General features: G+C 47.2%; 3 protein-coding genes across 5 annotated transcripts in view; 2 read left to right on the top strand and 1 right to left on the bottom strand.

Moving 5' to 3' along the window:
• The window catches only part of LOC147729766 (caspase-1-like), a 793,050-nt gene extending 370,297 nt beyond the window's left edge, over positions 1–422,753 (top strand). Inside the window, exons 5-9 of the mRNA XM_086954652.1 lie at positions 109,786–110,020; positions 145,153–145,299; positions 236,658–236,767; positions 390,756–390,862; positions 421,855–422,753. Of these exons, the coding sequence (XP_086810778.1) occupies positions 109,786–110,020; positions 145,153–145,299; positions 236,658–236,767; positions 390,756–390,848 (585 nt within the window). The 3' untranslated portion in view covers positions 390,849–390,862; positions 421,855–422,753. The remainder of the gene's footprint in view (positions 1–109,785; positions 110,021–145,152; positions 145,300–236,657; positions 236,768–390,755; positions 390,863–421,854) is intronic.
• Positions 19,703–21,196, bottom strand: LOC147729767 (uncharacterized). Its single transcript, XM_086954654.1, has one exon. The coding sequence runs from the start codon at positions 21,182–21,184 to the stop codon at positions 19,703–19,705; it is 1,482 nt and encodes a 493-aa protein (XP_086810780.1). The 5' UTR covers positions 21,185–21,196.
• A 138,962-nt stretch (positions 422,754–561,715) lies between the features above and the next one.
• On the top strand, positions 561,716–1,055,865 carry LOC147729765 (caspase-1-like). 3 transcript variants are annotated; one of them, XM_086954650.1, is made up of 9 exons: positions 561,769–561,833; positions 704,685–704,963; positions 738,651–738,793; positions 842,862–843,035; positions 895,434–895,677; positions 911,370–911,516; positions 980,811–980,920; positions 1,047,163–1,047,269; positions 1,055,494–1,055,865. In XM_086954650.1, the coding sequence occupies exons 1-8, from the start codon at positions 561,827–561,829 to the stop codon at positions 1,047,253–1,047,255; spliced, it is 1,197 nt and encodes a 398-aa protein (XP_086810776.1). In that variant the 5' UTR covers positions 561,769–561,826; the 3' UTR covers positions 1,047,256–1,047,269; positions 1,055,494–1,055,865. The 3 variants fall into 3 exon arrangements, with proteins under 3 accessions (XP_086810775.1, XP_086810777.1, XP_086810776.1); XM_086954649.1 differs by lacking the exon at positions 1,055,494–1,055,865 and having other exon boundaries at positions 561,716–561,833; positions 1,047,163–1,048,534; XM_086954651.1 differs by lacking the exons at positions 980,811–980,920; positions 1,055,494–1,055,865 and having other exon boundaries at positions 561,748–561,833; positions 1,047,163–1,048,534.
• Positions 1,055,866–1,153,433: the final 97,568 nt, after the last annotated feature.

Raw genomic sequence — 1,153,433 nt, 5'->3', positions numbered from 1 at the left:
TAATTAGAATAAACCTTTGCTCTCCGTATACAAGAAGTTTTCCACAGTTCTTGCATTTCATGTGCACGTTCGCCAGATATGGTTTCAAGTCCATTTCAGCACTCGATGGAGATACAGGTCGTCCACCGGAAGATGTGCTGATTACTTCTGATGGTAATAGCGTGGCCTTCGTTTTTCTTGTCAAAGGTGGTCGCTCATTTCCTTCAGATTCGGAAGATGAATGCGGAACGGTAGCCATTGCAGCGAAGTCTTCGGGAAGATGTTCGACGTTGTTCTCTCTTGAGAGTAGAAAAGAAAGTGATGGAAGTGGGTGGAGTGCTGCGTGTAAATTCCAGAATAGAAACTACCAAGAACCAATTAGAAGTGTTGTTTTGAAGTCACATGACTTCACATGCAAGTGTCAGGTCCTGTACGCGATAGGAGGGTGCGCGCACCCGGTCTCGCACTAAAATAAAGCGGCGAAAACACATTTTATAATATGCTCTTGGAGCATGTTTTGGTGGAAAGAGTTAGTTCTGAAAAGAACTTTTTTTTTTTTTTTTTTTTTGGAAACAAGTGTTATGATGCTTTCGATTTCTTAAAGTTGCTACTACATTTTTCAGTATGTAATACTATGAAACTGAAGTGAAGAAATTTATCTTTTCTTGGGGCATTTATGACTTTCAATTTTGAGTTTAATAAGAACGAGGCTCTGCTCTCCATACAAAAGAATTTTTCCACACTCGTTGCATTTCATGTGCACCTTCGCAAGATATGGTCTCAAGTCCATCTCAGCACTCGATGGAGATACAGGTCGTCTACCAGAAGATGTGCTGGCCACCTCTGATGGTAATAGCGTGGCCAGGGCTCTTGTCGATGCTTTTGCATAATGCTCAGGGTGCCTTTGTTTAACATGCCGCAGCATGGTGTGTATAGAAAAGGAATATTTTCTATTTGGATTTCCCCTTGAGAGCTCCGAATTGCATATCGTGCAGGTTACTTTTGGCGCATTCACTTTCTTTTGATCTTCAGGATAAGTGAAAAATTGCCAAATGAAAGATTCCTTTTTTCTTCTTAACGGTGGTCGCTCATTTCCTTCAGATTCGGAAGATGAATGCGAAAGGGCAGCCATTTCAGCAAAGTTTTCTGGAAGATGCTCGACGTTGTTGTCTCTTGAGAGTAGAAAAGATTGTGAGGAAAGTGGGTGGAGTGCTTCGTGTAAATTCCAGAACAGAAACTACTAAGAACCAATTGGAAGTCTTGTTTTCAAGTCACATGACTTTACATGCGCTTCTCAGGACGTGTAGGCGGTGACACTATCTAGTTACGAACGTGATTTCATACTTAGGAACTAGCATTCAAAAAAACCTATGAAATTCACTGAAAAAACCATAGGTTTTACACACGTTATAGTTAGGAAATAGCATTTGAAAAACCTATGAAATTCACTGAAAAAACCCTAGGTTTTACACACGTTATAGTTAGGAAGTAGCATTTAAAAAACCTATGAAATTCACTGAAAAAACCATAAGTTTGACACCAGTTATAGTTAGCTGGAAATTTTACTGACATAAAACCAATGAAATTCCACGTTATAGTTAGTTGGACTCACTATAACTTGCGCGTGTAATGCACAGCTGATGAAATTACATATTACATCACTCATGACACTACAAACCAGCAACCATGTAAATATTCTGGACAATGGTCTATCTGTCATCAACCTGACCAACACTACTTTTTCTGATGCTGAGATCAGCATCCTGTCTAAAGGATTGTCATATTGCCCACCGAGCAGTTTCAATTATGCTGACACGAGAATAGATCTCTTTAAATTCACGCGCAAATTGAAACTGAAAAAACATTTTGCCAACAGCAAGTCAAGGGGGACTGCTAAAAGGCCGGGTATGGAGTCCACGGCCCAAGGCCTGGTAGTTCATGATATCCCGTTGATGCAGGACTTGGCGGGTTTGCGAGCAGAGGCGTCAAACACACAAAACACGCAGGAAGAAGTGAATTTCCAAACTGGCGGCCTAAGTAATTTAAAGCCAAGGTCTACCTTCACTCCTGTAACTCCACATGACAACATCGATATTTTTTAGGATGCTGCTGTCAAACAGATAAAGGCACTACATGTGAAGACTTTGAAAGCAAATCATTGTAAACATTATGACAACAGTGAGTATTGGAAATTGATCAACAAAATGAAATCAGATGGAAATATAATTGTCAGACAATCAGAAAAGGGCGGCAACATTGTGCTTTGGCCCAGATCATTATATATGGAGGAAGCTTACCTGCAGCTCAATGACCCGAACTGCTACAGGCATTGTGATCTTAATGCACTGAGGAAGGCACAATCAGACTTTCATTCTCTCCTATTGGGATGGCGATCCAGCGGACTTATCAGTATGGATGAGTTGAAGTGTTTAAAAAATGACCATCCTGTAACCCCCGTATTGTACCTGATTCCGAAGGTGCACAAGGATGCGACCAAGCCGCCAGGTAGACCCATCATATCGGCGTGCGGGGGGTTGTTGGAAAAAGCCACATTGATTTGTTCCTCCAAGAGCATGTTTTTTATTCACTTGAATCATATATTCAAGATTCTAGTGATTTGATGAGGAAACTTGAGGAGTTTGAATGGAATGATGATTTCTGGTTGATTACGCTAGATGTATCATCGTTATACACAAGTATAGTGCATGCAGATGGACTAAGGGCTGTTGAGTTTTTTCTGGGTAGGCGACCCATAGAACTGGTGGAGCACAACAAAATGTTGCTAACTATGATCAGTTTTTGTCTGCACCATAATTATTTCATGTTCCTAAATCGATACTACCAACAAGTCAGGGGTGTTGCCATGGGGGCCTGTTTTTCTCCCAGTTACGCCTGTCTCCACATGGGGTACTGGGAGAGACAGGTCCTCAGAGGCATTCACCACGATACCTGTACCCGTCATATCATCAGATGGTACAGGTATATCGATGATATTCTGATGATTTGGCGCGGGACACATGAAGAAGCAGCTAATTTCATTGAGATTTTGAATTCCAACTCATTTAATCTGTCATTCACGTCTCACATCAGTCAGCAGGTAGCACACTTTCTTGATGTTACATTGGAGGTCAGTCAGGGTAGGCTTGAAACTAAGCTGTACAGGAAGCCTACAGCGGGCAATACCATTTTGCACGCGGGAAGTCATCACCCCCCACATTTGATTAGAAGCATCCCCTATGGGGAGATGCTTAGAATCCGTATGGTGTGTAGCACGGACTCCCACTGCAAAAGTGCGCAGGCTGCTAGCAAACTAAGGTTCCTTGTCCGCGGCTATAGAGAGCAGCTAATAGACACAGCCATTAGAAAAGCTAATGCTTTGTCACGCACTCAAGCACTGACCCACAAGAAAGTACATAAAAACACTGATGCTAACATTGAGCAGCCTATCAGGCTCATTTGGACCTACAGTAGTCAGCACGGGGCACTTAGAAAGATCATCAACCAATACTGGAATCTGATTAAATTAGATCCAGTAATTGGCGAACACATGCCTAATAAACCAGCTATTACGTACAGGAAGGCGTTCTCTTTACAGGATGCACTAGTGAAGTCTAGTCCTGAGGTAATACCCCCCAAAAATTGGCTAGCTGCCAGCCGAGGGTTTAGGAAGTGTTCCAGCTGCAAAGCTTGCTCTCAGGGGCTAAATAAATCTGAGTTCCTCACAGCATTCTCAGCAGTGCCCCGAAAGATCAATAAGCAACTTACGTGCAAATCGGAGTATGTGGTATATGTGCTGGAGTGCCCATGTGGCCTGCAATATATTGGTAGCACCAAATTGCAGGTCCACAAAAGGGTACTCCAGCACATTAGGGCAATCAACACCAATGACGCCACATACCCGGTCGCCCGACATTTTAAGGAGTTCCATGGTAACAACAGCAGTCTCCTTAAATATTATGCTATTGACTCTGTAGGCCCTTTGAGGAGAGGTGGTAACCGGGATGGTATCTTAAGGGCACTTGAGACCAGATATATCCTGGAGATGGACAGCAAGAGTCCAAATGGCCTTAACTCCACGGAGGACTTTTACACCTGTTTGTAAAAAGTAAAAAATACAATTACTGAAAGCTTCTTGTTGTATCCTTACCCCTTTCCTATTCACAAGATGTTAGCAATCTCTGTGGTATTAGTCACCTGCACCTTTGTCAGTAGTGTTGATCTTCTTGGTAACCAAATATGACTGTTTAAAGTTAAAATAACATTAGGTCATTAAGAGTATGTTGAAGTAAATGGTTGCTGTTAACATCAGAAACTTCACGCTATCAATCTTTAAGCTTCATCTTTTGAAAAAAATGTGTGTAACACACTGTTTTTTAAACTGCACTTGTTTATTCAGCTCACACAACAGCGATGGCTCTGTGGTTTTGTAAAAATATTTAAAGTTGGAAAAGGTATGGGGAGATGTACGCAAAACTGTGCCCTGCAATTCCGACTTTGACACTACTGCACTGTATTTAAGTAGTTTTTGGTAGTAGTCTTAATTCTCATGATGTATATAGATGTAAATATATGAAATTTGGTGTATATATTTTATATATGAGGTACTACCGGTATATTGTGCATTGCTTTGGTGCATTTATAGCATTTATGCTGTTAGCCTGAAGATACTCAATCTAAATGAGAACCAATTGAGGGTTTCACTTTGCACTTTATGTAAATACATGTAATTTTGTATGATCTTTGGTACACACCATGCATGCCTATTAATTAATCTAAATAATTTAGTCAAACTGTCGGAATCCACAAAATGTATTTATACAGGTATCAATGCTAAGGGCTATCATGTTATGACATCTGATTCCCCGCCCTTATAATTGCAATTGCAAAAACTTTTTCCATCGCAGTTGAACACTCCCACTGCCTACAAAGTAACCAATCAAATGTGTCCATCAATTGTTGAATGAGCCCTTTAAATTTCTTGTAACTCTCTCAGCGCGCCATGTGACCAAGGCCTCTGAGCAGGCCGAAACGTTATGCTGCCGTGGTGTGCTGTTGAATAAAAGAAACTCACCTGCACTCTGCGTTTTCCGTGTTTTTTCCTGGCTGATGGTCGTATATTTGAGCTTGTCGCAGAAAAAAGTGCAAGTGCGGAAATATATATATATATATATACATATATATATACATATATACATATATATATGCCATTTATATTCAAATACACATGGGAAGTGGCCATGCGTGATTGGGAGGGAAGAGGGAGCAAGCCACACCGACAACCATTTGTGTGTAAAAGGCCGCTTTATTGAAACAGGTGCATATCACAATTTTATTGACACTGGCACATTGCCTTACAAAACTAAAACCTCTCTAAACATAAATGTACCTGACCCCTTATCTTTCCTCCCCCCACCCCTACGATCCTCACATCATAAACCCCCACCCTGCAACATACAATGCATTAATTTCAATAACAATAAATATTACACAATCTTATAACATAGCATTTAAAACTCCTACCCTCCCATGACCTACAATCCTAATTGTCTTCCTGCAACTGTAACTAACGAACCTCTAATGTAAACTTCCAACCTGCTTACCCTTTCACCGCTCCTGGTCACAAACTCCCCAAACTTAACCATAAACTACCAAACTCCAGCCAAACTTGGCTAACTTCAAAAACAACCCCGCCACCCAGGATAAGGCGGGAGGGTAGGCGAATACGCCACCTCCACCTTTTTCTGCTCCCCGCTCTCTAGCCCTAACTCCCTGCCCTCCCCAGGCCCCCTGTCTAACCTAACCCCCCACCGGATCCCCAGAAGATGCCCTGCTCAACCACTGCACACTCACAGCGGCCTGGCCAGCACTTCCCGCAACTCCTAAAAGTAGAGATCCATTCCAAGCCGTGAAAGGTGCACCCCTTTGCCCCTGAACAATTCCTGCGCATCATAATGAATGTAATGTCATGTGATTTGAGAAAAACCCAAAAAACCCAAATGGCGATAAAACCTTACCATCTCAACATTCACCTTCCTCCTGGCCTTATCCACCACACCGGGGTTCACTGCGCCCCTCCACACCTGATGCTGAACAAACTCTGTCCAGACCACCGTGCACCCTGACCACCGCCTCTTAATTTCCTCCAAATCCTTCCTCATGGCCCTCATGAACACTAACCCCGTCTCTCTGACCATGTCATTCTCCCCCACGTGGAGGACCAGGACATCAGGGCACCTACCAGCCACCAACATCCTGTTCAGCACTTCCAACAGTTCCCTCCAGAGCATACCCCCCTTTCCCTTCCAACAAACAATAAACAAATCTGGGTTAAATCCAAGGTTCTCCCCAAAATAACTGGTGCGGGCCTGAACCTGGACCCATTTGACAAACAAGTGGCCCACGATCCATATTGACATATCCCTGGGGAGGGGACCAGTCACCGAACCTGAAACGAAAAACATTTGTGAGTACAGGAGAAAACATACACAACCACGCTACAACTGGCTAGGAGCGCTGCGCACGTAACGCTGATAGCAGTTGGACCAACCCGCCCAAACTCATAATGTCCCCTCGCCCCCATCCCCGGTTATTCGCCTCCGATGCTGATCCAGAAAGAATGTGTGCCATAGCGTTTGCCATCCAAACCAAACCAAGAATGGCCAAGGCCTTCCTTAAAATGGCCAATAGCTGCAAGCCTTTTGCCGCCCGCCCATCCGTGTGCCGAAGAACTGCCCCTTCCGTGCCCGATGTCAAGGCTCTCAATCTCAACCCCAACCCTACAGGACATATCCAACCAAATCTGTCACCTGCAGAGAGACCCAACGGCCCACACCTCTCTGGTCTGTCTTCGATTTCTGCAGCCAAAGACATACCTTGTTCCCTTTAAGAGAAACCTCGGACCACAAAACGCTGTCTCCACCTTTGGCCCCCAGCAATTCGGACACCCGGAAGGCCCCTACAAACATCCACAACATTATTGAGGAAAACAAGCATAGATCCCCATCGTCCCTGCAAACCAGAGGCGAGGTTTGCAACACCTACTCCAGCAGATCCCAAGACAAAGGTTGCCTAACCCGGCACGCCCGGCACTCCCGGACCCACCCTTCGAGTATGCGAGAGCCGAGCTCCCCAGCCGACGGCGCGTAACCCCACAGGAGCTTACCCATGAAGGTGATCCCTGCCAATTTACCCGCTGTCGTGACCCGTGTGAGCCCTTTCTCAATTAAGGACAGTATAAACTGGATGACATCCTCCTGGTGCCCCGGCCCTAAAGCCCCGGCCCTGAAGCCCGCCGTCTCGCACCAGAAAACACAAACTCCTCCCATGCTGTCATGTAAGTCACCTTAGTAGAGTTCACCAGGGACCCTAAAACCAGCTGCAACATCCTGTGTTGCCTACGTAGCACAAATGTGGCGACATGCTGGTCGGGTTCTGATCCGCGTCTTTGGCTAACCCACCGAATCTCCCCCACTGCGAACGAGACAAAGCATCGGCTATGTCATTTTCAACCCCGGGCACATGCACCGCGTGAAAGGCAATATCATGCCGCAAGCAGCCCAGCACAAACACTCTCAGCAACTTCAGGACCTGCGCGTCTCTAGCAGACTGCCTATTCACCACCTCCAGCACCGCCATGTTATCTATATTGAATATCACCCTCTGTGAGCCAGCAATTTCCCCCAAAGTGAGATTGCCACCACGAAGGGGAAGAATTCCAGAAAGGCAATACTCCCCCCACCCCCACACAGTCGGGGGGCCACTTCTCCGCACACCATTTGCCCTGCCAGTACAGCCCGAAGCCCTCACTCCCCGCTGCATCAGAAAAGATTGTACATCCCAGGCCATGTCATCGCCCCGTATCATAGGGACCCCGTTGAAGTTCTTCAAAAAGAACTGCCACATCCTCAGATCCTCCCGAAGACCCGCGGACAGCAGCACGTGGTGATGCAGCTGCAGCGGCCTTCGCCCGGCCAAAGCCCTGCCCAGTCTCCTACAGAAAGTCCGTCCCACTTGCACCACCCCACAAGCGAAATTGAGGTGACCCAACAGCACCTGTATTTCAAATCCCGTGACCTGGTGTCGTGCCAACATATTCTCCAGCAGCTCCAACATTTGCTGCTGCTTATCCACTGGTAAACGGGCCTCTATTGCCCCAGAATCCAGTTCAGTTCCCAAGAATGACAGCGTCGTACATGGCCCCACTGTCTTCTCCGGTGCCAATGGCACACCCAAATCTCCCATGATCTCCTGGAACCTGTCCAACGCATCCTGGCAGTCCGTGGAGCCTGGGGTGCCCACCAAGAAAAAGTAATCCAGGTAGTGCGTTACTCCTTGGTGACCCGTCCATTCAGTGAACAACCATTGTAGGAATGTACTAAAACATTCGAACTGTGCGCAAGACATTAAGCAGCCCATCGACAGTGCTTTGTCCACGTACCAGCGGCCGTTAAACTGGATCCCCAGTAAGCCCCAATCGTCTGGGTGGACTGGAAGCAGCCGGAAAGCCGACTTGATGTTGCACTTTGCCATCATCGCTGTTGCACCCGCGGTCACCACAAGGGACATGGCTGCATCAACAGAGGAATAAGACACCGTGGTCTCTAGCTCATCAATAAAGTCATTTACAGAGCCACCTTCGGGTCACGACAGATGTTGAATGAGGCGAAACCGCTCCTTCTCCTTTTTTGGCACTACCCCAATGGGGGACACTATCAAATCCTCCAAAGGCCAATACTCAAAGGGTCCGACCATTCGGCCCTCCCCAACTTACTTATCCAACTTATCTTGCACCACCTCACGAGCCTCCTTCGCCGACTTCAAATTGTCAACCCATCTCCGAACCCTTGGTCCATCGGATCCCAGCCGAAACCCTTCCAGAAACACCGCCCGCAAGCGGTCTGCAGCCCCCTTGTCTGGATAATCCTGTAGAGCTGCCGTGGCCAGCCTGACTCCTGCAGACGTGGTCGCTCCTCCCTGCCTCCCTGCATCCTGGTATTGTAGCACTTGCACTGCTGGCAAAATCGTCCCTGTACTTTGCTCGCACTGACTCTGAACTTAATAACCTGCCTAATTTGTGCATCTGTTATCATAGCGCTTTCAGAAATATTTTGCCTGCTTAATTAGTGCCTCTTGTGATCGTAGCACTTGCACTGCTGGCAAAATCGTCCCTGCACTTTGCTTGCACTGACTCTGAACTTAATAACCTGCCTAATTTGTGCTTCTGTTATCATAGCGCTTTCAGAAATATTTTGCCTGCCTAATTAGTGCCTCTTGGGATCGTAGCGCTAGCACTGCTGCCAAAATCGACCCTGTGCTTGCTCGCAGTGACTTTGTATTTATTTGCCTGCTTATATTTGTACCTGCCTAGCTGCTGTAGCGCTCATTGAACATTGTGCCCCAATCTCGTCCTATTTGCCTGTTGTTGTTGTCTGCTGCCATTTTGTATTGTGCCTCCAGCCCATCCCCCACGCTCCCGCCTCCCAGCTGACCCTCCCACGCTCCGCTCCCTCCACTATCCATTTATGACCAATGTCCCAACGCGCAGCGTCCACGCGCTGCGGCCGCGCCGAAGGTGCGCCAAAGGTAAGCTCGCCTACGCCCGTCCGCGCCTGTCCCGCGCCCAGTGCCTGTCCCCCTGGACCCCGTACCATCCACCCCACCCGCATTACATACGACGCCTCCACCCTCTTAGCCCTAAACCCCGGCCGACTCCCCAACTGCGCCCAAGCCGCACCTGGACAAACCCATGGACCCTTCACATGCAACTCCTGCAAGTTTGACGGCACCAAAACCAACTCCCCATCCACGAACACCAAGCAGAGATCTGATACCAACCACCTAAAATGCATCCTGCTCAACACCCGCTCAGTCCACAGACACGCCATCGATCTTTGGAATCTACTAGACACCATCTCTCCGGACGTCGCCTTCCTAACTGAAACATGGATGAACGCCTCCTCAGCCCCAGACATCACCATTGCCATTCCGGAAGGCTACAAGATCATCCGAAAAGACCGCACCTACCAAACAGGAGGAGGCATCGCTATCGTCCATAAGTATTCCATCCGCATCTCAACCAGCTCAGACGTCAACCTCGCTAGCGCCGAACACCTCCACTTCCAGATCCACACCGACCCCAAAACCACACTCAGAGGCACCATCCTCTACAGGCCACCAGGACCCCGTACACATTTCAGTGAAGACATCACTGACTTTATCACCCCACACGCCCTCCCCTCCGAGGACTACATTCTATTGGGAGACCTCAATTTTCACCTGGAAAAGAGCAACAACAGCAACGGCACCACCCTCCTGGACAATCTCGCCAACCTCGGACTCAAACAAATTGTTAATACCCCCACTCACTACGCAGGTCACACACTCGACCCAATCTTCACCTCCAGCAAACATATCTCCTTCAGTCACACCACAGTTCTCCACTGGACGGACCACAGCTGCGTTCACTTTGTCTACAAAAAGACCACAACCCACAACCATCCTCAACCTACTCTGCGAAGAAACTGGAACAAAATCACCTTCGACCAGATCTCCTCATCGCTTCTTCAAAACCCCCCGGCCCACTCTTCGAACCCCAACCAAACAGCCATTAACCTCACTCAATGGCTAACCAACAGCGCAGACAACCTAGCACCTTTGAAAAAACGTCAAATCAAACTAGCCAGCAAAAAAGCCTCCTGGTTCAACGATGACCTTCAGAAATCCAAGAAACTCTGTCGTTCCCTTGAGAAAGCCTGGAAAAAAGACCCAAACACCAGCACCAGGGACGCCTTCAAAAACGCCACCCGCATACACCACCAACTGATCCGGACTGCCAAGAAAGCCGCATTCAAAGACCGGCTAGACAACAACGCCCACAACAGCAAGGAATTATTCAACATCGTCAAAGAGTTTACCAACCCTACTGCCAACTCCAATGACATCACTCCCTCTCAAACCCTTTGTGACTCCCTAGCTTCGTTCTTCCACAACAAAATCGCTGACATCCACAACAGCTTCGACAACCAACCCGGAGACCAACCCACCCAACCTTCTGCCGTACCTTCACCCCCCTTGAACATCCTTAATGACTGGAACCCAATCTCCACTGAGGACACCATCTGCCTGATGAACTCCATCCACTCAGGATCCCCCACAGACCCATGCCCTCACCACATCTTCAACAAAGCAGACTCCATCATAGCACCACACCTCCGAGACATCATCAACTGCTCCCTCAACTCCGCTACCTTCCCGGAAAGCTGGAAACACGCCGAACTCAGCGCCCTTCTGAAGAAACCCACAGCTGACCCCACCGAACTCAAAAACTACCGCCCCATCTCGCTCCTTCCATTCCCTGCCAAAGTCATCGAGAAAGCTGTCAACAACCAGCTCGCCGCCTTCCTCGAAACCAACAAATCCCTCGACTCCTCACAGTCCGGCTTCCGAGCAAAACACAGCACTGAGACCGCACTCATCGCAGCAACAGACGACATTCGAACTCTACTGGACAATGGAGACACAGTCGCCCTCATCCTCCTCGACCTCTCCGCAGCCTTCGACACAGTTTGCCATAGCACCCTGATACACCGCCTCAGAAACATCGGAATCCAAGGAAAAGCTCTAGAATGGATCACCTCGTTCCTTGCCGGAAGAACTCAGAGAGTCCACCTCCCGCCATTCAAGTCAGAGGCCACTGAAGTCATTTGCGGCGTGCCACAAGGATCTTCACTCAGCCCCACCCTCTTTAACGTATACATGAGCCCCCTCGCTGCCATCGCACGCCAACACAACCTCAACATCATCTCCTACGCTGATGATACTCAACTGATCCTCTCACTCACCAAAGACCCCAACACCGCCAAAACTAACCTACATGAAGGAATGAAAGAAGTAGCCGAGTGGATAAAGCACAGCCGTCTGAAACTGAATTCAGACAAAACAGAAGTCCTAATCTTAGGTACCTCCCCCTCCGCCTGGGATGACTCTTGGTGGCCAGAGGCACTTGGAAAAGCACCCATCCCGACGGACCACGCACGGAACCTGGGCGTCATCCTGGACTCCTCACTCTCGATGATCAGACAAGTCAACGCCGTCTCATCATCTTGCTTCAACATTCTTCGCATGCTCAAAAAAACATTTCGCTGGATCCCCACCGAAACTAGAAAAACGGTCACCCACGCACTGGTTACAAGCCGCCTGGACTACGGAAACACCCTATACGCCGGTACCACCGCAAAAGTTCAGAAAAAACTCCAACGTATCCAGAACGCATCAGCCAGACTCATACTAGACATCCCGCGTAAAGACCACATTTCTGATCACCTGAAAAACCTCCACTGGCTCCCCGTCAATAAGAGGATAACATTCCGCCTCCTAACCCACGCACACAAAGCACTTTCCGATCTCGGACCCGATTGCCTCAACACACGCCTTTCCTTCTACGCCCCCTCCCGCCAGCTACGCTCCTCCAACCAAGCCCTTGCTGCCGTACCTCGCATCAACAAAACCACCATGGGAGGAAGATCCTTCTCCTACCTGGCAGCTAAAACCTGGAACTCACTTCCTATTCACCTTCGCCTCACTCAGAACCACCTAGCATTCAGAAACCAACTTAAAACCTGGATATTCGACAAGTAGCTCCCCACCCTTCCTCAAGCGCCTTGAAACCCTCTGGGTATGTAGCGCGCTATATAAATTATTTGACTTGACTTGACCAATCTGTCAACCCTATCTGGTGTACGAGCCCTTCGGCCCAGGCTCCTTGGCCCCCCTACCACTCCCTGACTGCTGCCGAGTCGCAGGCCGAAAAGCTCCTGCCTGTCCCTGCTGGCCCCCCTGTTGCTGACCCTGAGCCCCCCAGCATTTAACCAGGGCATATCCACTCTTCCCGCAGCCTGAACACTCATGTTGGAACTGGCAATACTCCCGAGTGCATGCCCCTTTATTGTAGTCCCAACATGCCCCTTTGAAACCTGACTGGCCCTTGGCCCCGGGCCCCCACCCCTCCTCGGGTGGGGCGACCCTGAAAGGGCTGGTAAACGATGGGCAGCCACTTGCCGTTAATATAGTCTTACCCGACCCTGCCAGACTCATCGTGTGGTGCCACAATTCTGTGTCCAGCTCGCCCCACTTGGCCTTGGGGTCCCACGCCATACGGGCCCTGAACTCCTTGTCGTACTGGGCCCACACATAACCCCCCTCCCCAATTTCCCCCCCCGTAATCTGGGCCTTCCTAATAACGTCCATATATTTAAACATGGACACCGACCGCTCTGAATACTTCTCGCAATACAAGCTGGTGTAAATGAGGAAAACCGCCATCCAATTCTCTATCGTAAGAGGCACGCCGACCTCTTCTGGAGCTCATACTATTCCTCTTTCTAACCTTCCTTCGCCCTCACTTCCCGGTGCAGGAGTTTCAATATCCCCACAATCTCTCCCTTCCATATGCGCTCCTTAGTAGTCAACATCAAATGTGCCCCTAACGGCTTCGTGACCCCCATATACGGCAGCCGCTTGACCTTCAACTCATTACTCTCCACCTTCACACCTTCCTCCCCGTTGCACCAACACCCGCCATGGCAGCCCCGCCCGCGGCACCTGCGTCTCCGTATCCTTTGCTTCCGTCAACTCCTGTTCCCGAGGGCCCTGCACCCATGCCCTTCTTGTCCTCCGGCACCTTACCAGCTGGCCCTGCCATCACCTCATCCTGGCCTACCCCTTTGTCAGACACATACATCCCCTTCCGTGGCCTTTCCCCCTCAACCCATTCTCCACCCACCACCACCACCGAGACCATCCGAGAGGCCGCACCCGCCGCTTTTTTACCTGGAGCCAAGGAAGCTGAACGACGCTCTCCACTCCTCCATTCCAGGGGGGCCGATCTCGCCTCCTAGCATGATGCCCGGCAGGTACTCGTCGCCTGGCGCCGTGACACCTGCAACACACTATCAACAGCATTACTCGCCCCCCTCAACATCTCTCAACTCCTCTTCCTCCATACTTTTTCATCATCATCCTCAATTACTTCCACATCCCTAGAACCACTATCCCTTCCTGCAGGCAGCGCCGGCTGCACCCTTCTAGAAACATTAAAAACAACATGTGCGTCTCTTCTCTTCTGATGTTGCCCCCCAAGCCGTAGCGGCCCTGTGGGTGTAGGGGTCAGAGAGGCCGCAGTGGGCCTTCTTCTGTCGGCCGCGACGAGACCCCACGCCAGTACCGGGCATGCCGCTGGAGGCTCAGCCCTCCCTTTGCCTTGGCGCCATTGGGCTGTCCCTAGCCCTGCCAAGTCACCGCTGATGACATGGCAGCTGGAAAAAGAAGTATGGTGTCCCATAGAGGACACCTAAAAGCATTAAATACGACAGTCAGTAATGCAAAAGAGTGTATAAATTCAAAACAGATCATTTTAGGAGGCAGGCCCTAATTTGTCTGGCAATTGTCTTGGCAGGTGAATAAATGGATTTTTAACATAATCCATCAGTTTATGTTCCAAATTGTTAAGAGAGATTCAGTACATTCGCACCCATGCCTTGGGACACTAACTGAAAGAATGGTATTGTATTTTAGTCGCATAAGTTCATTAGTCAATTAGGAAATGTTCACATTTTACTATAAAAAGATTCCCATTGCAACATTTCTTTGTGCTGCTGTATAGTTTGCACTGAACAATTCACAAATTACAACGAAAAGCAAACCCTAACCCCTGTTAGCCCCGGGACACAGGTTTGGTTTCCAATCAAGTGCAATATTCTCAATCTTTTTTTTTTGTGCCAAAGTCTCCTGCACTTCAACAATCTCTTTATGACTGCTTTCAGCTGCCTTTCCACCTTAGGCCTGTGGACGACATTTATATTAGCAAGATTGTGTTTCGTTTTAGGATCTTGTGATACTGTCAGTATGTCTTATAGAGTTTGACATTCTGATACACCCTTATGAGAGTCCATAGAATTCTTCAAATATCGTGACCCCCTCATAGCAGTTGGTTGTTTAGTATTCGTTTGTTTGTTTTGTCACTTTGCGAATATTCTAGAGAAGAGGGAGTACAGGCATGATGAGGTATTTCAATTATCAAACAAGTCAGGATATCTCAGTGTATCACTTGAGAGGAGGAGAGGGCAGGTTCTCTCAAGCCCTTGGCAGTTTATTCCAGGACCTCTGTCTTAATGTACTTACCCTTGTTTCTACTGCTCCTTCGTCCTCTGCCACAAATTACTTGCTGGGTTTATCTCTACGTTGTGCTCGCAGTGAGGCTCTTTCCAGGGAGGGCAGCTGTTGGAAGCTTCTGTTTTTAAAGCATATTTTATTGGCATTTGAATCACATACAGTTCCTGTGGGTTCACATTAAGAGAATTACATATTCATATAATTACATTGCAGTGTTCTTCCTCCCCCCTGCTTTGGTATCCTTTAAGACTGAAAAACATCTCAACAAAATTAACAGGTTTCAACTCCCATTCCTACCTCCCCCTAACGAGTCGCTATCTTCTTAGTTTTTATTTGCCAACGTTGTGCATTGACTTCTTGCTCCATATGTGCTAGTGCTAGTGCTGTTGGACCTGTCCGCAGCCTTTGATACCGTGTCCCATAACATCCTTCTCAGCCGTTTGCAGGGAGTAGGAATTGGAGGCTTAGCACTATCATGGTTGGAGAGTTTCCTTTCCGGGAGATCACAATCCATCAGCCTGGGCCCCTTTCGTTCCACCTCAAGGCTGCTCACGAAGGGGGTGCCACAGGGCTCATGCCTTAGCCCTACATTGTTCAATGTATATGTGGCCCCCCTTGCTGAGATTGTGCGGAAATATGGGTTCATACCGGTTTCCTACGCTGATGACACCCAGCTCCTCTACCCTTTCAGCTCCCTTGGCCCCAAAGTCAAGGAGAACTTTGCTGAGGGTATGAGGGCAGTGTCACATTGGATGGCTGTGAACTGCCTCCAATGTAACGTGACAAAAACAGAGGTCATCCTCTTTGGCAAGGCGAGTATCCTTTGGTCCCCAGACTGGTGGCCAATAGATCTTGGCCCAGTACCTACATCCAAACCTCATGTAAAGAATCTAGGGGTGAAGTTGGACCAAAAGCTGACCCTGAAGGAACACACCAACTACATCGCAGGGTTGTGTTTCCACACCATCGGCCTACTTAGACGTGTCTTCCCGTATCTCGCTGCCACCTATAGGAAGACACTTGTACAGGCCTTGGTGACCAGTCGCCTGGACTACTGTAACGGCCTGCTGACATTAGCAAACGCAGATGCAGTAGGTCGTTTGCAGGTAGTCCAGAACACAGCAGCAAGATTGGTCATGAGTGCACCAGCCAGGACCCCCTCTAAGCCCTTGTTGAAAGAGCTACATTGGCTTCCCATACGGCAGCGCATCAACTTCAAGATTTGTTGCACGGTTCACAAATGCCTTTATGGAGCAAGTCCTAAATATCTATCTCAATCCCTGGAGTTGTATCAGCCCAGCAGGTCTCTCCGCTCAAGCAACCAAGCCCTTCTAAAACCCCCTGCCACAAAGAAATCTAGACAAGGAGACCGCGCTTTCTCCTCAGTTGGACCTGCCTTATGGAACAAACTTCCTATCGATGTTAGAACGACCATCAACCACTTCTCCTTCAGAAAGACATTAAAAACCCTTCTCTATCAAGAAGCATTTCTGCCATTTTAATTTCTCATGATGCACTATCTGATGATTCCATAGCTGGCAAAGCGCGGAGATACCCTTACGGGATTGATTCCAGCGCTATAGAAGAAATTAAAATAAAATAAAAATAAAATATGCGCTATCTGTGTCTGCGTCTGCGCGTGGTGGGGGGGTCTTACAACCCTCGTTCTACCTTATTCCCACTGTGCCTCCAACTCATTGACCATTTCCGGTATTGGCAAGTCGGCTAGGGCTTCCTCTGTCTCATCTAAGTCCAGAGCCCTCATGTCATCCAATAGTCTCTCCCATGCTCTCGCAGATTCCAGGATCCCCATGGCTCGATTAGCTGCTCTCTGCAAAATTCTATTGTTTGCATCTGCCCACTTCGCCATCTCTCTCTTCCAACATTCTATTCTTGGACCCCTTACAGCTTTCCAGTTCCTCGCGATTTCCCTTTTGACTAGTACATATGTTAAATCTTGAAACCTCCCGGTGACCTTTGTCTTGAAGGTGTGCGGGAACCAGTGTAGTATACAGTGGCCTGTGTATGTGGTACCTCTTTGTCTATAGTGTTCTCAATTATCGTTAGTACCTCGTTCCAAAATCCCCTCAAGACAATCCCACAGCTTGTGGAAAATAAGTGCCTCTCTCTCCCCACATCCTGGGCAGGCCGCTTCCTCCGCATGCACGTACCGCCTGCTTCTGACTGCCGTACGGTACGCCCTATGGCGGACATAGTAATTTATAAGTTTTATACCTGGCATTTCTGGATACCTTAAGGGTGTGTTTAACAATGGTGTCCCAGTCTTTTTCTATGATCGGCATCCCTAAATCCTCTTTCCATTGTGTTCTCAATTGCTCCAGTGGTTTCTGGAAGTGTCGCCGGATTGCTCTGTAAATACAGGATACTGTCTTTATCCTACATGCAGAAAGGACCACATATCTGCAACAGTCCAGCGCTCTGGGTTCTGTCACTCCCGTGGCCCAATGTTTCCTGAATGCCGCTGTAATGGCTCTATGTAGTAGGAAATTTCACTTGTGGTAGATCTAACCCCTCTCAGAGCTCCTCAAATGGAAGCATCTGTGAGTCCCTAGAGCGGTCCCCGACCACTGTTACCCCTGCCTCTTTCCAGACATCTAGTCCTGCCCAGTTCCCTCTGTGCTGTAAAAATCGAAGCATGTCTATGGGTATATCTGGGGAATAGGGGACTCTGCCTCCTGCTCGCTGCAACCATCTCGACCAGCATCTTGTTACTATGGTCTCCTCCTCCGTTCCCCTATACGGCCTCTGCTTTAGCCTTTGTAGGATTCTTGCCAGAACTTGGGGCGAATGGGGACTGCACTCAGTCTGGATTTCTACTGTCTGCCAACCATCCCACGAACCACTGCAGCTGTGCTGCCAGATAGTATGCCTCGAGGTCGGGGACTGCCAGACCCCCTTTGGATGTGGAGCTTTGCAACTTAGCCAGGGCTACCGGTCTCCGGCCTTTCCCCCATATAAATGTTATTATCTGAGAGTTTAGAGCCCGGAATGTCCTGCTCGGGACCCATATTGGGAGTGTCCCAAAATGTACAGCAGGCATGGCAACGCCACCATTTTCAGAAATGTTGGTGGGAAAATTAATTGTGGGCAGGAGGGGGTCAAGGGGCTTGGCACAGCAGCTCAGAAGCCGCGCTGGGGAGACCGTGAGAGAGAACTAAGGGAAATGGGACAGCTTAATTTGTACCGGGGTAGTCCTGGAACGCTTGCTCTAAAAACAGGAAAAAAACGGATATATGAGCCTTGGAGACTGTTTCTGAAAGTTTGTACACGTTTTATTAGAAGACACAGCTTCTAGAAATATTCAATGATATCATAAAAACCACATAGTACTTGGTCCTGCTCCTAGCATTCTCTTGAAAGTCGCATGGACCAGTTTGAATTTACAGAATACAGTTTACTGCTATTATGAGAGAGAGAGACTATACTTTAAGAACACTTGTGAGCTTTGAGGCAGATTGCATAGAAAAGGTTAAGCACATATTATTTGGAACTTTCACCACTGTGTACAAGCTAGATATCCTGCAATTACAAGTTAAACACCTTAAATGCAGTGAAGATAAAACAAGGTCAGAGAAAACATAACATTTCAAATGGCGAAATATAACTTTGAATGCAAAAAGGAAAAAGCATTTCATACAGCAGAATATACAATAGAGCAGCAGATCCTAAGTACATGTAACAAGGGCTTCTCGAGTAACCCCTGGGAAAAACTCCTGTGCGACACCCAAGTGCAGACGAGGAGTAGTTCAACGATATTCCTGTTGACCTCCTTTTTATATTGTTCAGGGGTGAGAAGCCTATGGTCACGCCATCTCACGTCACCTCGAACCACATACCCTTCCATCGTCACTTACTGGCCCGCCCGGTACCTTTCCCATCCATAAGTGCAAATGTGGCCTTTTCTCGTAATTGTGGCACGTACGCCAGTCTAGACTGAGTTCCTGCCATTTTGACTGGAAGTTTGTCATTAATTTATCATGGACAACAGAAATGTGTTATTATTACTTCGAAGGATTCTATTCATGCGTTTATGTGCCAGTCTGTGCTACTAATTTGTCACATTTATCTTCATTTATCGGACAGCTTAGCTGTGGTGGGAACTTCCCTTTTCCCCGTTCACAGCTATTAGGTGGGGTGCTTGGGGTGTGTTGCAAGATTAAGGAGGAACTTGAACTTTACTGTTCGTGAACTTAGCATAGCATACAGTGGGGTGGGGGCCTAGAAGGAGTGCGAGGCCTTGCAAAGAAGTGGAGCTGGGAGAAGCTTGGGTCAGACCTGCTTTCTGCTTCTGCTTTAAGCTGAAAGAAAATGGCAGTGCTCAGGCCAACGTAACGTAGGCCTATAACACTCAAGCAGCAGGGCCTACACAGGGGTCATGCTGAGCAAGTGATAAGAGTGTTCTTGGATAACTATGCAGTGAAATTTTCTCTCTCCGCCATTCCCCCCTCTGGTTCATATTTGAACCAATCAAACATCATTAAACATCATACAAACTGCATCCTTAGCTGGAGATGGGGAAGTGGTCAGGGCGAGTTTATAAAGAAGTAGTACCTAAATCCTCACCTGGTCCCCCTAATCTCTTACACATTGTCTCATAGGGATGTACCAAGTCTCTCCCTGAGAGAAGTGGTGGGCCACTATGTACCGGGGCCTGGTACTGACTTTCAGAAGGGACCTGCGCTAAGTGAGAGTCGGGGATGGTACGCTCTATGTTCAACACTGCTATCTCTACATCTTCCCCTTGTCCCCTGTGTATACCTGTGTACACATCTATGTAGTTCATCTCAACTTTCTTAGACCTTAATGTTCTAACATAATGCAACATAATCTGTGTTCCAAAATACAACAGCAACAATACACATAGGGTCGGCATTACAAATGTTAGTACTGCAGACAGCCATGAAGGCATCCAGTCCAAGTTGGACCAATTAGCAATAAGGTCTGCTTTTGCACCTCCATCCTCATGCATCTCTTGTCCCAAATTGTCCAAGTCCTTAACGGCCTTTGTAAGTGTTACATTGTCCGCATCTTCGGCCAAAATGAAGACACAGCAGGACGACTTTCCCACTTTTGCGCATCCACCACTATTCATCGCAGTTAACTGGTCTAGAACATAGCGTTGTTCCAGAACCATGAGTCTCAAGGGACGTAGTACTTTTTTCACGGCGTTGAACCCATCACGGGTGTTGTTAACAAGCTGCATCAGTTCATATCTCGTTACTTGGAGCCATCGAGCATTGGCTTTGGTCTGGAACATGGGGATAACTCCCCCAAAGTAAAGTTCAGCATCGTTGAAATCTTCTGGAATCTCATGAAATGTGTCATCTGAGGAGTCCTTTTTGACTTCACTTTTCCGGTGGTGGAGCAGGGTGACATCACTTGCCATTGGGTGTGCATGGAGGTGGGAAATGTTCGCTGCTGGGACGACGAGATGCAATTCATGCATCGTCACGATGGAACAAAGTCCTTGCCAGTGGGGAGGCAACTGCAGATAGAAGTTTTTTCCGCAGATCCAATAGATGTCCATGAGGATGGAGGTGCCATACTTCAGGCTCAAATTAAAACTAGTGCTGTTGCAATTAGTATTCCGACCCACAGGAACTGTTCCATTACCTAGGAAGCAAAGGAGAGGAGACTTTAGCTTGTATGCTCTTTTCTCTTTGTATGGTGTACCCTCATTGAAAGTGTATCTTCTAATTTCCTTACCCCATATCTTAGCACACTCCCTCTCTATATCCTCATTTAAATAATGTTTGTGCTCTTGTCCTACAATTGTGCTACCTAAGGAGGCTGCCTTACATATTAAGTCATGTGGACCATTCCACTTGTTGTTAAAATAAATATTGGCCTTCAGGTGCAGAATTGGTCTCCACTGACAAGGGCATTTTTCATGGGTATAGTTACATCGGTGATGTTCGGGTGAGTGGCATTTCGATGGGGGTGTTGGGAAGGTGAAGTACCCTAGTTTCTTATAGTGACGTTCCCAACCCTGCATTATGTCGGCAGGTACTTTCATATCACGGTAAACCTCCAATCTCCTTTCAATTTCCAATGGATTAGTAATGACCGTAAATGTTACATACTTGTCATCCCACTCTGTGGTATTTACAAATGCATCATCCATTTTGGCTGAGTGGAGCTGTATCTGACCATGTATGCGGCAAAGAAACAAGTGTAAAAGACATTTGGCTGCGGGTGGTGGGACTTCTTTAGGAAAGATCAATTTATCTGCGCCTACAGCGTGTGGAGTGTGAGAACATACAAAGCAGGACTCATTTGTGACCTTTCTTCCAACCTACCTCATGTCTCTGTACCACATGTTGTCTAATAGTACGTTGTGAATCTCATTATCCTCTGCTCTCTCACTAGGGCGCTGGGAGTGGAAATCAGGCATAGAGTGCTGGTTGAAGGTGTACACAACTGTCTTTTGGAGATCACTGACTCAGTCTGGAATTTGCAAAGCCTGTTCTTCCTTGCGTTGGGTACACAATGTATATCTAACTGGCACTTCCTCATGAGTTATTTCATTTCTGATACTTCGTTTATATTGGCGGGCACGTTTAGGTGTACCTGTCATAGGGGGATTCAGGGTGAGATCAGGTACCAGGTCCCAATCTGTGGGGTCTGCTTGGGGTGAGGAAGGTGTCAAGGTGGGTGGTGCATAGGTGTCATAGCTACTGCTGGTGCTTATCCCAGTTTGCTCGTTACCAGGAAGTGTCTTGGGCATAGGGAGCTCTGTGGTCGTGACAAATTTAATATTGCTAGTAGCTCCTCTCTCTCTCTCTGATCGCACTGCTAACCAGTGGAATGCTGCTACTGAAACTACAAACATAACAAAGAATATTATTGCAATTGTACATATCTTTTTCATTGAAAGCTTGACATGGAGGGTGGTTCTGTTGCTGCGTCTCAGTCCGTAGGCCATCATACGATCCCCACATTCTTGATCTTGGATAGTTAGTTGGTACATGATGCCCTTCTCTCGGTCAATGTTCAAATCTGTGATGGTGCCGGGTGAATCCATTCCTTTCTGGCTATTCAGACAGCTGTGGGTGAAAAGTCAATTTGCAAGTGTTCGCTGAATTTGAGGTCTCTCCTCTTCCGGGCTGCTTCTTTTAAAAAGATATGTGTCCCAAAGCAGATAGGCGGAAGTTCATCAGAGATAGGACCCTTGTTCTTTGTCTTTGATATCTGAATGGAAAGGAACTTTGGTGCACGCATTAGTGCACATAAACTAACAACAATTCATCGCTTACAATATCAGAAGAGGGCCCAGTGTCTTGTTTTAAGTCTGGTGGAGAGAACAACCACATTCATTGATCTGTCAGTGACAAGCCGGTGAGATGTGATGTGATGATCAGAGCTGGGAGTGTTTCTAAGTGTAAACAGAGCAACGGAAAGGTAATATAGCCATTTCTTTCCAATTGGGCACTATCTTACTGATCTTGGCTTTGAACAGGCCGTTGAGGCACTCAGCCTAACATTGTCGCAGTTGTGTCAAAAAATGATGTTTGAAAAACGACTGCCACTGTCACTGCGAGTCACTGCGAATGGCATCCAGTAATCCTCAGTGACATATGACCTCACAAAGCAGGAATGTAGCTCTGGCTACAATGGACACATGGTCCAACTTTAATTCGTTGTGAAAAGGGCACACCACTACAATGTGGTATCGGTAATTCTGGCATCTGTCACTCATGTCTACATAGTCAATGTGGAGCTCTCTAAAGGACCCTTGGGCCTTGGTATTGTTGATGCAACTGTTTTCATGGCTGGATTAGTTGAATACTGTTGACAAATGAGGCATTGATGAACAAAGAGTTGTATCTGTTCATATGTATTGGGGATGAACCACTCTGTCTGCAGAGTTGTGGACATGATATCACGAGGGACGTGTATAGGAAGGTGCAACTGACTGAGTGCTAATTGAAAAAGGGCCTGTGGCATGACAGGTTTCCCTGTCAATGTCTGTCTCTAAAATAAAATCTGATCCCTGTCCCTTTATTAATGGGAGAAGTACTGTCTGTTAATGAGTCCACTTTAACTGTTCCTGACTCATCTGGGCAGTATGTGGCACAAAAGGACTTGAAAAAGAAAAATATATACAACCACCTCTAAAGTCTGCAACTCTACTTTCGACCAAGCAGAACAATGGTAAGTCCTATTTGTACGTTTGAGGCTACCCAGCTTTTAATATACTTGATTTTTTAATCAAACATGTTTCTAGTAATTTAGGAAGCTGATGGTGTTAATCATGACCATTTAATTGCGAGGTTGACATTTAAAGATGATGGTATACATCCCTCACTTATGAACGGTGCCTGCATGCCTTGAAGTGAGTGGACATTTTGCTGTATTGGCTGTTGCTTGTTGCCTGCATATACGGTACGGGTCCAAAAAGGGCTGTTAACGGCAGCTGCTGTATGATATGCCAACATTGTCACGGATTATAAAAAGTGCACTTTTAATGGATACATCTTCAAGCAGTTTCCTCGCTATATAGATATTCCTCCAGGTGCCTGTTCTCTGGTACCGGCAGGTGTCGCCATGCTGCATCTGATTCTGTCAATATTATCAACAGTTGGTTCATGCGGGTGCAACATATTTCTTTCACTATCTCAGTGATATCTGTACATTCAATTGACACTTTACCAAATAAAGGTGTTTCAACAAAAGATTCTTCCTAAAAGACATTTTCTTGAAAAACACAGAATCCAAACCATCTATATCTTCATGTAACGTTTTATGAATTATATTAATTCATGTATACTTCAAATATTCAATTTACAAAAGGCTGACAGGTGAATAATTAGTGCAATTGGTGACATTAAGTGCTCTGTGCTCACGGCGCAAGTGTGACCAACAAGATATACAAGTATTATATACAAATGGGACATAAAAAGAGGATTTAACAAGGCCTATATACTTCAATATTCAAATGTATACTGCTTTTGTCAATATTCAATACAGGAATTTGCCATTATAGGTCTAACATATTGTATGTCGACGTTTCGACCCTCTGGAAGCGCCCTTTTAGCGTCAAGGCGGGTCTTCCTCAGGACTGTGTGGGGCGGGGGGGAACAGCCTAAGTGAAATGATTAACAAAGGATGGCATTATTGTGGATTCTGGTATTAGGGTGTATGCCAATATTGGCCTCTAATGATTAAAACGACTCACCTTCTACCTTTATGCCCAGCCGGGCATCTGGTGGTGAGGGAGCTGAAGGAATCGGCTCTATCAGAAAAAGAGCCCAATTAGTGCCTTATTCTTGGTATTACTTTCAAGGGCGACCATAACTGCTAAAATCCATTTACGAGCTTTCCACATTTTCTCACGCTTACCTGTCGGTGTGACAGCAACTTCTGTCCCCGAAGGTAACTTCATAAGAAAGTGCGTGTTCAATTATACCAGCATTTACTCCTTTCTGAATGGGAGGTAGAGGATCATGTAGTTAATAATGGAGTCCCTACCCTTTGTGGTATGTATACTCTACCAATGATCAATTACGTGGGCTCACCTCAATTCTGGTGTGGTGCGCATACCCAGCGATGATCCTTTGTAAGTATTATCCCCTCTGACTTGGGAATTCCATAGTTAGAAAAAGGTACTCTTTCCACTGTAAATGAAAGAGTCATAGGTGTGTTATGGGGTTAATGGTCAATCACCCAAAGTTAAAACTAAATTAAAACTAAGCAAATGTCCTTACTGATCCTCAAGGACAAGCGGGTCACCTCTGCACAGATCTTTTCTACCTGTTCGACCTTTTTGCTTATTTGTATTATCTGTTTTATTGCCTTACACCTATTTGTACTGTTAGCTCTACCGACTTACCTGTTTGGCTATGATCATGTACCCTCTCTTTGTAAAGCGCTCTGATATCTGCAAAGATCTTGTTCGCGCTATATAAAACTTTCAAATAAATAAATAAAGAAAAGGCCTCCCATTCTGACAACATTGTAATACTGAGCATTGCTTACTCCCTGCATACGTCCTTTAACATTGAAATCTACTTCATATCCGTATTCATTTGCATTTTCCTAGCACTGGGCATGTGTGACGTAATAACTGTACACATTGGTGCATATCCGAAAACGCATTCCTTATATCTTCTTATCCATCTGCACATACATATTCCTTACTAACTATTTTACCAAACTGTGTGGTCTTTGGCCACTCATTTCTCTTGCTCATTTCCACAGACCAACGTATTTTTACACAAGACTTTTTTCCTTCTTATCAATCTTATTGTTCGCTGCCAACTACAGGAAGCCTGATTCCTGTTTGGCTCTACGTCCAGAAAATGCAGTCGGCCAGGAATGCTACTTATGAATGTGGCCCGAAAATAAAAAGAAACCCTCAATTATCTTTTCAGTACTTTTTAATATCTGAAAAAATGTGTTGTCTCTAATTGCAATATGCAAAATATACGTATTGTATTATAAAATAAAGATAGCTTATTTGTAATGCACATGTTCGCTCAGAATGGTATATTGATGATAAACAGCAGATCTTTATTGCCCCCAACTCAAGGTATTCCTTGAATCCACCTTAGAAGGATGAAATGCTCAATAGACCTAGCAGCACATGATCTCGTGACTATCAAGTCAAGGCTCTCACAACCCCAACCCATGTTAATTATGTGTCATGCATGTTGTGTAAACGCGGCATATTCTAGTATTGGACCTATATTTATCTGAAAAGAAATGTGATGCAACTAGTGTGCATTCCATTCCATCGTTTTATCTCTGGCTTGTGCCTGTGTCAGCTGCTGCTGAATTTTGGGAGGCAGGAGTAAATCATTCTATTCAGTTGCTTAGTCTTGCAATATTTGGTGAAGTTTACAGTGTGAATTATAATTGACCATCCACATAACATAACTGTTTCTGAATGAAAATGCAAACATAGAACTGACAGTCTGCGTGCACTTGGGAACCGAGAAGGGCATTCTTCAGGCCTATGATCTAAAAATACTGTGTATCTTGAGGAATTTTTTGTCTGACAGCCATCATTCTAGTCGGTTGTGCCGTTTTCATTGAAATATATTCTCATATTTAATTTGGCCATCAGATCATGTCCCAAGAGATTTACTGGGGACTGTGGTGTAAAAAGTAGACGGTCCTCAATACATTTACCTCCTATCTCTATTCGTATTTGTTCGGTGAAAGGGACCCTTGTTATTGCCCCAGAGAAACCCTGTGTGTCCCTTCCTAGTATATTCAGGGCACTTTGTGGAATATTAGTGACAGCAGTCATTTGACTCACTGGTGTAGCTACCATAGCTGCATCAAGAGCCTCTCTTTCCTTCAATTTTTGCCATATTAATTTAGCAGCTTCTTTTTTAATTTCTAATTGCCTTGTTTGTGGCATTAAAGATCCAATGTCTGGGACATCTGGGAACTTGTGGCGCAGTTCATTCCATAGGATCACCCATCTAATTTTGTATTAGTGCTGGAAAATCTTGTGTCGATGCGTGTAAACATATTCTCTGCATCCTGTCCAATCAGGGAGGTGAGCAAACTTCTCACATCCCTAATAGCCAATGGCACACCAGCAGTGTGCTTTTCAAAGGCTTGTATCCATTTTCCCGCACCCTCTGTGAGGGGTTAGAGTTCCTTCTTCAAATTTTCTTTGTCCATTTGGGACCAAGAGTCATAGGTGGGGCGTGTCCTTGACATTTTTAAACAGCAGGGGCAGGTGGTTTGTTTCCCCTGTAGGTCCTGTGCGACCGTACCTGCGTGCGTATTTCTTCCAGACCCTTAGGCCTTGGCGCATGTACTCATAGCTCCAATCGCTGTCTCCTGCTTTTTGCAAGATACATTCTTCAGCAGTGGCCATTTCATCTGGCTCAAAGGACCCTTCCTGGGGCCAAACCTTCATTTGAGATGCATTAGCTTCTGTCCAGTCTGCCAATTTATCTGAGAATGGATTGACATAAAGGTCACTCCCTTCTCCAAGTATTACTATCTCATTTGGCGTCAGACCATTGATCAGTGGCGGTCTTGGCCTGTTAAGGGTCATGTGGTGCAGTACTCCAGATCTGGTGGTGTGCAGACGTGCTGTACCTGATGCATCATATTCCTCTTGGACGTCATCCAGTCGCCCATAGTTACCTAACACTGCAATACTTTCTATCTCTCTTCTTCTCTGCCTTCTCCTCTTTTCTGTCTGTTTGAACATTTTTGTCAGATCCAAATTATCCTTGTCTAGCTATGGTGTTACTGGTCTACGTGGTATAACCACTGGAGGTGATGTCTGTGTGTTGTAATTAGCGTCTGATGGTGGAGCTTGGGGTACACCTAAGTTAGCTGTGAGGGAGGCTGCTGTGTTGCTCTGTGGTGTGGCTACACTTTGTGCTTCCTGATGTAAGTCTACCCATGGCCCTTGCTGTGGCATGATAGTTGGGACCCCACCACTGTGTAGCCCTACCTCCTTCGCACCACTAGCTACTTCATTTGGTGCTTGTTGTTTCTTTTTACTAAATTGGCCCAAGTCACCCATCAGCTCAGTCATTCTATCCCCTATACTGGCTAGGTATAATGACAGTCGCTGGGGTGTTGCTGTATTTCCTGTGGGGCTTCTTGAGTACTGTTTGTTTGACATGTCCCCTTCTTCTTTACCTGTTCTTTGGCATAGGTCACTTTCTGCCCTCCACCTGCTGATATCTTCTTCAGTGACTACTTCAGAGTGACATTGTTCGCTGGCCCTCTTTTCTTCACTGAACTGTAGTTGGTGCTTTTCCTCTCTATTAGGACCTGTGTTAAGGGGCTGCCACTCATTATACTGACTCTTTGTATTGTAATGCTGGTGGCTCGGGAATCGGAATGGGCCATAATGTCTAGTTCTTGTTCTTGTGGCATTGTGATCCCTAGTGATGGATGCGAGAACTTGGCAGTTAAGTCTGGGGAGTGGCATGTGGGAGCTGTGCTGCGAATCACCAGAGGCCTCATGGCTCTCTTTGTTTTCTTCCTGCTGGGAACTGCAGAGTTGGACACGTGTCATTTTTATTGTCAATAGCGTGTCAATTTAACCTGGCATTCCTGATGCTGCGCCCTGCAGTACTGGGCTTTGGGAGCTTAGGGATTGCTGGCCTAATGTACTCTCTGGTCTACTGTCTTGTGAATTATCTGAGATGTCTCGGGCTGAGGCATCGTCATGGCCTATGGCTGCCTGGACATTTGATAAGAATTCCAAGTCAGCCTTGATACTCTGTCCTGGATAAATTTCATCTGCGTCATAGGCTGGTGGATGTGCTGTGGATGTTGACATTATTCTTCTGTGTTGTGTGTAGGCAGGAGTAAAGTTGTAACGCCACCGGGTGTTATTGTCAGCCTTACCTGCTGCAAGTATGTTATGTCAATTCCTAGGGCTGAGATTAGTGTCAAAATGACTGTACATGTCAGGGGTGAGACAGACTCACGGGATGGTGCTGTATCTTCAGAAAGGGCAACAACACAGCCATTCACTATGTGTACCGTGATCTGTAGTCTTGGGTCTTGTGTGGGCTGTCTGTTCATATCCTAGAGTTGTCTTCGGGGGTGGGCAATCTGTGGCAGTGAATGTGGCAATACTAATCTCCTTTTATCATGCGGCTTTGTAAATATGCCCACATTTCTGGATAATGCGTTGTGGATGGGTGTCTTTGTAATAGTTCTGTGAGACTTGGTGATGGCTGCTGCTGCAGCTGGTCATGCAACTCGTGGGTGTGATGCTCACAAACCAGGGGTAAGGTGGGGTCGTGCAGTGCCTGTAGAACTAATGCGTGATGCTCACAGTCTAGTGGTGTGAGGGTATCCTGTGAATCTCCCTGCCCCTCCGGGCAGTTGGTGCTTGGAGGAGGCGGTGTGAGTGAATGCTGGTGGGCGATATCAGGCCTTTTTCTATTTACTACACTACCTACTGACTGAAGTGTGAGTTGTGTGTTATCAGTGAGGGATGTATACATTGGCACTGGGAGGCACAGTCTCACTAAATGCAATGTAGATGCCCTTATCTCAGTACCCTGTGTGAGTGGGATTCCCAATAAGTCCCACGCTCTAGATATTAAGGAGATTTCTTTTTTGTTAAAGCTCATCTGTACTTTCTTTGGTTATATGTGCCTATATGTACTGGAAATCTGGCTGACCTCCTGTCAGTTGTTTTCGGGGGTGGGGCAGTTTACCACAACCTCATGACCTAATGCTTCTATAATGACTGAATAAAACGCTGATCTGATCTCTTCCTTATCTGGGCCGTTGTAAATACCTTCTGGGGATTTGTCAGGGAATTGCAGGGCAGTAGAACGGTTACCAAAACAAGCCTCAAGGACCTTGCTCTGCAAGGGGTTGTGATGTCCTATAATCATGTAACCTGTTCGTTTGTGTAGAATGCAGTTAAAAAGAAACATTTCATGCTATACTAAATGACACCCAGTCATCCAGAAAGCGCAGAGTACTTCTCTGTGTCCTCCCTCGTGAAGCCTGCAGTGCTCGTGGAGGGAGGGGGCGATCCTGAATGCCAAGTGTGCACACAGGAGAGTAGCAGTGTTAAAAAAGCAATATATCTGTGATGATTGTGGTGCTCGATATGCTGTATCTTTTACAGAAACTCCTCAGTTCTGTAGTAGGGGATCTCTGTGTATAGTCATAATCTAGTGAATAGTCCCGCCCATGTGCGTGGACCCCAGAGCAATCAAAAATAATCTCTTAAAGTGTCGAAAAAATGCAGAACTGCACAGACACTGAAGAGATAATTTAAAGACATATAATGCAGCCTAAAAACAGGCTACACTGTCCAGTACTTCAACTAGAAATTCCACCAAAAATCCACAAAACAGCAAAGCCTGTCAAGATTTCCCTTGCCTTCAGCAAAAACCCCTCTGGAATGATAGAGAGGAAGACATGGACAGACAAGCCCCATAGGCTGCCATTATGTGGCTCAGAATAGGATACTGTGCCTTTAAGAGAACTTTCCAGACCTTCACAGTATCCCAGAATGCCCTGCAGGTCCCTCTTACTTTCAGTTCTTTTTTCCGGCTCCTGCTAGCAGGACCCTGGAGCATTGAGCTCTCCCTTTTTGGGACTTATTTGGTGTTTTTTCACTAATTTTCGAAGTTTTTGTACTTTATTGTGCTGTGGGGCTTTTCTTCTTGGTTTTCTCACTCTGTTTTTGTCGAATATGCCTGCCTTATTCGACAAATGCCCGAAGTGCTCCAGGAAAAAGGCCAGGTCGGACCACCATGAGGTGTGTATCCTCTGCCTTCCAGCTTCTCATGTTCCAGAGGAGTGTGTCATCTGCCAAGGCATCTCTGGAAGGACCCTGAAGGAAAGGAAGAAGATCAGACTTCAGGGTCTCGAGGAAAGAAGACTTAAGGCTCAAGGTGGGTCTGGAGGGGCTTCTTCTGCCCATGCTGAGGCTCCTGGGGGGCTCCTGGGGGGCAGGAAGACCAGCAAACGTCACCATTCTCCGCCTGGGTCCGTTGCGCCCACTACGGCGTCGAGAGGAATGACTGCGGTCTGTTCCTCTTCGTCGGAGATGAAACAACCTCAAGGCACGGCGTCGAGGGATGTGACTAGACCTTCGAAGTCTCCGGTGGTTGTTTCATCGTCATCCTCGTCGGCGTAGACGTCGAGCGATCGGCGTCGACGCGCCAGGCCTCGGCGCTCGCCGTCGAGGCGATACCGCCGTTCGCCGTCGGCGAAGAGGAGGCGGGCGTCGTCGGTGAGTTCCTCCCCGTCAAGGTCGCCGTCGAGGCCCAGGTCGCCGTCGAAGCACAGGAAGTCGCCGTCGAGGCACAGGAGGTCGCCGTCGAGGCACATGAGGTCGCCATCAAGGCGCCGAGGATCGCCGTCGAGGCGCCGAGGTTCGACGTCGAGGCGCAAGAGGTATCCGTCGAGGCACAGAAGGTCGCCGTCGAGGCGCCGGAGGGGTTCGACGCCGAGGAAGAGACGCTCGACGTCCAGGGGCCGACGCTCGGCGTATGGTCGCCATTCTTCGACGCCGAAAAGAGGTGGAAGTAGACCTGACGCCGTGGGAGGTTCACCTACGTCCCAGGCTGGAAATTAAGGGGGTTCGCCACACTCGGTGTATTCCGAAGTATATACCCCGTCGGAGAAGGTGTCTCCCCCTCCTCCGTTGCCGAGAGGTCGCCCTCCGAGGACACCAACTCCGCCTCCGTTGCCTCCACCGCAGCCTGGATCAGGGTTGCCTGAGAAGCCACCTCCGGTTCCGCCGAGGTTGACTTCGTTGCCTAACCTTCCAACGCCTCCGAAAGGTACGCCTAGGCCAAAGGCTCCGTCCAAACCCAAGTCACCCGTTCCGGTGGACCCGGTTGATCGTCCTCGGCCGAGGAGGTCCCGTTCACGCTCTGGACGGAGAGGAAGATCAAGGAATCATAGATCCTCCACCAGATCAAGGCGTCGCCATAGGAGGAGGGGGTCCAGGTCCCGCACGGACTCTTACAGGTCCCATACTTCCTACTCGCCAACCTTATCGGATTCTCCTGAGACCAGGATCTCTCCAGTGGACGACATTGCCACGTTCCAGGAAGTGCTCCTGAGGGGGGCTACGAAGTTAGGTATCACGGTGACGGCTCCAACAACTACGACGTCCGTGATATTCGAGACGCTTCACAAGAAGCACTTGTCTCGCCCTCTTCTGCCTCTGGTGCCTGGATTGAAGGAACCTGCGGAGGAGCTGTTCCTCACACCAGCGGTGGTGAAGGCCGCTCCGTCCCGGCTTCTGAAGAAGTACAGGGCCCCAGATTCGGACCCTGCTTTTCTGAGAATGGATCCGGTACCGGACTCGGTGATTGTGACGGCGGCCACGAAATTGCATTCTACCTCCCCGTCATCCACTGTGCCGCCAGATAAGGAGAGTCGATGGATCGACTCAGTGGGACGGAAAGCGTGTGGGACCGCTTCCGCGGCCATGAAAGCTGCCAGTGATACAGCTCTGCTAGGCCGTTACGACCGGGCGCTGTGGGACTCCCTTCAACAGTTCGTAGAACTGCTACCGAGAGACAAGAGGGAGGACTTCCAGGAGATCCTCAAGGAAGGGATGCTGGTTTCGAACCAGGTGATCAGTGCAGCGGCGGACACCTCCCTGTTGGCCGCACATGGTTACTGCCATGGAATCAATCAGCGGCGGCATGCCTGGCTACGGCTGACGTCACTCAAGCCGGAGGCTCAGCAGCGGGTGGCCAATCTGCCCTTTTCCGGAGAGACTCTATTCGGCAAACACGCAGATGATGAGATGGCCCGCATGAAGGCGGAGGCAGAGACCCTGACGGCTGTGGGCTTGGAGAAGCCCAAAGAGAAGAAATCCTTCAGGCCTTTCCAGAGGCGCTACGGCGCACAGGGAAGAGGACGGGGACAGTCTTCGGGACAGCAGCAGCAACAACAGCAGCAGTTCCGGAGACCCTTCCAGAAACGTCAGAAGGGTAGAGGGGGACAGCAGTCCTCTACCGCGAACAAGGGCCCGGCCGGGTCTCGACCCTGAGCGGTTACTTCCCCTTCATCCGTTACCCGCTCCGGTGGGGGGAAGCGTTCAATTTTTTCTGGCAGAGTGGAGAAAAATTACTCAGGACAAGTGGGTGCTGAATATTGTTTGCAATGGATATAGTCTTCGGTTCATCAGCCCTCCTCCAGCGATCCCTCCGGTCAGCTCGCAGTATCAACTGCGCGAGCTCCAGGCAGAGGCTGATATCCTGTTAAGGAAAAGGGCGATAGAAGACGTACCTCTGTCTCAAAGAGGAAGAGGTCTGTACTCCCGGTGCTTTCTGGTTCGCAAGAAGGACAAGAACGAGTTCAGGCCCATTCTGGACTTGCGGCAGGCAAACAAGTGGATTTGCAGAGAAAAGTTTCGCATGCTGTCGTTGCATCAGATTTATCCTCAGTTGCAACAGGGGGACTGGCTTTGTGCCATAGACCTACAGGATGCGTACTTCCACGTGCCCATCGTGTACAAACACAGGAAGTTTCTGCGATTTCAAGTCGGCACCAACCATTATCAATACACAGTGCTGCCATTCGGCTGAAATCTGCGCCCAGGACATTCTCAAAGTGCATGGCAGTGGTGGCGGCACACCTCAGGAAGAACAAGGTGTTTGTCTACCCGTACCTGGACGATTGGTTGATCAAGGCCTCCTCCTTCTCGGAAGCTCAGGCAGACTTCCAGAAGACGTGCGTTCTCTTAAACAAGTTGGGGTTGCACATCAACATGTCCAAGTCTGTCCCGATCCCGGTCCAGTGCATTCAATACTTGGGAGCCACCATCAATACGCTGTCTGCAAGCGTGTCTCCTTCGGAGGAGCGACGGCGATCGATCCTTCGGAAGGCTCAGGCTCTTATGACCGATCCATCTACAACAGTGAGGACGGTGTCTTCTCTACTGGGGTTGATGGCCTCTTGTATCTTCCTCACTCCTCATGCACGACTACACATGAGACCTCTGCAGGAGTGCTTGGAGGCCCAATGGGACCAGAGGAAAGGATCTTGGGACGACAAGATACGACTGTCTCTGCATGCTCTTCAGTCTCTGAAGTGGTGGTGTTCAGCGGAGAATCTCCTCAGAGGGGTTCCCTTCCACAAGGACATTCCTACTCAGACTATCGTGACGGATGCTTCTCTCCAAGGCTGGGGAGCGCATTCGGGAGACTTACAGATTCAGGGAACGTGGTCTCAGACGGAGTCCACGTATCGCATCAATTTCCTGGAACTCAGAGCTGTTCACTTGGCACTGAAGGCCTTTCATCCGTCCTTCCAGACCAACTCTCTGCTTGTACAGACGGACAATACGACCACGATGTTTTACCTCAACAAGCAGGGGGGGTCGAGATCGCGCACCCTGTCTCGGGAGGTGCAGGAGGTGCAGACGATCTGGCGCTGGCTTCTGGCCTGAGGATTGGCGATAACGGCTACCCATCTACCAGGTGTGCAGAATGTTCAGGCAGACGCACTGAGCAGACTGATTCAGGAAAACCACGAATGGGTCATTAACAACGACTTACTAGGAGAAGTCTTCGAAAGGTGGGGGACTCCAGACGTGGATCTGTTCGCCACCGCCGAAAACAGCAAATGCCGAGACTTCGCCTCCAGGTATTTCCAGCAAGGGACGCTGGGGAATGCACACTGGATCAACTGGTCGAACAGCTTTGTTTACGCTTTTCCGCCCATTCCCCTATTTCCAGCGGTGCTCATCAAGCTGTCCCGGTCCAGGGCACGGATGATCCTGATTGCCCCGGAATGGCCCAGACAGTGGTGGTTCACGGACCTTCTACACCGGTCTCTCCTTCCACACATACGACTGCCGTGCAGGCCGGACCTTCTCACAAAGTTCGGGGGGCAGATGTTGCACCCCAACCTCTCGTCCTTGAGTTTGGTGGCATGGCTCCTGAGATGGCCATTTGAATCTGCCCGAAGATTGCATGGACATACTGAAGGAGTCTAAGAGACCTTCCACTCGGACTTCTTATGCTTACAAGTGGAAGAGGTTTTGTATCTGGTGCGTGTCCAAGAACTTTGACCCAACGACGTGCAAGGAAGATGTCATCCTTCCTTACCTTCTGCATTTGGCGCGGTCTGGCCTTAATGTTCATTCCATTAAGGTTCATCTTGCTGCATTGACTGCCTACAGGAAAAGCTCTTCACAGTCTTCCTTCTTCCAGATCCCTGTGATCAAGGATTTTTTGGAAGGCTTGAAGAAAGTGTTCCCTCCTGTCAGGCTTCCTTCACCTTCATGGGAATTGAATGTGGTGCTGTCCAGTGTGATGAAGGAGCCTTTTGAACCCATTCATAAGGCTTCGCTGCAGCACCTGTCCTGGAAGGCGGCGTTCCTCGTGGCCATTACATCGGCCCGCAGGGTGAGTGAAATTCAGGCGTTGTGTTGTAATGAACCTTATACTGTATTTCATGCTGCTAAGGTTGTTATGCGTACTCACCCTAAATTTCTTCCCAAGGTTATTTCTGATTTTCATGTCAACCAGACTATAACTTTGCCTCCGTTTTTTCAGAACCCTTCATCTCCAGCGGAAAGGTCTTTACATTCCCTGGATGTTAGGAGGGTGTTGACATTTTATCTGGATAAGACCAAAGGTATTCGTAGGTCAGACCAATTGTTTATCAATTATTGATCGGTCAGGACGGGTCTTGCGACCTCTAAGCAGTCCATTTCTAGGTGGATTGTATCCTGCATACAACTGTGTTACCAGAAAGCTAATAAGATCTTAGGAGGTAAGCCTAAGGCTCATTCCACCAGGGGCAAAGCTGCCACGATAGCCTTGCTCCGTAATGTGCCGATTGCAGAAATTTGCAAGGCCGCCACTTGGAAGTCGGTTCATACCTTTGCTAAGCATTACTGTCTGGACACTGATCCCAGAGCGGATGCTCAGGTTGGACAGGCTTCGCTGCGGAATTTGTTCGCGCAATAGTGGTGTTAGTTTCTTTTCTCCACCGCCGCTTTGGTGTGGGGATGGGCTTGCCATTCTATTCACTAGATTATGACTATACACAGAGATCCCCTACTACAGAAGGAGTAGTTTCTTTTCTGTAACTCCAGTTCTGTAGTAGGGGTATCTCTGTTATAGTCATAAGCGCCCGCCCTCCTCCCCGGTGGAGACAGATATTCATGTAAGGAATGCTACAGGTCTGGCGTGTTACGCCTTCAAAAAGAACTGAAAGTAAGAGGGACCTGCAGGGCATTCTGGGATACTGTGAAGTTCTGGAAAGTTCTCTTAAAGGCACAGTATCCTATTCTGAGCCACATAATGGCAGCCTATGGGGCTTGTCTGTCCATGTCTTCCTCTCTATCATTCCAGAGGGGTTTTTGCTGAAGGCAAGGGAAATCTGGACAGGCTTTGCTGTTTTGTGGATTTTTGGTTGAATTTCTAGTTGAAGTACTGGACAGTGTAGCCTGTTTTTAGGCTGCATTATATGTCTTTAAATTATCTCTTCAGTGTCTGTGCAGTTCTGCATTTTTTCGACACTTTAAGAGATTATTTTTGATTGCTCCGGGGTCCACGCACATGGGCGGGACTATTTACTAGATTATGACTATAACAGAGATACCCCTACTACAGAACTGGAGTTACAGAAAAGAAACTACTCCTTATCAGTGGCAGATCAACACACATGGGGATACATAAAAATGCATGTACAATCTCCTTAGTTATTGAATCTCACTAACAACCCAGTCTTCAAATGATGTTCACAAAATATTTGCAGCAGTATCTACGTAGCGGGCCCTTACTCTTAAGTGGTAGTATTGGTTTGGGGCCAGGCACCACAATGCACCACAATATTATACAAAAATCAATCTACACAGTGTATAATCAATCAAAGAATCAAAATAAACAATCACGGTGAACGTAAATATCATTGGTATCTGTGTTTCAAAAAGAGAGAGCAATGTACACAGCGCACGCAAAAAAGGAAAAATGCAGAGGGTACTTTTAACTGGTGAAAATACACGATTCACTGTTATACGTATAAACACTCAATCTTCCCGGGGTGCCACTTAAACTTAAAACAACACAGGCGCCATCCAAAATGCCGTTAGCTACTCGTATTTCAGAATTTGCCTCATCCCTATTGACTAATGAAATAGAGGGTTACCTTCTCTGTCACCGTATACCAGACAGAGGCTTTCTCACTTGATAAATATTGAAAAGACGACGGCTCCAATCTCTCCCTTCTCTGTCACCCTATCTCTACAGAGGATCTCTTACTTGATAAATACTGAAAAGATGACGGCTCCAATCTTTTCCTTCCCTGTGTACCTATATCTACAGAGGATCTCCTTACACGATAAATGTTGAAAGGATGCCAGGTGCAATCCTTTCCTTCCCTGCTTTTCAGAGGATTCCTTAAAGAGCAAAAAATAAGCGCTTGAAAGATGCAAATTCCACCTTTCCTTCCTTGACAATCTGTAGATGCGTCAAAGGTCCTCTCTTCAGAGAGGTACCGCAATAAAAATAAATGTTGAAAGAACTGCCACATGCATTCTCTCCTTCCCTGTATTTTATATGCAACAGGGGATTCCTTATTAAAAGCTAAATTAAACGCTGAAAGACACCAACTGCGATCTCTCCTTCCCTGAATATAACAGGGGATCCCTTTAACCGCTAAATAAATGCTGAATAAAAAAGCAAAATGTAAAAATTTGCTTTACAAGATGACAGATACAATCTTTCTTTGTAACTACACGAGGCTTAGCAATAACATGCGGCTATTTATAGAAGGAGAAGCACGTAAATCACAGTAATGACCTAACTGTCAGGCTCAGTCTCCACTTAGCACACAATCCCTCCCTCTGCGCAAGATCAAATGGCGAGGCTAACAGACAGGGAGCACGGAGTACTGGCAGGACTACTGCTGCGCCACAATAATACACACCTTTCCTCCGCACCCAAGAGAGAGAGAACAATAGCAGCGACGGGCAGTCAAATGATATGATGCTTACCCATGCGCTGTGTTCTTCCCAATGGACCGCCAGAGAGCAGTGCAGAATCGCTTAGCAGTTTTGTACTTCCTCCTCTCCAATCCAGATGCGTCCTGTTCAGTTAGTTTCTGCCATCACGTCGAGGTCACCAAAATGTTGGAGGGAAAATTAATTGTGGGCAGGAGGGGTCAGGGGGCTTGGCCCATTCAGAGACTCCGCCGGGCGTCCATTGTCAGCACTTTAGCGACAGGCTTAACTCAGCCCCCAAGCAATTCTCACACCTTCATTCCAAAATGTACTGTGCTTGGGGTGGCTGAGAGGTAGAGCTGTGGCCCTGGTGGAGTCTGCACAAAGCCGCTTGCACATTCCCTTTTGCCCAGGGCCTCGAAAATCCGAAGGACCGGCCCTGTGAGAGATGATGCATCTCCAAGGATCCACAACACCTACCAGGTGGAGACCATAACAGTAACACTAGAGTCAGTCTGTCAGCAAGGGGAAGCCTTCTCATTAGTAAGGCATCCGAGGAGTAAAAAAAGGAAGGAGGCAATCGGTTGTTAACAATTTATGGCATCACGTTGATCAGTGCTCAGAGACTTTAAAGACCGATGGACACACACATTTAAATAAATAGGTCTGCTACTCTGCCTTTAAAAATAAGACTAACTAGTTGCTGAAAAAAACAGAATAAATGTTGCTCTGGTTCATCATAAGAATTCATTTATTGACTGGCTGCAGGTTACAAGTTGACCGCTCTCATCTGGTGTTCAATCCTCGTTGTGATGCCAGTCCGCCGACCGCCCTGGTTACTAGATACGAGCAAGTCTCAAGATGTGCGGGAATTTTGTTTTTAATTAACCCACTTTGCAGAGACTCTACATCCTAGATGAAGCTAAAAATCCGAGGCTATTTTTACAAAAATGAGTTTAATCTGGAAACCTTTATTAGGACCTCCTTTTTCAAATACTATCATTTACACACGTTTAGGCACCAAGCCACAATATTACGCATCATTCTTTTCGGCAAATGATACCTCTTGAAATATACAGGGCTGAGGAGCAGATTTGCGAACCTGTATTTAGTAGTTGAGTTACAGTAATACAGCGAATTCTGTTATTTAACTGTTAATAATATATTATTAATAGGCAAAAACAACCGCTTGGTGATAGAAAAAAAATCGTACATTGATAGTGAGGATATAACCTCGTAGTTTGTTCTTTTGCTATTTCAATATAATGCATACACCAACACTAGCATAGCCGGACTCTTGCTTGCAGGCACAGGTATGCCAGGCAGCCTGCTGCCTGAGCCAGCCACCACTACCTCGCTCCGGACCGGCAGCAGTCAGCACGGCCGGGTTGACACCCCTGGCCCCTGCTCACCAACAGCCAGGAGCCTGCTCAGTGCTTACAATTAAATAAATCCACACTGCAGGGGCAGCCCCAGGGCCCTAGTGCGCTGTGAACCGGGCCTTGGATTAAACAAAAAAGTATCGGCGGGCGTAGCCGTAGGCCATTACTTAGGCCAAGCTATAACCTTTGTTTAATCCCGGCCCGGCCCACAGTGCCAACTCATGATTAATCTGATGATAATTTGCAAAATACAAACAACACATCACAGTGACTCACCTGCGGGCGGCGGGCGACAGTCAGTCAGCAGTGAAGGAGGGACAGGCAGGCAGGGGCTGGAAATAATTAGGTCTCGGCTCAACGCGCGGAAGCGCGTCTCGCCGAGATCTTTTGTTAGCGAGTGTGCTTCCCAGGAGACAGTTTCGGCCACGCGCATCCTTTGAGCCGATTTGAAACGTGACCGCGCGCTGTGGCCAGGCGCTGTCTCCTGGGAAGCTCAAGCACCACACACGCATGCGCATACACACACACAAGCGCCCATGCACGCACGCACATACATACATACAGAGACACCCCCCCTGACACATACACACACATGCGCACACACACAAGTGCACCGAGGCCCCCCCTCCCTCCCCCGCCGTCACCGTCGCACACATACATACACACACGAGCATACACGCACACACACACACACAAGTGCACCAAGCCCCCCAGCCTTTTGGAACTTACCTGGCCAATGTCGGGGACTCTGCTCTCAGCACGCGGCGCCCAACCTCCTGCTGGCGCGGCCCCGGGGCTCCACACCGCTCACAGGAGCCCCGGGCGCGAGACGCATTTGACTCCGCCTGCCTCCTCTTCCGGTCTGGACGTGGCCCTGCCCACGTCACAGGCGACCGTGCCTGACTTCCGGGGCACAGTGTTCATTAATACAAATGTTTACAAATGTTTTTATACCACGTGTGACATTCGTGTTCTATTTTTTGCTCGTTCTGCTTTTCCATTGACGGAATATTTATATAAACGAGTAAGGGAATGCAGTATGTACTTTCACAGTGACACGGTCGCTCCCACGCTCCCTGGCTCCTGGTGGTATCGTTACTCTTACCTCCGACCATCTGTGTGCCTGTAATTCAATTGTGCATCTGCATTAGCGCTTCTGGTTGTGCATTTGTTTTAGCGCTTGTGGTGTATTCCTCAATCTGCTCAGTTTTTGGCACTTTATAACGCTACAGCGTTTCAGGTATTCTGCAGCGCAGCACAGCACAATTTAGGCAATTTAATCAGCGCAACGGTAACGGAGCTGCGCTCTACCTGTTAACATTAATCTGCATGTTGCCTATCTCACTCAGTTGCTATCACGCGAGGTACACGCCAGGGGTGTCCTCTGTCCCCCCTCCTTTTTGCGATTGCGGTCGAGCCTCTGGCTTGTCGGCTCCGTCAACTGCACCGGGAGGGTGCCATACAGTGCCTGCAACGCCAAATAGATGTCTCTCTCTACGCGGACGACATTACGCTTTATGTCAAGCACCCCCATCTTCACCTCAACCCTTTATTGAGAGAATTTGTGGCCTTCGGGGGTATGTCGGGGATACACATAAATTGGTCCATGTCGCAGTTCTTTCCCCTCACTGACTCAGTAATCGACTTTCCCCTTGACTACCCACTAGAATGGTGTCGCTCTGATCTCCGATACCTAGGCATACAAATCTCGCGGGATCGGGAGGAGACAATTCGCTCCAATTACGGGGTAGCAATCACAACCCTTACAGCCATGGTTGACCGCTGGATTGCATTACCGCTTTCCATGGCTGGTAGAGCTTCCCTTATTAAGATGGTAGTGTTGCCCCGCTTCCTCTACCTCTTTCTCAACATCCCGTATTACCCGGGTACCTTTTTTTTTAAAACACTGAAGTCGGAGCTCTGTCGCCTGTTCTGGGGGGGCAAGGCCCCACGACTGAAATGGTCCACACTCATATTGCCTTACGAAGCTGGAGGCTTCGACGTCCCCGACCTTGAAGCCTACTATCTTTGCGCGCAGGCCCACTATGCATTCCATTGGATGGCTCCCACGCCATTCATGCCGCAGCTCGCTGTGGAAGACTGGATAGTACACCCTATACCGCTCAATGGCTTAATTCACTGTCCGGAGTCGGTAATCCAGACTTCGAACACGTCTGTTTCTTGCACCTTGGATGCATGGCGCCGCCTAGCTAGGAGGCTCTCTTGCTCCTTCCCTTACTCCCCCCTTCTCCCCCTGACATACCACCCCTCACTCGCACTATTGCAGGAACGGGGATTTCGGCTGCTTTGCGACCGGTTGCATATTGTCACCTGGGGGGATCTGTTCGTAAACAAAGTTTTCAAATCCATGGAAGTACTCTTTGCCACTTATGACCGTTCCCCACTCGATGTATTCTATTACCTTCGCCTCCGACAGGGGATGAAAGATATCCTACCTGATTATCCTAATGAACCAGAACTCCTATGCCCATTGCACTTTCTGCTCAGCTCGCAAGATGGGGCCCACTTGGTCTCTGGCCTGTACCGCCGCCTTCGTTCAGACATCGACCCTCTTGTGACTGGCGCTAGGGCATCCTGGAGTGCAGATCTATCCTCCGCGCTCACTGATGAACAATGGCAGTATTGCTGCACCCTCACAGCTAGGATATCGGCCAGTAGCAGGCTCAAGATGATCCACTATAAGTTCCTTCAACGTCTATATTACACCCCGGTCAAAAAATTCAGGTTCCGTCTGGCTGATACCGACAAATGCAAGCGCTGCCGAGCCGACCATGCGGGCTTCTTACACCTTGCCTGGGAATGCCCGGCCGTTCGGATGTACTGGCAACAGGTGACCGATGCTCTCACAGCCATGACCAAGGTCCCTATTGAGGCGGAGCCGCGTATCACACTTCTGGGACACACACCGCATATTCCAAAAACCAGCAGGAAATTCATTGATACTGCCCTGCTCTTGGCTAAACGGCGTGTGGCATGTCGCTGGGGACGAGGCAGGGCACCAAAAATTTAAGGACTGGCTCTCGGATTTGACTTACTGTCAGGCCCAACACATCACTTATTCCGAATTGTTGCCGCTCTCAAACAGGCCTAAAGACATCTGGGAGCCACTGGTTTCCTACCTGCTGGCTCAGGAGGACGATGACGCGGCCTCGGAACATCAGCGGGAGTAGGACTGATCAGGCTACCGGCCCTGGAGACTAAGAAGCGCTGGTTCCTGGCGCATGCATATACTGTGCTTCCGACCTGACTCATGACCCCTACTGACCACGCTACTAACATAGACATGACGCTTAACGCGAGCGGCTGCTATTCCACCATCCGATACGCATCATATCCCCACATTTCCTTCTACTAACACTTCCTGGGGACACAGCATAAGTCCACTACCCTATTTCTATGCAGGCCCAACCGATGCCACGACCACTACCACAATGCCATGTAGCAACCTATGATCTTTATTCCATGAGCAAGCGCATAGAACTGGAATCTCTTCCTCATTCAGACGTGTGTATAAGACCTTCTTTTTTATTGTTTATTGTTGCGGGTTGATAAGAATTGGGGTGGGGGGGGCGGGGGGGAAAAATGTAAAACCTGTTCTGCTGCTGCAAATCCTGCAATGTACATACTCCTCCTCCCCTTCTCCCTCCCCTCCCCCCTTTCTCCTCCTTTTTTTCTGTTTTATTCCCCCCCCCCACTCCTACCCGCCCCTTTGCTTTCCTCTCCTTCTTTTCTACTCCCTTCCTCTTATTGTGCTCACCACCAGGCGCTCCCTTATCGATATGGTTTGTCGCCACCGGGCCTCCGGGATGCCGGTAACAAGGCTGTGTTTATCTTTGCTTGCTTTCGTTTCATATCACTATGGACATGACGCTGCCAGCCTCCGGGTTGTAGGCGAGCACAGCAGTGTACTTTCCTTATTATGCAATAAAGCAGTTTGAATACCAAAAAAAAAAAAAAACATTAATCTGCATGTTTAAAGCGCTTGTGAACTTTTATCTGTGCCCCAGCCTCACTCGACTTTTCTCTACCTCCATTTTGTTTGTTGTTGTTTCCCTGAGCCCGTCCTCCTCGCACCGCTCCCGCCTCCCTGCTGCCCCTCCCATGCCCCTCCCCCTCAAAGTGTTTTAATGACTGATGCGCCCACGCGCAGCGTCCACGCACTACGGCCTCGCCGAAGGTGCGCCAAAGGTAAGCCCGTCTACGCCCGTCCGCACCAAGACCGCGCCCAGCGCCAGACCCCCTGGCCCTCGCAATGCCCATCCCCCCGCATTACTTACGACGCCTCCACCCTCCTAGCCCTTAACCCCAGCCATTCCCCCAACTGCGTCCAAGCCGCTCCTGGACTCACCCATGGACCCTTCTCTTGCAACTCCTGCAAGTTCGACAGTACCAAAACCAGCTCCCCATCCACCAACACCAAACAGAGATCCGACACCAACCACCTAAAATGCATCCTGCTCAACACCCGCTCGATCCACAGACACGCCATCGACCTCTGGAATCTACTTGACACCATCTCACCGGACGTCGCCTTCCTAACAGAAACATGGATGAATGCCTCTTCAGCCCCAGACATCACCATTGCCATCCCGGAAGGATACAAGATCATCCGTAAGGACCGCATCGAGCAAACAGGAGGAGGCATCGCCATCGTCCATAAGAACTCCATCCGCATCTCAACCAGCTCAGATGTCAACCTTGCAAGCGCCGAACACCTCCACTTCCAGATCCACACCGACCCCAAGACCACACTCAGAGGTACCCTCCTCTACCGGCCTCCAGGACCCCGCGCACAATTCAAAGACGACATCACTGACTTTATCACTCCACACGCCCTCCCCTCCGAGGACTACATTCTATTGGGAGACCTCAACTTTCACCTGGAAAAGTACAATGACAACAGCACAGCACCACCACCCTTCTGGACAATCTCGCCAACCTCGGACTCAAACAACTGGTCACTACCCCCACCCACATTGCTGGTCACACACTCGACCCTATCTTCACTTCCAGCAAACATGTCTCCTTCAGTCACACCACAGCTCTTCACTGGACGGACCACAGCTGCGTTCACTTCACATACAATAAGACCACAACCCACAACCATCCTCAACCCACCATGCGAAGAAACTGGAACAAAATCACCATCGACCAGATCTCCTCTTCGCTTCTTCAAAACCCTCCTATCCACTCCTCTAACCCCGACCAAGCAGCCATTAACCTCACCCAATGGATATCCAACAGCGCCGACATCCTAGCACCGCTGAAAAAACGTCAAAGCAAACCAGTCAACAAAAACGCCTCCTGGTTCAACGATGATCTTAAGAAATCGAAGAAACACTGTCGCTCCCTCGAGAAGGCCTGGAAGAAAGACCCAAACACCAGCACCAGGGACGCCTTCAAAAACGCCACCTGCATACACCACCAACTAATCCGGTCTGCCAAGAAAGCCGCATTCAAAGACCGTCTAGATAACAACGCCCACAACAGCAAGGAATTATTCAACATCGTCAAAGAATTTACTAACCCTTCAGCCAACTCCAACGACATCACTCCCTCTCAAACCCTCTGCGACTCCCTAGCTTCCTTCTTCCACAACAAAATCGCAGACATCCACAACAGCTTCGACTACCAACCCGGAGCCCAACCCACCCAACCTTCTGCCGCACCCTCGTCCCCCTTGAACATCCTCAATGACTGGAACCCCATCTCCACTGAGGACACCATCCGCCTGATGAACTCCATCCACTCAGGATCCCCAACGGACCCATGCCCTCACCACATCTTCAACAAAGCAGACTCCATCATAGCTCCACACCTCCGAGACGTCATCAACTGCTCCCTCTACTCCGCCACCTTCCCGGAAAGCTGGAAACACGCAGAACTCAGCGCCCTTCTGAAAAAACCCACAGCTGACCCCACCGAACTCAAAAACTACCGGCCCATCTCGCTTCTTCCATTCCCGGCCAAAGTCATCGAGAAAGCTGTCAACAACCAACTCGCCTCCTTCCTCGAAACCAACAAATCCCTCGACCCCTCACAGTCCGGCTTCAGAGCCAAACACAGCACTGAGACCGCACTTATCGCAGCTACAGACGACATTCGAACTCTCCTGGACAATGGAGACACAGTCGCCCTCATCCTCCTCGACCTCTCCGCTGCCTTCGACACAGTCTGCCATAGCACCCTCCTACAGCGCCTCAGAAACGTAGGAGTCCAAGGAAAAGCACTGGAATGGATCACCTCCTTCCTCACCGGAAGAACCCAGAGAGTCCGCCTCCCACCATTCAAGTCAGAGGCCTCTGAAGTCATCTGCGGCGTGCCACAAGGATCGTCACTCAGCCCCACCCTCTTCAACGTATACATGAGCCCCCTCGCGGCCATCGCTCGCCAACACAATCTCAACATCATCTCCTACGCGGATGACACTCAACTGATCCTATCACTCACCAAAGACCCTAACACCGCCAAAACCAACTTACATGAAGGAATGAAAGAAGTAGCCGAGTGGATGAAGCACAGCCCTCTGAAACTGAACTCAGACAAAACAGAAGTCCTCATCCTAGGCACCTCCCCCTCCGCCTGGGATGACTCTTGGTGGCCAGAAGCCCTTGGAAAAGCACCCATCCCGACGGACCACGCACGGAACCTGGGCGTCATCTTGGACTCCTCACTCTCTATGAACAGACAAGTCAACGCCGTTTCATCATCATGCTTCAACATTCTTCGCATGCTCAAAAAAACATTTCGCTGGATCCCCACCGAAACTAGAAAAACGGTCACCCACGCACTGGTCACGAGCCGACTGGACTACGGAAACACACTATACGCCGGTACCACCGCAAAACTCCAGAAAAAACTCCAACGCATCCAGAACGCTTCAGCCAGGCTCATACTAGACATCCCGCGTAAAGAACACATCTCTGGTCACCTGAAAAACCTCCACTGGCTCCCCGTAAATAAGAGGATTACCTTCCGCCTCCTAACCCACGCACACAAAGCACTTTACGAACTCGGACCCGAATGCCTCAACACACGACTGTCCTTCTACACCCCCTCCCGTCAGCTACGATCCTCCAACCAAGCCCTTGCCACTGTACCTCGCATCAACAAAACCACCATGGGAGGTAAATCCTTCTCCTACCTGTCAGCTAAAACTTGGAACTCACTTCCCACTCACCTTCGCCTTACTCAGAACCACCTAGCTTTCAGAAAACAACTTAAAACTTGGATATTCGACAAGTAATTCCCCACCCTTCCTCTAGCGCCTTGAGACCCTATGGGTATGTAGCGCGCTATATAAATCTCTTGACTTGACTTGACTTGAGTCATTCGAATAGGGTCCCATGTCTGCCAAAGGGAACAATGCCGTTTCTGTAGGTTATCTTAAACTAGTTATGACATGTTGGCCTTTGTACGCTAGGTATTTTAGTGTTAAGCCATACCCATAACAGCATAGTTATAATATGCCTCTCAGTCTAACGTGCTGTAAGCTCGGGGCTCGCTGGCTCGCCACGTGCCTGTCTGGCAGCTCTGCTGTGCCTGTATTGGCAGCGACGTAAAAGATTTTTTGAAAACTTTCACAGATGGGTGGTGGTCTAGAACATATCTTGACGAATCCATTTCGCGGCCCATCGAAAAATACTGCACGTGCCACCCAACTGCATTTATCCAAGAGCCCCTCTCGGAGGAGCGCGTGTGCCTGGGTACTTCTTATGCTGTTTCTGGACACGGGGCACTTTTTACGGTTGACCCGATGCGCTGGAGATGATGCTGATGCGGCGGGTTGCTTTGCAGAATGTGCAGTAAAGCACTGCTGCCGCCGACCCTTTCTTGTGAGGAGACATGCGTCCCTTCCCTGTCACAGCGCCAGGCGCGCTGCCCGAAGCCCCCTTCTTAATAAGTGATGTGTTTAATCAAATGGAGAAGAGAGGATAAAAGCACAGTGCTAGTGCAATGAGTGAAACAAAACTGCTATATATGTCCTCCTACATCCAACACACAGTCTTACATCGTAGGTGCCAAGAAATATATGAGAGTACCTACATACTGCATCCGGCCGTGAAGGGCATTTACACTACGGAAGGGAGAATGCAGAGTAGTGTGTGCAGAGTAGTGTGTGCAGAGTAGTGTGTGCAGAGTAGTGTGTGCAGAGTAGTGAGTGCAGAGTAGTGAGTGCAGAGTAGTGAGTGCAGAGTAGCGAGTGCAGAGTAGTGAGTGCAGAGCAGAGTAGTGAGTAGTGAGTAGTGAGTGCAGAGTAGTGAGTGCAGAGTAGTGAGTGCAGAGTAGTGAGCACAGATTAGTGAGTGCAGAGTAGTGAGTGCAGATTAGTGAGTGCAGAGTAGTGAGTAGTGAGTGCAGAGTGGTGAGTGCAGAGTGGTGAGTGCAGAGTGGTGAGTGCAGAGTGGTGAGTGCAGAGTAGTGAGTGCAGAGTAGTGAGTGCAGAGTAGTGAGTGAGTGCAGAGTAGTGAGTGCAGAGTGCAGAGTAGTGAGTGCAGAGTGCAGAGTAGTGAGTGCAGAGTGCAGAGTAGTGAGTGCAGAGTGCAGAGTAGTGAGTGCAGAGTGCAGAGTAGTGAGTGCAGAGTGCAGAGTAGTGAGTGCAGAGTAGTGAGTGCAGAGTGAGTGTGCAGAATGCAGAATAGTGAGTGCAGAGTGCAGAGTAGTGAGTGCAGAGTGAGTGTGCAGAATGCAGAATAGTGAGTGCAGAGTAGTGAGTGCAGAGTGAGTGTGCAGAATGCAGAGTAGTGAGTGCAGAGTGAGTGTGCAGAATGCAGAATAGTGAGTGCAGAGTAGTGAGTGCAGAGTGAGTGTGCAGAATGCAGAATAGTGAGTGCAGAGTAGTAAGTGCAGAGTGAGTGTGCAGAGTGAGTGTGCAGAGCAGTGAGTGCAGGTGCAGAGTGGTGTGTGCTGTTGAGTGCAGAGTGCTGTGTATTGGCAATGTAAATGACAATGCCATTTATTTATGATTTAAAGAAAAAAAAGAAATGTCATGAGCAATGCCAATAGCTCTACCGTTAATGATGCAGAGACCATTGCATTGCAAATGCTTGTTAAATTATGTGGTGGCTTAGTTGTTCTGGAATGCTGCAGGTCCTCTCGACCTGGCCTCATGGCGGCAGCGGTCACGCACACTTTAATACGCATGCCCCCAATGCGCATGTCACTACCACCACGGCAGCCTCAACCTAAGTTGGGTGAACTAAGGTCGCGCAGACATGGCGGCGCCGGCGAGACATCTGCGCGCTGCGCAGGAGCGCGACCCGACCCACCACCTATTAAATGTGCGCGGATTCCAATGCATTGTTTATACAGATGATGAAGATTGCAGCAGTGTAGATAATCCAGAGAGAGTGATGATATAGTTGTGCAGTGCTTTTTTTTGCCCATGCACGGAGCGAGGAGAGATGAAGTCAGTGAAGCAGGGTAGGGAGTTCTCTGATTTATTTTCTGACTAACGCTACAGTCGGACCTAAGAATCGGCCCCAGCAGCAACAAAACCGACCCCCTGCCAAAAAAACGGCCCCCACACCTGGCAGCCTACCGGGGATTGCCCGTTGCCCGGCATTGCCAGTCCGGCCCTGGTTGCAGCAATGTCTTCCTGTTGTAATAAGTCTTGTGTGGGTCCCCTCATAAAGGGCGCACAGTCGAATAAAGAGTGTAGTGTGGGAAGCTCTGTTAAGTAGGTACCCTAGTGAGATTTAATTGCATGCCTAAGCCTGTAAAACGTGAATCGAAACAGCAGCACTGGGTTACTGATATATTGTGGGGTTTCCTCAGTGTGAAACGTTCTGTTGGGATACAGATCTTGCAGCAGTTGTATGCCTGCCTCATGCAATAGGCGCAACGTGCCCGCCTCATGTGTCACCTATAGTGCCGCATGATGCTCCAGGGGCAGCGCCGGGGAATAAATAGGTAACTTATCGGTCAGTTTGGCTATCGCCTGCCCCACAGCTACAGTGGTATCCATGGTATTTATTTCCTATTTTGGGACCCTACGCTTCCTATGTGTGAACAAACTGTGCAGTGGATGGGGAAGGCATCCCCCTCCTCCACCACGACGTGAGGTGTGAATGCATGTGATCGGACTCAGAAGTATGCGTATTGTGCCTGCGCACTCCGGTAGTAAATTTAGAGGACCGGAGCCCCGAAACCTCCTTCGCCATATTCTAAAGTAAGAGTAGCCCAACTCACCCGAGCTTGCTTGCCCCCACCATATTAATCCAAGCAGAGTCGTCCGTAGAGTGTCAAAAAATTCGCCATATTCTAATGTAAGAGTAGCCCAACTCACCCGAGCTTGCTTGCCCCCACCATATCAATCCAAGCAGAGTCGTCCGTAGAGTGTCAAAAAATGTCTTCATCAATAAAATTGGGATATAAGAAAACAAATACAAAAAGCGCGGCAGAACCACCATTTTCGTGAGTGCAATGCGGTCGGCAAGAGACGGAGCATAGCTATCCATTTTTCGACCTGTTGACCTAATGTGCTGCGTGCCCGCCAATAGTTTTCGCATATAACTACCTCTGGGTACCAAAGGATCCAGACTCCAATATGTTTCACCGGGTTCACCGTCCATACCAACGGATACTCCATTGTTGGTTGAGTCGTGGATTCTGTCAATGGGATAATAGTAGACTTGTCCCAGTTTACCGTTAGGCCTGACATCAATCCAACTTTGATATACTCTTGCAGCAGCTGGGATAGATACCGAGAAGGCTCTCGAACAAAAAGCACCACGTCATCGGCGTATAAGGAGATAACAACCAGACGATAGGTAACATTTAGTGCTGCCTCTCTGTGTTTCTGCCATATCGCACACGCCAGGGGCTCCACAGCAAACAGAAGAGGTGACAGTGGGCAGCCCTGGCGGATGCCACACCGAATAGGAAAGGTAGCTGAATTCAGGCCACCCACTCGCACGCGCTCCGTCGGGTCAGCGTATAATATCATAACCCATTTTGTGTACATTGGTAGGAACCCCATACGGCCTAAGATATAGAACAAATACTTCCATTCGATTGAATCGAAAGCCTTGGCCGCATCCAGCATTACTGCTGCCGCTGGCAGGCTCGGTTATAAAACGTCGAGCATTGCTAATATAGTCCTCAGATTATACGATGTGGAACGCTCCGGTATAAAACCCGACTGATCCGGTAGGGCCAGACATGACATCAGAGGTTGTAGTTTACCAGCAAGAATTTTGGCGAGTATTTTCGCATCTATATTAATCAGAGATAACGGCCTGTAGGAGTCACAGAAATCGGGGGACTTATCCTTTTTAGGTCTCGGCCTGCGTAGGCTGCACTTGCGCCGTCTCGCTGGTGAGATTTTATGTTTTCCAGAGTGGGGCTTGAACCCGCCCCTCTTCTCCATTGGCTGGCTTCCTAAATGGAGGCCAGCCATTGGAGAAGACGGGTGTCTGTCCATTTAAGCCCCGTCTTTTTCGGATTGAGGGGCGTGTTTTTTTAGGTTCTTTCTTTTTCCCATTGGCTGGAATTGTACATTCCAGCCAATGGGAACAGGAGATAAAGAAAAACACGCCCCCCCAAGTCCGAAAATGACGGGGCGTTTCTCTGAGGCATTTCTGTTTGACCTCGGAGAAACATGGTAGTGTCATGGCGTGGTCCGCTTTCCAGCCGGAGTTCGCTTGTTCAGGTAAACTCGTGGTTTTTGGTGTTCAACAGCGAGTGTGTAGAAGATCATAAAGCAGCTGGAGGCTTTTTCTAGTATATTTGTTTTAGGCCGCCGTGGAGCAATAATTTGCATTTGATCCGAATGGAAAACAATGACGCAGCGTTGTCTGCTTTCCAGTCGGAGCTCACTTGTTCAGGTAAACTCGTGGTTTTCGGTGTCAACAGCGAGTGTGTAGAAGATCATACCTTCACGTCATTGCGTGCAACCAAACCGTATTCACCTCACACGGGGGGAGGAGTCTCGCTGTTAGTTCCTTATGGTTTTTACTCCACAGGCGCAGAAGCCACACAACAATGACAAAAGCAGCTGGAGGATTTTTCCAGTATATTTGTTTTAGGCCGTCGTGGAGCAATAATGCGCGTTTGATCTGAATGGAAAACGATGTCGCAGCTGTGGTCGGCTCGCTAAAAGTAGTAATTGACATCTTTCGGTGTATTTTGTTGGTTTCCGAAATTACTGTGTGCACAAGATGAATGAATGTGCATGTCTGTGCAAGTACTTTACTACAGACTGCGGTTCTTTGATGTTTGCGTAGCCCACGTGCCATCGTGGGCTTCAGGGCGGGTCTCAAACTCATTCAGAGCAACTAATGATTCAGGAAAACATTTCTTTTTTCATTTAGTGGATTTTTAAGCATATGTGATTTAATTTATTTTAACTTCTTTTCATTATTTTAGTAGAGGAAATGTTCGTTTTTACTATTAAAACAGCTTTACTGCTGTTATGCGTACTTATTAGTACTCCCAGCAGCACTTCTTGTTCTGCCTGACTGTAAATGTAGTACTCCCGGCAGCACCTCTCATTCGGCCTCACTGACTGTGCATGTAGTTCTCCCGGCAGCACATCTCGTTCGGCCTCAGTAACTGTACATGTAGTACTCCCAGCAGCACCTCTCGTTCGGCCTCACTGATTGTACATGTAGAACACACACAGTGTTCAACGCGTTTTCAGTCCATCACTTGCTAGGGTACTGATTTATTATGCTATCTAAGTTAAGTGGAGCACTATCTGTTCTGGGCTAGAGGATCCTTCTAGATATGCCACAGGTAACTAGACAAAGAGATCGTTGGTTGGCCGTATAGGTAGTGATGGCCATTCAAACGTGAAGTCACGTTTTTTTCTGCAACATATGTTCGAGATTCTTCCTCCATTTTTATCGACACAATGGGTTTGTTTTTAGCCAGCATATTTAGCTTTCCTTTGTAGGTAAATAAATCCCCTTTGGTATCCTCATTGTTCTACGACCTAATCCATCATTTTCTTTACTTACCTTTTTCCTCAGGAAATTGGTTGCTGCACGTAATGCATCACCATTCAAAATTCTGTCTTGTCTTAAGGCAATCCATATTAGCCAGGCAGCTCGTTCATTAAGCAATGCTTCCTCAGTACGGCTGTTTTTACTCTGACACGTACACTTGCATTTTTTCCTACTTTTTTGCAGTCATATTTTTTATTTTTTGCTTTGAATTCGTCTGTTCCATTACTGGTGTGAAAGGTGAGATTGCTGCCCTAATACAGAAACCTTGTTAAATTATGCATAAAGAGGTGAAAGTTGTTTTCAATAGCGCGAATTTGACCCAAAGGGATCGGAGCGCTTTACATGAGCATCACTTGCATTGCAGACGGACACATTCATTTTTTCTATTAGCACGGGGAGATTAAGTGATTTGCCCATTATCCCAGGATGTTGAGTATCCCGGTCGACCGCTCTAGCCGTTAGGCCACAGGATTGCCCTTGTCTGTTTTTGTTATGCCTCACCCCTTCTTTGCTACACTTTGCCAATAAAGTAAGACAGAGGTATAATGCGTTGATTTAATAAATAAACGATTAGGTGTTCCATTTTTCTTACTATTTTCTTTAAATGATTGCCTAACCTCACTGTGTGTTTGGCTCTGTGTGTGTGTGTGGGGCTCTGTGTGTGTGTGTGGTGCTCTGTGTGTGTGTGTGGGGCTCTGTGTGTGTGTGGGGCTCTGTGTGTGTGTGGGGCTCTGTGTGTGTGTGGGGCTCTGTGTGTGTGTGGGGCTCTGTGTGTGTGTGGGGCTCTGTGTGTGTGTGTGCGTGGCTCTGTGTGTGTGTGTGTGGCTCTGGCTCTGTGTGTGTGGGGCTCTATGTGTGTGGGGCTCTCTGTGTGTGGGGCTCTCTGTGTGTGTGTGTGTGTGTGTGTGGGTGCAAATGCAACAGATCTCACATTTGCGAGAAATTAAGCTATTGGCATTGTAAATGACAATGCCATTTATTTATCTGTTTTCAAAACCAACACATAAATAGAAATGTTGTATTTTACAATGCCAATAGGTCTAACTTTTGCAAAGGCGAGACGTTGCATTGTAAATGCTTGTTAAGCAGAGTTATTAACAATGCCTGCCATAAGGCTCGTGTGCCTCAGCATACATCTCGAGCAAGTGAGAAGTGAGCAGATCCGCGTAAGCTTTATAAAATTCGATAGTAAGGCCGTCGGGCCAAGGCGCCTCAGCGTTCGATAGGGCACAGATCGCCGCCTTTATATCCTCCTCAGCTATTGGCTGATTCAGATAGTCCCTGTGGGCATCAGACAGCCAGTCCCGGTCCAGAAGGAATAACGTGGTATTTTGGGCCTGGCGGAGTCCACCAACACAGGCCGAATGGAGGATTTCATAGAACGGCTGCTGATTGATCTTTTTTCAGGGAGTCTTTATCAGCTCATCTTATAATAGAAAGGGTGAACAGGTCCCTAGCTGCACGTCCGCCTCCGGGGCACCACAACGTCCCGTGATTGTGCGGTTTCTAAACTATGGGGCCTGTGATGCCATCCTGCGCCTGGCCAGAGAGAAGGGGCATCTATATATTCCTCCATCTCAGAACAAGTAGCCCCATCCCTAGAGGTGTAAAGGTCAGTATAGAATTTGCGAAATTGCTCAGTTATGTCCAACGGGTGGTAACGTTCCTCACTTTGAGTGTCCGTTATCTTATCTATGTTTTGCTGCGCTGTACGAGTTTTAACTTTATCTGCAAGGCCAGTGTGTCGTATTCCAATATTGAATCATGTGTTCGGGAGAGAGTGCCGGTCGTAAGGTCATCAGTATACACGCGCTCCATGGTCTGTAGCTCGGTCTCTATTTTGGCAAGTTGGGTTCTAAGATCTTTCAATATACCAGCAGTTGTACTTATGCATACTTTGCAACTGGAAGGTTGAGAATCGGGTGGAGATGTATCTCAAGCTTGAAGTTTTTGAGGCATCCAAGTTCATCCTTAAAAAACTTTAGGAAATGTTTGCTTGACAGTAGTCTCAACATCAAGATCAGAACCCACAACAACTGTGTTCACATCATCCTTAACTTTGATGGAGCAATTGCTACTTGGGTCAAGCATAACACCCAGCCCCCCTTGATGGAACCAACTGATGATGCTGTCACCTTTTTTGGAGACATAAATCTTTCCAGAGGTGTAGTGGTCCTTGTACTGTATGAGACCTACAAAGTACTCACATAGTGGAATGGGCTCACCACCATAAGCCAAAGGACGAATGTCTTGTGTGCCAGCTTATTTTGATAAAAGACTCTAGAAATTATGGTGAATTTGGCACCCGAGTCGAATAGAACTTTAGTGGATTCACCATGAACTAAAATGGCATCCACTGGGGAAGGTCTCTGTTCATTTCCAGAGTCCACTTGAACAACAATCTGACCACAGACAAAGTCCTCCTCAGGAATCTCTGCCTCAACACATTTGATATTAGAAGAAGAACTTTTGGACTTACAGGCAGTGGAGAGATGGACCTTCTTACATTTTTGAGCAAATGACATTTAATGCTGGATATTTTTTGTCATCAGCTAAATGGCCCAACTTGTCACATCTATAATATTTGAACCACTTGAACTGCCGTTTGCTTATAATTTTTCAAAGTGTCAACACACTTGAGAGAGTGTTCCACCCTCTTTGCTATCTGAATAACCTCATTAACAGCAGGTTCATCCCTTAATCAAATTTCCTCACGGATCTTGTCATTATTGCACCCATACATGAACTGATCCCTAATTCTTTCATCAAGCAATCCGGCAAACTTGCAAGATGAAGCAAGTTTTCTGAGTTGGGTGGTGTAACTCTCAACACTCACATCATCATTTTTGCATCCTTTTTGCGAATTGGTACCTTTCAAGTATGGTGCTAACTCTAGGAGGGAGCTAGGTGGCGCGCAACTAAGATGGCCGCACACCAATGAGGCTCGAGCCAGTCGGGCGGGATAAATATGACAGTCCCATCCTGAGATGTCTCTCAGACCTATAAATGCAGTTAAACTGGTGGCGGATCAGCAGAGTAGTGTGCAGGAGAAGAGTGGCCCGCAACTGACTTTAACGGGCTCAGATACAGAGCCTAACATCACGGTGCCCGTAACTACCCTTGCACCCGGTGGTGGGAGATAGGCGGCGGAACCTGAGCGAGGTTGCAGGAGTGGGCACGGGCCGACCGGGAGCGGCGGAGCTGCAGAGGAACAAAACGGTGGGGGACGGACTTCCTCTAACTGGCAAGAGACCGAGACTAAGAACACACAGTGAGGCGCAGACAGCAGTGCAAGCAGCAGACTCATTGCCTGCATTGAGAAGCCGAAGTGGTGGTCAGTTTGGAAACGCGGGCGGCTCTTCAGATGGCGCCTACTTAAAATGGCGGTCAGAGTGTTGTAAAAGAGGGGAAGCGCCGGCGCTTGCACATGGTCACATAAGCGCTCACCGAGTCACAGTGCCAGGGAATTTTGATCAGGGCAGGACAGCAGGTCCCCAGAGAGATGTAGAGAACGTTTGGATTTGCTGGCTTCCAATGATGGTGCGGGTGAAGACTCGCGCAGCTCCCAGACTGAGCGTGTCTAATAAGGCAGCCAGATCAGTCTAAGAGGGGAAAAGCGCCGGAGATTGCCTGAGGACGTACAAGCACATACCCAGCCCCAGTACAGGAGTGAATTGGCAGGTGAATGCACATAGACCCCCAGTGTGGGACAAAGTGCGCATGACGGCACTCGCCTCGGTCGATGGGCAGGATTACCCCGAAGGGCCCGTGATGAGGCGAGTATTGATACACAGGGAGCATCATCTTATTCACTGCGGGCAGGAGTGCCCTCATAGCTCAGACGATCTATTGCAGAGAGCTGAGCAGGAGAGAACTATCTGGCCTGCACGAGGGGTGGCTGAGCTAACTGTCTGAGGGCTCCAGACGTTGGCCTCAGGGCGGAATAACACTCTTAGCCTGCACAGTTTATAAATCACGCCCTGCCCCTCGCGCGCACTACTGACAATCTGCTACCTAAACTCCTGAGGCGGAAAGCCGGGAGCAACGCTCTTCTTTTTAAAATAGTGCTATCTTTTATCGTTTTATTCTGCTACTGTTTTAAATATTGCACTCGTACTTTGGCTTATACCTTTCTGCCGCACTGTCCTTGCCGCTCATTCCAGAACAGCCGATTAGGTGCTGTCTTCGGGTGCGACAGGGGGTCCGCCATCTTGGGGATAGCCCAGGGTTGGCGTTGCAGCTTCCTCACTCCCGACACTGAGCACATCATAAATGTGCATCCCCTTCCGGCCGCGCAGGGGACGTGCGCAGCGGGCGCGCCAAAGGCAAGCCCGTCTGTGCCCGTCCGCGACGGGCCGGGACCAGGGGACACCCCCCTAACTTCCTCCCTGATCTACTCCTCGAAGGACCTGTTGCACCTTCGTAGCACCGCCAGTCCTCTTAGTCCTTCCATGGCCAAACATCTTACTCTACTAAGTATCTATAAGCCGACTATTCCTTGTGAGCCTTCTCCATCCAGCCGACCTAAAGCCAACACTGTACAACACTTATTCATCTGCTATCTCAACACAAGATCGCTCGTAAAACATCAACTGGATATTTTCCTTTTCCTAGCTGATCAGAAACCTGACATTCTCCTTCTTACAGAGACGTGGCTCAACAAGGACTCCTCACCTGACATTTTGGCAGCACTCCCTGAGAACTTCTATCTTTTTCAGGTGGACCGCGTCCCGGGTAAAATGGGTGGTGGAGTTGCGGCCATTATAAACAAACCGCTAGTATTCACCAAATTGACGTCTCTCGACCTTTCAGCAGTCGACAATTTGGTGATTAGGTTTGATTCTGGGCCAGATACTTTTCTATGTATTTTAATGTATAGACCCTCCAAAGTATGCCCTCCTTCCCACTTTCTTTTTTCCATCAGTTGGCTATGTTGGTTACTGATTACACCAAGATTCTGTTGGTTGGTGACTTCAATTATTGGTTGGATAAGGGGTCCGGAGACCCGGCAGCAAACGAATTTGGGGACCTCCTTACAGGACTTAATTTCAGCCACCATATTGATGTTGCCACACATATTAAAGGGCACACGCTGGATCAGATTTGGAGCTCCAGTCTCAGCGTTTCATCTCCTACGATCTCTTCGTGTATATGGTCAGATCATTTTGTGATCCAATTCCATATATCCATCCCTAAGCTCTCCATTAACACTGCAATTAAAAGAGGCATGATTAGGAAGTGGGGTTCTTTGGATACTTCAGCTTTCCTTGACAGTGTGCAGAATACTATTCCTGTCAAGCATGATAACCTTAATCAATCTGCAGCTGACATCTCTGAATGGCTTGGTAAAGCCAGCAATACACACGCCCCTTTAAAAATGTTGAAAACTCTGCATCATGCTGACGCCCACAAATCGTTCTCCCCAAATCTCAGGGCCAAAAAACTCATTGTTCGCCAGAAAGAACGCAAGTGGAGACGGCATTATGATCCTTCTGTGAAAACCCAATACTTGGCTGCCCGTTCCACCTATATGAAGGCCATTCTCTCAGCCAAAGCAGAATTCTTCTCTAAAATCATCGAAAGTTCCACCAATAGGTCGAAGGACATTTTCGCTATTGTCAATAAACTTACCAACCCGGCAAGAACCCTGTCCAAGCCTAAAGTTACACAAGAATTTTGTGACACCCTCAATAAATACTTTCAAGACAAAATTAGGCTTATCAAGTCTAGCATTCATGTTACCCTCCCCATTCCCCATGATGCCATCTTCTTCTCCAACACTTCCTTCCTTGACTCCTTCCCTCTGCTGGATGTCACGTCCTTGCTCGCTCTGACAGCTAGGATCAAGTCAGGTTCCCCTCATGACTGTTGTCCCCCTCAGATCCTAAAAAAGGTGATCACTGCCCTTCCTCTGCCCATATTGAGTCTTCTTAACAACTCTTTAGCATCAGGAGTGGTGCCAAGCTCTTTTAAAAAGGCTGTGGTGGTAACCCTGCAAAAGCAGCCAGGCTGGGATACTCTCAAATTATAGGCCTATTTCTCTTTTACCTTATTTAGCGAAAGTCTTGGAAACTCATGTCACCACTCATCTCTCTAACTTCATCGAGCAGTCGGATTTTCTGGACCCTGCTCAGGCGTGATTTCGTCCAGCCCACTCTACTGAAGCGGTTATTACAGCAGTCCTGGACTCTCTACGTTACAATGCTGACCTAGGCATTCCCCAGGGCCTGGTTCTGCTTGACTTGTCGGCCGCATTTGACACGGTCGACCATGACATCCTTCTCGACCGTGTCAAACTGGCCGGCATACGTGGCCTCGCCCATGACTGGGTTAGGTCTTTCCTTGGCTCTCGCTCTCAATCAGTAGGTCTCCCTCCCTATTCTTCGTCAAAATTGTACACTACCTGTGGAGTTCCACAAGGCTCCTTGTTGTCACCGATTCTGTTCAACATTTACATGTTCCCTCTGTTGAAACTGCTAAAATCTTTCAAAGTTAACACCTTTAACTACGCAGACGATCTGGAACTCACCTTTACCATCGACGATTCCCCTGAATCTGTTCTTCAATTTCAATCCACCATGCTTTTTATAGGTCAGTGGATGGACAGTAACCAGCTTAAGCTGAACCCCGGAAAGACAGAATTGGTCCTTTTCGGCAAGAGTAAGCTTTTCTGAGGACCACATTATTGGCCTTCTAAACTTGGTCTCCCCCCTACTCCATCTAAATCTGTATAAAGCTTGGGGGTATTGATTGACGATGAGCTCTCACTGAGACCTCAGGTTAATGCTGTGGTCTCCTCATGCTTTTTTCAGCTTTGGAAAATAAAGAAGATAAGCCGTCTGTTCACCCAACCCGCCCTGACCCAGGTTGTAATGGCCCTGGTGCTGTCGCACTTGGATTACTCCAATGCTATTCACCTCGGCCTCCCGGTTTCTCTTAGCAAGCGTCTGCAGCTGGCTCAGAACCAAGCCGCCAGACTCATCTATCGTCTCCCTCGCTGGCAGTCTGCTAGACCGCTACTTAAGCAACTCCATTGGCTTCCTGTTGCACAACGCACTCGTTTTAAAGCTGCCTGCATGACGTTTAAGGCTCTTAATGCTCGCAGCCTCAAGTTCATTCAGGATCTTTTACCCAAATACATTCCCTCGCGCAATCTCCGGTCTGCCTCTCAAACTCTTTTGATTGTCCCCCGCTTTAAATTCCAACGTAAGGGAGGACGCAGGTTTGCCACGCTTGCTGCCAAGCTATGGAATACTCTCACCCTGGAGATTCGCTCATCTACCTCTCTTCTCCAGTTCAGGCAGCAGCTCAAGGCGTGGCTTTTTGTGCAGACATCGGCGTAATTCCTTTGTCTTCTTTCTTCCCTAGATTTAGTTTCCAGCATTGTTGGTTAGCGCCATGAAACCTTTGGGTGTACGTGCGCTGTACAAATTCTGGATAAGATAAGATAAGATAAACTGGATGGTAAAAACGCGGTGGTTGTTGCAGGGTTCTACCAAGCATTAAGGAGCCTCTGTGCTGACTGAAGCTATATACCATTTGCATGAGCGTTAGCCCAGTGGATGCTCCAGCAAAACCATGGGCAGCAGACACAAAACAGACAAAGATCCCATTCGAGGCACGCAAAGCGCACAAAACAAATGCGGCAGACGATACGGATTCGGATGCCGCAGAGGGCCAGGAGGAAGATTGGAAGGCGCTCCTGCTGAGCATGAAGATCAGCTTAACTTCAATAGACACAAAGATGGACACGATGAATTCCAGATTAGATTCAGTAGTATACAAGCTGGATCAACACGACCAGAGGATAAAAGAGGCGGAGACACGTGTTTCGGACCCGGAAGACGGGGCCTCCGGGACCAAAGAGCAGATTTTGCAAATGGACAAGCTTCTTAAAATCATTGCTGACAAGAACGAAGACTTGGAGTCCCGGTCCAGAAGGAATAACGTGGTATTTTGGGCCTGGCGGAGTCCACCAACACAGGCCAAATGGAGGATTTCATAGAACGGCTGCTGATTGATCTTTTTGGCAGGGAGTCTTTTTCAGCTCATCTTATAATAGAAAGGGTGCACAGGTCTCTAGCTGCATGTCCGCCTCCGGGGCACCCCAATGTCCAGTGATTGTGCGGTTTCTAAACTATGGGGCCAGTGATGCCATCCTGCGCCTGGCCAGAGAGAAGGGGCAAGTCCAATACGAGAACGCCGCACTTGCTTTCTACCCTGATTTCACACAGAGCGTACAGGATGCGAGAAGAAGCTCCAAGCACAGGGCATCAAATACGTGATGCTCTACCCAGCCAAACTCCGCAATACACAACTTGGCAAGCAACATCACTTTCTGACCCCAAAACTAGCCGAGGTGTCAACAGAAACGACCGCCAGGGTGAGATCTAGATACATGTCGCCCACCTCAGTTCCGGACTGAACAATATGCCAACTACTGAAGGGACAGATTGACAGGTGAAACCAAGACTTTTAACAGCTGGGAAACTGGATGCGTCGCTAGATGAAAAGTGACTGAACCAATGAGACTTTCAATGTGCCCGCCTGGCCACTCACCCTCCTCCCACGAGTGTTACGGGATCGTAAGGACCAAGTACCATGTGGACGTGAAATCAGAGGGGAGACGGCAGGTCAAGGGCCCCTTGAGAAGGCCCCAAAAGAGAGATCCCCGGTAAAGTTTTCTGTTGGATATTTAGAGGAAGTGGGGATACCTCCTTTAAACTAGAAGAGGGAGGGAACTAATGCCCGACAAGTTGGGGTTGTCAGTGTGGGAAGGGGTGGGGGATTTCTGCCTTTCAATGTCAGTGAAGATGACGTTAGTCCTAGTACATACTATAGCACCATTGACAGTATCTCGAACAGAGGCACCAGGATAGGCAACCCAGATAAAACAACTGCACCCACTAGTATATCCGTTCTGTCTTGGAATGTCCGAGGGTTAAACAATCCAAGGAAGAAAAGACAGATCATAAGCTATCTGGAGAGACACCACATAGACTTTACCCTGCTGCAGGAAACACACCTGGACCCTGCAGTGGAGCCCCTTTTTGCTGCACGATGGGCCACACACCGCTGTTTTTCATCCTATTCATCGTATTCCAGAGGGGTGGCCATCCTTGTTAATCGCTCCACGGCCTTTTTGCTGGGAGGGACAGAGGTGGACCAGGAAGGCAGGTATTGCTTACTATGGGATAGATTGGCATCACACTATATCACAATAGCAGACTACTATGGCCCCAATGTGGACGATCCGCAAGTCATGCCCGTACTCTGGGGTAAGATACAGGCTATTGGCTCCACATATGTGCTATGGGGAGGGTATTTCAATACCATACTGGACCCACAGATGGATAGATCCCACACCATGAGGCAACACTACACAACATCACACAAATCCCTGGCGTACCTGATCACCTCCAAGTATCTACTTGACGCATGGCGTTAAAGGCACCCAACCTAAAAAGCGGGAACCGCACTACTCTGCGGTTCACTCTACGTGGGCTAGACTGGACTATATATTAGTTTCAGTGGGAATGGCACACTGGGTGGAAGAGGTCCCTCATCAGGCACGCACACATTCGGACCATTCACCAGTCAAGCTAGTACTATGACTGACAATTGCCCGCATACCTCCTGAGGCGGAAGCCGGGAGCACCAATTATCTGCTGTTTTTTTAATTATCACTTGTTTGTGCAACTTGCGTGTGTTTGTGTTTTTTAAATTACCGCTCTGCCTTGCACTCATCAAGCGTCACTACCTCTATCTCGCTGCTCGCTCCTCCGCACAGTCGATTAGGCGCTGCAGCGGGGACCGGTGAGTTTCGACGCCATCTTGAGGGTACTCTGGGGTTGCCGGTGCAGCTTCTCGGCCACTCCCCCCTCTGGCTAGTACTTCTGGCGCGATTCCAGCGCAGCACGCTTGACTGACAATTGCCCGCATACCTCCTGAGGCGGAAGCCGGGAGCACCAATAATCTGCTGTTTTTTAATTATCACTTGTTTGTGCAACTTGTGTGTGTTTGTGTTTTATAAATTACCGCTCTGCCTTGCACTCATCAAGCGTCACTTCCTCCATCTCGATGCTCGCTTCTCCGCACAGCCGATTAGGCGCTGCATCGGGGACCAGCTAGTTTCTACGCCATCTTAAGGGTACTCTGGGGTTGCCGGTGCAGCTTCTCGGCCACTCCCACCTCTGGCCAGCATATTAGGACACCTGCTCCTTTTTTTACGTATTCCCTCGCACAGCTCCTTGATTACCAAGGTAACTGGCCCCTTAGCTCTCCCACGCTTCAACGCATCCATGGTTTTGGCATCCTTGCCCTCAATTTCCCCCCCGCCCTCCCCCCCTACTCGGTTCCACCCCCCAAGCCTCAGTTGCCCGTTCCTTCTGCTCCTTCCTCATTCCTCCCTCTCCCCCCTTCCTGCCTTCCTGTTGTAGCTTCCGCTACCTCCTTAATAGCCGTTCGGCGGCCAGGCACCACCTGGAACTCTACAACCTTCTGGATACTGAGACACCTGACCTTTTGTTCCTCACGGAAACCTGGTTTTCTGCAGACTCTCTGCCCGATATATTAGCAATACTTCCCGACCTCTACTATGTCCTCGGTACCGACCGCCCTGACGGGAAAGTCGGTGGAGGAGTGGCCATGATCATCCGGTCAAACCTCCAATTCCAGCCCCTTTCTTATTCTTCTATCCTGAATGTGGACTTCATAGTTGCCCGGTTGGTCAACCTCTCGGCTCCTCTTACTGTTGTTCTTCTCTACCGCCCCCCTCAAATCATGTCCCATTTCGTGCCAGCCTCACAGGAACTCCTGGCCACTCTTGTGGTTAACAATTCCTCCATTCTTTTACTGGGTGATTTTAACTATTGGCCGGGAGATCCTAGGGAAGATCAGACATCCAAAGACTTTTCTGACACCCTTTGTTGCCTTAACTTTATTTCTCATATTCACGCTCCCACCCACGTGCACGGTCACACTCTCGACCAGATTCGGTCAGTTAGTCGGACTATTTCTTCTCCTATTATCCTCCCTTGCACCTGGTCGGACCATTCATTAATTTCTTTCTCTATTGATCTTGGAGTTATTGATAAGCCCCCCTTGCCCAAGAACGTATTGGCCCGCAACTGGAATCAGGTGGACCTTAATACTCTTTGCACTTCTCTGGAGTCTTCTTCCCCCGACCTACCTGGCCTTCCCCTTGATCTCCAAGTGGACTCCATTAACAGCTGGCTATCCACCTCTTGCGACTTGGTCTCCCCCCTCAGGAGGGTCAGGTCTTGCCGCCTCCACGAAGCCAATAAATGATTCTCCAGCGACCTTAAAATTCTTAAACTGGCTCTCAGACAGTCAGAGCGCCAGTGGGGGCGCAATTACTGTCCCTCCTTGAAGGCTCGATACAGGTCTCTTCTCCACAACCACAAGAAAGCTATTCTCTTAGCCAAAACGGAATATTTCACTGGAAAGATCATATCGGCGGCTAATAAACCCAAGGAGATCTTTTCCATTGTCCATAACTTAGCCGCATCTGATCGAGCTAATCCCAGCCCTGTCCCCTCCCAAGCTCTCTGCCACTCTCTCAACGACTTTTTCCTTGAGAAAATCGCTAATATCAAACAAAACATTCCCCTGTCACTTCCCCCCTTCCCTCTCCTCTTCCTCTCCCCTCCCTTGATCATTTTTCACCTATCTCCAAGGAATCTTTCCTTGTGCTGCTCAGAAAGGTCAAGGCACATATCTTGAGGGAGTTATTCTCTGGCTGCCCGGACCCCCCTCTGTGTCTGCTTAACGCTTCTATTTCTCAGGGCACAGTCCCGGCCTCCTTCAAATCGGCGATAGTCATCCCCATTCTAAAAAACCCGGTTCCGACCCCACTCTCCCGCCCAATTTTAGGCCTATATCTTTGCTCCCTTATCTGGGCAAGATTTTGGAAAGTCATATTTCTTCCTGTCTTTCGGCATACATTGAGGACAACCATCTACTGGCCTCCCACCAAGCGGGCTTTCGTCCGGCTCATTCAACAGAATCTGTGGTCCTTTCTGTCCTGGACGAGCTGAAGAGCAAGGCAGATTCCAACTCTCCCCAAGCCTTGGTGCTTCTTGATCTGTCCGCTGCTTTTGACACGGTCGACCAATCCATACTTCTCGACCGTGTCAGAGCAGCGGGCATTCGGGGGACTGCTCTCTCTTGGCTCGCCTCATCTCTGACGCTGGCGGTCCAACTTTCGGGCTTTACCGCCCCCACCCGTGTGGTGCCCTGCGGGGTTCCCCAAGGCTCTTCCCTTTCCCCTCTTCTATTCAATCTTTACATCTACCCCCTTATTCTTTCTCTGCTCAAAATGGAGGTCTCCGTATTTAATTATGCGGACGATCTCCAGCTTGTTTTTGATCTTTCTTCCTCCCCCGATTCTGTTCTTAAATTTCTAACTACCCTTATCTTTATTTCTGATTGGATGAATCAATATCATCTTAAACTTAATCCGGACAAAACGGAGTTGGTCCTGACCGGCAGCTCCACCAGCCCATGGACCACCGCCTTTTGGCCCTCCATCCTTGGTTCCCCCCCTGTCCCATCTGTTTCAGTTAAAACCTTGGGAATTAAAATCAGTCAGGACCTCTCTATGCGTCCTCAGATTAGCTCTGTTGTCTCGTCCTGTTTTTTGTCCCTCAGAGTTATCCGTAAGATCTCTTGTTTTTTTCCCTAGATGCCCTTAAACTTATTGTTCTAGCAATGATTCTCTCCCGTTTGGACTATGGGACCTGCCTGTACGTGGGCATTCCTGCATACGAACTGCGGCGCCTCCAGTCCATCCAAAACCAGGCCGTTCGTCTTATCTACCGGCTCCCCAAGTTCTCTTCAAGATGGGCTGCATGGTATTCATGGCTCGCGCTCGCACAGCCCCAGTCTACATTAACTCCTTGATTACCCCCTATCTTCCTTGCCGTAACCTCCGCTCTTCAACCCAGTCTCTACTCAGTGTCCCCCGCTTTCGAAAGTCCAGAGTGGGTGTCACTAGATTTTCCATTCTTGCCCCCCGCTTCGGGAACAGTCTCCCTTTGACCATTAGGTCCATCACCGAATACTTCCACTTTCGTAAAGCACTCAAAACCCATCTGTTTGCCCAAGCCTTCTCCCCACAGTAGTTTCCTGGTGCTCTCCCCTTCCACGTTATTCTTGTCAATCCCTCAGCGCCAGGAAACCGCTAGGTAACAGAGCGCTTTACAAAACCTTTCAACTTACAACTTTCAACTTTCAACTATGCCCTCCAGTGGAGCAGGCACCGTATGCCTGCTGGTGGCTCAACCCGTCTAATTTATTAGATATGGTCTTCAAGACGGATCTAAAACAGGAATTACGTGACTTTTTACGCGAAACGTAGACTCCGTCCAGAGCCTCACCACGGTCTGGGAAGCACTCAAAGTTATGGTCCGAGGGTGGTGCATTGCTAAGGGGGGGAGGAATACTAAGAGCAATCAGGGGGGAGCTAACCCAGTTAGAGAAAGACATTAAGGGATTGGAGAGTTCCATGGCATGGGGGAGGATGAGGGGCACACCAGTGCGGCCCTACGGGCCAAATTATCAGAATACGTGGAAGCGGCTGATCGTGAATGTAAGTTCGGGGGGAAATACCAGATACTGCCACGTAATTCAAAATGTAAACACACTGGCAGCTATTGCTGTATTGAGGTATGTTTTAAAAACAATGAAGGTATTAATTTTAAAAAAAAACTGGAAAAAAGGTATGGTGCTGACTCTAGGCAAATAGTGTTTATCCAGTCTCTTCATGCATATTTCAAATTCATTTAAACCTGTGCTCTCTGCATCAGTGAGATCGGGAAGATGATCAAAGATATCGTGCCCTTCTGACCCTAAACAATGACGCAGAAGAGAAGATCATGGCTCGGCACTAAGGCTAACTCCACAAACCCTAGCATAGCGCTCAAACATCTTCTTTCATTTTTGCCACTTAATAGGTGGTTCACCAGGTGACATGAGAAAGAAAGGAGGTTGTAGTGAGCCAGCTTGCCTCGCGCTGTGTACACTGTGAGCGCGAGGCACTGGTCTCGTGCTGCCCGCTGACGTAGTGCTTGCCTGACAGTTGGTGGCGGAGTTAACGGCCATTATTCTCCTGTATGCCTCAGTTGTATGTCGCGCTAGCGGGAGCTTGAAATAAATACTGAGTTCAATTTACTCTTGTCACTTGAGTTATTACACTCTTGATTGGCGACGAGGTGCTCAAGCTCCCGCAACGAACCCGTGCAGTTTGAAGAAAAAAAATATGGCTTACCCGGCACGAAGACAGGAAATGAAAGGCGAAGATGATGAAAGCTGACCGCGTTTCACAGCGCCGTCACCCTGCATGTTAGATCGGCTCTGCTGACGATCGGCGGTGACCCCCTTTCTCTCCGATTCAGTCTGATGTAAGACGCTGAAGTTGTGACTGCGCAGACTCAAGTAAGTCACGCGTAAGGACGCCTACCTCATTAGCTTCCCGGCACAGGCTGCTGTCTTTCATCGCTGCTTAAAGGGGAAGTAACCCGGTTGGTTGTGAGCTCACTTCAGTGGGAAAGACTTTTTTAAAAGCGTTTTGCTGCACGAAACTAGTGTAGTTTCTCAGAAAAAGTATCGCTGGGCCCCACACAACTCATCTGTGGGAACAAAAGTATAGCACGACATACTGATCCTGTTTATTAGGGAAAGGAAATACAAAGGGAACAAACACCCGATGATTTGATTTTCTCCACATGATAAAGGATATTGACACGGTCAGGTCCTGGGACAATCGTTTGTGTTCATCCAGCTTATCGTGAACCACTTTTGTTCTATCTGACTGTAATATATATATATGCTGTTTGACTACAAAGGAAACTGCTGTGGCATACATTTTACATCTTGCTCTCTTCACAAAATAGGCAATGATGCAGTCAATTCACCCTCCGCCTCCTTTCTTAGATACCCCAGGTGAACCACCCGTGGCATGGAGAAAATGGTTTGACGCATTTGAGAATTATTTGGGTGCCATTGGAGCGCACAGGTTTAGAGCAGAAAGAAAACGATTTATACTTCTTCACTCATTGGGGTTTGAAGGTAGAGAAACACTTAAACATTTACCCGAGGTGGTTAATGAAGGAGGTGAAGAAACTGATGAGTATCAGAAAACAGTTAATAAACTCAAGACAAGGTACGACAAGCAACCCAGTGTTGTAGTTTTAAGGCATAAATTCTTCAAGAGAGCACAAAAAACAGAGGAGGATGTTGACACGTACATTACTGCTTTGAGGAAAATGGTGGCAGAATGTGAATTTGAGAATTTTAGTGAGCAACTAGTGCGTGATCAATTCATCAGTAAATGCCTGGACAAATCCATCAGACAAAAGTTGCTGTCCTTAGAAAATCCGTCTTTAGATGAATCAATCCGCATAGCTAAAAGCATTGAAACTTCACAATCCTCAATCAGAGAACTTGAAAGTAAAAATGCTGAAGTGGTGACCCCAGTTCGCTTTAAAAATGTAGTGAGGAAAAAAGAATTGCAACTGAACAATTTTTTCAAAAGGACAGATATCTGCTTCAGGTGCGGTTATCCTTCACATAACAGAAGCGGAAGGCCATGTCCGGCAAGGAATGCTACATGTCGTAAGTGTGGAAAGTTGGGGCATTTTGACAAAGTGTGCCAGACAGACAAGAAAAATCACAACCAAGTGGCGTGTATTAAAGACTCGAGTGACAGTGACAGCGAAGACGCCCTCTGTGAACTTAAAGACATGGTTCTAGTGGTGAGTGAAAAAGATATAATAACTGGTGATCCGAATGACTGTGTTGACCCGTATGCTATCATAAGTGTTGGAGATAAAAGTCTGAGACTTTTAGTAGATTCAGGCGCAAGGATCACACTTATCAGTGAATCTTTATTCCGAGAAAAATGGGGTAAAAGATCCCTGGAACCTCCTGATCGTGAACCGGTATCCTACAATGGGAAGAGCATTGAACTTCTTGGGTATTTTGAAGATGTCCTGGTGTTCAAAAACAGGCACATATATGGGAAAATTTATGTGGCCGTCGATGGATTAGACATTCTGGGATGGTTCCATCAAGGTTTGTTCAGTATGATGTTATGTCCTGGAGCAAAAGAACAAGTTTTGGTTATTCGCGACCAAACACATGTGGAAGAGCTTCTCAATAAATTTCCCAAAGTGTTTTCTGGTGAACTTGGAAAGATCAAGGGGTTCAAGCACAAGATAAAGATAAAGAGTGATGCCGTGCCTGTCAAGCACAAAATAAGGAGTATACCTTTCAGCATCCGCAACGACTTGGAAAAGGAGCTCTTGTCTATGCAAAAAAGAGGTGTAATTGAACCGATTGAATCGTCGGATTGGTCTTCTGCATTAGTTGTAGCAAGAAAGAAGAACAATGATCTCAGGATATGCATTGACCTGCGCAGCCTGAACAAAGTGATCTGGGTGGACTCGCACCCACTACCGAACATCGCAGAAATGCTAGGTGTTGTGGCAGGAGCTAAAGTTTTCACTAAACTCGACTTGGCCTCTGCATACCACCAGATTGAGCTTGACAAAGATTCTCGCCACTTCACTGCGTTTAACACTCCATCTGGATTATATCAGTTCTGCCGTATGCCATTTGGCCTGGCGTCGGCAGCCTCTGTCTTTCAGAGAGTCATGGTCAATCTACTCAAAGGAATAAAAAATGTTGCTATATTTCAAGATGATGTCCTGTATATGCAAAGGATCAACAGGAGCATGACATTGTTTTGTCCAAGATTTTGTCCATTTTCCAAGAGCACGGTGTTGTTCTTAAAAGAGATAAGTGTGTATTCTCCAAAGACAGTGTGGAATATCTGGGCCACACTATTTCTAGTCAAGGCGTCACACCTAAACCGAGTTTGGTTCAAGCCATAGTTGATGCATCTGCTCCGAAAGACAAAGCAGGAGTTAAATCGCTTTTAGGACTCACAGAATTCTATTCCCGTTTTATCCAAGACTATGCCACCAATATTCGCCCCATTTCTAGATTGTTACAAGATAAATGTGAATTTGTGTGGGATGAAGAATGCAAATTGGCGTTTGAATGGATCAAAGATAAGTTGTGCACTGTTAGTGCCTTGAAGCCCTTTGTTCAGGAAGTGCCTTGCACTTTGACTGTTGATGCCAGCAACTATGGGTTGGGCGCTGTTTTGACACAACAACTTGGTCCTAATGAACATACAGTAGGGTTTGCTTCCAGAGTACTTAGAGAGGCAGAAACACATTACTCTGTGATTGAGAAGGAACTCCTAGCATGTTGGTGGGGCATTGAAAAGTTTAAAAACTATCTGTGGGGGCGCAAATTTACTCTCCAAACAGACCATAAACCACTAGTGTCTATTCTGGGTAACACCAAAGGTCGCAGTGCCACTCCCCGCATTGCACGTCTAGCTTCCAAGTTATTACAGTACAATTTTGATGTTGTCCATATTGCTGGAGGGAAAAATGTGAGAGCAGACGCTTTGTCACGCCTACCTCCCTCCCCGAACATAACCATGCAAAGTAATGATGAGTGCTGTTGTGATGATAATGAAGATTGTATTATTGCCAGTGTTGAACTGTTACATGTATGCTCAGTAGGACAAGAAAGTTGGAGGGAAGCGCTAGAATGTGATCAAGTTTTAAAGGAAGTGAAAAAGTACATCATCCAAGGGTGGCCGAGGGAAAGGAACGTGGGTGTGGACTTACAACCCTATGTGAAGGTGAATGATGAACTCACCATTGAAGATGGTTTAGTTTTCAGAATTGAGAAACTGGTACCCCCCGAGAAAATTAGAACCACGTTGTTAGCCAAGGCCCATGAAGGACACCTAGGAGCCACACTCACCAAACGTAGAGTAAGAGAGTACTTCTGGTGGCCCCAGATGGATAAAGATATTGATGCGATGGTGCAAGAATGTACAGTTTGTTCATCCTGTGACAAAAGCTTTCGTACATCCTGTCCACCACTCACGCCCATACCCCTTCCAGGTGCCCCATGGGAGAAACTGGGTATAGATGTGCTAGGACCCTTCCATAGCTTACCCCATCAATGCAAATTTGCCATCGTTATGATGGACTACTATACTAAGTGGCCAGAAGCCAAGTTTGTGTCCAAGGTCGACTCCAAAGAGATCATCGACTTCATGAAAGAAACTTTCATGAGAGAAGGGTTTCCCCTTTCCATCATATCCGACAATGGGGTGCAGTTTGTGTCCACTGAGGTGGAAGAATTCCTTAAAGAATCAGCCATCACACACTATAGAAGTTCCCTTTACCATCCCCAAACCAATGGGCTGGTGGAAAGACTCAACAGAGTCATTGGTGATTGCGTTAAATGGGCTATTGTACACCACAAAGCTGTTCCCCAGAGTGTGAGAGCCATGCTATGGTTCTACAGGACCACCCCGCATTCATCTACGGGAGTGTCTCCCTTTGAACTTCTTAGGGGGAGGAAACCTTGCACTGAATTTAGACCAGCATGGATGTCCAAATGGTTCAAATCTCATTCTTCTCCCCAAGATATTGATGAACAGGTCAGAAAGAGGAATGAAAAAGTTCAATCTAAACAGAAAGAATATTTTGATGAAAGAAAACATGTTAAAAACAGAGCATTTGTTGTGGGGGACTGTGTAAGGATAAAGAAACAAGGTTTTGTAATAAAAGGTGAAACCAAGTTTGGTGATATCGTTGTAGTTGACAAAGTCTGTGGTAGTGCTGTTCGTGTCAATGGACAGCACTGGTGGAACGTCAACAAGGTGGTAAAAGTTAAAAATGCCGAGAACAATCTGTTGAACTCAAATGATGCAAAAAATGCTTCAAGTGACAATGCCTCATGTGAGTTAAGTGTTCAGTCTTCCTCTCCTCAATCCTCTTTGGTGAGAAGAAGCGCCAGAACTATCAGAGTTCCTATTAGGTTCCGTCGTTGATTTTGATTTTCTCTTCTCTCCCTGTGCTTACCTTTTATCTTCTTGTCTTCTTCCTTTTCTTCCTCTCTGTCTGTTTAAGGAAAGGAGATATGTAGTGAGCCAGCTTGCCTCGCGCTGTGTACACTGTGAGCGCGAGGCACTGGTCTCGTGCTGCCCGCTGACGTAGTGCTTGCCTGACAGTTGGTGGCGGAGTTAACGGCCATTATTCTCCTGTATGCCTCAGTTGTATGTCGCGCTAGCGGGAGCTTGAAATAAATACTGAGTTCAATTTACTCTTGTCACTTGAGTTATTACAGAGGTGCAATTACATTTTGCATGGTAATTTCTCTAAAAGCAGGTTTCCGAAGGTAAGAAATGAAGAGAAAGGTATAGTCTGGAGAAAAATGTAGCTAATCATGCAGACAATTTCAAAGTATCGGTTTGTCATCACTGCAAATAAACCGTTTTAGACAATATTGTATAACAAGTAATAGTATGTGTGCATATCACAGATGTGAAACGCAGATAAGGAGTGCTCAGAGTAACATGCAATTGAAATAATCAGCTGAAAATGTGTGCGTGTCACTGTGATAAAAGAATATAACACGCATAGGAATGTAGGTTTGTGAAACAATATTACACACTTGTGTGCGTGTCACAGAAGTGGCACCAAAGTACAATAAATATCTGTAAATGTGTGTGTGTCACAGAGGTGGCGCGCATAGAGGAATATAAATATTTCTAGGAAGTGTGTGCGTGTCACAGAGGTGGCACGCAAAGCAAAAGCAGGAACTCCCACAATGAAATAAAGATGGCGGCACGTTGTGTGAAATACGTGCCGCTGCAGCCCAAGGTTCAGGAGAATGCAGCGCAGAAGGCAAACACCGTCAAGAGAAGACTCCGAATGCCACGGTTGCTGGTGCTCGAAGAATGGCGAAGGTCGTGGATCCGAAGGTGGAGGCCAGGGAGATTCGAGAGAACTGCTAGACTTGCGGTGATGCACGAGGTGAGAGCAGTCAGCAGTCAGTTAGAATATTTTAAAAACGAACAACAAGACTCGCTGTACACAAGAGTCTCACTTACCCACAGAACATAAGAAAATAGTCAAATTAGCCAAAAATCAACAAAATGTGAAGGAAGATGAACTGATCGGAAATGCCGCCTGACGTGTGAAGATCAGTACACTGTGATATGTCCACAGTTTGTGACCAAAGCACAATCACAGCAAAGCTGTGCTACAATGCACCAAAAAAGCAAAGGAACTCCAGCAATAGTTAGGGAGGCACGATTGTCACCCAGATAGACACAAAGATGAGAAGCGCGGCAATAGCTCCCAGTCCTAATGATGAAAATGCAGAGAATAGGAAGGGAAATACTCCTTCATGAAAGTAGGATCCTGGGAATTTAACAGGAAATGAAAACACAATACCTGAGGTAGGAATGTCCATTCACTACGTATAACAGGAAAGTTGAAGAAAATATTTGAGGTGTGTTGGGTTCTTCTTGCCTTTCAGCTGCTGACTACGCCAGTGTATGATCCCAGTAGCAGCTGAAAGGATCACACTCACACTGAGACAGGTATGATGAAGAACACTCAGGTTTATTGTTCAGCAAGAAGTAACCCATCCAGGTCCCAGCCAGCTCAGCAGAAACTCCAGTACTTTTCAAAGAAAAACTATTCTATCGCTAGGGAGTTCTCTGAGATTCTCTGGTAACCAAGACAGCGTGACATCAGTAGTAAGCATGCCTCAGATGCCACATGGCCTCTGTCCAGAATTGACCATCGCTCTTGGTGTGGGTGCTGTACTGAGCCTCCGGAGTCAGGGGGCTTTCGGCCACAGACGGTGACAAACGGGCCTCTCCGTATCGGGCCCTCCGGTGCGTGTGGCGGAAGCAGGTGACGGCGATCCTGGTGCCCCGGGCACTGGTGGCGGTGAGTGGGGTGAGGCCTGGTTTGGGTCCGTTTCTGCGGAGGCGGGCCCGAGCCTGGCAAGTGGCGCGACCTGTGTGCTGTCGCTGGGGTGCGTGGGAGGCCTTGCGTCGCACTGCCTAGGCCCCAATTCCCAATGTCCAAGATTTGGCCGCCTCTGCTGCCAATGCTGAGCCCGGAGTCCCAGAGGGGCTGCACCGGTATGTCTTGCATCCTGATTTGACTGCTGACATGTGGGCCCGGCCTGACTGGCGCCTGAGGCCCTGACGCTGCATAAGTGCCACAGTGAGGATCCTTAGCCTGCTTCATCCTCAACTCACAACGTGCTGAACCCTGCAGTGGGACCAGATTATTAGGGTTGACATCTCCCTCCCTGCCTGCCTACCTTGGTCGGTCTTTCCTACCTATGCGCTGTAGGTGGGTGCTCAGTGTCTCCTGTTTGCCCTGACTGACTGCTCATACTTCCTAAGCCCTTCTCCCGCACTATCACTCTATTGCCCAGGCTATATAGTACGCAGAGAAGGGCCCCGCAGCTGCACTATCTCCTGATATTACTGCACCCCGCCTATTGTGCCCAGCGGTGAGTTCAAGTTGGCCCGGCCTGGTACTCACTGCCGATTCATACCAGGTTCCTCTGGCGTACAACATGGGGAGAACTGATAAGTCCCAACCTCGCCTTACGTTTGAGGCGTGCAAGTCTTCCAAGACCCCACAAAAGGCCGCTTCAGACTCTGATGCGGACGACCAAGCTTGGGGCCTTTCCACGATAGACACAACTTTGTAGGCCAAGCAGCGCAGCCTCCAATCCATAGAGGGTACAATGGCGGTTCATCAACGCCTCGAGCACATTTCGTCACAACTTGAAAAGCAAAATACCCGCGTGGGCGAGGTTGAGCAACGAGTGTCTGTAACCAAGGAGGGCCTGAGTGAGGTCACAGGGAAAACAATCAATATGGGAAAGGTTCTCTCCCTCATCCAGGCCAAGAATGAGGATTTGGAAGCCCCCTCCCGCCGAAATAATATTCGAATCACAGGGCTGCCAGAATCTACAAATGGGGGAAAGATGGAGACCTTTATTGAGAACTTGATTGAGGATATTTTTGGTACTGAATCCCTCTGCACCATGTTCGTTATTGAGCGGGCCCCCCGCCCTCTCGCAACCCGACCTGTCCCTGGTGCCCCACCTCGCCCCGTTATTGTGCGTGTACTGAACTACGGAACCGAGATGCCATTTTGCGCATGGCCAGGGACAAGGTCACTATTGAACACCAGGGCAACACACACTCATTTTTCCCTGATTTTACTGTGCCTGTACAGGCTGCACGTAGAGAGTTCGGGGATTTGAAAAAGTTCCATCAATCTGAAGGTGTCCCGTACGCCATGCTATACCCCGCAGCTTGAAGGTAGGCTCGGACGGGGACTCAAAGATTTTTAACAATCCTAAAGCAGCTCTGGAACATGCTAAACTTCTCAAGAGATGGCGACACGAATCCCAGACACCATCCGAAACCAAAGAGCAGTAGGGGAGTGAGGGACACCTTGCTACTGTACCCTGCCATGTAGCCCCTCTGAATGGCACTAACTTCCAGTTGTTAAAATTTTGTGATTTGTATGCATTTCATGATGATTTTCCATGCACAGGTTGCCATTGTACTGTTCTTTTTATCACTGTACGGCTTCTTCACCATGTGGTTGTTTACGGTAGCTGTTACTAGGCACGGATGCTAGTATGCTCAGCCACCTCCTCCTTGTTAGGGGGCTCGTAGCACTCTGACGCCCCCCAATGGGAATGCCCCTATCACAAGCTATTCTGGTTTTCCTTAATTGGGGTTGGGTTTGGGAGGGTAGGGAAGACTTTGACGAGTTGGGGACGCTGAAGTGGATGGGGAGTCGTGGGGTGGAAGGTGTTTGGATGGGACACCAGCACCTTCAGTTTCTTGGTTTTGGTGTATTCACCTTTGTATTTACACGTTTGTATTTACACGAGCAGATATGTGGGTTTTTTGCCAATTGACAGGCCCATTAGGACTCCATTGACGCAATGAGTGGCAAAGTGCAATTGTTAACCTGGAATGTCCGAGGCTTAAACTCCCCCAAAAAGATCCGATCTGTGTTTGCTTACATGGACAGAATAGATGTCCAGATAGCCTATTTGCAGGAAACCCACCTCCCGAAACTGTCCGAAAAAAATGTTGGGAGTCGGGGGGCGGGGGTGCGAGTGATGTCCTCATATTCTAGCTTTGCTACAGGGATAAAGATTCTAGTCAAATATGGGATCCCTTTTTCAGTACTTAGAGCAGAAACGGATGACTCAGGCCGGATTGCGCTAGTGCATGGACAGTTGGGAGGAACAAATGTGCTGTTAGTGAATGTGTACAGCCCCAATATTGATGACCCAGCTTTCTTCTCGGATGTATGGCACCACATTACTAGCTTCCCGGGCGGCGGGGATTCTCAGTGGTGGAGACTTCAATGTCTTCCTGGAAGTAGCTATTGACCATATGGATGGTAAATTGTTGCGGCCTAAGCAGGCCTCGGAGTTGCTGCTGGGACTGATGGATGCTGGCCGTTTGAAGGATGTGTGACGGTTACATCACCCCGGTGTGCGCGAGAGCACTTTTGTTTCCTCTGTACATGGGACCAGGTCCCGCCTGGATTTCTGGCTCGCCACTGAGGCTGCGTGCACCTGGCATATGGCAGTCCGCCATATGCCCCGGACACATTCATACCATTCCCCTGTGCTCTTGGAGCTGCAGGTTCCTGCAAGCTAGCGGCCTCAGTTCAATTGGGGTCTGCAGCCATCCTCTCTATCTGACCCCGTCTTTAAACAGACTATAGGGGAGGCGATCCATAAGGAAAACAAGGGTTCTGTTGACAGCGCAGGCGTCCCCTGGGAAGCGTTTAAGGTGACTATTAAGGGTGTGTGCATGGGGCACAAGCAGGCGTCTTGAGGGACTTGAGTCGTAGGATCAGTAAATTAGCGATAGAAATTTTCACTTTAGAATGATCCTACGAATTGGACTCCGCCCCATCTCCACTCTTGGCGATCCGGGAGCTGGTCACTGAGCACAACGATACTGTTGGTCAAGAGATAATCCATAGATTGCGACGCAGTAAGGTTCTGTATTACGGCGAGGGAGGCCGACCTGGTTGCTCCCTAACCCAGAAGCTGGCTGCCCCACGTTGCCAGGACTACATTACGTAGATGCTCGACGAGGCGGGGGAGGCACACCACTCTACAACTGAAATTAGTGGGACCATACTCTACTTTTATACCAAATTATATGAAAATAGGACTGTGGCACAGCAGGACAATATACACACTAATTTAGACAACGTTGCCCTTGGGTGGCTGTCTTCCAATCACAGGGAATATCTCACGCAACCTTTTGACAAGGAGGACTTGAAACTGGCTATTATGTCCCTTCCCACTTGTAAGGCTACAGGATTGGATGGGCTCCCCAGTGAGTTTTACAAGGCAAATGCGGATTTGCACTATTTTGAATCTGATTTTCGGGCCGTAGCGAGCGGTGCTGCTTGGCGCCTGCAAAGGCATTTAATTCCTTTCTATGGGATGACATGTTTACTGTTCTTAGGAGAATGGGTCACCCCCCCCCCCCTTTCTTCCTGCAGTGGATCAGTGTCCTCTATACCAAGCCGGTAGCCAGGGTTTGTGTAAATGGCTGGGTGTCCTCGGTCTTTCCCATTGACAGGGGTAGGCGGCAGGGCTGCCCCCTGACACCGATGCTATTTGCACTGGCTTTAGAACCTCTAGCTTGCAAGCTACGCCAGTTGCATGCATCATCAGCATTGTGTTTCCGACAGCTTGTAGTCTCACTTCATGCAGACAACATGCTTTTGTATGTTTGCAAACCTGCCACCTACCTCCCAGGATTTCTACGCGAATATGTGAAATTTGAACATATCTTTTCACTGGCCTTTTTGGCTAAGACCAAGGGAACTAACCATTCTGCTGATTCCACAGGCTCAATTAAGGTAGCTTTCTGTAACTTGAAGTTCTACCTCAACTTCCCCTTTAATCAAAAAAGGGATATTTCTGACCTTGTGCACATACGGCACAGCACCAGGTTAAAGCTGCATTTTATGTTGGAAACCCCTAAGTTTCCAGATTTTACCTGAAAAAACCTTTGGATATCTTTTAGGTTCAGGACAATTGAGATCTAGCACGTTCCACAATTCCCCCCGATCTATCCCACCTAAAAGAGATGGACCCATAGCAGACATACAACTTTCCACATGTCTCTCTACAATTGAATCTGAACCACCGCTTTCTTTTTTTCAAAACAGATTTTATTGACAGATCATATGAATAGCCACAGATCTCTGTACCCCAGAGGTATCTGCCAGGTATCAATAAAGTTGTACAATAACGCAATCCGTCATTACTTTCATGATCAAAACAATGGGAATAATCACAAGAAACAAGTCCCCCCACCCGTTCCCCCTAACCCCACCCCCAACTACCCCCCCTCCTATCCCACCCAGGACCCTCCCCCCGCATGGCATTCGGTCGATCAAGCCATTCACACACATCCATCCGGTCATCACGCACACTCATATGTCTGGATCCGGATCCTGCTCTCCCGGGGGCTCTAGCCAAAGTCCCCTGTATTCGGCCCACCTCTTCCATATCTTGTAGTGTTTGCTGGGGCAGCCGCGGGCCAGAAATATGGGCCTCTCCATCCCCATACAGAAGTCCAGGCCTCTCTTCCAAGCGAGAGGTGATGGGGGCTGCGGGTCCTTCCAGGCCCTAGCTATATCGCGCTTGGCTATCGTTAGTCCCAGAAGTAATAAGTGTCTCTTGTACAGATTGCCCCCCACTCCCTCCAGCACATGCAGTAAACCCAAGTGCGGTGTGCGCGGGAGCACCCAGCCCAGCGCCTCATCCAGACCATTCCAGACACCACGCCAGAACCTCTCCAGGCGCCCACAACTCCACACTGTATGAAGGAACGTACCTTCCTCGATCCCACACCGAGTACACACAGGGGATAAAATGAGTCCTGCCCTCCATAGCCTCTGTCGTGTGTAGTACACTCTGTGGAAGTATTTAAATTGAATCAGCCGAAGGCGAATCGACATGGCCGCTCCTCGAGGACTCGCCAGCGCTTCGTTCCAATCCTCTTCCTCCAGTAGCCCAACGTCCTCCTCCCATTTCTCCTTAAGGGAGCATAAGTCAGAGGAGCAATGTATGATCAGGGATTGATAAATGCGAGACATTTTTTTGGTATCTAACTCCCCCATAAAGACTCGGGCCTCCAGAGGGCTAAACTCAGGGAGTGACGTCAGACCCTCCAGATCCGGAGTCAGGGCATGGCGAAATTGCAAGTAGCGGAAAAATTGCGTGCTGGGTATGTCAAACTCCACTCTCAGCTCCTGAAACGATTTAAGCGTTGTCCCTGCCATAACATCACCCAACCTAGAAATGCCGATGGCATCCCATCCCGCGAATCCCGCCAGGGTAGCCAGGCCCGGGAGGCGGCCGTTGTGCCAGAGGGGAGTCTCCTCAGTCAAGGTTCGCCACCAACCCATCCGCCTCAGCGCCCGCCGCCAGACGTCGAACACAACCTGCGTCACCGTCGGCAAGGCCCTGCGTACATTTGGCGCGTGGAGCAGCGTGTGTAATGTGTGTGGCTCCACTAGTAGTCTCTCCAGCGCATAGTGAACCACAGCTTTCTATAACCAATCATGTTGATAAATTCTTAGTAAACATTTTGGGAGCAATGTCTGGTTTTTCTAAAATATTTCCCACCACCTGAACAAATTTCTCTTGCCAAATCTCCTTGTTGACTATAGTATGGAACATTTCTGCTTGTGTGCAGGACAGTTTTTGTCATTTGCCAAATGGTATATGCTCCCACATCTAAAGTATTTTTCCCCGACCAATATCTTGTCTATTTCACTAGGAATAGCTTACACTCTGGAATATGTGGGAACTGATTTTAGCATTTTTGACTCTGGTGACAACTGAACTCTCATCTTTGATATTTTTCGCCTATTCTTCCTATGAGACAGTTTTTGCACACCTCCCCATTAACTGTGCACTTTTAACAATACCAATGACCTCTTAAAGGCAGGATTCCCCTTTGGCCCTAAAGTTTGTCCTGTATATTGGGATTAGCTGCCTGCATAACAATTTGATTGCAAATTAACTCATCATGTATTGTACCAAAACGCCAAGTAAGTCCTAAATTGTTAAGTGCAGCAACAAAATCCTCAATGGACTCTTCTTTATTTTGCTTCCCATGGGTAAACCGCGACACAAACAGTGGGCTTGAAATAGTTGGTCAGATTCTTCAAGGTGTTCCGACACATTACCGTGACCAGCTTGTCTAGTTTTTTTTTTATACGATTAATAACTTTTGCACCTAAATAATGTAGCAGAGTGTTCGAGGCATGCGGGCTGCTGAATTCATATCTGTGCATAGATCGCCGCCTAGTGTTGGGTCCGGATGATTGCACATTGTTGTCCTGGAAGAGTATTCGAAGTATCACAAGATAGGTGGCTCCTCCTCTGGACTACAGTGCGCATGGGCATCCTCTCCATCCTCAGATTGTTTTTTTCCGCCATTCGGTTCGGATGTACTTTGGTTACTCGGAGTTCGGAAATATATTTATAACTTTCTAAAGGCCAAAAGGCCTTCGGGCGTCGGTATTGTATCTTTGATCGGTACCTACAACTTATTCCTGTTCTTTCTACTCAGGAAGTCGAATCGGGCCACGTGGCCTCTGGACACCAGGGCCAATCGTCGATGGAACGAAGTCCTTTCAAGCAATGCCCCAACTGTAACTCTAAATACCCACACATTGATAAACACCCAGTCTGTAATAAGTGTTTATCTCCTGAACACAACGAAGCCGACTGCTTAGCTTGTGCTCAATTTCGGTCAAAAAAGACTCTTCGGGTTCGACGTGCGGCAAGGCAGACGATGCAGAAGCCAGCGCCTGAGCCAGAGAACCTCTTTAAAGATGACGAAGAGGTAGTCGAGCCGGAAGACTCGGATCAGCAGTCAGAGCATGGCTCTGAACACGACTCCAACTACTACGTCGATGACGAAGAAGACATCAACGAGGTAGGAGACGACGATCCAGGCATAGGAGCCTTCTAGGACGACTCAGGCGAGGACACTGGGCCGCCCGTGAGTACGGAGCCCAATATATTAGCAGGTTCAGATCCAGAGGCTCAGGTCGAGGCATCGCCGGAAGGCCTTAGCCAAGATCAGAACGACTATTCTATAGCCCCGCAGTTAAGCCCGGCTACGAATATAATACAAGAGCCATCGGTACGACATTACCAAAATCTGGAAAAATCGAAACCAAAAGTGATAGCTACCAAACAGAAACAGAAACTGATCGACATCCCATTCTTTGGACCGAAAATGGCAGATCTGTCGAAGCCGACCAAACAAAAACAGGTCGTCGACCCATCGAGGTCGCTGGCAAAGGTTGTCGAGGCCAGAGCCACTACTCCCACGTCCGCGATTAAGCTGAAGGCCGTCCACCCGACGACATCGAGGTCGACGCCTGGCAACACAAAGAAAGTACTCAAACGGACAACGGTTATCGATCCCAAGTTACGCGTCGAACAACCGAAGCAAGTGCACACAAAGGCACTTAAGCCAAAATCGAAACTCGAGCCGAAGAGCTCCGTTGAACCGGGGGAACAAAGCATCGCTCCGAAGCAACAAGCTCCGAAGTCGACACCGGGCCAAAGGATGGTTATCGAACAACCAAAAACAGTCGGATCGATAACCACGGCTCCAAAAAAGATCATACAGTCTACTAAAACGGTCCAACAACCAAAACCTCTCGGACCGATAAAATTCGGACTTCCTCCGCACATCAAGCCAAGGGTGGTCTAAAAAGATAGCAAACATGCAAGCCCTGTTAGCCAGGTGTGACAGGGCGCACTACGACACACTGGAACAAATCTTCCAACATCTACCTGACCTTTATAAGGAACAGGCAGAATTCCTGATACAAGAGGGAAAGCTCATATCTAATGCATCCAGAAAATGTGCCTTAGATGCAGCAGACACAGCAGCCAGGGCTATCAACACCAGCGTCCTGCTCAGATGACATGCGTGGCTACGCATCTTCGGGTTTAAAAATGAACCACTTTACTTAATCAACCTGTTAACCCTGACTATTTATTTGGTCCGGATGTGGACACCATACTGGACAAAATGAAAAAGGACACAGAGACAGCCAAGTCTATGGGTGCCCTGCAGTCACAGCAATATAGAAACGGTTCCTTTCGTCGCTCCGGCAACAGAGGGGCTGTTAGAGGAGCCTCAACACAGCAAACCTCTTACAATAAAGGCAACACGCAAAACACCTACAACAAGAACAGTAGAGGTGGATACCGTGGCAATAGCACCAAGGGTAGAGGACGAAGAAATAACAGCTCCAGATCCGCCACCAACACCAAACAGTGACTTCTTGTCACTGCCCCCAGACCATGTAACACCGGTCGGGGGAAGACTACAGCAGTTCCTGCCAGTCTGGGAAACCATAACTACAGACAGGTGGGTGAGGCAAATTATACAGCATGGGTATTGCCTAGAGTTAATGTCCACACCGCCCAACATACCCCCAAGACAACGTCCTATGTCCGCTGAACACCTACACTTATTGCAGCAGGGAGTCATCAACATGCTACAAAAAGGGGCCATAGAACTAGTACCCTTAGAACACCAAGGTACAGGGGTGTACTCTCTAATCCCCAAAAAGTGACGGGTCTCTCAGACCAATTTTAGACCTCAGGCCTCTAAACCAATGTGTGTGTCTTGTAAAGCGCACTGCTACCCGGAGGTGTCCTGGCGCTATAGACCGCTGGGGAACCCGTCTGGCTTTCCCTGTGAGATATTCCCTCCTGGGTATCTCCAAGGTGAAACCAGGCTTCCCCGGCATTTGTGAGGGGCCGTTGTGGAGATGAGGCAAGCTAATGCCCAGAGTTGCCGAGTGTGATCCCTGGTTAGAGTAGGCACCGAGGCGAGAATTATCGAGTCCGCTGACCCTGGTTCACGACCCTGCCGCGTCGGGAATTGAACCCTGGTCCCGGGCCGTCCTCTGCTTCCGGGTCTGCCTCCTCTAACCAGTGAGCCACACCACTCCATAATACATCTTATCAGAGCATTTCCACATGATCACTCTACAGCAGGTGTTGCCACTGTTGCGTCAAGGCGACTTCCTCGAAACATTGAACCTCAAAGACGCATATTTCCATATACCTATACACCCCGCACACAGGAAATCTCAGGTTCACAATTCTAAACCGGCACTACCAATTCAAGGTCCTCCCTTTTGGGGTAACAACAGCCCCAAGGGTGTTCACCAAGTAAATGTAAATTGATACTTGTATAGCGCACTACTCACCCGCAAGGGTCTCAAGGCGCTTGTACGAATACCGCTGTGGAACCTATCCTCGCTTTCGATGTGAGGCGTCCACTCCTGGGCACCCCCAAGGTGGAGGCCAGGCATCCTTAGCGTTGTGGGGGCCGTTGTGGAGATTAAGCAAGCTATTGCCCAGAGTTGCAGAGTGGGACTCCATGATTGGAATAGGCACCGAGGCGAGAATTATCAGGTACGTGGAATTTTGAGCCCAAGAACCGCCGAGGCGGGTGCTTAGCAACAGTAGCTGCACACCTCAGAAGACAGCATATACATGTCTATCAATATCTGGACGAGTGGCTAATACAAGCACAGTCAGCCCAGCAGTGTGCCAGCCACATGTTGCGCACTATTCACCTCCTGCACGATCTAGGTTTCTTGCTAAACTACAACAAATCCCATCTCCAGCCTGCCCACGTCCAGCAGTATCTGGGAGCAGCAATAGACACTATGGCAGCAAAAGCACAACCGAATCCTGACAGAATAAACAGCATCCAAACGCTCATCCAAAAGTTCAGGCCACAACACTCACTCCCAGTCCGAGTGTTTATGCAACTGATTGGCATGATGGCCTCATGCATCTTCATAGTCCCTCATGCAAGACTTCACATGCGTCCGCTGCAAGAGTGCCTAGCACGGCAGTGGAACCAGGCTCAGGGATAATTAAACGACCTAGTGTTGGTGACCAGTCGTGCATACAACTCTCTGCATTGGTGGAAACCACAAAACCTTTGCAAGGGACGACTGTTCCAGGATCCTGTACCACAAATTGTGCTAACAATGGACGCATCCCTGATAGGGTGGGGAGCCCATGTTCTCCACCACACAGGACAGGGCCTATGGACGACGCAGCAGAAAAAACTGCACATCAACCTGCTAGAGCTGATGGCAATTTTCATGGCAATGAAAGCTTTCAAAGTACATCTCTGCAACAAGACCGTGTTGATCTGGACGGACAACATGACTGCGATGTACTACCTACAGAAACAGGGAGGAACACACTCTCCACAGCTGTCACATCTGGCAGTAAGAGTGTGGAAGTGGGCCATCCAGAGAAACATTTTTCTCCTGGCGGAACACCTCCCAGGCAAGGACAATCAGATAGCGGATCTGCTCAGCAGACACAGCCAGCAAGTGCACGAGTGGGAGATTCATCCCTCAGTACTTCAACCATACTTCCAACCGTGGGGACAGCCAGAAATAGACCTGTTCGCCACAAAAGAAAACGCAAAATGCCGGTCCTTCGCCGCAAGGTTCCCACACCCGCAATCTCAGGGGAATGCGATATGGATGAACTGGTCAGGCAAATTTGCATACACTTTTCCACCAGCACCGTTGATACCGCTGGTGGCACGCAAACTGCGCCAGCATTCCATGACGCTAATCCTAGTTGCTCCACATGGGCGAGGCAACCGTGGTACTCCACGTTCCTAGAACTTTCCGTGGTGCCCCATCAAAGGCTACGTCTAACACCCAGCCTCTTAACCCAGAGCCATGGAGACATTCAGCACCCAGATCCGCAGCAGCTGAACCTTGCAATCTGGCTCCTGAGGTCTTAGAGTTCGGCTACCTCAACTTACCTCCTGACTGCATGAACATTATCAAGGAGGCAAGAAAGCCTACAACAAGAGCAAGCTATGCGACAAAGTGGAAACGTTTTGTCATTTATTGTAACAACAACGACATAAACCCACTGGACGCATCCATTCAAAATATCATATGCTATCTTTTGCACTTACACCGCTGCAATCTAGCCTATACGTACATATGGATACACTTAGAAACCATAGCTGCTTACCTTCAGAACAGACAGCACCTTTCGCTGTTCAGAGTGCCTGCAATTAAGCCATTCATGGAAGGCCTCAAACGAGTGATTCCACCAAGACACCCACCTTCCCCTGTCTGGAACCTAAACGTCGTTTTAACCAGACTAATGGGACCACCTTTTGAGCCATTACACTCCTGTGAGATACAATTTTTAACATGGAAGGTGGCTTTTCTCGTAGCCATTACTTCGCTTAGAAGAGTTAGCGAGCTGCAAGCCCTAACTATTCAAGAGCCATTCATTCAATTTCACGCAAATAGGGTCGTGCTTCGGACAAACCCTAAATTCATGCCCAAAGTGGTATCACAATTCCACATAAATCAAACAATAGAACTGCCAGTGTTCTTCCCAAATCCACAGTCAGTACCTGAAAGAGCCCTGCACACACTAGGATGTTAAAAGAGCTCTGCTATATTACATAGACAGGACAAAAGATTTTAGGAAGACAAAACAGTTGTTCGTTGCCTTTTCACCACAGCACAAAGGTAACCCTATTTCAAAAAATGGCTTAGCTAGATGGATAGTTAAGTGCATTCAAATATGTTACATTAAAGCTAAACGTACTTTAACAGTGCCCCCAAGAGCGCATTCCACACGCAAGATGGGAGCATCTATGGCTCTCCTAGAGAACATTCCTCTAGAGGAAATATGTAGAGCAGCCACATGGACAACCATACATACATTTACCAAACACTACTGCGTAGATGTACACTCCAAGCAGCTGTAGGACAGGCTGTTCTCAAAACTCTTCCGACTGCTGCAGCTGGCACAGGCAACCACCGCTAAGGGAGAGACTGCTATACATTCTATGCACAGATATGAATTCAGCAGCCCACATGCCTCAAACGGAATATGCTACTTACCAGTATGCATCTGTTCTTGGCATGTAGGGCTGCTGACATTCATATCGCCCACCCTCCTCCGCGGTGCCTGTCGCAGCTGTAGCATTCATTCTTACTCTTACTTTCTTGCATGGACATCTCTTACTGTATCACACTCCATCTCTGCCACAATGGCGAAAAACAATCTGAGGATGGAGAGGATGCCCATGCGCACTGTAGTCCAGAGGAGGAGCCACCTATCTCGTGATACTTCGAAGGCTCTTCCAGGATAACAATGTGCAATCATCGGGACCCAACACTAGGCGGCGATCTATGCACAGATATGAATGTCAGCAGCCCTACATGCCAAGAACAGATGCATACTGGTAAGTAGCATATTCCTTTCTTTTTCCTATCCGGTGTAAGATCGTCTTCATCCTCAAAAGTAGAAATGTAATTTTCAAAATACTTACTCCACTCCTCCCACTTGAATGATGATTCCCCTGAAGTTGGTATGAATAGTTGTGGAGGGGAAAGATTCTAAATATTACCAGATGCCATACCTGTCCATTATTTCACATGAACAAATCCAAAGATAGGAAACAATGTTTAAAATAATCGGTCCACCAATATGAATGAGCACAGGAAGTAGGAAAATAAACGAAATAATTGAAAATATATCTAAACTTTCTACCCACAGCTACAATAGTGCATGTATCTGTGAAAACAATATGCGCTGGATAATCATAAAAGTGTGCGTATTAAAGTGCTTGGAGATCAGAATGATATGCTGGATAATGTCTAAGTGTACGCATCACTGTCTCAAAAAATATGCTATAGGGATTCTTTTTACATAAAACAGAAGAAAGAACATGAACTGTGAATTTGGAACAGAGAAAATTAAAAAGCATTGTTATTTGCAATGTCAATAACTCAGACTCACGAAAATACGAGACCTATCGCATTGCAAATGCTTGTTTATTTTACTGAAGGACATTAAAATATGTTGAGTTGAGCCAAAGCAATGTATCTGCCTAATTTAAATAAAAGCTATAAATGTACTTGTTGCGGGGTAGTAAGAACGGTACGGAAACCAAGTCGGGTTAATGAGGATTTTATTGCTCCCAACACATGCTTTCTCCTAGAAGCCAGTCCCACAGGGAGGAGAGGGGTTTGTTCTGTCTTGCGGCTTGGGGTCTATCCTCTCCGGGGCACCGTCCGGTCTTCTTCCCACTGGCGAGGCTGTCCGGTTCCTGGGGACTCCGTGGTGCTGAAGAGAAAAGAGGAAAGGAGAATGGGTATGAGGGTATGGATGATCACAAAATCATGGGAAGTGAAGAGACACTGTGAGACACATCTAAAGGAAAGTGATGGTGTTCGGGGTAGAATGAAAATGGGCAGAATAGAGAGAGACCCAGCTAGTAATCTGTATGCCTATCCCTCCTCCCAATCCAGCCTGTGAATCGCTCCTGTTACCTTATTAAGCCACGCTCCTTCTGGAGCGTGGCTGGGTGAGTCGCGTTGCCGTTGGCCTCCTGGCACTCCCGGGGCTCCTGATGGTATGCCGCACTGTTTGGTTTCTCCTCGGTTGCTTCTCTCCCTCCGTAACACTCAACGTTCTGCTCACCAACTCCTTCCTCTTCTCCGGTGTTAGCGCACACTGATTTCCTGGAAGCGTCTCTCCTTATCGCGCTGAACGTGGTGACGTCATCTGGGGGCGGAGTCTTGTAGTGTGGGATTCCCCAGTTTAAGGAGCACTCCCCGTATTCCTCTGAGGCATCCAGCAGTGGGAGGGATGGTGAACTCCACGTGTCCTGTTGGGGCGAGACAAGAGGGGGAGAGAGGGATGTTGCAGAACACCAGTCAACATCATTGGGGCATTCCTCTGCTGTTGACCCCACCTTGTCACCCCACCACCCAGGAATCTCCTGATAGGGGAGAGGGAACACCCTGGACAGGTAGATGGGGTTCCTATTGTCCTTCCCCTTTTGGTGCCGCACCTCAAATGAAAAGGGCTGCAGAGCCAAAAACCAAAGCAGGACTCTGGGATTTTGTGACTTATTCCTACCCATCCACTGCAAAGGTGCATGATCAGTGTACAGAGTGAATGGTTGGCCCTCAAGATAGTATCTGAGCTTGCAATAGGTCTTTCGTTTACGCGAGTTTAAGCTATTGGCATTGTAAATTACAATGCCTTTTACTTATGTTTTAAAAACAAAAACAAAATTAAAAGGCATTGTAATTTGTAATGTCAATAACTCAGACTCCCGAAAATGCGAGACCTATCGCATTGCAAATGCTTGTTTATTTTACTGAAGGACATTGAAATATATTGATTGGAGCCAAAGCAATGTATCTGCCTAATTTAAATAAAAGCTATAAATGTACTTGTTGCGGGGTAGTAAGAATGTGACGGAAACCAAGTCGGGGTAATGAGGATTTTATTGTTCATTTTACCGCTAAACACTCTTTTTCAATTGTGGGATATTTTGCCTCCCTTGGGAACAGTTTCCGGCTTATATATAGGATGGGATGTTTTACTCCCTCGCCTGACTTCTGAGACAGAACAGCCCCTAACCCATAATTGGAGGCAACGGTGTGTAGTATGAATGGTTTGTTGAAGTCAGGGGATGACAGTGCCAGACTAATTGTGATGGTCCTTTTAAGGGTTTGGAATGCCTCTATCATCTCTTTGGTTGGTTGGAGCAACTGCTGAGGCCGGATGTCTTTGCGGAGTTCATCGGTTAGGGGGAGGCCACTTCCGAGAACTGAGGTATAAAGCATTGATAGTACCCTAGTAAGCCTAAAACAGCACGCAGGTCCCTTTTGTTAGTGGGAAAGGGTGTTTTTGCTGTAGCTTGTACTTTTTTTGGCCTGGGGTGCTATCATACCATGGCCCAGAATGTACCCCAGGTACTTCACCTTCTGAAATGCCGCCCTGGACTTTCTGGAGTTGATATGGAGGCTTGCTTGCTTCAGGGTTTGGAGGACTATCCGGAGGTGTATTAGGGGTTCCTCCCAGGTCCTACTAAAGACCACAATGTCATCCAGGTAGGCTGAACAGAATGGATGGTAGTTTTGGAGCTCCGTATTCATTTAACACTGGAATGTCGCAGGTGCTCCGTGTAGTCCGAAGGGCAGGACATTGAACTCGTAGAGTCCCTCAGCAGTAGAAAACGTGGTTTTCCTACGGTCTTCCTCCCTCAGGGGCACCTGCCAATATCTTTTAGTCAGATCTAGCGTGATTATGTACCGGACGTCCCCTAGCTTCTCAATAAGTTTGTCGATCTGTGGGGTAGGGTAAGCGTCGAAGATAGAGATGACGTTTAAGGCCCTAAAGTCCATACAAAACCGTGTTGACCCATCATGCTTTGGTCCCATCACTATCGGTGAAGACCAGTCACTCACTGATGGACGTATCACCCCTAGTCGTAACATGTCCTGTATCTCGATCCAGTCGCTGTTTTACTTTCCCTGGCAGAGTCACTATACAGTGTTTGGCCAGAGTCGTCCTGCCAGGGATATCTGAAAATATAGGCGAAAACGGAAGCAGTGTTTTGTGAAGTTCGGTTCTTGCTTCTTCTGGGAGATCCTCATTGACGGCGAGTTGCCAGAGAGTGGTTCCTTCCACTGCAGTTGTAGGTAGAGTTAGGTGTGCTGTTTTTGGTACGGGTCCCATCCATTTCTTCAATGGGTTTATGTGGTAGTTTTGCTTCCGACTCAGAGTTATCTGACCTGGATATATTGTATTTCCGGTGACCCCCACAACCTTGTAGGGACCCAGCCATCCAGACTGGAATTTTTTTGCAGAAGAGGGAAGCAACACCAGGACCCAATCTCCTACGGATAATCTTCTCCACTTCTTCCCGCGATAATAGCAGTTTTTTTGTCTGTCTTTACTCCTTTCGAGATGTGTGAGTAGGCTAGGTCTATCAGTTTCCATATCTTGGACTTCAGCTGCTGTGTGTATTCCAGCACACCTTTGTTTTCTTCTTCCACTTCCTATCCCCACGCTTCTTTTGTCATTTCCAGTAATGACCTGGGCTGTCGCCCATACAGTAGCTCAAAAGATTACCAGCCCAGACTACTTTGGTCTTGGGCTCTGATTACGTAGAGCGCCAGTGTAGCAGACGGTCCCATTCCTTGCCCTCAACAGCTAGCATCTTCTTCATGGTGGTCTTCAGCGTTCTGTTGTACCCCTCCACGAGCCCATCCGTTTGAGGGTGATAAACGGAGGTTCTTATGTGGCGTAGATCGAAAGTGCGACAGACCTCTTTCATCAGACATGATACGAAAGGTGTTCCTTGGTCCGTCAGGATTTCCTGCGGGAACCCCACCCTAAAAAATAGCTCCAGCAGCATGTCTGCGATGTTCAGAGAGGTTGGGGCTCTGAGGGGAAAGGCCTCCGGAAAAATAATCCACGACCACCAGGGTGTATTGGTTCCCTTTATCTGTCTGAGGCAGGGGCCCGATCAGGTCTATACTGATCCTCTCAAACGGGTTTCCCACCAATGGCAACGGCTGCAGGGGAACTGCTGGGTGTTTTTGGGTGTTTTCCTTCCGACAATCTTCACAGGTTTGGCAATGGGTCTTGATATCCTTATAGACTCCGGGACAAAAGAAATGCCGCAATAGGTTTTGAGTCGTTTTCTCTGCACCCGTGTGTCCCGCAGTGAGGTGAGAGTGGGAAAAGAAGAGTACTTGTTCCCTGAATCGCAAAGGTACAAGCAGCTATTCTGGATCTTCTGCGTTGTGTTTTCGGTACAATAGACGGTCCTTGATCAGGAACTGGGTATATGTGGGTGACGGGTTGTCCTGAGTAACACGTGCAGCTTCCCATGCATTGAACAGGGTGGCGTCAATGGCCTTCGCAAATCGAAAACTTTTGTCCAATAACCAGAGTTCAGGGGTCGTGAGGGCGGATAGCGAGTGGTTGGTAACCCCCTTTTTAGTCAGGATGGTACCCCCCTTTTGTATGCTACGGTGAAATAACTGCATGAAATCAGGGTTGTCTGTTCCCAAAAGTAGCTCTTCGGGTAGTCCCTCTACCACCCCCACCCGGACAGTACATGGAATCCCATTTGGGGGGGTGAGGGTTATAGAGGCCAGAGGGTAGGGTCTCACATCCACATGGATGCACCTAATGTGCACCAGGGTGTCAGGGACGTACTGGGAGGGTGTTATGACTGCCTGCACCCTGAATCTAATAGCGCTTTCATTTTCCTTCCAATCACCTGTACACTCACATAAAAGGCTGTCCCCATCACGGCTGTGTAGAGGATAGACTTCGGGAGGTAGCCTACTTCCATTGGTTCTTCGGTGGGTTTACGTTTGGGGCACAGTCGGGCGATGTGGCCCCAGTCGCCACACTCGAAACACTGCCGTCCTCGGAATGAGGGTATGTCTGTTCTACTCGGCTTGAGCTGTGGTAAATCTATCCCCTTTCGCTTTTTCTTTTCTATTTTCCCGGGGTTGATCCTAGTGGGTTTCTCACTGTCCCATACTGAATTGCGTGGTTGGGCTCGAGAAAATGTTGTGGCCATTTCGATGGCCAAATCCGGGGTGAGGTGAGGGTGTTGCTTCAGCCACCTCTGTGTACCATATGGTAACGCCTCAAGGAATTGCTCCAAATACATGCGGTTCATTAATTCTTCTTTAGTACTGGTGGCCAGTCTCAGCCATTTGTTGGCTGCCATCTTCAGACCAAAAAATAAAGTCTTGTTGTTCTCTCCAGGCAGGCCCCTCTCCTTCCTGAATCGTACCCGGTATGCCTCAGCGGTCCAGTATGACATCTTTAATTCCATGGTAGGGAGTGTCCCCATTTGCATTGGCCACTTGATAAGCTGACTGGGCTTCCTCGGTCAGCAGGGGAGCCAGGAAGAAGGGCCACTTGTCCTCAGGCCAGCCACAGGCTCTGGAGGCACGTTCAAAGTTTAACAGAAATGCATCCGGGTCCTCACCGTCCACATATTTTTGCAGGGAGATACCCAAGGGTCCATGCAACGTACTCCTGACTTCTCTTTGAGGAGGTGCCGCAGGCTCCTTTATGAGTTGCTGAATCCCCTCCATTTGAGCGGCTATGGAGTCCTTAAACGTGTCTCAGTGGGCCTGAGCTGATGACATTTGCCTTTCAACGGCCCATTCTAAGTTCTCCCGGCCTTTTACCAGATGCTGGATGAGCGCGTCCATTATGGGAATACTGATGGATTGGGTTGATTATCCCACTTCTGACACCAATTGTTGCGGGGTAGTAAGAACGGGACGGAAACCAAGTCAGGGTTTATTGTTCCTAACACACGCCTCCTCCTAGAAGCCAGTCCCACAGGGAGGAGAGGTGTTTGTTCTGTCTTGCAGTTTGGGGTCTGTCCTCTCTGGGGCACCGACCGTTCTTCTTCCCACCGTCGAAGTCGTCGGGTTCCTGGGGACTTCATTGTGTTGAAGAGAAAAGAGGAAAGGAGAATGGGTATGAGGGTATGACTGATCACAATATCGGGGGTGGGAAGTGAAGGGATACTGCACAACTTGAGACACGTCTAAATGAAAGTGATGGTTTTCGGGGTAGGGTGAAGATGGGCAGAATAGAGAAGGACCCGGCTAGTAATCCGTATGCCTATCCCTCCTCCCAATCCAGCCCGTGAATCGCTCCCTAACCTTAGTAAGCCACGCTCCTCCTCGAATCGCGGTGCAGTTGGCCTCCGTAACACACAACGTTCTACTCCCCAACGCCTTCCTCTTCTCTTCTCCGGTGTTAGCACACACCGACTTCCTGGAAGCGTCTCTCCTTACCCCGCTGAATGTGGTAATGTCATCCGGGGGCGGAGTCTCGTAGTGTGGGATTCCCCAGTTAAAGGAGCCCTCTCCGTATTCCTCTGAGGCGTCCAGCAGTGAGAGGGAAGGTGAACTCCACTCATCCTGTTGGGCAGAGACAAGACGGGGAGAGAGGAATGTTGCAGTCCACCAGTTCTCATCATTGGGGCATTCCTCTACTGTTGACCCCACCTTGCCACCGTACTGTAAAGCTGGAGTATAAGTTTAAAGTTACATAGGTGCAGCTCAAAAATGTTGTTTTTACACTGCCTTGTGTAGCGGTGTGAATAAATCCTAGCGTATGGGCATTTGTTCCTGGAAAAATAAAAAGGAGCCTAAAAGTCTGCTGTTGTGTGAAAACTTAGCATGTGTCCTACAGTAGCGAAAGGAGGAGGAGCTATTGAAGTGAAAAGGAGCCTTGTAGTAAAGATCGTAATCTTTTCGTCTACAGCATCTGTGGGATGCAGATCAGTAACCTACAGAAACAACAGGATGATAAACTCAAGGGGAAAAAAAGCATGTGGCTAAAGCTGCTTCTTTTTTTGCTTTAAATATATTTACATGTATTTGGGTGTTTGTCACAAGCTTACAAAAGTATATTACGTTAAGCCACAACAATGCATTTAACTTAGTAAAATAAAAACCATGAACCTACCATAAAGTTAAAGCAGGACTTTAATTTAAAAAGTAAGTTCCGTAGCCCATTAAAGATGCAATGTGTGTGGGGCGTGGCCACAGAGGCGTCCAAGATGGCCGCCTTAGCTTGAAGCTCTGCCGGTCGGGCTTGGCAAACTTCATATTTCACGATGTTTCGATATCCCTAGCTGCAGCAGACACCCTCCATTTGCTTCTATTAACTGCTGTGGTGACCTGATGCCTGATAGGGATGATACCGGCAAGCTGACCTGGCGTGGAGCGGACTGGGGCTAGAGGCAGGCGCGACCCCTGCGGCCTTCCACTGACGAAGATCCGGCAGTCTACTGGGGAGGTGAGTGCGGCCCGGGTAGGTGTCCGGCGTTGCCCTGCGCTCCTTCCGCGCTACCACTGCCGGCTCTCCTTCCCCCCCGCCCCTCCCGCTGCGGCTCCCGACTGGGTCCCACCGTTTGCGGAGCGCTTCTGGGTCCTCCCTAGTCTGAATGGTTGTCTCTGTGCCGGGCCTCGCTTGTTGGTTGCGGCGGAAGGTGGGGCGGGCTAGTGCGGGTGCCCCTACACTCCAACCTGGGGCAGTGGCGGCACTGGGCCTTGCCGGGCTTGCTTGCTCCCTCCCCCCATCCTCCCCGCGGACCAGCTGCCTGCTGTGAATTGCGACTGCCGGCTCGGGGGAGACTAGTGTGGAGGTGTGGATGACGGTCTACCATTTCCACCCCAATGATGATCCACTGAAGAAGCCTGCTGCCCCTGGGTGCTTGGTGCTCCCCTGCTTGCTGACTCAAGCTTTGACCCTACCTGCGTGCTCCGGGGGGTACTGCTGACTTTGCTTCTTGCCAGTTCCACAGAGGTGTTCTCTTTAATCCTTGGCCTAATATACCAGCCTGCCTGGCTCGAGGTGGGCCGTGGACATGATGCTGCGGGGACGGCTGGCATACTCCTATGTGTTCTGCCTGAGCCCTGCCTCTGGTCCGATTGCTCCACGCCAGCGGTTTCTTCTGTTTGCACGTCCGCCATCCTTGAGCTGACTGTCACTGTTGTGATGGCTCTTACTGCCATCCACCGTGTGTTCATCCTGATACTTACCACGTTGACGGAGCCTTCCTCCTGCGAGCGTCTAGCGCCTCACTGCCCTCTGGTTGTCCCGCGACTGCAACCCTGCCTGTCCTCCAGCAACCCTTCCTCCACCTCCTGCGACATGGGGAAGAAAGACCCCAACCAACGCAAGTTACAATTCGACAAGGCTCCTGGCCCCACCTCGGACGTCCCCCCTGGCCCGGTTGACGGGCCAATGGGATCAAACGACTCGGAGCACTCTACCTCGCTTACTATGGCCATGCTTAACAAAATGAGGGCCAGTTTCAAGTCACTCGATAACCGATTTGACGACCTTGACCAGAAATTGGCTGATATGGGGTCTAAGATTCAGGGGCACGATCGAAGGCTAGATGTGGTGGAGGCAAGAGTATCGGGCATTGAAGATGGCGCCTCGTCCTCACTGAAGCGACTAGACAGGCTGGAAAAGATCCTCAAAGACGTGGCCATCAAGAATGAGGACTCGGAGGCCCGCAGCTGCCGCAATAATATTCGAATCATTGGTGTTGCGGAGACAACCTCCACTGGGCGTATGGACATCTTTGTGGAGAAACTTCTCACAGAACTGTTCGGTAGGGACGAGTTCACACAGGGCTTCGTGGTTTAGCGCGCTCACAGATCGTTGGGGCCCTGTCCTGGACCGGGTCTGCCCCCACGTCCCAATTTTGCTCGCCTCATGAACTTTAGAGATAGAGATGCTGCTCTCCGTTCAGCTCGGGACAAGGGTGACATCCAATGGCAAGGGAACAAATTGGGTTTCTTTCCTGACTTTACCATCATGGTTCAGGAGGCGTGGCGCAAATTCAACGGTGTCAAAGCCACCCTGAAAAACCTGGGCCTCCGGTACGGCATGCTGTACCCAGCACAACTGAGGGTCGATGTGGATGGCAGGTTTCGTATCTTTGAAAACCCCACAGAGGCGCAGGAATTTTGACAGGACTACAGGAAAAGCAGCTCAGGCGCGAATGGCATGCCGCGAACGGGCTCCCTGTCTCAAGGAGGTTCACTAGACAGCTTTGAACTATTCTCCGATCCCGTGACTGGTTGACTGGTTATTACATTTATCACTGTGCTCTGCTGTGTTTTATACATTCATGTCTTTCTTTTCCATCTTTTGAAGTCATATTGCTCTCCGCCCGACCGGCGTGGAGTCGCCACGCCCTAAGGTGAATACTAAAGTTTCTCTATTTTGTATGGTATTTTTGCGATGTGCCCATTTGTTTCCTACAGTAATGGGTTTGTTCACACTGCACTCGTGTTTGGCTAAGACGGTTGGGGTTTGCCTCTTTGGGGTCCAAAATAGGCTGGGTGGCGGGTGAGATATTTGTTTAATTTCATTGCTCATTTTAGAGCCATTGCTCAGTGTGTTCGTTTGTGGCGGAGGATTTGCATACATTGCGACTTTCATGTGCTTACGATTTTTTAATGGTTAATCTAGGGCATCATCCTGGTACCTCCGGGCTCTCCCTGATGTCGTGGAACGTTAGGTGTCTAAACAACACTAAGAAGCGTAGACAAGTCCTCAACTATATTATTCGACACAACATCGATATTGTATTTTTACAGGAGACCCATTTGTCCGATTCTGACCACACCTCCATTGCCAAGAGCTGGGGTTCCCATTTATTTTTCTCCAACTACAGTTGTTTTACACTAGGGGGGTTACCATATTCATACACAAACGTGTTCCCTTTGCACTGCACAAGACCGTGACCGATTTAGAGGGTCAAACTCTGATTGATTGCTACAGGTTCCCTTCTGGGTCACAAGATTTCATTTATTGGGGTTTATGGTCCAAATATAGACTCCCCCTCTTTTTCCCACAAACTACATGTGTAGCTCCTCACACTTGATCCTGGACTATTGATAATGGGGGGCAATTTCAATTTATTGCTGGACCCGGCCAGGGACGTTACTTCCTCTTCTCCGGTTACTAAAACTCGCTCCCGGCAGGCCCTACACGACATATGCACTCATTTTTCCTTGATAGACATTGAAAGCAAACTGCACCCACATTGCCCGGACTTCACCCACTATTCTGGGTTTCATAATACATGGACCAGGATAGACTACTGGTTAGTCTCCCTGGGAATTGCAGGCTGGGTGGGTGGGCTACTTACTTTATACCGTACACTTTCGGACCACTCTCAGGTTCTCCAATTAAATGTTCCCAGGCCTGGTGGCTATGAGCGGCAATGGCGCTTTCCTGGAAGGGCGCTTGCGGACCCGGTTTTTCACGAGGAAGTTCGGAGCTCCATTGAGGACTATTTTGAAATTAATACTGGGTCAATGGACACCTGGGAAGTTCTCTGGGAGGGGTTCAAAGCCTACATCAGAGGCGTATGTATTGCGAAACATGCTGGTGTGTTACGTGATTTGCGTTCTACTTTGACTTGCATTGCAACAGACATCGCCGCTCTGGACCGAGAATTAATGGTTGCCACCTCCAGTACAGATGAGGCTAGACGGCTGGCACTGCTGCTCGAAATTAGGGAAACAGCAGAACTTGAGTTATTGTTCCTAAATAAGCAAAATACCGCGCGGCGTTATGGTGAAGGCGAACGTCCTGGTAGATTATTGGCTCAGACCCTGCGTCCCCCTCTGGACTCATCTTACATCACGGAGATCATGGGCCCACATGACACTTTGCTACACTCTACCCCAGATATATGTGATTCCTTTCTTTCATATTATAAGGCAATATATATACGTTCAGAATCTCTGGAGATTTGCATGATCAAGGGGACTACTTGGCAGAGATTGCCATGGTCTATTTAGAAAGATATATGCAGGATTTTTTGGCGGTTCCTATTGCCCAGGACAGCCTTCTGGAGGCCATAGAGGCACTGTGGAACTCCACAGCTCCTGGCCTTGACTGCTTCTCCACCAAGTTTTATAAAGCATACATAGATATCTTGGTTTCACGGTTGGTAGAGGTGTATGCTGAAGCGCTGGAGGTAGGTCGCCTTCCCCCAACATTCAGGGAGGCAGTCATTATTCTCCTTCCTAAGCCCGGCAGAGACCCTAAACTGTGTAGCTCTTATTGGTCGCTGTCTTTATTGAACCTTGATTACAAAATACTTGCCAAGGTGATCGCAATACGACTGTTCTTATTAATGGAATCCATCATCTCACCGTCAGTCGGGTTTTGTGCCACATAGGTCCACTTCCCTAAATTTGAGGACCTTGTTTACTGTCTTGCATAGGATCGACCCCACCTCGCCAGCCTCCGCCATCCTCCTTGATGCGTAGAAGGCATTTGATTCCCTTGAGTGACCTTTTTTCCTGTCCGTCATGAGTCGCATGAGCATTCCCAAGTGCTTTTTCTCCACAGTTGCTTTACTCTACACCGAGCCAACTGCTAGATTGCGTCTGAACGGTACGATTTCTGGCCCTTTCACCTTATCCCGGGGTACGCGACAGGGCTGCCCCCTGTCCCCATTGCTTTTTATTTTGGCAATGGATCCCCTGGTTCGCCATTTTCAAGAAAAGCACCTACATTGTGGCCTTCAGTTCTGCACTGGCCCACTTTTGATCTCGCTTTATGCAGATGACACTATATTATATGTTAGAATGCCCCAGCTCAACCTCGAACCGCTCATTTTGGAAACAATACGCTTCGGTAAATTCTCCGGGCTCAACATTAACTGGCACAAGTCAGTCATCTTTCCACTCAAGACTAGCACGTCTGCCTGGACTTGTGCATTTCCGCTTGAATGGTTCCAAGACTCGGTCAAATATCTTGGTATCCATGTCCACATAGATACAACTACCATGATTAGACTGAACTATGGTAGGGCGATCAGTTCTCTCCAATCTCAGATCGTGAGATGGCTACGTCTGTCATTGTCAATGGCTGGTAGAGTCGTCATTATTAAAATGGTAGTCCTTCCGCCGTTCTTATATCTTTTTAAAAGTATGCCCATCCCACTCACCAAAACCTTCTTTTCGCAGTTACATACATTACTATTACTTCTTGTCTGGGGGAATAAGACACCTCGGGTTAGCTGGCGGATTCTGACCCTACCATACATTAGGGGGGGCTTCGGTCTCCCGGACTTTTATTTATATTATCTGACAGCACAATGCTGCTATGCGCATGGCTGGTTCCACCCAGATGCCCGCATCCCATATTTGAAGCCAGAAGCCGACCTGGTGCTCCCTCGTCACCTTTCCACTATTTTGCCTACTGGATTTCCTCGGGATCCCCAAGACATTCAAACAGGATCGACCACATGCTGGGCATGGGACAGACTGCGCAGACTGGTGAGATACTGATTCAACGCACGCTGGAAAAATTTCACATTCGCACGATAGGAGACTTGTTCCCCGAAGACCGCGCCTTCTCGTGTTGGAGGATGTCAGATTTTTGGAACGCTCTTTTATGGACACCTTTGTTCTGTCACGTGTACAGTCCATGCTTCAGGCCACATTTCCTTCATTCCCGATTGCCACTGAACCAACCCCTCCATTGACGCTGCTCATTATGGACCCTACAGGTGCACATCTAGTCTCTAAACTGTACAAGCAATGTAGTACATCCATTCCTAATTCTGACACTAAGGTGCGTGGGAGGTGGATCTCGGTAAGCCCATTACTGATGACCAATGGGAACAGTGCTGTAGGGCAACAAAGGAGATCTCTTTAAACAGTAGGCATAAACTTCTCCATTTTAAGTTTTTTCGCAGAATGTATCATACACCGGCACATTCACATAGAATTGACCTCAGTAGGCCCCACCACTGTCAGAAATGTGGTGCTCCTTTTGCGGACTTTGCTCACCTCTCTTGGTCATGCCCCAAAATACACCTATTCTGGTCCTCGATACATACCACACTCGGCGACATTCTCTCCATGCAGCTAGTACCCATCCCTGAGATCGCATTACTTGGATGTGTGGCCAATTTCCCTCGGACAGTAAGGAAATTTGCTGCGTTGGGCTTTCTGTTGGTCAAAAGGGAGGTTGCTTTGCGTCTCCGGACGCAGCGGTTGCTCCCCCTTGCCTCCTGCAGCCTCTGGGTATCGTAGTGCTGCTCTCCTCCACAAGCGCCTCGCACTGCTGTACTTTCATTGATTGTGCCGTGTGTCTGCCTATGTAATCTCTTGACTCGCAATTGGTGCCTGTGTGCTGAAAAGTGCTTTAAATAGCATTTACATAAGCTTTAACCTTTATTTACTCTTCCTGTGCCCTAATATCGGCGTGTTAGCCTTTGCACTTTGTTTTTCCACGTATTGCCATTTGGTTGTGCCTTCAGCCCGTCCCTCCCCCCACGCTCCCGCCTCCCAGCCGCCCCGCCCACCCACTGACTATTTGCATCGTCCGGTCCGACATTTCCCTGTGACCAGCCTGTCTCTGGACGCAGCGGTTGCTCCCCCTTGCCTCCTGCAGCCTCTGGGTATCGTAGCGCTGCTCTCCTCCACAAGCGCCTCGCACTGCTGTACTTTCATGGATTGTGCCGTGTGTCTGCCTATGTAATCGCTTGACTCGCAATTGGTGCCTGTGTGCTGAAAAGTGCTTTAAATAGTATTTACATAAGCTTTAACCTTTATTTACTCTTCCTGTGCCCTAATATCGGCGTGTTAGCCTTTGCGCTTTGTTTTTCCACGTATTGCCATTTGGTTGTGCCTTCAGCCCGTCCCTCCCCCCACGCTCCCGCCTCCCAGCCGCCCCGCCCACCCACTGACTATTTGCATCGTCCGGTCCGACATTTCCCTGTGACCAGCCTGTCTCCGGACGCAGCGGTTGCTCCCCCTTGCCTCCTGCAGCCTCTGGGTATCGTAGCGCTGCTCTCCTCCACAAGCGCCTCGCACTGCTGTACTTTCATTGATTGTGCCGTGTGTCTGCCTATGTAATCTCTTGGCTCGCAATTGGTGCCTGTGTGCTGAAAAGTGCTTTAAATAGCATTTACATAAGCTTTAACCTTTATTTACTCTTCCTGTGCCCTAATATCGGCGTGTTAGCCTTTGCGCTTTGTTTTTCCACGTATTGCCATTTGGTTGTGCCTTCAGCCCGTCCCTCCCCCCACGCTCCCGCCTCCCAGCCGCCCCGCCCACCCACTGACTATTTGCATCGTCCGGTCCGAGATTTCCCTGTGACCAGCCTGTCTCCGGACGCAGCGGTTGCTCCCCCTTGCCTCCTGCAGCCTCTGGTTATCGTAGCGCTGCTCTCCTCCACAAGCGCCTCGCACTGCTGTACTTTCATTGATTGTGCCGTGTGTCTGCCTATGTAATCTCTTGACTCGCAATTGGTGCCTGTGTGCTGAAAAGTGCTTTAAATAGCATTTACATAAGCTTTTACCTTTATTTACTCTTCCTGTGCCCTAATATCGGCGTGTTAGCCTTTGCGCTTTGTTTTTCCACGTATTGCCATTTGGTTGTGCCTTCAGCCCGTCCCTCCCCCCACGCTCCCGCCTCCCAGCCGCCCCGCCCACCCACTGACTAATTGCATCGTCCGGTCCGACATTTCCCTGTGACCAGCCTGTCTCCGGACGCAGCGGTTGCTCCCCCTTGCCTCCTGCAGCCTATGGGTATCGTAGCGCTGCTCTCCTCCACAAGCGCCTCGCACTGCTGTACTTTCGTTGATTGTGCCGTGTGTCTGCCTATGTAATCTCTTGACTCGCAATTGGTGCCTGTGTGCTGAAAAGTGCTTTAAATAGCATTTACATAAGCTTTAACCTTTATTTACTCTTCCTGTGCCCTAATATCGGCGTGTTAGCCTTTGCACTTTGTTTTTCCTCGTATTGCCATTTGGTTGTGCCTTCAGCCCGTCCCTCCCCCCACGCTCCCGCCTCCCAGCCGCCCCGCCCACCCACTGACTATTTGCATCGTCCGGTCCGACATTTCCCTGTGACCCGCCTGTCTCCGGACGCAGCGGTTGCTCCCCCTTGCCTCCTGCAGCCTCTGGGTATCGTAGCTCTGCTCTCCTCCACAAGCGCCTCGCACTGCTGTACTTTCATTGATTGTGCCGTGTGTCTGCCTATGTAATCTCTTGACTCGCAATTGGTGCCTATGTGCTGAAAAGTGCTTTAAATAGCATTTACATAAGCTTTAACCTTTATTTACTCTTCCTGTGCCCTAATATCAGCGTGTTAGCCTTTGCGCTTTGTTTTTCCACGTATTGCCATTTGGTTGTGCCTTCAGCCCATCCCTCCCCCCACGCTCCCGCCTCCCAGCCGCCCCGCCCACCCACTGACTATTTGCATCGTCCGGTCCGACATTTCCCTGTGACCAGCCTGTCTCCGGACGCAGCGGTTGCTCCCCCTTGCCTCCTGCAGCCTCTGGTTATCGTAGCGCTGCTCTCCTCCACAAGCGCCTCGCACTGCTGTACTTTCATTGATTGTGCTGTGTGTCTGCCTGTGTAATCTCTTGACTCGCAATTGGTGCCTGTGTGCTGAAAAGTGCTTTAAATAGCATTTACATAAGCTTTAACCTTTATTTACTCTTCCTGTGCCCTAATATCGGCGTGTTAGCCTTTGCGCTTTGTTTTTCCACGTATTGCCATTTGGTTGTGCCTTCAGCCCGTCCCTCCCCCCGCGCTCCCGCCTCCCAGCCGCCCCGCCCACCCACTGACTATTTGCATCGTCCGGTCCGACATTTCCCTGTGACCAGCCTGTCTCCGGACGCAGCGGTTGCTCCCCCTTGCCTCCTGCAGCCTCTGGGTATCGTAGCGCTGCTCTCCTCCACAAGCGCCTCGCACTGCTGTACTTTCGTTGATTGTGCCGTGTGTCTGCCTATGTAATCTCTTGACTCGCAATTGGTGCCTGTGTGCTGAAAAGTGCTTTAAATAGCATTTACATAAGCTTTAACCTTTATTTACTCTTCCTGTGCCCTAATATCGGCGTGTTAGCCTTTGCGCTTTGTTTTTCCACGTATTGCCATTTGGTTGTGCCTTCAGCGCGTCCCTCCCCCCACGCTCCCGCCTCCCAGCCGCCCCGCCCACCCACTGACTATTTGCATCGTCCGGTCCGACATTTCCCTGTGACCAGCCTGTCTCCGGACGCAGCGGTTGCTCCCCCTTGCCTCCTGCAGCCTCTGGGTATCGTAGCGCTGCTCTCCTCCACAAGCGCCTCGCACTGCTGTACTTTCATTGGTTGTGCCGTGTGTCTGCCTATGTAATCTCTTGACTCGCAATTGGTGCCTGTGTGCTGAAAAGTGCTTTAAATAGCATTTACATAAGCTTTAACCTTTAATTTACTCTTCCTGTGCCCTAATATCGGCGTGTTAGCCTTTGCGCTTTGTTTTTCCACGTATTGCCATTTGGTTGTGCCTTCAGCACGTCCCTCCCCCCACGCTCCCGCCTCCCAGCCACCCCGCCCACGCTCCGCCCCCCTCCACTCTCCATTAATGACAGCTGCACAATCGTGCAGCGTTTACGCGCAGCGATCGTGCCCCAGTCGCGCCGAAGGTGCGCCAAAGGTAAGCCCGTCTACGCCCGTCCGCGCCTGGCCCGCGCCTAGCGCCAGTCCCCCTGACCCCCGCTCCACCCATCCCTCCCGCATTACATACGACGCCTCCACCCTCTTAGCCCTAAATCCCGGCCGCCTCCCTAACTGCGCCCAAGCCGCTCCTGGACACACCCATGGACCCTTCACATGCAACTCCTGCAAGTACGACAGCACCAAGACCAACTCCACATCCACGAACACCAAACAGAGATCTGACACCAACCACCTAAAATGCATCCTACTCAACACCCGCTCAGTCCATAGACACGCCATCGAACTTTGGAATCTACTAGACACCATCTCTCCGGACGTCGCCTTCCTAACAGAAACATGGATGAACGCCTCCTCAGCCCCAGACATCACCATTGCCATCCCGGAAGGCTACAAGATCATCCGTAAGGACCGCACCAAGCAAACAGGAGGAGGCATCGCCATTGTCCATAAGAATTCCATTCGAATCTCAACCAGCTCAGATGTCAACCTCGCTAGCGCCGAACACCTCCACTTCCAGATCCACACCGACCCCAAGACCACACTCAGAGGCACCCTCCTCTACAGGCCACCGGGACCCCGTGCACAATTCAGTGATGACATCACTGACTTTATCACACCACACGCCCTCCCCTCCGAGGACTACATTCTACTGGGAGACCTCAATTTTCACCTGGAAAAGAGCAACAACAGCAACGCCACCACCCTTCTGGACAATCTCGCCAACCTTGGACTCAAACAATTTGTTAACACCCCCACTCACTACGCAGGTCACACACTCGACCCCATCTTCACCTCAAGCAAACATATCTCCTTCAGTCACACCACAGCTCTCCATTGGACGGACCACAGCTGCGTTCACTTTGTCTACAAAAAGACCACATCCCACAACCATCCTCAACCTACTCTGCGAAGAAACTGGAACAAAATCACCATCGACCAGATCTCCTCATCGCTTCTTCAAAACCCCCCTGCCCTCTCTTCGAACCCCAACCAAGCAGCCATTAACCTCACCCAATGGATAACCAACAGCGCCGACAACCTAGCACCTTTGAAAAAACGTCAAATTAAACGAGACTACAAAAACGCTTCCTGGTTCAACGATGATCTTAAGAAATCCAAGAAACTCTGTCGCTCCCTCGAGAAGGCCTGGAAAAGAGACCCAAACACCAGCACCAAGGACGCCTTCAAAAACGCCACCCGCACACACCACCAACTGATCCGGACTGCCAAGAAAGCCGCACTTAAAGAACGACTAGACAACAACGCCCACAACAGCAAGGAATTATTCAACATCGTCAAAGAGTTTACCAACCCCTCTACCAACTCCAACGACATCACTCCCTCTCAAACCCTTTGCGACTCCCTAGCTTCGTTCTTCCACAACAAAATCGCAGACATCCACAACAGCTTCGACAACCAACCCGGAGACCAACCCTCCCAACCTTCTGCCATACCCTCACCCCCCTTGAACATCCTCAATGACTGGAACCCTATCTCCACTGAGGACACCATCCGCCTGATGAATTCCATTTACTCGGGATCCCCTACAGACCCATGCCCTCACCATATCTTCAGCAAAGCAGACTCCATCATAGCACCACACCTCCGAGACGTCATCAACTGCTCCCTTAACTCCGCCACCTTCCCGGAAAGCTGGAAACACGCCAAACTCAGCGCCCTTCTGAAAAAACCCACAGCTGACCCCACCGAACTCAAAAACTACCGCCCCATCTCGCTCCTTCCATTCCCGGCCAAAGTCATCGAGAAAGCTGTCAACAACCAGCTCGCCGCCTTCCTCGAAACAAACAAATCCCTCGACTCCTCACAGTCCGGCTTCCGAGCCAAACACAGCACTGAAACCGCACTCATCGCAGCAACAGACGACATTCGAACTCTACTGGACAATGGAGACACAGTCGCCCTCATCCTCCTTGACCTCTCCGCAGCCTTCGACACAGTCTGTCATAACACCCTCCTACAACGCCTCAGAAACATAGGAATACAAGTTAAAGCACTGGAATGGATCACCTCGTTCCTTATCGGAAGAACTCAGAGAGTCCGCCTTCCACCATTCAAATCAGAGGCCACTGAAGTCATCTGCGGCGTGCCACAAGGATCCTCACTCAGCCCACCCTCTTCAACGTATACATGAGCCCCCTCGCAACCATCGCACGCCAACACAACCTAAACATCATCTCCTACGCTGATGACACTCAACTGATCCTCTCACTCACCAAAGACCCGAACACCGCAAAAACCAACCTACATGAAGGGATGAAAGAAGTAGCCGAATGGATGAAGCACAGCCGTCTGAAACTGAACTCTGACAAAACAGAAGTCCTTATCTTAGGTACCTCCCCCTCCGCCTGGGATGACTCTTGGTGGCCAGAGGCCCTTGGAAAAGCACCCATCCCGACGGACCACGCACGGAACCTGGGCGTCATCCTGGACTCCACACTCTCGATGAACAGACAAGTCAACGCCGTTTCATCATCTTGCTTCAACATTCTTCGCATGCTCAAAAAAACATTTCGCTGGATCCCCACCGAAACTAGAAAAACGGTCACCCAGGCACTGGTCACAAGCCGCCTGGACTACGGCAACACCCAATACGCCGGTACCACCGCAAAACTTCAGAAAAAACTCCAACGCATCCAGAACGCATCAGCTAGACTCATACTAGATATCCTGCGTAAAGACCACATTTCTAGTCACCTGAAAAACCTCCACTGGCTCCCCGTCAATAAGAGGATAACATTCCGCCTCCTAACCCACGCACACAAAGCTCTCTACGAACTCGGACCCGAATGCCTCAACACACGACTTTCCTTCTACACCCCTCCCGCCAGCTACGCTCCTCCAACCAAGCCCTTGCTGCTGTACCTCGCATCAACAAAACCACCATGGGAGGAAGATCCTTCTCCTACCTGGCAGCTAAAACCTGGAACTCACTTCCCACTCACCTTCGCCTCACTCAAAACCACCTAGCATTCAGAAAGCAACTTAAAACTTGGATATTCGACAAGTAATTCCCCACCCTTCCTCAAGCGCCTTGAGACCCTCTGGGTATGTAGCGCGCTATATAAATTATTTGACTTTGACTTTGACTATGGGGCAGCAAGAGATCCCCAACACGAAGAGCTTGGCTGAGTAGTTGGGTATTCTGTAACGTAAACTGCGAAGAATACTCCACTCTGATTCCTAGCTCGTCTCGACCAGTGGACATTTGGGGCCCATATAGGGAATACATTGCCAAGAAACGATCCGATCAAATCTCACAGACAGCAAATGGTATTGTTCCTGAGGGGGTCGGCTAGATGAGAGTTCTGGTACTTGTGTTAGTATTAACGATCATCCTTCGATGGCTACCACTTGCGCGGTTGTGTTGCATATGACATATCCGTTTCTCCTAGAGAAATGGTCCTCTAATACTGCCAATCTATGTTTTGATTGCATTTTAACTTATCATTATGAAATGCCCGAAATGCATTGTCCATTTCCATCATTATCTACTATTATGTACGCTTGGTCTGATGTGCATGTTCTTCCTGCTGCTACTGATATTCTACTCTGCAATGTACTGATCGTTTTATTCCTGTATGCACATTTTTGGAAAAATAAAGTAAAAAAAAAAAAAAAGATGCAATGTGTGCTGTTCACTCGATGCGCCAAAAAAAATACACCGACCACCTAATTCAGCCTTCTACACAACATTGTTATGTTCCACTTGAAAAAAATCTAGTAAGATTAAGTGCTTTGTAGAAAATCACACGCTATTGCGCAAAATATGACAGTAAAACCGTGCTTTACACATGTAGTGGTATTTTAAACATAGGGAAAGTGCTTTGCTAAATATGAGCTGGTGGTTTCTGATGCTCAACAGCAGCACCTAATAATCAACAGAAATACTATATCTGCAGTCCAGGACACCTGTATTTTTACTGCGTGTAGGGAAATTAAATGCTTTGTCCCAAATCACACTCTAATGAGCAACATTTGAGAACAGAACCTGGTTTCCGAGCTCGTACAGGTAGAAGTTTTGTCCTTGAAAGCACATTCACTTCCCATTAACATAAGTTGTATGCTGCTTGTTAAGCAAGCTAAAAAAAGAAGTTTGTTGTCTGAAGCTGCTGCCTAATAAAAGCCCCGGTAGTAGTAAGGTTACAAATTAAGCATTGGGAGTGCAACTGGAGCCAGACGTTTTGTCCTTTAAAGCACATCCCCTTCATATTTACACAAGTTATATGCTGCTTGGTAGGTAGGCAAAAAAATATATATATATAACATTGTTTAAAACTGCTGCCTAATGACAGCCCCGGCAGTTGCTTGGTTACAAATTAACCATTAGGGGTGCAGCTGGAACCAGAAGTTTCGTCCTTTAAAGCACATTCCCTTCATATTTACACAGGTTGTGCAGTGCCTGTTAGGCAGACTATAAAATGAAGTTTGTAGTCTGAAGCTGCTGCCTAATAAAAGCCACAGCAGTTGCTTGATTACAAAATAACCATTGGGAGTGCAGCTGGAGCCAGGGGTTTTGTCATTTTAAGCATGTTCCCTTCATATTTACACGGGTTTTGTGTCGTGTCTTAATAACGAAACCAATATTCAATGAAGGTTGCCGTGCTTTATATTATGTAGTGGTGTTTTAAACATAGGGAAAGTGCAGTGCTGAATATGAGCTGGTGGTTTCTGGTGCTCAACAGCAGCACCTAAAAATCAACAGAAATACTTCAGCTGCAGTCCAGGACACCTGTATTGTTAAATGCGTGTAGGGAAATCAAATGTTTTTTTCCAAAATCAAACCCTATTGAGCAACATTTGAGAATGGAACCTGGCTTCCGAGCTCATACAGTTAGAAGTTTTGTCCTTGAAAGCACATTCACTTCCCATTAACACAAGTTGTGTGCTGCCTGTTAAGCAGGCTAAAAAAAGAAGTATGTTGTCTTAAGCTGCTGCCTAATAAAAGCCCTGGCAGTTGTAATGCAGCTGTCACCCTGCGCGCCGCTGCTCGCTCCCGCAGGCAAAACGCTGTGGGATTGAACATTACAGAAGAGGTGGGACATGCACCTGCCTTTAGCCATTTGCATGCTTTCATTATTGAAAGACACACGCAAAAGCCAATCCAATGTGTGGGAGGAGTCAGACCCAGACGGAGTAGACACAAGAAGCCATTATGGGATTTAATGTAGTATGCACACAGAGGGCATCTTAAAGATACCTCCTGAAAAACGACCAACTACTAGTATCCAGACTCAGTGGCTGCTTTTAGCTGCCACCATCAGACATGTTTCTGGACCCCTGGTTTGAGAGCCTGTTGCTCTCGGGGTCTGAAACCATGTACGTCCTGGGACAAGGGGCTAAGCCGCCTCTCCCAGGATGGGCAGGGTCCATGAAGGGGAAGCTTCAAAGGCCTGCCGCTTTTGTGAGCTTCCCCAAGCCACTTGTTGCTCCCAACAAACTGGTCCCCACTAGTTCTGACCTCCACTTTGGGCAGGAGAACCGGCGGGAAAACCAAGTGAGGGAGAGAGGTGTGCTCACCCCTGCCAACTCCACCCCTCAGATGGGGGAGGCGAGGCACAGCTTTCAGTCCCTGCCATTTTGCCTACTGGAGGGTGGCATACTAGGGGGTATACTCACCTGAAGGAAGGGACCCATTGGACCCTACCTTTACCCTTTACTCTAAGGCCCCTAAATCTAGTATTTAGGGGGCACCCGCACCTTGCTTCCTCAGATCCAGGCAAGAAGAACAGCTGTGCAGAAGCTAACAAGAGGAAGACGCCCAGTGACTTGGCCCCAGCCTTACCGGCCTGTCTCCCCCTTGAACTTGCTGCTGCGAAATCCCAGTGTGTCCTGCAGCCAGCAACCTCAAGAACCCTGGAGCACCTGCCTGCCTTCACTTCCACAGACTGCATCTCCCATGAAAACCGGATTTGTTCACTTGCAACCTCTGGCCCCAGCCAGAAACCGCGATCCGCCCCACTCTGCACCTGCCGTCCAAGGCCCGAGCTCAAGTGGGCAAACACCATGAGGAGGTCTCCCTGGCGATCCTGACCCGAGAACCGGCGATCCCAGACCAGCCGATGCCTGCAGCCTCAATCCAGAGGATCCCTCCAACCGCAACCAGGAGCTGGTAAACCGATCCGACCCTAAAAGGCACCCCTGCAACCGACGCCCCAAGGCCTTGGGTGGCCCAGCCGACGATGCCTAACCAACCCCCAGCATCACAACTTACCTCTCGAAGTGGTGGTTGCACCCAGGAGTCCCTCGTCCCGAGCCTGCAGGGCTTTTGAAAACTGGAGGTCCCCCATTGAAAACGGAGCGTCTGACTTCGAAACAGCACTCTGCACCTGGCCGCCCCATTGCCGCTGAGGGCGCACCTTTTGTGCTACTTTGTTTCCCCATTTGCCCTGAGCTAAAGTCCAGGAGCTTTGCTCCACACTGCCAAGTTGCCTGCTCGTCAGTAAGCCTGGATGTAGTTCGCAGAGTTTTGCTACGCAAACCCTGTGAAGTTAACAAAAAACTCTGCGAAGTTACGAGAGAAGTGGAGTGCAGTGCGAACTGCAGTTTGTGCTGGTATTCCTGCAGCTCACGTTGAAATTTTACCCAAACGTCAGCTCGTACTCTCGAACTTACTATTTGCGATCGCAAGCGGGGAAAAAACTCCGCTGCAAATCACGAGGCGGAGTTTTCTGCACTCCGTGGAGTGCGGAATGCAGAAAACTCCGCAAACGGAGCGAAGTTCGCTGTCCAGGCCTACTCGTCAGCAGCCACCAACCGGAGGCCCCTTAACCCCCATTGGATAACATTGGGCATCAACACTCTGCACTCGGCCGCCCTAGTGTATCACTGACCCAGGGGACCCCTGAGTCTACCCCCAGAACCTCAACTCCCACTTCCAAATACTTAAACCAAAACCGATTACCGTATTTTCCTCCATAGGAAAAAATTGACTGTTTTTCTTGGAAAAGTTTAGAAGTGTGGAGTTTGAGAACCTAAAGAAATTCTTTAAAATTACACAATTTAAGTAAAAAACGCTTTTACTCACCTGTTTTCAGGAAATGCCTTAGTGTGGTATCCAGGTATACTACGCTGTGTAAGAGAAGTAGTCCAAAGTAACTTACCTGCTATTTTACTGAAAATCCCATTCAAGTCTATGTGCTGTATTTACAAGTGATTGCATTTCTCTGAAACAATACTGTAAGTCAAACCAAAGTAAATTTACAATTGCAATTCAAAAGTGTTACAATCAGCATTTACTACTGTAAAGTATTTATTACTTACCTGTGCCAGGCTTGCTTGGTTCTAGAAATAAATAACTAAAAGAATATTTTTATACAAAAACAATTGGTCTGAAGTTCAGTCTTTGAGTGTGTGAATTCATTTGCTAACTGAGTGTGTACAACAAATGCTTAACACTGTCTTCTGATGCTGCCTTACTGCATGACCACACTACCACAAATAGAGAGTAAGGTTCTATCTAACTTCTACCTCCGCCTACCTTTGGGGTTCCACTGGACCCTGTGCATACTATACCTTACTTTGGTATAGTATATACACAGCCAGCTTCCTACAGCTACCTACAGTAGGTCTGTACTACTGTGTTTCGCTAAGGTCTTTGTCTTCTAAATGGTGCTTTTCTTTCGGTTCACTCACTTCACATTCTCCTTCTTTCTTTACACCTTACTCACTTCCTGATAGTGCTGCTTGCTCATTTTCTACTAACCAACTTCTGGAACAATCCCTCATATTTGATGATAAAGTTTGTGTACTGCTTCAACTCTAGGCTTGCGCTGGATCACTCTCAAAGATCACAGCAAGCAACACAGTTAGTTATATTCATGCAGTTTTGATTTTTTCAGCTTGTCGCTGTTTTTATTGATTTCCTAGACTGGTAGGTGGAAGTACTGTATACAGACAGATAAATGCAGTACAAATGACATGCCCTTTTGTAAACTCTTGTTTTTGTTTCTGTTTCAGGACATGGAGACTTCACTTACAAATTTTTCTAAGCGTTCAGAGCACGAAAATTCAGACAGTACTTTTATAACCATCATGTCTCATGGTCTTAGGGATAGGATCTGTGGCACAGCCTATCAAGATGAGAATAAGGGTGTCCTCCATGTTGACACCATCTTTAAAATATTCAACAACAAGAACTGTAAGGGACTACGAAATAAACCCAAAGTCATAATCATCCAGGCCTGCCGTGGAGGTATGTCAAGTAGATGTGATGCACACATATGTATTATAATGTGCTAGTTGTTTGAGAAATACTTCTTCAGGTATTTGTGGGATGAATGCTCTGCGTTTTTCAAATAGCCATAGTCTACATGTTTAGACCATACTGGCAATGACAAAAATACTAGTTTCCAGCAGCTACAAACACATTTCAGGCTAGGAGTTAAACTGTGTTCCTGCTTAGTGTACCAAAAACCAGGACACATAGTGCCACAGGTCCAGGAGCTTAGTAGGGTATCTGTGTTTCGGTTTCATCTTGGATCATCAGCATAAAAGACAAATGTGAATGTACAATACACCTTTAGGTGTTACTTTGATCAGTTCCCCCGCCACCTCTCACTTACCCCAGGGCAGGAGAAACAAAGGTAGAAATTAAGATATATTAACACCTTGCTAATGGTTTATTGGCAAGCTACTTAGGTGGAGCGTTTCAGATTTGAAAACTGATTCTTGTACTGCCTGCCTTGACGTTTTTATTTTTTGATCAGTTATTTGGTGGTTCACAATTAAAAATACCTTTGTCTTTATTAGAAGGGTTTGGGTATTGGGATTACCAGTGGTCCTCTGTGTATACCACAGTTCTAGTGTTTTTAGAAATACAGATACCTTAGATATTGAATATCATGATAACTGAGATGCTGTGTTGATTTGTTAGTGTCACAGATGCTGATGTAATATGTTTGTCAGGTTCAGCTGCCCTCTGTGTTGCATATGTCGATACACTAGGTGCTACAGATATTACATACTAATATACCTAAAACAATTTTGTTCAAGCACTCTGTCTGATCTTCAAAGCTGTTCATCAAATTGGACCCTTCAACCTCCAGCCTAAATTTCATCAATATATTTTAAGGAGTTTGCGGCACTAGGCTGATGCCAATTTACTTCTTTAATCAACCCTGCTTGCGGACAGGTCGCTCCCCACGCTGCTGCAAGACTCTGCCTGCATTGCTTTTGCCTAATCTTGTATTTTTCCCCTGTGCCTAACTTACTTTCTTGCCCAGACTTGTTTTTATTCCTCTGTGTCTGTACTTGCTTGCTTGCCCAGACTTGTTTTTATTCCTCTGTGCCTGTACTTGCCCAGACTTGTTTTTATTCCTCTGTGCCTGTACTTGCTTTCTTGCCCAGACTTGATTTTATTCCTCTGTGCCTAACTTTCTTTCTTGCCCAGACTTGTTTTTATTTCTATGTGCCTGTACTTGCTTTCTTGCCCAGACTTGTTTTAATTCCTCTGTGCCTGTACTTGTTTTCTTGCCTAAACTTGTTTTTCCTTCCTGCGCCCAGTTCTCCCGCGGACCCCGTCTGTTTACCCGCCGCTGCGTCTCTGCTGCCCTGCCCCCTTGCAATCCCATTCACCGCCCCACTCTCGCCTCCCAGCTGCTCCTCCCTCCCACATCCCCTCATATGGAGACCGCGCAGCGGCCGCACCAAATGCACACCTAAGGCAAGCCCGTCTGTGCCCATATGCGCCTGGACCGTGTCCAGCGCCAGGACCCCTGGATCCGGTGAACACCACGACGCCCGACACTGCTACGATGCCAGAACACTCCATGCACTCAACACCGGGCGATCACAAACCTGCTTCCTGGCTACCTCGAAGCACACCCACGCAGCTTTCACCTGCCGGAACTGCAGCTTCATAAGCATCCGCCCCCACCATGCTGCCGACCAAGAAAGAACCCCACCACCTCATATGCATCATTCTCAACACCCGCTCCGCCCGCAAACACGCTGTTGAACTCTGGGACCTACTCAACCCAACCTCCCCAGACATCGCCTTCCTGACAGAGACCTGGATGAACACTGCCTCGGCACCCTCACATAGCCATAGCCGTCCTGGAAGGCTACAAGATCGCCCACAGGGACGCACCAACTGAGGAGGAATCGCCATCGTCCACAGGAACACTCTCAGAGTCTCGACCAACACCCACGACACCCTCAGCAATGCCAAACACCTGCCTTTCCAGATCCACACTGACCCCCCCAACACCACCCTCATCTACGGACCCGACCACAGTTCAGCGACTCCATCGCCGACTTCGTCAGCACACACGCCCTTGCCTCCATGGACTACATATTCCTTGAGGACCTGAACTTCCACCTCAAGAACAACAACGACACCAACTCCACTACCCTGATCGACAACCTAGCCAACCTCGGACTCAGACAACGCGCCACAACACCCACCCACTCCGCCGGTCACACGCTTGACCCCATCTTCTCCGCAAGCCTCCATGTCTCCTTCAACCACACCACTGAACTCTACTGGACCGACCATCGCTGCATCCACCTCACCTTCAAGAAACCCACCACGCACCACCGCACTCAACAGATGCCTCGCCGCTGCTGGAGAAGTCACCGAAGACCAGCTAACCACCACCCTGGCCCAGAGCCGACCCATTGACCCCGACAATGCCGCCCGCAACCTGAGACAGTGAATCAACGACTGCGCCAACACCCTTGCCCCGATCAAGAAACCCTTCAACAGTCACACCAACAAGAAAGCCAGCTGGTCCACTGAAGACCTCCGGGCCTCCAAGCAAACTTGCCGAAAGCTGGAGAAGATCTGGCTCTGTGAACGAACACCGGACAGCCACGCAGCCCACAAGAACGCCACCCGCAGACACCATCACCTAATTAGATCCGCCCAAAGGGCCTCCTTCAATGACCGCCTAGACAACAACGCGCCAACAGCAAAGAGCTCTTCAACATTGTGAAGTAACTCTCCAACCCCAGCTCCAACACCAATGACATCCCACCCTCGCAAGACCTGTGCGACTCGCTGGCCACCTTCTTCCACTGCAAGATCGCAAACATCCACGACAGCTTCAACGCCACGACCACCCCGATAACCACTGAGACCTCCGCCCCCACGACCACCATCGGCACCAACCGCCTGCTCTCCTGGACCAACATAGATGACGCCAACACCATCAAGATCATGAACACCATCCACTCCGGATCTCCGTCATACCCATGCCCACACCACATCTTCAACAAAGCCAGCACAGCATCCCATCTCCGGAAAGTCGTCAACACCTCCTTTGAGACAGCAACCTGGAAGCACGCCAAGATCAACGCCTTATTCAAGAAACCCAAGGCGGACACCAAGGACCTCAATAACTTCCGGCCCATCTCCCTGCTCCCGTTCCCACCAAAGGTCATTGAGAAGACCGTCAACGAACAACTGACCCGCTACCTCGAGGAGAACAACTTCCTGGACCCTTCCCAGTCCGGGTTCCACAGCAACTACAGCACCGAGACTGCCCTCATCGCCACCACCGATGACATGAAGTCCCTGCTGGACAACGGAGAAACGGTGGCCCTCATTCTCCTGGACCTGTCTTCGACATGGTCTGCCACTGCACAGTACGAACACGCCTCCACAATGCCGGGATCCAAGAGAAAGCCCTGGATGGGACCACCTCCCTCCTCTCCAGCAGAACACAGAGCGCCGCCTTCCCCCCCACCCTCCCCCTTCCGCTCCGAAGCCACCGAGATCTGCGGCATACCCCAGGGGTCATCCCTCAGCCCAACTCTGTTTAACATCTACATGGCACTGCTCGCCCATGTCGCCCATCGGCACGACCTCAACATCCTCTCCTACGCTGATGACACCCAGCTGATCCTCTCCCTCACCAAGGACCCCCACACCGCCAAAACCAACCTTCACGAAGGAATGAAAGCCGTCGCTTAATGGATGAGGAACAGCTGACTGAAGCTGAACTCGGACAAGACGGATGTCCTCATCCCCGGATCCACCCGTTTCGGCCTGGGACGACTCCTCGTGGCCGACCCCACTGGGAACCGCCCCAACACCCACCGACCAAGTACGCAACCTAGGGGTCATCCTTGACTCCACCCTCTCCATGACTAAACTGGTCCCGCCTTCTCCTCCTCCTGCTTCAACACCCTTCACATGCTCCGCAGGATCTACAAGTGGATCCCCACTGAAACGCCCAGGCCCAGGTTGGACTACGGAAACGCACTCTACGCAGGAGCCTCAGCCAAACTCCTGAGACGGCTCCAATGCATCCAGAACGCCTCTACATGCCTGATCGTCGACATCCCTCGCCGCAGTCACATCACACCCCACCTGAGAGACCTGCACTGGCTCCCAGTCAACAAGAGGATAACCTTCAAGCTCCTCACAGACCCACACAAGGCACTCCACAACACCGGACCACGTACTTCAACAGACGGCTCAGCTTCTACATCCCCACCCGCCAGCTCCGCTTCGCCAACCTCGCCACAGTCCCCCGCTTCTGACGAGTGACCTCCAGCGGCAGATCGTTCTCCCACCTGGCCGCCAAGACCTGGAACACCCTCCCCATCCACCTACGGCAGACCCAAGACCTGCTGACCTTTAGAAAACTCCTCAAGACCTGGCTTTTCAAGCACTAGGAGCATTCCCCATCCCAGCGCCTTGAGTCCCTCACGGGTGAGTAGTACGCTTACAAATGATATGATTGATTGCAAATTCAGACGATCATGTTCTGGAGGCAGAGCCTTTTCTTTTCAAGCTGCTGGCCTTTGAGGCAGTCTCCCTCTGCCACTCCGATCTATTGATGAACTTCTTATATTTAAGAAGCCTTAAAAAACACAATTTACAAGTGTTAAGTTGCTCATATATCCGTTCTGCATCATCCTTGTGCAGGTACAAGCGCCACAACACCTTTCAGTTATCTGTTGCGCTTTATAAGTCTGAAAAAAGAATGTCATGATGTCTTCGTCAGAGGAAAATGTGATAGTTGTAATATTTAAATGAATTTCAAACAGTGGAAATTACTCTGGACTGCAATCTGTTGTTTTTAGCCCAGTGTTCCACTCCAGACAGAAAACTGAAATATGTATGTTACCTCTGGTCATGCCCCAGTAGGAACAGCCCAGGCTCAACTGGAATTCCAAGCAGGTTGTGGGAGGGAGCAAAAGAAACCCAGATTGTATTTATCCTTGTTGGGTCTCATTAGAGAGCATCTCACTAAAAACAGCAAAAAAGTGATGGGTGGACAAGTAAAGACTTGGGGCCAGATGTAGGTAAATCCCATTTACCGATTTTGAAATACCGAATTTTACCGATTCGGTATTTCAAAATCGGTAAATGGGATGTAGGTCCCAACATCTGGATTCGTTACCGAATCCTTAACAATTCTTTAATTACCGATTCGGTAAATACCGAATCGGTAATGCCCATTCATTCCTATGGGCTTTGAAGCCCATAGGAATGATTAGGCATTACCGATTCGGAATTTACCGAATTGGTAATTAAAGAATTCACAAGGGTGCAGGGGGTGTCACTTTGACACCCTCTAGCACCCCCAAAACGGGCATGTGTGCAATGTGGCACACAGACATGCCCTAAGGGCACGTCTGTCTGTCACATGGCACATGTGTACATGCACAGATGTGCATGTACACAGGAATCGGTATTTTACCATGGATTTGTATTCCATGGTAAAATACCGATTCTGTAAGCCATGTGCTGATGGAACATTGGCTACCTACATTGCATTTTCGGTAATTTTACAGAATCGGTATCATTACCGAATCGGTAAATATTACCGATTCGGTAAATTTACCGATTCGGTAATGATAACGATTCGGTAAAATTACCAAAAATGTGCCCCTACATCTCGATAGCCCTTTACCGATCGGAAACGGCCGAAAATCGGTATTTTCGGCCGATTCCGATCGGTAAAGGGCTACCTACATCGGGCCCTTGGTGTTGCCAGTCGCGACTGGCATGACTCGCCGGTGGGAGGGGGGGTAGTTTAAACAATAAAATAAAATTAAACATGGCTTCACCTCCTGTCCCTTGTCGTGTCTCCTCTCTCTGCGCCTTACAGGAAGCAGGCACCCTCCCTCTCCTCCCCTAAGCCAATCAGAATGCAGGCATCTGTGGGGAGGCTATTTTCTCTATGTAGGCTGCATGCAACATGAGTGTGCATGACTGGTTTTTGTCGGCCCTGGGGCCGACCAAACAGTCAGCACCCACAACAGTAGGCAAGCCACTCCTCTCCTGCCTGGAGCAGGAAGGCCCCAACCAAACCCTGCCTTCTGCTTTCTCGCAGTGCAAGAAGCAGAAACAGAAAATTGTATTTAAAATACCATTTAATGTTTCTGCTTCTGGCACTGCGAGAAAGCAGTGGGGCGACATTCCTCCACCCACTTGGAGGAGCCGCCCCTGGGTGTAGCTCTGAGAGTGCTAGTCCATTGGAGAGCAACTATGCTTCTGCTTTGATTTCTTAAGCCCAGCCCAGGCACCTACTGGTGCTGAAAAGCCAAGAGTTTGCATCACAATAAGAGTGCCAGATAATGAGACTGTGTGATCCTATGTGGACCGCTCCTAATCCCCAGAGACCACGCTGCAATCTCCAGCACCACCATGCACAAGGAATGAACAAACTCATATGTTGGGACGGAAAAGTCCTCTGCATGGTAAAAACGTGTTCCTCTGCCCTGAGTACCCAACTGTAGTGTTGTCTGGATCCCTAATACGGATTTATTTTTTGGTTGTAGGTGCACACACATCATGTGTGTGCATCATGACATAGACGGATTGCGGTCTTCCTGACCTGGAGGAGTGCCCAAAGCACTACCCTCTGGTTAGTCGATGCCTATCGCTTTCACCAGGAGTTTAGCAACACCGGTGCAGTGGTGGCATCATACCATGTAGTGAAAAGGACTTTTTTACGCTGTGTCAATGGAGTGACGCCTACAAGCCCACTCACCTTTTAAAAAATCCCGCTGCTGTGTGCTTAGCTCACCCTTGGCCTACATCAGGTAGATGTGGAGTGCTGCGAAGAGAATGAGTAGGGTCTGGTCGTTTGTTGTATGTGTGCTGGGATGAGTTTAGTTCTAGGATGGAGCAGTGCTGTACAGTGCATGGCATGTGTTAGTACATGTACTGGATGTATGTATGCCTCAAAGGAATAAATTACATGTGTGATGTAGTGCTGTGCAGTGCGTGCGCAGGGAAAGCATGTGCTGAACGTATATGTGCTTGCTTGAAGTACAATATATGAAGGGTGAATTGTTGTGCAGTGCACATAGTGAGCCTGTGTGCTGGCAATGTGTGTGTTTGTAAATAACACACCCTGGTTATAGATGGAATAACTTCAGTTCTGAACAGTGCTCTCAGACTGAGTGTGTCTGCTGAATGCATGTGTACATGTAAGGATACAATGCACAGAGGTAGCAGTGCTGAACTCAAACGGTGCAGTGAATGTACACAGAGTGAGTGTGCCTGCAATGGTACATTTTGTAGAGGACCATGGGTTCCATTGTGGGAAGCCCCAGACTACTTGGTGAAGATATAAGGAGGAGTGGAACCTTTCCAGACAGATTTGTGTATCGTATTCCTGGAGGAAAATCTAAGAGACTTCCTTTATATTAAAAGACTGCTCTTTGATTCAGTGTTGGATAACACAAGGATTGGGCCTGGATGCCTCTTAGGAAGGAGGATGGGGGCTGATAAGGTAATCAAAAAGAGTAAGACTGAGTCTGGGATTAATCTTTTGCTGCATATATTACTGTGGCTAACAGTCAGGTGTGAATTCTGGTCAATTCTATGAATTGTGTTGTGAGTCAGTCAGCTTTGTAGTCGCGCCTACTGTGACAAACATCTTACATAAAGAAAGATGGAAAGGAGAAGTGCTCACTTCAAAAGAAGTAAAACGCCAACATAATACTTCAAAGACTTAGACCCTAAATCACATTTGGTGTCTGGAAAGCGACTATAAGAAGGAGAGGTTGAGTTCCCAAACATGTGTTATCTGCCAAGCAGGCTGTGTGAGAAGGAGAAGTCCTGCAAGACTTCTGCCTGTGACCAGCCCTGGGGGCGAAGTCCTATTAGCCTCCCTGCGGGGCGAAGGAACATCATCAAGCGAAACCAAGACCACCTACCTTGGAGCCTGGCACACCAGCGCCTTCCTTCTCCCAAGACCACTGTGTGCCCTGTGAGGAAGAGGAGAGTATTGAAGGGAGCAAGGTCCAGTAGGAAGCACTACCATGACGCCACTCTGTGCAAGGTGTGAGAACTCAGCTGTCACCAATCAGGTCATTGCCAGTGTGCAGGATTATTTACTGTGACCCCTGTATGCCAGGACAGGATCACAGTAGATTGTGCCGTATGTTGAGCACCATGCGGGTCATCCTATACCTGTCCTGTTGCGCTTATGGTGACCCCCAAATGCCAGAGGAGGCGACCAATAAAGTACCATTTTAAGGAGAACCAAGACTTGTAACCATCTGGGCTGGGGCTGTGACCTTATAACCTCGTCCAACAGCAACCCCATATAGCAGAAGGGGCTGCCAGCACCAATGTTGTCAAAGGATTCGGACTGAACTGTCCTTGACTCACCGATGAGGACTGCTGGGGATGCCGTGGACGACGTCATATCCTCGCTGGCTCCAGTCTGGTGCCCATGAAAAGATTCCCCTGTCAAATCAAATCAAATACCATATATAAATCACCTGGTTAACAATATGTCCCCGCGCTAGGATCATGGCAACAAAGGAGGAGCAGTTTAATTCAAATAGAAGTGGACACTGAAAGGGAGAAATTACCGGGATTTAAGATGCAAATAGCCAGGTTGTCAGCTGTTCGCGGAAGGTGTGTTCTACGAAATCCGATCTCCGTTTTATAGGCAGGGTGTTCCATATTTTAGCTGCAAGATAGCTAAACGACCATGCTGCCATTCTGGCCTTTTGAATTTTAGGGATCTTGGCAAGAAGGGTTCCTCTTGAACTTAGATTCTGAATGGGAGTGTAGGCAGTTAACAAGGCTCGAAAATAGCTAGTGCTCTTATTGCATTAAATTCAGCACATAGCCTTGAAGATGATTCTCTTCTCTATGGGCAGCCAGTGAAGGGAGGTCAAAGCCTTAGTGGCAGAGGATCTTTTGGGAAGGCTGAGCACTAAACGCTGAGCTGCATTCTGAATACGTTGAAGTTTCGTAAAACTGTCTTTGGATGCTCCTAATTATAAAATATTGCTGTAGTCCAATTGTGATACGACCTTGGCATGGACGATAGTCTTCCTAGCTGTTATTGGTAAGATGTTGATGAGTTTCCTTAGAACTTTGAGTTCCAAAGCATTTGCCAGCAACTTTCCTAATTTGGTTATCGAAAGATAGTTTCAAATCAAACCAAACCCCCAGATTTTTGGCTTCTGTTTTGGGGGTAGAGGTTTGCCCCAAGGACTTAAGACACCACGCTGAAGACCAGAGAGAGGGCGCTTTCCCAACTACCCGTACCTCCGTTTTATTGCCGTTAGGTTTAAGGCAGTGGTTGGACATCCAAGATGCTAGCTCTTCAAGACATCTGGGAAAAGCAGTGGGCCGTCGCCTCAGTGTCCTGAGAGAGGGTAACAATTTGTTGCCTGTCGTCTGCATAAGACACACTTGTCACATTGTGTCTTTCTACAATGTACGCCAAGGGACCAATATATAGATCGAACAAGTAAGAGCTCAAGGTAGAGCCCCATGGAACCCTTTTCATTAGGGTTATGCTTTCTAATAGGAAGAGATTCATTTGTACTGCAGTGCTTGAAGGCAGCACATCCAGTGCTACAACAAATCAGTGTTCTAAAGAAATTGATCTGTAAAAAACAAATTAAAGAGAAATGCCTTTTGAATTGGTTATGTTTTTGAGTGTATACTTTAGAAATTGTTTTCTTTTGAAACCATATGCATGAGATGAACAGGGGTCAGGATGGCAGATCTGACCCCTGTCCATCGTGAGAAGGTCCACCCGAGGACAAAGACGGATGGGCTTGCATTGGGATAGAAGAAGTAGCTCTGAAAACCACGCCTGACGAGGCCATCTGGGGGTGATCAGAAGAATGTGGCAAGGCTGTCTCCGCATTTTCCACAATACCCGAGGCACCAGAGGTATTGGAGGAAAAGCGTAAGCAAAGCGATTGCACCTTTTCATCAAAAGGGCATTGCCCTGTGATCCTCGGTGGGGATGTCAGCTTGCACAGGGGCATTTCCGGTTCTGTGGTGTGGCAAAGAGATCCAGCGGTGGATTTCCCCATCTCCGAAAAATCATTTTGAGTGATTGCTGGTGCAACTCCCCCTCGTGGGTCAATGACGTGGACCTGCTGAGGGAATCCGCTAGGATGTTGGAAACCCCTGGTAGATGGACTGCAGTGAGAGTGACTTAACCCCTTCGATGCTGATGACGAGCTCAGCTCGTCATCAGCCACGGGGGGCGTGTGCGGATGACGAGCTGAGCTCGTCATCTAACGCGACTTTTAGAAAAAAGCCGCGTAGCGCGAAAATAACCGCGCAGCGATGCGGTTAATGACTTAGAGCCCAGTCCCAGATTGACTGCGCCAAATGCGACAAGATTGGAGACTTTGTTCCGCCCTGCTTGTTTATATAATGCATGCTGGTTGTGTTGTCCGTCTGTATAAGGACTGACTCTCCTTGAATCAAGAGATGAAAGGACTTGAGCGCCAGAAAAATGGCCATCAGCACCAGCCTGTTGAGTGCCAGGCTCTCTGAGGCAAAGTCCACTTGCCCTTTATCGACAGGCCTTGAAGATGAGCACCCCATCCTTCCAACGAGGCGTCCGTCGTCAGAGTAAGTTCCGGAGTGATGGAAAGAAACGACGGCCCTGTCGAAAGATTGGATGGCTGCGCCCACCATTTGAGGGCCGCTCTCATGCGGGTGGTGACACAGACTATGTCGTTGAAGGAACCGGTGACCTGGCGCCACTGTCCGTCCAGTTCCTCTTGAATGGGACGTGTCCGTAATCTGCAATTTGGGATCAATGCAATGCACGGAGACGCCATTCCTAGAAATAATTTTAGTAGTCGGACAGAAACGGACTGTCTTGCTCGACAGAGAGAGACACCAACTGAAGAATCTTTTGTTGTCGCTCCTGAGATACAAATGCTTTTGCAAGAGCCGTATTCAACGTGGCTCCCAAAAAGTTCTTGCAGGTTGCTGGATGTAATTGGGACTTGGCCACGTTGATGGATAGACCAAGGGAGCGAAACACCTCCTGACAAAGGTGAGTGTCCTGGAGCAGCTGTGTACAAGACTGAGATTTTAGGAGACAGTCGTCCAGGTATGGAAAAATCTGTACACCCTGAAGACGTAAATAAGCTACCACAGGAGCCAACACCTTCGTAAATACGCGAGGGGCTGAACGTAGGCCGAAAGGCAGTACTTCGAACTGGAAATCCCTCCGTCCCACACGGAAGCGTAAATACTTCCGATGTCGCGGTAGAATATGGACATGGAAGTAGGCGTCTTGGAGGTCGATAGTTGCCATGAAATCCCCCACTGAGAGTAGTCGTAAGATCTCCACCAGCGTTAACATGCGGAAGGATTGGCACTTGAGATATTTGTTGAGCGCTCGTAAATCCAATATCGGCCTCCAATCCAGCGTCTTCTTTATGACCAGGAAAAAGCGGGAATAAAATCCCATTCCCCTTTGAGACTTTGGTACCACTTCGACGGCACCCTTCTGTATCATAAGACGAACTTGATGTAATAGTTTCCTGATGTGTGCTGGTGGTGGGCCGGAAGGTGGATGGGCGGAGGAAGTTTGACGAACTCCAGAGCATGGCCCTTCTCTACGATGTCCAGAACCCAATGGTCCGACGTGATGGAGGACCATTGAGAACAAAACAGGGAGATTCGACCTCCAACTTTTTGGGGTAAAGGCAAGTCATTGTCGCTTGGGAGCAGATCCTCTGTAAGAAGATTTCCCCCTATAGGTTTTAGAAGACTGTTGTCTGGAAGACTGCTGCTGGTCGCTTGAATAGCGTTGGTTGCCTTGGTTGTAGGAACGGTATTGAGAGTTTCCTCCTCGAAAAGTGGACGAGGTGCCGCTTCCACGTGCACCCCGAAAGGGCTGTTTCCGAAACTGCAAGGTTCCTAGAGAGCGAGCAGTGTCCGTATCTTTTTTAATGGACTGTAAAGCTTCATCAACATGAGCCCCAAACAAAGACTCGCCGTCATATGGCATATTGAGGATCTTTCCTGCCGGAAAGATGTGGAACGCAACCAACCTTCTCTACGGAGAACTGCCGCTCCAGCGAGTTGCCGAAAACCAGTGCAGGCGATGTCAACAGCACAATCAATAATCTCCTCTGATGTCCTCTCCCCTTCTTGGAGATGTTACAAAGCCTCCGCCTTTGAAGCATTCGGATTTAAGGCCACATAAGCTGTCATGTCCGCCCACATTTGGCGGTTGTAACGTCCCAAAATGGCCAAAGCATTAGCCGCTCTCACTGTGGTGGAAGCCATCGTAGAAAACTTGCGGCCTATAGCATCCATGCGACGACCTTCGCGATCTGGTGGGGCAGTAATAGCCGATGCAGGATTCTGTGAACGACGTTGAGCTGCTTGTGTAACCACAGAATCGGGCTTTGGCTGTCCAATGAGGCACGCTGGAGTGCCAACAGATGCCTTATACTTCTTTTCCAGCCTGGGCATCTGAGCCGGAAGTGTACTAGGGGTCTGCATCAATTTTACTCCTTTGGCCCAAATAAAGTAAATTATAGGCACAGTATGGACTTGTTTGAAAGGCTGGTTTTTAAAGTCATAGAGAAAACAATCTTCCTCTCTTTGGACTCTAGGCAATTTGAAGCGTTGGGCTGCCCTGTCCATCAACTGATGGAAACTCGCAATATCTACAGGAGGAGGATCCCCTGGTGCGGCCGGAGATGGGACGGTGTTTGAACTTGGTAATTATCCCACTCTGCCATATTGTCATGATCATCACGAACCTCATCATCTTCGCGGTCAGGAGAAACCTCATCCTCATCGTCGGCATACACAGTCGTGTGTATTCGGACAGATGTTTGAACTTGAGGAGCAGAAGTAGGCAGAGGTGCCAAAGGAGCCGGAGCCGGCGTAGCAACTGGTGGCAGAATAGCAGGGGGCTGCAGGCACTTGTGGAGATGACGGAAAACGTCTGTTGTAGTCGTCCAACATATGTTGTAGATTAGAGATAAGCGACAAGGGTAGCGCCTCCATAGGAGCTTGAACCGGTGTAGTTTCCTGCTGGAAATACTGGTCCTCATCATCGTTACTGTAATCTTGGTATTTGATGACCAAATCAGATGGACTACGTGCTGCTCTAAATGATTCGTGAACATCTTCTTCTGAGTCCTGCTCCGAGTCTGTGGCAAACAAAGGTGAGGGAGGCTGTGGATCACTGTATATGGAAATCTGGTCCACAGGCACCTTGCGGCGTTGGTGAAGAGATTCAACCTCGGCAGATCCAGTGGACGACAACGGCAGCATTGGTAGTGAGGCAAACGTAGAAACAGTCGTCGATGGAGGCACACTGGCAGCATCCGGTATAGTCGACGGTACCGTCGTCGACAGTAATGGCGTCAACGCAGCCTTCGTCGACGAAGTCGACGACGAAGATGACTTCTTTTTCGTCGCGTCGTCGGAGCGGTCGTCGACGGAGCGGTCGTCGACGGAGCGGTCGTCGACGGAGCGGTCGTCGACGGAGCGGTCGTCGACGGTGTGGTCGTCGACGGTGTGGTCGTCGACTGTGTGGAATTCGACAGTGCGGACGTCGACGAGGCTGTCGACGAATGTGATTTCTTCACACTCTTCGTCGACGATGACTTGGTCGTCGACGGGGAAGGTTTCTTCGTCGACGACGATGCAATCGGAATGATAGACTATTTTCAGAAAACAAAGGTCCTAAGCCTAGAACATTATTTCAACGCAATGTCATATAGACCACAATCGGACACTATATGCACTTTTCTTATACCCAGCCGGGCAAAGAATGTATTAAGAAAATAGAACAAATATTCAAATGATAAGTTACAATTAGACCACAAACATTTGGCGTTTGAAGTGAGGCTCAAGCCTGTGCCGTACTGGGAGATAGAGGAAAGTTGTGAGAGAGGGTGCAGAGGAAAGGACAGTTTACATCAGGCAAAGAGAAAGTTTGAGCAAAGCCAGATACTGCTTAAAATTCAAATTGGCAGTATTCCCCAGAGTAGTACATACATGTATAAATATTCATAAATCAACTGTATGTCTACTGAGCAAAGTCGACGGCGTTACGATCCCGCGCTCAAAATAATGGGATCATCATCAGGACTTAATTGTTGCCTGGTATAACAAGGAAAATGCCTGTAAGGAAAACAGGAGAAACAGAAAAGCAAATATATATTTAAGTCGCTATTCTGTGGTTGAAAAATCGAAGTCAACTGAGTCACACTCTAGACTTAACAAGATTCGGAATCGCAGTGCAGTGAATTGTGCCAATTAGTGTTTGGTTTAACGCATCCACGATGGCAAAGGTGGTCTTGGTATTAATAGTTAGTGACTGGCCTAGCGAGAATATTTGAAATGTCACTAAGCTAGGAGAGGCGCTTGAGTGTGCATATTTTTGTGAAAAGTAGCCATCTCTGAGTGTGAGGAAATGGCACTGTGTGCATTTATCCGCTATGTCAGGGTTGGGCTGGTGAAAAATTCGAGCTTCAAGTGTCGATATTAGATTGCTAGGAAGTGGTTATGGTGAAGGGGAGGTCGTGAACCATCTAGTGGTTGAGGTATGCGAATATGGCGTACCCTCGGCGCTGGAATGATCTGAGTTGCGCGTAAAATGGCTCAGAGGAATCGAGTGATTGGTGGCTGGATCCTGGTAGCTGTGAGGGGAAAGGCAATAGTTATTTAAAATATCCTTGGCGTATTAGGGAGAGCAGGCCGCCTCTGTAGCCGCAACTTACCAATTCGGAAATTAAATAATGGCGGAGTGGTTTGAGGGTCGAGGCAAGCCCCGTGTGGGTGCCCCGTCTAGTTGATTTAGATCAGCGTTCGATATGATATTCGATCCGCTGAAAGGAATTAAGGACAGAAATAACATCAGTGAAAGATTGTTATTTACTGGCCTCGGTGAGGGCTATGGGTGGGGGCATTCTCACCGTTTTGAGGGAAGCTTGTCCGTTGGTGCGGTCGGTGTATTACGTGATCCGCTGTGGGAAAGTAAGGAATTAAGGTTAAGGAATTATCCTGGCACTGTGAGGGAATTCACAGGGTGGCCAAGATGGTGTGAGGCTAAGAGGGTTCTTACCTATAGAAGGATGGTCGGACATTGTGCCGATACACAGGTTCCTTGTAGGTAACGCTGCTTCCTAGTGAGATAGCGCGCTAGCGAGGTTTAAGGCAGTGCGGTCATGTGACAGAGGTCATGTGATCGCGGGTCAACCACGGCGGCCATCTTGGAGTGGGTTGGGTAGGCTACAGGGGTGGTGATAAAACGGCGCAGACGCAGTGAAATGGTGCTTTCCATTCACTTTGTGTGCCGGAATGGTGCCAAGGTGAGAGATTGGTGACATAATTTGCGTGCAACATTTATAGTTCGGATAAATAACAGTGAGCAGGTTACTTTAAAAACACAGTATGCTTTGAAGCCATAGAAGTTGGATAGGTTCTCAAGGACGATATTTACACTTTCTGAGTACATTTTCAAGCATAAATCATAAGACTGGTGCAAGAATGCAAGTTAGTGCCCAGTGTACATACTTGAGGTGGTGGCATGCAAAAAAAGTTTTTGTTTTAAGTTCAGAGCAGGTTTGTCCAGCCCTCGCTTCTGTTTAAACCAGTCCGGATAGTATTAAACTGGATTATGGACTTAAGTACTTCTCTGTTCAACAGTTGGGAAAGATTTCCACCTCTTTGTGAAAGTTTGATAGCTTTAAGAATTGTCCATTGTCACTGTTTTTGATGATACACAGGAGGGGGAGTGACGAATTGGGTTTGATTGGCGGGTGGTGATTCGGGATGGGACACTTTTTCAATGCGTGCTGCTGGGATACATGAGGTCTCTCCCTATTTTACTCCGTACTGTATGTGGTCTACTTTTGTTACTGTATATGGGGTAGAAGGTGTTGTATGACTGGGGAGCCCGGGAGACCTAGTATTAGTTGGGCTCCTCCCCACTTTTCTTCTTATATGGGAGTTATAGATTAGAATAATCTTTTCTTACTCTCTATATTTCAGATGTTATAATTATTCCTTCTTTTCTCTTCTCTCTTCTTGATCTATATTTCGGGTTTATTGGGCGACAGACACACTGCTGGGGGCGGGGGGGTAGGCCGTAGCCTCTGCATGCGTGTAGGGTGGGGGGTTGGGGGATGGGATTTTAGTTTCTCGGTTTCGGTTTCTATGGTGCCTTGTTTTTTCCTTTTTTTTTTTTCTCTTTGCCTTAGTTTCTTTTTCCTACTACTATCTTGGGTCCATGTTTGGGACAGCTGATGGGTGGGTGGCGGTGGACACTGTCTATGACCCTAGAAATGGTGATCCTGTTGTACAAATTCGGAGCCGCTCTGCCGCCGGGCGGGATTTGAATTTTGGGTAGATGATTGTGTGGTAATATTGTTGCTACTGTCACGTCATGCCTGCACGGACTCCGCTCTCTTAGTTTCTTTGTTTATGCTAAAATCACGAATGTTGAACTTAATAGCTGCAAGAAAAAATATAAAACAAACCTTTATTACTCCTGAGACACGGTATCATTATGACCTACAGTGTAACTTTCAAATGCCTGCTTTTCGTAACAAGATGTTACTGTGTCGCCGTATTGCATGCTTTGGTGCTTCAGACGTATCCGTGGCCGGCCTGATGGTTGTGGGCCCGTATTTGTTCTTTTCTTGATGCACAATAAAGGTTTTCAAAAATAAAAAAATAAAAAAGAATTGTCCATTGGATGTCATCAGCTGTGTGGTTCATCTCTGTGAAGTGTTCCTGCATGGGAGCATTGGGCGTTCTGCATCTGATTCTGCTCCGATGCTGGCTGATGCGTGTCTTAGCCTTTTGGCTAGTTTGTCCTATATACATTTTCTGGCATGGACACAATATCGCATAAATGACATTACAGGTGTTGCCATTCGTGAATGCTTTCATCTCGAAGTTAATGCCATTATGACAAATATTCCGTGCTTCAATTGTGAATTCACAAACAATACAATGCCCACATTTCACATGACCTGATAGTGGTGGTAACCCCCAGTTAGAGTCAAGAGTGGTTCTGAGAACGGGGTGGGTAGGGCTGCCCTGACCAAATGATCTTTCAAGTTCTTATTTTTTCGAAATGCAAAGAGGGGTCTCTCTAGATTGAGAGCACCAGCATTTACGATAGACCAGTGTTTAAGAATTGATTTGCGGATTCTTTTGGATACTGGACAGAATGTAGTCACACACGCTATTCTGTCTTTGTTGTCCCTTGGCTTGGGTGTAAGTAGGACATCACGTGGGCAATACCACGCCCTTTTTAACGCTGCCTTGACTATTCTTTTGGGGTAGCCACGCATTTTAAGTTTTTCTGACAAAATACTGGCTTCCTTGAAGTAGTCCGTTTTATTCGAGCAATTACGCCTTATTCTGAGGAACTGGGAATAGGGTAATGAATCTTTCAGAGCTCTGGGGTGACAGCTATTATAGCTAAGCAGAGTATTTCGCTCCGTCGGCTTTCTGTAAAGGCGTATTAGTAATTCGCCTTCATGACTGTAGATTGTCAAATCAAGGAAAGCAATTTGGGTTTTATTGTGGGACAAGGTGAAGGTTAGATCCGCACAATTATTGTTCAGCCAGTGAAGAAACAGGTTCAGTGTTGCAATGTCATGGTTCCAAACTAAAAAAATGTCGTCTATGTAGCGACGCCACAGGGAAATTCCTGCGAAAAATGGGTTGCTATCAGTTAAGATGACGCCGGTTTCCAGTGTATCCATGAATAGAATAGCTAAGTTGGGGGCAAAAATAGCCAGAATAATCTGCTTAGCTATAATAGCTGTCACCCCAGAGTCCTGAAAGATTCATTACCCTATTCCCAGTTCTTCAGAATAAGGCGTAATTGCTCGAATAAAACGGACTACTTCAAGGAAGCCAGTATTTTGTCAGATAAACTTAAAATGCGTGGCTACCCCTAAAGAATAGTCAAGGCAGCGTTAAAAAGGGCGTGGTATTGCCCACGTGATGTCCTACTTACACCCAAGCCAAGGGACAACAAAGACAGAATAGCGTGTGTGACTACATTCTGTCCAGTATCCAAAAGAATCCGAAAATCAATTCTTAAACACTGGTCTATCGTAAATGCTGGTGCTCTCAATCTAGAGAGACCCCTCTTTGCATTTCGAAAAAATAAGAACTTGAAAGATCATTTGGTCAGGGCAGCTCTACCCACCCCCGATCTAAGAACCACTCTTGACTCTAACTGGGGGTTACCACCACTATCCGGTCATGTGAAATGTGGGCATTGTATTGTTTGTGAATTCACAATTGAAGCACGGAATATTTGTCATAATGGCATTAACTTCGAGATGAAAGCATTCACGAATTGCAACACCTGTAATGTCATTTATGCGATATTGTGTCCATGCCAGAAAATGTATATAGGACAAACTAGCCAAAAGGCTAAGACACGCATCAGCCAGCATCGGAGCAGAATCAGATGCACAATGCCCAATGCTCCCATGGTGGAACACTTCACAGAGATGAACCACACAGCTGATGACATCCAATGGACAATTCTTAAAGCTATCAAACTTCCACAAAGAGGTGGAAATCTTTCCCAACTGTTGAACAGAAAAGAACTTAAGTCCATAATCCAGTTCAATATTATCCGGACTGGTTTAAACAGAAGCGAGGACTGGACAAACCTGCTCTGAACTTAAAACAAAAACTTTTTCTGCATGCCACCACCTCAAGTATGTACACTGGGCACTAACTTGCATTCTTGCACCAGCCCAGTGTCTTATGATTTATGCTTCAAAATGTACTCAGAAAGTGTAAATATTGTCCTTGAGAACCTATCTAACTTCTATGGCTTCAAAGCATACTATGTTTTTGTAGGAAGGGGGAGGCTCTAGTTGGCGCAGTGTAGCACTAGCGACAAGCAGGGACTCTCTCTTCCTCGTCAGGGCTGAGGGTTACCTTCCAGACAACCTCTGCTTACCCTCTAGGTAGTGTGGCTTAAGCAGTCGTAGGCTAATCTTTGGGGCACATAGGGTTAAACACTTGCAATATTACACCATCACCACCAACCCACCACACGACACCAAACTGTATTCTGTAAAAATATATATCTTTATATAAATCTCAAGCAGGCTTGTGAATACAGTCGTCAAACTTTCAAATAGCGGTTCCAGGTTACTTAGTTCAAGTTGCCACAGTTCTTTCAAGCAATAAGCGATCTTTAGGGCCTTCGGCCCAGTTCAACAAAGTTCTTGTGGAGCAGGTGGCTTCCAGGGGGAGCTGTCCCACGTCGCGTTGCCTTCCCGGGGTCGCTGGTCGTTGTGGCTCTCAGCCGAGCAGTTTCACGGGTCATCCGGGGCAGCGGTGTTCTGTGGCAGGGTCCTTCCTTCGGCGTTCTCTCCAACCCTGGAGGCGGCGGCTGTTGTGGTGGCGGCCAGTGGCAGTACGGTCCCCAAGTGCAGGACGTACCCAGCCAAGGGCCGGTTGCAGCTGCGCGCTCACAGCTGGGCTGTCGGGCGGGATACCGACCAGAGGGGGGTTCTCACAGGGCGGCTGTCCGTCTTTGCAGGTGGGCTGACGGCTCGAAGCACAGTCAGCTCGGGAGCTTGGACCGGACAGGTCCTCCTTTGCTTTGCTCTCGGTTCCCGGTGCAGGTGCGGTCACGGTGTTCAGGCCAGCGGCGGCTGGACCTCACTTTGCTCTCGCTGTTGCCTTGGGTCCCGGTCACGGTGTTCGGGAGGATATCGGTGCCTTGGATTACGGGGAGCGTGGCAGGCTTGCCCAGCGCTCCTAGACCCCTCTGTCAGTACTGCAGCGATAAGCAGCACACACAGTCGCTTTCTTCAGGGTGTAGCGCCCACTGGTCCCGGGGCGCTGGTCAGGGGGCAAGTTCAGTAGCAAGCCCTTGGAGATCTTTTAGCAGAGTTTGGCACAAAGTCTTGTAAAGCAAAAGTCTTCTCGCAGTCTTTCCTTTTTCCTCTCCTTCGGCAGCAAGGCACCAGACACAGGCAAGAGACAGCACTCTTCCTTGTCCTTCACGGTCCTTCTCGTCGGGCAGAGTTCCTTCTGTAGCCCAAACAGGATCTAATTTTCAAGGAGCAGGGCTCCTTCTCTTATACTGCATTTCTTTTGTTCTTGCAGGCCAGGGGGGCCTTTGCATAGCCACTTTCAGTCCTTGAGTACTCCGGTGGGTGTACTCCGGCTTCTGCTTTCAGTGTGAGGGGCAGGCGCATCAGACGCCCCACAGGAGGTGGAGCCAGCATTGTGTGGACAGGGGCAGCCAGAGTACCTTGTTGATGGGGCTTCGCCCTTCCTGGGTCAGGTGTCGGCTGAGTCATCAGTCGCTCCCCAGGAGGGTGGAGCCAGCATTGTGGTGGCAGAGCACAGCAAGATTCAGAGTCAAGAGCCACTCCTACCTCCCACTAAGGTGTAATCTGCGCATTCACCACCTGTCATCCCCCAGCCCTGTCACTCACACATCACAGACAGTCAGATACACATACCAGCAGAGGCGGGCTGAAATGGCTAGGCAAGCAAAGGCTAACTTTCTAAAAGTAGCATTTGCAAACACAGGATATTAAAATAAACTTTACTAAAAGAAATATTTTATTATTCTGAGTTCAGGCATACTAAACATGACTCTCTACCATGCTCCCTGAGCCTGCTGGGATTATAGGATGTAATAATTCCGGCAGCTCAGTCTGGCCTAACGGGAGCAGGTAGCCTTCAATAGTGAAATACGAATTTAGGTGTAATTCACTACTAGGACATGCCACACACATCAGGGCTTGTCCTACCTTATACTTACAATGCACCCTGCCCTCAGGCCTACCATAGGGGTGACTAATATGAAGTCAAGGGAAGGTTCAGGGGCTGGCAAGCGGGTGCACTTGCCCAGCCGGCATGACAGTACGAGACTGCACGCGGGGTCTGCGGTGGCAGATCCCAGACACATCTTAAGGCTGCTTCTGTGGGTGGCGCAACCAGCGCTGCAGGCCCACTAGCAGTATTGGCATTCACAAGCCCTGGCACTCCTAGTGCACTTTACTAGGGACTAACAGTAAATCCAATGAACCAATCATGGACATCAATCACATGTACAATTTTCAGTAGGGAGAGCATTATGCACTTTAGCACTGGTCAGCAGTGGTAAAGTGCCCAGAGTCATTAAACCAAACAAAATAGGTCAGAGAGAGTATTGGAGGAAGGCAAAAAGTTTAGGGATGACCCTGCCAAGAGGCCCAGGTCCAACACAACCCCCTTCCAGCCAAAACGCAGGGTAGACCAATCACCACTGTGATGGGCTTCCCTGCTTGGGGCGATAGAACATGGACCTGGCCCGCAACAGCAGGGGCACATTCCAGTTCTACGCCAATCAGAACCTATGTTAAATCCTCTGTACATACTCTCAGGGTCCACCCAACTACTCCATGGGGCACCCTTCTCTTCCTCTGTGGACACCACCTTGGCAGCACCTAGTCTTAATTCGCTCCTAGGTGTGTCCCAACAGACAGTCATCAAATCATAGTGGCCACTGACAGTAGTCAAGGCTGAGACCCAGGCCTCATGCCTCTCAGGGCTCCCAAACCTCGGTGGCCTCAGAGAGCGGGGGGCAGTAGCCCCAGGTGCTTGGCACCCTTTGTCCACCCTCCCTCCTGTCAGGTCAGGTATGTCATCCTGGCACTGACCCACCAGCTCCAGGCCTGTACCTGGCAGCTGAACCAAAAACTGGGGTGGGCTCTCCCACACCCGGTCCTCCTCCTTGGGTCTCTGTACCCTCCCACCTGGAGTGGTACCCCCTTCCAGAATTGTCAGGGCACCTGTGGCAGGTGATCTGCACAATTCGCCCACCAGTTCAGGGGTGCTATCCTGCAACTGGGGGACCAGGTCAGAGGGGACACCCTGCACCTGGCCCTTAAACCTAGGGTCTAGACCCTCTAGTTGAACCGGGGTCAGAGGCGAGGACTTCCTCCCTCTGCACCCCCTTCCAGAGTACTGCCCACTCCCAACTGGAGTGGTACCCCTAGAAGTGAAATGGGCCAGGACACTGATTACAGTGGTCCTGCCCTCCAGGTCAGACAACACCTGAACCTGGCTCTCCAACTCAGGGACCCAACCCTGCAGTTGAACTCTTGCCTGGCGCACCAGGACTTCCCGGGGAGCACACATGCCCCCCCTGAGGGTGGCACATAGCTCATGTGCCGTGCGACAGTCTGCCTGGCGCAGATCTCCCAACCCCTGGCCATCTGACTGTGCGGGAAGATCCCCCAGGACAGAAGTGGTGTCCCCATGGTCATTCACTGGGGACGCAGCCCTGCTGGCTGGCCCCTGACCCACTGGTTCTTCCACTGGGGACTCCTTCCCCCTCTCGCCCCTCCTTCTGGACTTCTGCACTCTCCCAACTGGAGTGGTACTGCCAGACACCAGAACTACTGGAGCTCTGTTTACAGAGTCTCCACGTTCTCTAGACACTGGGGGATCCTTCTCAGCGGGTGACTCATCCGGACAGCCTAGGCTCCCCACCTGGTGTTCCCTTAAATAACCATCCAGGCTCTGAGACTGAGGTTGGGCACTACCAGGACAAAACCCATTCTCACTCCTTCCCCTCAAGGACAGGACGTGAGGCCCTACACCCCTCTCACTACTACAGGACCTAGCTGGGCTACTCTGCTCCACTTCCACCACTCTGGGCTGGAAGATACCTGAGCCACTCCCCACAGGATCACACCCCAATGCCTCTCCAGACCCTCTGGAATCCACCACAAGGTCTGCCTCCAATGTGAGCTCCCTGGGGTCAGAGAACTCACTCTCAAACAGGTGTTGGCATAGCTCTGGAAAACTGGGACTTAAAGTATGCTCTCCCACAATTGGATTACACAGCCCCCTAGCAAGGTTAACCAAACTATCCTTCACCTCACTATCCAGCGCCTCACACACATACTCCACACCATCCTTCTGAGACTGGCCAGACAGTAGCGAACTGTCTCTGTCACACAACCCACACTCTTCTGGGCGGTCCGTACACTCACCCACCAGGACCTCAACCATGGGGGAATCCCTCCCACCACTAGGACCATGAACTCCTACGCCAGTCACCCTATTCCCTTCAGGGTCGCTGCACACTACTGGAGCTACCTCATGCCCTTGAATCTCCTGGTGTAAGTTAACCCCCTCCAAGTCAGGTGCCATATCTCTAGGTGCGCGCACTATGCTGTCAGCACTAGATACCTTAATGTTGCTGCCACCATCTGAGCTGGACTCCACCTCCAACTCAGCAAAGCTCAATCTCTGAGCTACACACATTTCTTGTTGCTGGGCTGAAGCCCTCCTGGCCTCAAGCCCCTCGAGCTCCATGTCAAGTTTCCTCATTCTTAAGTCATGCGCGAGCTCCATTTTCATTTCTTCCAGGGCCAACTTCTTGGTTTCAAGTTCCAGTTGGATTTTTAATTCTGCCAGCTTCCTTTCATGATCTCGGGCGGCCTGTCTGTCCGCCAGCTCCTCTGGTGACAGACCTCGGCCAAAAACACTGCTACCCAATGGGGAGGTTGCAACCCTCCACTCTGGAGTTAGGGGTCCCTCCAGCTGCTGTTCTGCATCCTCAAATTCGAAATCCTTCCCAGGGGCATTCCTTGCCTTGACCCAGGCCCTCAGCGCCTTTTGGAACTGCTCCCTTCTGGAGAGTCCGGTCATGGAAATGTTCAAATTTTTGCAGAAGCTCTTGAGCTGTTTCCCGGTATAGTTTTCTAGTTTCTCCCAATCACAGTCAATAGAAGAAATGGATGGTGCCTTTTCCATTTTCACTGACACAGGCATGACTTCAAAAACACATGGATATCTCTTCTAGCACAACATAAATCAAAAAAAGTCTGTGGCTTTACTGGACTGCAATCACTGTGCAATGGTCAGAAGCTCAGGTATAAACACTGCAAATGTAAATTCGAAAATCCTCACCGCTGCGTCCAATGTAGGAAGGGGGAGGCTCTAGTTGGCGCAGTGTAGCACTAGCGACAAGCAGGGACTCTCTCTTCCTCGTCAGGGCTGAGGGTTACCTTCCAGACAACCTCTGCTTACCCTCTAGGTAGTGTGGCTTAAGCAGTCGTAGGCTAATCTTTGGGGCACATAGGGTTAAACACTTGCAATATTACACCATCACCACCAACCCACCACACAATGACACCAAACTGTATTCTGTAAAAATATATATCTTTATATAAATCTCAAGCAGGCTTGTGAATACAGTCGTCAAACTTTCAAATAGCGGTTCCAGGTTACTTAGTTCAAGTTGCCACAGTTCTTTCTAGCAATAAGCGATCTTTAGGGCCTTCGGCCCAGTTCAACAAAGTTCTTGTGGAGCAGGTGGCTTCCAGGGGGAGCTGTCCCACGTCGCGTTGCCTTCCCGGGGTCGCTGGTCGTTGCGGCTCTCAGCCGAGCAGTTTCACGGGTCATCCGGGGCAGCGGTGTTCTGTGGCAGGGCCCTTCCTTCGGCGTTCTCTCCAACCCTGGAGGCGGCGGCTGTTGTGGTGGCGGCCAGTGGCAGTACGGTCCCCAAGTGCAGGACGTACCCAGCCAAGGGCCGGTTGCAGCTGCGCGCTCACAGCTGGGCTGTCGGGCGGGATACCGACCAGAGGGGGGTTCTCACAGGGCGGCTGTCCGTCTTTGCAGGTGGGCTGACGGCTCGAAGCACAGTCAGCTCGGGAGCTTGGACCGGACAGGTCCTCCTTTGCTTTGCTCTCGGTTCCCGGTGCAGGTGCGGTCACGGTGTTCAGGCCAGCGGCGGCTGAACCTCACTTTGCTCTCGCTGTTGCCTTGGGTCCCGGTCACGGTGTTCGGGAGGATATCGGTGCCTTGGATTACGGGGAGCGTGGCAGGCTTGCCCAGCGCTCCTAGACCCCTCTGTCAGTACTGCAGCGATAAGCAGCACACACAGTCGCTTTCTTCAGGGTGTAGCGCCCACTGGTCTCGGGGCGCTGGTCAGGGGGCAAGTTCAGTAGCAAGCCCTTGGAGATCTTTTAGCAGAGTTTGGCACAAAGTCTTGTAAAGCAAAAGTCTTCTCGCAGTCTTTCCTTTTTCCTCTCCTTCGGCAGCAAGGCACCAGACACAGGCAAGAGACAGCACTCTTCCTTGTCCTTCACGGTCCTTCTTGTCGGGCAGAGTTCCTTCTGTAGCCCAAACAGGATCTAATTTTCAAGGAGCAGGGCTCCTTCTCTTATACTGCATTTCTTTTGTTCTTGCAGGCCAGGGGGGCCTTTGCATAGCCACTTTCAGTCCTTGAGTACTCCGGTGGGTGTACTCCGGCTTCTGCTTTCAGTGTGAGGGGCAGGCGCATCAGACGCCCCACAGGAGGTGGAGCCAGCATTGTGTGGACAGGGGCAGCCAGAGTACCTTGTTGATGGGGCTTCGCCCTTCCTGGGCCAGGTGTTGGCTGAGTCATCAGTCGCTCCCTAGGAGGGTGGAGCCAGCATTGTGGTGGCAGAGCACAGCAAGATTCAGAGTCAAGAGCCACTCCTACCTCCCACTAAGGTGTAATCTGCGCATTCACCACCTGTCATCCCCCAGCCCTGTCACTCACACATCCCAGACAGTCAGATACACATACCAGCAGAGGCGGGCTGAAATGGCTAGGCAAGCAAAGGCTAACTTTCTAAAAGTAGCATTTGCAAACACAGGATATTAAAATAAACTTTACTAAAAGAAATATTTTATTATTCTGAGTTCAGGCATACTAAACATGACTCTCTACCATGCTCCCTGAGCCTGCTGGGATTATAGGATGTAATAATTCCGGCAGCTCAGTCTGGCCTAACGGGAGCAGGTAGCCTTCAATAGTGAAATACGAATTTAGGTGTAATTCACTACTAGGACATGCCACACACATCAGGGCTTGTCCTACCTTATACTTACAATGCACCCTGCCCTCAGGCCTACCATAGGGGTGACTAATATGAAGTCAAGGGAAGGTTCAGGGGCTGGCAAGCGGGTGCACTTGCCCAGCCGGCATGACAGTACGAGACTGCACGCGGGGTCTGCGGTGGCAGATCCCAGACACATCTTAAGGCTGCTTCTGTGGGTGGCGCAACCAGCGCTGCAGGCCCACTAGCAGTATTGGCATTCACAAGCCCTGGCACTCCTAGTGCACTTTACTAGGGACTAACAGTAAATCCAATGAACCAATCATGGACATCAATCACATGCACAATTTTCAGTAGGGAGAGCATTATGCACTTTAGCACTGGTCAGCAGTGGTAAAGTGCCCAGAGTCATTAAACCAAACAAAATAGGTCAGAGAGAGTATTGGAGGAAGGCAAAAAGTTTAGGGATGACCCTGCCAAGAGGCCCAGGTCCAACAGTTTTTAAAGTAACCTGCTCACTGTTATTTATCCGAACTGTAAATGTTGCACGCAAATTATGTCACCAATCTCTCACCTTGGCACCATTCCGGCACACAAAGTGAATGGAAAGCACCATTTCACTGCGTCTGCGCCGTTTTATCACTACCCCTGTAGCCTACCCAACCCACTCCAAGATGGCCGCCGTGGTTGACCCGCGATCACCTGACCTCTGTCACATGACCGCACTGCCTTAAACCTCGCTAGCGCGCTATCTCACTAGGAAGCAGCGTTACCTACGAGGAACCTGTGTATCGGCACACTGTCCGACCATCCTTCTATAGGTAAGAACCCTCTTAGCCTCACACCATCTTGGCCACCCTGTGAAATCCCTCACAGTGCCAGGATAATTCCTTAACCTTAATTCCTTACTTTCCCACAGCGGATCGCGTAATACACCGACCGCACCAACGGACAAGCTTCCCTCAAAACGGTGAGAATGCCCCCACCCATAGCCCTCACCGAGGCCAGTAAATAACAACCTTTCACTGATGTTATTTCCGTCCTTAATTCCTTTCAGCGGATCGAATATCATATCGAACGCTGATCTAAATCAACTAGACGGGGCACCCACACGGGGCTTGCCTCGACCCTCAAACCACTCCGCCATTATTTAATTTCCGAATTGGTAAGTTGCGGCTACAGAGGCACCCTGCTCTCCCTAATCCGCCAAGGATATTTTAAATAACTATTGCTTTTCCCCTCACAGCTACCAGGATCCAGCCACCAATCACTCGATTCCTCGGAGCCATTTTACGCGCAACTCGGATCATTCCAGCGCCGAGGGTACGCCCTATTCGCATACCTCAACCACTAGATGGTTCACGACCTCCCCTTCACCATAACCACTTCCTAGCAATCTAATATCGACACTTGAAGCTCGAATCTTTCACCAGCCCAACCCTGACATAGCGGATAAATGCACACAGTGCCATTTCCTCACACTCACAGAGATGGCTACTTTTCACAAAAATATGCACACTCAAGCGCCTCTCCTAGCTTAGTGACATTTCAAATATTCTCGCTAGGCCAGTCACTAACTATTAATACCAAGACCACCTTTGCCATCGTGGATGCGTTAAACCAAACACTAATTGGCACAATTCACTGCACTGCGATTCCGAATCTTGTTAAGTCTAGAGTGTGACTCAGTTGACTTCGATTTTTCTACCCCAGAATAGCAACTTAAATATATATTTGCTTTTCTGTTTCTCCTGTTTTCCTTACAGGCATTTTCCTTGTTATACCAGGCAACAATTAAGTCCTGATGATGATCCCATTATTTTGAGCGCGGGATCGAAACGCCGTCGACTTTGCTCAGTAGACATACAGTTGATTTATGAATATTTATACATGTATGTATTACTCTGGGGAATACTGCCAATTTGAATTTTAAGCAGTATCCGGCTTTGCTCAAACTTTCTCTTTGCCTGATGTAAACTGTCCTTTCCTCTGCACCCTCTCTCACAACTTTCCTCTATCTCCCAGTACGGCACAGGCTTGTGCCTTACTTCAAACGCCAAATGTTTGTGGTCTAATTGTAACTTATATTTTGAATATTTGTTCTATTTTCTTAATAAATTCTTTGCCCGGCTGGGTATAAGAAAAGTGAATATAGTGTCCGATTGTGGTCTATATGACATTGCGTTGAAATAATGTTCTAGGCTTAGGACCTTTGTGTTCTGAAAATAATTGATACCCATGGTCCCGAGCCATTTAGTGGGCCCCCTTGTTTTTTGACAAAACTTGAGCGCAATCGCTGGATTGCAGGGGTTTCTTCAAACCTTTCACCTCGTCTCACGAGGACGGCCACCCTAGTGCCCTCAGTACTCTTATCTTTCTTTCTTTGCTACTTAATCTTTTATTTTCTAATCTCTTAAGTAATGTCAACCCATGTCCCACTCTACACTGCGAATTACATAAAACACTTATGCTCCAAACCGTCTCTACTATCTGAGACCCCTGATGTCCCGACAACGACTAATAGTTCCTTGCCTGACCAACTTGAAAAGCTTAAGAAGAAACAGGTTCGCTTGCAATTAATGGTGCTTATGTTGACAGACTATCTAAAAGCAGAGGTTATACCCCTAGGTCTTCAGGTCCGTAACATTCCAGGCATCTTTACGGACAATCCAAAGTATACAACAAATTTTAGCTATAACGGAACCACATGCTCAAGGCACTGGCTCGCACTAGGGATAGATATAGCTTCAGAAACATTGGAATCTCTTGAAAAAGAAATAGCAGAGGTTCTCAAACAAATAAATGATTCTGACCCCACTGAAGAGTGTAAAAAACTACTGGAGCAAGTAGAAAAAACTGTGGCCGATTTTCACAGGATTGAACAGAATAAAAAGTCTAATAAAGTCAAGAAAGATATAAAATCTTACAATATTGAAAACACCTATCCTTATCTACAGAAAGACTTTTATACGAATAAACCACACTTTAACCCTAACGCTAGACCCTGGGGGAGATACAATAAACGACAAAACTTGGTAGGTTTCTCGAAGACATCGGGAGACTCCTCCGACAGCTCAGATCCTGGGGAGGGGGGAAGTAATTCTAGAAGAGGAGGTGGGGCCCAGCCTAATTTTTTATCCAGAGTCCAACCGAACACCCCATAACGAGGGCGGGTGAAGAAACCACAGCGTTGGTTCAATGCTACTGGCGAACGCAAGACCCGCAACAACTTCTACCAATGGTAGAACACATGAGTAATACTGAACCACCCTCTGAGGTAATTCCTATTTTCAACCTATCCCAGCACATTTTACGTGGCCCTGAACTTGAACTCCTTAAGAAAGGACTCTCATTTGTACCCTCTGTCCGCCCGAACTTTATGGACCTACAGGCTGAATTATTGAAATTTTTCATATTAATTCGCCTCAAAGCCTTTTTTCAGTTGCATCCTTCCCCTTCCATTAGCTCAAACACTCCATTCCGCCCACCATCCAACTTTCTACCCACCGCTAACATGATCCCATCGGAAATTGTAACCTTTGAGAAATTAGTCATAAAAGATCTGGCTGAATTAGAAAAGAAAAAACTATATATACCATACAATATCTCAAAACCTGAGAAAGATGCTATCAGTACACTGAAAGCGATTTCTTCGCTCATAATCGAAAGCACGGATAATTGCGTGGGAATTTTACTCCAGGAGTTTAAGACCTATAGAATGGAGGTTCTCCGTCAACTCGGGAATACTGATCATTATCAGCGTCTCCCAGGGAACCCCACCAAAGAGATTCAAGCCACCATAATGGAACTCACCACTAACGCTAAGACCGAAGGTTTCTTAAGCAAAAAAGAACATTGTTTTCTTAATGTGAAGAGTCCAAGCATACCCGTGATTTACACCTTACCCAAAGTCCATAAGAACATCAATCAACCGCCAGGCAGACCCATTGTGTCAGCCTGCGGTTCTATCTTAGAACCTTTAGGGTCTTATGTGGACTTCTTTATGAAAGAATTTGTACCCACCACTGCTTGCTATGTTAGGGACAGCATGGCGATGATAAATTTGATAGAACACTACCCCTTTGATCCCGCCATCAACACACTATGCACTATGGATGTAGAGTCCCTCTACACGAATATCCCACAAACAGCGGCCTTACTGGTGATCCAAAGAATCTTAGACACACGACCCCGTCCACACAGGGTCCCAAGTATTTTTATCCTTCAATTACTTGAACTGTGTCTCTCAAAGAACTTCTTTTCTTTTGAAGGCACGTGTTACCAACAAATCAAGGGGACTTCCATGGGGGCTATTTTTGCCCCCAACTTAGCTATTCTATTCATGGATGCACTGGAAACCGGCGTCATCTTAACTGATAGCAACCCATTTTTCGCAGGAATTTCCCTGTGGCGTCGCTACATAGACGACATTTTTTTAGTTTGGAACCATGACATTGTAACACTGAACCTGTTTCTTCACTGGCTGAACAATAATTGTGCGGATCTAACCTTCACCTTGACCCACAATAAAACCCAAATTGCTTTCCTTGATTTGACAATCTACAGTCATGAAGGCGAATTACTAACACGCCTTTACAGAAAGCCGACGGAGCGAAATACTCTGCTTAGCTATAATAGCTGTCACCCCAGAGCTCTGAAAGATTCATTACCCTATTCCCAGTTCCTCAGAATAAGGCGTAATTGCTCGAATAAAACGGACTACTTCAAGGAAGCCAGTATTTTGTCAGATAAACTTAAAATGCATGGCTACCCCAAAAGAATAGTCAAGGCAGCGTTAAAAAGGGCGTGGTATTGCCCACGTGATGTCCTACTTACACCCAAGCCAAGGGGCAACAAAGACAGAATAGCGTGTGTGACTACATTCTGTCCAGTATCCAACAGAATCCGAAAATCAATTCTTAAACAATGGTCTATCGTAAATGCTGGTGCTCTCAATCTAGAGAGACCCCTCTTTGCATTTCGAAAAAATAAGAACTTGAAAGATCATTTGGTCAGGGCAGCCCTACCCACAGCCGTTCTCAGAACCACTCTTGACTCTAACTGGGGGTTACCACCACTATCAGGTCATGTGAAATGTGGGCATTGTATTGTTTGTGAATTCACAATTGAAGCACGGAATATTTGTCATAATGGCATTAACTTTGAGATGAAAGCATTCACGAATTGCAACACCTGTAATGTCATTTATGCGATATTGTGTCCATGCCAGAAAATGTATATAGGACAAACTAGCCAAAAGGCTAAGACACGCATCAGCCAGCATCGGAGCAGAATCAGATGCAGAACGCCCAATGCTCCCATGGTGGAACACTTCACAGAGATGAACCACACAGCTGATGACATCCAATGGACAATTCTTAAAGCTATCAAACTTCCACAAAGAGGTGGAAATCTTTCCCAACTGTTGAACAGAGAAGTACTTCAGTACATAATCCAGTTTAATACTATCTGGACTGGTTTAAACAGAAGCGAGGACTGGACAAACCTGCTCTGAACTTAAAACAAAAACTTTTTCTGCATGCCACCGCCTCAAGTATGTACACTGGGCACTAACTTGCATTCTTGCACCAGCCCAGTGTCTTATGATTTATGCTTGAAAATGTACTCAGAAAGTGTAAATATCGTCCTTGAGAACCTATCCAACTTCTATGGCTTCAAAGCATACTGTGTTTTTAAAGTAACCTGCTCACTGTTATTTATCCGAACTGTAAATGTTGCACGCAAATTATGTCACCAATCTCTCACCTTGGCACCATTCCGGCACACAAAGTGAATGGAAAGCACCATTTCACTGCATCTGCGCCGTTTTATCACCACCCCTGTAGCCTACCCAACCCACTCCAAGATGGCCGCCGTGGTTGACCCGCGATCACATGACCTCTGTCACATGACCGCACTGCCTTAAACCTCGCTAGCGCGCTATCTCACTAGGAAGCAGCGTTACCTACGAGGAACCTGTGTATCGGCACACTGTCCGACCATCCTTCTGTAGGTAAGAACCCTCTTAGCCTCACACCATCTTGGCCACCCTGTGAATTCCCTCACAGTGCCAGGATAATTCCTTAACCTTAATTCCTTACTTTCCCACAGAGGATCGCGTAATACACCGACATCACCAACGGACAAGCTTCCCTCAAAACGGTGAGAATGCCCCCACCCATAGCCCTCACCGAGGCCAGTAAATAACAACCTTTCACTGATGTTATTTCCGTCCTTAATTCCTTTCAGCAGATCGAATATCATATCGAACGCTGATCTAAATCAACTAGACGGGGCACCCACACAGGGCTTGCCTCGACCCTCAAACCACTCCGCCATTATTTAATTTCCGAATTGGTAAGTTGCGGCTACAGAGGCGGCCTGCTCTCCCTAATCCGCCAAGGATATTTTAAATAACTATTGCCTTTCCCCTCACAGCTACCAGGATCCAGCCACCAATCACTCGATTCCTCTGAGCCATTTTACGCGCAACTCGGATCATTCCAGCGCCGAGGGTACGCCATATTCGCATACCTCAACCACTAGATGGTTCACGACCTCCCCTTCACCATAACCACTCCCTAGCAATCTAATATCGACACTTGAAGCTCGAATCTTTCACCAGCCCAACCCTGACATAGCGGATAAATGCACACGGTGCCATTTCCTCACACTCACAGAGATAGCTACTTTTCACAAAAATATGCACACTCAAGCGCCTCTCCTAGCTTAGTGACATTTCAAATATGCTCGCTAGGCCAGTCACTAACTATTAATACCAAGACCACCTTTGTCATCGTGGATGCGTTAAACCAAACACTAATTGGCACAATTCACTGCACTGCGATTCCGAATCTTGTTAAGTCTAGAGTGTGACTCAGTTGACTTCGATTTTTCTACCACAGAATAGCGACTTAAATATATAATTGCTTTTCTGTTTCTCCTGTTTTCCTTACAGGCATTTTTCTTGTTATACCAGGCAACAATTAAGTCCTGATGATGATCCCATTATTTTGAGCGCGGGATCGAAACGCCGTCGACTTTGCTCAGTAGACATACAGTTGATTTATGAATATTTATACATGTATGTACTACTCTGGGGAATACTGCCAATTTGAATTTTAAGCAGTATCCGGCTTTGCTCAAACTTTCTCTTTGCCTGATGTAAACTGTCCTTTCCTCTGCACCCTCTCTCACAACTTTCCTCTATCTCCCAGTACGACACAGGCTTGTGCCTTACTTCAAACGCCAAATGTTTGCGGTCTAATTGTAACTTATATTTTGAATATTTGTTCTATTTTCTTAATAAATTCTTTGCCCGGCTGGGTATAAGAAAAGTGCATATAGTGTCCGATTGTGTTCTATATGACATTGCGTTGAAATAATGTTCTAGGCTTAGGACCTTTGTTTTCTGAAAATAATTGATACCCATGGTCCCGAGCCATTTAGTGGGTCCCCTTGTTTTTTGACAAAAATCGGAATGATAGACGGCACAGTCTTGAAACTAAGCGTAACCTTCGTTGACGATGATGAAGTCGACGAGACAGTCGTCGACGATCCGGAAGCAAGCGTCGTCGTCTATGATCCGGAGACGGCAGATTTCGTCGTCGGAACGACTGTCAACGGTCCCGTCGACGCAGAAGCATGTTTCTTCACAAAAACATGAGCAGAAGATGCCGTAGACGCCTGAGAGCCAGGTCTCGTGGACGTAGTAGGAAGAGGTGAAGACACCGCAGTGGCCAAAGAAAGGGACATTTTCTTTTTCTTTATTAAAGGTGATGGCAACTCCTGCACACTACTACGTTTAGATACTGTTCGGGAACGACCAGAAGTGAAACGTTCGGCATCAGGAAGTACACCATCTTTGTCCTTGAGTCTCTGAAGCCATAACAGAAGTCGGCCTTCCCTATCCTTTAGAGTTTTTGTGGAGAAAGTTCTACAGAACTTAAACTTTACCACTTCATGGTCGGGATAAAGACAGTAAATACACTTACTGTGTGGATCCTCTGAATAAAGACGCAGCTTTCCACAAGAAGAGCAGAGTCTGAAGAGAGATTTCTTACTTGTAGACATTCTGAAAAGCAAAGGAAAACCTGAAGAAAACTGAGAAAACTGAGCAGAGCTCAGGGAGACTCCCTTGCACACGACGTGCGGTAGAAAATCTGAGGTGTGGAGCTCTGAGAAGGTTCTGGAGGACTGCTGGCGCCTGATTGGCTACAGTGTGGACCAACATAATGACAGGAATAGGCTACAAGTGTTTTTTCTCTATTCATTGATTCCTATTAGGAATTATGTCTAGGCATTTACTGCCTATGTTTCTAATGTGTATTTCATATGTTATGTTTTACATTTACATATTATTGGTATGTTATTGCTATTTTATTTACCGTGGGACTCCCACTCCGACGACGGGGAATATTCAAGCATATGAATCTATGAAAGACACCCTAATTCTGGAGAAGAATACTGCCTCTGTTGTGCTCCAGCAGTATACATGCCCGCTTCCTGCCACATGCCTAAAATGTGTCTTACAAAATTGTATCATTTTCTAGCCATGTTTTAACTGCACCGATCTGACCAGCACTGCACACGACACCAGCATTTATTTTGAATGAAATAATATTGGACTCCAGCACTTATTGCGTTTACAAATTAAGAAGCGGAGCAAATCACCTTAAGTTGGCTCTTGGTCGTTGCAGTGCAGATCATCTGTAGGGGAAGAGCTAGGTCTTTCGGGCCTTCAAAACGTCAAGTGGTCTTGTATGTTTGCTGCCTTTTCCGGGAGGGAGTTCCATTTTGTTTGCTGTCTGGCTTCTTGAAATGCTGGGCATCGGGATGTGTGTCAATGTAGAGCAAAAGCAGGTCCTTGTTGCTGCTGTTGAGGTGTAAATGTGTTGACCCTGTTGTTACACATAATGCGATCCTAGTGTAAAAGCACCTAATGATCTAGGTGTTTAAAACAAGGATGTCTTAGTTGTCATTTATTTGAGGGAACATGCAAATAATAAAGAAGTGTGGGGCCAGCTGGGAGTCCTGGGGCCTCAGAAGAGACAAATAGCTCTACTTGCCCATGTGTCTCTAGTCTGAGCTCATAAAGCCTGGTACATGTGGATTCTTACAGGAGAACTGCAGACCACCAGTAGTAGAACATTGCTAAGTTGCATCTGCTGTCCGACATCGAATAAACCTCCACTACTTGCCAGTGTGTCAGCAAAGGTGAAGCGTAGGGGCGTTTCATACATTGGTGTCATACCTGTTCTGATAAGCCATCTTCTATTTCTGTGTATTTTCCAGAAAATAAAGCATTTGTGTTAGTGAGTGACTCCATTCATGAAGCTGATGACGCATGCCCAGTGCCCTCTGATATGGATTTGGAGGATGACGCCTTGAAAAAAATCCTGATTGAAAGTGACTTCTACTGTTTGTGCTCCTCAACCCCAGGTGAGTCCGTCAGTATTACTTTCACTGCACCACTCACACAACCTGATGTTTGTCATGGAAGCCCCTCCAACCTGTCTCTCTCCTCGTTGACTCACTTGCTTTATGTACATGGTCATGTCTGCTTGTGACTGTGCTCTTTCCTTTTTAACTTGTCGTACAGCTGTTATTCTTACATGTGACACTTTTTCTACTACCTTGCACTGTACACATCTCATGCCTACCTGTGGCTCTATCCTCTTCCGTTTCTTTTATTTTTATTGTACTCCTACCAAGCACACCTGTGACTGTCCTCTTACTTCTTTGCATCATTTACCTGTCACCTTAGCTTTGTTTTCTTTCGCTTCCCTCCAGTATACACAGGTCATTCCCATCTGTGACTGGCCTCATTCATTTATCATGTTACTGTAGTAAACATATTGTTCCTACCCAGGACTTTCCTTTTTCATGTCCTTCCATCATAAATCAGCCAGTCCTGCCTATGGCTGTGTCCTTTTTTACTTCCTCACTGTTTTGTTGCTTGCATTCACACAACTTGTAGTGTTTCTTTTATGTTCACTCACTTTACAAAACAACGATTGTTCTGTAACCATGTTCTCATGGGTGGCGGTGCCAACAATAACGTTTATAATAAAATGTGTGACTTGTGGGATAGTTCCTTCTCAAGGAGGTCTGAATGCATCTGCAGCCAGATGCACTCTGATCTTCGTTGGTAAATGATGCACTACCTTGCATTCTGCTTTATATTGGAATAAACTACTCCTATTACACAAAAGGAATCTTCAGTGGATTTACTTAAATTGTGCACTTTACATCTGGCGACGAGGATGGGTTTCGAACTCGCTTGTTGCGCCTTCCTGTAACTGACCTCTTGCACTTCATCGCATTGCACACCTGTGGTTGCAACCTATGACGCTGTCCTTCATTTCTTTGTGTTGTGCACTTGGAATTTCTGCCTTCGAATCTATCTTTCATTTCTTTGCCTTGTACACCTGCTGTTCCTACCGTTGAATTAAATTCCAGAGGTTCTGTCTGGGAATGTATATACACCCACCATCCACCAAGAGAAAAATGGCAGCACTATAAATAGAAAAGCAGCATAAACAAGTCTATATTTTTTGTTTGGTGGAACAAAAAATAGCGGGGACGGCCAGAGCAGGGGACACTGGGGAAAAATCCAGTAGGAGACCTGGAAAGAGGATGCTTCCATAGCCCAGCTGCAGTGTGGGGCCCTGGCCAGTTGGCAGCTAAGAACAGTAGGAGCATGCGGCTGTTGGACTGATGCCTTTTCCGGAGTGAGAGCTCACAGTATGAGCTTTCCTCTGGGGTATTGCAGTAGGAGCAGGTGGTTCGGACCCCCACCACATGCTAGACTATAGACCAATGGATTTCTGCAGTTCTTGCCTTTGTGCCGCTCTGACTTTATGGTGTAGACTACAAGCTTGAAGGCTGCCTCCAGAGCAGGGTGGACTGCCAAGATCAATGGTGCCCCAATACTTGCCTACTAGTGACTGGTTCCTGAAATGTGGGTTGGTTTGAACAGTTTTGCAAGATCCTATTTTGGTTTCCAGTCTGGCCCAGTTTGCTGATAGAGTACTAGCTGTGAAGTCATCGGAAATGTTCAATGCAGGAGAGGGCGAACAGCCCCAGAAAAGTTTAATTTGTTTAACAGAAAGTTTGGCCGGCTTCATCCATGCTGCTTCCATCTTTCTAGCAAACCTTTTTCATTAGCGGTGGCTTGTCTTCAGTCCAACCACCACAAAATTGTGATGAGCGTGCACCACAATGCTTTCCTTATCCAGTATTGGATCTTTCATAGATTCACATGCTTAAATCATTCCTTGTAGTCGAAGTGGGAGTCCCACAGTACCATAGAAAGCAGTATGTATTGGACCATAGTCCATAAAGGCAATGCAAAGTAACATTTATAGCCTGTCTATGTACTTTTATTTTATTAAAAGGACCAAACTTGAAACCTAACCAATCAGCCAACAGCACCCTCTACAATAATCCAGACAGATGCTGAATCCCTCAGATTTTCTATTACATGTCATTTGAAGGGAGTCTCCCTGAGCTCTGCTCAGTTTTTTCTTTAGATTACTTCTTTACTCATTGTGTCTTTACAATGTCTAAATCTTCAAGAACAAGTGTCTTCAGATCCTGCAAATCCTGCAGCAAAACGACTGCATGTGGACGACCCACATAAGAACTGCCTGTACTGTCTTTACCCTCCAAATCAGGTAAAGAAGTGCAGGATCTGTTGTACTTTTTCATCAAAGTCCCTGCAAGATAGAGAGGGACGACTACTTTTATGACTAAAGAAATCCAAGTTCCGGACATCCAGCACTTCTGGTGAAGACAGCGATTCGTCCCACAAAACCCAGAAAAGGTCAAGATCTTCTGACCATGGTGCTTCTGAAGGAAGAAGAAAGGCTTTACAAATGCATAAAGATCCTTTCAATTACTTTATTTCAACATTAAGTAATAAAAGTTTGCTTACAAAATGATACAGTAAAATACGAGTCTTAGAAGTGTGGTAGATTACTATTATAGGGGACCACCTCTTTGGTTAGCCTCAAGGGAGCACGTAACTTTCCCGTCTTGACATTGCCCCACCTAAGCTTTGTACAGAGGGGGTTATGGTCACTATCCTGTGTAGCCACCACCTCCATGTCTAGAAGGTATTTCCATAATCTAACGTCTAACAGGATATAATCTATTCTAGATGGGCCGCTGAGCCGATTAAATGTCATTGCACCATCCTTATCCGAGTTGGTCCTACCATTAAGGGCTCTTAAGTTGTGTTCCCTGGTTAGGGCATTGATTTGAATTGCCCTTGCTGACCATTTTCGGATAGGGGGCAACGACAATCTAATAATCCGTACAATTTATGTAACAACCTAATAAGATCCAGTAAAATAAATGACGATATTCGATTGATAGCCTCGAATAAATTGTGCAATCGTGCGATAAAATTAATTACCCTTGAATGCAGTCAGTAGTTGTTAGCATTTGCCTTTTTCTCCAGTACCATCAGGTAGTTCACATTGTAAAGACAAGAATAATACATACAGTATAAAGATAATAAGACCTTATTAAAGTGCATCAATGTATAAAGTTCATCAGGTGCAATAAAACAATCATAAAACCATAATTAAAACATCAGAGTGCAGATGGTACAGAATACGTCTTATGAAGCCACTAACATCGCCCTCTTTAGAAGTTTGAAAAACTGAAGCCTAGGTAATATGATTGGGGCTTCACTTAATGTTTGGCCTCAGGACGCTGCCTCTAATGCCCGACTTTTGGGCCCAAAATGTTGCCACCACACAAGCAAACCTGGCGTCAGACTTCGAGATCTTCAGTGCGACTCTGTAATAATCTGTTCCCAGTAGCTTGCAGATTGGAGTAAACCAGTTTTTCCTTAGCATCCTCAGTTTTTCCTCCGCAATAGGAAGGCAAACATTACGTGGCTAGGGTCTTTGATGATATCCATAGGCAGGACAGCTGAGAGCAACGTCATTCTTGCAGGTCCATTTACGTGTAAAATCATTCAAGGGCAGTGTGCCAAAGATGAACTGGATATACAATTTTCTATCCCCCGGTTGTTCTATGAAATCAAGATAGCCTAACGATCTAATTTGTGGGCCATGAAGTCTAGAGTGAACTTCCCCTGAGCCCCACTACTCATTTCCAACTGAGTTAACCACCCCCAGTTGGCATTCTTCACATCGCATTTTTGGGGGAGCAAAGTGGAATCATTAGCCTCCCATATATCTCCCATCCCAATAGCTGCAAGTAGGTTCTTGACACCTCTCAGCCAGCTGATTTTATTGGCTGTGTCCCTACATTTTGCATCGTCCAAAGCATGTGCACACGGCAAACGTTCAGGAGTCGTCTTGACCCTCAGCCAAAACAGCAAAGGGCACAATCTAGCTTTGGAGGTAAACGTCTGCCCATGTCTAGCATGAGCAGAACAAGGGGAGTACTCTGAGGTAGCCTCCTTAGGCTTAGAAATTTAGCATCTAGGCTACTGAGCTCCTCTACATTTTCCAAGCCCCATATTCTGCACCATACATTGTAGAGCTCGTCACTTTGGCATTATAAGCCTGCAAGACTGGCCTGATCGGTTTGGTGTATGATAATCTGTGTTCTCTCCCTAAAACCTCAGCCAACTGTTTGTGCTTCAGGACCATCTTATTAATATGTGGTTTCCATGACCGGTTATACGCTAGCTTTAAGGCTAGGTAATCAAAGGCACTTACCTTATTGAGCTGTGTGCCTCCAAGCCTGGGGCATCCCCAATAGGATTTGTGATGGTTCAGGGCCATGAATTTGGTTTTATTTGTATTAATTATTAAACCATTAGTGTCACAGAAGGATTAGTTACTTACCTGTAATCCTAGTTCTCTTCCAGGGGTATCCTCATCAAAGTCATAAGCATTAGAATATTCCCGCCCATGCGCGGGACCTCGGAAACAATATATTATATGTGCCCCACATATATATACTCATAAATATATACATGTATAAAAATAAGCAATTTCAGATAAATAAGCAGTAGAGCTGAATTATGCTGTAAAGAATTTCCACCATACATGAACATCTGCATTAGAAACATGAGAAACAACACCAAAGATTGTTTAGAAACTGTTTTAATGCTTAGAAAGCAGTAGAAATTCTTATAACTCCCTGAAAGCATAGAAAGCTCCCAGGCTGCATTGCAAACACACAGTCTAAAAAGACTGAAAAGCTAACCTGTAGCTGCATGTAATACAAAAACTGACACCGTGCCTTTAAGGCACTCATGACCCCCAGTATCCCATCATGCCTCAGGGGTGACAGTTAGGTCAGTTGTTCTTTTCGGAGACTGAAAAAACCAAGTAACAAATAGGTTAACAATATCTCCTTATTAACGAATGTCCTTTGCCCGGGGCGGCGGGAGGGTTGCTTATGACTTTGATGAGGATACCCCTGGAAGAGAACTAGGATTACAGGTTAGTAACTAATCTGTCCCTTCCAGGGGATCCTCATCAATAGTCATAAGCATTAGAATAGAATAGCGAGCCTCTCCTTATCCCTGCGGGCAAAGGAATAACAAGATAGTAATCTCATCAATAAGCCTGAGCAGGCCATAGGCTACCCAAATAGATAGATATCGTCCCTGGAATCAGATTCTAGACCGTAATGCCTCGTAAAGGTATGAACTGATTTCCAGGTTGCAGCCTTGCCTCCGATATTGGGATGTCATGTAAGAAAGCTACTGTGGCCGCTTTCCCTCTGGTAGAATGCGCTTTGGGTGACACCAATAAAGGCTTGCCTGCAAGCTGATAGGCCAATTTAATGCAGGAGACAATCCACCTGGAGATGGATCTCTTGGCCGATGGAAAGACCGTTCTCATTGAACCATAGTTCACAAACAGCTGATCCGTCTTCCTGATCCCCTTGGTCTTTTCCAAATAGAACTTGAGCACTCTCTTAAGATCCAAGGAGTGCAGTGACCGCTCGGCTGGGGTCGTAGGATTTGGAAAAAACGAAGGGAGGGAAATGGACTGATTTATATGAAAATCAGAAACCACTTTAGGCAAGAAGGATGGATGAGCTCTCAGGACTACTCTATTGTGGTGGAAAACAGTATATGGTTCCTTTCTACAGAGTGCTTGTATCTCACTTACTCTGCGCGCTGACGTAATCGCCACTAAAAAGGCTGCTTTCCAAGAGAGATGTTGCAAAGAGGCCTTGTGGATGGGTTCAAAAGGAGGTGACATTAACCTGGATAGAACCAGGTTCAATTCCCAAGGAGGAGAAGGATTTCGCACAGGGGGATGGACTTTTTTCAACCCCTGGAGGAAGTCCTTAACCACCGGAATCTGAAAGAAAGAAATCTGATTAGGTGATTTCCTGTACGCTACTATGGCTGACAGATGCACTGTAATGGAAGCATATTTCAACCCAGAAGTTGCCAAGGAAAGGAGGTATGGAAGGATTACTTCCTTCTGCCCTTTAGTAGGATCTAGGTGATGATCCCTACACCATATGTAAAACCTTTTCCACTTGAACGCATAAGACGCTCTCGTGGAAGGTCTCTTCGCCTCTTTTAAAATGTGCATACATTCGGGAGGCAGGTTCAGATGCCCATATTGCAGGACCTCAGGTGCCATGCTGTTAGGTTCAGTGATGGGAGGTTGGGATGCAGTATCCAGCCGTTCATCTTGCTCAACAGGTCCGGCCTGCAAGGAAGTAGTCTGTGTGGACACACAGACAGATGCAGAAGGTCCGGGTACCACCACTGTCGTGGCCAATCCGGAGCTATCAAGATCATCTCCATGTCCGACCTGAGGGGCTTGGACACTACCTTCGGAATCCGAGCCAGGGGAGGAAACTCGTAAGCAAATGTTCCCGACCAATCCATCAGGAGAGCATTCCCCTGCGTCCCTGGCCGGTGGAATCTGGACGCGAAGGCATGGCATTTTGCGTTTTCGTTGTCTGCAAACAAGTCTATGGCTGGACGACCCCAATAACTAAATAGTTCTTCTACCACTTTGTCGTTTAGCACCCAGCCTGGCTGATCTTCGAAGTGCCTGCTGAGTGCGTCTGCCTTGGTGTTTAATTCGCCTGGAAGGTGCACTGCCACTACTGATAGGCCCCGAGCCAGAAGCGAGTGCCAGATCGCCTGAGCCTCCAGGGAGAGAGGACGAGATTGTGTGCCTCCTTCTTTGTTCGGATAGACCATGGTGGTGGTATTGTCTGTCTGAACTAGGACTGAGTCTGTGTTTATAGCTGGAAGAAAAGCCTTGAGAGCCAGATGAACTGCACGAAGCTCCAGCATGTTGATGTGGTAGGTTTGGTGCTGAGTTGACCACCGACCTTGAATTTGAAGGCACCCCATGTGTGCCCCCCAGCCTTCTAGAGAAGCGTCTGTGACCACAGACAGTGTCCGAAGAGGCTGGTGAAACGGCACTCCAAGCTACACATTCTGCGGGAGAGTCCACCACAGGATGGAAGACCTCGCTGCCTGGGACAGACTGATCCGATCCTCCCAATTCCCTGTCACTTGGTCCCACTGGTCCTCTAGAGCTTGCTGCAGAGGCGGCATTCTCAGTCTGGCGTTTGGTATCAGAAAAATGCAGGAAGCCATGGAGCCCAGCAGGGAAACTACCTGTCTGACTGTTGGATTCCGAGACTGGAGGAGAGTCCTGCACTTCTGCTTCATAGATGATAGTCTCTCCTCCAAAGGAAACGCTTTTCCCAAACTTGTGTCCAGAACTGCCCCCAGGTAGTGGATGCTCTGGGTTGGTTGTTGGACAGACTTCTCCATGTTCACATGGAGGCCTAGCTTGTGTAACTGCTGAAGGCACAGTTGGAAGTCGCTGAGTACCTGTCGGGGAGATGGGCCTTTTAGGAGCCAGTCGTCCAGGTATGGATAGACGAAGAGCCCCTTCTTGTGTAGATAAGCTGCAACCACTGCCATGCATTTGGTGAAGACTCGTGGTGCTGATTTTGATGTGTTTTATCTAGGACCCCGGTCAATATTGTGACCTCATGCCCCTATACGGCTATAACCAATACATATCCCTATAACGGCATAAAAATCAGAGCCATATTTCAGTAACTCGCCTCTGCAGTCCATGACAGTCCATGACACAGCAGAAGCCACTTCCTTAGATTCCTAGATAGCACACCGAGTTCTTTCGACATACCAAACCCCCAGCAACCTGGGAAAGCCCAGCTTGCTTTGTTTTGATTAGTAATAGAACTCCTACAAGCACTGTAAGAACGACCAGTTCTTAGTGACATCTTTATTTACGTCTTATGTCCAAAAACTTACGTCAAACTCGGCACCTTTCCGGTATAAATATACCAACATTGCCTTAAGCAAGCACACGGTGGTGGTGAATACTGGAGCAGAACAGCTGTCCCCTTGCAGAGAGCCCAGCAGATGCGAGAAGCCCACGGACGCTGCCCCTCCTCCTTTACGCGCTGAGAAAGACGCTGACTTTTCTCCTGCCGAGAAAATCCAGCTCCGGCGTTTCCAGCCTACCCTTGCGGGTGACTGGGATATCGGGTCCTGAGAGGAGATACCAGACCTCCTACATTCTATTCCAGAGGTACGGTGCTGACTAAACCCTTAGAGAGAATTCTTGAAACAAACTCTTGGCAAAACCAACTTAACTTAAATTGCTACTTACTTACTCCCTCCCATGTGTTAGGCTTAGGTCCGGTATACTGGGGTAGGCGTAGTTAGAAGCACCAGTTGAGGTTGTTAGCCAATATATATATGAATGTATATATTTTATTCATTTTAACTATCTTATGGCAAAGAAACCATATCAATGCTTTTACAGTATTATTTCGTAATACTCCTTTTACTGTACGCACTTTTCATAATAACAAGTCTTGCAATTGTGGCAATTCATTTCTCTTGCATGAGAAGGAAGACTGCTCAATAAATAATATCTTTTATTGAAAACGCCCGTCTCTCTATTCTCTGCATTCTGGTGAAAGTAAATCTGCACAACTGACTGAGTGAAATAGCTGTCTATTGTTTCACACGACTCTAGAGATTGACTCTTATTCTGAGGAGCAAAGTTGTCATGTTTATGCGGTTGTCGGAAGCTGAATCCCTTCTTGTCTGAGCCAGGGAAGCTGATCACTTCCTATTCAGTCAAGAAAGTTTCCAGTGACCTCTGAGCTAGCTTGCGCAAACTAAATTAAGTCTAACATAGTCAGTAGAGACCTAGAAGACCGCAGTCCTACGTCTACACTGCTGTTTGTTATTCCAATGCGCAGGGCCTATAGGGAAAATAGGAACTACACTACATGGCGCCCAACGTTTGGTGAAGCGATAAAACTAACGCAAGACGTTAGAGTAACTCAGTCGTGCTTTTTCACACAGACCCTTTCTCCCGTAAATACTCCAAAAGCGTCTGGAGTGGGTGAAAGGTTAAAATCCGCCGGAACTTAGTAGGAAGAGATTCCTATGTAAAGTTTCTGGTTTAGTCAACTTTGAAGGATACAGTGTTCCAAAATATTGTGCACCTAATCTTTGTTTCCGTGAAAACCTGATCTGCAACAAGAAAAAACCTTTCTGACAGTAAAATGGGTGATGAAGAAAGGGATGCTACTATATTAGCAAATGAACTAATGGAGGACGATACGAGTCTCCTACAGAATGACCGGGATGCAATCCTCATTCCGGTCAACATAAGAAAAACGATAACTTTAAAACTTACAGAAAACGGACTGACATCGCGAGGTGGTAGTCATTTTCGTGATAGAGGCACACGAATATCGGCAGACAGAGGTATTCTATTCTTGGATAAACTTTCCAGCGGCAAACGCTACAACACACGAGTTCTACTATTACAAAATAGTGGAACCACCAGAAGAGTACGCTCCTTTCGAGGAGATTGAAATCCCATTAAAATACCAAGAGCACCTGCTCTGGTTTAAAGGCGCCCTAAAACATAATGATCACATTACCAGGCTCGGTCCACTAGGTAGACCAGGAGCAACATGGCCGGTTCTAGCTAGCTACACACCACATCCAGACATTGAAAAAATGTCAAGAGAAGAACTTTTAGCACAGCTAAAATTATTAATTAAAATACACAGACAGTTAGTCCAATATGTAATGTGGACTGCAACAGTCCAAACAGCTGTTAATATTCCACAGCTAACCCCCCATCAGGGGAACACAAATAAAATTTAACCACAGAACATACAATCATGTCTTGGAAAAACTCCCGCAAAACGGTAACAAATTCCTTTCTGGTTAGCACAGAAAATTACTCAAATAGAGGCAGTATTCCCGAATACTACCCCTATTGAGAAACACAGAATTCTGACTATCTGCCCTCCAAGGGGGGTCGCACCACATGTGGAGGACTGTGACACTTGGGGTACAGTCTTTGCTTCCATTTACACAAAAACGCATGGTGTTCCGTCCATGGCGGTAATACCAGATGTGCTAAAACAAATTCAGAATGAATATGGTCCAGAACCTGCTTTAACTCTTGGTATAAAATTACTGAAAGACTTCAAGCAGGTCTCGGCTATATTACTAGCCAACATAAAAGGAGAAGCAGCATCTGTGGCGATCCGCCAGAAATTGAAAGAAACCGATATAACAGATCAACCAATTGAGCTTGCCAGAATAATAGAAAAATGCTATGAAGAATTAGGTAGAGATACTTTGGGTGGGAAACCAGTAAAACCCCAACTACTCGAAAATCCTGAAAAATTATTTATTAAAAATAATATAAACACTCCTAAAAAGAGCTGGGATGGAAATAAACAATCCACTCCCAAAGAAAAAGTTTTCCAGTCCAGAGGAAGGTCTCCTCGGCGGAGGGAAAGAACTCCGAATCGAGAACACCAGTCTCCCCAGAGGGAGCACTCTGAAAAAAGATACAACCTTAGAAATAGGGATAACTTGAAAAAGCCTGATAGATATCAAAGTATTGATACACGTCCCTCTCGATCTTTTTCGCAGAAATCAGAAAGAAGAGGACGGTCAGACCCAAGGGAAGAGCACACCAAGTCCAAAGACAAGGAACCTGCTCAAAGTAAAAAATTACAATTTCCAAGGATGAAGGTAGCCAGTATTAGAGTAATCAAACATGCCGAGAATACTGAGGACACAGCTGAAAAAAGGAGAGTGGGCACAGACAATGCTAGACAGTGCAGCAGAAATCAGCATAGCTCGCAAGATCCTGATGAGTCATCTGGAGACAGTGGACATGGATGAATACATTTAAGTAGAAACTGCAGACACCAGAGTTAGTGAACCTCATAAGATATACGAAATAACACTGCATATAGAGGGAGATAAGACTAGGAAAATAAGGGGTCTATTTTGGAATAACCTCTCAAAAGGCTATGACATCCTGTTAGCCGAGAAAGATTGGCCCCCAGAGTTCGTCAGGGAGTGCCCTCATGGCGAAGAAATGATTATACGTGCCTTCTAAAATCACATTCCAATTCACACTAAATATATATATGCAAGGAAATGGGCAGTAGCCCAGGCACCAGCATTATATAAAAATCATGTAGGATGGGATGAGGACTCTCCTCCTCACAAAATCCAGTTAAAATGTCAACCACCTGCTCAAAGGCAGTACCCAATTAAGCAGGAAGCTAAAAAACAGGTCAGGGAGATTTTAGATCAACTTGAATACCAAGGGGTAATTGAAACATGCACTTATCAAATGAACAATCCTTTGTTTTCTGTCTCCAAACCGGACAAATCGTATCGTCTAGTCTTGGACTACAGACACCTTAACTCATGTTGCAAAACATTTGCAGTACAAAATTCGCATAGTGCTGCACTAATGAATACCATAGTTCGCAAAAAATACAAAACAACATTAGACATATCTAATGGGTTCTTTTGTCAAAATATTGCACCAGAAAGCAGGTACTTGACCGCTTTCTCAATAATGGGGTCACAGAAAAATTTGTGTAGGCTCCCACAGGGATTCAAGAACAGCCCAGGACTATTCTCAGCCAGAGTAACAGAGTTACTACAAATGTATGATGATGAGGCATTATCTTATGTCGATGACATCTATCTCACAGACGACGACTTGGATACTCACTTGAAAAGAGTGAACACCATAATACTTGGGTTCGCAGCAGAGGGTTACAAATTCAACTTTAAAAAGTCAGGAATTGCCCATCTAACAGTCTTATTTTTAGGATACGAATTATCAAGTGAAGGGAAATGCCTAGCGGACAACTTCTTAGAGAATTGCGCTGTACTCCAAGCACCGAAAACGCTGAAGAACTTACAATCGATTCTAGGCTTCCTGAATTTCGGAAGAACTTACATTCTAAACTATGCAGAGAGGGTTAAACCTCTCTACGAATTACTAAAACCCGATTTTAAACCATTCAACTGGACTCGAAAACACACAGAAATTTTGAGATCACTGCCAACAGACATGTTAGCTAAAACAAAATTAGAAATACGTGACAATACACGCAACCTTGTAATCCGGGTCATCCCAGGAAGATGCGGATTCACGTACCTGACCTCTAATGAAGGAGAAACGGTACCAATAGCTTACAAATCACACTTGTACACACAAGCAGAAAAAACATTCAGTCTCACAGAAAATACTGTAAAGGCAGTGCAAACTGCTGTAGCGAAAGAACGAGCACTAGCGGAAGGCAAAAGAATCACTGTTTTCACAGCAGAATCAGCCTTCGAGGCGCTATTCAGCCCAGTAAACCTGCCTACCGTGGCACTAGATCCGAAATGGATACAGTGGGAAAATTCTCTTGCTGCAGAAGACGTGAAATACTATTTCGTACCGAACATGAAAAAACTGAATGATTTAAAATATGAAAAAGAATATCCTCTGCCAATCGAAATTCTGCCCCTTGAACAGTACTCCTGTATAATCTATACAGACAGATTTGTACAGCATTACAATGTAGAAGATAAATCCTAAGATGCAGCCTGCGCGATTGTTAAAGGTCGCTGGCTCTGTGGTAAATTCAGACCGAAAATAAAAAAAACTAAATCACTGAGAAAATGCTCGGCTCAGCGAGCTGAAATCAGATCTTTAAAGATGGCGCTTGAAAATGCCGAACGTGAATTCCCGACACTAATCGTGTGCGATTTCGCATTTTTGCGTCAATTCTTACAATAATGATTTGCAGAGCTGTGTTCAAAATGATTACAAAGACGACACAGGTGCCACAATCAAGCATAAAATGCTTTGGAAACAAGTAGTTCTTTTACAGAAAGAACTACAAAAGACTCAAGTGATACACACTCTGAGTCATCAAGGTGATGGCGAATCACGTTGCAGGGAATTCGTTGGCTAATACAGCCACAGGGAAGCAACTAAACCGGCTTCCGTAGCCACAAAAAAGCGTTCAGAAAAATACATAGACGGGGAAACCATGCTGGCGGTAAAACCGTCTTCAAAAGGCTACTATGCAGCACTACCTGTGAACTATCCACTCAATTATACATACGTAATTGATGTAAACTCCGTTCCTTTTGCTCGAATCCCTGGAGTGGGGGATAGGGTAATTCCAAACACGAACCGGAGAATCTTATTAATAGCAGACGCACACATGGGTGAAGGTCCAAGGCACAAACAGATGAAGGAATCTCTGACTGAATTACAATCAGAATACTGGTGGCCGGGGATGAGCCTGCACCATTATAAATTTGTAAAGAGCTGTCCAGACTGCGACAGAGACCGCAGTAACGAGTCAAGCGGAGTAATGCCATGGACATTTCTGAAGGCAGCATAGGGCTATCTACACATGAAACCCAGCGTCCTGTTAATTATTTAAGACTACACATTCACTTAAAAATGTGGCCCCAGCGCTCGGCTGACGCCAGAACTGTTATAAAAGATTTGCGAGTCTTTATCAGCACATACGCAATTGCCATGCTTCATTCTGACCAAGGTCCTGCTTTTAGCTCTCGAGCTTATAGGGAGGCCATGACCAGTATGGGCATTGGATTGTGATTCTCTTGTCCCTTCCATCCTGAGGGAAATGGGGTAGTGGAAAGAAGAAACCGAGACATAAAGCAATCTATAACCGCGAGGGTATTAGGTTCGGGTGATGGGTGGGTCCAGCATTTAACAAGTGTCCAACGTAGTCTTAACAACTTGCCAAGAAATTCTCTAAAAGGTTTCAGCCCGTACGAACTATTGTTCGGAACTAGAATGTATGTTCAGGACTTAGATAGTCTTGCTTCAGTGGTAGAAGATAAGAATAAAGACTTTGACATCAAAGATCGTTTGGCTGTTTTACAGGACTTAAATGAAACAAGAAAAGCCCTGAGCAACATAAAGTTAAAGCAACAGCCAACCACCACTGAAGACAAACCACCTGTCCCAGCAAGACCTGTCTGGATTCCAAAGATTGGGGTTCTGGTCAGAGAAAAAATAGCGGTGAAGAAAAGCAGTACCTGTCTTAGCAATCAACGGAACAAGATCAGTAGTACTACCGCCCCTTGCTGGTAAAAAGGAGAACCGAGTTGTATCCATCGACCTAGTAAAACCGCAATCATGTGGCCTATAATAAATAGCAGGCCCAGTGGACTCCCAAGAAGTAACAGAATACCCAAATGTGCTAGTATCCAAGAGGTTCAAACTGAAAGACTAATCACATTTGATAAACCTGCAGTGAATAAAAAAGGACTATGCAGAAATGCCATGGAACTTGTGCCTCTTGAAACCCAAATTGAAACAGTTCGTCATGAAACACCAGTCTACAATGATGTAGCATCCAAATGGCCCTAATGAAAGGCAAATTGAGAAAACAATTCCAACAAACGACAGAACTGCATCTGGCTACTTCATCAATTTCGACAACTTTTCTGAAGATCAAAGCGAACCTGAAGTAACGCCAGTAACAAAGACTTTTAAAGAAAAAGCAACAGAACTCTTTCATCAACTCAAAGAAACCTATCTTATTTCTGCATGGTTAGAATTTTGGATTGAGCATTGGATTGTATCAGGGGTACTTATACTCCTACTATGCCTAATTTTAGTTTTAATTTTAGGAAAATTTATAACAGTTCAATGGAAACAGCAAGTCAGAACATCAACTTAGCTCTGAAGCCTCACAAATCATCTCACATCGAGAAAAGAGAACTATCATCAGTAAATGTCACAGCCATTCCAATACCCGGCGAGGTAGTTTGGGACAAGACAGACTATGAAATATATGGCCCGGTCGAGCTCTTGAAATATCCTCACCAATTTAAGGTTTCATTAAGTGACTTTGTAAAACCAAGTACATTCTCTGATGATTGGGATTTGGAAAGTATAAACAATATGATGTCTGATTTAGTGTTGTCAGCAAAATTTACAGAACATGATATTTTACAAGGTTCATCTAATTATGAACAGATGTACTGTTTTACACATTACGCAGACCACTATTTACATAATTCTGCTCAACCTAGAAATGTTTTTAAATATAACCAATGGGAACATTGTGCTACTCCACCTAAAAGCAGTTCAAAAACATTCTATGAGAAATTCCAATACTTCTCAGGGTTTAACACAAGTAATGCAGAAACATTTTATTATAAACTGTTGGATAAAACAGGGACAAAAACCATGCTGACAAATACTAAATTGATATACTCAGAAGCATTTTATGAAAAAATGATTACATTTGGTTATGATTTCTGGAAAAATAACATTGAAACAAAAACCATCTGGGGTACAAAAGATTGGCAGGTACAAGGCCTAGAAGCATTATTTCGAGCCTGCATGATCCCAGAACAAATAATGTTCTTGAATGACACAATTCAACAAACAACCCGTCTTGGTCTAGCCAAGATTAAAGACCTTAACAAACCGTCTATTCCAAAGCCAATACCTGATAATGCAACCACAGATATTGAATTAGACGTATCCAAAATTTTAAATAAAAACAACACATCCTGATTGGAAAAAGTGGTTAATCTGGCCTACAGACACGAATAACTGTCAAGATAGATTCCTGAACAAAATACAGGGGTTAAAAATGACCAGACCAGACCCTAGATACTCCCAGAGACAACATCCAGGGATAGTAACAACTTACAGTGTAGGGAAACCATGCCTTGAATGGCTACAAACATCCATACTGGCACAAATTAAGCAACATTTGTCTTTACTTAAAGATGGTGCTGATTTGCGAGATTTCATAATGGGACCACGCAAACAGCGTCAAACACGTTTCATAGCGGCCAGCATATATGCTGCATACAACCAGGCATGGAAAGAAACTCAAATTGAAACAGCCTAGAAAATACGAGAAATTGATCGTATTAATTTGGAAAAATCACTTTCTGTTGTGGACAATGGGTTAATGACTCTGTCCTCCAGAATATATTCACTGGACAGTATTGTATCATCTGCTATTGATATAATAGACCAGGACCTGCTAATGTTACAACATGGCCAGTCCCAATTACGTTCTATTGTACAACTAGGCTGGACATTGCAAAATCTTCGTTCAGGCTATGTGCCATGGTGCTTAATAAACACAACGTCATTGTTTTCTATCTTTAACCTTACTGATAAACAAATCAGTTTGGCACAGAAAGGAGCAGACTATACAATCCTGAGCATCGAAAAACTTGAGAGATTACCATTGACAATGTCAGAAAGACCTGTCATTGAATGGATAATACACAGGATTATCACAATTCCAATAAGAACTTTCCAGTTTAAAAATTACCTTGAGTATATACCGGCAGGCCAGTATGAAAAGTTGGGTAAAGGATACATTAAGTCATCATGGAAATTACCTTATACACACACATGTTATAGTGACAACAACAAAAGTGTATTTCTTAGTGGTGATAAGTGTAAACATTCACTAAGCGGTATACTTTTGTGCCAAGGTATTAACTTGCATGGGGCCTGTGAGGGTACTTCGAATAACCTTTCATGCCACCAGCATGGCACACCTGCAGCACAAATAGAGCCATTCTTTAGGCAACTTTCTAACGGGAGTTGCGTTCTAATAACGGATCACAGCTGTTGTGGCTTGGTGCCAGGGAAAGCATATCTCTTAAGCGTGAGTTCCATGGCCACTTGCTGTATGCAAGCATTGTATCCAAATGGCCCTGGCTCCGATTGGCCTCCTTTGAATATCTCTTCTATACGAATTGATACTTTAAGCAGAATGAAGTCTGTGCTTTTGCAGACAACAGTGCCCATCACGTCATCAAAAGAGACGTATGATCTCCAAGTTGCAAGGACAGCTGCAGAGATACATACACTTTTATCAACAAATTGCCCCGTGCATTTCACAGAAATGCTCAGCCAAATCCTAAATATGTCGAATGCCAGTGGTATCTCGAATGTATTGAAGACAATTTTTTCGGGACTGTTAACACCATTTGAAGCAGTCCTGGGCATCTTTCCCAATTTTGTCCATTCGATCTTTGGTGGCCTACCACTACTTTTGGGATTCGTAGCAGGTATTCTATTTTTGACCCTCCTGCTCCGATATGGCAAACCAAAATGCAGACATGACTCCGGCAAGGATGTAAGAAACGATCCTAGCAATACGCTACCGGGACTGCATAACTAAAGTCCTTGGGATGGCCTGGCTAAGAGATCTGAATATGACCTGGTTTCTTTCATTCAGACCTATATGGCAGACCTGCATCTTACCTGTGCTTCGATGTATGCTATGCGGAGAGGAATGTGTGTTAGACACCTGTCTTGCACTACAATCAGCAGTACCTATGGACGTCGATACTTTGCTAAGTCCAGTTACGGCTTACGCATCGTGTTGTCCCCAGCGGTTACCAATCCTGATGACGGTATTCGTTGAGACTCCTGCGCTACGACTAGGTGGTGGCAGTGAAGCAAGAAATGAAAGCAACATCACCCAGGTACGACCTTCTGTGAGCATTGCTGATCCTGAAATCGATGATAGCAATCATTCTCACAACTGCCAAGTTACAGCATTATCAAACATGGTTGACTGTCACCTGAATATGTAGACCAATTCTTTGCGAGCCTGTCTGAAATGATGTTCTCCCCTGAACAGAAACAATAACTTTTGGAAAAGAATCCGGCTCACAGCGTTCCCATGAACTCTGAATTCGGCCTTCAGCTTTGATAAACAAAAGCTACTGAATAGCGTTTTGAACAATTTTTTTCCCCGCTCACCATGAAATTATTTTTTTTCCAAAATATTTACCTTTTTTCTGGCACACGTACTTTGCTTAAAGTAGAACTATTCATAAAGAACAGAGCTTCTATTTTTAGTAGATCTAGAGACAAAACTTTACCTCAGCCTCTAGCACATTTTACAGCAAATGTATTTATATGTGATGAAATAGTCTCGCCCTTCTTTTCTGTATTAAGAGACATTTCATGTGTAATTTTTCGCAAAATCGTTCAACTGATGACATATGCAATATTTTTTGAATGATTACTATGCTTGAAAACGTACAGTACCTATTATCCTTTTCATGTATTTCATATACACCATTTCAAATGCAAAAATGTATTTTGGGGTGGGTAGAAATACACGTGCATCCTATTGCTTTAGTTTTTAGTAATTTGATGGACATAAGTTCGTGGAGTGGGTGATGTGTTTTATCTAGGACCCCGATCAATATTGTGACCTCATGCCCCTATACGGCTATAATCAATACATATCCCTATAACGGCATAAAAATCAGAGCCATATTTCAGTAACTCGCCTCTGCAGTCCATGACAGTCCATGACACAGCAGAAGCCACTTCCTTAGATTCCTAGATAGCACACCGAGTTCTTTCGACATACCAAACCCCCAGCAACCTGGGAAAGCCCCGCTTGCTTTGTTTTGATTAGTAATAGAACTCCTGCGAGCACTGTAAGAACGACCAGTTCTTAGTGACATCTTTATTGACGTCTTATGTCCAAAAACTTACGTCAAACTCGGCACCTTTCAGGTATAAATATACCAATGTTGCCTTAAGCAAGCACACGGTGGTGGTGAATACTGGAGCAGAACACCTTTCCCCTTGCAGAGAGCCCAGCAGATGCGAGAAGCCCACGGACGCTGCCCCTCCTCCTTGACGCGCTGAGAAAGACGCTGTCTTTTCTCCTGCCGAGAAAATCCAGCTCCGGCGTTTCCAGCCTACCCTTGCGGGTGACTGGGATATCGGGTCCTGAGAGGAGATACCAGACCTCCTACATTCTATTCCAGAGGTACGGTGCTGACAAAACCCTTAGAGAGAATTCTTGAAACAAACTCTTGGCAAAACCAACTTAACTTAAATTGCTACTTACTTACTCCCTCCCATGTGTTAGGCTTAGGTCAGGTACACTGGGGTAGGCATAGTTAGAAGCACCAGTTGAGGTCGTTAGCCAATGTATACATGAATGTATATATTTTATTCATTTTAACTATCTTATGGCTAAGAAACCATATCAATGCTTTTACAGTATTATTTCGTAATACTCCTTTTACTGTACGCACTTTTCATAATAACAAGTCTTGCAATTGTGGCAATTAATTTCTCTTGCATGAGAAGGAAGACTGCTCAATAAATAATATCATTTATTGAAAACACCCGTCTCTCTATTCTCTGCATTCTGGTGAAAGTAAATCTGCACAACTGACTGAGTGAAATAGCTGTTTATTGTTTCACACGACTCTAGAGATTGACTCTTATTCTGAGGAGCAAAGTTGTCATGTTTATGCGGTTGTCGGAAGCTGAATCCCTTCTTGTCTGAGCCAGGGAGCTGATCACTTCCTATTCAGTCAAGAAAGTTTCCAGTGACCTCTGAGCTAGCTGGCGCAAACCTAAATTAAGTCTAACATAGTCAGTAGAGACCTAGAAGACCGCAGTCCTACGTCTACACTGCTGTTTGTTATTCCAATGCGCAGGGCCTATAGGGAAAATAGAAACTACACTACAATTTGAGTCGGAAGGGCAGCACTTTGTACTGGTAGTGCTTGCTTCCTACCACAAACCTCAAGTACTTCCCATGGCGAAGGGCGATTGGAATATGAAAGTACGCATCTTGCAAATCCACCGAACACATCCAATCCCCTAATTGAAGATGTGGACATATTTGGTGAAGAGCCAACATGCAGAACTTTTCTTTGACCACCACCTTGTTCCGAAGGTCCAAGATGGGTCTGTACTTGTCCTCCTGATCTTTTTTGGGGACAAGAAAGTATCTGGAGTAGACTCCTATTCCCCTTTGAGAGGGAGGCACCTCCTCAATGGCTCTTTTTTTTTTTTTCACAACCAATTTTATTGAGCAAATGAGCAATAAAAATGTAGCACCCCCCAGACCTGAGATCACCACAACAATATCAGTACAATAAATCACATAGGCAGTAAATGTCCAAGCAGGTCTTAAGAATAGGCTCAGTATGAAAAACCCCCAACCCACCCCACCCCCCAACCCCGACCCCCCCCCAACACCCAAACTCCCCCCCTCCACCCCCAACCACACGTGTACTCATAACAATAGAATAAAAGGTGTAGGTGCAGCGCGACTAGAGCGTCGCAGACTCGGGCCTCAATGGCTCTTTTTTGAAGAAGAGACTCGACCTCTCTTTGGAGAAGGTTTAGTTGGTAAAGGCGAGACTTTTTCAGAGGTATGGACTTTGGGATCGCACGGAAACGTAGTGCATATCCATTGCGCAGTATATTCAGCACCCAACGATCTTTTGTGATGCTGACCCACTCTGCCAGATGTTGTGAAGCACTTCCTCCCACTGGCGTGGGTAACGGTGCCAGAGAAAGCCACTGCTCAAGCTTTCCCTCCTCTCGTCGTGGACGAGGACTGCTGATGACCTCCTCTACCCCTGCTGGATTTGCCTCCTCGAAAGTGGGTTTTTCCCTGATTTTTGCTCTGGGACCACTGAGGGGTTTGAACCCTCTGTTGAGCCCCTCTGCCGCTCTTTCGCCTTGGCCTGCAGACACCATTCTACCCAGGGGGGGACTGACCGTGCAGCATTGAGGATCTTGGCTGAGGCGGGCCTGGCCCTGTGTTACCCTGGGGCGTTTGGGCCTGACACTTGCCCATTGAGGGTTTAAGAGCCGCCAGTATCAAGGAGCGGATTGACATATTGCTGGTGGACCTGGCCTATGAACTTGTTCGCCCCTTGCGCTCTCCACAGCGTGCCCACACATTAAGGCGCAGAGGTTTTGTCTGCGGCGTGCGAGGGGGGTAACTGCATTGCCCCCATTCCCTGACTGTGTACCCTCTCGTCCCTCCTAGACTGCCCGATGATCACTCTGGGAGGAAGCATAACGGAGACCTTCTCAGTCTGATGTCGTCCTTGTGATACCCCTGAGGACATTGCTGAGGGGGGAAAATTGCTCCACAGCCCAGCGACCACATGGACGAGAGGCCCACTTCCCTGGACACGCTGACTAGCTGCCGCCCTGGTCGCACCCTTGTGGGACATGGGCCTGCAAAGTAACCCTGTTGTTGCCGATGGGGTCACCTCCCCTCCGCGGTCACATGCCTTACAGACTTGTCCCTCTACAAGCAACTACAGTAAGTTCTATGTGCGATTGCGGCCCTACCTGCTTGGACCGGCTGCGCCTGCCGTTGTCCCGGAATACAGACTGCTGATTGCAGACCCGGCCCCGCTGCTTGATCATCATCACCCGACTCGGAGAACATACAAGAAAGATGGGGGGAGAGCTCCAGGTGCCACTTGGGACCCCACGCAGGCTATTGAATGGGCCCTTCTTGCTCCTAGACAATGACGCGTACTTACAGAGGTAAAGACGCCCCACCAACGACCTCCAAGGATACCACTGTGGCAGCAATGTTGGGCAAGACGGGCTCGTCCACTACTGCTGTTGCGACTCCACAGGCCGTGTGCGACTACCCCCACGGTAACGCAAGCATTCATGGCTTTCTTCATGTCCGAGTTGAAGACCGAAATCGGCTCTCTGCGTACTGAATTTTTACGGGAGCTCCGGAAAGAGGTTATGGATCTGGGCAAGCGAGTGGACGGGCTTGAAAAGACACTGGATGCTCGCATGGAGGATCAGGAACAACTCTGGCAGTGCCTGGCCGCCCTGGAGGATCAGAATATAGAGCTACAGATGAAGCAGGAGAACCTGGAAAATCGAAGTCGCCGAAACAACCTCCGCATCCAGGGTGTTCCTCGGGGGGCCGAAGGGAAGGATATCATGACCTATGTGGCACAGCTTGTAGTGTAGTTCACTACACCACACCATCGTTATCGTCGACGTCGCATTTGCTTAAGGCAACGTTGGTAATATTTATACCTGAAAGGTGCCTTGTTTAACGTACGTTTTTGGACATAAGACGTCAATAAAGATGTCACTAGGAAGTGATCGTCCTTTCAGTGCTCATTAGAGTTCTATTACTAATCAAAACATAGCAAGCGGGGCTTTCCCAGGTTGCTGAGTTTTATCTTGTTGAAGAACTCGGAGTGTAATCTAGGAATCTAAGATAGTGGCTTCTGCTGTGTCATCTACTGTAATGAGCTGCAGAGGCGAGTTTCAGAAATATGGCTGAAATATGGCTCTGATCGTTTCTGCCATTATAGTGGTATGAATGGATTATAGCCGTATAGGGGCATAAGGTCACAGTATTGATCGGGGTCCTAGATTAGAACACGATAAGCTACTCCACGAGGTTTGGGGGGACGAAGACGCCCCCGTCGGCTTCGGGCCGGGCTCACCGGGTGTCCGGGCCCGCGGGTCGACCGTGCCTCCTCCCTTTAACCAGAGTCCACTTTTTCACAGAAAAGGAGGCAATTCTTCGCGCAGCAAGGGCCAAGCCGGACCTCACATATGATGGGAACAAGATACAAATCTTTCAGGACCTAGCGCCTAATACTTTAAAACGTTGTGGCGCTTTTTTAAAACTGTCACGGACAAGCTGCGAAGCCTGGGAGTTACGTATCAGTGTGGGCATCCGTTCGCTCTTATTTTTTCATGGGAATCTAAACGACGAGTGATGAGAGCATACCAACAGGCGGCCCAACTGCTCTGTCTCCCTGCATCAAGGTCTACTAGTCCTACTCACCCTCCACCCCTACACGGGAGCGTGCAAAGCCGTCCTGGTCCACTGTGCGTAGGCGCAGACTCTCTCCACCCCTGGATGAAAGAAAGTCCTTGCAGGTTAAACAGGATATTATCGAACACATCAAATCCTTAGAAGGGGATACCTCAGAACTAAACCCCAACCTCATGATGAACAGCTCAAGGGCTTGGAAGACCCCATGAATCTTGTTTCAGAGTCTATGGCTCACACCTGATCTCGATCACTGACTACCGCTGTGATATGGATCACACCCCACTCCCCACATTGCAGGGTAGCTGGGGCCGGAGCGTCCCCGCCGGAGAGAGCTTGAACACAGCGGAAGACCTATCCCCATCTGTTCCTGAGAGAGTGACGTCTCTGGGTTCACCCAAACACCAGGGTGTAGGATGGCCCGCGACTGGAACAGAACAATGTAGCCCGGTTGGCCACTGTTGCTTGTTTATCTTTCTCTTTTCTCCTTTCTTGCTTTCCTGTCTTTTCCTCCTTCTTCCTCTCTGTCGACTGTGTATGGTGGGCGGGAGACTGCAAGGCCAAGGTGGGTTTCTGTTCCTGGGGAGGATACGCCTAGGGGCCCTTTTCCTCTTCTCCTGCTGAGTCATTTATGGCGGCGTACTAGTGCAACCTGTGATTAGATACACATATGGCTTCTCCTGTTCCTTCGAAGGTACTATCTCTTGATGTAAAGGGGCTTAACTCCCCCAACAAGAGACAACAACTGTGGCGCTACATCCTACAACATACCCCTGACATCATCTTTCTCCAAGAAACCCACCTGTTGAAAGTAGATATCCCCCGAATGGCGCACCCCAAATATCCCCTCCAATTCTGGGCCGCAGCTAACACCAAAACTGCTGGAGTAGCTATTCTCTGCAGAAATGGTATCAGGCAGGAGAACAGAGAGTCTTCCGGAGACCGGAGGGGCGTTTTGTCAGAGCGGGGTGGAGGTTGGAAGACGCTCCTACACACAGTGCAATGTTTATGCGCCAAACCAGATGCATGACCTCCAAACACTAATACGGGAACAAGTGCCACAGGGCGACCCCTCTTTAATATTGGGAGGTGACTTTAACCTGGTGTGGGATCCTGCGCTGGACAGTAGTGAAGCTTTCTCAAACGGGTCAGGGGCCATGTCCTCCGCTCTACGGAAACAAATATCAGATTTAGACTTGATAGATTCCTGGCGCTACCACTCCCCTGATGTGCGGATTACTCGTACTATTCCCATGTACATTGCTCGTATTCGCGTATCGATTATTTATTTGTATCGCATGCCCTCATTGGGGACACATTGGCGGCATCTATGTCCAATATTTTGATATCAGATCATGCCCATGTGGTGCTACTCTTGCAGGATCCGGCTGCCTGCGCCCCCGTTTGCCGCGATGGCGCCTGCCGCCGCACAGCAAAATACACAAGATGATGGACGGAATGTTGCACAATGGCAAAACATTCACCCCCAGTCACAGATCTGGGTTTAATCCATCGTTATTTTGCTCACCAAGCCACCTCAGTTCAAACATGGCCATATGTAAATTAGTCTTGACTCTGTTCCTCATGGGAACAGTCCAGCCCGAACTGCCAAGCCATGTCTTCTCTGGACCGGAATCAAGAATCCTAGGACCGGTTTCAGGCTATCAGCTGTCTTCAGTCAGGATAGCTTGACTCCAGTGGCTTAGTGAGCACGGGATCCACGTCTGGGCATACCCTTCCCACATAGGGTGAAGAGCAAAACGCACAAGATGATGGACGGAATTTTGCACAATGGCAAAACATTCACCCCCAGTCACTGATCTGGGTTTAATCCATCGTTATTTTGCTAACCAAGCCACCTCAGTTCAGACATGGCCATATGCAAAACAGTCTTGCCGCTGTTCCTCATGGGAACAGTCCAGCCCGATCTGCCAAGCCATGTCTTCCCTGGGCCGTAATCAAGCATCCTAGGACCGGTTTCTGTCGCTGCACATTCTGCGGGACCTAGCCAGCGTGGAGGCTTTACAAACTGCCATTGACTCTTATTTTGCGAGTAATGATCTACCGAGACGCCCTTTACTGTGGTCTGGGATGCCTTCAAGACTACGATTCGCGGCCACATCACGTCGATAGCGATTGCGAGGGCACATGAGGTCCGTCCCCTGGAGGACGACCTCTTCAAGGACATTAAGAAACTTGAAAGACAGGAGCAGGAACGTCCATCACTGGCCTGCCGGCGGAGGCTTGTTAATCTCCGGGGTCTGTGGTACTGAAAATCCTGGACCCATATTATAAACATCGTCGTATCATGACGATTTTGGTATCAGCAGACCGAGAATGATCGGAATACTATGCCCAAGCATTTCCGTCATATTCGGGTGACGAAATCACCCTGAAATCAGCATTTCCATCCTGAACCCTCGGGTTCCATTTTGTGAACGGCAGCCATTTTGTGATTGCCCTCACATAGGCAAAATGACTAAAGCCAACTTCGATCTGAAGGACACGTACACCTTTGCTGACTCCTCTGTGACCTGGGCAAGCTGACTCCACTGCCTGAAGCCAAACCTGTTCGGCCAGTTCCTTTCCCAGTGGCCGAGTGAGATTAGTATCAAGGCACAACATGTCATAAACCCTTCATCGCACACAAACCATGCCTAATCTTACACACACCTGTCCCTTTTTTATGACTTGCTTTACGAGGAGGAGGTGCCCATTTTTATTGGGGATCCGTCGATATCTGATAAAAATTCTGGGCCTTGCCGGGTAATTGATTGTGGGCTGGACAAACTGAAATATGGGCTTGTCATCATGACTCTGCTTTTTCTTTGTAGTGAAAATATGTGAATGGTCAACTGTAAAATAAGGAATGTTTGCCTGAAGCATATTATTTTGTATAAAAAGAGAAGGCTGGCTTTGTAAGATTGAGCAGTCTCCTGAGAATATACACCGTGTTGTACTTCTAGGATACCTGTTACTGGCTGCAGCCAATAAATACGATCTTTGACTTCACCAAGAAGACTCTGTGTTTCTGTAGTCTGAAACAGGAAGGACTCGAAGTCTTTGGGTGTGTTCCCTGGCACCGCTGGGTTCTTAAAAACCCAGTACTTCAGTAGGCGCCCAACGTAGGGCGATTTCAGCGGTACCGGTCCAAGCCAGAGGTTCGTGAGGAGCTTCGTGTGAAAATTCTGGAGGAAGGCCGCCACTTCATCGACCCCTGCATGTCGACGTGGTCCGAAAGTCTTTGCTGCGAGGTTCCCCGCTTCCCGACGGCTACGAAGGACTGGTGCCCTGACTATCGCCCTGTTTTGGACCCTTGATGATTGGTAGTGCGAAATGATAGACGAGTCTTCTGGTGACGTCATCGATACCTCAGTTAAGTATGAGTGGAGCGTCTCCCAGCCCTTAGTTTGGTTCTTAGTTTTTGGTATCCCCTTGGGATCGCTTTGATTTGGAACTTGCAAGTGCCAAAGCCGAGGGACTCGTGTATTCACAAGACTATCGTATTCAATAATCCTTTGAAGTTTGAAGCTAGACTAGAGAGCGAAGATGCCTGGTCTTAGCAGACTTGGAAATCTGTTTTGTCTTGGTTGTGAGGCACAACATGATTCCCAATTGGAGGACTCGTGTCCGGTTCCTGCGATTGGAACTCCAACCTACGAACTTTATGTGAAACATGGCGTAGGCCCCATCACATATAATGAAGTATGGATCCGATACACCAGAAAAGATGGTGTTTTAAAATGGCCCCAATATGGTAGTTTTGACACAGAGATTTTGTATATTCTGGAAGTTAAACTTTTTAAGAAGAAAGCCCGGCCGGCAATGTTTGACTCTTTTCGCATATGGCGCAAAGAAGCCAAACAGAGAGAAATGAAGTTAGCGAAGAAAAATAAACGAGAACGAGGTATGTCAATGGTACAAGCAGCTGTTGCGTTTAGGGATAATGAGGAAGAGCAAGAGAGTGAACAGATGCTAAGAGTGAAGAAGTTAGCGGTAGATAGATGCTACCCAGTTTTGCCGCGTAATGAACAGAAAGCAAAGAAAAATCTTGAGAAAGATTCTCTAATGTCGCATCTCTTGAGTTCGCCACCCCCTTATGCACAAAATGCTACGGCACCACCGCCACCAGCTGTGGTTGTGCAACCTCCGATTGTTGTGCCACCTGTAATTCCACCACAGCCAGCTCCTCTTCCGTTGGCTCCTGTTCCTTTGGCGCAGCCTCCTCAGGGGCCGCCAACTTTGCCTTCTTCTTTGTCTGTTACTCCTACGCCTGTTCTTAATACTCCCTCTGGTCCGACTTTGGATTTTTCTGCTATTGCTCCATCTTCTCTTGCTTTTCCATCTTCTCCTTCTACTAGACAGCGAATGACTGCTGCTGTTTCTGGTTTCTTTTCTCCTTTGTTGGAACAATTGGGTATGTCCCCTGCTACTGAGCATAGACAGTCACGTAGTCAGTTGCTGAATATGGATGAGCGTACGATTTTGGACCACATGGCGCGTAAATGGATTATGTACGATACGCAGTATGATCTTGAGGGTGTTATGCATGTTTTCCTTCAATGGGAAGCACCGAAGCAACGATATGTTTTCGATACGATGTGTGCTTTTCTTGTTGAAAAATGGGATGAGGAAGTGGGAAAAGCTCCTAACGAGTTGTACTGCATACGTTCCGAATTTGCGAAGGGAACTATTGTAAGTCCATCTGATGTAGGGAAAGCGGTCGCGATGTTGTTGTCATTTAGGAGTGAGTCTCCTTCTCAACAATTGTTCGGCCCTGATTCTTCAGTTGGGAGAAAGGCACGACAATATTCAATGAGAGAGGTTCCTCCGGTGTGGAAAGAAGCAGTGGCTGCTGGTCCAGGTAATGTTCCGCCACCAGTACCGGCTCATCTCCAGCGTGTCTGGGTACATGTTCCTTGGAAACGTGCTGAGGTTTTAGCTATTAAGCAGTCTTTGCCTGATCCACGCAAAAATCCAGCAGGGTACTATAAAGAGTTGACTCAGACCGTGGGTTCGTGTATTATGAATTTGGCGGACATCGACATGTTGTTTGGCAATGTCGTTCCACAACCTATTTGGAGTAAGATTCGTCATACGGATCATGCGGTTGAATTGGGTGATACATGGGTTAATCTTAGAGATGCCGACAATAGGCAAGTAGGCGGTGCTAAGCCTGAGGATTTGATTACTGAACTTCCTGATAAGATTATTACGTATAATGAAGACTTTAATGCCCGAATTGCGTGTCAATTGGGACAAGTTGTCTGCATGTAAACAGAAGAAAGACGAGACTGTGTCTGATTTCTTCACGCGGTTTGAAGAGACCTTTGTAGATCATAGTGGTCAGGATATGGCTACAGAGGGTGGTCAGAGATTGTTCGTTGACAAATTTGTACATAATTTGCTTCCTGAACTGTGCAATAAGTTGAAGGATTCTGAAAGTGCTTGGGCCGTCTCCACGTCAGCACAGATTTTGGCTACTGCCCAGCACTATGAAAATAGGCGCAAAGATGAATTAGAAAAAGCGGATAAGAAGACTAAGGAATTGAAGACTAAGGTTCTTCTACAGTAAGCTTATCCACCCCGTAGTAATAGCCAGCGCGACTATCAGCAACCTCAGCAATATTCGAGAAACTCGCAAAACAACGAGTCTTCTCAACAGCGTTTTCCGTACAGTCCTAATCAGTGTGCGTATTGCAAAGAAGAGGGTCATTACAAGAATAGTTGTCCGGTTTTGTTGCAGCGTACGAATGGTGCTTCTGGTGCAAGAGGTCGAGGTGATCAACAAGCTCCTAGAGGTAGGGGACGTGGAACTTTCCCCCAGAACGCGCGCTCTTTTCCGCCTCAGAATTCAATGAATGGTTTTGACCAGCAGAATAACGCGTCTGGTAGGACGGCTCAGTACTATGCTGACAACTACCATGCGGAAGATGAGAATATGAATGGTAATGATTGCTAGGACAGCCATAGACAAAGAGAGGGAGTTGTTTCAGTTCCAGTAGATCAGAGTGGACCTTATGTTGAGGTGATTACATCAGGTGTGTCAGAGCCTTTTCTGTTGGATACTGGTGCTAAGAAGAGTTCTATTATGCACTCAAAACTTCCTGGCGCACCTTTGTCTGGCGAAATGAATGTTTCAGTAGGTTTTTCTGGTGCCCCAGTTAGGAACTCGATTTCTAGTCCTATGTCTCTTTCTGTTGGACCTTATGAATTTGAAGCACCCCTTATTGTGACGACAGGTTGTGGGGAGAACCTTTTAGGATTGGATCTGTTGAAAAGACTATATGCGACGTTGTATTGTTCTCCTTCCGGAGTACAACTTACACTGGGCAAGAGAGTGGTCTCCCTGATGTATTTGTCGAAGGATACACTTCCGACAGAATTGTCTTCTCTTCCGGATGTTCTTTGGGCTAGAGGTCCTAATGATGTGGGTCTTTTGGAAATCCCGCCATATATTGTAACATTGAGAGCCAATGTTAGAATGCTGCGCATTCCCCAATACAAGATCTCTAGTGAAGGTGAAAAGGCGTTGTTAGCGATCATTTATGATCTGATCGAAAAAGATGTAATTGAAGAGACAAGAGGCAACGTTTGTAATAGTCCTGTTCTGCCTGTTTTGAAACGTACTGACCCTTCCCAGCCACCTGTTTACAGGTTTGTGATTGATCTTAGAGAGGTAAATAAAATAGCTGTGCCACAGTTTCCAGTTGTCCTTGATATCACTGCCCTATTGACTACGATTCCAGCTTCCGCCACTTGGTTCTCGTTGATTGACTTGAAGAATGCTTTCTTCAGCATCCCGATTGCCGAGGAGAGCAGGGATATTTTTGGCTTCAGTTTAGGAGGCCGAAGCTTCCGCTTCAAACGTGCTCCTCAAGGCTACTGTGAAAGTCCATCGATATACAGTCAGGCTTTAAAGACACAGCTTGATACGATTGTTTTACCTGATGGCGCTACCCTTATTCAGTACGTCGACGTTTTGCTAATAGCAGCAGATACTGAGGAAATTTGTAAAGAAGCCACGTTGTCGTTGTTGCGTCATTTGTCTGATCTGCATCACAAAGTGTCTCTTTCAAAATTGCAATATTGTCGACAAGAAGTGACCTACGTAGGTCATCTCTTATCGAAGGAGGGAAGGAAACTGACCCCAGAAAGAATTCATGCAATTGCAAAATTGAGTGTGCCAAGGACACAGAGAGAAGTGCATGCTTTCTTGGGCATTACATCATATTGCAGACAATGGATACCGAATTTTTCCTTGTTGGCCAAACCTTTGGTGGCATTAACTTGTAAAGATACACCGTATACCATTCCGTGGTCTGAAGATTGTCAGAAAAGTTTTTCCGAATTGCGTGATGCATCGTGTTCGGCTCCTGTGTTGGGTACCCCCGACTACAGTAAGCCCTTTACACTGTATGTCCACGAGAAATAAGGTTGTGCATTGTCAGTGTTGACAGTCTTTCGGAGACAAACAGCGTCCATGCGCGTATTTTTCGTCGACTTTGGATCCGGTAGCTAAGGCGTTGCCGAGTTGCTTGAGAGCCACAGCGGCAGCAGCTGTTTCTATTCGACAGTCCGCTGGGTTAGTGATGAACAACATGTTGATTGTGTTGGTCCCACATGCGGTGGACACTTTGTTAAACAGGACCAAGACACAGCACTTAACTAGTGCTCAATTGTCAGGTTATGAGTTGACACTGTTAGCAAGTCATGTACACATAAAGAGATGCAACACGTTGAATCCAGCTACGTTGTTGCCGATTGTAGCAGAGACAGATGCTTCTGAAAAGCATGATTGCTTTCTCAGGACAGAAGAAGAAACGAAAGGGAGAATAGATCTGAAAGATACTCCTCTTGTGAAGTGTGATGGAACCTTATGGGTGGATGGTTCATGCTTCAAGCTTCCGAATGGTGATACGACTGCGGCATATGCTGTCACGACTTTGCGTACGATTGTTGAAACTGCACGTATTCCACATAATTCACCTCAAGCAGCAGAATTGATTGCACTTACGAGAGCGTGTGTGTTGTCGAAAGGAATGAGAGTGACCATATATACCAACAGCTAGTATGCATTTGGTGTGGTTCACAGTTTTGGACGATTGTGGAAAGAACGTGGGTTCCTGACTTCGGATGGAGCTAAGATTCAGCATGGTTAATTGGTGAATGAGCTTCTTGAGTCACTGACCTTGCCGTTACAAGTTGCGATTGTAAAGTGCAGTGCACACAAAAAGGTTACGGATGATGTTGGTCGTGGGAATGCATTTGCTGACGAAACGGCAAAAGAAACAGCAAAAGATGTAATGAATCGAATGTATGTTGCAGGCCCTGAAAGATGGATTGGTGACGTTGGAATGTGTGAAGATACGATAGAGAGTGTGAAGTCTATTCAAGCCAAAGCGTCAGAGAAAGAGTTGAGTGTGTGAAGAGAGAGTACGGGTAAATTGGATGCAAATGGTTGTTGGGTTGAATTGTCAGAGCATCAGAGATGGTTGTTACCCGATGCGTATGTGCTTGCAGTGGTGACAATGGCTCATGGAATGGCACATATTAGCGTGAAAGGGATTTGCAAGTTGTTGGCTCCGGTTTGGCAGAATGCGGGAATTCCAAAATGTGCAGAGAACTTGGTGAAGAACTGTATGTTGTGTCTGAAATACAATCCTGGTAGGGGAACCCCAACTCCAGCTGGTCATTTTGCGCCTCCAACGTATCCGTTCGCGGTTTTGCAGCTAGATTTCATCCAAATGGAAAGGTGCAACAATTTGAAATACATACTCGTTGTTGTTTGTGCCTTTTCAAGATGGGTAGAAGCATATCCCTTAAAGGACAACACTGCCTTATCCACAGCTAAAGCCCTTATCAAAGAATTCTTCCCTAGGTTTGGAATGCCGAGAATGGTCTGGAGTGATAATGGGAGTGAATTTGTGGGTCGAGTGATGAAGAAAGTATGTGAAGGGCTAGGCATCCACCAAAAATTCCACGCTGCAAATCACCCCCAATCAGCTGGACTAGTAGAGTGCTATAATGGCACACTAAAACTGAAATTGGCCAAGATCCAAGCGAGTTCTGGTCTTAAATGGCCTGACGCTCTGCCTTTAGCACTCCTATCAACAAGAATGACTGTGCATTCACGAGTGGGACTTAGTCCATATGAAATTGTGTTCGGCCGCCCGGCCAACATATGGGGAGTGCCAAGGCCGACAAGATTCAGTGAAATCGAACACCCTGTACTGCTTGATTATTTGTATGAATTGACGGCTAAATTGCGTGTTTTACACCAACAGGTTCACAATACCCTGCCTCAGGTCTCTGAAGCTCCAGGACATCCTATCGATCCTGGATCGTAGGTGCTGATTAAGAACTTCCAACGGACAAAGAATGACCAGCCCCGTTGAACCGGCCCCCACCTTTTCCTTCTCTCAACAAGATCAGCTGTTCGAGTAGAAGGGGAAAAGCACTGGATCCACGGCGTACACTGTAAGAGGGTCCCTCTGCCTCTTCCGTACGACCGTAGGGTCCAGGAGGGGATCGCTGACTCTGAAAATGAGACTGTGCCTCGTTTTCTGCCTTTTAGCGATGCACGTGTAAAAGGAACAATTTCTGAACAAGAAAGCGACAATATCTTGCAAGAAGCTGTGCCACCGTCAATTCGATTGAACACTACAGAGCCTGAACTCTTGTTTCAGAACCAGACAGTACCTGGAAAAAGCCGTTATAATCTGAGGCCGAAAACTATGGACAAATAAAAATTCTTTTTCTTTGCTATTTTTGAAAGTGCAGCTCTCTCATCTGAGAAACTTTCTCATTTTTGTTTTTCGAACTGCCATCCGGTTCAGCTGCTAGGGTCGCAGTTGCCCAAGTCTTTGGAGTGCAGCTGAAGACGTTAGGTCGACAGTTCTGGTCGGTCTAAGGGAGTTGCCCTGTACTGACAGAAGCATTCCTTAGCATAGAACACCCTACCGCCGCGGGCAGCAATTAGAGAGGATGGAGTTTTTCAAGATGGAGAGACCTGCCAAACAGAGGAACTTTAAAGCCAGAATGTGTATATTGATGACAAAGAAACGATTTTTGATATTATGCATTTTTATGTTGCTTAGTGTAATTACGTTTTTAATAGGATATGTTTTATTCACTTTTCAAGTGAACTTTGTACCCACTACACAGCCCATACCTCCTTCTACTGTTTCCTCGCATTCTTTCCACCCTCTGCCTGAACATGAGTCCACTAGAAGATTAGAGTTTATCAATAACTCCTTCATTCAGCTTTTACACCAACACCAATTGGTAGTGAACACAACAAATTGTTGGGTGTGTGGTCTAATGCCACATACGACAGATAAGGGTATCCCATACTTGGTCTTACCATTTAGCTACAATGGTTCTCTGTGGGCGTTTCAGACGGTGTTCATATATGCCATTGAACCATATCCCCCACGTTCCACGAGAAGTAACTCGAGCAACAAGGCATTGGTAGTGGGAATCACAAATATGAGCAGAAACATTGACTCCTATAGAACGATTCCCAGAGATGAGATGCAAGCTTACGATGGAATGTAACAAGATATGGAGTTACTCTAAGTGAGAACAAGCGAGCAAAGAGATCCTCCCCGATTTGGATTGTACCCCATCAAGGTCACCTATGTCTGCATGGTTAATGGCAAGAATCCCAGAGACGGTGCAAGCCGGCTTTTAAATAAGAGAAGTAGTTCTGTGTTGGCAGTGAATGCAGGAGTTCGCATGGTTCGGAACCGGTTCATGGCTTTGAAAGAGACCCCCGAGGAAGGGTCACCATAGACCCGAAATGCATTGGGTAATGGGAGATGTTAATATGAAATGTCCTGGAAACAAAAGGATTCGCATTAATTAAAAAGATGAAATAAACACGAAAGTTTGAAACAAGAATAATCTCATTGAATGGACTATTATTGTTTATGAATATACCAGAAGAGAACCAAGGTGGTTCTAGTAAAAGTGTGCATAACATTACCATCTAGACAACGGGATTGCCCGCTGACTCCCAATTTCATATGTTTACAAAGTGTTTCCAGACTAAACACTGGGTTAATGTTGCACAACAACGAATGGATTAAACAAGAAGAGAATATATAAAAAACCAGAGTGCTAGATGGACTCAATAAAGAATCCCAGAGCTCATCTAGGAAAAAGTGTCTGCACTGAAACATAAGTTTTTTCGTCTCAGACTTCCCCTCCGTTTCTAGCAGCTAAGGGTACCTATTTCATCTGGCATGATAGAGCCTATGCATGGTTGCCCCCTGACTTCTCGGGCACATGTTTTGTTTCGTTCCTGTTGCCTCCCACCTACACGGCCGCGGCAGATTACCATAAGACGAGGATAGTTAGAGGTGTCATTAGTGAAGAAGACACTGCAGGACAAGAATTTGGAGATTTCATAAAGGGTTTTCTGCCGTTTTGGGGACCTATGGTGAACAGCAGGAACATAAGGCAATTGACAAGGGTGGTTGAATCCACCGTAGTTGAAACCGCCAGTGCCCTTAGTAATTTGACTGCTGAGCTCCAGTCGGATCGCCTTATGACTCTTCAGAACAGGGTCGCATTAGACGTCATACTTGCAGACCGAGCTGGGGTATGTAAAGTGATCCAATCAAGTTGTTGTATTTTCATCCCAGATAACGCTCCGACAGTCTACCAGGCCATTTCCAAACTGCATAAGATCTCGGAATCTATTCACGTGGATAAAGGAGACTGGTCACTGATGGGGTGGTTCTGGGAACTGATATCCGCCTGGGGATGGAAGATTCTGATAGTCATTGGGATGATCTTAGCCATTCTTTTCCTGTTCTGTCTGTGTGTACAGTGTGCTCTTGCAATATGTGGCCTCTGTGCTACATCGTGTGTAAGGAATCCTGTATCAAGAAACGAGCTAAGTAATAGGATGATGCTACAGCAACATCTCAATGACTTTATGAATATAGACCTGGACTCAGATTAGCGTGAGTATAGGTTGTTGCCTATGTAAGGGCAAAAGGAGGGTCTGTGGTACTGAAAATTCTGGACCCGTATTATAAACATCGTCGTATCATGACGATTTTGGTATCAGCAGACCGAGAATGATCGGAATACTATGCACAAGCATTTCCGTCATATTCGGGTGACGAAATCACCCTGAAATCAGCATTTCCGTCCTGAACCCTCGGGTTCCATTTTGTGAACGGCAGCCATTTTGTGATTGCCCTCACATAGGCAAAATGACTAAGGCCAAATTCGATCTGAAGGACACGTACACCTTTGCTGACTCCTCTGTGACCTGGGCAAGCTGACTCCACTGCCTGAAGCCAAACCTGTTCGGCCAGTTCCTTTCCCAGTGGCCGAGTGAAATTAGTATCAAGGCACAACATGTCATAAACCCTTCATTGCACACAAACCATGCCTAATCTTACACACACCTGTCCCTGTTTCTTTCTTTATGACTTGCTTTACGAGGAGGAGGTGCCCGTTTTTATTGGGGATCCGTTGATATCTGATAAAAATACTGGGCCTAGCAGGGTAATTGATTGCGGGCTGGACAAACTGAAATAGGGGCTTGTCATCATGACTCTGCTTTTTCTTTGTAGTGAAAATATGTGTATGGTCAACTGTAAAATAAGGAATGTTTGCCTGAAGCATATTATTTTGTATAAAAAGAGAATGCTGGCTATGTAAGATTGAGCAGTCTCCTGAGAATATACACCGTATTGTACTTCTAGGATACCTGTTACTGGCTGCAGCCAATAAATACGATCTTTGACTTCACCAAGAAGACTCTGTGTTTCTGTAGTCTGAAACAGGAAGGACTCGAAGTCTTTGGGTGTGTTCCCTGGCACCACTGGGTTCTTAAAAACCCAGTACTTCAGGTCAGCTTCGATCTCTGCGCACTAATAAAGCGGAGCGATCTTTGTTAGCACTAATACAGCGATACTTTGAAGCGGGGACAAAGTGGGTAGTCTGTTGGCAAAGTGGCTGTGGGCGCGAGCGGCAAAAGCCCACAGAGCGAACATTCAGCTTCCGGGTGGAGAAAGGGTCACTACAGAGCGAGCCAAATGCAAATAGGAACTATTACGCCGCCCTCTATGCGGCGGACGCACCTTCCCCAACCCATATTGACGAGGTTCTGAACCAGTATCCCTGGACCCCAGTGCACCCACATCACGCTGACCAATTGGACGGCCCTCTCCGGGCAGAGGAGCTGACGGCAGCGTTAAAAGACCTTCCCCTTGAGAAGACACCAGGCCCTGATTGCTTGCCGCTGGTCTTCTACCGCATGTTCATCACAGAACTTCGGCCGTACCTGCTGAGATTATAAAATTCCTTTTCGGACACGGAGGGGCCGACGTCCTCCATGGGTATGGCGGAAATAGCCCGTATCCCCAAGCCAGGGAAAGATCCCACGTTGTGTGCCTCCTACCGCCCCATAGTACTCCTCAACACTGACCTCAAAATGTATACCAAAAGGTTGGCCAGGCGCCTGGATCCTCTCATGCCTGACCTGGTGGAGCCGGATCAAGTTGGCTTCATCCGCAACAGACAGGGGGTGGACAATGTGCGCCGGATTGCACACCTGGTGGGGAAAGCACAGCACTGGAATATACCATCTTGCCTTTTATCGCTGGACGCGGAGAAGGAGTTTGACCCAGTGGATTGGAACTTTTTGCGCACGGTCCTGCAAAAGGCCGGACTGGGAAGGAACATGATTGCTATGATCATGGCCCCCTATATCTCTCCTCAAACGCGGGTCCGGGTCAACAGGCAGCTCACAGAACCCTTTCCTATCCATAGGGGTACGAGGCAGGGCTGCCCCCTGTCTCCTTTGTTGTTTGCCCTGGCCATAGAGCCTTTAGCTGGACTGATCAGACAGAATGCAGACATCCACGACCTCCATCTGGGGGGACAACAAAACAATGTGGCGCTTTTTGCAGATGACCTCATCCTTACGCTATCGCGCCCACATACGTCCCTCCCGGCACTCCATGCTCTACTACAGTCCTTCGAAAGAGCTTCAGGACTTAAAATTAACCATGACAAGTCTTGGGCCTTAAACCTTACAATCCCGAACGAAGAAATGCTAACCCTGAAGACGATCGCCCCTTATAAATGGGCCACGGAACATATCCGGTACTTAGGGCTTCTGTTAACCCCATCTTTGGACACGTGGACTCAGGTAAAGTGGCAGGAATGCAAGAACGCGGTTTTGGAAGAACTGAGAAGATGGAAGGTAGGCTTAATGCTGTCAAGATGTCCATCCTCCCTAAAATCTTATATCTATTTCAGTGTCTCCCTACTCCTATTCCACAACACCAGATACAGGGCCTCCAGAAGGAGATTGTTAACTTTATATGGGGTGGACGCCGAACGCGATTCTCCCATAAAATTCTCATGTTACCACGTGACAGAGGGGGGCTGGCGTGCCCTATCCTTCTGGAATACTATTCGGCCTCGCACATCCGCATCGTCTCGGAATGGACGACTACTGAAAGCAAAAAAGGGGGTTCCATATGGATAGGATGGTAACGGGGCGCACCATCTGGGACCTCACATGGCTCCACAGAGTGGCACAATCCCGTAGTGCCTACATGGCAGTGCCAACTAAAACGGTCTTAGATATATGGGATAGGTTGGCCGTGCATAAGGGTCTGACGACTTTCCCCTCTCCTCACATTCCCATAGCAGGCAACCCGCTATTCCCTCCGGCCCTTCATCCACAAACATTAGCCAAGTGGCTTCAGGGTGGTTGCAGAGTGAGCGGAGATCTATACGAAGGAGGCATCCTTAAGTCATTTTCCCAAATGCAGGGAGAAATTTAGCCTCCCACTGGAAGCGAGGCTACAATACGCGCAACTGCGCCACTGGGTATCTACACCAGAAATGCGGCAGGTTGCTATCTGACCATTCACTCCATTTGAGCGGCTGGTCTGCTCATTCGATGACTCGAGAGGCCTTATCTCCCGGACATATCAGATCCTGCAACACCACCCGGCTCTCGCACACCCATACCAACGCCAATGGCAGCTGGCCTCTGATTCTGAGATCACAGCTACACAGTGGACTCGCCTATTGCGAGACATTCCTAGGGTCTATCGTAGCATCCCACAGAGGGAAAATGCATACAAAATTATGACACAATGGTATTATACGCCCGTTCGACTACACACAATGTTCCGCGCGGTGCCCCTTCTGTGTTGGAGGTGTCTAAATGCAACTGGCGACTTCATTCACGTTTGGTGGAGTTGTCCACTTCTGACCCTGCTCTGAAAAGAGGCACTTAGTCATAAAGGAGGTACTGGGATTCCCTCTGCCTGATTCTGTTGACATAATCCTGTTGGGCCTTAAGCCTGATAATCTAAAAGCACTCACCCGCAGTGACTGAACTATAGCACTCCACATGCGTGGGGTGGCAAAACAACTTATAGCGCTGTATTGGAAAAAAGCTGAGACTCCCCTGATTACGGCTTGGTTTGTGCACCTATGGCATGTAATAACTATGGAGCTTCTCACAGCGCGATTGCACCTACAAGATACCCATTTTAACGCTGTTTGGCGACCCTTAGTCCAATACCATATGCCATGCGCCCCATTTGCTTAGAGCGCTGCGACTGTTTGAGGATGCCATATTCCCACCAGACCCTAACAGGCGCCTTACACTATTGGAGCAGTGATCCCCGACTACCTCTTCCTCAAGCTTGACATCGTCCCACACCACCTCCTGTCTGCCCATCCAGCCGCCTACGTAGTTATAACTTTGCCTCTTTTAACACCTTTCCTTCCTTCGATCCTTTCCTGTCCTTCTGTTGCTGTCCCCTTTTTATGGGCCTCTAGCCTGTGTTCTCAACGTTAGTGTTTTTTACACAGGTCCCATGAAAACCTACAACAAGTTATTCATGCTGCATATACTAGATCACGCGGCCGGCCCAACAAGGGTTGTAGGCGACATGCTGTGTCTCAGGGAAATGCTTGTAAATCAACGCGGCCGGCCCTAAATGGGTTGTAGGCTTAACGCTGTGTACACTTGGACCTTTATCTGTTTCTTGTTTTAGAAAATAAAACGGAGTTCACACTAAAATTTCGGGCCAGAATTTTGTGCTACGTCACTACATTATTTAAACAAGATTTGTTACGACAAATTAATACGGCACCCAGAGTCTCTTACAGACTTAGACAGTTAAATCTTAGAATATTATCCTACTCTGATCTTCTCCTTAGCGTCTCTTACAGACTTAGTCAGTTAAATCTTAGAATAATATCCTACTCTGATCTTCTCCTTATTTAGCCTACACTAGGAGTAATGTTTCTGTGTCATTCAATTACATTCGCCAATATGAGCTTTATTTACGTGAGACTAATTTTTGTTGAGCTGCCGCCATCCCTACTATATTTTTTCATTTATGGCATCACGCGGAGCGACCGCTGAGCCTGTGTTCAGGCCTGGTCGCCCCCACGCTCCTCTGCCGCTTTTGCCTTCTGCTTGACTCCTGGTTCCTGTGTCGGGCGACCCAGCCGCCGCTGAGCTGCCCGCCCTCACCAGCTGCTTCCCGCCGCTGCCTCCATGCGGCCCGCCCCCCGCCAGCCCATTCGCCTCCCCGCTCCCGCCAACCAGCTGAACCGCCCACCCGGCTCCTCACTTAAGGGGACCGTGTCCACCTGTTCGGGAGCGACCGCTGAGCCTGTGTTCAGGCCTGGTCGCCCCCACGCTCCTCTGCCGCGTCTGCCTTCTGCTTGACTCCTGCTTCCTGGTTCCTGTGTCGGGCGACCCAGCCGCCGCTGAGCCGCCCACCCGCTTCAGCTTCTTCCCGCCGCTGCCTCCCTGCGGCCCCGCCCCCCACCAGCCCATTCGCCACCCGCTCCCGCCAACCAGCTGATCCGCCCACCCGGCTCCTCACTTAAGGGGACCGCGTCCACCTGTTCGGGAGCGACGGCTGAGCCTGTGTTCAGGCCTGGTCGCCCCCACGCTCCTCTGCCGCTTCTGCCTTCTGCTTGACTCCTGCTTCCTGGTTCCTGTGTCGGGCGACCCAGCCGCCGCTGAGCCGCCCGCCCGCACCAGCCGCTTCCCGCCGCTGCCTCCCTGTGGCCCCGCGCCCATTCGCCGCCCCGCTCCCGCCAACCAGCTGATCCGCCCACCCGGCTCCTCACTTAAGGGGACCGCGTCCACCTGTTCGGGAGCGACCTCTGAGCCTGTGTTCAGGCCTGGTCGCCCCCACGCTCCTCTGCCGCTTCTGCCTTCTGCTCGACTCCTGCTTCCTGGTTCTTGTGTCGGGCGACCCAGCCGCCGCTGAGCCGCCCGCCCGCACCAGCCGCTTCCCGCCGCTGCCTCCCTGCGGCCCAGGCCCATTCTCCGCCCCGCTCCCGGCAACCAGCTGATCCGCCCACCCGGCTCCTCACTTAAGGGGACCGCGTCCACCTGTTCAGGAGCGACCGCTGAGCCTGTGTTCAGGCCTGTTCGCCCCCACGCTCCTCTGCCGCTTCTGCCTTCTGCTTGACTCCTGCTTCCTGGTTCCTGTGTCGGGCGACCCAGCCGCCGCTGAGCCGCCCGCCCGCACCAGCTGCTTCCCGCCGCTGCCTCCCTGTGGCCCCGCGTCCATTCGCCGCCCCGCTCCTGCCAACCAGCTGATCCGCCCACCCGGCTCCTCACTTAAGGGGACCGCGTCCACCTGTTCGGGAGCGACCGCTGAGCCTGTGTTCAGGCCTGGTCGCCCCCACGCTCCTCTGCCGCTTCTGCCTTCTGCTCGACTCCTGCTTCCTGGTTCTTGTGTCGGGCGACCCAGCCGCCGCTGAGCCGTCCGCCCGCACCAGCCGCTTCCCGCCGCTGCCTCCCTGCGGCCCAGGCCCATTCTCCGCCCCGCTCCCGGCAACCAGCTGATCCGCCCACCCGGCTCCTCACTTAAGGGGACCGGGTCCACCTGTTCGGGAGCGACCGCTGAGCCTGTGTTCAGACCTGGTCGCCCCCACGCTCCTCTGCCGCTTCTGCCTTCTGCTTGGCTCCTGCCTCCTGGTTCTTGTGTCGGGCGACCCAGCCACCGCTGTGCCGCCGCTGTGCCGCCTGCCCGCACCAGCCGCTTCCCGCTGCTGCCTCCCTGCGGCCCGCCCCCCGCCAGCCCATTCGCCGCCCCGCTCCCTCCAACCAGCTGATCCACCTACCCGGCTCCTCACTTATAATGCCCACGCGTACGCGCAGCGTTGCCTGCGCCCAGCGCCAGGACCCCTGGCCCCCGAGAACGCCAGCCCACACGACGGACTTACGACCCCACAACCCTCAACGCACTCAACGCTGGCCGGAACCCCGCCTGCTACCGAGCTACCCCGAGACGCACCCACGGACCCTTCGTCTGCCAAGCCTGCCGATTCACCTGCCTCCGGACCTGCACCACCCCCGCCAAGCCAGACACCAGCAACAACCACCTCAAGTGCATCCTGCTCAACACCCGCTCCGTCCACAGGCACGCCGTGGAACTCTGAGACCTGCCCGACGCGACAGCACCAGATGTCGCCTTCCTCACCGACCCTGGATGAACGCCTCCTCAGTGCCCGACATCGCCATAGCCATCCCGGACGGATACAAGATCACCCGGAGGGACCGTGTCAACCAGACGGGAGGAGGCATCGCCATCGTACACAAGAACACCATCCGTATCTCGACTATCTCCGACGAAACCTTCACCGCCGCCGAACACCTCCACTTCCAGATACACACCGACCCCAAGACCACCCTCCGAGGCACCCTCATCTACAGACCCCCGGGAACACGCACACAATTCAGCGAAGACATCGCAGACTTCATCAGCCGGCACGCCCTTCCCTCCGTCGAATACATCCTCCTAGGGGACCTCAACTTCCACCTGGAGAACAACAATGACAGAAGCACCACCACCCTGCTGGACAACCTCGCCAACCTCGGACTCAAGCAACTGGTGAACACCTCCACCCACTACGCCGGCCACACGCTTGACCCCGTCTTCTAATCCAGCAAGCATATCTCCTTCAGCCACTCCCCGGACTCCACTGGACCGACCACAGCTGCGTCCACTTCAGCTTCAGAAGAACTACGACCCTCCACCACCCGCAACAGGTTCCCCGCCGAAGCTGGAGCAAGTTCACCGCCGAGCAGCTCACCGCCTCCCTCAGCCAGAACACTCCCATCAGCACAACGGACCCAGACGAAGCAGCCAGCAACCTCACCAAGTGGCTGACCGCCTGCGCCGATGACCTTGCACCACTAAAGAACCCTCCCAGCAGACCCGGCAGCAAGAAAACCCCCTGGTTCACCAACAAACTCAAGGACTCCAAGAAGAACTGCCGCACCCTCGAGATAGCCTGGCGGCTCGACCAGACCACAGACAACAGGACCGCCCTCAAGCACGCCACCCGCAAACACCACCAGCAGATCCGCGCCACCAAGAAGACGGCACTCAAAGAACGACTGGAAAACAACGCCACGACTGCAAGGAACTCTTCGGCATCGTCAAAGAGTTCTCCAACCCCAGCGCCGTTAACTACGTCATCAATCCCTCGCAAGACCTCTGCAACTCACTCGCCTCGTTCTTCCACCGCAAGATTGCCGACATACACAACAGCTTCGACGCACAGACCACGCGCCCTACCACCGAACCAACGCCTGCCACCACCACCCTCTGCAACTGGACCCCGATCAGCACCGAAGACACCACCCGGCACAATGAACTCTATCCACTCCGGATCACCAACCGACCCCTGCCCACACCACGTCTTCAACAAAGCCGACGCCATCATCGCACCCCATCTCCGGGACATCATCAACTCCTCCTTCCACAGCGCCACCTTCCCGGAGAGCCGGAAGTACGCCGAGCTTACCGCCCTCCTGAAGAAACCAACGGCGGACCCCACCGACCTCAAGAACTACCGTCCCATCTCGCTCCTTCCTTTTCCTGCCAAAGTCATCGAGAAGACCGTCAACAGACAGCTCGCCGCCTTCCTCAAGACGAACGGATCCCTCGACCCCTCGCAGTCCGGGTTTCGGGCCAACGACAGCACCGAGACCGCCCTGATCGCAGCCACCGACGACATCAGAGCCCTGATCGACAACGGGGAAACAGCGGCCCTCATCCTCCTGGACCTCTCTGCGGCGTTCGACACTGTCTGCCACCACACCCTAGCGCAGCGCCTCAGCAACATCGGAATCCAAGAGAAAGCACTGGAGTGGATCATCTCGTTCCTCGCCGGAAGAAGCCAGAGAGTCCGCCTCGCCCCGTTCAGATCCGAGGCCGCCGAAGTCATCTGCGGCGTACCACAAGGATCTTCACTAAGCCCAACCCTCTTCAACTTCTACATGAGCCCCCTCGCACCCATCGCACGCCAACACAACCTCAACATCATCTCATACGCCGACGACACCCAATTGATCCTCTCCCTCACCAACGACCCCGCCACCGCCAGAGCCAGCCTACACGAAGGGATGAAAGACGTCGCCGACTGGATGAAGAACAGCCGCCTGAAACTGAACTCAGACAAGACGGAAGTCCTCATCCTGGGATCATCACCCTCCGCCTGGGACGACTCCTGGTGGCCCCCTTCCCTGGGCACCGCTCCCAAGCCAACGGACCACGCACGCAACCTGGGCTTCATCCTGGACTCCTCCCTCTCGATGACTAGACAAGTCAATGCCGTTTCCTCATCATGCTTCAACACCCTGCGCATGCTCCGCAAGATCTTCAGATGGATCCCCACTGAAACCAGGAAGACCGTTACCCAGGCACTCGTCACCAGCCGACTGGACTACGGGAACATCCTCTACGCCGGAACCACAGCCAAACTTCAAAAAAGACTCCAACGCAGCCAGAACGCCTCCGCACGACACATCCTGGACATCCCCCGACAAAGCCACATCACCGGACACCTGAGAGACCTGCACTGGCTCCCCGTCAGCAAGAGAATCACGTTCAGACTCCTCACCCACGCACACAAGGCTCTCCACGACCTGGGTCCCAAATACCTCAACAACCGCATGACCTTCTACACGCCCACCCGCCAGCTACGATCGACCAGCCACGCCCTTGCCACCGTACCACGCATCCGCAGAGCCACCGCCGGAGGAAGATCCTTCTCCTACCTGGCAGCCAAGACTTGGAACTCCCTCCCCACCCACCTTCGGCGAACCCAAGACCATCTCTCCTTCAGGAAGCAGCTCAAGACCTGGCTGTTCGAGCAGTAACTTACCCCTCTCCCAGCGCCTTGAGACCCTCCCGGGTGAGTAGCGCGCTTTACAAATGCCGTGATTGATTGATTGATTGATTGATTGATTAAGTGTTAATACAGCTACCTTGTCCGAGGCATGTGCCCTGACACTTAAACCCTTCTTCGACAGGGTATTTTTAGATGTAGTTCCCCCTTTTTCATTTTTTATTATTTCGTCCCAAAGGAGTTACAGCATATATTTATTTTTTCGTTTACATTGTTCTACTCCCGGCTGTAGTCTTTTCTTCCCCTCTACTACACTTTGCTACTGTGATGCCGCGTGAGTCAGCATCCAGTGGCTGCACACGTGTTCAATGCACACGCTTATAAAGTCCACATTACTGCCGGCGGCTTGTCAGTTTCCCTGATTGATGCGTGAGGTCGGATGTCTTTTGCAAGCGGTAAGCCCCTTTGGCCCATGGTATTAATCATACAAATACTAGTGACACTGAATATATGTGACCCTGCCCTGCGTCATTGTGATGGCGTGTTGTTTTATCCTTCAACGGATTTAATCCTTGTTTGTGAGCGGTTTTACCTGGATCCTTTTATTCACCACTAGCAGCCCGCCCCAGCGTTGCCTGGGGCAGAAAGGGGCTGGGGCAGCATTTGAGGCTTGCGTGCACTTCTGCCCCCGGTCCCCTCCCTCCCCGGCCCGGCCCGTCCCAGCCCCCTCCCGTCTCGGCTCCCCCTCCCGCCTGATCCTTACCTCAGCCGCCGGTCCCGCTCCAGGCGCCCTGCCCGCACAGGCCGCCACTCTCAAGGCGCCCCTACCCGCACAGGCCGCCACTCTCGAGGTGCCCTGCCCGCACAGGCCGCCACTCTCCAGGCGCCCCGCCCGCACAGGCCGCCACTCTCCATGCGCCCCGCCCGCACAGGCCGCCACTTCGCCCAGCAGCAAGCAGGGCCGCGGCAGTCCTCTCAGCAGGTCGCGATCTTCTGCGCCATTTCTGGAAGTGTTGCCAGGGAGCGCAAACGCAAATGATGTCATCACGCAGACGTCGCGACCGGCGCTACTTGCAAGGGACTACTTTATTTCGAAATTTTTTAAACAACGTATATTTTTTATTTTTAATAGCCTATGTCCTTCTGCTTGCCCTGAGGTTTTCAAAGATGTCTTAGGTGTTTTGATTGGTGGTGTACTTTTCGAGTTTACCTGGCTCAAAGGTTTGTGTTCTCTCTTTATAATAGTAGTATAGATAGAGAGATCTTTGAGACATCTATTGTCAATCAGGTATTTTTCTGATTGGAACCTCAGCGGGTTGCGCTGGTTTAGTTAAATCAATTTTAAGAACGTCACCTCTGTGGCCACTAGGCTCCTACCGTATGTGCACTTTGCCCAATGGTTAATTGTTAATCTTTTTTTGACATAACATGGCCTTTTAGGTCGTGTTCTCCAGTTGACATTTCTGTTTCTACCGTATATTTAGTTAACTTGGTGTATAACCAGTGGTTTGTAGAATTTATGACCCGTTTTGCCTGTCAGATTAAATAAGGAACGATAGATGGTAATACTGATATATGCTGATTTCGGTTTTGCTCAGTTCCTTTATGTGGCCTTATCAATTGTATTTTGGAGTGTAAGGCCACTCATGATGACACCTTACTTTTCAGGTGTTATTACGCTCTCTCGCAACAGGAGCCTACGGGCCCACCGCCTTGGCAACACCGCCTTGGCAATTCACTCAGCCCCAGACCCTTGGAGGCTCTCTTGGTAACTATATGCCCCACTCATAGTTTACTACCCATTAGATGCCAGTATGTTAGTTTACTAATTTCTCTTATCAATCCTAGGTGCCTTCCCCACCCCACTACACGCTCTAGTCCTGAGGAAGACCCCAGAGTAAGGTGGAACATTAACTACATCATTTCGGGGTTGAAACGTCGACTTTTTATGCCATTACCTACCCATGAACAACCGTTTATTGATTACTGTGTCAGACTTAATGGGATAGATTACTGAATATTTTGTATGTGGCCCAAACATGCTTTTGTGATGTCAGCTATTTACATTTGTGACCACATTGTTTTTTTAAACTATTCACCTAACCTTTAACCCTCACCAAACCACTTACCCACTCAACTCTTTTCACTGGGCACAGTGTTTATTTTTTTTAATACATTTTGTATATATAGATATATATATATATATGCATGCATGAAGATGTGAATAAACAATAGCCCTCAGAAACTGTGTAATAGTTTCTTGCAGAAAAATACAAAATGATGTTCTTTTTCTTAATATACATGTACTAGGACCCTCTTTCTCACAACATATCAATACCCAGGTCCTCGTACATATTGGGTTAACCCTTATATGTAATGGAGACTGCTTTACTGTCAAGCAGTGTAACAATTAAGCACATTCTGTTACATTTAATTACAATGAGAACACCTCAGAGAGCCTGTTTAAATACCTACTAAGCAGAATATTTAATACTGTAAAGAGTTGTTTTGGTTTATGCAACTCATATGTACATATATTAACTTTACGTACTATATGAAACTTGTTTTGTAAACAACCATCACCTTAAAAATATAACGAGGCAATAGATAAACATATTGCAGCTATCAGTAGTATAATAAGTCTATGTTTGTGACTCATTCAATACCTCGCTCAGAAGGTATTGCCCACATTCACCTGAAGAGCACCTCCACAAAACACACAACAGGTCTACGAAAGTGGATGTCCCCGAGGTCACCTTCCAGCATGCACCCTGCCTCTTAGTGTAATATCTGTAAGTTACACCTGCAGCAGGCCTTAGAGCCCTAAGGCATGGTGCATCTTATTACATGTGAGGACACATCTGCATGAGCAGATATACCACTGTGATGCCTAGTTCAATTACTAGATATTGCAAGGGATCAGATCAGGAAAGCCAGCTTAAGGGATATGTACTGGGCAGTAGTGATTACGAGATACCCAGCTACATGATGACACTCCTGAAACTAATGGTGTTTGGTATGAAACACCTTGTCTTAATAAATCTACTGTTGGCAGAACTAGAGTTATTATAACATGCACCCAGAGGGCACTTTAGAGGTGCTCCCTGAAAAACCTACCAATATCTAGTGTACTGGCTGACTAGTATCTTCCAGCCTGCCACCACAGACTAGTTTCATACCCCCTCTCAGGGATAGAATGTGCTCTCAGAGGTTAGTAACAACACCTGCTCTAGATGTTTACACCCTTTCCAGCAGGATGGCTAGTGATTTAGCATATCAAGGTCAGGTATGTGACCCGGCTTACCCCAGACCTGGAAAGTGCCACCCCCTGCCCTGGGGCAAATTTGGCACCAGAGCAGGCAGGAAAATTAGCAAGTCAGAAGATGTGTCACACTTTCAGGCCAGGCTAAAGTGGACCATTAAATAAGGGTTTCACCATTTTGAATTTGGTGAAACCAGGTACTGGTGGACAGGGTTATGCTCCCTCCTAACAGGAAGTAGTCATATAGGGGGTGTAGTCATCCATGGGGAAGTAGCCCATTGGCTACTTACCTTATATTCCTCTTAACACCCCTACATTCAGTGTTTAGGAGTCCCCTTGACACCATGAAATCAAAATTGTTGGGAACCGAAGAAGGACTCAAGAGAGCAGATACCCCAAAAACAGATGACAACCACAGCTTGGCGCCAAATCATGCCTTGCTGCTGGAACCTCGACAATTGTGCTGACCTGACTTGTCCAAAAGCTGTGTATCCTCCCAAAGCAGTGAAGGACCATCCAGAAACATCAACAACCAAGCAGCGTCTCCCTTGGGGTGTAGGAGCCATCCCCTGCATCTGCAGGCACCAAAAGCATCTGTCCAGTAACTCATGCTGTTGGCCATCGGGCCCACTGCAAGAGCAGCGTGACAGGAGGAGTTTCCCTGAGGCTCTAGGAGGTCAGCCCGTTTCTACGGAGAGTTTCAAGACACTAGACCCTTCAGGAGTCCCCCTACACCAATGCCAAGACTACATGGGCACTTGTGCCTACCATTGCTTATTTGTGTCCAGTCTGAACACCACCACAGCCAAACTTACCTTCACATCAAGAGACTTCATAGAGACACAAGCTCCACATCGAAAGTGGCCCTGCTGTGTTTCTTTTCCCTCCTCTGCAGGTGTACAGAGAGCCGTGAGATCCCCGTTTGGATTCCCCAAGACTTGTCCTCAAGTACCCCTTTGCAGACTGTTGTTTTGACCGGTCCCTTGAAACTTTGACAGCTAACTGCATTTGAAGCTACCATCACGACCAGCACCTCTGCATCCGAACACACCAGGGCAGGTAAACCCAAACTGCTGGTGGTACTTTGGACCCCAGTCCCCAAGCACTTAAAATCTCAAAGGGTACTATCTACAACTGTTTGCAAATACCTGTATGCACTACATGTCTTTTCTTTCCATAGGATAACATTTGAGACTCATGCCTCAAATCTGACACCTCTATCTTTTTCACTGTATTACTTGTAAAAACAACAATACCTAAAATACTTACCTGATCCCAAAGATCTTGGTGTCTAAAACAATATAAAGTATTGTTTTATTTTTCTAAATTGGTTTCGGAGTTCTTACGGAGTGTGTGTCTTATTTATTGACTGTGTTTTCAACAAATGCTCCCTACTCCCTTCTGATAAGCCTAAAATTCTCAACCACACTACCACAAATAGAGCACTTTGAGATTGTTAAAGCAAGCCCCTGTAAGCAAATAAGGGTCACCTCGACTTTCTGCATATTTTATCTCGTTTTGGTACACTAAATAGAAAGCCAGCTTCCTACACATAGTATGAGAAAAATTCATTTGAGAGTGAGGAGCAAAGTTAGAAGTGTGCTTGAAGATATATATGTATAGAGAGAGAGGAATCATTGAAGCAGCTGAAGCATCCCTATGGCTTTATTAGAGTATTAATCCAAGTCCATGAGAGTTACTGAGTAACAGTAAAGAGTTTGAGTGGTCAGAAAGGCAGATGGGGAAATGTTAGAGAATTAAAAATACAACAATACTAAGTCATCTTGATGTGAAATATTTCTACAACTGTTTGTGGGAAGTCCATTTCCGACTAAGCACTGATCATATATAATTGCAGAAGGTTCCGCAACCATGGGGGCACGCAAAGCAAAGGTTCAACTAGGCTGGCGAGGTTCACCTCAAGGTTACAAAAAATGACATGATATGGAGCATGGGGTGGGATGAAAAAATATGTAAGCAGACTTGCTGTCAAGAATACAATTGAAATGGGGGGGCGTCGCATGGCTGGCGAAGATGGCGGTCGCGGCCTAATCGCGCTCCGACTGGCCCCGGAATATCCTGGTTAATAATCCTGCTATCTGGGAGCTGTTTTGGGGCACCCTGCGCCGGAGAACCATACAACATCCCAGCGGTTCTCTGACATGAGCGGGGGAGCTGGAGGAGGCGCGGAGGTGGAGAACGGAGTGCCACGAGCAGTAGCGGCCTGGCAGAGCGACGTCCCATGGGGAGCCGGGGACTCCCGTGATTGGTCCGGCCCAGGAACGGGCCTGAGAGACGGCGCAGCTGGCGGGCACGCCGCGGGAGGGTCCGCGCCCGGATTCCCTCTCTGGCGCCGGACCCCCCTGGCATTGCAGCGCTGGGAAACATCGGGCGAAGTAGCTGGTGGTGCCCGCACTCTGCAGTGGAAAGAGGTGAGAGCCGGAGGCACACAGCGGTGGCATCCCCAGGCGAAGAAATCAGAGGGGAGCAGGCAGCCATTTTATAGAGCCCTGGGACGGCGGTGTGAGGCCTAACAGATTCAGGTGTGCGACGGCGGCTCTTCTGTCGCCTGTGTAGCCCCTCTTCATCATAATATTGCCGGCCCCCAGTGGGCTTTCTCTACTCGGCGGTCTCATCGGGCCGTGGCGGTGGTGGGGGAGGGGTGGCGCCCGGATCCCTCGAATGTAAGGACTCTCGCACTGCAATAGCTGAAATCCTGCGGCCGCCTGGAGTGAGTGGAGTGGTCAAGGCGCTGGACATCCTAGGACGCACAGTCAGGCGGTGCACCAGGCGCAGGGCATAGCTGCACAGGAACAGCGCAGCAGGCATACCTTTGACAGCGGGTACGGCCGAGCCCTGGGCATTGCCAAAGACAGTGGTGCATATCGGTGGCTGGATCGGGCCCTAGATGTGAGGCCCACTATCGTGGGGGCGAAGGAGTATTGGCGACTGTAGGAAGGTACATCCTGACTATGGTTGCCCCCAACTTTTTGCCCTGTGTTTTAGCTGGTTTTGGACATAGTCGACCTGGGATCCTGCCAATCAGGACCCCAGGCCTACTGCTCTCTCTTTAAAATGGATTCCATGTACCCTAGGTACATTTCCAATTGGTACTGGGCCACCCTATCAGACCCTGTAACTCAGGGCATGGGTGTACCCAGGGCTGCCAGGGGCTGCAGCATGTATTATGCCACCCCTGGCTGGCCTCCTAAAATTGACACAACTGGCTGCTTGACAGCTGGGGCAAAGTCGTGTAATCACCCTTTGCTGTAGATATAGTATACCTATATCTAACCCTAAAATGGACACACAGATTCCTATCAGTCACTCCTATGGCAGGCCTTGACAATCCTGAAGGCAGAGTGCTTGGAATCGTGTGAGATGGTGCTCTGGCATGAGCTGAGCCTGTCTGCAGCTTGCGGAATCAAGTCCTAATAGCTGTTCCATGATATCGCATACCATATACTCTTAAGTGCATTATAATCCTCGCGGTTAAATGCTAACTTTGGTATTGCTTTATCAAAACATGTCGAGTAAGGTGTCATACGAATTGGAATACTAACCCCTCGCCAATTCTGGCGACGGGGTTAGCATTCCACCCTTCTAGAGGGACACGACATGTATGTAACTGTGAACCCCGGTTAAAGTTAACTGAAGCCTCAGATCCACAAAATGGATGCTGCCACCACAGACACGAGTCTGACCCCCTGCAGCTGGGAGTCCTCCCAGTGAGGGGAGCCTGGACAAAGGGTTTCCTGTCAGGGGCGGTGCTAGCACCGTCCCAGACATGGTTTTGTGTATCCTGGGTAGGCAGGGCTTTTCAGGAAGGTGACTGCTGAGTGGCACCCCGGTGCTCACTACGCATAGGCCAGTCAGAACCAGTTCCAGGGGCACACCAGCCCCTGGCCTGGGGAAGTCCGGCAGGGGAGAGGGGTGTAACCACCCCCCTCCTGGTCCCACCCATAGGCAGGACCTAGTCACCGGGTCAGCCCCCTTTTTTAGTATAAAGATAGGAGCGGGCCCCCTGTTCAAATTAGATCATCTTTGGAATCAAGATACCACTTTCTTCGAAAGGACTTCACGATTTCTTCTTCAAGATTCTCCCTTGTGGCTAAGGAGTAGTCACCCTGCATCAAGCAGGCACCATCCTAAAGAACACTGCGGTCTGCTGCAAGTCCTTCATCACGAATCCGACGACCCAGCTCGACGAGACCCGGCTTCCCTGGCACCTCTGACCTCTACTCACCTCTACAGCCAAGCTGAGAACCGTGAGTGCGACGAGACCTCAAGGGACCGACGATCGCCAAGACTGCACGACATCTTTACTGCAAGCCCACCGTGTCCTCCACTGGTGAGTGCTTTGGGGTCCGAGAAGCCCCGACCCTGCGCAGCTCCAGCACCCAAGATCAGCCTCCCTGCATCTCCACGATCGGCGTGGGGCCCTTCTGCTGTTTGCTGTGCACCGCGTTGTTTGGCTACTAGCCGGCTGGCTTGTGGCCTTCCGAACGACGCCCAACGACTTCACGACTGCTGGTCTGGTTGCCCCAGGCTGGCCCTTGCTTCCTTTTTCAAGAGAGGCACCCCGGACCCTCCTGGTCCACTCCAGACGCCATTTTAGGTCCACCGCGTGGGCTTGAATTTGCCAAGGCTTTGTTGCCCAATCCTGGGTCCAGCGACGCCGACAGCTTCCATCTTCGTGGGACAGCTCGATCCTCCATCCTGGTCGCCGACAACGCCTCCTGGTCCGTGAGATCTTCGAGTCAAGCGTCACCCACTCACCTTGTCGAGGTGGCTACCATCCGGTGCCCTCCTGGTGCCCACTGACTACTGGCTAGTAGTCTCGAACTTGGTCCCCTCTGCTTTCAGGTGTCATCTATCTTCGAGATCCAGGCTTGGATCCAACTGAACTTTCTTCACTGGTCACCGGCCAGCATCTTTTCTTCCGGCTCCTGGTCCGTCTACGAGGATTCCCGACGTCTTTTCAGACCTATGCAGCTGCAGCCCCTGGGCTAGGTAACTTCGGCATTTCGGTGCCCCAGCATAGCCTCACTATCCAAGGGTCAGAATCTACTTTCGTTTTCTCCCTACCAGGTCGGGTTCGCCCGAGAACACTAACTTTCTAATTCCTAGCTACCATAGACTTTTGTCCCGCATCTCGCGTGAGAGTGCACACACTGCACCCGAGTCCCCTAGGCCTCCTAGAAGTAATCTAACGATTCCCTAGTCAAGTCCTAGCGATTCCAAAAGCTATTAGTACTGTACTTACCTGTTAGGAATTTCGCATTCCACTTCCAGAGTATATGGTTTTCCGTGCCCCTCGGGCATTTGTATATACTGTGCTAACTTAAGTATTTTGTAAGAGTTTTTGGTTTGTGCTTAGTACCCTGTCCTCATAAAGAGTACAGGGCTGTTGTGATCTTTAAATAAATAACTGTTTATTTTCATAACACTTGTGTGGTGTCCTTTCACTTGGTATTCAAGGGGTATATGTGTGGTAAACAGCTGGCTTAACACGCCCTCTCGAGTCTTTAGCCTTAGACTGCTCGTATCCACGCTACTAGGATAGCTGGTCTATAAGGTTGACTTACAACCAATCATCAATAAGGGTTGCTGGACTGATACATAGTGTTCACTAGAATAGTGAGCACTGCATATCAGGCCACCTTCTCACATTGGTGAGCAGCGGTTGGGATTTGAGCTTGCTGTTGTTTTACCACACGTATCCTAAGAATATCTTGTTGAAAGATCACATAAGTACTGTTAGGTACATATAACTAAAGCTTAGAATACTCTGAGTTCTACTGAACCAGCTGTTGTAGCTCCTCAAGGCTTAGCACACCTTGGCTGCAACTCTAGCAAGGGATCAGTAGGTAACACATAGTGTAGGTAGGTGCATCACTTACACCACACTAGAATCAGCATGTCAGACAAAGGAGGAAACTCTGAGTATCCCCTTGTGTCAGTGGACCCTCCACAGGTCCTTACTTCAAAATATGCTGCTCTTAGCTTCCATGAGATGAGACAAGTGTGTACTCTCAGGAAACTAAAACAGGGGTCTAACCCCACCACTTCCTTTCTGATTGGTCTCTTAGAGGCTTATGATGCCAGTAGGGCTGGTAACCCAGACCCTTCTAATCCAGAAGGAAGTTTGCCCTCCTTACAGGGTCCCTTTGATATCCATCCCCTCCATGAGGCAGATGATGCTGAGGAGGAGGATGAGTTGTCTGGGGATGAGGCAGATAAGGGACAGGTAGAAGTCAGAAGACTAACCAGGTCCAACTTAAGCAGACATGAGATTGGTACTGGGGGACCCCTGGGCCCACTCTCAGGTCAGCTTAACATTGGGAATGGACGAGTTAGGTCTCTATCAAGAGGCTCTAACAGATCCTTTCGAACCAATGGCTCTCTCAACTCTTCTCACAGAGGAATGTCTTCCCCTAAGAGGAGAGTGTATGAAGCTGAAGAAAGGGCAATCAAACTGAGGATTGAAAGGGAAGAACTTGCCCTGGCCAAAGAGAGACTTGCCCTTGCTAGAGAGCAAGAATTATGTGGGCTACAGCCCACTGGTGGCAGCAATAATCCTAGCAATAGGGAAAGGAGTTTTGATAAAAAGCACCTGAATAAGATAGTGCCCCCCTTTAAAGAAGGGGATGACATCCACAAATGGATTACTGCTTTGGAGAGAGCCTGCACTGTGCAGGGTGTTCCCCAAAGTCAGTGGGCAGCTATCTTGTGGCTCTCCTTTGATGGTAAAGGTAGAGATAAGCTCCTCACCACAAGGGTGGAGGATGCTAACAATTACAAAATCTTGAAGAATGTACTGGTTGATGGGTTTGGTTTAACCACTGAACAATACAGGATGCTGTTCAGAGACACCCAGAAAACTCAGTCTCAAGATTGGACTGACTTTGTTGATTGTGCCACTAAGGCTTTTGAAGGCTGGCTACTGGGTAGTAAGGTTACTGATTTTAAAGGATTGTATAATCTAATTATGAGGGAGCAAATCTTAAATAATTGTCAGAACCAGTTATTACATCAGCACCTGGTAGACTCTGATCTGACCTCTCCACAGGAATTGGGTAAGAGGGCAGACAAATGGGTCAGAACCAGGGTTAGGCCTAAAAACCAGGGTGGTGACCAGAAAAAGGAATCAACCAAGCCTCAAGAGAAGGGTGGGGATAAATCCTCAGAGAAGACTTCCCAAGGGCCCCAAAACTCCAACAAGGGTGGTGGGTCCCAGAACACTCCTTCAGAACAAAAGAAACCTTATTGCCATACCTGTAAACAGGTGGGTCATTACAAAAGTGATGTCAGTTGCCCTAAAAATGGTAATAAGGGAAACATACCCCCAGGTAATACTCCTAAACCTCCTGTTACCACTAGTGGTAATCCCCCAGGTGGTGGGAGTGCCCCCAAGAATGTGGTGGGCATTACTTTGGGCAATCAGGAGGACTATGGCCTAGCCAGGTTCCCTGACCACACTCTTGTCTGTGAGACTGGCATGGGGTTTGCCAACTTCACTACTGGACCCCACATTTTGGGAAAGTATAGACAAGAAGTTTTAGTGAATGGTCAGAAAGTTGAGGCATTCAGAGACACAGGGGCCAGCCTCACCATGGTGAGTGACCATCTGGTCCCCTCTGCTCAACTGACCCCTGGTTTTACTTATCAGGTGACAGACATTCATGGAGTGAAGAGAAGGCATCCCATGGCAGTAGTCAAGCTCAGCTGGGGTAATGTCACAGGGCCCATGAGAGTGGCAGTGACAGATAACCTACCTGTAGATTGCTTACTGGGGAATGACCTGGAACTCTCAGCATGGGCTAAGGTGGAGCAAGAAACTCACTCCAGGATGATAGGCCTATCCAGACAGGTTAGTGGGGCAGTAATAGCTACAGCCCCAGTCCAAGCACCATTCCTCCCTGAAAAGGTTGGAAGGGCAGTGGTAGCCACTGCCCAGGCTCAGACAGACTTTCCAGAACAGGATAGGAGGGCTGTGACAGTCACAACCCAAACACAAACTGAGTGCCCTCCTGAAAAGGTTGGCAAGGTTGAAATGGTCTCAGCCTCTACTCAAACAGATAGTGAGGTTGTGAAGCCTGAAACAATGGATCACTCCACTCAAACAGAGAGCATTGAGGAGGAAGAAGAGTCTTCCCCCTCCCAGACACTAGGTGAGAGCCAGCCTCCTCAGGGAACTGACTCTACCCCTGTTGAAGGAACTGCCCCAGAGGTAGTCAGGCCTAGCCTGGCAGAGCCCCTGATGGTAGTGGAACCTTCCCAGGTGGGACCCAGTCTGGAGCAGGTAACCTGCACCTCTCTACCCTGTCTCAGTCAGCCCAGGGCTGAAGAGATCAGGGAGGCCAGTGGTGGACCCCAAAGGGCCCCCTGTCCAAAAGAACCCCTTAATCAGCAGATTAGGATCACTGAAGCTGGTAAACCTAGCCAAGTGAAAATAGAACAGACTCCTGAGGGATCCCCCTTAAAAGTAGTTAGGGAACTCCCACAGCTGGACACTGTTGGGCACAGCCAAACATGGGGCCTAAAAACCCCAGACCTGACCTGTCCCTCCAGTAAGCCAAACAGAGGGACTCAGCCTCCAGCTTTAGGTAGCCAGAGGCTGACCCTGAGAGCTCAGTGCATCTCAGCTAAAGAAAGAAAGGCACACATGATGGATGGTGATTGGAGGAAGTTGAGCCCAAAGGTAGAGGAGCCTCACTTCAGTACTCCATCCCAGCATCAGCCTTCTTCTTTCCCAAGACACACCAGAGACAGAGATTCCCTATGGTGGAGACCCTCAGATACCCTTAGGGTGAGGGGTTGCCTAGTGGACCATGGCACAGGGGGAAACCAAGCCAGAGCTGGTCCTTCCTTATATGGCCACTTAGGTAATAGAGGCTTACCTGGACAAGGATAGCCTTATCTCCTTTCGTTTGGGGGGGGGTTGTGTAGGAAGGTACATCCTGACTATGGTTGCCCCCAACTTTTTGCCCTGTGTTTTAGCTGGTTTTGGACATAGTCGACCTGGGATCCTGCCAATCAGGACCCCAGGCCTACTGCTCTCTCTTTAAAATGGATTCCATGTACCCTAGGTACATTTCCAATTGGTACTGGGCCACCCTATCAGACCCTGTAACTCAGGGCATGGGTGTACCCAGGGCTGCCAGGGGCTGCAGCATGTATTATGCCACCCCTGGCTGGCCTCCTAAAATTGACACAACTGGCTGCTTGACAGCTGGGGCAAAGTCGTGTAATCACCCTTTGCTGTAGATATAGTATACCTATATCTAACCCTAAAATGGACACACAGATTCCTATCAGTCACTCCTATGGCAGGCCTTGACAATCCTGAAGGCAGAGTGCTTGGAATCGTGTGAGATGGTGCTCTGGCATGAGCTGAGCCTGTCTGCAGCTTGCGGAATCAAGTCCTAATAGCTGTTCCATGATATCGCATACCATATACTCTTAAGTGCATTATAATCCTCGCGGTTAAATGCTAACTTTGGTATTGCTTTATCAAAACATGTCGAGTAAGGTGTCATACGAATTGGAATACTAACCCCTCGCCAATTCTGGCGACGGGGTTAGCATTCCACCCTTCTAGAGGGACACGACATGTATGTAACTGTGAACCCCGGTTAAAGTTAACTGAAGCCTCAGATCCACAAAATGGATGCTGCCACCACAGACACGAGTCTGACCCCCTGCAGCTGGGAGTCCTCCCAGTGAGGGGAGCCTGGACAAAGGGTTTCCTGTCAGGGGCGGTGCTAGCACCGTCCCAGACATGGTTTTGTGTATCCTGGGTAGGCAGGGCTTTTCAGGAAGGTGACTGCTGAGTGGCACCCCGGTGCTCACTACGCATAGGCCAGTCAGAACCAGTTCCAGGGGCACACCAGCCCCTGGCCTGGGGAAGTCCGGCAGGGGAGAGGGGTGTAACCACCCCCCTCCTGGTCCCACCCATAGGCAGGACCTAGTCACCGGGTCAGCCCCCTTTTTTAGTATAAAGATAGGAGCGGGCCCCCTGTTCAAATTAGATCATCTTTGGAATCAAGATACCACTTTCTTCGAAAGGACTTCACGATTTCTTCTTCAAGATTCTCCCTTGTGGCTAAGGAGTAGTCACCCTGCATCAAGCAGGCACCATCCTAAAGAACACTGCGGTCTGCTGCAAGTCCTTCATCACGAATCCGACGACCCAGCTCGACGAGACCCGGCTTCCCTGGCACCTCTGACCTCTACTCACCTCTACAGCCAAGCTGAGAACCGTGAGTGCGACGAGACCTCAAGGGACCGACGATCGCCAAGACTGCACGACATCTTTACTGCAAGCCCACCGTGTCCTCCACTGGTGAGTGCTTTGGGGTCCGAGAAGCCCCGACCCTGCGCAGCTCCAGCACCCAAGATCAGCCTCCCTGCATCTCCACGATCGGCGTGGGGCCCTTCTGCTGTTTGCTGTGCACCGCGTTGTTTGGCTACTAGCCGGCTGGCTTGTGGCCTTCCGAACGACGCCCAACGACTTCACGACTGCTGGTCTGGTTGCCCCAGGCTGGCCCTTGCTTCCTTTTTCAAGAGAGGCACCCCGGACCCTCCTGGTCCACTCCAGACGCCATTTTAGGTCCACCGCGTGGGCTTGAATTTGCCAAGGCTTTGTTGCCCAATCCTGGGTCCAGCGACGCCGACAGCTTCCATCTTCGTGGGACAGCTCGATCCTCCATCCTGGTCGCCGACAACGCCTCCTGGTCCGTGAGATCTTCGAGTCAAGCGTCACCCACTCACCTTGTCGAGGTGGCTACCATCCGGTGCCCTCCTGGTGCCCACTGACTACTGGCTAGTAGTCTCGAACTTGGTCCCCTCTGCTTTCAGGTGTCATCTATCTTCGAGATCCAGGCTTGGATCCAACTGAACTTTCTTCACTGGTCACCGGCCAGCATCTTTTCTTCCGGCTCCTGGTCCGTCTACGAGGATTCCCGACGTCTTTTCAGACCTATGCAGCTGCAGCCCCTGGGCTAGGTAACTTCGGCATTTCGGTGCCCCAGCATAGCCTCACTATCCAAGGGTCAGAATCTACTTTCGTTTTCTCCCTACCAGGTCGGGTTCGCCCGAGAACACTAACTTTCTAATTCCTAGCTACCATAGACTTTTGTCCCGCATCTCGCGTGAGAGTGCACACACTGCACCCGAGTCCCCTAGGCCTCCTAGAAGTAATCTAACGATTCCCTAGTCAAGTCCTAGCGATTCCAAAAGCTATTAGTACTGTACTTACCTGTTAGGAATTTCGCATTCCACTTCCAGAGTATATGGTTTTCCGTGCCCCTCGGGCATTTGTATATACTGTGCTAACTTAAGTATTTTGTAAGAGTTTTTGGTTTGTGCTTAGTACCCTGTCCTCATAAAGAGTACAGGGCTGTTGTGATCTTTAAATAAATAACTGTTTATTTTCATAACACTTGTGTGGTGTCCTTTCACTTGGTATTCAAGGGGTATATGTGTGGTAAACAGCTGGCTTAACACGCCCTCTCGAGTCTTTAGCCTTAGACTGCTCGTATCCACGCTACTAGGATAGCTGGTCTATAAGGTTGACTTACAACCAATCATCAATAAGGGTTGCTGGACTGATACATAGTGTTCACTAGAATAGTGAGCACTGCATATCAGGCCACCTTCTCACAGCGACCATCTTGCGCGGCCTCTGGGCGGCTACGACGGGCTGAGTGGCCTGGAGGGAGGCTGTTGGACTGGGGCTACGCTTCCTGGCTGCTGGGCTGACTCGACGCTTCGCCCCCTGAGTGATCAATCAATCAAGTCCAGTCATAGTTTATTGTTTGATTAATTAAAATCTTTACATTTCCCCCCAAATATAAATAAAAAACATATCAAAGAAATGTCGTTACATTCACAATTAAAATACAAATTAAATTAACGCAATCCCATTAATTATTTGACAAAAGTGCAAGTGCTTGTCTTTCGATTCAAAACGTTTCGATTCAAAACGTTAAAAACTCGTTTGTTGGGATTCCTGATTACAAAATCATTTTCCTAGCTAAAACCCTGATAGCACTTTAACTTATTTGGTATAGTCTCTCCCACTCTACTAAATGAAAAGCACAAAAGACGGACTATCAGTTAGGCGGCACGTTATGACATCATAATAGGTGCTACAATTTAAAACTAGAACAGCCTAATTAAAAAGAATGGAGAACCCTAAAAGGAGGCAATTCTTTTTGATAATGCACAAGTTTTCAGAAGTGTAATATTGTAGTCCATCTTTTAGAAGCCTACAACTAAACAGGGTCTCTTAATGATTTTACATTCTGTCCATTAGTTACGGTGATGGGTCAACTGTAGCCTTACAGCACGGATCATACTTGTTTAGTTTACTCCCCATCGCTTGCCATAAGTGTCTACTGACCTTTGTCATGTATTTGACCCCCCGGCAGGCCAAGATAATGGAAGTACCCTCCAAACAGCATATCACCGTTTGCCTGCACGAACGAATGTTCAGATCATTAAAGATGTGTTTTAAGTACGGTCTCCTCTGGTCCATGACTGCTGGGCAAACACATAATAAGTGGGTTAAAGATTCTGCTTTAAAACCACATAATCAGCAGTTCGCGGTTTGGAAGGACTTTTTCCACGATGGATGCAGGTCTTTTGAATCATGCAAACCCATTCGGTAATGTATGAAGCTCTTTTTTAACTGCAAGCTGAAGTGAGCGGATAGATATGCTTGTGGCTTTAAGGATCTGTAAGAGTTGATAACGGTCCACCCGTGCCGGCGCTTGGTAATTGTTTTTTTGTCTACCAGCAGAGATTTCTTTTTAGCTGCATCATTAGCAGCTTTACCGAAGCTTGCTCTATCGACCCTGTTTTCCCATGCTTTTTGTAGTTCCAGCTCTGCCAGTCAGATTCTCAGGTAACTTCCCCAGGAATTCGGTATTTCGAGGTTCATCTGGTGCTTGAGTCCATCCCAGCATAATCTGTTCATGGTATCTGGATTAGAAAAGTGGAATTCGTGGCAAAGTTTAACAAAGCCACTCATGCCCAGAAATTTCTGATTCTGGAGGCCGAATTCGAACCTGAGCTGGGGAGGCAGACTTTGGCAGGTCGAAGACAGCCTTATAAATCCTTGTCTGAAGTTCATTTAATAAATCAGCTTCCGGGGAGGAGCCAAGATGGCGACCTGAACGGACGCGCAGTCCTCGGCTCCGCCGGCCCCGGATTCCCGCACCACGATCCTGTATGCCCGGCTATCCTATTTTGGTTCCAGAAGGTGCGGGATACGGAGCTGCAGCTGCTGGTGTGCCGCCGACCTCTCCACCCGCCCCGGGTCCAACGCTGTGGACGGACGCGCCCCGGCCCGGGATCCAGCTTCTTCCTCAGCGCCCTGCTGCCCTCGCGCCCCCTCCCGCAGCTGCTCCGTGACCGGGGGAATTCGGCTGGACGGCGCTCCCCTCTGCATTCGCGACCGGTGCACTGCCGGCCGGCGGGAACCGCTGCATACCCCCAGGGCTGCGGGGTGCCGGACGGCTTGGGCGACTCGCTAGCGGGACCTTTGTTTTTGGCCGCCATGTTTCTGCTTTGTGCTTTGAGTCCCTCCGCCTAGTGACGGCTGCCCTGCCCTAATCCGTGAGCCTCCCCACGCACTTGTAGACCCCCGGATGGTCCACCGAGACGGGCGGATCCTTGCCGGCCGGTGGGTGCCCGGTACCCGCCTGATCACGTCCCGCTGGTTTCCCCTGCCTCTCCCCGCACTGTGTCGGATGGGGAACAAGATGGCGCAGCAGACGGCTGGCCGCTGACTCGCAGGCTACACGGCTCCCCCACCACAACAGCGAGCTTCCCAGCGTTGTAGGGATCGGAATAACTCCTTCCCACGGGACCGCGACCATGGGGCCTCTCCAGCCCACACTCACCCTTGCTGACGTTGTTACAGCCCTGGGCGAGTTGCGAATGGAAATAAGGGACAGCTGCGACGCACTGGGGGCGCGACTTGACGCCTGTACCCGAGACCCCAGCTTGAAACAGGGGCATTACTCTCAACAAGACTCAGGACGGGAGTTGCTACAGTCTGACGCCGCAACACTGTATCGGGGGATCGCAGAGGAGGATACTGTAGCCATCGTGGGAGCCGGTAAGGGTCTGTTGCCTCTTACTATTATCATCGAGGAAACAGTGTATCCCCCTTGCTCCACGCCGGACTGTGTGATGTGCGAGAGCTCATGGCCTGGGATCCCCGTGTGTTGCCCTCCTGCCTCACCGCCGGCATGCTTGCCTTGGACTTGGATTGCTTTGCTTTGTGATCTGCACTGCTGGACCATGATGGAGCGGACTGTGGCCGAGGTGGATTCTTCTCCCGGGACCGGTCACCATTCTTCCCTCGATTGTGCACCTCCCCCCCCGCTTGAGCGGCCATCTTCCTTTGTCCTCCTGTACTACATTGGACTAGTGAGCGGTGGGGGTGAGAGACTGAGTCCCAGGACTGGCCAGGGGTAGGGGACCCCCTTTTTCCTTGCTTGGTACCCGGGCGGGTGTGAGAGGGTGAGGTGGACTCTGAACTTCGTTGGTCTTATGGAAGTTTGCGCATTGACTCACTCCCCACTGTATTGCTTGCTGTAGTTCCATTGCTGTTACTGTTGGGGTGGGGATTGCTTATTGGACCGGCGGAGCTTGCGCGCATGTTTCATTGCTCCTCCTCCCAGATCTTTTCTTAGGGGCGTTTCGGGACAGGGGTCCTGTTTCCACTCCCTATGTCTTTGGAATTTGCTCTTATTTTTCCTTTTACTTTCACTTTTTCTTCTACCCCTCTTTTCTTCTCTTTCTAAATTTCGGGTTTACGGGGCGACAGACACTCTGCTAGGGGGGGATAGGCCATAGCCTCTGCATGTGTGTAGGGTGGGGGGTTAACTGTTAGTTGAGTTTTTATTTCTATGGTTCTTCTTTTTTGCCTTTTTATGATTTTCCCCTCTTTCTTAGGCCGTGTTAGGTATGCTGGGGGATGGGTGGTGGTGTCATCTAAGGTGGGTTGTTGATTCAGCTTCCCGTGGTCTAACTATTTTGTGGCCATCCTCTGGTTGGGACTGGCATATTGCGAATTGCTTTGCCGGACCTTGATATCCTTGTTTTGTCGAGTCCCGCCTACATGGTCCTTGCCTTTTACTCTTAGTTGTATTAAATGTGGTGTAGTATGACCTGATCTCGATATTTGCACAGAAAAAAGACTTTGAAAATTAACCTGCATTGCTCCTTTGCCTAGGTATGACGGCGCTTTTCAGTCTGTTCCTGTATTGTAATTCTTGTCGTACCGCATTACCCTGGCACCGTATTGCATCCACCAGTGCTAACTGTGTGACCGTGGCCGGCCGGATGGTTGTGGCCCGTATTTGTACTGTCTCTGTGCACAATAAAGGTTTTCAAAAAAAAAAAAAATAAAAAAAAAAAAATCAGCTTCCTTGCCGCACCAGGAAACTAAACCATATGACAGGCTGGGCTGAATTTGTCTGGCCATAACTTCTAACAGATGAGTATAGTTCAGACAGTCCAGTTTTTTGCGTAGTAGTCTATATGCATAAATTAACGATTGAGCTTTAGCTTTTATGGCCAGTTTATGTTCCTTATGTGTTGCGCCCTGCCCTATTGTTACGCCGAGCTATTTGGAGGAGCCTTGCTCTTCCACGATTGCCCCTTTCACCGACCATTCAAACTTAGTTGTTTTGGACTCCACTAAACGAACAATTTTTGTTTTTTCTTTCTTTAGTTCCAATTTTTCCTGATCCATGTAGGTTACTAGGTTGTTTATTGATCTTTGTAATCCAATAGGGGTTTGGCTCAACAAAACAATTTCATTAGCATACTGTAAAACGGAAACCGACTCGTTGGCCATGTTCGGCGGGTGGCAATCGACTTTTTCCGTATCGGATGTAATGTCTGAAAGGAACAAATTAAATAGGCTAGGTGCTAAAACGCAGTCTTGTTTCAAGCCTTGATGCATATGGATGCTTGAGGTTGTACTGCACCCGTCCCTCATCTTCACTCTTGCCCAAGTATCAGTGTATAAGACGGTTATAGCGTTGAGCATTGTACTAGGCAATCCCCATGTATTGAGTTTCTTCCAAAGACGCCTCCAACTTACTCAGTCGAAGGCGGATTTTATATCCACAAAACATGCAAATAGCCGGGTTTTCTTTTTAGTGCTTTTTCAGTTAAGAGTGCTAGAATTGCCAAGTTTGTTATGGTGCCCATGCCTTACCTAAAGCCCGTCTGGAACTTGGGAATTATATTCTTCTCATCCAGCCAATCTTGGAGCTGAACTAACGGACAAGAAGCATAAAGCTTGGCCTCTTCATCTACCAGGGAGATCAGTCTGTGGTTTCCCTGCTTGTTTTGATCTCCCTTTTTAGGGCTCGCAGCGCGAGGCATTTTGTAATGAAAAAAATGGGGTTTGTAAGGTGCCCTAGGAATCACACACACTCGTGTGTGTGCTTTTCCTTCGGTGGGCAGCTATTGGTCTCTGCGTGTGTCTTTTAATGAAAGACTGCACGCAATAGGCCAAAGGCGGGCGCATTGCTCCGCCCATGGCCTATTGGTGTCTATTACGCGCTTGGTGCGCGTAATAGACACCAATAGGCCGTCCCGTGTGTCGCAGTGGCGCGTGCGCACCACTCGCACTGTTTGGGGGCTTGTTTAAAGGTAGAGTGCATTCCGAGTCTGTGGTTTTAATTGTTGGGCCTGGTGTTGTTTTGTTTCGTTTAGTTTAGTTGTATCGCTTTATTGTTCCTTGTTGTTGTTATTTTATAGTGTGGCGTTTAATTTCAGTTACGAGCACCACGCTTTATCACAGCATGCGCACCTTTATTTCTGCACGGCGCCCGCAGCCTTCACCTCATCCCAGCAAGCAGGCGCGGCGCAAACAGAGCAGGTTGCCTAAAACAGTTTCCTTCGTCTTGGAGCCCACAGCCTCTTCCACCTTTCTCCACCACCACAAAAACTGCAGCACAGTGCCCACAGTCTCTCCCACCTCTTCCCACTGCTACGAATCCCACTGCAGACAGGCAGGGCGTAACCAGAGCAGGCTGCCTCAGATAGCTTCCGCCCGCTGCCAGCAAACGCGTTCAATTTAAATTATTGAGCCTCGGAGCAGCAGTTTGTTTGTAGGTATTAGACTACAAACAATTGGGGGATATATTATGTGACGTCAAACTAATTAATTGGGTTTATGCTACTTTAGGCGCAATTAGTCAAGTCAAGTCATAATTTATATAGCGCACTACATACCCAGAGGGTCTCAAGGCGCTTGAGGAAGGGGGGGAGGTTTACTTATCGAATATATCCAGGTTTTAAGCTGTTTTCTGAAGGCTAGGTGGTTTTGAGTGAGGCGGAGGTGGGTGGGGAGGGAATTCCAGGTTTTGGCTGCTAAGTAGGAGAAGGATCTTCCCCCCATGGTGGCTTTGTGGATGCGCGGGACGGCGGCGAGGGCTTGGTTGGACGAACGCAGCTGGCGGGTGGGGGTGTAGAAGGAAAGGCGCGTGTTGAGGCAATCCGGTCCGAGTTCGTAGAGGGCTTTGTGTGAGTGGGTGAGGAGACGGAAAGTTATCCTTTTGTTGACGGGGAGCCAGTGCAGGTCTTTCAGGTGACCGGAGATGTGGTCTTTGCGAGGGATGTCTAGTATGAGTCTGGCTGAAGCATTTTGGATGCGTTGGAGTTTTTTCTGCAGTTTTGCGGTGGTACCGGCGTAAAGGGTGTTTCCGTAGTCCAGACGGCTAGTAATCAGAGCGTGGGTGACCGTTTTTCTTGTTTCGGTGGGGATCCAGCGAAATGGTTTTTTGAGCATGCGTAGGATATTGAAGCATGATGATGAGACGGCGTTGACTTGTCTGGTCATCGATAGTGAGGAGTCCAGGATGATGCCCAGGTTCCGTGCGTGGTCCGTCGGTATGGGTGCTGTTCCTAGGGCCGTTGGCCACCAAGAGTCGTCCCATGCGGAAGGGGAAGTACCTAAGATGAGGACTTCCGTTTTGTCCGAGTTCAGTTTCAGACGGCTGTGCTTCATCCCTCGGCTACTTCTTTCATCCCTTCATGTAGGTTGGTTTTGGCGGTGATTGGGTCTTTGGTGAGTGAGAGGATCAGCTGAGTGTCATCAGCGTAGGAAATGATGTTGAGGTTGTGTTTCCGTGCGATGGTTCCGAGGGGGCTCATGTAGACGTTGAAGAGGGTGGGGCTGAGTGATTATCCTTGCGGGACGCCGCAGATGACTTCGGAGGTCTTTGACTTGAAAGGGGGGAGGCGGACTCTCTGAGTTCTTCCAGCGAGGAACGAGATGATCCAGTCCAATGCTTTTCCTTGAATTCCGATGTTTTTAACGCGTTGTATCAGGGTGCTATGGCAGACTGTGTCGAAGGCTGCAGAGAGGTCAAGGAGGATGAGGGCGACTGTGTCTCCGTTGTCCAGTAGAGTTCGGATGTCGTCTGTAGCTGCGATGAGGGCGGTTTCGGTGCTGTGTTTGGCTCGGAAGCCAGACTGTGAGGAGTCGAGTGATTTGTTGGTTTCGAGGAAGGCGGCGAGTTGATTGTTGACGGCTTTCTCAATGACTTTGGCAGGAAATGGGAGGAGCGAGATGGGGCGGTAGTTTTTGAGTTCGGAGGGGTCAGCTGTAGGTTTCTTCAGAAGGGCGCTGAGTTCGGCATGTTTCCAGCTTTCTGGGAATGTGGCGGAGTTGAAGGAGCAGTTGATGACATCTCGGAGATGGGGTGCGATAACGGAGTTTGCTTTATTGAAGATGTGATGGGAGCATGGGTCTGTCGGGGATCCTGAGTGGATGGAGTTCATCAGGTGAATGGTGTCTTCTGTGGTGATTAGGTTCCAGTCGAAAAGGTTGTTCGGAGGACGTACAGGTTCGGAGGTGAGTGGGGTGGACTGGTTTACAGGTTGGTTGTCAAAGCTGTTATGAATGTCGGCGATTTTGTCATGGAAGAATGAGGCGAGGGAGTCACAGAGGACTTGAGAGGGGGTGATGTCGTTTGAGCTGGCGGTGGGGTTGGTGAATTCTTTGATGATGTTGAAAAGTTCCTTGCTGTTGCGAGTGTTGTTGTCTAGTCGGTCTTTGAGTGCTGATTTCTTGGCTGTTCGGATTAGTTGGTGGTGTTTGCGGGTGGCGTTTTTGAAGGCGGTTTGGGTGATATTGTTTGGGTCTTTTTTCCAAGTTTTTTCAAGGGAGCGACATAGCTTCTTGGATTTCTTGAGGTCATCGTTGAACCAGGGGGCAATCTTGCTTCCTTGCTTGATTTGATGTTTTTTCAGGGGTGCTAGTTTGTCGGCGGTTTGGGTTAGCCATTGTGTGAGGTTGATAGCGGCTTGGTTAGGGTTCGTTGAATAGGCAGGTGGTTTTTGAAGAAGCGATGAGGAGATCTGGTCGATGGTGATTTTGTTCCAATTTCTTCGCAAAGTTGGTTGAGGGTGGTTGTGGATCGTGGTCTTGTTGTAAGTGAAGTGGACGCAACTGTGGTCCGTCCAGTGGACGGGTGTGGTGTGAGTGAAGGAGATGTGCTTGCTGGAAGTGAAGATAGGGTCGAGTGTGTGTCCTCCGCAATGAGTGGGGATGTTGACAAGTTGTTTGAGTCCGAGGTTGGCGAGATTGTCCAGAAGGGTGGCAGTGTTACTGTCGTTGCTCTTTTCCAGATGGAAATTGAGGTCTCCCAGTAGAATGTATTCTTCCGAGGGGAGGGCGTGTGGGGTGATGAAGTCAGTGATGATGTCGCTGAATTGTAATCATGAGCATTTTACATTTGCAAGTAAATCGCCATGGATCCCGCTCAGATGATATCACTTTCATTTAGACAGTGTTTTTATACTGCGTCGGGCTATCAATCACCACTGTTTTGAGCACTTCCCACAACTGATCGAGTTTCGCTGGAGGGCGCAGGGTAGAGCCGGGCAGCTCTGTGGGCTTGTTTTCCTCCTACCATGCTCAGCTTTTACAAAACAGTAAAACGTAAACAAATAGCTGTATTTAGTTCTATCTTTTATTTGAATGCCTTCAAGCTGTGTGTTAATCCGTTGCTACCCGGTGTCCAGTCGAGACCCTCCACCCTTCCCCCAGAGGGCCCCTGTTGAAGCTGATTCAGATTGGTAAAACTTCTTGTAAGTTATTTGTTGCAAGAACAACAGTCTTCTGTGTGCTCCCATTCATTTGTTTCCAAACCAAGAAATGTCAAGGCGGCAATCAGTTCCCTTAACTACCCACGGCTTAGAAGATGCTCTCTGTTTGGTTCCATGGCAGAGGGAAACAGTGGTTGAGGGCATGTGACATGCCAGACCTCTGTGCTATGGCAGCGCTACCAGTTAATTCTGTAAACATCCTCGCGTTTCCTACGTGACTTAATGTCACAGCTAAGCAGAATCGCCCTCCTTTGAAAGAAATGATTATTTATTGACTGGAGGAACACCTCATAGACCCTTGGATGATTCTAAATCTCAAACTAATGCATACGTTATTCCACACTTCACAACTTTATTTGCAAACAATATAACAACAAAAAAAGGTTTTGTGCAATAGGTCTGGCATTTGTGAGATTTTGATCTATTGGCATTGTAAATGACAATGCCTTTTATTTGTGTTTAAAAAACCTGCAATATTAAAAGGCATTGTCGTTTACAATACAAATAGGTCAAAGTTTTGAAAATGCGAGACCTATTGCATTGCAAATGCTGGTGTTTTTTGGAACCACTGTTGTTAACGCTAGCTAATGTTACAAGGCACTGTATTCCTTCAAGCGCTCACCCTAACAGTAAAGGCTTTGGCTTAATAAACCATTTACACAAATTTTAATGTAATGATGCATAACCTGCCTCAGCAGCAGAGGAGTCTCCTTCCTGCATTCCACACTGTGACACTAAACTGGCAGTCACACAGGCTACTCTGCAGGCTGAGTCTACTTTCTACATGGATTATATGCAGACTTGTTGTCCTTAACATCAAAATAAAATTTCGCACCTCCTGCCCAAGTCTCAGTTTTTAGGTCGAGCCTAGGACATTTCTTCCTAACATCGGTATTTGTAACTATGATTCCGTTTCGACTCGCCATTGTTTCTTTAATTGTATTCATTCCAATTTGTATTTTTTGTAGGCAGGCCATTGTTTGTTTAATTTTATTGGATTTGATTAACTTTTAGGCACGGGAGAGCCAACACCAGGACTGACAGTTCCAAGTCCCAAAATTGGCACCTCTATACTTTACACCATGCCCTCTCAGGCCTCTTACTTGTTTATCTTTCCATGTGGCTGGGAATACCTGTTAAAATGAGATGTGCTATGCGAATTATACGCATTTAATGTAATGTCCAAAATAAGAAAAAACAAAGTTTGTGTACTGAAAATGTTTTCAGTGTACACCAAATGAGCATTATTTAATTTGAGACTGTAACATATACGTGCCACACATAGGACTTATATGTTCAAAGTATATTCATAATAAACTATCCCCTTCTCTTCTCTAATCGCACCAGTGGAATACCGTTCTCTGTGCTGTATGGTGTCCATATCGACATCCTGCAAAGCTGTGCAGGTCAACTGAACAGGGTGGCGCAGCCAGGAGGTGAGCACTGTGCAGTATTCAGGAAGAGACCTATATCGGGGCTGCTTGGCCCACCCTGGTGTAGAGCAATATGCTGTGTCAACCCATGCAGTCTTCCCAATGATGTGTTTCGCCCTCCTCTGATGAGCTGACCGTGAGCGCATTGCTCCTAGAGTTAAGCGGGTCCTACTGAGTGGTGCACGTGGGAACCAGGCTATTCCCTGCTTGGTACATTTACAGTAGGCAATGACTGTAAATGTATTGCTTTCTATTGGCATTTCTCGTGGTGTGACTTGGTCCTTGCTACATCCAGAGACCTTCCTTAATATGCTGTCTATAATAACCCCACCATAAAGAGACCAAGCATTTGCAATGCAATAGGTCTTGCATTACTGGAGCTATTTTCGTTGCAAATGTTAATGTTTGTCAGTTTTTCTTTTGTTTGTTAACAAATATCCCAGCAGTAGCAGCAGTAAGGGTGCGGTACCTTGTATGACTAATAGATGTCCCTTTACAACTCCACAGGGACACCTAGTAACAGCCTGAAGTACTGCACTCTTGCTTTTTTATTATTTATGCTACTGCTTAGATATTTTTTAACAAAAAAGCTAACAAACATTAACATTTGCAACGCCAATATCTCAAACTTTCAGTAATGCGAGACCTGTTGCATTGCAAATGCTTGTTATATATAGGATGGATTATGTTCCCTTTCCAGGAAACTGGAACGTTGGACTCTGTGTAGATCTCGTTAAAGAGGGGCGTGAGCTGGGAGGACCAGAAGTCTGGGTCATTTTTTAAAATAGCGTTGGGAAGTCCATTTGGACCTGCCGCTCCCTCGGTCTTGAGTTTTAATATTATACCTCTTAATTGCTTTATGTTGGTCAGGCTATTTAGCTCATTACTGCCTGTCTCTGATCCTATTGCTCTGCCTTCCACATGTTCCTGGTCGGATGATGATTGTGTATCTTCTTGCTTGAGAAGTGTCCCGCAAGACCCTTCTGCGAGACCTGCTACTATATTACTGTACAGGTTTCGCATATGTTGAATACACGTTTCTTCTCCAATTCCCGCTTCTTGTTGCAGTCTTGGGCCTATTGACAATTTATTTATTATGCCCCAAAAATCACTGCTGTTGGGCTTTTTACTTGCGCTCAATAATTTTGTCCAGATGGTATCCTTGTACACTATTTTTGCACTCCTCAGGTTCCTCCTGTAGTTGTTCCTTAGTTCCTTCAACTTATGTTTCTCAATTTTTCTGCCCATTATTGCCGCCTGTGATTGTAGTCGCACCTCTTTTGCAATCCCTGTTTTTTGTTCTCTTAACTCATTATTGAACCATGGTTCTCTTTTGGTCACTGTCCTTGATGTACTACCCGGGATGGCTGGGAGTCTTTGAACTAGTAAGTGGGCCACCTGTTCCCAAGTTTTTACACACCCATCTTCTAATTGCGGGACCAATTTGCCCAAGAATTCCCTAGCTGTCTCCTGTATGGTTTTCGAGGCCACTCCCCGCCATTTTAATTTTCGTAAATTGTATTTTTCTGGGTATTGCATGATGGAATACATTTTTTGTGCAGGCTTTAACTTAATATTCATTCTCAAGATGTGGGGTAAGTGATCGCTTTCAACTCGTGGGGTAATTTAAAAAGTGTCGATTTGTGGGAGCAATTTTGAGCTGATGATAGTAAAGTCTATGATTGAACAAACTTTTCCGCTCAAGTATGTGGCTGCTGCTGGTATATCTCCGGGTGTGTTGCCGTTCAAGATTGTCAGACCAAGGGTTTCAAGTTTGTTCACTAATATGCGAACCCCCTGGTTATCTTGCCTTTTACTTTCATACTGAATTTTGGCTATGAGGTTACAGTTCAAGTCACCTGAGATGACCATTTGGCAATGCTGGTGACTTCTCTGCATTGATTTTATTAGATTCATTAGAGTAGTGTATTTTCCTTTCTGCTTCTTTCAGGATGAATGTAAACGTTGACTAATAAAAGTTGCCACTTTGATTCATCAGGCGAGTGTTTGCCGCTTAGTTTGGTCACTTGACACCCAGTTAGTCCCTGTATCCAATTCTTCGGTTGACCAGTCCTGTTTTTGTGCAACGTAGATTGATAGGCCCCCTCTAGAGTGCCCGAACATTGAAAATCTTTCTGCCAGGGTATGGTATTCTATAAATCCTGGAATTGACGTTGGAGTCAATTTCCAGGTGTCCTGGAGCAGGATTATGTCAATCAATCAATCATAGCATTTGTAAAGCGCACTACATACCCGGGAGGGTCTCAAGGCGCTGGGGGAGGTGGGAGAAGGATCTGCCGCCGGCGGTCACTCTTCGGATGCGTGGGACGGTGGCGAGGGCATGGTCTGCAGAGCGCAGCTGGCGGGCGGGGGGGTAGAGGCTGAGTCGTCTGTTGAGGTAAGCTGGTCCGGTGTCGTGGAGTGCCTTGTGTGCGTGGGTGAGGAGCTTGAAGGTTATCCTCTTGTTGATGGGGAGCTAGTGGAGGTCTTTCAGGTGGGGTGTGATGTGGCTGTGGTGGGGGATGTCGAGGACCAGGCGTGCAGAGGTGTTCTGGATGCATTGGTCATTTCAGGAGTTTGTCGGGGCTCCTGCGTAGAGCGCGTTGCTGTAGTCCAGTCTGCTGCTGACAAGGGCCTGGGTGAACTGTCCTTTTAGTTTCGGTAGGGATCCACTTGAAGATCCTGCGAAGCATGCGGAGGGTGTTGAAGCAGGAGGAGGAGACGGCGTTGAGCTGCTTTGTCATGGAGAGTGTGGAGTCGAGAATGAACCCTAGGTTTCGTGCGTGGTTGGTGGGTGTAGGGTGTGCTCCTAGTGCCGTCGGCCACCAGGAGCCGTCCCAGGCCGAGGGGGTGGAGCCGAGGATGAGGACCTCCATCTTGTCCGAGTTCAGCTTCAGTTGGCTGTTCCTCATCCAGTCTGCGATGGCCTTCATTCCTTCGTGGAGGTTGGTTTTGGCGGTGTGGAGGTCCTTGGTGAGCGAGAGGGTCAGCTGGGTGTCGTCGGCATAGGAGATGTTTAGGTCGTGCTTTCGGGCGACATGGGTGAGTGGTGCCATGTAGACGTTGAACAACGTTGGGCTGAGAGATTAGCCTTGGGGTACACCGCAGATGATCTTGGCGGCTTCGGAGCGGAAGGGGTGGAGGCGGGCGCTCTGGGTTCTCCCAGAGAGGAAGGAGGTGGTCCAGTCCAGGGCCTTCTCTTGGATTCCGGCGTCGTGGAGGCGTGCTCTTAGTGTGCGGTGGCAGACTGTGTTGAAAGCCGCTGACAGGTCCAGGAGGATGAGGGCCGCGGTTTCTCCGTTGTCGAGCATGTTCCTGATGTCGTCGGTGGCGGCGATGAGGGCGGTTTCGGTGCTGTGGTTGCTGCGGAACCCTGACTGGGATGGGTCCAGGATGTTGTTCTCTTCAAAGAAGCTGGTCAGTTGTTTGTTGACGGCCTTTTTGATGGCCTTCGCCGGGAACGGGAGCAGGGAGATGGGTTGGAAGTTCTTGAGGTCCTTAGGGTCCGCCTTGGGTTTATTTAGTAAGGCAGTGATCTCTTGGTGCTTCCAGCTCTCCGGAAAGATCGCTGTCTTGAAGGAGATGTTGATTGTTTTCCGGAGGTGGGGTGCGATAGTGCTACTGGCTTTGTTGTAGATGTGGTGCGGGCAGGGGTCTTCCGGGGAATCGGAGGGGACGGTGTTCATGATCTTGATGGTGTTGGTGTTGTTGATGTTGGTCCAGGCGTGCAGAGGTTTGGTGCGGGTGGTGGTCATGGGAGGGGGGGTGTGGGCTGTTGCCAGGGTTGTGACGCCGTCGAAGGTGTTGTGGATGTCTGTGATCTTGCGAAAAAAGAAGGTTGCCAGCGAGTCGCACAGGTCTTGTGATGGTAGGATGTCGTTGGTGTTGGAGCTGGGGTTGGAGAGTTCCTTCACGATGCTGAAGAGCTCTTTGCTGTTGTGATCTTTGAAGGCGGTCTTTTTGGCAGATCTGGTGAGTTGGTGGTGTCGGCGGGTGGCATTCCTGTGGGCTGTGTAGCTTTCCGGTATTTTTTCGCGGGTCAAGTTTTTTTCTAGTTTTCGGCAGGTTCGCTTGTAGGCCTGGAGGTCTTCGGTGAACCAGCTGGCTCTCTTGCTGGTGTGGGTGTTTGGGGGTTTCTTGAGTGGGGCAAGAGTGTTGGCGCAGTCGTTGATGACCCTTGAGTGCTTGTGGGAAGCACCTAGTACTCTACTATGAAGCGCGATAAGGGCGGAGGAGGCCACACCAATCAGGGCACCATCAACAAATTCACTGGGGCGGGTGCTGCGGCGGGGTCTGCGGGATCTCAGAGCCAGGTGCCGGACAACGCAGCACTTATGGCAGCCATTACCCAGTCCAGGGATATGCTCGACGCCAAGATTGGGGCCGTGGGCTCTGATGTCATGCTGCTGAGGCAGGACTTGCGCAATGCAGTGGAACGCATCACGGTGACCGAGACCCACATATCGGAGGTGGAAGACGATGTCACTGCTTTAAAGAGGAAGGTGGCAGACATGGAGAAGATTCAAAAAGGGATGGCGATGCGGGTTGAGGACGCCGAAGGGCGCGCTCAGCGCAGCAACCTTCGCTTCGTGTGATTTCCAGAGGGTTGCGAGGGTGACAGCATGGAGCGCTTTTTGACACAGTGGCTGGAGGGCTGGCTCCCCTCGGATGCACTCTCTCCCTGCTTTGTGGTGGAGCAGGCTCACAGGCCCTTATGCAGAAGCCCCCACAAGGGGCCCGCCCATGACCGATCATCGCTAAATTCCTGAACTATCTGGCCCAAGACACTATCTTGAAGTAGGCCAGAGCTAAGGAATCCCTCACTTGCAACAATGCATGCATCCTCATATCCCCGAACTACACGTGCCTGGTGCAGCAGCAGCGGTAATCCTTTCCAGCGGCCAAGACTTGCCTCAGGGATCTTAAGCTCCCCTACGCACTGTTGTTTCCGGCCTGTCTGAGAGTTGTCTATCGCACCCGCACGCATTTCTTCGACTCGCCAAAGGAAGTCTTTTGATGGACAGATGAGACTGTGTGGGTGCGAGTCCACACACCGTCGGGCAGGGACTCTGATTCATCGTCGAGTGAGATGGCCCGGAGGGGCCCCCGGGGCCAACAGAGAAATAACAGGAGATCGAGGTCCAGGCGTCGTTCTCTGTCCAGCTCTGCCATCCGGGAGAGGAAATTGACTCTGGAAAGACAGGATTTGGGGGACTGATCAGAGGGCCTAGCGGGGCTGGGAGATCAGTGATTGCGCTTTAATGTTCAGATAGGCACGTTTATTGGGCTGGAACCCTGGCCACACAGGGGTGGGCGGGAACGGGTATGGCCCGAGGGTCATGGGTGGCCATTTGGGGCTCCATTTGAAGGTATGGTTCCTGTCCCCCGGTTGGGGACTTGACTCCTATCCGACCGCAACAGATACTTCCATGTTCGTGAGGTATGGGGTGGGGGGGTTGTTGGGGAGAGGGGTTTGTTCTGTTTGTTTGATTGCGCATCCATGCTGGTTGCTTGTAATTCATTGTACACACTGGGAAGCTCATACACAGCCCTCGAGGGCTTACATTACTTGCTATGTCTGACACACACAAGAACCGGCAGATAACCCCTGGTTCCTTGCACATAGTTAGCTGGAAAGTCCGCGGGGCCCTAGACAAGCTAAAGCGGGGGGGAAATACTTCATTATGCCAAACGGGCCGGGCCGACGTGCTTCTGCTACAAGAAACACACTTGATGGGTTCTAAGGCACTAAGTTTGCAGAGGTACGGGTACCAGCACATATTTCATTCAGGCTTCACACGGGCTCGAGGGGTGTGGCGATACTCTATCGCAGGGTCCCAAATGCACATGAGAGGCTCTGGTCGGACACACAGGAAAGGTACATTGTTATACAGGGCAAAATTGGGGAGATACTTTGACGCTGGGCAGCGTCTACGCTCCACCGCCATTACAGTGGTCTTTAGTGGAACGACTTCTGAACCTCTGGGGGGACATGCCGGATACACTCTCTGTTGTGGGGGGGGGATTGGAATGACGTGATGGAGTTGGGCCGGGATAGATCGAAGGGCGGGGACGCGGTTGAAGTGGGTGGTTCCCCCACCAAATTACACTCCCTGGTGACGGGGTTAGGCTGGGCGGATGTTTGGAGGCACCTGCCTGGCCTCCCCCGGGAATACACTTACTTCTCCACGACACATGACTCCTTCTGAAGGTTGGACTACCTATTTGTTCCTAGGGGGCTAGTGCACAGAGTGTTGTGTGCAGATAATATGTCCAGAGACCTATCGGATCACTCACCAGTTGTTCTTACATTCCTGATCGGCCCGGGGAGGCACCCACTTAGATGACGAATGTCGTGGTGGCAGTTGCAGAAAAAGGAGTACAGGGAACACTTGACCAAGGAGATTGATAATTATCTGGTGGTAAACGTGGGGTTGGTCAGTCTCCAGCTGTACTTTGGGAGGCATTGAAACCCACGCTGCGAGGGGTGGATATCTTGTGGTGTGTGACTGTGCGGAGGGAACGGCAGAGGGACCTGTTGTGCCAGGAAGCAGAAGTGGAGGCATTGGAACGTAGGGGTCAGAGGGCAGACGGCGGTACAGCCGGACGACAGTTGGTGTTAGCCCAGCAACAATATGCAGCCCTACCGATGGACGAGGCCCATCAGGCTTGGCTAGCGATGGGTAGTTGGGTCTATCAGTGGGGGGGACAAATCCAGTAAGATGCTCCATCGTCTGTGTCAAGGTGCTTTACATGCCCAGCTCCTGCCGAGCGTCTTGGACTCTGCGGGAGCACCGATTCTTGAGACCTCAGCTCTTACAGAAAGCTTTGCGGTATATTATAAAGACTTATATGCGCCCAAAGGATGCCTCACAGCTGCCGTCATTGCGAAGTTCATAGATGATCTTCCCCCTAGATTTTTTCGGATGAGGTGCAGGACCTACTGGATAGGCCACTGTCAGACAACGAGTTGGGTACGGCCTTGGGGGAGTTGAATCCCGGGAAGGCTCCAGATCCAAACGGTTCCCCCAGTGAGTTTTTTAAACAGTTGGTCCCACATTTTCGGCCGGTGGTGGAGGAGGCGCGGGAGCGCGGTTCACTTCCCCCGGAATGGAGGCACGAGGAGGTGGTAGTGTTTCTTAAGCCGGGTAGACCCCAGAGCAGCATACATTGTATCGCCCCATATCCCTTCTCAATGTGGAGGCAAAGGTATTAGCCAAGGCATTGGCCAATCGGCTCTGGCTACACATAACCACACTGGTTCACCCGAACCAGGCCGGGTTCATGCCTCAGAGGCGACTGGTCACAATATCAGGCGCGTTTTTTTTTTTTTTAAGGAACTAGTCAGGTTATTTACATTTATACTTTATGAGTAAACTAGACGCTGTTTATATTTAAATCAAAATACTACCAAATCATCTCTTCAGTATGTTTATTTATATTTCATCTTTTTGTTCTTTTCTCCTTTTTTCTCTTATTTCATTTCTATTGATTATACATATATTCACACTTTTTTGTTTTTTTTGTACACACACTTTTTACATATAATACATTATAATCACTGCACATTAGAAAATCTTTAAAACATTCAACAATACGCAGAGAGTATTCCTTTCAACGCGTTTCGGCCGTTCGCCTTCCTCAGGAATTCTGCATTTTTCTTTTTTAAATCAATAGTAGCTTAACTTTCCAGATTTGGTTGTGTTTGAACTGGACCAGTAGTGTGTCCCGTGAGCGTGATTCAAAGCCAAAATGTAACTCCCTGATTGTTAGCGTGGCTGCCCAAGGTATTTTCTGCTACAGTTCGTGGCCGATAGCATTAAGAGAGATAAATTTTAGACGTCTTCTGGATAATACTTCTGTATATAGGAAACAGCTCCGAGTATGGTTCTTCTCATCAAGTTATTAATATCACAGTCGCTGTTATTAGGGCTGGGTATCGACTTGTATTGTGCCTCTTAAGATTCTGTTCTTTTGGCTTCAGCTTTTTTGGTTGGGCATTACGTCGTGTACCTCATCTGGATGCGGTGGATATCAATGGCGCGCGCACACGTGGCAGCTGCTCTACACTGATTTAACAGCATTGGTGCGTGTAGGAGGGGCAATTTCTCGCCCCTTCTCCATCCAGTGGGGCACGCTACAGGGCTGCCCCATTTCCCCTTATCTTTTTGAGCTCGCCATGGAGCCCCTGGCAGCTTAGGTGCGCATTGATGCCCAACTTCGGGGGGTTTGAATGAGCGCCGGGTCTCACAGATAAAATAGCACTGTATGCGGACAATGTCCTTTTCTTTCTTACTGATCTGGATAGGTCGGAACCATGGCCGCTGCGCATCCTGCAGTTCTTCGGAGAGACCTCTGGATTATATATGAATCCATGCAAATCCACGCTGTGGGTCCTGGGGGATCGACCAAGGGTGGGAGCTTGGGTCTCATCCCTTCAACTGGCGATGGGGGGGCTGAAGTATTTGGGGGTCTTCTTGTCAGACGTGCCGGCGGTGTCCAGGGAACGCAATCTAGTCCCGGTGTGGGACCGAACCCGAGAGGACCTTAAGATATGGTCCTGTATGTCCTTAACTATATACGGCAGATCGGCCATCTTCAAGATGGTGGCGCTTCCCTGTCTCCTCCGTCAATTACAGAATCATCCATACCAGCTTTCACCCCGATGGTTCAGACAAGTGAACTCAGCGCTGGGAGGGTTCTTATGGGGAAGGGGTGCGGTGAGGGTGACCTGTTTCTTATCTACCTACACTGGGAGTCTTGCTACTTCTGACGTCCTCTCCTGTTATCAGGCCTCCTACCTGCTGGTCCTCAACGAGAAGTGGTACGGGGACAGGGGGACCCAGCCTACGCAGTTGAACGACCGCTTATGGGCCACAAATCACTACACACGCTATTATACTCTGCACCACTCGGCGGCCACACATGTAGTGTTTCAAATCTGCAGGCAAGTTCAGGGCAGGATGGGGTGGTGGAATGTCTTGACCCGGGAGACTCCTCTTTGGGGCAACTGGCGTTTGCCTCAGTTGGCAGCATTGCAGGGCTTCCAGGGATGGCACTCCATGGACGTTATGACATATCTGACACTTAGATCGTTTCAAGATCTGCAGGACGAATATGGGATGCCACGATCCCAGTTCCTCAGGTACCTGCAGTTCCGGCACGCTCTAGTACCTAGCTTGGAGGGTCTGGAGTCTCACCCCAAATTCAGCCCCATAGAAGTGAAGGTCTTTATGGGAGAGCTACCAGATCACAAGATCGCCTGCATATATCAAACACTGATCATCCACTGCTCCACAAACCTGCAGAGGCTTAAGACAGTATAGGAGGTGGATGTGGGTGAACTAGAAGAGGAGGATTGGGCAGAGGGTTTAGCGAGCCCGCGGGGGTGGCAATAGCTACGTGCCTGTGATTGATACAATTCAAATACCTACACAGAGAATATTTCACTAGAGTGCGTTTGTGAAGGGCAGGAATGATTGATTCCCCTGGGTGTCTCCGCTGTCGGCGGGAGGAGGGCTCGCTTCTGCACAAAGTCTGGAGTTGCCTTTCATTACATTGCTTTTGGGGGGGGGGTGTTATCCTGTCTCTGAGGTATTGGGTTGGGAGCTTCCCTACACGCCACGCCTGGCCTTGCTACATGTTATGGAGGGAGTGGGGGGCAATAGATATAAACGTCACGTCATGTTACTGGTTCTCATATTGGCGAAGAGGGATATTGCAGGGCCTGGAAGGCGCCCCGGGCTCCGTCACTGGCAGCATAGAGAAATGGGATGGATTTTTATATGGGGCTCGAGCAGCCAGTCTTCATTGCCAGGGGGTGCCCATGCAAGCACTATAAGATATGGAAAAGGTGGGCCGATTACCGGGGACTGGATTTGGACCCGCCACCGGAGAGAGCTGCCTGTTTGCTGGACTGATGGGTATGTGAACTCTAGGATTAGCTGCGTGGCCGATGGTATGATGTTTCGCACCAGGTGTGTTGTACTTCTTTATTTCTGACATGGGCGCAATCAGGGGGGAGAGTTGGGGGGGGGTGTTTTAATGCGGTTTGGTCACCCTTAAAAGTCAGCGTCATTCTTATCGTACAATTGATGTGTGCAGGAGTCTCTGGATTTCAGAGCTATGCAATATATGTGAACTGTGACAAATTAAAATTTGTTTAAAAAAAAAAGAATACAATTGAAATGGGAGAATGTTATGTTAGGGGGGTACTTTTAGAGCGCACTGACACCGTGAGTTTCCTGGCGCTGATTGGGAAATCAGTGAGATAGCAGAGAGAGATTAGCCGGGTTGGGGGGAAAGCCAAGTTTTAAGAGATTTACGGAAAAGAATAAGAGAGTTAGCAGATTTAAGAGAAAGGGGAAAGGAATTCCAGAGTGTGGGGGCAAGATGTGAAAAACTCCGACCTCCCATCCTCGCAAGTTTGAAAGAAGGAGTGACAAGAAGATGAAGGTGGGAAGATCTGAGATTGCGAGTGGGGCGATATGGAGTGATGAGGGATTTCAGGAACCTAGGAGAGGGGCCGGTCAGGGATTTAAATACTATGCAGCCGATCTTGAAGGCTGCCCTGAGATTGACCGGGAGCCAGTGCAGTTTGGCAAGAAGAGGCTTGGCCGACTGCCATTTAGGAATCCTGAAGACCAGCCGTGCCGCTTGGTTCTGAGTGATCTGCAGCCTGTAGAGCAGAGTTTTTGGCAGACCGTGATATAGAGAGTTGGAAAAGTCCAAGCGGGAAAGGACCAGGGCCATGGTGACTTGAAGCAAAACTTCGGGGGACAGGAGATAAGCAACCTTCCTAATCCTGCGAAGCTGATGCATATAGGAGGAGACCACCGCCCCCACCTGGGCTTTGAGTGAGAGCTCGGAGTCAATAATAACTCCCAAACTCTTTACAGATGCCACAGGGGCGGGAGGGGGGCCAAACCCTGAGGGCCAGAAGTGGGGACCCCAATGGATGGAGCTCTTGCCTGGAAGAAGGAGCTCCGTCTTTCCAGGATTTAGTTTGAGCTGATTTTGACTCATCCAGAGGAGAATGTGGGACATGACAGCATGAAAGTTAGAAACAGCAGAGGGGGTAGAAAGAGGAAAGATGAGTTGTAGGTCGTCAGCGTAGTTAAAGACGGTGACGTCCCACTGCCTCAGAGAGAGAAGAAGGGGGCGAAGATAAAGATTGAAAAGAAGGGGGGACAGAGAGGAGCCTTGAGGGACACCGCAAGTGGAAGGTACTTTGGGTCCGCGGAAGGGGCCCAAACTGACCGACTGAGACCTACCAGACAGGAAGGAGTGGACCCAGGCCAACGCCGGGCCCTGGAGGCCGGCTTGTTCGACACGGCGAAGGAGGATGTTATGGTCCACCGTGTCGAACGCGGCCGACAGATCTAGTAATACCAGGGCCTGGGGGGTGCCCCTGTCCGCGTTGCCTCTCAGAGTGTCGAGCACAGCCAAGATGACTGCCTCCGTGGAGTGGCCGGGCCTAAAGCCGGCCTGATTACCCTCCAGGAAGTTCGAGCTTTCGACAAACTGCGAGAGGCTAGCAGTGACATGGGCTTCTAGAATTTTAGAGAAGTAAGGGAGGAGAGAGATGGGTCGGTAATTAGCTGGGACCGAAGGATCAGCCCCAGGCTTCTTCAGAAGGGGCACAAGAACGGCCTCCTTAAAAGAGTCAGGTACCACGCCCGAAGAAAGAGAAGAGTTTAGCAAAGGGAGGATACAGTCAGGGAGGGACAAGCAGATGTTACGTAACATCGAAGGGGGACAGCAATCATCCGGGGAGCCAGACTTGACTCGGGTGGCAAGTTTTGCTAGAGTGGCGGAGTCAAGAATAGGAAAGTTTGAAAGAGAGGAAATATTGTGAGGGACGGGAGTGGTGTCAGCGTCAGGAAGGGGGGCAGAGATGGAATCCTTAATCATGGCGATTTTATCCACAAAGAAAGAACTAAGGGTGTTGCAGGATTTCTGAGTGGGGGCTTGAGTGGGAAGGGTCCTGGTGTCAGTGGTAAGTTCCCCCATAACTCTAAAAATCTCTTTAGATTTAATAGGTGCGGAGAGGATTCTATCGGTGATGTGTGCAGATTTGGCCGCAATAATTGCTTTCTTGTACTTCTTGCGCGCAATCAAGTAGGTATCTCTGCTCGTGGCGCAGTAATCTCTTCTCCACCTGCGCTCGAGTTGGCGGAGTTCGAGATGTTGCTGTTTCAGGCTAGAATTATACCATTTGTGGGAGTGACTGTGCCGGGACCGAGGGAGTTTTGTTAAGGGGGCCAGGGCATCAGTGGCTGATAGCAGCCAGTGGGAGATGTCATTGGCCAGCTTGCCAGCGCTGAGGTCAGGCGTGAGGGGGGGACGCGATTTTGAGAGGAGATCGAGAAAGCCCTGGGTGTCAACGGTCTTCCATTTTCGCGCCATGCCACCCTCTGAAGGGGGGACCTTGATATGGCCAATGATGGTGAGAGTGGTCTCGACCAAGAAATGGTCGGACCAGATGCAGGGGGTAATCACTGGGTGCGAGAGCTTAATCCCGAGGGTCCATATGTGGTCAAGGATGTGACCTCCGGTGTGAGTGGGGGCATCTATGTGTTGTTGCAGATTGAGGGATGATAAGGTCTCGAAAAGCTCAGTGACCTGGGGGCCAGCATCCTCATGCTGGAACCAGTAATTAAAGTCCCCGAAGATGGCCACACGGGTGGAGGAGGTAGTGAGGTTGGCCAGTTGTTCAGAGAAAGACGAGGGAAAGAGAGGCATGGAATATGGAGGACGATATAGTACCACGAGCGAGATGGCACCCTCGTTCGTGCCCAGGTTGATCACAATGTTGTCGACTGCTGGGAGGGTGAGCGAGGAGGAGGAAATGAGTTGTAGGTTTTTCCTAATTACTGCTGCCACGCCCCCTCCATGACGACCGTCCGATCTATTGACGTTCAGCATGTTTACCTCTCACCATTAATTACCAAATGGACTACATAATGGCCATGGGTGATTTTCTGGAATGTGTAGTTGCGAATTAAAAGGATGCCGTAGAGGGTGAGCCTGGAGCCTAATCGAGGGAAGAATGGGAGAGGGCTGCAAGAAGTGGTAAAGTGCATAAAAGTAGGGTGAAAAGAGAGGGGACTTTGAAGACACGTTTATGGCATTTTGGTAAGTTGAAAAACAAACTGGATGGTTATGATGATTTGGTAATTAATGGTGAGAGGTAAATTGCTCCACATGAATTCTGAGAGATGGTAGGGTTGGCTCACGGGTGATATTTGAGCCAGAATTGAACAAAAAGGCATCTTAAAGAAAAGTTTAGTCGCCAAATGTGGAGCAAGTAGTGAAAGAATTGGTTGTAAGACACTGATTGTGTTCTCAAAGTGAGAAAAGATTGAGTGTATGTGGTGAAACACCAAGTCATCATGAATCAGTACTATTTTCATGGTGGAAAGTGTGCATGTATTTCATCTGCCTGATGGACTATCATATGATTCTGAATGGTATGCAGTAGTTCTCGTGAATGTTTTCTCCAAGTAGATGGAGGTTGAATTTGTAAGAAGTATTGCGACTGAATCGGGCAAAGTAGTTTTTCATAGGGTTTTCAGGAGGCAATGTTGTCTTTTTTAGATGGCACGGTGTAGTAGTCAGAATATTGTGGAAGCTATGCAGGAGATGATGTAGTCAAATCAACACCCTTTCAACTCATGAGGGTAATGAGAACCAAAAACAACGTTGGTGGTAAGGATGTGGAAGCAGAAACCAACAAAATTCCCTACTCGAAGAGTGGTAGGATAAGGTCCAGGGATTAGGCTATGGTGAACCTAGGAATTAAAGGAAAGGATTTTAATATGTTTATGGAACCACTAAAGGTGAAAAGTGTTCATGTCTGGCAAGTGGTTTTACGTAATGGCCAGAATTGGAATAAGAAGAGAGTTGCTTAGTATTGTTGGACAGGTGAGACGCTTAGAAAAGGTGTGTGGTGAGGAAGTGACAGAAAGGGAGTGATGCTAATGAAAGCATATAATGCTTTCATGAGGCCAACATATCCTTGTCATGATGATGATGACAAGGATATGTTGTGGGTTGCAAGGAGCCCGGTTAGGCAAAATGTGATCATGAGAGGGTGTTGGAGCAAGACTGGTACATAGGAGAGGAGTTTCTGCACCATCCAAACTCCACACCAAGCAAGCGAGAGGGAGGTAGGGCATGCTGATTACCTGTGAGATTACATAATTGTATCCTGTAGTAGTGAAGCAACTTGGTTCGTATCCTGGTCTTTTGTTCTATATTCAGTGTTCACAGGGATTTCATGTTCAGATGCGGTTGTAGAGGAAGACTGTTTTTTTTCAGTGCGGCTGCAGGTCTTGTTGCTCATCCTGGAATGTATTCATGTAAGCACTATGGCATGGGCTGTGAGGTCACTAGGTTCAGACTGTGGCAGCTGCGTCTGGGCAGGCTTGGTGGCTCCATGGCATTGTTGTATATTAATGCATTTCTTCAATCAGTTTCTCACTAAAATAACTAATAGCAGAAAGTGTGAAGGAAGATACATAGAGGAGAATCGCAGCCAGAAGAGAAGCATGTGATAGGTAAAAGGAGACACCACATGCTGATGTGGTATTCTGGTTTGGATGCCATTGTCCTTCCCCGCTTACCTGTCTTGCTGCTCAGCCTGTGTGGTGAATAGTGGAATGTTGTGTGTGATGTAATGATAGAATGTGTGGGATGCCTGGTGGATGGATAACAGTTGGGAGAGAGGGCTGAGCAGCAAGAGAGCTGCTCCTGGTGGAGCTTTAATAATTCTATGATTCAAACTTGTAATCTTCAATAAACCTACTTAAATCATCACATCTCGGCTACAGCTTATCCTATTACATTTGGCGACGTTTGGACTGAACCTACACTGCAAAAAACATCAAGAAACTTCATGATCAAGATTAACAAGTGAGAGAAAAGTATTTATCAATGGCTACTCAAGTTTACTGGCACCCCAACTAAGCCCCACCAGTGACCTACCACTGGTCGCCCACAAATTTCGGATGTGCCAGTTACTACCTGCATACAGTTCAAGTATGCCAGTTCCTACCTGTTCACAGGGTCACGCTGCTTCCTTCCTGCCTCTACTCGTCATTGAGGGCACTGCCTGGTCAATACAGAAGAGCGTCAGGGACTACTGCAATTTTCACACTGCCCTTCAGCCTTTAGAGAGTAAAAACGGGAGAAGGAAATTAAAAACGGTACAAGGAAGGTCATCCGGTTTAGTAATTCCTAATTTGCATCAGAGAGACGAAACCGGAGAAAAAGACACAACGGAAACAAGTGGTTATGTACTGCCACCTGGTGGAGGTATGTTTGACTTTTGTTTGTCTTATCTACATCTTTGTATGGGATTAACCCCTTCGATGCTGTTGACGGAACGGTTCCGTCATGCACGTCGGTTGAGCTGTGCGGATGACGGAACCGTTCCGTCATGACTCCGCCCGCGCAAGGCGGAGTCAGCATGGGCGGGGAATTCGCGCCGCAGCGATGCGGTTAAAAGAATACCTGTTTTTGCGGCTCGTTTTTTGCGTGACAGATGGAAATCTCCAGCTCTGCTACTTGCACTCTTTGTCAATTGTTATTGGGGCAGTTTGGGACTTTTTCCTAATATCGGCAATTAATCCGCCTCAGTTTATGGCGCTCATGCTACATTTAACTTGTGCATGTGGTGACAGTTGACCATTACTGGTCATTCCTTCCCGTCATTGCCACGAGCTGCCTTCAACGCACGCACTCTTACATATGTATTCCATTGCTACCATACCACGCGTGCACTTCCTCGCATGGTTATCTGCCATCTCGATCTCTTTACAGCATGGTGACGCCAAGAGCCATCCGGCACGGCGTCACCCTCCGTGCCTCCATCTTGTGAACGTCATTCTATCAATTATTCAGACAGCTTCCTAACGCGCGCTGCTAATCATGTTATGTACTTAGCGCTGCCAACCATGTTCTGTACTTTCCAATACAACATTTTCTAGCTATGGCGACAAGAATTTTAGATTCTATTAAGGACACGGAGGCGAGGATTATGCTTTCTCATTTCTTTACTGCAAAACACAGCAGCCAATGAAAGTAAAACTACACATGTAAAAATCTACAAGGCTTTGAACCACGCCTCCAATGTAACGTCCAATCACATCATGAACAAGCATACAAAGTAGAGAGACACTAATCCTGCCTCCTCTTTCTTTGCACGAAGAAGTCCCATAAGAACAAACAAAGTCTTTGAATTCTCAACTGAGAAATTAACAGTTCCTGTAATAGGTTCTCAACGGAGAACAATCCAACACCAGCGAAAGCGTCTGTTTCCATCCGGAAGACACGTCCACTCCATCCGGAGAAGGCACTCAACTTTTGTTGGAGTCATTTCCTACAATAGAAAAATAAGTTTGAGAAAGGGAGCCCATAACTACATTTGTCTTTGGGCGGACATAAAAGTTGTTAAACAGTATGATATCAACACAACTTTACAGTTGAATAACTGTCCCACCGGGTGGGATAATCCTCTCCTCCGTGTCCTTAATAGAATCTAAAATTCTTGTTGCGATAGCTAGAAAATGTTGTATTCTATGGCAGGACCGCTACCTGATTGAATTTCCCGGCCAGGTATTCTGCCACCACCGAGATCTTGCGATCCAGGCAAAATTGCCAAAATTCTTTAACAATGTGCACCAGCATGCGGGACCTCGCCCCCCCAAGGCGGTTGATGTATCTCACCGCTGAGACATTGTCCATTCGCAGCAGAATGCAGCAGTTGCTCCTCAGTGGTGAGATAGACTTGATGGCAAAGGACCCTGCTAGCAGCTCCAGGCAATTTATATGTAAGCTGAGTTCGTCTGCGGACCATCTTCCTCCTGTGGTAAATTCTCCCCAGCGAGCGCCCCAACTCCACAGACTAGCGTCGGATTCGATCACCACGTCCGGGGCGGATCCGAAGATTGCTCTCCCATTCCAAGCTGTCATGTGCTCCAACCACCACAGAAGCTCCTCTCGAGCTTCCTGGGATAAGGGAATGAGATGGTCGTAATGATAGTTCTTCCTCAGATAAAGGATTTTTAGCCTTTGCAGGGCTCTGTAATGTAAAGGTCCTGGGAAGACAGCTTGGATCGAGGAGCCAGGAGGCCCACAATTCTCGCGGGCACTCTCAACGAAATCATCTCCTAGTCTAAGGTGGATCTGATTTCCCTCTTTATGGACCTGACTTTGCTCATAGGAAGAAGGAGTTGAGTGGATACTGAGTCTATCATAAAGCCCAGAAATTCCATCTGTTGGCTTGGTAACATCACAGACTTCTTGACATTGATAATGAACCCCAGATTCTGTAGCAGGGTCGTCGTCCACTCCAGATGAGAGAGGAGGAGATCCCGATCCTGCGCCAGAATCAGCATGTCGTCGAGATATATAATGAGGCGCACCCCCATCTCGCGAAGGCGAGAGACCACCGGTTTGAGTAGCTTGGTGAACACCCATGGTGCTGAGGAGAGGCCGAAGGGGAGTGAACGATATCGGTACCATACCCCCCTTTCCAAGGAAACTGTAAGAATTTTTGATGAGAGGGGCAAATGGGGACCGTGAGGTAAGCATCTTTTAGATCCAGGCGGACCTTCCAGTCCTTCTCCAGCAGGAGATCTCGCAAGAGGTGAATACCCTCAATCTTGAAGTGACGATATACTACAAAAGGGTTGAAATCTCTCAAATTTAGAACTAGGCGCTGGCCGCCACCCCTTTCCTGGACCAAAAAGACATTGCTGCAAAAACATCCTGGAATGAAGGGTCCTACAGCATTGGCTTGTTTGGCTAGCAAGTCTTCCAGCTCTGAGTCTATAAAACCTTGCTCTAGATGGGAAAAAAGGAGACGGTGAGGAGGGACGGTTTGACGAGGACACTCTATCATCTCTTTGCAATACCCTTAAACCGTCTGAAGGATCCAAACGTCTGACGTAAGGCTTCCCAAGACCTCACAAAATGTCTCAATCTGCCTCCCAGAGGCATCACAGGGCTCACCGGACTTACCAGAGGACTGATTATCAAAGTTCTTGTAGCCTCGGTTGACCCCTCGATTGTAGCGACCTCTGAATCCGCGGGATCTGGACGGGTAGAATCCCGCCTGGTCAGGCTCTTGGGTGTATCCCCCTCTGCCACGTCGAGGGGTGTATCCTCTCTGGGGACTGTTATTAGAGAAGCGGCCGGTCGATTGTCCCCTGCCATGCCCGGCCCTTCCGGAGACCTGATGCAGAACTCTCTTCAGAGACGCTTGTGACTTGTCAAGGGACGCAAACTTCGCAATGTCTTTAACAAATTTGTCACCAAATAGTTGCCCCTCGGCCAGGGGGCCTGGCTCTGAAGAGACCAACTCAACCAGCTGTGGATCAATACGCAATAGGACAGACTTCCTTCTCTCAGATGCAAGGGCGCAGTTAGCGTTCCCAAGCATGCAGATAGCTCGCTGCGCCCAGCCAGCAAGAACTTCAGGATGGATTGCGGCACCCGTTTCTTGAGCCTGGAGGGCCAATTCCAGTATTTATGCCAAGGGGCCCGAAAGGTCGAGGACCTTGTCCTGGCACGCTCTAAGCACGCGATCAATCCCCTTCTGTGGGTCCTTCTTATATTTCTTCAGGAAGGTTGTCATGGAGGTGTCAATGTCAGGGGTCATGGCCACTTTGTGGGCAAGGTCTGGACGTGGGCACTCTGATTTCAGGCAAGCCCTCACTTCCTTGTCAAAGGCTTTGCGCAGATGAGATTATAGGTATTCTGCCACAGGAGGATCTGGGGTGGACTATGTCCGAGGGGTCGAAGGAGAAGGGAGAAGGAGTGACCGGGGAAGAGGAATGTTTGCGCTTCTTGGTGCGTTTACGGTGCTTGGAGGCCTGTGAGGAATCAGTATCGGTGTCCGTGTCAGTCGTGGTATCTACGATCATGACGGGAGAGGACTGGGACCGGGACGGGTCGGGTTCTGCGTCTGTGAAGGCCTCTTTAGATTTACACAATTTAGAGTAGGAATGAACATGAGGCCAGGAGGGGTCTGGGCCCTTCTTTGGAGGGGGGGGACTTATCCTGGCTAGGGCTAGGAAGGGGTTTGGGCTTGTCGGGGACTAGCAACTCTAATTTTTTGGCTAGGGGAAGCAGGGCTGATGAAAGGGCCTTGTCAAGTTTAGCATCAAGTTTTCTGTCAATGAGGTCCTCCATGGACGCGTCATTATATTATTCCTCATCGCCCTGTTCTGTATACGCAGGGATAGGCCAAGTCCCTCCCTAGCGCGGGACGCGCTGAAATGCAGCCGCGGCTGCCGGCAGCTTCACGGGGGAGAGGGACCTAAAGCGCAACACGCGCTAAAACTAAGGGGCCTGAAAGGAAGGAAAACGGAGCGTGGCAGGGGTGCCGCGCTATGATCTAAAACACAAATAACTCGGTGCGAGTGCAATTCAGCAATACAACACAATGTAAGTTCAAATATGGCAATTACCATAATAATATCAATCAATACTATTTGATATGAACATTAAGCACACAAGTAAAGCATGACAGAGTAGAGAGGCACTTATCTGGGCTGCGGAGCAGCAAAGAAAGAGGAGGCAGGATTAGTGTCTCTCTACTTTGTATGCTTGTTCATGATGTGATTGGACGTTACATTGGAGGCGTGGTTCAAAGCCTCATGGAGATTTTAGTTTTTTACATGTGTAGTTTTACTTTAATTTGCTGCTGTGTTTTGCAGTAAAGAAATGAGAAAGCATAATCAGAAGCCTCCGGTCCTGTCATAGCATTACCTTTGATTGGGACGATTTCGGCAGATTTCTGAGCATTTAATCCAGCGTGTCAAGTTCTACAGTTCTACAGCGACGCGCACGCTTATGACTTATTGCGGTCATAGTCTACATTAATCCCTTACAACAATGGCATTATCATACTAACGTCCGACTTTTCAGTGTTGCACACGCTAAACAGAGTCCTTATTTAATTCAGCACATCTAAGTCCAGCGATGCGCACGCTATAATTATATGCTTATTTTGTTCGGCAGTTCGAGTCCTTACGTTTGGCAACCTTTCCGTGTAAATTCTTCTATGTATTGTTGTGCTCCTATTGCTGCAGGTCATGGATCATTTCCGTTGCAATGGAACAGTTGCATTTAACAAGGAGTTAAGTCAGCCTCCGAATTATGAACACAGTCCTTCATCTGTTCCTGACAATGGTGTCTACTTCATTTGTTTTAATGTATTGTTTTATGGGGGACTGTATTTAGATTTTCATATGTTTTGTACATCATTATAGAAGAGGTCTTATTACTTTTATGCCTAATTGTACATGGGATTAAGAATGCTTTCTGTGGTATGCGTTTTTAATTCGTTGAATATTTAATATTTACAGTTAATTTTTTATTTGGGCATACTAAAGGTAACTTCTATTGTTTTAGTGGTTTTATTCCATTGCTATCAATATGATTCATTTTTTTTGGAAAGCTTCATGAATTGAAGTATACGTTTAATAATCCGCCTTCTTCCATTTTGGAATGAATGCATATCTTACTATTAATTAAGATGTTGCCTATTGGATTTCTGACCTTTAGTACATGATATTCATTTAATTTATTTTAATTTACAGTGCTATGCATTAGCATATTAGCATGTGACTTTCCACCATTTAGTGCCTGTGGATTTATCACCCATTTGTTTTCTACCTGTTATTTTTTCTATAGTATTTCGCACGTGACTTTCCACCTTTACTTAAAACTTTTGCCCGTGAAATCGTCACCTACACATTTTAGTGTATGATGTTTTATTTTAAATTATAATACTTTGCATGTGACTTTCCACTTTTACTGAAATTACTGCAGTGGATTAGTCACCTACATATTCAAAAATTTACAGCACGTTGTGTACACATTACTTAGTAGGAATTGTAATTAAGTTAAGTATGTCTTGCAGTAGCTATTAGCTATGATTTTCTATGGGTGTTTTTCATTTTCGCAAGGTTCTTGTGAGTGACTTGCTACCAATTTATTTATTTGAATTAGAGTACCCCTTGTGCTTTACATTTTCGCTATTCTTTTTAAATTGTTGACATCTCTGTTACCTTCACCATGCTAGTCTGGCCAACTAGTGTGTTCCGTTGGTGGCATAGAATTCAATCTCTTGCATTTTTTAAAAAAAACTTTAGTGCCAAAGTATGTAGTGAAACAATCCCATTTTTTTTTATTTGAAAGGGGTGAAGAGGTGATCATATTGGATTCATTTATGCATTTATTGAAAGTTTCAATTTTACAATGTGAGTTTCAATTTTAGAATGACCATGCTCTATGTTTACATTATTCATTTGTTTGCGTCCCTTTAAGGGGGAAGTTGGTGTGTTATTCTTGTTTGGATGCCATGTACCTTCCCCGTTTACCTGTCTTGCAGCTCAGCCTGTGTGGATGAATGGTTGGAATGTTGGAGTGTGTGATGTAATGAAAGAATGTGTGGGATGCCTGGTGGATGGATGACAGTTGGGGGAGAGGGCTGAGCATCAAGAGAGCTGCTCCTGGTGGGGCTTTATTAATTCTATGATTCAAACTTATAATCTTCAATAAACCTACTTAAATCATCACATCTCGGCTACAGCCTATCTTATTACAGCTGAGTTTCCACGTCTTTATTGTAATCCACAAAAGTGGGTAGAAACATGACTGACCAGGCGGGGAATTTAAACTCAAAATCCAGTGTCAACACATCTTCCCCTTTATATTGATTATAACAAACCTAATTAAAAACATATAAAACGTAAAAGCAATCTGCAAAATAAAAACACACAATGGAACACCCACATTAGTAATGAGACAGAAGTTCGTGAAATGAGAGAAACTACTGAAATAGAAGTACATGTTAACAACTGCACACAGTCCTAACGTTCAGGAAGGACACGTGTAGAACACACTACACATAGTCCTGGAACCTTGTAAGTATAACCGTAACACATCCGTACTCTCGGCACACAACACACTCCCATCACCACTCGCAATTACATCCTCACTCCACTGAGTTAATAACCTGTACTTGTTACACCATTTGTTATCGTCCTGCATAATGAGACGGTTCTTGACTCTAGGCACTCTTTTGGATTTCGAAAACCTGTAACGACCTTTCACCCCAATACCAGGAAGCTGAACCCTGACACAATATCCAGGTTTGATGTACGAGGTTTGAACCCTTTCCTGCCTCACACCATCCGAATACTTCTTTTGAGAAGCTTCACGTCTCACTTTTACAGATTCATGGTTCCTTTCCTTTACCCAATCCCCCATCCCAGGACCAGCCGATTTAGTCACAGGTTTGTACCCCTTGAGGAAAGCCAATGGAAGGAGGCACCACACACCTAGGAGGAGTTTCCTTTTCCTTATTGTGATCTACGCAAGTGGATGGAAACATGACCGACCAGTCAGGCAAAACCCTACAACTGCTGTTCAGTTCTAACTATCACATTCCAACATCACTGGATTCTAAACCCAGAATCCAGATCCAACACCAGGCCTGAGGGTTTGAAAGGGAGCAGAAAAAACACAGTAAGTGTGTTCCAGGTAGCAGAGTTGCAGCAATTGGATGTTATTCAGAGCAGAGCATGACCGGGCAAGTCAGTGCACATGAACAGTCAAAGGAGCACTTTTTGGGGAATATAGAGTGAAAGGCACTAAGAAAAGTAGGTGACTCTAATCAACGTGTTTGCATTGCTTGTTCCATAATTCTCTATTTATCTCTGAATGTGTTAGGGTTGTCTGTATGATGGGATGACCCCTCTATCACTTTTGTGCCTCCATCCATCCTCTCTCCCATACAGCAAGATGACTTCTGTCCATTTTCCCAACAGACACTAAATCGTGGAGAGATCGTAGTACTGGCTCCTTCTTTATACAGCAGCTTGTAGAGATCATACGAAAAGAAGCCTGCACCGACTCCGTGGACGAGCTTTTCCGTAAGGTGGGGACAATAATGACTAAAATTATTGAAGCAAGAGGGACATGGTTAAATGGTCAAACAGCTATTTTAAAGGTTTTATGATGCATGGCATAAACCTATTTAGGACTACCTTTTGGAATATTTATATGTAAATAGTGTTAGAAACAGCATATCTCCATTACTTCGCTGTCATCCCATATGTGATGTACTCTCTAGGACCCTCTAACAGTTACCTTTTTATAACTCCCAATGATCACTTCCCCTCTGAGAATACCACCTTTCACCTGTTCTGCAGACCTGACTGAAGCAAAACCTCCTTCAAGGAAATCACATGCCCCCTCCTTTTAGCCAATCATTTCTTTATATTTGGCTTCAAACATCCAGGCAGTTCCTCCAGCGAATGTAACTAGGTTGGTCAGACTATGCTATCATTGCGGTCATCATTTCTCCACACGCCCCCTGCGATATAAACTACGCAGCTTTTGAGTACACAGGACACGCCAATTATAGAAAGGTATCTTTAATTGTAAGCCGGAACGGCCCCTGGAGCTGCCGGAGATCCTCTGCAACTCCTTTAGCTCTAAGATTCTCCCAGGAGTTCAAGATGCAGTTTGCATCAGAACTAAACAACTATCACCAGAAGAAAAGTGTTTTACAATTCTAAAACATAACATATCTCCTTTTCTTAATAAACAAAAAAGAGGGACACACATTAGAACATTAAACCTTGCATCATCATAACAGCAGTTGAACATATTGTTACCATCACTAAATAACTACATAATCCTTATACCACACTGGTGTTTGACTGAATCGTCCACTTAGTCTCCTCTCACCAATGCCAAGTCCACATTCTCTGTCACCCCTTTTTCTCAGGCATTCACACTCTTAAGCCTCAGAACACGACACCCCTCTCCTGGCATTCCACCATCTTCCATCAGACAACAACAGTACATTTCCCCATGCATTCACTACCTTCCTAGGATCCGACAAGTTGAAAAATACCTTCTTCACTAGATTTCCTGAACACACCCTCACCAACATGCCTTCAGTAAAATTTCTACCCATTTTGGATCACTTTTTCATTGTGCCTTTGAGGATATTGTGATTGATAAATGTCCTCCTTTTCATGCAAGGCTTCCTTCTGTATCCTCTTTTGCCATTATATTGTACAAAGCACTCTTCCCTTCAACAAACAGAAAGGTGTCTCCCCAGTCACTGTATGTGGGGATGTTCTGTAATTCCACAACATTTATTTAATGTGTTTTCTCCAACAAATGTTATTTGTCGTAGCCAATTGCAAACTTTCCCCCAATATGCAGTTGAAGCCCTCAATAATACCATTTCCCTTTGGATGATAAACTGGGGTCCTGCTTTGCTTGATACCTCACTTCATCTGATAGCAACTTCTAGCTGCAGATTCCTTACCTTTGAATAGATATCCAAGCCATCGTTCCAGGCAGTGGGCGGACAAATTATTAGATGGGAAAGTTGTGAATAGAACTGACGTCAGCGAGCATAATCTTATGCTCAAATTTACTCGAGCAAAATCCAGCCATTTGGAATGATAATCCATTAGTACAATGGCCAACCTATCAATCAATCAATCCCAAGCAATCAAAAGGACCACAGATTTCCATACCAACTTTCTCCCATGCTTTTTTTGGCCATTCCACGGGACTAATTGTGGTTTCCTTAAGTGAATGCGTTTGTCACTGCACATGCATGAAATGCAATCTCTAACCTATCTTTTAATTTGCCTGTCCATTCCTGGTCACCAGAACTCCATTCTGATCTTCCTTTTCATTGCTGACATGCCACCATGTCCCTCATGCATTATACCCAACCAGAACCACTAATTTGTCATTCCTCCTCACAATATCGTTTACTAACGACAACCACTCCCCATGCATTTTTCTAGAGAATCAAGTCATCATCAAATTTCCAGCCGGACACCTTAGGCAACATATCCATCACCTTCTTTAATGCAGAATCGGCTACCACACCTTTCTTCCATTCCTTCTCCTCAATGGCTTGACAGATTTCAGATATGTCTGCAACTGTCCATTTATCATCACCCACATCACTGTCACCCTCAGGAGGCAACCTGGACATGCAATCATAATTTGATTCTTATACCTAGAACGTATTTCACAGACAAATGATATTCCTGTAAGCGATGCAGCCATTTTGCAATGCATTGTGTGACTTTCGTACCACCTGCAATAGAGTTCAAGTCAAATGACGGTTTGTGATCTGTCCGAAGTTCAAATTGGATTCCCCAAACAAAAATCTGAAAATGTTGTACTCCCCACCATCATGCCAGCGTTTCTTTCTCTGTAACAGAGTACCTTTTCTATGCCCCTTTCAGTGTCCTTGACGCAAATGCGACAACCCTCTCTTTACCATCGTGTTCTTGCATTAAAACCGCACCCAGTAACAACAGTAGTATTATCAGTAGGGTCAATGGCTTAAGTGTTACCGCCTTTCCAATTTCTTTTTTTATGGTATCAAACTCTTTCCGACATTCCTCCGACCAAGAATAGGTTACACCTTTGTACATCAATTCATGCAAAGTATGCACTCTCTCAGCAAAATTATGTACACATTTGGAGTAATACTACACCAGCCCAAATAATTACCTTAATTGGACCTTATCTTGCAGAGCAGGAGCCTTCTCTATAGCTTATACCGAATTGTGTTTTGGCTTGATCCCACTAAATTTCAAGGCATGTCCGAAGTAAAAATCAGCATTTTTCCAAACCAATCGTAACACCAGCTTTTTCCAATCTCAACAGTACATTCTTTTGTATTGCATCATGTTGTTCCATACCTACGCCCCACACCAAGACATCATCCTGAAACACCAAAATGTTACTCATGTCCCCTACAATCTTTGCATCACTCTTTGAAATACTGCTGACGCGAATGCTAGACCAAATGGCATGCGGACACATTGAAATCCCCCTTCAGGGGAATGTTGTTAAATGTTTCGACTTCGCATGCAAACATACTTGGTGGTAGGCATTGAACAGATCCAAGGTAGAAAAATATCTACCTCTAGAGACTCTTGCTAACATTTCATTAATACGAGGTAAAGGATGGCAATCCCCCCATATGCATTTGTTTAGATCTCCTAAGTCCACACACATGCGGATGTGGCCATTGTTTTTTTTTGTTGCAATAACTATGGGACAGCTATTCTGAAGCCTCAATGGGGTATATGACTCCATTTTCATACAATCTCTGCAGCTCATCCTTAATTGCACCCCTCCATACCAATGGATTATTCCGCACCTTATGCACCATAGGTTTAGCAATCTCCTTGAGCATAATCTTATGCTCAAATTTACTCGAGCAGCCTAAATCCCCACTAAATAGCTTGGGAAACTTAACCCATTTGCAATTATCTTGAGTTAACAATACCTGTCGAGGATAATTTGGGTCTTGAATAATCCCTAATGCCTGTTTTATCCTTCCAGCCCAGAAGTGATATCCCTTTCTCCACCATATACACTTTAGCTGATGTGTTTCAGCCCTGAAACTTTAAATCTTTGATAAGATATCCAAGTATGGATAACTTCTCGCCACAATAACCTTCTGGCTCCATGTCTTTAGGAGTTAGTTTAGGGAATTTAGTTTATCCCTGGTAGGTTTGTCAATAATGGTAAAAGGCGAACAAGTATCCGTCCAAAAGAATACTTCCACACCACTTACACCCACTCAACACTTTGGTAGATGAACTTTCACCAGACATTGCAGCAACTTTTTCAGGGTTTTGTTTACCATCAACAATTCTACCACTTCTATGTAGAGTCACTATTGTTTGACTCTACATAAATATAATCTGACCCCATGCCTCTCAACATATTTACTCCCTCTTCTAGTTGTGCTCATTCTGCATACTCTTGGAAATGACCTTATTTGTTGCACTTAAAGCACTTCCTCCTAATAGCAGGACAATTGTTTGCTTCTCAGTATGTCAGTCTTTGCTACATCTAAAAGACAAACTTTTTTTGGAACAGGTTTTGCTTTCCCCTAGAACTTATTTTCTCGTTTAGTACCCCGAGTTTGACTTGCCCCATCTCCACTCTTTAATTCACTCGAAGTATTTTCCATGTGTTTCACCACATCAATTGTTTTATCTAATGTGGGCTCCTTCAAGTCCAAGATCTCTCAAATCGTTAAACTTGCATGTACCAGCCAACCTCAGTAGAGTCGCTACATATTGTCCAATTGACTCCCCAGATTCCTGACCACGTGAAACAAACTTGTGTCTTACTACTACAACACTTAATTTTTTTCTATAGTTCGCTTCCAGAGCTAACAGAACATCCTGATACACGTCTGCACCATCATGGTCTGACCCATTAGCATCTCTATTTACTGGAGTAGGCAATGTATTTAAAACTTTCCTGCCTTCCACACCTAAACAGTTTTTTAAGATGGGCAATTTTCTTTGTAGCAATATACACATCTCCCCCAATTGCTTAAATGTACGTCAAGAATGTTTCCTTCCAGGTATGTGGCTAGCGGCCGAACATGGAGAACGTGAGCTAGAGGAGCTTTGTAGCCCAAGCCGCTCTGCCCATCTATCTGGCCATCATCCGTCACCACTCAACAAAGGAGACAACTCTCCTGACTACCCCCACCTATTCTGCTCCTGCGGTCCAAGTGTGCAGAAGATTGTGCCAGGGAATTAGCGAGGAGCTGAGGTTATCCGGAAGGTGGAGGAGACGCCAGACCGAGGCAGTAAGAGAGGTCTGTGAGCTGTAAGGCCGAACGGCCGAACTGCGGAACGAGGGACAGAGCCATGGCGGGGCTAAGATCACTGGTAAAGAAATGGAGTTTGGTCCTTGGACGGGGGGCAGCTGGACCCAATATAACAGTACAAAAGACAATTTGCTAGCCCACCCACTTATTTCGTCTCGCTACAAGCTAATGAGACTAACAAACAAAAGGCCGGGTCAATTTGTTTGTATGGGTAATATTATTTAACCCTTTTATTCATATATTTTTACTTGGAATGTAACAATTTCATGGGCAAGAAGAACACTTTATAATCACTTGCAGAGAAAATATTTACAAAAGAATTCACGAAAGAATACAAAAACATTTACACATATTTACGCCAACTGGACATGTATTACATATACTATACACAACAAACTTCTCATGAAAATGGTATTTCTTGACTCTATAAACAATAGTTGATTTTTGAGAGCTAGTCAGGGCACTGTTAACCAGAAAATTGGTAAACAAAGGATGTAAAAGGCAGTAATCAAAAAACCAATCAAATTATTTCAAACCAACGAATGTTTAAACCCAACACCAAGGGGGTACTGATATTGGAATTTGTCTGCCGTCTTGCCGACGCGTTTCGAATCTGTAAATAATTGCAGATTCTCCTCAGGGCTCTCTCAGTGTTATGATTCTGCACAAAAAATATAAGAAACGAAGTTTGTTTTAAGATTTTGTATTTCTAAAAGATTCCCCACTGTTGCTGTGTTAAGGTGGGTTGATTTACCTTTGTGTCCGGAGCGGAGGGCTCTCGTGGATTAGATTGGGCACATGGCACTGTGCGTCGCGAATTGATTGGAGTAAAGTTTAAATCTGTAAGACATTAGTTCACGGGCTTAGAAGGCCATCTCGAGTGGAACAGAGTGACTACTACAGACCCCAAGGCAGCATGTTCATACCTTATCTTGAGTCAAGCGTAGTTATCTACTTCAATTCCTCATTTGGCTCGTCCTACTTAGTTTGTGCGACCTAAGGAAAAATTGAGGTCGCGTTCAGTTTTGGTCATAATTCTAGTTCAGAACACTAGGACATTATTGGGACAAAGTGAAATTATTTGAAAGGCACATACCTAGAGTCTCGGGTTTTGGCACAAGGCGGCGGTCGCCATGCCGTGTGTTTCTTTGTTGGACCCGGTCTCTGTTTGTAGCGGGAATGAGTTTTCCCAGTCCTTTTCAGCAGCGCTGTTTACTCGCGCTGTAAAGCAAGAGTGGGAGGGTGGGGGTTAACTCAGTTATGGTTGCGAGTGTAGAGCAGAGTTAACTCGTCGGAGCATGAATTACACTAACCTTCCTCTCGCACAGGCGAACCAGGGACTGCTTACGTTGGAGACGCCTGGTGGCTGTAGCGGGCGCTTACATCATGGCGAGCCGGGTACGTGGCATTCTGGGAGTTGTAGTTCAACGGGGATACATTATAGCCTCGAAATTTCGGAGAGTGAATTTAACCCCGTTTGGGTAGTGTTGAATTTTAATATTAGGTAAGCTTCTTTTTTCAGTAGTATTTGGTCAACATTTACTCCTTTTTTAAGTTGATTAATACTAAAGAGCACGGTCCATTTGAACTCATTGTCGCCATGCTGTTTGTCAACATAGTGTTGCACAAGGGGCGCGTTTAATACCTTGTTTTTGACCCGTGATTTGTGTTGTGTCATACGGGTATTAACCTGCTGCGTGGTCTTGCCAATATAGATTTTATTGCAAGGACAAATTATAGCGTAAACGACATTTTTTGTTTTACAATTGGTCAAATTGGTGTGCGACCAAGATATGTTGTGGTGTTGGAAGACCGTGCCCTCAATGGTTGTATCACAAGCGATACAATTCCCGCACCTGCGATGTCCCTCGATCGGTTTTAAGCCCCATTTAGATATCAGGTCACTTTTCGGTGTTTCTAGTCTGATGTCTGCACGGACTAGTTGTTGACCAATATTTTGATTCCTTCTGAAGGCGAATATTGGGCGGGGGATAGGTGTCTCCAGTTGTTCCAACAAGTGCCAATTTTTTAGTATCACTTGGCGAATGTTGTGGGTTTCGGCACAGAATGTCGTTACGCATACCAAGTTCTCAAGGTCGCGTTTAACCTTTGTTGCCCAGTTTGAAAGGGATTCCAAATCCTTCACATTGGAAAGAGCTTATCCATTCCTCAAAGAGGACTACTATTCTCAAACAGAATCCCGAGGGGCCTTGACAAATTTCCAAGGAAGGTCGAGAAATAGATTTAAAACATTCTCTGAAACATCATCTTCAGAGTCCTCTGGCTCAGAAGCAAGAGGGACCAGGAATAAGAAACAAACTCCTTTTTTAGAGAAGGACCAACAACAAAAAGTAAGATTCAAACCAGCATGGGAGATGCGAACCAGGAGAAACTACTACAAAACGTAGTGGGCGCTTCCACCATAGTGAACTTATCTTCCAAAATTCTGACAAAGGAGGAAGAATCTGTCCTCAACTTAGGACTCAAATTTGTACCATCTAAACAGACTGACTTCACCAAAATCAAACTAGAGGCAATAGAATTTTGCCGCAAAATTCGACTGAAAGTCTTTTTTGCTAGCCAACCCCCCAACATCAGTATGGAAACAACAGGCCTTAGGAATAAGTCCACCTTTGTCCCTAACCAAAACATCCCGAAACAGGTACATGCGTTTGAACAAGTTGTGTTGTCCTCAATTACTAAATTAGAGAACAGACACAAATTTGTCAAACAAAATATTACCAAAGGACAGCGTTTGGCCCTTAAAAATCTTAAAGATGATCACTCTTTAATCATCAAACAAGCCGATAAGGGCGGAGCAGTAGTGATATGGCCCAGAGAACAATATCTGACTGAAGGGGCACTGCAAGTGAATAACCAGGAATGGTACAGGAAACTACAGGGGGACCCCTTGCAGGAGATTCAAGCTTTAATCGCAGAGACTGTCCAAACAGGCAAAGAAAGTGGCTTCCTAGGCCCAAAAGAAAGTGAGTTTTTGGTTAAGAAATGTCCACGGACCCCGGTGGCATACTTCTTACCAAAGATCCACAAGAACTTGTCGAATCCACCGGGGAGACCAATAGTCTCGGGCTGTGATTCATGCCTCGAGCCCCTGTCTAAGTTTATAGACTTCTTTTTGAAGCCCTTTGTTACAAATGTGAAGTCCTACTTGAGAGACACCACTGACTTCCTGGTTAAGGTAGAAGGGACCCCGTTTGACCGGGAGTCACAACTTATGGTCACCATGGACGTAACGTCCCTTTACACCCAGATACCGCAAGAGTGGGCGTTGGAGGTCCTGGAACTCTATTTAGACCTAAGGGAGAGACCACACAGGGTCCCAACATCGTTCATTGTACGACTGGCCGAAATAACTCTCAAAAAAAACTATTTCCGTTTCAACAACGATTTCTTTATGCAAATCAAGGGCACCGCGATGGGGTGCCCTTATGCCCCCGAAATGGCCGTACTCTATATGGCAGAGTACGAGAAAAAGTATGTGGAGGCCGATAACCCTTTCTTCAATCAAATTGTGCACTGGTACCGTTACATCGACGACGTGTGGCTCCTGTGGCAGGGGAGCCACTCTGAGTTGAGTGACTTCCACCAGTGGCTCAATAATAGACACATGGACATCAAATTTTCATTGACTTCAAGTAATGTCAAAATGACATTCTTGGATGTGGAGGTAGGAGATGTGGGCGGTTCCCTTAAGTCTTGTCTTTTCAAAAAAGCGACAGACCGGAATACTATGCTCCACTACGGGAGCTCACACCCCAGGAACTTGAGGGCAAACTTGCCCTATGGGCAACTCCTTCGAATCAGGAGGAATTGTTCAGAGCTGGATAAATTTGATCATCATGGATCTAAATTCTGCGATGAATTGATACAACGAGGATACCCCAAAAAGCTCCTTAAACACTCTTTTAAAAGAGCACGTTGCACTCCAAGAGAAAGCCTCCTGGAAACAAAGGTTAAACGCGACCTTGAGAACTTGGTATGCGTAACGACATTCTGTGCCGAAACCCACAACATTCGCCAAGTGATACTAAAAAATTGGCACTTGTTGGAACAACTGGAGACACCTATCCCCCGCCCAATATTCGCCTTCAGAAGGAATCAAAATATTGGTCAACAACTAGTCCGTGCAGACATCAGACTAGAAACACCGAAAAGTGACCTGATATCTAAATGGGGCTTAAAACCGATCGAGGGACATCGCAGGTGCGGGAATTGTATCGCTTGTGATACAACCATTGAGGGCACGGTCTTCCAACACCACAACATATCTTGGTCGCACACCAATTTGACCAATTGTAAAACAAAAAATGTCGTTTACGCTATAATTTGTCCTTGCAATAAAATCTATATTGGCAAGACCACGCAGCAGGTTAATACCCGTATGACACAACACAAATCACGGGTCAAAAACAAGGTATTAAACGCGCCCCTTGTGCAACACTATGTTGACAAACAGCATGGCGACAATGAGTTCAAATGGACCGTGCTCTTTAGTATTAATCAACTTAAAAAAGGAGTAAATGTTGACCAAATACTACTGAAAAAAGAAGCTTACCTAATATTAAAATTCAACACTACCCAAACGGGGTTAAATTCACTCTCCGAAATTTCGAGGCTATAATGTATCCCCGTTGAACTACAACTCCCAGAATGCCACGTACCCGGCTCGCCATGATGTAAGCGCCCGCTACAGCCACCAGGCGTCTCCAACGTAAGCAGTCCCTGGTTCGCCTGTGCGAGAGGAAGGTTAGTGTAATTCATGCTCCGACGAGTTAACTCTGCTCTACACTCGCAACCATAACTGAGTTAACCCCCACCCTCCCACTCTTGCTTTACAGCGCGAGTAAACAGCGCTGCTGAAAAGGACTGGGAAAACTCATTCCCGCTACAAACAGAGACCGGGTCCAACAAAGAAACACACGGCATGGCGACCGCCGCCTTGTGCCAAAACCCGAGACTCTAGGTATGTGCCTTTCAAATAATTTCACTTTGTCCCAATAATGTCCTAGTGTTCTGAACTAGAATTATGACCAAAACTGAACGCGACCTCAATTTTTCCTTAGGTCGCACAAACTAAGTAGGACGAGCCAAATGAGGAATTGAAGTAGATATCTACGCTTGACTCAAGATAAGGTATGAACATGCTGCCTTGGGGTCTGTAGTAGTCACTCTGTTCCACTCGAGATGGCCTTCTAAGCCCGTGAACTAATGTCTTACAGATTTAAACTTTACTCCAATCAATTCGCGACGCACAGTGCCATGTGCCCAATCTAATCCACGAGAGCCCTCCGCTCCGGACACAAAGGTAAATCAACCCACCTTAACACAGCAACAGTGGGGAATCTTTTAGAAATACAAAATCTTAAAACAAACTTCGTTTCTTATATTTTTTGTGCAGAATCATAACACTGAGAGAGCCCTGAGGAGAATCTGCAATTATTTACAGATTCGAAACGCGTCGGCAAGACGGCAGACAAATTCCAATATCAGTACCCCCTTGGTGTTGGGTTTAAACATTCGTTGGTTTGAAATAATTTGATTGGTTTTTTGATTACTGCCTTTTACATCCTTTGTTTACCAATTTTCTGGTTAACAGTGCCCTGACTAGCTCTCAAAAATCAACTATTGTTTATAGAGTCAAGAAATACCATTTTCATGAGAAGTTTGTTGTGTATAGTATATGTAATACATGTCCAGTTGGCGTAAATATGTGTAAATGTTTTTGTATTCTTTCGTGAATTCTTTTGTAAATATTTTCTCTGCAAGTGATTATAAAGTGTTCTTCTTGCCCATGAAATTGTTACATTCCAAGTAAAAATATATGAATAAAAGGGTTAAATAATATTACCCATACAAACAAATTGACCCGGCCTTTTGTTTGTTAGTCTCATTAGCTTGTAGCGAGACGAAATAAGTGGGTGGGCTAGCAAATTGTCTTTTGTACTGTTATATTGGGGCTGAGATCACAGCTCTCCTCAAACACTCCACCCCACCCCCGCCCCAAAATGGGAGAAAACGCTGCACTACTCGGCGGCCTGGCTGGGACATTCCAGTCGGAGATTGGGGCCTACAGAGTAGCAATCTGAGGTTGGAAGACTCGCGGCCCCTGGCCCGACTGGGAGGCAGATGTGAAGTGCAGAGACACACCTGTCAGTGAACGCCCAAACTTAAGGCTGTAGATGGAGGTCAGGCGGTTGCGGGGGTGGAGCCACAGGGCCTGGTAGCCAGATTAAGGCTGTGTGGTGGTGTGGGCCTTGAACCCCCGCATCCCCCATTCCTCTGAAGTAGCAGGACACTGCCAAGAAGCCATCCAGACATGGACCTGGAACCCCCGGCTAGACGACGCATACAGACTGGAACCGGATACTGAGACCTCCGCGCTGACAGGCCGAGCAAGGGGAACCCAGGAGTGGAGACTTGGACCTCAGCTCCTACAGGCCTTGCTCCCGGGGTTCCCATTGCGGCAAGTGATTGTGCGGAGGGTGGCGGAGTGGTTCCGGAAGCTGAATGGCGTCGAAGGTGCCTCAGAATTTTGTCCTCTCAACATGGCGGGGTGGGAAGTCCCTGCAGAGCAAGATGGAGCGATATGTCCTCTCCTGCGTGCACAGGCTGAAAACGGGACCGAGGAGAACACACATCAATCAGGTGAGGAGGCCCAAGAACCGTCACTGAGGGACCCTATGGTGGCCATTAAAAGATATAAAGGAACCCTAGAGCCTAAACTCGACTCAGTAGTTGTTGAGATGCCATTGATGAGAGCGAAGCTTAATAAAGAGAAAGAGAGGTTCTATGAGAAATAACAACAGGTCACAGTCATTAATGAGACTACCACCTAACTAAAGCAGTAAGCCGCCTCACTACTGAAGGATAACTTCACTATGCAGGCGCGACTGGAGGACATGGAGGGCAGATCGAGGCACAAAACCCACGCCTAGTGGGGATACCTGAAAAAGCGGACATACCCTGTACTGACCTTTTTGTGGAACAATTTATCAATAAGGTGCTCCAGCCCAAGGGACTCTCGAAGTTCTTTGCGGTTGAGAGAGCACATAGGGTGCCGGCCATCCTGCCAAACCAGGCATGCCTCATCATACCATTGTAGCTCACATTTTTTGCTACAGGGAAGTGATCCTATTGGCAGCAAGGAAAGCCCCGAATTTGAAATGTGAAGCAATACCTGTTGCCCTGTTTCTAGACTGTACCCTCAGGGTCCAACAACAACGGAGAAGCTTCACTGAAGTAAAACGGGAAATAAGGAGGTGCAAACTCAAATATATGATGATTTTCCCTGCCAGGCTCCGTGTAATAGCAGACTGAAAGACATGTTTCTTTTACTCTCCCAATATAGCAATGGACTGGCTAGAGGGCTGGCGGGTGGTGGGAGAAGGTCGACAACACGGTATGCCACTTTAAGACAGCGAGAAAGCACAAACAAGTCTGAAAATAAAGAAGGGGGTGCTGATAAGGGGGGGGAGATGGCTGAATCCCTAAATGGGGTCCAAGGTGGCCCCTTGGCCCACCGCCAATACAAATGTAAAGCAGGCGTGGGGCCCGATGATCAGGTTTTATGACCCACAAAGGGGGATGGGGGAGGGGGGGGGGAGTCTTCTCCATTCGCAACAAGAGAGCAACACAGAATATGATAGAACAGGATAAGTGACAACAATACACTCATAAGCATTCTACATCAGCTACACCTTTATGCGGGTACTATTACCTCTTGAAATTCAGTTGTTGCTGGGGCAGAGAGGAGCAATTTGGTCGTAGCCTTCTTGATACCCCCTCTCCCACCCCAGTTGTTAATTAACTAACGTGTTCTCTTTTTCGGGGCGACAAGCACCTTGTCAGTTGGGGTAAGGGTAGGTAGCTCAGTTACCACTGGGCAGGGCAGCAGGGTGGGAGGAGTTTTTGAGACCACAGGGTTAATTATAGGAGATACAGTCACTTGCAGACCAACAGCAGCAACACCACATTGGGGCGATATGCATACCCGGGCAGCCCCCAAAACTCAGTTTATCTTGCAAGATGGCGATCCCCCTTAAAACCAGGTCTCGCCTGTCGATCTTCTGGTGGAATGTAAATGGCCCCGGGAAACAAGATTAAAGTAAGTATAGTCCACCAATTCATCCTTAAACACTCCCCTGATGTTGTATGAACGCAGGAAACTCACTTGCTAGGCAATGCTTACAAAGCAATGAATTAGGGAGACTATACAATGGTGGCACACTCAGGATACACCACTGACTCTAGGGGAGTGGGCATCCTCATAAAAAATCTCCACACACTTTATCCGACACTAAACTTGGGTTGACCCACAGGGAATCTATGTTGTCCAAACTGGAACATGGGAGGGCATCCCAATAAATCTATTCTCGGCCTACATTCCCCTGTGTTTATATTACGTCACACTCCAGAGGCTGAGAAGGACACTAGTTAATCTGCCTGAGGGGATTCTAATGCTAGGGGGAGATTTCAATGCATTACTTTCACCAGATTTAGACAGACATGCTAAAACCCATATCACCCACTGGGACCCAACACTGTCACTCACGACACCAGCCAGATCGCATGAATACCTTCCATTCCAGGGCGCATTTAAGCCTCTCTAGACTGGACTACATTTTCACACAGGTCGCTGACCTGGCTAAGGTAGCTGAGGTACGACACTGGGCCCTGGTAATCTCGGACCATTCCCCGGTTTGAATAGAAGTATGGGGATGGGCCAACACAACTCGGGGACCACGGCCCATCAATGCCTGGCATCTGCACATGCCAAGTTAATGGAAAAGTTAGATGAGGCTACAGTCACCTACTTCGAAATTAATGGAGAGTCGGTGACCTTCAACTTAATACTCTGGGAGGCCCTTAATGCATTTATAAGAGGGGCCGCCTATTCACAGCTGATGGAGCTATGCAGAGACCGAAAGTAAGCACTTCTCACATTGGAGACAAAAATACAGTCCCTAGAAAGAGAGGGAGTCGACACCCTGAATGTAGGTCAGATCCAAAACCTTCGTCTTCGACAAAAAGAATAGAGATTTAACAGAACAGAAGGCGAAAAACTTGCACATCTTGTCCCAATTGGGTATTGATGAGGTAGGAAATAAAACGGCGAAGGTACTCACGTGGCTCAATAAAGGGGACCATGTAAGAGGATGGGTACCCCAAATAGTAACAGGGTCGGGCAAAAACAGATCTCTGAGCATTTGCACAACATTATGATCAATTATATTCACCCAATACCCAATGGTCCAGTAAAGAGATCCATGGCTTCCTTAGAGACATTAAGTTCCCAACCCTCTCGAAGCAACACCAAGACTATTTAGAGGCAGAGCTCGAACCATGTGAAATAGAACTGGCAATACGAGCACTGAACTTGTGAAAAGCGATATGACCTAATAGTCTTCCTATCGAACATTACAAATGGTTAGCGTCCAGATTCATCCCCCACCTGCTCCATAGGTGGAGGGAGGCGAGAGAAAAAAATATACTTCCATCAGATCAACGCCTAGCCACAATAGTTGTTATTCATAAAGCGGGGAAACTGCAGGAGAAGTGCAAGTCCTATTGTCCAGTTTCTCTCCTCAATGTGGAGATCATGGTTCTCGACAGAATTCTAGCTACTAGAGTGCGCAGGGTTATAACCACCCTTTTGCATCCAGACCAGTTGGGCTTTATGCCTAACAGAGGAACATGCTTCAATTTGCATAGGCTGTATGGGGTGATGGTCACCTCCAGAAACGACAAAATCTCCACCATGGTTTTATCAATGGATGCCTCAATTGTGTTTGACACTCTCAAGTGGACATATATGTTTGGAACAGTGGAATGGAGTAGTATGGAGTTCGGCACAAATTTCCTAGGTTGGATGTGACTACTATACACAGCCCCCACGGCCCAGGTTAGGGTAAATGGCATAACATTGCGCAGCTTTCCTCTGGGTAGAGGAACCAGACAGGGATGCCCACTTTCTCCTTTAAAATTCGCTCTGGCCTTGGCACCCTTGGCGACATGGGTACGGCAAGACCCGATTGTGATGGGAGTCATGTGGGGAGAATCATGGGAAGAACGCATTTCTCTGTATGCAGATGATATTCTTTTCCTTTCCTGATATGGTTGCTCTGGAGCCCCAACATTAACATGCTGTATAAAAAATAAATTGATACTAAAGTCACTGAATGGTGCTCTTTGATTTGTTTGTATGTTATATATAAACTCAATAAAAATTATTTTAGAAAAAGAATGTTTACTTCCAATCATCCCAATTCATGGAAGGTAAACCTGGATCCTGTAAGAAATATGGTGGAGGAGGAATACTTTGTACAGCCATCATTAGCAAACAATTGAAAAAGCTCTGTAATACACACACACACTACTAATTGTTAATATACAGTATGCAGTTAGCGTTCATGAAACTGACTAGTATACCTGTCCTGCACTGTAGACTGACCAATTAGCACTTATTCTTTTCCAGCCGATATTCCGTGCACAGAAGACAACAGTTTATGAAGTTTAAATCACTCCCTGTTTTTTCTTCGGGAGTCCATCCATCTTCTTTTCTGTGCAATATAGGAGTCTCGGCAGCTGGAGCGGAACTGAAGTAACACGAAGAGAACAAGTTTAATTGTGAAGCAACTTCTTTATTCTGGCAACCCCTGAGCATGGCCCAGACAAGCACAATAAACACCAGCATCAAGCATCTGGCAGAAGATTCTACAACATGGCAATAAGTACAAGGAACACTCTGATTGTTCTGATTCTTAATTCCTAAGAATCAGAACAATTCCAACAAGGAATACATATAAACACATGAGGAAGAACCCAATTACCACACATCCTTCTTCTTACAGAAACAAAACAAATAAAACCAATAAGAATAAACGGGAGCAACTGTACAAAATAGATGATATTTATGATTCACATACATAGTCTTAAGGTCGCTTAGGTTTAACTATGCTTCTACCAAAAGCACAAACTCTCTTAGAAAATTCACAATGCCTAGAGTCAACTCTAGACTCTGAGAGAATTCCAGTCGGAAGACCTTCAGTAGAAAGGCCACTCAGACCATCCCAACTCTGAAAACAACATTTTGACATGGGATCTGAAAAGGATGAATTCTTAGGATGAATATCCATCCACCAGTAGTTGCGTGGACGAACAGACTGTTTAGAGTCTTTTTGTGTGATACGATGAATATTTTTAACTAACTATAAACGGCTCATGTGATGCACATTACCATCTGACAATTTCACTGTGTTGTTCATAACTTTTACAATTTGAAAAGGAGAACTAAACTTGCTTTGACCTTTAACAATCTTCTTGCTTGATTTAACACAAACCCATTGACCTGCAGTCAACTTAACATCTCAAACACCGTGTTTCTTATCAAAAAACTCTTTGTTCTTACATTGAGAAGCTAAAATACAGTTCCTGTTTTTTTTTTTGCATCCCACTCCACCCGTTTACTCCTATCCATCCAGCCAGGATTTACCTTAGAATAAGAAATGCGACCTCTCATCACACCAAAAGGACTCTCACCAATAGAATCATGACTGGTGACTCTGTAGGTCCAAAGCATTTTTTTAAGTTCACAATCTAAATGTTTCCTACCTTGAATAGCCAATTGCAATATACCCTTAATGACAGGGTTAACTCTTTCCACAGCACCATTTCCCCTAGGGTGTTAGAGTGCATAAAATCTATGCGAAATTTCAGCCATATCAAGTAACTCCTTCATCTAAACAGACTTAAATTGGACACCATTATCAGTGAGAATGTTTTTGGGAAAACCTTCATGAATAAAAACATTGCCCAAGAAGTCAATGACTTTAGTGGAATCAGCTTTACTAACAACTAAACTTTAAGTTCAAACCATTTAGAAAACAATTCTACTAGTACCAGAATATACTTAGAAGAACCATCACTCCATACAATTGGACCCATGATGTCCAATGCCAAATCATCCCAGGGAAGAAAAGAAAGGACAACCTAAGGAGCTCAAAGGAGGATCAAAAGTTTTCTGTGACTTGTCAGCAAACTCGCATTCACTACAAGACCTTACAAACCTTTCAGTTTCTATGTCAATTTTTTGCCTCCAAAACAATGTGTGGACTTGGGGAACGTGCGGACCGGAATAACAGGCGGGGAGGCCGAATATAGTGAGCTATGTCTGTGGTATTTATTCAACAGATGAATGGAAATACAAAGTCACAATGCAGATAGGGATGGTGGACTTGGCTGATGACCCGGCTCGGTGAGGTGGATTCTGGATCAAGTGCTGCTTCCCGCTTTCACCAGTAGTCTCCTCGGTATGGTACTGGGGCTCCACGGAGGCTTGAAGAAAGGGAGAGAAGCGTAAGGGCTTTAGTCCGAGCAACACAGTCGGAATGCTTCCACCTACACCCGGGCGTGAGAGGGTATGAAAGAGGACGGTGAGGGAGGGACGGTAAGGGGGTTGGAAGAGGCAAGGAAGAGATGGGAAGGAAGAGAGGTGCCAGGTGCTGGGCAGTGATCGGGCTCTATACAGTGTGCGTGAAAAAAGGGGGATTAATATACAGTGTCTCGGTGCTCGTGAATCCTATGATATTTACACTCTATATATACAACTCTATGTACAGGGGCACTGAGAAAGGGTGACGTGTACTGACGTGCCCCGCCGCAACTCTCGTCCGAGTTGCGGCCGCTCTCCAGCCTCCTCCTGAGGACGCCACCAGTCCTCCGTCCAGACGTCCTCGTCCTCTTCCTCGCTCCGGTCTAGCCGTGCTGCGCCGCTCTCTGTCGGGGGTCCGTCGCTCTCCGCTGCCTCCTGCCACGAGTCGGTTGCTCCGAACGCCTTTCCTTTCTCCTCGGGGCTTTTTCTATCTTCCGGCTGGTTGACAGCCCGACCACTTCCGGGGTCAGGGGCGGGTACTTCCGGGTTGATAGAGGTCGTCCTGTTTCCGCTTCCGGGATCGCTGGCGAGTGTTTCCGGTTCTCCGTGTTCAGGGGTCGGCACCTGCAGGGGACGAGAAAGAGAGGGTGTCCTGGGTGACCGGGACGTTAATCGACCGAGCGTGGGGGACAGGATTCCCACGCTCGGACACCGCTGTAAAGAGGTAGGTGCAGCCTCCGTTCCACATCCCCTTTCCCTAGCTGTCTTTCTTGTAGGGGGGTTGGGAGGTGGATACCGGGACAGATAATCAGCGTTGCCCTGTTGTAGTCCTTTCCTGTGTAAGGTTCTAAACCTGAAGGGTTGTAGGGAGAGAAACCACCGAAGGACTCGGTCATTGTGGCCCCTATTGCGGGCCATCCATTCCAGAGGGGCATGATCGGTGTATAGTATAAATTCACGCCCCTCGAGGTAGTACCAAAGGCTTTCTACTGCCCACTTAATGGCAAGGGCCTCTTTCTCTACCACTGCATAATTGACTTCTCGGGGAAAGAGTTTTCTGCTGAGGTATAGGATTGGCCGTTCGACCCCTGTCGAGTCCTTTTGTGAGAGCACAGCCCCCAAGCCTTGATCAGAGGCATCGGTCTGCAATATGAATGTTTGTGTATAGTCCGGGCTGACTAACACTGGTTCCGAAACCAGGGACTGTTTCAGTTGCTCAAAGGAGTGTACTACTACGGTTGAGGGATGTCTGAGCGCTTCTTCAGTTTTTGTGGTTTTCTTCAACAAATCAGTCAATGGGGCTGCGGTTTGTGAGAAATTCGGGATAAACCTCCGATAGTACCCCAATAATCCAAGAAAGGCACGAAGTTCCTTCCGTGTTTGAGGGAAGGGGATGGTCTGAATGGCCTTGATCTTATTGTTCTGAGGCCGTATGAGTCCTTCCCCCAACAGGTATCCGAGGTATTTCACACTCTGGGCTGCTAGGGTGGTCTTGGAGGGGTTGATGGTAAAACCGTTGTTCCCTAAAGAGGTCACTACGGCTCGTAAATGATGTAAGTGCTGCTCCCAACTGTCACTGTAAATGACGATGTCGTCCAGGTATGCCCCGGCGTACCTCACGTGTGGCTGTAGTACCAAGTTCATGGCTCTTTGAAAGGTAGCCGGGGCACCGTGAAGCCCAAAGGGCATCACCTTGAACTGAAATAAACCCTCAGGGGTGGAAAAGGCAGTCTTGGGTTTGTCTGTTTCTTTAAGAGGGATCTGCCAGTAGCCCTTGCAGAGGTCAAGGGTGCTTATGTACTTGGCTTTGCCTATGCGCTCCACCATTTCATCTACGCGGGGCAAGGGGTAGGTACCGAAGGCCGATATTTTGTTTACTTCTCTAAAGTCTATACAAAATCTGGCGGAGCCGTCTGGCTTGGGTACTAGAACAATCGGGGAATTCCAGCTGCTGTTGGAGGGTTCTATGATGCCCATTTTCAGCATTTGATTGGTCTCCTCTTTGATGATGGCTCTACGAGCTTCGGGGATGCGGTAGGGCCTTTGTCTTACGGTTTTTCCTGGTTCCGTATTGATGGCATGTTCAACCACGGTGGAGTGTCCTGGAAGGGAGGAGAATACTGTTTGTACCGAGGATAGGGCTCGCCTGAGATCCTGTCTGTTGGGTTCTGGGAGGTCAGCGTCAATGCATCCTTCAAAGGGGGGGGGCTATTGCATTGGACATGACAGGACGGGCTCCCTCCCACTTCTTCAAGAGGTTCACGTGATAGATCTGCGTGATACCTCGGGTGGGGTCTGTTTCCACTTCATAGGTAACAGGAGTTACGGCTCGTAGTACAGGGAAGGGGCCCTGCCACTGTCCCAGTAACTTGTGGTCGGAAGAAGGCAATAGTAATAATACCAGATCTCCAGGATTGAATTTCCGGGCTTTGGTTCCCTTATCGTATTGGTGTTTTTGGGTGTCTTGAGCGGCTACCAGATTCTGCCTCACAATGACCCTTATCTGTTCCAAGTGGGTCTTTAGGTTGTCTACATATTCGGGTAGGGGTCGGGTTCTGTCTGGTTCGGCTTCCCAGGCTTCCTTAGCCATATCTAAGAGTGTCCGTGGGGCTCGCCCATACAACAACTCGTACGGTGAATAACCTGTGCTGCTTTGAGGCTTACACCTGATGGCAAACAGCGCCAGGGGAAGCATCTCCTCCCATCTTTTACTTTCGAGGCCTAAAAGTTTCTTAAGGGTCGTTTTGAGTGTAGCATTGTATCGCTCTACCAACCCATCTGTCTGGGGGTGGTAGGCAGCGGTTCGTATTTGTTTGATGCCTAGGTGGGAGCATACCTGGCGCATAAGGGAGGATACAAAGGGTGTCCCCTGGTCAGTTAATATCTCGCGGGGAAAACCTACTCTCGAGAATATGGATATGAGGGCCTTGGCTATGTTTTGAGTGGTGGGTTGGCGTAAGGGTACTGCTTCAGGGAAGCGGGTGGCATAGTCCACCAGTACAAGAGCATATCTACATCCAGATCTCGAGGGAAGCAAGGGTCCTATAATGTCCATGCCCACTCTTGTGAAAGGATTTACAACAAGGGGTGGTGAGGGACAGAGTCTCTGAATTAAACAGAATACTCTCACCCAGTCAAGAGATCAGGGCTAGATCCAACACCGTTTTTTAGCTCACTGCACCATCCCAGTTTCAGAACCTGGCTGTATGCAAATTAGTCTGTTCCTGTCCCAGTGCATGATGGGAACAGGGCAAACCAAACTACATAAGCCAATTCTTACACTGGGAAGGAAACAAGCTACCGGGGACCGGTTTCTGGCATTTCAGCCTCTTCGGCCCGGCTTGCTTGAATCCCTTTCTCACTGCTCCATCAGGATTCAAGCAAGCCGGGCCGAAGAGGCTGAAATGCCAGAAACCGGTCCCCGGTAGCTTGTCTCCTTTCTGGTAAAGAATTGGCTTGGTAGTTTAGTCTGCCCTGTTCCCATGATGCACTGGGCCAGGGACAGACTGATTTGCATATAGCCAGATTCTGAGCTGGGATGGGGCAGTGAGATAAATAACGGTGATGGATCAAGCCCTGATCTTTGGACTGGGTAAGAGTGGTCTGCTCAATTCAGACACTCTGTTCATCACCACCCCCTTTTGTAAATCACTCTTGTGAAAGGGACATCGATGATGGGAAGGGGCTGGAGAGGAACCCGGGGAGGACGGTATCGACTGTTCCGTTGGCAGACTGGGCATTCTCGACAATACCGTTTGATTTGTCCGTGTACCCCTGGCCAATAAAACTTATCTAGGATCGTGTGTCCGGTTTTTTCATCACTGAAATGACCTCCCAGTAAATGGCTGTGGGCTAGGAACAGTACTTTCTCACGAAACAACCCGGGGATGACCAGCTGGGTAGGCTGTTGGGGTCCTCCCTTTCTGTAAAGGAGTCAGTTTTTCCGAAAAAAATAAGGACCTACATGTAGGGGATCCTCAGCATCCAGAGCACGGGCCCAAGCCTCCTGCAACACCGGGTCTTCCTGTTGCGTGGCGCGGAACTCCCTGTTGGTTTCCCACGGATGGATATCGACTTGGGCAGGAAAGGCCATAGCAAAGTCTTTTCTTTCGTTCCTTTTCTGTCTTTTGGTCTTGGATGGTTTGACCGCTGGATGCCCCGGAGGGGGTTCAAGGGAAAACGGGGCATCGGCCCACCACTTCTTCAGAGACTCGGTGGTGTCTTGAAGGAGATGGGGTAGTCCACTATAGTCACTCCCCAATATCGCTTGTTCGGGGAGAGTGGGTATGAGGCCCACTGTCAGTAGACTACCCATATCCGTGGGGTGTTGGACATGGACCTGTGTGGTCGGATAGTGCTTGGTGTCGCCATGGACACATTTGATAGCTACGGTACCTGTGACCGGACCGACAGGGTGAGGTAGTTCTTGGGGTCTTAGGACACTTTGTCTGCATCCAGTGTCGGCCAGTGCCATCATTCTGTGTCCTTCAATCCGCACTGGGCATCGAAACGGGGGAGGAGTGGTCTCAGCGGTGAGGCACACATAGTTTCTCGCCATCCCTATCTCCATGGGCTCCTCCTTTTGCGGACAGACGCGAGCAATATGTCCGTACCCACCACAATGATAACATTGGGGTCCAGGTGGGTGGGGGCGAGGCAAGACAGGGTAAGGCATAAGGGGAGCGGGCTCGGGTTTCCTGACCACCGGAGGGGGTCGTGGGAGCCGAGCATGGGTCCCCGGAGGTATACGGGGATGATGTTCCTCCTTGGGTCGCTGGGATTCCTGGGCTCTGCTATAGGCGCTGGCTATTTCTACAGCACTGTCGAGCGTTAGACGCGCATGTTGGCGTACCCACTTCTGGGTGGCAGGGTGCAGGGAAGCCAGATATTGCTCTAGATATATTTTGGACAGAATGTCTTCCTTGGTGGCTGTAGCCGGTTTTAACCACCGATTGGCCAGATCTTGAATACGGAAGGCTAGAGCCCTAGGAGTTTCCTGGGGTCCTTCCTTTGCTTGCCGTAGCCGAACCCTGTATGCCTCGTCACCAATCCCCAGTCGTTCCAGGATGCAGGTCTTGATGTCGGCGTACGGTGTTTGTCCCTGGATATTGGCTTGCTGGTAGGCGGCCTGCAGTTCTCCGGTCAATAGGGGTCCTAAGTAGTGGCCCCACCGGTCTTCTGGCCAGGCAGCCGCCTGAGCTAGGCGCTCGAAGTTCGTGAAGAAGTAATCGGGGTCTTCTCCGGGTACGTACTTCTGTAACACGACTGAGGGCAGGGAGGTGACGGGTCTTTGTTGCCCCATAACAGTTGTGAGCTTCTCGAGGGCTTGGTCCTGCGCGGTACCCTGGCCCTTCAGCACGTCGTGCAGCTGACCGCGATCGTCTTCAGCCGTCTTGAGGAATCTCTCCATCATCTTCCCCAGTTGCTCCTGGCATTCCGCCAGTTGTTTGACTGCGGCCTCCATGCCTCCGGGATATCCCACTTCTGACACCAATTGTGGACTTGGGGAACGTGCGGACCGGAATAACAGGCGGGGAGGCCGAATATAGTGAGCTATGTCTGTGGTATTTATTCAACAGATGAATGGAAATACAAAGTCACAATGCAGATAGGGATGGTGGACTTGGCTGATGACCCGGCTCGGTGAGGTGGATTCTGGATCAAGTGCTGCTTCCCGCTTTCACCAGTAGTCTCCTCGGTATGGTACTGGGGCTCCACGGAGGCTTGAAGAAAGGGAGAGAAGCGTAAGGGCTTTAGTCCGAGCAACACAGTCGGAATGCTTCCACCTACACCCGGGCGTGAGAGGGTATGAAAGAGGACGGTGAGGGAGGGACGGTAAGGGGGTTGGAAGAGGCAAGGAAGAGATGGGAAGGAAGAGAGGTGCCAGGTGCTGGGCAGTGATCGGGCTCTATACAGTGTGCGTGAAAAAAGGGGGATTAATATACAGTGTCTCGGTGCTCATGAATCCTATGATATTTACACTCTATATATACAACTCTATGTACAGGGGCACTGAGAAAGGGTGACGTGTACTCACGTGCCCCGCCGCAACTCTCGTCCGAGTTGCGGCCGCTCTCCAGCCTCCTCCTGAGGACGCCACCAGTCCTCCGTCCAGACGTCCTCGTCCTCTTCCTCGCTCCGGTCTAGCCGTGCTGCGCCGCTCTCTGTCGGGGGTCCGTCGCTCTCCGCTGCCTCCTGCCACGAGTCGGTTGCTCCGAACGCCTTTCCTTTCTCCTCGGGGCTTTTTCTATCTTCCGGCTGGTTGACAGCCCGACCACTTCTGGGGTCAGGGGCGGGTACTTCCGGGTTGATAGAGGTCGTCCTGTTTCCGCTTCCGGGATCGCTGGCGAGTGTTTCCGGTTCTCCGTGTTCAGGGGTCGGCACCTGCAGGGGACGAGAAAGAGAGGGTGTCCTGGGTGACCGGGACGTTAATCGACCGAGCGTGGGGGACAGGATTCCCACGCTCGGACACCGCTGTAAAGAGGTAGGTGCAGCCTCGGTTCCACACAATGACTTAGTATTTTTTTTTAGTACGTGGAATGCCACTTGGCCCTCATGACACAGAGAAATAATCTTATTTCTTAAACTAAGTGGAGGGATAACTTTATCTCCTCTCACGACAAACATGCCATCAACTCCCAATTAATTCCTAACCTACCAAAGCCCAACCATTTTAAATTTTGAGATGACCAGCTTGAGAGTTTCATCATCATCATCTTTGTAAACTGTTGTAAATAAGCTAATAACACTACATTAAAGAGTGAAGATGTAGTTTAATGCAGCAACAGTAACCCTAACGCTAGCTGGCCTGGCACAAACTGACTCTCACAGAGTTCTAGTTGAGTCAGAGCCATCTAGAATGTGGAACACATGAAAGAGCATAGAGATAAAACCATAAAGTAAGTTAAATAAATAATATACAACACATCTTCCCTCATAATACAGAAAAGGAAACATAACACAGTGAAGAATAACAAAAGAAACAAAATAGCAAATCAATCACAACAATAATCATTTAAGTACAAAGGTGGTCTACGATACCTTGAATTTCTGACCACACCTGAATTGGAAGAAGAACTAAGAATTGGTTGATTTGAAGTACTGTTAGAAACACTACTGTTGCATTCAGAGTCATAAGCATCACCACCTCCATCACTCCGTCTGGAAACAGAAAAGGAATGAGAAGTGACAAAATCTTCAGCAGAAGAAAACATATATCCACTATTCCTGTTGTCGGAAGCATTTCCCCCAGAAAAAGAGTTAGAACAAAAATTCTTGCTACTAACTCCCTTCTGATACAAAGCCACCCTCCATAGATTCCATTTCTCACCATTTGACAAAACGATATATTGTGTGAAAACACTTTTGACCATGAATGGGCCTCTAAATTTTGATAAACCCCCAACAATCCTACCAGGTTTCACCTTCACTTTCTCGATTTTAGAAAGATGACCCTGTGGACTGGTGGAAACAGAAACCTGCTCTTCATTTGACAACATTTTTTTCAACCAAGAGGGTGTCAACTTAGTGCTAGGAGCTTGCCTCGCATAATTTCAAATGGAGACAAATTCAAATTTCAAAGCTTTATTCGACAGCAAGTCATAAAAGCATTACACAACGTTGCAACCTACAATGAATAAATACTACATTTTTTGATTAAAAATCCTCATATTAAAATCTTATTAAACTAAGCTGTCTTGTTTAAATTAAAACAATTCATGAACATCAATTAAAACAGTTCAATTTAACATTTAAATAAAATTTAACCGTACAAAATTCAATGGCAATAATTAATTAAGCATCAACGGAACGCTGAATATCGCGGGCAAGTATTGTCCAAGCCCACTCTAAAAATTTTGCAACTACAATAGCAATGCACGGTGTGCAGTCTGTTTCAAGGATTCTTAACGCCTCCATACCTCTACGTGTGCCCAGATTTAAACATGCAGGTTTTAACCACCTACGACGAGGATTTGCGTACAAGGGATATACAAACATCAAATGGGAAATGTTCTTGAGCATGGTTTTACAATGATGGCATTTATCACCTTTAGTTGGGGACCATTTGTTAGTAAATATATTTAGAGGAAGGGTCCCAATTCTAAATTGGAAATACAATTTCCTATCAAACGGCCGTTCAATAATGTCCCAAAACGGCTCATAGGATGGTAAAGGCTTGATATCAAGGAAACGTTCGGTCAGCCCAGTAATGGAACCATTTCTATAACCAAGCGACCAGATCATGTCCCAGTATATTTTTTTCAGAGTTACCTTTGATGGGAACCCTGTATCATTGGGTCTATTCCATAAATGACCTAATTCCAACTTAATTAACAAACCCCTTAATTCCTTCAGCCAGGGAATACAATGAAAACAATCTGCCCCAATAACATCTCGTAGGGCAGTGGCATAATGTGACAATTCAGGGGTCGTCATTACCCTCCTCCAATATAACAACGGTCGCAGCCGTGCCAAATCCTCTATTTTCTTTCTCCCCAGATCACAGGCTATTGGAATGGTTGGGGTACTTTTGGGAACCCCAATTAAGCTACGTAGAAACCTGTTCTCCGCCAGTGTTAATTGCTTTAAATTTGAGAATCCCCAAAGTTCAGACCAGTACAAGGAGGCACTCACTGCTTTCATATTATAGATTTCCAGGGCGGGACTAATTAGTTTTGTCATTGACGCTTTGTGCTTATTTAATATTGCGCCCGCATTTTGGTGAAATTTCAAAACTGCCATATCAGTATGATTTTTCTATCCCATATTGCTCTGGAGTAAAATTCCAAGGTATGTGAAAGCCTCAACCTGTTCTAGGGGTGTTCCATTAAAATTAATTTTCCCTTGAAGGTTTTTCGCTGGTTGAGGCACATAAACTTAGTTTTGGAAGTGTTTAATTCAAGGTCGCGCATCTGGCAAAACTCGCCAAATGCGTTGACTGCCTTCGATAGCCCACTTGGAGTTCGAGAAACTATCAGCGTGTCGTCCGCAAACATGAGAACTGGAACGCGTGCGCCTGCCAAGACAGGAGCATCGGTGGGGGACTGGCTCAGATGGTCTACTATGCCATTGATGTAAATAGAAAACAGAGTGGGTGCCAAGACGCACCCCTGCCGAACACCACGCTCGACAGGGAATGAGTCGGTCACCTCACCCTGAGCCCCCCACCTAATTCTGGCGTAATTGTTCTCATGCAAACAGACGATCAACGTTAACAGTTCGGGGCTCACCCCAGCATCAGCAAGTACCCTCCAAAGTTTGTTACGAGGAACCAAATCGAATGCTGATTTTAAATCAACAAAAACAGCGTAAAGGGTCCCCTTGGATAGGGTCACATTCCTCCAATAAAGAGCAATAAAAAAGAAAACTTGATCAATTGAGCTTGTGCAAGGGCGAAAGCCAGCTTGGTATGGCGACAAAATTTCGTTTTCTTCTACCCAGGATTGCAGTTTATTTTGCACTAACCGTCCTATCACTGTTTGTACAGAATCTATAAGACTGATAGGTCTGTAATTACCTGGTAGAGCTTTGTCCCCCTTTTTATACACCGGGATTATTTCCGCACCCAGCCAAGAACCGGGTATGGGTGCCCCCATGGCCACTGAATTTGCTAGCCATTCAAGATACTGGCCCCAAGTGCCCGATCACTCAAGAATATATCAGCGGGTATCCCATCCATACCTGGAGCCCTACCACCGGTCACACAATCCAATGCTATATTTACCTCTTTTGCCGTAAATAGCTGATGGTGGTAGTATACTGTTGGGGGTACTATGCTATCGCCTGCAGTTTGATCACGAGCATATTGAGGTTTGAAAAAATCAATCCATTGATCTTTTGCCACGTTGTTTTTTGGGGTTTCTGATCTCCCTCCTCTATCCCACTTCACGAGGGCCCAAAAACGTTTTTGGTCCTTTGCCATACAAGCCGCCTTTAAATCCCGCCAATAGTCCTCATCCCATTGCCTCTTGGCTACTTTCTGGGCCTTCCTGTACTTGTCTCTTGCCTCTTTTACTGCCTGGTTGTTCCTTGATCTAATGAATTACGCACTTGTATAGCGCATGGCTACCCGAGGGCATCCCAGCGCTTTTAACTCTTTCAGACTCCGAGATTCAGACAAACAGGAAGGTCTTTAACAATTTTCTGAATCTTAAATGATTTGTTTCCATTCTAATTGCTTCAGGAAGCGAATTCCAAAGATTTGTGGCATGTAGGGAAAAACGTCTCCCTCCTGTACGCACTCTCCTTGTCATGGGGACCGCTAACAGATTTTTGTTGGTGGATCTCAGGGTCCGCTTGGGAGCATATAGGCAGAACATGGATTGAATGAGCACAGGTCCAGTTTTATTCACTGCCTTATGTACCATAGTCAGAGCTTTAAATTCCACTCTCTGTTTCACTGGTAACCAGTGAAGCTGGCGCAGACCAGGCTTAACGGATGATCTGCGCGGGACATTCAGCAACAATCGTGCTGCACAGTTTTGTACTGTCTGTAAAGTTTTGATTGTCCCTAGTGGTGCACCGAGATATAGTGCGTTGGCGTAATCCAATCGTGTCAGGATCAACGCTTGAACCAGGATCTTCCTAGCTTCGAAGGGAAGAAGCCTAATAATTTTCCTCAGTAGCCTGATGTAGGCAAGGCAGGTACCTGCAACCCTCCGTGCCTGTACTGCAAAATTAAGAGCAGGGTCTAGCCAGACCCCCAAGCTTTTAATTTTTTCTTTTGGTAGAGGAGACTGGCCAAGTCTAGAAGGCCACCAACTTTCCACCGTGGTGGGTGGGTTGTATCCCAGCATCATCACCTCCGTTTTTGCGCCATTTAACTTTAGGAAGGATTTGTCCATCCAGTCATAGATCTTATCCAGACAGGTGGCAAGATTTGCAAACGGGGCGGCTTGGGAGGTCAGGGAGATGATGAGCTGGGTATCGTCTGCGTATGTCACCAGTTGGACCCCCCAGGGCAGTACCACCTCAGCCAATGGCCTCATGTATATGTTAAATAAGGTTGGGCTGAGGGAGGAGCCCTGGGGAACACCACACTGTAGACCCATTTGGGGGGAGGATACATTATCCTCGACCACAGCAAACGATCTATCGGACAGGAAGGAGCACAGCCAATTGAGCGCCTGGCCCGTGACACCTACTTCTCTTAACCTCTGAATCAGAATAGAATGATTCACGGTGTCAAAGGCCGCGCTCAGATCTAGAAGTAGTATAGCCGCACAACTTCCACTGTCCATGATCTTTCTTGTTTCCTCCACCACTGTAACCAAGGCTATTTCTGTACCCAAATTGCTTCTAAAGCCTGTCTGTGTAGGGTGCAGAGAGTTACTGTTCTCCAAAAAGGAGGAGAGCAAGGAATTTACATGCTTCTCAGTGAGCTTACTAACAGTTGGTAAAAGGGATATTGGGCGGTAGTTTGCCCAATCATCCGGATTAAGGCTAGGTTTTTTTAGCAAGGCCTAAGATCTAAGTTGAATACTAAGATTTCTGCGAGCTAATCTACAGGCCTGGTTGTACCACCCCATTACGGGAGGATTTTTGTTGGCATTTGCAGGTTTTTTAGACTTCATAAAGTACCCTTGAAGCTTGATGAAAAATTTTGTATGGGCCTCTAACATAAGTATCGGAAAGTGGGGATTTTTACTAAGTAGATTAATATTCGCTACTTCTTCAGCAACCACCTTTTTAAGGGCCTCCAAACTCTCAGGGTTCTCGATCACTCTCTCCCAATTTATGTGCCTCAGATTGTTCGAGGCAACAATATCCAGGGGAACCATTCTACCCCCTTGCCTTAGTTCTCTTGAACCCTCACAGGCTAAGAATTCTATGCAGAGTGGATTGTGGTCACTTTCCAACCTGTTGCTTATCCTCATGTCAATCAGCCTGTGCCATTCCCTGATATCCACAAGGAAGTAATCAATTCTGCTCGAAGACCTCCCATTATCGAAAGTATTAGCTCCCTGACGATCGGAAGGCGTGCGTCCATTCACTGCTCTTAGTCCTCTCACCAGACATAAGCTTTTAAGTTGAATGGCCGCTGCTGTCCATCTTCGAACCCCTGGTAGTTCCAATTGAGGCACACCCCACTTACTGTCCTCTTCTGCAGCCAAAAATTGGTCCTCCTGTCCCAATGGTTCAAAGGTGGTATTAACATCACCCTCTACCATTATTGATACCAGGGTCGTAAGCAGCTCAAGTTCGCGATCTAAGATTGCAATTACTTCCGAAGTTTGGACTCCCACAACCCCCCTAGCATAGATGTTAAAAATGACCCTTCCCTGTCCATTAGGCCATGTAATGTTTACAGACAGGATATCAGTTAATGGAGAATTCCTAAGCCTGATTTTGCAATGTAATGACTGGCGAACCCAAATTATTAGCCCACCAGACGGGCGCCCTTTGGGATTTTTCGTAGCCAGCACATCAAAGCTAAGGAACCCAACTCGATGCACTGGGATCAATGACCAAGTTTCTTGAAATAAAATAATGTCATATTGATCAATAAATTTGCACCATTCTGGAGAGACTATCTTATTGGAAATTCCAGCTAAATTCCATGAGAGGATGAACAGCCTAGCTCCCACTACAGAGGGGCATGACAGGTCTTGAGATGTTAAAGGATCTTGGATTGTAGCCTCCTCTCCAGATTCAAATCCTAAGTTTGCAACCGTGGAATCTACTGTAGCTAAAAAGGGGAAATCTGGGCTCGGCGTGATGCGAATCGCAGGATGCTTACCATGAGTCAGCCGCACGGGGCTACTGAACTCTGATAAGGACCCTGAGATAATTGGGACCCCCACCCTCTTTTCTATATGTGCATGGGTGCTATTGGCAAGTACAGATCCCCAAATTGGGGGAACAGAGCTCCTATCAGACTCCCTTGATTCTATAAGCATAGTGCTAACACCTCCTCCAAGTCAATCGCATTCGTTTAGGTTGGACAATGCAGCAAACCTATTTTCCAAGTTAACCCCCCATTCGCTTACTTAAGCACCCCTGCTCCCTTTATTCGATACCAAATTCCACTTAGTCCTTAACACACTAGAATTCACTCTTGTACCCCCTTTACCATAGAAGAAATCAAGTGTAAGCGGAATTATATCAGTGCTCCTACGTTGGGGGGGGGGGAAGTATATTTGCCAATACTTCTGGGAGTACTTCTGGACATGAAAAAGTCAAAACAACACAGTCACCTCCAAATTTTTTCGGGCCCGTCCCTACCCAGCCCACCCTTCTTGCCATAGTTATTTCCCCAGCAAGTTGTTGTTTACCCCTTGCGGTTATCAGCATGTTATTAGACAGCCAATGTAGGGCTTTGCTCATCAGCGAGGGTGTAGATTCTATCTGACCAGCTTTCAAAAGGGGTACATTAGTCGGAACAAGGACAAGGGGAGAGGCTTCTACAACCAATTCAACTGGGCCTTTCTCTAAACATGGTGCTATAGGTCTAGGTAAGAGATTTTCTATTGCAGGCACTTGGTCGTCTATTCTTGCTTGGTAGGGAGTGGGTGGAGGAATCGCTGTCGTCCCACCGCCCACCATGCTTCCTTGGGGGGCCACTACTGAGGAAGCTCTATTTACAATTAATTTTGAGATGTTACCCACCTCCTCCACTGTTTTATTTTGGAGCCCCCCTAGCCTGTTGACCTCGCCAATTAGCCTATCTATTTTGGCTATCAGTGGTTTAGTAATGGACTTGATCTTGGAGTCGATCATACTAGCTAATTTATTAATGAGCTCGTCTTCCAACATCATATTCCCCTCGTAAGCCCCATTCCCTTCGTCTATAGCTTTTCTTTTGGGGGGAGAAGCTATCTTTTTCCTGCTCGAACGTAACCCACCCCTCTTAGTCTGGCTAACTCCACACGCTCTCACTACTCTACGCGCGGGCGCAGCCACAGGGGATGGGGGTTTATCTGCTATCATTTCTGAGTCATCCTCAGTCATTCTCTAGGTGCACAACAGGGGATGCATTTTTAATCGTAATGTCACTAGCAGGAGTATCTATGTCCAGTACAACAGGGCTAATATCCATTGTTGGGGGTGCTGAATTAAGGGGTTCTTGTGGAAGACTCTGCGAACTGCTAGGAGGAGAAACACTTAACCCCAACGACATCCTTCGCTTGCTATTGATGTTATTAACGACCTGAACTAAATAGTTGTCCATGGTGTTTGACACTGAGGGTGTCTTTTGCTTCGACATGATATCTACCCCTTAGCTAACCAGACAATTTCTGTGTGCACAAGTATGAATGAGATTAAAATAATAAGCCAAAAATTACAATATCAAATAAGTGAATAACACTCTAGGGCCACAATGGTAAACAACAAAAAATGAATCTCACAAAGTTTGGACACAGATCGTAATGGGGTAAATGACAGGCAGGGATCCAGGGCCAGTCCAGTCGCGGCCAGTCTCGGACTGTCTAAGACTGTCCGCTTCCTCCACTCGGCGGCCAGGTGTGTCTTACGGCGGCAGGAGGGCACTATCCAGGCGTTTTCTTGAGTGTCTCGCTGGAAGAGCACGCTGTCCCCTCACAGACTCAGGCAAGAGCAATTCAGGAAGGGAAGACCCGCTCCACCGGGAGAGCGCGCAATTTCAAGCGCCTCCGGTGTCTGGCGATGACGTGGGGCTCCGCTATGCCCCCTGGGAATTGTAGTTTTCCTTCTTCCTCCACTCGGCGGCCAGGTGTGTCTTACGGCGGCAGGAGGGCACTATCCAGGCGTTTTCTTGAGCGTCTCGCTGGAAGAGCACGCTGTCCCCTCAAAGACTCAGGCAAGAGCAATTCAGGAAGACTTATCCTTTAAACCATGACGTGTAGTACGATAAGCATAAACCATTTCCTGTACCAAATCATTAACAGAGACACCTTGAGTAAGCGCCATCTGAATGGTACCCTTTACCAGTCTGTTTAACCGTTCACACAAACCATTTCCTTGAGGATTGTATAGTGAAGTCCTATGATGTGTAATACCAGTGCTGTCTAGAAACAAACACATGGAATGAGACACTAACTGTGTACCATTGTCTGTAACTAAAATTCTTGGGAAACCCTCCTGTTGAAACGGAGACCTCAAATGTCTAATAGTTGTGTCAGTGGTAATGTCACTCAAAAATTTCACAGATAACCAATTGCTAAACAAAGCAACTGAAACCAAAGCAAAACGTTGAGACAAAGGCCGCTCAGACATTGGACCAATGAATTCAATACATAAAGTGTGCCAAGGTGAACCAGGATCAGACAGCTTTCCCATGTTTGAGCCAACAGCCATTTTCAATCTTTTCTCACTTTCCTTGCAGAACGAACATGATTCAATCCAAGAACAAACCTGAGAATCCAAACCTGGCCACCAAAAATTAACCTTCAACCTTTGTTGTGTTAAAGTATGGCCCAGGTGACCTTCATGTGCTAAAGGTATCAACTTTTGCCTTCGACCAGAGGGTGGAACAAATTTCCCTCCACGCAATAAAACATTGTCCCTCAGTGACAGGGAAAATCTACTTAAAAAATCCACAGTGACATTATTTTTCCCAGTAACATATTGAACATCATAAATAAAATCTTGAAGTTGCATAGAAAGCCTAGTAATTCTTGCCCATGCCCTAGCTAGCCCATCTGTGAAGAGCAATTTTGTTAAAGGCTTATGATCAGTGCGCACAGTGAACCTTCTCGCCCACAAGATTTTTTGAAAGTGCTCCAATATTCCAGCGCGAGACTTACCTCATGTGGGGTATCCCCCAGCTTTCCTGCAGTATCTGCTCAAATTTAAAGAAATGCGCAAAGGAACAGTGCGTCCACCAGCATCCAGATCTTGCAGACGTGCACATACGTCCCGCAACTGCGCACCACTGTTGCTACGATACGCTTCGTGGAGCTGAGGAAAGAAGGCGGCACGTCAACGTAAAAAAATCTGCGTGCTTCCGTAGTACTCTAGTGACCACAGCACGACACTTCAACACAACAACTTCCTCCTCGCTTGATAACGATGAATATGCCACCCTCAGTTACGCTGGCCATCTTTTCTTGTGGCAAACTTCATATGTTTACCGCATTCCATGCGGCTCTGTCCGCCACTTCCAAAACAAACCTGTGAGTTAATTGCATTCTACTCCCCCGCAAGGGTACAGCGTTACTCCAAAATCCTGGCAAAATTGAGCCCCAGGGGTTGCAAAGAAACAAAATCCTCAGTTTCCACTCATGAGTTAATCCACAGTTTGTACTCACGAGTCAAGTCTATCACAAATACCTAATTGTCCTATTAGGCGCATCCCATTCTCGTCGCCATTTTTTAGTACACAGGACACGCCAATTATAGTAAGTCATATATTGTAAGCAGGAACTGGCCATGCAGCTCCCCGAGATCCTCTCAACCGTGCCTTCAACTTCTCTAGCTCTAATGTTTTCTCAGGAGTTCAAGACGCAGGTTGCATCAGAACCAAGCAACTATCACCAGGAGACAAGTAATTTACAGTTCTAAAACATAGCAGCTGCACTGTCAGTTTAAACCTACCAAACCACAATAGTGCTCCTTCATGCGGTTGCACATAAAATTCCCAATCAACAACTCATCAACCTGTCAATCACTAATAACTCCAAAGCTGATGTCAACATATTAATCTACTTCATCCCAGAAGATATCATCAACACTCGCACACCCCTGAAACCAAAATTTTCCACACTATGATGAGCCATCAAGAACTTACAGACAGCAAAATATGTATCAGCAAGCAAGAAAAGAAATGGCACAAAACCCAAATCTGAGACTGGAATACTCCCACTCCGCACACAGAAAGCTCATCTCTAGAGCCAAATCCATCTATAAGTCCACTACTATGCTGTCTCTTTAGTACCAATAAAGCTATCTTTAAGGTCAACAGGACTTGATCCCAGACCCACATGTTACTACACTCCTTTAAATTGCAATTGATCTATTAGTCACCGAACGAGCAGGTTTAGCACTTCAGTAGCACAAAGCAAGTCAATGAAGTTTCTCCGAATCATCCTTGATATTGCCTCCTCATACAAACCATGCTAATAAATGTACCATGCTGGAATCCACCATAAATAAGGACACCTTTAAAAAAGTGGAGAGAATGTGGCTTAACGGCATGTAGTGTTTTTATCTAGGAACCTGAATCCATATTACCCTTTTATGCGCTTTATAACCAATGATATCCATATAATGGCATAGGAATCAGATCCATATTTCAGTAAATCGCCCTTGCAGTCCAAAGCACAGCAAAAGCCACTTCCTTAGATTCCTAGAAAGCACAACGAGTTCTTTCAACACACTAAACCTCCAGCAAACCTGGGAAATCCCCATGTGCTTTGTTTTGATTTGTAATTGAACTCCTGAGAAGCACTGTAAGAACGGCCAGTTCTTAGTGACATCTTTATTGACGTCTTATGTCCACCCTTACGTCAAACCCGGCACCTTGCAGGTATAAATATGCCAACGCTGCCTTAAGCAAACACGCGGTGGTGAATATTGGAGCCGAGCACCTATCTACTTCCCAAGAGCCCAGCAGATGCGAGAAGCCCATGGACGCTGCCCCTCCTCTTTGACGCGCTGAGAAAGACGCTGTCTTTTCTCCTGCCGAGAAAATGCAACCTCTGGAGTTTCCAGCCTACCCTTGTGGGTGACCTCCTACATTCTATTCCCAAGGTACAGTGCTGACTAAACCCTTAGAGAGAATTCTTGAACCAGATTCTTGGCAAAGCCTACTTAACTTAAACTGCTACTTACTTACTCCTTCCCACGTATTAGGCTTAGGTCAGGTACACCGGGGTAGGCGTATTTAGAAGCACCAGTTGAGCACGTTAGCTAATGTATATATGTATGTATATATTTTATCCATTTTAAAGTATCTTATGGCTAAGAAACCATATCAATGCTTTTACAGTATTATTTAATAATACTCCTTTTACTGTACGTATTTTACTTTATACTAAGTATTGCAATTGTGGCAATTCATTTCTCTTGCATGAGAAGGAAGACTGCTCAATAAATAATATATTTTATTGAAAACGCCCGTCTCTCCATTCTCTGCACCCTGGTGAAACTAAGAACGCACGTCTGACTGAGTGAAATAATTGTCTATTGTTTTCACACAACTCTAGAGATTTACTCTTATTCCGAGGGAGCAAAGTTGTCATGTTTATGCGGTTGTCGGAAGCTGAATCCCTTCTTGTCTGAGCCAGGGAAGCTGATCACTTCCTATTCAGTCAAGAAAGTTTCCAGTGACCTCGGAGCTAGCTGGCGCAAACCCCAATTAAGTCTAACATAGTCAGTAGAGACCTAGAAGACCTCAGTCCTACGTCTACACTGCTGTTTATGTTATTCCAATGCGCAGGGCCTATAGGGAAAATAGGAACTACACTACATGGCGCCCAACGTTTGGTAAGGCGATAAAACTAACGCAAGACGTTAGAGTAACTCAGTCGTGCTTTTTCACACAGACCCTTTTTCCCGTAAATACTCCAATAGACGTCTGGAGTGGGTGAAAGGTTAAAATCCGCCGGAACCTAGTAGGAAGAGATTCTTATGTAAAGTTTTGGTTTAGTCAACGTTGAAGGATACAGTGTTCCAAAATATTGTGCACCTAATCTTTTGTTTCCTTGGAAACCTGCTCTGCAAACTTTTAATAAAACAATGTCAGAAAATGGCGATAACAACGAAACCGATGAAGCCGCAGTAGACGCGAATCAACGGGGTTTCGATGTTACAGGGTTTAATGAACCGGGTGCAATTAACATCCCGGCAAACATAAGGAAAACTATAACTCTAAAACTTATAGAAAACGGACTGACAGCACGAGGTGGTACAGTCATTTTCGTGATAGAGGCACACGAATATCGGCAGACAGAGGTATTCTATACTTGGATAAACTTTCCAGCGGCAAACGCTACAACACACGAATTCCACTATTACAAAATAGAGGTACCTCCGGATGAATACACTCCTTTCGAGGAGATTGAGATCCCATTAAAATACCAAGAGCACTTGCTCTGGTTTAAAGACGCCCTAAAACATAATGATCACATCACCAGGCTCGGTCCACTAGGTAGACCGGGAGCAACGTGGCCGGTTCTAGCCAGCTACAGACCACATCCAGACATTGAAAAAATGTCAGACACGGAAATTTTAGCACAGATAAAATTACTAATTAAAATACACAGACAGTTAGTACAATATGTAATGAGGACTACAACAGTCCAACCAGCAGTTAACATTCAACAGCTGACCCCTCATCAGGGGAACACAAATAAAATTACACCACAGAACATACAATCATGTCTTGGTAAAACACCTGCAAAACGGGAACAAATTCCATTCTGGCTAGCACAAAAGATAACTCAGATAGAGGCTGTATTCCCAAATACTACCCCTAGTGAGAAACACCGAATTCTGACTATCTGCCTTCCAATGGGGGTCGCACCACATGTGGAGGACTGTGACACTTGGGGTACAGTCTTTGCTTCCATTTACACAAAAACACATGGTGTTCCGTCTCTGGCGGTAATACCAGATGTACTAGGACAGATTCAAAATGAATACGGTCCAGAACCTGCTTTAACTCTTGGTATGAAATTACTGGAAGACTTCAAGCAGGTCTTGGCTATATTATTAGCCAACATAAAAGGAGAAGCCGCATCTGTGGCGATCCGCCAAAAATTGAAAGAAACAGATATAACAGATCAACCAATTGAACTTGCCAGAATCATAGAAAAATTGTATGAAGAACTAGGTAGAGATAGTTTGGGTGGGAAACCGGTGAAACCCCAACTACTTAAAAATCCTGAGAAAATTTTTATTAAAAATAATGTAAACACTCCAAAAAATAGTTGGGATGGAAATAAACAATCCAGTCCCAAAGAAAGTAGATTCCAGTCCAGAGGAAGGTCTCCTCGGCGGAGAGAAAGAACTCCAAATCGAGAGCACCAGTCTCCCCAAAGGGAGCACTCTGAGAAAAGATGCAACCTTAGAAATAGGGATAATCTGAAGAAACCTGACCGATATCAAAGTAATGATACACGTCCCTCTCGATCTTTTTCGCAGAAATCGGAAAGAAGAGGACGGTCGGAACACAGGGAAGAGCACGCCAAGTCCAAAGACAAGGAACCTGCTCAAAGTAAAAAATTACAATTTCCAAGAAAGAAGGTAGCCAGTATTAAAATAATCGAACATGCCGAGAATACTGAGGACACAGCTGAAAAACGGAGAGTGGGCACAGACAATGCTAGACAGTGCAGCAGAAATCAGCATAGCTCGCAAGATCCTGATGAATCATCTAGAGACAGTGGACACGAATGAATACATTCAAGTGGAAACTGCAGATACCAGAGTTAGCGAACCTCATAAAATATACGAAATAACACTACGTATAGAGGGAGATAAGACTAGGAAAATAAGGGGTCTGTTTTGGGATAATCTCTCAAAAGGCTATGACATCCTATTAGCTGAAAAAGACTGGCCACCAGAGTTTGTCAGGGAGTGCCCTCATGGCGAAGAAATGATTATGCCTGCCTTCTCAAATCATATTCCAATCCATAGAAAATATATATATATGCAAGAAAATGGGCAGTAGCTCAAGCTCCTGCATTATACAAAAATCATGTAGGATGGGACGAAGACTCCCCTCCTCACAAAATCCAATCTCAACCAACTGCACAAAGGCAGTACCCAATTAAACAAGAAGCTAAAAAACAGGTCAGGGAGATTTTAGATCAACAATTCGTATCGTCTAGTTTTGGACTACAGACACCTTAACTCATGCTGCAAAACGTTTGCGGTACAAAATTCGCACAGTGCGGCACTAATGAATAACATAGTTCGCGAAAAATACAAAACAACATTAGACATTTCTAATGGGTTCTTTTGTCAGAATATCGCACCTGAAAGCAGGTATTTGACCGCTTTCTCAATTATGGGTCACAGAAAAAATTTCTGCCGACTCCCACAGGGGTTCAAGAAGAGCCCAGGATTATTCTCAGCCAGAGTAACAGAGTTACTACAAATGTATGACGATGAGGCATTATCTTATGTCGATGACATCTATCTCACAGACGACGACTTGGATACTCACTTGAAAAGAGTGAACACCATAATACTTGGGTTCGCAGCAGAGGGTTACAAATTCAACTTTAAAAAATCACGAATTGCCCATCTGAGGGTCCTGTTTTTATGATACGAATTATCAAGTGAAGGCAAAAGCCTAGCAGACAACTTTTTAGAGAAATGTGCTGTACTCCAAGCACCAAAAACGCTGAAGAATCTACAATCAATACTAGGCTTCCTGCATTTCGGAAGAACTTATATTATCAATTACGCAGAGAGGGTTAAACCACTCTACGAATTCATAAAACCTGATTTTAAACCAATCAACTGGACTCAGAAACACACAGAAATTTTGAGATCACTGCAAACAGACATGTTAACTAAAACAAAATTAGAAACACGTGACAATACACGCAATCTTGTAATCCGAGTCATCCCAGGAAGATGCGGATTCACGTACCTGACCTCTAATGAGGGAGAAACGGTACCAATAGCTTACAAATCAGATTTGTACACAAAAGCAGAAAAAACATTCAGTCTTACAGAAAATATTATAAAGGCAATTCAAACTGCTGTAGCAAGAGAACGAGCCCTAGCACAAGGAAAAGGAATAACTGTTTTCACAGCAGAATCAGCCTTCGAGGCGCTATTCAGCCCAGTCAATCTAAAAACAGTGGCACTAGATCCAAAATGGATACAGTGGGAGAATTCTCTTGATACAGAAAAAGTGACATATTATTATGTCCCGAACATGAAGAAACTGAATGATTTGAAATATGAAGAAGAATATCCTCTGCCAATCGAAATTCTGCCTCTCCAACAGTACTCTTGTATAATCTATATAGACAAATTTGTACAGCATTACAATGTAGATGATAAATCCTAAAATGCAGCCTGCGCGATTGTTAAAGGTTGCTGGCTCTGCGGTAAATTCAGACCGAAAAGAACTAAAACTGAATCACTGAGAAACTGTTCGGCTCAGCGAGCTGAAATCAGATCTTTAAAGATGGCACTTGAAAATGCCGATCGTGAATTCCCAACACTAATAGTGTGCGATTCGCATTTCTGCGTCAAATCTTACAATAATGATTTGCAGAACTGGGTTCAAAACGATTACAAAGATGACACAGGTGCCACAATCAAGCATAAAATGCTTTGGAAACAGGTAGTTCATTTACAGAAAGAACTACAAAAGACTCACGTGATGCACACTCTGAGTCATCAACGTGATGGCGTTCACGTTGCAGGGAACTCATTGGCTAATACAGCCGCAGCGGAAGCAACTCAACCGGCTTCCGTAGCCACAAAAAAGCGTTCAGAAAAATACATAGACGGGGAAACCATGCTGGCGGTGAAAACGTCCTCAAAGGGCGACTGTGCAGCACTACCCGTGAACTATCCACTCAATTATACATACGTAATTGACGCAAACTCAGTGCCTTTTGCTCGAATCCCTGGAGTGGGGGATAGGGTAATTCCAAACATGAACAGGAGAGTCTTATTAATAGCAGACACACACATGGGTGAGGGTCCAAGGCACAAACAGATCAAAGAATCCCTGACAGAATTACAATCAGAATACTGGTGGCCGGGGATGAGCGTGCAACATCATAAGTTTGCAAAAAACTGCCAAGACTGCAGCAGAGATCGCAGTGGTGAACTTCCGTGCCCCTTGGTATAGTTAGCATAAGTCTATCTACACGTAAAAACCAGCATCCCATTAATTTCGTTTTCAGACTAATATTCACTTAAAAAATACAGGCCCCAGCGCTCGGCTGACGCCAGAACTGTTATAAAAGATTTGCGAGTCTTTATCGGCACATACGCAATAGCCATGCTACATTTTGACCAGGGTCCTGCTTTTAGCTCTCGAGCTTATAAGGAGGCCATGACCAGCATGGGCATTGGGTTGCGGTACTCTTGTCCCTTCCATCCTGAGGGTAACGGGATTGTGGAAGAAAAAACTGAGACATAAAGCAATCTATAACGGCAAAGGTTTTATGTTCGGGTGATGGGTGGGTCCAGCATTTAATAAGTGTCCAACGTAGTCTTAACAATCTGCCAAGAAATTCTCTAAAAGGTTTCAGCCCGTACGAACTATTGTTCGGAACTAGAATGTATATTCAGGACTTAGATAGTCAGGCTTCAGTGGTGGAATATAAGAAAAAAAAGCTTTGACATCAAAGATCGTTTGGCTGTTTTACAGGACTTAAATGAGACAAGAAAAGCCCTGAGCAACGTAAAGATAAAACAACAGCCAACAACCACTGAAGAAACACCACCTATCCCAGCAAGACCTGTCTGGATTCCGAAGATTGGGGATCTGGTCAGAGAAAAGATCGCGGTAAAGAAGGAATTTGGGCCTTCTTACAGAAAAACAGTACCTGTCTTAGCCATCAATGGAACAAGATCAGTTGTACTACCGCCCCTTGCTGGTAAAAAGGAGAACCGAGTTGTATCCATCGACGTGGTAAAACCACAGTCATGTGGCCAATAATAAGTAGTAGGCCCAGTGGACTCCCAAGAAATAGCAGAATACCTAAATTTGCTACAATTCAAGAGGTTCAAACTGAGAGACTAATCACATTTGATAAACCTACAGTAAATAAAAAAGGACTATGCAACAATGCCATGGAACTTGTGCCTCTTGAAACCCAAATTGAAACAGTTCGTCAAGAAACACCAGTCTACAACGATGTAACCTCAGAATGTGCTGATAAAAGTAAAATTGAAAAAACAATTCCAACAATTGACAGAACTGCATCTGGCTACTTCATCAATTTTTTGATAACTTTTCTGTAGATCCAAGCGAACCAGACGAAACGCCAGCAAGAAAAACTTTTAAAGACAAAGCAACAGAACTCTATCATCAAATCAAAGAAAGCTATCTAAATACAACATTGATTGAATTTTGGATTGTATTAGGCATACTCATACTCCTACTCTGCCTAATTTTAGGAAAATTTATTACAGTACAATGGACACAGCAAGTCAGAACATCAACTTGGTCCTAAAGCCACACAAGTCATCTCACATCGAGAAAAGAGAACTCTCATCAGTGAATGTGCAGCCATTACAATACCCGGCGGGGTAGTTTGGGACAAAACGGATTATGAAATATATGGCCCGGTCGAGCTCTTGAAATATCCACATCAATTCAAGGTTTCATTAAGCGACTTTGTAAAACCGAGTACATTTTCTGATGATTGGGACTTTGAGAGCATTAATAATATGATGTCAGATTTAGTAATGTCAGCAAAATCTACAGAACATGATTATTTACAGGGTTCATCGAACTATGAACAGATGTATTGCTATAACCACTATGCACACCACTATTTGCATAAATCTGCTCAACCTAGGAATGTTTTTAAATATGGGAACATTGTGCAACACCCCCCAAAAGCAGTTCAAAAACATTTTATGAGAAATTCCCTTACTTCTCAGGGTTTAACACAAGTGAAGCAGAAACATTTTATTATAAACTGTTAGATAAAACAGGGACAAAAAACATGCTGACAAATACTAAACTGATTTACTCAGAAATGTTTTATGAAAAAATTATTACCTTTGGTTTTGATTTCTGGAAAAATAACACTGAAACAAAAACCATCTAGTGAAGTAGTGTGGCTCACTGGTTAGAGGCGGCAGACCCGAGAGCAGAGGACGGCCCGGGACCAGGGTTCGATTCCCGGCGCGGCAGGTTTCTGGACCAGGGTCAGCGGACTCGATAATTCTCTCGCCTCGGTGCCCACTCTGATCAGCGATCACACTCGGCAACTCTGGGCATTAGCTTGCCTCATCTTCACTAACGGCCCCACCAGACCGCCGGGGATGCCTGGTCTCACCCTGGAGATACCCATTAAGGGACCATCTCTCAGGGAAGCCAGGAAGGGTTTCGCAGCGGTCGAAGTGCCTTGGGACCCTCCGGGTAAGTAGTGCGCTATATAAATGCCTATACATTTACATACAACAAAGAATGGCAGGTACAAGGATTAGAAGCATTATTTCGAGCCTTCATGATCCCAGAACAAATAATGTTTTTGAATGACACAATTCAACAGACTACCTGTCTTGGCCTAGCCAAGATAAAAGACTGAAACAAACCGTCTATTCCAAAGCCAATACCTGATAACACAACAACAGATATTGAGATAGACGTATCCAACATTTTACTTCAAAACAGAACACATCCTGATTGGAAAAAGTGGGTAATCTGACCAACAGACACAAATAAATGTCAAGATAGATTCCTGAACAAAATACAGGGGTTGAAAATGACCAGACCAGACCCTAGATATGCCCAGAGACCACATCCAGGGATAGTAACAACATACAGTGTAGGGAAATTATGCTTTGAATGGCTACAGACATCCACACTGGCAGAAATTAAGCACTTGACTTTACTTAAAGACGGTGCTGACTTGCGTGATTTCATAATGGGACCACACAAACAGCGTCAAAAACGTTTCATAGCGGCTAGTGTATATGCGGCGTATAACGAGGCATGGAAAGTAATGCAAATTGAAACAGCAGAGAAAATACGAGAGATTGATAATTTGGAAAAATCGCTTTCTGTTGTGGACAATGGGTTAATGACTCTGTCCTCCAGAATATATTCACTGGACAGTATTGTATCATCTGCTATCTATATAATAGATCAGGACTTGCTAATGTTACAACATGGTCAGTCCCAATTACGTTCTATTGTACAGCTAAGCTGGACGTTGCAAAACCTGCATTCTGGCTATGTGCCATGGCGTTTAATCAACACAACGTCATTGTTTTCTATCTTTAACCTTACTGATAAACAAATCAGTTTGGCACAAAAAGGAGCAGACTATACGATTCTGAGCATTGAAAAACTCGAGAGATTACCATTGACAATGTCAGAAAGACCCGTCATTGAATGGATAATACACAGAATAATCACAATTCCGATAACAACTTTCCAATTTAAAAAATGCCAGGAGTATATACCAGTAGGCCAGTATGAAAGGTTGGGTAAAGGGTACATTAAGTCATCATAGAAATTACCTTATACACACACATTATAGTGACAAGGACAAAAATGTATTTCTTAGTGGTAATAATTGTAAACAGTCACTAAGCGGTGTACTTTTGTGCCAAGGTATTAATTTACATGGGGCCTGTGAGGGGACTTCAAATAACCTTTCATGCCACCAGCACGGCACACCTGCAACACAGATAGAGCCATTCTTTAGTCAACTTTCCAACGGGAGTTACATTATAATAACGGACCACAGCTGTTGTGGCATGGTGCCAGGGAAAGCATATCTCATAAGCGTTAGTTCCATGGTCACTTGCTGTATGCAAGTATTGTATCCAAACGGCCCTGGAGACTCAGAGGCGACGATTTGGCCTCTGTTGAATATCTCTTCTATACAAATTGATACTTTAAGCAGAATGAAGTCTGTGCTTTTACAGACAACAGTGCCTATGACATCATCAAAAGAAACATATGATCTGCAAGTTGCAAGGACGAAAGCAGAGATACATACCCTTTTATCAACAAATTGCCCCGTGCATTTCGTAGAAATGCTAAGCCAAATCCTAAACATGTCAGATGCAAGTGGTATCGCACAGGTATTTAAGACAATTTTTTCGGGACTGTTAACACCCTTCGAAGCAGTCCTGGGCATCTTCCCGAATTTTGTCCATTCTGTCCTTCCACTACTTTTGGGACTCGTAGCAGGCATTTTATTTTTAGTCCTACTGCTCCGATATGGCAAGCCAAGTCACAGACAAGACTCCAGCAACAATGGAAGAAACGATCCTAGCTATACGCTATCGGGACCGCATAACTAAAGTCCCTGGATTAGCCCGGCTAAGAGATCTGAATATGACCTGGTTTCTTTCATTCAGACCTATATGGCAGAATTGCATCTTACCTGTGCTTCGATGTTTGCTATGCGGAGAAGAATGCGTGTTAGACACCTGTCTTACACTACAATCAGCAGTACCAATGGATATCGATACCTTGCTAAGTCCTGTAACGGCTCATGCATCGTGTTGTCCCCAGCGGTTACCAATCCTGATGACAGCATTCGTTGAAACTTCATCACTACGATTAGGTGGCAGTGAAGCAAGAAATGAGAGCAACATCACCCAGGTACGACCTTCTGTGAGCATTGCTGATACTGAAATCGATGATAGCAATCATTCTCACGACTGCCCAGTTACAGCATTATCATCCTTGGTCGAACTTTCACCTGAAGCTGTAGATTGTTTTTTTGCACATCTATCTGAAGTCATGTTTTCCCCTGAACCAAAAAAATAACTTTTTTAGCAATCCGGCTCACAGCGTTCCCATGAACTCGGAATTCGGCCTTCAGCTTTGAAAAACAAAAGCTACTGAAAAAGTTTGGAACTATTTTTCCCTTGAAAACCAAAATTCCCAAATATTTACCTTTTTTTTTGCCACTTGTACTCTGCTTGAAGTAGAACTATTCATAAAGAACAGAGCTTCTATTTTTAGCAAATCCAGAGACAATGTTTCCTCAGCCTTTAGCACATCTACAGCAATTGCATTTATATGTGATGAAATAGTCTCGCCCTTCTTTTCTGTATTAAGAGACGTTTCATGTGTAAATTTTCGCAAATCGTTCAACTAAATATATATGCAGTTTTTAGTGAATGATTATACTGCGTAAAAAACGTACAGTACCTATGATCTTTTCATGTATTTCGCATACACCATTTCGAATGCAAAATGTATTTTGGGGTGGGTTGAAATACACATGCACCTTTATTGCTTAGTTTTAGTAATCGATGGACATTAGATCGTGGAGTGTGTGTAGTGTTTTTATCCAGGAACCTGATCAATCAATCATTTATGCCCTTACACGGCTATAATCAATAATATCCATATAATGGCATAAGAATCAGATCCATATTTCAGTAAATCGCCCTTGCAGTCCAAAGCACAGCAAAAGCCACTTCCTTAGATTCCTAGAAAGCACAACGAGTTCTTTCAACACACCAAACCTCCAGCAACCTGGGAAATCCCCATGTGCTTTGTTTTGATTTGTAATAGAACTCCTGAGAAGCACTGTAAGAACGGCCAGTTCTTAGTGACATCTTTATTGACGTCTTATGTCCACCCTTACGTCAAACCCGGCACCTTGCAGGTATAAATATTTCAACGCTGCCTTAAGCAAACACGCGGTGGTGAATATTGGAGCCGAGCAGCTATCTACTTTCCGAGAGCCCAGCAGATGCGAGAAGCCCACGGACGCTGCCCCTCCTCTAAGACGCGCTGAGAAAGACGCTGTCTTTTCTCCTGCCGAGAAAATCCAGCCTCCGGCGTTTCCAGCCTACCCTTGCGGGTGACTAGGATATCGAGTCCTGAGAGAGAGATACCAGACCTCCTACATTCTATTCCCAAGGCACAGTGCTGACTAAACCCTTAGAGAGAATTCTTGAACCAGATTCTTGGCAAAACCTACTTAACTTAAACTGCTACTTACTTACTCCTTCCCGTGTATTAGGCTTAGGTCAGGTACACCGGGGTAGGCGTATTTAGAAGCACCAGTTGAGCACGTTAGCTAATGTATATATGTATGTATATATTTTATCCATTTTAAAGTATCTTATGCCTTTCATAATACTCCTTTTACTGTACGTATTTTACTTTATACTAAGTATTGCAATTGTGGCAATTCATTTCTCTTGCATGAGAAGGAAGACTGCTCAATAAATAATATCTTTTATTGAAAACGCCCGTCTCTCCATTCTCTGCACCCTGGTGAAACGCACGTCTGACTGAGTGAAATAATTGTCTATTGTTTTCACACGACTCTAGAGATTTACTCTTATTCCGAGGGAGCAAAGTTGTCATGTTTATGCGGTTGTCGGAAGCTGAATCCGTTCTTGTCTGAGCCAGGGAAGCTGATCACTTCCTATTCAGTCAAGAAAGTTTCCAGTGACCTCTGAGCTAGCTGGCGCAAACCCCAATTAAGTCTAACATAGTCAGTAGAGACCTAGAAGACCTCAGTCCTACGTCTACACTGCTGTTTATGTTATTCCAATGCGCAGGGCCTATAGAGAAAATAGGAACTACACTACAGGCAAGGGCGGTAGACCTGGAGCTGGAGAACCGGGTTCGAGTCTCGGCAAGGACGCTCAACGTTCTGTGATTCATTTGGCTAACAAAAATGAATGCGTCTGATTGTAACGTAGCTGGTGCTCATGTCAAGGGCTCTGATACCTTCGTGTCTAGTTCTCACTAAAACTCCACAAAAAAAAATGTTGGTCTAAAAGGTGCTTTACTGGGCAGTAGTGGAGGCAGAGTCAGTATGACTGTGAGACTTCAAGGGAAGATGTTAGATTCAGTACACACCGGGATGGGAAGAGCTCATATTATCAATTAGAGAAATAGATGACACTACTGGTGCCAATGAGAATTAGCAGTATGAGACAAGGTTAGAACAACCAAATAATAAACAGAAGACACCAGGGCCAACCGGGTTACCAACCACATGGCAGTAATCTGGGGGAGGTTCGGATTGGACGCCGCCTGCTCCTGGCATGCTCCACCCCCACATACCTATTTTGAACCGAGGTCCTGGTGGAGTCCTGCCTGTGTCATGCATGGGTTGTTAGCAGCAGGTACCCATGGACTGAGAACATTAAAGCACATGACACAAATATTCACTCATTTAGTTGATTTACGAAGTTGAAAGTAGAAACATTTGTCTTTTTTGTTGTTGAGAGCAGTATTGACTAACCACTGTATATGCACATGTTTATCTAACAAAGTCTAATATTTGTTTTTCTGTAAAGCATGTCTCCTCATCTACTATTTTAATGATATACATACGAATATCCAAAATGTGTTTTTTTAATGGGCTCACCATTCTCCCATTGAGAACCATTAAGCCCAACATAGTCAACACATCCTGTGCACAAAGCTACTTTTGTCATACAATCATAACTGGAAAAATGAAATCTCAACCACAAAGACCCTGCTTCCTAACAACCCACTGATGGTAGTCAAAAGATGTTTGCTTCCCTCTTCCTTGGTTCGATTTTCCTTCTCTTTTGAAGTCATTTGTCACTGTCTGCATCCCCAGAGTCTAGAAGACAGTTGGGGGGTCTCACCAATCCTCTTATGGTCGTAGTTCCCAATGATGGGCCATTGGGGAGACCACCTGTGTCCTGAAAAAAATGTAATGCATCCAATCCTCTCGTACATCCTTAAGTCAGTGAAGGTGAGCCCACACTTTGTAGAGTCAGTGTTTAGAGTTCATAGGTAGGAAGCTGAGTTTTCCCCTTCAATTACTAAAAGAGAAGATAATATATATCTTTGCAAGAGAACAGCATTAAGAAGGTGAAGGGGGTTACTGCAATATACAAGAGGAATGAAACTTATGACAGAACAAGAGAGTAAAAAAGAAATTGCAAATGAGAAACAAAAATAAGTGCCAGAGACAGAACAAGTGAGTGCCAGTGATAACATGATTGGTAAAAATAATGAAAAAGGATTAAATAAAGGGTTAGAAGACTGGAAGGGAGTATGAAAGCATGTAGGGGTTGTAGGAAAGTGTCCCTTTTGCATGGCTGCCCCCCTCTTTTTGCCTAATGTTGATGTACTTTGATTGAGTGTGCCCTGGGTTCTTGCCAACCCGGTACCCAGGGCCTATGTTCTTTCCCTAAACTGTACTGTTGCAAAAACCAAATGGCAACTTTCTGGCTACATGTAAGTCCCTTGTAAAAGGTACCACAAGTACCAAGGGGACTGTGGCCACGGTAGACCTCTTAAGGGCTGAAGCACTTTTTGTGCCATCCTTAGAGGCCCTGTACCTTTACACACACACTGCCATTGTAGGCTGCATATTTTGGTGCAGAAAAAAGTAAAGTCAACATGACGCACATTCCTGTGTGCCATGCCTACAACCCACTGTCCTGGCATAGGTAAGCCACGCCTCTAGCTGGGTGCACCATACCATTGGTAAGAGTACCGGTGCATAAGACCTGTACCGCTACAGTGTCTAAGCCAATTTGTAGACATTGTAAGTGCAGTAATGCCATAAATAGTACATGGTGCTGGGAGTTTGTCATTACGAACTCCACAGCACCATAATGGCTTTACTAAAAACTGGGAAATTTGGTAGAAAACTGCTCAGCACATTAAACCCACACTGACGCCAATGTGGAATTTAATGAAAAATGCACTCAGAGTGCATTTTAGATATGCCCTCTGAAAAACAACCTAATTCTTGTGTCTTGGCTGAGTAGCTGCTCGCCAGCTGCCACCACCAGACATGTTTCTGGACCCCTGGGTTGAGAGCCTCCCGCTCTCGGGGTCCTGAAACAAAGCACATCCTTGGATGAGGTGCCAATCCCCCTCCCCCAGGATGGGCAGGGTCCACGAAGGGAAAGCTCACAAGGCTTGACGCCTTTGTGAGCTACCCCAGCCATTTGCTGCTCCCAGCAACTGGCCCCACCGGTTCTGACCACTACTTTGGGTGGGAGAATCGGCAGGAATACCAAGTTAGGAGGAGAGGTGTGCCCACCTTTGCAAACCCCACACCTCAGGTGGGGTAGGCAAGATGAAGCACAGCTCTCAGTCCCCGCCCTCTTGCATATGGGGGGACCCAGCCAACCAGAGTGAGGCCTATGCCCCCCTCCCACTGGAGGGTGGCATAATAGTGGGTGTACCCACCTCAAGGAAGCGACCCATTGGTTCCGACCTGTACCTACCTGTAACGCCCCTAAATCTAGTATTTAGGGGTACCCCCTAACCTTGCCTCTTCAGACAAGAAGAGAGAAGAAGCTGTGCTGAACGAAGGAGGACACCCACTGACTTGGCCCCAGCCATACCGGCCTGTCCCAACCTCGAACCTGCCCCAGCGAAATCCGAGTGAGTCCTGCATCCAGAAGCCCCAGGAACCCAGAGGACCTACCCAAACCAGACTTCCGTGAGCACCGGATTTGTTCATTAACAGACTCTGGCTCCGGCCAAATCGGCGAGTCTGCACCACTCTTCACCAAACACCCACGGGCTGAGTTCGATTGGCACAACACCAAGAGGAGGTCTCCCTGGTGATCCTGACCTGGAATGTGATGATCCCTGACCTGTCTCGTCTCCAATCAACACCTGCAACCCCTTTCTGGAGGATCCCCACCGATTGTGACTGGAGCTTGTAAGAAAAACCCGACTCCTAAAGACACCCCTGCACCGGATGTCCCATGGCCTTCGGTGGCCCAACTAATGGTGTCCCGGCATCCCCAGACATTTCAACTTACCTCTCCAACCAGTGGTCGCCTCCAGGAGATCTGCATGTAAATGTGCTCTTCTTACTAGTCCCTGCTCTATGTATAGACATCTAATCATCCGTATGCATGGACCAGTGTCCAGTATAGTGATGTGGCTTCTGCTTCCCATTGTCATTGCCATCGAATAAAATGTGCACTCTTTTCCCCCATACGCAAAATTCACACCACTGTTCTTGCATTTTTACATGTGATAAATAAGTTGTTCCTACTGTTGTATTTTATGGCATTCATTTAGAGTTAATGTTGTATTACATTGTCGCTCATCAGACTTAATTTTGACAAGGATGCATTCTGTTAACAAAACATAAGATCAACCTGTTCTGCAAAGATTTAGTAATTGACACTTCCGCCCATCACATCTTCCCACCTGCTTAAAAAACAGCTTTACATTTTCTTTGCTCACTCCACATTTCTTGTTATCTAGCAGCAGACCTTGCAGCAGAACCTAGCAGGCTCAGGGAGTCATATGAGACACCCTTAATCATAAGGGCCGTTAAAGACTCAGGTTCGTGGATAATTGATCACTTTGCCCAGGCCATAACATTTTCCCTTGGGAAACTTCACTCGTGCTTTCTAAATGCAGCCATGGACTGTACCCAAATCATGACACCCTCTTTTATGTTCAGTCTGGCCATTTCTGGGTGCCCCCGTCCCCCTATGCACATGCAGCCCAAACATTCAGTGGTGCGGCCTTATTTCTCCTGTCGTTCTCCCAACACCTAGGCAGCCATCTCCTAAATGCCTGCAAACTTCAATCCCCCTCAATCAATCAATCAGGGAGTTTTAAGCGCGCTACTCGCCTGTGAGGGTCTCAAGACGCTGGAGGGTGTGAGGGGTTGCAGCTCCTGTTCAGCTCAAAAGCCAGGTCTTGAGGCTCTTCCTGAAGGTGTGCAGAGTAGGGGAGCGTCTGATGTTGACAGGGAGCTTGTTCCAGGCTTTGGCTGCGATGTAGGAAAAGGCTCCTCCAGCCGCTCTGGTTCTGCAGATGCACGTGGTATCTGCTAAGGAGAGGTCGGCGGAGCTGAGGTTCCTTTTGGGTACATGGAAGGAGACTTTCGTTGAGGTATTTGGGTCCAGTGTTGTGGAGGGATTTGTAGACGTGGGTGATTAGCTTGAAGGTTACTCTTTTCTCGACGGGGAGCCAGTGGAGCGCTCGGAGGTGTTTTGGTGATCAATCATAGTAATCATAGTACTTGTAGAGCGCGCTACATTCCTGTGAGGGTCTCAAGGCGCTGGGGGTGCTGCTACTGCTCGAAGAGCCATGTCTTGAGGAGTCTTCTGAAGGTGAGTAGGTCTTGAGTCTGCCGTATGTGGGTAGGGAGGGTGTTCCAGGTCTTGGCGGCGAGGTAGGAGAAGGATCTGCTGCCGGAGGTCGTTCGTTGGATGAGGGGGACAGCGGCGAGGGCGAGGCTGGCGGAGCGGAGCTGGCGGGTGGGGGTGTAGAAGCTGAGTCTGCTGTTAAGGTAGGCTGGTCCGGCGTTGTGGAGTGCCTTGTGTGCGTGGGTGAGGAGCTTGAAGGTAATCCTCTTGTCGACGGGGAGCCAGTGTAGGTCTCTCAGGTGGGGGATGATGTGGCTGCAGCGGGGGACGTTGACGATCAGTCGGGCGGAGGCATTTTGGATGCGTTGTAATCGACGTTGGTATTTGGCTGGGATTCCTACGTAGAGTGCGTTGTCATAGTCCAGTCTGCTGTTGACGAGGGCCTGTGTCATCGTTCTTCTTGTTTCGGTCGGTATCCACTTGTAGATCCTGCGGAGCATGCGGAAGGTGCTGTAGCAGGATGAGGAGACGGCGTTGACCTGTTTAGACATGGAGATGGAGGAGTCGAGGATGAATCCTAGGTTGTGTGCATGGTTGGTGCTGCTCCCAGTGTGGTTGGCCACCAGGAGTCGGCCTAGGCTGAAGGGGTGGGTCCGAGGATGAGTACCTCCATCTTGTCCGAGTTCAGCTTCAGACGGCTGCTCCTCATCCAGTCGGCGACGGCCTTCATTCCCTTGTGGAAGTTGTTTTTGGTGGTGTGTGGGTCCTTGGTGAGGGAGAGGATGTGTCGTCAGCGTAAGAGATGATGTTGAGGTTGTGATGACTGGCCACTAGGAGGTCAGGCGGATGGTGCTGTTCACAGGGGAGGTGGAGTCTGGCGTAGTCGGGGAAGTCGTGGTGTTAAAGCTGTCGTGGATGTCAGCGATCTTGCGGTGGAAGAAGGTGGCTAGTGAGTCGCACAGTTCTTTAGAGGGCAGAATGTCGTTGATGTTGGCGCTGGGGTTGGAGAGTTCCTTTACAATGCTAAAGAGCTCTTTGCTGTCGTGTTCGTTGTTATCCAGGCGGTCTTTGAAGGAGGATCTCTTGGCTAATCTGATGAGGTGGTGTTGTCTTCGGGTGGCGTCCTTGTGGGCTGCGTGGTTGTGTGGTGTGCGTTCGTGGAGCCCTATTTTCTCCAGTTTCCGGCATGCTCGCTTCGAGGTCTGGAGTTCGTCGGTGAACCAGGTGGCTCTCTTGCTGGTGTGGTTGTTGGAGGGTTTCCTGAGCGGGGCGAGGGTGTTAGCGCAGACGTAGATCCACTGTCTGAGGTTGCGGGCTGCGGCATCTGGGTTGGTGGGTGGGTTCTGGGCGAGGATGGTGGTCAGCCGGTCTTCGGTGACTTTGCTCCAGCAGTGGTGAGGCAGCTGTTGGGTGTGGTGGTGCGTGGTTTGTTTCTTGAAGGTGAAATGGATGCAGCGGTGGTTGGTCCAGTGGAGATCGGTGGTGTGGTTGAAGGCGATGTGGGTGCCTGTGGAGAAGACGGGGTCCAGCGTGTGGCCGGCGGCGTGGGTGGGTGCAGTGACGAGTTGTCTGATGCCGAGGTTGGCGAGTTTGTCGATCAGGGTGGCGGAGTTGGCGTCGTTCTCGAGGTGAAAGTTCATGTCCCCGAGGAGGATGTAGTCCGTGGAGGCGAGTGCGAGGGTGCTGGCGAGGTCGGCGATGGAGTCGCTGAACTGAGCCCGGGATCCGGGGGGTCTGTAGATGACTGTTCCTCTGAGGGTGGTGTTGGGGTCAGTGTGGATCCAGAAGTGCAGGTGTTCGGTGGCGTTGAGGGTGTCGTATGCGTGGGTGGTGACCTTGAGGGTGGACTTGTGGACGATGGCTATTCCTCCTCCGGTTCCGTTGGCGCGATCCCTGCGGGTGATCTTGTAGCCATCCTTGATGGCTATGGCGATGTCTGGCGCCGAGGAGTTGTTCCACCAGGAAGGCCACGTCTGGGGCGGAGGTGTCGAGCAGATCCAGAGCTCGACGTCGTGTTTGGGTGTGGAGTGGGTGTTGAGGAGTATGCAGCGGAGGTGGTTGGGTCCAGTCCTAAGAGGTTTGGTGGCTCTGTCGCAGATGAAGCTGCAGGTGCAGCAGGAGAAGGGTCCGTGGGTCCGTTTCGGCCGGCGTTGAGTGCGAGGAGGCTGCTGGCGTCATAGTGGAGTCTGGTGTCGTGGCGTTCGCAGGGTCCAGGGGTTCTGGCGCTGGGCTCGGACGGGCGCGGATGGCTTGCCTTAGGCACGCCTTTGGCGCGCCAGCGGCCCGCCCACTGCGCAGTCGCGCAGCTGCCTCCATTTAACGGGAGCTGGGAGGGAGGAGTAGCTGGGAGGCGGGAGGCAGGAGGCAGGAGTTTAGTCAGTGGTTGCAGTTGGCGGGCCGCTGGGGCAGCAGCGGCGGGAAAGCAGGCTTTGGGCAGGGAGGGGGCGAGGGAAAGAAAAAAACGGCAGCAGGAGCAATCAATCAATCAATCAAAGACATTTATAGAGCGCACTACTTACCCGTAGGGTCTCAAGGCGCTGGGGGAGGGGGGTGCCGTTACTGCTCGAACAGCCAGGTCTTCAGCTTCTTCCTGAAGGAGAGGTGGTCTTGGGTCAGGCGCTGGTCGGTCGGGAGGGAGTTCCAGGTCTTGGCGGCCAGGTAGGAGAAGGACCTTCCCCCTGTTGTCGCTCTTCGGATGCGGGGGACGGCGGCGAGGGCGTGGTTGGCTGATCGGAGGTGGCGTTTGGGAGCGTAGAAGTTGATTCGGTTGTTGAGGTAGCTCGGGCCTTGGTCGTGTAGGGCTTTGTGTGCGTGGGTGAGGAGGCGGAAGGTGATTCTCTTGTTGACCGGGAGCCAGTGCAGGTCTCTCAGGTGTCCGGAGATGTGGCTGGTTCGTGGGATGTCCAGGATGAGCCTGGCTGAGGCGTTCTGGATCCGCTGGAGTCTCTTCTGGAGCTTGGCGGTGGTACCGGCGTAGAGGGCGTTGCCGTAGTCCAGTCGACTGGTGACGAGGGCCTGGGTGACGGTCTTCCTGGTCTCGGTGGGGATCCACCAGAAGATCTTCCGTAGCATGCGTAGGATGTTGAAGCACGCCGAGGAGACGGCGTTGACTTGCCTGGTCATGGAGAGGGAGGAGTCCAGGATGAAGCCCAGGTTGCGTGCGTGGTCTGTCGGTTTGGGTGCGGTGCCCAGGGCGGGGGGCCACCAGGAGTCGTCCCAGGCGGAGGGCGAAGAGCCCAGGATGAGGACCTCCGTCTTGTCTGAGTTCAGTTTCAGGCGGCTGGTCGTCATCCACTCGGCTACATCTTTCATCCCTTCGTGCAGGTTGGCTCTGGCGGTGGCGGGGTCGTTGGTCAGGGAGAGGATCAGCTGGGTGTCGTCGGCGTAGGAGATTATGTTGAGGTTGTGTTGGCGTGCGATGGCCGCGAGGGGGCTCATGTAGACGTTGAATAGGGTGGGGCTCAGCGAGGATCCTTGAGGGACGCCGCAGATGACTTCGGTGGCCTCTGACTTGTACGGTGGTAGGCGGACTCTCTGTGTTCTTCCGTCGAGGAAGGAGATGATCCATTCCAGTGCCTTCTCCTGGATTCCGACGTTGCTGAGGCGCTGTACTAGGGTGCGGTGGCAGACAGTGTCGAATGCCGCGGAGAGGTCTATGAGGATGAGGGCCGCTGTTTCTCCGTTGTCCATCAGGGCTCGGATGTCGTCGGTGGCAGCGATGAGGGCGGTCTCGGAGCAAGGGTCAGGCACAAGGGCTGGTGCAGCTGCAGCGGTAGGGGAGGAAGCGACCTACCTGGCAAGGTCAGGGGTCGCTCTCCTCACTGCACGCTGTCGCCAGATTTAAAGGGAGCTGGGAGGGTGGAGTAGTTGGGAGGCAGGAGGCAGGGGTTTAGCCAATGGGCGCGGGGGATGGGCAGCAGCGGCGGGAAAGTGTGCTGTGGGCAGGGGGGCGAGGGAAAGAAAAAAACGGTGCCCAGGAATGGGCAGCAGGAGCAAGTGTCAGGCACAAGGGCTGGTGGAGCTGCAGCGGGGGGGGGGAGCGACCTACCTGGCAAGGTCAAGGGTGCTCATGTCGTGGGATGCCGAGGACGAGTCTGGCCACAGTGTTCTGGATGGTCTGGAGTTTGCATAGCAGGGATTGTTGAGTGCGAGGGTAGCAGTCTTTCTGGCTTCGCGGGGGAATCCACTTGAATGTTTTGCGGAGATTATTGATGGATGCTACAGCGTTGATCTGTCGGGTCATGGTGAAGGAGAAGTAGAGTATGGTGCCGAGGTTCCAGGTGAGATCTGTGGGGGAGTCGGGGCTGCCGAGGGTGGTGGACAACCAGAAGTTGTCCCAAGCTGAGGGGGGGGATCCAAGGACGAGGACTTCTGTCTTCTCCGAGTTGAGTTTAACAGCTGCTGCTCATCCAAGCAGCGACATCGTTCATTCCTTCTTGTAAGCAGAGTCTAATGGTTTCGGGGTCCTTCGTGAGGGAGAGGAGGACGTGTGGGTGTATCTGGCCCAATCTCTCCTGACCCATGAGTAGGAAAGAAAGTTGAGTGCCAAATCATCATTACACAAAAAGCCATCACCGAAAAGTATTCCTTGAAAGACTCTTCTGGTCATCTACTGATTGTGCATTGAAGAGTGTCTCAAAAGAGGTTAGGATAGGATCAATGAACTTATGCTTGACATTTGAATCCGTGGAATAAAAATTCCATTCTTGTTTTATATTGAAGCCACATTTAATGTAATGCTTGACATGAAGTTTGCCAGGCTGCTGAAGAACATTCAACTACAACCGAAGATTTAATATGGCTCACTTACGATATATGTTGACCAATTTTGATAGACGTAACTTAGTTTTGGTATCTTGTCATTAACTGAGGTATTTCAGGAGGAAATTCACCAATAATTCAAGGCCTTTCGAACTGGATGTACAGCAGTGATGATTTTCATTGGACTAGAATACAATGAAGTCTGATCAAAGTTTGTGACTCTATAGGACAAGTGTGACGTGAAATGAAATGAAAATAAGGTTTATAAAGCTCGACAATTACCCCGGGGTATCTAGGCGCTAAGTGGACAATGCAGCTAGGAGGATCCAGAAGATTACAGTTATTTGCGGAAGAGCCAGGTTTTTTAGGTGTTTCCTGAAATCTAACAAATTTGTCTTAGGTTAGGTTCTGTTGGAAGAGAATTCCACAGCCTTGAGGTGTATACAGTGAAGCCACTCCCACTCCTGTTGGCTTTCTTTAAATCTGGGGATTACAAGATTACCGCTTGTGGATGAGCGTAGAGGGCGAGAAAGAATGTAGCATTGAAAATGCTGACTCAAATAGTCCGACAGCTTATTGAGCCCTGAAGGCAATGCAAAGTGCCTCAAACTGAATGTGTTTATCAATAGGGAGCCAGTGTAGTTGGATCAGTGCTTAGGAAGCTGATTTATGTTTTGGAATGTCCAGTAGTAGCCGTGCCACAGCATTCTGTAGCGTTTGTAGCTTTTGAAGAAAACACTTTTGGATATTGATGAAGAGGGCGTTGCCATAGGCTACTTTGGAGGAGATAAGAGTTGTAACTACTGAAGGAAAGTAGGATCTGCTTCTTATGGTTACCCCCACTTTTTGCTTCATGTGATACTGTTTTTGACTAGTCCGACTGGGATCCTGCTAATCTTGTCCCCAGTCTAGCTGCTTTCACCCTCAATGGGGATGTTATGTCCTTAGGTACACTCCATATTGAATACTGGGGTACCCTAGTCAGTCCCTAGTATATGGTACACATGTACCGAGGGCATAGGTACCCCAGAAGTTCCTCATGGGCTGCAGCATGTATTATGCCACCCATGAGAGACCATGCAAAATGGAACTACAGTCTTGCCATTGTAGCCTGTGTAAGTTGGTGAATGCACCACTTACTAAAGATATAGGTTTACTATATCTAAGGGTCACTGCACTTTAAATCTATAAGTCACCCCTATAGCAAGCCTTTACAATCCTGAAGGCAGAGTGCTTGGTTCTAATGGAGAGGGTGCCCCTGCACGAGCAGGACACCCCTACAGCCTACGGAGTTTTTTCTCCCGGGTTGTCAGTAATGCAGACATAGGCTAACATAGAGGGCATTATGCGACCGTGTGATGACCAACTCTAAAACAGCTGAACCAAACCCTATTGTGTTTGGTATCAAACATGTTGGAATCATACCCTCACACCAGTAACCAGTGTGGGCGGTACTATTCCATCCCTTAGAAGCAAGCTTCGTGGGGTCCCTGGTATTCTCGGTACCTCCATGCTAGTCCCGGACAGCACAAAATGGTTGCTGCCGACCAGAGACACATTTCTGCCCTGCTGCTCACTGTGCCACTGGATTCAAGCAAGCCTGGCTGATGAAGAGTAATACCCAGAAACTGGTCCCAGGATGCTGGTTTATGGTCCAGGGAGGACCTGACTTGGCACTTTCGGTCTGGACTGTCCCATGAGGCACAGGGTCAAGACTGATTTGCATATGGCTTGGTCTAAACTGGGGTGGCATGGTGAGCAAAAGAACAATGGATTTAACCCAGATCTCTTGACTTGGGGTGAATGTATGATTCATTCAGCATTCCGTCCATCATTTGTTTGCGTAGCACTTTTCACCCTAAGTGGGATGGGTATGCCCAAACGTGGGTCCCTTGCTCACTGTGCCACTGGATTCAAGCTAGCCTAGCTGATGAAGGGTAATACCCAGAAACCGCTCCCAGGATGCTTGTTTCCTGTCCAGGGAGGGCCTGGCTTGGAAGTTCGGTCTGGACTGTTCCCATGAGGCACAGGGTCAAGACTGATTTACATATGGCTGGGTCTAAACTGGGGTGGCATGGTGAGCAAAAGAACAATGGATTTAACCCAGATCTCTTGACTAGGGGTAAATGTATGATTTATTCAGCATTTCGTCCATCATTTGTTAGCTTAGCGCTGAGCCAAGCTCGAGCAGGGGAAGGCAGGACAATGGGCATCCTGTCACAGGGAGGTGTAACCACCTCCCAGACAGGAATTAGTGTGCTATGGCTGGGTGGGTGTGCTTGCCAGTGCCTGAAAGTCTGCATGAGCGGCACATTTGGTGCCCCTGTGCATAGTCCAGTTCAAACCTGTCCTGGGAGCCGTTGGCTCCCGCTCTGGCGCAACACTGGACAAAGGACATGGGAGTAACCTCCCCATTGGCCTTGGAGGGTCCCCTGAATTTGTCCAACCCTCTCCCGTGTGTACTTAAGTGCTTACCTGACTGTAGGTCCTTAGATTCGTCGTGGACAAGATTCTAAAGAAGACACCACTACACTTCGACTGTCTGGGCACTTTGGACTTCGGTTGGGCTGACTCCGTCTCCCCACTCTGTCTGCTGCATTGTCTGTGCCTGTGCACTGTACAGGATCTGTGCAGGAGCTGTGGAGCATCAAAGACAATTGACGATAATCTCTCTTTGAGTGAAGAAGTCACTTCCCTGCATTCGCAGGCACTACAACACTGCTAACCGGTCTGCGGATCCCGAACTCCTACGGACTCCGAAGTGTCCAGCAACACAGGAGGTGGCTTTCTACATCCCTCAAGACCCGAGCTGCCCTCTTACCAAGTTTGAGGCCAGAATCCATTGTGAGGGGTGCAATACCCGAACCCCTGTGCACCACGTGTATTTGCAAGAGCATGTTCTTGTTGGCGTTTCCTGAACAAGTGCTTTGGGCTCCGAGTAGCCCCAACATCAAGCAACATTTCCTAACAAGAACTTCAACCTCCTCGTGTCACGTCAGGATCTGGGCGATGCCCAAAGGTTCCACCTCCTGACATCCCCAACTCTAGCTAGAAAATAACCAGAGTATTGAGGCGATCAGGCGAGGGATATGGATAGCGTAGGTGCAGCTGGGAAAGGGATACCTGTAACAAAAAGCACACAATTAGTAGCATGAACAACCTGACTACTCTCATATATTCTCGCTAATGAAAAAAGCCTATACCTGTTAAGTGTCTCCCTTGTCAGCAAGGAACGTCCTCTCTAATTGGTAAGATACCTTCTCTCACTCTGAGGATAAAACCCCTACAACAATGCACATGACATATTGTAACTCAAATTACTCTCACATTCACTTCTGGTATGCAATATGAACAAGAAAACCCATACACACCATGCTCTCTTCCCAATAAAGCAAGGAGGACAAATTATATCAAAGATAAAACAAGTTTCGATTGAATGGGTGGAGCCTAAACAGTATCGAAAAGCTCTCAGATCCCAGTCTGTAATACGGCCTGTGAAAATGGTCTAAATCTACGTAGAGGCAAAAAACAGTAGTGCACAGTTCCAGAAAAAATAGTAACCCCGAAGTCTCACAAGTGCTCCTGTATTCCAAAGTCTCGGAGTCCACAATTACTTTCTATAGTTGCCCGGTTACTTTCCAGGTGTCCACATCCAAGAGAAAGAGACAGCTAGATATACGCGGTCTCCTTCCGAGAGTGTAGATAACCGCTGACGAGTAACTCTGCAGTGCTTCTCCGGCCGCAGCTGCTAAACAGGAAAGATAAGGCGTCCTCGCTCATACGAGCAGGACGCACCAAACTAAATTACACTACTCCAAAAGTCCTTAGCTCAATAGGTTCCGAGGTACAGCACCCTCAGCTGTAAATGCCCAACAGGCACCAGCATACTAGAGTACAGAGCTGCCGCCCTGTATCAAAGACTTCCTGGTACATCAAGGAATCACGCACGACGCTCTATGCGCCGAGCGAGGTTTTTACTGCTGGCGAGTCCCTCCCAGAAGGACAGCCTTCTGGGAGACGTAGTTCCCCTGACCGCTGCAGCGCTACACACACGGTAGGCGTGGTCAGTCAAAGCCTGACACCTCGCACTGAGTGCTCCGTGGCCCGTTGTTTGGTGAAATCGCTCAAGGTCCTCTCGCGACCACTGTGCCTCCGGCCTATGTGTCCATTTTAAGGTCAACGTTGCTTTTCTTAGGCTCCACTGGTTGCTCCAGGCTTGCACTGACTCCCCTGTGCTTGGTGAGTCGCCAGGATCTTGCTGGTTCACATCGTACACTTCCTTGACCTTCTGTGTAGATTGCTTTTCCCAAGGCTTGTTTGTGCTCCTGCCAGACACCGACCCCGCAGCACTCAACATCCTTCGTGGGACAGCTCGCATCCGGCTCCTGGTCGTCCTCCATATCTCCTGGTGCCCGCTGCTGCAGAGTCAAGGACTCCATTAACCAACCTGAAGCACCCAACATCGGTGGGCATTACTCTACAGATCCCCTGGTCTCTCCCAAGTGACCCAGACTCTGTCCCCTCTGCTTCTTCCTTCCAGCAGCGGCATTTCTTCAAAGTCCTCCATTAGGTTCGACAGCGGTTTCCGACACCACTTCAGACCTTTGCACCCGGCTTCCCTGGGATAGGTATCTTTGGTACTTCGGTTTCCACGGGTGGGGTGGCTCTCCAACCTTCTTTGAAGACTACTGGGAAGGGTCTTAAACTCTAACATTACAACCGCGACTTGCACGGAGCATTCAGCTTTGTTGCCACACTGCACACTCACTGTTGGGTCCCGATCTACTCATCTTGGGTGGTTCCTTGGGGTCCCAGCAATTCTACGTCTTCTTGACACTGGTCTTGACTTGAGTTGTGGTTCTTATACCACTTGCTTCGTATATGGTTTGGTCCTCCCCTGGGGCCCACTGTGTATTAGTGCTATTTACTGTGATTTATTCGCTTAAGTATTGTGTGCTTTGTGTTTATCTCCGTGTTGGAGACACTGGAACGTACTAGATAGTGTCATATAATAAATACATATTTTTAGAACTAGTGTCTGGTTTTCTTTTCATTTAATCTATGCTACAAGATTGCATTCTGGTAAAAGAAGCTGCTTTACATTCATTCAAGATTGAGCCTGAAGGCTGCCTCCACAGTTACCACTTGGATAGCGTTCTAAGGTTATCTTTGACCTCTTAAATCACCATAAGGGTTGTTTGGACTGGTGCCTGGTGCCCACTTTAATGAGTGGACAGCATAAACCAGGCAGACGTCTCACATTGGTGTGCAGTGGTTGGGATTAAAGCCTGCATTGTTTTACCAGATAAATATTTGTATTGATTAACTGAAAAACCACTGGTACAAGGCACATATAATACAAGCTTAGAATAGTAAGTTCTACTGGACTTGGTGTTGGGTAAGGCATGGGTCTAGCACACCCTTTCTACAACCTAAGAGAGTTTAGCTCCCAATAGGTTAGGTAGGTGCAACTCCACACCACACTTACCCCCACATGCATCAAGCACTTTTTCATTCGCAAACGGTGCGATTCCTTAAAATCGGCCGTTTGCGAATGCAAAAGTGCTTTTTGGGATGCATGAAGCAATTTTAGAATTCGCAACATTGTTGCGAGTTCTAAAATTGCGGGTGCTTTTAAGAAGTCGCAGATGTGCGACTTCTTAAAAGCAATGCATCATCACTTTGACAAGTGAAAATTCGCACTTAGGGTTCCAAATTTACCGAGTGGTTGAACCACTCGGTAAATTTGGGAAAAAGTGTTTAAAATGCTTTAAATGTTTTTTTTTCAACATTCATGTTACGGACACACATGTCCTTAGGACATGTGTGTGTGCAACATGATGCGAAAAATACATTTCAGGGGTGCAGGGGGGGGGTCCTTTGGACCCCCCCCTGCACCCATGAAATTTTCTAAGTGCCACTCGCAATTTGCATTGACTCCTATGGGCCTTTTGGCCCATAGGAATCAATGGAAATTGCGAAAATTAACTTAAGAATTCGGTATTTCTTTGGGATTCGGTAAAAAATGCGATTTTTACCGAATCACAAAGAAATACCGAAAAAAATGATGCATAGCATTTTGCATTTCCTAAATAGCGATTCCTTAATTTTCGCTATTTCAGAAATGCAAAATCCTACATTGATGCATGTGGGGGTTTGTATGTCTGCTAAAGGAGATGCCAGTGGCTCTCTGCCTTCTAGATACAGTGAACTTTCTTTCCAACAACTGAAATCACTGTGTGCCTCTAGGAAGCTGAAGACAGGGAGGAGTGCCAACACTCAACGCCTGGTAGAGGTGTTACTGTTAGATGACCTACGAAAGATTTTTGGGTCAGATGATCAGGAAATAGTGGGTGGGCTAGGAGAAGAAGATGGGGCTGGAGGGGGACCCCTCTTTTACCTTGATTCTAACCTGGACATGGGGGAACCTGATGATTCCCACCTGGACAACTCAGATCTTCATGAGGAAAATGGAGGGGGCCTTGACGGCCACTACTTTATTCCTCCTGGAAGAGTGCAGAGTTTACCAAGGAATAAGAATAGAATATCTTTATTCGATTGTTTGCATATAACAATCATAAAAGAGCATTTCATACAAGTTAATCCATACAGTAATAATAAAATAGGGAGAGTAGTATTACAACAAGACATTCACAAGCATATACACAATAATATGGTTAAAAAGAATAAAATACATTAGAAGTGGGGGTACAATCAGCAGCAGAGTTAATTACCCTTCCATGCTTTTTCTGTGTTTAACTGCGAGTTTTAGGAAACTGCATACAAACATGGTACATTCACTATTTAGCATTTGAAGGTGACACAGTGCAGGTCTGAATTGTACAAAATTCAGGTGCTTTAGTAAAGGTTTTAAAAACAGGTTACGGGGGAGTGTATAAAACTGACAGAAAAATAAAAAGTGTGCCAGGTCTTGCGGAGACTTATTGTCGCAGCCGCAAGCTGGCAACACTTGTCCTCTATGCGCTCCACTTGGTACAGCTAATAAAAAATGGAACATGTTAAATCGGAACCTTGTTAATAAAAAACGGTCATAACCGGACATGGGCCAGGACAGGTAGGGTTCCATATATAAACAGGTTTTGGTTAAGGCATACTGTCTCACACTGCTTTTCTTGTATTCATTTTCCTCCCGTGTCATGCACCTGGACAGCATAAAAGTGTTCCTGACAAAGGTTACATCAGTTTTGGTTATTGTTTCGGGGGATAAAAATAAATCTGGTCGGCCTAAGTCAAAAAGCCACATTCTTACGTATTTTAACCATGGGATCTTAAGTCTACCATCCCACTGTAGTGCCTCTTGAAGAATGTTTCTGGTAAGGGGTATGGCTGTGTTTAGCCAGCTATTCAGCCAGCATAACAAAGGATTCACGGCCAGCTTATCACTTAGATGTGGGATGCCGAGTTCCTCATGTACCGGGAAGTTGGCCGTCCCCCTGGGTAACCTTAGGACCTGTTTTAAGAAGTTATTCTCAGTAACTTCAAGGGCACCTAGTGATTCTGATCCCCATATTTCACTTCCATAACGTGCAATTGCGGTGCTTTTGGCTTGATATAACTTCAAGACAGCAGCCACCGGACTATTGCCCATTTTTCTAGTGAAGTCCAGTATTGCCGCGTTGGCCCGCACTACCTCGCCCTTTTTCTTTTGTATTGCTGGTGCCCAAGTTAATTTGTGATCAAAAAGAACACCAAGGTACGAGAAGGTCTTTGTAGTAGGTATTTTATCTCCATTTACAAAGTGAGGATATATTTTTTTTGGAGATACGCCTGTCGTCATTGTAAAGGATTTCGAGGTATTAATGCTCAGGCCACGGGAGTTCATGAAATCATTGAAAGAATCTAGCAGGATTTGGAGACCAAGCGCCGTTCTGGATATTAAAACGGCGTCGTCCGCATATAATAGGACCGGTATGCCCTTCTTGCCAATGTAAGGAAAATCTGTACCAGTTTTTAATAAGTGCTCCTCCAGCTCATTAATATAAAGATTAAAAAGAAAAGGGGCAAGGATGCACCCTTGTCTGACACCTCGGGTTATTCTAAAATCTCTGGTTACCTTCAAGTCATGGGTGTAGCGGACGTTTGCTCTTGTGTCCGAGTGGAGGTCAACAAGAAAGTTGACCAGGTTTTGTTCCACCCCCATTTTTAACAGCACCTCCCATAGCCTGCCTCTGTCTACACAGTCAAACGCGGACGATAAATCCATAAAGGCCATATGGATCGTCCCTTTTCTTGCTAGGGTGTATTTGCTGTTTATTAAATATAGATTCAGACATTGGGTTATCGTGGAGTGGCCTGGTCTAAACCCATATTGTATTGGAGACAGTATATTATTATCGTTGGCCCAGGCTGTTAATCTGTTTAGGATAATACCCCCCACCACCTTTGTGACTGAGTTAATCAGGGATATGGGTCTGTAACATGTAACACTACCACGATCACCCTTCTTGAAAACAGGGACAATGGTGGAGGACCCCCAGGCTTTTGGGCAACCAGCCAAAATTCCTGCGTTTACAACTGCGGTGATGACTGGTGCCCATAAGAGAATGTTTGATTTGAATAGGTCGGGTGGTATACCATCGGGGCCAGGTGCTTTGTTACAGGTTAATCCTTGTATCCCCTTTTCTACCTCCCCCACTGTGAAACACAACACATTTTCATCAGAAGATTTAAAAACAAAGTCTGCTTGCAAATTATCACTTTTAAAAATTGTGCTGTAGTGTGACATCCACTCTTCCTCAGGTATATTGGTCCCGACAATAGAATTTAAGGGGACGTCAAACATAGGTTTGTTTACAATGCTCCAGAACTTGGAGCTATTACCCAGAATTGCAGGATCACATAGCTTCTCCCAAACACCGGCTTTTACTTCTTTTTTCCGGGCTGCCAGGACTGTCTTGTAATTAGATCGCAGTGACTTAATAAGGACAGGGTCTCTTGGGGTAGCCTTAAGTGCTTTTTTTAAGTCTCGTCCGGCCTTTGAGCAGGCTTGATCGAACCACCCTGGTTGGTGTTCATGATGTCCCTTTATTGGTACTGACAACATTTGGCCAATTTTCTCAACAACAGCAGCAAAGGCAATCAAAGTCGCTTCGGGCAAAGTAGATGGAGAAACACAAAGATCTAGGTCATTACCACAGCTAGTAGTAATTGAATCATACAAGGAATCGCTGTTAACCTTTGACCACTTCAGGCGACGATTTCCGTTGATGGGTTTTAAGACACCGTGATCAGGTCGAGGCTTCCTGTGATCAAAAAGGTCACCTCCAATCCTGATCGACAAAGGATTATGGTCGCTGAAGATGCTTGTTAGAATTTCAAAGTCAGTGGCTAAATCAACTAGATCTCTTGAGAGGAATATGTGGTCTATGTAGGAGCCTTTACCGTGGCCTTTGTACGTGGGGACGTTAAACTGGTGTGAGTCCTCCAGTGTGGTCATTGCGACGGTTAGATTCCTACCATCTATTAAATTATTGATACAGGTGCCTCGGGGCGAGTGATCAAAATGAAAGCCAGATCTCCTGTTGCAGCCTAAGAGGCCAATAGGTGTCGTTTCAGGGTTGCCACAGGGGTAAGCGTTAAAGTCTCCAGCGATAATGATATTTCGAGGTAGACTATCCGCTTTTGTTTCTAAAAGGTTTTGTAATTTGAGAATGTTACACTCCTTATTTGATAACACAGCATTGTAAAAATTAATAAGTGTCAGTGCCTTTTTACCATTCCTGAGCACTAAGATTTGAATATGTTTGTTGTCCGATGCTCTGTTTGTGACCTGGCAGTTGAGTGCAAGGCTTATGTAGGTTGCCAGGCCCCCTTTGGATCTTCCGCTATTTGATGGGGTTGCTGGTAGGAAAAAACTTTGAAAGCCCTCAATGTGTGCATTTTCATCTGCTAGCCAGGTTTCTTGAAAACATAGAATGGTATAATTTTTTACATAGGCTAACCACACTGGATCATTAACCTTAACGGCTAGGCCGGCTATGTTCCAAGATAAAAGATGTATGGAGCGTTGTTCAGTGAGGCCCAAGCCTGCTATCTGGGCCTGATCTGCGGGAGGAGAGATTGCTTGAACCCCATGATCCGTTATTAAGTGTTCTTGCGGTGCATTACTAATGGTTAGAGGGTTTTTTACTCCACTGGGCACTATGCATTGGGTTAAGTTGGTGGAACCTGAGTGGCTGCGCCCACTCACGTTCAATGTGTTTTCTTGGAGTTGTACTGAAGGAGCTGCCCTAGGCGCTTCACTGGCCTCCGGGGAGGAAACACTTATGCACTCTGGACAGATGCTTGATACTCTATAAAGGGGAGCTACCTTAGTTGGGGGCTCAACAGGAATAGAGTAGGAGGATAGAGATACGATTTGTCAATCGATCTCATCTAAGTAGTCGATATTATAAAAAGCATCAAACCTATTAGAAATAGGTACCCCATATTGTGTGTCTAAGTATTGGGGATGTGAGAAAAGTTGCTGCTGGGGACGAGTAAAAAGCTCGCTTCTCTCCTGATATCTACTAGGATGGTTGCTAGGTCTGCTCTGCCATGGCTGTTCATGCCTATAGTCGATATGATTTGTTCGAGTATATGGACCAATAGGCAGTGTATAGGCCCCTGATTGATTATCAACTATTGGCTCAAGCAGCCCCTCCTGTCCGTAGGTTGACTGCACTTGTGTACGACAATGACCATGGTTATTTGGATAAAAGTAACTTAAGGCCATGGTACGGATCAAGCTATTTGTCACACCGCTTTTCCAGCTACTTATAAAACTGGCAGCACGACTATCCCCAAGGGTTACCACTATACAATCACCCTCAGTCGATTTAAACCTGTTTCCCACCCAGTCTACTCTTCTTACCTGTGCAATATGACCATTAATATGTTTAGGGATCGGTCTATGAGTTGTGAGCCAATGGCTCACCTTATTTTTTAAGTCCCCATGTGATTCTACCCTGTCCCCCGTTAATTTAGGTACACCAATCATTACAATGGTGTACGGGCTAGATTCAGGCGGGAGGTTAACATGAAGTGGACTCTTTACTACCACCGATTTTGTCGTGGTAGCACCTAATTGTTTTGAAGATGTGCCCTGCTTGGGGTTTTTGGTTGGTCTCGTTTGTTCTACCTGGGTAGTTGCTATTTTGATTGGGGAACTTTCAGCGGCCCATTCACAATCTTCTGTCTCTGCATCATGTAAGGTTTGAGAGCTACTTGGTATGGCTGCCACTGGGTGGGATATGATGGTACCTCTATCTTGAGTTGTCGCTGGGGTGGTTAGAGGCGTCTTTAGCTGAGTTTGCTTACTAGCAAGGGTAGGGGTAGCTATGGCTTTTTTTACCCTGGGGTTATTATTGCTAATCAAAGTAAGGGAATTACTGGCTGGTGTGAAGGTAGAAATTGGTTGTGATACCTTCAATGTTTTAAGCAAGGTGGATGTTGCGTCATTTTGGACCCTTTCGAACTTCCCTAAGGCATTCTCAATATTGAGGACTCTCTCACTGATAGGTAACAGAAGGGACTTAATCAAGCTTTCGAGGTCACTCAGAAGTGATTTTGTATTTATCGTTGTATAATCAGCCCTGGCTGTGGTGTGTATAGACGTGTTTATGGGTACTGTCGTCTCTTTATTCAAGAACAGGTCTGGGTCTTGACTACTTATGAAAGGACATAAGGTTGCCTTCTCTGGGGCAGGTTTAGCCAGTCTAAATGTAGACCAGATGTCTTTAGCTAAACTGAGGTGTTTGGCCTTGAGGTGAGATTTTGTTTTTTTTACAATAGATAACTTGGGTTTGCCTCGTGTGCCAGTAGACCTGGTTTTGCTCTTTATCAAGCGACTGACTTTAGTAACCGGTTTCGTCGTTGTAGATGCAAAACCACCCGAGGAAGGGGCTACTGAGTGTAAGTGAGCTATAGGTGACATATGGGTACTACTGCTGTTTTCACCGGTAGGTGCAAGACTGTTGTTCCTACTGTTGCCTGAGGGTGAGATAAGCAAGGCTGTTTGCGTGTTGTCTCTTGTTTGGGGACTAGGAAGCCCTGTAAATGACAACGTTAGAATAGACTCCTCAGAGTTTATGGTGTTATCCAGAATGTTTATGTTACCTGTGGTGTGTAAAGAGAGGTCGGGGAAACATAAATCTGGGGTAAGTGAGAGGCGTCTTTCGGAGTCCTGAATTGCATCCGCCACGACATTGATCGTTTTTTGTAGCATTAAGTCTATGGCGGTTATTGTAGGAAGAGGGCTGTTGGTGACATCTTTCAGTCTGGTAGCTGATCTTGTGGTCACGGGGGTATTTCGACTTTTACTCATCCTCCCACAGTTATTTTCAACTGTAGGCAGTATTGCTGATAAAAGAGGTGATAGCTTGCGAGTGCAGATGTTTTAAATTAGCATTGGGCGTTTACCTTGGTAGATGACAGCTAGGCAGGATCTCAGGGGGGTGGCCCCGTCCCGGACTCCTCGGTCCCCGGAGGGCCACAGAGGGCCCGCCCTTTGCCCGGGCTTCGCTCCGGGCGTCCCGCGAGACGGGGTTGATGTGGTTTTTATGCGCCGCTTGGCGCTCTGTGGTGACGCTGGACCCCAGTGAGGGCTGCTGGGTGATGTAGTCCTCATCCCCTCGCCGGTCTCCTCCAGGCGGCCCCGCTCTTCGTTGGCTCACAGGCGGACGGCGGCTGGAGACAGGCGGGCGGGTCCAGGCTGCGTGGCGCTATTCCCTCGGTCCTTGGCAATTCCTCTTGGTCAGTTTAGGGTGCTGCTTTGCTCCTGCAGAACGGGTCGCCCACTCGACCGGGTTGATGTGGTTTTTATGCGCCGCTTGGCGCTCTGTGGTGACGCTGGACCCCAGTGAGGGCTGCTGGGTGATGTAGTCCTCAGCCCCTCGCCGGTCTCCTCCAGGCGGCCCCGCTCTTCGTTGGCTCACAGGCGGACGGCGGCTGGAGACAGGCGGGCGGGTCCAGGCTGCGTGGCGCTATTCCCTCGGTCCTTGGCAATTCCTCTTGGTCAGTTTAGGGTGCTGCTTTGCTCCTGCAGAACGGGTCGCCCACTCGACCGGGTTGATGTGGTTTTTATGCGCCGCTTGGCGCTCTGTGGTGACGCTGGACCCCAGTGAGGGCTGCTGGGTGATGTAGTCCTCAGCCCCTCGCCGGTCTCCTCCAGGCGGCCCCGCTCTTCGTTGGCTCACAGGCGGACGGCGGCTGGAGACAGGCGGGCGGGTCCAGGCTGCGTGGCGCTATTCCCTCGGTCCTTGGCAATTCCTCTTGGTCAGTTCAGGGTGCTGCTTTGCTCCTGCAGAACGGGTCGCCCACTCGACCGGGTTGATGTGGTTTTTATGCGCCGCTTGGCGCTCTGTGGTGACGCTGGACCCCAGTGAGGGCTGCTGGGTGATGTAGTCCTCAGCCCCTCGCCGGTCTCCTCCAGGCGGCCCGCTCTTCGTTGGCTCACAGGCGGACGGCGGCTGGAGACAGGCGGGCGGGTCCAGGCTGCGTGGCGCTATTCCCTCGGTCCTTGGCAATTCCTCTTGGTCAGTTTAGGGTGCTGCTTTGCTCCTGCAGAACGGGTCGCCCACTCGACCGGGTTGATGTGGTTTTTATGCGCCGCTTGGCGCTCTGTGGTGACGCTGGACCCCAGTGAGGGCTGCTGGGTGATGTAGTCCTCAGCCCCTCGCCGGTCTCCTCCAGGCGGCCCCGCTCTTCGTTGGCTCACAGGCGGACGGCGGCTGGAGACAGGCGGGCGGGTCCAGGCTGCGTAGCGCTATTCCCTCGGTCCTTGGCAATTCCTCTTGGTCAGTTTAGGGTGCTGCTTTGCTCCTGCAGAACGGGTCGCCCACTCGACCGGGTTGATGTGGTTTTTATGCGCCGCTTGGCGCTCTGTGGTGACGCTGGACCCCAGTGAGGGCTGCTGGGTGATGTAGTCCTCAGCCCCTCGCCGGTCTCCTCCAGGCGGCCCGCTCTTCGTTGGCTCACAGGCGGACGGCGGCTGGAGACAGGCGGGCGGGTCCAGGCTGCGTGGCGCTATTCCCTCGGTCCTTGGCAATTCCTCTTGGTCAGTTTAGGGTGCTGCTTTGCTCCTGCAGAACGGGTCGCCCACTCGACCGGGTTGATGTGGTTTTTATGCGCCGCTTGGCGCTCTGTGGTGACGCTGGACCCCAGTGAGGGCTGCTGGGTGATGTAGTCCTCAGCCCCTCGCCGGTCTCCTCCAGGCGGCCCCGCTCTTCGTTGGCTCACAGGCGGACGGCGGCTGGAGACAGGCGGGCGGGTCCAGGCTGCGTGGCGCTATTCCCTCGGTCCTTGGCAATTCCTCTTGGTCAGTTTAGGGTGCTGCTTTGCTCCTGCAGAACGGGTCGCCCACTCGACCGGGTTGATGTGGTTTTTATGCGCCGCTTGGCGCTCTGTGGTGACGCTGGACCCCAGTGAGGGCTGCTGGGTGATGTAGTCCTCAGCCCCTCGCCGGTCTCCTCCAGGCGGCCCCGCTCTTCGTTGGCTCACAGGCGGACGGCGGCTGGAGACAGGCGGGCGGGTCCAGGCTGCGTGGCGCTATTCCCTCGGTCCTTGGCAATTCCTCTTGGTCAGTTTAGGGTGCTGCTTTGCTCCTGCAGAACGGGTCGCCCACTCGACCGGGTTGATGTGGTTTTTATGCGCCGCTTGGCGCTCTGTGGTGACGCTGGACCCCAGTGAGGGCTGCTGGGTGATGTAGTCCTCAGCCCCTCGCCGGTCTCCTCCAGGCGGCCCGCTCTTCGTTGGCTCACAGGCGGACGGCGGCTGGAGACAGGCGGGCGGGTCCAGGCTGCGTGGCGCTATTCCCTCGGTCCTTGGCAATTCCTCTTGGTCAGTTTAGGGTGCTGCTTTGCTCCTGCAGAACGGGTCGCCCACTCGACCGGGTTGATGTGGTTTTTATGCGCCGCTTGGCGCTCTGTGGTGACGCTGGACCCCAGTGAGGGCTGCTGGGTGATGTAGTCCTCAGCCCCTCGCCGGTCTCCTCCAGGCGGCCCCGCTCTTCGTTGGCTCACAGGCGGACGGCGGCTGGAGACAGGCGGGCGGGTCCAGGCTGCGTAGCGCTATTCCCTCGGTCCTTGGCAATTCCTCTTGGTCAGTTTAGGGTGCTGCTTTGCTCCTGCAGAACGGGTCGCCCACTCGACCGGGTTGATGTGGTTTTTATGCGCCGCTTGGCGCTCTGTGGTGACGCTGGACCCCAGTGAGGGCTGCTGGGTGATGTAGTCCTCAGCCCCTCGCCGGTCTCCTCCAGGCGGCCCGCTCTTCGTTGGCTCACAGGCGGACGGCGGCTGGAGACAGGCGGGCGGGTCCAGGCTGCGTGGCGCTATTCCCTCGGTCCTTGGCAATTCCTCTTGGTCAGTTTAGGGTGCTGCTTTGCTCCTGCAGAACGGGTCGCCCACTCGACCGGGTTGATGTGGTTTTTATGCGCCGCTTGGCGCTCTGTGGTGACGCTGGACCCCAGTGAGGGCTGCTGGGTGATGTAGTCCTCAGCCCCTCGCCGGTCTCCTCCAGGCGGCCCCGCTCTTCGTTGGCTCACAGGCGGACGGCGGCTGGAGACAGGCGGGCGGGTCCAGGCTGCGTGGCGCTATTCCCTCGGTCCTTGGCAATTCCTCTTGGTCAGTTTAGGGTGCTGCTTTGCTCCTGCAGAACGGGTCGCCCACTCGACCGGGTTGATGTGGTTTTTATGCGCCGCTTGGCGCTCTGTGGTGACGCTGGACCCCAGTGAGGGCTGCTGGGTGATGTAGTCCTCAGCCCCTCGCCGGTCTCCTCCAGGCGGCCCCGCTCTTCGTTGGCTCACAGGCGGACGGCGGCTGGAGACAGGCGGGCGGGTCCAGGCTGCGTGGCGCTATTCCCTCGGTCCTTGGCAATTCCTCTTGGTCAGTTTAGGGTGCTGCTTTGCTCCTGCAGAACGGGTCGCCCACTCGACCGGGTTGATGTGGTTTTTATGCGCCGCTTGGCGCTCTGTGGTGACGCTGGACCCCAGTGAGGGCTGCTGGGTGATGTAGTCCTCAGCCCCTCGCCGGTCTCCTCCAGGCGGCCCCGCTCTTCGTTGGCTCACAGGCGGACGGCGGCTGGAGACAGGCGGGCGGGTCCAGGCTGCGTGGCGCTATTCCCTCGGTCCTTGGCAATTCCTCTTGGTCAGTTTAGGGTGCTGCTTTGCTCCTGCAGAACGGGTCGCCCACTCGACCGGGTTGATGTGGTTTTTATGCGCCGCTTGGCGCTCTGTGGTGACGCTGGACCCCAGTGAGGGCTGCTGGGTGATGTAGTCCTCAGCCCCTCGCCGGTCTCCTCCAGGCGGCCCCGCTCTTCGTTGGCTCACAGGCGGACGGCGGCTGGAGACAGGCGGGCGGGTCCAGGCTGCGTGGCGCTATTCCCTCGGTCCTTGGCAATTCCTCTTGGTCAGTTTAGGGTGCTGCTTTGCTCCTGCAGAACGGGTCGCCCACTCGACCGGGTTGATGTGGTTTTTATGCGCCGCTTGGCGCTCTGTGGTGACGCTGGACCCCAGTGAGGGCTGCTGGGTGATGTAGTCCTCAGCCCCTCGCCGGTCTCCTCCAGGCGGCCCCGCTCTTCGTTGGCTCACAGGCGGACGGCGGCTGGAGACAGGCGGGCGGGTCCAGGCTGCGTGGCGCTATTCCCTCGGTCCTTGGCAATTCCTCTTGGTCAGTTTAGGGTGCTGCTTTGCTCCTGCAGAGCGGGTCGGGACCAAGGAGATCTAGATCTCCATCTTCAGAGTCTAGTCACTGAGCACAGTCAGTAGGAACCTCTGTACCTAGTAAGAGGGACCACTCACTTGATAGGGAGTACCAACTCCTTGAGCTTGAGAAATCTAGGTTTAGGCTCACACAAGAGCAGGAAAAAGTTGGGGCTAGATTCCCATCTTGGCAGCAAAAGTGTCCCTAGAGTTAAGGAACATTCCTAATAGGAGCTTGAGCAAGATTGTGATTGTCCCTCCCTACCATGTTGGAGATGACATCCCCAAATGGATAACTGCTTTAGAGAGGGCCTGTAAAGTATAGAGGGTCCCTCAAGAGCAGTGGACAGCTATCTTGTGGTTCTCCTTTGCTGATAAAGGTAGAGATAAGCTCCTCACTGTTGGAGAAGAGGATGCTGACAATTACCCAGTTCTGATGAGTGCTCTCATTGATGGGTTTGGCTCAACCACTGAACAGTACATGATTAAGGTCAGAGACACCCAGAAAGCACAGACTCAGGACTAGGTAGACTTTGTGGATAGTGCTATTAAAGCTCTGGAAGGCTTGTTGCTTGACAGCAAAGTACATGCGTTTGAAGGGTTATATAATTTGATTATGAGGTTGCAGATCCTTGATAATTGCCCAAATCAGTTATTGCATCAATACCTGGTGGACTCTGACCTGACTTCTCCCCAAGAATTGGGAACGAAGGCAGATAAGTGGGCCAGGACCAGGGTGAAGCAGAGAAACCAGAACTCTGGTGGTGACCAGAAGAAGCAGGATTATAAAACTCCAGACAAGGGTGGGGACAAGGGTAAAGATCCAAAACAATATTCATGACGGTCCCAAAAACCTGCATCTAAGGGAGAGTCACAATCTAACAAAGGTAAAGGCAAAAGGAAACCTTGGTGCTATCTCTGTAAACAAAAGACCCATTGGACAAGAGACGCTGATTGTCCAAAAGCCAAGGAAAATCATCGTACCGCCACTACCCCTAAGGCAACTGCTCCCCTTAGCACAAGTACAGGTGATGGTACAGGGAACAAGGGGTTAGGAGGGTTAACCTTGGGCTCTGATGTGGGTTCAAGCTTAGTCAGAACTCCAGCTCAGGCTGTGCTGGTCTGTGATGGTGGCATGGATATTGCCACCGTATTTGTCAGTTCCAGTAATGTGGGCAAATACAGACAACAGCCTTTAATCAATAGTAAGGCGGCCATGGCATACAATGACAGAGGTGCAAGTGTCAACCACTCCCCATCCGACTGGACGACATACTAAAAAGGTCTATAAATATATTCTAGAAAATACGCAGACAGCTAACAAGTCCATTAAAAAATGTCAAAATGGAAAAAAATGCTAAAATTCTAGCATAAGCCGTAGAAGTCTATTAAAATATGTTTATATATATGGTCCAAAGAACTATGAGTATCTGTAAGCCATGCTATTCACCAATAAAAAGTTTTTTGTTTTTAAAATGTAAGTTTTGGTTGTTTTAGAAAAAGACCAAATATTTCCCAGCACATGATGAGCTAAATGTTTGTGTCCTGTCTGGGAGACCCAACATCGCTGTTGCTTGCCAACGCAGATGACGATCCCTGCAACACCTCACAGATAAGATCAGTTGAGCACAGATGATCTTCTGCAGTGACCACAGCTGATGCTGGAGCAGCCTGTATGGTATCCGTGACTGTATTGCCTGTAGACGAGCCGATCTCTGTTCTAACAGGAGCTGAAGCGTCCCGTGGTGGCTCTAAGAATGCCTAAATCAACCTTGGAATAGGCTGAGGACACAGCAGTACCTGGGCATTTAAAGGGTCCAGTAAAGTATCCACGTACGGTAGCACAACCGATGGAAGTGTTAGACAGAGGTCCAACACGCATTCTTCTCTGCAGAATAGGCATCGCAGAACACAGTCAATCCAGATTGGTCGAAATGATTGGAACCAAGACTCGCTCAGTTCCCGAAGGCGAGGTGTGCCCAGATGGAGTACTATGCAGTCACAGTGTTGGCACTCCAAGATAGTTTTTACCGACTCCTTGGTGACTAGGACGTCCATTGCATAGCAGAAAAAGAACAATCCGGATTTGTGCAATTAGAAACAGTACCTTGCAAATAAAACAGGTGATGGACCGAATGTGGATCAATGTCACACATTCACCCCAGTCCAAAGATCTGGGCCCAAATCCATCGTTTTTTTGCACTCCACACAACCCTGGGTTAGACAATGGCGATATGCAAATCAGCTCTGACCCTGTGCCCCATGGGAACAGTCCAGTCAGAACTACAAAAGCCATGTCCTTCCCAGAACGGAATCAAGCATCCGAGGACCGGACCGGTTTCGAGGTAACACCTCTCATCAGCCCGGCTAGCTTGACTCCAGTGGTGTGGAGTGCCTGGGACCCACGTCTGGGCATCCCCAGTGCACTTATGGCGGAATTTGCAAATAAAACAGGTGATGGACCGAATGTGGATCAATGTCTCACATTCACCCCAGTCCAAAGATCTGGGCCCAAATCCATCATTTTTTTGCACTCCACACCACCCTGGGTTAGACAATGGCGATATGCAAATCAGCTCTGACCCTGTGCCCCATGGGAACAGTCCAGTCCGAACTACAAAAGCCATGTCCTTCCCAGAACGGAATCAAGCATCCGAGGACCGGACCGGTTTCGAGGTAACACCTCATCAGCCCGGTTAGCTTGGCTCCAGTGGTGTGGAGTGCCTGGGACCCACGTCTGGGCATCCCCAGCGCACTTATGGCGGAATTTGCAAATAAAACAGGTGATGGACCGAATGTGGATCAATGTCACACATTCACCCCAGTCCAAAGATCTGGGCCCAAATCCATCGTTTTTTTGCACTCCACACCACCCTGGGTTAGACAATGGCGATATGCAAATCAGCTCTGACCCTGTGCCCCATGGGAACAGTCCAGTCCGAACTACAAAAGCCATGTCCTTCCCAGAACGAAATCAAGCATCCGAGGACCAGACCGGTTTCGAGGTAACACCTCTCATCAGCCCGGCTAGCTTGACTCCAGTGGTGTGGAGTGCCTGGGACCCACGTCTGGGCATCCCCAGCGCACTTATGGCGGAATTTGCAAATAATACAGGTGATAGACCGAATGTGGATCAATGTCACACGTTCACCCCAGTACAAATATCTGGGCCCAAATCCATCGTTTTTTTGCACTCCACACCACCCTGGGTTAGACACTGGCGATATGCAAATCAGCTCTGACCCTGTGCCCCATGGGAACAGTCCAGTCCGAACTACAAAAGCCATGTCCTTCCCAGAACGGAATCAAGCATCCGAGGACCGGACCGGTTTTGAGGTAACACCTCTCATCAGCCCGGCTAGCTTGACTCCAGTGGTGTGGAGTGCCTGGGACCCACGTCTGGGCATCCCCAGCGCACTTATGGCGGACTTATGGCGGACTTTGCAAATAAAACAGGTGATGGACCGAATGTGGATCAATGTCACACATTCACCCCAGTCCAAAGATCTGGGCCCAAATCCATCGTTTTTTTGCACTCCACACCACCCTGGGTTAGACAATGGCGATATGCAAATCAGCTCTGACCCTGTGCCCCATGGGAACAGTCCAGTCCGAACTACAAAAGCCATGTCCTTCCCAGAACGGAATCAAGCATCCGAGGACCGGACCGGTTTCGAGGTAACACCTCTCATCAGCCCGGCTAGCTTGACTCCAGTGGTGCGGAGTGCCTGGGACCCACGTCTGGGCATCCCCAGCGCACTTATGGCGGAATTTGCAAATAAAACAGGTGATGGACCGAATGTGGATCAATGTCACACATTCACCCCAGTCCAAAGATCTGGGCCCAAATCCATCGTTTTTTTGCACTCCACACCACCCTGGGTTAGACAATGGCGATATGCAAATCAGCTCTGACCCTGTGCCCCATGGGAACAGTCCAGTCCGAACTACAAAAGCCATGTCCTTCCCAGAACGGAATCAAGCATCCGAGGACCGGACCGGTTTCGAGGTAACACCTCTCATCAGCCCGGCTAGCTTGACTCCAGTGGTGTGGAGTGCCTGGGACCCACGTCTGGGCATCCCCAGCGCACTTATGGCGGAATTTGCAAATAAAACAGGTGATGGACCGAATGTGGATCAATGTCACACATTCACCCCAGTCCAAAGATCTGGGCCCAAATCCATCGTTTTTTTGCACTCCACACCACCCTGGGTTAGACAATGGCGATATGCAAATCAGCTCTGACCCTGTGCCCCATGGGAACAGTCCAGTCCGAACTACAAAAGCCATGTCCTTCCCAGAACGGAATCAAGCATCCAAAGACCGGACCGGTTTCGAGGTAACACCTCTCATCAGCCCGGCTAGCTTGACTCCAGTGGTGTGGAGTGCCTGGGACCCACGTCTGGGCATCCCCAGCGCACTTATGGCGGAATTTGCAAATAAAACAGGTGATGGACCGAATGTGGATCAATGTCACACATTCACCCCAGTCCAAAGATCTGGGCCCAAATCCATTGTTTTTTTGCACTCCACACCACCCTGGGTTAGACAATGGCGATATGCAAATCAGCTCTGACCCTGTGCCCCATGGGAACAGTCCAGTCCGAACTACAAAAGCCATGTCCTTCCCAGAACGGAATCAAGCATCCGAGGACCGGACCGGTTTCGAGGTAACACCTCTCATCAGCCCGGCTAGCTTGACTCCAGTGGTGTGGAGTGCCTGGGACCCACGTCTGGGCATCCCCAGCGCACTTATGGCGGAATTTGCAAATAAAACAGGTGATGGACCGAATGTGGATCAATGTCACACATTCACCCCAGTCCAAAGAGATCTGGGCCCAAATCCATCGTTTTTTTGCACTCCACACCACCCTGGGTTAGACAATGGCGATATGCATATTCCGCCCTAAGTGCGCTGGGGATGCCCAGACGTGGGTCCCAGGCACTCCACACCACTGGAGTCAAGCTAGCCGGGCTGATAAAAGGTGTTACCTCGAAACCGGTCCGGTCCTCGGATGCTTGATTCCGTTCTGGGAAGGACATGGCTTTTGTAGTTCGACTGGACTGTTCCCATGGGGCACAGGGTCAGAGCTGATTTGCATATCGCCATTGTCTAACCCAGGGTGGTGTGGAGTGCAAAATAACGATGGATTTGGGCCCAGATCTTTAGACTGGGTTGAGTGTGTGACATTGATCCACATTCGGTCCATCACCTGTTGTGTTTGCATATTCCGCCATAAGTGCGCTGGGGATGCCCAGACGTGGGTCCCAGGCACTCCACACCACTGGAGTCAAGCTAGCCGGGCTGATGAGAGGTGTTACCTCGGAACCGGTCCGGTCCTCGGATGCTTGATTCCGTTCTGGGAAGGACATGGCTTTTGTAGTTCGGACTGGACTGTTCCCATGGGGCACAGGGTCAGAGCTGATTTGCATATCGCCATTGTCTAACCCAGGGTGGTGTGGAGTGCATAATAACGATGGATTTGGGCCCAGATCTTTGGACTGGGTTGAGTGTGTGACATTGATCCACATTCGGTCCATCACCTGTTGTGTGTGCATATTCCGCCCAAAGTGCGCTGGGGATGCCCAGACGTGGGTCCCAGGCACTCCACACCACTGGAGTCAAGCTAGCCGGGCTGATGAGAGGTGTTACCTCGAAACTGGTCCGGTCCTCGGATGCTTGATTCCGTTCTGGGAAGGACATGGCTTTTGTAGTTCGGACTGGACTGTTCCCATGGGGCACAGGGTCAGAGCTGATTTGCATATCGCCATTGTCTAACCCAGGGTGGTGTGGAGTGCAAAATAACGATGGATTTGGGCCCAGATCTTTGGACTGGGTTGAGTGTGTGACATTGATCCACATTCGGTCCATCACCTGTTGTGTTTGCATATTCCGCCCTAAGTGCGCTGGGGATGCCCAGACGTGGGTCCCAGGCACTCCACACCACTGGAGTCAAGCTAGCCAGGCTGATGAGAGGTGTTACCTCGAAACCGGTCCGGTCCTCGGATGCTTGATTCCATTCTGGGAAGGACATGGCTTTTGTAGTTCGGACTGGACTGTTCCCATGGGGCACAGTGTCAGAGCTGATTTGCATATCGCCATTGTCTAACCCAGGGTGGTGTGGAGTGCAAAATAACAATGGATTTGGGCCCAGATCTTTGGACTGGGTTGAGTGTGTGACATTGATCCACATTCGGTCCATCACCTGTTGTGTTTGCATTAGAAACAGTACCAGCAGAACTCCTCCAAAAATGCTTCCAAACACAGAGTGTATGAAGTTGGGAGTAACTCAGAGGATTGTCTGAAAGGTGCTGAACAAACTAGAACCTGTGGTCTTAAATAGGTGTACTATACCCCTCGTATCAGACATGTTAAAAATATGGTGTACCCTTTCTATGAAATGGAAAGGACCATTTGTTCATACAAGTGCCCCTATCTCAGCTGAGGACCTTGCGACCTGAAGATCAAAAGTCTCTCGGGCAGTGGTTAAGGGCAGTGGTTTTTGTACAAGCATGGCTTTCATTCTACTCAGAGTATCAAACCTTAGGAAGGAAACATTCAATGAAGGCCACAACAGCGCCCCCCTGACTCTGTGGATCGGTGGAAACAATACTTGCATACAACAAGTAACCCTGGATCTTCAGTTACAAGATATGCGATGCGGATTCCTGTCGCCAGCTAACTTCCTAAGATTGGCGATCTGGTACGAGAAAAGCTGGAGAATAAAAATTAATTGAATCCCTCTTATCATGCACATGTCCTTGTTCTTGGATTGAAGGGTACTCCCACATTGATACTGCCACCTTTTCCTGGTCGAAAGACAGCAGATACATTTCAGTTGACAATGTCAAGCCGAAATGTCAATCTGAATAGTGTGACTCCAAGTATTTCATGTAACGCTATTCCTTTGAATCTGGTAACGCCTACATCTTCAATTAATCCCTGTGTCATTGATGGTGTGATGGACAGTCCGGCTAGCCTTTTACCTGCTGTGCGTTCATCCACAGTGCCTTCCCACGTGGATGTTGAGCATACTTATCCTACTGATGAGTTCCATATTGAAGTACCGGATAGTCCTTTACAACATGCTGATGCTGCGCTGCCGTTGTTGAACGTGGGTGCAAGCGTTTATTTCGAGGACCGAACAAGCTTCTCTATGACTACTCTTCATTCTTCTTTGGCACCTCCACCGTCAAAGACAAGTATTTTGATCTCTTGGTTCAAAGAGACTTCCCTGGTCACACCTTGGACCTACATCTGGTTGGTGCTTGTCCTGATTTTCCTTTTTATGTCAATTGGTTTTGTGACAGAGCTCTACTTGCTCATCAATGGTCATTATTTGCCTGAACGTTCTGCTGTAAAGATGGTTGATGGAATCCTGGCACCACATACATCGTCCCATGTCATGAAACGTGATCAAGCCCTTGTGAACATTTCGGTATTCCCGGTTTCAGATGGCATCATTTGGGATAAAGTGGTATGTAAAATTCATTGCCCAACGGAGATCCTCAAGATACCATACGTGTTTCACGTTTCCTTAGGAGATGTGGTGACATGGGACATAAATTCTAATGATTGGGATGTACAAGCTGTACATTCATTATTTTCCGATTTGAAATATTATGCCGCTTTTCATGCTGAAGATTTGTATTTTAATACTGCCAATTATGCTGATTTATTGTGTTATCATCAATATGGACACCATTTCTTGCAAAAATGAACATGTTAAGACCTACTTTTAATTACACACAGTGGGAACATTGTCCAACTCCCTTACAGGGTAGTTCAAAAACACTTAGAATAAGTTCACTTATTTCACTGATTATAACATCTCCCATCCAGGCTCCTATTTCTTTAAATTGAAATTGTCGTCTCAATCTAAATTTATTCTGAGACACACAAAGTTAATATGTTCAAATTCTTTTAGAACTGAATTGGCCTTACATGGTTATGATCACTGGAAAAGTACCATTGATTTTAAATCGATTTGTGGCTCTAAGATTTGGCAGGTCCAAGGAACCAAGGCATTGTATTGTGCATGTCTTATTCCGAATCAAATTTTGTTTTTAAATAACAGAGTACATCAAACTACTTGTTTTGGCTTGGTTACTGCCATAATTTGAATATTCCTTCCATTCCATTATTGGCTGAATATAATAATAGGCGTAAATACACCAATTACACAATAGATGTCCTACAAGCTTTGTTTCAAAATTACAGTTTTAATATCTCTATGTTGCCCCTTCAGGATGGCTGTTGTGGCAAACCAATTCTAATGCCTGTCAGCTATATTTTTACAATGCAACGACCAGTTTCAAACAAACTAGACCTGATCCTTGATACCCACATTCACACACCGTCCCCACATATTCAGTGGGTAAATTGTATCAACAGTGGTTAGAACATTCCACCCTGTCGTCTGTGAAACAACAGCTGTCACTTTTGTCTAATGACATCGATTTGGCTGATTTTCTCTTGGGTCCTAAAGCTCCCAGATCAAAAAGATTCATTTATACTGCATATAATGGAATATGGAAATTATCTCAGATGGAGGCAGCATTTCCAAATAGACAAAGCTAATTTGGAGAAGGTTCTTGCAGTGGTCGACGATAGCATCAATACACTGTCTTCCCCCCTTTAAATCTTTATCTTATTGTTTCGTCTGTCATTGATATTATTCAGAATGATGTTTCTGTGTTATAGAGAGAACAAAGGGGGGATGATTATCCTGGATGGTAGTGGCGCTACAACAAATATCGGCAATATCAGTATTTGTTATTCTAGATATCTTAGTCGTTGGGTGCCTAGGTATGGGTCATCATCCTTGCCCACAAATGATCCGTAGATCTAAAGATCTTTCTGAAACACCTATCACACCAACTTAGAATACTCCACAAGAACACAATGTCATAAGTTAAATCCACAAAGTCACAATCAGGTTGAAATGAATATATAGTTCTTTTAATCCACAAGGCTTTCTCTAAGTCCAGCCAACACGTGTTTCGTCGTATGGGCAGGTACCCACGACTTCATCAGGGCTGATGCTCAATCGTTGGTAAGCTGTATGCCTTCTGGCTGGTTATAATTCCGACCCAGCCTCACACGGCTGGGCTGATAATCTTTCAAAACCCGGGTCTGTCCTTCTATTCACGCTTTAAATCGGTAATGCAATTATATAGCCCGTGATGCGACCAGGATCAAATAGTAGGGATCCAATTCGTCAGTGGTATCAATTTCAATTATTCCTCACGTAGGTAATGAATATTAGTATCGTCACCCCAGCTTCGTATTATGAAGTCCCAGGATAAAAATCACTGCAGCGCGTAGAGCCGGTCTCTCCGTTCCAAATAACGTAGACACCGGCTCTACGCGCTGCCCTCGTTGCCGTACCGAAAATGTCCGGCGCCGTACTGAGAATCTCCGGCGCCATCTGTTCGTCCTCGTTTGGCTCAAGCGGCGCCGTCGGATCCGCGTTCGACGCTGATCCCGAATCCGATGGAGTCGGTTGTGGATCCATCGACTCCAGTTCAGAGGATTCGCTCCAGGAGGGAGGCCAAGGAGTTGTGGAAGAGGCACGCTATCAGCAGGAGATGGAGGAAGGTGAACTTCCTGATTCTGAGGACTATTTTGCAGAGTTAAAAGATGCAAGTGGTCTTGATGTTTCCCCTGAGTGGGGTTTTTCTCCTGGTTCAGATGCTCCTTAAAAGGAGGTAGCCCCATATCATACAGTTGTGAGAAAAGCTGCTGAATTATTGGATATTATTCTTTCTTCCACCGAGTTTAAGTCCAATTTATTGACTTAAGGGTTGCATTCTCCGTCCTCTATGACTGAACCTTTGTTACTGTTTAATGAGGCAATTCTGGAGCCACTGATAGATGTTTGGAAGAAGCCTTTTTCTGCACCTGCAGTCTCCAGGACTGTGGCACGGAGATATAGGGTGGCACCTGAGGATCCAGAATTTTTGTCAGCTCACCCTTCGACTGAGAGCCTTGTAGTTCAGGCGGCTTGCTCGAAGAGGACTTCAGGAGCTTTCCCTCAGGTTCCAGCTGACAGTGAGTCAAAACGGATTGACCGGTCTGCTAAGAAGGTCTTTTCATCTGCGAGCATGGCACTGAAATCAACAAATGCAACTTGCTTGATGGGAAGGTATATCCATGCCTTGATGGATTCCTCTAAACAGTTGCTGCCAAAACTGTCTGATGAAGACAGGAAGAACTTTCAGGAGGTTTTGGATGATACCCAGGCTGCTGCGCGCCAGGTCATTCAAAGTGTCCTGGATACGGCTGACTCGGTGGATAGAATTATGGGCTCTGCAGTGGCTACGAGAAGGGGAGCTTGGCTGAAGTCTTCAGACTTTTCTCAGGATGTGCAGGCTACGTTGTTGGACTTACCATTTGATGGTACAGGTCTGTTTGGTAAGAAGGCTGATGCCGCACTTGAAAGATTCAAAGATAGTAAGGCCACGGCAAGATCACTTGGCTTGCAGACTCAATCCAGAGGTTCCTTTCGTAGATACAGAGGATTTGGGAAGTCACCCTTTCGTTCGCAAGGGCAGCCTCGTCAGCAGCAGCAACAAAATACGCTGTATAAATCATATAGGGGAAGAAACAGAGGTCGCCCACGAGGTCGTCAACCCTCCTCCTCCTCTTCCTCTACCTCTCCTCCTATTGCCGCAGCAAAGCAGCCCTAGATTCCCCATTCCCAGTCATGTTGGTCCTGTGGGGGGTCGGCTTACCCGTTTTCTACGGGATTGGGAATCGGTCACTACAGACCAATGGGTTCTCAATCTTGTGACAAATGGATATGCTCTTCCCTTCAGGGAATTTCCTCCAAATTACCCTCCTTGTCAAGGGGCTTACTCAGAGGAACATCTCGGTCTCCTACAGGAGGAAGTTCTGACCTTGTTAAAGAAAGGCGCGATATAGGTGGTTCCAGAGCAGGGAAGGGGTCAGGGATGGCCAAGGAAAGCCCTTTCATCTGCCTCCATCGGTTGCCACAGTGATAACGGATGCCTCCACTCTAGGGTGGAGTGCTCATCTGGGGGATCTGGAGATCAAGGGTCTTTGGTCTCCAGAGGAAAGGTTGCTTCACATCAACCTTCTGGAGTTGAGGGCGATTCGTTTGGCACTCAAGGCCTTCCTCCCTTCCCTTCACGGTCAGTCGGTTCAGGTCCTGACGGAGAACACGACCGCGATGTGGTATGTCAACAAGCAGGGAGGAGGGAGGTTGCATCTTCTCTGCAGAGAAGCTCTGCATCTCTGGTCCACCATATTTGTCTGATGGCAAATCATCTGGCCGGAGTTCTGAACGTTCGCACAGACAGTCTGCTGCACGGTTTCATTCAGAAAGATGATTTGCTGTGGAATGATGGTACAAAAGGGGGAGGTGATGGACGGAGCATCTGAATCAATCAAACACTCACACCCAGTCAAAAGATCGTGGTTTAATCCATCCCCGTTCTTTAGCCCACTCTGCCACCCCAGTTCAGACATGGCTATATGCAAATCAGTCTGACCCTGTGCCTCATGGGAACAGTCCAGCCCGAACTGCCAAGCCATGTCTTCCCTGGACCGGAAACAAGCTTCCGAGTACCGGTTTCTGGCATTCCAGCCGTCTTCAGCCCGGCTTGCTTGAATCCAGTGGCAAAGTGAGCAAGGGACTCTTGAATACTATTGAACCCTGAAAATAAACCAGATACCACCTTGGAATGCCTAATCTGCGTCACTACCTTTACAACTAGGAGCAATGAGATCAAAAAGATAATTAACAAACATTGGGGGTTAGTGGCGGATGACATCGAACAATATGCCCTCCCTTTGCATTCTTTCAAAAGAGCACGCAACATCAAGGGGTGGAAATATTGCACACATTTTGACATTACGTGAATCCAAATAGATGTCTATTTTAGATTCCATTAAGAATGGCTTGAATGAAGCTGACAGTAGTTACGCCCAACTAGCCAGGTTGGGACGTTAAATACATAATGACCTAGTGGAGAAATGCCACTCTGTATCTTTAGGGATTCTGTGTTGCCTTCACCCTCCTGTGTGAGAGGTGCGCAATAATGAGTATTTCAAAATTTGTGTTTCAAAAGATAGGATGCTCCATCCTCTTCCATTGGATGCCGCCTCACCTTCCTGTGAGAAAGGTGCGTGGCTTAACTAAATGTGTAATTCATATGTGTTTTGACCTGAATCAATCAGTCGTTTCACCCGCTTGTTTGTGAGGTGCACGACATGGATACATCTGTTCATGGAGCAATATGTGAAGAGGTCCCACTGTTTTGAACATTTATATTTGACTTGGTAATTTGATCTAGTGATAATCTTAACTGTGACTATGACTGTATTATTATTTACACTCTTTAGACTTTAAAAAAGGTATTTTTCTAAGGTCATAACCTATTTGCGTACCCCATAAAAAAGTTGTTTCATTCCTCAAATATTTTAGATAGAATTAGGCTCTACAGACAGTATATATGCTGATTAAATTCATGATCTGTATATAGTCATTTACTCTCTCATGTCAACAACCAGGGCGTCATGTCTTATTATGTTTTGCACCCTTATTGTCTTGGGCAACAATTAGATTCCCACACAAACAGTGAGTGCACGCTTTTTGATAATATGCTCTTGAAAGCGCTAATGCATTTTCTACGTGTTTGGATGCTAATCATACTCTCTGGGCATTGACCCTGTACGCTAAATTGTCACCATATAGTTAGGTACACCGCGATAAGAAATCGCTCTATATAATAGTGTTGTGAGGTTTTAGAAACGCTGTTGCTGTCATTATGTTGGTTGGCGACATGACGTATTCTTGATGTACCGCCCACAGCAGTCTGCGTTCTATTTAAGACGCGATTACGTTCTCCCGCGTCTGTTTCCGGTATCTGCGGACCCGGAAGTATTCGTGTGAATCACAGAGATGTACTTGATAGAAGCTTGAGGTGAGATTGGGGGTAACTGCCGTTTTACCGTTTTATAACGCAGTAGGTTACTTTGAACTAATTCTATCTTCGACGCCTATTTCTTTAGATGGGATGACCGCATTGACGGCTACCAGCATAGCCCTTATTGGTCGGCTAAGTGGGGCAGGCACGTGATTTGGTAGGTCTTTGAACCAATATATTCATTCCTTTATTTATACCCCATTACGGTATGTTATGACAAATGCCTCTGTGTACCTCTTTTTAAATTACCTCAGGTCACATGAACTGTACCCTCCGATCTTATCTGGCACGCGCTTGGGCCTTATTTCTGTCGAGAAAATTGAGGTATGTTTTTGCGTGAAAGTGACTTTTTAAACCAGGGTCTCACTTTGGGGCTTTATAGATGTAGTTAGATCTCGCTAATTCCATACTATTATAGACACCTTGAACATCGCAGGTTGTCTTTGTGTCTTTAGCAAGATCTTGTTAATTTACTGTGATGAATGCATACTTTGTGGGGGTCTTGTTTTCGTTGGTTCTTCTCAGAGGGTTTAAATATAAACTTATATACGGCCCGTATGTCCTGTTGTCGAAATCATTGATTTGATGATATGTTCTCTTCAAATCATTTTTGAGTAGGAGATCTAATCAAATGTCCCTATTGGTATTTTGTTTTTGTAGATAATTGACGACTTTGGAGGTGTTGTATTGAGCTGCATCTACGAGGTGTACCGACCCTCTTTTATTGATTGACTTGTGTAATTGATGAGCATTGATCCATCGATCCATGTGGGCAATTAATTACCCATAGACCGTGGTAATATTCCGTTCCCTTATTTATTCACATTGATTGTTGCGTTTTTTAACGCTTCCAAACCCTTATATTTTCTCACAAATACTAACACTATTTTTTTCATTTAACTCCTGTAGAACAACTAGTGTACCCCTGGGTTCCTTTTTGTCCTTTTTGTCGAAACGTTGACGACTACTATCTCACACCAGCTGACGCCACCATTATTTTGCTTATAAATTAGCAGCGGCCTGTGCATGAGTTTTATAAACTGTTTGAATATTAGTTATTCTATTTACTGGATCAGGGATCTGAAGCCAGTTTAAGAGTTGTATTGCAAATTGTGATATTCTGTATTTGTCAAAAACAAAAGGGTGGGGGGAGGGTCAAAGGGGAATATTTTACGACCTGTCTGCTCAATCCCCTACTTACAAGATACAACACACAACAGAACAGAACAGGTCTAGGAATGGTGTGTGACTATACCAGACTGTGATACAGTTGGCTGAGTGTGTGAGAAGTGCCGCTAAAAAAGAAGAAATGCGATTCAAAACACCATGTTGTTGAGAAACACACGCTAGAATAATTCCCATCAGACCGCCCTTATGGTGGAAGTTACGTCATGTGGGAATTGCTGATCATACCAGAACGCATCCGACCTTATAGTGCCGGTGCGGAAATGGACGTCAGTGCTCTAGCTCAGGTGTTCATCCTAGGCTAGTGTAAATAATGTGCAGTGCTCAAAAAATAATGAGAATTAAAATTGACTACCTAGATTCTAGAGACATTGAGGCAGAAATCTATGTGTCAAAGTTAAAAACACGCTGAGTAGTGAGACTACCCTGTAGCGCTATGCAGAACGGTCGACATGTTTCAGCCATAGGGGCACTACACCGGCTTTCTTCAAGATTTGTTTCTCTCCCTCCAGTGGACATAACTAAGCGTTCAAGGTTCCGGGTAGATATGTAACTTTGTTTAGTACACCCATTGATTACTTTTTTACACAGTATTGTTTCACTTAATATACTACGTGTATTTGCAGTAGCTATTTCAAGTTTATAGGTCCTGAAGAAAGCCGGGGTAGTGCCCCTATGGCTGAAACATGTCGACCGTTCTGCATAGCGCTACAGGGTAGTCTCACTACTCAGCGTGTTTTTAACTTTGACACATAGATTTCTGCCTCAATGTCTCTAGAATCTAGGTAGTCAATTTTAATTCTTATTATTTTTTGAGCACTGCACATTATTTACACTAGCCTAGGATGAACACCTGAGCTAGAGCACTGACGTCCATTTCCGCACCGGCACTATAAGGTCGGATGCGTTCTGGTATGATCAGCAATTCCCACATGACGTAACTTCCACCATAAGGGCGGTCTGATGGGAATTATTCTAGCGTGTGTTTCTCAACAACATGGTGTTTTGAATCGCATTTCTTCGTTTTTAGCGGCACTTCTCACACACTCAGCCAACTATATTCTGTATTTGCACTTTGTTCCACTGGCACAATTCCTTCTCACTAACACTCCATCCCACTCCTTCCCTTATACTACCCTGGGGCACTACAATGTCTATTCTGTTATTGTGTATTAATATTACGATCAAAGCTCATTGTGATTAAATGACAGTGCGCCTCATTTCTCTTTATTGTCCTTATTTGACTCATTGTAAATAATAGTTATTTGTATGTTTTCTCCTTGTTCACTGGGACCCCTTTATATTGTATCGCATTGCACCCAGGTCCCTAGTGACTTAGCTGGGTGTAACCCCCTATATATATATATATATGTGCTTAGAAAGTAAATCTTCAGGGGACCCCATCTGTCCCTAGGCCTACTTGCCATCGGTTGTGTCTCCGCATAAATGGCGGTTTGCTCTTGGTAATGTAAAACATCGTTGAGCCATTCCTTAAACTTTGGGGCTCTCCCCCTTCCCCAGCGGCACACCACTTGTCGTTTGGCCAAAAGAAGGGTGATATCCAGGAACTTTTTACAGTGCTTGTGCAATTGCATAGTGTAACCTAGCAGCATAATTAGTGGATCTCTATTCAATGTGACCCCTACCATGGTCTCAAGAGCCATATGCACCTGGCTCCAATATTCCCAGACCCCAGGACACTCCCACGCTAGATGCATAAAGCCAGCTCCTGCTCCTCTACACCTTTCACATCTATCATTGTCTGTCAGTTGAAACCTATACTTCATAGCCGGTGTATAGTCTTTGCAAGAACCTATAATGAATAATCTTGAGTCTGCAGCTAGCTGATATGTTTGCTGTAATTCCACAACAATAGCTCCACTGTGCATCGGAGACCTCCTTACCCATATCCTCACCCCAACGCTAACGAGCTGACCCCTCATATCCCTGTCGCTGCGCCCTAATACTACCATAAATACTAGATACCAAGTGCGTCCCGTTTGCTGACCCTAACATACAGTGCAGCGGAGACAAGCTCTCAGGTTCCCGAGGAAACTCCGGTAAGGCGTCCCTCAGTCCTTGTCTCAACCTTACATAATAAAAAATCTCAAGTGGCGTAGGGCGTACATCTCCAAAAAACTGATCCATGGTCCTAAACTGCCCCCCCAGAAACAAATCGCCCCAAGTAGTTATCTTAAGGCGTCGGCAAAGTGCTTGGAACCCCTTTTTCCTGCAACAGCACCAGTTTAGGATGATAAGTTAGTGGCAGCCGAGCAGAATATAACAACGTGATGTGTAACAGCTTTGCAACCCGTCTCCAAGCATCGATCGTGCAGGTCACTGTTGTGGGCGGTGTCTCTAAGGCCTCTACTGGACCATGTATGAGGCCTGTCAAAGGAAGGGGATGTGCCACCCAGTCCTCCACTGCTATTTGAGGCATAAAGGGTGTAGGCGCCATCCAATGGTAGGCATAATGAGTCTGCGCACTCATATAGTACACTTCAAAATCGGGGATCATCGAAACCGCCTTTATCATAGGGCTGCGCCAGAACCGACCATTTAAGCCGTGGTTGCTATCCACTCTAGAACAAACAAATACGTTCCGTTCGTAATGTTCTAAAGAAAAAGGCTCCAGGATAATAAGGGATGTTTAGGAAGAGATATAAGAAGCGTGGCAGTATCACCATTTTAATGAGCGAAGCTCTGCCAGCCATGGACAACGGCAAGGATATCCACCTTGTAACACTGGATGCCAATTTAGTAATCGCCCTGCCATAATTAAGTCTGAGCGTTTCTTCCCTATCTTTAGATACTTGTATTCCCAAATAGCGGAGATCAGAATTACACCATTCGAGGGGGTAGTCCAAGGGAAACTCTGATACCGCAGGTGTAAGTGGAAAGAATTGTGATTTTCCCCAGTTGATTTGCACCCCCGACAATCTACCAAACACCACAAATCCGAGCAATAAGGGGTTTAAATTCTGTTGCGGGTCTGTAACATATAACGTTAAGTCATCAGCATAAAGTGAGATCGCGATTTGTCGCTGGAAACATTTAAACGCACTGTTACCATGCAGTTGCCTAATCCGACATGCTAGCGGTTCTATCGCAATAGGGAAAAGAAGGGGAAAGAGGGCACCCCTGCCTGGTACCCCTCATTATAGTGAGTGTGGTGGAGAGATGCCCCTTTATAAGAACTCGAGCGGTGGGCTGAGTGTAGAGTAGTGTCATCCATGAGATAAACAGTTTAGGGAAACCCATTCGCTGCAGTACTGCAAACAAGTACTTCCATTCAACCGAATCGAATGCTTTTGAGGCGTTTAAAAATATCGCAGCGACCGGAAAGTCGGGCGCCAACGTCTGTATCAAAGAGAGCAAGGTCCGCAAATTAGGATTAGTGGATCTGCCTGGGACGAATTTAGCCTGATCCGGGAGTATAATCTTCGTCATCAGGAGGGACAATCGGGTGGCCAGTACCTTAGCTAAGATCTTTGCATCACAATTAATTAATGACAACAGACGGTAAGAATCGCAGACCGTGGGATCTTTACCCGGCTTCAAAAGGGACGTGATCACTACTTCTCGCATCAAACCAGGCAGGACTCCCACCTCCAACGACTCCTCGAATACCTCCCGCAACACCGGGGCCAGAACGTCAATGTAGCATTTGTAAAATTCAGCTGGCAGCCCGTCCAGTCCAGGCGCCTTCCCGATCTTAAGTGACATTATCGCCTCCCTGATCTCATCGAGTTCTAACGGGGTGCTAAGGAATGTCCTATGTACATCACTCAGCCAACAGAGGGCTATATCCCCCAGAAAGTAATCAAACTCCACCTCCCCCACACTCTGCATGGTGTACAATTGCCCGTAGAGTGACACAAAAATGTCCAAGATTCCCGCAGTGTCCTGACAGGATCCTCCCTGTGGCAGATTATTTTCCAAAATATTATTGTTGAAACGTGGGTGTCTGGTAATCTCTGATAAGGCCTTCCCCCGTCTTTCCCCTTCACAGTACCTATGCGCCACCCAGTGTCGTCCCTGAAATCGAGCCTCCCTTGCAGCCTCTTCTTCGTACTCTGACAGCTTAGTTCTAAAGTCCATATGCACTTTCCCCACCTCACCATGCGCCATACGTGCCTCCATCCCTTTCAACTCTTGGTCCAAGGCACGAATCGTTCGCTGTATATCTCGCAAGACCCCAAAGCTCTTGGAGATACAGTACCCTCGTACCGTAACTTTAAATGCTTCCCATACAACTTCTAGGCTGTCCACCGATCCCTTGTTGCGGGGAAAAAATGCAGCAATCTCCTCCCCCATTTCCGTTTTAAACACTTCCTCCAGCAGTGCGTTAGGTTGTAGTCGCCATAGTGGTCTAGGTCTATCACAGCCAGGCATATTCAACTGTATCATCACAGGACAATGATCAGAATATGTTCTGGCTAAGTGTGTAGCTTTCCGAAAACCCGTAAATAGCCCCCGAGAAATGAAACAGTAATCAATGCGTGCCCATGTGCCTGTGTGAGATGTGAAATGTGTCCCTTCCTTCCTAAGAGCATATACAACTCGCCAGCTATCTAGCAGTCAACTCTCTTCCACAATACCCTGCAGAGCTTCTCTAGCCCGACTACTGTAACATGCAATTCCGTCAGCCCTATCCTGAGTAGGTACCATAGCAGCATTTACGATTCAGCCTCACAATGTCGTAAAGAATTCGGGTGTTTCAACATTAGGGGCGTAACAATTCACAATGGTCACAGTATCGGCCCCCATAAGACAACATACCTCCCATATGGATCCAATAATTCACCCAAGACCAAGAACCGTACAGATTTTTTTTATCAATATGGCTGTGCCCCTGGCATAGGAGGAATAAGATGAAAATAACCGGATATCTGCCCATCGACTCGCAAATGTGTTGTGAGTGTGGGTGTATATGCTTCTCTTGTAGGAGTGCGATTTTCACCTGATGGCGTTCTAAGTATGCCAAAATGTTCCTGCCTTTCCGTGCATCGTTCAACCCCCGCACATTCCATGACATTATCGTTAAACACCAGTCAATACCCATCCCCGCCATCCTGCGTCACATATGCAATAAAACAATCCTGCAACACAGTTGACTGCAATCCCACCTCCCAAACAGTATGTTGATCTGAACCACACATAGTACCTTCCTCCCTTACATAGAAATAAACAGTCCCCCACTACCTCCCCCCACCCACTGTAGCATCCCAATCATGCCAGCCAGACACCACCCCACCCCTCTCCCCCTCCGCAAGAAACCCAAACCAATAGTCAACAGGGATAATACCATTGGGGTTAACCCTCCAGGTGACGCACTCAAACCTTGCTCCTAATCGGGGAACCTCCTGCTCTTAGTAGTCCCCAATACCAGCAAGGGCGTCCGGTGTAAGCCATTGATTGGTCTACGCCTCCCCATAGCAAAAAACAAAAAAAGGAAACCCCAGCTAGTGGTGAATTAGCAATTGACAATACAACCCAAAGCAACGTATTCTGTCATACATTACAGTTGTTCAGTGTCCGTAAATCCTGCAGCCACTCCACACCATTATTCATGTAGCTACTCCTTCTCAGACTACGCCACTGCAATGCTGCATATGTTTACTCGACATCTGAAAGCGATGCCTCTTCCAGCTCGTTGGACAATCTTATTATGTTTCAGCGTCTTCAAAAATGTCTCCACCAATTGTGGCGTTGTATGGATAACCTGTCTTCCCTGGTGAGTTACACGGAGACGCGCAGGATATAATAAAGCATAGTCCACCTGCTCTTGTCCCAGCTTCTTTTTCACTCCGTTGAACTTCCTCCTCTCCACTTGCACCCGCATCGTGAAGGCAGGGAAGATAGTTAAGTTGACTCTGTTGTAATTAAGTTGTTTCTTTTCTTTCGCCACTCTTAGGACCATGTCGCAATCACGATAATTGAGAAGTCGCGCTATAATGGGACGAGGATTCGCTCCTGGAGATGGCCTCGGGCCAAGCGATCTGTGCGCCCTTTCTACTATAAATTGGGCAGAGAGTGCACCCTCGGAGGTGACTGCCGTCAGCATTTTTTTCGACATATTGCTCTAGGCGCCCCGTATTGGTGCTCTCAGGTACACCTAAAATTCTTACATTATTGCGATGACTGCGAGCTTCAATGTCCTCGTTCTTGGCATCAATTATTCTCATGGGCTTGTCCATTTGCGTCACAGCCGTTTTCAGTTGTTCCGTTACGTCTTCCGAATCTGATATCCGCTGCTCTGCCTCTCTAAGCCGAGTGTCATGGCTTTCAAGTTTGCGGGCAATTCCATCCATCCGGGTCGTGAGCGTATCCACTTTCTCCGCTATTGTCGCAAATCCTTGCCGCATTTCAGTGAGTATAGTGTGCATGTCGCTGTCAGATCCAGGGTTCCTGCCGTCCGTCTCCTCCGGCGCATGAGCCTCTTCCTCAGCAGACAATTTTTTAGTGTTCCGCTTAGCCTTAAATGTGAAGTGCGGTTGTCGGGAGTCCAGCTCGCCCATTTACAGTACCCGTACACAGGAAACCCAGCACAGTGCCCACTCACGTTTTAGTGACCACCCTGGAGAGTGCAGGCTCAGTGGCTATTCGCAAGTCTGTCCGTTGTAGCGTTTTCTGTCAGGGAGTGTAGAGCTTCCCACGTCTCTGCAACAGTCTTCCAGCCGCCAAATCAACAGTACTATCCTCAGATGTATGCAGATGTGCTAGACCACTGTGATCAACTCCTCTGCAGCCGCCACTGTTAAAACTGATACCCTCGGTTGTTGGCGTCGCAGTAGGCGCTCCCCCGCGGCCCCTTCCATGAAATACGCCGGCACCTGAGCACACTCAGATAGGTGTAGTCGTGGAGGGCATAGAATTCTGCACTATGTGCCAACGCACTCTGATATCCCCGTCACTCCGCATGCTCAGAGGTCTTGGAAAATGAGCACCAGAACCAAGTGCGGGATATGTTGTCCCTACCAACCAGGCAATCACTGTACAATCATCAGAGACGTGGCAGCTGTGGGCCTGGTGTCAGTACATATGCCATGCCCTCAGGGAGCGACACCCCGTGCAATCATTTTAAATGGTCTTATTGAGCGCCGCCATTTTATGATGGTTACCGGAACATTAATCCATCTGGTATCCGCCAGTAATATCCTGCAGACTCTGGTATTAGCGCAGTCCAACAAGCAGCGGTGGTCAGGCAATTTCTCCCTCCTGCCCCTGCAAACACTCAGAAATGTCACTGCCCGGGGGTACGATGCAAGCAGTCTTGCGGCCTGCTCACCTCATTGAAGCCGCGGTGCTCCCGTGGCTGTGGTTTCCCACTCGGAGCTCCACACCGCCTCCCAGTTCGCACCGCTGGCATACCCGTAACTACCAGCAAACATGCAACTGCCTCAGGCAGTGAGGGTTGATCTCCTCGTGCTCACCGCAATCCCTGCGTTGTGGTAGGGGCAACAGACGCCGTCAGTATCAGCCAAGTCTCCAGCCCACACAATCAAGGCTCCGTAAAGGCCACCGCCAGGGTGAGACACTGGGCCATTCACCAGTTCGCCGTAGGGCCACCGCTACAGTGCTGCGAAGTCCCAGGACAACGGGACCACAATCCAGTCTGTACCTCCTGCCTCCACAGAAGTTAATTGGCTCGACAGCCACAGCGCACGATCGCACCCTGTAATGGCTGGATTTTCTGAGTAGGTGGGATCAGCCCCCAGGGGCCCCTCCAACCCAGCCAGAACGTAATCACATCCCTCCTCAGGACCAACTATCCAGGCACCTGGTACCTACCTGAAGATGGGGAACTCGCAATATACAAGCTCACATTATTAAAAACACCACTAAATCTATAGGGATACTAAGAATACTCACTGATTACTAGGGATATCCATACCCTACACCACACTTATTCACATCAGTTGGTCTCGCGGCCACCCTGACCCAGACCGTTCTACCCTAGGGCAGATATGACACACAATCCGGTGCGTCTACACACGGGCCTGCAGAACCCAATGCTCCCTTTTCCAAACTGTTTGCAATCCTGCAAAACTACACACTAGTTCGACCTCCTAGTGCTCTCACTTATTCAAGCCACAATCTAGTGGGTATACACACTGGTCTCCTACCCAGTGTTCTCATTAACGCCGCATATCAACGACGACCACATTCCTATGAACACCTATACATATATATATATATTGGGAAGTCTCTTCACTAAGGGTCTGCTACTACAATAATATTATGGGATGGTGCACTAACTTAGTCCCTTAGTTGCAAGTCTCCTCTCTCCCTCACTATTACTTACCTGATCAGGGGTAGCATCTGTTCAAACAGCAATACCTACCAGGAAAGATTACCCTCACTGTATGGGGACGAAGATATACACACTATGTGATTGAGTTATTTCTTGATTTAAGCGCTCCTACTCCCTTTTGATCCATCAGTGGCTCAACAGCAACTGGCTTGAAGCCAGGATAACTTTATCATAAAAGAACTCATGCACACTAATTCACTAATTAATGGGGTCATTTATTATTAGTACAATATAAACCTTTACACAGAACTGACAAAGACTATAGGTAGGACACACCGCTGAAAGAGAAGGATTAAACATAACAGGAACACTCCGCTGAAAGGGAAAAGATTAGACATAAAGTGTAAGTGTAACTAATTCAGACTACCTCACCTATTAGAAGGAAGATTTCTCTCTCTGCCTCTGGTGGGATTAGGGCTCTCTCTCTGCCTCTGGTGGGATTAGGGCTCTCTCTGTCTCTCCCTCCTTCACCACATCACCACGCCTCTGGTTCAGTTGCTCCAGCTGACAGCCTTCTTTGATGCTCTCTGCACTGCTTTCTCTCTCCTCATCTTCAGCAATCGTCTGCCTTCTTTCTCCATTTAAGAACTGCACTCTATTCTGCAGCTCCAGCAGACATTCTCTCTCTCTCTGCAAGCTGTTCTGAGCTCCAAGCTGTTCTGAGCTCCCAGCTGTTCTGTGCTCCAAGCTGTTCTGAGCACCACGCTGAACTGCACACCATGCTGAACTGAACTCCAAACTGAACTGACCACTCCTCCTCTCCTGTAGCTCACTAATATGGAAGCTTGTCCTTTCATGGAAAGTTACGGCCAGTAACCTGCCGCCCACCAAATTCTTGTACCTCCCCGTACCAAGGACACGTTCCCAGCTGGCCAGCCTGAAGTTGTGTCTTCGGAGTGGAGAAAAATACATTCCTTCGATAGGGGCCAGCCCGAGCCGGTTCTCTCCAAGCGAACAACAGCCTTAACTATAAATTTTGCCTTTGCCCTGAAAAGCCTCTCAGCTACATCAAGATGGAGTCCCTCTAGCTCTAGGCCTGTAGGCCTGAAAGGGGTGAAATGCTCCTTAGCTCTGTCAGAATACCTACATAAACCATACCAATGTGTCTAATATGTCAAAGCCAATAGGCAATAGACAGGTTAAAGTCAAGAATAAAGGCATATTAAGCAGCTATCCTCTTCTAGGTCTGGAAAAAGGGCTTAAAAGGGCCAACACAGGCTAAGAATACCTATACTAGATGTGAGCAAGATTAATGATCTATATCACTGCTAAATAAAGCCAAAAACTCTGCCATTACACTGCACCCTTAGATCCTTATCTTGCGAACTTCAATAAACAACAACATCCATCTAAACAAACATCAACATAATCTATCCAACATAGGCTAAGAATACCTATCCTAGATGTGAGCAAGATTAAGATCTATATCACTGCTAAATAGAGCCCAAAACTCTGCCATCCACCCTTAGATCCTTATCTTGCGAACATCTTATAAACAATAACATCCAGATAAACAAACATCAACACAATCTATCAACAAATCAAAACCTAAAAAACTCCCTAAAAACAATGACAACTCAAGGAAATTCCACCTGAAACTCAATTGTAGGGAATAGAAACCTAACAACCAACTGAAAACAAATCAAAGCACCCTTGACTTGAATGCTGAAACATATCTGAGATTGGATCTGATAACAACAGAAAGTAACCAAAGCATCCTCAAACTAAATGTGCCTCAACTTCTAATGATAACTGGTGAAATCTAGTGATGTAGGGACTTATGTGTTGAATGAAAACAGCAAGGGGCCTAAATGGGGCCTACTTCGGACAACTTAAGCCTAAATGAGGCCTACCTACTATTGTCAACTTAAGAACTAAATGTGTTTCAACTCCTAATGAGAAAACAAGAAAGGGCCTAAATGAGCCCTACCTACTATAGGCAACTTAAGCTAATGATGACTCATGAAATCTATTGGTGTAGGGGCATGTTTGTGGGATGAAAATAACAATGGGCCTAAATGAGGCCTACCTACTGACATTTGTCAATTTAAAGTGAAATCTGAGAAGTAGACATGACAAACTGTGTCAAGGTTTGGGCAAACATTAATACATAATCATACTAAAAGACACGCCACCCAGAACAATCCAAAGTTTAAGGTAACCACCCTTTGATCAATCAAGGTGAAAATGTAAGAACAATAAAAAACAACCCCATTTCTACAAGATAGCTGGTGTAACACCAAGCCTACAACAGCAATTTCACATCATACTGTGGAACACATGTGTGCAGCACCATTCAAAAAAAAAAAGTCCTTCATTGGCAACAACTGTTTTGAAGAAAACAGGAAAACTATAATAGGCGACATGTTTTTTTTGCTTTAAAAGTGGGGCCTGCTTGTCCAAGGGATTATGGAACCAAATCCCTGTATGATTCTGTCACAAATAAAACATGTTTGTGTTTTTTTTTCTTAAAAGTGGGGCCTGCTCGTAGTGATGTCAAGAAAAAAATGCAGGCCAAGGAATTATGTAACCGAGTCCAAAAAAAAAGTCAATTCAAATTTTTCAGTGTAGGCCACCACCCTGCATCTTCGGTATCCGGACACTTCCTCCGATGCAGCCATCCATCACCCTTCCGGTCTGGTCTGGTCTGGTCTGGTCTGGTCTTGTCTGATTCCATCATCCAAAAATAATAAACTAAAATAAAAACATGAAAGTAAAAAACTAAAACAAGAAAGGAAGTGGAAGGGGGAGGGACCCACGCACAACCACAACCCATTAATCCTAGAGACAAGAAAACAAGTATCATTAATCTTGCAAAATAAAATTTTTATTTGAAAAGCACCTTTATTGTGCCTTCCATTATTGAAAAGAAAAATATCCTAATTAATTAAAAACATTCAAAATTTAACTTTTAATGACATTTAGCAGGGCCTAACATACCCTAATCCTCTCTAAGCCAGCCCCTCCCTTCAGAGCAGGAGCCAGGCTACAGTATGAAGTAATTTGAATTACCGCCAAGTGATGAGCTCACAGCAGGAGCAGGGCACTGCAAGCCTCCCATTTCCCTGGTCAGAGAAGCCCGCCCAGGCCCATTGCAACTAACTAACTCCAAGGGCAAGAGTCTGCAAGAGTCCCTTATCAGCAGGCAATGAAGCCGCCTGCGTCAACAGCCAGGAAGAGCGAGGTCCCCCGCCCTTAAATAAACAAGCCATCCGCGGAAGAAAATTGGATTGTAGCCAATCATAACGAACAGGGACGTGATCGGAACCTGCAGAGGGAAGGAAAAAAAAACTTGTCTGCACAAACCAGCTGGTCTGCCAAGGTCGACAAACAAATTCCTTGCCTGTTCCCAGGCCTAATTGTGCTAACCAACTGGTAAAGAATTGGCTTGGTAGTTTAGTCTGCCCTGTTCCCATGATGCACTGGGCCAGGGACAGACTGTTTTGCATATAGCCAGGTTCTGAGCTGGGATGGGGCAGTGAGATAAATAACGGTGATGGATCAAGCCCTGATCTTTGGACTGGGTAAGAGTGGTCTGCTCAATTCAGACACTCTGTTCATCACCACCCCCTTTTGTAAATCGATTTTGGCCACTATAGGTGTGGCAGGGTATACTCAGACATGAGTCCCTTTCTCACTGCTCCATCAGGATTCAAGCAAGCCGGGCCGAAGAGGCTGAAATGCCAGAAACCGGTCCCCGGTAGCTTGTCTCCTTTCTGGTAAAGAATTGGCTTGGTAGTTTAGTCTGCCCTGTTCCCATGATGCACTGGGCCAGGGACAGACTGTTTTGCATATAGCCAGGTTCTGAGCTGGGATGGGGCAGTGAGATAAATGACGGTGATGGATCAAGCCCTGATCTTTGGACTGGGTAAGAGTGGTCTGCTCAATTCAGACACTCTGTTCATCACCACCCCCTTTTGTAAATCGATTTTGGCCACTATAGGTGTGGCAGGGTATACTCAGACATGAGTCCCTTTCTCACTGCTCCATCAGGATTCAAGCAAGCCGAGCCGAAGAGGCTGAAATGCCAGAAACCGGTCCCCGGTAGCTTGTCTCCTTTCTGGTAAAGAATTGGCTTGGTAGTTTAGTCTGCCCTGTTCCCATGATGCACTGGGCCAGGGACAGACTGTTTTGCATATAGCCAGGTTCTGAGCTGGGATGGGGCAGTGAGATAAATAACGGTGATGGATCAAGCCCTGATCTTTGGACTGGGTAAGAGTGGTCTGCTCAATTCAGACACTCTGTTCATCACCACCCCCTTTTGTAAATCGATTTTGGCCACTATAGGTGTGGCAGGGTATACTCAGACATGAGTCCCTTTCTCACTGCTCCATCAGGATTCAAGCAAGCCGGGCCGAAGAGGCTGAAATGCCAGAAACCGGTCCCCGGTAGCTTGTCTCCTTTCTGGTAAAGAATTGGCTTGGTAGTTTAGTCTGCCCTGTTCCCATGATGCACTGGGCCAGGGACAGACTGTTTTGCATATAGCCAGGTTCTGAGCTGGGATGGGGCAGTGAGATAAATAACGGTGATGGATCAAGCCCTGATCTTTGGACTGGGTAAGAGTGGTCTGCTCAATTCAGACACTCTGTTCATCACCACTCCCTTTTGTAAATCGATTTTGGCCACTATAGGTGTGGCAGGGTATACTCAGACATGAGTCCCTTTCTCACTGCTCCATCAGGATTCAAGCAAGCCGGGCCGAAGAGGCTGAAATGCCAGAAACCGGTCCCCGGTAGCTTGTCTCCTTTCTGGTAAAGAATTGGCTTGGTAGTTTAGTCTGCCCTGTTCCCATGATGCACTGGGCCAGGGACAGACTGTTTTGCATATAGCCAGGTTCTGAGCTGGGATGGGGCAGTGAGATAAATAACGGTGATGGATCAAGCCCTGATCTTTGGACTGGGTAAGAGTGGTCTGCTCAATTCAGACACTCTGTTCATCACCACCCCCTTTTGTAAATCAACCAACGAAAGCTAGCATTTTAAAAAAAAAACAATTCTGTTACAGTGTACTGCTAATTAAAAGCTCCAGTTTCTAAAAAGACTTTTGTCTAACTAATTCAGCTATGGGCACTTATTTAGAAAGGGGCAACTAAGTTTTGCACACAAGATTATACATTCTGCATTTGAAGAGAAAAAAAAAACGAATTAACATGGCTGCTGAAAGAGAAATAATTTTAAAACAACATAATTGTACATTACAATGTAATTTAACATGTAAGCCATGTAAGCCAACCTAATAAAAGGGCCACATTCATACACTAATAAACAGCGTATTATTTTCTAACTGAATTGGTTAACTTACCAAGAAAGGTTTTGCTGACACATTTTATAAAAAAATACATTATAATTTACATTTGGGAAAATAATAATGTTACATTTAACATTTTTTCAAAGGCACACGGTTGCCTTCCACTAATTAAAAGCACACGTTACCATGCACTGTCGGGCAAGATTGATTATTCTCAACCTGTAATCATTGCAACCAGCACATTCCTATCTAGATGGAAACCCCTCAAAGAAATAATTAATGAAAACAGCTCCGTAGCGTGCACTCTAACAGGGCAATTTTTTTTTTAACATTTCACTCATTTTCTCTCTCCGTGCAAACCCTTTATCTCAATCCGACTGGTTGATTTATAACCACATCAGTTCCAAGGCAAACCCACACAAATTCGTAGACGCATTTCAAAAAGAATGTGAAATGAACAGAACCCTTCGCAAAGCACAAGATGGTACCTTTCCGTCAAGAAGTTGACAAAGCACATAGGCAGACCAAGGAATCAAAAAAAAAAGTCAAAATCAAACCATCAAATAATCCACTGACTTTTATAGTCAGGTCAGATAACCATGCATGTTGACAGCATGTTAAAAATAAAGACTGCCATCTCAACTCAAGATATTAACCCTTTGGCAGCTCAAGCACAATCATTCCCCAATGTCCATGGATACATGGGAAAGTCATGAGCACATCTCTTCACGTTTACAGATGACACGTACACATATTTTCAAAACGTTATCCCCAAGCACCCGAGAGAGATCCAGCTCTCTCCTGCCTAACGTAATGATAACATGCCCTGTCCAAGCCATGACCAAATGGCGCTATTCACAAGCCATATTTACAAGACAAGCTTTTCACAAACAATATTTCCAAGGCGCAATGCACAAGGAACACAGCAGATCAACATGAGAACATGCACCTCACAAGCCACAATAAAATGGCGCTATTCACAAGTCATATTTACAAGGAGCTATATTCAAAGAACTCCACAAATCATATTACAATGAACACATTTCACATTGCACAGCATAAGCAGATGCAGCAAGCAATTTAATGGGCAATTCAAAAGCATTTTTTACACACATTTATACAATTGGACCATCACAAAGATGTAACTGGCTTCCTCATGTAATGCCATCCTTCAACTCTGACAGTGTAAACACCAAGGTGAAAACCATTCCTTCCACCCTGAATAAACCAAATGCCATGATGTAATGCAATCTCCTCACGCTGCAACTGTTCAAGCCCATAGGTCTAACAGGCTACATAAACTGCAACATTACGCCAGATGGAACCAGCGTACAGGGCACTCCCTCAGAACACATGGGAAACAATCTAAGCACATGGCAAGGACACACAGGATTCGTAAGATGACGACTACGCCAAATGTTATGGCTGGATTTTCTGGGTAGGTGGGATCAGCCCCTAGGGGCCCCTCCAACCCAGCCAGAACGTAATCACATCCCTCCTCAGGACCAACTATCCAGGCACCTGGTACCTACCTGAGGATGGGGAACTCGCAATATACAAGCTCATATTATTAAAAACACCACTAAATCTATAGGGATACTAAGAATACTCACTGATTACTAGGGATATCCATACCCTACACCACACTTATTCACATCAGTTGGTCTCGCGGCCACCCTGACCCAGACCGTTCTACCCTAGGGCAGATATGACACACAATCTGGTGCGTCTACACACGGGCCTGCAGAACCCAATGCTCCCTTTTCCAAACTGTTTGCAATCCTGCAAAACTACACACTAGTTCGACCTCCTAGTGCTCTCACTTATTCAAGCCACAATCTAGTGGGTATACACACTGGTCTCCTACCCAGTGTTCTCATTAACGCCGCATATCAACGACGACCACATTCCTATGAACACCTATACATATATATATATATTGGGAAGTCTCTTCACTAAGGGTCTGCTACTACAATAATATTATGGGATGGTGTACTAACTTAGTCCCTTAGTTGCAAGTCTCCTCTCTCCCTCACTATTACTTACCTGATCAGGGGTAGCATCTGTTCAAACAGCAATACCTACCAGGAAAGATTACCCTCACTGTATGGGGACAAAGATATACACACTATGTGATTGAGTTATTTCTTGATTTAAGCGCTCCTACTCCCTTTTGATCCATCAGTGGCTCAACAGCAACTGGCTTGAAGCCAGGATAACTTTATCATAAAAGAACTCATGCACACTAATTCACTAATTAATGGGGTCATTTATTATTAGTACAATATAAACCTTTACACAGAACTGACAAAGACTATAGGTAGGACACACCGCTGAAAGAGAAGGATTAAACATAACAGGAACACTCCGCTGAAAGGGAAAAGATTAGACATAAAGTGTAAGTGTAACTAATTCAGACTACCTCACCTATTAGAAGGAAGATTTCTCTCTCTGCCTCTGGTGGGATTAGGGCTCTCTCTCTGCCTCTGGTGGGATTAGGGCTCTCTCTGTCTCTCCCTCCTTCACCACATCACCACGCCTCTGGTTCAGTTGCTCCAGCTGACAGCCTTCTTTGATGCTCTCTGCACTGCTTTCTCTCTCCTCATCTTCAGCAATCGTCTGCCTTCTTTCTCCATTTAAGAACTGCACTCTATTCTGCAGCTCCAGCAGACATTCTCTCTCTCTCTGCAAGCTGTTCTGAGCTCCAAGCTGTTCTGAGCTCCCAGCTGTTCTGTGCTCCAAGCTGTTCTGAGCACCACGCTGAACTGCACACCATGCTGAACTAAACTCCAAACTGAACTGAACACTCCTCCTCTCCTGTAGCTCACTAATATGGAAGCTTGTCCTTTCATGGAAAGTTACGGCCAGTAACCTGCCGCCCACCAAATTCTTGTACCTCCCCGTACCAAGGACACGTTCCCAGCTGGCCAGCCTGAAGTTGTGTCTTCGGAGTGGAGAAAAATACATTCCTTCGATAGGGGCCAGCCCGAGCCGGTTCTCTCCAAGCGAACAACAGCCTTAACTATAAACTTTGCCTTTGCCCTGAAAAGCCTCTCAGCTTCATCAAGATGGAGTCCCTCTAGCTCTAGGCCTGTAGGCCTGAAAGGGATGAAATGCTCCTTAGCTCTGTCAGAATACCTACATAAACCATACCAATGTGTCTAATATGTCAAAGCCAATAGGCAATAGACAGGTTAAAGTCAAGAATAAAGGCATATTAAGCAGCTATCCTCTTCTAGGTCTGGAAAAAGGGCTTAAAAGGGCCAACACAGGCTAAGAATACCTATACTAGATGCGAGCAAGATTAATGATCTATATCACTGCTAAATAAAGCCAAAAACTCTGCCATTACACACCCCTGAGCGCGGCCCTTTCACCATGCGCAGACCACTGCCCTCATGTAGCTGCCGAACCCACTCAGAGCTCCACACCTCCTCCGGCGGCCCGCCGCAACTGAAGTAACAGCCTCCGGGAAAACGTCTGAAGTCAGCAGGATGGCTGTAATCCGCAATCCACATATACCACCGAGGTTCAGTCAGGGAAGGGCAATAATCAATGCCCTCGTAGAAGACCATAGGCTAAGGATAAATGTCGGATAAAGAATCGGACAGCGGGAGCCTCACAAAGATGCGGCCATTCCGCTTGTGCGCCACCTAGCGCCCCCCAACCCAAATTCTTTCTTGTCCACAATCTTTTCTCTGGTCAAATCCCAGACTTTTGAGATCCAGGCAGATCTTGCTGTGACTGATTTGACTTCCCCGGTGGCAAGTTGCTTAGTAGTGCTGGGGATTCATTGAGATCTTGTAAAACAGCCCAATGTTTATTGATGTCAGATGGTTTTTCATCCGCCACTGCACTTTCATAATCGAGATCAGGTACCCACATCCTTGTCCCAAATAGGACCTTGTAAGGAGTGACACCTCCTAGGAGACTAATTGGCGTATAATTAAGGGCTCGCTGGAACCCATATAAGTGTTTGACCCAACTACCACCCAAACCAAAGACTCTTGCTGTTAAAGATTGTTTTAAGTCTCAGTCTTTCCTCTCCATGACCGAATTACCCTCAGGATGGTACGGATAGGAGTACCGCAATGCTACACACAAACTTCCCATTGCTTTCTAGTAAGTCCTAGAGCTAAACGCGGGGCCACAGTCAGAATTTAATGTGCCAATGTGATCAGCCAATCTCCGTCTGATGTCTATGCCTAAAGTCAGATATGCGAGACTGAGTGGTCAGTCAATTTCTGTCCAAACAGCACGGGCCTGGAATGCCTTGCCACTTTTTCTGAGATCATCAACTACATTGGCAGGATTTAAGAAAGGGCTAAAAACCCATCTTTTTAATCTTAGTATTTAGTTCTCTGTTTCTTTCTTTTTTGATTGGGTCAGTTTAGTGCTTACATATCGTGCCAGGATACTCTGTAGTAGCAGAGCGCGTAATAAAATGCTCTATAACATAACATAACATAACATGTCCCTATAAAGACTCTCAAATCTTTTATAACAGTTCGAGTGTCAGCTGAGCGTTGAGGCCAAACCCATAGGAAACGAAAGCAGGAATCCACTGGCACCAAGATATACTTGTAAGCCCCATCAGATTGTAAGGGGCTGCAGTAGTACAAATAAACGCAAGTGAGTGGTCTGTCTGATATTAGTAATGGTGTTTGTGGTGGACGTGTTACAGTTGAACCCTTCATCTGCTGACAAATGTTGCAGTTGAGTACAAACGCTTTCTTCTGTTTAGTTAAACCTGGCCACCAATAGTGTTGTTTCAGTAAAGAAACTGTTGTTGTAACTTTTGAGTCTTTAAACCCATTTGGACCACAGTAGTGAAGATATGCATTGTATGATTGGACACAGTAAAACGAATCGCGCACAATGAGTGTGGGGAATTCCCAATCCGTATTAGTTAGTGCCAGTAATAAGACTTTTAATTCTGCTAGCTGTGCCTTGCAGTTTCCTAGGATGGAACTTGCCTTCATGCATACGACCCTTTACAATCGCACATGCGGCGCTGTATTGCTATTTACTTCCTATTGCCAGCTGAGCAGATCTGTCAGTGTAAATAATGTAGTCATACTGCTCTAGAGGCATTATTATATGTAAGGCTTTAGCATTAGGAACGCTAGCCTTTGTAACAGCCTCTAAAGCCGGTACTGGAGTTACGACAATTTTGCGTTTCCCCTGAGAGCCAGTGCTGTTTCTCTTGCTACTGCGGTCAGAATTTTTCTGTGGAAGCAAAACACCTTTCAGTGTTTGTGTACAGGTGTGATTTGTATGCAATTGTGACTGTCTCACCTTCATTGAATGTTAGATAAGTACAACCTGATGACCCGGGGATGACGCATATCACCAGGTTGCAGGCATATACACGTGTCTGCAAGTGTTTTGAAGCTATCATGTCAGCTTGTAGTGTTGTGTTCATATCTAGGACCCTAATTCGATATTCCCGATTTATGCCCTTTTGAGGTTATAATCAATAATATCCTGATAAAGGCATAAGAATCAGATTCATATTCAGTAATAGCCCATGCAATCCAAAGCACAGCACAGCTACTCCCATCGACTCCTAGAAAGCACAACGCGTTCTTTAAACAAACCAAGCCTCCAGCAGCCCGGGAAAACCCCCCTGCTTTTGTTTTGATTTGAACAAGAACTCCTGAAGTCCTGCAAGAACTGTTAGTTCTTGGTGACGTCTTATGTCCAACCTTACGTCAAACCCGGCACCTTTCAGGTATAAAATACCAACAGTTGCCTTAAGCAAACACACGGTGGTTTGGAGCAGAGCGGCCATCTACTTGCCCGAGAACCCAGCTGATGCGAGTGCCCACGGAAGCCGCCCCTCCTGTTTGACGCACTGAGAGAGACGCTGTCTTTTTCTCCAGCCGAGAAAATCCAGCTCCGGTGTTTCCAGCCTACCCTTGCGGGTTGCTGGGATATCGAGTCCTGAGGAAAGAGATACCAGACCTCCCACATTCTATTACCAAGGTACGGAGGTGACTAAACCCTTAAGAGAATTCTTGATGCAGATTCTTGGCAAAATTATATTAACCAACTTAACTTAAAACTGCTATTTACTCATCCCTTCCCAACTATTAGGCTTAGGTCAGGTGCACCGGGGTAGGCTTAGTTAGAAGCACCAGTTGAGTACTTTAGTCAATGTATTTATGTATGTATATATTTTATCCATTTTAAAGTATCATATGGCTAAGAAACTGTATCAGTGCTTTTACAGTATTATTTTATAATACTACTTTTACTGTACGCACTTTACTTTACTTTAAGTATTGCAATTATGGCAATTCATTTCTCTTGCATGAGAAGTAAGACTGCTCAATAAATAACACCTTTTTATTGAAAACGCCTGTCTCTCTATTTCTCTGCATTCTGGTGAAACTAAGTATGCACTGCTGACTGAGTGAAATAGCTGTCTATTAGTCAATCACTTTTATTCGATTTTTGAGAATCATAAAAAGACGCAGGATACAGTTCATGAAATACACAGAATATAAAAAAACAGTATACAAATATCTACATATTCTATCTACATGATAAATCATACATCAAATCATCAAAGAGTATTTTAAGATAACGTACACAAACAGTATATTGAAGAGTACATTCCATTTTTTTAAAAGAAGTATTAAAACATTTTAAAACATCAGGATATTTATTGTAGATGCATTAAGACATTTCATTTATAATTAATCCATTGTTACCTTTACTACCCATTTTGTTAATACGGACTCCTGCTACTAAAAAATTTGCAACATGAAAAGTGATATGTACATTGTGCAAGAGTTGCAAAAATAGGAGCGCTGGCCTAACCTGTAAAAAGCCAGCCTCTCTAAGGATGGGAACAAGATATTTACTTCTGATTTTAGCGTAGTGATCACAAAACATAATGAAGTGTAGTGTATCCTGAGTTGAAAAGTGATCACAGTCGCATGGCTTATTATTATCAGGTGTATCCCATCTGTAATATGTGCCCAACAAAAAATGTATTAGGTTCAAACGAAATCTAACTAAAAGAAAGCGGTGAAATGGTTTATTAACAAATACCAGGTATGGTTCTGGGCCTGGAACAGTTTTAAGAGCAAAGTCTATTGTTTTCACACAACTCTAGAGATATACTCTTATTCTGAGGGAGCAAAGTTGTCATGTTTATGCGGTTGTCGGAAACTGAATCCCTTCTTGTCTGAGTCAAGGGAGCTTGTCCCTCCCTATTCATTCAAGAAAGTTTCCAGTGACCTCTGAGCTAGCTGGCGCAAACCTAAATTAAGTTTAACATAGTCAGTAGAGACCTAGATGACCTCAGTCCTACAATGCTGTTTATGTTATTCCAATGCGCAGAACCTATTGGGAAAATAGGAACTACACTACAGTAGGGAAAGAAGGATATCTGTGTGTTCCTGTGTCCAATGCCTACCTGAAAAATCAGGTCTTAATAAGGCATGGAAAGGTTTTATTTTTTCTGTGTAATCCAAAATGTATGTTCTGCTAAAGGTTAGGAAACCCAGGATTGATTGCAAATTTTTCAAAGATTTAGGAGGTTGGAGCAGCGCACACTTTTCCAAAAAGTTAGCTGCAAGGCTTTTTCCTTCACTTGAAAGCTCCTATCCGAAAAATAGGACTTTGAGGTGAGCTATTTTTTATTTTTTATTAAGTTGAATTTGTAGCTCTCAGAGAAAACCCCCAAAATGTCGGTGCTCACCCTGGTCAAGTGATCCTTTAAATCATCATCCGTCAGTTAAATATCGTCTGCATAGGACAATGCTTCTTCATCCAAATTCTGAAGTAACTGTTACTCTTGTGGAGGCTATTCTTATACCCTTGGGGGAGTCGACAAAATTGACAAGTCAACCTAGCGCTGAGAATGCTGTCAAATATCTGCTTTCAGGCGCTATATTTTGGCAGAAAAATCTATTTGAGATATCTAATGTTGTTTTGCATTTTTTCTGCACAATGTTATTCATTAATGCTGGACTAAGTGCATTCTGTACTTCAAATGCTTTTGTGCATGTGTTCAGATGGCTATTGTCTAAAACTAGGCGGTATGAGTTATCAGGTTTTATTACTTGAAGCAAAGCATTATTCATTGAAGAGGTGCAAGTTTCTATTACACCCTGGTATTCAAGTTGATCTAAGATCTCCCTGACCTGTTTTTTTGCTTCTTGTTTTATTGGGTACTGCCTCAGTGGAGTGGAAGTAGTTTTACTGGGATTATATGGTTAGGTGACTCGGTATCCCACCCAACATGGTTGTGATATAATGCTGGAGCGAATGCTACCGCCCACTCCTTAGCGTATGTGTTTTTTAAGTAAATTGGAACGAGGTCAGAAAAAGCAGGTAAAATTACTGTTTCTCCCTTTGGGCACTCCATAACAATTTCAGGTAACCAATCTTTTTCAGCTAAAAGGATGTCATGGCCGTAAGGCAGGTTCTCCTAATAGAGACCTATTATTTTTCTGGGTTTGTCCCCCTCCATTTGGAGTGTTATCTCATGTAACCTATGCGGGACAGTTACCCTTGTATCAGGTGTATCCACAGCGATATGCTCATTCAACTCTGCTGTCACCAGGAATTCCATCAGGTTCTGGCAAGCTATTGTTTCTTCAGCTACGCTGTCTAGCATCGTCAAAGCTCGTTCAACGTTCAGAAGTTGAGACCTCAGAATTCTGGTCATGTCTAACTTTGGGACCTGCTACTTTCTTTTTTTTTTAAATTGAGGTTTTGATTTTGGCTTTTCTCCTTTTTTTAGAATTGTAATCTGAAGTGTGTTGCGTGTCTCTGGACTTTGTATGCTCTTCTTGTCTGTGTTCTGACTGTCTTTCTCTCTCGGAGTTTCTTGGTGAACCCTGAAAAGGAACGAGAGGAACGTGTATTAGTATCCTGATACCTGTCAGGTTTTTTTGTTATCTCTATTTCTAAGATTGTACTTCCTTTCGGAGGGCTCCTGTTGAGGAGACCCACTCCTGGACTGAGATCTATTTTGTCTATTCTTTTTGTTAGGTCTCGCCTAGGGTTTCAGCGCATGCGCTGCTCGCTCGGCGAGACATATAGTGAGAGGAGTTTTCAGAAGGGGACTTGAAGCCCCGGCCATCATTTTCATTGGGTCGCGTCAGAGTTTATGCTAAACGCTGGCTTCCCATTGAAAAGGATGCTTTTTAGTCACTGCCCTTTCTCCCTTTTAGGTGGCCCATCCGGAATTGGTTGTCTGCTTCATGGCTGTCGTGAAGCACTTTCTTATCTTTAGGAGGGGGCATCTGTTTCTAATTAGCATGGCCTTAGCACGGCCTTAGCGCGGCCATGCTAATTAGAAACAGATGGCTACCCCTAAAGATAAGAAAGTCTGCAGGCACTACCTTTTATTTCGCAGAGCGAATCAGTGTCGCCTTCCTGTCTCCTCAGGGCGCCACGAGGACAGTGTACAGGTTGGGTTATTGACAACGTGCTTATGCATTCTCTAAATAATTGCATGCGATTACTGTACCAGAGATGTGGCGATGTATTGTCATATCAGCGGGTAATGTATATAAAAACTCATAAATAAATAAATAAACGTGGAGTAGAACATCCACTCACATGCACCATTTTGAATACATTATTGCAGCAAACCGGGAGCTCCCATTAAACCGTGATGCCTTTCAATATTGGAAATATATATGTTTACCTGTTCCAAAATGGCTGCAACCTAGACGTAATGCGCCTTTGGTTAGTCTATCTAGTGCTGCTATCTGTTTCCGTGGATTCTTGAGCGTCGACCTAGCGTTCATTAGAGCAGCACTAGACTCCATATTGGAGTGGGGAGTTACTATAGATGACCCATTCCTTAGGTGAGGCAGCACCAGCGAAGGCGTTGAGGCTCCGAGGAAGAAGATGGCGGAGGTGGAGGATGGCAAGATCTCCAACTCAGATTCGGATATTAAAGTCGCTGTTCCCGCCATGGTGGTGGAGAGGGATCCGCAAGAATAGGTACTGAATGTGTGAACGGTGGGGTGGAGAATATCCCACCCGCAGCTTCAGCACAAAGCAGTATTCCATCTCCGTGACGATTTCCCACGTCCCGCCAGCTTCCAAAGAGGCACAAGGGCAGGTGGCACGGAGATCCGCTCACTCCGTAGTGTGTGTGTTCAGAACAATAGTGTCCCATCCCTTAGAAGACGCCTGCATCTCACGCTAGCACTTTATAAGTGTTTGTGTCTCCGTTAGTTTCTACTTATTGCCAGGGCTTCTGTAGATGTACGCCAGGTTGCCACCTGCTACTTCCTCTGCAGGGGCTTTCGGCCGCCGCTTCTTATTGCAGCGCCAGTTACTACTGCAGTAGGTTAGACGAGCAGAAATCCCTGTCATTCTGTCAGTGCCGAGACATGCATGTGAACCTTAGTGTCTACGACAATACGCATATGTACTATTTAGTATTCAGCGTCAACCTGTCAAAATCTTAAAGGAAGAAAGACCTTGTAGTTGATGAGTGGCATCCCCTGAGCCTGCTAGTTAAGTTTCTCAGCCATGTTCATGTGTAGGCCTGGCATTAGCCAATTATATATATAAAAATCATAACAAAATTACTGCTGGATCCCATAAAACGGGGGCTAAGGTTTGCCAACTGAAAGGGTCTGGTGTCATGAGGGGCGCAGTCCTGATAAAAAGAGCCTGACAGTCCACTTAAACATAACACAGGGGTAGTGTGCCTGATCGAAGGCACAATCGTAACATATTACAGTTCTGTGTTTTTTGTAGCTAGTTCAGTTGATTATTGCTTTTTGGTCACTGATGAGCTTTGCCGGGATCAACAGGGGGTAAATGATATTGTCATTTACAACGCCATGACATGATTAACCCCTTTGGCGCTCATGACGGAATGGGTCCGTCATGAGCACCGGTGCTCCGGTGCTCATGGCGGAACCATTCCGTCATGAGGACAGGGGCATGAAATCCCTCTGCTACAAACAGCAGAGGTATTTCCATTTTTTTGGGGAGGGGTGGGAGGGCCTCAGGAGGTGGGGATGAGCTTCCCCAACCTCCCGAGTCCCATCACAGGTTTTCAGGCTAATGACGATCGCGTGCATGGCGCGCTGCCGTCATTATAATGAAAATAAAACTGAAACAGTTGTAGAGTCTTTTTTATTTTATGTGGGGGTATTTGCATGCCCATTCTGGGCAGCCCCTTCCCCTACGTATATATCAAAAAAATGTCCCGGGGCCTAGTGGGCTTTCTGCCCAACCCATGGGGCAGATCAAGGGCTATTGCCCCACCTGCCTCCTATGGGGGCAGACATTCTTAGTCTTTCTGCCCCTCCTGGAAGGCAGATGGAGCAATAGCCCTTTATCTGCCCTCCCCAGGGGGCAGAAAGTCCACTAGGCACCAGGGATTTGTATTTTTCCAAAGTTGCCTATCACGGTTACTTGGGCCTCCCACACGAGTGAGGCACCAGTTTTATCGGGATACCTGGGAGAACACTGGATGATAGAAAGCCCCGCGATGCCACAACTTTCTCACACAAAAATGTGTGGGAAAAGTGCTTTTTTCACCTAAATTTGAAGTTTGCAGGGGATTCTGGATAAGAAAACATTGGTGGATCCATGCAAGCCATACCTCCCTGGAATCCGCTGAGTGTCTAGTTTCATTTTTCACTGTGAAGATGTGGTGTGCCCACCTTGAATTTTGGGCCATTTCCTGTCACGGGCACTAGGCCTACCCACACAAATGAGGTATAATTTTTCTCAGAAAACTATAGGGAACACGGGGTGGGTGGAAGTTTGTGGATCCATGCAGATTCGAGAACATTCCACCACAGAAATGTGAAGAAAATGTGTATTTTTTGACAATTTTACACGTTTGAAAGGGATTCTGGGTAACAGAACCTGGTGACAGTAAGTCAAGTCACCCCATCCTGGATTCACTGGGTGTCTAGTTTTTAAAAATGTATAGGTTTGCTAGGTTTCCCAAGGTGCCGGCAGAGCTAGGGTTAAAAAACTACAGCTAGGCACTTTGCAAAAAAAGGGTCATTTTTCACTGTGAAAATGTGGTGTCCACCTTGCGTTTTGGGCCATTTCCTGTTGCGGGCACTAGGCCTACCCACACAAGTGAGGCACCATTTTTCTTGAAAGAGTTTGGGGAATGCAGGGGGGGGGTGGAATTTTGTGGTGGATCCACACAGATTCCAGAACTTTCCACCACAGAAATGTGAGGAAAATGTGTTTTTTTTGGACAATTTTACAGGTTTGCAAGGGATTCTGGGTAACAGAACCTGGTCAAAGCCAATCAAGTCACCCCATCCTGGATTCCCCTGGGTGTCTAGTTTTCAAAAATGTATAGGTTTGCTAGGTTTCCCTAGACGCCGGCAGAGCTAAGGTTAAAAAACTACAGCTAGGAACTTTGCAAAAAAAGGGTAATTTTTCACTCTGAAAATGTGGTGTGTCCACCTTGCGTTTTGGGCCTTTCCTGTCGCGGGCACTAGGCCTAGTGAGGTACCATTTTTCTCGGAAGACTTTGGGGAACGCAGGGTGGGTGGAATTTTGTGAATCCACACAGATTCCAGACTTTCCCCGCAGAAATGTAAGGAAAATGTGTTTTTTGGACAATGATTTAGGTTTGCAAGGGATTCTGGGTAACAGAACCTGGTGAGAGCCAGTCAAGTCACCCAATCCTGGATTTCCTGGGTGTCTAGTTTTCAAAAATGTATAGGTTTGCTAAGTTTCCCTAGGTGCCGGCAGAGCTAGGGTTCAAAAACTACAGCTAGGCACTCTGCAAAAAATGGGTTTATTTTTACTGTGAAAATGTGGTGTGTCCACGTTGTGTTTTTTACCGTTTCCTGTTGCGGGCACTAGGCCTACCCACACAAGTGAGGTACCATTTTATCAAAAGACTTTTGGTAACGCAGGTGGGTGGAATTTTGTGGATCCACGCGGATTCCAGAACTTTCCACCACAGAAATGTGAGGAAAATGTGTTTTCTTTGACAATTTTTAGGTCTGCAAGGGATTCTGGGTAACAGAACCTGGTGAGAGTCAGTCAAGTCACCCCATCCTGAATTCCCCTGGGTGTCTACTTTTCAAAAATGGATAGGTTTGCTAGGTTTCTCTAGGTGCAGGCAGAGCTAGGGTTTAAAAACTACAGCTAAGAACTTTGCAAAAAAAGGGTAATTTTTCTTTGTGAAAATGTGGTGTGTCCACGTTGCGTTTTGAACCGTTTCCTGTCGTGGGCACAAGGCCTGCCCACACAAGTGAGGTACCATTTTTATCGGGAGACTTAGGGTAACACAGAATTGTAGAGCAACTATTATTACCTATTGACTTTTAATGCGTTTCTGCATTTCCAAATGAAAGACAATGTGTAAAAAATAAGTAATTTTGAAAAATGACCTATAATTCTCATGCTAGTATGGGTAGTCCCAATTTCGGAAATGTGCACATATCTACTGTTTCTAAACTCTATTTTGTTCCCATTTCAGAAATACATTGGTGTCTTTCATACCGCTTTTTCCATTTATACTTTTTACCAAAATAATTGCTAAATACCCGGTACATAATAAAAAAACCATTGCAAGAAGCTACTCAGTTATTGGCTCTGGGTTCGTCGTGTTCTTGGTGAACCTACAAGTCCTATATATCCCCACAACCAGAAAGGTCCAGCAAATGTAACGGTATATTGCTTTCCAACAGCTGTCATAATTAGAAGAAGTTACAGGTGAAAACACAAATGGCTATTTTTTCAACTAATTTTCAATTTTTCCTATATTTAACTATTAGTTTCTATGAAGAAACCTTAAAGGATATACACAAAATTACCCCTTGCTGAATTCAGAATGTTGTCTACTTTTCTAAAATGTATAGCTTTCCAGGACCCATTTATACCATTAACTGAAAGGAGGTTGAAAGCACAAAACATAGCCTATTTTTGCTATGTCCCAGAAAGATTCCAAAACTGTGTAACACATGTTGGTTTTCTGACAAACGTCTGCTTGTCCCTGAAAGCTGGGAAGATGGTGGTTTCAGCACTATAACCCATTTTTTGATACCATTTGCAGGGAAAAAACCAGACTCTTTCATCTGGAGCCCTTTTTTCCCATTTTTCATTTTTAAAAAAAAAGCTGTATTTTGGCTCATTTCTGGGTCCCCTCCTGGGGAATCCACAAACTCTGGGTATCTTTAAAATCCTGTTGTTGTTCGAAAAAAAGGACCCAAATTTAGCGTGGATACCTTATGTGGTCAAAACTTTACAGGTGCCTAAGCTCAAACTACCCCAAATAGCCAAAAAAAAGGCTTAGCACAGGGGGGGAAAGGCCTACCAGCAAAGGCGTTCATGCTTCACGAAGGGGAAAAAAACCAATAACATTTTCAATGCCAATAGCGCAAAACATTGTCATTGCAAGACCTATTGCATTGTAAATGCTTGTTTTTATTGTTGTTATCACATTTCTCCTTGGAAGAATCAGGTGCTTGCTTGGTGGTATCCTTTTCAGGACCACCCATGAGTTGAGGTTTTGTTCCCCTAGCTCCCAAATTATCTCTACCTAATTCAGCATAGGTGTCTTCAATAATTTTAGGTAATTTACATTCCTGTTGTAAAGGAGTGAAAACCCTCAGGCGTTGGCATATTGCCAGTGCTGCTGCCTCCCCTTTGATATTTGCTAATATAATAAGTGATACCTCGGAAAAATTGCCTAGCAATTTCATTCCTAAGTTCACAGCTGGTTCTGCTCCATACTCATTCTGTATTTGTCTTAATATTTATTTTGCATCTAGTACCGCGCAAACTAAAACCGGAAGGTGTCAAGGCGCCTAACAAAAAAGATCAGAAAGCGGGCAGTCATGCACTTACATGTACGCTTGAACAAAGAGGCATGTTTTAAGGGCAGCTCTGAAGGTTTGGAGGGAGGGGAGGGACCTAAGTTCTAATGGAAGATCGTTCCACCATTTAGGGGCCAAGAGGGAAAAAGCCTTACCCCCCCCATCTGGCTTTCCGAATGCGGGGGATGTGGAGGAAAGAGTGATTGGAGGAGCGGAGGCTCCTGCCAGGGTTGTGATAGGTCAAGATGGCTCTAATCCCTGTGGGGCTGCTTTTGGCCAAGGCCTTATAGACCATACACATGGATTTGAAAACAATCCGCTCCTTAATCGGAAGCCAATGCAGCTGCTTCCTGGCCAGCGTGGCCGAAGAGCGACGAGGAAGATCGAGGACAAATCTAGCTGCCGCATTCTGGACTACCTGCAAGCGCTGCATCTGACTCTTATTCAGTCCAGCATACAGCGCATTGCAGTAGTCCAGACGCGATCCCAAAAGGGCGACAGCAAGTTGCCTTCTTGCCGGCTGGGAAAGGTAGTTCCTTATTTTCCTGAGAACATGAATTATGCCCCAACAGGTCGATACCGTCCTGTTGACTTGCTGGCGCATGTCAAGGGTAGGGTCAATCATTACCCCAATATTTTTAGCCGAAGAAGTAGGTTTGGGGCAAAGACCGAGCGAGTCAGGCCACCACTCCATGGACCAGATATCTTCCCTTCCGCCAAACACCATCACCTCGGTCTTCTCCCCATTCAATTTGAGTGAGTTGTAAATCATCCACTGGCCGACGGCCTCCATACAGGATCTAAATCTGGAGGCGGTCAGCTCAATTGACTGGGAGAGAGACACGAGGATCTGCGTGTCGTCCGCGTAGGAAACTACCTCCATCCCAAAAGATCTGATAAGTCTGGCAAGGGGGGTCACATAGATGTTAAAAAGGGTGGGACTAAGCGCCGACCCTTGAGGGACCCCACATTGCACAGACAGGGATGGAGATAGAAATTTTCCCAACATTACCCTCTGCTCCCTATGGTCGAGAAAGGAAGAGAGCAAACCCAAGGCTGCCCCCCGGACCCCAATCTCACCCAGTCGAGATGTTAAGACCTGGGGGGATAGGGTATCGAAGGCAGCTGTGAGATCCAGAAGGATCAGGAGGGATGTCCGGCCCTCATCCACACTCATGCGGATGGAGTAGAGAAACCAGGGTGAGGGCGGACTCGGTGCTATGTTCCCTCCTGAAACCATGCTGGGAAGGGTCAAGGCAGCCTGAATTCTCCACAAAGGCAGCTAGATGCTCGTTAAGATGGGACTCGAGCATCTTTGCAGGGGCCGGAAGCAGTGAGATGGGGCGAAAGTTTTTTAAAACCCCAGGATCTAGGGAGGGTTTCTTAAGAAGAGGTTTGACCACAGCATTTTTCCACTGCTGTGGGAAGACACCCTCCCTCATGGCCCCATTCATGATCTCAAGTAGGGGGGGTAGAAGAGATCCCCTGCACTGCTTCAAGATCTTAAGAGGGCAAGCATCTAGTGGAGACCCTGACTTGGTTTTATCAAGCCGCGTGTCGATATCTTGTAGGGAGAGCGGGGGGAAGGATTCCAGATAACCGGCCAAGGGAGGCTCTGCCGATGGAACATCCGGGACTACAGTAACTGATGGCTCAGCTGTAGAGAGCCTCTGAGACTCCAGAGCCGTGTAAATGTCCGCTATTTTGGAATGGAAGAAGCGAGCGATGTCATTACAGAGCTCCTGAGATGGAACAACTGGATCGGGGACCTAATACATCTGGTATAACTGCTAGTAAAGGGATACCATGCATTCTGGCATATATGGCGGCAAAAACTGTACCCCATGTGGTACAATCCTTGATTTGGGAAGCTATCCCCATTGGCAAGCAGATCGTTACCATTCTGTTATGTTCTTGAGGACTTGTGTGTGGAAATACTGCCTCTAGCTGTGTCATTCCCTGAGCTATCCAGAATGGCATTTAGTGGGCATTCTTCCCATAACTGTGTTTAGCGTTTGTGGAGTAATTTTTGTGGCATTTCCCTTAATGGGTCTTGTTGGTGTAGCTCTTGCTGACTGATGTGTGAGTGTTCTCATCACGAATTGTGTCAAGTTTCTGTAAAGTTTTATTATTTTTTTATGAAGTGGACGCAAGTCTGCTACTGGCATTGTGTCAATATCTGGATGCGGTGTATAAGCCGCTAAGACTGGCCAAGTGAGCGGACCAGGTCTTACTTTGTCTTTTGTGTAGGGGAGGGCTCCTTTAAACCAGTTTATATGCTCCTGGTAGGTAAACGAACGTCAGTGTCCTCATACGGACAGTATTCAAGTGGTGTGGATTTTCAGTGTAAGAATAAAATTTATGTGATTGTGAATTTGCTGGTGGGAATTTAACCCATGAATAGAATAACTCTGTTATATATGATTTGTGTTCCTCAATCACAAACGTTACTGTCCCACCGTAGCTGGGAATCCATACTCTGCTAGTTTTAAAATAAGGGCAGATCTGACATTTTCTGAAATGTTTATTTCATCTTCTTCTTCCTCCCTCACTGCGGTTGCACGATGTGCTGGCGCAGCGGCGTCTTCTTCAGTAATTTTTTTGAAGACGAGAAAAGTTTTAAGGAAACTGATATAGAGTTTTATGCACAATAGGAACTTTTGGCCCTTCAAGCTTGATTAATCTACAGCTAATAAATAGGGTTTTTGCTGTGGCGGATAATTCCCTTCCCACTCCAGATGTCTCTGGGGAAGTGTGTGTAGGGTTCTATGAGAACAGCACGACTGAACTACTCAGATTTGACTGTTTATAACACGGGCCGGGGCAGGGAGAAAAAGAACTGCTCGGTACAGACTGGTGGCTTGTGGAATTGACGTCCCCTCCCTCTCTGCCCCATTACCAGCATGAGTGGAGCTGTGGAGAAGCTGGTCCATAGGCGGTATCGGGCGAACCGGAGGATGCCTACACCTTTAACTGGCAGACACAGGAGAATGTAGCTCCGCCCACCAATGACGAAGGCTGCTTCCAACTGGGTAAAAAATCGGAAGGAGAAGTACTGGCGTGTGACGTCACCCTCGGAGGTTCGAGAGCGGGAGAGTGGAGCGGAGGATTGTGAGAAGGAGCATTTACCGGCGAAGAAGAAGGAGAGGACGAGAGAAGCAAGCCAGGAGGCCAACGGTTCAGCGAAGCGCCGTGCCACACTCCCGAGCGAGGAGTGTGGCTGCAGCAGGTACGGCAGCGTTTGGCGGGTTGGGTCGGGAGACGTGGTTCTTCTAATACTTAACCTCGTTTTGTAACTCTGGTTAAACAACCGCAATACCGCTTACCTACCTAGTGTAAATACTCACCTTCCTCACTATTTCAGCACACCGTGGCACTACCGACTGTTGGGAAATTGTACAGTACAGTAGCACTGGTGTCCCCTACACTCACCTGGTTTCCCTAAGGGCAAGTATAGAAAGAGACCCCTTTTCTGACCGTCTGTCCTTATTTCCTTTACCCGGCTGAGACCTGCGATATTCCACCGCAGAAGAGTTGAAACCGGCCCTGACAGTTCCACCGGAGAAGTTACCTGAAGAGCGCATATCCAGAGCAGGGACTGCACCAGGACGGAACCCGACGCCATCACGGATCCCAAGGACTTCCAAAGAGATAGACTTTCAACCCGATACAAAAAGACCTCAACAAAAATAAAACCTTACCTACCCAGATCTAGTCTACGTCCCCTTTCTGGTACCACGCCACATCTGGTGTCAGAAGTGGGATCAGCCACTTCCATCCTGCAACAGAAGATGGACCAAGTAATTCAACATCTCATAAAGAAAAACTAGAATGGCCGGTAGAGACCCAAATGACGTCAGCACAAGCAGACAGGGAGGTATTCAAAAATACCATCACGGCTCAATTAGAAGGCTTACATAAAGCGGTCCAAAATCCCAGCTCTCTACCTATCGGGGAAAGAAGAGAACCCCCGGTTCACCCGTCCGGAGTATCCTTACAGAAATATAACACAGGGGAGGAGGACCCTGATGCATTTTTGACTAACTTTGAACGAGCCGCTAGGGCCTTCGCCTGGCCGGAGGAAAAATTGCCCCTTCTTTCTAGCCCCCTTGTTAACAGGGGAAGCCCAGGCAGCTTACCAACTGGCCAATGCCACAGGGAATACTCCTTACCCAGAGATAAAAGACACAATACTAGACCATCTAGGGTTAGATGCCGAGGCGTATCGTGTACGATTCCGAAAGGAAAAAGGGATACAAGGCGAAAACCCCAAGACCCTATATCTCAGGCTGAAAATGGCCGCCGATAAATGGCTGAAACCGGAGAGTAGGACCAAAGAGGAAATAATGACAAGCATATACTTGGAACAATTTATGGAAGCGTTACCGTACGGCACCCAACGTTGGTTAAAACAACATTCTGGCCTTACTGCCCAGCAAGCGGTAGAGATGGCAACCAACTATTTCAGAGCTCAGCCAAGATCCCTGACATGGGATCAAGAAAAAACAACAGAGGTACCCACGGTGTCAAAACCAGAAAAAAAGTTCAAGATTGGGACAGAGCCTCAAAAAGTGAAACCAATTGGGATGGAACCAACGTTCAAGGGCCCTCAATGCTTCGAATGTGGCGAGTGGGGCCATATCGCGCGACTGTGTCCTAGAAGGAAGCCCCGTGAAGAACCCATGGAGGTGGGGTATATACATAAAGCTGTGATGTACACCGCAGAGATGGGACCTTCCTTCTATGTAAGGGTAATAGTCAACCATCGGCAAATAAGGGCTCTATTTGACTCGGGGTGTAGACAGTCAGTCATCCAAAGGAATTTGGTGCTTCCCCAGCAGATCATCCCTAACTGAGTAGTCTACATAAGGTGTGTTCACGGGGACGTGAAACCCTATCCCTTGGCACACATCACGATCACCCCCACGGGGAAAACCCCATGTTCAGTGAGAGTAGGAAAAGTAGATTCACGTCCTGAAGATCGAATTACAGATTTTTTGACCCTATTTCAAAGAGAACTCAGGGAGCAAAAACCAAAGAAGCCCACTTCCAGCCTGGCCCTTTTGACTACAGAACCGTGGCTTTTGGAACGTAGTTTTCACTTTGCGCAGGCAAACGATGCATCCCTATTCAACACTTGGGAAATGGCACATGTGGAACAATCCCTTCCTAGTCAAACCTTTCCTAAATTCCTGATTAGAAATTATCTACTCTATAGGTTAGGTAAGCCCACAGATTCCCTTCAATTATTGGTTCCAAGGGAGTTCCGGGAGCAAGTCCTTTTTTATGCCCACACCCACCTAACAGCTGGTCACTCAGGGGGGACTGAAAAAACTACCCAACACCTGTTAAAACATTTTTATTGGCCAGGAATTTATAAGGAAGCAGAAGAATATTGTAAACAATGTGACAGAAAAGGAACATGTATAAGCCACCTGCTGTCCCCTTACAACCTCTCCCCATCATGGGGAGTCCCTTCAAAAGGATTGGCATGAACATCATAGAGCCTCTACCCCGCACTTCAAAAGGCCATTTATATGCCCTAGTCATAGTGGACTACACCACCATATTTCCGAAAGCCTTTCCCTTAAGGGTCCCTAACGCGAAAACCATAGCCGAGAAATTTATTGAATTGTTCTCAAGGGTAGGTTTTCCAAAGGAAATTTTGACGGACCTGGGGACCCCATTTGTCTCCCGATTAATGAGGGAAGTCTGTAAATTACTAGACTTGAGCCACATAAAAACCTCAGCTTACCACCCACAAACGGACGGGCTGGTAGAGAGGTACAATCGTACTTTGAAAACTACCTTAAAGAAAATGCTCTCTGTTGAAGACAAAGATTGGGGTCAGGTTCTCCTCTTAGCGCTTTATGTACTGAGGTCCCAAGTACAAAGTAGTTTAGGATGCTCAGCCTTTGAGTTACTGTACGTCAGACAACCTCGGTCCCTATTAGAGATCACCAAAGATGCTTGGGAACAGGAGAGACACCACGATCAGAAAACATTACTAGAGTATACACAACAGCTGAAATCCAAGCTTAGCAAATTGAGAGATCTGGCCTACTCTAACTTAGAAAACAGTCAGACTAGACAAAAGAGATACTATGCTAAGGGAAAAAAGTGGATAACACTGGAAAAAGGGAATTGGGTCTTAGTTTTATTACCCTCCTCCACTAACAAGTTCAGGAGTGAATGGTTGGGCCCATATCCCATCATAGATACCATAGGGCGCACAACCTACAAAGGGCAGAGCTCCCCTTTAGGAGGCAGACCTTCCATATAAATCTTTTTAAAAAATGGATAGGTCCCTTGCCCCAGGCAGCTCATTTTAGCCTACCTACTGGGTCCGGTCAAAACACATTAGACCAGCTACCAGTCAGGGAAGACCTCACTGATTCACAGAAAGCAGAACTTAATAGCTTATTACAACCCTTCTCTCAAATGTTTTCAGACCTGCCCGGCTGAACACATTTGATAGAGCATAAAATTGAAACTTAGACAGGAAAGAGTGTTAAACAGAAAGCCTACAGGATTCCAGCAGCAAGAAGACAAGATGTAAAAAGGGAAGTAGAAGACATGCTTAAATTGGGGGTTATACGTCCATCTAGGAGTAACTGGTCGTCCCCCATAGTAATAATTCCTAAACCGGACGGAACAACAAGGTTCTGTATGGACTTCCGGGCTTTAAACAATATTTCCTAATTTGATGCCTACCCCATTCCCAGAGTAGACAATCTAATAGAACGGATAGGGGAAGCCAGGTTTATCACAATGCTAGACCTCACAAAGGGGTACTGGCAGGTACCCCTTAGAGAAGAGGACAAATGCAAGACCGCCTTTTCTACCGAAGACGGGTTATGTGAATTCAACGTCCTTCCCTTTGGACTACATGGGGCGCACGCTACATTCTAGCAGTTAATGAACACCATCCTCCATCCCTTTTCCTCCTTCTGTTCCGTCTATCTTGACGACATTGTTATTTTCAGTAACACCTGGTCGGATCACTAAACCCACATAACGGCTATTCTGAGAGCCCTACACCAGGCAGGTTTACACAAACGCAAAAAAGTCCAGAGCTGCGTGTTCGAAAGTAAAATATCTGGGGTACATGTTGGGGGAGGGCATCATAGCCCCTCAAAAGGATGCTTGATTCCGGTCCAGGAAAGACATGGCTTGGCAGTTCGGGCTGGACTGTTCCCATGAGGCACAGGGTCAAGGCTGATTTGCATATGGCCATGTCTGAACTGGGGTGGTGTGGAGTGCAAAAAAACGATGGATTTAGGCCCAGATCTCTGTACTGGGGTGAATGTATGACATTGTTCTGCAACCCTGAGTAGGATGGGTATGCTCAGACGTGAGTCCCATGCTCTCCACACCACTGGAGTCAAGCTATCCTGGCTGAAGACGGCTGATAGCCAGAAACCGGTCCTAGGATGCTTGATTCCGGTCCAGGAAAGACATGGCTTGGCAGTTCGGGCTAGACCAGGGGTACTCATAATACAGCCCGCGGGCCGCTGGCGGCCCGGCAAGCCTTCCCTGGCCGCCCGCGGACCTTGCACACATCATACCAGTGTTTTAATTTTGTCTGCAAACTAAGTTACAGCAGCGTGACTCTGAGACTCTGCTGCTCTGTGGGGGCCGGCCGGGCGATTCCTGCCATAGTTGGAGTGGAGCTGCAGGGGCGCTAAGAGGTGAACAACACAGCCTCAGTAACATGCTAATGGTCTTTTAAAGACCTGTTAATGCGCTCGGTGCGGCTATGTGTGTGTGTGTGCTCCGAAGCTGTCTCAGCCCGGGCTGACACAGAGGCAGGGTGAGATGAGAGGGAGAGGGAGGGAGAGGGAAAGAAAGGGAGACAAAGGGAAGGGAAAGGGAGCCCGGGTGAGGGAGTAAGAAAGGGAAGGAGGGAAAGGGAGGGAGGAAGGGAAAGGGAGGGTGAGGGTGAGGGAGGGAAAGGGAGTGACAGTGAGGGAGTGAGGGAGGGAAAGGGAGACCGGGTGGGGGAGTGAGAGAGGGAAAGGGTAACAGGGAAAGGGAGGGAGGAAGGGAAAGGGAGGGGGAGGGAGAAAAAGGGAGTGACCGTGAGGGAGGGAAAGAGAGACCGGGTGAGGGAGTGAGGGAGGGATAGGGAGACAGAGTGAGGGAGGGAAAGGCAGACAGAGTGAGGGAGGGAAAGGGAGTGACAGAGTGAGGGAGTAAGGGAGGGAAAGGGAGATAGAGCGAGGGAGGGAAAGGGAGACAGAGCGAGGGAGGGAAAGGGAGACAGAGCGGGGGAGTGAGAGAGGGAAATGGATGCAGGGAGAGGGAGGGTAAGGTATGGAGGGAAAGGGAAGGAGGGAAAGGGAGTGACAGAGTGAGGGAGTGAGAGAGGGAAAGGGAGACAGAGTGAGGGAGTGAGAGAGGGAAAGGGAGACAGATGGAGGGAGTTAGAGGGAGGGGGACAGAGTAAGGGAGAGTGAGAGAGGGAGGGACCAGTGATCAACCTCATGGTTAGTTTTTTTGTTTTGTTGCTCTAGCCCCGCCCCTCCTCCACTGACCCCGCTCCCACTGGTGCGACCCTCGGACACAAACCACAGAGTAAATTTGTCCCCGAGAGAAAGTTTGTGAGTACCCATGGGCTAGACTGTTCCCATGAGGCACAGGGTCAAGGCTGATTTGCAGATGCGAGTCCCATGCTCTCCACACCACTGGAGTCAAGCTATCCTGGCTGAAGACGGCTGATAGCCAGAAACCGGTCCTAGGATGCTTGATTCCGGTCCAGGAAAGACATGGCTTGGCAGTTCGGGCTGGACTGTTCCCATGAGGCACACGGTCAAGGCTGATTTGCATATGGCCATGTCTGAACTGGGGTGGTGTGGAGTGCAAAAAAACGATGGATTTAGGCCCAGATCTCTATACTGGGGTGAATGTATGACATTATTCTGCATTCTGTCCATCAATTGTTGTTTTTGCATTTGTCACCCCGAGTGGGATGGGTATGCTCAGATGTGAGTCCCATGCTCTCCACACCACTGGAGTCAAGCTATCCTGGCTGAAGACGGCTGATAGCCAGAAACCGGTCCTAGGATGCTTGATTCCGGTCCAGGAAAGACATGGCTTGGCAGTTCGGGCTGGACTGTTCCCACGAGGCACAGGGTCAAGGCTGATTTGCATATGGCCATGTCTGAACTGGGGTCGTGTGGAGTGCAAAAAAACGATGGATTTAGGCCCAGATCTCTGTACTGGGGTGCATGTATGACATTGTTCTGCATTCTGTCCATCAATTGTTGTTTTTGCATTTGTCACCCCGAGTGGGATGGGTATGCTCAGACGTGAGTCCCATGCTCGCCACACCACTGGAGTCAAGCTATCCTGGCTGAAGACGGCTGATAGCCAGAAACCGGTCCTAGGATGCTTGATTCCGGTCCAGGAATGACATGGCTTGCCTTTTCCGGCTGGACTGTTCCCATAAGGCAGAGGGTCAAGGCTGATTTGCATATGGCCATGTCTGAACTGGGGTGGTGTGGTGTGCAAAAGAACAATGGATTTAGGCCCAGATCTCTGTACTGGGGTGAATGTATGACATTGTTCTCCATTCTGTCCACCAATTGTTTTTGCATTTGCCACCCCGAGTGGGATGGGTATGCTCAGACGTGAGTCCCATGCTCTCCACACCCCTGGAGTCAAGCTATCCTGGCTGAAGACGGCTGATAGCCAGAAACCGGTCCTAGGATGCTTGATTCCGGTCCATGAAAGACATGGCTTGTTAGTTCGGGCTGGACTGTTCCCATGAGGCACAGGGTCAAGGTTGATTTGCATATGGCCATGTTTGAACTGGGGTGTTGTGGAGTGCAAAAAAACGATGGATTTTGGCCCAGATCTCTGTACTGGGGTGAATGTATGACATTGTTCTGCATTCTGTCCATCAATTGTTGTTTTTCCAAGAGAAGGAGCAGGCGGGGTAAGGCTGTGTCTTCCCCCCCAGACTCATTGAGGATCAGTCTCTGGAGGGAGAGGATCTAGGTCCCTATGAAGGAACTGTCTCAGATGAACTGGAACCTGATAAGGTTGAGTTCTTGGGGACAGGGGGCCCGTCCAGGGCAGATCTGAAGTTGGAGCAGCAAATCTGCCCCTCTATTGAACCCCACAGACAGCAAGCGGCTGCTGAGAATGTCAGTGGATCCCAGAGGATCCATTGGGATGAGGGACTCCTGTACTCAGGGTAGAGACCCCAAGCCAGGTGCCACCAGGAGGTTGGTCATACCTCTGAAGTTTAGGGGCTTCCTCACCTTGGCACATGATATCCCCTCAGCAGGACACCTAGTCCAAAGTAAGACTTGGGGCAGGCTTGTCCCTCACTTTCACTGACCTCACATGTCTAAGGACACAAAGAAGTTTTGTCGCTCCTGTACCACCTGCCAAGCCAGTAGTAAGTCAGGTGGTACCACAAAGGCCCCCTTAATGCCACTTCCCGTGGTTGGGGTTCTCTTTGAAAGGGTTGGAATTGATCTAATTGGTCCCATGAACTCTCCAACTGCATCTGGGCACAGTTATATAATCTAGTGGTGGTGAACCATGCCACTAGGTACCCAGAGGCTATACCCCTTGGAACCACCACAGCCCCTGTGGTGGCCAGGTCCCTCCAGGGAATCTTTTCCAGAGTGGGTCTCCCTAAGGAGGTCTTAACTGACAGAGGTAACAACCTCATGTCAAGTTATATAACTGCAATGTGGAAGGAGTGGAGTGAACTACAAGCTCACCTCACCCTATCACCCACAATGCAATGGGTTAGTTGAACCTTTCAACAAACCCCAAAGTGCATGATCAAGGGGTTCCCAGAAAAGCGTAGGCCAAAATGTGATGTCCTGTTGCCTTCCCTTCTCTTTGCCTACAGAGAGGTCCCACCGCAGGGGGTTGGCTATAGCCCTTTTGAACTTCTGTTTGGGCATCCAGTTAGAGGTCCCCTGTGTTTGGTGAAGGAGGGATGGAAGTAACCTCTCAAACCTTCCAAACAAGATATTGTGGAGTATGTACTTGGTCTCCACTCTAGGATGGCATGAAGAAGGCCAGCAAAAACCTAGAGGCAAGTAAGAATTACAAAAAGCTTGGCATGACCAAAAGCCTGTTCTGACTGTTTAGTAGCCAGGGGAGAAGGTGTGGGTGTTGGAGCCTGTGGCCCTAGCAGCTCTCCAGGACAAATGGAGTGGACCCCTGACCATTATTGAGCAGAAAGGTGCGGTCACCTACTTGGTGGACCATGGCACTCCCAGGAGCCCCCACAGGGAGCTCAATGTGAAGAGGCTCAAACCGTTTTTAGGTTACAGGGATGGGTGGAAAATCCGGGCTTTTATACTACAGTTGTCAGGGCCCAATCTTTGTGGTGGCATGTGCCTCACAAACGGCTACACCTAAGAGCCATTACGGATAATTCTATGTGGTGGGCGGAGGATTGTGCCTTTTTAATTTGTGTGTATTCAGCGGAATAATTTCCAGTAACTCCTTGGTAGGAGGTAGTGTTTATTAAAATGTTCATACGTGAAAAGAAAAAGAACAGCCGACACGTGTTTCGCCAGTGTGGCCTATTGGCCGAGGGCTTTTTTAAGGCTGAGGGAGTACAAAAGTATCATAGAGTGATGGGTTTGAGAAAAAGGTTATGTGCAAGGGCATATAGGATTTTGAGAGAGCAAATCGCAAAGAGGGAAACAATAAGGATATATTGTGATTAGCGTGATAGAGGAGAGAGACATGAGTAGGGATAAGAGGGAAATTGGAAAGGAAGAGTTTAGAAAAGGAAGGAGATAGTACACAGCAGAAAGGGAAGGAGGAGGGAAAGAGTTAGGCATAAAAAGGGATGAGAATGAATCGCAAGCATGTTAGATCATTACGTCTTAAGACGCATAGTCACATTAAAATGGTTTCATCAATTGCATATGTATATCCACGCGAAACAGTACATTATACAAAAAAGAGTCAACATCATGAGCAATTCATATGCAGGTAAATCTAATTAGGCATATCATAGTACAAAGCATGGCACCAGTCCTAAAAAAGAAATGGGGGGACACACCAAGTTAAGTGGTGTCACCGGAAGTGATGTCACGACAGGAAGTGACGTCACGAAAGGTGGCTTGCAACATTAGACTCATTGACTCCCCTCGCTCACCCCTTAGATGCAATTGCATCAGAGAAGCCAGGTTGAGCTGCGTTCTGAATGAGCTCCGATCTCGCCCCAGAATTGAAAGTTTCCTGAGGCAAATTAAACCTGCATTTTAGTGGATGAAAATCAGAACAGACATTGGACAGAGCCTGCAGAGTACAGAAGACGTGCCCTCCTGGGGATCCGGTGTAGCTATCTTGTCTTGTTTTGCTACATGCTAGCGCCTTCACACTGAGCACGACCCACCACATTTGAAAAGGAGAAATGGCAGCAGGCAGGGGGGAAGGAGTCCACCCGGTAATAACCCGGTAAAACAAGTGGGTGGACGCCACCCACCCGCGTGGTACCCCGACTCGAGCCCTGGTACAAAGTCCAGATTTGAGGAGCGCATTCAAGGAGAGAACTGCACAGGATCAGGAAATAAATAAAAAATCAGCAATAGGATCATGTAGGTTGTATTACATCCCCGCAACCAGCATTAGAGTGTGCAAGTGTTTCTTGCCACAGAAGACAGACAAGCCTGTATAGAGAGTGCTCCTTGGCGCAGGAAGAAGACCGACATGTGTAAAGAAGAATGGAACCAAGATTAATGAAAATAATGAGAAAGACGCATCAAGTTACAATGGCATGTATATATGGTAATACAGTTACCAAATATTCTTGTCTGATGGTCGTGTTCCTAAAATAAATGGTAAGGTAAAGAGTACACCCGAAATTACTGCTAAATCATGAACTGTTTATCGATGTCAAAATGTGCATGCAGAGGTACAGGAGCTCATATAACGTGTGTATTCAAAGCACTAATTAAAGGTGAACCGTTAAATAAAGGCTAAAGCGACGTGCAAAGTTGGCGGTATGTGGATGCAGGTAAGGATGACAAAATATATTAGATAATTCAAAAAGACAGCCAGAGAGTCTGCCTGTATTTATTGAATAAGGGCGCGGTGGAGATATCAGGCATACGGACAGCTGAGGCCATGAGGTGAGGGGCCATGACAGTGAAAGGCAAGTCACGGGATGTTATAAATTTGCAGATCCGGGAGTTGTTCAAGTGAAGGTCAGGCATGATAAGGGAAATTAGATATATATGAGTCTGCCTTTCTACATTCCAACCATAACATAGACTATAGTGACCTCTCTTTTTAGGTCTCGCCTAGCAGCGCGCATGTGCTGCATAGGCAAAAAACCTTAAGCTATTGCTTCGGCTTTTCGGCCAAAAACGTGCACGCGTTCCATTGCCTTCAATGGCAAAGCGTGCACGTTTGGCGATTCCCCTACGGGAGCGAGCTTGGCACCATATGTTTGTAATTGACTTACAAATACATGGTGCCCCTGGCTCGCTCCCACAAGGGAAATACTTTGTGTGCCTCCCACTTTTTAAACCTGTGGCAGTTCCGAGGCGCACGCACTTGTTGCTGCCTGTGCTGGCTCGAAGAAATGCAGGGCTGCCCGCGCCCACGAAGGAGGGGACAACAGTTAGCCTCCCACTGTTGGGGACCATCGAGGGTCCCCCATGCACGTGTCAGTTCTGGGCAAGAGGGGGCGGGGTCTCCCGCCCACTGCCCCCCCTCTTTCTCTTGCTGCTCTGACGCCGTTTGGTTCTCCTGGTCACGCTGTCCCTGCGGTTGTTACAGTGTAAAGGTCGGCTCTGGGGCCTGAACGCGTCGTATCGCAGGTCGAGTAGGTGTTTGGTGCAGTCAGGGCAGTTCTTTTAGCTTGTGGTTGCAGTGTTAGGGGTGCCAAGGTGAACACGCCTCTGGGTTCTCCCCTCCCCCAGCCCTTGCTTCCTGGTGTGCGGAGGTCAGTTTATGCAGTGTTCGACTGGTTACCCCAGCTGCGGTAGGGCGGATGACAGGGTCGTGGAGGCAGGCAGAGAGCAGAGGCGGGTGCCGTGCTCAGATGGGCTTTAATTGTTTTTCGGGCAGATTGCGTAATGTGGCTTGTCCTGCAGGAATGGAGCAGTGCTGCTCCTTCAGGGATGGGGAGCTAACTGCAACTTGGTAATAGTGCAACAGAGGTTTTTACAAACCTTTAAGATGTGGGCAAATGATGTCACTCATTTCTGGTTTAGCACCGGGGGTGTGCCGGGTAGTGAGTGGTGTGTGTCGCGATGAGGTTTGGGATGGGATGGCCCCATGGGCCTTTTGTTGTGACTGGCGCTAGTCCTTCATTGGGTCGTGGGCCTCCTGTCGTCCCGCGGTGTGCAGGGCAGGGTAGATTGAGGTTGTTTCCGTGCTAGCATTCGACTTGTAGCACATGCAGTCACTTTTCGGGGCATTGCTGCATGGTGTCTGTTTTGGTCCAGGGATTGAGTGGATTTGCTGATCGGCACGCGGGGTGTCAGTTGTTTGGGGTGCCCACCTTCCTCAATTGCGACCAGTCTAGCAGATGGTCCGTCACGACCATCAGACACGAATCTTTGGTGAGTTTATTACCATATATACATGCCATTGTAACTTGATGCGTCTTTCCCATTATTTTCATTATTCTTGGTTCCGTTCTTCTTTACACATGTCTGTCTTCCTCCTGTGCCAAATAGCACTCTCTTTACATGCTTGTCTGTCTTCTGTGACAAGAAACACTCGCACTCTGTAATGTTGGTTGCGGGGATGTAACACGACCTACATGATCCTATTGTTGATTTTTTATTTATTTCCTGATCCTGTGCAGTTCTCTCCTTAAATGCGCTTCGCAAATCTGGACTTTGTACTATGATATGCCCAATTAGATTTACCTGCAAATGAATGCTCATGATGCTGACGCTCTTTTTTGTATAATGTACTGTTTCGTGTGAATATACATATGTATCAGTTCTCTGCAATTGAAGAAACCATGGTAATGTGACTACTTGTCTTAAGACGTACTGATATAACATGACTTATTGCTTGCGATTCATTCTCATCCCTTTCTATGCCTAACTCTTTTCCTCCCCCCTTCCCATTCTAAGGTGTACTATCTCCTTCCTTTTCTAAACTCTTCCTTTCCAATTTCCCTCTTACCCCTGCTCATGTCTCCCTCCTCTGACTATCACGCTAATCACAATATATCCTTATTGTTTCCTTCTTTGCGATTTGCTATCTCAAAATCCTATATGCCCTTGCACCTAACCTTTTTCTCAAACCCATCCCTTTGATACTTTTTTACTCACTCAGCCTTGAAAAAGCTCTTGGCCAATGGGCCACACGGATGAAACACGTGTCGGCTGTTCTTTTTCTTTTCACGTATGAAAATTTGAATAAACACAACGCAATTGAAACCTACCAAGGAATTACTGGAAATTATTCAGCTGAATAAACACAAATCAAAAGGGCACAATCTTACGCCGACCCCATAGTCAAACCTTTTGTAGACCGGGCTGACATGGGCTTTCTCATGGCAACTGATGAGGGACAGGAAGAAGAGATTGACCCTTTTCCTGAGCAGAATGGCTAAGGGTTTAGATCTTAAAAGATTAGGAGAATGTTAGAAGGAATCCAAAAAGGATTAATTGCAGTAAGAGATGAGAATAGAGATCTGAGGCAAGATATAATGATCTCTAGAAGAGAAACAGTAGACTTAGCGATAAAGATTAATAGTTTAGTACCAGGAGCCAATTTTAAAATTCCCATACCAAACAAAGAAGGTTCCAGGGATACTACTAACCCACTACACAAGGTCACTACCCAAGTTATCCACTCTTTGTCTCCAGTAATTCCATTAGCTCTTCTTGAGCGATTTAATGGAGATCCTCGAAAGGCACAGATATTTTTGACCCAGTGCACCTTGCATTTTAGGTGCTAACCTGATGTTTTCCCGGATGCACAGTCACGAGTAGCCTTCATACTATCCTATCTCAGTGGGGACACCGTATCATGGTCAATGCCATTAGTCTCCAGAAATTATCCGATTTTGTATGACCTAGATAAATTCAAGAATGAGTTTCTCAGAATATTCGATCAAAGACTTCACAAACAACAGACAACAGGCTACTAGAGTTAAGGACAGGTAATCGAGATCTGATAGCGTATTAGGCTCAGTTTAACAAACTGGTGGTAGAGACTGATTGTCCTGAGAATAAAAGAGCAGCAGTTTTTTATTGAGGTTTGAAGGATGAACCTAAAGATGCCCTTGCTCAGGTCACGAACAGACCCACAGAAATTTCAGCTTTGATTGATTTGGTCCTTGAGATAGATTTTCGTCAAAATGAGAGGAAAGAAAAACAAGATTTTCATTCAAGCATACCAAGATTTGATCGGGTCAAGGCGGAAGTTTCATAGTCAATCGAAGGTCAACAGAGAGCACAGGCCATGCAGATTGGAACTATTCGAGTGCCACTGTCCAAAGAAGAGAAAGAAAGACGAAGATTGAACAAACAATGTCCCTGTGGCAGTCCCCGAAGGAAAACTTGCAGCACCATCAGTAGGAGGAGTTGGACTGATGGTTGCAGATTTGGACACAACTCCCAAGAATCACCTTTTGGCAAATACCTTTTTAAAACAAAAGCACAGGTGCACCACTACTCAATACACAGGGAAATCCAGTATATAATCTATTCCCAAACAGCAATGTTCTTTCAAAGTTTCATTTATTCAGTATAAAAAAGCTTTGTAAAAACCGGGTCATGAACATCAGTTGTTGACAGTGGCACAGCCGACACGTTCCTGCTTCTGTCCTCGGGTCACTACGCCTGGCACTCTGATGGACCCTGATCGGCATTTTGATAGCTCGTCACCGGCTGCCAGCCATTAATTGACTGCGCTTTACCTCAGTAATATAAGAGGCTTTAGGTCGGATATGACCGATAGTTTGACTTGATATGCTGTGATACACGGGGAACACATTTATATCGCTGAGTGCCATCGAATATATAACTTTTACAGATACAACGGGAAGGAAACGCTTCTAAACTGACATATTTTGTCTGTGACTGTGAACATGCAGCTATGGGATTAGATTTAATGACGCGATGGATCGTTACCAGTTGGGAATTTAAAGTTGAATTTTGCTTACTTGATTCCTTGATATTGGAACCACATTTCTGTTAAATCTGTTACCCCTTAATGATACGGGGAACAACCAATGCCCTGAAGAAGTCCTTTTCAAAGACGAAACGCGTCATCTGTGCCACTGTCAACAACTGATGTTCATGACCCTGTTTTTACAGAGCTTTTTGATACTGAATAAATGAAACTTTGGAAGAACATTGCTGTTTGGGAATAGATTATATACTTGATTTCCCTGTGTATGGAGTAGTGGTGCACCTATACTTTTGTTTTAACATTTTTGAATTCCGTCAGGAACAACATTGTGACAATGGGTGTGATAGAGTGTGCACACATTTCCTCATGAGTATATATGAGGTCAGAACAATGGAGGGATAGCAACTTAGGTGCTGCCAGTTAGAAGGGATCCACTGTCAGGCGCTTTGTTTTTACATGTGACTTTTGGCAAATACCCTTCAATCCTCCTCCCCTCATCTGATTATGTCCATGTCAGTTAAGTTCAGAGAAAGCCATATGAAAGGTATCTCTGGGATGGTGGATTCTGATGCAATGGGTAACTTTTGTGACCTAAAGTTTGCGGGAAAGGTAGGGTTGAAGGCCCTCAAAAAAAGAGACAAGTGAGGCAGTCCGGGCTGTGGACGGGACTAATCTTTCATCAGGACCGATTGTAAGTCACACAGAGCCCGTTGAGTTGGAGTCCTCAGAGGGTCATTGTGAAACCTTGCAATTTAATTTAATTGATGCCCCACAATTCCAACTGATTTTGGGGTTACCTTGGCTTACAGAGCACAATCCCACAATTGAGTACTCGAACAATAGTCATGGACTCTGAATTTTGTAGGGAGAACTGATATAGGAACAGAGAATCATACCATAAGCTAACTCCTGCAACTCTCCTATGTGATGGAAGAGCCACAGATTGCATTATTCACTCTACAGAAATACCTCCAGAGTATATAGAATATCAAGCTGTCTTTAGTGAAATAGAAGCAGAGAAGCCTCCACCACACAGGGCATATGACTGCAAAATAGAGTTAGAACCAGGCTCAAATCTGTCCTGCAGCAGAATAAATACTCTAACAGAAAAAGAGAATCAACATTTCAATCGCCTGTGTCTTCCCTGCTTTTATTCGTTCCTGAAAAAGAAAGCGAGTTGAAAACCTGCATAGATTATAGAGCCATCAATCCTATTACATTCAAAAACCGGTATCCACTGCCCTTAATCTCAGTCCTATTAGACCAGGTAAAAGGAGCAAGGATATACACAAAATTAGATCAGAGAGGAGCCTATCATCTTTTTTGAATCAGAGAAGGTGATGAATGGAAAATGGCCTTCAGAACCAAGTATGAGTTCTTCGAATATCAGGTAATGCCCTATGGCCTATGCAATGCTCCAGCAGCATCCCAACACTTCATAAACAATTTTTTAAAAGAATACATTTATCAGTGTGCTATTGTTTATAGTGATGACATCTTGATATATTCAGATTTGGAGGAAGATCATGAAGGGCATCTGAAAGGAGTATTGTAGAAGATAAGAGAAAACAGCCTGTTTGTAAAACTGTAACATCAGTGGAATTCCGAAAATGTGTCCTGTCTCCCCCCAGAATAACTATGGACGAACAAAAGATCAAGGTGGTTACAGAATGGAGACCCCCACACTCACTTGAAGAGGTTCAAAGCTTCATAGGCTTTGCAAATATTTACAGAAGGTTCATGCAGGATTTCTCCAAGAAATTAATTCCACTCACACGCCTTTCAAGAAAAGGAATGCCCTTTGAATGGTCTAGGGAAGCTGAAAAAGCATTTACATCCCTGAAAAAGGATTTTACCACAGCCCCCATATTGCTTCATGCAGACCCGTCTGAGCCATTCTTCGTGGAAACAGATGCCCTTGAACCTAGCCTTAGGAGGGGTATTGTCTCAAAGGCATAAGAAAACAGAACAATTGCATCCAGTGACTTTTCGATCACGAAAACTGACCCCAGCTGAGGTAAATTATACCATCACAGCAAAAGAGTTGCTAGCTATAAAAGACTCCTTCAAGGAGTGCAGGCATTAAATCATGGGAGCAAAACATACAGTCACAGTATATACAGATCATCAGAATTTGAAGTCTTTAAAATGGGCTTGAACGTTGACATCAAGGCAACTCCGTTGGTCTGTATATTTTGATGATTATGATTTTGTCATCACCCATCGTCCTAGGACGCAGAATGGAAAAGCTGATGCATTATCTCTAGATTGGGTACAGAGAACTTGCAGTAAGTGGTTGAAAACCAAAACATAATTGCAGAAGAAAAAGTCATAGGAGCAGTCCTCAAGGAAGCCATAGAAGAATTGGTTCAAAAATCAATGAGCGAGGAACAAATGGAAGAATGGACTGGTCAAGAGCCTATGACAGAAATTCTGACGGTTCTTTATATCTACTCACACAGAAGTTACAGGAAAAGGCCCTAAAAGAATGTCAGGATCACCTGTTAGCTGGACATAAAGGAACTCAGAAGACAGAAGAATTGGTGAAACACAGTGGCCTCTCATGACTAAAGACATTCGTCAGTATGGGCTACTTGTGCGGTTTGCACTCGGGATAAACCAGATAGACATTCCCCAAATGGAGTTGTTACAGCCATTACACAATCCACCCCATCCATGGCACACAGTAACCCAAGATTTGATAGTAGATCTACCGTCAAGTCAGGGTTTTGATACAACTTGCAGTAAAAGATTTAGTACAACGTATGGCTCACAAACACAAATCAGCAAATGAGAATTTGTTTAAAGCTAACGGGAAGAGAAGAAGGGATCCAGAGCTAAATATTGGAGGAGAGGTTTGGTTAAACACAAAGAACCTTAGACTCAAGGGCAATAGGAAGTTAAAATCTAGGTTTGTAGGTCCGTACACCATAGAGATGAAGTTGAACTCAGTAACCTATAAATTAAACCAGCCTAAGAGTCTAAAAATTCACCTTGTTTTCCATGTTTCACTCCTTAAGAAAGCACCAAAAGATGTCAGAAGAACCTTGCCCCCAACACCTATACTGACAGAACAGGGAACCGAGTTTGAGTTAAAACAAATTTTTGATTCAAAAGAAACAAAGGGTCAAGTTTACTACTTAATAGACTGGAAGGGATATGGTCCCAAAGAAAGGTCTTGGGAGCTTTTTCTGATGTTCATGCCCCTCGAACAAGTAGAGCATTTAATAAACAATTTCCCTGCAAACCCAAGTCCAGAGGTTCTACCTTGCGAGGGTGTACTGTCAGAACCCTTCAGCATCCCAGTATGGTTTGGAGGTCAGTGAATGTGATTTAATTGAAAACACCATTTAGAACAAAGAAAAATGCACAATTGAGACTAAAAAGAACAGGAAGAATACCAAGGTGGCTGCCAAGAAGCGGCTTCCGGTGCAGCATTCTAGTGTTGCTAACCTAAAAACTGTGATAGAATGTTTGGAGGGCTCTCCCTTAGAACTTCGCACTTCACCTGAAAACTTTTAGGAGAATGAGTCTTTTCCAGAACTCGGCGTGAAAAGTCAGTCAGGGTAGTTAGTCGTGTGTTTTCGACATTTAGTTCTGTCGCGTTCAAGTTTCCTGAAGCCTGAAGAGTAGTGCCCCTGTTTCAAGTTGACCAAGTAAGGTTTTCCTAGTAAATCTTTGTTTGACGTCTAGAGGGAGCGTTTCAGCCTAGCGGCTCCATTCTGAGCTTGCTCTGTGAGAATTCATTAAAACTTCATAGTCTGACGAGGTAGCGTTTTACCCATTTTGTGAGGGATCAGCGTCCTATTCCTACGCATGTCATTTAGTCAGCATTGGGAGGGTTTCTTGCCTTTACTTTTTCTCAAAAGAAATTTCCCAGCACATATGTGTTCCTCAAACGTTAATTGGCATAGTAGTGAGGAGTGTATTAGTTTAGTAAAGTAAGTAGGTAACTTCAATTTCGCTTAGAGACCAGATTAAGAGAAAAAGCAATTACTTACCAGATTCCTGTGTTCCGGAGTATTTGTATATTTTTATTAATGTTCTTTTCTTCAGTTGTTGTTCCATTTCCTAGAAGACAAGTAAAGGAAAGGTTTATAATTAAAGTATAAAATAGCTATTCAATCCTTGCAGAAAGAGAAATCTCTCAGTGACACGAAGCAGACATCTCTACATCTAATATAGCATTATGTAGAGTATGAAAGAAAAGTGGCATTGGTCAAGTCAATTTTGGGTATGTAAACAATATACACGTTTAGTAGTTTATTTCTTATAAAAAGTATTAAGGTAGAGAATATTAAAGTACGTTGTTACATGTTATTACTTGCAGTTCTTCGCCCATTTACAAGTACACAAAGACTAAAATACTGTGGAAAGTGGAGTACATGAAGAAAGGGAGAATACCCAGAAAGAAGTCTTGGCTGTCTGTTTTCTATCCCCATTCCCTTTCCCCCCTTTGAGTTCTTCTGGCACTCTAGATATAATTGATGACAGGGGAAGTTGGAGAGGGGCATTGGGAATTAATGTTGTTCTGCTCCTGTGCCTTTAGTGGTAGCACTCTGACACCCTGATCTCCTCTCTCAGAACCCTAATGATGGGTCAGTTGATGGTGTAGCTTCGGCAGGCAGCCTCACTGACCAACAGCAGATTGATCTGTAACAGATATTCTAAGTAAATGTTTCTGTGGATTTGCTAATATTTTCAATCTCGGTTATTACTTACCTTATTGTTACAAGGGTACTCACAGGGATGAGATTCTCACAATATTAGAATTCTGTTTAAGTACCTCATACTTTTCATTATGTATGTTCTGGATTGATCAGATTTGTAGAGTAATCATCGTAAACATGGTTGAGGGTGTTTTACAGTATACTAGATTGCGCATATACATCTGGTGCTGTTTATAGTCATCTCTCTATTTTGTATAAAAATATTATTGGTTAGCATGCGTGTACATGCATATATTGCATGTAATTTTGTTCTTATGATTACTGTGGAGAGATTTATCATACTTATACACTGGTTGATATTTAATAATAGTGTTTAGTTCTGCTCGAATCACTGAACGCTATTTGGTTATACGCAAATATATGGTCAGTAGAGTTTTGTTCTTTAACGTTGTTGCGTCATTATAGAAATACACATTGAATTTGGGCATTGCTAGCGATAGATATTTTAAGGTACTAAAACATTCGCCGAGTAGTGATTTGAAAAATTAAGTTTCTTGACACTTGGCTGTGAACATTACATGCAGTTTGCTTCCGGGTCGCGGCATTTAAAAATGCGGAACCGTGTGGCTCGGTTGGTGATACCGATATACCTACGAGATTGTGTGCGGTTACCTTGCCGGTTTGGGGTGAGTCAGGAGATACACTAAAATGTTATATTGCTCCAAAATTTAATAATGCGATTCATTATGGTTTAATAACAGGCTACAAAGCTCTTTTGCGTGCTTATAAAAATGATACTGATGAATGGCTGTATTGCAAATTATTAACTTGCCACAATGGGTTTGGTGATTTGGACTTGTTTTTAACTTATATAGCACAAACATGTTGCCTAGGACTCTTACTTATGGGTGGTGAGAACCATTTCAAAATGGCGGCATACAACACGGTTCCTATCGGATCATATTTAATCCTAAATGCCCTGAGAGATATATTGTTGTGGAGGCTATTTTTTAAATTCTTTTAAGTGAGAGGCCGCCTTTTGTCGATTTGACATGCCAACAGGGGGAGTGTGAGGGAGTTATACATTGTCTGTAAGAGTACTCTTTCTGTTATATAATACCTGAATAAGATATGGCTGGTGCGTTAGTTAGCATGTAAATGTAGAGGTAGAAATGGCCACCTGGTGGCGTTTAGCCACTGTGGGCGGGACTTTACTCAATACAAACTTTATTTGACACTCAATACATGTGTCGTTTAGTCACTTTTCTTAAAACAAGCCCTGTTTATAATTAATATGGGAGGCCATTTCGTTTGCTATGATGGAATTAGCCATAACTTATGATGCTCTCATTATGAAATTAGATAATCTTCCGCAAGTCAGGGACTGTAGATGTTGATGTGTTGAGATTACCGATTGTAGAATAGTCTTCTAGTTCAAAATACGTTTTAAAAGTTATGATACACAGACTATACCGGTAATTGGTAATGTGTATTCCCCTGTTTGGTCCTTCTGCACTGGGATTTTTAATTATTGTTCTGTATTAAAGTGTGCACTATTTTTGAGTACGTTTTTTACCCCTGTTTATCCGAATAATATCTATGCAATCAACGATTAATTTGGATGTGACTTGTTTAAATGTAATTAATGTTTGTGGATTTAATGTGTGAAAATGGGGTTAGTCTCCATCGTTTAAAAAAAAGTATATTTGTATATTCTTTCAATAGCCCTGAAGAAGTCTCTCAAAGAGACGAAACGTGTTGGCTATGAGGAATCTGTTTGTGAAAGAAGAATCTGTTTTGTGAATACTAAAGAAAACGCTGGAACAAGAAAAACATCTATTGAATCTGGATACCTTTTTTCCTTATGTGCAAAATATTGGTGATACTTATTGACTGAGGATTGTGATAAGAAACATTGCTAAACGTTGCATAGAGTGCTGAAACCTTTTTGATGTATTAAGTCTGTGGGACTATTTCCTATTTTGTGGGGAGCATAGAGGGAAGTACTCCCTGGTCTCGTGCACCTATAATCCAATAAGCTGACACTATTCACGAGTTGGGTGCGGATTCTAATAGCTTCTGCCCTCTGTTCTGTTGCTCACATTTCTACACTGCTGCTGCTGAACCAAGCTCGAGCAGGGGAAGGCAGGACAATATACATCCTGTCACAGGGCAGTGTGACCACCTCCCAGACAGGAATTAGTGTATTAGGGCTGCGTGGGTACGCTTGCCAGCACCTGAAAGTCTGCATGAGGGACACATGTGGTGTCCCTGTGCATAGTCCAGTTCATACCACTGGCCTGGGAGCCGTTGGCTCCTGCTCTGGCGTGAAACTGGACAAATGACATGGGAGTAACCTCCCCACTGGCCAGACCCTCTCCTAGGATGGTCCCCTGAATTTGTCCATCCCTCTCCTGTGGGTACTGAAGGGCTTACCTGGCTGTAGGTCCTTAGATTTGTTGTGGACAAGATTCTGCAGAAGACACCACTACACTTCGCCCATCTGGTCACTTGAGACTTCGTTTGAGCCGGACTCTGTCGCCCTCTCAGTCTACTGCATCTTCTGTGTGTGGGCACTGTACAGGATACGTGCAGGAGCTGTGGCGCATCAAGGACAACCGAAGATAATCTCCCTTGGAGTGAAGGAGTCACTCCCCTGCATTCTCAGGCACATCATCACTTCTGAGCCATCTGCTGATACCGAGCTCCTACGGTCTCTGAAGGGTCCAGCAACACAGGAGGTGTGTTTCTACATTCCCTGAGGCCCGAGCTGCCCTCCTACCAAGATTGAGGCCAGAATCCCTCGTGGGGGCTGCAATACCCGAACCCCTGGGCACCACGTGTATTTGCAAGTACATGTGCTTGTTAGGGTTTCCCGAACAGGTGCATTGGGCTCAGAGTGGCCCAAACCCCTGGCATCATTTCCTACCAAGAACTTCTACCACCTCGCACTGAGTGCTCCGTGGCCTGTTTGGTGAAATCGCTCGAGGTCCTCTCGCGACCTCTGTGCTTGTAACCTGTGGGTCCATTTGAGGGATCAGCTTTGCTTTTCTTGGGCTTCCCTTAGTTGCTCCAGGCTTGCCCTAACTCCCTGTGCTTGGTGAGTCTCCTGGACCTTGCTGGTCCACATCGTATATTTCCTTGACCTTCTGCTTGGGTTGCTTATTCTCAGCGCGGGGACGCACTAGCTAGTTCAACCATGCGCTCTATAAACTTATTTTGATTGATTGATTGATTGATGCCAAGGCTTGTTGGTGCTCCCGTCAGACACCTACCCCTCAGCACTCGACATCCTTCGTTGGAAAGCTCGCATCTGGCTCCTGGTCATCCTCGCAGTCTCCTGGTCCCCCTAACTGCAGAGTCAAGGACTACATTAACCTCCATTAACCAACCTGAAGCACCCGACATTGGTGGGCATTCGTCTACCGAGCCCCTGGTCACTCCCAAATGACCCAGACTCTGTCCTCTCTGCTTTCAGGTACTCTTCTACAAGAATGCACATTTGGATTCCAACAGACACTTTTCTTCCTTTCAGCGGTGGCACTTCTTTGAAGTCCTCCATTGAGTTTGATGGCGGTTTCAAACATGTGCACCCGGCTTTCCAGGGATAGGTAACTCTAGTACTTCGGTATCCACGGGTGGGGTGGATCTCTGACCTTCTGTCTACCACAAGTCCATTGGGAAGGTTTCTTAAACTCTAACATTCCGACGGCGACTTGGACATAGATTTGTACGTACACGCACTCCGTGGGGTCCGTAGCTACTCACCTTGGGTGGTTCCTTGGGGTCCCAGCAATTCTCTGTCCTCTTGACACTGTCATGACTCGAGTTGTGGTTCTTACACCACTTACTTAGTATATGGTTGGTCCCCCCATGGGTCCCACTGTGTATTAGTGCTATTTACTGCGATTTCTTTGCTGAAGTATTGTGTGCTTTTTGTTTATCTCCAGGAAATTCTAGATAGTGTTGTATAACAAATACGGTGCAGAGACAGAATATCGAGTTGCACAAATATCAAGTAATAAATATTGTGGGTCAGAAATATCAACAGCTAGAATATCGTGGTCAAGAATATCGATTTAACGTAAGTAACACCTATTTTGAAAATATTGAAGTGTTTAATAACTTTTGCAAAAATATAGTTAAAAAGATTGTTTTCATTATTGTTATGTATTTTAGTATATATTTTGTATATATTTTGTATGTATTTGATGTTTTTTATATAAGAATTGTTTGTATTTTTAATATATGTGTTACATTTTTAGTAGTTATTTTTTATTTTATTTGAATTTTCGCTTTTAGTTCCGTAGCGGGTTGTGGATTTATAGGGGAATAGGGTGGGAATGAATTTACTTATATTCATTTTATTAAGATATTTTTATTTGAATTTTGCGCTTTTACTTCCATAGCCGGTTGTGGGTTTATATGGGAATAGGGTGGAAAGTGATTTAATTATATTACATTTATTAATTTATTTTAATTTGAATGTTACGTTTTTAGTTCCGTTGTGGGTTGTGGGTTTATAGGGGAATAGGGTGGGAAGTAATTTCATTATAATAAATGTATTGAATAATTTTTTATTAGGTCTCGCGACCTATCGATGTGCGCAAGCGCATCGAGCGGAGCGAGAATTCAAGTGGCGAAAACATCGTCAAACTAAGGGCTTTCAGCCCCGCGGTTTTCATGCAGTTCACGTGAACCACGTGATTAAACATGCACGCGCATCGGCAGCATTTCTCCTGCAGGCTCGCAAAAGGCTCTCCTCCCTCCCCACATCAAAGTCATCAATCACCCTCCCATAGGCACGCCCCCCCACCAGGCTCTCCCGCCCCCATCAGGCTTCCCTCCTAATCCGCCTGCCTCCCATCGCGCATTCATGCCCCCCCACCAGGCTCTCCCGCCCCCATCCGGCTTCCCTCCTAATCCGCCTCCCCTCGCTCGCATTCCCGCCCCAGGCTCTCCCGCCCCCATCCGGCTTCCCTCCGCGCATCTGCCTGCCACACTTCTCCATTTCGATGAATACATGAAAGCCATCGGTAAGGTAAGCGCTGCATTTACATCTCGCGCGATGGCTGTAAAATGCTGAAGTCAGCCTTACTACAGAGCTGCGGACGCATACAATAAAAGAAATAACTAGCCGTAATTCCGAACCAGGGTCAACCTCGCTACACCTCGCCCTCTAAATAACTTACTATAGCTATCCTTCTCGCCTATAAAGAACCATCAGCCGTTAGGACAAGATAGATCATCACCACACAAAATCATCACCCCACCAGGCTCTCCTGCCCCCATCCGGCTTCCCTCCGGCCATTTGCCACACTCCTTGCCTCTGTCTTGTTACCAGGAGCTTTCCCTCCCCTATCAGACTTTACCACTTCCATAGCAGTCGGCTTATTGTATTGCTTGTTTTAAGTATATGGTGTGACACTGATGAACATGGAAAAGGCGGAAGAGGCACATTCTGCAGTCCGGCACCTTATACTATATGCATATGCAACGCTGCAAACGTCTCAGCTACTTACAACCCCTCCCCCCTCCAAACAAACATTTTCACTTTTGTTTTTATGCTCCATCCTGCACCGCATACCTGACCTCACCAGCCACATGCTGCAATAAAGCTAACAGGGTGCAATGAGTGCACAAGAAAAAAGGGTGAGTCATAGCCGACTCTTTTGGAGCGTTATTTTTAGAATATTAACGTTCTCGCCTCCGGAAAATTTCTCCCTTGTCTAACTACAGCCAAGTACGAACCGAACATTTCACAACATTGCATTCTTTTCCACAAAATCAATGTTTGCAACAAGCACAGGGCCTTTAGAACTGCCACAGCCACGGTTATTTACTAAGAAAGCGCTGTAAAAAGAAAGTTTCAACACTGCGCATTGCCCTTTGGCCCTAATTAAACGGTATTTGCGGTATTTGCGCAGCGAACACCTCAAAGCTGCCAGCTGTACCAGAGATACATCCCCGTTTCACCACATAAGTGTCCCGAAGGCCAGGGAAGGGGCCGAATTAGGATGACGGCGTACCATTACTACTCTTAAGAGTAAAGAGACAACTTTAATGTCTTGGCGCCATTATTTTAGGTGTGCTGAAACCGAATCAGGACGTCACAACGCCTGTTCCAACTAGTGCTATGGCAGCGTCCAATCAGGTGGCATTCTCACTTAACCTCAAGCAGACAACGTATTGTTGTTGCGTTTGCATAGCGCCTCAAACCCCTAACACAGCTTAGAAGCACTTTCGGGCGTCATCCACAGGACGCCAATCAGTTCGTCAAGTGTCGCATATAGAGCGTGGGTTCATAGAGAGGAATGTGAGGAAAGGGTTTTGGGTTGTTGTAAGACGCCCAAAGGGGTGCCCCAAAAGTGTTGGGGCACACTTTCTGCTTCGCTTATGAGTGGAGTAGAACAAAGAGGAATTCGACATTTGCATTTTGTACGTAGTGTGCACGCCTCGTGTCCAACAGTTCAACCCGGCATGCTACAACCAGCACGGGCTAGTAAAAGAGGCCCAAGCTGCAAGCCACAGAGCAAGTAGTTCATAAGGAGGTGAACGAGCACCACGGCCCCTGGGGTGACTGCCGACAGTTGCCCTTCCATCGAGCCCCGACGTTTGCAGGCCAAGACTTTCTCTAGGTCCCATCATTGAATTCCACATCTGAAAACACTCGATTCCAAATTTTGAAACAACGGACACTGGGTCTGAAATAAGCAAATTCCAGGCACTGCATAAAAATAGGGGACTGGATCCCAAATTCGGAAATATATGCCCCTCTGTTCCAAATTAGCAATTGTTTTGAACAGGCTCTTAAATTCACAAATTCCAGGCACTGGATTCTAAATTAGCATAAACGCAGCCCTAGGCCGGAAAATAACAAATGACGGACACTGGATTGCAAACCTGTAAACATGGATTCCAAATTATAAAACGCTGGGGACTGTACACCAATTTTAGTTAATAGAGGGGGAGGGGATGTTAGTACATTTTGCAAATTTGATAGTGAAACACATTTGGTATCTGCAAAAAAAATATAGCCACAAATATATATTTTAAAAGAAAAAAAGTTGCTCCTGTGTTCTTATGAGACCTTCAAAAACATCACAACATCAGATACACTTAAAGAAAAACAGGTCATTATATGCATGCCTTTTAATTGCAAATTATAGTGCACTAAATAAATAGTATGCAAAGTACTAATCCTGGAGTGGGTTTCGAATGTACAAGACGAATTTACCACTGGTAATCAATTTTGGGGCGTTCTGTACCAGTGCAGATACTTAATTCGGCAGAAAAATACAAGTTGCCTTCATGGACAAGAGAGAGAGCGAACAAGAGATTCTACATTTGAAGAATGTAAAATAGCAGCAAAAAATGAAAGTTGAAAGATGTTCTGAGCATGTTCTGCTCAGGCGTTTCCCACTAGCCCTTTCTGTACATTAAGAACACTAAAGGCGGACTTAAGAAATTAAAACAGTGCTTTCTCCATCCACCAGTGCCACTTTTACCCACACAGCACCACTTTCAGACACACAACGCCACTCACACCCACGCAAGCCCACTCTCACACACGCAACTCCACACTCACCCATGCAATGCCACTCACACACGCAACACAACTTACCCACGCAACGCCACTCACCAACGCAATACCACTCACACATGCAACCCCACTCATTCACGCAACACCACTCACACATGCAACGCCACTCACACATGCAACGCAACTCACCCACGCAACCCCTCACACATGCAACGCCACTCACACATGCAACGCCACTCACACATGCAACGCCACTCACACGCAACGCCACTCACACACGCAACGCCACTCACCCACACAACGCCACTCACTCAAAGCCACTCACACCCACTCAGTGCCACTTTCACCCACACTGTGCAGTGCACAATAGGTCTCGCAGTAGGAAAGTTGGAGCTATTGGTTTTGTAAATGACAAAGCCCTTTATGTTTTTTAAATGAAAACAAAAATAAAAGGCATTGTTATTTGCAATTGTAATAGCTCCAACTTTCCTACTGCGAGACCTATTGGCAACGCCAGTGCTTGTTATTATTCTTTAAATTGAGATGTTATAATGTTAAATGCGTAAAAAATTTATTAATAATTGGTTAATTAGTTTAAATAATTAATTGGTATTTAATTATGGTAATTGTGTAATTAATTTTGTGTGTGTTGTGGTTTTTATAAGTGTAAAGGTAGGGAAGTAATTTATTTTGAATTCATAAATTAATAATTGGTTGGTAATTATTTTTAATGAATTCATAATTGTGTAATTAGTTTTAGGTGTGTGTAGTGGTTTCTATAGGTGTAAAGAGTTGAAAGTAATTTATTTTTAATTGATGAATTATTAATCGATGATTACTTTTGGTATTTATGTAATTCATTTTAGGTCTGTGTTATGGTTTGTATAGATGTCAAGGGTGGAATGTAATTTATTTTTAATTGATGAATTAAAAATTGTTTGTTAATGAATTTTAATTAATTCATTAGTAATTAAAGATGGTAATTGTGTGAATAAAGTTATGTGTGTGTTGTTTTTATATGAGTAAATGGTGGAAAGTAATTTGTGTTTTTGTGTTTAATTAATATATAGTTGGTAATTAATGTAAATTATTTTATATTCGTTTAGGGTGATTGTTTATTTTTGTGTGTGTTATTTTTACTTTTAAAGAAGTAAAGGGCAGGTATTAAATTACTTTTAAATATGTAATTATTAGTTGTTAATAGTGATAGTTTTAAATTTTAAAATAACTTTTAATTATTTTTTATTATTTTATAGTTTAATTTAGGTGTGCGTTGTGAATATCATAGTGTTAAAGTTTGTGTAGTTAATGTTTATTTTTTATTAATAATATTTTTTATTGATTAATTATACACATAACTTTAATTAAAAATGTTGAAGTGTTTTGTTATTGGTGTGGTGTTATAGGATAAGAAATAAGATAAATACATTTATGATTTAATTAAGTTTTTTTGTTTGTAAATATTTTCTAGTTTAAAATATTTTTTTATTTTAATGTATTTATTTTATTTTATATAATCCTTCTGGGTTTTTGTTGTAATTAATATTTAAAGTGTTCTTTATATATGTTTAAAATATTGTTTATTAATATTTTTATTACATTTTTAATAACACCTTTATTTAAGTGTTTGAGTGTGAATAGTAAAAATAAAATCTCTGCTATTCCAACACTTTCCCTGCTGTTGCATTCACTGGAGTGGGAATAGTAAGTTTTACCCATCAGCTATCCAGAACTTTTCCTACTTCCTACTATTGCACTCACTGAAGTGGTAATAGTAATTTGTACCTCTCCGATATCCAGCACTTTCCCTACTGTTGCATTCACTGGAGTGGAAATGGTAATTTTAATCTCTCCGCTATCCTGCACTTTCCCTACTGTGCATTCACTGGATTTGGAATGGTAATTTGTATCTTTCTGCGATCCATAAATTTCCCTACTGTTGCACTCTCTGAAGTGAGAATAGTAATGTTTACCCTTTCGCCATCCAGCACTTTTTCTACTGTTGCACTCACTGGAGTGGGAATAGTCATTTTTGTCCCTCCGCTATCAAACACTTATCCTAATGTTGCATTCCGTGGAGTGGGAATAATCATTATTACCCCTCCGCTATCCAATATTTTACCTACTGTTGTACTCTTTGGAGTGGGAATAGTAATTTTTGACCCTCTGCTATACAACACTTTCCCTACTGTTGCTCTCACTGGAGTGGGAATAGTAATTATTTCCCCTCCGCTATCCAACTCTTTCCAAACTGTTGCTCTCACTGGTGTGGGAGTAGTCATTTTTACCCAAAGCTTTCCCGACTGTTGCGCTCACTGGAGTTGGAATAGTAAATTACATTATTTTGCTATCCAAGACTTTCCCTACTGTTGCACTTATTGTATTGGGCAATTTAAGTTTAAATATTTTTTTATAGTTTAATCTTTTAATTTATTCTAAAATGTTTTTATATTTTAAATTATATATATATATTATTTTCATATTTTTAGAATTTAAAAATGAATTGAAGATAATAGTTAATTATTTTAAAATAAATATATATGTATAAATTATGTGTGTTTAATTTTTTAATTGTTTGTTATATTTTGTAAAAATGTATATTCAATTAAATTTATTTTATTAATATTTAATATATTAAATATATATTCTTTTATTTTTTCAATATATATATTTAAATCAATATTTTTTACAGCTATATTTTTACATCAATATTTTAGAATTGATATTTTTGGACCTACCTGTTTAGGTATAGGAGTCGATATTTTTGTAGTCTATATATTTTTTTTCAATATTTAGAACATCAATATTTTTGATAGCGATATTCTATCAGTGAACCAATTAATACATATTGTTCTAATTACTGTGTGGTCCTCTTTTCATTTAATCTATACTATAAGATTACATTCTGATAAAACCAGCTGATTTACATTCCTTCAAGACTAAGGGCCCTATTAGGATGGCAGGTGGATCACCACCACCGGGCCGGCGGTGGCCTCAGCACCGTGATCGTAACCTTGAAAACCGCCAGTCAGATTATGATGGCGGTGGTGACCGCAGCGGTGTGAAAATCCGTCCGCCTCTTTCCCGCCGGTAGCAATCCTCCCGTCGTCTGGCATGTGGTGCTGGACTGCTAAAATGATGCCGGTGCCTTGCTTTTTCCGCCGTTTAGATTAGAATGCATGCGGAAGCCAGCTTTTCTGCGGCAAACTCTCTGTTATGGAATGGCTGGCGGGGATGGTGTTTGGGGGCCAGTTGCAGCCCCCCCTCGTGTTGGGGCGGTGTGGGTCCACTGGAGGGTACCCATGGTACCCCCCTACATTTCACTGCACCAAATGGCAGGCACAGTACAGTGCCTGTAACGTAGTGCAGTGAAATGCGCAACATGCTTGTTTTCGCGATGCAGCGGTGCTGCTGCCAGCACAGACCGCCACAATGTTAAAGCTGCGTAATCCGACCGCTGCGGTGGCGGGCCCATCATAATACAATGGGTGGGACCGCCGCACGCATGGCGCTCAGACCCAATCACCGCTACTGTGACGGTCGGATGAAACCTGACCTCCATCCTAATGGGGCACTTAGCCTGAATGCTGCAATCCACTAATACCCCTTGGGTAGCTTTCTAAGGTTATCTTTGACCTCTTAAATCACCATAAGGGATGTTTGTACTGGTGCAAGGTGCCCGCTTTAATTAGTGGACAGCATATGCCAGGCCAACGTTTTACAACTACCCTCTTCTGCAGGTTTGCTGGAATATAAGGCAACACTTTTCTTAGAGTTTTCAAGATGAAGAAGCATGAGGAGGTGATATGATTTATCTGTCCTTCAAAGGATAAATTGGTGTCAATAATTATTCCAAGGTTTTTGCTTTCTTACTGGGGGTAGACAAAATCCCTAGTTCCTGAATGCCACGAGTTGTTGGACCAAATAGAGGGATTGTTTGTCAACTAGTGTTAAGGTCTATGGAGACACGTTCTCTTGTGATGGGATGTGACCTCACCTTAATAACAGATTAGCCCTACTATCAGCATGTGCCCCATCCATTTTAGAATTTCCAGCTACTGTGTCAGCAGTGCTTAATTTGAGCCAGTTGTTGCAGTTGGCCCACTGGCACTAATTTTTGGGGCCCTTATTTTACCTCATTCGACAATGGCCCAGTAACATGTAACAGTGAGATAACAGGGCAGGGAGTTCCTGGTGGTAGATTCAAGAGACATGAAATGGAATCAAGACCACTCAGCCTTGGCATTCAGCACACAGACATTTAAATGTGCCGGTCATGTACAACTGAGCAAAATTGTGGGCCCACCACTTATTTTATTACAAATTGAGCTGTGTGTTCCAGTTATGGCCAGGATATTGGATTCTTTAGCTTGCACTGAGAGAGCTCACCAAGAAAGGAATTACTTATGTGTGGTACCAACACTGTCATAATATGACAGAAAGAAGGAAAATATAAGGAAAATGAAGATGGAAACAAGGGAAAAAAGATGCAAAAAGAACCTTATGGCAGCGTTTGAATTAATGATTTAGCTGGGGGAGGGTTTGCTCACTTATCTATTATTGTTTCATGCTACAGAACATAGAGGCAGATGCTGCTTGTAATGAGCCCCAAGCTCATCACTGCTCCTTAATATCCCCATTTCCAAGAGAAAATAAGTCACAACCCTTTGCTTCTATGGCCCCTTTAAAAATGTCTTTGCATTGTGCAGTTTCAGAAACTTGAATTAGAGACAGTTAAGTTTAAAAAGTATTGGTATGTCGGTGGCAATTGTTGCACCCACCCTGCTCATCCCTCACTTAGTCTATCTCTCCCCTTTTGTTAGCGCTGCCAAGCTCTTATGTACTTACGTGGGGGAACACTGTAGATGTTGTCTCCTACACTGATGAGAGGTGGAGCTTCCTTTTAGTAGTTCATGTTTTTTTAATCACATGGGTGCTGCTTTGGCCATTTATTACTTCCTTTTCAGTGGCCCCCCATTTTGCTCACTCATCGTGGGAGTACTGGCTATGCATTCAAAACACATACAGTAAAGGGGACCCATGGGCAGTTTAATGACCAGCTCTGAATACATGCCCACCTAACAGTAATCACAAGAAAGTATCAGAGGGTCAAAAGTGAGACAGGCTAAATGTCAAAGACAGAACAGGTGTAGCGCTCCCACTGGCCATATGACTAAGGGGCAAGGGCTATAAAATATGCCAGATCAAGATCAGTATCTGGTCTCTGGCTCCCATCAGTCACCACTCGGAACCGCCCTTCATCATTTGGGGCTCCGAGGACCAACACTGTACCAGATCTTGGTGTTTTAGCAGAAAGGGGTAGATCTTCCTGTTAGTTATTTATTTATTTTATTTATTTAGAAGTTTTCTATAGCGCTAACAAGACCCGAAGGTATCAGAGCGCTTCACAGTAGTGGGCATGAAAGAGAGAACAACATGAAACAAACCCAATAAAAGTAATCGGCGATAGACAATTTGGAAAGAAGAAAAGTTCGGACAGCAGGGCTTCTCAGTACTGGATTCAACAATACCGCATGGATTCTGAGATGTTTGCAGCTCCAAGTTATCCATAACCAAGGGAGCGGATCAGGCACAAGGATTTAAGTTGGCTCTTGAATTCTGCATAGGACGGTAGAGTTCTGATGTGCGGGGGGATGGCGTTCCATATTTTCGGGGCATTTCCTGAGAAAGAGCAGTCCGCAGTTCTCTTCCTTCTGTTGGTAAAGTAACTGACAGGGTTGGAAAAGGTGTAGTGTGCAGTGCAAGAAAAAACCAGGAAAAATATAGGGTGAATAAAATTGGTTTTAAGGAGCAAAAACTAATTTAATGAGGTATAACTCCTAGCACCAATATTAAAAAATAGCCAAGACGGGGTGAATTTATAACCTGTCTAGTGGTGTGACGTGGTCGACATGTTTCAGCAAAACTGGCCACTAGCCTTGCTTTCTTCAGGACCTATTAAATACAGCTACTGCAAACAAAGAAACCCAACGTGACAGATAAGTAAAATGTAGTGTAGGAACGACACAGAAAAGTCACCTGACCCTCCAGGTTGTGTCTGTTCCAGATCTCTTCATACACTCAGCGGTGGGCTGAAATAAAAAGCATGGCGTGAGCTAATCCCCCCATACCTGTCTGAGACAAGCCTGTCTAGTATACCTGGTGCGATTTATCCACATAGGCGTAGTCCATGACTTGGACTCTGAACAGGCACACTGACCAAATTAGTGTAAAATACAAATCGTGGAAATTGAAGCATTTCAAGTTTCACAGGGTACTTCTTACCTGATTAGTAAGAAGTATACACCTCACCTCGCCTGGCTGCGGCTCAGGACTGGTGAAGCACCGCTCTAAAAAGGGTGAGTAAATTCAAAAACAAGAATCATCCACCGTATCAATGCCTGGACTTGATCAATGAGAGCACTTGTCATAGCTAGATACTAGCAGTTAGAGTGTAGCGGTGGAAAATGTCATAACCGCTTGTACACAGAATATATTTCATGTTGCATATTAACCTTAGCTGCAGGACCCATTGCCAACTGAGCTATGCCAAAACGTATGACCATCTAATGTCCGTAACAATGCGAATAACACTGCGTGCCCCATGAGTGAAGAACTGTTAATGCGTGGAACAAAAAGACCCAAAGAGCCCGTTAGTAACGGATCGCATGCTCAAGAATGCGTGCTGTGGCTCTAAAAACGCGTGCTGTAGCTCTGAAAGCGCTGCGTGCACTCACCTATCCGTCGGTACTTCCTAGCGGCATCTGTGCCGTCTGGGGGGGTGCCGGCGGTGTGTTGTTGAGGGGATTATATTACGCGTGCCCTCATTGGTCCCCGACGCTCACGTGACGCGCCATTCAGTGCGTCATGCGTCAGTGATGCAACGGAGTAGCTGATAGGGGCAGCGTCCCGGCTAGGTAACCAATAGCGATCCTAGTCAATATAAACAAAAACCTGGAGCTTGATCCCTCGAGAATAGAAGTGAGAGTTATATTAAATTGTGTAATCAACCCAGATTCAGGGTAGTGCAACCGCACGAGCAGAGTAAAGGGCATCGTTTTTGACACCTAGATTAAACAGGGCTAGCCACAACAGCGGATTCCTTGGTCTCACAAAGGTGACAAGGAAAATTATGACCATGTCAGAAGTCATACGGTAGAGGACATAGCAGGCAAAAGGAAAAGTGTTGATATGAAGCGCAGTCTCCCAGGGGTGTAACTGTGGGATGAAACAGATGACATATTGGCATCAAATAAATTGCCCAATGGCCTAAAGGTGTGTATGCGTTGGATGACCATTAGGGCATATTAACAAAGTCTGATCGCCATGCTGAGTCAAATGCGCAACAAGGGGATGATTCATAACGAGGACCAGGGGATGTCATCATTCAGCCCCGTGCGGTCGGTCCCCAACCTTAGTACCCATTTCTGTTCTTTCTTATGTAAGAAATCGCTCACATTGGTGATATGGGATGGAATGAATGGTTTCTCCAAGACCGTCCATTTAAAGGACGTGGGTGTGTGACTTTGCGTGATGAAATGGTTGGTGAGTTTGGTAGCCTGTCTCCTGCAATTAATGGTACTTCTGTGCTCAGATAGCCGCACCTTTATTTTGCGGGTGGTCATCCCTACATATCTAAGCTGACAAGGCCAGGTTATGAGATAGATTAGTTTATCGCTGTTGCAGTTCGTGAACTTCAGTTGTCTCCAAGGCCTAGAAGTCCCGATGTCTATCTCATTTGTCCTGGACGTTTGTGCACATGATTGGCAAGTGCCACAAGGATGGTGGCCAGACACAGGGGGTAGATCCCAAAGGGTACCTACAGCTCTCGGAGTCTCACCAGGGGGTCTGGTGTGTACCATTCTGTCCCGCAGATTAGGACCCCTTTTGAAGGAGAATAATGGTTGTAAAATAGAATGTGGTCCTGAGTTTAAGATGGACCAGCGTTTCTTAACCGCTTTCTTAATACTGTGGGACAGTGTGCCAAAGGTGTGTACAAAGGTTAGCCTTTCAAGGGGTGCTTTCGGAGTGGTAGGTTCTAAAAGTGCTTCCCTATTGTTGTTGCTGGCACGTTTCAAAGCTCGATGTACCAGACGGGGAGGGTATTTTCTTGCGACAAGCTGGCTTTTAAGTGCAGTGGAATGTGTTCCGAAAGCAGTGTTAGTGGAACAGTTTCTTTGGACTCGCAGGAACTGTCCAAACGGAAGATTGTCCCGCAAGGACTTGGGATGGTGACTGTCATATAACAACAGAGAGTTCCTGGACATAGGCTTCCTGTACAATTCGGATTCTAAACCAGTGGACGTGGCTTTAATCATGAGATCAAGAAAGGCTAGCTTGTTTTCGCCAATCTCAACGGTGAAACGTAAAAAGGCATTCCTGCTATTCAACCAACCCAGGAAGTCTTGACAGCTGTCTCTGGAGCCCCGCCACACCACCAAAATATCATCAATATATCGTCTCCATGTTCTTATCTGTTCACGATATGGATTGGACTCATTAAGGACAAATCGCTGTTCGAAATAGTGCACGTAGAGGTTTGCCAGGCTGGGGGCATAAACGCTCCCCATGCTCGTTCCAGACACTTGTAAATAGATGTTATCTTCGAACTGGAAGAAGTTCTTCTTCATGGCTAAGGTGGCACAAGCCATGATAAAATGTACTGGGGTGATGGTATCTCTCTCGGTGGTGTCCAGTAAGGAATGAATGACCTCCAGGGTTTCGTCCTGGGGTATAGAGATGTATAACGCCTCTACATCAAACGAGACCAGTAGGTCCGTATTGATGTCAAATTCGAGGTCAGGTAATATGCGTAAGACGTCGGTGGTGTCCTTGAGGTAGGTTGGCATAGTTTGGACCATGGGGCGTAAAAAGTGGTCGACAAACGTGGATAAGGGTTCCAGAACGGACCCAATGCCCGAAAGTACTGGCTATGCCACAGGCCTGTGCTGCAGTGGCCTACATCCTATCTGCCACTCACTTGTGGAGTTCCATTTGTTGCAGATGCAAAGCTCTGTTCACCCTACTGGGGAAGGCTAGAGCGATTTCTCCAATCTTTGCTGCAGCTTCGTTTTTCTTCTCCTCACCAGGGGATGCTGTATGCTACATTTCTTCTGCAGAAAATGTGTTCCTTGTTCTTTGCTTTCCTAAGCAAAGGACATATATAGAAGTACTCATCCCTAGGGGTTTGCTTGACGGTGCAGTAGTCTGCGAGACATATTGTTGCCAATTCTTTAAGCTATACAAAGAATGGGCTCTAGCTCAATCCATATCACTTGTGAATAAGGGCCTGATTTAGATTTTGGAGGACGGGTCACCCCGTCACAACAGTGATGGCTATCACGTCCGCCGAAATATAAATCCCCTAGGATATAATGGAATTTATATCTCGGCGACAGAATTTCTTTCACAGTTGTGATGGAGAAACCCGTCTGCCAAGATGTGAATCAGGCCCGAGTCCAGTGACTCTGTCCTTTACTAACATTTTTGTTGGGACCATCATCTTCTCCCAGCGGCAAACAAACTGTCAGCTTACTATCAGAGGCCACACACATGTACATTCTACATACTAGTCTGCCAGGGAGAGGTCTCTCTCAGCTGTAAAAGTGTTCTTTGTATCTATATTGGTGATTGTAGTCCAATCCACTTTAACACTTGAGTCCAAAAGCACTATTCGCATTGTTACATAGTGGGGCAAAATTCAAGCTATTTGAGACTTTACAGCAGGATGTTTTGGGTAGATCATTACCTTAGGCTGCATGGCAGTGGAGAAGGAGCAGAAAAAGGGATTACTCCATTTCACGGTTCATTACAAGAGACTGATGCTTCTGCTGGAACAAATTGAGGATGAGATGAATGTAGTTATATGAAAAGCTATTGATAATATGATGATAAATTTAATACTGCAACCTTGTTTGTATTATTGTTTTCTCCAATGTCCCTTTTTCTCTCTCTTCAGGTCCGATTGTCTGTTAGTCATACTATGCTCCAAGTGCCTACTCTGGAACGAACAACAGCGCTGAAAAAATTCTACCTCTTTCCTGGCTACTAACAGCTGGCAGTGCAGTAAGCATCATTCTGGTTGTGATAACAGCAATTTTTGTCTGGAAAAGCTGAATCCAAGATATACAAATGTACTGTGTTCTTGTGCTAGGGTAAATAAGCCAGTTCATCATTAAGGATATAAACCCAGATGCTGGACTCCACTTGCCTTCTCTTCTGTTCAGGAGTAACAGTTAAATACTGCTTGGCTTGGTTTCCCTCTCAGGAAAATAGTAGAATTTGGTTATATTCTGTCTTGCTACCATGGATGGTTGACTTAGTGGGCCCATAAAAGACCATCTCTTTCATCCTGCTAAAGTTCCACCCGCCTTAGTCCTCATTTGCCCAATGACATCAGCAGTCATATGATCCCACTCTCAACTACCAGTTTTCCTGCAGCAAAAAAAACACCCTTATAGAAGCGCATTGCCAGTCCACCAGCAGAGGAAACTAGCACTCCTGGAAGTACAAGTAGAGACAACTTGCCAGAAAACCGACCTCAGAGGCCTACGAAACAACACCCTCCCAGATACAGATTGTGATAGGGTTAAATTACTTATCACACAGAAAAAGGGTCCACGGGTCCACACTAAGAGGAGGTAATCTTGCTATCTGAATGTGCTCTGCCATGCAAAACCAGGGGTTTTCCCTTTTCAGGATGGTTCCCCTCACACACCAAAGGTGTCATGCTTCATCATAGGGGTGCCTCCTCATGTGACAGACGTAGTCTTCAAGTAGGCTACAACCCCCTCTCTACGAGCGAGGAGCTCAGGGATGTTTTTATTGAGTCTGGAGGGATGTACTAAACCCCTATGTAAGGCTGGCGTGTGTATAAAAGAGTGCAGTGCTGTGATGTGATTATTTAAACTTGGCTACAGGGTTAGCTATATGTAACTTTATTCGGCTACCATGTGTCACGATTAAAATCAGCGAGAAGCTGATAACATAAGTGTCGGAATTAGAGACAGTTGTGTAAATGACTCGACCGACATGTTTCGGCCAAAAAAACGTAGATAGTGTCACAGCCTTCTTCAGGGTCAGTTGTTCAGCTATTGCAATAAATAAGTGCAAGTACGTGAAAAAACATGGAAAAACACGTGAATTAATCAAAGGTATAATACTGAACCAGTATGATTGACTGTTCAGTAAGTACTGCATACAACCACTGTTGGTTGCGGAATGCAGCACGTCTGTCCCAGCATATTAGCCATGTGGTACGTGCACCGAAACCCCAAGTCCCTGGGTTGTTCTGCGGGCGATGCACGTCCAGGGACAGGAAACCAATTAAATTACTCCTGTCTCCCCCACACAACTGCATTTCCCTCAAGCTCAGGCCTTGCAGAGTGACATGTCTTAGGGCTCTGAAGCAAAGTGTGAAAGAAGACAGGGCAACCTCTATTGCAACTACTGTTTGATGTTTTTAAGGTTTGGCAAAGGTCAGAGATGATTGCTCCTGCCCTGCCATTCCTTGAAATCTACCATCATGATCATTACTAGAAGCACAACTAGTCTATAAATATCACTTGTAATGTAAGATTTTTATTGTTTAGTTAATTAATATCATGACAACATTTTGAGTTAAAGAGAAAAAATCGAGTAAAATAACAAGACAAAGTTACCATAATTTAAAAAGCTAAAATGTCACATTTTGTACATAGCGCTTTTTGACCGAATGATCGATGGGGTTCATTTACATTAGAGAGTTTGTTTTCCTTTTCGAGCATCAAATAGATGCTCGGCTGCCAGTTTCAAAGCCTGTTCATGAAATTTGAGAAGCTTAAGTAGCTCACATTGTTGTGTTTTATAGAGGACCCCGATCAATATTGGGACCTTATGCCCCTATACGGCTATAATCAATACATATCCCTATACTGGCATAATAATCAGAGCCATATTTTCAGCAAGTCGCCTCTGCAGTCCATGGCAGTCCATGACACATCAGAAGCCACTTCCTTAGATTCCTAGATAGCACACCGAGTTCTTTCGACACACCAAACCTCCAGCAACCTGGGAAAGCCCCGCTTGCTTTGTTTTGATTTGTAATAGAACTCCTGCGAGCATTGTAAGAACGACCAGTTCTTAGTGACATCTTTATTGACGTCTTATGTCCAAAAACGTACGTCAAACTCGGCACCTTTCAGGTATAAATAATACCGACATTGCCTTAAGCAAACACGACGGTGGTGGTGAATACTGGAGCAGATCAGCTGTCCCCTTGCAGAAAGACCAGCAGATGAGAGAAGCCCACGGACGCTGCCCCTCTTCTTTGACGCGCTGAGAAAGACGCTGTCTTTTCTCCTGCCGAGAAAATCCAGCTCCGGCGTTTCCAGCCTACCCTTGCGGGTGACTGGAATATCGAGTCCTGAGAGGAGATACCAGACCTCCACCATTCTATTCCAGAGGTACGGTGCTGACTAAACCCTTAGAGAGAATTCTTGAAGCAAGCTCTTGGCAAAACCAACTTAACTTAAACTGCTACTTACTTACTCCCTCCCATGTATTATGCTTAGGTCAGGTAGGCATAGTTAGAAGCACCAGTTGAGATCGTTAGCCAATGTATATATGAATGTATATATTTTATTCATTTTAACTATATTATGGCTAAGAAACCATATCCATGCTTTTACAGTATTATTTTGTAATACTACTTTTACTGTATGCACTTTTTATAATAACAAGTCTTGCAATTGTGGCAATTCATTTCTCTTGCATGAGAAGGAAGACTGTTCAATAAATAATACCTTTTATTGAAAACGCCCGTCTCTCTATTCTCTGCATACTGGTGAAAGTAATTCTGCACAACTGACTGAGTGAAATAGCTGTCTATTGTTTCACACGACTCTAGAGATTGACTCTTATTCTGAGGAGCAAAGTTGTCATGTTAATGCAGTTGTTGGAAAACTGAATCCCTTCTTGTCTGAGCCAAAGAAGCTGATCACTTCCTATTCAGTCAAGAAAGTTTCCAGTGACCTCTGAGCTAGCTGGTACAAACCCAATTAAGTCTAACATAGTCAGTAGAGACCTAGAAGACCACACTCCTACGTCTACACTGCTGTTTATGTTATTCCAAAGCGCAGGGCCTATAGGGAAAATAGGAACTACACTACATGGCGCCCAACGTTTGGTAAGGCGATAAAACTAACGCAAGACATTAGAGTAACTCAGTCGTGCTTTTTCACACAGACCCTTTCTCCCGTAAATACTCCAATAGACGTCTGGAGTGGGTGAAAGGTTAAAATCCGCCTGAACTTAGTAGGAAGAGATTCCTATGTAGAGCTTCTGTTTTATTCAACATTGAAGGATACAGTGTTCCAAAATATTGTGCACCTAATCTTTGTCTCCTTGAAACCTAATCTGCAACAAAAAAACCTTTCTGACAGTAAAAATGCCAGACAGTGAAGACGAAAGGGAAGCAGCTAGATTAGCAGCTCAACTAATAGAGGAAGACACAAGTCTCCTACAGACTGACCAGGATGCTATCATCATTCCGGTCAACATAAGAAAATCTATAACTTTAAAACTTATAGAAAACGGACTGACCTCACGAGGTGGTACAGTCATTTTCGTGATAGAGGCACACGAATATCCGCAGACAGAGGTATTCTATTCATGGATAAACTTTCCAGCGGCAAACGCTACAACACACGAATTCCACTATTACAAAATAGAGGAACCTCCGGAAGAGAACGCTCCTTTCGAGGAGATTGAAATTCCATTAAAATACCAAGAGCACCTGCTCTGGTTCAAAGGCGCCCTAAAACATAATAATCACATTACCAGGCTCGGTCCACTAGGTAGACCAGGAGCAACGTGGCCGGTTCTAGCCAGCTACACACCACATCCAGACATTGATAAAATGTCTCGCGAAGAGCTGTTAGCACAGCTAAAATTACTGATTAAAATACACAGACAGTTAGTCCAATATGTAATGCGGACTGCAACAGTCCAAACAGCTGTTAATGTTCCACAGCTGACCCCTCATCAGGGGAACACAAATAAAATTACACCACAGAACATACAATCATGTCTTGGTAAAACACCCATAAAACGGGAACAAATTCTGGTTAGCACAGAAAATTACTCAAATAGAGGCAGTATTCCCGAATACTACCCCTATTGAGAAACACAGGATTCTGACCATCTGCCTTCCAATGGGGGTCGCACCACACGTGGAGGACTGTGACACTTGGGGTACAGTTTTTGCTTCAATTTACACAAAAACACATGGTGTTCCGTCCATGGCGGTAATACCTGATGTGCTGAAACAAATTCAGAATGAATACGGTCCAGAACCTGCTTTAACTCTTGGTATGAAATTACTGAAAGACTTCAAGCAGGTTTCGGCTATATTACTAGCCAACATAAAAGGAGAAGCAGCATCTGTGGCGATCCGCCAGAAATTGAAAGAAACAGATATAACAGACAACCAATTGAGCTTGCCAGAATCATAGAAAAATGCTATGAGGAACTAGGTAGAAATAGTTTGGGTGGGAAACCAGTAAAACCCCAACTACTTGAAAATCCTGAAAAAATATTTATTAAAAATAATTAAAATACTCCAAAGAGAAATTGGGATGGAAATAAACAATCCACTCCCAAGGAAAAAAGTTTTCCAGTCCAGAGGAAGGTCTCCTCGGCGGAGGGAAAGAACTCCTAATCGAGAACACCAGTCTCCCCAAAGGGAGCACTCTGAAAAAAGATATAACCTTAGAAATAGGGATAACTTGAAAAAGCCTGATAGATATCAAAGTATTGATACACGTCCCTCTCGATCTTTTTCGCAGAAATCAGAAAGAAGAGGACGGTCAGACCCAGAAGAGCACACCAAGTCCAAAGACAAGGAATCTGTTCAAAGTAAAAAGTTACAATTTCCAAGAAAGAAGGTAGCCAGTATTAGAGTAATCGAACATGCCGAGAATACTGAGGACACAGCTGAAAAACGGAGAGTGGGCACAGACAATGCTAGACAGTGCAGCAGAAATCAACATAGCTCGCAAGATCCTGATGAGTCATCTGGAGGCAGTGGACACGAATGAATACATTCAAGTAGAAACTGCAGACACTAGAGTTAGCAAACCTCATAAGATATACGAACTAACACTGCATATAGAAGGAGATAAGACTAGGAAAATAAGGGGTCTATTTTGGGATAACCTCTCAAAAGGCTATGACATCCTGTTAGCTGAGAAAGATTGGCCCCCCGAGTTTGTCAGGGAGTGCCCTCATGGCGAAGAAATGATTATGCCTGCCTTCTCAAATCACATTCCAATTCACACTAAATATGTATATGCAAGGAAATGGGCAGTAGCCCAGGCACCAGCATTATATAAAAATCATGTAGGATGGGATGAGGACTCTCCTCCTCTCAAAATCCAGTTAAAATGTCAACCTACTGCACTAAGGCAGTATCCAATTAAGCAAGAAGCTAAAAAACAGGTCAGGGAGATTTTAGATCAACTTGAATACCAGGGGGTGATTGAAACATGCACCTCTCAAATGAACAATCCTTTGTTGCCTGTCTCCAAACCAGACGATTCGTATCGTCTAGTCTTGGACTACAGACACCTTAACTCGTGTTGCAAAACATTTGCGGTACAGAACTCGCACAGTGCGGCACTTCTGAATACCATAGTTCGGAAAAAATACAAAACAACATTAGACATATCTAATGGATTCTTTTGTCAAAATATTGCACCAGAAAGCAGGTACTTGACCGCTTTCTCGATAATGGGGTCACAGAAAAATTTCTGCAGGCTCCCACAGGGGTTCAAGAATAGCCCAGTATTATTTTCAGCCAGAGTAACAGAGTTACTACAAATATATGATGATGAGGCATTATCTTATGTCGATGACATCTATCTTACAGACGACGACTTGGATACTCACTTGAAAAGGGTGACCACCATAATACTTGGGTTCGCGGCAGAGGGTTACAAATTCAACTTTAAAAAGTCTCGAATTGCCCATCTAACAGTCCTATTTTTAGGATACAAATTATCAAGTGAAGGCAAAAGCCTAGCGGACAACTTCTTAGAGAAGTGCGCTGTACTCCAAGCACCAAAAACGCTGAAGAACTTACAATCGATTCTAGGCTTCCTGAATTTCAGAAGAACTTACATATTAAACTATGCAGAGAGGGTTAAACCTCTCTACGAATTAATAAAACCTGATTTTAAACCAATCACCTGGACTCAAAAACACACAGAAATTTTGAGATCACTGCAAACAGACATGTTAGCTAAAACAAAATTAGAAACACGTGACAATACACGGAACCTTGTAATCCGGGTCATCCCAGGAAGATGCGGATTCACGTACCTGAACTCTAATGAGGGAGAAACGATACCAATAGCTTACAAATCACATTTGTAATTTGTAATTTGTAACTGGGTTTTATATCGCGCCAGCTCACCGACAGGTCTCAAAGGGCTACTAACCAAGTACAGCAACAACAAGAAACAGGATGAGTATATAAGAGAGTCTGAGGCTAGTAACCGTCTACTAGGAAGCAAATGCGTCTTTGAAGAGTAGAGTCTTCAAGGACTTCCTGAAGTGGAGAAGGTTGGACTCTCTACGAAGTGCCTCCGGTAGTTTATTCCAGATGATCGGGGCCTGAACTGAAAAGGATCTGCCTCCTTTTGTTGCCAGCTTAAAGCGTGGGCAGGATAGCAAAAAAGAGCCGGACGATCGCAGGGCGCGCTTAGGTTCGTATATTTCAAGCCTCTCTTTTATATAGGCTGGCGCCTGTCCGTGGATTGCTTTGTGGCAGATGCACATACTCTTGAATTCGACTCTTTGTACTATAGGCAACCAATGTAGCCTATAGAGCAAAGGGGAGGCATGAGTCCGCCTTGGCACTCCAAATATCAAGCGCGCTGCGTCATTCAGAATGACCTGAAGACGGTTGGATAAGTGTTTTGGGAGGCCAAGGTATAACGCATTGCCGTAGTCGATTCTAGACACTATTGTGGCTGAGACAATGGTTCGAAGCATATTCCTTGAGAGTATGGGGACGAGCTTACGCAGTTGCCTGATTAGATTGGTACAAGAACCAACTACAGCGGACACTTGGTTAGCCATCGAGAGTTCCTGATCAATTTTCATACCGAGGCTCTTATTGCTAGGGCACGGTTTTGGAGTAGGTCCAAGTTCTTGTGGCCAAAACAAATCATTCCAGGGGGAGGTCGAGGTTAAAACTACGAGAACCTCCGTTTTATCTGGGTTGATATTCAGTAAATTGGACGACATCCAGTTTACTGTAAAACGTAATATGTCTTGGGCCATGGACTGAGCCGGTGGTGTGTTGTCGATACTCAGCAGCAGCTGAGTATCATCGGCATAGTTAAAAACTTTACAGTTCATGTTTGCCAGGGACTTTATCAATGGCTGTAAGTAAAGATTAAATAGGAGTGGAGAGAGCGCAGAGCCCTGCGGGACTCCACAGGCTAAGGCACCCGCATCGGAAACCTGATCTGCTACCTGGATTCTCTGCGTCCTCCCGGATAAAAAGGCTGTTAACCATTTGAGGGCTTGCTCTCCTATCCCGAACCCAGCCAATCTGCCCAGGAGCAGTGCATGGCTGACAGTATCAAACGCCGCTGAAAGATCTAGTAATATCAGGGCGCTTGGCTTTTTACTGTCAGCCATGCATCTAAGCTTGTCTAGTACAGACAGCATTACTAGTTCTGTGCTATGGTGGGCACGAAAGCCAGCTTGCCGCTCCTGGAGAAGATGGTGAGATTCCAGGAGGGATGACAGGGATTTTAGCACGTGCTGTTCTAGAACTTTTGACAGAAATGGCAACTGGGAGATAGGCCTGTAGTTCTTCAGGCTGGATGGATCTGCCCCAGGCTTTTTTATCAGGGGTCTGACGCGTGCTTCTTTAAAGGAGGTTGGTAATGATCCAGTGGCTAGTGAGGTGTTTAAGAGGTCTAAGATCTGATCCTCTAGGATCGGAACTGCTAGTCAGAGGATATCGGGTGGGCACGGGTCGGCAGGGGAGCCTGACTTGGTGGATGCTACAAGTTGTCTCAGGGTGGTAGGGTCGATTTCGGGGAATCTGGTAAAGATGGGAGTTGAGGGATTTAAAGGAGGCAGTTGTTCGGTGTGTGAGACTGGATTGTTCTTCTTAATATCAGACAAGATGGTCGCTACTTTTTCAAGGAAGTATCCTTGAAAGGTATCACAGTCGATCGATATGTCTATCTTTTCCTCCTTCTTACTTAGCTCTTTCAGGATTTGGAAGGTTTCTCTCTGGATGTTTGTAGCGTTGTTTATGCGCGTCTCGTAGTAATCCTTCTTAGCTGAAACAATAAGCTTTTTATATATTTGAAACGATGTTCTATATGATTCCCTATCGATATCCTTTTTGGATTTCCTCCAACATCTTTCGAGATAGCGGAGCTTTCTTTTTTGTTCACGTAGACTTTGGGTGAACCAAGGGGCTCCTTTCTCTGCACCCTTTACTTTTTGTACCTTTTCGGGGGCTAACTCATCGATTGATTGCCTGAGGGTAGTTGTTATGGCATCATACTTTAAATCAAGGTCAGTATCATCTAGGGAGATTATGGAATTTTGTTTGTATTTGGGCAGAATTTTTGCCAGGGTATCGGAATTCACTTTTTTCCATTGGGGCACTTTTTTAGTTTTTAAAGGGAGTTTAGTCTGGGAATTATTTAGCGGTATGTCGTACAGGATTAGGTGGTGATCCGACCAGATACAGGGTGTAATGCTTGTAATGACCGCCTTTGGCATGGAAGACCAGATAAGGTCTAAAGTATGGCCTTTTATGTGGGTTGGAGCTTCCACAAGTTGTACTAGTCCAAGAGCGGTCATAGTAGTCTGTAATTTCTGGACTAGCGGATCTAGATCACTTTTATCCCAGTGGACATTGAAGTCACCAGTTACCAGGATGTTTTTGTAACGTGTGCATAAGTCAGATATTATAGGAAAAAAGAGATCGTTGAACATTGAGGTACTTTGGGGTGGGCAATACACTGTTAGGATAGTAAAACAGGAGTTGTTCATAGTGATTTTTATCCCTAATAGGTCGACGATATTTATGGTCTCCGATAAGATTTTGGTTACCGTAAGCTGCCTTTTAAAGATCGTTGCTACACCCCCACCTCGAGCCCCCTCTGGTCGATTGTGCCAGATCATATCATACCCGCTAGGAAGGGCGGCGATGATATCCGGAGAAGAGGCATCACTCAACCGAGTTTCGGTGAGTGTCAGGATATCGATCGTCTCGTCTTGTAGAAGGGTGTAGATTTCCAGGTGGTGTTTCTGCAATGACCTGGTATTAAGGGTAGCTAGCTTTAGGGGGGGTGGAGGACTAGGGTTCTTACAGCTGGGTATGTGCAAGATGTTATTTTCCTTCAAAGTAGCACATGTAGTGGGAGATAGTGTGTACCTGTCTGATTTCAGTGCTAGGAGATCCGCTAAGGTGTAGCAGGTGCGTGTACCAGAGTCCCTAAGCCCTATGCCCGGTCAAGCGCGGACGGGCGCAGACGGGCAGGACTCTGGCACGACTCCGGCGCAGATCCGGCGCGCCCGCTGATCGCGTCCGCTGCGCGGAGTCATCCCTGCCCGTTTTTATACCGCTGGGAATCGCGTCACGAACTACAGCCCGACCCAAGATGGCCGCCAAAACCGGTGCTCTGCTCTCGGCGTCAACACTCGGCCGAGAGCAGGTCCGGATCGAGAGGGGAGGGGGTGACAGGGGTCTGAGGCGCTACTGAGCGCAAGGTGGGTCACAGGGGGGTCACAATACACCTATTCCGCTCAGGTGTAGCAAAGTACAAGAATACACAATTCCAATTTTTAAAATCAGTTAAAATGTAGGAAAGGCAAGAGACCTCCCGGCTTCCGCCTCAGGAGGGTGAAAAGTGCGTGCAAGGTTAGGATTACCGGCACTCTCCCTTCGCGTCCCTTTTATACCGCTGGGAAGCGCGTCACGAACTACAGCCCGACCCAAGATTGCCGCCAAAACCGGTGCTCTGCTCTCGGCGTCAACACTCGGCCGAGAGCAGGTCCGGATCGAGAGGGGAGGGGGTGACAGGGGTCTGAGGCGCTACTGAGCGCAAGGGGGGTCACAGGGGGGTCACAATACACCTATTCCGCTCAGGTGTAGCAAAGTACAAGAATACACAATTCCAATTTTTAAAATCAGTTAAAATGTAGGAAAGGCAAGAGACCTCCCGGCTTCCACCTCAGGAGGGTGAAAAGTGCGTGCAAGGTTAGGATTACCGGCACTCTCCCTTCGCGTCCCTTTTATACCGCTGGGAAGCGCGTCACGAACTACAGCCCGACCCAAGATGGCCGCCAAAACCGGTGCTCTGCTCTCGGCGTCAACACTCGGCCGAGAGCAGGTCCGGATCGAGAGGGGAGGGGGTGACATTTGTACACAAAAGCTGAAATAAAATTCAGTTCAACGGAAAAGATTCTAACTGCAGTTCAGACTGCTGTAGCAAAAGAAAGGGCCGGCTCTAGGCTCATGGTGGCCCTGTGCAGGGAGCGTAGGTGGGGGCCCCGGAAAAGGGGGTCCGGACGGGGCAGAGCTGAGGAAGGTGTTCTAATAATACGTCCAGAAAAGTCGTTAGATGATTGACCAGTACCCGCGGCTGCTCCTACCCTTCCGAATTCGTCTCAGAACGATACAATTTAGGAGGAGGAGGGCATTGTGACACACGACATGAGAGACTGGCCGCACAGACAGCTGCAGTGCCAGGGCCATGACAGGGGCACCGGCACCTTCTGCACTTACTGTAGCGAGCTTTGTGTGGCACTGCACTGGCAGTGCCACAATCACATTTTTAACTTAAACTTAGTCAGTATATTCATAAGGGAGTAAATATGCAACAGTTTTTAAACAATTGGGCCACAACCACATATACTTGTTCAAGATTCTTTCACGAAATGACAACCAACGAAAGGTTTCAAGAGCTGACACAACATTGCCGTATTAAGGAAGGCTATGGGATAGGTGGGCCACCACAAGCATGAATAAAATGTAACCCAAGAGACTACTAGGGATTCTCCTGGTTTGGATTCTGACAGACACATGTAACTGATTGTTTTAATGTCTATCTTGGGACGTAGATCAGAGAACTGTAAATATGATCTACACTTGTGTGTCATCAGTAATCTCTGTAGAGGTCACATCCTTACCATATAGAGGAAGAACCATCTGAGTGAAAGTACACAATCATATCATATCATCATATATACAGTGTATATATTATAAATTAAAATTATACTATTTAATTAATTCTCAGACTCTCTCTATAGCAGTCTCGTCTCAGAGTCAGACTCTCACAGTTCCAAATTGAAGCGTCGGGCCCGGGGAACCTTTACCAATTCACACGCATTGCAACTGTTAAATAACCAACAACAATGCAAATATGTATGGTGTGTAATGTAGCGTTTGCTGTGACAGCCCTGTAGCTCTTTTACTGACAGTTACTTCGATAACACAACTGAGTTGCACTCGTTTTAATGACTTTGGGAGGATAACAGGCCGAGTTAGCAGGGCGGCATTTAAGCATGTAGCCTGCAGGATACGGCCATTTTGGCAGTAGATGTGTTCGACTAATGGGGCTATGTGATCGGTTCCATAAATCATCGCCTGCCCTCTAACAATTAACCACGTTTTTTGCGAGGAATTGCGCCACAATGCGCTCAAGCGAAAGCCTCTTTGTTGCAATACCATCTGAAATCTTTTTTTTGTTCAGGTGCAATGTTAAAATGACATCACAAGGGACCATTCATTGTGCATTGCTTTTTGATTAAAAAATAAAACAAAAATGTCCTTTCTGCCACAAAATGGCTTTTGCCCATAATTCATAAGATGGACTTCAACAAAAGAAATGGCTTCACGTGATCAGTGTGTGCTTGGCAGTGCCTCACAGCCAGCCAGGAGTGGACGTTTATGAAGTTAAAATGTATGCTGGCCACAGCTACACAACAGACAGAAACTTGGGATGAAAGATGGCTTTATTCTAAATGCATGGATCTGCGACCCCGAACAGCAATTTGATTCTAGTGCATAGGCCTCTCTCTATTGTAATATATAACAAAAAAAACACCACTAAAATGAAACATGCCAGCACTTCATAAGTTAATGCATCACTCCACTTGTCTCCCAGTGCATTGTCACTGCACCGGAGGCAAGGCCCATGCTCAAAATGCATTTCTGTCAGAAAGAAACACATGATGCGTCATGTCAAGTTTTAAACATGGCATTTGCTTAAGAGTTACACATTTACAAATAAGACAGCATGCACGTGCAAATTAGCTGAAATGCAACTACTTAGGGGACGAGAGACAGCATTTGAGGCTTCGTTGCACAGGTATATGCTTTTGTTCACCAGGATATGAGATATAATTAAACCACTAGTGCATATTTGCAGGTTTATTGTATAGGGGAGCAGTGGTCATCAGTGCAGCGGCACTGGAGCAAAGTGGTGAGAGGGGGCCCACTGCACCCTAACTATGGATGTATTTTAGTACCAAACAGGTTAACGGGGGTGGTATCTTATTATTTGCATTAGAAACCATGACACCCTTCAACGTCACGCATTGTTTACAATTCGAACGTTTCTAATGAAAACATGTTTTGTCTTTTGCTCCACCAAAGTTGCGCTAGGTCCATTGTCTAACTTTTAAAGCGGGCCACCACATGAAAGATCAGAGAAGGGGAGGCCTCTGCGCCTAGGCTTCTTAATAGCGTTTTGTAGTATGTTAGTAGTACAAAATGTACTACAAAAGCAGTATGTGACTAGGCCCCAACATATTTTCTAATTTCAAGTCACAGCCAGAAGTGTCCACCTGTGTGTTTCAGGGCTCTCACGAGAGCTGCCATGTGTCCTTTTTTAAAAAATTTTAATCAAAATGCCGTCTCTATTTTTGACCTCTTGTTCCGCGCAGATTAAGTCATTTCAGATTTGGCCGCTCCAACGTTTTCCATATGCTTTAAATATGGCCTCTGCTGTGTGTGCCATGTGGTAGCTGTGGGGTGCATAGGGGGACAGCCGCCTCCTGCTCCTCAGACAGAGGCGTCAAACAGCAGGTGGGTTTTCAAAATGGCACCGAGCGTGAGCCACAGCTTCCTCTTTCACTTTTATAACCACAAAACTGCTGCAACTTCCTTTCCAGCTCTAAAAATACTTTTTGTTTGTAGAAAATAGTGGAAATATGATTCTCCCTCCCCCCAAAAGATCGTGGGTGTTATTATATCCTATCATGCCATCAAACACCTTGAAGCCATGTTCAAACTGTATACATATAAAGTAAAGTTGTGACGCTGTACCGTCAATTAAACCGTTTGTTGTCCTTTGTGCACCCATCTAGCTTGCTTCACTGCGTTGTGCTTTGGGACTGCGCTGGCGCCAGTGTGCCTGCCGCTGTAATACTCAACCCCCGGCGGCGGAGGCCGCCAAATCCTGCCAGGGGGCCGCCAGTGCCAGTGATCCTTCCGATCCGATCCTCGTCGTGGCGGCCCCTGGGGTTTGGCGGCCCTGTGCAGGTGCACACTTTGCACATACCTAGGGCCGGCCCTGCCCTAGCACAAGGTAAATGGACAATAATCGTTACACCTATACCTGCTTTAGAAGCAGTAACTAAAGCGAGCATTCCTAATGCAAAAGCTCTGCATCCGAGATGGAGCCAATGGGTTAATTCTCTTGCTGCAACAGATGTAGTGTATGAATTTGATCCTAACTTAAAGACACAGGAATTTTTACAATATGAATGTCCTCTGCCACTTGAAATCCTGCCTCTAGAACAATACGGATGTATCATATATACAGACGGATCGGCACAACCCGCAGTTGGGGGTAAACAAGCCTACAGTGCTGCGTGCGCAATCGTTAAAGGTCGTTGGCACAAAGGGAAATTAAGTTAAATAGAAAAAGAGAGTACCCTGCCTCAGGATATACAGGCCCTAGCTAAGGGGTCCAACAGATATATTTGAAGGGGTGATTAACCTAGGGGTTGACACTAGACATCACAATCACATGGTCAAATCAAATAGACTATACAGTTCATGTTAGAAAATATATTTTTTTTATTGTTTTCTGATAACAAGGATATTAAAAGATTTTTTTTATAGAAATATATTTTTTTTGGTATATCATTAGTACATATAAGTCATAAATAAGACAAACATAGATATAAAGACAATAATATCAAGAAAGTTCGTCCTACCCAGTAACGGCCAATCTTTACACACACACAGTATCATTCACTTCAATCTCTACTCACTCTTTCTCATCTAATACCATACACCATTCATTCTATCATTCATTCTTCTACTCCTTGCAAGTACAGCACATAGGTGGTTAATGTGTTGTATATATCGGGGTGTTAATCCAGGTAGATGGTTTTAGCTACGGGTCCTGATGTATTAAGGACAATAACCGTATTCCTGGAGACATACGCCGACGCGCGTTTCGGTGACAGGCCAGTTAGGCCGCACCTTCGTCAGGGCAGGGGGCAGTATACTGGGACGGGCACAAGGATAAAACTCTGCAAGATAGAGAGCAAAACAAAATTCATTTTACTTTTATGTATATACATGTACTATTCAAAATACAGTTCTGTGCTAGCAACAAATATTCATCATCATTAATGGGCCACTACATATTTCAGACATTAAGAGAAACTTCCAATATTTCAGCAAACTATTTTGTCCATCTGATAAACATTGGAGCAATGCTCCTACACTTGACCGTTGATCGCCATGCAGTGTCAAACCCTCTAGAGACATTCCCTAAGATAGATTCGCTGGTAAGTGGAATCTAGGAGGCATCATGATAGCCTTAACTGTATGGACCATGGAGTACATTTAACACAACAGAAAATCTTCACTTACATGCAGGTCTATAAACTGCTTTTTATCATACATATTCAAACAGTTCATAGTCTCTCTCAGCACTCCTCTCTTTTGTACACGCATGATTCTATATTACAGCTCAGGGACAATGTCCCGGGACAGCAGATAGTTCAACTAGTCGTAATATGTCAGTATAGATCCCAGCCGGAGGCAGAACAGTATTGTATAACCATATCCGCAGCTATTTAGTTGTTCCTAGGCCTTTCAACTCTATATTTTACCTGATTGTGTATTTTAGCTCTGTTATTCAGGTATATCAGGCATCAAATGGCGTCATTAGAATACAGGGGCGCCGATGTTGCTGGTATATCAAAGGCCAGACTTCAGGCAGTTCAAATCCTGTGAGGGGGACAGATAAATATCCTCTTATATCAAACTCCTAGGGTATCTCTAAACGGGTCAGATTTTAATTGTTAGTCCATATCCCTACTATTCTCGGAGCTTATTGCCATAAGGTGTTATAGATGTCTTTAGGTATCCATCTCTACAGCCCTCTTATTTTTTAGGGGGATCGGGGCTACCAGATAGAATCTGGCTTAAAAGTATTATTATTTTGCCTAACGAGCATAATACTGTAAGTGTTTGAAATACCTACCAGTATTGGTCGGCACCTTAGCGTTGTATTTTTATTCCCCCTTCACGTTTTGGCGGTCATCTAGGTTCTAAACAGTAGTTGGCAACAATAGAGCCTATCAAAGAAAGCGTAGCTAGATCAATGTTGCATCATAGCCAAGTTTAGTTAATTATTATTACTATAAAGCGATAGCGTGTTTCAGAATGGTTCCTTAAAACCTCGCATCGCTACTCCCCGGCGCTACTGTTGTTACCCATACATACCGGGGATGCTGGCTCGTAGGGATGGGCTTTTCTTTTCAATGTTCAAACAGGAGCAGAAGTATACAATTGTTTCTGACGAGTCTAAGGATGGAGACGGCAATTAAGGGGAGCTGATAAACCCAACCCTTACAGTTTCATATTTCGCGTTTATTTTCCCCTTTTATTTACCTTTCATAAATATAGTAGCCGTTCCTAGAAGGGGGTTCCAATAGTGCTTTGCTATGTCAGTTTCTTTCCATAGATAGCGGATGGATGCGATGTCATCTTAAAGTGCAGGGCTGCCTCAGTGGGGGACTGGCTGATGCAACGCCTGGGAGAGGGGAAAGTGAAGGATACTATAAAACGGGTAGCTCTTAGCAAGTTTCCTAATTTTCAAAGCACTCGGTTTTACGTGCTTACCTTCGTCCTGCGGGCTGTTTTCATCAAGCTGGGGTTCCGCCGACCCGGTCTGTCGGCCGATAAACGGAGACTGGATTCTCCCTTGCAGTTTCCGGCGTCTTAATTAAATATCGTCATTTTCGTGCCTCCTAAAAATACCATATCAGCTGTTCCTGATAGCATCGAAACAATAAACGGACTATCCCTTCCACCACGTACTATGTCGCCATCTTGTGTATACCAAGGGCGGATGGAGACGCTGTATTTTAGGGTATTCTTTGAAGTACTGTGGCGGCCATCTTACTAAAACCGGTAGTCTACTATCGTTTTCTTCGGAAATTACGATCCTATGAGGCTTGATTGGCAATTTGTAATGTAATTATAATATGATCATATATATATATATATATGTACATATAAAGTGCCAAACGGGCAATTTGCTGTTTCCTCCTTTTTCGATTCTTTAATCCTCCCATAGTGGACCGTGGATGAGCCAATGTGCCGTATTTAAAATTCAATTATTATAGTTGATGTATTGGCCCTATCTATTCTGGATCCATCTCCTCTAAGTGGCCTCGGAGCCTCCCCCCGGGGGCAGGACAGAAACTTGCCCCATTGTTGTGGATCATAATACTATCCTAGGGAGAACCTATCCTTAAATTTTGGCCAACTGATTTAAGTGTCATTCTCCCTACTAATATTGACATGACTATACGTGTGATAATAACAATGGGGCAAGTTTCTGCCCTGCCCCCGGGGGGAGGCTCCGAGGCCACTTAGAGGAGATGGATCCAGAATAGATCAATTGGGATTGAACAAAAATGGCCGTCAATTTATCTTAATAACTCGACCCTTTGAATACCACACACCGATGCCATATATAGGGGATGAATTAAAACTCTGCTAATCTCGGTCAGCGAAAAGGGCCAATACATCAACTATAATAATTGAATTTTAAATACAGCACATTGGCTCATCCACGGTCCACTATGGGAGGATTAAAGAATTGAAAAAGGAGGAAACAGCAAATTGCCCGTTTGGCACTTTATATATATATATATATATCTATATATATATATGATCATATTATAATTACATTACAAATTGCCAATCAAGCCTCATAGGATCGTAATTTCCGAAGAAAACGATAGTAGACTACCGGTTTTTGTAAGATGGCCGCCACAGTACTTCAAAGAATACCCTAAAATACAGCGTCTCCATCCGCCCTTGGTATACACAAGATGGCGACATAGTACGTGGTGGAAGGGATAGTCCGTTTATTGTTTCGATGCTATCAGGAACAGCTGATATGGTATTTTTAGGAGGCGCAAAAATGACGATATTTAATTAAGACGCCGGAAACTGCAAGGGAGAATCCAGTCTCCGTTTATCGGCCGACAGACCGGGTCGGCGGAACCCCAGCTTGATGAAAACAGCCCGCAGGACGAAGGTAAGCACGTAAAACCGAGTGCTTTGAAAATTAGGAAACTTGCTAAGAGCTACCCGTTTTATAGTATCCTTCACTTTCCCCTCTCCCAGGCGTTGCATCAGCCAGTCCCCCACTGAGGCAGCCCTGCACTTTAAGATGACATCGCATCCATCCGCTATCTATGGAAAGAAACTGACATAGCAAAGCACTATTGGAACCCCCTTCTAGGAACGGCTACTATATTTATGAAAGGTAAATAACAGGGGAAAATAAACGCGAAATATGAAACTGTAAGGGTTGGGTTTATCAGCTCCCCTTAATTGCCGTCTCCATCCTTAGACTCGTCAGAAACAATTGTATACTTCTGCGCCTGTTTGAACATTGAAAAGAAAAGCCCATCCCTACGAGCCAGCATCCCCGGTATGTATGGGTAACAACAGTAGCGCCGGGGAGTAGCGATGCGAGGTTTTAAGGAACCATTCTGAAACACGCTATCGCTTTATAGTAATAATAATTAACTAAACTTGGCAATGATGCAACATTGATCTAGCTACGCTTTCTTTGATAGGCTCTATTGTTGCCAACTACTGTTTAGAACCTAGATGACCGCCAAAACGTGAAGGGGGAATAAAATTACAACGCAAAGGTGCCGACCAATACTGGTAGGTATTTCAAACACTTACAGTATTATGCTCGTTAGGCAAAATAATAATACTTTTAAGCCAGATTCTATCTGGTAGCCCCGATCCCCCTAAAAAATAAGAGGGCTGTAGAGATGGATACCTAAAGACATCTATAACACCTTATGGCAATAAGCTCCGAGAATAGTAGGGATATGGACTAACAATTAAAATCTGACCGGTTTAGAGATACCCTAGGAGTTTGATATAAGAGGATATTTATCTGTCCCCCTCACAGGATTTGAACTGCCTGAAGTCTGGCCTTTGATATACCAGCAACATCGGCGCCCCTGTATTCTAATGACGCCATTTGATGCCTGATATACCTGAATAACAGAGCTAAAATACACAATCAGGTAAAATATAGAGTTGAAAGGCCTAGGAACAACTAAATAGCTGCGGATATGGTTATACAATACTGTTCTGCCTCCGGCTGGGATCTATACTGACATATTACGACTAGCTGAACTATCTGCTGTCCCGGGACATTGTCCCTGAGCTGTATTATAGAATCATGCGTGTACAAAAGAGAGGAGTGCTGAGAGAGACTATGAACTGTTTGAATATGTATGATAAAAAACAGTTTATAGACCTGCATGTAAGTGAAGATTTTCTGTTGTGTTAAATGTACTCCATGGTCCATACAGTTAAGGCTATCATGATGCCTCCTAGATTCCACTTACCAGGGAATCTATCTTAGGGAGTGTCTCTAGAGGGTTTGACACTGCATGGCGATCAACGGTCAAGTGTAGGAGCATTGCTCCAATGTTTATCAGATGGACAAAATAGTTTGCTGAAATATTGGAAGTTTCTCTTAATGTCTGAAATATGTAGTGGCCCATTAATGATGATGAATATTTGTTGCTAGCACAGAACTGTATTTTGAATAGTACATGTATATACATAAAAGTAAAATGAATTTTGTTTTGCTCTCTATCTTGCAGAGTTTTATCCTTGTGCCCGTCCCAGTATACTGCCCCCTGCCCTGACGAAGGTGCGGCCTAACTGGCCTGTCACCGAAACGCGCGTCGGCGTATGTCTCCAGGAATACGGTTATTGTCCTTAATACATCAGGACCCGTAGCTAAAACCATCTACCTGGATTAACACCCCGATATATACAACACATTAACCACCTATGTGCTGTACTTGCAAGGAGTAGAAGAATGAATGATAGAATGAATGGTGTATGGTATTAGATGAGAAAGAGTGAGTAGAGATTGAAGTGAATGATACTGTGTGTGTAAAGATTGGCCGTTACTGGGTAGGACGAACTTTCTTGATATTAATGTCTTTATATCTATGTTTGTCTTATTTATGACTTATATGTACTAATGATATACCAAAAAAAATATATTTCTATAAAAAAAATCTTTTAATATCCTTGTTATCAGAAAACAATAAAAAAAATATATTTTCTAACATGAACTGTATAGTCTATTTGATTTGACCATGTGATTGTGATGTCTAGAGTCAACCCCTAGGTTAATCACCCCTTCATATATATCTGTTGGACCCCTTAACTAGGGCCTGTATATCCTGAGGCAGGGTACTCTCCTTTTCTATTTAAATTGGTTTTCCCCCCTACTACCTGCCCATATCCTAAAGCTACCCACGGGGAACCCCCTTCTTTGTCTACAAAGGGAAATTAAGACCAATGGTCACTAAGACTCAATCTCTAGGAGTTTGTATAGCTCAGCGAGCTGAACTACTAGCATTTAAGATGGCGCTTGAAAATACCGATCGCGAATTCCCCACACTTATAGTGTGCGAATCATATTATTGCGTTCAATCTTATAATGAATACTTGAAAAATTGGGTTGAAAACGGGTTCAAAGACGCAAAAGGTGGCACAATCCAGCATAAAATGCTTTGGGAACAAGTAGTTCTTTTACAGAAGGAACTACAAAAGACTCATGTGATGCACACTCTGAGTCATCAAAGTGATGGTGTTCACGTTGCAGGGAATTCATTGGCTGATGAAGCCGCGAAGGCAGCTGTGCAAACGGCTTCCGTAGCTGCTATCACCCGGTCAAAAACAAAAATAGACAGCGATATACTACAAGCTGTCAGTGCGTCAGTAAAAGCTAATAAAGAAACACTCCCAAGAGGCTTTCCAGAAAAGTAATCATATTTAACAGATCCGAATAATGTTCCTTTTGCTCTAATCCCTGGAGTGGGGGATAGAGTAATTCCAAACATGGAGCATAGGTTAGGACTAATTACAGCGGCACACGAGGGGCTTGCTTCTGCACACACTGGCCTTTCCGCCACAATATCATTATTAACACAGAGATATTGGTGGCCTCGTATGAGAATACAAACTAAGAAATATGTACTAGAATGTGAAATATGCCAAAAAATGAAAGTATCAACAGTGAAACGACCAGCACAGACACCCCATCTTATCTCAGATAAACCATTAGCATGTGTTTACCTGGACCACTGTGGTCCCTTACAAAGGGACGGTAACTATAAATATATCATGGTCGCAGTGGACTCCTGTACGAGATTCATATGGATGTGGCCCCAGCGCTCATTGATGCCAAAACTGTTATAAAAGATCTGCGAGTCTTTATCGGCACATACGCCATTGCCACGCTTCATTCTGACCAGGGTCCTGCTTTTAGCTCTCGAGCTTATAAGGAGGCCATGACCAGCATGGGCATTGGATTGCGATTCTCTTGTCCATTTCATCCTGAGGGAAATAGCGTGGTGGAAAGAAAAAACCGAGACATAAAGCAATCTATAACAGCAAAGGTATTAGGTTCGGGTGATGGGTGGGTCAAACATTTAACAAGTGTCCAACGTAGTCTTAATAACTTGCCAAGAAATTCTCTAAAAGGTTTCAGCCCGTACAAACTATTGTTCGGAACTCGAATGTATGTTCAGGATCTTGATAGTCAGGCTTCAGTGGTAAAAGATGAAAATAAAGACTTTGACATCAAAGATCGTTTGGCTGTTTTACAGGACTTAAATGAAACAAGAAAAGCCCTGAGAAACATAAAGTTAAAACAACAGCCAACAACCACTGAAGACACACCCCCGGTCCCAGCAAGACCTGTCTGGATTTGAAAGATTGGGGATCTGGTCAGAGAAAAGATCGCGGTGAAGAAGGAATTTTGGGCCTTCTTACAAAAAAGCAGTACCTGTCTTAAGTATCAACGGAACAAGATCAGTTGTACTACCGCCCCTTGCTGGTAAAAAGGAGAACCGAGTTGTATCAATCGATCTGGTGAAACCACAAGCATGTGGCCTATAATAAATAGTAGGCCAAGTGGACTCCCAAGAAATAACAGAATACCCAAATTTGCAACAATCCAAGAGGTTCAAACTGAAAGGCTAATCACTTTTGATAAACCTGCAGTGCACAAACAAGGACTATGCAACAATGCCATGGAACTCGTGTCTCTTGGAACTCAAATTGAATCAGTTCATCGTGAAACACCTGTCTACAATGATGTGGCATCAGAATGTGCTAATGAAAATCAAATGGGAAATGCTATTCCTACAATCGACAGAACTGCCTCTGGCTACTTCATCAATTTCGATAACTTTTCTGAAGATCAAAGCGACCCTGAAGTGACGCCAGAAACAAAGACTTTTAAAGAAAAGGCAACAGAACTCTTTCATCAACTCAAGGAAACTTATCTTGTTTATCCATGGTTAGAGTTTTGGTTTGGGCTAGGTGTATTTTTCCTGCTACTTTGGCTCATCATGGTACTTTGGGAAAATTCATTGAGGGAAAATACAGTTCAATGGACACAGCAAGTCAGAACATCAACTTAGTTCTAAAGCCACACAAGTCATCTCACATCGAGAAAAGAGAACTATCATCAGTGAATGTCACAGCCATTCCAATACCCGGTGAGGTAGTTTGGGACAAAACGGTTTAAGAAATATATGGCCCGGTCAAGCTGTTAAAATATCCTCATCAGTTTAAGGTTTCATTAAGTGACTTTATAAAACCAAGTACATTTTCTGATGATTGGGATTTTGAAAGTATAAATAATATGATGTCGGATTTAGTGTTGTCAGCAAAATTTACAGAACATGATTATTTACAAGGTTCATCTAACTATGAACAAATGTACTGTTTCACTCATTACACAGACCACTATTTGCATAAATCTGCTCAACCTAGAAATGTTTATAAATACAACCAATGGGAACATTGTGCAACACCGCCCAAAAGCAGTTCAAAAACGTTTTATGAGAAATTCCAATACTTCTCAGGGTTTAACACAAGTAATGCAGAAACATTTTATTATAAACTGTTGGATAAGACAGGGACAAAAACCATGCTGACAAATACTAAATTGATATATTCAGAAGCATTTTATGAAAAATGATTACATTTGGTTTTGACTTCTGGAAAAACAACATTGAAACAAAAACAATCTGGGGTACAAAAAATTGGCAGGTACAAGGCCTAGAAGCATTATTTCGAGCCTGCATGATCCCAGAACAGATAATGTTCTTAAATGACACAATTCACCAAACAACCTGCTTTGGCCTAGCTAAGATTAAGGACCTAAACAAACCATCTATTCCAAAGCCAATACCTGATAATACAACCACAGACATCGAAGTAGAGGTATACCAAATTTTACATCAAAACAGAACACATCCTGATTGGAAAAAGTGGTTAATCTTGCCAGAAGACACTAATAACTGTCAAGATAGATTCCTGAACAAAACACAGGGGTTAGGTTAAAAATGACCAGACCAGACCCTAGATACTCCCAGAGACAACATCCAGAGATAGTAACAACATACAGTGTAGGGAAGCTCTGCCTTGAATGGCTAGAAACATCCACACTGACAGAAATTAAGCAACACTTATCTTTACTTAAAGAAGGTGCTGACTTGCGTGATTTCATTATGGGACCACGCAAACAGCGTCAAAAACGTTTCATAGCGGCAAGTGTATATGCGGCATACAGGCATGGAAAGTAATGCAAATTGAAACAGCAGAAAAAATACGAGAAATTGATCGTATTAATTTGGAAAAATCACTTTCTGTTGTGGACAATGGGTTAATGACTCTGTCCTCCAGAATATATTCACTGGACAGTATTGTATCATCTGCCATCGATATATTATAGATAAAGACTTGCTATTGTTACAACATGACCAGCCCCAATTACGTTCTATTGTACAGCTAGGATGGACGTTGCAAAATCTTCGTTCGGGCTATGTGCCATGGCGTTTAATCAACACAACGTCATTGTTTTCTGTCTTTAACCTTACTGATAAACAAATCAGTTTGGCACAGAAAGGAGCAGACTATACAATTCTGAGCATTGAAAAACTTGAGAGATTACCATTGACAATGTCAGAAAGACCTGTCATTGAATGGATAATACACGGGATTATCACAATTCCGATAACAACTTTCCAGTTTAAAAATTGCCTTGAGTATATACCGGCAGGCCAGTATGAAAGGTTGGGTAAATGGTACATTAAGTCATCATGGAAATTACCTTATACACACACATGTTATAGTGACAACGACAAAAATGTATTTCTTAGTGGTGAAAATTGCAAACATTCACTAAGCGGTATACTTTTGTGCCAGGGTATTAATTTACATGGGGCCTGTGAAGGGACTTCAAACAACCTTTCATGCCACCAGCACGTCACACCTGCAACACAGATAGAGCCTTTCTTTAGACAACTTTCAAATGGGAGTTACATTCTAATAACGGACCACAGCTGTTGTGGCTTGGTGCCAGGGAAAGCATATCTCGTAAGCGTGACTTCCATGGTCACTTGCTGTATGCAAGCATTGTTTCCAAACGGCCCTGGAGACTCTGAGACTCCGATTTGGCCTCCTTTGAATATCTCTTCTATACGAATTGATACTTTAAGCAGAATGAAGTCTGTGCTTTTGCAGACAACAGTGCCCATCACGCCATCAAAAGAAACGTATGATCTCCAAGTTGCAAGGACATCATCGGAGATACATGAACTTTCATCAACAAATTGCCCCGTGCATTTCACAGAAATGCTCAGCCAAATCCTAAATATGTCGGATGCCGTAGGTATCTCGAATGTATGTAAGACTATTTTTTCGGGACTGTTAACACCATTCAAAGCAGTCCAGGGCATAATTCCAAATTTTGTCGATTCGGTCTTTGGCGGCCTACCACTAATTTTGGGACTCGTAGCAGGCATTTTATTTTTGACCCTTCTGCTCCGATATGGCAAGCCAAAACACAGACATGACTCCGGCAAGGATGGAAGAAACGATCCTAGCAATGCGCTACCGGGACCGCATAACTAAGGTCTTTGGACTGGCCCGGCTGAGAGATCTGAACATGGCCTGGTTTCTTTCATTCAGACCTATATGGCAGACCTGCATCTTACCTGTGCTTCGATGTATGCTATGCGGAGAAGAATGCGTGTTAGACACCTGTCTTGCACTATCATCAGCAGTACCAATGGATATCGATACTTTGCTAAGTCCTGTAACGGCTCATGCATCGTGTTGTCCCCAACGGCTACCAATTCTGATGACGGCGTTCGTTGAGACTCCTGCGCTACGACTAGGTGGCGGCAGTGAAGCCAGAAATGAAAGCAGCATCACCCAGGTACGACCTTCTGTGAGCATTGCTGATCCAGACATCGATGATAGCAATCATTCTCACAACTGCCAGGTTCCTGCACTATCGAACCTGGTCGAACTGTCACCTGAATATGTAGACCTATTCTTTGAGAGCCTGTCTGATATGATGTTCTCCCCTGAACAGAAATGATAACTTTGTGGAAAACAATCCGGCGCACAGCGTTCCCATGAACTCTGAATTCGGCCTTCAGTTTTGATAAACAAAAGCTACTGAAAAGCGTTTGGAACTCTATTTCCCCGCTCCCCATGATTTTTTTTTTTTTTTAATCAGACATTTTTCAAAATATTTACCTTTTTTCTGGCACTAATACTTTTGCTTACAGTAGAACTATTCATAAAGAACAGAGCTTCTATTTTTAGTAGATCTAGAGACATCAGCATCTAGCACATTCTACTACATTGTTTTTGTATGTGATGAAATAGTCTCGCCCTTCTCTTCTGTATTTAGAGACATTTCATGTGTACTTTCGCAAAATCGTTCAACTGAATATATATGCATAGATTTTTTGAATGATTAATCTGCTTATAACGTACAGTACCTATATTCTCATGTATTTCATATACACCATTTCAAATGTGAAATGTATTTTGGGGTGGGTATGAATACACATGCATCTTATTGCTTAAGTTTTTAGTAATTTGATGGACATAAAACTGTGGAGTGGGTGTTGTGTTTTATCTAGGACCCCGATCAATATTGTGACCTTATGCCCCCTATACGACTATAATCAATACATATCCCTATACTGGCTTAATAATCAGAGCCATATTTTCAGCAAGTCGCCTCTGCAGTCCATGGCAGTCCATGACACATCAGAAGCCACTTCCTTAGATTCCTAGATAGCACACCGAGTTCTTTCGACACACCAAACCTCCAGGAACCTGGGAAAGCCCCGCTTGCTTTGTTTTGATTTGTAAGAACGACCAGTTCTTAGTGACATCTTTATTGACGTCTTATGTCCAAAAACTTACGTCAAACCCTGCACCTTTCAGGTATAAATAATACCGACCTTGCCTTAAGCAAACACGACGGTGGTGGTGAATACTGGAGCAGAACAGCTGTCCCCTTGCAGAAAGCCCAGCAGATGCGAGAAGCCCACGGACGCTGCCCCTCCTCTTTGACGCGCTGAGAAAGACGCTGTCTTTTCTCCTGCCGAGAAAATCCAGCTCCGGCGTTTCCAGCCTACCCTTGCGGGTGACTGGAATATCGAGTCCTGAGAGGAGATACCAGACCTCCACCATTCTATTCTAGAGGTACGGTGCTGACTAAACCCATAGAGAGAATTCTTGAAGCAAGCTCTTGGCAAAACCAACTTAACTTAAACTGCTACGTACTTACTCCCTCCCATGTGTTAGGCTTAGGTCAGGTACACCGGGGTAGGCGTAGTTAGAAGCACCAGTTGAGATTGTTAGCCAATGTATATATGAATGTATATATTTTATTCATTTTAACTATCTTATGGCTAAGAAACCATATCAATGCTTTTACAGTATTATTTCGTAATACTACTTTTACTGTACGCACTTTTTATAATAACAAGTCTTGCAATTGTGGCAATTCATTTCTCTTGCATGAGAAGGAAGACTGTTCAATAAATAACACCTTTTATTGAAAACGCCCGTCTCTCTATTCTCTGCATACTGGTGAAAGTAATTCTGCACAACTGACTGAGTGAAATAGCTGTCTATTGTTTCACACGACTCTAGAGATTGACTCTTATTCTGAGGAGAAAAGTTGTCATGTTAATGCGGTTGTTGGAAAATTGAATCCCTTCTTGTCTGAGCCAAAGAAGCTGATCACTTCCTATTCAGTCAAGAAAGTTTCCAGTGACCTCTGAGCTAGCTGGTACAAACCCAATTAAGTCTAACATAGTCAGTAGAGACCTAGAAGACCGCACTCCTATGTCTACACTGCTGTTTATGTTATTCCAATGCGCAGAGCTTATAGGGAAAATAGGAACTACACTACAACATTTCATTTGAGAAACAGTCAGGCCTAGTCCTTTCATTATGGCTGCTCTGCAGGTCCTTACCCCTCTGTCAAAAGTATTTCTTAATAGAGTTGCTCGTGCTAACTGTAGTTTCGGGCATGTACATATTAGGTGCATGAAATCTTTTTTGCTGCCACAGAGGTGACATGCTATAGGGCCTTTGTATATCCAGGTTGGTTGGTCTGCTATTGAAGGGGAGCTTTCTGAAGAGTAGAGCCATCAATTTTTTTTTTAACTGTAACACGAAGGTGACTTTTAGGTAAGCTGCTATTGCGAGAGTTTTGTAATTGTTGATCACCATCCAAGTATGTGATCTCTGGGCAAGATTTTTTATCTAATAGCAAACAGTGGAATTTAGCGGATTTATTTATGGCTAGTTTAAACGTGGTAAAGGGCACATTTTTATTCCATAGCTCCTCCGTACATTTGATTGTTAATCCTCTTTGTAGATATTGATTGAATGCTGATTTCTTTTTGATCTTTTTTGACTTCAGACCACAATGTTTTATTTTAGGGCAGAACACACTGGATTTTGTTTAAGTCTGTACCAAACCTTTATTGTGGAGTACATTCTCCCTATACTTCCATTCATCAACCCAAATTCGAGCCGGACTTGCACGATATCACTAGTAGTTGCCTCAATGAGATGAGAGTGTGTGTGAGTGTAAATGTTGGCTTGTCCCCCAGTGCCATAGTAATCATTGTGTGCCAAAGTTTTTGCTTTCACACAATACGTGGAACGCAGGATAGAAAACAAAAACAAACCTTAAACTCTGCTTTTAGCCACACCCCAGCAAAAACATATCCCAGTTGCTGTGCTTTTAAAGACAAGCTGGGAGGGCTGGGGAGCAATGCAGTGCTGGTGCATGGGGGTACATATTTGAGGGGGACAAGCAGGCGAGAGATAGAAAATACATGTACTTTCATGGAGTGCTGAAAGGTGTTCACTATCCCTAAATGTGAGCAGTGGAAGAATACAAGTCATCCAGTAAAAAGGATCATACAGAGGCTATGCAACAGGAGAGGCACAAACACAAGAAGAGAAAAGTAAGAAATTGCATAAAAAGCTAGCAAATGAGTCACAGTAAAGCTGTAAGCCTCTGTAAGTTCACAATAGGGTTTTCGCAACCAGACAGCCTTTCGCTGTTTGGTAGGTTTGACCTAAATATGAACCCACACATACTATACCCTTATAATAGGGCTGACATGTTTTGTAGTTTAACTATGGTCCTACTTTACCCAGCAGCTTCCTCATTCTCTTATGGTACTCATAGTATCTTACTGTTGAAATAAGATTTGAGTGGGTCTTGAACAGCCACAGCTTGGTGTCTTGAAAGAGTACTCAGCACTGTCTTCTCCTTGCAGCGTACACGTAGTTGTGCTTAGAACTTAGGCCACTTAGCTGTGTACAGCAACAATAGCTCAATGCAGATGTATTACCTGCTGATGATGGTTCAGTAGCACAAAACCAAGGTGCCCTCACAAGGTTGAAAGATCTCTACTATTAATGCAGAAACTCATTACCACAACTAAATCTGGAAATACCAAAGCCATCTTCAGGGTAGTTTAGTATTGCATAAATCTTATCAAACCCCTATTGCCCAATAAGCAAAACATGCAACAACCTGAACCAGTTCTTCACAAAAAGATAGATATGATCAGCTACAACAACACCAGTCATGGGACTACCATTACTTCCAACATACCTCCTAGATTATCAGAGTGGACAACATTAAAGCTCTTTTGAAACAGGCTTTATTGATATCCATTTATAATCATAAAATCTCTAATCTACAGTTGATACGTCCATTTATGAATGTGCACTCGTACATCTTCTTAACATAATCAGTGTCTCCCTCTTACAAGACATTTTCTCCACTCTGCTCAAAGACGGGCTAAAACATCCAGCTATTTGGGATAAAAAAAACATGAATTTTAAGTAGACCCTCAACTACTGGCCTGTTGGACATCTATCCTTCCTCTGAAAGAATATCTAGACAAATAGTTGCCATCCAACTGAAAGAGCGAATCAGTATCAACTTCCTTGTACATGACTTCTAGTCCATCTTTAGACCATGCTGCAGCGCTGAGACAGTGAATCTCCATGGTGTGGATTACAACATTCTCCTCAACGACAGCAGTGACCTCTGCTCGCTCAGTCTCTACTGCCTCTCTTTATGTATATCTTTAAAAGGGTGTTTACATCTTGGGGACCTATCGCCAAGAAGCAGTGAAGCATTATACAAAGGAAATAATATGTTCAGCTACCAAGTTGCAGAAGCAACATTCAATGTTTATAAAAGCTCATTTGGGGACTAAAATTTATTTAATGGAATAATAGAAATATTTCACAACAGAGCTGATGGCCAGTGGGAGGGTCGATCACAGAGATGTTGATAGGCAACTAAGAGAGAAGGACTTTTTAAAGTTCTTACCGGACTGTCTGGAGTGAGCGGGTTAGCCTTGGGTGAAGATGAATGATGTTCCACACTTTAAGGGGTGGTAGAAGATTGGTACTGCAGGTGGCGCAGCTGGGTCCAGAGAGGGAGCGATTTGCAGAAATGTGGCACTGTTTACTTGGCTAGATAGCTTCACATACAATGCACACTGGCCAAAACCTTTTGCATGCTGGGAATGGTAGCAAATGGAGGTTTTGATGGGTGAGGCAAAGTTGTCTTCATTGTGTTCCCCAGTGATTGGGTGGGCTGCAGCATGAAAGATGGCTTTTTGGGACGGGGATCCGCGGGGTGACTGTAGAATGCAGGAGGCCAGTGAGTACAGGTAAGGTAGATCATTTAATTTATAGGTAGAAGCATCTAGGACTTCTGTGCCACTGTTGTATGCCCTTGAACATTTGAAGAGTGTTCCAGAAGAACATTATCTTACCTGGTCACTAAATCACAAAGCAGTGCTCAGCACTTAAACTCTGCTCATTCCAGGCATTGCTTTTAGTGCTGGAAATGAACCAATCCGATTGTATTTGTGGGTTCTATTTGGATTGTCTTGCGTGTGTGTCAGCTTGCAGCAAAAAATACCCTGTGGTAGACCACAGAGATCTACATCTTGTAATGTTATGTCTAGGAAATAAGGAAAAATGCAGAACTTGTGCTATGCCACACCTCCAACAGGGTATAGTCCCTGTGGTGTTGGGTTCTGAAGGGCAGTGTGTATTCTGGACAGACTGCATCTCAGCGCCAGAAGGAGTACTTTGCAATCACCCTAAATGTATAGGTTGTGTTACTCAGTGGTTTCGAAAATTTAGAAATGTGTTTAGTGTGCATACGGTCTGTTTTTCTAATCATTCTGGGATTTGATGTATCTCATGAATATATGTGTAACATATCTGGTCATATCACTGGTGCTGTTACTGTTAAAGTATCTATGCTCTAAGAGCACCAATTATCTACCAAAAGGGTCAGGCTCCTGACATGAGAGGTTTTGTGTGGTGGGCTGCACAAGCAAGGAAGGAACACATGAGATATAAGCACATCACTGATTACCCTGTTTCTTTAACCACCCTGTAGACAAATACTTACAGAGGACCTCAAGGAAGGGACAGTGATAAAAGGATAATCCTACAGGAAGGCGGGGCAATGATAAAAGGATAATCCTACAGGTAGGCGGTGGGTTCTACCTCAACATTACACTGCAAAGCAGTTTGATATTAGTCCACTTACCTACTGCATGTCAGTTGTTCACTGTATGGCAGCACTGAAGCTGAGCAGGGGATGCTTTTTCATTATATCTCAAAGAGTTTAGAGCAGTGCAATTTAGGCTCCACCCTCATTCGTCACAGAAATGCTAATTTATACTCACAGTTTACATTATATTCACTGTGTACCTTAACTTCATTAACAGGTGTGAAGCATTTTAACATATTAATAAAATTGAATCATCGTAGATTGAAGATTTATACATGTATACACTAATGTTCAGTTGAAGCATGTAAGAATGTATTCTTTGTTGACGTTTTACATTTACCCTTCAAGCTATATTTGAATATGTAAACATGTACTCTTTAACTCATGTTTTGCATTTATTCTTCATGTTATACCTGTACATGTATAACCATGTATTCGAAGTGCATATTAAATGCTCATTTAAACTTAACCCTGCTACATGCCTCAATTCAATTGTGATTTGCTGTGCCATTATATTCTTTCTTTCTTTCTTTGCAGGTGTAATATCATGATTTTTGTTAGCTAGAGAAAAGTTTATTGTTTGTATTATCCTGCTGATAGGGAGGCCTGGAGGGAAGGACTTTACAGTGGCCTTCTGTTCATCATGTACCAGGACGGAAAGATGTTCAAGGTTGAGAACTGCAGTCCCAGTCTGATGTGATGGGAAACTGAAGGAATGTTGCAAATGCACTCGAGTAACAGTTTGATTGGTTACTGGTGGTGTGAAAGGACATAAGGATGTTTATGAATCTCCTGTTACTTTTAAATTGGGGTTCTCACAGTTGGGAGACAGAAAAATACCCTTTAGACTTTGAAAGGTACTCTTTTCTTGCCTTATTTTCACATTTGTGAAGCTTTATGCTAAACACTTATTTCCGTTTCTCAAGACTTCTACTGAAGTCTGATCGTACTGACAACTTTCTTGCTCTCGAATTAGAGACCCTTAGTAGATGATCCTATACTTAATATGTTTAGAAGAGAGAAGGGAAGTTTCTTTATGGAATACCGGTTTGCTTTATTCTGTTTCTTTATTGTTGTAGCTATGTCAATGTTGTACTCATTCTGTTGGGTCTTAACCTACCTAAATATTTCAACTTATCTGCTGTAATTCTATATTTACTGAACCTACTTTTGGCTTGCATATATACTAGATTGATTGGTAATCCACAAGAAAACCCTTTAATTATATTAGTCTATTTCTGGTACTTATTGTGGAGTCACAATTGCTTTGCAAGTTAAAAATGCATTGTTAATGTCTTCTCCCTTTCAGTGCTTCACATCAACCAACAAAGGTTCATATGACCAATGGGGAAAAATCTTTAACAACTTCACTAAGAGATTACGTTGTAAGGCCCAGCGCTCTTTTGACTCAAAAGGACAGTTCTAAATAAAATGGCAAAATAAAATGTGTAGACTTCTTTTATATTAATTCACTTTAATCTTCTTCCCATCCCTCTTCTTTACAGAACTCATAGTCTATCTGTGCAGTATATTTCTTGGTAATCCTAATGTAGTCTGTCTATTTCTGTTGTGAATTTGAGGTCTAGATTCAGTATCTCAGGCCTGCATATATTTAACACCTTACTAAGACACTGTTGTGCAGCATAAACAGGTTTTCTCACTCTCTTTTCACAATGTTGAACCTGTATAATTTGTGCAGTGACAAATCACTTCATTTCCAGTTTTCTCTTTCAGAAAGAAGAAGCAATACATTGTATTGCAGCTTTGTTCTCAATTCTGACGTGCCGAAATCAGAATGATGCATTAACACTACTCCCAGGGCGGGCTTTAGCACTGGTGGTGCCCGGTGTGACAATGTTTGTTGATTTCCCCCCCCCCCCCCACCCCCCCCCCCCATGATGACATACACAGATTGCCTCACTAACAACCTTTAACAGCGCCCCCCAAGTCTCCATAATCACTCTCGCTCTCTCTCCCATATGCATTTCTTTGGTTTTATAGCGGCATTCATGCCAGTGTAAGGTGTCAGAGCACTTTACATCACATACACATAACACAACAACAATGATCATAAGGTGTGTAAACCAGTGTATAGGAATTGTTACATCAGACAGAAGACTACAAGGTACAGGAGTCAAAAGTCATACATACTGGTAGACAGCAAAGTTTAATAATACTTGGTCTGGATAAGCACATATTCAGAATTTAAAACATAACACCATGGCTAAGGGTTGCCTTTACTAATAAGAGTTGATTTCTACCCAAGTGAACCCTTTTTGCAACATTAAGATAATGGAAGGCTGAATGGAACAAAAAGATAACGCTCTAATCAATACCTTGCATTCCGCTCATTAATGATAGTTAATAAAATTCAAACTTATAAACTGCAAGAAACAAAAGGGTCTCTGACAGAAGGAGTATCACACTGACCTATTTACATTATATGCATTTTGTGATCTGCGCGGTACACCAGTTTTGCAGCAGGCATTTTAACCTCCTACTACTTTATGATGAGTCAAAACTTCCATTAGACAAAACAATGATCTCTGTCCAGTAATCACCTATACATCACTTACATCTCCTTCACATTTTTATACTTACCTGAAAATTGCTGGATGCACAAAACGCGACAGCATTTACTTTTAAAAATATATTTCACTTGAAAACATGGCTCCCACCACAAAGTCAGTGCCCAGTATGGTAGCACCAATCACACCGCCTTAGAGCCAACCCTGACTACAGCCACTATTCACAGAGTGTGGTATTAATGCACTAAAGGCCGGTGGGACTCAGAATTAATGTTTTTGTTTCCCATCTCTAAAGCAAAAGCCATTTTGACACCTAGGGAGCTATTTATTAAGATTTAATGCCGTGTTTGCTTCACAAAAGTGACGCGAAATAAAGAGAAATCTTTTTTTACCTATTTACTTTCCAGCGTAAAACTTGTGTTACGCTGGAAAATAGCTTGAAAGTAACGCAAAACAGCACGTAGCTCTGCTTCGCCTTACTTAGTGCCAAGGGGGCGTACTATAGATGGTGCCTGGGCATTTCCATGAAGCCACCCAAGGTTTCTGACACTATGCCCCATTTCCTTAAAATATTAAACAAGGTTTAGCATCAGAAAATAGCGCACATTTCAAATAGGCGCTATGAAGGAGAAATGTACAGTACAAAATCTATGCCAGACTCACAGAGATACCCTTGCACTATGGTGCAAAGTCATATCTGTGGCGCACAGATATGCGCCGGTGTTAGGGAGAGTGGCGAAGAGAGCAATATTTCTGTAAACATGGCAGTCTCCTGCTCTCTTCTTCTCACGCAGCGCAGCACTTACGGCTGCTGGACTGCGCTTGGTGAGAAACTGGTAAATCTGGCCCCTAGTGTGCCAACATCTGCAGTACCAATTGCAAGTAAGGAAGTTAAGATCTTCTCAATTGTGGCTAATTGGTGAGGATGATCAAATTATAAGCTCAGTAGTGAGCAGCTATTTGTTTGCAACCTACATATGAGATATTAGTCAGATGTTGCGAGCTGAGATAGTTCTCATGAGTTTTATAAAGCACTAGCAGCCCGTCCCGACGTTGTCCGGGAGCAAAAGGCTGCTTCAGTGCCCCCGCCCGCCCCGAAGAAGAGTTGTCTGTGCAAGTCCTGGCCCTTTCCAACTGATTTGGCCCACTTGTGTTATTTTTTTAATTCGTATGTATTGTTTTCCGCGTTTTATGTTGTCCGCAAGATGTGAGGAAAGTGTCACCTGTTTAATGTTTTTTTTTCTTTCGAAGGCTCTTTCCGTGTGTTCGTTTTTGTATCCCTTCAAAGAAGTTTCCCTTTCGTTTTGTCATTTGTGTGGTGAAGTCCTGGCAGTGCTCGAGTGATTATGGGCAGTTGTGTTATTTTCGTTATTCGTATGTCTTATTGTAGGCGTTTTATCTTGTCCGCAAGATGTGAGGAAAGTCTTGTGAATGCGCAGTCGATTGCGTTTCTCCGTTAAGAAATGTCGGCTTTTTTTGTTTGTGTTTATCCCCCTGTGACGTCGTTGGTCAATGGCCAATGGTTAAAGACTTTTTTTTTTTGGTAAGCCGAAGTCGTGTGTGTGTTTTCTTTAGTGCGTTGTGATTGGTGTAGTATGCGATTAATCCTGCCCCCTGTGTGGCGTAATTTGACACTCCTCGTCGATGGAAGGCCCGCCCGGTTTTTAATGCGAAGGCTTCAATGTTGTCTGGGTAACTGCAACGAATGTGTGTATATTTCTTATAGCGCGCACCTCTACTGTTTTTGTATATTGGTGTTACTGCGCTGTATGTGTGAATTTAAATTCATTGAAAGCGCATTTCCGCTGTATGTGTTGGGATTTGCAAATGTTTGTTAGAAATTCATTCAAAGCGCATTTCCGCTCTATGTCTGCATATTGTGCGTTCTAAATTCAGTGAAAGCGCATTTCCGCTCTATGTGTGCATATGTAAGTGTGCTGTGAAGTCACTTGGCCTATGTTTGTTATTTGCACTTGGCACGGCCCTGTAAACTCCCACATTTGTTGTTTGAGAAGCCCACGGCTATGACCACGCCCCCAAGGGACTACTTTACCACTTTTGGCATTTTCGCTTTTTTAATGTATATGGTGTACATATCTATAGCCTATGTCCTTCTGCCACATATCACCTTTTAAATGGTGTATTGGGTGTAGTGATTGGTGCATTACTTTTGTAGTTTACCTGGCTCAAAGGTTTGTGTTCTCTCTTTATAATAGTAGTATAGATTAACCTGTAATGTTCTTCTTTGCTGAGTTCACTGGTAGGGTTTTAGTGAGCTATGGCTTTCAGCTGAGATACCTTTGTTTTTTGGCTGACTGAAAGAGACCCTGTGATTATGGGATGAATGTTGGTATTTTTATTCAGAAAATTTTAAGAGAATCTACTCAGTGCATGCTGGAGTATACTTTATATGAGACACACTGGGATGGTGGAGTTGTTTGATCTGGGCTGGAAGAATGGAATTCTCTGGTTGCAGCTTGTTAAAAAGGTTCTTTTGAGATGTGACTATTTTTTATGTTTAGAAAGCTGGCATGACTTTTCATAGTTCCCGGGTGCCTCTGCTGTTTTCTGGGTTAAGCTAGCATGTATGGTTTCTTTGAGGGTTGCTGGATGGTATCCCCTAAGCTGAAGCTGATTTTTGGGTATTTTCTGGTTGTGATTTGCCAGGATGGGCCCCTGAGTTGAAGCTGAACATTGAAGTTCCCCTGACTTGAGGCTGACTGGTGAAGGTCTTTTTAGTTATGTATAACTGTCTAGGTTGTGATTAACCTTTGTACAGCTGTAACGGGGTGAGGTTGACGGGATCTGAGGAATGGTGGACCCCCGGAAATGACTCCGTAATTACTCCTTCCTTACAGACGGATCCATGGGGCACAGGTCAGGACGGACACGAGGAAGAAGAACACGGCGCCTTTAACTGGTCCTACATAGAGGAGGAAAACACTCCCTCTGCACACGTCAGAGGTACAGGATTGGTTAAAGCCCCGGAAGTGCTTTACTCGGCGTGTGACGTCACCCCGGAGGAGGAGGAGAGGAGCGGAGGTAGAGAAAGCACGAGAGAAGTTAGTAGCAGCGAAGGAGTACGAGAAAAGACCGAAGAACATCCCGGAGGAAGAGCGGAAGAGGAGTTTCCCGGAGAGCCAGGAGGCCAACGTTCCCGTGAGCCGCCGTGCCACTCTCCCAGGGGAGGAGCGTGGCTTGTACAGGTACGGCAGCGTATGGCAGCTTGGGTGGGAAGCAAGCGCATTTAAAAGTACAGAACCCGTGTTTGAATTCCCGCGTTTAACCCCCCCTTTTGTATCCTTTACCCCGCGAGTAACCCTCACTGTCTGTACAACCCAAACCACTCCACTGACCTAGTGATACGAGTCACCGGTGAATCCCTCCCTCACTTCACACGGGCCCTCAGGTGCAAAACCCCAGTAGACAAGAGAACTAACGGCTCCCTTTATGTTGGTCTCTTTTGCATGGGAACCGGAGCCGAGCGACTGCCGTCTGACCAGACCTTGAGGTGCATCACGTCCACACGAAGCGGAAGACACAGAACGCAAAAACGGATCCTAGCCAATTTGCTAAAGAGAGACTCACTTTTCGAACGAGGAGAACTTTAATGATAAAGTCACATCGGGGAATCCCAATAAAACCTTCCTTAACCCCAAAACTTGGTGTTACTCTCGTTCCTGACCCACAACAGGGCGCACCTGCCACCCTTGGTCCAACAGCCCAGTCCACAACAGCGTACACAGCTACCAAAGAGATGGTCTCCGTGAAGAGCTACCTTGTAAGAGTTTGGTATCTTGCGGTTGAGCAGAGGGGTTCTTCTAAATTGTGGCTTGGCTGCCCAATAGGGTCTTCTGACTTAAGTTGGCTAGTATGTTCTTGGTGCAAATTGGAAGTATGGATTGGTGAATGTTCTTCATAATAGTTAGGCCTGACCGGAGCTAAACTTGTATACATTATAATTGCTGTGATGCTCTCTGAATTCAGATTATTCCCAGGCAATAGTAAATGTCATTTGAGTGTTCAGATTTTTGTGAATGACATTCTAGAACATTAGCAGAACATGTCAATGGCATGTGGGCTGAAAATCTGACGATCAGTGACTCATACCAGAAAGTGAGGAACATTATTTCCAGTACAGTTACGCAAGTAGGTGCACATTAGGGACCACATATGGTATTTCGTCAACCTGAAATGATTCTTGAAGACATCAATTTGTAGGGGTAAATATGGTCTATCACAAAGCACAAACATTGTACCCTGCTTATCCACGCAATGCTCCTATTTATGCTACTCATGCACACTCACTCCATAGGACCTTTATTTTCACCCACTGTCCGCTTGCCGCTTTTTTATTGCAACCTACTTGACTGGTTTGCTCTCTCCCCACATGAACAAGCCATACTCACTGATATCATATCTGCAATTAATATGTAAGCTATTAACACAAGTTCTGTTGTCATGCACATATTTTGCAACTTCATCTCATGCCCTTGAGGGAAGAAAACCTGTTGACATAAAAAGTCAATAGCATCTATGTTCGTTTTTTTCTCAATTGCTTTTGTTTCTTATTTTCTTGGATAGTTTTGTCAAGCATTAAGATGAAACGTTGTACATCTGCTATGCTGCCCTATAAAAGATAACTCACTCAGTTTCTACTATAGGTACTTAAAATCAGTCAAACACACTAAGAGGTAACTGTTTCTATGGACGTACACCGGCCTACTAGGCTGCGGGTAGTGTTTACAGCAGAGAAGAAAAGTCTATCTATAATGGATAAGTCTCAGGTTGGATATAATAGATAGTGGGGAAATTTGTCAAATTTGAAGAGTAGCCCTCACACACCAATTAAGGTGTCATGCTTCATCATAGGGCGTTTTTGTTACTCATGGGGTTAGTGCTGCATTCCCCCGTGAGAGGGTCTTTTTTGCGGAGATATTTTAAAAGGGAAACTCCATAGTGGTGAGTGCAAGCATGTGGGGTAAGTGCAAAGGTGAGTTGAAAATATTGTGACGGTACCCCAAAAGGTAATGTTCGAGGCATATGAGCTGCATATTGTACACTTAGCATTAGATCGCCACCTGGTGTTGGGCTCGGATGATTGCAGGTTGTTGTCTTCTTGGAAGAAGTCTTTGTAGTCACAAGATAGGTGACTCCTCCCTTGGCGATGTATGACGGTACAATGCATACGTTACAACGCGTCCATTTACAACGCAGTTTTAACAACGCAAGTCGTTACAACGACTTGCGTTGGGGGGGGCGCTGATAGTGAATAGTTTAATTTACTATTCCAACACCAGTCCCCGTGGATAGTATGGAAGGTGTTGGATAGTAAATTAAACTATCCCCTATCCTAGAGCGCCCTCCAGCGAAAGTCGTTGTAACGACTTTCATTGTTAAAGCTGCGTCGTAACGGTACCGCGTTGTACCAGTTACGTTGTAAAGGATGTTTCCCTCCCTTGGACAATATGGAGCATGGGCATTGGCTCCATCCTTAGATTGTTTTTTTCCGCCACTGGGTTCAGATGAAAGTTTCTCCGTTAAGGCTAGAAAAAGACTTTTCAGCAACTTCGAGGCGCAGAACTTCCTCAAACTTCTAAAGACTACCTTCGACATCGACTACAATACTTTTGACGCCATCCATTCCATTCCGGTCATCGACGCGGGCCGTTGGGCCTATCGACGCTGTGCGGCCTACACCACATGGAAAGAACTCCGTTCAAACGATGCCCGGTATGTCAAGCAAAGTTCCCACATAGTGATCACCACGAGGTCTGCAACCTCTGTCGCCGGAACACGACGAGTCGACCTGCACAGCTTGTGTATCATTCCGATTGAAGAAAACCATCCAGGATCGGAGGGCCCATCGGCACGAAATGAGGAGATCTGCTCCAGCACTGAAGATATCTTTGACGAAGAGGTTCCCCTCGTTCCCGAATGAGACTCACCTGATCTCCAGATCGTATCAGAGGCAGACGACTCAGATGACTCCATTCCATCGGGTCAGCGCATGATTACTACTGCCCCATCACCACATACTTTGCCCAAACTGAAATCAAAGGTCAGTACTCTGCCCAAAGGGCCCAGTCGGGACCGAATACCTGCTTCGAAAGCCCCGCCTTCCAGCCCGACTCCGAAGAAACCAACTAAGCCTTCTAGTGCCTCGACACCGAGCAAGCCTCTTCCATCGGCACGAAAAAAAAAGATGCCTCGGCGCCGAAGCCAAAAGACCCTTCGGCACCAAAGCCTAAAATAGTACCGGCACCGAAACATAAAAACGTACCGGTACCGAAACCGTAAGAAGCACCGGCTCCGAAGCCATCCACTTCTACATCTTCGATGCCGAAGAACACAAAGCCTGACTCCGAGGTGCCCAAATCCTCGAACATGCCTACAAAGCCGAAAAGTACACCTTCCGCACCGAAGATTATGCCACAGGTTGTTATAACACCTCCCAAGGCTAAGGACACACGACAACCTCCCATGGAACCGAAAAAATCGACGCCCAAGAAGGTTGTAGAGGAAGAGGAACTTTTTCTACCAGATCCTCGACAAAAGAAGATCTACATAGACCCAAAGACAGGTCATGTAGGTGCTACACCTCACAAAAAGAGACTAGAAGATGCACCACCCACACCTGTGGTTCCTGCCAAGAAAAAGGACTGTGCAACATCTCCTATGCACCCTTCCTCTCCTATACCTCCTCTTCCTGCTTCTCCTGTTCCTCCTCACATATCACCTCAAATCTCTCCTGTACATTCTCCATTATCATCACATTCCCCACAGCAGAATGATGATGAATACAATTTGGGTGGAGGGGAGGGCATTGGAGAACCTGGTTCATACCATGTAGATGAGGGTATATGGGACTTTCCAAACCCAAAAAATGTGCCAATATGGGACTTTACAAACCCACAAAATGTGCCTGACATTCCTGAACCGCAGTCATACCCATCAAAACCTTCCCCTCCAGAAGATACCATTGGTTTTGGTCATCTGTTAAACAGAGCTGCTGTTTACCATGGAGTCCCTATGCATTCCAATGACATTGAGGAGGATTTTCTCCTAGATACCTTTGAGCAGTCTCAGCGGTCTGCTCAAATTCTTCCCATGATTAAAGGGGTCATCAAACATGCTCCAGAGGTATTTAAAGACCCTGTACGCACTAGAATATTAAACCCTAGAATTGAGAAAAAATATAGACCAGCACCCACAGATCCAGTCTACATTAAAGGACACCTACCACTAGACTCCTTAGTTGTGTCTAATGCTAGAAAAAGGGCAAATTCTCAAACTTCTGGTGAAGCCCCCCCACCTGACAAAGAATCAAAAGTAATTGATGTGTCAGGTAAAAGAATAGCTGCACAAGCTACAAACATTTGGCGTATAGCAAATACACAAGCCCTCCTCTCTCGTTACGATAGGGCTCATTATGATCAATTAGAAAAACTACTTGAGCACCTACCAGATCAGTACAAAGATCGAGCAAATGACCTTATACAAGAAGGCAAACTAATATCCAATGCCTCAATAAAATGTGCACTAGATGTCGCAGACACAGTATCTAGAGCTGTAAATACCAGTGTCATACTTAGGAGACATGCATGGTTACGCATTTCAGGGTTTAAACAAGAAGTGCAAACCACCATTTTAAACCAACCATTTAATCAGAACCAATTATTTGGCCCAGAAGTAGACACTACACTGGAAAAAATGAAGAAAGATACCGACACCGCAAAGTCTATGGGAGCTTTACAGTCCACACCAGCTAGAGGCTCCTTTCAGCACTCCTTCTACAGGGGAGGCTCCAAACAAACTGGAGCAGACACTGCAACATCTTTCAAATCACAAACATCCTCTAACAGGGGATACTTTAGAGGAGGATACAGAGGCAATAATAACAAGGGAAGAGGTTGCGGTAACAACAGCAATCGATCCTCTTCCGCCACAAAACAGTGACTTCCCTCTGCTCCCCCCACAGCATTCCACTCCTGTAGGGGGCAGATTAACACAGTTACTGCCTGTCTGGAACTCCATTACAACAGACAAGTCGGTAAAACAGATTATCCAACATGGCTACTGCCTGGAACTTACAGCAACCCCTCCAACCATACCTCCCAGGCAGCGTCCAATGTCTACAGACCATCTGACTCTGCTTCAACAGGAAGTTCTATCACTTCTACAAAAAGATGCTATTCAAATAGTTCCTTCAGAAGAACAAGAAACGGGAGTTTACTCGCTGTACTTTCTAATTCCCAAGAAGGACGGAACACTAAGGCCAATTCTCGACCTCAGGCCCCTCAACCATTACATACAATCAGATAATTTTCATATGATCACTCTACAACAAGTGCTTCCACTGCTGCAATAAGGCGACTTCCTTACAACACTAGATCTAAAGGACGCCTACTTCCATATCCCCACACATCCTGCTCACAGAAAGTATCTAAGGTTTGTACTGGAAGGACAACACTATCAGTTCAAAGTCCTTCCATTCGGAGTGACAACGGCACCACGAGTATTCACAAAGTGCCTAGCAGTGGTAGCAGCACATCTCAGAAGACAACAAATACATGTACATCAGTATCTAGGAGCTACATTAAACATGTCTACAGCCCTAGCGTATCCAAGTCCAGCCAGGATACAAAGCATTCAAGCCTTAGTCGCCACTTTTTTTTTCAAAACCATTTTTATTGAGCAGAAGAGTATCAAGAATGTGGTATCTTCACATACCAAGATCCCCACAACAGTATCAATGCACAGTGATATACTTGGTAATCCATGAATCAAATGATGAAGCTCAGCTTTAAAGACGACCTAACTGTCCACCCCAACCCCAACTACTCCCCCACCCCTACCCAACACCCCCCCCCCCCCACCACACATGTACAGAGGCAGCATAAAGACGGTACACAGAAAAGAATCAGGTATGATGCAACCAGGGCTTTGCTATTCGGGCCAGGAATGTCACTGCGATCAAATGTCCTCCTCCTGTTCCGCTGGGGGTTCCAAGGACAGGCCGCGGTAGTCGGCCCACCGCTTCCAGATTTTGAAATGTTTGCGCGGGCAACCTCGCGCCTCAAAGACTGGTTTCTCAAGGCCCATGAAGTAGTCCAGCCCAGCCTTCCATGCAGACAGGGGGGGAGCCCTTACAGATTTCCAAGCCCGAGCCAGGTCACGCTTGGCCACGACCAGGCCCAAGAGCAACAGGTGGCGCTTATAGACGTTACCCCCTACCCCTTCCATAACGTGCAGCAGGCCTAATCGGTGGGTACGAGGAAGATCCCATCCCAGGACCTCAGCCAGGCAACTCCATACTCCCCTCCAGAAGCCAGCCAGGCGACCACACGACCACACTGTATGCAGCAAAGAGCCAGGCACCTCCCCACAACGCAGGCACTCCGAGGACGCAATCAAGCCAGCCTTCCACAGGCGTTCACGTGTGTAATAGGCACGATGCAAGTATTTGAATTGTATCAGGCGGAGCCGAACCGCAACAGCGGTGCCACGTGGGGACTCCAGTGCCTCCCTCCAATCATCCTCGTCCAGGGCGCCCACATCCACCTCCCACGCTTCCCGAAGGGAGCTGAGAGTGGAGGAGCAGTGTGTAACAAGGGACTGATAGATCTTAGAGACCTTCTTGTCTCCTAAGTCACCCATAAACACTTTCGCCTCAATGGGGCTGAACTCGGGCAGGGAGTCGAGGCCGGCGAGACTCGGGGCCAGGGCATGCCTCAGCTGGAGGTAGCGGAAGAACTGGGAGTGAGACATCTGGAACTCCGCACGGAGGTCCTCAAAGGACTTAAGGGCGGTGCCCGACATGACCTGGCCCAGTTGTGTAATTCCAATAGCCTCCCAGCCCTCAAACCCGGCCAAAGCCGCCAATTCCGGGAGCATGCCATTGTGCCACAGCGGCGTTTCGGCTGTCAGTTTGCCCCACCAACCCATACGGCGCAGAGACTGCCGCCACACGGCAAAGACCACTTTAGTGACCGACGGCAACCCACGGCGTATACGAGCTGAATAAAGAATGGTGTGAAGCGTACGATCTCCCATTAGGTGTCTCTCCAGGGCATAGGCCGGATCACTCCTATCTCCATACCACCAGTCATTGAGGACAAGGAGGTGCGACGCCTGATAGTAGGAGAGAAGGTCGGACGTGGCTAAGCCCCCACAGTACGTGGACAGAAAGCACGTTCTCAGGGCCACCCTGGCAGCTCCGCCATCCCACAGGAAGCGGCCCAGCACAGAGTTCACCTGACGGAACCACTCCATGCCAATAGGGTGTGGGAAGTTCTGGAGTTGGTACAGCAGCCTCGGCAGCGCCACCATCTTAAAGATGGCCGACCTCCCATAGATTGTAAGGGGCATCCTGGACCATGTTTTGACATCGGTTTGGACTCGGTCCCATACCGGTAAGACACTGCGTGTCCAGGCCACGGCCCGTGAAGTCGAGAGGAAGACGCCCAGATATTTCAGGCCGTCCGTCGCCACGCGCAGGTCGGTGGCCCAAGGATCGGCAACCACTCCGCCACGTAGAACCCACAGGGTTGATTTAGACAAGTTAAGATGAAGCCCCGAGACCTCGCCAAACCCACGCATGATCTCCAAGACTCGGGGACCCGAGCGCCGCAAATCTTTAAGGAACAGGAGGACGTCGTCAGCATAGAGTGCAATCCTATCAGTTAGGTGGTCATTCCAGACAAAGCCACGTAGATGGGCATCCATCCGGACCCGCGCCGCCAGGGGCTCCATGGCCAGGGCAAACAAGTAGGGGGAAAGTGGACAACCCTGTCGGGTACCACGGCCGATCCGGAAGCGCCCAGAGACCGCACCGGCGACACGGACCGAGGCTGTGACATTGGTGTACAGGAGGCGAACGTAGGACAGGAAGACCGGCCCTAGATTGAGGCGGGCCAGCAAGGTGAACAAATATGTCCAACTCACCGAGTCGAAGGCCCGGTCCATGTCCGCAAGAAGGAGTGTGGCCTGTTCATCCCTGTCTCCCATAGCGTCGATCGCTGCCTGTGACCGTCGGATATTATGCCGGGTAGCCCTGCGCGGCATGAACCCGGCCTGATCAGGGTGGACCAGGTCGGCAATGTGGGGCAGCAGTCGGTTCGCAAGGGCTTTCGCCAGAACCTTGGCCTCTATGTTGAGGAGGGAGATCGGCCTGTAAGAGTCGTGCCGATCCGGCGCCCGGCCCGGCTTCAAAAAGACCACAATCTCGGCGTGGCGCCAGTCAGGTGGCAGCTCGCCCCGAGACCTCGCCGCCTCCAGAGCGTTGCGGAAATGGGGTCCCAATTGAACGTGGAACTTCTTGTAGAATTCGGCAGGATAACCGCTCGGGCCGGGCACCTTCCCCGTGTTCAGCTGGCCAAGGGCCTCTCCAAGTTCTTCGGAGGTGAGCGGGGCCTCCAGGGCCGTTCTAGTCTCATCCGGGACCGCCCGTGGGAGTAGGTCATCCAAATATGAGGCTATGTCGCTCTCCACCACTGGGTCTCGGGGAGCATATTGTGCCGCGTAATAGCGGGCAAAGCTCGCCGCCAGTAAACCCGGGTCGGACATGACCGACCCGTCATCCGCCGCAAGGCCGGGCAGTTCTAGGGGTTGGAAGGTCGCCTGGCAAAGCCTATGTAACATGGTGCAGGACTTGTCGCCCCACTGGTACACCCTGCTACGCGTGGCGAGCCACGCCTGTCGGGCCTCCTCGTATAGAACCGAGGCATACGTCTGCTGGGCCTGCAGGAGCCGTCGCACGACACCCTCATCGCCCCCGAGTCGGCTACGCTGCTCCAGGGCCTCCACTCGAGCCGCGGCGGTCACAATGGCCTCCTGATGCTCCCGCCGAGCGGCCGCACACCAAGCTATATCGATGCCCCGTATCGTAGGCTTTAGCGCTTCCCACACAACAATGGCATCGACACCCCCCACCAGGTTCTCGCGCCAAAAATGGTCGATCGCTTGGCGTATATGCGTCACGTATTCCGGCCGCTGTAGCTGCCAGGCGGACATGCGCCATCGAAATGGCTGCCGTTTAGAGGGGAGGGTCACGGTGGCCAGGACAGGGGAATGATCCGAGAGGCCCCTGGGGAGTATCGCTGCGTCCCTGACACGGCTCAGACAGGCACCCGGTACAAACAAATAGTCGAGCCTAGAGAAGGACCCATGCACCGCCGATACATACGTGTAGGCCCGCTCCGCGGGGTGGAAATGCCGCCACACATCAATCCAGCCCAGACCACGCACTGTCGCACACAACCGGGTGGGAGCAGCCGTGGGAGGGGGGTCAGGCACCACATGCACTCGTCGCTGGCGGTCCAGGCTCACATCCATGACTTCATTCCAGTCAACCCCCACCATGGTCAGGACCTCGGGGATTTCGTCCCACAGCGCAAACAACCGCTCAGACAATGCCCACTGCAGGGGGGGAGGGGCGTAAACACTGCCAAAAACCACCGGCTCGGAGCCCAGCAGGCCTTGAATAAAGACAAATCTACCCTGAGGATCAATCCACTGTTTCTCATGAACATAGGCCACCCTACGATGTACCAATATGGCCACCCCCCGTGAACCCCTCGCAAAGCCAGCATGGTAAACCTGTTGATAGCCGAACCTCTGGAGGCTGAGGGCCTTGGAGCCCAGCATATGAGTCTCCTGGAGCATAAGGACATCCACCATCTCCTTCTTCCCCCATCGCAGCACAGCCCCACGCTTGATCTTGTCCAGGATACCCCGCACATTCCATGTCACCACCCGCAGGGTTTTCGAAGGAGACATAGGCGCAGTATCAGCCATTATCGATACACAGTCCAAAACCTGACCCTCCTTCCCACCCTGGTGCAACCCGCAAACCGACAAAAATCAAAGCCTCAGACATGTGTGGACCCCCCCCCCAACCCACAGCGCTCCCTTCCCGACCCCGAACCCCCCCAACAAGTACAACTCCAACACTCCCCCCCACGCCCCACACCCACCACCCCAATACCTCAGAAAACATTGAAGTATCTGTCGCGGCATGGAGAGACCCGGGTCCCAAACAGAGGACCCAGGACCCACCATACCAATGGATCCCAACAACCCCGCAATGACACACACACCCCCCCCCCAACAACACTCACATCTGTGAGGGTCTGAGGCCCACAAGTGGTACCCCCCGAGCCCCACTGCATCCCCATGACAACAACTGAAGTCTGCACAAGGGAATTAACCGGCACATCAAGGACAGTATGAAACAGTCTCACCGGCCAAAGCAGGGCAGTTCAGGATGGAACATACAAAGTGCGTGCAGATCCAGCAAAGTTCAACTGCCTGCGTCGGAGTGCTCCGAGTCCCGGGCATCACCCGGCCGCGTCGCGCTGGCAGAGGCTGATCTCTTCTTGGAGCGGGACCTCCGATGGCGGCCCTTCCTGTTCGGGCGATCTGTGCGCTCCGGCGACGAACCCTGGGACCTGCCTGGATCCAGCCCCGGCTGGGCATGGGGCCTGAGCCGCACCGATTCATCTGTCCAGCGGAACACCTCCTCCGGCGAATCGAAGAAATGGGTCCGAGACTGATATATGACTCGCAGGCGAGCTGGATACAGGAGCGAGTATTGAATCTTGAGGCCCCTAAGTTTAGCCTTAGCGTCCATGAAGGATTGCCGCTGTTGCTGAACCATCTTCGTGTAGTCCGGGAAAATCATGATGGTGTGATTCTCAAAGGCGAGGGAGCCCTTGTTCCTTGCCTCCCGGAGGATAACATCTCGGTCATGGTAGTTCAGCAGCCGAGCGATAACAGGCCGTGGGCGCTTGCCTTCCGGTGGTCGCTGGGTCAGAGCCCTGTGTGCCCTCTTGACCACGAAGCACGTGGACAGTGCCCCTTCGGGGAGCCAGCTCTCCAACCACCCGGTCAGGAACCGCTCCATGTTGTCCTTCTCGCATCGTTCAGGAAAACCGATGAAGCGGAGGTTGTTGCGCCGCGCGCGCCCTTCCGCATCTTCCACACGGGCCGCCAGCGTCTTCTGAACGCTCTCCACCTCCGCCAGTCGTTTCTTGAGGCCACTAATGTCCGCTTCGGTCTCCGTTATACGGGTCTCAGCCCCAGCAATCCGCTCCACAGCGTTGCGGAGGTCTTGGCGCAGGAGCGTGACATCCGCCCCAACCGCCCCAATCTTGGCATCGAGCGTGTCTCGGGACTGGGTGATGGCCGCCAGTAGAGCTGCATTGTCCGGCCCAGGGCCACCGCTGCCACCGGCCGCCCCGGCGCCACCACTCGGCCCAGTGAATTTGTCGATAGGGCCATGTTTAGGCGGGCCACCTCCCCTGTCCCTGGTCATGGCACACGCAAGGCAGGGCGGACACCACCTCCGTGTCTTCGGACACTGTCACAAGTCTCTAGCGGAACGGCCCAGACGAGAAAGGCGGGCCGGCCACAGTAGTCGGGCGTCTCGAAAATCGAGGTCCCGGCGTCACCCGGGCGGGACAGGCCGCACCCGCGCTCGTCCCCACGGGCTGCTATCCAAAGTACCTATTGAAGAAGCTGCGGGTCCGTGATCTGTGGACCGCCGCAGCAATGGGCCAGGCCAGGATGGGCAGATCCGATGCCACTGCCGTCTGCCGGGTCGTCACCGGCCGCCTCGGGGCTCAGGGACCTCCGCCTCCAGGCTGTCGCGGGGCCACGCCTCGCCGCCTCCGCTCGTCGGCCACACAGGGAAAGAACTGATGAGTAGGATCCGTTGGCACCGTCTCGATCCTTCAGGCGAGTGCAGTCAATGAGACGAGCCAAGGCCGGCGAGGCGGATGCCACCCATACACGCTAGATCGCTACCACCGCCAGGCGTCGCGAAACTCGAGGACCCCGGCCTCCGGCCGGCCACCAGGCCGCACTCCGCCGCCGTCTCCCTCCGATCACAGGAAGGGTAGAAATGCAGGATCGGCACACCAAAGTAGGCAGGAGACCCCACCCGATCAAAAGCAAACACTGGATACCAGTAGCGGGCTCGGGGGTCAGGATAAATGATCGGATTAAGTCCGGGCCGGCGGGAGCTCTACAAGGCTGCGACCGCCATCTTCGCCCGCCAAGCCACGCCCCCTTAGTCGCCACTTTTTAACACCAACAGTCTCTGCAAGCCAGGGTGTTCATGAGACTAATAGGCAAGATGGCATCTTGCATCTTCATAGTACCACACGCAAGATTGCAAATGCGTCCATTACAAGAGTGCCGAGCACAACAGTGGAGCCAAGCTCAAGGTCAACTAAAAGACCTGATGTTGGTCGACAGCCGCACGCATCGCTCTCTGCAGTGGTGGAACACCAAAAACTTGACAAAGGGACGGCCGTTCCTCGAGCCTGTTCCACAAGTAGTGCTCACAATAGACGCATCCCTCACAGGATGTGGAGCCCATCTCTTACATCACACAACTCAGGGTCAATGGAACAATCAACAAAAACTGTTCCATATCAACCATCTAGAGCTGCTGGCAATATTCTTAGCACTCAAGACTTTTCAACTTGAAGTACAAAACAAAGCTGACCTAATCCGGACGGACAATATGACAGCCATGTACTATATACAAAAACAGGGGGGACACACTCTCTGCAACTGTCCAAGCTAGCACAGAACATTTGGAGATGGGCCATTCCTCAAAATATACATCTGTTAGCGGAACACCTTCCACGAGTTCACAATCAGATAGCAGATCTGTTAAGTTGGCAGTCACAACAGATTCACGAATGGGAACTACATCCACAAGTTCTTCAACTATTCTTCCAAAGGTGGGGGCACCCACACATAGATCTGTTTGCCACCTACGAAAATGCAAAATGCCCAGCCTTCGCCGCCAGGTCAGGCAGATTTGCGTATGCTTTTCTGCCTCTCCCACTAATTCCATTAGTAGTGCGCAAGCTCAGACAACAGTCTCTCACATTGATCCTAGTAGCTCCCACATGGGCACGCCAACCGTGGTTCACCACACTACTAGATCTCTCTCTAGTTCCACATCAAAAGCTACAGCTCACACCCTCCCTGTTAACACAGAACCATGGAGAAATCAGACACCCAGACCCAAACCAACTGAATTTGGCGATCTGGCTCCTGAAGTCTTAGAGTTTGGTTATCTAAACCTACCACCAGACTGTAAGAACATCATTAAAGAGGCTAGGAAACCCACTGCCAGAGTGTGTAATGCCGCTAAATGGAAAAGATCTGCAATATATTGCAAAAAATATCACATCGATCCCCTGGATGCTTCCATCCAAAATGTCATTTGTTACCTTTTACATCTACAAAGGTCTAATTTAGCATATTCTTCCATACGCCTGCACCTTGCAGCAATTGCAGCATATTTACAAAACAGGCAATATCTGTCTCTCTTCAGAGTACCTGCAATCAAAGCATTCATGGAAGGATTAAAAAGAATAACCTCACCCAGGTCGCCACCTTCTCCTGTGTGGAACCTGAATATTGTCCTTACAAGACTCATGGGGCCCCCTTTCGAGCCTCTACATAAATGTGAAATGCAATTCCTAACATGGAAAACAGCTTTTCTTGTTGCCATTACCTCTCTCAGAAGAGTAAGTGAGATACAAGCTTTCACTATACAAGAACCATTTTTTCAAATACATCCTAACAAAGTGGTTCTAATCCAAAATTTCTTCCATAGGTCATCACTCCTTTTCACCTAGATCAATCCGTAGAGTTACCTGTGTTTTTCCAAAACCCAGACTCTGTAGCGGAAAGGGCTTTACACACATTAGATGTTAAAAGCGCTCTTCTATACTATATAGATAGAACTAAATCCTTTCGAAAGACAAAACACCTGTTTGTGTCTTTCTCTCCTCCACACAAAGGCAACCCCATCTCTAAAGGTGGGATTGCAAGGTGGATTGTAAATTGTATACAAATATGCTATATTAAAGCTAAACGTTCATTAACAGTTCCTCCTAGAGCGCACTCCACTCGCAAACTAGGAGCCTCTATGGCTTTCTTAGGAAACACATCCCTAGAGGACATATGCAAGGCAGCAACATGGTCTACACCACACACCTTCACTAAACACTATTGTGTTGATGTGCAAGCCAAGCAGCAAGCTGCAGTAGGCCAGGCTGTCCTTAAAACTCTCTTTCAAACTACTGCAACGGATACAGGTGACCACCGCTAGGGGAGACACTGCTGCACAATCGATGCTAAGTGTACAATCTGCAGCTCATATGCCTCAAACGGAAAATACTACTTACCAGTATGCATCTGTTCTTGGCATGTAGAGCTGCAGAGTTGTACACACCCTCCCGCCTCCCCAGGACTTGTATCCGTTCCAGTTTTTCATCTTACGTAGATGCACACGCATGGACATCCTTTTTTTCTTTACTTCTACTAACTCCATCATTTCCCATCATGGCGAAAAACAATCTAAGGATGGAGCCGATGCCCATGCGCAATATTGTCCAAGGGAGGCGTCACCTATTTCGTGACTACAAAGACTTCTTCCAAGACAACAACTTGCAATCATCCGAGCCCAACACCAGGTGGCGATCTAATGCTAAGTGTACAACTCTACAGCTCTACATGCCAAGAACAGATGCATACTGGTAAGTAGCATTTTCCTTATTCTTGGGGCAGTCCGGTATGGTTAAAAGCAAGGAACATTAGACCTTCCACCAATGAGGAGGTTAGGTTTGGTTCTCAGGAAGTGAGTAGTGATAAAGATCATAGGGTCCACATGGTTCACGCCCTTGTGGTCCAAAGCGGATCCTTGGCGTTTCTTCAGGACCGTATAGAGAAAAAATTAAATGTGTATAAAGAAACAGGGGTCACGGATAGAAGTAAGCCCTGTAAGATAAACCTTAATCAGACTCGTGGTCATTTCATGGAACAGTATTCCACAAACACCTCAAAGAAATTATCCAACCTAAAAAGAACAAATAAAAAATGCATGTGTAAGTGAATGAGAGCAATATTAAATTCAAAGTAAAATTAAAAATGCGGGCAAGTCGCAAACAGACTGGTGTCTTATAGCAAAGTGAGCATGTTAGTTCGTAGTCGTTAATTGTTCTTCCAATAACGTGTCGTGATTAGCGACATGCATCAAGGTCAATTAGCGCTTGGACCATCATATGTTATATGTTATGTTATATGTTATATATAGATTTATAATGCGCTCCGTTAGTCAAGACTGTCCTGGCGCGGTGAAGAAACTGAATCAGAGTAATTAGGGAATCAGCTATTCATGATCTATAAAAAGGTGAGTTTTTAGCAGTTTTTTAAAATTGATTAGGTTGGGAGCATGTCTAAGAGCATCAGGCAGGGCGTTCCACATCTGAGCTCCCTTTACCGTCAGCGATTGTCCCCCCAGGCGAACTCTTTTGAATCTGGGGACGACCACCTGCTTTCTAGAGGTAGATCGCAGCTGTCGGGTCGGAAGGTAGAAGGTAAATCTTTTGGCAAGGTAAGGAGGGCATGGTCCATGCAGGGCTTTATAGACGAGGACCAGAGTTTTAATGCGCACTCTTTGGGCCACTGGAAGCCAGTGAAGCTCCTTCAGTTGTTTGCGAACGCTGAGTCTCCTCGGGATGTTATAGATGAGTCTCACCGTTGCATTCTGGACTACCTGTAGCTTTCTAATCAGAAAGTCAGGTGCCCCGATGTAAAGGGCGTTCGAGTAGTCCAGACGGGAGAGCACCAGTGCTCTGGCTACCGTTTCTTTGGCCGTTTGGGGGAGAAGGGGAAAGAATCTGCGAAGAGTGGTCAGGGTTCCAAAACAAGTCCCCGCCAGTCTCGAGATCTGGTCACGAAAACACAAGTCGGCTCCAAACCAGATACCCAGATTCTTGGCAATCCCACTCTCTCCCGTGGGGCATGTTGATTCGCTGGGCCAAATGGACTCCTTAAAGTCAGTGGGAAATTGGCCGTAGAGCAGGATTTCTGATTTGTCCTCGTTGCATTTGAGGCATGCTCTAGCTAGCCAAGCAAATACAGAGGATAGGCATTGGCGTACTCCTGAAGTACAGATGTTCTCCTTATTCCAGGTGAAGAGAAGTTGGGTGTCGTCGGCATATGCCATAATCTCCCAAGTTCTCTGCCAGCCAGATCAGAGGTGTTAAATAAACAATGAATAGAAAGGGACTCAAGGTCGACCCTTGTGGTACTCCCGCCTCTTCCCTTCGGTTAGAAGAGTGATAGGGAGGTAGCCAGATCTGTTGGGACCGTTCAGATAGAAAAGACTTGATCCATCCTAGTGCCGTGCCAGAGATGCCGATATCCTCCAGCCTAGATAGAAGCTGGAGCTGGGGCACCGTATCGGACGCGGCAGAGAGGTCCAATAAAATTAGGGCCGCTCTGCCGCCTCAGTCTAGGCACTCCCTGATGGCCTCTGCCATCTCCACAAGTGCAGTCTCTGTACTAAAAGAGGTACGGAACCCTGATTGGGCTGGGTGAAGTGCCTCTGAGGATTCCACAAACCTCTCCAGTTGCCGGAATGCGGCCTTCTCGCAAACTTTGGCAAGGGCTGGGAGAAGGGATATGGGCCTGTAATTAGATGTAATCAATGGATCTGCGGTGGTTTTTTTATCAAAGGGAGGAGTTTGGCTTGTTTCCACTTGGAGGGCACCATTCCTGAAGCTAGGGACTCATTAACCAGGGCAGTGACCATAGGGGTAATTACTTCGGCCACTCCACTCAGGACCCTCGCGGGGCAAGGATCTGCAGGAGACCCCGACTTCAAAGTTTTTAATATGGTCATCACATCCATCTCTTCAACGTAAGTAAATTTGGTCAACTCAGCTTTAACCTTTGTTACTTGGCATAGTGAAGGTGAAGGTGGTTGGTTAATTAAAAATTGATCGATTTGCAGGGAAGGTGGCTGATCGTAGGTATTCAAACTATCTTGAATTTTTTGAATTTTCTCAATGAAAAAAGTGGATAGTTGCTCACACCAGTCTGTGGAGATCGGGGCTGGTATCTTCTCTGCTACCGGGGCTGTGAAGCTTTTAACTATGGAGAAAATTTCTCGGCATATAAGATAATAACACACTGAACGATATTTTTAACTCACCTCTGCACTTACCCCACACACCCACACGCATCACTACACCGTTTTCCTTTTAAAAGATCTCCGCTAAAGAGTCCTCTCGTGGGGGACTGCAGCGCCAACCCCACGAGGAGCAAACATTTGTGTTCTTGGAAGCATGGGCACTGGACCTTCTTCTACTGCTCCCCGTCCCTCTCCTTGTAAATTATATAGTCAAAACCGGCCACCATTTAAATGTCTAAGAAAAGTAAATCATTCTTGCTTGCTTTTAACTTGCATTAGTCCCAAGTCAGTCAAAATAGCTTTTTATCTCCTGTGTTTAGTCCATAAAACCCTTGCTGAAATAGCTCATATCTCTAGCAAAACATGCAATTGTGAACATCTTGGATGGTCCTACTACTGGTGTTCCAGAGGCTTCTAGTCAAACCAACATACTATCCTTTTGAGAGATTAGGTTGACAAATGACCATACTCTCCTCCGAACATACAACAATGTATGTGTCATAAAGGAAAAGACCGCTAAACATGTCTTCTTATGCAAAGCCTCAAAAATGAGGAACTTCTTGCTGCAAGATATCAGACTCTTACCAACGTTTTTCTTCCATGTAGCCCTCAAAACCTTCCTTCTCACAGAATAATAACTGGCCTATCAACTCCCCTATAGTTCTACTTGATGATTTCATGCCTCCTTATGTTCTTTTTTTGATGTAACGCCTTGTGGTTGCATTAGAGGAAATTGATGTCCTTCTTCTGGCCTAGTCTACACTGATTAATATTTGTGGCAAAGCTACTTAAAAAAAAAAAATTCCAACATCTTTGCTTGCACACTCTTTTAACTTACCATGGACATAAAAAAGTTTTTTTATACATATTAACTTACATTAAAAATCTGAAGTCATTTCTACTACAGTTGTCATTTCATTTTATCTGATCACCTCTCATCTGGATTACGCCAACGGACTGTACCTTGGACTTTCCTGGGCCTCCAACGGCGTCTCCAGACAGTCCAGAATGCTGCTGTTCGTCTGGTTGGCGGCCTCCCCCTTTGTGAACTTATCACTCCCCACCGGCATAAGCTGCACTGGCTTCCCGTTCACAAAAGGGCGGAATTCAAGGCACTTACCGTAGCCCACCGGGCAGTCAAGGGAAAGGGCTCTGCATACCTATCCCCCTGCCTCCGTCCATACAGCAACACCAGACTTCTCCGTTCCAGCTCTAAACATCTTCTTTCCACCCCAGATTCAAAAAAGTTCGTTCTGGGGGAAAAACATTCCAAGTCTGTGCCTCTACCCACTGGAACAAGCTACCCATGTCCATCCGGACCATCCAGGAGGAACTCCCCTTTCGGAGAGCTCTAAAAACCTTTCTCTTCTGTTAGCACCACCTGAGTCAGATACAGCATCAACTCTCACAGAAGCGCTGGGACACCCTGTTGGGGTATCTGTGCGCTATATAAAATTCCCCTAAATAAATAAATAAAAAATTTTTACTATCAACTTTTTAAAAGCAAGCATTTGCAATGCAATCGGTCTCGCCTTTTGGCCCTTATATGTATTTATCTATGCAGCACATTAGCCAAGGATGCCTCCTTGCTGGGGCAGCTGTGCGCTATATGAAAATGGATAACATAACATAACAGGTGCTGAAACATCTACGGTTCTTTAACATGGAGGGAAAGTAAGCACCAAACTGCGTGACACGCCAGGTATGGGATCACATGAAGAGAAATATTGCCTTTCAGCTAGAAATGGTGTAGTCCAAAGCTCTGTTTTTAATATAAAATCAGGGCCTCCGGTGGTCCTATCACTGAAAATACAAGATTTGAAAAAAATATTATTGTCTACGGGTGCTTGTGGAAGACAATTTCTATGGACTGGAATCTAGAGAATGCTAAAGTGATTCTGGGATTTTACTGACCTCTACTGGTAGCTTTCTATCAAGCTGGCTGTTGTTCTATCAAGCTGGCTAGACAGCAGAAAGTTATCTTCACCATATCATCTAACAGACCACTACAAAGCATGGAGGTTACAGGGAACAAGCATTGGCTAAGCCAATAGGTCTGGGTTCAATGAGCTAACACATGGTGTGTTAGAGCGTAACACAAAAGAGAGAACTGTAAAGAAGGTTACAGTTGTAAAGAATTTCCATATGCAGTTCAATGCAAGCACTTGAGTGGAGTTTGAAGAATACGCCAAAAAGCCAATAGCGTGAGAGATAATAACTTCATTGGGTTGAGCTGAGACATAATTGAAAGGTCTCAGTCCATTGGCTGCAAGAGGCTGATGGAAGAAAGCCATTGACTGAAAGTATCAGGCACAAAGCCAACTCTGCGTATATTGTTAGCAATTGTTTGGTTTGACAGCTGCGGACAAAACCCAAACCTGAAAAGCCTGCACCTGATGCTAGCAACGGAGGATAACCTGTTGATTTATTGAAGAACAAATGTAAGCTTCTATTTCAGAAACACAAGGGCTGGTTCAATGGTAGACCTGTGACAATATAGTTTTACAATCACCCTCTGTTCTACCGATAGCAAATTGAGTGCTTTCAGGTGGCGTTGAATGAACTGTTTAATACATGGCTTCATGGCCAATTACAACTGTCCCGTGAAGTGGATGTGTGGACGGGAATACCATAGTCCTTAGGATTGTTTAGTAAGAGATCCTTCCATAGCTCTTCTCACTGCATTTAACGTGTGGTTCTTCAACTGTGAAACTCCAAATTTGTCTGGCAAGAAAGTGGAGGGCAAGTTTTCCTCATTTTATTGGTGGTGGATTTCTTTATTTATAATAGAACAATACTTATGTTCCCTAATACGTAGATATAGTTAAAACAGATATTTTAAAAAAATAACTTTCATTTTAATGCACATCACATGAGAACTTATTTATTCTTGGGGCAATGAAAGTTCTAACCTGTTAACAATATGTAAACCCACCAGGATAGCTAAAAAATAAATCAGCCAGCAAAGTTATGTATTGCTCTACATCACTGACAGACTTTATTATAGGTGTATGCACACAAAATCAAAGTGAATAATCGAGTGTCTGGAGCGGGCTGACGTATTGTCCTATGCTTCTGTGCTGTATAAATGGTGGTGGGGGAAGGGGAGGCGGGAGCAAAAGCAAATTGTGAATGCCAGTTGACCAGACCAATGGCTGACCCAAAGGCGCTCTTTGTATATACTTTTTATGTTTCATTTCCATTATGTGATGCTAACAAAACCTCTAAACCTGTATATTGATCACTGGGCCAGTACACAAAGCGGCTGACTGTATGTTGCAGCCCTGTCCAAAGGTGAGAGGTCAACCAGAAGTGCTCACCTGCCTCCCTTCTCAAGGCAAAGCAAGCAGCCTGAGACATTTTCACATTGTCAGGCAGCATCAGCGAGGTGCCACTTGAGGCCAGTCTCAGCCAATATCAAGCCCTGATCTTTGGACTGGGTAATAGTGGCCTGCTTAATTGAGACACTCTGTTCATCACCACCCCCTTTTCTGAATCATTTTGTCCACCATAAGCGTGGAAGGGTATACTCAGATGTGAGTCCCTTGCTCATTGCACCATCAGGATTCAAGCAAGCCGGGCCGACGACGGCTGAAATGCCAGAAACCGGTTCCCGGAAGCTTGTTTCCTTCCCAGTATAAGAATTGGCTTGGTAGTTTGGTTTGCCCTCTTCCCATCATGCATTGTGACAGGAACAGACTAATTTGCATGTAGCCAGGTTCTGAGCTGGGATGGTGCAGTGAGCTAAAAAACGGTGATGGATCAAGCCCTGATCTTTGGACTGGGTAAGAGTGGTCTGCTTAATTCAGACACTCTGTTCATCACCACCCCCTTTTCTGAATCAGTCTCAGCCAATAGGCACTGTGCTTGAATACCATCCAGGCCTGGGAGAGCGTGACCTTGTGGGGCTTTAAGTGTGCCGGGACCTGCCGGTGCTCAGCAGGCAGCTGTTCTAAATAGCAAATGCTAAGATAGGTCCCTGTCAGACTCTCCATTTTAGTCCTCACCCTCATGTTGGGAAAACAAACCTTAACTCTGTAGCAGTACCAGTGGTAGAAGTGGGCGGGATCGGAAGGGCACGGTGTGCCCCAACTTTTAAAAATTATTTCAGTCCGTTCCCCTACTTCTTTCTTTCAAAAAATCGTCTCGGGACGGCAAGAATAGTCCAACTTGAAACCGATAACTTTTTCTTTCAGCTTCCAGGGGCTGCTTGCACTTCTCTGTTGAACTCCAGAGGCTGCAGCAGCCCCTCCCTGAGCTCTCACAGACTGTGGGCAGGCCCATTGTCATTCCGATTAAGGCTGATTACCCCCTTTCGAATGACAATGCGCCGGCCGCCTGCCTTTAGCATGTCGTGCCAGTGAGATCTAAGTTAATGATTACAGAGGAGGTTTCCCCAAACAGACTACTGTGGGGAATTTGCCCCCTTGTGTAATTTGACAATGTTATACACAGAGGGAACTGGGCAGGAGCAGTGACGGGACAGAAGAGGCGACAGGAAAGGAGAGGTAATGGGGCAGGAGAGGTGACCAGGCAGAAGAAGTAACGGGCAGGAGAAGTGACAGGGCAGGAGAAGTGACAGCGTAGGAGAAGTGACAGCATAGGAGAAGTGACAGCATAGGAGAAGTGACGGGGCAGGAGAGGTGACGGGCAGGAGAGGTGACAGGGCAGGAGCAGTGACGGGACAGGAGAGGCGACGGGAAAGGAGAGGTGACATGGCAGGAGGAGTGATGGGGCAGGAGCGGTGATTAGGCATGAGCAGGAGCGGTAACCGGGCAGGAGCAGTGAACGGATAGGAGCAGTGAACGGGGCAGGAGAAGTGATGGGGCAGGAAAAGTGATCGGGCAGGAGCAGTGAACGGGCAGGAGCAGTGAACGGGCAGGAGCAGTGAACAGGCAGGAGCGGAGAACGGGCAGGAGCGGTGAAGTGGGCAGGACAAGTGACGGGGCAGGAACAGTGACTGGACAGGAGCAGTGACTGGGCAGGAGCCGTGATGGGGCAGGAGCAGTGACAGGGCAGGAGAGGCAACAGGGAAGGGGATGTGAGTGGGCAGGAGTGGTGACCGTGCGGAGTGGTGACGGGGCAGGAGTAATGACGGGGCAGGGGAGGTGACGAGGCAGGAGAGGTGACAAGGCAGGAGAGGTGACGGGGCAGGAGAGGTGACGGGGCAGGAGAGGTGACGGGGCAGGAGAGGTGACTGGGCAGGAGAGGTGGCGGGGCAGGAGTGGTGTTTAGGCAGGAGCGGTAACCGGGTGGGAGCAGTGAAAGGACAGGAGCAGTGAACGGGCAGGAGCAGTGAACGGGAAAGGAGCGGTGAACTTGGCAGGATCAATGAACGGGGCAGGAGCGGTGAACGGGGCAGTAGCGGTGTACAGGGCAGGAGCAGTGAACGGGGCAGGAGAAGCGACTGGGCAAGAGAAGCAACGGGAAGGAGAAGCGACGGGCAGGAGAAGCAACGGGGCAGGAGCAGTGACTGGGCAGGAGCAGTGAAGGGGCAGGAGAGAAGAAAGGGCAGGAGAGGCGACAGGGCAGGAAAAGAGACAGGGCAGGTGACGTAATGGACAGGTGACGTGACGAGCAGGAGAGGTGACGGAACAGGAGAAGTGGCGAAGCAGGAAAAGTGATGGGCAGGAGCGTGATTAGGCATGGGCAGGAGCGGTGAACGTACAGGAGCAGTGAACGGGGCAGGAGCAGTAAACGGGGCAGGAGCAGTGAACAGGGTAGGAGCAGTGAACAGGGCAGGAGCAGTGAGCAGTGAACAGGGCAGGAGCAGTGAACAGGGCAGGAGCAGTGAACAGGGCAGGAGCAGTGAACAGGGCAGGAGTAGTGAACAGGGCAGGAGCAGTGAACAGGGCAGGAGCAGTGACAGGAGCAGTGACAGGACAGGAGCAGTGACAGGACAGGAGCAGTGACAGGACAGGAGAAGTGACGGGGCAGGAGAAGTGACGGGCAGGAGAGGCAACAGGGCAGGAGAGGCGACTGGACAGGAGAGGTGACCGGGCAGGAGAGGTGACCGGGCAGGAGAGGTGACCGGGCAGGAGAGGTGACTGGGCCGGACAGGTGACCGGGCAGGAGAAGTGACAGGGCAGGAGAAGTGACCAGCAGTAGTGGTGATGGGGCAGAAATGGTGACGGGACAGGAGAGGTGTCGGGGCAGAAGCAGTGATTAGGCATGAGCAGGAGCAGTGACCGGGCAGGAGCGGTGACCGGGCAGGAGCGGTGAACAGGGCAGGAGCGGTGAACAGGGCAGGAGCGGTGAACAGGGCAGGAGCGGTGAACAGGGCAGGAGAAGTGAACAGGGCAGAAGTGACGGGCCAGGAGAAGTGACGGGGCAGGAGAAGTGACGGGGCAGGAGAAGGGAGGGGGCAGGGGAATTGACGAGGCAAGAGCGTTGATCGTGCTAGAGCAGGAGTACTGACTAGACAGGAGCAGTGAAAGGGCAGGAGCAGTGACTGGGCAGGAAAAGTGACAGGCAGAAAAAGTGACGGGGGGAGAAGTGACGGGGCTGGAGAAGTGATGGGGCAGGAGAAGTGATGGGGCAGGCGAAGTGACAGGGTAGGAGAAGTGACGGGGCAGAAGTGAATGGGTAGGAGCAGATAACGGGCAGGAGCAGATAACGGACAGTAGTAGTGAACGGGCAGGAGCAGTGACGGGGCAGGAGCAGTGAACGGGAAGGAGCAGTGGCGGGGCAGGGGAAATGACAGGGAAGGAGCGGTGATGGGGTAGGAGAAGTGACCGGGTAGGAGAAAGTGACAGGGCAGGAGAAGTGACTTGTACTTACGTTCCTTGCCTATTTATTTATATACTATTGCATGGCATCCACTGATGTGTCTGCAAAGCATACCTGTTGCCCTAAATTTTGACCTCCTATCCTGAATTTTTGTTGTGAATTTTGACCCCTTGTTCTGAACTTTTACATTCACCATCCTGAATTTGCGCCCATGCAGGTTGGGCACCCTACTCTGAAGTGCCCACAACCTCCTCTCCCTTCCCTTCTATCTAGGGGCCTGCAAAGCAACACTGAAAGGGCCATCAGACAACTGTGAATTAACTGGTGACACAACAGAGCAGAGCAGATTGTTGACAATGCAATATCGGCCCTTGATTAGCAGTGGATTCCAGAACAAGAAGTGTAAAATCCTCTGTGTAGGGGATGCTGTAGTGCAGGGAGGCACACAAACTAGTTTATTTTAACAAACTGACTACACTGAACGGGGTACATGGGCACCCTAAACTGGAAACAGTGATCCATGACGTTTTTATCTAAAAAGCATACATATCTGCAGTATTGCATTGAAAAAGGTAACTATTCTGGACTGGCCGTTCCAGGCATCAGCCATTTCCCAGGGTGACTGGAAGGGTAGGGGGCCAGTTTAGTTTGGGGGGGGGCGGTTTTGTGCAAGTGCAGGAGTTTTATAAAACACTGCAAAGTTCTTTGTATATTCAGCAGGTTTCGGTCAATAATAGTGCCAAGATAACTTTGGTGATCAATGTACCTGCTGGAGAGAGATGGGAGCATGTTTTGTCTAGTGTCTGTTTTACTCACCTAAGGTAGCGCAGAGGGGTAATATGCCTGCTGGAAAGAACGTGTACCATGCATATCAAAGAGCAATATTTTATGTGCATAGTTCAGTGGGTACTGCTTTGTGTTCACTTCCCGAATGAGAAGACACTTGAATACATTTGGCCTGTAACTAACTTCAAAGAGACTCGTTTTAATTCTTTCACAGTCTCATCATTTCAGAACTGAAGCTTTTTCGATATTCCAAACACAAGAGCCATAGTTGTTCTTTGTTTCTCATATGCAACTAATAACCATCGGCAAAGCCAGTAGTCCTGGCTTGTTGTAGGTGTAATGTTACTTGTTGAATAATATATGGATGCAATGACAAAAGCAGCATATTACCAGTGGGTTGACACACTATGCAAAGTACAAATGTTTAGCTCAGGTGTTTTAAGCCACGCCCTACTTACATCAGACTCGCCCATTTGGGAGACCCCTCAGTTTTTTTATCCCAGTTAAAGCCCTGTGGGGTCAGTCTTAACCAATGGCAACTTGTCTAGATGCACGTGATTAGCATTTCCAGGCCTTGTAGAGTGTGACCTCGACACCAGGGTCCCTTCCAAGTTTGAGCAGGCCAGATGCGCATGTGCGTGAGATTCGTGGTGGTGCAGCCTCAGCCGGCGGCTTCACAAGCATGAAGGGAGGGTGCAGAGGCAGCAAAGTCCACCGGCAGGGTTTACAGAACTCTGTGCTTCTGGACTCTAGACTGATCACAGTCTTGGCCGCCTCGACAATTACTTTGTGGCAACGAGGGAAACTGACGGAGCCGTCAAAAGATCACTGCTTCAACACTTTGTTGGAGACGAAATATACAAGTTATTTGAGCACCTCCCGAATACTGGTGCACCCACCGACTATGATGCCGCGGTCAGAGCCCTGAACGCTCATTTTGACCCTCAGTTCAATCCTCACTACGAGCGGTTCAAACTCAGACAATCCAGGCAGAGAGATGGAGAGTCAATGGACACTTTTCATGCACGTCTCAGAGAGTTAGCGAGCACCTGTACTGAGGATGATCAGACCAAAGAGGTGACGGCACAGCTCATCCAAGGCTGCCGCAACAAGACGCTGCGGACACTCATACTTCAACAACCCCGCATCTCTTTAGAAGAAATCTTTATCCTCGCACGCTCACATGAGCTATCAGATGCCTGAGCAACTGCAATGGAGACGGCGCTCCATCACCAAACGGAGCAACCAAGAAGCATCAAAACGGAGCCATTCGCACACAAAATTGCGGTGGGTGAGGAAGATGGCCCACCAGGACAACGCGACGGACACAGTGTGGCTACTGCGGGAGAGAAGAACATCCTCCAGACAGCTGCCCAGCGAAAGGGAAGACGTGCTCCAAGTGTGGTATCCCTAATCACTTCGCGAGCGTATTTCGAGGTGGTTCGCGAGGCAGAGGAAACCCAGGAAAGAGGGTACCAACAGGGGCTGTCAGACACCTATTGCTAGAAGAGCAAGAATCCGCAACGTCGCAATTAGCAAGAACCTCCACACGTAACCACCAGCCCCTGGATGACTCATCCACGGATGAAGATGAAGAGTGCTACTTTGTGTCGTTCGCAAGTGACCTCAAAAAGAGACAACGGCCACAACCCAATTACAACATTGAGATTGATGGATCCCCAGTAACCGGCCTGATTGACTCCGGAGCTACCGTTAACGTAATGGTGTCACAACATTATAAACGACAAACCGAGACCGCCACTTACCCCATCCAAAATCAGGATTCTGACATATGGGAGCCAAAAGCCACTTCCTCTGAAAGGAAAAATTACAGTGCAAGTAAAGTCGGAGACCCAAGAAGTGACAACAATGTTCCATGTTGTTGATAAGGAAGCAGATATAATAGTTGGAAGTCACACCGCCGAAGACCTCAACTTAATCGCATTTGCAAATGCAGTGAAGCTCCTCCTGACTAATGACATTCTAGATTTGTTCCCATAACTGTTTAAAGGATTAGGGAATATAAGAAGACCGCGAATAAAACTGCATATAGATAAGGCCGTACAACCTGTTGCGCTAAAACACCGACGAATCCCATTTCATCTCCGGCCACTGGTAGAGCAAAAACTCCTGAAGCTAGAACAACAAGGGGTAATCGGAAAAGTAACAGGTCCCACTCCATGGGTATCACCCATGGTAATCGCTGAAAAACCGAAGCAACCAGGGAAGATCCGAATTTGCATTGATATGAGGATGCCCAATCAAGCCATAAAACGAGAGAGACATTTAACACCAACGGTTGATGATATCCTAGCCGACCTCAATGGCTTGCAGTGGTTCTCCAAGTTAGACCTAAACGCTGGTTATCACCAGCTGAAGCTAGCAGTGCAAAGCAGGTACATTACCACATTTTCGACCCATCTTGGGCTTCAGCGGTACAAGAGACTGAATTTTGGGATATCCTCCGCTGCCGAGATATTTAAAAACGCTGTGAGGGAGATCCTATCAGGCCTCCAAGGCCTCCTTAACGTAAGTGACAACATCCTTATTCACTCCAAAACTCTTGAAGACCACCACCGGCGGCTCCCAGCCACACTCCAGCGACAAGCAGAATATGGCGTAACTCTTCACAAAGAAAAATGCCAGTTCTTCCGCAAAACGATTGATTTCTTTGGCTACGTGTTTAGTTCGGAGGGAGTCAAAGTAGATCCCAGAAAGTACCAAGCTATTCACCTTGCTCCTGCTCCAACCAATGCGTCTGAAGTAAGAAGCTTTCTAGGCATGGCAACAAACTGCGGGAGATTCATCCCAAACCTGGCAACAATAGCAGAACCTCTGCGAAACCTCACATGGGTTCCATTCCCTTTTGCAAGTAAAGCGCTCACAGCAACAGAATCCCGGTACTCACAAATATAGCGAGAGGCATTGGCGATCAAGTGAGCGTGCAACCACTTTAATTTATATGTGAGCGGGCACCCTTTTTGAGTAATACCAGACCACCAACCTCTTCTTCCTCTGTTCAAAGGAACAGTGCCTCATCCCCCTCCCAGAATCGAAAGGTGGGCCATCCAATTGCAACATTACCAGATGGAACTGATGTATAGACCAGGCGCAAAGAACCTGCAGATTTTTTGTCTCGTCACCCAGCACTGACAACTGAAGGGGACAGTGATCAAGAGACGAAGCGTCATCAAAACAGACAATGGGCCCCCGTTCCATGGCACTGATTTCAAAGACTTCTTAGCACGAATAGGAGTAAAGCATCATCGATTCACCCCCCAGTGGCCACAGGCCAACGGAGAGGTTGAACGATTTATGCGTACCACCAACAAAATACTACGCATAGCGATGGCCGAAAATACAAATCCAGAAGTTACTCTACAACAATTTCTGAGAGAATACCGCAGCACACCCCATTGTACCACACAACAGTCTCCATGATCGCTCATGCTGACAGGACCCCGCCGGGACATGTTACCCATGGCTGACACTAGAGGCCAGAGCCCTATGACCCGGCGATTGCTCAAGCAAAAAGATAGAAAACCAACGACAAAGCAAGTCATTGACGAAGGGCGAAGATTGGTGTAGTTACGCCTGGGTGCTCCGTGTTGCTACGGAATCGGTGGAGTGGAGGGAAGTTCCGTACTCCTTTTGAGCGTGGGGTGTGGACCGTAAAGTCAACCAAGGGAACGGCAGTCACTGCAGAGCGAGATGGCTAAACGATAACAAGGAACATTTCTTGGATCAAAAAGGTTCCACCCCCAGTCAGAACACCACAGGGTGCGGATCATTCAAGAACCGCCGATCTGCCATCTGATGGAGCGGAATGCAACTCTGAGAGTACTCCACCTCAAAGTCCTACGAAACTACAGCGGTATGAGACCCTCAGGACTGAGGACACTGTTAATGACCAAGGACCAGCAAGTCCCGGGCAAGAGCATGAGAGCCGCCGGCATCTGTACAATCTGAGGCGAAATCCCCAGCCTAACAAGAGACTGGCAGATTTTATTTGCTAAAGTACATTTTCTATTATGGTTTTAGAAAACCAAGTTGGGATGGGATTTAGCAGTCTAGTTGATCGCCTGAGGGGATAGTGCCCCCGGAATCACCTCCACACTTTGTATCAATCTCTGGCCAGGCGTGGCCAGAGAGCTTAAATAAAGGGGTCGAGGTCGCTCAGGACTTCCGGACCAGACGACCATCATCCAGTGTCTTTGATTATTTGTGTGCATGCGGCGCCAGCGAGTTCCTGGTTACCCCGATAGCACGGCCTGCTGCCGAGGTGTCCCCAGATCTCCACAGTCACTAATTAAAACAAGCAGCACATGCTGCCCCCCCCCCCACCCTCTGATTTGCCGAGTACAACTCTCCGAAAGAGTTAGTTGCATAGACATGTCAATGAGCTTGCTTTCCCCAAAACACTGCACCACTATCGAAATTTTTCTCTGCTTCCGTTACTGCAGGAGCACTGCGCTCCGATTGAGCGCATTCCTGACCTCGAGGACAGCATAGCAAACATCGCGCGAGGCAAAAAAAGAGTGCGATCACCCAGCCAATCCCAAGACAAAAAAGCATTTGCAATGCAACAGGACTCGTATTTACGCGAGACCTATTGCAGGGGAAATTCATATTTCTTTTGGCCAATAAATACTGTTGTCAGAAAATATCAAATCAAACACATGGTGTAAAATACTACCCTTCCATGAAGTCTTTTAGTGCTTCTCAGTGGTAGTAAGCTCCATATAAATAACCATAAAATATTATAATTATTTTTTATACTGCGTGTTGTTTAAATTGCCAAAAAAAAAACAATGAACACGGAATTGAAAAAAAGAATTCTGTGTATTTTATGATTTACTGTTAAAGCCTTATAAGCAGGTACAGCCTGTGCCCTTTTCAAGTCAATTCATAATGGAGAGATTCTAATTCCCGACTGGTCTTTATTTTTTTTATTTTTTGTCATTTTTAATATCACTCTTCATCTAAAAAAAAGTTATTTTTTTGTAGAAAAAATCTTATGTATTCAATATATCTAGCTCACTTTTTGGGCAATATACATGTTAGAGGTTGTTTTGAAAGTATGAAACTAACAGATTAAAACATTACTTAGGGAGTGCATACCTTCAATTTGGTATAGGTGAATGTGGGTGCATTTTCATCCCAATGCTTAAATCATGGAACATGGAATATTATTCATTTAGTGATCGATTTCTAATTTTCTTTCTGTTTTATCTTGTTCAAACAATCTGCTTCATTAGTCTTAGCAAATTCAAATTGAAATGTGTCTTAAGAAGAGCCCAGTCCTATTTTGTATACGTATCACTACAGCATGGGGACCTGCACAGTGGAAAGTGAAGAAAATATGTACATACTTTTTTGAGTGCTTTATTTGTTAACTTTCTCCACCATGGGTTACAATATCTTAGCCTAATGCTACTCATGTAGCCGACAATGTTTGCTGTTACTATTCATGGTTTTCACCAGACGATGCCCAAATACCATGATTTTACCATGCAGTTTTAAGAATTCTTTGCAAATGTAAACAGAGCAAACAGGGGGGAGGGGGTGGCCCCAGAAGTCACAGACTGTGAAAGGGAAGGGGGTGAGCTATGGGAACAAAATTGTTTTTAAAGTAAAGGGGCCGATAGCCATAAAAGGATACAAATCAGAACATGGCCTTCAGGAAGAGAGACTAACAAGCTAAAAGCCAATCAGAATGCAGCATTTACGATCTAAGCCAATCCAAAAGATGGGCGGAGATTAAACTGAGCTTCCCCCTCTATAGTGTATACTGAATGCTTTGCAAAGCGATAGCCATGCATTCGCACTGCAACGCTGGGCAAGACCTAATGACATACAGCCCATACTTTGTTTTGTATAGGAAGTAATTCTTCCAATATTTTGCTTCTGCAATATGCTTTTCAGATTTTCTCTGTCCTGCCATTTCATCACATCTGAAGGCTACATAATCTATTGTCTGCACTCCATCATGGACTTTCATTATTTGGTTAATAAGTAATACATTTCCGAAGTTCATCACAGCCCTCTAAAACAAATTCCAATTTTTAAAGCTGAAATGTTAACTTTTTTTTGTAGAAAGCCATCATCTATATGTCTTCATGTATGCTTCCAATCTACCAAGATGTGAATGTGAATATTCTCTGACAGACACTCGGATCAGTTACAGAATTCGTCTGTGAGATCTGCTTTGTTAGGACTATTCTGAAATTAGCTTTTGCCAACTTTCCTTCGTTTTTAGTCAACTAAATTCTCCCTGCTTCTGTTACATTATGTAAAAGTTAAGAGACACCAAGTTTTTCCTGTATATCACCTATAATTAATTGATGTACCACTATTATTTGGCCTGCAGATGCTTTGGAGGTTTATCACTGAAAATTCCTATTCTAATGTAAGTGCCTCGACAAAAAATCTCTTTCCAACAGCATGTAACCTCTTCCATACCATTCTCTCCACTTTGTTCAGCATGTCCAGTTACTCATAAAGTTGCCATTCAGTACGGTACAGTGAGAAGGGGCTACCGTTCCTTGCACTTGCTTATTTGCTCTTATCCCTGTAGTGCCCATTACTGTATATAGTTTGATTAGTGTTTATTTAGCCATAACCTTTTTATTTGCATTTTTGATTTTGGATGTCCCATTCAGTTAGTCTGGTCTTCTACCACATCCTTTGGGTCTCACCATTGATACTATTCATTCTGTCAAAATACATACTTTGCATTTAAGCTCAAATTTACTCTCGCTTCTGATATTTGGTCAGTTCTTTGTTAAATCTTCAGCAGAACTTGGGGAAATACTTTGAGTGTAATCAATTTGATAGTTGGTTTAGGTTGCGTGTGCAATAGTAAACACACATCCAATGAAAAATTAAGAGATAAAATACAACAGCAATTTATATGCAAAGTCATGGACAATGGGATTTTTTTTCATCCAAGTTCTAGTGAAAGGTGAGCATTTCTCTGCCAGGCTTCTGAAGCATACTGAAGTTAAGCTCATCCTGACCAATACTGGATCCACAGCATGTCATGGAGTTTCACTCCACGTAGTGCAAGTTGCTCTAGCCGGCGCTTAAAAAAAAGAATGTACATTTTTCCCAGCTGCTTTCAATACCAGGCATTCAGAAATGGTCTTTCGAACTTAATATCTTAGGAGCCTTAACTGAAAGAAGCACTCATTAATCTAGCCATTCTAGAGTTCCACTTAAAAGAGCATATCAGGCCCTTTCTTGACCAAGCTCTACCACTTGGTGTTAAGTGTACTGTGCTTGCCAATAAGTCCACACGCATTATTGAAACACTGCTCTCTAAATGTCATCCCTCCCTAGCCAATTCCCTAATAGTCATTGTTGTTTGTCCCCAGGCCATGGTGGAGACTTGGCTGATTCAGTGGTGGGTTGTATCGCTTCATTGACGCATATCATCAACGGTTTTGGTCCAGGGGGATTTCAAAACTTCAATAGAGACAACTAGCCACCTTGTTCCCAAAGCCTTATTAAAGACTGTATGAGCACTCCTACTGGAGTAGTAGAATTGGAACCTGAAACTCAATGTTCTCATTTTTAACAAGATTAACATTATAGCTACCCACTAACCATGTTAATCTAAACCAGCCATTTCCACTTTGAATTGGCTTTAAATGGGTAAGGGTCCAGCAGTGCTAGCTACTATCTTGCTCATGTCTCAGGCACTCCACCCCAGTGACCTTACTGAACCAGACTTCATCTTGTCCTTTAATGATTGGATACACTCAATCCATGTTTGCCAAAAGGAAATAAATTGGTGGCTTCAGAATGCAAGTCAAATTGCTGGTTCTCCAATGAGTTTAGCATCTTTCACCAAGAAAGATTGTTTATTCCACCAGTTAATGGAGGCAATTTAAAAATGTAATTGTAGCTGCAAATAATCACCCCGTCCATAAGAATATTTTTTTTGTGCTGGGGAATTTCCAAGATGTTCAAATAACTAAGTTTGCAGGGAGCTGCATAGAAATTCCATTTCACTCCAAATATTGCTAGATTACAAGACAATCAGTTTTGCAATTGTCTTCTACTCAGATGGGCACTTTTTGAAATTGTTGTGCACTTCTGATGCCCAAATACATCACCCTTATCAAACTAAATTCAAACCAGATGAATTATTAAAGGATTCCCTGAACACTGACCTTAAAATGGCGGCCGCTGAGGACTTCGAGCAAAATTGGACAAACTCAGCAGCCTCTGCCCCCCCCCCCCCCGCAAATGATGTATATATATTTCCAATCGGCAATCGCCCCAGGACATCATATGCAGACATCGTGAGTAAAGGGGGTTCACAGTGAAAAACTCATGCATGTGGATTAGCAATCCAAAATAGCAGCAATAATTAGGGGAAAAGAAAAAAGGACTACAAAAGACCCCAAGTAGCACTAGGGAATGGCAAATGAAAAAAAAGGACTACATAACAACAGAAAGAGAGAAAGGCATCAAGATCACAGAGAAGTCTAATGAAAGCGACAGCCATCTTGAAATACTCTCAAGATAACAAAAAGAAATCATTATCTAACGAAAGAAGGAGATTATTGGAACTTCTATTCACGTTTAGTAATTAATCAACACATTTTTCTGTTCTATTACAACTCCCCCTGCAACTAAATGATCATGACGGACAACTACTTAGAGCCAGTAAGCATGAACGCCCATATTATAAAATATCCTACCAAAATGTCCAAGAATGCATCAAAAAAATTCAAACATAACTTACTGAGGAAAAACCCTGACAGGCTGATATCAGACCCCACGCGCAACACTGTGAACACAGTTAAAGGCAATATCATTAATGACATGATATTCTTCACAAGAAGAACGGCTAAATGGTGCGTTGCCATTGCTAATACGCTCAACATAAAAGCAATAAACAATATACCTCATGGCATAAAAATTATGACCAACTCATCACCCAGATGCAGAGCAGAACTCTGCATAACTATATATAAGACCGGAATAATTCTGATTCAAGCCTCTAACATCGAATTAGAAGAATTTGGTAACATATTCCCAACATTAAAAAGGCATACAGAGAACACAAGACCGGAACAACACCTGAGTCAACTAGAAGTCAATCCAGACCACGGGATCATTACCAACTCAGACACCATAATTTTCAGAGAACCGCAGGAGCTACAACCACCTACGCAAGAAACAGGACCATGCGGAATTGGAAGCGCATCGTTCATTGAGGTCACTAACAGAACAGAAACACCTACACATTGTAAGGAAATCGAAACAGGAATCGACATAGGAAATCAGAGTGAGCAAACATCACCCCACCTCAGTCAAAGGACATCTCCGACGACCTGGATAATCGCGGAAGACAGAAAAATTCCAGACATAGAAGACTCCACACAAGAGGGACCCCATTCTATCCAGCTCAAAGATATTCGAGAACGACAAAAATTGCATATCACCCAAACAAAGAATTAAGAGCTCAAAGCTTGGATAGAACACCCAACAACACAAATAAAAGAGAATCAGTCAACCGAACTAATCACAAAAATAAAAAGAACCCGTTGAAGAGAACAGAGCATATAAAGAGAAAAACAAAATGTGAATCCTGAAAAAAGCAGGGGAACACACTCAACACTTCACCCCAGACCATGAGAGAAATCAAAGATCTTCAAACAAAAATTTACAAAATGGCACAAGACTCGACAAGAGTTTTGTATGTGATGGAAAAGTTACGTGAAACTACAGACAACAACCACAAGAGAGTTGAGCACATCTTTGTATTAATGTATAACACACAAAGAAAGAATAAAGAAACTAGAATGCCAATATCAAATAGGCATAATCGACCTGACAGGAAACGCAATGACTTAACGGAAGAAGAAATCCTATCATTACTGCGGGGGTATGAGGAAATGGAAAGCAAGAAAGGGGAGGAAATCAGAACAGTCAGGATCAATAACAATAGAACAGCAAGATAGAACGATAGGAAACCCAACTTTAACAACTTACAACAAATACATATAAACACCGAACCGCAAGACCGGAACTCAAACGACCCAGGGAAAACACTGAAATGTCTGCTGATCAACTGTAGATCCGCAACTAAACATGCATCAGACATAGCTGACCTCATCATTAACAAGGAAATTGATTTGACAATCCTCACGGAAACATGGCTATCGGAATCATCATCTCCGGTCATGGACTTACTAGTGCCCCCTCAATATAACATTGTAAGACTGGATAGACCAATAAAAACAGGGGGCGGCTTAGCCTGCATCCACCGCTCGGACATAGAAGTAAGCCAAATTCATTCGGAATCACTCAAATCCTGCGAATACTTAGGTCTGAATTTAAGATCGACTAACAACCAAAGTTGCAACTTGCATGCAATTTATCACCCACCAGGTAAAAACAGTTCTTTCATAGAACAACTAATGGAGATCATTACGGCAAACACTAATCCCGACGCAAATAATATATTCTTAGGAGACTTTAATCTTCATTGGAGCGACAACAATGACAAACAGATCATCACTCTTAAAGATTTCTTAGCCGAGTTAAACCTCTCTCAAGCATGCAGACAGCCAACTCATTTGAAAGGAGCTGCGTTGGACTGGATAATTTCAAAAAAAGAGAATACTTCAATCCTATCAATTGAACCCTGCGACTGGTCCGACCACCACGTCATAACCTTCCAGATTCCCACATGGAAAAAGAATAAACACTCACAACCGAACAAAGTAAAAAAATGGATCCGGGATACAAGAGATCAGAACTTGGAACTACTAACAGATAGATGCGAGAAGGACCTGTACACACCTAATAACCTGCAGAACGTGAATGATCTAACGGACCACTACACTCACTTAATAAAGGATGTAGTGAACACCACAATGCCACTAAAAACTGAAAAAAATCACAGAGAATGCAAAAATCCATGGTTTAACGGAACACTGAATGAGGAAAGAAGGAAACTGAGACAAGCAGAGAGAAAATGGAAACAACACCCATCTTCTTCAGAATTGAAATCCCTCAGAAAAACCAGAAAAGAATACAATAAGAAGATCATCAACTCCAAAAAAGAATTTATTAGATCAGAACTCGATCTCGCCAAAAACAGACCACGGAAACTATTTGAAATACTAAAACAACAATCCAACAAGTTTCCCAAATCGACACAAGAAATCACAAAAACACATCTAAGTTGCGAAGCATTTTCATCATTCTTCACCAACAAAGCCAACACGTTGGTAAGAGAGCTTAGGAGTGCAGCGGATATCCTAGACCTCCAAGTACCATCAACAAACAATACCAACTCTACCAACACAATAATTAAAGAGGACAAGACAAAAAATAAGTCTCACTGGGATACGTTCAAGTTACTGGACCAGAATAACATCACCAAAACGCTACTAGACATCAAACCTAATAACCATTACAACGACCCTCTCCCATCAAAATTCATGAAAGAGGTCAGCCACATCCTGATTCCTACATGGACGAAAATAATTAACGCATCTCTATCACAAGGGATACTTCCGGAATGCCTAAAAACTGGACAAGTAGTGCCCATTATCAAAAAACCAACAGCGAACCAGGCTGATCCGAATAATTTTCGCCCAGCAACCAACATCCCTATACTGGCCAAACTAATAGAGAAATGTGTACAAAAACAACTTAGCGAACATATAGACATTTTCTCACTTATGGATGAATGCCAATCGGGTTGCAGAACAGGTCACAGCACGGGAACAGCAATTCTACATATAGTCGATGATGCTCCAAAATAGATCATGTCTACTCATCCTCCTAGACCTTTCTTCTGCATTTGACAAGGTAAACCACGCAAAATTGCTCAAAATTCTCAAGCAGATCTCAAACTAGCAATCCAATCATTGGTAATCTCGAGGATTGAATATGGCTGCAGTACTTTAGCAGGACTACCCAAAATCTCTACAGCTCCACTAAAAGTATGCCTAAACGCAGCTGCAAGATTGATCTCCGGGTCGAGAAAGTTCAACCATATCTCTCCACACTTGAAAGCATTAAACTGGTTACCATACAAAGCCAGAATTCAACTAAAAATGGCATGCATCACTCACAAAGCGCTTCACTACAATACACCGAGATACCTTGCCCAGAAAATTTAACTATTGGGAGGAAACAGACCAGGTAGGAGTGCCAAGGAGTTAGTGCTGAGACCACCCATCTTCCGGAAGAAGAAAACAAACGGGAGAGCTTCCTCAGGAGCAGCACCCAGAATCTGTAACTCTCTTCCACCAAACATTAGAAAAATAACAAACACAGCGTCCTTCAAGAGGGAACTGAAAATATTTCTAATGAGCAAACACATACCATAGAGGAGGCTAACCTTTTAAGCTCCATGTTATACTATTGTAACCTGTTATTTTGTTATCGATCGATACTTAATACGTCATTTAACCAGTATAATGATTTTATACAAAAATGAATCTATTGTATTTTACATGACTGTGTCTACTCTACCTCAGGCAATGTAAAGTGCTCTGATACCCAAGGGTCTAGTTCGCGCTATACAAAAGCCTCTAAATAACATAAATAAAAATAAACTCCTTTGATAGGCACACTACTCAATTCAAACTAGGTCCCTGTCTTATAAGTGGGTGATGATGTTCAATCTGGTTAAATAGCCTTCAGGGAACTTTACAGAATTAGGATATGTTACTTTCATTGTGAACCAGTCATATGTGACTTAGGGGCATATTATCAAGGGGGTTTATCTCCGCTTTTTTGGCTTTAAAAGCCAAGAAAGCAGAGATAAAATTATCTCCCTATTACCTAGCTGCCGCGAACACCAGTTAGCGACAGCTAGTAGGAGATAGCCACCATCTTGGGCCCCACTTTCCATGTCAGAGAAATTTATCACTAATGACATGCAAAGTGGGCGTGGCAAGATGTTAGCGACTGGAAACAGTCGATAACATCGCTATCTCCTATTACCAACTTTTGGAGATATTCGCGCTAAGGGGGTCATTACGATTGCGGTTTTTCCGCATCCTCGGGGCCGGCGGAAGCCACCGCCGGCCCCGAGGATGCGGAAAAACCGCAGCGGACTGACCAAAGACCCACCGCCACATTAGGATGGCTGGTGGGTCCTGGTTTCCGTCCGCAGCTTTTCCGCCGCGGTCGGATTACAACCGCGGCGGAAAAGCTCTAATATGGTGACGGTGTCTTCCAGACACCGTCCACCATATTAGGATGGCCAGTGAGTTATGCTTTTCCGCGGCGGGTTTTCCGCCGTGGAAAAGCATACGGAACTTCATTGCGGGGGCCCGTTGCGGGCCCCCTAGGTGAAGGGGGGGTGGGGGGTGCACATGGGGGGTACCTATGGTACCCCCCTGCATTTGCATGCAGAAAGCGGCAGGCACCGCGCGGTGCCTGCCTCTTTCTGCATGCAAATGCAATGCGTGCATTTTTAACATTGCCGCGGGTGCAGCTTGAAGCTGCACCCGCGGCAATGTTATAAATAGAGGATGTGACCGCCAGGGTGGCGGTCACATCCTAATTGCACAGGAGGGAACTCCGCATGCCATGCGGAGGTTCCCTCCTGCTCTGGGGTCGCGGACGGACGCAAGTCCGTCCGCGATCCTAATCGACCCCTAAGTGCGAATATCTCCAAAAGCTAACACCTGCCCTGAGCAGTTCCTAGCCATGTTATCCAATGGGAGGTGGATAACATGGCTAAGAGCATTAGCCCGGTAATGCCTGAATATCGCGGACTTTTCAGCGATATTCATGCATTGCGGCCCATTTTTATCGCATTTGCGATAAACCTTGGTAATACCAAGGTTTATCTGCGATAAAAATCGCCGCAGGTCGGCAATACATTTTTGTCTCTAACCAAGCAATAGCGATAATTATCGCTATTGCTTGGTAAAAAGCCCCTAAGTTACTGGACACCTTATTGACCAGCAAACTTCAATATTTCATAGACAATTTTGACTTTCTCAGCCCTTATCAGAAAGGCTTTAGACTTGACAGGAACACAGAATTCATGTTCATATAATTACACTTTGGGGCACTCCAAGCTTGATTAATGATGAAGGAGGCTTGTCCACTGAAGCATAATTGTATCTGTCAGTAGTGTTTGTGACTGCTTGACCCACTTAGACCACTTCCGAACTTTGACCTGGTTGACTCACAAGGTGCCTGCACTTTGCTGCTGTTTTTAAATATCTAATTTCGGGCTGCACTTATGTCAGTGGGAAATAAAATTCAGCCTTGCACTGACTCTTCAAATTTTCCTGCAGCTGTGTTATTGAAATCATATCTTGTACCAGTGAATGACTGGATGAATTGCAATTTCCGGTACTTGAATGTTATCCAGAGCATGGTACTGTCACATGGCTGGTTTATTAAGTGAACAGTGGTTCTGCCACCAATTAGCTTTAGAAAGCATGCAACGTATTTATAGAATTTGTCCCTCTACCATGATGAGACTTTCATTTAATGAACAATATCAAAGCTAAGCTACTCCAAAATAAAGAAACGATACCAAGAGATCACTCGTACTTCTGAATATGTTTGAAATTTTATGACCAAAAAAAAGAAATGGTATACTCAAAATTAAAACAGGACATATTAATATATACACACAGATATATGGTGTACACTTACACTTAGTAACAAATTAAAAACGTGAAGTGAAAACAAAAAGTGTATTTACATATCACAACACAACTTAAACATAACAAATGAACATATATCAAAAACACACATTTAAACACAGTGTGAGGTAGATGAAAATTATGATTCAACCTGATCAACAATAAGGGCCATATATAGGTAATCTACATTTACCGATTCTAAAATACCGAATTGTACAGATTCGGTATTTCAGAATCGGTAAATGGTATGTAGGAAACAATTCGGTAAATATTACCAAATCGGTACGATTCGGTATTTACGAATTAGAAAATTGCCATTCAATCCTATGGGCCTGGAGGCCCTTAGGAATGAATGGGAAGCCATTCACTATTGCAGATTCGGTAAATACCGAATCAGTAATAGGGGGCACATATTCAAGGGTGGCAGGGTGTCACATTGACACCCTGTTGCACCCCTGAATCGTGCATGTGTGCACATGTGGCACACATACATGCCCTAAGGGCATGTATGTCTGCCACATGGCACTTTTAAAAAAGCACAAAATTGCTTTTTTAAAGGTTTTTGATATTTACCACCAACTTGTAGTTGGTGGTAAATAACGAATCCTGAATGCAAGAAGGCACTCACTTGAGTGCCTCCTACATAGCTTTTTGGGTTCGGTAATTACTTGGGTTCGGTAATTACTGATTCCTTAAAATAAGAAATCAGTATTTTACCGATTCCTTAAGGCATCGGTAATTACCGAATCTTTAAACCTGCCTCCTACATCTCAAACCCTAAATACCGGTCGGTAATGGCCGAAATTCGGTAATTTCGGCCGTTACCGACCGGTATTGGGCTACCTACATATGGCCCTTAATCTTGTAAATCTCAGACTATTTGAGATTACACTATACACCATATTTATTGGCTAACATATACATACTACTTTAGCACAATGGTGGGATTTTTATCCTTTTCACTATTATTATATTGCTAATCACTTTCATTTGCTTCTGCCTACACAAGAATCACTGTGGTTCAAAAAATATTTAAAGGCCTCTTTCTGTATTTCTTGTGTATATTTCTCGGTATGCACGAGTGACTGAGCAAAAGGGTTCTAGTTCTGTTAGCACGATTTCTTGGTGAGTCAGGGTTGTCATGTTCTGAGGTTGCTCAATACATTTGTTACCTTTTCAGGTTTAGGGGTACTTATGGTGGCACTGAGCTAGTAGGACTATAGGCCAACATATCCTGAGGGGGTGCAAATAATTAGTCTGACACCATCTCAACGTATATTTTGTCCAACAAACACACAGTTCCTACTGAGGTAGTAGAATCCGTATGACAGTACATATGCATCGGGGTTAGTTGAAGTTGGGGGCAGGGTTAGTTGAGAATAATCAGTTGAATAATGCCCACATATGAACTGCGTCATGTCCTAGGTGAGAATGGGGCAGAATAGACTTACCTACACAGGGGATCCTGTATAGTGGCTAATGGCTACGGGTAATGTGTTACATGAATTTGATAGTTTTGGCCCATTACTGGGCGCTGTACATGAATCTGATGCAAAACAAAAAATGTTTAAAAAAATAAATGACAGTACATAGGCACCTCCTTCTTAGTTTAATTTTTCTCTTCACTCTACTGGTAAACACTAACATCTAGGCTCAATACTAATGTTTTACATGTAATTTCAGTAAAATGCAATCTCCCTGTCTTTCCTCATTGGCACTGTTATGGCATAACAGAAGATGATGCCTCACTGTCTCAGCACTGTAGCTTAGGAGAGGTTGCCCTAAACACTTCGAAAATATCACATAGTACATAAGTGTATGATTATACCAGGGTACAATGTATTTTTTGCTTATTTTGATTTCTCAAACTGTGCCTCCAATTTGCCTAAATAATTCTGTTACTTTGAGGCGCCCCAGGCAAACGAGAGATAACTCTGTTACCTCAATGCTTCTCAAGGATGGGTGTTCAACATTTAATTTGAGATACTTCTTACCTCAGGGTCCACTTCTCATCTACGCCTCTCCTACTGACAATGGGAGGTTGGTTTACAACCATATAACCTCAATGTTTCAGGAACCTGGAACGTCTCAGGATATGTGTAATACTATGATTATTTCTTTGTTGTATTAAATGTAACATTCTTTTTTGCCCATTCAGTACTTCCTTGCTATGCCTTTAACTGTGATATTCTATTAAAGCTTGCCAGAATGCCTATGCTCCTATTTGCCTTTGCTTAACATTTCAATGAGCTGTATGGGGTTGGTCTATGTCAGCTATTGTGTTACCTATAAGTACTTCAATTTTTACTAGCCATTGTCTTCCTTATCAAATTGGTGATGTACAGTCCAGTTTTTCCACATCCCTAGTTCCCTGCAAAGGTGGCTGGCACAGGAGCCCATTTTCTCTACTGCAAAGTAATTTGTATTCTTCTACAAAACCAGTACACACCGTATTTTATTGTATTGAAAGTATAATTTACCTGCTACTTAGTAAATCTTCATTCTATTCTAGCCATGCAAGTGGGGTACCATTGTATCAATAGAACCGTGGGAACGTAAATTGGTAGGAAATTTGTGGCTTTCGACAGGTTCAGGAACATTTCCTTACAGAAATATGAGGGAAATGCATAATTTGACATTTGCACAGCATTCTGGATAAGAAAACTTAGTGGGTCCATTCATGTTACACCCTCACTAAACTGGATTCCTCATGGTGTCTTGTTTTCAGAACTGTCTGGCTTAAGTAAGAAACATTTGTAATTACTAACTGAATTACCCTGCATATGTAAGCCGGTGTCCAAGAAAGAACCCATTTTGAAAAATGCCCTCTGAAATCACGATAGTATGGATAACCTTAATTTAGAGTTATACGTCATTAAACTCCTTATCTTGGGCACATTTCGAAAATTCATGGATTTCCTTCACCTTATTTTACATTCATTATATTTTACTACATATATAACTACATATCCCTGCGACCAGAATGGTCAGAAGAATGTGACTATATACTATTTTTGAAAATCAGACATTGAGGAAAAATTGCAGGAGAAAACATTATCACCTATTTCCCCTACTTATTGACATTGCTTTTTTGATTCAACAATGTATTTCTCCTGGAAATCCATGAGTGAGCTACAAAATTGACCACATGTTTAATTTTAAATGTTATCTTCTTTCCAGAAATGTATAGTTTTCTGTGTTCACCTGTCAGTTTCACACCTGTTTCAACCGCAAACTAGAAGCTGGTAGAAACTACAAAAAATATTTTTTTTACAACTTTCTTAGGAAAACATATACACTTCCCGCCCCACAAAAACAATTGCTATTAATTGCCTATTTTCTTGATCCTTTCTTAGGAAGTCTACTAAAGCTGTGTCCCCAAAATGAGGGAGAAAAAAGGTTGCAAACTTGAACTGGATACCTTTCGTGGAATATACAAAATATACACTTCCTTGCACAGCAATTCACCCCTCCCCAATAAATTAAATTGCTTTTAACTGCCTATTTTCTCGGTTCCCTCTTGAAGAATCCACAAACCCTGGGTAACTTTAGAATCCCAGCATATGAAGTAAAAAGGATGAAAATTTGGCCTGGATGACCTTTGTGGAAAAAGTTATGAAGGCTTAAGCATTAATTCCCCCCCAACATCAAAAAAGCTCAGCATAGCATGTGGGGTGGAAGCCACAACAGTTAAAGGGTTAAGCAGACTTTCTCTTCTCTACAGAAATATTCACAAGAAGAAGCGGACAAGTACAGTGTGGCATGGTTAAAGTTTCATGACCTTATAAACAAACTCAGCCTTTGGCTTCATTCTCTATATGGTCACAAAACGTCTCAGTGACTTTTAATATCCTTATAATGAACAGCAGGGGGTACTTCATCCCATATATATAGATATTATAAAGTATCCATGAAACTCCCGGGTTAACCATATGAGAATAAAATGGCTCGGCACAGACTCCAGATAACGTGAAAGTTATTAAGTTAACATGGTCCATATGATGTGTTTAGGCTGCTGAAGCCGCGTTATTGAGCACATAACACTCTATGTGAAACTCTCGTTCTTTTGTACGACACATATTTTTCAATGTTTTTTTATTTTTTTCCCATTCTTTTAACAGGTGAGCGACTTTAAAAACAACCCTAGGCACTGAATCACATGGTGATGACACGCTGGTCATAGACAACATAACCAGACTCAAATAATGACATGGTAAATGTAGTAGAAAAAATAATAAACTACTTGTATCCATGCTGCTAGTTACTTAATAATAATAAATAAAAAGCCATAAAAACTGAATTCCTACACATCATATAACTGAATAGTGCATTTTAAGGAAAAACCTCATTTGATAAATCAGGTTAACATCACATACAAAATCGTGGTAGAATTAATGTATAAATACCAAAAGTGAATTTGAGCTATCTGTACAATGGCCTAGAACACGCATACGCGCTTGAAATGGAACAACACAGCAGCATAAATACAGCTGGAAAAACAATAATAGATGATAAAAAACAGCTTGCACCACAATGTATTAGTAAGAAAAAGTTATTATCTCAGCATAATATGATCAACAGGTGTGCAGGCACAAAGTCAAAGATGCTGACATGTCAATACTCAAAGAAATCAGAGATGAGAGGTATACCTAGGGTTGGAGAAGTACAAAGTGAAAATAATGCTAGAATTCTCGAGCAAGTGCAAATGGAAAAGCTAAAATAGAAAAAGTGCATAAGTGTATCAGTGTTAAAAACTAAATATGAACATAAAGTGCAGAAGCTAAGATGCGAAAATCGGAATCTATGAGTACATGAACCAGAATCCATAGAAATATTATAAAGTATGATTACACAAAAGGGAGGGTGTAACATACTGTACTGTAGCACTGGTGAATAGATCTCCTTCTTGTCCCGTGGCTCGGCTTGAACTGATTGCTACATTCTAACCATAAAAATCCTGAAAGAATGCTTTGATGAAAACATATATATGGTACAATTCAAGAACCTAAATACAATTCTACATCACACCCCTTCAGAAGTATATACATATAGATAGATGTAGACCAATAGTCAGTTCCATGGGCTCTCTTCTAGAAAAAAGTTCTCATTACATCGATGTGTTCCTGATGGAATATGTAATATCACTTCCTTCATACCTTAAGGATACTACAGCCTTCCTGAACAGACTGCAAGACATCAATTGGAATAACCACCAGATTATGATTACGATTGATGTAACTTCATTGTATACATCAATCCTCCACAAAGACGGTCTAACAGCAGTCATGAGATTCCTGAAAACAAGATCATTGAGCTTTTTGGAACATTCTGAAATAATTATGGACATGTTGAGCCATTGTTTATCGCATAATATCTTTCTCTTCAATGGGCAGATATTTCTCCAAAGACAAGGCATGACAATGGGGACAACATTTGCCCCAACTTATGCAAATCTATTCATGGAGGTCTGGGAAGAGGGTATTCTACAGAGCAGGTACAAGTCGAACATCAAATCTTGGGTGAGATATATCAACTATTTATATGGGAAGGAGATCTGTTGAGTCTTGAAGAATTCCTCCAAAGCTTAGACCAAAACGATTACAATATGTCGTTCATATCCACCTGTAGCAAGACACAAGTGATCTATTTGGATGTAGAAGTGGTTGTACAAAAATAGAAGCTCTGTACTAAAATCCACAGGAAACCGACTGCCACGAACAGCATCCTCCACGCAAACAGCGGACATCCACAACATCTGAAGTGGAGCATACTGTAAGGAGAGATGTTCTGCACTAAGAGGAACTGCTCAGAAGCCAGTGATATCGAGCAAAATCTAGAAGACACCAGTACTAGATTTCTGGCAAGAGGCTACCCATTGAATGTTATTGAAGGTGCCAAGAGTAGAGTGATGGAGAAACCAAGATCAGAACTACTAAATGAGCAAGAAGAGCTCGAAAATGATGACACAACTCGGTTTATCCTAGATTTCAATGTGGAAAATAGGTGCCTAAGAAACATCATAAAAAAGTACTGGAACATACTATTGCTTGATGAGTCATTAAAGAAGAAGTTACCATCAACTCCAAAAATAACATACAGGAAGGCTGCATCACTGGGCGATCTCCTGACACATAGTCACTTGGAAACAACCAGAAAAGAAAAAGGAACATGGTTAACAACTCCCAGATTTTGGAAACGTTCCAAATGTAAAGCCTGTGAACATGGATCAAACACACAATCGTATCTATCAATCAATCAATCAGAATAATTGTAGAGCGCGCCTCTTACCCGTTAGGGTCTCAAGGTGCTGAGGGGAAGGGGGGTGCTGCTACTGTTCGAAGAGCCAGGTCTTGAGGAGTCTTCTAAAGGCGAGTAGGTCTTGTGTCTGCCGTATGTGGGTAGGGAGGGTGTTCCAGGTCTTGGTGGCAAGGTAGGAGAAGGATCTGCCGCCGTAGGTCACACGTTGGATGCAGGGGACAGCGGCGAGGCTGGAGGAGCGGAGCTGGTGGGTGAGGGTGTGGAAGCTGATTCTGCTGTTCAGGTAGGCTTGTCCGGCGTTGTGGAGTGCTTTGTGTGCGTGGGTGAGGAGCTTGAAGGTGATCCTCTTGTCGACGGGGAGCCAGTATAGGTCTCTCAGATGGGGGTGATGTGGCTGCGACGGGGGATGTTGACGATCAGTCAGGCGGAGGTGTTCTGGATGCGCTGTAGTCGTTGTAGGTGTTTGGCTGGGAATCCTGCGTAGAGTGTGTTGCCATAGTCCAGTCTGCTGCTGATGAGGGCCTGTGTCACTGTTCTTCTTGTTTCGGTCGGTATCCACTTGTAGATCTTGCGGCACATGCGGAGGGTGTTGTAGTAGGAGAAGGGGACGGCGTTGACCTGCTTAGACATGGAGAGGGAGGAGTCGAGGACGAATCCTAGGTTGCGTGCCTGGTCGGTGGGTGTTGGTGCTGTTCCCAGTGTGGTCGGCCACCAGGCTGAGGGGGTGGGTCCGAGGATGATGACCTCCGTCTGGTCCAAGTTAAGCTTCAGACGGCTGCTCCTCATCCAGTCGGCGACGGCCTTCATTCCCTCGTGGAGGTAGGGTTTGGCGGTGTGTGGATCCTTGGTGAGGGAGAGGATGAACTGGGTGTCGTCAGCGTAGGAGATGATGTTGAGGTTGTGGTGGCGGGCCACTTGTGTGAGGGGGGCCATGTAGCTGTTGAACAGCATCGGGCTGAGGGATGAGCCCTGGGGGATGCCGCAGATGATGTCTGGGCTTCGGATCGAAAGGGTGGGAGGCGGACTCTCTGGGTTCTGCCTGAGAGGAAGGACGTGGTTCAGTCAAGGGCCTTTTCTTGGATTCCGGCTTCTATGCGGTGTGTCTTTAGAGTGCGATGGCAGACCATGTCAAAGCCGGCTGGCAGGTCCAGGAGGATGAGGGCTGATGTTTCGCCGTTGGCTAGTTGGCGCCTGATGTCGTCTGTGGCGGCGATGAGGTCTGTCTCCGTGCTGTGGTTGCATCTGAATCCGGACTGAGACGGGTCCAAGATGTTGTTGTCTTCCAGGTGACGGGCCAATTGCATGTTGACGATTTTCTCGATGACCTTTGCCGGGAGCAGGGCGATGGGCCGGAAGTTCTTGAGGTCCTTGGGGTCCGCTCTGGGCTTCTTGAAGAGGGCGTTGATTTCGGCGTGCTTCCAGCTTTCGGGAAAGTCACTGTTTTGGAGGAGATGTTGATGACCTTCGGTAGTTGGGGTGCGATGGCTTCGTCTGCTTTGTTGAATATGTGGTGTCGGCACGGGTCTGACGGAGATCCTGAATGGATGGAGTTCATGACCTTGCCACTCTCGTCGTCGTTGACGTTGGACCAGGAGGTCAAGCGGTTGGCGCTGGTGGTGTTGACAGGGGAAGTGGAGTCTGGCATGGTCGGGCGGTCGTGGTGTTGAAGCTGTTGTGGATGTCAGCGATCTTGCGGTGGAAGAAGATGGCAAGTGAGTCGCACAGTTCTTGTGAGGGCGGGATGTCGTTGGCGCTGGGGTTGGAGAGTTCTTTTAAGATGCTGAAGAGCTCTTTGCTGTCGTGTGTGTTGTTATCCAAGCGGTCTTTGAAAGAGGGTCTCTTGGCTAATCTGATGAGGTGGTGATGTCTGCGGGTGGCGTCCTTGTGGGCTGTGTGGTTGTCCGGTGTGCGTTCGTGGAGCCATATCTTCTCCAGTTTCCGGCATGTGCGTTTGGAGGTCTGGAGCTCGTCGGTAAACCAGGTGGCTCTCTTGCTGGTGTGGCTGTTGGAGGGTTTTTTGAGCGGGGCGAGGGTGTTGGTGCAGTCATCGATCAACAGTCTGAGGTTGCGGGCTGTGGCGTCTGGGCTGGTGGGGTCGGTGGGTAGGTTCTGGTCGAGGGTGGTGATTAGCTGGTCTTTGGTGACTTTGCTCCAACAGCGGCAAGGCAACTGTTGGGTGCAGTGGTGCGTGGTTGGTTTCTTGAAGGTGAAATGGATGCAGCGGTGGTCGGTCCAGTGGAGTTCGGTGGTGTAGTTGAAGGTGACGTGGGAGCCTGTGGAGAAGACGGGGTCCAGCGTATGGCTGGCGGCGTGGGTGGGTATGGTGACGAGTTGTCTAAGGCCGAGGTTGGCGATCAGGGTGGCGGAGTTGGAGTTGGCGTCGTTGTTCTCGAGGTGGAAGTTCAGGTCCCCGAGTAGGATGTCCGTGGAGGCGAGTGCGTGGGTGCTGGCGATGGAGTTGCTGAACTGAGCCCGGGGTCCGGTGAGTCTGTAGATGAGTATTCCTCCGAGGGTGGTGGTGGGGTCGGTGTGGAACCAGAAGTGCAGGTGTTTGGCGGTGTTGAGGGTGTCGCCTGCGTGGGTGGCGACCTTGAGGGTGGACTTGTGGACGATGGCTATTCCTCCTCTGATTCCGTTGGCGCGATCCCTGCGGGTGATCTTGTAGCCGTCCAGGATGGCTATGGCGATGTCGGGCGCCGGGGAGTCGTTCCACCGGGTCTCGGTCAGGAAGGCCACGTCTGGGGCAGAGGTGTCGATCAAATCCCAGAGCTCGACGGCATGTTTGCATGCGGAGAGGGTGTTGAGGAGTATGCAGCAGAGGTGGTTGGGTCCAGTCCTTGGAGGTTTGGTGGTTCTGTCGCAGGTGAAGCTGCAGGTGCGGCAGGAGAAGGGTCTGTGGGTCCGTTTCAGGGCATCCTGGAAGCAGGTGTGGTTTCGGCCGGTGTTGAGTGCGAGGAGGGTGGTGGCGTTGTATCGGAGTCTGGTGGCGTGGCATTTGCGGGGCCAGGGGTTCTAGCGCTGGGCGCGGTCCAGGCACGGATGGGCGCAGACGGGCTTGCCTCTGGCGAGCCTCCGGTATGCCAGCGGCGCGGCCGCACAGCAGCCGCCATTTAGGGCGAGAAGGGAGGAGCAGCTGGGAGCGGGCGGCGAATGGGATAGAGAGAGGACGGGGCCACAGGGGAGCAGCGGCGGGAACGGGACAGCTAGCATACAGAAGAAAAAAGGGGTGAGAAAAACAGTTTCAAGGCAGGCAGAAACAGAACACAAAAGAGGGGGAAAACAGTGTCAAAGAAGGCAGAAACGGGACACAAAAGAGGGGGAAATCAGTGTCACAGAAGGCAAAAACGGGGCACAAGAGAGGGGGATGAGCAGATTTACGAGCGAGTCCTCAGCAGCGGCAGCTGGGCAGAGGCACACAGGCGGAGCTGTGCGGAGGGGGAGCCACCTACCAGGAGGGTCAGGGGTCGCTCCCCCTCCGGCGTATCTACTGTCAAACGGAAAGAAGAAAAGGATTACTGCACATATCACATATGAATCTAAATACGTGGTATATGACTTAAAATGTCCTTGCAAAAAACTCTATGTTGGGAATACCATTAACAAATTAAAACTACGTATTTTCCAACATCTCCGAGCAATAAAAAATAAAGATCCGGCATATCCAATGGCAAAGCATTTCTCAGAAAAACATCAGGGAAATGTCCAAGGATTGAGATACTTCGGAGTTAAAATGATAAAACAAAATGAAAGAGGGGGGATAGAACCCTGGACCTCAGAAGAGCAGATTCTAAGTTAATTTTAGCACTGGGGACAGAAAAACCATTTGGCCATAATTTGGATGCTGAATTACATGTTCATCTATAAGAACTATGAAATCCATTTGTAGTGCAAACTTGCTCAGGAGTAATTAAGAAATAAAATGCTGAAGAGAAAAAAAACATCCCTGTAATGGTACCCGACCAAGTTAATGGACAAATATTTTTAACAGTGTAAAAATGTCACAAAACAATGAACTGTGGAGCAAGGATTTAAAATTGGCACTGCTGGGAGGTTGATGGAGAGAAGAGTTGATAAAAGAACATACAGCAGAGGAGAAGACTGTTTTTCAAACTTAGAAGTGCAAAAATCAAGGATTCAATAAGAACAATCAAAGGAATTGAAGAAATTCCCCAAAGGAATTCGGTTGACATTTTATTAAATTGTCTCTACTTTAAGAGCCTAACAAAATTCTGGGGAGAGACATTTTTTAATTGCGACTTTGCACAATATATTTGCACAATGCACTTGTGACTTTATCTTCTTGACTTTGAATAATATCTCATGAGAATTACAACCTTTTTTAGACAGGTTTTTCGCATTCCAATTTGCACAATGTACTTGAACAATGCACTTGTCATTTTTTTGCATGATCCTAAAAAATATTTCATGAGACTTAGCAGATGGACTTTTTAAACCTAATGATGTACAATATATTTTGCATTTAGCACATGTCACTTTTCTCTCCAGATAAAAATGGAACCTTAGGATCTCTTTGGGTGCTATTGATTTTACCTTTGGTACCTTGATTTTTAGCCACATTCTGCTTTTAGTTTGTCCTTTGGTATGTATAGAATCTGGATCATTAGGATCATACATATAAGGTACTTTACAGAGATGAGAATGATCTTACATTTTTCAGAAACACCCTTAAGTTCCTCTCCCATCCAAAATGGATAAGATTCCTGCCAGCCGTGTAAAACACCCTAGTATTTTTACGATATTTAATTTTCTTGCTTCCCTCTTTATCCTACCTTCTTTCCTGACACAGTAGAATAGAGAAACAGGCTGTTAGAAAAACCTCATTAAGTTTCTAGAATTAGTTCTAGTACTTTACTGGCAATGTCGCAAAAAATGCTTAAAACCATGGAAAAATATGAATATTTGTGAAAATGTAAGATGAAAGAGAAAAAAGGGGAGCTACTATCAGTTAAATTACCAATTTTAGAATGTGGGTTAATAGTCTAGTCTATTTTAAATGAAAACAAACAAGGGATCTTTGCACTTAGTCATTTTAAATAGACTGATTAGATGGTGGGACTCTATGGTCCAGTTGAAGGCATCTGCCGATACGCATCAACCATCCTGTTTGTTTTGCACATGGTGTTAAAGGAATAAAAAAAGTACCTCAAGAAAACTGCTGTGGACTCTCTGTGCCGTGGATACTCTGGTGGGAACCTTGCCGAGTTGTTTTGAAGATTATATATATAAATATATATATATATAAATATATATATATATATATATATATATATATATATATATATATATATTTTTTTTTTTTTTTTTTTCACCAAATTGCTGCAAAAGCGATCCTCGACCTTACAACGCTGGTGCCGTTGGTGGCAGCAGCCGCCACACTTTATTCGAACCTGCTTCCCATCCGCCTCCAATAGCTGGACACAGAAAACGGCACACCAGGAAAATCCAGCACAAATCCTTTTATTGTGCACTTATGGAACAAGGTACTTGTTCCATAAGTGCAAAATAAAAGGATTTGTGCTGGATTTTCCTGGTATGCCGTTTTCTGTGTCCAGCTATTGGAGGTGGACGGGAAGCAGGTTCGCATATATATATGTATATATATATATATATATATATATATATATATATCTTTATATATATATATATATTGCTGCACATTCCTACTTACATTTGCGAGTTCGGAAAGAATGGCTGGCACACTGGTATCCAAATTAAAGATTTATTGACACCAAACCCCCCTCACCCCAACAGACGCGTTTCGCCTTTGCAGGCTTCGTCAGTGTTACGTTAGTGCAAAATACATGTCGCCATTTTAAACCATTAGCCAGTTGAACATTGTCATGAAAATAGAGAAAGGGCTACGGGCATGCGAAGAAATGGAGGCCACCTTGTAATGTGCAAATTGCATGAAAATACGTGGCTAGCAATGGTGACTTAAGATAAAGTGCATAGTGCTTATTAAAAACATGTAACGTAAATCAATTATTTCATAATTCTCAAACACAGTAAAGTTCATTAAAGCCAATAAATCTGTTCTTCCAAAAATGTTTTTTCATATGAAGATTATATTCACAGTGTCTCTTATGGACATTTGACCCATAAAGTGCAGAATTTTTAGGAAGAATAATTTCCTATTTCGCATGATGTTAGTTATTAAGCCCTGGATGGGCAATTATACTAGCAGCACAAACACTTTTTATCATGACATGCAGATTAACAGAGAATTAGACTTATTATTTTGAGATGATCTTAAATCATATTCATCCTATTATTAAATATGTCAGTTTCTGTACACAGTTCATAGGTGAACCCAAAGTTCTTCATTATTGTTGAGTCCCCACGGAGTCATGGTTTTAACACTGATGATATGCTTTGACTCAAGGATGCGTAGGGACTTGTCTCTGTCTCCACCCCGCTCTAGTTTGGGCGCCTGGTCAATACAGTAAAAACTAAGTTTCTCCCAGTTACTTTGATGATGTTCGGCAAAATGGCAGGCAACAGGGTATGTTTTATCCCTATTCGTAATTGCCCGCATATGTTCTAGGATTCTTAGTTTTGCAGGTTTTATAGTGCTGCCAATGTACCGCAGCTTGCAGGGGCAAGTGAGACAGTAGACGGTATATTCTGAGTTGCAATTGAGCAACTGTTTGATTTTTATATTGGGTTTCTTATCACCTGTGCAATTTGGGTACTCTGACATTTTACTGCTAAATCTGCATGCCTTGCATTTAAGACAAGGAAAAAAGCCAGTTGACCTAGATAATTTGATGGGTTGGGTTATTGTTTTGAAATGACTGTGGACTAGATGATCTGCCAGAGATGGACATCTTTTGTATGTAATCAATGGTCTTTGCGGCAGATTCTTTTTAAGGATCTTGTCAGCGGTGAGTATATGCCAAAAATATATATATATATATATATATATCCAGCTCCAGGTTACCCCTCAATTTGAAACGCTCTTGCACGATGTTTCAAGAGCAATTCCTTTATTGGTAAAATGCCGTGCGCCGATGAATCCCACAGCTCGTCGAATAGCCTTAGGCGTTTCAAAGCCTTTCGGCTCCTTCCTCAGAGGCTCGACATATGCTTGAACAGGCACACCTTCTTAAAGGATACCACGCCCTCCAATGGGCTAAGACTTCTGGATCTTGAAGTGTGCCTGTAATTTCCACCCTGTGTGGGCGCATTTCATTTTTGATGCTTCTGTGCGTGGAGGCCCATTGAGGGCTTTTTAGAAACAGCAAAAATGACGTGGGAGTCACCGGCGCCTGGTGGAAAGCAGCTCCTGTATAGAGCACTCTCAACACCAGCGACACTCTTTAGAGATATATATATATATGCATGTGCTCCTTTGGCGTTCCATTTACAAGCACCACATGCAGCGGCACACGGCCAAAAGACAACAACACCTATTCAGGTAAGATCTTTTCTTCTTTATTTTTGGTTTCATTGTTCTAATTTTCTCCATATATTGGTCACTACACAATTTCATGCTCCATACCAGAATGGTCCAACGCGTTTCAGCGGATAACCTTCTACTGGGTCACTTGTGTAGTGCATTGTGGTTGATTTAATACTTGTCCTTTCTCAATGTTGTTGACACTTAAAGAACAGCTAGACCAGAACATTTTATCTCGTATGTTGGCTGTAGTCATCCACCATTTTCAATTGGCAACATCATGTTAATATCATGCATTCAATTATCCATATGATTTTATGTTCTCTATTTTACTTGTGTTCTCATTTATTCTCTTCCTGTTTTTCCCCTTTTAGTTAATTAATGTATTTCTTTTTTCTTTCTGATGTATACTACATCCTTTTTATCTCTTTTCAATTCCAATACAATCTTCATCTAAAATAAAGGGTAATCTCAAGTACAAGAGATCTAAAGTGCAAGGTGATGATGATTCATATTGCCGCTACAATTTGCTCTGCATCTACAGTCTTATACTTCTCCCTTAGAGTTATAACAAATTCCCTTTCATGTAATTTCTCCGCACCATATACTTTTTCAAGGAATACACGATATGGTAATAGCAGCATGATATTAAAATGCAACGTGCAAAAAGATTTTTGCCCTATGTAAGGAAAACACCTTCCCCGAGTGTTATAACACTATGTATATATGCCGTACAAATTGAAGTACACGCGGAACAATAGAACATGATATTTGGAGAAAATGTAATAATAAACACACATTCTTTTATTTATTAATAAAGAATGACCCACTCAAAGCTTAGCAATAACATTACATTCTATATTCATAAACCCACACTCGCTCTCATGATAAATCGATGATATAGTGATCGTGCTGCTCGAACCTAAATTCACCCAACCTGTTGTGCACTGCTCATGCCCGCACCAAGGACATCATTGATGACATAATTGTTTCAACATCGTTAATATGCGTTGCACTATGGTGTAAGAGAAGATAGTACAGGAAACTGTAGAAGAGCGCACTTTCTAACTCCAATAATCTAAACATAGAGGTGAGGCTGGACCACCATGACCATGCTTGATTCTAAAGGATACTAAAATGTTCCTTTTCTAGTTTGAGTGGAACACCTTGTTTGTTCCACTCCACCTTAAGTCTTAGGGTTTCCTTTGGCCCTAGGACATTCATTCTGCTACATGATTGCTGAGTCCAGACTTTTCAAATCATTTGAGGTCACATTTTAACCCGGCTACTTAGTCCCACTTTCCCTATTTCAGTTTGCTAAGTCAGAATCCTGACTGTGATAGGACACTTTTCGGATTCAAACGTGAAATTTGGTATTCCTAGGGATCCCTTTTGTGGCACTACATGAACTCCAGTATTCCCCTTCTCAACATTAGCACTTGAGAGGAGTTGGGGCGGTAACTGGTCTCCCCCTCGGTCTCCCCCTGAATCTTGTCTGATGATCCAGACAGTCACAGTATTCCAGTGGCTCACCTTAGCCAGACCTAGAACTTATAGGCACCCAGTTGTTTGGCTCTCAAAAGCATCTCTTTTGACTTTTCTAGGTTAACCTGTTTGTTTTATTGCAGGGATCTTGCTCTTAGAAATTAACTATGCTTGGAACCACAAAACCTCAGTATCGATGAGTCAGAATCCTAATAGTTATAGTTCCTCACTTGCTCTCCTAAACTTACCAGAAAATCAAGTAAATTGGCACCCCATCACACAACACTCTAGACCTTCTCAGTGATTGTGGTAACAGGACACACCTTTTCGCTATTCTCACTCGTATTCTTCCGCAATAAAATAACCAGGAGACACGAAGGAAGTTAATAATATTTATTTAAACTATTGTGCTCTGAAATGCAGTATCCATGCCAGAATTAGTAAATAAATGCACAGTAAAAATACTGATAGTAGGACCATAAAAAGCCCTGTCATTTTATAGGACAGGAGAACCTAAACCTCTCCCCGCTTCTGAAGCTAACTTATTATATGTCAAAGATCTCTGAGATTGCTGGCAGACCCGTACCTTAGCATACACAGATGAATGATCTACATCTCAGCAGATGCAGTGCTCTTCTCTCAGAACTCTTGTTTCATGTGTCTTGTTTGTGCTCATCTATATGATAAGATATCTGTTCACATAAACAACAGCTGCCTTATTGTGTTATGTCTAGGTGCTAGTGACTGGGCAGAAAGAATAACAAGGGACATTGTTGCTTGACCTTGTCTATGGTATTCAGACAAAATCCCCCCAAAAAACCAGAACATGAAAACATATGCAGGTTCCGTGTGAATGTACAATGTGGCACAAAAGAAAAATGTGCTTATATAATAACATGTGCAAAGAAAAATGATGCCTACAACCTGCACAGTTAGGCTAACAGAGAAAACTACAATGGGCCATGCAGAAAACACATCACCCTCCCTTTGGTCAGGATACTTGCACTTGCAAAGATACTAGATTTGATAAATGCAAGCAGAAAGTAAGAACACTCAAAGCCATGCTCCAGAAAAATGAATGACTATAAAATGAAAAAGAAAAGAAAACGTCAATTTGGAAAGCATTATCAAATCAAAGTGATTCGGAGGAATCCATAATATTACTTGCCATTTCATAGGCCAAAGACTCCATGAAGAAATCCGACTCTGCACATAAAGATTGGTCCACAGCTCAAGTCACGAGCTCCAACGAACAAACAAGCTCTCCTGTCTCAGCTGATGCTGAAACAGTTACTGAGCAACTTGCATCTGTGTTAAAAGTCAAACCTTGCATTGTGTAGAAGTTGCAAGCCCAAAGGACAGTTCTGAAAATGAGTCGCTAAGGGACTCATCAGCAGTCCAAAGTCCAATACAGTGGGTGTCTGCAAAGCTAGGCATATATCCAGTGCCCATACGAAGGGACACCAGATGCAGTGGAACACTGGTTGCATGCAGGTAAACCAGGCAGGTCGAAATGTCAAAGACTAATCAAGATCCAGTTCATGTAGAAAAAGCATTCTAAAGATTTGATTCATGCGCTCATGGTAATGTTGGAGCAATGCCAGTTCAGGAGCGTCCACAAAAGGAGCATCCATTGTGGAGAAACAGAAAGAGGATGAGAATGCGGCAAATGAGAAATAACAGCAACGGGAATCCCTCAAATTTACTAGAGAAAATGTAGTGGATAAAAGCTGGTATCATTCCAGAGACAGTATGAAAAGAACTAACGAGGCTGGAGTTTACGACCTTAAAAAAGTGGGCAAGGCCAGCCGTACTAGAGGCATTAAAGATTTTATGTACTAATTCTCTGAAATGAAGGAGAAGGTTAGTGTTTAACAATGACTGTATTTCACTGGAAGTTGTAGCCACCTGTATCTTGAAGGTCTCGTGAGCCTATTTAACAGCTACTTTTTGCTGAAACAATAACGCTTTGAGTATGTTTAGTTTGTTGAAGTCTGCCATCAAAGTTGGAATGGAAGGCAAGCTATTTACAGTACTATGCGGAGGAGGAAACAAGACTTTGTTGCAACAATTGAGTAAAAGGGAAACTGACATAATATACCGGACTCCACCCACATTTCGCAATAGTCTTGGGGGCATATTATCAAGAACGGCGTTAAAATTATCGCCACTTTAGCGGCAGGAACCGGCCAATAAAGCGGCGATAATGGGCTTGATAATATGCCGTTGAGAATTCCAATAGAAGACTATGTTCACACCAGAACATGGGCTTCTATGGGAATTCACAAGGGCATATTATCAAGCCCATTATTGCCGCTTTAGCGGCAGTTTCCTACAGCTAAAGCGCAGATCATTTTAACGCCGTTTCTTGATAATATGCCCCTAGATCATTAAGCATGAGAACTCCCGTTAAAGAGCACCGTAATGAAGGGAAAAATTGCAAAAAACGGGATTCCCTTTAAATAACAAGCTCAATTTGGTGCTGAAGTGTAGCACACACTGTGAATTTTACATGTTTACAAACAGGTGAATATCCGACAGTGGAGTCACATTTTTCACCAGTGATGAAAACTTCCCTGTCACTACGTTCACAACGATAAGCAAAGGGGAGTGACCATACTTCATGTATGTAACTGCTAACTAGGGGTTTGTATCTAACAACAGGAAAAGTGTTTCATGCAAGATGTGAATTGAAATGTCAAAATAGTTGTGAAATAACTCCATGTATTTACCATACCTGCGAAGGTATTTCAGCTATAGAGAATGGATGCGGATCTACATTTTTTAATGCAGCACTGTATATGTCACGTCTTTCATGGCCATCAGTTGTTGTTTACGTGAATCAGTACAATTCAAGTAATGCCATGGAAGGCGTCCATTTTTAAGTGTTTGAAGCTCCAGCTAATCTGCACAATAAATCTACACAATGTCGTTTTGGTTATAAATATGAGATGGCAGCGCATTGATAATATTATTGACAACAGCTGGCACTTTGTCCAAATTGTCTTCATCTCAAACGTGCAGCAGCTTCCATTTGGGACACTTTGCAAATTTCATTATAAGTAGCATATATAAATCTTTTAGAAAGTGGGGGTTTTGGACCCAAAAGAATATTGGATACATTCATGTCCTCATACAGAAGAGAAAGATGTTGTTTTACTGCAAACAGTGTGGAATGTTCCAAACGTTGTTGACATAACTTTCTTTCTGAATAAGTGGGAATGGTACCAGAATGTGTTAACTGAGGGTATCGGGCATCAAGTCTACTTGATTAGAACCCAGGTGTGGAATTAAGAAAACAAGCTTGACAACCATTTATGTCTACTGGCCATAATAACCACCCACCAGGATTGAAAAAGAAGAATTAAATGTACCATTCTGCACTGTGCTATTTAATTGTTCTTCTGTGTAACTAATAAGATTCAGCTAATTGTCAAAATGGGCAACAGAGGGACTGGATGGGGCATTCATTTCTTTAATTTTTGCTAGTGCTAAATAAGTAGTCTGCTGAATTGTTTCTTTCAGAAAAAATCATTTATGAGGGAATTATGCAGGCTCGAAACAATGTCTTTGTGCCTTGAACCTGCCAGGACTTCGTCTCCCAAATCGATGCCAGATCAATAGTGTTCTTGGAGTAATTATAACCTTTAAGGACCAATTGATAAACAAACAAGTTAGCATATATATGCTTTGTTTGAGAAAGCATATATTTCTTTGGTGGTGTTTGAGTTAGTTTGAAATAATATGAAATGAGGTCTGCAGCGTTATATCCAGTGAAATAAGTATATTTGTCTTTTTGTTTTTTGGAACTTTCTGGAGGTGGAGTTGGACAATGCTTCCTTGGGGTATAGTTCAAATGGGGACTCTACCAGTTCTATGTAGGAAATGGTGTCCATATTGATGATAGCAGAACACATCAGCATAGTTAGGTATAAGTCTTCTGATTCAAAAACAGTATAATGTCCTAATTCTGAAAGCATCGAATTTACAGTGTCAACATTCCAATCATCTGAATGTTACCCAGGTACTATCATATCACCCATGGAAACTTTGAACACATATGGTAACTGTGGGATCTCCGTCGGACCGAGTATGTTAAAAGGAACTTTATGCCCAACAAATCCATCAGTCACTGGAATGGCTGAAATGTTAACGAGGGAAAAGTCACTTCTCATTTTATGCGATCAAGAATGGAGGGCCAACACCCCGTCGAGCAGTTCTTTAGCAGAACATTCCCAGGGGATAATGACCATTGATCAGTTGGACAAAAAAGAGTCATAAATCCAATCCAAAAGAACAAGACAACCAAGGAGAGTATGATCCAGAAATATATCCAAAGAGAGACTAGAAAAGTGCATTTTAACCTTGAAATAAAAACACAAATCTGTGCTGGAGGTATGTACAAAATGTAAGAACGGTCAGAAGAAAAATTTTCTTGAGCCATCTGTAATGTAATGTAATGTAAGTGATATTTATAGAGTGCACTGCAACCCATCAGGGCATCCTGGCGCTAAAGAGGGAAATACAGTTATAAACAGCTATGACATGAACAGATCGATATTAAATTCTGGGAAAGAGACAGGTTTTTATTTAATTACGAAAAGGCAAAAGATCTTTCATCTGTCGCAACACCAGGGGTAGCTTATTCCAAAGTCTTGCAGCAGCAACACTGAAAGCTTGTCTCCCCAGCTTAGCTCTTCTAGTCAGGGGTACTTTCACCCAGTTAGTTGAAAAAGACCGAAGGCAGCGAGGGGGGACATACCATCAAAATTTACTCTGCAATGGTATGGGACCCAATCCATGCAGTGCCTTAAACACAACGCAATGGTATTTAAAATGAATCCTCTGCACTATGGGAAGCCAGTGCAACTTCGCAAGGGCCTGAGAAGAGGAAGATTCACGGGGGCGTGTCAAAGCCAGATTGGCTGCCATATTCTGAATTCTCTGCAGTCTCCCAATTAAAAACTTGGGAGACTCTAACAATAGAGAATTACAGTAATCCAACCTGCTCAAGATCACTCTCATAACTACCAAGGAGCGTGTTTGAGCAGGGAGCAGAGGAAGAATTTTCCTCAAGCCCTTAATGGGGGAAAGCCAATTCCCCACGGTTTTATTAACGTGTTTTTCCAAGGTCAACTTCTCGTTGAATGAAACTCCCAAATTGCAAACTGACTTAGATGGTAACAACAGGGGATCAGCAGGAATGGGCCAGAAGTCGGCTGGAAGGGAATAGGGCACTCTCCCACCCTCAGTGCAGAGGATTTCAGTTTTACTTGCATTAAATTGCAGATAGTTGTTTCTTAACCACTGAACAACATTCTGCATACATACATGGCGCATTGTTTACGCTGCTGCTGCATCACAAAAGTGACGCAATGGCGGCGTAAAAGTGTCGCAAGGGGCTTGTAAATCTGCCCCTTGGTCACAGATGAACTTCATTGAAACACAGTATGCTTTAGAAGCGAATGCCTGGCTTTGGTCCGAGTGAAATGCCCAGCGGGAATATGTCCCGATAAAGACTTGAAAGTCTTTAATAACAGTCCAAGTGTAAGTCAAGCACTGTGGCCAAACCCAGAGAAATCTAGAGCAGGAATCAACTGCAACCAAAATATATTTGAATGCAGTATCAAAAATTAGAGGACTGCAGTGATCCAGATTAATACAGACAAAAGGCTAGTTGGAAATAAACAGATGTGTCTGTGGTGGACAAGACACAGTGGAACTGTTGATTTGTTGACAGCTGACACAAGTTAAAACATATTTTATGGTTTGTTGGTATAAACCTAGCTACCAATAGCGTTGCTGTAAGAGCAAAATGGTGGCAACCACATCGGCATGCACCAAAGCTATACTTTCATGTGCAGGTGCAATTAAATAATTACAAAACAAATAGGTCATTTAAATTATGGTAATAGTTGGAACGAACAACCTTCAGTAAAGGGGTGCCGATTTAAGAAGCACTCATGGCAGTCAAAATACTTTTGAATGGGTTACCGCTGCAATTATAGAACTGGCTACCGCAAATTTGGCCACTTTGTCAGCCATTGAATTCCGAACAGAGTGTGCTCCCACACATTGATGACCCAAAGTATGTATTACATGAGCTAGTGGCAAATGATCTTTAAAGTCTACCACCTTAACCCAAAGCAACTTGCGCTTGATTGTGCTGCCTTTAGAATCTCTGAAGTCATTTTGCTTCCAAAAATGTAGATTATCATTAAAAGATTGTACGCAGTAATAAGAATCCCACACTATAAGTGTCGGAAATCCAGGATCTGTATTTTCAAGTGCAAGTAGTTAAGCATTCAATTCAGCCAACTGTTCAGTGCAGTTTCTAAGAGATTGCGTGAGAATAGTTTGTGGGGGAAAGACACCATCAGAAATAGTGCCTAGAATAATGGCGCATGCAGCAGAATATTTCTGCTTAGAACCGATATGATGGATCGATATTGATCAAAAGGCAGAATTGAAGAAGGCAAAGGATAAACATGTTTAATTGAAAAAATTGTTGTGTTCAAGGATGGAAAGCTTTGGTGGTAGCCTCTAAGACAGGCAAAGGAAAAACAACAGTTATGCGTTTACCTTGAGCAAGTGGCCATTCCTGTTGGATGGCCATTTGTACAGCTTTGAGATTTTTTTCATTAGAAGCAAAATGATGAATATAAATGCGATTTACATGCAATCTGAATCGTTTCACCTTTGTTGAAGTTATGTATGTGAATCCAATTCCAACTGGCAAAAGACGGATAACCAAGTTAGTGGTATAAACATATGTATGCAGACTATGTGTTTCATGTAAATCAGACTGCAAAGATCTGAGTATATTGGTGTGTTCAGGAGTCCAAGAGGAGAATGCGGGCTGCAAAGACTCCAGAACTGTTCTTACATCCCATAGGATGTCAGGCATAGTATCCTTGAAAGCAGAGGGCGCTAAATGCAAACCAATTTCCACCCTTTAGAGCCAAACTGTGACTGAAGAAACCATTGGAAATACCCATGATTGTTTTATATTTTCTACAGATGATTTTATTAATCAGTACCATACAAAGCACGTGTATGACTATTCAAATGTCTGTAATCTATAACAATGCAAGAAAAATGATACAGTTTTAAAACAGGAAAAAGAAGATTGTTCATTTGTGATAGACAGGTCTCAATTACTCCCTGGTACTCTAGTTGGGAAAGAATGTCCTTAACGGGTGCTTTCAAATCTGGTTTAATAGGATACTGTAGCTTACCTTGGGCGTAGACTGTATAGCAATAACATGGCAAGGGGACTTCTTATCCCAACCAGTATGGGTATGATAAAGTGCAGGGGTCAAAGCGCTAGTCCATTCAGAAGCATAAACTTGTTTGAGCTCGTCCACAACAGGGTGGGAAAATGAAGGGAGGATGACATATTTTTCCTGGGCGCACACAAGAATATAAGGTGCGGGCCAATCAGGCTCCGCCAAGAGAATATCATAACATGTAGTTAGATTGTCCCAGAAGATTGCTTAAATGGTGCGTTTACCATTTATTTATTTATTTAATAATTAAGGAGTTTTATATAGCGCTAGCCAGACCCGAAGGTGTCGGAGCATGTTACAACACTTAGTTAAAAGGAAAACACAAATTATAGCAGTGAAACCACAGGGTGCAGTAGAGGGCTTTGCGCGTTGTATAATGATAGAGGGAAAGTTTCATAGTCTCGTAATAGTGATCACAGTTGTTCAAGTCATTCAACCTTCCAATCCAGGGGGATGGTGTGTAGTAGTCGGGCTAGGTGTGAGGTAGAGGTCTTGGTTATAAAGTGTCATAATGCAGTGATGTGCATGATTGTGAGTTTGGGTTTTGATCTCTCCATTTGGGAAGGAACGATTGAGGTAGAGGTCTTTGAGCTGCCTTTTGAATTTTTCTAAGGAGCGGATCGTCCTGATATGGACTGGGATGGAGTTCCATATTTTGGGCTCATTTCCAGAGAAGGATCTGGCTGCAGTTTTTTGTTTGCAGGTTTTCGGTGGGATGAGTAGTAGAGTATTGGAGCTCGTGAGGTTCCTTGTCTTACCGGCTTTCGTGAGTTTGGAGGCCAGGTAGGTGGGTTTCCCTATGTGGGAGCTTTGTGCGTGAGGCAGGCAGTTCTGAAACAGGCTCTTCATTCAACTGGGAGCCATTTAAACTCTCTGAGTGCGGGCGAGATATGGTTGTATGTTTTTTACTCCGGTGACCATTCTTGCAGCTGCATTAAGAGTTGATCGGAGGGGAGCTTGGTGAGATTTAGCTGTGCCTGTGAGGGTAGCATTCCCGTAGTCTAATCTGGAAAGTACCAGGGATTGAGTTGTTTGTTTGAGGTCGTTGGTCGGGATGAAGGGTTTTATCTTATTGAGTAGTTTCAGGTTGAAGAAATCGCTCCTAGCAGTGTTCTTGATGTGTTTGTCCATGCTTAGTTTAGGGGTCAGGGTGATTCCCAGCGATTTGATGGAAGCGGCCAGGGAGAGATTGTTGTTGAGAGCATCAATCGCTTTTAGCCATTCTGCGACTTGGGGGTTCTCCGTTTTGTTAGAAATAAGAAGATTTCCGTTTTGTCTTGATTCAATTTCAGGTGATTTAGAGAGAGCCAGTGTTGGACTTCTCTAAGAGTATCATTGAGTCTCCGGATGTCTTTGATGGAGGAGGTTTTAAGATAAATCTGGGTGTCGTTCGCAAAGAGGTGGAAGGAAATGTTGGATGTTTTGAGTATAGTGGTGAGGGGTTCCATGTATATGTTGAAAAGTTGCGGGCAGAGGACTGACCCTTGGGGGACTCCTCTGTTGACAGGATGAAGGTCTGATGAGAAGTTTTGATTTTGACTCTTTGAGAGCGATTCTGGAGAAAGGAGCCGAACCAACATAAGACCATCTCTTCAGCCCCTTTCTTTGAGTACCTTAATGAGTAATTGATGGTTGAACGTATAAAAGGCTGATGATATGTCAAAGAGGATTAGTAAGGAGCATTTGTCTTTATTGAGGGACCTGTGTATATCAAATATGATATTGAGGATCGTTGTTTCCGTGCTGCACCCTTTTCTGAAGCCAGATTCGGGGGGATCCAGGAGGTTGATGTTGTCCATGTGTCGCGCCAATTGAAGGAGAACGCATTTTTCCATTGTCTTGGCCAGGAGAGGGAGTTTGGAGACAGGTCTGTAGTTGTTCAGATCTTTTGTGTCCACTCCTGGTTTTTTCAGTAAAGGAGTGACTTGGCCAACTTTGAGGCAGTCCGGAATGACTCCAGAGCTCAGGGAGCTGTTTATGATCCTGGTCCAGAGCGGTGCTAGGGAGAATTTCAGCTTCTTGGCCAGTTGGGCAGGAATCGGGTTCAAGGCATGTGAGGAGGGTTTAGAGGTGGAAATCAGTTTGACTATCTCTATTTCCGAAACGGGGTTGAATGATTTCCACTGAGGGTTGAATGATTTCCACTGATTAGGGGGTGATTGGGTGTGTTGCCATCTGCTCTTGGGGCTGGGATCCTATGAACGAGGTTGTGGTTAGAGACCAAGGAGAGCTCATCACCTTCAATTTGAATATCTAAAGGGTATAGTCTGTCCGGGGTGAAAAAGTGGGTGTCCATGGTTTCTACTACAATAAATGTTTCAATTGCTTTCACTACCAGAAATTGGTTGGGATTCCGGCGTATATTCTGCGTTGTCAAGGAGAGCCACCACCCATGCCCTGTTGAGGAATAGTGTTCTCAATGTCTATGGCATATTTCACTGTTGAAACCGCAGCTTTCTTTTTCTGAAAAGGGGGTGTTTGTATGGGGGAGTTTTAACCTCCTTTTTAATCTTGACATCAGACGAGCATTGTGTTTTCTATTTCATTTGCACAAACTGTCCTTGTCCGCGATCATATCGCCCTCCTCTGTTGGTCAGATGGGTCCTGAAAGGAAATGGGAGAATGGGGACCAGGAATCTGATGGCAATCAGGAGTTTTCATTTTTGTGCGATCACGAAAATCATATCGCATCTCAGAAGAGTTGGGGGGTGTAGAAGCTCTGCATTGTTTAGGTTTTTCTTGTTGCTGTTTTGATTTGTCCCATGGTTTCCTAGGAAACTCACGGGCAGGTCTGGCATCCTTGTCAGAGCTAGGCTTGCTAAGTGGTGGTACAGAAGGTCTGGTCCCCAAACTATTACGTCCTAAAGAAATTTTTACTCCTTCACCCTTAACATTAGAAAGAATCATTTCGGAGACGACAGGGACATTTCCCATGAGTTTCTTCCCCAAATCGAGGGCAGGACTTGCCCCATACTCAATCTTTGTCTGAGGATGTTTAGTAGACCTGTCATCGAGGAAGTGCCATGACAAAGAGTGTATACTCCGGCAAAAATAGGACCCCAGATGTTGAAGTCGGCAAGAGGGGGAAGCAGACCATTGGGTAAGCACATAGTAAGAGTTCTGTGCTTGTCTTGTGGATCCGTGAGGGAAAACACAGCTTCAAGTTGATCTATTTCTTGGGCAATCCGGAAGGGTATTCCTTCATAGTTCATGGATCGCTTGCTCATAACTGATTTAACAATTAGAGGACTAATAACATGAGCAGCAGGCACCTGTGGTTGTCCCTGTAGGGCAACTCTAGCTGGTCCTGCCAGCAAGGCATGTGCAGTAAATTGGGTCATGTGCAGTGGCGGGTGGAGAGAGAGGGGGAGTGCGGGTGCAAGAGCAGAGGAGGCGTTATTAATATTTTTTTAAAGAACTTACCTTAAGCTGCTGGCCATCTCCATGTTGCGTCGCACCTCCTGTGCTCTTCACCGTCCCAGCAGCCCCTGGGACAGACTCCTTATGCAATCCCTGCGCTGCTCTCATCTTATGAGAGGAGCACAGGGATTGGCCTGAACGGGCTGAAAAGGTGCTCTGCTCAGGACTGGGAGTCTCTAGGGTCTCCAGCCTGGCTGTTCAATACAGCTAGTTTGGAGAAACATAAGTGCTCATGTGTGTTTGGCCGGCCTGAGACTGCCAGCCAAGCACACTTGAGCACTTAGAAGTGCACATAGCACTCCTCCTCCCATGCCTCATCCCTGCCCCTCCGTGCATGTGCTGGCTCGGAGCCGGCAAATGAAAAATAAAATGACAATAAAAGATTGTTTTATTTGCACCTGCTGGCTCTGAGCCAGTCAATGGGGCAACGCACCTCCACCATGGTGGAGGAGCCGCTGCTGGTCAAGCTTTGATATAATACAACAACATTGGACAAAGCACTTTTTTCAACTAAATGAATATACACCATATTAGGATAAGGAGTGTAGCTCACTAATGCTGGCCTTATGGCCCCTTCAGTACTTAAGGGACCCATTCTAACAGTCGCACTGATGTGGGGTATGGCACCAATAAACCAAATCTGGTGCTCCCAGATCCTAAGTGGAATCTCAGTAAGAGCATATGGCCCATATGCAGCATGAGCTGGTATTACCTGATATTCCACTATTCTTTTGGTGGACTTGCTCCTTTCACAGCGCAGTTCCGTCTGGTAGCTGCTGCTGACCCGGAGGATAGGAGTTCCAGGCCCTCCTCCACCTGCAGGCTCCTCCCTGCGCCTTATCCCTGGTGGTGCAGTGTAGGACCGTCATTGCTCTGCTGCTTGACTGCCCTTCTCTCTCTCTTTCTGCTTTTCTCCCTCTTTATTTTCTTCCTTCCTCTGCCGTTTTTGGCTTTTGCTTTACTTTCCTTTTTCCTGTTTTCTCCATCGTCGCTACTACCGCTACGGTCCCCGTGGTCCTGCCCTCCTTCAGAGACCCTATCCACATTTACCCACCTCTCTGGTAGCTGCTGCTGTCTCCATTGCTGCTACTGATTCGGAGGTCAGGAGTAAGAGGCCCTCCTCCACCCGCAGGCTCCTGCCTGCGCCTCATCCCTGGTGGTCCAGTGGTAGAGAGTCACTACTCTGCTGCTTGACTGACCTTCTGTCTCTCTTTCTGCTTTTCTCTTTCTCTCTATGTACCTCCTGCCTATGCCTCGTTTGGCTTTTGCTTTTGCTTTTCTTTCCTTTTTCCGGTTTTCTCCTTTAGCACCCCTACAGCCTCACTCACCTCCAGTGACCCTTCCCATGTTTGCCTGCCTCCCAGCTCTCGAGCCCCCCGCAGCACTATTTAATGGCGGCCGCTGTGTGGTGAAAGTGCCGTCCACTAATCTTTTGGTGGACTTGCTCCTTTCATGGCGCAGCTCCGTCTCATAGCTGCTGCTGTCCCCATTGATGCTCCTGACTTGGAGGTCTGGAGCTCGAGGCCTTCCTTCACCCGGACGGCTCCTGCATGTGCCTCATCCCTGGTGGTCCAGTGGTTTGCATCACTGCTCTGCTGTTTGACTTCCCTTCTTTCTCTGTTTCTGCTTTCTCTTTCTCTTAATTTTCTTTCTGCCTCTGCCTTTTTTGGCTTTTGTTTTTCTTTCCTTTTTCCTGTTTTCTCCTTCATCGCTGCGATCCCTCGTGGCCCAGTCCCCCTCCAGGGACTCTTCTTGTGTTTTCCCGTATCCCAGTTGTCCAGTCCCCCCGTAGCACTACATAATGGGGGCAGCTGGCGCACCAAAGGGCAGTCCCGTCTGCCCACATCTGCTCATGGAATGCACCCAGCACCAGGGACTCTGGTTCTCAGACCTTCCACCACGACAATGCTAGCACCCTCCTCGCCCTCAACTCCGGATGCCGCGACACCTGCCACCTAGCGTCACCGAAGTAGACCCATGGACCCTTCATCTGCCGGAACTGCAACCACCCCTTCACCCATACCAACACGCCAGCACCTCTCGCCCACCAACAGCGCAAACAACCGCTCAACTGCATCCTCCTCAATGTGAAATCCCTCCTCAAACATGCCACAGATGTTTAGGACCTCTCCCGACATTGCCTTCTTCACGAAAACCTGCACTAACCCCCAGCTCTGGATTAGACATCACAATTGTTTTTCCCGACAGCTACAAAATCACCCTCAAGGACTGCACCGACCGCCCAGAAGGAGGCATCGCCATTGTCCACAAGAAAACCCTATGACTGACCAAAGCATTCAAACGATCCAACGACAACCATGGAACACCCCCCTTTCAGATCCAGCCCAACCCCAAAACCTCCCTTCGCAGCACCCTCACCTACAGGCCCCCACCCACCGTTCACTGACGTCATCGTAGACCTCATTGCACCCCAGGCTCTTGCATCCACTGAGTACATCCTACTCAAGGACCTCACCTTCCACATAGACAACCCCAGTGACCATAACACTGCCTCCCTACTGGAGAACCTCACCTACATCGGACTTAAGCAGCGAGTGACTGCATCAACCCACATAGCCGGACACACGCTTGACCCCGTTTTCTCTGCCAGCAGGAACATCACCTATAGCCACACCACTGAGCTCCTCTAGACCGGCCACCACTGCGTACATCTCGCCTTCGCCACTCCCACTGTACATCACCGCCCTAAAGGACCCCCCGTAGCTGGAACAAAGCCACTGAACGTCTCGTCAACCTCAACGGCACCACCACCTGCCAACACCAACAGACACCACCACAGCAGCTCACAACCTCAACTGATGGATCTCCAATTGCATTGACACTCTGGCACCCCTCAAGAAGACACGAGGCAGGTAACACTACAAGAAAGCCCGTTGGTTCACTCCCAGATGTACCTGCTGATGACTCGAGAAGAGATAGAGAACCCCGTAAACGTTCGCAACCTTCAGATCTGCCATCAACGCACACCACCTTCTACTCAAAACCACAAAAAAGACCTTCCAAGATAGAATTAAAGCCAATGCACATAACAGCAAAGACCTCTTTGCCATCGTCAAGGCGTTCCCCAGGTCCAACCGCGAGACCACAGATGTCCCACCCTCTCAAGACCCCTGAAATAAGCTCAGCACCTTCTACCACCAGAAGATCAGGAAGATCTACAACGGCTTCAACACCCAAGACCCTGCCATTACACCCACCACCACTGCACGCAACCACACCGCACCCCAACAGATCTTGCTCAACTGGACTCCGCTCACCACAGACGACAACCTCAAGACCATGAATAGCATCCACTTAGGAGCCCCGTCGGGTCCTTGCCTGTACCACATCTTCCACTGTGCAGCCGCCTGCATCATCCCCCAGCTTCGCCACACCATCATCTGCTCCATCGAAACCGCCACCTACCCAGAAACCTGGAAACATTCTGAGATCAACCTCCTGCTGAAGAAACCATTTGCCGACCCTACAGACCTCAAGAACTTCAGAACCATCTCACTCCTCCCTTTTCCCAGCCAAGGTCATCTCAGAGTTCATCTAAAAGAACCACGTCTTGGACATCTCTGTATTAAGCTTCCTAAGCAACCCCAGCAGCGAGACCGCACACCTCACCACCACTGATGACATCTGCTGCCTCCTCGACCGACCCTCATTCTACTGGACCTCTTGGCCGCCTTCAACACAGTCTCCCACCGCACCCTAGTCACCAGACTCCACGACGCTAGCATCCGAGACAAGGCACTGAAATGGATCCACTCCTTCCTTACCGGCCCAACACAGCGATTCAGACTGCCCCCATTCCTCTCAGAACATACAGAGATCAGCTGTGGAGTGCCCCCAGGGCTTCTCAATAAGCCCCATCCTCTTCAGCATCTACATGGCTCCCCTCGCAGCCATTGTCAGAAGCCACAGACTCAACATTGTCTCCTACGTCGATGACACCCTACTGATCATCTCCCTCACCAATGAACCCACAACCGCCAGAATCAACTTTCACAACGGAATGAAGGCAATCGCTACCTGGATGCAAGACAGGTGACTCAAGCTCAGCTCGGATAAAACTGAAGTACTCATTCTGGGACCCACCCTTTCAGCCTGGGACGACTCCTGGTGGCCTGCCGCACTAGGAACCCCTCCCATCCCTAAGGACCATGAACGCAACCTTGGCATCATACTGGACTCCTCGTTCTCAATGAATGGCCAAATCAATGCAGTATCCTCATCCTGTTTCTACATGATCCACCTGCTTGAAAACTTTCAGATGGCTCCCCTCAGAATCCAGAAAGACGCTCACATGCACTCCACACCGGCATCGCCCAGAAACAGCTCAGGAAACTACAGAACGTCCATAATGCTGCAGCCAGACTGGTCCTTGACATCTCCAGCTGCAATCTCATGACACAACACCTCCAACAACTCCACTGGCTCTCTATCAACAAGAGATTCACTTTCAAGCTCCTCACACATGCCTACAAAGCTCTCAAAGACGCTGGCCTAGAATATCTGAACCACCGCCTCGCCTTCCATACACCCGCAAGACAACTCAACTCCGCCCGACTCACCCTGGCCTCTGTCCCACAGATCCACAAGACCAGAACTGGAGGAAGATCCTTCTCATACCTCGCCACCAAGACCAGGAACACAATGCCCCTCCACCTCAGGCAATCTGCGTTGTTGACACAGTTCAGGAAGGACCTCAAGATCTGGCTCTTCAATTAAACTTCCACACCCAGACGGATCAGCACCCCCGCCCCTTCAGTGCCTTGAGACCCTCAGAGGTGATTAGCAGCACTTTTCAAACCCCTGATTGATTGATATTCATGAAAAGTATTATCATTAGCATCTGCAACTGGGAAAGTGACCCAAGAATAAAATACTTCAAAGCAGAATGCAGCGTCCACTTCAATGAGAAAGTACAGCATGCCCTGCATTAGGAACTCCGTCTTGAAATAAATGTTGAGTTACCGCCTGGTGGCAATTAACAGGAATAGCGAAGGGTTGAGCCATAGCTGAGTGAAAAGGCATTCAAAGCGTAGCACAATCAGGCTTATAAACCTTTTAATATTCAAGTTTAAAAAACCAACAGAACTAGGTACTGCTTAATAACTGTGGAAGAGAAATCACTAGCACCACGGACGTCTCAGGGGAAAAGGGGCGGGGTATTGTGGACAAGCACAAGCACTACCCAGGGTTTCCGCAAGTAAGTACCAGACTAAAGGGTGGCGCCATGTTGTAGAGACTGAATCACCATACTACCTCAGTATCTATGAGTCCAAAACTGACTAGCTATAGTGCCTACCTTGCTCTCCTGACCGTACCAGAGACACAAGTGAATTGGCATCCCAGAACACAACACCCTCAACCTTCGACAGGATCGTGGTAACAGGACACACCCTTTCAATCAATCAATCAATCAATCATGGCATTTGTATAGCGCACTACTCACCCGGAAGGGTCTCAAGGCGCTTGGGGGGACGGGGTTCGCTATTGCTCGAACAGCCAGGTCTTGAGTTGTCTCCTGAAGGCGAGGTGGTCCTGGGTCAGCCGGAGGTGGATGGGGAGGGAGTTCCATGTCTTGGCTGCCAGGTAGGAGAAGGATCTGCCTCCGGCGGTGGCTCTTCGGATGCGTGGTACGGTTGCGAGGGCGAGGCTGGTAGACCGTAGCTGGCGGGTGGGCGTGTAGAAGGTCAGTGGGTCGTTGAGGTACTTGGGGCCCAGGTCGTGGAGGAACTTGTGTGCGTGGGTGAGGAGCCTGAACGTGATCCTCTTGTCGACGGGGAGCCAGTGCAGGTCCCTCAGGTGGCCGGAGATATAGCTGCGTCGGGGGATGTCCAGAATGAGTCGGGCGGAGGCGTTCTGGATGCATTGGAGTCTTTTCTGTAGCTTGGCTGTGGTTCCGGCGTAGAGGGTGTTTCCGTAGTCCAGCCGGCTAGTGACGAGGGCCTGGGTGACTGTCTTCCTGGTTTCGGTCGGGATCCATCGGAATATCTTGCGAAGCATGCGAAGGGTGTGAAAGCATGATGAGGATACAGCGTTGACTTGTCTGGTCATCGAGAGGGAGGAGTCCAGGATGAAGCCCAGGTTGCGTGCGTGGTCTGTTGGCTTGGGGGCGGTGCCCAGGGCTGGGGGCCACCAGGAGTCATCCCAGGCGGAGGGTGATGGTCCCAGGATGAGGACTTCCGTCTTGTCTGAGTTCAGTTTCAGGCGGCTGTTCTTCATCCACTCTGCGACGTCTTTCATCCCTTCGTGTAGGCTGGTCCTGGCGGTGTCAGGGTCTCTTGTGAGGGAGAGGATCAGCTGGGTGTCGTCGGCGTAGGAGATGATGTTGAGGTTGTGTTGGCGTGCGATGGCAGCTAGAGGTCTCATGTAGACTTTCACTCTCTCACTCGTATTTTTCCACAATAAGAGAACCAGGAGACACAAAGGAAGTTTAGAATATTTACTTAAACTATTGTGCTCTGAAATGCAGTGTACGTGTCACAATTAGAAAACAAATGCATAGTAAAAATACTGTTTGTATGGCTAGTTGTCCAAAGACCAGGAAAACAGGGACATCTTAAGGATTTTGGAAGCCCTCTGCCAACCATATTTTGGGGGTCCCAGTTCTTAACAGCTTTGAATGTATAATCCAATTGCAGCTCTGTCATGCCGTCTTTGGACAGGTCACTGACAGTGCACGGAAACACACTCATCTGAATTCTCAATGTGTTTACATGTAGGAGTTATTTATGAGAGCCTTGCATTCCTTTTGCACCATGTGAAGTGGTACATGCTTTTGGTCTGGGGAGCCTGGCTGTGCTTCCTGTTCCTCGAGTCAAGACAAGGAGAGGTGGAGCAGAGACATGGGTCCCGGTGGCAAGGTAAGGATTTTTTTTTTACTGCGCACAACCCCCACTCCCCACCCTCGCACCCGACTCACCACCGCGAGCCATGCCACCCATGATTTAAAACAGTCTGTTTAAGAATTATTCAATTTCATCACGGCATGACTCTCAGCAGAACAGAGCTGACTCTATCAGGGGACCCCTTGAAATGCTGGGGCCCTGGTCCATAGCCCTCTTTGGCCATGGCTTAAAATGCTTCTGCAACAAAAGCCCTGTCATTTTATTAGACAGGAGAACCTAACCTCCCCCCTCGCCCCCCGCCGATTATATGTCAAAGATCTCTGGGATTGCTGGCAGAGCCGTACCTTAGCACACACAGATGAACATTCTACATTTCAGCAGAACTCTCATTCCATGTGACTTGTTTGTGCTCACCTGCTCATGTATATGATAGGACATGTTTGCACATAAACAACAGATGTGTTCTTGTGTTATGTCTAGGGGCTAGTGCTTGGCCAGAAAGAATTACAAGGGATATAGTTGTTTAACCTTGTCTATGGTTTTTAGACTAAATTCCAGGAAAAGAACGGAACGCTAAAACATATGCCGGTTCTGTGTGAGCGTACGTGACACAAAAACAAAATATGTTTATATGGTAACATGGGCAAAGGAAAATTAGGCCTACAACTTGCACAGTTAGGCTAACATAGGGAAAACTACAATGGGCCTTGCTGGAAACACATGACAATTTTGTGTTGTGAGTTTGTAGGTATTTTGATGGTGGAGACATTTTCCTGACTCGGCTACCTAGGCTCAAACCCACTGATTTCCCTCTCCTTGCAATCAGTGCAGCTGAAAACTACAGAAAAGAGTGGGCATGTTAGTACATGTGATACCTTTGCCCCATTGACTTCGTTGGTAAAAAAAACTCCACAATTAAACCTTTGAGTTACTGAGCCAAGTACAGAGCCGGCTGGACTGCTTTACCTCTCAATTTTTCTACTGTAGTTTAAGAACAGCCTACTAAAATGTTTCTCATGCCTAGACGCTTTACTCTATCTGAGCTTATATTTCGTCCTTTAGTGGTGTTTGTACACACCAACTAATGTTCAAAAAATGACACAATGCATTGATGGCACGCATTTACAACGTCTTTCGGATTGTACTCCTTATGTCATATTACTTGAATCAGTCCCCCCATTAACTTCCACCCAGAGAGCGAATGGCCCAGACCTCTTCCACAAATGTGCTCACTGGATAGGGAAAATGTTGGTTGGCACAATGATCCTTACTAACAGAAAGGTAGGCTGGCTGGACAAAACATCCAAACAATCTTCTGGGGATTGAGTGGTCATAAATATTAAAAGACCAACTTTGGTCAATAATTTTTACAAACAACCGGAAGAATTCATGCCCACCCTTTAAATGTCGTGTACTTGTAAAGCGCGCAGCTGCCCCAGCAAAGGGGCGTCCCGGCGCTGTATACCGCTGGGGAACCCATCCTGGCTTTCCCTGTGAGATGGTCCTTCCTGGGCATCTCCAAGGTGAAGACAAGCATCCCCGGCACTGATGGGGCCGTTAGTAGAGATTAAGCAAGCTATTGCCCAGAGTTGCTGAGTGGGACCCATGGTTGGAGTAGGCACCGAGGCGAGAATTATCGAGTCCGCTGACCATGGCCCAAGACCCTGCCGCGTCAGGAATCGAACCCTGGTCCCGGGTCGACCTCTGCTTCCGGGTCTGCCGCCTCTAACCAGTGAGCCACACCACTCTACAAGGAATATCTTTAGGATATTTCTATTGGCCGGTGCCCCATTCTCATGTGAGTTTGCACCAACCCACGAAACATTATCAAGGCACACCTGTTCCCACTCCAGGCTTCAGTCTTGAGCTAGCAAAAAGATATGCTCCCCTTGATTCTGTCCAGGATATCGAATGACTACAATCAAAAAACTTTTTCCATCTTTAAAATCTCCACAGGCTGATTCTCCGCCCAGGACACTGGCCATTCCCCCTAAAATGGCTAACTTTCCATCCTTGTCATCTGAAAAGTATTGCACTACCTATGGTAAAGGCTTAGTGCTTTCATGGAATCTAGCTGGCATTTCAACAAAATTATCAAACTCAGAATGTGTGGATTTTATAAAAAAACTAGCTTACCGGTAGCGCGTTGCTGCGATCTTAGAAGAAAGGAAATTCAAGGAAACTCGTTATGATAACATTCAATTTACATTGTGTCATTTTTATTGAAACTTATTCATTTTGATATGAAAAACATTTGAAAGTGTGGCTTGAGCAGTGCGTACTCGACCGGCTTCCAATCTTGATTCTCGTTGCTCTCCTGTTTCATTCGAGTGGGCTTGAGTAGTGCGTAATTGATTGGTTTCCAATCTTGATTCTCGTTGCTCTCCTGTTTCATTTCGAGCGGGCTTGAGCAGTGCATAATCGATCGGTTTCCAATCTTGATTCTCGTTGCTCGTTTGTTTGAGAAGAACGGGCTTGAGCAGTGCGTACTCGATCGGCTTCCAATCTTGATTGTCATTGCTCGTTTGTTTGAGAAGAACGTGCTTGTGCAGTTTGTGTTCGAACAGCTTCTAATCTTGCTTCCAGTTGCTCGTCTGTTTCTGAAGCTTGTAATGCCTTTTTCTTTTGTGCTTCAGATGTAGATCGACCAATCGATTTCCGTTTGGGGGCATAACTGTCGACGATGCTCGCAAATTCGCTGACAATTTCAGTATTCATAAGATTATGAGGGCCCTGGGGGGCCGATATTTAAAAAAATGTTATGCCAGAAACCTTCGGGGGAGTGTACTCAACAACTTCCCAAAGTTTCATGGCGATCGGATGAATGGTGTAGTAATGCATAAAGGATAAACAGACAGACAGACATACATTCGTTTTTATATATATAGATGATTATATTATTTGTTGTCAAGAGACATGGGTCACAAACGGTTGATGGTTGTCATGCCTACTACCACTTGTATCAAAAGGCAACACCAATGACATGGGTAGGCAATTTCAACTCTGCTATCTGTAAATTCAGCAAAATCCCAGCTTCAAGCTTTACAGAGGCATATAGGGAGGATACATTGCATTTCAAACATTTTACATATGGGAGGCCCTAATTGGACTGATCGTGAAGTATAACCTGGTGTTTGCTAGGGACCTAGGCCCTGAAAATGTCACCGACATCTCAACTTTTACAGGCTCTCATAAGGGAAGTACCATAGATTTTTTCTTGTTTAGCCCAGATATTGGTGCTCTATTTATAAAATTTTGGGGCATATTTACAAGGATTTAACACCGCCGTAGTAACAAGTTGCCACAATGCCCAGTTAGCAGCATTTCTTAAGCATTAATGTCAATTTTTCACAGCGCCACTTCGCGTATCATGACTTAACCGGGAATGAGTTGCAAGGTAGGCGTTCCTGTGAAAAATCTCCTCCAAAACACACAACGCGATATTTACATGTCGCTAAAAAAGAAAACCTGCCCTAAGTCACTTTAGCTGCAGTTTCCTACCTCTAGGAATTACCTGGTCTTAAAAATGACACTAATACACTTTTAAAATAGGGGCCTCATTTATGAGGTTTTGGTGCAGGGCAGTGCCGCAAGGAATCTTGCTGCTCTGCCCTGCATCAAAAGAAATGGGCAGGGATATGTTGTATCTATAAGATGCGGTGCATTCCTGCCCTTTTCCTCAGTGCTGGAGCACTATGGGCTGCCATGCGCCAATGCAGCCCACCGGAGGGTCAACGTGGCTGTCTGCAGGACCAGTTGACATCTGACGCAATTCGCACAATATAAAAACGTTTTGTATTGTGTGAATTGCGGCACATTTTGATGTAGTGTGGCTTGGGCTCCGAGGTTGTCAAGACACAATACAAGACTTATTGTGAACGAACGACTGCAAGGATGCTTTGTAAGTACTCGCTACCTATATCCTCGCCGTGCATGCTTTAGTACGTGTGCACAAAGTTTCCTGGTCCTAAAAAAAGACACATTGACCCTCTGGGGATACTGCTAGTGGCTGAAACATGTAGATCACACCCAGGATGACCTTAGTGAGGATACATGGGACCTATTAAACATACCATATACATCCACCACTTGTTTTTAACAATGACCGGGAACCCTCTAACTCATAATAAAAAAATAAAAAAACATTCTGAGGTTTCCCGAGCCAATTTAATTATCACTACATCACATGCACAAAAAGCACAGAAAAAACAACCAGCTCCACAGTAATTCTGGCGTCGCAGCACACCCTCGAAGCATTCGGCAACCAGGGTGGGAACCCAATGATGAAGCATGTCACCTACTTCTTGGTTTGTCTTAATAATAATTCTCTGGAGCAGGGTAACTTTGTACGTACAATCTCTCCCTTTTCATTCTCACTGTCCTTGCCTTCTGCAATGCATTTCCTTACTCGCTCATTGTCTTTTTGAAAGTTTTTTCTTACTTTCCATCCTTTCCTAGCTCTAACTCACTCTACTCTGCCCCCTCTTCAATCACTCACCTCTCCATGTGTGTTCCATTTTTTCAATTACTCATGCTGTATTAACACCAAGTAACCAGTACTAAAAAATAATTTTGGCCATGAAGTGCCTCCACAGAAAATTACTTCACTGACCTATCATTTGTCTACATCCAATTTACGCATTGTCATTCTAACCTGTGATGGTCTTTACAAGTTGTATGCAAGATTCATACTTCTTCCATTGTACATCCTATTGTTCAAATGTTTTTCTCCAGTTATATGTAAAGTGATCCATTGATTTGTCTGAGAAGTGCCCTAATATCTTCTTGTTCATGAGCATTATATAACACTGTTAAATACAAATTACTTCACTAACTCAAATTTCATATTGTCGATTTTGCACTCAAAACTGTTCCCCAATCCTTAATATATACATCACCAATGCATTTAAATATATGTACAAATGTCATTTATTATTGTATAAGCTACCCATTAATTCCAATCTACTAGCTTTTTTCTGTCACTGCAAAGTTGAAAATGTTTGTGGAAATACATCCATTTATATTTAAAAATAATGTGTAGTTTATTTGAGATAAGTTAAAGAATGTGGTACATGGGATACGAGTATTGTAATACGTCTAGATTTGTTTTTGTTTGCACAGTGAAGGTCCTCACAACCACCACACCCTGCATAAAAGCAACAAATAAAATCTGTATTATCACAAATCAAATTGTGAACAAAAACTGTTAAAGTAATTTCTGTCTATTGTAAATCACATCTTTTTTGCAAAAGATTAAGGGTGATTGAGCTAAGAGGTGACTGAATATCAAACTATTTTAAAATGTAAAGCATTACCAGTTCCACTGAGTAAACAAAATGTACTCATTTTTCATTACAGAAAAAATATTGGTGCATAGTGATTAGTCTGAAATGCCTATGAATTAGAACCGTACATTTGTCACCCCAGTAGACTTTTGCCATCGAGAACTGATTTTAAAAGCTTTGCAAGTTCTGGTACAAAACAGGTGCCCTTGCAATTTTTCCTCCAGCCTGTGGTGAAAGGGCGAGCTTGTATCCTTGTGTTCTCTTCTATATTTAGAAGGGCACCCCACCCAGAAATTGCCTGGTGGCCTTGTTAGTCTGTACGGCCATGGCTGTGGTTATGGAGTTCAGTGCTGCTGTGGCTCGAAGATCCTCTGCTTGTCCTCTGTAAGTATATGGCACCAAATAATGTCTGCAATTTTAAGCTCAAGGCTTGGCAGAAAAGTTTCTCATAACAATCGTTTTTCTACTTTATAATTTTTTATTATTGACAGCATTTGACGCTGTCAATCACCAAATACTAGTTCTGATAGGGATTCAGCGCACTTACTCAAATTAATATAACCTTACTTTAAGGATAGATCACATATTGTGTCAATGCCACTATTCAAGTCCCTACCCTATGTCATACAAGTAGATGTCCATCAAGATGAACTATCGCACCCGACCTTTTATTGTTTATCTAGTCCCTCTTCCTGACCTTGGGAAATCTTTGTATCTTACATTTATACATTTGATACCTAAATCATGGTAAAATCGGTGAAGCTTCTGATGTCGACACATAAAAACTCAGCAAATGCCTAAGAGTGTGGTATGTCCTACAGAGTCTCATCAAATTTACTTCCTCAAACACAGAAATACTCAAATGTGAATCCTGGCAAAATTATAAACTTATATCAGGCTTCTCTAACGAGTAGCTTGTGAGCTACTGGTAGATCTCCAGCTACCTATAAACAGTTCTCTTGTGTGCAGCCAAGCCTACTAAATTGAAAGCTTTATCTTGGTTGGGTTAACATATGTATAGCGTAATTGAAATGTATGTATTTGAGATGAAAATATGTGTATTTTCAGAACTCAAATGCTGATCGGTAAAAATTATTATATTTCCAAAATATATGTAAATCTGACATTTGAGTGATGAATCATGCTACGTTATGGGAGATTCTAACTAATATTATTACTTTGGTACCAGGTGCATTGCAGTTGTGGCTGTTATATATAATTCAAACATTGACTGCCACTGATAGAATAATGTGAAATAGAGACCCCCCTATACTTTATAATGATTCAAGCATTAACAGCCCTGAAATAATCATTCTAAGTAGAGACCTCTGTACCTTATAACGATTCAAACATTGACTGCCACGGACAGAATCATTCTAAATAGAGACCCCTATACCTTATAACGATTCAAACATTGACTGCCATGAAAGAATAATTCTTAGAAGAGACCACATACACCTTATAATGGTTCAAACATTGACTGCCACTGACACATAGACTGCTATCCATTGACAGAATAATAAAAATAGAGACCCCTATACCTTATAATGATTCAAACATTGACTGCCACTGACAAAAATAATTCTAAGTACAGACCCCTGTACCTTACAATGGCTCAAACATTGACTGCCATGAAAGAATAATTCTTAGAAGAGACCACATACACCTTATACTGGTTCAAACATTGACTGCCACTGACACATAGACTGCTATCCATTGACAGAATAATAAAAATAGAGACCCCTATACCTTATAATGATTCAAACATTGACGGCCACTGACAAAAATAATTCTAAGTACAGACCCCTGTACCTTACAATGGCTCAAACATTGACTGCCATGAAAGAATAATTCTTAGAAGAGACCACATATAATGGTTCAAACATTGACTGCCACTGACACATAGACTGCTATCCACTGACAGAATAATAAAAATAGAGACCCCTTTACCTTATAATGATTCAAACATTGACTGCCACTGACAAAAATAATTCTAAGTACAGACCTCTATACCTTACAATGGCTCAAACATTGACTGCCACTGACAGAATAATTCTAAATAAAGACACCTATATCTAATAATTATACAAACATTGACTGCTACTGACAAAATAATTCTAAATAGAGAACTTCTTTACCATATAATGATTCAAACACTGATTGCCACTGACAGAATAATTTTAAGTACAGACCTTTATACCTCATAATGATTCAAACATTGGCTGCCACTGACAGATTAACTCTAAATAGAGACACATTTACCTTATAATTATACAAACATTGACGGTCATGAAAGAATAATTCTAAATAGAGACTCCTATACCTTATAATGGTTCAAACATTGGCTGCCATTGAAAAAATAATTCTTATCACAGAGATCTCAATAGCCTTATTTGGTGAATCAAACATTGACTGTAACTGGCAAAAGCATTCTTTAATCCATGTTGCTATATTCTTCATGCAGTTGTGGAAGCTGGTCTTTTTCTGGGGGTGGTTGGCTAAGAGTGAGAGGACAAGTTGTGTGTCATCAGCGTAGATGATGTTGATGTGTGTTCTGATGATGTCTATGAGTGGAGTCATGTAGATGTTGAAGAGGGTGGGGCTGAGAGATGAAGCCTTGGGGTACACAGCAGATGGTGTGCTTGTGGTGTGAGGTGAAGGGAGGACACAAACTCTCTGGGTAGGTCCTATGAGGTAGGACACCACCCATCTAAGTGCGTCACGTTTGATTCCGATCTAGCGAAGTCGATGGATGAGTGTGTGGTTTGATATGGTGTTGAAAGATACTGAGAGGTCTAGGAGGAGGAGGGCGGACATTTCTCCTCTGTCCAGATGGGCTGAGATGTTGTCTGTTGCTGTGATCAGTGCTGTGTCTGAGCTGTGGTTGGCCCTGAAGCCCGATTGGGATGGGTCCAGTAGGTTGTTTCTTTCCAGATGTTCGATGAGTTGGATGTTTATGAACTTAACCGGGCCTCTAGTGGGGATGGTAGTTCTGTAGATCTTTGGGACCCACTGATGTTTTTTTTAACAGGGGCCTGTTCACTGCGCGCTTCCAAGGGTCGGGGAAACTTGTAGTGGTTATGGAGGCGTTGAGGATGGTGGTGAGTTGGTGCCTGCCACTGACATAATAAATCTAAAATAGAGACCCCTATACGTTTTAATGATTCAGACATTGACTGCCACTGACAGAATAATTCTTATCACAGAGATCTCAATATCTTTATAGTGAATCAAACATTGAAGCCACTGAAAGAATAATTTTAAACAAAGAGTCATATAGCCTTATAATGATTGAAACATTGACTGTCACTGAAAAAAACACTGCTAAACAGAGAAATCTCTAAATCCTTATAATAATTCTAACATTGACCCTTGCAGAAAGAATAATTCTGAAAAGAAATACCCTCCATATCTTTACCCAAAATTGCTCCACTAATCACTATAATCAGAGGGTATGGTGGGTATAAAAATGCTGTCCCATACACAGAACAGATAAAGAACAGGACGAGCAGTGCACGTGTAACTCACACACATACCAAATACAGTACAAGCAGCAGCGGAAGTGTTCCACACACAGAACAGGTACAGTACTGGACAAGCAGTGGAGGTGCAATTCACACAGAGATGGAATACAGTACAGGCGGCAGCAGTGCAAGGGTCCCACACACAGGGTAAGCATTGCAAGTAACTCACACAGAGACGGAATACCATACAGGCAGGCAGCAGCAGAGCAAGTGTCCTACACACATAACAGGTACAGCAAAGGAACAGCAGTTCACATGTAACTCATACATGGACCAAATACAGTACAGGCAGCATCAGCGGACATGTCCCACACACAGAACAGGTACAGCACAGGGCCAGAAGTGCACGTGCAACTCACATGCAGACCAAATATAGTACAGGCAGTAGCAGCTCAAGTGTCCCACACACTGTACAGGTGCAGCACAGTACCAGCAGGGCACGTGTAACTCACACACATACCAAATACAGTACAGACAGCAGCCGACCACGTGTCCCACACATAATAGGATCAGCAGTGCATGTGTAACTCATACACATACCAAATACAGTACAGGCAGCAGCAGAGCATTTGTCCCACACACAGAACAGGTACAGCACAGGACCAGCAGTGGAAGTATAACTCATACTTAAGGAGCACCAGTGCACGTGCCCCACAATAAAGAACGGGTACAGCACAGGACCAGCAGTGCAAGTGTAACTGACACAGACCATATACAGTACAGGCAGCAACAGGCCACACGTCTCAAACACAGAACAGGTACAGCACAGGACCAGCAGTTCACGTGTAACTCATACTTGGACCAAATATACGACAGCCAGTAGCTGCGACACGTGCACTGTTGGTGCCTGTACTGTATGTTGTCTAAGTATGAGTTACACTTGCACTGCTGGTCCTGCTCTGCACCTGTTCTGTGTGCGGGATACTTACCGCGTACGCTGTCAGACCACAACTCAGTACAGATAAATGTCAAAATCCCGACGGCCGTACATCACCCATAAACATGGAGACTGCGGTCGGAGGCTCTGTTGGATCCGGTTTATGAGGCCACGGTGCTTGAGGCCATAGAGCAGTATTTTTTAATGAACAGGGGCTCAGTGGATGATGTCTCTACATTATGAGAGGCTTTTAAAGCGACTATTAGAGGGGTGTGCTTTGGCATGTTGGCAGGCATTCTGAAAGATATTAGAACGCAACTACTCAAAATTGAGGCAGCGCTTAAGGCACTAGAATATCAGTATACAGTAGCTCCATCCGCTTACACCCTTGCCCGCATACATGAGCAGGTTCTCGAATATGATACATTAGCCAAAACTGAAATACGATACCTCTCTCGTAGGCACGCGGCACGAAGGTACGGCGAGGGAGGGAGGCCAGGACGCACACTGGCAGCTAAGATAAGGGACCGAATGGAGCAGCCACACATAGATAGGATCACAGATGCAAAAGGGCGGGAGTATTATCATTCACCTGACATCACTGAGCAATTCCGTGAATTCTATGCTGACCTCTATTGAACCAAGGGGGAGGCATCAGAGGCAGAAATGGAAGATTATCTGGAGGATGTAGCTTGCGCCTGGCTGTCTGACACTCACAGGGAATACTTAAGTGTACCTATAGCTGTGGAAGATGTTAAAGCTGCTATACTGGCCCTCTCCAACGGAAAGGCGCCGGGTCCGGATGGCCTCACGGTCCAATTTTAGAAAACCTATGTGGATCTGTTAGCGCTGAATTTGTTAGAAGTGTATGCTGAAGCACACGAGTCGGGAAAACTTCCACCATCGATGCGACAGGGACTGATAATAACGTTGCTTAAGAAAGATAAATACCCAGATAAATGTGACTCCTACTGCCCTCTATCACTAATTAATATAGATGCCCAGGTTCTTGCCAACATTTTAGCAGTTAAATTACAGCCCCTAATGTCTTGTCTGGTGCTGCCAGATCAGTTGGGTTTCATATCTGATAGATCCATGTCCCATAATCTTCGGACTATATTCTCCATGTTACATATTCTGGAGCCCAGTATGTAGGGCAGCGGAGGCGATGCTCGATGCCGCTAAGGCGTTCGACTCGGTTGAATGGACACGCATGTTCTTTGTTCTCCGCCACATGGGTTTCCTGCCTATTTTTGTGCAGTGGATCAGGGTGTTGTATACAGAACCATCGGCCATGGTTCGTGTTGGTGGGTTGACGTCCGACCCATTTGATATAAAGAGGGGTACCCAACAGGGCTGCCCGTTATCACTGTTACTTTTTGCTATAATACTGGAACCACTGGCGTGTGTTATTAGGCAGAGGCATAGGTAAACAGCACAAAATGTTAATTACCTTCCAGATATCTCGCGCAATTGCTGCGGGAATATGTGTGGTTTGGGTGTCTATCGGGCCTTCTTGTTAATTGGGATAAATCCACAGTTTTTCCACTGACAGAGTCCACTGTGCGGTACAAAAGGGGGTGGTGGTGATGGACGGAGCATCTGAATCAATCAAACACTCACACCCAGTCAAAAGATCTGGGTTTATTCCATCACCGTTCTTTAGCCCACTCTGCCACCCCAGTTCAGACATGGCTATATGCAAATCAGTCTGACCCTGTGCGTCATGGGAACAGTCCAGCCCGAACTGCCAAGCCATGTCTTCCCTGGACCAGAAACAAGCTTCCGAGGACCGGTTTCTGGCATTACAGCCGTCTTCAGCCCGGCTTGCTTGAATCCAGTGGCAAAGTGAGCATGGGACACACGTCTGAGCATACCCTGCCACACTTATGGGGGCCAAAAAGTGGTACAAAAGGGGGTGGTGATGGATGGAGCATCTGAATCAATCAAACACACACACCCAGTCAAAAGATCTGGGTTTAATCCATCACCGTTCTTTAGCCCACTCTGCCACCCCAGTTCAGACATGGCTATATGCAAATCAGTCTGACCCTGTGCCTCATGGGAACAGTCCAGCCCGAACTGCCAAGCCATGTCTTCCCTGGACCAGAAACAAGCTTCCGAGGACCGGTTTCTGGCATTACAGCCGTCTTCAGCCCGGCTTGCTTGAATCCAGTGGCAAAGTGAGCAAGGGACTCACGTTTGAGCATACCCTGCCACACTTATGGCGGCCAAAAAGCGGTACAAAACGGGGTGGTGATGGACGGAGCATCTGAATCAATCAAACACTCACACCCAGTCAAAAGATCTGGGTTTAATCCATCACCGTTCTTTAGCCCACTCTGCCACTCCAGTTCAGACATGTCCATATGAAAATCAGTCTGACCCTGTGCCTCATGGGAACAGTCCAGCCCGAACTGCCAAGCCATGTCTTCCCTGGACCAGAAACAAGCTTCCGAGGACCGGTTTCTGGCATTACAGCCGTCTTCAGCCCGGCTTGCTTGAATCCAGTGGCAAAGTGAGCAAGGGACTCACGTCTGAGCATATCCTGCCACACTTATGGCGGCCAAAAAGCTGTACAAAAGGGGGTGGTGATGGACGGAGCATCTGTATCAATCAAACACTCACACCCAGTCATAATATCTGGGTTTAATCCATCACCGTTCTTTAGCCCACTCTGCCACCCCAGTTCAGAAATGGCCATATGCAAATCAGTCTGACCCTGTGCCTCATGGGAACAGTCCAGCCCGAACTGCCAAGCCATGTCTTCCCTGGACCAGAAACAAGCTTCTGAGGGCTGGTTTCTGGCATTACAGCCGTCTTCAGCCCGGCTTGCTTGAATCCAGTGGCAAAGTGAGCAAGGGACTCACGTCTGAGCATACCCTGCCACACTTATGGCGACCAAAAAGCGGTACAAAAGGGGGTGGTGATGGACGGAGCATCTGAATCAATCAAACACTCACACCCAGTGAAAAGATCTGGGTTTAATCCATCACCATTCTTTAGCCCACTCTGCCACCCCAGTTCAGACATGGCCATATGCAAATCAGTCTGACCGTGTGCCTCATGGGAACAGTACAGCCCAAACTGCCAAGCCATGTCTTCCCTGGACCAGAAACAAGCTTCTGAGGACCGGTTTCAGGCATTACAGCCGTCTTCAGCCCGGCTTGCTTGAATCCAGTGGCAAAGTGAGCAAGGGACTCACGTCTGAGCATACCCTGCCACACTTATGGCGGACAAAAAGCGGTGCAAAAGGGGGTGGTGATGGACGGAGCATCTGAATCAATCAAACACTCACACCCAGTGAAAAGATCTGGGTTTAATCCATCACCGTTCTTTAGCCCACTCTGCCACCCCAGTTCAGACATGGCCATATGCAAATCAGTCTGACCATGTGCCTCATGGGAACAGTCCAGCCCGAACTGCGAAGCCATGTCTTCCCTGGACCAGAAACAAGCTTCTGAGGACCGGTTTCTGGCATTACAGCCGTCTTCAGCCCGGCTTGCTTGAATCCAGTGGCAAAGTGAGCAAGAGACTCACGTCTGAGCATACCCTGCCACACTTATGGCGGCCAAAAAGCGGTACAAACGGAGGTGGTGCTGGACGGAGCATCTGAATCAATCAAACACTCACACCCAGTGAAAAGATCTGGGTTTAATCCATCACCGTTCTTTAGCCCACTCTGCCACCCCAGTTCAGACATGGCCATATGCAAATCAGTCTGACCCTGTGCCTCATGGGAACAGTCCAGCCCGAACTGCCAAGCCATGTCTTCCCTGGACCAGAAACAAGCTTCCGAGGACCGGTTTCTGGCATTACAGCCGTCTTCAGCCCGGCTTGCTTGAATCCAGTGGCAAAGTGAGCATGGGACACACGTCTGAGCATACCCTGCCACACTTATGGGGGCCAAAAAGTGGTACAAAAGGGGGTGGTGATGGATGGAGCATCTGAATCAATCAAACACTCACACCCAGTCAAAAGATCTGGGTTTAATCCATCACCGTTCTTTAGCCCACTCTGCCACCCCAGTTCAGACATGGCTATATGCAAATCAGTCTGACCCTGTGCCTCATGGGAACAGTCCAGCCCGAACTGCCAAGCCATGTCTTCCCTGGACCAGAAACAAGCTTCCGAGGACCGGTTTCTGGCATTACAGCCGTCTTCAGCCCGGCTTGCTTGAATCCAGTGGCAAAGTGAGCAAGGGACTCACGTTTGAGCATACCCTGCCACACTTATGGCGGCCAAAAAGCGGTACAAAACGGGGTGGTGATGGACGGAGCATCTGAATCAATCAAACACTCACACCCAGTCAAAAGATCTGGGTTTAATCCATCACCGTTCTTTAGCCCACTCTGCCACTCCAGTTCAGACATGTCCATATGAAAATCAGTCTGACCCTGTGCCTCATGGGAACAGTCCAGCCCGAACTGCCAAGCCATGTCTTCCCTGGACCAGAAACAAGCTTCCGAGGACCGGTTTCTGGCATTACAGCCGTCTTCAGCCCGGCTTGCTTGAATCCAGTGGCAAAGTGAGCAAGGGACTCACGTCTGAGCATATCCTGCCACACTTATGGCGGCCAAAAAGCTGTACAAAAGGGGGTGGTGATGGACGGAGCATCTCTATCAATCAAACACTCACACCCAGTCATAATATCTGGGTTTAATCCATCACCGTTCTTTAGCCCACTCTGCCACCCCAGTTCAGAAATGGCCATATGCAAATCAGTCTGACCCTGTGCCTCATGGGAACAGTCCAGCCCGAACTGCCAAGCCATGTCTTCCCTGGACCAGAAACAAGCTTCTGAGGGCCGGTTTCTGGCATTACAGCCGTCTTCAGCCCGGCTTGCTTGAATCCAGTGGCAAAGTGAGCAAGGGACTCACGTCTGAGCATACCCTGCCACACTTATGGCGACCAAAAAGCGGTACAAAAGGGGGTGGTGATGGACGGAGCATCTGAATCAATCAAACACTCACACCCAGTGAAAAGATCTGGGTTTAATCCATCACCATTCTTTAGCCCACTCTGCCACCCCAGTTCAGACATGGCCATATGCAAATCAGTCTGACCGTGTGCCTCATGGGAACAGTACAGCCCAAACTGCCAAGCCATGTCTTCCCTGGACCAGAAACAAGCTTCTGAGGACCGGTTTCAGGCATTACAGCCGTCTTCAGCCCGGCTTGCTTGAATCCAGTGGCAAAGTGAGCAAGGGACTCACGTCTGAGCATACCCTGCCACACTTATGGCGGACAAAAAGCGGTGCAAAAGGGGGTGGTGATGGACGGAGCATCTGAATCAATCAAACACTCACACCCAGTGAAAAGATCTGGGTTTAATCCATCATCGTTCTTTAGCCCACTCTGCCACCCCAGTTCAGACATGGCCATATGCAAATCAGTCTGACCATGTGCCTCATGGGAACAGTCCAGCCCGAACTGCGAAGCCATGTCTTCCCTGGACCAGAAACAAGCTTCTGAGGACCGGTTTCTGGCATTACAGCCGTCTTCAGCCCGGCTTGCTTGAATCCAGTGGCAAAGTGAGCAAGAGACTCACGTCTGAGCATACCCTGCCACACTTATGGCGGCCAAAAAGCGGTACAAACGGAGGTGGTGCTGGACGGAGCATCTGAATCAATCAAACACTCACACCCAGTGAAAAGATCTGGGTTTAATCCATCACCGTTCTTTAGCCCACTCTGCCACCCCAGTTCAGACATGGCCATATGCAAATCAGTCTGACCCTGTGCCTCATGGGAACAGTCCAGCCCGAACTGCCAAGCCATGTCTTCCCTGGACCAGAAACAAGCTTCCGAGGACCGGTTTCTGGCATTACAGCCGTCTTCAGCCCGGCTTGCTTGAATCCAGTGGCAAAGTGAGCATGGGACACACGTCTGAGCATACCCTGCCACACTTATGGAGGCCAAAAAGTGGTACAAAAGGGGGTGGTGATGGATGGAGCATCTGAATCAATCAAACACTCACACCCAGTCAAAAGATCTGGGTTTAATCCATCACCGTTCTTTAGCCCACTCTGCCACCCCAGTTCAGACATGGCTATATGCAAATCAGTCTGACCCTGTGCCTCATGGGAGCAGTCCAGCCCGAACTGCCAAGCCATGTCTTCCCTGGACCAGAAACAAGCTTCCGAGGACCGGTTTCTGGCATTACAGCCGTCTTCAGCCCGGCTTGCTTGAATCCAGTGGCAAAGTGAGCAAGGGACTCCCGTCTGAGCATATCCTGCCACACTTATGGCGGCCAAAAAGCTGTATAAAAGGGGGTGGTGATGGACGGAGCCTCTGTATCAATCAAACACTCACACCCAGTCATAATATCTGGGTTTAATCCATCACCGTTCTTTAGCCCACTCTGCCACCCCAGTTCAGAAATGGCCATATGCAAATCAGTCTGACCCTGTGCCTCATGGGAACAGTCCAGCCCGAACTGCCAAGCCATGTCTTCCCTGGACCAGAAACAAGCTTCTGAGGGCCGGTTTCTGGCATTACAGCCCTCTTCAGCCCGGCTTGCTTGAATCCAGTGGCAAAGTGAGCAAGGGACTCACGTCTGAGCATACCCTGCCACACTTATGGCGACCAAAAAGCGGTACAAAAGGGGGTGGTGATGGACGGAGCATCTGAATCAATCAAACACTCACACCCAGTGAAAAGATCTGGGTTTAATCCATCACCATTCTTTAGCCCACTCTGCCACCCCAGTTCAGACATGGCCATATGCAAATCAGTCTGACCGTGTGCCTCATGGGAACAGTACAGCCCAAACTGCCAAGCCATGTCTTCCCTGGACCAGAAACAAGCTTCTGAGGACCGGTTTCAGGCATTACAGCCGTCTTCAGCCCGGCTTGCTTGAATCCAGTGGCAAAGTGAGCAAGGGACTCACGTCTGAGCATACCCTGCCACACTTATGGTGGACAAAAAGCGGTGCAAAAGGGGGTGGTGATGGACGGAGCATCTGAATCAATCAAACACTCACACCCAGTGAAAAGATCTGGGTTTAATCCATCACCGTTCTTTAGCCCACTCTGCCACCCCAGTTCAGACATGGCCATATGCAAATCAGTCTGACCATGTGCCTCATGGGAACAGTCCAGCCCGAACTGCGAAGCCATGTCTTCCCTGGACCAGAAACAAGCTTCTGAGGACCGGTTTCTGGCATTACAGCCGTCTTCAGCCCGGCTTGCTTGAATCCAGTGGCAAAGTGAGCAAGAGACTCACGTCTGAGCATACCCTGCCACACTTATGGCGGCCAAAAAGCGGTACAAACGGAGGTGGTGCTGGACGGAGCATCTGAATCAATCAAACACTCACACCCAGTGAAAAGATCTGGGTTTAATCCATCACCGTTCTTTAGCCCACTCTGCCACCCCAGTTCAGACATGGCCATATGCAAATCAGTCTGACCCTGTGCCTCATGGGAACAGTCCAGCCCGAACTGCCAAGCCATGTCTTCCCTGGACCTGAAACAAGCTTCCGAGGACCGGTTTCTGGCATTACAGCCGTCTTCAGCCCGGCTTGCTTGAATCCAGTGGCAAAGTGAGCAAGGGACTCACGTCTGAGCATACCCTGCCAAACTTATGGCGGCCAAAAAGCGGTACAAAAGGAGGTGGTGATGGACGGAGCATCTGAATCAATCAAACACTCACACCCAGTGAAAAGATCTGGGTTTAATCCATCACCGTTCTTTAGCCCACTCTGCCACCCCAGTTCAGACATGGCCATATGCAAATCAGTATGACCCTGTGCCTCATGGGAACAGTTCAGCCCGAACTGCCAAGCCATGTCTTCCCTGGACCAGAAACAAGGTCCTGAGGACCGGTTTCTGGCATTACAGCCGTCTTCAGCCCGGCTTGCTTGAATCCAGTGGCAAAGTGAGCAAGGACTCACGTCTGAGCATACCCTGCCACACTTATGGCGGCCAAAAAGCGGTAGAAAAGGGGGTGGTGATAGACGGAGCATCTGAATCAATCAAACACTCACACCCAGTCAAAAGATCTGGGTTTAATCCATCACCGTTCTTTAGCCCACTCTGCAAACCCCAGTTCAGACATGGCCATATACAAATCAGTCTGACCCTGTGCCTCATGGGAACCCTCCAGCCCGAACTGCCAAGCCATGTCTTCCCTGGACCAGAAACAAGCTTCCGAGGACCGGTTTCTGGCATTACAGCCGTCTTCTGCCCGGCTTGCTTGAATCCAGTGGCAAAGTGAGCAAGGGACTCACGTCTGAGCATATTCTGCCACACTTATGGCGGCCAAAAAGCGGTACAAAAGGGTGTGGTGATGGACGGAGCATCTGAATCAATCAAACACTCACACCCAGTCAAAAGATCTGGGTTTAATCCATCACCGTTCTTTAGCCCACTCTGCCACCCCAGTTCAGACATGGCCATATGCAAATCAGTCTGACCCTGTGCCTCATGGGAACAGTCCAGCCCGAACTGCCAAGCCATGTCTTCCCTGGACCAGAAACAAGCTTCCGAGGACCGGTTTCTGGCATTACAGCCGTCTTCAGCCCGGCTTGCTTGAATCCAGTGGCAAAGTGAGCAAGGGACTCACGTCTGAGCATACCTTGCCACACTTATGGCGGGCAAAAAGCGGTACAAAAGGGGGTAGTAATGGACGGAGCATCTGAATCGATCAAACACTCACACCCAGTCAAAAGATCTGGGTTTAATCCATCACCGTTCTTTAGCCCACTCTGCCACCCCAGTTCAGACATGGCCATATGCAAATCAGTCTGACCCTGTGCCTCATGGGAACAGTCCAGCCCGAACTGCCAAGCCATGTCTTCCCTGGACCAGAAACAAGCTTCCGAGGACCGGTTTCTGGCATTATAGCCGTCTTCAGCCCGGCTTGCTTGAATCCAGTGGCAAAGTGAGCAAGGGACTAACGTCTGAGCATACCTTGCCACACTTATGGCGGCCAAAAAGCGGTACAAAAGGGGGTGGTAATGGACGGAGCATCTGAATCAATCAAATACTCACACCCAGTCAAAAGATCTGAGTTTAATCCATCACCGTTCTTTAGCCCACTCTGCCACCCCAGTTCAGACATGGCCATATGCAAATCAATCTGACCCTGTGCCTCATGGGAACAGTCCAGCCCGAACTGCCAAGCCATGTCTTCCCTGGACCAGAAACGAGCTTCCGAGGACCGGTTTCTGGCATTACAGCCGTCTTCAGCCCGGCTTGCTTGAATCCAGTGGCAAAGTGAGCAAGGGACTCACGTCTGAACATACCCTGCCACACTTATAGCGGGCAAAAAGGGGTACAAAAGGGGGTAGTGATGGACGGAGCATCTGAATCAATCAAACACTTACACCCAGTCAAAAGATCTGGGTTTAATCCATCACCGTTCTTTAGCCCACTCTGCCACCCCAGTTCAGACATGGCCATATGCAAATCAGTCTGACCCTTTGCCTCATGGGAACAGTCCAGCCCGAACTGCCAAGCCATGTCTTCCCTGGACCAGAAACAAGCTTCCGAGGACCGGTTTCTGGCATTACAGCCGTCTTCAGCCCGGCTTGCTTGAATCCAGTGGCAAAGTGAGCAAGGGACTCACGTCTGAGCATACCTTGCCACACTTATGGCGGCCAAAAAGCGGTACAAAAGGGGGTGGTAATGGACGGAGCATCTGAATCAATCAAACACTCACACCCAGTCAAAAGATCTGGGTTTAATCCATCACCATTCTTTAGCCCACTCTGTCCACGGTGCAGCCGGATGCAGACTTCCCACTAGTTTGGTCAGTGGACCCAATAAAATATCTTGGAGTCTGGGTTCTTAGAGACCCGGACATTGGGGTTCGTAAGAACTATGGGATAGCATGCGCCTGGCTGGAGGAGCAGTTGGATGTGTGGGTGTCCCTACCGCTTTCCCTGGCGGATTGAATTGCCCTGATCAAAATTGTGGTCCTGCCGCATTTTTTCTATTCGTTTGCGAATATCCCGATTGTGCTGACACAGGGCTTTTTTCGTACCCTCCAAGGAACTCTGCTCCGGCTGGTTTGGGGGGGGGGTAAACAGGGACGCATGAAGTGGTCGGTTCTCACTAGCGATTATGATAAGGGCGGTTTTGGGGCACCAGACTTTTATGCCTATTATTTAACTGCGCAAGCTCAATATGCTTTTTATTGGATAAGACCACATGCGTTCACTCCTCATGTAGCTGTAAAGGAGGGAGACACATACCCGGTGCCACTGCACAGCGTGCTCACACACCAATTGCACGGAATCCCCAGGACAGAGATAAATACAGTGGCTACAACAATAGCGGCTTGGCAAGAGATAGGGCGACTGGCGTCCAAGTTACCGTTGTACGCGCCAGCCATGGTCATAGAACATCATGCTGCTTTGTCAGTGACTCATGAGGCTCCATCAATGAGATTACTTACAGAGGCGGGTTTCACTCGAATGCAGGATATCTCCCCTGAAGGGGAGTTCATTACGCAGGACGCCCTGCGTTACATTAGTAATCCAAAGTTGCTTTTCAGCTTTGCTATGCATAGGCTGAGGCACGCGGTCAAAGCCCACTACATCACCTACCCCATGGAACCACCCACGTTACTGTCCTTGCAGTACGTCCTTACCACTCCCACTAATAAAAAATTGGTATCTAGGATTTATAGATCGATTAAGGAAGAGAGCATTTCCCAACCAGACAGTAGTAGGGAGAGATGGAATGCCTGTTTGCCTGAACCAATAGTGGATGGGGATTGGAACTATATGTGTGCATTAAAAGGGTACACTCAGTATGAACGGAAATTTGCGGATCATACATTTCAAATTTATACATCAGATGTATTACACACCGGTACGCCTACATAGGTTTGGTCTGCGTGAGACTGATTGCTGTGTGGATTGGAAGGCGCTGACTTTCTTCATCTTGCTTGGGGATGCAAAAGAGTGGCTGACTATTAGGAGTCTGTGGTGAAGGATTTGCAGACCATGGCGGAGGTGGATCTACAGTGCACTCAACTCGTCTGTTTGCTGTGTTGCGTGCCTCATGTCAGAGGAGTGAGGGGCATATTTGTACGCCTGGCCTTGCTTATGGCGGCACGGGGAGTAGCTATCACATGGGGAGGGGGACTTGCACCGAAAGTAGAGCACTGGGTAAAAGATTTGGTCTACTGTAAGGATAACTTGGAAACATGCAGAGGAATTACCCATAATATCAAGGCCAAAAGATATTTGGGAACCCTTGAGACTCTTTCTACAGAAAAAGGCAACTGAAACTGAGTAGATAGTTGTGGTGCTGGTGTGGGGGGAGGGCCCGATACACTGTCTGGATGGGTGGCGGGCTCAAAGATGGGAGATGCTCTACCTCTTCTGCACGGCATAGTATTACTGATGAAGAACATTGTAGTTTTTTTTTTCTTTCTTCTTTATTGTTTTTGATTTTTAATTTATTTGAATGTTTTGTGTATTTAATGTGATGTATTTTTTTGGCGTCATCATGTCGTTATAGTGGGACGTTTATGGATATGATCATCGCTGTGCATTGATTATATTATGTGGGATTTCATTGCAGGCCAATTGTGGTGGTATTGTGTTGTCATTTTGTTTGTATTTTTTAAACAATAAAACAAAAGAAATGTAAAAAGTGTCTCACACACAGAACAGGTGCAGTACTGGGCAAGCAATGCAAGTGTAAGTCACACAGAGATGGAATACAGTACAGGCGGCAGCAGTACAAGGGTCCCATACACAGGGTAAGCAGTGCAAGTAACTCACACAGACACGGAATACAGTACAGGCAGGCAGCATCAGTACAATTGTCCCACACACAGAACAGGTACAGCACAGGACCAGCAGTACAAGTATAACTCATACTTAGACAGCATACACTACAGGCAGCAACAGTGCACGTGTCCCACAACAGGTACAGCACAAGACCAGCAGTGCAAGTGTAACTCATACTTAGACAGCATACACTACAGGCAGCAACAGTGCACGTGTTCCACAACAGTTACAGCACAAGATCAGCAGTGCAAGTGTAACTAACACAGACCATATACAGTAAAGGCAGCAACAGCGCAAGTGTCTCACACTCAGAACATGTGCAGCACATGACCAGCAGTGCACTTGTAACTCACACACAAACTGAACACAGTACAGGCAGCAGCAGCGCACGTGCCCCAAACACAGAACAGGTACAGCACAGGACCAGCAGTTCACGTGTAACTCATACATGGACCAAATATACTTCAGGCAGTAGCAGCGCATGTGTCCCACACACAGAACAGATAAAGCACAGGATCAGCAGTGCACAGTAAATCATTCACAGACCAAATACATTACAGGCAGCAGCAGTGCATGTCTCCCACACACAGAACAGGTACAGCACAGGAACAGCAGTGCAATGTAACTCACAGGCAGACCAAATATAGTACATGCAGCAGCAGCACAAATTTCCCACACTCAGCACAGGTGCAGCACAGGACCAGCAGTGCACGTGTAACTGACACAGACCTAATTTAGTACGGCAGAAGGCATGGCCAACAAGATGGCCGAGTAGTACATGCTGTGCTGAGCTACGTCCTACCACGGCGAAATTTGGAACTATCCTGTGGTGCTGATCGGGCACTGACCTCCCTTGTACTCCTTTCTACTTGGTGCGCAGACTGAGCTGTATTGAAGCAGTGGAGAAGTGTGCCGGTGGGCCCGCTGTGCCGGGAAAGCAGAGTGTCCTGAGAACGGGCCGCCAGCTTGATTGCAGCAGAGATCGCTGTGGAGCGCGGCGGAGGCCCGGAGTGAGCGGCCTCCACGTCCAGGCCACGGATCTCCGAAGGGCACATGCCAGTAGAGGGTCCATGGAAGCGCCGACCTGGGAGCTGGGATCGTCCTTGACGTAGGGTGCATGGAGAGTGGCACATAGACAGAGGTGATGCCTGTGCGTGTGGACGCCGGAGCTTGACGGTGGGCCGGGCCCCTATTTGCCTGCAGAGTCTTGCGACTGCCTGTGGAGCGCCACGCCATAGCCACACCTGCACTGGGGGACTTTAAGAGGCTGGGAGCACAATAGACAGAGTGCACCCTAGGCGGTATTCAGGAATTACTTTGAAGAGGTTGGGAGGTGCCCCGGGCCTCTAGTGACTGAGCGATGAGGCCACACCTAGCAGAGTAGTAGTTGGAGGCCGCCTAAACACTCGGAGTGCTCTCGGCATATATTTGCTACGCAGTAATCTTGGGAGTGTCGTGAGGCTGGTGCACACATTGGCTGAGTCTCTAAGGGCCCGGTTAATGTTTGTCGGAATATACCGGCCGTGGGATTGGGACACCTGCGCCTCGTCTTGGTGCCTGTGAGAAGCCCCGTGGAAATTGTGGAGACGAGGTGCGGCCTTGGCGCCTGTGGCTTCCGGTGGCCCGGGAGCCAGACACCCATGCTGAACATGGTGGGTCCCTTCTGACTGGGATTGTTTGAGATCCTGAGCGACAGAGGTGCCACATTGCTGTGGGGGGGATGAAGTTGGTGGAGTGGAATCCAGGGTGAGCCTGTACTGGTCGGAGCAGAGGTGAGACATTGGCACCCACCATGGGGAAAGATAAAGGGGCTAAGACGCAGTCCAACAAAATCTTGAATTATGCGCAACCCCTGCCCCAGGGGCTTTACCAGAGGGACAAACGAAATGAGGACGATGATGAAGCAGCACAGGTGGAGGACTCGCAAGATCCCTCTCAGAGATATCCTGGCGGTGGTACAGACAACAAGATGGTGACCAGAATTGATGCAGTGGCAATTGATGTGAGCCTCCCACGGTGTGACCTGCGCAAATTCTTGGACAGGGTCACCTCAGCGGACAAGAATGGTGATGCACTTCAATCGGAGGTAAGACCCTACGGACCACAGTCATGGTACTCCAGAGGAAGGCGATCAGTATGGAGGAGCGCATCGAAGATCAAGAGGGGCGCTCCTGAAGTAACACCCTGTGGTTTGTGGGGTTTCCGGAACGGGCGAAGGGTCCCTCAGCTGAGCTATTTTTGGAGGACTGGATAATGAAGATCCTGGCTCCTGGCAAACCATCCAAATTCTTTAATATTGAAAGGGCCCACAGGGAATTGGCCCCTCCGACGAGACTGGGGGCACCACCACAGGCCATTATTGCCTGTTTCTTTTAACTACCGGGACCTGCTCCTACAGTCTACTCACACCAAGTCAAATCTACATTTTGAGGGACACCATATTTCTATCTTTCCCAACTATACCCAGAGGGTACAGGACTAAGGACGCACATTTCTGGCAGTGAAACGAAGCATGAGAGAGGCAGGGTTGAAGTACAGATTCTTTATCCGGCCAAGCTTCGGGTGGAGCATTAGGGCAAGGCTTTGTTCTTTGGATCGGCGGAGGAGACCTCTGACTGGATGGAAAATACGGGAGATTGGGAGATCCGGAAGACAACACAGACACAGTTTAGCCAGCGCACAGTCTCTCTGGACCAGACGGCGATGCCAAATGTCCGAAGGAATGAGATTATGGGACATGGGGACTCTGGGAGGATTTAGGTGTGCGATGATGGAACTTTGCAGGTTGTTCGCCGGACTCTGAGCTGGCCTCATCGGAGGTCATTTCAGACACAAATGTTGACTGAATACATGGAGGGGAATGAGGAAGCTGGTCTGGGACTCTGAACAAGCAGATAAGTGTCTGTATCCTACCACATTGATGGAATGGAATGGAATAGTAATGTATATAGCGCAAAACTGCCACCCTACGGGTATCCTGGCGCTTGGATCAAAGAGAGAACATCAAATAGCAGAGTCAGTTGTCAGAAGCAGGGAAGCTAAGAAGCGTTCCTTGCAAAGAGCCAGGTTTTCAGACTCTTACTGAACCCGATCAGTGAGCTTTCCTGCCTATGAGTCAGAGGCAGCGCATTCCAGATATATGAGGCAAGTACACCGAAGGCTCTACCCCCCTTCCGGGACCACTTAAACCTGGTAGTTGTAATCAAATTAGTATTTGACAATGGGAGCTGCCTCCTTGGGTTATACCAAATGAACATTTCTTGCAAGGGAATAGGACCCTGTCCATGTGCTGCCCTATATACAATCCAGAGTGATTTGAAACAAATTCTCTCCTTGATGGGCAGCCAGTGAAGGTCTCTTAGCGCCAGTGTCATAGAGGACCCACGTTGTCTATTCAGTGCCAGCTTTGCTGCCATTGCCTGTACTCTCTGCAGCCCCTGCACAATATATTGTGGTGATAGCAGATACAGAGAGTTGCAATAGTCCAACCTGCTCAGTATTACACTTCTCACTACAAGCGGTCGAGTGTCTTCTGGGAATAGGGGGAGGATCTAACGCAATACTCGTAGCAAAGTAAGGCACACACTGGCAGTTTTGTTGGCTTGTATATCAAGTCAAGTCAAGTCAAAAATGTATTTATTGCACAGTTACTTAAAACCATTTGCAATATATCACTTTTTAAAATGCAAGGGAATGATTTAATGACAGTTATAACTCTTTTCTTTGTGTAGCAAAACATGAAACAGTATAAAAGTTTGATCATTAATTTATTTAAAAGACATTATCGCCGAGTTGTCACTTCTTTTGTACAGATCGAGGGTATTTTTGTGCAATTGTCTGATTCATTAGTTTTGTCCAGTCTGGAGCGAACTTCCTGCATGTATCTGACAAATTCTGGCCAGATCAGTTGTTAGTGTGCAATCAAATATAGCTGTAACTGTCTCTTTTGTCGTTCGAACACCTTTGCGTAACCACATGGTTTTTTGTTGCGTCAGCCGGGATTGTAAGAGCCCCGTGCAACAGCACATCAAATGTAGCAGTGATTCTGTTTTGAAATCACATATTCTGCATCGATTTTTATTTACCAAGGTTTTCCAACTCAGGTTTAGCTCTTTTGTAGGGAGAGGTACAAGTCTAGCCCACTGGATGTTTTTTTGGGCCTTTCTCCCAAGGGCTTGATCAAGATAGGGCTGGAGTTTGTATTCCTTGTAGGTTGCTATCACCCCAGATTGGCCTCTTCCTTTTTCAAGATTTGTTCAATCGATTTCTCTTGACAATCGATAGCAATGTTTGTTTATTGTGTTTTTGATCAACCCAGTTCAGACATGGCTATATGCAAATCAGTCTGACCCTGTGCCTCATGGGAACAGTCCAGCCCGAACTGCCAAGCCATGTCTTCCCTGGACCAGAAACAAGCTTCCGAGGACCGATTTCTGGCATTACAGCCGTCTTCAGCCCGGCTTGCTTGAATCCAGTGGCAAAGTGAGCAAGGGACTCACGTCTGAGCATACCCTGCCACACTTATGGCGGCCAAAAAGCGGTACAAAAGGGGGTGGTGATGGACGGAGCATCTGAATCAATCAAACACTCACACCCAGTGAAAAGATCTGGGTTTAATCCATCACCGGTCTTTAGCCCACTCTGCCACCCCAGTTCAGACATGGCAATATGCAAATCAGTCTGACCCTGTGCCTCATGGGAACAGTACAGCCCGAACTGCAAAGCCATGTCTTCCCTGGACCAGAAACAAGCTTCTGAGGACCGGTTTCTGGCATTACAGCCGTCTTCAGCCCGGCTTGCTTGAATCCAGTGGCAAAGTGAGCAAGGGACTCACGTCTGAGCATACCCTGCCACACTTATGGCGGCCAAAAAGCTGTACAAAAGGGGGTGGTGATGGACGGAGCATCTGAATCAATCAAACACTCACACCCAGGGGTTTAATCCAACACCGTTCTTTAGCCCACTGTGGGGTTTCGGGAGGTGTCTCAAAGAGATTTACTGACACAGGTTGTCGGGGTAGTGCGGGTTTTATTATTTTGTAAAGTCTACGTTTCTGTACAGGCACTCGGTAGAAAGGTAGGGGTTGTTCAGTATCTTCCGTGGTGGATCTTCCCCCTCCGGGCCGTCTGTCCCACTGCCTCCTGGGAGTCGTAGGCCTTCTCTCCGCCGTCTCGAGGTCCTCAGTATACCGGGAGGAAAAAAGAAAGGAAATCGTCTCAGTCAATCTGACCGGTGCGGTGCTTGCTCACAGGGAAAGGGAGTGAGGATAACACACGTGAAACCCCGTACCCCTAATCAGTGACCTGACCCCGTGAAAAGGGGGGGGTGTGCAGTAGGGATCTCGAGGCCTCAGGGTGGCTTGCCTCGTCTAATGCCCGCCCACCCGCTGAACTTGGACCGTACCTGGTCGAGCCACACTTCCGTGTTAGTGTGGCTGGGCGATGCGCGGTCCCGTATGCCTCCTGGCGTGTAGATGTAGTCGCCCTCAGAGTCGACCTCCTGCGCTGGCGCCGGCTTCTCTCCCGTAGCCTCCTCGGAACTCCGCTCCACCTGATGTTCCTCCTCCGTCCTCCTCCGAGTTCCCGGTCCGTATCCCGCCTCTTTCCTCCGATGTTCCACCACGTCCTCCGCCGCTGTCCTCCGCTCTCCTGCCTCCGTCCTCCTTCCTTCTTCCACGTCCTCCTCCTCCGTCCTCCGCTCTTCTTCCACGTCCTCCTCCGTCCTCTGATCCTCGTCCTCCGTCCAATCTGCTCCGCTCTCTCTCCACTCTCGCCACCAGTCTCCTGCTCCGCCTCCGGGTGTCTCGCACACCTGGGTGGATTCGGGGATGGGTTTTACCTCTTCGGTGAAGGCGTGTCTCCAGTCTGGGTCCGCCCCCTTAAAGGTGTAGGGATGCCTGTTCTCCATATCGGGCCGACGTCTGATGACATCCGGAGTGTTCCAGGCCTCTGTGTGCTGCACAAAAAGAGTAGAGACGTTAATAGGCATACCCGGGGGCCCCGCGTCCGGGTCCCCCTCGTCACACCCACTCTGCCACCCCAGTTCAGACATGGCCATATGCAAATCAGTCTGGCCCTGTGCCTCATGGGAACAGTTCAGCCCGAACTGCGAAGCCATGTCTTCCTTGGACCAGAAACAAGCTTCTGAGGACCGGTTTCTGGCATTACAGCCTTCTTCAGCCCAGCTTGCTTGAATCCAGTGGCAAAGTGAGCAAGAGACTCACGTCTTAGCATACCCTGCCACACTTATGGCGGCCAAAAAGCGGTACAAAAGGAGGTGGTGATGGACGGAGCATCTGAATCAATCAAACACTCACACCCAGTGAAAAGATCTGGGTTTAATCCATCACCGTTCTTTAGCCCACTCTGCCACCCCAGTTGAGACATGGCCATATGCAAATCAGTCTGACCCTGTGCCTCATGGGAACAGTCCAGCCCGAACTGCCAAGCCATGTCTTCCCTGAACCAGAAACAAGCTTCCGAGGACCGGTTTCTGGCCTTACAGCCATCTTCAGCCCGGCTTGCTTGAATCCAGTGGCAAAGTGAGCAAGGGACTCACGTCTGAGCATACCCTGCCACACTTATGGCGGCCAAAAAGCGGTACAAAAGGGGGTGGGGATGGACGGAGCATCTGAATCAATCAAACACTCACACCCAGTCAAAAGAACTGGGTTTAATCCATCACCGTTCTTTAGCCCACTCTGCCACCCCAGTTCAGACATGGCCATATGCAAATCAGTCTGACCCTGTGCCTCATGGGAACAGTCCAGCCCGAACTGCCAAGCCATGTCTTCCCTGGACCAGAAACAAGCTTCCGAGGACCGGTTTCTGGCATTACAGCCGTCTTCAGCCCGGCTTGCTTGAATCCAGTGGCAAAGTGAGCAAGGGACTCACGTCTGAACATACCCTGCCACACTTATGGCGGCCAAAAAGCAGTACAAAAGGGGGTAGTGATGAACGGAGCATCTGAATCAATCAAACACTCACACCCAGTCAAAAGATCTGGGTTTAATCCATCACCGTTCTTTAGCCCACTCTGTCCACGGTGCAGCCGGATGCAGACTTCCCACTAGTTTGGTCAGTGGACCCAATAAAATATCTCGGAGTCTGGGTTCACAGAGACCCGGACATTGTGGTTCGTAAGAACTATGGGATAGCATGCGCCTGGCTGGAGGAGCAGGTGGATGTGTGGGGGTCCCTACCGCTTTCCCTGGCGGATTGAATTGCCCTGATCAAAATGGTGGTCCTGTCGCATTTTTTGTATTTGTTTGCGAATATCCCGATTGTGCTGACACAGGGCTTTTTTCGTACCCTCCAAGGAACTCTGCTCCGGCTGGTTTGGGGGGGGGGTAAACAGGGAGGCATGAAGTGGTCGGTTCTCACTTGCAATTATGATAAGGGCGGTTTTGAGGGACCAGACTTTTATGCCTATTATTTAACTGCGCAAGCTCAATATGCTTTTTATTGGATAAGACCAAATGCGTTCACTCGTCATGTAGCTGTAGAGGAGGGAGACACATACCCGGTGCCACTACACAGCGTGCTCACACACCAATTGCACGGAATCCCCAGGACAGAGATAAATACAGTGGATACGACAATAGCGGCTTGGCAAGAGATAGGGCGACTGTATTGCATCATGGTTCGACAATAGTGAAAGCTGTCAGTATAGTTTTCCTCAAACTCCAGAATAGTTCAGCACAGTGTTCTCCTATACAACCTTCCAAGTTATTATTGATACTGCAATAAAAGAGTTTTTTCACCTAAATGCTATTTTTTCACGTGGATGTAATTTTTGCTTCAAAAAAGGCAGCTGGCACCAAGAGTAATTTAGCACAATATTGTGATTGTACTCCTACATGTGTTTTTGCTCCCACGTGCTGCTTTTCATCATGGGTAAATTTGGTCCTAAAAGTGATTTTGGACCTAATCATTATTCACACTTAAATGTGTTTTGTGCTCATCAATGGTTTACATATTCACATAGAATTTTGCTCCTATATATGTTATTGCACCTGATTGTGTTTCCACACTACTTTTAGTATTGCAGTAAGAGGAACTTTGCACCTAAATTTGATTTTGCATCAAAATGTGTTTGCATTAGAACTTGTTTCCACACTTCAGATTATGTTGAATCAAAGGCCATTTTACACCTACATGTTATTTTCCACCAAAAAGTGATTTTAGACCTAACACTGCATTATTACGTCTGTGTTTTCACTACTACTGATGTTGCAACAAAGGTGATTTTACATAAAAATATTTTTTTCCTAAACGTGATTTGTGTCCCTAAACTTCTTTCCACCTTCTTGTTGATTGCATGTAGGCTGATTTTGTGAATAAATTTGACTTTGCACCTAAATGTGTTTTAATTCCTAAATGCCATATCATTATAGTCTTTACTTTGCATCTATGGTGATTACTTTGCGCCACATGTGATTTGCACCTATAAATTTGATTTTTCACATAATCTGATTTGTCCTCCAAAAGATTCTTCACACGCATGCACCTAAACAGGATTTTTGCACCTATGTGTGATATTGCCTGCAAACTTCTTGTACCCTAAATATGATTTGGCACCCAAATATATTTTTCCTAAAATCTTTTGCACCTTAGTTTGATTTTTCTGTGAACTGTGAATCCACAGTCCTACTTACTTTGCACAAACAGTAAATGTACAACTCTAATGTATTTTACTACAGTGATTACGAACACACATTTGAATTTTGACCCTAAATGATTCTACAATCATGCTGTGGTTGCACCAAGGTTGAATTGCACCTAAATGAGCTTTCAACCAAATGTGATGTCAAGTACGCCTTTAATACCCATTTTACTACCACATTTTATATTGCTATAGTCCCATAAAGAATCCTCTTCTCAAGATCATTAGCCTACACAGTGATCTTAATAAAGTCTAAACCTAAACAACTGCGTATGACATCAGACTCCAGGATGCATGTAACAACACCCAAGAACCACTTCCAACCTAGACTGTCCAAAACTACCTCAAGTGAAACAGTCACCGAGCTGTGATCGCCAACCTGATTTTCACATTAACTCAGCCAGTGATATATGCAGCTGCGGTCCGTGCAGGTAACATCAATGGGGCGGTGAGGCTGGGTGGGCTTGGGGGTTTTGAGAGACGAAGCAAAGGGAAAATGAAATAAATAATTAATTTCCCCTCATCATCGTCTGTCGGAATCCACCTCCACCTGGCCCCACCGCTGTTACCTGCACGGGCTGCGGCTGGATATGTACGCTAGTCTCAGATTGGAAGTCATAAAAATTGAACTACTTTTTATTTACTAAGGGCAATACCCTACTAGACAGATGCTCTACGCTTCATCTCCTTATTCTCAAACAGAAAAATCCTTAATGGGAAATAGTGTACTACTCTGTTTACCATAAAAGGGAGCTACACATCACTTAGTCTCAAAACAGAAGAGTGGGAAGGGTATGCCCCGACGTGGGTCCCGTGCTCACTACGCCACTGGAGTCAAGCTATCCTGATTGATGATGGCTGAAAGCCCGAAACCGGTCCTAGGATGCTTGATTCCGGTCCAGGGAAGACAAGGCCTGGCAGTTTGATTTGAACTGTTCCCATGAGGCACAGGGTAAAGACTGATTTGCGCTGGCTATGTCTGAACTGGGGTGGCATGGTGAGCAAAATAACGATGGATTAAACCCAGATCTGTGACTGGGGGTGAATGTTTGACATTGTTCAACATTCCGTCCATCATCTTTTTGTGTTGCAATACTACAGCAGGACCAGAGGATAGCCACATTAGTCACTATCAATAAAGAGTGTCGACCTAAAACAGATTGCGCCTCATACAGACAAATCCCCCTTCTAAAAGCTGAACCTAAAATCCTGGCCAGACTCCTGGCAAACCGCCTGATCAAGGTGATTGGGGGACTAGTCCATTCTGATCAGTTAGGTTTTATGCAGCACTGCAACACCGCGTTGAACCTGCGCAGACTACATGGTGTTCTGGGTAGAGCAGCCACTATCCACGAAGATGACCTTGGGATGTCACTAGACACCACCATGGCATTTGACACCATTGACTGGCCTTACCTGTTTGCTGTACTCGCAAAACTGGGCTTTGGCCCAGAATTTATCTGCTGGGTGTGGGTCCTGTATTCGGAACCCGATGCACAGGTTGTGGTCAACAAGAAATCAGCCCCATTCATACTAAGCCGGGTTACTCGGCATGGGGGCCCCCTCTCTCCCCTCCTCTTTGCCCTTGCCATTGAACCATTGGCGGCATGGGGTCCCTTTATGTCGATGACATCATTGTATAACTTGCCTCTCTGAAGAAATCGTTAGAGTGTGTCTTCGATATCATAGCAATATTTGGTAGATATTCTGGATTCTCCATCAACTGCTATAAATCCCTCATTTATGTCCTAGTGGGAGACCCTACTGTTACGCCAGGCAATTAAAGCCCACTTAATATTTTGGGCTTTAAATATCTGGGTATTCATATTACATTGGATCCCAAACTTCGCTATACCCAAAACCTTCTCCCGCCTTTGGAAAGACTTAAGTGCGACATAACCAATTGGAAAACCCTCCCACTGTCACTGTTAGGCAAAGCGGCCCTTTTCAAGATGATGTCACTGCCCGCTTCCTTTATGTCTTACAGAACGCCATGGACCCAGTCCCAGCGGGATAATTTAGGGAGGTCGAGAGCCTGCAGAGGGACCTGCTGTGGGATGGGAAGCCTCGTATCGCTTTGACTAAACTCACACTTAATTGGTATGATGGGGGATCAGCCTCCCAGATATTAAGAAATATTACTGGGCAGCACACCTCGTAGCCAGTAATCAGGGCACCTATGGTCAACTTGATGACCCAGGCTATGCCATTGACAGATGAACTCTCCCGGGTGGGAACTTCAATCGGGCAATATATTCCAAGCCCAAGCGATACCCCATTACAGGTCCAACTAACCACTCTGTCCACATTTGGCACACGGTTAACAAAAAGCTGGGCTGGGAGCGAAAGACTTACTCTGGCAACACCCCTATGGGACTCTGAGCAACTAGGTAGCTTATGGCAATTAAAAGGATTTGATAAGTGGGATCTTATCGGAATCTCATTGATTAAAGATATGTTGGACAAGGGCGAAGTGAAGACCTTTACCTCTCTGCAGCAGCAGTACGAGTTGGCTAACTCGGAACATTTCAGATATATGCAAATTCGTCATGCACTAAAATCCCAATTACCTGCTGGCTCCTCCCCTCCAGCACCTTCCCCGTTAGAAGACAGATTGTTGGACGAACACCTACCCGACAAGGCCATATCACTAACCTACAAAAAACAAATAAATAATATGACAGACCCACTCGGACCACTACGTGGGAAATGGATGTTAGATGGCCTTGAATTAGATGCTGAGGATTGGCAGGAGGTAGTGTCCTCACCTAGATTTGTGGCCATTTCAGCGAGGCTTAGGCTAGTCCAACTTAAAATCCTTCACAGAGTCTACATCACAGGGCCTACTGTGGTCTGGATGGGTAGATCCGACTCGGGGGATTGTTGGAGGGGGTGTGGGCGGGAGGGGTCATTTCTGCACATGATATGGGACTGTGAATATATGCAAATTTACTGGTGCAAGATCCATGAAGTACTGAGTGTGGTGCTATCAGTTGTCCTATACCCTGAAGCAAGGCGATGCCTCTTAAATATTTGGGAGCCCACTGACCTAAATATTTGTCATACACAATGGGCCACACCTGGACTTATGGTGGCAAAAAGGAATATAGCACAAAAGTGGGGGGTTCAGCAAGAACCTGAAGTAAATGCCTGGAAAGAGGATCTAGACTGGTGCATGTACAGAGAAAAGACAGTCTTTACGGCTTGTGGCTGCCCCAAAAAATGGTCCAGGGTGTGGGACCCCAGGAACGCCTACAGAGGTCATATCTGTACCTCCCACCCCCGATTGCAATTGACCCGGACGATCCTCCTAACCCATAATCTGTACCCATTGCGCACCTACACTATCTGTTACTCATTAGTACCATTGCTGAATGTAATGTTTTTTCTTTGCTTCCGCTGTAATGTTGCCTTGCTAGACTTGTGAGATCGCTGGGGATGGAGGTGGTATCATACGCCGACGACACCCAGATTATGATTTCACTCACCCAGTCCTCTGTCATAACATCTGCCTCCAGCTTCAGGACCTGTATGCAACATGTTGCAGATTGGATGGTTACCAACTCCCTGAAGCTAAATGGCGACAAGACTGAGGTTTCGGTCTTTGGGAAGGACCAAGATATCTGGTCGAGTGAGTGGTGGCCTTCCTCTCTTGGTACTTGCCCCACTCCCTCTCAATCCGCCAAAAATCTGGGTGTGGTGTTCGATACATCACTCTCGATGTCTCTACAGGTGAATCGGACTGTCGCGACCTGCTGGGGCGTGATCAGGACACTCAACAGAATCCGCAGCTACCTGTCCCCTCAAGCACGCAAGCAGATTGCAGTCGCCCTTGTTGGTTCCAGGTTAGACTACTGCAACTCTCTCTACATGGAAACCAACAAGGGCCTCATACATCGACTGCAAGTAGTGCAGAACGCTGCTGCACGTTTTGTCCTAGATCTTCCCAGGTCTTCCTCTGCCACTGCTGCGAGGAGAGACCTTCACTGGCTGCCTATCCAGCACAGAATTTATTTTAAAATTCTGTGTCTGACCTACAGAGCTCTCGAGGACGGACCTAAAGGCGCCATCAGCTCCCTGCTTACTCGCTATCACCCTCCAAGGTGTTTGCGCTCCTCGGGACAACCCCAACTCGCCGTCCCTCGCTTTAAGCTCACCAGATGGGGAGCTAGGGCCTTCTCCGTCGTTGCCCCACAGCTTTGGAACATCCTGCCGATGAAGACGCTACCTTCTCTGGTGCTATTTAAAAAGGCCCTAAAAACATGGTGCTTCTCTAGAGCCTATACAGGTTGAGCTGCAGAGTTCTTTGTTATGAGCTGGATTTGGAATTAGGCGCCTTGATGCCCACTGGGCTAAGTTCGCGCACGATAAGATCCCTTTATTATTATTATTATTATTATAATAATGTCTATTATATCTTGGTGTCTGGTCAATAAAAAGAATTTTAAAAAATTACAAAAAAGAAGCACAGCAATCTTCTCATTCCCTAACGATGGGGCATCCTCTGCGGTACTGGCTAGAAGGTCAACAACTTGGTTGATATATTAAGAAAATAGCATAGGGGCCAGAACACAGCCTTGACGGATCCCCCTATTGATATTATTTGGATTAGCGACTTGATCCTGGTCACCCCATTGCTCCCTGTCATGGTTGTCCACATGAAGGGGAACAACTAATAATGACAACATTTCCAGGGGCATCCCCATCTCCTTCAGTACCAGCCAAAGCTTATTTTGGGGTATGAGAAGTTGGCTTAGTATATGGTGCACAGTTATGTAAGTGGGCACTCTGCACCAATCCAGACAACCCTTATGGTGATTTTAGTAGTCTTAGGCAACCTTAAAAAGTGGTAGCTGTGGAGAGCAGCCTTCAAGCTTAGTCCTGAAGGAGTGTATAGCAACTTGTTTAACCAGAGCATAATCTTATTGGTTTAGATTAAGTGAAAAGGAACCACACCTACCCGGAGATATACACAATGCACAAAAGACTTTGCAAATATATGGGTAATTAGCACAAAATACACAATGGTCGCCAGGGGGAGACCAAACCATATACTAAAATAGTTGTATGCGAACCATTACTCAATTCAAGACTATACCCAGAAGACGTAGAAGGACCTAAGGAACCAACTGAGGTAAGTAATCAAGAACCCCACGGAGGCCGCGTGCAGAGTGGGAACACGACTGCGGTCTCAATACAAGTCAATGGGTAAGTTGCAGTTGAAATTTTAAAGAAGGACCCTTCCCAGTGGACCCTGAAGAAACCCAGTGGAGGACAGAAGGTTGGAGAGCCACCACAACCGTGGATACCCAAGGAACCAGGATACCTACACCAAGGAAGCCGGGTGCATAGGTGTGTAGTGGTGTCGCAAACCGCAGTCGAACTCAATGGAGGACTTCAGGAAGGCTGTAGAAGGTGGAAGTGTCCAGTGGAACTCAAAGGTGGATTCAAGATGAGAAGGACCTGCAAACAGAGGGGACAGAGTCTATGCCACTCAGTAGTAACCAGGAGGCAAGGAAGACGAATGCCCACTGATTTCGAGTGTTTCAGGAGAGCTGACGCTGACCTTGGAGCTGCTGTTGTGAGAACCAGGCGACACTGTGGAAGACCAGGAGCCGTGCACCAGCTGTCCCACGTCAGATGTCGAGAGTTGAGGGGTCAGTGTCCGTCGGGAGCACCAACAAGTCTTTGCAACTGCAGCCAATGGGGAAAGTGAAGAAGGTACAATGTCGGGACCAGCAAGGTCAGGGCGACTCACCACAAGCAGGGGTGCCAGGGTAGGCCCTGAGCAATCAGGGGAACCCGCCAAGTTTAAATAAGACCCTCAAGAGTAACCACAGGCCGGAGGCACGGGAGCCGCAAGAAGACCTCGAGCAGCTCACCATAGCAGCAGGCACAGGGTACAAGTGTTACGGTGAGGACGAAGATCTTGGTCACTTGAGGTGCTTGAGGTTGGAGCTACTTGAAGCCCACAGATCTTGGTGGAAGGAAGCCAACAAGCCTTTGCAACGGCAAGTCAATGCAGTGCATAGAGGTTCAGTTCCTGCGGCTCCTACAAGGTGAGAGGACAGGGCAGGCTTTGAAGGATGTGAAGAACCACCAAATGTGTTGCTGAACCATTCAGAGTCCATGGGAGCTCGGGATCAGTAGACCGGTCAGTATCGATGCGGTGCCTGAAGATGCAGGTAGTGACTCCTTCACTTCAAGGAAGAATCCTTCAGGTGTCTTGGATATCCATAGGCCTGGAAGGTTCCTGCATGGAGCACAGGCACAGATGTTGCAGTAGACAAGCAGGGCAACGAGATCAGGAGCAGCAGGAGTCTTCCCAGTTGCAGTCTTGATGCCCAGAGTGAAGTCCAGAGTGCCCAGACGGTCGAAGAAGTGGTGTCTTGATATGAGTCTTGTTCCACAACGAATCTAGGGACCTCCCCCCATATGTAAGTCCTTAAGTACCCTAAGGAAAGGGTTGGGATGACTTAGGGTTCCCTCCCAGGGGAGGGGTCAGACAGTGGGGAGGATACTCCTATGTCCTTTGTCCAGTTTCGCGCCAGAGCCAACGGCTCCCTGAGCTGGGTTGAACTGAACTATGCAAGGAGGGAACCAAATCTGCCCTTCAAGCAGACTTAGTGGTGTTGGCTAGCGCCCCCACCCGGCCCTTATACACTAAACCCTGTCTGGAAGGTAGTCACACCTCCCTGTGACAGGATACCTATAGTTCTGCCTTTCCCTGCTCGAGCTTGGCTCAGCAGCAGGAGGGCAGAATCGTGTCTCTGGTTGGCAGCAGCCATGTTGTGCTGTCCGTGTCTAGAAGACTGGTACCGGGAGCACTGAAGGCTTCACAGAGGAGCTTTACAGTGCATGGAATCATACCTTCCACACCATTTATGGTGTGGCGTATGATTCCAACATGTTTGATACCAAACATGACAGGGTTCGTTACAACCAGTTTAGAGATTGTCATCGAGTAATGACGCATGGCCACTCTATATATTGTAATGGCTGAGGCAGTTACAACCCGAGAGAATGGACTCCGAAGGTTGTAGGGGTGTCCTGCTCATGCAGGGCCACCCTCACACTTGTATTGGAAACTGGCCTGGTTTTGACACAGCGCCTGCCCACACACTCGCACTCTAATTGGGCCCCCCACCTGTTTTCGAAACTGACCTGTCGTGTTGCTCTGAGAGCAGGCAACCCGGTCGCCATCTTGGGAGTGGCGAGTACAGGACGTGCCACTGGTCAGAGCGCTCTAACGCTCCTCACGAGCCAGGTGAGCCAAGATTTAAAGCTCACTACAGGCGCGCAGCGGTGACGCGCAGCGGTAGCGCCTGACTCGTGCCGGAGTCAAGCCAGAGTCCTGCCCGTCTGCGCCCGTCAGCGCTACGGCAGGGCTATGGCGGGGGACTCTGGCCCTCGCCAGATGTTATCGGCGGCGACATTGCGCTCACTGCGCCGTAAGGTTAGAGATTGTCCTCATGGCTCTCTGGACCCTTTATGTGGGCCTTTTCAGTGTCCCACTTGTTGTTTTAATATCCCAAAATCGCAGCCTATTTGTAGTTTAATGTCTAGTCCTCCTATTACTCATGACTTGGAGCTGGCGACTGATGCCGCCAGACAACCAAGTCTTAAAATATTGCATCTGAATGTCAAGTCTTTGACCTGTCACTACCAAGATGTATTCACCCTGATTACTAACGACAAACCGGACATATTTTTCTTTTCTGAAACTTGGTTGCATGACCAATCCAACGCTGTTATAAATTTAGCCCTCCCGCCGGGATACACCATGCACTCCCTACACCGGACTACCAGAGGTGGAGGTATCGCACTTGCACTAAAATCCTGCTATTCATGTGTGTGGAAGCCCATTACTGTAGCTGGGTGTGAGAGCGCGCATTTTAATATCTCAGTTAATCCCAATTTTTCTTTATCGGGATTATTAATCTATAGGCCACCTGGCCCTGAGGGCTCCTTTTGCCATAGTCTCTTAGAGGTTGTTTCCTCTTTGATTTTGAAATCATCCAACTTTACGATAATCGGCGACCTGAATTTACACATGGACGCCCCCCTTTCTAATCCGGTCTCCAACTTGTTGGCTGATCTTGAAGCCTATCAAATAAATCAACTGGTGCAATCACCGACCCATATAGGTGGTCATTTGTTAGATCCTGTTCTGACGAATCTTACCACTAATATTCTTGTGCTTTCGCCTAAGCCTATGGCTTGGACTGATCACTGTTTGATAGAAGCCCATGTCACCATCCCTAATCCCTCCTACAATAATAATACCCCGGGTCTTTTTAAGCGCCCTTGGAGAAAACTTGATTTGGAACATTTCCATCAGTTGTTGATGGAACATCATCCTCAACCCCCATCGGAGGTCTCTCTTGGGTACGACAACTTCTGCGAGTGGCTTAATCACTCCCTAGATGTGTTAATACCAGCTAGGTGGAGCAAGACTAGATCTAGCCCTTCCAGCCCATGGTATGATGAATCCCTTAGACTGCTCAAATCTATCTGTAAAAAAGCTGAACGTGCATGGCGTAAAACTTACGACGCGGATCTTAAGTCCGCCTACAGGGCCTGCACGAGAGTCCATCTGCTCTGCCAGAGCAGCCTTTTACTCTCGGGAGATAAAAAATAGTTCCAATCCCACAAAAGTAATGTTTAAGGTCTGCAAAGACCTTACAAGTAAACAAAATCAATCTGCAACTCTGGCAGCCTCCCTAGAGCACTGTGAGGATCTGGCGTCATTCTTCATTGAAAAAGTCGAGGCCATTTATAGGTCATTCTCCCAGTCTATCATCCAGGAGAATAACACAACACCTAAGGCTTCCATACCACTGCTGACTATTCCCAGCCCTACGCTAGAGGAATTTAAAGCCTTGACAACGAAGGTTAAATCCGGCTCACCTGATGACCCCATGAGACCCATTCAATTCCAGGAAATTGCTGAGTGCTGCTACCCGGCCATGCACAGTCTCATTGAGCTGTCTTTTAACACCGGCTGTGTGCCTAGTGCTTGGAAGCAGGCTACCATCATTCCCATTCTAAAAAAAACGGCCCTCGACCCCACTAAATCGGAACATTATCGGCCGATTTCCCTGCTTCCCTGGCTAGCGAAATTAGCAGAATCTCATGCTAACCGCATCCTGTCACTCCATCTGCAGGAAGCGAAAATACTGGATAAATCGCAGAACGGGTTCCGTGCGGGTCACAGTACCGAAACGGCTCTTCTAGCAGTGGTGGAGAACATGAGGAAGATGCTGGACCAAGGTCAAACGGCGGCACTGATCCTATTGGATCTTAGTGCCGCGTTTGACACGGTGTCCCATCAGATCCTCCTCCATTGCCTTGAGGAGGCCGGAGTTGGAGAGAGAGCACTCGAGTGGTTTCGATCTTTTCTCACTGATCGAACTTTTAAAGTATCCACTCCCCCTTTTGTTTCTGCTCCTCGTCCGATCCTGCAGGGTGTCCCGCAGGGGTCGGCCCTAAGCCCTACCTTATTTAATTTGTATGTCCAACCGTTGGCTCAGGTCGCCCATAGTTTTGGTCTCTCCATGGTGTCATACGCCGATGACACGCAGCTGGCGGTGGCACTTAATGGAGAGACCAACATGGATGCTGCCTCTTTTCAGACCGCGTTAAAAGCTGTGGCGGGCTGGATGGCGAACAACCGCCTCCAACTGAATGCCTCTAAAACCGAGGTTATTATTTTTGGTAGGGAAAGTGAGCTTTGGGGCGATCAGTGGTGGCCATCTGAATTAGGCCCTGCTCCCACCCCAGTGGCTGAAGTTAGGAACCTTGGGGTGTGGTTGGATGATAAACTTTCATTCACCGCCCACACTAAACGGGTTGCCGGAACTTGTTTTGGTGCCCTGAGGTGTTTGCGACCCATTTTTAAGTTTTTTGATACTGACACGAGACAGATCATTGTCCAGGCCACAGTCTTGGCTAGATTAGATTACGCCAGCTCTTTGTTCTTAGGCGTTAATCAAGCAGAACTAGTTCGCCTCCAGCGGGTGCAAAATGCGGCCGCCAGGATGTTGGTTGGTCTTCCGAAGTTTGTTTCTGTGCGTCGTACTATTCAGGATCTTCACTGGCTGCCTGTGGGGCAAAGAATCAAATTTAAAACCCTTTGTCTAACTTTTAAAATCTTGAAGTTGGCTTCTCCCCCTATTTTGTCTCAATTAATCTGTCATTATGAGCCATCCAGAGCTCTCCGATCCTCAGGGACTAACCTTGCTGTAGTGCCACGTTTTAAAAGAGCAAGGATGGGCGGACGCTCTTTTGCTGTGATGGCAGCAGCTCTCTGGAATTCCCTGCCTGCCTCTCTTCGCTCCATTCCTGATCTGCTCCCGTTCAGAAAAGCCTTGAAGACCTTTTTATTTTCCACTGTTTAGTCTTTTCTGGTCACTAGCTTCCGTGTTGTGTTTTTTACCTTCTCCTAAGCGCCGGGACGCCTCTTGGCTGCGGCATCCGTTGCGCTTTATAAAATAAAATAACATAACATAACAGAGCTGAGCACCATGCCTTCAGGATTGAAAGCCCTGCTTTAGGGGTAACTTCTTAGGTTTTAAGTGCAGTGATGTTAGATATAAGGAACCTATATCTGTCATACATGGTGCTAGCACCATCTTACAGAGGTTGCAATGGCAGGCCTGTAGTTACAGTTTGAGTGGTCTCCCATGGTTGACATAATACATGCTTCTCCAGTATATGGTACTGAGGTAGCCCTGGTGTACATATGCCCTGGGTACATCAGTACCATTTACTAAGGACTTATAAGGGTACACCAGCATCCAATCTGGGATGTACCTACATTCTTACCATAACCAATTTAGGGGAGAAAGCACAGAGACTGGGGTCCTGATTAGTAGGATGCCAGTCAGACTAGTCAGAAATAGCATAGCACCAGGCAAAAAGGTGTGGGAATCCATAAAAGCAGATCCAAGGTCAAATGCGGACTTCAAGTCTACAAAAGGCTCCCCTTACCCAATATCACCACCTTCCAGTAAAAGAGGATGAATCTTAAAATGTGATCGATTGTTCCTGTTCTCTGTCGGTCTCCAAATTGCAGGGGAGACATTATGTTATTCTCAGCCATCCAATCCTGGATCCTCACCAGAAGGGTACGGCAAAATATCTTCTGTATACAGTCTCTAAGGCTGATAGACCTATAGTTGATTGGATTATTAATTTCCCCTTTTTTTAAGACAGGAATGACTTTGGCTCCCTTCCATAAGTCTGGAATTGGGGCACCCCCTGCAATAGCATTGGAAAGTGCCGGTATATAGGTCGACCAACTGTTTTTGTCATGGCGAAATAAGTCTCCTGGGATTCCATTTGATCCAGGAGCTTTTGCTGTCATCCTGTCATGGAGTGGGGCGTGTAGAGACCAAAATCTGGTAGAGGGTGTCTGTACACCCTCCTGATAAGTACAGGAGCTGCTACATGCTTCATAGGTGCTTGTAGATTCTATTGTTTGACCTGAACAAACAGAGACAGTGGTACATGACCTAGCAAGAATTGTGGCACCAGAAAACACCCTAACAGACATAGGGGCTGGTCTTACTCTGGTTACAGAGGAGAGTAGGACGCATTTTGACAAAGCGAGCAGAGTGTTCCACACCCAGGTAGGTGTACGATACACTTACAAACACCTTGGCAGATAGAGAAGATAGGTACTCAGCCTGGTAGAAGCAGAGGTGACTGGTATATCATTACAAGTAGATGGGAATGTAGACACCCTGGCAGGTGAAGAAGATTTACACAACAGTGGTGATTGTAAGATGCGCCCACACCCTTACAGGTAAATGGGAATAGTACACACCATGGCAGGGAGGGGCTGATAAGCAGACTGGCACATCTGCCAAGGAGTGCAATAGTTCCTCGGTATGTTATACAGTGCATCGGCATCCACTATCTGTGAGGGGTTGTAGGGTCGCACCCACCCACCACAGCCCTCGCTCCCATTCTTGGAGAAGTGTGGCTCACTGGTTAGAGGAGGCATACCCTGAAGCAGAGGTCAGACCCGGGACCAGGGTTCAATTCCCGGGAGGCTATAAATAAAAGGATCGACAACCGCTCATGGTTGTCGTCACCAGCTAATGTAACCAGGTGTGCATGTGTCCTTATTTCCCTGGTGTGTCCCCATATCCCAACCCTTACTCTATAAGGACTCCTCCCCAGCCCCAAATACGTGACCTCCACATTGGCGATGAAGCTGGATCGTGCCCACGATGTGCCTGTCCACTGCCACTGTGACGGCGTGTGCATGAGAAGGCGATAGGAAGCGGAGGTGCGCCTTAACGTCGCTGGCGGAAGCGGGCCCAGTCTTCACGGCAGCAGGTGAGTGAGAGGCGGAGCTGTAAACCAAGAGCCATCAACAGCGTGAGCAAGAATGAGGTGAGGAGGCAGCGAGTGCTGGGGCTGCGGGTCGCAACGCGCATCGGTGGAGGCGGCGGCCTGCATGACGAGCCGAGTGTGTGGCGTAGCGCAGTGCCACAGGAGAGTGAGCAGGGCACAAAGAGCCCACCGAGGCCCTTCAAGTACTCCCGCCGTCGGAGTAAGCGTGCACGCGACCATGTGAAGGGACTGAGGCCAGTGAACGGCTGCAGCGGGAGGAGTGCAGGTGAAAAGAGCACGTGGGGCATAGAGAAACGGAGAGAGAGGTAGGTAAAGAGTTGTCCCAAACACAGAAAGGAGGCGAGCTGTGCACGAGAGGGCACAAGGACCCAGAGAAGGGCAGACACACAGAGAGCACAACTAGACAGAAGGATTGGGAGCAACAGACAAACCCAACAGAAAAACTAAAGGGCAATACGAACAGCACACAAGAGAGGTGTATAACAACAACCACTGGCAAAAGCAGGAGCTCAGTGACCGCATCAAGAGGGCAGCAGGCAAGAGCAACACAGTGCGTCCAAAGTGCAAGACACCACACAAAAAAATATGCCAGTACAGGCAGGAGATGGAGCAGGTGGTGAAGTTGGTGGTGAAGTTGGGGGTGTGGTAGAGCATCACTCACACCCCGCCTTGGCAGCGTTACCCCCATTCAGTCAGCAGGCGGACCTGCTATGGCTGCACCCCGGTGGAGGAAATTGATTGGTTGCTTAGAAAACTACTTTCAAGCGGCGCAGGAAACAGATGGGGCGGTCAATCGATCGACGATGCTCCACATGGGAGGCGATGAACTTTCCAAATTGAGTTAAGACCAACCTAACACCGGAGACCGAAAGGATTACAAGGTGACCGTGGCTGTGCTCAACCGACACTTCGACCCGCAACTGAACCCCGATTTCAAGCACTTCAAGCTGCGTCAGGCGGAGCAGCAGAAAGGGGAAACTGTAGATATGTTCTTTGCCTGGCTCAGAAGACTGGCAAGTTCCTGCACAGGAAAAGATAATCAACTGGAAATAGGGGCCCAGCTCATACAGGGATGCAGATCATCTGACCTGAGGAAACTTATCTTACAACAGCCTGGCATCTCATTGGATGAGATACTAATCCTGGGACGCTCGCATGAGCTAGCGAATGTCAGAGCAGGGGGATGAAGTCGGCACTAGCTCGATGCTCGGCAGACCCACGTCAGTCCCATCCCGTGGCGGTCAAGGAAGAACGGGTGGACACCATCCAGAAAGGGGGAGGACAAGGCAGAGGTTACCCCAGTGCCCGCCAAGGTAGCGTGGCTGCAACAACTGTGGGATGGAGAATCACCTGCCATAGTACGGTAAGTCATGCCTAAAGTATGGCAAGATGGGGCCATTTTGCTAAAGTGTGCATCAGCTCGAAATCAGCCGCCGGTGCAGGGAGTCTTGGAAAAAGGCCGGATAAGGTCAAATTGGTGCCAGGGGCGCCAGGAGGTGCAGACAAATTGGATGCCCTGTGCCAAGATTCCAGGTCATGGCAATTTCCTTCCCCGGCAGGAGCAACAAGAGGAAAAGGCCCCCAACGATGAGCCAGATAACAATTGGCGACAACCAAGTAATGGCGCTCATTGACACAGGGGTGTTGGTGAAAGTACTGGATGCGACCCATTACACCCAACTTAGCCCTCAACCTCAGCGGATGCCCATGAAGGCAAGAATCTTCACATATGGGGGGACACTCTCATTCCTCTGCAAGGGGTGAATGAGGTAGAGGTTCGGCATGGCAAAATCACAGCAAAGACCAAATTCCATGTGATCCAGGACAGTGCAGGGACACTACTGGGCTGCCATTTGGTGGAGGACCTAAGGCTGGTCATGTTTGCGTGCCAGGTCCAACAGTCTCACGTAGCAGACATCATGGCGGAATTCCCTATGCTGTTTGAATGATTGGAGTGTCCCAAAGGAGTGTTGGTAAAGCTGCACATGGACAAGGCACTGCACATCGACAAGGCAGTCAGACCGGTAGCACTGCGCCACAGAAGGGTGCCATTCCACCTGCGACTGCTGGTGGAAGCGGAATTAGACAAACCCATAGAAGGCAGGCATCATCGAAAAGGTGTCGGGACCAATGCCATGGGTTTCCCCGTTGGTAATCGCTCCCAAGCTTAAACAGCCGGGAGCAATCCGGTTGTGTGTGGACATGTGTCTCCACAATAAGGCCATCAAGAGGGAGAGACACATCACGCCAACCATTGATGAGACCATAGTGGACATCAACGGAGCGAGATGGTTCTCGAAGGTGGACCTCAATTCCGGCTACCACCAGTTGGTGTTAGACGAGGCCAGCCGATACATAACAACGTTTTCTACCCACTTGGGGTTACGTAGGTTCAAACGACTGAGCTTTGGAGTGTCATCGGCAGCCGAAGTCTTACAAAACACCATTCGTGAAGCCCTTTCGAGATTGATTGGGGTGATCAACGTCAGTAATGACGTACTGATATACTCGCAGACGTTGGAAGAAAATCACGAGAGGCTGCGGGCAACATTAAAAAGGATGGTGGAACAAGGCTTACCTCTGCATAAAAAAGTGCAAGTTCTACTCAACGGAAGTGGAATATTTTGGATACAAATTTTCAAAAGATGACCTCTAGGTGGACCCCGCCAAAGTAGAAGCAATTTGGGCAGCGTCCATTCCTCAAAATCCGTTGGAAATAAAGAGCTTTCTCGGGATGGCAAACTATTGCAGTATATTCATCCCGCATCTGACGACCATCGCGGAGCCACTGAGGGCCCTCACAAAGAAGGATGCCAAGTGGGCATGGACAAGTGCAGCAGCCCAAGCTTTCCAAGAGGTCAAAGGAGTGCTCCTAAAAGGGGCAACAGTGGCATACTTCAAACCAGGGATTGTCGATGCCAGTCCAGTCGGGCTAGGAGCTGTACTGCTGCAACAAACGGGTCAGCAGGAGTGGGTACCCATTGCCTATGCCAGCAAGGCACTGATATCTGTTGAGACAAGGTACGCTCAAGTAGACAGAGAGGTACTGGTGATCAGGTGGGCTTGCCAACATTTTGATATCTATCTATGCAGACATAAGTTCAGAGTGGTCACAGACCACAAGCCGTTGGTGCCCACTGTTTGGAGGAACAGCGAGAAATGGGCCCCAAGGATCAAACGATGGGCCATACAGCACCAGCAATATGACTCTGAGGTGACGTACCGGCCAAGAGTCAACAATCCGGCGGAATATCTTTCATGGCATCCTGTGGTGGCTGACCCTCAAGGTTTATGGGAAGTAGATGGAGGAGCTGAGAGTTTTGTGAAACTCATAACAGAACTGGCGTGTCCCCGAGCGCTGTCACTGAAAGACCTGGTGGAAGCAACCAAGGAAGATGGCTAATTGACGAATGTCAAGGAGGCCCTGCGAGGACACAATTGGAGGAACTTCCTAGATGGACTGACAGATGAAGAAAGAGAGACAAGGATCTGTCTGTGGAGGTGGCGGGACAAGCTCAGTGAGAACGAGGAAGGTCTGGTCTTAAGAGGAACACAGATCGTAGTGCCCCAGAAACTGTGGAGGACAGCGGAGTTAGCACACCAAGGCCACCAGGGAATAGCCAAGACCAAGTCCAGAGTGAGAACCAAGGTATGGTTCCCGGGGTTGGCAGAATAATTGAGGAAATAGTAAGACGTGCCACTCATGTCTGATAACAGGAGGTAAACCTCCCATGCATCTGATTATAACTGAAGAAGCCAGCACCCTGCCATGGACGGCAATCAGCATGGACTTTGACAAGTTTCCGGGTGGGCGCGCCACACTGGTGATGATGGACCAATACTCAAAGTTCCAAATAGTGGAAGAGGTGTTTGAACACGTCAAGCCAGTCATGGAAAAAACCTTTGCTATGTTAGGACTGCCGGAAGAAGTTTGAACGGACAATTATTTTTATTATTAATAATTAGCATTTCTTGAGTGCATGGCTACCCTAAGGCATCCCAGCGCTAGCGGCAAAACAGACAAAGCCGGGCGGTTACCAGTTGATCTTCTGGAAGAGCCAGGTTTTAAGCCCTTTCCTAAAACGATGGTGGGAAGGGAGTTCCACACCTTCGCTTCATTGCATGAGAAGAACCGACCCCTGCTGCGCATCCTCTGGATGTTAGGGATGATAGCTAAATTTTGATTCGCCGAGTGGAAGGGTCTCCTTGGCTGAAACGCCTTGATCAGTGGGTGGTTGATGCAAGGGCCTGATCCTCTTACGGTCCTATGGGCAATACACATGACCTTGAATGTGATCCGCCTATGGGCAGCCAGTGTAGGGATTTTAAGCTGGGCTAGGCTGACTGCGTTCTGGGGGCTCCCGTCAGGAGTCTGGCGGCATAATTCTGTGCCACCTGAAGCTTCCTCAGAGTGGATTTGGGTGCTCCTATATACAATGCGTTTCCATGGTCCAGATGCGAGAGAACTAAGGCCTGGACCATATTTCTCCTTGCCGTTATGGGGAGCAGAGCAAGGACTTTCCACAACATTCTGAGGGTGCCATGACAGAGACCGGCGACGGCCACTGCTTGCTGATCGAAATTGAGAGCCTTATCCAACCATACGCCCAAACTCTTTATTTCCATGATCTTACTAAGCATAGGCAGCATGGATATAGGTCGATAGTTGCTTAGTACTTCCGGGTCTAAATTTGGCTTTTTCAGCAGGGCTTTTACCATGGCATATTTCCACGCAAGTGGCACCAGTCCGTTATCGATGGAAAGATATATCATATCCCGGAGGACTGGTATTGCCGTATCTTTAACCTTACTAAGAATGGAGGGGGGGGGGGGGGCAGGGTCTATAGGTGAACCTGAATAAATTAGCCCAAATATGTCAGCTATAGTATCTATGTCCAAGAGTGGAAAGTCGTCCAGAGTGTACTTAGTGGAGTCGACAAACCCCTTTCTTTCAGAAAGGTCACATGCTATGTTGTTTGTTGTTGGGGTGTGAAGATCACTAGGGCCTGGGGAATCAGGAAAGGCTTTATATATGATCTGAATTTTTCCCTGGAAATATCCTGCCAGTTCATTACAAGTATTGTTAGTTAAACCTGTGGAGGTATCCAGGGGTGGGAGCTCCAGCAGTGTTTTCGCGATACGGGAGATTTCTTTGAGGGCATTTACTGGACTCACTAAAGTCCTTTCTCCAATTCCTCTCTAGCTGTTTACAGGTCTGTTTAAACGATCTCAGTTGGGGAGAGTACCAAGGAGAATTGTTTTCTCTCATCTTACGATGTCCAGTGATGACTCTATCCAATGCGTATACATCTTGGCAGTGAGGTCGATGTTTGGAATAAGATGTGTTTAGATTTTTAGAGTACTGTCAGCCATGTCTCAGTGGACAGTTTGGGCCAAGGCGGTCTTTCCTAGAGCTAAGTTCCTTGCGATCACCCGGCTTGGGTACCGTCCATGAGAATGGAATCAACGAGTAGTCAGACCAGGGCAGGGGAATGGGTGTTTCAACTTTCAACTTGGTAATGTTAGAGAATACAGGATATAAAGTGTGACCTTTATAATGTGTGGGCCTATCACTTTTTGTGCCAGTTGAATTGCCGCAAGATCTTGGATAAGATCCAAGGCGTCTCCTTTAGTTAAGTCCTCAAAGTGTAGATTAAAATCTCCTAGGAGCGTCAGATTAGTGGAAGAACTTGCTAAAGAGGCCGCCACATCCAGCAGTGATTTAAGAAATTGTCCATTTATCCCTGGTGGTCTATATATAAGAATACCAGAGAAAGAGGAGGTATCAGTTAATAAGATAGAGAAATATAAGCTTTCACAGTCTGGGACAGGGTTGGGATCGACTCTGCATTTGAAAGAATCTTTAAAAATAATAGCAATGCCACCTCCTATCTTTCCTTCGCGATCCTTACGCAGGATATTGTATCCGGCAGGCAATGTTCTGAACACCTCCAGTGCCGACTCCTTATGCAACCAAGTTTAAGTTAAAAATAGGATGTCTGGTTTAAAGTCTTCCACAAATATCTTTAGCTCCCTTGAGTGTTTCAGCAGGGACCTGCAATTTAGTAAAAACTATATATAGTGGGCAGGTCCCTCTATCTGAGAGTCTGGAGCTGTACCAAGTGAAAATGGACAGCATTTACACCAATGGTCCCCATTAGCTAATGACAGGGGCTGGAGGCAGCACTTTATGCCCATGTCCCTTAGCATTCGGATGTATGAAGACGTGTAGGTCAATTTTCCTCTCGGTCGACTGGTAGGGGTTGTCGTCCCTGGTCCCGATCAGGCACGGACGAGCGCAGACGAGCTTGCCTTTGGCGCGCCATCCGGCTTTGAAGTGTGCTGCCCGGAAGAGAGTGCTGCTCGCCCAGCCCCGCCTCCTTCTCCCCCGACCCCTCCATACAAACGGAGACCGCAGTGTAACGGGGGTCACTGGGATCAGTCTGTGCAAATCGCAAGTGCAAACGTGCCAGTAAGTCTATTTAAAACAGTTTAAAACAATTTCCCCAAATCTAAAATTATAAAAAGTTCAACAACTTTCCAGCAATCCGGCTGCTTGCTCTGCCGGTAATGCCGCTGCGCGCCTGCTCTGTCATCCGGCTTTGGAGGGTGCTGCCCCGGAGAGAGTGCTGCTCACCCTGCCCAGCCCCACCTCCTTCTCCCCTGACCCTTGAACGGGCCGCCATTCCAGGGAGAGGAGTTCACAGAGTTCTTGCACCATTGCAACATCAGGCATAGAAAAGTGACCCCTCAATGTCCGCAAGCTAATGGGAGGTCAATCGCTTTATGCAGACCCTCAATAAGACACTGAGAATTGGGGTGGACCCAGCCCTGCCAATTACCACGCATCAGGCGTTAGACTAACGCATTTCAATGTGGCGGTCCACATCACCACACTGAAATTCGAAGTCACGCATATTAGGTCCTGTGATCCTCAAGCTGTCAAGGGCTTCGGTTTTGCGCTGGCCTGTTTAAATAATAATGGAGTGGCACCGCAGCCGGCAGCGCACGGTGTGCGCAGCTCGGCACACTTAGAGGCTGGCCTGGGTAAGCTTGCTACAAATCATACAACACAGCTCGATTGTTGTAACAATTATCGCGCATCCGTGCAGCAGTCCGCACTTCCAATGACGTCTCAGGCAGCGCTGCCACTGGGCAGTCAGCGGGCGGCAATTGAATTCTGCACTGTCTGGGAGCCAACTCGCTGTAAAATGTGTCCTACGGTTTTGCATCCAAGCGTCAGTCTGACCCCCGAGGAACCCACGGGGCGACGATGGTCTGGGTGGCGGCTGACTCACATGCCCGCGGCGCCGCCCTAGCAAGCCGGCCCGGGACCCCTGACTGCAGCTCAGCTCACACTAAGTAGGCCCAAGTGAGTGCAAGCAGCCGGCTGACATGGAAATGTGGGGAAACTGGGAAAGGCTTGGGTCCTGTCACTATCCGGCCTGGACCACTCTTCATAAAGTAAACAAACAAAGTGGCCGGACAGCTTGAATTTCAATGATCATTCACCACCTAGTTCGATTAGTTACTAGGTTGGACAAACATGTGTCTTGAATCACTTTTTTATTTTATGAAAAGATTTAGAAAATGTTTTTTTAGCGTCAAAAGACACAACGAAACATTAATAGACTTTACAAACAATACATTCAATAAATTGAAAGCAACAATACGAAAGATGAAAACTTAGACCAAGGAAATTCAAACAACATAATTTACATAGACAACTGTACTATGCCTCGAGTTAAATAATCTATGAGGCACCAATCCTGGATATGGAATAAACAAGTGGACTAACAGAATGGAATACTTGCCTACTTGTTATCATCTGCAAGGAATACACAGTGTATTTATCACCAAGTGCTGCAAAATAGGAATTACAAAGAGACTACTCTACAATTTGCACATGTATTGGTTACATTCCTATTGAGCCTTAGAACATTGGTATCTTGCAGGTAAAGACGTCGACGCGTTTCGAACCCAACTGTGTTTGACGGGTTCTCCTCAGGACATGGACTGGGGGGTCGTTGTCACTATGAAGTAATTACAAAAACTGTATCTGAGAAGGGCTGATTGGTATAAACTTCTTGCATGGACTCACACACTTAAAAGATTAAAGGTACCTTTTTGGCGGGGGGTTCAGATCACTCCCTGCGATTGAAAAAGTATAAAGATCCAAATTAAAGTCATGCCTCCAGAGTGCCTATAGCGTATCAATAGTGAACTACAACATCCAGGACATACCTCGAAGATGCGCCAAGGTGGCGATCACTGGGAGGGGTGCCGGCACAGATCGGTTATTCGATGTGCAGGTCAAGAAAGCTGAAAAAAGCGGGGGGCACCTGTTACTAAGCCTCGTTGGGTTTTGGGGATGTTAGGCAAGGTTTGAACAAGATTAGTTCCTACCTTTGTTATGCGGGCATAAATCCCTTCGTGGACGCTTGTACAAGCGGCAGCCGCCGCCTAGGCTTGTGCGCTGTTAAGACACAATACAGGCGTTTTAGTAACGCATAATATTTCGCTTTCTCAGTGTGAACTCCATTGAAAACTACGTTATCTTACTTCTCTATGGCGTTTAGAAGCGCTTGGATCCGGCACCCAGCTCGTTGTGAAAAGACAGCTTGTGACTGGAGGGGGCGTGTCTAGCTGTATTTGAGTCCGCCGTATTCGCAGTGTGTCTTGGGAACCGTAGTCTGGAATATCTTCTATCACGAGTAGAGCGAAAATATAAGGTGTAATCAAGAAAGAATATTACTGGAGGCATATATGGACCTGTTCTGACTTGATGGAGAAGCAGGAAAATCTTTTAACTGAACCACTTTTAGATTTGGTATGACAACGTCACATGAGCAGCAACAGGCAGAAGCAAGGGCACGTAGCGGGCATGCAGAGTTTAGAGGTTACTGAATTCATTGAGATCGTTCAGTCCGTCCATGGCAGTGTTGAATTTTAAGATGAGGTAGGCCTCTTTTTGTGCCAATCGTACATCTGGGTCTCCGCCGGCTCCAGGGATGTTTTTTATACTTGCTAAAATTGTCCATTTAAGGTCATTGACCGAGTGTGCTTTCTTCAGGAAGTGGGAAATGGAAATGTAGCAGCTCTCTTGGCCGACGCTGCATAAAGTAAGTGTGTTTGTAAGGCAAGCCCTGGACGCTTAAAATAATTCATTGATGTAGTGCGTTGATTTAAACTTCCAAATATTGTGTTTGCCAGAATTTTGAGCTTCAGCCTGCCAGCAGTGTCCATTTTGGTGAGTAACAAACACAACTAGGTTATTTACTGTGTCTGCAAAGCCACGTTACATATCTGCACAAAGTGCAGCTTTTTGTTTTACTCAAAATCATAACGCGCAATGACAACACACCTCTCTTTTGATTTAATTTGTTTCCAACTAACTATTCGTGAACCTTGCCTCAGCCTCCATCTCCCGCAACTTTCCCAATGCCAGTTTGCAGTGGCTCTGGTGATTTGAGTCAGCTGAGTGTTGTTGATGTAATCATTTATTAAGGCAGCTGACGAGATTAGGCCTCTCACAACCTGGGAGACTCGGCCCGGGTGCACGGGGTGGTTACTAGGGAGGAGCAAGGAGGCCCAGACATTTACACTATGTACGTTTTAGTTACATAGGATAGCCAGCCACGCACACTGTGACCTTCACTATTTGTGCCCTGTGCTGAGTGAAGACGCACACACATCATCATACACAAAATACTTTGTAGCATTACTGAGTACAAGCATGAGGCAGAGATACAAACTAAACGCAAGGCTCTTGCACCAGGAGAGTTTATTGTATGGAAATGCGCTCCGCACCGGGATTGTATAGAGTTAACACTTGGTTATTTGTATCATTTATTCAGTCTAGGTAAACTCACCTTCATTGCCTGATTTTGTTCACGAGTGTCACTCATAGTCATTGAAATGTCACTCATAACTACACAGAAGTTATGAAAATATCACACATAGCATTCTGAAACTACCTGGCAGCTATGTAATCACATTTATTATTTTAAATTTCAGTCCTTTGATTTTGTTGGGCCAATTATCTCCTTTTCTTGGCCTTTTTGTTTCAGTCTCTGTTATTTCTCTTTCCACTTTCCAAGCTCTCTTTCTTGGACCTCTCCTTTGTTCTATTTCTACTTCACTCTCTTCCGAATCGGTTTCAGACCTTATTTCACTTCCTTTTACTTTAAACCTTATGATCTCAGATTCTCCATCTGAATTTTGATCCTCTTTTGTTATCTCAGTTCTTTCAGGAGGAATTTCACCAAAACTTGTACTTGGTTACTCATTATCACTGTGAGTTATTTCTGTTTCACCAGTTTCAATACCAATAGTTTGTCTTTCAATATTCTTTGTTTTGTTTGCATAGCCCTCAAATTGTCCTTCACCAGTTTCAAATTGTTCATTTCTATATTCTGAACTGGTGTTCGCTTTTTCCAGATGTCGACTTACAGGTCGATCTTCAAGATCTGGAACACTGATTATTTCAGTCTCTGCTTCAGATGCCGAACTGGTGTCAGATATTTCCAGATGTTTACTTACAGATCGAGCTTCTGAATCTGGAATTTTGTTTGTTTCATTTTCGGTTTCTGATTTAGAACTGGTGTCTGTTATCTCCAGATGTCGACTCACATGTCGATCTTCAGGTTCTGGAACTTTGATTGTATGGCTGGCATGGATCCACTTTTTCACGCCTGCACACTTTACTGCTGTGGTAGTGACCAGGATTACTTGGCGTGGTTTATCCCAGCGAGGAACCAAGCAATTCCTTCTTCTGTATACTTTTATGCGAACCCAATCTCCAGGACTTAGATCATGAGCTGGGTGTCTTTCAAGAGTGTTTGCATCTGTTCCAACCTGATGAAACACAGAATGTACCACATCAGCCAGTCCTTTGCAATAGTCCAGAATAAGATCATCAGTTATAGTCAGCAGTTTGTTGACAGGCACGAATGCTTGTCTCGTTACTCGTCCCATTATTATTTCAAGTGGACTCAAACCTGTTTTTCTGTCAGGTACACTCCTTAGGCTCATAAGTACAAGCAGCAAAGCATCTGGCCATTTGAGTCCTGTGGCCAGACACATTTTTCCCAGTTTGCTATTGATTGTGCAATTCACTTGTTCAACCACCCCAGAAGCCTCTGGTCTGTAGGCACAATGCAATTTCTGTTGAATGTCCAATGCCTCCCATATCAGTTGAATAATTTCATTCTGGGAGTGACTTCCTCTATCTGTTTCTATCGCCACTGGGAAACCATACCTAGGAATAAATTCTCTCAGCGGGAGTTTGGCTACTGTAACTCCATCATTCCTTCTTGTCGGATATGCTTCCACCCAACGGGAGAACAAACAGACAATCACTAAAACATAGCTCAACCTGTTACTTGGTGGCATATCAATAAAATCAAGTTGCATTCTGGTAAAAGGACCTCCTTCTCGTCCTATTGTTCCTAGGCTCACAACCGTCTTTCTTCCTGGATTCAACTGTTGACATACAAGACATCTTTGACAAAGACTTTCAGCTAGGTTTCTAAACTTTAGGTTATACCAAGTCTGTTTGAAAAGTCTGATCATTGCATCCCTACCAATGTGTGTCTGTCCATGGTACATCTGTGCCATGTTAGAGATCATGCTATCAGGCATAACTGGTCTTTCATCCCTGTAAACCCAAACTTCATCCTACTCTCTTTGTCTGCATCTTGATTTTATCCATCTATCTTTTCCCTCATCACTTGCTTCTTCTTGCAATTGTTTCACTTCTTCCCAAGTTTCAACTACGTTAGTAAGCATTAAAGGACATGAAACATGTTCTTTTTCCCTTCTCCAATTCATTGAGCTCATATGTCTAGCACAATTTTGAGTTATTGCATCCGCAAATTTATTTCCTCTTCTGATGTAATCATCTCCATTTTTGTGGGCTGCACACTTCACAACAGCAATCATTTTAGGCAGCTGTATCGCCTCAAGCAACATTCTCATAAACTCGCCATTCCTGATTGGAGATCCCAAAGAGGTCATGAATCCCCTCTGGGACCAAATTTGACCGAAATCATATACCACACCAACACCATACTGGCTATCCGTGATCACAGTGATTCAGAAATGTTTTCCCAGTTTGCAAGCTGGAATCTGAGCAATCAGCTCAGCAACTTGGGCTGAACGTATTCCTCTCAAACAAGATGCTTCCATAATGGTTGCCATAGTACATACAGCATACGCTGCACTCAAAACTCCTTTGTTTGTCCTCAAACATGATCCATCCACAAATATCACATAATCTGATTCTTCTAGAGGTTCATCTCTAATGTCAGGTCGGGGCTTTGTACAGAATTCAAGTACATCCAAACAATTGTGATCAACATTATCTTTGACTTCTGCATTCACTGCATCAGGCAATAAGGTGGAAGGATTCACATGTATGCATCTTACAATCGTTACATTGTCTGCACCCAAAACCACTTTCTCATATCTGGTCAATCGACTGTGGGTCATTAGTTGGGTATTTGTTCTGGTTAGAAGGGTCTCAACTGAATGTGGGACATATACCTTTATAGGGTACCCCATCACAATCCCTTCACTCTGTTCCAGACTCACACAAGTAGCTGTTACAGCTTTCAGGCATCCAGGCAATGCTTTTGCCACTGGGTCCAACTCAGTTGAAAAATAGGCTATCGTCTCATTCTTCCATGCCTTTGTACTAGTACTGAAAGTGCACATCCATCTCTTTCACTGCAATACAGCTCAAATTCTTTCTCATAATCAGGCATTCCTAATGCTGGAGCTTCACACAAACTGTTTCTCAATTGTTCAAAAGCTTCCATCTCTTTCTCATTCAACACAATTGGGTCCTTTACATCACCTTTTGTTAATCGCTGCAAAGGTTTTCCAATCAATGAGAATTCATTTATCCACTGTCGGCAATAACCTACCATTCCAAGGAACATTCTCACCTCTTTCTTTGTAGTTGGGGGTCTCATACCTTTGATAATCAGGATTCTTTCTGTTGTCACCTTTCTCATCCCTTTTTAAATCATATGACCTAGATACTGTACTTCCTGTTGACAGAACTGTAGTTTTGATAGGGAGACCTTATGTCCTCCTTCTGCTAGTGGCTCAACAATGCAATTGTGTCAGAAATGTAAGCTTCTTTGGTTCTTGATGCCACTAATAGATCATCAATGTATTGAACCAACACAGGTTTCTCAGGCCTTTTCAAGCTTTCTAGGGATTTCTTCAGTATCTGATTAAAAATGGAAGGACTTTCAGTATACCCCTGAGGAATTCGGCACCATGCCAAAATACGCTCGCCAAACCTGAAGGCAAATATTGGTTGGCTATCAGAGTGTAATGGAATTGAAAAGAATGCATTGCACATATCAATGACTGTGTACCATTCTGCATCATGCGGAATTTGATACAAAATTACAGCAGGATTTGGCACGATTGGACAACAGGGGACAACAATTTTATTCACTTTTTTCAAATCTTGCACTATTCTAAAAGTTCCATTAGGCTTTTTCAGTCCCATTTTAGGTGAATTACATGGGCTACTCATTATTTCTTTTAGAATCCCTTGCTCAATCATTTTATCAATTACTGATGTTATTCCTTCAATAATTTCTGGTGTCAATTTGTATTGTGGGGTATTCGGGTAAACTGCCTCTTCTTTTATAGTAATTTTTACAGGATTTACTCCTTTCATCAAACCTATATCTACGCCTGTAAAATCCCACACCTCATTCTTCACTGTTCTTTTCAATTCAATAGGAATTTTCTGTTCATCAAACACAGGGAACGTGTCACTTTTTCCTGATTCAATTACTGACATGGTAATTTTATGTAAAACATCACCATCTGATGTTTGGAAAGCAATGCCATCTGGGGTACAGTAAATCGCACAATTCATTTTACATAATATATTACGTCCAAGCAGATTTACAGGACTGCTATCACACACCACAAAACGGTACATCTCTTTAAAGGGACCGATTTCTATCTCTATTGCTTGTGTGAGAGGGGCTTTAATTTGTCTGTTTGCCACACCTACAATATGGAGGTATTCTCCTGAGAGAGGAAGGTTTGGAATTTCCACTGATCAAACAGTAGAACCAGTGTCCACAAGGAAAGTAACATTTACACCATTCACCTTTCTATCCACAAAGGGACCTGACTGATCTACCTCTAGAGTTGCGCCAAGCACGCACTCCTCTTCCTGTCCTAGGCACCATCATAAACTTTCATTCGATTCATTTCCATCTGGTCGTAGCCAATACTGCGAGACAGCAGCTGCGCGCGGCAATTTCTTTACCTGCTCTCCACCGTAGAATCCTGTCTCTGCACTGTATCTTTTGAGGATTTACACTCTGTGGGAGAGGTGGTTGTGGCATCTGACTCAGTTGAGTAACTACCTGTTGCTGTGGCGGTGATTGGTAACTCACCTCATTCTGCATCTGTGGATTCAATGATTTATTTTCTGTATTAATTTTTGGAGGTAATTTCCACTCCTTCTTCCAATGCCCTAATGTTCCTCAATTATGGCAGGGCCATTTCTTTTTAGCTTCCTCTATATTTAACTGCCCTTTTCCTTTACCAATGTTAGGTTTCATTTTTGTCTGCTGTGCTTCATTAATCTGATTAATTATCTGAGTTTCTTGCTGTTCTGTAACTTTCACCTGTGCCCACATTGCTTTTTCTTTGAGCTTACGTTGCCTAGCGTCAATGTCATCACTACAATATTTTGCATATCTCAATACCTCATCCACCGTACTGGATTGCCAACACAACATATGGTGCTTAATCATTTCACTTATCTCAGGTCTCAGCCCATACACAAATCTGTATACAAAATGACTCATATCCTTTACACTCAAAGTCTCATATCCACTATACTGTTTGAAAACTAGACGTAGCCTTTCATAATAAGTGTGCACAGATTCTTTTGGTTCTTGAGTCGTTCTATCGATCTTTACCCAATCTGTCTCTTTTGGAGAAATCTTATTTTTCAAAAATGTTATGGCCTGCTCATATTTCTTCATTACTTCCGGACCTGGGGCTCCGGTTTTTGCATCTCTAGGATATTCTTCCTTTGGCCAGTCAAATGTAATTTTACATTCTGTCCATAAATCAACGGATACAACAATCTCAAACAATCCATCCAAATCTTCCCACAAAACGTTTGAAACCTTTACAAATCTTTTTACTTGTCTGTACCATTCTCCAGGTTTTTCTCACAATCTTGGGAAATCATAGGTAAATGACAATATATACTGTCTGGACCATGGGACATGTACATAACCTCCTCCTGGAATTTCTCTCATTGGGCAGTCTACTACCACTGGTTCTTTTTCTTTAACAGGGAAAGCTAATGTTGCTCTATCAGTCGTTTCGTCTTTTTTCTTTATCCACCTGCTTCTCCATCGATCTACGTCTCCCCATTTTCTCAGTAATACAATTAATTATTTTATTTGAGTTAACCGTCCTGATGTGTTCAGATTTTCTATATCTTTCTGAGTGAAGTCTACTCTGTAGGGTTTCTGTAATCCTTTAATCTTTGCAAAATCTACTCCTAACTCATTTGCTGTTTCTTCCAACTTGTCATGCAAATTCTTGGCTCTCCAAGTAATACTTTTGCACATAAACATTAATTTGTCTTACTGATATGTTTTTAGTCTATCTGTACCAATGGTTCCAATAATCAGTTCTTCCATGTCTATTTTTAATCTAACCACATCCAAAAGTTGTGGTTCTTTATCTTTTTTTTGTAAAGTCCTAACCCACTCTTTTAATTCTTCTGCCGTTGTACCTACAGGGGTCTTCGTTAAATATATCCTATCAACACTTTTCTCTGGTGTTTCTGTTGCTGATTCAGTTCCCATAGGAATTCTATTAATTGGACTCTGATTTATCGTTAAATCTGTAGGTGGAGTTGACCTAACAGAATCTTTTTTCTCACTAAGGTCAGGATAAATCTTTTCTAGTACTTTCTGCATACTGGAATTTAAGGGAATTGTTAATGAATGTTCATCTCTTTTTTGATTTTCAAATACCGGTATCACAGGACCTATAGTTACTGGTACAGTTACAGCTTCTACATTTCTTGTCAATTCTTTTATCTTTTCAGCTAGTTCTCTAGTTGATCTGGCTAATTCTGAAGTATTAGGTGTTATAGTATGTGGTATCTTCTGTCTATTAGAAGGACTATTCATGTCAGAAAATCGTTTTGGGGTTTCATTCATTTCAGTCTCCATTGGCAGTGCATTCTGTGCTACAACTGCAGAAGCCTGTTGATACGGAGGGTTCTTTTATTTAATATGTCTTCCCTTACTTCGTACTCTGTATCACTAACTCCATATCCACTCTTTTCTGGCAATACATGTTTCTTTTTCTCAGTACACTTTCTTCCCACCATTTCATCAACCGTCCTTACAGGAAACATGCCATCCCATATATCAGCGTATCTCCATTGTCTCATTCTATTTTCATGATTTGAAATCCACTCTCTTCTTTGAGTATAACTGTTCTCTTTTATATCTCTGTGTTTTTCTCTCTCCCATACATGCCATCTTCCCATTCGTTTAAAGCTTCAAATTGTGTTGGTCTAGGTCTCGGTTCAAGTTGCATCATTTTTCTCTTAAATTCCATAATATAGCTGTGCTAAACGAACCTGTTCCTTGAAATGCAAATACTCCATCATTTTTAGTATATTTCACCCAATTCTCTAACCAAATACAAGTGTGATAACCATATTTCGTTATCATATAGGATGCTGGTGTTTCCGGCGGAGGAAGTCATTTTCCCTCTCTTGTTACAATATCTTTGTCTTTCTTAAAAAGGTTTTTGACTTTTGTAAACCATGAAGGTTTCTCTTTTTCTTGTCCATAGTAATAAGCCATTTTTCACAATTATTCGTTGAAGCAAGTCATACACTTTTCTCTATTCTGTTCAAGTATTCTGTCCTATCCCAGCGCGGACTACATTAACGCACCAATTAAAATGCTCCAACGTCACACTCACACTGACCTATCCCAGCGCGAATCACACTAATGCACCAATCAGATCGCCTTACGTTCTTCCGCAACTGTCAAATCCTAGCACGGTTCTTGCTGATGTCAGCTCTACTCCTGTCTATGCTGACCCCTCCTTTACAAAATTAATGGCACTGATTTTACAACCTTTTTCTTCGACAAATCGGTTAATTACAACACAAAACACATTTCCATTTTCTGTTTCTCTAAACCAAAGAGATATTTTGTCCAAACATCCAAGATTACTGGTTGTTCGATAAGTGTAGCACTTCCCTCTACCTTACCCTTCTCTCAAGCAAGAAGTAAACCTGTTTCTCTGGGGATAAAACACATGCGGAGACTATAATGCTCCTGGGAATTAAGGCCAGAGTTTCACAAGAATACCTGTCGCTATCTCACTCAACTCAATGCATACATGAATTCCCTATCATAACACAGTCCTGTGTTATCATCAATTTTGAAATCAGACAATGAACAATTCCATGTGATTTCTCCTGTCACATATATCTACTTCCTACTTCCTGGAAGCTTCAAAATTCCGACTACATATAATGTAATACAAACTCAACATGTAGTGTTAAACATAGAACATCAATAATCAATAATCTCCAAACTGACCTACAAAAAACATACTCTGCTACCAAGAAATCTGATGCAGCGGGTCAAACCTAAAACCCTTTCCTTTTATCACCAACCCAGGGACAACTCTTGTCATTCACTCATCGGTTGGGTCCATAACACCGAAAACACTCATTCCTTAAAACAATCTATGGATCAGTGATAAGTAAACGAGCTTCAAGACATGCGGGGTACCTTATTAACCTATACAATAACCGAATACATTATATACATTTCATTTTAATAGCTGTCAGTTTTCAAAGCATCAAGGTACTCCGCTATTTGGTCGATAGGCCAACTAGTAGGAATCAGTTGATTCCGATTAAATCCAGCTCAATCACAATTAAAAACTTCAAAATTTATTTGTCATGACTTTTATTCTAATAACCACAGACTAGACTTTATATTTCCATATGATTTTATCTAAATTCAGATAACGAGAAATTGAAGTTAAGTACGTTTTATTAGGCAAATACATTTAAACATTATTTCAATACATTTAGAAGAAAATAGAGAACGAAAAATACTCATTACTCCTTAGCCATAGGGCAATAATGAGAATAGTTTAGCAGAAAAATGAATTGCAGATCACAGAATGGGTTCCCAAGCTGACTGACTTTCCCTCTAACCTCCTCGGACGTATCCCTCCCGAGATAGAATTCCTGCGACTGTCTTGTTCCTTTTCCCCATCAGAGTTCAGAGTTCGAAATTTTCAGTCTTTGCACCATGAAGAAGAAAAATCGTCTCAACTGACAGCATGTCGTGCTGAGCAAAGGTGCAAAAAATAAAAGACACACACACCAAAAGCACAGGCTCCTTTTATACCCTTTCACTAACTTTCTATACCCAAAATTGAAACTTTTAGGGGCTACATTCATTTCTGATTGTTCTATTGGAGGGGTGGTGATGATCACCTCATTGTCCTTCTAGCTCAAACTAGTTCGCAAAAGTCCTGATTCATTCCGGGTTCACAGGACTTCATTAAACATTTTCACTTATATTTTCATTTATACTTTGTAAAATAATTTGTAACATTCTTCCACAGTCATGAATGTGCTCATCCTCTGAAACTCAGTTCTCCCATCCGTTCCCAGGCTTTTAGAATAGTCTCTTTGGCATAACTCCTGTTGCAGGTCAGGCTGGCCTTGATATCTCTCACTCCGTGCATAGGCCGTACACTCGTGACTGAACTTGCATTCTACTCATGCGCAGGGGTCATCTTAATTTTCTTTTGTGCTGTCGTACTTCAGAGCAGCCATCTTTTTAGACAAGGCCTTGCATACCCAAATAGGAACTAATACGAAAGCAAACATAACAGAAATTAGATATAGAAATTAAGCCCTTCTGTTTACCGCCCACCATTCTAATAACCCGTGTTAGGTATTACCTAGCAAAATTGACATTCAAAGCCATTTTACTTACCATCTGCATTCTATGCCACAATATAAATTTACTACATACAAAAATACATGCAATTTACTCTTTTCTAGCAATCACAAACCTATGTTAATTTAATAAACATTATATTAATAAATTATAATTTTGCAATAGCAGTTAGTTTCCCTCCTGTAGTGTCTAAAACTAAAAGGAGAATTTGTTGATTAGTTTACATGCTTCACACAGTTAATATTATTAAAGTTATGAGGTCATTAACTTCGAAGGGGGTACAAAATTTTTGTATTTTCCCTGCTCCATCAACAAACACCCTTATCGGCTAAGAGAAAACCCCCAACCGAGCCAGAGGCTCAGAGACTCTGTATGCTAAGATATACAAGTTGCAAAGTGGACCCTCGATTGATTGTTTTCATGGTTAATTTTATTCCTCATTAAAGGTTAGGAGGGATGTAGTGAGCCATCCGGCCACTGAGCCATCCGGCCACTGCAAGACTATGTATGTATCCACTTCAGCCTCCCGCCCGGGCGTAAACCGGAGGATATTAATAAAAAGAGCGCCAGACAACCGCTTGTGGTTGTCGTCACCTGATAATATAACGAAGTGTGCGTGTGTCCTTATTTACCTGGTGTAGGCCCCATATGACCCGAGAAAATCTACTATTTGTATATCTTTGTATATAGAGATAACTCTAATCACTAGTATATGCAGTAGACCTTTGTACTCTCTACCATTCCTATGTGACTCTTAGAGTATATCCATTCGTATCCCTTCCCTATGTATATAGAGATAACTCTAATCACTAGTATATGCAGTAGACCTTTGTACTCTCTACCATTCCTATGTGACTCTTAGAGTATATCCATTGGTATCCCTTCCTTGAATGCTCCTCCTTGTGTGACTATATCTTGTACATTTGCAAAATGTTCTGTTTGTATCCGTTATGCAAAGCACGTAATCCTGAGTCCTTATGTATCGCAACTGGTTCTTATGTAAAGCGCACTGACACCTTCGGGTAATGTTCGCGCTATATAAAATCGCATAAAATAAAATAAATATCCCGATTCCCGACCCTTACTCTATAGGTATTCCTCTCCCTCCCCCACCCCCCCTCCTATACATGAGCTCCACACATTCTGGACGTGTACTTCAGTTTTTACCCGTCCCCTCCCCGTAAAAGCTTAAAAAGGTAAAGTACTGTGGGCGAAGAAAGCCCGGCCTGGCTGCAGTTACCTCACGCGCCGAGGGCACCCGCGCTGTGCACAGCTGCAGTCTTGCACGGGCCGCGCTCCACGCCAGAACTGAGGAGAACCGACATTATGTATTGATTAGGACTTTCACGAACTGCAGGTGGCGCTCTTGCATTCTGGGAGTTGCAGTCTTGGTCCCTGCCCCGAGGTGAGGGCCGCTGTTTCTTCCTGGGAGGCGTTTCCTTTAAGTCCCGCCAATTGAAGCCCTACATGCACGTCGAGCATTGAATTACATTATATTGCATTTTCACTTTCACTATTTACTGTAAGAAGATCGCTCCTGCTCCGATTGTCTGTTCCTCTCCCTCGTGGGTTGTCATTGAAGATGGACGGTAAGAGCGTGGGGGCTTTCGGAGGCAATGTTAACTTTTCACTTCCGGACACTAGTGAGGAGGTCACGGGGTGGACGATGGGGTCACGGTGGCCGCAGCCGAGGTGACAAGACCTGTTTACTCGCTGATCGCCGTGGCGGCCTTGAAGAGTCATAGCGCGGAATACTCAAAGGCGCCACAGGTGCCATGCTAGTGACTGATTGTGCGCCGGACCAGTGCCAAATCTGACAAAATATTACCCGAGTGTCTGAGTTCTTAAAATTGTGCCCCTTCCTCTTTGCATAGAATTGTGGAGTGTTTACTTATCCTGTGATCCCCCGGATGGGAGGTGCGAGGAACCGCGCAACAGTTTAGGAAACGGTGGAAGATAGAACGGCATTTCTGTTTTCCTTAGCTTGGGTGGAAGCAGGGAATGGATATTGTTCACATTTCCCCACAGTCCTAAATTTCACAGTTATAGTTGTGTAATAGATTACAAGGGTTCAAAGTATTTGTATTTTGCACAGGGGACGCGTAATATATTAAATGAAAACAACTATTAATAATAATAATCCTGTATTTGTAAAGCGCACAGCTACCCACAGTAGGTTTCCCTGCGCTGGGGGCCGTCGGGAAGATTAAGCAAGCTATTACACAGAGTAACATGGTGCTGGCCAGACCCCTGGCCACTGCGCTACACCCCTTCCAGGATTCAACTATTGAATCCTGCCTTCTCATTTGAGAAACATTTGTCAATGCCATGATTCAGTAGGCCACTTTTCTGACCTATTCAGGATGAAATGCTGAGCTGGTCCTGTGGCAATTCATACTTGCAGTCTGCAGGGTTCGCTCGTCAATTGTGGAAAGGAGCCAACTGGGGTGCCTTAGGGAGATTGGGTATATGGGCTGTAAGTTGCAACTATTGGTCAGCCCCAACTTGTTCCTCAGTTAATCTCAGTTTATTGTGTAATTAATTAAAATCATTACAATATGTGTGAAAAAGTAAAATTTAGGTAAACACAAAAGATCACTAGGTAAAAACAGTTATCACAACTTCACTCAAGAAGGATGAAAATCCTAGTTAAAAAAAACCTTGGGGCGTGGCTTGGACGGCAATGGAGACGGTCGTCTAGGTCCGGCAGCTCCACACCCCTGAGGGGAAAACCACCAGCCAAACAGGAAAATACCGACTACCACGGAACAATAGAAAGTGCACAAGGTGTAGGAAGGTCCTGCGCAACGAACCGAAGAGCAGGAAGAACGGGAAGCACAACAACGACGGAGAAATTAGCCCACGAACATACCGGGCAGGCAACAAAGCGAGACGCAAGATGGCGGTGTGAAGCGAGGGGTGAAGGACAGCGGTGAACAAGAAGTGAGGTGAAGGAGCTCCGTGTCGGAGACGCGACCGCGGCACCTCCGAGGCTGTTCAGAGGGACCGGAGCAACCCCAAGACACACCCGCAACTGAAGCGTGCGAGGCCAGCTGACTGATAGCGAGAGCCACCTAAGGGACGACAACACAAAGAAGAAGAAGCCAAACTGCAGTGTGGAAGGAAGGAGCGGAGAGTAAGTGCCCCCCTACCTTGCAAGCGGTGTGTCCTCAAAGCGAAGCCCGGAGGGTCGACGCCAGGCAGCCGGAAGTGAGCGGAGGTGAGGCGCCATTACCGGAAGTCTTCCCCGATCTGAAGCGGAAGGTGAAAGGTAGGCTGCCAAGCGACCCGGAAGCGGAAGAGCCAGACAACCGGAAGTAATACCAGCCAAGAAGAGTGACGGTGAGACAGGAGAGGCGAATGCCAGAGAGCGCCAGCGGGACCCAGCGGAGCTCAAGGAAGGCGCGAAGGGCGGCGGCAAGAGCTCCGGAGGTGAGCGCTGGAGGCGGAGTGTCTAACGCGCCAGAAGCGGAGAGGTCATCAGAGCGCTGAAGGGGGGGAGCATAACAAGGACACAAATAACAAGGCAAGACAAACGGAACAAACGGATCAGCCGGAGGCTGGAGGCGGTGTGTCGAACGCGCCAGAAGCGGAGGAGTCATTACAACGCTGAAGGGGGGGCATAACAAAGGGCATAACAAGGACACAAATAACAAGGACACAAAGACAAACGGAACAAACGGATCAGCTGGAGGCAGGAGTGTCTAACACAGATCAGCCACAGCAGAAGGGTGCTCCAGAGGACGCAAGAGCGAAGGGGGAGGGTGCCAACTAGCACTGACACTAGCACTGACACCGAGCAACAAGAAAGGGGGGCTGCATAAACAGCAGACTAAGGGTGATCAGCGCAACGCAGAAACAGCGTGACAGGGGGCCCTAATATACAGTTGCAGCGAATGCGGGGCAACACCAAGAAAGGTGGGGCTGCATTAAGGGCAGACTAAGGCGGACTAAGGGTGACCCGCAGAAAACAGCGCGAAATGAAGACCCGCGACATGCCAAGCCGCAACTGAGGCGAAGCGGGAAACACAGCCCCGGAGAGGCAACGAGCAGGGCCAGAAGCCAGAAGCCAGGAGCAAGCACCCCAAGCCTGAGAGGGCCACATATCCACAAGACACACAGAAACAGAAACAGAGGAAACATACAGCGCAGCTCATAAGACCGCTGAGCAGTAGGAGGGGTGCGAGATACCCAGCCTGTCAAGACAAAAGCGCCCAGGCACCCCAGCACAACCCCCACTAGCCAGGCGGAGTCAAGCAAATCCAAGCGAAGCCGAAAATAGCAAAAGGGACCAGCGGACCAGTGGCCGTGCGAGCCACAACCAGGCAGCCAGCACACTGGCCGGAGCAAAAGCAAAAACGAGAACAAGACACATCAGAGAGCCAAGCAGATACAGACAAGCTGTCCAACCCAAGGCGGTAAAGGCACAAACAACGAGTACACCCAAGGTGGTGCAAGCAGGAGGAAGACTGATTAACATCCTGTCAAGGAGGGGCATCCGAACAATGGCAGGCAGCGACGGGAAGCTGGCAGGTGACCAACAGAAAAAACCGAAATTTGACAACCAAGGATCCCCAACCAAAGCAAGAGGAGAACCGGTAACGCTGGAAACGATCCTGCGGAAGGTAAACGAGGGCAATGAGGTGGGAAGAGAGACAAAACTCAAGCTGGAGAACATGCAACTGGAGATGGCGGCCATCAGAGCGGACCTGCACAAAACAAACACAAGAATAGAAGCTGCAGAAAGCCGAGTAAGCCTGGTAGAAGATGAAACGGGCAGGAACACCAAGGCGATAACAGAGCTGAGAAAAGCCACGCAGGCGGTACAAAAACAGCTAGCGGAGAAGGACGATAGGGCCAGAAGGGGCAACATAAGAATACTGGGAGTGCCAGAGGGAGCTGAAGATAAGGCAGGCTCCTGTTCCGCCATGCTGGAGGAGATGATCCCAAAACTCACAGGTATCACTTTCCAGAGAGGCTTTGAGGTACAAAAGGCCTACAGAATACCAGCAGGAAAACCAACCACAGGCAGAGGCCCAAGAGCGATAATCTGTAACCCGCTGAGACTCAATCAGACTGAGGCCATTTTTGCTTTCGCCAGGAAAAATCAGAATCTAACATGGGCTGGCAGCAAGATAGTACTGACCCAAGACTATTCGAAACCGACAGTGGAACTAAGGAAAGGCTTCCTGGCGCAAAGAGACACCCTGCGAAGAAGAGGAGCCACGTTCAGCTTTGTCAGCCCGACGAAATTCAAGGTGACAGACAAATGGAAGACGTTGTTCTTCGAATGCCCGGAGGCCCTAAAACAATATCTTCAAGGTCCAGCAGTGGAAGATATGGAAGAGAACAAAAGCCCAGGGGCAGCAAAGAGAAGCGCGTCGCCGCTAGAGGAGCAATTAGAGTAAAGAAGCGAACAGTGAGGACCGACAGGACGCACAGAGCAGCGTATATGCAGCACATAGGATTGAAGGTTAAGCCCAGATGCAGATGCAGATAGAGACTGAGAGAATGAAGGGCTAAAAGACAAAAAAGAAACCCGAACATGGAAGAACACAACTGCCAAAGATATAACCAACTCTACCTCAGGGATGATGCGGGCAGAGGAACTTTGTCGTCGCACACCCTTTTTGCAAGTAAGGGAGGGCGGGGGGTGGGAAGGCGAGAGTGGGGGAGGGGGGAGGAGGGGAAATGGGGAGGGGGAGGTTTTGTACATGGGCTTACTGACTATCTTTTCTTTCTCTGCATCTCTTGCATCTTTTATTTCTCTTTCACACCAGCACCAAGTAGGAGCACAAAGAAACAGGAACACATAAACAGGCACATGGCTAGGGGGACAAATGATCCTAAGAGAAGCCCACCAGCACAGCGAACGCACACCAGCATTAATGACACATAACGGGCAGAGCAGCATAGGGTCAGACATCAAAATAGTCTCCCTAAATGTCAAAGGGCTAAATAGCCCTGTTAAAAGAAGGAAGGTGCTTGACCACCTAAGGAAACTTAAGAGCGACATTTATGTGTTACAAGAGACCAGGCTAGAAGAGGCAGACATTTTGCGATTAAGAGCCAACTGGATAGGGGAGGTGGTGGGATCGCCGGCACAAAACAAGAAGAATGGGGTAATAACACTAATAAGCAAGAATTCGAACCTGTCTATCACTAGCTACCAAGCTGACACCCAGGGCAGAACACTAGTGACCAGCCTCAAGCGAGCAGGAGAGACCTACCACGTCGCAAACATTTACGGCCCGAACAGTGAAGACAAACAGTTTTGGGAGGGGATAGGTGCCCAGCTACACAACTTACCAATGGAAGATCTATTGATTGTTGCAGGGGATTTTAACCAAGTCCTGGATCCAGCTATAGACAAGCACCCCTGCAGACGCCACACAACCGCTAGCCCTAACATCCTCAAGAACCTGTGCTCGAAACTAGGCCTGAAGGATCCGTGGCGCCTAAGCAACCCGGATGCCAGGGAATACACATTCTACTCCAACCCCCACAACTCCTACAGTCGGATAGACTACATACTGATGTCAGGAACACACACACACCTAATAGACCACACAGAGATCGGACCCAGGACCATATCAGATCACGCACACATAAGCCTGTCACTATCAGGCAGACACAATGAAAAGCCAACACGCAGGTGGCGTTTTGATGACGGCCTCCTCCAACACACAGAAGCGAAGGCAGAGATAGACACAGCAATCCGAGAATACCTGACAATCAACGACACACCAGAGACGCCTAGAGAGGTACTATGGGATGCTCTTAAAGCAACCATACGGGGGGTAGTAATGACAATAAAAGGGAAAATGAACAAGGCGAGAAACAATAGGATCGCAGACCTAGAGAAAGAAATCAAAACACTAGAGAACAGCCACATAGCCAGCCTGGAAGACAATAACACACTCACTGAGCTAACCAAACGGAAGTATGAGCTCAACAGGATACTGAGCGAAAGAGCAGGGACCTGGATCAACAAATACAAGTCAATTAACCTCTGCACCGCCAACAAAGCGGGGAAAAACCTAGCAAGCTACCTGAAAGGGAAACAAAAACAACACACAATTGGGGCAATCAAAGACAAGCACAACAAAGCCCAGACCGCCAATAAAAACATCCTCGAGGTCTTCAGGGACTTCTATGAGGGTCTCTACACAAAAGATGACACACTAAAGGAAGATGGGGGCGAGGAACTGCTCAAAAGCATAGCTACACCCACACTAACAGACAGGGAACGAGACATTCTAGAGCTCACGGTCACAGAGGATGAGATAAAGAAGGCCACGGTCGGCCTCAAAGAGAACAAGGCTCCAGGGCCGGACGGATTCACAGCTGGGTTCTATAAACAACACCTGACAACACTCCAACCCACTCTGAAACAGGTATTTGAGGAGTGCGTCCTCAAAGGACGCATGACTCCATCAATGGCGGAGGCAAACATAATAGTCATACCAAAGGAAGGGAAAGACATGACAGAGGCGAAGAACTTCAGGCCGATCTCACTCATAAATGTAGACTGCAAGATATACGCGAAGATACTAGCCAATAGACTTAACGCCTACCTACCAAAACTCATACACAACTCCCAGGTAGGATACCTCAAAAACCGCATGTCCCATGACAACACCAGACTACTATGCCATATCATCAACCACTCGGCCCAGAGCAGCAAAGCGGCCGTCATGATAGCCCTGGACGCCGAAAAAGCGTTTGACAGAGTCTCATGGCCCTACCTGGATCACTGCATGGGGAAGTTCGGGCTAGGACCCAACTACAGAAGAATGGTGATGGCGCTTTACAACAGCCCCAAAGCGCGAGTGGTTGTGAACGGAGGCACCTCAAACACACTAAATTTAGGCAGAGGCACACGACAAGGCTGCCCTCTCTCACCCGGCCTCTTCCTACTAGCGATAGAACCGCTCCTAACAATGATACGAACTAACGAAGACATAAAGGGGGTGCCAATAGGAGGGGAAAACTTTAAACTGGCAGCGTACGCAGATGACGTGCTAATAATGACAGAGGACCCAGAGAGATCCATCAAGGCACTGACAGACACAATTGAGAGGTACGCCCAGGTCTCAGGGTACAAACTTAACAAGGATAAATCAGAATGCAAGCCCCTCAACATCCACACAACAAGGACAGTACTCGGCACATCAGGTCTAGCGTGGCAAAATAAACCTATCAAGTACCTGGGTATCCTCTTCGAGAGGAACTTGAGCACGACACTAGAACATAACGAACAGGCTATAATCCAGAAAATCAAGGCCAAGGTAGACGGCTGGTCGCCAAAGTTCACAACATGGTGGGGGAGGGTGGAGACAATTAAAATGATGATCACACCAATGCTCAATTATATGCTAGCCATGCTACCCCTCACCAACACAGAGGACTTCCACAAAAAGATAGACAAGATACTGAATGATTTCCTATGGAGAGGGAAGAGGGCCAGAATAAGTATGCAAAAACTTAGACTATCAAAAGAACAGGGGGGGCTAAACATAACAAACTTCAAGCGATTCCACGAGGCGTGTCTAGCTAGACAGGGACTGCACTGGCTAGACCCAAGACAGGACTACACCCCGGCATGGCTAACATTAGAACAAGGGTGGCTAAACGGCATGAAACCCATCACCCTCCTCACGGCCACCAAACACCCGGCAATAAAAGATAACCCGATACTCAGGAACACAAAACGAGCTCTGCTCAAGATTGACAAACTGCTAAATACGAGCATCAAAAGGGGGCCTTTCGAATCAATCTGGCACAACCCATCCCTAAAATACAGGGGTAAGGTCTTAGACATGCATGACTGGTACAGCCAAGGCATATCCACAGCCAATGACTTTAAGAAAAAGGGCGCCGACGTAACATTTGACACCCTGAAAGGAGAGTACAACCTAGAGAGCGTAGAACTATACAACTTCCTGAAGATAAAGGTCGCAATAAGGAAGGCTAACCTCAACACCCAGACACCCTCGATAATACAGCTGGCTAACAGTCTGAACACACTGGGACACCAGGTAGCACACCTTTACAAGATCCTAAGCCCCAAACACACCAGACTCAATGACAAGGTCATGAACTTCTGGGGGGAGGCAGCAGGTCAAGCACTCAGTGAGGAAGCCAGAGCAGAGCTATGGAGGTCCACCAGTCGGAAAAAAATAACGGCCACGCTGAACCAGACAAAATTCTGGCTGATACATAAGGCATACTGGACACCAGCTCGCTTAGCCACTGTAGGCATTAGAGACAGCGACGCGTGCTGGAACTGTGATGAAGAAAGGGGAGACTTAGAACACCTTTTACTAAAATGCCCAAAAATCAAGGACTTCTGGGGGAAGATCAGAACACTTATCCACGAGATCACAGGCACAGACATACAAACAGACCTCACAGGCCTAGCACTAGGGTTTACATCCCAGGCGATCACAAAAACGGAGGACAGGGACCTCATAGATCTCATGCTGACAGCCGCAGTCAAAGTCGTCCTAACTAACTGGAAGGACACATCAAAGGCGTCTCCACAGGCGTGGCTCAACTGGGTCACGTTCCTGAGGGGGGCGGACAACATAACAGCAAAATACACACCGAAGACGCACAAACAGGCGACCATGTGGGGATCATTAGATCACTACCTGTCATCATCACACAAGCCGCCATGAACATCTGGGGCCACAGGCCGAAATAGGCTAGTGCCAACAGAGCACCGAGCACATCTCCTACTCAACCTATAACCTATAACCTAGACCTCTCTCTACTGTCCCCCGGGGTGGCGCGGGGAGCAAGCCGCCTGACAACAAACGCCAAGGTATACCAATGGGCGCAATATGGACTACCAGACTATGAGACTTTTGGACTATGAGACCACGAACTGGCGAACGATCTCAAGAGTATGTAATGCCCCCCCCCCCCCCCCCTCTCTCTTCTTTTCTCTCTTTTCTTCTTTCCACTCATGTATAAGCCTCTTCCATGTATGTAAAATTATATTTTTCTATATACAATAAAGAATTTCAGAAATAAAAAAAAAAAAAAAAAAAACCTTTAGAGGAAATAATATAAATGTTGCTTTTAGCCCCTTCGCTGCTTGGGTTATTCCCCTGCTGTGCTGGGGGGGGCGCGCATAGCGCCCGCATGCTCATGACGAGCTCAGCTCGTCATGGCATACACCTCTCAGGTGCTCATGACGAGCTGAGCTCTTCACAGGTGCATTGGCTGCTGTGGAACGCTCAGCACAGCAGGGGAATTCTCCCAGCACCTGAGCGTTCCACGGGCCATGACGAGCTCAGCTCGTCATGAGCACCCGAGAGGTGTATGCCATGACGAGCTGAGCTCGTCATGAGCATACAAGGGGTTAAAGCAAAAGATGGGACCTGCAGCTGTAAGCAAGTCGTATTAATAGTCCACAGTAGCAGACAGAAGGTTGGATAACCACCCCACCTGTGAATACCCTAGTACCCACTTTACCTACACCAGGGAAGCGGGGTGCATAAGTGTAAAGTGCCATAAACTGCTGTCGAACCCAATGGAGAACTTCAGGAGAAGGAGAAAGTGTCAAGTGGAATCCGAAGGTGTATTCTAGTTGAGAGGTACCTGCAATCAGAGGGGACAGAGTCTATGTCACTCAAGAGTGGCCAGGAGATCTGGAAGATGAATGCCCACAAATGTCGGGTGACCTTGACTCTGCAGCTGTGAGGACCAGCTGACGCCGAGGAAGACCAGGAACTGTGCATGAGCTGTTCCACGTCATATGTAGAGTGCTGAGATGTTGGTGTCCGGCGGGAGCACCAACAAGCCTTGGCAAAGGCAACCAACACAGAAGCCTAAGAATGTGCAATGTTGGGACCAGCAAGGTCCAGCGGACTTGGCACAAGCAGGGGAGTCAAGGGAGGCCCCAAGAAATCGGGGGAGCCCAAAAAAAAGCAAAGATGACCCTCAACAGGACCCACAGGCCGGAGGGACTGGAGTCGCAAGAGCACCTAGATTAGCTCACCAAAAGATGCAGACCACGGTGCAAGCAATGCGGTGTGGCCGAAGATTCTGGTCACTAAAGATGCTTGAGTTTGGGGCTACTTTGAGCCTGAAGATCTTGGTGGAAGGAAGCAAACAAGGCTTCGCAACAGCAAGTCGATTTGGTGCACAAGGGTTCGGTTCCTGAGGCTCCCACAAGGGATACAGGCCTCAAACTTGGTGAGAGGGCAAGATAGGCCTTGAGAGTTGTGAAGAACCACCACCTGTATTGCAGAACCTTTCAGAGTCCGAAGGAGCTCAGGACCAGCAGACCTGTCAGCTTGGTTGCGGTGCCTGCAGATGCAGGGGAGTGACTCCTTTACTTCAAGGGAGATTCCTTCAAGTGTCTTGGATGCCCACAGGCCTTGGAAGGTTCCTGTATGGTGTACAGAGGATGCAGCAGACTGAAAGGGGGACGAAGGCGAGCCCAAACGAAGTCCAGAGTGCCCAGACGATAGAAGAAGAAGTGTTGTCCGATTTGAATCTTGTCCCATGGTGAATCTAGGAACTCACCCACAGGTAGCCCCAAAGTACCCTTCGGAAAGGGTTGTGACGATTCAGGTGACCCTCCCAAGGGAGGGTCTGGACAGGGGGAAGGTTACTTCCATGTCCTTTGTCCACTTTCGCACCACAGTGGGAGCCAACTGCTCCCAGAGCTGGTTTAAACTGGACTATGCATGGGGTCATGCAGACTGAGTGTCGCTGGCAAGCGTACCTACCCGGCCCCAATTCAGGGGTGGGGAAATCATAACGCCCGAACCAAGGAGATTTTTTATAATGGGCAAGAAGATTTATTGTCTGTTTTGTCTGACGGACAAGTAGACATTAAATCACCAAAAATATATGAGCTCTGGGCACTCTCGGGCTCACAGCCAATTAGAAATGCGGTCAGAAAGCTTTTGGAGGACATTGAATGACTGGAAGCCCATGACTGGCCTCTATCTAGCCAGTGATTGTCTAGGGGAGTCTTGCGCTAAACGTCAGTAAGTCAGTGTTCTAGCCCTGATTCCACACTGGTGCAGCCCACCTGCTCTTGGAACCCAGCGGCTGAACGTGCAAGGGCAGGTCCCGAGGCAGGAAACACTTTTGTCACTGCCAGGTCCCAGCGCTGTGAGTCGAGGGGGCAGGTGACCTCTCTGCCGCTGATTGCTGCGTGACTCGATCAACCTGTCCAGTGGGATCCGTCCAAGCAGTGGCGGTTTCTCTATGAGGGCGTCGGGGCTCCGCCTCGTTACATTCTCAGCAGTCATTTATTAAAACAAAATACCAGACGGCGACGTTGCACGGCCAGTCATTCAGTTTATGAGCTGCCAGAAAATGCCTTCAACGTGGGGCACTGTATGCCCCACACTCACTCACCGATATGTAATCACCACTAATGTGAGTCAATTGACTCACCCTGCCTGCCCTGATGTTTCTTGCTAAGGCTACGTGGTGTTTGCCGGCTGAGAACCTCACAGCCCTGAAGGCTGTGACGTCATCAGCTCGGCAAAGACCTAGCTGCGAGGCGCAGTCTCCACCCCCTGATGGCGTGGAGGTAAAGTTAGCCCCGGGCGTTTTCAAAACAAGCCCGGGATCGCTAACCCTCCACGTCAATCAGAGAGAGTGGCGAGCTTGTCACCACACCCTTTCCCAACTCGTTACACGGCGTGGGTGGGACCCCTCTCTGTGACGAGTTGGGAAAGGGTGTGGCAGGCAGGAAGCAGGAATGGAGTCTGCGCAGACTCGACCACCTCAGGCATCCCGCGCATGAGTCTGCAGTGGGTCGGTGTTCCTTTTTGTGACTGCATCATCAAAGTAACGAGGTAACACTTTCTTTTATCTTTCTCCCTTTATATTTGCCCTTCCAACTGTAATTACTCCGAGTCCTCAGTATGACCCCCCCCCTCCTGCCGTTTGTCCCCTGTCCGGCCCCGTTTATCATGCACCCTCTGTCCCGTGTCTGCCCCTCCCATCACAACGCCGGCCTTCAATTGAGAGGATTACTCTGGGCCTAATCGACATGGAGCTCGTCCCATTCTTTTGTGGCTTTAAAGATAAGGAGCGAGAACCTGAGTAAATCTCTTCATACTGTACTATCATTACACTCTGCCCTCAGGCCCTGACTGGCTGCTGAGACGCACAGACACTTTCAAGAGGTGCCACGATTGTGTAAGGCTCCGACCTGCTGGCGGGGAGCCTGGTTCACATCACAGTGATCTCGGACGGTTTTGGCACGGCCCGGAAGGAATTGCCCTGGGAGAGGAAGAGATAAAGCGAGGAGGAAGCTTAATCTGTGGAGGAGACATAGTCCATCGCGCAAGCCAGTGGATGCACAGCAGGGGGTGTTCCTAGATGTCAGGGCCTCCAATAGTTCAGTAGGTCTTGGGACGGAGTCAGTCATGTGTTGGCTGAGTGCAAACATGTTATTTTAGGACAAGCTGGCATCTCTAAAATAGGGTTAGACAGATTATTAACTCAATCTAGTAGTTTAAGTCTGCTTCACTCTAAGCCTCTCTAGCAGATTTAAAAGGAAAACGTATGTAACAAGCAGTGTATTGTAGTACACCATATATTTTCAGGTTAGTTTCCACTTTTACCATGTAAACAAACCGGGCCCTCACAGGCACCTATGCACTGCTTATGTTTGCAGAGAGTCAGGCTGTAAGACAGGTATCCACCCTAGACTCCAGAGAAATCCCGCCACTTCTCTAGGCCTCGGAGTCGGCTACAGATCTTGTGATGGGAACCATGTGCATTTCAAACATGCCACTGACGTCACAAGGCCAGTAAGCCTGGACCAATGTCAATCAAATGTCAGGTTTGTGTGTGTACCTAATCTGTATGTCTCTCTTTCGAATTGTTCCTCAAGTGAGATGGCAATTTCTCGATTTCTGACTTGTAATAACCTTGAGAACCCCTTGTGACAGTTTGTCGATGCATTTCACTCAAGTGAAATAATTATGGTACAGTGCCATGCTAGTCGGTCAAAAGCAAAGTTTGTTTGAGAAAAATAGCATTTATATAGAGATGGTTGGTGCATTAGGCCCAAAAATATTTTTGATGATAGCGTTTCAGGTACAAAGTGACGATCAGTAGGAAAGATGACTACTTTTTATGACCAAATCACTAAAGACCATTACCTCATGATATTTTATTTATTGGTATTTTATTTGCACTCGATTTCATCCCCAATCACTCCTACTCCTTGAATGCACTTTGGTTTGTGTTTCAAGATCGGATCCTGGTTGCCCTTCCTCTCGACTACACATCTTCCCCATCTCATAATTACGCCAGGCTCCGCTTGTCCCCCTTTACTTTATGCTTTCAGAGATACAAAAAACGGGTTGCAGAACTCAGCCACATCTGGTAATGCTGTACACCATTCGAGTACAGAGCAGTGAATTGCAAGTTTTGTTTTCTGCCTCCAAAATTGAAACAGAGCAAAGATTAGCAATGCAGTGTCTGCATGTGTAATGACACACATTCACGCTCTGTCTGTTTAAGGAACTGTTTTCAAGTTAAAAATCCATGTAACAATCTATTGTGGGAAGTTGTCAGATTTTCAGTCAATTATTTTCCTGTTGTGTCTGATCGGACAGGGTGCACTGATGACGTTTTTTCATGTTGAATAGTTGCACTTTATTTAGTGCCCACCAAGAATGCACATTGCTTCTTGGTTCTTTTATTGAGGCGTTATTGTTAGCTGGAACAATGAATGGGAGGGTTCAGTCGTGACCTGCTGTGTAAACAACAGTGCATGCATGAACTTGGTAATCTCTTTTACTGAGGTTCGAATCTGTGATCTGCCTAAGTGATGTGGTACGTGCGTTGATCTGGCGAGCTACCTTACTTGGGTTCAAGTGTGCAACCTGCAGATTAAAGTGGTAGATTCAGCTCATGGGGGCAAGGCGCCGGCTGCAGTCACATTGGGTGAGATTGGTATGGTGGCTGCAAGGTTCATATGGATGTATGGCACAGGTTTTTTAAACCACTGAGCCCCCACACGCTGTGCGGGTAAGGAAAGAATTAGATATTACATTGACTGGCTTTGAAAAATTGAGTAATGTAACATGACTGCGCATTTGACAATGGTGGTAAAAAGGCCTTTTTAGGGGCAGACTTGCAACAGGATTTAGAAGTATTGCGTGGTTAATAAAGAGTATTATATTTTCATGTATGAATTTCTGCTTTCAGAAGAGTAAACTCGTTCTATGTAGAGCACACTCTGTACCTCACCTCTGAATGGGAGATGTGTTGACCTTAGGACTTCCAGTGTTGCACTGGTGGTGCTACAGCTTCTGGCTTTATAGATCACTTGTGTACAATTCTGAAGTTTAATAAACTGTCGTTTTTTTTAGTACAAGTTCAAAAATGTATTATAGCTATGCATACATTCCAGTTATATTATACTTTATTCTCCTGCATATTCTTTTAAATCTGTATTTTCACAGGGGGGGGGCAGGTTTATAGGACCCTTACAATATGGAGGGAGTTCAGGATATAGTAGTCTATGTTCCATTAACAATTGTAAGTGTCCACCTGCACAGAGGAACTCTATGGTCAAAGCGGAGAAGGTAATGCCCTTTCCCACTGAGCCCAAAGCGCCCATTAGACCCCAAGAGCACACACACTGAATTCTGCCTGATATTGGACCCTCATTGCCAACCACAGACTGAAGCCCATCTCCTGGACTCAATCTTGTTCAATATCCGGTTGACCTCTGTAGTATTCTATAGTTGTGCACAAAATAAACACACTTGTGGTTGTACATCTGCTTTAACCGTACATTTGTGCTCTGGCCAGACCATGTGCTGGCAGCGTGCAGTGGAATTAATTGTAATTCATACCTTACAGTGAGTCATTTCATAGCAAGCATGGGTCTCTTCCATACCAAAGTGCTCAGGAGAATTGTGCCTGCTCACAGTATTCCTGGAAAGACACAAAAACGCCCCCTCCCCTGCTCTTAATGCCCCAGGCCCTCGCTGTGCGGTGTGGCACTGGGTTCTAGAAAGCCAGATTTATGAGTCACTGCTCTCCAGGTTCTGGGCAGCAGCATGTGTGTTACTGTTGGAATTCAGCGGCAACAGTGGTGCAGGAGTGCCAGCCTAGGTAGGCACTGTGCCAGCAGAATGCAAACGTAAACTTCCAATTATATTTGCTTTTATAGTGCACACTGCAGAATTGAATTGATTGTAGGCGCTTCAGAGAGCTTTAATCTGAGGTTAGGGGTCACGGTTACTATAACTGACCCAGAGCTTGAGGCTGCAAAATGAACACTAACCAATATGCCGTCAATTCTATGTGGAATAAGTAGGCATTTTACTCTGTTGGGCCAACTTGAATGCCACTTTATCTCACATAGGCCCTGGCTCAGTAGACAGATCCAACCTATTTATGCAACATTATTAAAATTAATTGTGGTTAATTGCAATTTAGAATGGCTCATTCATGAGGCCTTGGAACTGACAATAGTTTGAGGGGAGGCAGTGGTCTGTTTCTCTTTAGCAAAGTGGCTCCCGAAAGTCTTGAAAATGCACCATTTGCCCACTCATTTTCAAAAATTTCTCGGAGGGAAATCCCCCCGAACCCTCCTTAGGTTGTTCAGGCTCGCTCGCTCGCTGCGGTGTGCTCCACCACAAATTTTACGCTTACCACTTTCAAATGTCACCAGCCGCCACTGCGTCCAAGGCAGGCCATTCATCTTTGGTGCGCTGCTGCGCACTTCTGGAATCGAGAGCAACAAGCCTGCGTCTCGGACACACTGTATGCATCCCCAGCAGGTGAGTCAGTCTGTTAATGGGTTTTTCAGCAGTCCGAGCCTTAATAAAAGTAAGGTAACTGTGATTCTCTGTGAAATGGCCTGGATTCAGTGAGTGTAGGGGCAGGGTCAAATGCGTGGCATGTTAACAATTTACAATAAGGCAGGAATCTTTCTTTTTGCAATCTAGCAATAGAACCAGTCTAGCGTTGATAATGAGTGAAAAAACGATGAAAGGAAGTTTACTATAGAGAGACATTGACCTTTACTTTGTCTCTGCTTTTATGGACGAGGTCACATTTGGGGGCACGGAGCAAATGACAATACTTTAAACACCTGGCAGGCTTACAGAAAATGCCGCCTTGTAAGAATATGCGTGTGCTGTTAATAGAAACATTTTTTAAATTGCATTGTTTTCCTGGTGTTAAAGAAATCAAGCTAAAGTTGAATAAAGGAAACACCACATAAGGCAGAAAGTATATTCGTAATCGAGGCAATGCTATGTGTGCAGCATATTTCACGCTGCTCACTGAGATGCGGGTCTCTCTTGGCGTCTCAAACGTCGCAATGTCCACAATTTTGCCCTAGACGAGATCTCCTTTACCAATACCCTCCCCCACAGTCTTTACCTTTTCCTTATTCCGTTACCTCCCCCTTCGCTCCACAGGTTCTGGCTTAATCAATGCCCACACTTTATCTTTTAATCTTGCCACTGCTGCAGAGGAAAAGCCTCACGTCCGTGCCAGTTTTTATAGGCTTAATCCTGTCAAGAAACGGGTTATTCTCCACATTTCTGTTAGCCTGTACATTTATTTGGTTGCATTTCTCAACTCCTGTACCTACTGTAAACCGCCCCCACCATGCACCGTACGCTGGCAATTTGTGCAAAATAAGCAGAGCCACTATAATGAAGAATTTGAATTTAAATTTGAATTTAAAATTTCTTATAGAGCGCACGTATACCTGCGGTTTCTTGGCGCTATTACTAACAGGATCCAGGGTTAAAGAGCTGGGAGAACAGGAGGGTTATTATTCGAAAGATTTCGTGAATAAATAGGTCTTGAGTTGTTTACGGAATTGTGGGTAGAGGGTGATGGTGCGAAGTTCAAGGGGAAGGGAGTTCCAGAGGGTAGGGGCAAGGGTGGCAAATTTAGAGCCTCCCCACTTCTTTCTCCGGTAGCGTGGGATGGTGAGGAGGGACTGGGAAGACGAACGAAGTTCCCTGGTGGGAACATAAGAGACGATCTCAGAGGAGATGAACGCTGGTGCCAGTCCAAGTCGGGCCCGGAAGGTGATGGATGCAAGCTTGAATTGGATTCTGGCTCGCACGGGGAGCCAGTGTAGAGATTTCAGAAGTGGGGTAGAGTGGTGGAATTTTGGGAGTTTGAAGGCCAGGCGGGCCGCCTGGTTTTGAATCTGTTGTAGGCGACGCAGACTGTATGCAGGGATACCGGCATACAGGGCGTTGCCATAGTCCAGGCGGGATACCACCATGGCCAGGATGATGAGCTCGAGAGCAGAGAAAGTGAAGAAACGAGACACCCTGCGTATAGTGCGCAGTGAAAGGAAAGAAGAGGATACCACAGAGCTAACCTGGGAAGAGGCAGGAAAGGTCTAATTTATGTGGCAAGGAAGGTCTAAATTACGCGGCAGGGTTGACTAAATTATGGGGCCACAAAAATGAGAATTATATAGCATAATGCAGCACACTTTGGTTGATAGTATTACTTAATTATTTTAACATCTGTACACGTAAACACTGTATAAATGTTTTGCCTCATTACTTTCAGATTAGGACCCAAATACAGCAATGGCAATGTAAAAGAGACCAGTCACTACTTGTGAAGGGCTTTTCACTGTGTGGCAGGACATGTTACCCCCCTTTTTAGTAACTTTTGATCTGTTTGAGATAGTATCAACATTTATTTGTTAAAATATGCTTTTTAGGCAGAATTTGTTGGACAAATTATGTGGAAAATGCCTCAGCTGTAAATTCTCCTAATTAGAGTGGCTCTGTATATAAATCACACAGGACCTGTCACCTGTGGGCGACCATCTTTCATTTGCAACAATATAAAATGGCAAAAATTGCAGAAGCGAGCTCAATATAATGCAGAAATTACCAAAATATAACTTTTTAGGTCTCACAATCACGTTTTATTCACAACTGGGTGAAAATATACAATGTTCCCACCTCAGAATTTTAAGCAACCGCTGTAGTGTTGCATTTTTGTTGCACAGTTACGTCAGCAGTAAAAACAAGCCCATACAAGATCCAAGGAAAAGTGACTCTTCCGCCTGTGTGAATATTCGTCTTATGTAGACATAAAGGTATGTTTTTCTTTCCCTACATGATTTGCCAAAGGGCGTTTTTCCTGCGTGACTGCCTTTGTGCCTTCTTTATGCATGTGCCCATTTTCAAATATCCAAGTATCACCCCATGGACCCTCAGGATGCTCAGCTTCTGAAATAAAGAAACTGATTGCACAAGTTGCTGCGACGTTAAAACCAAATCTTTCACTAGGCTCCCCAATACTCATATATCAGCATCCTGCAATAGAATTACAGGATTTCCCAGAAGACAACATGCGCATTTGGGTGGGCAGTGGGGGGCTGGGGACATTGAAAGGAGAGAGACAAGTGGCAGAGAACTTGGATTTTAAAGAAAAAGGTGAGTACTTTACAAATCTCAGTGAGACAGGCTAGCACATCTATTGCTGATCTGCACCCCTTCATGTTAGGTAAGCTTAATCTGCTGGTGCCATTACTTACCAGTACTGTGCACAAGAGAACCCTGTACTGCTACTGCCAGTGCTGCATATGCTCCTTGTGTGGTAGAAGAATGTGGAAATGTAGCAGTGAATGCACAATAATATAATCACACCACACCTGCCCAGGAGTGTAAAAGGAGAGATTGATTTATCGGCCCATTACTTCCTCTTGTGTATTTATACTTGTGGATACTGCTTCAGTGAACTAAACACCTCTGCTATGTGGTTTTTGCTGCCCCATGAACAGTTCATAAACTCTGCCGAGAAGTGGTTATTCCCATCCACACGTTTATCAGAGCATGATAACATGTGAGTATTTTTTAAACTGGACAGCTATGAGTTGGCCCTAGGATGGAGAGCACCCTTCTGCCCTACAGGTTTATATTCCGGCACAGTCTATGCCAAATACGCTACAAGAAATGTAGTCAATTACCAGCCTGTACTCTGCCTTTCGGCACTATTTCTTTAAATTTGAACATTTGTCACATTCATACAGGGTATTAATTGGGTGCAGTGCACACTGACACATCTGCACACATGCTGTACATCCAGCCAGTGCAACAGTTGAATTTAAGGGTATATGACCATGCATTGCATAATTTGACTTGCATTTGAAGTTTATATTGTATAGTATGTTGCACTGATTGCAGTGCAGGTTCTCTCCTGCAGACCTACCTCAGTGACATATGGAATAGGTGGGGCAAGCGGATATCTTCCCAGGACAAGTAGATTTCTGTACATTTTGACCATTGGCCAGGTAGATTTTTTAAATGTCCACACCCCTGCCAATACACTTAATGCTGTCTGGGACAGGCCTCGAAAAATCCATTCGCAATTGCGAGTGAAATTTTAGCCGGAAGAGCTATTTTTAGCACTTACTGGACACTGCTGGCGAGTTAACATGAGCTGGAAGAAACGGGTGTTCTATTCAGAAAGTGAACGAGCAATTAAAACACCTTTACATCTTGTTTTATCTTGACACATTTGCCAACTGCTCAAGGACAGATTTCAGATGTCAGTTTGTCTTTTTACTAATTGTTGCTCATGTGATCCTGGAAAATGGTGTTTACTTTTCTTTCTCTTTTTACAGTCAATGCTCTTTGTCAAGTGAGCTATGTGACAATAATTGTGAAACAGAATGCAGTCAAATGTCAGTTTTTTCCTCTAAAACAACATTTGAACAACTCGTAAATGAATAGTACAAGTAGATAAGAAATTATGAAATAACTTTTTTTTGTAATTCAGAAGTGTGATGCAGACAAATATTTAAATTGGAGGAAAAGTACGCTTATTAGCGTACTTCCCTTGGGATACTTCTATAAACCAAGGCATGCAGGGGCACTGAGACATCAGCTTCCCTTTACCCCCCTAGAAAATAGATTTGAGGGTTTCAACACTCTAGAGGAGGTAGATTGACTAACCACATTATATTCCTCCATACCTTCCCCCATTAAAACTAGCGTGGAGTCTACTTTGGTCAGAATGTCACAATCACTGTCCTCTCCGCAATTGGTGAAAGACAATAGTAGGCCTGTTAAAATCTGTGGGGATGGTACATTGAGACCAAATGTTAGCGACCACAGAAAAATGGGGCTAGACTCAATACCGACTAGAACAGGGTTTTCCACTTCCCAAGTTGGCCAACAAGACTTAACTTCCCCTACACTCAGTAAGAATCTTGAGGTCAAAATGTTGTCTTGGAATATTGCAGGATTATGCAGGAACCTCCGGGACAGTATCTGCTGTAATTACCTGGACAAAAAGTACATAATACTCTTACAGGAGACCTGGGCTCTGGATATTCCACATAGGGTGGGATACAAAACCTTTTATTGTGAAGCCACCCCTTCTGTAAGAGGAAGGGCTTCTGGGGGCTTGGTGATTTGGATAAAAATCGATTTACAAATTGAAGTCACTCCGCTTTCCATTGGATCTCGTGATTTGTTAGGTGTAAAAATAATGACCAGAGAAAAAAAGAATGTCTATTTAATAAATGTATATAACAGGCCCAGCCCTTTAAATAAGGAATCTGGGCTGATTGATCAACTGGACTTCTTTCTTAATACTCTGGGCCCTAACTCACAAATAATAATAGGAGGGGACTTTAATTGCAAATACGAGCCAATATTGGGATTAGATGGTTTATTTGATGAACAAGACAAGGCAAACAATATCCCCGCCTTAGATAGCAATGGGGTGGTAAAATGTACTGTTGCGGCAAGCCAAATCCTACAACTAACTGTAGGGCATGATTTAAGGGCTTGTAACGGTCGTTTCCAGTCAGATAGACCAGGGGCCCCTACATTTTGTAGAGGAAATTCCAAGTCCCATATAGATTTTATAATGGTCTCCATGAGTTCGTGGTACATAATTGTTGATTTCAAGGTTGGGTATAGGACTGAGAGTGATCACTTACCGTTACAATTAACCCTGGATCCTCAGCCTTTTAAAACTAATAAAGCTACAGAAATAGTGCCCAAGGGGTATGATGGTGAACCCCAGATAAGTAATAACAGGCGTGCACTAAGATGGCCATATATCTTAGCCAAGGAGACATCTATGACATGTATTTACAATACCTTTGCCGATAAAATTGCTACATGCCAGGATCTCACCTTAGGCGAGCATGGAGTATTAGATATGCACCTTAGTTTGGTTGATGCTTTAACTCCTCTTCTGAGTAAAATCTATGAGAAGGAGGATAGATCTCATAACATCAACTTAGAACATGGTAACCCATGGTACAATAAAGAGTGCCGTGTAGCAAAGTCTCTCCTGATCCAGGCAGTTAAAACTAAGGACTCAAAGGGAATCAGAGATACCAGACAAGTATATAAGAAAACCCTCTCCTATTCAAAGAAAGCTTGGGATGAGGAAATCTGGGCTGATTTACTTATGGCAGCAAAAATGAAGGATGCAGCCACTTTCTGGAGCCTAATATCAAAAGGAAATAAGTCGGGCAGATCCTGCAAGGACACCTTCCTTGATGAAAAAACATGGAGAGATCACTTTCTTAAGTTATACTCCCTAAACAAAGAGGGGTTCCCCATAGCTGATCAGGTGGTCGATTTGCCATTACGGACTACTACTCTATACTTCAGCTTAGAGGAGACTGTCCAGGCGATACAGGCCATCAAACCAGGGAAAGCCCCGGGACCTGATAAGATCCCTGGCGATCTACTCAAACATGATAAAGAAGTTTGGGGACCGTATATTAATTTCCTATGTAACTCCATAGCAGCAGGTACTCCAATTCCGGAGTCCTGGAAGGGGGCTGAAATCATAACGATTTTTTAAAAAGGAGATCGCGATGATCCAGCAAATTATCGCCCAATCAGTTTGATAGATCTTACTCAAAAAGTGTATGCCAGACACATTTTAAACAGGCTTTTAGAGTGGATGGATGATTCCCAGATACTATCCCAATATCAGGCAGGGTTCAGAACAAAAGTCAGCACTGTAGACCAGGTCTTTAGGTTTACTTGTATTGTTTGGAAATACATCAAAATTAAGAAGGGCAGTTTGTATGTTGCTTTTATGGACCTGAGGGCTGCGTTCGATCTCGTCCCTCGTACACTCTTATGAGAAACATTAGCAAACATAGGGGTACCTGGTGAATTACTTATAGAATTATTTAGACTCCACACAGAGAACTATGCCAAAGTAAGATGGGGGAAGGGAGGGGAGCTAACACAGGCCATACCAGTGAGACAGGGCGTACGCCAAGGTTGCGTGTTGGCACCTACGTTGTTAAAACTTTTTGTTAACGATATACCCACGTACTTAGGGAACTGTCCAAATGATTCTCCAAAACTAGGGGGTGAATTGATTCCAGCACTACTTTTTGCTGATGACACCATCCTCATTTCACAGACCCCAAAGGGACTCCAAAATTTGGTGAATTGCTTTTATAGTTACTGTGTGGACAAAGGATTGGAAATTAATTCTTCAAAAACAAAGTACATGTCTATAAATCCCCAGAAAACCTTTAGGAAAAATTTGGCCCTAAACAACCAAAATCTAGAACATGTGGGGAGTTTTAAATATTTGGGAATTATGTTGGACAGTAAACTATCCTGGAAAGGGCAGCTTGAAAAGAGCAGGATAGTCCTTCGTCAGAACTCAATGCCCGTTCTAAAAATTCATGGTGGAAGCCAATCTAAGGCCATCACCCCAGCCTTAGAATTATTCAAAGCAAAGGCCCAATCAGCAGGACTCTATGGGGCTGAGATTTGGGGTCCATCCTGCAAAAAGAATTTTGAACGGGATAAAAACATCTTTATACGAAGGTTGTTAAAAATTCCATCTAGAACCCCCCTAGTTCCTGTGTTTTTGGATGTTGCTATCAAACGTACAGACGATCTTGCTATTTTAAGGCCTTTACTGTACTGGATTAAGATATGGACCACTCCTGAGTTGGTCAACTATAGATGTGGCCTGATAGAAATTATGCAATTCGATGGGCATAAAAATATCCCTTGGTTCAAACACATTTCTTTCTGGACAAATAGACTAGGGTTATCCCATTACTGGGATGAGCCCCTGTCATTGACACCCTCTTGTAAAAAGTCTTTAAAGTGTGCATTCTGGTCTCATATCAGTAACCCACTAGTACAGGGCACATCTTTTGGTTTACTCACCCAAAAGCTTTTAACTTTTAAAGATACTGTTTCCTTTGAACCCCTCATGGATGAGATTGGACCACCAATAGCAAAAAGCTTATACTTACAGTTTAGATACGGGGTCCTACAGATAAATGCAAATACATCCAGGTGGGGGGGAAATGTGGGTACTCCCCTATGTATCTCCTGTACACAGCAGGCGAAGGAAGACTATGTTCATCTACTCTTCTTCTGCCCGTTATATAAGTTGCCCAGGGTTCGCTGGATCAGACCTTTATGCAGGAATATGGTTGTTAGGTCATGTAAAGATGCTGAACGTATATTGAAGACCAATACCACACAGGTGATTGTGTTTTGCATATCTAGGTTTCTATATAACGTTTTCCTAATCGGGAAGAAGGCTGGGCTCAAATTATAGTGCAATTGAACTGCCTATTTAACCTCTGCTTGTAAATATTAAGTGCTGCTAATATATTTTAAACTGGCTTTTAAACAAATGTTATTATATTTATGAAGTAAATTGAATGTTTTTAGGGCATAATTTATACAGCTGATAAATTGTATATCCTCTTCCCCAAAATTTTTGTAAATGGACTATGGAGTTATTAACAATATGTAATGTTTTTTTATCTTGTGCTTTTATGGCTAATGTTAGCCGAAATAAAGTTGAAACAAATTGGAGGAAACAAATCAGAACTCTTTACTTGGTGATGTGCAAATGACAAATATTTGCAGAAACTTTATTTCCAAACATTGTACACTACATAGTTTTAAAATTACATATCAGTGACACATTCTGTAGCCATTTCAATGTAAAATCTGCTGTTTGCAATTAACAGTGGGCTACGACTTTCTGCTGTAGTTTATTAAAAGTGATATTTTAGAACATGATGTGAGAGACATTCCTGGCCGAGCCCTGGTGACCATGCATTTAGTGAACTAAGAGGCAAGTCTGCAGTCAAGTTTCTTATATGTGGCTAGATTTGCATTCTATATGGAGCTAATGTAAAGTCTATTAAATCAAACAAAAGTGTTCTCTGTACAGCAGACGTGCTGAACTTGCGTATTTGAAGGTGCTCTCATATGTGATAAAGAAGAAAATTGCGTCTCAGTGAATTAAAATACTTGTCCAGGATCACATAATTTGGGTCAAGAACATTATAATGAGGTCGAGTAGAATATTTAAGTCATTAGACCTGGAGGTCTAGTAAAAGTTTTTGGATTTTCTCTAGCTCTGTGGGTGGTGGTCACACCTCCCTGTGACAGGATGCTTGTTCTGCCTTCTCCTGCTAGAGCTTGGCTCAGCAGCAGGAGGGCCGAATCGTGTCTCTGGTCGGCAGGAATTCAACAGTGACAGTAGGATGCACACCATCTTTATTATTGATCCAAATTTGTCAATTTTCTTGAGAGTGCGTGCAATTTGGTTGTGTGCCATGCCCAATTGGCATCAGGGTAAATAATAAGGCATGAGCTAGGGTATCATTTACGCCCCCACCAATTGCACAGCTAAGGCACCTTTTTGGCTATATTTCATTCCAAATTGATCCCAGCACTCCGAGTAATCCAGTTTTTTAACCGTTTCTCTTAATTCAACTCTTGTTTTCAATCATCCACACGAAGAGTGGTATGCCAATTTTCATGGTTCTTATATTCAAGTTGGGCCCTCCGGACCTCTATCCCAAGAATACGATAGACGTAAATTCGTCCAAGACAGTGTTTTCATTATTAATAGCCCAATGCATTGGCAACTGGTGCTCTTCATCAGAGGTCACTGCCTCTCATCTTCAAAAGCAGTCAGCCTCATCTACTGTTCCATAAAATTATGTTTTGATCGTCAGCAACCATTTTGTGCTGTCCGGGTCTAGAAGACTGGTACCGGGAACACTGAGAGCCTAACAGAGGGCTCTTCCAGTGATTGGAATCATACCTCCCACACCGTTTATGGTGTGGGGGTATGATTCCAACATGTTTGATACCAATGGTATGATTCCAACATGTTTGATACCAATCATGATAGGATTTGTGGCAGCCGTTTTCGGGATTGTCATTGCGTAATTATGTGGTGCCCCTTTATATAGTATATGGCTGTACCACTTACAACCCGGGAGACTGGACTCAGTAGGCTGTAGGGGTATCCTGCCCATGCAGGGGCACCCTCACACTTAGTACCAAGCTCCCTGTCTTCAGGATTGCAAAGGCCTACTATAGGGATGACTTATATGTTTTAAGTGCAGCGACTCTAGATATAGGAAACCTATACTTTTCGTAAGTGGTGCAAGCATCAGCTTACAGAGACTGCAATGGCAGGCTTGTAGTTACAGTTTTAATGGTCTCCCATGAGTGGCATAATACTTGCTTCAGCCCATGGGGTACCTCTGGGGTACTTATTCCCTAGGTATCCTAGTACCATATACTAGGGACTGGGATGTACCCAAGTACTGAACATAACATTTTAAGGGAGAAAGCAGATAGACTGGGGTCCTGATTTGCAGGATCCCAGTCAGACTAGTCAATAACAGCATAGCACCAGGCAAAAAGTGGGGGTAACCATAAAAGCAGAACCTACTTTTCTACAAACCAGAGGAGTGTCTCTCTAATATTATGTTGAGCTGACAGAATCTGTTGGTAATCAGGTCTGCCTTTGCTTTGAGGTGGCACTGGTTAGTTTGGTTCGTCCGTTTACGGCCAATCGCGAACCCAAATAGTAGTATGATTTTGTCCTTTAGATTTTCAGAGGGCACAGGCTCAGTCTTGGTTGATTGTCTTAGTCGTCCTCCCAAAAACTATGATTTTTGTCCTAATCTCATTTGCCGTCATTTGGTTTATCTCGTTGTGCTAATGTAGGGCGTTTAGAGCTTTCTGGATCCCAATTCTGGAGTGGTCCTGTAGAATGTTGTCTGCATATTTGGAGACGCGTTACATTAACATCTTCAATTTCTGGCATGATCCAGTTGGCATGTTTAAGGGCCAAGGATATATCTGCGGTTTGTAAATTAAATAACAGAGAAGCAATGACACAGCCTTGCTTTAGGACATTATCTATTTGAATTTTCCTTGTTGGGACCTTCACCCAGGTCGAGGTGTATAGTGACATTATTGCCCAGTGCAAATGGTTTAATATACCCCAGCTCCATGGTTTTCTCCATATATTATTCCTATTTACTGAGATAAACGAGCCGGAATAGTTGACAAAACATGCACAGAAGGGGAGGAACGTCTGGCTGGAGGCATGGTAAATTAAGTAGGATAGTGCAACTATGTTGTGCATGGTTGAGGAGTTTGCCCTGAAGCCAGTTTGGCAAACCGGAATTATCTCATTTGCTTCTTCCCAGCCCTCCAGTTCTTTTAAGAGGACAGAAGCGTATGCTTTTGATGCAATGTCAAGAAGGGCGATGAGGCAATAGATAGTTGGCTGGTCCAGCCTGTTTCCTTTCTTGAATATTGAATGTAAACTTGAGCCCTCCAGCTTTTTTGTACCTGCCATGTAGCAGAGCATGTATGGGACAACGGAAGAAGTATGGATGACCACAAGTCAATGTCATCCTTGAACACTTGGGCTGCGATGCCATTTGGGTCCAGAGCACCTGTTGCTCTGATTTTACGCACGTTTTTTGAGGTCGCTTTTGTAGTTAAGATTTATGTCTGATTTAGGGTGTCAGGCAGAGAGCTTGGTTTGCTCATGAAGAAGACACTTGTTGTTGGTTTTAGCTACGTATAGCTCGATTACCTCGGGGACATAGCTTGGCCACGAAGATTGGGGGGAGAGGACAGCTTCAGATTTTCCCACAATCACGTTGGCATATGATATTAGAATACATTATACGACATGCATGTCGCAAGATAGGGGCTAAAGGGGCAGTGGAAAGAGAGACAACTATGAATTGGTAGAGGTACTATGTGAGAGAAAACACTATTTTGTGAAATAGACAACATTTTTGCAGACTTTCAAAACAGACAGGGACAGAGTGCGTTTGTGTTTTTTTTTTTTTGTAAATCTTTTTATTAAGTAAGTAATCACAAACATGTTCCATACATTTGCATCATTATTATCTTTACATCCGTGTACCTTGTTGAGTACAGTGCAAAATCATAACATTAAAGCCAATCTTGAGAACATTGCGATGTGGTACAGTATGTATTTTCCCCCTTCATTTATTTCCCCAGTTCTCTAGCAAATAACTTCAAGTTCTCTGTATTGTGTCCATTTCCCCCATATCTTGTCCCATTTCTTCGGGCATCCCCTAACCTTGAACACCCTCTTTTCAGCATTGCAACACCAGTCTAGGTCTTCTTTCCATTTCACAATACTCAGCGGTTGACTCGCACCCCACTTCCTTGCTATATTGCGTTTGGCTACTATGCCTGCTGTCGTGAGCCATGTCTTGGAGTATTTTGGCCATTTCTCCTCGCCCATCACACAGGTAATATGCCATTTTAGCCTCGCATAAAACCTCCCTGATCTATTACTTCCGACATGACCAGTATTACTTCTCTTCAGAATTGTTGTATCTTTGGGCATGCCCATAGTGTGTAAAAAGGTACCCACTTCCCCACAGACCCATGCACACTGGTTAGTGTCTCTGCATCCTATCCGGTGGTGGAGGGATATGACCTGTGCAGTATGTGCAATTGTACTAGTCTAAATCGTGCCCTGATCGCTACCTCCCTCAGACTCTGGATCGCTGCTGTCCAGTCTTTGTCGTCTAATGTCTCTAGGTCTCTTGTCCAGAGCTATTAGGGGGTCAGGGGAGTTATTCATTATTTTTTTGTACACTAGAGAAACAGCTTTTGCCAACATGGGGTCCATGAGTAGTCTATCTTCTAGTGGGTCCCGTTCTCTCCATGCCACTGGAGCGAAGCTATCCTGGCTGATGAGGGCTGAAAGCCCGAAACCGGTCCTAGGATGCTTGTTTCCAGTCCAGGGAGGAACTGGCCTTGCAGTTTCGGCAGGCCTGTTCCCATTGGGCGCAGGGTCAAGACTGATTTGCACATGGCTGGGTCCAGACTGGAATGGCATGGTGAGCAAAAAAACCTGATGGATTTAGGCCCAGATCTCTGTACTGGGGTGAATGTATGGCATTGTTCTGCATTCTGTCCATCAATTGTTGTTTTTACTTTTAGAAAGTTGGCATTTTACTGCACAAAGTTTACAAGACCTTTCTAGGAGTTTCTAGCTAACTGGGCATGTTTCATTAAGAGTGTGTATTGGGCCAGACAGTGCACCAAGGGACCTAGGTGTAGCTGGGACAAATCTCCATGACTGAATGGTCGAGGGCAGAGCTGTACTCTGCCCCACTTATACACCAAAGGGTGTTGTCTCCAGCCTACACAAATGATGCTGACACCAGGCCTGCTCTGCCTTTTGTCACTCCAGACAGGTTGGAGCTCTCACCAGGGAAAGTACATTCTAGCATTGAAAGAACTTTCTAGAACCAGTGCTGGGGTGGACCAGAAACGTCTCCACACAAAGACTGGCACCAGGCATAATTCGAAAACCTTCTGAACCTCTGATCAGAACACTCCTGGACCTTTGGACGATTCAGAAGGATGGACTGCCCTGCTGCTAGAAGGACTGCCTTTCTGTCTGAAGGAGGAAAATTGGGCCTGCTTGCCTTGTTTCCACGGTACCCATAGTGTCTCCAAGGGTCAATTGGCTGACCTTGTTCGAGTTACGGGGACACAATGAGCTTCCAGAGGCCTCCCTGTAACTGCCAAGCTGCCCAGCACCAACTGGACCTGCTTTAGGCTTGCTTCTGTCCTCTCTTGGAATGAGTCCTGGGAAACAAAATTATCAATACTCCCCCTGCAAGTGACACCAGTCACTTAAGTGCCTGGGTCTGGGAGTGGGAGGTGGAGGTCTCTGCATCAGGTTCATTGATGACATACCAACAGAGGAGGAGGAAACAGTGGTGATTATAGAAGACGGACAAAGATTACACCATCTTTTGTGTATTTGATCTTCTGCTGTGGCTACCATTTTGGAACACAAACACGTCCCCTACAATTAAAGTCAAGCAGTTGGGGGGAGCGCAGCAAGAGCCGACCGCCTTTAAGATAAAATGTTAAAAGCAGAAATAAATAGAGAAATGTCCACAGCCATTGTTTGAGATGACCTGCACTGTTCAAGCTGCCTGCATAGGGTGGTTGCGCCACCCTGTGATGATAAAAGAAAGGTGCACGATTGCCATGCTGAAAGAAGTGCGGCAGCTGTGGGCCTTTTTATTATCAACACGGTGCCCATGAAAGAAGTGCATCGGCCGTGCGCCTATCTATTATCAACATGGCACCCGCTTCACAGACGCCACACTTTATGAAACAGTAGCGTTGGGCTGTGATGCGGGCGCAGTGCTGATAAAAGAAAGGCATGCTGCCTGAAGCAGGCGCTGCATTGTAGCAAATGGAGCTGGTGCAGCTACCAAGAACAAACGGAGGTTGAAAGAAACGGGAACAAACACCCATGTCAACACTTTCTCTGTGCTGTCCTGTCCCGAGCCTTCTCTACAGTTACCTGGGGTGCGGCGTAATGCTCCTATGAAAGGCAGTGTGGGTGGTGTTCCCTGAGACTACTTGCAGTGGTGAGGAGGAATGTAAAGTTAGCAGTCATGCCCCTCACCCGTAGCACCGGAGACGAAAGAAGACGACACCCTGAAGCGTGGCCTCCCTGAAGTGGGCACCGTGCTGATAAAATAATAGCCACCCGGCATCCAAAATCATAAAAATAAACAGTTTTTGCAATTCAAAAAGCTGCACATGGTCCCTTCTCTTTATTAAAAAAAAGTTATTTTAAAAAGGGCTCGCAAACACACGTTCACTTTAGAACTATGCCTTTAGGCTTCCACAAGCAATGAAACATGAAAATGGTGTTATAACTAGATTTACAGGCCTCCTTTTCAGTTGCACTGAAAATGGAAATACATGTGGAGCAGCTGTGGGACTGTAGGCAAACAAAACAAATTTCTCTCAAAGTATCCTAAATAACCTGAAGACTAAGAGCACATGTAACTGGGGCAATCCTCGTTGGAGGATTCAAAACTACAAAAGGAGGGACTACTAAGAGTATTCGCCAAGCAAAATCCGGCATTTACAAAGAACCGTAAGAGGAACCAATGAAAAAGATGGGGGGTGTTTGAAGCCCTTATTGTTGATGCGTGGGTGGATGAATGTGTGGTTCAATGTATGAATGGGTGAAATATTACGTGAATAGACAGGTGGATAGACCGGTATCAAGATGGCCCAGTGGATGGATGGGTGAATCAATGAATCAAAGGATAGATAGATGGATGGATAGGTGAAAGGATGGTATAATAAGGGATCGATGGATGAGTGGGTGAAAAGATGAGCAAATGGATGGCAAAGTGGACGGATGAGTGGAAGGACGGCAGCATGCGTGGATGATGGATGGATGGCAGAGTGACTCGAAGGATGATGACGGATGGCACGGTAAATGGATAGATGGATGAACAGCAGAATGGCTAGATGGGTGGCAAGATTGATGGATGGCAGAGTTAATGGATGGCAGAGTGGATGGATTGGTGAATGGCAGAATGGATGGAATGGGGTGAGATTGACTGCAATGAAAAAATGAATGGATGTAACAATGTTAAGATGAAATTGTGGATATTAGTCAGTGGGTGGATAGAGGGATGAATGGATGGATGGATGTCTGGATGGAAGAGACAGTGGAGCTCATCTAGGGAGTGGTTGGCTCACTTGCTTTGTTTCCTTTTTGCCACCAGAGCTTTAATTTCGAAGTGGAGGGTACTTTAATTTTCTGGCTGCTCACTTGTTTTCCCCACTGCTTAAAGTAAGTTATCCATGGACTTCAGAGACTCCCTCCATTTGCAGCATAGGCTTTCATCACTACCCTCTCAGTGTAAACCTGTGGTATTTACCCTACAGGGCTTTACTACGCAGGTAAGTACCAAGCATGCAAGTACTACACAGGTCCCTTTCTGGTTCTTAACCTCAGGAGCGTAGGGAACCACCCAGCTTAGTAGCTTAAGCGGGGGTTCCCACTGAGCCTCATAAGCTTGTGAACTGGGTCCACATAAACATTACTTAATTGTTTATAGGCCTCTTATGTCTGCAGACAAAATGCCGATAAATAGCACTGCTACCACATACCATGAGAGAGGGCTGTGAGCTTTCAGCGGGCATGCACATGGATGCAAACACATAAAGAAAAAATTTAAATAGTAGAAAAAGAAGAGGAAGGAACACATCAGAAAACAATGAGTGAGTATGACAGAGTAAGATATGAAAGAAAAAGTAAGGATGAGAGTAAAAAAGATGGGTAGATACAAAGGGAAAAAAGAACAAGTAGAAAGGAAGGTTAACAGTAAGGAAGGAAATGTGAAGATTAAGATGGTAGAAAGTTTAAAGGTAGGATGAAAGAGGATGAGAATTTCAAGATGTCATCCACAGAAGGATGATAGTGAACGTTGGAAGCCCTTAACATTTCTGTTAGGGGTTCCATGAATAGCTTGAATATAGTGGGAGACAGAGAGGATCCTTGTGGGACCCCAAGTGTGACCGGCGTAGTGTTAGAAAGGGATTGATTTACCTTGACTTTTTGCATTCCCTCTTGCAGAAATTAAGTGAACCAATATAAGACAGTTCCTTATATTCCCAATCTGTTGTCTAGTATATCGAGTAAGTAATACTGCTTTACAGAGTCAAAGACCGAAGAGATGTCCAAGAGGATTATTAGGCATGATTCATTTTGATCTAGCATTTTTAGAGCATCGTCAACCATATGTTATGACCGATTCAGTGCTGTGCCAAGAGTGGAAACCAGATTGGTGCCAGTCAAAGAGGCTAAATTGGTCGATGTGGTTACAAAGCTGTACATGAACACATTTTTAAGAACCTTAGCCAGTGTCTGGATGTTGGAAATGGGGCAAAAATTATAAAGGTTGGTTGGATCAGCCATTGTTTTTTTTTTTTTAAATAGGGTTGACCTGTCTGGCTTTGAGACAGTCCGGTATTTTACCCTGACGTAGTGAAGCATTTACAATCCTAGTCCAGAGTGGGAGAATAGACCTTTTGATATCATTGAAGAGGGTGGAGGGAAGGAGAGAAGTGATTTGACAAGTTTAAAGTCTGTAAGCAATTTCAGTGTTTTGCTCATTTGGTTCAAACGAACTCCAGGAGGCATTGTTTTTGAGGATGCATTCCAGAAGGTACGTGAGATCACTTATACCAGTCAGGGAGATTCTGGTGTTTAGCGATTGACATTGACTTCGTGAGGTCTGAAGGTCAACTTTCAGGTTTTTAGTCTTTTACAGGAAGACGGAGGCAAATTATTCACTGCTGGGTCTATTTGGGGTGAGATTGGGTACCACTTAGATAGCTTCTTGACCAGATTGAAAAGTTTTTTGGGTGCAATTTTCGGCTTGGTGCAGTGGGTTTCTGAAGAAGCGTGCTTTGGCATTTATGATGCTTTTGTGATGGGTATTCCTGAGAGATTTTAGCTGTATGAGGTGTTTCAGAGTTGGAGAGGCTCTCCACTTTCGCTCAGCTAATCTGAGATTGCGTCTTTCAGTAATAAGGCTATGGTTGTACCATGGTTGTAAGTCTTTTGTGGGTAGTCTTTTTAGTTGTAAGGGTGCAGTTAAATCAAGAATATTCTTCCTGGAGCTAGTATAGTGGTCCGTGAGCTCTTGCACATCTACCATATTTTCAGGGGGTATTAGGATTTTATCACTGAGTGAGGCCAGTTCGATCAGATCGATATTCCTTATATTTCTTTTCCAAATTTTATGTCTGAATGCTTTTGTGGTAGTTGTTCTCTAAGAAGTAGTGATGCGGAAGCTGACCTGATGATAGTTACACAAATCAGAAGGGAAGATTTATTCCAATTGCAGGCCTCGAAAAATCTACTCGCCCACTCGTATTTGTGAGTATAAAGTTTTCAGGTCAAGCTATTTTTAGCATCTACTAGTCCCATCTGTCCAGTAAACCTAGGCTGGAAAGAAACAGGTGTTCTGTTCATTCAGGAAAAGAATGAGCAATAAAGATGCCATTAAATCTCGTTTTTATTTTGACATATTTAAAGAAATAGGTCAAATGTAAGTTTGTCTTTCAACTAATTGCTGCTTGGAAAATTAGGTTTTATTTTTCTCTCTTACTAGAGCGAGAGGTTTTTGTCAAGTGAGCTGTCTGAAGATGTCTGTTATTTTTCTCTAACACATAACATTTAAATAACTAGCTTGTAAATTGATATTACAAATATTTCAAAATATATCAGGAACTACAATGTTTGTAATTACGGAGTGGATGCAAACAAACAGGTAAATAGGAGCTAAACAAACCAGAACACTTTACTTGGATAATGTGCAAATTACACAGATTTGCAGAAACATTATTGTTTGTGCCCTAAATACTTTTATCAGAAAAGCTGCAGGTCCATTGGAAAGTTTGCAGCAATTTCAATGTAAAATCTGCTGATTACAAATGACAACAGTGTGCTACCACTTAATGCTTTTAGTTATGCATTTATTAAAAGTGATAGTTTTTAAGCATGATTTGAGAAACATTCTGGCCCTGCCCTGATGAAAATGCTGTTAATTAATAACTAAGAGGCAAGTCAGGGATCATGTGTATCCTATATGTGGCTAGATTTGTATTATATATGAAATTTGTTTTTAGTCTATTAAATGAAACAAGTTTTTTTGTACAGCAGACACGCTGAACTAGCACGTTTGCAGGTGCTCTCGGATGTCATAATGAAGAAAATGGAGGCTCAATTAATTAAATTATTTGCCCAGGATTACCTCATTTGAAACCAGTTTATGGGTCAAGAGCATTGCAAATAGGTTGAGTAGATTATTTAAGTCACTAGACCTGCAGGTCTATTAACATTTTTATGATTTTACGAGGCCTGCAATTGGGTAGAGTTATCTTTTGTGATGAAAGGATCTAGGATCTCTACCTTGTTGTGTGTGGGGCTATCACAAATTTGTACCCAGTTGAGATCCATAAGAAAAGATTTGAGGCTATCGACTATAGGGTAATTCAGGTCGCTCCAGTGAAGATTAAATTCCCCAAGAAAGATTTGAGTGCCATGTTGACCCGTTTTTGTTGTGATGATATCCATGATTTGTTCTACGGAGGATGATGGAACATGTTTAGTTTGCATACGGGATTATTGTTGCAGGCAATTTTGATACATAGATATTCACATGATGAACGAGCAGTGGGACTGTAACTGTTTAACTGCAATGCTGTTATGGTGAATACAAGCGATGGCACTCTCTAATCTGATAGGTCTATCTATTCTTATGATATCGTAATTAGGAGCAAATAGAATGTCAAGGGAGGGAGCCGAGGACTCCTTTAGCCAAGTTTCTGTCAAAGTCAGAGATCTACTAGGTCTGCGGTGTCTAACCGCCGATCTACAATTGAGAAGAATGCATTTATGAAAGGATTTAGGGATATCCTTAGCGGTCTGGGTAAGTGTAACTCTCCTGAAGTTATGTTTATTTATCATTCTGTGACTGGTTTTTTACTTCTCTGTGGGGGTTTACAGAGATAGATTGGATTTGACTCTGATAGACCAATCTTTCATGGTTGAGGGTTGCATGAAAGTAGGAGAGATTCAATATCTTCCTCCGATAATTAATTCAAATCCAAGGGTCTAGAGGATGTGTTGGGGCAGGGACGTGTTCTCCAACTCCACCGTGGGCTATTCGAGCCGGCTGAGGATGGGAAGGGTGTGGGGCTAGTGGGAGGCATAGAAGGGAAAGAATTGAGTGGTTTACGGTCAGGTAAAGTCAAACTGAAATTCTTACTTATCCCTTCCAAGGTAGTTGCCTTAATGGTAAGATGTATAAGATTATGTAAGTCTTCCTTCATTTGATGTAATGTTTGTACGATCTCATCCATCCTGTTAGCTAGTAGGATGTGCGAGGGTGGAGTGTTGGCTTGAAGTAAGGGGAGAGATGAAGATGGGAGTTGGATTCTAGGTTGAGGAGGTAAGTTAGACTAGTAGTCCAAGACGCAGGGGGAAGTATCCTCAGCTTTACAATCTTTGGGTATGGGGACAGTGGGTGGTGTGAAGATCACTCCTGGGTCTGTGTTTTGCTGTTGGCCAGGGGGATGTGCAAGTCATGATGTATAAAATGTGTATTACCCCTTCAGTGTGTTGTGGAGTTAGTACCAGGAATGAAATGAGTCAGCCGCTTTCGTGCAGGACCTTCCATCTCTGGTTGTGGCTTCCGCCTAAGCAGAGTGTAGGGTGGTGAGTCCTGTAGCAACAGAGAAACAAATCCCATACCATTTAAGGACAGAGGCCAACAGGCCTTCTGGCCAAACAGTGCAGCTGGGGTCCAGAACATGGTCCAGCAATCAACTAGGTAAGTAGCAATCATCTGGAGGAGAAGCAGTAGCTAGCCCATACACACGCAAGATACTGCTGACCACTGGACCTCAACGAATTGCGGCCGCCATCTTAGGCAACTTAACACTCCCCGGGAGGTGATTCATATATGCACATTTCTTTCCATATTTCCTTTTTTTTACCTTTTTATCTACAAAGGTAAACTATTATTACTGTGAAAAATCCCTTTCCTTACATTAGTACGCCCATATGTCAGCCTTTCAAGGTAATGTGAAGTGCAATGTGGTAAATGGCATGCAACATTTTGTAAATAGCCACTTTAAGAAATTGGAGTATTAGAAGAATGGGGTAAATACTCACTTTAAATAATGACAACCCTTGTCAGAGGGAACCTTTAAAGTCACTAAGTTAACTTGTGCATAAACCCCTAGTAGCTATGACACAGAACAGATCGGCTTACCTTAGGGCAAAGTGTCAAGTATTTGTGCAGTGTCAGAACAGTAATTAAGTCAAAATGAAAAATAATTTGAAAGTCCCAAACTGATTAAACAAACAGAGTAAACTTTAATAAACCAAATGACAACAAAATGATAAAAATGTAATAAGTGGAACCAGAGATATAAATGTAATATTTTAAGTACGAATAGCGACAAGAAGCATAAAGTGCCAATGATTGTTAGTAGTTGTGGTACACTCAGACCTAGACCCAAGTTAACTGTGACTGTAATGGAGTGCAGATTGGATACACCAACCAGGTTTTTTTCTGGTCCAAGATTTTGCTTTCTGACGTTAGTCCTTTAAATACTAATCCACCACAGGAGTACACTTCTAAAGCCCCCCAGGACTTAAAGACTCGCAGGGTGTCCGGAAGAGGCCAATAGCAGGGTCCTGTTGCTGCTGGGAAGCTGCAAAAAAGGCATCTTATAGCTTGTTGTATTCCTGTAGCTTGAATACCAGAACTATCCCCTTGAGAACAATTCACTGAATGCAATTACAAACACTATTATACAATAAAAAAGGGCATAGAGAGATGTGCTTCTATCTCAACGTTATTTATTACACAAATCAATTCATACGAATAAGGATAAAAATGACAATTACACAATCAATTATGACCCGCATAATTTAAGACAACAGACAGAAAATAGTACAACATGACATTTCTTGAATCCTATGTGTACATACAGAATCCTATATTGTCACCGGGTTATATATAGTGATACAATTTATATTATAACAAAGGTGTCGGATCTTCAGATTGTACGGAGCAAAGGCGTCGATGCGTTTCGATGGAAGTTAAAGATTAAACCATCTTTATCAAGACTTTTTCATATTCTGTCTTTCCAAGAGGTCAATTGCATTTACACACCCTACAATAAATACATTTCAAATTAGTAGTGGTATATGACATATATTTCACACTATTGTTTCTGAGTTCAATACTTAACTATAATACATATAGCTCTGAATATCTATTTCCACATATGGTGGGGCGCTATGATACATTTCGTCATGGTTATCAATATCCCATCAATACATTCACTCAGTATGTTATATACCGCTTTACAATCATAGATTCAATAGCATATCTCAGTCTGTATGCCTGCTGCTAATATTAAGAGCCCCCCTATTTGTTGAAAACTATGGGGGCGAACCCTCCCCAGGGGGCCTGGACTATAGCTATTGCCTGTGGGTGACCACCCCAATACACGTCAAATGGATTGTCCCTGATTTAGATTGTCTGTGAAATGTAATTGAGGAATTAAAGGGGGGCGATATCCGCCGCAACTTAAGGATTCCCTATATGGACACTGCGCTCAATCAAGTAACATATTCGGGATCTCTTACCCTTGAGTCAGATCCTTATTTATATAGGTTCCTGTAGAGAGATTGGCTGAACTACTTTGCCGTTAGGTCCAGGCGATACTTGTGCCAAAAATGGACCTGAATTAAACTGTGACAAAGAATAAAGTCATAAATAGCTCACTTAATACACTGTCCCGCCAAATTACTTCTTAAGGTGGGATACACTCTTTTATCGTTCAACTCAAATGCAAATTAAAAAAATAGCGGGCTATCACCTTAAAACTAGGCAGGGTCTTATATACGCCTTGGGGGAGGTGTAATGTTGATGTACACCTTTTTCTTTCTTCGTGCTAGCATTCCTGTATTAAATAAAATCTGGAAAATGCAAAACAGGAAATATTTCAATGGAGACCTGGTCTCACAAATGCATACCGTATTGGTAGGAGATGGCGTGTTACTGCCGGTAATACCTTTTAAAAGAAGGCCGATATAACTTCTGTGTTTCCCGTAGTATTCAAGGTAACTACTACTGTAGACAGATAATCGCCGCCGGCTACTTGTTCTGCCAAAACATAAAGCACAAGGTGGCAAAAACATTAGTCACTAACTAACGGCGGCTATATTAAGTAGACGCGATATATATGCCGTAAGCAGTTTACCTGAAAGAATTGTGAGTGCTGGCTTCAGTCGGGGATCCGCTATTGAAAGTCTAAGGAAGCCAACACCCCATAGGTTTAAATGTACAGCAACGTGTATTCTCATTGGTTGACAGTCTCGAAAGCTATCCAATCATATCGCATCTATGAATGGGTAATATGTAGATGTGCCTAACTCGCCGCGGTCCATTTCCATTGGATCTGAGGCGACACAGGAAACGGAAACATACTAATGTTGTTCCCTCTCTGGTCCAAACTCTGACTCCTACGTTTAACCCATGGGCGCCTACGGTAGCTAAGCAACCGGGCGGAGCCTAGATCGGGCGAGAACGTCATATGCTCAACCTGAGACAGTGACGGTTTACCGCTATTACGCTCACTGATAACTTGCTCCCCGCGTTACAGACAGAAGCACAGGCACGCTGCTCCTGTAATCAACTAAATGCTCCCTACCCAGATTCGCACAGAAGGAGCATGCACAAAAAGCAGACAATGCTATGTGAGCGTCACAAGCTTGGCGGTATGATTTGAAAGTCGGCTGGTAAGAACTGAGTTCTCTGAGCCATCATCCCTGTAAGTTCACGGTCAGGATATTCATACTAGTGACAATAAAGTCGAGACCACATAACTACCTAATCTTCCTATGTAATTCTACAGTCAAATATCTCTGTGCAGGGCGGGTTAAATGCACTTTGCCCACTCTTCCCTGGAATTCAATCCTCTGTCCACTGTATTTAGGTGACAGATAAACCACTGTTCACAGGTTTTCCTGAGGAGATCAACATCTCCTCCTCGTCTACTGACTCACGAACCATTTGAGATCCTCACAATTGTGATTTTTCTCACTGTAGTGTTCAGTCAGAGGGGCATTAATCTTGCAGGTTCGGATGGCAGATTTGTGCTCGAGGATACATGTGCGAAGTTCCCTACTTGTTTCTCCAACGTATCCCAGGTCACATGGGCATATTAATAAATATACCACGTTCTTGCTGCAGCAGTTGTTAAATGTTTTAGATTGGAGGGTTTTATTATTATGTTTAAGCATATCGCCCTCAATGCAATGCGGACAAATGGAACATGTACCACATTTGCAGTTGCCACTCGCTATAGTGCGTCCGATAGTTAGTTGTGTTTCTTTGGGTGTTTTATAGGTTTTTACTAAGGTTGTTCTGATCGTTTTGTTCCTTCTAAAGGGGTTTGTCTAGTGGAGTTTCTGCATTATAGTTAAGAATTTTCAAGTTCCTATTAACAATGTTTTTTATTTGATTACTGATATGGCAGTATTGTGTGACAAATACTACCCTATTCAAAGTGTTATTCTTTTTGATCTTATTCTGTTCTAATAGGCTACCTCTGTCATAGAAGCGTGCTCGTTTTAGGGACTGTTTGATAAGCTTGTTTGGATAACCCCTCGCTTTCAATTTCTTTTTGGTATCCTCAGCATGGCGATAGAATTCTTGTAGATCTGTACAGTTTCTTCTCAGCCTGAGAAATTCACCAAAAGGGATGTTATTCTTTTGTGCTTTGGGGTGGTTACTTGTATACAACAATAAAGAGTTTTTATCGGAAGATTTGGTGTATAACTCTACCTTCAATATATTATCCAAAAATTCAACATGATCATTGCTGTAGTGTCCTGTGAACCTGAGGTTGGGGTCCCCAAGGTTCAACCACTCTAGAAAGTTGTCTAGATCCCTGCTGGCACCGCTCCAAATGAAAATAATGTCATCGATGTAGCGGTGCCAGCACGTGATGTTCTCAAAGAAAGGGGCGACCTCATTGAATAAATGTACCTTCTCAAAGTTACCTACATAAAGGCAGGCCAGGCTGGGGGCACATGTGGCCCCCATACTGGTCCCCTTTGTTTGTAAATCTAATTCATCCTTGAACAGGATTTTATTTTTCTTCAGAATCAAATAGATACAAGCTATGATGAAGTCCTTATTACCTCCTCCTAGGACCTCTATCTCTAAGATGGAAGAGATTACATTTATAGTACTGTCCTGGGGTATGTTTGTGTATAACGCTTCCATATCCAGGGTGACCAGATACTGGGTCGCCCTGTTGAAGCTCTGTCCCTCAAACGTGGCTATAGCATGTGAGGTGTCTTTCAAGTAGGACCGTTGTTTTTTCACTATTGGTTGTAGAAAAAAGTCTACGTACTGACTTAATGGCTCAAGAATTGAACCAATGCTACTTATGATGGGCCTCATAGGTGGATCCATTTATGTTTTTATGTATTTTCGGGAGCCCTGTAGCTTGAACAGAAGGTCAGTCCTATCACCCTTGGAGTTCTAGATACAATAGAAAACAGGTCCAGTACTTCGGGGCTTTTATCAGGTCTCAGACAGCAGGTTTTTTTTCACAACCAAGTTTATTGAGCAAAAGAGTATCAAGAATGTGGCATCCTCACACACCAAGAACCCCACATCAGTATCAATGTAATGGTGACATACATAGTATTCACGAAGCAAGTGTCAATGAAGCACAGCTTTAAAAAAAAAAAAATGCCCTAACAACCCATCTCAACCCCAACTACACCCCCACCCGTACCCAACATCCCCCCCCCCCGCCACACATGTACAGAAGCAACACAAAGACGATTCACATAGAGGAAGCAGGTATAATGCAACCAGGGTTTTGCCATTTGGGCCAGAAGAGTCACTGCGAACAAATGTCCTCCTCCTGCTCCGCCGGGGGTTCCAAGGACAGGCCACGGTAGTCGGCCCACCGCTTCCAGATCTTGAAGTGTTTGCGTGGGCAGCCCCGCGCCTCAAAGACCGGTTTCTCAAGACCCATAAAGTAGTCCAGCCCAGCCTTCCACGCAGACAGGGGGGGGGCCCTCACAGATTTCCAGGCCCGAGCCAAGTCACGCTTAGCAACCACCAGGCCCAGGAGCAACAGGTGACGCTTATATATGTTGCCCCCAACCCCTTCCATGATGTGCAGTAGGCCTAGCCGGTGGGTTCGAGGAAGATCCCAGCCCAGGACCTCAGCCAGGCAACTCCATACGCCCCTCCAGAATCCAGCCAGGCGACCACACGACCACACCGTATGCAACAGGGAGCCAGGCACTTCCCCACAGCGCAGGCACTCCGATGACGCAATCAAACCAGCCTTCCACAGTCGTTCACGTGTGTAATAGGCACGATGCAGGTATTTGAATTGTTTCAGGCGGAGCCGAACCGCAATAGCGGTGCCGCGCGGGGACTCCAGCGCCTCCCTCCAATCGTCCTCATCCAAGGCGCCCACGTCTACCTCCCACGCTTCCCGAAGGGAGCTGAGAGTGGATGAGCAGTGAGTAATAAGGGACTGATAAATCCTAGAGACCTTCTTGTCTCCCAAGTCTCCCATAAACACTTTCGCCTCAATCGGGCTGAACTCCGGCAGGGAGTCGAGGCCGGCAATGCTCGGGGCGAGGGCATGCCTCAGCTGTAGGTAACGGAAGAACTGGGACTGAGGCATCTGGAACTCCACTCGGAGTTCCTCAAAGGACTTGAGGGTGGTGCCTGACATGACCTGGCCCAGTTGTGTAATTCCAATAGCCTCCCAACCCTCGAACCCGGCCAGGGCCGCCAGTTCTGGGAGCAAACCGTTGTGCCACAGCGGCGTTTCAGCCGTTAATTTGCCCCACCAACCCATGCGGCGCAGAGACTGCCGCCACACTGCAAAGACCACTTTTGTTACCGACGGCAACCCACGGCGTATACGGGCCGAATAAAGAACGGTGTGGAGCGTACGGTCACCCATGAGATGTCTCTCCAGGGCATAGGCCGGGTCACTCCTATCCCCGTACCACCATTCATTGAGGACAAGTAGATGTGACGCCTGGTAGTAGGAGAGGAGGTCGGATGTGGCCAAACCACCACAGTAAGTGGACAGAAAGCACGTCCTCAGGGCCACCCTGGCTGCACCGCCATCCCACAGGAAGCGGCTCAGCACAGAGTTCACCTGTCGGAACCACTCCATGCCAATAGGGTGCGGGAAATGTTGGAGTTGGTACAACAGTCTCGGCAGCGCCACCATCTTGAAGATGGCCGACCTCCCAAAGATTGTAAGGGGCATTCTGGACCATGTTTTGACATCAGCCTGGACCCGTTCCCACACCGGCAAGACACTGCGTGTCCAGGCCACGGCTCGCGAAGTCGAGAGGAAAACACCCAAATATTTCAGGCCGTCCGTCGCCACGCGCAGGTCGGCGGCCCAAGGGTCGGCAACCACTCCGCCACGTAAAACCCACAGGGTCGATTTAGACAGGTTAAGGTGGAGCCCTGAGACTTCGCCAAACCCCTGCATGATCTCTAAAACTCGAGGGCCCGAGCGCCGCAGGTCGGTAAGGAACAGGAGGACGTCGTCTGCGTAAAGTGCAATCCTATCCGTTAGGGTATCGTTCCAGACAAAGCCACGCAGATGGGCATCCATTCGTATCCGCGACGCCAGGGGCTCCATGGCCAGGGCAAACAGATAGGGGGACAGCGGGCAGCCCTGCTGAGTACCACGTCCGATTTGGAAGCGCCCTGAGACCGCACCGGCTACACGGACTGACGCCGTAACATTGGTATATAGGAGACGGATATAGGACAGGAAGACAGGCCCTAGATTGAGGCGGGCCAACAAGGTGAACAAATACGCCCAACTCACCGAGTCAAAGGCCCGGTCCATGTCTGCGAGGAGGAGTGCGGCCTGTTCATCCCTAGCACCCATGGCGTCGATCGCCGCCTGCGCCCGCCGGATATTATGCCGGGTGGCCCTGCGCGGCATGAACCCGGCCTGGTCAGGGTGGACCAGGTCGGCGATGTGGGGCAGAAGGCGGTTCGCCAGGGCTTTCGCCAAAATCTTGGCCTCGATGTTGAGGAGGGAGATTGGCCTGTAAGAGTCGTGCCGGTTCGGTGCCCTGCCAGGCTTCAAAAAGACTACAATCTCAGCATGACGCCAGTCAGGTGGCAGCTCGCCTCTAGACCGCGCTGCCTCCAGGGCGCTGCGAAAGTGGGGTCCCAGCTGGACATGGAACTTTTTATAAAATTCGGCAGGATAACCGCTCGGGCCGGGCGCCTTCCCAGTATTCAATTGGCCAAGGGCCTCCCCAAGTTCCTCGGACGTAAGCGGGGCCTCCAAGGCCGTTCTAGTCCCCTCCGGGACTGCCTGCGGGAGTAGGTCGTCCAAGTATGAGGCAATCTCGCCCTCCACCAATGGGTCACGAGGAGCGTATTGTGCCTCGTAGTAGCGGGCAAAGCTAGCCGCCAACCGATCCGGGTCGGTCATAACCGAGCCGTCCTCCGCCGTAAGGCCGGGTAGCTCAAGGGGCTGGAAAGTCGCCTGGCAAAGCCTATGTAACATGGTGCAGGACTTATCGCCCCACTGATACACCCTCCTGCGCGTGGCGAGCCACGCCTGCCGGGCCTCCTCGTATAGGACCGAGGAATATGTCTGCTGGGCCTGCAGGAGCTGTCGCACGACGCCCTCGTCACCCCCGAGTCGACCACGCTGCTCCAGCTCCTCCACGCGGGCCGCAGCAGTCACAATGGCCTCCCGACGCTCCCGCCGAGCGGCCGCACACCAAGCTATATCAATGCCCCGGATCGTGGGCTTCAGCGCCTCCCACACAACAATGGCATCGACACCCCCCACCAAGTTCTCGCGCCAGAAGTGATCGATCTCTTCGCGTAAATGCGCCACGTACTCCGGCCGCTGCAACTGCCAGGCGGACATACGCCAGCGAAAGGGTTGCCGTTTAGAGGGGAGGGTCACGGTGGCTAGGACAGGGGAATGATCCGAGAGGCCCCTGGGGAGTATCGTGGCGTCCCTGACACGGCTCAGACAGGCACCCGGTACAAACAGATAGTCGAGTCTCGAGAAGGACCCATGCACCGCCGATACATACGTGAAGGCCTGCACTGCGGGATGAAAATGCCGCCACACATCGATCCAGCCCAGACTACGCACAGTCGCACCCAACCGGGTGGGGGCAGCCGCGGGGGGGGGGTCAGACACCACACGCGCTCGCCTCAGGCGGTCCAGGCCCACATCCATGACTTCATTCCAATCACCCCCCACCACAGTCAGGACCACGGGGATTCTCAGACAGCAGGTTTAATCCTCATCTGATCTTGCTCAGATCCAGTAGTATTCCAGGCAGGAGGTGCCTGGAGATGCCACATTTTTACTTGGCATGAGCTCATGGGTCAGAATTAATTCTGGGGGCCAACCCGACCCGATACCAAAAGTATTAAGCTACACTAAACTTGAGCTCTAAGAGATGTGTGTGTGTGTGGGGGAGGGGGGAGTGTAGTATGGTAATCCTACCTTGAACACTAAAATCAAGTTTGGGGCAGTCACTGAACCCACAATAAATCCAGAGACAGCAGTCTGGTGGAACTAAAGTAGGGTTTTCCAGTAACCAGACAGTGGATGCACAAGAATTGTTTTGGAATCCTGTTTACCTTCCTTTTAAGTGCATCCCAAAGTGCTAAATATAAATCTGACAGGTCTGTCAAGCCAGATTTGACGTTCAAGCAGGATTTGACACTGCCATGTCAGGCAGCCCCCACCATGCCTATACTGGGCATTCAGAGGCGTCGTCTCGGCCCATTCAGGTCAGCCTGTTTGCTTCTGAGAAGCATTTCCTACCTTTCTCACACCTATTCAATATTTACAGACTGGCATGAGTAGGACTGTAAATGCAAATTTAGCCTCTAGGAACTTCAGGCAAGGAAAGGGTAACTTTCTATCTAAAAGGTAACTTTCTCAATATTAATTAAATATCCAACTTAACTATTGAATTACATTTTTAATAACTCTTAGAATAGTTTTTTAAAATTATTTGTATAGCTAGACCCAGTCCCGAGATAGAATATTAGGATTTTAATGTGCATTTTGGTTTTCTGCGTAGGACAGCTAGGCCTACCACACTGAAAAATATATTTTGGGTGCTAGTCACGGTAAGGACATAGTGAATGTTGGATTTGGCCCTTTTCGCAGGGTCATCCCTGAACTTTTTGCTTCCTCCTGTATTTTTTTTATCTGACCTGTTGTTGGCTGTTTTATGACTTTGGGCACTTTACCACTGCTGATCAGTGCTAAAGTGCATATGCTCGCTATGTTAAATTGATGTATTGATTAGTGATTCCATGATTGGCTTATTTTATTTACTTGTCAGACCTTAGTATAGTGCACCCCATGTGCCCAGGGCCTGTAAATCAAATGCTGCTGGTGGGCTTGCAGCACTGATTGTGCCACCCACAGAAGCCACTTGTAAAGTGTGTCTCAGGCCTGCCATTGCAGAGCCTGTGTGCAGTCTAGTACTGGGCCTTCAGCGTTTAATGAAAAGGACCTATACCTACTCAAAAGAGAATGGAATGGTTATAAACGAGACCAAAACTAAGATAGTATGGTAGTTGCTAAAAACACAAAGATAAAACAAAAAAGTAAATGTTTCATGGATCAAATCGAGCTCGAACAAGTTGAGGTCTACAAATACCTGGGGGTATTATTCGATGCAAAGGACAATTACCATCTTCAAAAAGCTGACGCTAAAAGGAAAGCAAACACACTAATTGCTGCATTTAGAACTGTGCAAAAGTCTCTCCCTAGCCTGACCTATGGTCCTCTTCTGAGCATTGTTGGTGCAAAACTCTTACCCACTATAACATATGGGAGTGAAGCACTAATGGGTAAAGATAGTGATAATTTGAATAAGATTATAACCAGAGTATACCGAGCGCTTTTCCATCTCCCAGTGAACGCTTCCCCAGCACAAGTAAGGATGGAGTTTGGCCTAACAAATCAACACGTTGCAAGGCAAGGCCACTTTATTAAAGTTTGGAACCAAATAAAAAGTGACCATCAAAATGAGATATCATTGCTCCTATGGAGAGAAATAAAGAAGGACACTAACTTTAGTGCAGCTCTTTACCTTAGAGATGCGATTAATGAATTTGGGGTTATGACGATTTGGGAAATGAACATAACCAAGTCTTCATTTAAGAAAATCATTAATAAAGCTGCAGACCACCTATCCATTCTAAAGGACAAGGCTACCCTTACCAACAGAAAACATGCCTGGACGGTGCTAAATAGCTATAAAAAGGAGATACAACAATATCTGAAAACCCCGTGGACGGAAAAAAATAAGCATGTGCTCATTAAAGCGAGATTTGGATCCCTGCCAGGCCTATGTCATCTTCCGCCATGGGAATTTCAAGAAACTCAAACGAAATGTAGACTATGTAATATGGGCGAAGAAGACATTCAACATCTTCTGTGTATCTGCCCTGCACTCCTGCAAGAGAGAAAATCAATGCTCAAGTTTCCTCTAAAATCACCCGGCTTACGGACATGCAGGCAGGCAGTGATTAAGTGTATGGACTCAAACGATATTGCTCTAAACGCATCCTTCGTAAAGTTTCTGCTGCTAGTTAAATGGAAACTCGAAGACGTAACTACTGTAAAACTTAATTGTCTGTAAAGGTCCTGCAATGATAATTTTATGCGATTTTATGCTGTAATATATATTTTAAAAGTTTCTTTTATATGTGCTATGTTGTAAGATTTTAAATAATCATCACAATAAAATATTTACTTTTACTTTTACTTTACAGTCTAGTACTGCCATGTCGACTTGGTAAGTGCACCCACTTACCAGTCCCTAAACCTTCCCTTTTCTACATAGGCATGACCTGATAGTGAATTATAGCCTACTTCGTTTTTCACTATTGCAAGGCTACCTGTCCCCATAGGCCAGAATGGGCAGTTTAATTATCATATCTTATAATCCTAACTGACCCAGGGAACATGGTAAAAATTTGAGTTTAGTATGCCTGAACTCAGAATGATAAAACACATATTTTAGTGAAGTTGGTTTTAACATTCTGTGTTTGAAAATACCCCTTTTAGAAAGTGGGTATTTTCTTACCTAACCATCCAGCCTGCCTCGGCTAGCTTGTGTATTGCATGTCTGGTTTGTGAGTGACAGGGGCTGGGGAGGCTCCAGGAGACAGGGTGAGTCAGCACAAGGCTGAATAGACCTATCTATATGTAGAGTGGTGGGAGGAGTAGCACCTGGGCCTGCCTTCCACAATGCTGGCTCCACCTCCTGTGGTGTATTTAGGGACTCTGGCCCACCCTGACAAAGGGAGAAGGTGTGCACTGGCAGAGTTCACCCAGAACTGGTTTGAACTAGGTACAGGAACCTCTGCCTTCAGAGGACAAAGGATTTAGCAGTATAAATATTGGGGCCCAGACCCCAGGAATTGAGATCACTTCTGGAACAAGACAAACCTTCGCCAAGAAGAACCAAGGAAGCTGCAGGAGTTTGGACTGCCCCTCTGCCAGTGTACTGTTTGCTGGGTTGGCCTGCAGTGGTATCTTCATTGCCAAGGAAAGGAGAAGGAAATTTTAAAGTACTTTCATCATCTTGCAGAAGGGCTTAAACTTGTGCTTGCCTCCTGCTGAAGTCTCAGGGCTACAAGACTTCACCACAAGTTCCCCCCTGAATTTCCTTGCTGGGAATCCTGTATGCAGAAGCCTGCGTGTCGCTGGGAGCTGGAAGCACGACTCCACGAGAAGAAGTGTGTCGCCGTTGCAGCTGTTGCCGTTGGATCGCCGGAGAAGCATGTCGCTGCTACAGAGGCCGTCGCCGCACCACCAGAGAAGCGTATCTTCGTCAAAGCTGTTTGCTGTCGCATCACCGTAGAAGCGTGTCGCCACCGCAAGGGTCGCCGTTGCATCACCGGAGAAGCGTGTCGTAGCGCCTGCCGCGGTTCCAAAGTTACTGAGTTCGCCGCACTCCAACTGGTGTGCACGCATCGCATCAAGGGCACCATCTTATCGCATTGCACCGGATTGTTGCATCGCGGCGCCATCTTGCTGCATTGTAACCGGAAAGCAATACAAGAATCCACGCATCACCTCCTCTCCGATAAGGAACAGATGACTCTCATTCTCTGCGCAAGCATTGAGGCGCGAAGCATCGCCTCCCCCGAAGCAAGGAACTAATGCATCACCCTCCCTGCGGACCTTTTTGTTTGTTTTGCGTTACGCATCCAAGGTAGTTTTGTGAGAAACGTGTTGTATTTATCATCAACTTAAACTAAGTTACTTCTACCATCTTTAAGTCTAATTTGAGAACAGTATTGTGGATTTTTGTCATTTGTGGTCTTGTGTTAAGTCTATATAAAGAATATTTTTATAAAACCTGTGTGGTGTCCATCTGTAGTGTTTTCACTGTATTACTGTATGTGTTCACAAATGCTTAACACACTGCCTCTGAGATGAGCCTGTCTGCTCGTGCCAAGCTACCAAGGGGGTGAATTGAACCAATGCTACTTATGATGGGCCTCATAGGTGGATCGATTTATGTTTTTATGTATTTTCGGGAGCCCTGTAGCTTGAACAGAAGGTCAGTCCTATCACCCTTGGAGTTCTAGATACAATAGAAAAATGGAACTCGACTTCTGACATGTTTGTCTACTCAATGAAGGAGCTTTGTGTGTTTTGCCAGGAAAGAGGGCTGCCTGTGAAGAGAAGGTCCAAGGAGGATCTAGAGGCATACCTATTTCAGTATGAGTTACCCCGCTGGAAGGCAACACTACCAGTTGAGTCTAAGTAGGAGGAGTTCTCTAAAAGTGAGAAAGAACCAGAAAACGATGCCTGGTTTCTGGCTTGTGAGCAGAGGCTTAGAGAGATTGATGAGGAGCTGAAAAAGCTTGATAAGGCCAAAAGTAGCTTACCCCAATAAGAAGAAATTTGTATAGCTCAGGAAGTGAGCTTTGCAAAGTTGGCGGTGGAATCCAGCTCAGATTGTGGCAGCACAATTGAATTTTCTAGTGCTGAGGGAGTAGAACACACACCCAGAGATTTGGCGCCTGACTTGAAGGAGGGGTTAATATACACCAGGAGGTTCAAAGACATGAGGTAGCTCCAGTAGTGCGCAGTGTCTCTGAGGTAAATGGGGAAACTGAAGCAGGGGTTCATGGTCCTAGTGGTGGGAGGAACACTATACTGACTCTAGATTAGAGGGGCAGGGAGAGCAGTTCCCCCAAGGTTGACGTCCTGGTATGTGAGTTTGAAAACCGCCCAGAAGAGTGTGGGTTGAGTAACAGAGGCAGTCAGATACTGTCTTGCCAATCTTAAGAGAGTGGTGAGGAGTACGTGTACGTGGCACTGGATGTGGAGGTGAAGGATAGTTTGGTTAACCCTTATAGGGGGCTGTGTGATCCAATTGTGGGAGAGCATTTGTAAGTCCCTGTTTTCCAGAGTTATGACAACACCTGTTGGAGTGTGAGTTCTCTGATCCTAGGGAACTTAACCGCGAGGCAGACCTCTGGGTGAGTACCAGAGGTTCTGTAGCGGCATTGTGGGGTGATCCTAAGAGGAGTGGTTCAGGTGCCTTCCAATCCAGAATGGTGGAAGTGGTTCACAGTAGCCCAGCTAGGTCACCTTATAGTGAGGAGGTTGAAGGGCCTCACATCCTGTCTCGCAGGAGAAGGAGTGAGACTGGCCCATATTCCGAGCCCCATCCTCAGTCTCCAGTACTGGATGGTTCCTTAAGGGAACACCAGCTAGGAAGCCTAGTATGTCCGGATGGACCATCTGTTGAGGGATCACCCCGTGTCAGGTGAGCTGGGAGTGTCTGTAATCAGACCTCCATCAGTTCTGGTGCCTGGCAGTGCCACTCCTGATTGGAGGGTGCAGACGTCCAGATTGAGGTGTGAGAGGGGGAAAGAGACCTCAGTGGAAGAACCAGTGGGTTAGGGGCCAACCAGAAGGGCTAAGTCACCAAGGAGTGACCCTGGTGACACCACTTCTGTCCTGGGGGATCTGCACGCACTGTCTGATGGACAGGAGTCGGGAGATCTGCGCCAGGCAGACTGTCACACAACACAAGAGTTGTGCGTTACCTTCGGGAAGGGTATATGTACTCCCCAGGGAAGTCCTGGTTCGCCAGGCAATTGCTCAGCATCCGGGTTCTGTCCCTGGGTTGGACCTGGAGGGAAGGGCAACTGTAATCGGTGTCCCTACCGGTTTGTCTTCTGGGGCAACACTTCAGGTGGGAAGGTGCAGGGCCCCAGTAAGGGGGTCATGGAGAGGGCAGCCTCACCCCTGACCTCTGTCCACTATAAGGGAGCAGGCCCTAGGTTGGGATCCCAGTTGCAGGATAGAACCCCTGAACTGGTGGGCGAATTGTGAAGGACACCTGCCACAGGTACACTGACAATTCTGGAAGGGGGTACCACTCCAGGTGGAAGGATACAGAGCCCGAGGAGGAGGAGCAGGTGTTGGAAAGCCCAACCCAGTCACCGGTCGAGCCGCCTGGTACAGGCCCAGGGTTGGTGGGTCAGTGTCAAGATGTTATACCTGACCTGACAGGAGGGAGAGTAGACAAAGTGTGCCAAGCACCTGGGGCTACTGCCCCCCGCTCTCTGATGCCTCCGAGGTTTGAGGGCCCTGAGAGGCATAAGGCCTGGGTCTCATCACTGGCCACTGTCATTGGCCACTGTGGATTGCTGTCTGTCTGTAGGGAGACACCTGTGCGCAAACTAAGGTTAGGTGCTGCACAGATGGTGTCCACAGATGAGGAGAAGGGTTCCCCATGGGTTAGCTTGGTGGGCTCTCAGAGTATGGACAGAGGGATCCAAATGGGTTCAGATTGGCATAAAACTGGAATATGCTCCTGCTGTTGCGGGCCAGGGTCCTATCGCCCAAAGCAGGGAAGCCCATCAAAGTAGTGATTGGTCAAATCTGCGTTTTGGCTGGAAGGGGGTGTGTTGGACTTGGCCCTTTTTGCAGGATCATCCCTGGACTTTTTGTCTTCCTCTTATATTTTTTTCCTGACCTGTTGGCTGTTTTATGACTCTGGGCACTTTACTACTGCTGATCAGTGCTAAACTGCATATGCTCTCTATGTTAAATCGATGTATTGATTAGCAACTCCATGATTGGCTTATTTGAATTACTTGCCAGACCTTCGTATAGAGCACAGCGTGTGCCCAGGGCCTGTAAATCAAATTCTGCTGGTGGGCTTGCAGCACTGATTGTGCCACCTGAAGCCACTTGTAAAGTGTGTATCAGGCCTGCCATTGCAGAGCCTGTGTGTCGTCTAGTACTGCCATGTCGCCTTGGTAAGTGCACCCAATTACCAGTCCCTAAACCTTCCCTTTTCTACATATCAGACACCCCTAAGGTAGGCCCAAGGGCAGGGTGCATTGTATGTAAGAGGTAGGACATGCCCTGATGTGTGTGGCATGACCTGATAGTGAAGTACAGCCTACTTCATTTTTCACTATTGCAAGGCTACCTGTGCCCATAGGCCAGAATGGGCACTTTGATTATAACATCTTATAATCCTAACTGACAAAGGAAACATGGTAGAAATTTGAGTTTAGTATGCCTGAACTCCGAATGATAAAATACATCTTTTAGTGAAGTTGGTTTTAACGTTCTGTGTTTGAAAATACCACTTTTAGAAAGTGGGTATTTTCTTACCTAATCATCAAGCCTGCCTCTGCTAGCTTGTGTGTTGTGTGTCATGTCTGGTTTGTGAGTAACAGGAGCTGGGTAGGCTCCAGGCGACAGGGTGAGTCAGCACAAGGCTGAAAAGACCTATCTGAATGTAGAGTGGTGGGAGGAGTAGCACCTGTGCCTGAATAGGGCTGTGCCGGCCTTCCACAATACTGGATCCACCTTCTGTGGTGTGTCTGAGGACCCTGGTCCACCCTGACAAAGGAAGAAGGTGTGCACTGGCAGAATGCACCCAGAACTGGTTTGAACTCGGTACAGGACACTCTCTCTTCAGAGGACAAAGGATTTTGCAGTATACATTTTGGAGCCCAGACCCCAGGACTTGAGATCACTTGTGGAACAACAAGACAAACCTTTGCCAAGGAGAAGAACTAAGGAAGCTGCATGAGTTTGGACTTCCCCTCTGCCAGTGTGCTGTTTGCTGGGGTGGCCTGCAGTGGTGTCTTCATTGCAGAGGAAAGGAGAAGGAACCTTTAAAGAACTTTCATCATCTTGCAGAATATTTCTCAAAGGGCTTGAACTTGCGCTTGCCTCCTGCTAAAGTCTCAGGGCGGTACAAAAGGGGGTGGTGATGGACGGAGCATCCGAATCAATCAAACACTCACACCCAGTCAAAAGATCTGGGTTTAATCCATCACCGTTCTTTAGCCCACTCTGCCACCCCAGTTCAGACATGGCTATATGCAAATCAGTCTGACCCTGTGCCTCATGGGAACAGTCCAGCCCGAACTGCCAAGCCATGTCTTCCCTGGACCGGAAACAAGCTCCCGAGGACCGGTTTCTGGCATTCCAGCCGTCTTCAGCCCGGCTTGCTTGAATCCAGTGGCAAAGTGAGCAAGGGACTCACGTCTGAGCATACCCTGCCACACTTATGGTGGCCAAAAGCGGTACAAAAGGGGGTGGTGATGGACGAAGCATCCGAATCAATCAAACACTCACACCTCAGGGCTACAAGACTACAGTACCAGCTCCCCCCTGAATTTCCTTGCTGGGAATTCTGTCTGAGAAGCCTGCGTGTCGCTGGGAGCTGGAAGCGCGACTCAACGAGAAGAAGCATGTAGCCGTCGCAGCTGTTGCCGTCGCATCGCCGGAGAAGCGTGTCGCAGCCGCAGAGGTCACCGCATCACCAGAGAAGGGCGTCTTTGTCACAGCTGTTTGCCGTCACATCACAGGAGAAGCGTGTCATCACCGTAAGGGTCGCCATCTCATCACCGGAGAAGCCTGTCGCAGGGCCTGTCGCAGCTCCAAAGTTTCATAGTTCGCCGCACAGCCATTGGGCATACACATATCCTCTTCACGTCGTCGCATCTCATCAAGGGTGCCATATTATCGCATCGCACCGGAATGTCGCATCGCATCAAGGCGAAATTGTGCCGCATCGTAACCGGAAGGCAGTACGAGTATCAACACATCACCTCCTTTCCGTTAAGGAACAGACGCAACCCCTACTCTGCACAAGCAGTGAGGCGCGACACAGCACCTCCCCCGAAGCAAGGAACCGACGCATCATCCTCCCTGCGGACCTTCTGTTTGTTTTGGGTTACGCATCCAAGGTACTTTTGTGAGAAATGTGTCGCATTTATCATCACCTTGAACTAAGTTACTTCTACCATCTTGAAGTCTATTTTGAGTACAGTATTGTGGATTTTTGTCGTTTGTGGTCTTGTGTTAAGTCTATTTAAAGAATATTTTCATAAAACCTGTATGGTGTCCATCTGTAGTGTTTTCACTGTATTACTGTATGTGTTCACAAATGCTTAACACACTGCCTCTGAGATAAACGTGTCTGCTCGTGCCACGCTACCAAGGGTTATCCAGGAGTGTAATCCCCTTTCCCTGACTAGAAGCCAGGGTCCCTATTTGGTCAAAGGTACCTACTTCTGCCAACTAGAGACCACCAGTTCTAACAGTAACATTACATTTCTACGTATCCTACACTTAAATGTTATCCACACTGCCTTGTGGACTACAAGGCCTACATATTGGTATCTTATTATTATTTAAAAAGGAGGTTATCACCTATCAGAATGGTTTATTTTGACAGGTCAAATTACACTTTTAACACTGCAACAGTCAGGCTGCACTGTTAGGCCTAAAGTCATGTTTGCACTGCCACTGTAGTGGATAGTACAATAGGTGCTGTAGTCCACTAATCAGTTAATGTCCATGCCCTGGGTATATCTGGTACCACATACTCGAACTTATAGGTAAGTTAAATATGCCAATTAGAAATATTTCAATTTGATTATGAGTAAAAGGGGAGCACAGGCACTTAACCACTGAATGGCCGGGTTAACCTGCACAGAGTTATAAAATCCAGCAAGAAAACAAAAAATTATGGGCTGGCTACTCATAAAAGGTGAATTTAATACACCCACAAATCTATGGATTACTTGGTGATCTGTGCATTTCTCACAGTCGCCACTCCCCAAACCCCCCCCACCCGCCCTAATTCATAAATGTAATATTGTAGCATAGTGTGAGTTGTTTTTTTCATATTGCCTAATTATTTACACTGTAATATTCCTTACACTGAATTTTTCTCACTTCAGACCTTCAGTCAATAGGTCTCACTTTAGCAAGCTTGCAATGTTTTACTTATGTATATATGAAGACATCTGCAATATGCATTTGTTTGCAAAAAATAAAAAAACAATTATCCTTTGCAAAAATAAATGCAAATAACATGAAATGAAAGCATAGTTTGGTGCCCCAACCCTGCCATTGTAGTGGACAGCTATTGAGGCAGATGTGCAGAAGCAAAATGCAGTCACCCACAGTGAAGAGAGCCAATGTTTTAAGTGTGCTGACCCATTGTGCCATGGTGGGCAGAAGCAAAATGTAAATGACATTTGTAAAGACCGATAAATTAGTTTTTGGAAAACCTCAGCTGGCAACAGAACTTTTGTCTCTAGGTCATACATTCTAAAATAGAAAAGGTTATTACCCAAAGAAAAATTTCCTTTTTCCATGAGCAACTTAAGGTCAACTTTATCCAGAGTCTCAGGAGAATGACTGATGTATATGCATGAGCAAAGTAATGTTCCAAGCACAAAGCTTAGACTTAACACTCTGTGGCGCCAAGGTAAGTCCGAAGAGGTTATGAGAAGGAAATGCTTCGATGGATTCTATCCCACCCCGGGTTCCCTAAAAGCTGTAGTGTTAAATAGTTGTACATGAAGAGTGGGCACTGGAACTTCATTTAGTCTGCAACTTTTGTTTGTCTCACAGCTGTTTCCAAGGGGGTCTAAAGGAGTACACTTGGTCTGATCTAAAGTCATTTTTGAGAGATGCAGAGTTTGAAATCCCTGATTAACCAAAGGCAAAAAAGTTAACCTCGAAGAGAGGTTCGACCGTGAAAGGGGACCAACCACAACATTCAGGGCAACCTTAACACAGCCTTCAAGTCCATGGTAATAAGGATAGTATGAGCACACCAACTGGATCAGCCGAGCAAAGCGATTAGCCAAACATGTATTCACAGTGTTCTTGCAATAATAAGTGTTGTAATCAGCAGCCCTTGAAAACCCTGTCGATGCTTAGGGGTTGAAAGCAAGGTCTATCTAGGAAGTGTTTATTTTTGGTAGCCATTGCCTTTGGAATGCACATGTACCCAGTTTAAAACAGGATGGTTAGAGAGCAGCCTGTGAGAGGCATGACACACTTGTTACCACCATCACCAGCAACACCATTACTTTGGATTCTGATTGAATAAAGTAAAAGGAGACCGACCCATTGGACATTAAAGGCGGGTTTGATGAAATTGATGCCTGGAGTCATCAGATGGACTCACTCTGAAGAAAATGTAGACTCATGGCTATAAGAGCCCACCCCCTGCCTCCCCCAAAGGAAATTACCATGCCTTTATATAGATGGCAAATTACCATTTTGGTATTCCTATGCAGACAGGGGGAAAATATGTCCTCATTCAACCTCTTACTCGTGCAGAAAACCAATTACTGAACGCCGATGTTAACGATTGTGATAAAATGATCGAAGATAAATTTGCAGCTCTAGCTAAGACCAGATCCTTTATATCATGGAGGAGGGAGAGAAATAAAGTGGCTGCAAAGGACTAAATATACATAAATGGCAAGTTGTGCCAGACTCCATAGTTCTCCATATCTTTCACAAGTTACTCTCTCAGCCCATACAGTGCCAGCGCGCCGTACTGACTATTGGGCAATGCTGGAGCATCTTCCCCTTGCCAAGTGGAAGAACAAGCTTTACAAATGCGCTTTTTGTAATTCCTACATTGGCAGTGGTCTTTAAGATTGTTTCATCAGGATGTTTTCTGACTTTAGCTGACATTATTTTAAGTTTCTAAACTTGTGTTACAGTTCACATTACACGCTGGATATCTTCCTGTGGTTTTACTCATTTCAAATGTCATCATAAAAGTTGGTTACCACTCACACAACACACCACGATTCTGGCTTGCAGAAGGTGTTGCAGTTAAGACACGGCGATAGACTTCTGTTCCTTCCTGTGGGCTACTTCTTTTCTTCGACCCCCTTTCTCATACAATCAAGTTTCTTGTTTTGTTTGTTTTCTTTTTGTTGTTGTGTTGCGGATGCTCTATTTTGCTGATGGTCACAGGATTTTTTTTTGTACCTCCTTAAGTGCCTCGCTTCATCTCTCCCACCGCCATGTATCCTACGCATACACTCTTATTCAGTCATCCAGCTTGAAGCCACCATGTTTGGTGGCAGTAACATTTTCATTGTCTTCTGCTGCCGTTCATCTCTTTCTCCATCTAGCCTGAGCACCAATCCCTAATGGTATGACGGCAGTCACAGGTTCTTGTTATGATATTTTTATTTTTCTGGACACCGTCCTATCAACACTCAATCTGTCCCCCATTATCCTTCACCCAGATGCTTCTTGCACACCGTGGTGCGTCGTGGTCACAAGGTGTTTCTTCCTATGCCTCTCTTCGCCACACCTCTCCTTGTCTGTCTTCTGCTACCCTGGAAACTGCACATAGGTTGAACTTTCTCCTTCCTGCACACCACAACAGCCATGGTGCAACAAATGCTTTAGTTTTTTTTTTTTTTTTTGGACCTTAGATGGCTTCATTAACTGCTTTCCCTTTGTTCCGTCTCTGCCTCTTCTGAGCGATCATCCTGATGGGGATTTCCAGGCTTGTGAGCCCCTCTGTTTCTGTGTATTTCTGCTTCATTTGGCTGCAGTAAATGATGACGATGGTAATAATTATCTTTCCTCCTCTGTGTTTCAATACTGTCTCTTCTCTCCCCTGTAGATCAAAAAGTCATCTGCATATAGCACAACCTTACTGCTGTGAAAAAGGGAGCTAAAAGGGACGACCTGTACGTCTGTTTTGAAAAGTTACGCCATAGACTCATTATAGATAGCAAACAAGGGCTGACCCAGGACAACCCTGCAGTGTACCTCTTGCTATACTGAGACTAGAAGTCCATATGCCACTGAGGAGGATCTTAGCTGATGCGCCCTCATACAACATCTCGAGCACATTTATAAAAACTGGACCAAATCCCAAAACTCTCAGGACCTCCCACAGGTACATCCAGCACACCCAATCGAAAACCTTGGCCGCGTATATGGCGATCACTGCCAAGGGAACCGCGCGTGCTGTGGCATGATCTATCATGCTAATGAGTTGTTGCGTCAACTGCTATATCTGTCTCGTGGGGATAAAACCCTTTTGTTCTAAGTGTATCAGCTGTGGGAAAAGCTTTGCCAGTCTTCCCGCTAAAATGCTCATAACATTTTTATAATCGGCATTCAGCAGGGAGATTAGTTGATAAGTCGGCCCTACTGGGATCTTTAGAAGGTTTTAAAATAAGCACTATTGTGACCTCCTTTTCTCGATCTTCTTTTAGCTCCTAATTTTGTTTAGTCAAACGATTTACACCTGCAGTGTTCCTATCGCTGTGCTGCTTCATGTTAGAGACCTCCAGAACTTCAGTTCGAGCAGAGACTACAAGCTTCTGGGCCAAGGGTGCACGGGAGGTCTGGATATCCGCCTGATTCTGCTATATCTTAAACCTGCTCCTCATCTCCTCTTTGGGACCCAAGAGGGCAGAGGACAAAGACTCCTTCGGGGCCATCTGTGGGGTACTCCCTATATCCAGCTGCTGCCAAGGGGGCCTCCCCTGATTGCACTCATCCTGAGTCACCAGGATTTCAAACCTTTTTGATATTGGGACTGTCACACAGTAGGAGCTATTTAGACCATCTGGTAAGCAGTTTTGAACCTCGGGGTGGGGGCATATCATATTGCCCCTAAAGACTGTACTGGTGTTCTGCTCCATACTAATAAGGTGCTTAAATATGTCAAATCTTTCAGAATTTCAGAAGATTGTCTTTGTCCAATACAAGCACAAAAATAGATTATCTTTCTTTTCCAATCTTAGCAAGCTATTGTTCTATAAGCTCCTTGACTGAAAGGTGGTGCCTCACATAATTTGTTAGGAGATTTGTAAAGACCATAAGAATATATTTAAATGAATTAGCAACCTAAGAGATTGTTGGAATTGGATCAATATTTGGTTGCACATAGCTGATGCACCATTTTTGAAAATATTTGTTTTGTGTTCTTACTATAAATTGTGAGTACCTTTTTCTGCAATCTTTTTACATATGAATAGCACTGAAATATACTAAAGACTGCTTTAAAAAATTGACAAGGTGGCAGTCGTCTGTTCGTGGACTGAGGTAAAAACTCATGGTAAAGTGAGTGGTTAAAGATAACGACTGCTGCACTGATAGTTTAACATAACTTTGCACGGAATAGGGATGATTTGCAGTGGAGAATATTTAGGAATGATTGAGCATGGGGGCTAACTGCAGCCCAGCTACACAGTAAAAATAACTTGCAATGGACAATTACCACAGCTTAGCTGTATAATTGGAAGTAAATTCCATGGAGGCTTACTGCACAAAATGGGTGGCTGGGGAAAAACGTGCACCCTGTGGCCGGCACCCCATGTCACTCTGTGCATGGGTGGGAAAAGGGGACCAATGGGTACCCCCCACGGGCCTAATTCTTAGGGCCCTGTGTAGGAGAGTAGGGTCTGCTATCCTATGGTCACCCCAATTTTTGCTTTTTGCTTCACTGGTTTTCGACTTACTGAGGCTGTGGGCCTGCTAATCAGACCCCCAGCCTGCTGTTCTCTCTCTAAATTTATAATACATGTGCTATAGGTACATACCACAATTGGAAATGGACTCCTTGTCAGCCCCTGTACCATGCACTATAGGTGCTCAGGGCATAGGTGCCACCAAGGCCTACCAGGGGCTGAAGCATAGCTTTTGCCACCCCTGGCTGGTTCTTAAATTGACACAACTGGCTGATCACTCAGCTGGGGCAAGTGGGTGTAATCACCCCTTGCTTAGATATAGTATACCTATATCTAAACCTATATCTGGACACATATATAGCCTGTAAGCCACTCCTATGGAAGGCCTCATCAATCCTGGAGGCAGAGTGCGTGGTTTTATGTGAGATGGTGCTCTGGCGTGAGCTGAGCCTGTCTGCAGCTGTCGGGAACAACTCCCTAAGCTGATCCGGGATAATGCCATACCATATACTCTTAAGCGCATTATAATCCTCGCGGTTATATAGCAACTTTGGTTTGGCTTTATCAAAACATGTCGTGTAAGGTGTCATACGAATTGGAATACTACCCCCTCGCCAGTTCTGGCGACGGGGGTAGCATTCCACCCTTCTAGAGGGAGAAGACATGTTACTTTACTGAAACGCGGTTGATTTAAAATGAGCCTCAGATCCACAAAATGGATGCCCCTGCCACAGACACGGGTCTGACCTCCTGCTGCTGACCGAAACCCGGCAGAGGAGGCCTGGACAAAGAGTTTCCTGTCACAGGGCGGTGTCAAACCACCCCAGACAGGAGATAGTGGATTGGAGTAGGGAGGTTTCAATGAAACCAGACACTGCCTGGGGAGCACAAGGCTGCCCCTTGCAGGATCCGGCCAAACCGGTTCTGGGGCCTCCCAGCCCCTGTCCCAGCGCGGCCAGGATCAAAGGAGAGGGGTGTAACCACCCCCTTCCTGGGTCCCACCCATAGGAGGGGACCTAGCAGGATGTCCAACCCCCTAGATTCGAATAAGAGGGGGAGCAGTCCCAACGGACCTCAGATCATCCTGAAGAAACATAAGAAACGAAATCTGGACCCTTCGACTTTCTACACGACGTGAGAAGACTGAAGAATCTCCCTTGTGGTCAAGGAGTGACCACCCTGTGCAAACAGGCACCATCCAGCCCTCGACCCTTGCTTTGTTGCAGTTCCCGCCGGAACTCGAGCGACAGAGATCGACGAGATCAAGCTTGCCTGCCTTCTACCTGCCCGATCCACAGTCCCTGCAGAGCTGAGACCCGTGGAGGCGACCGGAAGCGTGGGGCACGCCATCTTGAAAAGGCCACGAGACGCTGACCGTGCGGCCCACGAGTGACCCTCGAAGCTGTACACCGGGGTTTGAGAAGCCCCAGCCCCGAGCTCCACTTGCACCAAAGCTCACCCCTCCACACTCGCTGAGTGCTGCGTGGGGCCCTTCTGCTTGTGTGCGCTCGACGCGTTGGCCCGGTCACTTGCCAGCTGGCTTGTGGCCCCTGTGCCGACGAACTTTGAAATCCGACTTGCTTTTCTGGTTGCTCCAGATCTGCACCAGCTCCTGTGAAAAGGAGCACCCACTCTGACCCTCCTGGTTCGAGTGATAAGCAATCTCCCGGTTCCGCGTGGATTGCTTTTGCCAAGTGCTGTTTGCTACAATCTTCAAGCCGACGGTGCTGACGGCGAGAGCCTACGTGGGACAGATCGTGACCTGCTCCTGGACGTCGCAGATGCCCCAGAGCCCACGTGACAGCGGAGAGAAGCCTATCGACAACCGCCTGATTGCGCCAGACATTGCCTGGTTCCGTCCTGGTTCCACCCTGGTCACTGCTGAGTGACCCAGACTCTGTCCCCTCTGCTTTCAGGTACTTTTCTACTTCGATCCACCCTTGGATCGCACCGGACACTTCTGCTTCACAGCGCCTGCAGCTGCAACAGCTCCAAGCACCAAGAACCTGCGTGACAGAACCCGACGCCACTTCGACCCTGTGCACCCACGGCCTGTGGGTGAGGTAACTTTGCAACGCCGGTGTCTTTACACTGGTACACACCTCTAGGGTCTGTGTCTAAAGTTTTGTGTTCCTAGGTTCAGCGGAAGTATCTTTTAATTCACTTTAACTGACTTTTACGCACCATTGACAGTGCATTGGTGCGCGCCGCACTTTCCGTGCTGCACCCGTCTCCTGTGGGCTACTCCCGACTTCTTCATTGCTTGTCCTGACTGCTCCCAGCGAATCTCTAGGCCCTAGGCCTAACCATTGTTCGTAAAGTGTTACTTATACCACTTTTTTGATATATGGTCTGAGTGGCCACCCGCCCTCATCCATAATTGTGCAACTTTATATGTGTAACAGTGCTTTTGATTTAACGCTTGTGCCCCTTTCCTCATAAAGAGTACTGGGGAGTAATTTAGAAATAAATACATATATTTTTATAATATATACTTGTGTGGTGTCCTTTCATTTGGTTACAGGATTGTATGTGGTAAAACAGCTCGCTTAACACGACCTCTTAAGTTAAGCCTTTAAGGCTGCTTAGTCCATGCTACCACTAGGATAGCTTGTCTACAAGGTTGACTTACAACCTGACATCTTTGGGGTTTGTTTGGACTGATACCCAGTGGTTCCAGAATTGGAAACACTACATATCAGACCAACTTCTCACATTGGTGTGCAGCGGTGCGGATTTGAGCTTGCTGTTTGTTTTACCATTGCAATCTTTATCAAATTGAAAGATCACATCAAGTACCTCAAGGTACATATAAATCAAAAGCTTAGCATATTAAGTTCTACTGAACTTAGTAGTTGTAGATTAAAGGGATTAGCACACCCTGACTACAACTCACTAGCAAGGTACAGTAGGAAACCACTTAGTGTAGGTAAGTGCACCACTTACACCTCACTAGCAGTCATGTCTGATACAGGTAGAGCCTCAGGCTCTGCTCCTGTAGAAGTTGATCCTATAGGGACAACATCCAGATATGACAACCTTAGCCACAAAGACCTGAGTGCCTTGTGCACAGCCAGGGGGCTAAAAAAGGGCAGAGGCCCTACTATTCCTTCCCTAATAGCTCTCCTAGAAAAGGATGATCTAGATAAGGTGAGTCAGGCTCCCTTAGATTCAGGTGAAGGGATAAACTCCCCTGAGAATGAGAATCTTCCAGAAGAAGAGGAGGAGGAAGAGGAAGAGGAAGGCTCTGATGTAGAAGAGCCTGAAGATCAGGATCAGCAGGGAAACCAGGTACAGGTTGCCAGGCTTAACCAGGCCAACTTGGACCTACATGGGAATGGAGAGGGCCAGCACCACTCCAGATCTCATAACCAAATTCTCCCAGGTAATAGAAGGGAGAGATCTCTGTCAAGGGACTCTCACCTTTCTAGTGCCTCAAGAGAATCTCAAAGAGGAATGACTTCCTCCCAGAGAAAAGAGCATAGGGCCAGGATGAGGGCTGTCCAACTCCAGATAGAGAGGGAGGAGGTAGCTCTGGCTCAAGCTAAACTGACCTTAGCTCAAGCTAAACTTACCTTGGCTAGGGAACAGAAAATAAGTGGCTTAGATGCCACTGGTGGCAGCAAAGTTCCTAAAGAAAAAGACAGGGCCTATGACAATAGAAACCTGACAAAAATTGTGCCCCCCTACAAGGAAGGGGATGATATCCACAAATGGATGACTGCTCTTGAGAGGGCCTGCATGGTACAGCAGGTCCCTGAGGATCTGTGGGCAGCAATTTTATGGTACTCCTTTTCTGAGAAAGGGAGGGACAGGCTCCTCACTGTTAGACCTGAGGATGCCAAAAACTACTCTGTTCTGAAGAGTGCTCTTATTGAAGGGTTTGGCCTAACCACTGAGCAATACAGGTTGTTGTTCAGAGACACCCAAAAAGCACAGACTCAGGACTGGACTGATTTTGTAGATTGTGCCACTAAGGCTCTGGAGGGTTGGCTGCAGGGAAGTAAAGTTTCAGACTATACAGGATTGTACAATCTTATGATGAGAGAACAGATCCTTAATAACTGTCAGAACCAGCTGTTGCATCAATACCTTGTTGACTCTGATTTGACCTCTCCCCAAGAATTGGGAAAGAAGGCAGACCAATGGGTCAGAACAAGGATTAAGCAGAAAAACCAGAACCAAGGTGACCAGAAGAAAACAGACCAGAAGGGTGGGAATCAGAAAGATAAAGAAAAGGACCAGAAGTCTTCAGGCCCCCAAACTAGCAATAAGGAGGGGGGTTCCCAAAATGGAAACAAGAAAAAGAAGAATGATGGCCCAAAGAAACCTTGGTGTAATACCTGCAAATCAGTTTCACACTGGGGCAGTGAATGCACTAAGAAAAATCCAGTCCCCACCACTGCAGCTCCTAAAGCAACTGCACCCCCTAGTACAGTCAGCAGTGGTGGTACACAGCCAAAGGGTTTAGTAGGGTTGACCCTGGGTACTGAGGTGGAATCTGGCCTAGTCAGAATCCCCACACAGGCAGTTCTCCTATATGATGTGGACATATCTTTGCCCACTACAGTAAGCCCCAGTAACCTGGGCAAATATAGGCAGACTCCCTTAATTAATGAGAAACTGGCTCAGGCCTACAGGGACACTTGTGCCAGTGTCACAATGGTGGCACCTGGCTTTGTGGACCCTGGACAAATTGTACTAGGTGAAAGTTACCTAGTGACCAATGCAAGCAACTCCACTACTTCCTATAGTGTGGCTGTTGTGAACTTCTCATGGGGAGGGGTAGATGGCCTAAATAAAGTTGTTGTGAGTGCAGACCTCCCAGTAGACTGTCTGTTAGGCAATGATCTTGAAAGCTCAGTTTGGTCAGAAGTGGAGTACAGGACTCATGCAGAAATGCTAGGGATTTCAGCTCATGTCCTTGCAGTGACAAGGTCTCAGGCTAAGAAGTGCCTTCCTGAACCAGTTGTGGATCTTGAAACAATAGACCAACCACAACCCAAGAGAAGGAGCAAGAGGGTTAAGGCTGTGCCTTCCCACTTGCCCCAGGTTGAGGATCAGGTTTCACAGGAAACTGATTCTGCAGTCCAAGAGGAGACTGTCTCTGAGGAGCTTGAACCTGATCAGGTTGAGTTTCTGGGGACAGGGGGACCCTCAAGGGCAGACCTGGGGCAGGCCCAATTAGATTGCCCTTCACTTGAACCCCTCAGACAGCAAGCTGCTGCTGAGGCTGCAGGGAATGCTCAAGGTACCCATAAAGTGTATTGGGATGAAGGACTCCTTTATTCAGAGGCTAGAGACCCCAAGCCTGGCACAACCAGGAGGTTGGTTATACCTTTGAAGTTTAGGGGCTTCCTTCTTACCTTGGCCCATGATATTCCCCTTGCAGGACACCTAGGCCAGAATAAGACTTGGGACAGGCTTGTTCCACACTTTCACTGGCCTCACATGTCAGAAAATGTCAAGGAGTTTTGTCGCTCCTGTGTCACTTGCCAAGCCAGTGGTAAGTCAGGTGGCACAACAAAGGCCCCCCTGATACCACTACCTGTGGTGGGGGTACCCTTTGAAAGAGTTGGAATAGACATTGTGGGTCCCATGGATCCTCAAACAGCATCTGGGCACAGATTTATACTGGTGGTAGTGGATCATGCCACCAGGTACCCAGAAGCAATTCCCCTGAGGACCACCACAGCTCCTGTGGTGGCAAAAGCCCTCATTGCAGTTTTCTCAAGAGTGGGCTTTCCAAAGGAGGTTATTTCAGACAGAGGTACTAACTTCATGTCTGGATACTTAAAAGCAATGTGGAAAGAGTGTGGAGTAAACTATAAGTTTACCACACCCTACCATCCACAGTGCAATGGGCTTGTGGAAAGGTTCAACAAGACCCTAAAGGGAATGATAAAAGGTTTACCAGAGAAGCTTAGGCGGAAATGGGACATCCTTTTACCCTGCTTGCTCTTTGCTTACAGAGAGGTCCCACAGAAGGGGGTTGGCTACAGCCCTTTTGAACTTTTGTTTGGCCACCCTGTAAGAGGTCCATTGAGTTTGGTGAAGGAAGGATGGGAGTTACCTTTCAAAAAGCCTAAACTAGACATTGTGGATTATGTACTTGGTCTCCGCTCCAGGATGGCTGAATACATGGAGAGAGCATCCAAAAACCTTGAGGCCAGTCAGGAATTACAGAAAGCCTGGCATGACCAAAAGGCTGTTCTGGTTGAGTACCAGCCAGGGCAGAAGGTGTGGGTGTTGGACCCAGTGGGGCCAGCAGCTCTCCAGGACCAATGGACTGGACCCTACCCTATCATTGAAAAGAAGGGAGAAGTCACCTACCTGGTTGACTTTGGCACCCCTAGGAGCCCCCACAGGGTGCTCCATGTCAATCGTTTGAAAGCATTTGTTGACAGGGAGGACATGAGTCTCCTCATGGCCACAGATGGGGAACAGGAGGAAGAGAGTGACCCTCTCCCAGACCTGCTTTCCCAGAACCCTGATGATGGTTCAGTTGATGGAGTAGCCTTGGCAGGCAGCCTCACTGAGCAGCAACAGGTGGACTGCAGACAGGTGTTGCAGGCCCACAGACACTTGTTTTCACTCACACCCAGTCAGACTAACTGGTGCACACATGAGGTGGATACTGGTGACAATCTGCCTGTGAAGAATAAGATCTACAGGCAACCTGACCATGTCAGGGATTGTATAAAGGCTGAGGTGCAAAAGATGTTGGAGCTTGGAGTGATTGAGCCATCAGAGAGCCCATGGGCTAGCCCAGTGGTCCTTGTGCCAAAACCTCATACCAAAGATGGGAAGAGAGAAATGAGGTTTTGTGTGGACTACAGAGGTCTCAATGCTGTCACTAGGACAGATGCTCATCCCATTCCAAGAGCAGATGAGCTCATTGATAAATTGGCTTCTGCCAAGTTTCTGAGCACATTTGATTTGACAGCTGGCTACTGGCAAATCAGACTAGCTGAAGAGTCAAAAGCCAAAACAGCATTCTCTACCCCTAGTGGACATTATCAGTTTGTGGTAATGCCCTTTGGTTTGAAGAATGCACCTGCCACTTTCCAAAGGTTGGTGAACCAAGTCCTTGCTGGGTTGGATGACTTTTGCGCAGCATATCTAGATGATATTGCTGTCTTTAGCTCCACCTGGGAGGATCACCTGATCCACCTGAAGAAGGTTCTGGAGGCCCTGCAAAAGGCAGGCCTGACTATCAAGGCTACTAAGTGCCAGATAGGGCAGAGCAAGGTTGTGTACTTGGGCCACCTAGTAGGTGGGGGTCAAGTTCAGCCACTGGAGAGCAAGATCCAGACCATACAGGACTGGACTCCTCCAACTACCCAGACACAAGTCAGAGCCTTCTTGGGCCTGACTGGGTATTACAGAAAATTTGTAAAGAACTATGGGTCCATTGTGACACCATTGAATGACTTGACATCCAAGAAGATGCCCAAAAAGGTTCAGTGGACAGTTAGCTGTCAAAAGGCATTTGATGACCTGAAGAAGGCCATGTGCTCTGCACCTATCCTGAAGAGTCCTGACTACTCCAAACAGTTCATTGTACAGACAGATGCTTCTGAGTTGGGGGTGGGAGCTGTGCTTTCACAACTTAATCAAGATGGTCAAGACCAGCCCATTGCTTTTATTAGCAGAAGGGGACCCCCAGGGAGAAACGTTGGTCAGCTATTGAGAGGGAGGCCTTTGCTGTGGTTTGGGCCCTGAAGAAGTTGAGGCCATACTTGTTTGGTACTCACTTCCTAATTCAGACAGACCATAAGCCCCTCTTGTGGCTAAATCAGATGAAGGGTGAAAATCCCAAACTGCTCAGGTGGTCCATTTCCCTACAGGGGATGGACTTTACAGTGGAGCACCGCCCAGGGACTGACCATGGTAATGCAGATGGTCTCTCCAGGTACTTCCACTTAGAACATGAAGACTTATCTGGTCAAGGTTAAGTTTAATGTCCCTGCGTTTGGGGGGGGGGGTTATGTAGGAGAGTAGGGTCTGCTATCCTATGGTCACCCCAATTTTTGCTTTTTGCTTCACTGGTTTTCGACTTACTGAGGCTGTGGGCCTGCTAATCAGACCCCCAGCCTGCTGTTCTCTCTCTAAATTTAGAATACATGTGCTATAGGTACATACCACAATTGGAAATGGACTCCTTGTCAGCCCCTGTACCATGCACTATAGGTGCTCAGGGCATAGGTGCCACCAAGGCCTACCAGGGGCTGAAGCATAGCTTTTGCCACCCCTGGCTGGTTCTTAAATTGACACAACTGGCTGATCACTCAGCTGGGGCAAGTGGGTGTAATCACCCCTTGCTTAGATATAGTATACCTATATCTAAACCTATATCTGGACACATATATAGCCTGTAAGCCACTCCTATGGAAGGCCTCATCAATCCTGGAGGCAGAGTGCGTGGTTTTATGTGAGATGGTGCTCTGGCGTGAGCTGAGCCTGTCTGCAGCTGTCGGGAACAACTCCCTAAGCTGATCCGGGATAATGCCATACCATATACTCTTAAGCGCATTATAATCCTCGCGGTTATATAGCAACTTTGGTTTGGCTTTATCAAAACATGTCGTGTAAGGTGTCATACGAATTGGAATACTACCCCCTCGCCAGTTCTGGCGACGGGGGTAGCATTCCACCCTTCTAGAGGGAGAAGACATGTTACTTTACTGAAACGCGGTTGATTTAAAATGAGCCTCAGATCCACAAAATGGATGCCCCTGCCACAGACACGGGTCTGACCTCCTGCTGCTGACCGAAACCCGGCAGAGGAGGCCTGGACAAAGAGTTTCCTGTCACAGGGCGGTGTCAAACCACCCCAGACAGGAGATAGTGGATTGGAGTAGGGAGGTTTCAATGAAACCAGACACTGCCTGGGGAGCACAAGGCTGCCCCTTGCAGGATCCGGCCAAACCGGTTCTGGGGCCTCCCAGCCCCTGTCCCAGCGCGGCCAGGATCAAAGGAGAGGGGTGTAACCACCCCCTTCCTGGGTCCCACCCATAGGAGGGGACCTAGCAGGATGTCCAACCCCCTAGATTCGAATAAGAGGGGGAGCAGTCCCAACGGACCTCAGATCATCCTGAAGAAACATAAGAAACGAAATCTGGACCCTTCGACTTTCTACACGACGTGAGAAGACTGAAGAATCTCCCTTGTGGTCAAGGAGTGACCACCCTGTGCAAACAGGCACCATCCAGCCCTCGACCCTTGCTTTGTTGCAGTTCCCGCCGGAACTCGAGCGACAGAGATCGACGAGATCAAGCTTGCCTGCCTTCTACCTGCCCGATCCACAGTCCCTGCAGAGCTGAGACCCGTGGAGACGACCGGAAGCGTGGGGCACGCCATCTTGAAAAGGCCACGAGACGCTGACCGTGCGGCCCACGAGTGACCCTCGAAGCTGTACACCGGGGTTTGAGAAGCCCCAGCCCCGAGCTCCACTTGCACCAAAGCTCACCCCTCCACACTCGCTGAGTGCTGCGTGGGGCCCTTCTGCTTGTGTGCGCTCGACGCGTTGGCCCGGTCACTTGCCAGCTGGCTTGTGGCCCCTGTGCCGACGAACTTTGAAATCCGACTTGCTTTTCTGGTTGCTCCAGATCTGCACCAGCTCCTGTGAAAAGGAGCACCCACTCTGACCCTCCTGGTTCGAGTGATAAGCAATCTCCCGGTTCCGCGTGGATTGCTTTTGCCAAGTGCTGTTTGCTACAATCTTCAAGCCGACGGTGCTGACGGCGAGAGCCTACGTGGGACAGATCGTGACCTGCTCCTGGACGTCGCAGATGCCCCAGAGCCCACGTGACAGCGGAGAGAAGCCTATCGACAACCGCCTGATTGCGCCCGACATTGCCTGGTTCCGTCCTGGTTCCACCCTGGTCACTGCTGAGTGACCCAGACTCTGTCCCCTCTGCTTTCAGGTACTTTTCTACTTCGATCCACCCTTGGATCGCACCGGACACTTCTGCTTCACAGCGCCTGCAGCTGCAACAGCTCCAAGCACCAAGAACCTACGTGACAGAACCCGACGCCACTTCGACCCTGTGCACCCACGGCCTGTGGGTGAGGTAACTTTGCAACGCCGGTGTCTTTACACTGGTACACACCTCTAGGGTCTGTGTCTAAAGTTTTGTGTTCCTAGGTTCAGCGGAAGTATCTTTTAATTCACTTTAACTGACTTTTACGCACCATTGACAGTGCATTGGTGCGCGCCGCACTTTCCGTGCTGCACCCGTCTCCTGTGGGCTACTCCCGACTTCTTCATTGCTTGTCCTGACTGCTCCCAGCGAATCTCTAGGCCCTAGGCCTAACCATTGTTCGTAAAGTGTTACTTATACCACTTTTTTGATATATGGTCTGAGTGGCCACCCGCCCTCATCCATAATTGTGCAACTTTATATGTGTAACAGTGCTTTTGATTTAACGCTTGTGCCCCTTTCCTCATAAAGAGTACTGGGGAGTAATTTAGAAATAAATACATATATTTTTATAATATATACTTGTGTGGTGTCCTTTCATTTGGTTACAGGATTGTATGTGGTAAAACAGCTCGCTTAACACGACCTCTTAAGTTAAGCCTTTAAGGCTGCTTAGTCCATGCTACCACTAGGATAGCTTGTCTACAAGGTTGACTTACAACCTGACATCTTTGGGGTTTGTTTGGACTGATACCCAGTGGTTCCAGAATTGGAAACACTACATATCAGGCCAACTTCTCACACCCTGGATAAAGGGGGGTCTGCAATGGGGCTCCAAAGACCGATTCTAAACACACTTTAGTTCTGGACTAACCGATTTGGAACGGCTGTTGGTCATCGTAATCGCTTGCTCGGAAACCAAGTTCATAGAGCTGTACGATTTAGCTCCAGGAAGGCTCGACCGTTCCAAATGCCTTTCGAAACTAATTTGGACAGACCTTATGGTTTCTGGGCATCGTAATCGGTTGTTCGGACCTGTGAACAGTTTAATCTGATTCAGTAAGCCCGAATCCGATTCGGAGCCCTTCCGAACTAGATTGTAATCGGCCCCTAAATAGGAATGCACGTGTGTAGATACTCATCACCAGAGCAGCAGACAACATGGAGACTTACTAGAGCATAGCCACAGAATAGAAACAACCATTGGGATTTAGACTAGCACAGCCATGAGATATTGTTGTATGGTGTTTTAGGATCCGAGCATGCCCTTATATAGGTACAATGCACATTGCCATAATATAGGCAGTGAAATCATACCCTTATTTAGATATAACCCATGCAGTCCAAATACAGGCATGGCTACTTCCACCCGTACCAAAACGTCACAACGATTTCTTGGAAAACCGGCTTAAGCAGTCATGGACCTCCCGTTGCTTGAATATTGATTTGTCCAAGAACTCGTGTTCTCTACAAAGAACTACTATTGCCTTGGGGTTCTTTACTGATGTTATTATGTTCGACTTTACGTCAAACTGGGCACCTTCAAGGTATAAATATGCCTTCACTTGCCCTAGCAAGACACAGTGGTTCGGAGCAGTCCGACTATCTACTTGCCCGACGCAGCTCGCTACAGCAAGTGCCGAAGGAAGCTGACCCTCCAACTGACGCACTGATCGAGAAGCTGTCCTTTCTCTCACTGAGAATCCAGCTCCAGTGTTACCAAGCTCCTCTTGCGGGGTGTTGGGAAATCGTGTCCGAGGCAGAGATATCAGACCTCCTTCATTCTAAACTAAGGTATGGAGCTGATTAGAACCTAAGAGAAATCTTGGATAAATTCTTGGCAAAGAAAACCAAACCTCTGCTACACCATACTTACTTCCTCCCGCGTACTAGACTTAGGTTAGGTACATTGGGGTAGGTGTATTTTAGAAGCACCAGTTGAGTATTTTAATCATTGTTATTTATGTATGTATTTTTATGGTTAGAAACCATTGAATGCTTTTACAGTATTGTTTTATAATACTATTCTTGCTGTACGCATTATACTTTGCAGCCTGCATTACGATTGTAGCAGTTAATTTCTTTTGGATGAGAAAGAAGACTGTTCAATAAACCTTTTATTGAAAACGCCCGACTCTCTATTTCTCTGCACCTCTGTAGAAACGAAGCATGCACGATTGGCTGAGTGAAATATTTATCTATTGTTTCCATGACTCTAGAGATACATTTCTTATTCTTGGGAAACAAAGTTGTCATGTTTATGCGGTGTCAGAAACTAATCCCTTCTTGTGAATTCGAGAAAGTTTCTAGTGACCTCTGACCTAGCTGGCACTCTCTATTAAGTTTAATATATTCACTAGAGACCTAGTCGACCTCAGTCCTACGTCTAATCTATAGGATATATTTTTCCAATGCGCAGAGCCTATTGGGAATATAGGAAGTACACTACATGGCGCCCAACGTTTGGTAAGGCACTAATGTAACGCTAGAAACTAAAGTAACTCAGTTGTGCTTTTCTCAGAGAGCCCTTTTTCCCGTAAATACTCCGATAGACGTCTGGAGTGGGTAAAAGGATAAAATATCCGCAATAACTGAGTAGGACGAGAGTCCTATGTATTAGTTTTTGGTTTTGTTCAACGTTCAAGGATACAGGACCAGATGTAGGAGCCGAAATACCGGTCGGTAACGGCCGTTTTCGGCCGTTACCGACCGGTATTTACAATTTGGCATGTAGGGGCCCAATTTTACCGATTCGGTAAAATACCGAATCGGTATTTTTACTGATTCTGTAATTTTGAGATGTAGATGGGACTCTTCTGAGTCCCACAGGCCTTACCGAATCGGTATTTTACCACCCAATCCAATTGGGTGGTAAAATACCGATTCCAGGTGTGCATGCACATGTGTGCATGCACACCTATGGCATGTGACAGACAGACATGCCCTAAGGGCATGTCTGTGTGCCACATGTCACACATGCCTCAATTCGGGGTGCTAGAGGGTGTCAAAGTGACACCCCCTTCACCCTTGCAAAATTCGGTATTTACCGAATCGGTAAATACCGATTCGGTAATGCCCTTTGATTCCTATGGGCTTCAATGCCCATAGGAATCAATGGGCATTACCGAATCGGTATTTACTGATTCGGTAAATACCGATTCTTACAGAATCGGTAATTCAATTACCGATTCTATCTACATCTCCCCCCTTCTATTTTACCGATTCATAAATACCGAATCGGTAAAATTCGGTATTTATGAATCGGTAAAATATACTTACCGATATCTGGCCCACAGTGTTCCAAAATATTGTGCACCTTATCTTTGTTCCTTTGAGACTTGCTCTGCAAACTTTCATTAAACAATGTCGAATAACGACAACAACGCAAACGGTGGAGCTGCAGCCCAACCGGGCTTAGACGTTACAGGTTTTCAAGAGACCGATGCAGATGCTATAATCATCCCGGAAAATTTAAGGAAAACCATCACTATAAAACTTATAACAAATTGCCTATCATCAAGAGGTGGTAGGGTGATTTTTTTGTCATAGAGGCACATCAATATCGGCAGACAGAGGTATTCTATTCATGGATTATCTTCCCTGAAGAAATCCAGTAACACATGTTTAACTTCTACAAAGAAGAGGAACCTCCAACGGAATACACTCCTTTCGAGGATGTTGAAATTCCACTAGCCTACCTAGAGCATGCGTTCTGGTTTAAAGGCGCCCTACAACATCAAAATCACATTACCAGGCTCTGTCCACTAGGTAGACCAGGAGCAACATGGCCGGTATTAGCCAGCAATACACCACATCCTGCCATTGAAGAAATGACAGATGCGGAACTATTAGTTCAACTAAAACAACTAATCAAAATACATAGACAATTTATTCAATATGTCATGTGGACTCTTAACAGTCCAACCTCCTATAAGGATTCCACAGCACACCCCTTACCAGGAGAACACAAATAAAATTACACTACAGACTATACAATCAGTCATTAGTAAATTGCCCACAAAAAGTGAACAAATTCCATTCTGGATAGCTCAAAAAATTACTCAGATCGAGGCAGTATTTCCTGATATTACCCCTCATGAGAAACACAGGATTTCAACAATCTGTTTACCAATGGGGATGGCACCACACCTGGAGGACTGTGACTCTTGGGGTACAGTCTTTGCTGCAATCTACACAAAAACACATGGTGTTCCGTCTATGGCGGTAATACCAGATGTCCTGAAACAGATTCTAAATCAATACAGGGCGGAGCCTGCTTTAAATCTAGGTATGAAACTACTGAAAGATTTCAAACATGTCTCATCAATAATATTAGCTAATATTAATGGTGAGTAAGCATCTGTGGCGATCCGCCTAAAGTTAAGAGAATTTGATGTAACCGAGCAACCAAATGAACTGGCCAGAATAATTGAAAAATCCTATGAAGAACTAGGTAGAGACAGTTTGGGTGGTAAATCAGTGAAACCCCAACTGACAAAGTCCTGAAAAGGTCTTTATTAAAAACACCCTAACTCTTCCAAAGAAGAAGTGGGAGAACACTAAAGAAACTTCTAAAGAGAAGCGTCCTCAATCCAGAGGTAGGTCTCCTCAAAAGGAGCCCTCTAAAAAGAGGTATAACCTCAGGAACAGGGATAATTTGAGAAAACCTGATCGATATCAAGATACTGATACACGTTCCTCTCGTACCTTTCAGACTTCCTCACAGAAATCGGAAAGAAGAGGACGATCAGAACAAAAAGAAGAACCCGTGAAGTCCATAGACGATCAACACGTTCCAAAAAATAAGAAAACTCAATTCACCAAAAAGAAGGTAGCCGGTCTAAAAATCAGACATGCCGAGGATCTTGAGGACACAACTCAAGAACGGGGAGTGGGCCCAGACAATGTTGGACAGCGAAGTAGAAGTAACGGTAGCTCGCAAGAGCTTGAAGGATCATCTGGAGACAGTGGACTTGAATGAGTACATCCAAGTTGAAACTGCTGATGCCAGGGTTAGTGTACCCCATAAGTTATATGAAGTAACGGTCCGGATGGAGGGGGATATAACTATAAAAATATGAGCACTCTTTTGGGAGAAGCTCTCTAAGGGTTATGACATTATTCTAGCTGAAAAAGACTGGCCATCTGAATTTGTCAGGGAGTGCTCACATGGCGAAGACCTCATTATGCCAGCCTTCTCCAATCCTATTCCAATTCATTTAAAATACACCTATGCGGGGGCGTGGCCAAGATGGCGACCTGAGAGGACGTCTGATCGAGTGGCTCCTTGTCCCAAACCCCCTTAACGCCCTTCTTTAACTGATCTAACCCCCCAACCACCTCAATTCCCGACTACTTTTTGGAGGGCATAAGGTGGCCGCCTCGAGGTGACTGAGCCCGAGCACGCAACACACCCGAGACCCTTGCCGGCCGAGAGAGCTTTACCCGGACCGGGAAGAGACAACATGGCGGCCGGGCCCGCCGAGTGATTGAGGCTGGCCTGTTCCCCTGCTGCAGGCTAGAACACGCCACGGAGCGGAGCCGCCCGTGACATCAAACCCGCTGCCACGGAGGAGGAGGCGTGAAAGTGGGGCAAGCGGTGCGCGGAACCATCGGCGTGCCGCCGGTGGCGGGATGCAAGAGCCGGCCGGGAGGAGCGGTACCCGAGGCCCCGGTCTGGGCCTACGAGGCGGCTGACGAGTGAACTCCCCTGCGCCACGGAGGGCGGAGAGAGCAGCCGGACGAGCCGAAACCTGCAGGGCCCACCGCAGAGGTGAGAAGCGCAGCGCCTGGCTGTTGAGAGACCGGAGCTCTGGGGGCACTTAATCGAGCCACCGGCGCGGGCCTAGCGAGGCCTATCAGGCATAATCCTCCAGCGCACCACACAGAGGCCGGAGAGAGAGCCCTCCAGAGCCCTGGAGAGCGTAGAGCCGGTGGCAGGTTCTGGGGGCAATTCGAAGGTGCCGGCCAGGCCGCAGCCCACAGGGCCCCCACAGAGGAGAAAAGAGCAGAGTCAGGCCGGTGAGGGTTGCAGGCTCGGGGGCAATAATAGAGCTCCCGGTGGGAGGCCTAGCGGGGCCCCCCAGAAGCACGACTCCAGCGCAGTGGCGGAACAGCGGCGCGGGGCGGGAGAGGCTTAGAGGCCGAAGCATAAACGCCTGCATGCCCAGAGACAGGGACTGTACTACAGCGCTACGAGGGCCCAAGAGCGGAGGGGCCCACACGGGGAAACCAGCAAAGGGCCACAGAGACCGAGCAAAGAGTGGACCCTGGAAGGTCACAAGGAGAGTGCCCAAAGCGTAGTGGAGCTACGAGGCCTACCAAGGGAATCCCACCTGACATAGCGCTGTAAAGATCATCGACGGTAGCCCCGCCGAGACACCGGGGAGTCCCCCGAGCCCAGTCCACGCGAGGGGCCAGCACCGGGAACGACTTACCCTCCTCCCCTGAGCATCTAGATTCCAGCACAGGCCCACCCTTGATAGAGGGCCCGCTAAAAGAGGAGGCCGACGTGGTGGGGCACGCCGGGACCGTGCGTTGGGTGAATCATGTCAACCACGAACCGCAGAGGGGGCCGCACCATCCCCGACATGCTGGCCAGGAGCACCCCAAAAGGTGATAAGAGCTCCGAGACGTCCACGCCAGCAGAACTGCCCAAAGAGCAAGGGGAGAGAGAGGCCCCCATCTCAAAAGTCTTTATGGAGTCCCTGTTCAACTCTCTCAGAGAGGACTTCCAAACCCTCAAGCAAGATATGGCGGGAGAACACAGAGAGCTGCGTCGCGATGTTGATGGCCTCGGGGAGAGCGTGGCGGCGATAAAAGACACTGAGCACGCTAGGAGCGAGGAAGTTGAATTCCTACGACAAGAAATCATCAGGCTCCATGAACAACAGACGGATCTGCAGGCACACGCTGAGGACCTCGAGAACCGCTCCTGACGTAATAACATACGGGTCCGGGGCGTGCCACCCAAATTGGAGGGGGACAGTGTTATGGCATATCTACACAACTGTTTCGGGAAATACTGGGAGAGCCGGAGGACTTCGAGATCTGAATAGACAGGGTTCACAGGGTGGGCCTGGCGCGCCGGGCACCGGCTCCGCCACCCGACATCTTGGCTTTCCTGCCTGACTACCCCTTAAAGGAACGCATTTTGAAGGTGGCGCTCCAAAAGCAACCCCTCTAATTCCAGGGATACTCGGTGGGGGTATTCCAAGATCTGTCGGCGATCACATTACAGAAGAGAAAGCCGTTCAAGGTGGCCACAACTTTCTTACGAGACAATGGAATCCCGTACTCTTGGGGCCACCCCTTCAGGCTCCTTTTCAAATGGAAGGGGGCCCTCCACCAACTCCGGTCCCTACGAGAAATGTGTGAGCTGTTGGGCATTGCCAACGGGGAAGACGCTAGGGAAGAGTGGTCCTCTACGCAACCTTCCCAAACAAGATCTCCACGGATATCAGGGGACGGCTGGCAACGTGTGGGCCACCAGCGATCGCCCAGAAGTAACCTCAGGCCAGATCCCAAAATCATGGCTCAAGAACATGCAGCGGCGATACAGGAAGTCTCCAAAGACACGAAAAATGGGACTTGATGCAGTACATATGGGGGATCCATATGCACCATCTTAGCATTGGGCTGGGGGAGCGAGACAGGGGGGGCCAATGAGGTCGCCACTGCCACACACTCCCTCACTCCGTAACGTTACCTCAGGCCTGGACTGAGATTGCATAGGCCTGGGACATTGATCGCTAGTTGGGGGTTCGAAGTTGGGGCCAGGGAGGGGGGCGGAGGGGGGAGGGCAGAGTGGGGAAGGGAAGTTTGGAAGTTGGGGGTAGCTGGGGTTTTTTTTGGGAATGGGGGGAGGGGTTCAGGGAGGGAACCAGGGTGGGGGGGAAGGACGGAGGGGGGCTTTCAGTTGGGATTTGGTTGGGAGCGGGGGGGGGGGCTCAGGGTGGGAACCAGTGTGCCGCAGGGGGTTCCAGGTGCTGGACCAATTGCTATACACATACACATTACACCGCAATGTCAACGGCTTCACACAGCACTTCTCATCCCTTCACTTCGAGATGACAGACTTCGTCTTGAAGGTACTGACCCTTGATGTAAAGGGACTGAATAATCCCGTTAAGCGGAGGGCAGTACTCTCCTATCTGGAAAACTCGGGGGCAGAGATTTGTTTACTCCAGGAAACCCATTTACTTGCGAAGGATTGGCACAGGATGCGATCCCGCGCTTTTCCCCCAACAATTCTTCTCTTCTTTATCTGAGAAAAAGGCAGGGGTGGCTATTTTAGTGTCAATCAATAAATGGTAACCTTCTCTTAGTCATGGGGCATGTCCAAAGGATCAGCCCGGGTACATTCAATGATTATTAGTATACAATCAAGCCAAAAAGCAACAGCAGTAAGTATGAATCCAGGGCAATATTTAATTTAAACGGTCTCACTCGGAACTGAACGCCGAGTTGCTTTGATTGAGAACTTAACCGGTGACTGATAACTTAACTGGCATTTGACACGCAGCGCGAATCGAATGGCTGCTGTACACTTTTCTCCTTGACTTTGATTCCACCTTAAAACTGGCCGATTGAAGGGGCCTTTTACAAGCAAGTCGGGATTCATTCCCATGAATATTGAAGAAGCAGAGTTCTTATACCTGCAATACTGGAGTTAACCTACAACCCAGGCTCACCTTGTGAATAAGGTATTAATTCCCTACCCCTGGGTGCGAAATTGAAAATATCACCCTTCCCGCTACCTTCATTGGTTAGGGCTTGTGCTACTCCTCTGGCTGCCCATTTCAATAGTCCTGATGAAGACTCGCAAGGCTAAGGTTTAATTTTCCACAAGGCCCTAAAGACGAGTCGAAACGTTGACGCCATACAATTGTTTCTGTCCTGGATGTTGATATATACTTTCATGTGCAATATAATTTTGGAAGCAATGTCTCCATAAAAAAGTGGTTTAAATCTGTTTCACACCAGGTCATCTGTAAATTGTACATTGTGCGAATCTACTGCATGTATATAAAAATTTAAATACTTTTTACTCTATGCTCCTTTAACACTTTCTATTCTAGCACTCTATATTAATTTTCCTGCACATACTTCATTTGGGTGACCTAAATTCTCTCTTTTTATATATTGAGATAGCAATGATTGTCATGAATTAAATATTGCCCTGGATTCATACTTACTGCTGTTGCTTTTTGGCTTGATTGTATACTAATAATCATTGAATGTACCCGGGCTGATCCTTTGGACATGCCCCATGACTAAGAGAAGGTTACCATTTATTGATTAGTATTAAGTATAAATAAGTGTCTGAGACCACTGTCTTTGAATAACATTTATTACCCGGGTCTCTTTGACGTTCTGGGTCACCCCATTGTCTTAATGGTTATTTTAGTGTCAAGGCGCTTCCAGGGACAGGTTGGAGATAAAATGGGGGAGATCAAAGGTAGGCTCCTAACATACAGCTTCCTGATAGCTGGCCAAAAGCTGACAATAGGTTCCCTCTCCGAACACGGGACAGGAACTCTTTTTGAAAGGCGCCATCTTGGAGACGCTTCGTTCCCCTGACTCTCATTTGCTCATAGGGGGAGACCTCAACCTGGTGATGGACACTGCCGCGGATAGATCCGGGCATAGATATGGGGACTCAGGCACTTTTTCCACTGCAGGCAAGACTTGGCTACACGAGCAGGGGTTGGTAGATCTGTGGAGAGCCAAACACCCGGGGACGTCACAATATAAATTTTATTCCCATGTGCATCGCACTTATGCCAGACTGGATCACTTTCTTGGATCCTCCAACTTGGCCGCCAGACTAACCGACGTTTGCATTGTACCAGCAGCTCTCTCGGACCACGACGCAGTCAAACTCACACTCATGATTCCCAAAGTCAGACGTCCCCCAGGGAAATGGAGGTTACGTGAAACCCTCCTGCAACGCCCGGAGGTCACTAAGCAACTCCGCAAGTGTATTGTTGACTACCTGACCATTACCTACACGCCCGAGATTTCGGTTCCGGCTCTGTGGGGAGCCCTGAAGTCGGTAGCTCGATGCGAACTCATTGCGATAGCAGCAGCAGAGGCCCGAGACCGTAAGGCGAAGCGGGCGGACATGACAGCTCAGGTTGCCGAACTTGAACGAGTCCACAGCTGCACCGGGGCTCCAAGAGTCTGGAAGCAATTAAAGGCTGTTCGAGCCCAACTAGCCAGGTTAGGCACGAACAGGGCGGAGTTCGCCGCCTTGCGCCTTCGCCACACTTATTATGTGGGGGGGGAATAAGACGGGCCGCCTACTCACTAGCACGCTGAGAGCAAAAGCCCAGCGATCGAAGATTCAGGGCCTAAAAGATGGGAACGGCGATGAAATCAAGGAGGAGGCACGGATTGCGGAGGCGTTTCGAGACTTTTACGCATCCTTGTACCGAGCCGATACTGTCCCGGGTGCGGACATTGACGCGTATTTGGCGAATGCGGCGACCACCGCACTCTCCCCGGCGAACGCGGACGCCTTGGAAGCCCCCATCCAACCTTCACCCCGCTACTGGCTCCAGTTCTTACTCTGCGTTTCAATTCCTTTTGCGGTCCGGGCTCCATTCCTCCGGATATGCTGGAGGCCGAGATTGTGGTCCTACCTAAGCCTGGCAAGGAACCCACACACTGTTCGGCGTTTCGCCCTATCTCTCTCCTTAATCTGGACTTAAAGCTCTTCACGGGCGTGCTGGCCGCACGCCTTGGGCCGTACCTGCCTGGGATTCTTGAGCCCGATCAATCGGGCTTCGTCCCAAGCCATCAGTGTAGCGATAACACCAAACGGATTCTCCACCTCATAGACAAGGCACAATTCCAGCAATCGGACTCAATCCTGTTGGCCATCGACACTGAGAAAGCATTTGACCAGGTCGACTGGTCTTTCTTACAACGGGCCCTGGCTCATTTCAAGATAGGCGATCGCTTTCAATCCTGGATAGCGAGCTGTTATTACCACCACCAGGCACGGGTTCGACTGGGTGGCCTACGCTCGAGCCCATTCGAGATTCAACCCGGCACGAGGCAGGGTTGCCCCCTCTTGCCTCTTTTGTTTGCTCTATATGTGGAGCTGCTAGCGCAGAAGATCCGCGATAACCTGGATATTCGTGGCATCACTTTTGGTGAAGAGTCTCACACGAATGGCCTCTATGCCGACGACATTATAGCAGCCCTCGATCACCCGAGACGCTCGGTCCCCGCGTTTCTGGGGAAGGTGGAATCCTTTGGTGCGGTGGCCGGCTTCAAGATGAACAGGGGGAAATCACTGCTACTACCACTGGGCGGAAACGCCCGTTCTGATGCGGGCACGCCAGAATATGGAGGGGGCCTGCAGACGAGCAAGCAATTCCCGTATCTAGGAATCACCCTTACCCCCTCCACGGACTCGACAGTCACCCTAAACTATGCGAACCTTACATCCCAGATCCGCGCAGACCTGACACGGTGGTCCAAACAGCCACTTTCCCTATTAGGGCGTATTGCTGTGGTGAAGATGTCAGCCCTGCCCAAGATTTTATATATCTTTCAAACTATCCCGGTGATCCCTCCAGCTGGCGCCATCGCAACCTTACAGAGTGCCCTTCAACAATTCATCTGGGGGGGAGAGCGCCCGTGCTTACACAAACAATTAGCCCACCGGGGCGTGGATGACGGGGGTCTCGGGATCCCCAATCTTCAGCAATACTTCCAGGCATCACAGCTCCGCTACCTCGTGGAGTGGTATAGACCGGAATCCGAAAAAAGATGGTTATTACAAGACTTGGCGATGGCCCAAACGTCTCTCTGGAAGATCCCATTTCTCCACCCGAAAGACAGGCCATGGTACCTCCAGAAATCACCCATCACCCGCACTGTCTTGCGCGTCTGGGATAGGGTTGCTGTCAGGAGGGGCCTTACGACCTTCCCATCCCCGCTCACTCCCCTCTTCGACAATCCAGAGTTCCCACCGGGCAATGACCCTCACGCCTTTCCACAGTGGCGCGGTACCAGCTGCAGGTCGGCAGGCCATCTCCTCGATCTGCAGGGATTTCTTCCCCTCTCTGACCTATCCCAGGGATATGGCGTGGCCACCCACCGACTCTATCAATATTTTCAACTCCGACACTGGCTCACACATCCTGATTGTGCTCCACTAGTAAGCAGACTTATGACAGACTTTGAAAAGTGGCTAGTGACAAAGGAGTCCGATAAAAGTCTCATCTCGGAACTCTATCAGCTGCTTTCAACCCCGCCTGCACCAGGTCGTGCGGCAGGACAGAAACGCTGGGAGACAGAACTATGGAGGACACTGACAAACCGGGAATGGCGCTACATATACTACAGAGCTTCCCACACGACACGCAATACTGCGAGCAAAGAACAGCGGTGAAACTAGCCACTTACTGGCACCTTACCCCGGTTCGACTCAACAAAGGAAATCCAACTCGTAGCGCGCTTTGCTGGAGGGGTTGTGGGGAGCGGGGCACTATGACTCATCTCGTTTGGGATTGCCGAGAAGTCAGAGACTACTGGAAAGTGGTTTTAGATGATATCGATAGCACTTTCGACACTGAAATACCGAGGTTCCCAGCCTACACTAACCTAGGCCTCCCCAATGTGATCACTTTCCCCCTGAGATCCGTACGAGGGACTCAAATGGGGATCGCCATGCAGGCGACATCTCAACACATCTTATCACTCTGGGGGACGACCACTAAACCCACTCACACGGGCTGGCTGCACAAAATCTGGTTCACGCTGGGAATGGAACGTATTCAGGCTACCCTTACACAATCAGCGGATAACTTCTGCAAAATTTGGTTACCATTACTATCCCTTCTCTCGAAGGAATTTAACGAAATTACATGCCCACGATACCTCCGATTACTGCGCCTTACAGACAATCCAAATGACACGCAGACCTACAGAAGAGACAAGTTAAGCTAATTGTGGAAGTCTTGATGATGGTTCCACTAACACAGGGTCAGACTGATTTGCATATGGCCATGTCTGAACTGGGGTGGCTGAGTGAGCTAAAAAATGGTGATGGATTAAACCCAGATCAGTTGACTGGGGGTGAGTGTTTGATTTGCTCAAACGCTCCGTCCATCATCCCCTTTTGTATCGCTTTGTTCGCCCTAAGTTGGCAGGGTATGCTCAGACGTGAGTCCCTTGCTCACTTGGCCACTGGATTCAAGATAGCCTGGCTGATGAGGATTATGAATCCGAAACCGGTCCCAGGATGCTTGTTTCCGGTCCAGGAAAGACATGGCTTGGCAGTTCGGGCTGGACTGTTCCCATGAGGCACAGGGTCAGACTGATTTGCATATGGCCATGTCTGAACTGGGGTGGCTGAGTGAGCTAAAGAATGGTGATGGATTAAACCCAGATCAGTTGACTGGGGGTGAGTGTTTGATTTGCTCAAACGCTCCGTCCATCATCCCCTTTTGTATCGCTTCCACTAACCCGGCACACTGGTTGGGGTGGGCGGGACTGGGGGGAGGGTGTTTTTGTTTTTGGTTTAGACTCTTGAGACTACATTCCTTTCACAGGCTCAATACACGCGACTTCTGCCTTACATTAATGGCCGGACACATATATCTTGATTGTAATTTGCTATGTGGAGAAGACATGCTTGTCTGTCTCATACGCTTTCTATATGTGGAATCCTTCCTTTGCAATGTATCACCTGTGCCTTTTCTTGAAACCAATAAAACAAATTTGAATTTAAAAAACACCTATGCCAGAAAATGGGCAGCATTATATAAAAATCATGTAGGATGGGATGAGGATTCTCCTCTCCTTTAAATCCAGTTAAAATCTCAACCTACTGCACAAAGGTAGTACCCAGTTAAGCAAGAAGCGAAAAAAACAGGTCAGGGAGATCTTAGACCAACTTGAATACCAAGGGGTGATTGAAACGTGCACCTCGTCAATGAACAATCCTTTGTTTCCTGTCTCCAAATCAGACAATACATATCGTCTAGTTTTGGATTACAGACTTTTAACCTCTTGTTGCAAAACCTTTGCAGTACAAAATGCCCACAGTGCAGCACTAATGAATAACGTGCGTAAAAAATCTAAAACCACATTAGATATTTCTAATGGTTTCTTCTGTCAAAACATCGCACCAGTTTGACCGCTTTCTCAATAATGGGGATACAGCGTCAATTCTGTCGTCTCCCCCAGGGATTCAAGAATAGTCCAGGGTTGTTTTCAGCCAGAGTAACAGAATTACTACAAACGTATGATGACGAGGCATTATCCTATGTCGATGACCTCTATCTAACAGACATTGACTCTGACAGGCACTTGAACAGAGTAAATACCATAATACTTGGTTTCGGCTCTGAAGGGTATAAATTAAATTTTAAGAAATCGAGAATTGCCCACCTCAACGTCCTTTTTCTGGGATAAGAGTTGTCAAGTGAAGGCAAAAGCCTGGCAGCCAACTTTTTAGAGAAGTGTGCGCTGCTCCAACCTCCAAAAGAACGCTGAAAAGGTGGCCAATATTGCGGCGTGAGCGGACGTGTTGATCCTCTGCTCTCACCGATGGCCGATCTACAGCACCGGTTCTGCGCGTTCCCTTGTCCGCTGATACGGGCTGGAGGGCGGACCGGACCGTGGAGACAGCCGGCCTGACCTGAGAAGCCGAACCAGAGCTGGGGCGAGCGGGGACCAGGCGAGGTAGTGCCTGCGGCGGAAGACGCGCCCCTCCCCCCACAAGGCCGCAGCTGGAGACCAGGCATTGCCTAGCAGGGCGAACCCCGGGCATCAGGATAAGGAGGGCCTGGAAGAGGCTGCTGACGATATCCGGCCGCCACGGGCTCGGCGAGTGCCTGAAGGCGGCGAGGGTGGCAGACAAATAGTGGCTAGACGCGGGGAGCCGCAGAGCCGAAACAGTGGACGGCCGCGGCCCCATCTTGCAAGGCGCCGCGGGGAGCTGTGGCACGACACGCGCGGTCAAGAGCCCTACAGGAGGACTGCGCCCTCCTGCGTTACTCTGGAGTGGAGAAGTGGGCGCACCCTTCGCTGCAGGGTGTGCTGGACTGTGGGCGTCCCTCAGGTGAGGTGGGGACCTTGCCAAGAAGCACGGGGCGGCAGGTGGGTTGTGGCTGGCCGTGAGCTCAGACAGGGCCACAACAGAAGAAGGCCGCAGCACCATTCTGAGAGGGTCTGCGAGGAGTTACAGCGCAGTGCGTGCGATCGAGGGCGCGATGGGAGGATCGGGCCCTCCTGCGTTACCGCAGTTCAGAGACCTGGGTGAGTTTTACACCACAAGGAGTGCTGGACTGCTTACAACCCTTGGGTGAAGTGGTGGCTCCGACCAGAGGCGATAGGGAGATCGAAGTCTAACGCTACTGGGTATCGGGAGGCGGACGGAGAAGAGCCTCAGTAAAGCCCCAGGGACCTGGTGGCGGGGACCAACCCCCTAGTGAAGATATCAGCCACACGGGCGGAGCAGGCACCGGGGAGAGCACGGCAGAGCTCACTGGGCCTAGGGGATAGGCCTACAAGCAGCAGAGCACAGCAACGGATAGGCCTGGAGAGGCAGGCCAAACCTACGGGGAGCTACTTGCTGCCAGACAAGGTGGAGAAGGGATCAGAGTGGCCCCGCGGAGACAAACTATAGTGGGAGCCTGAAAGGCCAGGCATAGGCCATCCGTGCCCTGCGGCGGCGGGACGAACCCAACCAGCTTACAGACGCTGGCGGCGCAGGGAGCACTACCACCGTCTGGGCGTGACTCGCAGGACTTTTGAAGAGGCCAGGGGAGGTGGATGATCGGCGCTGACCCATGGAGAAAGGTGTCTAGGGGGCTCAGCACAGTACTGGCAGCGAGCTGGGACATAGCGCACCCTACGACAGACTCTGTACTACCGGAAGAAACCGCTGTGAGAGGTGGACACAGGAAAGGCCCAGCGCCCGTCTTGCCAATTCACTGGGGCAGAGCGGGATAGAGCAGAGAAGCGTCACCCGGTACAACAGACCGGTGTTTTATAGACTGCCGCGCAGCCCACGACATAAGGACATCAATTTAGTGACGCGGCCACCGGGAGGGAACGGCGACTAGGGCGTTCTGGGGCCGGTGAGAAACTTCCGAAGGGAGACCCCCTGACCACGGCTCAAGCGTTATGTCCGCCTCGAGGGTCCGCAAGGATAAATCAGTAAAGGACCTGTTTGCCAAAGCCCAGGCGAACCAATCACCTAAAGACATAGCTACAGCTACGGCCCGCCCGGCCGCGGTCGCTGCCGGCGGCTCGGAACCCATTACAAAGGCCTTCTTGGAGTCCCTATTCACGGCTTTGAGAGATGACATCCACACCTTCAAGAAGGAATTTTCGGAGGAGCTCAGAGAGGTTCGCAAGGACGTAGATGGCATTGGGGAACGCGTAGCGGAGCTGGGGACCAAGAATGATGGACGAGACAGCGAAATCGAGGCACTGCAGCAGGAGATACTGTGGATACATGATCAACAGGTGGACTTGCAAACTCACTTGGAAGACTTGGAGAATCGTTCTCGTCGTCATAACTTGCGCATCCGGGAGGTGACGTTGACCGAAGATACCAAGGATCTGTTTGGATTCACAAGAGAACTCTTGGGGCGTGGCCGAGCGCGAAGCGAGATGGCCGCTTAGGCTGTGAGCTCCGCTCGCCGCGGCACTAATCCTGGAATTATCCTGCCTTCCCCCACTTGCTCCAGCTTGGCGCTAATCTTCTGCGGCGTCGGAAGGTCCGGGGAGTAACTGGCCGAAATTTTGGGGCTTAACGATATTGGCATCCCCCTTCTCTGATTTCTGCCGCCTGAGCCGAGACGGAGTCGGGCAGCTGACCGAGGGGCCGGATGCGGACGCCGGCTGTAGAGGACACCGGAGACCGCGGCTGTACAGGCCGGGACATCCAGGGGCCCGACATGCTGCTTATGGCATTGGAGCTGAACGGATGAGTGCGAGACCGAGCGCAACACCAGAAGCAGACGCACACATTAAGGAGTCCACAATATCGGCTTGTGAGGTCGTCCCTTTGTTCTCGGAGCTGCTTGTACAGCTTGGCTGCTCGGAGATGGGACGCCATTTTGAAGCAGACTTTGCTTTGTGTAACTTGTTTGTTGAAGCAAGCCCTACGCACTGTGTGTCCCGGATCCAATTGGTACGAGGATCGGTAATCCTGCATTGGTTATCCTGAGCATCACGACCCCGTACCATGAAGCGCGACTGTCGCCAGCGTCTCCCGTGGGCTGCTCGAGGTCTATGATGGCGCTACTGTGTGGGGTTACGCGCTTGGACTGGCCTCGCAAGATGGAGCCCTCGGCTCGACACATCCTCATTGCATTGGACTCCCTCCGTGTTGCTTGGGTAAGGGGAGCCGAAGACCTCGATAGACGGCTGGACGCCATTATAGCTCTGCTGATGGATGAGAGCCCCGCTGATCCGACGAAGAGGTGGGCCACAGACTTTGTTATGCGGGAGATGGGTATGGCGGCTATCCCTCCACGGGTGGTCCTGTTGGGGACCCTGGCCATAGATGGAGGCGGCTTCGAGCCAGCCGATTGCGTTAATGTGACTCTGGGACCTGAACCTACGTTGCAGGCGGATCGCTTCCATGGAATTGCTCCTGTGACCATTGAATCCGATCTGCCCTTATTGAGTTGCGACTTGGTGAGGTGGCCTGGTACTTTGTTGATGTTCTTAAACGTTTGGAAAGTTTGGTTTCTCAGCCTCTGGATGGCGGGATCACCCGTGCGGCTGGTTTTGCCTTGCTTGCCTTGCCACCCTGATCTTTTTAAGTATTGCACTACCAACTTTCTGTGGCCACGCTTGGATGGAAGGGTCAGAATTGGTCAGGGGTGAACTCTTCCTCTCGATATCGTAGGATGGATACCCGGTTGCCCATTTTGATGTGGACGCTTTGCTGAACTATACTACGACGCCGCCATTGCTTGTTGACCTGCGGGTCTGTATGTGATCGAGTCTGAGCTGCTTTGTGCGAGTGGGTTGGGGCAGGAGTTTGGTTGTGTTGACTCTCCCCCGTCTTTTCCCTTATGTGGGTATTCTTGGGGCGACAGGCACGTTACTAAGGGGGGGAGGGCCGTAGCCTCTTCAACGTGCAGGGTGGGGGGGTTGGGGCTCAATTTTTCCTTCCCTTTCTTTTTGGTTCTATGGCCTTTTCTTCTTGTTCTTTTTCTTCTTTCTCTTTTTCCTTCCTTATATATCTTGGGTCAGACGAGGGGTTGGGGTTGGTTCTTCCCGGGACGATTTTTGCGCTTTGCGTCTATGTCTTTATCACATGGTTTATTGTCTCTATGACCACGAAATCGATTTTACTGCATAGTCACTGAATGATTACATATCTTGCTCTTCCTTCCCTTTTCTACTACTGTCTGAGGGCGCATATCCTGATACGCTTTTTCCCAAGTAATAATTGCCTTTCTATATGTCGACAGATTCTTCTTATTGCTGCTATAGAATGATCCCTCTCATATCCTATCATATCGTAGACAAACTAGATTGCAACTCCTGTGGTGCTATATTGATTGGGCGGGCGCTAACCAGGGCGACATGTGCTTCTGCGCTTTTTTATCCTTATTGTAATGATTTGCCCCAGTGTTTTGCTAACGATGTTTCACTTGTGGATATCCTGTTATGTGGCTCGCCCACTCAACTATCCAGTCTGACTTTAGGACGAATCGTCAAAATTATAAAATGAAACCTCTTTATCCTTTTCCTGTGGCTCCTTGCCAGTCCATCGTGGTGCTGTTATTTTTGTCAACTATTGAAGCGCAAGGTACCTTGGTTGTATATTGTCATAGCGGCCGGCCCGCAGGGGTTGTAGGCAGACGCTGTGTACTATGTTTACGATAATTAAAGGTTTTCAAAAAAAAACAAAAAAAACAAGAGAACTCTTCAATCCTATCTTGGGGCGCCCTTTGGAGTCGGAACTTAGACTTGATCGAGCACATAGGGTGGGACCCCCACGCGCCACGTCGGGCTCCCCCTTTTAGTCTGTGTGCAAGACTTCCGGAAAGAAGAGGAAATTCTCCAGAAAGCTCGGCAGCTACATCCTCTATCTTTCAGAAATCAATCTCCGACCTTATTCCAGGACTTGTCAGCACTCACGTTACAGAAGCGTTGGATCTTCAAACCGGTTACAGCATACCTTCAACAGCACAACATCTCCTACAGCTGGGGACATCCATTCCGCATCGTGCTCAAACTAGAAAACAAACTCTACCAGCTCCGTTCACTGAAGGAAGCATGTCACCTGCTGGGCATCGACCCGTCGGTGGAGGACGAGGAACCAGTGGGCCGCCCTGGGGGTGCTGAGGCCTTGGGATCCCAGTGGCGCCAGCAAGGTAGAAGACGTCGTGTCAAGAAACCCCCAGCGGCCAAGATCAAAGATGGCCAGCGAGCAGCAGTGGAAGCATTAGCCTCTGACTTGACCTCGCCTCACCCAAGCTGAATGTAACGCTCATCTTTTGAGGCTGGTGGCTGTTTGTTCTTCTCGCCAGGAAGTCGGCGGGAGGGGGAGTGTATAGACTAGATCGCATTACCCTATGACATGGGTACTCATAGTACGGCCCGCGGGCCAGATGCGGCCCGCCGACCTTCCAGACATCGTACCCGTGTATTAAAAAAAAATGTCATCGTGTCTTCAAACACTGCTGGTTGCAGCCGCGCAAGTCTAAGAGACTCTGCTGCTCTGTGGGGGCCGGCCGCCGGGTGATTCCAATGACAGTCACAGTGGAGCTGCAGGGGTCTAAGAAGAGGTTAAATACAGCAAGGCCTCATTATCATACAAATGGTCTTGTGAAGTGCTCGGGTGGGGCTGTGTGTGCCAGGAGGCTGTCTCAGCCCGGGCTGACACACAGCAGGGTGAGGTGAAGAAGGTGACGGAGGTAGTGGGACGGAGACAAAGGGAGGGGAGGGAGGGAAAGGAGACTGTAACACTGGGGCTTGTTCCATTAAATATGAGAGCAGCAGCAAGTGCCGAATCCCGGAACACCGTCTGGTGTTCAAATCCAAAAGGTTTCTGAGTTATGTAGACGCATTCCAAACTTGCCTGTAGTCAGCACATGTTTAAGCGCTGGTGTGCTTCGGTTCGAGTAATTATTACGTTATTGCTGGCAATTCCTGCAGTGCAGGAGTATTGGGACCACTCAGTCCAATGCAGGTAAGCAATTGAAAGTGCCAAAGTATTGCGGTACTTCAGACAAGCAGCGCTAGTGCTTGGGGCAGTGTCTTTAGAAACCACATTTTTTAAAAACAGGCAACGTTTCTCAGTCCTGGCGTCGCAATGAACAAGACAGCCAGAAAGAGGGAGACAGCCAGAAAGAGGGAGACAGCCAGAAAGAGGGAGACAGCCTGAAAGAGGGAGACAGCCTGAAAGAGGGAGACAGCCAGAGAGAGGGAGACAGCCAGAGAGAGGGAGACAGCCTGAAAGAGGGAGACAGCCTGAAAGAGGGAGACAGCCAGAGAGAGGGAGACAGCCAGAGAGAGGGAGACAGCCTGAAAGAGGGAGACAGCCAGAGAGAGGGAGACAGCCAGATAGAGGGAGACAGCCAGAGAGAGGGAGACAGCCAGAGAGAGGGAGACAGCCAGAAAGAGGGAGACAGCCAGAAAGAGGGAGACAGCCAGAAAGAGGGAGACAGCCAGAAAGAGGGAGACAGCCAGAAAGAGGGAGACAGCCAGAAAGAGGGAGACAGCCAGAAAGAGGGAGACAGCCAGAAAGAGGGAGACAGCCAGAGAGAGGGAGACAGCCAGAGAAAGGGAGACAGCCAGAGGGAGGGAGACAGCCAGAGGGAGGGAGACAGCCAGAGGGAGGGAGACAGCCAGAGGGAGACAGCCAGAGGGAGGGAGACAGCCAGAGGGAGGGAGACAGCCAGAGGGAGGGAGACAGCCAGAGGGAGGGAGACAGCCAGAAAGAGGGAGGGAGACAGAGGCAGGAGGGAGACAGACAGAGGAAGACAGGGAGAAGGAGGGAGACGGGGAGAGGGAGGGAGAGGGAGACAGAGAGGGAGACAGAGGGAGGGCAAAAGACAGTGGGGGGGAGACAGAAAGAGGGAGACAGACGTGGGAGACAGACAGTGGAAGACAGATGGAAGGAGACAGACGGAGGGAGAAGGGAGACAGAGGGAGGAGGGAGACAGAGGGAGAAGGGAGACAGAGGGAGAAGGGAGACAGAGGGAGGGAGAAGGGAGACAGAGGGAGGGAGAAGGGAGACAGAGGGAGGGAGACAGAGGGAAGGAGATAGAGGGAGGGAGGGAGACAGGCATATGGAAACAGAGGGAGGGAGACAGGCATATGAACACAGAGGGAGGGAGACCGAGAGAGAGGGAGAGGCAGACAGAGGGCGGGAGACAGAGGGCGGGAGACAGAGGGCGGGAGACAGAGGGCGGGAGACAGAGGGCGGGAGACAGAGGGCGGGAGACAGAGGGAAGGAGACAGAGGGAGACAGGCAGAGGGAGACAGGCAGAGGGAGACAGGCAGAGGGAGACAGGCAGAGGGAGACAGGCAGAGGGAGACAGGCAGAGGGAGACAGGCAGAGGGAGACAGACAGAGAGGGAGGGAGACGGAGGGAGGGAGACAGAGGGAGGGAGGGAGAGGGAGAGAGGGAGACAGAGGGAGTCAGAGGGAGACAGAGGAAGGGAGGGGGAGACAGAGGAAGTCAGGGAGATACAGATGGAGTCAGTGGGGGACAGAGGAAGGCAGGGGGAAACAGAGGAAGGGAGAGGGAGACAGAAAGGGAGAGGGATGGAGACAGGGAGTGAGACAGGGAGGGAGACGGAGGGAGAGAGAGAGAGACAGACAGAGGGAGACAGAGAGGGAGTGAGTGAGACAGAGGGAGAGAGAGGGAGAGAGCTAGAGAGAAGGAGGGAGACAGACAGAGAGAAGGAGGGAGACAGACAGAGAGAGAGAGAGAGAGAGACAGAGAGAGAGAGACCGAGAGAGAGAGATGTGTGTATGCCGGGTCTGGTGGCTCAGTGGACGAAGGCGTCCGCTGCAGGGACCTGTGATCAACCTCATGGTCAGAGTTTTTTTTGTTGCTCTAGCCCCGCCCCCTACCCCACTGACCCCGCCCCCACCGGTGCGGCCCTCGGACACAAACCACACTATAATTTTGGCCCCCGAGAGAAAGTTTGTGAGTACCCATGCCCTATGATATACTTTTTTCAGATTCATTATACTTTATTCGATATAAAATATCATTAAAGTACAAACAAACATACATTGTGACAAGAAAGTAAAAATAGAGATTAAAAAGAGCGATTTGTAGCTATTTCATACAGTGAAAAGACACATTTAAAAAACAATAAAAATACATATATACAGTTAAAAATAAGATTTTTAAGTGATCTCTCAATTGATAACAGTAATGTACAAACAAGGATTCTATTCCTGCAGGCTCTAAACATTTTTATAGTTTAGCGACTTAGAGCGGATATACCATGCACTTGATAGGTATTTAGCAACTCCGCATACAACAGCTAGGGAACTTGTATCAGTTAAAAGGATACGAAGAGCAACTCTAAAATCTCTTACCCCTATCAACTAGCATACCGATTTCAACCATTTTGCTCTCACATATTTGTATGCTTTACATTCAAACAAGAAATGTGGTTACGGATTCAGTTTTACATGGGCAACATGGACAGGAGCCGTCTGGGGCCCGACTACTTTTCCAACCCTCCACGAATTTGTTGAGTGGAAGTGTCCCGTATCTCATTTTTAAAAAGATGACTCTATCTTTGGGTTTTTGAATAAAATCTAAAAAAGGTTCAAACCTCTTGATGGGCTTATGCTCTAAAAATTGAGCAGTTAAAACTCCCCACTTAGTGTTCCTAAGTTCCTCAGTCTGGCACCACTCCCAATAGATTTTCTTAATTACTTGTTTTGGCGGAGGGGTTTGTGTAATCCAGAATTCCGCCAAACCCAGCTTGGTGACCATCTGTTTGAGTTTGGTTAGCCACTGAATCTTGTTCGCACCGTTTAGTTCGATAAGTTTGTCCATTACCTGAGCGTAGTTTGCTAGTTCTGGGGTCCTCCTCGGGCGCACCCAGAACAGCAAAGGACGAAGGCGAACTATATTTGATATCGAGCATTTGCCCTTGTCGTGAAGAAGAGGCTTCAAGGGAGTGGAGGTGAGGAGAGAAACTAGGTCCCTCAAAGACTTATTTTCAGCTCTAGTCATGTCTATTATATTTTCACTGCCCCAAAGTTCAGATCCATAAACTGCAGAAGCCAGTGCTTTTCCTTCGTAGACTGCAAGTGCCGGGGCTATGGGCCTACTTGCAGACATGCGCTGGCTCCTCAGAATAGCACCAGACACTCTCTTCAGGTTTATCAACATCTTGAAGATGTGAGAGTCCCATTTCATTTTATTGTTTAACCTAATTCCTAGGTAATCAAAATTCTCCACCACCTCCAGGGGGGTCCCATCAAGAGTGATGTTAATTTTGTTTGCCTTCTTTGAAGGGGGCAAGACCATTAGCTTGGTTTTAGATGTATTGATGGTCAGCCCACGTTCCTCACAGAACAGACTGAATCTATTTAGCAGTTTCGGAAGTCCAGAAGGGGTTTTGGAGAGCAAGAGCGTGTCGTCAGCGAAGAGGAGTGTGGGTGTTTTTTCTCCCGCCAGGACCGGGGCATCGGCATTGTCGTCCCTCAAATAGTCTACCACCCCATTGACAAAGAGGGAGAACAATGTCGGGGCCATCACACAGCCCTGGCGTACTCCTCGATTCACAGGCACTTTCTCTGTTAGCTGACCCTGCCTACCCCATCTAATCTTGGCATAATTATCTTGATGGATTTTGGCTGTAAGCTCTAGTAGGTATCGCGGGAACCCCATGTCCAGCAGCACCCTCCAGAGTTTATCACGAGGGACCAGATCGAAAGCACTCTTTAGATCAATAAAGGCCAGGTATAGGTTCCCCTTTTTGATGGTTACAGTTTTCCAGTATGTTGCCCAGAACCTAAATACCTGGTCCATTGTGCCCACGCTCTTACGAAACCCCGCCTGGAATTGGGACAGGATATTCCCCTCTTCTAACCACTTGTTTACTCTGTTTATGATGACCCTGCCAACTATTTTTTGGACAGCATCAATTAAACTGATTGGCCTATAGTTTGCAGGGTCCTCCCTGTCGCCTTTTTTGTAGATTGTCACTACTTCAGCCCCCTTCCATGAATCTGGAACAGGGTGACCATGGAGAATTAGGTTCATTAGTGGGGCAATATAGTCGGACCACAGTTTGGGATCATGCAAATAAAGGTCACCCGGTAGGCCATCGGGCCAGCGGCTTTAGAGGGGACGATAGACCTGATTGCCTCAGAAACTTCCTCTGCTGTAAAGGGCTCTGCTGCTGCTAGCTCCTCGGTAGAGAGGGCTTCCATTGGTTCTGACCAGGATTGGCATATCTCCTCTTCTACACAATATAAACTAGAGAAGTGGGAGTACGATTGGTGCTCAGTTATGTGATTGGGGAGTGGCTCTGCTCCTTTCCTATCATACTTATTTATCAAAGACCAGAACTGGGTAGAATTCCTCAAGGTTGCGGCGTCCTTGAGCTGCTGCCAATAATCTTCCTCCCATTCCTTCTTTGTGTTAATGGTGCAGGCTTTGTAATCCCTTCTGGCCATCCGCACAGCAACAGGATCATTATTCCTAATTGCATTTGCTATAGCCTGCCTTTTTATTCTGCATCCTGCAGTGTACCAAGGTGTGCCTACTGTTGATTTATTTTTCTTGGTGCCTACTTTGATGTTATCCATGACAAAAAATGAGCCAATTTTCTCTGTTAGATCTTTATAGGCATCCATGAAATTGGCACACTTCTCATTGGTACACAGCAGGTTACAGGATATAAGTTGCAAGGTTCCTGTTTCTACTATATGATATACTGTTTCCAATCACCTGTAAAGATGATGGACTATAGACTTTTCAATGTTGTGTTTCTTGTTGGAGGGGGGGTAGGGAGGGGGGTTGTTGAGGGGTTAGTGGGGGGGGAGGTCGTGTTCCATGTCCACCGGGAGTGTAAGGGGGTGCTTGCCGCATACTCTGCAGACACCCTGAGGCAGCCAGAACTCCTGCTTCCTAAACTTCACCGCACTACCACAGCTTTCCTGCCTATAGGCCACGTACTAGTACGGATGCTACCCACAGACTTTCAGGCCCTGTCCCTCTTTGTTACCTAGTATGCCGGCTACCATGCAAGATTTTGACCCTGAATGTGAGGGGTCTCAATAACCCTGTGAAACGTAGAGCGGTCCTGTCCTGCCGAGAAAGCACACACGCAGATATCTGTCTCCTGCAGGAGACTCACCTTTTAACTAGAGACTGCCATCGCATGCGCACCCTGAAATTGCCCACACAATGCTTTTCATCTAGCCCCACTAAGACAGCGGGGTGGCAATCTTAGTGGCCCATCGGTTCCGGGGGGAGGTTTTACAGAAGGAGGCGGAGGTCAAGGGGAGGCTATTGATTTACCCTTTTGATATTAACGGCCTGCCTTTCACCATTGGCGCTATTTATGCTCCTAACGACTGCCAGGAGAAGTAATTACACTAGGCCATCTCGAAAGCTACAGACACAACGGATAGACATATTATCCTAGGGGGAGACTTAAACCTAGTTTTTGATCAGAACGATAGGTCAGGCCAACGCTCTTACCATTTCTAAGGAGGGGCTTGCCCGGGTTACTGAGTTGGGTCTATGTGATCTGTGGCGCGCTTGTCATCCCCAGGAATGAGAATATACATACTACTCCAACGCAAATAAGACATATGCGCGATTGGACCACTTTTTGGTATCCACATCCACACGGGCCCTCACGACTGCGGTGGAGATAGGGGTAGCCTCCCTATCGGACCACGCACCGGTAACTGTCACTCTCACTCTTCCACCCCAGTCCTTACCCTCTAAGGTGTGGCGCCTTCGGGATCCACTCCTACATCGGGAAGACGTGGTTAAGTGCATACAACATTCTATCACTGAGTACCTCTCACATAACGCCAACTCGGACACCACCCTTACAAAACAATGGGCAGCGCTAAAAGCGGTATTGAGGGAGGAGTTCATAGCTATTTCGGCAGCAGGTAACGCTGAACGCAAACATAAGCGGGAAGAATTGACACAGCAGACTAGGGAACTAGAGAGGATACATCAGAGGGCAGGTGCCCCACGGGTGTGGCGGCAACTTAAGGCTGCGCGCCTCCAACTTGCAGCACTGGATCAGGATAGAGCACAATTCGCTGCGCTCCGACTAAAACATTCCTATTATTCTGGGGGGGATAGGTGCGGACGCCTACTGGCCCATAAGTTGCGAGAAGCCCGACAAACAGGGGGTTTGTGAAATCCAAAGAGCGGATGGTATGTGCGTGACGGAGGGTAAGGAGATAGCAGCAGTGTTCAGCGACTTTTATGCCACCCTTTACACTGGGGCCCGTTGGCAGGCGCAGATGGGGCTGCCTTCCTAGACTCGCTCACCCTGCCGGTGCTCACCCAGGCCCAAGCCAACCACTTTGATAGGACCATACACACGGAAGAGGTTATTGCAGCCATCTCCCGCCTTAAGCTAGCTAAAGCCCCAGGACCGGATGGCTTTTCTGCCATCTTTTATAAGACATTCTGTGCCACTCTGGCACCTTTGCTCACTAAACTGTTTAATTTGTTCGCTGACCCGGGGGCCATCCCGAGTGACCTCCTGGAGGCCTCGTTAAACGGTCATTCCTAAACCCGGGAAGGATAAATCTAGATTCGGAGCGTATCGCCCAATCTCTCTCCTCAACATAGACCTTAAGCTATACACTGGCATTCTCGCGGCACGCTTAAGCCAGCTTATGCCAGGCCTTATAGACCCGGACCAGGCAGGGTTCATCCCTGAGCGCCAGACCTCTGACAACACCAAACGGGTCCTCCATCTTATCGAGAAGGCCACGCGCATCCCGGGAGAGTATATGATGCTTACCATCGACGCTGAGAAAGCGTTTGACCGTGTTCACTGGCCCTACTTGGAAAAGGTTCTGGAGCACACGAGGATGGGAGAGCGCTGCCTTCCGCACATATATACTCAATTGCTACAGGTATCCCACAGCGGTGGTACAGGTGAATGGCATACGTCCTCCCGCTTCCCCATTGAAAGAGGTACGAGACAGGGGTGCCCTCTGTCGCCCCTACACTTTGCCCTCTATATGGAACCGCTAGCTATACGGCTACGACAGAATCCCGCCATCACAGGTATAAAGTTTGGTGGATACATCCACACAATCTGTTTATACGCGGACAACGTGCTGATATCACTCACCAACCCAAAGACGGCACTACCAGCATGTCTAGTGGACCTGGACGCATTCGCTCAGGCAGCAGGCTTCGAGGTGAATACGGACAAGTCTGTGACCCTTGATCTCTCCCTGTTGAAATCCACCCTGGAATATCTGCAGAATCTGCTTCCTATCCAATGGGCGGCAGACTCGACCCCGTATCTGGGGATCCAGCTGGACCCCACGCTCCCTGAGGTGGTCACCACCAACTATGCGATCCTGAGTAGGAAGATCCGTAGGGAGCTTGGCAGATGGAAGCACTGTCCCATCTCGGCAAAATAGCAGCAGTTAAAATGACCATCTTACCCCAGATCCTTTATCTTTTCCGCACCATCCTTCTACGGCCGCCCATGGGCTGGATAAGACAGACACAATCAGAGTTGGCACAATTAATTTGGAACGGTAGGAAGCCACGAATGCGACGGGTGTTGTCAACACTTGCCCCGGAGGGAGGAAGACTGGCGATTCCAGATCTTCACCTCTATTTCCAAGCCGCTCAGTTGAGGTACCTAGTGGAATGGAGCCAGTGGGAATCGGAGAAACACTGGTTGTTTCAAGACCAGGCGGTGGCTGCACAACGCCTTCAAGAAATTCCCTTTCTGCGGAAGGCCCATAGGCCCCCTAACCTCTACGCCTCATATGTCACTCGGCTACCCCTTGAGACATGGGACGCAACTAATCTCAAACACGAACTTACATCCTTTCCTTCGCCATTGACCCCACTACTGAATAACCCGGAGTTCACTCCCGGCATGGATAAGGTTGCCTTTGCACAATGGGGGCCTGCTGGGTGCCGAGTGCTGTATCATGTGTATGGAGCTGATGGGGTCATTCCTTTTTCCCAGTTGAAACAGATGTATGGGCTTCCGGAGACGGACCAACTCCGATATCTGCAAGTTAGACATTGGGTGCTCCAACCTCAAGTCCGCTCTGCAGCGAATAGACTCTTCACCCCTTACGAGCGGTGGTTACTCACGCGCACATCGGACAAGAAACTTATTTCTGATTTGTAGAAGATGCTACAGACACGACTCACATACACTTATAATCTCAGTAAGGCACGGTGGGAGAAGGAGCTAGGCAGGGTCCTCAGCCAGAAGGAGTGGGACAATATATACTACAGGGCCCAACACTCTGCATACCATATGGGGCTTACCGAGACTCTTACGAAGGTAGCCACATATTGGTACTACACCCCGGAACGTTTGCATGCAATGGACAAAACACAGGAAGCGACATGCTGGCGGGGTTGTGGCAAAATAGGTACCTTAGTTCATTTGTTGTGGGAATGTGAACATGTCCGGTGCTACTGGACCCAGGTCTTGGATGAGGTGGATAAGCATTTCGAGATTGAGATCCCGCGCTTTCCAGCATACGTTCTGCTTGGCCTCCCCAACCCCCTGATGTACCCACTGCGGTCTCGTAGAGGCAGACAGATAGCAATCACGTTGGGGTCCGCGACACAGAACATACTTATACATTGGCGTACCCCTACTGCCCCGACGCTCACTGGCTGGCTACATCGCCTATGGCTCGTCCTTGGGATGGAGAAACTGTCCCTCACCTTGGCAGGGGAGGGATCTAAATACGATGAACTGTGGCAACCCTTTCTATCACTACTAGCCACGGAATTTAGGGAGATCACCTGCCCCAGATACCTTAGGCTATTGTGCCTCACAGGGTCGCAGGGAATGTCTTGAAGGATGAAGGGAGTTAAGGAAGAGTTTTGACACTTTAGGTAGCGGACATGGAACACCGGGGGTGGGGGGAGGGGGGAATGACTCAGTGGTGGGAGGGGGCATTTATGGGAACTGTTTTGGTTGGATTCAACTATACACGATTGTGACACAGTTGGCTGGGACTACTGCTGGTGTGTTTTCGCCTTGGAATTGCCTAACATGATTGCATATGTTAAAGCCTTACTGACTAGTAATGAACGCACATTATCATATTTCTGTGTTGCATCCTTAGTTCCGTTAAGGGATTACCTTTATTCCCTGCTACACTACTAAACAACTTTCAGTGAGAGAGTTACTCCCTTTATCTATTACCTTTCTTTTGGGGAACTCTGTACATTCTATTGGTATCTAGTTTAGTAGGACACGTACATTGGACCCCGGTAAATATTGTCCTTAACCTGTCCCTCCTTGTTGTTAGAATTGGACTCATAAAACACACAGAAATGTTGTGTTCAGTGCAAACTGACATGTCAGCAACAACACATTTACAGACACACGTAAACGTACGCAACCTAGTGATCCGAATCATTTCAGGAAGATGCGGATTCACGTACTTAACCTTTAATGAAGGAGAAAAGGAGAAAAAGTACCAACAGCTTATAAATCACACTTATACACACAAGCTGATATGAAATTCACCTCTATGGAAAAAATTCAGACAGCGGTTAAAACTGCAGTAGCAAAAGAGAGAGCCCTCGCACAGGGTAAGCGCATAATGGTCGTTATTCCTGTACCTGCCTTGGAGGCAGTGACAAAGCGAGCATTCCAAATGCAAAGGCTTTATATCCGAGATGGATACAATGGGTTAACTCTCTTGCGGCAACAGACGTTGAATACGTTTTTGACCCTTATTTAAAAACCCAAGAATTAGTACAATACGAACAAGAATGTCCTCTGCCCACTGAGATTCTGCCTCTAGAACAGTACGAATGTATAATTTATACAGACGGATCAGCACAGCCCGCAATTGGGGGTAAACAATCTTATAGTGCTACATGTGCGATCGTTAAAGGTCACTGGCGCGATGGTAAATTCTGACCTATGGTCACAAAAACCCAATCTCTCAGAGATTGTACAGCTCAGCGAGCTGAACTACAAGCATTCAACATGGCACTTGAAAATACAGATGGTGAATTCCCCACACTCATAGTGTGCGATTCGTATTACTGCGTTCAATCTTACAATGAATACTTGCAGAACTAGATTCAAAACGGTTTCAAAGATGCAAAAGGTGGCACAATCAAGCATAAGTTGCTTTGGGAACAAGTAGTTCAGTTACAAAAAGAACTACAAAAAACTCACGTGATCCATACACTGAGTCATCAACGTGATAGCGTTCACGTTGCAGGGAATTCATTGGATGATGAAGCAGCAAAGGCAGCTGTGCAAACAGCTTCCGTAGCTGCAATCACTCATTCAAAAACGAAAATAGACAGCGAAATAAGGCAAGCTGTTGATGCTTCAATCAAAGACCATGGTAAAACACTTGCGAAAGGCTTTCCACTCAAATACCCATATATAACTGATGCAAATAATGTTCCTTTTGCTCGAATCCCTGGAGTGGGGGATAGGGTAATTCCAAACATGGAACATAGATTAGGACTAATTTTAGCAGCACATGAAGGGCTCGCCTCTGCACACGCAGGTGTTTCCGCCACAGTGTTGTTACTAAAACAGAGATACTGGTGGCCGCACATGAGGAAACAAACCAGAAACTATGTTTTGGATTGTGAAATCTGCCAAAAGATGAACGTCTCTACATTGAAACGTCCTGCGCAGAAGCCCCTGGTAATTTCAGATAAACCATTAGCTTGTCTTTACCTGGACCACTGCGGTCCGTTACAGAGGGATGGTAACTATAAATATATCATGGTCGCAGTGGATTCATTTTTAAAAAATTTTTTTTTAAAATAATTTTTATTGCAGATTCAGAGCAAGTACAACCGTTTGGTCCGATTCTCCCACCCCTAACAAATATCATATACTCAGGTCGCAAATAAGTCATGACACGGCCATTTAGCCCACATCCTGGAGGCTGGGCGGCGATCAATAATAGACAATGAAAAATAATCGACCACGGAAACATTGACATTTGCTCTGCAGGTGTTTTAGGTTCTGCTTTTCTATATCTACTCAAACCCTAACCCCAACGAGTAACTCATCCCATCTCACGAATGGCCGTTACAGATGAACAGTGCCATTCGTCTGCAGTAATTCTCCCCCACCAACAAATATCCTCTCATGTGTGTGTTGTCTAATCGTCCCTCGCTATATGTCGACCCCAACTCGGGGGAATTCTGTTCACATGCACTCCAGTCCAGCACCTGCAACCTCGGCACTTGTAGTCAGTCATCCACTTGTCATCGATAGGACCCCTCCCTTTACCCCCCCCCCCCCCCCTCTCCTCTATCTACTGTTGGTGTGGGCATGCAGGGCCATCCCGGTCGGGCAAACGCTTAAGGATCAATATTCGTCTGTCATTACATCACATGGAACCCCTGGTCAGAATTTCATGTCCTATTCCCCCTCACTATCTCGGGAGTCACTCAGTGTTTGTACCAGTCCCTCCCATGCCCGTGCCACTTCCAAACTCTTCACATTAGCTGCAGGAGTTGCCTGCCTCAGTCTCACCATGCTTTCAATATGAGCCCATTTATGAAATTCGTTAGCCCATCTCTTACTAGATGGCCCCTCTCTCGACTTCCAGTGCCAGGTGATTTCCCTCTCGGCTAAAATAAGACCTAAATCAATAAATTTGCTAGTGACTTTCGTTGTCTTTGTGTGAGGGAACCAGAGCAAGAGGCAGGTCGCCATGTCGATCGTCACCTGTCTATCAGTTACGTCATTCAGTATCGCCCCCACCTCAGGCCAATACGATCCCAGTTTCGAGCATGACCACAGCATATGATCCAACTCCACTCCAGGCTGCCGACATCTAGGACACTTTGCGTCCTCCACATGAAAGTACCTCTGAATGTGGGGCTCTGTGCACCACGAAGAAATGCACCTGTTGGAAGCGCACGTTTCTACACCCCTTCCACACCCTGCTCAGGATTTTCCCCCATGTCGCGTCCGGTATGGGCTTCCCCACGCTCTCCTCCCATGTTTGTTTTAAGGCTGTGAGAGGTTCTAGTCCTTAATGAAGCATTCTTGAATGCAAGCAAGTGACCGCCTTAACCGTTCCCGCCGCCATTACCACGTATTGGCAGGCCATTGTAGTCGGAGGTTCTACCTGCCCCTTCTTCCAGTGCTTCTTTATTGCTGACGTAACCGCCATATGCAAAAGGAAACCCCTATCCGGTATACCGAACTGATCCTGTACCGCTCGAAACGGCAACAGCTCTCCATCCGCATAGAGGTCACCGATCATTTGCAGCCCCATTTCCTCCCATTCCATGAGTCAAGTCAAGTCAAGTCAGAAAATGTATATAGCGCACTACATACCCGGAGGGTTTCAAGGCGCTTAGGAAGGGGAGGAGGATTACTTGTCGAATATCCATGTTTTGAGTTGCTTTCTGAATGCTAGGTGGTTCTGGGTAAGGCGAAGGTCAGCGGGGAGTGAGTTCTATGTTTTGGCAGCCAGGTATGAGAAGGATCTGCCTCCCATGGTGGTCTTATTGATGCGAGGTACAGTGGCGAGGGCTTGGCAGGAAGAGCGTAGTTGGCGGGGGGGTGTAGACAGTCGTGAGTTGAGGCATTCTGGTCCGATGACGTAGAGTGATTTGTGTGCGTGGGTAAGCAGTCGGAAAGTGATTCTCTTATTGACGGGAAGCCAGTGGAGGTCTTTCAGGTGACCAGAGATATGTTCGTTGCGCGGGATGTCTAATATGATCCTGGCTGAGGCGTTTTGGATCCGTAGGAGTTTTTTCTGGAGTTTAGCGGTAGTACCTGCATAGAGGGTGTTTCCATAGTCCAGTCGGCTCGTGACCAGGGCGTGGGTGACTGTTTTTCTGGTTTCGGTGGGGATCCAGCGAAATGTTTTTTTGAGCATGCGAAGAACGTTGAAGCAGGATGAGGAGACGGCGTTGACTTGTCTGTTCATTGAGAGTGAAGAGTCCAGGATGACGCCTAGGTTCCGTGCGTGGTCTGTCGGGATGGGTGCTTTTCCAAGGGCTTCCGGCCACCAAGAGTCGTCCCATGCAGAGGGGGATGTACCTAAGATGAGGACTTCTGTTTTGTCTGAGTTCAGTTTCAGACGGCTTTGTTTCATCCATTCGGCAACTTCTTTCATTCCTTCGTGTAGGTTAGTTTTGGCGGTGCTGGGGTCATTGGTGAGAGAAAGGATTAGTTGAGTGTCATCCGCGTAAGATATGATGTTGAGGTTGTGTTGGCGGGCAATGGCCGCGTGGGGGCTCATGTATACGTTGAAGAGGGTGGGGCTGAGTGAGGATCCTTGTGGAACTCCACAAATGACTTCAGTGGCCTCGGACTTGAATGGTGGAAGGCGGACTCTCTGGGTTCTTCCGGTAAGGAACGAGGTGATCCATTCAAGTGCTTTTCCTTGTATTCCGATGTTATTGAGGCGTTGTAAAAGGGTGCTGTGGCAGACTGTGTCGAAAGCTGCAGAGAGGTCGAGGAGGATGAGGGCGACTTTGTCTCCATTGTCCAGTAGAGTTCGAATGTCGTCTGTTGCTGCGATGAGGGCGGTCTCAGTGCTGTGTTTTGCTCGGAAGGCAGATTGTGAGGAGTCGAGTGATTTGTTGGCTTCGAGGAAAGCGGCGAGTTGGTTGTTGACAGCTTTCTCGATGACTTTGGCCGGGAATGGAAGGAGTGAAATGGGGCGGTAATTTAATTTCAGAAGGGCGGTGAGTTCGGCGTGTTTCCAGTCTTTCGGGAAGGTGGTGGAGTTGAAGGAGCAGTTGATGACGTCTCGGAGGTGCGGTGCTATGACGGAGTCTGCTTTGTTGAAGATGTGGTGAGGACATGGGTCTGTGGGTCTGTGGGGGATCCTGAGTGGATGGAATTCATCAGGCGGATTGTGTCCTCAGTGGAGATTGGGTTCCAGTCGGTGAGGGTGTTCACGGGGGGAGAATGTTCAGCAAATGGTTGGGTGGGTTGGTCTCCGGGTTGGTTGTCGAAGCTGTTGTGGATGTCTGCAATCTTGTTGTGGAAGAATGAGGCTAGGGAGTTGCAGAGGGCTTGAGAGGGGGTGATGTCGTTGGAGTTGGCCGAGGGATTGGAAAATTCCTTGACGATGTTGAAAAGTTCCTTGCTGTTGTGGGCGTTGTTGTCAAGTCGATCCTTGAATGCTGCTTTCTTGGCCTTTCTTGGCCTTTCGGATTAGTTGGTGGTGAGTGCGGGAGGCGTTTTTGAAGGCGTCCTTGGTGCTAGTGGTTGGGTCTTTTTTCCAGGCCTTTTCAAGGGAGCGGCAGAGTTTCTTGGACTTCTTAAGATCCTCGTTGAACCAGGAGGCCTTCTTGCTGCCAGGTTTGCTTTGACGTATTTTCAGTGGTGCTAAGGTGTCTGCGGTGTTGGATAACCATCGGGTGAGGTTGGCGGCGGCTTGGTTTGGGTTAGAAGACTGAGCTGGGGGGTTGAGAAGGAGCGATGAGGAGATCTGGTCGATGGTGATTTTGTTCCAGTATCTTTGCAGAGTTGGTTGGAGGTGGTTGGTGGGTTTCGGCTTGTTGTAGGGGAAGTGAACGCAGCTGTGGTCAGTCCAGAGGAGATTCGTAGTGTGGCTGAAGGAGACATGATTGCTGGAGGTGAAGATGGGGTCGAGTGTGTGACCTGCGATGTGGGTGGGGGAAGTGACTAGTTGTTTAAGTCCGAGGTTGGCGAGGTTGTCCAAGAGGGTGGTGGTGTTGCGGTCGTTGATCTTTTCAAGGTGAAAGTTGAGGTCTCCCAGAAGGATGTAGTCTTTGGAGGGGAGCGCGTGTGGAGTGATGAAGTCCGTGATGTCCTCACTGAATTTTGCGCGGGGACCTGGTGGTCTGTAGAGGAGGGTGCCTCTGAGTGTGGTCTTGGGGTCGATGTGGATTTGGAAGTGGAGGTGTTCGGAGTTGGCGAGGTTGGCGTCGGAACTGGTTGAGATGCGGATTGATTTCTTATGGACGATGGCGATTCCTCTTCCTGTGTGGCCTGGACGGTCCTTGCGTGTGATTTTATAGTCTTCAGGGATGGCAATGGTGATGTCTGGGGCGGAGGAAGCGTTCATCCATGTTTCTATTAGTAAGGCGACGTCTGGAGAGATGGTGTCTAGTAAATTCCATAGGTCAATGGCGTGTCTGTGGACCGAGCGGGTGTTGAGAAGAATGCATTGTAGGTGGTTGGGGTCGGGAGTCTGTGGTGTGGTTGTAGCGGAGATGTTGTCGGTGCCGCTGAATTTGCAGGAGTAGCAGGAGAAAGGTCCATGGGTGTGTCCAGGAGCTGCTTGGACGCAGTTGGGGGAGCGGCCGGGGTTAAGGGCTAGGAGGGTGGTGGCATCGTAGGAGACGCGGGAGGGCTGGGCAGCGCGAGGGGCAGGGGGACTGGCACTGGGCGCGGTCCAGGCGCGGACGGGCGTAGACGGGCTTACCTTTGGCGCACCTTCGGCGCGGATTGGGCGCCAACGCTGCGCGTGGACGCTGCGCGCGGGAGCTACTGTCATATATGGATAGTGGAGGGGGAGGGGCGAGGGCGTCTCAGCTGGGAGGGGGGGCGGGCTAAGTAGGAGCACAACAACAACAAAATGGAGGGCGCTTGGGGGGAATACACTTTAAAGCTCAGGAAAGTCGCGCTGGCAATCTGAACAGTGAAACAAGCAAAGCGGTACACAAAGCGCACAGCAGGCAATTTAAATCACACAGATCTCAGCAAGTAGCGCTATGCAACGATACCGCAGCCAAAGGGAGCGACCACTCAGCTGGCAAGCGTCGAGTGGGGACCAATCCCCCCCTTGAGGCAATGCCGTCAACATGCCCAAAGGTATCTCTGGTGCATAAGGGTGAGCCACTCCTGCTCTCTTCTGGCTTTTATTCCAGCACAACCTCAGAGTTTTTTCCTCCAAGGTCAAGTCTTTCAGATCAAGCTGCTGCTGCATGACTATGTATGACAAGACATGCCTAGGTATCCCTGCCCCCAGATTCTGCTCTGGGCCCCTAAACACTTTTGCGACATTCTGTGTAAGGACCTGCAACTGCGCTGCCAGATAGTAGAGTTCGAAGTCAGGAACCGCCATTCCTCCTTCCAACTTCGGCCTCCGCAGCGTGTCCAGCGCCACCCGTCTCCTCCCGCGCCCCCACAGAAAGTCAATGGTGAGCGACCGCAGTTCCCTAAAGAACCTAGGCGGAATCCATATTGGCAGTGTTCGGAAATAATAGAGCAGCCGCGGTAGGGCAACCATTTTAAGCAGCGCCACTCTTCCAACCACCGAAAGTGGGAGGGTAGCCCAGAACGTCATGCAGCCCCTTAGGGCACTAATACAGCGTCCTATATTCCCTTCCAGCATGTTATCGGTTCCATGGTAGATCCGTACTCCTAGATAGGTGAAGCACGACCGCTCCCATATCATGTCTGCGACCAGTAATGTTTGGGGTGTGTCGGCCCTGAGCGGGAAAATACACGTTTTGTTCCAGTTCACCTTAAGGCTCGACAGCGTTCCGAAGTCTGCGAGCATGTTTACCACTCCCCGCAGCGCCACATCTGTGTCCTCTACGAACAGCAATAAATCATCTGCATACAGCGAAATAAATTGCTGATCTCCTCCGCATCTGATGCCCCCGTACGCCGTCCCTGACCTAGCCAGAATAGCCAAAGGCTCAATTGCCAATGCGAATAATAAAGGCGAAAGTGAGCATCCTTGTCTCGTTCCTCTCATTACCGGATATTCTTCCGATATCACAGCACCCAATCGCACCCTAGCGGTAGCCGAGGAGTATAGGACTTTAGTCCATTTCCTAAACTGGAGGCCCAGGCCGAACCTCTCCAGCACCCTGTCCAAGTATTCCCGTTCCAGGCTATCAAATGCTTTTTCTATGTCTATGGACAACACTGTCGGCCTCTCATCCACGTTCAGACTACTCCCCAATATTCGTATGAGGCGGCGAATATTAGCCAATGTATTCCTGGTGGGAATAAACCCATTTTGGTCCTCATGGACCAATGTCGTCATATGTGGGAGCAGTCTCGTGGCCAATATGCGGCTCAGTATTTTATAGTCCACTGTCAGCATGGACAGCGGCCTGTAAGAAGTCACGTCAGTGCTCTCCCTCCCAGGTTTCAACAGGGGGACTATCAGCACCTCCCTCATGGACCCGGGGAGCCGGCCCTGCTCCACCGCCTCATTATAGACCTCCTGCAGTTGGGGTGCCAGAATGTTCATATACTTGACATAAAATTCTATCGGGAGTCCGTCCACACCCGGCGTTTTGTTTCTCGCCATCTGCGCAATTGCTCCTCTGACCTCCGCCAGTGTAATAGCGTGACCCAAGCTATCAGCATCTTCCTCCTCCAATTGTGGGAACTGTACCCCCGTCAGGTAGTTCTCTATGTCCTCTATTTCTGCCCTCAAGTGGCTCCGATAAAGGGTTGTATAGTAGTCTAAGAAGCATGATAGGATCGCTGTTTGGGAATAAACTATCTCCCCCGTTTCTGTACGCACACTTAAAACCGGGCATCCCCTAGGAACCGGGTTTGCCAGTCTTGCTAGTAGCGTGCCTACTTTGTCCCCTTCAGCATGCACCTTTGCCGTATATTGCTTATAGTCATAGCATCGCAACCGTTCCGTCTCTGCCGCCACTAATTCCTTAGATTCTAGGAGCTGCGCCTGCAATTCCTTGTGTCCTGGCCTCTGCCTCTCTATGTCCCTCAGTGCCTCCTCTGCTTTCTTGACCTCCGCCAGTGCCACTTTCCTTACCCCAGTGTGTTTGCTAATGCATATCCCCCTCATCACCACCTTGAAGGCATCCCATTCTATTCCTCTGGTAGACGCCGTCCCCTTATTTATTGTGAAGTACTGCTCTGCACCCTTCCTAATCTGCGCGCTAAAAACCTGGTCTTCCAATGTATCTGGGTTCAATCTCCAATTGGGGATCGGGGTTATGATCAGAAATGGTCCTAGCCAAGTATTCCGAATGTGTCGCCAAAGGAGCCACCGAGCAATCACATAAGATCGCATCAATCCTAACGTGGAATTCATGGAGTGCGGAAAAGAAGGAATAGTCCCTCTCTCCAGGATGGTGCCCTCTCCATATGTCAATCAGCCTCCATCTGTCCTGCCATTCCACTCTCTGTCTCGCTACTCTGCGTATTGGGGACTCATCCAGTGGTGGGTGTGATCTATCTAGCACTATGTCAGTAATCGAATTAAAGTCACCCCCCAATATTATTGGCCCGGCCAAATAGTGCGCCAATGCGCCCGATAGTATGTTGAAGAATCTGGACTGATCTATGTTCGGGGTGTAAACACTGCAGAGCACCACTTCCCTGCCATACAGTCTCCCCTCTACTGTCACATGTCTGTAGCTTGATTCGTGGCCTGAAAGGGGATCCCCAGCCCTCACCCATATCAAGACCCCTCTAGCAAACGCCGAACAGACCGTACCAAACACCTGACCCCTCCATCTCTTTTGAAATGAAATACATTCTTGTTTGTTAAGGTGTGACTCCTGGCGCAGCGCAATCTGAATCCCATGTCGCATCAGATATGCATGCACCTTATGACGCCTAGACATTGTATGCAACCCACGTACGTTCCATGTGATACATTTCAATTCAGGTAATAGCCCCATTGTCCTTTCCCCTCGACGTCCCCTCCCCCAGACCCTGCCAACCCACACCATAACTGCCAACTCCCCCCCCTTTTAACACCCCGTGAATCCCCCATTATGTACCCCCCCAGGACAGGACCCAATAGCTTAGTATCAGTCCCATCCAAACTATCACAACAATCCACACCAAACTATCCTGCAGTAGCCAGTACAGGTTGCCTTAAGGGCAATTGGAACCTGGCTCAACCCCGACTGGCGGCAGCGCCCGCTCCAGCCCCCCGCTCCACAATCCCGCTTTGTAGCACGGTACATTTGTAGTGTTCTACCAAGTTACCAGGTACTCCAGCTCTTCTAGTGTCCGTTCTTGAGCGGATCGTTGTCCAGAGGCCTTACAGTCTACAGATCGTCCGCCAGTCTCGGCGTTATATCCGGTCCCTTGGAGCTATCCACATCCGAAAGGTCCATCCCTGACTGTCGTCTGTCGTCTTCTGATTCTGACCCCCTGATCGAGTCCTCCTTCTGAGATCCCGTTATCGCCGCCGTTGCCGCTAGCGCATCTTGTTTGTCCGCAGCCAGCCGTGCCTGCTGCTGGGCCCGCTGAGTCTTGACCCTCTTACGAATACGTTGCGACTGGCGCATCCTTGGCGGTTTGGGCTGTTCCCCATCTCTCTTACCCCTTCGATCTGTGCCCGCCCTGTATGATTCAAGCCAGGACCAAGCTTCCTCAGGCGTCATAAAGAATTGGGTCGTGCCGTCCATGATGATTCATAATTTGGCAGGGAATAGTAGTGAATATTGGATTCTTCATCTCTGAGCTCCTTTTTAATGGATAAATACGAGGCTCTGCGTCTCTGTATCTCTTGTGTGTAGTCCGGAAAGATCGTGACTGTGCCGTTCTCCACTTTAAAAGGTCCCACTGCCCGCCCATTCTGAATCAAGAGATCTCTATCCTTGTAGTGAAGGACTCTAGCCACAACAGGTCGAGGTAGACGGCCCGGCGAGGGCGGCTTGGCCGGGACTCTGTGCGCCCTCTCGAGCGTGAAAAAGGGGGAGAGACCCTCCGGGGCCACCTGCGTCCTGAACCAATTCTCCAGATAAGTTATCATGTCCGCACCCTCATTTTTTTCTGGTAGGCCGCCCACTCTTACATTATTGCGCCGATTTCTACTTTCAGCATCCTCGACCTTTTTCTCCATCATCGCCAAATCTTTGCAACGCATCCTCCATCTTGTGTTCTATTGTCACTACCGCTGGCTTCAAATCTTGCACCACCAGTTCTGTTTCCTTCACCCTGTCCACCAGCTTCAAGTGCTCATGATTCCCAGCCCCGTTGCTACCTGCGAGATGTTGTTGTGCAGGGAGGCCTTCGTCGCAGTGATGGCCTCTAGGATTTTATCTAATCGTTTGTTAAGCCTTCTTTCTGACATCGTCGTCTCTGCCTCATCCACGTGTTCCTGAGCGTCCACCTGCCCCACCGCGTCTGTTCCCCCACCTTTAGGCTTCATTATAGTTGGCAGAGCGTCTATTGTTCTACAGGGAAACGTCGTCCTCCTCAGACCACCTCTCTCAGTGCCTCCCCAGTTGTTGCAGGAGCAGTTTCTCCTTTGATGCAGGCCTCAGGTATCTATTCGTGCCCAACACTGGCTCTTCGGCTACCACCCAGTGTTCAGTCTCGTATACTGCCTCACCACAAACCCCCCTCAGGGGCAAGGAATCCCTAGAGGCACACGTTTGCCCCTGCACCTTATCCTGCAATCATCAGTCACCAAGGTCGTATCCCACGCCGGATGGGCTCTAGCTGCCAGTCCGTTCTCAGTGCCTCCTGTCGATGGGCCTCTCTTGTGCTGCCAGAGTACTTGCTACCGCACTGGACATGAGGCGCCCACAGTCTAAAAAGGAGCAGCTCCTGCAGCGCAGCAGTTCCCTGGCAGCGTACTCCCAGTGCTCCCCGCAACTATCAGGCACAAGATGGCATTTCGGGTCAGCGTCCGACTTCAATCTGGGCCCAGCTGTCCCTGCATCCACAGCCGCTGCCTCTCGCCCTCGCTCTGCGCAGCGCCGCAGGCCTGCCCCTACTCCCGCCTCCGCAGTACCAAGCGCAGGCCCGCAGCCCCACACTCACCAGGGTCGTGTAGAGAACCCGCCCGCCGACTTGTCTCCGTCCTCCGGGCTCCCACCTCTGTCTCCACGCGTCGCTGTTGCCTGCAGGACACCGGGGCCCCCCTCACAGTCCCCGACCAGGGAGTCTCCGTGGTCACCTCACAAGCCGCTCCAGACCTCACCGGTTCCAGCGTCCTCAATATCTCCGCCGGGCGGGCGCAGAGCAACGGCCCCGCGAATGTCACAGTTGAGCCGCCAACGTTCCAGTCCCTGGATCCGGCGTGTAGCACTCTTCAGATTTTCTTTGTTGTGGCCGCCATCTTAGCCTGCTGGGGAAGTCTCTCCTCTGCCAGTCCGACTTAGCGTCCCCCAGTTCGCCACAATCCTCTTATCAGGCACTGGAGCTAATCGGCAGGCCGTGCTCGCTCCACGCTCTCGGCAGTCTGAATCTTGAGCCCTTCAGCAGCGAATCGGCTGATCTCTCGGCTGCAAACAACTCGCGGTAGCCGACGGCCGCCGCCATTTTGCGGGACTCCTCCCCCGAATTACCGGCACTTCTAGACGCTTTCACAGCGCTCCAGAGCCTTCGTGCGCTTCAATTTGGAGCTCGGAGTGCTCCCCTGGTATTACGATTCAAGCCCTGTTACCTTGGGCAACCCGCAGGATATCACAACAGGATTACAGCCGGGATTGGGCGCGGAGCTATCAGCTCACGCCGCCTGCTCCATCGGCGTCCAAGCCACGCCCCCTCGCAGTGGATTCATGCTCGACATTCATTTGGATGTGGCCTCAGCGCTCGGCTGACGCTCAAACTGTTATAAAAGATTTGTGAGACTTTATCGGCACATACGCAGTCGGCACGCTACATTCTGATCAGGGACCTGCGTTTAGCTCAAAAGCTTACAAGGAGGCCATGGCCAATCTGGGCGTTGCATTGCGGTATTCTAGTCCATTCCATCCTGAGTCAAATTTGTTTGTGGAGAGAAAAAACTGGGACATAAAGCAATCTATAACAGGTAGGGTATTAGGCTCGTGTGACGGGTGGGTCAAACATCTAATAAGGGTCCAACGTAGTCTTAACAATCTGCCAAGAAGTTCTCTGGGTGGAATCACCCCATATGAAATCCTTTTTGGAACTAGAATGATTGTCCAGGACCTTGATCGTCACACTTCAGTGGTAGAACATAAACCTTTTGATATCAAAGACCGTTTGGCTGTTTTGCAGGACTTAAATGAAACAAGGAGAAGTCAAAGCAACACATTGCAGAAGCCAACAATCACTGAAGGAGAACCACCCGTCCCAGCAAGGCCTGCCTGGATGTCAAAGATTGGGGATCTAGGGATCTAGTCAGGGAAAAAATCGCGGACAAGAAGGAATTTGGGCCTTCTTACAGACAACCAGTACCTGTGCTAGCAATCCACGGATCAAGAACAGTGTTAATGCCGCCCCTTACTGGAAGAAAGGAGAACAGGTTTGTATCTATCGACCTGGTAAAACCACATATGTGGCCAATCATAAGTAGTAGGCCAAGTGGACTCCAAAGATGTTGCAGACTACCAAATCTGGCTACTATCCAAGAGGTTCAAACTGAGAGACTCATCAGCTTTGAGGAATTTTCAGTACGAAAAGAAGGACTATGCAACAAAGCCATCGAACATGGGCCTCTTGAGACCCAAATAACAGTTCGTCAAACACCTGTATACAAGGATATAGCATCTGATTATACTAATATGACAAGGGATCAAGTAGCTCCAGCGATTTCAAGGAATCCTGATGCAATACCTACAATTGACAGAACTGCCTCTGGCTATTTCATTAACTTTGATACGTTTTCCGAGGATCCAAGTGAACCTGAAACAACGCCAGTGAAAAGAACTTTCAAAGAACAAGCAACAGAACTTTTTCATCAACTGCAAAAGAGTTATCTGGTTTCACCATATATTGAAATTTGGATTGTGTTGGGTCTACTTTTTCTTCTACTTTGGTAGACTCTTCTCCTAACTTTGGGAATGCTAATAAATGGAAGATATAGTAAAAAGGACACAGCAAGTAAGAACATCAACTTACTCCTCAAACCACACCTATCATCCCATTGTGAACAACGAGACTTGTCATCAGTGAACATCACAGCCATTCCTATTCCTGGTGGTATAGCTTGCGACAGAACTGATTATGACATCATTGGTGCTGCAGAGCTGTTGAAGATTCCACACCAATTCAAGGTTTCCTTGAGTGACTATGTTTCATCTAGTACCTTTTCTGATGATTGGGACTTTGAGACTGTTAATAATATGATGTCAGACTTAGAAATGTCTCAAAAATTTACAAATCATGAATACTTAGAAGGTTCATCAGATTCTGAACAAATGTACTGTTATAATCACTATGGTCATCATTTCTTGCATAGATCTGCAAATCCTAGAAATGTTTTTACTTCTAATCAATGGGAACATTGTCCGACGCCACCAAAGGGTAGCTCAAAAACCTTTTTTGACACATTTCAGTACTTTTCAGGCTTTAATATTTCCAATCCAGAATCTTTTTACTTTAAAAATGTTATTAAGACAGGAATGAAAAGTATGTTGACTACTACTAAGCAAATTTATTCTGCGGCCTTTTATGCTCAGCTGTCTACATTAGGTTTTAACTTTTGGAAAGACAGCATTGAGACAAAAACTGTCTGGGGCACAAAAGACTGGCAGGTGCAGGGATTAGAAGCCTTATTTAGAGCCTGCATCATCCCTGAACAGATAATGTTTTTGAATGACAGTGTTCAACAGACATCTTGTCTTGGCCTAGCTCAGATAAAAGATTTAAATAAACCGTCCATACCTACACCGGATAGTAAGAATACTACAGAAGCGGTGGTCGACGTAAATACTATTTTACTTCAAAACAGAACAAATCCTGATTGGAAAAAATGGGTAATCTGGCCCACAGACACAAACACCTGTCAAGATAGAATCCTGAATAAAACACAAGAGTTTACACTCACTAGGCCAGATCCAAGATATGTCCGGAGACAACATCCAGGGATAGTAACAACATACAGTGTAGGAAAACTGTGCCTTGAGTGGCTACCAAAATCCACACTAAAAGAGGTAAAACAACACTTCTCTTTACTTAAAGATAGCGTGGATTTAAGGGACTTCTTACAAGGACCTTCAAAACTGTGTCATAAACGTTTTACATACGCTGGTATATATGCCATTTATAATGAAGCATGGAAAGCAACGCAAGCAGAGACTGCAGAACGAATACGAGAAATTGATCGTATTAATTTAGCGAAATCACTCTCTGTAGTTGATAATGGGTTAACGACTCTGTCATCCAGAATTTATTCTTTGGACAGCATAGTATCCTCAGCCATTGACATAATGGAACAGGAATTGCTCATGTTACAGCATGGACAGTCACACATGCGTTCTATAATGCTTTTAGGCTGGACGTTACAAAATCTGCATTCTGGCTATGTGCCATGGCGTCTAATCAACACCACGTCTTTGTTTTCTGGATTTAACCTTACAGATAAACGAATCACTTTGGCACAAATAGGAGCAGACTATACGGTGCTGAGCATTGAAAAACTGGAAAGATTACCATTAACTGTTTCTGAAAAGCCAGCAACAGAATGGATAGTACACGGAACAATCACTCTGCCTATTACAATTTTCCATTTTCAGTATTGTTTGAAACATACACCAGCAGGCGTATATGAAAGGTTGGGTAAAGAATACATCAAGTTTACCATATATACACAGATGTTGGAGTTGGGGGGGGGAAGAAGTATTTCTTAGTGGTACAAACTGCACAAACTCACTAAGTGGTACATTTTTATGTCAGGGTATTAACTTACACGGGGCCTGCGATGGTTCTTTGACCAACTTATCCTGCCACCTGCAAGGTTCTCCAGCTGCAGTGATAGATCCAATTTTTAGGCAGCTTTCTAATGGAAGCTATATTATGTAGAATGATCACAGCGGCTGTGGCATGTTGCCAGGAATAGCCTATCTCGTAACTGTGTCAGCCAGGGTCCCTTGCTGTATGCAAGTATTGTTTCCTAAAACCAAGACAGACGGGGAGTCGCCGTTATGACCTTCACTGAACATCTCTTCTATACGAATTGATACTTTAAGCAGAATGAAAGCCATTCTTTTACAAAAAACTGTGGCACTGACCTCGTCCAAAGAGATGTATGAACTGCAAGTTGCAAGGACTTCTGCAGAGATGCATGCCCTTTTATCCACAGACAGCCCTATACATTTCTCAGAAATGTACATGTATTTAAGACCGTTTTTTCAGGACTGTTAGCAACCTTTGAAGCAGTCCTAGGCATATTTCCAAACTTCGTGCACTCTGTGTTTGGCGGCATGCCTCTCATTTTGGGTCTCGTAGCAGGAATTCTTTTTTTGTTCCTTCTGATTCGATATGGCAAGTCAAGTAACCATCGACACCCAGATTACCTTAGAGAACACTCTCCTGGCAATGAAGTGTCGTGAGCGCATGATACAGATTCTGGGCTTGGCTCGTTTAAGAGATTCGAATACCACATGGTTTCTATCATTCCGACCAATCTGGCAAGATTGCATCTTACCTGTTCTACGATGCCTGCTCTGTGGAGAAGAATGCGTGCTAGACATCTGTCTGACACTCCCATCAGTCCTACCAATGGATGTTGATACCTTGCTTGGACCGGTGACGGCTCATGCACTGTGTTGTCCCCAGCGGCTACCAATCCTGATGACGGCATTCGTTGAGATCTCACAGATGCAAACTGCAGACTGAGATACGTGGAGCTACAAGCACACAGGTACCATCTACTTCGAACATCGCTAATGCGACTGATTCTGACAGAGATGCTTCTCATCTGCTTAACGAGGTAGTACAACTTTCACCTACCGTAGTAGACGTATTCTTTACCAGCTTAGAAGATTTGATGTTTTCTCCAAACAATGCGACTAACTTTTGAAGTTAGCACACTGTGTTCTGTGAGACTCTGAATTCGACCTTCGCTTTTCCAAAACAGACTTCTAACTTTGGAACTCTATTTTTCTACTTTTTTCCATGGGATATTGTTGTGTGGTGTTTTAGGATCCGAGCAAAATTTCCTGTTTCATGCCCTTATATAGGTACAATTCACATTTCCCTAATATAGGCATAGAAATCATACCCTTATTTAGACATAACCCATGCAGTCCAAATACAGGCATGGTTACTTCCACCCGTACCAAAACGTCACAACGATTTCTTGGAAAATCGGCTTAAGCAGTCAGGGACCTCCCCTTGCTTGAATATTGATTTGTCCAAGAACTCATGTACTTTACAAAGAACTACTATTCCCTTGGGGTTCTTTACTGACGTTATTATACCCGACTTTACGTCAAACTAGGCACCTTCAAGGTATAACTATGCCTTCACTTGCCCTAGCAAGACACGGTGGTTCGGAGCAGTTCGACTATCTACTTGCCCGATGCACCTCGCTATAGCAAGTGCCGAAGGAAGCCGACCCTCCAGCTGACGCACTGATCGAGAAGCTGTCCTTTCTCTCGCTCAGAATTCAGCTCCAGTGTTTTCAAGCTCTTCTTGCGGGGTGTTGGGAAATCGAGTCCGAGACAGAGATACCAGACCTCCTTTATTCTAAACGAAGGTATGGAGCTGATTAGAACCTAAGAGAAATCTTGGATAGATTCTTGGCAAAGAAAACCAAACCTCTGATACACAATACTTCCTTCCTTCCGCGTACTAGACGTTCATTGGGGTAGGCGTATTTTAGAAGCACCAGTTGAGTATTTTAATCATTGTTATTTATGTATGTATTTTTATGGCTTAGAAACCATACAATGCTTTTACAGTATTATTTTATAATACTATTCTTGCTGTATGCACTATACTTTGCAGCCTACATTACGATTGTAGCAGTTCATTTGTTTTGCATGAGAAAGAAGACTGTTCAAAAAACCTTTTATTGAAAAAACGCCCGTCTCTCTATTTCTCTGCACCTCTGTAGAAACGAAGCATGCACGATTGACTGAGTGAAATATTTATCAATTGTTTCCACGACTCTAGAGATACATTTCTTATTCTTGGGAAACAAAGTTGTCATGTTTATGCGGTTGTCAGAACTTAATCCCTTCTTGTGAATGCGAGAAAGTTTCTAGTGACCTCTGAGCTAGCTGGTACTCACTATTAAGTTTAAAATATTCGATAGAGACCCAGTCGACCTCAGTCCTACGTCTAATCTATAGGATATATTATTCCAATGCGCAGAGCCTATTGGGAATATAGGAACTATTCTACAATATGAATGACACGCTTTGGAGACCTGCTCCATAACATCCATCTAAAAGGATCAACGGCATACCATGTTGACATAGACAAGAGTATAAACGATTTGTGCAGAAATCTATCCACGCACACAAATATAACAGGAAGTGCATAGTATCAGACCCTCTTCGGGAGTCTGTAGGGTAGACGGGGACTACTGGGGTCTACTGGGCACCAAACATGGAGGTTGATGTTGTTTTCCACACATTTCCATTTTACTATTGCTCTGCAAACTGGGCCAAATAAAGCTATTTCTGCACTTGAATTTCACGCTAGCAAGGGCGAGCAGTCACAGACTATTCAGAGAGGTAGTGTGGGGGTACTCAAGCCCAGAACTCAATAATCAACTAACAGACACAATAATATGTTGTCCACCCTAGTACTGATTATTTTGAAAAAGAAATTACTTTTTATCAAAAAGCAATACTAAATGATACACACTCCTATTTATAAATACAGGGTGATACTGGTCATCTTGATTTTCCCGTGGGGTGCGACATCCTCCCCCACCCTTGGGCTATGGTAAATCTCAACGCGATATGCTCCTATTATGTCGCTCAAAAGCTATTTATCTCATTCGCCTTGGGTGCTGCTGTCCACATCCAAGGCACATCACCCTCTCGCTTTCTTGTTATAGGGTCTAATAGGGTTTTCAATTTGAGTGCTGTGGGGAACTCCGCCCTGCTCCCGGGTGGTATGAAGGTAAGAGCGAGTCGTAGGGTAAGGTTTGAATGCTTTATTTACTCTTTTCTGGGGTAAATGCTCGGGTTTATCCATACACTGGGTAGCGTCCCAGTTACTGAGTTAACGGTTGGTAACTTAGATTGTCCGGATACTAATTAGAAACAATACCATAAACAACCAAAAAGGGTGGGGATCCGAGAATAATGTCTTTCTTAGGGAGCAGTTCAGGAGGTAGTATCTATCCAGATAGCCCCCTGCCGGTATTCTTCTGGATATTCTTGTCCCGCGTTGCTTCACGTCGGGGTGTTCTTTAACCGGCCTCCAGGAGGGCAGAAGGGAAAGGAAAACACTAAAAAAATATGTGTCAGGGTTTCTGCACAAAGATAGGAGGATAGGGGAGACGTGCCCTTCCCACACCAGTCCCTAACCGTGAGGTGCCTAAGTGAGCGGGGGGCAAAAGTGCTGTCAACGTGGTGCAGTGCTCATGCGGCTAGCCCACCACCTCTTAAGGGAAAACCCAGTCTCCCCTTTCACTTGCCTGTTGCCACGGTCCCAGGTGACCGTGGCTCGGTGAGATCCCGCCTCCTCTGATTCCCTCAGGGGGCCGGTCTCGCTCGCGTTGTCTGGATTCTCGTGGGCTCTGTCCGCCTCCTCCTCTGGGTGATTCGCGTTCTTCTCCACGTCTTCCTCTCCATTCTCGTTCTCCGCTTCCGGGTCCTGGTCCTGAGACGTCGGTTCCGGCGTATACACCTCCGTCCCTGCGTAGCTGGCCATTTGAATCCCCGGGCCGGATGGAGCTGGATCGTGGGTGCTCGCGCACCTAGGACGCCGACCCTGCTTCCGGTGTCGACCTGTCCGGCAGCCATCTTGGGTTGGGTTGGGTCGCCGAACTCCTCACACTGCCTTCGCTCCGAGAATGGACAGTCGGGCCATTCGACTGTAGGACATCTGGATAGGTAATCCACATTGGTCTGCAGAGTCCCGGGCATGTGGAACGTGCTGTAGGAAAAGGGCTGCAGGGCAAGAAACCACTGAAGAACTTTGGGGTTAATGTCTTTATGTAGGGCCATCCACGTCAAAGGCGCGTGATCAGTCAAGAGAATAAAATGTCTGCCCAGAAGGTAATACTGCCATGCCTCTACCGCCCACTTAATTGCCAAGCATTCCTTTTCTATGGTCGCATAGGCTGTCTCTCTAGGGAAGAGTTTTCGGCTTATGTATAGCACTGGGTGGAGTATCCCTTGTTCGTCTGGTTGTGATAGTATGGCCCCTACGCCTCTGTCCGAGGCGTCGGTCTGTAGTACAAAGGTCTTCTGGAAATCGGGACAGTTTAGGACCGGGTTGGTGCAAAGGGCTGTTTTCAGGGTATTAAAGCTTTGTTCCTGGGAAGAGGTCCAGGGCATAGTGTCTCTTTTTAAAGGTTTGGTGAGCAGGTCTGTTAGAGGGCTGGCCAAGGAAGAAAAATGTGGAACAAACCGCCGATAGTAGCCCCCCAAACCCAGAAAGGATTGTACCTCCTTTCTGGTAATGGGGCGTGGAATGTGGGAGATGGCCTGTATTTTGTTCACTTGGGCCGGATTTGTCCATCCCAGATATCATAGCCCAAGTAGTCTACGTGGTCGGCTCCTAGGGTGGTCTTCTTGGGATTGATGGTTAAACTCGCATCCTGTAGGGCATTGAAGATGTGATGCAGATGTAACAAGTGGGTCTCCCAATCTGGGCCAAACATCACTATGTCATCCAAATACGCCCTTGCGTATTCTCCACGGGGCCCCAGGACCACATCCATGAGACGCTGAAACGTCACTGGGGCTCCATGGAGACTGAAGGGCATTACCCTGAATTGGAAGAGACCCATGTGTGTTGTAAAGGCTGTGTTGTCTCTACTCTCCTGCTGTAATAGAATCTGCCAGTATCCTTTAGTCAGATCTATACTGGACATGACTTTTGCTTGACCTAGGGTTTCTATTAATTTGTCTACCCTAGGCATAGGGTAGGCATCAAAGTGGGACACTGCATTCAATTTTCGGAAGTCGATACAGAAGCGAATGCTTCCGTCCGGCTTCGACACTAACACGATGGGAGAGGACCAGGGACTTTTTGAAGGCTCAATAATCCCTGCCTTCAACATCATGTCAATTTCTCCTTCTATTGCGGTTCGCCTGGCTGCTGGGATACGGTAGGGTGCTTGTTTAATGGGTTGTATGTTATCAGTGGTGATGGTGTGCTCTACCAGGGTTGTTTTTCCGGGTTTACCTGATACAACTGTGGGAAATGAAGCACAGAGGGTTTCTAACTGGTTCTGTTGCCCTTCCGTGGTCTGTGAACCCCAGGTCGGGTTCTCTGTGTCCTCTTGGGTATAATGGGCCACCTCCAGGGGTTTGGTGGTAACAACCAACATGTTGTTTGACTTGGAGCAGGAGGGTATAGGCATAGGTTCTTCCCAGGCTTTCAGGAGGTTAATGTGATATATCTGCTACGCCTTACTGTGATGGGGAACGGCCACCCGATAAGTGACAGGGGTAACCTTGGCCAGTACAGAATAGGGTCCCTGCCAGGTCGCTAATAGCTTTTTCTCAGAGGAAGGCAAAAGGATAAGGACCTTGTCCCCTACAGCTAACTCTCGTAGCCGGGTTTGTCGATCATAGAGGCGTTTCTGTTGTGTTTGGACTTTTTCTAACTGGCTGTGTGCTTCTTCCCAAACCGCTGCCAAGGTATCTCTAAGATTCTCGCTGTACTGAAGTAGAGGCTTTGCTTCCTCTTCAGTTTCTACCCACTGTTCCGCAGCCATATCTAGCAAGGTACGGGGTCTCCGTCCAAACACTAGCTCGAATGACGAGAACCCCGTAGACTTCTGTTCATGGGTGCGAATGGCGTAAAGGACTAGGGGTAGTTGCCGATCTCAATCTCTGCTGGTGCTATCTATGTGTTTCCTCAATAGGGTTTTATGGTCTTATTGTACCGTTCCACCAGACCATCGTTCTGGGGATGGTACACCGATGTCCTTATCTGTTGTATCTGAAGGATGTCACAAACTTGCTTCATAAGTCGCGACATAAAGGGAGTCCCTTGGTCTCTAAGGACTTCCTTGGGGAAACCGACCCTTGAAAACAGGGTTACCATGGCTTGAGCAATAGCTTTGGAGTTCGCTGTAGTTAGGGGAAAAGCCTCGGGGTATCGCGTGGTGTAATCCACAATAACCAGAATAAAGCGATGACCCCGGGCACAGAGAATCAGAGGCCCCACCAGGTCCATCCCCACCCGACTGAAGGGGATGTCTATAATGGGCAAGGGCTGAAGGGGAGCCCTAGGCAGGGCAGGGTAGGGTATTGACAAGCTGACACCGGACACAAGCAGCACAAAACCTGGCAACCTCTTGATACATCCCTGGCCAATAGAACCTTTCCAGTAAGTAGTCTAGGGTTTTTTCTTTTCCGCAGTGGCCGCCTCCAGCTTGACTATGGGCCAGGAGTAGGACCTAGTAACGGAATGGGCCTGGTACTAGTAGCTGTTCCCTTTTCCCTCTAGCGGTCTGCATAAGGCGGTACAATAAATCCCTTTTTACCACGAAATAGGGACCTACCTTCCCTTCTTGCTCATCCTCAGCCTGTGTCCACGCGTTCTGCAGGGAGCTGTTTTCCTGCTGGTCTGCCCTGAAGCTACGGCTGTCACCCGACGGTGGTTCTGGGGAGGAAAGAACAGTCACTGACGGAGATTTATTCTGTGTGGAGAAGAGAACCCTTTCCTGCCTCTTTTCCATTCTACTCTTTATTTTTCGCTCGGGTGGTTGTTCTATGGGGATTTGTGCAAAGGGGGTGTCAGTCAACCACTCGGAGGAGGTTGTAGACCCGGTTCCAGACTGCAAGTACTCGGGAAAACGAGGGAGATCAGTCCCGAGCAGGACCCGCTCTGGTAGGCCTGGTATAACCCCTACCTTCCTTAGTTGGATTTCCTTTAGTATTTCTAGGGTTATTTCTGCCAGTGGATAAAGTCTGTGTTCTCCATGAACACAAGTCACCTGAACCTGTGTGTCAGGAATTAAAAGGGCCTTTGGGACTAGGTCAGCAGCCACCACGGTTTGCTGGCAGCCTGTGTCAAGCACTGCCTCTACTGGTTTCCCATTTACATGAATTTTTAGGTTATAAGGGCTGGTTGTGTTTCCTGTGCTGTAGATCCTCCACTTTGTATAGCCTACATCTATGGGTTCGGGGGCAGGGGCTCTGGCTGGACAGTTGCGTGCAAGATGGCCCCACTCTGCGCAGTGGAAACACTGGGGACTTTGATGTGGTAGCACTGCCGGCTGAAACCTCTAGGGGGGTTTGACTGAGGGAGGGGTAGGTCGGGGATCTAGTCGCAGGGGTGGGGGTCGGAGAGGAAGACGAACAGGAGTAGTGGTGGGGCGATGTGCAAAGGGGCGAAAATCCGGAGAGCGATGGAAGGCACAAGCCAGGTCAACCGTTAAAGTGGCTGACACGTTAGGATGTTGGCGTATCCAGCTCCAGGTGTTTCCTGGCAGGGCTTCCAGATATTGTTCCCGGACCACTTTCTCGGTTAACTCGTCTATGGACGTTGTGGTTGGTTGGAGCCAACGACACCCTAGGTCCCGCACCCGATAATAAAGAGTCCTAGGGTTGTCGCCTGTTGACCACCTTTCTTTTCGAAAACGTGTTCTATAATAGTCTGTGTCATATCCTAGCCTCTCCAGGATTGTTCTCTTTATGTCCGTATAGGGGGTACTCCCCTCAGGATTGGCGGCCTGGTAGGCTGCCTGTAGCTCTCCTGATAACAAGGGGGCGACATATTGACCCCAACGCTCGGGAGGCCAGGCGGCAGTGGTGGCCACCGTCTCAAAGTTCACAAAGAAGAAATCAGGGTCGTCCCCTGTTTGATATTTCTGTAAAACGGCACTGGGTACATTGGGATGAACTCTAGTGTTAGCTACGAGATCAGACAGTCTTAATATGGCCGTGTCTTGCACCTGTTGGTTATTGACCAGAAGAAGAGCCTGGTCCCGGAAAGCTGTGTGTAGCTCCTCTCTTTCCTTCTGGGCTTGCTTCCCTTGCTCCTCTACCAATTTATTTATTTATTTATGCAATTTCTTAAGCGCAACAAATACCCTAAGGTGTCTCGCCGCTGTTCAGATCAGGTGCGTGGACTCAGGACTTACTGGTTAAAGAGCCAAGTTTTTAATTGTCTCCGGAAGATCATGAGGGAAGGGCATGATTTTATGTGGAGGGGGAGAGTGTTCCACAGCCTAGATGCAGCGACCGTGAATCGTCTATCACCCCAGTTCACCTTTTTAGTGCGGGGAATTGGTAGCAGGTTAGCAGAGGAGGAGCGCAACGCTGTTTTGGGCGTATCGACAGAGAAGGCTTGCTTTAAAAACTCTGGACCTGTACCGTTCCTGGCCTTATAGGTGATACATAAGGCCTTAAATTTAGTACGGCTCCTGATCGGAAGCCAGTGCAGGTGCCGAATGATTGGAGAGATGGATGAGAATTTTGGGGTATGGGTTAAAATTCTGGCAGCAGAGTTCTGGACAAGTTGTAGCTTATTCAGAACTTGTGCTTGAGCGTTTAATAGTAGACCGTTACAATAGTCAACCTTGGATAAAACCAAGGTTGACATCAGGGTTTTGCCTGCGCTGGCTGGGAGAAACGGCAATCATTTCTTAATCATCCTCAGAGTGTAAAAAGATGCCGAGACTACCGCATTAGCATGGCTTACAAATGAAAGTTTATTATTAAATAGAACACGTAGGTTCCTGACTTTATTCACCGGTGTCGGGGGAAGGCTTAAGTCAGAGGGCCACCATGATGGGGACCAAGACGGGGTCAGGCTACCGAATATCATGACCTCCGTCCTGTCTGAGTTTAATTTTAAACAATTGTGGTCCATCCAAGAGGTGATGGCCATCAATCCGTCTTGGAAGTCAGCCGCAACCGCTCTTCCATTGTTATGAACAGCCAGTACTAACTGGGTATCATCAGCATAAGATGTTAAACCTATACCGTAGGATTTAATGACCCTCGCCAAGTCCGGCACATAGATGTTGAATAGCGTCGGACTTAGCGAGGATCCCTGAGGAACACCACATGGCAAGGTAAAGGTAGGGGAGATGAAATCACCCAGTTTGACTGACTGCTCACGGCCCGAAAGAAAGGAGGTTAGCAGTGATTTGGCCTTATCCTGAAAGCCGATCCTTCCAACACGGTCGATCAAGATGTTGTGATCGACCGTGTCGAAAGCAGCAGACCAGTCCAATAATATCAGGACTGCTGCACCTCCTTGATCCATGATTACTCTGACCTCGTCTGCTGCCTTTATAAGGGCAGTTTCGGTCCCATGGCCTTTCCTGAACCCGAATTGGGTATCATCAAGAAGATTGTTCTGGTCAATATAATTGGCCAACTGATGATTCATGATTTTCTCGAATATTTTTGAGGGGAAAGGAAGGCTTGCAATAGGTCGATAGTTTTTAGAATCAGAGGGCTTCAAGCTAGATTTTTTTAATAACGGTTTGATAATTGCTTTCTTCCAAACCGAAGGATAGGATCCTGAGCGAAACATGGCATTGCAGATATTAGTCAGCATGGGGGCTATCAAGTTGGTCACTGGTTTATTAATCATAGGTGGACATGGATCGAGTGGTGATCCTGATTTGATAGTTGTTATAATTTCCATTATCTGAGTAGTGGTGATTTGAGCAAATTCTGAAAAAGATGTGGAAGTGGAGGAGTGATTTGTATTATGACTCGTGGGTTCTAAAGTGGGCTTTGTAGAAAAGGTGGAAAATATGTCGTTGATCTTAAGTTTGAAAAAATCTGCCAGTTCATTGCAAAGATTTTGAGATCGTTCTATTGTGGTACAGGTAGGTGCAATAGTTGCAAGTGTCGCTGCCCCTCCGCTAATTGAGTGACGATGTTCTCCATGTTGGTGGGGTACGACTGCAAGACAGCGGTCGAAATCCCACTTCTGACACCACTGTGGGGAACTCCGCCCCGCTCCCGGGTGGTATTTGATTTGATTTGATTCGGGTTTTATATAGCGCTCTATCGCTCCAAGGAGCATCTTGGCGCTAGATGTGATTTGTGTGGATCAAAGGAGGGGTAAGAGATATAATAACCCCTAGAGACGTTTCAGAGTTAGACCAGGGCTTTGCAGGTGGTGGCTGTTTGATTGTAGATCCAGGTTTTGATGGCTTTCCTGAATCTACTTTCGCATGAAATTTCCCGGATTTGAGGAGGGAGTTTGTTCCATGCTCTTGGTCCTTTGACCGTCAGAGACTTTCCCCCTCTAGTGGACAGTCGGAACTTTGGGATGATCATTAGGTTGGCCGTGGCAGATCTTAAGTGACGTCCGGGGTGGTAGCGGTTGAATTGGTTGTACAGGTAAGTTGGACCTGTTTTGTGGAATGCCCTGAAAGAAATTATCAGTAGTTTGAATAGTATTCTCTTTTGAATGGGAAGCCAGTGGAGTGTATCTAGTGCTGCCGATGCCGAGGACTTTCTCGATGTTTTTAGCACTAATCTTGCTGCAGCGTTTTGTACCATTTGCAGCTTATGTAGTAAGGCTTTGTTGGCCCCTACATATAGACCATTACAATAGTCTAGCCTGGATGTGATTAATGCCACCGCTACTGTTTTCTTGGCTGATAAGGGAAGGAAATCAAAGAATTTCCGAAGGCTCTTGATGACATTAAAACATGAGCCAGCCACTTCAATGGTCTGTTGTTTGAATGATAATGCCTCATCAAATTTGATGCCTAGGTTACGGGCACTCTTTATAGTGCTTGGCGGGGCTTCGGCATTGGGTGGCCAGCAGGTTTGGGGGGAGAACAAGTTATTTTTCCCAAAGGGTAGAATTTCGGTCTTTGCGGTGTTACATCTCAGGTGGTTTATGTTCATCCACTTAAAGGTGGCTTCCAGACAGTCCCTAAGGGAGCGTTCGGCAATTGCCGCGTCCTCATCTAGAATTAAAACTAGTTGAGTGTCATCGGCGTATGCTATTGAGCTGATAGCAAAGGAGGAGATGAGTTTCATTAATGGGACCATATACAGGTTGAACAATATAGGGCTTAAGCTAGAGCCCTGAGGTACCCCAGATTGAACTTCTCTGGCCTCAGAGTGATATGGCCCTAGGATGATGGTTTGTTTTCTTTGTCTGAGAAAGTTGGTGAACCATTTCAACACGGTGCCCCCTATGCCTGCGCTACTCAGGCGATGAAGTAGAATATCGTGGGACACCGTGTCGAACGCCGCGGATAAATCAAGTAGGATCAGGACAGCTCTTTTGCCCTGATCCAATGCGGTCCTAATTGTTTCCGTTGAGAAGATGAGGGCAGATTCAGTGGAATGGTGGGAACGAAAACCCGCTTGGTTAGGGTGAAGCAGGTTATTGTTCTCCAGGTATGCGGTGAGCTGTTTGTTTACGCATGTTTCTGTAAGTTTACATAGTGCTGGGAGAAGTGATATGGGTCGAAGGTTTGACAGTGTCGTGGGGTCTTGGATAGATTTTTTTTGGAGAGGTTTAACTACTGCGACTTTCCAGCATGTGGGGATGTCTCCTGTTCGCAGGGAAGAGTTCAGAATAGAGTTGATCATTGGGTTAACCTCGTCTTTTATGGTCTTGAGTAGTAGAGGTGGACAGGGATCAAGAGGGGAGCCTGAGTTCAGTTTTGAAATGGCTTGAGATGACTCAGTTAGGTTAATCATGGTAAAACTGTCCCATGTTGTGGTACCAGATGTATCTTTTGGAAAGATAGGATCCATTGTGTTTAATGCTAGCTGGCTGATCTGTGGAAATTCTTTGGTAAAGTTTGTGATTTTCTGTTCGAAATATTCCGCGATTTTATCGCAAAGAGCTTGAGACAGTGGAATTTCCTGTGATAATATTTTAGGTTTTCTAAAGCTGTTGACTATTTGGAATATCTCTTTTTGGTTGTTGTTGGACGATTCTATCAGGTTGGTATAGTAATTAGTTTTCGCTAGCTTGATAGAGGTATGGTAATTTCTCCTGGCGTTCTTGTAATTTAAGAGCGAGTCGTAGGGTAAGGTTTGAATGCTTTATTTACTCTTTTCTGGGGTAAATGCTCGGGTTTATCCATACACTGGGTAGCGTCCCAGTTACCGAGTTAAGGGTTGGTAACTTAGATTTTCCGGATACTAATTGGAAACAATACCATAAACAACCAAAAAGGGTGGGGATCCGAGAATAATGTCTTTCTTAGGGAGCAGTTCAGGAGGTAGTATCTATCCGGATAGCCCCCCCGCCGGTATTCTTCTGGATATTCTTGTCCCGCGTTGCTTAACGTCTGGGTGTTCTTTAACCGGCCTCCAGGAGGGCAGAAGGGAAAGGAAAACACAAAAAAAATATGTGTCAGGCTTTCTGCACAAAGATAGGAGGATAGGGGAGACGTGCCCTTCCCACACCAGTCCCTAACTGTGAGGTGCCTAAGTGAGGGGGGGGGGGGGCAAAAGTGCTGTCAACGTGGTGCAGTGCTCAGGCGGCTTGCCCACCACCTCTTAAGGGAAAACCCAGTCTCCCCCGTCACTTGCCTGTTGCCACGGTCCCAGGTGACCGTGGTTTGGTGAGATCCAGCCTCCTCTGATTCCCTCAGGGGGCCGGTCTCGCTCGCGTTGTCTGGATTCTCGTGGGCTCTGTCCGCCTCCTCCTCTGGGTGATTCGCGGTCTTCTCCAGGTCTTCCTCTCCATTCTCGTTCTCCGCTTCCGGGTCCTGGTCCTGAGACGTCGGCTCCGGCCCCTACACCTCCGTCCCTGCGTAGCCGGTCATTTGAATCCCCGGGCCGGATGGAGTCGTGATCGTGGGTGCTCGCGCACCTAGAACTCCGACCTTGCTTCTGGTGTCGACCTGTCCGGCGGCCATCTTGGGTTGGGTCGGGTCGCAGAACTCCTCACAAGTGCTCTTTGTGATTGTTTTCTGATTGGCAAGATATGAGCTTATGGTGTGGTCTTTATGCTGTTGAGTGTCACAGGGGCTTGAGCCAGTACATTCTATACCAATACTTTCAACATCTCTTTGCCTGAGGTGCACGTCGTCCTTTCCCATGCAGCCGCTGACCTCACTTCCAGGGTGGGTTTTCTATGCTGATGGTTGTATTAGAGTAGGGTCTGCTTCCTATGGTTACCCCCACTTTTTTGCTGTGTTTTACTGGTTTTTCGATTTTAGTCTGACTGTGGCCCTGCTAATCAGGACCACAGCCTAGCTGTTCTCTCTCTAAATTGATACCATGTACTTTAGGTACATCCCAGATTGGTTACTGGGTTACCCTTGTGAGCCCCTGTATATGGTACCTTAGCTACCCAGGGCATAGGTTCAAGTTCAAGTTCTGAAATTTGTATAGCGCACTACTCACCCAGAGGGTCTCAAGGCGCTTGAGGGATGGTGGGTGCGTTATTTATCGAATAGCCAGGTTTTTAGCTGCTTTCTGAAGGAGGGGTGGTTCTGGGTAAGGCGGAGGTGGGTGGGGAGGGAGTTCCAGGTTTTGGCCGCTAAGTAGGAGAAGGATCTTCCTCCTATGGTGGCTCTGTGGATGCGCGGAATTGCAGCGAGGGCTTGATTGGATGATCGTAGTTGGCGGGTGGGTTTGTAGAAGGATAGTCGTGTGTTGAGGCATTCGGGTCCTAGGTCGTATAGGGCTTTGTGTGCGTGGGTGAGGAGACGGAACGTTATTCTCTTATTAACGGGGAGCCAGTGGAGTTCCTTCAGGTGACCGGAAATGTGAGCTTGACGGGGGATGTCCAGTATGAGTCTGGCTGAGGCGTTTTGGATGCGTTGGAGTTTATTCTGTAATTTGGCTGTGGTTCCGGCGTAAAGGGTATTTCCATAGATCAATCGGCTGGTGACTAGTGCGTGGGTGACTGTCTTTCTTGTTTCGGTGGGGATCCAACTGAAGATTTTTTTGAGCATGCGAAGGATGTTGAAGCATGACGATGAGACGGCATTGACTTGTCTGGTCATTGAGAGGGAGGAGTCTAGGATGAAGCCCAGGTTACGTGCGTGATCTGTAGGTATGGGTGTGTTGCCCAAGGCCGGTGGCCACCAAGAGTCGTCCCAGGCAGAGGGGGATGATCCTAAGATGAGGACTTCCGTTTTGTCTGAGTTTAGTTTTAATCGGCTGTTCTTCATCCATTCGGCTACATCTTTCATTCCTTCGTGTAGATTGGTTTTGGTGGTGTTTGGGTCTTTGGTGAGGGAGAGGATCAGCTGGGTGTCGTCTGCGTAGGAGATGATGTTGAGGTTGTGTTGCCGTGCGATGGATGCGAGGGGACTCATGTATACATTGAAGAGGGTGGGACTGAGGGAAGATCCTTGTGGTACGCCGCAGATGACTTCGGTGGCCTCTGATTTGAATGGAGGGAGGCGGACTCTCTGGGTTCTTCCGGCGAGGAATGAGATGATCCAGTCCAGAGCTTTTCCTTGTATTCCGATGTTGCTGAGGCGTTGTATGAGGGTGCTATGGCAGACTGTGTCGAAGGCAGCGGAGAGGTCAAGTAGGATGAGGGCAACTGTTTCCCCGTTGTCCAGTAGCGTTTGGATGTCGTCTGTAGCTGCGATGAGGGCAGTTTTGGTGCTGTGTTTAGCTCGGAAGCCTGACTGTGAGGGGTCGAGGGAGTAGTTGGATTCGAGGAAGCGGCGAGCTGACTGTTGACGGCTTTCTCAATGACTTTGGCGGGGAATGGGAGGAGTGAAATGGGGAGGTAGTTCTTAAGTTCAGAGGGGTCTGCTGTGGGTTTCTTCAGAAGGGAGCTGAGTTCGGCATGTTTCCAGCTTTCCGGGAAGGTAACGGACTTGAAGGAGCAGTTGATGACATTGCGGAGATGGGGTGCAATGATGGAGTCTGCTTTGTTGAAGATGTGGTGGGGACATGGGTCGGTTGGAGAGCCTGAGTGGATGGAGTTCATCAGGCTGATGGTGTCTTCAGTGGTTATTGGGTTCCAGGTGCAAAGGTTGTGAGAGTGCTGTTTTGGTTCGGATGTGGGTGGAGTGGGCTGTTCTTCGGACTGGTTTTCAAAGCTGTTATGTATGTCGGCGATTTTGTTGTGGAAGAAAGAGGATAGAGAGTCGCAGAGGTCTTGAGAGGGAGTAATGTCGTTGGTGCTGGCGGTGGGGTTGGTAAATTCTTTGACGATGTTGAAAAGATCCTTGCTGTTGTGGGCGTTGTTGTCGAGTCGATCCTTGAGAGCTGATTTCTTGGTGGATCGGATCAATTGGTGGTGTTTGCGGGTGGCGTCCTTGAAGGTGGTTAGGTTGTCAGTGGTTGGGTTTTTTCTCCAGGTTTTCTCGAGGGTGCGACACAACTTCTTTGATTTTCTGAGGTCATCGTTGAACCAGGGGGCCTTTTTGTTACCTTGTTTGATCTGGTGGATTTTCAAGGGTGCTAGTTCGTCAGCGCAGAGGGTGATCCATTGTGTGAGTTTGTTGGCAGCTTGGTTTGGTTCTGATGAAATGGCGGGAGGGTTTTGATTAAGCGATGTGGTGAGTTGATCGGTGGTGATTTTATTCCAGTTTCTTCGAGGGATAGGTTGTGGGGGGTTGTGAGTCGGGGTCTTCTTGTAGCTGAAGTGGACGCAGCTGTGGTCCGTCCAATGAAGAGCTGAGTGAGGTGTGATCGAAGGAGATGTGTTTGCTGGAGGTGAAGATAGGGTCGAGCGTGTGATGGGCTAAGTGGGTGGGGGTGTCGACAAGTTGTTTGAGTCCGAGATTGGCCAGGTTGTCAAGAAGGGTGGTGGTGTTGCTGTCATTTTTCTTTTCCAGGTGGAAGTTGAGGTCTCCCAGTAGGATGTAGTTCTCGGAGTTGAGGGCATGTGGGCTGATGAAGTCAGTGATATCTTCGTTGAATTGTGTGCGGGTTCCTGGTGGTCTGTAGATGAGAGTGCCTCTAAGTGTGGTCTTGGGGTCGGTGTGGATCTGGAAGTGAAGGTGTTCAGCGGTTGCGAGGTTGTCGTCGGAGCTGGTCGTAATTCGGATGGTGTTCTTATGGACGATGGCGATGCCTCCTCCTGGTTGGACGGTGCGGTCTTTTCGGATGATCTTGTAATTGTCCGGGATGGCTATGGCGATGTCGGGTGCTGATGAGGCGTTCATCCATGTTTCAGTAAGGAAGGCGACGTCCGGTGATGTAGTGTCGAGTAGATCCCAGAGTTCAGTGGCGTGTCTGTGCACCGAGCGGGTGTTCAGCAGGATGCACTTCAGGTGGTTAGAGTCGGTGCTGTGTTTGGGGGAAGTGGAATTGGTGTGGGTTCTGATGCATGAGAACTTGCAGGAGTGGCAGGTGAACGGTCCATGGGTGTATCCTGGGGTGGCTATGCAGCATTGTGGTATGCGTCCGGGGTTGAGGGTCAGGAGGGAAGCGGCGTTGTACGTTATGCGGGAGGAGGGTGTATTGCGAGGACCATGGGGTCTGGCGCTGGGAGCGGTCCAGGCGCGGACGGGCGTAGACGGGCTTACCTTTGGCGCACCTTCGGCGCGCATGGGGCGCATCCGCTGCACGTGAACGCTGCGCGCAAAGGCGTCTGTCATATATGGGTAGTGGGAGGGGAGGGGCGAGGGAGGGTCAGCTGGGAGGCGGGAGCGGGGCGGAGACCCAGGCAGGGAGTCACACAACAACAACAACAAAAACAAAATGGCAGGCAGCCTAAAGACGAGATACTAAGCCAATGCGAAGCAAATGGTAGTGGCTCCGGTACAGACAGGCACCCCTTTAAATTAACCAGCAGGCAAATGCAACGTTATTAACAGCGCACTCTGACAATCTAGCGCTACGAAGTCTCAATGGATACAAGGATAAAGCAGTCAAGGCAGTCTAGCGCTACGATGTCCAAATGAATTAAAATGCAAAACAATTAAGGCAGTCTAGCGCGCTCCTATGTCTAGCAATACAGATGAGTAGGTTAATTTCGCAATATCCGCAGCGAAGCGCTACGATACCAGGCTGCAAGGCAGGCAGGGCGGGGGGCAGCGTGGGGAGCGACCTCGTCTACCAGGGGTGGCACAATACATGCTTCCGCCTACCAGGGGCGGAAGCATGTATTGTGCCACCCCTGGTTAGCCTTCCAAACTGACACCACAGATCTGCAATTGCAGCCTGGGTAAGGTGGTGTTATCACCCCTTACTTAGATATAGTGTGTGTATATATATATATATATATATATATATATATATATATATATATATATATATATATATATATATATATATATATATATATATATATAGGGATTGAATGCAGATGAGGCACTGAGTGTGCACTTTATAGCAAGTATAACTCGAATAATGTAAATAGACTTCTGAGCAATCCCGAACCCACTCTTTCGTATGAGGAAGTAAAACTTAGTATCACTATATCACTATTACTTTCGGCATAGGCTGCAAGTAACGCACTTGAACAAAAACATGATCAAAATGATTTTATTGGTGGCTTCATAATGGTAAGGCCGGTGCAATCATTGCTTTCATGCAAAGATACCTAGTAGAATAACTGTACATTAGGTAAACCAATCTTATTAGGTATAATACTGCAAATTGGATAGTCACTTAATTGCCCACATGGGCTATATTACAAAACAATCCACAACAAGCAGAATCTTTAAATTATTAGAAAAAGTGGTTAAACGGGCACTAGACCCTTAAGCCAGTTCCCAACTCCAGCACAAGACACTGAGAGTATCGCAGTAACAACTGTACAAACCTAATGTTTTAAGAGGCATCCATGTACAGAACCAAATAAGAGTATAAGTATATACATACATGAACAAGTTTTTAGCAATGATGATGCACACATCGCGCTGAGCCATCTCGAACTTAAAGGTGGCAGCTACACATGTTCACAAACACTGAATTCGGCAAATCAAATTCAAAACACTGTGACAATGTAATTAACAATTGTTGTAAATGTGTATCTTATGTCAACTTTGCTTTATAATTATTTAGCATTCAATGAATATAATATGTACAGCGCGTTTACATAAACTAAGAAAATGTTGTAACTTTTCCGTGGCCATGAAGCAATGGTTGCTATGACAACAATGAAGCCGCCTCAGAGACCAATGAGCGCTTGGTATGTTTAAAATGCATTCACTTACTAAAATTCTCTGTTGTGAGCAAGACTCCATCCGTCGAAACGCGTCAAACTTTAAACTTTGCACTTGGTGAAATAAACTTGTTTCTGAAACAAGACCCCACGGAGTCAGCGCCTGTTTACGATGTGTAGAAAACAGGATTGGTGAAAAAAAAAAAATATATATATATATATATATATATATATATATATATATATATATATATATATATATACCTATATATACCTATAAGTCACTCCTATGGCAGGCCTTAACAATCCTGAAGGCAGAGTGCTTGGTTTTGTGTGAAAGGGTGCCCTAGTATGAGTTGAGCCCCTCTGCAGCTTTCGGAACCATCTCCTTATAGCTGTTCTATGATATAGCCATAACATATACTCTTAAGTGCATTATAATCCTCGTGGTTAATGCTAACTTTGGTTTGGCTTTATCAAAACATGTCGTGAAAGGTGTCAAACACTTTGGAATACTACTCCCGCCACCAGTTCTGGCGGCGGGGGTAGCATTCCACCCTTCTAGAGGGAGAAGACATGTACACACTGGTAAACCCGTTTAAGGTTAAACAGAGCCCCATCATCACAAAATGGATGCTGCTGCCACAGACACGAGTCTGCCCTCCTGCTGCTGTACGAAACTCCGGCAGGGGAGGCCTGGACAATAGGTTTCCTGTCCAGGGAGGTGCTAGCACCTCCCCGGACAGGCTTTAGTGTATTGGGGCAGGGTGGGTTGCATTCAGTGAATGCTTTTCAGACACTGCCTAGGACTTAAGATTACCCTGGACGAATCTCTGCAACATATATCTTGGACCTTCGACATTCCATATCGACTGGAAGATGGAAGAAATCTCCCTTGTGGTCAAGGAGTGACCACCCTGTTCAAACAGGCACCAACAGCATCTTTGCCGGTCTGCATTTTCGAGGCTCCCGCCGGATCCTGAAGAATTTGCGAAACAGGACACGGACTTCCAAACATCTCTGAGGCTGACCCGAGATCCCAGCAAAGCTGAGATGCATAGCTGACACGAGAGACGTGGGATCGAAACTTCTGGACATCCTGCATTTTTTGTACTGCACCTACTTCCCGAAATATCCCGAAGTTGTGCATTGGGGCATTTGAAGCCCCTGCCCGAGCACCTTTTGCACCGAAGCTTAGAGGCCTACACTCCACGAGTGTTCCGTGGACCCGCTTTGTGCATTTCAGCTCGACTCTCCTTTGCGGTTCCTAGTCCGTTGGCTAGTGAGCCCCTACGAAGGCCAATCTTTGATTTCTTAAGCTTTCCTGTTTGCTCCAGACGTGCTCTGACTCCCCTCCAAAGGAGGAGTCCTCCAGATCTTGCTGGTCTGAACCGAAGCCAATCTTGTCATCTTGCATGGGTTGCTGTTGCCAAGGCTTGCTGGGTCCAATCCTGATTCCGACGCTGCAGCACTCAACATCCTTTGTGGGACAGCTCGAATCCAGCTCCTGGTCATCGCCGACACCCCCTGGTCCTCGTGGCTGAAGAGTCAAGCTTCACCGCTTTCACCTGAAATCACCCGACATTGGCTGGCATTTTCTCCTCGCTATCCTGGTCACTGGCTAGTGACCCAGACTCTGTCCCCTCTGCTTTCAGGTTCTTCACATCTCCGATCCACCCTTGGATCCACCCGGACACTTTTTCTCTAGTCACCTGCAGCATTTCTTCGGAGCTCTCCATTGGAATCGACGACGAAACCCAACACCAAAAGACACCTGTGCACCCGGCTTCCCTGGGTGAGGTAACATGAGTACTCCGGTGCTCCCTTGGGTCTTGACTCTCGAAGTGTCCTAGTCTTAAAGGGTTCCATCGTAGTTCACCTCTAGGTGCCCTTATTCTTTAAAATTGTAACTTGTTCGTTCTCCATAGAAAGTCAATAGTGATCCGCGGCTGTGTTTAGACACTGCATGCGTCCCCCATGGGCCTCCTGCATCCTAACCGTGGGTGGTTCCAGGTAGCCCCAGCAGTTCTACAGGCCCTAGGCCTGCTTTCTATCCCTCACGTGATTCTTATATCACTATTTTAGTATATGTTTGTGAGGCCCCTAGGGCAAAACATATACTGTGCAACTTATCGTATGCTAATTAAGTTTCTTGTATTGTACTTTTACCTCTGACCTCAGTAAGAGTGTAGAGGAGTTGTGTTTAGATTAAATACATATATATTTGATATATACCTTGTGTGGTGTGCTTTCATTTGATCATTCAAGAGACGATAACTGGTAAAACAACTTGCTTAACTCGCCTCTAAGTCTTAGCCTGAAGGCTGCTCTCCAGAGCTACCTCTAGGATAGCTTTCTATAAGGTTGACTTTACAACCTACCATCAATAAGGGTCGTTTGGACTGATGCAAGGTGCCCACTAGAATAGTGGACATCACATACCAGGCCAACTTCTCACAATGGTCATAGGAGTAATACAGAGAAACCTTTATCCTCGGTCTTTGGGGAAGGGCAGGGTTACCTGGCTTAGGAGGCAGACATATATTGGAGTGCAGTATCTATATTAAAATGTCGACTGCTTAAAATGTTGATTTTATATTTTCCATTAAGATTGAAGTCCCTTTTTAGGACTCGGCTAGCGTAGGCTGCGCACATGCGCAGTCTCGCTGGCGAGAATTAATGATTCTGAGTAGCGAGGGTTAACCCCGCCCCTCTTCTCCATTGGCTGGCCTCCTGAACGGCGGCCAGCCATTGGAGAAGAGGTCTCAGTGACGTCATTCTCTCGCTGCAAGGCCCGTCCATTTCGGATTGGGGGGCGTGTTTTTTCAGTTTGTTCTACCCTCTTCTCCATTGGCTGGAATGTAAACAACAAGTCAAAAACACGCCCGTTGTTTACATTCCAGCCAATGGAGAAGAGGGGAGAAAGAAAAACACGCCCCAGTCTGAAAAGGACGGGCCTTACAGTCTCCTGCTGCCCGTCTCGTTTGTTTAGTGGATACAAGTTCACGATGAATGATGTACTGCGCTTAGGGGTTGGCGGATGAAATTTTTTTTGCCAGTTGCTACAACCCTGTGTGCAAAGCAAACTAACCAGACATGATGCCCGCCCGCCCGCCCGCTCTTCACAGTGCAAGCATGTCGAGCGGTAAAAGTTACTTTCGGTCAAAGTCAGGGCAACACATACTTTAATAATTTGTGTTATTTTAATACAATGTAAAATCATTTATTATAGAATTATTTTAACCCCAGAAATTTTTATCTTTTGTATGCAATGGTTTTAATTAATCAAGCATAATAAAATAAACAAACAAACAAACATACTGTACGCGCGCAGAGAATAGACTGCTGTGTGCCAGGGACGGGCGTGAGGTTGAGGAATCTGGACCACCAGCCCTGAGACAGCTGCCAAGGCGAGTTACTCCGCACAGGAAATATTCCTCTACATCAGCAGCGGCTGTGCCGCGTGCTTTCCGAGTTTTGTATCTTTACTTCATTTCTTAGCCCCAGGCAAAAGGCATAGCTAGGGGCAAAAAGCAACCCGTACGATCCCTGGGCAAGCCCGGGCCACGGCACTGTCAATCCCCCCCTGCCCCCCCACACCCTGCCACCGCTGTCTGTGAAGTGGGGCACAGGGGTAGGACAGGGGATCGGGCGGACCTCGGGTACCTGCCAGTCCGGGATATGGCGCTTAAAGCACAGGTATGTTGTGCTCGCACAGCCACTGCTTTACCATTGCAAACATCACCAGGAACGTGGCTGGGGAGCAGGAGGAGCTTGCCTTGCCCTTCCGGCTGAGGACAAATTAAGAATCTCTTACTACCGCGCATGACAAGCCGTGACAGGGCAGCAGCCCCGTAAGATTAGACTAACGACCGGAGGTTCTTCCCGTGGCTCATGTTATTTCCTTCCTGTTGTGTCCTCAGAGCAGCAGGCGATAGGCAACTGAATTACTATTGCAACGCCTCACATTTTTTGCCCAACCCTTAGTGTTAGCCGCATACCCTAAAATTGGACTTTGCGAATTAGCCTCTCCGCCTGTTTTGGAAGTCACACTTTTCCAAAATATTCTGCCTAGATGTAGAATTTGTCCATAGCGAGTGCGTGCGATTGGTGTCTCTCTGCCTTGTGTGCCTTGTCTCTCTCTCACGTACATCTCTCTCCCCTCCCCCCAGTTCTCATTCTCCTTAAGGGCCCGCCCCCTCAACGGTGACTCACCCAGCAGGCATCCAGCTAATGAAACTGATGGAGTTTAAAGGGCTCCTCCTAGACAGTAGCTGACACCAGAACTCTATCCGTAGACCAGGCAGACTCTGGTATACTTACCCGAAACGCCTATATCAATCAATTCTTTTAAACCTTTGAGCACCAGGAACATAATAAGTCACAGAAGGATTACCCTGGTTGGAACCCTCTTCAATTATCATACAAGAGTGTTTCCAATCTTCCCCTTTGTGATAGGCCTCAGCATTACTACACTACAGTCTTGTAAATCAGCAACGCTAGGATTTACAGAACATAAAGAACTATACAAATTTAATCGTTTTTAACCTGAAGTATTGATGAATTTATAAATAGTCAAGAAGTACCAGCCCCATCATATATAGATCGCTGGTTCATATCAACACAGGAATTCACAGACTTCCAAAGGAAAATGTTTCATTCATTATTGCAGTGCTTTTTGCAATGTACCCAATTTGTATATGTAATGCCAAGGATTGTTTGTGCTCTAGTGCATGTGCGTGTCGAATGATATGAAATTAGTATTAGATAAACACAAACAATGTTCTGACGATGCTTTGGTTAATTAAGTTCTCTACTACTCACTCATTACTACTCACTATAATACTCTATTATAACCATCTACTACTCGACTACACTTTCCTAACAACTACTCACTCTACTACTACTGTAAGCTACTCACACTTTACTCAATCTCTACTACTCCCTAATACTATCAATTCACACTCTAGTACTCACTCTACTAATCACACACTAATACACCCTCTAACTACTCTCTACTACCAACTCACTCAATTACACTATCCACTATCTTATACTCACTCTACTACACTCTAATACTCTAAAGTACTAACAAACTACTGCTCTCTAATATCTACTCTATTTTAAGTCATTCGCAACTCATTCTACTAAATATATCAACTACTCAATATACTATCTACAACTCATTAAAGTACATCTATTTCTATATAGTACTTTTCATTACTCACTACTACTCTCTCTCTACTACTCACGTCATACACTCTCTATACACACTATCTACTACTCACTCTATACTACACTCTACTAATATATTTTACTCACTATCTACTACTGCCTACAACTTACTCCTACTATACTCTATACAAGTATACTTTCTATTAATCAACTAGTCACTCTCTACTAACTACTAATAACTGCTCATACTCTCTACTACTCTCTAATGCTCACCTATTGCCATTGTAAATAAAATGACAATGCCATTTATTTATCTGTTTTGAAAACAAAAACATAAACAAGAAAATGTCATTTACAATGCCAATAGCTCCAACTTTAACAAAGACGAAACCATTGCATTGTAAATCAAATGTATTAGTATATACATACATACATGCATATTGAAACGCGTCGGCAAAAGATAACACTAATGGTGAAGTAAGAGGCAGATTGCATTTTCAGACCCGAGTGGGAGAGCGCTGTCGTGTGCCCTCTCGTAGCTCTGTTGGAATCAAAATTTACATGCGGCGGCCCGGCCGCGGAGAGGAGCACCATCGCTAGCTGTGGGAAAATGCAATCACCTGGCTAGCTGAGGCTGAGGAGTGAAACTATTCAACACCGTATGCACAGCGTTCTATATGCTTAATTGTCTGCCGGTAAGCTCCACCACCTACTACAGGATTTAAATGCGCAATGGAAGAAAAATAGACATTTGGAACCCGCATTAAAAACTTCAGGTCCCATCAGGCATCAAGAGACATTGTATATAAGACACGCCTAAGAAGGGGCTTAAACTAACCAATAAAGATGTCATTTTGAATTAATGGGAGGTCCGAATGCATTTCTTAAGCAGCCCAGGAAGAAGAGGCTATCGGCCTTGAAACGCGTCGGCAAAAGATAACACTAATGGTGAAGTAAGAGGCAGACTGCATTTTCAGACCCGAGTGGGAGAGGGCTGTTGTGTGCCCTCTCGTAGCTCTGTTGGAATCAAAATTTACATGCGGCGGCCCGGCCGCGGAGAGGAGCACCATCGCTAGCTGTGTGAAAATGCAATCACCTGGCTAGCTGAGGCTGAGGAGTGAAACTATTCAACACCGTATGCACAGCGTTCTATATGCTTAATTGTCTGCCGGTAAGCTCCACCACCTACTACAGGATTTAAATGCGCAATGGAAGAAAAATAGACATTTGGAACCCGCATTAAAAACTTCAGGTCCCATCAGGCATCAAGAGACATTGTATATAAGACACGCCTAAGAAGGGGCTTAAACTAACCAATAAAGATGTCATTTTGAATTAATGGGAGGTCCGAATGCATTTCTTAAGCAGCCCAGGAAGAAGAGGCTATCGGCCTTGAAACGCGTCGGCAAAAGATAACACTAATGGTGAAGTAAGAGGCAGACTGCATTTTCAGACCCGAGTGGGAGAGCGCTGTCGTGTGCCCTCTCGTAGCTCTGTTGGAATCAACATGCATATATATGCATCACTCTACAAAGATATTACTAAGTATGCACATGTATATGCATATATATATCCCTAAAAATATGCTGCATATATATATATGTACATGTATATAAATACATATTTATCAATATTATCTCCATACTTTATAAAAAAAACTACTCAATGCACTCCACTACTCATTCTATTTATTTATTTATTTATTTATTTCTGATTTTGTAAAGCGCCTGGTTACACTGTCAGTGTGTCCCCGCGCTGTTAGAAGAGTCAGTTGCTCCGACAGTCAGAAACAGGACGGGCTAATCTTTAGGAAAGAGGAATGTTTTCAGTTTCCTGCGAAAGATGAGCTCCGATGATTCCACTCTTAAGCTCGGGGGGAGAGAATTCCATTTGTGTGCCACCAGAATACGGAAGGATCTGCCTCCCATTCTGGCCTTCTTGTGTCTGGGGACAACAAGAAGTCCTGCTCCTAATGAGCGGAGTTGACGGGTGGGCGTATAGGGGCATAGCAGGTTGTGAAGGAAGGCCGGACCCTTGCCATGTACGATCCTGTGGCCAATACACAGGGCCTTAAAGTCGATCCTTTCGTTAATCGGGAGCCAGTGCAATGTTTGTAGGGATTTTTTAGAGGAGGCTCTTCTGGGTAGCCGGAGTACCAGGCGAGCTGCAGCGTTCTGGATTGTCTGCAGTCGCCGCCGACTGGAGACGTTGGCACCTAGATACAAGGCATTTCCATAGTCCAGTCTTGACGTGACAAGAGCATGGACCAGGGTCTTCCTTGAGGATTCTGGGAGCAGGTCGATGGTTTTACGGAGTTTCCGTAGAATCGAAAAGCAAGCACCAGCTACTCGTCTGGTGTGGTAGTCGTAGCCAAGCTTAGAATCCACCCATACTCCAAGATTTTTCACCTGATCGCTGGGGGTAGGGAGTGGCCCCAAGGTCTGCGGCCACCAGGCAGATGTCCAAACTGAGGGGGGTTTTCCCACAACTAGCACCTCAGTCTTGTCACCGTTGAGACGGAGGCAGTTCATCGCCATCCATTCAGCCATCTCCTGGAGGCATGCTGAGAAGTTTGCGGCGGCTAGTTCAGAGGGTTGGGTCAGAGCGATCACCAGCTGGGTGTCGTCTGCGTATGTTACTACTTCCACCCCATAGCGTTCCGCAGTAATGGCCACGGGGGTGACATATAAATTAAAAAGTGTTGGACTGAGGCTTGATCCCTGCGGCACTCCTTGACCAAGGTCAAAGGTGTCGGATCGTGCTCCTCCTTGCTGCACCAAGAAGCTGCGGTTGGTAAGAAAAGATTCCAGCCATAGCCAGGCCATGCCTGTCACTCCTCCTTTCTTCAGACACTGTAGCAACGTATGATGTGCCACAGTGTCGAAGGCTGCGCTGAGGTCTAGGAGCACCAGTGCCGCCACATGCCCTGCGTCCACGTGCTTCCTCAGTGCCTCAGTCGAAAAGAGGAGGGCTGACTCTGTGGAATGGCGGGCTCGGAAGCCCGATTGGTTAGTATGCAGGAGGCCTCTGGACTCTATGTGTGCTGAGAGTTGTTGATTAACTAGTTTTTCTGCTAGTTTAGAAAAGAAGGGCAGCAGCGAAATGGGGCGCAGGTTACTAAGCTGGGACGCACTGATGTGGGGTTTTTTCTTAAGAGGTAGCACGACTGCCTTTTTCCATCCGTGGGGGACCTTGCCAGTGTTAAAAGAAGTAGATAATATGTGGCCAACATAAGGTGCTAGACGACTCATGGCGCTGGCCAGGAATTTGGCAGGGGCAGGATCGTGAGGGGAGCCTGATTTAATTCCTTTAGCCATGGCTATCAGGAGGTCCTCCGTCGGAACCTGGAATACTGTGAGGCAGTCTTCGATCTTTGCCTCCCAAATCGCTTCTTCCTGAGGAGGAAGACGGTTGGAGCCAGTTCTGGCATCTTCAGGGAAACTGGTATAGATGTCGCGTACTTTTTTGTAAAAAAATTCCGCGATGGCATTGCAAGATTGAGCTGAAGTCTCAGCCTGCTCTGAAGAGGGGGGAGGTGTAGTGATCTCTTTATAGATCCTAAAGAGTTCCTTGGATGAGCAGTTAGCGTTTTCTATTTGGTCAGCGTAGAAGGTCGCTTTGGTTTTCCTGATTAGGAGATGGTAATCTTTTAGGCTAGCTTTATACACAACTCTTGCCTCTAGTGAATAGTTCTTTCTCCAGGCGCGTTCGAGCCTCTTACAAGCTGCCTTGGTTTCTCTAAGAGCTGTGCTGAACCAAGGTGCAGTTTTAGTTTGTCGCTCCGGACCCTTATTGGCCCAAGGGGCAGTGATGTCCAGGGCTTTAGTGATGTTTCCGTCCAGGGCTGTGCAAGCCCTGTCAACATCTACTCCTAGGTCTATGGGAGAGCCGTTTAAAAGGAAGTGATGTTCAAAAGAGTCCATGGAAAAACGTGACCATTTCCTCTGTTGTTTGTTGTCACTATTGTGAATTTTTTTATGTTGAATCTGGATTAGGAAATGAAAGGGGACAAGGAAGTGGTCGGTCCACAGCAGGGGAATGGGAAGGTCCTGCTTCAGATCCTCCATATTGTTGAAGATGGGGTCAAGTAGGTGCCCCTGCCGATGAGTGGGGAGGAGGGAAGCTGTTCCTAGTTGCAGGGTTTGCAGCTCTTGGCACAGTTCTTGAGCAGCTGAATTATTGAGGTCTTCGAAGTGGAGGTTAAGATCCCCAAGTACTAGGAACCTCCTGTATCTCATAGCCAATGGGGTAACGTTCTGGATGAGACTATCCGCAAAGTTTCTGCTACCTCCCGGGGGTCTGTAGATTAGTAGGCCTTTAATTACCGTATTTTTGTCTATATCGATAGAGAATGACCCAGTTTCGCTATCTGATATATTTGCAGGTTCGAGGGAGCAAGTCATATTCACTCTATGGATAATGGCGATGCCACCACCCCTTCCCTTAGGTCTGTCCTGTCTACAAATTGCGTATCCCGGGGGCAGGGCCTCTCTGACTTCAGGGTCTGAGTCTTCGTCCAGCCAAGTTTCCGTGAGGCACAGTATGTCCCATTTGTTGTCTGTAATCAGGTCGTATACCTCTAGTTTGTGTTTTTTGAGGGAACGACAGTTGAGCAGTGCACCAGTGATTTTCCTACTATGCTCTGGTTGGGCGTTATCATTGGGCGTACTTGTTTTAGGATGCTTTTTAAACATGAAACCACAGTGTTTGCAGGGATACGTCGGTCTACTTATGCTAAGATCAATGCTGTGCTCACATACCTTTAAGTATTTGTTACGAAGGCTGAGGAGCTCCTCTTTGTCGTATCGGATGTCTGGAAGGAGCGGACCAAGGGGTCTAATACTCACTCTACCACTAAAAGTCTGATACTCACTCTTTAATACTCACTTTTTCACTCTTTATTAATAACTACTACTCACTTGCTACTACACAATATCTAATACTATCACTACTCACTCCAATACTCACTTTACTATTATACTACTTATTCAACAACACTATAACACACACTACTATCTACTACTCTACTAATAACACTAATATGCAACACACTCTTTACTACTCTAATACTAAACTACTCACTTTCTACAACTCTATCCAAAAAACACACTACTCTCTACTACTCACTATAATACTCTCTATTATAACTATCTAATACTCTGCTACACTTTACTAACAACTACTCACTGTACTATTACTATAGCTACTCACACTTTACTCAATCTCTACTACTCTGTAATACTCTCAATTCACACTAGGAATCACTCAACTAATCACACTCTAATACACCCTCTAACTACTCTCTGTTTCCTACTAGTCACACTCCTCACAACTCACTCAATTACACTATCCATTTGTGAGACGGCCTCCCGACCAACCCGACCGGTACTCCGCCCTTCCCCACACTTATCTCCTTCGCCACCCCCAGGACTGTATCCCCGGCCTCAGTGTACCACCATAAGGACTCGACCTGAGACGCCAGCAAAACGCCAGAGAATCACCCCCTTCTTTTCCCCACAGGGACCAACCAGAACATCGGGTCAGACAGCCTCAAATATCGCGGACTCCGGAAGCTCCGCCCCTATGGCAGCGACAGCACCGGATAAAAGGGAGAACCCGGAAGTGCAAGTCGTCGGAGATTTGTGGCAGGAACCTCGGACTGGTGGACGCGAAGGAGAAGAGAGAGGAGACGAAGAGCAGACGGCTGAAGCAGACGTGTGGACCGAAGAGTGGTGGAGTCCACAGGAGGTGGCTGTAGAGCGGCCGTAACTCAACGGGAGAGTTACGGCGGACCGCGTGAGTGCCTTTAACCTCACTAATTCTACTCACTAGGAGTCCCCTGTATAGCCCTTGTATAAATCCCCCTTCTCTTTAGAATCACGTCCCCTGCACTGTATTATAATTGTATAGCACTGCACTGTTTGACCCGCCCCCCTCTTCACGTCCCGACCGAGCACCCTTTCTTCCTCCCGCCCCGTACTCCTTCCTCCCGGTCCCTTTCTTTCCTCACTGTCTCGTTTTCCGTTCCTCCCCCACACACCCGGGTGACGGTGACTGTAGTAGAGATCCTACGACTAGGATAGGACTAACGGTCCCTTTTGTTTCTCTTTTGCTCCCTGCCCTCCGTGGATCCTCCACGTCGCCGGAGCCTCCGTTGGAACCGCCGAAGACCGCAAGCAGCAACGCCGGCCCGGAGTGGATCCAGCACCCAGACGTCCTCTTTGTTTTCCTTGTGTTCTACCTTTGTGACTCTGAAATAAACCCCTACTATTGCACACTACATACGGCCTCCTCGCTTGCTTTTCCGGCCCGCTGTACACCCACCCTCACACCATTATCTTATACTCACTCTCTACAACTCTACTACTCTCTACTACACTCTAATACTCTAAAGTACTAACTAACTACTGCTCTCTAATATCTACTCTATTTTAAAAGTCATTCATAACTCACTCTACTAATTATATCTACTACTCCATATACTATGTACGACTCACTCAACTACATCTATTTCTATCTACTACTTTTCATTACTCACTACCACTCTGTCTCTACTAATCACAATACACTACTGCCTACAACTCTATACTAACTACTAATAACTGCAAATACTTTACTACTCTCTAATGCTCACCTATTTCCATTGTAAATAACAATGCCATGTATGTATATGTTTTAAAAACAAAAAACATAAACAAAAATGTCATGAGCAATGCCAGTAGCTCTAACTTTAACAAAGACGAGACCATTGCATTGTAAATCCTTGTTATTTAAAAGTCAACGTGTAGTCTTTCTCATCCATTCCTTTGGCTGTCCTGTCTCGTGTTAACACTTCGAAATGCTAAAATCTCCGTTTTTTTCTTCTAGGAAAAGAGTGGCAGGAACATCGCTTTGAATTTGTGCAAAACGTAAAAAGTCCTGTGTTGTATAATCTCCTTGATGACCTGGAGCATAGAGCAATCTTTAATACAGCAGAGGTGGAATTCATAAAAGGCAAACTGGTCCACCGAGACCAGGCCAGAGCCTTGATCGATTTTGTGAATAATAAAGGATGGGAGGCTAAAGGGATCCTCCTCAATTGCATCCAGAACAGAGACCCACTCCTCGCTAAGCAGATGAAGATTCTGACCCACCAAGGCCCAGAAGGTAAGAAACACATGGTACTTGATATGACTGGCGCAGTCAGGCAAAGCAGGCAAAAGAGCCATATTACACCTAGAATCAACGGTCCGGTCATGGAAAGCAAATAAAAGAAATGTATCACACCTGGGATCACAGGCCTAGCCGAGGAAAGCAGGCAAAAGAAACACATTACACCTGAAATCCTTTGCATAGCCAGGTAAGGCAGGCACAAGAATCACATCATACCATAGGATCACAGTTACGCGGACATCTTACACATGCTCTGGCACTGTCCCTCCCTAGCCACTTACTGGGGGGAGGTGACATCTCTCCTGACGCACAGCACGGGCCCGGGGCTACCACACACGTGGGAGGCTTGTATACTTGGGCTATACAAAAGAACCAAACTCAATAAGACACAAGCTAGGTTCTGGGATCTAGGCCTCATCACAGCCAAACGGCTGCTCACCAAACACTGGAAACGGAGAGAGCCGCCACACCCTAAACACTGGTATGCATGTAGAGAAAATGAGAAAATTATGGTGCAAGATCACATCGATAGCCTCATGAGAATGGACTTGACTTAGAGGGTACACTAGGGGACAAGGAGGGAATGAGGAAAACGAAATATCTAACAGCGCTAAGGCCTTCGTGTCCCCTGCATGTACCCTCGCCATTTTGTGTAAACCTGTTCCTCCATTTTAGTGCCCAGCCTCTGCTGTAAGTTTCTCTCCTTCAGATACCCTGGGGGCTGCAGTTGCATTCCTCTGACCTCGCATATTTGTGGTTGAGCTGATTCTAAGAAGAGGCCCAGCCTGGGGTGACAAGATAGCAGTGTGCAAAAGAGCTATCTGCTGACCTAACAAACTACAGTTGGGCCTCAAGCAGGAGGCCCACAGAAATGCATCTGCAGAGATAGGGCCCAGCCTTCCTGCCACCACTTAGAGATAAGCAGAGCTCACGGCAAGGGAAACCTCCAAGGCAGCTACACAAAGGACGAACAGGAAGGGCCTAACCTGCCGCCCTGCCAGTCCACTGGTATGAAGCAACCATTCTCCGACAGATAAGAGCCATCTGGGTCATGCCCCAGGCTAGAGATAAAACCAGACATACTGGTCACCCTGACACCCAAGGCCCTCCCTAACAGATAGGTAGAATGCAGCCCTCCAGGAAAGCTCAGATAAGTTGCGCAAACAGGCAGTGCGAGTTTTAGCTGACCACGCAACCCCCACTATGCACCCACCCACCTATGACTCATTAAAGTGAACTCCTACATGCTCATATCTTTTTTTCTCTTCTGCTTGGAGGGCTCCTCCCTATGTATGCAAAGAATGTATAAATATTGCACTCTGTGAATAAAGTTCAGACCACTCCTGAACCCGCTTGGTGAAGGAGCTCTCCCTTAACTCGAGTTAATGAAATAAAGCCCATTGACTCTAACACCACGGACTCTGCTCCTCATTTATGCTTGACCCTTTTGGTATTTATAGAAATTATGATAGTGTAAATAATTTATTTACCACAGATGGATGGATGGATGGATGGATTGGTGAATGGATTTTTGAAAAGGTGAATAGATCATAGGAGGTCTGTATTCCAGGGAGGAGTTGCTGACTTTTAGAAAGCGGTCTCCATATTGTGCCTCCGGGCCTTGTGACCCGCTGTGTGGTCCTTTCAGTTGCTCATGCGGCAACTTCTCTCTTAAGACCCCAACCCCTATTTCAGTTCTTATTGAGCTCACCACCGCTGATTCACCACATACAGGGCCTGTGACCCCCGAGAACTTATTATTCTGCATCTTAATTTGAGATCGATGGTCAAAAATCACTCTGCGATCCATGATCTCATTATGGAGGAGGCCCCAGACGTACTCCTCATGACTGAAACGTGGCTACAGGAGGAGGCTACGGCAGTAGTGAATCTGGCACTCCCGCAGGGGTATTCCATTTATACCCATAATCGTAACTCTAGGGTTGGGGGCATCGCCATGGTAGTCCAGTCTTGTTAACCTTGTGTCTGGAAGGTATTGAACCTGGATGGCTGCGAGAGTGCACATGTTAATGTCACGGTCAGCCACCATTTCACCTTCTCCGGACTTTTGATTTATCGTCCGCCTGGCAATGATAATGCCTTCAGGAAAGCTCTTCCTGAAATGGCTAGCTCCCTTGCAATGGGTTCTGCCAATTTTAGTATCCTTGGAGATCTTAACCTCCATTTTGATCGCCACCTTACTCCACCGATTAGCAGCACTATTGCAGATCTAGAGGCACTGCAGTTAAGCCAGCTGGTCACTCACCCTACACATGTGGGTGGGCATATATTGGACCCCATATTCTCGAACTTGTCGGGTGCCAAGGTTCCGCAGCCTAGCCCAGTTGCCTGGTCTGACCACTTTCTTGTGAAATTGTATCTTACGATTAGTGACCTTCCCTTCAAACCGTTAGATAAAGTCGTTTTTAAACGTCCTTGGAAAAAACTAAAGCTTGAAGACTTCCACCGCCTTCTTGTTGAAAATCCGCTTGGTCCCCTCAACGAGGTGGAATCCGGCTATGATTTTTTTTGTGCCTGGATTAGCCGGGCTTTAGACGCTCTGATCCCCGCCACGTGGAGCAAATGTCGTTCCTTAGAACCATGCCCATGGTACGACAGTGCCTTGTTACCGCTAAAAAAAGCATGTAAACAATCAGAACGGGACTGGTGGAAAACTTACGAAGCCGGGAAAAAGACTGCATACCTCACTAAAGTCAAAAGCTACCATAGAGCCATTTGTAGGGCCTTCCCGGCCTACTACTCTAAAGAGTTTAAAAACCGCTCTAATGCGTCGAAACTGATCTTCAAAGCTCTTAAAGACCTGAACGTGAAAAGAGCTCCTACAGCTGAAATTTGTTCAGAGTCTCATTGTGAAGATCTAGCGGCCTTTTTCCTTGAAAAGGTTCAGGCCATCTATCGTTCTTTTCCTTGCTCTATCCCTTCGAGTGAGGCTCTGAGAACCAACCTTTCCACGAATGTGGTTCTTTCGACTCTCCCTTGCCTGTCGGAGGAGGTGTTTAATAGGTTGGCCACTAAAGTAAAATCTGGGTCTCCTGTTGACCCTCTCAGACCGGCGCAGTTTAGGGAACCATCTATTCTTTGCCTCCCTCCTGTGCGCCAGCTCATTAACCTGTCCTTTTCCTCAGGCACTGTTCCAACTAAATGGAAACAGGCTTTTGTCACCCGATCCTAAAGAAACCCACGTTGGACCCCCTCAAATTGGAGAATTATCGACCAATCTCTTTGCTTCCATGGGTTGCGAAGGTTGCAGAGGCCCATGTCAATGGTATACTGTCGGAACATCTACAGAGGGCAAAAATTCTGGATCTCTCTCAGAATGGCTTTCGTGCTGGCCACAGCACCGAGACAGCTTTACTCTCGATGACGGAACATCTGCGGTCTGTGCATGATTCCGGTTAGACTGCGGCACTGGTGTTACTTGACCTCAGTGCCGCGTTTGATACGGTTTCACACTCGATTTTGCTGCAACGTCTGGAACAGGCCGGTGTCCCTGGTACAGCACTGGACTGGTTTCGGTCGTTTTTAGCCGACCACTCATTCAGGGCTGAAACTCCACCCTTTGAGTCTAAATCCTATCCGCTCGACCAGGGAGTGCCTCAGGGGTTGGCACTGAGCCCCACATTGTTTAATCTGTATGTGCAGCCGCTGGCTGCGGTCGCCAAGCATTGGGACATGAATATGGTCTCCTATGCTGACGATACGCAGCTGGCGGTGACACTGAGTGGGAGGTCCGACCTTAATGCCCCCAGGTTCCGGGACGGTCTCTTGGCAGTAGCGGGCTGGATGACAGCTAACTGTCTTCAACTCAATGCTAAGAAGACGGAGGTCCTGATCGTGGGCAAACAGAGCAGCATTTGGGGTGAAGAGTGGTGACCTCCAGAGCTAGGGGTCACTCCTACTCCGGTTTCGGAGGTTAAAAATCTGGGTGTCTGGTTAGACTCTGCCCTCAGTTTTTGTAGCCACACAAAAAAAGTGGCAGCTACTTGTTTTGGGATTCTGCGAGGGCTTAGGCCCATCCTGAAATTTTTCGACGCCCCTACCAGGCAGCTGATTATGCAGGCTACTATTTTATCTCGGCTTGATTATGCAAGCTCGCTCCTGTTAGGGGCCAACCAGGCGGAAGTCGCCCGGTTGCAGCGCGTTCAAAATGCTGCTGCTAGAGCCCTGGTGGGTCTACCGAGGTTCTGTTCCGTGAAAGAAACTATCCGGACACTACACTGGCTGCCCATGGCGCAACAGATTGATTTTAAGACCTTATGTCTGAGGATGGGTGGATGACTGAAAAGGTGAATGGGTGGAAGGATGAGTGACTGGATGGATGAGTAAGTGAAAGGATAGCTGGAAATGGCTGGATGGAAGAGTGGATGGATTAGTGTACGGATGGATAGGGTGAAAAGGTGGATGGATGGATGAGTGAATGAAATGATGGCTGGAAGGATACACAATGGCTAGGTTTGCAAATGAATGAATTTGTTTGGATATAAATGGGATATAATAATATAAATATATTGCGCGACCTCCTTTGATGTGTCTGTAAAACCTACCTTTTGTCCCGAAGATTTGTCCTGAATTTTGACCCCCTGTCCTGAATTTTTGTCCTGAATTTTGACCCTTTGTCCTGAATTTTTACACTCACCGTCCTGAATTTGCAATCATGACAGTTGGTCACCCTATCCTCCGAGCCTGTATTTCTGTTGCAGCGTAGCACGATTATGCAGGGTGATGTTGACTGCCTTCGGAGCTTGCCTACGTAGCGGCGATCTTGAGGCCAGGCAAGCTCCGCCTCAAATTTTTATAACGTTTTATTTGTGCTTACCACATTTCACATCAAAACAATGTTGTGATGCCGTTATGAGTTGGGGTTGATCCATTAAGATCTGAACTCCCCAGACAGCTCATGGCAGCATCATGCCAACGAGATGAGTGAGCAAGCATGTACATCTACTTTACATTCAGTTTTGAATGTATGAACATAGGCTCAGGATTGAGATAAAATGAGTAGGTAAATGGCACTTGTAATATGATACTTGTTGTTTGTTGCCTGGTCTGGTGCTTATCCCTTAGAAGACATGGTATGAAAAAGGAACAATATGTTGAAAGATCCCTCTCTCCCCCAACGCAAGAATATTGGGCACACAAAGAATTGCAAAGTTAAATGCACACTTATTCTTGGAGACATAAATAACATGTAGTCTAGGCAGAGAATAAGCAAGACCTAATACATATTTCCTATGGGTCAAATAAAATGTCTCTTGGAGGTCAACAGGATGTGGGAGAAAGCTCTGTTTAGAGGGGAAAAGGACATGTATTTAAAATACACGTTTACAGTCCCCATTGGACAGACTACAGAAACATGTAGTTACCAGCTTCAGAGGACTCTATCTCCAGAGGAATAATACTGCATCTGTGACAGCAGTAATCCTAATCCAGTTTACTCCAATGAGTCATGGTGTAATGAAAAGCAAATGATGGGATCTAGTCTGTTTTCCTTTACTACTTTTATGGGATGAGACCTAGAATACAGATGCATAAAGAGGGAACTCTATATCTTGTAACACAACATGTAGCCTCTGGGTTGCACTTGCCTCTCTTCACTAGGTGATGATGCTAAATTGGGCAATGGGCATGTTGGCCCGGAAATGTCCCCTGATGTGGTAAATAGGCATTTACCACGCCCTGAGTAAGTCAGCTGCACATGAAACTGGCATCCTGATTGCTGTTGGTCCAGTCAGTATGCTAATGTATTGTGTGCACAGAGGGCTATTTCTGTCCACTGTAAATCCATGGTACAGAACATATATGTGACCAAGAGGAGTACACCATGCGTGCCCTCTTTGCTGATTTAATGACTGTCCATTTCCTGAGTTGTAGACATGAAACAGTGGTGACTGCATACAGATTTGTATGAATTAATAGATCTCAGACCTTTTTTCAGTTTCAGGAGTAGTGCAGCCTACTCGTCCCACTCATTTAAAGTTCTAGTTTAATGTGCCATCCAGACCCCGGCAGTGATTTTGTGTGTGTGTGTGTGTGTGTGTGTGTGTGTTTTGAGTGAATGCATGATGAATGTAGGATTTGTAGCAGGGCTCCTTGTTGTGCTGAGTCTCTGACAGCTGTGACTAGTGGGATTCATTTTGCACTTGGCAGAAGACTGAGGAAGGGATGCTGCCTTTTTTGCCGGTAGAAGTGTATTGCCTGCATTCCTTGAGCTGAAGGGAGGAGACCCATACACAGAAGTGCTAGAGTATGGAGACAGAGCTGCCTTTGAAATTTTGTGGTAACATGTTTAGCAGGAGTTTGTTGAAGTGTAAAATATGATAGATAGTGGTGGACTGGCGCAACATCAGCTGATTCTGTTTTAATGGTGATGAGGTTTGTACACTAGGCCTGCTCTTTTTTTTTTACCTGATTTCTACTTCAGGAAGGCTGATGACAGCCAGGTGAAGAGCCTTCACACTTTGTTGTGCTCATGTTTTGGGATACTCCTAGAAATAGCATAATCACTAAATGCTGTGATGGCCATTGCAATGCACAATGGCTTTCTATATTGCACCTAGAAAATTAAATTTGAAAGAGAACCACTACAGACTGCTTCCATGATATTAAAACAGTGGATCAACATCCCCTGTCTGGAAACTGAGTATAAAGGTAGAATCCAAACCGTCCCACGCTGCTCCAGTTTCAAGTTCTTCCTGATCAAAGAAGGAGGTGCTCCTCCGAGAACTTGAGGAGCTGCTTTGATCCAGTGCTTGGTTCCAAACAACAGCTAATCTCCCAGCAGTAAGGGGATATTACCTGAAATCAGTGCGCCTTGCTGGTGAAGCTGTGCGTCTGCCTAGAACATAAAAGCCTGCCTGCTGGCTCAGAGAGGGAAGGAGAGTGGCTGACCCTGTAGTAAGATGGACTGTCCAGGAGAAAAAGAGTAGCCATGTTCCTGGCATACAAAGCACCCAGAAGAAGATAACTTTCCTGGGAGTGTGGCTGGTGCCAACCTAAGCTAAAAGAGAGCAACTGGCCTCCCTGCCTGGTACATGTAGCCAACTGCTTGAATTAACAGTGTGCTGAGAGGGGGGATTTGACAGGCTCGAGAATTGACTATTCCAACGTCCTTTATCTCGGCCTGCCAGAATACCTGCTCCAACGGTTACAGGTTGTCCAGAACTCGGCAGCACGTGCCATTTTTGGACTGTCTCGCCGTGCCAGAGCCTCGGGCCTCCAGGAGGCTCTGCACTGGCTTCCTGTCCGGAAGCGGGTAATTTTTAAGACTCTTACTCTGGCATACAAAGCCTTGCACGCCTCCGGAGCAAAATACCTTCAGAAAAGGCTGACCTTTTACCATCCCACCAGGTCGCTCAGGTCAGAATCCTTGTTTCTTGCTGCGGTTCCTCGTGTGAAGAGAGCTCGCACCGGTGGTCGCTCTTTTAAATTACTTGCGCCTCAGTTGTGGAATAAACTGCCTGTGTCCCTGCGCTGCACTCCTAACCTGTTGGCTTTTAGGAAGGGGCTCAAAACCTGGCTTTTTACCTCTTAGTTTCTGGTCCTATTAGGTTTTCCTTTCTCTTTGTCTTTTATTTCCTTTCCCTGTTGTGTTATGAGATTAGTGTGCAATTTAAAGCGTCGGGACACTCTTTCGAGTAGCCGCACGCTATATAAAACCCCGGTATAACATAACATAACATAACATTTTTGCAGCCTCTTCCATGAATTGCGGTGTAACCAGCAAAAATCTACAAAGCCACAGTAGTAGAAAACCTGCCTACGGCCTGGAGGACATAACTGCCAAAGGCGAACAACCACTAAACAGGCCTGCTGAGCAGATTATTCCCAGATGCCTGATAGAGGAGACATCAACACCTGCAATCCTGCAGACAATGTTAGAGTCATATATAGAAACAGCAGCACAGTCCCCTATTCCCCATCATTCTTAACTGTACCACATCCATCCCAAGAAATTCACATTGCGCTATCTTATCTATATAAGGTACAAACTCCAAGCGGGCGGGTCCCTGTTAAGAAAGCTCCTTACACAGGTTTGAATAGTGGAATTAATGTATTCCTAAGTACAAGAACACACCAGCATGACCAGAGGGGTCCTTGTCAGCTGAAGTTCAGGGCGAGAATAACTGTCAACTGTCAACTGTCAACTGTGGAAATATCAGCTGGCATTCTAGAATGCCATCTGATGTCGTAACAATGCCAGCGCGAGGTTAGGGGATGCGCAAGGAGGGGGGGGGAGAACCTAGGAGGGACAAGCTAAGAGGAAGAGCGTAATACAGTGCAACATAACACATCTCCTCCCCAAATGGGAAGAGGAAGGGGAAAAATTGTGAAAAAAACCGACAGAGAATAGTTTGTGTCCATAGTGGCAATGAGTCCTATTCTCAAACAAAATCTTTGTACTTGCTAGGTTTAACAACAGTGCATCCAAATCTACTTCTACTACATTCTTCTATAACAGAATTTTCCACAGGATCTTGTTCTTCCTCAGACTGGCCGGTACTCCCAGCACTAGGTGAATCTGCAGATTCACTACTGCTGATAATTAGGTTTTCACCTAATGATTCAATTATATCCTGTTTGGGGAGGTCGTCGGCATCTGTGGTTTGGATTTGCTCAGGTGTTCTGTTCTCTTCTCCCTCTATACCAGACTCTTCGTCAAACAACCAGTCAAAGTTAACCTGCTTATCATCATCCTCCCGTACGTCCTCCTGTGCTTGTGTTTCAGTGCCCTGGTCAGGCACTCCTTTCACTCCTACTAATCTTCTTTCTCTCACATGCAGAAGCATGCCATACTTTTCCATCACTGATGAGGGCAGAATTACAAAAGATGTTTTCTACAACTAACGGTTCTGAGAATCTGTTCTGTCCTTTTTCAATGAGTCCACTTCTTTTCACTCTCACTGTATAGCCCACTTTGAGATGAAGTGGTTTCCACCCATGTTTTGTATCAAATCGCCTCTTGCATGCGTTTTGTGCCTCTTCTGTACATTCTTCCTCACCAACTCCGCGGACCACTCTGCTTTCCTTACGGTCTTAAGCCAACCCACATTATCCTTGGATACACTTCCATCTTACAACATAGCCCATTGTTGTTGGCTAGTTGTATAGTGCCTTTAATAACCCTTTTAAATCTTTCCACAGCTCGGTTTCCTGCAGGATGATACACAGAAGTGGTCTTGTGTGTTATCCCGTTTCTTTCTAGGAATTTTTTGAAAATCACAGAGGTGAACTGGCTACCATTGTCACTGACTATGGTTTTTGGTATCTCTTTCCTCGTGAAAACGCAGTCAAGTAATGTTATGATGTTATTGGCCTAGACTCTGTAGAGCACTTTAATCTCCGGCAAACTTTGAAAATTGGTCCACCAGCACTACCACATACACATGTTCTCCTTTGTGCCGTATGGGCTCCATTAGATCTATGCCTACTCTTTCCCATGGCATGCCAGGGCAGGACAAAGGTTGCAACAGTGGTTTTAGTGTGACCTGAGATTTGTATGAATTTTCGCTTTGGTCACAACCCCTGACCTTTATTTCAATTTCCAAGTCACAGCCCGGCCACCAGTACCAATATTTAATTCTGTGTTTTGTTTTGTTGATTCCTAGGTGTCCTTCATGGCAAATCTCCGAGATTCTTCCTTTTAGAGTCTCTGGAGGTATTACCTTTCCTTGTCTCAAAGTGAGTCCCCCTTCCTCTGACAATTAATTTCTGAGTTCACAGTATGGTCTTAATTCTTTTTTTACATGTCTTTTGCTAGGCCAACCTTCTATAATGTGTTTATTTACTTCCTGTAGGATCACTTCTTTTTCATATTCACTTGCCCATACTTCTCTGTGAATGCTGAGGAACTCCTCACAGATGCTTGCCACACGAAATTCTTCCTTTTTACATCCTGTATCACTACAATGAGGTAGGGGTAAACGGCTTAGAAAATCCGCGACCGCATTCCTTGCACTACTACTAATTGTAGTCTAACAACCTAACCGACAAGCGTGCCAGTCTGGGTGAGGCATTATACAACCCTTTAACTGCGAGAACCTTCGTGAGCGGTTTGTGGTCGCATCGTAACGTAACGCTTTTTCCCCAAATGTACTGGCGAAAATGGTCCAAGCCCCACACACAAGCTAAAGCCTCGGGTGCGGGTGAGTGAGCAGGAAGCAAAAGCAATGGTTACCTCTTCACCAGTTACACAGGTCTGATTAAGGACTGTTCCTATTCCCCTCCTGCTAGCATCCGTAGTGACCCCACTGTTTAGGGTTGGGTCAAAATCTTGCAGGGGTGGTGCCTCGCAAATTTCCTGTTTGAGTGCCACAAACGCCTTATTGCAACACTGTGTCCATTCAAACTTGTTCCTAGATTTTAACAATTGTCTAATGTCATATGTCTTAGCTGAAATATTCCTCACAAACTTCGAATAGAATTCCACCAGGCCTAGGAAGGCTCTCAGTTCCTCCTTGGTCTGTGGCACAGGTGCGTCCTTAATGGCATTAAGTAACTCCTTCTTTAGTTGTATGCCCTCCGGCGTGATTTCATGTCCTAAATACGTGACTTTCTTTTCTGCGAACCTGCATTTTGCATACTCTGCAGTCATGCCATATTTTGGTAAGGTATTAAGTACTTCTGTTAACCTTTGTTCATGGTCCATTTGGTTTTTTCCCATTACTAGAATGGCATCTTGGAAGATGAGCAAATTTTTGACACCTTTAAAAATCTCATGCATAAGTCTTTGAAACAAAGCAGCTGCTAATTCCAGCACAAAAGGTACTCTCTTGAACCTATAACACCCGAATGGCGATATGAAAATAGTTAGGCACCTGCTGTCTGGGTGTAGGGGAACCTGGTGGTAAGCTGCGGTCAAGTCAATTGAGAACACTTTCATGTCTTTTGGAATGGAAAGCATTTCATTTATTTTAGGGAGAGGGTACTGGTCTACCAGAATACTTTTGTTTAGGTCGCGTAAGTCTATGCATAATCTCAACTTGCCGTTGGGAGTGCGGGCTACAACCAAGGGTGCTACCCAATCAGATGATTCAGTGGGTTCAATGATGCCTGCATAGAGTAGAACACCTAGTTGTGCTTTGACCTCTTCTCTTTAGGTAAACGGAATGTGTCGCACCTTATGTATGCTTGGAACAGTTTTCTTTTAGCTTAATTTTATGTTGAAACCCTTTCAACTTACCGAAAGTGCCTTTGAAAACTTTTGGGAACCTACTTGCAATGGAAAACCCAAGTCTTTTATCATGCTGTGTCAATAACACTGGTTCCGAACTGTTGGGATTAAGTGTTATCCCCAATTTTCCTTGGTCTTTCCATCCCAACACCGAGGGTCCCGTGGCAGAGATGTACAGTTTACTGGTGGTTTCTCTTTCCTTAAATTCAAATTTCTATTTTCTGTAACCTACAAGTTCTATGGGTTCCCCGGTAAAAGTATTTAGTGTGATATCAGGAGGTTCCATGACTTGCCCATGTGTATTCTGAAATTTCTCTCTCCATACTTCTCTGTTGATAATGGTACCTGGTGAGCCTGAGTCTGCTACAATTTCGATGCTCACTCCTCCTATTGCAACTGTACACATAGGTTTCCTCTTCTTACCTTTCTCTTTACCATTTGTCTCCGATGCCTCAATCACATTAATTACACACAAGTTGTAGTCTGACTCGTCGGAGGAATCCTTCTCATATTCAGTGTTCCCCTCAACCAACTTGACTCTTGTGCTCATTTTTCTGTGACATACTTTCTGAAAATGCCCCACTATGCTGCATTTACTACATTTCCAGTCATTTGCTAGATGTCTATGACTCACACAGCGATAACATTTCCTTTGATCAAATTCTTTAACCACCCCTTTATGATAATACTCCACACTCTTTGCTTTTACTCTTGCTTTGAACTTGGTGCCTTATCTTGTTTCCACTTATTTTAGCCACTACATTAGGTTCTTCTTCCTTTGTTTTGCTCTCATTAAGAACTGCTTTTGCACATCTTCCTGTCAATTCTGTCCTTTGCACAATTTCAATTACATCATTTAGGGTTTTTTCTACTTTTGCCCCCAACGCATCCTGAATGTTTGGGTTAGCTGCACAGAAAACGATCTGGTCTCTTCTTAATCGTCATGTAGATCCCCAAATTTGTGTGTAAGTGCTAAATTTTTAAGTATAGAAACATAATCTTCTATACTCTCATCCTTCCCTTGTTTGCGGTGGTAAAATTTATATCGATTCACTGCAACACAGACGGTAGGCTTGTTATAACTATGTAAATTTTTCAATGAATTTTTATTAAAATCACCTTGTTCGTCTACCTGTACTTTCTTGTTTATCTTATTGTAAACTTTAAGTCCTCCTGCCACCAGGCAATGTAGTAATATTTTCTTTTTCTCTTCAGGCTTAAGTGGCTCATCATTATTACATGTAGAAATATAATTTTCGAAATCCTCTCGCCATTCTTCCCACGTCAAAGGTGGCTCACCAGATACCGCTAAAAATGATTGGGGGCGTGCCAAATTGTATTTATTGTTACTAGCCATGTCATATGAAGTTGCAATGTACAAGGATATTCAGTATTGTGTAGTCCACAACCCCAACTAATGTGCTCAAATTTGTTTACTTTTTTTTTTTTAAATACACTTCAAATATCCCCACAATTCCCACTTGTATTCCTTATGCTGTGTGAAGTTGCAGGATGACACAACCATTCTCTGCCCCTGTTACGCTGCATACAGTTTTCCTTCTATGTAGAAATTGACGCGAAGAGATCACTCGTCTGACAATGTATAATCTAAGATGGCCGCATGCCAACAGGTTTGAATAGTGGAATTAATGTATTCCTAAGTACAAGAACACACCAGCATGACGAAGGGGTCAGCGTCAGCTGAAGTTCTGGGTGAGAATAACTGTCAACTGTGGAAATATCAGCTGGCATTCTAAAATGCCAGCTGTCATACAATGCCAGCGCGAGGAGTGGGACAGGAGCCTAGGAGGGACGAGCTAAGGGGAAGAGTGTAATACAGTGCAACACAACAGTCCTTCCCGTCTATCCATACCTTCACCCTTTGGAGTCTTGTGTGTCCAGCATACATTCCCCTGAAACGTACAAACATTATGTTAATCCGAACTTGGGTTTCCCCTTTCCCTTTCCCCCACCCCCTCCCTTCCGTTCCCTTCCCAACTATAGTCCCGGTTGTCATGGGTCTTTGTATGGTGGCATTTACTACTCCTGTATTCCAGGCTTATATCGCACTGTACTCTCATCTTAACACGCACTGTGTGGTGTAGCTCCTGTCGCACTTGTGGGTTCCTGAGTCCCCATGTCCTGTTCCCCCTTAAGATCTTGTAACATCTGATACCATGCCTGGAGATAGTCTTCTAGTTTTTCATGTTTTCGAACCATCATCATTCGTACCCTTTCTGCTTTTGCCTATTCACACATATCTTTCAGCCATTCTTCTGCAATCCTCTAGTGTTGAGGCTGCCCACAATGCAACCACAAAGAGCGTACCAATAAACCTAGCACTGAGCTCTCGACATACCGGATATTTAATGCAAGGCTGTAAGCAAAAAGCTGAGAGACTGTATCTTGAAAATATTAAGTCTGTGCTTAGGAGTATAATGATTAACCGTCTTGATGCTTTTGATCAAGATCTAAAGAGACTAACCTACAGGTTACCCACACCATAGTGACCTGATAAAAATCTTGCATGTGTACCCGTTTATTGCCTTTGATCTCTGTCATGACACCATTGGTATCAGGGAGGGGCATCATCGGTGTGGGAATAGATCACCATGGGAAGTGTGAATGTGACTAGAGACCATAGAGGGGATCGCAGAACCTACTACTGTTTCCTCTTTACAATGTGTAGTATTTAGGTTTGCATTGACATTAACCTATTTTACTTTTCATTTAGATGAGAACTCAGCTGTTTGACTGATTGAGTTCTGAGTCTCTGCCCCATAAACTAACTCCTTAAAAAGCCTTTGACCGCTTGCTTTCGTGAGAGTCCAGTGTGGAAAGGGCATAGCCTAGTATGGTAGACTGCCACTTCTTTCCTCTGTTTACACCCCATCTCACTCTCGCCAGAAAGCAGATTTTACACAAAACTGCTGTATACAAAAGCTAAAATCCTCCCATTATTGTGGGCCTAGACATGGTTTCTGTAGCTGATAAGTAGCCACAAACCATTGCAGAAGTCTTTACTTTCTCTTTATTGTATTTTAAGCGCTGTTTGACCACATGGGAAATAAGAATACCAACTGGAAAAATAATGATTGATTCGAAGTCAGTACTGAATCATATTACCACTGATCTAAGTGTATCATGAGCTAGCCTCATTCATGCTCTCGCACTCCCAACCTTGGCACTCCCAACCTTGGCACTCCCATCACTACACAAACATTGCCCCTACAGCCAGACACTCTTCCGGGTAGATCGATATTCGGTATCCAGCACTACCCCTTTAAAAATTCCCCAGCAAGAGCCTATAACAAACTCTCACATATTAAGGTTCCCGCGAGTCTTCGTTTAAACCAGTTGGAGCCATCACTAGGTCCATTGAAGCAGACAAAAATATACATGACAATTTTGACCCCATGAATAGGGTTGCTACCTTCCTCAGAGAAAAATGCCATATATATATATATCTTTTGGGGTTCTGGAAGGGTTAGGAGCTGGTACTGCAAAACATGTTTGAGTAAGATGCTCTATATTCTTTTTTTAACACAGCAATGTTGCTTTTATTTGCTTTAAACCCCTTTAAAACACACAAGATGATGGACGAAATGTTGCACAATGGCAAAACATTCACCCCCAGTCACAGATCTGGGTTTAATCCATCGTTATTTTGCTCACCAAGCCACCCCAGTTCAGACATGGCCATATCCCAATCAGTCTTGACCCTGTGCCTCATGGGAACAGTCCAGCCCGAACTGCCAAGCCATGTCTTTCCTGGACCCGAATCAAGCATCCTAGGACCGGTTTCTGGCTATCAGCCGTCTTCAGCCAGGATAGCTTGACTCCAGTGGCCTATTGAGCACGGGACCCACATCTGGGCATACCCTTCCCACATAGGGTGAACAGCAAAACACACAAGATGATGGACAGAATGTTGCACAATGGCAAAACATTCACCCCAAGTCACAGATCTGGGTTTAATCCATCGTTATTTTGCTCACCAAGCAACCACAGTTCAGACATGGCCATATGCAAATCAGTCTTGACCCTGTGTCTCGTGGGAACAGTCCAGCCCGAACTGCCAAGCCATGTCTTCCCTTGACCGGAATCAAGCATCCTAGGACCGGTTTCTGGCTATCAGCCGTCTTCAGCCAGGATAGCTTGACTCCAGTGGCCTAGTGAGCACGGGACCCACGTCTGGGCATACCCTTCCCACATAGGGTGAACAGCAAAACACACAAGATGATGGACGGAATGTTGCACAATGGCAAAACATTCACCCCCAGTCACAGATCTGGGTTTAATCCATCGTTATTTTGCTCACCAAGCCACCCCAGTTCAGACATGGCCATATGCAGATCAGTCTTGACCCTGTGCCTCATGGGAACAGTCCAGCCCGAACTGCCAAGCCATGTCTTCCCTGGACCGGAATCAAGCATCCTAGGACCGGTTTCTGGCTATCAGCCGTCTTCAACCACGATAGCTTGACTCCAGTGGCCTAGTGAGCACGGGACCGACGTCTGGGCATACCCTTCCCACATAGGGTGAACAGCAAAATACAAAAGATGATGGACGGAATGTTGCACAATGGCAAACCATTCACCCCCAGTCACAGATCTGGGTTTAATCAATTGTTCTTTTGCTCACCATGCCACCACCCCCTTTTGTACCGCTTTGTTCACCATAAGTTGGCAGGGTATGCTCAGACGTGAGTCCCTTGATCACTTTGCCACTGGATTCAAGCAAGCCTGGCTGAAGACGGCTGGAATGCCAGAAACCGGTCCTAGGAAGCTTGTTTCCGGTCCAGGAAAGGCATGGCTTGGCAGTTCAGGCTGGACTGTTCCCATGAGGCACAGGGTCAGACTGATTTGCATATGGACATGTCTGAACTGGGGTGGCAGAGTGGGCTAAAGAACGGTGATGGATTAAACCCAGATCTGTTGACTGGGTGTGAGTGTTTGATTGGTTCAGATGCTCCGTCCATCACCACCTCCTTTTGTACTGCTTTGTTCGCCATAAGTTGGCAGGGTGTGCTCAGACGTGAGTCCCTTGCTCACTTTGCCACTGGATTCAAGCAAGCCTGGCTGAAGACGGCTGGAATGCCAGAAACCGGTCCTAGGAAGCTTGTTTCTGGTCCAGGGAAGGTATGGCATGGCAGTTCGGGCTGGACTGTTCCCATGAGGCACCGGGTCAGACTGATTTGCATATGGCCATGTCTGAACTGGGGTGGCTGAGTGGGCTAACGAACGGTGATGGATTAAACCCAGATCTGTTGACTGGGTGTGAGTGTTTGATTGGTTCATATGCTCCGTCCATCCCACCCCCTTTTGTACCGCTTAAACCCCTTTAGGCATAGTCTATATAGCATTAACCATCTTTTGTTATGTTTTCATGTTGTATTTGTTGCTTTCAGCTTATATTTCAAAGTGGGAAATTCTAGATTTTAATGATTTTCCACATATTTTTACCTGTCTTGGCACATCAATAACGGTCAAGTTGGTAAAATATTGGTCAGGTGGCAATGCTGTCACTGAAGAAAAGCGTGACTTTCAGAGACTCACCAAGAACGTCGGACCAAGCCAGCTTTCTTGTCCCTGCAGAATGGTTCAATGCCCCCCCACCCCCATCTGTTGTGGACTAGCATAGAATGGCTGCCTGCGTCACCGGTAACTGTCTGACAGCAGGTGGTGACAGTGCAGATGCAACAGCCACCTCCTGCTACCGTCCAGAGTACTGCCTGTCAAGAACCAGTAGAAAGACACAAACTGTTGTTGCAGGGATTCTGCACATATACAGAACTATTCGCAGGAAACCACGACCTCTGTGTATAGTGGTGTACCAACTACCCACCTTAGTGCCCTAAAATCCAATCCGACTAGCTATAGTGTCTCATTCGTTCTCCGTACTACATCAAAGCTACAAATGATTAGACAACCCAGAACATGTAACTCCGACTCTCTCAGGAATCTCGCGAGCAAGAACACTCTTTTGCTCACTTACTCATACTTGTCCACAACATGAGTAATCAGAGACATTGTTTTTCGACCTTGCGCATCATGTAAAGACGAACACAACAGAGAACAGCAAGGAACGCGAAAGGCAGACGGTTCTCATGTGAACAGGCACAAGCAGAGTCTTGGTGAAAACAAAGTTGTGTAGTTACGTGCGCAAAAGCAGCAGCATGGCAACCAAGCTTGTGCTAACTTAGCAATGTCTGCAGTCAATCCACCAACGTCACTACACTGTTATAAGAGGGGAGAAAGACGACCAGTAAAAGCAAATAGGAAAGACTTAAGAAGAAATCCACTCGGACAATAAAACACTTTGTGGCCCACATGTATACAGAAAAAGAACAAAACTAAGGTAATAATGCGCCTACGATAAGAACGGAAAGGGTCTAATGAGCACTAAAAGACTTTGAAAAGGACAATAAAATGTTCTATGTCATAATGAACATCAAGAGAGTGACTGGCACTGGGAGTGAATCCAATGGTTTAAACAGTTGCTGCTATGACTGTATTGATTTGATTTCACTGCTTATGAAAGCAGAGAAAATCTGTTGGGGAGGAGAAGAGAGTGGAATGAGGAATAAGCAAAGCAAATCACACCAGCTCCAATTACTAAGGAAGACTTATTGTTGAACTTCACAGGTATGCAGGCCAAACTTGGAAAGACCTTTACAAATCAATTGAATGCTGTCATGAATGAAATCAATAGGCAATCACACAAATTCCAAAAGATTTTCAAGTAATGAGAGAGAGTGAACACTAGTGATGACAACATATCTAAAGTGCAAAAAACAATTAATGGACAGAATGCAGAACAATGTCATACATTCACCACAGTACAAAGATCTGTGCCTAAATCCATCGTTATTTTGCTCACCATTCCATTCCAGTTTGAACCGAGCCATATGCAAATCAGTCTTGACCCTGGGAACTCGGGGAAATTGATAGTTGACTCACAATTCATCTGTCAAATAATTACATTTGAAACCAATTTTGAAAATTTACTGAAAGGATAACATAAGTCAGAGTTCTGATTTTGCGATTACATTTTGGTCTTGATTTACAATTCATTTGTCAAATAATTAATCAATATTGAGAATTCATGTAAAGGACTAGAAGGCCAAATTTATAACCCACCAAGTTCGACACGGTTTTACAAAAATTTTGTACATGTTTTTAAAAATGTGGTTTTTAACACTTTGTATTTAATGTATAATAGTACGCAAAGGAAAAGCATTTTATAAATTGGAATATTGTAACGGTTTTTATTAACTATACAATAAAGAATTTATCTCTACTTCCTTATAGGAGTACAAATAAAAGATACTTGAATTAATATCATTTTTACAGCGATTCAGTGAACTATCTGGATTTAAAGTGAATCTCAGTAAATGATAGATTATAGGGTTACAAATCTGTCAGGTTGCCTAAGTTAAACCAGGTAGAAGTATCACCGAATTGATAATGTATTAATATTTAACCTAAATATGCATTATTGGAATGTTGCTGCAAGTGAAATACTACTGTTGTATTACAAAAGCATGTTAATACTGTCTACGGTGTACTGAAATATTGTAACATTGTATAATTTCGAAAAAATTAATATAAACACAATTAAACAAAAAAATTGTGATTCAAATCTGTGCAGACACTAGATGCAAACTCAACACTATGGCCTTTTAAATGGGCAGGAAGACTATCGGATAATTGGGAGTATACATCACACTGACAATCCAGGGCCTTTACAAAGCATATTACCCAGCTCTTATTAGGAATTTTCTTCAAAGAGGGAGGGCCACTATTTATCTCAAGGCTGAGCAGAATAGCCTGTACTTAGAGTGAATATACTTCCCAGATTATTGTACTTATTTCAAACTCTCCCAGTTTCTGTTGTAGACACAAGATATATATACTAAGACAAAGAATTTGTATCAAAGAATTTAAAGTCGGGGAGTCAGAGTAGCTTCTGTACCTTCAGCCGCCCACTGGGCAGTCTTGCTGTCAAACAAGGCTGTGGGAACTGGAGAGTTTAAATATTTTAAAATATTATTCATAGGCTAGGAATCCACAAAAATCAGCAACATCTACTTAGTGCTAAAATCCACACAGGATCCTCCAGTCTGCCTTTTCATGACCCAGTGGGTAAAGATGACAGGGAAAGACCTAGCGAGTGAGGAGTGGGAAAGACTTTCGCGAAACATTTGAAGAGTGGTCTATAGTGTTCAGGGAAGGCAATTGTGGGCGAAAAGTATGTATAATTGGTTCATAATCCTCCACAGAAATAGTTACCTCCTTATAGAAGGGAAATGCAGGATTGGTGAAGGATATAGGGAAGTGTGATTTATATTTGAACTGGAATTAGACCTTAGCTACATTAAAAAGACAATAGGTTCCCAGTGCCGAAGAACTCTAGACAGGTGGTGTTTGGAATGCCCTAGGCATGTGGTAAGGACAGAAGAAGAATGATTGTACAGAACAAGATATAGCATTGAACTAGAAAAAGGCTAGGCTAACCGGCATTCTCTGTTGGTCTATTCTAGGAGAGTATGGGTGTCTCGGAAGAGAGACAGAGATTCTGTGTCATTTGTATCCATATATAAACAGCTGGGGGTAGTGTATCCTAAAACATTAGGAGTGCTGAAGATGTATTGGGAACTGAACCCAATGTGCAAAGACTGAGTACAATGGACAATGGGAAAGTATGACGAGGATAATATATTGTGTGTAAAGGTACCAACATTGTAATAAATGCAGTGTGACCTTAAGAATTTTGGGAGCCCTGGACAAGCCATAATTTTGGGGGCCTGGAACGGAGCAAATGTTAATTTTGTTAACCTTGTCCTGCTCATTCAATCCCGCATGATGCCAAACAATTCTAAATTATATGTTAAACTTTAATGGTTTACATAATAACAGTTGACATATGTCTTGCCTGGGCCCCCAAAATCCTCAAGTTGACACAGAAAAAAGACCGAGTCAGTGGGAGCTGTAGGCAGAGACTATGGAACGCTCTCCTTCTGAAATCACTGTTAAATTCAATGATGTCTCGTAGACCAGTCGTGTAGAAAACAAGTTATTGGTGTATTCATCAGGTTACAGGTTCAAATATAAGTTACAGGATGATAGTAAGATCCATAATGTGCCCCACCAGGAGCATCCTCCTTGCTGATCAGCCTATCTGCTCCAACTGATTTTTCCTCAAGCACAAACACTCTGAACATTCCAATGACATCACCTTTGGCTGAGTAGCAAGGCAGAGAACAAGAATAGGGAGGATGCATTAACCAACAAGTAGATTATAATACATCTCCCCCTTATAATGATTATAGAAAATCAAATGTATGCGAGATAAGACAAGACACATACCAAGGAAAGACAAAAGCAAAAGTTTCATACTTACAAACAGTGGGTATATAACACCACTTCGCCAGGCACACAGCATACAAACAGGGCATAGTTGGTATATAACACCACTTCACCAGGCACAACAGCATACAAACAGGGCATAGTGGGTATATAACACCACTTCGCCAGGCACAACAACATACAAACAGGGCATATTCACAAACCCCAAACAGTATATGACTTGTATTATACATAAGAAGAGATGGTATGAACATCTCAAAATATGCATACATGAACACAGTACTAATAGGGGAAAAATCCTGCCTATGAAACTGCACAAACGTAATAGGGTAACACACCTCCCTATAGGGGAACACACCTCCCGATAAAACTGAACTGAACCGTAATAGGGAAACACACCTCGCTATGAAACAGAACAAGCACACCGTAATAGGGGAACACACCTCCCTATGAAACAGAACAAGCACACTGTAATAGGGTAACACACCTTCCTATAGGGGAACACACCTCCTGATAAAACTGAACTGAACCGTAATAGGGAAACACACCTCGCTATGAAACAGAACAAGCACGCCGTAATAGGGGAACACACCTCCCCATGAAACAGAACAAGGACACTGTAATAGGGAAACACACCTCCCTATAGTGGAAACATCTCCCTAAGAAACACCGTAATAGGGAACACACCTTCCAATGAAACTCAACGAGGACAGTAAACTCCCACATCCACACTGTAATAGGGGAACACACCTCCCTATGAAACAGAACAAAACGTAATAGTGGAACACACCTCCCTGTAGGGGAAACACCTCCCTAAGAAACACTGTAATAGGAAAACACACCTCCCTATGAAACTGAATAAAACGTGATTGGGGAACACACCTCCCTATAGGGTAACTTACCTCCCTATGAAACGGAACACAAAAGCTCTGCTCCAGTAAGCGTAAACAGAATAACATTTTTTTTAAAAGGACACTGTGAGGTAATTCGCTCACACAGGAAAATACACGTTACGACAATGGCATTTGCAGTATAGGATGCAATATTCTTTCCCGATATCTAACAAATGTGAGTCAAATAAAGGTTTCCAACTCTTCCAAGGCAAGATGGGATCACCTATATCTGAGTGACCACACAGTTCTATAATAACTGTAAAAGAAAAATGATCTGCCAAATGTAAATGTCAGAAGTAAGAAACTCCAACTTGTGCATGTAACTGTAACACCAAAGGAAAAACACAGTACCTAGAACTGAAATGATGAATCCAATGAAAAACTGTAAAGTTTAAATGGTGTGCGCATCACCGAACAAGCACTTATTTGTGGAAAGTAATCTGTGACAGATGTGTGCATCATTGTGCACATAGATACAATTAATGCCAAGGAAAGTGAGCGCGTTACTGACACTCCTAAGAAACAAAATTGACTTGACACACTTGTGTGCGCAGTGCACATGCTCATAATTAAGAGGAAAGTGTACGGTTCATCTTGCTTGCTCCTTGTGTGAATACTTCCTCCAGAATGCGCAAGCTCCATGCTGAAGGAAGGTGTGCGCATCACTGCACATGCCCCGAATGTGGCTAAATCAGCGACTGAACTTTGCGCATACCTCGACTGCAGGGAAGCGAGGAAAGGCGTGAGGCTTTAGCGCCACAGGTCCCAGCAGCTCACAGGCGGCTCCAGAGATGTCCAGCAAAGGAGAAATGCCCTCGGGCACAACACGCAGAAATCAGTTGCCTAGAAGACAGGCCTGACGAAAGTAGTCTTCCAGATGAGGAGCAACGTCATCGAGCAGTCCTTGGTTGCCAGGAGAAAGCAACACAGCAACAGTGAAGCCAGGCCAGGTGAGAGACGTCACAAGGCCTTTATTCGAAGCAGAGAGTTATCGTTACAGTAGGCCTTGAATATGAAAAGTACACCTGTAAAGCCATGAAGTAACACATTGAGGGTAAAACTATCCACAAGGTGTGATCAGGACTCGGGAAAATAAATCAATCCAAGCTTAAACAGTACCTGAATATCTGTAGTCCAAGGTGACTTCAAATTAGAATCAAGTTAGCGCTGCAGCAGAGAAATTGGTTCGATGGGGATACAGGTGGCCAAAGAATTCCTGTCCCTACACTGTTAAATGCATTTCACACTACATCTAGCAACACCACATGTAGAAACGAGCATTGGTATAGATATTAGGTCACGCCTTTGGGACCTTTTGTGTTTAGCCATGCAACTGTTGATGTTGCACCAAGGATATTGTGCTGCATAATTAAATACTTATAAGGTCCCAAAGGCGAGACCTATTGGCTATGCCAATGCTTGTTGTGCTAGTGATGGAGCTCCTGGCAAGCTGTCTGTGCACCAAAGCCCAGATTGGAGTGTGCAGGCATTCAATGAATGGCATATAGTATCAGTATGCAGATGATGATCTGGTTTATTTATGTATTGCCCAGACATCCCTCCTCCTACTGATGGAGATGCTCAACAAGTTTGTGAAGATGTCGGGCCTCAAACTTCATTGGGCCAAGTCCTGCTGTTGCCACTCTAGTGAGTAGTGGATCTTCAGAGGGATACGGAAAAGGTCACCAGGCTTGTGTCTCAATTTGATACCTTTAAACATCTGGGGGTTAATATTTATACTCCAATGCCAACCTAATAGTGGGTAACTTGGACTTGGTTCCAATACTCTCACCTTGATGACTTTTTGTCAAGCAGTTCACATGCGTGTTATGATACTAGCTGCCCTTTTTTTTTCTTTTTAATACTGTTGGTTGCTGCAGCATTTGAGGAGGAGCGAGAAGCAAGGCTGGCAATGCCTCACAGGGGCTTGCAGTCAAAGCCTTCTTCGGGTCAGGGGGCCGATGACTGGAACCAGTGCACTGGCGAATCTAGTCATTCATGTGATGAGGCAGCATATTGTGAATCCCACCCCTTTACCATCTCATCGCTGGGGATGGTGGGAGCAATGAGACTTGCTGTTCCCACCCTGTGACGAGGTGTGGAAAGGGAGGTATGAAAACCCACTGATTGACAAGTGCCTGGTGAAGCAGAGAGCTGAAGCTTAATAGGCCCGGCCTGTGCTCAGTTAGAGAGCTTACATCACATCACAGTGTGGCCCTACAGCTTGGAAGGCCTCTTAGGGCCAGAGCTGACAAAAGGGAAGCCCTGTAAAAACTGTGACAGCAGTCACATGCGCAGTAGCATATGTGTTTGAGAAAAGTGCCTGACTGCCTGGGTCAAGAGGCGACAAGGCTGTCACTAACGTTAGGGGAATATTACTATCGAGAGGTGGGGCCCCAATGCTAATGCTAGCGAACCACCCCTGCTGATAAGAAACATTTAATCATGCCAACCCATGTCCGGTATCCAAAAAAGGAAAGTATGAGTCGTCACAACCATGGACTGACATTAACTTCTAAATCTATCTAGAAACTCTGAGGAAGGTCTGATGTAAACCAAAGACACCAGCCGCATATTTCACCATGGTCTTATAGGAACTGTTGAAATAATACGGATATCTGCGCAACGTCTGATATACACTATTGAGGCAAGCTACACCCTTGTACATTGTCTAATGTAAACTCCATAAATGTGCCATAACCCTGAACGTGGTATGATATACACTCCAGAAATAAGTAACACATCTGTCTCTGAGCACTGTCTGACGTAGGCAAGAAAAATAAGCCAGCTCTCTATGTCCGGTCATATATACACTACAAAGAATGTCAGACACTCTGAGCATGGTCGTATATACACTATAGACAATGTGAGACCTCTGAGCATGGTTGTATATACACTAGAGACAATTTCAGACCTCTGAGTATGGCTGTATATACACTAGAACAATGTCAGACCCCTGAGCATGGTCGTATATAGACTAATAACAAAAACAGACTCTGAGAATAAGCTGATTGTGATGGGGTCAAGAGGAATCGTCAACAGGCGGGTCTTAGTTTTAACGGGTTTTATTGTGTTGAACAAATGATCAGTACACTTTCTTAAAGAAGTATTCCGTCGCGGGGATCTGCTTCTACTCGGCCTCCTGTGGTGGCGTTCATACGGGTCGAGTCGACAAAACACCTCCGGACTCCTTCGAGGCTTTACGTCTGGTTCCGTCTTGGCTCTCGGTTTAAACAGACAGAAACAGTCTTTAGTGAGTGGGGTGCTTTACATATATATAGGTGCAGGGAAAAGGGAGTGAGGACACATTAACCTGTGTAACTCTCTTGGCGACGTACTAATGGCGGTGCAGGGTAGTGCTCGGGGAAAGGTACACCGGGTCAAAGACGGGTCAGGTTTAACTAGGCGAAGCGCCCTTACGTCCCACCCAATTCCGGATAGTATTGCGTGCCTGGGATAGCCACACACCTCCCCTGGGTGTGTGGCGGGTCGACTCGTGAAACTGTTGGCCTCCTGGCTTCTCGTCCGTTCTCGAACTTCCAGCTTCTTCAGGCTCCGACTCGTCCTTCCTTTCTGCCTCCGTCTCCGTAGTCCTCCGCTCTTCTTCCGTTTCTCTCCACACGTCTTCCTCCCTCCGGGTGAACAAGCACACCTGGTGTTGGCGTTCCTCCGTATAAGACGTCTCTGCGTCAGCATACAGCCCCGCCCATTCCTCTACTGTTTCCTCGTTAAAGGGCCAGTGTCTCTCCTCGGTCTCTGGCGTGCTGTCTGTGGTCTCGACGTTCTGTGAAGGGTAGAAGAGGGGAGTTAAAGGGGAAACAATGTCCTGTACTGGTATTGGCACTCTGTTACACTGATCTAACCTCCTGAAACAAGGCTCGCATCGGAGCATTGTCTCATACAAACTCTGAAACAAGCCACGCTTCTGAGCATGGTCTGATATGAAACAAGTAACAACTCTCAGCATGATCTAATATGAACTCCGAAACTAGTCACACCTCTGAGTGTGGTCTGCTTCAAACTTTGAAATAAACCAATCCACCCATCTTAAGCATGGTGTTATATAAACTGCTTAAACAGACTACATATTCTACTTCGAAGTAATAAAAAGTTCAGAAATTGTCATACTTCTGAGCTTCTTAGCGGTATAAACCAATGAAACAAGCCACACTTCACGAGAGGAGTTATATAAGCAACGGAAATAAGTCACCCGATTCTGTTTTTTATGATTTAAACAAATTTAAAAAGTTACAGGTTGACCGCAGGCTGAAATAAAAATACAGATGCAAATCGCAACTCTGGGCATAATATAAAAATACAGAAACAAGTTGCACCTCTGGCAAAATATGACATGAAACACCGAGGGAGGCAGCACTGTTGGACATTGTCTGGTTCAAGTTAAAGACTAGTGCTAAAAGACAAACGCGGCCGCAAAAGTTAAAGTCCATCAAAAGCCTTTACCTTAGGGGAGCGAGCAGCGGTCTGATCAAACAAAGTAAAATGAAAACAGCTCCCGCTGCGCGCGTCCAAAGCCATAGCGGTTTCTTCCACACCCATGGTGCCTGAGTGTGTGTTTTATGAGACCGGCTGAGGGGTCTGAAAGCGTCGGTAATCTAAAATAAATAAAGGCGCTTTGCCATGCTATTTAGGGAGCCGGGAGGGGTCTAAAAACGCCTGTGATGATAAATAAGTAAAGACGCTTTCCCTGGCTGTGTTGGGTGGCGGGAGGGATCTGAAAGCACCGTTGATGTAAACTTGTGCGTGCGCCTCGTGCTAAAAGTGGGAGGGTTTAGGGGAGTACGGCCCAGAGCACACAAAGCGTTTCCCTTGCGGAAGCGAGCCAGGGGCACCATGTGTTTGCAAGTTAATTACAAACATATGGTGTCAAAGCTCGCTCCCGCAAGGGAATCGCCAAACTGGCAAGCGTTGCCATTGAAGGCAATGCAACGCGTGCACGTTCTTGGGACACAAAATGAATCGATGGCTACATGTCTTTTCCTAAGCAGCGCATGCGTGCTGTGTAGGTGAGACCTAAAAAGCCAAGGTATGATCCAAGCACATGTTTTACTGAACGATTGACAAAACAGATGATTCAGTACTTGTTTGTGAAAACAAGGAAACAACCTCTAGTATGTACTCTTGAGCCTCAAGTCTTGTCACTGGCTCTGTGCAGAATCACGAAGTGAGAGAAGAACATTCTTTTCCAATGCAGCAGGTTAGGTAAAAGGAAAGTCCAACAGGAACTGGCACTTACGTGGTAGGGCGACCAATGGAATGGTCACTGGTGCAGCTCAGGGGTTCCAGCTTCCTCGAATACACAGCTTGTAAGTTCTCATGAAGTTCCTTTTCCTTGAAGTTTCTTTAGGCTTCATAGACCTTTATCCATTTAAGTAGCACACGCAGGTTCTTTTCAAATCGTCGCCATTGTTAAATTCAATGATGTCTCATAGACAAGTCATGTAGAAAACAAGTTATTGGTTTATTCATCCGGTTACAGGTTCAAATATAAGTTGCAGGATGATGTAAGATCCATAATATGCCCAACCAGGAGCAGCCTCCATGATGCTCAGCCCATCGACTAACTGATTTCTCCTCAAGCACAAACACTCTGAACATTCTAATGACATCACCATTGGCTGAGCAGCAAGGCAGAGAACAAGACTAAGGAGGATCCATTAACCAACAAGTAGATTATAACACAAATCCAACCCTTCAACCTCCTCGTTCAAAAAAGGAAGTCAAATGGCTGCTTCTGAATTATTTGTTGTTTACTACTCGGGTCTCCCATTCGACTTTGCATTTTGATTACTTTAGATCACCATGCTGCTGGCTGTTCTTTAACACATTTTGTGTGTTTATCTCCTCATATGTACAATGTTCACTATTTACACCTTTACTTTGCTTCTCTGTACAGCGCCCTGATACGCTGACTGGTCATGTTCGCGCCACATAAAACTTTTCAAATAAATTAATTGAACAGACCGAGATCAAATGAAGAGAAAGCTCAATTTCCCAGGGGCCTCACTGGAAGATGGGGTCTTAGGCAATCGCCTACTTTGCCCATGCTTTACAAAGTCTATGCATCAAAGTATGAGTGCGTAAATGACTGATTTGAAATACTCTTTATTGAAAATCATTTGGTTAGGGGAAGAAGTGAAAACTGTACCAAGACTTACTGTATAAAAAGGGTATATCTGTTTTTTTCATATAATAACAAATAAAACGTCTTTAAAAAATAGAAGTACCAGAACTACACTACACAGATGATGCTAAAACATAATGTATTAATGTGCATGTTGTAAGATCCACATAAAATACTTCCAGTAGACTGATGTAGTTGTAGAATCCAGTTTATTAAGTTAGCAGTAATCAAGACCCCATCCAACACACAGACTTGGCAACTGTCAACTGTCAACTGAGGCTATGCAAAGCCCAGCACATTGTAGTCAACGTTCCAGATTCTGTGCACAGTTAAATGGGAACAGTACATAAATGCAAATACATATTACTTAAGACATTACACTACCTTCCCCCTAATAATACTATAATTGAAGACAATAAGAACAAAAATAGGAGAGAAAAAAAACCTAAATAAATAAGTAAATAAATAAATGCTCAAGGGCAAATAACGGGTAACATCAAACAAAGTCGTGTAGTCTTGAAGGACGTCTAACAATTCTTTTTGGTCTATCACGCCAGTAAGGTGACAAACCCTCAGTAAGAGAAGAAGACTTTTGAGTCATTGAATCTTGAGAAGACTCTGTGTAAGACACTTCCGGTGGAAGACATTTAGCCACCCTATTTAGATTCCAAACTCTATGATCATTTGTCTTAATGGCATTCCTAAAAATCTTGATGACTTAGAAGGGTTTACTGAATTTTGAAACACCAGTGTCAAGGCGGGGAGACCTGATCTTAACCAAGTCTCCAACAGAAACTAACATTTACTTTGTGTCCTTACGATTGTCAAACCATACTTTGTGCTTATTCACAACCTCCAGCTGTTTCTCTTTCCACCCCTCTACCTTGTCAACATTTCCATCCACTATCAATCTTTTTGTCAACACCCAAGAAGGACATACCTCTACATTAGGCGTTCTATTCCTAAAAAGTCTGAAAGGTGTACACCTGTGGAAGAGTGTGGAGTGAATCTATACTCCCTTACTTTCTTTCTCATTGCCAGTTCCCAATTCTTACCCGAAGTGGAGGCCAACTGCAGACACTCTTTTAACACCTTGACAAACCTTTCAACAAGTCCATTGCATTCAGGGTGATAGAGAGACGCTCTCTTATGTCTTATACCTCTTGAAGAAAGAAACTCCTCAAAAACTTTAGAAGTAAACTGAACTCCATCTAAAAAATCAATGATAACTTTTGTTTCTATTGAATTCACAAAATTTGTGGCCAACGTGAAAACATGTCCATATACACAATTACATACCTCTCAGAAGAATTCCTCCTCACCGGGCCCAAAATATCAATCGAGATGTCACTCCAAGGACCAGCAGAGGACTCCCTTTTAACCATGGGTTGCGTCCTACACTTTAGTTTCTTATCACTACTTGAACATTCATGGCAATCTCTAACCACTCTCTCTACATGTGAATCCACACCAGGCCACCAATAGGCCTCTCTGATTCTTTCTTTGGTTTTCACAATGCCCATATGGCTTGAGTGTGCTCGTTCTAACAAAGATTTCCTTAAATCCTGAGGTGGAACTAATTTACTAACTCTTAAAAGCATACCATCTACAACAGTTAACTCGTCTTTGACTTGCCAAAACCCTTTAATTTCATCACTATAATCTTTCTTGTCACCCCACTGTCTATGAACCAATAAAATTACCTCCTGTAATACATTATATTTCAGAAGTGAATCTTTCCAGTCCTTTTCAGAGATAATACCTTCACTAATAACACAGACATTGAGCTCTTCACTGAATTCTTCCCCTGCAAACCAATCACCTTCACTGTCAACAGAAGTTACAAAATCATTGTTGGTGTCACACAATCTAGACAAGCAATCAGCTAATTTATTGTTAACACCTGGAAGATAATTTACATCAAATTAAAACCCTGCAACGCCACAACCCACTTTCTTATGCGGTAAGAAACCAAATCAATGCCTTTTCTTGATAGAACTTCCTTCAACGGTTTGTGATCCGTCAGTACAGAAAAAAAGCAACCCCACAGAAATTTATGAAGCTTTCGTATCGACCAATAAATGGCAAGGGCCTCCCTCTCTATGACCGAATAATTGAATTCAGCATCCCTCAAAGGTCTAGACAGAAACTAAATTGTCTTATCCTCCGTTTCGCCTTTCTGCATTAAGACGGCTCCAATCCCTTTTGAGCTGGCATCTGTCATAAGAAAAGAAGGTTTCTTATGATGAAAACTCCCTAGAGCAGGAGCTTTGTTCAACTGAAGTTTCAAGTATTGAAACTCCCTTTCACACTTTTTATTCCAAAAAAACTCACACCCCTTTTTCAAGAGAAGTCTTAAATGTTCCGTTACATTTGCGAAGTTGGGAATAAACTTGTGATATAACGCCACCATTCCCAAAAACTTCACTAGTTCATCTTTATCTTGTGGAGATCTCAAGTTTGAAATAGTGTTGACCAAGGATGGTTTTGGTTCAATCCCCTTAGAAGAGACTAGATGGCCTAGATACTCAATTTGTGCAACATTAAAGCGACACTTATCAGCTATTAGAGTCAGACCAGCATCACATAACCCTTTCAATACCGCCTTTAATCTACAATCATGTTCATCTATATTTTTACCGACAACAAGCGCATCATCTTGGTAGACGTGTACCCCACCTATGCCTTTTAGTATATGTTCCATTACCCTCTGAAAGACAGAGGCAGCTGAGATGAGACCAAAAGGCATCCTTAAAAATTTGAATGTACCAAATGGCGTTACAAACGCAGTGAGGTTTTGGGATAAAGAATGTAGCCTAACCTGATGGTACGCGGATGTGAGATTGAGAGAAGAAAAGTGCTTGGACCATCTAAAGAGCACATCATCTCACTTATGTTTGGGAGAGGGTAGTGATCAACGATAACAGCCTTATTCAGCTCCCTCAAATCCACACAGAGTACGGCCTCTCCATTGGCCTTACGAGACATCACAATGGGAGAAAGCCATTCAGTACCTTCTACCTCTTGTATGACTCCATTAGCGATCAATTTGTCAAGTTCAATTTTCATACACTCCTTTGCCTGAAGAGGCACATTGCGAACTCTGGCTACTTTGGGAATTGCATCTTTTTTTTATTTTAAAAGCTTGGATTCAAACACTTCTGGAAACTCCCCTACCCATAAAGTACAATTATTCCCAACTTGGCTTACGGAAGGTAACTCCTGTAGACAAACAGAAGGACTTTTGTTAGGATCTAAAATTATATGTAAATCTCTTTGGTGAAACCAACTAATAAGTGAATCACCCTTAGTTGACACATACACAATAGCAGGAATGATTCTACCTTTGAAATAAATAGTACCTTCAAACCCACCAACAAGATCAATGAATTTTCCACCATACCCTCTCGGTCTAATATCAGGTTCGAATAGATTAACTTTCCCTTTTAGATTCTGATCAAAAACTGACTTAGGAATTAAAGTAATTTTTGCCCCGGAATCAAATAACATCTTGACTGGGGCAGCATTTATCAGAACAGTTTTAAAGGGACCCTCACCATCAATAGATTTTACTTGACATATATTGGCTCCAGCAGAGTCAGAGTCACTTTCATAAAGGTCTATTTCTCTCACTTTCTTTAGACCGTTATTTGATTTGCAACACTTCGTGAAATGACCTTTCTTGCCACAGACATTACATAAGGATTTCAGGGCAGGACACGTCTTTGAGTTGGCCAAGTGACCAAGATTGCCACATCTGAAACACTTACAAAGAAAAGGTTTTGATGAACCAGGTTTCGGCTCAGTTTTTGAAAAGATATTAGATTTAGAAGCCTTTTCTTTTTCTAATACAAGAACACTTGTATCATTCCCATTTTTCTTTTTAGTAGAATCATTGCTACCTATGGTGTCAATACAGGCTTTCGAGTGTTCATGAGTCTTAGCAATAGTTATGACTTCATGTAGCGAAGGATTGTCCTTTTGCCAAATACTATCGCAAGCTTTATCTATAGAGCAACCTAACATAAATTGATCCTGAAGCCTTTCTTCTAGCGAAGCAGTAAAATGACATGTTGCAGCAAGTTTACGCAGTTCTGTGACATATTGTTCAACTGACTCATCCTCCCTTTGCATTCTTCTTCCAAAATGAAATCTTTCAAGAACAGTACAGATTTTAGGTAAATAGTGTTAATCTAATTTTTTTATGGCTATATCAAACTCATTTAAACCAGTAGAGTCAGTATCTGAAAGGTCAGGAAGATGTTCAAAAACTTCCTGGCCTTCAGACCCCAAGCAATGCATTAGTAAGGAGGTTTTTCTCTCAGCACTAAGAGACGTGCCACAAACTCTAGCGTAGTGGGTAAACACCTTCTTCCACTTAATCAAAGGTAGAATGGGATCACCAGGAGAAGAGAGAAAGAAGGAAGGAGCAGGAACATTTTGCATGTTGAACACACAATAAGTCAGAAGTACAAATTTTTAAATACACCTAAAAGTGTAGATTCAATATGTAAACCAATAGAAATCCTTAAAACGCTTGCTTTCTGAGTAAATAGATCTGAATCTTAAATATAAAACACTTGAACATTCAACATATCACAGACATCGCATTAATATGTACGTAAAGTATAAGAAAGAATAAACTCAACCTAGAATGTATTTTAAAAGGCTGTGCTCATCAGCGCGTAAATCAGTATCTCAAGCTGTCTGGAGTTAAACGATACCTCAAACTGTGCACGTTGATAGATTTCACGAAAGAGATGTACCTCAGCACATTAACGAAATATTGAAACAGTGTGCATCCGCAAGGTGAATAATACCTCAATTTGAGCCCATTAGAGCCTTTTCCTTTAAATAGTAGTGAATATATATTGTTTGCCAGATGTGAGTATCAAATTGAGAGGCTGTGCGCATCAGCGATAATTAAATTGATGCAACCATCACTGTCAGCTGTGCGCTATGAATTGACAAGCTGTGCGCATTAGCGAAGGCTAAAACGAAAGAGACAACGGAGGCTGACTGAGGAGTGTGTTACGACGCAAGGATTCAGCGCCGTTAGAGTGACAGATCCAACCCAATCCAAGATGGCAGCCAATGCGTAGATCAGGACGTCTACGCGATGACACAAAACTCAGTGCGGGATGACATCAGTAATGCGATGCTTGATGGTGAAGCGTTCCAGACATCGAAGATTGTTAAGAAGGTTCAATGTATTCAGCAGGACGCACAACCGTAGAGCGAGGCAAGCACTCGCGTAAGCAAAGTAAGGCGGTTGATGTTTATTTTCAATCTTTGCCAAATAAGTTGCTCCTCGCCTGAATAAGCTATCGTTCTTTACAAGATAGGGGTAATCCAGTAATTTATAAATTCAACGGATAAGTTCCCAATCTTAACAACAATTACTTTGAAATTGTCGAGGGAGATATGTTCTCTTTTAATAAATTAAATCGCCCCCACACAAGAGTCAAGTAAAAGAAATCTCCAGGATATTTGTAGATTGAGTAGAACAGGTGCAGTTCTCCAAGTGCTGATAGTTTTATAAAATAAAGTTGTTGTTGAGGTCCCTTGAAGAAGAAGAAGAGGGTTCTTTATATGTCCATCGTCGCCAAATGTAAGATCCACATAAAATACTTACAGTAGACTGATGTAGTTGTAGAATCCAGTTTATTAAGTTAACAGTAATCAAGACCCCATCCAACACACAGACTTGGCAACTGTCAACTGAGGCTATGCAAAGCCCAGCACAGTGTAGTCAACGTTCCAGATTCTGTGCACAGTTATAGGGGAACAGTACATAAATGCAAATACATATTACTTAAGACATTACACATGTTTCTCAGATCCATGTGAATTCTGCAGGCCACATGTTCGAATCTAGATGAGGCTGGTTCAGCGTTTCATCGGTAGCCATGGAAGCTGATCATAACACCTGGAGCACCAACAGTATATTATCCTGAGAAAAAGCTTTGTTATTTGCCCGAGTAGTTTTAAGTTTTCAGACCCCAGACCTGTGAATACTGTAATATTGTCGTAGTTATGTAGATCGTTTCATGTGAACTTTAACATATGCCCTCCACTTTCCAGCCCTGATGAGTCTGCAGCAGGAGCCCCGGGCCCAGATTCCGGTTCAAGAGACTACCCCGCCAGACCCAGCCCACTCCGACGAATGGCTCACCCCTTGTTCCAAAGAATTTGTTCAGAAGATCCAGAGAGAGCAGGAAGGACAGGTTTGACCACTGTCACTTCCTCATTGTAACCATGCCGGGGAGGAACAGGTTTATTACACTGTTAGGATATACCTGGACGGGAAAAGCTGGTAGCGCTCGGTTTGAGCATGCCTACGAGCGACAGGCTGTTGGGTCATGTGTGGGAGAGACCGACTAGTACCATTGTTGTAAAGCTTGGTTTGTAGAGACCGGCTGGGGGCACTCTCTTAGAGCATGCATGGGATAGACGGTCTGGTAACGCTCTGTAAGCTTGTTAGCGAGGCACAGGTGGTAACGCTGCATTAGAGGATGCTTGGTAGGAATAGACTGGTTTGCACTGCTTACACCACCCCTTGTAGAGATAGGCTGGAAGCATCATTTTAAGGAGTCCCAGGGAGGGGCAAGCTGATAACACTTCATTGGAGAAGAACTGAGTGGGCCAGGCTGGGAATTCTCTATTAGAGAATGTTTGGGAGGGACAAATTGGAATTGCTATGTGTTGTGGGGGACAAAGAACCAGACACACCGGAGAGGTATTTCAGTAATTTTCATATAGACTAGCACTGTCCAAGCAAAGAAGCCAAAGAAGCCAACAATGTCATTTCTCGCCTTCAGGACATCACCTCAGAACCACATTCTAGAATATCAGTTGGGGCCAGGCCCATAGGTGGAGAGAGAGGTAATAGAAGAGGGCAAAAGTAGGAAGGAACCAAGAGGGAAAAGAGTAAGACCGAGAGCGAACCACCACACATTTCCCTCCTAAATTAAAAAGAAAAAGACCAGTACCACAAAACCAATAAGAATTAGCAGAATTTACCTTGGGAACATCACATAATAATGGAAGCAAAAAAGGAAATGTTTGAGGCATGTTGTGAGAAGTTGGCCTGATATGCATTGCTCACTATTCTAGTGATCACTATGTATAATACCAAACGACCCTTATTGATGATTGGTTGTAAGTCAACCTTATAGACCAGCTATCCTAGTAGCATGGACAAGATCAGTCTTTAGGCTAAACTCTAGAGGGCGTGTTAAGCCAGCTGTTATACCATCACATATACCCCTTGAACACCAAGTGAAAGGACACCATACAAGTTGTTATGAAAATAAAAGGATATTTATTTAGAACACAACAACCCTGGACTCTTTATGAGGACAGGGTGCTAAGCACAATACAAAGCTCTTAAAGAAATACTGAAAGTCGCACAATTTACACAAATGCCTGAGGGGCACGAAAAACCATATACTACAAAAGTGGAATGTGAAATTACTATCAGGTAAGTACTACTCTCATAGGCTTTAGAAAGGCTGGGCCTACAATGCTGAACCCTTAGATTAGAAGCAGAAGGCCTAGGGACGTCGTGTGCAGAGTGGAAACTCTCACGCGTGATGCGGGACAAAGTCTATGGATGCTAGTAAATGCAAAAGTTAGTCTTCTCGGGCGAACCCGACTAGGTAGGTCAAAAACGAAAGTGGATCTAGACACTTAGAGAGTGGATCTACGCTGGAGCACCGTGGTACTCGGTTTACCTAGCCCAGGGGCTGCGGCTGCATCGGGTTCAAGTATCGTCGGGAATCCTCGTTGATGAACCAGGAGCCTGAAGTAAAAGTTGCTGGCAGGCGACCAGTGAAGATGTTCCGGGCTGATCCAAGGACTGGATCAGTTGAAGAAGAGTACCTGTAAGCAGAGGGGACCGAGTTCTGAATCACTAGCCAGTGATTAGTTGGGCACCAGGATGGCACCGGACGAGGTCACTCAGACAGGCGAAGAGGTGACACTGGATTCTGCTGCTGCACGGACCAGGGCGCTGATGTCGACCAGGCTGGAGGTCTGCGAGCTGTCCCACGTCGGATGTCTGCTGCTGGCGATGCTGGATCCGGTGAAGGAGGCAACAAGCCTTGGCAACGACAAGCCCACGTGGCAACACAAAATGGCGTCTTGAGTGGACCAGGAGGGTCCGAAGAGGGTCCCCTTCAGGAGGAGACTAGGGCCAGTCTAGAGGTGCTAGACCAGCGGTGAAATAAACGTAGGACGTCGTCTGGAGGGTCACTAGCCAACGGGCAAGTGACCGGACAACGTGGCAAGCGACACTGAAGCAAAAGGGCCCCACGCAGATCTGGAGGATGCTGGGGGGCTGGTCTTCTGTGCTTGTGCTGATTGGGGTTGGGGCTTCTCTTACCCCAGTGCACCCACTCGAGGGTCCCTCGGTGGTTGTGCTGGTTCAGTGTCGTGCTGGTTCTGATGGTCGCCGGGTCCTCTGGTCTCGTCGCACCTACGGTTCTCAGCTGTGCTGTAGAGGCAGGTTTAGGTCAGAGAGGGCATGGAGTCCGGGTCTCGTCGAGCTGGGCAGTCTGGTTCCGGAGGAAGGACGTTTCAGCAAACCGCAAGATACTTAGGTGGTGCCTGCTGCTGCAGGGTGACTACTCCTTAGTTACAAGGGAGAAATCTTGAGAAGAAGTCTTGAGTTCCTTTCGTAGAAAGTAGTTTCAGGATTCAAAGATGATCTAATTTGGAAGGGTCCCCGCTCCCACCTTTATTCTAAAGAAAGGGGCTGGTACGCGACTAGGTCCTGCCCATGGGTGGGACCAGGAGGGGGGGGTGGTTACACCCACACTCCTTTGTCCGGTCTCTCCCCAGCTCAGGGGCTGGTGTGCCCCTGGAACTGGTTTGAGCCGGCCTATGCACAGTGAGCACCGGGGTGCCACTTGCAGTCACCTTCCTATTCAGCCCTGCCTACCCAGGATACACAAAACCCTGTCTGGGATGGTGCTAGCACCGCCCCTGACAAGAAACCCTTTGTCCAAGCTCTCCTCGCTGGAAGGACTCCCAGCAGCAGGAGGTCAGACTTGTGTCTGTGGTGGCAGCATCCATTTTGTGATGCTGAGGCTTGAGTTAACTTTAACCGGGGTTCACAGTTACATACATGTCGTGTCCCTCTAGAAGGGTGGAATGCTAACCCCGTCACCAGAATTGGCGAGGGGTTAGTATTCCAATTCGTATGACACCTTACTCGACATGTTTTGATAAAGCGATACCAAAGTTGGCAAATAACCGCGAGGATTATAAGGCACTTAAGAGTATATGGTACGCGTTATCATGGAACAGCTAATAGGACTTGGTTCCGCAAGCTGCAAACGGGCTCAGCTCATGCCAGAGCACCATCTCACATAATTCCAAGCACTCTGCCTTCAGGATTGATAAGGCCTGCCATAGGAGTGACTGATAGGAATATATGTGTCCATTTTAGGGTTAGATATAGGAATACTATATCTAAAGCAAAGGGTGATTACACCACCTTGCCCCAGCTGTCGTGCAACCAGTTGTGTCAGATTTAGATGGCCAGCCAGGGGTGGCACAATACATGCTGCAGCCCCTGGTAGGCCCTGGGTACACCTATGCCCTGAGTTACAGGGTCTGATAAGGTGGCCCAGTACCAATTGGTATATGCACATAAGGTACACGTCTCAATTTACTGAGAGAACAGCTAGGCTGTGGGTCTGATTAGCAGGCCCACAGCCAGGGAAGTCGTAAACCAGTGAAACAAAAAGCAAAAATCTGGGGTGATCATAGGATTGCAGACCCTACTCTCCTACACATGTAGGCTGCTGAATTCATATCTGGGCATAGATCGCCACGTAGTGTTGGGTCCGGATGATTGCACTTTGTTGTCCTGGAAGAGTTTTCGAAGTATCACGAGATAGGTGACTCCTCCCCTGGACTACAGTGCGCATGGGCATCTTCTCCATCCTAATATTGTATTTTTTCCGCCATTGGGTTCGGATGTTATTCCTATACTCCAACTTCGGAATCGAAACAAAACTTTTCTAAAGGCCAAAAGGCCTTCGACTTTGACTGTATTGTTTACGCTCGGTACTCATTGACTCGATCAAACTTTCCATCTCGAAACGGTTTGTAGACGCGGGCCGTTGGGCCTTTTTCGACGCCACGTGAGCCTGCTGCCGATGGAAAGGAGCCCGTTCAAAAGGTGCCCACAATGCCACTCCAAGTGCCCGTATACTGACAAGCACTCAGTATGCAACAAGTGCCTATCCCCAGACCATAAGGAAGAAACCTGCCCAGCCTGTGCCCAATTCCGGTCGAAGAAAACCATCCAGATTCGACGGGCCGCTAGGCAAGAGATGCAGCGACAGGCACCGGAACCAGACAACATCTTCGATGATGACCAAGAACTTCCAGAAGCTCCAGATTCGGACCTAGAGATCGTCACCGTCGAGGACTACTCGGACTCCGACGACGAGATCCCACCGGGGCAAATCGTGAGTACACTGCCACCGACACTGATTACCACGTTACGGAAGACTCCGGTCGAGGCATCGCCAAAAGGCCTTAGCCAAGATCCGAAGAAAAATTCACCAGCCCCGCCGTCCGGCTCGGCTCCGAAACCGAAACCTAAGCCTTCAGACACCCCAGGGCCAAGTAACGTGATCCCAAAGAAGGTTCTAGAACCAAAGAAGGTCATCGACCTGAAGGGCATCGAACCGAAAAAGGCCGTACAGCCTAAAGGCGTCGACCCGAAGAAGGCCGTCGACCCAAAAAGCGCCGAACCAAAGAAGACAGTCGAGTCAAAAGGCGCCGAACCTAAAAAGTCCGTCGAGCCAAAGAAGGACACCGAGCCGAAGGGCGTCGACCCGAAGAAGGCTGTCGAGCCAAAAAACCCGCTGTGCCGAAGGTAGCTGAACCAAAGAAGGTCGCCGACGTAAAGAGTGCCGTATCTAAGCCTGTTATCCAGACGGAGAAGGCTATCAAACCAAAGACAAGTGCTCCAAAAACACCGGTCGATCCCAAAAAAGCCATCGACTCGACAAAGGACAGTCAACCGAAAAAACCTGTCGAGCACAAAAAGCGTGTCGAACCGACAAACCCGGTCGATCTGAAATCCCTCGTCGACCCGACCAAAGGGTCCGAGCCGAGAAAAATCAATAAGCCACCAAAAGTCGTCGAAACAGAAGGGGGTATCAACCCAGAGTCACTAGTCGATCCAAAACAGACTAAGCCGAGGAAATCAAAGACACAGCCACTGACAGTGGAAGAAGAACTCTTCCATTCAGATCCATCAGACGACCAGGCTAAGATATATATTAATCCTGAGACTGGTAAACTCACAGTCCTACACAGGAAGAAGAGACCACTGGACACTGACTCTCATTCCCCCATTCCTCCAAAGAAGAAGAAGTTTGGAACTTCTCCCTCTAGACCCTTCATTCCTTTCTATCCCACTATGCCTACTACGCCTTTTGCTCCTTACTCTCCTTCTCACTATGGGGACAATGGGGGCAACACAGGGGAAGATCCTCAGCATGATTATGACTATCCAGAGGATCCTAACCCCCAAGATGAACCATGGGGGGAGCCAACTGACCCATATGACACGCATCCCATCCCTGACGTCCCCTCATACCCAGCAAAGCTGTTACCTACCGATGACACCATTGTCTTCAACCAACTATTAGACAGTGCAGGGCAGTACCACAACGTAGACATGCACAATGACCCTATAGACGAAGACTTCTTATTTGACACTTTCCCTACTTCGGAAAAAAATGTCAGAACACTCCCTATGCTAAAGGGGGTATTAAAACAAGATACTGCCAGGGCACGCGTAATCAATCCCAGGATTGCAAAGAAATATAGAGCAGCCCCTACAGACCCTACCTATATCAGAGGTCAGTTACCATTAGACTCACTGGTAGTGGCTAATGCACGCAAAAGGGCCAACTCACAGACAACAGGGGAGGCTCCTCCTCCTGATAAGGAGTCAAAAATACTAGAGGCCTCGGGTAAAAGGGTAGCATCACAAGCCTCCAATTCATGGAGAATTGCTAATACACAAGCTCTGCTAGCTCGTTACGACAGAGCACACTATGACCAGCTTGAAAGCTTAATGCAACACCTGCCTGAGCATTTTAAAGCCCAAGCTAATGACCTCATACAGGATGGAAAGTTTATTACAAACGCCTCCACCAAATGTGCGCTTGACGCAGCCGACACTGCAGCCAGGTCTATTAACACTAGCGTTTTATTACGACGACATGCATGGCTGCGTATTTCAGGCTTTAAGAACGAGGTGCAGTCCACCATTCTTAACCAACCAGTCAATCAAGACTTCCTTTTTGGCCCTGCAGTTGACACCATTCTAGACAAAATGAAGAAAGACACAGAAAGTGCAAAATCAATGGGTGCATTGCAGTTTCAGCAACACAGAGGTGCATTTCGACACTCCTCATACAGAGCAGCTACACGAGGCAATACTTCACAGACCTCATCAAAATACAACGGCAACACCCAGGTTCCTTTAACAAGAACTCCTACAGAGGAGCTTATAGGGGCAACAATAACAAGGGGAGAGGACGTGGAGGCAACAACACCAGAGCCTCCACTACCACAAAACAGTGACTTCATCACGCTACCTCCAGACCACCTAACACCGGTCGGAGGCAGACTCCAACAATTCCTACCTGTCTGGAACGCAATTACCACGGACAGGTGGGTGATACAAATTATCCAGTATGGTTATTGCCTAGAACTCACCTCTACCCCACCAAACATACCACCCAGACACCGTCCTATGTCCAAAGAAAACATCACCCTGCTACAACAAGAGGTGAAATGCATGATGGAAAAGGGGGTCATAGAGCCAGTCCCTTTCCAACACCAAGGGACAGGAGTATACTCCCTATACTTCCTTATTCCCAAGAAGGACGGTTCACTCAGACCAATATTGTACCTCAGACCCCTAAATCAATACATACTGTCGGAACACTTCCATATGATCACAGTACAGCAAGTGCTCCCGTTGCTACAGCAAGGAGACTTCCTAGCAACATTGGACCTCAAGGATGCATATTTTCACATACCCATCCATCCAGCTCACATAAAATGTTTCAGGTTCACAATAGAAGGTCAACACTACCAATTCAAGGTTCTCCCCTTCGGGGTGACCATGGCTCCAAGAGTGTTTACAAAATGCTTAGCCACAATAGCTGCGCATCTCAGGAGGCAACACATCATGTGTTCTCGTACCTAGATGATTGGCTGATACAAGCAAAATCGTACCAACAATGTGCAAGAGACACGTCTCAGACACTTCAGCTGCTACACAGCCTAGGGTTTTCCATAAACTACCCAAAATCGCATCTACAACCATATCACATACAACAATATCTGGGAGCTACTATAGATACCTCAGTGACAAAGGCATACCCAAACTCAGCGAGGATGGCCAGCATGCAAATGCTCATTCGCAAATTTCTGCCACAACACTCTCTTCCAGCTCGAGTCTTCATGCAGCTCATAGGCATGATGGCCTCCTGCATATTCATTGTCCCCCATGCCAGACTTCATATGCGTCCATTGCAAGAATGCCTAGCACGGCAGTGGAACCAAGCTCAAGGACAACTAAAAGACCTAGTGTTGGTAGACGCTCGCAACTCTCTGCAGTGGTGGAACCCACATAACCTTTCCAAGGGGCGACTGTTCCAAGAGCCGGTTCCACAACTAGTACTAACAGCGGACGAATCACTGACAGGCTGGGGAGCCCACCTCCTTCACTACACAGTACAAGGGCTCTGGACAACCAAACAAAAGAAACTGCATATCAACCAACTAGAGTTGCTAGCGATATTCCTAGCCCTGAAAGCATTCCAAAAATACTTGTCCAGCAAGACTGTGTTGATCCGGACGGACAACATGACAGCAATGTACTATATCCAAAAACAAGGAGGAACACACTCTCCACAACTGTCCCACTTAGCACAGAGCATACGGAAGTGGGCAATTCCAAAAGATATCTTTCTCCTGGCAGAACTCCTCCCAGGGAAAGACAATCAGATTGCTGGTCTGCTCAGCAGGCACAGCCAGCAACTACACAAATGGGAAATTCACCCCAAGTTCTCCAACCATTCTTCAGGCAGTGGGGGCACCCAGAGATAGACCTGTTTGCCACAAACGAAAACTCAAAATGCCAGTACTTTGCCGCCAGGTTCCCTCATCCGTTGTCACAAGGCAATGTGATATGGATGAACTGGTCAGGCAGATTTGCGTATGCTTTTCCCCCAGCACCACTGATTCCGCTGGTGGCACGCAAACTGAAGCAGCAGTCACTCACACTGATCCTAGTTGCTCCCACATGGGCGAGACAGCCATGGTACACAACGTTCCTGGAACTTTCAGTAGTTCCTCATCAAAGGCTGTGCCTCTCACCCCATCTTCTAACTCAAAACCATGGAGAAATCAGACACCCAGATCCCAATCAGATGAACCTAGCGATCTGGCTCCTAAAGTCTTAGAATTTGTATACCTTAACTTGCCTCCAGACTGCATGAACATCATTAAAGAGGCAAGACGACCAACTACAAGAGCGTGCTATGCAGCTAAAGGGAAGAGATTTGCTATTTACTGCAACAATAACCAAATCAACCCTTTAGATGCTTCCATACAGAACATTATATGTTACCTGCTGCATCTTCAAAGATGCAACCTAGCGTACTCTTCCATAAGACTACACCTCGCGGCTATAGCAGCATACCTTCAAAACAGGCAACACCTTTCACTGTTTAGAGTACCAGCAATAAAGGCTTTTAGGGAGGGTCTTAAAAGGGTGATCCCTCCAAGACACCCACCTTCCCCATGTATGGAATCTAAATCCAGACTTATGGGACCTCCTTTCGAACCTCTACACTCATGGGAACTACAATTCCAAACGTGGAAGGTGGCATACTTGATTGCCATTACCTCAGTCAGGCGAGTTAGTGAGTTACAAGCACTAACAATTCAGGAACCCTTCATGCAGGTACACGCTAAGAGGGTGGTTCTTAGAACAAACCCTAAGTTTATGCCAAAGGTCATATCCAATTTCCATATTAATCAATCAATAGAACTGCCAGTGTTCTTCCAAAATCCACAGTCAGTAGCTGAAAGAGCCCTACACACACTGGATGTAAAGGGAGCTCTGCTTTATTATGTGGACAGAACGAAATCATTTAGGAAAACAAAGCAATTATTTGGTGCTTTTTCACCACAACATAAAGAAAATCCAATATCTAAGTCAGGAATAGCCAGATGGATCGTTAAATGCATTTAGATATGTTATCAAAAGGCTAAACGCACTTTAACTGTCCCCCCCAAGAGCACACTCTACGTGAAAAATGGGGGCATCCATGGCTTTCCTAGGGAATATTCCTCTTGAAGACATATGTAGAGTAGCCACATGGACTACCATACACACTTTCACAAAACAGTACTGTGTAGACGTGCAAGCAAAGCAGCAAGCTGCTGTAGGCCAGGCTGTCCTCAAAACTCTTTTTCAAACTGCTGCAGCTGGCACAGGTAACCACCGCTAGAGGCGATACTGCTAAACAGTCTATGCACAGATATGAATTCAGCAGCCCACATGCCTCGAACGGAATATGCTACTTACCAGTATGCATCTGTTCTTGGCATGTAGGGCTGCTGACATTCATATCGCCCGCCCTCCTCCCCGGTGCCTGTCGCAGCTGCAGCATTATCTTTTGCATGGCCATCTCTTACTTTACTATCTCCATCTCTGCCACAATGGCGAAAAATAATCTGAGGATGGAGAAGATGCCCATGCGCACTGTAGTCCAGGGGAGGAGTCGCCTATCTCGTGATACTTCGAAGACTCTTCCAGGACAACAAGGTGCAATCATCCGGACCCAACACTAGGTGGAGATCTATGCAAAGATATGAATGTAAGCAGCCCTACATGCCAGGAACAGATGCATGCTGGTAAGTAGCATATTCCTTACAACATATTATGTGCCCACAAAGGGGGACACAAAGGGAAAAGATACATCAAATCATAAATGACAACCGACCAATTTGGTCGGTTGTCGCTTCTTCACTGATTTCCTTTACACACATTTTCTCCTCAACTGGTTTCTGCCCCGTATTTTCTTGGATTAGGTGTTTCCCTTTTTGAGCAGAGCTCATTCTGTCCATGTCTGAGCTTTTTCAAGTAGCACAATTTTACAACCTACACAGACACTTTTTATGGAGGTAGTACAAATAGATGTGTAACAGCCTTAGGTTTCAGATTTCTTGACTTCACCACATCTCCTACCTTTAAAAAGTTTTTTTTTAAACGTCTTTTTATTTGGTTTTCAGGCTAAACACATAGCATCAATAGCATCAGTACATATAGTCTTTAGTACACATTAGTCACATCTGCACTCCTGGTTTCTTTAGGCTCAACAGGTTTGTACAACTTATATCATAACATAGTCACCCTACAACATGTCAAATTTCAGGCAATCACAAATGATACCCTCAACAGTTTCTGAATGCCAGCGGTTCCATCCCGCTCTTCAAAAGTCCAGTTCCACCCTCATTCCTGACGACTGTACTTGTTATAATCAAGTCAGGCCTACATGTCATATCCGTTCTCTCTCCACCTCTGAAGGACAATTATATTACTTATATCTCCTTCCCGTCAGCGATAAGGAGTAGTTCTGTTTGCCTGTACTGTGTCTTGTGAGTGTGCCATTAAGTAACACGTCAAGGGGGCCCAGATATCCACGGGTCGAGAGGCTCTCAGCAACAATTCAGCATATACAGTGAGGCACTCCTGGCAAGTCACCAAGTCCGCTATCCAGTTCTTAAATGTGGGTGCCCGCCCCTTCCCCCAGCGGCACGCCACCGGCCTCTTGGCCATCAATAGAGCGAGGGCAGCATACTTGCGGTGCACTGCCTGCAGTGGTTTAGTATAGCTCAGCAGGGCCATCAAAGGGGTGGGTTCGACCCGTTCATTTATCATTAGTGCCAAAGCACCAAACACCTGTTCCCAATATGCATGCACTCCCGGACACTCCCTCGCCACATGCAGAAAACCCGCCCCAGGGGCATGACATCTATCACACCTGTCTGATTCTCTTAGGCGGAACCTATATAGCCTAACTGGGGTGTAGTACATCCTATGCAGGAATTTATAGTGGATAATATGGAGCTTACTGCTAGCTGACACCCTCTCCATCTGTAGACAGCAGAATTCCCAGTGCTCATCCGTGATCTCCATCCCTAGCTCCTCACTCCATCGAGCACAGGAAGTTGTGATTGGTAACTCTCTCTGTGTGTGAACTATTCTATAAATGGTCGAAACAAGGCGCTTGGTTTCACGTTCTGCAGCATCCCCTGCAGCGGTGCCAATGTCTGCAGCTCCGCTCTAAAGTCTGGCGTGAGAGATCGTAATCCCTGCCGCAGAAGAGTGTAAAGGAACAGGTCTAGTGGGGTGTGTTGGGGTCCCTGCAATATTTGCTCTGTCGTGCGAAAGCGCCCGTCCTGATATAGATCCCCCCCATGTACGAATGTTTGTGCGCTCCCTAAATTGATGAAATATCGTTTCTTGAAGAAGGGGCTTATTTGGGTGGTAGGAAAGTGGCAATAATGGAAAATATGGGAAGGTGGTCTTCAGCATGCTCTCAATTCGCTTCCATGCCGCCGTCGTACATGTGACAGTGGTAGGCATATTTTCCCTGGGGTAGTCACCTCGTGCAGTGCGCCCTCAATAGGAACAGGGTGTGCCAGCCAGTGCTCCGCCGCATATACCGTGGCTGCGCTATCCAGAGATCCACGCATAGTGGGCTTGCGCATAGGTGTAATAAAGTTCAAAGTTCGGGATCCCAAACCCTCCTTGTGAATATGGTCGTATAACGACATTCCACTGTAGCCACGGCTGCTTACCACCCCACACTAACCGCGTCATCTCAGGCCTCAGTGTCTTAAAGAAGAAAGCTCCCGGGAAGTACGGAATATTTAAAAATAAGTATAGCAGCTGGGGGAGTATCACCATTTTAATATGCGATGCTCTTCCCGCCATGGAAAGAGGCAGTGCAATCCAGCGAGTCACGCTCTCCGTTATGTGGGTGATTGTAGTGCCATAGTTTACCCTCATAAAATCCTCCCTATCCCTTGTTACTCGGATGCCCAGGTAGCGCAGCTCATCATTGCACCATCCCAACGGGTAGTCGAGCGGGAAGGGGGTCGTAGCAGTCGTCAGTGGGAATATACTCGACTTTCCCAGTTAATCTGGATCCCTGATAATTTCCAGAACACTATGAATTCTCTAAGGATCGGATTCAAATTCTGCTGTGGATCTCGTATGTACAAAGTAATATCGTCTGCATATAATGATATAAATATCTGATGCATGTTGCAACGTAGTGCCTTGTCTTTGTGATGTTGTCTCAATTTTGCCGCCCATGGCTCTACCGCTATGGCAGTACAAAAGGGGGTGGTGATGGACTGAGCATCTGAATCAATCAAACACTCACACCCAGTCAAAAGATCTGGGTTAAATCCATCACCGTTTTTAGCCCACTCTACCACCCCAGTTCAGACATGGCTATATGCAAATCAGTCTGACCCTGTGCCTCATGGGAACAGTCCAGCCCGAACTGCCAAGCCATGTCTTCCCTGGACCGGAAACAAGCTTCCCAGAACCGGTTTCTGGCATTCCAGCCGTCTTCAGCCCGGCTTGCTTGAATCCAGTGGCAAAGTGAGCAAGGGACTCACGTCTGAGCATACCCTGCCACACTTATGGCAGCCAAAAGCGGTAAAAAAGGGAGTGGAGATGGGGGAGGCATTATTTTATCGGATTAGCGGAGGAAAAGACTCAGCAACACCACCCTACCTGACAGCGCTAGATTGGGAGAGCGCACCGGGACTCACCAACAGACCAGCCCAGGACTCGCACTTCCCGCCACCAGTCGCGCCGCCGCCTCGGGACTACAAATCCCATCAGGCTCAGCGGCGGCGCGTTCCCCGACGTGGTATACGCGCCGGGAGGGGCACTATAAACAAGGAAGCCCTCGGTGGAGCGGGGGGAGGCATTATTTTATCGGATTAGCGGAGGAAAAGACTCCGCAACACCACCCTACCTGACAGCGCTAGATTGGGAGAGCGCACCGGGACTCACCAGCAGACCAGCCCAGGACTCGCACTTCCCGCCACCAGTCGCGCCGCCGCCTCGGGACTACAAATCCCATCAGGCTCAGCGGCGGCGCGTTCCCCGACGCGGTATACGCGCCGGGAGGGGCACTATAAACAAGGAAGCCCTCGGTGGAGCGGGGGGAGGCATTATTTTATCGGATTAGCGGAGGAAAAGACTCAGCAACACCACCCTACCTGACAGCGCTAGATTGGGAGAGCGCACCGGGACTCACCAGCAGACCAGCCCAGGACTCGCACTTCCCGCCACCAGTCGCGCCGCCGCCTCGGGACTACAAATCCCATCAGGCTCAGCGGCGGCGCGTTCCCCGACGCGGTATACGCGCCGGGAGGGGCACTATAAACAAGGAAGCCCTCGGTGGAGCGGGGGGAGGCATTATTTTATCGGATTAGCGGAGGAAAAGACTCAGCAACACCACCCTACCTGACAGCGCTAGATTGGGAGAGCGCACCGGGACTCACCAGCAGACCAGCCCAGGACTCGCACTTCCCGCCACCAGTCGCGCCGCCGCCTCGGGACTACAAATCCCATCAGGCTCAGCGGCGGCGCGTTCCCCGACGCGGTATACGCGCCGGGAGGGGCACTATAAACAAGGAAGCCCTCGGTGGAGCGGGGGGAGGCATTATTTTATCGGATTAGCGGAGGAAAAGACTCAGCAACACCACCCTACCTGACAGCGCTAGATTGGGAGAGCGCACCGGGACTCACCAGCAGACCAGCCCAGGACTCGCACTTCCCGCCACCAGTCGCGCCGCCGCCTCGGGACTACAAATCCCATCAGGCTCAGCGGCGGCGCGTTCCCCGACGCGGTATACGCGCCGGGAGGGGCACTATAAACAAGGAAGCCCTCGGTGGAGCGGGGGGAGGCATTATTTTATCGGATTAGCGGAGGAAAAGACTCAGCAACACCACCCTACCTGACAGCGCTAGATTGGGAGAGCGCACCGGGACTCACCAGCAGACCAGCCCAGGACTCGCACTTCCCGCCACCAGTCGCGCCGCCGCCTCGGGACTACAAATCCCATCAGGCTCAGCGGCGGCGCGTTCCCCGACGCGGTATACGCGCCGGGAGGGGCACTATAAACAAGGAAGCCCTCAGCGTCGCGGGACGCGAGCGGGACGCCAGGGGCGAAGCCCGGGCAAAGGGCGGGCCGTCTGAGGCCGTCCGAGGACGACGGAGGACGGGACGGGCCACCCCGCTGACAACCACCAATTTAGAACACTCCTCAAGTAAGTGCTCTACTTACACTGCCCCTATTGGAGATTAAACCGTCACCTTCCTTGCAATGTCCACAAGGGGCAGTCGCAGCAAGACCGCTGCAGGAGCTGGGAAAGTCACCGGGCCAATTGATAACTTCATCTTCAAGGCCAATGAAGCAATTGATCATGGAATTTCCTTATTGGAGCGAAGAGTCTCCCTGGAACTGGCCCAAGCTAAACGTTCTTCCTTGGGCCTCCTTGCCACAGCAAACACACCGATTAGAAATAACCCTGCTGATGGCACCTCCGTAACTAGAGCCAGTGCAGAGATCCACACCATGCCTAACACCGTGGATCTATCAGTAACACAACTTCTCTCAGACTCATTACGGAGTCTGGAGAAATCGCCTAACCTAGACGTTACTGATAATTTTAATACACAACTGGATTTCGTCACAAACTCTATTCCATCAATGAGTTTCCCTGAGAGCTCGGATATAATACCTATTGTAGAATCTCAACTACCTTCTACTTCATTAACAGACATTACATGTGATCATGCTACTGACCCAATCCTGCCCAAAGACCTTGACCCGATGGCTAAAAACTTTTCCCCCGCTCGAGACATGGTCACCACACATATACTCGTGGATTCGACCCCTACCACAAGAGCACTGCGAGGGTTAAGGGAAGGAGCCATACAGAAACAGAAACAGCCCCAAGGCTCAAACATATCTATATCCAATGGAACCCCTGTTCCCCAGAGAAAGCACGGGAAAAACCCACCCAATAATCAAAAAAAGGCTAGTAAAAAACCTAATGTAGGATCAGGTCACAAAGGAGACCCGTCCCTTAAGGAGGGGTCATGCAAAGGCTGCTCCTCAACAAATCAACTCATAACAAAGGTTGGGGAAATTATATCTGCCCATCTTGCCACCATCGAAAAAAGACTAGGGAATATGGAAAAACAACTTAACGAATTAAGCGCCCTAGTTAAAAGCCCACTATCTAAAGATACCGCCGTCTTAGTGGCAGCAAAACCACATATTCAACCTCCTTCGGGGCAAGCCGTGAAAAAACCAGCTACAGCCCTTAGTAACACACATAAGCCAACCCCACCTCCAAAGGGAGCTATGAATAAATCAAACCCACCCACCCTAAACACAATCCCACAGGGGAAACAACCTAACCCAATACAACCAAAGGGGGACACCACTAGTAATCATAAGGACAGGAATAAAGGAAACCAAGGTAGATTTCATGCTAACTTGCCCCCCGGATCTAGTCCATATGTAGTGGTAATGACAGGAGTCCCCGAGATACCGGATAACACTGAAGAGCCAACCTGGTCTCTACTAAATAAAGTCAGTTTTTGGTTAAATAATAACAGACCCCTACCCCCATACTGCAGGAGTAAAATCCTAACAGTTAGAAGAGTACCGTGGGTGGGCCGTGAAACACAGAAAACACATGGTGACTGTGTGATTGTTAACTTTGACGACCCACGCACGGTAGAACAGATTTGTTCATGGAGAAGTGAGGGGTACAGCGAAGGCATAGAAACAAGGCATCTCTCCTTCTTCTATCCATCTAGGAGATCCAATCAGCACCATAACGCCTTCGAGAGAAACTGGTGCCATGTGGGGCAAGAAGATGTGGGGAAAAACTGGGGTGAGTGGGGGCTAGATCACTATAGACATCCCCATAGGAACACACTAAGTAGAGATGCTTACTGGGGTATACCAGTCTTCAACAGATTCAGCAGCCTTGAGATGGTTGATTGACTCCCCCCAACACCCGGGCTGTTGAACATTGAACTGGAGGGAATAAAACAGGGCTGCCCCGATGAGCCCGTTAAAAACATAGAGATGCACGATAAGGAGACACCAAGCACCCAACTGGCCCAAAATTACCCGAAGCTGCCACTAGCAAGGAAAGACCAAGTAATGGATAACACTATAGGAGGCAAAACATCCAACCCTCCAGATCCATATACTCATAAAAACCCTAATAGAGTGCTAACGATTGTCAGCTGGAATGTAGCCGGACTCCAACAACGGGTATCGGACCAGGAATGGTTAAAATTTATATCTAACAAAGACATTATAATGTTGCAAGAGACATGGGCCACCTCTGAAATAGCCATAGAGGGTTTTGAATGTTGCAGCATCTGCGCTCAAAAGCCAGTCTTTGGACGCCCCGTGGGAGGCTTGCTGATTGGGTTCAGAATAACTCTAGGGGGGGCTATTAAACCAATACCAACTAAGAGCCCAAATATCCAAATCATCGAGTTTACTTGTAGATCATCGCTACATCTGATCAATTTTTATAATAACGACTTTCACTCGACCCCCAATAAGAACTATATAGAGCTATTCGAGAACATTACAAAAATAACTGAATCAGCCAACAACTGTGCAAATAATGGGATCATCCTAGCGGGAGACTTTAATGCTAAATTATCGAAAACCAAAGCAGGTACAAACCAACTAGATAGGGCTACCAAACGCGGGAATGAATTGAAAAACTTCATAAATACCCACACCCTATCGAATATAATGGATACATTTATAAATAGCAATACTGCTTATATTCCAACTTTCAGAGGGAGAGACTTCTCCAGCACAGTAGATTACATCTTCACGTCCGTAGAACTACTAGATAAAGTCATCCAAGCAGGAGTAGTAGAAACAGCATTTGGAGACCATAATGCACTAGAACTCAGTCTAAGAATGGGCCCGATCCAAGCACCCCCCCGCACTTTGGGAGCAAGAGACATTGTGACATCAACAGACAACCTCAGGTTAAAGTGGAAAGGGGTGAACTGTGAACCCATTATGGACATAATTCTAAACAATCATCAATCAACAGTTGCCTCCTGCTCACTCACCGATGGGAACCACCATAGGATAATTAAAGACTTCGCAAATCTGTGCCATGTTATTAAGACTCTTCTGACAGTCTCCTACAGGAAAAATAACGACGAGCCTAGATGGTTCGATAGTTGTTGCTCAGCGGCAAATAAGGCTCTTCGCAAGGCATTAAATTCCAAACCGAGGAACCAAGTAGATGTACGGACCGCCAGGCATGCCTATAAAACAGCTATAGGGATAAGGAAGGCTACCATGGTAGAGGAACATTGGAATGAACTATCAGTCTCTGCTGCTGTGGGAAACAGTACAACTTTTTGGCCCGCTGTAAGGAAGATGAGGGATATGGGGAAACAATTGTCACCAATCAGTTGCACCATTTCAAGTCAGAACTGGGAGCAACATTTCTCCAAAATATATGCTAACCCCGCTGCTCCCGCAGAAGACCACAATTATGACAAACTGAGCTCACTTGATATAACCCTGGGGGAGGTCGTTCTGGCCATCAACCAAAGCTTGGGGAACAAGGCGCCAGGGCCGGATGGCTTCCCAATTGATTTAATCAAACACAAACCAGAATTTTGGGGGCCTATCCTGGTGAATGTTTTCAACAGTGTACCGTTGGGCGCCATCCCTGCCACCTGGACCACAAGCACTATAGTGCCTATTTACAAAAAAGGTTAAAGATCTGACCCTGCAAATTATAGGCCCATCTCACTCTTAGACAACACCCTGAAAATTTTGGGCCGGGTGTTGTACAACAGAGTGAATGATTGGGCCGAAGAAACAGGGGTGCTGGACAGATGCCAGATGGGCTTTAGAAGTAAGGTCGGGACAACAGAACAATGCCTGAATCTCAATCTCATAATAGGCAAATATACCATAGCCAAGGCTTCTCCTATCTATCTAGCCTTTATGGACTTGTCGTCCGCATTCGACCTAGTGAATAGGTCGAAATTGTGGGCGACACTTCTCTCTTATGGCCTTGATGAACCCTTGGTACACTTCCTAGCCTATCTACATGCGGACACCAAAGCCCAGGTACGAATCGGAATGGAAGGGGAAATCTCGGGGGCAATTAAGGTAGAAAGAGGCGTCCGACAGGGGTGCGTTTTAGCACCCCTGCTGTTCATCATCTACATAAATGGTCTGAGTGACTCCCTGAAAGAGACGACAACGGATGTGCCAAAAATCCAAGGGAACTTGCTACCCGCACTCCACTATGCAGATAATGCGGTGATCATGGGCCTAACACCGAATGCTCTCCGTGCCCTGGTCAAGAGCTTTGCACATTTTATGGGGAATCTGGACCTAAAGGTGAATTTTAAAAAATCATTTATCATGACATGCGGGCCAGGTGCCAAACAACTCAACTCCATCTCAATTGGACAAGAGAAGTTACACTCCACCAAATCATTCCCCTACTTAGGTATGGTCTTTGCTGCGAACGGCCTGTGGAGTGGGCATCTCGCCCACGCCACAGGCAAGTTCTCAATGGCCATAAATTCTATCCTTGCCTTGCCGCGGCCAAAAAGGTCAGAAACAACCGAGGCAATTGTGAAAATCTACAAATTGCAATGCGCCCCGGTTGCAACCTATGGCGCAGAAATTTGGGGGATAGTGAGCCCAACTAGCCTGCAGACAGAAGAAAACCGGTTATGTAGAAAACTTTTAGGAGCTCCAATTTCCTCTTCCGGGTACATCTGCCACGCTGAGCTCAATTTGCCCTACATAACCGACTTCATTGCCACGCGACCTGCAATATTTTGGCTGTCCATTTGGGCTAATGAACGTGCTACCTTAACACAGGAAATTGTGTCCGAATGTCTAAACTGTGACAAAGGTATGAGCATTCCGTGGCTCCGGGCAACAAAGGAAAGCCTAGACAGTATTGGTAAAATTCATCTTTTTAACGATCCTGCCCAGATCAAGAGCACGGATAAGAAGGACAAACAAATCGAACTCTATGCCCTCTTCAGGGAAAAGAGGTTGAAGATAGAACTACAAAAACAAACGCTCAAATCATATGTGATCAATATAAACAATGACCTATCTCCACAACAAATACCTCTATACCTAAGACTCCCTATGACTAACTGGGAAAGGTTGCTACTATTTCGCCTAAGAGCTGGATCTATAAAATACTCACTTTGCTTTCCCATGGGCCACAGCACGATGAACTCTGGACACGAGCTAAGCCCCTGCCCTTGTGATGGACACAGCCGACAAAATGAACTACATTTCTTCTTTCACTGTAAATTTTTTATGAAATATATCAAGTGGTTTTTAGCTCCATATTTTAAAAAACAAAGGCCAGTTTCCCTAACTCAATCATACCTCATGCTTTTAAATTTAGAAAATGATGAACTGATTTTTCGTGCAAGCTCATTCTTGAAAGTCATATTTTATGCACGGAAATCTATGGAACCTCCCTGAAATGCTCACGCGCCTAAAAAAAAAAAAAAAATGCCTCCCATGCAATAGCACTTTAGTTACTTGGAATGCACATTGGAACGCACTTTAATAATCTGATTTTGATTGTTTACATCAACATTTGAAAACCAATTGCAGTTTTCTTTTAACTATTTTATGGAAATTGTGTAAATTATTTTTAAATGTATTTTTATGTAATATGTGACTTTCATGGATTTTTTGCAATCCGAATAAAGTTTTCTTTGAATTGAATTGAATTGAGTGGAGATGGACTGAGCATCTGAATCAATCAAACACTCACACCCAGTCGAAATATCTGGGTTTAATACATCACCGTTCTTTAGCCCACTCTGCCACCCCAGTTCAGACATAGCTATATGCAAATCAGTCTGACCCTGTGCCTCATGGGAACAGTCCAGCCCGAACGGCCAAGCCATGTCTTCCCTGGACCGGAAACAAGCTTCTGAGGACCGGTTTCTGGCATTCCAGCCGTCTTCAGCCCGGCTTGCTTGAATCCAGTGGCAAAGTGAGCAAGGGACTCACGTCTGAGCATACCCTGCCACACTTATGGCGGCCAAAAGCGGTACAAAAGGGGGTGGTGATGACTGAGCATCTGAATCAATCAAACACTCGCACCCAGTCAAAAGATCTGGGTTTAATCCATCACCGCTATGGCAAACAGCAGGGGAGAAAGCGGGCACCCCTGTCGGGTGCCTCTGGTGATTGGAATTGTTTGAGACGTACGCCCTTTTATATGCACCCCAGCAACCGGCGTCTGGTACAACAGAGTGGCATCTAAAAAGACTGCGGCTTAGGGTAGGTCGGGCGAAACATTATTCAGGATGGCAAAGAGGGTCCTCAAATTATGGGATGTGGCTCTTCCGGAGACCAAACCCGATTGGTCTGGTAGGATTAAGTTTTCCATGAGGAGGTTCAACCGGTTTCCAACTATCGTAGCCAAGATCTTTGTATCACAATTTAGGAGAGATAAAGGCCGATATGAATCACAATGTTGGGGAGTCTTTCCCGGTTTGAGTAATGAAATTATCAGCGCCTCTCGCATGGATGCGGGGAGGATTCCAATCTCAAGCGACTCCTCATACACCTCTTGCATGATGGGAGCCATTAGATCTATATATGTTTTGTAGAATTTCACCGGAACTCCGTCCGTCCCTGCTGCTTTCCCAGATTGCATCCCCATTATGGCCTCTAGAACTTTGTCCAACTCAAATGGTGCGCACAGAAAGGTATGGTGCACGTCGCTCAGCCTGCCCAGTGAGACATCCCCCAGGTAGCTGTCTAGGTCTAGGGCATCTCCGCGTTGTGACGAATAGAGTTGAGTGTAATGCTGCACAAAAGCATTTAAAATGTTAGCCGTGGGGGCGTGGCCAAGATGGCGCAGTGAGAGGACGCTTCTTCTCGCAGCTCCCCGATCCGACTAGGCCCGAGCCTTGAAATATAGCCTTTTCTCCCCCCGCCGAAGCTCAACGGCACAGGGAGAGGTGGCGGAACCAGACGTGGAGACCCTGGTCTGGTCCTAGTCCCCAATTAGCCTCCGGACAGCCCGCCGGATGACGTTGAAGGTCCGGACCGGGAGTCGGAGAAGGAGGAGGCCGACCCCGAAGCGCGCCCACCGCCGGTCAGAGTGCACCGCCAGAGGAGGTATTGCACCATCACGCCCGGACAGCCCTGAATGCCGGTGGAGACCGCCGGGCCGGCCCCGTGGGAGCAGCTGTGGGCGGCGCACGAGCTTCGGCCTATTCGACTGAGTGCCCGTTGGGAGAGAACCGGAACGCGAGGGGTGCGGACCCGGGGCTCCACGCCGAGTCTTGCATTCCTGGTTCCCCCTGGGCTTGGTGGGTGTCCATAAGGCACCGAAGGAACTCCGGTTGCCCTGAAGGTCCCGGAGCTTGCATTGACGCATACTGGCAGACCATCGGCTACTGATTTCGCGACTGGGCAGAAGTGGAAGGCGGCAGAGACTACCTGAGAGGCCTCCGTTGGCAACTACAACTGAGGGGTCCCGAGACGACCTGGTGGGCCGCACAGCGCCTCCCCCGTCCGTTGTGGTCGAGGTGTAGCGGAGGAGACAAGCACAGGAGCGGCGCCCCGACTGGCAGAGCCCACGGAAACCGGAGGACAACGAGGCCTACAGGAAGGGGGAACGGCGTAATGGCGCCTGCCACCGCAGCCCCGCCTGAAGCCTAGTGCAGCGGCGCTGGTAGCGCGCGTCTCGGCTGTGCTCGGAACTGTCGCTGGTGACGACAGACGGTCCCCTGTTTGGCCCAGGGAAGCACCCACGGAGCGGGGAGTGTAGTGTCTTGAGCTGGCCTACGCTCGATCCAAGATGGCGTCAGGCAAAGGCACCAAGTGAGGAGAGCGCACTCTCCCCGAAATGCTCAATAGGCCCCAGCAAAGAGGAGACAGGGGGCAACCATCTTCAAGCCCAGCCGGAGGCTCGCAGGGTGCGAATGTAGGGGGACCGCCTGTCACCAGATCGTTCCTTGAATCGCTGTTCAGCACCCTCAGAGACGATTTTCAGACATTAAAACAGGAAGTGGCGGGTGAAGTTCGGGAGGTGCGCAGAGAGGTGGATGAATTGGGGGAGCGAGTGGCCACAGTGGAAAGCACGAACCATCGTCTCGATGAGGACATTGTACAGCTGCAACAGGAGGTGTTGCGCCTTAGAGACCAGCATCTGGACCTGCAAACGCACAATAAGACCTTGAAAACCGGTCTCGTCGAAACAACATTCGAGTCCGGGGAATTCTGTCTACAGAAGAAGGCTCGGATGTGGCTGGTTACCTGAGAGACCTGTTTAGAGCTATCCTGAGCGAACCACCGGAGTTCCCGGTCCGAATCGATAGAGTGCACAGGGTTGGACCGCCTCGACGAGCATCGGCGCCACCTCCGGACATCCTAGCGTTTCTTCCAGACTTTCCACTGAAGGAACGCATCATGGCTGAGGCCCGGAAGCAACCTTCATTCACTTTTCGTGGTCACTCGGTGGGACTATACCAGGACTTGTCCGCATTCACTCTTCAGAAACGGAAATCTTTTAAGATCGCCACTGACTTTCTGAGAGAGCATGAAACATCCTATGCCTGGGGTCACCCCTTCCGCCTCATCTTTCGATGGAATGGCACGATGCATCAACTCAGATCGCTGCAAGAAACGTGTGAGGTCCTGGGGATCACGGCGGAGGAGGAAGACACGACCACACCGAGCCAGAGACGCGGCCCCAGAGACAGCTGGCAGAGGGTATCGCGGAGACGAGCGTCTGCCAACACCAGAAGACCGGACTCGCCTACCATTAGAGCTGGCATGGCGAACGCGGTTTCCGAAGCGGCCAGAGACAATGCCTCCAACGGTGATGTAGCGCTGACCGCATAATGAAGCTCCGGGGGGAGAACACCACAGCCTTACTGATGTAGCAGGTTCGGGTCTTGGGGGGAGGGGGGCGGTGGGGAGGGGGAAGGAGTAGTAAGTGGCCCGACGTCCACTCTGATAACTCACCACAGACTTGCCCACTGGGCATGACTGGGACTGACAACTGTTGGGATTTCAGGGGTTTGAAGGAGGGAGGGGAGGAGGGTGTTTGGTTGTTTGCATGAGGGGTTTGTTGGGGTGTAGAGGGGGACGGGGTGTGTGAGAAGTTGGCCTGATATATAGTGCTCACTATTCTAGTGATCACTTTGTTTCATTCCAAACGACCCTTATTGATGATTGGTTGTAAGTCAACCTTATAGACCAGCTATCCTAGTAGCATGGACAAGAGCAGTCTTTAGGCTAAACTCTAGAGGGCGTGTTAAGCCAGCTGTTATACCATCACATATACCCCTTGAACACCAAGTGAAAGGACACCACACAAGTTGTTATGAAAATAAAAGGATATTTATTTATAACAAGTCTACCCTGAACTCTTTGAGTCAGGGAGCTAAGCACAATACAAAACTCTTAAGAAAATACTTTAAGTTGCACAATTTACACAAATGCCAGAGGGGCACGAAAAACCATATACACTAAAAGTGGAATGCGAAATACTAGCAGGTAAGTAACAAGATCCAGAGGCTTCAGGATCGCTAGGACTACACTACTGAACCCTAAGGTTAGGAGCAGGAGGCCTAGGGAGATCGGGTGCAGAGTGTGCACTCTCACGCGGGATGCGGGACAAAGTCTATGGATGCTAGTATTTGTAAAGTTACAGTTATCGGACGAATCCGACTAGATAGACTGAAAACGACAACGGATCTGGACACTTGGATAGTGAACCTATGTTGGAGCACCGAAATGCTCAGGTTACCTAGACCAGGGGCTGCGGCTGCATAGGGTTCAAAAGACGTCGGGAATCCTCGTTGAAGTCTATGGAGCCTGAAAGAAGAAGTTGCTGGCAGGCGACCAGTGAAGATATTCGGAGGGATCCAAGCCTGGATCGATGATGGAGACGACCTGAAAGCAGAGGGGACTCAGTTCTTAATCACTAGCCAGTGATTAGGTGGGCACCAGGATGGCACCGGATGAAGTCACCTCGACCAGGTGAGTGGGCGACGCTGGGCTCTGCTGTCTCTCGCACCAGGAGGCGTTGTCGGCGACCAGGATGGAGGTGCGAGCTGTCCCACGAAGGTGTCTGCTGTCGGCGATGCTGGACCCAGGATTGAGGTAACAAACCTTGGCAAAGTCAAGCCCACGCGGTGGACTCAAGATGGCGTCTGGAGTGGACCAGGAGGGTCCGGGGTGCTCCTCTCTTGGAATGGAGCAAGGGCCAGTCTGGAGCAACCAGGCCAGCGATGTAATCGTTGTGGTTCGTCGTCAGGAGGGCCACTAGCCAGCAGGCAAGTGGCCGGACAACGCGGTGAGCAGCAAAGAGCAGAAGGGCCCCACGCAGATCTCGTGGATGCTGGGGGGCTGGGCTTCGGGCTGGAGCTGCTGAGGGTTAGGGCTTCTCACACCCCAAAGCACTCACTCGAGGATCCCTCGGCGGTCGTGCTGGATAAGCGTCGTGCAGTTTTGAAGATGGCCGGTCCCTTCAGGTCTCGTCGCACCCACGAATCTCAGCTGGGCTGATGATGTAGGTAGAGGTCAGAGGGGCCAGGGAATCCGGGTCTCGTCGAGCTGGGCAGTCTTGATCCGGAGGATGGACTTACAGCAAACCGCAAGCGCTTAGATGGTGCCCGCTGGTGCAGGGTGGCTACTCCTTAGCCACAAGGGAGAGTCTTCAGAAATGTTCAAGAGTTCTTTCTTGGAAAGTAGTCAAGATTCAGAATTATCTAATTTGGGAAGGGGTCCTGCTCCTACCTTTATTCTAAGAAAAGGGGCTGGCACGCGACTAGGTCCTGCCCATGGGTGGGACCAGGAGGGGGGTGGTTACACCCCTCTCCTTTGTCCGGACTTTCCCCAGCTCAGGGGCTGGTGTGCCCCTGGAACTGGTTTAAGCCGGCATATGCACAGTGAGCACCGGGGTGCCACTTGCAGTCACCTTCCTCTCAGCCCTGCCTACCTGGGATACACAAAACCCTGTCTGGGATGGTGCTAGCACCGCCCCTCACAGGAAACCCTTTGTCCAAGCTCTCCTCGCTGGAAGGACTCCCAGCAGCAGGAGGTCAGACTTGTGTCTGTGGTGGCAGCATCCATTTTGTGATGCTGAGGCTCGAGTTAACTTTAACCGGGGTTCACAGTTACATACATGTCGTGTCCCTCTAGAAGGGTGGAATGCTAACCCCGTCGCCAGAATTGGCGAGGGGTTAGTATTCCAATTCGCATGACACCTTACTCGACATGTTTTGATAAAGCGATACCAAAGTTGGCAAATAACCGCAAGGATTATAATGCACTTAAGAGTATATGGTACGCGTTATCATGGAACAGCTATTAGGACTTGGTTCCGCAAGCTGCAAACGGGCTCAGCTCATGCCAGAGCACTATCTCACATAATTCCAAGCACTCTGCCTTCAGGATTGATGAGGCCTGCCATAGGAGTGACTGATAGGAATACATGTGTCCATTTTTAGGGTTAGATATAGGAATACTATATCTAAAGCAAAGGGTGATTACACCACCTTGCCCCAGCTGTCGTGCAGCCAGTTGTGTCAGATTTGGATGGCCAGCCAGGGGTGGCATAATACATGCTGCAGCCCCTGGTAGGCCCTGGGTACACCTATGCCCTGGGTACCTAAGGTACACTGTACAGGGACTGATAAGGTGACTCAGTATCCAATTAGATATGTACCTAAGGTACATGGAATCCATTTTACAGAGAGAGCAGTGTGCCTGGGGTCCTGAATAGCAGGGTCCCAGGTCAACTAAGTCGGAAAACCATCAAAACACCAGGCAAAAAGTTGGGGGCAACCATAGTCAGATATCCACCTTCCTACATAACCCCCCCCCCACCCCCCCCCCCCAAACGAAAGGAGATAAGGCTATCCTTGACCAGGTAAGCCTATATTGCCTGAGTGGCCATATGAGGTGGTATATGCACAGGCATGGTTACCCCCTATATTATGGTCCACTAAGCAATCCCTCACCCTAAGGGTATTTGAGGGTCTCCACCATAGGGAATCTCTACCTGTGGTGTGTTTTGGCAAAGTAAAAGGCTGGTGCTGAAATGGAGTACTGAAGTGAGACTCCACTAATGTTGGGCTCAACTTCCTCCAATCACTATCCACCATATATGCCTTTCTTTCCAGGACTGAGTTGTTGTGAACTCTCAGGGTCAACCTCTGGCTACCTAAAGCTGGAGGCTGAGTCCCTCTGTTTGACTTACTGGAGGGACAGGTCAGGTTTGGGGCTTTTAGGTCCCAGGTTTGGCTGTGCCCAACAGTGTCCATCTGTGGGAGGTCCCTAACTAAGTTTAAGGGGATCCCTCAGGAGTCTGTTTTATTTTCACTTGGCTAGGACTACTAGCTTCAGTGCCCTTAATCTGCTGATTGGGGAGTTCTTTTGGACAGGGGGCCCTTTAGGGTCCACCACTGGCCTCCCTGACCTCTACAGCCCTGGGCTGACTGAGGCAGGGTAGAGAGGGGCAGGTTACCTGCTCCAGACTGGGTCCCACCTTGGAAGGGTCCACTGACATCAGGGGTTCTGCCAGGCTAGGCCTGACTACCTCTGGGGCAGTTTCTTCACAAGGGGTCAGATCAGTTCCATGAGGAGGCTGATCCTTTCCTAAAGTCTGGTGGGAGGGAGATTTCTCTTCCTCCTCAATGCTCTCTGTCTGAGTGGAGTGATCCATAGTTTCAGGCTTCACAACACTATTATCTGTCTGAGTTTGAGCTGTGGCCATCACAACTCCACCAACCTTTTCAGGAAGGGACTCAGTTTGGGTATGGGCTGTGACCATCACAGCCTTGGCACCTGTTCAGGGAAGGAATCTGTCTGAGATTGGGCTGTGACTGGCACAGCCCTCCTGACCTGTTCAGGGAGGACATCTTGGACTGGGGCTGTGGCTATCACTGCCCCACTAACCTTACCATGGAGGTTTACCATTTTAAAATGGGTTTTTTGCTCTACCTCAGCCCAGGCTGAGATCTCTAAATCATTCCCCAGTAGGCAATCTACAGGCAAGTTTGGTGACACTGCCACTCTCTTGCGGCCAGTGACACCTCCCCAGCTGAGATTGACCACTGCTATGGGATGATCTCTCTGCACTCCATCAATGTTGGTTACCTGGTATGTGGCTCCAGGTATAAGTTGCCTTGAGGGGACTAGGCTCTCAGTCACCATGGTGATGCTAGCCCCTGTGTCTCTGTAGACCTCAACTTTTGAACCATTGATGAGGGGCTCCTGTCTGTACTTGCCCAAAGTGTTGGGACAAGCTGTGAAGTTGGCAAACCCCATGCCAGTCTCACAGACAAGAGTATCTAAGTCTGGGGACCTGGTTAGGCCAGTGTCCCCAGGAACTCCCAAAGTAAATGCACCCAAATTCTTGGGGGCACTCCCACCACCTGGGGGATTACTACTAGTAGTAACAGGAGGCTTGGAAGTGTTACTTGGGGGTATGTTCTCCTTATTGTCGTTGGCCCTTGGGCAACTGCTGTCAGTTTTGTAATGGCCTACCTGTTTGCAGGTATGACAATAAGGTTTCTTTTGGGTATTGGAAGGATTTTGGGACCCACCCTTTTCAGAGGATTTTTGGGGCCCTGTGGTTTGATCAGAAGATTTATTCCCACCCTTCTCTTGAGGCTTGGTTGATTCCTTCTTTTGGTCACCACCTTGGTTCTTAGGCCTAATCCTGGTTCTGACCCATTTGTCTGCCCTCTTACCCAATTCTTGTGGAGAGGTCAGATCAGAGTCTACCAGGTGCTGGTGTAATAACTGGTTCTGACAATTATTTAAGACTTGCTCTCTCATAATAAGATTGTACAATCCTGTGAAGTCAGTAACTTTACTACCCAATAGCCAGCCTTCTAGAGCCTTAGTGGCACAATCAACAAAGTTAGTCCAATCCTGAGACTGAGTTTTCTGGGTGTCTCTGAACAGCAACCTGTACTGCTCAGTTGTTAAGCCAAACCCATCAATCAGTGTATTCTTCAGGACTTGGTAATTGTTAGCATCCTCAGCTCTAGTAGTGAGGAGCTTATCTCTACCTTTGCCTTCAAAGGAGAGCCACAATATAGCTGCCCACTGACTGTGGGGGATGCACTGGACCGTGCAGGCCCTCTCCAAAGCAGTCATCCATTTGTGGATCTCATCCCCTTGTTTAAAGGGGGGCACTATTTTAATCAGGTGTCTAGTGTCTAAACTCCTGTCTTTATCTCTAGGGATAATGCTGCCACCAGTGGGGTCTGCCCCCACTCAATTTCTGCTCTCTGGCAAAGGCAAGTCTCTCTTTGGCAAGGACAAGTTCTTCCCTCTCAATCCTCAGATTGACTTCCCTCATCTTAGCTTCATGCTCTCTTCTCTGAGGAGATGTGATCCCTCTGTGAGAAGATGCCTGAGAGCCATTGGTACGAATGGATCTGTTAGAGCCTCTGGAGAGAGACCTAACTCGTCCATTCCCCATGTTAAGCCTGCCTGAGAGTGGGCCTGGGGGTCCCCCAGTTCCATTCTCATGCCTGCTTAAGTTGGTCCTGGTGAGCCTACTGACTTCTACCTGACCTTTGTCTGCCTCATCCCCTGACAACTCCTGATCCTCTTCCTCTCCTTCACTTCCTGTTCCATTGAGGTTGAGGTCAGGGTCCCCAGGGGTTCCCTCTAAGCGGGGGCATGCTCCCATCTGGATTAGAAGGGCCTGTGTTAGAAGCCCTCCTTGCATCATAAGTCTCTAAGAGACCTATCAGAAAGGGAATGGTAGGGTTAGCCTGTTTTAGTTTCCTGGAGGTACACACTTGTCTCATCTCCTGGAAGCTAAGGGCTGCATATCTGGAAGGGACCTGTGGAGGGTCCTCAACCACAAGAGGGGTCTCTGAAGACTCTCCGTGGTTAGACATGCTTCTAGTGTGGTGTAAGTGATGCACCTACCTACACTATTTGTTTGTCTACTGATCCCTTGCTAGAGTTGTAGTCAGGGTGTGCTAGGCCCTGTTACACTACAACAGCTGGTTCAGTAGAACTCAGAGTATTCTAAGCTAAGTTATATGTACCTTGGTACTTATGTGATCTTTCAAATGATATTCTTAGGATACGTGTGGTAAAACAACAGCAAGCTCAAATCCCAACCGCTGCTCACCAATGTGAGAAGTTGGCCTGATATATAGTGCTCACTATTTTAGTGATCACTTTGTATCATTCCAAACGACCCTTATTGATGATTGGTTGTAAGTCAACCTTATAGACCAGCTATCCTAGTAGCATGGACAAGAGCAGTCTTTAGGCTAAACTCTAGAGGGCGTGTTAAGCCAGCTGTTATACCATCACATATACCCCTTGAACACCAAGAGAAAGGACACCACACAAGTTGTTATGAAAATAAAAGGATATTTATTTATAACAAGTCTACCCTGAACTCTTTATGAGTCAGGGAGCTAAGCACAATACAAAACTCTTAAGAAAATACTTTAAGTTGCACAATTTACACAAATGCCTGAGGGGCACGAAAAACCATATACACTAAAAGTGGAATGCGAAATACTAGCAGGTAAGTAACAAGATCCAGAGGCTTCAGGATCGCTAGGACTACACTACTGAACCCTAAGGTTAGGAGCAGGAGGCCTAGGGAGATCGGGTGCAGAGTGTGCACTCTCACGCGGGATGCGGGACAAAGTCTATGGATGCTAGTATTTGTAAAGTTACAGAATCCGACTAGATAGACTGAAAACGACAACGGATCTGGACACTTGGATAGTGAACCTACGTTGGAGCACCGAAATGCTCAGGTTACCTCGCCCAGGGGCTGCGGCTGCATAGGGTTCAAAAGATGTCGGGAATCCTCGTTGAAGTCTATGGAGCCTGAAAGAAGAAGTTGCTGGCAGGCGACCAGTGAAGATATTCGGAGGGATCCAAGCCTGGATCGATGATGGAGACGACCTGAAAGCAGAGGGGACTCAGTTCTTAATCACTAGCCAGTGATTAGTTGGGCACCAGGATGGCACCGGATGAAGTCACCTCGACCAGGTGAGTGGGCGATGCTGGGCTCTGCTGTCTCTCGGACCAGGAGGCGTTGTCGGCGACCAGGATGGAGGTGCGAGCTGTCCCACGAAGGTGTCGGCTGTCGGCGAGGCTGGACCCAGGAATGAGGCAACAAACCTTGGCAAAGTCAAGCCCACGCGGTGGACTCAAGATAGCGTCTGGAGTGGATCAGGAGGGTCCGGGGTGCTCCTCTCTTGGAAGGGAGCAAGGGCCAGTCTGGAGCAACCAGACCAGCGATGTAATCGTCGTGGTTCGTCGTCAGGAGGGCCACTAGCCAGCAGACAAGTGGCCGGACAACGCGGTGAGCAGCAAAGAGCAGAAGGGCCCCACGCAGATCTCGTGGATCCTGGGGGGCTGGGCTTCGGTGCTGGAGCTGCTCAGGGTTAGGGCTTCTCAAACCCAAAAGCACTCACTCGAGGATCCCTCGGCGGTCGTGCTGGATAAGCGTCGTGCAGTTTTGAAGATGGCCGGTCCCTTCAGGTCTCGTCGCACCCATGAATCTCAGCTGGGCTGATGATGTAGGTAGAGGTCAGAGGTGCCAGGGAACACGGGTCTCGTCGAGCTGGGCAGTCTTGATCCGGAGGATGGACTTACAGCAAATCGCAAGCGCTTACATGGTGCCCGCTGGTGCAGGGTGGCTACTCCTTAGCCACAAGGGAGAGTCTTCAGAAATGTTCAAGAGTTCTTTCGTGGAAAGTAGTCAAGATTCAGAATTATCTAATTTGGGAAGGGGGCCTGCTCCTACCTTTATTCTAAGAAAAGGGGCTGGCACGCGACTAGGTCCTGCCCATGGGTGGGACCAGGAGGGGGGTGGTTACACCCCTCTCCTTTGTCCGGACTTTCCCCAGCTCAGGGGCTGGTGTGCCCCTGGAACTGGTTTAAGCCGGCATATGCACAGTGAGCACCGGGGTGCCACTTGCAGTCACCTTCCTCTCAGCCCTGCCTACCTGGGATACACAAAACCCTGTCTGGGATTGTGCTAGCCCCGCCCCGGACAGGAAACCCTTTGTCCAATCTTTCCTCGCTGGAAGGACTCCCAGCAGCAGGAGGTCAGACTTGTGTCTGTGGTGGCAGCATCCATTTTGTGATGCTGAGGCTCGAGTTAACTTTAACCGGGGTTCACAGTTACATACATGTCGTGTCCCTCTAGAAGGGTGGAATGCTAACCCCGTCGCCAGAATTGGCGAGGGGTTAGTATTCCAATTCGTATGACACCTTACTCGACATGTTTTGATAAAGCGATACCAAAGTTGGCAAATAACCGCGAGGATTATAATGCACTTAAGAGTATATGGTACGCGTTATCATGGAACAGCTATTAGGACTTGGTTCCGCAAGCTGCAAACGGGCTCAGCTCATGCCAGAGCACCATCTCACATAATTCCAAGCACTCTGCCTTCAGGATTGATAAGGCCTGCCATAGGAGTGACTGATAGGAATACATGTGTCCATTTTTAGGGTTAGATATAGGAATACTATATCTACACCACCTTGCCCCAGCTGTCGTGCAGCCAGTTGTGTCAGATTTGGATGGCCAGCCAGGGGTGGCATAATACATGCTGCAGCCCCTGGTAGGCCCTGGGTACACCTATGCCCTGGGTACCTAAGGTACACTGTACAGGGACTGATAAGGTGACTCAGTATCCAATTAGATATGTACCTAAGGTACATGGAATCCATTTAACAGAGAGAGCAGTGGGCCTGGGGTCCTGAGTAGCAGGGTCCCAGGTCAACTAAGTCGGAAAACCAGCAAAACACCAGGCAAAAAGTTGGGGGCAACCATAGTCAGATATCCACCTTCCTATAGGGTAGAGTACCGGGTTTTTATGGACCCGGCGGTGCCAGGGAACACACCTGAAAACTCCGAGTCCTTCCTGTTTCAGACTACAGAAACACAGAGTCTTCTAGGTGAAGTCAAAGATCGTATTTATTGGCTGCAACCAGTAACAGGTATCGTAGAAGTACAACGGCATGTATGTTCTCAGGAGACTGATCAAAATTACAAAGCCAGTCTTCGTCTTTTATACAAAATAATAAGCTTCAGGCAAACATTCCTTATTTTACAGTTGACAATACACATATTTTCACTACAAAGAAAAAGCAGAGTCATGATGACAAGCACATATTTCAGTTCGTCCAGCCCATAATTGATTACCCGGCAAGACCCAGTATTTTCATCAGATATCGACGGACCCCCAATAAAATCGGGCACCTCCTCCTCGTAAAGCGATTCATAAAGCAAGAAACAGGGACAGGTGTGTGTAAGATTAGGCATGGTTTGTGTGTGATGAAAGGTTTATGATATGTTGTGCCTTGATACTAATATCGCTCGGCCACTGGGAAAGGACCTGGCCGAACAGGTTTGGCTTCGGGCAGTGGAGTCAGCTTGCCCAGGTCACAGAGGAGTCAGTTAAGGTGTACGTGTCCTTCGGACCAGGTTTTGGCTTTCAGTCATTTGGCTATGTGAGGGCAATCACAAAATGGATGCCGTTCACAAAATGGAACCCGAGGGTTCGGAACGGGAATGCTGATTTCAGGGTGATTACGTCACTCGATCGTGACGGAAATGCTTGTGTATGATGCTTAAATCATTACCGGTTCGCTGATACCAAAATGGTCATGGTGCGACGTTGTTTATGACACGGGTCCAGAATTTTTAGTACCACAGACCCTCCTTTTGCCCTTACATAGGCAAAACAACCACTACTCATGCTAATCTGAGTCCAGGTCTATATTCACAAAGTCATTGAGATGTTGCTGTAGCATCATCCTATTACTTAGCTCGTTTCTTGATACAGGTTTCCTTACACACGATGTAGCACAGAGGCCACATATTGCCGGAGCACACTGTACACACAGACAGAACAGGAAAAGAATGGCTAAGATCATCCCAATGACTATCAGAAGCTTCCATCCCCAGGCCGATATCAGTTCCCAGAACCACCCCATCAGTGACCAGTCTCCTTTATCCACGTGAATAGATTCGGAGATTTTATGCAGTTTGGAGACGGCCTGGTATACTGTCGGAGCGTTATCTGGGATGAAAATGCAGCAACTTGATTGGACCACTTTACATACCCCACGTCGGTCTGCAAGTATGCCGTCTAAGGCGACCCTGTTCTGAAGAGTCATAAGGCGGTCCGACTGGAGCTCCGCAGTCAAGTTACTAAGGGCACCGGTGGTTTCAACTATGGTAGATTCGACTACCCTTGTCAATTGGCGGATGTTCCTGCTGTTCACCATAGGCCCCCAAAACGGCAGAAAACCTTTTACAAAGTCCCCAAACTCTTGACCCGTAGTGTCGTCTTTACTCACGACACCTCTAACTATGCTTGTCCTATGGTAATCTGCCGCGGCCGTGTAGGTGGGAGGCAACAGGAACGAAATGAAACATGTGCCCGAGAAGTCAGGGGGCAACCATGTATATGCTCTATCGTGGCAGATGAAGTTGGTACCCTTAGTTGCTAGGAATGGGGGAGAGGTCTGAGACGAAAAGACATAAGTTTCAGTACAGACACTCTTCCCTAACTGAGCTCTGGGGTTCTTGCCATTTGCCTGCAGACATAGGTGACCCTGATGGGGTACGATCCAGATTGGAGAGGATCTCTTTGCTAGCATGTTTTCCCTCAAGGTAACTCCATACTCCGTTGTGTTCCATCTACTGTAAGCCTTCAGCTCATCTCGGGGAATCGTTCTATACGTGTCAATATCCCTGCTCATATTTGTGATTCCCACCACCAATGCCTTGTTGCTTGAGTTACTTCTCGTGGAACGTGGTGGATATGATTCGATGGCAAATAGGAACATCGTTTGGAATGCCCATAAAGAACCATAGTAGCTAAATGGCAAGACAAAGTATGGGATACCTTTATCTGTGGTATGTGGCATAAGTCCACACACCCAACAATTAGTTGTGTTCATTACTAACTGGTGTTGGTGTAAACTGTGTGAACGAATGAATTATTTACAAACTCCAATCTTCTGGCAGACTCGTGTTCAGGCAGAGGGTGAAAAGAAAGCGGGGAAACAGGAGAAGGAGGTGTGGGCTGTGTAGTGTGTGCAAATGTCACTTGAAAAGTGAATAAAACATAACCTATTAAAAACGTCATTACACTAAACAGCATAAAAATGCATATTATCAAAAATCGTGTTCTGGTCATCACTGTGCACATTCTGGTCTTAAAGTTCATCGATCTGGCAGGTCTCTCCGTCTTGAAAAACTCCATCCTCTTTAATTGCTGCCCGCGGCGGTAGGGTGTTCTATGCTAAGGAATGCCTCTGTCAGTCCAGGGCAACTCCCTTAGACCAACCAGAACCGTCGACCTAACGTCTTCGGCTGCACCCCAAAGACTTGGGCAACTGCGACCCTAGCAGCGGAACCCGGATGGCGGTTCGAAAAACAAAAATAAGCAAGTTTCTCAGAGGAGAGAGAGCTGCACTTTTTTAAAATAGAAGAAAAAACAATTGTTTTATTTGTCCATAGTCCTAGTTCTCGGCCTCAAATTGTAATGTGTTCTTCCAGGTGTCGTCTGGTCCTGGAACAAAAGTTCAGGCTCTGTAGTGTCCAATCGCATTGACGGTGGCACAGATCCTTGCAGGATGTCGTCACTCTCGCGCACAGAGTTTGTTCCTTTTACCTGTGCATCACTAAAGAGCAAGAAGCGAGGCAAAGTTTCAGTCTCAGAGTCAGCAATCCCCACCTGGACCCACCGGTCGTGAGGCAGAGGTAAAGGGACCCTCTTGCAATGGGTCCCGTGGATCCAGTGTTTCTTTCCTTCCACTCGGACAGCTGATCTTGTGGAGAGAAGTACTAGGTGGGGACCGGTCCAGTGCGGCTCATCATTCTTTGTCCGCTGAAAATTCTTTACGAGCACGTAGGTTTCCAGGATCAATAGGGTGTCCTGGAGCTTCAGTAGCTTGAGGTAGAGTATCATGTACCTGTTGGTGTAAAACACGCAATTCAGCCGTCAATTCGTACAAATAATCAAGCAGTACAGGGTGCTCTAACTCGCTGAATTTTGTGGGCCTTGGCACTCCCCAGATGTTGGCCGAACGGCCGAACACTGTTTAGTAGGGGCTAAGTCCCACTCTTGAGTGTACAGTCATTCTTGTTGATAGGAGTGCCTTGGGCAGAGCATCAGGCCATTTAAGACCAGTGCTCGCTTGGATTTTGGCCAGTTTCAGTTTTAGGGTGTCGTTATAGCATTCTACTAATCCAGCTGATTGGGGGTGATTTGCAGCGTGGAACTTTTGATGAATGCCTAGCCCTTCACATACTTTCTTCATCACTCAACCCACAAATTCACTCCCATTATCACTCCAGACCATTCTCGGCATTCCGAATCTAGGGAAGAATTCTTTGACAAGGGCTTTAGCTGTCGATAAGGCACTATTGTCTTTCAGGGGGTATGCTTCTATTCATCTTGAAAAGGCACAAACAACAACGAGTACGTATTTCAGATTGTTGCACCACTCCATGTGGATGAAATCTAGCTGCAAAACCTCGAACGGGTACGTAGGAGGAGCAAAATGACCAGCTGGAGTTGGGGTTCCCCTACCAGGATTGTACTTCAGACACACCATACAGTTCTTGACTATGTTCTCTGCATACTTAGGGATTCTAGTGTTCTGCCATACTGGAGCCAGTAGCTTGCAAATCCCTTTCACACTGATGTTTGCCATTCCATGCGCCATTGTAACCACTGCAGGCTCGCACGCATCGGGTAGCATCCAACGCTGATGCTCTGACAATTCGACCCAACAACCATTCGCATCCAATTTACCCGTGCTTTCTCTCCACACCTTCAGTTCTTTCTCTGTATCTTCAGCTTGGATGGACTTCACACTCTCAATCGTATCTTCACACATACCAATGTCAGCAATCCATCGTGCAGGGCCTGCAACATACATTCGACTCATTACATTCCTTGCAGTTTCTTTCGCAACTTCATCCGCAAACGCATTTCCACGACCAACATCATCTGTCACCTTTTTGTGTGCACTGCATTTCACGATCGCAACTTGTAACGGCAAGGTCAGTGACTCAAGAAGCTGATTCACCAACTGACCATGCTGGATCTTAGCACCATGCGAAGTCAGGAAACCAAGTTCACGCCACAAACGTCTAAAACTATGAGCAACACCAAAGGCATACATGCTGTCAGTATATATGGTTCATTTCATTTCAAAATCTTTTATTCGATTAGTCGTGTTGATAATCATAAAAAGTACATCATATAATTAAATACATCATCATTAAAACACATTATTATTATTGCATTATTACATTACAAGTTAAAAAAGTTGTAAAAGAAAGGAATATTCTTTGGTTCATTAGCGGGCTTAATACAGATGATCAAAAAGTTCAGTTCAGCTAGGCATCACTTCAGTGGCTTTACGAATTGTTAAGCAAGATTTCAGGAACATAGCTACATTCTTTGCCGCGTATTGTGTTTCTAGCTGTTGTAGTGCTAGAAATGCTGGGCGACAGGTCCTCAAACCCCATCTGGCGCAACACTGGTATAACCCAGCGTTTACGCGGTTCGACATAATAATGACAAAAGAATACCACATGCATAGTCGCTTGAGGGGATACCTTATCGCATGGACATTTAACTAATTCATGTGACCAGTTTAGCGTGTTTGGAAAGGTGACCAGTCGAAAAAACAAATTAAAACGGAACCTAATTAATAGGTATTTTTCGTAATTAGATAAATAGAATGTGAGATAAGGCTGTATACCCGGAGACACTTGGGCCATCAAAATATGTGCGTTTGATTGCTTGGATATTTCGCCAGAAAAACGCAATTCCCTTAGGTGGTTGAGACATTGATGTTTCAGGGCTTTCCTGCTTATCTCATTGATGGATGATGGCTCAATAACATACTGTGTGAGGTCCAGGTCTTTCAGGAAGTTGGTCACATACGCCAACCATGGGATTTTTTTCCAGGAAGTCAGATCTAGACATTCTAAAATCAGGGCACGTGTAAGATGGCATTGAGGTTTCGTCCAGATACGGTGCCATAGCAGTATTGGTTGACATTTGATGTAATCTGCCAGATAGTCAATCCCAAGCTCGATATGGCAACCGTAGGTGGGGGCACTCTGTGGGAGTGCCAACAAATATTTAGCAAAGCCATTTTGAATTTTTTGCAAATCCGCCGTATTTACATAGCCCCATACACCGGCTCCGTATGTGGCGATGCTCTGGCATTTAGCTTGATGGATTTTAAGCAGAACAGGTGGGGAGGGTTTGCCCATTTTTCTAGAAAATGAGACAAGGGCGGATGTTGCTCGCTGGTAAAGCAGTTTCCTAGTTACCAAAGCCCTTTTCCAAGTTAACTGATCATCTATTAAAATACCCAGGTAGGGGTATTCTCTGACACGTTCCAATTTGGATTGCTCATTGTAAAGGTTTTTGGAACTTTTTACCTTGGGCCCTGTTTGCATGACGAAGGTCTTCGTCTTGTTCACTTTTAACCCAAGTGAGAGCATGAAATTACAGTATTTATCCAACTGCTTTTGGAGCTGTACTAAGGTCCTTGCCAAAATTACGGAATCGTCAGCGTAGAGTAATGCTGGAATAGGGCGATGGTTGATGGTAGGTAAGTCCTGGCTCCCTTCTAACATGGCTGCTTCCAGGCCGTTGGTGTAAAGGTTAAACAGGAAGGGAGCCAGGACACAGCCCTGTCTAACTCCACGGGTTATTGGAAAGGAGGATGTTAATTCTCCACCCACGCCGTATCTCACGCATGCCGATGCGTCAGAATAAAGCTCGCGTAGGAATTTGATGAGGGGAAGATCAACACCCAACTCCTCCAAAATGAGCCACAGTTTGGTGTGGATTACACAGTCAAACGCCGCGCTGAGGTCGACGTAGACCATAAATAAGTTGCCCTGTTTTGCTCCTACATACTTTCCTACTAAAAGTGTCAGGTTTAGGGCCTGTTCGACAGTACCCAGTCCCTCCCGGAATCCATACTGGAGGTCGGTAATGATGTTATTGTCTGCCGCCCAGTCCTGGAGACGGTCCAGGATTAGGCGACCTGCGACTTTCCCCAGTGAATCCAGGAGGGAGATGGGCCTGTAGCAGGCGGGGTTGTTTCTTTCCCCCTTTTTAAAGATTGGAAGCAGTATGGAGGAGGACCAGGAGTCCAAGAGGCCAGTATTCAAAACTGCCGCCATTAGCTGGATAACAATTGGGGACCATAAATCAATGTTAGAGACAAATATATCAAGTGGGGCCCCATCTGGGCCGGGAGCCTTACCCGTTTTTGAGGAGGATAGTGCACTAATTACCTCCCCGTGTGTAAAGTGAAGGTCTATGGGATAAACCCCTCTTTTAGAGGACGTGGTTGTTAAGTTAGGCTGTACGGCGGTTTCCGGGTGGGAGTCACTGAAGATTTTAGAAAAGTGAGTCACCCACTCGTCCGCAGTCACTGCTACGTCCAGGTGTTGATGGGAATTTACCTCCAGAAGGAAAGGAGATTTAACTACCTGCCAGAATTGAGAGCTGTCCTTGCTGTAGCAGCTTTCATGTAATTGGGCCCACAACTTGTTCTTATGGTCTCTTTTACAGCTAATTTGGGCTTGCTTATACTCGGATCTTAGTTTGGCTATTTTAATTTTGTCTCTAGTTGGTTTGTGTAGCTCTTTTTTTAAAGCGGTTAGAGCTTTCCGACAGGCCGTGTTGAACCATCTTGGCTCAGATTGGTTACCTAATTTGTGGGTTCGAAATAATTCATTTTGGATAACTTTCAGGATTTCCCCGAAACTGGAAATAATTAGCTATATATGGTTACTTTCATTCCTTTCGATAGAACACATGCTCTCGTGAGTGCAATCAACTCTGCTGCTTGCGCTGAGTTATGTGGGATGCGTGCAGCTTCGACAATCGTATGCAAAGTCGTAACGGCATATGCTGCGGTCGTGTCACCATTCGGAAGTTTGAAACACGAACCATCAACCCACAAAGTACCCTCACATTCAGTAAGAGGAGTGTCCCTAAGATCTACTCTCCCTTTCGTTTCTTCTTCTGTCCTAAAGAAACAGTTGTGCTGCTTTTCAGCGTCCTCTGTGTCAACTGGAATCGGCAATAACGTGGCTGGGTTTAATGCGCTGCATCTTTTAATGTGGACATGACTTGCTAACAAAGTTAACTCATAACCTGACAATCGAGCACTAGTTAAGTGCTGTGTCTTGGTTATGTTTAACAAAATGTCCACCGCATGCGGGACCATTACGATCAACATGTTATTCATCACTAACCCAGCAGACTGTCGGATAGAAACAGCTGCTGCCGCTGTGGCTCTCAAGCAACTCGGCAGTGCCCTAGCTACCGGATCCAAAGTCGACGAGAAATAGGCGCATGGACGTTGCTTATCCCCAAAAGACTGCGTCAACACTGATAATGCACAACCTTCCTTCTCATGGACATACAGTGTAAAGGGCTTACTGTAGTCGGGGGTACCCAACACAGGAGCCGAACACAATGCATCTCGCAATTCGGAAAAACTTTTCTGACAATCTTCAGACCACGGAATGGGATTTGGTGTATCTTTACAGGTTAGTGCCACCAAAGGTTTGGCCAACAATGAGAAATTCGGTATCCATTGCTTACAATATGATGTAATGCCCAAGAAAGCACGCACTTCTCTCTGTGTCCTTGGCACACTCAATTTTGCAATTGCCTGAATTCTTTCTGGGGTCAGTTTCCTTCCCTCCTTCGATAAGAGGTGACCTAAGTAGGCCATTTCTTGTCGACAATATTGTAGCTTCGAGAGAGAGACTTTGTGATGCAAATCAGACAAATGACTCAACAACGACAAGGTAGTTTCTTTACAAAGCTCCTCAGTGTCTGCGGCGACTAACAAATCATCGACGTACTGAATAAGAGTGGCGCCATCGGGTACAACAATCGTATCGAGCTGTGTTTTCAAAGCCTGGCTATATATTGATGGACTTTCACAGTAGCCTTGAGGAGCACGCTTGAAGCGGAAGCTTCGGCCTCCTAAACTGAAGCCAAAAATATCTCTTCTCTCCTCGGCAATCGGAATGCTGAAGAAAGCGTTCTTTAAGTCGATCACTGAGAACCAAGCCGCTGAAGCTGGAATCATTGTTAATAGTGTAGTGATGTCAGGGACAACTGGAAACTATGGCACAACGATCTTATTCACCTCCCTAAGATCAATCACGAACCTATAGACAGGTGGCTGAGAAGGATCAGTACGCTTCAAAACAGGCAGAACAGGACTATTACAAATGTTGCCTCTCGTCTCTTCAATCACATCCTTATCAATCAGGTCATAGATGATCGCCAACAATGCCTTTTCACCTTCGCTAGATATTTTGTACTGGGGAATGCGTGGCTTTCTAACATTGGCTTTCAATGTCACAACATATGGTGATATTTCCAAAAGACCTACATCATTAGGACCAGTAGCCCAAAGAGTATCCGGAAGAGAAGATAATTCTGTCAGGAATTTATCCTTAGATAGATACATTGGAGAAACCACTCTTTTACCTAGTGTGAGTTGTACTCCCGAAGGAGAACAGTACAAAGTCGCATATAATCTTTTCAATAGATCCAATCCCAACAAATTTTCGCCACAACCTGTTGTAAGAATAAGGGGTGCTTTGAATTCACAAGGTCCAACAGAAAGAGACATAGGACTAGAGATCGGGTTCCTAACCGGGGCGCCAGAAAAACCTACTGAAACATTCATTTTGCCAGACAAAGGTGCGCCAGGGAGTTTTGAGTGCATAATAGAACTCTTTGTAGCACCAGTATCCAACAGAAAAGGCTCTGGCACACCTGATGTAATCACCTCAACATAAGGTCCACTCTGATCTACTGGAACTGAAACGACTCCCTCTCTTTGTCCATGGCTGTCCTAGCAATCATTGCCTACCATATTTTCATCCTCTGCATAGTAGTCATCAGCATAGTACTGAGTCGTCCTACCAGACGCGTTATTCTGTTGGTCAAAACTGTTCATTGAATTCTGTGGTGGAAACGGACGTGTGTTTTGTGGGAACGCACCGCGTCCCCTACCTCTAGGCGCTTGTTGAACACCGCGGCCTCGCACACTGGTAGCACCATTCGTACGTTGTAACAAAACCGGGCAACTATTCTTAAAATGGCCTTCCTCTTTACAATACGCACACTGATTGGGACCATACGGTAAACGCTGTTGAGAAGACTCGTTTCTTCGCGAGTTTCTCGAATATTGCTGAGGCTGCTGATAATCGCGCTCATTATTAGTGCGTGGTGGATACGCTTGCTGCAGCAGAACTTTAGTTTTTAATTCTTTAGTCTTTTTATCAGCTTTCTCTAACTCATCTTTGCGCCTATTTTCATAGTACTGGGCTGTAGCTAAAATCTGTGCTGACGTTGAGACAGCCCAAGCACTCTCGGAATCCTTTAACTTAGCACACAACTCCGGAAGTAAATTATGCACAAATTTGTCGACGAACAATCTCTGGCCACCTTCAGTAGCTATATCCTGACCGCTGTGATCTGAAAAGTTCTCTTCAAACCGCGTGAAGAAGTCGCACACCGCTTCGTCTTTCTTCTGCTTACATGCAGACAACTTATCCCAATTGACACATAATTCAGGCATTAATGTCTTCATATAAGTAATTATTCTACCAGGGAGTTCCGCAATTAAAGGCTCGGGTTTGGCACCACCACCTTATCTTTCCCCATAAAAGCTGTGGAACCACGTTCCCAAACAACATGTCTATATCGGCTAAGTTCATAATGCACGAGCTTACAGTCTGTGACAATTCCTTATAATACCCTGCAGGATTTTTGCGAGGATCAAGTAATGTCTGTTTGAGAGCCAGAACTTCAGATCTCTTCCAAGGAACATGTACCCATACACGCTGAAAATGCGGCGGAATGGCTGGATTAGCATTCGCGTCCCCTTCCCTCCAAACCGGTGGAACCTCTCTCATGGGATACTGTTGCGCCTCCTTCCTACCGGATGCGTCACGCTCAGATAGTGATCGAGAAGTGCCCCCTTTACTCCGATACGACAACAATGTCGCAACCGCTCTTTCAACATCGGTGCCTACGATCATGCCCTCAAAGAACTTGAACCGCACACGGCACAATTCAGACAGGTCGTGTTCTGGGTCATTTCCTTCCAGATCTTCACGGAGAAGTACACACATTTGCTCAAAAACATATCTCTGCTTCGATGCTTCCCATTGACGGAAGACTTCCATGATAGACTCTTCATCATATCTTGCAGTATCGGCAACCCATTTACGCGCTAACCTATTCAGTAATTCTCTCTCTTGGTAGTCAGGCAGTTGACTTCGCAACTGTCTTCGTTCTGTGCTAGGGGTCGTATTAGGCGACCCAAAGAATGGTGAGAAAAGACCAGTAACAGTGTTGGCCATTCTCTGTCGAACAGAAGGAGAAACTGACGGAAGGATAGGAGGAAAGACAGGGTGCGGTAATTCAGAAGCGGAGGCAGAAACAGAGGGAGTATTAGGATAGACAGTCGGGACAGTAGGCGAAGTCGTAGAGAACACAGATGGAGTAGGTAGCAAAAGCGGCGGCCCTTGAGGGGGCTGCGCTGGAGGAGTCGGAACCAGCTGAAGAGTAGCTGGTGGTTGTGGTAGAACCTGTGGTCCAACAATGGGGTGTTGCACAACCAAAGGTTGCTGAGGTGCTGTAGCACTCTGTGCATAAGGAGGTGGTGAACTCAGTAAATGAGACATCAAAGGATCTTTATCAAGTTTTTCTTTTGATTCTTGTCCTTTACGTGGCAGAACTGGGTAGCACTTATCTACCGCTAACTTCCTACTTCTAAGCATTTGTTCACTCTCTCGCTCTTCCTCGTTATCCCTGAACGCAACGGCAGCTTGCACCATTGTCATACCTCGTTTATTTTTCTTTGCTAATTTCATTTCTTTCTGTTTGGCTTCTTTGCGCCATAGACGAAAAGAGTCAAACATTGCCGGCCGGGCTTTCTTCTTAAAAAGTTTAACCTCTAGATTATCTAAAATCTGTTTCGAAACTACCATATTGGGGCCATTTTAAAACACCAACCTTTCAGGTGTATCGGATCCATACTTCATTATATGTGATGGGGCCTACGCCGTGCTTCACATAGAGCTCATATGTTGGAGTCCCAATCGGAGGAACCGGACACGAGTCCTCCAATCGGGAATCCTTATTACAACCAAGACAAAACAAATTTCCAAGTCTGCTAAGACCAGGCATCTTCGCTCTCTAGTCTAGTTTCAAACTTCAAAGGATTTATCGAATACGATAGTTTTGTGAATACACGAGTCCTTCGGTTTTGGCACTTGCAAGTTCCAATACAAAATAAACCTGAAGGATACTAAAAACTAAGAATCAAACTAAGGTCTGGGAGACGCTCCACTTATACTTAACTGAGGTATCGATAACGTCACCAGAAGACTCGTCTATCGTTTCGCTCTACCAATCATCAAGGGTCCAAAACAGGGCGATAGTCAGGGCAGCAGTCCTCCGTAGCCGTCGGAACGCGGGGAACCTCGCACCACGTCGACATACAGGGGTCGCTGAAGTGGCTGGCCGTCCTCCGGAATTTTCCACACGAAGCTCCTCACGAACCTCTGGCTTGGACCGGTACCGCTGATACGCCCTACGTTGGGCGCCAACTGGAGTACCAGGATTTTATGGACCCGGCGGTGCCAGGGAACACACCTGAAAACTCCGAGTCCTTCCTGTTTCAGACTACAGAAACACAGAGTCTTCTAGGTGAAGTCAAAGATCGTATTTATTGGCTGCAACCAGTAACCGGTATCCTAGAAGTACAACGGCATGTATGTTCTCAGGAGACTGCTCAAAATTACAAAGCCAGTCTTCGTCTTTTATACAAAATAATAAGCTTCAGGCAAACATTCCTTATTTTACAGTTGACCATACACATATTTTCACTACAAAGAAAAAGCAGAGTCATGATGACAAGCACATATTTCAGTTCGTCCAGCCCATAATTGATTACCCGGCAAGACCCAGTATTTTCATCAGATATCGACGGACCCCCAATAAAATCGGGCACCTCCTCCTCGTAAAGCGAGTCATAAAGCAAGAAACAGGGACTAGTTTGTGTAAGATTAGGCATGGTTTGTGTGTGATGAAACGTTTATGATATGTTGTGCCTTGATACTAATCTCGCTCGGCCACTGGGAAAGGACCTGGCCGAACAGGTTTGGCTTCGGGCAGTGGAGTCAGCTTGCCCAGGTCACAGAGGAGTCAGTTAAGGTGTACGTGTCCTTCGGACCAGGTTTTGGCTTTCAGTCATTTGGCTATGTGAGGGCAATCACAAAATGGATGCCGTTCACAAAATGGAACCCGAGGGTTCGGAACGGGAATGCTGATTTCAGGGTGATTTCGTCACTCGATCGTGACGGAAATGCTTGTGTATGATGCTTAAATCATTACCGGTTCGCTGATACCAAAATCGTCATGGTGCGACGATGTTTATGGCACGGGTCCAGAATTTTCAGTACCACAGGGGAAGAGGGGGCAGAGGGTAGGTTGTTTGGGGGAAGTTCGCAGGGGGTTGAGGGGGAAGAACAGGGACCGCCCAGTGCTATTGAATCAGTCGCTACAGCCACAGTGCTCCTACACACTATCTACACCACAGCCACCCCTCTTGGGCTGTGACCCACTGCTCGAACTTAGGTTTCATCCACACAGATGACAGCTCTTACAGTAGTCACCCTTAATGTGAAAGGGTTAAATAATCCTGTCAAGCGGAAGGCAGTGCTCTCCCTACTGGAAAACACACATGCAGAAATTTGTCTCCTGCAGGAGACTCACCTCCTGGCCAGGGACTGTCAGAGGATGCGCTCCCACAAGTTCCCCACACAATTTTTCTCTTGCAATACTACCAAGACCGCTGGGGTAGCCATTCTAGTGTCCAGAACATTTAAAGGGGAGGTCCTGCATAAGTTTGCTGAACAGAAAGGTAGACTACTCGCTTACAGGGTTAAATACGGGGGGTTGATATTCACCATCGGGTCAATGTATAGCCCCAATGAACACCAAGAACGATTCCTTCATTCGGTCATGGTGGATGTCACCGCCACCCCAGACAGGCACATAATTATAGGGGGGGGGGGCCTGAACATGGTATTCGATTCTTCCTTGGATAGATCAACGCAGAGGTACCTGCAGACAGGGGAAATCTCGCAGGCGGGCAAACGCCAATTGGAGGAGTTAGATCTCCACGACCTCTGGCGCCGCCTCCACCCCACCGCCCGAGATTATTCCTATTACTCATACGCACATAAGACCTACGCACGTCTTGACCACCTGTTAGTTACGGGGCCGGTCTGTGACTTGGCCACAGCTTCCGAGATAGGGGTTCTCTCTCTGTCGGACCACGCCCCGGTTACGGGGACGTTTCAGTTGCCACCGATGTCGCCCAAGTGCGGGGTCTGGTGCCTCAGGGACACCCTTTTGCATAAAAAGTCGGTGGTGAAGCATATTCACGACTCGATATGTGACTACCAAACGCACAATGATAATACTGATACCACCCGGGCGACACAGTGGGCGGCGTTGAAAGCGGTGCTCCGAGGGGAATTTATTGCCATCTCCTCCGCGGAGAATAGGGAACGACAGCAGAAGCGGGACAAACTCACCAGTAAGGTGCGAGAGCTGGAACAGGTTCACCAGAGGACGGGGGCTCCCAGAATCTGGAAGCAACTTAAGGCTGCGAGGAAACTTCTCTCAGCCTTAGATATGGACAGGGCGGAATATGCTGCATTACGCCTGAAGCACGCATATTATACGGGTGGAGACAAGTGTGGCAGGCTTCTGGCACACAAGCTCAGGGAAGCGCATCAAAGGCACTTGGTAAAGGAGCTATCGACTTCTACTGGAGTGTCAGTTACGGAGGACAGCCAGATAGCGGAGGGCTTTCGCCAATTCTATGCTGACCTCTATACGGGCGAACCCCCGTCGGCACAGGCGGAAGCGGACTATCTGGACTCGGTTGACCTTCCCTCTCTCACTCCGGAACAGGCGGAATACCTCGAACGGGTTATTCGAGTCGAGGAGGTGATTACAGCCATCTCTAGGCTTAAACATGGGAAGGCCCCGGGCCCAGACGGTTACACATCTCTCTTCTATAAAACGTTCTGCCCTGCACTAGCCCCGATCCTCACGCACCTCTTTAATTCCTTCTCCACTCCTGGAGCTATCCCCCCAGATCTACTTCGAGCAACTGTTTCGGTCATCCCTAAACCGGGGAAAGATCGGACACAATGTAGTTCCTACAGACCGATCTCTCTCTTGAATATAGATCTCAAGTTGTATACTGGGATCCTGGCGACCCGTTTGGCGCTTCATCTCCCGGGACTGGTAGACCCGGATCAAGCCGGATTCGTCCCCTGGAGGCAAACGGTGGATAACACCAAGAGGGTGGTCCATATACTAGAGAAAGCCTCCCGGATACCCGGGGAGAGGATGCTGCATGATGTTGATGCAGAGAAGGCCTTTGATCGGGTGCATTAGCCATATCTAGAGAAGGTCCTAGCGAAAGCGGGTATCGATGAGAAATTTCGCACCCTAGTGTTCAATTGCTATAAGTTCCCATCGGCAGTGGTGCGAGTTAACGGCTGCAGCTCCCGACAGTTAGCGATAGAAAGGGGAACCAGGCAGGGGTGTCCACTGTCCCTGCTCCTATTCGCACTTTATATGGAGCCCCTCGCCCAGAGGATACGCCAAAACCCGAATGCGCTGGGAATAAGGATGGGGGAGTATACCCATACCATTAGTCTCTATGTAGATGACATCATATTGACACTAGCTGATCCACAGAGGGCACTCCCAGCATGCGTGGAAGAATTAGAGGCTTTTGCTGCCGTCGCAGTCTTCAAGATGAATATGGGGAAGTCAGCGGCCCTTGACGTTTCGCTGACTGTTGCCACTAGAACTGACTTGCAGGGGCGGTTCCCCATGCACTGGTCTAGAGATCTGGTGCCTTATCTGGGCATACTTCTGGCACCCACATTGCCCGCTATGGTGACCGCTAATTACACCGCCCTAGGTACGAAAATAAAGGAAGAACTGGGTCGCTGGAGCAAAGGCACCTTGTCTTGGCTGGGCAGAATTGCCGCTGTGAAGATGACCATCCTGCCGCAGGCGCTATACCTGTTCCGAGCCCTGCCGCTGCAGCCCCTGAAAGGATGGCTCCAGCAGATTCAGGCAGACATTGCATGTTTCATATGGCAGGGTCACAAGCCCCGGCTTAAAAGGGCCCTGACTACACTGGCACCTGAGGCGGGAGGACTGGGGGTACCGGACTTACGCAAATATTTTCAGGCAGCTCAATTACGATACCTAGTGGAGTGGAGCAAGTGGGAGTCCGACAAACACTGGCTTTTTCAAGACCAGGCGGTGGCGGGCCGGACCCTGCAAGAGGTGCCCTTTTTACGTAGGGCGCATCGCCCACCCAACCTATACGCGTCTTTCATCGCACGGGTTCCGATGAGAGTGTGGGACGCCACAAACGCGATGCACGCACTCACCATCTTCCCCTCACCGTTCACACCACTGATTGGCAACCCGGACTTCCATCCTGGGATGGAACCAGGGGCCTCTGTGTGCTGGCGAGCTGCGGGATGCAGAGCGCTATTTCATGTATATAGTCAGGACGGCATCATTCCGTTTCCAGACCTTAGGAAGGAATATCAATTGCCTGAAAGGGAACGGTTGCGCTATATGCAGGTGCGCCATTGGGCGCTGCAGCCACAGGTGCGTGAGTCGGCAGATTGGAAGCTCCTCCCCTATGAGAAATGGCTTGTAACACGCACCTCAGATACAAAACTTATCTCAGATCTGTATAAATTCTTGCAGCCTTCCTCCTTTGATCTCTATAACCCTGGTAAGGAACGCTGGGAACGAGAACTGGGGAGATCCTTCAGTCACACGGATTGGGACCACATCGCTTATCGTGCTCGCCACTCCGCATACCACACTGGGCTTACAGAAACATTCCCTAAAGTGTCGACATACTGGTACTACACACCACAGAGACTGCATGAGATGAATCGCAATATCGACAACACTTGTTGGCGAGCCTGCGGGCAGATAGGCACCCTCACTCATGTTTTATGGGACTGACCATTACTGTCCCCCTACTGGAAGGAGGTCCTGGACGAGATTGACTCAAACTTCAATATTGAATTGCCCCGCTTCCCAGCATACGTACTGTTGGGCTTACCCAACGGGCTAATGTATCCTCTGAGGTCTAGTAGAGGGAGGCAAATTGCGATAGCACTGGGCTCTGCCGTGCAAAATATACTTATTCACTGGCGCACCACCACACTCCCCTCCACAACAGGTTGGTTGCATAGATTATGGCATGTCCTGGGAATGGAAAAATTGTCGCTCATGGTGGCGGGAGAGGTGGAGCAGTTTAATGACCTGTGGCAACCGTTTCACTCACTGCTTGTAAGGGAATTTACAGAACTTACATGTCCCAGATATCTCCGCTTGTTGAGATTGACTACACTAGCGGATTCAGATGACCAGCATGTCTAGGACTGTGGGCATCTGGGGAAGAGGGGCGGTTTGGGGGGGTTGAGGTGGGAGAGGGGCCGTGGCACTGGACGGGGGAGGCGGGGGGGTTTTGCGGGGTTGGGAAGGAGTGGGGGGATTTGGGGGGGGGGGGTTTGCTCATTTTGAAGTATTTTGTTGCAGCATACGCACCAACCATCACATTTGGACGAACGTTACGTTTTGCAGAGCCCTTGTGCACTGGTGCGCTACTATAGGATTGCATCTTATGCACTGCTTCTTTGTGGCAACTGTTTTCTTTCTTTTCATTTGTGAATGACTCAATAAAATGCTTTAAACCTAAAATTTTAGCTGTGTCTCGACACACCTTTCCATCTAAGTTTTCAATTTCTATGACATAGCCCGAGTATCTGGGCTGGCGTACTGATTGTGCCAAGACGTTACCCGGACTCTCTCCCTCTCCATAACATCTGGCCGTCCAGTATTTATTCCTCAATCGTGTTTCCCTTTGCGCCGCTTCCATGTATTCGGTGAGTGTTTCCTGGAATTGTGCCGAACCGGGACAGACGGGTCCGTGCCCATCTCCAGTTCTAGCGCTCTAAGCTTGGCCTCTAATCTGCGTATCTCGTTGAGTATATCCTTGAGCACACCTGCCCAGTTTGATATGCAACATCCACGTTTTGTGACTTTGAATGCTTCCCATATGGTTTCTACCGCAGCTCTCGACTCCTTGTTTCGTACAAAAAAATCTTGGACCTCCTCCCTTAGTTCTTCCTGAAAGACCGTATCTAGTAAACTAGGGGTGCCTCAAACTCAGCACAAGAAAGGGCAAGCTCCACTGGGCATGGTCTGAATACGTCCTGGCCAAGTGCTGCACACTGGTGATTGCAGGGCCGAGACCTTGGGACAGAAGCCAATAATCTAATCGATCCTACGATGCCGCCTGCGCTGTGTAGTGCGTTCCCTCCTGCATCTGCAGATGCATATGTCTCCACGCATCTAACAGTTGATACGTGGTGATTGTGTCTTGAATCACCTCGCGCGCTCTAGTGTAATGGTGCGGCCGGGTGTGATCTGTCCATCCCTGGGTTGTATGTTACAATAAAATCGCTACCCCATATGATGTGATAAGATCCCAGCCCAAATATTTTGGCCCACAGGAAAGTGTAGAAGTCCAAGGCATCAACATTAGGCCCATAACAGCAGGCCAATGTAATAGAAACAATTCCCAGTATCCCCCATAGCAAACAATAGCGACCTTGGGGATCCGAGTCCTCTCCCGCTAGGTGGAACGGAACTTGTTTTTTAATGAGGATCGCTGTTCCCCTCGCATAAGAGGAGTATGAGGAGAAAACTCCATGCTCCGCCTAATTGCTAGCAAAATTGGGTGATGTTTGTGGAGTGAAATGCGTCTCCTGCAACATTGCTATATGTGCCCTATGCCTGTCCAGGTATGCCAAAATGTGTCTCCTCTTTCTGGGATCTCCCAAACCTCTAACATTCCATGTCATAATATTCAGGGCCTCAACTCTCACTGCAGCCATTTTGTCCAGTATCTGTTAACATATCTCCCGTGATCCATTGAGTGCTATGTCTCCCATGTACCTAATCATTCAATAATAAGAAAAGTCTCTCCTGATGCTCTAATGCAACCGTGATAGACGGCCCAACAGTTAAGCTATCCGCAAAATCCTGATACATAAACCATATACAATACATCAACCCTAGTTCTCCCCCACCACCCCCCTCCCACTGAAGCATCCCTAACTTGCCAGTAGCAGACTCCCACCCCGCCCTCCCCCATTTCCCAAACAAGTACAGAGACCAAAAAAACAAATACGTCACTGCATTCCCTTTTAACATTTTGCAGTGTACATTACCGGGGTGATACCCATTGAGGGTCATGACTAGGTGGCAGCACAGAAACCCCTCCCCCATTAAGCCCTTCTGGGATGGAGCTAACGGACTCCAAAATGGGGTGGGGGTGCCCGGTCCATAATAAACATACCTCAGTGCACCCATCAAAACATGTCCTGCCATTTTGAACGTGGCCGTTCTCTCTACCTCCACTCTCCGCTCCCCGTATAAGCCCATTGAATACTCAAGTGTATATGCCAAGGATATGATTCACTGCAAGTCCTCTTCAGCGCCTGTTGAGACCTAGTGTTGTGAAGCCGACATGTCCTCATCCGGTTTTTGCGTGCGCTGCACGTGCTTGAGAAAATCTTCAACTTGTTGCGGATTGGTAAAAAATCTTTGTTTGCCTTGGTGTGTTACTCTGAGCCCCGCTGGGTAGAGTAATGCGTAATCTATTTGCGCCTTCCGCAGTTTGGTCTGTACATCCAGAAATTTGCGCCTCTCCTCCTGCACTATGGGTGTAAAGTCCGGGTAGATGGAGAATGTATTTCCATCATATGACAGGGTTTGCTTGCTTCTTGCTGTGCGCAAGGTCACATCGCGGTCCCTGTAATTTAAGAGTCTCGCTATGATGGGTCTAGGATTGGATCCAAGGGGTGGTCGCGGTCGGAGGGATCTGTGGGCCCGTTCAAAAATGAATTGGCTGGAAAAACGATTCTGCGCCTATTGCCGACAACAGCATTTTCTCCACATATTCTTCAATTTTTCCTGTGTTCGTGGATTCCAGGATCCCAATTACACGTATGTTATTGCACCTGCTGCGCGCTTCCAAATCCTCATTCTTGGAGGCTATGACTCTTAACAATTTATCCATGTGTGCAATCTGCGTGGTGTGTCTAGCCGTCGTGTCTTCTGAGTCTGAGATTCGCCTTTCAGTTTCTTCAATTTTATCATCATGGCCCTCCAGCTTGTGCGCAATTGCGTCCATACGCGAGGACATGCGGTCGACTTTATCAACAATGGTGGCGAAGCCCTGTTGAACTTCTTGCAGTATGCTCTGCACGTCATTAGGCCGAGCCGTGGTATCATCCTGGGCGCTTCCCACTGCCTCTAGGCCGTGATCCTCTTGCACCCCGCGTGCACTTCTTTTCGCTTCAAAGTTCAATTTCGGATGCCTTGTGTCTTTTTTTCCCATGTTGGTACCGTGGCTGGGGATATTTGCAAGTAGAGACCCGTACTCCCTCATCACAGTACTCAGCGGTCTCAGTTAGCCCTCTGTCCTATAGTTGGTTTACTTAGCAGGCTGCTGGTGTTGGGTCGTAGTTGTATATGGCCACGTCCGCACCTTCCCTCAAGCGCTGTACTATCCAAGTGTCACTCTCCAGGCACACAAATATCTAACTCGCCAGTCTCCACGTGTCTCTCCTGGTCGGCATGCGCAGCACAATTCCAAAGCTTTCCCTCACCTCAGCGCTTTCGGCAGCCTTGTCTCCAGTCGCCAGGCCTCCCCTCAGTTCCGCCTGATGTGGTATGAGGGGACCACAGTTCTTGGGTGTCCTCTCCCCGACTTGTGCCTCACTGTCATAGGTGGGGGGGGGGGGGGGAGGGGGGGGTCATAACCTGGTGTTCTCTCCAGGGGTGTGCTTCTTTCGTGCTACCGTGTATTCTGCCTGTCTTGCCCTGCTAGGATGGTGCCTGCTGCTGCTGCATATAACAATAGTGTCCAAGCTGGGGGCAGGCCTCATGTAGTCAGTACTGGGGGCCTCCTTGCTTAATTCACCTGACTTGTAAGCGTTTAATTCTCCCCACATTGGCATCTATGCCTGCCTATCACGCCGAGCGGTAGTGGGGGAGGTGGCTGCAGCGATGGGTGCCGTTAACTGAGGCCTCACAGCCGCTCCGCCGCCAAGTGCAGTTTAGATCCACCTCACCCCCGTCAGACCTCTGCCACCACCGATCTTCATGTGCGTCTCCCAGCCCAGCCTCACTCCTTCCCGGCAGCGTGGCTAACTTGTACGTGCCGCTGCTGCTCGGTGGCGCCTTCAGGCCCCGTAGGGCTTCGCTGCTTGCCCCCACCTGTGCACGGCTGTCACCACCACCACCTCCTGATGGCTTGTCGCAGGGGCTGCCGTCCCCGAGTCTCCTGCAGTCGCGGGCGCCACGAGTCATCTGGGGCCGTCTCCCCGCCTATTCCTCCCGTCCAGTCACTACGGGCCCAGTCAGCCGCAGCCTCTGATAGTGTCACTGCCCGCGTCCGTCACGCCCCCAGGTCCAAGCCGCTCTCCGGGCAGATTTTCCACATGGCCTCCCAAGAATGTGATAACACCAAATGGCTCCATAGTTTTAGCGGGCTTGTCGGAGGTGCTTCTCCGCCATACGGCTAGATTACAGATGTCAGATGGGGCAGAAAGCAGGATAAATGGAAGGATAACCGCTCCGGGCTGCAGGAGCCTCACGCTAGTGCGGCCGACATGCTAGTGCGTCACCTTGCGCCCCCCCCCACATCTCCTACCTTTCATGACCTTCTTACCATCCCCTATTAGTTGTCGTAGTGGAATCTGGTGGATGTCTATCTTATTAATAATATCCTTCCAATCACCCGCAATGATCTGGTTCAGTCCCAACCAGGAAGCTGACATTTTTACTCTAGTTGTCTCCCTTTTAAAGAGACACAGGAAGAAATCCCCTTAACTGAATATGGAGTGATACAGGATGCCTACTACATGTCCTACACTTTGCGTGGAATATTGTTAATCACCGCTAGTTGTAAACACTCCTTTGTCTTGTTATTTTTCCCATATAATTTGCCTTATGATGATGTGATGTTGGATGGCAGTTTGTTAGGAACTACCTCTCAAAATCTGGGGTGAATTGCGGCACATTGTCAATCACCAGATTCTATCTTCCCAAAACGAGCCCTTTGAAAACTCAACTAAAATTTGTGTGAAAGTATGATTCATCGCCTTCATAACAGCCCACTTAGTGTAAAAGCCAGCCAGATCCAAAAGATCTCTTCCCCCCAATCCCGAGTCCTTCACATTCCCAATCATGTACAGGACCGGTTTACGCTAAGTACTATTTTTGGTCACAGAAGTGGTTTATTGTTGAATGCCGCTTTATTGCTAGATTCCCACCAAGCACAGTCTCGTATTTTAAGGTCATCCCTCACCATCAGTAACAATTTCCAGCCCTATCACTGGCTAAACTTCTTTCCCAGTGACGTTCTTGCCCCAACTCAAATATTTTCTCTCCTTTACATGGTGGGAGGTAATGGCCTTTAGTCACTTTGCTAGCTTAAACTTCCCTTCTTGAATGCGAAACTCATCTTTAACTGACTAGTATGCCTCCAATATTATTACATGTGACAGCCAACACTACATCCTCTTCCATTATGTCCTCAACCCATTTCTTTTTTAGAGGCAAACAAGATAAAAAATCATCCCCTAAATTTAACAAACTCAGAAGATATTTCATAAAAACGTTGAAACCTACCAACACCAGCAACCACCTAGCAACTCTGTATGTGGTACTTAGTGAGCCTTTGGTAGTAAATGCACTGACCAGCAGCTTGTGGTCTGTGTAGACTTAAAATGCATAGTTCATGGAAAATTAAATATAAATGATAGCAATCATTCATTATTGTTCTAAGGTTAATTTAAGTGTCAAAATATTATTTTGAAGAATATGGGGTTTAAATATGCCTTGAGCTTTAACTTCAATAAGTAGGTTAATAGTTTGCCAAAAAATTTCTTTGAAGTGACCACATTTTAGAAAAAAAGTTTTTGTAAGACAAGAATTTGAACAAGCAGTTGCAATGCAATCGGTCTCACCTTTGGAACCTTATATGTATCTAGCTATGCAGCACATTAGCCTGGGTGCTGAAACATCTACTGTTCTTTAACATGGAGGGAAAGTAGGCACCAAACTGCGTGACATGCTAGGTATGAGAACACATGGAGGTAAATATTGCCTTTCAGAGGGAAATTGTATAGTCCAAAGCTCTGTTTAATATAAAATCATGGCCTTCGGTGGTTCTATCACTGAAAATACAAGATTAGAAAAAAATATTATTGTCTATGGTTGCTCGTGGAAGACCATTTCTATTGCCTGGAATCTAGATAATGCTAAAGTGATTCTGGTATTTTACTGACCTCTGCTGGCCGTTTTCTATCAAGAAAGTTAAATGGAGGCAGTTGCCAGAAAATTATTTTTAAAAAAGTCCCTCAGCAGAAAGCAATTCTGGTGTTTTACTGACCTCTGCTAGTCGTTTTTTATCAAGACTGTTAAATAGAGGCAGTTGAACAGAAAAATAGTCCCTAAGCGGAAGCAGACCATTACCTAGGGATGATCTCCAGACCCCAAAGTACATACAAATATAAGTATATAATTAGTATAATCTAAAGTATGTACAAGAGTTCTCTAATGATAAACCTAAAAACCAGATGTTTGAAAATAGTATTGTAGAAATTGAAAAAGTGATTTTTGGGGTCCTAACTACAGTGCTGTCCGAGCTCATGTTATCAACACAAAAACCATATACAGACAGGGGCATTCAGTCAGTCCCATGCAGCTATTGCTAGAAAGTGTGATACACAGCCCCCTTCAAGGATTTATATCGCTGGGGGAAATTTGAGATCTCTTGGTTAAGCAGACTCAACAGTGTGAAAATAAACGTAATGCCTCGGTGTTGTATGTCCTCCAGACTATTCCACTGGTCCTTATCAGTAAGCATATCCACACAAAACTTGTGGATTTTATATGGGGAGGTAAATCTCCAAGCATGGCCGAGCAAAGCTGGGGAGACCAGTTTCGGAGGGTTGCCTGGGCTTCCCGGATGTCTCCACTTATATCTTGGCGGCACACCACCACCCTTCCTTAGATTGAAACCACAACACTGATGGGAAACCCTAGGTTCAGGTGTAACAGGCTTTTCTCCCTCCCATTGTCAGGGTTGCCCTGGCTTCCAAAGCTTTCTGAGGCAAACGCTCCCCCATTATTAGCTTTTAACATCTTTGCTCCTTGCTGATTAGAGAGGTACACCAACGTGGGGCATTACCGACCTACCCTTTCCGGCTCACCCCTCCGAAGCCCAATCCTGATTTCCCCCCAGTTGTGGCCCACCTGACCTTATTTCATTGGGCTCAGGGCATTCCCCTATCTTACACAAAGATGGTGATTTACGGCCAAGGGGTAACTTGGTCACCAAATTTGAATTAACTCGGCGCAACAGCTTTAGATTGATTCAGCACTCCACTGGGCGGGTGAGCTTGCGCGCTTCTGGCCCTCCCACACGACGTTCACCCCATAGTCACTCTGTTTCAAGTCACTCTGTTTTAAGTCATTCCGTTTCACTAACGTACATCACAAAGGCATATCTTGGCTCTAGCATTACTTCTTACAGATGACTCCTCCTTGCAAGCATGCACAGCAGTGAATGTGGGAGTTCGCTATGGAGATAACTGACCACACTTGGGTGGGGCGGATGGGTTCATCGGGCAAAGATCGTCTGCATCTTCAATTTGTTTCTGCTGTAAGGAGAAAGCCTACAAGATATTGACTTGCTGGTTCTTTACACCTGTTAGACTGGCTAAGATGTTTGGGAGTTCAGATTTGTGCTGGAAGGGGTGTGGAGAGAGGCAGACTTTTCTACACACATGGTGGTCATGCCCTGTGCTCCGAGCATTCTGGGTTGAGATTCAGCATACAGCATTCCAAAACCAACGTTTAACTACCACTAGAACCACAAACACCATTCTTGGGTGACCAAGGGGACAATATAATTTTCCCACATCGACTCCTATGGGTCGCCTGCTCTCTCACTTTCTCCTGGTGGCTTGGTTGTATAGGGAGCAGATATGGAAGCAACCTCCACCTTCTCCTTCTTTAAAAATGTGTTGGGGGGGCGTGGTCTTGCTGCAAATGGAGTGAGACGCACGCTGTTTGAACTCCAAGCCACCGCCGACATTTTCAGCAATAATAAGCTGCACAACAGCTTTTAAAGTGCCCTTACTGGGTGCGACTAAGTGGCTGAATATCCTGTACAACTCCTTGGAGGCTTGACAACCACCTGAACTCGCGGACAGCGGTGAGCCACGCCATGAGGGAGGAAGAACCTGGCCTCCGGCAGCCTGTCCGCCATCTTGGCTGTCCTGGCCCCAAGCCGAGCACCCGTGACTGCTACCCCTGGTGACTCCTGTATGTGAGGGGAGACTGAGCAGCTCTCTGGGGTTGCGGCTGCAACCCAGGGAGGAACAGACATCACCTACCCTTCGCTGCACCTGCTGAGGCCCTTCAGCGAGACTAGTTGTGGAGAGATGCATGCCATTTTAGCCCCGTGCTTCATGGGAATACGCTGGTGACATTGAGTGGAGATGGAGTGCAGTAGAGCAGCTGCGAGACCCAGGTGGGGAGTGATCGCAGCCCGGAGGAGAACAGGAGCTGTGGGTCCGTCGGCCAGACAGACGTCGCTCTGTAAAGAGAAGGCGGAGTCTGGCCCGCCATTTTGCTGCCCTGAGATACCTCCAGCATCGCCTCAACCTGGGCAGACAGTGGATCTTGCTGACATCGCAGCTGCACAGGTACAGGGGCTGGGGGAAGCAGGTGCGGCTAGGCGAGGTACATTTTGAAGAGCTGGGCCCCCGCCAACCATCTCATGGGACCTCCTGGGCCTACTATCTTCTGGGGGCCTGGGACCTACCCCGGTGGCGCCACCCCTGCATGGCCTGGTGAGCCCTCCCAAGCATGCTGCACTGATCCACGGGGCCAAGCAGTCCTCTACACCGGACATAGGGCTAGCTGCCCCATAAGACGCTGACTCTGTCGCTCCCCTGACTGCTGCTCTTGGCGTGGCTGCTTCTCCCCTGTGGTGAGGCGCAAAGCAGACTGTTGAGCTGTTGTGAAAGGCATGTCGCAACGCCCCTGAACCATCTTCCCAACTCTGGGGGATAGCTGGACATTGGCGAGAAGACACGAGGCACTGGGGCTTCTCTGAAAGTGCGGCGCTAAACATGTGAGGCAGTAATACGCTCTTCAAGAGGATTCATCGGCGCGAGACCCCCGCCAGCGGCTTCAGCAGGAATCAGAGACCTAGATTGCTGCGCAACTCCCTGGGGTGTCAATTAGCTCTCCAAAATACTGCAGGTGTTCCTACGCAGCCTTGCAGACGACAAGCGTTGGCACTACTGCTACCACTGCCCTGACTACGTGCCATTGAACTGGGAACCGCGAGGCTACGCATTGCTCATCTTGGTGCACTGGAGGGGCCACCCTATCGCAACCCAGTTCTGCGGCCGCCTCCCTTGCTTTCTAATAGATCCCTCTTGACGACCTTGTGGATGACTGAGACTCTGCACGGCATAGGCTAACCGCAGTGGACTGGTCCTCACTGGCCTGGTGTGAGAGGGGGGGGCAGTGATATAACCTGACCGACCCCGCCTGTTCCACTTGCCTCCGTTCCATTGTCCCGACCCTAGGCCTGCTCAGGGTGGTGCCCTGAACTACAAAAGACTTGCGCCTGATTTTTCCCCGCTGTGCCCTTCCTGAACGCCTTCAGGTCTCTAGAGCTGAGACCACACACATCGCTTGGACCAGCCAGCTGCTAGCTCATCGTTGCCTTCCCCGAGGCCTACAACGCAGGACGCCCCCACTGGGTGACCATGACCCGCTCCAAGTCTGGAAAAGAGCCTTCAGTAACCCCTAAGGACAACATGGTCATGGCCTTATGGAACAAACCGGGATCGGCCCCAACGACCGATACGGTGTCAGCAGCCGGAGGCCCCTTTGAGCCGGTCACGCAATTCTTTATGACCCTTTTTATGCATGAACTCAAATCTGAAATAGGGTCCCTACGCACTGAGGACCATGCTTGTGTCAAGGACCTCCGGAAAGATGTGGGAGAGCTAAGAGGACGAGTAGATGACCTTGAGAAGACATTGGATGCCCGTAGGGAGGACCAGGTACACCTGTGGCAGCGGCTGGCCACCCTTGAAGAGCAACATATTGAGCTACAGCTCAAGCAGGAAGACCTGGAAAATAGGGGGTGCCGGAGCAACATACGCCTGAGGGGGATTCCGACCGGGACAGAAGGCTCTGACATCATGACCTTCGTGGCCGACCTGCTACATGACATCAGGAGGGATGATGATACCTCCCCGCCCGTTTTGGACCGTGCGCGTGAGTGTCTGGTCCTCTGGGGCGACTTGGCCTCGTCCCTGACATTTGACTTGGGTTCATTTCTTCACTGAGAAAGAGGCTATTCTCAAAGCCGCTAGTGACAAACCTGAGATCCTGTTCAAAGGCAAGCCTATCCAACTGTTCCAAGATTTGGCCCCCACGACCTTTCGACGCCGCAGAGACTTCCGACCCATTACAGACAAACTCCGGGAACTCAACATCCGCTACCAATGGGGGCACCCTTTTGCTCTCATATTCCAGTGGGAATCCAAACGCAGTGTGCTGCGGTCCTATAGGGAGGCGCCCCACTGCTACAGATTCCTGACACCCTCCTCCCCCGGGCAAGTTCTACGCGCATGCCCCCCGTGGCTCGCATCCCGCAGAAGCCACAGTGGACCACGGTGCTCCACGCAAGACACCCCTCCTCTCTGGGCCGATGCAGCTCTTCCCGGGAAAAGCAAGAAATAATCCAGCACATACGATCACTGGAGGGAGGCCAGTCGCCCTCAGGTTCCCAAACTTTGACAGCAAACAACTGGACGATGCACCCGTTAACTTGCTGGATGTGTAATTTCTCCCCTCGGCGTACCAGCTGCAGATGCACAACCACCGGTCTATTCCCCTCCCAGCCGCCCAATTGACACTCATATCCAGTACTTGACTCATGCTACAATGGCGGCCCGGGCCGCATTACTGCAGGAAACATTCGACCTTCACGGTGATGACCAACCCCCAACCCTATTTCTTGGAGAGTGACACCTACGGGACAGCCTGTGCCACCGAGCTTGGCTACTCCCTAGACTGGAATAGGCTCTATTGGTCATGTTGGCCGTTGTTATCCTTGGTTTGCATTCACTTCCCTTGTCTTTCTCCTTCTTTCCCTTTCCCTTGCCCACGCCCCTGGCGGGGGGGCCCCTTTGACACTATAAGAGATCCCCACTTGACGACCTGCCCATTCCCGCTACACTACCCTGCAGTGACTGCGCCAGTCCTGGGACCCCTCGACCTCTCATTGGGTTCCACTCAGACTTCCTTGCACACTACTTTAACCCCATTATCTGGGACAGCGCGTACCCCTGAAACTATACAACTATGACCTCTGTACCCTGCTTGAAGCTCTTATCCCTTAATGTGAAGGGCCTCAACTCCCTCAACAAGCGACGCCAGATATGGAGATATCTTCTGTTGCAAAACCCAGATATCGTCTACTTACAGGAGACCCAGCTTCTCAGGGCTGACATACCCCGCATGACTAATCCACGCTTCCCTCTTCAATTTTGGAGCTTTGCGTCCACTAGGACAGAGGGTGTCGCTATCCTCTGTCGGGAAGGTATCCAACAGGGAGACTCTGGAGTGTGCCGCAGCGCAGATGGCAGACACATAGACTCGGACCTCATACTAGGGGGAGATTTTAATCTGGTATGGGATGCGGTACTGGACTGCAGTGGGGCTCATTCCATGGGGTGGGTGCCATGTCGGCAGTACTAAAAAGACAACTCACTACACTAGGTCTTGTAGACATCTGGCGCTACCACTCTCCTGATAGCCGTGACTACTCCTATTATTTGAATGCCCACCGCTTCTACTCACGCATTGACCATCTTCTTGTCTCACACACCCTGGCTAAAGATACTCTCTCAACCTCTATGTCAGATATCTCGATCTCCGACCACGCGCATGTTGAGCTTCTTCTCCACGAATGCTTCTCTTGCCCCAAGCGGCCTTCTAGATGGCGGTTTCTCCCCACATCCTTAGGGATCCCGTAGATATGGCAGACCCCCAGACTGCCATTTCGTCCTACTTTGAGGTCCGTGACCTCCCTGACACTTCTTCCTGTCCTTTGGGACGCGTTCAAGGCTACCATTCGAGGGACCATCACCTCCATCGCTATTGTTCGGGCCCGGGAGGCCCGCCTGTTTGAAGACAAACTCATGCGCGAAATAAAGACGCTTGAGAGAATAGACTAGGAGCATCCCGTGGCGATACAGAAGAGACGTCTAGCTATACTTAGAGGTCCGCTTCGGACACACAGAACTAACAAAGCCGTACATGCGAATTGCGTCAGCGCTATTATGATGGAGGGGATTAAGTGGGCACAGTACTGGTGCACCGCTTACGAGCGCTGGCAGCTAAAGCAAATATTGCTAAGCTAAAGCTAGGGGACGGGTTTTGGGCCATTTCAGAAGCTGCTAAAGTACAAGCATTTCAAAACTACTACACATCCCTCTACGCACGAGACACACCAGACTCGGATCAAATATCGGCTACCCTGGATGCCTGCGACTGGCCCCAACTTCCCTTACCACTCTCAAATATTGGAAGAACCCATCACACTTGAGGAACTCGCCAACGCCCTTAAAAATCTCCCACTTGGGCCCGGATGGACTCCCAGTCTCATTTTATTGTGCTTTCTTGCCACAACTTCAACCGCACATGTTGCGCCTTTTTAACTCCTATACTGACACAATAGGGCCCTCCGCAGATATGGCTATGGCTGAAATTGCCCTTATCCTAAAGCCAGGCAAAGACCACACACTCTGCTCTTCCTTCCGCCCCATTGCCTTACTAAATACAGATCTCAAACTCTATAATAGAATGCTAGCTAAACGTCTCCGCACACATCTCCCTGGCCTCATCGAGCCGGATCAGGTGGGCTTTATTTTACGCATCAATGCTAGGGGGTGGACAATGTATGCCTAGTTGCACATTTGGTTGGAAAAGCGCAAACTGGAGGATCACCTCCTGCTTACTCTCGCTTGTCGCTGAGAAAGCGTTTGACCGAGTAGATTGGGTGTTCCTCCGAGCTGTCCTGCAGAAAATAGGGTTATGTCCACAGATGATAACACGCATCATGGCCCCTTACCTAACACCGCCTGCTAGGGTACGAGTCAATGGCCAACTTACGCAACCCATATCCATCCACAGGGGCACTAGACAGGGGTGCCCATTATCCCCTCTATTATTCGCCCTTGTAGTGGAACCGCTTGCCATCAATATCCGTCAGTCCCCTGACATTCACGGTCTTACCCTTTGTGGCATAAATCATAAAATGTATCTTTTTGCGGATGACATCCTCTCATTGTCCAACCCGCGCTGCTCTCTACCAGCGGTACACACCCTGCTCCAATCATATGAGCGAATCTCGGGGCCCATTAAGTCAGGGGTGCTCAAACTCATGATACCGGCGGATGAAGTTGAGGACCTACAAGCCCTTGTCCCCTATCAATGGGCAACCAGCTCCATTAGATACCTGGGACTCAACCTGACCACCGATCTAGCTACCTGTTCCCAAGCTAATTGGCAAGAATATAAAGCTGCTGTTTTGGTCGACCTAAGGGCATGGAGGTCTCTACCACTATCTTGGCTGGGGCGCCTTAATACAGTAAAAATGTCAATCCTCCCAAAGATACTCTATTTATTCCAGACCCTGCCCACTCTCATTCCAGTACAAATAACAGGAGTGTGACCCATATACCTAATTAGGACTGGATGGTCCTTGGTATAGATACGGCCATTGAACATAGTCGCCTTGAACTGCTGGAAATAGCTGAACTTGAGAAACTGATTCTAGAAGACACTTCATTTGCAGATGCCAAAAGTCTTCTGGAGAAGATTAATAATACAATAGCGACCTTCAACACTTTTGAGGTTAACAAAAAAACCAATAAGATTCAAAGAGACATTAAGAATTACAAAGTGGACTCTACATACCCATATCTAAACAAAGAATTTTTCAATACCCCATATATCCCCCCTAGAACACGCAATTGGGGTCGATTCAGGAATAACCAACGAGTAACATTTTCAGATTCGTCTAATACGTCTCCGGAGGATTCTGATTCAGATAACCGCCCCGGAACCTCTTCAGCCTCTAATAGACCACAACCATTACTTCCTCCTGGTTTTTTAGGACAGGGCCGCGGACGCGGTCAACCGCGACCTCAAAATCGAGGTACAAGAAATCGACAATACCAGCCACAACTGCCCGGAGAGCGTCAAACACGCAACCGATATTACCAGTGGGGCCAACCCCGGTAAGTGAAACCAACATGGATACCACTATGGAGTTACAAATACCCATCTTTAATCTTTCAGATTATACTTTCAATCATGATGAGACTGCTCTCCTCTCCCGAGGCCTAACTTTTGTACCCACAGAAAAAAACAACTTCCTTGACCTTCAGTCCCGCTTGCTCCAATGTTTTAGGAGGATAAGACTGAGACATTTTTTTAAGGACAAACCAGGGTGCAACTCAACTATGGTGTCTCCCTTTCGACCACCCTCCACCTTCAACCCCCCTTCATACACTATGCCACCTGAAATCTTGGCATTTGAACGCTTGGTACTAAGGGATGTCCTAGAACTCAAGAATCAATCTCCTTTCATCCCCTACAACTTACCTTTGACTGAAAGACAAGCCTTGAAAACTCTAGCAAACAATGATGACATCATCATAAAACCGTCAGACAAGGGGGGCGGAATAGTGGTGATGAGTACTACCAAATATGATCTAGAAATCCCAAAACAATTGGCGAATCAACAACACTACCGCCCCCTTCCCAAAGATCCCTTGGAGGACATTCGCACCAAAATACTTACCATCACTAGTGAGGCAAAAGACAGAGACATAATCACCAAAAAGGAATTTGAATTTTTAAACAACCAGAGTCCACGCACACCAGTGCTATATGTCTTACCTAAAATTCATAAGAACAATCAAAACCCCCCAGTAAGACCAATTGTATCGGGCTGCCGGTCTATTTTAGAACCGCTTGGAAAATATATAGACTCAGTCATTAAACAATTTGTCCCGGAAACAGACACCTATATCCGAGATACAACGGATCTAATTAACACCATTGAGGACCTTCCCTTCAATACTACAAATCAAGTAATGGCAGGATTGGATATAGAATTACTCTATACAAACATACCACATGATGAAGGCCTACAAGTCATCCAGACTCTCCTACTTTCCAGACCACAACCCACCCAGATTCCAACTGACTTTATTATGAACCTTTTGAGAGTAGCACTACAAAATAACTATTTCATGTACCGTGACACATTCTACCTACAAATTAAAGGTGTGTCCATGGGGGCTTGTTTTGCCCCAAATTTTGCTATCCTATTCGTCCACAATCTGGAAAGTTCCTTGATTCTAACACCGATGAACCCTTTCTTTCATCAAATCAGTCTATGGCGCAGGTATATAGACGATGTACTGCTGCTATGGAATGCTACGGCTGAAACCCTGGACCCTTTCATCACTTGGCTTAACTGTTCTCAAGAACACTTGAAATTTACGAGTGAATGTAAGAATAATGACCTTCCATTCTTAGACATTACCATCCATGCAGAAGAAGGACGATTGGGTACCATCCTATACAGAAAGCCCACCGAAAAATACACCTTGCTCCTCGACTCCAGCTACCATCCGCGCGGCCTTCTCGATGGGTTACCGTATGGACAGTTCCTACGGATCCGCCGCAATGGCGGAAAGATTTCTTTAGGGAAGCAGATATTCTTTCCCAAAAGCTAATACACCGTGGATACCCTAGACGCCTGGTGAGTAGAGCGAAAAAGCGAGCTTGGTACTGTCACCGAGATCTCCTGCTCACCACCCAACCAAAGAAAACCATGACGAGGATTCCCTTTGTATCTACGTTTAGCCCACACAGCAATAAGGTCACTCAAATCATCAAGAAAAATTGGCCGCTTCTTCGCTCCCATGAGCACCTTCAGGAAGCTCCACTGTTCTCTTACAAACGAGGGGACAATCTGGCAAGCCACCTTGTTCACGCCATTACGTGGCCACAAACCACCAAAAAAAGTAACAGCAGCTTGGGGCCTCAGTCCGATTGTGGGACATTTCAAATGTCAAAGTTGTAGTGTGTGCAGCTTAACCCTCAATACAAAAGACTTCAATGTTAGGGGCCGTTCATACAAACTAAAAAATCACACGAACTGCAGGTCGCAGAATGTCATCTATGCGATAAAATGTCCATGTGACCTTCTGTACAACACAGATGATTAAGCAACGTATCATCCAACACAAAAGCAGGATAAACTGTAAGACCTTGACGGCACCTCTAGTGACACACTATCTAGAACTTGGACACCTGGACACAGATATTGTGTGGCAAGTGGTGGAGAAACCAACTCTACCGATCCGTGGTGGAGACATGAAATCCTTGCTCAATAAAGCCGAATGCAAATGGATAACCATCTGTGACTCTGTGAATAACGGCCTCAACACCATCGATGAATGGAACAGTACTGTTACCACCTGATGATATGCGTCTTTCCCATTGATCCTGTAATCAGTCTACCCCGTCCCATCCAGTAAACTGAATCATCCTTTCACTCTGACTTGCTACCCCGTCCCATCCAGTAACTTGAATCATCCTTTCACTCTCACTTGCTACCTTCTTCTCCTTTTCCAATTCCTATCCGTCCTTTCCTCCAACAACCCCATACCCACCTTCCCCCCCTTTCCCTCCGCCTTCACCCCTTCAACCCCCCCTCGCTCCTCCCCGCCCCCCTCCCCAACCTCACTTTTTTCAAACCCCCCGTCCTTTTCCCCTTCCCTTTCTGAAGTCTATTTCAAATTCTCATTCAAACTATGTCTGTATAACACCGTCAGTAATTTCACTGGTAGTTTGAATTGTATAGTAGTCAATCGCGCTCCATGAGTTTACAGTTAGAACTATTGGGATATGTAAAATTGGCGGCGGCATTTCTTTGCTATCACTGTAGTATTGACTCACTCATATCTCTGTGACGCTATGTTTGCAAAAGACTGATGCGATGTTGTGCCTTATACTCTGTATTATCTATATATTGTATACATTGCGCTATTTATATTCATATAATTGCGATCATGGATTGATCGGACCACGTCTTATACACGTCCTTTAAATGGGTAATCTCCCTTTAAAGATTCGTCACTCTACAGTCCAAGCCCCCGTCCCCACGTCACTTTCCCAGACCCCGCCAATTCTCCTCCCACATGCGGAAGTATATTCCCGTTCTCCAGTCGAACGCCAGCCTCCAACAGACCTGTGGATTCATTCCGGTGCCGGCACGCTGATCAAAGGTAAATCAGCCTTACCCCACGTCCTAACGCGCCATCCTAGACATAGGGATAGCTCGCTAACCTAGCATTATTCACCCTGCTCGTGTTCCCCTTCCTTTACAGGACTCGTGCAGGTTCGGCGGATCACAGACGACCGCCCAGCTCTTCCAGACCTGTATGTATTCTTGGTTTAATACCCATTCTTTGCAATCACTAACAGCCGATTAAGTGTCCTGATCCAAGACCTCCCTTTCTAATTACAGAGCCCCCGCGCAGGTCACGATTCATTCCCTGACGTTCACCCCAGATCGCCCAACTCTCCAGGTAATCACTACCCTGACTTTCCATGCTCCCAGTCCTTCCTCTGCCACCGGTACTTCGCCCCTCACTTCCCCTTTTTCTCCTTCCCTTGCAGCACGCCCCAAACAAGACAACCAAGTCCTGATGATGATCCTTATTAGCATGGATCGAAACGCCGTCGACTACACAGCTTATTAATGGGCACATTTCTTTATTGTGGTTCCTAAAAATCAAAGAATGGAAATGTAACTTTGTATCTGTGATTCCACTTTGTCACATGATCCGAACTACTCACTGTAGATAATTTGCACCTCCTCACAGTGCGCCGGTTCTGCTGTTTCACTTCTTCACTTGCGTCGCCACCTGCACCACAGTCACTTTTTATAGAGCACCAAGTTTTCCATGGTTGTCATCTAAATTGAATATATGCAGTGCTGCTTACAACTGTATTATTCCCACCATAAATTTACACTATAAAACAAGATGATTTACTACCTTGTCTAAAAAGTTGATAGAGAGTCTCCTTTTTCCCTTGTCAGCAATGCAATGTGCATGCATATGTAACTGACTGTTCATTATTTCCTATTGGGACATTGTTTTTTGTTTATATACACTCTCATTCCAGAACATCAAATCCAGGGCCTCCAACGCGTTCATATGGGGAGGGAAGAGGCCGCGGTTCTCTAGCAAAATTCTTATGCTCCCGTGGGATAGAGGAGGGGGCTAGCCTGCCCTAATTTGTTAGAGTACTATTGGGCATCACATCTCCACTTCACCCCGGAGTGGACGGCCTGGGAAAGTGAGAAGGTATGGTTCCATATGGACAGGGTAGTCACCTGTCTCCCGCTATGGGACCATGCGTGGCTCCCTCGTGAAGCCGTTCTCGCAGTGCTTACATGCCGATTCCTACTAGGACTGTGCTTGAGATTTGGGACAAGATGGCTACCCGCAGAGTCCTCACCTCCTTCCGGTCTCCGCATACACCAATTGCTCGTAACCCTCATGTTCGAGGCATGTGGGCTGCTGAATTCATATCTTGTGCATAGATCGCCGCCTAGTGTTGGGTCCAGATGATTGCACTTTGTTGTCTTCGAAGTATCACTAGATAGGTGACTCCTCCCTTGGACTACAGTGCGCATGGGCATCTTCTCCATCCTTAGTTTGTTTTTTTCCGCCATTGGGTTCGGATGCTAACTCCTGTACTCCAATTTTGGAATAAAAAACAAAACTTTTCTAAAGGCCAAAAGGCCTTCGATTCGACGGTATTGTTCTCGCTCAGTACCTCTCTACTTGATCCAGCCTTCCATCTCGAATCGGTCGTCGACGCGGGCCGTTGGGCCTTTTCGACGCCACGTGAGTCGACCGTCGATGGAAAGAAGCCCGTTTAAAAGGTGCCCACAATGCCACTCCAAATTCCCACATACTGAAAAGCACTCAGTATGCAACAAGTGCCTTTCCCCAGACCATCAGGAAGGAACCTGTCCAGCCTGCGCCCAGTTTCGATCGAAGAGAACTATTCGAAACCGACGGGCCGCTAGGCAAGAAATGCAGCGACAGGCACCGGACCCGGACAACATCTTTGATGATGACCAGGATCTACAGGAAGCTCCAGACTCGGACCTAGAAATCGTCACCGTCGAGGACTACTCGGACTCCGATGACGACATCCCACCGGGGCAAATCGTGAGTACCCTGCCCCCAACACCAACCACCCCGTTACCAAAGGCTCCGGTCAAGGCATCGCCCAAAGGCTTTAGCCAAGATGAGAAAAAAGTTTCGCAAGCCCCGCCATCTGGCTCGGCTCCGAAATCGAAACTCAAACCTTCCGAGACCCCAGGGCCCAGTACCATCGTCCCAAAGAAGGTTCCAGAGCCAAAGAAGGTCGTCGACCCGAAAAAGGCTGTACAGCCAAAGAGCGTCGAGCCAAAAAAGACTGTCGACCCCAAGAAGGCCACCCAGCCAAAAATTGTCGACCCAAGAGAGGTTGTCGAACCAAACAATGCCACACAACTAAAGGGCGCCGAACCAAAAATGGTCGCCGACCCGAACAAGCCTACTGTTCCAAAATCCGTCGACCCGGCAAAGGGTGCCATACCGAAACCTGCGCCGAGGCTGGAAAAGCCTGTCGACCCGAAGACACCGGATCCAAAAACACCAGTCGATCCGAAAAATCTCATCGACTCGGAAAAGGACACTCATCCAAAAAAGCCAAAGTCACCAGTCGATCCGAAAAATAACATCGACTCGGAAAAGGACACTCCTCCAAAGAAACCTACGGAGCACCAGAAACACGTCGAACCGAAAGTTCCGGTCGACCCGAAAAAAGGCCCAGAGTCGAAAAAATCTGTTACTAAGCCAAAAGTCGTCGAAAAACCAAAATCTAACACTCAAACCAAGACTGTAGAGGAAGAACTCTTCCACCCAGATCCCTCTGACGACCAGGCAAAGATATACATTAACCCAGAGACTGGTAAAGTTACCATCCTGCATAGAAAAAAGAGGCCTTTGGACTTTGAACCTCAGTCCCTTGTTCCATTAAAGAATAAGGACTTTGGGACTTCTCCCTCTAGACCCTTCATTCCTTTTCAGCCTATCATGCCTACTACACCTTTTATTCCCTACTCTCCTTATTCCCCTACTCACCACGGGGACAATGAAGGTAACACGGGGATGAGCCACAGCCTCAATATGACTTCCTACAAGATCCTGAACCACAAGAGGAACCATGGGAGGAGCCAACAGACCCTTACAACACCCATCCCATCCCTGATATACCCTCTTATCCTACTAAGCCGTCACCTACTGATGACACCGTAGTCTTTAATCAACTTATAGACAGGGCTGCACAATTCCACAACGTAGATATGCATAACGACCCTGTTGAGGAAGACTTCTTGTTTGACACCTTCCCTACATCAGAAAAATGTGTCAAAACACTTCCCATGTTAAAGGGAGTTCTGAAACATGCACCTGACATATTTAAGGATACAGCCAGGGCACGGGTAATCAACCCCAGAATAGAAAAGAAGTATAGGGCAGCTACTACAGACCCTACTTACATCAGAGGGCAGTTACCACTAGACTCCCTGGTAGTGGCTAACGCACGGAAAAGAGCCAACTCCCAAACGACTAGGGAAGCACCTCCCCCCGACAAGGAGTCAAAAATACTAGAGGCATCAGGCAAAATGGTAGCAGCATAAGCCTCCAACTCATGGAGGATTGCTAATGCACAAGCCCTACTGGCTCGTTATGACAGGGCGCATTATGATCAGCTAGAAAGCCTAATGTAACACCTACCTGAGCCTTTCAAAGCACAAGCACAGGATCTTATACAAGAGGTAAAATTCATAACAAACACCTCCATCAAATGCGCGCTTGACGCAGCAGAAACGGCAGCTAGGTCAAATCAACACTAGCGTCCTACTACGCAGACATGCATGGCTGCATATTTCTGGTTTTAAAAATGAGGTGTCATCCACCATTCTTAAACATCCTGTCAATCAGGATTTTCTATTTGGTCCTGCTGTCGACACCATTTTGAACAAAATGAAAAAGGACACCGAGACCGCAAAACCAATGGGGGCATTGCAATTTCAGCAACATAGAGGCTCCTTTCGTCGCTCCTCATACAGAGCAACTACACGAGGAAATACCTCACAAACATCTGCCTCATACAAAAGTAACACACAAGGTTCCTTCAACAAGAACACACCCAGAGGAGGTTACAGGGGAAACAACAATAAGGGAAGAGGACGTGGAGGCAATAACACCAGAGCCTCCACGGCCACAAAACAGTGACTTCATCACGCTACCTCCAGACCACCTAACACCGGTCGGAGGCAGACTCCAACAGTTCCTGCCTTTCTGGAACGTAATTACCACACACAGGTGGGTGAGAAAAATTATCCAGTCTGGCTATTGCCTAGAACTGACTTCCACACCACCAAACATACCACCCAGACATCGTCCAATGTCCAGGGAACACATCACCCTGCTACAACAAGAGGTGAACTGCATGCTAGGAAAGGGGGCCATAAAACAAGTCCCTTTCCAACAGCAAGGGACAGGAGTGTACTCCCTATACTTCCTTATTCCCTAGAAGAATGGTTCCCTCAGACCAATATTGGACCTCAGACCCCTAAATCAATACATACTATCGGAGCACTTTCATATGATCACATTACAACAAGTGCTCCCGTTGCTACAACAAGGAGATTTCCTAGCAACCCTAGACCTCAAAGATGCGTATTTTCACATACCCATCCATCCAGCCCACAGAAAATACCTCAGGTTCACAATAGAAGGTCAACACTACCAATTCAAGGTTTTGCCCTTCGGGGTTAACACGGCTCCAAGAGTGTTTACAAACTGCTTAGCGACAGTAGCAGCACATCTCAGAAGGCAACACGTCCATGTGTATCCTTATCTTGACGATTGGCTGATACAAGGAAAATAGTACCAACAGTGCGCAGCACACACGTCACAAACAATACAGTTGCTTCACAGCCTAGACTTTTCAATCAACTACGCAAAATCACATCAGCAACCGTCCCACATACAGCAGTACCTAGGAGCCACTATAGACACCTCAGTGGCGAAGGCATATCCAAACTCAGCAAGGATAGCCAGTATGCAGACACTCATTCGCAAATTCCTGCCAAAACACTCTCTGCCAGCTCAAGTCTTCATGCAGCTCATGGGCATGATGGCCTCCTGCATATTCATTGTCCCCCATGCCAGACTTCAAATGCGCCCATTACAGGAATGCCTAGCACGGCAATGGAACCAGGCTCAAGGACAGCTAAAAAAACCTAGTGTTGGTAAACAGTCGCACTCACAACTCTCTGCAGTGGTGGAACCCACAAAACCTTTCCAAGGGGCGACCGTTCCAAGAGCCGATTCCACAACTAGTACTGACAGCGGACGCATCACTAACAGGCTGGGGAGCCCATCTCCTTCAATACACAGTACAAGGGCTCTGGACAAACAAACAGAAAAAGCTGCATATCAACCAACTGGAATTGCTAGCAATATTCCTAGCCCTAAAAGCATTTCAGACATACTTGTACAGCAAGACGGTGTTGATCCGGACGGACAACGTGACCGGGATGTACTATATCCAGAAACAGGAAGGAACGCACTCTCCACAGCTGTCCCATCTGGCACAAAGCATATGGAAGTGGGCGATTCCCAAAAACATTTTTCTCCTAGCAGAACACCTTCCAGGGAAGGACAATCAGGTTGCCGACCTGCTTAGCAGGCACAGCCAACAACTACACGAATGGGAGATTCACCCCCAGGTTCTCCAGCCATTCTTCGAGGAGTGGGGTCGCCCAGAAATAGACCTGTTCGCCACAAAAGAAAACTCGAAATGCCAGTACTTTGCCGCCAGGTTCCCACATCCATTGTCACAGGGCAATGCGATATGGATGAACTGGTCAGGCAGATTTGCGTACGCTTTTCCCCCAGCACCGCTGATCCCGCTGGTGGCAGGCAAACTGCGGCAACACTCCCTCACACTAATCCTAGTTGCTCCCACATGGGCGAGACAACCATGGTACACAACGTTCCTAGAACTCTCAGTAGTTCCTCATCAAAGACTGTGCCTTGCCCCTCATCTTCTAACTCAGAATCATGGAGAAATCAGACACCCAGATCCGAATCCAATGAACCTAGCGATCTGGCTCCTGAGGTCTTAGAGTTTGGATACCTTAACTTGCCCCCAGATTGCATGAACATCATTAGGGAGGCAAGAAGACCAACCACACGAGCGTGCTATGCAGCTAAATGGAAGCGGTTTGTTATTTACTGCAAAAATAATCAAATCAACCCCTTAGACGCTTCAATGTAAATCATTATATGTTACCTGCTGCATCTACAAAGATGTAACTTAGCATACTCTTCAATACGACTACACCTCGCTGCTATAGCAGCATACCTTCAAAACAGGCAACACCTATCACTGTTTAAAATACCAGCAATCAAAGCCTTCATGCAGGGTTTAAAAAGGGTGATTCCTCCTAGGCACCCCCCCTTCCCCAGTCTGGAATCTAAATATAGTGCTTACCAGACTTATGGGCCCTCCTTTCAAACCTCTACATTCATGCCAACTACAATTCTTAACATGGAACGTTGCATTCTTGGTTGCCATCACCTCACTCAGAAGAGTAAGCAAACTACAAGCACTAACAATTCAAGAACCTTTCATGCAGGTACATGCCAACAGGGTGGTTCTTAGAACAAACCCTAAATTCATGCCTAAGGTTGTATCCAATTTCCATATCAAGCAATCAATAAACTGCCAGTGTTCTTTCAAAATCCACAGTCAGTAGCTGAAAGAGCCCTGCACACAATAGACGTGAAGAGAGCTCTACTTTATTATGTGGACAGAACTAAATCCTTTAGGAAGACAAAACAACTGTTTGTTGCTTTTGCACCACAACACAAAGGGAATCCAATTTCAAAATCAGGAATAGCCAGATGGATAGTTAAATGCATTCAAATATGCTATCAAAAGGCAAAACACACTTAAACCGCCCCCCCCCCCCCCAAGAGCACACTCCACAAGAAAAATGGGGGCATCCATGGCTTTCACAGGAAATATTCCTCTTGAAGATATCTGTAAGGCAGCCACATGGACTACCGTACACACTTTCACAAAACACTACTGTGTGGACGTGCAAGCAAAACCACAAGCTGCTGTAGGCCAGGCTGTCCTCAAAACTCTTTTTCAAACTGCTGCAGCTGGCACAGGTAGCCACCGCTAGAGGAGATACTGCTATACAGTCTATGCACAAGATATGAGTTCAGCAGCCCACATGCTTCGAACGGAATATGCTACTTACCAGTATGGCATGTAGGGCTGCTGACATTCATATCGCCCGCCCTCCTCGCCGGTGCCTGTAGCAGCTGCAGCATTATCTCTGGCATGGCCATCTCTTACTTTACTATCTCCATCTCTGCCACAATGGCGAAAACAATCTGAGGATGGAGAAAATGCCCATGCACACTGTAGTCCAAGGGAGGAGTCACCTATCTCGTGATATTTCGAAGACTCTTCCAAGTCAACAAAGTGCAATCATCCGGACCCAACACTAGGCGGCGATCTATGCACAAGATATGAATGTCAGCAGCCCTACATGCCAAGATCAGATGCATACTGGTAAGTAGCATATTCCTTCCCCCCGCTCTCCATCCGTCCTTCAGAATGGACTGACAGGGGTTGTAGAACGATACAGGACCTATTTATAGGGGACTCTATCAGAACTTTTGACCAATGCAAACCGGAATATCGGCTTTAGGAGAAGGCAAGATTTCAATACATACAACTTCGCTACTGGATACAGGCGTCCTCCCTATCACAAGCAGCTACACAGCCTTTCACCCCGTTTGAACGGCTGGCCCGTATATTTGATAACTCTAAGGGCTTAATAGCGTGCATATACCAAGTCCTCCAGCACTCACAACGCCTCAATCCTCACCCCTATCAGCAGCTGTGGCAATCTCTACCAGACGCCGACATTGCACCATCCCAGTGGGAACGTCTCTGGCACGACATCCCCTAGACCTTTCATAGCATCACCCAGCAAGAATCTGCCTACAAAGTAATGACACAATGGTACTACACCCCTCATAGGCTACACAAAATGTTCCCCAATTCATCGCCCCTCTGCTGGCGTTGCACTATGGCCCTGCGTGACTTCATTCACATTTGGTGGTCGTGCCCACTTTTGACCACTTACTGGAAAGAGGTCATAAGCCATATTAAGCGCGTACTCGGCTACTCATTACCTGAAAACCCACTCACAATCATTCTGGGCCTTAGGCCGGTGAACCTCTGTGCCGTGACTCGCCGTGATCAACACCTCAGCCTCCACATGCTTGGTGCTGCTTAGCAGATCATCGCTCTCTATTGGAAAAAGGTGGGAACGCCTTCAATAAACATGTGGTTCACCCGCCTGTGGCACACAATGGCAATGGAACTACTCACAGCCCGTCTACAGATTCAAGAAACCAAATATACGAAATTGTGGAAACCACTGGTAGATCACTTAAGTCGACTGGTACATGCTAGACTGCAGCCACCAAGATTGCGGGCCCTACGCCTTTTTGATGATGCCGTTTGCCCCACAGACCCTGACAGTCTCTGGACCCCACTGGTTAACCAACATGCTCTGCATCCCTAGATAACTGCCCCGGCTCGGACACTGTACTACCGTGCGCCCAGCGGCGGTTGCTGCGTTCACCTCCACCATGCATGCCACTGGAGACGCCAAAACACTTGGCAGCAGCTGCGCCCCCATTTATATGAGATGACCTAATGAAGTAAATCAGGGTTCCCAAGGCCTACATGCTCCGAAGATAACCCACTTACATTCAAGAACTGTTGGCACGGAAACTGTAAAAGGCAAAGAAAAAGTTTATTAACACCCCATGGGGTGGTGGTACACTCAAACAGCACCCTTCGGTAATGCAAGAGGTATCACACCGAACACCGGTGTGACCCCGATTTATATACAGTTTGGGGCAATAAAAGATAGGCGGCACAAGTTAGGACACATTTATGTACATATATGGTCATGTTTTGGAACACTGCCAGCTCATTGGAGGGGGCACAACTCCGCTGGTCAGTTTGGCGCACATTCCTAAAGGCTTACTGATCAGTTGGGACTGCGCATGTGCAAGCTTGACCAGTACTAAAAATAGCCTGTTGCTGGGCAGACTAAAGTGGTCATAGGAACGGACAAAAGGGCACGCCGGCCACGAGGCCGCTTATGATCTAAGATGGCCGCCACAGTATTCAAGATGGCGTTTTTGTATATAGCCAAGTTAAGGAGGACAACGTGTAGGTTCAGCTAATCGCTAACGCGGCCAGGCCAATTACAACAGATGACCCTTTTAGCGTTTAGCTGAATCTACCTCATAATGAACATAGTCAGGATGTTCGTCCTCAATATCTATTAACATGATTTGTGTTACTTCTTTATGAAGCATCATTTTGTCATGAGCAAGAGCTCGTCTTGATGGTATGCAGGCTGATAGGCACATAGAACATAGGGCTGGGCCACATTGAATACATAGGCATATGAAAAACATTGCTCCCACAAGTATACACAGAATCGTCAACAGTTTCCAGCCCCAAGTAGCAAGCATGGACCAGAACCATCCCGAAAGTGTCCAAGTTCCATTGTCTGGGTGTATTTCAGCTGCAATCTTGTGAAGCTTGGAGATGGCATCATAAACAGATGGAGAATTGTCCGGAACATATACACAACAGCTGCTTCCGATAATTCTACATGCCCCCCCACGATCAGCCAAAACGACATCCAACACCATCCTGTTTTGGAGCGTAACAATCCTGGAAATCTGTAGCTCCTCGGTAATGTTCCCCAGGGCAATGGCAGTGTCATTCGCTACAGCCTCGACAACACGTGTCAGTCGTCTAATTTTCCGGCTGTTCAGTGCGGCCCCCACAAAGGAGAATAGTCCCAAATTAAAGTCCACATACTGTTGCAAGGCAGTATCAGTCTGGTCAATGTCGTCCAGAACAACAGTTCGCTTAACCCTATTCAGGACGAAGTCATGATATAACGTGTAATCATTGTGATACATTGGTGGGGCAATAAATACAGGAGGCAGTACAAACGATACATAGCATGTGCCCAACCACCCCAATGGAAGCTGATGGTAACCCTTCGTTCCACAAATGAAATACGTATTCCGTGACGCAACAAACAAGATGCCATTCGGGCTATCAAAAGTGAGAGTAGTATTACATTCGCTTTTCCCCACTGCAATCGAACCCTTATTTCTGATACATAAATCGGCTTTTGTGGCAATGACATTAATGACATGTGCACTGGATACATTAACATTCCTCTGGTTGCTGTACACACGTGGGGCAGACACGTTATCGGGCCTGTACTCTTCCCATTCAAATCGAGTACCCTCAGCCCGTGGAAACCCATCCTTGTCATGGGAACATACTTTATTCAAACGGAAAAGCACCCCCCCTTTGGTTGGCCATCTCAAAGTAAAAAGGAGGGTGTACCAAGCGTTGCATGATCCATTATGTGAAAACGGGAGTGGAATAAGTGGGGTGCCCCCTCTCTTTTGGTGCCCTGGCAACATCCCACACACCCAACAGTTTGAGGTATTGGTCATGTTATGTGTGTGGTGAAGAATCTGAATGAAGCTGTTATTTAGATACGTTTGCCTATGACGTTCTTCATGAAAGGGTAATGTAAAATGAAAATGTTCAGACGGAGCCGGGGTAGTCGGCAGCAAATGTTCACGTACAGGCACCACAAGTTCAACTACCCAGGCTATAACAGCTATCACCACAATAGTCAGAACAAAAATAAAGGCACCCAATACTTTCTTATCACGTGAAGCCATTGTTGCCATAGTTCAGAAATGTTCGTGCAAAGTCTTAAATAGCACAAATTGTTCGCAAAGTCTCAGATACACGTGCGTGTATACCTAAAAAAGAAAAATACGGTGCTGAACTCCGAGGTAGCCGTTGTTTTCTTCTCCGGGCCAAGACGGGTGTCGCTACACTGGCAGAACTGATCCCCCCCCCCTTGGAATTCCCGGTTTCCGTTTCACAAACCTGGAGCGGTAACCAACCAGTCTTAAAAATACAAAAATAATCTTCTCATCGAGGACGCAAGTTGTAGCGCTCTCGTCCGGCAGCAGCGTGGTCCGGGAAGGCTCCCTCAACTTCGGCTGACGTCACAGCTGGGCTCTTCTCTTTCTCCAAGATCTCTTTGTAGTCGGTCAATACAGCAGGAGTCACCAGATCCGGGGAGACACGGCGACAATGTGTCGAATGCACCCACCGCTTCCTGTTGGTCACTCGTACAGCGGTGCGGGTTGCAAGGAGGACCTGTTCGGGGCCCTTCCACCTGGGCTCCAGACTGCTTGCTCTCTCAAATGAGCGAATCATCACATGGTCACCAGGCCGGAGATCATGGCCCTCTCCAGTAGAGTTGTCAGGGAGCGCTTCTCGAACCTGTTGATGAATAGAGAGCAAATCATTTGTTAATCGTGCCAGATAGTCATTCATCATAACGCAAGGCACATCATGTATTAATCGCGACTTAGGCACCCCCCAGATATTCATTGGGCGCCCAAACACCACCTCATAGGCCGTAAGGCCAGTTCGTGAATGGGGTACTGATCTAAGAGAGAGTAGTGCTAGCGGCAAAGCATCAGGCCACTTCAACGATGTAGACGCCACAATTTTGGCCAGTTTAAGCTTCAACGTCGCATTATACCGCTCGACCAGACCTGCTGACTGAGGGTGGAATACAGCGTGGAAATCCATAACCCCTTCAGTACATATTCCACAATCTTTCCAACAAAATGGGGCCCATTATCGCTCCACAGAAATTTACAAACTCCAAAGCGAGGAAAGAATTCCTTAAGCAACACCTTAGCTGTTGTCAGAGCCGTATTGTCTTTCGTGGGGTAGGCCTCAACCCATTTGCTAAAAGCACATACCACCACTAGGACGTACTTCAGGTTATTGCAGCGCTCGAGTTGGATGTAATCCATTTGGAGTACCTCAAATGGTGCAGAAGGTGGAACGAACCCTCCTTTCGGAGTATGGGTCCCCTTTCCAGGATTGTGCTGTAAACAAACCAGGCAGGTCTGCACTACTCTCTTCGCAGTGTTAGCAATCTCAGGATGTTCCCAAACTCGTGTTAGAAGCCGAGTGATTGCAAGAGCTCCGACATGCGCCAGTCCATGTGTCATCTGGACCATCGCCTGCAAGTAGGCCGCAGGCAATTTCCACTTCTCCATGTCTTTGCTTCTCCAACAACCCTCGTCATCTAGTACCCCATCTACTGCCCATGCCGCAAGTTCATATTCAGTAGCTGATTTTTGAATATCCAGTATTTCTGCTCTAGCATCACTCCATCGCTCAGCCTGCGATTGTATCACATACATGGGGGAGCTAGTTCGGGACATAGCCGTTTGTCTTGCTATGCTGTCTGCAAAGGCATTTCCTTGGCCCACTTTATCCGTGATCTTTTTATGGGCACTGCACTTCACTATCGCTACTTTCTTTGGGCCAAGCAGCGCATTTAGGAGATCACGCACTAGCTCTCCGTGCATAATGTGCTCTCCATGTGATGTCAAAAACCCACGTTCTCTCCAGAGTAGCCCGAAGTCATGTGCCACTCCGAAGGCATACCGGCTGTCCGTGTATATGTTCACACATAGACCAGTACTCAATTCGCAGGCTCTTGTTAAGGCTATCAGCTCTGCTGCCTGAGCCGATTTTTGTGGTATCCTAGCTGTTTCTACCACTGTCTTAAGTGTCGTGATCGCATAGGCTGCGGAAGTCGTACCATCTGGCAGCCTTACACATGATCCATCAACCCACAGTTCCCCATCCACATCTGGAAGTGGGACATCCTGTAAATCGACACGACCCTTTGTCTGTTCCTCGGTCAGGAAAACACAATCATGATGTTTTTCTTCCTGACCCTCCTCGGCCGGATAGGGCAATAAAGTGGCAGGGTTCAAAGTAGCGCATCTTTTCAGTGTAATATGTGGCGCCAAGAGTGTCAGCTCATATCCTGTTAGCTGTGCACTCGTAAGGTATTGGGTCTTTGTTTGGTTTAGCAGGGCATCTACTGCGTGAGGAACTAACACCAACAGTTTGTGTGATAACACTATTCCCTCACTCTGTCGTATGGCCACTGCTGTTGCTGCTACCGCTCGAAAACACCCAGGCAACCCTCGTGCTTCAGGATCAAGAATGGCAGAGAAGTATGCACATGGTCTCTGCTTATCCCCGTGTAGTTGCACTAACACGGACAACGCGCACCCATCATTCTCGTGCACGTACAATGTGAAAAGTTTCGTGTAGTCTGGTGTGCCTAACACGGGTGCGGAACAAAGGGCCTGTCTCAACTGTTCAAAAGCCTTCTGACATTCATCTGTCCATGCTAAGGGCATTGGTGTAGCTTTGGACAATAACGCTAGCAAGGGTTTTATAATGTGTGAAAAACCCATAATCCATTGTCTACAAAAGGACGTCAACCCTATGAAGGCACGTACATCTCTCTGCGTGCAGGGGACTGGTGTGTCTAGAATTGCTTGAATTCGATCAGATGTTAATGCACGCCCCTCCTTAGACAACAGATGACCGAGGTAGGTCACCTGGGGTCTACAATATTGGAGCTTCTTTTTCGAAACCTTATGATTATTCTGTGCCAAAAAGGAAAGCAACGCAATTGTACTTTCTTCACATTGTGCATAAGTGTCAGCAGCAAGCAGAAGGTCATCCACGTACTGGATGAGAGCAATGCCAGACTGCAATTTAAACGAATCAAGCTGCCTTTTCAAAGCCTGGCTGTAGATGCTAGGGCTTTCAGTATAACCTTGGGGAACACGACAAAATCTATATGATTTATTATTGAGCGTAAAGCCAAACAGGTATCTGCTATCAGGATGAACAGGGATGGAAAAGAACGCATTCTTTAAATCAATGACGCTAAACCTGGTGGCCGTTGGTGGAACCAAGGTAAGCAGGGTCGTAATATCGGACACCACCGGGTATTGGGGAATGACAATTTTGTTGATCTCTCGCAAATCAATAATAAAGCGATAGATTTTGCCGTCAGTGTCTCTCTTAAGAATCGGAAGAATAGGACTGTTGCAAACATTATAACGGACCTCCTCCACAACCCCTGCAGAAATCAAATCCTGAACAATGCGTGTCAATGCAATTTCACCCTCTCTCGAGATCTTATATTGTGGCACTCGTGGTAGAGGGGCCCCCTCCTTAACAGTAATGTGTATTGGTGGAATACGCATCTCTCCCACATCCGTATCTGAGATCGCCCATAACGTATGCGGTAGAGAGGCCAAAGCTGGAACATCTAAGATGGCGTAAAACCTATCGGGGTCTGGATAATTGTCATTCAGGATAACCCGCACTCCCTCAGGGGCGCAACGTATCGTTGCTCGAAAATATTTAAGCAAGTCAATACCCAGGATATTGTCTGGTGTATGGGGTGATAACAAGAATCGACCAAAACTAAAGTATTTGTCAAGACATAGTGCAAGGGGCTTGGACAATGGGCTGGGGGAGGGTGTGCCATCAAACCCTACACATGTAATCATTTCGCCAGACAGGGGAGCCCTCGGAACCAAGTTTTTCGACAAAGCGCTACGTGTAGCCCCTGTGTCGACAAGAAATTGATCAGTAGAACCCAGAATACCCGCTGTTACATATGGACCCTGCTGATCTACCGGCACTTCAACTGATTCCTTACCCCATCCTACGCAGTCCTATGCATGCACATAATCCTGGTGTTCCACATTCTCTCCCTCCGAAATCTGATATTGATTCCGCCTATCAAACGTATTTCGTTCATCCTGGCCACGGCCCCTCTCCTCAACCCTTCCACGATCACTTCCGCTACCTCTCGCTCCCGTATAACCTCCTCTCGACCTTCCACCTCCTCGACCACGCTGACTACGCTGCTCACGAAGTACCGGACAATCTTCGGCCCAATGCCCAAACTCCTTACAATAAGCGCACTGATCCTCCGCAATGTCTGTACGACCATACGACGTATTTCCTCCACCCCGTCTACCTCTATCATTCCCTCTACCCTGTTGTCCCCGAACCTGCGCCAACATCACCTTCGTTTTCAATTCCTTCGCCTTTTTCTCGACACTTTCTTTAGCCTCCAATTCCTGCCGCTCATAATACTGAGCCATAGTTAACAAGGACGCAGGGGTCGCCGTGGCCCAAGGACTTTCACTCGACTTCAATCGTTTTGCAATCTCCGGTAGGAGATTAGCCACATACTTATCTACAAACAGATGCCGACCCGTATCGTCTGTTAAAGATTGACCACTGTAATCATGGAATGCCTCCTCGAAGCGTGTAAAGAAGTCTGAGACCGTTTCATCGGGTTTCTGTTTGCACGACGTTAGCATAGTCCAATCAATCTTTTTAGAGGGAACAAGCGTCTTCAATTTATTCAAAATAGCCGCCGGAAGATCTATAATCAACTGACAAGGCTTACATGCTGGTTCCCTATCTAAATCGGCAGCATTTATTTCTTTCCATGTGCCCCCCAGTATCGTTTCATCATTATTTTTACGAATTTGTCTCCACATATCAGGGGGTAGAATTAGCCCAAAGAACAAATCTATATCCACAAGAGTCATCACACAAGACGAAATAGCCCCTTCCACCCCTTCATAAAATGCCGCCGGATTTTTCCGAAGATCAGGTAGGGAATTTTTCAATGCCATAACATCTGCTCTATTCCAAGGCGTATATACCCAGTTATATACAAAATACCCTTTCGCATCCTTTGACAATTTATCATCATCTGTACCTTCCCCTTTTGGTGGAACATACAAAGGCGCGGCTTCACGCATAGGCATAACATGCAACACAGAACTCTTATCTGAACCACGGAGAGAACACTCCTTAGTCTGCCCGTTATTCTCCAATTCGGTCTCCTTTTGCCTCCTTTTCCGCTCCTCTCGCAATCTCGTCGTTTCGTCCCGCAGCTGGATCAGTTGCGTGAATAGGTCGTCAACATCTGCAAGATCAAATATACCTTGAAGCAAATTCTCACGATACACTGATACCGATTTAGGTTCTAACGTGACAGAAAGTTCACGATACGCAACAACAACTTCATCTGCCAAACTAGATTAAAAAAAAATCAATTCAAGATCCGACCACGCCTTTTTCTCCGCAAGCAACTGATCCTGAGAAACACACTTCTTATTCACTTTGCGAGCCCAACTACGTAAATGTGCGGACCTCTCCGCAGTAAACCTGAGAGCAGATACCCCCTTCTGTTCCGACTTATCCTGTCCATCGTCCTCCGAATCTGCAGCTGGTGCCGTCGGCGAAACATACGGAGGCGGTGACCGATCTAGCAATGAAAAATCATCAGTCTCATTATTAAGGACAGGATAAAGCGGTCGACGGATAGGAAATTGACCAGTCGTTTGCAATTTACGTTCCCGTTCCTCCCTCTCTTTCTTCTCCTGAGCCTCCTTTTCCTCAAGCTGTAAAGCCTTATCCCGAGCAGCCTTGCGCTGCTCTTTGTCCGCCAAGGCAACTTCACGCTTCATTCGTTCACGCACCGCTTTCTCCCACATTCGCACACAATCAAACATATTTTGTCTAGACCTGCGTTGAAACAAACATTGTTCCACAAACTGTACTTTACGTAAATCGAACGACCCATGTAGAGGCCATTGCAATTCAGGATCCGACTTTGTATACTTATGCCATAATTTGCTGTACATTATAGGGGGAAGGCCAAATTTTATATACATCTCACGATTTGGTGTTCCCTCTGGGGGAGCCGGCTGTGCTTCTGCTAACCTAATTGAGGTACCCTCTCCAAGACAGCACATCCCTCGGAGTGTGCTGAAAACAGGCATGTTCGAAAAGTATCACGAAAACGTGACACCGTACAAAATGGCACTTACAGTACTTCACACGATTGTGCCGCTCAGAGGAAAAAACAAAGTTAGAGAAACATCTCTACATGCCTGCCTATGTGAAGTGCACTACACATATAAGTTCAAAGATCACAAATCACAATGTTAGCTAACTCAAATCAAAAACATAGATCGTAGGACTTCGGCAAGCGTCCGAGGACTACCTTACCGATCACAAATCATAGAACTTCAGAAAGCGTCCGAAGACTACCTTACCGAACACAAAGCTTACCCAACTTCTCAAACGTCCAGATTCCAACTGCCAAGGTCTTGTAAGCCAAATCAGCCAAACGGCACTATCTCAGCGATGCAGACACTCGAAAATTCAGTCGGAGACCGGCGCCACCTGGAAGGTCAGATCGGAAGGAAAGGAAGAAACACCGTGGCAGCCAAGACTCGGGTCACTCGTGGCAGCGCGCGTCCATGGCGAGTTTCCAAGCCTTCGTCACGACCTCTCCTTCGGGCATCCGAGTCGCCGATGAGTCCCTTCGTGGTCGCCAATTTGAAGTAAATCAGGGTTCCCAAGGCCTACATGCTCCGAAGATAACCCACTTACATTCAAGAACTGTTGGCACGGAAACTGTAAAAGGCAAAGAACAAGTTTATTAAGACCCCATGGGGTGGTGGTACACTCAAACAGCACCCTTCGGTAATGCAAGAGGTATCACACCGAACACCGGTGTCACCCCGATTTATATACAGTTTGGGGCAATAAAAGATAGGCGGCACAAGTTAGGACACATTTATGTACATATATGGTCATGTTTTGGAACACTGCCAGCTCATTGGAGGGGGCACAACTCCGCTGGTCAGTTTGGCGCACATTCCTAAAGGCTTACTGGTCAGTTGGGACTGCGCATGTGCAAGCTTGACCAGTACTAAAAATAGCCTGTTGCTGGGCAGACTAAAGTGGTCATCGGAACGGACAACGGACAAAAGGTCACGCCGGCCACGAGGCCGCTTATGATCTAAGATGGCCGCCACAGTATTCAAGATGGCGTTTTCGTATATAGCCAAGTTAAGGAGGACAACGTGTAGGTTCAGCTAATCGCTAACGCGGCCAGGCCAATTACAACACTAAGTGCATTGTTGCATCTCTCTCGCCCCCCCTGCCTTACTCCCTCCCCCTTCTATAACCCTCCCCCCCTCTTTTTTTTACTTGGCTTTTTCATGCAATGGATATACTGTTAACGGCTTTGCTGGCAGCACCTATATGTATGTCTGGACTGGCCTCTATAGAACGAGTCTTGAAGAGGTTACACACTGCCTAGTACCTTGACGACCTGATCACTGTCACAGGGCTGTAAGGGCTTTGAGACGCCTGCACAAGAATTCCATTTGTAAGACACTGCTTCTTGCTGACACTATACTACTATGCACAATGCCCTCGAACCTCGCCAAGTCAATCTGTTGTGATGGCAATGCTAGATTTTGTGTACAGACCACAGGTACTAGACTCGGCCTTTATTGTACCAATGTGTGGCGTTGGACAGTTATAATACTGAGCAATGTTTTTTTTTTCCTCAAAAAATCCTAATAAACAACAAGTTTGAAAATAAAAATGTGGTTGGGAAAGGTGTGTTCCATCTACACAATGGAGACATTTACTGCTATTATCTGGGGCTGGGTAGCCAAATTCAGTGCCACATGGTGCCCCTTTACTAACCATATCAAGCGCCAACAGTGGGCGGAAGGGCTTCATATAATAATGTCCAAGGTGCTACGCTCCTCTGATATCCACATTATGTCCTCTTCTGACCCCAAGGAGGGATCGGTTGAAATGTAATTTCTGTATGTGTGCTCGTTGAGAGGGAGAATCTGTATTGATCATTTAAAAAATGCCCGAGTTTGGATGATCTACTTTTCCACCCAATTTTATTTTCTTCCTTTTTTTGAGGAAAGATCATTATTCTTGCCAGATTTGTACTAGGTGTCCTGTTGACTTGTTTTCTTTTAAAAATGCAAAATAAAATCATAGGGAAAGAAATAGAGGGGTAGGTTTTGCAGTATTTTTAAATGTGGTCTGAGGGCATTAGAGCACTTTAAAAAGAAACCGATATGCATTTTAATTTTTTAGGCACGGGGAGATTAAGTAATTTGCTAAGTTTAAGCAGGTGCCAAGGCCCCTGATTTACCTGGAACAGTCCTCCGACTGGTGAAGGCCCTCCCTGACGGGACTCCCACCTCCTGTCCTTCGCACGTTCTCTCTCGTGCCTCCGTCTTTGACCTTTTTTATTTTTATTTATTTATTTATTTAATGCAATTTTCTATAGCGCGAACTTTACCCGAAGGTGTCCGAGCGCTTTACATAAGAACAGTTGCAAAACATAAGGATTTAGGATTACATGCATTACATAAAAGATACAAACAGAAAAAATTGCAAATGAACAAGATGTGAAGTCACACAAGGAAGAGATACAAACAGAAAGAAAAATTGCAAATGTACAAGTAGTAAAGTCACTCAAGGAAGAGATACAAATGGATATACTCTAAGAGTCACATAGGAATGGTAGAGAGTACAAAGGTCTACTGCATATACTAGTGATTAGAGTTATCTCTATATACATATGCACACATAGTAGATTTTCTCAGGTCAAGACCCAATAAACCAAGAGAGCAGAGTTCCATTAAGTGGGGTCGGAGGGGGGGGCGTAGTTACAGCACCTAAGGAGGGTGGGAGGGATACGAGGGTATGGAGAAAAGGCAAAACAGAAGATCATCAAGGGGGAAACGAGGGAAAAGGGTAAAGGATGAGGGCATGGACAAGATGGCGGGTCAGAGTTCAGAGAAAAGCGGCCGAGAACGGCAGCAAAATGGTGGTCGAAGGGAGACCAACACAGGCTCCAGGGCAACAGTCTAGAGAATGGGAAGCCGTAAAATGAACCATGTCTTGCTGGCTGCTGTGGTTTCTTTCATTTGGATGTGGCTGCAGGGCTGCTGCCTGTATCTGGTGTTTTTATGGCCCCGCTGGCCTCCGAGCCTCGGGAGCCAGGTGATTTTCGCGAGCTCGAAACTACCCTGGGAAGAATCCACCGCGCACAGCATCCGCGCCATTCTGTGTACGGTAACGAGCGAGCCAGGCACACGGATCCCGGCGCCGTGGGAAACAGGAGCAGAGGAGGCTCGGGATCACTGGGACTCTGCTGAGCTGAAGGGGATGTTACCCAGGAGGGAGACTAGGAAGAAGTTGGCCGGCGGTTGAGGATAACCAAGGCTGCTGGTGAAGGTACCCGCCGCACATGGAGCATCAGCCCCGGGGCTGCTTGTCTGCCTCTCAGCGGCTGAGGGTCGCAGTTTCTGGCGCACTCCTGTGATTTCAGCACCCCGCGAGTGAGCATCGTTTGAGCCCCTGGACTCTCCCGCTGCCGGATAGAATCGGGGGTCCCGGGCTAGCGGAGGTGCCCTCTCCTGCAGACCTATAGAGGAGCTGGAGCAGGACTTGGCACGCCAGGCTTTTGGCTTCCTCACCATCGTTCCTTGTGTTGTTCCTCGTTCCCTGGGCTGTTACCCGTGATGTATGGGGAGGGGAGTGGGTCCGCCTGGCTTCTGCCCCCTGTGGTCTGGCTCCTGGACGTCTACGTGCTGCCTTTCTATACTATTCTGCCTCTCTTGGCTTTTGCTTTTCTTGTTGCCATTGGGTCTTTGATTTCAAATTCTCTCTCACCCTACAGTTGCCGTTTGCTCTCTTGCCTTTTGCTCTCTTGCCTTTTGCTCTCTTGCCTTTTGCTCTCTTGCCTTTTGCTCTCTGTTGCCTTTTGCTCTCTGTTGCCTTTTGCTCTCTGTTGCCTTTTGCTCTCTTTTGCTCTCTGTTGCCTTTTGCTCTCTGTTGCCCTTTGCTCTCTGTTGCCCTTTGCCCTCTGTTGCCCTTTGCCCTCTGTTGCCCTTTGCCCTCTGTTGCCCTTTGCCCCTCTGTTGCCCTTTGCCCTCTGTTGCCCTTTGCCCTCTGTTGCCCTTTGCCCTCTGTTGCTCTTTGCCCTCTGTTGCTCTTTGCCCTCTGTTGCCCTTTGCCCTCTGTTGCCTTTTGCCTCTCTTGCCTTTGACTTTCCTGTTCCCTTTATCTTTCTTGTGGCCTTTTTCTTTCTTCTCGCACCTGCACTCTGTTGTGCGCTCTTTCCTGCATTTACCTTTCTTGTTGCCTTCTGCTCTCTTTTCAATCTCTCTCCCCCTTCTGTGGCCTTTTCTTTTCTTCTTCACACTTTCTTTCACCAGGTTTTGTGCTCTATTTTCTGGCATTATGCGCTTTCCTGCTTTTTATTTTGTGTCTCTTCGCTTTTATTGCACTTTCTTCTGTGCTACTTTTTTGAGTTTCTCTTTTACTTGTTTTACACACTTTCACTCTTCTTCACTCGTTTTCATCCTTCTTCCCACCTGCAACGCAACCTGTTCTTCCCGTGCCGCTGCACCTTCTTGTGCTCCACCCTAACCCTGTCTACCGCCCACTGTGGTCCTTCCCCCCCCTCCTAGGGACTACTTAATGGTGGCTGCAGCGCCAGTTCTACAGCGCCTTGAGGCTTTCACCTGCTCTCCAGCGCACTTTGTCTCTCGTGCCTGCGCCTCTGTCCTCGACCTCGCCTCTGTTGGACATCGATCTGCCTGTTGCCTTTATTGCCTCCTTTGCCTCTGGTTGCCACCTGTTCTTTCATTTCACACACTCTCTCACACTAGAGTTGCACTTTGCACTCTGTTGCCTCTTGCTTTTGTCTTTTCTGTTGCCTTTGCCTTTTCTGCTGCTGTTACCTGTCTCCTTGCCTTCTGCTCCTTTCTCAAATTTGCACCTTGTTTTGTGCTCATTCTTCCCTTTACCTTTCTAATTGCTTTCTGCTCTTTAACTTTCTCACCCTTGTATGGTGTCTCGCTCTTTTCTCACACTCTCTCCCCTTGTTTGGTGCTGCTTCTTTTTTGCCATTTCGCTCCTTATTTTGTGCCTCTTTATTCTTTTCTCGCACTTTTTTCTGTGCCACTTTCTTTTCTGCCTCTCTGCTGTGCCTCTTTTGCTCAGTTTCTACACTGTTTTACTCGTTTCTCGCCCTCTTTCCTGCCTTCACATCCCACGACCCATCCACTCCCTCACTCCCAATTCCCCCCCCCACTCCTTACCTGTTCCTCCTGCACCACTCCTCCATCCCGCGCCTGGCTTTGACCCTTGCACAGATCTCGTGACCCGTCCAGTTACTGTAAAATCCTATGATTTCCCCATCAGCCCCTCTACCTCTGCAGTAAAGTTAAATATGAATGTACATCTGCTTACAACACACCATTGAGATGCTACACAATGAGGGCACACCTTTTGTCTTCCTCAATCATATTTTGGTTGATTGTTTTTTTGTTTAGAATAAGTACATCATCAATATTATCATTCCTATACTTATGTCCTTGTATACCTGCAGGGATCTCTGCTGGTTATGCATATTTCAGTATTTAAACAGTACATTAGCTAAATAAAACACTGTGTTTCATGGAGTGGTGCATATTCAGGGTTATCCTGTCTATCCAATTTACTTTCAAGTATCATGTCTTAGAAGACTCATTTTTTCGATTAACTCATAGGCCCTATTTTTGTTTCCATTTCCCAAAGCTGATACTTAAAAAAAAAAAATTTTAAGGTCCTCATTTCACCATTGGCGTCTGCAAAATGAACAATTAAAACCCGATCCAACCTGGGCGCCCAGGGCTGATGTTCTTGCATTCGCCTTGGGCCAACCAGGCCTGCTTCTTTGTACGAGGCATGGTGTAATCATAGAACCTTTGAGGCCTTAGACCAGCCTCATCACTTTGCCCCACGAGATCAAAGCTTCCCACACATTATTATTACCATTATGTGCCAGGCCCATGTCTAGACGTGCCATACCTAATGCTGCACGCAACCAGTTTTCATAGAGAGGGGGACTAGCATCCTTTCACAGTTTACAAATCTCTCTTCGGGCGATCAAGGTTAGACAGAAAAACTGATACTTTTCCCAGTTACTATTATAGCGCTGATAGGAGTTCATGTGATACTTAGATTCGGGTAACAGTCAGGGGCTTCTTAAATATGTTACCAACTTCTCACATGTGAAGCCCTGGGGTGTCACCCAATTCAATCAACCCCGATTGTTGTTTGGTCCTCTTATTCAGTCACCCTGTTTTCAAGTTTGTTTATTCATCTAGGGTGGGCGATGTTCTCATCTGGGGAACCACAACAATAGGGTATGCGATATTTGAGCTTTCAGTTCCTCCATGTTTCCCCCTACTTTGAGTTCTTATCACTAGATATGAGTTTACCTATGACCCATCGCCAAGTTTCTGCCCTGCATTTTGGCTCCCCAAGCAACCTCGCCAATTGCCATGAGAATGCATACAGCCCTCTAGCAAGTAGCAATGTAAGATCAACGAATCTGCACTCCACTCTCATCTTCGTAGGTCTCAGCATGATCCCCAGCAGACATGCCTCTGAGACTTGTGAACAGGTGTGATATCCAGGCAACCCCAGCTCTATCAAGACTGACATTCTAATGTTTTTGGAAGGTTTGGACCTTTTTTCAACGATATTCTTATTTAGCTTTCTAAATTCAACAAGGAGCCTAACATTGCCACGGCCCTTTATGAACAAGAACAACTGAAGTAAACCGCTCAGTTGACTCCACAGGTACAATAATTGTCTCAAAGCAGTGTTTGTCAATTTATTTCCCAACAGCTTTTCATACACCCGTATGTTCTTCACCTTGCTGGCAGTTGGACAAAGGTAGCAAGGCCATGCTCCAGGGGAAGGACAAACACAAGAAGAGAAGGAAAGCCTACACAGGCTTACGAACAAAAAGCAAGCAAACAAAAGTGACAATAAAGCCAACTAACGTTTAGCACTGCTTACCATTGGTTGGCTTAATTGTCCACTGCAAGCTGACCAGAGCAATAGGTGTTTTCACTAACACAAGCTTGTGCTGATTGGGTGGCAAGACCTAAAAAAGCTGATTAGTAAATTGTTAAAGTGAAACAGCAGTTCACATAATGTAAACAGCATTTGTATATTGTGATAAACTCTGGAAATGCTGAAAGAGTATTTCCAATGATGGATTAAATCTAGTTGAGTCAGAAATGATGAAGAAAAAAAGACTCAGTTGACACTTAAATCTAAAGTTTGTTTAGCCAACTTTGAGATAGATTGTTTAGTACACTTCAATTCTGGTGAAGGAATCAAACACAAGGCAGACTTTGTTAAAACCTTCCAAAATGTAAAAAGTCCAACCAAGAAGGTAGAGGTGTAAACCTTTCTGGGGGTGGCGGAATTTAAGCACACTTTATAAGTAAAAAACCACACCTATTCGATGATTGTAAACAAGAATTAAGAAGTATTTGCATTCACACCTAAGTTGAATTGTTTTGAATCTGGTTCCCCATGTTGTCTTGTCACCAATGCTAGTTAGAAGGGAATTGAATCTGTCCTCAAGCAGAAGAAGAATGGTTCTGAAATGTTTATAGTGTTTGCCTCTACAGCATTAAAGGAACATAATTACTCTATCTTTGCAAAGAAATTGCTGGCAGTATACTGCACCAGCAATCAGATACGGACTCGTCGTGCTCCTTGACGCACAGGGAGATGGAACAACTGCCTTTACAAGCTCAAGAGAGCACAGAGTGGGGCTCCGTGGGAGCATGTGAAGAAATTCTTGCGTGTGGGGAGGATTGTGCTGGACCTTGAGGTGGTAGCAAGTCTTGCAGTAGAACGTGCACAGATTAAGGTTGAAAATCGATGAGCAGCCTAATTAAAACTAGACAAAGTAACAGAAAATCCAGAACATCAATAAGTGCTCTTGTGAAAACAGGAAAAATAGTTGATTATGCACTAGAAAATCCAGTAATAAATTTAAGATATTATTAAATGTGTTCCAGTTTGGTTCCAGACGTCCAGAAAAAAAATACATAAATATGGCAAAGTAAAAGGAATAGTAATGATACTTTAGATGGAAAGAAAATCAGGAACATATTGTAAAAAATTGTAAGAAAGCTGAGAGTGTTGGCTGATACTGAAGTCCATCCATCAACTTGTTGATGATAAGGTTTCTTCTAATTGTCGCCAAGTGTAAGATCCTATGCAATTCAAATTACGGATCCAGAGATGTTATAAGTTTAAACAAATATTTACTTCAATGAAAAGGATTCCATCCAGTTCTCCTCCCTACAGTCCTCTCTAACCAACTCTATCTAGAATGTAAAACATGTTTTTTTAACAGATTTTATGTGTCAAGTAGCAAATATGATGCAGAGCTCTATACCCCAGAAAACGTCTGCACAATAAACTTATAACATCATGACTTTGACAGTTATACAATACGTTCAAGGAAAAAAGGAAGCAAATACAAACAAATAAAGAAAGTAGAGCAAAAACAACCCCACTCCCATCACACTCTAATCATCCTCCCTTATCCAACACCCACACCAACATGTAAAGTATATTATCACACCTTGACCTGTTGTTTGCATATAATTAGTAAGTTAAACTGAGTCCAGTACACCTGTAGTAGAGACTGGCTCCAACTGCAGGCCCCGATAGTCTGCCCATCGCTTCCAAATTTAAAATAATTTTTGCGGGCATCCCCTTTCTTTGAAAATTGGTATTTCCAATCCCATACAGAAGTCCCACCCATTCTTCCAAGCAGACAAGGAAGGCGCTACAGATGTTTTCCAACACCTTGCAATGACTCTATTAGCCAGTGTAAAACCTAATAACAGAAGGTGGCGTGCCGAAGTGTAGTAAAGCCATAAAGAGTATATGGTCTGGGAGTTGGTCATTTCAAACTCCACAGCTCCGTATTGGCTTTAATAAAAAACAGGAGGTTTAGTAGCAAATTTCTCAGCACATTAAGCCCGCACTGATGCCAGTGTTGGATTTAATGTAAAAGGCACTCAGTGGGCATCTTAGAGATGCCCCCTGAAAATCGACCAGCCTTGATGTGGTCCCTGAATGGCTCCCTGCAATTTGCCACCACCAGACAGGTTTCTAAAACAAATATATACAGCTTAATTAACAGCAACATGTCCATGCTGGGCAGAGGGGTCATGCCTACTCCCTCAGATAAGCTGTGTCCACGAAAGTGGGATCTTCAAAGGCCTGCCGCCATTGGAAGCTATCTCTGCCTTTTGCTACCGCCAGCAACTGGCTTCCGTCGGTTCTGGCCCCCACTTTGCGCAGGAGAATCGACAGGAAAACCAAGCTAGGAAGAGAGGTGTGCCCACCTTCGCCAACCCCACCACTCAGGTGGGGGAGGCAAGGTGCAGCACACATCTCAGCCAATTAGGCAGAGGCTCATGCCCCCTCCCACTGGAGGGTGGCATAATAGGGGGTGTACCCACCACAAGGAAGGGACACATTGGTCCTGACCTGCACCCCCCTTTAACACCCATAAATGTAGGATTTAAGGGCAACCCTGAACTTCGCCTCCGCAGATTTGATGAAGAAAGAAGGACCGAAGAGCCATGCTGAGCCAGGACGAAGAAGAGGACACCAACTGCTGCGGTCCCAGCCCTACCGGCCTGTTAAGTCTATGACCTGCCTCCAGCAAGAACCCCAGCGAGGCCAGCAGCCAGCAACCCCAAGAGCCAGGAGGACCTGCAACCAATTTACAGACTCTGTGTCCAGTGAGCATCGGATTTGCTCAAGCAAAGGCTCTCCCACAGAATCCGGATTCCAGTGACTCCATGATTCTGCACCCGGCTCCAATTGCCCGTGTTCCAGAGGCCTAACACCACACAAGGAGGATTCCCCAGCGATCCTGACCTGGGATCTGGTGATCCCAACCTCGCTCAAGCGTGTAGACAATGCCTGCGGTCTCATACGATTGCGACAGGAGCTGGTAAGAAAACCCAATGTCAGAAGACACCCCTGTACCCGAAGCCCTTCAAGCCTTGGGTGGCCCAACCGACGGGGTCCAGGCATCCCCCAAGATCCCAACCTACCTCTCCAGCCGGTGGACGCCTTCAGGAAATCTCCCTGCCTGAGCCTGAAGCACCTTCACAGAACAGAACGTCTCCTTTGAAAAGCAGAGGGTCTCTAACTACCTTTTGGCACCCTGCACCCATCTGCCCCAGTGCAGCTGGTGTTGCAACTTAAGTACCCATCTAGACCTTGGGGCACCTTGGTCCTAACCCCCAAAACGCGCACTCGTAAGTAGTGTACTAAACCGAGAAACTGCTAGCACTTCCCACAAGAACCCATGCTAAGAGAATTTCGGCCTAAAATGCTGTAAAGTGTTGAACTGATGTTAGTATGGAGAAAAGAGAACTAAACTGCAAAGTATAAAAAGTCTTACTTATCTTGTATTGTAAGATCCAAAGGTGTGGTATCTAGGCATACCAACCCAGTATTCGAAGTACTCCAAAAGTAACTAAAAAGTAATCTGAAAGAAATGACTGTGTAATTCAAACTGCATTTTAAAGTGATACAAACCTGTAAGAACTACAAATCCATCATCCAATTGCATTTCTGTGTAAAGGACTACAATTGAAAGTATATTTACCCATCTTTTATCAAGTCCGGCTTGGTACTAGTAGAAAACTACAAGTATACCTTTTGTTATACTTACCCAATTGGTCTGGATTCTGTCTCTGTGTGTGTGCGGTCAGTCATAATAGGGTGAATACAATAAATGCTTAACACACCCTCTGGATAAGCCTAACTGCTCACCCACACTACCACAAAGAGAGCTGTTAGTACTTACCTAATTTAGCCTCTGCTATACCTTTGGGGACTCCTTGAACTCTGGGCACACTACCTTCCTTTGGGGTACAATATACAGAGCCAGCTTCCTACAATATATAAGAAGCCAGCTGCTTCTTCTCCAAACCTGGTGCAATTACTGCATGCATTTGGCTAGATCATATGAATGTGCTTGAGTATTAGGTAGACCTGGTGCTGTTAATTAAGCTGTACATATTTGAAGCAGGAGTTTCTGGATACTCGCAAAACAGATTTCTTTGTACTGTCCGAGTAAACCACAGAGAGGTTTTTGTGTATGTCCAATTCCCATCTGGCCTTAATATCCTTCAGTGTTGTGCCGTTGCGTATTCATAGGTCTCAATATTAGTTTACAATTCACACGCGTATTTCTTTTAAGCGCCTGCTGCTTACTTTTTGCACCTTTCACCACTAAGGTGCTGTTTACCTCAGGAACAGAATTCAGCATTATGCTCCTACAATTTCTTTAAGATCCTAGCATCAGCTGTTTCTTTTGGCTCCTCCGGTGCAGTGTGCCCGTCTGGAAGGCCACTCCTTTTGTTATCTAGCCCCCAAACATTGGACTTTTTTGCCATTATCTACTCTGGCTTCTCCCAACGAAACTTCATTTAAGAAAAGGCTCAAAACCTGGCTATTGCAGTCGTGCTGAATCTCTTAGATAGCTTTGCGTACTGTGTTGATAATGAGTAACAATCGTTGTGCCTCATCTCTAAGGCGTTTATGATCCCCATGACTGTATCATTGTCTGCGGTAGTTGGCTATGCGTAATAAATTGACTAGTAGGGACTTTGTCTGTGTAAGCTCCCTAGATATTGCCAGTTTTTCTGAAGAAATGAGAGAGGTCTCTCCATTTGTCCCTGAACTACTGCACATTCTGTCAAATCGAATGTGGAAAGACTTAACAATGGTAAGTGGGGGCTTATGTATTTTTCATGCCTCTCCGCTTGTTATATCTACAGCAGCGACGCTGCTTAATGTTGACATGTTCGGTCATGCATCGGTTTTTAACATCCCTTCGCTATATTGCTGTGGCTCTCATTTTGGGTACTACTGTATATGGTATTGTGGGTATATGCTCAAACACTTCTCAGGAGACCCGTAAATTAGTACCAGGCCCAATATTGGGCGCATGTTGCAGGGATTCAGCTTAGAAACAGAACTATGCCTGGGACCACAGAACATCAGTATGTAGGAACCGAGTCACCATACAACATCAGTGCCTCTGGACCCAAATCCAGACTAGCTCATAGTGCCTTACTTGCTTTCCTAGCCTTTATAGAGAGACAAGTAATTTGGCATCCCTAAATGCAACACTCTAGACCCTCTCAGGGATGGTGGTAGTAGGCTATCACCTTTCTTCCTCTCACTCATGTTATGTTAGTGCTATTTGTATTGCGCACGGCTGCTCCAGCGAAGGAGCGTCCCGGCGCACCGACAAGGTGGCGAACACAACACAACAGAGAAACAGAAAATATTACTGAAAAATGGGGGAGTGATGGATTTAACAGAGCTCAGAAAATAAATGGGTTTTAGCGGCCTTGCGGAAGGAAAGCAGGTCACCAAGGGTCCGAAGTTTCAACGGGAGAGCGTTCCAGAGTGCGGCTGCCCGCACCTTAAAAGAGCGGCCCCCCACCCGACTGAGTTTGAACCGAGGGGCTACCGCTAGTTCTTGGTCCAGCGAGCGCAAAGTGCGGCCAGGGATATAAGGGCACAAAAGTTGGCGCAGTAAGGGAGGCGATAGGCCCTTCAGAATCTTGAAGGAAAGGCACAAAACTTTAAAGTGGATCCGCTGCCTAACGGGTAACCAATGCAGGGCTCGCAAAGATGGACCGGCCGAGCAAAACCTAGGAAGACCTACGATTGCTCTGGCCGCAGCGTTCTGCACTCTTTGAAGTCGAATTAACTCGGCCTGGTTTAATCCTATGAAAAGGGAGCTGGCATAGTCCAGCCGAGCCAAAACCGTTGCTTGCACCACCAATTGACGAGTTGCGGCATCAAAATATTTAAGGGCAGGGTGCAGATTGCGCAAGATGCCGAAGCAACACGCCGCCGTCCTTTTGGTGTGGCCAACGAAGTTGAGGTAAGGGTCCAGCCAAACACCAAGATTTTTGATCTCCGCAACCGGAGTGGGGGTCGGCCCAAGCTCAGAGGGCCACCAGGTATCTCCCCATAGGTCCGTCCGCTTCCCAAAGATCATCACCTCCGTTTTTTTGGCGTTTAGTTGGAGACAGTTGGACGTCATCCAACCAGCCACCGCCCTGAGTCCTTCTCTGAATCTTGGGGCGTCCACCCCAGAGTCCCCGCTGATCGTGACCGCTAGCTGGGTGTCATCTGCGTACGACACCATGGTCATACCACAGAGTTTCACAACCTCAGCCAGCGGCCTCACGTAGATGTTAAACAACGTGGGGCTCAGCGAGGAACCCTGTGGGACCCCGAGAGACAGAGGATGACATTTGGACTGGTAGGGCGGGGACGCCACACAGAAGGAACGATCCCTGAGAAACGAACGAAACCACTGGTGTGCAGTGCCGATCACCTCTATCTCCTCAAGACGTTGCAGGAGAATATCATGGGAGACCGTGTCAAAGGCGGCGCTTAGGTCTAACAAAACAAGCGCCGCCGTTTGACCTGCATCCAGAACTACCCGCAGGTGCTCGACCATAGATAGCAGTGCTGTCTCCGTACTGTGGCCAGCCCGAAAACCATTCTGGGTGTCGTCCAGAATGTTGGCACGCGACAGATGACCAGTGAGGGCGGTGTTAACATGCGCCTCCGCGAGTTTGGCTGGCCACGGGAGAAGCGAAATCGGGCGGTAGTTCTCCGATTTTGTAGGGTCGAGAGATGGTTTTTTCAAAATGGGCATTACTACCGCATGCTTCCATTTCAAAGGCACCTGGCCTGATGATAGCCACGTGTTGATTAAGTCGCAAACCGGGCGGGCAAAAAACTGGTCTCTGAACATTGGTGGCTTGAGCGGGTCGTCCGGCGACCCAGACTTAACTCGGAGAGCCAAGGCCGTATAAGACTCCAAAGAGAGAGAGGGGAGAGAGTCTAGCACCACCTGATCCGGCAGGGTAGGTGGCCCCATACTGGTTTGTGCAGTGGAGGGGGGGAAGGCCCTATATATGGTCTGGACCTTCTCCAGGAAGAAAGCCGCCAGAGCTTCACAATGCGTGTTGGAGCTGATGGAGTTACCGGCAGGCTTCCTTGCCACAAGGTCTTTAAGGGCATTAAAAATGGTTTTAACAGGGTTCCCACTACTGCGAAACTCCAGAGCGTAGTAATCAGCCCGGGTTCTACAAACCGCGCGGTGATAAGACTTGACCGCAGCCATATACAGGCTCATACATAGCCACAAAAAACAGAATAGAGACACAGAGAAAGCTTACAATATTTGAAAGTGCTGTGTTCTATTATGCAATAACTATGCTGCAATTAAAAGACATGCTAGTCAAAAATGTGATTAGCATAATTAACAAACTACACAAGGAAAAGGCCTGTCATATTGGAATACAGTTGTGCCTACACCTACCCTCACTATAGAAGCACAGTGATATATTGGAGATTTCTTGGATTAGTGGAGGACACTATACCTGGCATACATAGGTATTTGTTCTGCATTTCAGCCAACAGAGCTCTTAATCAACTCAGGACCTTTGCTCTGCGTAAATGTGTTCTTTCTGTTTTCAAAACAGATTATGGTTTATATGATAAGAGTTGCATGTTAAAAACAGCAGCTGGATTTGTCTATTATGTCCAGGTGTTAGTGTCTGACCACAGACAAAATAGAGTGTAGTGTTTTTCAACCTTGTATGAATTGTTCCGTATAAATCCCAGCACATGAACTTAACAAAACTTGTGCAGCCTATTTATAAACTAAATGTGTAGCACCAATACAAAGTTGTTCGTGTGCAAAGCAAAGGCAGCATAGTACGTGGAATTAGGCTAACATAAGAGAGAAAACGCTGCGGGCATATAGGAAATACACAATTGCTTTTTGAACAAAAAGGGTTTCCACAGTTTTGGCCTTTGCCATCCATATCGCCACCCTTTGTAGATGTGCTGGCAGTTTGTAGTACTTAGGATCTGTTACCTTTCAGAAAAGACAGTTCCTGTTTGGCGAGGGTCACTCTCTTTCTGCTGCTCCCCATATCAACTCTGAGACCATAGTCCTGAGCTCAATAAAGAGTTTTTCAGGTGTTAATACTAGAACTTTAAAAAAAGAGGAAGAAGGAGGATATGGCTGGGTTCAACCTATTGAATTTAAAGTACCACGTAAGGATCCATGTATCATGGACCGTGAAAACCCAGTCAGGGAAGGTTTTTTTTAGGTATTCCCAGACTTTGGGTGTACCTCCTAAGAAAATAAAATGTATTTTCTGGAGTCCCCTCACTCACCCACGGTTGCCCCTAGGTGACATGCTTCATCATTGGGGCCATCCCAAGCATCTACTGCTTGAGGCGTGCTGCGACTTGCGAAAGAGATGTAGGAGCACTTTTTTGTGAAACTATGTGTGGTGCAGTGTATGGTGGAGTGGTGAGTAGTGATAGTAAAAATACCTAACTAGTGAGCTAAAGCTTTATTCCTGCTCCTAGCTGGTACAATAAAAAGGGGTTAGATAAAAGGAAAAAGAACTGTTATGTGGTCATGATCCCTAATATCCTGTCGACATGTTTCAAGGTGTCCCCTACACCTTTTCTTCAGGACAGCATGAGGGCCCGCCTCATGTCACTCCTATGTATAAGCCTAAATTTTAGGGTAGTAACAATATTTTAGCAAAATAAGAAGCACACCTAATGTGTGTGTCTATATACATACGGTTAGTGCTGTAGCCGCAGTATCAGTATTGTTGGAGAAAAACAAGACTTATAGGTAAATATATACATTGCCTGCCCACAATTATGGCTTGGTGCATAAACAAAATCAGAAGTGTTGCGTGCATAAGTGCTCTTAAAAAATAATAATAAAGTAAACCACATTGAACAGTTTCATCTGTGGCTGTTATAGGTGTCCCTGTTATACATGTAACATGCAACATAGATTATTAATTTGTTTTCTGAAAAAGACGTACTTTTTAGTTAGCAATGTTATGCCCCATGGTCTGCTCAGGTGGAGGGGGCTGGTGACACTGTTGGTAAAAAAGAATTTGAGCAGGAAAGAGTAAATCGCTGTTTTTTGTTCTCGTGAAAGATTGTCCAAAAACTAGCCTGAGAAATAAATAAATAACTAATGATGGTCAACAAACGGGCAGGAAATTAGTAATAATGCCGGTATTGCGCTCTTTCCAGAGACATCCTGTTCTGTAAGGAGAAAAGTTACGAGCACTTGACTCTGGCTTGCCTCCGTCAATATGACCTACTGTTCCCCGGCTCGACCGAATGTTAGTATGTCGAGGCCCCGGGCTGTATTTTAGAACGTTAGTCTTCCCGCGTATGGCGCAAAAAAAGGAAAGGGAAAGACTAGAGCGTCAGTCAGGCGGTGAATGTACTGCAAAAAAGCAGCCGCCATTGTTACACTCAATGTGTTATATTGGGGCTTTGGGACGCTCTGCCTCTTTAATTCTAATGTACAATTTAACTTATCATTGTTCGGCGTGCCATTGATTTTAAAACATTATTATAAGGTTCTGAAATGATGTGCATAGTCCGATACTGGGTATCGAATCCTATGCGATCAGTAGAGCATGGCGGCCATTTTGATATTGGAAAGAGGAATTCTCAGTTATCTGGGATTCATTTTTAAATGCTTTACTAGAAAAAAGCCGAAAGTTGGCAAAGCTTTATAGACAGCAAACTTTTGTTGGGTAAGCAAATGAAGTGATAATTCTGGAAACTATCTTGCCAAGAACAGCAACTTCTTTCCTGGTTATGGGTGCTTTGACTCCTATACTGCACAATAGTTTTTTGTTCTTAGTGCCCCGATTTTCACTCAAAAAGTGATGTTTTAGAAATTCGAAAATACTGTGTAATTATCTGACATTGGCTATTGGACTCTGACTGGTCCGTCATGCGTGGCGGCTGATTTATGTTGAGCATGACAAATTTTGATGCATGTGCAAAATAAAAAAAACAAAAAAAACAGAAGTGAGGAAAGCAATCCATTACTCTAAAAAATTGGATTTTAAGTATTTCAAAGATCATCGATTGTTAAAGTGGTTGTCCATTATGGAGGGGGTGACTCAATAACAGTTCGTAAAGCGGGAACATTATCTTACGAACTGCCCCCATGGTATGTTCTCATTAAGCCCTATGGCGTCTGTGCGGAGCTTATACACCCATCTCTTCTTTTTCTAAGAGGGTTTGTTCCAGCTCCACTCAATGCCACAGCACCACTCCACGCCACAGCACCACTCAAGGCCACAGCACCACTCCACGCCACAGCACCACTCAAGGCCACAGCACCACTCAAGGCCACAGCACCACTCAAGGCCACAGCACCACTCAACGCCACAGCACCACTCAACGCCACAGCACCACTCAACGCCACAGCACCCCTCAACGCCACAGCACCCCTCAACGCCACAGCACCCCTCAACGCCACAGCACCACTCAACGCCACAGCACCACTCCACGCCGCAGCACCACTCCATGCCACAGAACCACTCAACGCACCAGAACCACTCAACGCCACAGAACCACTCAACGCCACAGCACCACTGAAGGGCACAGCACCACTGAAGGCCACAGCATCACTCAGCACCACTGAAGGCCACAGCATCACTCAGCACCACTGAAGGCCACAGCATCACTCAGCACCACTGAAGGCCACAGCATCACTCAGCACCACTGAACGCCACAGCATCACTCAGCACTACTGAAGGCCACAGCATCACTCAGCACCACTGAAGGCCACAGCATCACTCAGCGCCACTGAAGGCCACAGCATCACTCAGCACCACTGAACGCCACAGCATCACTGTACAACCATTCAACAACAACTGGTTCTAACATGTTCTCTCAATGTTTCAAGCTTTATTACAAATGTCGCAAAAAGATGTTAATATTTCACTGCTGTTCTTGGATTTTCATCACAATAAAATACACTGAACATAATCTTTCCAAAAGTTATTTACAAAAGTTTAAGCTATTGCCATTATAAATTACAATATCTTTTATTTAAGTATAAATTATCAAAAAAAATAAAGCCATTGTTATTTGTAATATTAATACCTCTAAGTCATGTAAATACAACACATATTGCATTACGAATGCTATAGGTGTCACGTTTTCAAAAGTTAAAACTATTGGAATTGTAAATGACAAAGCTATTAATTTCGCTATTTTCAAAACCAACACAAATAAAATATTTGTCATTTACAATACCAATAGCTCAAAATTTCCTAATGCGAGACCTATCGCATTGCAAATGCTTGTTTCATAGGTCTCCAGGAGGGCGTCCCTGTGATTGTTTCTAGCCCTTTTCTTTGCAATTGTTTTTGCAGGGTATTTTTGCTGTTTTAGTTAGTCAGCTAGTTCTCTAGCTTGTATGTCATAATCAGCAGTATCTGAGCAATTCATCCTTAATCCGAGGAAGTTTCCAAATGGAAGTTTTCTTTGAGGAGGCGTGGATGGAAACTGTCAAACAATAAGAGGCTGTTCTTTGCCGTTGATTTGAAATGCGTCGTAGTTTTCAGAGAGCCTTCTTTTGCCATAATGTTAAGGTCTAGGAATACTAGATCTGATCTGCTCATTGTATGGGTGAATTTAAGGTATGTGTTTTGTAGGTTTAACCAGTTGATGAAGTTGTTTGCTTCATTTTCATCACCTTCCCATATTATTAGAATGTTGTCGATGTATCTCTTCCATTCCAGAATTTTTTGGCGATGTGGTTTTGCTCTGAAAATTTTTTTTGTTCCTCTAGGTGGTGGACGTACAGTCCCGCCACACTTGGAGCAAATGCACTTCCCATGCTCGTGCCATGTTGTTGTTTAAACAAGAGGTCCTCGAACTGAAAGATATTTTCTGTAAGAGCCCACTTCCAACACTCAAGTACAACATGTTGTGGTGTGTGATAAGGCCAGGTAGTATTGAAAAGGGTTTCTTCTAAGATATCTAATGTTTCTTTGTGGAAAGCAAGGTAGTATACAAGCTTTCCACATCTAGCCCTATCAGGATGTTGTTATTAGGGTCAAAACTGAGATCTCTCCGTAGGCATAGTGCTGTTTTTGTGTCCTTCAAGTATATGTTGGTAGACTGCATTATTGGCCGTAGGAATGCATCTGCGAATTTTGAAAGTGGCTCTAGAATCGATCCAATCCCTGAGACGATTTGTCTCCCGGGTGGATTCACTAAAGTCTTCTGTATCTTTCAGATAGTATAAAAATAGGGAATTATAGGTTTTTTGCCATTAAGGAAGTCCCCTTCTTTCTTGCTCCACCATGCTGCTTATCCCAATCCTCAGTCTCTCAGTCGGGTCTTCCTTGAGTCGTCTGTAATTCCTCTCGTCACAAAGTAGTCTTAGGCATTCTTGTCGGTAGACTTCTGTGTCTTTAATGACGATGCCTCCACCTTTGTCTGCTGGTTTTATGGTGATGTTTTTGTCATTGGCCAATGTTCTGATTGCTGCTAGTTCCTGTCTAGATGTGTAATGGAACACTTTAAAAGTGTCAGGATCCATGTCTCCTACTTCCTTTTGGACTGCCTTCTCAAATGCCAGTATTTCTACTGGGAGGGTCGCTGTTGGTGTGGTTTTGGGTGGAGACCAGTGTCTCCTTTCTCCATCTCCATATTGGTTTTATTTTCAAAAAACACCCTGAGTTTAACTTTCCGGATGAATTTGTTCAATTCACAGCTGAGTTGGAATTTGTCCAGTGTTGGGGTGGGCGCGAATCCTAAACCAAAATCAAGTAAGTGCTCGTAACTTTTCTCGTAACAGAACAGGATTTCTCTGGAAAGAGCGCCGTACGGGCTTTATTACTAATTTCCTGCCCGTTTGTTAACTATCATTAGTTATTTATTTATTTCTCAGGCTCTTTTTTTGACAATCTTTCATAAGAACAAAAAACAGCGATTTACTCTTTCCTGCTCAAATTCTTTTTTACCAACAGTGTCACCAGGCCCCTCCACCTGAGCAGACCATGGGGCATAACATTGCTAACTAAAAAGTACGTCTTTTTCAGAAAACAAATTAATAATCTATGTTGCATGTTACATGTATGTGCTGGTATGTCTAGTGAATTGAGTGTTTTATGTTTACATTTCCTTATAACAGGAACACCTATAACAGCCACTGATGAAACATATGAAACTGTTCAATGCTGTTTACTTTAATATTATTTTTAGGAGCACTTATGAACGCAACACTTCTGATTTTGTTTATGCACCAAACCATAATTGACCGATCATGGTATGAAACAAGACCTGCCCACATGGGCAAGCAATGTGTATTTTGACCTACAAGTCTTGTTTTTCTCCAACAATACAGATACTGCGGCTACAGCACTCACCGTATGTATATAGACACACACATTAGGTGTGCTTCTTCTTTTGCTAAAATATTGTTACTACCCTAAAATTTAGGCTTATACATAGGAGTGGCACACATTAGGAGGGCCCTCATGCTGTCCTGAAGAAAAGGTGTAGGGGACACCTTGAAACATGTCAACAAGATATTAGGGATCATGACCACATAACCGTTCTTTTTCCTTTTATCTAACCCCTTTTGTACCAGATAAGAGCAGGAATAAAGCTTTAGCTCACTAGTTAGGTATTTTTACTATCACTACTCCCCACTCCACCATACACTGCACCATACATAGTTTCACAAAAAAGTGCTTCTACGTCTCTTTCGCAAGTCGCAGCACGCCTCAAGCAGTAGATGCTTGGGATGGCCCCCTTGATGCAGCATGTCACCTAGGGGCAATCCTGGGTGAGTGAGGGGACTCAAGAAAATACATTTTCTTTTCCTAGGAGGTACACCCAAAGTCTGGGAATACCTCAAAAAACCTTCCCTGGCTGGGTTTTCACGGTCCATGATACATGGATCTTTACGTGGTACTTTAAATTCAATAGGTTGAACCCAGCCATATACTCCTTCTCCCTCTTTTTTTAAAGTTCTAGTATAAACACCTGAAAAACTCTTTATTGAGCTCAGAACTTTGGTCTCAGAGTTGATATGGGGAGCAGCAGAAAGAGAGTGACCCTCACTAGGAGCAGAAATAAAGCTTTAGCTCACTAGTTAGGTATTTTTACTATCACTACTCACCACTCCACCATACACTGTACCACACATAGTTTCACAAAAAAGTGCTCCTACGTCTCTTTCGCAAGTCGCAGCACGCCATCTCAAGCAGTAGATGCTTGGGATGGCCCCTATGATGAAGCATGTCACCTAGGGGCAACCCTGGATGAGTTTTAATTTTAATTTAATTAATTTAATTTAATTTTAATTTAATTGTGGGTTTATATAGTGCTAGGAATCGACTCCCGGAGGAGTATCTCCGCGCTTCGACCGCTGGGGAACCCGTCCTGGCTCACCCTGAGAGATGGTCCCTAATGGGTATCCCTAAGGTGCAACCAAGCATCCCCGGCGGTCTGGGGGGGCCGTTTGAAGATGAGGCAAGCTAATGCCCAGAGTTGCTGAGTGTGGTCCCTGACTGGAGTAGGCACCGAGGCGAGAATTATCGAGCCCGCTGACCATGGTCCACGACCCTGCCGCGTCGGGAATCGAACCCTGGTCCCGGGCCGTCCTCTGCTTACGGGTCTGCCGCCTCTAACCAGTGAGCCACACCACTTCACAAGTGAGTGAGTTAATACTAGAACTTCATGAAGCACTAAAGGATTCTGAGAAGGATGATTATTTCCATCAGTGTCAATTCAGCAACAAGAGTAAACGATACTAACACATTAGACGTTAATATTAACATGTTTTTTTTCCTCTTCACAGATGTACAACATTCTCGATAAGCAGAGCAGAACTCGCCTGGCTCTCATCATAAACAATGAGAAGTTTGACAGTCTCGGTGAGAGGAGAGGGTCTCAGCACGATGAGACTCAAATGGAGCGCCTCCTACAAGGTCTTGGTTATAAGGTGGAGCTCAAGAGGAACCTGACTTCTAAGGTACTTCTTTATTTATTTATTTATTTATTTATTTATTTATTTATTTATTTATTTATTTGTGAGAGATACTCAAGGTGCTCCTTCCCATCAATTATTGCTTCACTAAAATTATTTTCTTACCTTTCTTTAGAATTCGCTTTATGAGCAAGCAAAGCACTACTCTGTCATTCAGGCTTTCTGTAAATAGCATTATAAATCCTTGCTGACCTTTCTTAGGTGCCCTTAATGAACTGTGTACTGTGTGCAGGATGTGTCCCTACAGCTAGTGTTACCACCCTTGACAGAAGGTTCCTATTAAAGCAATTAGTGAAATAAACATGTATGCACATGAGGACCTCATATTTACACTACCACTGGATTGTTCTCCATTTCTGGTAGACTTTATTCTGCATCAGTTGACACTACATCCGTTATACTACATCGCCTAACATTACATAGTTTCTGGCAGACTCCTCTAGATCACACCCCTTTTTATTTGTTACTCTTACAAATAACCCGTTATATGTAACTTACCTTTGATGGTGTAAAGTCATGTGATGTGAGGTGCACCCCTCATGCGGTCAACAAACCATAATCGTGTTTTATTGTAAACAGCAGGAGCATTTTCAAAAGACGGTCTCTTGTTACTTGTCTGGAAAGAGGAGGGAAGGCATGCATATCAGGCTCCCCTTGTGACTTCCCCCCATATATTCCACTTGGCAGTACATGCCTTTTCTACAGTCTTGATGCCTTAATTCAGAACACCATTGTACCTGAAAGCTGGAAAAGAGCACCTGCTTGTTCCTTTATTTAAAAAGCCTTCTTCTCATTAAAAGTTTATTTCAGCTATCAAACCATATCACCGTTACCTTTCCCTGCCATTCCTGTTAGAGACGAGAAATAATTTCTGTGAAATACAAGCAACGGCCAACTTTGAATAAGAAAGATTACACATGTAATTGCAAAACAACTCCTAAAAACCCCCGATCCTCCCTCCCCTGTGGAACCCTCTGTCAGCCGGTGCAACAAATTAGCAGAGTTTTTCGATTCCAAGGTTAAAAAAATTCTTAACTCCCTCCCCCTACAAACTCCAGACAAATCACCCCCTCATAACCTGCCCAGATCCGTACCCCAAGCTCTAGAGCCCCAGCTGACTCGGGCCCCCCCCCCCCACGACAGTAGATACGCTATCCCCAATACTACAATCAATCAAAAGTGGATCCCCATTAGACCCCGCACCTTTTGACATCCTAAAATCAGTCCCCCCACCATCCTGCCTCTCATGGAGAATCTGATTAACACCTCGCTTTCCCATGGTATTGTTCCACCGAGCTAGAAAAAGGCTATCATCAAGGCCCTGATCAAGAAACCTCACCTAGATCCCCTGGACCTAAGCAATTTTCGGCCAATCTCCCTACTACCAGGCGTCAGTAAGGTCGCAGAAAAATATGTCAATCGTCAACTTTCCGACTACCCAGAAGTCAATGGCCTTCTTAAACCCTCACAGACGGGCTTTAGACCAGGCCAGAGTACGGAGACCGCGATGTTGGCTGTGATCGAAGAGGGAAGAAAGATCATTGACTCAGGAGGATCAGTGGCAGTGATCCTCGTGGACCTCAGTGCGGCCTTCAACACCGTCAACCATTCCACACTGGTCCACAGGCTCAAGGACTTGAATATCTCAGGCCTGCCTTATCCTGGCTGGAATCCTTCTTGAGTGACCGTTCCTTCCAGGTTACGGACGGTAATTTCACCTCCAAGTCAACACCTATACACTGCGGGGTCCCTCAGGGCTCATCCCTGAGCCCGACCCGTTTTAATGTGTACATGTCCCCCCTCGAGAAGATCGTCGCTCCATTTGGGATCAAGCTTTTAACCTATGCGGACGACACCCAGCTGGTGGTATCCCTTAGTCAACATGACCATCCTCCCACTAATCTCTACACCTGTCTTAGTGACACAACAAAATGGATGGACAGGTCACACCTTAAGCTCAATAGCGAAAAGACTGAGATCATGGTCCTGGGCAACCAGTCACACTTCCGCCCGAGTCCCTGTGGCCTCCCTGTATGGGCACACCCCCTACCCCTAAACATGAAATCAAGAGCTTAGGGATCTGACTAGACGAGGGTCTTAACTTTTCCACCCAAGCCAGGAAAACGGCCGGGACTTGCTATGGTCTCCTACGGACCTCCAGAAAAATCCTCCCTCTGCTCCCTGCAAAATCCCAAAAACTACTGATTCAGGGCCTTGTGATGTCCCGTTTGGACTATGGTAATGCCCTGTATCTAGGGGCCCCTAACAAGGTGCTGGCAAAACTCCAGACTGTGCAAAACACTGCCGCCCGTCTTCTCACAGGGACACACAGCCGCTGCTCAGCCAAACCAGCCCTCAAATCACTGCATTGGCTGCCTATCCAAGAAAGGGTGCATTTTAAAGCTCTTTGCACCACCCATAAAATCCTGCACAGAAAGGCTCCATCCATCCTTAAGGACCTTATTGCCCCCCACATAACTAACAAAACCCTCCGTTCTTCACTTTTAAACTTGGCAGCAGTGCCCAGGATTAGGAAAGCCTGCTCTGGAGGCCGACTATTCTCATACAATGCTTCCAAGCTGTGGAATACACTTCCCCCAGACATCCGAGCCCAGCTCAACTTTCTTCCTTTTCGCAAATCACTCAAGACCTGGCTGTTTCCCTAAACTCAACCTCCCTCTCAACCTCTTCTGATCTATCACTGGCGCTGGGGCGCTTTAGAAGTCTGTAAAATAAATAAATAAATAAATGTAGTATACATAAAAGAAAAGCACCCGATCATAAAATGAAACCTAAGCTACAGGCCATTATATGGTTATTTGCAGAACAATCCGCAAGCACTTAAAGGTTGGTGACGTAAGGGACCAGTGTCCAATGTTGGGCACTGTAAAGACTTTTCCACACACTGGATGGTAGAAATAAATTCTTTATGAAGTTGTTTCCAACACACGTGTGAGGGCCAACACGGGAGGAGGTTGCACTGCGTCTGCTCAGGTCAGTCATTAGCTGTCTCATGTCAACATTCCAGAATGCAGAGCTGATGACATGCCCAGTGGTGGCTGGTGACTTTTCAAAGTGATGTGGCGTAACAGTTAGGGGCGAGTTTAACTTTGACTTAGCAAGTGAACCCAACCTACATAGGGTTGGCAAAGGGTGCATTTTAAAACACATTTTGTTAAAGAATTTGTTGAAAAAGCAAGAAGACTATAAACCACATATTGAGTGCACATGGCCCTTCATTTGCCGCCTAGTTCACTAAGGGCATTGTTGTAAGGGGGAGGCCGAATGTTTCTAGTAGGTTTGTTTAAAAACTTCCACTTTTAATAAATGGCACTCAATGCAGTATCATAATCATTCTGATGTACTGAGGTAAAACTCCTGCGCATGTTAAAAAAAGCAAATTTTTGATTTTTGAAAAGGCTACATGACATGCATGTTTTACATAATATTGCATTGTATTGTAATTGGCAATTACTCCAACGATGAGGCTTTGAAGCACTTTATGACTTCACAGAAAATAAATATGCACGTATATATATCACCTGGGTGGGCAGGTTTCATGAGGCATAGTTGTTTTAGAGCTACAGTGCACATTTTATCCAAACCTTGAGAAACGTACAGCAAAACACTGCACAGTGGATGGCTATGAAAGTCGAGATTTGTGTCGGATTGCAGCTGCTTACTCACAAAGCAAACATAACCAATCAGCGCATGCTTCCCTAAATACCAAAAATTCCAGCACTATTGCAAAGTCCTGGATTATTTACATAAACACAGTTTGTGATACTATTCATTTATTCCTAAAATTAACCATTCAGCATCTCTACAAACAATCTTGCACATATTTAGAATAAGTACAGGCCAAAGAGTACAAGAATGGGTGGATCATTAGTGACACATTACAATAAATGCAGCACTGAACACAGACAGATATGGTTAAGCTGACTTTGAGGTGTCTATTGCTCATAATCTGTTTCTGATCACTATAAAAAATAAAATGGAAACTTACTCTTTCAAACAATTCACGTGTGTGGGAAACAGCTGCACATCAGCTACCTGCCAGCAAGTCAGGTTGGTAAAGACTAGGGTAAAATATGAACGCTGTGTTACATCCTGCTTTCATTTCTTCTTTGTCCTTCCTTAGTGTTTCTCATTTCTATCTCTGCATGTCTCTATGATGTCATCTGTGTTCCAATTGTATTTGCTTGAAAGCAGGAACAGTTACATCTGGAGGCTGAGCTGAAGTCCATCTGCTCCTGGTGGGGTTTTTTCTATCATTGGAACTACCTTATTCTATTTATCTACCTGACCTGAATTTAATCTACAATAAACCTAAATTGTTACACGCAGTCATTTATAGAGTGTTTCAGTGTCTCTACGAATACTTCAGAGCTGTGGAATTACAATGTTGTTTGGAAGTGCGTCGCCTGTTTTATAGATATAGATAGATACATTAGACCTTTTCTTTAAAATCCACTGAAATAAACCAGCATTTTAGTTTAGTTTTCATCTTATTATATCACTATTACCGGAAGACCAGTACTTTGTTATTCTGCATTCTTGTTGGTATAGACAGGTTTTCCACAGCTTTCTTCAGTCGTACACCCTGATTCCTGTTTACTGAAGATTCTCCCCCAGGCACAATCAACTTTAAGAAAATATTCTTAGCACACTTCCAAAGTGAAACCCGTGCACTTCATGCATATGTTAATGTTAAGGGAAATTTATTGAGCGCACTGTCACCATGAGTTTCCTGGCGCTGATAGGACACTGAGGTTGAGCAAGAGGAGTTTAGTGGGGATATGAAAAGAGCAGTGTTTTTAAAGATTTCCTAAAAGATAGGAGGGAGCAAGAGGTCTTGAGTGACAGTGGAAGAGAATTCCATAGCTTGGGAGCCAGGTGAGAGAAGCTGCGGCCGCCAGATTTAGTGAGTTTAAACCGGGGGATAACTAGAAGCTGAAGGTGGGTGGACCTCAAGGTGCGGGGAGGACGGTAAGGGGTGATCAGGGACTTCAGGAAAGCAGGGAAGGGACCAGTTAAGGCTTTGAAGACCAGGCAACAGACCTTGAAGGCTATTCTTTCACTGACTGGTAGCCAGTGTAGTTGATGTAACAGAGGTTTGGCCGACTGCCATCTAGGGATTTTAAATGCCAGTCTGGCAGCCTGGTTCTGGATGATCTGTAGCCTAGCCAGCTGGGATTTGGGGAGGCCATGGTATAGGGCGTTAGAGAAGTCCAAACGGGACAGCACCAAAGCTATTAAGACTTGTAGCAGGGCTTCGGAAGTCAGAAGATGGGCAACTTTCCGTATCCTGTATAGCTGGAACATACAGGAGGATGTTACAGCACTCACCTGGGCCTTGAGAGTGAGCTCAGAGTCAATAATGACCCCGAGACTCTTTACGCAGCAAGCGGGAGAGGGAGGTGACCCAAGCTCAGTTGGCCAGTACTGAGGGCCCCAATGGGGGGCACTTCTCCCAGGGAGGAGAAGCTCAGTTTTGCCAGGATTGAGCTTTAATTGATTTTGGTTCATCCAGTATTGGATGTGTGTCATGACCGCCTGGAAGTTGGTGACAGCGTCAGGGGAGGTGAGGGGGAAAATAATTTGTAAATCGTCCGCGTAATTGAACACTGTGACGTCCCACCTACCTAGGGAGTGAAGGAGAGGTTGAAGGTATAAATTAAAAAGGAGGGGGGACAGAGAAGATCCCTGGGGAACCCCGCAGGATGAAGGAACACTGGTGGCGCTAAAGGGACCCAAGCTCACTGCTTGAGATCTACCCTCTAGGAAAGATTTGACCCAGGACAAGGCAGGCCCACAGACTCCGGCGGCCTCGACACGGTGGAGTAAGATGTTATGATCCACCGAGTCGAATGCCGCCGATAAGTCTAGTAGGACTAATGCCTGGGGGAGTCCTCTGTCAGCATTGCTTCTGAGGTTGCCCAGCACGGCGAGAATCACAGCCTCAGTGGAATGGGCTGGTCTAAAGCCGGCCTGGTTTATTTCCAGGAAGTTGGACTCCTCGATAAATTGCGAGAGGCAAGTAGTAACATGTGCCTCCAGGATTTTAGACAGGAAAGGCAAGAGGGAGATGGGCCGGTAGTTGGTGAGGACCGCTGGGTCCGCGCCAGGTTTTTTTAGCAGAGGCACCAGTACAGCCTCCTTAAACGACCTGGGGACTGTGCCAGAGTTAAGGGAGGTGTTGAGTAAGGGTAGGATACAGTGCGGAAGTGTGTGACAAAGGTCGCGAAGTACTGAAGGAGGACAAAAGTCCTTGGGGGAACCGGATTTCACTCGGGTGGCCAACTTGGCAAGGGAGTCAGAATCGAGTGTGGGGAAACAGGACAAAGTGGAGATGTTAGCAGGGGGGGCTACAGCTGCAACTGAGGGGAGGGAATAGGGAATGGAATTTTTAATTGCCGAGATCTTGTCGATAAAGAAGGAGTTTAAGGCATTGCATGACTCTGCGGAAGGGGGCAAGTTCGGGAGTGTCCTGGCGTCCGATGTTAATTCGCCGAGGACCTTAAATATCTCTTTAGATTTGTTGGTGGCTGTTAATATTCTCTCGGAGACGAAAGCAGACTTAGTTGTAGTAATGGCTTTTTTATAATCTTTGCGTGCGGACACGTACGCCTCCCTATCAGTGCTGAGATAGTTACGCCTCCACCTACGTTCCAGTTGACGCAGCTCAAGATGTTGTTGTTTCAGGGCTGAGTTGAACCATTTATGGGATTTGCTGTGGCGTGAGCGAGGGAAGCCGGACAGGGGGGCGAATTGGTCGCTAGCCGTCGTGAGCCAATGAGTGATGTTTGTGTCCAGAGTATTGACGTCTAGAGTGTTATTCGATAAGGATTGGGTCTCCGCGAGGAAGGAAAGGAAGGCAGAGGAATCAAGAGCATTCCATTTCCGAGCGGTCCCACCCTCCAGAGGGGGGGGCCTAGCCAGACCCTTTACAGAGATGGAGGACTCAATCAATGAATGGTCGGACCAGACGCAAGGGGAGATAATCGGGCAAGATAGGGATACCCCCTGCGTCCAAATGTGGTCCAGGATGTGACCCCCGGTATGAGTAGGGGAGGTGACATGCTGGATCAAATTAAGGCTGAGGAGTGCCTCAAACAGTTCGGTGGCGTGGGGGCCAGCATCGGCATGATTGAACCAATAATTAAAATCGCCAAACATGGCGATGCGGGCCGAAGATGTCAACAAGGCGGAGAGCTGTTCACTAAGGGCAGCAGGAAACAAGGGCATAGAGGTAGGGGGCCGATATAGGACAATAAGGGTCAAAGCACCAGCTTCCGTTGCCAGGCTGATGACAAGGTTTTCAGCGTCAGGGAGACATAGCGAGGAAGATGCAATGAGAGTCAGATCTTTGCGTATGACTGCCGCCACCCCTCCGCCACATATAGCAAGTATATCTCGCGGAGTTAATTTTGATGAAATGGCGCTGAAAAAAGACAGCCCCTGGAAGTGATATATAACAGTTTTGTACCTTATTCTGTCTGTAGTGATGCTAAATTAGTGTGAAGAAACTGGGTACGTTCACCACAAATATTAAAAGTAGCACCCTGAATTTAAGCACCTCGAAGTGGCCCTTAATTTGCTTCTCTGTGCAGCCTGGTCTTGGACTTATTCTTAGCCCCATAGACAAGGCTTGCAAACCAGGCACTGTTCATTTCTTCATTCCTTCACACTTGACACACGACTGCCTGACTGTGTAGTCATCCGTCATGAAATCGTTTGCAGCATTTCCGTATTCACAAACTTTATTCGACAATTAAGTCATAAAAGTATACATACATATATTACACAAATGTTGGTTAAAAAGACGTTAAAAATCCATACAATAAATATTTTAAAAAGTATTAAACTAGAATAGACTATGCCAAATTACAATTTAAAAGAGGGATAAAAACAATTCCATCAACATACATTAATCCAGAGGAATATTGCACAAGGATTCACAAGGGTTAACCCAAGAAAGCATGGACAGATACAGCTTAATCTTCACAAAATTACCGCTATGTATTTTGTGCGGATTACCCAAGCCCATTTCAAGAATTTAGCCACGGTAACAGCAATTGTAGGTGTCGGGTCTGTAGTTAAAATTCTCAGAGCCTCCGCATGTCTGTGTATCCCAAGCAGTTTACATAAAGGCTTGATCCACAACATTCTGGGGGCAGTGTACAGGGGACAGAAAAATAGAAAGTGGTTTATTGACTCTTGTTCCTCCCTGTGATCACCATCTCCCAATATTTTTTTTTTTAGGAATTTTTTAGAGGGAAAATGAGCGTTTTCCGGGTCCTTCCATAAGTCAGTCATTCCTAATTTGAAGAGTATCGACTTGATTTTCTTTAGCCAATGAATTCTTTGGCACGAGTCCTTAACCATTTTCTCTTTTAAACCATCGGCATAATGCTGTAGTTCTTCTGTTGTCCATAAACGGCGCCAGTAAAGAACTGGACGCAAAAAGGCAAGATCCTGGACCGCCTTTTTTTAAGGTCCCACATTAGCGGTATTAACGGGTTACTTATAGGAACGCTAGTGGCTTTTCGAAGGAATTCATTTTCAGCTAGCGTTAGCTTTCTAAGGTCTTCAAACCCCCAGAGTTCGGCTCCATATAGGGCCGAACCTAGGACCTTCATCCCGTATACTTCCAATAAGGGGCTAATGGGTTTAGTTGTTGAGGAGGTACATTTTTTCAGAAGGATTCCTGTCTGCTGGCGGAGTTTTAGGACCGCAATGTCCAATTGACTGGACCACCCCAGGTCCTTCTGAAGGGTGACCCCCAGGTAGGTAAAAGCATCTACCCGCTCCAACGGGGAACCATTCATATTGATCAGCCCTCTAAAAGGTCTATTTGTCCTGCATGTTTTACGACCAGCCAGAACCATATACTTAGTTTTTGTCATATTTATTTCTAGTCCCATATTCAAACAGAAATTCTCAAATAGCTTCAGTGCTTGCTGGAGTCCACTCGGAGTATTTGAAATGATGAGTGTTGTCCGCGTTCATGAGGATCGGGACCCACTCACCGGACATCGCAGGGGCATCGGTCGGCACCAGGGAGAGGAAATCCGCAACCCCATTCATGAAGAGCGAGAATAAGGTGGGCGCCATGACACAACCCTGCCTTACTCCACACTCCACCGGAAAGGGCTCTGTAACCTCCCCCTGAGAACCCCACCATACCTGAGCGAAGATATCCTCATGCAGGCGGACAATCAAACTCAGCAATTCAGGTGCCATCCCCAGGTCCGCTAGAACTTTCCATAGTGTATTACGAGGGACCACGTCTAAGGCGCTTTTAAGTCGACAAAAACGGCATACAAAGTGCCCTTTTCCAGGACCACGGTACGCCAGTATAACATAATGAACCAGAAGACCTGGTCAATGGTACTTGTTTTTGGGTGGAACCCAGCCTGGAGGTGACTTAAAATATTGTCATTATCCATCCAGGACTGAATTCTGCCCAAAACCAGCCGACCCATGATTTTTTGTAAGCAGTCAATTAGACTTATAGGTCTATAATTGGCTGCAAGTGACTTGTCACCCTTTTTATACACTGGCACGATTTCTGCCCCTTTCCAAGAGATGGGCACTTCCATCCCTTGGGCTATGGCGTTTGCCACATACAAAATATAAAATCGCCAGCGCCCTCTGTTCAGAAATAAATCTGCGGGGACACAATCCATGCCGGTAGCACGACCCTCAGTGACTTGGTCCAGCACCCTATCGACATCATATAGGAGAAAATAGGTTCCTTGCACACAATATGGGGGTAGGCTCCGTCGCTATTACCCGTGGCACTAGCAGCATATTGGGGCTTGAAATAGTCGACCCAAGAATTGCGGTCAACATAATTATGAGGGCTCTCTCGATGTCCTCCCCTGTCCCACTTAAAGATTTCCAAAAAGAGTTTGGGTTTCAATCAATCAATCAAAGACATTTATAGAGCGCGCTACATACCCATGGGGTCTCAAGGCGCTGGGGGGGGAGGAGGGGGGGGGGAGGGGCGGTGCCGCTACTGCTCGAACAGCCAGGTCTTCAGCTTCTTCCTGAAGGAGAGGTGGTCTTGGGTCAGGCGCAGGTAGGTCGGGAGGGAGTTCCAGGTCTTGGCGGCCAGGTAGGAGAAGGACCTTCCTCCTGTAGTCGCTCTTCGGATGCGGGGGACGTCGGCGAGGGCGTGGTTGGCTGATCGGAGGTGGCGTTTGGGAGAAGGTTTCTTTGCAAAGCACGCCACTTTCAAATCCTGCCACAGGCCCTCTTCCCAGTCCTTTTTAGCAGCAAGTTGCTTACGCCTGTAGTTCGCCCTAGCCAGTCTTACTGCACCCATGTCTTTGGACTTTAGGGCTAGACCCAAATCCCTCCTAGTTTGGCGACAGGAGCTATTATACCAGCTCTCTGGTTTTTTAACTGTGGCTCTTTTTTCCCTAAGCTGGGTTTACAGAAGTATGTTTTCAGTTGAGTAAAGAGCCTATTATGTGCCTCTAGTAAAAGATAGGGGGGAGAACCTTTCGATATAACGTCCTCCATAGCCTCTAAGGCTCCTTCCAGGTCTCCCTCGATGAAGCTAATTATTTGCTGGTGCTCAGCGACTTGGCACCATTTAAGGTGTTGCTCATCGTTTATCATAACTAAATCCGGGTAACAATGCCCTTGATGAGCATCATCCCCTGTATGAATGCCCAAGTTAAGCTTTGCACACAGAGGGTTATGGTCGCTTTCAATACGTGACACAACCTCCATATCCAGGAGGGTTGACCACATCTTGAGAGAGACAAGTAAGTAGTCAATGTTGCATGCCCTAGCACGATTGTCAAAAGTTTCCTTCCCCATTTTACCTGAGAGTGTACGCCCGTTGGCAGCCCTCAACTCGTTTTCCAAACAGAAGCCTTTTAGCTGAATAGCAGCCTCGTCCATTTTTTTATAGGTTTAGTGCTTAACTGGGGGACTCCCCACCTAACGTCCTCCTCCTCTGTCAAATAGATATCGTCCAAACCAAGGGGTTCAAAAGTGGTATTGAAGTCCCCAGCAATCAATGGCATTATGTTGTTTGGGGAAGCCTGTAGTAATGTATCCAGTTTAGCTACAACTTCCGATTTCTTACCACCTTGGAGCCCCCTAGAATAAACATTAAAGATGTCGATTTCTAAATTTGCATGGAAACTAAATCTAACACCAAGAATGTCATCACATACAGTAGGGAGCAACTGGGTTTTACATTTTAGAGACTGCTTGACCCATATGACTAGACCCCCCATAGGTCGCCCTTTAGATTTTTTTTACAGCAAGGGGCAAAAAAGTTCAAATAGCCAACTCTAAACATTGGTTCAACCGCCCAGACTTCTTGAAACAAACAAATGTCAAAGTGGTCAATGAAGTCTGCCCAAGCCTGCGAGTTAAGTTTTGACCCCAGCCCTGCCACATTCCAGGAAACCAGTGATGTCCAGCTTAGTGGACCATCTGATAGTGTGGCCAGTTTGCCCCGAACGGGTTGTCCCCCTAAACCAGAATGTATATTATACTGTCTGTTCAAGGACTGATCTACCTCTAGAGCCTTAGAGATGATATTACATGTGGTACCTTGCCAAACCTCAACCAGCCCTTCACCTTTACTACACTGGACATGCACATTCCTTTTCCAGTCTCCATCCCTTCTCTTCCATCCCCTCCCCTACTACCCAAAATGGGTTTTTCTTGTTCGTACTGTTAATCACAGTCCCCTAGCCCCGACAGGGTCTGGAATCTGTTGAACAACCTTATGTTCCCTAAGGGGTAGAAATTAGATACAGACCCCTGAGAAAACATATCCCTTTCAAAGGAAACTAGAATCGGGGGGCCATAGAAATAAGCTACGGGTAGTACTTGTATCCCAGTAGACATATCATTATGAGACCAATTACAGATGAAGTTGACACACATCTGGTCTCTAAAATTAATAACGATACAGTCCCCTGCAACAGTCTTACATCCCTTGCCTATCCAGTTGACTCTCCTGACACCCATAATTTCAGCACGCATGTTCACTGGCAATGGGCGGTTTTTATTTAGCCAGAAAATACATTTGTGCTTTAAGTTTTGGTATGATTCTTGTTTCCTACGAGCTAGTGGGGGGACCCCTACCAGAACTACCACAAAAGGGGCTGATTGAGGAGGGAGGTCAATATAAGGTAGGGGAGACTTGCTATGGGCTCTGCTTAAGGTAGGTAAATTTGGCTGTTTGTCCTGCAACTTAGCTCCATCGCCCAAAGTTCTCTCTTTAGTCAATGGCTTCGCACCCGTCCCTGTGAGGTTAGGTACCGGGGAAGAAACTACTCGTGACGAGGCGGTTTGTGGTGTCGCACTAACTTGAGTGTGTTTCCCCCTTTTCTGGGAGACTGGTTGTAAATTAACAATTTGCCCCTTATCAACAGCCAAAATAGGCCTTGCAGTCTGGCTTGACCCGGTAGCACTGTTGGAATTAGATGGACCGTTGGCTACAGTAGATTTTGGCCTTAGAGTATGGGTGCCACGGCTTGGTCCTGCCTGTTTCTGAGCTGATGCCAATGAAAGTTCAAGGCACACCAGCCTGTTTTCAATGGAGTCCAGCCGATCGTGCAATGGATGACACATTTTCTTGAAGGTGGCCTCCAGTCTTTTCCAGAAGGAAAGACCCAACTCCAAGTATGGTTCCTCCCCCCTATTGTCCAAACGGCTTCCCTGCCCATTTCTGTCAACCCCATCCAGTTGTACGGTGTTGGTTTGTGACGTCACTACTGGGTCATCAGGTGGAACATTACTTTTACAAGATCTTGCTTTTTTCCCATCAGCATTTGTTTGAGGACCAGGGTGTTTCCTTTTTGTTTGCTCCCTCCCCTTTGGTTGGACCGTAATAGCTTTCACTTGACCAGCAGATCGAGTCTTAAATTTGGGAGATGAATCTCTAAATATGTCGCTGCTGGGCTCTCCTTCTCTTGGGGAGTTATCACTTATAACCATAATCGCTGCTGATTGCGATGGGGAAGAAGTTACCACTCCTAAGGGAGGAAGCGAACCCTGCAAGTTAGATTCTAGGTGGGTCGGTGATCTAGCATGTGCCAGGGGGCCCAGAGAGGACCTTTTATCAAAGGATGTGTCCAAGGATAGTCTTTTTTCAGTGAGTTCTATGTCCTAGGCAAGTGCAGTTGATACCCTTATAAGAAAGTTGTCGAGAGTTCCTAATAGTGAACCACCAGTAGATTTCCTACAGCTAGGATCACCATCTTGTAAGGTAGCCATTCTTTTGTAATACTCAATACGATATTAAGTGAGTTCCAATATGGCACTGACCTTAATTTATGCTGTGGCAGATGTCAGAGGGGTGGCCCGTCCTTAGCCGGCCTTGAACGGGCTTAAACGGGCCCGCCCTTGGCCCGGGCTTCGCCCGGCGTCCTGCTCGCGTCCAGCAACGCGGAGCTGGGCGCTGGTTAAGTGCGCCTTCGGGCGCTCTGGAGACGTGTAGTTAGCGCGAAGCTTTACGTCCTCTGACTCCTGGCGGTGGCGGCTTGAAGACCTGGACTCTTCCGTGACTCCTGGCGGTGGCGGCATAAAGACCCCTGACCCTCGGCAATCAGGTAGGTTTCTTAGCCCCATAGACAAGGCTTGCAAACCAGGCACGGTTCATTTCTTCATTCATTCACACTTGACACACGACTGCCTGACTGTGTAGTCATCCGTCATGAGATCGTTTGCAGCATTTCATTTCAGAAATGAACACCAGGGGGAGGAGCCAAGCTGGCGACCGAAATGGCCACATAGACGATCGGCTCCCGGAGCCCTCTCGCCCCGCACATACATCCTGACACTTATCCTGCGCCGTAACGGCAGATTTCAGTAGGCAAAGGTAAACCTTCACTTACCGTTTGCTTCCGGGGCTTCCAGGTGCGGCAGACCTGAAGAAATGTCCCCAACTGTTCTGCGGCCTTCACGGAGTTGGGACCGGGGTGTCGAGTGAGAGGAGTAGCCGGCCACTGTCACAACAGCGGCCATTGGTGGAGGTGTGGAGTCGGCCGGTGGGCACCGGAGGTTTGCTGGGCCGATGGCGGCGGCGACGACTCAGTCCATATAGCGGAGTGCCTCCGGGGGATGTGTGGCAGTGCAGGATTGAGGGGGACATGTGAAATTTGGCCCCCCTTTCAGTTTTGTGTCCGGGCATGACAAAAGACTTCCCCCGGAATCGGCGGGCGGCTCCCGAGGAGCGACAGCGATTTGTTTAGCCTTTTGGTGGTTTTCGCCGGATGACCTGCCTAGACTTTCTGGGTCTGCACTGTACATCCTGTTTAGCCCGGGTGTGGGGCCTGGTCCCGGGGTGAGGTGAAGTGAAGAAGGACGGGGCCGGATCAGCTAAGATGGCTGCCGTCACCCTCCTATGCAGCTAGCATCTGAATGAAAAAGCCGCTGTGCGGGAGTGCTCAGGGGTCTGGCGGCACGAGAATGAACCCACGTCCCAAGATATATTGGCTGCTCTGACGACCCTGCATACGGCCCTGCTCCATGGCGCCCGAGATCTGGGAAGAAGGATGGCCGCCATTGTTGTCCCGCCATTCCACACGGATACATCTCAATCTCAAGGAAACGCCGCAGTGCCTGCCCCTATGTCAGTACAGAGCGCTCCTGCTATGCTTATGTTCGCGGAGACGCCGGAAGACCTGGCTCAAGAGATTACCTTGGACAGTTCTGTGGTACACTTGAGTGACTCGTTGGGAGCGTATACCTGATCAGCGGTCGGGGAAACAATGCTGGTCTATGTCCTGGGCTGCCCCGGTGCCGTCTCAGTGCTTGCCGTATGATGTGCCTCTTTCTCCTCGGATGGTGCAACTGTGTCTGGACTTGAGGATATCTTCGGTGTCGATATCGACTCAGATGGATTTCCGCCATGCACATTCGGCTGAGTTCTGGTTGTTGAAATTTCATGGAGTAATAACGAGGCCAGGTCCCCCCGGACCACCTGGATCCTACACGCAACTTTGTCTGCCGATTGAGAACTGGACGTCTGTTGGTGCTATTGATAGTAAAGGTCAAGGGTGACACTGCTTATGATCCGATGGACTTATTGCTGGCTTATGGTGATTTGGGAGACATTCGGTGGAGAGTTTATTGATGATGCTTTCAGTGCTTAAGGTTTTCCATGACTATTCTGATTCTGCTATTAGGATGTTTACCGGGTGCGGGGTCGGGGGTGGGGCCGAGTGGCGAGATCGAGGGCCCTTCTCCACTTTTAAGATCTAGTAAAAACGGAACTTCCTGAGGCTTGAGCCGGGAGTAGAGCGAACTTTGCATATTTTAATTTGAAAGTGACAGAATTGTTTGTGTCTTTTTAAACCTTGCACTCACCTGCCCTGAGCACCTCGCGCTTTCACGAGCCTCTGACAGCTGAGCCAAAAGCTACCTCTGGCGAGGGTTTGTTTTGGTTCCCTGCCGCCATTGCCCAGGACATAGGCCACGCCCACCGGGCCAGGCCACGCCCACTCTCTCCTTCCCGCGCTATATAGAGAGCGCTGATTACAAGCGCCCCATCTAGTAAAAACGGAACCTCCTGAGGCTTGAGCCGGGAGTAGAGCGAACTTTGCATATTTTAATTTGAAAGTGACAGAATTGTTTGTGTCTTTTTAAACCTTGCACTCACCTGCCCTGAGCACCTCGTGCTCTCACGAGCCTCTGACAGCTGAGCCAAAAGCTACCTCTGGCGAGGGTTTGTTTTGGTTCCCTGCTGCCATTGCCCAGGACATAGGCCACGCCCACCGGGCCAGGCCACGCCCTCATCTCATCCCTCCTGCCAGCTATAAATCATGTGTCCATACAGGAAGCGCAGCGGACGAGCGCAGCGGGCGCACCTATTGCGCGCCGAAGGCGCGCATAAGGCAAGATCGTCTGCGCTCGTCCGCGCCCGGCGGGCCCCGGGGCCCTGCCCCATGGCTCTTCAGGGGCCAGCAGACAGATTTACAGCTCGAGCTTTCTATTGCAGCTACGTCCACCGATACTACCAAGTTGTGGATCCCCAAAACACCCCTTGGAGATCCCCCACCGCTGCATGCACTGTAAGTCGGAAATAACCTCTAAATCCGCTAAAACTAGAGCTGAGGCAAAGGACTACTCAATGCTCCTACTTAACTGCAGGTCACTAGTAAAACACTGTATAGAAATCTCTCTGTTACTAGATGAACACTCTCCTGATGCTATTTTTCTAACTGAAACGTGGCTGAACCAAGATTCACAGCCGGACCTAGCACAAGCCTTAATCCCAGGATACCAGATAGCGCGAACCGATCGACCACTAGGTAGAGGTGGCGGCCTCGCGATTATATATAAAGAGAACTGCGTTTGCCGCTGTTTAGCGGACAACATTGAGGATTGCGAAAATCTCTCCTTTTCCATCGAGTTCTCCCCTAATTCTAGTTTTACCGGCATCCTCATTTATCGCCCCCCAGGTCCCATCGGACAATTTAATACCTCTCTCCTTACAGTGGCTTCACAGTTGGTTGTCTCCCCCTCTAATTTCTCCATTCTGGGAGATTTTAACATCCATTTTGACAACCTGCTAGATCCCACGGCATCAGAGATACAATCAAACCTGGCGGCCATTCAACTTGAACAACTAGTTCCCTCGGCCACACATGAAAAGGGGCATCTTCTAGACCCAATTTTCAGTAACAGTGACCAGCTCAAAGTAGGCCCCATTAACAACCTCCCATGGTCTGATCACTTCCTGATACCTTTTACCTGGACCACGAACAGACCACCTCCCTCCCTGTTCACATCCAGAAAAACTCGAAACTGGTCAAAACTCCCTCTTGACAACTGGATGAAGACTCTCAGTAGCACTAGACCCTCCCTCTCTCATGATCCCACGTCTAATAACATCAAATACGAAGAGTGGCTAACAACCTCGCTGGACTCTAGTCTACCATCATGTCCATCTAGATCCAAAAGACAAAGTAAATCAGCTCCGTGGTATTCGGAAGATCTCAGAAACCAGAAACGTCTATGTAAGAGACAAGAGAGGAAGTGGCGCTTATCCTACAACCCAGCTGAAAAAACTATATACAGGGAAATGATTAGGAAGTATAAAATGACTATAAAAACCTCGCAAGCAGCCTACTACACCGACAAAATATCAGTGGCAAAATCGAAACCTAAAGAAATTTATCATATAGTTAATTCTTTGATAAAACCTCCCCCACCTGTCTCTGATAATAACAATTCATCGTCCAAATGCAACGACTTGGTGGAATTCTTTTTTCAAAAAGTGAATAAAATATACTCTTCCTTCTCAAACCCACTCATCGACCTCCCCCCTCAATGCCGGGACTCTGCGCTGGACAGGGACTTTGAGCTGAAATCAGTTCCCCTGATAACAATGGAAACCCTAGAGAAGCTAGCACTACAAATAAAAACCGGCTCCCCATGCGACCCGGCCCCCCAGGTCCACTGGGCCTAGCCAGTAACATCATCTTCCCCACCCTTTTAGAACTGCTGAACTCCTCCATACTGAGTAATATAGTACCCGTTACCTGGAAGCACGCAATGGTGCGGGCCCTACTAAAGAAACCATCTCTTGACCCAGCTAACGCCAGTAACTACCGCCCAATTTCCCTGCTCCCATGGGCTTCTAAGATCCTGGAGAAGCACGTCAATACCACTCTGACGACATTCCTCGAGGACAACCACCTCCTTGATGCTTCCCAGACAGGCTTTCGCCCTAAACATGGGACAGAGACCGCCCTACTGGCGGTAACCGAGGAGGCAAGACGGATCTTGGATCGAGGGGGTTCAGTGGCAGTGATCCTCCTCGATCTGAGTGCAGCGTTTGATACGGTACACCACAAAATCCTGCTGAACCGTCTTGCCGACCTAGGAGTGTCTGGAGATGTCCTGTCGTGGCTGGAATCCTTCTTGTCAGACAGAACCTTCCAGGTCTTCAATGGCACATCTGTGTCCTCTAGTAGGCCACTAGGATGCGGAGTGCCGCAGGGCTCTTCCCTGAGCCCCACACTCTTCAATGCATATATGAGGCCGCTGGCTGGGATTGTCCGTCCGCATGGTGTCAATATCATCTCCTATGCGGACGACACCCAGCTGGTGGTTTCCCTTGCACAGAAGAGCGGGCTCCAGTCTACAGCTGATCTGGCGGCCTGCCTGGAGGACGTAAAAAGATGGATGTTGAGCTCATGCTTGAAGCTCAACGATGATAAAACTGAGCTTATGCTCCTTGGCCCAGCGACTCCCTCCACTCTGGAGCAACTCTGGCCCCCAAGCATGGGCACCCTCCCACTTCCCAAAGACAACATCAAAAGCCTGGGAGTATGGCTCGACAAATCACTGAGCCTTAACACTCAGGCCACTAAGGTATCAGCCACCTGTATTGGTCTTCTCAGGGTGATTAAAAAAATCCTTCCCCTCCTCCCATTCGAGGCCAGACAAATTGTCATACAAGGCCTGATTCAATCACGGCTGGACTTTAACAATGCCCTGTATCTTGGAGCCCCTGACTACACCCTACAAAAGCTCCAGCGCACACAAAACTGTGCTGCTCGAGCACTCCTGGGAGTTCCTCGGAGGACCTCCATAAAATCTGGCCTAAAAACTCTTCACTGGTTGCCTATCCGGGACAGAGTAAAGTTCAAGGCTCTCTGCATCGCTCACCAGACCTTCTGGAAAATGGGCCCAGAAATTAACTCCTCCCTGATCTCTCCCTACCTGCCCAACAAAACATTACGTTCCTCAACCGCCACACTTGCCAAAATCCCCAGAATCTTCAGATTCAGAGCAGGAGGACGCTCGTTCTCATACAATGTTGCCAGACTCTGGAACACCCTCCCTCTGCAGTTGCGCAACAACGTTAACCTCACCAGCTTCAGGAAACAGCTTAAACTCTCCTGTTCAACAATTAGTAACCTCAGAGGTTCAGGTCTGTTTCTAGATTTAGCGCCTGGACGCCTCAGGGCAACTGCAGCGCTCTACAAATCTAATTTTCATTTCATTTCATTTCACTTTTTCTTCCCTTCTTCTATTCTTTCTCCTTCTTTACTGTATTTCGGGTTTCTCATTTAGGGCGGCAGGCACGCTGCTGGGGGGGGGTAGGCCGTGGCCTTCTGCAGGCGTGCAGGGTGGGGGCTAGGGGGAAGGGGGTTGCTACTTTGTCCGTTATTTGTTTCTATGGCCCTTTTCTCTTTCTTCTCTATTGGTGTCGTCGCTTTTCATGTTTCCTGCAATGTCCTTCGTTTTGATGGGAGGGGTGCAGTTTGCTATGAAACGGGTCTGTGGTCACATTTGTCCTGACTCTTATACCTTGTCCCCAATATTTGAACTGTGTATGCATTACTTGCGCATTCCCGAATTTAGACTTGTTATTGTAGGACCATGTATGACTGTACGGCACTGATCCTTAGTTTTCCTTTATTATAAAATGAACCTTCATGAATCCTGAATATCGGCCACTATGCCTGAATACGTGTCATATCCTGGACGTTTGTTGGACCCCGGTTCTTGAGCTGCTATGTTTTTCTACATTGATTTGCTGTACTTATGACTTTACTAGCGGCCGGCCGGGATGGTTGTAGGCCCATATTTGTATTTGCTTGAAGTAAAATAAAGGTTCCCCAAAAAAAATAAAAATGAACACAAGGCCTAGAACAAGTTATATGCAGACTGCCACAACAGAGGATTGGAATATCTGTGCAGCTGTATGCACTTTTTGTAGTTTAAAAAAATGAAACTATATGGTAAAATCAGCTCGACCTTGGTGTCTGCTCTCAGAAAGAAAGCATGAAACGCTGTTTGACTGAGTCTCTTTGCCAGCTCTATAAATTAAAGCTGAGAACATCTGGTTCATGTACAGCGGCCTAGCATTTGCCTACCCTTATCAGCAACACAACGCCATGTTTTCCCGCCATGATCTCTGGGGACTACCCGCCGAGTGGCATTAACAGTCTTTGATGCAAACACTGGAGGCCCCAATTGATGCTGTGGAGGCCCGAGTGATGCTGTGGTGGCGCAGAATGATGCTGTGGTGGCGCAGAATGATGCTGTGGTGGCGCAGAATGATGCTGTGGTGGCGCTGAATGATGCTGTGGTGACGCATAGTGATGCTGTAGTGTTCCAGAGTGATGCTGTAGTGTTCCTGAGTGATCCTGTTGTGGTGCTGAGTGATGCTGTGGTGGTGCTGGGTGATGCTGTGGTGGTGTTGGGTGATGCTGTGGTGGTGCTGAGTGATGCTGTGGTGGTGCTGAGTGATGCTGTGGTGGTGCTGAGTGATGCTGCTGTGATGGTGCTGAGTGATGCTGTGGTGGTGCTGAGTGATGCTGGGGTGGTGCTGAGTGATGCTGGGGTGGTGCTGAGTCAATCAATCAATCAATCCAGCATTTATATAGCGCACTACTCACCCGGAGGGTCTCAAGGCGCTAGGGGAGGGGGGGTCCGCTACTGCTCGAACAGCCAGGTCTTGAGCTGCTTCCTGAAGGCGAGGTGGTCCTGGGTCAGGCGGAGGTGGTTCGGGAGGGAGTTCCAAGTCTTGGCGGCCAGGTAGGAGAAGGACCTTCCTCCTGTGGTGGCTTTTCGGATGCGGGGGACGGCGGCGAGAGTGTGGCCGGTCGATCGAAGTTGGCGTGTGGGAGCGTAGAAGTTGAGGCGGCTGTTGAGGTATCCTGGGCCTTGGTTGTGCAGGGCCTTGTGTGCGTGGGTGAGGAGACGGAAGGTGATTCTCTTGTTGACCGGGAACCAGTGCAGATCTCTCAGGTGTCCGGAGATGTGGCTGCCACGGGGGATGTCCAGGATGAGTCGTGCTGAGGCGTTCTGGATCCGCTGAAGTCTCTTCTGGAGTTTGGCGGTGGTTCCGGCGTAGAGGGAGTTGCCGTAGTCCAGACGGCTGGTGACGAGGGCCTGGGTGACCGTCTTCCTGGTCTCGTTGGGGATCCACCGGAAGATCTTAAGTAGCATGCGCAGGATGTTGAAGCACGACGAGGAGACGGCGTTGACTTGTCTGGTCATGGAGAGGGAGGAGTCCAGGATGAAGCCCAGGTTGCGTGCGTGGTCTGTTGGTTTGGGTGCGCTGCCCAGGGCGGGGGGCCACCAGGAGTCGTCCCACGCAGAGGGTGAAGATCTCAGGATGAGGTCTTCCGTCTTGTCCGAGTTCAGTTTCAGGCGGCTGCTCATCATCCACTTGGCTACGTCTGTCATCCCTTCGTGTAGGTTGGCTCTGGCGGTGGCGGGGTCGTTGGTGAGGGAGAGGATCAGCTGGGTGTCGTCGGCGTAGGAGATAATGTTGAGGTTGTGTTGGCGTGCAATGGCAGCGAGGGGGCTCATGTAGACGTTGAAGAGGGTTGGGCTGAGCGAGGAGCCTTGAGGAACGCCGCAGATGACTTCGGTGGCCTCTGATCTGAACGGTGGGAGGCGGACTCTCTGTGTCCTTCCGGCGAGGAAGGAGATGATCCACTCCAGTGCCTTCCCTTGGATTCCGACGTTGCTGAGGCGCTGCACTAGGGTGCGGTGGCAGACAGTGTTGAATGCCGTGGAGAGGTCCAGGAGGATGAGGGCCGCTGTTTCTCCGTTGCCGAGCAGGGCTCGGATGTCATCAGTGGCTGCGATGAGGGCGGTCTCGGTACTGTGGTTGGCCCGGAAGCCAGACTGCGAGGGGTCGAGGGATCCATTAGTCTTGAGGAAGGCGGCCAGCTGCTTGTTGACGGTCTTATCGATGACTTTGGCAGGAAACGGGAGGAGCGAGATGGGGCGGTAGTTCTTGAGGTCGGTGGGGTCGGCTGATGGCTTCTTTAGTAGAGCGCTGAGTTCGGCGTGCTTCCAGCTCTCTGGGAAGGTAGCGGTATCGAAGGAGGTGTTGATGATGTCCCGCAGGTGGGGTGCGATGACATCGTCAGCCTTGTTGAAGACGTGGTGAGGGCAGGGGTCGGTCGGAGATCCGGAGTGGATGGAGTTCATCGTGCGGATGGTGTCTTCGGTGCTGATCGGGGTCCAGGCGCGGAGGGTGGTGGTGGGGGGCGGTGGTTCAGTCGCGGCGTGCGTCGGTTGGGAGCTGAAGCTGTTGTGTATGTCCGCGATCTTGTTGTGGAAGTAGGAGGCGAGGGAGTTGCAGAGGTCACGCGAAGGGGTGATGTCGTTGTTTCCGGCGTTGGGTTTGGAGAGCTCTTTAATGATGTTGAGGAGTTCCTTGCTGTTGTGGGCGTTGATGTCCAGTCGTTCCTTGAATGCAGTTTTCTTGGTGGCGTGGATCAGTTGGTGGTGTTTTCGGGTGGCGAGCTTGAGGGCAGTCATGTTGTTCGGTGTTGGGTCTCTGCCCTAGGCTTTCTCGAGGGCTCGCCAGTTCTTCTTGGAGCTCTTGAGTTTGTCGGTGAACCATGGGGCTTTCTTGCTGCCGGGTCTGCTAGGCGGGGTCTTCAGAGGGGCGAGGTCGTCTGCGCAGTTGCTGATCCACTTCGCGAGGTTGGTGGCCGCCTGGCTTGGGTTCGTTGCGCTGGTGGGAGGGTTCATGCTCAGGGAAGTCGCGAGCTGGTCGGCTGTGATCTTGTTCCAGCTTCTGCGTGCAACCTGTTGCTGGTGGTGGTGGATCGTGGTCCTTCTGAAGCTGAAGTGGACGCAGCTGTGGTCCGTCCAGTGGAGTCCGGTGGCGTGGCTGAAGGCGATGTCCTTGCTGGATGAGAAGATGGGGTCGAGTGTGTGTCCGGCGTAGTGGGTGGGGGTGGTCACCAGCTGCTTGAGACCGAGGTTGGCGAGGTTGTCCAGCAGGGTGGTGGTGTTGCGGTCGTTGTTGTTCTCCAGGTGGAAGTTGAGGTCCCCGAGGAGGATGTAGTCAGCGGAGGGGAGGGCGTGCGGGCTGATGAAGTCGGCGATGTCTTCGCTGAATTGTGTGCGTGGTCCCGGGGGTCTGTAGATGAGGGTGCCTCTGAGGGTGGTCTTGGGGTTGATGTGGATCTGGAAGTGCAGGTGTTCGGCTGGTGCGAGGGTGTCGCCGGTGTTGGTCGTGATGCGGATGGAGTTCCTGTGGATCATGGCGATGCCTCCTCCTGTCTGGTTGACGCGGTCCCTCTGGATGATCTTGTAGCCGTCTGGGATGCCGATGGCGATGTCGGGCGCTGAGGAGGCGTTCATCCAGGTTTCCGTGAGGAAGGCGACGTCTGGGGCTGTGGTGTCGAGCAGGTTCCAGAGCTCGACGGCGTGTCTGTGGACGGAGCGGGTGTTGAGCAGGATGCACTTGAGGTGGTTGCTGCTGAAGTTCGGCTTGGTCGGTGCTGGTATGGTGCAGGTCCGGATGCAGGTGAACTTGCAGGAGTGGCAGCAGAAGGGTCTGTGGGTGCGTCTCGGGGAGGCTCGATAGCAGCCCGGGATTCTACCGGCGTTGAGTGCGATGAGTTCGGTGGCGTTGTAGGACAGTCGGGTCGTCTTCCGTCGGTGGGGGCCAGGGGTCCTGGCACTGGGTGCGGTCCAGTGGAGAAGTGTGGCTCAGGGGTTAGAGGCGGCAGACCCGGAAGCTGAGATCGGCCCTGGACCAGGGTTCAATTCCCCGCCTCGGCGGGTCTTGGGCTCAAAAATTCCACGGACTCGATAATTCTCGCTCCGGTGCCTTCTCAACTCACGGGTTCACACTCTGCGACTCTGGGCAATAGCTTGCTTAATCTCCACAACGGCCCCTCGCGGCGGGATGCCTGGCTTTCACCTTGTGGATACCCTGCCGGGGTTATCTCACAGGGGAATACCAGGACGGGTTCCCTAAGCAAGCGCCGGGAAACCCTTTGTGGGTAGCTGTGCGCTATATAAGCTCAAATACATTTACATTTACATCCAGGTGCGGACGGGCGCAGACCGGCTTACCTTTGGCGCACCTTCAGCGCTCAGTCGGCGCTCCCGCTGCGCGGGCGCGTCATAAGAAGGGAGCCGGGAGGGTCCGCTGGGAGGCGGGAGCGTGGTAGCCTATCGGCTGGCGGGGGGGCGGGGCTGCAGGCAGGCAGCGGTGGGAAAAAAGCGAGTGCGGGCTTGGCGGGCGGCCCTGTGGCGGCTGGGGCGTTGGGAGAGAGAGCAGGCGGCGTCGGCGATCAGGCAGTGATGCTGGGGTGGTGCTGAGTGATGCTGGGGTGGTGCTGAGTGGTGCTGTGGTGGTGATGAGTGGTGCTGTGGTGGTGCTGTGGTCGTTCATGGTGGTGCTGAGGGGTGCCGTGGTGGTGCTGAGTGATAATGTGGTGGTGCTGAGTGATGCTGGGGTGGTGCTGAGTGGTGCTGGGGTGGTGCTGAGTGGTGCTGGGGTGGTGCTGAGTGGTGCTGGGGTGGTGCTGAGTGATGCTGGGGTGGCGCTGAGTGATGCTGGGGTGGCGCTGAGTGATGCTGGGGTGGCGCTGAGTGATGCTGGGGTGGCGCTGAGTGATGCTGGGGTGGCGCTGAGTGGTGCTGTGGTGGTGCTGAGTGGTGCTGTGGTGGTGCTGTGGTGGTTCGTGGTGGTGCTGAGTGGTGCTGAGTGGTGCCGTGGTGGTGCCGTGGTGGTGCTGTGGTGGTGCTGTGGTGGTGCTGTGGTGGTGCTGAGTGATAATGTGGTGGTGCTGAGTGATGCTGGGGTGGTGCTGAGTGGTGCTGGGGTGGCGCTGAGTGATGCTGGGGTGGCGCTGAGTGATGCTGGGGTGGCGCTGAGTGATGCTGGGGTGGCACTGAGTGATGCTGGGGTGGCGCTGAGTGATGCTGGGGTGGCGCTGAGTGATGCTGGGGTGGCGCTGAGTGATGCTGGGGTGGCGCTGAGTGATGCTGGGGTGGCGCTGAGTGATGCTGGGGTGGCGCTGAGTGATGCTGGGGTGGCGCTGAGTGATGCTGGGGTGGCGCTGAGTGATGCTGGGGTGGCGCTGAGTGATGCTGTGGTGGTGCTGAGTGATTCTGTGGTGGTGCCGAGTGATGCTGTGGTGGTGCCGGGTGATGCTGTGGTGGTGCGGGGTGATGCTGTGGTGGTGCTGAGTGATGCTGTGGTGGTGCTGAGTGATGCTGTGGTGGTGCTGAGTGATGCTGTGGTTGTGCTGAGTGATGCTGTGGTGGTGCTGTGGTGGTGCTGAGTGATGCTGTGGTGGTACTGAGTGATGCTGTGGTGGTACTGAGTGATGCTGTGGTGGTGCTGAGTGATGCTGTGGTGGTGCTGAGTGATGCTGTGGTGGTGCTGAGTGATGCTGTGGTGGTGCTGAGTGATGTGGTGGTGCTGAGTGATGCTGGGGTGATGCTGAGTGGTGCTGTGGTGGCGCTGAGTGATGCTGTGGTGGCGCTGAGTGATGCTGTGGTGGTGCTGAGTGATGCTGTGGTGATGCTGTGGTGGTGCTGAGTGATGCTGGGGTGGCGCTGAGTGATGATGTGGTGGTGCTGATGCTGAGTGATAATGTGGTGGTGCTGAGTGATAATGTGGTGGTGCTGAGTGATAATGTGGTGGTGCTGAGTGGTGCTGTGGTGGTGCTGCAAATAAAGAGCCATCTTGCTGTGCTTCCCCATTACATGCACAGAGAGACACACCTGCCAGATCTTAAGAAAAGATGCATTATGGAAAGAAATCTCTGCCCATCACACTGGTGAAGTTGATATACAGAACCCTGTGGGTCCAATTTCCAGTGGCCTCGGCTTAGCTCTTTTGATGTTGGGTGCTGTGGAGAGAGTGTGTTTGGACAGCCATGGGGCGGAGTCGCCAAGCCTTTAAATATGCCGGAGAACACAGACCACCACAGAGCACCGCACAGGGGTCCTTAGACCAGAATTACAGAGGCGCTGTCACTAAAGGAAACACGCATCTAGGAATGCCATATAACGCCCGAAGGGAGGAACCACGGAGGAAGTTTATGGAAAGCAAGCACATTCCCTCGGTCTTTCAAACGTCAAAAAAATAATACAACTGGCATTGCTGTCAACAGGCAGTAAATGTTACTTTCAAAGCCGACCCCGTTGTGAGCGAATTCTCTTCAAATACAGATAGTAACGGGAGAAAATGATTTCCTTTCAAGAAATAAAAAGACGAAAAAGACTAAATTAATCAAAAAGAGATTGCGGTGGCATTAAGTATCTGGTGGTTTGATGCTTTCCACCAATTCTGATGAGGACAATTGCGTGCTTGCAAAAAAAAAAAGAAGTTCAAAGGGCACCCACTCTGCCAGGTTTAGTACATAACTGTTCAGTACATGCCATATGTTAGGAATCGGCTGATTAAACAAGCGCAAAAGACACGCAGGATACTTAAAAGCGGCCACGAAATGAAATGAAAAGCGGCCGCGAAATGAAATTAAAAGCGGCCGGGAAATTCTCTCGGCATTGCGTGGGCGGGGGCCGCATTCCTTTGAAGTGTGAAGCAGGGGGCGGGGGAGCGGATCCCTTTGAAGTGAAGCTCTCGGCATTGCTGTGGCGGGTCGGATGCAATGATGCGAGGCAGGCGGCTCGGAGAGCAAATGGAAAGTGCGTGCACGGGCACATGCACTCGGCGCCATCCGCCTGGTTTAGCTTTCGTGGATCCAACTCTATAAGTCTCGACATCTGCAATGCGCAAGCGAATTGGCAGAGGTCGAGATCTAAAAAATGACGGACTTTTCTAGCGTGAAGAAAGAAATATTTTGTCAATGCAGCTTGTGGGATTGCAGGTAAAGGTTCAGGGGGAGGAACAACCTTCGAGGGGCCCCCATTCAGCCCAATTCCATGGATTTTTGTGAGATATGGGAGATTTAGCGGTCCCTTGTCATATTCTGCAGAGGGACCCCATCATGTTGTGTTATTACACCCCTGCTTCAGTACACTGAGCTTGAGGTGGTGTTCAAGTAAGCACTGTACGAAACAATTTGTATAAGCATTCAATGTCGCGAGATGCTCAAGTCAAGGCACATAAAATACAGGGAAAGTTAAACAAAAGGATGTGCGGCTGTACAAACAATGGCTTCTCCATAATTCATTCACCATTTTTAGGTCTCGCACCTGGAGATTACAGGGCAAAAGCGCTGTCTCGCCTGCGAGACCTATAGTCACCGGCTCTGCTTCCAAGGAGACAGGAGATGGGCACGCGCAGGCTGCATCGGATCGGGACGTGCGCATTCACCACGTGACTTACAGTCACGCGCTGTCTCCTGTGTCCCTTGCAAGCCTCAGGCAGTTGCTTTTACTTTCCCTCTCCGCCGTCTGCTCAATGCGCACCGTCGGCTCATGCTTGCATTTCGGGCCCCAGGAGGTGATTGGAAAGAAGGTATGCTGCATAGATTCTTGAAGACAAAAGTGACTGAAACCCATGAGACGGAATGTACAGCAGAAGCCAGGGGGCTGTGGACAGAAGTAGGAGTGGCAGAGCTGGAGTAGCTGTAGCTCGGAGAGAGAGCCCAGGATGTCCGAATGAGTCCCCGAGGGGAGAAACGCCTCACCTTTAATAAATTCTGAAGCCCCGATGAGCTCGGTAGATTCTGCCATGCCGCCGGGGAGCCGGGAGCTACTGCCGCCGGTAGGGCCGTCCCCTATCATCAGCGGGGCAGCAGGAAGGAAGCAGCCCGCGAGGCACAGCTCGCCTGGCTCGGCAGAGTCTAGAAGTCAGGCAGTGGGCTGGAACCTCTGAGTCGGCCTGGCTGCCGCAGCCTCTGCGCCCGGCCCCGTGGCTCCCCCTCGCAGCCCGCTCCGCTGCCGCTGCTCGTGCCCGCTGCTGCTCCCAGCAACACCCTAAAGAAACATCACATGGTTACCGTGCGCCAATCATGAGGTCGCTAGGGGGGCCGTTGCTAAGGCTTTGTTTCGTCTGAACAGGCCGCGGCCCAGGCTGGGCTGGGAAAGTTTCTATCTCTCGGTGGCGGCTTCACTCCACCGCTCTCCCCGCCCCTGTCTCAACCCAAGCCGGGGTAGGAATGAAGGAACCGCGGTTTGGGCAGCCGAGCCGGGGCAGAAGGGAAGGAAGAGCTATGCCAGGAATACAGTGGCGCTATGTCAGCGTCTGGCAGCCGCAGGGCCGGCCGCGCTCTACGTGGGACACTGGTATTCTACCTCTAGGCGCTTGCCATCATTTGTAAGGGTTCCGCCACCCATTCAACCGGTCCAGCGCATTTCAATGGAAGTTACGAGATGGCTTGGCATTTCTGGCCAGTTGGGACCCCTTTCAGCTCTAGAAGGTGGGGACTGAAACAGCTGCGGTTTATGACCTTCTGTTCCCTTGCTAAATGGAATGCAACTACCCTAGTGCTTTTGACCGACCTATTTAACATTTTAAAGCCAGCTGTACGTGTCTATAAATCAACATGTAAGGCGCTTCAGCTGGTCACTGCAGCAACAAGCGGGGCTCCGTCTTGCTCACAGGAGCCTCGCCTGAAATATTACTTTGGCCGCACCATGCGGCATTCAACACTTAAGTGTCCCCACTAAATCAGCGAGACTCCAATCCCATTGCCCATCCTATCCCCCGGCTCGTGCACACCCCAAGCATACTATCCCCCGGCTCGCGTGCAGCCCTTCTCCGGCTGCCGCTGTCTCCCCTCCCCCCGGGCGCGTCCCCAAGTCACGTGACAGTTGCGCGCGGCCCCACTTCCTTCTGTGAATGGGAACCAGTAGTTCCCGTTTTTGGAGGCAGGATAGAGGCTGTGCCGGGGCCCGTCGCAGGAGAAGGGGCTCTTCTTCCATCATGGGCAGCCACGGACAAACCCGCTCTGCCCCCGAGGCTTCCATGCACCTTCTCCTTCCCAGGTAAGACGGAGTTTATTGCTGCATGTTTCCTCCATTGTGCGTGTGTGCGCCTCCCATTCTGCCCCAACACCAGGCACTGCGATAGAAAGGCAGGGAGACTTGTCCTGCCCAGTGCTTTCCGCCCCAGCCCCTCCGACACTTAGTGCAATGTGGTCTCCTGCTCTCAGGAAGGTCCAGCAGCACTCCAGTTTTTCTTCAGAGAGGTGCTCAGGTGCTAAGTTACAGGCAGAGTGGAACATGGTTTCTAGAGGAGTGACAGCTCCCCCCTCTCTCCCATCGTCCCTCACCCCACTTCTATCAAAATTGTATAAATGTCTCAAAGTGGCACGCTACACTTGCATTCCCTGTAGGGGGCACGTTGTGTGCATTTCCGAGAAGGGTTCTGCTGAAGCTTGGCTAAAGACAAGTTTAATTTCAAGTATCGGACCCATATCTTGGTTTGTGCCATGACGTGGGCAGTTAAAAAAACACTGAACGGCTGTGGCAAAGGTCTTCCGGCCTAAACAATGCCCCTGTGTCGTGCCACTGTGGCACTGCTACTTGCATGGCTTCACTCGCGACGAGCCTGGATAACGCATGGTTTGAGCTTTTGGCATTGTAAATGACAATGCCTTTTATTAATTTGCATCAGTGCGTAAACAAGCACTCTGAACGTACAGTCTGAACGTATAGTCCTTGCTTATGATGAGTAAGGCTGGCAGTAAAACAGACTGCCAGCCTTGCTTCTCATAAGCATGGACTATAAGTACAAAGTGCTTGTTTACGCACTGATGCAAATTAATAAAACGCATTGTCATTTACAATGCCAAAAGCTCAAACTTTAATAATGCTAGACCTATTGCATTGTATTTTGCTTGTTCTATAGAGCCACGTAAGTTTGCATATAGCGCTGTACTGTGACAAAACCGAATAAATCATTAAAGTAAGGTGCAAGCCTGGCCAACTCTCACCTTTACAACGGAAAAAGCGTTCCCTCTTAACAAAATAAAACATGAAAAAATGAGATGTGCTCATTTCCGACTGTTACAGCGTGGGGGGAATTATATAACAGAAAACTTACCTCACAGCCGGTCCGCGCCACCTCCGCTCCCCTTGGCGCCTTCATGCATGGCACTGGAGCGGACTGGCAGCCCCTCTTAGCCAATCCTGGCGCTGCCAGAAGCGCCAGGATTGGCTTAGGGCACGGTTAATCTTCGCCTGCCCATTAGGAGACCGAGGGGCTCCTATTGGGCATGCGCAAGCCAGTGCAAACACAAGTGTGCATGACTGGGCACGGGCGAAAAATTTGCACTCCATCCCCACTCATGCGCACTTGTGTGGTGCTGCTGCCTGTTGCCCCTGGTCTGACACTCATGTCAGTCATTTATTTATTTATTTTTTACATTTATATGGCGCTCAGCTACCCAACAAGGGTTTCCAGGCGCCTTTTGACATTAAGTTGGATGAAGGAATATGCTGAGTTGGATTTTAGCACAGTTGTTTCTGGAAAAGCCAGGTTTTTACCTGTTTCCGGAAGTTAGCATAGCTTTCCTCTTTCCGGATGTGTGGGGGGAGTGAATTCCATAGCATTGGCCCTCTGACAGAAAACGATCTCCCGCCAGTTCTTTGCAATTTGAATCTGGGTACAGCGAAATTCGCTGCAGTTTGGGAGCGAAGGTTTCTTGTTGGCAGGTAGGGGGAGGCCAAGGCTTGCAGATAGGTAGGTGCCGTTTTGGTTTTGATTTTGAACATGTAACTCAGGGTTTTGAAGCTGATCCGATGTTCTATCCTGAGCCTATGTAAATCGTTCAGGTGTTTTGATACTCTTTCAGACTTTGGTATCCTACACAGGAGTCGTGCGGCAGAGTTTTGGATCAATTGGAGTCGCTTGATCACTGCTAGGTTCGCGCTTAGGTGGAGGATGTTTCCTTAGTCAATACGCGATGTTATTAGTGCGTTGACTACGGTTTTTTGTGTGACAGGGGGCAGCATCCAAATGATTTTCTTCAACCATTTTATTATGGTGAAGCAGAGGCCTGAGACTTTGTTTGCCTGCTGTTTCATTGTCAGAGTATTGTCAATAATGACTCCTAGATTTCTTACCTGTGTAGCTGGAGAGGGAAGATTACCCAGCTCAGGTGGCCAATGGGAGGGATTCCAGAGCTCCTTATTCCTTCCCAATAGGAGTACCTCGGTTTTATCCCCTTTTAGTTTCAACTGGTTGGTGGTCATCCAGTTGAACATTTTCTGGAGACCAGTTTTGAGTAGAGAAGGGGCTGAGGGATTTGACTCTGATAGGGAAAAAGTGATTTGAGAGTCGTCAGCGTAGGTCATTAAAGTCAGGCCTGCGCAGTCCGCCAGGTCGGCCAGTGGTCTGAGGTACAGATTAAAAAACAACGGGCTCAGGATGGAGCCCTGTGGAACTCCATGTGGAGCGGGAAACGTGTCTGAGCATGCAATACTGGATTTGATCTGGAAGGTTCTCTCGGTGAGAAAGGACTTCATCCACTGTAGAGCATCACTGCGAATGCAGTTTCTCTCTAGAGTAGCCAGGAGAGTTTTGTGTGATATGGTATCAAACGCCGCACTCAAGTCTAAAAGAATGAGTGCGACCGTTTGACCCTCATCCAGGAGTTTCCGATTTTTTTCCGTTACACCCAGTAGGGCGGTCTCCGTGGAGTATCCTGCTCGGAAGCCTGATTGTGATGGGTGGAGGAGATTGTTTTCCTCTGTGAAGGTGGTGAGGGCGGAGTGGATGTGCCTTTCCATGAGTTTGGAAAATGCAGGGAGCAAAGATATAGGTCGATAATTAGAAAGGACAGTGGGGTCGGCTGATGGTTTTTTCAGTAGTGGCGTGCTTCCAGCTCGACGGGACTGTGGAAGATTGGAGGGAAGCATTTAGCATGTCTGCTATAGTGATCAGGGGGGTAGTGTCAAGTTGTTTTAGAATACTTACAGGGAGAGGATCGCAGGGGAAGCCTGATAAAATGGACTTCAGGGAGGCTTTTAGGGAGTCCATGGTTACAAGGGGCCATTTCTCGAGGGTGTTCACTTTTTCCGGTGACATTCGGATATCCTGCTGTGAGCAATTATCATGGGGTCCGGTAGTGATGTTGAGGACAATTTTTTCTATTTTATCATTAAAAAATGTCGCAATGTCTTGACATTGTTTTTTTGTTAAAGGGCGAATAGTAGCAGTTGTTTGAGCACCTGCTAGGTCCTTCACTGTGTTGAATAGAGTCTTTGCTTTGTTTGTAGCATTGTTAATGGAGTTGGCCACGTAAAGGGCCCGGGCTTTGATGCAGGAGGAGTGATATGCGTTTCTCGCCTTGTTGTATGTTCTTATTTTCATGGTTATAGTCTTTGCGCCATTTCCTTTCTAGTGCTTTACATTTAGATTTTTCAGTTTTGAGAAGTTTATTAAACCAGGGGTCATGACGCCAGACGGACATGACGCCAGACCGCCCACCCCCTTCACACTCTGAAGGGGGTGGGCGGTCTGACGTCATGCTGACTGACATGATTGTCAGTTCTGTTCTCCCTCGCCTCGGCGTCTTTGAACTTAAGTTAACTGATTCAGCTTACTTAAGTTCAGAAACGCTGAGTGAGCTGCGGGCAGGGGGGGGGGGGAGGGGGGGGGTGCTACGCCCCAGAGCACCAATGGACGCACCGCGCCTGGACATGCCAGAAGGAACAAGAAGTACGGTGTCCCATGGAGGATACATAAAAGGCATAAAACACGACAGGCTGTAATGCAAAAGAGTGTGTAAATGCACAACAGATCATTTTAGGAGCCAAGCCCTAATTTGTCTGGCAGTATTCTTGGCAGATGAATACATTGCTTCTTATGATAATCCGTTAGTTTATGTTCCGAATTGTTCACAGAGATTCAGTTCATCTTCGCACCCTTGCCTTGGGAAACTAACTGCAAGAATTGCATTGTATTTGAGACCATTAGGCAATTTTAAAAAGTTCACATTTTGCCCCAAAAAAATGTTCGAGGCAGGTGAGCTGTAGTTCACATGCTTATGCATAGATCGCCATCTAGTGTTGGGTCCGGATGTTTGCACTTTGTTTTTCTTCGAAGAAATCTTCCTAGTCACAAGGTAGCTGACTCCTCCTTTCGGTGATAGTGCGCATGGTCACCGACTCCATCTTAAGATTGTGTTTTTCCGCCATCAGGTTCGGATGTGACTCGCTACGCTCCGATTTGACACTGATCCTTCGGTTCCTCTCGGCTCGTCCAACATTCACCCTCGACGGTATTGTTTCCGATCGCGTTCCCCTTTCTTCACGATCGTGTTATTGCTAAAAACTAATTTCGATCGGAGAGCTTGTGGTAGGCTGTCGGGCCTAGCCCCTGGTTCGACTCAGTCGATGGAATGAACTCCCTTTTAAGTTCTCCTCTCTAAGCCATGTGGAATACCCGCACACCGACTCACGCAACTCGTGTTGGTCACCCGACCACAGGGAAGACCACTGCGACGCGTGCTGAGCTTTCCGCTCCCGATAAGACTCTAAGTGACCGTTTGGCCTGACGACGCGACCTGCAGAGCCAACACACAGGATCCATTCCGGACCTTTTCGGACCTGAATCAGAGGAAGAAGAAGCTGGTGACCCCATTGGAGCCCATGAGGAACAGTAAGAAATCAGCCTTTCCGACGATGGCTCCGACCAGGATGAAGACATCCTGCATGGACAACGTACTGCAAGTACAGATCCTACCTCGTCCAACTTCCAGTTTGATTGAAAAACAATGCTCCGGACCAATCTGCGCTCTCTGGTCCCGGTCAGCACCGATATCACGCTTCCGACGCCCCGCCTCCAGGCTCTGCACCAAAGCCTACCAAAAAGCCTTGCGGCTCCGAAAAGCCCCATACCAAATCGAGCACCAAGCCAAAGCCTTCGGGGTCAAAGACAAAGTCTGGCACCGAACATCACCAATCGGTACTGAAAACAAACTTGAATCCGAAAACTCCAACTAAAAAACCATCGGCACCGAAACTTTCAGTGCCAAAAGCGACTGAGACTCCAAAATCACCCAAAAAGCATGCTTTCGGTGATCCGTTTGAAAAACCGGATCCGAAAAAGAATATTCTGGTTATACAGCCAAAAACTGGACATATTACCACCAACGGCAGTACTACCTCCAATGGCCGACGCAGCCCCGTCGTTTTGCGGAACTGCCGCACTTCCGCAAAATCGCGGCCGCTGTAAACCGGTTAAAGAGGAGTGCTACTACAGAAGAGGAATACGACATTCCATTAAAGAAGAGAACTGTTTGGACAAATCCTTCCCCTCCTCTTCTTCCTCTTCCTGCACCACCTTTACCCTATGCCTTTGCCAACTTCACCTGAGCACTCACCACCACATACACCTAACAATCGCCCACTGACAACAATCCAAACCTATTTCCTACCAGGCCCTCTTCACCAGATGACAGTGGAGGATATATTGAACTACTAGGAGGGCTGCTAATTACCATGGGGTCCAACTTCATAAAGAATCCCTTGAAGAGGACTTCCTTTTTGAGACATTAAATAGCACACAGAAATCTAGACACATGTTGCCCATGTTGAAAGGAATGACCAGACACGTAGATTACCTCTTTAAGGATCCTGTCAGAGCACGTATCCTTACACCTAGGATGGATAAAAAATACAAGCCTGCCCCATCGGATCCAGTCTACATAAGAGGGCAACTACCCTTGGAGTCAGTAGTTTCTAATGCACGTAATAGGGCAAACTCCCAGACTACTGGAGATGCACCACCCCCAGATAAGGAATCAAAACTCCTTGATGCTTCAGGGAAAAGGATAGCCTCCCAAACAGCTAACTGGTACGTGAGGGAAAATTAATTTTTAATAATCAAATTAGATGTTCCCTAGATGCTGCTGATACATCTGTCAGAGCGGTGAACACTTGTATTCTTTTAGGAAGACATGCCTGACTGCACATATTGGAGGTTCAGACCTCAATATTAAACACACCTTTTGATAAGGAACACCTTTTTGAGCCGGTGGTAGACTCTTCACTTGACAAACTGAAGAAGGATACGGGGAGGAGCTACGCTGGCAAACAAGATGGGTGCTTAAGCTCCCGGCTCCGCTGACCTCCGCATTCCGCCACAAGATCCTATACATTATCCTGATTTTACGCCTAGCCTCTGTGTGAATGAACTGTTCCGCACTCCGATGGTGAAATCCGAAAACTTTTATCGGCTGGTTTGACGAAGTTGCACAGAGTAGAAGATTGTGGCCTACTCCAGCGGGGAAGCCGGGGCATCGAGTACTTGCACAGTCGGGCTGCAGTGCAACAACATCGGCCGAGAGACCCAGGCAGGGTCCAGTCAATCTGAGTGGAGGCTTCTTTTATACCCAAATTTGGCGGCGATCGTTTCCTTTGCTCAGCATTGATGGAGGAGTGACTTTGCTTGCTGTTGACTGTGGGTCCCCGGCCTGCAGTGTTAAACGGGGTTACCGTGGCCGCAGATAACGACTGGTCACCCTCCGCATCTGCCCGTTCGTGATCCTGTTTGTCCCCCCAGGAGATGCCAGATTCACCGGGAGAGGTGATTGTGATTGGTGTCGAGCGTGAGACTATGGATCGAACGGTGCCTGAGCCATCGCTGAGGTCAATATTGGCAGAGATTTGGGCGTTCCGTTCACATGTGGATGTCTTATTGAATAAATTGGATGCAAGCATGTCTGAGATGCTGCTAGTGCAACCGGAACCTGCCTCACTGTTGGAACAGCAATCTGCAGCCATTCAAGCCGCGGCCATTTTGACTCCGTGCGAGGACCCCGTGATGAAGCGAATATTGAAACCATCGGGTGGTGCCCTGGAGGACGGTGTTCCCGAGGTCGTGAGTGTACCACCGAACCTTCATCACTATTGACTTTGGAGGCATCGAAAGGCGTTCCCCTCCCGGAGACGTTTGATGTTGACTTTTCTTTCATCTTGTGGTAGTCTTCTCCCTTCTTGGTGACTTTTCGACTCCGGGGCAAGACACTTTGGGACTGTCCATCTAGGAGAGAGAGTTTTTCTGCATCTGAAGTTCTCGTGGACTCATTGTCTACGAATTGTAAATGATTGATTCTTGATGACTTCCTTCTCCTCTGACTCCTTTGTGTGCTTTTGTTTCTCGCTGGTGGGGGGGGGGGGTTCGGAAGGGTCAAGGTTAAGATCAATTAGATCGGGACGGCTTGGTGTGGCTTTTATGGGTGTTCGACCTGCAACTGTTTGATTTACGAGGCTGGGCGGTGTATCACGGTGCCCCCTAATTTCTTCTATAAGGGTCGTCATACATTGGTCTTTTTGCGATAGGGGGTGTCTGTTTCTGGCGGGGGGACTAAGGGGGCTGGGAGCCCATACGGATATGCCCTCCTCCATTCTTTTTCCTACTTTTAGGGTTTTAGTTCCTTGGGGTGACAGGCACGCTGCTAGTGGGGTTAGGCTGTAGCCATCTGCAGGGGTGCAGGATGGGGAGTTAGTGGGGTTTTTTGTTTTGCCTTTATTTATTTCTTTTTCTTCCTTCCTTTTTCTTCCTTTAGGATCAGTATAGCTCACTAATCATTCTGATTTTTATCGTGTACTGGTATTTAGTGCTCATGCTTCTTACGTTATCCTGATTCCTGGGTGGGCAGGCCCTGAGAACTGGCGCGTAACGTAAAATGTATATTGTATTGTTGTTTACACCGATTCATATGCTTTGGCGCCAGCGCTTCAATTATAGCTGTTCCTACGTGCATATCCTGTCTCTTGGCCTGTCCCCCGTATTCTTCTGTGTGATTGTATGGCACCTGATCCGTTTATTTAGATAATATAAAATGAAACCTCTGTCTCATCCTGTGACTCAGTTGTGTGTTCTAATACAAGTTCTATCCTGAATCGCTGCCGGACCTCCTGATGAGTTGTGTCGTACCGTGATATAGTGGGTCTTAATTTTGTTTAGCGGCCGGCCCCTCCGGTTGTAGGCCCATGCTTGTATTTTTATTGAATGCTACAATAAAGGTTTAAAAAAAAAAAAAAAAGAAGGATATGGAAGTGGCTAAATCCATGGGAGCCCCTCAGTCTCCACAAGGACGTGGTTCATTTCGGCGCAGTCAGGTCTGAGTAAACTTCTTCTTTATTCACGGCCTCCACAGTGCCACCAGGATCACAGGACACTTCAGTACATCACCATCTTCAATATCAGTCTCTCACTCAACATTCTAAAGCAGCCTTCAGGGGTGAGGGAAGTTCCAAGGTGGAAGGAGCGGGAGGGGTGGAGGAATGTACAAAGTACAAGATAACATCCTGAATGAAACACACACAAACCTTAATAGATCATTAGCAACTTATAAAATGCCTATAATTATACTTAGGATTATAATTCATTTCGCAACCTGTAAATATCATGTCTAAACTTATGGATTATAACAACAGTCAGACCATTTCCACATGGTTACACTTCAACATGTACTACCTCTTTTGCAAAAGGGTGACTTTTTCTACTCTAGATTTAAAGGACGCCTACTTTCATATTCCAATCCATCTGGCTCACCGCAAATTTCTCAGGTTTGTGGTAGCAGGTCAACACTACCAATTCAAAGTCCTCCCATTCGGAGTCATCACTGCCCCCATAGTCTTCACAAAATGTCTGGCGGTAAGAGCAGCGCATCTCAGAAGACAAGGCGTACAGGTCTTCCCCCTATCTGAACGAATGGCTCATCAAAGCCAGCACCTACCAAGCACACTTCCTTAACCATTCAGCTGCTTCACCAGCTAGGATTTTCAGTCAATGTGTCAAAATCACACCTTCAGCCAAACAAAATTCAGAATTACCTAGGAGCAACTCTGGATACTCAAAGGGCTCTAGCGTTTCCAAATGCAGCCAGAAAGCGCTACTTGACAAATTTCAAGCCACTCAGTCACTTCCGGCTCAAGTGTTTATGCAACTGTTGGGAAAGATGGCATCTTGCATCCTGATCGTTGCGCCGCCCCCGACCAAGGCACTCCAAATGATGACAGCTCGTGCCTGCCTCATACGCATCCACAGCATGCACCGTGTGGCACCTCTATACTCTCCTCTCCTGCTGCTGGTAGGGCTCCCCAAAGGCCGAACACATTACACGGAGAGAATGCTACACATATGGAGCGAACACGCCCTGACGGACACAGGAGCGCCATATTTTAATGGACAACTGCTGACATTTGTGGCACTCATGAATGACTTTGACCTCCCCAGGGGACAGTTCATGTTGCACAGGCAGCACCTAGATGACTGCCGCAAACAATGGCAAACAATTGATACGGAACCCCCTACACACCCACTCATCCACGCAATTCTACAGATGGACCCAGGGCGACACCTAGTCACCTAGATATACAAAGCCATACAGACCCTTAAACAACCCACTCTTGTACCACTCAGGGAAAAATGGGAAAACTTTCGCAGGCCATTACATGATAGAGAAGGGACTAAGGCACTTGAATATACCAAGAAGGTATCCCGCAACTACCACTTCAAAAACATAGAGTTGCACATCCTGCATCGGGCATGCCTCACTCCCGAAAAACTCCAGAAGTACTTACCCGAAAGCTCCTTCGCCTGCCCTAGATGCCTGGAGCCCACTGCATCATTTTTGCTCTTGCTATGGGACTGTCCATCACTCCACATCTACTGGCATACAATCAATACCACCCTCACGACGGTCACAGGACTTCGAGACCTCTACACATGAGAAGCTAGCGCTCTTGGTATCTGTAAGCGCCACAAGCACATGAAAGTAGAAATGCGCTGTGCCTCCTTAGTCCTCCTCCTGGCCAAACGATGCATCACTATGCATTGGAAGGCACCAGAAGGCCCTTCCCTGGCGGCCTGGGTGGGCACAGTCAAGAAATGGGGCGCAGCAGAAGAGGGTATACTTGGAGGGGAGGAAGTCTAGGTAACTCGCAAGCATCCAATCTCCATGCCCTGGGCCATGCTACTCCACTCCTTTACACACGAAACGCTAACAGTGGCAGGAGCATGGATGGACGGTTCTCCCAGAGCTCTTATAGCTCCTGTAAATGCCCGGGTGGACATGCAAAGGGCCCAGAAACCCGACAGGCCACGCCTAATGGCCACCAACGACCCATCACCACACCCTCATACAGACCTCTTCTAATCCCCCTCACCCCCCTCCCCGCACCTGCACAACTCCAACACGACATCTCGCAATAGTGCAACATTAAGGCGCTCAAATACACATGGTCGCAACATAAGACACCGTGCATCCCGGGGGCGTGGCCAACTAGCCAACATGGCGGACGTGCCCTGCTAGAGCTCTGTCGCCTGAGACCCCTTTATTATCCCGTATGCCAGCCTTTAGAGCGACCTTAAGCCTGTGACCTACCGTACGGGTGTGGGAGGCGGTGTGGAGCCTGAGCGGACCCGCGGCACAGAAAACGGAACTGCAGCGACGAAGAATGGTGGAGCGCAACTGAGACGCGGCCTAAAGGCGTGAAACTCCTCCCGGGACCAGGTGACCGTTGGGAGGCTCGGAGCTGCTGCCAGGGTACTGGGCGACACTTACACCCTGGGCGCCCGCTCAACCTGGTGACAGAGCGGCTCTTGTGTGGCTGGTGAGCTCTGGGGGTCCGCTGCTGCGGGCGGCTGCTGGAGGAACGCTGGGCCCAGACCGAGGCCTAGCGCGGAGCCGATGAAGAGGCGGCCGGGGCCGGAGCAACTGAAAATCCAAGCCAGCAATCACCGGAGGGCGTTCTGAAGGCGGAGCGCTCCGGAGCCCTGACTACGGAGCCCTGACACGTCGCCTTCTACCGCCCGAGGCTTGCGGAGCTCGGAGGGTTCGCCTGCTCACGCTGTTGCCGGAGATGGAGGACTGAGGGACCCCACTGGGACCTGGTGAGGAGCAGAACCCGGGCCGGACTGGGGAGTCCCTGAAGCGGCGCTGGCCCGAGAAGGGCGTGAAGACGGCACAAGAGTCGCCTGGAGCCCTGAAACAACGCCCCTTAGCACCCGAGGCTTGCGAGACTCGGAGGGCTCGCCTGAACGCGCTGCTGTTGGGGACAGAGGACTGCGGGGCAACTCAGAAACCTGGTCAGGAGCAGGACCCTGGGTGGACTGGGGAGGCCCCGAGACGGTGCAGAGGACGCGAAGGCAGCCCAGGAGTGCCTGGAGTGAATGAGCCGGCGATTTATAGAGGCAAAGCAGGCGGTAGTGGGTGAAACGCTGCTGGGGGCCCCCCTGAAGCCCCAACTGCTGCGGGACACTTACAGACAGGCCTACCTACGTAGCGCCCGCATACTGGCAGAATCTACTAGCGCTGGGCCCCTGCAATAGAGGAGTGGCCTTGCTAGAGACTGAGCATGCACATCGCTGTCTGCTGCGACATTATAAAGGCACTGCCTCAGCCAACTTACTGGCAGGGAGGTTCTGGAGGCCACGCTACTGTCGGGGACATACACCGGAGAGGGAGTTAAATTGGCGCAGGGAATTGGGTCTGCAGCACGCTCGGGGTACCCCTGAGCACACAGACAAGACGGTTGAGGTACCGCCTTCAGGCCTGTGAAGAACTGGGCGCCATCCTAAGGTACGGACTACCGCCTCCGCCTTTACAGTTAGCCTGCCCACCTCGCAGCGTGGCCCAAGTCGAGCACAAGGGAACCACCAGGAGCTTGAGACCTGACCCGGCTCCTCACATCTGAGACTGCATGGCCACACAGCACAGAGACCTTGGCATGGAAATCACACAGTTTAACGCTGCGGAGACATTAGTGTGGTGGTCATAGGAACGAGGGCCAAGGGGGCCCCTCCGCATAATAAGGGGGTCAACAGAGGTGCTGCGAGTGCGACAACCGACAAGCGACACCAGCCAACTACGCTCCGCTGAGAAGACGCCTAGCGGGGATCAGGGGCTTCACACTGCGATCGGAGCTCCGCCGGAACGGGCAAGGAGGCCTCCTTCCCGGCCCTTACGTGGTGACCTGACACAAGGGATCCAACCATTAGTGCTCAGTGTGGATGCCTACCACGCAACAACTGGCAATGGGCAGACTTCGAGACAAATCCCAGCAACGGCAGCACGCGGCTGAGGATCCTGGCTCACCCCTCGGATACCAGAGCGGGAGCATGGGACCGACTGCAGTCCTGGCCTCCAAAATGGATACTGTGCTGGCGGCGGCGGAACGCATTGGAAACACACTGGAAGAAACCAAAACGTCACTGGAGGCCCAGATCGATAAGGTCACCTCAAACTTTACCCTCCAGCACGCTGACCATCGCAAGCTTGTCGGAGTCGGTTGCCAAGCAGCACCAGTCACTTCAGGAGCTGAAGCCGGTGGTGCAAACACATACCGCAGCACTCTAGGACATCATGGACAGAATACATGCACTGGAAGATCACATCGAGGACGCGGAAGGGCAATCCCGGCGCAACAACGTACGGGTGGTGGGCCTGACGGAGGGCAAAGAAGGGAAAGACCCGGAGCGATTCACTGAGAAATGGTTGCAAGAGATCCCACCCCCGGGAGTGCTGTCCCTGCACTTCGCAGTCGAAAGAGAGCACAGGGTGCCAACGCAGGCGCCAAGGCCAGGGGCCCGACCCCGCCCGTTCCTCTTCAGGCTCCTCAACTATCTCGAGCGAGATGTGGTACTGCACGAGACTAGGAAGCTGGACAATCTTACAGTGCGGAAAAGCCGTGTGATGCTCTTTCCAGACTACATGGCAGCGTTGCAGAGGCGGAGGAACACATACATGGCGGTGAAAAAGAAACTCCGAGAGCTTGAGTTGCCTTACTCTTTGCTATTCCCCTCCCGCCTCTGCGTGATCTCGAAAGATGGCGCCCGATTCTTCGACACCCCATCGGACGTCTGGGACTGGCTGGAGTAGATAGGTCAATCGATGGGAGCGCGGCCCACGGACTCGGAAGGCGGCGGATGGCAGGAGCAGTGATCACGTAAGCGTCGGAGGAGAGGGGGCCGCCGAGGCCCAGGTCCTGCTGACCCGAGCCTGGAGAAACGGAAAATGGAAAGGCAAGACGCCCTCGACGCGGTGGCGACCCTGGGAGTGGTGAACGAAGCTGGCCGCATAGACTCCCAGCTACGCAGAGATCTGGATACCAGTGGCTCCTCATCCCCATCTACGGTGATCTCCGAAGACATGAACATGCCAGTGGTGACGCCCCAAACAGCTGACCAACTCATGTGACAGACTACTGTTCCCGAAAGGCCCATTAGGGGCCCCACCCCTGAGTACACTGTTCATCGTATCCTTTAAGTACTAGTGATGTACCTGATGTTGTATCTGATGGGGGAAGGAGGGTTATCTGACATGTATGCGCATGTGGCTGCACGTTTATCATTAGCCAGGCACCTGTGAGCACTGCTGCCGACCCGTAGCGGAGGCGCTAGACACTTACCTAGCCCCTGGGCTCCGCTCCCGCTGACCCACACGGGCCCTATGCGCTTACCCACACTAGATCCCTTCTGTGCTTTTTCTTGATAGATCAGGGGTCCGCGACTGGGGCGGGTATTAACTGGGTTGTTGGCAACAAACTCACCCAGACAGCCACTGCCCTGACTTCCCACCTTCCCAAAGGGTGGATCTTGTTGAAGTTTGGACGTACGGCCGCTGGGGCCTCGCCCTTTTAGTTCCAATGTTCTTTTCAATTGTTTCCTGTTTAGAATGCGGCACATTGACCTTCTCCCTACCCCAGATGTTGTCCGCTGCCCCCCGAGCGGCGCTCCCCTGGCAACGTGAGGACACGTCTTGCACAGACACATGACTCACACTAATATACTGACATGGAATATCCGCGGTATGCACACACCGGCACGGCGTTACTCAGTCTTCTCCTACCTACAGAGGCATGGGGCGGGGATCACCCTTCTCCAGGAGACGCACATGGCACGGACCGAGCTTGATAAGCTCCGTAGGCACTGGCGGGGACAAATCCATGGTACCACCTTCTCTGCGCATGCGCGTGGCACACTGATATCGGTCTGAGCAGGCGTCCCACTCATTTGCAAAGACGTAAAGGTAGACCTAGAGGGGAGGTATTGCCTACTGCAGGGACCGTTTAATGGCCAGGAAATCCTGTTGGGGTCACTTTATGCCCCGAACTCGGACCAGCCCTCCTACCTTGCGACACTGAACCAAGTCCTGCATCCTTATGCTGGTCTCCCTCGAGCTACAACAGTGGCATCCAATGCGCAAGCGTTTCGGGACTGGCTTGCACACTTGGAGGTACAGGACTTATGGCGTGTGCAACACCCCACAGACAAAGTATACTCCTATTACTCCTCAGTGCATGACCTGCATGTCAGGTTAGACCGGCCTGATCATTGGCACCCGGTCGCTGCTCCCCTTACTTACCAAGTCGGAATACTTTGGGAGAACACACTCCGATCATAACCCACTGCGGTTCAGCCTCAGCCTCAGCTGGGAGGTTTTTGAGCAGCATTACTGGATTCACTGGAATCAGGGCAAACAACGACTACCACAAGTGTCAGCTGCTGAGACACGGGCTGGTATCTGGTGATGAGGAGAGCATACACAGGGAAAGTAGAGCAATGCCTTCTCCTGTGCTTTCGCTTATGTCTGTGCTTGCTCTTGCCCCATTAGGAGAAGGAGAATGAGATTCAGGGAAAAGGTGGGCCTTTTTGGTAACCTGCTTTCTAGGACTAAATTCAATTTCTTGATGAAAAGACTAGTCCTTTACTCTACAGGATGGGGAAATAACATGGAGCAAAGAGACATGCAAAACCAATGGTTAGGAAAAAGTAACAACCCTGCGCTTACCTCCTTAACAACCCAGCCCTCTTAAATGTGAACCACCTTGTCCTATACCTATGATTCCTTTCTAGCTTTTTCACCGTACACATTGCTGCAATGGCGTTCTGCCTGACTTATGGTTTGGCAGCTCAGTTAGCCATTGAACTTTCATGTCACTGCCTGCACAGAGGCTGAAAGGGGCTATGTACTACAGTTTTGATGTGCTTTTATTTTATGCCTCAGATAGGATTTTGAAATATCTAACTGTATTCTACAGTTTTCTGATTGAAGGAATCTATGCTGATGAGAAAGTGATGGATATACCACAACGCAGCTCAAGTACAGCCTTTGCATGGCCTTACCCAACTAGCAGACCAAGTACATCAAACCCAACTCATCTCGAACCTGAAGACCAGAACCTACAGGGAGTTTGACATTATAATGATCCAGTCATGCCTAAGAAATTTAAAATAAGGTCTCAATAACCCCCGACATATTTTCACTCCTCTTCCACAGGCTCGTTCTCCACATCTAATCCCATTCCAGAATTCCATCAAGAGAGCCAACCAGAAAACAGCAGCACTCAACATTCTATACATATTACAACATATTCCGCTTTCTATACAATATAATATTGTTTGTTTTTCCAATTTAACAGGATATGGCAACTGATATAACATTTTAATGATACTATATCTGGTAATTTCACCTGTGAACATATGGCAACTAAGTTAGGATAAATAGTTATTTAAAAAACTTATTTTGTTTTGAAACAATTCGATTCAACATGTATGTATAGCAAACTATTTTAATAGGTTGTGATGAAAAAAATCACCAAACACAGAAAGAATAAGGTGAACAGTGGATCACAAACATAATCTTCAAATTGACTTCCTTACTCTGGGTAGACCGGTTATTCTCGCGAGACTTATCATTCTCTTTCAAAAGACGAATTTTGACTGTTTAGCTACCATTGACATTACATATTTCCACATTTCATGACACTTCATATTTTCCACCTACCACCATTTTCTACAACCGCACACCGCCTCTAACATTCCACCACACCATTCTCACATAGATGATCTAATGCTGTTTTATGATGTCTGATACCTTTGCTGTTCAGAAATTTCCTAAACTCATCAGCGATGAACTTGGCCCAGTTGTAGGTCACTACTTCCCTGGGTCACCATTGTTTTGATAAATTTCTTCACAAAAATTTATTAAATTGGAAAATGTAACACCCTCCAAGGAGGCAACTTCTGGCCACATTGAGTGCTAATCAAAACGACAACAAATGCACCTTCTAACCCAGGACACCCAAACGGACCAAATGTGTCCATAGCTAATTTGTCCCATGGTTTATCAGGAAACTCCAAAGTTGCTGAAGATGATTTTCTAACTATATGTGGCTTGTAACTGCATGTACAAGCCAAACAACCGCCCTCAAACCTGTCAATTTCTCTGTCCATACCCGGCCACCAAAGGTCCATAGCATTTCTTCTCTTTGTTGCAGAAATTCCACCATGTCCTTCATGTAAAAATGACATCAGTCTGTTGTACAAACGTACACGTACCAACAGTATACCACATATTTTCATCACATCATTTAAGGCAGATAACTCACTCCATACTTGTTTGTAATTCCCAAAATGAGTTCAAGCATTTACTGCCCCTTACATAATTCCTTCAACAAGAATTTGCATGTGTTCATCTCCCAAAACAGCTTGCTTCCATACTTCCTCAGAAATTGCACCCTTACACAAAACCTCAATATCTGCTATCATCCATTCATCATCCATGGACTCCTGCGCTTCTAAGGGCAATCTGGATCAACGACTGGCTTTTACATTTCTTATGCCTGGTACATGCTTTATATCAAATATTCTTGTAAGCAGAATATACATTTTGCTCTACAAGGTGTTGATTTTTCAGTCCCACCTGTTAAGAATAGATCTACCAAGGATGCAGGTGCATTTGTAGTTTAAATATACCTCCTGAAGTATTGCACTCCCTACCAGCAAGCCATTGCTTCTGTTTCCTCAATGGAGTAAGAATTGCCTGCGCTTTCAAAGTCCTTGACAATAATAGTTTTATCATTTATATCAAATTCTTTCCTAACCACTGCTTGGATATATTCACTTATTTTATCAAACTCTTTTAATATTGTTCGGTCTACTCAAACTTGGCCCCCTTCCTCATTAACATCTCTCGAAGGTTGAACACAATCGACAAACTGATTCAGAAATCTAGCAAAGTATGCTGCAAGCCCCAAGAAGGAGGTCAACTGATCCTCGTCTATCGGGGAATGTGCTTTTTCTATAGCTTCCACATGTTTCAGTTTAGGTTTAACACAGTCACATGATAGTGTATGTCCCAAATATTCCACGTCAGGCACATTAAACATACATTTCTCTATGCTTACAGTACATCCAGCATCTACCAATCCCACTAGGACCTTATGCAACGCACTATCATGTTCTTCCTCATTCAATCTCCACACCAACACATCATCTTTAATAACAGTACATCTAGATCCCCTAACAGTTTCTGCATAATAAGTTGGAACACAGTTGACGCTGTATCTAATCCAAAAGGCATACGTACGAAGTGGTATGCTCCCTCCGGTGTTATAAAAGACAAAAGATGTTTAGATTGGGAATGTAAGTGCCCCTGACGGTAAGCACTGGAAATATATAGCTCCTTTTACATTAATCAACATGTGTGTTGATATGTCAAAGTAGTTGTTGTTCTCCACCTGAATATTTTCATGCAAAACTCGACACACATTCTTATCTTTTCACTCAATTTCTTTGCTAGAACTATACGTCTTGCCATTCAGATAGCTCTATGGGTTCAATGGCCCCACTAGCACACAAGCCTTCCAGTTCTTGCTTCAATGCATTTCTTAAGGCTAAAGAAACATTCCTCAACTCGTATACCTTGGCACATGAGCCATGCTTCAAGACTCCTTCACTTATTTGCACACATATTCTCCGTTAGTAAAACCTATTCAGGAGGCTTGGGGTTAAAAATCATGTCCACAGCACCAAGCTCTCTCTGGCCAAGTAATGCCTTTCCTTTCTGGACAACTGTAATCATTTGGGTTACTGGTTAAGACGAGTGAAACTCCACTCAAGCAGCAAACACAATCTTTCTTGGGGTGAAACACAAGCAAACCCCAAATTTACCTGGGCTTAACTCTCTGGTAGCATGACTCAAAGGTAGTCAGTCTTCATACAGAGGTAATGTGTAAAGTTTTTAAGCAGCACTTCAACCAGTAATAAAGTGAAAACACAGCACAAGAAAAATCATAGTTTTCCTTTTTTGAGACCGTCTTCATGCTTCTAACTGTATCCATTCTTAAACTATCTTAAAAAGGAAGTAGATTTAGCAAGTGCCAGACCTTATCTTCACTACAAGATGAAGACTAAAACTGCGTCTCCAATAAGATCAGCTCTTGAGGACTTGTCATATACTACCATCATGCCTAAATGTTTGAATCTTCATCTTCTGTTTCCTTTCTAAAATGCCTTCAGAACTCTGTTGATGTTCTTCCTTGTTGACAATTAATTTTTTCTTTCATGTTATGTTATATGTTATGTTGTTCTATTTTATAAAGCGCACAGCTGCCCCATGCAAAGGGACGTCCCAGCTCTGATAGTAGAAACAATGGAGGGCTGCTGACAGGAGGCAAATTCTATATTGGAGGGAAGAGGTGTGTTTTGATTGCCTTGAAAATGCCTTGCAATTATTCATGCTTTGGATGAATATTGGCAGAGTGTTCCAAAGTTTGGCTGCCAATGTACGGAAGCAGCGCTCATCCGCCCGTACCCTCCTCACCCGGGAACAACCGCCAGATGTTGTCCCATCGAGCGGAGTTGACGAGAGGGTGAATAGGGTGAGAGCAAGTCGGCCAGAATGCAGGGAAAGGAGAAAATCTGAATTTTAAAAGCAATGCAGAGGCCCTTAAACTCTACATGTCTGGCCACAGGCAGCCAGTGTAGCCGACGGATAGCACTGGAAGTGGAGCAGGTTCTAGGGAGGCCAAGAAGAGTTCTGGCAGCAGTGTTTTGGACTCTCTGCAGTCTCAGGACTTCAGTCTTGTTCGCCCCCAGATAGAGTAGATTAGCATAATCAAGTCTCGACAAGATGCAGGCCTGAATAATTCTCTTCCTGATGGACCGATCAAAATACCCCAGCAGCAATTTGTGCCCCCGCAGTATGCCAAAACAGGTCCCTGCTACTTTCTTAGTGTGGGACTGATAGCTGAAGGCCAAGTCAACCCAAACACCTAGATTTTTTACCACCTGCTTGGGGGCGGGTGCACAACCCAATGTGCAGGCCACCAGTGTTCGCTCCACAGCTCTGAGTCTCTCCCTACCAGCAGAACCTCAGACTTGCTGGAGTAAAGTTGGAGACATTTGGCAGTCATCCACTCAGCGATAGCCGTGAGATCGCCCTGAAACTTGGGGGCCTCCCTCACGGAATCGTCCGAGAGTGTGACTACCAACTGTGTATCATCTGCGTATGATACTACCGTGAGCCCTCTGCTCTTGGCCATGGCTGCTAACGGTTGAACATAGAGGTTAAAAAGCGTTGGGCTCAAAGCTGAGCCCTGAGGCACCCCTTGTTTATTAGAATGGATCATGGGGGCAAAAGGGGGGCCATTACCTGGAAGGTACTATCAGAGAGATGCCTGCCTCCTCCAACCGTTGCAGCAGGATCTGGTGGGAGACTGTATCAAATGCGGCACTGAGATTTAAAAGAATCAGAGCTGAAGTGTGACCCTCATCTAGAGCCAGCCAAAGATGCTCGGTAACAGCTAGGAGAGCAGACTCCATGCTGTGGCCCGGGCGAAAACCATTCTAAGAGGGGTACAGAAGGTTGTTCTCCTCCTCCAGAAAACCTGTGAGGATGGAATTAATGTAGGTCTCAGAGATCTTGAAATCCACAGCAGGAGAGAGATGAGACGAAAGTTCTCCAGTTTAGCTGTGTTGAGGATAGTTTTTTTTTTAGCAGAGGTACAACCTTGCTTGCTTCCAAGTCCTAGGGACAACTGTCCTGGACAGGGACATGCTGATCACCTGGCTCAGAGGTGTAAGGAGCACAGGTAATGATTTCATAAATTGGTCAGGCTTTATGGGGTCAGCAGGAGAGCCTGATTTAACCTTGCTACTTAGCAAGCGTAGCTCATCCAGGGAGATCAATGGAAAAGTGGACAGAGTGTGCGTAGGAAGGGGTCTAGGCACAGGGTCAGGACACATGACAGCACGCGGAAAGGTCTTGTAAATATTTTTCACCTACTTGACAAAGCTTCACATTGCTCATCCGACGATATTGGAAGCACAGTAGAGACCCCCAACTGTTTAAGATCTTTCAGTCTAGAAAAAGTACTTTTGGATCGGGTTGTAGTCCCGTCTCCATGCCCGTTCCAACCTTTTTAGGCTTTACACAAAATAGCGAGCTTATCGGACTGGATTTGGAATTACAGCCTTTAGACCACTCCGCAGGAATAAGTATGTCCAGAGGACGGAGGATCCAGTCAGATAGGGCTTTGTCTGCGGCATATTAATCATCTGGCATAGTGAAAGCAGATGAGGAGGGCATGAAATTAGTCAAGATTGAATTTTGTGCCGGGGCGCTTAAAAGAGAGCTTCATGGAGGGCAGAAAATAGCTATCTTGTTACACCTGCACAGTTTATTGTTTCAATATGAAATTAGCATGTCCCCTTTACTTTGCTCTTCAAAGCACCTTGCTGAAGTTCACAACTTGCTTTTTCCACCACATGCTTATAATTGTACTGCAGTTTTTATAGGCCACTGGCTGATTGTTCTCTGTGTCTGTCCTGTCTGTTGATTAAATGAGTTTCTGGGGTACCTTGTATTCACTATTCCTGCTAGTTAAAACAACTCTCCTATTCATTGTTCCCTTTAGCTTCTTTTTTTTTTTAAAAAATTTTGAAACCTTTATTGTGCAACATAAGCATTCAAATACGGGCCCACAACCATACTGGCCGGCCTCGAAAGCAATTGGTAGCACAAAAAGCAAGGATAGAGCAGCCCAGCAGTCCCAGAGACGGAAAGCAGCAAGTGTCCAAAACATGACGTATGAGAAGAGGGACCGCCGGGTACAGGAGAAGTTAGGTTAATTTTTTTAAGTTTTTTAGATAAGAAGGATCAGACGCATTCAATCCACCGAAAGCACATAGCAGGCACTGAACACAGCAAATTGTCAACAGAGCGAAGGATAATAATTGAAAAATCAGCAGATAAAGATACTTATCAGGATGAAAGCACGTATTCACAGTACATACTGGTCATTGCCCGCCCCATGGACGTAGAACACCTAAATCAACGTTAGTGACAGAACTAACAGCGGAAATAAGAAGCAGCGCTACCCCCCAACTACCGTACTGACCCAAAAGAAAAGTAAAAAGTAAAAAAGACCAAGAAGAGAGAAGAGAAATAAGGCCCATAGAAACTGAAACGAAACAGAAAACCCATCCCCCAACCCCCCACCCTGCACTCATGCGGCGCTACGTCCTACCCTCCCTACCCCCCCTAGCAGTGTGCCTGTCGCCCAAAAATCGAGACCCGAAATTTAGAGTCAGAAAAGGAAAAGAGGAAAAGAAAAAGGAGTGAACATAGTACATATAAAACCGGAGGAGGGCCATACATATACACCCAGAACTACCAGCATGCATTACTCAGGCCGCCCGTCCCCAGACCCCGTTACCGATACAAGACCAATGTTCAATATCCCCGGCTGTCCATCATCATCTCAGCAGTGCGAGCAACAACAATCCTGACATGAGAGGAAACACCCTCAACCTTGCCCCCTGCGGTTCGGTGTAGCGACATAGTCCAGCTTCATAGTAGTCATCCAGGAGGAAGTGAGCGAGCAAGGTGACCACAGCAGAGTAGGACGATGTCCACCAAAGTCCATCCGACACATAGCCATATGTCTAGCAGTGGTACAATAAGAAGCAACGCACAGCAGTGATCCTCCAAGGTCGGCTAGCCCAAGCAGTAGCAACCGCCCCAGGATAGGGTAATGAGTCAAGCCAGTAGCCCCAAAAGGAGTCGCTAGACATGGCGCCCGGTGACGATTCCCCAGCCATGTCACAGCTCCATGAACTGCAGACCTCTCCAAGGATGTTTCGGCCGGCACCTCAGCAGTAGCAGGGGCTCGCACCCCCGACGCTTCCGTGGCAACCGGGGCAGAAAAACCACAGTAGTCAAGCACAGGGCGTGGCGCAGTGTCCCGCACTCGAGGGCAGCCACAATCAGGCAGGGGTGTCTCAGCCAGAATCGCATCCAGCCGGTCCCCCAAATCTCTGGCAGCAGTACGTAGGGCAGTTCTCAGAGTACCTAGAGCGCCCAAAATATCGCCAATCAACATTGGTGCCTCAGGGAGAGAGGATGTAGCAGTCCCCTGTACATGGGGCGCACAGACGCTTAACAGTCCCGGAAGCTGGACGCCATCACCCCCAGCAGATAGTTGAGCACCCCGCCAGCACTCACCGTAACATAACCAGTCCGGGGGCACAGGGGTAGCACACGCCATTCCCAACGGTGTCTAGGTGGCGTGAACAGGCGTCCGTGCCTTCAGTAGCAGCCCAGGATCCTCACGCCAGGTGCCGAATGCAGTCAATAAAATGGCGCCCACCACAGCGCTCGGGGAAACAAAGTAGCGAGCGGAGCTGTCCACGGGCTGGGAAGACGATACAGTGTATCCCTCTCCGCGGCGGTTCACAAGGCCTGTGGAGCGGCGAAACAAGATGCGGAAAGCACAATGCGGCTACCACGTTGCACTGGCCGGCACCGTCCCGTCTGCAATGGCCGCTGTTGTTGTGATCCGGCCGGCCGTACTCTGAGAACAAAGACCCGGTCACCGCCGTGGAGCATCAGGAGGAGGCGAGGGCGTCTCGTCACTTTCACTGCAGGGATCGAGCAGGAAAGCACATCGTTAGGACCGGGGTCGCCTCCCGATTCCGCTGTCGCCACTCAGATACAGGATCACCAGCAGGATAGGGCGGAATACGGGAGAAGGGCGAAAGGGTCGGCGGAGCCGAGGAATCAGGCGGCCATCATGGTTGTGAGCTAGGCTCCTCCCTTTAGCTTCTTAAATAATCACAATCATCCCTCCAGGTGAAGTCCCTCTTTTTAATGGTGAACACAAGTAGGGAGAGAGACACACACTCTTCTTTTCGTTCTCATAACTCTGTTCCTTCTTGTCTCGTCTTCCACTTTGTTTTCCTTAATTTTGCTCCCTACTCCCTGTCTCTTCTGTATCACCTTCTAATAGTTTAGCTAACAGTGCTTTCCCTTGATTCTCTAAACCTGCATCTCCTGGATCTTTTCAATCTGTTGTTCAAGGTGCCCCTATTTCTAATTGTCCTTGTTCCCCAGATTTTCTCTTCCTTCTTCCCCTAACTTTGTTTCCCTTATTTACCACAACATCTCCTCCTGTTTCCCATCCTGCTCTTCCTATTGCACCTTGTTCTGCTCCTCTTTATTTACTGAAACTCTTCACCTTCTAGATCCTCATACTTTACTTCTCTTTATCCATCTATGTAGATCTGCTCTACTGTGTTTCACTAAGATCTTTGTCTTCTAAATGGTTCTTTTCTTTCTGTTCCCTCACTTCACATTTTCCTTTCCTTACACCTTACGCACTTACTTATAGTGCTGTTTGCTCATTTCCAACTAACCAACTACTGTAACAATCCCTCATATTTGATAATAAAGTTTGTGTTTCGCTTCAGCATTAGGCTTGCTCTGGCTCACTCTCAAAGATTGCAGTAAGCAAACGAGTTAGTTAATTTCATACAGTTTTGATTTTTTCAGCTTGCCTGTGTTTTTATTGATTTCCTAGACTGGTAGGTGGAAGTACTGTATACAAAGAGATAAATGCAATACAAATTACATGCCTTTTTGTAAGCTCTTCTTTTTGTATGTGTTTCAGGAGATGAAGACTTCACTTACTGATTTTTCCAAGCGTTCAGAGCATGATAAGTCAGATAGCACTTTCATAGTCCTCATGTCTCATGGCCTTAGGGATAGGATCTGTGGCAGAGCCTTCCACAAGAATAATCCAGATGATCCAGATGTCCTCCAGTTCGACACCATCTTTAAAACATTTAACAACAAGAACTGCAAGGCACTGCGAAATAAACCCAAAGTCATAATCATCCAGGCCTGTCGTGGAGGTATGCCAAATCGAGGATTTTCAACCAGATGTATTGTAATGTGCTAGTTGTTTGAGAAATACTTCTTCAGGTATTTGTGAGATAAATGCTCGACTTTTTTCAAATAGCCATCGTCTGCATGGTTAGACCATGCTGGCACTGACAAAAAGACTGTTTCCAGTTCAATCAGTCATACTTGCCCCACAAACGCATTTCATGTTGGGAGTTAAACCTGGCTTAGTGTACCAAAACCAGAACACACCGTGGCACAGGTCCAGGAGCTTTGTAGGGTATCTTTATTTTGGTTTCTTCTTGGATCATCTGTATAAGAGACAAATATGAATGTAAAATACACTTTTAGGTGTTACTTTGATCAGTTCCTCCCCCATCTCTCACTTACCCCAAGGCATTTTGTCATAGGCGGACACAGATCATGTATGTGCGCAATGACATAGGCCTGTCTCATGGAATGCGGTCTTGCTTGCCTAGGAGGAGTGCCTACCCTCATAGTGGGGAATACCTACCGCCTTTCACCAGTAGTTAAGCAACACAAATGCAGTGGTGGCAGTATACAGTATAGTGAACAGGACTTTTTCACCCTGTGTCACTGGAGTGAGGCCTAGGAGCTGACTTACCTTTTAAGAAATTCCTCTGTTTTGTGCTTAACTCACCCTTGGACTCCATCAGGTAGATGTGGAAGGCTGCGTAAAGCAGGAGTAGTGACTGTGCGTTTGTTGTATGTGTGCCTGGAAAGGCTACAGTGCAAGGATGGAGCAGTACTGTACAGTGCATATGGTAGTACATGTATTGGATGAATGTCTGCCTCAGAGAAATAAATTACATGAGAGATGCAGTACTGAGCAGTATGTGTTCAGGAAAAGCATGTGCCGGGTGTATGTGTGCTTGCTTGAAGTACAATATATGAAGGGTGAAGTGTTGTGCATCACACATGGTGAGCATCTGTACTTGCATTGTTATTTTGTAAATAGCACACCCTAGTTAAAGATAGAATAACTTCAGTGCTGAACAGTGTGCGCAGACTGAGTATGTGTGCTGAATGCATATGTACATGTAAGGATAAAATGCATAGAGGTAGCAGTGCTGGACTCAAACTGAGCTGTGAATGTACACAGAGTGAGTGTGCCTGCAATGGTACATTGTATGGAGGACCATGGGTCCGTTTTGGAAAGCACAGGCCTTCCTGGTGAAGGCATGAGGAGAGGAATCCTCCCTCCCAGAGAGATTTGTGTATTGCACCAGTCCTGAGAGCTAGGTGGAGAAATACTGGAGGGAAAAGGAAGAGACGCCCTTTACATTTGAAAAGACTGCTCTTTCATTGAGTGATAGATCACAAGGATAGGGCCTGGATGTATCTCAGGGAGGGAGATGGGGCTGATAAGGGAATCATAAAGAGTAAGGCTGTTGAGTCTGGGATTAATCTATTGATGCATATATCACTGTGGCTGACATCCAGGTGTGAACTTGTCATTAATTGCGTTGTGGGTCAGTCAGCTTTGCAGTTGCGCTTACTGTGACCGGCATCTTTGTTGAAGAAAGATGGAAAGGATAAGTGCTCACTTCCAAAGAAGCAGACCACCAACATAATACTTAAAAAGCCTAGAACCTAAATCACATTTGGAGAACGACTATCGGAAGGAGAGGTTGAGTCCCCAAAAATGTATCATTTGGCAAGCAACCAAGCGGGCTGTGTGAAGAGGAAGCCCTGCAAGACTTCTGCCTGTGACCAGGACTGGGGGCTAAAGCCTATTACGTATTAGGAAAAAATCTTACGCAGTGTAAGATTTGAATCCCGAATCCTCCAGACGCGATGATACTCGCTGTAGGGTAAATGCGAAATTATCAATAAGTAATGTTCCAAATTGAAAAGGTTTATTTTAAACCAGTCTTCAGGTCATATTACATCATATGCTGAATGGTTTATGTGAAACATATTCCAAGTTGATGGTATCAAGAAAAAGTATCCAACAAGGTAAATCTGTACATTCAATCACAACTGCGTCCCCAATGCATTTAGAGCATGGCTCTTCATCAGGGGGAAGTTTTACGAGAAAACCAAAAGTAACAGAGTATATAAACACTGAGCAGGAGCTAAAAAAGTCTCAAGTTAACTGAGATGGAAAGAATAATATGAATGGTGAACGTAAGATGAATCGTGAAAAACATGGTCGTGAAATATATAGGGCGGTGAAGTTAAGTGCCTCTATTGTAAACAGAGAAACAGCATGCTTTACAAAATAATGAACAGCGTGTACATAAATAAGACCTGTTAGCCATCCTGCTGGGTGAAAGATTATCATCCAGGGAAACCAAGACCACCTGCCCTGGAGCCTGGCGACCAGCACATTCCTGCTTCCCAATAATATTGTGTGCCCTATAAGGAAGAAGAGAGTGTTGAAGGAGCAAGGTCCAGTAAGGTGCAGTACCAGGAGGCCTCCCTGTGCGAGGTGTGAGAATTCAGCTGTGCACCCTGTATGCCTGGAGAGGGTTGCCGTAGACTGCACCGTATGTTGAGCACTGTGCTGGTCTTGCTACACCTGTCCCTCCACGCTTACGGTGACCCTGTATGCCAGAGGATGCCACCAGTAAAGTACCATTTCAAGGAGTGCCAAGACTAGTTACCGTCTGAGCTGAGACTGAAAGAACCTGCCCCACTTTAACCTCATACCACAGCAACCTCATATGTCAGGATGGGCTGGCAGCACCAACGTTGTCAAAGGATTCAGGCCACCGCCTGAAGGAGAGTCTGAGGCTATGACTCACGGATTGGACCCGAGCTTCCCTTGACTCACCGGGAGGAATGCTGGTGACTCTGTAGATGCCCTCTCATCCTCTCTGACTCCAGTCTGGTTCTCAAGAAAGATTCCCCTCTCATCCCCTGTTGAGCAAAGTGAACTTACCAAATCTTTGTGAGCAGAGAGCTGCTCTGACATCTGAGTGACCTCTGGCAGCGCCGCTCAGTAGAGTGAGCCTGCACCACTGGGTCACAATAACACATGGGCTGCCAGCCGCCTAAGTTCTCTGAAGTGAGCAGGCATCGCTAGTGTTATTGAAGGGGCCTGCTGCATAACTAAACTCTTCCATGCTGAGAGAATGGGTAAGACAAAAACTGAGCCCGTTGGGCCACGGGTTAGTCTGTGCTAAAAGTGATGCAGCACCGCAGACACTTTTGACTAAATTCCTAAAGAGTCCAAGTGCGAACTCTGGAGTATGGCCTACTAGTTGAAATTCAATGATGTGGGCACCAGTGAATGGGGTTAACTATCAATACGTTACACAAAGGAGGGTGAAACAGGGATTCTCCTGACAACTACTAGGGCTCCGACCTGAAGGGGGATTATGTTGTTGCATCTGAATGTTATACTTAATTGTATGTGTAGAGTTAGAAATAAAATCCGACTTTTCTTATAAAAGCAAATATTTGGGTGGACATTGATTGATTGATCTTACTGTTTGCAATTTGAGTTAAGACCTGTATCTACATCCACCCCTTCCCCCCCATATCCCCAGAGATCCTTGACTGCTCGACAACAACTACCACTGAGATTTAAGTACAGAAGGGGTACTTTGCTCAGTTGAGCAGGATCCATGGTAGGTCAGGCTCCAAGACATCAGGAGCAAAAGGCCTCAACCACGGTGGTCGGGCTCAATAACCCCTGTGTGCCCCGTGGCCCTCTGAAAGGGGCTCTGACAACATATAACTGGGTAGTTTTTTTTTTTTTTATTTGGTTTGGTACTCCACTGAGGACCACAAATAATATATAAAATTCGATTATTACAGCTTTTAAAAGTTCTCATGTTAATACAGAGATAAAAAAATGTATAAAGTTTATAACAAACTAGTTCATTAAGGGGAGTTTTGCAAGCGATAATCAATTCCTTGACGGTTGTGATGCGGCATCTGAGATGTATAGGATACAGATGTTTTGCTCTCGCCGCTACTACTTTTAAATTGGGGCATATGAACAGTAGATGCTCTAAGTCCTGCTCCCCGACGTTACATAGGCTACATATTGGTGACTCGTTTTGATGCCATTTTGATGTTAAAGATTGGGTGGGTAGAATGCCCAACCGGAGCAGGATAATTATTCTCCTAGCGCCGTGAGCGAGATTAAAATCTATATAGTTCTGGGTTTTCTTAAATACCACTGATTCTGCAAAATTTTTATATAAAATTAATTTGGCGCAATGCGATGAGTCAAGGTCAAAGCTTAGTCTTGGGTTATAGCATTTTAAAAAGAGTTTCAATTGAGGCGGTGTCCAAGTCAGCAACAGATCAGTACTAATATTCGCCAGTTTGAAGGCGAAAGACATGTTTTTATAAAATACGTGCTTCGTAGAATCACCATCAAAGGTCTCTGTTGTAAGCAGGGAGCGAGGTGTACCGTCCTTTGCATGGAGCAGGTTGTATGCCCACCTAATGATGTTTGCGATACCTCGAGAGTAAGAGCTCGTAAGCGATAGTTCAAGGCGGAGTGCTTGTACTGGGATAGACTGCGCTACTTTTAGCATTTTCCTCAATAGCTTTCCTTCTTTTAGGTCCAGGAATGTCCACTGCTTTATAGGAATGTATTCCAAGGCATACGATAAAACTGCAGGGATATTCACACTGTAGACTTTAAGCAAAGAGGAGAAATGTCTATTTCCCGAGGCCGCGTATAACCTTAGCAGTGCTCCTGCATGCACCTCTGATTTTGTCGACAAGTTTAGAAACTGGCGGTTGTTTTTTAGTGACTTAATGAAGATCCTACCCAGATAGGTATACTCCTCAACTTCTTCGATTTTTTTCGTCACCAAGTCTCCAACATTATTTACTGCTTTTTTTCTTCCCTGAGAAAGAGACTATTTTTGTTTTGGTTAAATTAGGTATTAGAAAATTTTCCTTAGTATACTTATAAAGGGCATCCAGATCGTTTTGCAGTCCAAAGGGTGTTTGGTCCAACACTATAATATCGTCCGCGTAAAGTAGGGCATGAACATTTTGGGCAGCTACCTTTGGTAGGAAGTTTAGTTCTCGCTGTAGATGCTGAGGCAAATCACTGAGGTATAAGGAGAACAACAATGGGGCAAGGAGGCAAAAGGGAGGGAAAAGGGCCTGACTAACCCGATCCCAACCCCTAACGGACTCAAGCTAGGGTGCCTCCTTGCCCCTTTGTTGTTCTCCTTATACCACTGGGTAGTTTTAAATAATGCTTGTAAAAAAAGTTCGAGGCATGTGGGCTGCTGAATTCGTATCTGTGCATAGATCGCCGCCTAGTGTTGGGTCTGGACGATTGCACCTTGTTGTCCTGGAAGAGTCTTAGAAGTATCACGAGATAGGTGACTCCTCCCCTGGACTACAGTGCGCATGGCCATCTTATCCATCCTCAGATAGTTTTCCACCATTGGGTTCGGATGTTATTCCTCTACTCCAACTTCGGAACCGAAACTAAACTTCTTTAAAAGCCTTAGATTACGACGGTATTGTTCTCGCTCTGTACTTCTTGACTTGACCAAACTTTCCATCTTGATCCGGTCGTCGGCGCGGGCTGTTGGGCCTTTCGACGCCACGTGGGCCTGCTGTCGATGGAACGGAGTCCGTTCAAAAGGTGCCCACAATGCCACTCCAAATTCCCGCATACTCAATCAATCAATCAAAGCATTTATATAGCGCACTACTCACCCAGAGGGTCTCAAGGCGCTAGGGGAGGGGGGTCCGCTACTGCTCGAACAGCCAGGTCTTGAGTTGCTTCCTAAAGGCGAGGTGGTCCTGGGTCAGGCGGAGGTGGGTCGGGAGGGAGTTCCATGTCTTGGCGGCGAGGTAGGAGAAGGACCGTCCCCCTGTGGTGGCTCTTCGGATGCGGGGACGGCGGCGAGGGCGTGGCCGGTCGATCGAAGCTGGCGTTTGGGAGCGTAGAAGTTGAGGCGGCTGTTGAGGTATCCTCGGCCTTGGTTGTGTAGGGCTTTGTGTGCGTGGGTGAGGAGTCGGAAGGTGATTCTCTTGTTGACCGGGAGCCAGTGCAGGTCTCTCAGGTGTCCGGAGATGTGGCTGCGACGGGGGATGTCCAGGATGAGTCGTGCTGAGGGGTTCTGGATCCGCTGGAGTCTCTTCTGGAGTTTGGCGGTGGTTCCGGCGTAGAGGGAGTTGCCGTAGTCCAGACGGCTGGTGACGAGGGCCTGGGTGACCGTCTTCCTGGTCTCGGTGGGGATCCACCGGAAGATCTTACGTAGCATGCGCAGGATGTTGAAGCACGACGAGGAGACGGCGTTGACATGTCTGGTCATGGAGAGAGAGGAGTCCAGGATGAAGCCCAGGTTGCGTGCGTGGTCTGTTGGTTTGGGTGCGCTGCCTAGGGCTGGGGGCCACCAGGAGTCGTCCCAGGCGGAGGGTGAGGATCCCAGGATGAGGACTTCCGTCTTGTCCGAGTTCAGTTTCAGGCGGCTGTTCTTCATCCATTCGGCTACCTCTTTCATCCCTTCGTGAAGGTTGGCTCTGGCGGTGGCGGTGGCGGGGTCGTTGGTGAGGGAGAGAATCAGCTGGGTGTCGTCGGCGTAGGAGATGATGTTGAGGTTGTGCTGGCGTGCGATGTCTGCGAGGGGGCTCATGTAGATGTTGAAGAGGGTTGGACTGAGCGAGGAGCCTTGAGGAACGCCGCAGATGACTTCGGTGGCTTCAGATCTGAACGGGGGGAGGTGGACTCTCTGTGTCCTTCCGGCGAGGAACGAGAGGATCCACTCCAGTGCCTTCTCCTGGATTCCGACGTTGCTGAGTCGCTGCACTAGTGTACGGTGGCAGACAGTGTCGAAGGCCGCGGAGAGGTCTAGGAGGATGAGGGCTGCTGTTTCTCCGTTGTCAAGCAGTGCTCGGATGTCATCGGTGGCTGCGATCAGGGCGGTCTCGGTGCTGTGGTTGGCCCGGAAGCCAGACTGCGAGAGGTTGAGGGATCCGTTCGTCTCGAGGAAGGCGGCCAGCTGCTTGTTGACGGTCTTCTAGATGACTTTTGCAGGAAACGGGAGCAGCGAGATGGGGCGGTAGTTCTTGAGGTCGGTGGGGTCGGCTGATGGCTTCTTTAGTAGAGCGCTGAGTTCGGCGTGCTTCCAGCTCTCCAGGAAGGTAGCGGTGTCGAAGGAGGTGTTGATGATGTCCCGCAGGTGGGGTGCGATGACAGCGTCGGCCTTGTTGAAGACGTGGTGAGGGCAGGGGTCGGTAGGAGATCCGGAGTGGATGGAGTTCATCGTGCGGACGGTGTCTTCGGTGTTGATCGGGGTCCAGGCGCGGAGGGTGGTGGTGGGGGGCGGTGGTTCGGTCGTGGCGTGCATCGGTTGAGAGCTGAAGCTGTTGTGTATGTCCGCGATCTTGTTGTGGAAGTAGGAGGCGAGGGAGTTGCAGAGGTCTTGCGAAGGGGTGATGTCATTGTTTCCGGCGTTGGGGTTGGAGAGCTCTTTAACAATGTTGAAGAGTTCCTTGCTGTTGTGTGCGTTGTTGTCCAGTCGTTCTTTGAATGCGGTTTTCTTGGTGGCGTGGATGTGTTGGTGGTGTTTTCGGGTGGTGAGCTTGAGGGCAGTCATGTTGTCCGGTGTTGGGTCTCTGCACCAGGTTCTCTCGAGGGCTCGGCAGTTCTTCTTGGAGCTCTTGAGTTCGTCGGTGAACCATGGGGCTTTCTTGCTACCGGGTCTGCCAGGCGGGGTCTTCAGAGGGGCGAGGTCATCTGCGCAGTTGCTGATCCACTTCGCGAGGTTGGTGGCCGCCTGGCTTGGGTTTGTTGCGCTGGTGGGAGGGTTCCTGCTCAGGGAAGTCGCGAGCTGGTCGGCTGTGATCTTGTTCCAGCTTCTGCGTGCAACCTGTTGCTGGTGGTGGTGGATCGTGGTCCTTTTGAAGCTGAAGTGGACGCAGCTGTGGTCCATCCAGTGGAGTCCGGTGGCATGGCTGAAGGCGATGTCCTTGCTGGATGAGAAGACGGGGTCGAGTGTGTGTCCGGCGTAGTGGGTGGGGGTGGTGACCAGCTGCTTGAGTCCCAGGTTTGCGAGGTTGTCCAGCAGGGTGGTGGTGTTGCGGTCATTGTTGTTCTCCAGGTGGAAGTTGAGGTCCCCGAGGAGGATGTAGTCAGCGGAGAGGAGGGCGTGCGGGCTGATGAAGTCGGCGATGTCTTCGCTGAATTGTGTGCGTGGTCCCGGGGGTCTGTAGATCAGGGTGCCTCTGAGGGTGATCTTGGGGTTGATGTGGACATGGAAGTGCAGGTGCTCGGCGGGTGCGAGGGTGTCGTCGGTGTTGGTCGTGATGCGGATGGTGTTTCTGTGGATGATGGTGATGCCTCCTCCGGTCTGGTTGATGCGGTCCCTTCGGATGATCTTGTAGCCGTCTGGGATGGGATAGGATACTGACAAACATACAGTATGCAACAAGTGCTTGTCACCAGAGCACAACGAAGAAAATTGCCCAGCTTATGCCCAATTTCGTTCGAAGAAAACCATCCGGATTCGACGGGCCGCTAGGCAAGAGATGCAGCGACCAGCACCGGAGAACATCTTCGATGATGAACACGACCTACCAGAGGCGGCGGACTCGGATCTAGAGATCGTCACCGTCAAGGACCAGTCGGACTCTGATGACGAGATCCCACCGTGGCAAATCGTGAGTACACAGCCCCCAACGCCGCTTGTCCCGAAACCGAAGGCTCCGGTCGAAGCATCGCCTAAAGGCCTTAGCCGAGAACGACAAGGTCCTTCGGAAGCCCCAGCCTTCCGGCTCGGCTCCGAAGCCAAAAACAAAGCCTTCCGATAGCCCAGGTCCAAGTAACGTTCTCCCCAAGAAGGACGTCTAACCGTAGAAGGCCGTTCAGCCAAAGGTCGTCGAACCGAAGAAAGGCGTCGAGCCAAAAGTCGCTGACCCAAAGAAGGTGGTTGAACCAAAAAAGGTCGCCCAACCCAAAAAGGTTATCGAGCCGAAGAAAAGCCTCGAACCAAAGCGGGTCGTCGATCCAAAAGGAACACACGACCCAAAGAAGGCCGTCGATCCTAAAAAGAGTGGAGATCAACAAAAACACGATCACACTACAAAACCCGTCTAACTTAAAAAAGTCATCGAGTCGACAAATGACATTAAGCCTAAGAAAGCTGTCGAGCATAAAAAGCGTATCGATCCAAAAGGTCCAGTCGATCCGAAACAGGGCGCCGACCCAAAGACAGACAGCGAGCCGAAAAAGACGGCTAAACCAACAATAGTCGTTGAACCGAAAAAGGTTACCGACCACAAAGCAACGTTCAATCCGAAAAAAAACTCCACAACCGAAGGCCCTCGAGCCAAAAAGTCAAAAACACGTCAGTAAGCCAAAGACATCGGCGCCAAAGCCACGGACAGTGGAGTGAGAACTCTTCCATCCCAATCCAGAATAAGAGGAGCAATCTAAACTGTATATAAACCCTGAGACTGGCAAAGTTACAGTTTATTTTCGAAAAAAGAGACCACTGGACTCAGACACTCCTTCCCCTGTTCCTCCAAAGTAAAAGGACTTTGGGACTTCTCCCTCTAGGCCCTTTACTCCTCCTTTCTATCCCAATATGCCTTTTGTGCTCTACTCTCCTACACATTCTGACTATAATGATGAGGATAACATGGGGGAAGATCCTCAAGATGACTTTAATCAACCAGAGGATCCACATCCACAAGATGGCACATGGGAGGATCGGAATGATCCATACGACACACAACCCATCCCCGATGCCACCCCATACCCTACAAAGCCGTCGCATACCGACAACACCATTGTCTTTAACCAGCTACCAGATAGGGCAGCAAAATACCACAAGGTCGACATGCACACTGACCCAGTATTATTATTATTATTATTATTATTGGACATTTATTAAGCGCCTGGTTACGCCACTGGCGTGTCCCCGCGCTATGATAAGTGGAATGACTGTCCCCCCTCCTCCTAACCCAGCTATCTACTGAAAAAGATACGTTTTAAGTTTTTTCCTAAACTGGATTTCGGAGGGTTCAAGCCGAAGTTCCAGTGGCAGTTTGTTCCAGCATTTGGGAGCAAGGTATCTGAAGGACCTGCCTCCCATACGAGCTTTAAATATTCTTGGTACTTTTAACAGCCCGACCTGCGAGGACCGAAGACTGCGTGTAGGCTCGTAGTAGGCTACTGGGCTCTGGAGCGGGAGAGGTGCCTTGCCATACAAAATACGGTGGCAGGTGGCAAGGGCCTTAAACTTTACTCTCCTCTCAATGGGGAGCCAATGGAGCGCTCGCAAGGCTGGCTTGGCGGAAGATCTCCTGGGGAGTCTGAGGACCAGCCGCGCTGCCGCGTTTTGAAGAACCTGCAGTAGAAGAAGATTTTCTATTTGACACATTTCCTACCTCTGAGAAAAATGTCAGGACACTTTCTATGCTAAAAGGGGTACTGAAACATGCACCTGATATATTTAAAGATCCAGCCAGAGCACGTGTACTCAATCCTAGGATTGAAAAAAAATATAAAGCGGCCCCTACAGACCCTGCCTATATTAAAGGCCAGTTGCCTCTAAACTCACTGGTAGTAGCAAACGCTTGCAAAAGAGCAAACTGCAGGAGATGCTCCACCTCCTGATAAGGAGTTTAAAATATTGGAAGCCTCAGGCAAGAGAGTAGCCTCACAGGCCTCTAATTCATGGAGAATCGCAAACACACAGGCTCTACTAGCTCGCTACGATAGAGCACACTATGACCAGCTTGAGGGTGTAATGCAACACCTGCCAGAACCTTACAAGGCTCAGGCTAATGAGTTCATTCAAGAAGGCAAGTTTATTACCAATGCCTCCATTAAATGTGCACTTGACGCAGCAGACAAAGCAGCCAGATCCAATAATACCAGCGTATTGCTGCACAGACATGCGTGGCTACGCATCTCTGGTTTTGAGAATGAGGTGCAATCCACCATCCTCAACCAACCAGTTAATCAAGACTTCCTGTTTGGTCCTGCAGTAGACACCATTTTGGATAAAATGAAAAAAGATACTGAAACTGCTAAATCTATGGACGCACTGCAGTTTCAACAACACAGAGGTTCCTTTCGTCGCTCCTCCTACAGAGGCACCGCTTCACAAACTTCTTCTACATATAAAAGCAACACCCAAGTTCCTTTAACAAAGGCTCTAACAGGGGAGGTTATAGGGGAAATAATAACAAGGGCAGAGGACGTGGCGGCAATAACACCAGAGCCTCCAGTGCCACCAAACAGTGACTTCATCACACTCCCTCCAGACCATCTAACACCAGTCGGAGGCAGAGTCAAAACAATTCCTGCCAGTCTGGAACGCAATTACCACAGACCGGTGGGTGAGACAAATTATCCAGTATGGTTATTGCCTGGAACTCACTTCTACTCCACCCAACATACCAGCCAAACACCGGCCTATGTCCAAGGAACGCATCACCCTGTTACAACAAGAGGTGAAATCCATGCTAGAAAAGGGGGCCATAGAGCCAGTCCCTATTCAACACCAAGGGACAGGAGTATACTCGCTATACTTCCTTATCCCCAAAAAGGAAGGGTCCCTCAGACCAATATTGGACCTCAGAACGCTAAACCAATACATACTCTCGGAGAACTTCCACATGGTCACTCTACAACAAGTACTCCCGTTACTCCAGCAAGGCGACTACCTAGCAACATTAGACCTCAAGGACGCATATTTTCACATACCTATACATCCAGCTCACAGGAAATACCTCAGGTTCACAATAAAAGGTCAACATTTTCAGTTCAAGGTTCTCCCATTCGGGGTAACCACAGCCCCGAGAGTATTCACAAAATGTTTAGCCGTAGTAGCTGCCCACCTCAGAAGGCAACACATCCACGCGTTTCCATACCTGGACGATTGGCTCATAAAAGCAAACTCATACACGCAGTGTGCAAGCCATACATCTCAGACACTCCAGCTGCTACACAGCCTGGGGTTTTCCATAAACTACCCAAAATCGCATCTACAACCCTCCCACATACAGCAACATCTGGGAGCTACAGTAGACACCTCAGTAGCAAAGGCATACCCAAATTCAGCCAGGATAGCCAACATGCAAACTCTCATTCGAAAATTTCAGCAACAACACTCTTTGCCAGCTCGAGTGTTCATGCAGCTCATAGGCATGATGGCCTCCTGCATATTCATTGTCCCTCATGCCAGACTTCAAATGCGTCCACTGCAAGAATGCCTAGCACGGCAGTGGAACCAAGCTCAAGGACAACTGAAGGACCTACTGTTGGTAGACTGTCGCGCTTACATCTCTCTGCAGTGGTGGAACCCACAAAACCTTTCCAAGACTGTTTCAAGAGCCGGTTCCACAACTAGTACTAACAGCGGACGCATGACTGACAGGCTGGGGAGCCCACTTACTCCAATACACAGTCCAAGGGCTCTGGACAGTAAAACAAAAGAAACTGCATATCAACCACTTAGAGTTGCTAGCCATATTTTTGGCACTAAAAAAACCATTCCAAAAAAACTTGTACAACAAGGCCGTGTTGATCCGGACGGACAACATGACAGCCATGTACTACATCCAGAAACAAGGAGGGACACACTCTCCACAGCTGTCCCACTTAGCACAGAGCATATGGAGGTGGACAATTCCAAGAAACATTTTTCTCCTAGCAGAACACCTGCCAGGGAAAGACAACCAAGTAGCGGACCTGCTAAGCAGACACAGCCAACAGCTACACAAATGGGAGATTCACCCCCAAGTTCTCCAAAAATTCTTCCAGAAATGGGGACACCCAGAAATAGATCTGTTTGCCACAAACGAAAACTCAAAATGCCAGTACTTTGCCGCCAGGTTGCCACATCCGTTGTCACAGGGCAATGCGATATGGATAAACTGGTCTGGCAGATTTGCGTACGCTTTTCCGCCAACTCCACTGATTCCGTTGGTGGCACGCAAACTACGTCAGCAGTCACTCACGATGATCCTGGTTTCTCCCACATAGGCAAGACAGCCATGGTACACAACGCTCCAGGAACTCTCAGTAGTTGCCCATCAAAAACAGCTCCTCTCGTCCCATCTTTATACTCAGAACCATGGAGAAATCCAACATCCAAATCCCAATCAGATGAACCTAGCGATCTGGCTCCTGAGGTCTTAGAGTTCGGATACCTTATCTTACCTCCTGATTGCATGAACATTATCAAGGAGGTAAGAAGGCCAACTACTAAAGCATGCTATGCAGCTAAATGGAAAAGATGTGTTATCTATTGCAACAATAACCAAATCAATCCATTGGATGCTTCCATCCAAAACATTATCTGTTACCTCTTGCATCTTCAAAGATGCAATTTAGCATACTCTTCTATAAGGCTACATCTTGCTGCTATTGCAGCATATCTCCAAAACAGGCAACACCTTTCCCTGTTTAGGGTACCACCAATCAAGGCTTTTATGGAGGGTCTTAAAAGGATAATCCCTCCAAAGCACCCACCTTCGCCAGTCGGGAACCCTAAATTTGGTACTTACCAGACTTATGGGTCCTCCCTTCGAACCACTCCACTCATGTGAATTGCAATTTCTAACATGGAAGGTGGCATTCTTGATTGCCATTACCTCCCTCAGGCGAGTAAGTGAGCTTCAAGAGCTAATAATTCAAGAACCCTTCATGCAAGTACATGCAAATAGGGCAGTACTTAGGACAAACCCTAAGTTTATGCCAAAAGTCATATCCACTTTCCATATCAATAAATCAATAGAATTGCCAGTTTTCTTCCAAAACCCACAGTCAGTAGCAGAAAGGGCCCTACACACATTAGATGTAAGGAGAGCTCTGCTATATTACGTTGACAGGACTAAATCATTTCGAAAAACAAAGCAACTGTTTGTTGCTTTTTCACCGCAACATAAAGGTAATCCCATCTCAAAATCAGGAATAGCCAGATGGATAGTTAAATGCATTCAGATATGCTATCAAAAAGCTAAACTCTAACAGTTCCACCAAGAGCACACTCTACGCGCAAAATGGGGGCATCCATGGCTTTCCTAGGGAATATCCCTCTTGAAGATATATGTAGGGCAGCAACATGGTCTACCATACACACTTTCACTAAACACTATTTTGTAGACGTGCAATCAAAGCAGCAAGCTGCTGTAGGCCAGGCTGTCCTTAAAACCCTTTTTCAGACTGCTGCAGCTGGCACAGGTGACCACCGCTAGAGGAGACACTGCGATACAGTCTATGCACAGATATGAATTCAGCAGCCCACATGCCTCGAACGGAATATGCTACTTACCAGTATGAATCTGTTCTTGGCATGTAGGGCTGCTGACATTCATATCCCCCACCCTCCTCCCCAGTGCCTGTTGCAGCTGCAGTATTCTATCTTTCAATATTATCTTTTGCATGGCCATCTCTTACTTTGCTATACTCCATCTCTGCCACAATGGCGAAAAACAATCTGAGGATGGAGAAGATGCCCATGCGCACTGTAGTCCAGAGGAGTCACCAATCTAGTGATACTTTGAAGACTCTTCCAGGACAACAAGGTGCACAATCTGGACCCAACACTAGGCGGCGATCTATGCACAGATATGAATGTCAGCAGCCCTACATGCCAAGAACAGATGCATACTGGTAAGTAGCATATTCCTTATATAAGACAGGGCTGCACTGATTCATATTGCACACGTTGTGCACCCCCTTTCCAAGAAAATACATATTTTAATTAGCAGTGTTAAATGCAGGAATATCAGATGTGCTGCAGTGCTTGAAAGCAGCACATCCAGTGCTATAAAAATTCAGTGTTCTAAAGAAATTGTTCAGTTAAAAACAAAATATAGAGAAATACCTTTTGGTATTTTGAATTGATATGTTTTTGAGTTTATATCTTAGAAAATTAGTTTTCTTTTGAAGCCATATGCATGAGATGAACACCACCCCTGTGCTCCAGCAGTATACATGCCCGCTTCCTGCTACATGCCTAAAATGTAGCTTAGAAAAATTGGATAATTTTTTAGCCGTGTTTTCAATGCATCGATCTGCCCATCACTGCCTGCATGACACCAGCATTTATTTTGAATGACTCCAGCACTTATTTTGTTTATAAATTAAAAACCAGAGCAAATCACCTTAAGTGGGAGATCATTATGGCTCTTGGTCGCTTCAGTGCAGATCACCTGTAGGGGAAGAGCTAGGTCTTTTGGTCCTTCAAAACGTCAAGTGGTCTTGTATGTTTGCTTCCTTTGCCGGGAGGGAGTTCCATTTTGTTTGCTGTCTGGCTTCTTGAAATGCTGGGCATCGGGATGTGTGTCAATGTACAGCAAAAGCAGGTCCTTGTTGCTGCTGTTGAGGTGTAAATGTGTTGACCCTCTTGTTACACATAATGCGATCCTAGTGTAAAAGCGCCCAATGATCACGGTGTTTAAAACATGGATGTCTTATTTGAGGTAACATGCGAATAATAATGAAGAGTTGAGCCAGCTGGGAGTCCTCGGGCCTCAGAAGAGAAATATAGCTCTACTTGCCCATGTGTCTCTAGTCTTAGCTCATACAGCCTGGTACATGTTGATTCTTACAGGGGAACAGCAGACCACCAGTAGTAGAACATTGCTAAGTTGCATCTGCTGTCCGACATCCAATAAACCTCCACTTCTTAGCAGTGTGTCAGCACAGGTAAAGCGTAGGGGCGTTTTATACATTGGTGTCATACCTATTCTGATAAGCCATCTTCTATTTCTGTGTATTTTCCAGAAAATAATGCATCTGTGTTAGTGAGTGACTCCATTCATAAAGCTGATGACGCATGCCCAGTGCCCTCTGATATGGATTTGGAGGATGACGCCTTGAAAAAAGTCCTGATTGAAAGTGACTTCTTCTGTTTGTGTTCCTCATCCCCAGGTGAGTCCGTCAGTATTACTTTCACTGCACCACTCACACAACCTGATGTTTGTCATGGAAGCCCTTCCAACCTGTGACTCTCCTCGTTGACTCACTTGCTGTATGCACTCACTTGTTGCTCCTACCTGTAACTGACCTCTTTCACTTCATCGCATTGCACACCTGTGGTTCCCACCTGCGACGCTGTCCTTCATTTCTTTGTGTTGTGCACTTGGAATTCCTGCCTTCAACTCTATCCTCTTTCATTTCTTTGCCTTGTACACCTGCTGTTCCTATCTTTGACCTAAATTCCAGAGGTTCTGTCTGAGAGTGTACATACACACACCATGCACCAAGAGAAAAATGTCAGCACTATAAAAAGATGAGCAGCATAAACAAGTCTTTTATTTTTTGTTTGGTGGTACAGAAGAAGCGGGGTGCCAGAGCAGGGGACACTGAGGAAAATTCCAGTAGGAGACCTGGTAAGAGGTTGCGTCCATAGCCAAACTGCTGTGGGGGGAGCAGGCGGCTGCTGGACTGATGCCTTTTCCGGAGTGAGAGCTCACAGTATGAGCTTCCCTCTAGGATATTGCAGTAGGAGCAGGTGGTTCGGACCCCCACCACGTGCTAGACTATAGACCAATGGATTTCTGCAGTTCTTGCCTTTGTGCCGCTCTGACTTTATGGTGTAGACTGCAGGCTAGAAGGCTGCTTCCAGAGCAGGGTGGACTGCCAAGATCAACAGTGCCCCAATGCTCGCCTACTAGTCACTGGTTCCTGAAGTGTGGTTTGGTTTGAATAGTTTTCCCAGCTCCTATTTTGGTTTCCAGTCTGGCCCTAGTTTGCTGACAGAGTACTGGCTGTGAAGTAATCAGAGAAGTCCATAAGAAATGTGTAATGCAGGAGATGCTGAACAGTCCCTGAAAAGTTCAATTTGTTTAACAGAAAGTTTGGTGGGGTTTTATCCACGTTGCTTCCATCTTCCTAGTGAACCTTCTTCATTAGCAGTGGCTTGTCTTCAGTCCGACCACCAAAAACCTGTGATTAGCGACCACCACAATGCTCTCCTTATCCAGTATTGGATCTTTCATAGATTCACATGCTTGAATCATTCCAAGTCGTCGAAGTACCGGAGTAAGCAGTATGTATTGTACCATAGGCCATAATGGCACTGCAAAGTCACATTTATAGCCTGCCTGTGTCCTTTTTTTTTATTAAAAAAAGACCAAACTTGAAACCTAACCAATCAGGCAACAGCACCCGCTACAATAATCAAGATAGAGGCAGAATCCCTCAGATTTTCTTATACACGTCATTTGAAGGGATCCTCCCTGAGCTCTGCTCAGTTTTTTCTTTAGATTACTTATTTACTTATTGTATATTTACAATGTCTGAATCTTCAAACACAAGTATCTTCAGATCCTGCATGTCCTGAAGCAAAAAGAGACTGCATGTGGACGACCCACATAAGGACTGCCTGTACTGTCTTTACCCTCCAAATCAGCTAAAGTAGTGCAGGATCCATTGTACTTTTTCATCTAAGACCCTGCGAGATAGAGCAGGACAACTACTTTTATGGCTAAAGAAATCCAAGGCCCAGACTTCCAGCGTTTCAGGAGAAGACAGTGATTCGTCCCACATAACCCAGAAAAGGTCAAGATCTTCTGACCATGGAACTTCTGAAGGAAATGCATAAAGATCCTTTCAATTACTTTATTTCGACATTGTCATAAAATTTTGCTTGGCCCAGTATTGGACTTTTATAGATTTCCATGCTTTGTATCATTCCCCCGTCGTCGGAATGGGAGCCTCGGTAATAGAAAAATACCATAGCAGTAGGTACAAAAGTGAAAGACAGGCCTAGGCCTTATCTCATTTTGTAGCCTATCCGCCTCTTTTTGTAAAAGAGACCAAAAAATTGCAACAACCAATCAGAGTAGCCTCACACCATAGAACCCTCCTGAGAGAGCCTCAGAGCCTCAGATTTTCTACCGCACGTTGTGCTAAGGGAGTCTCCACTGAGCTCTGCTCAGATTTGGAATTTTCTTCTTTGTCTTCTTTTTCAACTCTAATATGTCTGATAAGGAGAAGAAGGCTTTATGTGCTACCTGTTCAATGAAGAGGCTATACATGGAGGACAAGCATAAGGACTGTATATATTGCTTGTAAACGGATCACAAAGCCACAGATTGTAAGATCTGCAGGACTTTCTCTACGAAGACCTTGAGAGAGAGGGAAGGCCGCTTGCTAACCTGGTTGCAGAAAATGAAGTCTCATAAGGAGGTTCTATCATCCAACAGTGAGGATTCTTCCTCAGCTGCGTCCTCCAGGAGATCCAAGAAAAGGGGTAGGTCCTCCCCTTCAACATCTTCTGAGCTCCCTGTAAAGGCCCTGCAAGTGACCTCTGATAGGTCTAAGAGGCCCAGTCCCAAACAATCTCCTCACCGAGGTGTAAAGGAGAGGCTGGGACGGACTGAGGAGACCGTCATCAAAGAAGGTACAGAAAACCCCTTCTATTACTTCTCCACCATCTGAAAAGGAGAAGGTATTCAAAAAACCTGCTACTGTCCCTCGGGAAGGAAAATCTGCTAAGGTATCTCATCCGTCGACGACGAAAATATCTAGTACGTCGACGACGACATCCAAAATTCACTTGGGTTCTTTTACAGCTCCATCAACGGGACCGTCAACGGCAGCTTCGTCGATGGCGGCTGCAGTGATATCTTTAAGGTATCTGTTCCCTTCTCGTCGACGATGGTGCTTACATCTTCAACGTCGACGATGATGACATAGAGGATAGCGTCGCCAGCTGCAACGTCGATGAGAACGACGGCGACAGCGGTGATGATTATGACGACGAGCTCGTCGACTATCAGTCCACAGTCGTCGAGGTCCATCTCTCCGTTGACGTTTCCATCGACGAAGAGCTCGTCGACGACGTCGTCGACGATTCAAAGGGTCCACATTTCTATTAAAAGACAGCAGATTACTCCAGAGATGACATCTCCCCGCAGAGTAACACCCTTGCCTCCAACTTTGCTTTTGGAGGAGGAATCAGATGGTGACAGCTTTCCAGGAATGTCGAAACAGCGACATAATGGAAGCACGCCGAAATCAACGCCCTCAAAAAGCACAAGGCGGACCCCAAGGACCTCAAGAACTTTCGGCCCATCTCCCTGCTCCCGATCCCGGCGAAGGTCATCGAGAAAATCGTCAACATGCAACTGACCCGCCACCTCGAAGACAACAACATCCTGGACCCGAGACAGCCCTTATCGCCACCCCAGACGACATCAGGTGCCAATTAGACAACGGCGAAACATCTGCCCTCATCCTTCTGGACCTCTCGGCCACCTTCGACACGGTCTGCCATCTCACTCTAAAAACACGCCTCCAAAAAGCCGGTATCCAAGAGAAGGCCCTTGACTGGACCACATCCTTTTTCTCCGACCGATCCGAGAGAGTCCACCTCCCACCTTTCCGATCCGAAGCCACCAACATCATCTGCGGCGCCCCCCAGGGCTCCTCCCTCAGCCCGACGCTGTTCAACATCTACATGGCCCCCCTTGCACAAGTGGCCCGCCACCACAACCTCAACATCATCTCCTACGCTGACGCATCGGACCAGAGTGCCTCAACTCTCGACTGTCCTTTTATACCCCCTCCCGCCAACTTCGCTCTTCCAGCCAAGCCTTCGCCACTGTACCTCGCATCAACAAGACCTCCATGGGAGGCAGATCCTTCTCATACCTGGCTGCCAAAACATGGAACTCACTCCCAGCTTACCTTCGCCTCACCCAGAATCACCTAGCGTTCAGAAAGCAGCTTAAAACGTGGATATTTGACAAATAATCCTCCTCCCCTTCCTAAGCGCCTTGAAACCCTCTGGGTATGTAGTGCGCTATATAAATGTTATGACTTGACTTGACTTGACTTGACACTCAGCTCATCCTCTTCCCTCACCAAGGACCCACGCACCGCCAAAACCAACATCCACGACGGAATGAAGGCCATCGCCGACTGGATGAGGAGCAGCCGTCTGAAACTGAACTTGGACAAGACTGAGGTCCTCATCCTCCGACCCATCCCCTCAGCCTGGGATGATTCCTGCTGGCCAACCACTCTGGGGAAAGCACTGACACCCTCCGACGCAATCTTGGATTCATCCTCGACTCCTCCCTCTCCATGTCCAAACAGGTCAACGCCGTCTCCTCCTCCTGCTACAACACACTCCGCACACCCCGCAGGATCTACAAGTGGATCCCGAACGAAACAAGAACGGTGACACAGGCCCTCGTCAGCAGCTGGCGGGACTATGGCAACGCACTCTACGCCGGAATCCCAACCAAACACCTACGACTACTACAGCGCATCCAAAATGCCTCCGCCCGACTGATCATCAACGTCCCCCACCGCAGCCACATCACCCCCCGACCTGAGAAACCTACACTGGCTCCCCGTCGACAAGAGGATCACCTTCAAACTCCTCACACAAAGCACTCCACAACGCCGGACCAGCCTCCCTGAACAGCAGACTCAGCTACCACACCCCTCGCCGCCTGCTCCGCTCCGCCAGCCTGACCCTCGCCGTCGCCCCCCGCATCCGACGAACAACCTCAGGCGGCAGATCCTTCTCCTACCTCGCCGCCAAGGCCTGGAACACCCTTCCTACCCACCTACGGCAGACCGAAGACCTACTCTCCTTCAGAAGACTCCTCAAGACCTGGCTCTTCGAACAGTAGCGAAGCTCCTACCTGCGCCCCAACGTCACCCCCCCCCCCCCCCCTCAGCGCCTTGAGACCCTCACGGGTAAATAGCGTACAATCCGGCCACACACTAGAGTTTCAAGAATTTCCACCATCCAGAGCTCCTCACGCCACGGAATCGAAACATCTAAATCTTCTACGTCTCGAAGTTCAACAGCTGCTCATCAAAGGGGCGATAGAATCGGTTCCTCAGACCCAACGAGGGAAAGTATTCTATTCCAGGTTTTTCCTGGTTCGCAAGACGGAAGAAAAGTGGCGCCCAATTCTAGACCTAAGGGAGATCAACACCTATCTCATAAAACTCTCTTTTCGGATGGTTTCTCTCCAGGATATATTGTGTCTCCTAAATCCTGGCGATTATATGGCAACTCTATATCTAGAGGACGCATATTTTTATGTTCCCATTCATCCGGCCCACAGGAGGTATCTTCGCTTTACAGTAGCCAAGAGCCACTTTCAGTTCAAAGTCCTCCCTTCGGACTAAGATCTGCACCGCTGATATTTACAAAGGTATTGGCACCAGTGGCAGCTTTTCTCAGAAGGCAGTCTCTGCAGGTGTTTCCCTACTTGGATGACTGGCTGATAAAAGCTCCAACCACTCAAGCAGCCTCAAAAGTAGTCGAGGATTGTATTAAACTTTTCAGTCATCTGGGTCTAGGCCTAAACCGAAGCAAGTCTGTCCTTCTTCCGTCCATGTCGGCAAGATTTCTGGGTGCCATTCTGGATACAACTCTTTGCAAAGCTTTCCCTTCAGAGCAGAGACAGAACAGACTGATTCTTTCTGCCAACCGTTTTCGAAGGAAACAAAATCTTTCAATCAGTCAGTACAAATTCCTTCTAGGATCGATGTCACCTTGCATTGCATTGATTCCGCACGGCAGGCTTCACATGCGTCCCCAAGCAGGAAAAACTAGACTTGCAATGGCGTCAAGCAGAGGGGTCTTTCGAAGACAGGATAAAGATTTCTCGTGTCATGAAGAAGGCGATCAGGTGGTGGACTGTAACAAGCAATATCGAGGAAGGTCTCTCTTTCACGGTTCCTCCCTCTCTGTTAGTCCTGACCACAGGCGCTTCTCTAGAAGGCTAGGGAGCTGTTTTACGGGATCTTCAAGTGACCAATCGAAGGTCTCCAGAGCTTCGCACATCAACCTACTAGAACTGAGAGCGATTTGTTTAGCTCTACAAGCTTTCCTTCCAAAAATTCGAAATTCTACAGTCATGGTGCGGACAGACAACACGACGGCCATGCATTATGTGAACAAGCAGGGCGGAACAAAATCCAAACTCCTTTCAAAAGAGGCACAGGAGATCTGGGAATGAGTTATTCGTCACCAGATATCTCTCTCAGCAGAACATCTACCAGGTTCTCTCAATGTGGAGGCGGATTCATTGAGCCGCCTAAGGTCAGTCTCCCATGAATGGGAATTGGATCAGAGAACTCTCTAGTGAATATTCTCTCGATGGGGCACTCCTCTTATAGACCTGTTCGCGACTCCACAGAACAAGAAATGCCAATTCTACGCTAGCAGGCATCACCATTGAGGGTCGCTGGGGAATGCCCTTTTGATAGCCCGGTCAGGCGCATTTCTTTACGCCTTTCCACCGATTCCTTTGATACCAAGGATACTGAGGAAACTCAAGACGGAACCCTTCACCATGATTTTAATAGCCCCAGTTTGGCCCTGGCACTTTTGGTTCACAGAGCTCGTCCTTCTATCTCAGGATCAACAAATTCTCCTGCGTCCAATTCCTACCCTGCTGACGATGTCCCAGGGCCAAGTAATGCATCCGGACCAGAGCTCTCTGCAATTGACAGCTTGGCTCCTGAGCACCGGGAATTCAATGCTTTAGATATCCCTCAAGATTGCAAGGACATTTTAGCTCCAGCTCGAGCTCCTAGTACAAACAGGACCTGTCGTGCAAAATGGAAGCGTTTTTGTACATGGTGCCAAAAAGAGAATCTTCATCCTTTTACTTCGGCTCCTCATAAAATCTTACCGTACATATTGTCTTTGGCCAAATCAGGTCTTCAACACTCTTCCATTAAAGTGCATCTGGCAGCGATCTTGAGGTTCAGACGAACAACCTCTGGCCCTTCTCTTTGTTCCGCGAGGGTGATCAAGCAATTTCTAAAGGGTCTATTCAGGGCTTTCCCTCCGGTGAGACCTCCTCCAATTTGGCAACTCAACCTGGTCCTTGCCCACCTCATGAGGGCTCCTTTTGAACCAATACATAGAGCTGACATGAAGTTTGTGTCCTGGAAAATTGCTTTTCTTCTGGCGATAACTTCAGCCAGGAGAGTTGGAGAACTTCAAGCTCTCACAATTGTTGAGCCTTTCTTACAGTTCAAAAAAGAATCTTTCATCTCACGGACAAATCTGAAATTTATCCCAAAGGTCCCTTCGGATTTTCACCTAAATGAGCCTATAGTACTAAAGACTTTCTTTCCTCGACCTTCATCTCTGGAGGAGAGATCTCTCCACATTTTGGATGTCCAAATATGCCTGAAGTTTTATCTTCAACGTATTAAAGAATTCAGGAAGACTTCGCAACTTTTTGTCGCTATTAGCTCTCCAAGGAAAGGTTTGCCCCTGTCAAAGCAGGGGATATCACGTTGGATTGCCAGCACAATTCATTTCTGTTATCAAGCAGCGGGAAAGCCGCTGAGGGTACAGATCAAAGCTCATTCTACGAGATCAGTGTCATCATCTACGGCTCTGAGAGGGGCGTGGCTTGGATGCCGAGGAGGTAGGCAGCGTGAGCTCGGAGCTCCGTGCCCGATCCCGGAAAATATCCTGAATATTTGATCGGACCCCGATGTAACCAGTATCATCCGGTACTGGAAGGCACTGCGGAGGGCCCGGGGCCCACGGTAGACGACACCGAGCCATTCCACAGTGATATTTCGGCTTTGAAAGTTGGACCCAGGCGAGAAGTCGCGGACCCCAAAATGGCGGCGAGGGCATGAGACTCTGCAGCGACGGAGACATCTGCCTGGAGACCTGCTAAGGACTGCTCCCTGGCGACACAGGGGTGTTGACGGCTGCATCGCACCTCTCCCCCCAGGTGCCGAGTGGACCTTGGGCGCGCCCTCGGGCGGAGACTGGAGACCCCCCCTGGTAGGGGCGACGACAGTGCGATAGTGACCCAGCGACGAGAACCCTGGGCCCCTGGCACGACTGGCGCCGGCCGGGCTGCGGTTATTCAGTGTTTCCTGCTTTTTGGAGATAACTTCGGACCCGGGAGCCCTGCCGGAGGGCGGAACCCAACGGCACACGGAGGACGACCAGGAAAGTGCCCGGGGGCCACCGAACGAGCCGGCCCAGATGGGGAAGACGAAAGGGAAGGGAAATGGTGCGACCGATACTGAGGCCGCGGAGGGAGCGGAGCGAGACCAAGCGGCATTGCAGCGGATGCAGGATCGTATCCTGGAGGCCATCGCCACCACAAAGGACGCCCTGCAGCAGGATATAGCTCAGGTGGCGACGGGTTTGGGCCTCCTGAAGGCCGACCATGACAAGCTTAAGGACAGGGTGAAGTCCGTGGAGACCACGGTTAAAGAATTAGCCCCGGGCCAAGCCACAATGAAGGCCCAGATGGCGGACGTGATGGACCGTCTGAAGGTGTTGGAAAGGAGGGCCGAAGATGCGGAAAACCGAAACAGGCGCAACAACGTTCGCCTAGTGGGCCTGCCGGAAAAAATCGAAGGCGACGACATGGTGGGCTACCTTGATAACTGGTTGCGGACGGAGGTGGCACCGGAAGGATTGTCCCCCTTCTTCTCCCTGGAGCGGGCACATGGAGTTCCAGCGCGCCCGCCAGCCTTGGGCCTTCCTCCTCGCCCAGTGGTGTTAAAGTTGCTCCACTACCGGGACAGAGACTGGCTCCTACAGAGGGCGAGAAAAGCGGGGCCGTTTCAAGTGGATAACAACAGAGTCACCATGTTCCCGGACTATACATTTGAGACGCAGCGACTCCGGGCAAACTTTCTGTCCCTCAAACGGGAGCTCCGCCAGGAAGGCATCAAGTACTCCCTGTTGTTCCCTGCCAAGCTCAGAGTGGTGGTGGATGAGAAAACATTATTCTTCACGACCTCCGCAGACGCTTGGGACTGGTGGGACACTTATAAAGCGGGTACGGATGGTGCTAAGGCCAGGGAGGAGGAGGCTAAGGTGGCGCAACCGGTCAGGCAATCCCAACGGATCAGGAGGAACCGCAGGAGAACCGGAAAACCATTGGTGTCGCAGACGGAGGCGGAGAGGCAGGCGGCACTGCAGGCGGTAGTGGACTTATCTAGGACCGCCAGGAGTCGGTCCGGGAAGGGCACGGAATCAGAAGACCCGGGCACGGGCTCAGAGACGGGACAGTCGGAATTTGGTGGAGCCCGGGGCCCTATTGTGACGCCGCAGACTTCGGGGGAGATACTGGAGGCGTGTTGAACTGAACTGGTGGAGTGAACTCGCTGGTTGAACACCGGGGCACTGGGCCCGCAGCAATGGAACGTTATTGATTGAGGTTTTGGGGAGCTGTAAGGTGGGGATTGTGGGATGGAGTGCACGGGGCTGATTTGTTTTGAGGTTACATTGCATTGAGCCACGCCTTACTGGCCCCTAACGTCATCGCAGTGGGGACTGCGACTATAACCGCCTTTCCTTGAGGGGTGGTCGGGAGTGTTGGTTTGGATGGGGGTACTTCCAGTTGAGGGGGGGCCTGTCCTGGGGGGGTGGGAGAAGCGAGCAGTTGGGGTTGCTCGGGGGGTAGTTGTTGTTGGAGGGGTTCGGCTTCCTGTTTGGAGAGGGTGGGTGGGTGGACCCGTGGTCGCGGGACTTATGCGGACATTGTTCTTTGCTCTTTCGTCCGGTTGTGTAGGGGGGGATGGCTAGTACCGGGGCGCTGAAATGTGTGACCTGGAATGTGCGGGGTATGCAGTCCATGACGCGCAGACATAAAGTCCAGGCGTACCTCAAGCGTAGGGGGGTTCATATAGCGTTCCTGCAGGAGACGCATCTTAACAAGCAGGAGGGGGCTGCTCTGCAGAGGCGCTGGAGGGGGCAGTTATTTTACACAACATTTTCGGCTTTTGCAAGGGGGGCACTGATTTGGATACGGGCGGGGGTCCCCTTCCAGGTCTCGAAGTCAGTGGTGGACCCGGAGGGCAGATATGTGGCGGTGGAGGGGAGGCTGAGAGGCAGGGTGATATCTCTCTGTAATGTGTATGCTCCTAATGTAGACCTATCCGCCTTCTTGTCTACCATCTCGGGCAAATTGGCGGGTTATTTGGCAGGGCCGGTCCTCTTGGGGGGGGACTTCAACTCGGTTGAGGATGTGTTACTAGATAGATCCCATCCCCCGCTGCGCGCGTCCCCAGTGCATAGGGTCGCTAAGCGTAGGTTGGAATGGCAGGAAAGCTGGGCCCTCACGGATGCATGGAGGGCGTTGCACCCCACCACTAGGGACTATTCCTTTCACTCGCACCTACATGACCTGCATGTGAGGCTGGATGCGTTTCTTTGTTCGGCGTGCGTGCTCCCCGCGGTGGGAGGGGCGGAATACTTGGCCAGGACGCTATCGGACCACAACCCTTTGTTGATGTCTCTGGAGTGGATGGTGACTGTTAACTGCGTGCCAACATGGCGCCTGCAACCTGACACCCTGGATGACTTGTTGTTCAGGGAGGCCCTGGGTGAGCGCATTGAGAGATATTTTGAGGAGAACAGTGGTTCGGCCTCCACTAGGGCGGTCGAATGGGATGCGTTTAAGGTGGTGGTGCGGGGACACTGCATTGGACACACGGCAGGGGCTCGGAAAACACTGCTGGATGACTTAGATAAGGCTGAGACGCGGCTGAGGGACTTAGAGAAGAGGCGCCCGAATCACCCTGAGCTGCAGGAGGGGCTTAGCGGGGCACGGGAGGGGCTGGCGGTAGAGCTAGAGCGGCTGCGCAGTTTTGATCATAAGGAGTACATGGCAAGGGCGCATGCGGAAGGTGATAAGGCGGGGTCGATGCTGGCTTGGCTTGCTAACCCTCTCCGGAGGGGTGTGCCGATCATGGGGATCCAGGAGCCTGGGGAGGAGCCCTGCCACACTCAACCCGGGATCCTGAATAAGTTTCGTGCTTATTATGAGGGGCTCTATGAGAGTGGTGGAACGGGAGGGGCGGACGAGCTTGAAGAGTTCTTGGACGGGTTACAGTTGCCGCGAGTGGAGGACTCGGAGGCGGAAGAGCTAGGTCGGCCCATCTCTCTTGGGGAAATAGGTTGTGCGGTAAAGCAGATGGCTAGAAATAAGACCCCAGGACTCGACGGACTGCCAATCGAATTTTATGGTAAATACCTAGAGCACCTTGCCCCACGGCTGCGCGAGGTGTACAACAAGGCAAAGGCGAAGGGCCGACTCCCGGGCTCCATGTGCGAGGCCCTCATGATCCCGCTCCTGAAACCGGGCAGAGAGAGTACGGCTCTGTCCTCGTATCGTCCGTTATCTATGTTGACGACGGACTACAAGATCCTCAGTAAAATTCTGGCCAACAGACTGATGGGAGCGGACTGGCCTGACGCTGTCTCCCCATTTGTCCTCTCCATTGATATTGAGAAGGCGTTTGACAGCCTTGAATGGGGATACTTGTATGAGGTGATGCGTCGCTTCGGGCTGGGGGACGGATATATAAAATGGACCAAGGTCCTGTACACCGCGGCGGTAGCGAGGGTTCGGGTGGGCACACTGATCTCGGGACAATACCCGATTAAACGTGGCACCAGACAGGGTTGTTCCTTATCCCCGCTCCTATTCGCGTTGGCGATGGAACCCTTCGCGGCGGAAGCCAGACTGGGCCGCCACTACGCAGGCCTCTCATTTAGGGGGAGACCGCAATTCATATCCCTGTACGCGGATGACCTGCTGATGTTTTTGGCCGATGCGGGCCCCGAACTTCAGGGGGCGCGGCAGCTACTGGGGCAGTTCGGCCGGATGTCGGGCCTGAGGGTCAACTGGCCTAAATCCTGTCTGTTCCCCCTGAGGCCGGGTGAACCGTGCCCACTGGAGTTCTGGACTTTTTTTTTTGGTTCCGTCCAGAGGTGTCAGGGTACAACACCCAAAGACCCCGGAGTCCCACCTGCCTTGGTGCACAAATGAACAGAAACACGGGCTTCTCGATGGTGGCGTCAAAGACCAAAGGTTTATTACTGCAGGGACACAGAAGTCACAGAATCTACACACGGGCAGAATCTAGGAGACTGTTCGATTTGTACAAAGTGGGTTGCTCCTTATATACTAAAAATTGTGCTCTAGGCAAATATTTCACATGTCGGTACATTCCCAAACCTTTGTGTCTCTAAACAATAAATATTTGGCGTTACACAGGAACTGTCGATAATATCTGATACCAAACATCACGAAGAGGGGTTCCCACCAGTCCATCACAATCCCTTGTCAATATTGCATTCAAGACCCGGACCGCCTCATCGTAAAGTTCGTTACCTCCCCCTAATAAAGGCCCAGAAGGAAAAGGAGCAGAGCCAGGTGCAGAAGATAGAAAACGGGATAAGAGATGTTTGTGGGTTGTAAATGGGCAAGGCTACCGGCTTCGGCCGCCTAATCATGATCAGGTACAATGGACAGGAAAACCAGTTCAGGTGGGCTGGCCTCGGGCAGAGGAGGCAGCCTTTGTCGAGTCATGCAGCTTCAGCGTGATCTGGTTTAAGGTGCACGTGTCATGTAAGAGGTGAATCTCCGGCTAAGGCTACGTGTCCTTAATCAAAGTGAAGTGAATGAAATGATCAGAGGCTATTGCATATGTGAGGGCAAGGAACCACAAAATGGCGGCCATGATCTAAGATGGATGCCGTGTGTATATCAGAAATGTGTCAGTGGAAGGAGTGCTCTTGCTCGTAGCGTAGCGAAAACACTAGGATATACTAAATGGATCATTTGCGGTTCGCTGATACTAATTTTATGTATTTCCGACAAACTTGAAAACACGGGTTCAAGTCGTCACGGAACCGTCACGGAACCTCAGACCCTCCTTTTGCCCTTACATAGGCAATTACTCAATCTATGTCTGAATCTAGTTCTATGCTCATCAGGTCAGTGACATGCTGTTGTATCATCATCCTTTCTCGTGTCTTTTCTCCAAATGCAGGTGGTTTCCTAAAACAGGTTGTAGCACAAAGACTACACAGAGCAGGACCACACTGGATAATCAGACAACATGAGAATAGTAATATTAAGATGACACCAATGACCATTAGAACCTTCCATCCCCACGCTGAGATCAGAGTCCAAACCCACTCCATAAAGGACCAGTTTCCCTCATCTACATGTATGGAGTCCGAAATCTTGTGCAACTTAGAGATCGCCTCGTAAACTGTTGGAGCATTATTAGGAATAAAGACACAGCAGCTCGATTGGATCATTCTGCATACCCCACCTCGATCTGCAAGTATAACATCTAGAACCATACGGTTCTGCAATGTCATGAGCCTATCCGCCTGAAGCTCAGCTGTCAGATTGCTAAGGGCACCAGCAGTTTCGGTAATAGTAGATTCAACTACCCGTGTTAGCTGACGTATGTTTCTACTATTGGCCATAGGCCCCCAGAACGGAAGGAAGCCTTTGAAGAAGTCTCCAGCTTCCTGACCAGCTGTATCTTCCTTGCTGAAGACACCTCTCGCTACTCTTGTTCTGTGGTAATCAGGTGTGCCCAATACAGGAGCTGAACACAAAGCTTTTCGTAATTCAGCAAAACTCTCTTGACATTCATCAGACCATGGCACCGGACTCGGAACATTTTTCCCAGTCAAAGCTACCAACGGTTTTGCTAAAAGTGAAAAATTTGGGATCCATTGCCTACAGTAAGAGGTAATACCTAGAAAGGCACGTACTTCCCTCTGTGTGCGTGGAACACTCATTTGCATAATTGCTTTTATTCTTTCTGGGGTCAACTTCCTTCCCTCCTTTGACAAGAGATGACCTAAGTAGGTTACTTCTTGGCAGCAATATTGCATTTTGGAAGGTGACACCTTATGATTCAAATTAGACAAATGATGCAATAGTGAAATTGTAGCTGCTTTGCAAGTTTCCTTGTCATCGGCAGCCACCAAAAGATCATCTACGTATTGTACTAGGGCAGAACCTGGAGGAAGGACAAAAGAATCTAACTGGCTTTTTAAAGCTTGACTGTAAATAGATGGACTTTCACAGTAGCCTTGTGGAGCGCGTTTAAATCTGAAACTGCGACCTCCTAAACAGAAGCCAAAAATATCTCTGCTTTCCTCGGCTATCGGAATGCTGAAAAAGGCATTCTTCAAGTCGATGACTGAGAACCATGTAGCTGTAGCAGGAATCAATGTTAACAAAGCAGTAATGTCTGGCACTACAGGAAACTGCGGAATTACAATCTTATTAACTTCTCTAAGGTCTATGACAAACCTATAGACTGGAGGCTTTGTAGGATCTGTTCGTTTCAAAATCGGCAATACAGGACTATTACAAACATTTCCTCGCGTTTCTTCAACCACACCTTTTTTAATCAAATCTTGCACAATCAATAAGAGTGCACGCTCACCTTCATTCGATATTTTATATTGAGGAATTCTTGGAAATTTCACATTCGCTTTCAAAGTTACTACATACGGTGGAATCTCTAGTAGACCTACATCATTGGGACCAGTCGCCCAAAGAGAATCAGGGAGTGAACGTAGCTCCGGCGGGAGTTTGTCCATTGACAAGTACATCGGAGAGGTGAGTCTTTTACCCAAAGTAAGCTGTACTCCTTCCGGAGAACAGTACAATGTCGCATATAGTCGTTTTAACAAATCTAAACCAAGCAGATTTTCATTACAACCTGTCGTCAAAATTAAGGGTGCTTTCAATTGACACGGTCCAACAGAAATAGACAAAGGACCAGATATCGGGTTGTACACAGGGGCGCCTGAAAAACCTACGGAAACATTTGTTGAGCCAGACAAAGGTGCGCCAGGGAGTTTCGCATGCATGATAGAACTTTTTGCGGCACCAGTATCCAACAGAAACGGTTCGACTACACCTGATGTTGCTACTGCGACATAAGGCCCACTCTGATCCACTGGAACTGATACTACTCCCTCTCTCTGTCTATGGCTGTCCTAGTACCCATTTTGTTGAAATCCCTCTTCAACTTCACAATAATCCTCAACAAGATATTGCTGAGATCTATTCTGTTGAGCTGACTGTACATTTCGCTGATCAAAGTGATTAGAAGGACGATCATTAGTTTGTGGAGGCATAGCACCTCGTCCCCGACCTCTAGAATTCTGTGCAAAACCACCACGACCTCTCTGAGCTGCTGCCGCATTATTTTGCGCTAAAATCTGACAATCATTTTTATAGTGACCCTCTTTCTTACAGTACGCACACTGATTCCACTGGTATTGAGGCCTGGTCGAATTATAATCTGTCTTTTGATACGAATTCTGTTGCATATTAGTCTGATTCGTGCGAGGCGGATACGCCTGCTGTAAAAGAACTTTAGTCTTTAAATCTTTCGTTTTCTTCTCTGATTTCTCCTTTTCCTCTTTATCCCTATTTTCATAGTACTGTGCAGTCGCAAGTATTTGCGCTGTCGTAGATACAGCCCACGCACTTTCTGAGTCTTTCAATTTATTGCATAATTCGGGTAACAAATTATGCACAAATTTATCGACAAACAATCTCTGTCCTCCTTCAGTGCTCATATCCTGACCACTATGGTCTACAAAAGTCTCTTCGAACCTCGTGAAGAAGTCGGAGACACTTTCGTCTTTCTTCTGCTTGCATGCGGATAATTTATCCCAATTAACACGCAATGCTGGCATCAGAGTCTTCATTAAATCTATTATTCTGCCAGGAAGATTAGCAATTAGGGGTTCGGGTTTCGCACCACCTATTTGTTGAGCATCTGCTGCAGTGATAGCTGCCCAATCACCACCTAAAGCAGCCTGATGATCCTCTCTACGAATTTTAGCCCACACTGGTTGTGGAACTACATTACCAAACAACATATCAATGTCGGCTAAGTTCATTATACAAGCCTCAACTGTCTGTGTCAATTCCTTGTAATATCCGGCTGGATTCTTACGTGGATCTGGCAAGGCCTGTTTCACTGCTAACACTTCTGCTCGCTTCCACGGAATATGTATCCATACTCTTTGGAACTGTGCTGGAGCAGCTGCAATACCCGCATTATCATCACGTTGTACTGCTTCGCGCCAAATTGGAGGAACTTCCCTCATAGGATATTGGCGACTTAGCTTCATTCTACCTTTCTCTAAATCTCTCGGCGAACGAAGAGATGGATCATTCCTAAAACTCAAAATGAGTTCCATCGCTTCCTTTATATTATCGCCCACTATCATTCCAGCAGCAAACTCTTTTTGAATCTTAATTAAATCTTCCAAATCTGATTCGACATCGTCTTCTTCTATTTCCTCACGCAACAACGAGCACATCTCGTCGAAGACGTATCGCTGTGTTGGCTCTCCCCATTGCATAAATGTCTCTAACACATCTTTCGTACTATATCTTCTAACTTTTGTAATCCATCTGAGAGCCGTGGAGTCTAAAACTCCCCGTTCCTCAGTACTTGGAAGCTGACTCCGTCTCTGAACAGAGTCAGGAGTAGGAGTCTTAATCAAGGTTTTATATATAGGAGACAGCATATTAGTAACAGAATCAGTAATTCTTCGACGAACAGAAAGTGGAGTTAGTACACTCGCAGACATAGAGAACGCAGTAGAGGTAGGAATAGATGACGAAACAGTAGGAGTATCGAGGAAAATAGTTTGAGGACCAATAGGTACAGTGGTAGGTATAGGAGCGGGCAGTGCAGGAAGAGGAGGAGCTGTAGGAACATTTACATTCACCACAGGAGGTATAGGAACTTGATTCTGAGGAACAAGAACACCAGGTTGTCCAGCAACCGGCAATTGAACATCCGGTATAAGTGGAGCCGCAGCACCTTGTGCATACGGTGGAGGCGACCGTAACAGATAAGATAGCAGAGGATCGTTTTCGGAATCCTCCAGTATCTTAGCCATTTTCGATGGCAAGGCAGGATAGCACTTGTCAATCGCTAAGTTACGCTCTCTAATGGCTACATCTATGGCTTTCTCACACTCGTTAGCCTGCAACTGCTTAGTCGCTTGCTCTAGAGTTAACTCTTCTAGTTCTTTTTGCTCTTTTTTCAACCTTTTCATTTCTCTCTGTTTGGATTCTTTCCGCCAATAACGAAAAGAGTCAAACATTGCCGGCCGGGCTTTCTTCCTAAACAATTTCGCTTCTAAATTGTCGAGAATCTCTTGTTCAAAACTACCATGCAGTGGCCAACTAAGGACACCATCCTTCTTACAATAACGGACCCATATCTCATTATAAGTTATAGGACCCACACCATACTTACAATATAGGTCATATAGGGGAGTCCCAATCGGAGGAACCAGACAGGAATCCTCTAATTGTGAGTCACTGTTGCAACTAAAACAAGACAACATTTTCCGACTTACCATTCTCAGTCCGGAACACAAAACAAACAAAACACGAAACAAATTGTGCACTTGAACCAAGAACTTAGGCCTACCAAAACGAACTGATGTATCGATACCCAAAACTGAACCAAATAGATTATCGTAACCAGAACAACTAGTGATAATCTTACAAAACCAAACCAAACCAAGAACCGATCAAGGATTTTTAACAATCCTCACAAAAGTAACCAGCTAGCTATCACTAAATACTTAACTGAGGCACTGAAGACGTCACCAAGGAGAAACCCGTCACGTTTCGCCGTACTAAGGACTGCACCACTTCGGGTCCAAGACAGGGCGACGGTCAAGGCAACGGCCCACTGCAGCCGTCCTGAACGGGAACCCTCGTGGAAGAGAACTTCAGGGCCACTTTTGCGATATGCCGGGATCGATGAAGTGGGGCGCCTCCCTCAGGAATCTTCACACGAAGCTTCTCGAACTCTTCAGGCTTTTGGACCGGTACCGAATGACGTCGCCCCACGTTGGGCGCCAATTGGAGTTCTGGACTTTTTTTTTTGGTTCCGTCCAGAGGTGTCAGGGTACAACACCCAAAGACCCCGGAGTCCCACCTGCCTTGGTGCACAAATGAACAGAAACACGGGCTTCTCGATGGTGGCGTCAAAGACCAAAGGTTTATTACTGCAGGGACACAGAAGTCACAGAATCTACACACGGGCAGAATCTAGGAGACTGTTCGATTTGTACAAAGTGGGTTGCTCCTTATATACTAAAAATTGTGCTCTAGGCAAATATTTCACATGTCGGTACATTCCCAAACCTTTGTGTCTCTAAACAATAAATATTTGGCGTTACACAGGAACTGTCGATAATATCTGATACCAAACATCACGAAGAGGGGTTCCCACCAGTCCATCACAATCCCTTGTCAATATTGCATTCAAGACCCGGACCGCCTCATCGTAAAGTTCGTTACCTCCCCCTAATAAAGGCCCAGAAGGAAAAGGAGCAGAGCCAGGTGCAGAAGATAGAAAACGGGATAAGAGATGTTTGTGGGTTGTAAATGGGCAAGGCTACCGGCTTCGGCCGCCTAATCATGATCAGGTACAATGGACAGGAAAACCAGTTCAGGTGGGCTGGCCTCGGGCAGAGGAGGCAGCCTTTGTCGAGTCATGCAGCTTCAGCGTGATCTGGTTTAAGGTGCACGTGTCATGTAAGAGGTGAATCTCCGGCTAAGGCTACGTGTCCTTAATCAAAGTGAAGTGAATGAAATGATCAGAGGCTATTGCATATGTGAGGGCAAGGAACCACAAAATGGCGGCCATGATCTAAGATGGATGCCGTGTGTATATCAGAAATGTGTCAGTGGAAGGAGTGCTCTTGCTCGTAGCGTAGCGAAAACACTAGGATATACTAAATGGATCATTTGCGGTTCGCTGATACTAATTTTATGTATTTCCGACAAACTTGAAAACACGGGTTCAAGTCGTCACGGAACCGTCACGGAACCTCACCACTCACTGCTCAGGAACTCCGGTGGGAACCGCGCTGCCTGCATTATCTGGGGGTATATGTTTACCACACCCCGTCCGACCTACTGGATGGCAATATTACTCGCTGCATCAACGCTCTGCGGGGGTCCATGGACTTCTGGGCAACTCTGCCGTTATCCCTGGCGGGTAGAATCTCCCTGCTTAAGATGATAGCCCTGCCCAGGCTTTTGTACTATTTTAGGACGCTCCCGGTATGGGTCCCGAGCTCTGTTTTCAGACGCCTAAGGTCATTGGTCATAGCCTTTTTGTGGGGCATGGGAAGGAGGCGCATAGCGCTCGACACCCTGTTGCGCCCCAAAGATGATGGAGGGATGGCGGTGCCGGATTTTGAAGGATAATACTTAGCCGCGCAGCTGCAGACCTTTACTCAGGAGGTGGCGAGGGTGTATAGAGGCCCCGAAGACGCGAGAGTGGAAGGTACCCCCGACATGTTCTGGCGTATATTACGCTGCACCAGAAGCTCCGGGTGGGAGACCTGACGGTCGAGGAGCAGACGTTCCGGCTTTGCTGGGACCGGGCCCGTAAGCGGGCGGGTGTCCGCTTTATGTATGCCCCCGAAATTCCGCTGGGGATGGTCACCGCCCTCCCACATGGAGGCGACTGGTCGCGCTTACTAGGATGGGAGGAGGCGGGAATACAAATGTTGGGTGACCTTTACGAAGATGGGGTGTTGCTGCCGTTTCAGGGCCTGCAGGAGAGATTTGACCTTCCGAGGGGCGACTACTTGCTGCATGCAGCAGTCACAGGCGCCATGCAAGCCCACTGGGGGGAAGGGCTGCAGGAACCGGGCACCTCGATGGCCTGCCAGTACACCATGATGGCGGCGGGAACCTTTAAGGCTGTCACGTGCCTGTACGCTAGGATGCAGCGGGAGGCCTTGCAGCCTTTGGCAGCCCTGAAGGCCAAGTGGGAGCTGGACCTTCAGGTGGAGATACCAGACACGACCTGGGGCCAGTTGCTAAGGCGGGCACGGAAGAGCTCGAGAAATGCCAGGTTTCAATTGATTCATTTCTATATCATCCACAGGGCATACCTCACCCCCGGGAAAATCCAACAGTATTTTGGGGCGACCGACGCTGCTTGCCCCAGATGCACTACAATTGGGGCGGATTTGTGCCATATGCTGTGGGATTGCCCCTCCCTGGGAGACTATTGGCAGGAAGTTGGGCGGGCCCTTAACGTCGCGACGGATAGGGATATCCAGTTTACCAAAGCGGTTGGTGTTCTTCATTGGTTCCCGCACACGCCTAGGAACAAGATGACTAGTAAATTTATAGACTTGGGGCTTATTCTGGCCAAGCGGGAGATCACAAGGAACTGGAAGTCCAAAGTGGGGCCCACGTATAAAAGATGGTATGGGGAATGCCTGAGATGGGCCGCGTGTGAAAGTACCTTACGGTACCAGATGGCCTGGAGGATGAATGACGAGAAAGCTCTGGAAAGGGCGACTGCATGGGAAGTGATGGTGCAGGCGCTCCGGGATGTGGACGATGAGGGGCAGGATGGTGAGAGCGAACTGGACGGGGCGGACCCCATCACTACACAGGAGAACACACCTTAGTGAAAGATTACTTCCTCCTGCATCACACCGGACACTTTTACACTGTTAGTCCTGCGCAGAGCGACCACGGGGGAGGGTGGGTAGGAGGCTGTTTTGGAGGGATGTTGGGGTACCGAAATTTGGGGAGGGGGAGGGGTGAAAATCGCAAAAGCACCCAGGGTTATTTGCCTAAGGAAGTGATCAGACATTGTAAGGAGCTACAAGAAATGGGCAGGGATGAGGTCACCCGCGCCAAGGCTGAGGTGACCCCCCGGATGGAGATAGACTGGATCGTACTGAGCCTGTATATGCTGTATTATTACTGATCATTGTATTGTCTGTACATTTATATTGGTGATGCAATAAAAATGATGTTAAAAAAAAAAAAAATCATCTACGGCTCTGATCTCTAGTGTCCCTATCAAGGACATTTGTAGGGCAGCTGCATGGAGCAGTGCCCATTCATTCACAAAACACTATTGTTTGGATTCTTCCACAAGGAGTGATACAGCAGTCGGACAAGCAGTCCTGAGGAATTTATTCCAGTGAGCTGTGAGCTTTCCCTTCTACCCCTCCTTCCTTTATTGCACATTTTGTATTTCATAATATTATTTATTTATTGTTTTTGGCCAATTATGATAATACTTATACTGTGTTATGTTGATATTCATGTTACAAAATGTGGATTTGCAGATTACTGCTAGCTACTCTGATACGAACCATGGGAATCTATGAAAGTCCAATACTGGGGCAAGAAAACAAGTTACTTACCTGTAACTTTGGTTCCCCGGTATTGGTACTTTCTTAGATTCCCAGGCGCCCACCCGCCTCCCCTGGGAAAGCTCAGCCTTCAGCAAATGTAATTACTTTTACACAACGGCTACGAAAATCTGAGGCTCTGAGGCTCTCTCAGGAGGGTTCTATGGGGTGAGGCTACTCTGATTGGTTGTTGCAATGTTTTTGGTCTCTTTTACAAAAAGAGGCAGATAGGCTACAAAATGAGATGAGGCCTAGGCCTGTCTTTCACTTTTGTACCTACTGCTATGGTATTTTTCTATTACCGAGGCTCCCATTCCGACGACGGGGGAATGGTACAAAGCATGGGAATCTATGAAAGTACCAATACTGGGGAACCAAAGTTACAGGTAAGTAACTTGTTTTCTTACCAAATGCCAATGATATTGAAGTGCTTCAATAAAATACGAGCCTTAGTCAGAAGCCTGGTAGAATCGAAAACTTGCAGCATTAATGTTTCAGATTCTGCCATTTCTACATTCTCTCCTGATAATCTAATAATCCGTAAAATTTATGCAGCAACCTAATATGAGCCAGTAAAATAAATGACGATATTCGATTGATAGCCTTGAATAAAGTGTGCAATCATGTGATAAAATTATTTACGCTTGAATGCAGTCAGTAGTTGTTAGCATTTGCCTTTCCTCTCCAATACCATCTGGTAGTTCGCTTTGTAAAAACAAGAATATATACAGCATATATATAGGCCGTATTAAAGGCATAATAAGACCGTATTAAAGTGCATCCGTGTATAAAATTCATCCGGTGCAATAAAACCATAGTAAAAACATCAGAGTGCAGAGGGTACCGAACACGTCTTGTGAAGCCAGAAATATCGCCTTCTTTAGAAGTTTGGAAAACTGAAGCCTAGAAAATATGATTGAAGCTTCACTTAATTTATTTTATTTAGTGATTGATAGAGCTCCAACGTGACCCGTTAGAGTATCAGAGCGCTTTACAGGGATAACACGTTGTATACAAGTATGAAATAGTCAAAGGCAAGAAAAAAAACATAAGTAGGAGGTGAAACATTTGGAAATAACAGGGTGTGTACAATGTTGAGATCATAATGCAGAGAAATCCAGCAAATACATTTGTGGGAGTATGAGGTCATTACAAGATGGAAAGCAGCCGGTCAGCCAAAACTCAAGCGGCAACAAAAATATTCAAAGCTACTGAGCGGTGTGTGCAATGCCTGATTTATGGGAGACACCTGCCCATTAGGAAGATTTTGGCTTCCGTTTTAAAGATTGACAAAGAGGGAATTTTTCTAATGACAGATGGAAGCGAGTTCCAGATTCTTGGTGCGGCCCCAGAGAAAGCACAATTGTAAGTTTTTTCCTTTCTGAAGCAGGGTGGCTGGTGCACAAAGTTTCTGGCGGACCTGGAGTTTCTGGCTCCTCCAGAAACCATGATTTTCTGTGTGAGATATGCTGGGGATTTTTTGTGTAGTGCTTTGTGGGTGATACATGCCAGTTTGAGTTGGATTCTGATTTCAAGAGGAAGCCAGTGCAGCGCTTTCAGATGTGGTTGAATGTTTTTGAGCCTGTAAAGAGTCTGGCGGCCACGTTGAGGCAAGCTTTTAGGGGGGCTGTGGAGATCTTAGGCAGACTTGAAAAGTTTGAGCATCTGTATTCGATTCTGGAGATAACTAATGCCATTTGTAGGTCTGAGGCATCCAGGAAAGGTTTTAGTTTCCTCGGTGAAACCTGGCAGTTTTAGCCATCAAGTTGATGTGGTCTCGCATATTCAGGTTGCTTTCCAGGGCTATGCAGAGAGATTTGGCAGATTCCACTATGGTCGGTGTGCAGTTTAGTGCTGTGATCGACTTGGTCCATTCCTGGATGTCAGTGTTACATTTAGGGGGGAGATTGGAAGGTACTCCGTTTTTTGTGCATTTAGTTTGAGCTCGTTGCAGGCGAGCCATTGAACATTCTGCTTTAGGGCCTCATTCAAAGAGTAGATCTCCTCTAGAGATGAGGTTTTGATGTAGATCTGGGTATCATCCGCATAAATGTGGAAGGAGATGTTGGCGGTACGTAGTAATTCAGCTAACGGTTCATGGTAGAGATTGAAGAGGGTTGGGGAATGAGTTGATCTTTGGGGGACTCCGATCGTTATAGGGAAAGGAACAGATAGATTACTGTTGACTAAGAATCTCTGGGTGCGGTTCCGGAGGAAGGATCTAAACCATTCGAGAACAGTTCCCCTTACTCCCATCCTGGATTTGTGGCGTTCAAGTAGTTTCCCCTTACTCCCATCCTGGATTCGTGGCGTTCAAGTAGTTTCCAGTGGTTGACTGTGTCGAATGCAGAGGATAAATCCAGTAGAATTAGGGGATGTGTTTTGCCTTAGCAAGGGCCTGGAGAGCATCATCCACAATATGGAGAACAGTAGTTTCCGTGGTGTGCCCAGGCCTGAACCCGGATTGGAATTCGTCTAGCAGATTAAAATTGGTGATATGTTGGCTCAGTTGAAGTTGCACACATTTCTGCAGAGCTTTCGCTAGAAGTGGGATATTGGCACTTACTCTCTCGAGCTGTGTGCTTCCAAACCTGTGGTATTCCCGATAGGATTTGTGAGGGTTCAGGGCAATACATTTGGTTTTAGTTGTATTCATTATTAAACCATTAGTGTCACAGAATTCTTGGAACAGGTTTAGTAGTTGTTGTAGCCCTCCAGGTGTTTTAGATACCAAGAGTATTGTCCGCAAAAAAACAGAGTAACTACTTTTTCCCCACCTAGTATAGGAGCATCAGCCGGTTTTGTGCTGAGAAATTGTACTACATTATTAATAAATAATGAAAAAAGTGTTGGGCCAATACACAGCCTTGGCGGACACCCTTGTTAACAGAGATTGGATTAGTAAGCTGGTCTTGCAAGCCCCAACGAACCCTGGCAGTATTTCCGTCGTGCAAACAAATAACTAAAACTATAATTTCCTCCGGCAGGCCTAAATCTCTAAGAGTTTTCCACATATTCTGCCTGGGTACTAGGTCAAATGCTGTCTTGAGGTCTAAAAAGGCTACATACAAGCTACCTTTCCCAATTAACACTGTTTTCAAGCAGAAAGGAGAAACTAAAACTGATCTTCACATGGGCGGCCTTATCCCAACCTTCTACTCCTGACAGGAAAATGGAGCGAAAACGGTCTCCTTCGTCAAAGTGTCAACTTCAAAGTGACCAAGATCATCAACAGCTCAGTCGACGCCGACATTATCGATGGCTGCAACCGGTTCCTCTGCATAGTCATCAAAAGCGGTGACTACATCAGCGCTCCATTGTGACAGCACCGTCGATGGAAGGTCAGGCCACCAAGTCTCCGTACAAGAAAGCAGCATCCGCAGATGCGCCGTCAGCCCCCAAGCTCTCGATGAAGGCATCATCAGCAGAGATACTGTTGGCACCCAAACCATCAGCAAAGCCATCAACAACATATACGCCGTTGGAACCCGTACGGTCGGCAAAGACATCAACGGAAACACCATTGGCACCTTTACAGTCGACAGATACAGTCGATGTCGGCAGTGTAGGCAAACATACTGTTGATGGGGGAGGCGACAGCAACACCACAGATGCCAGCACCTTCATTGACAACACTTGTCAAAGGAAGAAGGTGAAAAATGTTATTGTGTATAGTTAATTAAAACCTTTACAATATTGTTGCATAAAACACATCTTTTAAAAAAGTACGAATTCTCAAGTGGTTAAAAGGAAAGCTTTCTAAACGTCCATGTATTTGATATAATTGTGAGAGGTATTTCAGTAGGTCTGTTTGTTACGCTTCATGCATCCGGTTTCAGGCCTTTGGTTTCCTGTTTCTCGATGTTTTGTATTAGCTGCAGTGCCTTTTGACAAAATCTTGCGGCTCTACAAACTGTCTGCAATTGATGACTGTTTAGTGGTAGCATGACAGCCGGACGGCATGTTCTGATTTGGAAAAGACGGAATGCGTGAAGGAGAAAGTAGCGTCTCAAGTTTTTCAAAAAGGGACAGATGCACAATATGTGCATCATTGATTCTTCTTTTTGTCCACATAGTCTGCAGTCAGGGGTCGACCATGTTTGCTTCCATGCTGGTGTATGGTCTTTTAAGATTGAAGTGCCCAGCCGTAGGTTTAAAAGAGTTTTTTGGACGGCCGTGGATATGTGGTTGACTGAATAGGGTTGCGGCTCCATTTTCCCGTACGTGGCCAACACCGTCCAACCGTGTTTTTTCTTTGCTGTTGCGGCTTTATCTGATAGCCATTGAATTGAATTGAAAAGGGATTTATACAGCGCGACTTTGCCCGTAGGCGTCAAGGCGCTAACGATGGTATAGGCTGTGAGGAAAAGGGTAGGAATTACAGATAAGTCTCCCTGAAGAACCAGGTCTTCAGGGCCTTTCGAAAGAGAGAGTAAGCCGACTGGCCTTTGATGTCGGTCAGAAGGGTATTCCAGATCTTGGGGACAAGGGAGTGGAAAGACCTCCCGCCCCATCTTGCTTTGTAGATTCTGGGGATCACAAGAAAATTTTTGTTGGCAGATCGAAGGGCCCTACCAGGAATATAGGGTGTTAACAAGGATTTGAGATCTTCCGATCCACCGGCATGCAGGGCACGGTGAGTGAGACAAAGAACCTTGAACTCTATCCTGGCCTGCATAGGGAGCCAATGAAGGTCCCTCCTGATGGAGGTTGCTGAAGAAAGTCTGGGGGCGTTAGCGACAAACGGAGCAGCTGCATTTTGTACCAGTTGCATGCATTGTACCTGCTGTTTGTTGATACCCAAGTACAGTGCATTACAATAATCTAACCTAGAGGAGATTAGTGCTACTGTAACAATGTTCCGGGCCTCTAGGGAAAGATAGTGCACCAGCTTCCTCAGGGTTCTAAGGGCTCCACAAAAGGTGGAGATCGTCCTGCTGACCTGTTTGTTGAAAGAGAGTTTATTGTCAAAAATGACACCCAGATTTCGTGCAGACTGGGAGGGCTTGGGACAGACCCCAAGAGCGGGAGGCCACCAATCAATTGACCATGTTTCTTCCTTGCCTCCGAAGATAAGCACCTCTGTTTTTCCCCATTTAGTTTGAGGAAATTCCTCACCAACAAGCCAGCAACTGCTTCTATGCAGTTTCTGACATTCCGGGCTGTGATGTCGGCAGAGTGTGAGAGGGAGACCATGATCTGGATATCATCGGCATAGGATGAAACTTCCAGCCCAAAAGATCTTACAAGTCTGGCAAGCGGTGTTACATAAATGTTAAAAAGTGTGGAGCTCAGGGAAGACCCCTGAGGAACCCCACACTGCACCGGTTTTGCTGGTGAGAGAAAGTCGCCCAACTTGACCCTTTGTACACGGTCATCCAAAAAAGATTTCAATAGGCTGAGCGCCGGCCCGTTCACTCCCATCTCCTTAAGGCGATTGACTAAGATGGAGGGAGATAGGGTGTCAAATGTGGCTGTAAGGTCGAGCAGTACCAGAAGGGTAGTCTGGCCACTGTCGACCTTAGCACAGGTGTTATTAGTGACAACTGTGAGAGCGGACTCGGTGCTATGAGCCCTGCGGAAACCGTGTTGGGAGGGATCAAGAAGGCTAGCATTCTCCAGAAAGGCACTCAAATAGATGTTAAGATGGGCCTCTAACATTTTAGCAGGGGCAGGGAGTAGACAAATAGGCCGAAAGTTTTTTAAGATCCCAGGGTCCAATGTGGCTTTTTTAAGAAGAGGCTTAACTATGGCCATTTTCCAGGAGGTGGGAAAAGCACCTTCCAGAATTGAGAGATTGACTACTTCAAGGAAGGCAGGAAGAACATCTCTGCATTCCTTAAAGGTCTTGAGGGGGCAGGGGTCCAGGGGAGAGCCTGACTTCAGCTTGTCTAGGTGCAGATTGAGTTGTTCTAGCGTAAGCTGAGGGAAGTTGTTGAGAATGCCATAGGATGATTCAGCGGGAACTTCTTCCACGGAAGGAGGGACAGGAGTTGCCGGGGGTTCTAGTTCCTGATTGAGAGCTTCTAGACTGGAATAGATATTGGTTATCTTTACATGAAAGAAAGTGGATATCTGGTCTCAAAGCTTCTGAGATGCCACAATGGGGTCTGGAGATTGCAGGGCTGACAGTGAGTCAACGATTTTAAACAACTCCCTAGTGGAGCTAAGGGAAGTGGTCATCTTAGAGAAGTTTTGTTTCTTTTCCGCAAGCACCGTGGATTTGTATTCTTTAAGTAGGGTCTTATGTTTTTGCTTTCCTTCTGGATCTAGATATAGTCTCCAGGCTCTCTCCTGTCTTCTGCATCCCTGCCTAAGGGACCTACGGGTGTCAGAAAACCAGGGCGCCGAAGGGCGTTTTCTGGCAGAATAGTGCAGCTTGACAGGGGCCAGTATATCTACTGCCTTCAGGATAGAGTTGTGCAGATCAAGCACAGCACTATGTGTGTTCCTTACAGGTGATGGATGGTGGTTGGGCAGCAGGGGAGCTAATGTGTCACAGTTTATCCCTTTAAAGTTTCTTTTAAGTTCCCACTTACTGGGGTCTGCCGGGGATAGGATGGAATTTGAATAAGTGAAATCCAAGGGGATGGCCATATGATCTGACCAGGAGAGCGGGAGGGGAGTCCCTGTCTGCACCGTGGGGTCATTGGTAAAGACCCCGTCCAGGGTGTGTCCGGCTGTGTGAGTGCAGCCATCCACTCTCTGGCTCAGGCTGCATGAGACTAGTAGGTCCAGCAGGAGGGCAGTATCAGTAGAATTATCCTTCTCAAGATGAAAATTAAAATCCCCCAAGATGGTAAAGTTGGGTCTGTCTAGATAGGGCTCCAGAACCTTAATAAAGTTTTGACAGAATTCTGACCTGGAACCAGGAGGCCTATAGATCAAGATCCCGGCGAAGGTGATAGTGGGGGAGGGGTTCAAGGCGAAGAAAAGGGCCTGATAGGGATCACTGGGTGAAGATAAATGCTCAATTTTGCATCTGACTGCAGTTCTATGTAAAATCCCGATCAAGAGCACTGCCAATCATAATATGCTCCACCCAGACGTTATTATGACCATTATGACTACCAACAACAACCTAGACATGATGAAGTCGTATGCCCACTTCTTTACTACAGGACTTGCAAACTATGCTACAAAACTACAAGAGGCGATTCCCAGACACCCCACAAGAACAACCACTGGCTCCTACTCAACCGGTTCCGCCTGCTATGCCAATGAATGTTCCATCACCAACGATACCCAGGATATCACTTGTGCCCAATGTCCCACCTCCCGATTTCAGTCAAGCAATCTGATTGCTTCATGCATGACTTCAAGAAGCAGGCCAGAAAGTCTGTAAGGGCAATCCCGGTCATAGATTATATATGGGACTGAGGAATAAAGATTATGGGGAATTCGGCAATGGTTACTCCAGTTCCACCACGTCTCAAGAAGAAGTACAAGGCCACAGATGATTCTCCAGCCTGCCTAACTAGCCAAACCCAACCAGATTTGGTCATTTCACAGACTGCACAAAGACGTTCCAATAATCCATCTAGCCCCATTGCAGTGTAGGTGCCTAGACAATATAGGAAAAAGGTTATCCCTCATGTCAGCCATCACAGTGCGCGCAGCCAATTCATTAGCAATTTTGGGGCTCTATGACAGACACATGTGGTCGAATGTCAAGTCTTCTTTACCTCATCCCTGATGGCACAAAAGATCATACACAAGGGAGAGCGCACATATTCTGAGGTCATTGGCTGTACTCTCCACATTGCCTCAACAGGATTTACAGTTGGCCGAAGGAGCTGTTTTGTGACAACAAGGGTAGCTCAAGGCTACGTCCTTCAGAACAGAGCTCCAGTCTAAGATTCTCGACAAGACCCTTTTCGGTAAACATTTGGATGAGACTTTGTTGGCAACAAAAACTGACAGACACCGCCAGATCTCTTGGCACTTTGCAGTACCATAAATTGCCCTTTCGTGGTGCCAAAGGGAGAGGTTTCTCCATGTATAGAGGAGGATACCAATGACCTCAACAATATCCGACTCAATCCCAATACAGACCAACTTACCACGACCCTACTGCCAACCACCCTCCGCAGCCAACAACTAGCAAGGGGTACGCCGTAAGCAAGTTCCCAAAGGTCGCAAACAGTGACCAGGATCAGATACCCGCTGCACCTCTTACTTCCATTCAGTTGGGTGGGAACATCGCAAATTTCCCCTATGTCAGGAAATAACATCTGACAGATGGGTGGTGGATATAGTAACCTACGGAGACACCCTAGAGTTTGTGCACAGACCTCCGTCCAATCCCTCAAACGAGCGAATTCACCTCACCATCACTTATTGAGGAAGGAAGCTCATGTTATGTTAGCAAAAGGAGCGATAGAACAGATTCCCACTTCCCAAAAAGGCTTGACCACCCGAACCTGGTAGGAATGGGTAGGTTGAGACAACATGTGGCTTTGGCACAAATCACATGAGGAACATACAGGGTACTGCTGATGCCTGGTTAGTTTACAATAGTGGATAGTTACAGGGCTGACAAGTACACTAATAGGTAGTTGCTTGGTTAATGTGAGTATGATTCCATGTCACCAACTCTAAAGTGTAGACAGTCCTCACTGTATTGGTTCTGATGAATCGCATGTAGAATTTACATTAAGCAAGAAGACCTTTTTCACCAATAGGTACGCTTAGATCTAAGACATATAACTCAGCTGAGCACCTTATTGTTTGTTTTTACTTAGGGTAGGAGACCTATTGATTAAAGTTTATTTTCACTGGTACTCCCAGCACTTTCAATCCATACATCTACACATTTATGGCCCCTCACCCCCACCTCACCAAATGGCTATTGGAATAATATCTCCGCTAAAGAGCCCCTAATATAGGGAGCCCATTGGGTATTACACCGCCGACCCAACGAGGAGCAGCGATGATGATGAAAGATGACACCCAACTGGGTGTGTAAGGGCATTAAAATCCAATATATGGACTACCAACTTTGAACCCTTGTTGTCTAGTTGGCTTTGTTTCCCTTGTCCTGACACTAACCACTAAGGAACAGCATAACCTTCTTTTTTAAGACTTTCTCTGGTGCGTAGCGGTACCCATTTCTAGTTCAAGCTCCTTCCTTTTGGACTCAAGTTTGCTCCAAGAATCTTCACGAAATGTCTTGCCCCGGTAGAAGCCGCACTTTGCAAGCAACGTCCTCAGGTATTCTCCTACCTAGATAGCTGGCTGCTAAAAGTTTCCACACCACAGCAAGCCTTCAGGACTACAGCGGAATTCCTGTAAATTCAAACGCTGGTTCTCACAGTCAACAACTGTGAAATCCACAACTGTCCCATGTCAAACGGGGATCTTCCTAGGAGTCAAACTCGATACCATCAGCAACAAGGCCTATTTGTCGTTAGACAGACAATAGTAGTTATTAAACCGGGCCTTAAAAAATTCCAACAGAAAGTTTCTGTGTGGATCTTCAAGTCGCTCCTCAGCAGGATATCTTCCGCCATAAACTTGGTCCCACCAGCTCGTCTGAAAATGAGGCCACTGGAGAAAGCGCTCCAGTTGCAATGGGTCCAATTGATCAGCTCATTCGACGTCTTGATAAGCATTACTTCTGGAATGCAAGAAATGCTGACTTGGTGGTCCCAACTGTCTTACCTATCTCAAGATCAGACATTTCTGACTTCAACACCGGATTACTGTGGGAAGCTGGCTTAGTATATGGTGCACACTTTTATTTTAGTGGTGCACCTTGCAGTTATCTAGACAATCCTAATGGTGGTTTTAGTTGTCTTTGAAAACCATAGAAAGCTCTCAAAGTGGTAGCTATGGAGAGCCGTCCTCCGGCTTATCTTGAAGGAGTGTTAAGCAGCTTGTTTTACCAGTTTAATCTGTAGTGCAAGTTAAGAGAAAAAGAACCATACGGTGTTTATATAAAAAATACTTCGAATTATTACACAATACTCAATAACTTATTGGTATATCTCCTGCCCAGATATAGTCGCACAATACACAAGAATACTTCAAAAGCAATCAGGTAAGAAGCACAAAATACAGTAGTCTCCAGGGGGAGTCCAAACCATAGACAAAAAAAATGGAATGCAGACTGCAAAAGAGAATTGGACTTGGACCAGAAGACTCAGAGGAGCCGAGGACACATGGAGCCACCCAAGGTAAGTATCAAGAAACCCCACAGAGGCTGTGTGTAAAGTCGGAATAAAGCCGTGTGCCCAAAGGAAGTCAGTGGAGAAATCACTTTTGCAGTTTTGAAGACTGACCCTTGCCGAAGGACCCAGAAGAAACCCTTTTAAAGCCAGAAGGTTGGAGAGCCACCCCACTCGCGAATTCTCCAGGGATCAGGTTACCTCTACCAGGGAAGCCAAGTGCATAGGAATGAAGTGACGTCGTAACCTGCCTTAAACAGTAAGAGGAGACTTCGAAGAAGATGCCTGTGGAGAAGATGTCGAAAGAGTACGGTGGAATCTAAGGGTGGATTCTGGAAGTGAAAAACCTGCGAGCAGAGGGAGGCAAAGTCTGTGCCACTCGGAGGTGACCTGGCACAAAGACACAATGCCCACCGATGTCGGGAGGTTGTGAAGAGAGCTGACAGTGACCTTGTCGCTGGAGCTGTGAGGACCAGTCAATGCTGAGTAGGGCCAGAGGCACAGGAGTCACAAGAGGACCTCTAGCAGCGCACCAAAGATGAAGGCCACAGTGCAGAGGAAGTGGTGAAGATACTGATTTTTGAGGGACGAGATGATGGAGGCTGGAACTTTTTGTAGCCTGAAGATCTTTGAAATGCAGAGCCAACAAGCCTTGGCATCGGCAAGTCGACTTGGTGCACAGGGGTTTGGTCCCACAGTTCCAATGAGGGATACTGGCCCTCAAAATTGTAGAGAGGATAGGTCAGGCCTTAAGGCGGATGCAGACCCACCACCTGTATTGCTGAACCTCTGAAAGTTCGTAGGACAACAGGAGCATCAGACCGGTCAACTCGGTTGCAGTGCGTGCAGATGACTCTTTTACTCCAAGGTAGAAATATTTCTTTGGGTGTCCTTGATGCCCACAGGTCTGTTGAAGAACCAGGATGATGCACAGACACAGACAACGAAGAAGACTTGAAGAATAGCGAGACCAGGAGCAGCAGGATTCTTCCTTGGTGCAGTCTCTGTTCCAATCGAAGTCCAAGTGTCCAGACAAGTGAAGAGTGGCATAGTTTCAGGGTTGAGTCTTGTCCGAAGACAAATCTAAGGACCCACCAGCAGTTAACCCTTAATTATCCCAAGGAAAGAAAGTGCGGAACAACTCGGGGGTGGGGGTTAGACAGCGGTGAGGATACTCCCATGTCCTTAGTCCAGTTTCACCCCAAAGCGGAAAGCCATGGGCTCCTTGAACTGGCTCAAGCTTGAGTATGCAAGGAGGGCACCAAATTTGCCCTTCTAAGCCGTCTGGTGGTGCCTGCAAGCGCCCCATCCCCAGCCTTATACACTAAGTCCTGTCACACCTCCCTGTGGCAGGAAGCCTATTGTTCTATCTTCCCCTGCTCAAGCTTGGCTCATCAGCAGGAAAGCAGAATTGTGTCTGTGCTCGGCAACACCAATAGCTTGCTTGCAGATCCTGAAAGGCTGCACTGGGAGTACAGTGGGGTACCCAATACATGGGATCATACTTCTAACACTGGGATCGGTGTTTGGGTATGATTCCAACATGTTTGATACCAAACATGACCAGGTTAGATGCAGCCACTATATAGGTAGATGTCTCGTAATGACTGATATCCACTAAATGTGTTAAAATGACTGACCCCACTTACAAAGCCTAGAGAATCGACTCTGGGGTGTGTAGGGGTGCCCTGCTCATGAAGGGGCACCCTCACATGTATAACCAATCAACCTGCCCTCCGGATTGAAGAGCCTGTCATAGGGGTGACTTATAGGTTTTAAGTGCAGTGACCTCCTATATAAGGAAACGTATATATGTTGTGAGAGCGCAAGCACCAACTCACGCAGGCTGCAATGGGAAGCCTGTAGTCACAGTTTAAGTGAAGTGGACTCCCTGCGGTGGCACAATACATTCTGCAGCACATGGGAGACCCCTGGTGTACTTGAAAAAAGAGAAGAGTGGGACCCGGAGCCGTTATTTAAACAGGTCCTGCACACAGGGCTCCTAGAGAACTGCACAGTTAGAAGATATGCAGTTCCTTTAAGTGAGAGGGGAAAGGGGAACGCAGGTCTTTCTTCATGATGCCCTCAAACACTCCAAGAGGTGTCATGCTTCATCATTGGGCTTTGCTCCTCGTCGGGCCTGCGCTGCAATGCCCGATGTGCTCACCGTAAACGGGGCTCATTGCCGGAGATCTTTTTGAAGAAGCTGTGGGGTGCATGCAGGTAAGAGGGCATGGGAAGTGTAGTGCACGTGAGGTAAAATTTAAAATGGGTCTGGATCAGTCCTATTCCTAAACAATTTTAATAGTGTAGGTAGATTCAGCCTAGTTAAAAATGAAGACAGCCCTATGAGGATATAATGTTCCTAGTGGGCTATCACTGTGTATAAGGTCCACATGTTTCGTGCCTGATTGCTCATAAAGAGTCCAGTGGCACTTCTTCAGGACCTATGAAAACGTGAGGTGCACAATTAATAGTCAGGCTCCTAGAATTATGGGGACCTGACGTGAGGCCTAGTAGATCTGTACTGGGCGTGTGGAGACCCCCAGTACGAGAGCTACTGCCCGACGGGGATGTGTCATAGCACGTCGTTGCTCCGATCTGCTGGGTGGCCGGCTACTAGCTGGACTCCTACCCTCGCTCTGTGCCCGCTGCTAAGAAAGTGTATCATGCAGATAATGAAGTGCATATAATGTAAATAGGTTCTATAAGAAAGCTTCTTTTGTTACTTGTCGTTTCTAACTCAAAATCCTACTATAGAACATTGAGCTATTAACCATCACCCTACAGCTGCTGCAAACTGCAAGGTATATGTTAGAGATATATGTTTTTTTGCCCAGTCTTTCATTATCCTAATCTTGTGGAAAGGGTTCATTTGGGTAGAAAGCAATTCTTATTATGAAAGAGAACCCTTAACAATGATGTTGGGTTTTAAATTCTGAATTTGTGCATTTCCTGAATAAGAACTTTAACTATATTGCCTACCAGTATCAATGACATGACACTCCTACACTACACCTTGTAGTACTGTCTGATGTAACATTTCCTATACACTGATTTATACACATATGATGGTCTCTGTGCAATGTGTGTGTGGTATAAAGTGCTCTGACACCTTACACTGGTATGAGTGGTGCTATAAAACCAAATGAATCTGAGAGACAGTGGTTATGGAGACTTGAGAGGCACTGTTAAAAGCTGCTAGTGGCAGAGGTGGTTATTGGGGAGGCGCCAACAGACATTGTAGCACAGGGTGCCACCAGCGCTAAAGCTGGCCCTGATATCTCTAATTCATTTTCCCTCTGCTCATCTAGAATAGTCAAACAATCACAAGGGGTTATTCAGAGTTTTCCTTCTAGTCAAAGTTTCTCCACCAGAGTGGAACCTCAATATAGTTCTCGCACACCTCGTGAAGCTGCCTTTTTAGCCCATCCACTGGGTGGATCTCAAATTTCTCACTTGGAAAGTCGCACTCATGTTTGCCCATACTTTCACCGGAGAGTTAGAGAGCTTCAGGCTTTTACTATTCAAGAGCCTCTCCCGTACTTCACTGATGACTATGTGCTCCCTAAATGTATTCCTAATCTGCCATCGTAGTTTCATCGTGATGAAGCCATCATTTTCTGTACTTTATTTCTACATCCGGATTCGCCAGCTGAACAGTCTCTTTAGACATTAAACGTCGTCTCAAATTCTATCTCTAACAAACTAAACAATTCAGAAAGTCCAATCAGCTTCTCCTCTCTTATGGTCTCTCTCAAGAAGGTTTCACAGCCACACGGAGACTACAATTGCTGGCTGGATAGCGGCCACTATTCAATTTTGTCACTACAAGGCTAAGAAGCCTCTCTCAGCTAGACGAAAAGCACATTCCCCAAGGGCGGTTTCTACCTCTACTGCTTTGTTTGCGGTGTTCTGTTGGTCAAAATGTGCCATGCTGCAACATGGAAGAGTGCTCACAAGTTTACTCAGCACTACTTTTTGGAGTCTGTACACAAAGGTGATGCTGCCATAGGACATGTGGATTTGCATATTTTATTTCACTGAGGAGAGCCTCTGAAACGAAGTAATTTAAACTTTCATTACTGTATTTTGGTTGTTTTCAGTGTTGGATTCATACTTACAGATGTTTATTAATGATAAGTTGCACTGTTACCCACCAACCACAGGGGTATTTTTACACAGGCACAGGCGCACACATAAACATGCGTGCGCACCCACACTTACACCAAGTGAGCAAGCGAGTTGGGATGGTGGGGCTAAGTCAGCAGAGCAGGTGGTCTTCTTAGATCGTTTTGATCTACCCTCAGAGGTGGAGTTTAATAATGTAGCCTTAGAAGTCTCCTCTGGCTCCCCTATGGACCTCCTCCCTCATAGAATCTGGAAGGAGTTAGGATCTGAACTCTTCCCGATACTTCCAGAGCTGTGCAGTCAATCCTTGAGTAGTGGGTTGGTACCGTTAAGCTGGAAGCAAGCAATAGTTACACCTCTTCTGAAAAAACCCATACTTGACCAAGCTTGCCCTAAGAGCTATAGGCCCATCTCTCTCCTACCATATCCAGTGAAGATCACAGAGCGCCTGGTAAGCAGGGCACTCTCCCAGTTTCTGGAGGTTAATAACAAGTTGGAGGACGTGAGATTGGTTTCTGTCCGGGTCACAGGATAGAGACTGCTCTGGTGACCGTTTTGGATGATCTTCGAATGCGAGCAGACGGGGGACAATCGGCTATATTGATTCTTTTGAACCTGTCTGCCGCATTCGACCCGGTCAACCACGCAGTCCTTCGAGGAAGACTGGAGAGAGTAGGGGTAGTGGGGGTAGCCCTGAAATGGTTTCAATCTTACCTGGCAAATAGATTTCAGGCAGTGGCTCTCTTCCCCCCTCCCCTCCCATCCCCCCCCAACCAACTTTGTCGATATTTGGCATAGGGTACCCCAGGTTTCCGCAATTAGCCCAATCTATTTAACGCCTATATGAGTCCTCTGATGGCTGTTATCAAGTCACATAATGTCAGTCTCGTGAATTATGCTGACGACACACAGCTTATTTTAGCACTGGAGGGAGACCATGCGGTCTCACTAGCAAATTTTCACGCCTGCATGCAAGATACGGTGCACTGGCTGAGAAACAACTCCTTGCAATTTAACGGAGATACTATGCTGTGCAGCAGGTAAAGTGCCACTCTCACTTCCAACGAGCTTTTGGCCCATACCCACGGATACACCTTTGATACCCGTTGAAATGGTATGTAATCTAGGAATTACCTTCCAACGATCAGCTGAACCTAGAAACCCAAGTAAACAAGATTGTGGGGAGCAGTTTTTCTCTCATCAGAGTACTCCGAAAGATTCTCCCGTTGTTACCAACCCAGGCACGAACGCAAGTTAGTAAGGAGTGTAATCCTGAGTCGTCTGGGCTATGGCAATGTGCTGCTGCTGTAGTGGCAAAGCTTTCCCTATCGAGACCTCGACAACCATCCACATCTCTGGCTTTGGGGGAGCTGCATTGGCTCCCTGTATTTCAGAGGATTCAATTTAAATCATTCTGTATCGTTTTTAAGGCACTTCATGGGACTGGGCCGAAACCGCTGCAGAACAAGTTTAGCTAGTATGTGCCCACTCGCAGTATCCGCTCCTTCTCGGCTAACCTGGTAAAAGTACCCAGGATTAAAAGAGTGAAATTGAGGCGGAGGGCTTTCAGTTTTGCAGCAGTACGGCTCTAGAATGGTCTCCCAACTGATCTGAGACAGATGCTGGACTTGCTGAAGTTCAGAAGGAAAATAAAAACCTGGCTATTCCCCAGAGCATTGCCTTTTTATTGTAACATGTGGTGGCAGGTCACATGACATTAAATACTATGTATCTCAGCGCCAGAATGCCCAGAGGGTTAAAGTTGGCTTTACAAGTCTGGATAACAATAACACTTGCACACACACACTTACTTTACAGACTGCTTACGATTCTGATTCCAACATGTGAATCTATTAGTGATTCAGAACTGGATAAGAAAATAGTTTACTTACCTGTAACTGCAATTAACAAGTATTGGTATATTTCATAGATTCATATGTGACCCACCCTTCTCCACATAGAGGCTCCCTTCATAGTTTGGGATTTTTTTTATTACCACTTGTGGTTGAAAATCTTAAGGATTCAGCCTTTGTCTGGAGTTTTCTAGGGGGTGCGGTCTATGTCAAGGACATAAATGTGACTTTGAATTGCCATTATGGCCTATTATACAATACACACTGCTTGCTATGGTACCGTGGGACTCCCACTTCGTCGACAGGGAATGATTGAAGCATATGAATCTATGAAAGATACCAATACTGTATAACTGCAGTTACAGGTTAGTAACTTATTTTCTTGAATTGTTCTACCATGTACTTTCTAACATCTTCCAAGTGATATCATAGAGAGATAAATTATGTTTTTTACTCAGTTCAGTTCAGTTAGCCTTTATTCGATACTTCACAATAAAAAAGACACAATACATACATAAAAGTGTCATAAAAATATTAAACCCAGATATCGAAATCCTAACTTGACGACAATAATTAAAACAATATTTATCAGAAATAATATTTCCTACATTCAATCTCTAAAAGGGATCAAATTTAAATTAGGGATAACTGGCTGTGAAATTGGTTCTTCACCAGCTGCCATTTTTTTCCTCCTCAAGGCCCAGGACCAACTCCAGAATTTCGCTACAGCAATAACAATATCTGCACGTGTATTCGTTGTCAAGATACGCATAGCTGTAATACAAGATCTAGTGCCAAGATTGGAACATAAAGGCTTCAGCCACCTGAAGCGTGGGCCTTTATAAGCAGGGCATACAAAGAGAACATGAGTTACTGTCTCTTCCTGAACGTGGCAAAAAGGGCAGTTGGCATTCATGGACTTTTTCCATTTGGCAACGAAGGATCTTAGAGGCAGGGAACCTACTTGTAATTGATGGAATAATTTCCTATCATGTTTCTTTGTAATCAAATTTCAGTATGGTTCTGCTTCCGATTGTAAACTTATGATGTAAGAAGATACCTGTGAGCGAGGTACTATCCACCGCTGACAGGGTCTTTCTAGAGACCATATCCCACTAAAGGGTTTTAAAATCATTTTTATTGGGAAAAACATTCCCAATTGGATCATCCCACAGTTGCCCAAGCCCCATTTCCCTTAGATTGTACTTTATCTTCTTTTAGAACTTAGATCAGCCCTCTTAATGTGCATTAATGCACTAGCATATGATGCCAATTTAGGGGTTGTCCAAAGCCTCCTCCTGTAGGCTAGAGGTCTAAAACATGCAACCTCATCTAGAGAAGTACAGCCCAAATCCATTAGTAAAGGCTTCATAGGTGTTGACTGGGGGAGGGCCGTCTCCCTTCTTATATATGGGGATCATTTCCACCCCACGCCATGTTTCTGGTACTGGTGCACCATTGGCTATAGCATTTACGATAATGAAAGTATACTCGATCCATATCTTTCTATCTTTTTTGTAGAGGTGTGCCGGGATGCAGTCTGGGCCAGGGGCCCGCCCCGCAAGGACCCTGTCTAGCATTTTATCAATCTCTACTTTGCTAAATTATAGAGCTACCTCAGAGTACTTAATACAGGTACTATGGGGCTAGCAAATTACCCTTCAAAATACTGGACCCATAGTTCTGGAGGAACATTATTAATTGGTGAGGATCCTGTTGTGCTATTACCCCATTTAACCAATTGCCAGAATCCGGTCCAATTGTTTTCTTTGCTGGCATTAGCTAAACTAGCCCATCTATCCTCATCAAAGTCTTTTTTTGCCTTTATTTGGGCTTTCTTATAATTTGCCCTTGCAACTTTCACAACTGAGGGGTCTCCCAACCTGATTGCATTAGAAAGGTGCCGGAATGTGACTCCACATTCCTCATTATACCACTTGGCCAATTTTGTTGGCGGGGGCTTATACGGCTTCTTAGCTTTCGTAAGTAAAAGCTTTAAATTGACCGGGGGCGTGGCTTGAGGCGTCAAGATGGCGGTCTCACTCTAAGAGTGCTCCGGACCCCCTCCGTCATCCACCTCGATTCTGCCCGCTTGCGGCTGACATCGGCTCCTGGCACCTACCTGCTGCGACTCCCCAGCCCTCCTGCTCTGCCCCGGTTCCATTTGGGTGCTCACCGGTGCTTCTCTTGCCTCCGTTGGGCATCCTCCCGCCTGGGGCCTTCGGACACTCAAGATGGCGGCCTCCCCGACGTCCGTCTACGGGCCTGATGTCCCTGCCCTGACGGTCTGGCGCTCGGCTGCCCCGCTGCCTGTGACTTCCCCCTGCGGTGGTGGCCTCCGGTGTTGACCAGTTGAGACGCCCGACGACCCGAGGCTGCGGAGCAGAGTGTCAGGCTCAGTCCTCCTGTGTCTTCGGGATTGTGCTGAAGATAAATGGGTTCCACCTCCTGACGTCCCCGGTGTCTGAGATTACATATACAGAGCACCAGGATAGTCAAGCGAGGGAGGGAAAAGAAGGGGACAGCGGGGAGGGAGATCTATAACAACAATAACAAATGCACTCAATACACAAACCACCAGGATGATCTTAGGACTGATCCCCTGTAAATCCCCAGTAAATCTCTCTTCTATTGTGAAACAAAAAGAACCGGTTGCGGAGAAAAGAAAACAGGTACGCACAGCAGGAAACGGTAATAATCCTTTAGCGTCTCTGTACCATTGTGAATGTGTCAATAAATCAACTCTGATTAGTCTGTGAAGTCCTTCATCAATATGACACAGCTCTATTGTTTCCTCGGGTGTTTAACATATTCAGCTTGAACTCCTAATGCCAATAATAATCCCCGCACAATGCACCCAAAGTCTTGTGTTGCTCGACACAATAATAGTTCAGTTCTCGTGTTAATCCACAAGAAGATAAAAACAATTTTCTCCGATCACATAGCTTGGGAACACAGTTCTGAATTGAACACAGTCAAAAAGAAGACGCTCCCGAACACCGGAGACAGAAAGCAGAACTGGTAACAAAACCAGCAACACCTGAAGAGTAGCGTTTCTATGCAACTCTATACCACAGCTTGAATAGAGAATCACAAGCACTCGGCGACCTCGGGGTACTGGGTAGGCAGTGCACAGCTTACACAGCACTTACCCCGACGTCCGTAGAATCACCAGCAACAGCAAGAATAATCGGCAATGCCGGGTCCCGCTGTTCCGTATTTATTTCCTGGTCACATGACAGCGTAACACGTCGCTCACAATCCTGGCATGATGGGAAATGTAGTTCCATGCCCTGGAACGTAGGAAATCCAAGACCGGCAAGGTCAGCGTAACAATTATAACAAGCGAACTGTGACACAGAGCTTCCTTTCATGTGTGGACGGGATCTGCGGGGAGCGAGCGGCGGGTGCGGCTGTCTGCACTGGAGGCATCGCCAAGGGCTCGGCGTGTGACCTGGTGTACCTTCGGCGGCAGAGGCCCGGTGAGTGGGGACTGCCAATTTTGAATGCCGCAGAGGGACGGGGGCTGGTGACGTCGGACCCCTTTCCGGCCTTGTGTGGAGGTCTCCCCGATCCTTGGTGGAGTGGAGGGCTGTGTGATGTCGGTAACCGGCCCTGCGGCGCCATGGCTGCCTTCACCCCTGACCCGGCTCCTGGATTATTGGGAGGCCCTGCGGGGGTGCCGGTGCCGGCTCCGGCCTGGTCCGGGCCTTCTGCCCCTCCTCCACGACGGGCGTTGGGCCCCCGACCCCCTTCTGCTGTGGCTCCCGGGACCACAGGATGACTACCGGCTACCCTCGACCTCTGGGCCTCGTGGGGGGTTGACTGCCACTGGGTGCCCCATCCTCTGCTGCTTTACGTGTAGCCAGCTCTCCCCAGGGCGCTGTTGGGGTGCTCAGCTTTGACCGCCTGGCTGAACTGCTGGAAGTAGCGCCGGGTGGCAGAGTGCATCGGCTACCATATCGGGTGGTGCGGGCGCAGGGGCTCCCCCCCCCCCCTCCTGGATCCCCGGGGACCTTGTCAATATCGCTGGAGGCAGCCGGAGACGCTCTGGGGTCTTGGGAGTTGCGGCTTGTTGGCAGAAGACTGTCGCTGCTCTTGACTGTTGGGCTCCACCAGGAATCTCCTCTATCCTTAGGGCGACAGATGCCCCCTATTCCCTGGGTGGTGGTGGCTGTCCGAGGCCCATTGTTCACTCCCAGCGACCTGCCTGTTCTCCTGGCACTCTTAATTCGCGGACCTCGGAGAGGACGCGCACCCGCCCTGCTGGGTGTCCCTGCCTCTTTGGCGGTCACCCTGGATGTTTTGGCTGCTGTTGTGACCCCCCCCCCCCCCCCCTCTGCTACATGACCTGCCTCTGAGGCCTCGCGAGCCGACTGCCATACGAACATTGATGTGCCCCTTGTTGGGGATGGCCCTTGTGGACTGAGGATGCCTGTGGCCCTTCCGAGGTCTGCCCAGCGACATGACTTGGAGGTGAGGTGGAAGGGGGGTGCGAGGCTGGAGGTACGGAGGCGGACTGACCTTCTGCGGACTGAGTCCTGGTGGGGGAAGACTTCCACTCTTTGGCATCGGGTAGTGGGGACCGGCCACTACATCGGGTGTCGGGGGTCTTGGCGGCGGCGACAGCCTGCCTCTCCCCCCTCTACCTCTCTTCCCCCGTTATGCGCGCTTGGTTGTCTTCTCCGGGGGCATGGGCAAAACCCGCACCACCCAGACCCCCATTCCTCCAACCCAAATAAAAATGGACCAATTCACTACATCGGACCCGGACCCCGGTGGAGGGGCTCCGGCTGCACCTGGGGTCACCGGGGAGATCTCTCTACCATCCTGCAGGCGATCAGTACCTCGCAAGCCTCTGTGGAGAGCAAGATTGGGGAGGTGCGGGTGGATGTGGCCCTAATCCGAAAGGACCTGCGCAACGCCACAGCATGCATCTCGGAGACTGAATCCCAAATCTCCACAGTGGAAGACATGGGTACACTCAAATCCCAGGTGGCCCGTCTTCAGACACAAACCGCCGAGCTGCATCACAGGGCCGAGGACACTGAAAACAGGGCGCGAAGAAACAATCTGCGCCTTCTGGGATTTCCAGAGGGAGTGGAAAAGGATCAGGCCGACGCCTTCATAGAGACCTGGGTCCGCTCCTGGATGCCCAAAGAGAAACTTTCCCCCTGGTTTGGGGTGGAGCGAGCCCACCTCTCTCTTTCTCCCAAACCTCCACCTGGAGCCCCTGCTAAGCCCATTATTCTCAGAATCTACAACTTTCGAGACAGGGACGTGATTCTGGGAGTGGCCAGGGAACTGGGGCCGCTGCAATTCCAGAACTCCAGAATTATGGTCTTTCCGGATTACTCCAGGGAGGTATAGACTCAGCGCTGATCCTACTACGAAGTTAAACAAAAACTCAGGGTGATGGGCCTTCGCTATGGTGTCCTCTTCCCGGCTCGGCTCAAGATGATCTTCCAAGATAAGTCATTCTTCTTTGATGCCCCCAGGCGGCATGGACCTGGCTCACGGAGGAGCGGCCCCTCCTGCCTGGAGCGACCCTTTCTTCTGCTCGGGGGCCAAGACGCAGCCGAAACAAGTCGCGCCCAATCCCAGCGGCGCCGACCCGGGTCCCGGAGGAGGGGCAATCGTCGGGGAGAGGTATCCCGCTCACCGGCTGAATGCTCCCAGCGCTCTCCGGCCCGCACTCCGAATCAGGGATCCTCCTCCCCCAACTTGGCTACTTCCGTGATATGGGCAGCATCCCTGGCCCCAGTGCGACTTTGCGAGGGACTGTGGTCCATGGATCGGGTGAAGAGGAGGGAGTGTGACTGGTACCGTGCAATGAACACTCCACCGTACACCCTTTGGGACTCTTTGCAACATGACTGTTCCTGACCCCATGGGCCGGGCCGTCCCGGCTCTACTGAATGGTCGCGTTGGGGTCTGGAGCCTCATCGTAGTCCCGAGACTGATGCCCCTTACGGGCTATAAATTTATAATCTGACGTTTTAAGCTGTTAGCAAGTCATCCAAATGTGTGGAGGGGGGTCAAGCTTTGCCATGTCCTCAACTGCTTGTTTGCTAACCGTTTTAGATTAGCGATTCACCTCAGTGTGGGGTAGTTGATGGTTGGGATTTGTTCAGGGCGACAGATGCTTCCACTTCAGAAGTGTAGGGTGGGGGGTGTTGGGTGGCACGGGGAGGGGGGGAGATCGTTGTCTCCCTACAGTTTGTTGTTTTTAGCAGCCTACAGGCCGCTGTGTTCTGTTTTCATTGGTAGCCGTGCGTTCCTAGATGTCCCGCGGATGACAGACCGCTTACTACACCCCTTGCCTTTATTTCAGGGCCCTGGGCCCGGGTGGATGTTTCCCATGGGTGGATTACAGTCCCTGCGCATGCATCCGCCCTTCCCCATATTGATCCTCTAGATGTCCTATACCCTCAATAGACCTCTCCACATCCTCTCCTGGAATGTCAACAGCCTCCTCGACCGAATGAAACGCGAAGCTGTCCTCCACACTGCCCACCGCCATACACCCGACATTCTGTTTCTCCAAGAGACGCACCTCATGGGCTCACAATGCAATTTCCTAGCCCGTTGCGGGTTTCACAGGGTTTGGCACTCTGGTTTTGCGCGGGGCTCCCAAGGGGTGGCCATTTTACGCCGGAAAGGGCTCCCCTTCACCCCGACTAGAGCCGACACTGATACGCAGGGCCTATATGTGGCCATGTCGTGGATGATTGAGGGACACCCTCTGAACCTCCTGTGCGCTCATGTCCCCCCGCGCTCCTGGCCCCCTCCCTTTGCCGCCTCACATTGGTGATTTCATCCTTTCCACAGGGCCTGACTGTTGTCGGGGGGACTTTACCGTCGTCCTGCAGCCGTGACGCGAAGGGAACTCCGTTGGCACACCGTCTTGCCTCCGCGAAGAGTCTAGAGGGTTAGTCATCAGCCCTGGGCCTTTGCGACGCTTGGAGGGTGTGGAACCCCCGCATAGTGCAATACACCCACACCTCGGCAGCCCACCATACCCACTCCCGTATAGACCTCATTTTGATGCCCGCAACGGATTGCCAACTGATGTCTGGGGCTACTATATTGCCCAAAGGGATCTCGGTCCACTCCCCCGTTTCTCTCCACATTGGTTCTCCCAGTGGTGGCCCATGCACAGCTTTGCGGCTGAATGCATGGTTCCTGCAGGACTCGGCGCTGATGGAGTCCCTTGGACAGGAACTGCGCCACTACTTCCGAACCAATATGGGGTATGTTCCCTCACCGGGGACACTGTGGGAGGCCGGCAAGGCGGTCGTGTGGGGTGTGGCCAGGGGGCTGGTTCACGCGAAACGTGTGGAGCAATCTACCCAGCTTGTGCAGCTGGAGGCGCGGGCGGAACGGCTGGAAAGAATTGTCTGACGATACCGATGGCTCCTCCCGCCGACTTGCAATGGTCCGCGAAGAGATTCGCCGGATCTCGCTGGAGTCTGCTAAAATGCTCTGCCGCTCTTTGGTGGCATGTATTTATGGTTGGGGCGATAAAACGGCAAGCTTATCAACAACCTAGAGTCCTATCCCAAAGTTAATCGCATTATTCCCGAGATTCGGTCGGCCGATGGGGTTCATCAGGTGACATCCGCTGCCATTGCATGGACTTTTGCTGACTACTACGCGACCCTGTATGATGCTCGCCCCCCAGGTACTCCCCTGGCGGACCTGCTGACGGAGACCGGTACTCGGCTGTCGTGTCTCCCCCAGGATACCTTGGGCCACCCGTTTACCCCGGAAGAAATGCACGGGGTGATCTCAAGGTTGCTTCCAGGCAAGACGCCCGGGCCTGATGGTTACCCCCAAGAGTACTACGTTGCCTTCCGCGATTTGATTCCCCATCTAGTGGAGCTATTTATTTGGTGGAAGAGGGGTCTTTCCCGCCTGAAAAAGACGTGGCCACCATCGTGGTCATCCCCAAAACGCAGCCGCCCTCCCTGGATTGCGGGACTACCACCTGATCTCATTGATCAATACAGAGATCAAGATTTTTGCCACCCCGATAGCCCAGCGGCTCCGCCCACTCCTGCAAGATTTGGTCCACCCTGATCAATGCGGGTTCATGCCTGCCAGGGGTACCCGTCATTGCATTTGTCGCATCGATCTGGCTATGGCTCACCGTCATCTCCTAACCCCGTATCTGGCACTCCTATTCATCAACTTTGAAAAAGCCTTTGATACTGTGGATTGGAGTTACCTTGAGGAAGTGCTGGAGCTGATGGGTTTCGGTCTTACCTTCTGTAGCTTGATCAGAGTCCTCTACAATAGCCCAAGGGCCCGTGTCCTCATTAAGGGCAAACTTTCTGAGGCGATCCCAATCCGAAGGGGTGCCCACTCTCCCTGCTTTTGTTCGCGATGGCGATGGAGCCCCTGGTGGCGCTCATCCGCCTAGACCCTCTCATCCGAGGATGGGCCTGGGACCAGAGTCAGATTGACAAGATAGCTCTCTATGCGGACGATATCCTGCTGTTTCCGGCGGATCCAGACCGTTTCGGCCCAGATGCTTAGAGGCCCTTTCTGCCTTCGAGCAGGTTTCTGGGTTGCGACTCAACCTGGCAAAGTCAACCCTGGTCCCATTGCATCCCTCTCGGGCACGCTTTGATTGGCAGACGATTATCCCCCTCCGGAGGCAATCTTTCAAATACCTGGGTGTGTGGGTTACCCTCCAGCCGGAGCTCGAGTGGACCCTGAACATTGCACCCTTGGTCACTAGGATGAAGGCAGACCTTAAGAAATAGCAGACCCTACCCCTTAACCCCTTGGGCAGGAGTGCGCTCTTTAAAATGATGATCCTCCCCCGCTTTGTCTACATTCTACAAAATGTCACCATCCACCTCCCAGGTAGCTGGTTCAGAGAGCTTTAATGGCGTTCTTACCCGGTTCTTGTGGGGAGGAGGATGGCGTGCATGTCCCTGGCACACTGTCATGGGGGGGCATGTGTCCCCCCATACCCCCTTCGATGGGGGCATGGGGTGGACCATTCTCCACTTCTACTACCTGGCCACTAAACTAATTGTGATCCACAAATGGTTTGCAGGCGGCTGGTCCGGCCCTGCATACCGGGTGGAACGCGGGGCACTGGACTTCACGCAGATCCAGGCATTTCTATATGGTAGCCCGGTGCCACAGGTCCTTCCCCTTGTCACCAGGATGGTGCTCACAGCCTGGCGTATGGCCCTTCGTCATGTGCAATGGGACCGGAGGCTTAGTAGGCAAACTCCTCTGTGGAGTGGTGAATGGCTGCGAGAGGTCTCGTCCCTGCAGGGTTTTCGCCGCTGGGACATAGTTGGGATCTCGCTGCTGAGGGACGTGTGGGTGGGAGACCACATTCGGTCCTTCGCCGACCTACAGCAATGCCATGCCCTTCTACCGTCCCAATTTTACAAGTACCTCCAACTCAGACACGCCCTACACACCCACATTCCATCCCCCACCTCTATCCCGGAATTCAGTCCCTTGGAGGCCCAGGTGATGATGGGGAACCTGGGGAGGGGTGGGGTCTCCCGAATATACCTATCGCTGGTGTATAATGGTCCTGCGTCCCTAGACCGGCTCCAGGATCGCTGGGAGGGCTGGGTGGTCCCCTGGAAGAGGCGGATTGGCGAGATGCCCCTATGGCACCCAAAATCTTGACAATATCCTCCAAGTTATGTCTGGTCCAGCTTTACTTCCTCCTTGACCCAAGACCACCTCTCCTTCAGGAAGAAGCTGAAGACCTGGCTGTTCGAGCAGTAGCGGCTCCCCCCCACCCAGCGCCTTGAGACCCCACGGGTATGTAGCGCGCTTTATAAGTGTCACTGATTGATTGATTGATGCAGCATTCCTCACTCCGGCGTGCCTTTTCCGGGCGCATGTGCGACCCTCCCCAGCCAGGGCGCGCTGCGAGTCTGTCCCAGCAGCTTTCTATCACATTGTATGGCTGTGCCCGACCCTGGCGCCATCCCGGAGAGGGGTGGAACTCGAACTTACACAGGCCCTCGGCTGGGAGGTTCCTCATGACACAAAGCGCTTGCTGCTGGGAGTGTTTGATGGCCTTGATGACTCCAGGGCTGACAAGCGCTTCCTGGGGACAGCGGTGACGGTGGCAAAAAGGGACATAGCCGTGCTCTGGTCTCAGGCTAAGGCCCCGACTGTGCAGCGGTAGAGGAGAGGAGAGGAGTGGACTGGTGTGGGGCTCAGGAAGAGCCTCTCTTTGAAGCCTGGGGATGCCTGGAACTGTTCGAGAAGGTATGGGGTAAATGGTTCAATATGCTGCCTGTATGAAGGTTCGGCTGCACTTGTACGCTTATTTCCTTAATTGTAATGCTTGTTTTGCTACCAATGAATGTATTTGTTTTTAAAAAACCAATAAAGTTGATTATCAAAAGAATTGGCATAATGTCCTTAGGACCAATGCCTCTTGTTACCTGCAACCCCATCAAGGCTACAGTTCCTTCCGTGGATACTCTAATCTGCTTTAGAAGATCTTCGTCCTCTAAGACCACCGCCCATTTTAAACCGGCCACGGTCTTGGGACATAGTAACTTCTCCTATCGTTGAAGCAATGTCAACAATTGGGGGATCTAATCCAGTCCTATTTAGGGTCAGTAGTAAAGGATCATGATCACTCTCCGGACTGTGGAGTACCACCATATCCACTAATCTAGACCAGAGCTCTAAGCTTATAAATATATAATCAATCCTACTGCTCCTGATCCCATTCAGATAAGTAGGGCAGCCTTTCAAGTCCGAGGGAGTTCTCCCATTGGTAGCTCTGATCTCCCGGCCTAGAGATAGGCTTTTCAATTGGAGCCCTGCCTCAGACCATTTGTTAACTGGAGCTAGCGAGAGGGACGGTATCCCCCAGGTTTGGTCCTCCTCCATGCTGAGGCTGGCATCGTCCAATCCCAAAGGCTCAAAAGTGCAGTTGAATTCTCCCGCTATGACCACAGCACCCGAGCCTGATCGACCATCCAAAATTATGTCTAAGAGGGATATAGTTGGCAAAGCTTTCCCACCAGCTATCCCTCTCGAGTAGACATTGATTAATGTCTGATCCAACTTGCCCTTAGAGCAGATTTTAATGGGAAGAATATCTGGACTGTCTACTGATAATTCCGTAATTTGATAGGAAGACTGTTGCTTTACCCATATTATCAAACCCCCACTGGGTCTACCCTTCTTATTTGCAATTGCTGCTTTAGCGTATGTCACATATCCAGGACGACAGATTGTATCTAGTGACCAGGTCTCCGGAAAGATAACAATATCAAACCCCTCTACAGAGCTAGACCATTCCAAGCCATCGTTTTGTTGAGTAAGCCTGCTATGTTCCAGGAAATTACAGAGATTGCTAAAGGATCCCACTTGAACTAGTTGCCTGGTCATAGGCTGATTCCTGGGCCTCCCACAAACAATTCCACTTTCTGCTTTTAGATCATCGGGGAGGGAGTAAGGACTACAAGGTGCCTGAAACGGTGAAGTGGTCGTTGTCAGCTGCATAAATCTAGGCCGGATAGTGGAGCAAATCTATTGGACAGGGGAACCTCCTGATATCGGTTTAAGTGACCAAAGGGTACATAGGGTCGCCTATCCCTCCCCATACAATTTGAGGCATTGGTAGGGTTATACCCTGGTTTATAAAAGTACCCTAATGGTAATATAGATATCCTGCCCCTATGACTACTCAACATCCCGCCCAAAGTATCAAGCAAAAATGCTGTTACATGCACATTATTGAAATTGACAACATAACAATCCCCAGTTCCTTCCTTCATAGTTGGTCCAATCCACGGTGTACGTCTGACCATAATTATATGTTTATCCATGCCTTCATACTAAAACCCGCCTCCCAAAGACAATTATTCACCCAGTGCACGACTTTACACAACAATTGGTCTGTAGTTTCGGACTGGGTTTCTTCAGAGGAGGAACATTTTTTAAGACTACTACTAGAGGAGTGGGTGCTGGGGGCAAGTTTAACACAGGGGGCTTCGTTGTAGTGTCACTGAGTCTCATAGCTCAGAAACACCGCTTAAGAAGCCCCGCCTTCCGGCTTGGCTCCGAAGACCACACCCAAGCCTTCCGGTACCCCGGGAACGAGCAAAACAGTTCCCAAAGTGGCCTCAGCATCAAGCTCAGCCCAAAAAAAGTTGTCGACCATATAAAGGCCGTCGACCCTAAGAAGGTTGCAGATCCGAAGAAGGCAGTCGAGCCCAAGAAGGTCGTCGAGCCCAAGAAGGTCGTCGAGCCCAAGAAGGCCGTCGAGCCGAAGTAGGCCGTCGAGCCGAAGAAGGCCGAAGAAGGCCGTCGAGCCAAAGAAGGCTGCTCATCATACAAAAGACGTCCAGCCTAAAGAGACACTCGACCCAAACAGATCCGTCCAGCCGAAAAAAGCTCCACACCCAAGGGTCCGCCAGTCCGAAACTCACCCAAAAACAAAGAATAAAGACAAGCAGGCGACTGACCCAAAATCCTCAGCACCAAAGCCACGGACAGTAAAGGAAGAGCTTTTTCATCCAGATCCAGTGTACCCAGAACAACAAAGACTGTATATAGACCCTGATACAGGACATATAACCGTCTACAATAAAAAAAAAAGAAGACTGGACACTGAAGCCCCATGTCCTGTTCCTCCTAAGCAAAAGGACTTTGACACATCCCCTTCAAGACCTTTCACACCTCCTCCTTTCACTCCTAACATGCCTTATGTTCCATATTCTCCTCCACCCATAGATTATGATGAGGAAGAAGACATGGGTGAAGATCCTCAGGATGATTTTATAGAACCTGACGATCAAGGAAACCCGGATGACACATGGAGTGACCATAATGATCCTGATGACACAGATTATACACAACCCATACCCGATCCCTCTCCATACCCCACAAAGCCATCTCCTACTGACGACACTGTCGCTTTTAACCAACTAGTGGACAGAGCCGCTCAGTATCATGGCGTACACATCCACATTGACCCTATAAAGGAGGATTCTCTATTTAACACCTTCCCAACATCAGAGAAGAGTGTACGTGTACTACCTATGCTAAAAGGAGTACTAAATCACGCACCAGACATCTTTAAAGACCCAGCCAGAGCGCGTGTCCTCAATCCAAGAATACAGTCTATGCTAAGATATGAATTCAGCAGCCCACATGCCTCGAACGGCAAATGCTACTTACCAGTATGCATCCGTTCTTGGCATGTAGAGCTGCTGACATTCATATAAATACAATAATGAACTAAATATCCTTCTGTAATGTAACTGGAACTCATGTAAATCGCCGAAATACCTTCGAATCGAGTTCGCTCTACATAAAACTGCAACTGAAAAGTCAAAAAGCGCTTCCTTCCGAGCTCTCCCTCCTATTCAACTCATAAGAAAGCAGCTTAAGTAACAAAGATGATACCGGTGTTGAGTTGATTTTGTTTTAGAACTCTGGTTGTGAGTAGTCTTGAGTTTTTGTCTGTGGTGTGTCTTGGTATTAGGTTATCAAAACCTGGTCACCCTGACCTGCCTGGACGTGGAGAAGACTAGATATCTGAAGAAAGCAGCGCAGGAGGAGTACAGTGTCCTGGAAGGTTTTCTGCTCCCGCCCTTCTCATGCTATGACATAACAAACAAGCCCACGAGCAAAAGAGACGCTGTGCGGTGTGCGCGCACATGAACTGAAAGCTAAGACTAGACTCATTGCGTGTGCACATGGCCTGTCCGTGAGTGCACATGGTTTGTCTCCCTTCGCGCACCAAACCCACAACAATAGTCTCGCCAAGGCGAAGCAGCGCATGCGCTGCGTTCGCTAGGCAAGACCTAAAAAGGTCACCAGCACTTACTGTCGAATAAGAATCCCCTACTAAGCGAGAATATTGACAGTCAAAAGCATTGATTTATTAGTCTTTCCCCTAAAGAATTACAAAAAAAAGAAAATTCCAATATTGCAGCAATAAAAAACATTTTATCAAAGAACATAATAAACAATAAATCTAAAAAATTTGCATATTTTGGGAAGGGAGATTTTTTTTCTTTTTAATGAAAATATTTGTTTACAGATGTGGCTACCAATTACATGAGGTCTGGAAATCCCTGGTCCACTAGTAATGTCTTTCTTGATATTTCACGATATGATTTCTTATACACGTGGTGATTGGGTCAGTGTGACCCAGGTGATGGCTCTCTGGTCACTTCGTGTCCAGAGATAACTTTTGAGGCATTTGTGTTTATCATTGTAGCCTTGATAAAGTCTGCTGACACATCTGCAGCAAAGACGATACGTGTTGGCAAAGAATTAGAAGACAGTTTGAGAGAAATAAAGGCTATTCAACTCAAAGTTTTTGCTTAGAAACAGTGAAGGATACCATGATTTCTTAATATTTCAGATGTAAACTTTCACATTGGCTCTTGGTCAACAGTGTTTTGTTTGGTGATTTTTTTTTATATCGTAATCTTTACAGAAAATATAGATACAGTTGAGGAGAGATGCCAAGTGGCCGAAGATAATGGCTGAGTTTTGAGAAGCTCCATGCCAGTCAAATAAACATCCTACACTATCCTACTCCGGACACCTGCAACTGAGTAGCCACTCACGTATCTGCCCCAGTGCATGGAATTTGGCCCTTGGGGTGCTGTAGACCAGCAGCCTTGAAGGCGAGCACCCGCGAAATAGCCAACAAAAGAGTGCTTGTGGGAGAAGAGACTTCTGGCTCGATTGGCCTGAATGATGTGGAGTGGGTAAGCCACTCTGGTCCGGTGTGGCAGAGATGCAGCCCAAAGCACACAGAATTGTGTGTGGCTCAGCTCCCTTCCCCAAGCTCACGGCCATTCGGGTTTCGATAACAGCAGCCTGCTGGAGGAGAGGCGTAACTTCGGCCCTCTTTTTAAAAAAAATAAAAATTGTTATTTTATTTTTTATATAAATTTTTATTGGTATTTACAGATTACATATTACAAAAGAAAACACAATGACAGATATCATAAAGCAGGTTTCGCAGTCAGTAGTATAGGACAGCCATGATTATTTTATCAGTCTTTGCTTTTCCGCCCCACATAATCTAGTTCACATATAACACTAAACACATAGGTTGTTGCGGTTGGGCGCGTTTCCAGTTGAAACATAGAACATTTACGCTACTGGTTTTTAGGTCTCGGTAATATCCGAGAATTAATGTTTCTTAGTGGGACTATTAGTCCCGCCTCAGTTTATGCCTCTCTCCCATTGGCTGGCTTCCTAAACGGAGGCTAGCCATTTGAGGAGAGAGCCGTCACTCCGATTTAGCCCCGTCTTTCTCGGATTTGGGGGCTCCATTTTTGCTGTTCTTTAGACAGTGACGTCATCCGTCACTCAGAACAGCAAAACCACGCCCCCAAATCCGAAATTCTTCGGGCTTTGCAGCCACCATTATTTTTTTCTCGTCTAGGGAGGATCGTCTTGTTCGTCGTGATGGCTGGCCCTTGCATCCCCGCCGCCGCCTGCCAGAAGACTGCAGTGTGCTCTATCTGCCGGTTTTTTTTTATTTATTATTTATTTAATTCACCGGGAGCCCCGCGAGTCGTTCTCAAGCCCCCCCCCCCCTGCCTGCCCGGGGATTCTCTGAGAGGCGCTGTGGCCGCCTCCAAACTCCAGGGCCGCGGTGCGATTGGTTACCGCAGCCGCGACCCGGAAGTACAGTGGGCCAAGCAGGAAGCGGACGGGAAGTCTCCCCGCGCTCCTGCCCGGCAAGGAGAAGAAGCACGTCCCCAGCCGAAGCCCAGCAGCCCTGCCCGCGGCAGAGAGGAGCTGCCGCCTCTCTAAACAGACGGTGAGTGCCGTTTCTATCCCCTCTGAGGTAAGCGGGCGGTTAAAAATTAATTTAAATCTATTTTGTGGGTTGTTTCCTGATTGTTGCTAAATTCAAGGTAATTTAGTAACTTTGGGTACTAAGTTATCACTACCATTCACTCACTGGGTAGGGACTCTCCCTCTGTGACCATCATTATAGAGAGGAGTTCCCGATTGGAGTGTGAGGTCAGGAGGCGAGACAAAGGGAGCGAGTGTAGCAGGATTGATACAGATGGTGTGCGGTCGGCAGCGGTTTAGGCTGGAGGGCAATATCAAGATATAGAGCTATCAAAACTAGAAAACGCAGGCCACCAGGTACGATGCATGGACGGGGTTGAATTGGACCCTGCATATCAAGCTTCGATACACATTTGTGAAGGTGGCGAGGGTCTCAAGTCTGGAACATTGTGAGACAGTTGTCTTGCAACAGGTGCTACTAAGATTGGTTATTTCCAGACTGACCTATGGGACTTACATACAGACAGGAAGGAAGTCTGGCTAGATTTTGGTATTCCAAAACCTACTAAATTCAGCAGCGAGACTTATCACATAGAGGACAGAACACATCTCACCAGGACAAAGACATCTGAACTACTGCTCTGTAGAGTAGCGCTGCATACTCATAACTGCATGCATAACCTACAAACCCATATATTGCATTTCCCATGCACACCCAGCACAGAAACTACACCTCCTGGGGAGGGACAAACTCCAGGAGCAAAGGAGAGGGGATGTTGGAAAATACTGAAATTCAACAAACCTAAAACTTAACCTTTTTTCAGATTAGCAGCCACAGTTTTGAATTGCATGTCTGCGAGACTTGGGAGCACCCCTCATACACTGTGACCTGCCCTGAAGAGGAACGAGCACCCGCACCGGCACCACCGGCAGTCCGAGGATGCGAGGCTCTCTCACTAACTCACTCTCTAGCTCACAACTTCACTTACTGGCGAATTTGTAAGTGGAAGTGAGTTAATTTACAAGTTCAAAGTCACTTTCAGTGAAACGCGGAGATAAATTCCCACTCATAAAGGATGGTGTTTGTGGACCGAAGTATCGGATAAGAACAAATACTGGCCCAAAAACCTTACTACAGGAAACCTTTCAGAGCAATACACCCGATATAGAGGGCTGGCCGACCGATGGTGATAAACGCAAAACCAGTGAAAGGCTGTGGGCAGGGATGTCCTGTGGTAGTTATTGCGGCTGAGCGCTGAGTCGGACATATTTCTGGTGAAGGCCTACACATAAAGGCACTTGGCAGAGGGTGCACTGGTTGCAGATCTTAAGGAAAAGTCTCAAAAGTAACAGCCTGCGACATAAACTTGGAGAACTGAAAGGACCCAACTCATTGAAAAGCTGCTCAGCTCATGATGAATACCGGAGAACGTGTGCTTCATGAACCAGTGGGTTGGTCTGACAGGTGGGTGTTGAGTGAGCATTCGCAGAGGAGACAGGCATGAAGGTCAAACGGCATAAATCTGACAGAAAGCAAGCCAACTAATGGAACTGAACTGAATAACAACACGGACAAGCAATTTCACAAGACAGTGGGACGGCTAACTAGAGAGAGGCTTGAAGAGGCATTGCAGAAGAGACTGGAATTTACATCAAGCTCTCCGTTGCCACCAGAAAAAGTCAGACAACCAGGCGCAATACTGTGGCTCATATAGGAATGCATTACAACCACTGCATTACAACCAGGGCTGCTTTATCCCTCCCTATTTTTGGCTCACAACTACCTCACAACTTTACTCTCTATCTCACTCTCTATCTCACTAGCTCACTCTATCTATTTCTATCTCAATCTCACTATCTCACTCTCACTACCTCAGTATATCATGACTCACTCCCTCAAAAATTCACTACATCACTCTCTCACTAACTCACTCTATCTCACTACCTCACAACTTCACTCTCTCTCTAACTCACTACCTCACTCTCTCTCTAAAAAGTTTAGAATAACATAACTCAAGTTCACTCTCTTTCACTACCTCTCTCTCTATCTCACTACATCACAACATCACTCAATGCTTATATCTCACTACCTCACAACATCCCTCTCCCTCACTACCTCACTCTTTCACTACCTCACTCTCCATCACTACCTCACTCTCTATCTACCTCACTCTCTCTCACTACCTCACGCTCTCTCTATTTCAATACCTCACTCTCTCTCTCTATCTCACTACCTCACTCTCTCTCTACTAATGCAATAGGTATCACATATGCAAAAAAAGCTAATGCCGATACAAATGACAATGCCATTTATTTAGGGATACAAAACAGATAAAAAAAATAATGAGCCATACCAATAGCTCTACCTATAATATTGCCGAGACCATTGCATTGTAAATGCAGTTGAAACAAAAAACATTTACGCTACCGGTTCGTAACTTCGGCCCTGAGAGGGCGGACCTCGCCAGCACCTGGAGGGGCAGAGGGAGAAGAAGCAGCAACCTGCCTGGGCGCGTCTGCAAAGAAGTGATTGAAAGTGACTGCAGTGCCTGGGGAGCCGCAGCCAGTGCACGAGTATCCGCAGTGCAGAGGCGCGCAGTGTCCTGTTGGTGGAGCTGTCTCTGCGGTGATCAGAAAGGAACCTCAGCTGGGAGCTCCAAATCGGAGGCCCCCTGAAATCATTTCCTGTTTTCTGTTGTGCTCATACCCGCCCCCCTCCTGATGGGAAAGGGACTTTGAGGTGAGACTCTGTGTAACGAGCTGTTTTCCTTTAATGTATGGCTTTGTGTTGTTCTTTTATGTTCATTACTCTTATGCTTTGTAACAGTATTCCACGGCGTGCGCACCTTGAGGTATGTTTACCTTCTAAGGTGCATCGCTCGTGAACTCTGTTCTTCCTAGAAACTCCAACTGCTGAATCAAGCACTACCAGCCAGGACAGCTGTGCTCCCGTGTTATGCTAATTGAATAAACCTTCTTACTTCAAAACGATCACCGCTTCGTCTACTACAAGTCTCCGTCTTAAAACTGTACTTTACACTCTGAGTCCACAGACGGCCATGGCAGCGGTGCCCTAGTGTGTCAAACCCCGTGATCCTCTGCTTCAAGAGGAATTGGCAACAAAGAGCTGGGAAATGGCCATTGAAGAACAGTGCTGTTGTGTCCATGAGGTAAAAAACCTGGGCCCGAACAACTTTTCAACTAGAGAACACCCCCTGGCATACGTGAGAGTACCCTGGGCATGGAGGCCTAGAACTTTGTTGTTTAGAAGTAGCAAAAAGTGGTGGCAGTAGACACAAAGTAGTTAAGGCTAGGCCCAAAGGCTCTTTGTGGCCTCTCCTCGTGTAGGGAGGCCCCAAAGACTGCAGATAAGATGAAAAAGAGCAAGACATTTGCGTCTTCCAGCCAGGGGAAGATTGACGAACGTGCTACGCCATCCTCCTTTATGGAGGGCACTAGAGGGGATTCCTCAGTGGGACCAGCCCCAGAGGCGGGTGAAGCTGTGTCGTTCGCTATGATCCTACACGCTATTAAAGAGTTGCACAAAGACTTAGATGAAAAGATTGGGATGTTCTAGTCAATGTCTCTCTTCTCCGCCAGGACCTTAGATGCTTTTCCTACTGCACTACAGAGGCCGAGAAGCAGAGAAAGCGAGGTCAGTGTCTCTGCGAAGGAGCAGAAAACCCTGTGGGACCTGTCAGAACTCCTAGATATTTTAAAGGATGGTTTCCCTCACTCACCCGTTGGTTACAACAATAAGTCTTTATTCCTCAAACTCAGGTTTCCTATGAGGCATCTTAACATTAGCACCCTTTTCCTGTGTCATTACAAGGCAGCAAGCAGATTAACCACTCTTGGACCTCTGACACTTTTGTTTCAGTGAGGGTTTTGTTAACCTTAATCGTGATATCACAGTCCTGAGTGAGTACTCTCTGTTCTCTTGTATGTGCCATCTATCCTGACCTAAGCAGACACAACTCTCTTTGGCTTCAGTCTTAGAATATGATAAGCCCACGTGTTTTTACTTTGATCATAAGTGTGGTAGCGCAACCTGATAGTAACTCCGCCCGGCCGATTATATACTGAAGCACAATTGTGCCATAATGATTTGATTTTGCCTATAAATGAATTGCTTTCCAAGATCTGCCTTTCTACACTGAACTTTAACTGTTTTTTACTTTGTCAAGCCTGTTTGTTGATGTTTGCCAATAAAGTTTTGGCTTTCAACTTCCACTGTGTGTTCTTGTAGGTTGCACTGTTATCTACACCTCAACTATCCCTACTCTTGTTCTACTGATGCACCTGTGTGACTTTACACCATGCACACACCTACCTCAACTATGCCTACCTTTATGCTATCTCCAAAAGCATTTTAAGCACGCTTAAACAAGTATATGCTCCTTATTTTTGTACTTTTATACTATTGGCGCAATTGTTTGACTATGCACCTCGTACCTCGTACCGACACTACCTCACCTGTAACCTACCTCTTGTATTTTGACCTACCTATGTAACTATGCACCTTGTACCTAACTACCTCAACTATTACATTCTTTTACTCTATCACCCCCTGGTCCTTGTAAAGCGCTCCGATATCTGCAAAGATCTTGTTCGCGCTATATAAAACTTTCAAAATAAATAAATAAATCTAGAGGATAAGATCAGGGCGTTACGACCTCTACCTTTCAGGCGACAGTATATTTAGGCAGTACTGAACAACCTGTCAATGCTGTTATCTATAAAGTTTTGACTCTCACGTCATACTTCATTTTTTTTTAACACTGGGTGTTCCAGTCCTTTTGAAAGACTTGTTTTCTGATTTGTGGTTCTGATTGCCAATTTAACTGTGGCTCCCAACGCTAGCCCTGCCTGCCCTCTGATATTCTGCATTGCTATATTTTCCACACTATTTGGGAAACATGATCCATTTTTTTCGATCACATTTTTTTAATTACATTTCCCAGCAATTGGGGTTGCATTTCACATTCTAATATTTCTTCAGTCTCCTTCCCCACCACACAAAGGTGGGCGGAGCTTTGCCCTGGGTGGACCGTAGAAAAACTGCCACACTTCTCCGGCCAGAGGACTAGAGGACAGGATCCAACAGGTACTGTATCCCAAATTTTGCAATTTAGGAGTTACTTTTATGCACACAAGCTCCATTGAGGTGTGGGCTACACCTGTCGGGTGCATTTTTTCGACACACTCTATTGGGTCCCTGGTCCCTGCGCTACTGAATGCGCCCATACATTCCATTGAGCCTTGGGTTGCTTGTGTTAGGCGCAGCGTTTTGATACGCTCCACATAGTCATATAGGGGGTGTAGTCATCCCAGGGGAAGTAGTCCATTTACTACCTTCTACTCCTCTTAATGCACCTACATTCAGTATTTAGGAGTCCCCTCAACACTAGGAAATCAGATTCGCTAGGAACCAAAGAAGGACTCAAGAGAGCAGTCACCGCAAGAACAGATGGCTTAACCACAACTTTCCACCAAACCCTGCCTTGCTGCTGGAACCTCGAAAAATGCACCTACCCAACTCATCCAAAGCTGTGTATCCTCCTAAAGCTGTGGAGGACATTACAGCAACTTCAACAAAAAAGCAGCGTCTCCCTTGAGGTGGAGGCGCCAGCCCCCGGCACCTTCAGGCACCAAAAGCATCTGTCCAGTAACCCATGCTGTTGGCCATCGAGCCCACCACGGGAGCAGCGTGACAGGAGGAGGTTCCTGAGGCTCTGGAAGGTCAGCATCGTTTCTCCGGTGAGTTTCGAGAAGCTATACCCTTCAGGAGCCCCCGTACACCTGACTACCGGGGCACTTGTACCCACTAAGGCTTGTTTGTGTCCAGTCTGAACACCACCATAGCCAACCTTTCCTTCACATCCAAGAACTTCACAGAGACACAAGCTCTACTTCGAAAGTGGCCCTGCTGTGTTTCTCTTCCCTTCCCTGTAGGTATACAGAGAACCGTGAGATCTTCCAACTCTAAGTGACCAGCTTGCCAGCACCTGTGCACCCGAGCTCCATGGCCTGAGTACACGTCTTTTGCTGGTGTCCCCTAGGCCTAGGGATGGGTCCCTATGAGCTGAGCCCCCTTTTGCCCCCCACAGACGTGTCCTTGAGTCCCCCTTAGCAGACTCTCTTGTTTTGAACGGTTGTTTAAACTTTGACAGCTAACCACATTTGAAGCTACCGTCATGACCAGCACCTTGGCACCCGAATTTCACAAGGGCAGGTAAACCCAAAATGCTGATGCTACTTTGGACCCTGGTCCCCAAGCACCATGAATCCTAAAGGGTACCATCTACAACTGTTTGCAGTACATGTCTTTCCCTTCCATAGGATGATATTACCGCATTTGAGGCTCATGCCTCAAATCTGACAGCTCTATCTTTTTCACTTTACTCCTTGTAAAAACAATAATGCTGAAAATACTTACCTAATCCCGAATATCTTGGTGTCTAAAACTATATGAAATACTGTTTTCTTTTTCAAATTTGGTTTCGTATTTCTAATGGAGTGTGTGTCTCATTTATTGACTCTGTGTTTCAACAAATGCTCAACACTCCCCTCTGATAAGCAAACTTTTTAAACACACTACCACAAATAGGGCACTTTGGGATTGTTAAAGCAAGCAGCCCATGTAAGCCAATTAGGGTCTCCTGGACTTTGTACGTAGTTTTAGAAAACTACGTACAAAGCAGCTTCCTACACATAGTATGAGGAAAAATCCTTTGAGGGTGAGGAGCAAAGTGAGAAGTATGCTTGAAGGTGTATATGTAGAGAGGGAATCATTGAAGCAGCTGAAGCATCCGGATGGCAGCTGTTGTGGTTATTCGAAAACAGCTGATGGGCACCTGAGGTATTTGTTGGTTTAAGTTGTCTTAACCAACAAATCATTGTTGACCGTTTTCCCACGATGAACATTAGTGAAATGGCTTTATTATTAAAAAATACCAAGTACTTCACAAGACTGGATTTAAAGTCTGCATATCATCCGATTTGACTCCAATGAAAGTCTAAAACCTTCACTGCATTCATAACATGGAGGTTTATCAATTTGGAAGACTTCCCGTCGGTCTTGCATCACGTCTAGCGTCTTTCAATGGATGACAAGTAGCTTTTTTTAGAAATATAAGCAATGTACATTTCTTTCTAGATGACATTGACAATTTTGGAGATACTGAAATGGATTAGAGTGAGGCTCTTTACACAGACAACTGTTAGTGTGATTTGATTGCAGGAAATTGAATATTTAGGGTACATGGTCTCACATTTGGGTATCTGAAAGAAACACCTTAGTTATAGATTCCTTACCTTAGAATTACCCCAAGGCGTCAGACTTGATTCGGAAAGTTTTTTTGTCAGCATGTCAGAAGGTGGCATCTGTCGGCTCTGCATCCGTCATCGGCGTCTTGGTTGCCGGGATGATGTTGCAGCAGCTACTTAAGCGCCGCCCTCGCTCGCTGACATCAGTTCTTTCTTTTTCCGCACTCGCCAGCGCAGATCCGGGAAGAGCGGTACCTCAGTCCTTTTTTGTCTAGGCTTTTTTCGACTTTTGTCGATGTCTTGTTTCGAGACGCGGACTCCGAACAGGTGCATGAGGGAGGCCCAGTTTTGAGGCCGCGGTTCCTGTAACCGATTGATGTCGGTGACGGATCCACACTGCATGTGCCTCTTTTGCCTGGAGTGCGACCTCGACCCAAAGTTGTGCTCCGCCTGTCAGTTGTTGATGCCAAAGGCTTTGCGGGAGCGGCCCGAAAGCTGCTTGAACGCGGACAGTCAGCTCCATGCCATTCGAGGTCCTGGTCGAGAGGTAGGTCGAGGGGCCGTTCGCGTAGCCACCACCATTCCGGTTCTAAATCATCAAAGTCTTCACACTCAGGGTCGAGTAAGTCGAAGCATAAGAAGAAGTTGAAGAAGCATTGTCGCTCTTCGACTTCTCTTCGTTGGTTGGCCGATCCAAATAGGCACGAGGGTTTGTGCCACTCCCGCGTGGGGGCCTGTATCTTTGCTGCGGGCGGCCGTGTCACCGCTGGCTCCCCTTGGATCAAGGCCTGGATTCAGATCGGCCTCCTTATGCCTCCACCGGTGCCACTTCCTCCGGCACCACTTCCGCTACCGACACCGGTCGTGCCCCCAGCCATCATCGACCACTGCCTCCATCCCGACGTGGACACAGAGCTGATGCCCGATCAGGCGCCGGGTCGGGTTTTCATGGCCCTGTTCTCTCCTGGGGTCCCTTTTTCAACAACAGTGGCACCCAGAGGTTGATGAGGAGGACTGGGAGTTGTCAGGTGACCATTTAACTGACCACCTAGATACCTAGCAGGACACTTCACCCGACCTTGGCATGTTGTGTCCTTATACCATGGATACAGAGGATGGAGCTTCATACGCTTTGGTGTTGCGTAGGGTGGCCAAGACTCAACCACGAGCTTCTTACGGTGGTGGTCAGGGCTAATCTCCTGACTGAGGTGCTTGGACTGGCGGCAAGTTCTTCTGAGCCCCTGTTCCTTTTAATGAGGCCCTCACCGACGTCCTTTTGGGCATGTGGGCAGGATGATCGCCCAGTGCCACCATCCAGCTCCGGGCGACCCCACTCTCCTCTCCCAACACCCCACCCCAGAGAGCTTGGTGGTCCAAGCCTCCATCTCCAAAAGCGCCTTCCCTACCGCTCGACCGGAACGGGAATCCAAGAAGCTGGACCATCTTGGCAAGAAAATGTTCTCTTCCGCCAGCTTAGGACTGCGGTCCGTAAACACAGCATGTCTCTTGGGCCGTTATTCGCACTCAGTGTGGGATACGGTGGCGCAAGTGCTGCCTCAGTGTCCGGAGGAGGTCCGGGCAGTCCTCTCCCAGGCTGTTGCCGCCGTGAGAGATGCAGCAAAGTTTACACTCCGTTGTGGGCTGCACACCGCAGACTCTCTGGGCAGGACCATTTCAACGTCAGTAGCGCTTTGTCACTACATCTGGATGAGGTCCACTGCCTTTTCAGGGGATGTCCAGAACAGCTTGATGGACATGCTCTTTGATGGACCTCGCCTTTTTGGCAACAAAGCAGACAAGGCCCTAGAGCGCTTCAAGGACTCACAGGCTACAGTCAAGTTCTAGGGCCTCTCCTCTCATCTGGCGAAGTCTGCTTTTCACCCCTTTTGTGGCTACGGAAGGGGTGCCCCGCTGTGTTCCACCCAGGGCCACAGGCCCCAGCAAGTTACCCCACCTCCGCACGTCCGGGGACGTGGAAACAACTGGTGAGGTTCCGGGGCCAGCAGGCAGGCCTGTCCACCAACCCCCTCTCTGCAGCAGGCTCCAAACCCTCCTAGTCCGACCTTTCAGGCCCATCAAACGCCAGTGGGCACCAGGATTCGCCATCACCTCCCCCACTGGCGCACCATCACTTCAGACAGGTGAGTTTTGCAAATAGTTCGAAGGGGATACTCCCTCCCCTTTGAGACTACCCTTCCAGCCATGCCACTGCGATACCACCGCATGTCGGAGGATCATCTGACCCTTCTCCAGCAGGAAGTTACAGCTCTCTTGGCCATAGGAGCATCGAGCGTGTTCCTGTTCCAGAAGTAGGTTGTGGTTGTTACTCCCACTACTTTCTGGTTCCCAAGAAGGACAAGGGCCTGCATCCTATCTTGGACCTCAGGGATGTCAATTGCTTCCTCCAGAAGGAGAAGTTCAAGATGTTGACGCTTGCTCAGGTCTTGTCTTCCCTCGACCCGCAAGACTGGATGGTAGCGTTGGACTTGCAGGACCCTCATTTTCACATCCCCGTCCTGCCGGCCCACTGGCGTTACCTACGGTTCACGGTAGGCCATGAGCACTTTCAGTTCATCGTACTCACCTTTGGCCTTACCAGCGCCCCTCGGGTGTTCACGAAAGTGATGGCGGCGGTCGCAGCTCATCTGCACGGATCAGGGGTTTCAGTCTTCCCCATATCTCGACGACTGGCTGTTGAAGGTGGGCTCGCCCCAGGCAGTCTCCCACCTCCAGACTATGACTGACCTCCTGCATTTGCTGGGGTTCTCCATCAATGTGCCGAAGTTGCACCTGATTCCCCCTCAAACTCTCTTCATCGGAGTGGTTCTGGACACGACACCGTTTCGGGTCTATCCTCCCGAACAGCGAATCCGGGATATTCGGGCTATGATTCCGATCTTTCAGTCTCTGTCCCGGGTTTCGGTCAGAATGACCCTGAGGATGCTGGGCCTTATGACCTCCTGCATCCTGCTGATCGATCATGCCAGGTGGCATATGCGGGCTCTACAGTGGGACCTGAAGTTCCAGTGGGCGCAACATCATGGCAATAATGTCCAATTGCGTCCAGATCTCGTAGGGTACTGCTCGACAAATGCAGTGGTGGCCTATGAACCAGGATTGGGTCAATTTCAGATCCCTCTCCCTTTCCCAACCAGATCACACTGTGGTGACGGATGCCTCCCTTCTGGGATGGGGCAGCTACATGGGAGAGGCGGAGATCAGAGGCCTCTGGTCTCTGGCGGAGTCCGGGCTTCACATTAACCTTCTGGAGCTGCAGGCAATTTGTCTTGCACTGAAGGCATTCCTTCCCTCTGTCCAGGGAAGAGTAGTGCAGATGTTCACGGACAACAGCACCGCCATGTGGTATTGCAACAAACAGGGCGGGGGTGTTGTGGACCCTTTGTCAGGAGGCCCTCCGCCTCTGGAAATAGCTGGAAAATCAAGGCATTTCCTTGGTGGTTCAATACTTGGCAGGTTCTCGGAACGCCAGGGCGGATGAACTCAGCTGCAGGTGCATGACGGATCACGAATGGCGTCTTCACTAGGAGGTGGTGCAAGGTCTCTTTCAACAGTGTGGAGAGCCTTGGTTAGATCTATTTGCCACTGAAGAGTAAGCACAATGTCAGCAATTCTGCGCGTTGTAATTTCCAAGGTGGCACTCGCTAGGCGACGCTTTTCGTCACAAGTGGATTTGCAGTCTGTTGTACGCCTTTCCGCCTATATCACTTATGCCCAGAATGCTGAAGAAGATAAGGTGAACCGGGCACAAGTCATTCTTGTGGCTCCAGATTGTGCATGAAGAGTCTGGTATCCCGAGCTGTTCAAAATGGCCATCGATCCTCCAATCAGACTGCCTCATCGGGAGAAGCTTCTGTCGCAGTAGCAGGGGACGGTCCTCCACCCGTACCTGTCCAGTCTCCACCTCCTTGCGCAAAGATTGAGCAGCGGTAGTTGACGTCTTTCGACCTACCTCCTGAAGTTTGTGACGTCCCTCCAAAAAGACAGTATACGCATGCAGGTGGAACAAATTTGTGGCGTGGTGCACAGCAAAGGCTGTCCCTCTTTCAAGGTAATCTTGTTCCTTCGATCTTTTGCCCAGCAGGGCTCTGCTATGAGCACTAACAAGGGGTACCTTTCTGCCATCTCTACCTTCCTTCGGATGCCAGATCAGCTTTCTTTTTTCAAGTCCGCAGTAGTTAACCCTTTCTTGAAAGGCTTAACACATCTTTTTCCTCCAATTCCATTTGTTATGCCTCAGTGGGACTTGAATCTTTTGCGAACTTATTTAATGTGTGCTCCCTTTGAGCCGCTTCATTATTGTCCATTACGTCTCTTAACTCTTAAGACTGCTTTCCTGGCAGCCATCACTTCCGCTAGAAGGGTGAGCGAGCTCCAGGCTCTTTCTTCAAAACCCATTTTCTTGTCTGTTCATCCGGACATCATGGTTCTCAGGACCCATCCATCCTTTCTTCCTAAGACGGTCACTGTCTTCCACATTGGGTAGACCATTTCTTTGCCGGCCTTCTTTCCGCCTCCGCATCCTTCAAAGGAAGAAGAGAGGCTCTACCGTCTGGACCCAAAGCTTGCGGTCTTCTTCTATCTGGATCGCACAAAATAGTTCCAGGTGGATGTTCAACTTTTTGTTGGCGACGTGGGTGCAAAGAAGGGTCGGGCCGTACACAAACACACCATTTCTCGATGGGTTGGGTCGTGTTGTGTATAAAGGCTTGTTACTCTCTGGCTAAAAAGAGCCTCCATTCGGGCTACACGCTCACTCCTCCAGGGCGTCGGCAGCCACTACTGCCTTGGGAATGTGGAGTGCCTCTGAATGACATCTGTCAGGCAGCCACGTGGGCATCGCTGCACACGTTCACCAAACACTACTGACTGGACAGCCAAGTCCGGAGCGATGGCTTCTTTGGGTATTCTGTTCTCCAGGATTAGCGACAACGACGGACACGTAGCCGACCGACACGCAGAGGTACTGCTGACGAAAAAACTTTCCGGATCCAGTCTGACTCCTGGGGGTAACTCTAAGGTTAGGAATCCATAACTAACTAATGTTTCTTACAGATATATCGTTATCGGAGGTAAGTAACTTGTGCATTAAGCCAAAAGATGATTTGGTGAGATCCCTCAGGTTAGCACAGTCGCACCAAGGAATAGATCAACTGCTTGTTTTTGGTGTTTATAGAGTATTACTCCAAGTCCATGAGAGTTACTGAGAAACGGTAAGGAGTTTGAGTGGTCAGAAAGGCAGGACGGGGATTTTAGAAGTGTACATGTATTTCATTTGTCCGATGGACTATCAGGATGATTCTGAATGGTATGTAGTAGTTCTCATGACTGTTTTCTCCTAGTGGATGGAGGTTGAATTTGTAAGAAGTATCACAGCTGAGTCTGGCGTGGTAGTTTTTCATAGGGTTTTCAAGAGGGAAGGTTGTCCAGAGTTCATATTCATGGACTATGCAACTGTTTTTAAACTTGTATGTAGTCAATCAATCAATCAATCAAAGCATTTATATAGCGCACTACTCACCCGGAGGGTCTCAAGGCGCTAGGGGAGGGGGGGTCCGCTACTGCTCGAACAGCCAGGTCTTGAGCTGCTTCCTGAAGGCAAGGTGGTCCTGGGTCAGGCGGAGGTGGGTCGGGAGGGAGTTCCAAGTCTTGGCGGCCAGGTAGGAGAAGGGCCTTCCTCCTGTGGTGGCTTTTCGGATGCGGGGCTGGTCGATCGAAGCTGGCGTGTGGGGGCGTAGAAGTTGAGGTGGCTGTTGAGGTATCCTGGGCCTTGGTTGTGTAGGGCTTTGTGTGCGTGGGTGAGGAGACGGAAGGTGATTCTCTTGTTGACCGGGAGCCAGTGAGGCATGTAAGAACATTACTATACAATCTGTAGGGGAATGCTTTTGTTGAACAGATACATGGCCTAATCAAAGAGGCTATTCAGATGGCACTGTGTAGTAGGCAGAATATTGTGGGAGGTATACAGGAGATGGTGCGGTCAAATTGAAACCTTTTTAACTCATTAGGGAAATTGAGAACCAAAAACAAAGTTGCTATCACGTTAGTGGGAATGATGTGGAAGCAGAAACCAACAACATTTCTCTCTCGAAGAATGGTAGGATAAGGGCCAGGGATTAGGTTAAGGTGAACATAGGAATTAAAGGAGAGAATATTAATAAGTTATGGAACCACTAAAGGTGAAAAGTGTTCATGTGTGGCAGGTGGTATTACATAATGGCTAGGGAATAAGAAGAGAGTTGCTTAGTGTTGGTGGACAGGTGAGACGCTTAGGAAAGATGTGTGGTGAGGAAGTGACAGAAAGGGCATGAGCATGTTGTAGTGCTTTCATGATGATGCCAATGAAAGCATATAATACTTTCATGAGATCAACACATCCTTGTCATGATGATGACAAGGGTGTGTTGTGGGTTGCAAGGAGCCTGGTTAGGCAAGATGTGATCATGAGAGGGAGATCAATACAGAGGACAGTAGTTTTCCGGACCATCCACGCTCCACAGCCAACAAGCAAGAGGGAGGTAGGGCATGTTGATTACCTGTGAGGTTGCATGATTTTATCCTGTTGTAGTGAAGCAACTTGCTTCGTACCCAGGTCTTTTGTTGTATATTCTGTATTCGCACGGATGTCATGTTTATATTAGATGAGGTTGTAGAGCCGGACTGTTTGGTTCCTAGGTCAGTGTGGGTGCAGGTCTCGTGTGTATGTAAGCACTGTGACATGGGCTGCAAGGTCATTGGGTTCTGACTGTGGCAGCTGCTTCTGGGCAGGCTTGATGGCTCCATGGCATTGTTGTGCATTAATAATAAAGACATTTGTTCAATCAGTTTTGTGTAGGAGTTCATCACTAAAATAACTAACAGCAGAAAGAGTGAAGGTAGATACATAGAGGAGAATGACAGCCAGAAGAGAAACATGTAATAGGTAAAACGAGGCACCACACGCTAATGTTGAGTTTCCACATCTTTATTGGTATCCACAAAAGTGGGTAGAAACACAATCGATAAGGGGTAGAAACCGCTACAACTGCTGTTCAGTTCCAGCCATCAAATTCCAACATCACTGGATTCTAAACCCAGAATCCAGTCCCAACACATCTTCCCCTTTATGTTGATGACTAGCAGCCCGCCCCAACGTTGTCCGGGGCAGAAAGGGCTGGGGCAGCACCGCTGCAGGAGACGAGCAGCAGAGCGGCCAGCAGCGGAAGCAGCAGAGCGTACTTACCAGCATCATGTGCGCAGGGTGTTGTTTCCTTGCTCCTGACCGCTTCTGCCCACGCTCCTGTCCGGACTCCGGAGGCTGTCTGTTTGGCGCTCCTGGGCGCTTCTGCCCACGCTCCTGTCCGCTCTTGGCATGTCGGACTCCGGAGTCTGTCGGTTCGGCGCTCCTGTCCTTCCCGCTTCTGGCCACGCTTCTGCCCACACTCCTGTCCGGACTCCGAAGGCTGTCGGTTTGGCGCTCCTGCCCGCTTCTGGCCACGCTCCTGTCTTCTCTTGGCATGTCGGACTCCGGAGTCTGTCGGTTCGGCGCTCCTGTCCTGCCCGCTTCTGGCCACGCTCCTGTCCGCTCTCCGAGCACTTTACTACTTTACTAAAATGGCGGACCCGTGATTGTGATGTCAGCACGCATAAAACGCACACGCCCACCTCAGACATGGCGCTACTTCCAAAGGACTACTTGCTGAAAGAACGTACTTTTCCCTTCTAAGGTATATTTTTTTATGGTATATAGCCTATGTCCATCTGCTTACCCTGACGTTTCCTATGATGTATTGGGTGTTTTGATTGGCGCTGAGGTTCCCGAGTTTACCTGGCTCAAAGGATTGTGTTCTCTCTTTATAATAGTAGTATAGATAACAAACCTAATTAAAAGGATATGAAACGTAAAAGCTACCTGCAAAATACAAATACACAATGGAACAACCCCCCCATTAGTAATGAAACAGAAGTTTGTGAATTGAGAGAAACTACTGAAATAGAAGTACACATTAACAACTGCACACAGTCCTAACATTCAGGAAGGACACATGTAGAACACACTACACCTGGTCCTGGAACATTGTGGGATTTCTTCTCATGCAGGAAATCCTTAACACATGCGTACTCTCGGCACACACCACACTCCCATCACCACTCGCAATTATATCCTCACTACACTGAGGTGATAACCTTACTTGTTCCACCATTTGTTATCGTCCAGCATAATTATATGGTCCTTGACCCTAAGGACTCTTTTGGGTTTGGAAAACCTTTACCGACCTTTCACTCCAATACCAGGAAGCCGAACCCTGACACAATCTCCAAGTTTGATGGACGAGGTTTGAACCCTTTCCTGCCTCACACCAGCCACATTTTTCTTTTGAGAAGCTTCACGTCTAACTTTTACAGATGCAAGATCCCTTTCCTTTGCCAAATCCCCCATCCAAAGACCAGCCAGTTTGGTGACCGGTTCGCACCCTTCAAGGAAGGCCACTGAGAGGGGGCACCGCACACTGAGGGTGAGTTTCACTTCCTTATTGTGATTCACGTAATTGGATGGAAACGTGACCGGCCAGTCAGGGAAACCACTACAACTGCTGTTCAGTTCTAACCATCACATTCCAACATCACTGGATTCTAAACCCTGAATCCAGGTCCAACACCAGGCCTGGGGCTTGAAATGGAGCAGAAACAACACTAAGAGTGTTCCAGGTAGCAAAGTTGCAAGGAATTGAGTGTTATTTAGAGCAGAGCATGACAGGGGCAAGTCAATGCACATGAACAGTCAAAGGAGCACTTTTTGGGATTAAGAGTGGCGGGCACTAGGGAAAGTGGGTGATGCTAGCCAACGTGTTTGCATTGCTTGTTCCATGATTCTCTCTTTATCTCTGAATGTGTTAGGACCCTCTGTATGATGGGATGACCCCACTGTCACTTTTTTTGCCTCCATCAATCCTCTCTCTCATACAGCAAGATGACGCCTGTCCAATTTTCCCAACAGACACAAAATCGTGGAGAAATGTTGAAACCGGCTCCATCTTTATACAGCCACTTGTAAAGATCATACGAAAAGATGCCTGCACCGAGTCTGTGAATGACCTTTTCCGTAAGGTGGGGACAATAACGACTTATATGATTGAAGCAAGAGTGACATGGTCAAATGGTCAAACACAGCTACTTTTAAGGGGTTTGTGATGCATGGCATAGACATATTTAGGGCTACTTTTTAGAATGTTTATATGTAACCTCGCTGCCATCCCACATGTCATGTACTCTCTAGGACCCCCCGCCCCCCAACTGTTACCTCTTTATAACTCCCACTTCCCCATCTGAGACCACCACCTTTCACCTGCTCCACAGATCTGACTGTGGCAAAACCTCCTTCAAGGAAATCACATGCCCCCTCCTTTTAACCAACCATATCTTTATCTTTGACTTCAAACATCCAGGCAGTTCTTCCAGCAAATGTAACTAGATTGGTCAGTCTATTCCATTATTCCAGTCATCCTTTCTCCACACGCCCCCTGCGACACTAACTATGCAGCACTGTCAGTTAAAACCTACCAAACCACAATAGTGCTCTTTCATGAGGTTGCACGTGAAAATTCCCAATCAAGAACTTGTCAACCTGTCATTCATTAATAACTCAAAAGCTAATGTCAACATATTAAACTACTTCAACCCAGAAGCCATCATCAACTCTCACACACCTCTGAAACCAAATTTTTCCACATTATGATCAGCCCAAGAACTTACAAACAGCAACATATTTATAAGCAAGCAGGAATAGAAATGGCACAAAACCCAAATCTGAGACTGGAATACTCCCACTCCTCACACAGAAACCTCATTCCTAGAGTCAAATCCATCTTTAAGGCCACAATTACGCTGCCTCTTCAGCACCAATAACGCTATTTTTAAGGTCATCAGGGCTTTATCCCAGACCCATATGTTACTACACTGTACTGTAAATTGCAATTGATCTACTACTCCCCAAACAAGCAGGGTTAGCCCCACCTCAGAAGCACAAAGCAAGTCATTGACATTGCCCCTACATTTAGTTAATTTAAGAAGTTGAAAGTAGAAATATTTGTCTTTTTTGTTGTTGGGAGCAATATTGACTAACCACTGTATGTGCACATGTGTATTTAACAAAGTCTAATATTTGTTTTCCTGTAACGCATGATGTCTCCTCATCTATTATTTTAATGTTATACAAAAGAATATCCAACATTTAAAAAAAAAAAAATGAACTTCCCTTTCTCCCATTCAACACCATTAAGCCCAACATAGTCAACACAACATGTGCAAGAAGCATCTTTTGTCATACAATCATAACTGGAAAGAAAGATGAAACCTCAACCACAAGGACCCGGCCTCCTACCAACTCACTGATGCTAGTCAAAAGATGTTTGCCTCCCTCTTCCTTGGTCCGATTTTCCTTCGCCTTTGATGTCGTTTGTTACTGTGTACATCCGCAAAGTGTAGAAGACAGATGGGGGTCTCACCAACCCTCATGTGGCCGTAGTTCACAATCATGGGCCATGAGGGAGACTACCTGTGTCCTGACAAAAAAATGTAATTCATCCAATCCTCGCATACATCCTTAGGTTAGTGATGATGATCCCATACTTCGTAGAGTCAGTTATGAAAGTTCATGGGCACGAAGCTGAGTTTTACCTTCAATTACTAAAAGAGAAGATAATATATAACATTGCAAGAGAAAAGCAATAGGAAGCTGAAGGAGGGTAACTGCAATATACCAAAGCAATCAAACCTTATGACATGATTGAGAGAAAGAAAATTTGCAAATGAGAAAAAAATGAAGTGCCAGGCACAGAACAAATGAGTGCCAGTGATTTAATGATAGGTTAAAATAATGAAAAAGGATTAAATAAAGGTTGGAAGACTGGAAGGAAGTATGAAAGAAAGTAAGGGTAAAAACAAGAAAGGATGAAAGAAAAAAATAATCAAGACGGGGAAAAAGTGAAAGGTAAATTTTAAAGACTGAGGTATACGAAGTAAGAAAGGAAATATGGAGGTTGGGTTGTGTGCCTCTGTGTGAGCCTGCTATCCTTAATAGCCCAAGAGCAGGCTTTATTGTGTTGGGCCCTAGTTAGTCAGTGGGATTAAAGAGAGGGACATCTCAAGTCATTTAGATGTAGGGGAAGCTATGGTTTCTGGAATCCTGCTGGACACTTTGTGCTGTGCCTTTTTAACTCTGCTGCAGATGGAGGAACCGATATGGTAAGATCAAGAAAGGCTTGTCACTGATCTGAGACGGAGAGGAACATGATTGGTTATTCTTCGGTGCCGTTCAAAGATTACAAGATCTAAACCAGCTAACCCTCAATATTGATAGACAACTACAAGAAAGATGAATGGAACATCTAAAACAATCTCATTCCAAACCACCTCGAAGACCTGCATTTAAGATCTAAAGCTTATGATCCTGAAGACGAGCCCATGTAAGTAGTTTTTACTAAAAGTCCTTAGTCTAAGAAAGAAAGGGTAAAATGACATAAGCAAGTGATCTGTTTGTACTGGTCTTGTCTGCCCTGCTCGTCAACCTAAGGAATCGGAACACTAGGAACCTTGCCCCTAATGCCGGGTCTAAAGTCAAGTGTTAATCAGACAGCCCTGCTTCCTCCTCTGAAATCCTCTGATTTAGTCTGCCAGCAAGGGTAACTTCGGATTCATCCTCAACATCTCTTAGTTACTGTTCTTGTGGACTGCAGAGCCTCCAATGTATATATAGATATTAAGTGGACTTCCAACCATCAGATACCAGTCCAATAGAAAAACTGTACAGCACAGTAGAAGCTTTTAAGGGAACGCTAGTGGCTTCTGGCCTAGTCACTGAAGAAACTCCAGATTTGTCTTTCTGGATTGCTACCAATTATGAGAAACTGAACTTTGATTTAATTTCCTCTCCTAGTGATCCAAATTGTGAGAAATGGAGTTGTTGGTTGAAGGAGATGAAACCCAACCCAGGATTCAGGAGTCAGAATTAACTTAGAGGCAATGTGTGTAAAGTATTTTTGCAGCACTTAAACAGGAATAAAGTAAAAACACAACACAAGAAAAATCCAACACCAGTTTGAAAAATATAGCATATTTTTTTATTAATTATTTGGCACCAAAATGATGAAAACCAAATCAGTAGAACCGGAGTTATGAATGTTTAAAGGGAAAAATAGCACTTAAAAGATCAAAGCGCCAACCGCAGACTTATAGTCATGTAAGATCAGGGCAAAGTAAAGTTATGGCCAACAGCGATGGAGCGTGGATCGCATACATGAAATGGATTTGGGCCAGTCTCTCCATACCTTTGGACTTAAAAGAAATTTTGAAGAAGATGTCTGAGAAGGTGAAGTTTAGTGGGGCAAAGTAGCCGAGCTGTCCCAGTAGGAGGCATCGTAATTGGGGAGCCGCTGGATGAATTTGCAGTGAAGATTCCATCATTAGGACTTAGTCTCTTTTTTGGAAGCTGAAAATCTCCAGAAGTGTGAAGCTGCAGGCTGTAGCCGATGAGGGCTCCACAAGGCCAGAATCCTCTTCTGCAATATGCAGCTGAATAGGATTTGCTGCTGTGTAGAAGAATTCAACAGGAGCTGCCCCAAAGTAAATCTTGGGTGGATTGATGAGCAGGTAGGTTGTGGTCTTCTCTCGGTTTTCAGGGCACTTTTTGGCCAAAACATGTCTAGGTCCCAAGTTTTGGATTTGGGCTTCAGGGCAGCTTTTCCACCAATTCCAATGGTCCAGAAATGGAGGGACATCCCTTGGAGGCTCAGGACTCACTCAGGCAGGGTCCAGATACGTGTTCAAGATTGTCAGAGACTTTTCTGTCCCTGAGGTTCTGATCAGGGAGCCAGCCAACTAGCCTTTGGAGTCACTCGGGAAGTCCTGGGTTCTGGTGAAAGAGAGGGGCTCGAGCTGAAGGACATACCTCTGCAGAATTAGAGGAGTCTTCAGGGAGCAGGACAGTTCTTCTTAGTGCTGCAAAGCAGTCTTCTGAAGTACATAGCATGTCACAGGCAGCAGGCAGTCCTCAGATAGTCATTCTGCAGGTCCAGGATAATACTGAAAATTGGGTCTGATGGTCCTGTTTTTGTACTCTGTGCCACATTTGAAGTGGTGGAAACATCTGGAGGTTTCTCCTCACAGAAGTGTCTGGAACTTCCTTCCTCTCTACTTTGGTCCTAGCCTGTGTACAGGCACATTAGGCTAGTGGGAAGTTCTTTGAGGGCAGGGTACAGTCTTTTGCAGTGCAAGTTGGGCTGTGCACAGCTCCACCCTCCCATCCCCCAGTAGCCCATCCAGGCACACTTGGGCCCTCTATTGTGCGGCTGTCTGGGAAGAATACACAAAGGCCAACTGCCAACTACACCTAGTCATGTGACATAGGAACTAGTTGCAGGCACCAAAGGGTTAAGACAAGAACATGCCAACTGTCTAAAAGTGGTATTTTCAGAAATGTGATTTAAAATATGACTGCCATTAAAAAGCATTTTAAATTACAATTTGTTTAACACCAAACATGACTTTCCTTCCTGCTCCCACTGAAAAGTTTTCTTATTACATGTAATATGGTAATCTAATGTTATCCTTTGAGAGAGGTAGGCCTTAAAGTAGCGAAAAACGAATTTGGGAGCATTGTAGTACCAGGACAGATAAAATCTAAAAGTATGTCTAATTTTTTTTTATTCACATTGCACCCCTCCCTATGGGCTGTCTAGGCCTGCCTTAGAATTAACATATGTTATAAAATGGGTGTTTTAGTCTTGGAAGTCGTTTATGATGCCAAGTCCAATTGTCAGTTTAAAACTACCAACTGGTCTTCAATAGCAGACCTGGGACATGTTTTAAGGGGTTATTTAAGTGGGTGGCTGTTAGAAGCTGGACTGTTCTATGATTTACACTTATGTAAGTGGGCGCCCTGCACCAGTCCAAAGACCCTTATGGTGATTTAGGAGGTCTTAGACAACCTTTGAAAGCTCTCTAACTGGTAGCTGTGGAGAGCAGCCTTCAGGCTTAGTCCAGAAAGAGTGTAAGCAGCTTGTTTTCCTAGAACACAATTGTATATGTATAGATCGAGTGAAAAGAACCACTCAAGGGAATTATAAAAATATGTATTTAATATATAATATTCTGTAACACATACAAACTCTTACCCAGATATTTGTACAATGCACACAATACTTTGCATAGAAATCAAGTAACTAGCACGAAATACAGAGTGGACCCCATAGGGAGACCAAACCATAGACTAAGAAAGTGGTAGAAGAAACACAAGTGGGGTCAAGACAATGTCGAGAGGACGCAGATGTGCTGAGGACCCAAGGATCCTCCCAGAGTGAGTGACTAGGATCCCACAGACAGCGTGTGCAGTGTGGGAACATAACGACGTGCTCCGTACAAAACAACATGTAAGTCGCGGTTGGAGTTTTAAAGATTAATGACCCTTCCCAGTGGACCCTGAAGAAACCCTGTGGAAGACAGAAGGTTGGAGAGCCCCCCCCCCACCCATGGATACCCTAGTACTGATGTTACCTATACCAGGGAAGCCGAGTACATAGGTGTGAAGTGGTGTCGGAGGGGACAGAGTCTATGTCACTCAGCAGTGACCAGGAGATATGGAAGACGAATGCCCACCAATGTCAGGAGTTGCAGGAGAGTTGACAGGGACCTTGATTTTGCAGCTGTGAGGAACAGGCGGTTCTGAGGAAGACCAGGAGCCAGGCTCGAGTGGTCACACATAGGATGTAGAGTGCAGAGGGGTCGGTGTCCAGTGGGAACACCAACAAGCCTTGGCAAATGTAACAAACACAGAAGTTGAAGAAGGAGCCATTTCGAGACCTGCAAGGTCCAGGGGACTCACCACAAGCAGGGGAGTCAGGGCAGGCCCAGAGCAATCAGGGAAGCCACAAAACACAAAGTTACCTTCAACCGGACCCACAGGCTGGAGGCACTAGAGTCGCAAGAGGACCTCAAGCAGGTCACCAAAAGATGCAGGCCACGGTGCAAACGATGCGATGTAGACAAAGACTTTGGTCACTGGAAGTGCTTGAGGGTGGGGCTACTTGAAGCCAGAAGATCTTGGTAGAAAGAAGCCTACAAGCCTTTGCAACTGCAAGTCTATGCCGTGCACAGGCGTTCGGTTCCTGTGGCTGCCACGAGGGATACTGGTCTCAAACTTGGTGAGAGGGCAGGCCACGAGAGCTGTGGAGAGCCAACCCTGTGTTGCAAAACCGTTCGTGGTCCGTCGGAGCTCAGGCTCAGCAGACTGGTCAGCTTAGTAGCAGTGCCTGCGATTGCAGGGAAGTGGACACTTCACTTCAAGTGAGATTCCTTCAGGTGTATTTGATGCCCACAGGCCTTGGAAGGTTCCTGTATGGTGAACAGGCAGAAACGATGCAGCAGACTGGAAGGGAGACAAAGTTGGGCTCAAACTTAGTCCAGCCAAGTCCAGAGTCCCCAGACAGTAGAAGAAGTGGTGTCTGAATTGAATCTTGTCCCTTGACGAATCTAGGGACCCACCCACAGGAAAGGTCTTAAGTACCCTCAGGAAAGGGTTGGAACAATTCAGGGGACCCTCCTTTGGGACGGTCTGGACAAGGGGGAGGTTACTCCGATATCCTTTGTCCAGTTTCGCGCCAGAGCGGGAGCCAACGTCTCCCAGAGCTGGTTTGAACTGGACTATGCATGGAGACACCAAATGTGCCCCTCATGCAGACTTAGTCGCACTGGCAAACGCACCCACCCTGTCCCAATACACTAAATCCTGTCTGGGAGGAGGTCACACCTCCCTGTGACAGGATGCCTATTGTTCTGCCTTCCCCTGCTCGAGCTTGGCTCAGTAGCAAGAGGACAGAATCGTGTCTCTGGTCGGCAGCAACAATTTTGTGCTGTCTGGGTCTAGAAGGCTGACACCAGGAAAACTAAACACGCAATATAGGGCTCTTCCAGTTCTTGGAATCATACCTCCCACACTGTTTTTGGTGTGGGGCTATGATTCCAACATGTTTGATACCAAACATGATGGGATTCATTGTAGCTAATTTTGAGATGGTCATCAACATATGGTTCGAAGTGGGAGATATTTTACTCTCTTCACATTGAATAGTTCTGGAACCGCCTCGCTCAGAACAGGCAGAGTGCAGCCAGCAGGCAGTAGCAGTGATGGAGCATACTAGATGTGTATGCCAACAGCAGCTTCCCTCAAAAAATGACAGTATTGGGGGCGTGGCCAAGATGGCGTCTCGATAGGACGCAGCCGTTAGCTCTCTGCTTCTGCTTGGCCCTTTACCGCACCTCCAGCGGCCATAGGTGCGTCGGACCCTGCCCAAACGGTCAAGGGGAAAGTGGTGGTACATCCTGGGAAGCTGCGGTGATCCAGATACCCGGGAGCGAGACGGCAGCGGGTCCGTGACGGATCAGCAGAGCATGCACCAAAATATCGGGATAGGCTGCAGCGGTGAATCTTCATCCTAGAGCACCTACTAGGTTCCTGGCGGTCCCCTGGAGCAGTATAAGGGGGCCTCCAATGATACATAACACCCACTGCTAGTCAGCATTCCCAGCGGCAACTGTGCAGGCACACACCAGAGGCTGCGAAGGAGGGCCCAGGTGGCGCGATCTATGCTAGGCCCCAGCTCGGCCGGCCTGGTCGGGCCTTTCCTGCGTCTGCACACTGCAGGGGGAATGGACCCCTGCACCCAGAGGATGGGGGCTCGCTCTGTGGCCTGGTCTGAGCGGACTCTACCCCGAAGTCACAGCGGACTCCCTGGCGGACCCCCGGAGTGGTATAAGGGGGTTGCCACCGTTCTACTACGCCTGCCATCAGATAAGTCCCCTGTTGCACTGGAATGGACATACACCAAAGGCTGCGGCGGTGAGCCCAGGCTGTGCGCCTTAACCGGGGCCCACGGCCTGGTCGGGCCTCCTTTGTGGCAACACCTGTTCGAGGGAGCGGATGCCGGCCCTCAGCGAATCAGGGGCCCTGCTGTACCGCCTAGTCTGAATAGACTCTCACCCATAAGTCATTACAGGCTTCCTTGCGGTCCCCCAGAGCCATATAAGGGGGCCGCCACCACGATACAATACCCGCACCAGACAGCGCTACCAGCAGTACCTGAACAGGCGTGCACCAGAGGCCTTGGAGGTGGACCCGGGCTGCGCGTTCCACGCGGGGTCCCGGTTTGATTAGCCTGGAAGGGCCTTCCCCATGGCAGCACATAACTGATGGGTCGAAAGCCTGCGCTCAGCAGACAAAGGGCTTGCTACACTATCTGGTCTGAGCGAACTCTCCCCCAGGGTCATAGGTAGGGCGATCCCTGCGGGGCAACGTATATAAGCTATGTAGGACTTGGGGATCTGTGAAAGCCTGAATGCCCCGCGAGAGGAGAACCGGCGTGGTGGGCCTCAAGGGAAGTAGGTAACTGCCCTCAGGGACGTAGGGAGGCAAGAGCAAACGCAGGCCACACCGGAGAAGACCCAACCAGAGATCCTGGGCCCGCTGGTCCTGCTTGACCCCTAAGTCAATCACTTGGCGGGCACCCTTGCAGCTGCCCTCACCAGCCTTGACACAGAGAGGCCATTTCGCTGGGCCCCTGGCGGCATAGCGGGTAACCCTCCGCTGGTAATCGTAGAGGAACAGCTGGGCCCCTGGCGGCATAGCGGGTAACCCTCCGCTGGTAATCATAGAGGAACAGGTGGGGTGAGCCCAGCGCTACAGCACCCTAGCACATTTGAGACCACACTGCATTGACTGACCCGTTGGGCCTCCAGCTCTGGGCCGGCACCCAGACAGAAAGGCCTTACAACAACTGCAAAATGGCAGCCTAAAAAGGCAAGAAAGATAGATCAGTAAAAGATTTACTCCTCAAGCCGGTGGCTCAGCAAGCAGAGGGTCCGCCACCGGAGAAGCACCTAGACAATCAGCCGATCCTTCATGGAGTCGCTATTTTTCTCCCTCAACGAGGATTTGTCCACCTTGGAATGTGAGCTCTCAGCGGACATGAGGGAAATCTGATGGGGTGTGGACTCTGGGGTAACGGATTAACCTGTTGGAGGAGCACAAGAAAGGCCTGGATAAATGTTAGAAATGGCGATTTCCGGTTGGCTGAGGCTCGTGCCAAAACCAGTCAGAGACCACCACTCTGTCGGGGCAAGGGAGTTACACGCCAAGATAACCCCTGCTCACCCTTGGTAACGTGACACGAGCAGTAAGGCTAAACTCGGAGGCTATGTAAGTTAAGCGTTTGCGCGCGCACCCAGCAACAACACCCAAGGGCCACCACAAAGGAAACTCCACACAAGGTTATATATAAAAATAGCCTTTGTATTGTACCAAACACATTATATAAAAACACACACTTTACAATGTGCCAACAGGCACGGGCAGAATTTACAGGGGATATGTACAGGACAGGGCCAGTTGGACCACTGTCAGGAATAGGCACTTTTACCACTAGAATACTTGTTAGAATTAGCACTTAGAACATAGAATATAAAATCACTGTAGCACAAAATAGGGAATAGAGCACACAACCAGTAATCACTGGTAACCGGTAAGTACCACCTACGCAACCCTAACCACCTTAGGAAAATGCTATGCAGGGAACCAGGACCTCACTAGCAACACCTGTACTAGGAGAACAACCACCTAAGTATCACTATACATTTAGGGGTAAAGGCATGAGAACATTACACAGGATGCATCACAACATTCAGAGGTGTAGGGAAGAAACCACATGATGCATAAACATACATTCAGCGGTGTAGGGAAAAGCACATGATGCATAAAAACACATTCAGAGGTGCAGCACAGAACAATTTCGCAGAAATTACATAAGCCACAACCTGTGACTGTCCACAGGCCAACTGACCTCTTTGGGGCTAGGACGCCCTGTGTCCCCAAATGTCAGGGGGCCTAAACGGAGCAGCTGCCCACTAAGTGCTGGGCAGCTGTAGGGATGAGGTGGCCAACGCGGTGGAGCCTCGCAGGCTCTGGCCACCAACACACTCGTGGCCCCGTGAGCCTTGCTCGGCTCGAGAACAACTGTGGGGCAAAGTGGGAGCCTTGTGGACTCTGAGCAATGTGCCCCCACTGGGGGAGCAGCCCACTGCCAGCTTGAGCCGCTCTACCCTTGCAAAATGCCCCCATTGGAGCCTCTCCGGGCTCGTAGTAAAAATAGGCCGCCAAGAGCCTCTGCAGCTCAAATTACTAATGCCCCTGAGCCTCTCTGGGCTCTAAACAAATCTGGCACCGTCGTTGGAGTCCCGCTCGAGGGACTCAGAATCAAGGATATGCCCCCGGGGCCCTAATTACAACTGCCGCCTTGAACGTAGGAGCCCCCGCTCGGGGGGGGGGGCTTGAATTCACTGTAAGGCCCCAAGGGCCTCGCGGGCGCCAAACACCAAGGCCCTCGCACTGGAGGGGTGGGGCGGGCACCGGCACTGTGCCCCAACGCCCCCCTCTTCTACGAAGGCACTCACCGGGTCTTCTGGCGGCGGAGGCAGGAGAGCTCCCGCTCCTCGGTGCTCTATCCCTCCAGATCCTCTCTTGCTCTCCGGGACTCTCCCTCGCTCTTAGGAGCCCCGGGGGCGGGACGACTCCGGCCTCTCTCTTCGGACACAGACGCACGGGGTAGGCTCTCGTTTGCTTACTGCTTGGGCCAATCGCAGCGCGAGTCCCCCGGCGAGCCTCCCGCATCCTCCACCAATGGCAGCGCGGTCCCGGGTGACGTCAGCGGCTGCTCCCTCAGCCCTCCCCTCAACCCCGGTGCTGCGGCAGTGATCTCGGGGGCCAAGACGAGGGGTGGGCTCCCTCGATCAATTATTAAGAAATGCCGACAGTGTCCCTGGCGGGGTGGGCACCCGCCAGGGGTCAAATAAATGCAGGAACACAGCGATAGGCAGCGTGGTCAGCCGCCAAATCCTGACTCCTGGAGCCAGGCTCACCAGCCAGCTCCAGCCAATCACAGGCCAGACACAAATTACACAAACATGCCAACTACTGGAAGTGACACTTCCACACTAGACACAATCATGCCGCATACATAATTGCGCAGCATTTAATCACACGAGTCCGCACATACCAAACTCGCACCTGCACTCCCCACGCATCAGGAACTAACATGGACACATACATTCCCCATGCATTCCTATGAGAGGGCAGGCCAACCTCACTACACGCACTCAGAGTGCGCACGTACTTCCCACTGGGACACAGAGAAAGTGCGCAGAAGCCAAAAATCACTAGCACTGGGTCACCACACAAAGCAAAAAGTTTAGGGGTGAACCTGCCAGAAGGGCCAAGTCCAACAATAAAGAACTTGAGCACCTCCAGCAAGAAGTCCTTATACTGCAAGGACAGAACCTGGACCTCCAGGCCCGCACAGAGGACCTGGAGAACAGGTCCCGCCGGAACAATATCTGTATTTGTGGAATGGCTGAGGGCAAAGGAGACCGCGATATTTAAGCACTGGTGGTGGGCCTCTTCCACTCCATTCTGGGGGAGACTCCCGAGTTTCCCATCAAGTTTGCTCTCACCCAGAGAGTTGGCTCTAAGAGGTGGCTCTGGCCCCACCAGTGGATATCATAATTAAAAAAAAAAAAATTTTACTTTATTTTTGGTGCAGAAATATACAAAGACATCAAATTGTTCAGGGCACTTCGCCAGTGATAGAAATCAATGCTTTATCATCATTATAATTTTGGTATACCACAGCCCTTCAGCCCACATCCCGGAGGTCGGGCGGCAATATCAAGTCAGTGTCACAATTAATGATTCCTACGGCGGCCCCCAAACTCCGCTCCACGGATCATCTAGTTTCTGCTTTTCTCGTGATTCCAGGCGTGTGACCCCATCACTTGCCGGACTAATGACCTGAATGGTGTGTACCGTGTGTGCCTTAAGTATGTCGTCCCAGCCTAATGACAACCCCCTAATTCCATACACATCCTCAGTGTAGGGCCCGTACCCTTCGGCTGCTCCATTGGGAGATGCCAGTCTAGCCACACCCTCCCAGGAACCAACTATTCATTGCTAATAGGGCCGTCGGCCTTGTACACCAGCGGATATCATGACGTGCGTCCATGATTTTCAACTAAAGGAGCGGATCCTCAGAGAGGCCCGGTGCCATGCGTAGCTCACCTATGAGATATCAACGCCTACACTATACCAGGACTTGGCGGCCTCGAACCCTACTCAAAGGCAAAACTTTTCACCCGATCACGTCCTACCTCAGAGACACTGGTATCAAATACTCATGGGGACACCCCTTTAAACTGATCTTTCAATTCGAAAAAGAACTAAGGCAAATCCGATCCCTTTCTGCTGCGTTTAATCTTTTTGGCATTGAAGACCCTACAGCAGGCACATTGCTTCAGAACAACCTCCCACGCAGTCGCCGCAATGGACATGGGTGGACCACTATCAAATCTCCCAGCCCTTGAACACTCCCTGACCCGGACACTATGGCCATAGAATGTCAGGCAGTCCTGGCGTCCCTCACAGGGGTGTCTTCAGAGTAAATGTACACACTAAGGCAGAAGCTCTGAAATTTGCAGTTCTAACTCTTGAAGGCCGCTGGATATAGTCTACTTATTGATGCGGGCCTTGCCTGGGGTGAGCTGTTGGCTACAGGTACCCTAAACTACTTCTCCTGGGAGCTGTACGCCCTGTACGTTGACTGCTTGCAATTCTTCATCATTAATGTTTTTGTTACATTGGGGTGTTTCTCTTGTATGGAATGGGTTCCCTCCCCTCTCCCACGTGCATTTCTTGGCTTGCTTGCTTGCATACCTGCAATTCTTTCCTAGTTAGGACCTCATGGATGCTGTCCCACATGGGCCCGATCAGGGAGTGCAAGGTTCGCCCCACAGCAATCATTTCGCACTGCTTCCCCTCCACTTCCTCGGATGAGTATTAAAATCTTGACCTAATATGAAAGGGCTCAACAACCCTATAAAACGTAGAGCCATCCTGTCTTATTTGGAGAATTCCAATGCTCACATTTGCTTGCTACAAGAGACCCACCTATTACGCAGCAATGCACATAGGCTACGCTCTAAGGCCTTTCCTCAGCAATATTTCTCCTCTCTCCCAAATAAGAGGGCTGGGGTTGCCATTCTCATTTCCTGCTCTTTCCCTGGGGCGGTGGGGCAAAGGACCTAGAGTTTAGAGAGAGACTTTTGGTGCTTTCTGTGACTGTGGGGTCGCATGTGCTCATGCTAGCCACCATCTGTGTTCCCAACGAGGGCCAGGATGGGTTTCTACGCGAAGCGGCAGCTGACTTGACGTCCTCCTCTGATCGGCAAATACTTCTGGGGGTTGATCTGAATATTGTGTTCGATGGCCAGCGAAATCGCTCAGCTCAGGTGCTTTCTGACCATGCAGCATTTGACCACGACCCAGTCCCCCACCTCTCGCCCATCCTTTTCGTGGAGACTTGGAGACACACTTCTCCATCATCCCGTAGTTATTGCCCACTTCACTAAAACACTAAAGGACTACCTAGCCGAGAATGACACTCCTGAAACATCCATAGTGTCCTGGTGGGAAACTCTCAAATTGGTGCCCAGGGGCGACTTAATAGCCACATCCTCCACTGACAATAGGATGCATAGGGAGAAAAGGGAGGAGCTCTCTCGGCAGGTCACCGAATTAGAGGGGATTCACAAGAGAACAGGTGCTGCGAAGGTATGAAGGCAACTAAAGACTGCACAAGCTCAACTAGCTAGCTTGGATTTGGACCGAGCAGAATACGCAGCCTTCTGACTCAAACGCATGTTCTACATGGTAGCAGACCGATATGGGCACGCGCAGCATCAGGCAGCGGCGGTCCCATTGATAATAAATGAGGGGGCTCTAAACTTTCCTGAGAGGCGAACATTTCTCTTGTCTTCCGTGATTTGTACGCCAATCTCTATTCGGCATAACAAACACCAGAGCAAAACTCCTCTGCATACTTTTAGGACTTAACACATTCTCGCTTGACACTTGATCAGACCGCCTCGTTAGATAGCCCGATCTGAGTCGAGCAAGTAATTGCAGCTGTCGCCAGGCTTAAGCTCCCTAAATCTCCCGGCCCGGATGGGTTTACAGCCATTTTTATAAAACTTTCTGCGCAGTCCTAGCCTCAATATTGACACGGCTATTCAACACGATCAGAGACACATCAGAGATGCCCCCTTAATGCTCATGGAATTAATGGTAGTCTTGCCCAAGCGTAGAAATTACGGTAGGTACTGTGCCTCATATAGGCCTGTTTCCCTGTTGAACATTGATCTTAAGATCCTTACTGGGATATTGGTGACTAGGCTAGGTCCGTTGGGCTAGGTCCATTGATGCCTGGACTAATAGAACCATTTAAGCTGGATTTGTGGCGACGAGGCAGTGCAGTGACAACACCAGGAGGTTGCTCCACCTCCTAGTCAAGGCACACCGCCAACCAGTGGAACAAGTGGTACTTTCTGTCGATGCTAAAAAAGTGTTGGACAGGGTACACTGGCCCTTCTTAGAGACCACTCTGGAGCACTTTGGGGTAGCGAGCCACTGTCCGAGTGAATAGCTACACGCCCGGCCCTTTTCCGATAGCCAGGGGCTGCCCACTCTCCCCACTCCTGTTTGCCCTCTATATAGAGCCGCTGGTTCAGAGGGTCTGGGAAAATCAGCAGGGTTCTTTTTGGAGGGGAGAGGCACACCATTAGCCTATATGCAGACTACATCATCGCCACGCTTGACTCTCCTAAGTCATCTGTCCCTGCGTTCCTCACGGAACTAGAGGAGTTTTCCACGCCTCTGGCTGTCGTGTAAATATCTCTAAATCGCAGGCCTCCGGTTTCTCCCTGCAGCCGTCAACTATTGATACCCTTGTCCAGGCATGCCTCATTATGTGGGATCAAAAAACTATCCCCTACCTAGGTATAACATTAGCAGTTTCAACCGAAGAGACTGTCTCCTTCAATTACATGCGTATATTAGAACAGATACAGTGAGACTTGCAGCGCTGGCGCCCATTTGGCCCCTCGTGGCAGGGCCGGGTAGCCGCTCTTAAAATGAACATACTCCCTATAATTTTTTACCTTTTCTAGACATTGCCTGTGGAGCCGGTCCCGGGCATGCCGAATCAGCATCAAATAGAGTTCTCCTCTTTTGTTTGGGCAGACAATAAACCACGGATGAGCAGGGACATGAGTTTTAGATCCTCAGGTGAGGGGGGTTTGGGAATTCCTAACCTAGACTATTACAACAAGGCTACTCAGATCTGTTGCTTGTTGGAGTGGGCTCAGCTAGAGTTTGAGAAGCATTGGCTTTTTGTGGAGCGAGCATTGGCTGGGCAGCCTCTGTGGAAGATCCCTTTTCTCTGCAGAGCTTCTAGGTCTTCGGGTCTCATTGGCTCCCCGATAGTACGAGCCACTTTGATCGCTTGGGATGCTACGGCCACACACAAAGTCCTCACCACATTCCCGTCGCCCTTCACTCCTATCACAAGCAAACAAGCAACCCTGACTTTACCCCGGGTCTCGATCAGACAGCTTTTCGCCATTGGGATAAGGAAGTCCATAGATCCGTAGGACACTTTTTTAATGAGAAGGGACCCATGTCTTTTTTTTTTTAACATATTTTATTGTCAGATTGCACAAAAGGCGCAGGGCTCTGAACCCCAGAGGTCACTGCAGTATCAATTTATTCATTTACAAGACAGCATCTGATTTTCTTTAACATCAAACAGTGCAACCAAATTACGTGACTTAGAATATCCGTTAGGAGATATAGCCCCCCTCCCCAACTAACCCTCCGACCCCCGGAGTTGCGCTAAGTCCACTGAGACCAGTCCATATGCATAAACCATCAGGCTAGAAAAACAGTAATGGAAAAGGCAAAACTGCCACCCCACCACCCCAGTTTTGATACACACACACACCCCAGGCTACACCCACCCCCCCCGTTCCAGATCTGACAGGCCCGCTCCAGCCCTCATTCCACTGGAAGATCATCCACAACATTCGGAGGCTCCAGCCACAAACCCTATAGTACGCCCACTGCTTCCATATTTTGTAGTGCTTACGCGGGCATCCCCGGGCCACAAAGATTGGCTGCTCCAGCCCCATGGAGAAGTCAAGGCCATTTTTCCAGGCGGCCAACGAGGGGTCCCGTGCATCCTTCCACATTCTGGCTATATCACGTTTCGCCAGTGTGACGCCCAGCAGCATAAGGTGTCGTTTATAAACGTTGACCCCAATCCCTTCCATCACATATAGAAGGGCGAACTGTGGCGTGCGTGGAAGTGAACACCCCAGAACCTCCGATAAACAGGAGAATACCCCCCTCCAGAATCGATCGAGTAATGTGCATTGCCAGATGGTGTGCAGGAATGTGCCCGCCACACCGGAGGCAATCCGGGGATGCAATCAAACCCGCCCGCCACAAGCATACCCGAGTGAAGTTGACCCGATGGAGGTATTTAAATTGTATGAGGAGAAGCCGCATTGCTATGGCCGCTTCTCGGGGGGGGGCGGCTATGGCCTCCCTCCAGTCCTCCTCTTCGAGTGTACCCACATCCTCCTCCCATACCCCCCGAAGCTTCTCAAGCGTGGGCGCGCAATGGATGACCAGGGATTGGTATATCCGTGAGATTTTCTTGGTTTCCAAATCTCCCATAAAAACATTCGCCTTCAACGGACTAAACTCTGGTAATGAGTCAAGGCTATGGGTGATTCTGCAGCTGGTACAGCAAGCGGGGGGAGCGCAACCATTTTGAAGATCGCCAACCTGCCATATATTATTGAGGGCATACCCGACCAGGTCTTTATATCCACGCGAACGCGCTCCCAAACCTGTGCCAAGTTCCACTCCCAAGATATAGCTGGCACATCCGACAGGAAGACACCCAGGTAGCTGAGACCACCCACCTGCAACGCCGACGCCCATTACGGGGATTCATATACAGCCTGGTCGTTTCCCCGAATATTTCCAGGATTCGTGGCCCCGGTCTATCCAATGTGGTTAGGAAAAAAAGAACATCAGCATACAATGCAATCCTATCGGAGAGACCCGGAGCCCACTCAAACCCCCTTAGCAACGCATCAATGTGCACCCAGGCCGCCAATGGCTCCATGGCTAGGGCACATAGATATGGCGACAGGGGACACCCCTGTCTGGTGCCTCGACTGATAGGGAAGCTAGACGAGACCGCTCCCGCCACGCACACTGACGCTGTCAGATCAGTGTAAAGAAGCATCCGATATGACAGAAAACGTGGGCCGAAGTTATGGCGACGTAGAAGGGCAAACTGGTAAACCCAACTCAAGGAGTCGAAAGCCCTATGTCCGCCAGCAGGAGTGTAGCCAGCTCCCCCATTTGCCGAACCGCTGCCAGTGCCACGTGTGCCACCCTGATAATGTGACCGGTTTGTCCTATGGGGCATGAACCCAGCCTGGTCCGGGTGCACCAAGGGCGTTATGTGTGGCAGGAGGCGGTTAGCCAGCGCTTTGGTCAATACTTTGGCCTCCACGTTAAGAAGAGAAATGGGACGGCAGGAGGCGGTTAGCCAGCGCTTTGGTCAATACTTTGTCCTCCACATTAAGAAGAGAAATGGGACGGTAAGAGGCGTGTTGCTCCGAGGGCGAACCAGGCTTGTGGAACACTACCACCTCTGCATGTCTCCAGTCCGGGGGGAGCCGGCCGGCTTCCCTGGCCTCCTCCAACGCCGCCCGGTAATAGGAGGCTAACTGTACGTTATACTGGCGAAAGAACTCGCTGGGTAACGCGTTGGGTCCGGGCGCCTTCCCAGAGTTAAGCTCTTCCAAGGCCCTACTCAGCTCCTCGTCCGATAGGTGGAGCTCCAATTGTTGGCGCTTCTCATCGGACACCGATTTGGACTTATCGACCGTAGCCTCCGGCAGGCATTCCTGTGGAGCATAGAGGTAGGCGTAGTTAGAGGCAAAGCCCTCCGCTATGACCTTATGGTCCATCAACGGTACCCCACCCTCTTCCAGCACCCCCAGAAGGGCCTGGGGATATAAGGCACCCTGGCAGAGCCAATGTAGCATCTTACTCGACTTGTCGCCCCATTGATATATTCTGCTGCGCGATGCCAGCCATACCTTTTGGGCCTCGTCCATTAGTTGCGAGGCGTAGGATTGTTGTGCCAGAAGTAATTGTCACACGGCCGGCCCCCATCCTCCTCCCGGCACCGACGCTCCAGCGCTTCTACCTCCGCCTCAGCCCGAACCAATTCCTCGCGGCGCCTCTAACGGCCTCCACACACCATGCTATGTCCACCCCACAGTGTCACAGCGCTGGAGACCGACCCCACATTGGCGGTGAGGTAGTTTGCGACATCCTCCCTCATGTGCCTCTCGTATTCCTCATTCTGCAAGTTCCATACAGATAGGCGCCATCGAAAGGGCTGCCGCCCATCTGCAGCTTAACGGCCACTGGCGAATGATCCGACAACCGCCGGGGGAAGATCCCAGCGGAGACCACATTTGCAACCGTCGCTCGGGGAACAAATACACAGTCAATCCTAGAGAATGACTTGTGGACAGCCGAGAGGTACGTAAACTCCCTCCTGTCCCCATGAATGTGCCGCCAGGTGTCCACCATATCAAGGCTTGTAACACTGGTTATAGGCGGCAGACCCGAGAGCAGAGGACGGCCCAGGACCAGGGTTCGATTCCCGGCGCGGCAGGTTTCTGGACCAGGGTCAGCGGACTCGATAATTCTCTCGCCTCGGTGCCCACTCTGATCAGCGTTCACACTCGGCAACTCTGGGCATTAGCTTGCCTCATCTTCACTAACGGCCCCACCAGACCGCCGGGGATGCCTGGTCTCACCCTGGAGATACCCATTAAGGGACCATCTCTCAGGGAAGCCAGGAAGGGTTTCGCAGCGGTCGAAGCGCCATGGGACCCTCCGGGTAAGTAGTGCGCTATATAAATGCCTATACATACATACATATACATACATAGTTTTGTGGGCTGAATTCCGCCCCGGCCCCCACCAGGCCTGTTCCTGTTCCTCCCCATATCCTGCACGTCATTCCAATCTCCACCCACCACTGAGGCCACGTCCGGCATGTCACAGCCCACAAGGTAAGTAGCCGCTCTACCAAAGACCAATGTAACGGGGGGCATATACACAGCCCAACACTATGGGGTCCACCCCAATCGTGCGTCGGAGAAAAAGATACCACCACCTGCGTACCCAGCCATTGGCGCTCATGTATGTATAGGACCCTGCGGTGTATTAAAATCGCTACTCCCCTCGATCCCTGCCCAAACTCAGCATGAAAGACCTGCTGAAAGGGAAAACGCTGCAGACACAGGACCTTAGAGGCCATCAGATGATGTTCCTGTAAGAAAAGGATGTCAGCTCTGGCCCTTTTAGCCTGGCGCAGAACAGCCCCACGCTTAATTTTGTCCAGGAACCCGCGCACGTTCCAGCTGAAAAAGCGGAGGGTACCAGGGGACACCTGCCCAACTACAGTCCCACTAGCCATCGAGCAGCATGAAGTGACATTGCACTGAAAAGGGGCCCCGACGGGGTGTGTGTGTGTCTTAATGTACCCAGTGAGATGGCGCAACTCCTACCCCCAAACAAACCCCCTCCCCATAAAAAACCCCCACCCCATACCTCAAAAACGCTGAAGTACATGTCGCGGCTGGGTGAGTGCCGAGCCCCCAACGGGGGACACGGGCCACCCCAGCCAATGGATCCCCAACTTCCAACCCATGTCATCCAGGTCCACCCCCCACAAGTGCTAGAACTGTTGGGATTCAGCCCCCGTAAGGGTCTCTCCATACAGCTTAAATCAATCATGCTCACACTCCCATTAGAGGAACATCCCGGTACCACCCACCCCCCAGCAGTTAAGGGTCCAGTGTCCGAGGCTGGGTAGCCGTATCTCCACGTGAGGAGGCACTTCAGGACAGAGAGCACCTCTGGGACCGAAATCTTCTGTGCCCCCTCCGGCTCTGTCCCCGTGAACTTTTCGACATCGCCTCACTCAGGGAAGAATCAGAATGCAGCCCGGGCGGCGTATTCACCCTCACGGTTTCATCTGTCCACTTGAACACCTCCTCCGGGGTGTCGAAGAAATGGGTGTGAGCTTGGTACACCACCCGCAGGCAAGCTGGGAACAATAAGGCGTACTGGAGCTTGAGGTCCCACAGTCTGGCATTCGCTACCATAAGCGATTGGCGTTGCTGCTGCATGAGCCACGTATAATCCGGGAACACCAGGATACGATGATTATCGTAGAGCAAAGGTTCTTTGGCGCGGGCCTGTGTCAGGACGGCATTGCGGTCAAGATAGTTCAAGAAACGCGCGATCACTGGTCGTGGGCGAGCCCCCACTGGTGATTTCTGGGCGAGCGCTCCATGGGCCCGCTCCACGGCGAAGCAGCGGGACAGGACGTCCGGGGGGAGCCAGCCCTCCAGCCATTGTGTGAGGAAACGTTCCATATTCCCAGTCTCACAACCCTCCGGGAAATTCGACAAAGCGCAGGTTGTTCCGCCGGGCCTGTCCTTCAGCATCTTCAACACGGAGCGCCAAGCCCTTCTGGGCGTTTTCCATGCTCGCCACCTTCTGCTTGAGGACTGTAACGTCGTCTTCCACCCCAGATATGCGGGTCTCCGCCTCCGTGATGCGCGCAACTGCATTCCGTAGGTCCTGCCGTATTAGCATCACATCTGAGCCCACCGCACCAATTTTGGCATCCAGCATATCTCTGGATTGGGTGATTGCCGCCATCAGAGTCCGGTACGACCCTCTGTGGGCTCCCGGCGGCTCCCCCCGTCGCTACCGGGCAGGTAAACTTGTCGATGGGCCCATGTTTAGCGGCTCCACCACCGCCCTTGTCTCTCGTCATGGTGGTCCTCGACGGGCTCCGTGTGGGCCCAAGCCTATCTAGGCTAGGCACTGACTCAAGTGTACACTCAGCAAGTCGGTCAGGCTCGCAATCCGAAGGGGAAGGCCCCCCCTATCCGGGGCCCGCAATCCACCAGTATAGGCCTTAGTCATTGAGTGGCCCCCCGCCAACAGCAGAGATCTGGGCAACCTGCTCGCCGATGTCGCCGAGCACCAAGGCGACGAAGCCCCGCCGGTGACGCCGTCCCCAGGGCCCCCAACTGCCTGCTCGACCACTGTCACCCCGGTCTGACAATGTGGGCACAGAGCAGTCTCCTTGAGCGTCACCCGGTGCAGCCGCCGACCACGGGCCCTGTTGCCACAGTCAGATCTGGGGGCCTCCTCCAAGTCAGGCCCGTGCCCGGGGCCCACACAGCAGAAAAGTTCAACACAGATCCGACATCTTTGCCCTACGGCTGCGCTGTCCCTCCGGGCCCATCTCCGGTCACCGGCCCGTCATGGGGAACCCCCTCTCACCCCCCAGGCCACACTCCAGGCCAACCTCCACTCAGGCCCAGGAGACCCCTAAGGCCGGAGCACCGAAGGGCCGGTTCACTGCCTCCACCGCAGGCCCCCGGGGGTCGAGGAGAGACCAGTCAGCATAATTAAGGCCTCCCAAGCCTCCCCACGCGGCCCGATACAGCCGCCGGTCCCCGGGTAGAGGCACCAGTCCGAAAGGGGGGGGCCCTCCCACTCTCTCAACTGTCGCCGCCTCACAGCAATGGCCAAATGTCCGGGAGGAGGGCACTCCCGCGCCTGGGGCCCCAGAAACAGGCCTCTCTCCTGGGTGCGGTGAGCGGGCGCAGTCAAGCCTTCCCGTGGGCCAGGTCGCCCCCTCCTCCCAACTCCTCATCAGAGATCACCGCCTGGACCCCGGGGCCGATCCGCCCTGCGAAGACCGCCGCCACCACTGGGCAATCGGGGCTGCCACGCAGCTCGCGCCACTCCCAGGGCCCGCCAAACTCCACGCCCTGGCTCTGCCACCAGGCCGCACCTCGTAAACGTGGCGGCCTCAGCTTTCAGCTGCTCCAGGCACTGCGGTTGCTCACCAGACTGCCCCCACAGGTTAGTGGCTGCCAAGATGCCCCCTCCAGGACTGCTCAAAGGTCCGAATGAGTCAGAATAATTGTAGGATTGATTTCGGGCAGGACGGAGTTGACTAGCACACGTCCGACGTGATGGCCTGCCAAGACACGCCCCCAACCCATGTCTTTTGAAGATTTTAGAGCTGATTTTGCTGTGCCCAAAACAGAGTGGCAGTCTTACCAACAGATACGGCATTGAGTGATGCAACCCCAGGTGCGTCAAGGAGCAGAGAGAAGGCTTACCCCCTACGAACGATGGTTATCATCCAAGCAAACAACCAAACGACTCATCACAGAACTCTATATTTATATTTATAAAGTTTTATATAGCGCAAACTTGATCCACTTCTTACACTCCCAGAACAAAAGATCAAGTCCACAGGACAGAAAAGGTGGGAGGCAGAGCTGGGGCAGACATTGACCCAGAAAAAATGGAGCAGCATCCATTATAGGGACAGACACTCAGCGTGTAACGTCTCTAGAGTAGGGTCTGCTACCAAGATAGCGACATACCTCACCCATCATAGGCGGCACAAGAGCGATACCAGTTGCTCCTCGAGTTGTTAGAGGGAGTGTTAAGATGTCGGCACCCTGCTACACATGTCCCATTCTTAAGTCTTACTGGACACAAGTCCTGGATGAAATAGACCTCCACTTCGATACTAGTATCCCACGATTTCCGGCATACACCATCTTAGGCATCTCTGATAGACTTACATTTCCCCTCAAATCACACAAAGGGAGGCAGATGGGTATCGCCCTGGGGATGGCTCTACAAAATATACTGTTAACATGGGGCTTGGATAGGGCACCTTTGATACAGAGGTGGCTGCACAGGTTATGGTACGTATTGGGTAGTGAGCGCATCTCCTTCTCTCTCCAGGGTGATGGTGCCTCCTTTCAGGATCTGTGGTGCCTTTTTATCTCCCTCCTATGCTCCGAATGTCACAAACTCACTTGTCCTAGGTACATGTGTCTCTTGCGACTTACTGCACTATTGCAGGATTCCATCCAGCCCTAGGGCCGCGGATTTGCTTGCTGTCGGCCTCAGATACTTCCTTGGTAACAACAGGGGTGAGGGGAGGGAGGGGTAGCAGGGAGAGGGTGAGGGTGGGGGCAGGGGGAGGTAGGATTGTTTTTTCTTGACTGTTCTGAATACATTATGTAGCGTTTTAATTGCTTGTGGCCCAAGATATGAGCATCATTGCATGATGCATTTTATTTTGTCCTTCTTGTCTTTAAAAGCAATAAAAAGATTCAAACCTAAAAAATGACAGTATTTAAGCAAACCGAACAGCACAAATATCCACTGCAGTTACATCCAGACTACTCAACAGAGGACACCTGATTCTCGGCTTCCTAGCAGGAAGATTATTACAGAGAAATGATGACTTCCTAAACATGTAAAGAAATGACTAACACTGTCATAATGTTAATACACTCAAATTGGAAAAAGTCTCTGAACACTGGTAAACCAAGATTCTCATGTGGCCTCCTTTCAAATGGGTGCCTGCATTGTCTGGATATATATATATATATATATATATATATATAGGTGCCTGCATTGTCTGGATAAATATATATATATATATATATATATATATATATATATATATGTATATATATATATATATAAACAGCAGACTCCCAACTGCTATGGTCGCAGTATTAGCGAGCGCAGACCTCGAGAAATCTCCTCAATCCTCAATCAGATAATAGATGAGCCAGACACCAACTCTATATATATATATATATCCAGACAATGCAGGCACCCATTTGAAAGGAGGCCACATGAGAATCTTGGCTTCACTAATTTATTAACATCTTGCAAGCAGGCTTCCAGTACGAAGGCAAACTTCACAAAAATATACGCCAGACGCGTTTCGGGTTGATGTAAATCCCTTCCTCAGCGGCGTTTTATTGACAAAGAAGCACAGTTCATTGCGCACATTTGTATTCAAAGTTCCCGCCCCAATGGGCGTGGCCATCACAGTGGCATTCTGGAATCTGTAGTGCCAATGCGTGTTCCCTAATCGGTGCGCTTCTTCTTGCCCAAAAATTTTAACTTGAATTCACAGTGGGTTGAGGTAAATCTTCGACGAATTGCCTGCCCTGCTTTCCAGATGTCAAAGGAAGCATCACTGGCACCCCCCTTCAGGGCGTCAGATCTCTCGTTCCTCTTTCTGCCACTTTGTAGTGTCTGCACGGACCCGCAAAGCGGTGGGTCTCCCTTCACAACCGGGAGCGGCCGTTACAAATCCAGACAATGCAGGCACCCATTTGAAAGTAGGCCACCGAGAATCTTGGCTTCACTAATTTATTAATTAAACAACAGGGGTGGTGATGGACAGAGTTTCTGAATTAAGCAGAATACTCTCACCCAGTCAAGAGATCAGGGCTTGATCCAACACCGTTTTTTAGCTCACTGCACCATCCCAGCTCAGAACCTGGCTATATGCAAATTAATCTGTCCCTGGCCCAGTGCATCATGGGAACAGGGCAGACCAAACTACCAAGCCAATTCTTTCACTGGGAAGGAAACAAGCTTCCGGGGACCGGTTTCTGGCATCACAGCCTTCTTCGGCCCGGCTTGCTTGAATCCTGATGGTGCAATGAGCAAGGGACTCACGTCTGAGTATACCCTTCCACGCTTATGGTGGACAAAATAATTAAACATCAGGGGGGGGTGATGGACAGAGTTTCTGAATTAAGCAGAATACTCTCACCCAGTCAAGAGATCAGGGCTTGATCCAACACCGTTTTTTAGCTCACTGCACCATCCCTGCTCAGAACCTGGCTATATGCAAATTAATCTGTCCCTGGCCCAGTGCATCATGGGAACAGGGCAGTCCAAACTACCAAGCCAATTCTTTCACTGGGAAGGAAACAAGCTTCCGGGGACCGGTTTCTGGAATCACAGCCTTCTTCGGCCCGGCTTGCTTGAATCCTGATGGTGCAATGAGCAAGGGACTCACGTCTGAGTATACCCTTCCACGCTTATGGTGGACAAAATAATTAAACAACAGGGGGTGGTGATGGACAGAGTTTCTGAATTAAGCAGAATACTCTCACCCAGTCAAGAGATCAGGGCTTGATCCAACACCGTTTTTTAGCTCACTGCACCATCCCAGCTCAGAACCTGGCTATATGCAAATTAATCTGTCCCTGGCCCAGTGCATCATGGGAACAGGGCAGACCAAACTACCAAGCCAATTCTTTCACTGGGAAGGAAACAAGCTTCCGGGGACCGGTTTCTGGCATCACAGCCTTCTTCGGCCCGGCTTGCTTGAATCCTGATGCTAATTTATTAACATCTTGCAAGCAGGCTTCCAGTACGAAGGCAAACTTCACAAAAATATACACCAGACGCGTTTCGGGTTGATGTAAACCCCTTCCTCAGTGGCGTTTTATTGACAAAGAAGCACAGTTCATTGAGCACATTTGTATTCAAAGTTACCACCCCACTGGGCTTGGCCATCACAGTGGCATTCTGGAATCTGTAGTGCTCATGTGTCCATCCCTAATGGATGCGCTTATTCTTGCCAAAAAATTAAAACTTGAATTCACAGTGGGTTAAGGAAAAATAGAAAATTATTGAAAGTCTTACATCTCAGGAAAAATCAGCATACCGTCAGCATCTCAGGAGGAAATTGGAAGAGAGTTTTTTCTTAAGTAAAATCAGCACTTTTTATACCTTTTTTTATCTATCTAAAAAAGTAACTTTCAGCATAAACTCGAGTTCTGATTGGACAATTTGGGGTGGATGAGCATCACCTCATCATTTTAGCATTCAATTTCCGTTATGTCAGCTAAATTTTAAAGAGTTCTTTGTTTAAGAAAAAGTCCGGCCTAGTCTCGTCCTCCACTAGCAATTCCATGGACTTTTCCCACGTTCAGTAACTCATAGGTCCATTCTTTTGGCAGTCATCTGGACTTCCAGGGCATGCTGTCCTTGAACTTGTTTTCGTTCGTGCACAAGCAGCTTTCATTCATTCTCGGCTTTCACCGCACATGCACATTATCTCTCACTGTCACAGTAATCGAGAGACTCCATGTTTTTCTAGGCCTCACGAGACAAAATGGGAACTGTAGGAGAGTGGGGTCTGCAATCCTATGGTCACCCCCGATTTTTGCTTTTTGCTTCACTGGTTTACGACTTTCTCTGGCTGTGGGCCTGCTAATCAGACCCACAGCCTAGCTGTTCTCTCTCTAAATTGACAAGCATGTACCTTAGGTGCATTTACCAGTTGATACTGGGCCACCTTATCAGTCCCTGTACAGCATACCTTAGGTATCCAGGGCATAGGTGTACCTAGGGCCTACCAGGGGCTGCAGCATGTATTATGCCACCCCTGGCTGGCCATCCAAATCTGACACAACTGGCTGCACGACAGCTGGGGCAAGGTGGTGTAATCACCCTTTGCTTTAGGTATAGTATCTCTATATCTAACCCCAAAATGGACACATATATTACTATCAGACACTCCTATGGCAGGCCTTATCAATCCTGAAGGCATAGTGCTTGGAATTATGTGAGATGGTGCTCTGGCATGAGCTGAGCCCGTTTGCAGCTTGCGGAACCAAGTCCTAATAGCTGTTCCATGATAACGCTATACCATATACTCTTAAGTGCATTATGAACCTCGCGGTCGACTGCTAACTTTGGTATAGCATTATCAAAACATGTCGAGTAAGGTGTCATACGAATTGGAATACTACCCCCTCGCCAATTCTGGCGACGGGGGTAGCATTCCACCCTTCTAGAGGGACACAACATGTATGTAACTGTGAACACCGGTTAAAGTTAACTCGAGCCTCAGCATCACAAAATGGATGCTGCCACCACAGACACAAGTCTGACCTCCTGCTGCTGGGAGTCCTTCCAGCGAGGGAGGCTCGGACAAAAGGTTTCCTGCCTTGGGAGGTGCTAGCACCACCCCAGACAGGATTTTGTGTATTAGGTAGGCAAGGGCTGAAAGGAATGAGACATGCCTGGGGCACACATGGTGTCCTGTGCATACACCGGTCAGAACCAGTTCCTGGGGCACTCCAGCCCCAGAGCTGGCGCAAGACCGGACAAAGGAAAGGGGGTGTAACCACCCCCCTTCCTGGTCCCACCCAGAGGAGGGACCTAGTCGTAGTGCAGCCCCCTTTAGCTGAATAAAGGTAGGAGCTGGTCCCATTCCAAATTAGATATCCTGATCAACTTCACAAGAAGAAACTCTGGACTTCGACGTTCTGCTCCACAGAAGATGGAAGAAATCTCCCTTGTGGGCAAGGAGTGTCCACCCTGCACCAGGAGGTGCCATCAGCGTACAGCGGCTTCCCTTTGTCGTCTTCCTGCAAGGATCCAGACTTCAGAGCCCGACGAGACCCGGATTCCCAGACCTATCCGACCTCAACCCACATCTGCAGCAGAGCTGAGACCCGTGGGTGCGACGAGACACGTGGGACCGGCCATCTTGAAAGAAGCAGCACTTCGCTCCAGCACGACTTCTGAGGTATCCTCGTCCAAGTGCTTTGGGGACTGAGAAGCCCCGACCCCGAGCAGCTCCTGCATCGAAGATCAGCCCTCCAGCATCCACGAGATCTGCGTGGGGCCCTTCTGCCTGTTTGCTGCTCGACGCGTTGTCTGGTCACTTGCCGGCTGGCCAGTGACCTCCTAGACGATGAACACCGACAACTTTGCTGCTGGTCTGGTTGCTCCAGACTGGCCCTTGCTCCCTTCCAAAAGAGGAGCACCCCGGACCCTCCTGGTCCACTCTAGACGCCGTTTCCACTCACCGCGTGGGTTGCCTTTGCCAAGGCCTGTTGAACCCGAACCCGGAGACGACACCGCCGACAGCGAGAGCCTGCGTGGGACAGCTCGTGCCTCCATCCTGGTCGTCGAAGACACCACCTGGTCCACGTGGCTGCAGAGACAAGCGTCCACCTTCACCTGATCGCGACGACGACATCTGGTTCCACTCCTGGTTCCACTCCAGTCACTGGCTAGTGACTTTGAACATTGTCCCCTCTGCTTTCAGGTTCTTCTCTTCACCAATCCACCCTTGGATTGCACCGGACATCTTCCTCCTGGTCGCCTGCAGCATCTTTCTTCAAGGCTCCATAGACTTCGGCGCGGAAACCCGACACAACTTCGCACCTTTGCACCCGCAGCCTGTGGGTGAGGTAACACGAGCATTTCGGTGCTCAAGGGTAGCTTGACTCTCCTAGTGTCCAGTTCCATTGTTGTTTCAGTCCTATCTAGTCAGGAACGTCCGTACTCACCTTTTCTTTAAACTGTACTGTCCATAGACGTTTGTACGCATCTCACGTGTGAGTTCACACTCTGCACACGCGCTCCGTGGGCCTCCTATTACCTACCTCAAGTTAGTAGAGCGTGGTCCCAGCGATCCTACAACGTCTGGACAGCTCCATTCCTTTAATTGACTTTCACATTCCACTTACTTAGTATATGGTTTGTCGTGCCCCTAGGGCACCATTGTAATTCGTGCAACTTAAACGTATTTTTCCTAAGAGTTTGTCATGTGCTTAGCCCTCTGACCTCATAAAGAGTTCAGAGGTGTATGTTAGTTAATAAATAACTGTTTATTTTCATAACAACCTGTGTGGTGTCCTTTTCATTTGGTATTCAAAGGTTATATGTGGTAAACCAGCTGGCTTCACATGCCATAAAGAGTTTAGCCTAAAGACTGCTTTTGTCCTCGCTACTAGGATAGCTGGTCTATAAGGTTGACTTACAACCAATCACCATAAGGGTTGTTTGGACTGATACAAGGTGATCACTAGAACTAGTGAGCATCATATATCAGGCCAACTTCTCACAGGAACTTTCATAGAAACAAACACAAATAAATGTTATTTATTTAAATATATCCTTTCTGTTTACCTCCCCCATACTAGGTTTTCCCTGTTAGTTATTATCTAGCAACCAAGCTACATTTATGCGTAATATGCTCACCTGTCTCCAACCTCCAGGCACAAATACGTAAACAAAAAGCACATTTATGCCGCTTTTCATTAATTTAAAGCTGCTTATTAGTTCAGGACACGACAGAATCACATAATTAGTTAATTATGATTGCAACATAAGCAAAATCAGTTTCCCACGTGTATTGGTGTAGGTGCAACTTTTATTCTAGGTTGGTTAATTTCACACATCACTCAATTAGTTTAAGTTATGGTTATGGAAGTGTGACTTCATGAGGGGTGTACAACATTTTGTTTCTCCACCTCGCTCCATCAACTCCCTCCTTTGGTGATCTTATCACCAAATATCTCCCAAAATTTTTATCAAAACATGTTTCAAGTTCTTCAGATTAGTATGGGTTTATGCTTTAGTATCTTCTTCTCTAGTTTCTCCAAAGACTCTTTCTTGAAATTAATTCATTTCTATATCATAGTTTTCTCTTTCCCTTTCTCCTTTTTCTTGAATTACTTTCTTTATTAACTTTCTTGCATTCCTTCTTTTTCTATATATACAGCATAATCTTATCAAAGTCACAAATACTATTACTGTTACTGGAATTAATATTTTACCTATAATTGAACTACTTATTTCTTGAAACCAATGGTTAACTGCTGAAAGACTTTTACCAAGTCGTTCAAGAACACCATCAACCTCCAGTGGTTCAATTTCCTTATGCAACTCTGTAATGTTTGTAATGTACTTCTCAATATTTTGACTTTTATCTGGAATATCGATACAACAGTACTGTACCTTCAAAATTCCACAAACTCCTCCTTCTTTTGCCAATATTATGTCAAGAGCAAGACGATTTTGCGTTACCATAGCTCTCATAGCAACCATTTCGGTGTTTACCATTACAAATACCACCGGCTGTGTCTGTTGACAAACGATCTACTATCGTTGACAAACTTCAAATTCGATTTGCATTAAAAGATATTCCCACTGCTGGTATCAGTGCTCCAAAAACATCACCTATTATTTCTATAACACTCTCTTTTTCTATGACTTAAAGGTTTACCTATCTCATGTATGCCATTAGTACCTCTATCTACATGAAAGATTTTAGGAAAGACCAAACCCACGTATCAAGTCCCGTACCAGTGGTCCGGTAATCTATAGTAAGCTTTGTTTCCACAGATAAAATATATGCCAGGGAAAATTGGACCTTTTCCCCCTTTAAATCCCCAACCTCCTATGATTCTATAGGTGTCTTTACATTGACTTGCTCCCACAAAATAATTGTCATACACAGTGTTGTCTCTCCTAATACAGAATTTCCCTAACAATGGAGTGTCTATATTTATGGCTACATTCACATTTCTTTCATCAAGATTTTCATCTTCAAATGTCCAATATTTTGATTTCTCACGCTTTACTTTTTCTTTACGTTTATAAGCAATTCTTCTTTCTTCAACCATATCTAAAAATGCTTTCTCTTCAACTCTCATTTTACATGTCAAATTATTTTTAAAGGCGTAATCATGGCTTGATTCATCTATTTCTAAAAAGAATTCCCCTATTACTGTGGCGGGCTTTATTTTATTCAGTGCATTACCAATTTTCAGCTTAGCAAAAATATCATCTGAATTTGAGTAATGGTATTCTAATTTTCCTGTTTAGTAAATCTGAAATAAACAGGTTAGTATTAGATTCCTTACTTTAGAATATCCCCAGGCGTCAGACTGGATCCGGAAATTTTTGCGTAGCAGTACCCTTGCGCGTCGGTAGGCGTCGTCTGCGGCTCCGCGTTCGTCGTGGGCGCCGTGATGACGTCGTCGGAGTACTTAGGCGCCGCCTCCGCATGCTGACGTCAGTTTTTCTTTTTTCTGCGCCAGCAGCGCAGATCTGGAAAAAGTGGTGCCTTAGTAATTTTTTGACTAAACTTTTTTGAGGTCTTTTTGATCCTTTTTCGAGTCTTCGACTCCGATCGGTGCCGGTAGGGATACCAGGTTTTAAACCTTGTGGGAACTGCGACCGACTGATGTCGGTCACCGACCCTCACCGACGGTGCCTCCACTGTCTCGGCGTCGATCATGATGACAAGACCTGCTCCGACTGTCGGGCCTAAACTCCGAAAGCTAGGCGGGGGCGGTCTCGCAAGCGGCTCGAGCTCCGGCAGTCGGCCCCACGCCGTGAGAGGTCCCGATCCGGACGGAGGTCGAGGGATAGGTCGCGGGGCCGGAGCCATCATAGCTCCTCAGGGTCGAAGTCATCAGGTAAGCACAAGAAGTCGACGTCATCGCTCTTCAGACTCCCCCTGACGCTCGTGCGATGCGGCCAGGGGTTCGGGTGAAACCGCCCACACTGCTACGTCGGAGTCGCGGGCGTCGCGACCTGCCCCATACCCTCTGGTCCCTGGGTAGCAAGCGACGCAGGAGGAGATCGAGCGCTTCCTCATGGCCATGAGGTCGCCCACTCCTCCGGTGGGCTTCGCGGCGCCTTCGGGCACAGCAGACCCGACTGGGGGCCCTAGCGGGTCAGGTGCTTCTGCCTCGACGCCGGCGGGTTCTTCCGCTCCGACGCCAAGGCCTTGGGCCTTGAGCTCCCCGTCGCGGCCGTGAGGACTAACCTCCTCACTGAGGTCCTTAAACCGCAGTCAAGCTCGGCTGAGCCTCTGCTGCCGTTTAATGAGACCTTGACTGACATTCTTTTGGGCACATGGTCCAGGCCCGCTACAGGACAGCCTGTAGATAGGAACGTGGCCAGACGCCACCGCCCATCCCCGGGCGACCCTTGTTTCGTGTCCACCCACCCCACCCCCGAGAGCCTGCTCATCCAGGCCTCGAACTCCCAGACCGCATTCCCATCAGCTCCGCCTGATCGGGAATCCAAGAGGTATGAGAATTACGGAAAGAAGAAATTCTCCTCCCTTAGTCTGGGACCGCGGTCTTCCAACACTGCATGCCTCTTGGGCCGTTACACCCACTCCCTGTGGGACACGGTTGCGGACGTGCTGCCACAATGCCCTGCGGAGGTCAAGGCTAAACTCGCCCAAGCCCTTGCGGAGGGTCGAGATGCGGCACGTTTTTCCATCCGGCGTGGGCTGGATATCACCGACTCACTGGGCAAAGCGATGGCAACGACTGTGGCGATTCGTCGTCACGCCTGGTTGAGGTCCGCCAACTTTTCAGCGGAAGTCCAGAATACCCTCATGGACATGCCGTTTGATAGCCGTCGCCTTTTTGGCGACAAGGCAGACCATGCGCTTGAGCGCTTTAAGGACTCCAGGGCTACGGCCAAGTCCTTGGGCCTCTCGGCCCTGCGCCAGCAAACCAGTGCCTTTCGCTCCTTTCGTGGCCATGGAAGGGGCGCCCCTACACGTGCTGCCAGCCACGCACCGCAGACTAACATCCGACGCGGTGGCGGCCGTGGAAACCGCCGTGGAGGCGGTCGGGGACAACGGCGAGGCCAGTCCACACCCTCCCCCGCAGCATCCGCCTCAAAACCTTCCTAGTCCGTGCTTTCTTGCCCATGGGACGCCAGTGGGGGGCAGGGTTCGCCATCACCACTCCCTCTGGCGCACTGTCACATCGGACAGGTGGGTGCTGCAAATCGTCCGACGGGGCTACTCCCTCCCCTTCGAGACGACCCCTCCAGCCATGCCACCGCAATACCACCGCGTATCGGGGGATCATTTGCGGCTTCTGCAGGAGGAAGTTACGGCCCTCTTGGCCAAGGGGGCCATCGAGCGCGTTCCTGGGCCAGAAGTAGGGTGTGGTTTCTACTCCCACTACTTTCTGGTACCCAAGAAGGGCAAAGGGGGCCTACGGAACGTCAACGGCTTCCTCCGGAAGGAGAAGTTCAAAATGCTGACACTGGCTTAGGTCTTAGCTGCCCTGCACCCATGAGACTGGATGGTAGCGTTGGACTTGCAGGACGCTTATTTCCACATCCCCGTCCTGCCGGGCCACCGGCGCTACCTACGGTTCACAGTAGGCCACGAGCACTTTCAGTTTACCGCGCCCTACGGGTGTTCACGAAAGGGATGGTGGTGTTCTCATCTCATCTGCGCAGGTTAGGGGTTTCAGTCTTCCCCTACCTCGACGACTGGTTGTTGAAGGGGGGCTCGCCCCAGACAGTCGTCAGCCACCTCCAGACGACGGCGGATCTCCTGCACCTGCTGGGGTTCTCCATCAACATGCCGAAGTCACACCTGTGTCCCTCTCAAAAGCTTCTCTTCATCGGAGCGGTTCTCAACTCGGCGCAGTTTCGGGTTTTTCCCCCCGAGCAGAGGGTTCGGGATATTCAGGCTCTGATTCCGATCTTTCAGCCTTTATCCCGAGTCTCGGTCAGGTTGACGCTGTGGCTTCTGGGGCTGATGGCTTCCTGCATCCTTCTGGTGCATCACGCCCGTTGGCGGATGCGGGCTCTGCAGTGGAACCTGAAGTTTCAGTGGGCCCAGCATCAGGGTAACCTGTCCGACCATGTCCTGATCTCGGAGGGCACTGCAAGACAGCTGCAGGGGTGGCTCAAGGACCGCGATTGGGTCAGCGGCAGATCCCTCTCCCTTCCCCATCCGGAGCACGTAGTTGTGACGGACGCGTCCCTCCAGGGCTGGGGGGGCCACATGGGAGAGGCGGAGATCAGAGGCCTCTGGTCTCCGGTGGAGTCCCGGCTCCATATCAACCTTTTGGAGCTCCGGGCGATTCGTCTTGCACTGAAGGCATTCCTCCCCTCTGTCCGGGGGAGTGTAGTGCAGGTGTTCACGGACAACACCACCGCCATGTGGTACCTCAACAAACAAAGCAGGGTGGGGTCGTGGACCCTCTGCCAGGAGGCTCTGCGCCTTTGGCAGTGGCTGGAACATCAGGTTGTGACCCTGGTGGTTCAACACCTGGCAGGTTCTCTGAACGCCAGATGTTGAACAGGGATATTCTAAGGTAAGGAATCTAATACGAACTACTGTTTCTTACAGATATATCGTTACCGAAGGTAAGTAACTTGTTCAACAGGCTTGCAATCACACTAAACGTAACTCCATATGTAAGTGGAAGGTGGTGATGTCACCCCTTCTGAAACAGATGCAGGTAATTTTACACAATGTAGCAATCACTAGCATCCATTGACCTGACATATTCAGATAACAACTTTGCAAACGTATTCTTAGTGTAATCGCTAATGGATCTATCCTGATGCATCTCTGGTCTATATACATGTTGCTTGTTAGACTTTGATTCTACATTTTGTCCACTTGAACTCACATTATGTTTCAACTTCACTAAATTATCCTGAAAAGGAATGACAATAGCTAAGATTATCCATATCAATATTAGTAATCCTGTACATATCAAACATGGTCTACACCATTTTCTAAAGATAAAACATTTCGTTTTATGGTCATTGCTAGCCATTTATTTTTTTTTGTTTTACACAGCGATTTTTCTAACAAATTTTCTTCGACCTTTTGTCACCTATAGGTTTTCACCTTTCACTTACAATACCCCTTTTCTTTTATTAGAGTTTCAGGTTTTAGCTTTATCTTGTCCCTTTGATCAATTATCACTTTTCTCTGTTATTCAGTTTCTTTTCTCACTTTTCCTATTTGTCTTTGGGCAGTTCAAGTTCTCTTGACTACTGTTTACTTCTTCAATTGAAGGTAATACTATATATGTCCATTCAGGTGATTTGTACTTCTGATTTGGTCTTCTCACTCTTTTTGGCCTTTGGACAACTTCTATTCTTTTTCCCAATGACTCCTTTTGACTGGTTATTTCATTTACTTGATCTTCTGGCTTTCTTTCTTTGTTAACCAGTTTAAATCTCAGTCCATCATTTCCTTAGGCCAATTATCTCCTTTACAAACTCTTTTTGTCTTAGGCTCTGTGGTGTTATGTTCCACTCTCCAAGCCCTCTTTCTTGAACTCTTTCTCAATGGAGTTTCATCTGCACTGTCGTCATTTTAACTTTCAGTCTCTTCAAAAGTTTTATGTTCAAAGCATACGAGCTGCAGATCGTACACTTTTGCAATAGATCGCCACCTGGTGTTGGGCTCGGATGATTGCAGGTTGTTATCTTCTTGGAAGAAGTCTTTGTAGTCACGAGATAGGTGACTCCTCCCTTGGACAATACGGCGCATGGTCATCAACTCCATCCTCAGATTGTTTTTTTCCGCCACTGGGTTCAGATGAAAGTTTTCTGCTCCGGCTAGAAAATACTTTTTCAGCAACTTTGAAGCGTGAAACTTTATACCAACATTTTCGACATCAAATAGACTTTTCGACATCACCAGTTACATTTCGGTTTGCCGACGCGGGCCGTTGGGCCTATCGGCGCCGTACGGCCTACGCCTCATGGACAGAACTCCATTCAAGAGATGCCCGTTATGTCGAGCAAAATTCCCTCATAGCGACCATCACGAGGTCTGCAACCTCTGTCTATCACCGGAACACGACGAGTCGACCTGCACAGCTTGTGCATCCTTACGATCGAAGAAGACCATTCGGGATTGGAAGGCACGTCGACACGAGATGAGGAGATCAGCGCCAGCACCGGAGGCCATCTTCGAGGAGGAGATCGTCGAAGAGGACGTCACCGAGGACGAGGATCCACTCAAAGACATCTCAGAGGACGAGGCTCCACTCGTCGCCGAGGAAGACTCGCCTGATCTCCAGATCATATCGGGGCAGAGGACTCAGACGACTCGATTCCATCTCGGCAACCCATGAGTACTCTTACCCCTGCACAACATACACTACCCAAGACAAAGGCAACGGTCAGCACTCCGCCCATGGGGCCCAGTCGAGACCGAAATATCCCCTCAGACGCCCCGCCTTTGGGCTCGGCTCCGAGGACAAAGACTACGCCTTCCGGTGCCTCAGCACCAACGAAACCACATGTGCCAATTCCACCTCCTCCATTGGCACCGAAGCACATACATCCTTCAACACCGAAGGACTCTTCGACACCGAAGCCAAAACACCATTCGGTCTCCCAAAGACAAAGATCCTTCGGCACCCAAACCAAAAGATGCATCGGTGCCAAAGCCGAAGACCGTACCGGATCTGAAAGCTTCGACTCCGAAACCTTCTGGTTCCAAAAATAAAGATGGAAAGCCAGAGTCTGGCGCCGCAGGGCCAACGAGACCTGTCTCCACTCCAAAATCTCCAACCTCGGTACCAAAGACTCCAAGGCCTGATACAGAGACAACTAAACGCTCTAACAAGCCTACCAAGCCGAAACCACCTTCGGCACCGAAAAATTTGCCACAGGTCTCGATAACGCCTCCTACAGCAAAAAACACAAAACAACCCCTATCGGCACCGAAAAAATCGACGCAGAAGAAGATTGTAAAGGAGGATGAATTGTTTAGACCAGATCCTAAACAAAGAAAAGTCCATATCAATCCAAAAACTGGACATGTGGAAGCAATTCCTTACAAGAAGAGACCAGCAGACACACCACTTCTACCTGTGGTTCCTGCCAAAAAGAAGGATTGTGCAACTTCTCTAATGCACCCTTCCTCTCCTTCACCTTCTTCCTCTCCTATCCCTCCTTACATTGAACCTTCAGTTTCTCCTGTTCAATCTCCTGCATCATCACACCACAATGACAAAGAGTATGATCTAGGTGGGGGGAATGACGTACCAGAGCCACATGCATACCCTTTAGATGAAGATGTCAATCCAGAATATCCAAAGGATGACGGTATATATATTGTTTCCCACCACACAATGTGCCCGACATTCCTGATCCTCAGTACTACCCAACAAAACCTTCCTCTCCAGAAGATAGTATTGGGTTTTAACATCTATTAAATAGAGCTGCCCTTTACCACGGGATCTCAATGCACTCTGATGCCATTGATGAGGATTTTTTACTGGATACATTTGTGCAGTCACAAAGGTCTACGCAAATACTACCCATGATCAAAGGAGTCATTAACATGCTCCAGAAATATTTAAAGACCCGGTACGATGTAGGGGATTAAATCCAAGAATAGAAAAGAAGTATTGGCCAGCACCATCTGATTCAGTCTATATTAAGGGACATCTGCCACTAGACTATTTAGTACTGTCTAATGCACGGAAAAGAGCCAATTCCCAGACTTCTGGTGACACGCCCCCGCCTGACAAAGAATCTAAAGTTATTGATGCATGAGGGAAACGGATTGCTGCGCAGGCAACAAACATATGGAGCCTAGCAAATACACAAGCCCTACTCTCACGTATTGACAGGGCTCACTATGACCAATTAGGAAAACTAATGGAGCAGCTCCCAGATCAATACAAAGATCAGACAGCAGAGCTCATACAAGAAGGCAAATTATTATCCAATGCCTCAATTAAATGTGCACTAGATGTAGCTGACACTGCATCCAGAGCAGTCAATACTAGTGTTGTACTCCGACGACCTGCGTGGTTACGCATTTCAGGTTTTAAAACAGAGGTACAGACTACCATCTTGAACCAGCCCTTCAATCAAAACCAATTGTTCGGGCCGGTAGTAGACAACACACTAGAAAAGATGAAAAAAGACACAGATGGTACATTACAATCCACACAGACTAGAAGTTCTTTTCGCCGCTCGTTTTATAGAGGAGGCTCTAAGCAAACCGGCACAGATACAACATCATCTTTTAAAACGCACACACAGACCTCCTCTAACAAAGGCTACTTTAGAGGAGGATACAGTGGCAATAATAACAAGGGATGAGGTAGAGGTAATAACAAGAACCGCTCCTCTTCCACTCCCAAACAGTGACTTCCCTCTGCTTCCCCTACAACATTCCACTCCTATGGGGGCAGATTATCACAGTTCCTACCTGTCTGGAATTCCATCACAACAGACAGGTGGGTAAGACAGATTATCCAACATGGCTACGGCCTAGAACTCACAGCAACCCCCCCAAACATACCACCCAGGCAGCGTCCAATGTCCACAGAACATATGACTCCGCTTCAACAGGAAGTTCTAGCACTTCTACAAAAGGATGCTATTCAAGTAGTTCCTTTAGAGGAACGGGGAACAGGAGTTTACTCCCTGTACTTCCTAATTTCAAAGAAGGACGGGACACTAAGACCAATTCTCGACCTCAGGCCCCTCAACCATTACATACAATCAGATAATTTTCACATGATCACTCTACAACAAGTACTCCCACTACTACAACACTAGACCTAAAGGACGCCTACTTTCATGTTCCTATACATCCTGCTCACAGGAAGTATCTAAGGTTTGTCATACAAGGACAGCACTATCAGTTCAAAGTTTTTCCATTCGGGGTCACAACAGCACCACAAGTGTTCACAAAGTGCTTGTCAGTAGTAGCAGCACATCTCAGAAGACAACAGATACATGTCTTCCCTTACCTCGACTATTGGTTCATAAAAGCAAAGTCGTTCAACCAGTGTGTCCAACACACAAAACAAACAATTCAGACATTGCACGACTTAGGGTTTACAATTACCTACACCAAGTCGCACCTAGAGCCTTCGCACGTTCATCAGTATTTAGGAGCTACCATAGACACATCTACAGCTCTAGCGTATCCTAGTCCAGCCAGGATACAAAGCATTCAGACCTTAGTCTCCATTTTTCAACACCAGCAGTCTCTCCAAGCCAGAGTGTTCATGAGACTGATAGGCATGATGGTGTCTTGCATCTTCATAGTTCCACATGCAAGACTGCAAATGCTCCCATTACAAGAATGTCTAGCACAGCAGTGGAATCAGGCTCAAGGTCAGCTCACAGACCTGGTGTTGGTAGACAGCCGTACATATCACCAAAAACTTGACAAAGGGACGGCCGTTCCTAGAACCTGGTCCACAGATAGTGCTCACGACAGACGCATCCCTCACAGGATGGGGAGCCCATCTCTTACAATATACCACACAAGGCCAATGGAACAACCAACAAAAACAGTTCCATATCAACCATCTAGTGCTGCTAGCAATTTTCCTAGCACTCAAAACGTTTCAAGTACAAAACAAAGCTGTCTTAATCCGGACGGACAATATGACAGCCATGTATTACATACAAAAACAGGGGGGGGGGGACATTTTCTGCAACTGTCCTAGCTTGCACAGAACATTTGGAGATGGGCCATTCCTCAAAACATACACCTGACAGTAGAACCCCTTCCAGGAATTCACAATCAGATAGCAGATCTGTTGAGTCGACAGTCAAAACAGATTCACGAATGGGAGATACAGCCACAAGTTCTTCAATCATTCTTGCAAAGGTGGGGGCATCCACAGATAGATCTCTTTGCCACCCACGAAAATGCAAAATGCCCAACCTTCGCCGCCAGGTTTCCACACCCACGGTCGGAGGGGAATGTGATATAGATGAACTGGTCAGGCAGATTTGCGTAGGCTTTTCTGCCTCTCCCACTCATTCCACTAGTAGTGTGCAAACTCAGACAACAGTCTCTCAAACTAATACTAGTAGCTCACACGTGGGCACGTCAGCCGTGGTTCACCACACTACTAGATCTCTCACTGGTTCCACATCCAAAATTACGGCTCACGCCCTCCCTGTTAACACAGAACCATGGAGAAATAAGACACCCAGAACCAAGCCAACTGATCTGGCTCCTGAAGTCTTAGAGTTTGTTTACTTAAACCTACCACCAGACTGTATGAACATAATTAAAGAAGCTAGAAGACCCACTACCAGAGCATGTTATGCCGCTAAGTGGAAAAGATTTGCAATATATTGTAACAATAATCACATTGATCCACTGGATGTTTCCATCCAAAATATTATTTGCTACCTTCTACACCTACAAAGGTCCAATTTAGCTTACTCTTCCATACGCCTGCATCTGGCAGCAATTGCAGCCTATTTACAGAATAGACAACATCTATCTCTTTTCAGAGTACCTGCAATCAAAGCATTTATGGAAGGATTTAAACGAATAATCCCACCTAGGTTACCTCCTGCTCCAGTATGGAACCTAGACGGAGTCCTTACAAGACTTATGGGACCCCCTTTCGAGCCTTTACACAAGTGTGAATTGCAATTCCTAACATGGAAAACTGCTTTCCTTGTTACCATCACCTCACTCAGAAGAGCGAGTGAAATACAAGCATTCACAATACAAGAACCATTTTTTCAGATACATCCTAACAAAGTGGTTCTTAGGCCTAATCCAAAATTCCTGCCAAAAGTTATTACTCCTTTTCACCTTAACCAATCAGTAGAGCTACCTGTGTTTTTCCAAAACCCGGACTCTGTTGCAAAAAGGGCTTTACACACCGTAGATGTTAGAAGAGCCTTGTTATAGTACACAGACAGGACAAAATACTTCAGAAAGACAAAACAACTATTTGTATCTTTCTCTCCCCCACACAAAGGCAACCCCATCTCTAAGGGAGGAATTGCCAGATGGATTGTAAAGTATATACAAATATGCTATCAAAAAGCTAAACGTACACTAACGGTTCCTCCTAGAGCGCACTCCACTCGCAAATTAGGAGCCTCTATGGCTTTCTTAGGAAATATACCACTAGAGGACATATGCAAGGCAGCAACATGGTCTACAATACACACCTTCACTAAACACTATTGTGTTGATGTGCAAGCCAAGCAGCAAGCGACAGTAGGCCAGGCTGTCCTTTGAACACTGTTTCAGAATACTGAAACGGATACAAGTGACCACCGCTAGGGGAGACACTGCTGCACAATCATTGCAAAAGTGTACGATCTGCAGCTCATATTCCTCGAACGGAAAATGCTACTTACCAGTATGCATCTGTTCTTGGCATGTAGAGCTGCAGATCCGTACACGCCCTCCCGCCTCCCCGGGACTTGTATCCGTTCCAGTAGTCATCTTACTTAGATGCACACGCATGGACATCCTTTCTCTTTACTTCTACTAACTCCATCATTTCCCATCATGGTGAAAAACAATCTGAGGATGGAGTCGATGACCATGCGCAGTATTGTCCAAGGGAGGAGTCACCTATCTCGTAACTACAAAGACTTCTTCCAAGAAGACAACAACCTACAATCATCCGAGCCCAACACCAGGTGGCGATCTATTGCAAAAGTGTACGAATCTGCAGCTCTACATGCCAAGAACAGATGCATACTGGTAAGTAGCATTTTCCTTATGACAAACTTTATATTGTCTTTTTCTTTTTCTGAATCCGTTTTCTCCTTCGACAGTTCTTTCGCTCTGTTAGGAACATCTCCATAGCTGGTACTTGGAATCTCATCCTTATCGTGAGTTATTTTCTCTTTTCCAGTGTCAGGATTTTCGTTCCTGCTTTCCGAGCTTTCAGACTGTTCTTCAGTATTTTCTTGATCACCAGTTTTATCTTTACCTTTCTCAGTGTCCGTACTGGTGTCAGTCTCTACCAAATCTCGATCTTCAGATTGATCTTCAGAATTCGGTATTTCAACAATTTCTCCTTCTCCTTCAGACGCAGAACTTGCATCTGATACTTCCAGATGTCGATGTTCTTGTTGAGCTACAGTATCTGGACTTCTTTCTGGTTTACCTTCAGAGTCAGAATCAGTTGTGCTTTCACCTTCCTCGTTTGGATTCTCAGGCTCAGGCACACGAATGGTATGGCTTGCATGTGCCCATCTTTTTACTCCGGCACATTTAACTGCAGTGGTGCTAACCAATATGACTTGTCTTGGTCTCTGCCAACGAGGCACCAAACAGTTTCTTCTACAGTGTACCTTAATACGAACCCAGTCTCCAGGAACTAGATCATGAGCTGGACTTTTCTCTTTTGTGTTTGATTCAGTTCCCACCTGATAGAACACAGAAGTCACCACATCAGACAGATTTTTGCAGTAATCCAATATGATGTCATCATTAATAGTTAACAGTTTATCAACTGGTACAAATGCTTGTCTCATCACCCTGCCCATTAAAATCTCATGGGTACTCAATCCAGTTTTTCTGTCAGGTATGCTTCTTAAAGTCATCAAAGCTAGTGGTAAGGCATCTGGCCACTTTAGTCCTGTTGCCAAACCCATTTTTGCAATCCTGTTCTTAATGGTTCCGTTTACTTCTTCAACTACTCCTGAAGCCTCAGATCTGTAAGCACAATGCAGTTTCTGGTGAATGTCCAGTGCAGTGCTTCACATATCATCTGCATAAGTTCATTTTGGAAATGAGTGCCACGATCAGTTTCGATCGAACCTATCGATTATTTCACGTAAAAGTAACTTTGCAACAGTTAGCCCATCATTTCTCCTCGTAGGGAAGGCCTCTACCCATCGAGAGAACAAACAGATGATCACTAAAACATATCTGAGTCGTTTACAAGGTGGAAGTTCTATAAAATCCAACTGCATTCGTGTAAATGGACCTCCCTCCCGTCCTATGGTTCCCAAACTCACAATTGTTTTTCTGTTTGGATTAAACTGCTGACACACTAAACATCTTTGACATAAGCTTTCAGCAATCATCCTGAATGTGGTATTGTACCACGTTTGTCTGTAGACGAAGCATGGCATCTCTTCCAACATGAGCTTCATCATGGTACATTCGGGCCATATTTGAGATCATGCTATCGGGCATTACTGGTCTTTCATCTTTGTAAACCCAGATTTAATCTTCCTCTTTGTCTGCATCCTGCTTTTAACCAGACATTTTTCTCTTCCTCATCAGCTTCTTCCTGCATTTGCCTCACTTCCTGCCAAGTTTTAAATACTGTTGTTAGCATTAAAGGACTTGAAACATGCTCCTTTTCTCTGTCCTGATTAATGGAGGCCAAATGTTTAGCACAATATTTTGCAATTGAGTCTACATACCTGTTACCTCGGGTGATGTTATCATCCCCCTTTTTGTGAGCAGCACACTTCACCACAGCAATCTTGTCAGGCAGCTAAATTGTATCTATCAACATTCTCACAAATTCTGCATTACGTATTGGTGATCCTGCAGAAGTCAAATAACCTCTTTGGGACCACAGTTGTCCGTAATCATGGACAACTCTGAATCCATACTGGCTGTCAGTCACTATGGTAACCTTAATTTCCTTTCCCAGTTCACATGCTCGAATCAAAGCAATCAATTCTGCTGTTTGAGCAGAACGAATCACTTTCAGAAAAGATGCTTCCAGTACATCTGCCACTGTGCAAACAGCATATGCTGCACTCAAAACACCTTCATTTGTTCTCAGACACGAACGATCAACAAACATCACATAGTCGGATTCAGGCAATGGCTCGTCTCTGATGTCTGGTCTTGGTTTGGTACAGTATTCAAGAACATCTAGGCATTTGTTATCAACCTCATTTCTCACCTACGTTTCCATGGTATCAGGCAATAATATAGAAGGGTTTACATTTACACATCTAGAGATTGTCCCATATTCTGCTCCCAGAATTACCTTTTCGTACTTTGTCATTCTATTGTTGGTCAAATCCTGTGTTTTTGTCCTAGTGAGGAGAATCTCCACAGAATGAGGTACATACACCCTCTCAGGAAATCCCATCACTATTCCTTCACTTTGTTCTATACTTACGCTTGTAGCTGCTACAGCTTTCAGACAACCTGGCTCCGCTTCTGCAACTGGATCTAAAACAGCTGAGAAATACGCAATTGGCTTTCTCAGTTTTCCATGTCTCTGAATCAGTACTGACAATGCACATCCTTCTGGTTCACTGCAGTGCAGTTCGAACTCTTTTTCATAGTCGGGCATCCCTAAAGCTGGTGCTTCACATAAACTCGTTTTCAGCTGTTCAAATGCTTCCATTTCAGTTTTGCTCTGTACTATAGGGTCTCTGATATCTGCTCTTGTAAATCTCTGTAATGGTTTTGCTATCTGTGAGAATCCACTAATCCATTGTCTACAGTAACCTACCATTCCCAGAAACATTTTACTTATCTTTGAGTTTTTGGTGGCTGCAGTCCTTGTATCATTTTAATTCTTTCTGCAGTGACTTGTCTGATTACTTTGGCAATCTTATGACCTAAGTATTGGACTTCTTTTTGACAAAATTGTAATTTAGATGGAGACACTTTGTCCTTCTGCCAAATGATTCAGCAATGCAATGGTATCTGTTACACATGCATCTTTTGTCTTTGATGCCACTAGGAGATCATCAATGTACTGAACCAATACAGACTCTCCAGGCATGTTCAAGTTTTCTAATGATTTCTTTAACAACTAATTAAAGATAGATGGACTTTCAGTATACCCTTGAGGAAATTCGGCACCATGCCAAAATACGATCTCCGAACCGGAACGCAAATATTGGCTGGCTTTCTGGGTGCAATGAAATTGTAAAGAACGCATTACACAGATCGATCACAGTGTACCATTGTGTATCATGGGGAATTTGATATAAAATCACTGCTGGATTTGGTACAATCGGACAACATGGGACAACTATTGTATTAACCTTTCTAAGGTCCTGTACAATCCTAAATGTTCCATTTGGATTTTTCAATCCCATTATCGGTGAATTCCAAGGACTACTTTCTATTTCTCTCAGTATGCCTTGCTCAATTATTTTGTTTATCACTGGAGTTATTCCTTCAATTATTTCTGCTGTCATTTTGTATTGAGGAATGTTCGGGTAATTCACACCTTCTTTTATAGAGACTTTTACAGGATCTACATCTTTTATTAATCCAATATCTTCTCCTGTGAAATCCCACACCTTCTCTTTCACTACCTTTTTCAATTCATCAGATTATCTTTTCTCGATTAAACACAGGAAACAATTTATTTTGTTGTGCCTCAATCATTAGCATTGTCATTTTATACAAGCTATCTTCATCTGGGGTTTGCATTTCTATACACAACACGAGAGGTACCAAGAGTCTGTACACGGGAGCCTAAATAGTACTCACTCTGTAAGACAAAACCAACAGGTCAATGTACAAGTCATCAACGATTGACATATAATAACAGGAGAAGAGAGAGGAACCAAGAGGGAAAGAAAAGCCCCAGAGGTGCTGGAAAAAATCCCCATCAGCCCGCTCAGTAGCGGAATATCGTCATCTGGGTAGAATGGTTGACAAAAGCAATGTCCATAATGCCCTTCCTTAGGAACCACCCAAGGCTAGCATAGCTTGGACTATTACGTTGACCCTCAACCAACGAAGATACAGACTGAAAAGGGTTAAATTGCAGTGCTCATAAAGATGTGAAAAAAGGAAAAGAAACAAAATTCATAATCCAAGTGTCTTAAAAATACCTACCTTGATGTCATAAAAAACTTTATTGGGTCTGACCATCAAGGTGGTATGGTTAAAAGCAGAATGAAAATAGCATGCAAGGAATTGCTATTTATCATGAATCTTATATGGTCGACATGTTTCAGCCTTCACAGGCTTTCTTCAGGACCTATGATGTTCTACTGCAATAAAGAATAATTGTGAAGAAACTTACTGGGTCAAAAGATCTCAATAAGTGATTCAGAACTCCAAAAGTAAGGAGTCAAAAAGTCTTCTCCCAAATTTAAGGGAGGAAAGACCTCACCTCACCTGGCACTTGCTCACAGTGAAGGAGGCCACGGCTCACAGTCTTGAGCAAGGCAACGACGGAGAGTGCGTGGCCTCCTTCACTGTGAGCAAGTGCCAGGTGAGGTGAGGTCTTTCCTCCCTTAAATTTGGGAGAAGACTTTTTGACTCCTTACTTTTGGAGTTCTGAATCACTTATTGAGATCTTTTGACCCAGTAAGTTTCTTCACAATTATTCTTTATTGCAGTAGAACATCATAGGTCCTGAAGAAAGCCTGTGAAGGCTGAAACATGTCGACCATATAAGATTCATGATAAATAGCAATTCCTTGCATGCTATTTTCATTCTGCTTTTAACCATACCACCTTGATGGTCAGACCCAATAAAGTTTTTTATGACATCAAGGTAGGTATTTTTAAGACACTTGGATTATGAATTTTGTTTCTTTTCCTTTTTTCACATCTTTATGAGCACTGCAATTTAACCCTTTTCAGTCTGTATCTTCGTTGGTTGAGGGTCAACGTAATAGTCCAAGCTATGCTAGCCTTGGGTGGTTCCTAAGGAAGGGCATTATGGACATTGCTTTTGTCAACCATTCTACCCAGATGACGATATTCCGCTACTGAGCGGGCTGATGGGGATTTTTTCCAGCACCTCTGGGGCTTTTCTTTCCCTCTTGGTTCCTCTCTCTTCTCCTGTTATTATATGTCAATCGTTGATGACTTGTACATTGACCTGTTGGTTTTGTCTTACAGAGTGAGTACGATTTAGGCTCCCGTGTACAGACTCTTGGTACCTCTCGTGTTGTGTATTACTTAGTTGGGGGACAAGGTACCGATAAGTCTTTAAACACTTCTCCCCTCAGGCCCTCCCCTACCTAGCTTGGTTTGTTTGCATTTCTATGCCATCCGGTGAACAGTATATGGTACAGTTCATTTTACACAAAATGTATCGTCCTAACAGATTTATGAAGCTACTATCACACACCACAAATCGATGCATGTCTTTGAAATTTCCAATTTCTACTTCAACTGGTTGGGTCAAAGAGGTTTTAATCTGTCTATTAGCTACTCCTACAACTTGGATGTGCTCTCCCGAGAGAGGAAGATTTTGGACTTCCACTGATCTAACAGTAGAACAGGTAGCACCAGTGTCCACTAGGAAAGTTATTTCTACATCATTCACCTTTCCGTTCACAAAAGGGCCAGACTGATCTACCTCAAGAGTGGCTCCAAGCACACACTCTTCTCCCTCTCTCAGGCACCGTCAGAAACTTTTATCCGACTCACTCCCACCTACCTCTTGTAACCAATACTGGGGACTAACATTCACTCTGGGCGATCTATTAACCTGCTCGCCTCCGCTGAATCCTGTCTCTGCACTGTATCTCTGTTGGTTTACACTGTGTTGAAGTGGCGGTTGTGGCACCTGACTTTGCTGATTAACTATCTGCTACTGTTGCGGTTGCTGTTGAATTACCTAATGCTGCACCTGTGGATTCAATTATGTATTTTCTGGATAAACTCTTGGTGGATACTTACACTCTTTCTTCCAATGCCCTATCCTGCCGCAATTATGACAAAGAAACTTTTTCTTGAGGTCTTCTATATTCCCTACTAATTTTGTTTTGTTGAAATTTCCTTTCAATTTTCCCTGATTTGCATCAGTATTTTTATTTTCCAATTGTGCCACTTGGTGTTCTGCTACCTTCACTTGTGCCCACATAGCCTTTTCTTTCAATTTCTTTTGTTTGGCATCAATTTCTTCACTACAATATTTGGCTTTTCCTAAGACATCATCTACAGTGCTCGATTGCCATCCTATCCTATCCACCCCCCCCCCCCTACTTCATCCTCCGTGCCGATCGGACGGGTGGCGGGGTCGCCCTGATTGCCCGCACCGGTTTCCATTTCCAGGTACTTTCTTCCCCTCCCATATCAGCAGTCGACTATCTAGTCGTGCGTTCCGCTTCCTTTCGGACCCCCATTACGTGTGTGTTAATTTATCGCCCACCCCAGCCCAGCCCATGTTTTATCTCAGCCATTCAAGACTTACTTGCCACATTGGTAGTCAACAATGCATCTGTTCTGGTCCTAGGGGACTTCAATTTTTGGCACAATGACCCGGCGGAAGTCGCTATGTCTAGAGACTTTACCCAGCTTCTTCATAGTCTCAATTTTGCTTCTCAGGTTCACACTCCTACTCATTCCCGAGGTCACACCTTGGACCAAATCTGGACCCTCAATATCCCAGTCACCACCCCTATTGTTGCACCCTGTGCGTGGTCTGACCATTTCCTGATTTCCTTTTTCCTGGACCACAGCCTTGCAAAAAAAACCTTCCTCCCCAAAAACACTTGGGCCAGGAATTGGAGCAGAGCAGATGTCCCTTCCCTCTGCGTCTCCCTGTCAGCCACTTGTCCTGATTTAGCAGGTCTTACTTTACCATCTCAAACAGCTTCCCTGGACAGCTGGCTCTCGAGGGCCTGTGACGAAGCGGCCCCTATGAAGTGTGTTAATATTAGAAGGGCCCACCAGGCCAACAAGTGGTTTACCCCTGACCTCAAAGCAAAAAAACTTGAAGAGCGCCAAGCAGAACGAGCCTGGAGGCTTGCCTATTGTCCTACCCTCAAAATCCGTTATACTTCCACCCTTAACGAATACAAAAGAGACATCCTCCTCGCCAAGACCGAATACTTCTCGGGTAGGATTCTCGCAGCCGAGAGCTAGCCAAAAGAAATCTTTTCTACAGTTCATGAGCTGGCTTCCTCTGACAGGACATCTTCCAAACCCCCCCTCCCAGCTTCTTTGCGACTCTCTCAATGATTTTTTCATTGAGAAAGTCGCACTTATCAAGGCTAACATACCCCCCCATTCCCCTACCTTCTGTGACTCCCTGCCGTCACATAACAAGTCCAGCCTGTCCTACATACCCCCATTGACCAAAGAAACCCTCCTCCCTCTGTTAGCCCGTGTCAAGTCAGGATCCCCTGCTGACCCTTGCCCGGCTCACGTCTTACGTACCATCTTCTCAGATTGTTATCTACCCCCCCCTTACCCTTCTTAACGACTCCCTTAGGCTGGGCATTGTCCCCGCCACCTACAAAGCGGCCACCATTATTCCTATTCTAAAAAAGCCTGTTGCCAATCCCTCTTCCCCTTCAAACTATCGCCCTATCTCCCTTCTCCCCTTCTTGGGTAAGGTCCTTGAGTCCTACGTCACCAAGGTGCTTAGCTCCTTCGTGGAAGACAGCGGCTACCTCGCACCGTGCCAGGCGGGCTTCCGCCCTCGACACTCCACCGAGAAGGTGGTCGTCTCTGTCATAGACGAACTCAGGGAGGGGCTGGACTCCAACACCCCTCAGGCCCTCATTCTTTTAGATCTGTCCGCCGCCTTTGACACGGTTGATCATTCTATTCTTCTCTCCCGTGTCGAGGCGGCGGGCATAGGGGGCCCGGTGCTGGCTTGGCTCAGCTCCTTCTTGAGTGATCGCACCCAGGCCGTCCACCTTGCCGATTTTTCTGCTTCTCCGTGCAAGGTGCAGTGCGGCGTCCCTCAGGGATCGTCCCTTTCCCCCTTATTGTTTAATCTGTAAATTCTCCCCATTTTTTCTGCACTTCAGGAGATGGAGGTTACGGTGTACAATTATGACGATGACCTCCAGCTCATCTTCAATCTCACTCATTCCTCAGCTACTGTTCATAATTTTCAATCTGTCTTGTTGTTTATCAGGAACTGGATGAACTTTAACCATCTGAAATTAAACCCGGATAAGACAGAGTTAGTCCTTACAGGTGGTAGTCGCAGTCCCTGGTCCCCCACCTTTTGGCCCCCCTCCCTGGGTTCCCCTCCTTCACCGTCGCCCTCTGCTAAAACACTTGGGATCACTCTAGATCAACACCTCACACTTCATGCCCAGATAAGCTCTGTAGTTTCCTCCTGTTTTTTTACCCTCCGCACCATTCGGAAAATCTCCCGATTTTTTTCCTTTTCTGCTTTAAAATTGATTCTAATGGCGATGGTCTTATCGCGACTGGACTACGGGAACATTGTGTATAACGGTGTTCCCGCTTGTGCCCTTCGACGCCTCCAACTAGTGCAAAATCAGGCTGCCCACCTGATTTATGGGCTACCCAAATCTTATCACATTACTCCCATACTCAAATCACTACACTGGCTACCCATTAAAGAACGGGTTCTCTTTAAACTGGGCTGCCTGACCTTTCAGGCTCAAGCGGGGTCCGCCCCCACGTTTATTTCTTCTGCTATCACGGCATACCGCCCCTGCAGAGAGCTACGCTCCTCTACCAAGCACCTCCTCTCTGTGCCTTGCTTCAAGAAAAGCAGGTCGGAGGCCTGAAATTTTCTGTCCTTGCCCCCACTTTTTGGAACGCACTCCCCCCGCTATTAGATCTGCTCCTTCCTACATTGAGTTTCGAAGGGCTCTCAAAACGTTCCTTTTCCTACAAGCCTTCCCATCCTAGTCCTATGCGCCCCCGCCATTGGTTTTTCAGTATCCCCCCAGCGCCAAGAAACCGCTTGGTAGACGCGCGCTTTATACATTCTTTTAAATTCAAATTCAAATATCATACTATGCCTAATCATGTCTCCAATTTCTGGCCTTAATCCATACACAAACCGATATATAAAATGACTTATGTCCTTTTCACTCAATTCTTCATATCCACGGTATTGTTTAAACACCAATAACAATCTTTCATAGAATGCATGTACAGATTCTTTCGGTTCCTGTGTAGTTCTGTCTATTTTGACCCAATCTGTTTCTTTTGGCAGAATTTTATTCTTCAAGAACACTATCACTTGTTTGTATTTCCTCATTACTTCAGGTGACAGGGCACCTGTTTCTTTATCTCGAGGATATTCCTCCTTTGGCCAATTTACAGTTATTTTACGCTCAGTCCACAAATCTGCTGGTACAACTATATCAAATAATCCATCTAGATCAACCCATAACACTTTTGAAACTTTCACAAATCGATATACCTGTCGATACCATTCTACTGGCTTTTTTCTCAATCTGGGGAAATCATTTGTAAATGATAATATATCCTGTCTACTCCAAGGAAAATGCACATATCCTCCTCCAGGTATTTTTCTCATAGGGAACTCATTTGCGACTGTTTCCTTTTCTCTGACTGGGAACGCTATTGTAGATTTATCACTAGCCTCCTCTTTCTTCTTTGCCAATTTCACTCTCCACTTATTCACATCTCCCCATCTCCGTAACAGCACAAACAATTCTTTTATTTGAGTTAACCTTCCGGCAGTATTCATTTTTTCAATGTCTTTTTCTGAAAACTCTACTCTGTAGGATTTCTGCAATGTTTTATTCTTTGCAAATTCTACTACAAATTCATTTGCTAATCCTTCTAAATGATCATGTATAGACTTCGCTTTCCATGTTATACTTTTGCACATGAACATGAGTTCATCTTCTTGATACGTTTTTAATATATCTGTTCCAATTGTTCCAATAATTAATTCTTCAATGTCGATTTTTAATCTTACTACATCCAATACTTTGGGTTTTTGCTCTTTTAATTTCAGAGTTTTAATCCAATCACTTGTTCTAATGGTCCTACACTGGGTTTGTTAAATCTATTTTTTAATACTCTTTTCAGGTGTAGCAGAGTCAGATTCTGCTCCGGTCGCATACTTAGAAGCTTTTCTACTCTATTTACTCTTTCTCATTCGTTATTTTGCTTTGGGGTACCGGCAAGTCTTGGTTCTGTTATTGAGGTCGGATTATATCTCAATTCTACACTTTCTGGTACATCTCTAAAATTTGAAAATTGCCTTGGGGTTTCATTATTTCCTTCATCTACTGGTGGAGCATTAGGTGTAGTCCATAAAGAACCTGGTTAATATGGTGGCGGTCTCCTATTTAATATTTCTTCCAGTACAGCATCCTCTGATTCACTATCACCATAACCTTCTTTCCCTGTTTCCACATTTTTCCTCTTCTCTGTACATTTCCCCCCTTCATATTCATCCACTAATCTGACTGGATACATTCCATCACTCATGTCAGCGTTTCTCTATCTGCGCATTCTACTCTCATGTGTCTCTCCCCATAAACCACGCAATCTACCTCTTGGTCGGATATGTCTTTCCGACCTTTCTTGTTCCATTTCGTGCATCTCCTCGTCCCATTCAACTAAAGCTTCAAACTGAGTCGATCTAGGTCTTGGCTCTAGCTTCATCATTCTCTCTCAAGTTCCGTAAGACTGCCACATTAAAAGATCCGACTTCTGGGAAATCTAACGCACCATCATTTCTGGTATACCTTGCCCAATTCTTTAACCAAACACATGTATGGTAACCATATTTCGACAACATACAGGAAGCAGGCGTTTTCGGCGAAGGAAGTAATTTTCCCTCTCTTGTTACTTTCGCCTTGTCTTTCACAAACACATTTTTCAACTTTTTAAACTATGAAGGTTTCTTCTTTTCCTCTTCGTAATAGTAATCAATTTTTCTGTAAATTCCCTGTCTTTCAAAAGATAGTGTACTTTCCTCTTGCTGTTCCGTAACACCAACCTATCACAGCGTGGTTTACACTAGCGTACCAATTAGAACAAGATAGGTCTCTTTAGTGCTCAACCAATAGTTTTGCTGCTTTTCGTGATGCACCAATCAGCCCTTACTCTGTCTTGGCCACGAGAACCAATCCCTGCGCGACACTTTTGACGTCACCAGCGCTCCGGCTTCTGCAGCGCCGACTGACCCCTCCTTTACAAGGTTTATCGAGAAGCCGTAGTTACAAGATATTCAACTGAATCGGTTAGTAACTTACACACAACAACTCCATTCGTCTGATTCGCTAAACAAAGTGATAGAATTTTCTCAATCACACAAGTATTTCAAGTAGACAGCGCTTACCTCTTCTCTTCCACAAAATTTTACATTCACCGATAAGATGGCACTTACCTCTACCTTTACCCTTCTCACAAGCTCTGGTTAAGCTCTATTACTCTCCCAGCAGTAAGTTTTAAATCAGGATACGCAATGATCTCTGTACTTGAAGGCTAAGATTTTAAAGACTGTCCTCGCTATGCATTTTTCCTTTCACACGGAAAATCCCTAAACTTGTGATGTGCGACGACACAATTTGTGCTATACTACGATACCACCGCAGTATACGACGATACTACCTTTTGAAACACACTGTGCGATGTGCGACTTCACTAGCCACACTACCTCTGCCTGCAGACCGAGGCACTAGCTTCACGCAATAGTCGGAAGCCTTTTCAGGACTACATATAACATAATACGAACTCAACAGATGTTAGTCATAATTCTGTACATCAAAACCCTTATATAACATTTTACACATAATGCTAGCTAATTCTATAGCAACCAATGCTCTGCTACCAAGCTAATTACTGATGCAGCGCTACTCCGGAAATAATTTCTAAAACCATGTCACCTTTCCCTGAAATACCAAATCATACATCTACTCATCAGTGGGGCCCATAACACTGTGAGCTACACACAAAACACTTTCATCCTACTTCATGGATCAGTGAGATTCAAAGGAGAGCTGCTGTATCATAGCGGAGTGTCTAAATTAAAACTAAATATTTATACTATTTACACCTGCAGTTTAAATTAATTTTACCATGGTTTTTATCGATGGGACATTTATTTAGACACACCACCGTTATGCTCAACGGATCTGCTAGTAAACAATTAGGCGTAGGAAAATACAAGAGCAGCTTAATACTCCATTTATCTAATTTTTATTAAGAGCAAAATTTAGCATGTCTAACAGTTTATCTGCTTTATTTATTTCTTTATTCAAAAGATAACTTTAAAAGAGTAAAGTTTTATTTCAAACAGTTATATTCATTTATTTCAGAGATTCAGATATTCTCATTATTATTCCGATTCAGAACGCAAGTATTAGCAAAACACAGATAGATCCCAAAATTCATTTTCTTCTAACTTCCCTAACTAATAACCTCATCTAAAGCTCATTTTTCATTCAAGGAAAAATAGACAATTATTCAAAGTCTTACACCTCAGGAAAAATCAGCATACCGTCAGCATCTCAGGAGGAAATTGGAAGAGAGTTTTTTCTTAAGTAAAATCAGCACTTTTTATACCTTTTTCACTAACTTTATCTATCTAAAAAAGTAACTTTCAGCATAAACTCGAGTTCTGATTGGACAATTTGGGGTGGATGAGCATCACCTCATCATTTCAGCATTCAATTTCCGTATGTCAGTTAATTTTTAAAGAGTTCTTTGTTTAAGAAAATGTCCGGCCTAGTCACGTCCTCAACTAGCAATTCCATGGACTTTTCCCACGTTCAGTAACTCATACGTCCATTCTTTTGGCATTCATCTGGACTTCCAGGGCATGCTGTCCTTGAACTTGTTTTCGTTTGTGCACAAGCAGCTCGCATTCATTCTCGGCTTTCACAGCGAGTGCAAATTATCTCTCACTGTCACAGTAATCGAGAGACTCCATTTTTTTCAAGGCCTCACGAGCCAAAATGGGAACTATCATATAAACTAACACAAATAAATGTTATTTATTGAAATATATCCTTTCTGTTTACCTCCCCCCATACTAGGTTTTCGATGTTAGTTATTACCTAGCAACAAAGCTACATTTATGCGTAATATGCTCACCTGTCTCCAACCTCCAGCCACAAATACCTTAACAAAAAGCACATTTATACCGCTTTTCATTAATTTAAAGCTGCTTATTAGTTCAGGACCCGACAGAATCACGTAATTAGTTAATTATGATTGCAACATAAGCAAAATTAGTTTCCCACGTGTATTTGTGTAGGTGCAACTTTTATTCTAGGTTGGTTAATTTTACACATCACTCAATTAGTTCAAGTTATGGTTATGGAAGTGTGACTTCATGAGGCGTGTACAAAATGTTGTTTCTCTACCTCGCTCCATCACTGGGCATTCCCATAGCATACAATAGAATGTGCCTACTTGGGCGCATAAACGGTTACAATAAGCATTCCCCTTTTTTCCCATTTTGACCAGTGTTTCACATGAATAGTATGGTCTATGGAGTATTTTAAGCTGTATTAGCCGAAGGTGCACCATGATGGCAACTTCAAGGGGAAGAAAGCACGTCTTGCCATTCCCCATCATCCAGATTCCCTATGTCTGCTTGCCACTGTGAGCGGAGTTGTGTGAGGGGGGTCTGGCAGATTATTGATTATTTTTTGATTAGTCATGGAGATGGCTTTGCAAGTCATGTATTCTGTCAGTAGTCTATCTTTTAGCGGGCAGGCCTCCGGGAGGTCTTGATCGGTTGGAATGGCTCCCTTCAAGGCTTGACGTATTTGTAAGTTTATTTATATGCTTCTGATGCAGACATTTCATATTCGCTTTGCAGCTCCGTGAATTTTAGCATTTTTCTGATGACCCACATGTCACCTACCCTTGAAATGCCTATGGTGCCCCAGTTGTCAAATCTCGCACTGGGCCAAATCTTCCCAGTGTCTCGGCATCCCAAAGGGGGGTAACGTGCATCACTTTATTGTGCCACCCCAGTTTTATAGTCATCTGATGCCAGAGGAGAACTGTTTGCGCCGTTGGGCCCGTCAAGTGTTGGTGGTGTAGATTTGTATACAGGGCAGTTTTATATCTTTGAGGCCCATAATCCATCGATCTATCCTGCACGACGGTTCATCATGGGCGTGATGCATCCATTGGTTTAAAACCGCCAGCTGGGCTCCCCAATAATATGATCGGATAACGGGTAGCGAGATTCCCCCATCGTACCATCCCCTGACCAGTTTAATCGCGATGGGGGGGTTGCCTGTCTCACTGTAGTATCCTGATTTCACCTTCTATCTTGTTAAAATAGTTGTTGGGGATTGTGTATGCCAAATTGTGTAGGATGTTGAGGAATCTGGGAAGCGCCATCCTTTTGAAGAAGGCCATCCGGTACAGTAGGGGCAGGGGTAGCCACCTCCAATGTCACACGTCATTCTGTAGGTGTGCGAGTGGTGGACCGATGAGGTTATGTGTAAAGAAGAGGTTGGGATCGGCTGTCTCATATATCCCCAAGTATCAGAATCCCTCCGTCACTATTGTTATCTTGCAATTTGGAGGCAAGCTTGGAGCGGGCCCATGCAGTAAGTATACTACTGATTTCGACCAGTTTGTGGAGTATCCTGAATATCTCCCAAAGGTGTCGCATATGTGGAGAATCCTGTTGTTAGAGGCCCAGGGAGATGCCCTGTATATGAGAACATTGTCCGCGTATAAGGATATTTTGTCTTCCCAACCCTCTGGCCATTTTAATCCGTGGACCAATGGGTCCCCACGAATCTCATGTTGCCAAGGGCTCTAAGACTATTGTGAATACTATAGGTGACCGGGGGCATCCCTTGCTTGTTCCCTGCCTAAGAGAAAAGGTCTGGGGAAGTGTGACCATTTACCACTATATTGCGCCAACGGGTCGGTGTATAACAGACAGACCCATGCCAGAAAATGAGGCCCTCATTCCAATTGTTTGAGCACCCTAAATACATACGGCCATTTGATTGTTTCAAAGGCCATGCGGGCTTCAAGAGACAGTATGGCAGTAGTTTCTTTAATCGTGTCTCCTCAACCCAGTACACTATGTTGGTGACGCAGGTTAAGGGCTGAATTTCGTCCCGGCATGAACCCTGATTGATCAGGGTGCACTAGTTTGGTGACAACCTGTAGCAACCGCGTTGCCAGTATTTTAGCCAGTAATTTTAACCTCTGCGTTAAGTAGGGAAATAGGTCGATAGGAACCCCTGTTCTCCACTGGCTTCCCCTTTTTATGTATCACTACAATGGAGGCCAATCTCTGGTTTCTGGGCAAACTGCCCCACTGCTTACTTTAGAGATACATTTGTTGTAAATGTGGGTTGACCTTAGAGGCTGCAAGTTTTTAGAATTTGATGGGCAGGCCGTTGGGCCCCATCGCCTTCCCAGGTGGTATACTACGGATTGCTGACGCGATTTCGTCGTCTGTAGGGTGAGCCTCGAGCACTTGCTTTTCCTCCAAGAAGAGTTTAGGCAGATGGAGTTCTCCCAGGAATTCCTTCGACTCATCAGCTGTGACTGGGGCCGCAGGAGAATACAGCACAGAGAAATGGGCTGCAAAGACATCTGCTATTGCTTGGGGTTCCCTTAGTATCTCGCCGTCTACATTTAATGTGGTCATCCAGCGGTTCGCCCTTTTCCGCTGGTCAAGCCACGTGAGAAGTTTGCCTGCCTTATCCCCATGTTCATATTTTTTGTGTTTTGTCGCTAGATTTTTTGCCCCGGCTGTCTCCCTGTGCAGACTACTGTATTCTTGCCGTTTACTGACAAGTGCGTGTTTCGTCTGGGGTGAGTATAAGCCTTTGCTCGAGGGCGAGTACGCGAGTACGTTTCTCTCCAATGTTTCGAGCTGCTTCATCTTTTCTTTTTTGTGGCCTGTTGGTAGGGAAAGCATGTGTCCTTTCACTACTGTTTTGAGGGCCTCCCGGAGTACTAGTGGCCAGTCCATTGAGCCAATGTTGTCTCTGATGTAGTCCTCAGTGGATTTGGTGAGGCCATCCCTAATCCTCAGGACCATTAGGTACCATGGGTTGAGTGAGATAGTCAAGTCAAGTCAAGTCATAAAATTTATATAGCGCACTACATACCCAGAGGGTTTCAAGGCGCTTAGGAAGGGGAGGAGGATTATTTGTCAAATATCCACGTTTTAAGCTGCTTTCTGAAGGCTAGGTGATTCTGGGTGAGGCGAAGGTAAGCGGGGAGTGAGTTCCATGTTTTGGCAGCCAGGTATGAGAAGGATCTGCCTCCCATGGTGGTCTTGTTGATGCGAGGTACAGTGGCGAAGGCTTGGCTGGAAGAGCGAAGTTGGCGGGAGGGGGTGTAGAAGGACAGTCGAGAGTTGAGGCAATCTGGTCCGATGTCGTAGAGTGATTTGTGTGCGTGGGTAAGTAGTCGGAAAGTAATCCTCTTATTAACGGGTAGCCAGTGGAGGTCTTTAAGGTGGCCAGAGATGTGTTCGTTGCGTGGGATGTCTAATATGAGCCTGGCTGAGGCGTTTTGGATTCGTTGTAGTTTCTTCTGGAGTTTAGCGGTGGTACCTGCGTAGAGGGTGTTTCCGTAGTCCAGTCGGCTCGTGACTAGAGCGTGGGTGACTGTTTTCCTTGTTTCGGTGGGGATCCAGCGAAATGTTTTTCTGAGCATGCGAAGAATGTTAAAGCAGGAGGAGGATACGGCGCTGACTTGTCTGTTCATTGAGAGTGAAGAATCCAGGATGACGCCAAGGTTCCGTGCGTGGTCTGTCGGGATGGGTGCGTTTCCGAGGGCTTCCGGCCACCAGGAGTCGTCCCATGCAGAGGGGGATTTACCTAAGATGAGGACTTCTGTTTTGTCTGAGTTCAGTTTCAGACGGCTTTGTTTCATCCATTCGGCGACTTCTTTCATTCCTTCGTGTAGGTTAGTTTTGGCGGTGCTGGGGTCCTTGGTGAGAGATAGGATCAGTTGAGTGTCATCCGCGTAAGAGATGATGTTGAGGTTGTGTTGGCGGGCAATGGCCGCGAGGGGGCTCATGTATACGTTGAAGAGGGTGGGACTGAGTGAGGATCCTTGTGGTACGCCGCAGATGATTTCAGAGGCCTCGGACTTGAATGGTGGGAGGCGGACTCTCTGGGTTCTTCCGGTGAGGAACAAGGTGATCCATTCCAGTGCCTTTCCTTGGATTCCGATGTTTCTGAGGCGTTGTAAAAGGGTGCTGTGGCAGACTGTGTCGAAGGCTGCAGAGAGGTCGAGGAGGATGAGGGCGACTGTGTCTCCATTGTCCAGTAGTGTTCGAATGTCGTCTGTTGCTGCGATGAGGGCGGTCTCAGTGCTGTGTTTGGCTCGGAAGCCAGATTGTGAGGGGTCGAGTGATTTGTTGGCTTCGAGAAAGGCGGCGAGCTGGTTGTTGACGGCTTTCTCGATGACTTTGGCCGGGAATGGAAGAAGCGAGATGGGGCGGTAGTTTTTGAGTTCGGTGGGGTCTGCTGTTGGTTTTTTCAGAAGGGCGGTGAGTTCAGCGTGTTTCCAGTCTTCTGGGAAGGTAGCGGAGTTGAAGGAGCAGTTGATGACGTCTCGGAGGTGCGGAGCTATGACGGAGTCTGCTTTGTTGAAGATGTGGTGAGGGCATGGGTCTGTGGGGGATCCAGAGTGGATGGAATTCATCAGGCGGATGGTGTCCTCAGTGGAGATTGGGTTCCAGGCGTTAAGGGTGTTCACGGGGGGAGGATGGTCAGCTGATGGTAGGGTGGGTTGGCTTCCGGGTTGGTTGTCAAAGCTGTTGTGGATGTCAGCAATCTTGTTGTGGAAAAAAGAGGCTAGGGAATCGCAGAGGGCTTGAGAGGGGGTGATGTCGTTGGAGTTGGCCGAGGGGTTGGAAAATTCCTTGACGATGTTGAAAAGTTCCTTGCTGTTGTGGGCGTTGTTGTCAAGTCGATCCTTGAATGCTGTTTTCTTGGCTTTTCGGATTAGTTGGTGGTGAGTACGGATGGCGCTTTTGAAGGCGTCCTTGTTGCTGGTGGATGGGTCTTTTTTCCAGGCCTTTTCAAGGGAGCGGCACAGTTTCTTGGACTTCTTGAGGTCATCGTTGAACCATGAGGCCTTCTTGATGCCAAGTTTGTGTTGACGTTTTTTCAGTGGTGCTAAGGTGTCGGCGGTGTTGGATAACCAAAGGGTGAGGTTGGAGGCGGCTTCGTTGGCGTTAGAAGATGGGGTTGGGGAGGTTTGAAGGAGTGATGCGGAGATCTGCTCCATGGTGATTTTGTTCCAGTTTCTTTGTAGAGTTGGTTGGAGGTGGATGATGGGTTTCGGCTTGTTGTAGGTGAAGTGAACGCAGCTGTGGTCAGTCCAGAGGAGATCCGTAGTGTGGCTGAAGGAGACATGGTTGCTGGAGGTGAAGATGGGGTCGAGTGTGTGACCTGCGATGTGGGTGGGGGAAGTGACCAGTTGTTTAAGTCCGAGGTTGGCGAGGTTGTCCAAGAGGGTGGCGGTGTTGTGGTCGTTGATCTTTTCAAGGTGGAAGTTGAGGTCTCCCAGAAGGATGTAGTCTTTGGAGGGGAGCGCGTGTGGGGTGATGAAGTCCGTGATGTCTTCACTGAATTTTGCGCGGGGTCCTGGTGGTCTGTAGAGGAGGGTGCCTCTGAGTGTGGTCTTGGGGTCGATGTGGATCTGGAAGTGAAGGTGTTCGGAGTTAGCGAGGTTGGCGTCAGAGCTGGTTGAGATGCGGATTGATTTCTTATGGACGATAGCGATTCCACCTCCTGTATGGTCGGTGCGGTCCTTGCGAGTGATCTTATAGTCATCAGGGATAGCGATGGCGATGTCAGGGGCGGAGGAAGCGTTCATCCATGTTTCCGTTAGGAAGGCGACGTCAGGAGAGATGGTGTCTAGTTGGTTCCAAAGGTCAATGGCGTGCCTGTGGACCGAGCGGGTGTTGAGAAGGATGCATTCTAGGTGGTTGGGGTCGGGAATCTGTGTTGTGGTCGTAGCGGAGATGTTGTCGGTGCCGCTGAATCTGCAGGAGTAGCAGGAGAAGGGTCCATGGGTGTGTCCAGGAGCGGCTTGAACGCAGGTGGGGGCGCGGCCGGGGTCAAGGGCTAGGAGGGAGGCGGCATCATAGGTAATGCGGGGGGGCTGGGGAGCGCGAGGGGCAGGGGGTCTGGCGCTGGGCGCGGTCCAGGCGCGGACGGGCGTAGACGGGCTTACCTTTGGCGCACCTTCGGCGTGTCCGAAGCGCGTGGACGCTGCGCGTGGAGACATTGGCCATAAATGGAGGGTGGAGGGGGCGGAGCGTGGGAGGGGCAGCAGCTGGGAGGCGGTAGCGGGGAGGAGGGGCGGTCCAGGAAACCACAACCAGCAAAATGGAGGGTGATAGTGATAGTGAAAGTGAGGCAGGGGCAGCAAATGGACCAGCAGGTCGTTTTACAAACACAGCGTCAGCAAGGTACAGTGCTAATGAAAATCGGGCGTCTAAACACACAGGCACAGCGCTAATGAAAATCGGGCGTCTAAACACACAGGCACAGCGCTAATTAAAACGGGCGCTTAAGGGCTAATAATGCAGTGTAGGCGTACAGCCACAGCGCTAAGCACAGAGCACAATGTTAATACAGCGTCACCACAAAGTACAGCGCTAGTCACCCAAATTCGATCTGCAGCGTCCACAGTGCGTGAGACCAGCGAGGGAGGGAGGGAGGGAGGGAGCGACCGTTCAGGAGCAGGTCCAGGTGGTCCTTACGCGTGGGAGGTACTCCTAGCTTGAATTGTGTCCAGATCAGGGAGTGAACTGAAATGCATCATACCAAATGCTGCACCTCTGTGAAATGTTGCTGTTGATTAGCTGGTGTGATGATCTGATCTATTCAGGAAAGACTGTTTGAGCCCCTGAATGAAATGTATATTGCAGTGCAAGAGGATGCAGCCTGCGTCATATACCTACCAGTCCGAAAGCAACCGTGAACTCTGCCAGGTGCGTTCTGGACAGTCGGGAGCCCAAGGTGGGTAACGGTCTATTTGAACACAGAGCGCCATATTAAAGTCCCCTCCAAATATCAGGTCGCGTTCCGCTAGGTGTAGTATCATTTTGCTCTAGTCTGCGAGTGTCGGCCTGTGTAGAGCTGGGGAAACATAGACCAATAAAATATTGACGTCCCTTCCCCCCCAACTGCCAGTCATAACGCGAAGCGGCCTTGTTTGTCTGTGTGGGTGCTGTTTACAATAAATGGGAAAGTTCTTGGGTAGGAGTTTGCCTGTCCCTCTGGACCCAGAAGTAAAGCCAGAGTCTATAATCAGTCTATACCTCCAGCGGTGTAGTGCCTTGCAAGTATTGCGACCAAATGCGTCTCCTGGAGAAGAACAACATTAGGCAGGCATCTCTTTATATATTGGAGCACAATACCCCTTTTTTATCTTGTCTCCCAGTCAATTAACATTCCAGGAGATCAATTTTAGTGATGTTTCCATTTTGACATCCGGAATGTAGTGATATGCTTCGCTCTGTGTGCTAGGGAAGAAATAGTCCCTTGTTCCGGATATGCCTTGGTTGCCTCTTTTGGAAGTGTGTGGGTTCTGAAGGCCTCTGACGGCCGCAGCTATTCAGTGAACTTGTGGTATGATGCTGCTCTGCTTGATCCGCTCTTATAAAAGCAATTGGACATGGGTTCTTACTAATACAATCGAACATACAACAACTTCTTGAATTTAGAAACATCCCTCCACCCTGCCTCCCTGCATGAAAAAATAAAAACTCCTCCCTCCCTCCGAACTATGCAGAGTGCCTGTCGCCCCCCGGTCCCTACTGGCTGGGGTGTGGGTCTCTAAGCCCGCGCCGCAATCCCCTATCAGAAAACCGAAAATGACATAAAGACAAGGCATGTACTGCAAGTTGGACTATGGGCAGTTTGGAGCCCAGAGGGCAGGGGTGCAGGGAGGGGGGTAAATGGGAGGGGGAGTTATCGATTTTTATGTTTGACTACTTTGAAGTGTTTGTTTGTTTAACACCACCACAGAGAGATATCAAGCAGGAGCGGCTTCCAAGGGTCAACAAAGATGAGTACACTACAGGAAACAGGGGTTAGAATTCTCAGTTGGAACGTGAATGGTCTGGGAGATAAAGTCCTTTCACAGTGCGGGCCACTTGGCCAGACCCATGAGGTAGATATATTGGGGTCTCGGGTCAGTGGGAGGAGAAGACGGCTACATTTGTCTCAGTATACGTACCACCTGGCCTTCATAACAACACTTTCAGAGACATCGGCACTATACTCCTGTCACTCCCAGAAGGCCTGCTAATATTAGAAGGGGACTTTAATGCCGTGCTATCTGGGGCCCTTGACCGGTACCCGCAGAGAGACCTCAGGCCAGCTCAGATGTGGTTACCAAACTTTCTTGAGTCAATGGGGCTGGTGGACAGTTGGAGGACACACAATCCAGAAAGGGCAGGCACAGGAATCACATCACACCATAAGATCACAGTTCCAGCCAGGCAAAGCAAGCAAAAGAAACATATTACACACCTGCAAACACAGGTCCATTTGGGGCAAGAAGGTAAAAGAAACCCTTCAGTCCTGAGACCACAGGCCCAACCATGAAAAGCAGGTAAAAGAGACATCACACTTTGGATCACAGGTCCAATCGGGGAAAGTAGGTAAAAGAAACAGATCACACTTCGTTTAACAGGCCCTGTCAGTGTAAGGGGTTAAAGAAACTCTTTGATCGTGGGGGACAGGACCAGCCATGGGAAGCAAGTAACAGAAACATAACACACCTGATATCCCTAGTGCAGACTTCAACAAGCAGCTTGTGAGCTCCTGGTAGCTCACCAGATACACGTAAGTAGCTCTCATGTGTGCAGCCTAGAGAACTAAATTGTAAGTTTTCGCTTGGTTGAATAAATATCTGTAAACTTAAACTGAAATGCGTGCATTCAAGATGCAAATGTGTATTTTTAGTTGATGGTTGGGGGGGAGTGTTTAATTTATGATATATAGTTAAAGTTGATATTTGAGTGATACAAATCAAATCGTGTTGGGGAGCATAAATAACTAATGTTAATAACTTTGTGCTAGTGGTGGAGGATCTCTTCCAAGGCTGCTTTCAAATTTGAAGCAAAAAGATTCCTCGTGAATAAGTTCTTACCTTAACTGGAGGGGCAATTTTTAGCTCTAACCGCATCGGACATACTATAGTATCGGTCATTATTCCAGTATATGATTATTATTTTGTTTTTGGTTATTATTCCTGTACATGATTTTTGTATTTACTCCCCTTAAGTCATTATGCTACATCGTCTTGCACATTCTTCATTCACCCAGGTGTTTAAATGATCTGTTTGATGTTTCACCACTTGCTTCAATGCCTATTATGCGGTACAAAAGGGGGTGGTGATGGACAGAGCATCTGAACCAATCAAACACTCACACCCAGTCAACAGATCTGGGTTTAATCCATCACCGTTCTTTAGCCCACTCTGCCACCCCAGTTCAGACATGGCCATATGCAAATCAGCCTGACCCTGTGCCTCATCGGAACAGTCCAGCCCGAACTGCCAGCCCATGCCTTCCCTGGACCGGACACAAGCTTCCTAGGACTGGTTTCTGGCATTACAGCCAGGCTTGCTTGAATCCAGTCGCAAAGTGAGCAAGGGACTCACATCTGAGCATACCCTGCCAACTTATGGTGAACAAAGCGGTACAAAAAGGGGGTGGTGATGGACGGAGTATCTGAACCAATCAAACACTCACACCCAGTCAACAGATCTGGGTTTAATCCATCACCGTTCTTTAGCCCACTCTGCCACCCCAGTTCAGACATGGCCATATACAAATCAGTCTGACCCTGTGCCTCATGGGAACAGTCCAGCCTGAACTGCCAAGCCATGCATATGACCATGTCTGAACTGGGGTGGCAGAGTGAGCTAAAGAATGGTGATGGATTAAACCCAGATCAGTTGACTGGGGGTGAGTTTTTGATTTGCTTAAACGCTCCGTCCATCATTCCCTTTTGTATCGCTTTGTTCGCCCTAAAATGGCAGGGTATGCTCAGACGTGAGTCCGTTGCTCACTTTGCCACTGGATTCAAGATAGCCTGGCTGATGAGGATTATGAATCCGAAACCGGTCCCAGGATGCTTGTTTCCGGTCCAGGACAGACATGGCTTGGCAGTTCGGGCAGTATGTTCCTGGTATAACCCGGATTTTCCATTCTTTAGCTGGCACTGAGAGAACTCACTAAGAAAAGACTTGCTTATCTGTGACCCTGACACTGTCGGAATATGAAAGAAAGAAGGAAAATATAAGGAAGATGAAGATGGAAAAAAGGAAAGAAAGCTGCAAAAGGAACCTTATGGCAGCATTGAAATTATTAATTTAGTTGGAATATTGGGTATTCCCACAGAGATCGACCTGCCGCGATACAGGCTCCTGTTGACTAATATAGGATTAGTAGTAGCTAGAAGAGACATAGCTAACTTCCTACACTCATGGAATGGAAGACTAATAGGGACCTATATATTGTTGCAGAGAAAGTGATTTACAAGGCGAGGGGCTACCTTCGTAAATTCCGAAAAGTCTGGAAGCCATGAATAAAATACTACAATCTGGACTTGGACGCAGATGGGGAAAGTCTAGATCTTTCACACGGCAGGACAGAACCAAGTCATTAATAACTGTGATGCCTAGCCTATGCCTGAAGGTTACTACTGTATAGGAATGGTCAATGTATTTGCTTATATGCAATGTTGATGTAACTCTGTTTCTCATTGAAAAGTCTACTACAATACCTTCCACCCATTGCGGTACCTTGCTGCCCGCAATTGAGTATACTTCATGCATTAAGGACTCATTTTCCCAATTGTATGTTTTGTTTCTCAATCAACAAAATAAAAAATGAGTTTTTATTAAAAAAATAATTTAGATGGAAGATGGTGTGCTCACTTATCTATTATTGTTCCACGCTACAGAACATAGAGATGCTGCTTGTAATGAGTGCCCTCTCCATCACTGCTCCTTAATATTCCCATTTCCTAGAGAAAAGAAGTCAAAACCCTTTGCTTCTATGGCCCCTTCAAAAATGTCTCTGCATTGTGTAACTTAAAACTTGAATTAGATACAGCTAAGTTTAAAAAAGGTATTTTGGTATGTCAGTTGCACCTACTCACCTGTCACTTAGTCTATCTCTCCCTTATATTTTTATTTATAAAGTTTTATGTAGCGAGACCTGCTAAGCTCTTATGTACTTCACTGTGGAAATAATGGAGATTTTTTTATCCTCCACGGATGAGAGGTGGAGCTTCCTTTCATTAATGTCTTTTCATATTAACTTAGATTCTGCTATGGACATTTATCACTTCCTTTTCCGTGGCCCGCCATTTTGCTCACTCATCATAGGTGAGTGGCAGTACTTGCTGTGGCACAGGCCTTTGCTGCAGTGGACTACAACCTATCTGCAACTCTCGAGTGGAGTTCCATGTGTTGCGGATGCGCAGCTCAGTTCGCCCTGCTAGGGAAGGCTAGAGCAACTTCTCCAATCTTGGCTGCAGCTTCACTTCACTTCTTCTTCTCCTCACCAGGGGATGCCCTAAGCCACATTTCTTCTGCTGAAAACGTGTTTCTTTTTCTTTACTTTCCCAAGTTAATGTGGTATAGAGGCTCTCCTCCCTAGGTCTTGCTTGACGATGCAGTAGTCTGCAAGACATATTGTTGCCAATTCTTTAAGCTATGCAAAGAATGCTCTTTAGCTCAATCCATTTCCCATGTGACTAAGGGCCTGATTTAGATCTTGAAGGGCACTCTGTCACAACGGTGATTGATATCCCGTCCACCGAAATTTAAATCCCATAAGATATAATGGAACTTGTATATTGGCGGAGAGGATAACCGCCACAGTTGTGACGGAGTAACGTGTCTGCCAAGATGTAAATCAGGCCCCGAGTCCAGTGTCTCTGTCCTTTAATAACATTGCTGTCTGGACCATCATTTGTGACGCTCTTCTCCCAGCAGCAAACACAAAGTCACCTTACAATCGGAAGCCACCCTCATGTGTATTCTACGTGCCAGGCTGCCTGGGAGAGGTCTCTCTCAGCTTTAAAAGTGTTCTTTGTACACTATGTTGTTGGCTGTAGTCCTGTCCACTTTAACACTTGAGAATCCAAAAGCACTATTCACATTGTTACAGAGTGGGGCAAAATTCAAGCTATTTGAGACTTTACAGCAGGACGCTTTAGGTAGATCATTACCCTGTGCTGCATGGCAGTGAAGAAGGGGCAGTATAAGGTATTACTCCATTTCACGGTTCATGTCAAGAGACTGATGCTTCTGCTGGAACAAATTGAGGATGGGATGACTATAGCTATATGAAAAGCGTTTGATAATATGATGAAAAACGTAATATTGCGACCTAATGTGTATTATTGTTTTCTCCCATGTCCATTTTTCTCTCTCTTCAGGTCCAACTGGCTGTTAGCGAGTCTGGGCTTGAAGTGCCTACTCTGGAACGAACAACAGCGCTGAAAAAATTCTACCTCTTTCCTGGCTACTAACAGCTGGCAGTGCAGTAAGCATCACTCTGGTTGTGATCACAGCAATTTCCCCATGAAAATCTGAATCCCAAGATATACAAATGACTGTTCCCGTGCTAGGGTAAATGAGCCAGGTCCTCATCAAGGATATAAACCCAGATTCTGGACTCCACTTGACTTCGCTTCTGTTCAGGAGTAACAGTTAAATACTGCTTGGCTTGGTTTCCCTCTCAGGAAAATAGTAGAATTTGGTTATATTCTGTCTTGCTATCATGGAAGGTTGACTTAGTGGACCCAAAAAAGACCATCTCTTTCATCCTGCTTAAGTTCCACCCGCCTTAGTCCTCATTTGCCCAGTCACATCTGCAGTCATATGATCCCACTCCCAACTACCAGTTTTACTGTGGCAGATAACACCCATTTTGAAGCGGATTGCCAGTCCACCAGCAGAGGAAACCAGCACTCCTGGAAGTGCAACTAGAAACATCTTGCCAGAAAACCAACCTCAGAGGCCTACGAAACAACACCCTCCCAGATACAGATTGTTACGGGATTAAATGACTCCCCTCTCCCCCACACAAACCGCCTTTCCCTCAAGCTTGGGCCCTGCGGAGTGACATGTCTTAGGCCTCTGAAGCAAAGTGTGAAAGAAGACAGGGCAACATCCATTGCAACTACTGTTTGATGTTTTTAAGGTTTGGCAAAGGTCAGAGATGAGTGTTCCTGCCCTGCCATTCCATGTAAGCTACAATCATAATCATCACTAGAAGCACAACTAGTCTATACATTTCGCAAGTAATGCAATGTACATTTTATGTTGTTTAGTTAATTAAATCATAACAAAATTTCGAGTTAAAGAGAAAAAATCGAGTAAAATGACAAGACAAAGTTACCATAATTAAAAAAGCTAAAATTTACATTAGAGAGTTTGCTTTCCTTTTTGAGCGTCAAATAGCTGCTAGGCTGCCAATTTCAAAGCCCGCTCATGTAATTTGAGAAGCTTAAGTAGCTTACAGTTCACTTGAGGATCAGTCAGGCCTAGTCCTTTCATAATGGCCGCTCTGCAGGTCCTTACCCCTCTGTCAATAAAAGTATTTCTTTATAGAATTGTTCGTGCTGGCTGTAGTTTCGCAAAACAACAAAGGAGAAATGCCAGTACTGATAATGTAATTCACAAACCCCTTATCAACAAGAAAAATATATACTTCAAGACTGGGAGGTGCTATTGAATAGCTACTTTATTCTGCAAAATATCTCACAAGGTACAATAGTTTTAACCTTAGTGGGTATAGTCAACACCGAAGGAATTTTTGTGACAAAAAATGAAATAAGGGACACAGCACAAGATAAAATGTCAACCAACCAGTCATAAAATACACCATATCACAGTCATACCACAAACATTCATACATTCATACTGGAGTACTTCACACAGACTGGAGAATTAATACACCAGTTGGGGGAAGTAACAAGTCTGCTGAAAGCTTGTAGAAAATTCAGCTCACAATAATACACTCCTTTAGGTCAAAACAAATCAATTATTTATAAATATTTACAAAAGTGAGTGTGAAATTATCAGGACTAGTGCAATACAATTATAGCACTAGAACAACCAAAGGCAGACCAAAACAGGGGGGGCCTACGCGTTTCGAATCCCTTGTGGTCGGGGGATTCTCCTCAGGGCCAGGTTATTCAGTTGGAATCTATCCAGGAAATCGAATTCATGAATATAAAAGACCTTAATCCTAGGTATCAAGGTGTCCTGAATGGCAGGAGAATAATGGAGTAAAATGCAGAGGCACCAGGGGTTCCAAGGCTGTGTACTCGTGGGCAGATCGTCACCGTTTGAATCCCAAAGATATCAAAATTATTTTCACCACGGGCGTCTTCCAAGTTTGGAAGGGTCCGTCCAGCCGCCTAATCCTTCGGCGTTGAATCCAGCGCTAGTCACTTCGCGCATATACATATTAGGTGGATGAAATCTTCTTTTTCGCTGCCACAGGGGTGACATGATGTGGGGCCTTTGTATATCCAGGTCGGTTGGTCCGCTATTGATGGGAGCTTTCCGAAGTGGAGAGCCATCAATTGTTTTTTTAACTATAACACGAAGGTGATGTTTAGGTAAGCTGCTGGTGCGATGGTTTTGTAATTGTTAAACACCATCCAAGCATGTGATCGGTGGACAAGTTTTTATTTAATAGCAAAGAGTGGAATTTAGCAGATTTATTTATGGCTAATTTAAACGTTGTAAAGGGCAAGTTTTTATTCCACAGCTCCTCCGTACATGTTGTTGTTAATCCTCTATGTAGATAATGATTAGATGCTGATTTTTTTTAAAAAAAAACAATTTTTAAAATCTTTTTCGACTTCCGACCACAATGTTTTATTGAGGGCAGGGCACACTGGATTTTGTTTAAGTCTGTACCAAACCTTTACTGTGGAGTACATTCTCCCTATACTTTCATTCATCAACCCAAATTCGAGCGGGACTTGCACAATGTTTCTAGTAGTTTTCTCAAACACCAGCTGGAAGTGTGTGAGTGTAAATGTTGGCTCGTCCCCCAGTGCCATAGTAATCGTTGTGTGCCAAATTTTTGCCTTCACACAATACGTGGAATGCAGGATAGAAAACAAAAACAAACCTTAAACTCTGATTTTAGCCACACCCCAGCAAAAACATTTCCCGGTTGCTGTGCTTTTAAAGACAAGCTGGGAGGGCTGGGGAGCCATGCAGTGTTGGTGCATGGGGCACATATTTATTCATTTATTTTGACATTTGTATGGCACGATGAATCATCCCCAGGGGGATCTCTCGGCGCCTGCCAGCACAAAAACAGACCACTCGCCCAGCCTGGACCCCTAGAACAGCTAGGTATTTAGACTCTTCTTTAAGTGACCCAGAGATGTACATCCAAGCATTACTTCCGGTAGCCTGTTCCAATGGAAGGGGGCAAGATATGAAAAGGCGCGCCCTCCTATTCTGGATTCATTGATTTTACAAGGGACTAAGAGATTTTGATGGCTGGATCACAGCTGGTGCCCCGGAATATACGCTCTCACCTTCTTTCATGCCTTGAACACCAAGATAAGAAGTTTAAAGATTGCTCTGTTCCTAACGGGCCGCCAGTGCAGGGTATTCAGAGTCATTCTTGAAGCAGTATTTTGCAGTATCTGGAGCCTAGAGAAAAGTTCTTCCCTGGCACCCACCAAAAGAGCGTTCCGATAGTCCAACCTGCTCACAATCAGCGCCTGGATGAGTCTTTCTTGCATCCAGAGGGATCCAATGAAAGACCTTCCTTAGCATTTTCAAGATCCCAAAACAGGAACTTGACAGTGATTTTACATGGTCCTCGGAAGAAAGCTTGTCCAATAGGACTCCCAGATTCCTAGCCTGTTTTGTGGGGGGGGGGACCCCCAGTTCCGAGGGCCACCAATCCAGTGACCAGAGTTCCTCCGACTTCCCAAACAGGAGGATCTCCTTCTTATTGGAGTTGAGCTGGAGAAAATTATCTCTCATCCAGGCCGCTATGTACAACATACAGATCTTAAACTTAGTTCTTGTGACCGATGGATTCTGATTAAATGAGATTATCACCTGTGTGTCGTCTGCGTACAAAATCGTCTCAAAGCCACAAGATCTTATGATGGCAGACAACGGGGCCACATATAATTTGAACAGAGTGGCGCTTAAGATGGAACCCTGAGGAACACCTTTATCAAGTGGGGGGGGTTGCTGACGTAAATGGCTCTAGCTTGACCCATCGGGATCTGTTTTCCAACCATGCCAGTGCTTGGCCCTGGACACCAATCTCCTGCAATCTGCAAAGCAGGATAGAGTGCAAGATGGTGTTGAAGGCCGACGACAGATCTAAAAGCACCAACATGGTGGTTGTCCCCTTGTCAAGGGACATTCTAATTCTGTCTGTAGCTTCCATCAGGGCTGCCTCCGTGCTATGTCCAGCACGGAAACCCGATTGAGCAGGGTCTAATAGTTGGTTCTTCTCCAGGTAGCCTGTTAATTTCTGGTTAATCATCTTCTCCATGACCTTCGGGCAACATGGCAGAAGAGAGATCAGCCTATAATTTTTCATCTATGATGGGTCAGCTGATGTTTTTTTCAAAAGCGGTCTAATCAATGAATATTTCCACTTATCTGGAAAGAGGGCCGTCCCCAAAGAGATGTTATATACTATTTGAGGGGAGCAAGCAGCACACAAGAGAGAGAGAGAGAGCGAGAAAAAAACATGTACTTTCATGGAGTGCTGAAAGTAGTTCACTATCCCTAAATGTGAGCAGTAGAAGGATACAAGCCATCCAATCAAACAGATCATACAGAGACTATGCACCAGTGGAGGCACAAACACAAAAAGAGGAAAGTACGACATTGCATAAAAAGCTAGCAAATGAGTCACAGCAAAGCCATCCAATGGTAAGCACTTGGTAGGCTGTAAGCCTCTGTAAGTTCACGTTAGGTTTTTTGCAACCAGACAACCTTTCCCTGTCTGGTAGGATTGACCTAAATATGAATCCACACATACTTTACCCTTATAACAGGGCTGACATGTTGTTAGCTTACCTATGGTCCTCCTTTACCCAGCAGCTTCCTCAGTCTCTTATGGTACTAGTAGTGTCTTACTGCCTAAATAAGATTTGAGTGGGTCTAGAACAGCCACATCTTGGTCTCTTGAACAAGTGCTCATCACTGTCTTCTCCTTGCAGCGTACAAGTGGTTTTGCTTAGAACTCCGGCCTCCTAGCTGTGTACAGCAACAATAGCTCAAGGCAGCTGTATTACTTGCTGATCATTGTTTAGTTTCGCAAAACCAAGGTGCCCTCACAAGGTTGAAAGATCTCTACTACTCGTGCAGAAAATCACTACCACAACTAAGCATCTGACAAAACCAAAGCCATCCTCAAGATGGTTAAGTATTGCATTAATCTTATCAAACCCCCCCATTGCCCAACAAGCAAAACATGCAACAACTTGAACAAGTCCTTCCCGAAAAGATATGATCAGCTCCAACATAAACAACACCAGTCATGGGGCTACCATTCCTTCCAACAGGCCTCCTAGATTATCAGAGTGGACAACATTAAAACTCTTGTGAAACAGACTTTGTTGATATCTTCATTGCCCTCTACACTACAATGTATTATCATAAAATCCCTAATCTACAGTTGCCAAGTCCATTTATGAATGTGCACTCACACATCATCTTAACATAATCAGTGTCTCCCTCTTACAAGACATTTTCTCCACTGTACTCAAAGATGGGCTAAAACATCCAGCTATTCAGAGAAAAAAACAGGAATTTGAATTGCATCCATCAACTACTGGCCTGTTGGACATACATCCTTTCTCAGAAAGAATATCCAGACAAATAGTTGCCATCCAACTGAAAGAGCGAATCAATTTCAACTTCCTTGTACATGAATTCTAGTCCGTCTTTGGACCATGCTGCAGCGCTGGAACAGGGACTCTCCATGGTGTGGATGACAACATTCTCCTCACCGACAGCAGTGACCTCTGCTCCCTGGCCCTTCTCAGTCCCTACGGCCTCTCTTTATGTATATCTTTAAAAGGGTGTGTTTACATCTTGGGGACTTATCGCAAAGAAGCAGGGAAGCATTTTACAAAGGAAACAATATGTTCTGTTACCAAGTTGCAGCAGCAACAAACAATGTTTATAAAAGCTCTGTTGGTGACTAAAATGTATTTAATGGAATAATAGAAACATTCTACAACAGAGCTGATGGCCAGTGGGAGAGATGTTGATAGGCAATTGAGAGAAAAGGATGTTTTTAGGTTCTACCTGGCTGTCTGGAGTGAGCGGGTTAGTCTCGGGTGAAGGTGGATAATGCTCCAAACTTTTAGGGGTGGTAGAAGATAGGTACTGCAGGTGGCGCAGCTGGGTCCAGAGAGGGAGCGATTTGCAGAAAGGTGGCACAGTTTACTTGGTTAGATAGCGTCACATATAATGCACAGTGAATTCAACTTTTTGCATGCTGTAAATGGTAGGTAATGGAGGTTTTGAAGGGTGAGCCAAAGTGGTCTTCATCGTGTTCCCCAGTGATTGGGTGGGCTGCAGCATGAAAGGTGGATTTTTTGGGGCGGGGATCCGCGGGTTGACTGTAGAATGCAGGAGGCCAGTAAGCACAGGTAAGGTAGATCATTCAATTTATAGGTGGAAGTATCAAGGACACACTTACTCCTGTGCCTTTATTGAATGCCCATGAACATTTGAAGTGTCTTCCAGGAAAAAATTATCTTACCTGGTCACTAACTCACAAAGCAGTGCTCAGCACATAAACTCTGCTCATTCCAGGCATTGTTTTTATTGCTGTAAAGAAACCAATCCTGTTTTATTTGTGTATTCTATTTGGATTGTCTTGAGTGTGTGTCAGCTTGTAACGAAAAATACCCTGTGGTAGACCACAGAGATCTACATCTTGTAATTTTATGTCTGGGAAATAAGGAAAAATTCTGAACTTGTGCTATGCCACACCTCCTACAGGGTAGAGTAGAGTCCCTGTGGTGTTAGGTTCTGAAAGGCACTGTGCATTCTGGACAGACTGCATCTCAGCACATCTCAGGAGTATTTTGCAATCACCCTGAATGTATAGGTTGTGTTACTCAGTGGTTTCGAAAATTAAGAAATGTGTTTAGTTTACATACGGTTTGTTTTTCTAATCATTCTGGGATTTGATGTATCTCATGAATATATGTGTAACATATCTGGTCATATCACTGGTGCTGTTACTGTTAAAGTGTCTATGCTCTAAGAGCACCAATTATCTACCAATAGGGTTAGGCTCCTGACATGAGAGTTTTTGTGTGGTGGGCTGCACAAGCAAGGAAGGTACACGTGAGATACAAGCACATCAGTGGTTACCCTGTTTCTTTAACCACCCTGTAGACAAATACTTACAGAGGACCTCCAGGAAAGGACGATGATAAAAGGATAATCCTACAGGCAGGCGGTGGGTTCTACCTCAACATTGCGCTGCAAAGCACTTTGAATTAATCCACTTACCTACTGCATGTCAGTTGTTCACTGTATGGCAGCACTGAAGCTGAGCAGGGGATGCTTTTTCGTTATATCTCAAAGAGTTTAGAGCAGTGCAATTTAGGTTCCACCCTCATACATCGCAGAAATTCAATTTTATGCTCACAGTTTACATTATATTCACTATGTACCTTAACTTCGTTAAAACGTGTGAAGCATTTTAACATATTAATAAAATGGAATCATTGTAGATTGAAGATTTATACATGTATACACTAATGTTCAGTCGAAGAATGTAAGCATGTATTCTTTGTTGAACTTTTACATTTACACTTCAAGCTATATTTGAGTATGTAAACAGGTACTCTTTAACTCAAGTTTTGCATGTATAACCATGTATTCGAAGTGCATATTAAATGCTCAGTTAAACTTAACCTGACTACATACCTCAAATGAAATGTGATTTGCTGTGCCATCATATTCTTTCTTTCTTTGCATGTGTATTATCATGGTTTTCGTCAGCTAGAGAAAGGCTTATTGTTTGTATTATCCTGCTGATAGGGAGGCCTGGAGGGAAGGACTTGACAATGGCCTACTGTTCATCATGTACCAGGATGGAAAGATGTTCAAGGTTGAGAACTGGAGTCCCAGTTTGAAGTGATGGGAAACTGAAGAAATGTTGCAAATGCACTTGAGATACAATTTGATTGGTTGGTGGTGGTGTGAAAGGAAATAAGGATGTTTCTGAATCTCCTGTTACTTTTAAATTGGGGTTCTCACAGTTGGGAGACAGAAAAATACCCTTTAGACTTCGAAAGGTACTCTGTTCTTGCCTTATTTTTACATTTGTGAAGCTTTATGCTAAACACTTATTTCCGTTTCTCAAGACTTCTACTGAAGTCTGATCATACTGACACCTTTCATGCTCTCGAATTAGAGACCCATAGTAGATGATCCTATACTTAACATGTTTAGAAGAGAGAAGGGAAGTTTCCTTATGGAATACCTGTTTGTTTTAATCTGTTTATTCACTGTTGTAGCTATTTTAATGTTGTTTCTCATTCTGCATTTTTCAACTTATGTGCTGTATTGCTATATTTACTAAACTTACTTTTGGCTTGCATATCTAGTAGATTGATTGGTAACCCCCAATAAAAACCCTTTAACTATATTCAGCTATTTCTGGTACTTATTGTGGAGTCACAATTGCTTCGCAAGTTAAAAATGTATTGTTGATGTCTTCTCCCTTTCAGTGCTTCATGTCAACCAACAAAGGATCATATGACCAATGAGGAAAAATCTTTAACAACTACACTAAGAGATTACGTTGTAAGGCCCAGCGCTCTTTTGAATCAAAAGGACATTTCTAAATCAAAATCAAATGCCAAAATAAAATGTGTAGACTTTATATTAATTCTCTTTTATCTTCTTTTCATCACTCTTCTTTACATAACTCTTAATCTATCTGTGCAGTACATTACTTGGGAATCAAAATATATGTCTATTTGTGTTGTGATTTTGAAGTCTAGATTCAGTATCTCAGGCCTGCAAATATTTATGACCTTTTTAAGACACGGTTGTCCAGCATGCACAGGTTTTCCCAATAAAACTTGTTTAATTTGTGCAAGAAAATATCGCATCATTTCCAGTTTTCTCACTCAGAAAGAAGAAGTAATACATTGTACTGCAGCTTTGTTCTCCATTCTGAGGTGCTGAAATCAGAATGATGCATTAACACTACTCCCAGGGCGGACTTTAGCACTGGTGGTGCCCGATGTGACAATTTTTGTTGACACCCCCCAATGACCTCCTACACTGATTCCCTCACTACCACCCTTTTAACAGCGCCCCTCAAGTTTCCATAATCACTCTCTCTAATACATATTGTTTTATAGCGCCACTCATACCAGTGTTAGGTGTCCGAGCACTTTACATCACATACTCATTAACAACAACAATGAATCGTAAGGTGTGTAAATCATTGTATAGGAATTGTTACATCAGACAGAGGACTACAAGGGACAGGACACAAAGGTCATCCATACTGGTGGACGGCATAGTTTATTAATACTAGGTCTGGATAAGCATTAATTCTGAATTTAAAACATAACACCATGGCTGGGGATTGCCTTTGCTAATAAGTTGATTTCTACCCAAGTGAACCCTTTTTGCAACATTAGGATAATGAAAGACTGAATGGAAAAAAAGGATAACACTCTAATATATACCTTGCATGCACCTCTTTAATAATAGTTAATTGGTCACGGTTCTATATTATAATTTAAACTTATAAACTGCAAGTAACAAAAGGGTCTCTCTGACAGAAGCAGTAACGCACTGACCTATTTACATTGTATGCACTTTGTGATCTGCGTGGTACACAAGTTTTGCAAGCATTTTAACCTCCTACTACTTTATGATGAGTCAAAACTTCCATTAGACAAAACTCTGATCTCTCTGCAGCAGATTCAGTAATCCCCTTTACATCACTTGCATCACTCTGCCTTTCATCCAGCTGACTACAGGACGTTATCCATACACTGCTTTTTCCAGGCAACACTTCGACCAACAAACAAATCAACATATCCATTGAGTGAATACTACTCTACGTACTGCATAACACTAGACCACAGTGAGATACACCCACAGGCGGCTATCTGAGTCTGAGGCTTTATCACTGACGACCTTTATACCTATTTCGCCTACCTTTGCCTATGATGCCCGCTACACAGCACCTCTAATCACCCTGAAGAAGCCCTTGTTTGGGGGAAACGCGTTGGCTGTTCCCAAAGAATGCAAACCAAGCGTACCTGAAATAAAGCCACGCAAAGATTTTTATCAACGAGTTTTTTATTGCTTGTCAACTTGTATACGTTGTATCTCTTTACCTGTTACTCGTTCTTATTGCCTCTCATCCACCCTTTTTGCATGTCACTTATATCACCTTCACATTTTTATACTTACCAGAAAATTGCTGGATGCACAAAACTTGGCAGCATTCGCTTTTAAAACGTTATTGTACTTGAAAAAGTGGCGCCCGCCGCAAAGTCAGCGCCCCGTGTGGTAGCACCGATCACACCGGCCTAGAGCCAGCCCTGACTACAGCCACTATTCACAGTGTGTGGCATTAATATACTAAAGGCCTGTGTATCTCAGAAGTAATGTCTTTGTTTCCTATCTCTAAAGCAAAAGCCATTTTGACACCTAGGGGCTATTTACTAAGATTTAATGCTGTGCTAGCATCACAAAAGTGATGCAAAACAACGATAAATCTTTTTTTACCCATTTACTTTCCAGCGTAAAGCTGGTTTTACGCTGGAAAATAACTTGAAAGTAACGTAAAGCAGCTCATAGCGCTGCTTTACCTTACTTAGTGCCAAGTGGGTGGGGCATGGGCATTTCCATGCTGCCAACCAAGGTTGTGACACTAAGCCCTATTTACCTTAAATATTAAACAAGGTTTGGCAACAGAAAATAGCGCCCATTTCAGATAGGCGCTATGAAGGAGAAATGCTTTCATTTCTCTCTTCATTTCCGACTTTGCATGTGTGATGCACTGTACAGCACACATAATGTTGGGAAAAGGTTTAAAGTTACTCTAAGCATAGTATTTTGTACTGAAGGGAATCCTTCCAGTACAAAACATATGCTAGATTCACAGAGACACCCTTGCACTATGGTGCAAAGGCGTGTCTGTGGCGCACAGTCATGCATTTCTGGGCCGGTGTTAGGGAGAGAGGCGAAGAGAGACATATTTCTGTAAACATGGCACTCTCCTGCTCTCTCCTCACACAGCGCAGCATTTGCGGGTGCTGGACTGCGCTGCGCGAGAAACTGGAAAATCTGTCTCCTAATGTGGCAACATCTGCAGCACTAATTGCAAGTAAGGAAGTTAAGGTCTTCTTAATTGTGACTGATTGATGAGGAGGATCTGATTTGCAGCTCAGTAGTGAGAAGCTATTTGCTTGCAACTGACATATGAGATATTAGTCAGATGTTGCGAGCTGAGATAGTTCTCGTGAGTTTTATAAAGCATTAACCTGTAATGTTCTTCTTTGCTGAGCTCACTGGTAGGGTTCTAGTGAGCTGAAGCTTTGAGCTGAGATACTTTTGGTTTTTGGCTGACTGAAAGAGACCCTGTGATTATGGGATGACTGTTGGTATTTTTATTCGGACACGCTGCGATGGTGACGTTTTTTGATCTGTGCTGGAAGGATGGAATTCGCTGGTTCCCGATTGTTAAAATGGTTCTTCTGAGATGTGACTATTTTTATGATGAGAAAGCTGGCATGGCTTTTCAGAGTTACAGGGTGCCTCTGCTGTTTTCTGAGTTAGGCTAGCATGTATGGTTTCTTTGAGGGCTGCTGGATGGTATCCCCTAAGCTGAAGCTGATTTGTTGGGATTTTCTGGTTGTGATTTGCCAGGATGGGCCTCTGAGCTGAGGCTGAACATTGAAGTTCCCCTGACTTGAGGTTGACTGGTGAAGGTAGTTTTGGTTGTGGCTAACCATGACTAGGTTGTGGTTGATCTTTGTACATTGTACACAGCTACCAAAGAGATGATCTCCGTGCAGAGCTACCTATTGGGATTTTGGCATCTTGTGGTTGAGCAGAGGAGTTCTTCTAAATTGTGGCTTAGCTGCCCAATAGGGTCTTCTTGGTGCAGATTGGAAGTATGGATAGGTGGATGATCTTCATAGTAGTTGGGCCTGACCAGAGCTAAGTTAATATATGTTATAGCTGCTGTGATGCTCTCTGAATTCAGATGATTCCCAGGCAATAGTAAATGTCATTTGAGTGTTCAGGTTTTTGTGAATGGCTTTCTAGAACGTTAGCAGAACATGGCAATGGCATATAGGCTAAACAACCTAATGATGAGTGACTCATACCAGAAAGTGAGGAACATGATTTCCTGTTCAGTCACATGCGCTTGTAAAACAAGGCTTACCAGTTATGCATGCAGGTGCACATTAGGGGCCACATATGGGCTTTCTTCAATCTGCAATGATTCTTTAAGACATCAATTTGTAGGGGTAAGTATGGTCTATCGCAAAGCACAAACATTGTACCCTGCTTATCCACGCAATGCTCTTATCTATGCTCTCTTGCATGCTCACTCCATAGGGCCTTTATTCTCACCCACTGTCCGCTTGCAGCTTTTTTATTGCAACATACTTGACTGGCTCGCTCTCTTCCCACATGTACACAACATACTCACTGGTACTATATCCACACTTAATATGCAAGCTATTAACACACATTCTGTTGTGTTGCACATATTTTGCAACTTCAACTAATGCCCTGAGGGAACAAAACCTGTTTACATAGAAAGTCAATATATCTATATATTCGTTTTTCAAACCAACCTACTATCCATTTAAGAAATAAGGTTGACAAATTACTATTCTCTCTTCCGAACAAACAACAATTTGTGTCATAAAGAAAAAGAGAGCTAAGCAGGTCTTCTTATGCAAAGACTCAAAAATTAGGAATAAACTTCTTGCCGAAAGATATCAGACTCTTTCCAACGCTATTCTTCCGTATAGCCCTCAAAACCTTCCTCTCACAGAACAATAACTGGCCTACCTACTCCCCTATAATTCTATTTGATGATTTCATGCCTTATTTTGATGTAACGCCTTGTGGTTGCATTAGAGGAAATGTATGTCCTCCTTCTGGCCTAGTATACACTGATTAATATTTGTGGCAAAGCCACTTAAAAAAAAAATATTAAGAATAATTTTAGACAGTGAAAACTTTTCCAACACCTTTGCGTGCAGACTTTTTAAAATTACCTTGGACATAAAAAAGTAGTTTTATACATATATTGACATACATTAAAAAGCTGAAGTCATTGCTACTACAGTTTGTCATTTCATTTTACGATCTACTTTAAAAAAATTATATACAGCCGATACTTGGTTTTATAGAGGAAGTCATTCTTCCCATATTTTGCTTTTGCAATATGTTTGTTTTTCTCTGTACTGCCATTTCATCACATCTGAAGGCTACATAATCTATTGTCTGCACTCCATCATGGACTTTCATTATTTGGTAATAAGTAATACATTTCCGAAGTTCATCACAGCCATCTAAAACAAATTCCAATTTTTAAAGTTGAAATTGAAACTTTCTTTTGTAGAAGGTCATCATCTATATGTCTTCACGTGTTCTTCCAATCTTCCAATGTGAATATTCTCTGACAGACCCTAGGATCAGTTCACGATTCTTCTGTGAGATCTGTTTCGTTAGAACTATAATGTAATGAGCTTTTGTCAACATCGTTTTTTGTACAATTAGTCAACTAAATTCTCCCGGCTTCTGTTACATTATGTAAAAGCTGAGAGACACCAAGTTTATTTTCTTGAATATCACCTAGAATTAATTGATGTGCCACATTTTCTCTTATTGTGATTGATGCATCTCATGCCCATACCAGACCTGCATATGCTTTGGAGGTTATCTCTGAAAGTCCACGTTCTAATGTAAGTGCCTCAACAGAAAATTTCTTTCCAACAGCATATAATCTCTTCCATACCTTTCTCTCCACTTTGTTTAGCATATCCATTTACTGATAAAGTTGCCATTCAGTACGGTACAGTGAGAAGGGGTTACCTTTCCTTGCACTTGCTTATTTGCTCTTATCCTTGTAGTGTCCATTACTGTATATAGTTTGATTAGTGTTTGTTTAGCCATAACCTTTTTATTCGCATCTTGATTTTGGATGTCCCATTCAGTTCACATCCTTTTGGTCTCACCATTGATACTATTCATTCTATCAAAATACATACTCTGCATTTAAGCTCAAATTTACTCTCGCTACAGATATATGGTCAGTTCTTTGTTAAATCCTCAGCGGAGTTTGGGGAAATACTTTGATTGAATTCAATTTGATAGTTGGTTCAGGTTGCCTGTGCAATAGTAAACACACGTCCAGAGAAAAATCAAGAGATACAATACAACAGCAATTTACATGCAAAGTCATGGCCAATGTTTTTTTTTCTTCATCCAAGTGAAAGGTTTGGCATTTCTATGCCAGGCTTCTGAAGCATACTGAAGTTAAGCCCCTCATGACCAATGCTGGATGCACAGCATGTTCCACTCCACGTAGTGCAAGTTGCTCCAGCCGGCGCTTAAAAAAAAATGTATTCTCCCCAGCTGCTTTCAATACCAGGCATTCAGAATTGCTCTTTCGAACTTAATATCTTAGGAGCCTTAACTGAAAGAAGCACTCATTAATCTCTATTCATGTACGACACATTGATCTCACTGTGAGATCAGCTGTAAAACTTGCTCTTGAAGAATAATATCCTAACCAGGCTTAATAGCCTTTCTAGAGTTACACTTAAAAGAGCATATTAGGCCCTTTCTTGACCAAGCTCTACCACTTGGTGTTAAGTGTACTGTGCTTGCCAATAAGTCCACCCGCATTCTTGAAACACTGCTCTCTAAATGTCATCCCTCCTTAGCCAATTCCCTAATAGTCATTGTTGTTTGTCCCCAGGCCATGGTGGAGACTTGGCTGATTCAGTAGCAGGTTGTATCGCTTCATTGACTCTCATATCATCAACGGTTTTTGTCCAGGGGATTTCAACACTTGACTAGAGATACCTTGTTTCCACAGCCTCGTTAAAGACTATAGCAGCACTCCTACTCTAGTAGTAGATGGTCCGTCCTTTTCATAATTGGAACCTAAAACTCCATGTTATCTTTTTGAACTCCAACCATTTGCATTTTGAATCTGCTTTAACCGGGCAAGGATCCAGCTGTAGTTCAGAAATCACGGAATAGGCTTGATCTTGCTTGCTGCTATCTTGCTAATTTCTCAGGCACTCCACCCCACCGCCCTTACTAAACCAGACTTCATCTTGTCCTTTAATGATTGGATACTGGATGCACTTAATCTGTGCTTGCTGAAGGAAAAGAAATTGGTGGCATCAGAATACAAGTCGAATTGCTGGTTCTCCAATGAGCTTAGTGTAGGAAGGTGGATATCTGACTATGGTTGCCCCCAACTTTTTGCCTGGTGTTTTGCTGGTTTTTCGACTTAGTTGACCTGGGGGCCTGCTATTCAGGACCCCAGGCTTCCTGCTCTCTCTGTAAAATGGATTCCATGTTCTCTAAGTACATATCTAATTGGATACCGAGTCACCTTATCAGCCCCTGTACAGTGTACCTTAGGTACCCAGGGGCTGCAGCATGTATTATGCCACCCCGGGCTGGTCATCCAAATCTGACACAACTGGCTGATCAATCAGCTAGGGCAAGGTGGTGTAATCACCCTTTGCTTTAGATATAGTATTCCTATATCTAACCCTAAAATGAGCACATATCCTCCTATCAGTCACTCCTATGGCTGGCCTTATCAATCCTGAAGGCAGAGTGCTTGGAATTATGTGAGATGGTGCTCTACCATGAGCTGAGCCTGTCTGCAGCTTTCGGAACCAAGTCCTTTAGCTGTTTCCATGATAATGCTATACCATATACTCTTAAGTGCATTATAATCCTCGCGGTTATTGCCAACTTTGGTATAACATTATCAAAACATGTCGAGTAAGGTGTCATACGAATTGGAATACTACCCCCTCGCCAATTGTGGCGACGGGGGTAGCATTCCACCCTTCTAGAGGGACACGACATGTATGTAACTGTGAACCCCGGTTAAAGTTAACTCGAGCCTCAGCATCACAAAATGGATGCTGCCACCACAGACACAAGTCTGACCTCCTGCTGCTGGGAGTCCTTCCAGCGAGGGAGGCTTGGACAAAGGGTTTCCTGCCTTGGGAGGTGCTAGCACCACCCCAGACAGGATTTTTTGTATTAGGTAGGACAGGGCTGAAAGGAATGAGACATGCCTGGGGCACACAAGGTGTCCCTGTGCATACACCGGTCTAAACCAGTTCCTGGGGCACTCCAGCCCCAGAGCTGGCGCAAGACCGGACAAAGGATAGGGGGTGTAACCACCCCCCTTCCTGGTTTCACCCAGAGGAGGGCCCTAGTCGTAGTACAGCCCCCTTTAGCCGGATAAAGGTAGGAGCTGGTCCCATTCCAAATTAGATTATCCTGAACAACTTTACAAGAAGAAACTCTGGACTTCGACGTTCTGCCCACAGAAGACTGAAGAAATCTCCCTTGTGGGCAAGGAGTGTCCACCCTGCACAAGCAGGCACCATCAGCGTCCAGCGGCTTCCCTTTGTCGTCTTCCTGCAAGGATCCAGACTTCAGAGCCCGACGAGACCCGGATTCCCAGACCTCTCCGACCTCTACCTACATCTGTAGCACAGCTGAGATCCGTGGGTGCGACGAGACACGTGGGACCGGCCATCTTGAAAGAAGCAGCACTTCGCTCCAGCACGACTTCAGAGGTAACCTCGTCCAAGTGCTTTGGGTACTGAGAAGCCCCTACCCCGAACAGCTCCTGCACCGAAGACCAGCCCTCCAGCATCCACGAGATCTGCGTGGGGCCCTTCTGCCTGTTTGCTGCTCGACGCGTTGTCTGGTCACTTGCCGGCTGGCTAGTGACCTCCTAGACGACGAACTCTGAAATCTTCACTGCTGGTCTGGTTGCTCCAGACTGGCCCTTGCTCCCTTCCAAAAGGGGAGCACCCCGGACCCTCCTGGTCCACTCCAGACGCTGTTTCCACTCACCGCGTGGGTTGCCTTTGCCAAGGCCTGTTGACTCCGAAGCCGACACCGCCGACAGCGGGAGCCTGCGTGGGACAGCTCGTGCATCCATCCTGGTCGTCGAAGACACCACATGGTCCACGTGGCTGCAGAGACAAGCGTCCACCTTCACCTGATCGCGACGACGACATCTGGTTCCACTCCAGTCACTGGCTAGTGACTTTGAACATTGTCCCCTCTGCTTTCAGGTTCTTCTCTTCACTGATCCACCCTTGGATCACACCGGACATCTTCCTCCTGACCGCCTGCAGCCTCTTTTCCTCCAGGCTCCATAGACTTCAACGCCGGAACCCGACACGACTTGGCACCTATGCACCCGCAGCCCGTGGGTGAGGTAACACGAGCATTTCGGTGCTCAAGGGTAGCTTGACTCTCCTAGTGTCCAGTTCCACAGTCGTTTTAGTTCTACCTAGTCAGGATTGTCCGTACTCACCTTTTTCTTGAACTGTACTGTCCATAGACACTGTTACGCATCTCGCGTGTGAGTTCACACTCTGCACACGCGTTCCGTGGGCCTCCTATTTCCTACCTAGAGTTAGTATAGCGTGGTCCCAACGATCCTACAGCATCTGGACAGCTCCATTCCTATTATCAACTTTCACATTCCACTTACTTAGTATATGGTTTGTCGTGCCCCTAGGGCACCATTGTGATTTGTGCAACTTAAACGTATTTTTCCTAAGAGATTGTCATGTGCTTAGCCCACTGATCTCATAAAGAGTTCAGAGGTGTATGTTAGTTAATAAATACTTGTTTATTTTCATAACAACCTGTGTGGTGTCCTTTCACTTGGTATTCAAGGGGTTATATGTAGTAAAACAGCTGGCTTCACATGCCAAAAGAGTTTAGCCTAAGACTGCTTTGTCCATGCTACCATTAGGATAGCTGGGCTATAAGGTTGACTTATAACCAATCACCATAAGGGTTGTTTGGACTGATACAAGGTGATCACTAGAACTAGTGAGCATCATATATCAGGCCAACCTCTCACATTTAGCATCTTGAACCAAGAAAGATAGTCTGCTCCATCACTTAATAGAGGCAATTTAAAAATGTAATTGTTGCTGCATATAATCGCCCCTGTCCATAGGAATATTTTTTGTGCTAGGGAATTGCCCAGATGTTCAAAGAACTAAGTTTGCAGGGGGCCACATAGAATTTCCATTTCACTCTAAAGATTGCTAGATTACAAGGCAATCAGTTTAACAGTTGTCAGATGGCCACCTTTTGGAAATGTTTGTGCACTTCTGATGTCCGAATACATCGCCCTCATCAAACTAAATTCCACCCAGATGAATTATTAAAGAAATCCCTGAACACTTTGGACATAACCTCACTCATTTGATAGGCATATTTACTCAATTCTGACTAGGTCCCCTGTGGGTGATGGTGTTCAATCTGTTTAAATAACCTTCAGTGAACTCTATAGAACTGGAGAATTTTCATCTCATTGTGAACCTGTAGGTGGCTAAGTTGCTGGACACCATAGTGACCAGCCAACTTCAATATTTCCTAGAAAATGCTGATTTTGTCAGCCCTCATCAGATAGGCTGTAGACTTGACAGGAACACATAATTCATATTCATCATAATTACACTTAGGGGCACTCCGAGCTTGATTGATGATGAGGACGCTTGTCCACTGAAGCCTTATTGTATCTTTCAGTAGTGTTTTGACTGCTTGGCCCACTCAGACCACTTCCGTGCTTTGACCTGTGAGACTCACAAGGAGACTGCATTTTGCTGCTGTTTTTAAATATCTCGTTTTGGGCTTCACTTCTTCGATTATGTCAATGGGAAATAAGATTCAGCTTTGCACTGACTTCAAATTTTCCAGCAGCTGCATCGTTGAAATCACATCTTGTACCAGTGAATGACTGGATGCATTGCAATTTCTTGTACTTGAATGTTATCCAGAGCATGGTATTGTCACACGGCTGGTTTAGGCCCGGGTAAAAACGCTGCCATTTTACGTATACATGTTTTTAAGTTGCCTTCTTTTCTACTTGTTGACTTTTGACACATATTTGCTTGCGTGACTGTGCAGGATATAGTTCTTAAAAAAATAATTTGCTTACAATTCCACTTCATCTAAAAATTATCACGACACCTTGAACATTCAGTACAAAGGAGAAAGTTGACCAAATGTTGTTTATTTGTCGTACGTTAGGTGACCTAGCTATCATAAGAGTATAAACAATGACAGCCTGGCTGAGGTCGTGGCACAATAGAATAGATCTGTTTTATTATATATGCAAGAGCACTTCTGTGTTCAGATTATAGAAGCACTCTGCTGTCACTGCGAGGTCGCTGTTTGTCAGTCTCATCCCGGCTGATTCCTGTTTATCCTCTGCGAGGAGGGATGTCCAACTTGTGATCGAGACGGGGACCTGCATACACTCATCTTCAGGTAGTGGGGAGTTAGATCATCCAGTAGGGTATTTGGGCATAGCCCCCGCCCTAGGCAACATCGGTGAGGGAGTGCATAGTATGAGTACACTTCATTTATATGCCAACATATATGTACTTCTTTAGTACAATTGAGGAAATGTTTATCCTTTTCACTGTTCTTATATTGCTAATCATTTTCATTTGATTCTGTCTACACAAGAATCAAAATGGTTAAAAAAATATTGAAACGCCTCTTTTTGTATTGCTTGTGTATATATCTGGGTATGCACGAGTGACTGAGCAAAAAGGTTCTAGATCTGTTTCCACGATTTCTTGGAGTCGAGGTTGTCATGTTCTGAGGTTGCCTAATCCATTTGTTACCTTTTCAGGTTTAGGGGTACTTATGGTGGCACTGTGTGCCAACAGGACTAAAAAGCTACATATCCTAAGTGGGTGCATAGATTTAGTCTGACACCATCTCAATATTTATGTTGTCCAACAAACGCAGAGTTCCTACTGAGGAAGTAGAAGGAGGTGCATATGTACCTCCATACAGCTTCTTAATTTCATTTTTCTCTTCACTCTACTGGTAAACACTAACATATAGGCTCAATACTAATGTTTTACATGTAAAACCAGCAAAATGCAATCTCCCAGCCTTTCATCGTTGGCACTGTTATGGGATAACGGAAGATGATGCCTCACTGTCTCAGCACTGTAGCTGAGGAGGGGTTGGCCTAAACACTCCGAAAATATCACATAGAACACAAGTGTGTGATTGTACCAGGGTGACAATGTATTTTCTGCTTATTTTAACTTCTCAAACTGTGCCTCCAATTTGCCTAACTAATCCCTCGCGGGTAGATATTGTGGCTGTAGAGCGACTGTACAGTGCTGGTAAACACTTATAATTGTCCACACCAATCACCTGGCTGTAAAATGTCTTCTGTTTATTAAATCTTAACCACACAACTGAATCACACAGGTCACACACTCTGCAGAAGCCCTGCTTTACTTACAGTCTTTCTTCTCTTTTCCTCGTGAAATGCGCTTAACGTTTCATGAGTATTCATCATTCATATGACACGTAGCACAGTCAATGCAGAAACCTCATTCACCAGATTAGTATTTTTTATCTGGCTGTAAAGTAAATTACCTATTTCTGCTGTGACTGTTGAATAGGAATAGGTAGAATTCTTGGATGAATTTCGAAACAGACGAAATCTGCAGGTTTATTTTGCCTGTGAAGAGGAATTTGTGTTGCTACGTGAGCATAAAGCGAACTTATCTTAACATTGTATTAGGAGCACGGTGAGGGGCAAGGAATCTTAACTATCTCAATATTAATAGTTTTAAGGTAAATGCATTGCCACAACCATTGACAGCACTCTTGAAGGCTACTTCCTCAGCAGGGAAACCTAGACCTCCCTGCAGAGTCCGCTTGGTGCTCTAGCAGATAGACACAACATACATATTCCCCTCTTGGAAAACCAGCTTTCATAGACTGTCTGGGACCAGGCAGTGGTGTTAACAAGGACATTGCCATTGAGGTCATTACTTTGCCCGGTCCACAAAAGTGCTGGACACAACACGTGCGTTCTTTATTTTGTGCATTCCTCGCTTCCCTGGACAAACATATGCAATCTGCTTTTGTTACAACCTGTGCAGGTAAATGCCAAACTTGGGGAAACGGGCAGAACAGTAAGCCGTTTCGAATTCTTCCAACAGTTTAAAATAAAATCTACTAAAGAATTATAGACATAAATGTATGACCAAAGGACTCCTATTGTGCCAGCTGCTTTTTCCTTCACATTCATCCTGCATCACCCTGCCATTCATTCTGTTACTTTGAGACGCTCCAGGCAAATGAGGGGATAACTTTGTTACCTAAATGCTTCTCAAGGGTGGGTGTTCAACATTAAATTTGAGATACTCAGGGTCCATTTCTCATCTAAGTCTCTCCTACTGGCAATGGGAGGTTGGTTCACAACCATATCACCTCGATGTTTCAGGAACCTAGAACGTCTCAGGATATATGAAATATTATGATTATTTCTTTGTTGTGTTTATTTTAACATTTATTTTAGTCCCTTCAGTACTTCCTTGCTATGCCTTTTACTGTAATATTCTATTAGTGTTTGCCAGCATACTTATGCTTCTATTTGCCTTTGCTTAACATCTCAAGGAGCTCTCTGGGCTTTGTGCTATATCAGCTATTGTTACCAAAGTACTTTCATTTTTACTTGACATTGTCTTCCTTATCAAATAGGTGATGCACTGTCCAGTCTTTCCACACCATCAGTTCCCTGCAAATATGGCTAGCACAGTGTTATGTTTCATACAGGTACCCCAATGTAGGCTCATCTAGTAAATGTACCTTTCATCTACAGTTCCCCTGCCATTACACTATATAACGGTTCTTAGTACTAACCTTTTACTTAGTTACGGTAATGCCTAAATGACACAGGGTTTTCTCCAAAAACTAGCCTCATTCATTATGCATGAGGATTCTTAGAATCTCAGCAGGACTACAATCTTTCGCATAATAAATATGTATAAGGGTCATTCCTTCCGTCCTCCTAGTCTGACATGACACAGCAAGGTATATTCCCTGAGGGTACCGCTCTGGGTATATAAACACCATATCTCTGCTGAGACAGGGAGAGGAGAAGAAGCACTTCCATGCTGACACACCAATGCAAAACACTGAGGATCCTGCACGCAGACACTCCAGCTCGCAGTGGTCTGACATCCCTCGTGGGGTGTCCATTTCAAGATCAAGACGGGGTCCCACAGTCTCTCAATTCAGGTAATGGAGTTGGCTGTATCGTAGGGGGATTCTTCGCTCTACACCTACTTACACTTAGGTACATCTAGTTAGGGTAGCATTGTAGGAGTATGCATTATTACTGTCATGTATTTTTACACTTACATGTAGTCATTTTTTAGCACTATGGTAGGAATCTACAATCCTTTTACTCTATTGGTGCTTACAATCATGTATATTTGTTTCTGTGTTATGGTTATTTCAGCACACCTATTTTACATTAGAATGACACTGGTGCAATAAATATTTATTGAAAAATGTCCCCACCGTTTATTCTGTGTCTTCCTCTGAGACGAAGTGAGCACTAGTGACTGAGTGAAAAGTACTGTACTGTTTCCACGATCCTTGATGGGAAAGAGTTGTCATGTTCAATAGTTGTGAAGAACTATTCACTCCTTGGTAAGAGGAGTTTATAGTGGCAATGTGAGCTAGCTGGTATACAGGCTAACATACTCAGTGGGGATGTCTGGAATCAGTCTGGACACCAATCACGCAGTGTATGTTGTCTAAATACGCAGATCCTATATATGTTTATAGTAACTACACGACATGACGCCACCAATGTTGGTTTGGTACTTATTTAACGGTCAAATCTAAGTAGTTCAGTCGTGCTGTTCTCAGAGACCCCTACTCGCATTTTCCCAGAGATGTCTGGAGTGAGAAGGGAACTATCCGCCACAGTTGAGTAGGCAAAACCCTATTTATTGGCTGTTCCTTGTTGTGCATAAAATCTTATCTCAGTTTCCTTGAAACTTCTTCTTTTTTCAAACCATGGCTGACGAAGATTCGGCTGTGCCAGCACAACGTGCTGCTGCAGCAAGGGGGAAGGAGAGGAAGATGAAATAAACATTTCAGAAAATGTCAGAACTGCCTTTACTTTAAAGCTAGCAGAATATGGAGCCACAGCTAAGGGTGGAACAGTAATTTTTGTGATAAGGGCAGACGAGTCCTACAGAACAGAGGTATTCTATTTATGGGTTAGATTCCCACCAGCAAATGCACGCACAAATACATTTCCTTCCTACACTGAAGATGAAACACCAGATGAATACTGTCCGTATGAGGACATTGAAATTCTGCTCCCCTACCAGGAGCATATAAACTGGTTTAAAGGTGCCTTCCCATATACAAAATAGAAAGTGAGACTCTGTCCGCTTGGAAGAGACAGAGCCACTTGGCCAGTCCTAGCGACTTACATACTGCATCCAGACATTGTCTCAATGCCAGTAGCAGACTTACTTCCACTTCATCAAGAAATAATACAATTTTACAGAAACTTGATACAATTTGTGATGAGAATACTCACACTTCAGCCAGCACGGGCTACACAGGCAGGACAAATTTAGGGATCTGCAACCAAAATTATTCCGCAAATGCCATCCTGGATAGCTCAGAAAATAACACAGTTAGAAGCAGTATTTCTACACACAAGCCCTCAAGAAAAAACACAGAATGCTAACAATCTTCTTGCCAATGGGGATAGCTCCCCAGATAGAGGATTGTACCTCTTCGGGTACAGTTTTCGCTGCCATATATACCAGAAATCATGGTAGCCCTTCAATAGCAGTAATACCAGATGTATTAAAACAAATACAGAATGAGTATGAAGCAGAATCTGCTGTGATCTTAGGGATGAAATTGTTAGGCAATTTTGCCAAGGTATCAACTAATAAATTAGCAAACCTAAAAGTGGAGGCAGCAGGAGTGGCAATACGCCAATGCCTGAGGGATTTCACTCGTTTACAACAGGAACGTGAATTACCTAAAATTATCAAAGACACCTATGCTGAGTTAGGTAGAGATAGTTTGGAAGCTAGAACAACCTCAACTAATGAGTGGTCCTGAAAAAGATAACAACAAGCAAGCACACCTGTCTCTTCTAAGAAGAAATGGGATAATAATAAAAAACAAAAGATTAGACAAAATAGGTCTCAATCCAGGAGTGGGTCTCCTGAATAGGAGCACTCCGAAAGGAGACACAACCTTAGGAATAGAGTTAACATTTAAAAATCTGACGGGTATCAGGATACTGATACATGTGCCTCTCATTCCTTTCAGAGTTACCAAAAAATTGCAAGAGGGAAGGACGGTCAGAATATAGACAAGAAGAGCATATGAAGTCCAGAGACATACAACGTGCTTCAGACTAAACTTCCATAAAAGAAGAGAAACCAAAATCAAAACCTCAATTTAAAAAGAAGAAAGTAGCAGGTTGTAACGGGTCTGGTAACCCCTACCCATTGGAAAGGCCCACAGAGTCGCTTACCTCCCAAGACTGGTGGACTTCGCCGCATGAGGGTTATGACATCATCTCATTTCAGCACGAGAGTTGGAGTCCGGAGGCTGACACTGTATGGTTCGAAGAGTTACCCGATACAGGCACCTACACCTTTAAAGAAGTTAGCCCAGGGGAACCCACGCCTCCCTCGATGACATCGCCTGTACACCACTAATCAGAAGGGTGGAGAAGGCGGAATAGGCGAGAGGAAGAGGAACCGAGGGCAAGGACGCGACCGGATTCCAGAGACCGCAGCACAAAGAGGAGCCGAGGGAATACGCAAGGACCGGGAGATTGCCAGAAGAGGATCCGGACCAAGGTACAGAGGATCTGCTGGGAGGCCAACGACCCCATTTTCCACCCAGCTATTCTCCCGGAGGAGTGTGGCTTTCACACAGTCGGGTGGCGGGTTGGGTAGGGAGGAGAGGGAGAGCGGACCTGTGACTGAGAGGGTCTCGGTTAGTTTCCCCCTTGGTGCCGTAGTTCCTCCGAGTAAAACCCCCCTTCCTCGTCACTTGCACACCCATCTGCACCCGACCGCACGTGTTGCTTCTCACACAAGTGAGTCTTCACCCCCTTTCCCTGCTAAAATACAACAAAAGCAACGGAAAGCGGACTCTTGTTTTTTTTTACTTTGCTTTATATTTGAATACACCAGCGAAAGGCAGTGCATACGTCCAGAGTAACTGAAGCCTGGGAACGTTAAACTCCACAAGGAAGGTGGAAGCAGTCTCCCGTTACCTTACAAAGGCTAACCTGATTTTCCATCTAAGACTGCAACCAGGAAGAGCAGAAAATAAGCCTTGTTCCTGTCATTCATACAAAATTTACGTTCAAGTTGGTTCACTTGATTTTTCCTGTTTAAACTGGCGTCTGTGAAGCGCAGGATATACCGCAAAATAAAACCTTGTCTACAACGCTCAGAAGTAGATTTGTTTCTTGACGAAGACCTCCCTAGCTCCAACCTTTCACACGTGGTGGAGAATGCGGGCACTGAACCATTAGCAACAACAGACGCTCTCATTCAGCATATAATTAAGGCCCAGAACACATTGGGTTCGCTGTGGAAAGGCAGCTATCTTCCGCATAGGCGGACCGGGATGTCTTCCGTGATACCATGGCAGCCCAAATGGAGCGGCTTCAGAAAGTAGCGACGGAACAAACAATGGGACCCGCTGCTACCGCCAGACCGGTAAACCAAGGGCCCACATCGGTGACCCTTCAGAAATACATACTGGGCGACGACCCAGACACATACCTGAGGAACTTCGAGCGGGCGGCCAAAGCATGCAATTGGCCCATAGACAAGTGGCCTTTTTTCTTGGCGCCTTTATTAACTGGAGATGCCCAGGCCGTCTACCAGATAGGCAACCCCCTAGGTACCACCCCCTACAATGAGGTGAAGAGGGTTATACTGGATCACTTGGGCCTCGATGATGAAGCCCACCGAGTGCGCTTCAGGAGAGACAAGGGCCACCCAAGGGAAAACCCTAAGATGCTATTTTATAGGCTTAAGTTTGCTGCTGATAAATGGTTAAGACTAGAAGTAAGCACTAAAGAAGATAAACTTGACAAAATATACTTGGAACAATTCCTCGAAGCGCTCCCATATAACTCCCAACGGTGGTTAAAACAGCACGCAAACCTCACCACCAAAGAAGCTATGGAAATGGCCGCCACCTTTGCACAAGCCCAACCTCGCCATGGAGTTGTAGAGACGGAGCGTACATACAAGCCTATCCCAGGCAAATTTGTGCATATCAAAACAAACATATAAGGAGCCAAGATGGAAACTCGACCACCTGAAACCCCGTCTCCTAAAGGGCCCCAATGTTATGAGTGTGGGGGTTGGGGACACATTGCCAGAGCCCCGAAGAACTTGGACCAGCCTTCTACGTAAGTGTAAGGGTTAATAAGAAAACAATCAGAGCCCTACTGGACTCAGGGTGTAAACAATCAGTCATAGAGAAAGACCTTATTAATAACGTACAAGTCATACCAGACAGGGTAGTCCAAATCAGATGTATCCATGGCGATGTAAAAACATATCCCACCGCGAGCATAGAGCTACAAACCTTGGATGGAGCTCCACACTCAGTCAGGGTAAGAGTGATGCCCAACCTCCCAGAGGACCTGATTATTGGAACGGATAACCCAAAATTCCTGGTGTTGTTAGAAATCCAATTGAAAGAGAGCCTGGGCAAACCCAATAAGGAAAGGAAGGAAGAGAGGGCACACCCAGCACTGGTTACACAAGAACCCTATGTTTTAGACAAAAGCTTTAAGTTTGCTCTGGTCAACGATTCAACACTCAGGCACGTGTGGGACTCCTCCATTGTAGAAGGTTCAAGTCCCACCAGCTAGATGTCCCTTCTTTAAGGTCAAAGGGGGATCACTATACCGAATAGTTGACAAAGATAAGGAACCCCAACTAATTGTCCCCTCCGGATTCAGGGAACAAATCGGTTTCTTTTCCCTTTCCCACCTTACAACAGGGCACATAGGAAGAGAGAAAATTACCCAAAATGTGTAAAAACACTTCTATTGGAAAGGGACTCTTTAACGACATCAAACGTTACTGTCAAGAGTGTGATACCTGCCAGAGGCTGAGTTCCTACAGACCCCCACCTGTACCCTACACCCCTTGCCTGTGATAGGAACCCCTTTTTCCAGGATAGGGATGGACCTTATAGGGCCTCTCCCCAAAACAAAAAAAGGACACCTACATGCTCTAGTGATAGTGGATTACGCAACCAGGTACCCAGAAGTGTTCCCCTTAAGAGCTCCCACTTCACAACTGATCGCTGAGCGCCTGGTAGAGTTATTTTCACACGTAGGGTTCCCAAAAGAAATCCTTACGGACCAGGGAACCCCCTTTGTCTCCAGGCTAATGAGGTAAGTGTGCAATCTTTTGGATTTACAACACATCAAAACCTCTGTATACCATCCACAAAGTGACGGTTTGGTGGAGAGGTATAACGGTTCCCTTAAGAGAACCCTAAAGAAAATGCTGACTGTAGAGGGAAAAGACTGGGATCAGCTCCTTCCCTTGGCTCTCTGTCATCCGAAGTCGGGGTCAGAGCAGTCTGGACTGGAGTTCCTTCGAACTGTTATACGGACGAAAGCCCTGAACACTGTTGTACATAATAATAATAATAATAATACTAGTATTTATAAAGCGCAACAGCTGCCTCAACTAGGAGGCGTCCCGGCGCTGTGAGGGCTTAACGAGAAAGCTAGCTGGGAGTCTGCAGCCTAGAGAGGCATCGAGAACAGCCACGACTTAAGCTGTCTCCTAAAACTTGTTTCTGATTGGGCCTTTCGCAGCTCCGGAGGCAGGGAATTCCAGAGACGGGTCTCGTTGGCTGAAAAGGTCCGGCCGCCCAGTCTAGCCCTTTTGACTCGTGGCACACTCAGTAGCACCTGATCATTTGAGCGAAGGGAGTGGGACTGTGTATATCTAGGCAGACGGGCTCTCAAATAATTAGGACAGGTGCCGTAGAGGGACCTATAGGCCAGAGTAAGAGTTTTAAATTTTATTCTACTGGCAATCGGGAGCCAGTGTAAGGCCCGAAGATGGGGGGAGATGTGCTCTTTAAAAGGAATATGCTTAAGCAACCTGGCTGCCGCGTTTTGCACCGTTTGCAGCCTTTGAACCAAGTATTTCGGGAGACCGCTATACAGGCCATTAGCATAATCCAATCTCGAAGTGATGGTGGCATGGATCACGGTTTTCCGGCAAGATTCAGGCAGAAGTTTCAGGACTGGACGGAGATTCCTCATTTTGCTCAGGCAGCAGCCTGTGACCTGGTGGATCTGGGGCACAAAGGAGAGATTTTCATCCCACTTGACCCCCAAAAATTTTTGCCCCCTGGGAGGCGGCCACCAGAGCTCAGCTGGAGGGTGACTGCCTTTACCAAAGAAGATCACTTCCGTTTTTCCCGGATTCAGTTTCAGCTTGTTAGTATTCATCCAGGAAGCCACATCCTGAAGGCACCCCTTAATGTTTGCAAATGCCGCATCTGTAACCTCAGAGTAGGGAAAAACCAACTGGGTGTCGTCAGCATAAGATATTGTGGTGACTCCCCAGTTGGCAATGAGAGAAAAAAGAGGGGCAAGATAAACGTTAAACAAAAGGGGGCTAAGGGCAGATCCTTGCGGGACCCCGCATCGCAGCGGCTTACGCTTTGAGTCACAAGTGCCTAGCGTGACCCTCTGCGTTCGGTTTGACAAGTAGGACTGCATCCAACCAAGTGCCTGATCTTGTAGGCCGATGTCTGCCAGACGTTGGATCATCCTAGCATGATCCACCGTATCAAACGCGGCCGAGAGATCCAGGAGCATCAGCATAGCTGAGTCTCCTGAATCTAACGACCACCTCAGAGAATCAGCCACCTCAATCAGCGCCGTCTCCGTGCTGAAGCCGGGTCTGAACCCAGACTGAGTCTCATGAAGGATGTTATTAGATTCGACATAAGCATTCAGCTGGCGATGAATTAGTTTTTCCAGCATTTTCCCGGGAGCTGCCAGCAGAGAGATAGGACGGAGGTTAGTTAAATCCTCCGCATCCCCGTTTGGCTTCTTCTTCAGTGGAAGGAGCGTGGCATGCTTCCAACTCTCTGGAAATTCCCCAGTGTCTATGGAAGTATTCCAGATATGTTGGAGCATAGGTGCAATAGCGTCCGCTAAAGGTGCCCACAGTTTAGATGGACAAGGGTCCTCTGGGGAGCCTGACTTACACCGGGTTATCTCTTGCCTTGCCTCATCTAGCGGGATAAGTTGAAATTTCCTCATGGAGACTGGGGGCCGGTCCCCATTCTCTCTATCCTCCTTGGCCGTAGGTTTATGCGGGCCAAAGGAGTCACAGACCATCTGTATTTTATTGTCAAAGTAGATAGAGATCTTATCACAGAGTGCTATGGATGGGGGAATATCCCTTTCAATGCAATGGGGCTTCAAAAAGGATATAACCAATTTAAATACTTCTTTACTGGGATTCTCTGCCTGTTGAACAACGGAGGCATAGTAGCTCTTTTTTTCTTTCCTAATATGCTTGTGAAACAGCTTGGTGGCCTCTCTAAATTGTATTTTTGCAAGGGGGCAGTAATTTAATCTCCATTGTCTTTCGAGTTTCTTACAGGCTCTTTTTTCCATTCTTAAATCATCAGAGAACCAGGGGGCCGTGGGAGAGGTTCTCTGCGCTGTCACCCTTTTTGCTGGCGCTACCGTCTCTACCATGTTGCTAATCCAGTTATGTAGTGCCTGGGCATCCACGCTGGCATTCATGGTACGCTTAGGCGGGTCATGGGACAGAATTGGGTTCATGATGGCCGGAGTGAGATTTTTCCATTGCCTCTTCATATAAGAGTTTTTAATTTTTCTAGGTTCTACACTATTTAATGCTAGTGTGAATGGTATCAGCCAATGGTCTGACCATGTTACTGGGAGTGCGTCATCCACTACTATGCTTTCTAGTGTGGAGAAAATTAAATCTAGCGTGTGTCCTGATCTGTGTGTGGGACCTTTGTTATGGAGCATCAGGTTTACAGCATTCATTGCTGCCATCAGGTGCTCTGCCGCTGTATTGCCATCCCTATCCATGTGGACAATAAAATCACCCACAACTAGGAAGTGCTCGTGCTTCAGCGCATTCAGTGTAATCGCGTCTATAAGATGAGCTGTGCTACTCTCAGCACAGTCCGGGGGACGATAAACCACCATCCCAGCAATGGCTTGTTGGGGTTTAGGAGAAGGCAGAAGTATAGGCATTCCATACCTGGGATTGCGACTGATGCTGCGGAAGATATGGAGAAGCAGTCTTTAAAAATTACTGCCACCCTACCTCCGCGTCTGCCATCCTCGCGATTCGACATGCACATGGAAAAGCCCGCCGGTACAGCTAAGCTAATGACTGTCATATTATGCTCATTTAACCAAGTTTCAGTTAAAAACAATATGTCCCAGGCCTGGCTCTCTAGTAGCAGCCAAATGTCCGTGCTGTGTTGGGCCAATGATCTACAGTTCACAAGTCCCACTCTGAGACCTCTAGTTACTTGGGCTGAAGCCGCCCCTGGGGTTGGCATAGGAGGAGAAACGGCCCTGACCCACGCAATGCCGCATTCTGAGCAAGTAAGTGGGAGTATGGCCTCCATAAGGGAGTGGGTTATGCAAGGCCCCCTTCGATTAAAGGCCATTAGGTCTTGCCTCGACCAAACAGTCCTATCGGGATCCGACCCCGCTGGGGCAGCATGCTTGGCCTTGGCCGCAGTCCGGCCGCGGACGGGCGCAGACGGGCTGGACTTAGGCGCGACTTCGGCGCGCCATCGTCGCGCCCGCTGCGCTCGTCCGCTGCGCGGCCGGATGCACATCGCCCCTAGTAGGAGTCTGGCCCGGAAGTGATGCTAGCTGGGGGAGGAGTCGCGTCCCTCCGCTCAATCGGCACACAAAAGCCGTGGCGGAACGGGGACGGACCGGGACACAGCAAGGGGTTAGTTCAATCAGCCCAGCAATGTCTGCATCCCCCGAAACAATTCTAGCTCCCACCAGCAATAGGTTAAAAAAGTTGTAACACGCTTCAGCAGCGCTAAAATGAGCCAAAAACAGTTTTAAAAACATGACAAAGAAGGCTTGGGAGAAGGAGGAAGAGGAAGAAACCCATCACTTCCCTGACTACACTCAGAAACTACGCTCCAAAATAGGGAAGCTGAGGGATCTGGCCTACTCCCACCTAGAAAACCAACAAAAGAAGGAAAAGCACTTTTACGATAGAGGGACGAAGTGGCGAAGGCTCAATCCAGGGGATTGGGCACTGGTTCTCCTTCCTTCCTCTTCCAGTAAACTAAAAGCAAGCTGGATGGGACCGTACAAAATTATAAGTTCAGTGGGTAGGACCAGTTATAAGCTACAAATGAAGCCAGGGAGGCTACAAACCTACCATATCAATCTCCTAAAAAAATGGTTGGGCCCTATGCCTAGAATAGTTGGGGTAACACAGTCTCTGAAGTCTAAAAGTACCCTTACCGACCTGGTTATAAACCCAAGTCTCCAGACACAGGAACAGCAGGCCCTGAAGAGACTATTACACGAATACCATGCAACATTCTCAAACCTGCCGGGTAGAACCTCCTTGGCAGAGCATACCATAGACATCCTGCCAGGTAGAATAGTAAAACAAAGACCATACCGCATACCCACTGCCGGGTAGAAGGCCGTGAGCCTAGAGGTACAGAACATGTTAGATCTAGGGGTCATTTGTCAGTTTAAAAGTTAGTGGTCCTCTCCCACAGTTATGGTACCAAAACCTTATGGCGCCACTCGCTTTTGTATGGACTTCCGTGCTCTCAATGGAATCTCACAATTTGACGCCTATCCCATACCCAGGGTAGACGAGATGATTGAGAGGTTAGGCAAAGCAAGATATATCACTAACATTGATCTAACGAAAGGGTATTGGCAGGTACTGCTGAAAGAAACAGATCGAAGAAAAACAGCTTTTTCCACCCCGATGGTTTATTCGAATTTAACGTACTCCCGTTTGGTCTCCACGGAGCACCGGCGACTTTTCAAAGACTCATGAACAAAGTGCTCCGTGGTCACCAACACTGCGCAGCCGCATACATTGATGACATTGTCATCTACAGCCCCTCATGGGACCAACACCTAAAAGACCTCCAAAACGTCCTAACGAGCTTATCCGAGGATAGACTTCACATCAATTCAAAAAAATCCAGGATAGGCTTTGAGAAAGTGAAATACCTGGGGTACGTTCTAGGACAGGGGCTGATAGAGCTGCAAGAAGAGAAAGTAAGGGCCATCAAAGAAACACAATTTCCCACAAATAAACGTGAGGCGCGTGCTTTCTTGGGCTTATTGGGATACTACCACAGGTTTATTCCACACTACTCAGAAATAGCCACTCCACTATCGGATCTGCTAAAAAAAGCAAGTCTCAAATAGGGCTATCCTCCACCCATCCCAAGAAACTAGAGTAGTCTTTACCCGTCTCAAAGAAGCCATCACCTCCTCCTCTATCCTAACCTCGCCAAACTTTTCTCAGCCCTCTATACTACAAACTGATGCTTCCGAGCACAGGCTGGGCGCAGTTCTCTCTCAGATGTCTCCGGGGGGAACTGAACATCCCAGCAGAAAGCTGTTCGCTAGAGAACAAAAATATCCAGCCATTGAGAAAGAATACTTGGCCATTAAGTGGGAGGTGGACCGGCTACACTACTACTTGGAGGGTACCCACTTTACTCTCTATACGGATCATGCCCCACTGCAATAGCAAAGTCGCAACAGGGGACATAACCCGCGAGTGCTGTTTTTGAGTTTACAACCCTATTCCTTTCAAGTTAAACACAGAAAGGGACTGGATAATGGGAATGCAGACTTACTCTCCAGGATCAGTCCTCTCCCCGATCGGGAGAATCCAAGGGGGGGAATGTAACGGGTCGGGTAACCCCTACCCATTGGAAAGGCCCACAGAGTCACTTACCTCCCAAGACTGGTGGACTTCGCCTCCTGAGGGTTCTGACATCATCTCATTTCAGCACGAGAGTTGGAGTCCGGAGGCTGACACTGTATGGTTCGAAGAGTTACCCGATACAGGAACCAACACCTTAAAGGAAGTAAGCCCGGGAGAAGCCACGCCTCCCTTCCTGTTTAAACTGGCGTCTGTGAAACGCAGGATATACCGCAAAATAAAACCTTGTCTACAACGCTCAGAAGTAGATTTGTTTCTTGACGAAGACCTCCCTAGCTCCAACCTTTCACACAGGTCTTAAAGTTAGACATGTCCAGAATTCTGAGAACTCAACTTCTGAACAGGGAATGGGCTCTGACTATGCTAGACAGCGCAGCAGAAGTAACAATAGCTCACCAAAACCTGATGGAATTTCTGGTGACAGCAGTGGTGAATGAGCACCTCACGGTGGAAACATCGAATACAAAGGTACTTGTCCCTCATAGGTTACATGAAATGACACTCAAAATGGAGGGGGACAAACTCAGAAAATTAAAGGTCTCTTTTAAGAGAAACTGGCTTATGGATAAGACATACTTATGGCTGAAAAAGTTTGTCCGTCTTAAATTGTTATGGAGTGCCCAACCGTAGTAGCACTCGCTCCAGCATTATATTGCAACCATGTTGGGTGGGATGTTATGTCACCTCACCATCTAATCCCAGTAAAAACTACTCCAACTCCACAGAGACGGTACCCAATAAAACAAGAAGCGAAAAAACTGGTCAGGGAGATCTTAGATAAACTTGAATATCAGGGTGCAATAGAAACTTGCACCTCTTCAATGAATAATCCTTTGTTTCCTGTCATGAAACCCAAGAACTCATATGGTCTAGTATTAGACTACAGACATCTGAACACATGCACTAAAACATTTGCGGTACAGATTGCACACAGTGCCGCATTAATGAATAACATTGTGCGAAAAAAATACAAAACAACACTAGATATCTCAAATGGATTTTTCTGCCAAAATATAGCACCTGAAAGTTTATATTTAATAGCATTCTCAGCGAGTATTTTTGAGACTGCCCCAAGGGTATAAGAACAGCCCTGAGTTGTTCTCCGGTAGGGTAACAGTTACTTCAGAATTTGGAAGAAGAGGCATTGTCCTATGTAGATGATATTTATCTGATGGATGATGATTTAATGGATCATCTGACCAGGGTGAGCGAATTAATTTTGGGGTTTGCCTCTAAGGGCTACAAATTCAACTTTAAAAAATCAAAGATAGCCCACCTCAATGTCCTATTTTTTTGGATATGAGCTTTCTATTGAAGGAAAAAGCCTGGCAGCGAACTTTTTGGAAAAGTGTGCGCTTCTCCAACCTCCTAAATCTTAGAAAAAGTTACAATCCATATTGGTATGCCTACATTTTGGCAGAACTTACATTTTGGATTGCGCAGAAAGAGTGAAACCTTTCTGTGACCTAACAAAACCTGATTTTTCAGATTGTCATTGGACACAGGAACACAGATATCCTTCGTTCCCTACAAGCTGACAGGATAGCTTCCAAACACCTACACACATGTGTAAATGCCACACATTTGGTGATCTGTGTTATAGCGGGTCAATCTGGGTACACTTACCTAACCTTCAATGAAGGAGAAACTGTACCAATAGCATATTAATCACACATTTACACAAACACAGAAATGGGGTTTGCTTCAACAGAAAAAATCTGACAGCAGTACAGACTGCTGTAGTGAGAGAAAGAGCACTGGCTCAGGGGAAAAGAATAACTATTGTAACTCTAGTACCGGCCTCGAAGGCTGTTACATAGGCAATTGTTCCGAATGCTAAAGCTTTACATCCAAGATGGGTACTATGGGCAAATTCTCTCACTGCAACAGATGTAGATTACAAATTTGATTGTACACTTAAAACACAAGCATTCCTACAATATGAACAAGAATACCCTCTCCCAAATGAAATAATGCCTCTAGAACAGTATGAATATATTATTTACACTGATAGATGTGCTCAGCTGGCCATAGGAAGTAAACAACAAAACAGCGCTGCATGTGCAATTGTGAAGAAGGCAGGAAGGCAAGATCCATCCTAGCAGCACGAAGACACAGTCTGTAGGAGACTGCACGATACAGCTGGCAGAGGGCGAGGTGCGCCACGAGACACGCCCACCTCTGTTGGCCACACCCCCTCCAACGCCCCGACCATCCAACATAAATTATGTGCCTTGGTAGGAAGCGCAGCGGACGAGCGCAGCGGACGCGACGATTGCGCGCCGAAGGCGCGCTTAAGGCAAGCTCGTCTGCGCTCGTCCGCGACCGTCCGGGGCAAGGGGCATGTCATTCTGCTCGTCCCACCATCTATTCCCCCGCTCAACTACGCTGCCTACGGGGCCCATGGCCGCTACCTGCCTCCACGTCTCTGGGCCTATCACCGCCTACTCCTCTCGCAATTCCTTTTCCCCAACCTGCCCCCCCTCTTCCCGCCAGAGGTAGCGTTCCCCCTGCTACCTCTAGATCCCTCACTGCACTTTATTTAAATACCAGGTCAGCAGTAGCCCACGCTCATGAACTTTCGGTACTGCTGGACCTTCATGCTCCCGACCTTCTCTTCTTAACGGAAACCTGGTTTTGCGATGACTCTCTCCCCACCTTACTAGCTACCCTACCAGCTCCATATTACGCTATCTGTGCAGACCGCCTAAATGGCAGAGCCGGGGGCGGGGTGGCGGTCATCGCCCGAACCGACCTTCCCTTTCAAACCCTGTCCCTGCCAGACATCGCTACCACGGAGTACTTAGCTATCCGTACTACTTCCGTCACGCCCCCTCTCACCTGTATGCTTATCTATCGTCCCCCTCAATCCCCTCTATTGTTTCTCCCGGACTTACTGGAAGTTCTGGCCACTATCACAGTTAACAACTCTTCCATTTTGCTCTTGGGTGATTTTAATTTTTGGCCTTCCGACCCAGCCGAATGCTCATCTTCTAAGGAATTTTCTGACACCCTCTACTCTTTTAATTTCATATCACATATCCACTCTCCCACTCACATCAAGGGTCATACCCTTGACCAGATTTGGTCCCTAAATTGCCCCGTAGAGTCCCCTTCTATCTCACCCTGTACTTGGTCTGACCACCACCTGATCTCCTTTGCTCTTTCCATTCAGCCCCCGGTCAAGCCCCCACTCCCCAAAAACATCTGGGTTCGTGCTTGGGGTCGAGTGGACCCTGATAGTCTTTCCTCCCTACTTACCACCTCCCTTCCTTCCCTGCAAGGCCTATCTACCCGTTCCCAGGTCACGGCCATTGAACAATGGCTCTCTTCAGGCTGTGACTCCATTGCCCCCATGAAACGGGTCTCAACCAAACGAGAGAAGGACGCCAATCAGTGGTTTAATCAAGATCTTAAAGCCACTAAGCTGGCGGTACGTCGAGCGGAGCGGACCTGGAGGAGAAACTACTGCCCCTCTTTGCGTTTGGAGTTTATTAACATCTTGAACCAATATAAAAAAAAGATCCTGGAGGCAAAAACCATCTATTTCTCCTCCAAAATCCTCACAAATCCAAAGAAATCTTCTCGATCATACACAATCTGGCGTTTTCGGACAGAACCTCCCTTAAACCCACTCCTTCCCAGGCACTCTGTCACTCCCTCAATAACTTCTTTATTCAAAAAATTGCTACCATTAAAGCTAACATCCCCCTTCCTTCCCCTACCTTTGTGGACCCCCAGTGTCCTCCCTCCAAGGAACACCTTACTGCCCTCCCACTTCTAACTAAGGAATCTCTGACTGCCATAATTCCACTCGTCAAATCTGGTTCCCCGCTAGATCCCTGCCCGGCCCATATTCTCCGTCACATCTTTTCTAGTTGTCCAGACCCCCCCCTTCACCTTCTCAACTGCTCTCTATCCCAGGGCGTGGTACCTAACTCACTTAAATCCGCTGTCATCGTCCCCATCTTGAAAAAAACGGGCGCCGACCCCTCAGTCCCAGCCAATTTTCGCCTCATTTCCCTCCTCCCGTTCCTGGCGAAAGTACTCGAGCGCCATGTCACCTGCGCCTTGAGCTCTTTCGTGGAGAAGAACGGGGCTCTTGCCCCCCACCAGGCCGGGTTCCGCCCCGGGCACTCTACGGAGTCCGTAGTACTCTCGGTCCTCGATAACCTCAGGGAGGGAATGGACACCAACCAACCTCAGGCCTTGGTCCTCCTCGATCTCTCAGCCGCTTTTGACACAGTGGATCATTCCATCTTGCTTTCCCGTGTCAGGGCGGCGGGGATCAGGGGTACTGCGTTGGTCTGGTTATCCTCCTTCCTGAGGGGCCACACCCAGGCATTTCGCCTGGGCGACTTTACTGCGGACTTCCGCGATGTTCGGTGCGGGGTCCCCCAAGGTTCCTCCCTTTCCCCCCTCTTATTTAACCTTTATATCGCCCCCCTTATCTTTTCACTGCAACAAATGGAGGTCGCCGTATTCAATTATGCGGACGACCTCCAGCTTGTTTTCAATCTCTCCTCCTCCCCCGATTCTGCCCTTAATTTTCAAACCATCATGATCCACATCCGAGACTGGATGAACCACAACCATCTTAAATTCAACCCAGACAAGACTGAGCTGGTGTTGACGGGTGGTTCATCCAGCCCCTGGTCCTCCATTTTTTGGCCCCCTTCCCTTGGTCCCCCACCTGTTCCCTCTACCTCAGTTAAAACTCTAGGCATCAAGCTCAATTCCCAACTCACCCTTCACTCCCAGGTCAGCTCTGTGGTTTCCTCCTCCTTTTTGGCACTGCGAACCATACCCAAGGTGTCCCGTTTTTTTTTCATTTGATGCCCTAAAACTGATCACCCTTGCCATGGTCGTATCCCGCCTGGATTATGGCAACGCCCTATATGCAGGCATACCTGCTTATAGTCTTCGGTGTTTGCAGCAGATACAAAACCAGACGGCGCGCCTGGTGTTCAAACTCCCAAAGTCCCATCATACCACTCCCCTCCTAAAGTCCCTACATTGGCTTCCTGTCTGTGCTCGTGTCCAGTTTAAGCTTGCTTCTATCACCTTTCAGGCACGACTGGGCACGGCACCGGCTTTCATCTCATCTGAGATCATCCCCTACGTTCCCTCCAGGGAACTGCGTTCATCCACCCAATCCCTTTCTAACAGTTCCTTGGTTCCGGAGAAAGAAATGGGGAGGCTCGAAATTTGCGACCCTCGCTCCAATCTTCTGGAACTCTTTGCCTCTGGAGCTCAGAGCTTCAACCTCTTACCTGCTGTTTCGAAAACAGCTCAAGGCACATCTTTTTGCTATTTTTTTCAATTAATACTTTAGTTGTTTTTTTCTTGTTCTAATCTTAGCTCTTGCTCTTTTGCCCAGTTCCCGGTCAGTTAGCGCCATGAAACCGCTGTTGTACGTGCGCTGTATAAATAATTTTAAATAGAAATAGAAATTAAATAGAAATAGAAAAGCACTAATACTGACACTAATAAAAACAGATCGAGAATTCCCCACACTATGGGGTCGATTAGGATCTCGGACGGACTTGAGTCCGTCCGCGACCCCAGAGTATGAGGGAACGTCCGCATGGGCTGCGGCGTTCCCTCATGTGCGATTAGGATGTGACCGCCACCCTGGCGGTCACATCCTGGATATTTAACATTGCGGCGGGTGCTGCTTGAAGCAGCACCCGCCGCAATGTTAAAAGTGCATGTGTAACATTTACATGCACAAAGCGGCAGGCACCGCGCGGTGCCTGCCGCATTGTGCATGTAAATGCTGGGGGGGTACCATAGGTACCCCCCATGTGCACCCCCCACCCACCAACACCCTGGGGGCCCGCAACGGGCCCCCAAAATCAAAAGTACACATGCTTTTCCACGGCGGAAAAACCGCCGCGGAAAAGCATGTTTTCAAATGCTTCCTAATTTGGCCGGCGGTGTCTGATAGACACTGCCAGCCAAATGAGAGCTTTTCCGCCGCGGTTGTAATCCGACCGCGGCGGAAAAGCAGCGGACAGAAACCAAGACCCACCAGCCATCGTAATGTGGCGGTGGGTCTTTGGTGAGCCCGCAATGGATTTTCCGCCTCCTCCGGGCCGGAGGTGGCTTCCGCCGGCCCGGAGGAGGCGGAAAATCCTCCATCCTAATCGGCCCCTTATTGTGTGTGATTCATTTTACTGTGTCCTGTAATATAATGAATATCTTCACTACTGGGGTCAGAATGGATTTAAAGACTCAAAAGGTTGCACAATAAAGCATAAAATGCTATGGGAACAGTTTGGTGAGTTGAAAAACGATCTACCAAGCGCTCATGTGATACACACGCTGAATCATCAACGTGAGGGCGTTCACGTTGAAGGGAATTAATTGGCTGATGAAGCCGCAAAAGGGGCAGTACGAATTGCTGCCGTAGCTGCAACCACTTGATCTGAAAACTGGAATAGACGGAGACATAATAGTAGCTGTCATTGCTACACACAAAAATTCTGCGGTACCAAATAAATTTCCACTCAAGTACACAAGTTAGATGCAAATAACAATCCATATGCTCAGATTCCAGGAGTGGGGGATAGAGTAATAACAAACATGGATCACAGATTGGGCTTAATACTAGCTGCACACAAGGGTATTGGTTCTGCACATGCAGGAGTTACCGCAACAGTTTATTTACTGAAACAATACTATTGGTGGCCAGGTTTAACAAAAAAAACAAAAGTGTTCGTTCTTAAGTGTGACATTTGCCAACAGATGAAGCTTTCCACCATAGTACGTCCACCAAAAACACCATTACTAATATCAGACAGACCACTCACTTGTTTTTATTTGGACCACAGTAGCACATTACAATCTGATGGGGTTTACAAGTTGGTTGGTTGGTTGATAGCTTTATTTCGATATGCGTATATCATAAAAGCATTTACATAACAAATTTAAAAAACAGCACATCGATTAGGCAAAAAGACTGAACATTAAAATCAACAAGTAAAAAATGGCAATTGATCATAATAAATTAGTTAAAAAGGGATTAAATTGAAATAGACAGTCTTTTTAGGCGGATCAACCAAGCCCATTTTAAAAATTTAGATACTGCACAAACAATAGGAGGGGCAGTGTCCGTTAATAAAATTCGTAGAGCCACCAAACACTCTCGAGTGCCCAATTCTCTACAAATTGGTTTGAGCCAGTGGGATCTAGGTCGCACATAGTCCGGGCATTCGAAGAGAAAGTGTGCCACAGTTTCGGGTCTATCAGTGCATAAGGCACAGTGGCGTGATGCCTGCTTGGGCGTGTTCCATCTGGAGAGGAGATCGGCAATGGGTAGGGTCCCTAGTCTAAATTTAATGTAGAGAGCCCGGTCCATGGGGATGGTAATAATGTCTAAATATGGCTCAAAGGCAACAACGTCTTTAATTTCCAAAAAGGCTGCAGTAGAGTTGCAGTGACGCTGGTTGCTGATGAGCTTGGCTGAAACCCATTCCCAGTAAAAAAAATTCAGGGTCTCCTTTGGGGGTGATGAGTGTGTAGACCAACAGGAGTCCAAGCCCAGGTCCCCAAGCAGATGTTAGATGTCCCTAAGCCATTTTATCTTTTGCCAACCATCTGAGTGCATCACCTCTGCCAGCCCGTCTGCGTAAGATTTTAGTTCGGGGACCCTCCACAAGCGGGCCCAAAGCAGGAGTGGTCGGAGGCGGGCCTGGTCCTTGATTGACTTACAGCCTGCATCCAGGAGCACCGGAACTGTCGGGGTGCTTATCGGGATAGCCAACAGGTCCTTGATAAATTTGTTTTCTGCCTTGGTCAGGGACTCCATGTTGCCCAGGCCCCATAGCTCTGCTCCGTAGAGTGATGCGGATACTGCACGAGCTTTGTAGATGTCTATTTGAGTTGTTGTACTCCTTTAACAGGGCTCCCCCCACCCTTTTGTGGCCCACAGTCAATTTGTTAATGTGGGGGGTCCAGCTCAATGCATCGCTCAAACGGATTCCCAGATAGTCAAATTCTGACACTCTTTCAAGGGGGATTGAGTTCAGGATGGGTGGGCGGCCAAGTTTGCGGGGAGGGTGCATGATTAGATACTTCGTTTTGTCCACATTGATGACAAGTCCTCTGTTTACGCAAAAATCCTGGAAGCGGTTTAGGAGCTTTTGTAGACCTTGAGGGGTTTTCGAAATGAGGAGGGTGTCGTCGGCAAACAACAGGGTTGGATCTTTACACCACCCAGTGTGGGGGCGTCTGCTGGTTCTTCAAGCAAGTGCTCTACCACCCCATTCACATAGAGAGAGAATAGGGTGGGGGCTAGAACGCAGCCCTGCCTAACACCCCTCTCAACCGGGATCTTGTTGGTCTTTTCCCCGTTCAAACCCCATCTGACCTGGGCATAGTTGGCGTTATGCAGTTTGATGAGGAGATTTAGAATGTAAGGGGGCATTCCGAGACCATACAACACCCTCCAGAGTTCCTCCCTGGGAACCAGGTCAAAGGCAGTCTTCAAGTCTATGAAGGCCAGGTAAAGACTGCCCTTGCCCAGTTCCACCACCTTCCAGTATAGTAACAAAAGTCTAAAGACTTGTTCGATTGTTCCTGTGCCTGAGCGGAACCCAGCTTGCATTTCAGACAGTATGTGGTTATCATCCACCCATTGGAGGATCCTCCCCAGAATAGCTTTCCCCGCCAGCTTCTGTGTGGAGTCTATGAGGCTTATTGGCCTGTAGTTCCCTGGTAGGTCCCGACTACCCTTTTTAAAAATCGGGACTACCTCTGCCCCTTTCCAGGACTCTGGCACTGATCCTCCCTCAATAATAGCATTCAGAAGTGCAGAGATCAGCACCCCCCATTCGCCTTGATAAGCTCGTAGGAGGTCCCCAGGTAACCCATCCGGGCCAGCTGCTTTTAGTGGTATGAGAGTTTTTATCAAGTTCGTGACCTCCCGTGCGGAGAAGAGGTCCAAGTCTCTGTCCAAGGTATAGGGGGGAAGAGTAAAGGGGTCGTTTAGCGCTCCTTCTACGGCGGAATAAAGAGCCATAAAATGATTGAACCACGACTGGGCAGTAATTGTGCATGTCCTCAAGGTGTCATCAGGACGGTTCCTACTGCCCACCAGGTCCCAAAACCCTTTCGCATCTCTCCCTCGACTAGCAGCCAAGAGGTCCTGCCAAAAATTGTCCTCCCACTCCTTCTTGGCGTTTTTTTGGCAGTGAGAGTATAACCTTCTGGCCTCCCTGGTCCTAGTTGGGGATTTGGATTTAACTGCTTCGACAAGCAGTTTCTTTGCTTCCCTACACTTGCAATTAAACCACCCTTGTCTGGCCCGGGAACAGGGTTTCTTCCTATTAGCACTTCCTCGGACAATAAAAAGATCACTAAGAGCCTGTGTCAGGTTACAGAACCTGGCAGGCACATCCTCCAACCCACCCTCAGGAGAGGCAAGATTTTTCAGGGCTGTAGCTAGAAGCTGTGTTATGGAAGATATCTTCTCCACTGAGAGCGATAGCTTTGACCACTTTAGCCGTCAACCACAGTTAGAGACCACTGACATATCCGGGGCGGGGGGACAAGCAGTTCTGCTCCCTAAACCATCTAACCATCTATTGGTCAGGGTAAGCGAGAGAAGATTGTGGTCACTCTCGACAGAGGGTATAATCACCATATCCTTTACCAAGCTCCATAGATGGACGTCAATGAGGAAGTAATCGATTCTTGACGTATGCTCGGGCCTATTGTAAGTATGGGCTCCCTCTTTATCGGAACTAGTCCTGCCATTTAGAGCCCTCAGGTCAAATTCCATTGTTAGGGAATTGACCTGGAGCACCACTCCTGTCCATTTTTTAATTGGTCTGAGTTCTAGGGCTGGGATCCCCCACCTATTATCGTCTTCCTCTTGGTCCTGTGAGACTTCAGGGCCAAGAGGCTCGAAGGTGCAATTAAAGTCACCCGCAACCCGGGTGCATTTCTTATATGGAGAGGATCGGAGCAAGGCCTCCAGACAGGCTATGGTAGGGGATTCTCTACCCCCTTTCATACCACGGGCGTATATGTTGAAGATATTAACGACAACATGCCCCTTGTCCTTTTTCAGTGTGATGTTAAGAAGATCCTGGCAATGAGTATCATCCTCATCCACCCTGCAATTGCGTGCGGAGGCTACCCAGACAAGGAGGCCGCCCGAAGGGCGACCCCTGCCTGTCTCAGAGTGCACAGCTGGTAGGTAATGAGTAGAGTATCCTGCCTTATGTAGGGGCTCTTTACTCCAGGTTTCGTGGAACAGACAAATGGAGTATTGCTCCACCAGTGCGTTCCAGTCGGGCAGGGCCAGCTTCCTGTCCAGACCGGCCACATTCCAGCTGAGAACCCTAATGGATGGGTCCGCCACAGCCGAAATGCTGCAGGGCTCGACGAGGCCAAATGAACTTGTCTCTCCCGCAGTGGGGCAGACGGTGGCAGGATCCAGTGGGGTCCTCCCCACCCTAGTTTCCCCTGGGTATGCTAGTGCCGCCTGGTCATCTAAGGTGGTCAAGGGATCTTTAGGTTTAGCAATTATCAAGGGGTAGGCGTCAGAGAGCCAATTCATCCGAGCCTCTTCTGGGGGGTCTAGAAGTCAGCAACCCATGGCACCCCAGTTTGGCAATGGCAGAGCTGCATGCGATTGCACAACGGTTGTTGCTGGGTGCCAATGTCCGTAGGCATAGTTTGGGGTTGGTATCACAGGGAAGCTGTTTATAGGGTTCAAGACCGGCCGTGGGTAGAAGAATGTTAAATCTACTGCTTCAACTCCGGGACCGGTCATGGCCTGTCCTAGGCTACATATTGAGTGGGCAGCTCTTATATCTTGGAGGTTGACCACCACACAATCCCCCTCAAACATTTTCTTCCTCTGGACGATCCATCCCGCCCTGCGCACACCAAGAATCAGGCCGTCCACACCCACGGGAAGGGGTCTGTTGGCTTGCAACCAATGGATGACCTTATTCTTTAGGGCCTGGTGGGTTTCCTGCTGGTTGTCCTTCAGGGCAGGGACCTTAATAAGGACAAAAACATATGGTTGGCACTCGGGGGGGAGATTGACTGGGGGACACTTGCGTACGGCCTTTTGGGGTATAACCACTGAATTTGGGCTTTTGGGTGGGCTTGTAATTATTTTTGCCTTTGGTGCCTGGGCTGCTCCCCTGGCAACAGTGGATGGTGCGGGAGGTGGTTTAGAAATGGGGCCTACCCCTCCATCTTGCTGCTTCTTGGGAGCGGGGTTAGGTTTAGCTGTTCTCGCTGCTGGGGGGTTACTAGCGTGGACCTGAAGAACATGGGTAGTAGTGGTCTGTTTGGCCGGTTTTGCAGCTGCCAGTGGTGCTGGTGTTGGAGCTGTTCCACTGGCTTGTGCAAAAGCGGGTGAGGCCGGTATGTGTCCCTTGTGGGGGGCCTACTGAATTTACTTTCCCCTCGATCCCAATTGCAGTATCTTCTCTGAGCCTTGACTGCAATTTAATGAGGGACTTCAAGGAGAAGAAATTATCCCGGGTGGTCTGTTCAAATCTATCTAGCCTATCCCCCAGACTCTTAACTTGGTCAATGAGCGGTACCAACAGAGCCTTAACCAGTTTCTCGAAGTGCTCTAGGGAAGACCCCTCATTTAAGGATGTAGGTGGTGCCATAGCCGGATGCTGGGGCGATGGCATTTCTATTACTGGCCCCGGAGGGGTAGTGTTCCCTGAAGTTGCTGGCCCTCCAGCTTCTAGGTGCGTAAGGCTTTTATGGGGCTGTGTCCTTGGGCGCTTGTAGAACGATGAATAGCTTCCTTTCCTAGTGCTGATAACCCTTTTCCTTTTCTTGTGGGTCCGAGAAACTCGAGCCGGGGACGACAATTTGAGGCTTGGAGTAGGAGCCTCGTTGGGAGGTAGGGAGTTATATCCAGGAGGGGTAGCCGTAGGTAATGAAGGTCTAGGACCCACGGCAGCTGCACTGTGACTCGGATTGGGTGAATTAGTAATTAGGCTCTCTATCCTGTCAATGCCTGCCTCTATAGCTACAATCCGTGGCTCTACGGACAAAATCTCTGGCAAAGGGGAGATAGGGTAGTTGGAAAGTGGGGACAGGGCGTGTGCAACTGCCCCCAAGGAGGAGCGTTTGGAAGGAAAGGAGTCTTGTGAGAGGCGACGTTCCGTCATCACAATCTCCTTTTCAATAACCGCAGCTACCCAAGTGATGAATTTGTCCATTGTGCCAATTATTGTGTTCCCTGTGGCACTTTCTCCCCCACCCCTCAAAGCTTTACCAGAGCGGGTTGACATAGTGGCCTCGAGGCCCGCGGTTAGTGACCGGACCCTAGGACCAAGAACGATGGATGTAAGAGGTGTGGCCCAGCCCAGCCTCTGTCAGCCCCTGACTGCCACAGACTGCCCGCCCTTTGCTCGGGCTTCGCTCGGCGTCCCGCTCGCGTCCCGCTGAGCGGCAGACCGTTGGTTATAAAGGGCCGTTGCAGCCGGGGGGCGTATCTTGCTGGGGGCGCGGCCGTGCACACCTGTGCAGCGCAGGGACTCCTAGTCTTCAGAGTCCCTGCGGCGCGCGCCCTCTTCAGCCTCACAGAGCTCCCTCCTCCTTCCTGTAACTGAGAAGCCCTCCTGCAGCCTCGACCCCACGCCTCACGCCGCGCAGCGGCACCCACGAAGCGGGTGCTGCAAGTTGTTGACGGGCGGCAGGGCGGTCAGTCCCTCCAGGGATACGGGGAGGCTGGATGACAAGGAGTTGGCGTTTTCAGCGGCAGCCGGCAGCACCCAAGTAAGCTTCCTCAGTAGAAACGGATCCCACTGCAGGTTGGGAGACTTCCCGCTTTTGAATCCTGGTCAGCCGGGGGGCGTGTCTTGCTGGGGGCGCGGCCGTGCACACCTGTGCAGCGCAGGGACTCCTAGTCTTCAGAGTCCCTGCGGCGCGCGCCCTCTTCAGCCTCACAGAGCTCCCTCCTCCTTCCTGTAACTGAGAAGCCCTCCTGCAGCCTCGACCCCACGCCTCACGCCGCGCAGCGGCACCCGCGAAGCGGGTGCTGCAAGTTGTTAACGGGCGGCAGGGCGGTCAGTCCCTCCAGGGATACGGGGAGGCTGGATGACAAGGAGTTGGCGTTTTCAGCGGCAGCCGGCAGCACCCAAGTAAGCTTCCTCAGTAGAAACGGATCTGATGGAGTTTACAAGTATATCTTGGTGGCAGTGGATTCATGCTCTAGATTCCTGTGGGCTTGACCTCAGCGCTCGGCTGATGCTCGAACTGTTATAAAAGATTTGCGAGTCTTTATATGGACATATGCAGTTGGCACATTACATTCTGATCGCAGCCCCGCGTTGAGCTCTAGGGCTTATAAGGAAGCCATGGATTGTTTGGGTGTAGCACTAAAGTACTCTCTGTACCTTCCTGAGGAAAATTTGGTTGTGGAGAGGAAAAACTGGGACTTAAAGCAATCTTTACCAGCGAGAGTATTAGGTACGGGTGGGATACACGTAATATTAATAAAAAAATTACAATATTTTTATTGTAGGATAGCGGAAAGGGTAATATTTACTATTACCACTCCAGTGAGTGCAACAGTAGGGAAAGCGCTGGATAGCGTAGGTGTAAAAATTACTATTCCCACTCCAGAGAGTGCAACAGTAGGCAAAGCGTTGGATAGCGTAGGGGTAAAAATTACTATTCCCACTCCAGAGAGTGCAACAGTAGGGAAAGCTAGATAGCGTAGGGGTAAAAATTACTATTCCAACTCCAGAGAGTGCAACAGTAGGGAAAGCGTTGGATAGCGTAGGGGTAAAAATTACTATTCCAACTCCAGAGAATGCAACAGTAGGGAAAACGTTGGATAGCGGCAGGGTAAAATTTACTATTCCCACTCCAGAGAGTGCAACAGTAGGGAAAGCGTTGGATAGCGTAGAGGTAAAAATTACTATTCCCACTCCAGAGGGTGCAACAGTAGGGAAAGCGTTGGATATTGTAGGGGTAAAAATTACTATTCCAACTCCAGAGAATGCAACAGTAGGGAAAGCGTTGGATAGCGTAGGGGTAAAAATTACTATTCCCACTCCAGAGAGTGCAACAGTAGGGAAAACGTTGGATAGCGTAGGGGTAAAAATTACTATTCCAACTCCAGAGAGTACAACAGTAGGGAAAGCATTGGATAGCCGAAACTAGAAAGGGTCTGGAGACAGGACCCCACACAGCATAGGAAGGAAGCCTATAGGAAGGCCATTAGGCTATATAAAACTGAAATCAAAGCTTGCACAAGCCCATTTCTATTAAATTAAAATCAGGACAGCCGCTAACTCCCCAAGGAGATTTTTCGGATAGCGAAATCCCTGATCACCCGCCTCAAATACCTCCATCGAGGGAAGGGGCTCTGACCCGCTGCAACAAACTAGCGGTGTTCTTTCAGCAAAGGATCCAAGCTATCTATACAGTTTTGTCCCTTAATCAGCCTGAGACAGAGGAAACCGAGGTAACAGGTTCAGTCCTGGTCCCCATTTTGGAACAATTTCGATCACATCAGTTCATTGGGAAGGTGTCTTCAGGCTCCCAGTTTGACCCTGCTCCGTCTGAACACCTCATGGCGGCTCTTGACACCGTCCGTATAACAATCATCGAGGTTTTGAACTCCTCTATTACAACTAGTTCAGTCCCCCCCCCCCCAGTGGAAGTGCGCGATGGTCGAGGCCCTATTGAAAAAGCCTAGTCTGGATCAATTAAACCTCTCCAACTATCGCCCAATCTCGCTCTTGCCCTGGTTGAGTAAACTGTTGGAGAAACATATTAATAATATCCTGGTCAACCATCTAGAATCCAACAACATGCTGGATGCCACGCAGACCGGCTTCCGTCCTAACCACGGGACGGAGACCGCTCTGCTGATGGTAACAGAAGAGGCAAGGAAGTTGGTGGATGAGGGGGGAATGGCTGCCATCATTCTTTTAGACCTCAGTGCAGCGTTTGATACGGTCAACCATACCATCTTGGCAGACCGACTCAATAGTGTCGGGGTAACAGGCGCTGCACTGGCATGGTTCTCATCCTTCCTCCGTGACCACCACTTCCAGGTCTTCGAGGGAGATGTGGCCTCCTCCAGTCTACCTCTGGGATGTGGGGTCCCACAGGGCTCGGCCTTAAGTCCGACGCTCTTTAATATTTACATGAGGCCGCTAGCAGGGATTATCCATCCATTTGGCATTAGGATCGTCAACTATGCAGACGATACCCAGTTAGTGGTATCACTTCACCAAGACAAGGGTTCGTCTAGCACCCTGGATCCTTGCCTTGAGGCAGTGACCAGATGGATGGAGGGCTCCTACCTCCACCTTAATGGGGACAAGACAGAGATCATGTTGTTGGGGAATCCATCACCCACTATCTCTGTCCCCATGTGGCTGTCATGTCTAGGTCCCGTACCATCTTCAAAGCCACGAATAAGGGGGCTTAGGCATTTGGTTTTACAACTCCCTTAACTTTGGACACCAGGCCACCATGCTCTCATCTACCTGCTATGGATTGTTGAGGATGCTCCGTAAAATTATTCCTCTCCTTCCATTTGAGGCTAGAAGGATAATGGTCCAAGCCCTCATACTGTCCCGGTTGGACTATGGAAACATTCTGTACCTGGGAGCCCCTCAAGACACAATAAAATAAATTACAGGTAGTCCAGAACTGTGCAGCACGGATGCTCCTGCAGGTTCCACGGCAGCAATCAGCAAGGCCAGCATTGCAACAGTTACACTGGCTACCAATTGCTGCCAGGATACAATTTAAGGCTATGTGCCTAGCACATAAAGCCATGTGGAAGACCGGCCCATCCATCTTACACCCTCTATAAACTCCCTACTTGCTTCTATGTTCTAGCTCTCTATATCTGGCCACCATTAAGAAAATAAGGAAGGTGAGATGGGGAGGACGCTCTTTCTCATTCACTGCTCCTAAATTGTGGAACTCCCTTCCCCAAGCTATGCGGGGGAACAACAACTTGCTGACCTTTCGCAAGCTCTTAAAAACACACCTGTTTAGAATGCTCCCTTAGCGGTGTAGACTGATGTTATTCTGCCTCCTTGTCTTAAGCGCTACGAGGCCTCCGGGTAGTTAGGCGCTATAGAAATACTCTTCATACTCTTCATAGCGTAGGGGTAAAAATTACTATTCCAACTCCAGAGAGTGCAACAGCAGGGAAAACGTTGGATAGCGGCAGGGTAAAATTTACTATTCCCACTCCAGAGAGTGCAACAGTAGGGAAAGCGTTGGATAGCGTAGAGGTAAAAATTACTATTCCCACTCCAGAGAGTGCAACAGTAGGGAAAGCGTTGAATAGCGGCAGGGTAAAATTTACTATTCCCACTCCAGAGAGTGCAACAGTAGGGAAAGTGTTGGATAGCGTAGAGGTAAAAATTACTATTCCCACTCCAGAGAGTGCAACAGTAGGGAAAGCGTTGGATAGCGTTGGGGTAAAAATTACTATTCCAACTCCAGAGAGTGCAACAGTAGGGAAAACGTTGGATAGCGGCAGGGTAAAATTTACTATTCCCACTCCAGAGAGTGCAACAGTAGGGAAAGCGTTGGATAGCGTAGGGGTAAAAATTACTATTCCCACTCCAGAGAGTGCAACAGTAGGGAATGCGTTGGATAGGGGAAGTGTAAAAATTACTATTCCAACTCCAGAGAGGGCAACAGTAGGGAAAGTAAATACTTCATATATAAATAAAAATAAATTAAATATTAATACCAATTACTAATTAATTAAAAGTAATTACCAATTTTATATAATATAATAATTAATCAACTAAAAATACAAATAAAAATTAATTATTAAAAAGTATTACCTAGTAATACAAATTATTTACCAATAAACAATTAATTAATTAACAATTAAAAAATAATTAAAAATTTGAACAACAAAAAACCAATAAATAAATTAAAATATTTAATTAATTACTATTAAATTATCTCACACCCTATTCCCTACAAACCCACAACTGGCAAAATAAAATTAATTAATACAATTAACATAATTATTAATTCATCAATTAATTAAAATAAATTACCAATTATATTTTATTTCATTACCAATTAAATATTTGAATATCAATTAATTGAAAATAAATACCAATAAATAAATTAAAAAATGTAAATAATTATAATTAAATTACTTCCCACCCTATTCCCCTATAAACCCACAACCAGCTACAGACAATAATTTAATACAATTAACATAATTATCAATTAATCAATTAATTAAAATTAATTACCAATTATATTTTAATTAATTACCATATATTAATGAATTAACAATTAATTCAAAATAAATACCAATAAATAAACTAACATATTTAATTAATTATAATTAAATTTCTTCCCACCCTATTCCCCTATAAACCCACAACCCGCTACAGAATTATATTGCGCAGAAAATACCATAAAATTAATAATTAAAATAAATTAGAAAATAAATATACACTTTTCACACATATACTAACATAAAAAATACTTTAAAAAATTAGATGATATAAAAAAATTAATATTAACTTACTTACCTAAAGTTCGATATTTTTGTTGTCTATATTCTGTCCATTCTATATTTTTGTTTTCTATATTCTGTCCATTCTATATTTTTGTCGTCTATATTCTGTCCATTCGATATTCTGTCCATTCTATATTTTTAATTCGATATTAATGCTATTCTATTCAATATTTTTGTAGTCTATATTCTGTCCATTCGATATTGTGTCCATTCTATATTTTTAATTCGATATTAATGTAAATAGATATTAAAAACTCAATATTTTGATTGATTGATTGAATTGCGATTTCGTAAAGTGCAACTTTGCCCGAAGGCGTCAAGGCGCAAATGATGGAATATAGCCAGGTACAAATATCGAGATATAGGGTATAGGGGCCTAAGAGTAGGCTTCAGTAAAGAGCAAAGTTTTAAGGCCCTTTCGGAAGAGAAGAAGAGATTCTTGGTCCCTGAGTTCCAAAGGGAGCTCGTTCCAGAATCTAGGGGCGATAGAGGAAAAAGCCTTACCTCCCCATCTCGCCTTAGCTAATCTGGGGACGGTCAGCAAATTCTGGCCGGCAGAGCGCAAGGCCCTACCGGGGACATAGGTCGACACTAGGGACCTGATGCGCTCAGCACCAGCACCATGAAGAGCCATGTGAGTGAAGGTCAACATTTTTAATTTTATCCTGGCATATACCGGGAGCCAGTGGAGATTTTTCCTTATACGGGTACCTGAAGAGCGTCTGGGGGCATTGACCACAAACCTTGCAGCAGCGTTCTGGACAACTTGCAAGGGGTGGAGTAGTTTATTGCTCATGCCAAGATATAGGGCATTACAGTAGTCCAGTCGCGTGGATAGCAGGGCGACCGCAGCCAGTTTCCGGGCATCAGGGGAGAGGTAATGGGTAAGTTTTCTTAACACCCTTAGATCCCCGCAGCAGGTTGAGACCGTTCTGTTTACTTGCCTATCAAAAGCAAGTGAGGTATCAAATATGACTCCCAGGTTACGGGCGAAGGCTGGGGACAAGTTCCCAGTGTCTGTGGCCACCAGTCGGCTGTCCAGATCTCCTTATTTCCACCAAATACCATAATCTCCGTCTTTTCCCCGTTTAATTTAAGGAAGTTCGAGGCCATCCAGCCTGCCACTGCTTCCATACAATTTCCAAAATTTAGGGCCGTGGTCTCAACGGATTGCGACAGAGAGACCATGATCTGGGTGTCATCGGCGTACGAGAGCACTTCCAGTCCAAAAGTTCTAACAAGCCTAGCGAGTGGGGCCACATAAACATTGAAAAGTGTAGGACTCAGAGCAGAGCCCTGCGGGACCCCACACTGCAGAGGCCTGGCGTTGGAAAGGAAGTCACCCAGTTTGACCCTTTGCTCCCGATGGTTAAGAATGGAAGTGAGGAGGCTCAGAGCCAGACCCTTCACCCCCGTCTCACTGAGACGGGAGGCCAAGATGGTAGGGGACAGGGTGTCAAATGCTGCTGTAAGGTCGAGCAGGATCAGAAGAGTAGTCTGACCACTGTCGACCTTAGCGCGGATGTTATTGACCACCACTGTGAGGGCTGACTCAGTGCTGTGCGCCTTTCGGAAGCCATGCTGAGAGGGGTCAAGCAGGCAGGTCATCAAGAAAGGCGCTAAGATGGAAATTCAAATGAGCCTCCAACATCTTGGCTGGAGCGGGAAGAAGGGAAATGGGACGAAAGTTCTTCAAAATCCCAGGATCCAAGGAAGCCTTTTTCAAGAGGGGCTTAACGATGGCAGTCTTCCAGGATGCTGGAAATACACCACTGGAGATGGCCCTATTCATAACTTCCAACAAAGGGGGAAGTAAAGTGTCCCTGCAATTTTTTAGGATTTTAAGAGGACAGGGATCAAGGGGAGATCCTGACTTGATCGAATCTAGAAGTTTATCTAGGGCCTCAATCGTGAGGAGGGGAAAACTGGAGTAGGTATCATTGGAAGCTGGAGTGTGCTCTAGGCTAGGAGGGGGAGCATGAATGAGATTATGAGTCTGGAGTGCTGTGTAAATATCCAGGATGTTAGAATGGAAGAAGGTGGAGATCAGATCACAGAGTTCTTGAGAGGGAACTATGGGATCAGGGTGTTGGACAAGAAATAAGGTATCTATCACCTTAAAAAGGTCTCCCGGGGAGGTGAGGGATGAGGTTAGCTTGGAAAAGTAGGTTTGCTTTTTGGCTAACACCGCCGCTTTGTAGCTCTTGAGGAGATTTTTATGCTTGGTCCGTTGGTCGGCATCTGGCTGTGCTCTCCAGAGCCTTTCTTGCCTCCTACACTCCTGTCTCTGGAGTCTAAGAGTTTTTGAGTACCAGGGCGCTGACGGGCGTTTCCTAGCGCAATAATGGGATTTAAGCGGGGAAAGAGTGTCCACAGCCCTGGAGATGGTACTTGTGAACTCACGGGCAGTAGTATCAATATCCTGAGAAGGGGAGGCTTAAAGCTGGCAATAGGAGGGCCAAGTGATTCATTAGACAGGCCCCTATAGTTTCTCTTTAGAACCCAACAGTTCATGTCCGTGGGAGGGGCAGGAAGAAAGCCTGATACGAATTCCAGGGGGACTGCTTTATGATCCGATCAGGAGAGGGGCAGAGGGAAGCCAATCTCTAGCCTGGGGTCGTTAGTAAACACCCCATCTAAGATATGGCCAGCAGAATGGGTAGGAGATAGCACTTTTTGGGAGAGGCTGAGAGAAGCCAGTGAGTCCACAAGAGACGTTGTATCGGCCGAGTTAAGATTTTCTAAATGGAAATTAAAATCTCCAAGAATAGTCAAGGATGGCCTATTGATGAATGGTTCAATTACTTCAAGTAAATCGGCGGCGAACGAAGACCTAGAACCCGGAGGTCTATAAATAAGAATACCAGCAAAGTTTTCTTTAGGGGAGGTACTGAGAGAAAAGAAAAGAGCCTGAAAGGACTTCTGGGGAGAAGGAAGGGACTCCATACGACAGGTAAAAGAGTTCTTATATACAATGCCTATTCCACCCCCTCTACGACCCTCTCTGTCCTGTTTCACCATGGTATAACCATCGGGGAGGGCGTTAATCAGGTCAGGGCCAGCTGAGTCCGAGCCCCACGTTTCGGTGACAAATACCCAGGAAGGTTGTCTTTGCGATACAAAATCTGTATATCAACAACAACTTCATGATTTCTACATTTTTCTGAAAAAGACTTACCTAGTCTCACCATGGCTACAACTCTATGATAACTGGAGTACTGTTTTTTCTGCTCCGGATTGGCCTAGTGACTGTCTTTTGCTTGCTCATGAATGGAAACTATCTCCCAAAATGCTCTGCAGTTTCAAGTGTGAACTTGACCTCATATGTCCTCTCATCGTGTTCAAAGAGATCTGACCGTTGTGAACATTACTGCTGTTCCAATTCCTGATGGTATAGTGTGGGGGCACTGTTGATTATGAGATTATGATGTATATGGCCCCACTGAACTTTTGAAAATACCTTGTGTATTTAAGATTTCTCTAACCGCTTCCAAGCGACGCACATTTCTCGGCTGTGCAGGCAAATTACAGGCATGTGCAAATTGGATGGATCCTGGCCGTCCGCGGTACACGCGACTGTGTCATCAGACGGCCGGGGCCGTCTGACGCATGGAAGAGACTAAATGGTATAATTACCTCCAGTATATTTTCTTTTTTTTAAGTTTGAGTTTATTAAGCATTAAAGAAGATCAAAAAGAAAACCAAAATACATGAAGAAAACAGGGAATATGATAAATCAACAAGATATACAATAAGAGGAGGAAGGCGAAATGAGAATTACACAACTATGTAAAGGTGTAAAAAAAGAAATGGGAGTGCATCATAAGCCAAGCATCAAAAACAACAAAGTAAGCATTAGATTCTTTAAGTAGATAAGCAATGAAAAATAGTGAACGAAATTAAGGAGGTTTGCGTACATCAATAGAGTGAACATCATGGGTGATGGAGGAAGGGGTAGATGAGGATAGATAATTCACTAAAGGGAGCCAAAGAAGGTCTCGTTTGATTGCCACATAGACAGGTCATACAAAATTAGTATCTAGTCTGTGATGAAAACAAACTGCATTCCACCATGAACGGAAGGAGACATTGGTGGCAAGTTTCCAATTGGACGTAATATGATGGACAGCAATGGCAATGCGAAGGTCCATTAGGAGATAATGTCTGTGTGATTGAGGTAATGCAGAGGATAGGGAACCTAAAAAGATGTGTGCTGGGGAGAAAGGGACACTAAGGTGGAAAATGTTTTGGATTTGTGACCAAACCGAATTCCAAAATTGAAGAATCGGAGGGCATTCGAAAAGCATGTGCTTCAAATCTGCAGCTGGGCAGGGGCACGACCAGCATGTAGGAAGGGTGTCCGTGGAGAAGGAGGATAAAACTGAGGGAGTGAAAAGGGTGTGATTGAAGATAAGGTATAAAGTTTGGGTGGTGTTGTCAGCTCTAGAGATCTTATGGAGTTTGAACAAGATTTTGTCCCATAATGCAATTGACCAATTCAGAGAGAAATCCCGTTCCCAAGCTAATTCAACTTTCGATTTAGATCTGTCTGCAGAAAATTGGACCGAATTGTACAGGAAAGAAGCAGAAGGAGAGGAGTCCAGAGCTAGAGCTATAGAGCAACAAGCGGGGGGATGGGATTGGAATCCGGAAGAGATGAGAGATAAGACAGGAGAATAGGACGTAGCGTGTCTTATTGAGAGCGTGAATTAGGGGGCAAGGAGAATTGAGACCTAAGATCCGAAAAAGATAGAGGGAGATTATGAGAAATAAGCTGAGAGATCCAATGAAGACCACGGGAATGCCAAGACTTCCAAAAGAAAGTGCGATTACGAATTAAAAGTTGCTTAATATGCCAGATGGGCTGTTCATGCTTCGAGGAAATGGAAGGATAGAAAAAAGATAAATATGGAGAGAGAAGTTTGCGAGAGTGGGAAATAATTGGGTTACTGAGACTGGTCAGAGGGGAAGTAAAGGACAAGAGTTCACGAAATTCGAAGGGGCAAATAAAAGAAGATTCAATCATCAGCCAGAGAGGGGGATGGAAAGGAAGATCGGTGGAGAACCAACGAGCCGATTGTTTGAGAGAAAAAGCACGATGATAAGCTTTGAAGTCAGGGAAACGAACTCCGGAGTGGGATTTGTCCTTCCGTAAAGAAGCAAGAGCAATACAGGATCGCTTACCCTTCCATAGAAATTTTAGCAAAAGAGAATCCGTCTTTTTAAAGTAACAATCGGGAATATGGATTGGAATCCTGGAAATAGTATATAATAAAAGAGGCGAGAGCATCATTTTGATCGAACTAAGGCGTCCCCACCAAGACAAGAAAAGCGGGTTCCAACGAGTAATGGCAGATTCCAATTTTTTATAGACTTAATCAAAATTGAGCTTCAGTGTGTCTGATAAAAGGGGAGCAAACCAAACACCTAAGTATTTAATTTTAATTGGTTGCCACGAGAAACCTGAGATTTCAAAAATATGTTTTTGACATAAAGAATTCAAAGGAAGAATTTCACTCCAGTATATTTTCTGATGATTGGGATTATGAAACTGTAAATAACATTTTGTCTGATTTAGAACAATCCTCTGTATTTTCAAGTGTTGAAATGTTAGGGGACACAACTGATTTTGACAGTATGTACTCCTATCAACATTATGGTCATCACTATTTACATAAATCCACTATGCCGCGTAATGTTTTTTCATACCACCAATGAGAACATTGCCCAACACCACCAAAAGGTAGTTCAAGAACATTTGCACAGACGTTTTCCTATTTTTCAGGGTTTTATACTTCAGAGGTGACCCTTGACCCTGCTCGCAGGTCAGGTCGCGCCCCACGCCGCATGGCTCCTCCTGTGCACCCGTGACTCTTGCCCCGCTGCGGACTACATTGTGGTTTATTGACAGTTGCTTTATTCATTATTCTCTGGTTTGTATTCTGTTTTGGCTTAAGCACCCCTTGCTCTCTGTACCCCCCACTACCCGCCCCTGCCCCGCCCCATTTTGCCTTCTGTGTGCTGTCCCACGAAAACGCCCATTGGCCGCCCCGCTCCCGCCTCCCAGCTGCTCCTCCCTCCAACTTGGCCTTTTATGGAGGATGTCAAAGGCAAGCCCTTCTGCACCCGTCCGCGCCTGGACCTAGAACCCCTGGACCCCGCGCCCCCCGCAACGCCAGACTCCGATACTACGTCAACACCCTCCTCGATCTCAACACCGGCCGAGACCACTGATGCTTCCAGGCTGCCCCGAAACGCACCCACGGACCTTTCTCCTGACAGTCCTGCAGCTTCTCTTGTGACAGAACCACCAAGCCTCCAAGGACCGGACCCAACCACCTCCGCTGCATACTCCTCAACACCTGCTCCGCACGCAAACACGCCGTCGAGCTTTGGGACCTACTCGACACAACAGCCCCAGACGTAGTATTCCTGACCGTGACCTGGTGGAACGACTCCTCGGCACCAGACATTGCCATAGCCATCCCAGACAGATACAAGATATCCTGCAGAGACCGCACCTACGGAATTGGAGGAGGAATAGCCATCATCCACAAGTCCACACTACAGGTCCACACCCTCGCAGACGACTCTTTCAACCCCCCCAAACACCTCCACTTCCGGATACACACCGACCCCAACACCACTCTCAGAGGAACACTCATCTACAGACCTCCCGGACCCCGGGCCCTGTGCAGCAACTCCATCGCTGACCTCGCCAGCACCGACACACTCGCCTCCATGGACTACATCCTCCTTGGGGACCTGAACTACCACCTCGAGAACAACAACGACACCAACTCCGCCACCCTGATCGAAAAACCTCGCCAACCTCGGCTTCCAACATCTCGTCACCGAACCCACCCACGCCGCCGGCCACACGCTCGACTCCATCTTCTCCACAAGCACCCACGTCGCCTTCAACCACACCACCGATCTCCACTGGACCGACCACCTCTGCATCCACTTCACATTTAAGAAAGCAACCATGCACCAACGTACCCAACAGCTGCCTGGCCGCTGCTGGGGCAAAATCACAGAGGACCAGCTAACCTCCGCCCTCGCCCTGAACCCTCCAACCGACCCCACCGTCCCAGACACCGCCGCCCGGAACCTCAGACAGTGGATCGAAGACTGCGCCAACACTCTCGCCCTGCTAAAGAAGCCCTCCATCAACCACTCCAGCAAGAAAGCCGCCTGGTTCACCAAAGAACTCCAGAACTCCAAACACACATGGCGGATGCTAGAGAAGAAACAGCTCTAAGAACGCAGATCAGACAACCACGCTTCCCTATAAGAACGCCATTCGTGGAAATCATCAACTCATCAGAACAACCAAGAGATCCTCCTTCAAAGCCAGCCTGGACAACAACACGCATGATTGCAAAGAACTCTTCAGCATCGTGCAGGAACTCTCCAACCCCAGCGCTAACACCAAGGACATCCCACCCTCGCAAGGACTGTGCGACTCACTGGCCCCCTTCTTCCACCGCAAGATCGTCGACATCCATGACAGTTTCAACGTCCCACCCCCCCGACCCCGACAAACCCCACCCCGAACGCCACCTGCACCAACCAGCTGCCCTGCTGGGCCCACGTCAATGACAACGAGACACGAAAGATCATGAACTCCATCCACTCTGGATCGCCAGAAGACCCCTGCCCACACCACGTATTCAACAAAGCAGATGCCACCATCCCACCCCAACTACGAAAGGTCATCAACATCTCCTTTGACTCAGCGACATTCCCGGAAAGCTGGAAGCACACCAAAATCAATGCCCTCCTCAAGAAGCCAAAGGCGGACCCCAAGAACCTCAAGAACTTCCGCCCCATCTCCCTGCTCCCCTTCCCGGCGAAGGCCATTGAGAAAATCGTCAACATACAGGAAAACAACATCCTAGACCCGTCGCAATCCGGATTCAGACGGAACCACAGCACCGAGACAGCCCTCATTGCCACCAAAGACGACATCCGACGCCAACTAGACAACGGCAACGGCGAAACCTCGGCCCTCATCCTCCTGGACCTGTCAGCTGCCTTCGACACGGTCTGCCACGGCACACTAAGAACATGCCTCCAAGAAGCCGGAATTCGGGAGAAAACCCTGGACTGGACCACATCCTTCCTCTCTGGTAGAACCCAGAGAGTCCGCCTCCCACCCTACCGATCCGAAGCAACCAAACTCGTCTGCGGCGTACCCCTGGGCTCATCCCTCAGCCCGACGCTGTTCAACATCTACATGGCCCCCCTCGCACAAGTCCTCATCCTCGGCCCTACCCCGTCCGCCTGGGATGACTCCTGGTGGCCGACAACTCTAGGAACAGCACTGACGCCCACGGACCACGCACGCAACTTGGGATTAATCCTCAACTCCTCCCTCTCCATGTCCAAGCAGGTCGGCGCCGTCTCCTCCTCCTGCTACAACACCCTCCACATGCTTCGCAGGATCTACAAGTGGATCCCGATCGAAACTAGAAGAACGGTCACTCAAGCCCTCGTCAGCAGCCGGCTGGACTACGGCAACGCACACTCTACGCAGGAATTCCGACCACACACCTACAACGACTACAATGCATCCAGAATGTCTCAGCCCGCCTAATCCTCAACCTCCCTCGACGCAGCCACATCACCCCCACCTAAGAGACCTTCACTGGCTTCCCATCAACAAGAGGATCACCTTCAAGCTCCTCACCCACGCACACAAAGCACTCCACAACTCTGGACCAGCCTACCTAAACAACAGACTCAACTTCTGCACCCTCGCCTGCCAGCTCCGCTCTGCCAGCCTCGCCCTCGCCGCCGGCCCACGAATCCAACGTACCACCTCCGGAGGCAGATCCTTCTCCTTCCTCGCTGCCAAGACCTTGAACACCCTCCCCACCCACCTGTGGCAGACCCAGGACCTGCACACCTTCAGGAAGCTCCTCAAGACCTGGCTCCCCCCTCCCCCCCCCCTCAGCGCCTTGAGACCCTCACTATATATATTATAAGTTCTGTGATGGATTGATTGATTGACCCGACCTCATATTACTATTAGGTTGCACCTACAACTGCACGGAAAAATATGCTAACAAACACCAAACACATTTACTCTGCATCCTTTATTAACCAACTGTCTGAACAGGGTTTCGACTTATGGAAGGACACTATAGACATAAAATCAGTCTGGGGTTCAAAGGAATGGCAAGTTCAGGGAACAGAGGCACTATTTAGAGCCTACCTCATTCCACAGCAAGTTATCTTTCTGAACGACACTGTGCAACAGACTTCTTGTCTTGGACTAGCCAAGAACAAAGACTTGAACACAGCTAAGATTCCCTCACCTACACACTTTTCAGGGGTATCAAAATTATACAACACAGGGTGGGGATATGGTTGATGACATCATCCACACAGTAACATACAATTCATCAGGTCCCGTTTGGAAGGGATCATTTAGATAGTTTGGCCTACAGACACATATAGATGTAAGTTAAGATTCAGGGGTACCACCAAAGGGTTTAGTATCCATAGGCCAGACCAACGCTATGTACAACGAGAACATCCGGGGGTAGTGACTTCATACAGTGTTGGGAAGTTATGTCTCGATATGCTAGAAACCTCAACACTGTCCCAGGTGAAACAGCACTTATCCTTACTGTCAACAGACATGGATCTAAGGGATTTTTACTTAGTCCCAGAAAGCCACGTCAGAAACATTGCCTATACTCTGTTTAGCTGCAGAGAGACTTCGTGAAATTGATAGAATTAACCTAGAAAAGGCCTTAGCGGTTGTTGAACATGGTATGACCACATAGAAATCCAGGATTTATTCACTAGGCAGCATTGTTTCTTCAGCTATAGATATACTAGAACAGGATTTGTCCATATTACAGCGTGGACAGTATCAGCTACGTTCTAGTATGTTGTTGAGCTAGACACTTCAATCATTACGTTCAGGTTATGTGCCTTGGCGATTTATCAACAGTACGTCCCTGTCTTCTGCATATAATATGACTAACAAGCAGATAACAATGGCACAATGAGGGGCAAAATATACAATTCTGTGTATTGAAAAAACTAGACAAATGACCTTTCACTGTGGCAGAGTCACCATCCACAGACTGGTTAATTGACGGCCATATAACATTACAGGTCACAACTTTCTAGTTTCAGTATTGCCTAGAACAACAACAGGCAGTCAGATATGAAGAAATGGGTAAGGAATTCATCAAGGAATCCTGGGATTTGCCTTCTAGATTTCGATGTAGGAGTGGGGATATGGAAGTGTTTCTAAGTGGTACAGACTGCTAAAACTTCTTGAGGGGATCGCTCATCTGCAGGATATTATGCTTCAAGGGGCCTGTAACGGTTCAGTTGCAAACTTATCCTGTCATTTGAAGGGTTCCCCAGCTGCCGTGAATCATCCGGTGTTCAAGCTGGTCTCGAAAGGGGGTTACTTGAGAATGAACGATCAAGGTTGTTGTGGAATGCTTCTGAGCATCGCATATCATGTCACTGTTGGCTCCAGGGTTACTTGCTGTATGCAAGTATTGTTTCCACCAACCCACACATTCAGGCAGGCACCGTTATGTTCTTTGTTGAATGTTTTCTTTATGCGGTTTGATACACTGAGCCGAATGAAAGCCATGCTTCTACAGAAAACTGTGCCCTTAACCTCCGCCCAAGAGACTTTTCTCCTGGTCAGAAGGTCCTCAGCTGAGATACAGGCAATGTACGAACAAACTGCCCTTTCCGTCGCACAAAAATGGTACAACATATCTTTAACGTGTCTGATAGAAAGGGTATAGTACACCTATTTAAGACCAGACCATAGGTTCTAGACTGTTAAGCACCTTTCTGACAGCCTTCAGAGTGATTCCAGCCTTCATACACTCCGTATTCTGAAGCATTTTTGGAGGACTTCCGTTGATCTTGTTTTTAATAGCAGGAATTCTGATTGTACGCAATGGTCTCCCCAGTCACCAAGGAGATGTAAAAAAATGCTACTGGAGCGCAAATACCTTGATTGCATGGTACTCCATCTGGGCACACCTCGCCTTCGGGAACTGAGCGAGTCTTGGTTCCTATCATTTTGCCTATTCTGCGGACAAGAATGCGTGTTAGATCTCTGTCTAACACTTTCATGGGTTGCGCCACCCGACGTGGATGCTTAACTAGACCCGTTAAATGCCCACGTACTGCTGTGTCCTCAGCGTATTCCAATGTTGATGTTGGCATTCTTAGATCCACCACGGGATGCTTCAGCTCGTGTTGGAACAGAAATCGGCTCTTCTACAGGCACTCAAATCATGGATACAATACAGGCTTCTCCAGCATCGGCTGTGGACACTGCAGAAGATTATTTGTGCTCAACTGACCTGATCTGTGAGGTGTTGCAGTAATCGTCATCTGCGTTGGCAAGCAGCAGTGATGTTGCTTCTCCCACACAGAACACATAAGCAATTTGCCTCCTCGTGTGCTGGGAAAAATGTGGCCTTTTTCTAAACAACCAAAACTTGGAAATTTAAAACAGTTTTTGTCTTCCCTTGCTGAATTGCAGGGCTTTCAAGAACTCATAGTTGTTCTGACCATATATATACGAGCATATTTTAATAGACTTTTAAGGCTTGTGCTAGAATTTTAGCAGTTTTTACAATTTTTTTTTCCTTTTAATGAACTTGTTAGTTATCTGCGTAGGTTTTTTAGAAATACATATATAGGCCTTACTTTTAGCATATCGTCCAATCAGATGAGGAGTGGGAGTTATGTTTCATACAGGTACCCCAATATAGGCTCGGGTAGTGGATGCACCTTTCACCTACAGTTTCCCTGCCATTATACTACATAAAGGTTCTTAGGACAGACCTTGTACCTGGTAACGGTAATGCCTAAATGACATGGGGTTTTCTCCGGAAACTAGCCTCATTCATTATGCATGAGGATTCTTGGAATCTCAGCAGGACTACCATCTCCTGCATAATAACTATGTATAAGGGTCATTGCTTCCGTCATCCCAGTCCGACATGACACAGCTTGGTATATCCCCTGAGGGTACCGCTTTGGGTATACAAACACCATATCTCTGCTGATACTGGGAGAGAAGAAAAAGGACTTCCATGCTGACACACTGATGCGAAACGTTGAGGTTCCTGCACGCAGACACTCCTGCTCGCAGTGGCTGGCATCCCTCGTGTGGTGACCATCTCGAGACCAAGACGGGGTCCCACAGTCTCTCACTTCAGGTAATGAGGTTGGTTTTATCCTAGGGGGATTCTTGGCTCTACACCTACATACATGCTAGGTACACTTAGATACATCTAGTTAGGGTAGCATCGTAGGAGTACACATTATTACTGTTATGTATTGTTATACTTACATGTATTCATTGTTTTAGCACTATGGTAGGAATCTACCATCCTTTAACTATATTGGTGCTTACAATCATTTATATCTCTTTCTGTCTTATGATTGTTTCAGCACACTTTTTTTTACATTAGAATGACGCTCGTTTCATAAATACTTATTGAAAAACATCCCCGTTTGTTCTGTGTCGTCCTCTGAGATGAAGTGAGCATGAATGACTGAGCGAAAAGTACGGTACTGTTTCCACGATCCCTGATGGGACAGAGTTGTCATGTTTGATAGTTGCCAAGAACTATTCTCTCCTTGGTAAGAGGAGTTTATAGTGGCACTGTGAGCTAGCTGCTATACAGGCTACATACTTGGTGGGGGTGTCTGGTATCAGTCAGGACACCAATACTGCAGTGAATGTTGTCTAAACGTGCAGATCCTATATTGGTTTATAGGAACTACATGACAACAGGAGCCCATTTTCTCTACTGCAAAGTCATTTGTATGCTTCTACAAAACCAGTACACACCATATTTTAAAAAGTATTATTGTGTTGAAAGTATCATTTACCTGCTACTTAGTAAATCTTGTTCACGTCTAGCCTTGCAAGTGGGGTACCATTGTATTAATAGAACTGTGGCTTTCCACAGGAACTTTCCCTTACAGAAATATGAGGGAAATGCTTCTGGGTAAGAAAACTTAGTGGGTTTGTTCATGATACACCCACACTAAACTGGATTCCCCTGGGTGTCTTGTTTTCAGAACTGTCAGAGTTTGGTAGAAAACATTTGTAATTACCAATTGAATTACCCTGCACGTGTAAGCCAGTGTCCAAGAAAGAACACATTTTGAAAAATGCCCTCCGAATCACATGTAGTATGGGTAACCGTAATTCAGAGTTATGCAAATAATCATTAAACTCCTTATCTTGGGCACAATACGAAAATTCATGGATTTTCTTCACTTCATTTTCCATGCATTATATTTTAATATATATATATATATATATATATATATATATATATATATATATATATATATATATATATATATATATATATATATATATATATATATATTGGAAAATCGGACATTGGGGAATAATTTCAGGAGAAAAAATTATCACCTATTTCTGTTTTCTCTACTTATTGTCATTGCTTTTTTGATTCAACAATCTCTTTCTATTAGAGAGTGTGCACACAGAATGGCAGCACTCATGTGAGGTTCCTGCTTCCTGGAAAAATAATCCTGCATTTATCCTCAGCAAATGTGCGTAAACATTGTCGAAAGTTGGTTTAATAAGCAGAGGTAGCCGCCCTCTGCACTCTGTGCCAGTAGCAAGCAAGATCTGGGGCCGGCAACCAGAGCAACGGACGAGTGAAGTTTTGCTGCGATTCTGCCTGGAGCTGTGAGCAACAGTGAGGCGGATACAGCCCTCGGGAAACGCCAAGGCTTCCCGCGTGGACACCAGGCCGCGGGACTGGCGTACGGTAACAGGAGACGGGCACACATCTATCGGGTGAAGGATCACAAGGGAGAGCCCTTCACCATGTGGTGGAATAACAGTGTGCCGGTGAGAGCGGAGGGGGTGCCTGCGTCTAGCCCGTGCGAAACTTATAGAAGGGGCTGCAGAGGGGCGCATAGGAAAGGAGACCGGGCGGAGATGCACCCGAGCCTCTACGATGTCGGACGGTGAGCGCGGAGGCTTATGGCCTTGGCTGAATGAGTGCAGCCCGGAGGCAATGGTTTGCATCGCACATTGCGCGGAGCACACTGGGCAGGCAATACGTCCTATGGAGGGAACCGAGAGGCGCGGCCCACCCCCCTCGCTCGCACTGCGGCAAAAGATGGACACGAAGTGTCCACAGTACTAGAAACTGTGGAACAGAGAGGCCAACGAAGCACAAACTCTATGCAATTGGTGCCTGGACAGCGGGTGGGGTTTGTGCGGGGCAGAGGAGGGACCGCCTGCTGTCTGCTGGTGACCTTTGAGCAGCGCTGAATACAAGAGGAGACAGCGAGCGTGTGGAGACCCCATCGCCCAGGGGTGACCTGAGCAGAGGCCTAGTGAGGTTGGAAGGGTAGCGGCTCCCCCCACCCGGCTCCCTATTTATTAATCTTGACACTGCCTGGACGATAGGTACCATCACTTGGTGAATAGCATTGGATATGCCCTGAAAGACTTTGGTGGGGGCGGTGACACCGGAGCCAGCCAGGGACTGTATGTTGGCCGTGCTGCGCTGATGCAACTTCGCTGGCCGTTGCCGCCTGAAACCATTGAGTGCCACACTGCCGGGGACGAGCTGGTCCAACTGAGTGGTGACAACAGGAGCCTAGATACTGGCACTATTGAATTGCGCCGGAGGTGGTGGAAGGTGTATAGGCGCAAGTTTGCAAGCGGATACTACGCGGACTGAGGTGCTGCACAACTACAGAACTCACGAGCGCCACGGACTGACCCTGTAGACAGACTAAGAAGATCGGACGGCAGCGTGTGAACACCTGTGGTGACTGCCTGGACTAATACGCAGAGGCGAACATGGACAAACCTGACAGCAGATAGCCGAAGCCGAACTTTTTGGCGGCGAAAAAGGGGAACAGACCCACGCAAGAAGACCAGGATGCAGAGGCCGGACCGCATTCCAATGATGGCGCTGCGTCACAAACCTCAGATATGAACAATATCTTGCAGGAAATGCGGCAGGGCTTTGCAACGGTCGTGGACAAGGTAGACCGGATGTCATCCAGAATGGATGCTGTAGCCCACAAACTTGACTGGCACGAAGAGCGCATTAAGGAGGTGGAACGCCGGATATCCGATGCAGATGACATCATTGCCAGCCACACCTCACAACTATCGAGAATGGAACAGATCTTGCGCACCATTGCTGCCAAAAATGAAGATTTGGAAGCCCGCAGTAGGCGCAACAACATCCGCGTCGCAGGTGTGCCGGAATCGACCAATATTGGCAGAATGGAAGACTATATAGAGAACTTGCTGCTGGCGTCCATTGGGAAAGAGGCGTTTGTAGGAAGGTACATCCTGACTGTGGTTTCTCACAGGGGAATACCAGGACGGGTTCCCTAAGCAAGCGCCGGGACGCTTACGGGCAGCTGTGCGCTTTACAAGTCCAGCACATTTACATTTACATGGTTGCCCCCAACTTTTTGCCCTGTGTTTTAGCTGGTTTTGGACATAGTCGACCTGGGACCCTGCTAATCAGGACCCCAGGCCTACTGCTCTCTCTTTAAAATGGATTCCATGTACCCTAGGTGCATTTCCAATTGGTACTGGGCCACCTTATCAGACCCCGTAACGCAGGGCATAGGTGTACCCAGGGCCGCCAGGGGCTGCAGCATGTATTATGCCACCCCTGGCTGGCCTCCTAAATTTGACACCACTGGCTGCATGACAGCTGGGGCGAAGTCGTGTAATCACCCTTTGCTTTAGATATAGTAGCCCTATATCTAACCAACACAATGGACACCCGAGTTCCTATCAGTCACTCCTATGGCAGGCCTTGACAATCCTGAAGGCAGAGTGCGTGGGCTCGTGTGAACTGTGCTCTGGCCCGAGCCGAGCCCGGTTGCAGCTTGCGGATAAAGGACCCAATGGCTGTTCCATGATAACGCGTGCCACATCGGTAACTTCGGTGTCGTGTTATCAAGACATGTCGAGTAAGGTGTCATACGAATCGGGATGCTGTCCTCTCACCAACCCTGGCGACGAGGTTAGCATTCCGCCCTTCTAGAGGGACACGACATGTACGTAACTGTGAACCCCGGTTAAAGTTAACGAAAGCCTCAGCTCCACAAAATGGATGCTGCCACCACAGACACGAGTCTGACCTCCTGCTGCTGGGAGTCCTTCCAGCGAGGAGCGCCTGGACAAAGGGTTTCCTGTCGAGGGCGGTGTTCGCACCGTCCCAGACAGGGTTTGTGTATTCTGGGTAGGTAGGGCTTTTGCGAGAAGGTGACTGCGGAGTGGCACCCCGGTGCTCACTACGCATCTGCCGGTTAGAACCAGTTCCAGGGGCGACAGCCCTGGCCTGGGGAAAGTCCGGCAGGGGAGAGGGGCGTAACTACCCCCCTTCCTGGTCCCACCCTTAGGGCAGGACCTAGTCATGTACCCACCCCTTTCTTTAGAATAAAGGCCGGAGCGGGGACCCTTCCAAATTAGATCATCTTTGAATCAAGAACTACTTTCTACGAAAGGACATTCAAGACTCTTCTCAAGATTTCTCCCTTGTGACTAAGGAGTAGTCACCCTGCATCAGCGGGCACCATCTAAGAACTCTGCGGTTTGCTGTAAGTCCTTCCTCAAGGAATCCGACGGCCCAGCTCGACGAGAACCGGCTTCCCTGGCACCTCTGACCTCTACCCACGTCATCAGCTCAGCTGTGATCTGTGGGTGCGACGAGACCTCGAGGGACCGGCCATCATCAGAACCTGCACGCTCTTAAAACCAGCACGACCATCGAGGTAACTCTCTGGTGAGTGCTCTGGGGTCCGAGAAGCCCCGACCCTGAGCCGCTCCAGCACCGAAGTGCAGTCTCCCAGCATCTCCACGATCTGCGTGGGGCCCTTCTGCTCGCTGCTCAGCACGTTGTCTGGTCACTAGCCGCTGGCTTGTGTCCTTCCTTGACGACGACCGACAAACATCACTGCTGGTCTGGTTGCTCCAGACTGGCCCTTGCTTCCATCTTTGCAAGAAGCATCCCGGACCCTCCTGGTCCACTCAAGACGCCATCTTAGGCCCACCACGTGGCCCTGAGATCTGCCAAGGCTTGTTGCCCCCTCCTGGGCCCAGCGACGCCGACAGCATCATCCTTCGTGGGACAGCTCGCACCTCCACCGTGGTCGCCGACAACGCCTCCTGGTCCGTGAGACTGCAGAGCCTAGCGTCGCCCACTCACCTGGTCGAGGTGACGGCCAACTGGTGCCTTCCTGGTACCCTCTGACTACTGGCTAGTAGTACGAACTTGGTCCCCTCTGCTTTCAGGTTTCATCAATCTCCGATCCAGGCTTGGATCTCTACGAACTATTCAGCACTGGTCGCCGGCCAGCAACTCTTTTTCTTCCGGCTCCTGGCTCGTCAGCGAAGACCCCGACGCCTGTAAAACTTGTGCAGCCGCAGCCCTCGTGGCTAGGTAACTCGGCATTTCGGTGCCTGCATAGCCTCTTTACTCTAGGGTCCCGAGTCCCTCGCTTCCGACTTGCCTTAACCTTTCCGTGTCCTCGGACACTTGTTTTAATTGTGCACTTGAAGTATTTGCTAAAGAGATTTGGTTCGTGCTTAGTACCCTGTCCTCATAAAGAGTACAGGGCTGTTGTGATTCTTAATAAATATACTGTTTATTTTCATAACACTTGTGTGGTGTCCTTTCACTGGGTGTTCAAGGGGTACATGTGTGGTAAACAGCTGGCTTAACGCGCCCTCTCGAGTCTTTAGCCTTAGACTGCTCGTATCCACGCTACTAGGATAGCTGGTCTATAGGTTGACTTACAACCAAACACCATAAGGGTCGTTGGAACGATACATAGCGGTCGCTAGAATAGCGAACGTTGCATATCGGGCCAACTTCTCACAGCGTTCTCCTCACAGTTTATAGTAGAACGGGCGCACAGAACGCTTGGACCACGATCAACACCGGGCAACCTCCCACGGCCCATCATCGCCAGGTTATTAAATTACATGTGGCTCTCCGTGTGGCACGACAAAACCAAACGTTGACTTATGATGGTGTTACCTTATCGATATATCTGGATTTCGCCCCCATTGTGCAGGAGGAAAGGCATCAGTTCATAAACATCAAGAAAAAGCTGAGAGCGGCGCAAATTGATTACGCACTCCTTTATCCGGCGAAGCTCAGTGTGACACATCAGGGAAAGCAAAAAAGCTAAAGTTTTTCACGAACCCGCAACAAGTAGAAAACTTTCTCAAATCCGTGAAGCGTGCGGGTCGAGGCGGAGGGGGCCAGGGGGCCTCCCAACATCCTGACCGCAATGAAGACAATGATAACATGGAATGATTGATCCCCAGAAACATTGACATAAGCCGTAAGATACTGTGCAGCGGACTGAAATATGCAGGCGAACTTGAGTGATGGAGGGCGGTGAGATATCCTTCATTGACTTATTTGCTAAGTTGTTATTGATGTTTCAGGCTCCGCTTCCAACCCCCCTGCGTTGCAGGGCAGGGAACTGGGGGGGGGAACAAAAGGAGTGGAGGGTTTGGGTAGCCATCTAGATATGTCCCCCCACGGTTATTCCCCCATGAAAAACATTTAATATGCAAATTGGGAGGGGCATAATGCTGTGGATACAGCGGTTGTGGGATGGGGCGGGGGAAGGGAATTGTATTCTGGCAAAATTGGGTTGCTTCAGTTGGTGGGGGTGGGGAGGGGAGAAGTTGGATTGTTTTTTTGTGAGGGACGGTGTGTGTAAGAGTAGTTCCCAAAGGGGAGAATGGATAGGCAGGACAGGTGGAGTTCGGCTTCAGAATAGAGTTTTTTTAAGAAAGTTATGTGCAAGTGACAGGTTGGGTGTGAGTTGCATGGTTCACTTTCATGAGCCAGACAGCAGCTAGACATCATGACTAGCCCGCCCATGGGTACATTGAATATTATCACATGGAATGTTAGAGGTCTAGGAGACCCCAGAAAGAGAAGGCACATACTGTCATATCTGGACAGACATACTGTGCATATAGCTATGCTGCAAGAAACCCACTTTGCGCGTCTTAAACAGCATAATTTTGCCACTAGATGGGCGGAACATAGGATCTTCTCCTTATACCCCACATACGCACGGGGAACGGCGATACTAATAAAAAAACAAGTCCCATTCTGGATGGAAGGCACAGCGGGAGACCCAGAGGGTAGGTATTGCCTCTCGTGGGGCCGGTTGGGCACCACGTCAGTCACACTTGCATGTTGCTATGGGACAAACACGGATGACCCCGGGTACTTTGACACTCTGGGGCAAAATATTTGAGATTGATTCCACTCACGTCATATGGGGAGGCGACTTTAACGTGACTTACCATCCTCGACTAGATAGGTCGCACCCTGCCCCACACCACTATACTAAAGTGCAGGGAGTGTTAACAGATATCATTGCTGCTTACCAGTTGACTGATGCCTGGAGACATAAATACCCTAGTGGGAAAGAAGGCACGCATTTTACTGTGCATGCGCAAACATGGGCCCGGTTAGACTATTTTTTAGTGTCCAGGGGGATAGCGCCTGCAATAGCCATGGTAAGACACCTGGCCGGGACTTATTCAGACCATGCACCAGTTGTGTTAGGGCTCTCCTCTGCCGACTTTAGCATACCTCGCAGCCCCTGGCGGCTGCACGCCCCCATCTTGCTCGACACAGTTTTCCAGGAGGAGCTGCGGGCGGAGATCAGCAACTTTTTTGAGTGAAATAAGGGCTCAGTTGACAGCATGGAGATAGTCTGGGAAGCCTATAAGGTGACACTTAGGGGATTATGCATAGCTAAGAGGGCTGGAGTCCTTAAAGAAATACTAAATACCCTAAGGACATTAGAAACGGAACTAAAAGGGCTGGAACTGGAACTTTCGATAGATCCGAGATGCGCCACACAAGCGGCTTTCAGAAAGAAACTCACAGAATATATGGAAGAGGCTAGGAGGGAGGTACAATTCCAGGGAAACACTGGGTAGCCCGGTAATACGGAGAAGGAGATAGGCCTGGCAAGATACTGGCGCAAAATATAAGGTGACCTCGATGTGGCACATATGTGATGTCTCTGACAGGAGTATCTGTCGAGAGACACCTGCTATACTTAATGCCTTTTTGAGACATTATAAACAACTGTACACCACTACACGAGTGACAGCGCTGGATTTAGATGACTTTCTGGGGGATGTGGAGTTAGACTGGCTCAGCGATGGGCAGAGGTCCTTTCTGTGTGCACCATTTAAGCTAAATGAGGTGCAAGAATCTATAATGGGCCTCCAGTCTGGGAAGGCCACGGGCACAGAAGGTATCCCGGCAGAATTCTATAAAACATACATAGACATGATGGCCCTATACCCAGAGAAATATACGAAGATGCATTGGAGGTGGGACATCTACCTGCTACCATGAGGGAGGCGCTCATATTGTCCTTACTTAAACCAGGAAAGGAGCCAACTCAGTGTGACTCCTATAGACCACTATCGCTTCTCAATTGTGACGCAAAAATCCTGGCTAAATTAATTGCAACACGCCTGAGCCTTTTATTAGAAAACTTGATATTGCCTGACCAATCGGGCTTTGTACCTGGCAGGGCAACCTCCCACAACCTTAGAACGCTGTTTGGCGTTTTGAATAACGTCTCGCCCAACTTGCCACTAGCAGGCCTTTTTTTGGATGCCACCAAGGCATTCGATTCGATCGAATGGGACTATATTTTTAGAGCCATGGAACGCATGGGCTTCCCACTGCTGTTCCTGTCATGGATTAAACTGTTATATTGCATGCCGGTGGCTAAGATCCTTGTTAACTGACAAACAACGCAGACCTTCAGTATCACTAGAGGGACGCAGCAGGGGTGCCCCATCTCCCCATTGCTGTTTACAATAGCGTCAGAACCGCTTGCGGCCAAATTAAGACAGCATCATAACGATAAGGCCCTCCAATGCAATCTGCGCCAGGTGTTGGTCTCACTTTACACTGATGACATCACTCAGTATGTTTGTGATCCTCAGCAGAACCTTAACACGATATTAAGAGAATTCATAGTATTTGGGCAGCTGTCGGGGGTACAAATAAATTGGGGTAAATCATGCATCTTTCCACTGACCACAGCCACGTCGCATTTTTCACCAGACTTTCCCCTGGAGTGGTGTGATGATGAACTAAAATACTTAGGGATAAGAATCACCAGAAATAGGGAGGAACTTGTGAGATTGAATTATGGTACGGCCATTGACAAAATAAAAGACTGTGTCACACGCTGGGTGGCGCTTCCCCTTTCCATGGCGTGACGGGCGTCGTTGATCAAGATGGTGGTGCTCCCCCGGCTGCTATATCTCTTCTTGAATGTCCCCTTTTATCCAGGTGCGTTCTTTTTTAAATCACTCAAGTCAGAGATGATACGACTAGTTTGGGGAGGAAAGCAATCTAGACTACAATGGGATGTGCTGACGAGGTCATATGAGAAGGGCGGGTTTGGTATCCCCAATTTTGAGCTCTACTACCTATGCGCTCAGGCCCATTACGCTTGGTATTGGGTGAAACGACCGATATACACGCCACAAGTGGCAGCTGAACATTGGCTGGCTCATCCCACACCAATCGAAGGAGTACTATATTTAGTGGTAACAAGTAAGGACAGGTCAGCAAATGTTCTCATGGGCAAGATAGCGGCGTGGAATCGCATACAGCGTATGCTGGACGTGCCCATGCTGTACTCTCCATTATTACCCCTTACTTACCACCCAGCTATGCCTTTATTACAGGAGGGGGTATTCAAAAAATTCCAACAGCGGATTCAGATACATACGTGGGGAGACCTATATCATGAAGGCCAATTCCGAAGCATTGACCACATGTTCCAAGAGACACAGAAGACATCATTAGATGTATTTCTCTACCTTAGAGTAAAAACTGGGCTGAGATTAGTTACCCCTGAGTTCCCTGCGGAACCACCAGCTTTGTCTCCATTGCAGCTTATACTGGAGAAAGACACCCCTAAAAGATTGGTGTCGCTGTTATATCATAAGATACACACACTCCGAAACGAAGGAGAAGGATAGTTTTTAACTATGACTGTATTTCACTAGAAATTTAGCCACCTGCATCTCGAAGGTCTCACGAGCTGATGTAAGAGCTACTTCTTGCTGAAACAATAACGCTTTGAGTCTATTTAGTTTATTGAAGTCTGCCTTCAAAGTTGGAATGGAAGGCCATAGTGAGCTATCTACAGTATCATGCGGAGGAGGAAACAAGACGTTGTTGCAACAATTGACTAACGGGGAAACTGACAAATTATACGGGTCTCCAGCCCACATTCCGCAATAGTCTTGATCATTAAGCATGAGATAACTCCTGTTAGAGAGCACCATAATGAAGGGGAGGATTGAAAGAACCGGTACTCCTTTTAAATAACAAGCTGAATTTGGTACTGAAGGGTAGCATGCACTGTGAATTTTACGTGTTCACAAACAAGTGAATGTCCAACCGTGGAGTCACATTCTTCACCAGTGATGAAAACTTCCTTGTGACTACGTTCACAACAATAAGCAAAGGGGAGTAACCATCCTTCATGTACGTAACTGCTAACTAGGGGTTCGTATCTACCAACGGGAAAATGTTTCAAGCAAGCTGTGAATTGAAATGTTGAAATAGTAGTGAAATAACTCCATGTATTAACCATACTGCCAACGGCGTTTCAGCTATAGTGAATGGGTGCAGTTCTAAATTTTCTAAATGCAGCATTGTATAGGTTGCGTCTTTCATGGTCATCAGTTTTTGTTTACGTGTTAAATTAAAAGGTGAAAACAATTTAAGTAATGCCAGGGAACGTGTCCATTTTAAGTGTTTGAAACTCCAGCTAATCTGCACAATAAATCTAAGCTGATTTTGCCCATGATACAATGTTGATATGCCACTCTGCACAACATCAATAACAGACAACACAATGTTGTTTTGGTTGTAAATAGAAGATGACAGTGTATTGATACTATTATCGACAACAGCTGGCACTTTGTCCAAATTATTTTGATCTATTTGTCTCGAAAGTGCAACAGCTTCCATTTGGGATAGATTCCAAATCATATAATAAGTAGCATATATAAATCTTTTAGAAAGTGGGGATTTTTAGGCCCAAAAGAAAATCGGATAAATTCATGTCCTCAGACAGGAGAGAAAGATGTTGCTTTACTGCAGACCGTGTGGAATGTTTCAAATGTAGTTGACATAACTTTCTCACTGAATAGGTGGTAATGGTACCAGAATGTGTTAACAGAGGGTATCGGGGATCAGGTCTACTTGATTTGAACCCAGGTGTGGAATTAAGAAATTGAGCTTCATAACCATTTTTGTCTAATCGCCATAATAACCACCCACCAGGACTCGAAAAAGAAGAATTAAATGTACTGTTCTGCACCATGCTATTTAATTGTTCTTCCGTGTAACTAGCAAGATTCAGGCAATTGTCAAAATGGGAACCGAGGGAATGGTCAGGGCATTCATTTCTTTAATTTTTGCTAGTTCTTAACAAGTAGTCTGCTAAATTGTTTCTTTCAGAAAAATCATTTGTGAGGGAATTATGCAGACTCGAAACAATATCTCCGTGCCTTGAACGTGCCAGGACTTCGTACTCCAAATCGATGTCAGATCAATAGTGTCCTTCAAGTAATTATAACCTTTAAGGCCCAATTGATTAACAAACAAGTTAATGTATATATAAGCTTCGTTTTGAGTAAGCATATATTTCTTTGGTGGTGTTGAAGTTAGTTTGAAATAATATGACATGGGGTCTGAGGTAAACAGTCAAAATATCGAGTTTTTAATTTCGACCTACACTTATATCGAGTTGCTAATATCGATGGGACAGAATATCGATGTCCAGAATATCGATGGCCAGAATATCGACCCTAAGGTAAGTAATATCGAAATTACTAATATCGATAGCATATATATCGATGTAAGTAATTTCGATTTACTAATATGTGTTAGAAATATTAGTTAAGTATTTAAATTAATTGTTATAATATGTGTTTAATATGTTTTTATAATTTAAAAATATATAAGAGTAAATAATATGTTTTACTACCACAGCGGGTTGTGGGTTTATAGGGGAATAGGGTGGGAAGTAATTTATTTGTAATTAAATAATTATTTTTCAATGATTAATTTATTTTGCAATTAAATATTAATTGGCAATTATTTATTTTAATTGATTAATTGATTAATTAATTGATAATTTATGTATATTTTTAACTAAATTATGTTTTACTACCACAGCGGGTTGTGGGTTTATAGGGGAATAGGGTGGGAAGTAATTTATTTGTAACTAAATAATTATTTTTCAATGATTAATTTATTTTGCAATTAAATATTAATTGGCAATGATTTATTTTAATTGATTAATTGATTAATTAATTGATAATTTATGTATATTTTTAACTAAATTATATGTTTTACTACTGGAGCGGGTTGTGGGTTTATAGGGGAATAGGGTGGGAAGTAATTTATTTTTAATATTAATTAATTTTGGGTAAAGGGGTATTTTTAGGGTTCAGGGTCAGTTTTCAGTTTATGGGTAAAGGGGTATTTTTAGGGTTCAGGGTCAGTTTTCAGTTTATGGGTAAAGGGGTATTTTTAGGGTTCAGGGTCAGTTTTCAGTTTTTGGGTAAAGGGGTATTTTTAGGGTTCAGGGTCAGTTTTCAGTTTTTGGGTAAAGGGGTATTTTTAGGGTTCAGGGTCAGTTTTCAGTTCTTTGGTAAAGGGGTATTTTTAGGGTTCAGGGTCAGTTTTCAGTTTATGGGTAAAGGGGTATTTTTAGGGTTCAGGGTCAGTTTTCAGTTTTTGGGTAAAGGGGTATTTTTAGGGTTCAGGGTCAGTTTTCAGTTTTTGGGTAAAGGGATATTTTTTGGGTTCAGGGTCAGTTTTCAGTTCTTTGGTAAAGGGGTATTTTTAGGGTTCAGGGTCAGTTTTCAGTTCTTTGGTAAAGGGGTATTTTTAGGGTTCAGGGTCAGTTTTCAGTTTATGGGTAAAGGGGTATTTTTAGGGTTCAGGGTCAGTTTTAGGTTTTTGGGTAAAGGGGTATTTTTAGTGTTCAGGGTCAGTTTTCCCTACTGTTGCACCCACTGGAGTGGGAATAGTAATTATTGTTAAGTAATTATATAATATATATGATTTTTTTTTTTTATTAAATATGTATTATTATTTTTTTAACAATTATTACATATATTTAAATATGTTTAAGTAATTATTAAGTATTATTTACAGTTTTTTTTATGTTATTTTAAATTAAAAAAAATCGATATATTTAACAACGATATTTTTTACATCGATATTAATTTTTCGATATTTTGGTACTTACCATGTTGTACATAGGGCGTCGATATTTTTGCTATCGATATAATGACGCCGATATTTGTGTAGGTCGAAATTCTGTCTGTCGAAATTCTGTCATAGATCCGGGGTCTGAAGCGTCATATCCCGTGAAATAAGTATATTTGTCTTTTTGTTTTTTGGGGGAGTTGGACAATGTTTCCATTGGGTATCATTAAAATGGGGACGCTGTCTATCAGCTCTATGTAGGAAATGGTGTCCTTAATGATGATAGCAGAACATATCAGCATAGTTAGGTATAAATCTTCTGATTCAAAAACAGTATAGTATTCAAATTCTGAAAGCATAGAATTTACAGTGTCAACATCCCAATCATCTGAATGTTACCCAGCTACTATCACATTACCTATAGAAACTTTGACCACATATGGTATCTGCAGGATCTCCGTCGGACCAAATATGTTGAAAGGAACTTTATCCTAAACAATTCCATCAGTCACTGGAATGACTGAAATGTTAACTAGGGACAAGTCTGTTTTATGCGATCAAGAATGGGGAGTCAACACCGTATCGAGCAGTTCTGTAGCAGAAAGTTCCGGAAGATAATGCCCATTGATCAGAAGGTCAAAAAAGAGTCACAAATCCAATCCACAAGAAAAAAGAAAACCAAGGAGAGTATCATCCAAAGATATATATACAAAGAGAGACTAGATAAGTGCATTTTAACCATGAAACAAAAACACAAATCCATGCTGCAGGCATGTACAAAACGGAAGAACTGTCAGAAGAAAAATATTCTTGATCCATATAGTACAGGGAGGTACTTATCTGAAACACAGGAGGGTGGGACTCAACAGCAGACTCAAAAAGACCCACCCTGATGACTCGACAACGGTGGATCATTATAAACTACATCAATTGTAGAAGATGTAAGTTTAAAAACAGGTATAGTGTCAGGAAAATTGTCAGGAGAGGACTCAGCCTCTCCTTCCCTCAGCCAGGGAGAATCAGCATCTGTGGTGCTCACAGGCTGCAAATTAACTGCTATTCCGTGGCATACTATGACACATGGGGTAGTTTGAATGTTCAATGGAGACAAAACTGTTGTTTTTATATCCAGGGAGAGGTGACAAAATCACAGTTTGTGTACTCTGAAAGCAAAGTACTGGAACAGGAGCACAGTACGATGGGCGGAATTCCTTTTTGATTGCCACCTTTTCTTGAACCAGATCTTCAACTTTTAAAGCCAGCCAGAAACTGGAAGAGCAACTGCAGAAGCAGACGGATGAGATGCAGGCCATTGTTTGCATGAGTTAGCGTCACTGAACTCTTGTAGGTCCTGTAAGACATCACAATGGTTATCTACGTTATATTGCAGCAGATGCCACAACGTCTGAACCATCAAGGTCTGGAACATACATCTTGATGCCAAAAAGTGGTCTGCCCACCCGAGAACTTTCAGGGAGGTTATTTAAAGCTTGTTGAACCCCATGTACTATTCAATTCAATTCAAAGCTTTATTCGGCAATTTGCCATGAAGCCAGCAAGTAAAAATACATTTTACATAAACAAAATTACATCAATTAGAAGAATAAAGTGCAAGTTGTTGTACAATCCTCATACAAAGTCCTAATTATTTACAATTCACATTAATTTGTTTACAATTCATAAGAGGGGCATATACATTTTACATCCAAGGGAGTTTACAGACCTCATGTTAAAAACACTTATATAAAAAGTTTTTAAATAATTAAAAGCCAGAATTAAAAAACTTAGTATCTATGTTTTAAAACCATACTTTTTCCTTATCAAGCAGATACTGAAGAGAAATCGACTGACTCCAAAAGTTATCAAACTAGTGGACGAGGATCTGAGTAATCTTTCTGCCTCTTTATATGAGCGTATACCCAAATTTTTACAAAGGGGTTTGATCCATTTTGTACGTTGAGCTTTGTACAATGGACAAAAAAAGAGGATGTGTGCCTCATCTTCCCTTTGCTTCAGGTCGCACAGTTTACAAAGTGTATCATCTCTGTTAGGATTAGGATTCCCCCACCGGGACGTATTGGCATTTATTTGGAGAACCCCGTACCTAAATTGAAGATACACGGTTTTAGCCAGGGGTGGTTCCACCACGTCCATAAATTGCTCAAATATGGGGATGTCCTTAAATTGCAGAAACTCAATTGATAATGAACCTGTGACACGATTATGTATATTAGAATTCATATAGTACCAAAAGGCGGATTTTACCTGATCTTTACAATTAGGTTGCATGGATGTTGGGTTTTTCCAAAAGTGTGAAAGGCCCAATTTAGTGAGCCATGCAGATATATGTCTCAGCCACTGAATTGAATTGTAAGTATCCAATTCCATGATTTCCAGCAGACCCGCTCTATAGTCTGCGAGTTCCGGGGTTGTCCAAATTCTTACCCAGTAAATCAGTGGCCTCAACCAGCATAGATAGTCTGTACGTTTAAAGTTCATGTCTAGAAGAACAGGTGCTAAAGGTGTTCGTATTGGTAGCCTTAACAACCTCCTGCAGAACGTATTCTCCACAGTATGGAATGTTTGTTTAACATACGGCCCCCAAATCTCGGCCCCATATAGGGCCGCAGATTGTCCTTTAGCTTTGAACACTTCAATCGCAGGTGTTATAGCTTTTGAAGTACTCCTTCCATGGATTTTCAGAATGGGAATAGAGTTCTGTTTTAATATCAATCTACTTTTTTCTAGCTGATTTGACCAAGACATTTTACTATCAAATCTGATGCCCAGGTAATCAAATGATTCCACATATTCAAGTTTTGTATTATTTAAGGCCAGATTTTTCTTAAAAGATTTTGGGGGGTTAATGGCCATGTATTTGGTTTTACTTGAATTGATTTCTAGCCCCTTCTTTTCACAATAACTATAAAATTGATTTACTAAGTTTTGTAAACCTTTGGGAGTTTGAGATATTAAAATAGTATCGTCTGCAAAGAGCAGCGCTGTAACTGCCTCATTACATAATTTGGGGGAGTCGTGGTTACACTGTGCCAAAAAAGGGGGGATATCATTTACAAATAAAGAAAAAAGAGTCGGGGCCAGCACGCACCCTTGTCGCACCCCCCGTCTGACTGGGATCGCTTGAGTGAGTTCACCATTTCTTCCCCATCTTATTTTTGCAAAATTGTCTGTGTGGAGTTTTATGAGGTTAGACAATAATTCATCAGGGACACCCATTTGCCCTAAGGTATTCCATAACAGTGAGCGGGGGACCAGATCAAACGCTGAGTGTAGATCCATAAACGCAACGTATATGCTGCACTTCTTAATTTGGACATACTTCCAACAAATGCACATGAACCTATGTACCTGATCTACAGTACTTGTCCTAATTCTAAAACCTGCTTGGTATTTTGAGAGGATTTTAGTTTCCTCAATCCAATCTAAAAGGCGATTTAAAATGTGTCTGGCAAAGATTTTTTGTAAAATATCTATTAAACTTATAGGTCTGTAATTGCCAGGGTTGTAACGATCTCCTTTTTTGTAAATGGTTACTATTTCCGCCCCCTTCCATGATTCGGGGATCGGAGTACCTAGCAAAATAGAATTGCACAAAAAGTTTATGTAGGGGCACCATACTTCTATATTATGAATAAATAGGTCGCCCGGTAGTTTATCCGGTCCCGGCGCCTTGCCTGCCTTAACTGCCTTAATAGCACACAATGTTTCCTCTGTGGTAAATTTTTCCGGCTTAAAGTGAAAAGGACTGAATCCAGAGCAAGAGTCTTCAGAGGGCACCTCAGTTGCATCATATAATTTTGCAAAGTGGTCATACCAAATTTTTCCATCTAAGAAAAAGTCTCTATTGGAGCTCCCTGTTTTATTGTTTTTGGATATTAGGCTCCAGAAGGTGCATTGATCATGCGTCCTGGCAGCATTTAAGAGGTCATCCCAAATTGAATCGTCCCACTCTTTTTTCGCTCTCGAGAGAAGGATTTTATATTCAGTTCTACACTCTTTAACCTTCTTTTGATCTTTAGATTTTACGGCCTTAATAAGATTACCTTTGGCCAGGCGACACTGGTTGTTATACCATGGTGTCTCCAGTTCCAATTGCCGTTTAATTTTACTGTCCCTGTTGTTGCAGGGTTTGCTCAAGAGGGGGATTAACTCTTCTATTAATTGATAGTGCATTGTAAGCACTTCGTGGGATCCCATAACTAACTTATTATATGAGGAGATAGTGTTTGAAAAGATATTGTAGATACCTATGAGTGTGTCCTCTTTTGCCAGGATATGCGGCCACTTTATTGCTCTCCTGTTATTAGAAACTTCAACCTCACCCACATCATTATTTGGTTCCGTACCACTATCTGATGGTTGGAATAGTGTAGGAAGTAGCCCTAACTCAAGGGGGAAGTGATCGCTTTCTGGTCTATTCACAACAGAAAAAGTCAGCAGCAAATACCATAGGTTAATAGTAATCAATACAAAATCAATAAGTGACTTTGAGTTCCCTTTGTTATAAGTGAAGTTAGATGGCCTATCCGGATCCAATCTACCATTACATGCTCTTAAGTTGTGAGATATCGTCAGCTCGTATATCTGCATAACTGCCACCGAGCTTTTGACTGCTTTTACACTATCTAGCCGGGGAATATTGTTGGCCCTATCCTCGTTTTCAAGAATATTTTCTAACCCCAGGACAGGCTCAAACTGACAGTTGAAGTCCCCGCCTATAATTATTTTAGGGTCCTGCTCCAGTGTGTTCAAAAACATGTTTAACTGTTCCACAACCAGTGATTCCTTTTTTCGAGGATTGGGTCTATTATAGATGTTTAACAAATAAATGTCCCCAATATCCTTCGTGGTGATCTTTACCCCAAGCAAATCTTTAGAACCAATATTACAGGGTGATATAATAACATCCAAACATACTTTTATCCAAATTATCAGGCCCCCTGATGGTCTGCCTCTCACAGAAGCAATGGCCCCACAATGGTATGCTTTGTATCCAAGTCTATGCACCATGTTAATTGCCCATGTTTCTTGTAGGAGAATAATGTCATACTCTTCCAGAAATGAACTCCAATTCCTATCACATAAATTCCTGGATACCCCTGCTATGTTCCATGACAAGATTTTTAAATCACGGTTAGATTTACATGACACTGGAATGCTGGGGCAATTATTACCTGTACCCGGGATAGAGGATATTGCCCCTACGTTGGAATCATCAGAGGTCTCATGGGAAAGTATCAAGCCCTGCGAGTCGTTAGGTGCCACTATTGACCTAACTGTGGCTGATATATGGCCACTGTTCATTATAGCCTCTCCTTGGTGGTCTTTGGAGGGGCTAGTGGACAGAGCTATGACCTGTCTGGTTTCCACGTTATCCGATGAAGGGAGCATTATTCCAGTATTTACAATTGGTTTTAAACAGGGGTTCTCTTTGGTACTATACAGGGAGGACGAAATTTCATGTGTGCCACTTTTTCCTTCTTGTCAGTAGCCCCACCATGACCAATTTTTATCCCCTTCCATGGTACCTGGAAACATTCTTCCTACTGGAGTTGGAGGGTCAAAAAAAGAATATTTGTTATTCATCGGGCCTAACCGAGATTGATCTCTAATATCTTGGGGCCGCTGCATGGGGTAAAAGTAGCTGAGGTCGTAAGTGCCAATTCCTAGATAACCACCTCGTTGGTTCTGGCTATACACAAGTTGAGCCACCGAGGGGTCCTTAAAATTGACTAGAATACAATCACCTGCTATGTCCTTCTGCCTTGTTCCCAACCAGCTAATTCTTCGGACTTGGATAACCTGACAATTGACAGAGTATGGCAAGGGTCTATTTTCTTTAAGCCAGAACAGCGTCTTATTTTTCAGCTCATCGTATGACTCCCTTTTGTTGGGTTTCAAGGGAGGGACCCCGGTAAGCACAACTACGTACGGTTGGCATCCCGGAGGAAGGTGTGCATTTGGGGTCTTTTTCATTACTGATTTATCTCCGTCATTGTCAGTTACTTTAGCATTATTGTCCGAGCCACAGTTAGTAGAACGGGTAGTAGATTTAGTCCCGACATCCGACTTGGGTGGTGCCGGGGCTTGAGGGGTGGTGGTTGTGTTAACCAAGTTTACTTTCCGAGGTGCAGGTTTCGGCGGGACAACCAACTGAGTGCCTCCTTTATTTGAGTGTGCTTTGGCAGGTTCAGATTGACCTTTCCTTGAATCACTAATGAGTCTATTCGGCTGGGTCCCACTGTCACTCCTAGGTCGTCGGGAATGTTGTGTTTGTTTAGAAGCTGTCGGGCTAGGTTCCACCCTTGTAGTCTCTCCGCCAATCTTGGAATGTAATTTCACCAAGGATTTTAGGGCGAAAAAGTTATCTAAGGAGGTTTGTTCAAATTTATCTAGTCGTTCTGTTAGCCCTTTTAATTTTTTGAGGACTGGTGAGAGCAGGGTTGTCATGAGTTCTTGCATCTGGTCAAGCAACGGGTTTTTGGCAGATGAATTCTTTGGGCAGTCCAAAGTCTGCATTTGCCCAGGTGTAGCGTTATGGTCAACCCCCGCTTGTGAAATATTTACTTCTGGCCTCATGGTTGTATTTTCTTGCTCTACAAGTTTGCAGGAGGTGCCTCCATTTATGTAGTTCCTGCGAATTCTTTTAAGTGTTTTGAGTCTGTAGGCTTTTCTCGGGGAAACCACTCTCTTCCTTTTGACAGCTGGTCGACTATTTTTTGGTGACGGTGTTATGAGAACTGACCCTGGAGGTGTATCATGCACCAAAATTACAGGTAATGAAGGTGGATCAAGTGTTTTGTTGGTCAAACAATTGTTTGTGCCAGTACCTACTTGGGTGATGCCTGTAGGTGCAGGGTCCGAAATGATATCAAAAGCGCCAATATCATGACTTGAGTCAACAACACAAGGTTGTATAAAACCAGTTGGGGCAGATAATAATGGTTCAGCTGGAGTGGTGTTGACCGGAGATGGAGCATTGGCTAATGGTCCTAGTGAGGAACGTTTATGTGCCAAGTATTCCCTTGATAGTCTGCGTTCTGCCAGGATAATTTCCTTTTCTACTACAGACACAGCTCGGGTGATAAAATTATCCATTGTACATAGGGTCGAGTTCCCCCCTCGTCTGGAGCTTCTACCTGAACGGGTGGTCATTGGCGAGTATGAAGACATGCGTGATTACAGTAAACTTTTGTAACGTCCGCCGCCAACAGTTAATAAGTTTACCTTAGTTGTTGGGGAGGTGGCCCGTCCCGGCCCCTGCTGGCCCCGGACGGCCACAGACGGCCCGCCCTTTGCCCGGGCTTCGCCCGGCGTCCCGCAAGACGGTCTCTCCTCTGATCTTGTAGAGTGGCGGTGGGGGCGGGGCACGCAGGGGGGCGCTGACCGATGACTCGTGGTCGTGCAGGGACTCCTGGGAAAGCGAGTCCCTGCGGCGCTTACCCCTGAAGCCTCCTCTGTTGCAGCTCTCCCTCGGCGGCCAGGCAAGTTGGATTCTACGTTGGTGGGTCCTCCCACAGGCGAAGCGGCTCCCGCGCAGCGGGAGCGGCGAGCAGTCCTCAGGGGTCACAGGCAGGGTCACAGGCAGTCTGGCGAGATCCCGCGTCTCAGGAAGCGCCGGATAATAGGGTCACAACCACGCTGGTTCCTGCTTCGCTTTTGGCTGTTTGCCGGTGGGGCGGGGCACGCAGGGGGGCGCTGACCGATGACTCGTGGTCGTGCAGGGACTCCTGGGAAAGCGAGTCCCTGCGGCGCTTACCCCTGAAGCCTCCTCTGTTGCAGCTCTCCCTCGGCGGCCAGGCAAGTTGGATTCTACGTTGGTGGGTCCTCCCACAGGCGAAGCGGCTCCCGCGCAGCGGGAGCGGCGAGCAGTCCTCAGGGGTCACAGGCAGGGTCACAGGCAGTCTGGCGAGATCCCGCGTCTCAGGAAGCGCCGGATAATAGGGTCACAACCACGCTGGTTCCTGCTTCACTTTTGGCTGTTTGCCGGTGGGGCGGGGCACGCAGGGGGGCGCTGACCGATGACTCGTGGTCGTGCAGGGACTCCTGGGAAAGCGAGTCCCTGCGGCGCTTACCCCTGAAGCCTCCTCTGTTGCAGCTCTCCCTCGGCGGCCAGGCAAGTTGGATTCTACGTTGGTGGGTCCTCCCACAGGCGAAGCGGCTCCCGCGCAGCGGGAGCGGCGAGCAGTCCTCAGGGGTCACAGGCAGGGTCACAGGCAGTCTGGCGAGATCCCGCGTCTCAGGAAGCGCCGGATAATAGGGTCACAACCACGCTGGTTCCTGCTTCGCTTTTGGCTGTTTGCCGGTGGGGCGGGGCACGCAGGGGGGCGCTGACCGATGACTCGTGGTCGTGCAGGGACTCCTGGGAAAGCGAGTCCCTGCGGCGCTTACCCCTGAAGCCTCCTCTGTTGCAGCTCTCCCTCGGCGGCCAGGCAAGTTGGATTCTACGTTGGTGGGTCCTCCCACAGGCGAAGCGGCTCCCGCGCAGCGGGAGCGGCGAGCAGTCCTCAGGGATCACAGGCAGTTTCACAGGCAGTCTGGCGAGATCCCGCGTCTCAGGAAGCGCCGGATAATAGGGTCACAACCACGCTGGTTCCTGCTTCGCTTTTGGCTGTTTGCCGGTGGGGCGGGGCACGCAGGGGGGGCGCTGACCGATGACTCGTGGTCGTGCAGGGACTCCTGGGAAAGCGAGTCCCTGCGGCGCTTACCCCTGAAGCCTCCTCTGTTGCAGCTCTCCCTCGGCGGCCAGGCAAGTTGGATTCGACGTTGGTGGGTCCTCCCACTGGCGAAGCGGCTCCCGCGCAGCGGGAGCAGCGAGCAGTCCTCAGGGGTCACAGGCAGGGTCACAGGCAGTCTGGCGAGATCCCGCGTCTCAGGAAGCGCCGGATAATAGGGTCACAACCACGCTGGTTCCTGCTTCGCTTTTGGCTGTTTGCCGGTGGGGCGGGGCACGCAGGGGGGCGCTGACCGATGACTCGTGGTCGTGCAGGGACTCCTGGGAAAGCGAGTCCCTGCGGCGCTTACCCCTGAAGCCTCCTCTGTTGCAGCTCTCCCTCGGCGGCCAGGCAAGTTGGGTTCTACGTTGGTGGGTCCTCCCACAGGCGAAACGGCTCCCGCGCAGCGGGAGCGGCGAGCAGTCCTCAGGGGTCACAGGCAGGGTCACAGGCAGTCTGGCGAGATCCCGCGTCTCAGGAAGCGCCGGATAATAGGGTCACCCCATGTACATGGTTCAAACATAAACTAAAACTCTAGCCATTAAGGACTGCTTTAAGTTGAGGTTTATTCTCTCCACAACAGAATTACCCTTAGGTCTATATGGAGAAGAATAATGCACTTGCTCACCTAAGGACTTCATCGAATCACAGTACATTTTAGAAGTGAAAACTGGGCCTTGGTCTGAGTGAAATGCGCAAAGGGCATATGTCCTGATAAAGACTTTCAAGTCTTTAATAACAGTTCGAGCATCAGTCCAGCACTGTGGCCAAACCCATAGGAATCGAGAAGGAATCAACTGCAACCAAAATATATTTGAACGCAGTATCAAAAATTAGAGGACCTCAGTGATCCAGATAAATACAGGCAAAAAGGCTGGTTGGAAATAAACAGATGTGTCTGTGGTGGACGAGACACAGTGGAACTGTTGATTTGTTGACAGCAGTCACAAGTTAAAACATATTTTCTGGTTGGTTGGTATAAACCTAGCTATCAATAGCGTTGCTGTAAGAGCGAAATGGTGGTAACTACATCAGCATACGCCAAAGCTATTCCTTCATGTGCGGGTACAATTAAGTAATGTCCATGGTCCATGTTTGGAATCAAATGATCGCCATTAGTTACGAAAAAAATATTCAGGTCATTTAAATGAAAGGAATAGTTGGAAAGAAAACCCTACGGTAAAGGGGTGTGACTTTGAGAAGCACTCACAGCAGTCAAAAAATAGTTGTGACACAAGCTTTTGAGCGGGTTACCGCTGAAATTTTAGAACTGGCTACTGCAAATATGACCACTTCGTCTGCCATAGAATTTCCTACACATAGACGACCCAAAGTATGTATTACATGAGCTAGTGATGGAGCAGGGGCTCGGAGAGAAGAGACTTGCTCGGAGCAATCCACTCGTTTAACTCACTAACAAGTAATTAATAAAGTTTTGTGAATACTAATACGGATTTACATGAACACTTTTGGGTCCGCGAAGCTTGCGTATGGATGTACTAACACAGATAACATTGAAGAAGGACTAATACCACTTTAAACGGGAAATCTGTTTTGCGCATGTGTCAACTACATCTATGTACGTAGAATGACGAGGTAACGCTTGGAGGGAAATTCTGGCGCATGAGCAGAAGCTATTAACATGGCGGCTTGAACACTGGAATGCATGGCACCTGCTTACTTGAAATTAGAGCAAGCTATTTAACTAATGCTAATACTGGGATAAGTATTATAAATAAAATGGGATAGAGTAGAGGTGGCTTGTATACAGTGCAAACACTTATTTTGAGAAATTAACATCTGTCTTTTGTCTTTTATCATTGGTGCATATTTGGGCCTTTCTCGCATAACTGAATGAGCTGAATGACACGAAGTCCACTGAGTGAAGCCATGGAGGTCAATGACAAAACAGTTGAAAGGGAGCCAAGATCGCTACAGCCTGGGAACGGATGGTGCAGAGTTCAATAGTGAAATGTTCTCTTCATTGTAGTGTTATTAATGTTGCAATATTGAAACATTTAGTGTATGAGAATAGAATTAATGAATAAAAAGTAAGGGGTTGAGTTTAAGAACAATGGTTTAACCGAATTTAGTGGCATGTAAGCATGGTGTGATGAAGACCCCCCTTTTGCCGGACCAATCAGATTTAGTATTTTACGATATTGAAAAATTAATGGGTGGAACATGCAGAACATGCAGAATGAAACATATAATTAAGATAGCTTTAGTCAGTTAGTGAGATCAGAGGGTACTGAACGGGAGAGATGCTGATGCTGTGAGATGCTGATGAAGAACTGATCGCAGAACCTGAAGCAGAAAAATTCTATCCTAATTTAATTGGGTTAGATTTGAATACCCCGGAAGAATCTCGAGGAGGGAGAGATTGTCAGAGACGGGTGCAGTGCAATCGTCTGTATCTTAGAGAGGGTAACTATACTGTCCTGATTCCTGTCCTGAAGTCTTTGTCTCCTGAATCTATCTCCGGGGACCCCCACCAGCCCTTCCACACCATCCTTGGTAAATATAATATTCTGTTATTTGCAAATGTTTGATCTTTTCTCACTGTCCTCTCCTTTTCCGACATCAGTTATTGCACGAGTCAGAGATAAATGCATTGTGTTTATTGAATATTAATAAGCATTTACATGAACACTTTTGGGTTAGCGAAGCTTGCGTATGAATGTATTAACGTATATAACATTGAAGAAGGACTAATACAGCTTTGAACAGGAAATCTGTTTTGCGCATGGGCCAACTACATCTACGCAAGATGAAGAGGTAACGCTTGAAGGGAAATTCTGGTGCATGAGCAGAAGCTATTAACATGGTTGCTTGAAGACTCGCATGCATGCCATCTGCTTACTTGAAATTAGAGCGAGCTATTTCACTAATGCTAACGCAGGGATAAGTCCAATAAATACAATGGGATAGAGTAGAGGTGGGTGTTATACAGTACTAACACTTATTTTGAGAAATTAACATCTGTCTTTTGGTTATTATCATTATTGCATATTTGGGACTTTCTCACATAACTGAATGAGCTGAATGACACGACGTCCGAGCATGCCCACTGGTGAAGCCATGAAGGTCAATGACACAGCAGTTGAAAGGGAGCCAAGATTGAATGCTACAGCCTGGGAACGGATGGTGCAGAGTTCAATAGTGAAATGTTCTATTCATTGTAGTGTTATTAATGTTGCAATATTGAAACATGTAGTGTATGAGAATAAAATATATGAATAAAAAGTAAGGGGTTGGGTTTATGAACGATGGTGTAACTGAATTTAATGACATGTAAGCATGGTGTGATGAAGACCCCTCTTTTGCCAGACCAATCAGATTTCGTATTTTACGATATTGAAACATTAAGGGGTGGAACATGCAGAACGAATGGTATAATTAAGATAGCTTTAGTCGGTCAGTGAGATCGGAGGGTGCTGAATGCTGGGAGAGATGCTGATGCTGTGAGATGGTGATGAAGAACTGATCACAGAACCCGAAGCAGAAAAACTCTATCCTAATTTAATTGGGTTAGATTTGAAGATCGCAGAAAAATCTGGAGGAGGAAGAGAGTGACAGAGAGGGGTGAGGCGCAATCGTCTGTATCTTAGAGAGGGTAACTATCCTGTCCTGATTCCTGTCCTGAAGTCTTTGTCTCCTGAATCTATCTCAGGGGACCCCCGCCAGTCTTTGGCCAGGGGGTTGGTCTTCCACATCATCCTTGGTAAATATAATTTTCTGTTATTTGCAAATGTTTGATCTTTTCTCTCTGTCCTCTCCCTTTCCGACATCAGTTATTGCACGAGTCAGAGATAAATGCATTGTGTTTATTAATTGAATTTTCGATCCTATGGATGATGGTGACTGCACTGTATTTAAACTCTTCACATGCATACAAATTTTAGATAGAGATTTGAAAACTTCTTGAGTCTGTGGTGATTTACTTAAAGTATAGAAAAGTTAGTTTATGTTAATTATCACAACAACTAGTTCAACTAATGGTCCATCGACCAGAGGAAAGAACTTGTAGATTTGTGAAGGGTTAGGTAAAGAAATGAGCAGAGGCATTAAATTAACTAATCCTAAACAGTTTGGGAAAGTTTTTGATAAAATGTAAACCGACACCAGCGGTTTTAACCCCTGTGAGTTTTATGGGCCCAGGTGAGTATATGGTAGTGGAGTATCTGTTGTTGGTGGACCGCTGGATCAATAGTAGCATATGATCTTTAAAGTATGCCACCTTAACCCAAAGCAGATTGTGCTTGATTGTGCTGCCTTTAGAATCTCTGAAGTCATCTTTCTTACAAAAATGTAAATTATGATTAAAAGATTGTATGCAGAAATACGAATCACACACTATAAGCGTTGGGAATCCAGGATCTGTATTTTCAAGTGCAAGTAGTAAAACCTTCAATTCAGCCAACTGTGCAGCGCAGTTTCCAAGAGATTGCATGAGAGTAGTTTGTGGGTGCAAGACACCATCGGAAATAGTGCCTAGAATGATAGTGAATGCAGCAGAATATTTCTGCTTAGAACCTATATCCGGTTGTGCAGAACCATCATTATCAATGACAAATCGATATTGATCAAGAGGCAGGATTGAAGAAGGCAAAGGATAAACATGTTCATATTGAAAAAATTCCTGTGCTTGTAAAGAAGGGTCAAAGACGAAGTCTATGTCTATGGCAGTCAAGGACCTAGCCCATTGTATCCATCAAGGATGGAAGGCTTTGGCCAAAGGGGTGATAGCCTCCAAGTCAGGCAAAGGAGAAACGACAGTTATGCGTTTACCTTGAGCAAGTGACCATTCGTGAAGGATGGCCAGTACAGCAATGAGAATTCTTTCAGTAGAAACAAAACGCATTTCCGCAGATGAATATAAATGCAATTTACATGTATTGGGAACCGTTTCACCTTCATTAAAGGGATGTATGTGAATCCAATTCCAACTGGCAAAACACGGATAACCAAGTTAGTAGTATGAACACGTGTATGAAGGCTACATGTTTCATATAAATAAGACCTCAAAGTTCTGAGTATATTGGTGTGTTCAGATATCCAAGAGGACAATGCGTGCTGCAAAGACTCAAGGGCTGTTCTTATATCCCATAGGAAGTCTGGCATAGTATCCCTGAAAGCCGAGGGTGCAAAACACAAACCAATTGTGCTCTTTAGAGCCAAACTGTGACTGAAGAAACCATTGGAAATATCCATGGATGTTTTGTATTTTCTAAGATGATTTTATTATTCAGTGTCATACTATGCATGTTTTGTATTGCAAAAGTATGTGTATGACTATTCAAATGTCTGTATTCTAGAACAATCCAAGAAGAATGACCCAGTTTTAAAACAGGAAAAAGAAAATTGTTCATGTGTGATACACAGGGTTCAATTACTCCCTGGTACTCAAGTTGGGAAAGAATTTCCTTAACGGATGCTTTCGTAGCCTGTTTAATAGGATACTGTAGTTGTACCTGGGGTGTAGACTGTATATCAATAACATGGTAAGGTGACTCCTTATCCCAACCAGTAAGGGTATGATAAAGTGCAGGGGTGAAAGCAAGGGCCCTTTCAAAAGCATTAACTTGTTTGACATCGTCCACAACAAGGTGTGAAAATGAAGGGAGAATGACATCTTCTCCCTGGGTGCATGCAAGAATATAAGGTGAGAGTCAGTCAACCTCCGCCAAGAGAATATCATACAATGTATTTAGATTGTCCCATAAGATTGCTTTAATAGTGCGTTTAACGTCACCTTCAATTTGAATATCTAAAACGTTAATAACACATCACATCCCTGGCCGCAATTTGCGATCAGAAGGAAGGGCGTTGGTAAAAATCCCAAGAATACGGACCACTAGAACAGGGGCAAGGTCTTTTAGATACCTTGCGGCAAAATCTTGGAACAAGCTCCTGGAAACTCTAAGAATGGAACAATGTGAAACTACATTTAGGAAAGAACTGAAAACATGGCTCTTCTCCTCTGCATTTTGATGCTAATAAAGGAAGCAACAACACCACCGTATTTGATCTAGGGAGGTGCCTTTACCGCTCTCCTATTAACTAGTCTACTCAGCGCGGGGACACGCCAGTTGGCGTAACCAGGCGCTTTAGAATTTAATAAAATAAATTTATAAAAGGTATAGTCTGTCCAGGGGGGTTACATGGGTGTCCGTGGTTTCTAGTGTATTAAATGTTTCATTTGCTTTCGTTACCAGAATTTGGTGGGGGTTCCGGCATACTATGGTGACCTCTACCACGCTGTCAGGGAGAGCTACCACCCAACTCCTGTTCAGGAATAGTGTTATAACTATCTTTGGCATATTTAACTGTGGAAGCTTCCGCTTTCTTTTTCTGAAAAGGTGGTTTATACGGGGGAGTTTTATCCTCCTTTGTAATCTTGATGTCAGACGAGCATTGTGTTTTCCATTTCATTTGCACAATCTTTCCTTGTCTGTGATCATATCACCCTCCTCTGTCATACTGTTGGTCAGACAAGTCCTGAAAGAAACGAGGAGAATGGGAACCAGGAATCTGATGTCAATCAGGACTTTTCATTTTTGTGCGATCACGAAAATCGTATCGCCTCTCAGAAGAGTTGGGGCAGAGAAGCTCTACGTTGTCTAGGTTTTTGTTGTTGCTGTTTTGATTTGTCCCATGGTTTCCTAGGAAACTCACTGGCAGGTCTGGCATCCTTGCTAGAGCCAGGCTTGCAAAGTGGTGGTACAGAAAGCCTGGTCTCCAAACTATCACGTACTAAAGACACTTTTTGTAATCTTGATGTCAGACGAGCATCGTGTTTTCCATTTCATTTGCACAATCTCTCCTTGTCTGTGATCATATCACCCTCCTCTGTCGTACTGTTGGTCAGATAAGTCCTGAAAGGAACGAGGAGAATGGGAACCAGGAATCTGATGCCAATCAGGAGTTTTCATTTATGTGCGATCACGAAAATCGTATCGCCTCTCAGAAGAGTTGGGGCGGAGAAGCTCTACGTTGTCTAGGTTTTTGTAGTTGCTGTTTTGATTTGTTCCATGGTTTCCTAGGAAACTCACGGGCAGTTCTGGCATACTTGCTAGAGCCAGGCTTGCTAAGTGGTGGTACAGAAAGTCTGGTCTCCAAACTATCACGTACTAAAGACACTTTTTGTAATCGTGATGTCAGACGAGCATCGTGTTTTCCATTTCATTTGCACAATCTCTCCTTGTCTGTGATCATATCACCCTCCTCTGTCGTACTGTTGGTCAGACAAGTCCTGAAAGGAACGAGGAGAATGGGAACCAGGAATCTGATGCCAATCAGGAGTTTTCATTTTTGTGCGATCACGAAAAAATCGTATCGCCTCTCAGAAGAGTTGGGGCGGAGAAGCTCTACGTTGTCTAGGTTTTTGTAGTTGCTGTTTTGATTTGTTCCATGGTTTCCTAGGAAACTCACGGGCAGGTCTGGCATACTTGCTAGAGCCAGGCTTGCTAAGTGGTGGTACAGAAAGTCTGGTCTCCAAACTATCACATACTAAAGACACTTTTTACAGCTTCGTCCTTAACATTAGAAAGAATCGTTTCGGAGACGACAGGGACATTTCCTATGTGTTTCTTCCCCAACTCGAGGGCAGGACATGCCCCATGCCCATTATGTATCTGTTTGAGGACGTTTAGTAGAACAGCCATCGAGGAAGTGCCATGACAAAGAGTCCATACTGTGGCAAAAATAGTCCCCCAGGTCTTGCAGTCGGCAAGAGGGGGAACCAAACCATTGGGTAAACACATTTTCCCACCTCCCAGTTGTCCAGCCCCCTCCACAGCACTACTTAATAGCGGCTGCTGTGTGGTAAGTACATTCCACTAATCTTTTGGTGGACTTGCTCCTTTCATAGCGCAGCTCCGTCTGGTAGCTGCTGCTGTCTCCGTTGCTGCTGCTGATCCGGAGGTTAGGAGTAAGAGGCCCTCCTCCACCCGCAGGCTCCTTCCTGTGCCTCATCCCTGGTTGTCCAGTGGTAGAGCATGACTACTCTGCTGCTTGACTGACCTTCTGTCTCTCTTTCTGCTTTACTCTCGCTCTTTATTTTCTTTCTGCCTCTGACTTTTTTGGCTTTTGCTTTTCCATTTTCCTATTTTCTCCTTCATCACCCCTGCCGCTTTGTTCCTCAGTGGCCCCCCACCCCTCCAGTGACCCTTGCCGCATTTGCCTGCCTCCCAGCTGTCTAGTTCCCCCCAGCCCCGCAGCACTACTTAATGGTGGTAGCTGCGTGGTGAAACTGCCATCCACTATCCTTTTGGTGGACTTGTTCCTTTCATAGTGCAGCTGTCTGGTAGCTGCTGCTGTCCCCATTGCTGCTGTTGACCTAGAGGTTTGGAGTTCGAGGCCCTCCTCTCCTGCAAGCTCCTGCCTGTGCCTCATTCCTGGTGGTCCAGAGGTTTGTGTCACTGCTCTGCTGCTTGCATTCCCTTCTTTCTCTCTTTCTGCTTTTCTCTCTCTCGTTATTTTCTTTCTGCCTCTGCCTTTTTTGGCTTTTGGTTTTCTTTCCATTTTCCTTCTTTCTCTCTTTCTGCTTTTCTCTCTTCCTCTTTATTTTCTTTCTGCCTCTGCCTCTGCCTTTTTTGGCTTTTGGGTTTCTTTCCTTTGTCCTGTTTTCTCCTTTATCACCCCTGCCACTACGATCCCCCACGGCGGCCCGCACTCCTCCAGTGACCTTTCCCGTATTTTCCCGCCTCCCAGCTGTACAGCCTCCCCTGCAACACTACATAATGGGGGCAGCTGGTGCGCCAAAGACAAGCCCTTCTTCGCCTGTCCGCGCCTGGAAAGCGCCCAGTGCCAGGGACCCTCGTTCTCAGACCTTCCACCACTACGATGCTAGCGCCCTCCTCGCCCTCAACACTGGACTCCATCTGCCGGATCTGCAACTATGCCTTCACCAATGCCAACACGCCAGCTCCTCTCGCCGACCAACAGCGCACCCAACCACTCAACTGCATCCTCCTTAACGTGCGATCCCTCCACAAACATCCCATAAAAGTCTAGGACTCTTCAACGCCGCCTCTCCCGACATTGCCTTCTTCAGAGAAACCTGCACCACCCCCAGCTCTGGACTGGACATCGCAATAGCTATCCTTGACAGCTACAAAAACGTCCGCAAGGACCGCACAGACTGACCAGGAGGAGGCATCGCCATCGTCCGGAAGAAAACGCTCAGACTGACCACACATTCAAACAACCCAACGACAACCATGGAACACCTCCACTTTCAGATCCAGACCAACCCCAAAATCTCCCTCTATAGCACCCTTGTTTACAGGCCCCCAGGCCCGCCCCCCCTTCACCGACACCATCGTAGACCTCATTGCACCCCAGACTCTCGCAGCCACTGAGTACATCCTACTCAAGGACCTCACCTTCCACATAGACAGCCCCAGTGACCAGAAAACTGCCTCCCTACATCGGACCCAAGCAGCAAGTGACTGTATCAACCCGGCCGGACACTTGCTTGACCCCGTATTCTCCGCCAACAGGAACATCACCTATAGCCACACCACTGAGCGTCTCTGGACCGACCACCACTGCGTACATCTCGCCTTCGCCACACCTACCGTACACCACCGCCCTCATGTACCCCCCTCCCGCAGCTGGAACAAAGCCACTGAAGAACATCTCGTCAACCTCCTCGTAACAACCACCTCGCCAACACCAACAGACGCCAACATCACAGCTTGTAACCTTCACCGATGGATCTTGAATTCCGCCGACACTTTGGTACCCCTAAAGAAGACACGAGGCCAGCAACACTCCAAGAAAGTCAGTTGGTTCACTCCCAGACACACCTGCTGATGACTCCAGAAGAGATGAAGAACCCCAGAAATCTACGCAACCTTCAGATCTGCCATCACCGGACACCACCTTCTCCTCAAAACCACAAAAAAACCTTCCAAGTTACAGTAAAAGCCGAGGGGGTGGCTTAGGAGCCGAACATAGTGGACGTGTCTCTGTAGAGCTCTGCAGTTTGCTCACTTCCAGGGCCAGAATCCTGCACGATCCTTGACCCCAGCTGCTGTTCCGGTGGGTCACTTGCCGTGGGGCACACAACAACTCTGTTGGAGCGATCCGGCGGTGACGGAGGGCCGGATAGCCTTCCCCCGCACCCGACTGGTGGCGGCTGCGCACGAGACAGAGATCGCAGAGGCTGAGCTGCGGCTGCCTTTCACTGTTATTATCGAGGAGACAGCTGCGGCGGCTGAGATCCTGTCCAGAGAGGCCCTTGGTGCGCGCGGACAGCGGCCTCGTCCCTGTGGGCTGCTGAGAGCGTGGACGGTGCAGACAGACCGCGTCGTTGTTGCGATGCCAAAGATGCACATCGGGCTTAAGAGAACGGAGCTCGGGACCTGGCGGGGCCCACTTGAGGCCTGGAGCACTCTGGACTCTGCGTGGGCCTGGCTGGCCCCGATGTCGTCGGGGACTGCCTACCCGCCTGCCTGGAGCTGAGGAGTCCGCCATTGAGGTGAGCTCAGGTGAGTGTGCGCTGGAGGACCTGGCTTTGAGACAGTAGCCATCTTGATCGTCCACGATGCAGTTACTTGTGAGGACAGCCCTGCTGCAGAGGGTTGGCACCGCTTGGAGGCCCTGGGCCTTGCCGGCGTGTGGCCTGACCCATCATCAGTGCCTCCTGTATGGCGCTCCGCCGCTGCCTCCCGCGCCAGCTTCCCTGCGGAGAGAGATACGGCAGGAGGATTTGGGCCTTCCCGGCTGGCTGCGCTGGTGGGCGGCCAGGCCGTGTTGTCTGTGGTCGGCCTTCTTCCCGAGTGGGGAGCCGCTCTGCGACACCTGGGCGGTCCCCTCCCGATTCACCAGAGACATCAGAGGGCCGGACACATACATCCACCAGGGCCCAGGTGTGTGTGACGATTGGCGACGCAGACACGGGCCCCCCTGTCCAGTCTCAGGGTGGGGGACTCTCACCAGAAATTGTTGCACGCATTTCTCCTGCTGATTTCCTTTTCATCCCTGACTGTGGTAGGGCAGATCTGGTGCGGACCCTCTGGGTTAGACCCTCAAGCCGCCATGGGCAAAGATAAACACGGTGCGGCGGCCCACAAACAGCACACCATGGACCATTATACCACTTCCACCCCCGCTGGGAAGGAGGCTGCAGAGGGCCTATCTTCGGACACGGTGACGCTGCTAGAGGCCATTAATCAGCCGCGAACTGCCCTCGAGGCCCAGATCGGGCTGTGGGCTCAGAGGTGTTGTTCCTCAATCAGGATCTCTGGAAGGCGGTTGACTGAGTCACCGATGCGGACACAAGAGTCTCCACTGTGGAGGACACTGTATCCACCCTTCAGAAGAAGGTGGACAAACTGGCCATGGTCTCCCAAGAGCTGGCGGCGCCGGTCGAGGGCGCAGAAGGGCGGGCCCGTCGCAACAATATCCGCCTAGTGGGTTTACCTTAGAGTTGCGAGGGGTCCTCGATGGATGCCTTCCTTTCAGGCTAGCTCAAGGAGTTGCTACCCCCGGAGGACATGTCTTCCTGCTTTGTTATTGAGAAGGCCCATCGTCCTCTGACCAAGAAGCCGCCGCCTGGGGAGCTTCCGAGGCCTGTGATTGCTCAGCTACTCAATTATGTGACCGAGACGCCATCTCCCGCATTGCTCGGCTCCATAAAGACAAGATGACTTTTGAGTCCCATCTCATCATGGTCTTCCTGGACTACACCCGGTTGGTCCAGCAGCAGCGTCAGTCCTTCGTGGTGGCCAAGCGATGACTACAAGAGCTGAATTTATCCTATGCGCTACTGTTCCCGGCTCGCATGAAGGTGATCTACAACGCCAAGATATTGTTTTTTGATACCCCTGAGGAGGTGTTCATATGGACGGATGAGAGATGCAACCTCAAACAGCACTCGCAACTCCATATAGACTCAGACTCCTCCCAGGGCTCACACAGGTGCGGCCGACAGGGCAGAGACGCAACTGCTACGCGTAACAGATCCCACTCCAATTGAAGTGCTCAGAGTCAGACGGGCACCGAGGACTGAGGTAGACCTGGGGGTCTAAGACTGATTTTATCCTGTTCTCTTCACGAGCTGGTGAAGTCGCTAGCAGTGGCCACATGTTGGGATGTTTTCGATCCTGAGGGCTGAGGTCTCTATTATTTGTCCTGGAAGGAATTAAACTTAGCACACCCTGAACTTTTTGAGTTATGTTGGGGGGGGGGGGGTCCATTAGGGGAACCGCTTGGGTCATCATTTTTGGGGCCTGGGACGAGATTCCACCACGACAGATACTCCATGCTTCGGGAAGTATAGGGGGGAGGGAGCGGGGTCGGGGTCGTTTGTTGTTTGTTTGATGTTTTACGCACCATACATACACCTTTATGTTCCATCATTCCCACATCGTCTTTCGCACTACACTTTGAGGACTAGACATGGCCCACACGACGGGTGATTCTCCATTGGGGAAACTCAACATTCTTACCTGGAATGTGCAGGGTTTATTGAACAGGATCAAATGAGGGGCGGTGCTTCATCTGGCAAAGAGATATTTATCTGACATTTTGCTATTAAAGGAAACGCATCTTCTGGGCAATAAAGCCCCATGCTTCTCCCGTTATGGGTTCGCCATAGTGTACCACTCTGGCTTGACGAGGGGGCGCATGGTACAGCAGTGCTTATCCACCGCCAAGTTCTACTCCAGATTACACAACATTAGTTGGACCCAGGTGGCCGTTTCACGGTCATCTCTGGTATTATAGCTGGGGAACAGATCATAATAGGGAGCGACAACGTCCCTCGACGGCTAGGCCAGACTTTCATCGACAAAATGACACAGCTATGGGGAGATCTCCTGGGAGGCCTGACGATTCTGGTTGGAAATTGGAATGACATCAAGGGTCCCTCAGACAGGTGCCAGGCTAGACCACTGGATGCTCCCCCTCCCAGATACAAACTGAACATATTGACACATACATTGGGCTGGGCAGACTCGTGGCAGGCCTTTCATCCCACAAAATCTGGGTTTATGGACGGATCGTCCGTTCACCCCACCCTTTCACGCCTAGATTATTTGTTCCTCCCTCACAGTTATATACACAGGGTGACACACACCTCCATCCTGCCCCAGGGTCGTTTCGATCATTTACCAGTTCAACTCAAGCTCCGCCTGCAGACCCGTCATACCCCCTATAAATGGCACATGTCTCCCTGGCTGCTCAGAGGTGCCGGGTATCAGGAAATGCTGCATAGGGCAATTGTCGTTTATTTTAGTTTTAATGCCGGAACTTCCCCGTCCCTGGTCATCTTATGGGAGGCCTTTAAGCCCACGATTTGAGGGGCTGATATAAGTTATCGTAGGGGAAAAATGGCGCCGTCTGGCACAGATACAGGAGTTGGAAGACAGACAGGTCACTTTACAATCCCTAATGGTGGAAGGCTTGGGGCCCGCTGCAATCTACCACATGTACAGAAGCTGCACCAGATGCTCACTGATAGCCCCATGGAGGCCTGATGGCGACCCAATATATGCTTTATGAATGGGGCGACAAGTCCAGCCAGATGCTCCATAGGCTGTGCCAGGCCAAGCATCCCCGACGCAGGTTCCCCTATTGAGGTCCCCAGATGGTGCACATATGTGCTTCCCCTGAGGCAGTGGTTCAGGCCTTTGCCAACTTCTATGCAACACTGTACGAAGAACGCGAGGTAATAGCCGAACCTCTCATAGATGACTTTATCTCAGATATCCCCCCTCGACACCTCTCGGCGAACAGCGCGATGCCCTAGCCCATCTACCTGGACAAGCTGCAGGCATCGCTATCCAATACGCATCCAGGACGTGCGCCTGGCCCAAACCGGTTCCCATGAGATTTCATGCGCCCGCATATGGGGACTCTTGCCCTCATCTACTTAAGGCGCTACACGTGGCCTCAGAGCAGTGTATTCTACCAACAGATTAGCGTCGTCCTCCTCAAGCCAGCCCGCCCTCCTGAAGATCCTGGTTCATATTGCCCCATATCCTTCTTGAATTTCGAGCCTTAATTGCTAGGGAAAGTTCTGGCTGACCGCCTTCGCACGTGTATCCAGGATCTGGTGCATCCAGATCAATCTGGTTTTATGCCACAACACTCCACCAGACATAACATGAGACGCGCACATAACGCAATGGCGGAAGCCCACTGTCTGGGGCGCCCGTGGCTGTTCTGCTGGCAGACATTGATAAGGTGTTTGATTCGTTGAGCTGGACCTACCTTTTTAAACTCTAAGAGGCTGTCAACCTGGGGCCTCCTTTTTGAGCCTACGTGAAACTGTTATATACAAACCTCACCGCCACGTCCGCGTGGCCGGTTATTGCTCTGCTCCCTTCCCCATTCGCAGGGGGATGAGACAGGGGTGCATCCTTTCCCCGCTCCTATTTGCTTTAGCTATTGGCCTTTGGCAGCTTGGGTGCGCCTAGAATTGGTCTTCCGAGGGTTGGACTGGTCGCCAAAGTGCTCAGATAGGATCGCGCTACATGCTGATGACACTCTAGTCTTCATATCAGATCCTTGGTCCTCTGGGTTGCGAGTGCTCCAAATTCTGGGGATATTTGGGGAGACATCCGGACTATGCGCCAACCCGTCCAAATCCATCCTGTTCCCCATATGCGGCAAACAGAGAAGTCAAGCTTAGGCCTCGCAGCTGATCGTCACGGATGAGGGTTTCAAGTACCTTGGGGTGTATATCACAAGGTGTCCCAACGAAGCTTGGTTGCACAATATAGCTCCATTGCTTCCTGCGGTGCGCGAGGAAACAATGGTGTGGTCCCACCTCCCTTTTCCTATATGGCCGGTCCACCATTTTCAAAATTGTGTCCCTGCCACGCTTGCTCTATAGTTGCAGAAATATCCATATCCTGTTCCCCCGTCGTGGTTTCTCCAAATAAATGCACTTCTGAACAGGTTCCTATGGGGGAGGGGTGCGGTCTGGGTGGCTCTTGCGATGTGTATTCAGTCCCCAGAAATTAAATTAGCGTGTAAAAAAACTGGAACGCTGCTGGCGTCAGAAGTACTGTCTCTCGGCTAAGGCTGCTCTTTGCATAGCTCAGAGGGATTACTATGCAGCCATTAGGAAAGCGAAGAGCAGCTTTTATGCAGAGTGGATTGTGATGGCTAATAACAGTAGTGAGGACATTTTCTCTATTGTTAGAAGCTTTCTGTCACCTTGCGCCGAGCAAATGGTCCTCCCAGTTTCATCACAATGGTGTGAGGAGCTGTCTTCCTTCTTTATTGAAAACATACAGATGATCCAAGACAGCCTTGGGACGGATTCCCTGGAGCAGAGGAATTCTCCTTCGCTGACTCTCTTAACCTCCATTGCACCAACCCCCTTATTTACACAGTTTCTGCCCGCAGCTGGGTCTCATATATTTGCCAGAAGCAGGGCTGTGTCCTGGCCCCAACCCTGTTCAACCTTTTTGTCTCAGACCTCTCCACCGAGCTGGACAAGTGCAACCATCACGCCCCAAACTTGGGGGGGCCTAACCCTTTCAAACCTCTTGTAGGCAGATGATCTGCTACTATTCAGCCGTACTCCAATCGACCTCCAGCATTTGATAAACACCACAAGCATCTTTGCCGACAAGAATGGGCTGACCATAAACCTAGAAAAATCTAAAGTAATGAAATTAAACCAAAGAATCAACAAACTCCACCTACGATGGTCAATGGGGGATCGGCTGCTGGTGCCAACCAAAGCGTACAAGTATTTGGGAGTCATATTTGAAAGAAACTGCTCATTCACCAAACAAAAAGCAACCATCAAAGGCAGAGGGACCGCACTGGCAGTTGCATTAAAAAACATCAAGCAAAAAATAACCGGCCCTAGCCTTCTCCCAATATTAGTAGTGCTTCGAGCCCGTCTACTACCCTCGATCACGTATGGAAGCGAATCAATGAGAGGGAGGGACGAGCTTACTTTGGACACAGTGGTCACTAAGGTCATAAGAATAATATTTAATCTTCCGCAATTCACCTCTCCAGCCCAGATAAGACTAGAGTTCGGACTCCAAAAGCAGCAAATCGCACGGACAGGGGCCTATGCCAAGTACAGGTTTAAAAAAAGGGAGCCGAGTAGGGTACATTGAACTCACTCCTGTGGACGGAAATCATAAGGAAAAACGATAGGCCAGCTATGAGTTACCTTCAATCAACAATCAGGCTGCTAGCTCTACAGGACCTATAGGACTCCTGCTCATCCCAAAAAAGTTTTAAGGACCTGGTAAACAAATCAGTAAAGATAGTATCTCTCGCAGAAGATAAAGCTGCCCTCAGTAGGAGGGCCCACGGCTGGTTTGTAATCCAGAGCTACAAGTCAACCAATCCCCAATCATATTAAGGGACAGGTTTTTCAAGAATTACAAAAGAGCGGTTCCTACATCTGAGGCGGGGAATTCTACCAGCAAAGCGTTACCTCCCTTCGTGGAAACATACAGACACCTCAAACTGCTGCAGATTGTGTGGAGACTAAAATGAAGATGTAATACACCTACTATGCATCTGCATCGGCCTGGGAGTGGAAAGGAGACAGTTTTTAAAGCAGCCCCTGGTTGCTAGTCAGGTTCTATCATGCAGGGAGCCGGTAAAGGCCTGTTTTGAAGGCAGCAATATTCGCCTTGCTTGCAGCCTTGTCCGGTTTATGAAGGAAGCAAACACAAAGTTAAGCCAGGAAGAACCACAAGTTTCCGGACTTCAGCCCATGTCATCTGGTTCATGAGACAAGCACAACATCGTCGACCATTAGGACCTTGACCAGATCCACGCCTACTGCAATGGTTCCCAAGCTGTCAGCAGCCAGCCTGGGTCGGCTCACAGTTTATCGACCTTAAAATGTTCTATAAACATTTCCTCACGGGGCGCAACTAACTACGAGCCCAAGCGTTTTTGATGAACTGCCTCTCCTATCCGTTTTTATTCTTCCGCAATTTTTATAGGATCACCACACATCCGTAATCTCTTTTAGCATTATTTAATGATGAAGCTGCTTTTTGTGAATATATGTTTTATCTGTTTGTGAAGATTTTAATTAATCATGCAATAAAGCGATTTTTATTATATTAGCCCTCCTCAAATCACTTAAGTCGGGCTCTCCCACAGACCCTTGCCCAGCTAGAGCTTTGGCGGTGGTGGCTGAGGTGGTTTATCCAGCAGAAATGATTATTAATCTATCTCTTCAGACCGCCACCATTCCTCGGCAGTGGAAACAGGTCAAACTCCTACCCCTCCTTAAAAAGCCTTCCCTAGACCCTTCTAAACCCAATAACTACTGTCCCATTTCTCTCTTACCGGCATTGACAAAAGTCTGAGAAAAGGTGGTTTTTCAGCAACTTGAGGCCTTTGTGGAAGCATCTGGTTCTCTTCATCCTGCACAATCCGGGTTTAGGGCTGTAGAGGTGATTAGGGAGTGCTTGGATGCGGGCGGCAGAGCGGCTCTGATCTTGTTGGACCTCTCTGCCGTCTTCCTTCGATACGATGCCCCAATAGCAACTTCTCGCCCGGCTGTCATCCATTGGAATCGCAGATGTATGACGTTACAACGCATACTTTTACAACGCATACCTTTACAACGCATTTTTTATAATGCAACATCCATTACAACGCATTCCATTACAACGCATGCCATTACAACGAAAATTCAAAAACTACCTTTACAGCGCATTCCATTACAACACATACTACCTATACAACGCATACCATTACATTGCCTGTATGGTAAGTATTGGATAATGTAGCGGTAAAAATTACTATTCTAACTCCAGGGGGTGCAACAGTAGGGTAAGTGTTGGATAGTGTAGGGGTAAAAATTACTATTCTAACTCCAGGGGGTGCAACAGTAGGGTAAGTGTTGGATAGTGTAAGGGTAAAAATTACTATTCTAACTCCAGGGGGTGCAACAGTAGGGTAAGTGTTGGATAGTGTAAGGGTACTATGCGTTGTTATGGTATGCGCTGTTATGGTATGCGTTGTAATGGTATGCGTTGTAATGACATGATTTGTAATTGTATGCGTTGTAGTGTCATGCGTGGTAATGCTTGCATTGTAATGGCATGCGTTGTAAGGGAGGTTGCGTTGTAATGACTGCGTTGTAATTGTAGTGCGTTGTAAAAGTTGCGCTGTAAAGGTTGTTTCCCGGAATCGCTGGCCCGCCTGGGATTGGATAAATCTTTTCTGGATGAGCGCACTCAGCAGGTCTGGATGCCATCTTTCTCATCATCAATTAGAAAACTGTCTACTGGGCTTCCCCAGGGTTCCATGCTAAACCCTTTGCTCTTCAATATCTATCTGACTCCCTTGATTTTCTTAGCTGAGGAGCTGGGAGCAAAAAGAATAGCCTATGCGGATGACACCAAGCTCCCATTCACCTGGAAGGACTCTGGCCTGGGCACTGACACCGCCCAGAAATGTCTCTTGTCCTTATTTTATTGGCTTGCACATGCCCAACTTAAGTGCAACGAGGACAAGTGGGAGGTCCTCCTGTATGGTCAGTTCCCTCCTGCCTTCAGAGAAACTTTGTGGCCCCCGGATTTCCCTCGTCCCAATTGAGAGGGAGGCCCAGCGAAGAACTAAGGGGTCTGGTTCGGAGAAGACCATCGGTTTTCAGACCAAATTAAGAAACTTACCGGAGTCTGCTTCTGCACTCTCATGTCTTTTTAGAAGGTTCTTCCCCCTGCTACCGAGGCCAGCCAAGGAAAAGGTCACCTGTGCTCTTATTCTCTCTTGCCTCGACTATGCTGACGCTCTGTATATTGGCATCCCTGGCTATCTGTTGAAAAAAACTACAAACCATACAGAATGTCATGGCCAGACTGCTCTTTAACATCTCTGGAAGATCTAGTGTCTGTCAGCATTTACGAGACCAGCATTGGCTTCCAGTGGTCCATCGGGTGCAATTCAAAGCTCTCACCTTGACTCATAGAGCCCTCCATGGCCTTGGGCCATCTTATATCAGGAAGCTCTTTTCTTTTTATGTTCCCAGCAGATCTTTGCGATCAGCCACCAAACGTCGGATGGCAATCCCTCGGTTCCATAGGAGTGGGTTGGGGGGTCAGTCCCTTTCCGTTAATGCAGCAATTGCCTGGAATACCCTTCCCGTGGATCTACAGCATATCCAGGACTTCCCACTTTTTAAAAAACAACTTAAAACCTACCTCATTAATCAGCCGATTTAATAATCTTTGCTCCACTCTGCCATGGTCAATCTACGCGCCAGGACACTCTTGAGTATTTGAGCGCAATATAAATTTTCTATAACATAACATACTGCGGTGGGATTGTGGCAGCTGACGTTCGGGCGTATTACTGGGCTTCGCAGATCCTAGTGATCAATGAATGGTGGTATAGCTCTCAGGCAGACACAGCCTATGCTGTGGAAAGGCTCTTTATGGCTCCACCTTCTATACAGTAGCTCATCCTTGGAGACTCTCCCCAAGGCCTGCAAGTTGGTGATCCAGATATGAAGGCGAGTGGCCAGGTCTATGGGTTGGTGAGGCATGTTGACCAGTGCTACTCCCCTTTGGCAGGGATCACACCTTCGGCCTGTTTTGACCTTGGTGGGGTTCCGCAGCTGGGACGATATAGGGATATCTACACTCGGAATTATAATTTAGGGGCCCACGCTTAAGTCCTTCCAGAGTTTGCAGGAGGATTTTAACCTACACAAATCCCAGTTCCATAGGTATCTACAGCTCCGCCATACTCTGTCTCCCCTGATACAACATCTCAAGTCTTTACCTGATTTTCACCCACTGGAGGGTAGTACTTTAATGGGAGATCTGGGGGCTCAACAAAATTCGTTAAATCTATCAAACCCTCACTAAACACTCTAAAACTACCATACATCAGACCCGGGATGTGTGGGAGGCGGACTTACCTGCCCTGACAGACGATGATTGGGCCGAGGCGCTGGCTAGCCCCAGGTACTCCGCTGTTTCCACTAGATACCGGCTGATCCAATTTAAGTATCTCCACAGAATATATTACACACACCTTCGCCTCTGGAAGATGGGGGCCATTCAGTCCCCCACATGTATCCGCTGTAACTCAAACGAAGGGTTGTTTCTCCATACGGTATGGACAGTAGCCCGACACTTCTGGTCGGGCGTACTGTCTTGCATGGGGCCGGTACTGGCAAGGGACATCCCAGCAGACCCTAGACTGACACTTCTGCACAGCACAGAGGACATCTGGGAAATAGTTATAAGAGACACCTCCTTTTCTTGGGTCTCACACTAGCCAGGCGGGACATTGCACAACACTGGAAGGCTACAACCCCCCCTCCACACCCCCCACAGCATTGTGACATGGAAAAAGGCCTTAGACAAATGCATGTCGGCCGAGGTTGCGTGTTTTAGGCTAGGGACTATCCACAGAAGCACAGGAAGATTTGGGCCAGGTGGGCTAAATATTGAGTTATTGACTTGGCTCTCCTAACACAGCCAGCAAACCAGGACCCTCTTGAACGGCTGTTGTAAATGACTTGCCAGTTTAATGCGATAGATCATTACAGATGTGGATGGAAACTCATTTGCAGTATTTATATTTTGCTCTTCATGGGATGTATGGTGCGTGGTTGGAGGGGAGGGGGTTATTCTTGGTTTGATGATCCGCAGACCTCCTGGGGGGAAACTTTTCAGTACCTAAAGTCTTCACAATCTGACATGTACATGTACGATGCTTGTCGGGTTCCGCCCACTTGGTCCTGCAGAGAATCAATAAAATCTGTTGTTAAAAAAAAGATACAATAAAAGCCAACACACACAACAGCAAAGAACACTTTGCCACCGTTAAGGTGTTCGCCAGGTCCAACAGCCAGACCACAGATGCCCCCCCCCCCCAATACTTCTGCAACAAACTCGGCATCTTCTTCCACCAGAAGTTCAGGAAGATCTACAATGGATTCGATACCCAAAACCCCACCACTACGCTCACCACCACCGCACGCAACCAAGCCGCATACCAACAGATCGTGCTCCACTTGACTCTGCTCACCACAGACGACAAACTGGAGACCACGAAGAGCATCCACTCAGGAGCCCATTGGATCCTTTCCCATACCACATCTTCCACAGAGCAGCCCCTTGCATCGTCCCCACCTTCGCCACACCATCACCTGCTCCATCGAAACCGCCACCTACCCAGACACCTGGAAACATTCCGAGATCAACCTCCTGCTGAAGAAACCGCCTGCCGACCCAAAAGACCTCAAGAACGTCAGACCCCTATCCCTTCTCCCCTTCCCAGCCAAGGTCTTCTCTGAGTTCATTGAAAAGAACCACATCCTGGACACCTCCGAATTGAACCTCCGAAGCAACCATAGCAGTGAGACTGCACTCCAGGCTGCAACAGATGACATCCGCTGCCTCGTTGACAGGGGCTAAACCACAGCCCACTGGATCTCTCGGCTGCCTTCGAATCGTCTGCTACCGCACCCTAATCACGAGACTCCACGACGCCGGCATCCGCGACAAGGCACTGGAATGGATTCACTCCTTCCTGACCGTTCAACACAGCGAGTCAAACTGCCCCTGTTCTTATCAGAACCTACAGAGATCAGCTGTGGAGTGCCCCAGGGCTTCTCAATGAGCTGTTCAGCATCAACATGGCTCCCCTAGCAGCCATCGTCAGAAGCCACAGACTCAACATCGTCTCCTATGTCAATGACACCCTACTGATCATCTCCCTCACCAATGAACTCACAACCGCCAGAATAAACATTCACAACGGAATGAAGGCAATCACTACCTGGATGCAAGAAAAGGTGCCTCAAGCTCAACTCGGACAAAACCGAAGTACTCATACTGGGACCCACCCCCTCAGCCTAGCATGACTCCTGGTTTCATGCCGCACTAGGAACCCCTCCCATCCCTACGGATCGTGCAGGCAACCTTGGCATCACACTGCACTCCT

Source organism: Lissotriton vulgaris, chromosome 2_1 (assembly GCF_964263255.1).
Source record: "Lissotriton vulgaris chromosome 2_1, aLisVul1.2, whole genome shotgun sequence".
In the NCBI taxonomy this organism is placed as follows: Eukaryota; Metazoa; Chordata; class Amphibia; order Caudata; family Salamandridae; genus Lissotriton; species Lissotriton vulgaris.
This window is presented reverse-complemented; position numbering and strand designations above follow the sequence as displayed.

Excerpts from the sequence above, each read along its gene's own strand:
- LOC147729767 (XM_086954654.1), bottom strand. The coding sequence starts at position 21,184 with ATGAAAGTACCTGCCGACATAATGCAGGGTTGGGAACGTCACTATAAG.
- LOC147729765 (XM_086954650.1), top strand. Across the intron at positions 704,964-738,650 it reads GACCCACCAAGGCCCAGAAG|CCCTGATGAGTCTGCAGCAG; the intron begins GTAAGAAACACA and ends TCCACTTTCCAG. Across the intron at positions 738,794-842,861 it reads AGAGAGAGCAGGAAGGACAG|ATGTACAACATTCTCGATAA; the intron begins GTTTGACCACTG and ends TCCTCTTCACAG.